The sequence below is a fragment of the Ranitomeya imitator genome, chromosome 10 (genome assembly GCF_032444005.1).
Source record: "Ranitomeya imitator isolate aRanImi1 chromosome 10, aRanImi1.pri, whole genome shotgun sequence".
In the NCBI taxonomy this organism is placed as follows: Eukaryota; Metazoa; Chordata; class Amphibia; order Anura; family Dendrobatidae; genus Ranitomeya; species Ranitomeya imitator.
In genome coordinates, this window is record NC_091291.1 from 28,430,650 (window position 1) to 29,481,040 (window position 1,050,391).

At 43.7% G+C, this 1,050,391-nt stretch overlaps 4 protein-coding genes across 4 annotated transcripts in view; 2 read left to right on the forward strand and 2 right to left on the reverse strand.

Moving 5' to 3' along the window:
* Positions 1 to 306,036: 306,036 nt before the first annotated feature.
* On the forward strand, positions 306,037 to 352,295 carry C10H19orf81 (chromosome 10 C19orf81 homolog). The gene is made up of 5 exons (XM_069742950.1): positions 306,037 to 306,055; positions 307,468 to 307,533; positions 336,532 to 336,650; positions 350,593 to 350,732; positions 352,160 to 352,295. Exons 1-5 carry the CDS (start codon positions 306,037 to 306,039, stop codon positions 352,293 to 352,295), a joined length of 480 nt encoding a protein of 159 aa, XP_069599051.1.
* A 120,140-nt stretch (positions 352,296 to 472,435) lies between these two features.
* SHANK1 (SH3 and multiple ankyrin repeat domains 1) lies at positions 472,436 to 974,876 on the reverse strand. The gene is made up of 22 exons (XM_069742951.1): positions 974,467 to 974,876; positions 776,118 to 776,426; positions 758,862 to 759,065; positions 756,484 to 756,555; positions 750,618 to 750,726; positions 747,797 to 747,948; positions 725,682 to 725,849; positions 718,766 to 718,882; positions 712,007 to 712,084; positions 709,298 to 709,364; positions 708,202 to 708,484; positions 705,652 to 705,815; positions 702,454 to 702,567; positions 669,983 to 670,058; positions 570,820 to 570,902; positions 564,212 to 564,336; positions 509,879 to 510,014; positions 508,636 to 508,716; positions 495,192 to 495,346; positions 483,346 to 483,454; positions 480,612 to 483,189; positions 472,436 to 473,084 (listed from the first exon to the last, which is right to left on the reverse strand). Exons 2-22 carry the CDS (start codon positions 776,385 to 776,387, stop codon positions 472,514 to 472,516), a joined length of 5,712 nt encoding a protein of 1,903 aa, XP_069599052.1. The 5' UTR covers positions 776,388 to 776,426; positions 974,467 to 974,876; the 3' UTR covers positions 472,436 to 472,513.
* A 36,709-nt stretch (positions 974,877 to 1,011,585) lies between these two features.
* Positions 1,011,586 to 1,022,556, forward strand: CLEC11A (C-type lectin domain containing 11A). Its single transcript, XM_069741444.1, has 4 exons — positions 1,011,586 to 1,011,971; positions 1,012,850 to 1,013,120; positions 1,016,623 to 1,016,814; positions 1,021,178 to 1,022,556. The coding sequence occupies exons 1-4, from the start codon at positions 1,011,828 to 1,011,830 to the stop codon at positions 1,021,570 to 1,021,572; spliced, it is 1,002 nt and encodes a 333-aa protein (XP_069597545.1). The 5' UTR covers positions 1,011,586 to 1,011,827; the 3' UTR covers positions 1,021,573 to 1,022,556.
* An 11,738-nt stretch (positions 1,022,557 to 1,034,294) lies between these two features.
* LOC138651332 (E3 SUMO-protein ligase ZBED1-like) overlaps positions 1,034,295 to 1,050,391 on the reverse strand; it is a 19,731-nt gene continuing 3,634 nt past the window's right edge. The window contains exons 2-6 of the mRNA XM_069741443.1: positions 1,042,636 to 1,042,706; positions 1,040,779 to 1,041,041; positions 1,039,466 to 1,039,530; positions 1,039,192 to 1,039,349; positions 1,034,295 to 1,038,668 (exon numbers count right to left, since the gene is read on the reverse strand). Of these exons, the coding sequence (XP_069597544.1) occupies positions 1,036,618 to 1,038,668; positions 1,039,192 to 1,039,349; positions 1,039,466 to 1,039,530; positions 1,040,779 to 1,041,041; positions 1,042,636 to 1,042,684 (2,586 nt within the window). The 5' untranslated portion in view covers positions 1,042,685 to 1,042,706 and the 3' untranslated portion in view covers positions 1,034,295 to 1,036,617. The remainder of the gene's footprint in view (positions 1,038,669 to 1,039,191; positions 1,039,350 to 1,039,465; positions 1,039,531 to 1,040,778; positions 1,041,042 to 1,042,635; positions 1,042,707 to 1,050,391) is intronic.

The following is a 1,050,391-nucleotide window of genomic DNA, read 5'->3' on the forward strand; positions in this document are numbered from 1 at the left end:
AAACTGGACAACAACTTTTGGGGTCCAATTTCTCCTGTAACCCTTGGGAAAATAAAAAATTCTGGGCTAAATAATTATTTTTGAGGAAAGAAAACGTATTTATTATTTTCACGGCTCTGCATTATAAACTTCTATGATGCACTTGGGGGTTCAAAGTGCTCACCACACATCTAGATAAGTTCCTTTCGGGGTCTAGTTTCCAAAATGGGGTCACTTGTGGGGGGTTTCTACTGTAAAGCCACATCAGGGGCTCTGCAAACGCAACGTGACGCCCACAGAGCATTCAATCAAAGTCTGCATTTCAAAACGTCACTACTTCCCTTCTGAGCCCCGACGTGTGCCCAAACAGTGGTTTACCCCCACACATGGGGTATCAGCGTACTCAAGAGACACTGGACAACAACTTTTGGGGTCAAATTTCTCCTGTTACCCTTGGGAAAATAAAAAATTGCAGGCTAAAAGATCATTTTTGAGAAAATAATTTATTTTTTTATTTTCATGGCTCTGCGTTATAAACTTCTGTGAAGCACTTGGGGGTTCAAAGTCCTCACCACACATCTAGATTAGTTCCTTTGGGGGTCTAGTTTCCAAAATGGGGTCATTTCTGGGGGATCTCCAATGTTTAGGCACACAGGGGCTCTCCAAACGTGACATTGTGTCCGCTAATGATTGGAGCTAATTTTCCATTTAAAAAGCCAAATGGCATGCCATCCCTTCCGAGCTCTGCCGTGCGCCCAAACAGTGGTTTACCCCCACATATGGGGTATCAGCCTACTCAGGACAAACTGGACAACAATATTTGGGGTCCAATTTCTCCTATTATCCTTGGCAAAATAATGGCTAAAAAATCATTTTTGAGGAAAGAAAAATTATTTTTTATTTTCATGGCTCTGCATTATAAACTTCTGTGAAGCACCTGGGGGTTTAAAGTGCTCAATATGCATTTAGATAAGTTCCTTGGGGGGTCTAGTTTCCACAATGGGGTCACTTGTGGGGGAGCTCCAATGTTTAGGCACACAGGGGCTCTCCAAACGCGACATGGTGTCCGCTAACAATTGGACCTAATTTTCCATTCAAAAAGTCAAATGGCGCGCCTTCCCTTCCGAGCCCTGCCGAGTGCCCAAACAGTGGTTTACCCCCACATATGAGGTATCGGCATACTCGGGAGAAATTGCCCAACAAATTTTATGATCCATTTTATCCTACTGCCCATGTGAAAATGAAAAAATTGAGGCGAAAAGAATTTTTTTGTGAAAAAAAGTACTTTTTCATTTTTACAGATCAATTTGTGAAGCACCTGAGGGTTTAAAGTGCTCACTAGGCATCTAAATAAGTTCCTTGGGGGGTCTAGTTTCCAAAATGGGGTCACTTGTGGGGGAGCGCCAATGTTTAGGCACACAGGAGCTATCCAAACGCGACATGGTGTCCGCTAACGATGGAAATAATTTTTCATTCAAAAAGTCAAATGGCGCTCCTTCCCTTCCGAGCCTTACCATGTGCCCAAACAGTGGTTTACCCCCACATGTGAGGTATTGGTGTACTCAGGAGAAATTGCCCAACACATTTTAGGATCCATTTTATCCTGTTGCCCATGTGAAAATGAAAAAATTGAGGCTAAAAGAATTTTTTTGTGAAAGAAAAGTACTTTTTCATTTTTACGGATCAATTTGTGAAGCACCTGGGGGTTCAAAGTGCTCACTATGCATCTAAATAAGTTCCTTGGGGCGTCTTGTTTCCAAAATGGGGTCACTTGTGGGGGAGCTCCAATTTTTAGGCACACGGGGGCTCTCCAAACGTGACATGGTGTCCGCTAAAGAGTGGAGCCAATTTTTGATTCAAAAAGTCAAATGGCGCTCCTTCCCTTCCAAGCCCTGCCGTGTGCCCAAACAGTGGTTTACCCCCACACATGAGGTATCAGCGTACTCAGGACAAATTGGACAACAACTTTCGTGGTTTAGTTTCTCCTTTTACCATTGGAAAAATAAAAAAATTGTTGCTAAAAGATAATTTTTGTGACTAAAAAGTTAAATGTTCATTTTTTCCTTCCATGTTGCTTCTGCTGCTGTGAAGCACCTGAAGGGTTAATAAACTTCTTGAATGTGGTTTTGAGTACCTTGAGGGGTGCAGTTTTTAGAATGGTGTCACTTTTGGGTATTTTCAGCCATATAGACCCCTCAAACTGACTTCAAATGTGAGGTGGTCCCTAAAAAAAATGGTTTTGTAAATTTCGTTGTAAAAATGAGAAATCGCTGGTCAAATTTTAACCCTTATAACTTCCTAACAAAAAAAAATTTTGTTTCCAAAATTGTGCTGATGTAAAATAGACATGTGGGAAATGTTATTTATTAACTATTTTGTGTCACATATCTCTCTGGTTTAACAGAATAAAAATTCAAAATGTGAAAATTGCGAAATTTTCAAAATTTTCGCCAAATTTCCGTTTTTATCACAAATAAACGCATAATTTATTGACCTAAATTTACCACTAACATGAAGCCCAATATGTCACGAAAAAACAATCTCAGAACCGCTAGGATCCGTTGAAGCGTTCCTGAGTTATTACCTCATAAAGGGACACTGGTCAGAATTGCAAAAAACGGCAAGGTCTTTAAGGTCAAAATAGGCTGGGTCATGAAGGGGTTAAAGAGAATGTCTGGTCTGCTGATGAAAGTCTGCAGTCAATCTATGTGACTGCAGACTTCTGAATCTTATAGCATTTGCCGCACATGATTTTAGGATTCTCCTCTATTGCGGGCAGCGACGGGAGGTCACGTGACGATCACATGCTGACTAGGCATGCTTGTCTTCTCTCACTACAAGTGATTTGAGAGGGATGAACACATCTAGTCTGCACAATGGGCACATTTTTTGATGCTGTCGAATAGCAAGAAAAAGGAGAAGAAGTAGGAAGACAAGTAGAAGGAGAAGAAGGGGAGAAGAAGGAAAAGTTGGAGAAGTAGAAGAAGAAATAGAAGAAGGAGAGGAGAAGAAGGAAAAGTAGGAGAAGAAGAAGGATGTGAAGAAAGAGAAGATGGAAAAGGCAAAGGAGAGGGACGAGAAGGAAGATAAGCAAGAGAAAAAGGAGAAGGAGGAGGAGGAGGAGGAGAAAATGATGACGAAGGAATGGAAGAAAGGAAATGAAGAAGGAAGAGAAGGAGGAGAAGGAGGATTGGGAGAAGAAGGAGGGGAAGGAGGAGAAGAAGGAGAATACAGAGAAGGAGGAGAAGAAGAGGAAGGAGGGGAAGAAGGAATAGACAGAGGAGAAGTAGGATTAGGAGAAGAGGAGGAGGGGAATGAGAAGAAGAAGAAGAGAAACTAGAAGAAGAAGGAGGAGGGATTAAAAAAAGAAAAAAGAAGAAGGAGAAAAATAACAAAATGATTATGAAGAGAACAATGAAGAACGATGATAAGAAAAATAATAAAAGAGAGAAAGAATGTAATGAAAATGATCAAAAATAACAAGATGAAGGAAAAGGATGTGAAATAAGGCAGAAGAAAAGATGAAGAAGAAAAAGAAAAGAGACAATGACGAGCAATACAGAAAAAGATGACGAACGAGGATTGGAAGAAGAAAATGAGAGAGATGAAGAAGCATGACAAGTTGAAAAAGGAGAGAAAGGAGGATGAGAAAGATGAGAATGATGATGAAGATGATTAGGAAAGTCGGAGAGGAAAAAAAGGGAAAAAGGGAAAAATACAAGAAAAAAGCAAGAAAATTGACAAGGCAGAAAGAGGACGAAAAAAAATGAGGAAGTAGAGAAAACTGATGAGATTTATTATTGTTTCTCTTATTTTCAGGTTTTGTTTTCTTGCTTAACTGTTTATTTTGGAAAGTTAAAAATCCTCCTTTAGCTAGATAAAGGATAACAAGAGAAAAAAAAACTGAGGAAAAGGAGATGACTGATGACTATTATAAACTTTTCTCATTGTCCCAAATCTTCCCAAAGTTTTCTTTTGTTCTTTTTTTTATTTTGGAAAGTTGTAAATCCCCCTCCAGCTCTCCACCATTCTTCACTTTTCTTTTGTTCTTTTTGTTGTCACATTTCACATTTCCTTAGGAGCTGGTGGCTTGGTTTGCTTGGCTTGATACCTAACTGACCTTGTTCTACCATTTCTCCAGCTCCCAGTATTCCTGCGTTGAATCAGAAGTGATTTTATTGAGGAGTTTCATTACTTTAAGTAATAATAGCTGGCAGCAGGTAAGTACCATATTTTTCTTCTTGAAGTACAGATGCGTCTACAGTATCTGTGCCTGTGTATGTAGTCAGAATTAAAATGAAGGATGATATATGTACTTGAGAAAGTATTGGAGAGGAAAAATAGAGATTGCTTAGTGTGGAAAAGGAATACTGGCAACACTAAAAATGATTACCCATACATATAATTTTTACCCCTTATCTCATTCCTGGTACAATGTATTAAAGGGAATCTGTCAGTGGGATCAACTCTCTTAAGCCGTCCATATGGCCGTGTAGGTCATGAGAAGTTGAATAAAATGACACCTTGATATCTGCGATCCGATGCCTTATTCCAGAGAAATGCACATTTTTCTTAATATGTAAATGAACTGTTTAGATCTATGGGCTGGACAGAGATCTCTCCAAGAATCTGCCTCCAGAGATTATTATAAATAAAAGGGGGAGTTGCTATTGTAAGACATGTACTGACTGACAGTCTGCTCTTCTCATCTACATGTCTCACACTGGGGGAAATGTCCCCCTCTGTTTAAAATTAACTCTGGGGGGGAAATTCTTGGGGAGATCTATGTACCACCCATAGATCTTAACGGCTCATTTATTTATTAAGACCTTTCTCTGGAATAAAACATCGGATTGCAGATATTAAGGTATCATTTTATTCAACTTTCTTTGACCTGTGAGCGTAGGAAAGTTAAGATTTCCTTTAAAGTTATAGGAGAAACCTATAATGTATGTGTTAGGCAGTCTTACATGTTGTCTTGGCGACAAATTTTAAGGTTCTGGTTGTTAGGTGTCGAGTTCCTGCCTCTGCACAGGGGGAATCTCGAACCATCTCCGCTGCGGTCTCCCATTCTTCTCCAGCCGCAGTGGAACCTGTTCAGTGGAGACGTCGGTCCCAGTGTCTGGTTCAAGCTGATACTGTGCAACTGGTTACTGCTGCTCTTCCAGGCTCTGCCTTTGTAGCCGGCACTGATCAGCACCGAGCAGGTCTTTCTGGGACTAAGTCCTGCTTTTCCCATACGCTTTTCCCATACTGAGTATGTCCATGGGATGACCTCCCATTGGAGGTCGGGGGTCATATGCTCAGGTCCTGTTGCGACTCCTATTGGAAGGACCTGTAGCCCTGCTGCTATAAAAGGTTTGCATGGCCGCTTGGCCATGCACTAGTGTATACTTGAAAACGTGTGTGTGTAGATGTGTGAAAGTCACTCTTTAATCATCCCCCTTCCTAGTGTTGTTGACTGCTCGTGTATGGTAGATGCTTGCTATCTAGCGCCCAACTGTGCTCTCTGCACCTAACACACGATACAGCGTCTGATTGCTGTGACCGCCAGTGCGACGCCGTGCACTAATAGAGCGCTTTCCTGACCCAAAGTCTGGGTGGTTAGTGGCGTCCGCCAAAGTGGCACTGCACAAACTCTTGTGCATTTAATTATTGTTTCTGTTTACTTTGACACCCCAGTAGCGGTGTTGAGCGCAAGAGGTCTAGAGGAACTCTTTCCCTGAGTCTTGGGATAGCATTCCGTGACTCACTGCTTGCACTCTTTGTGCGGTACTGCGGCCATGTGATGCTACACGGTTCACTTCTTTAATTCCAGGTGAAGCTAACCCGTGTGTGTATCCACATTATACCACCATATAGTCCATCATTACTCAGTAGCAGGTTCCATCTCTGTACGGTGGACCCCGGGCTGCGAACATACCTTATGCCATCTTCCTAATTATTTGGTGCGTTCCGCTAGCCCTAACATTACACTAGTGCCAGGGTCTGGCTAGTAGTGGCGGACGAGCAGCAACTTTTGCGGTACATCCAGCAGCTGGAGGGCAGGTTGGCAGCTCTCGAGCGCACAACCTCAGCTGTGGATGTTACCGCAGTAGCTGTTCAGGCTGCTAACATAGCTGCAGCAACTTTGTCCACTGCCACCCCTGTTCTGACCTAATCTTGTAGGGGTTTAGTAAGCCAGTGCTCTATACATCTCAAGCTCCTGGTTGCAAGTTTCCCCACAGAGCAAGCAGAGATGGGATTTGCTCTGCCCATTCTAGCGAAGGTCAGGTTTCGTATCTAGCTTTAAAAAGGTTTAATACCATAGTTTTGGTTTTGCTGTGTTATAGCACCACCCAGTGGTGGTTAAATTTATTACCTGTGTTTTTCAGTAACTATTAGAGTGTTGCATTCTGGGATTCACCAAGGTATCATGGGAAGGGGAAACTCCATTTTCTCTCTGTGTATTTCCCTGGACACACGTGTTAATCTGCTGTGTTGAACTACCTCACTTACTTGCCATTCCGGATAAGATTATCCGGTAAGACCATTATCCCTGTTCTTGCTATGTAATGTTGTACAGAGTGTGATTAACTGTATAGCAGCTAGTACACAGGAAATGTGATTTTTGGTTACCTGCTGTATGTAGTTATTATAGAAGTTGCATCATCCTGTATGCTTTCCCCGTTAGTTGCAGTCATGTTATTATTTGCCCAATACTTATACAACTCATTTGTATTCTTGTAGTTTTACCGCGCTCATGTTTACCAATAAACAAGTTAGACTACAGAGAACAGTCTGCTTATTTGGGAGACAGAAGTGGTTTATGCCGTATGTCGGATCACACACCGTATCAACGTGTATGAAGACAGAACAGTAAAACGGATTCTTGACGCCAGCTTGGCCAGTAAAACGGATTCTTGACGCCAGCTTGGCCAGTAATACGGATTCCAGATACCGCAGCGGCCGCCATATTGCCCGCCAAGCGCTACACGTCTCAGTCTACGCTGAAGTCATTCCTACCTGCTCTGAGACGTCCTACAGCCTGCAAACGGACACACGATGTCTGCAAGTCGAGCATCCTCAGTCAGGACGAGGTCTCAAACAAGCCGCTCTAGCAAGTCTTCCTCGAAAAGGTCTGTCACCCTCGCCCGAGCAGAAGCTGAGGCGGCGAAGGTAAGATCCTCCTTCACTGCACAAGAGATGCAGTTAAAGTTAAGACCAGCAGAGCAAGAAGCAGAAAGAGCCCGCCTGCAAGCAGATAGAGAAGCAGAAAGAGCCTGCCAAGAAGCAGAAAGAGCCCGCCTGCAAGCAGAGCAAGAAGCAGAAAGAGCCCGCCTGCAAGCAGATAGAGAAGCAGAAAGAGCCTGCCAAGAAGCAGAAAGAGCCTGCCTGCAAGCCGAGCAAGAAGCAGAAAGAGCCCGCCTGCAAGCCGATAGAGATGCAGATACAGCACGCCTGCGAGCGACCTTAGAAAGGCTTTCCGCCGAAAAAGAAGCAGCAGCCGCAATAGCCAAAGCTGAGTTCTTAGAAGCCGTGGAGTTTCCCGAATCTGAGCGTGACAGCGACGTACGTGGACCAGACCTTGATTGTCAGGACCCTGCTCAACGCGTCTCAGAATATGTCCACCAACATCCCGGAATAGAAGACAACTCTGATCCGTTACACCAACCAGCCTATACAGATTACCAGAGATCCTTCCCCCAAACACCGTACTGGAAGCAGGAAGGTATACTGCGAAACGACGTCGACCACCACTACCGTCTTACAGAACAGAAGGTATGGCCTCCTCCCAGACTGACAGGGACACCCTTCGCTTCAGAACGGTTTTATACAGACTTTCCTAAGCCAGAAGCTCCTACCAGGTATGAGGATGCACCACACACACTGCATGACAACAGCACACCAGCTCATGTTGACACTGACTCAGCCACTATGAACTTTGCAAGGTTCTTTACCCGCCGGGAGCTGGTGACCAAGGGACTTGTAAAGTTCACCGATCGAGCTGAAAGCTACAGAGCTTGGCGAGCCTCCTTCCAGAACGCCATCAGAGACTTGCATCTTTCCAGTAGTGAAGAGTTAGATCTACTGGTTAAGTGGCTTGGGAACGAGTCAGCTGAACACGCCAAAAGAATCAGGAACATTAACATAAAGTACCCACACACAGGACTTCGCATGGTGTGGGAGAGACTCGAAGAATGTTATGGGTCAATAGAAGCTATAGAAAATGCTTTGTATAAAAGAATTGATGATTTCCCCAAGATAGCAAATAAGGGTTATCAAAAGCTCAGGGAACTGAGCGACTTGTTAATGGAGGTACATGCTGCTCAGGCAGAAGGTGACCTACCAGGGTTGGCATTCCTGGACACTGCCAGAGGTGTCAACCCGATTGTCCAAAAGCTCCCTTACAATTTACAAGAAAAGTGGGTCAGTCACGGGTTCCGTTACAAACAGGCTCATAAGGAGCCATTTCCTCCTTTCAGGGTGTTTGTAGACTTTGTTGCTCAGCAGGCTAAAGTTAGAAATGACCCCAGTTTCGATTTCACTATGTCATGTACCACTGCCTCCGGTGTAAAACCCAGTAAAACACCAGTGGCAGTACACAAAACTAATGTTACCTCCACAGGTTTTCCTTACACGGCAAGTAAGTCCTCTCCAGAGGAGGACAAACCTCAGGATCTCAGCACACACTGCCCCCTACACAAGAAACCTCATCCTCTACTAAAATGTAGAGCCTTCAGGGAGAAGCCTCTAGAAGACCGTAAGAGCTTCCTAAGGGAAAACAAGATATGCTTCAGATGCTGCGCGACTACCTCACACTTCGCCAAGAACTGAGAAAACCAGTGTGAAATGCGCAGAATGCAGTAGTGTGGAGCACAACACGGGTTTACACCCTGGACCACCCTCAGGGGTATCGTCACGAGTAGAAGAGTCTGCCGAAAAACAGACGGACACTGACATTGACACCCCAGTGGTCACTTCTCAGTGTACAGAGATCTGCAAGGAATTTGTAGCAGGGAGATCCTGCTCGAAGATCTGTCTTGTCAGAGTATTCCCAGTGAGCCAACGGGATAAGGCAATCAAGGTATATGCAATATTGGACGATCACAGCAACAGGTCTCTAGCTAAGTCCTTTTTCTTCAACACCTTCAACATTGCTGGTCCCGGCTCTCCGTACTACTTGAAGACATGTGCAGGTACTGTCGAGACGGCGGGGAGAAAGGCGACCGGATTCAAAGTAGGGTCTATAGACGGTCAAACCTGCTTATCCTTACCATCAATACTAGAGTGCAATCAAATTCCGGACAACAGGTCTGAGATACCTACACCGGAGGTAGCAGCTCATCACACCCACTTGAGACGTATAGCTCACCTGATACCGGAGCTTGACCAAGGAGCCCCTATCGTCTTACTCCTCGGAAGAGACATTCTACGGGTCCACAAGGCTAGAGGACAGATCAACGGCCCACAAAACGCCCCATATGCTCAGAGACTTGACCTAGGATGGGTCATTGTGGGAGACATCTGTTTGGGTGGAGCACACATGCAGACATCAGTCAACAGCATGCTCACCAATACCCTCGAGGATGGACGCCCGTCTCTCTTCCAGCCATGCGAGAGCAGTTTCCTGATTAAAGAATTGCCACACAACGCCCTTCCACCTTGTCCGTTAGCTGATCCTTCCTGTGAAGACCATGCATGCGATGGTGAGGAAGATCATATAGGGTGCACAGTTTTCCACAGGACAAGAGAAGACAACCAGGTAGCAACGTCCATAGAGGACAGACTGTTCTTGGACATCATGGAGCGGGAGATAGTAAGAGATGAATCAAAGAGTTGGGTCGCACCTTTACCATTCAAACCACAGAGGCAACGCTTACCCAACAACAGAGAACTTGTGTACAGTCGATTTGTCTCCCTTACACGCAAACTGCAGAAGTCACCAGAGACAAAAGAACACTTCTTTACCTTCATGGAGAGAATATTCCAGAGTGGCCACGCGGAAATTGCACCTGTACTTCAAGATTCCGAGGAATGTTGGTACTTACCTATTTTCGGCGTGTATCATCCGAAGAAACCTGGTCAGATAAGAGTGGTATTTGACTCAAGTGCCAATTACGAAGTTGTTTCTTTAAACGACGTCTTTCTATCTTGTCCAGACCTCAACAACAGACTTCTGGGAGTACTTCTTCGTTTCCGCAAAGATGCAGTAGCATTTATGGCCAACATACAACAGATGTTTCACTGCTTCCTTGTTAAAGAAGAACACAGAAACTACTTGAGGTTTTTCTGGTACCGCGATAATGACCCCTACAAGGACATCGTGGAATATCGTATGAAGGTACAAATCTTCGGGAACAGCCCTTCCCCTGCTGTCGCTATCTATGGGCTTAGACATTCAGCCAGAGATGGTGAAGCAAAGTACAGATCGGATGTAAGATCTTTTGTGGAAAAGGATTTCTACGTAGATGACTGCCTGAAATCCACACCCACAGATGAGTCGGCAGTCAGTCTCCTGAAAAGGGCACAAGAAATGCTCGCTTCATCCAATTTGAGGTTGCACAAAATTGCTTCCAACAGCCAAAAACTAATGGCAGCCTTTCCCTCTCAAGATTACTCAACCGATTTAAAAGACTTGGATTTAAGCACGGACTCCCTCCCTATGCAGCGGAGCCTGGGTTTAATTTGGGATTTGAAAAGGGATGCATTCACCTTCCAGATCAGCGAAGAAGAGAAACCTTTCACGCGTAGAGGCGTCCTGTCCGTTGTGAACAGCTTGTACGATCCTCTGGGATTTGTAACTCCTGTAACTATCCAAGGTAAAATGATGTTGAGAGACTTCACCCAAGAGACGTCCGATTGGGATGACCTGCTTCCCAGTGAGAAAAGAGACTTGTGGGTAAGATGGAAGAACTCGTTAGAAGCCCTGTCAAGTCTCTACGTTGCACGACCATATGCTTCTGTGCCATCAACAGAAATCAAGATGCAAAGGCTTTGTATCTTCTGCGATGCCTCAACCAAAGCAATCGCAGCAGTGGCGTATTTGAAAACTATTGACATCAACGAACAATGCCACGTGAGGCTTGTTATGAGCCGGACAAAACTGGCCCCGCTCCGTGAACACACAGTACCCAGACTGGAACTCTGTGCAGCTGTGTTAGCAGTAGAGTTAGCTGAGCTTATCTCAACAGAAATGGACCTGGAGGTCAAAGAAATCGAGTTCTACACTGACAGCAAGGTAGTGTTGGGGTACATTTGCAATGAAACTCGTCGTTTCTATGTCTACGTCAGCAATCGGGTGCTAAGGATCAGGAGATCCACCGACCCTAAACAGTGGCATTATGTGTCCACAAACCACAACCCTGCGGACCACGCAACCAGATCCATTGAAGCAAGACACCTTAAGGACACAACCTGGTTTACTGGCCCAACATTCTTATACTGTTCGACGCCATACACGGACGAGTCAAACATCTTTGAGCTGGTAGATCCGGAGGCAGATGAAGAAATCCGCCCTCAGGTATCCATCCTACGTACGTTGACTAAAGACAATCACCTCAAATCCCACCGTTTCAATAGGTTCTCAACTTGGAACTCACTTGTTCGTGCCCTCGCTTGTTTAATTCATGCGGCTCGATCGTACAAGTCAACGTCACCCGCCATCCAGGAACCTTGCAAAGGTTGGCACCACTGCAAGCTTGCCTTTACCGTTCCAAACATGGAAAATGCCAAGAACGTTATAATTCGTACCATACAACGTGAATGTTATGCCAAAGAAATAGATAACCTCAATAAAAACCAACCTGTCTCTAGAGACAGTGTCTTGAAGAAGCTTGATCCAATCATCGACCAAGATAGGCTGTTAAGAATTGGAGGTCATCTTCAAGAAGCTGAAGTGGAATTTGGGGAGAAACACCCTATAATAATTCCTTGACATCATCATGTCACGACCCTGCTTGTGCAACACCACCACGTCTTGGTGAAACATCAGGGCCGACTGTTTACCGAAGGAAATCTACGAACTGCTGGACTATGGATAGTTGGAGCAAAGCGGTGCGTGAGTAAACTCATTTACAACTGCATGATTTGTCGCAAACTCCGTGGCGGGACTCAAAAGCCAAATATGGCCAATCTCCCACCAGACAGACTTAGTACAGAACCTCCTTTTACCAACATCGGACTGGACGTATTCGGGCCATGGTCTGTGGTTGCACGGCACACTAGAAGAGTCCAAGCCAACGCCAAACGCTGGGCGGTTATGTTCACCTGTATGTCCATCAGAGCAGTCCACATCGAAGTAATTGAGTCCATGGACACTTCAGGGTTTATAAATGCACTCCGACGTTTCATCGCCATCAGAGGACCCGTGAAGCACATACGCTCCGATAGAGGTACCAACTTTGTAGGAGCAGTGAAAGAACTTCAAATTCCTTCCAACCTAGACACCACCAGTGTGGAAAGGTACTTGAATGAGCAGGGATGCACCTGGACTTTCAATCTTCCACACTCTTCTCACATGGGAGGCGCTTGGGAGAGGATGATAGGAATGGCACGCAGAATCCTTGACTCCATCTTCTTGCAAGCAGGTAGCGCAAGACTCACACATGAAAGTTTGACCACATTCCTGGCAGAAGTTTCGGCCATCATTAATGCTAGACCATTGACTTCACTTTCTAGTGACTCTGAGGATCCGACCATTCTCACTCCTGCCATGTTACTTACTCAGAAAGCCAGTGTTCTCAGCGCTCCACCTGGAGAATTTAGCAACAAAGACCTCTACAGACGACAATGGAGACAAGTCCAAAGTCTCTCCAATACCTTCTGGGACAGATGGAGGAAGCAGTACCTCTCTACCTTACAACCCAGGAAGAAGTGGCAGACCGACAAACCAAACATCAAAACCGGTGATGTCGTTCTCATGAAAGACAGCCAGTCTCACCGTAATGAGTGGCCACTAGGCCTCATCACTAAGATACTCCCAAGCAAAGATGGGAAGGTGCGTAAGGTCGAGGTCAAAGTAGGCAAGTCCGGGGAGAGTAAACTATTCCTCAGACCAGTTGCGGAACTTGTCTTACTGTTTTCGCCAAAAGAACTTGTGGGTGGCATCGGTTGATGCCAAGCGGGGAGTGTTCTGCCCATTCTAGCGAAGGTCAGGTTTCGTATCTAGCTTTAAAAAGGTTTAATACCATAGTTTTGGTTTTGCTGTGTTATAGCACCACCCAGTGGTGGTTAAATTTATTACCTGTGTTTTTCAGTAACTATTAGAGTGTTGCATTCTGGGATTCACCAAGGTATCATGGGAAGGGGAAACTCCATTTTCTCTCTGTGTATTTCCCTGGACACACGTGTTAATCTGCTGTGTTGAACTACCTCACTTACTTGCCATTCCGGTTAAGATTATCCGGTAAGACCATTATCCCTGTTCTTACTATGTAATGTTGTACAGAGTGTGATTAACTGTATAGCAGCTAGTACACAGGAAATGTGATTTTTGGTTACCCGCTGTATGTAGTTATTATAGAAGTTGCATCATCCTGTATGCTTTCCCTGTTAGTTGCAGTCATGTTATTATTTGCCCAATACTTATACAAATCATTTGTATTCTTATAGTTTTACCGCGCTCATGTTTACCAATAAACAAGTTAGACTACAGAGAACAGTCTGCTTATTTGGGAGACAGAAGTGGTTTATGCCGTATGTCGGATCACACACCGTATCAACGTGTATGAAGACAGAACAGGATTCATTATGTCTCTCCTGTCGGACAGGGTGTTGGAGTGGGCTACGCCGCTGTGGGAGCGTGGCGATCATGTGATGCAGAGTGCTCCGCTGTTTCTGAGCACTCTGAAACAGGTCTTTTTAGGATCCCGAGTAACCCATGATACAGCGCTCCAACTGTTGGCATTAACTCAGGGCTCGTCCTTGGTCAGCCATTTTGACGTCCACTTCCGCACCTTAGCATCTGAGCTGGAGTGGTCGGATAAAGCCCTCATCCCTGTATTTTGGAGGGGGCTGGCTGACCATGTGAAGGATGCTTTGGCCACTAGGGAGATTCACGCCACACTGGAGAAGCTAATAGCAGTATCAACTCGCATAGACCTTCGTTTTAATGAGCGAAGGTGGAAGCGAGCCCAGTGTAGGCAGAGGTTTCGGCTGGCTCCCACCTTCGCCAAACCTCTGGAATCTCCGGTCCAGGCGCCCGAGTCAAATGAGGCCATGGAGGTGTCACAAGCGGGATCTAAGTCCTGGACCGCTCATGCACTCAAGGTCTGTCATGTCTGCCAGCAGTCAGGACATCTTGCCTCCAAATGTTCCCAGCAGTCGGGAAAACTTCTAGTGGAAGTAGGAGGAGGTATACAAGACACGGCAACGTTTTCCTCCAAACTGTCCTTTAAGGGGACAATTACTATAGGCCCATCCACTCATACGGTAGAGCTTTGTGTGGGTTCTGGGGCAGAGGGCAATTTTATGTCATCTGCCTTCGCCCAACGACACGCAATACCCCTGGTGATGCTCGCCAAACCTGTGACCGTATGAGTGGTGAATGGGTCGACACTGCCCTCACAGATAACACACCAGACCAGCCCATTTATTCTATCTATATTGCCATCTGATCAGGAGATTATTTCCTTACTCGTCATTTTTGAGGGAATTGTTGAGGTCCTGTTAGGTGTTGTGAATTCTGTGGCTGAGTTCACTTCTGTGGTCACAAGTGGTATTGCAGTCTCTGGGCTTCCTCCCTCAGGTGTTTTGGTGAGCTCGTTGGCTGCCTTGCTATTTAGCTCCACCTGAGTCTGTCTTCCTTGCTCCTTGTCAATGTTCCAGTGTTGGATCTGAGCTACTGCATCTTTCCTTGGGCCTGCTGCTCTGCTAGATAAGTGCTTCTAGTTTGTTTTCTGTTTTTTCTGTCCAGCTTGCTATTAACTTTTGCTGGAAGCTCTGAGAAGCAAAGGGGTGCACCGCCGTGCTGTTAGTTCGGCACGGTGGGTCTTTTTGCCCCTTTGCGTGGTTTTCGTTTTAGGGTTTTTTGTAGACTGCATAGTTCTCTTTGCTATCCTCGCTCTGTCTAGAATATCGGGCCTCACTTTGCTGAATCTATTTCATTCCTACGTTTGTCTTTTCATCTTGCTAACAGTCATTATATGTGGGGGGCTGCCTATTCCTTTGGGGTATTTCTCTGAGGTAAGTCAGGCTTGTATTTCTATCTTCAGGCTAGTCAGCTCCTCAGGCAGTGCCGAGTTGCATAGGTAGTTGATAGGCGCAATCCACTGCTGCTTATAGTTGTGTGAGGATAGATCAGGTACTGCAGTCTACAGAGATTCCACGTCTCAGAGCTCGTCCTATTGTTTTTGGTTATTGCCAGATCTCTGTATGTGCGCTGATTACTGCACGCTGTGTTGCCTGATTGCCAGCCATAACAGTACAAGGAGCCCTTCAATGATTTCCAATAGAGGGAAAAAAGAAATCCTGACATCATTTTTTTTTCTTAGCTCTGTCTTCAGTCTTTTTTTTCCCCTAGACATTAGAGTGCTTCAGGACACAGCTGTGGACATGGATATTCAGGCTCTGTGCTCCTCAATGGATAATCTCGTTGTAAATGTACAAAAGATTCAAGATACTATTGATCAGAAATCAATGCTAGAACCAAGAATTCCGATTCCTGATTTGTTTTTTGGTGACAGAACTAAGTTCCTGAGCTTCAGAAATAATTGTAAGCTATTTTTGGCCTTGAAACCTCATTCTTCTGGTAATCCTATTCAACAGGTTTTGATTATTATTTCTTTTTTGCGCGGCGACCCACAGGACTGGGCGTTTTCTCTTGCACCAGGAGATTCTGCATTGAGTAATGTTGATGCATTTTTCCAGGCGCTGGGATTGCTTTACGATGAGCCTAATTCAGTGGATCAAGCTGAGAAAAATCTGCTGGCTTTATGCCAGGGTCAGGATGATGTAGAAGTATATTGTCAGAAATTTAGGAAATGGTCAGTACTCACTCTGTGGAATGAATCTGCACTAGCGGCTTTGTTCAGAAAGGGTCTCTCTGAAGCTCTTAAGGATGTAATGGTGGGATTTCCTATGCCTGCTGGTTTGAATGAGTCTATGTCCTTGGCCATTCAGATCGGTCGTCGCTTGCGCGAGCGTAAATCTGTGCACCATCTGGCGGTATTGTCTGAGAGTAAGCCTGAGCCTATGCAGTGCGACAGGACTATGACTAAAGTAGAACGGCACGAACACAGACGTCTGAACAGACTGTGTTTCTATTGTGGTGATTCTACTCATGCTATTTCTAATTGTCCTAAACGCACTAGGCGGTTCGATAGCTCTACCGTTATTGGTACTGTACAGTCCAAATTCCTTTTGTCCATTACCTTAATGTGCTCTTTGTCATCATATTCTGTCATGGCGTTTGTGGATTCAGGCGCTGCCCTGAATCTGATGGATTTGGATTATGCTAAACGTTGTGGATTTTTCTTGGAGCCTTTGCGGTGTCCTATTCCGTTGAGAGGAATTGATGCTACACCTTTGGCCAAGAATAAGCCTCAGTACTGGGCCCAGCTGACCATGTGCATGGCTCCTGCACATCAGGAAGTTATTCGCTTTTTGGTACTGCATAATTTGCATGATGTGGTCGTGTTGGGGTTGCCATGGCTACAAACCCATAATCCAGTATTGGATTGGAACTCTATGTCGGTATCCAGCTGGGGTTGTCAGGGAGTACATGGTGATGTTCCATTTTTGTCTATTTCGTCATCCATTCCTTCTGACATCCCAGAGTTCTTGTCGGACTTTCAGGATGTATTTGAAGAGTCCAAGTCTGATGCCCTACCTCCGCATAGGAATTGTGATTGTGCTATCGATTTGATTCCTGGTAGTAAATTCCCTAAGGGTCGTTTATTTAATTTGTCCGTACCTGAACACACCGCTATGCGCAGTTATGTGAAGGAGTCCCTGGAGAAGGGACATATTCGCCCATCGTCGTCACCATTGGGAGCAGGGTTCTTTTTTGTAGCCAAGAAGGATGGTTCGCTAAGACCGTGTATTGATTACCGCCTTCTTAATAAGATCACTGTTAAGTTTCAGTATCCCTTGCCATTGATTTCTGACTTGTTTGCTCGGATTAAGGGGGCTAGTTGGTTTACTAAGATTGATCTTCGTGGTGCGTATAATCTGGTGAGAATCAGGCAGGGAGATGAATGGAAAACGGCATTTAATACGCCCGAGGGTCATTTTGAGTATCTGGTGATGCCGTTCGGACTTGCCAATGCTCCATCTGTTTTTCAGTCTTTTATGCATGACATTTTCCGTGAGTATCTGGATAAATTCTTGATTGTTTACTTGGATGACATTTTGATCTTCTCAGATGATTGGGAGTCTCATGTGAAGCAGGTCAGAACAGTTTTTCAGGTCCTGCGTGCTAATTCCTTGTTCGTGAAGGGATCAAAGTGTCTCTTCGGTGTGCAGAAAGTTTCATTTTTGGGGTTCATCTTTTCCCCTTCTACTATCGAGATGGATCCGGTTAAGGTTCAGGCCATCCAGGATTGGACTCAGCCGACATCTCTAAAAAGTCTGCAGAAATTCCTGGGCTTTGCTAATTTTTATCGTCGCTTCATCTGTAATTTTTCTAGCATTGCCAGACCATTGACCGATTTGACCAAGAAGGGTGCTGATTTGGTTAATTGGTCTTCTGCTGCCGTGGAAGCTTTTCAGGAGTTGAAGCGTCGTTTTTGCTGTGCCCCTGTGTTGTGTCAACCTGATGTTTCTCTTCCGTTCCAGGTCGAGGTTGATGCTTCTGAGATTGGTGCAGGGGCGGTTTTGTCACAGAGAGGTTCTGGTTGCTCAGTGTTCAAACCATGTGCTTTCTTTTCCAGGAAATTTTCTGCTGCTGAGCGTAATTATGATGTGGGCAACCGAGAGTTGCTGGCCATGAAGTGGGCATTCGAGGAGTGGCGTCATTGGCTTGAGGGTGCTAAGCATCGCGTGGTGGTTTTGACTGATCATAAGAACCTTACTTATCTTGAGTCTGCCAAGCGCTTGAATCCTAGACAGGCCCGTTGGTCGTTATTTTTTGCTCGTTTTGATTTTGTGATTTCATACCTTCCGGGCTCTAAAAATGTGAAGGCGGATGCTCTGTCTAGGAGTTTTGTGCCCGACTCTCCGGGGTTATCTGAGCCGGCGAGTATCCTCAAGGAAGGAGTCATTGTGTCTGCCATCTCCCCTGATTTGCGGAGAGTGTTGCAGAAATTTCAGGCTAATAAACCTGATCGTTGTCCGGCCGAGAAACTGTTCGTCCCTGATAGGTGGACTAGTAAAGTTATCTCTGAACTTCATTGTTCGGTGCTGGCCGGTCATCCAGGAATCTTTGGTACCAGGGAGTTGGTTGCTAGATCCTTCTGGTGGCCATCTCTGTCACGGGATGTGCGTGCTTTTGTGCAGTCCTGTGGAATTTGTGCTAGGGCTAAGCCCTGCTGTTCACGTGCCAGTGGGTTGCTTTTGCCCTTGCCGGTCCCGAAGAGGCCTTGGACACATATTTCGATGGATTTCATTTCTGACCTTCCCGTTTCTCAAAAAATGTCGGTCATTTGGGTGGTCTGTGATCGCTTTTCTAAAATGGTCCATCTGGTGCCCTTGGTTAAATTGCCTTCCTCCTCTGATTTGGTGCCTTTGTTCTTCCAGCATGTGGTTCGTTTACATGGCATTCCTGAGAATATTGTTTCTGACAGAGGTTCCCAGTTTGTCTCGAGGTTCTGGCGAGCCTTTTGTGGTAGGATGGGCATTGACCTATCTTTTTCCTCGGCCTTCCATCCTCAGACTAATGGCCAGACCGAACGAACCAATCAGACCTTGGAAACATATCTGAGATGTTTTGTTTCCGCTGACCAGGATGATTGGGTGTCATTTTTGCCGTTGGCTGAGTTCGCCCTTAATAATCGGGCCAGCTCGGCTACCTTGGTCTCTCCATTTTTCTGCAATTCTGGGTTCCATCCTCGTTTCTCTTCAGGACAGGTTGAGTCTTCGGACTGTCCTGGTGTGGATTATGTGGTGGACAGGTTGCAGCAGATCTGGACTCAGGTAGTGGACAATTTGACCTTGTCCCAGGAGAAGGCTCAGCTTTTCGCTAATCGCAGACGCCGTGTGGGACCCCGACTTCGTGTTGGGGATCTGGTTTGGTTATCTTCTCGTCATATACCTATGAAGGTTTCCTCTCCTAAATTTAAACCTCGTTTTATTGGTCCGTATAGGATTTCTGAGATTCTCAATCCGGTGTCTTTTCGTCTGACCCTCCCAGACTCCTTTTCCATACATAATGTATTCCATAGGTCGTTGTTGAGGAGATACGTGGCACCTATGGTTCCATCTGTGGAGCCTCCTGCCCCTGTTTTGGTGGAGGGGGAATTGGAGTATATTGTGGAGAAGATTTTGGATTCTCGTGTCTCTAGACGGAAACTCCAGTATCTGGTCAAATGGAAGGGTTATGCTCAGGAAGATAATTCCTGGGTTTTTGCCTCTGATGTCCATGCCCCAGATCTTGTTCGTGCCTTTCATGTGGCTCATCCTGGTCGGCCTGGGGGTTCTGGTGAGGGTTCGGTGACCCCTCCTCAAGGGGGGGGTACTGTTGTGAATTCTGTGGCTGAGTTCACTTCTGTGGTCACAAGTGGTATTGCAGTCTCTGGGCTTCCTCCCTCAGGTGTTTTGGTGAGCTCGTTGGCTGCCTTGCTATTTAGCTCCACCTGAGTCTGTCTTCCTTGCTCCTTGTCAATGTTCCAGTGTTGGATCTGAGCTACTGCATCTTTCCTTGGGCCTGCTGCTCTGCTAGATAAGTGCTTCTAGTTTGTTTTCTGTTTTTTCTGTCCAGCTTGCTATTAACTTTTGCTGGAAGCTCTGAGAAGCAAAGGGGTGCACCGCCGTGCTGTTAGTTCGGCACGGTGGGTCTTTTTGCCCCTTTGCGTGGTTTTCGTTTTAGGGTTTTTTGTAGACTGCATAGTTCTCTTTGCTATCCTCGCTCTGTCTAGAATATCGGGCCTCACTTTGCTGAATCTATTTCATTCCTACGTTTGTCTTTTCATCTTGCTAACAGTCATTATATGTGGGGGGCTGCCTATTCCTTTGGGGTATTTCTCTGAGGTAAGTCAGGCTTGTATTTCTATCTTCAGGCTAGTCAGCTCCTCAGGCAGTGCCGAGTTGCATAGGTAGTTGATAGGCGCAATCCACTGCTGCTTATAGTTGTGTGAGGATAGATCAGGTACTGCAGTCTACAGAGATTCCACGTCTCAGAGCTCGTCCTATTGTTTTTGGTTATTGCCAGATCTCTGTATGTGCGCTGATTACTGCACGCTGTGTTGCCTGATTGCCAGCCATAACAGTTAGGGGTACCTTGGTTACGGTACCACTCCCCTCATATAGAGTGGTCCACAGGCAGAATTTTGGCATGGAGTGAATCCTGTGAGGGCAGATGTCAGTGGGAGTGCGTTAATGTTGCTACTACTGAGGTACCCGCAGATCTTTCCTCTCTCCCCAAGCAGTATTGGCCCTATGCGGACGTGTTCTCCAAAAGGGCTGCGGAGACCCTTCCGCGTCACAGCACCTGTGACTGTCCTATTGACCTACTGCCTGGTGCTGAGCCTCCTCGGAGTCGAATCTATCCGTTAGCTCTCCCGGAGACGGAGGCAATGTCTCAGTATATACAGGAGAATCTGGCAAGAGGATTCATTAGGAAGTCAGTGTCACCTGCAGGGGCTGGGTTCTTCTTCGTGCAGAAGAAGAACGGAGAATTATGTCCATGCATAGATTAAAGGGGTCTTAACGCCATCACCATTAAGAACAAGTACCCACTGCCCCTGATATCTGAGCTCTTTGATAGGCTTCGTGGAGCAAGGGTATTTACTAAACTAGATCTGCAGGGTGCTTACAACCTGATTTGCATCCGTTAGGGGGATGAATGGAAGACAGCATTTAACACCAGGGATGGACACTATGAATACCTGGTAATGTCCTTCGGGCTCTGTAATGCGCCTGCCATTTTCCAAGACTTTGTGAATGATATCTTCCGGGATATGCTCTCCACCTCGGTTATAATCTATCTGGAAGATATTCTCATCTACTCTCCCAATATAGACTCCCACAGGAGAGATGTTGGCAAACTCTTCGGCCTCCTATGGGCAAACTCCTTCTACGCCAAGTTGGAGAAGTGTGTGTTTGAGCAGGAGTCCTTGCCTTTCCTTGGCTATATCATCTCCGCCCAGGGATTGGTTATGGATCCTGCTAAGCTACAGGCTGTGATGGACTGGCATGAACCCCATTCTCTCAAAGCGGTGCAGTGCTTTATGGGGTTCATTAATTACTCTCGCCAGTTCATTCCCCACTTCTCAACTTTGTTAGCTCCCTTGGTTGCCCTCACCAAAAAGGAGCAAATCCCAAATTGCTAGCACTCCCATTCTACATCGCCTCGATTTAGATAAACCTTTCATAATGGAGGTGGATGCCTCATCTGTCAGTGCTGGAGCAGTCCTATTTCAAAAGGATGCTCAAGGTCAGAAGCATCCTTGCTTCTTTTTCTCTAAGACCTTCACACCGGTGGAGAGGAATTATTCCATCGGGGACAGGGAGTTGCTAGCCATGAAGTTGGCTTTCACCAACCACAAGAACTTGGTCTATATAGAGACTGCCCAGCGGCTAAATTCTCGCCAGGCCACATGGTCCCTGTTCTTCTCCCGGTTCCATTTCACCCTCCATTTTCTCTCAGGGGAGAAGAGCATTTGTGCCGACGCTCTCTCCCGCTCTGTAGTGTCATCAGCGGAGGAGGATCCTCAGCTTATTGTCCCTTCTGAAAGCCTGAGGACCGTGGCTCTGGTTTCGCTAGAGTCTGTGCCCCCGGGCAAGACTTTTGTGCCATCAAATTTGCTACTGTAGGTTCTCTCTTGGGCTCATTCGTCCAGGGTGAGTGGACACTTTGGGACCAAAAGGATATCTGAGCTTCTGGCGAGGATGTACTGGTGGCCGCATATGGCCCATGGCGTCGGAGACTATATTCGGGAGTGTGTCTCCTGCGCCAAGAATAAGTCTCCTCGACAATGGCCAGCCGGGTTACTTTATCTCCTGCCGGTGGCAGACAGGCCCTGGGAGATGGTCGGGATGGACTTTGTGGTAGGCTTATCCAAGTTCCGTGGCTGCACCATCATTTGGGTGATCAGTGACCATTTTTCTAAAATGGTGCACTTGGTGCCGCTTCCACGGCTACCTTCTGCACGGGCCTTGGCAGTGTTGTTTATAAAAAACATTTTCCAAAAAGGAAAAAAAAAAAGAAAGAGCATGAACCGCACATCCCAAAATCATACATTGATCTAAAGCCACTAGGCAAAAATTTATATACTGAACATGAGGTTTTCAGTTTAACATTCTGATCAGACTGTATGAAGCCCACTGCCACTTTTAAGTGCTCCTTTCATTTTGGTGTTGGTGCTGTGTGGCGGCCATTGTTGCTGTGGCTTTGTGCTGGTGGGGCGGCGCGGTCTGGAGTCTTGGGGACTCAGTCTTGCAGCATGGGTGCTGTGGGGCAACAGGCCGTCCGCCCTGCTGGTGCATGGCCGCTGTGGCGGTGGGCGCCGCACGGCTCCGCTCCGTTAGGGCAATAGGACCCACTACGAGGTTTGCCGTGAAGGGGCAGTGGGCTTCATACAGTCTGATCAGAATGTTAAACTGAAAACCTCATATTCAGTTATATTAATTTTTGCCTAGCGGCTTTAGATCAACGTATGATTTTGGGATGTGCGGTTCATGCTCTTTTTTTTTCTTTTTTGCAAAGCATGTTCTAGTCTTCTTCTTGGACCAGCACTCCTCCCATTTGGCTCAGGTGATTTTAATTAGCAGGAGACTGCAAAGTAAGGGGTCTAGCCCATTTTGGCTCTCACTGAAGAGCTGGAGGAAGGTGAGTTTAAGTGCTCCTTTCATTTTGGTGTTGGTGCTGTGTGGCGGCCATTGTTGCTGTGGCTTTGTGCTGGTGGGGCGGCGCGGTCTGGAGTCTTGGGGACTCAGTCTTGCAGCATGGGTGCTGTGGGGCAACAGGCCGTCCGCCCTGCTGGTGCATGGCCGCTGTGGCGGTGGGCGCCGCACGGCTCCGCTCCATTAGGGCAATAGGACCCACTACGAGGTTTGCCGTGAAGGGGCAGTGGGCTTCATACAGTCTGATCAGAATGTTAAACTGAAAACCTCATATTCAGTTATATTAATTTTTGCCTAGCGGCTTTAGATCAACGTATGATTTTGGGATGTGCGGTTCATGCTCTTTTTTTTTTCTTTTTTGAAAAACATTTTCCGCCTACACGGTATGCCGGACAAAATTGTCAGTGACCGGTCCCCAGTTGTGTCTCGGTTCTGGAGAGAGCTTTGTCGTCCACTCAGCATCGAGTTGAATCTGTCTTCAGCATACCATCCCGAGACGAATGGGTTGGTAGAGAAGGACAATCAGACCTTGGTCACATATCTGCAACATTTTGTTTCAGCCAGGCAGGATGACTGGGCATCCTTGCTTCCGTGGGTGGAGTTTGCGCTGAACAATGCCATAGCTGACTCCACCGGGCAGACCCCACTCCTTCTTAACTATGGTCAGCATCCGCGGGTTCCTGTGCCTATGCCCGTGTCTTCCGCCGACTCCAGGGTGGCAGACTGGGCTGTGGAGGCACGGAAAATTTGGGACCACACTCAGGATGCCATCTGGGCCTCCAAGGGGAGAATGAGGTCCTCCGCTGATGTACATCGGCGCCTCACTCCGACCTTTGCTCCTGGCGGTTTAGTGTGGCTGTCCACCCGTAACATCAGGCTGCGACTTGAGTCCATTAAGTTTGCACCTCACTACTTGGGTCCCTTCAAGGTCCTGGAACAGGATAACCCTGTGGTCTACCGTCTGGCACTTCCTACACGCCTAGGTATCACCGACACCTTTCATGTGTCTCTCTTAAAGCCCGTACACATCTCCCGGCTTTCCAAGTCATCTGTCGGGACATTGGGTTTGCTTACGGTCGATTATGAGGTGAACGCTATTTTGGGGTGCAAGGTGGTACGTGGCAAAAAATTTTATTTAGTGGACTGGAAGAGTTATGGTCCAGAGGACAGGTCCTGGGAGCCTGCTGAGCACATTCGAGCTCCGCAGCTCATTGTTGCCTTCGAGCGCAGTGAGGTCCAAGGAGGGGGGCCTAGGGGGGATAATGTTAAGTGTCAAGTTCCCGCCTCTGCACAGGGGGAATCTCCCATTCTTCTCCAGCCACAGTGGAGCCTGCTCAGCAGAGACGTCGGTCCCAGCATCTGGCTAAAGCTGATACTCGTTACTGCTGCCCTTCCAGGCTCTGCCTTTGTAGCCAGCACTGATCAGCAGCAAGCAGGTCTTTCTGGGACTAAGTCCTGCTTTTCCCATACTGAGCATGCCCAAAGGACGACCTCCCATTGGAGGTCGGGGCTCACATGCTCAGGTTCTGTTACCGCTCCTATTGGACCATCTGGAAGGTTCCCTGCTGCTATAAAAGGTTTGCATGGCCGCTCGGCCATGCGTTAGTGTATACTTGAAAACGTGTGTGTGTAGATTTGTGAAAGTCACTCTTTAATCATCTTTAATCATCTTTAATCATGTGTTGTTGACTGCTTGCGAATGGTGGATGCTTGCTATCTAGCGCCCAACTGCTATCTGCACCTAACACGATACAGCGTCTGATTGCTGTGACCGCCAGTGTGGCGCCGTGCACTAATAGAGCGCTTTCCTGACCCAAATCTGGGTGGTTAGTGGCGTCCGTCAGAGCGGCACTGTATGCACTCTTGTGCATTTCATTATTGTTTCTGTTTACTCTGACACCCCAGTAGCAGTGTCGAGCGCAAGAGGTCTAGAGGAACTCTTTCCTGAGATAGAGTTCTGTGACTCCCTGCTTGCGCTTTTTGTGCGGTACTGCGGCCCTGTGACACAACAGGGTTTGCTTCCGTCATACCGGGTGAAGCTAACCCGTGTGTGTATCCACATTGTACCGCCATATAGTCCGTCATTACTCAGCAGCAGGTTCCAGCTCTGCACGGTGGACCCCTGGCTGCGAACGCACATTATACCATTTTCCTAATTATTTGGTGCGTTCCGCTAGCCCTAACACTGGTTCTCATACAAGTCAAGTTAAAATCCTAATATAGGTCTAAAAGCTGGAACCCCAGTGTTTAGCTGTTATCATCAGGAGATGTTTAGTATTGCATAGACCCAATTGAAATGTGGTCCTTCGGAATATATAGCCACTATTTACGGCAAATGGTGATTATGGTCAATTGAGGGTTTCAGGACGTTGAGATGTCGATATTTGCCCAGCGGGAATTATATGTGTTGCTTCCAATATTGTATTTTTCTCTTGCAAAGTATTCTAACAATGGATTGGGTAGGATGAGTTTTTTTAGCAGGTGTTAATAGTAAAGTATGGGATGTATTTTACTTTATTTGGCTCGAGTGTGTGGAACAGTTTTATGGCATTGCATCGAACAGACAGAATTGCTTAACAAGCTCATTAGTCGGCCCTTGTTATTGGGCAGTACTTTTCAAGACACTCGTATTTAGGATTGCATTGTAATCAGTAAGGGTAAGCTATGAATAATAGCTAATTAGTTCAAAATGTGCCAGCGATAATGGCGTGAATGAAGGAATTTCACTCATTTTCTACACGTAGCAAGAAAATTCTATAATTCTAAATTCTATAATTCCACATGACTTTTCTATAGCCAAGCAAATCATTTCCATACACCCAAGAAAGTAACAATACTTTTTATTATTTGCTTTACTGGGGTCCTTCCGAGCTTACAGTTATATGAAAAAGTTTGGGCACCCCTATTAATCTTAAGCTTAATGTTTTATAAAAATTGTTTTTTTTTGCAACAGCTATTTCAGTTTCATATATCTAATAACTGTTGGACACAGTAATGTTTCTGCCTTGAAATGAGGTTTATTGTACTAACAGAAAATGTGCAATCTGCATTCAAACAAAATTTGACAGATGCATAAGTATGAGCACCCTTATCATTTTCTTGTTTTAAATACTCCTACCTACTTTTTACTGACTTACTAAAGCACTTTTTTTGGTTTTCTAACCTCATTGAGCTTTGAACTTCATAGCCAGGTGTATGCAATCATGAGAAAAGCTACTTAAAGTGGCCACTTGCAAGTTGTTCTCCTGTTTGAATCTCCTCTGAAGAGTGGCATCATGGGCTCCTCAAAACAACTGTCTAATTATCTGAAAACAAAGATTATTCAACATAGTTGTTCAGGGGAAGGATACAAAAAGCTGTCTCAGAGATTTAACCTGTCAATTTCCACTGTGAGGAACATAGTAAGGAAATGGAAGAGCACAGGTACAGTTCTTGTTAAGGCCAGAAGTGGCAGGCCAAGAAAAACATCAGAAAGGCAGAGAAGAAGAATGGTGAGATCAGTCAAGGACAATCCTCAGACCACCTCCAGAGAGCTGCAGCATCAACTTGCTGCAGATGGTGTCACTGTGCATCGGTCAACTATACAACGCACTTTGCACAAGGAGAAGCTGTATGGGAGAGTGATGCGAAAGAAGCCGTTTCTGCAAGCACGCCACAAATAGTCGGCTGAGGTATGCAAAAGCACATTTGGAGAAGGCAATTTCTTTTTGGAAGAAGGTCCTGTGGACTGATGAAACCAAGATTGAGTTGTTTGGTCATGCAAAAAGGCGTTATGCATGGCGGCCAAAAAACACAGCATTCCAAAAATAAACACTTGCTACCCACAGTAAAATTTGGTCGAGGTTCCATCATGCTTTGGGGCTGTGTGGCCAATGCCGGCACCGGGAATCTTGTTAAAGTTGAGGGACGCATGGATTCCTCTCAGTATCAGCAGATTCTTGACAATAATGTTCATGAATCAGTGACAAAGTTGAAGTTTTGCAGGAGATGGATCTTTCAGCAAGACAATGATCCAAAACACCGCTCCAAATCTACTCAGGCATTCATGCAGAGGAACAATTACACTGTTCTGGAATGGCCATCCCAGTCCCCAGACCTGAATATCATTGAACATCTGTGGGATCATTTGAAGAGGGCTGTCCATGATCGGCAACCATCAAACTTAACTGAACTGGAATTGTTTTGTAAAGAGGAATGGTCAAAAATACCTTCATCCAGGATCCAGGAACTCATTAAAAGCTACAGGAAGCGACTAGAGGCTGTTATTTTTGCAAAAGGAGGATCTACTAAATATTAATGACACTTTTCTGGTGGGGTGCCCATATTTATGCACCTGTCAAATTTTGTTTGAATGCAGATTGCACATTTTCTGTTAGTACAATAAACCTCATTTCAAGGCAGAAACATTACTGTGTCCAACAGTTATTAGATATATGGAAATGAAATAGCTGTTGCAAAATTTTTTATTTTTTTTATAAAACATTAAGCTTAAGATTAATAGGGGTACCCAAACTTTTTCATATAACTGTATATGACCTGCCAAATTTACTCCTGAAAAACATCAAAGGAGACCAAAGAGAAACTTTGGAAAAACCAACATTGGATATTCCTTTCGGTAAATAACATGTAACGCTTCCGTTCACCTATGGTGGCACCGAAGAGTAATTAAACACTTGCTCCTATACTACAGATTTTTTTTTTACTTTTATGAATATTTGCTTTATCTATATTAGCTATCTGCTTATTATTCTTTAATTATATCTTTTTTTTACATTGCATTGTTTGATCCAATTTAAACCTTATCATTTGAGGATACAATGTCTTAAACTATGGTTGTCCTATCATAAATTAATATTTGAAATTAAGGGTCCACTGTACTATATAAGTATCTTTTCAGTTTCCCTTGTAATACCTCATATCTCCTGTAGTGGCCACTGCAGGGAAAGTTATTAATCAGCCTCAGCTTGGACAAGTGACGATCATCTGATCACCAATTTTTTCAATAAAAAAGGAGGGTAAAAATTAAAATACTATTAATAGAACATCCATCCATCATCCTTCTCAAAGCATCTCATTTGTTCTTACCACAGCTCATGGGAGCTGATAATGACCTTGAAAATGCTCTTTGAGCGTTATTAATGTTGGCATTAGCCAATTTTGCTGTTCTATGAAACCCTATATTTCTATTATTTAAAATAATGACAGTTTTGCCCATAAAATGTTGAATAATCTAAATACAAGAATGTGGGATTTTGAGTAGAAATTGCTTATGACTTTAAATAATGGGCTCTTCAATCCAGAACGCTAATGTTGATAAAATATGAAATGACAAGCTACATAGTTATAGTCTATTTCAGTCACTATTATTTCCAGACCTATGAATAGGAGGACAGCCAAACAGGAAAAAAATGTTCCTTACGCGCATTAATAGAGATGGGCAGATGTTTTATCTCAACCCTTTTTTTGGTGCTGTCATAAACCCTCCTTCCTTCAGGGCGTCGGATAAAGATCAAGGACATTGCAGAAATATTCTGTATGGATTTTGCTTATAGATGTGAATTAAAAGGGAACTTTAAATAATGAGTCTATTTTCCCCTTGTTCGTGTATTAGCTTAGAAATCCCATGTTCAAAATCACTTTTAGAATTAATACGGGGACCCTCATCCATAAGCAAGTGCTAACCTGGGCAAAAATGAGTGCCTTGAACCAGTAGCACACAACATAGCCATGGTTTAAATGTATAGCTCCTGTGAGATCTGTGCAATACTTCAATTCTCCTCCGGGTGTGCTGTAGGGAAAATTAACACTTTCTTCTGGGTTCCTCTTTGGATTAGTTAGTGTCTAAGCATTGAGACACCGTGTAATCAGCTTATTGTTGGGGACAAGTCTAACAAAGTGAAGACCTCTTTAAAATCTAAATCCATTTTAACTTAAAATTTCCTGTTATATATCAACTAGATGGTGGCCCGATTCTAACGCATCGGGTATTCTAAAATATGCATGTCCACATAGTATATTGCACAGCCCACGTAGTATATTACCAAGCCACGTAGTATATTGCCCAGCCACGTAGTATATTGCACAGCCACGTAGTATATTGCCCAGCCACGTAGTATATTGCCCAGTGACATAGTATATTGCCCAGCCACATAGTATATTGCCCAGCCATGTAATATATTGCCCAGTCACGTAGTGTCACACTCACGCCCAGACTGGTGGGCGTGAGCTCGGGGGGTTTGTGGCCCCACTGTGCCACAAACCAGACTACCCTGGAAAGGGGCGTGACTATGACAGCTGCCTGGGTTTTCACTGGAGCCTCTGATGATGAGGACAGGCTTGTGCAGCAGGCAGCTGCCAGGTGCTACTCCAGGGTGGTGTCTGGCTGTGGCTGCTGATCCCACTTGGAGACCAGGAACACTAGGACAGGTGGGGGCATCAGGCAGGACTGGCAGAAGAGCACGGCTGAAATTCAGACGAGTAGGCTGGCACGGCTGAGACACAGGGCTGGCAGAGACACGGTAGAGAACACAGGGCTGGCAAGCACGGCAGAGAACACACGACAGGTTGGTGTGGTATATGAAGAAACAGTTAGGGACCTGTTCACACAGGACGTGCAGATATGGATATGTAGTATGAAGAAACAGGTAGGGAACTGTTCACACTGGAGGTGCAGGTAAGAAAACAAGCAGAAAGGAAGAAGTATGAAGGAACAGGTTGGGACCTGTTCACACAGGAGATACAGGTACGGAAACAAACCAGAAGGAAAGGAAAATGAATGAACAGGTTGGGACCTGTTCACACAGGAAGAGAAGTGAAAAGCTGCAGATAGGAGCGGAAGAGCAGCAAGAGATAGTGTAGCAACAAAAGCTAAGCAGAGCAGAACCACAAGGAATGCGGGGAGAAGCTGCAGCAAGAGAACACTGCAGCAGCAGAAGCTGAGCAGAGTAGAAAGGAGCAGAACCGCAGGAGTGCGGAGCAGAGGTAAAGCCACAAAGGTACAGAGCAGGCAGAGCCGTAAGAGTGCAGGGAATAAGCAGAACACAAGCGAAGGAAGCCACAGACAAGGAGACAGAGGTAGGACAAAGTACAGACAAGGCAATGGAACAAGACACAAGGACAAAGACACAGGGATCAGGATATTCTGCCTCCAGGAGGGTGGACAACAAGATCAAGGCAAGAACACAGTGAAAGACCACTAGAGAGGGAGTAACACAGAGCAAGGCCTGGCAAACTCAGAAGATAAACACAAACTGAGCTAACACATTGCACAGGCCCAGTCCACTGGGTGGAGCTGCACTAAATACTGGAGGCCTCTTGGTAATTGGTCAGGAACAGATTAGACAGGTGCACCTGATACTATAAGAACCAGAGAGTTCAGGCGCCCTCCCCCCTATACACACAGCCAGGAAGCATGCAGAGGGCAGAGGCACAGAATATAGAGCTGGCAAGAAATAGAAACTGCATCATGACCTGGAGCAGTGGGTAAGATAGTGTGAGAGATGAGAGGCCATGCCGTGATGCCAGCAGAGTTGTTACAGTACCCCCCCTTTACAGCCCCTCTTCTTCAAGCCCACCAGAATAACTTGTAGAAGAAGGATAGGAGCACACATAGTCAGAGCCATCACAACATTCCTCTGGTAGAATAAGGTAGATGAGACATTAGAGATCTCAGGTTGCCCAGTCTCGTTGAGTTCAGCAAAATCAGCTTCCCACACTGAAGATACAAGGGCCAGGACTTTTTTCACCTGGTTGACTGAAAGCAGGGACTTGGAAGCTTCTGATTTGACCTCAACATAATCCGATTCTTTGGAAACTGAAGACACCTTCACTGGATCCAACTTAAGCCCATCATCACAAGAAAATTGAACCTCCTCCTTTAGACTGGTGGAAAGCTGAGATGAGAACACTTCTGTCTTGGGATCTTCACCCAATAGCCAGATGGAAGCTGGAGGCATACATACAGGAAACATCTTCAGCCTGGAACCCTGAAAAAACTGGACCTCCTCTTCCGGATTAGAGGATGAGTAAGTCTGTGTCTTAGTATCAAGTAGCCACTTGGAAGCAGAAGGCATACATTTAGGAAGCCCTATCAGCCTGTTACTCTGACAAAACTGGACCATCTCTCCCTCCGGATTTGTGAAGAACAGAGATACAAGAGCTTCTGCTTCAACTTCTTCATCCACCTGCCACATGGAGTCTGAAGGGATCTTTACAGGAAGCATCTTCTGCCCATAGTTCAGAGAAAAACTTTTAAGTGACAGGGATGTTCCTGGGAACTGGTCACTGGTATTGTCACTGGAGGTGTGCGGAGAGGACGCCACTGCTTCCTTTACTTCAGTGAGGTCAGCACACCGTGAATTAAAAGCCAGCTGATTAGGTGGAGAGAATGTCAACACTGTAGATAATAATCTTTATAATAATCTTTATAAAGATTGACCTCGCAGTTCAGGAACAAGAAAACTCTGGAGACTTGACCGTTCCAAACGCAGAACCACGCTGGGTCTTTGGACCGGAACGGGCAGCAGAGTATCCGGCTCAGAACGACCGACGGGCGGGCTGGTCAACAAGTGGAAAATAAATTTCTTTGAATATAATGCTCCAATTTGGAGCTGTAGTTGTCCCTTCGACACTGAACTGATCATATGTAGGGCTCGGCAATCACCAAACACCTTCACAGGATTCTGGAGCGGTGGAACAGGAGCCACATTTAGACTCCGTCTGGTTAGCAGCTTGGACACATCTGCAGGACCGAAGCTCCCACAAGGCACCGGAACAGACACAGACTTTAGTGGAAGGGAGTTATTCTCAACAAGGGCAGTCTCTACTACTGGCCCGAGGTTTTGGAGCTTTAGATCCCCTGGACAGAGGCCATCCAGATGTTCCTCACAACAGCAGTGACATTGTAAGCCCTTGATATGGCTGATTTCAGGCTGCAGCTTTGCCAGCCCACTCTCATCAACCTTCTTAGGCTTCACACGGGTAGCTGCTTTAACGAGTAGAGGAACTGGAGGATCACAGACGATCATGGCCTGACGTGGAGGTTTCTTCACGGGTTTCGCCCATCTGGAGCGCCTCTCGGATCTAGATGGGGAAGTCTTCACAGGAGCAGCAGGACGAGGTATGTCAAAGACTCTACGGAAGGCCACCAGGAAGGCCCCAAGACTCATGACGATAGGATCCCCTGCTTCACAGAGGGGACAAATCCATAATAAAGCATCTCCTGCTAGGTAGGACATCATGTAACCCACCTTAAACCGGTCAGAGGGGAAACAAGCTGCATGTACATGTAGGATTCCTTGCTAGAGATGGGAGAACCCGAACAGTAAAGTTCGGCGTCCGTACCGAACACCTACTGTTCGGGCATGGATACCGAACACGGACTTCTTCAGGATGCCCGTGTTACTGTTCAGGCTTGGCCCCCCAAACACCAGGTGTTTGTCACACTGTCATGTGTATGACACCGCCGCAAACACCGCTTCTAAAGGTGGATACCTCGTCCGATGAGAGCACGCACGCACGTACACAAGATAAACCGACTAAACAAAAGGCCAATCCCTTAGCGCTCATTACACACTCCACTTATCAGCCCCGGGACACAGACAGGCCCACACCTATTTGCTACCCATAGGATATGAGAAGTAGGTACACTGAGGAAGGTCAGAGTAATATGACTGAAATGTTTACATTGCTGTACTGAATTTTGGATGAATATTAAAATAGTTTACTTGATATTCGCTTGTGTGCCAAGGCTTCATTCAACTTGTTAAGACATAGATTACCTCTGGTCACTTGTGTCAGCGAATGGGACAACAGCTCCCATCATCCAACAATTGCTGCCGCTAATAACAGCAAGCGCAAAAGTGGCTGATTCATTAGCTGGCTCCTGTGCTGTAAATAAATAATTAAAAAAAAATGGTGTGGGTTCCCCTGTAATTTTGATAACCAACCAGGCAAAACTCATACCTTTGTATTGTCAGGTGACATCAAGCCCACAACTTAGTAATGGAGAGGCGTCTGTAAGACACCTATCTATTACTAATCCTATAGTTATATGGTAAATAAAGACACAGCCAGAATAAAGTCTTTTATTAGAAATAAAACAAAACACACTTTTACTTTTTTATTTAAAAATAACAAACACAGCTATACTCACCTAAAGCCTAATTCCACCAAAGTCTTCGTCTTTTGTAAGAAAACAAAAATAAAAAACAACAATATCCCTCACCTGTCCGTCGTTCTGTCCCACGCCATAATCCATGTCTGGGGGGAGAACAGTTTTCAACCTGGATGATGCAAAAATACAACTGTCCAGGCTGAGAACCACTGGTTACTGAACTGCTGTGTGCACAGCCTCAGTGACCAGTGGTGGCATCATCGAGGTTACCTCCGATCACTGAGGCTGCATTCCCAGCTGGGCTGAACTGCTATGACCTCGGTGAGATCCCGGCTAGCACCGTGATACAAGCCGATCAGAAGCGGTGTTTGCTGCACTGTCATGCACATGACAACGTGGCAAACACTGGATGCTCGGGCCCCCCACTGAAGTGAATGGGGTCCAAGTTTGAGTTCAGTTCTGGGTTCTGTTCTGGTACCCGAACATGAACTTTTTGTAGCTGTTCGGTTTGGCCACTGGACCCAAACATCCTGGTGTCTGCCCATCTCTATTCCTTGCCACCATTTTAAGTTTAGCACCGGGAGTATTAAGGCATGTAATCTAACGTTCCGCCACCCCAGTCTTCACCAGGGGTCATCAGATAGTATGGACTCATGAGTTGATCATCTCTAATTTCCCCCTTACTGTGGCTAGTTAGCGATAAACAGATGATGGAATGAAGAAGCTTTGCCAAATCGAGATTCAACAGAATAGTCATTAAAGAGCCAAGGTGAAAATAACAGCCAATCGTTTAGCCTTCGAGTCACTAGCCAAAATTAGGTACATGAATAAGCATCAGATACAATGGCTTAGAGTGCTGTGATCAATATAAGAACGCAAACTCTAGCATTTGGTACTTTGAATGAAGCTCATGTGATACCAAAGGTAGGTCTCCAAATTTGGGACTAGTAGGTGTAATGGTCACTAGAAAGAGGTTTGCCGTATAGGACCACATGTAGACTACTAAAGGACCACTGGCATTGGAAGCAGCTCAAAAATTTTGCTGGACAAAGTAGAAATGTCTACCCCGGTGCTGGAACCATTGGAGACTAATTTTACTACACTGATGGACTCCAGTCTTTCCATCAGTCCCATAAACTCCTCTTTTGTAGGGATGTGCAATTGAGGGCAGAAGGTGTGATGAGGAACACATTTTGTCAAATGTGTATAAGAATGTTTAAAAAACGGTCCTACTGAGAACAGACCACAAAATGTGTAGGGTCTATAAACACCTTTTGGGATACCCTATAACCTATGTAATAGGCAAAAATGCAAAAGCAGACAATGGGAATTCTTCTTTCAGAAATATAATGCATATTTTATCCTATTCCAGAAATGCATTTGCAAAAAAAAACGATTTGGCCGCCTCCATTCAGCATACACAAATTACAGTGACAGAATTGGATGTCATGTAATTCCCGCTATCTCTCTGCTGAGATGTGTTACCGGCTTATGACAGACATGCAGAAACCAAATTATGTTTCCTTGTAGCTCCTGCTGGGAGCCATTTCATTTTTTTTCTGCAAAAAAACAATGGATGAGCATAAACATCTAATAGTCAGCATTGTAATATATTGTAATACAAGATGGGAAAAGTCCAATATCCGTTTTTCCATTTTAATACTTTTTTTTTTTAAGTTATGAAAGACATTCCTATGAGATTTCCCCAGAAAGATTGTTGTTATAGCGGCTTCCTATGACCAGAACTTTTACTTCTTGCATGAAAATCATCTTAGGAAAAGGAACTTGTCAGATTCGGAGATCTTTCTTCCATCTGCTATCTGGTGCTCCGTTCAATTAGAATAAAACGGGACCCCGTTTTCATTGTTGGCGTGGGTCACAACAGCAACCCCCACTGATCAGACACCTATCAGCTATCCTGAGGTTAGAAATTAAGTTTTAATTATGGGAAAAACCCTATCAGAAGAATAGTTCTAAATTAGAATCAATTGAATCAAGAGGTTCTTTTATGGTGGATGACCCGCTTCTTTTATGGTGGATGACCCGCTTCATTCATACATTACAAGGACTACCCATTTAATATCAACCACCTCCTAACTGCCGGCATCCACAACTTTTCTTTTGATTAGCCGGTCTTGCGTAACATCATATCTGCATCAGGGAAGATCAAAGCATGCCAACGGGTAAGAGTCGGTTCACGAGTCTCCCGTTCGATGAGAAAAGATGGACTTTACTGCTGGTTGATTTGTACCAGATCTAATTCTGAAAAGTTTTTCTACTTCAGGAAAAAACGTTACTCCCATTCCTACCTCCAAGAATTCTTCCATAGCAAGCTCTAAAGTCGAAGAGAACATGTAGTCACGTTGCAAGGCTCGTTAAAGGATTGGACATTGACTTATAGAGAAGCTACTGTAACTTCGATAGGTGGTACTAGACTTTCAATTTTTTCTCCATGCATTTTTTCCCATAAGAGCTTTGGATGTAAATTTCCATACATTCTCTCTCTGTCGTTAATGCAATGGGGTTCGCAACCTGTGGCCCTGAAGCCACATATGTTTCACAAGCTTATGAGTTGTGGCTCATGGCTGTCTTCCCGCATGATGCATTGAAAACTAAGAAAGAGAGAAAAGCACAATAAGGTCTTACCCAGTTAAAATATATAAAAAATTAAAGGTTATGCTAACCTGATAATGGGTTCACACAACATTATTAATGGGCATGTAATCCCAGCTGCATCAGGTCCATGGGTCCAAAGACTGTAGAAATAAAAAAGGTGGAATCCAGGTCCACACTAGGATAATGTGTTTGTTTTATTTTATGTACTCGTTTTGAAGTTCTTCCTCAGGACAAAAAATATAGATTGTATCAAGATTAGGCTTGAGCGAAACGGATTGTACAAATTCAAAAGTCGCCGACCCTTGGCAAAGTCGGGTTTCATGAAACCCGACCCGATCCTAGTGTGGGATCGGCCATGCGGTCGGCGATCTTTGTGCCAAAGTCGCATTTCGTATGATGCGTTTGGCGCCATTTTTTCAGCCAATGAAGGAGCGTGGGCAGAGTGATGACATAAGTCTTAGGGGCGTGGACGCCTATCGCCATCTTGTCGCTTGTGCGCTGTAGCGATTTGCAATGTGTAACACCAGCTTTTCTGTTCAGGGACGGAGGAGAGAGAGAGAGAGAGAGATATTTCCCATTGACTTTGCATTGGGTTTCATGTTTCGGTCGATCCCCGACTTTTTGCCATAATCGGCCGATTTCACTCGACTCGACTTTTGAGATAGTCGGGTTTCGCAAAACCCGACTCGACCCTAAAAAAGTAAAAGTCAACCCTAATCAAGATATCAATGATGAACCATATCATATGTTTTTTGTCCTGAGGAAGAATTATGGTACTTGAAGACGCTTAGACAAAATAAAAAAATATATATTATCCTTCCGTTGACTTGGATTTGTTGCCATCTACCAGAAGCGCAGAATTTTCCACTTTTTTCTTTTCACATATTGCATGGTAAATTAGCATCATGTCTATGAAGACCGGGACCCCAGATGGTAACTTTTGTGAGTAGCCCAACACAGAAGAGCAGATGTGAATGACCATATACCAGCCTTGGGGGGGTTTGGAGATGAATTAAGTATTAATTAATTAATTTGGAGATAGAATAATACTGCTCCTCAGAGGAGGTGCTTGAAACTGGATGTGACAGTGTCATAGGAGTTCTTGATGTGAGAATACCAAATCCAGGTGAGGTGGGAACCTCTGGATGTAAGGAAGGTGGTAAAAGGTCTTGGTGTTATGGAGAAACTTTTGCTGGCATTATACTGGTAACGGAGGCTTTGGGTGTCGCTACTTTCAGGGGGCGAGAACAGAATTTCATTACTCCAGAGGAGAAATGGGGAAAGGTCTGGATGTCACTCGTGACCCTCTCTCGGAGCTGAATGTGGCTCTGCAGGTAATAAAGTTTGGGGACCATTGCCTTAATGACTAGTAATATGCCCCGAGATTTCATGACACCAAACCTTCTTCACCCCTTCTTCACGCTATATCTAAATGGATCTGGTGTCCTATAGGGATGTCCCTCCAGTGATCTGGAATGGCCATTAGGTCCTGCCTTCCTCTGTGACCCTTTTTCCTCTTTGTTTCGGGAGAGGACAGATCCAACTTGAGCCTTTCTACCACCTTGAGTGGCAGCCCAAGTGGAAGACAAGTTCTCAATAAGTTTTGTTGACTATTAGTGTCCATTATATGGGCACTCTAGTCTGAAAGATCAAGAAATGTTTGTTGGAGGCCCTTCTCATCTTGCCGTAGATCGCATCCATTTCTTTTCACTTGGGTGAAGAAAGTATCGGACAAGGGCTTAAAATAAATAGTTTCCAAGAACCAAAACCTCTTGCCATGAATTATCGTTAGCCATAAGATGTTATCGTAGTGGAGATGCTTTCCCACATCATACCTTTAGCGAGGTTATAATATGTCAGAGAAGATCATAACGTCCAGGACTGGTTTATTTATTTCAGATAATGGAAAAATCCCATCACAGCTCCAACAACCCAGGGCGACCTGGATCTTCTGGTATACGATAATAAATGACTGCAATATTTACATAACCCTAAGTAGATAAACAGAAAATGCCTAATCTGCTCCACTCTGTTCATTCATATCCTACAAATAGAACATTTATCTCTTCTGGGCTGTTAAATAATACATCTCCTCCTTCAATGCAGTTCTCTCTCCATCAAGAGAAATCATCATATAATTCAGCCATCGAAAACAACTGAGAAGCGGTGATCACTAATAATATAATGGAGGCATTTAAATGATGTGTATTTCACTGCATGGTCAGCTCTGCTGGATGGTTTTATTGCGGATCTAGGGATATTTTCATTTGTCTTATTCCTAAATCCTCTTTTAGATAATATGATTGACGGCGTAGGCCCATTATACCGCATCAAGACGGCAGAATTACCTGTTCTACAGCATTAAAGTCACATCTCAGGTCGTTTTCTCTGCGTGTTAGATGTCATCCTGTTCTGGACATAACAGATAAGTATAATGCTGTCTCATTTCAGTTTTATTGCATTTCTAACACTTTGGATTCCTTTGATCTAGAAGCAGCTCGATTTTACATTTAAAGAAATTTTCAGCACCTTATGCCACTGTGTCTCATTGGAAACAGCTCGATTTTGGATTCATCCATGTTTAAGCACCTTACACCCCTGTGCCTCAGTGGAAACAGCTCGATTTTGGATTCATCCATGTTTAAGCACCTTACACCCCTGTGCCTCAGTGGAAACAGCTCGATTTTGGATTCATCCACGTTTAAGCACCTTACACCCCTGTGCCTCAGTGGAAACAGCTCGATTTTGGATTCATCCACGTTTAAGCACCTTACACCCCTGTGCCTCAGTGGAAACAGCTCGATTTTGGATTCATCCACGTTTAAGCACCTTACACCCCTGTGCCTCAGTGAAAACAGCTTCATTTTGGATTCATCCATGTTTAAGCACCTTACACCCCTGTGCCTCAGTGGAAACAGCTCGATTTTGGATTCATCCACGTTTAAGCACCTTTCACCCCTGTGCCTCAGTGAAAACAGCTTCATTTTGGATTCATCCATGTTTAAGCACCTTACACCCCTGTGCCTCAGTGGAAATAGCTCGATTTTGGATTCATCCACGTTTAAGCACCTTACACCCCTGTGCCTCAGTGGAAACAGCTCGATTTTGGATTCATCCATGTTTAAGCACCTTACACCCCTGTGCCTCAGTGAAAACAGCTTCATTTTGGATTCATCCATGTTTAAGCACCTTACACCCCTGTGTCTCAGTGGAAACAGCTCGATTTTGGATTCATCCATGTTTAAGCACCTTTCACCCCTGTGCCTCAGTGGAAATAGCTCGATTTTGGATTCATCCACGTTTAAGCACCTTACACCCCTGTGCCTCAGTGGAAACAGCTCGATTTTGGATTCATCCATGTTTAAGCACCTTTCACCCCTGTGCCTCAGTGGAAATAGCTCGATTTTGGATTCATCCACGTTTAAGCACCTTACACCCCTGTGCCTCAGTGGAAACAGCTCGATTTTGGATTCATCCATGTTTAAGCACCTTACACCCCTGTGCCTCAGTGAAAACAGCTTCATTTTGGATTCATCCATGTTTAAGCACCTTACACCCCTGTGTCTCAGTGGAAACAGCTCGATTTTGGATTCATCCATGTTTAAGCACCTTACACCCCTGTGTCTCAGTGGAAACAGCTCGATTTTGGATTCATCCATGTTTAAGCACCTTACACCCCTGTGCCTCAGTGGAAATAGCTCGATTTTGGATTCATCCACGTTTAAGCACCTTACACTCCTGTGCCTCAGTGAAAACAGCTTCATTTTGGATTCATCCACGTTTAAGCACCTTACACCCCTGTGCCTCAGTGGAAACAGCTCGATTTTGGATTCATCCATGTTTAAGCACATTACACCCCTGTGCCTCAGTGGAAACAGCTCGATTTTGGATTCATCCATGTTTAAGCACCTTACACCCCTGTGTCTCATTGGAAACAGCCCTATTTTGTATTCATCCATGTTTAAGCACATTACACCCCTGTGCCTCATTTGGAAATAGCTCAATTTTTGATTCATCCATGTTTAAGCACCTTACACCCCTGTGCCTCAGTGGAAACAGCTCGATTTTGGATTCATCCACATTTAAGCACCTTACACTCCTGTGCCTCAGTATAAACAGCTCGATGTTGGATTCATCCACGTTTAAGCACCTTACACCCCTGTGCCTCAGTGGAAACAGCTCGATTTTGGATTCATCCACATTTAAGCACCTTACACCCCTGTGCCTCAGTGGAAACAGCTCGATTTTGGATTCATCAATGTTTAAGCACCTTACACTCCTGTGCCTCAGTGGAAACAGCTCGATTTTGGATTCATCAATGTTTAAGCACCTTACACCCCTGTGCCTCAGTGGAAACAGCTCGATTTTGGATTCATCAATGTTTAAGCACCTTACACCCCTGTGCCTCAGTGGAAACAGCTCGATTTTGGATTCATCAATGTTTAAGCACCTTACACCCCTGTGCCTCAGTGAAAACAGCTTCATTTTGGATTCATCAATGTTTAAGCACCTTACACCCCTGTGCCTCAGTGGAAATAGCTCGATTTTGGATTCATCCACGTTTAAGCACCTTACACTCCTGTGCCTCAGTGAAAACAGCTTCATTTTGGATTCATCCACGTTTAAGCACCTTTCACCCCTGTGCCTCAGTGGAAACAGCTCGATTTTGGATTCATCCATGTTTAAGCACCTTACACCCCTGTGCCCCAGTGAAAACAGCTTCATTTTGGATTCATCCATGTTTAAGCACCTTACACCCCTGTGACTCAGTGGAAACAGCTCGATTTTGGATTCATCCACATTTAAGCACCTTACACTCCTGTGCCTCAGTATAAACAGCTCGATTTTGGATTCATCCATGTTTAAGCACCTTACACCCCTGTGTCTCATTGGAAACAGCCCAATTTTGTATTCATCCATGTTTAAGCACATTACACCCCTGTGCCTCATTTGGAAATAGCTCAATTTTTGATTCATCCATGTTTAAGCACCTTACACCCCTGTGCCTCAGTGGAAACAGCTCGATTTTGGATTCATCCACATTTAAGCACCTTACACTCCTGTGCCTCAGTATAAACAGCTCGATGTTGGATTCATCCACGTTTAAGCACCTTACACCCCTGTGCCTCAGTGGAAACAGCTCGATTTTGGATTCATCCACATTTAAGCACCTTACACCCCTGTGCCTCAGTGGAAACAGCTCGATTTTGGATTCATCAATGTTTAAGCACCTTACACTCCTGTGCCTCAGTGGAAACAGCTCGATTTTGGATTCATCAATGTTTAAGCACCTTACACCCCTGTGCCTCAGTGGAAACAGCTCGATTTTGGATTCATCAATGTTTAAGCACCTTACACCCCTGTGCCTCAGTGGAAACAGCTCGATTTTGGATTCATCAATGTTTAAGCACCTTACACCCCTGTGCCTCAGTGAAAACAGCTTCATTTTGGATTCATCAATGTTTAAGCACCTTACACCCCTGTGCCTCAGTGGAAATAGCTCGATTTTGGATTCATCCACGTTTAAGCACCTTACACTCCTGTGCCTCAGTGAAAACAGCTTCATTTTGGATTCATCCACGTTTAAGCACCTTTCACCCCTGTGCCTCAGTGGAAACAGCTCGATTTTGGATTCATCCATGTTTAAGCACCTTACACCCCTGTGCCCCAGTGAAAACAGCTTCATTTTGGATTCATCCATGTTTAAGCACCTTACACCCCTGTGACTCAGTGGAAACAGCTCGATTTTGGATTCATCCACATTTAAGCACCTTACACTCCTGTGCCTCAGTATAAACAGCTCGATTTTGGATTCATCCATGTTTAAGCACCTTACACCCCTGTGTCTCATTGGAAACAGCCCAATTTTGTATTCATCCATGTTTAAGCACATTACACCCCTGTGCCTCATTTGGAAATAGCTCAATTTTTGATTCATCCATGTTTAAGCACCTTACACCCCTGTGCCTCAGTGGAAACAGCTCGATTTTGGATTCATCCACATTTAAGCACCTTACACTCCTGTGCCTCAGTATAAACAGCTCGATTTTGGATTCATCCACATTTAAGCACCTTACACCCCTGTGCCTCAGTGGAAACAGCTCGATTTTGGATTCATCAATGTTTAAGCACCTTACACCCCTGTGCCTCAGTGGAAACAGCTCGATTTTGGATTCATCAATGTTTAAGCACCTTACACTAGAGTTGAGCGACCTTGACCTTTTTAGAGTCGAGCCGGGTTTTGCGAAACCCGACTATGTCCAAAGTCGGGTCGAGTGAAATCGGCCGATTATGACGTAAAGTCGGGATCGACCGAAACACGAAACCCAATGCAAGTCAATGGGGCAGCATAGTCGGCAGTGAGTGGGGGCCAGGAAAACACCTAGAGTGGCCATTTTAATGTCAAAACCATCCATTCTTCTTAATGAAGCTTGTCAAGCGTAATTTACCTTATAATAATTGGAAGGCATTTGAAATTGGGGGTCATTTGGCTAAAGTTGTGGGGGGTAGGGCTGGTTCAAGTAATTAGTGGGCCCAGGAAATCTGGACCACGTCACGGCAGTGGAGCAGGGAGAGGTAAGTATTTCAACTTTGCAAGTGCTGTGAACCTGAGCAAGCAGGGGGGGCCCACTCGTTGGCATTGGCACTGGCACAGGGCCCCTCAAAGTACAGCGGTGTGTTTGCACGGCGGGGGCGCCTCCCACCGGCAGCAACACTTTTGCGTACTATGAGAGGCCCTGTGCCAGTGACGTCGCCAACTAGTATTCCTCCCCCCACCTGATGAAGGAACCTGCACTTTCATCTGCACCTTCCTCTTTGTCCCCGTGTAAGGTGGTATGGTATGCGGGAAGAGCAACCTGACTTTCAGCAGGGTCACAATGTTGTTGTGTAGCGTGCACGGGGAATGTTGCGTTATGGGTCAATGTACCAGCAGACTCATCTATCACTGGCTGGGCAATGGGCACGATGAAGTGGAAACACAGATATAGGCCCAAAGAAGAAAGTGGGCTAAATGCAGTTCAAAATTGGTAACACAGGAATAACCAGGGGGCATTGCAGTGGAGGACAACTGGAATGAGAGGCTGACACAGAGAGTAGGGCCAAATCAGTAAGTAGTCGAAATGCAGTTCAAAATTGGCAACCGTAGTAAACAGGCGGCACAGCTTTGTTCAGTGGAGGAGAACAGCAAGGAGTGGCAGACACCGATAGTAGGCCCCAAACCAACTAGTACGCCAAATGCAGTTGTTCCATTTAACCACAATTTAATGAGAGCCTGAAGATAGAAGCTCAGGAAAGGCAACCTGGGGAACACCTTGGAGTGTAACACACCATCTCTCTCCACCCCATACCCATTTTGTATGGCCTAATGCAGTGTACTTTTCTACAACTACTAAACGAGAGTCGGAAGACCGAAGCAATGGCAAGGAAACCTGGGGAACACCTTAGAGTGTAACACACCCTCTCTCTACACCCCATACCCAATTTGAAGGCCTAATGCAGTGTAGTTTCCAAGAACTACTAAACGAGAGCCGGAAGATCGAAGCTCAGGAAAGGCAACCTGGGGAACACCTTGGAGTGTAACACACCCTCTCGCTACACCCCATACCCAATTTGAAGGCCTAATGCAGCGTAGTTTCCAACAACTACTAAACGAGAGCCGGAAGATCGAAGCTCAGGAAAGGCAACCTGGGGAACACCTTGGAGTGTAACAAACCCTCTCTCTACACCCCATACCCAATTTGTAGGCCTAATGCAGCGTAGTTTCCGACAACTACTAAACGAGAGCATGAAGATCGAAGCTCAGGAAAGGCAACCTGGGGAACACCTTGGAGTGTAACACACCCTCTCTCTACACCCCATACCCAATTTGTAGGCCTAATGCAGCGTAGTTTCCGACAACTACTAAACGAGAGCCGGAATATCGAAGCTCAGGAAAGGCAACCTGGGGAACACCTTGGAGTGTAACACACCCTCTCTCTACGCCCCATACCCAATTTGTAGGCCTAATGCAGCGTAGTTTCCGACAACTACTAAACGAGAGCCGGAATATCGAAGCTCAGGAAAGGCAACCTGGGGAACACCTTGGAGTGTAACACAACGTCTCTCTACACGACGGAAGGGCTGATTCTTAGGAAGGAAGGCTGTTGGAAATAAGCATTGCGCGTCCGAGGGTGATTATATTCTTATTAGGTATATACTCACCCTCGGACGCGCCCTGCTTCTTTATTTGGAATGAATGTTTATTTGCAATGTGGTGTTGACTTTCTCTATTATTTTGGTAATTAATGATTTTATTATTTTCATTATTTTGCATCTTCTCGGCAATAATATAAAGAAGACGCGACAGGACAACACTCGGTGGATGCCATATGTGTGTTTTCAATTTAAAAAAACTTTCAGTTAACTACTTGCAGGAGAAAGTAATTGTAGCTGGTGGCCATTTTTAGTACTGTACCAGATTAGAGTTGTGTGTTTGTTTTTAATGTTAAAATGTCTGCATTTGATATCTCACCAGTATTTTCTTTTTTATAAGCAAAATACTTATTTTTATATTTTCTGATGTTGGTTCCAGGGGTACACGGCCAGCAGTGCCCTGGTCAGTGTAGTAGTAGTTGAAAGAATGGACCGCAGACAGGCATCGAAGGCCTAAAATAATAACACATGGCTGTAGGCAATTTTAAATTGGTTCCAGGGGTACACGGACAGCAGTGGTGTGGTCAGTGGAGGCCTAGTGGAAGGAGTGACCGCAGACAGGCATCGAAGGCCTAAAATAATAACACATGGCTGTAGGCAATTTTAAATTGGTTCCAGGGGTACACGGGCAGCAGTGACCTGGTCAGTGTAGTAGTAGTTGAAAGAATGGACCGCAGACAGGCATCGAAGGCCTAAAATAAAAAAATTGGGCTGGCTGTAGGCAATTTTAAATTGGTTCCAGGGGTACACGGACAGCAGTGGTGTGGTCAGTGGAGGCCTAGTGGAAGGAGTGACCGCAGACAGGCATCGAAGGCCTAAAATAATAACACATGGCTGTAGGCAATTTTAAATTGGTTCCAGGGGTACACGGACAGCAGTGACCTGGTCAGTGTAGTAGTAGTTGAAAGAATGGACCGCAGACAGGCATCGAAGGCCTAAAATAAAAAAATTGGGCTGGCTGTAGGCAATTTTAAATTGGTTCCAGGGGTACACGGGCAGCAGTGACCTGGTCAGTGTAGTAGTAGTTGAAAGAATGGACCGCAGACAGGCTTAGAAGGCCTAACATAACAAACTTGGGCTGGCTGTAGGCACTTTTAAATTGGTTCCAGGGGTACACGGGCAGCAGTGGTCTGGTCAGTGGAAGTCTAGTGGAAGGAGTGACCGCAGACAGGCTTCCAAGGCCTAACATAACAAACTTGGGCTGGCTGTAGGCACTTTTAAATTGGTTCCAGGGGTACACGGGCAGCAGTGGTCTGGTCAGTGGAAGTCTAGTGGAAGGAGTGACCGCAGACAGGCTTCCAAGGCCTAACATAACAAACTTGGGCTGGCTGTAGGCACTTTTAAATTGGTTCCAGGGGTACACGGGCAGCAGTGGTCTGGTCAGTGGAAGTCTAGTGGAAGGAGTGACCGCAGACAGGCTTCCAAGGCCTAACATAACAAACTTGGGCTGGCTGTAGGCACTTTTAAATTGGTTCCAGGGGTACACGGGCAGCAGTGGTCTGGTCAGTGGAAGTCTAGTGGAAGGAGTGACCGCAGACAGGCTTCCAAGGCCTAACATAACAAACTTGGGCTGGCTGTAGGCACTTTTAAATTGGTTCCAGGGGTACACGGGCAGCAGTGGTCTGGTCAGTGGAAGTCTAGTGGAAGGAGTGACCGCAGACAGGCTTCGAAGGCCTAACATAACAAAATTGGGCTGGCTGTAGGCACTTTAAATTGGTTCCAGGGGTACATGGGCAGCAGTGTATGGTCAGTGGAAGTCTAGTGGAAGGAGTGACGGCAGACAGTCTTCGAAGGCCTAACATAACAAAATTGGGCTGACTGTAGGCACTTTTAAATTGGTTCCAGGGTAACACGGCCAGCAGTGGCCTGGTCAGTGTAGTAGTTGTAGAAAGAAGGGACCGCAGACAGGCTTCGAAGGCCTAACATAACAAAAATGTCAAAACAATGGTATTGTCAGTGCCAGGCATTGAAGGATGTCAGCGGCTAGACTACACATTGGTGAAGCTGTGAGAGATAATTTTGCTAGTGGTAGAGCACTGTTTGAGCTGGGGGGGGGAACTGTCTTGTGGCCGGCGGTACAGGCACAGGGCCCCTCATATTACAACGGTGTGTCTGACGTTGGGTGCGCACCACCACCGCCAGAGACACTTTATTGTACTATGAGGGACCCAGTGGCAGTGCCGTCGACCAAAAGCGGCCACACCCACCTCTTCAGACAAACAGCACTCTCAAGGGTCCAAGCGCAAAGTGGCGATAGCACGGCCCCGTGTGGGGAGTTTGGCCATTTCGTGAGGTGGAAACATGTCGTATGCTGGACAATCAGGTGAAGAAAATTACGAGATTGGAAAAGTCATTCAGAATAGTCCACAGGCAAGACCTTTTCATAGGAAAGCTAGGTGTCAGCCGGGCAGGGTGGGGCAAAAGATTTTGAAATCCAGTTGTGGTTCATTTTAATGAAGGTTAGATCATCTACATTTTGGGTAGCCAGACGAGTCCTTTTTTCTGTTAGTATTGAACCTGCAGCACTGAATACTCTTTCTGATAGGACACTAGCTGCCGGGCAAGCAAGCTCCTGCAATGCATATTCTGCCAATTCTGGCCAGGTGTCTAATTTGGATGCCCAGTAATCAAATGGGAATGACGGTTGAGGGAGAACGTCGATAAGGGATGAAAAATAGTTTGTAACCATACTGGACAAATGTTGTCTCCTGTCACTTTGAATTGATGCTGCAGTACCTGTCCTGTCTGCGGTCATAGAAAAATCACTCCACAACCTGGTCAGAAAACCCCTCTGTCCAACGCCACTTCTGATTTCTGCCCCTCTAACACCTCTGGTCTGCTGGCCCCTGGAGCTCGTGTGAGAACGATCACGGGCGCTGTGTGCAGGGAATGCCAGAAGCAAACGGTCAACAAGAGTTGATTGTTTTGTTGCTAATATTAGTTCCAAGTTCTCATGTGGCATAATATTTTGCAATTTGCCTTTATAGCGAGGATCAAGGAGGCAGGCCAACCAGTAATCGTCATCGTTCATCATTTTTGTAATGCGTGTGTCCCTTTTGAGGATACGCAAGGCATAATCCGCCATGTGGGCCAAAGTTCCCGTTGTCAAATCTGCGGTTGTGCTTGGTTGAGGGGCAGTTGCAGGCAAATCTACGTCACTTGTGTCCCTCAAAAAACCAGAACCCGGCCTTGCCACGCCACCAATTTCCCGTGCCCCCGGGAAAGCTTCCTCATTAAAAATATACTCATCCCCATCATCCTCCTCATCCTCCACCTCCTCTTCGCCCGGTACCTCGTCATGTACACTGCCCTGACCAGACAATCGCTGACTGTCATCAAGGCTTTCCTCTTCCTCTGGTGCAGACGCCTGATCCTTTATGTGCGTCAAACTTTGCATCAGCAGACGCATTAGGGGGATGCTCATGCTTATTATGGCGTTGTCTGCACTAACCAGCCGTGTGCATTCCTCAAAACACTGAAGGACTTGACACATGTCTTGAATCTTCGACCACTGCACACCTGACAACTCCATGTCTGCCATCCTACTGCCTGCCCGTGTATGTGTATCCTCCCACAAAAACATAACAGCCCGCCTCTGTTCGCACAGTCTCTGAAGCATGTGCAGTGTTGAGTTCCACCTTGTTGCAACGTCTATGATTAGGCGATGCTGGGGAAGGTTCAAAGAACGCTGATAGGTCTGCATACGGCTGGAGTGTACAGGCGAACGGCGGATATGTGCGCAAAGTCCACGCACTTTGAGGAGCAGGTCGGATAACCCCGGATAACTTTTCAGGAAGCACTGCACCACCAGGTTTAAGGTGTGAGCCAGGCAAGGAATGTGTTTCAGTTGGGAAAGGGAGATGGCAGCCATGAAATTCCTTCCGTTATCACTCACTACCTTGCCTGCCTCAAGATCTACAGTGCCCAGCCACGACTGCGTTTCTTGCTGCAAGAACTCGGACAGAACTTCCGCGGTGTGTCTATTGTCGCCCAAACACTTCATAGCCAATACAGCCTGCTGACGTATGCCAGTAGCTGCCCCATAATGGGAGACCTGGTGTGCAACAGTGGCAGGTGCGGATGGAGTGTTTGTGCGACTGCGGTCTGTGGACGAGCTCTTGCTTCTGCAGGAGGACGAGGAGGAGGAGGAGGAGGGGGTGCGAACGGCTACAGACAACTGTTTACTAGACCGTGGGCTAGGCAGAACTGTCCCAAACTTGCTGTCCCCTGTGGACCCTGAATCCACCACATTTACCCAGTGTGCCGTGATGGACACGTAACGTCCCTGGCCATGCCTACTGGTCCATGCATCTGTTGTCAGGTGCACCTTTGTGCTCACAGATTGCCTGAGTGCATGGACGATGCGCTCTTTAACATGCTGGTGGAGGGCTGGGATGGCTTTTCTGGAAAAAAAGTGTCGACTGGGTAGCTCGTAGCGTGGTACAGCGTAGTCCATCAGGTCTTTGAAAGCTTCGCTTTCAACTAACCGGTAGGGCATCATCTCTAACGAGATTAGTCTAGCTATGTGGGCGTTCAAACCCTGTGTACGCGGATGCGAGGCTAAGTATTTCCTTTTTCTAACCATAGTCTCATGTAGGGTGAGCTGGACTGGAGAGCTGGAGATCGTGGAACTAGCGGGGGTGCCGGTGGACATGGCAGACTGAGAGACGGTGGGAGATGGTATTGTTGCCGCCGGTGCCCTAGATGCAGTGTTTCCTACTACGAAACTGGTGATTCCCTGACCCTGACTGCTTTGGCCTGGCAAAGATACCTGCACAGATACAGCAGGTGGTGCGCTAAATGGTGGTCCTACACTGCCGGAAGGGATGTTGCGTTGATGACTAGCTTCATTGGCCGAGGGTGCAACAACCTTAAGGGACGTTTGGTAGTTAGTCCAAGCTTTCAAATGCATGGTGGTTAAATGTCTATGCATGCAACTAGTATTGAGACTTTTCAGATTCTGACCTCTGCTTAAGGAAGTAGAACATTTTTGACAGATGACTTTGCGCTGATCAATTGGATGTTGTTTAAAAAAATGCCAGACTGCACTCTTTCTAGCATCGGATACCTTTTCAGGCATTGCAGACTGAGCTTTAACCGGATGGCCACGCTGTCCTCCACCAGGTTTTGGCTTTGCCACGCGTTTTGGGCAAGATACGGGCCCGGCAGATGGAACCTGTGGCGATGTTGATGCCTGCTGCGGCCCCTCCTCCTCCTCTGCTTCAGAACTGCTGCCGCCTGCACCCTGTTCCCCCAATGGCTGCCAATCGGGGTCAAGAACTGGGTCATCTAATAACTCTTCTTGTACCTCCTGCGCAACTTCGTCTGTGTCACCGTGTCGTTCGGTGGTATAGCGTTCGTGATGGGGCAACATAGTCTCATCAGGGTCTGATTCTTGATCAGCACCCTGCGAGGGCAATGTTGTGGTCTGAGTCAAAGGACCAGCATAGTAGTCTGGCTGTGGCTGTGCGTCAGTGCACTCCATGTCAGATTCAATTTGTAATGGGCATGGACTGTTAACTGCTTCACTTTCTAAGCCAGGGACGGTATGTGTAAAGAGCTCCATGGAGTAACCCGTTGTGTCGCCTGCTGCATTCTTCTCTGTTGTTGTTTTTGCTGAAGAGGACAAGGAAGTGACTTGTCCCTGACCGTGAACATCCACTAACGACGCGCTGCTTTTACTTTTACCAGTTTCACGAGATGAGGCAAAAGAGCTAGAGGCTGAGTCAGCAAGATAAGCCAAAACTTGCTCTTGCTGCTCCGGCTTTAAAAGCGGTTTTCCTAATCCCAGAAAAGGGAGCGTTCGAGGCCTTGTGTAGCCGGACGACGAACCTGGCTCCACAGCTCCAGACTTAGGTGCAATATTTTTTCCCCCACGACCACCTGATGCTCCACCACTACCACTACCCTCATTACCAGCTGACAATGAACGCCCCCGGCCACGACCTCTTCCACTAGACTTCCTCATTGTTTTAAAAACGTAACCAAACTAACGTTATTTGTTGCAGTCACACAACTTACACGGTGAGCTATAACTTCAGTATGATTTAGCTACCCCTTTACAGGTTGGTGAGACCACAGCGAAAATCAGGCCCAATGTTACACACTCTTTTTTTGGTGGCTGCAAATTAGAGAGATGCCCCACACGCAGGACTGTCACTGAAGCACAAATGTTAATATTAATGTCACACTATTATTTTTTTTTTATTTTTATTTTTTTCAGGAACACTTTAGAAACCCCCCAAAAAAAAAAAAATAGATTTTTGCAGGGAGAATTTAGAAAACAAATGTAACAAACTATATGCTTTCTATGGGCCACTGAGTGAGAGATGACGCACACAGGAATCAGGAGTGGCACACAAGCCCAGAGGCCAATATTTTTCTACCAATGATTGATGGAGTTATTTTCTCTGGTAGATTTTGGAACCCAAATCAAGGAAAAAAAATGTAGGCTTTCTATGGACCACAATTGGAGAGAGAGAGAGAGAGAGATGGCACACCCAGGAGTCAAGACTGGCACACAAGCAGAAAGGCCAATATTAATCTCCCACTGTTTTTTTTTTTTTTTTTTTTTTTTTTTTTTTTTTCAGGGAGACTTTAGAAAAAAAAATAATAAAAAAAATATGATTTTATCAGGAAGAATTTAGAAACCAAATAAAATAAAATGATTTTTTCAGGGAGAATTTATAAAACAAATAAAAACAAAAATAGGCGTTCTATGGCCCACTGACTGAGAGATGACGCACACAGGAGTCAGGAGTGGCACACAAACCCAGAGGCCAATATTTTTCTACCAATGATTGATGTAGTTATTTTCTCTGGTAGATTTTAGAACCCAAATCAAGGAAAAAAAATATAGGCTTTCTATGGACCACAATTGGAGAGAGAGAGAGAGAGAGAGAGAGAGAGATGGCACACCCAGGAGTCAAGACTGGCACACAAGCAGAAAGGCCAATATTAATCTCCCACTGTTTTTTTTGGTTGTTTTTTTTTTTTTTTTTTTCAGGGAGACTTTAGAAAAAAAAATAATAAAAAAAATATGATTTTATCAGGAAGAATTTAGAAACCAAATAAAATAAAATGATTTTTTCAGGGAGAATTTATAAAACAAATAAAACCAAAAATAGGCGTTCTATGGCCCACTGACTGAGAGATGACGCACCCAGGAGTCAAGACTGGCACACAAGCAGAAAGGCCAATATTAATCTCCCACTGTTTTTTTTGGTTGTTTTTTTTTTTTTTTTTTCAGGGAGACTTTAGAAAAAAAAATAATAAAAAAAATATGATTTTATCAGGAAGAATTTAGAAACCAAATAAAATAAAATGATTTTTTCAGGGAGAATTTATAAAACAAATAAAACCAAAAATAGGCGTTCTATGGCCCACTGACTGAGAGATGACGCACCCAGGAGTCAAGACTGGCACACAAGCAGAAAGGCCAATATTAATCTCCCACTGTTTTTTTTTTTTTTTTTCAGGGAGACTTTAGAAAAAAAAATAATAAAAAAAATATGATTTTATCAGGAAGAATTTAGAAACCAAATAAAATAAAATGATTTTTTCAGGGAGAATTTAGAAAACAAATAAAACCAAAAATAGGCGTTCTATGGCCCACTGACTGAGAGATGACGCACACAGGAGTCAGGAGTGGCACACAAACCCAGAGGCCAATATTTTTCTACCAATGATTGATGTAGTTATTTTCTCTGGTAGATTTTAGAACCCAAATCAAGGAAAAAAAATATAGGCTTTCTATGGACCACAATTGGAGAGAGAGAGAGAGAGAGAGAGAGAGAGAGAGAGATGGCACACCCAGGAGTCAAGACTGGCACACAAGCAGAAAGGCCAATATTAATCTCCCACTGTTTTTTTGGTTGTTTTTTTTTTTTTTTTTTCAGGGAGACTTTAGAAATAAAAATAATAAAAAAAATATGATTTTATCAGGAAGAATTTAGAAACCAAATAAAATAAAATGATTTTTTCAGGGAGAATTTAGAAAACAAATAAAACCAAAAATATGCGTTCTATGGCCCACTGACTGAGAGAGAGAGAGAGATGGAACGCTTAGTACTGGCACACAAGCCCAAAGGGCAATATTAATCTCCCTTTTTTTTTCCAGGGAGAATTTCTGAAACCCAAAAAAAAAATAAAATAGGCTTTCTATGGCCCACTATTTGTGAGAGAGATGGGACGCTCAGGACTGGCACAGATGGCACGCTCAGGACTGGCACAGAAGCCCAGAGGCCAATATTAATCTCCCTTTTTTTCTGGGAGAATTTATAAAACCAAAAAAATATTTAAATAGGCTTTCTATGGCCCACTATTTGTGAGAGAGATGGCACGCTCAGGACTGGCACAGATGGCACGCTCACAACTGGCACACAAGCCCAGAGGCCAATATTAATCTCCCTTTTTTCAGGGAGAATTTCTAAAACCCAAAAAAAAAATAAAATAGGCTTTCTATGGCCCACTATTTGTGAGAGAGATGGGACGCTCAGGACTGGCACAGATGGCACGCTCAGGACTGGCACAGAAGCCCAGAGGCCAATATTAATCTCCCTTTTTTTCTGGGAGAATTTATAAAACCAAAAAAATATTTAAATAGGCTTTCTATGGCCCACTATTTGTGAGAGAGATGGCACGCTCAGGACTGGCACAGATGGCACGCTCACAACTGGCACACAAGCCCAGAGGCCAATATTAATCTCCCTTTTTTCAGGGAAAATTGATAAAACAAAAAAAAAAATTAAATAGGCTTTCTATGGCCCACTATTTGTGAGAGAGATGGCACGCTCAGGGCTGGCTGGCACAGATGGCACGCTCAGGACTGGCACACAAGCCCAGAGGCCAATATTAATCTCCCTTTTTTTCTGGGAGAATTTATAAAACCAAAAAAATATTTAAATAGGCTTTCTATGGCCCACTATTTGTGAGAGAGATGGCACGCTCAGGACTGGCACAGATGGCACGCTCACAACTGGCACACAAGCCCAGAGGCCAATATTAATCTCCCTTTTTTCAGGGAAAATTGATAAAACAAAAAAAAAAATTAAATAGGCTTTCTATGGCCCACTATTTGTGAGAGAGATGGCACGCTCAGGGCTGGCTGGCACAGATGGCACGCTCAGGACTGGCACACAAGCCCAGAGGCCAATATTAATCTCCCTTTTTTTCTGGGAGAATTTATAAAACCAAAAAAATATTTAAATAGGCTTTCTATGGCCCACTATTTGTGAGAGAGATGGCACGCTCAGGACTGGCACAGATGGCACGCTCACAACTGGCACACAAGCCCAGAGGCCAATATTAATCTCCCTTTTTTCAGGGAAAATTTATAAAACAAAAAAAAAAATTAAATAGGCTTTCTATGGCCCACTATTTGTGAGAGAGATGGCACGCTCAGGGCTGGCACAGATGGCACGCTCAGGACTGGCACACAAGCCCAGAGGCCAATATTAATCTCCCTTTTTTTCAGGGAGAATTTATAAAACCAAAAAAAAAAATAAATAGGCTTTCTATGGCCCACTATTTGTGAGAGAGATGGCACACTCAGGACTGGCACACAAGCCCAAAGGCCAATATTAATCTCCCACTGTATTTTTATCAGGGAGAATTTATACACCCCACAAAAAAAAATACAGAAAAATGAAAAGGCTTTCTATGGCCCACTATGTGAGAGAGATGGCACACACAGGGATGGCACTCTAGCAGAAATGCCAAATTGCCAATCTTAATCTCCCACCAAAAAAAAAAAAAAAAAAAAAACAGGGAATGTCCTACAATTACTATCTCCCTGCCTGCAGTAATCTCAGCCAGGTATGGCAGGCAGCTACTATCTCCCTGCCTGCAGTAATCTCAGCCAGGTATGGCAGGCAGCAATAAGGAGTGGACTGATGCACAAATGAAATAAAAAGTGTGGACAAACAAAAAAGATAGCTGTGCAGAAAGGAAGGAACAAGAGGATTTGTGCTTTGAAAAAAGCAGTTGGTTTGCACAGCGGCGTACACACAGCAATGCAGCTATCAGGGAGCCTTCTAGGGCAGCCCAATGAGCTACAGCGCTGAGGGGAAAAAAAAAAAAAAAAAAACTTCCACTGTCCCTGCACACCGAGGGTGGTGTTGGACAGTGCAAATCGCTGCAGCACAAGCGGTTTTGTGGTTAATGGACCCTGCCTAACGCTATCCCTGCTTCTGACAAAGCGGCAGCAACCTCTCCCTAAGCTCAGATCAGCAGCAGTAAGATGGCGGTCGGCGGGAACGCCTCTTTATAGCCCCTGTGACGTCGCAGACAGCAAGCCAATCACTGCAATGCCCTTCTCTAAGATGGTGGGGACCAGGACCTATGTCATCACGCTGCCCACACTCTGCGTTTACCTTCATTGGCTGAGAAATGGCGCTTTTCGCGTCATTGAAACGCGACTTTGGCGCGAAAGTCGCGTACCGCATGGCCGACCCCGCACAGGGGTCGGATCGGGTTTCATGAAACCCCGACTTAGCCAAAAGTCGGCGACTTTTGAAAATGTTCGACCCGTTTCGCTCAACCCTACCTTACACCCCTGTGCCTCAGTGAAAACAGCTTCATTTTGGATTCATCCATGTTTAAGCACCTTACACCCCTGTGCCTCAGTGGAAGCAGCTCGATTTTGGATTCATTCATGTTTAAGCACCTTACACCCCTGTGCCTCAGTGGAAGCAGCTCGATTTTGGATTCATCCATGTTTAAGCACCTTACACCCCTGTGCCTCAGTGGAAGCAGCTCGATTTTGGATTCATCCATGTTTAAGCACCTTACACTCCTGTGCCTCAGTGGAAACAGCTCGATTTTGGATTCATCCATGTTTAAGCACCTTACACCCCTGTGCCTCAGTGGAAACAGCCCGATTTTGGATGCATCCACGTTTAAGCACCTTTCACCATTGTGCCTCAGTGGAAGCAGCCCGATTTTGGATTCATCAATGTTTAAGCACCTTACACCCCTGTACCTCATTGGAAACCGCTTGAATTTGGATTCATCCAATTGTCAGCATCTTACACCCCTGTGCCTCAGTGGAAAAAGCTCAATTTTGCATTCATCCAATCTTCAGCACCTTACACCACTATGTCTCAATGGAAGCAGCACGATTTTGCATTCAGCCAATTTTCAGCACCTTACAGCACTATATCTCATTGGTTACAGCTTGATTTTGGATTCATCCACATTTAAGAATCTTACACCCCTGTGTCTCAGTGGAAACAGGTCGATTTTGCATTTATCCAATTTTCAGCATCTTACGCCACTATGTCTCACTTGAAGCAGCTCGATTTTGGATTCATCCAGGTTTAAGCACCTTACACCATTGTGTCTTAGTGGAAACAGCTTGAATTTGCAGTCATCCAATTTTCAACGCTTTGCACAATTGTGTCAAACCAAAAGCAGCTCGATTTTGCATCTATTACATTTTCACCATCTTGCGCCGCGTCTCAATCTTTCTTATCTCCACATTACTAATTTGCTCCTCTCCTGGTCACCACCAATAGTCATGCTTACGCCCCAGCCAAAGCTTGGTTTTCCTTCACCTTTGGCAAAGGTTTCATTCACTGCCTGAACTCTGTATCTAAATTGTATGGCCATGGTCCCACATGCGTCAGTTGCTTGGACTCATCCTACTTCCTTCCGGAATTGGAAGTTTGGTATACATTTTAGGCTGTGAATTTAAAGGGTAATTTCTATCTCAGTTCATTTGTTCTGCCCGATATCATGACTTCTGACCCAGCCATCCCTAACTCTATGTTTGGAATTACTTCTTTTTCCTGTTTAGTTTCAAGTTCCTTCAACTCGCTCCACCGGCCAGAGGTTACTCTGCAGTCATTGCGCTGGAGCCCGTGCAGCAAAGACAACTCTACTGAGTAGAACGGAATGCCTGTACATAGAGGCAAGCATTGAGATGAGGGTTTCTTACAATTTTCAACCCATAAGGAACATGGGTTTTTTTGTGTGCGGGATGAATTGTACTTTCGATTTCTAATTTATCAAAAATGATTTTTTTGTTTTGTTTTTTTTACACCATGCACTGTGTTATATAGACAATTCATTTTGTTATATGCGTCAATATGATTGCAGTGGAACTAAATATTCTTTTTTAAACTAAAGAAATGAAAATTTTTTAAAAAAATATTGGCTTATTTGTTTTTTGTCGGGTAACATTTTTATTGAACCGTTGTCAAACTTTGGTGAATTTCACATTTCTAACAGTCATGGTCTCAGTATGAACCGCTATGTTTGCATCGGATGCCGCCGGTGTTGAACCCATTAAGTTCAGGCGGGAGACCCACAGCGGCTCCAGACATATTGGTCTGTAAAAGTCGGATGAGTAAGACCGCCATATCGACATATGGCAGGGTGATCTGAATTGCTGAGATTAGTTAAGCTACCGAGAGTTTCGGCTGTTTGATGACCACGGTTGAGAGGGTTGCACGTGGACTTGACGTTGGTGCAAGGAAACAGTGCAACTTTGGAGTACAGAACCGTGAAGACCCCAGATGCTGACATAGAGACTTCGCCAGGGAGAACTTTCCGTACATACACAATCCGATAAAACACATTATGATTAAAAAAAAAAACTAAAAGCCCGTATTGAGGTCCTAACATAACTCGAAAGCAAAGGCAATGTGCAAAATTTAGATAACACCTAGTATATGGAATAAAAGGTTTTCTATTAGTCCGGTGGAAGAATTCCTAATGATCCTCACTCTCCCTCCTTAGGAAACAAGTCACGTCCCTGTAAAACCTGTGTTTGTCCAATGTAAGCAGTGATTTTAATCCGGTAATTTAATGATATTGTTTGGCCATGTTTATCCATTTGCATCCGTATGCAGAATGGAAAGCAGATGTCCGTTCCCAGAACCGAAAATTTGTTTCCAACTGAATTTAGTACATTTGTTGATTTTTTTTAATACATTCATTTTTAATGCGTGCCTTCCAATATATATTTTAGGACTCATTTATAAAAAAAATAACTAGCAACGAATCACAATGAAACTTTCATTTTTTAGACTGCTGCGATAAAATGTAAGGCCGATGTTTCTTAGCATCTAGTTAGCCTAAGGATACATTTAGACGTGACAGTCGGCGGTCGTCTACACAGTGTATGCATGGAAAATCATGTTATCGGCAGCACGTTACCGATTTACATAGGACGATGTGCTGCCGTTAACAATGCTTGCCCAGGAACGAACATTCGTATTAGTCTGATTTCGGTAAGGCCTAAATGGGCGTTAAATCATTGGGGTGTAGCTAAATGGGAGGCAGAAATAACAAGAGCATCCATGGCCTGGTGCTTGACATCGAAACATGCAGCGCCAAATATAAGAGTCACCAGATGCGTTACCCAACCTTCCTACTCCACTTGTACTACATTACTGATGTGAAGATGGAGTAACAAATGTGGTCGCATTTCTCTCCATCTGCCCCAATCTTCTGGACAGGCTCGGACTGGCTCACGGGGAAGCAGGAAAATCCACCGGTAGGCCTCTCTCAAGGAGTGCTGATAAGTAGTGTTACTACACTTAATCCACAATTTGCTGAAAAAAATATATTTTATTCATTAATTAAACAAGCTAGCCAAATTAATATGACATAGAAACAAAAGTAAATTTGTTTGCTAGGGTCAAGATTTTCATGTAGTTGAATAGAGGGCCCCAAGAATCAATGTTACCGGTTTACCGGTGGACCGTTGCCAACCCAGTCCGACACTGCTTATGGGTGAGAGTCAAGTGAAAATGACACAAACGACTTTCCAAGTGATTAAGCCTTAATTATCTGAAGAAGATACCTTAGTTTTATGGTTCCTTGTGCCGGCAACATATGGTGGTACAAGAAGTTTCATACTGTCAGCTCTACAGTACAGAGGACTTTGTGTCCTTTCGTACAGTCTCCTATGCCCCGAGGCCTTATTGACTTGAAATCCACCAATAAAAAGATAATTAGCAAGTAATAAAACTGTCCCTTGATATGTATCTTTGCAACACCATATAACCAGTCTCAGAGAATTGTGCTAAAGCAAAATTATACATTTCTTAGCATATGTCTTAAGATGGCTATAAACATTAGATAGAAATTGATGTTTGAAAATTTGTTGTACAAAAATTTGTTTGGTAGATGGTGATTTTGTGGATTTCGGATGTTACAGTTGTTCAAAGTGGTCTAAGGTAGAGATTGGCCAAATTCTCATTTTTCCTCAAGATACATGTGTATAAAGTAAAAAAAAAAAAAAATAAGGAGCTGGGATTGCACTCATCAATACTTCTAGAATTTTTTTTCCGTTATTCCATCTTCATTAAACGGACAACAGAGGCAATTACAGAGTAGGAAGTTGTTGTCCACCAGAGCCAACGACCTGTTTCGCTTGGTATATGCTTCATCTGGCCTCTACAGAAGCGTAAACCACGCAAAATGGAATTTGCCTATGGGCTCCAGCTCCCTCCACTGTAATTGCCTCAGTTTTCTGTCTCTTTAATGAGGATAGAATAAAGAAACAATGCTCTTAAAAGTATTGGTGAGTGCAGTCTCGGTTCCTTAGTTATCACTTTGTGCACGTTTTCTAAAGAGAATTTTGCACCACCTCGCTCAAGATGTTATTGTTTTGCTGTGAAACAATTTTCCGCAAATTGCAAGTATTTGCAAAGCATCTAATTGCCCAGTAAAGATGTGTATAACACACTGAGATCCCCCATGACTGTATTAAAGTTCCTTGTATTTAAGCTCTTTAACGCAAACACAGCCTTAATAATGTCAAAATGACCTCCACAAATATGACTGTGGGTAAACAGATGGTAACCAACCTTCACTGCCAAACTGTCACACACTATCTGCAATGTTTGCTCAGTGTTTTATGGCTTTCTCTCTATCTCAATAGCTAAGCTGCGAGCAGTGATGAACTCCATGATGAACAAACCAGATTCAGACTAAAATAGCCGCTGTATTCCCTGCCTCTGCTTTTATACAGGCTACAACAGAAAATCCTGATTGACTGTGCTGTGATAATTAACAGCCCCTTTAATAAAAACCGAGCTGATAGATTTTTTAAATGCTTTTTAAGATGTAAAAATTATCCATAAAAGTATCCCCTTTTTGGGGGAGGATGCTTACGGAGATGATTTTTATACCCAGGTGGCATACACTAAAGAATACATGACTTTTTTTTTTTTGCAAGTGGTGGTCCAAAATGTATGCTTTTTTTGGGAGCCTCAACAGGTTTGTTGTTTGGAAAGTGAAGATGCAGCTTTATTGAGAGGGTGTCAGGTTTATTCACCCTGGTCAGAATAAGGTCACCAGCAGCCAGAGGCGTAGCTAGAGCTTTTGCCGCCCGGGGCTGATCCCAGGTTTGGCGCCCCCCCCCCCCCCCCCAGCTCAATACACACAAAGGTTACCAAAAATGGTTTTCCTGTTTTGTAGAACTTAAACTGGGCCTAATGGTGTCACCCCCACATGCCACACCTGTGACTTAATACCACCACACCATGACCAGGCCACATAGTGACCGAATAATACTACATACAAGGGACAAATACCACCGCACCATTTCCAGACCACATATTACCACCACATAGTGACTGAATACTACAATACTGATCAGTAATAAAAAAAAAACCACAATACTATCACCATAAGTGCCAGTATTCACAGGAGATCTGTACTTAGTATGCAGTGTCTGTGTAGAGGTAATACAGAGATCACTGGTGACATTATACACAGGACCTCTATATAGTATACAGTGTATAGTGTCAGTGTATAGGTAACACTGACTCACCAGTGGCGTCTCTAGGTGAAGTCCTTCATCTTTCATCCAGCACAGACCGCCATCATTCCTTCCAGCCAGGACTCGTTTCTGCAGGAAATAACACAGTTATCTCGAGCTCCGCTTGCAGAACACATTACTTAATTTTTCACAACTTCTACATTACACCACATGAAGAAAAAAAGGTGATATAGTGTCACTCTGCACAGTAACAGGACCGCCCCCCCATTTAAAACAGTATACTCAAAAAATAAAATAAATACATCACTGCAGTAATAATATCCCTTAATTATCCCCTATGGTAATAATATTCCCCACCCTGGCCCCGTTTATCTCATTCCTGGCTCCAGCCATATGTTGTCGTATCCTGCCCTCATGAGTATCCATTCTACCCCATATGATCTCCCCATCCTGCCCCACCAGCCTCCATCGTATCCGTCCTGCCCCATGATCCAATCCTGCCCCGTGTCTCCAATCATGCCCCGTATCTACATTCTGCCCATGCCTCAAGTCCTGCCCCCAGTGTGTCCAGCATATTACCCCCATGTTGTCCAGCAATCTGCCCCAGTGTGTCCAGCATATTACCCCCATGTTGTCCAGCAATCTGCCCCAGTGTGTCCAGCATATTACCCCCAGTGTGTCCAGCAATCTGCCCCAGTATGTCCAGCATATTACCCCCAGTGTGTCCAGCAATCTGCCCTCAGTGTGTCCAGCAATCTGCCCCAGTGTCCAGCCTTTCCCCAGTGTGTCCAGCAGTCTGCCCCAGTGTGTCCAGCATATTACCCCCAGTGTCCAGCATTGCCCCAGTGTGTCCAGTATATTACCCCCAGTGTGTCCAGCAATCTGCCCCAGTGTCCAGCATTGCCCCAGTGTGTCCAGAAGTCTGCCCCAGGGTCTCCAGCATTGCCTCAATGTGTCCAGAAATCTGCCCCAGGGTCTCCAGTATTGCCCCAGTGTGTCCAGCAATCTGCCCCATGGTCTCCTGTATTGCCCCAGTGTGTCCAGCATTCTGCCCCATGGTCTCCAGTATTGCCCCGGTGTGTCCAGCAATCTGCCCCATGGTCTCCAGTATTGCCCCAGTATGTCCAGAAATCTGCCCCAGGGTCTCCAGTATTGCCCCAGTGTGTCCAGCAATCTGCCCCAGGGTCTCCAGTATTGCCCCAGTGTGTCCAGCAATCTGCCCCATGGTCTCCTGCATTGCCCCAGTGTGTCCAGCATTCTGCCCCATGGTCTCCAGTATTGCCCCGGTGTGTCCAGCAATCTGCCCCATGGTCTCCAGTATTGCCCCAGTATGTCCAGAAGTCTGCCCCAGGGTCTCCAGCATTGCCTCAATGTGTCCTGAAATCTGCCCCATGGTCTCCAGTATTCAGTGTGTCCAGCATTCTGCCCCATAGTCTCCTGTACTGCCCCAGTGTGTCCAGCATTCTGCCCCATGGTCTCCAGTATTGCCCCAGTGTGTCCAGCAATCTGCCCCATGGTCTCCTGTATTGCCCCAGTGTGTCCAGCATTCTGCCCCATGGTCTCCAGTATTGCCCCAGTGTGTCCAGCAATCTGCCCCATGGTCTCCAGTATTGCCCCAGTATGTCCAGCATTCTGCCCCATGGTCTCCAGTATTGCCCCAGTGTGTCCAGCATTCTGCCCCATGGTCTCCAGTATTGCCCCAGTGTGTCCAGCATTCTGCCCCATGGTCTCCAGTATTGCCCCAGTGTGTCCAGCATTCTGCCCCATGGTCTCCAGTATTGCCCCAGTGTGACCAGCAATCTGCCCCATAGTCTCCTGTATTGCCCCAGTGTGTCCAGCAATCTGCCCCATGGTCTCCTGTATTGCCCCAGTGTGTCCAGCAATCTGCCCCATGGTCTCCTGTATTGCCCCAGTGTGTCCAGCAATCTGCCCCATAGTCTCCTGTATTGCCCCAGTGTGTCCAGCAATCTGCCCCATGGTCTCCTGTATTGCCCCAGTGTGTCCAGCATTCTGCCCCATGGTCTCCAGTACTGCCCCAGTGTGTCCAGCAATCTGCCCCATGGTCTCCAGTATTGCCCCAGTGTGTCCAGCATTGCCCCAGCCCCAGACAGTCAGACATAAAGAAAAAAAAAAAAAAAGTAAAATCCTCACCTCTCCCGTTCCCAGCGCAGGTCCGGTGCAGTCAGCGTCTCTCCGGCTCTGCGACGCTCAGGACAGAGAGGCAGAGCGGCGCGCACAGTAGTGACGTCATCGCGCCCTCTGCTCTGAGACGTCGCAGAGTCAGAGGACGCTGCAGCTGCCGGCGCCGCAGGAACCAGGAGAGGTGAGTATAGAGCGGGGGGCGGGGGCGGGGGCGGGGGCGGGACCCGGGGGTGGGGGGAGCTGGCCCTGGTCGTGGCGGCGGACGGCGCCGCCCGAAGATTTAAAGGGGCGTCTTTTTTTTTTTTTTTTTTTTTTTTTTTCATCTTCTTCTCCTGCAGCGCCGGCCGCCCCCAGCATTGTGCCGCCCGGGGCGGACCGCCCCCCCCCGCACCTCCCTTCCTACGCCACTGCCAGCAGCAGTATAGTATAGAACATAATGGACAGGCAGGAAATATGTGGCTGTCTGTCATCAGTGGCAGTGGCAGCAACAACATAGTATAGAATATTATCGGCCAGGAAATTTTGACAAATATAAGGTTGTCCACACATGAAGAGGACAATCATTTCTGCTCCCTCATGACAGGACCACCTTCCACAACGGATATCCTCTGTGATAATACACTAGAACCTGAACAATAAAATATGCCCATAGCAAACTGGCCAAATTATTGCCAGTGGTCAAATCTGGTGACCCAGAAGTACAAGGGGTCAAGGTTTATGGTATCTGATAAAGAAAGGACATCACATAATAACTAAAAAGTACGGCAAAAAAACAAATGAAAGGCTTTATCAATATTTTTTTTATCCAGTGGAAAAAGGTTTCCATCTTTCCAAATTCAGGATCGTAGAAAGATAAAACAATCATATTGACCCCAGTGAATGTAGCCTTCAAAATACGGTGTGGACTCCGGTGTAGACAGTCCATGCACTCACCGACACTAAGAGAATGAAGACAGACGCGGTTAGACGAACCGGAGATCTGCACTTGCGGAGACGTTTCAGGGGGTCCTCTCCCTTTTTGAAGCATGCAATCTTTTTCCTATTCCTTCCTTTAAAAAAATGCCCACCACGTGATGACTCCTTTGATGTATTTTTTTGAAGTCCTTTTTGCTTATTGATGACTATGGCAGTATTTGGGAGCAACTGCATTATGGTTTCATAATCCAGGTGTGAAAGACTGAGAATAAAAACAAATTGGTCAATTTATTCATTTTTGTTTACGTTCGTTGACTCTAGCGAATTTCGAAAAATTCAACAAGAATCGATTTGGTTATCTCTACCAGACACGTCTTGCAACTGCTTATCTGACACTATTGATTGGACGAAAACTATCTGTTTGGACCTCCCCATACATAGAAAGGTTTGGATGATTCTGGCAATGGCTTTTCTCCCCACCAACCAAAGGGACCTATAAATGGAATTCCATCTGCTATGTTCTTATAGTTTACGTAGAGGGATAGTAAGGAGCCCCTGATGCACAGTAGGAGCCCCTGATTCTCATTAGATGTTCTGCCTATCTGGACAAAATTGTTGAGATTGGCCAACTTTTATTTCATGTGTATGGGGTCACTGGCGGTAATAGACATAAAAGAGCCCCTGTTGAAAAGCATTATCTGGGCCCTTTCTAGTCTAATACTTCATTATAATGTACAATTTCACCTAGCTTGGAGGTCAAAATGGACCCCTAACCTCTTGGGACCCCTGTGTGCTGCACAAGTTGCACTAATATGTCCACCCCTGTAAGGGGGTCATGAAAGCTCATCCGAAAACTACCACTTCCAGCATTCTTAGAATTTTGTGGTTTCACATGCCTTCAACCATTCCATCTATTTTGGAGGTCAAAATGGACCCTATAACCTCTTGGGACCCCTGTGCACTACACTTGTTGCACCAATATATCATGAAAGCTCATCCGAAAACTACCACTTCCAGCATTCCTAGAATTTTATGATTTCACATGCCTTCAACAATTCCATCTATTTTGGAGGTCAAAATGGACCCCTAAACTCTTGGGACCCCTGTGCGCCGCACATGTTGCACCAATATGTCTGCCCTTGTATGGGGTCATGAAAGCTCATCCGAAAAGAACCACTTCCAACATTCCTAGAATTTTATGGTTTCATATGCCTTCAACCATTGTTCTCTAGTCTTTTGACCTCCAAGTCTTAAACTATCAATCACATCTTGTGTTTTAAAGCCTCAATACTTAATTTGTAGAATGAATCCTATGCATGACGCATACCTCTGTAAATATGTATCTGCTTAAATGACCCCAGTAGATAACTTTACCTTTCAGAACCAAATAGGATCAGAACCCGATCCATCAATATGGACTATTTCATTAGCTCTTAACATGCCTTTGGGATCTCTCTGGCAGCGGAGTGTTGAATTATAATCAAAATTCCAGTGCCTCAAAGCTAAAAGCAACTAATTTATACTCACAGATAGAACTCATTTAATAGTGACATAATTCTGGAGCATAAAATGTCCATAATCAATATTTATGGAAGTTAATGACTTTCAATCTGGACGGTGTCCCAAAGCTTTGCACAGATAGAGTGTAATTAGCACCTATGCAACGCAAGCAGAGATTCATTTGTTCTTTGAGATCGGCCCATGATTAATTTATAAAGATGAAACCATTTTTCTTATCAACGGCAATTCTTGGAAGAGCTTCATAATGCACGTGATGTCAATATAAAGTACCACATCAGCCAAGGACTATTTATTGCACCCCACACATATGTTATTTTAATACTATTATTAATATAGATCAAATGCGGAAAGTGTCAGCTTCCTTAGTTTTCAGTAGCCTGTAGTTTTTTTTTCTTCCGCATTTGCTCTTTGAACATGTGCAGAAACTTCTGCAATTGACATTAATTCATCTAGAGTACAATGTTAAATACTAGTCAGGAAGGAGCTTGAGAGAAGAGGAGATGTGTGAGACTGAATGCTGTGAGAGGGGAGAAGGAGCAGCCAAAGCTCGTTTGTACTCGAATGCCGGAATCCTAGGTGCCTCTTGTGATTTCTAGACCCTCCACAGTATCATGACATTGGGCTGAGATAGTTTGCACTGCCCAGTCCTGGCTGCAAATCTTTTTCTTTAACTCTAAAGACTATACAAGAAGGAGTCTGAGAAGGGAAGAGGGAATGCAGCTGCAGTAAGGCTACGTTCACATTAGCGTTGTGTTGGGGCAGCCGCGGCGACGCATGCGTCATGTGCCCCTATATTTAACATGGGGGGCGCATGGACATGCGTTGCTCTTGCGTTTTTTCTGCGCCAAAAAGCATGCAAAAGTGAACGCATGCGTCACAAAACGCTGGGTTGTGCATGCGTTTACATTTGCGTTATGCGTTGCGTTGCCGACGCTGCACCGCACAACGCAAATGTGAACGTAGCCTAAGTCTGCCTCTGTCTATATGTAAAACTAATTGATGTGACAGATGAGAAGTGGCACCTGGAGATCATCTGTGAACCATCTCAACTGGCGCTCGAATCCTGGGCATCTCTTGGGATTTCTAGACCCCCACAATATCATGACAATGTAGCTTGACACATGTATGAGGTGCTTAGGATGCTGGCAACTTGAGTGAGCTGAGGAAGTTGACACTACCTTGGTCTGGCTGCAAATCTTTTTGCTCGATGCTAAATACTAGTCTGGAAGGAGATGGAAAGGGGAAGAAGGGACACAGAAGAAGTATCTCTGCCTCGGTTTATGTGTGAGATTAAATGTGGTGAGAGGGGAGAAAAAGCAGCCTGAGCTCACAGCTACATAGGTTGAAAAAGACCTAGGTCCATCAAGCTCAACCTCAAAATTTCTCAACTTGTACTTGAATACTGGAATCCTGGGTTACTCTTATGATTTCTAGGCCCCCATAATATCATGACATCATAACTTGACGCATGTCATAACATCACACGTGGCCTTGAAATCACAAAGGTGACCACCCAGGATGCCGACATTCAACTTGGCTGACGAAGTTTGCTTTGCTCTGGTCTGGTCTCGATGTGAATCTTTCTGCCTAACTCTAAAGACTAGACAAGAAGGAGTTAAGAGGGGAAGAATGGATGCAGAAGAAGTATCTCTGTCTCAGTCTATGTATGAGACCAAATGCTGTGACAGGGGAGAAGGAAAAGCCAAAGCACATCTCTAAACTATATCAGCCGGCACTCAAATGGTGGAATCCTGGACACCTCTTGTGATTTCGAGGTGCCCATAATGCCGGCATTAGGGTAGGCTGAGGACATTTGCAGCGCCCCAGAGATCTGGTCGTTGCAGTATGACACTCTGCCACTAAGGGGAGTGATGGTACGTCTGATGGCACTGAAAGAATTCTACTGACCAGGTATCACCAGCACAAATTACACTTCACACTCCGGCCACTAGGGGGAGCAAAGGGCTTTATTTATTGGGCCACTCCTCACACTGGTAAAACTAGGAGTTGGATAGGAAGTTAGTCAGAAGCTGACTGGATTGGATTCAGGCAACATCCCGTGGCAGGGGGTGTTGCAGGGAGAAGACACAGGGGGGTCCCTGTCAGGCGTGGGAACCTGGCAGGCACCTAGCGACCAGAACAGAACGTTACGGAACCGCGCCTGCACACCCCGCGGTGGTATCCTAAGAAAGAGACACGAAGCAAAGGATATTGTGAGACAGTAAGAAATGAGATCAAGCACAAAGGAGAGCCAGTAGGAGTCATGCCGTGAGACCGAGGCAACATCCTACTGAGGCGCGTAGCCGGTGGCCGGAACACCGAGGGAGTAACTGACTCTAGGCCTTACTCCGAACTCCGCAGGACAGTTAATTATAGTTTGGCTGTCTCACCTAAACACCTACGAAGACATAGGGGGCAACAGTGGGAGAGGGGCGTCTCTAGGGTCCCGGAAGACCTCCAGGCCTTCCCATCATACGGGTGCGTCCTAGCCATAACATACCTGGGGGACGTTGAACTAGAAACATCTGGAACATATTAGAAAGAACGAGCGAACAAGAACAGAAGTTGTGAGGACTATTCCGAATGCTCAGCAGGGTAGCACTAAAACATACAGGCGCTAGTGGTAGGCAACGATTTCCACTTGCAAAGGGAATTCTGGAAGTGCCCATCGGACCGGCCGGTCTCAGATAGCCCTGTTAAGCGTGCTAGGAATGCGGATCCTGAAGTCTTCAGTAAAGAGGTAAAGAGACTGCAACCTTGTGTCCTCGTTATTGACTGCACCTCACACCATCACCATCCACCTTACTGGGAAGCCCTGGGGACATACTTCACCTGTGGGAAGGTATACCATCCAGCTGCCATTCCATCACCCCAGCGGGCCCCACAGCAGCGTCGGTCACCCTGACCTAACACCACAGGTGGCGTCACGAATCCCTGACAGACTGTACCACCTTTATTGGATGCCCCTTAGCAGGGTCACGGACCGGGTATAGCCACCGTGACAGCTTCAGAACCGAACCAGAGAGGCCCGGTACCGAGAACGCGTGGCCCTGTGTCTGGGGGCGATCCACATTCATACTGCTCTGGTCTGTCTGAGAGTCTTTTTGCTACATTCTAAATACAAGAAAAGAAGGAGATTGAGAGCGGAAGAAGGTGTGAAGTTACAATATCTCTGTGTGAGACCCAATGATGTGAGAGTGGAGAAGGAGCAGCCAGAGCTCATCTCTAAACCAGAATTCGAATGGTGGGATCCTGGACACCTCTTGTGATTTCCACGTGTCCACAATATCAAGACATCGTAGCATAACCCATGTCATGTAAATCGTATGAGGTGCCCAGGATGCTGGCATCCAAGTGAGCTGAGGAACTTCTTACTTCCCTGGTTTGGCTGTAAATCTTTTTGTTGAACTCCAAATACAAGATAGGGAGGCGTTCGAGAGGGGAAGAAGGTGTGAAGTTACAGTATCTTTGCCTCAGCCTATGTGTGAGACCGAATGCTGTGAGAGGGGAGAAGGAGCAGCTAGATATCAACTGTGGACTTCTTCAGCCAGCACTCAAATGCCAGAGGATTTTTAAAGGAGAAGAGGGGTGCAGTTGCAGAACCTTTGCCTCAAACTATGTGTGAGACTGAATGCTGTGAGAGGGGAGAAAGAGCAACCCGAGATCATGTGTGAACTATCAAAGCTGGCACTTGAGTGACAAAGTCCTGGGCTGCTCCTATGATTTCTAGGCCCCACGATATCAAGACATCATAGCTTGATGCATGTCATGAGATCACATGAGGTGCCGAGAATGAAAAATTCAAGTGGGCTAAGGAAGTTCTCACTTCTCTGGTCCAGCTCCAAATTGTTTTTCTCAACTCTAAATACTAGAAAGGAAGGCGATTGTGGGGGGATGCAGCTGCAGATTCTATGCCTCTCTCTATGTGTGATAATGCATGCTGTGAGAGGGGAAGAGGAGCTGCCCGGAGGACATCTGGTTGTCTTGGAGGACACAACTATGTATCACAAAGAAAAGCCCGTCCATTCAACATGCATTTAGGCAGAAAATATTCATTTTAAGAAACCTGCATAAAGAATGTTAAGCTTCAGCAAATAATAAACTATTGCTGAATCAAATATATTTCTGCTGTGTCTACAGGATTGGAATGTAACATTTCAGGACTATAAAACTGATGGAGACATTTCCTACAGAGAACGATCCCTGCCAGCTATATACTGCTCTGTGGTTCAGTAAGTTTGATCTCCATTCCCCTTACTTCATGAAATTCATATATTAGAGAAATGTATTTTTTATTTAGATTTTTGCCTATGGCATTGTCTGAGGTTTGTTGTATTTTTTTTTCCTTTGAACTATTATTAGGTGACCTCATTATCAATTTGCCCTCAGTGATCCCAATTTTTAAATACAGCAAAATTCTGAAGAACAATATGGAACCAAATCATCAAATAGTTGAGCAGCCAATGGCGTTACTTGAAGCTTGGGTCCCCCATTGGCAAATCTCCAACTACCATGTGTTTTTAACCCTTTCATGTTCAGCAAATTTATTGCCTTTGCTCTTTCATTTTTTACTACCCTTCTTCAAAATGGTTAGAGCAAAAAAATTTACATTCTTGCCTTCCAACTTTTTCTTTCTTTCCCCCATTTAACATATAGTTTAACTAGCTTTATAACTTGACAGATTGAACTTTTATGGACGCGACAATATCATATATGTTTATTTTTTTTTATTATTAACTTCTTCAATTTTTAAATGAAAACATTTAGATGATTTAAACTTTTTTTTACAGTCCAACAAGAAAGAAAAATGTGCGGCACTGCCCCTACCACTCAGGTCTCTACTGGACCAAATTCAGGTGAAAACAAGTATTGCTAGATGCCACTCTCCAAAAACCGTAATCACATGGGACTTTGGGTGCTCTTCCGAAAAAACAGTCTATTGACCACAACTTCTTGAGAAGAGAAAAATGAAGGCACTCACCAGTCTTCCAAAAGAATTCTTTTATTAACACCAACTCCAACGGCCGTTTCGCGCTGTGCCTGCGCTTCTACGGGACCCGTAGAAGCGCAGGCACAGGGCGAAACGGCCGTCGTCCCCCTCTGCTCACACGAGCTTCGGCTCCCGCTCTCCCGGCCATGAATTTTATTTGGAGTTGGTGTTAATAAAAGAATTCTTTTGGAAGACTGGTGAGTGCCTTCATTTTTCTCTTCTCAAGAAGTTGTGGTCATTAAACTTTTTTTATTTTTGAAATTTGAGTAATATTTTTTAATGGTTTTTCTTTTTTTCTTAATTCCGCACTTGTAATGATTATCTTTAAATGCTGCTGTCGGTCATTAATAGTGGCATTTAAATTGCAAAAATCAGCAATGATTGGAGCAAGCTTTTAGAGGTAGTCCAGGTTCTCATCAATATACAACACGCGTTTCGCCTATAAGCTTCATCTGGGCAAAGCTTATAGGCAAAATATTTGTTGAGCATTGGTGGCTACCTGTTGTGAATTCTGTGGCTGAGTTCACTTCTGTGGTCACAAGTGGTATTGCAGTCTCTGGGCTTCCTCCCTCAGGTGTTTTGGTGAGCTCGTTGGCTGCCTTGCTATTTAGCTCCACCTGAGTCTGTCTTCCTTGCTCCTTGTCAATGTTCCAGTGTTGGATCTGAGCTACTGCATCTTTCCTTGGGCCTGCTGCTCTGCTAGATAAGTGCTTCTAGTTTGTTTTCTGTTTTTTCTGTCCAGCTTGTTATTATCTTTTGCTGGAAGCTCTGAGAAGCAAAGGGGTGCACCGCCGTGCTGTTAGTTCGGCACGGTGGGTCTTTTTGCCCCTTTGTGTGGTTTTCGTTTTAGGGTTTTTTGTAGACTGCATAGTTCTCTTTGCTATCCTCGCTCTGTCTAGAATATCGGGCCTCACTTTGCTGAATCTATTTCATTCCTACGTTTGTCTTTTCATCTTGCTAACAGTCATTATATGTGGGGGGCTGCCTATTCCTTTGGGGTATTTCTCTGAGGTAAGTTAGGCTTGTATTTCTATCTTCAGGCTAGTCAGCTCCTCAGGCAGTGCCGAGTTGCATAGGTAGTTGATAGGCGCAATCCACTGCTGCTTCCAGTTGTGTGAGGATAGATCAGGTACTGCAGTCTACAGAGATTCCACGTCTCAGAGCTCGTCCTATTGTTTTGGGTTATTGCCAGATCTCTGTATGTGCGCTGATTACTGCACGCTGTGTTGCCTGATTGCCAGCCATAACAGTACAAGGAGCCATTCAATGATTTCCAATAGAGGGAAAAAAGAAATCCTGACATCATTTTTTTTTCTTAGCTCTGTCTTCAGTCTTTTTTTTCCCCTAGACATTAGAGTGCTTCAGGACACAGCTGTGGACATGGATATTCAGGCTCTGTGCTCCTCAATGAATAATCTCGTTGTAAATGTACAAAAGATTCAAGATACTATTGATCAGAAATCGATGCTAGAACCAAGAATTCCGATTCCTGATTTGTTTTTTGGTGACAGAACTAAGTTCCTGAGCTTCAGAAATAATTGTAAGCTATTTTTGGCCTTGAAACCTCATTCTTCTGGTAATCCTATTCAACAGGTTTTGATTATTATTTCTTTTTTGCGCGGCGACCCACAGGACTGGGCGTTTTCTCTTGCACCAGGAGATTCTGCATTGAGTAATGTTGATGCATTTTTCCAGGCGCTGGGATTGCTTTACGATGAGCCTAATTCAGTGGATCAAGCTGAGAAAAATCTGCTGGCTTTATGCCAGGGTCAGGATGATGTAGAAGTATATTGTCAGAAATTTAGAAAATGGTCAGTACTCACTCTGTGGAATGAATCTGCACTAGCGGCTTTGTTCAGAAAGGGTCTCTCTGAAGCTCTTAAGGATGTAATGGTGGGATTTCCTATGCCTGCTGGTTTGAATGAGTCTATGTCCTTGGCCATTCAGATCGGTCGTCGCTTGCGCGAGCGTAAATCTGTGCACCATCTGGCGGTATTGTCTGAGAGTAAGCCTGAGCCTATGCAGTGCGACAGGACTATGACTAAAGTAGAACGGCACGAACACAGACGTCTGAACAGACTGTGTTTCTATTGTGGTGATTCTACTCATGCTATTTCTAATTGTCCTAAACGCACTAGGCGGTTCGATAGCTCTGCCGTTATTGGTACTGTACAGTCCAAATTCCTTTTGTCCATTACCTTAATGTGCTCTTTGTCATCATATTCTGTCATGGCGTTTGTGGATTCAGGCGCTGCCCTGAATCTGATGGATTTGGATTATGCTAAACGTTGTGGATTTTTCTTGGAGCCTTTGCGGTGTCCTATTCCGTTGAGAGGAATTGATGCTACACCTCTGGCCAAGAATAAGCCTCAGTACTGGGCCCAGCTGACCATGTGCATGGCTCCTGCACATCAGGAAGTTATTCGCCTTTTGGTACTGCATAATTTGCATGATGTGGTCGTGTTGGGGTTGCCATGGCTACAAACCCATAATCCAGTATTGGATTGGAACTCTATGTCGGTAACCAGCTGGGGTTGTCAGGGAGTACATGGTGATGTTCCATTTTTGTCTATTTCGTCATCCATTCCTTCTGACATCCCAGAGTTCTTGTCGGACTTTCAGGATGTATTTGAAGAGTCCAAGTCTGATGCCCTACCTCCGCATAGGAATTGTGATTGTGCTATCGATTTGATTCCTGGAAGTAAATTCCCTAAGGGTCGTTTATTTAATTTGTCCGTACCTGAACACACCGCTATGCGCAGTTATGTGAAGGAGTCCCTGGAGAAGGGACATATTCGCCCATCGTCGTCACCATTGGGAGCAGGGTTCTTTTTTGTAGCCAAGAAGGATGGTTCGCTAAGACCGTGTATTGATTACCGCCTTCTTAATAAGATCACTGTTAAGTTTCAGTATCCCTTGCCATTGATTTCTGACTTGTTTGCTCGGATTAAGGGGGCTAGTTGGTTTACTAAGATTGATCTTCGTGGTGCGTATAATCTGGTGAGAATCAGGCAGGGAGATGAATGGAAAACGGCATTTAATACGCCCGAGGGTCATTTTGAGTATCTGGTGATGCCGTTCGGACTTGCCAATGCTCCATCTGTTTTTCAGTCTTTTATGCATGACATTTTCCGTGAGTATCTGGATAAATTCTTGATTGTTTACTTGGATGACATTTTGATCTTCTCAGATGATTGGGAGTCTCATGTGAAGCAAGTCAGAATGGTTTTCCAGGTACTGCGTGCTAATTCCTTGTTCGTGAAGGGATCAAAGTGTCTCTTCGGTGTGCAGAAAGTTTCATTTTTGGGGTTCATCTTTTCCCCTTCTACTATCGAGATGGATCCGGTTAAGGTTCAGGCCATCCAGGATTGGACTCAGCCGACATCTCTAAAAAGTTTGCAGAAATTCCTGGGCTTTGCTAATTTTTATCGTCGCTTCATCTGTAATTTTTCTAGCATTGCCAGACCATTGACCGATTTGACCAAGAAGGGTGCTGATTTGGTTAATTGGTCTTCTGCTGCCGTGGAAGCTTTTCAGGAGTTGAAGCGTCGTTTTTGCTGTGCCCCTGTGTTGTGTCAACCTGATGTTTCTCTTCCGTTCCAGGTCGAGGTTGATGCTTCTGAGATTGGTGCAGGGGCGGTTTTGTCACAGAGAGGTTCTGGTTGCTCAGTGTTCAAACCATGTGCTTTCTTTTCCAGGAAATTTTCTGCTGCTGAGCGTAATTATGATGTGGGCAACCGAGAGTTGCTGGCCATGAAGTGGGCATTCGAGGAGTGGCGTCATTGGCTTGAGGGTGCTAAGCATCGCGTGGTGGTTTTGACTGATCATAAGAACCTTACTTATCTTGAGTCTGCCAAGCGCTTGAATCCTAGACAGGCCCGTTGGTCGTTATTTTTTGCTCGTTTTGATTTTGTGATTTCATACCTTCCGGGCTCTAAAAATGTGAAGGCGGATGCTCTGTCTAGGAGTTTTGTGCCCGACTCTCCGGGGTTATCTGAGCCGGCGAGTATCCTCAAGGAAGGAGTCATTGTGTCTGCCATCTCCCCTGATTTGCGGAGAGTGTTGCAGAAATTTCAGGCTAATAAACCTGATCGTTGTCCGGCCGAGAAACTGTTCGTCCCTGATAGGTGGACTAGTAAAGTTATCTCTGAACTTCATTGTTCGGTGCTGGCCGGTCATCCAGGAATCTTTGGTACCAGGGAGTTGGTTGCTAGATCCTTCTGGTGGCCATCTCTGTCACGGGATGTGCGTGCTTTTGTGCAGTCCTGTGGAATTTGTGCTAGGGCTAAGCCCTGCTGTTCACGTGCCAGTGGGTTGCTTTTGCCCTTGCCGGTCCCGAAGAGGCCTTGGACACATATTTCGATGGATTTCATTTCTGACCTTCCCGTTTCTCAAAAGATGTCTGTCATTTGGGTGGTCTGTGATCGCTTTTCTAAAATGGTCCATCTGGTGCCCTTGGTTAAATTGCCTTCCTCCTCTGATTTGGTGCCTTTGTTCTTCCAGCATGTGGTTCGTTTACATGGCATTCCTGAGAATATTGTTTCTGACAGAGGTTCCCAGTTTGTCTCGAGGTTCTGGCGAGCCTTTTGTGGTAGGATGGGCATTGACCTATCTTTTTCCTCGGCCTTCCATCCTCAGACTAATGGCCAGACCGAACGAACCAATCAGACCTTGGAAACATATCTGAGATGTTTTGTTTCCGCTGACCAGGATGATTGGGTGTCATTTCTGCCGTTGGCTGAGTTCGCCCTTAATAATCGGGCCAGCTCGGCTACCTTGGTCTCTCCATTTTTCTGCAATTCTGGGTTCCATCCTCGTTTCTCTTCAGGACAGGTTGAGTCTTCGGACTGTCCTGGTGTGGATTATGTGGTGGACAGGTTGCAGCAGATCTGGACTCAGGTAGTGGACAATTTGACCTTGTCCCAGGAGAAGGCTCAGCTTTTCGCTAATCGCAGACGCCGTGTGGGACCCCGACTTCGTGTTGGGGATCTGGTTTGGTTATCTTCTCGTCATATACCTATGAAGGTTTCCTCTCCTAAATTTAAACCTCGTTTTATTGGTCCGTATAGGATTTCTGAGATTCTCAATCCGGTGTCTTTTCGTCTGACCCTCCCAGACTCCTTTTCCATACATAATGTATTCCATAGGTCGTTGTTGAGGAGATACGTGGCACCTATGGTTCCATCTGTGGAGCCTCCTGCCCCTGTTTTGGTGGAGGGGGAATTGGAGTATATTGTGGAGAAGATTTTGGATTCTCGTGTCTCTAGACGGAAACTCCAGTATCTGGTCAAATGGAAGGGTTATGCTCAGGAAGATAATTCCTGGGTTTTTGCCTCTGATGTCCATGCCCCAGATCTTGTTCGTGCCTTTCATGTGGCTCATCCTGGTCGGCCTGGGGGTTCTGGTGAGGGTTCGGTGACCCCTCCTCAAGGGGGGGGTACTGTTGTGAATTCTGTGGCTGAGTTCACTTCTGTGGTCACAAGTGGTATTGCAGTCTCTGGGCTTCCTCCCTCAGGTGTTTTGGTGAGCTCGTTGGCTGCCTTGCTATTTAGCTCCACCTGAGTCTGTCTTCCTTGCTCCTTGTCAATGTTCCAGTGTTGGATCTGAGCTACTGCATCTTTCCTTGGGCCTGCTGCTCTGCTAGATAAGTGCTTCTAGTTTGTTTTCTGTTTTTTCTGTCCAGCTTGTTATTATCTTTTGCTGGAAGCTCTGAGAAGCAAAGGGGTGCACCGCCGTGCTGTTAGTTCGGCACGGTGGGTCTTTTTGCCCCTTTGTGTGGTTTTCGTTTTAGGGTTTTTTGTAGACTGCATAGTTCTCTTTGCTATCCTCGCTCTGTCTAGAATATCGGGCCTCACTTTGCTGAATCTATTTCATTCCTACGTTTGTCTTTTCATCTTGCTAACAGTCATTATATGTGGGGGCTGCCTATTCCTTTGGGGTATTTCTCTGAGGTAAGTTAGGCTTGTATTTCTATCTTCAGGCTAGTCAGCTCCTCAGGCAGTGCCGAGTTGCATAGGTAGTTGATAGGCGCAATCCACTGCTGCTTCCAGTTGTGTGAGGATAGATCAGGTACTGCAGTCTACAGAGATTCCACGTCTCAGAGCTCGTCCTATTGTTTTGGGTTATTGCCAGATCTCTGTATGTGCGCTGATTACTGCACGCTGTGTTGCCTGATTGCCAGCCATAACAGCTACCTAGACTCAAAGCACGAATTGGTAATATATAGTTTTTGTACTATTCGACTATTTTACTATTTATTCCTCCTTGCTGTTGCTTCTTATGCCTTCTGGTCTCAAAATCTGGTTTGTTCACTTTTTTCAGGTTGCTCTACCTCTGTGCTTCACCACTGTACCATTTTTATACATCAATACAAATTTTAACGGCTATGTGATTAATAGCAAAGAATAAAAGAATAGCTTGTTTCTAATAGTAATTTATGTTTCACACTTATTTTATGCCCTGTACTAATAAAAAGTAGGCGGCCTGCTATTTTTAGGCAAAGGGGGCATTATCCATGGCCCTTTTCCAGTCTAAGAATACTAGCCCCCAGCTGTCTGCTTAAGTTTGGCTGGTTGTCAGAAATAATTATATATTTAAATTATTATTATTTTTTGTAAATGGCTTGGAAACTCCTCTAATTTTGATAACCAACCATGATAAAGCTGAGTGTGATGTCTACCTTGCAATATTTATATCTCTTCCCTGAATCTTTCATGTACTTTCCTGGTCATCACCGAATTATACATCTAGCTGCAGTATTTCCTAATGTCTTTCATTACTGCGGCACATACAGAGCAGATGGTCTCTAATGTCCGATTTAGCGACGATAACATTACCTGCTACCTGCTGATTCTCATTTACTGGTAAAATAAGAAAACGGAAAAGTAAAAGATGTTTTTTTTCCTTTTAAATAATTTAGTATATTTACCTTATGGATGAAAATGTGACTGGAGCAGATGCGGTGTATCTGCACAGAAAGGGTGAGAAGGGAGTAAATGACAGCGAATTACACAAAGTCATGTATGTCGCTGGCCGGTCTCGGCTAAGATCAGCAGGGCATGCTTTGATCTGGGAGTCTACAATACTGACTAAATGAATGTCATCTCGCTTCATCCTTGTGTTGCGGAGAAGACTTTGCACTTGTCCTGTTTCATTTAGGAGAGTAGAGGAAGCACCAATAGCGGTGACCTAGGAAGGGAGAGGTAACACATCACTGTCAATTCTAACCTCGGCCCTAATCAATCTCGAGCAAATCAGGGGAGACTTATCTATTGAAGTCTACCTTGTCCAATTGCAAACGGCCAAGGAATGCCAAATAACGTCACGTTGTCTACCAGGTAAGGTGGATTTAAAGGAATAATAAAGGTAGATTATATAAAAAAAAATGCAAGGGCTTCTCCTGTAAAACTACTTTTTTCGGTTATTTGTATTATTACAATAAAAAAGATAATTTTTCTTTTACCAAACTCGTATCTGACTCTAAGGCAACTTCCTGCAGTAGAAGCCGTCACCCACTCTTCTGCCTAAAATATTAAATCTTTAGAAGTGCATTGATCCCCTTGATGGAAGGCTCACCTGGTGAGTTGGATCCTCCAAGGCCAAGGTCCAGGTGTTGGTGAAGCAGGCAGATGAGACACGTGGGAAACAGGTACTGCAGATAGGAGATCGAGAAGAAAGTACTGGAGGTCCTGCAGACCACGGGCAGAGAGAAAACTGGGAACAGGTTTCAGAGGTCTGGAGACTGCAAGAAGACGGGAATCTGGGAACAAGTAGCAGAGGTACTGGAGATCACGAAGAGATAGCAGAGGTCCTAGACACCATGAACAGGAGCAAAGGTCCTGGAGACTGCAGGAGGAAAGATGACCGGGAACACGTAGCAGAAGTCTTGGAGATACCATTTGGACAGGAGACCAAGAAGAGGTAGTGGAGGTCCTTATTTTTTATGACCTTCGGCTCGATCTCGAGTCATGATGGATGAACTTTCTGTAGAAAGATCAATCTTGTGCAAGCCTAGATAGGTCCGCCAGGGTCTTATCTGCCGTTATCTTGATTGTATCAAGCCATCTGGTTGCTGGTCTACCTCTTTGCTTTGTTCCGTCTATTCTTTGACCACGATGTCCTTTTCTACTGATCGTTCTCTTCGTATGATGTGTCCAAAGTAGGCAAGTCGTAGCTTGTGATCCTTTAAGTAACATGTCCGGCTTTATTTGACCCAAAACTGATTTATTTGTTCTTTTTACCATCCATGGTAATGATAACATCCTTCTCCAGCCCCAGATTTCAAAGGTGCTGATTTTTGTTCTGTCTTGTTTCTTTATCTTCCTGGTTTTGCATCCATATGTTACCACAGAAAAGACCAGACTATGAATGAGCCATTTTTTCATCGCCAGAGAAATGTTCCTCAATTTGAAGACCTCGTCCTGTGACTTCATTGTTGATTTGCCAATAGCTATTCTCCTATTGACTTCTGGTGTCTTGGCTGCATCTTCAGTGATCATTCATTCGAGCAGGTTGAAGTCCTTTACAACTTCCAATTTGTCACCGTCCATCTCCAATGTGTTTCGGTCGTACAAGCAGGGCCGTATTTGCCACTAGGCACTCGAGGGCACGTGCCTAGGGCGGCGCCTATGCGGGGGGCGGCACCAGAGCAAAGTTTTTTTGTTTTTTTTTTTTTTTTTTAGTCCGGCGGGGTCACCTGGTCCCTGTCTCTAATAATAACCCCCCCCCCCCCCACCGTGGTCGCCCAAGTTGCCCAGACATCATACAGTGTCACTGGTGGTGAGTCATCATCATACTGTACATAAATACTCACCTAGCTAGCTCCAGCGATGCCTGGTCTGGTCTCCGCGTCAGCTCGTCCTGCGTGAGGTGCGGTCAGGTAGTACCGCTGCTCATTAAGTTCATGAATATGCGCATATTCATGAACTTAATGCGCGGTACCACCTGACAGCTCACGCAGGAGGACGAGGGTGCTGCGCCGCCGCCGGGACAGAGGTGGATTCCGCGCGGTGTGGAAAGGAGTCGGACGGACCGACGGTGACTCGGTGAGTATGAATGTCTGATGGGAGGGTGGCGGGGGCTGGGGGACGACCGTGGACGGGGAGCGGAGCAGCGAGCCGAGCCATGATAGGAATGGATGCATGGGACTGGAGTGGAGCGCGGAGCGGCAGGGTCGGGGAGCCTCAGCCGATGAGCCGCCCAGGCCCATGAATGATGGTGACGCTAATGCGGCGCCCGGTGGGCCCATGCATGGAGCCTGGGGGCGGCTGGCCAGGGGGGGAGAGGAGGGCGGCGATGAGCCACGCGTACAGGAGGGAGGGGGGGGATGGGAGATGAGCCAGAGCCACCCCTGCATACAGGGAGGCCTGGGAGGGGGACAAAACATGAGCCACGCATGGGGGGGATGGGAGATGAGGAGCTCATCTCCCATCCCCCCCCCATGCGTGGCTCATGTTTTGTCCCCCTCCCAGGTCTTCCTGTATGCAGGGGTGGCTCTCTGGCTCATCTCCCATCCCCCCCCATGCGTGGCTCATGAGCCATGCATACAGGATGGGAGGGGGGTGGGCCATTAAACATTATGCGTGGAGCATCATATGTGGCCATTATACAGTATGGACCATCATGTGTGGCTATTATACAGTATGGAGCATCATGTGACTATTATACAGTATGGACCATGATGTGTGGCTATTATACAGTATGGAGCATCATGTGACTATTATACAGTATGGAGCATCATGTGTGGCTATTATACAGCATGGAGCATCATGTGTGGCCATTATACAGTATGGAGCATCATATGTGGCCATTATACAGTATGGAGCATCATGTGTGGCCATTACAGTATGGAGCATCATGTGTGGCCATTATACAGTATGGAGCATCATGTGTAGCCATTATACAGTATGGAGCATCATGTGGGGCCATTATACAGTATGGAGCATCATGTGTAGCCATTATAAAGTATGGAGCATCATGTGTGGTCATTATAAAGTATGGAGCATCATGTGTGGTCATTATACAGTATGAAGCATCATGTGCGGTCATTATACAGTATGGAGCATCATGTGTAGCCATTATACAGTATGGAGCATCATGTGTGGCCATTATACAGTATGGAGCATCATGTGTGGCCATTATACAGTATGGAGCATCATGTGTGGCCATTATACAGTATGGAGCATCATGTGTGGCTATTATACAGTATGGAGCATCATGTGTGGCTATTATACAGTATCAGTAATAGAATGATAAAGTCCATATATTAATCCTACAATGTCTGCTGGACATGGTATGGGGAGAGTTTATAGTTCAGTTAGTACACAGACACCGATACTTGTTAACCAGTTAATGCTCTCTTGTCCACCACACTGCAGTGTCAAAAGAGGAAGACGGCGAGACAGGCAGCAACATCGCATCAGAGAGCTCTTGACCTCGAAACAGAAGATCCTCAGATCCTGGTATTGTGACATAATATTAAGAAGAATATTTATTCACTGATATTATTCTATTAACTCCACAGCATTTTTCATGCATCAACACTGTCCCCATTGGGGCTCACAATCTAAACATCCTATTAGTTGGTCTTTTGAGTGTGGTAGAAAACCCACACTAACACGGGGAGAACATCGAAACTCTGCAGATGTCATCCTTGTTGGGATTTGAACCCCAGACCCCAGTGCTACAAAGCTGGGGATGGGAGATGAGCAAGAGCCACCCCTGCATACAGGGAGACCTGGGAGGGGGACATCACATGAGCCATGCATGGGGGATGATGGGAGATGAGCCAGAGCCACCCCTGTATACAGGGAGGGGGACATCATGAGCCAGAGCCACCCCTGCATACAGGGAGAGGGACATCATGAGCCACGCATATGGGGGGGGAGATGAGCCATGCATACAGGAGGGGGGGAGAGATGAGCCATGCATGATGGGGGTGGGTAGCCGATGAGCCATGCATGGGGGGGGGAGATGAGCCATGCATACAGGATGGGAGGGGGGTGGGCCATTAAACATTATGCGTGAAGCATCATATGTTGCCATTATACAGTATGGATTCGGAGCATCATGTAGAGCCATTATACAGTATGGAGCATCATGTGTGGCCATTATACAATATGGAGCATCATGTGTGGCCATTATTCAGTATGGAGCATTGTGTGGCCATATTTTTTTTTTGTTATAATTATTGTATATGAAACAGTGTGATCAGCAGTGCTAAATGGGTGTGGTTGGGACTTGAATATGGGTGTGACTAGTTGTGAAATGGGTGTGGTCAGAGGCGTGGCCTAAAATTTGCCGCGGCGCACTACGTGTGCCGCAACCTTTATACCTCTTTCCCTTCAAGAGTTGGGCGGTATGGTACCACATTTACCAGATCATGGCAAATACCACAAATCCCATAGGGGATGAATGAGGCCAAACGCAGTGTTGCCGTAAATGATCCATTACGCTGCAGATGCAAAAAAACTGCCCGATCTGCTGCAAACAACAGCGATTCTTGCCAAAGTCACTGCCGATAGTGTCATACTCACCAATGGGGGAGGCAGCACTAAAAGTGCCTAGGGCAGCAGAAACTCTAAATACGGCCCTGCGTACAAGGCAGTTTACTTGGTGCAATATAACTCAGGATGCCATAGAAGTTGTGGTCTACTTTTCTGTGGCTTTTGGCTATGTTTAAATCGATAATCTATTCTATTATGCTTGCTAACAATCCCAATTTTGCCAGGACAATCCAACCCCTTGAATCACAGAAAGTCCAATATTATTTAATCCTATCCGAAAAGTGGATTTACTCAACCGGGCTTGAATGTCTCAACTTGTTATGTATTATTGGTTTTAGTATGTATTAATATTGGTAAGTATTATGTTATATCACTATACAAGACTATAAATACTTGCATGTTAGAAAACAGACTTTTCCCTGTGACATTCAAAGACAATTGCATCATTCTCCAAGGCTGCACATAAACGAGAAAAATAATCCATGTTTCCATTTGTCGTTCTACGTTCTCCATTGAGTTTTCTCTTCGCACCTTTCTGTTTCAACCTGTCATTTTGTTTCACATTATCTAAACACCAGATGTATGGCCGGTTGATCGAACAGTTTCTGGAAAAAACCAACGCAAACGTAATCAACATAATCGTAGATCTCACTTTTGTCCGGTCGAGACCCATTTACTATATTTAGGGCAACCAGCTGGCTCTAAGTTATAATCAGGAACAGGCTCAGCCAATTCTTATTCCCTATGGATCTCATTGTAGACTCCAAAAGGAATAAAATGTTTTAAATGATCAAGTCCTTCCAGCAAAACCAGGAAGCAGATGGTCGTCGTGCCATAATTCTAGATTGATTAGTGTCTCTAGACAAATCAAAGTACAAGTGATAAATTGGTGTAAAGAATATTTTCACTTCCTAGATGTAAAAATTGACATACTTTGAGAATTGAAAGGAAATATATACTATATTTACACAATATATATATATATATATATATATATATATATATATATATATACTAGATTGTGGCCCGATTCTAACGCATCGGGTATTCTAGAATATGCATGTCCCCGCAGTATATGGACAATGATGATTCCAGAATTCGCGGCACACTGTGCCCGTCGCTGATTGGTCAAGGCAACCTTTATGACATCATCGTCGCCATGGCAACCATTATGACATCTACGTCGATACTGTGCCCGTCGCTGAATCAGAAACGTGAGATGTCTACGTCCTTTATGACATCATCGTCGCTGTGCCCGTTGCTGATTGGTCGAGGCCTGGCGGCCTCGACCAATCAGAGACGCGGGATTTCTACATCGATGCTGTGCCGGTCTCTGATTGAATCAGAGAGCCGGGATTTCCAGGACAGACAGACAGACAGACAGACAGACAGACGGAAAAACCCTTAGACAATTATATATATAGATATACTAGATTGTGGCCCGATTCTAACGCATCGGGTATTCTAGAATATGCATGTCCCCGTAGTATATGGACAATGATGATTCCAGAATTCGCGGCAGACTGTGCCCGTCGCTGATTGTTCGAGGCAACCTATGACATCATCGTCGCCATGGCAACCATTATGACATCTATGTCGATACTGTGCCCGTCGCTGAATCAGAAACGTGAGATGTCAACGTCCTTTATGACATCATCGTCGCTGTGCCCGTTGCTGATTGGTCGAGGCCTGGCGGCCTCGACCAATCAGACGCGGGATTTCTACGTCCTTTATGACATCATCATCGCTGTGCCCGTTGCTGATTGGTCAAGGCCTGGCGGCCTCGACCAATCAGAGAGCCGGGATTTCCAGGACAGACAGACAGACAGACAGACAGACAGACGGAAAAACCCTTAGGCAATTATATATATAGATATATATACAGGTCCTTCTCAAAAAATTAGCATATAGTGTTAAATTTCATTATTTACCATAATGTAATGATTACAATTAAACTTTCATATATTATACATTCATTATCCACCAACTGAAATTTGTCAGGTCTTTTATTGTTTAAATACTGATGATTTTGGCATACAACTCCTGATAACCCAAAAAACCTGTCTCAATAAATTAGCATATTTCACCCATCCAATCAAATAAAAGTGTTTTTTAATAACAAACAAAAAAACCAACAAATAATAATGTTCAGTTATGCACTCAATACTTGGTCGGGAATCCTTTGGCAGAAATGACTGCTTCAATGCGGCGTGGCATGGAGGCAATCAGCCTGTGACACTGCTGAGATGTTATGGAGGCCCAGGATGCTTCAATAGCGGCCTTAAGCTCATCCAGAGTGTTGGGTCTTGCGTCTCTCAACTTTCTCTTCACAATATCCCACAGATTCTCTATGGGGTTCAGGTCAGGAGAGTTGGCAGGCCAATTGAGCACAGTAATACCATGGTCAGTAAACCATTTACCAGTGGTTTTGGCACTGTGAGCAGGTGCCAGGTCGTGCTGAAAAATGAAATCTTCATCACCATAAAGCATTTCAGCCGATGGAAGCATGAAGTGCTCCAAAATCTCCTGATAGCTAGCTGCATTGACCCTGCCCTTGATGAAACACAGTGGACCAACACCAGCAGCTGACATGGCACCCCACACCATCACTGACTGTGGGTACTTGACACTGGACTTCAGGCATTTTGGCATTTCCTTCTCCCCAGTCTTCCTCCAGACTCTGGCACCTTGATTTCCGAATGACATGCAAAATTTGCTTTCATCAGAAAAAAGTACTTGGGACCACTTAGCAACAGTCCAGTGCTGCTTCTCTGTAGCCCAGGTCAGGCGCCTCTGCCGCTGTTTATGGTTCAAAAGTGGCTTTACCTGGGGAATGCGGCACCTGTAGCCCATTTCCTGCACACGCCTGTGCACGGTGGCTCTGGATGTTTCCACACCAGACTCAGTCCACTGCTTCCTCAGGTTCCCCAAGGTCTGGAATCGGTCCTTCTCCACAATCTTCCTCAGGGTCCGGTCTCCTCTTCTCGTTGTACAGCGTTTTCTGCCACATTGTTTCCTTCCAACAGACTTACCATTGAGGTGCCTTGATACAGCACTCTGGGAACAGCCTATTTGTTGAGAAATTTCTTTCTGGGTCTTACCCTCTTGCTTGAGGGTGTCAATGATGGCCTTCTTGACATCTGTCAGGTCGCTAGTCTTACCCATGATGGGGGTTTTGAGTAATGAACCAGGCAGGGAGTTTATAAAAGCCTCAGGTATCTTTTGCATGTGTTTAGAGTTAATTAGTTGATTCAGAAGATTAGGGTAATAGGTCGTTTAGAGAACCTTTTCTTGATATGCTAATTTATTGAGACAGGTTTTTTGGGTTATCAGGAGTTGTATGCCAAAATCATCAGTATTAAAACAATAAAAGACCTGACAAATTTCAGTTGGTGGATAATGAATCTATAATATATGAAAGTTTAATTGTAATCATTCCATTATGGTAAATAATGAAATTTAACACTATATGCTAATTTTTTGAGAAGGACCTGTATATATATATTATATACGTATATAGTATATACAGTGGCAACCAATAGTTTTGCATTTTTTTTTAAAGTTTGATTACTTCTGTTTGGTTTTTGTGATGCCATTTTCATGGTGTTTTTAGTAAACCGGAAGTAAATGGTTGTTAGCTTTAAGGATGAAAATTGTGTTTGACATTGTTTTAACCCATTATGTGTTAGTTTTCAACATTTGTTGGGCTAAATGGTAAAAAAAACAAGACAAAGACTAGGCCAAGTTTATCACTAGATGTCAGGCAGCTTATTCTGAGAGTGAAGTCAGAAAAAAAGCCAAAAAGAGGAGCTATGGAATTCAACAGCTCTCAGAGTCAAGTGTCAAGAATAATGAAGAAAGAAAAAGAAGGTTATGGAACAGCTGACAAACCTAGAAGTGGACGACCACAGAAAACTTCCTCCAAAGTTGATCGCATAATTGAAAATAGTCAGTATCTGATGTCCATAAAAGTGCTGTACAGATTCCTCACAAAGTGAACGAAGAATATGGGGTCAAAGTGATTTGCAAAACTGTTTTGTGATGGCTAAGTGTAGTAGGGTTGATTGCACGATTTCCAGTCAAGAAAACTTTCATCTTCAAAGAACTGGAAGGTCCGACTTGAGTTTGCCAAAGAACACAGCTAATGGAAAGAGCCAGATTGGTCTAAGGTGTTGTGGTCAGATGAATCCAAGTTTAATCTGTTTGGTAGTCATGGCGAAAACTATTTATACAGCCCAATTGGGAAATTTAATGTTGTAAGGTATCAAACACCTACAGTGAAACATGGTGGTAGCAATGTCATGGTTTGGAGCTGCTTTTCTGCATTTGTCATTGGCCCTTTGCATAGAATTGATGGAAATATGAATGCTACCTTGTATAAGGATATACTGGAGAATGTAATGCTGCCACATGGTAAAATCAAAGTAGTCAGGGGCTGGAAATTCCAGCAAGATAAGGATCCTAAGCACACATTGAATTTAGTAACAAATTGGTTAGAAAAGAAAAATGTTCACCTGTTGCAATGTCCAAGCCAATCTCCTGATTTACACCCTATAGAGCACCTTTGGGATAAGTTAAGGGCAAAAGTCGGGGCCCGTGCCCATAGAAATAAAGATTATTTGCAAACTTGAAAATGGAATAAGATCCCTTTGGACGTTTTGAATACCCGAGTGGCTTCAATGCCCCATCAGTATGGTGCAGGAATTGGTGCAGGAATTAAAGCAAGAGGTTATGCTACAAAATACTACAGTTGTGCTCAAAAGTTTACATATCCAGCAAAATTTTGCTTTCTTGGCTTTTTTTCAGAGAATAAGAATGATAACACCAAAACTTTTTCTCCACTCATGGTTAGTGGTTGGGTGAAGCCATTTATTGTCAAACTACTGTGTTTTCTCTTTCCAAATCATGCAGTCGTTGCTGTGAGCCTTTATAATCCACCTGTGAACACCTATATCAGCAATAATATTTGATATTTATTGTTTAGGAAGGTTATATTTCATGATTACATGCCTATATTTAGGTTCATGGTGCCATTTAAGCATTTATCTTTCTAAGATATGATGGTCTGATGTTCCAGTCTACTGTCACTGTTTACATGTTCCATGTGTGACAGGGAATACAGTACCCCTGTCATTTTTTCATTATTTTTTAAAAATATTTTCATGAATTGGTGGGAAGAAAAATATATTTATAATGTCTATAATCCTTTTCTGTTGGTGCTTCACTGGTACAGATGTTTCGTAGACGACGTCCTTATCATTTGGTGGGGTCATGAAACAGCTGAACCCCAATTAATTGATTATTTTAATAATAACAATGACGCAATAAGATTCACTTACAATTTTGATGGTCTTAAGATTTCTTTTATGGATGTACTTTTCTATAGTGATATTTCACATAATGATGTAAAATGTAAATTATTCAGAAAACCCTCTGCAGGTAATACAAGTTGGCATCCCAAACATGTACAGTACATAACTTGCCGGTGGGGGAATATATTAGAGCAAAACATTGCTGCACTCTTGAAAACAAATATATTGCAGAACGCTCTATTATTGACTCATGCTTTAAAAAATGGCGATATTCTGACCAAATTTGGAATCATGTAGAAAAAGTGGCCGATTCTAAAACAAGGACTGAGTATTTGTCTCAGACTAAATCCTACGATAATATTGCTGAGTATACCAAGGATCTACCTTTAACATTTTCCACCCAATACAGTACCAATTATTATCAAATAGTGAATATTATTTAAAAAAAATCTACCAGTCTTGTATTATAGACTGAGCCCTAATCTTAGAATAAGGGTCTACAAGATGGGGATCTGTCAACGTAATTTCCTGTTTGATTACTATATAGAACAACACCTTACATTTAGCGACTTATGCCACACATAGCTCGAAAAGCATCAGTTGGTGCATATTCTGCATTCTTTAACAGTTATGGCACTTTTTTAATAACCATTCAATAAATTTGTTGTTTTTAAATTAACTTCCCCAGACATGCTGCTGGACACATTTTCTCGTCAGTTTTTTTTAGTGATGGCCTATTTTTAGAATATAACATCTGATCGGTGAGGGTCCAATCAGCTGTTACTGGATGGAAATTCTTAGATACTGCAGGGACACAACAGCTCGTTCAAAACTATAGTGGCCGCAGATGGATACAGATCTTGCCCTTATCCATTTGAATAGCGGGTGTATTTGCAGTACCCAGCAGCAGCCTGGATAGTAATAGTGGAGCTCCTGTTCTCCAGCAACATCTGAGAACTTTCGGCTGATAACAGTTGATCGACGGAGGTGATGGTTGGCGCACCCTCATCGACCAGATATTCACGACCAATCTTAAAGGGGATATTAAAATGAGTTGTTACCGTTCATATGGGTGGCGTATCCTCATCATTTCTCCAACCCTTCCGTCCCTTTTTCCGCAATAATTTAGTGCATAAGAGTATGCGTGCACTATAGTTGGCGCATGCGCCTGCAGTCTTCGGTGGCGCACACACAGTATGCTTTGCCCTACTGCGGGCAAAGCCAAAAAGCATTACTACGCATGCGCCCGCGCACTATGTTCCGGAAGTATTTCGCTGTGTTCCAGGACATAATGTGTGGGCGCATGCACAGTAATGCTTTTCGGCTTTGCCCGCAGTAGGGCAAAGCATACTGCACGTGCGCCACCAAAGACTGCAGGAGAAAGCGCCAACTATGGCGCACGCATACTCTTATGCACTAAACTATTGCGGAAAAAAGGGATGGACAGGGTGGAGAAATTTTGAGGATACGCCGCCCATATGACCGGTAACAATTCATTCTAATATCCCACCAAATTGAGGTGACAGAGTCCCTTTAAGGATATCAAGGCCATCAATACAATAGTAGAGGCCAATCTCTTTAAGTTAGGGCACAATTACATGTCCATAGGGGATGAGGAAAGAGATGTGACTCCATTTATGAAGTAACATTTCCCTGACATAAGGAACATTGGGGGAACAAGTAGATAACTAAGCAGGGCTAGAGCCAAAATAAGACATATGTAAATACATGCCAAGACCCACTGATCTTGGGAAGATGCCTTGGGTTTCAGCTCAACAGTGGTTAAAAATGATGCTAAGAACCATAAGTGGGATGAACGAGCAGTAGAGGTGGCCAGGGGGTGATCAGTGAGGTATTAGGTTTTGGGTTTTTTTTTAACCCTTTACCCGTTGTCAACAGTTCAGCCAGCCACCATTTTGCTGATTTCGCAAAGAGTGAATTACAAAATAAACTGCATTCTGGTGATTACGGATTCTTTTTTAAATTCGAGCAAAATTCAACTCCACTCGAATAAATTTGCCCAACTCTAGTAGCCTATTTACTTTTGTCTTGTAGCTTTCCCCTGTCACCTAAAACATTTAAAAAATTTATAAAAAAACTCTTCAATTCTTACCCCGTTAAGTCTTACATGATTCCATGCCTGTATAGAGGCCTTCCTTGTGATTCTTTGCTTATTGCTTATTTTGATATGTCCCTAGATGAGTGATGCATGTTAGGCAGTTTAACATAAAAATAGATATACAGTATATTTGTCTGGAAATGTCTTCTTTCCTTTACAGACTGAACACAAAAAATAGAAATATTACTAAACTGCAAAGTACAGAAATTACAAAGCCTTGAAGTGAATATTTTCCTTTTTTTTAAAGTATTTTCTATATATGATCATACAAGAAACAGATGTATTGGGTCTTGTGGCTAATACAGTCTTTAGGGATCACATTGACAATTTAATGGTGTGAGTGAAGGTGAGACATGCTGAGTTATTCAACCTTCCCCGAATATTAAATATTTCCTGGAATATTCACGGATCTTTACTTGGTTTCTTGGAATCATTTCATCTATCTAGGAGTCAATTATCCGCACATGCGGTACAGTCATGTACATCGAGTGATTTCATCTGCAGGATCGGGGAAAAATGATCTCTAGGATTTATTTCTAGATTGCTTAATTCAGACAGTGTTTGGGTTTTATGTGGAAAGTGCAAACCTGATCTATTGCTAAGAACAATTTGTTACATGATTCTGGTATTGTAGATTTGATGGTCAGGCCCAAAGTTCAACCCGTCCCTTACTCTCCATTCCATCACTCCCCACCACCAACATCCAATAACACTCTGACACTTTAGGTTGGATAATTTGGCCACAGCATTCTTTACTTAAGAAATGCATCAAAACTTTAACAGCTTGAACAATAGAGTAAACTTGGTAATGTCCTTGAAGCTATCAAACCTCTGGGAATTTCCCAAAAATCAACCCAAAAAAGCATACTTTCTCCCAGTCGTAACCTCAAAGACTTAGAAGCACCATAGCCCAATGGGTTCCTTTTCCACTAACAGACCCACATTCCCCAAAAATCATCAGACCAATTAAGCAATCTTTAAAAATTGAGGAAACCATATACTGCTGAATCCCCTGGATCAATTTGGAACCAACTTCAAGCGCCATTAGCCACCATCACCCAACAAACTGTCCCTTAATTCCTACTCCATTTATGTCCCCCAACAATTAGAGCGAGGCGGAAGAGCTATAATTATATCTCTACTAGTAGGAATAATGAAAACCTTACCCCTAAAATGATCTTACAAACCCCACCACTGATTCTACTCCTCCCCACTAGAACATCCTCCACTAGAGACTTCCCACCTACCCTCCAACCCATTGTCATGTCGGCATTTTCTTGTGACCACTGACAAGCCCTATTATTGAAAATTGACAGAAAATTCTTTAGGCCATTCATATCGGGATTATTTGTTGTTAATAGGGACAGTTAATTCCAATAATCTCTTGAATAAAAATGAAAAAGATTTTTTTATACATAAAAAATGTTCAGTTACCTTTTTTATTTCTTGACGAAAATCCATAAATTTGTCATTAGTCCTCCCAGATGCCCTATAATTTCAGGGATTCATTCACTCACTAATAATAATAATCTGTCCCACTGCATTGATCTTTTTTTGAAGCTGTATGTACTTCAGTTACTCTCGTATCTAAAGGACTCTTCCTATCACATCACTGAGCTTAGGAACCTGAGACTACCCAGTCAATTTTCTTTTATTACCTTGGACGTTCCGGCGTTATACTATAACATCCAATATGAGTTAGGCCTAAAGGCCATTCAACATTATTTTGATCAAGATGGATCATTACTTTTTTTCAATCAGTCCACTTTCTTGGTAAAAAGTATTAGGTTTGTGTTAAAACATAATGTGTTCTCTTCTGAGGGTGAGGCCTACCGGCAACTGAAGGGCTATGCGATGGGCAAGCGGTTTGCACCCAGCTACTCAAATCTATTCATGAGTCTCTGAGTCCCTCCATATCGCTTGTCCCACCCTGCGGGGTACAAGAGATACATAGATGACCTGTTAATCATATGGACAGGAAACTCAGAGGAAGCAGAAACCTTTGCGTTGGATCTCAACAAGAACTCTTGGGGTTTGATATTTTCCTTTTCGAATATTGAGTTTTTAGATCTGAATATAAGTATAGAAAAGGCGATCAGGACACCATTCACACTTCAACATTTTGTAAAAGCATCAATGTGAATATTTATCTTGATTTTAATAGTGGCCATTATCCTAACATTCTGTATGGCCAGTATTATTATTATTATTATTATTTATTGTTATAGCGCCATTTGTTCCATGGCGCTTTACATGTGAGGAGGGGTATACATAATGAAAACAAGTACAATAATCTTAAACAATACAAGTCATAACTGGTACAGGAGGAATGAGGACCCTGCCCGCGAAGGCTCACAATCTACAAGGGATGGGTGAGGATACAGTAGGTGAGGGTAGAGATGGTCATGCAGCGGTTTGGTCAATCGGTGGTAACTGCAGGTTGTAGGCTTGTCTGAAGAGGTAGGTCTTCAGGTTCTTTTTGAAGGTTTCGATGGTAGGCGAGAGTCTGATGTGTTGTGGTAGAGGGTTCCAGAGTAGGGGTGATACGCGAGATAAATCTTGTATACGATTGTGGGAAGAGGAGATAAGAGGGGAGTAGAGAAGGAGATCTTGTGAGGATCGGAGGTTGCATGTAGGTAAGTACCGGGAGACGAGGTCACAGATGTATGGAGGAGACAGGTTGTGGATGGCTTTGTACGTCATGGTTAGGGTTTTGTAGTGGAGTCTCTGGGCAATGGGGAGCCAGTGAAGGGATTGACAGAGGGGAGAGGCCGGGGAATAGCGGGGGGACAGGTGGATTAGTCGGGCAGCAGAGTTTAGAATAGATTGGAGGGGTGCGAGAGTGTTAGAGGGGAGGCCACAGAGCAGGAGGTTGCAGTAGTCAGGAGAATACGAAAAAACTATGCAACCAATATAGATTTCCAAAAGGAGACTCGTATTCTCAAAAAAGAGACTTAGCCAAAACGCTACCCCCAAAAAATTACTAGTTGTTGCCTTCAAACGTACATTCAGATTACAACGATTGTCTAGTGAAATCAAAAGATACAAGCAATAGTAAGCGATATAGAACTAAAGAAAAAGATAGAAAACAGTTTCATAACGACTTACAACAATCTCATAGAACAATAAGAGAGGCTCTTTCCAAATACTGGGTACTCCTTACCAATGATCCCATGCTATCGGGAAATTTTACTGTTCAACCCAATATTCTCTTCTGTCGGAATATGAACCTAAAGCATCACATTGTTCCCAGCAGAATTAAAAATAGCAATTCGCAGAGTGTTAGGATCACACTTGAAGGGTGTGATCGTCTTAATTGTCTGGTTCCAAATTATATATCAAATAGATATATGTGTACACGGAGAATAAACCACTCACGATTGCAGTCACAGTCACCAGTTGGATTCTAGTTTATTATGGAAGTTGCATATACTTATATAGATAATCACTTATCTTGATCATTGATAAAACCTGTAATTTCTCCGCCGTCAGGAGGCTTTTAATCAATATTCATTGCCTTTTATGATTATATTCTGTCAGCTATGCAATAATCATTATTGCAATCTTTATTAGCAAAAAGCAGGACATGTTGGAGCAAACATGTCAAAGTCCTCAGAAGTCTTCTAAGCTAACAAGACGTGTGGCTCAGCCATTTTGATTTCTGTTCAATCTTTATATGTTCATTTTGTATATCTTCATCAATTATTTACGTCATTAAAAAGAGGTCCTGTCCCCACCTACCTGCACCTCACCATACGGGAAATAATACCTGACAATGTATCCAACAGATGACAAAAATGAATTAATAGCGAGTCCTATTGGAAGTTTAAGCTTTCCACACTCAAACCCAATGGTTTGAACAAGTGCATAGACAACACAGCATAGAATTCGAGAAGATTTAACAGGGAAATTGTTTTTTTTCTCCATAGAGGAGAAATCTAATAGGATTTCGTATCATATTATATAAATGTTAGGCTGCAATATTTATAGAGCAGGTTGTTTTATATATGTATATTAATCATGTTGAATAGGTCCGCTATTCATTAATGTCACAGTTGTTCAATAATTGTTTCCAAGATTGAACCTGCTCGATGACGCCCTTTTGGGAGTGTATATAATGTATTGAAAGCATTTTGTATAGATACCTGCCTGAAGAAGGAGCTAGACCAGCTCTGAAACAAGTAGTATTAAATAAAAAACAAGTTTTAACATTACATTTGGTGGCATCATAATCCTTACCGGCATCGCCATGCCCAACCACTCATTCTTTTCCAAGGAAATAATAAAGAAATCCATAGTCTAGAAATGGAAATAGGTGGACCTATTTTTGTAAACATTTAGCAGAAGATATCCACCTTCTTAAATGATGCAGGTCAAATCTACCTGAAGAAGACATCTCGGCAAGATGAGTCAAAAAGTTCTGAACATCCAGGACTCCGGACACTTGATTTTGAAACATTTTGGATCATTGAACTCATTTAGCCAAAGGTGAAGAGAAGAACATCAACACAATAATGAAGCCACTGATGGAACTATTTTGGTCTTTTCTCATCAAAATCATCCCTTGGGAAATGTAGAATTACATGTTGGCTATTCCAATGAGTGGCCAATGAGTGAATGGCAAGGTGCTATTTTTCTCTATGGCTTTCCTAAGGAACCATCCTCTATGATTTGTCTTAAAGCAGTTTTATAATATTGTATCAGTGATGGTCTATCTGTAGGAGTTCAGGCACACCCAAGAAATCACAGAATCGCAGCAAGGATCTAAAGTCAGACAAGCCTACTCGTAGAAATGTACAAAAACCAGAATATGGTACATAATGGAGTTGTGCACCAATCATGAGGAAAAGTACTAATATTAAGGTAACAATTGAAGGAATCTGGAGGGATTTAATGGACCAAGACCACCCTCTTGGGGTGCCCCGCAGGATCTGCATAGGCTGCCCTAAGCTTTTTGGTTTATGTCATACCCAGTAGTTCCATATTGAAATAAGATATATTTTCTAATGGAGAATATTTTCTGTTCAGGTTATTCTCAGTATTTTACCAGCTTAGGAAATGACCAGGTATGTCGTAGAGAGGATGTGGTAGAAAACAAGCCAAGTTGCTGATTTTATAGTTAAACGTGTACTGTCATTAATATTAAATTAGCAAGACAATCACAAAGCGCAAAAACTTTTCTTTTTAATGTAGCCTGATGGAAATTAGCAACATTTTCATTACATCTCCATTTTAGCTTTAGATTAAAAGACTGAATCATCTCTACTCATGATGCCCTCTAGAGGAAAAATCCCATAAGCTGGACCATAAAACAGCAGTTTACTATGCTGTTATTTTAACGCAGTAATTATCATATTTTCTATCCATTTTCTTAAATAAAAGTTGGTGTCACCATCCTGTTTCTGTTACCTTACACGTCTGTGCTATAGTCATGCATGCAGGATGTTCTTTATGATCGGGAGCAATAATATAAAATCCCCTTACGGAGAACATAGCGCCAATTTCTCCTTGAGCTTTTCTATTTTTGGCTAATGGCCTGCTGAAGTGGTGAAGCTTCTTTTCGGAATGGGTTTTGTATTGTGTGTTCTGTTGTTAGGAAAAGGTCCTGCTGTAGCCATTTGTCTTTAAGTTGGTGAGAAGAGATGAAATTACCGTGCTTTGGTTCCCTCTTGGCCTTCTGTTCCATGGATGGAGCTCCAAGCCCGATTCTCCTCCAGTTCCCACCAGCTCAAGTCTCTTCTGGTCTTCCTTGTATCTGCACCGGAGCTTCCTTCACTGAGTTGGTCTCAAGTGAAGCTCGTTGGGATGTCACATCATCAATGCAACATAACGTGCATCACCCAGGGCCTACTCAGTGAAGGAAGTGCCTGCGCTTAGTGAAGGAAGATGATGCGGAAAGTATGTTGGCTTCCATGAAGCCTAGAAGAGACCAGAGCCAGATGGAGACCCTACTGTAGAGGACTGGGCAGGGAGCTGTGTTGGTAAGAGAGATGAGTATATTAATTTCTTTATACCCCACATTTATTATGCTGGGAGCTAAGAAATAACAATTGATTTGTTTGGAATAAATTAGATGCAAATCAAGGTTTCTTGACAATTTTAAACAAATTAGAAATTCGTAAAATTTGCTCATGACTAATATGATACCTACACAATATGCAAATTACTTTATTCTATGTTGTCTTACAGATGAAAAATCATTCCAAAGTGCTGACCACTAGATATCTCTCGTCTACCCAACTTTCTGTCAACTGCCTGTTGTCAAGAGTAATCAGTCGCTATCAGCAGAGATGTCAAGAAGCATTACAGAAAGTGGAGACAAGTCTTTGCTTCTCAACTCTACTGTGTGCACAGAGGCAAACTTTAAGGTTAAGACAGGCAAGTCATGGCAAGAGCAATGCATGCTGGGAAGTGAAGGGAATAGATGGTCCGGTTCTAATAGTGATAATGGAATGCTTACAAAGTTGAGCTGGCCAATCAAAAAGAGTAGATTGTAAATTACACAGCATGAGAATTGGGACAGTTCCATGGTAATATTAGATTGTTATGTATACCATAAGGCGTTTTAAATAGTTGGATGGACAAGGGGTATAAAAGAGTTTTTGACAAGTGCACTTTAAGCTCTTGTCGGACAATTAAAAATCTGTAGCCTTGGCCTCCAACTACCAAGTGCAATGTAAAATACTGGTGTCTTCTTATTTAGATGAAGAACCCTTTTAGGAACCAGGGCACATGTATGAATTCATTGGCTGCACACCCTGCAGCTATGCTCCTTACTCTTAGCATAAAGGTTGTTCATTATGCATGAAAAATCAGAATATTTTTAGCACAGATTCAGAATTTTTTTAGATTATGTGATGATGAATATTCTAAACTTAGCAAACAGGGGAAACAAACAGCCATTTGGAGAAGAAGACATAGTCTAAGCCTTGGATTTGTGTTATTCCTTGCCTTCTCCGATAAATATTACACATAACTTGATGCCTTCCTGCTCGAAATTAGAAACGTTTTTGCCAAATCTCAACACATCAGATGCGAAGATGACGGATCATAGGATTTTCACTCTTGACAAATACTTAACTATAATCATTCCAAAACCCTTTGAAGGATGTCAATGTCATCTAGAAAGTGCATGTAAATTGCTTTAGATAAGCGCACATCAATCCCGGACCTGAAATAAGGAGACTCACTTGTCAGGAATTGAAGCTTTAAAACAAATAGTAACATTGAGTAATAGAAATATGCGCCCATTTCCATAACGTTCTCTATTTTTCTTCATGTTCCAGCCTTTAATATCCACAAAACGTATTCTTGTCAGCAGAGTCAAATTGGGACATGTTGGCAGGAGCCAAAGAAAAGTGCCCTCGGCTAAAGCAACCAATAAGCCGTAGCCCCATATCTATATGTCATGCTTGACAAGACATTGAGACACTACTGTTTTTCAGCGTCTGATTTGTTCCATTTATTGTGTATGTTTAGATTGTATTCCTTACATTGAGTTTTAATATATTAATTGCAATTTTATACAATGGAAAATGTCTTACCGTGCTGGACACCAGATGGTGCCGGGTATTTGTGACGCGATACCATCTGGCAACATATAAACCATGCACTTCTGATATGGAAGATGTTAACTGTTAAGAGGATACCTGCTATATCTTTATGGCAAATTACAGAAGTAAAGCCGAGCTGATCACTGACGCTGTGGCGTGCACTTGTGGACTATGAATAGGCGGCAAGCAAATGAGGGGAGGTGTTGCATTGAGTAGTAAAGCCAACGTGAGACAGTTATGGTCCACAGTGAGAAACTAGGAGATCTAAAGTGACAAGTGGAGCTGCAAAAAAAGACTTAAGCGATGTGACTGGCATTAAAGTCAGTGAACCATTGATTCATGCCAGAAAAAGAGGGACTAGAGATTTTGGAGAGCCAATCCTGGGTTAACATGAGCAGTTAAAACCCAGAGTTAGAGAGAGAACAGTGAGCGCGACATTGGCTAACTTGAAGTCTAGTGAGAGGCCAGTTTGACCAAATCCGGTAGAGTAAGTATATTGGTGAGCTAAGAAAGGCAGTGACAAGAACATTGGTTTCTTGGAATAATATACATGTGACAGAAAACCATCCCTTCTCCTGAGTAAAGGGTGCCCACTACAAACAATGTAATGTTCCTAGGTCCCCATCGCTACCAGAGGATGGTCCCTTCACTCCACCCCACTCAAATAATGCAATGATAAATAAAATATTCACATGGCCACAAGTCCATTATGGCAAGAGTGATCTATTAGTTTTATTGCATCTGTTGCACAGAGTAACTGAATGATAGACCACGGAGCTGGCGGCTCCCTACTCCACCATTGAACCCAGCTTTATCTGAGTCTCGAAGATGCAGATGAAGTGGAAATCGAGACATGTCATCAACCTTCAGTGAAACTGCTTCCCAAATTAAGGACTGTCCTATATCTGGGATGGTTGGCAGGAATGCATAAGTGATGTAATTAATTCTGCTGTTGAGCAGTCCATAAAGATGTTTGAAGCTATGGGTAGACAGGCATCCATGGAAGGAAGTCATAAAGCGACTAGGAAGACCCATGGAAGAATCAATACTCAGTCGTGGCGTATAAACAAGGCGGGCTATGATAGGCAATAGCCTTCCAAAGACCCACAATGGCAGATGGCACCTAAGGACAAACAAAAGCTCAGTGCCTTTGGAGTGAGACTGGAAGATTGAGGTTTCTTTGGCTTGCACATTTTTGATATACAAATGTAGAGTTTGTGGCTCGATGTCAGGGGTGGGGAACCTTTTTCCTGCCGATGGCCTTTTGGATATTTATACCATCCATACAAATTGTGCGCTATCTCTGTACACAAAGTACGTCCTAATGTTGGTACTTGTATCAAGACGTAATCTTTCATTGCAAGTTCTTCAACGTTCTGCAGTGAGCGCTGCGTGCTCACAGAGCAAGAAGAAATTAATGGGCCAGTGGCCATCAAAATAAAGCTGCCAGTCCAAGCACTGTGGTCCCAGGGAATCTGCCTGGGGGCTGAATAAAAGGTAATCAAGACCATGGTCCTGAGGTTCCCCATCCCTGCTCTATGTCTGTGGTACCATCCAACATACAGTAGGTTCTTCTCCCATCAACAATACATTACATACAACTGCATAGGCCTTTGTTACTTTACTATTTGTAGTTTTTATTTTTGCTTTATCTCACAGACAGTATTTTGCTCCCAACATTGACATATGCCGCGTTATACTTGCATTTTTCACCATCATTTCTTGAACGAGATCTTCATCGATTCTTGTCTGTATGGAAATGTTGACCTTTTGAAATGTTACGTTAATTACATTATAATTATCTATCCTGGGGATAGCAAAGACAAATTTGGTTTATGGGAGAAAATATCTTCTTCTTTTCAGTAGGAGTGTGGATCAGCGTGTTGTGTTTCTTAATTACCTTGTTTGTGCATTTAAGAGAATAAAGCACATATTTGGGGAAGAGTTTCTATCTTTATTACTTCCACAAAGATCCATCCTGACAAAGCTCCAGAAATACTTTCTACAGTCAAAGATCTCTTCTAAGTACTGGATAGTATGAATCTGAAGTTCTATTCTTTCGTACCTTTCATATTGGCTCCAAAAATGTACCAAGACAAGTGGCGTGAAACAACCATTTTTGGAAAAAAATTGTTTGCCGTTACTTTGTCAGTAATTCTTTATTCTACATGTATCTCAAGAATATTGGATAAATTGGAATCATTATCAAAATTCATGGAGATAGGAGGATAGATACAACTGTTATTTGTGTTTAGCCATTAGTTAAGCATCTGAAGTCTCTCTGGATAATGTTGGGTCTCTAAGACTACGTGCACACGACATCTTTTTCTGATGGGTATGCTCAATAAGGTCTGAGGTCTCTTAGGACTGCATCCAACCCCTTACAAGAACTTTACCTCCGACTAGCCTGATACATCCTAAAATAACTGCTGCTCCCTTACACAGGAGCTCTCATGAGTTCTCTGACAAAGTTGCCGATTTTGATTTGGTTTCTTATACCTTGAGAAAGGTGCAGAAATGCGTTGGTATTAATAAAAACCATTTTGGAATCCCAAGGCTCTTCATTGCCGAAGCGCAGCCCATCAAAACGTTCCAGTTCCATTTTTGCCAAAGTTGCCGATTGACATATTGGATGGCGGCTTATCTCCAAAAGTACAAAGCAATCTGCAGTCTGAAATCAGACATCATCGACTGACATTTATTCTCATGATCATTTGATCAGGACCCCATATAAATTAGACTGTGGGCCAAACCCACCGATATCGTAGGACTTGACCGTCATGGTTTAGGCATATGATTCGGAATCTTTCACTAAAGGCACTGCTAATCAAAAGTAGTCACCATACTCATCAACTATAGATTCCTGGCAATATGAAACCCATGTAAATTCGACAATAGATTGGATTTTGTGAGTCTATTAAATGAAGTACAGCTAAGGCATTACTTACCGCAAACACTTTTTGTACAGATTGCTAAGCTTCTATGTGTTTTTTCCGATTTGCTTTACTTGTTAATAGAGGATTATTGAACCTATTTCAAAATCCAATTTTGCTACCTACCATGTATCCTGAGACACAAATCAAGAGTGACATTAGCACAGGGACAGGGGAATCCATAATACTTGTAAGTAGCGTATTTCTTAGCTGCTAACTATTTTTGACAAGAAACACTTGGCACGGAGTATGTAAGCCAGAGTTAAATTCCACCGCTCAATTTATTTCACTTGGGTCAGGTGCTAGAGGTGCAGATTAAAAATGCATACACTATACTAAAGGAGCATTTATGCTGCATAACTATCATAAAAGAGCGTTCCTATGAAGCCTCGAGCACGATACTCTTTCAGCCTAAATATTTCGTCGACCGCCCATGTACGAGCCAAACATTTGTTTGCACAAAAGATCGTCGTTCTTGGCAGCGAATCTTCTTGTGCTGCCTAGAACAATGCAACTCTATACTCACTGAACAATCTCTCATCACTCAGTGCATATTTCTGGACTGTGGTCTACCTGGCTATTAAATGACTGCTGATCGGCAAAGATGTTGCCTATCGGTGGTCACTTAATCCTGCACATCAAGGAGTTAAAAATGCACCCTTAGGTAAGGTCATCGATGTTCAATCACTAATGGAACAACTTTGGAGACTTTCACTGCTCTGAACAATAAAGGGGCTGCAATGTTTAAACATTTACAGTGACCCACCATTTTAAAGGGGGACCTTTTACTGGATTTTTTTAATATAGCCCAACAACCTCATCCAATTGCTACCGCTCCACTGATTCTGGAACAGTTTTTCTTTTTCTTCTGTGCCCTTCCTTTCCAAAGATAATAATGGTGTAAATTTTCCCTTCAACTAACTGGGCGCGTACCACAAAACTTCCCTGTGGGTGTGGTCATGTTTTGATTGGCTAGTATGAGGGGAGAAAAACACCCACACATAAGTTGGCTGCAGGAAACATTTTGCATCATTAATTCCAAGGGTATAATATTACCATAGTCCTTATTGAAACACAAGGCTGTGAGTCACTTCGAGAATCAAATAAATCACATATTCAATTGTGGAATACCACAAAAGAAACAGAAGTGAAGAAAGAAAGAAAATATCTTTGATAAAATGTAATAAATTTATTAAAGCGATATTTTAAAATAACACAGAACATTAAATATGAAAAGAAAGAAAAAGTGGAGGGGGAGGGGATTGAACCACCAGACTAGGAGAAACAAATCTACACTATACCAAAAACGGGTTACAGTATAAAGAATGTATATAAACCCAATAAAGAGATGGTAATACTGGAATAATGGGAGCGATATAGGCACCACAGAGCCAGGCAAAGGTAAACAATAAACCTAAAGAAATATTCCCCAGCAGAGTAAGTGGTCAGGCATAAACTGAGTACATGTCTTAAACAAGGATACAAGGCAAGAAACAACCTGCTAATGTCCTGTAGAGCACCTCACAGTAAACAAGTGCCAGTGTAAGTACAGAAACTGCTGTGCAAAAAGTATATTGCCATGGAATTGGTTTACCTGTCAATCAAGTGATGGTGTATAACGCTGACTGGTGGAGTGTAGATCAGGTTCCCATGCGCCCGACAAGCGCTGTTTCGCCGTAGCTTCTTCAATGGGGCGAGGACAGGGATAAAGAGGTGTAGGAGGCTTTTTATAGTAAGTGGGAGTAGCATGAAGGCAGCCAGAAAACACCTACGGCAGCTTGAATTGCGCGCGCTCAAAGGGGCCGCCCCACCAAACTAAAGGGGACTTCCGGGCATGCGCACCGTGACACGCAGTGGAACGCACTGCGGTCACGTGACGGCGCCTCCCGGAAGTCAGGGGCAAGGTGCGGACCCCGCGCGTGCGCAGTGCCATCGAGGAGTATCCGACAGAGTGGGAGGATGGAGAGAGAGGTGGTCAAGAGTGTCAGAGGGGTAATTACTGCGCGCGGAAGCAAGGGCCGTCCCACCATACTAAGGGGACTCCGGAGCATGCGCACCGTGACACGCAGTGAAACGCACTGCGGTCACGTAGCTGGCGCATCTCCGGAGTCAGTGGGGGAAACCGGACCCCGCGCGTGCGCAGTACCACCTCCAGACACACGAAAGGGGAGGATAGACTCCAAACTGGGCATGTAAACAATGTATATATTAATGCTGAACGGAAAATAGGAGAATTGAGGGGAAAACCGTAAATGAGTATAAATGAGGGGCAGAAAAAAATGTATGTGGGAAAATTTGGAAAAATAATAAAAATAATAAAAAGATAAATAGATAAAATAAAAAATAAATAATGAATAAATAATAAGGGGGAACTAAAGTGAAAGGAAAATGGCACAATATTGTAATAAGTGTTAGTGAAAAGATGCCCATACACATGAGCATACCAGAGGTGGCATATATATAGTGATGAGATTAGAGAAAGAGATCATGCGCACACGCATATAAACATACCCACAAATGTATATACTGGGTCAAGGTATGGAAACTAGAGTGAGAAATGTGTATGACAACGTGTAGGTGAGGACAAATAACCCCCCAAAAGAAAGGGGGGAGGGAGAGGGGGGGGGGGGAATGCATGAACACAACATGATGGAAGTGGACTAAGCCATCCATAGAAAAGCAGTGGTTGTTAGAGTGCCAAATGTATATTTAGAATGATAATTGCTTGATACAATATACTTAATATATAGTAAAGAGAGAGGCGAAGAACCCTCCCAACCCCTCGTGAAAGAAAGGGGGGATTTTTATCAAAGATAGTGACCATTTAGAAAAAAGTATCAGACTGTATACTAGAGGTCTGTGCCCCAAAACTATAAAGATATGGGAAAAACTAAAAAAGAAAAATGAACAGATTACATGCATTAAGTTAGATAATGTTTGAGTCCATATGTTGGACTCCTACACCTCTTTATCCCTGTCCTCGCCCCACTGAAGAAGCTACGGCGAAACAGCGCTTGTCGGGCGCATGGGAACCTGATCTACACTCCACCAGTCAGCGTTACACACCATCACTTGATTGACAGGTAAACCAATTCCATGGCAATATACTTTTTGCACAGCAGTTTCTGTACTTACACTGGCACTTGTTTACTGTGAGGTGCTCTACAGGACATTAGCAGGTTGTTTCTTGCCTTGTATCCTTGTTTAAGACATGTACTCAGTTTATGCCTGACCACTTACTCTGCTGGGGAATATTTCTTTAGGTTTATTGTTTACCTTTGCCTGGCTCTGTGGTGCCTATATCGCTCCCATTATTCCAGTATTACCATCTCTTTATTGGGTTTATATACATTCTTTATACTGTAACCCGTTTTTGGTATAGTGTAGATTTGTTTCTCCTAGTCTGGTGGTTCAATCCCCTCCCCCTCCACTTTTTCTTTCTTTTCATATTTAATGTTCTGTGTTATTTTAAAATATCGCTTTAATAAATGTATTACATTTTATCAAAGATATTTTCTTTCTTTCTTCACTTCTGTTTCTTTTGTGGTATTCCACAATTGAATATGTGATTTAATTAATTCCAAGGGGCATAACTTTGGAAAGGAGGGGCCCAGGTGAAAAAGAAAAACTGTTCCAGCATCAGTGGAGTAGCGGCAATTGGAAAATGTACTCCGTTTAAATTTAAAAAATCCAATGAAATGTCCCCTTTAAAAGTTGCATTCTCTAGGCAGCTGGTGAGTCTTATGTTTGTACATCATCATAAGCTTCTGCTTGTTCTCAAGACGCAGCATAGCACTTTCTTTATCAGTGAGGAGAAGAAAACAGCTGCCATGGCGGAGTCCGATAATTCACAAAACTAAACAAATATATTAGCTATTATAGATTTTACTATTATTATTATTTCATAATTGCATTTTACAAATTCAACGATTGGAGGTTGTGCTATCAGAAAACAACGTGTTGCTCGAATCAAATTTTTATATTGAATGCAATTTTTTAAAATTTCTGATAACGAAAGTATTTTTTCATTTTCTATATCATGAAACCTTCATTATCACCGCGTCTATAAACCTAATATTAGGCTCATGTTTTCTATTCTGTAAAGATCACTTCTCAGCAGTCCTACAGGCCGGATTGCAATGACAGACTATACATACCGGTGGATTGCACAGGATTTTGATATTCACAATAGGTGGCGATCACAGCTCACCTCCTCCCCCTTCCTACATAGTGATCTCGACACAGGTCACACAGCATGCCTAGAAAATTATTCCATAGTAGTTAATGAGTCAGATCCTACCTGTTGCTATGTACGGTCCATGTTGCAGCTGCAAAGCATATTTTTAATGAAATGGATAAAAAAAATTATCTGTACCAATATATGGTTTTAGACGTGCAAATTATTAGAGGTTATACATTCCCTTTAAAGCTAATCATGGGTCAATGCATATAAATTACTTATTCCCTGATGAACTCAAGGTTATGTAATAACCAGGAGTTAATATTTAGAGCAAAACTTCCGTAAAAGGGGTGAAATTGACTTGCGAACTGGGTCATTTTGTCTTCACCCGTCATCAACACTTTATGTTGATGGAGACTTCGAGAACCTAACGAGCTTGGCTCATTTTCCATGCCATTCAACCAACCCAACGTAATAAACAGCTAGTCAATCAAAGTAAAACTTTCCATAGATAAAACGATCCTGTATGATTTCATTAATGGGTCTTCTCCTCCCAGTAAATGCATTTCGACTTTATTTCCAAGTAAAAGGCTTCACTCATGTTAGGTAAGAGTTAACAATTTCACAGGTCCTAAAGTATATGATTCAAGTCGAGCCATAAACCTGGAGATACAGGCCGCGGTTTATGAGGCTATTTCATTAGAGAAGCATAGTAAAATAAAAAACATAAAACAAAAACGCTACACGTAATACCCTACAGACACAACTTAAATATCCGTAATATTTTAAATAGTCATAGGAAGGGATCTGGGTTATGCAAGTTTTAGCAAATGATCTAGAAAAAGTATTAAAATGAACCTTGCGGGCATTGAAAAAAATATGGGAACATTTTAATTTACCGTCTTGGCGTCCCGAGGGTCCATTAGATTCAAGGTGACTAACTCATGAATTCCGACAACTGTCACGTAACATTCTCTTAAGGTGTCTCCAGAAGGACGAGAAAAGTTTTCAACTTGAAGATCAGATTGAATATACACTGCTCAAAAAATAAGGGAACACTTAAAGGGACACTGTCACCTGGATTTGGAGGGAACAATCTTCAGCCATGGAGGCGGGGTTTTGGGGTTTTTGATTCACCCTTTCCTTACCCGCTGGCTGCAATATTGGATTGAAGTTCATTCTCTGTCCTCCGTAGTACATGCCTGCACAAAGCAATCTTCCCTTGCGCAGGCGTGTACTATGGAGGACAGAGAATGAACTTCAATCCAATATTGCAGCCAGCATGCAGCCAGCGGGTAAGGAAAGGGTGAATCAAAAACCCAAAAACCCCGCCTCCATGGCTGAAGATTGTTCCCTCCAAATCCAGGTGACAGTGTCCCTTTAAACAACAGAATATAACTCCAAGTAAATCACACTTCTGTGGAATCAAACTGTCCACTTATGAAGCAACACTGATTGACAATCAATTTCACATTCTGTTGTGCAAATGGAATAGACAACAAATGGAAATTATTGGCAATTATCAAGACACCCTCAATAAAGGAGTGGTTCTGCAGGTGGGGACCACAGACCACATCTTAGTACCAATGCTTTCTGGCTGATGTTTTGGTCACTTTTGAATGTTGGTTGTGCTTTCACACTCGTGGTAGCATAAGATGGACTCTACAACACACACAAGTGGCTCAGGTAGTGCAGCTCATCCAGGATGGCACATCAATGTGAGCTGTGGCAAGAAGGTTTGCTGTGTCTGTCAGCGTAGTGTCCAGAGTCTGGATGTGTTACCAGGAGACAGGCCAGTACACAAGGAGACATGGAGGGGGCCATAGGAGAGCAACAACCCAGCAGCAGGACCACTACCTCAGCCTTTGTGCAAGGAGGAACAGGAGGAGCACTGCCAGTGCCCTGCAAAATGACCTCCAGCAGGCTACAAATGTGCATGTGTCTGCACAAATGGTTAGATCCCGACTCCATGAGGATGGTCTGAGTGCCCAACGTCCACAGATGGGGTTGTGTTCACAGCTCAACAACCGTGCAGGATGCTCCAGAGTCTGGAGATGCCGTGGAGAGCGATCTTCTGCCTGCAACATCCTTCAGCATAACCAGTTTGACAGTGGGTCAGTAATGGTGTGGGGTGGCAGTTTTTGGAGGCCGCACAGCCCTCCATGTGTTCGCCAGAGGTAGCCTGACTACTAGAGTTGAGCGACCTTGACCTTTTTAGAGTCGAGCCGGGTTTTGCGAAACCCGACTATGTCCAAAGTCGGGTCGAGTGAAATCGGCCGATTATGACGTAAAGTCGGGATCGACCGAAACACGAAACCCAATGCAAGTCAATGGGGCAGCATAGTCGGCAGTGAGTGGGGGCCAGGAAAACACCTAGAGTGCCCATTTTAATGTCAAAACCATCCATTCTTCTTAATGAAGCTTGTCAAGCGTAATTTACCTTATAATAATTGGAAGGCATTTGAAATTGGGGGTCATTTGGCTAAAGTTGTGGGGGGTAGGGCTGGTTCAAGTAATTAGTGGGCCCAGGAAATCTGGACCACGTCACGGCAGTGGAGCAGGGAGAGGTAAGTATTTCAACTTTGCAAGTGCTGTGAACCTGAGCAAGCAGGGGGGGCCCACTCGTTGGCATTGGCACTGGCACAGGGCCCCTCAAAGTACAGCGGTGTGTTTGCACGGCGGGGGCGCCTCCCACCGGCAGCAACACTTTTGCGTACTATGAGAGGCCCTGTGCCAGTGACGTCGCCAACTAGTATTCCTCCCCCCACCTGATGAAGGAACCTGCACTTTCATCTGCACCTTCCTCTTTGTCCCCGTGTAAGGTGGTATGGTATGCGGGAAGAGCAACCTGACTTTCAGCAGGGTCACAATGTTGTTGTGTAGCGTGCACGGGGAATGTTGCGTTATGGGTCAATGTACCAGCAGACTCATCTATCACTGGCTGGGCAATGGGCACGATGAAGTGGAAACACAGATATAGGCCCAAAGAAGAAAGTGGGCTAAATGCAGTTCAAAATTGGTAACACAGGAATAACCAGGGGGCATTGCAGTGGAGGACAACTGGAATGAGAGGCTGACACAGAGAGTAGGGCCAAATCAGTAAGTAGTCGAAATGCAGTTCAAAATTGGCAACCGTAGTAAACAGGCGGCACAGCTTTGTTCAGTGGAGGAGAACAGCAAGGAGTGGCAGACACCGATAGTAGGCCCCAACCCAACTAGTAGGCCAAATGCAGTCTAACATTAACAACTACTTAACGAGAGGCTGAAAATGGTATTTCAGGACAGGAAACCAGGAGAACAGCAAGGAGTGGCAGACACCGATAGTAGGCCCCAAACCAACTAGTACGCCAAATGCAGTTGTTCCATTTAACCACAATTTAATGAGAGCCTGAAGATAGAAGCTCAGGAAAGGCAACCTGGGGAACACCTTGGAGTGTAACACACCATCTCTCTCCACCCCATACCCATTTTGTAGGCCTAATGCTGTGTACTTTTCTACAACTACTAAACGAGAGTCGGAAGACCGAAGCAATGGCAAGGAAACCTGGGGAACACCTTGGAGTGTAACACACCATCTCTCTCCACCCCATACCCAATTTGTAGGCCTAATGCAGCCTACTTTCCGACACCTACTAAACGAGAGCATGAAGATCGAAGCTCAGGAAAGGCAACCTGGGGAACACCTTGGAGTGTAACACACCATCTCTCTCCACCCCATACCCATTTTTTAGGCCTAATGCAGTGTACTTTTCTACAACTACTAAACGAGAGTCGGAAGACCGAAGCAATGGCAAGGAAACCTGGGGAACACCTTGGAGTGTAACACACCATCTCTCTCCACCCCATTCCCCATTTTTTAGGCCTAATGCAGCCTACTTTCCGACACCTACTAAACGAGAGCATGAAGATCGAAGCTCAGGAAAGGCAACCTGGGGAACACCTTGGAGTGTAACACACCATCTCTCTCCACCCCATACCCATTTTGTAGGCCTAATGCTGTGTACTTTTCTACAACTACTAAACGAGAGTCGGAAGACCGAAGCAATGGCAAGGAAACCTGGGGAACACCTTGGAGTGTAACACACCATCTCTCTCCACCCCATACCCAATTTGTAGGCCTAATGCAGCCTACTTTCCGACACCTACTAAACGAGAGCATGAAGATCGAAGCTCAGGAAAGGCAACCTGGGGAACACCTTGGAGTGTAACACACCATCTCTCTCCACCCCATACCCATTTTGTAGGCCTAATGCTGTGTACTTTTCTACAACTACTAAACGAGAGTCGGAAGACCGAAGCAATGGCAAGGAAACCTGGGGAACACCTTGGAGTGTAACACACCATCTCTCTCCACCCCATACCCAATTTGTAGGCCTAATGCAGCCTACTTTCCGACACCTACTAAACGAGAGCATGAAGATCGAAGCTCAGGAAAGGCAACCTGGTGAAAACCTTGGAGTGTAACACAACCTGTCTCTACACCCCATACCAAATTTGTAGGCCTAATGCAGCGTAGTTTCCACCAACTACTAAACGAGAGCCGGAAGATCGAAGCTCATGAAAGGCAACCCGGGGAACACCTTGGAGTGTAACACAACCTCTCTCTACACCACGAAAGGGCTGATTCTTAGGAAGGAAGGCTGTTGTAAATAAGCATTGCGCATCCGAGGGTGATTATATTCTTATTCGGTATCTACTCACCCTCGGACGCGCCATGCTTCTTGATTTGTAATTAATGTTTATTTGCAATGTGCTTTTGACTTACTCAATTATTTTTTTAATTATTGATTTTATTAAATTAATAGTTTAACATCTTATTGGAAATAATTTAAAGGAGACGCGACAGGACAACACTCGGTGGATGCCATATCTGTGTTAACAACTCCAAAAAACTTTCAGTTAACTTCTTGCAGGAGAAAGAAATTGTAGCTGTTGGACCTTTGTAGTACAGTTCCAGATATTTGTTGTGTGTTTGTTTTGATTGTTAAAATATCTGCATTTGAGATCTCAACACGATCTTATTTTTTATAATCAAATTAATTTTTTAAATATTTTATTAGGTTGGTTCAAGGGGTACACGGGCCGCAGTAGACAGGTCAGTGGAGGCCTAGTGGAAGGAGGGACCGCAGATGCGCCACTGTTTCACCCATACACAATTAGTAGGCCTAATGCAGCGTAGTTTCCAACAGCTACTAAACGAGAGCCGGAAGATCGAAGCTCAGGAAAGGCAACCTGGGGAACACCTTGGAGTGTAACACAACCTCTCTCTACACCACGGAAGGGCTGATTCTTAGGAAGGAAGGCTGTTGTAAATAAGCATTGCGCGTCCGAGGGTGATTATATTCTTATTCGGTATCTACTCACCCTCGGACGCGCCATGCTTCTTGATTTGTAATTAATGTTTATTTGCAATGTGCTTTTGACTTACTCAATTATTTTTTTAATTATTGATTTTATTAAATTAATAGTTTAACATCTTATTGGAAATAATTTAAAGGAGACGCGACAGGACAACACTCGGTGGATGCCATATCTGTGTTAACAACTCCAAAAAACTTTCAGTTAACTTCTTGCAGGAGAAAGAAATTGTAGCTGTTGGACCTTTGTAGTACAGTTCCAGATATTTGTTGTGTGTTTGTTTTGATTGTTAAAATGTCTGCATTTGAGATCTCAACACGATCTTATTTTTTATAATCAAATTAATTTTTTAAATATTTTATTAGGTTGGTTCAAGGGGTACACGGGCCGCAGTAGACAGGTCAGTGGAGGCCTAGTGGAAGGAGGGACCGCAGATGCGCCACTGTTTCACCCATACACAATTAGTAGGCCTAATGCAGCGTAGTTTCCAACAGCTACTAAACGAGAGCCGGAAGATCGAAGCTCAGGAAAGGCAACCTGGGGAACACCTTGGAGTGTAACACAACCTCTCTCTACACCACGGAAGGGCTGATTCTTAGGAAGGAAGGCTGTTGTAAATAAGCATTGCGCGTCCGAGGGTGATTATATTCTTATTCGGTATCTACTCACCCTCGGACGCGCCATGCTTCTTGATTTGTAATTAATGTTTATTTGCAATGTGCTTTTGACTTACTCAATTATTTTTTTAATTATTGATTTTATTAAATTAATAGTTTAACATCTTATTGGAAATAATTTAAAGGAGACGCGACAGGACAACACTCGGTGGATGCCATATCTGTGTTAACAACTCCAAAAAACTTTCAGTTAACTTCTTGCAGGAGAAAGAAATTGTAGCTGTTGGACCTTTGTAGTACAGTTCCAGATATTTGTTGTGTGTTTGTTTTGATTGTTAAAATGTCTGCATTTGAGATCTCAACACGATCTTATTTTTTATAATCAAATTAATTTTTTAAATATTTTATTAGGTTGGTTCAAGGGGTACACGGGCCGCAGTAGACAGGTCAGTGGAGGCCTAGTGGAAGGAGGGACCGCAGATGCGCCACTGTTTCACCCATACACAATTAGTAGGCCTAATGCAGCGTAGTTTCCAACAGCTACTAAACGAGAGCCGGAAGATCGAAGCTCAGGAAAGGCAACCTGGGGAACACCTTGGAGTGTAACACAACCTCTCTCTACACCACGGAAGGGCTGATTCTTAGGAAGGAAGGCTGTTGTAAATAAGCATTGCGCGTCCGAGGGTGATTATATTCTTATTCGGTATCTACTCACCCTCGGACGCGCCATGCTTCTTGATTTGTAATTAATGTTTATTTGCAATGTGCTTTTGACTTACTCAATTATTTTTTTAATTATTGATTTTATTAAATTAATAGTTTAACATCTTATTGGAAATAATTTAAAGGAGACGCGACAGGACAACACTCGGTGGATGCCATATCTGTGTTAACAACTCCAAAAAACTTTCAGTTAACTTCTTGCAGGAGAAAGAAATTGTAGCTGTTGGACCTTTGTAGTACAGTTCCAGATATTTGTTGTGTGTTTGTTTTGATTGTTAAAATGTCTGCATTTGAGATCTCAACACGATCTTATTTTTTATAATCAAATTAATTTTTTTTATATTTAATGATGTTGGTTCAAGGGGTACACGGGCAGCAATAGACAGGTCAGTGGAGGCCTAGTGGAAGGAGTGACGGCAGACAGGCATCAAAGGCCTAACATTGGGCTGGCTGTAGGCAAGTTAAAATTGGTTCCAGGGGAACACGGCCATCAGTGGCCTGGTCAGTGTAGTTGTAGTTGAAAGAACGGGACGCAGACAGGCTTCGAAGGCCTAACATAATAACATAGGGCTGGCTGTAGGCAAGTTAAAATTGGTTCCAAGGGAACACGGCCATCAGTGGCCTGGTCAGTGTAGTTGTAGTTGAAAGAACGGGACGCAGACAGGCTTCGAAGGCCTAACATAACAATCTTGGGCTGGCTGTAGGCACTTTTAAATTTGTTCCAGGGGTACATGGGCAGCAGTGTATGGTCAGTGGAAGTCTAGTGGAAGGAGTGACCGCAGACAGGCTTCCAAGGCCTAACATAACAAACTTGGGCTGGCTGTAGGCACTTTTAAATTGGTTCCAGGGGTACACGGGCAGCAGTGGTCTGGTCAGTGGAAGTCTAGTGGAAGGAGTGACCGCAGACAGGCTTCCAAGGCCTAACATAACAAACTTGGGCTGGCTGTAGGCACTTTTAAATTGGTTCCAGGGGTACACGGGCAGCAGTGGTCTGGTCTGTGGAAGTCTAGTGGAAGGAGTGACCGCAGACAGGCTTCCAAGGCCTAACATAACAAACTTGGGCTGGCTGTAGGCACTTTTAAATTGGTTCCAGGGGTACACGGGCAGCAGTGGTCTGGTCAGTGGAAGTCTAGTGGAAGGAGTGACCGCAGACAGGCTTCCAAGGCCTAACATAACAAACTTGGGCTGGCTGTAGGCACTTTTAAATTGGTTCCAGGGGTACACGGGCAGCAGTGGTCTGGTCAGTGGAAGTCTAGTGGAAGGAGTGACCGCAGACAGGCTTCCAAGGCCTAACATAACAAACTTGGGCTGGCTGTAGGCACTTTTAAATTGGTTCCAGGGGTACACGGGCAGCAGTGGTCTGGTCTGTGGAAGTCTAGTGGAAGGAGTGACCGCAGACAGGCTTCGAAGGCCTAACATAATAACATAGGGCTGGCTGTAGGCAAGTTAAAATTGGTTCCAAGGGAACACGGCCATCAGTGGCCTGGTCAGTGTAGTTGTAGTTGAAAGAACGGGACGCAGACAGGCTTCGAAGGCCTAACATAACAAACTTGGGCTGGCTGTAGGCACTTTTAAATTTGTTCCAGGGGTACATGGGCAGCAGTGTATGGTCAGTGGAAGTCTAGTGGAAGGAGTGACCGCAGACAGGCTTCCAAGGCCTAACATAACAAACTTGGGCTGGCTGTAGGCACTTTTAAATTGGTTCCAGGGGTACACGGGCAGCAGTGGTCTGGTCAGTGGAAGTCTAGTGGAAGGAGTGACCGCAGACAGGCTTCCAAGGCCTAACATAACAAACTTGGGCTGGCTGTAGGCACTTTTAAATTGGTTCCAGGGGTACACGGGCAGCAGTGGTCTGGTCTGTGGAAGTCTAGTGGAAGGAGTGACCGCAGACAGGCTTCCAAGGCCTAACATAACAAACTTGGGCTGGCTGTAGGCACTTTTAAATTGGTTCCAGGGGTACACGGGCAGCAGTGGTCTGGTCAGTGGAAGTCTAGTGGAAGGAGTGACCGCAGACAGGCTTCCAAGGCCTAACATAACAAACTTGGGCTGGCTGTAGGCACTTTTAAATTGGTTCCAGGGGTACACGGGCAGCAGTGGTCTGGTCAGTGGAAGTCTAGTGGAAGGAGTGACCGCAGACAGGCTTCCAAGGCCTAACATAACAAACTTGGGCTGGCTGTAGGCACTTTTAAATTGGTTCCAGGGGTACACGGGCAGCAGTGGTCTGGTCTGTGGAAGTCTAGTGGAAGGAGTGACCGCAGACAGGCTTCGAAGGCCTAACATAATAACATAGGGCTGGCTGTAGGCAAGTTAAAATTGGTTCCAAGGGAACACGGCCATCAGTGGCCTGGTCAGTGTAGTTGTAGTTGAAAGAACGGGACGCAGACAGGCTTCGAAGGCCTAACATAACAAACTTGGGCTGGCTGTAGGCACTTTTACATTTGTTCCAGGGGTACATGGGCAGCAGTGTATGGTCAGTGGAAGTCTAGTGGAAGGAGTGACCGCAGACAGGCTTCCAAGGCCTAACATAACAAACTTGGGCTGGCTGTAGGCACTTTTAAATTGGTTCCAGGGGTACACGGGCAGCAGTGGTCTGGTCAGTGGAAGTCTAGTGGAAGGAGTGACCGCAGACAGGCTTCCAAGGCCTAACATAACAAACTTGGGCTGGCTGTAGGCACTTTTAAATTGGTTCCAGGGGTACACGGGCAGCAGTGGTCTGGTCTGTGGAAGTCTAGTGGAAGGAGTGACCGCAGACAGGCTTCCAAGGCCTAACATAACAAACTTGGGCTGGCTGTAGGCACTTTTAAATTGGTTCCAGGGGTACACGGGCAGCAGTGGTCTGGTCAGTGGAAGTCTAGTGGAAGGAGTGACCGCAGACAGGCTTCCAAGGCCTAACATAACAAACTTGGGCTGGCTGTAGGCACTTTTAAATTGGTTCCAGGGGTACACGGGCAGCAGTGGTCTGGTCAGTGGAAGTCTAGTGGAAGGAGTGACCGCAGACAGGCTTCCAAGGCCTAACATAACAAACTTGGGCTGGCTGTAGGCACTTTTAAATTGGTTCCAGGGGTACACGGGCAGCAGTGGTCTGGTCTGTGGAAGTCTAGTGGAAGGAGTGACCGCAGACAGGCTTCGAAGGCCTAACATAATAACATAGGGCTGGCTGTAGGCAAGTTAAAATTGGTTCCAAGGGAACACGGCCATCAGTGGCCTGGTCAGTGTAGTTGTAGTTGAAAGAACGGGACGCAGACAGGCTTCGAAGGCCTAACATAACAAACTTGGGCTGGCTGTAGGCACTTTTAAATTTGTTCCAGGGGTACATGGGCAGCAGTGTATGGTCAGTGGAAGTCTAGTGGAAGGAGTGACCGCAGACAGGCTTCCAAGGCCTAACATAACAAACTTGGGCTGGCTGTAGGCACTTTTAAATTGGTTCCAGGGGTACACGGGCAGCAGTGGTCTGGTCAGTGGAAGTCTAGTGGAAGGAGTGACCGCAGACAGGCTTCCAAGGCCTAACATAACAAACTTGGGCTGGCTGTAGGCACTTTTAAATTGGTTCCAGGGGTACACGGGCAGCAGTGGTCTGGTCTGTGGAAGTCTAGTGGAAGGAGTGACCGCAGACAGGCTTCGAAGGCCTAACATAACAAACTTGGGCTGGCTGTAGGCACTTTTAAATTGGTTCCAGGGGTACACGGGCAGCAGTGGTCTGGTCAGTGGAAGTCTAGTGGAAGGAGTGACCGCAGACAGGCTTCGAAGGCCTAACATAACAAAATTGGGCTGGCTGTAGGCACTTTAAATTGGTTCCAGGGGTACATGGGCAGCAGTGTATGGTCAGTGGAAGTCTAGTGGAAGGAGTGACGGCAGACAGTCTTCGAAGGCCTAACATAACAAAATTGGGCTGACTGTAGGCACTTTTAAATTGGTTCCAGGGTAACACGGCCAGCAGTGGCCTGGTCAGTGTAGTAGTTGTAGAAAGAAGGGACCGCAGACAGGCTTCGAAGGCCTAACATAACAAAAATGTCAAAACAATGGTATTGTCAGTGCCAGGCATTGAAGGATGTCAGCGCCTAGACTACACATTGGTGAAGCTGTGAGAGATAATTTTGCTAGTGGTAGAGCACTGTTTGAGCTGGGGGGGGGAACTGTCTTGTGGCCGGCGGTACAGGCACAGGGCCCCTCATATTACAACGGTGTGTCTGACGTTGGGTGCGCACCACCACCGCCAGAGACACTTTATTGTACTATGAGGGACCCAGTGGCAGTGCCGTCGACCAAAAGCGGCCACACCCACCTCTTCAGACAAACAGCACTCTCAAGGGTCCAAGCGCAAAGTGGCGATAGCACGGCCCCGTGTGGGGAGTTTGGCCATTTCGTGAGGTGGAAACATGTCGTATGCTGGACAATCAGGTGAAGAAAATTACGAGATTGGAAAAGTCATTCAGAATAGTCCACAGGCAAGACCTTTTCATAGGAAAGCTAGGTGTCAGCCGGGCAGGGTGGGGCAAAAGATTTTGAAATCCAGTTGTGGTTCATTTTAATGAAGGTTAGATCATCTACATTTTGGGTAGCCAGACGAGTCCTTTTTTCTGTTAGTATTGAACCTGCAGCACTGAATACTCTTTCTGATAGGACACTAGCTGCCGGGCAAGCAAGCTCCTGCAATGCATATTCTGCCAATTCTGGCCAGGTGTCTAATTTGGATGCCCAGTAATCAAATGGGAATGACGGTTGAGGGAGAACGTCGATAAGGGATGAAAAATAGTTTGTAACCATACTGGACAAATGTTGTCTCCTGTCACTTTGAATTGATGCTGCAGTACCTGTCCTGTCTGCGGTCATAGAAAAATCACTCCACAACCTGGTCAGAAAACCCCTCTGGCCAACGCCACTTCTGATTTCTGCCCCTCTAACACCTCTGGTCTGCTGGCCCCTGGAGCTCGTGTGAGAACGATCACGGGCGCTGTGTGCAGGGAATGCCAGAAGCAAACGGTCAACAAGAGTTGATTGTTTTGTTGCTAATATTAGTTCCAAGTTCTCATGTGGCATAATATTTTACAATTTGCCTTTATAGCGAGGATCAAGGAGGCAGGCCAACCAGTAATCGTCATCGTTCATCATTTTTGTAATGCGTGTGTCCCTTTTGAGGATACGCAAGGCATAATCCGCCATGTGGGCCAAAGTTCCCGTTGTCAAATCTGCGGTTGTGCTTGGTTGAGGGGCAGTTGCAGGCAAATCTACGTCACTTGTGTCCCTCAAAAAACCAGAACCCGGCCTTGCCACGCCACCAATTTCCCGTGCCCCCGGGAAAGCTTCCTCATTAAAAATATACTCATCCCCATCATCCTCCTCATCCTCCACCTCCTCTTCGCCCGGTACCTCGTCATGTACACTGCCCTGACCAGACAATCGCTGACTGTCATCAAGGCTTTCCTCTTCCTCTGGTGCAGACGCCTGATCCTTTATGTGCGTCAAACTTTGCATCAGCAGACGCATTAGGGGGATGCTCATGCTTATTATGGCGTTGTCTGCACTAACCAGCCGTGTGCATTCCTCAAAACACTGAAGGACTTGACACATGTCTTGAATCTTCGACCACTGCACACCTGACAACTCCATGTCTGCCATCCTACTGCCTGCCCGTGTATGTGTATCCTCCCACAAAAACATAACAGCCCGCCTCTGTTCGCACAGTCTCTGAAGCATGTGCAGTGTTGAGTTCCACCTTGTTGCAACGTCTATGATTAGGCGATGCTGGGGAAGGTTAAAAGAACGCTGATAGGTCTGCATACGGCTGGAGTGTACAGGCGAACGGCGGATATGTGCGCAAAGTCCACGCACTTTGAGGAGCAGGTCGGATAACCCCGGATAACTTTTCAGGAAGCACTGCACCACCAGGTTTAAGGTGTGAGCCAGGCAAGGAATGTGTTTCAGTTGGGAAAGGGAGATGGCAGCCATGAAATTCCTTCCGTTATCACTCACTACCTTGCCTGCCTCAAGATCTACAGTGCCCAGCCACGACTGCGTTTCTTGCTGCAAGAACTCGGACAGAACTTCCGCGGTGTGTCTATTGTCGCCCAAACACTTCATAGCCAATACAGCCTGCTGACGTATGCCAGTAGCTGCCCCATAATGGGAGACCTGGTGTGCAACAGTGGCAGGTGCGGATGGAGTGTTTGTGCGACTGCGGTCTGTGGACGAGCTCTTGCTTCTGCAGGAGGACGAGGAGGAGGAGGAGGAGGAGGGGGTGCGAACGGCTACAGACAACTGTTTACTAGACCGTGGGCTAGGCAGAACTGTCCCAAACTTGCTGTCCCCTGTGGACCCTGAATCCACCACATTTACCCAGTGTGCCGTGATGGACACGTAACGTCCCTGGCCATGCCTACTGGTCCATGCATCTGTTGTCAGGTGCACCTTTGTGCTCACAGATTGCCTGAGTGCATGGACGATGCGCTCTTTAACATGCTGGTGGAGGGCTGGGATGGCTTTTCTGGAAAAAAAGTGTCGACTGGGTAGCTCGTAGCGTGGTACAGCGTAGTCCATCAGGTCTTTGAAAGCTTCGCTTTCAACTAACCGGTAGGGCATCATCTCTAACGAGATTAGTCTAGCTATGTGGGCGTTCAAACCCTGTGTACGCGGATGCGAGGCTAAGTATTTCCTTTTTCTAACCATAGTCTCATGTAGGGTGAGCTGGACTGGAGAGCTGGAGATCGTGGAACTAGCGGGGGTGCCGGTGGACATGGCAGACTGAGAGACGGTGGGAGATGGTATTGTTGCCGCCGGTGCCCTAGATGCAGTGTTTCCTACTACGAAACTGGTGATTCCCTGACCCTGACTGCTTTGGCCTGGCAAAGATACCTGCACAGATACAGCAGGTGGTGCGCTAAATGGTGGTCCTACACTGCCGGAAGGGATGTTGCGTTGATGACTAGCTTCATTGGCCGAGGGTGCAACAACCTTAAGGGACGTTTGGTAGTTAGTCCAAGCTTTCAAATGCATGGTGGTTAAATGTCTATGCATGCAACTAGTATTGAGACTTTTCAGATTCTGACCTCTGCTTAAGGAAGTAGAACATTTTTGACAGATGACTTTGCGCTGATCAATTGGATGTTGTTTAAAAAAATGCCAGACTGCACTCTTTCTAGCATCGGATACCTTTTCAGGCATTGCAGACTGAGCTTTAACCGGATGGCCACGCTGTCCTCCACCAGGTTTTGGCTTTGCCACGCGTTTTGGGCAAGATACGGGCCCGGCAGATGGAACCTGTGGCGATGTTGATGCCTGCTGCGGCCCCTCCTCCTCCTCTGCTTCAGAACTGCTGCCGCCTGCACCCTGTTCCCCCAATGGCTGCCAATCGGGGTCAAGAACTGGGTCATCTAATAACTCTTCTTGTACCTCCTGCGCAACTTCGTCTGTGTCACCGTGTCGTTCGGTGGTATAGCGTTCGTGATGGGGCAACATAGTCTCATCAGGGTCTGATTCTTGATCAGCACCCTGCGAGGGCAATGTTGTGGTCTGAGTCAAAGGACCAGCATAGTAGTCTGGCTGTGGCTGTGCGTCAGTGCACTCCATGTCAGATTCAATTTGTAATGGGCATGGACTGTTAACTGCTTCACTTTCTAAGCCAGGGACGGTATGTGTAAAGAGCTCCATGGAGTAACCCGTTGTGTCGCCTGCTGCATTCTTCTCTGTTGTTGTTTTTGCTGAAGAGGACAAGGAAGTGACTTGTCCCTGACCGTGAACATCCACTAACGACGCGCTGCTTTTACTTTTACCAGTTTCACGAGAGGAGGCAAAAGAGCTAGAGGCTGAGTCAGCAAGATAAGCCAAAACTTGCTCTTGCTGCTCCGGCTTTAAAAGCGGTTTTCCTAATCCCAGAAAAGGGAGCGTTCGAGGCCTTGTGTAGCCGGACGACGAACCTGGCTCCACAGCTCCAGACTTAGTTGCAATATTTTTTTCCCCACGACCACCTGATGCTCCACCACTACCACTACCCTCATTACCAGCTGACAATGAACGCCCCCGGCCACGACCTCTTCCACTAGACTTCCTCATTGTTTTAAAAACGTAACCAAACTAACGTTATTTGTTGCAGTCACACAACTTACACGGTGAGCTATAACTTCAGTATGATTTAGCTACCCCTTTACAGGTTGGTGAGACCACAGCGAAAATCAGGCCCAATGTTACACACTCTTTTTTTGGTGGCTGCAAATTAGAGAGATGCCCCACACGCAGGACTGTCACTGAAGCACAAATGTTAATATTAATGTCACACTATTATTTTTTTTTTATTTTTATTTTTTTCAGGAACACTTTAGAAACCCCCCAAAAAAAAAAAAATAGATTTTTGCAGGGAGAATTTAGAAAACAAATGTAACAAACTATATGCTTTCTATGGGCCACTGAGTGAGAGATGACGCACACAGGAATCAGGAGTGGCACACAAGCCCAGAGGCCAATATTTTTCTACCAATGATTGATGGAGTTATTTTCTCTGGTAGATTTTGGAACCCAAATCAAGGAAAAAAAATATAGGCTTTCTATGGACCACAATTGGAGAGAGAGAGAGAGAGAGAGAGAGAGGGCACACCCAGGAGTCAAGACTGGCACACAAGCAGAAAGGCCAATATTAATCTCCCACTGTTTTTTTTGTTTGTTTTTTTTTTTTTTTTTCAGGGAGACTTTAGAAAAAAAAATAATAAAAAAAATATGATTTTATCAGGAAGAATTTAGAAACCAAATAAAATAAAATGATTTTTTCAGGGAGAATTTATAAAAAAAATAAAAACAAAAATAGGCGTTCTATGGCCCACTGACTGAGAGATGACGCACACAGGAGTCAGGAGTGGCACACAAGCCCAGAGGCCAATATTTTTCTACCAATGATTGATGTAGTTATTTTCTCTGGTAGATTTTGGAACCCAAATCAAGGAAAAAAAATATAGGCTTTCTATGGACCACAATTGGAGAGAGAGAGAGAGAGAGAGAGAGAGATGGCACACCCAGGAGTCAAGACTGGCACACAAGCAGAAAGGCCAATATTAATCTCCCACTGTTTTTTTTGGTTGTTTTTTTTTTTTTTTTTTCAGGGAGACTTTAGAAAAAAAAATAATAAAAAAAATATGATTTTATCAGGAAGAATTTAGAAACCAAATAAAATAAAATGATTTTTTCAGGGAGAATTTATAAAACAAATAAAAACAAAAATAGGCGTTCTATGGCCCACTGACTGAGAGATGACGCACACAGGAGTCAGGAGTGGCACACAAGCCCAGAGGCCAATATTTTTCTACCAATGATTGATGTAGTTATTTTCTCTGGTAGATTTTGGAACCCAAATCAAGGAAAAAAAATATAGGCTTTCTATGGACCACAATTGGAGAGAGAGAGAGAGAGAGAGAGAGAGATGGCACACCCAGGAGTCAAGACTGGCACACAAGCAGAAAGGCCAATATTAATCTCCCACTGTTTTTTTTGGTTGTTTTTTTTTTTTTTTTTTCAGGGAGACTTTAGAAAAAAAAATAATAAAAAAAATATGATTTTATCAGGAAGAATTTAGAAACCAAATAAAATAAAATGATTTTTTCAGGGAGAATTTATAAAAAAAATAAAAACAAAAATAGGCGTTCTATGGCCCACTGACTGAGAGATGACGCACACAGGAGTCAGGAGTGGCACACAAGCCCAGAGGCCAATATTTTTCTACCAATGATTGATGTAGTTATTTTCTCTGGTAGATTTTGGAACCCAAATCAAGGAAAAAAAATATAGGCTTTCTATGGACCACAATTGGAGAGAGAGAGAGAGAGAGAGAGAGAGAGAGAGAGAGATGGCACACCCAGGAGTCAAGACTGGCACACAAGCAGAAAGGCCAATATTAATCTCCCACTGTTTTTTTTGGTTGTTTTTTTTTTTTTTTTTCAGGGAGACTTTAGAAAAAAAAATAATAAAAAAAATATGATTTTATCAGGAAGAATTTAGAAACCAAATAAAATAAAATGATTTTTTCAGGGAGAATTTATAAAACAAATAAAACCAAAAATAGGCGTTCTATGGCCCACTGACTGAGAGATGACGCACCCAGGAGTCAAGACTGGCACACAAGCAGAAAGGCCAATATTAATCTCCCACTGTTTTTTTTTTTTTTTTTTTTTTTTCAGGGAGACTTTAGAAAAAAAAATAATAAAAAAAATATGATTTTATCAGGAAGAATTTAGAAACCAAATAAAATAAAATGATTTTTTCAGGGAGAATTTATAAAAAAAATAAAAACAAAAATAGGCGTTCTATGGCCCACTGACTGAGAGATGACGCACACAGGAGTCAGGAGTGGCACACAAGCCCAGAGGCCAATATTTTTCTACCAATGATTGATGTAGTTATTTTCTCTGGTAGATTTTGGAACCCAAATCAAGGAAAAAAAATATAGGCTTTCTATGGACCACAATTGGAGAGAGAGAGAGAGAGAGAGAGAGAGATGGCACACCCAGGAGTCAAGACTGGCACACAAGCAGAAAGGCCAATATTAATCTCCCACTGTTTTTTTTGGTTGTTTTTTTTTTTTTTTTTTCAGGGAGACTTTAGAAAAAAAAATAATAAAAAAAATATGATTTTATCAGGAAGAATTTAGAAACCAAATAAAATAAAATGATTTTTTCAGGGAGAATTTATAAAACAAATAAAAACAAAAATAGGCGTTCTATGGCCCACTGACTGAGAGATGACGCACACAGGAGTCAGGAGTGGCACACAAGCCCAGAGGCCAATATTTTTCTACCAATGATTGATGTAGTTATTTTCTCTGGTAGATTTTGGAACCCAAATCAAGGAAAAAAAATATAGGCTTTCTATGGACCACAATTGGAGAGAGAGAGAGAGAGAGAGAGAGAGATGGCACACCCAGGAGTCAAGACTGGCACACAAGCAGAAAGGCCAATATTAATCTCCCACTGTTTTTTTTGGTTGTTTTTTTTTTTTTTTTTTCAGGGAGACTTTAGAAAAAAAAATAATAAAAAAAATATGATTTTATCAGGAAGAATTTAGAAACCAAATAAAATAAAATGATTTTTTCAGGGAGAATTTATAAAAAAAATAAAAACAAAAATAGGCGTTCTATGGCCCACTGACTGAGAGATGACGCACACAGGAGTCAGGAGTGGCACACAAGCCCAGAGGCCAATATTTTTCTACCAATGATTGATGTAGTTATTTTCTCTGGTAGATTTTGGAACCCAAATCAAGGAAAAAAAATATAGGCTTTCTATGGACCACAATTGGAGAGAGAGAGAGAGAGAGAGAGAGAGAGAGAGAGAGAGATGGCACACCCAGGAGTCAAGACTGGCACACAAGCAGAAAGGCCAATATTAATCTCCCACTGTTTTTTTTGGTTGTTTTTTTTTTTTTTTTTCAGGGAGACTTTAGAAAAAAAAATAATAAAAAAAATATGATTTTATCAGGAAGAATTTAGAAACCAAATAAAATAAAATGATTTTTTCAGGGAGAATTTATAAAACAAATAAAACCAAAAATAGGCGTTCTATGGCCCACTGACTGAGAGATGACGCACCCAGGAGTCAAGACTGGCACACAAGCAGAAAGGCCAATATTAATCTCCCACTGTTTTTTTTTTTTTTTTTTTTTTTTCAGGGAGACTTTAGAAAAAAAAATAATAAAAAATATGATTTTATCAGGAAGAATTTAGAAACCAAATAAAATAAAATGATTTTTTCAGGGAGAATTTAGAAAACAAATAAAACCAAAAATAGGCGTTCTATGGCCCACTGACTGAGAGAGAGAGAGAGATGGAACGCTTAGTACTGGCACACAAGCCCAAAGGGCAATATTAATCTCCCTTTTTTTTTCCAGGGAGAATTTCTAAAACCCAAAAAAAAAAAAAAATAGGCTTTCTATGGCCCACTATTTGTGAGAGAGATGGGACGCTCAGGACTGGCACAGATGGCACGCCCAGGACTGGCACAGAAGCCCAGAGGCCAATATTAATCTCCCTTTTTTTCTGGGAGAATTTATAAAACCAAAAAAATATTTAAATAGGCTTTCTATGGCCCACTATTTGTGAGAGAGATGGCACGCTCAGGACTGGCACAGATGGCACGCTCACAACTGGCACACAAGCCCAGAGGCCAATATTAATCTCCCTTTTTTCAGGGAAAATTTATAAAACCAAAAAAAAAATTAAATAGGCTTTCTATGGCCCACTATTTGTGAGAGAGATGGCACGCTCAGGACTGGCACAGATGGCACGCTCACAACTGGCACACAAGCCCAGAGGCCAATATTAATCTCCCTTTTTTCAGGGAAAATTTATAAAACAAAAAAAAAAATTAAATAGGCTTTCTATGGCCCACTATTTGTGAGAGAGATGGCACGCTCAGGACTGGCACAGATGGCACGCTCACAACTGGCACACAAGCCCAGAGGCCAATATTAATCTCCCTTTTTTTCAGGGAGAATTTATAAAACCAAAAAAAAAATTAAATAGGCTTTCTATGGCCCACTATTTGTGAGAGAGATGGCACGCTCAGGGCTGGCACAGATGGCACGCTCAGGACTGGCACACAAGCCCAGAGGCCAATATTAATCTCCCTTTTTTTCAGGGAGAATTTATAAAACCCCAAAAAAAATAAAATAGGCTTTCTATGGCCCACTATTTGTGAGAGAGATGGCACGCTCAGGGCTGGCACACAAGCCCAAAGGCCAATATTAATCTCCCACTGTATTTTTATCAGGGAGAATTTATACACCCCACAAAAAAAAATACAGAAAAATGAAAAGGCTTTCTATGGCCCACTATGTGAGAGAGATGGCACACACAGGGATGGCACTCTAGCAGAAATGCCAAATTGCCAATCTTAATCTCCCACCAAAAAAAAAAAAAAAAAAAAAACAGGGACTGTCCTACAATTACTATCTCCCTGCCTGCAGTAATCTCAGCCAGGTATGGCAGGCAGCAATAAGGAGTGGACTGATGCACAAATGAAATAAAAAGTGTGGACAAACAAAAAAGATAGCTGTGCAGAAAGGAAGGAACAAGAGGATTTGTGCTTTGAAAAAAGCAGTTGGTTTGCACAGCGGCGTACACACAGCAATGCAGCTATCAGGGAGCCTTCTAGGGCAGCCCAATGAGCTACAGCGCTGAGGGGAAAAAAAAAAAAAAAAAACTTCCACTGTCCCTGCACACCGAGGGTGGTGTTGGACAGTGCAAATCGCTGCAGCACAAGCGGTTTTGTGGTTAATGGACCCTGCCTAACGCTATCCCTGCTTCTGAAAAAGCGGCAGCAACCTCTCCCTAAGCTCAGATCAGCAGCAGTAAGATGGCGGTCGGCGGGAACGCCTCTTTATAGCCCCTGTGACGTCGCAGACAGCAAGCCAATCACTGCAATGCCCTTCTCTAAGATGGTGGGGACCAGGACCTATGTCATCACGCTGCCCACACTCTGCGTTTACCTTCATTGGCTGAGAAATGGCGCTTTTCGCGTCATTGAAACGCGACTTTGGCGCGAAAGTCGCGTACCGCATGGCCGACCCCGCACAGGGGTCGGATCGGGTTTCATGAAACCCCGACTTAGCCAAAAGTCGGCGACTTTTGAAAATGTTCGACCCGTTTCGCTCAACCCTACTGACTACCATTAGGTACCGAGATTAGAACCTCAGACCCCTTGTGAGACCATATGCCTGTACGGTTGGCCCTGGGTTCCTCCTAATGCAGGACAATGCCAGACCTCATGTGGCTGGAGTATGTCAGCAGTTCCTGCAAGATGAAGGCATTGAAGCTATGGACTGGCCCACCCATTCCCCAGACCTGAATCCGATTGAGCACATCTGGGACATCATGTCTCTCTCCATCCACCAATGTCACATTGCACCACAGACTGTCCAGGAGTTGACGGATGCTTTAGTCCAGGTCTGGGAGGAGATCCCTCAGGAGACCATCCACCGCCTCATCTGGAGCATGCCCAGGCGTTGTACAGTAGGGAGGTCATACAGGCAGCACGTAGAGGCCACACACTATACTGAGCATTTTCCTTGTCATGAGGCATTTCTACTGAAGTTGGATCAGCCTGTAATTTGCTTTTCCACTTTGATTTTGAGTATCATTCCAAATCCAGACCTCCATGGGATATTTATTTTTATTTACAATAATAATTATTATGTTTTATTGTTCTGAACACATTCCACTATGCAATGAATAAAAATTTGTAACTGGAATATTTTATTCTAAGATATCTAGGATGGGGTATTTTAGTGTTCCCTTTATTTTTTTGAGCAGTGTATGTTCTCAATGCAAAGTTTATATCAGAGCTCATTCACACTTCTGATTTTCTTTGGATGAGGGTGATTCATGGTTTTTCCAGATAGCACTCCTACCTATGACATTCATTTGGGCTGTGTACATGTCCAATATTTTACTCAGACCATTGGTTTGTGGAAAATATGTGAGTTTGATTCGAGGGTCAGATCAAAAAGGCAATCAAGTCAATGGGTCCTTATAAAAATTCTGACCACTCTTGGATGACATCCCAATTTTCATGGACTGAGAGAATGGAGAAAGAGGAGAAACTTTTTTCTATTTTACCATGTACAAGAAAAACGGATGACACTCGGACTAGGATCAAAGTCTGATCAGAATAATGGATGCGTTTTTCTCGTACGTGAGAAAATTGTACATCTGAATGAGCCCTAAATCATTTAAAGTATAGAGTCTGAAAGGCCTAATGTCTTTATCGACCCATTCTTCCATCAGATCTCCTATGTAGACTATTGATGATTGAAAAACATGTAGTATAGGAGCAACTTAGATGACTAAGTTGACTTGTTGAACTGTTAAAAAGGAACTAAAGGTTTTGGGACAAAATTTTTAATTTTTGAGTCCCTTTAGTTGTTTGAGAATCAGTTTTTAAACCCCAACTGATTGCTCCAAAGACACCCTCGAAGAGCGTAGTTCAGGAGACACGATCACACAGGTCGTGCCGGAGCTTACACAATGGGCAAAGGACAGATCTCATAGAAACTCTATACTTTCTATTGAATCCATACTCCCTCTAATTGCTCAAAATCCCCCAAAAAGTGGGCAGCTTGGATCGCACACAGAAATGAGTACAAGTGGATCATGGGTCACAGTAGAGGGTTCACAGTATGGAATGATCTTTCAACCACCTGCTACTCAACTGTTATGCATAAAAGCTTCATTGACAGTATACAATTAGAAAGCTCAACTTAATAAGCAACAATGGACAAACCTGGTTCCCAATACGCTTCTGGTAATTAACGTAGACCATAGAAAGTCATCGAGAAGCCTTCTTTTCCAGATCGGTCCAGAATGAAGAATAATTGTTGGATGTGTGTGTATTTTAAAGGTTAACTGTACTTTCAAGAATCTTTTAACAATAAGCTTTCACCAGTTTTCCCCTCTGCCTGCTCTATTTCTTAATTCACAATTGACTGAGCTGGTGAGAGGAGACTAGCTGCTCTTTAGTCTTTGATACACAGCTGTTATGATCTGGTGGTTTAGGAGCAACATGGGACGAGCTCTGAAGGAAGTGGTACCTGTACTGACCGCAGTCCCTAAGCTCAACACCACACTAGAAGTAGCCGTGGGTTGCTCCTGACACTCCCTAGGCACCTCGTCACAGCCTGAGAACTAACTACCCCTAAAGATAGAAACAGGAAAACTATCTTGCCTCAGAGAAAATCCCCAAAGGATAGATAGCCCCCCACAAGTAATGACTGTGAGTGGAGAGGGAAAAGACATACACAGAATGAAACCAGGATGAGCACAGGAGGCCAGTCTAGCTAGATAGATAGGACAGCATGGAATACTGTGCGGTCAGTATAAAACACTACAAAAAATCCACACAGAGTTTACAAAAATCTCCACACCTGACTAAAGGTGTGGAGGGTAAATCTGCTTCCCAGAGCTTCCAGCTACACAGAATTAATTCATACTGACAAGCTGGACAAACATAGAAAGCACAGAACGGATAAGTCCACAACCTGTGGCCAGAAAAGAGCAAGCAAGGACTTAGCTTTGTTGAACTGGTCAGGATAACAGGGAAATCCAAAGAGATGTGAATCCAACCAGGAACCATTGACAAGTGGCACAAGCTGAAGGAAAGAGCCAGGCTAAATAGCCGAGCAGAATAGACAATCAGTGGAAGCAGCTGCTGACTGCTAAATCCAAGCAGCAGCCATTCCACTTAAAACCACCGGAGGGAGCCCAAGAGCAGAACTCACAAAAGTGCCACTTACAATCACCGGAGGGAGCCCAAGAGCGGAATTCACAACACACAGCACACAAAGAAAGATTAATTCTCTTAATTTCTTAGCACACAGAAGCAGTAGCAATGTGACGGAAATTTTACAGTTGCACTGAACTGTGCAGATGTGAGTCCAGCTCTGGGGTGAGGTGAAAGACTTGTTAGAAAGCTCAATGAGATCTCTATGTGACTTCCTCTGCTTGTTTTCTCAACTTTTCCTAAAAATTATATTAGGCTGTGAAACCAGTCCAAGACAGGTTTGGGTTGATTTTTCAGAGTGGATTGTGAATTTCAGAGGCCAGAAGTGGAGAAAGAAGCAGAATTATTTAACCAGAAAACTGTATTATGAAAGTTATATGTATATATGTTAATTTTTGCAAAGTCTGTTGAAAATCAATTCCGATGTAGCAGATGGGTGTGAGTAGGTTTTGGACGGCACTAATTGAGAATGCAAAATTTCTTAGTGTTGGTTCCTACTTTTATCTGTCTCTGGAAACAGGATTAAAAAGAAACCAGTGTTTCCGCTCATATTCGTCAACCCTTTGTCGGTGCGTTGGAACAGGACAGTCCTTTGGGCAACGTTCCGGGACTTATATCTATGACAACACTGGTTTATAATATCTATATTGTTTGTAGTATTATTTATTATACCTGATTATTTTGTATGTTTGTATTTTATTTGTAAGAAAAAAATCTTCATGTAGTGTGTCCACATCTTTATTTTGGCTCACGGAGTGAGTAATTAAAAAGGGGGCTTTATAGCTATAATACGCCAGTCATAACATTTTCCATCAGGTCAGGCATTGTCCTACTCTCATTTTACTTTATTTACTCGGGAAGTACCTGGAAGAAAATTGTTCAAAGAGAAGACAATTTCACTTTCAGACTCGTGTCTTGACCTTCTTCATTGCTTTAGAGGTTTCAGTTTTCTTCAGATTTACCGCTTGGTTGACTCGACTTTGCGCACCGATCTGCCTACGTTATATTTATTGAGGGGAGAGAGCTTGTATTTTCCACTGTATTGATTTAGTGGCACCAAGTCGAAAACATCCAAGTCCTACTGAAAGTAATGGGACCTCCAGGTGTAGTCAATTCTAATATAAAGGTGAGTCTTGAGTAATTCTCTAAAGAAACAACGACCCAAAAAAATTGAAAATAGAAAATGTAGCATGTACTGTATATATTATATCTAAAAAAGTTTTTTTTTTTAAATTTCACTCCTATTTAATTTTGGCTCCAGGACCGGCTTCTGGTTTACCATGTTGACCCGCTGTGCACCTCTGAGGCCATGGTCCCAAGACTTGTAAGCTGGCTTAGACAGCAACATGCCACCTGAGTATTAAGGTAGTTGGCAAGCTAGCTACTATCCGAGACTAATAACTCCCTCCAATGATCCTGCTTACACATGACCCTCCTGACATACCCAGCTCTGCTATGCTGCTGGGCTCTGCTACATCACTATTTGTGAATCCTTTGACATATTCAGCTCTGTTGTGCAGCTAGGCTCTGCTTTGCCATCTCAATTGAGAACCTTGAGGTACCCAGCTATGCTGTGCGGCTGGGCTCTGCTTTGTCACCACAAGTAAGTTGTGCTGTGTTGCCTGACTTTTCCGCTTCACTGCAAGTGAGTCCCCCCTGACATACCCAGCTCTGCTGTTCTGCTGTGCTCTGGTATATCACTACGAAAGAGACTCCTGATATAACAAGTTCTCCTGTGCTGCTATGCTCTGCTATATCACTCGCCTTTTTATTCAAAAAATCCTAAGGTGGTTAGATTCACATTCGCTTGGAGTTTATTTTCCCTTTGATATCACTACAAAGGTGTCTCCTGGTACACCCAGCTCTGCTGTGCCACTGGACTCTGCTATATCACTACAAGTGAGTCCACTGAGATACCCAGCTCTGCTGTTCTGCAGGGCTCTGGTACATTATTACAAGATAGTCTCCGAATATAACCAGCTATGCTGTGCTGCTATTCTCTGCTATATCACTACAAAGGAGTCTCCTGAAATACCCAGCTCTGCTGTGCCACTGGGCTCTGCTATATCGCTACAAGTGAGTCTCCTGACATACCCAGCTCTACTGTTCTGCTGGGCTCTGGTACATTACTACAAGATAGTCTCCGAATATAACCAGCTATGCTGTGCTGCTGTGCTCTGCTATATCACTACAAAGGAGTCTCCTGAAATACCCAGCTCTGCTGTGCCACTGGGCTCTGCTACATCACTACAAGTGAGTCTCCTGACATACCCCTCCCTGCTGTTTTGCTGGGCTCTGGTGCATCACTACAAAAGAGCCTCCTGATATAACAAGTTCTGCTGTGCTGCTTTGCTCTGCTATATCACTAGAAAGGAGTCTCCTGGTATACCCAGCTCTGCTGTTCTGCTGGGCTCTGCTATATCACTACAAGTGAGTCTCCTGAAATACCCAGCTCTGCTCTTCTGCTGGGCTCTGCTATATCACCACAAGTGAGTCTCCTGAAATACCCAGCTCTGCTGTTCTGCTGGGCTCTGCTACATCACTACAAGTGAGTCTCCTGACATACCCAGATCTGCTGTTCTGCTGGGCTCTGCTACATCACTACAAGTGAGTCTCCTGACATACCCAGATCTGCTGTGCTGCTATGCTCTGCTATATCACTACAAATAAGTCTCCTGAAATACCCAGCTCTGCAGTGCTGCTGGGCTCTGCTACATCACTACAAGTGAGTCCACTGACATACCCAGCTCTGCTATTCTGCTGGGCTCTCTTACATCACTACAAGATAGTCTCCAGATATAACAAGTTCTGTTGTCCTGCTTTGCTCTGCTATATCACTACAAAGGAATCTCCTGATATACCCAGCTCTGCTGATCTGCTGGGCTCTGCTACATCACAAGTAAGTAACCTGATATACCCAGCTCTGCTGTCCTGCTTTGCTCTGGTATATTACTACAAGATAGTCTCCAGATATAACCAGTTATGCTGTGCTGCTAGGCTCTGCTACATCACTACAAGTGAGTCCCCTAACATACCCTGCCCTGCTGTTCTGATAGGCTCTGGTACATCACTATAACAGAATCTCCTGATATGACAAGTTCTGCTGTGCTGCTTTGCTCTGCTATATCACTGAAAAGGAGCCTCCTGATATACCCAGCTCTGCTGTGCCACTGGGCTCTTCTACACCACTACAAGTAAGTCTCCTGATATACCCAGCTCTACTGTTGTGCTGGGCTCTGCTACATCACTACAAATGAGTCCCTTGAAATGTGCAGCTCTGCTACATACTACTACAACTGACATTCCCAGCTCTGTTGTGCTGCTGCTGTTGTCTACTACCATGAGTCTCCTCATCTACTCAGATCTACTACATCAGTGAGACACTAAAATGTGCCAATACACAGTCTTCATTCACTCAATCAGTGACTTTCCTGTGGCTTGTACTGTACTTTTCCAGTTGCCTTTCTCCAATTCGGCCTCCATTGTTCCAGCCTATCTATTCCATTATTTTCTTTACATTATACACCAAATTTTGAGGAATTGGGGTTGTTGGAAAAAAAAAACAGTTCTCGCTCTTTGGAAACCATCAGCAAGTTACTTTTAATGTGTTAATTCTATTCCGTGCGTAATTTTGCTATCTGGTCCATGATGTGTTAAAATACTCAGCTGAGTATTAACTCAATATAGCGATTATTATAATAAAAATAAGTCATAACAAGCTCCGTCAGCCACAACTAACCTACTTGTTGGTGGTTTCTAGGCAACAATAGACAGATTTCATATTCTTTTTATGTCCCTATATTTATTATTTTTGTTTCGTGGTATACACGACACGTAGGATGGTCGTAAATCTGATCAAACTGGGAAAAAAAGGAATATTTTGAAATAAGAGATTATTATCGTACCTCATTAGATTCTATTGATGAGATTAGTCTTTTGCTGCTCTTCTGCGGATATTAAAGTCTGGGATTTAGGGAATGAGAAAGATCAATGAACTGAAGAATCGATTTCGGATCCTCTCCGCGGTATACTTTATGATCACTAGTCTCCAAAAATAACTCCATTGTTACATGATTAATAATACACCAGCTCTGGTGATTTAATATTTATAAGGAGAGGTTTATGGACTTAAAAAATCTTCAGGCCACAAGGACCCCATCTTTAAAAAAAAAGTCAGTAAAAAAAAAAAATAAAAAAAAAAATTATTTCATAGTGTAAAACAATCCATGATGTTTTACCAATCTTCCATCTTCTCCTATCGGTCTCTGTACTTCCTTCTTGATCCAGACTGACTGAGAAATCACTGATTGGCTGCAGTGGTCACAAGCTCGCCCACACTGATCAGGAAATACAGAGACAAACCAGGAACCTGGGCAGCTTAAAAAAGGAATAGGCGTATTTACTTTTTATTATTATTATTATTATTATTATTTTATTTTTATTTTTTAAAACCATTTCATTAACAGCCCTTTTTTATTGCAATACAGCTAAACAGTTGTCTTTAGCTTATTGTTTTCATATATATTTTTATTTATTTATGCTAAAAAAGCTTTGTAAAAAAAAAAAAGAGCTTGGATTGCGCCACTTTTAAAAAAAAAAAATATATATATTTTTCCATCAAAGCATGAAGGTTAATTTTTGCATGCCGAGCAGTCGAACTTTTACGCTCTTTTACTTTTAAAACAACTTTTTTTGTATTAATTTCTACTTTAATTCTCAGTCCCCTTCAGTGTGATCCTTAGTCGCCTCTCATGGACAAGCCGTGAGTCAGGATAGTCAAAGAGTCCAAGGTCAGAAGCCAGGAGGGAAGAGACAAAGTAGTAGTCAGGTAACATTCCAAGGTCAAAATACCAGGAGAATAACGGATCAGAGCAAATGGGGTTAAACAGAGGGATGGGCAGAACGAGGTCCAAGGTCAGGCAAAGAAAAATCTAGAAACAGAAGGCAAGGCATTGAGAGAATAAACCACACAGTAGCTGAATGTACGTGTGGCAGAGGTCTGGGAGAAACAGCTCAGTTAAGTAGCCTGGCAATCACCTGGGACAATGAACACCTGGAGACAGCCAGCATCTTCCAGTCTCAGAATGGATGGCTGAACTGTCAATCAACATACTGAGAGCTCAGCACGCTTCACAGGCTAGGCTTCATTGGGATACAGAGATGGCGGTGACGGGGGCATTCATTAGGCTCCAGCTGCCATGTGATGCATTGAGATACCATAGTTGCGTCATGAGAAAGGGTGGGAAATTGACACTTGCATGGATACACAAGCCTGAAATAACTATTTAAATGCTGTCAAGGATTGATAGCAGCATCTAGGAAGTTAAACAGCAGTGATCAGAGCTACCTCCGGTCACTGGAATAGGAGGCAGGCGCCAGCTATATAACTTGATGACCAACTGCTGTGCATGGAAAGGGGTTCAACTCCTAAGCCTGCTCTATATTCTGCACCAGAGGATGGACTTGTGCCCAATATGTCAGGAAGGGTTCAAAAATTCAGGGATGGAAAAACACTTTAAGCCAAGGTTCGAACTAGAACTCGAGTGCTAGGTAGACTATTGCTTCTGCCTGATTCCGACCAATGCAAGCTGACTGGCTGTGTAGGAACTGGAGATGATGTCTTCTTTTGAAAATTCAATTTTCCAGATTTGGCAAAAAATTTTGTAAAAAAAAAAATCAGTTTGTGACAGTTTTTTGAATTGCAAATACTCCAATTGCCCCGAAATGACATATAGGACAGTCTGCGGTCTGGTGTGACCATATCCAACTCATTTCAAGCTATTTACTTCAAATACTACCTTAATAATGCCAAAGTGACCTCAACATATATAGTTAATGGATGGTAAACGTTCTCTGCTGTCCTGTCACACACTGTATGTAGAATTTGTCAGCTATTTTATGGCTCTCTCTAACTGTCTCTCTTGCCAAGCTGTAATCTGTGATTTTCTCTCACTATCCAGATTGACCCTCATATAGCAGCTGCATTCCCTGCCTTAGCTTTTAAACAGGCTACGATACTCTCTCCTGATTGGCAGTGCTATACTATGTGATGTGATAGTTTCAAGACATTATGGGGATACCTTCCCCGTGACACCCGAGCCCTCTGTAATGTGTAAAATTGAGGTGGCCATTTTTGGTAATTTGCGCGAATCAAATCGCAAATTGTTCACTTTCGCAGAGTTCAGAAAATTCTTGAATCATTTACGTGAGCATCAAATTTATTTGCTCATCTCTAGTTATTTTTTTCTATCATACAATTTCTTCCCCTGGGCAGCTTCTTTAAAATAACAAGTTTTCCTAAAAATCAGTACAGGTAACATATTAGTGTACGTTCTTACAATTTTGCTCAAGGGTGCGGGTCAATTCCGCTTTCACCGAGTTTCGCATGCTCATTGACTACATATGTAATCAGATTAAGTTATTAAAACTCAGTGTTCCCCTTCTCCCCCCCCCCGGCAGCCATATTGCCAGCAGTGGTTTTCTCCATCACTGCGCTCTGACAAGTGTAAAAAAATATATAAAATGACGGGGATTCCTAGGGACACCTCGTGGCAATCCAGCAAAAAAACAATTAGCCATACAATGGACCGTTCCCAAAATATGGATCCCTTGGAAATATCCTGTTTACTCCCTGATGGATTGCGAGAGACTTGGATGATATCAACAGCTTGTGCACACAGCATGCACATGGAAAGACGTCGCCCTCATTAAGAGGCTGAGATCAATTAATGATCCTTCCTCCCTGATTTATTACGGTACAGCTGGGAACCAATGCGTGATACCTGTGCAATAAAACAGCACCAGGGAACCGAGGACAAGATGACTCTTCGTAAGTCACAGCATAAACTGCAAAACAATAGATAGAATCAAATGTCTGATAGATCTTACTCGAACTCGTCATCTAACGACTAATTGACATAATTGTATGATTTCAATCATGTATGTTTGACTCAAAAACGTTGCTGCTGTATCAGAGAAATACATTATTACATAAGACTCTCTGACCTAATGAGGCTGGTGTACTTACCTTTAAAATCCATGTAATAATGTATAATCGTAATGTTTAAAATGAGGGTTTTAGGAGTCCGAGAAAAAGAGTGAGAGAGTATTCAGTCTCTGCGCATAAAATGAACAGACTGACAGCTGCAGCTTGTAGTGAGCAGTGTGAGATTTGTGCAGCAGCAGGGAGGAGGGATCTTGAGGAGCTAACGATCAGGAATGTTGGGTATCGATTGCGTTTGCACAGCCATTCTTGTATAAATTATCTAAGTAAGTAGATAAGTCTCATCAGGTCTAAGATCTGTCTAAGAATATCTACAGCTTGTATGGTGAAATCTGGTGTCAGATCCACTATAAATGATAAAATATTCTCCCTTGTAGCCACCACTAGAGGGAGCTAAGGAGCTGACTGCATACTGTTCATGCCGTAGTAAGCTCCCTCTAGTGGTGGCTACAGGCACTTGAAATGTTATCATTTAGGCAGAGGATTTTAGGCTAAATACAAAAGAAGTGTTGTTAAAATATTTTATCAAATATATCGGCGCCGAGTTTTTAGACCCATTTCTTAGTTTTTGGTTCTAAAACGTTGTGTTACATTGCAATTATTTGAAAAATTCCTTGCAATTAGATTTTTAATGGAAATTGATAGTAAAGTTTCCAAGACAAAACGGAACTAGAAGGTGGAGTGGTAGGGGTTTTAAGACATATGTCTCTATGGTAACAGTTTCCTAGGCAACTGGCCAATTCAGCAATCGCCCCCATTAAGTGAAGCAGTCGGAGCTGGACGATCTGACAAGCATGATAAAGAGAGGGTCCTGTGGAGCTCTAAGAAAAAATCCCTCATTGTTTCTCTTATTTCTAGATTTCCATTCTTTCATTACCTTTTACATTATTTATATCCCAAGACCCTTCGAGCAATAGCTGGAGGTTCATAATTAAAACATTGTCATCGACAAGCCGAGGATGAAATAAAGATCCACAGTCCGCGAGCATCAGAAAGTAACACCGGAAATACGAAAGAAAGTTTTGGAATGTAAACAAACAAAAAACGATACAATGACAATTAATGCAAAAAAAAACACAAAAAGTCGTCCCGGTTTCAATAATAGCCAAAATATGTTTTCACTCTGGACTGGTCACATCAATGAGACACAATTGTGGAAAACTTGGAAAATTGGAAAAACTGTTAATTTTAAAGCCTTTAGCTTTAGCTTTAAGAGCAACTTTTTGAAAACATTTTTTCAATTCATAAAAATATTAATTTAGTATTTCAGCACTACATTAACACAGTGATCTGTCAGATTCTCTATGGCCACTAAACTGCCACTAATACCATACACAGCCCAATTCCGAAATGTTACCTGTCCTGGCTCCCTTCTCCTCTCGCTGCCTCCCTTCACATTCATCCCTGCAGGTTTTTAACGGAACTAGGTGAACTCCTATAACGTCGTCACCCTAAGTCTTTAAGTTCAGCTTTGTAAAAGGCCAGTTCCTTGGGTATCAAGTAGGATAGCCCATAGTTGAGTTTATCTTGTGACTTCCTTGCTACAATCAGAGATATTTTCGAGTTTAGTCCAATTTACTTAAGGCCCCTTCACATTAAGCGACGCTGCAGCGATACCGACAACGATCCGGATCGCTGCAGCGTCGCTGTTTGGTCGCTGGAGAGCTGTCACACAGACCGCTCTCCAGCGACCAACGATGCCGGTAACCAGGGTAAACATCGGGTAACTAAGCGCAGGGCCGCACTTAGTAACCCGATGTTTGCCCTGGTTACCATCCTAAAAGTAAAAAAAACAAACAGTACATACTTACCTACCGCTGTCTGTCCCCGGTGCTGTGCTCTGCACTCCTCCTGTACTGGCTGTGAGCACAGCGGCCGGAAAGCAGAGCGGTGACATCACCGCTCTGCTTTCCGGATGACCGACGCTCACAGCCTGTGCAGGAGGAGTGCAGAGCACAGCGCCGGGGACAGACAGCGGTAGGTAAGTATGTACTGTTTGTTTTTTTTACTTTTAGGATGGTAACCAGGCCCTGCGCTTAGTTACCCGATGTTTACCCTGGTTACCAGTGAAGACATCGCTGGATCGGTGTCACACACGCCGATCCAGCGATGTCCACGGGAGATCCAGCGACGAAATAAAGTTCTGGACTTTGTTCAGCGACCAACGATGGCACAGCAGGATCCTGATCGTTGGTCGCTGTCACACATAGCAATTTCCTTAACGATATCGTTGCAACGTCACCAAAAGCAACGATATCATTAACGATATCGTTATGTGTGAAGGTACCTTAAGGTGTTGTCAACACCAATCTATCAGCATGTTAACAACTTTTCACAAGTGTTCACACCTGACCTCATAAATCAAGTTAACACATCTCTTCAAAGGTATTTCCAGTTTGCCTATATTTCATTGAATTCCTGCGATTAATCACTGCCTTGCTAAAAGATACCAGACTGTATTTATGTCTGTGTCATAACTGCTATTATCCATTACCTTGCTAGAAGTTATAAGACTGCATATATGTTTCTGTTACATTGCTTATATCTGCTGGAAGATACCAGCCTGCATTTACTTCTGTTACATTGCTGCTATTAACCTGCTGGAATATACCAGACTGCATTTACTTCTCTGTTACATTGCTGCTATTAACCATTAACCTGCTGGAATATACCACACTGAATTTACTTATCTGTTACATTGCTGCTATTAACCATTAACCTGCTGGAATATACTAGACTGCATTTACTTCCCTGTTACATTGCTGCTATTAACCATTGCCTTGCTGGTAGATACCAAACTGCATTTACTTCTTGTTTAATCCTGTGTTAAACCATTGTCATGCTTGGAGATACCAGGCTGCATTTACCTTTTGTTTACTCTTGTATTTAACAATTATAATGCTGTGAGATACCAGACTATATTGTGTGATTAACTGCTTCCTGACAGAAGATATCAGTTTCCTATACCTCTACTATTCCTGTGTGTATCCATACACCTGTGTCTGCTTCATTTGTGCAACCTGTTCTGCTTGTTTGTGAACTGACCTGCATAAATCAATGTTAGGTGTCGAGTTCTCGCCGCTGCACAGGGGAAATCTCGAACCACCTCCGCTGCGGTCTCTCATTCTCCTCCAGCCGCAGTGGAGCCTGCTCAGTGGAGACGTCGGTCCCAGCGCCTGGCTCAGACAGATACTGCACGTTTGGTTACTGCTGGCCTTCCAGGCTCAGCCATTATAACCAGTACTGTTCAGCGGCGAGCAGGTGCTCCTGGGACTATGTCCTGCTTTTCTACTTCTGAGCATGCCCAAAGGAAGACCTCTCATTGGAGGTCGGGCGTCACACGCTCAGGTCCTGTAGCAGCTCCTATTGGTCCACTAGGAAGGTCCTGGAGAGCTACAGATATTAAAGGTGCACATGGCTGCACGGCCATGCACTAGTGTAAACCTGTTATTGTGTGTGTGTTTATATGCCTGTTCTGGTGATTGCTCCTTAATCATTCCTATTCCTAGTGATGTTGAATGCTTGTGAATGTTGGAGTTAACTAGCGCCTGACAGGGCTAATCTATACACTAGAGCACGATCTGTACTGCGTCTAACCAGCAGTGACGGCCAATGTGGTGCTGTACGCACTCTGTGCAGCTATCTTCAATTACTCCTGATAATCGGTCAGTGTAGGGTGGGAACTCCCGCTCGATCTCTGCATCTGACTCAGGACATCCTCAGGCGCGGGCTCAAAGCCACCGAGGGTCAGAGCGGGATCAAGCACCAGCATAGTGGGGGTGAATTGCAGTGATCCCACTAGTATTCATTTGCTGCTCCCTGTGACGGCTAACAGGGCACAGCGTTTCCTTGATTCCCTGCGACTCTGTGTACAGACCGAGTGACGAAACCCGTGTCTATTCTAGTGTAGTACCGCCATATAGTGCCACCATTACCTAGCAGCAGGTTCCACTCCTGCATGGTGGACCCCGGGCTGCGAATGCATCTTTACTATCATTATATTTACTCGGTGGGTTCCGCCAACCCTAACAATCGATGCCTTGGTTCATCCTGATTTACGTGTTGCAAGTCAAGACCCAAAACAGGTCCAGCAGGGCATCTATTCCCCCTGGACTAGCTTTGACCTTCGGTGTTTTAATCAAGCCCACTTGATTTGATTGGCATCTCCTTAAAAGTGCCTAATCATAGCTTCACTGTCGGGGCTCTCATCCAAGCACACTGTGTCCTGCATAAAAGTTATGAAAAAAATATTAATCACACTGATTGGGCACGATTATAGCAGTCAAGGTTGAACTAATCCAGGGACATAGACGTCCATCCAGAGTAGTACTGGCTAATTAGCATATCATAAGCTTTAAAACAAAAATATTTTTGCCCCTCATAGCTCTATCTAGAGTTTTCTCACTCCGGAAAAAATCCATTTCCTTGTCCTATCTCTGAAGACCACCAAAGTGAAACACATCTACAAAAACTGTTTCTTGTTTTGGAGTTGGAGGACCCAACAGTTCTCTTAAAAGGGAAATGAGTAATACTTTATTTGCCCTGCGGAGGCGCTGCCGGATAATTGAGCACTTGTTTGCCTTTTATTTTCCAGAAATTACAACAGGTCACTTGAGATCAAAGTAAGAGAATACCCTGTGATTATTTTATTGTTTCGGTGGCCCTTAGAACCAAAAATGGACTGTTCAAAGTGTATAACACCCTGGAAGGAAATTACGGCTACCGTTCAATGTAATGTTTTATTTTAATGCAGTTTTAAGAAGCAGGAATTTGTGATGCAGATTTCTTATGAATTTATAGAGTCGAAAAATTAGCATTAGCTTTTTTTTTTTCTATTTCTTTCTGTCCAGTCATCTAAATGCATTAGAAGAGAAATACCACCTGTCAAATAATGAACTCCACGCAAGCTCTGTCCAAATTCGGAAATGGCATAAGAAGAAAAGTTAATTGAATGCATTAGAATTCATAGCGTAAATGTCAAGCTGAAAACACTGGATATTGCAAAGGGTCCTGAGAACTGATTAGTGCTAATTGTGGCTGAAAACCGGCATTGTTAATAAAATGTGCCGGAGTTAAAAGAGGTCCATTAGCTGAGAAAGTGGTAAGAGAAGTGTGCGAGCACAGGAAAATCAAGAAACTATTCATGAGAGATGTATAGATATTTAGGGACCCCACTGTAAATTTGTTATAGGGCCACCCAACTATTGTCCGTCATTTATTGTGTAGGTCTACCCCTGCGCAGCTAAGTGATTGGCGTAGTGTCACCACTATGGGCACTGGGGCAGTTCGGGATATTAATCAATGGACCCAAGAAGATAAAGTAAAGTGTAGTTTGGTCTCTTGCAACATTTTCTGAAAGGGGACAGCCCTTTATAAATATAATTTTTCAGATTCTATCTTCAGGAGTACGACACTCTTCTCGTCATCTTGGTTTCCTGCTTGCACAGGAAGGGTACTTTGCTGAAGATTCATAGTTAGGACCAGTGTAATGGTTGAGCAGTGGGCCCAAACTTTTCTTTGCCTCGGAGGAGTGCAGCGCCAGTGAAACTGGCCAACTTTTGGAAATTAAATATGCTACAGAGCTGCGCTTTCAAGCTCTAATACCGCTGCTCTCCTTGACTAGGAGACGGCCCACTTCTCATAGACTGTAGAGGTGGCCGGCAACCTAGGCAATGCACAATTAACTATAACATAAAAAAAAACTGTTTTGTTTGTACAATAACTTTTAACTTTACCCATTTTATAAGATGAGACAACTCCTTTCCTATTCAGAGACCCTAATAGACTTCTAAAGACCACTTGGCAGGGGAAAATTTTGCTACTGCTATCTCAGGTGAAGAAAAGTAGCTATGACCATTTCACATTTCCAAGATTAGAAATGGGAACATGCAAGGATAGATTATACGTAAAAGTTTGCACCCTTTATTTTTACATACATTTCGTTGAGGATTCCAATCTCTCATGATAAAAACTTGGAACATTCTCCATCAGACCCAAAAAGCATAAAAGATGCCAACAGAGTATCAATTTTTCAATTGTATTTTTCAATATAATTTTTCAAAGCTGGATGTCTTGCTCCACTCGTCTCGAAATGCAAATTGGGTCAACACCAGGTAAAGTAACCTAGGACACTGCTTCGTACTTCCCCCAGGAGTCCCTGGGGGAAGGGATGGTAAAATGCTAAGGACTACAAGCTCCTCCACATCCTCTGCCTCTTCTTCTGGATTCATTTTGGCAAGTATATTTTTAAAATTTCAATTTTTGTTTCCAGATTTGGTTCCAGTGTGAATTTTAAGCATTCAACTAATTTCTCGAAACTTGAATAAAGTGATTTATGGCTCAGTACAAATCACAAGGAAACCAGTAGATAATCACTTCCACCACATTAAAGATGTTTTTCCACTTGTTGCATGAAAGGTTCAGACACTAGTGAAAAAAAAAATAGTATTCACACTCTCAAGGTCCAGCATAGTCTACCCCTCCCTGTTCTGGATTCTGTATTTTGGCTGCAGGGATGACATCATGTCGGCAATGCATATTTACATCATGTCGGCAATGCAGCCCTATGATGAAACACTAGATAGCCGCTGAGCTCAATGATTGGCTGCAGTTGTGATGGGCACTGCCGACATGATGTCACTGCAGCGAATGGGACAGCAACACTGAGGTGGAGCATGAACCAGGGAGGGAGAATAACATCTGTATATGTAGTTTACTAGTATATGATTGTTTGGGAGCCACTTTTCAAAAAATAGAAAACTCCTTGAAAAGGATTCAAGGACAACACCTCTGTAATCTGAATGTTTGTCCCGTTAAAATAAAATTGCTTAAACTGACCTCCTGGCGCTATTCCATCGGTGCTGGTACTCACGTTCCGAGGCTCACATGAGGTTGTTATGTTATACAAGCCATGAGCCGAATCCGCACTGCCGTCAGTGTCCCCACCTTCGGACAAATCGAAGATCAATAGAGCAGCCGCAACCCTGAATTCCTTTTGATGTTTGATACATCCAAAGTCGCAAACAGTGACACCAGCACTCATTGGGCACATGGCTCGTGTGACGTAACTGTATAGAGGAGAGCCAACCTCGGTGTACCTTGTCCGGGATGAGTCTGGAACCATCGGTGCTGTCCCCCAAGCCCCAAGTTGCAGGGGGGAGAGTTTAGTGCCCCGGACAGACCTTTGAACATGAGATCACGGGCAGGGAGAATATAAGAGGGGGACAGTATGCAGGAACAGGAGCTCAGTTGGCGGGAAGCTGTGGTGTGCGGAGGCAGAGTGAGAGCCCTCGTGCGCTGTGCAGTCAGGGAAAAGTAGGCCCGAGTCAGAGAGCCCTACGGAGACTTACCAGAGACTGTAGGAAGAGACGTCTCTGAGAAACCCCGACATCCACTCCCACAGTGTCACTGAGCGTGATTGAGTCTTCCCCATGACCAGACCACAGGGGGGGCAGTTCAAGACTCGACATCCCGACCGAGAACCGATTGCGGCCGTTGTACATTTAATCTCCCGCCCGTATTAGCGTTGTGCCGACGCTTACAAAGAAAAGACTGTTCTCTCTCCATCGGGATTCATCGTGGAACCAGGACCCACAAAAGGACATTCCAGAATCCTCGCGGACACTGGAATCCAGGACCCATTTAGGACCAGGACGCCACCGGATTCTTCAAGCGTTCAGGCCGGAATGCCACCGCCATCTTTAGAGAGACTGATCCTCAACACCACCAGACTGATACATTTGATACCTTCGTACCTCCCTCAACTTTATTGTCCCTTCTATACCCACGTCCACCAAACTCAGTTCTATTATCCTTATTCCCATCATTTACCCTCTCCCTGCATGGAGTAACACTTTTTCATTAAATTCCCCTGTTAACCCTTGCTCTGCCTCTGACCATTACTGCATCCTGTTACCTGCTCACATAACGAACGATCTCTTGTGAGCCTTGGGAATGTGAGTGCCGACACCGCTGGAATAGCGCCGGCACGGAAGGTGAGTATAGGTTATTTTATTCATACTGGGTCAATCATTCAAATTGAGATTGGGTTGTCCTAGTAGTGGACAATCCCTTTAAAGTTCTCTTTAGATCTCAAGTTTAGAATCTGTTGTAAAGTTTATATTTACATTGGATTCATCAGGAAATTTTAGTAAAATTTTCTGCAACCAAACGGCTTGACCTGTTGCAAAACTTTAGCGCAACTCGTAAATGTGCAAAAGTTTTGTGACTTTTGTGGTCTTCTGCACCACTCTCACACAATTCTTTGAAAAGTGAGCAACGCTTAGGCTGGTTTCACATTTGCGTTAAAAAACGCAGCGTTTTTAACGCAAATGCATGTGGTGCAAAAAACGCATGTAAACGCGTGCAAACGCTGCGTTTTTTAGACGCATGCGTATTTGCATGTGGTAAAAAAGACTCGGCGTTTTGATGAGTTTACATGCGTTTTTTCCTGCGTTTGCGTTTTTGAAACGCATGATGAAAAGTGTGTGACAGCTGCCAATCATCAAAATCAACTAGAAAACCCACTATAACCAGAAATAGCTAGGGTTAGGGTTAGGGTTAGGATCCCTAGGGTTAGGGTTAGGATCCCTAGGGTTATGGTTAGGGTTAGGATCCCTAGTAACCCTAGGGATCCTAACCCTAACCCTAACCCTAACTCTAGGGATCCTAACCCTAACCCTAACCCTAGGGATCCTAACCCTAACCCTAACCCTAACCCTTAGGGTTAGGGTTAGGATCCTAACCCTTAGGGTTAGGATCTCTAGGGTTAGGGTTAGGATCCCTAGGGTTAGAGTTAGGGTTAGGGTTGGGGGTGGCTTATCAGTGTGTATTCTTGTGTTTTTCTATTGAAACGCATGCGTTTAAAAACGCATGCAAACGCATGTGCTTAAAAACGCATGCGTTTACATAGACAGCAATACGTTTTTTTTGCCGCAAAAAAAGCATGCGTTTTTTTCGGCAAAAAAACGCCACTAGAAATTACTACAGGTTGCATTTCCGCAACAAAATGCAAGCATAGAAACGACGCATGCATCGTCAAAACGCGGCAAAACGCATGCAAAAAAACACATGCATTTTTAATGTTAAGTATAGAAAAAAAACGCATGCGTTTTTTTGCGCTAAAACGCAGCGGCAAAAAACGCAAATGTGAAACCAGCCTTAGTCAAAATGAGGCATGTCAAAACCTATACAGTAAAAAAATGTGCTAACACATACATATCCAGTGTAGGCTATTCTTTTCGCACACCTATGAATATACATTCGGCACTTTTTGGGTGGATTTAGCGAAAGTAAAGCAAAAGCAAATTTATAGGTCTTGTCCCGATATTTTAAAGCGTTATTTCACCGATTGGAGAAGAGATTGTGCATTTCTACTCCATTCATGTTCTATGTCACTGATGGAGTATGCCACTGTCAATGTCACTGGGGGTCACAGCAGTCGGACCCAGGCGATCAATCATGTATCCATAAGATAGTGCATAACTTTTAAGCTTCCTAAAACCCCTTTATATTTAATGAAGATTGTTATATTGATTTATTATCTCCCAGCCACACTATGGGTGAGGTGTATCTATGACGCAGTCAAAAGAAATAAGCCATGAAGATTGGGGTGGCTTTCAAACTGACTGGAGCTAAAAGCATTTTTATTGTGAACGATAATACCATAAAATGGCAGTTTACAACGTGGCCAATACCAATGGAATGGCTTTTAGCAGATTGAAAACTGTGCCAGTCATCATGCTGGCTTGGCTTCTGGCTGCATTGTGAACACACCTTGGCTGTAGAGCGACCAGCACCATGTGATCCCAGGCTTTCAAGAAAATTGTGATAAAGTATGAATTTCCATAATTTGCTGATACGGGATCCAACTGCAAAGTTATCTGTTATTAAATTGGTATCCCCATCTCAAACACTTATGACATAAACTAAAGGAAATGCCTAATAACTAATTTCCCACCTTTGGCTCTATTTCGTTCTTTGAGACTACTGAAAAATTGATGAACACATGGACTGAAATTTTCAGGCCACCTGTAGAAGTGAATGAAGAGGACAACCACCTGTCCATTCTTGGAGACAGGTTTGGGTCTTGCATTTACAGTATCAGACTATTATGGCATATCCTCTTTAAAGAGGACCGTTTCCTGGTCAAATGTGGTCAGGTTTTGCGCTTATTTTATTCCTGCTCTTACCCTGAGTATACTACTTTTGTTTTTTTCTAAATCACGCTATAGGGTTCCAGAGATATGGGCTTTTTTATTTGGTGCTATTTTTTATGGTGTTTACTAAGTGGGTGTGGCTCACAGGATAATTATGCATAACAGGCTAAAGATACACCCTAGAGGATCCTGTGAGCCACACCCCCTAGGTAAAGAACTTAAAAATAGCCCCAAATATAAAGCCCCATATCTCTGGAACTGTATGTCAGATTAAAACAATACAAAAACCGCAATACTCAAGTAAACAGAGGCAATACAAAGACAGCAAAAACTGGCCACTTTTGACCTAGTGACAGGTCCTCTTTTATTCCCTGCCCTCTAATGATGATACATTACAACACGTTTCGAGCATAAAACATTCTTAATCAACACTCTAGTGCTATGATTAAGAACATTTTGCGCTCAAAACATATAGACCAATTGATTCAATTTTTTTACTATTTATTTTACGGTATATATGGAGCGCCCCATCAGAGCTGTGGGGTACTCATTACCGGGTGGGGATGTCACAGTGGTGACCCGGTCCGTGGCTCTGGGCGTCCATGTAAAAGGGGAAGGTCTTTAAAGAGAATAAAGTTTGTGTTCGTAACGCCACCTGTGGTATTCGGTCAGTGGGGACCGAGGCTGCTTTAAGGGGTCCTCTGGGGTGATGATATAGCAGCTAGATGGTATACCTTCCCACAGGTGAAGTGTATCCCCAGGGCTCCCGGTGTGTAGATGGTAGATGGTAAATGGCGCAGTAAAGAATGAGGACACATGTTTGCAGTATCTTTACCTGGTTTACTGAAGACTTCTGGCAGCCACAGTCCAGGGTACCAGATCACAGGGCAGGCAGGGTCCGGCCGGCTTGGAGGCAAGTAAGGAGTCCCCTTCTCCAGGTGGAAATCAAAGCCTTCCTCTAGTGTCGTGGTGTTGTAGTCCCTTACTGCCTATGGCTTCACTGTTATGATCAGGTGACCTTGTAGCAGCATGAAAACTTTCACTGGAGTAGGTGGTAACTATACTGACCGCAAACCCTGATCTTATCACCGCAACTAGAAGTAGCCGTGGGGTGTGCCTAACAAAACCTAGACACCTCGACACAGCCGGAGGACTAAATACCCCTATAGCTGGAAATCGGAATTTCTACCTTGCCTCAGAGCAGAACCCCAAAGGATAGGCAGCCCCCCACAAATATTGACTGTGAGTAGTAGAGGAAAAAACACACGCAGGCAGGAAACAGGATTTAGCAAATGAGGCACACACTAGCTAAATAGGAAAGGATAGGACAGGATACTAAGCGGTCAGTATTATTATTATTATTATTATTTATTATTATAGCGCCATTTATTCCATGGCGCTTTATATGTGAGGAGGGGTATACATAATAAAACAAGTACAATAATCTTAAACAATACAAGTCACAACTGGCACAGGAGGAGAGAGGACCCTGCCCGTGAGGGCTCATAATCTACAAGGGATGGGTGAGGATACAGTAGGCGAGGGTAGAGCTGGTTATGCAGCGGTTTGGTCAATCGGTGGTTACTGCAGGTTGTAGGCTTGTCGGAAGAGGTGGGTCTTCAGGTTCTTTTTGAAGTTTTCGATGGTAGGTGAGAGTCTGATATGTTGTGGTAGAGAGTTCCAGAGTAGGGGGGATGCACGAGAGAAATCTTGTATGTGATTGTGGGAAGAGGAGATAAGAGGGGAGTAGAGAAGGAGATCTTGTGAGGATCGGAGGTTGCGTGCAGGAAAATACTGGGAGACGAGGTCACAGATGTATGGAGGAGACAGGTTGTGGATGGCTTTGTATGTCATGGTTAGGCTTTTGTACTGGAGTCTCCGGGTGATGGGGAGCCAGTGCAAGGATTGACAGAGGGGAGAGGCCGGGGAATAGCGGGGGGACAGGTGGATTAGTCTGGCAGCAGAGTTTAGAATAGATTGGAGGGGTGCAAGAGTGTTAGAGGGAAGGCCACAGAGCAGGAGGTTACAGTAGTCGAGGCGGGAGATGATGAGGGCATGGACTAGGGTTTTTGCAGATTCTTGGTTTAGGAATGTACGGATCCGTGAAATATTTTTGAGTTGGAGGCGGCAGGAAGTAGAAAGGGTTTGGATATGTGGTTTGAAGGAGAGATCAGTGTCAAGGATTACCCCAAGATAGCGAGCTTGTGGGACTGGGGAGATTGGGCAGCCGTTTACTGTAATGGATAGGTTCGTTGGGGAGGTCGTGTGAGATGGGGGAAAGATGATGAATTCTGTTTTGTCCATGTTAAGTTTTAGAAATCTAGTGGAGAAGAAGGATGAAATAGCAGACAGACATTGAGGGATTCTGGTTAGTAGGGAGGTGATATCTGGTCCAGAGATGTAGATCTGTGTGTGGTCAGCATAGAGATGATACTGAAAGCCGTGAGATTCTATGAGCTGTCCCAGGCCAAAGGTGTAAATGGAGAAGAGCAGAGGTCCTAAAACTGAACCTTGAGGGACTCCAACAGATAGGGGGCGAGGTGAGGAGGTGGTGTGTGAGTGGGAGACGCTGAATGTATTAAAAATCCTTCCAAAAATATCCACAGCAGAAAATACAAAAACTCCACCATCTAACTAAAGATGTGGAGCGTATATCTGCAACTCCAGAGAATCCAATAAGACTGAGAAAACACTGACACAGTCTAAGCTGGACAAGAGAAAAACAAATGAATAGCACAGAATATAAGCACACTGCATGTGTGCCACAGAAAAAGAAACAGACACTTATCTTTGCTGAATTGGCAGCTAAGCAGGAGAAGCCAGAAAGTGATCCAACACTTCACAAGAAACATTGACAACTGGAAAGGACTAATGAATCCTGCACACCTAAATATCCCAGTCAGAACTGCAATCAGCAGATACAGGCCAGGACTGCGACTCAGAGACAACTGCATTCCCACCTACAACCGCTGGAGGGAACCCAAAAGCAGAATTCACAACACTTCACATAAGGTACTCACAGATGTTATCTCTCTCTCTGTCCCCCATATAGGATAGGACATAACCCGTATAACTGGTGGCTTCAGGCCGTTTATAGGGACTCTAGCATGCCCCAGCCTCTAAGAGTGTCACCGTGCCTCCTGGGTACTAGGTCGGACAGGTAACTTGGAGTTCAGCTGTCCTGCCAGTCTCTGATGTAAGTCATAGGGGTCCTTACAACCTCGGTGTTCCGGCTACCGGTCTCTGCGCCTCAGAAGGAGGCAGCCTGCTCGGAGCTGGTCTCCCTCTGATATCGTCTCCTGTGCTTTGCTCTCCTGCACGTTCACTGCAATCAATTTGGATTTCTGGATGTCTCTTTCCAGGAACTGCTGCACAGCGGCTACACAGCTCCGTAAAAAACCCTCCTCTGCCTCAGACTGCTCCAGTCTGTTTCCTGGCAAGAACTGTTCTCAATGATGTTCTTTCCTTCTCAGTTTCCTCTTTCTGCTAGAAGCTGCAGACCCCTACGTCTGCTCAGCTATTCTCCTATCGTACCAGCTCCGCCTCAGCTGATGTTCCATGACAAGCTCCCTTCTGGCAATCTCTCTCTCTAGCACATCTTTTGGCTTCCTTCCCCTCTGTCTTTCTGATAGGAACTGACTGAAACTCTAACTACTTTCCCTCCCAAACTACCTTATATATGGGGAGTCACCTAGTAAATAGGATCAAAAGCTCCCCCTGGTGGCCTGGAGTGTGAATGTGTTGCATGTTTGTTGTACCTGGTTACAGTTATCCCTTCTTGCCTTCAAGCATAACATCACACTCCCCATGAGGAAAGCAATGCTACTGTGACGACCAGGACCCTGGGGCACCACATATACGCTTGGATTACTTGTCAGCGCCTATAGGACTGAAGAGGGATTGCAGAATATTAGCAGTGAGCTAGACAAAGTATTATTATGTGGGAATCGTTCGGTTGCTGTACATCTATTTTCCATACCCCATACCACAATAGCCCTGCTTCTCTCACTGTACATCATACACCTCTTAATTATGTAGCTCCTATGCTGTGTACCCACCACTGAGCTGATTTGTGCATTTCCCTTTCAATTGTTTGAGTGTTTAGTTCCCATTTAGCTTGCTGTCAGGTATCCTCCGAGATATTCAACTCTAATGTATGATCATCCATTATTTGAAGCTATTGGCAGCGTTCTCGCTTTGGAGAAAGAAAGATCGTAAAACATGTTCTCAGCATGGTCTCTCAAGAACAAATTACCCTTTGTAGCTGGTGATTTGACTAAAATTGAGTGGATTGTACCAAAACACAAAGACACTTTGATATTTTTTGTGGATATTTTTATTTATGTTTATTTTTTTCTGCATCAGGCTATTGATTTCGGAGGTTGGCGGAAAAAATACAGTGGAAGAAACTACTGAAACTGGAAAAATATATATTTGTGTACTTAAGAAAGAGATTTGCTTCTCTCCCCAGTTTTTCCAAGGTGTTGATCATTTTTATGTAGAGTCATCACCTTTTGTAATAAAGGGCGCAAGTCAATGTGTTACTCATCCATCTCTGCGACCCACTGAGGTCCACAACTACATTTCTACATATAGCTCTAGTGAGACTGGTGTTCTGCATCCAGTTCTGGAGACCTCACGCAACAAAAAGACATTGACAAATAGAAGGTGGCCAAGGACGGGCTACAGAAATGGTGAAAGGTCTTGAGGGGACATTTATTGCAAAGACACAGAATATAGTCAAAAGTCTAATAATTGTTGGCCCCACCACTTACAGCAACCCACTTATACCTCCAGAACAGGAGTCCCCTAGCTCCTGTCTTGGAGTGGTGACAACAATAGAAAAAGCTACACATGCATGGCCACCTCTCCACAGATAGTGACCACGAGACAGTTCTCCAGATAGGCTCATTTCCCACCAGTGAGACCTGCATCGATCAGACAATTAAGACAAATTTTGTAGATTTGTCGTAAATATCCAAAATAGGAGTACACAATAAAATGGTTGTTGCACAGCCTTGAATTTAAAAAAAAATCCAGAATGCTTACAAATTATTATAAAAATCATGCTTGCCTTATGTATTCCCCACTCTTAAGCCTAGACTGACCAAGTTTGTGACCATTACAGACAATCATTGGCCTCAGCACTGACCAACATATAACCCCTTTGGCCAGTGATTGTCTGCACCTGTTATGTTCTTCTCAGGGCTGAACAGGAAATACAGAGACCGGTGGAAGCAAATCAACAGGAGTGATGAAGGAATGGTAATATTTAGAGGCCTTTAAGAAGGTCGATATTGACTTTTAGGATCACTAATTCCAATAGAGTTCTTGTCCTCTTCCTCTTTGAAAAGACTATTTATATATTTTAACCTGGTCAACTTAGGTCTTAACTTTAATCTTAAGATGGTGAAGTTTACAAGAGTTCACCACCTGTGACTCTCATTTAGAGAGGTGGACATACCTATTCATACCCATTCAATAGTTGTAAGTCAAAAGCTTGTTTGGCCATAAGCTGTTCCTCTTGACTTTTCAATACACGTACACATTGTTATTGCCAAGCACGCATGTGTTCTGAACAAAGACAATAAAATAACCTGTTCTAAGACAGCTAAGGTGACAGCGTGTTTCTAGCAAGAACAAACAGATTGTGCATGCTTAAATTCACTAAACTCAGTACTTTTTTCATTGACCCAACCCAAACAAACATCAGTCTAATATCAAATATACATTCATATTTTATCACTAATACAGTAATTATCCATGATGCTACATTTGTTTCATTTCTTCCAGCCATTCATATTCCTTTAGAGACCTTTAGAAATGTTATGAGTGTAGGAGTACCTCTACTACACTTTTTTTTTACAATATTTGAATGAGGCACTACTATTGGTATCTTCAAGGGAGTATGGATGACCCTGTTTGTCATTTCTGACTGACTTTGCACTGTGTGCAGAGCTTATATTTGTGTAGGAGTACCACAACTACACTTTGTACACAATATTTGAATGAGGCACTGCAATTGTTGTCTTCAAGGGAGTATGGATGACCCTGTTTGTAATTTTTGCCAGGCTTTGCACTTAGTCCATGGCCTTTATGAGTCTAGGAGTACCACTACATGATAATTTGAACATAATGTGTATTGGGCCCTCCTTTATGTCTATTACAGGATGTATCTGAGTCCTTCTTCCATCTAAGTTTTGGAAGTTCTTGCTTCCTTAATAAATTACACAGACATTTCCAAATTTTTAATATAAAAAAATACAAAAATGTAGTAAAAATGAATAAAAAATTAATTTTGGTTTACTTAAATTATTTTTGTAATCCTTTTTAAATGTGCCTTATATGCAAGTCATTATGCAGGAAAGATTCTTCTTTTTTTTCCTGCAAATTCCAATTTCTCTTCAATTTTGAATGGCTTATTGTCATTCCTTAAAGTGGAGTAAAAGTGTGACACCATTGTTGTCAGCAGCGATCTGGGAGTCAGAGATGCTTTCAGGGGTCTTCTGCATGCTGCTCTCCTTCCATTCAGCACTTTTACCATCCATTTCAACATTTTTACTGCCAGAAAAATGCTCGGATTTCCCATTGACCCCCTTTATACCCATTACTCAAAGTGAGCATTCAAGTATTAGGAATTGCTTGGTTCGAGTAACAGACATCTGAACATTTTTAGTGCTCGCTCATCCCTAATTACAAGTGTGAGGCAGTGACCCCTGAAACAGCTAGGGGGTGCTGTTTGTGCTCTCCAGAATGCGCACAGAGGCATGGTGAGGCCATGAGGGCATACTGCAGACATAGGTGTGGCTGTAATTAGAATGGTGAAGCAGTGACTGATTAAAAGCCCTGTAGTAGAGGGGGAGGTGTGTCAGTGTTGGTTTGGAGGCAGACAGAGCAGTTGTCTGCAGAGCCCTTACTGTGTGGAGCAACACAGGAGCAAGAGGAATCAAGGGGACTGACACCTTGTGTCCCGGGCTGTCTTGTGCTTGCCAGACTGCAATCCGGATGGTAATGGAGTGCGGTTGCCCAAGGGAAATTGGACGAAGGGAAGTCTGTCCTGTGTAGGGACTGCAAACTAAAGCCATTTACTGTGTATTTCTAACGGACTGTGTAAAGAAGCCATGTACTGTGTATTTTCCATTGGTCTGGATGAAGAAGCCGTTTACTGTATATTGCTAATAGAATGTGTGAAGTAACACAATAAAGGAATGTTTTGTTTGAACTTGCTTGGGTCACTGCTGTTTCACTGCGTATGGTCCTACCACTGCATCAAATATGGTGGAAAGAATGCGGGCCATGTGAACTAAGGCACACCCCAGAGAGTGCTGCAGATCGTTGTGCAAGTCTGTTGGAGAAATGGAGGAACTTTTGAAGCAGGTTATGCTCAATCAGCAAAGGATTCAGCAAGAGGTTCTGCAGCAGCAGGAGATGCAGTTGCAGCAGCAGAGGCAGCAGGAGGTGCTGCAGTGGAATCTAGCAGAGCTTCAGCATGTTAAAAGGGAGACCCCTAAAGTGAGAGGTGAACAGCAGAGTCCTGAAGAGACCCCAAAGGTAAGGGGCGATCATTGAGTGTACCAGTGGTCCTATGTAGAGACTCGGCCTGCCAGGTCTCAAGCAAATGACTTATTGCAATTGGTGGAGGAATGGCTCCAGCCTGAGTTTTTTTCCCCATTTGAGATGATGGAGAGAATCGTGGTTGACCAAATGGTGAGGGCTCTTCCGGCCGCCATGCAGCATTGGGTTGGACTAAGAGACCAAGGCAACCTGGAACTGCTGATAGAATTGATTGAGTGGTATAAATCCACTCAGGACGTGGCACCAGAACCCGGGCATGGGGCTAATAACTGTTCGGTGACATCAAAGCTCAAGGACTGTGGGAACACAGGTCAGGAGTCTATGTGTGCCCAGCCAATCTCTGTCACCACTATGGGCACAGCCAGCAGCGAACCAGAATTGTGCCATATACTTGTGAATGGGTGCCGAACAGTGGCTCTCCTGGACATGTGGAGTAAAGTGCCTCTGGTCCATTGGTCCCTTGTTGCCGGGGCAACTCCAAAGGACCGAGAGTGGAGATGATGGGTATCCATGGAGAAATCCGGGAGTACCTGACCGTGAAGATTAATTTTTCCACACTATGTGGGGACATTAAGCATGTGGTGGGAGCGGCAAAGACCCTTCCATATGGGGCTGTGTTGGGGAGAGATTTGCCCCTGTTTTGGTCCCTGTGGGAAACCAGAGTGTATGGTAGCAAAGGTGACTGGGGCTGTGCGCATGAGGAACCCTCTGGCACTGGTCAAGGATGGGGCCGGGGGTCATGGTAAATTAGATCGTGCGCTCACTAGACAGCAGTGTTGGGAGGCTCAGGTTCGGGTGTGACATAATACAGATATATGCTCGGACTTGCCAGCACGGTCTGCGTCGTTTCAGCATAATATAATCACTGAAGCACGGGTAAGGATACAGAGGAAATGGTACCAGGGGCCCAAAAGTAGATAGTTAGATGACAGGATGACCCGTGGGGTAAGTGAACCCAAAATAAACAAGTTTGAGACCACCCAAACCTGGCCCAAATCTGCAGTTAATCAGAAAAGAGGGCTTGGCTTCTGCAATGGAGAATGGAGTGGGTGGTCCTGTAATGAAATATGGAGGAGAAACGCAAAGGGCAGAGATGCATTTGCTGATCGATGGTTCCAGTCCCTACTTTAGTTTCTTAATGTAGTGTCGAGTGGGGATATCACAGGGGCATACCGATGCCCTGTCTCGCGCCCATACGGGGTAACAAATCTTCAACCCCACAGGTATGAACAGGGGGGAGGAAATGTGAGGCAGTGACCCCTGTTACAGCTAGGGGGCGCTGTTTGTGCTCTCAAGAATGTGCACTGAGGCATAATGAGGCCATGAGGGCATACTGCAGACACAGGTGTGGCTGTAATTAGAATGGTGGAGCAGTGACTGGTTAAAAGCCCTGTAGTAGAGGGGGATGTGTGTGTCAGTGTTGGTTTGGAGGCAAACAAAGCAGTTGTCTGCAGAGCTCTTTCTGTGTGGAGCAACACAGGGGCAAGAGGAACCAAAGAGACTGACACCCTGTCCTGGGCTGTCTTGTGTTTGCCAGGCTGCAATGCGGAGGATAGCGTGTGGTGCGTGGCGTGAGTAAAGAGACTTGGTAACGGAGTGTGGTTGCCCCAGGGAAACTGGACAAAGGGAAGTCCGGCCTGAGTAGGGACTGCAAACTAAAGCTGTTTACTGTTTATTTCTAATGGACTGTGTGAAGAAGCCGTGTGTACTGTGTATTTTCCATTGGTCTGGATGAAGAAGCCTTTTACTGTGTATTGTTAATAGACTGTGTGAAGTAACACAATATAGAAACGTTTTGTTTGAACTTGCTTGGTTCACTGCCGTTTCACTGCGTATTGTCCTACCGCTGCATCACACTAGCCATTACCATGAGACATTTTAAAACAAGAAGCAATTAAATATTAGTAATTATTGTTTTTAATTACTACTAATTTCACAATTCCGCATATTATATTACCCCCCATGCATTCCTTCACATCTAGCTTCAATCCAGATATACAGTATAACCTCAGAAACCCATTCCCTAATGATGAGAACATACAATCTCCAGATATAGTCAACTAGCTATTGAACCCGTTCTACGCCCGGGTGGCGAGCATTTATATTGGTATATGGTCTCCATCCTGGTATGTGCTGCTCCATCCTGCGCCCCCATCCTGTCATGTGCTGCTCCCATCCTGCGCCTCCGTTCTGTCATGTGCTGCTCCCATCCTGCGCCTCCATTCTGTCATTTGCTGCTCCCATCCTGTCATTTGCTGCTCCCATCCTGCGCCCGTTCTGTCATTTGCTGCTCCCATCCTGCGTCCCCGTTCTGTCATTTGCTGCTGCCATCGTGCGCCCATTCTGTCATGTGCTGCTGCCATCCTGCGCCCGTTCTGTCATGTGCTGCTGCCATCCTGCGCCCGTTCTGTCATGTGCTGCTGCCATCCTGCGCCCGTTCTGTCATGTGCTGCTGCCATCCTGCGCCCGTTCTGTCATGTGCTGCTGCCATCCTGCGCCCGTTCTGTCATGTGCTGCTGCCATCCTGCGCCCGTTCTGTCATGTGCTGCTCCCATCCTGCGCCCGTTCTGTCATGTGCTGCTGCCATCCTGCGCCCGTTCTGTCATGTGCTGCTGCCATCCTGCGCCCGTTCTGTCATGTGCTGCTGCCATCCTTCGCCCGTTCTGTCATGTGCTGCTGCCATCCTTCGCCCGTTCTGTCATGTGCTGCTGCCATCCTGCGCCCGTTCTGTCATGTGCTGCGGCCATCCTGCGCCCGTTCTGTCATGTGCTGCTGCCATCCTGCGCCCGTTCTGTCATGTGTTGCGGCCATCCTGCGCCCGTTCTGTCATGTGCTGCTGCCATCCTGCGCCCGTTCTGTCATGTGCTGCGGCCATCCTGCGCCCGTTCTGACATGTGCTGCTGCCATCCTGCGCCCGTTCTGTCATGTGCTGCTGCCATCCTGCGCCCGTTCTGTCATGTGCTGCGGCCATCCTGCGCCCGTTCTGTCATGTGCTGCTGCCATCCTGCGCCCGTTCTGTCATGTGCTGCTGCCATCCTGCGCCCGTTCTGTCATGTGCTGCTGCCATCCTGCGCCCGTTCTGTCATGTGCTGCTGCCATCCTGCGCCCATTCTGTCATGTGCTGCTGCCATCCTGCGCCCGTTCTGTCATGTGCTGCGGCCATCCTGCGCCCGTTCTGTCATGTGCTGCTGCCATCCTGCGCCACCATTGTATTATATGCCCCCCGCTCCAGTGTGTATGCCCCCGAATACTGCTGCCATATAAAAAAAAAAAAAATACCATACTCACCTATCGTCCGGCTCCACTGCAGGTATGTCTTCAAGAAAATGGCGCCGGAAAGCGGGGACTGCGCAGGCGCCGATTCCGGCAGCAGGAATCGGCACCTGCGCAGTCCGCGCTTTCCGGCGTCATTTTCTTGAAGACACACCTGCAGTGGAGCCGGAGTGTGTCTTCAAGAAAATGGCGCCGGAAAGCGCGGACTGCGCAGGCGCCGATTCCGGCAGCAGGAATCGGCGCCTGCGCAGTCCGCGCCCTCCGGAGCCGGGAGCAGAGGAGCCGGGAGACGGAGCCGCAAGCAGCGCTGGAACCGGGAAAGGTGAGTATACTTACCCTCCCTCCTGGCGGTCCCTGACTCTCCGGTGGAGATCGCGGTATGCGTTCAGTGCTTACGCATACCGCGATCTCCCGGGAGCGTCGCTCTGTGAGGCCCAGACTGCGCCGGCGCTTGCGCTTGCGCAGTCTATAGAGGCTTCGGACAGAGTGACGCTCCCAGCGTTATATTATAGATGCTCGGATGGAAACTGAATCCCGGGCCCCAGGGCTGTAAGGAAGCAATGCTAACTGCCAAGCTCCTGTGTCATCACAATATCCATTAAAGACTGATTGATAGGATTCAAGGATGAAGCAATAAATTAAAAGTGACAACAACATTGCAGCTGATTTGATGGCTGAATTGACTATCTACAGAAATCCTCCGTGCCGCTCTGTCCAATAAGTAAGTGAAATAATATATGTGTGGGGTCTAACCGCATCTCTGGATGTAGAGCTCATTTTTTATGGTGGGTCATTTGCTATTAGATTAAACAATATATGTTTATGATATGATATCATTTAAAGGAATTGCATGGAGCCATAAATGTGTAAATTTGTTAATATAAGGACTATCAAAGCATGAAGTGGTCTTAGTTTGTGGTTCGTTAGGGCTTGCAGATGACTGTATATATCGGACAAGTGCTATCTGAAGTTTTAACCCATATTATTCTAGGGGGCCATGCACATGTCCAATTTTTCCACATACTGACTACTGAGGAAAAAAAAACCTCAGCATGGACCATTTGCCTCCTATAATTACCGTTGATGGATCTCGCCTATTCAAGTCAATGGATCCTTGAAACAAATTTGATGACATCCGATTTTCACGGACTGACAATGTAGAGGAGGTTGAGAAAGATTTTTACGCTCTCCATGTTCAAGAAAATTGAATCCCACTTTGATCAAACCCAAGAATAACCGGATCGACTTTCTGGGTGGCAGAGAAAATGGTTGTGTGGCCCTATCCTAAGTTTGGCTAATATACGGGGTCTAGAGAAGTACACATCTATCTGTGATATCTTAATAGGGTGTTTTTCTTAGGGGCTGTTCAGGACACAAGTTGCTTGGCCAAAGATCACAGAATGACAATGACACTTTGCACCATCATTGGTGCGAGCTGTCAATCTTAAGGAACATACTGCCTATCGGCAAGGCAGTGAGCGGGTAGACACCGGAGTGGTGCGCTCCTAAAGATGCAACATGAGAAAAGTCTTTTAAAAAATGATGTTAATGTAAAAGTAATGAGCGAGTGTGACCATTAGAGATCAGCAGTTCTTTGGAAATTCAGATTCACAAGGTACATAAAGTTCTGTCAAAATTTGTGGCAAATTTCAAATACTGTATATACTCGAGTATAAGCCGACCCGAGTATAAGCCGACCCCCCTAATTTTGCCACAAAAAACTGGGAAAACTTATTGACTCGAGTATAAGCCTAGGGTGGAAATGCAGCATTTACCGGTGAATTTCAAAAATAAAAATAGATCATTATTGCCCCATAGCTGTGCCATATAGTGCTCTGCACCGTTCATATTTCCCCATAGCTGTGCCATATAGTGCTCTGCACCGTTCATTGTGCCCCATAGCTGTGCCATATAGTGCTCTGCACCGTTCATTATTGCCCCAAAGCTGTGCACCATATACAATGCTCTGCACCGTTCATTTTGTCCCATAGCTGTGCCCCATACAATGCTCTGCACCGTTCATTTTGTCCCATATCTGTGCCCCATATAGTGCTCTGCACCGTTCATTTTGTCCCATATCTGTGCCCCATATACAATGCTCTGCACCGTTCATTTTGTCCCATATCTGTGCCCCATATAGTGCTCTGCACCGTTCATTTTGTCCCATATCTGTGCCCCATATACAATGCTCTGCACCGTTCATTTTGTCCCATATCTGTGCCCCATATACAATGCTCTGCACCGTTCATTTTGTCCCATATCTGTGCCCCATATACAGTGCTCTGCACATTTAATTGTGCCCCATAGCTGTGCCCCATACAATGCTCTGCACCGTTCATTTTGTCCCATAGCTCTGCCCCATATAGTGCTCTGCACCGTTCATTTTGTCCCATAGCTGTGCCCCATACAGTGCTCTGCACCGTTCATTGTGCCCCATATCTGTGCCCCATATACAATGCTCTGCACCGTTCATTGTGCCCCATAGCTGTGCCCCATATACAATGCTCTGCACCGTTCATTGTGCCCCATAGCTGTGCCCCATATACAATGCTCTGCACCGTTCATTTTGTCCCATATCTGTGCCCCATATAGTGCTCTGCACCGTTCATTTTGTCCCATATCTGTGCCCCATATAGTGCTCTGCACCGTTCATTTTGTCCCATATCTGTGCCCCATACAATGCTCTGCACCGTTCATTTTGTCCCATATCTGTGCCCCATATAGTGCTCTGCACCGTTCATTGTGCCCCATAGCTCTGCCCCATATACAATGCTCTGCACCGTTCATTTTGTCCCATAGCTGTGCCCCATATACAATGCTCTGCACCGTTCATTTTGTCCCATAGCTGTGCCCCATATACAATGCTCTGCACCGTTCATTTTGTCCCATAGCTGTGCCCCATATACAATGCTCTGCACCGTTCATTTTGTCCCATAGCTGTGCCCCATATACAGTGCTCTGCACCGTTCATTGTGCCCCATAGCTGTGCCCCATATACAATGCTCTGCACCGTTCATTTTGTCCCATAGCTGTGCCCCATATACAGTGCTCTGCACCGTTCATTGTGCCCCATAGCTGTGCCCCATATACAATGCTCTGCACCGTTCATTTTGTCCCATAGCTGTGCCCCATATACAATGCTCTGCACCGTTCATTTTGTCCCATAGCTCTGCCCCATATACAATGCTCTGCACCGTTCATTGTGCCCCATAGCTCTGCCCCATATAGTGCTCTGCACCGTTCATTGTGCCCCATAGCTGTGCCCCATATACAATGCTCTGCACCGTTCATTTTGTCCCATATCTGTGCCCCATATAGTGCTCTGCACCGTTCATTTTGTCCCATAGCTCTGCCCCATATACAATGCTCTGCACCGTTCATTGTGCCCCATAGCTCTGCCCCATATAGTGCTCTGCACCGTTCATTGTGCCCCATAGCTGTGCCCCATATACAATGCTCTGCACCGTTCATTGTGCCCCATAGCTCTGCCCCATACAATGCTCTGCACCGTTCATTTTGTCCCATAGCTGTGCCCCATACAATGCTCTGCACCGTTCATTTTGTCCCATAGCTGTGCCCCATATAGTGCTCTGCACCGTTCATTTTGTCCCATAGCTGTGCCCCATATAGTGCTCTGCACCGTTCATTTTGTCCCATAGCTCTGCCATATAGTGCTCTGCACCGTTCATTTTGTCCCATAGCTGTGCCCCATATAGTGCTCTGCACCGTTCATTTTGTCCCATAGCTGTGCCCCATACAATGCTCTGCACCGTTCATTTTGTCCCATAGCTGTGCCCCATACAGTGCTCTGCACCGTTCATTTTGTCCCATAGCTGTGCCCCATACAATGCTCTGCACCGTTCATTTTGTCCCATAGCTGTGCCCCATATAGTGCTCTGCACCGTTCATTTTGTCCCATAGCTCTGCCCCATATACAATGCTCTGCACCATTCATTTTGTCCCATAGCTGTGCCCCATATAGTGCTCTGCACCGTTCATTTTGTCCCATAGCTCTGCCCCATATACAATGCTCTGCACCATTCATTTTGTCCCATAGCTGTGCCCCATATAGTGCTCTGCACCGTTCATTTTGTCCCATAGCTGTGTAAGAGGGTGAACTGTAGTCCCACTGAGAGGGCACTAGGACCCTGTGGTTTTTGCCTATTGCAGAAGAGAACAGACCGTGCAAAACTCCCAGAGACAATGTGTGCTGCTGGGTGGGGTCTAGTGTCTCGGGTGTAAAGTGAAACTAGGAAGTGAGAGCTGAGAGAGAAAAAGGCGGGAAGCAAAGGCAGAAGCGGCTGTGATATCTTAAAGAGAGACTGTGTGTGGATTTACTGCAAGTGTTTTTGGAGGAAAAGAAGCTTTTGAGAGACTTTTTGTTGCTAACGTTCCCCTGGAGAAGAATTAACCTTTTGTTTAACTCTGTGAGGGACTTGTGTGGCTAACGTTTCCTGGAGAGGAGTTAACCCTTTATTTAACAAAAGACTGAGACTTTACTAAGAACCCAGTACGTATTTGGAAGTCTGTGGATTCCCTGTGCATTGAGTGGAGAACCAAGTCTGGACAGACTGCTGATACAGAGACGGACGGATTGTCGTGGAAGCATTCCTAGGAGCTACAGAAGCAGAGACTACATCGTGAGACCACTAACTAAGTCCCCGGCGTTTGGGCTCGGCATCGGCCGACAAGACAAGAGGAGCTTGCTGTAACTTATTGGCGCTGAAAATATGAACTGGCTGCAGCCTGTGCGGATTCCTGCCTGAGAGGAAATCCATCTCAGGATACGGTACCATAGTTATAGATACCCGGGTATCTCTGCTCAGAGTGTTAAATTGTTACTTTAGAGGTGTATCTTATATTAGAGTTGTGTAAGTTATACTCAGTGTGCCATTCCAGGGGCTCCCTTAATAACACTACATTCAATTTACACTTGTTCCTGTTTTTAGTTGCCTGTTAGGTAAATTTCTTACTAGTCTGTTGTAGTATACAGTTCTCAGGAGACCTTTGAGTGGCACAGTGATTTCAGCTGCTACTGAATTAGTGTATCTTTGGGGTGCATCTGCCTTAATATTCTCCATATTACCTTGATTAATTTGCCTTTGAGTAAATACCGTTGGAGATTTCTGCCTTGGTCTTGGTTTGTGACTCACTGGATCTTATTCGGACCTCTGGTCATTACATTTTTGGCGTAGTCGGCAGGATCCAGTGTTTGTCATGGACGAGGGCGACGGTGGAAATGACCCCGCTGTATCCGCATCCTCCTCGGGGGTTGGGGTTCCCCTGGCAGCCGCGGCGACTTCGGGAGGGTATGTGCCTGTAGGAGCTTTACTTCAGCACATGCCGAAATACGATGGGCGCAATATGGCGTTGCAAGATTGGGCTGAGAGAATCCGGAGTATTCTGCGCATGTGTAATTTGACCCCCGCGTTACGCGCTGAGCTGGCATTAAATGCACTGGAGGGTGATATTAGGCGTATGGTGATGGTGCGCCCAGAATCAGAGAGGGATACATTAGAAAAGATTTTGGAACTGTTAGAGGGGAGTTTGGGGGGCCGAGCGCGCGTGGCCCAGCTTCGGTCCCTATTCTTTAATCGTCCCCAGAGAGAGTGTGAGTCCCTGATGCAGTACTCTAATATTTTGCAAGAGATGTTGAATGAGATGCAGCGACTAGACCCGGGGGCCATGGGGGCATTCCGGGAGGTAGACCGCTTGCTCCGGGACCAATTCATCACCGGTGTAGCCAATAGACTTCTCCGGGACAAACTGTTGGAAATGGCCCGGGTTGCACCAGAGTTATCTTCCTGGCAGATTTACCGAGCTGCAGTGGAAAGGGAAGAGAAATCGGCCTATGTTCCCGAGGGGTCAGTGAACAGTGCCCAGCTGGAGGAAGGTGTGTCATCAGGGTCGGGGGGAGAGGGGCTGGTAAGCGTGGTACAAGCTCTGCGTGCTGAGGTGAAGGAGTTGAAGCTGAAATTGTCTCAACTGACAGTTGATCCCGCCTCTACCCCCTCGCGGGAACCTCCTGCCTCACCCCCTGGAACGGTGACCCCGCAAATGGCCAGGTCGTCCTATCAGAATGAGTCAAGCCCTCGCCCACGAGGAACAATCACCTGCTGGAAGTGTGGCCGCCAGGGACACATCTCGCGTTACTGCCGGGCGCTTACAGCCCCAGAAACCCCGTCGCCGGCTTTAAACTTCCGGCCGCTGCCATGAGAGGGCAAGCAGCAGCGGCCCCACCCACACAAAGCCCTCGACGGAATGAACAAGATTTGTTTGCATGTAGTCCAGTGATAGAAGCAGAGTTTGAAGGGCGGAAGATGAGGTGCTTGGTTGACACGGGATCCGAATGTACTATAATGCCTCTAGAAGTATATGAGAGATACTTCAGTCGACTAGTGATTCCAGAGGATGGCCGAGTGATACGACTGACCGCCGCAAATAATGGTCAATTGTCAGTAAAAGGGATCGTGTGGATGCAACTAAAAATGTTTGGTCAAGAGCTGGGGCAGAAAGGGGTAGTACTGGTGGATCACCCCCCTAGAAGAGGGATGGAAGTGACGCTCGGAATGAACGTGCTGCGAGATTTGAATCACCAGATGTATGCCAGTGAAGGACCCCGATACTGGGCCCGTGCGACAAGACACCGACCCACACAGAGAATTCTACACCGTCTAGTGCTGAGTTGCGACTTGCTGAAAAGTGCGGTCCCAGGTGGCCGGGTGGGCCGGGTCCGAGTGACTTCGAAGGCCCCGATCCTGCTGGGACCCAGACAAGAGGAACTCTTAATGCTGCCTGTGGGAGCTGCACAGAGATTGAATGGGCTTGAAGTGCTACTTGAGCCCGTCCGAGAGGGTTCCTCATTTGCCAAGGTACATGTGGCCCGTTCTTTGGCGATTGTGAAGAATGGACGAGTACCGATCCGATGCTTCAATGTTTTAGATGAAGCTGTTGCAATTCCCGCTGGGACCATACTGGCTGAACTGTTCGTGCCGGCAGAGAAGGTGCCGGAAAATGCAGGGTTCGAATTGCGACCAGACCAACAGTCATCCTGGACATTCGCGGTCGAGGTAGGCCGGACTGAACCTCCTACGGAGGAATGGAATGTTCATGTGATCATGGAGCAGATGGGAGTGGATCGGGAGAAGCTGACCCCCGTGCAGTTGGAGCAGTTGGAGAGAGTTTTGTGGGAACATCAAGAGACCTTTTCCCGACATGGAGAGGACTTCGGGTGTACCCAGACGATTGAGCATGAGATTCCAACGGGGGATACTCCACCCATTAGAGAAAGATATCGCCAAATTCCTCCGGCGCTCTATCAAGAGGTGAAGAGCATGGTGGCCAGTATGCTGGACAACCAAGTCATCCGAGAGAGCCGGAGTCCCTGGGCGGCCCCTGTAGTCTTGGTCCGCAAGAAGGATGGGACACTCCGATTTTGTGTGGACTATCGGAAATTGAATGCCCACACCGTACGGGACGCATATCCTTTACCCCGTATTGAAGAATCCCTGTCGGCCCTGGGTCAGGCCAAGTATTTCTCAACGTTGGATTTGGCAAGCGGGTACTGGCAGGTCCCAATGGCTGAAAAAGATCGGGCCAAGACGGCGTTTGTATTGCCAATGGGGCTCTTTGAGTTCAACCGGATGCCCTTTGGCCTCGCTACCGCCCCGGGAACCTTCCAACGCCTGATGGAACATTGCTTGGGTGATCTAAATTTTGAATCAGTCCTGATATATTTGGACGACATTGTGGTGTTCGGAACCTCATTTGAAGATCATCTGGAGAAGCTGCGTCAAGTTCTCCGGCGGCTCAAGAGCTACGGCCTGAAAATAAAGCCAAAAAAATGTCAGCTGTTACGAAACCAGATTGAATATTTGGGGCATCTGGTGACCCCAGACGGGGTACTACCTTTAGCCAGTAAGATTAAGGCGGTACAAGAGTGGCCACCTCCTTGTGACCTGCGAGAAGTGCGGGCCTTCCTGGGCCTAGCAGGATACTATCGGCGGTTTGTGCCTAAATTCTCACAAGTGGTGAGTCCCTTGAATGAACTTTTGAGAGGGACAGCGCTGGGTCCTCGAAATCGCCCCATTCCATGGGGGCCCCTACAGAAAAAGGCATTTGATGGAGTGAAAACCGCCCTAACGAGTGCCCCATTGCTGGCCTACGCCCGGTTTGACACCCCTTTTTTGTTGTATACCGATGGTAGTCTTCATGGGTTGGGGGCAGTACTAGCACAGGTGCAGGACGGCCGAGAACGAGTGATTTCTTATGGCAGTAGATCTTTAAGAGACTCCGAGCGAAATCCGGCTAACTACAGCTCATTCCGTCTGGAATTGCTGGCCCTGGTGTGGGCAATGACAGAACGCTTCGCCGAGTATCTAACAGGAGCTGAGGTGCTAGTCATGACAGATAACAACCCGCTAGCTCACTTAGAGAATGCAAAACTGGGGGCGTTGGAGCAGCGGTGGGTCGCCAGACTGGCCAAGTTCAATTACCGCATTAAATTTCGCTCTGGTCGAGAGAACGGCAATGCAGATGCATTGTCAAGAGTGCCCCTTGGGTCATCCGGGGAAGATGTTGATGAACAACTTGAGGATACTGAAACTCCAGCTTTGGGGCAAATACCTATCTTCCAAAGTGTGGTACACTCAAGTGGGGTGGCCACCGGGATGCCCTGTGTCCTGGGTAAAACACCCTCAGATTGGACAAGAGTCCAGGATGAGTGTCCGGACGTTGCACTTGTGCGCCGTTGGGTACAAAACAAGGCCTGGCCCAGTGCAGAGGACAAGGCTCAGTTGTCCATGGAAGGAATGAAACTCCTTCGACAATGGGATAAATTGTGTGTGGAACAAGGTCTTTTGTATCGTAAGGTGTACCTGCCATCGGAGCTGCAGCATCGGTACCAACTGATAATTCCTGTGGGGATGGGGCCGGTGGTCGCTCGTGAGGCGCATGAGAAGGGGGCCCATTTTGGAAGTGAAAAGACACTTCAGTGGTTGCAGCGAGTCCTCTACTGCCCTGAGTTGGGAGGGATGGTGGCCGACGCGTGTCGGCAGTGCCGAATTTGTGGGCTCAACAAAAGCCCTGAGCAGCGGGCTCCCACACAGTCTATTAAGACTTCAGCTCCACTGGAACTACTCATGATTGACTACGTGTTGATAGGGTACTCTACATCAGGGTACTCCTACTGCCTGGTGATGACAGATCACTTTACCAAGTATGCTGTAGCGGTGCCGACAAGAGATCAGACGGCCAAGTCGGCGGCTGAGGCAGTGTGCCGACATTTCTTCCAAGTGTTCGGGTGTCCGCAGAGAATACATTCAGATCAAGGGGCCTGCTTTCAGGGAACGCTGATGAAAGAGTTGCACCAGCTCTATGGTATCGAGCAGTCGAGAACAACGCCTTACCACCCTCAGGGTAACGGGGCGTGTGAGCGTTTTAATCGGACCCTGTTGCAAATGTTGAGGTCCTTAGAGAGTCAGCAACAGACATGCTGGCCTGAGTATCTCCCCGAATTGATGTGGGCTTACAATAACAGGGTGCACAGTACTACTGGTTACTCACCACACATGTTGATGTTTGGTAGACCTGGCCGAGACATTGAGGATTTGAGCATGCCAGATCCCTCCTCCGCCCCCCTTCGGACTGCATCCGAGTGGGTACGAGAGCATCGGCGGCGGTTGAGGGTGGTGCATCAGGTGGTGGGTGACCGCCTTCGCCAGGTGGTCCATAAGGACACGCGACCTGTACAAACAGAGCTGTTCTCTCCGGGAGACAGAGTGTTGGTGAGGACAAAACGACGGTCAGGAAAGCTGAGTGACCGATGGGAGGCTATACCGTATCTGATAAAAAAACAGGTGAACCCTGAGATTCCAGTGTACGAGGTCGAACCGGTGGGGACAGGGGGGCCAACCCGTAATTTGCATCGTAACATGTTACAGCGGTGCTGGTTTGAAGATTCGGCGCCTACCCCCCTAGAGCCAGAGGCCATGTTTCAAGGGGCGGAAGCTCTCAATGATCTTGAGTTTGATGGTGTGCTTACTCCTGCGCCTGCTTATTTGCCCCCTGTGACCGATCTGGCCTCGGGTGATGAGAATGTTGGGGATATGGAGGATGTTGTTGAGGAGAGTGCATCAGGTCAACTGCTTAGTCCTGACGCTGTATCACAGGACATCGAGCCGCAGGAGGAGACAACTCCACTTACGCCCACTGACACGACCATGGAAGAGACTCTAGCTCCCTCTAAGGTCGCACCTGTTGATGTAGGACTCAGGAGAACTACACGATCTACGGCAGGAATACCGCCTCAGCGATATGCTCAAGATGAATTTGAGTGGGAAGGTATGTCGAGGACGCCAACCTCTAGTGGGGTGGCATGTAAGAGGGTGAACTGTAGTCCCACTGAGAGGGCACTAGGACCCTGTGGTTTTTGCCTATTGCAGAAGAGAACAGACCGTGCAAAACTCCCAGAGACAATGTGTGCTGCTGGGTGGGGTCTAGTGTCTCGGGTGTAAAGTGAAACTAGGAAGTGAGAGCTGAGAGAGAAAAAGGCGGGAAGCAAAGGCAGAAGCGGCTGTGATATCTTAAAGAGAGACTGTGTGTGGATTTACTGCAAGTGTTTTTGGAGGAAAAGAAGCTTTTGAGAGACTTTTTGTTGCTAACGTTCCCCTGGAGAAGAATTAACCTTTTGTTTAACTCTGTGAGAGACTTGTGTGGCTAACGTTTCCTGGAGAGGAGTTAACCCTTTATTTAACAAAAGACTGAGACTTTACTAAGAACCCAGTACGTATTTGGAAGTCTGTGGATTCCCTGTGCATTGAGTGGAGAACCAAGTCTGGACAGACTGTTGATACAGAGACGGACGGATTGTCGTGGAAGCATTCCTAGGAGCTACAGAAGCAGAGACTACATCGTGAGACCACTAACTAAGTCCCCGGCGTTTGGGCTCGGCATCGGCCGACAAGACAAGAGGAGCTTGCTGTAACTTATTCCTCGCATCATGTTCTCATACACTTTATGCAGTATTAGCCCTCTGTGTCTGTACTGCTACATACTTAGGCAGGTAACTGGTTCATGCAGCTTTACATGAACACCTGAGCCTTACACTATAGCTGGTCCGAATAACTAAAGCAATTGTTACCATCCACCTCTCGTGTCTCCCCTTTTCCCCATAGTTTGTAAGCTTGCGAGCAGGGCCCTCACTCCTCCTGGTATCTGTTTTGAACTGTATTTCTGTTATGCTGTAATGTCTATTGTCTGTACAAGTCCCCTCTATAATTTGTAAAGCGCTGCGGAATATGTTGGCGCTATATAAATAAAATTAAATATTATTATTATTATTACTTATTGGCGCTGAAAATATGAACTGGCTGCAGCCTGTACGGATTCCTGCCTGAGAGGAAATCCATCTCAGGATACGGTACCATAGTTATAGATACCCGGGTATCTCTGCTCAGAGTGTTAAATTGTTACTTTAGAGGTGTATCTTATATTAGAGTTGTGTAAGTTATACTCAGTGTGCCATTCCAGGGGCTCCCTTAATAACACTACATTCAATTTACACTTGTTCCTGTTTTTAGTTGCCTGTTAGGTAAATTTCTTACTAGTCTGTTGTAGTATACAGTTCTCAGGAGACCTTTGAGTGGCACAGTGATTTCAGCTGCTGCTGAGCTAGTGTATCTTTGGGGTGCATCTGCCTTAATATTCTCCATATTACCTTGATTATTTTGCCTTTGAGTAAATACCGTTGGAGATTTCTGCCTTGGTCTTGGTTTGTGACTCACTGGATCTTATTCGGACCTCTGGTCATTACAGCTGTGCCCCATATAGTGCTCTGCACCGTTCATTTTGTCCCATAGCTGTGCCCCATACAGTGCTCTGCACCGTTCATTTTGTCCCATAGCTGTGCCCCATATACAATGCTCTGCACCGTTCATTGTGCCCCATAGCTGTGCCATATAGTGCTCTGCACCGTTCATTTTGTCCCATAGCTGTGCCATATAGTGCTCTGCACCGTTCATTGTGCCCCATAGCTGTGCCCCATATAGTGCTCTGCACCGTTAATTGTGCCCCATAGCTGTGCCCCATATACAATGCTCTGCACCGTTCATTTTGCCCCATAGCTGTGCCCCATATACAGTGCTCTGCACCGTTCATTTTGTCCCATAGCTGTGCCCCATATACAATGCTCTGCACCGTTCATTTTGTCCCATAGCTGTGCCCCATATACAATGCTCTGCACCGTTCATTTTGTCCCATATCTGTGCCCCATATACAATGCTCTGCACCGTTCATTGTGCCCCATAGCTGTGCCCCATATAGTGCTCTGCACCGTTCATTTTGTCCCATAGCTGTGCCCCATACAATGCTCTGCACCGTTCATTTTGTCCCATAGCTGTGCCCCATATACAATGCTCTGCACCGTTCATTTTGTCCCATAGCTGTGCCCCATATAGTGCTCTGCACCGTTCATTTTGTCCCATAGCTGTGCCCCATATAGTGCTCTGCACCGTTCATTTTGTCCCATAGCTCTGCCCCATATAGTGCTCTGCACCGTTCATTTTGTCCCATAGCTGTGCCCCATATAGTGCTCTGCACCTTTCATTTTGTCCCATAGCTGTGCCCCATATACAATGCTCTGCACCGTTCATTGTGCCCCATAGCTGTGCCCCATATATAGTGCTCTGCACCGTTCATTGTGCCCCATAGCTCTGCCCCATATAGTGCTCTGCACCGTTCATTTTGTCCCATAGCTGTGCCATATAGTGCTCTGCACCGTTCATTTTGTCCCATATCTGTGCCCCATATACAATGCTCTGCACCGTTCATTTTGTCCCATAGCTCTGCCCCATATACAATGCTCTGCACCGTTCATTTTGTCCCATAGCTGTGCCCCATATACAGTGCTCTGCACCGTTCATTTTGTCCCATAGCTGTGCCATATAGTGCTCTGCACCGTTCATTTTGTCCCATAGCTGTGCCATATAGTACTCTGCACCGTTCATTTTGTCCCATATCTGTGCCCCATATAGTGCTCTGCACCGTTCATTTTGTCCCATAGCTCTGCCCCATACAATGCTCTGCACCGTTCATTTTGTCCCATAGCTCTGCCCCATATAGTGCTCTGCACCGTTCATTTTGTCCCATAGCTGTGCCCCATACAATGCTCTGCACCGTTCATTTCGTCCCATAGCTCTGCCCCATATAGTGCTCTGCACCGTTCATTTTGCCCCATAGCTGTGCCCCATATACAGTGCTCTGCACCGTTCATTTTGTCCCATAGCTGTGCCCCATACAATGCTCTGCACCGTTCATTTTGTCCCATATCTGTGCCCCATATAGTGCTCTGCACCGTTCATTTTGCCCCATAGCTGTGCCCCATATACAGTGCTCTGCACCGTTCATTTTGTCCCATAGCTGTGCCCCATACAATGCTCTGCACCGTTCATTTTGTCCCATAGCTGTGCCCCATACAATGCTCTGCACCGTTCATTTTGTCCCATAGCTCTGCCCCATATAGTGCTCTGCACCGTTCATTTTGTCCCATAGCTGTGCCCCATACAATGCTCTGCACCGTTCATTTTGTCCCATAGCTGTGCCCCATATAGTGCTCTGCACCGTTCATTTTGTCCCATAGCTGTGCCCCATACAATGCTCTGCACCGTTCATTTTGTCCCATAGCTCTGCCCCATACACAATGCTCTGCCCCATACACAATGCTCTGCACCGTTCATTTTGTCCCATAGCTGTGCCCCATATAGTGCTCTGCACCGTTCATTTTGTCCCATAGCTGTGCCCCATATACAATGCTCTGCACCGTTCATTTTGCCCCATAGCTGTGCCCCATATAGTGCTCTGCACCGTTCATTTTGTCCCATAGCTGTGCCCCATATACAATGCTCTGCACCGATCATTTTGTCCCATAGCTGTGCCCCATACAATGCTCTGCACCGTTCATTTTGTCCCATAGCTGTGCCCCATACAATGCTCTGCACCGTTCATTTTGTCCCATAGCTCTGCCCCATATACAATGCTCTGCACCGTTCATTTTGTCCTATAGCTCTGCCCCATACAGTGCTCTGCACCGTTCATTGTGCCCCATAGCTGTGCCCCATATACAATGCTCTGCACCGTTCATTTTGTCCCATAGCTGTGCCCCATATAGTGCTCTGCACCGTTCATTGTGCCCCATAGCTGTGCCATATAGTGCTCTGCACCGTTCATTTTGTCCCATAGCTGTGCCATATAGTGCTCTGCACCGTTCATTGTGCCCCATAGCTGTGCCCCATATACAGTGCTCTGCACCGTTCATTGTGCCCCATAGCTGTGCCCCATATAGTGCTCTGCACCGTTCATTGTGCCCCATAGCTGTGCCCCATATACAATGCTCTGCACCGTTCATTGTGCCCCATAGCTCTGCCCCATATAGTGCTCTGCACCGTTCATTGTGCCCCATAGCTGTGCCCCATATACAGTGCTCTGCACCGTTCATTGTGCCCCATAGCTGTGCCCCATATAGTGCTCTGCACCGTTCATTGTGCCCCATAGCTGTGCCCCATATACAATGCTCTGCACCGTTCATTGTGCCCCATAGCTCTGCCCCATATAGTGCTCTGCACCGTTCATTTTGTCCCATAGCTCTGCCATATAGTGCTCTGCACCGTTCATTTTGTCCCATATCTGTGCCCCATATACAATGCTCTGCACCGTTCATTTTGTCCCATATCTGTGCCCCATATACAATGCTCTGCACCCTTCATTGTGCCCCATAGCTGTGCCCCATATAGTGCTCTGCACCGTTCATTTTGTCCCATAGCTGTGCCCCATACAATGCTCTGCACCGTTCATTTTGTCCCATAGCTGTGCCCATATATAGTGCTCTGCACCGTTGATTGTGCCCCATAGCTCTGCCCCATATTGTGCTCTGCACCGTTCATTTTGTCCCATAGCTGTGCCCCATATAGTGCTCTGCACTGTTCATTTTGTGCCATAGCTGTGCCCCATATACAATGCTCTGCACCGTTCATTTTGTCCCATAGCTGTGCCCCATATACAGTGCTCTGCACCGTTCATTTTGTCCCATAGCTGTGCCCCATATAGTGCTCTGCACCGTTCATTTTGTCCCATAGCTGTGCCCCATATAGTGCTCTGCACCGTTCATTTTGTCCCATAGCTGTGCCCCATACAATGCTCTGCACCGTTCATTTTGTCCCATAGCTCTGCCCCATATACAATGCTCTGCACCGTTCATTTTGTCCCATAGCTGTGCCCCATATACAATGCTCTGCACCGTTCATTGTGCCCCATAGCTGTGCCCCATACAATGCTCTGCACCGTTCATTTTGTCCCATATCTGTGCCCCATATACAATGCTCTGCACCCTTCATTGTGCCCCATAGCTGTGCCCCATATAGTGCTCTGCACCGTTCATTTTGTCCCATAGCTGTGCCCCATACAATGCTCTGCACCGTTCATTTTGTCCCATATCTGTGCCCCATATACAATGCTCTGCACCCTTCATTGTGCCCCATAGCTGTGCCCCATATAGTGCTCTGCACCCTTCATTGTGCCCCATAGCTGTGCCCCATACAATGCTCTGCACCGTTCATTTTGTCCCATAGCTGCGCCCATATACAATGCTCTGCACCGTTCATTTTGTCCCATAGCTGCGCCCATATATAGTGCTCTGCACCGTTGATTGTGCCCCATAGCTCTGCCCCATATTGTGCTCTGCACCGTTCATTTTGTCCCATAGCTGTGGCCCATATAATGCTCTGCACCGTTCATTGTGCCCCATAGCTGTGGCCCATATAATGCTCTGCACTGTTCATTTTGTGCCATAGCTGTGCCCCATATACAATGCTCTGCACCGTTCATTTTGTCCCATAGCTGTGCCCCATATACAATGCTCTGCACCGTTCCTTTTGTCCCATAGCTGTGCCCCATACAATGCTCTGCACCGTTCATTTTGTCCCATAGCTGTGCCCCATATACAATGCTCTGCACCGTTCATTTTGTCCCATAGCTGTGCCCCATATAGTGCTCTGCACCGTTCATTGTGTCCCATAGCTGTGCCCCATATACAATGTTCTGCACCGTTCATTTTGTCCCATAGCTGTGCCCCATATAGTGCTCTGCACCGTTCATTTTGTCCCATAGCTGTGCCCCATATACAATGCTCTGCACCGTTCATTTTGTCCCATAGCTGTGCCCCATATACAATGCTCTGCACCGTTCGTTTTGTCCCATAGCTCTGCCCCATATAGTGCTCTGCACCGTTCATTGTGCCCCATAGCTGTGCCCCATACAGTGCTCTGCACCGTTCATTTTGTCCCATAGCTGTGCCATATAGTGCTCTGCACCGTTCATTTTGTCCCATAGCTGTGCCATATAGTGCTCTGCACCGTTCATTGTGCCCCATAGCTGTGCCCCATATAGTGCTCTGCACCGTTAATTGTGCCCCATAGCTGTGCCCCATATACAATGCTCTGCACCGTTCATTTTGCCCCATAGCTGTGCCCCATACAGTGCTCTGCACCGTTCATTGTGCCCCATAGCTGTGCCCCATACAGTGCTCTGCACCGTTCATTTTGTCCCATAGCTGTGCCCCATACAGTGCTCTGCACCGTTCATTGTGCCCCATAGCTCTGCCCCATATACAATGCTCTGCACCGTTCATTTTGTCCCATAGCTCTACCATATAGTGCTCTGCACCGTTCATTTTGTCCCATATCTGTGCCCCATATACAATGCTCTGCACCGTTCATTTTGTCCCATATCTGTGCCCCATATACAATGCTCTGCACCGTTCATTGTGCCCCATAGCTGTGCCACATATAGTCCTCTGCACCGTTCATTTTGTCCCATAGCTGTGCCCCATACAATGCTCTGCACCGTTCATTGTGCCCCATAGCTGTGCCATATAGTGCTCTGCACCGTTCATTGTGCCCCATAGCTGTGCCATATAGTGCTCTGCACCGTTCATTTTGTCCCATAGCTGTGCCCCATATAGTGCTCTGCACCGTTCATTTTGTCCCATAGCTGTGCCCCATATACAATGCTCTGCACCGTTCATTGTGCCCCATAGCTGTGCCCCATACAATGCTCTGCACCGTTCATTGTGCCCCATAGCTGTGCCATATAGTGCTCTGCACCGTTCATTATTGCCCCAAAGCTGTGCACCATACAATGCTCTGCACCGTTCATTTTGTCCCATATCTGTGCCCCATATAGTGCTCTGCACCGTTCATTTTGTCCCATAGCTGTGCCCCATATACAATGCTCTGCACCGTTCATTTTGTCCCATAGCTGTGCCCCATATACAATGCTCTGCACCGTTCATTGTGCCCCATAGCTGTGCCCCATATACAATGCTCTGCACCGTTCATTTTGTCCCATAGCTGTGCCATATAGTGCTCTGCACCGTTCATTATTGCCCCAAAGCTGTGCACCATACAATGCTCTGCACCGTTCATTTTGTCCCATATCTGTGCCCCATATAGTGCTCTGCACCGTTCATTTTGTCCCATAGCTGTGCCCCATATACAATGCTCTGCACCGTTCATTTTGTCCCATAGCTGTGCCCCATATACAATGCTCTGCACCGTTCATTTTGTCCCATAGCTGTGCCATATAGTGCTCTGCACCGTTCATTTTGTTCCATAGCTGTGCCATATAGTGCTATGCACCGTTCATTGTGCCCCATAGCTCTGCCCCATATAGTGCTCTGCACCGTTCATTTTGTCCCATAGCTGTGCCCCATATACAATGCTCTGCACCGTTCATTTTGTCCCATAGCTGTGCCATATAGTGCTCTGCACCTTTCATTGTGCCCCATAGCTGTGCCATATAGTGCTCTGCACCGTTCATTTTGTCCCATATCTGTGCCCCATATAGTGCTCTGCACCGTTCATTTTGTCCCATAGCTCTGCCCCATATAGTGCTCTGCACCGTTCATTTTGTCCTATAGCTCTGCCCCATATAGTGCTCTGCACCGTTCATTTTGTCCCATAGCTCTGCCCCATACAATGCTCTGCACCGTTCATTTTGTCCCATAGCTCTGCCCCATATACAATGCTCTGCACCGTTCATTTTGTCCTATAGCTCTGCCCCATATAGTGCTCTGCACCGTTCATTTTGTCCCATAGCTCTGCCCCATACAATGCTCTGCACCGTTCATTTTGTCCCATAGCTCTGCCCCATACAGTGCTCTGCACCGTTCATTTTGTCCTATAGCTCTGCCCCATATAGTGCTCTGCACCGTTCATTTTGTCCCATAGCTGTGCCCCATATAGTGCTCTGCACCGTTCATTTTGTCCCATAGCTCTGCCCCATATACAATGTTCTGCACCGTTCATTTTGTCCCATAGCTGTGCCCCATACAATGCTCTGCACCGTTCATTTTGTCCCATAGCTGTGCCCCATACAATGCTCTGCACCGTTCATTTTGTCCCATAGCTGTGCCCCATATACAGTGCTCTGCACCGTTCATTTTGTCCCATAGCTGTGCCCCATATAGTGCTCTGCACTGTTCATTTTGTCCCATAGCTGTGCCCCATACAATGCTCTGCACCGTTCATTTTGTCCCATAGCTGTGCCCCATACAATGCTCTGCACCGTTCATTTTGTCCCATATCTGTGCCCCATATACAATGCTCTGCACCCTTCATTGTGCCCCATAGCTGTGCCCCATATAGTGCTCTGCACCGTTCATTTTGTCCCTTAGCTGTGCCCCATACAATGCTCTGCACCGTTCATTGTGCCCCATAGCTGTGCCCCATACAATGCTCTGCACCGTTCATTTTGTCCCATAGCTGTGCCCCATACAATGCTCTGCACCGTTCATTTTGTCCCATAGCTGTGCCCCATACAATGCTCTGCACCGTTCATTTTGTCCCATAGCTGTGCCCCATACAATGCTCTGCACCGTTCATTGTGCCCCATAGCTGTGCCCCATATACAATGTTCTGCACCGTTCATTTTGTCCCATAGCTCTGCCCCATATAGTGCTCTGCACCGTTCATTTTGTCCCATAGCTGTGCCCCATATAGTGCTCTGCACTGTTCATTTTGTGCCATAGCTGTGCCCCATATACAATGTTCTGCACCGTTCATTTTGTCCCATAGCTGTGCCCCATACAATGCTCTGCACCGTTCATTTTGTCCCATATCTGTGCCCCATATACAATGCTCTGCACCGTTCATTTTGTCCCATAGCTGTGCCCCATACAATGCTCTGCACCGTTCATTTTGTCCCATATCTGTGCCCCATATACAATGCTCTGCACCGTTCCTTTTGTCCCATAGCTGTGCCCCATACAATGCTCTGCACCGTTCATTTTGTCCCATAGCTGTGCCCCATACAATGCTCTGCACCGTTCATTTTGTCCCATATCTGTGCCCCATATACAATGCTCTGCACCGTTCATTTTGTCCCATAGCTGTGCCCCATATACAATGTTCTGCACCGTTCATTTTGTCCCATAGCTGTGCCCCATACAATGCTCTGCACCGTTCATTTTGTCCCATAGCTGTGCCCCATACAATGCTCTGCACCGTTCATTTTGTCCCATAGCTCTGCCCCATATACAATGTTCTGCACCGTTCATTATGTCCCATAGCTGTGCCCCATACAATGCTCTGCACCGTTCATTTTGTCCCATAGCTCTGCCCCATATACAATGCTCTGCACCGTTGATTGTGCCCCATAGCTCTGCCCCATATACAATGCTCTGCACCCTTCATTGTGCCCCATAGCTGTGCCCCATATAGTGCTCTGCACCGTTCATTTTGTCCCTTAGCTGTGCCCCATACAATGCTCTGCACCGTTCATTTTGTCCCATAGCTGTGCCCCATACAATGCTCTGCACCGTTCATTTTGTCCCATAGCTGTGCCCCATACAATGCTCTGCACCGTTCATTGTGCCCCATAGCTGTGCCCCATATAGTGCTCTGCACCGTTCATTTTGTCCCATAGCTGTGGCCCATATAATGCTCTGCACTGTTCATTTTGTGCCATAGCTGTGCCCCATATACAATGCTCTGCACCGTTCATTTTGTCCCATAGCTCTGCCCCATATACAATGTTCTGCACCGTTCATTTTGTCCCTTAGCTCTGCCCCATACAATGCTCTGCACCGTTCATTTTGTCCCATAGCTGTGCCCCATACAATGCTCTGCACCGTTCATTGTGCCCCATAGCTGTGCCCCATATAGTGCTCTGCACCGTTCATTTTGTCCCATAGCTGTGGCCCATATAATGCTCTGCACTGTTCATTTTGTGCCATAGCTGTGCCCCATATACAATGCTCTGCACCGTTCATTTTGTCCCATAGCTCTGCCCCATATACAATGTTCTGCACCGTTCATTTTGTCCCATAGCTGTGCCCCATATACAATGCTCTGCACCGTTCATTTTGTCCCATAGCTGTGCCCCATATAGTGCTCTGCACCGTTCATTTTGTCCCATAGCTGTGCCCCATACAATGCTCTGCACCGTTCATTTTGTCCCATAGCTGTGCCCCATATAGTGCTCTGCACCGTTCATTTTGTCCCATAGCTGTGCCCCATACAATGCTCTGCACCGTTCATTTTGTCCCATATCTGTGCCCCATATACAATGCTCTGCACCGTTCATTTTGTCCCATAGCTCTGCCCCATATACAATGCTCTGCACCGTTCCTTTTGTCCCATAGCTGTGCCCCATACAATGCTCTGCACCGTTCATTTTGTCCCATATCTGTGCCCCATATAGTGCTCTGCACCGTTCATTTTGTCCCATAGCTGTGCCCCATATACAATGCTCTGCACCGTTCATTTTGTCCCATAGCTCTGCCCCATACAGTGCTCTGCACCGTTCATTGTGCCCCATAGCTCTGCCCCATATAGTGCTCTGCACCGTTAATTGTGCCCCATAGCTGTGCCCCATATACAATGCTCTGCACCGTTCATTTTGCCCCATAGCTCTGCCCCATATACAATGCTCTGCACCGTTCATTTTGTCCCATAGCTGTGCCCCATATACAATGCTCTGCACCGTTCATTTTGTCCCATAGCTGTGCCCCATATACAATGCTCTGCACCGTTCATTTTGTCCCATAGCTGTGCCCCATACAGTGCTCTGCACCGTTCATTGTGCCCCATAGCTGTGCCCCATATACAGTGCTCTGCACCGTTCATTTTGTCCCATAGCTGTGCCCCATACAGTGCTCTGCACCGTTCATTGTGCCCCATAGCTCTGCCCCATATAGTGCTCTGCACCGTTCATTGTGCCCCATAGCTGTGCCCCATATACAATGCTCTGCACCGTTCATTTTGTCCCATAGCTCTGCCCCATATACAATGCTCTGCACCGTTCATTTTGTCCCATAGCTGTGCCCCATATACAATGCTCTGCACCGTTCATTTTGTCCCATAGCTCTGCCCCATATACAATGCTCTGCACCGTTCATTTTGTCCCATAGCTCTGCCCCATATACAATGCTCTGCACCGTTCATTTTGTCCCATAGCTGTGCCCCATATAGTGCTCTGCACCGTTCATTTTGTCCCATAGCTGTGCCATATAGTGCTCTGCACCGTTCATTTTGTCCCATAGCTGTGCCATATAGTGCTCTGCACCGTTCATTTTGTCCCATAGCTGTGCCATATAGTGCTATGCACCGTTCATTGTGCCCCATAGCTCTGCCCCATATAGTGCTCTGCACCGTTCATTTTGTCCCATAGCTGTGCCATATAGTGCTCTGCACCGTTCATTTTGTCCCATAGCTGTGCCATATAGTGCTATGCACCGTTCATTGTGCCCCATAGCTGTGCCCCATATAGTGCTCTGCACCGTTCATTGTGCCCCATAGCTGTGCCCCATACAATGCTCTGCACAATTCATTTTGTCCCATAGCTCTGCCCCATATACAATGCTCTGCACCGTTCATTTTGTCCCATAGCTGTGCCCCATATACAATGCTCTGCACCGTTCATTGTGCCCCATAGCTGTGCCCCATATAGTGCTCTGCACCGTTCATTTTGTCCCATAGCTGTGCCCCATATACAATGCTCTGCACCGTTCATTGTGCCCCATAGCTGTGCCCCATATAGTGCTCTGCACCGTTCATTTTGTCCCATAGCTGTGCCCCATACAATGCTCTGCACCGTTCATTTTGTCCCATAGCTGTGCCCCATATACAATGCTCTGCACCGTTCATTTTGTCCCATAGCTGTGCCCCATATAGTGCTCTGCACCCTTCATTGTGCCCCATAGCTGTGCCCCATACAATGGTCTGCACCGTTCATTTTGTCCCATAGCTGTGCCCCATATAGTGCTCTGCACCGTTCATTTTGTCCCATAGCTGTGCCCCATACAATGCTCTGCACCGTTCATTTTGTCCCATAGCTGTGCCCCATACAATGCTCTGCACCGTTCATTTTGTCCTATAGCTCTGCCCCATACAGTGCTCTGCACCGTTCATTTTGTCCCATAGCTGTGCCCCATACAGTGCTCTGCACCGTTCATTTTGTCCCATAGCTCTGCCCCATACAGTGCTCTGCACCGTTCATTTTGTCCCATAGCTTTGCCCCATACAATGCTCTGCACCGTTCATTTTGTCCCATAGCTGTGCCCCATACAATGCTCTGCACCGTTCATTTTGTCCCATAGCTCTGCCCCATATACAATGCTCTGCACCGTTCATTTTGTCCCATATCTGTGCCCCATATAGTGCTCTGCACCGTTCATTTTGTCCCATAGCTGTGCCCCATACAATGCTCTGCACCGTTCATTTTGTCCCATAGCTGTGCCCCATATAGTGCTCTGCACCGTTCATTTTGTCCCATAGCTGTGCCCCATATACAGTGCTCTGCACCGTTCATTGTGCCCCATAGCTGTGCCCCATATAGTGCTCTGCACCGTTCATTGTGCCCCATAGCTCTGCCCCATATACAGTGCTCTGCACCGTTCATTTTGTCCCATAGCTCTGCCATATAGTGCTCTGCACTGTTCATTTTGTCCCATATCTGTGCCCCATATACAATGCTCTGCACCGTTCATTTTGTCCCATAGCTGTGCCCCATATACAATGCTCTGCACCGTTCATTGTGCCCCATAGCTCTGCCCCATATACAGTGCTCTGCACCGTTCATTTTGTCCCATAGCTCTGCCATATAGTGCTCTGCACCGTTCATTTTGTCCCATAGCTGTGCCCCATACAATGCTCTGCACCGTTCATTGTGCCCCATAGCTGTGCCCCATATACAATGCTCTGCACCGTTCATTTTGTCCCATAGCTCTGCCCCATATACAATGCTCTGCACCGTTCATTTTGTCCCATAGCTGTGCCCCATATAGTGCTCTGCACCGTTCATTTTGTCCCATAGCTGTGCCCCATATAGTGCTCTGCACCGTTCATTTTGTCCCATAGCTGTGCCCCATATAGTGCTCTGCACCGTTCATTTTGTCCCATAGCTGTGCCCCATATAGTGCTCTGCACCGTTCATTTTGTCCCATAGCTGTGCCCCATATAGTGCTCTGCACCGTTCATTGTGCCCCATAGCTGTGCCCCATACAATGCTCTGCACCGTTCATTTTGTCCCATATCTGTGCCCCATATACAATGCTCTGCACCGTTCATTGTGCCCCATAGCTGTGCCCCATATACAATGCTCTGCACCGTTCATTTTGTCCCATAGCTGTGCCATATAGTGCTCTGCACCGTTCATTTTGTCCCATATCTGTGCCCCATATACAATGCTCTGCACCGTTCATTTTGTCCCATATCTGTGCCCCATATACAATGCTCTGCACCGTTCATTGTGCCCCATAGCTGTGCCCCATACAATGCTCTGCACCGTTCATTGTGCCCCATAGCTCTGCCCCATATTGTGCTCTGCACCGTTCATTTTGTCCCATAGCTGTGCCCCATACAGTGCTCTGCACCGTTCATTGTGCCCCATAGCTGTGCCCCATATAGTGCTCTGCACCGTTCATTTTGTCCCATAGCTGTGCCCCATATAGTGCTCTGCACTGTTCATTTTGTCCCATAGCTGTGGCCCATATACAATGCTCTGCACCGTTCATTTTGTCCCATAGCTGTGCCCCATATAGTGCTCTGCACTGTTCATTTTGTCCCATAGCTGTGCCCCATATACAATGCTCTGCACCGTTCATTTTGTCCCATAGCTGTGCCCCATATAGTGCTCTGCACCGTTCATTTTGTCCCATAGCTGTGCCCCATATAGTGCTCTGCACCGTTCATTTTGTCCCATAGCTGTCGCCCATACAATGCTCTGCACCGTTCATTTTGTCCCATAGCTGTGCCCCATATACAATGCTCTGCACCGTTCATTTTGTCCCATAGCTCTGCCCCATATACAATGCTCTGCACCGTTCATTTTGTCCCATAGCTCTGCCCCATACAGTGCTCTGCACCGTTCATTGTGCCCCATAGCTGTGCCCCATATACAATGCTCTGCACCGTTCATTTTGTCCCATATCTGTGCCCCATATACAATGCTCTGCACCGTTCATTTTGTCCCATAGCTGTGCCCCATATAGTGCTCTGCACCGTTCATTTTGTCCCATAGCTGTGCCCCATACAATGCTCTGCACCGTTCATTGTGCCCCATAGCTCTGCCCCATATAGTGCTCTGCACCGTTCATTTTGTCCCATAGCTGTGCCCCATACAATGCTCTGCACCGTTCATTGTGCCCCATAGCTCTGCCCCATATTGTGCTCTGCACCGTTCATTTTGTCCCATAGCTCTGCCCCATATTGTGCTCTGCACCGTTCATTTTGTCCCATAGCTGTGCCATATAGTGCTCTGCACCGTTCATTGTGCCCCATATCTGTGCCCCATATAGTGCTCTGCACCGTTCATTTTGTCCCATAGCTGTGGCCCATATAATGCTCTGCACCGTTCATTTTGTCCCATAGCTGTGCCCCATATACAATGCTCTGCACCGTTCATTTTGTCCCATAGCTGTGCCCCATATACAATGCTCTGCACCGTTCATTTTGTCCCATAGCTGTGCCCCATATAGTGCTCTGCACCGTTCATTTTGTCCCATAGCTCTGCCCCATATACAATGTTCTGCACCGTTCATTTTGTCCCATAGCTGTGCCCCATATAGTGCTCTGCACTGTTCATTTTGTCCCATAGCTGTGCCCCATACAATGCTCTGCACCGTTCATTTTGTCCCATAGCTGTGCCCCATACAATGCTCTGCACCGTTCATTTTGTCCCATAGCTCTGCCCCATATACAATGCTCTGCACCGTTCATTTTGTCCCATATCTGTGCCCCATATACAATGCTCTGCACCGTTCATTGTGCCCCATAGCTCTGCCCCATATACAATGTTCTGCACCGTTCATTTTGTCCCATAGCTGTGCCCCATATAGTGCTCTGCACTGTTCATTTTGTCCCATAGCTGTGCCCCATACAATGCTCTGCACCGTTCATTTTGTCCCATAGCTGTGCCCCATACAATGCTCTGCACCGTTCATTTTGTCCCATAGCTGTGCCCCATATACAATGCTCTGCACCGTTCATTTTGTCCCATATCTGTGCCCCATATACAATGCTCTGCACCGTTCATTTTGTCCCATAGCTGTGCCCCATACAATGCTCTGCACCGTTCATTGTGCCCCATAGCTCTGCCCCATATAGTGCTCTGCACCGTTCATTTTGTCCCATAGCTGTGCCCCATACAATGCTCTGCACCGTTCATTGTGCCCCATAGCTCTGCCCCATATTGTGCTCTGCACCGTTCATTTTGTCCCATAGCTCTGCCCCATATTGTGCTCTGCACCGTTCATTTTGTCCCATAGCTGTGCCATATAGTGCTCTGCACCGTTCATTTTGTCCCATAGCTGTGGCCCATATAATGCTCTGCACCGTTCATTTTGTCCCATAGCTGTGCCCCATATACAATGCTCTGCACCGTTCATTTTGTCCCATAGCTGTGCCCCATATACAATGCTCTGCACCGTTCATTTTGTCCCATAGCTGTGCCCCATATAGTGCTCTGCACTGTTCATTTTGTCCCATAGCTCTGCCCCATATACAATGCTCTGCACCGTTCATTTTGTCCCATATCTGTGCCCCATATACAATGCTCTGCACCGTTCATTTTGTCCCATAGCTCTGCCCCATATATAGTGCTCTGCACCGTTCATTTTGTCCCATAGCTCTGCCCCATACAGTGCTCTGCACCGTTCATTGTGCCCCATAGCTGTGCCCCATATACAATGCTCTGCACCGTTCATTTTGTCCCATAGCTCTGCCCCATATAGTGCTCTGCACCGTTCATTTTGTCCCATAGCTGTGCCATATAGTGCTCTGCACCGTTCATTGTGCCCCATAGCTGTGCCCCATATAGTGCTCTGCACCGTTCATTGTGCCCCATAGCTGTGCCCCATATACAATGCTCTGCACCGTTCATTTTGCCCCATAGCTGTGCCCCATATAGTGCTCTGCACCGTTCATTTTGTCCCATAGCTGTGCCCCATATACAATGCTCTGCACCGTTCATTTTGTCCCATAGCTGTGCCCCATATACAATGCTCTGCACCGTTCATTTTGTCCCATAGCTGTGCCCCATACAGTGCTCTGCACCGTTCATTGTGCCCCATAGCTCTGCCCCATATACAGTGCTCTGCACCGTTCATTTTGTCCCATAGCTCTGCCCCATATAGTGCTCTGCACCGTTCATTTTGTCCCATAGCTGTGCCCCATACAATGCTCTGCACCGTTCATTTTGTCCCATATCTGTGCCCCATATACAATGCTCTGCACCGTTCATTTTGTCCCATAGCTCTGCCCCATATACAATGCTCTGCACCGTTCATTTTGTCCCATAGCTCTGCCCCATACAGTGCTCTGCACCGTTCATTGTGCCCCATAGCTGTGCCATATAGTGCTCTGCACCGTTCATTTTGTCCCATAGCTGTGCCATATAGTGCTCTGCACCGTTCATTGTGCCCCATAGCTGTGCCCCATATAGTGCTCTGCACCGTTCATTGTGCCCCATAGCTGTGCCCCATATACAATGCTCTGCACCGTTCATTTTGTCCCATAGCTCTGCCCCATACAGTGCTCTGCACCGTTCATTGTGCCCCATAGCTGTGCCATATAGTGCTCTGCACCGTTCATTTTGTCCCATAGCTGTGCCATATAGTGCTCTGCACCGTTCATTTTGCCCCATAGCTGTGCCCCATATAGTGCTCTGCACCGTTCATTTTGTCCCATAGCTGTGCCCCATATACAATGCTCTGCACCGTTCATTTTGTCCCATAGCTGTGCCCCATATACAATGCTCTGCACCGTTCATTTTGTCCCATAGCTGTGCCCCATACAGTGCTCTGCACCGTTCATTGTGCCCCATAGCTCTGCCCCATATACAATGCTCTGCACCGTTCATTTTGTCCCATAGCTCTGCCATATAGTGCTCTGCACCGTTCATTTTGTCCCATATCTGTGCCCCATATACAATGCTCTGCACCGTTCATTTTGTCCCATATCTGTGCCCCATATACAATGCTCTGCACCGTTCATTGTGCCCCATAGCTGTGCCCCATATAGTGCTCTGCACTGTTCATTTTGTCCCATAGCTGTGCCATATAGTGCTCTGCACCGTTCATTTTGTCCCATAGCTGTGCCATATAGTGCTCTGCACCGTTCATTTTGTCCCATAGCTCTGCCCCATATAGTGCTCTTCACCGTTCATTTTGTCCCATAGCTGTGCCCCATACAATCCTCTGCACCGTTCATTGTGCCCCATAGCTGTGCCATATAGTGCTCTGCACCGTTCATTTTGTCCCATAGCTCTGCCCCATATAGTGCTCTGCACCGTTCATTTTGTCCCATAGCTGTGCCATATAGTGCTCTGCACCGTTCATTGTGCCCCATATCTGTGCCCCATATAGTGCTCTGCACCGTTCATTTTGTCCCATAGCTGTGCCCCATATACAATGCTCTGCACCGTTCATTGTGCCCCATAGCTGTGCCCCATACAATGCTCTGCACCGTTCATTGTGCCCCATAGCTGTGCCCCATATATAGTGCTCTGCACCGTTCATTGTGCCCCATAGCTCTGCCCCATATAGTGCTCTGCACCGTTCATTTTGTCCCATAGCTGTGCCCCATACAATGCTCTGCACCGTTCATTTTGTCCCATAGCTCTGCCCCATATAGTGCTCTGCACCGTTCATTTTGTCCCATAGCTGTGCCCCATACAATGCTCTGCACCGTTCATTTTGTCCCATAGCTGTGCCCCATACAATGCTCTGCACCGTTCATTTTGTCCCATAGCTGTGCCCCATATAGTGCTCTGCACCGTTCATTTTGTCCCATAGCTGTGCCCCATACAATGCTCTGCACCGTTCATTTTGTCCCATATCTGTGCCCCATATACAATGCTCTGCACCGTTCATTTTGTCCCATAGCTCTGCCCCATATACAATGCTCTGCACCGTTCATTGTGCCCCATAGCTGTGCCCCATATACAGTGCTCTGCACCGTTCATTTTGTCCCATATCTGTGCCCCATATACAATGCTCTGCACCGTTCATTTTGTCCCATATCTGTGCCCCATATACAATGCTCTGCACCGTTCATTGTGCCCCATAGCTGTGCCCCATATAGTGCTCTGCACCGTTCATTTTGTCCCATAGCTGTGCCCCATACAATGCTCTGCACCGTTCATTGTGCCCCATAGCTGTGCCCCATACAATGCTCTGCACCGTTCATTTTCTCCCATAGCTGTGCCCCATACAATGCTCTGCACCGTTCATTGTGCCCCATAGCTGTGCCCCATACAATGCTCTGCACCGTTCATTTTGTCCCATAGCTCTGCCCCATATACAATGCTCTGCACCGTTCATTGTGCCCTATAGCTCTGCCCCATATTGTGCTCTGCACCGTTCATTTTGTCCCATAGCTGTGCCCCATATAGTGCTCTGCACTGTTCATTTTGTCCCATAGCTGTGCCCCATATACAATGCTCTGCACCGTTCATTTTGTCCCATAGCTGTGCCCCATATACAGTGCTCTGCACCGTTCATTTTGTCCCATAGCTCTGCCCCATATACAATGTTCTGCACCGTTCATTTTGTCCCATAGCTGTGCCCCATATAGTGCTCTGCACTGTTCATTTTGTCCCATAGCTGTGCCCCATATAGTGCTCTGCACTGTTCATTTTGTCCCATAGCTCTGCCCCATATACAATGCTCTGCACCGTTCATTGTGCCCCATAGCTGTGCCCCATATACAGTGCTCTGCACCGTTCATTTTGTCCCATAGCTGTGCCCCATATACAATGCTCTGCACCGTTCATTTTGTCCCATAGCTGTGCCCCATATACAGTGCTCTGCACCGTTCATTTTGTCCCATAGCTGTGCCCCATATACAATGCTCTGCACCGTTCATTTTGTCCCATAGCTGTGCCCCATATACAGTGCTCTGCACCGTTCATTTTGTCCCATAGCTCTGCCCCATACAGTGCTCTGCACCGTTCATTGTGCCCCATAGCTGTGCCCCATATACAATGCTCTGCACCGTTCATTTTGTCCCATAGCTGTGCCCCATATACAATGCTCTGCACCGTTCATTTTGTCCCATATCTGTGCCCCATATACAATGCTCTGCACCGTTCATTGTGCCCCATAGCTGTGCCCCATATAGTGCTCTGCACCGTTCATTTTGTCCCATAGCTGTGCCCCATACAATGCTCTGCACCGTTCATTGTGCCCCATAGCTGTGCCCCATACAATGCTCTGCACCGTTCATTGTGCCCCATAGCTGTGCCCCATACAATGCTCTGCACCGTTCATTTTGTCCCATAGCTGTGCCCCATACAATGCTCTGCACCGTTCATTTTGTCCCATAGCTGTGCCCCATACAATGCTCTGCACCGTTCATTTTGTCCCATAGCTGTGCCCATATATAGTGCTCTGCACCGTTCATTGTGCCCCATAGCTCTGCCCCATATTGTGCTCTGCACCGTTCATTTTGTCCCATAGCTCTGCCCCATATAGTGCTCTGCACCGTTCATTTTGTCCCATAGCTGTGCCCCATACAATGCTCTGCACCGTTCATTGTGCCCCATAGCTGTGCCCCATATAGTGCTCTGCACCGTTCATTTTGTCCCATAGCTGTGCCCCATATACAATGCTCTGCACCGTTCATTTTGTCCCATAGCTCTGCCCCATATACAATGTTCTGCACCGTTCATTTTGTCCCATAGCTGTGCCCCATATAGTGCTCTGCACTGTTCATTTTGTCCCATAGCTGTGCCCCATACAATGCTCTGCACCGTTCATTTTGTCCCATAGCTGTGCCCCATACAATGCTCTGCACCGTTCATTTTGTCCCATAGCTGTGCCCCATATACAGTGCTCTGCACCGTTCATTTTGTCCCATAGCTCTGCCCCATATACAGTGCTCTGCACCGTTCATTTTGTCCCATAGCTCTGCCCCATATATAGTGCTCTGCACCGTTCATTTTGTCCCATAGCTGTGCCCCATATTGTGCTCTGCACCGTTCATTTTGTCCCATAGCTGTGCCCCATATAGTGCTCTGCACTGTTCATTTTGTCCCATAGCTGTGCCCCATACAATGCTCTGCACCGTTCATTTTGTCCCATAGCTGTGCCCCATTCAATGCTCTGCACCGTTCATTTTGTCCCATAGCTGTGCCCCATACAATGCTCTGCACCGTTCATTGTGCCCCATAGCTGTGCCCCATATACAATGCTCTGCACCGTTCATTGTGCCCCATAGCTGTGCCCCATATACAATGCTCTGCACCGTTCATTTTGTCCCATAGCTGTGCCCCATATAGTGCTCTGCACCGTTCATTGTGCCCCATAGCTGTGCCATATAGTGCTCTGCACCGTTCATTTTGTCCCATAGCTGTGCCATATAGTGCTCTGCACCGTTCATTTTGTCCCATAGCTGTGCCATATAGTGCTCTGCACCGTTCATTGTGCCCCATAGCTGTGCCCCATATAGTGCTCTGCACCGTTCATTTTGCCTCATAGCTGTGCCCCATATAGTGCTCTGCACCGTTCATTTTGTCCCATAGCTGTGCCCCATATACAATGCTCTGCACCGTTCATTTTGTCCCATAGCTGTGCCCCATATACAATGCTCTGCACCGTTCATTTTGTCCCATAGCTGTGCCCCATATACAATGCTCTGCACCGTTCATTTTGTCCCATAGCTGTGCCCCATATACAATGCTCTGCACCGTTCATTGTGCCCCATAGCTCTGCCCCATATACAGTGCTCTGCACCGTTCATTTTGTCCCATAGCTCTGCCATATAGTGCTCTGCACCTTTCATTTTGTCCCATATCTGTGCCCCATATACAATGCTCTGCACCGTTCATTTTGTCCCATATCTGTGCCCCATAAACAATGCTCTGCACCGTTCATTGTGCCCCATAGCTGTGCCCCATATAGTGCTCTGCACCGTTCATTTTGTCCCATAGCTGTGCCATATAGTGCTCTGCACCGTTCATTTTGTCCCATAGCTGTGCCATATAGTGCTCTGCACCGTTCATTGTGCCCCATAGCTCTGCCCCATATAGTGCTCTTCACCGTTCATTTTGTCCCATAGCTGTGCCCCATATAGTGCTCTGCACCGTTCATTTTGTCCCATAGCTGTGCCCCATACAATGCTCTGCACCGTTCATTGTGCCCCATAGCTGTGCCATATAGTGCTCTGCACCGTTCATTTTGTCCCATAGCTCTGCCCCATATAGTGCTCTGCACCGTTCATTTTGTCCCATAGCTGTGCCATATAGTGCTCTGCACCGTTCATTGTGCCCCATAGCTCTGCCCCATATAGTGCTCTTCACCGTTCATTTTGTCCCATAGCTGTGCCCCATATAGTGCTCTGCACCGTTCATTTTGTCCCATAGCTGTGCCCCATATACAATGCTCTGCACCGTTCATTGTGCCCCATAGCTGTGCCCCATACAATGCTCTGCACCGTTCATTGTGCCCCATAGCTGTGCCCCATATATAGTGCTCTGCACCGTTCATTGTGCCCCATAGCTCTGCCCCATATAGTGCTCTGCACCGTTCATTTTGTCCCATAGCTGTGCCATATAGTGCTCTGCACCGTTCATTTTGTCCCATATCTGTGCCCCATATACAATGCTCTGCACCGTTCATTTTGTCCCATAGCTGTGCCATATAGTGCTCTGCACCGTTCATTTTGTCCCATAGTTGTGCCATATAGTGCTCTGCACCGTTCATTGTGCCCCATAGCTCTGCCCCATATAGTGCTCTGCACCGTTCATTTTGTCCCATAGCTGTGCCCCATATAGTGCTCTGCACCGTTCATTTTGTCCCATAGCTGTGCCCCATATACAATGCTCTGCACCGTTCATTTTGTCCCATAGCTGTGCCCCATATAGTGCTCTGCACCGTTCATTTTGTCCCATAGCTGTGCCCCATATACAATGCTCTGCACCGTTCATTTTGTCCCATAGCTGTGCCCCATATACAATGCTCTGCACCGTTCATTGTGCCCCATAGCTGTGCCCCATACAATGCTCTGCACCGTTCATTGTGCCCCATAGCTGTGCCCCATATATAGTGCTCTGCACCGTTCATTGTGCCCCATAGCTCTGCCCCATATAGTGCTCTGCACCGTTCATTTTGTCCCATAGCTGTGCCATATAGTGCTCTGCACCGTTCATTTTGTCCCATATCTGTGCCCCATATACAATGCTCTGCACCGTTCATTTTGTCCCATAGCTCTGCCCCATATACAATGCTCTGCACCGTTCATTTTGCCCCATAGCTGTGCCCCATATAGTGCTCTGCACCGTTCATTTTGTCCCATAGCTCTGCCCCATATACAATGCTCTGCACCGTTCATTTTGCCCCATAGCTGTGCCCCATACAATGCTCTGCACCGTTCATTTTGTCCCATAGCTGTGCCCCATACAATGCTCTGCACCGTTCATTTTGTCCCATAGCTGTGCCCCATATAGTGCTCTGCACTGTTCATTTTGTCCCATAGCTGTGCCCCATACAATGCTCTGCACCGTTCATTTTGTCCCATAGCTGTGCCCCATTCAATGCTCTGCACCGTTCATTTTGTCCCATAGCTGTGCCCCATACAATGCTCTGCACCGTTCATTGTGCCCCATAGCTGTGCCCCATATACAATGCTCTGCACCGTTCATTGTGCCCCATAGCTGTGCCCCATATACAATGCTCTGCACCGTTCATTTTGTCCCATAGCTGTGCCCCATATAGTGCTCTGCACCGTTCATTGTGCCCCATAGCTGTGCCATATAGTGCTCTGCACCGTTCATTTTGTCCCATAGCTGTGCCATATAGTGCTCTGCACCGTTCATTTTGTCCCATAGCTGTGCCATATAGTGCTCTGCACCGTTCATTGTGCCCCATAGCTGTGCCCCATATAGTGCTCTGCACCGTTCATTTTGTCCCATAGCTGTGCCCCATATAGTGCTCTGCACCGTTCATTTTGTCCCATAGCTGTGCCCCATATACAATGCTCTGCACCGTTCATTTTGTCCCATATCTGTGCCCCATATACAATGCTCTGCACCGTTCATTTTGTCCCATATCTGTGCCCCATATACAATGCTCTGCACCGTTCATTGTGCCCCATAGCTGTGCCCCATATAGTGCTCTGCACCGTTCATTTTGTCCCATAGCTGTGCCATATAGTGCTCTGCACCGTTCATTTTGTCCCATAGCTGTGCCATATAGTGCTCTGCACCGTTCATTGTGCCCCATAGCTCTGCCCCATATAGTGCTCTTCACCGTTCATTTTGTCCCATAGCTGTGCCCCATATAGTGCTCTGCACCGTTCATTTTGTCCCATAGCTGTGCCCCATACAATGCTCTGCACCGTTCATTGTGCCCCATAGCTGTGCCATATAGTGCTCTGCACCGTTCATTTTGTCCCATAGCTCTGCCCCATATAGTGCTCTGCACCGTTCATTTTGTCCCATAGCTGTGCCATATAGTGCTCTGCACCGTTCATTGTGCCCCATAGCTCTGCCCCATATAGTGCTCTTCACCGTTCATTTTGTCCCATAGCTGTGCCCCATATAGTGCTCTGCACCGTTCATTTTGTCCCATAGCTGTGCCCCATATACAATGCTCTGCACCGTTCATTGTGCCCCATAGCTGTGCCCCATACAATGCTCTGCACCGTTCATTGTGCCCCATAGCTGTGCCCCATATATAGTGCTCTGCACCGTTCATTGTGCCCCATAGCTCTGCCCCATATAGTGCTCTGCACCGTTCATTTTGTCCCATAGCTGTGCCATATAGTGCTCTGCACCGTTCATTTTGTCCCATAGTTGTGCCATATAGTGCTCTGCACCGTTCATTGTGCCCCATAGCTCTGCCCCATATAGTGCTCTGCACCGTTCATTTTGTCCCATAGCTGTGCCCCATATAGTGCTCTGCACCGTTCATTTTGTCCCATAGCTGTGCCCCATATACAATGCTCTGCACCGTTCATTTTGTCCCATAGCTGTGCCCCATATAGTGCTCTTCACCGTTCATTTTGTCCCATAGCTGTGCCCCATATAGTGCTCTGCACCGTTCATTTTGTCCCATAGCTCTGCCCCATATACAATGCTCTGCACCGTTCATTTTGTCCCATAGCTGTGCCCCATATACAATGCTCTGCACCGTTCATTGTGCCCCATAGCTGTGCCCCATATATAGTGCTCTGCACCGTTCATTGTGCCCCATAGCTCTGCCCCATATAGTGCTCTGCACCGTTCATTTTGTCCCATAGCTGTGCCATATAGTGCTCTGCACCGTTCATTTTGTCCCATATCTGTGCCCCATATACAATGCTCTGCACCGTTCATTTTGTCCCATAGCTCTGCCCCATATACAATGCTCTGCACCGTTCATTTTGTCCCATAGCTCTGCCCCATATACAATGCTCTGCACCATTCATTTTGCCCCATAGCTGTGCCCCATATAATGCTCTGCACCGTTCATTTTGTCCCATAGCTCTGCCCCATATACAATGCTCTGCACCGTTCATTTTGCCCCATAGCTGTGCCCCATACAATGCTCTGCACCGTTCATTTTGTCCCATAGCTGTGCCCCATATAATGCTCTGCACCGTTCATTTTGTCCCATAGCTCTGCCCCATATAGTGCTCTGCACCGTTCATTTTGTCCCATAGCTCTGCCCCATATAGTGCTCTGCACCGTTCATTTTGTCCTATAGCTCTGCCCCATACAATGCTCTGCACCGTTCATTTTGTCCCATAGCTCTGCCCCATATACAATGCTCTGCACCGTTCATTTTGCCCCATAGCTGTGCCCCATATAGTAACATAGTAACATAGTTAGTAAGGCCGAAAAAAGACATTTGTCCATCCAGTTCAGCCTATATTCCATCATAATAAATACCCAGATCTACGTCCTTCTACAGAACCTAATAATTGTATGATACAATATTGTTCTGCTCCAGGAAGACATCCAGGCCTCTCTTGAACCCCTCGACTGAGTTCGCCATCACCACCTCCTCAGGCAAGCAATTCCAGATTCTCACTGCCCTAACAGTAAAGAATCCTCTTCTATGTTGGTGGAAAAACCTTCTCTCCTCCAGACGCAAAGAATGCCCCCTTGTGCCCGTCACCTTCCTTGGTATAAACAGATCCTCAGCGAGATATTTGTATTGTCCCCTTATATACTTATACATGGTTATTAGATCGCCCCTCAGTCGTCTTTTTTCTAGACTAAATAATCCTAATTTCGCTAATCTATCTGGGTATTGTAGTTCTCCCATCCCCTTTATTAATTTTGTTGCCCTCCTTTGTACTCTCTCTAGTTCCATTATATCCTTCCTGAGCACCGGTGCCCAAAACTGGACACAGTACTCCATGTGCGGTCTAACTAGGGATTTGTACAGAGGCAGTATAATGCTCTCATCATGTGTATCCAGACCTCTTTTAATGCACCCCATGATCCTGTTTGCCTTGGCAGCTGCTGCCTGGCACTGGCTGCTCCAGGTAAGTTTATCATTAACTAGGATCCCCAAGTCCTTCTCCCTGTCAGATTTACCCAGTGGTTTCCCGTTCAGTGTGTAATGGTGATATTGATTCCCTCTTCCCATGTGTATAACCTTACATTTATCATTGTTAAACCTCATCTGCCACCTTTCAGCCCAAGTTTCCAACTTATCCAGATCCATCTGTAGCAGAATACTATCTTCTCTTGTATTAACTGCTTTACATAGTTTTGTATCATCTGCAAATATCGATATTTTACTGTGTAAACCTTCTACCAGATCATTAATGAATATGTTGAAGAGAACAGGTCCCAATACTGACCCCTGCGGTACCCCACTGGTCACAGCGACCCAGTTAGAGACTATACCATTTATAACCACCCTCTGCTTTCTATCACTAAGCCAGTTACTAACCCATTTACACACATTTTCCCCCAGACCAAGCATTCTCATTTTGTGTACCAACCTCTTGTGCGGCACGGTATCAAACGCTTTGGAAAAATCGAGATATACCACGTCCAATGACTCACCGTGGTCCAGCCTATAGCTTACCTCTTCATAAAAACTGATTAGATTGGTTTGACAGGAGCGATTTCTCATAAACCCATGCTGATATGGAGTTAAACAGTTATTCTCATTGAGATAATCCAGAATAACATCCCTCAGAAACCCTTCAAATATTTTACCAACAATAGAGGTTAGACTTACTGGCCTATAATTTCCAGGTTCACTTTTAGAGCCCTTTTTGAATATTGGCACCACATTTGCTATGCGCCAATCCTGCGGAACAGACCCTGTCGCTATAGAGTCCCTAAAAATAAGAAATAATGGTTTATCTATTACATTACTTAGTTCTCTTAGTACTCGTGGGTGTATGCCATCCGGACCCGGAGATTTATCTATTTTAATCTTATTTAGCCGGTTTCGCACCTCTTCTTGGGTTAGATTGGTGACCCTTAATATAGGGTTTTCATTGTTTCTTGGGATTTCACCTAGCATTTCATTTTCCACCGTGAATACCGTGGAGAAGAAGGTGTTTAATATGTTAGCTTTTTCCTCGTCATCTACAACCATTCTTTCCTCACTATTTTTTAAGGGGCCTACATTTTCAGTTTTTATTCTTTTACTATTGATATAGTTGAAGAACAGTTTGGGATTAGTTTTACTCTCCTTAGCAATGTGCTTCTCTGTTTCCTTTTTGGCAGCTTTAATTAGTTTTTTAGATAAAGTATTTTTCTCCCTATAGTTTTTTAGAGCTTCAATGGTGCCATCCTGCTTTAGTAGTGCAAATGCTTTCTTTTTACTGTTAATTGCCTGTCTTACTTCTTTATTTAGCCACATTGGGTTTTTCCTATTTCTAGTCCTTTTATTCCCACAAGGTATAAACCGCTTACACTGCCTATTTAGGATGTTCTTAAACATTTCCCATTTATTATCTGTATTCTCATTTCTGAGGATATTGTCCCAGTCTACCAGATTAAGGGCATCTCTAAGCTGTTCAAACTTTGCCTTCCTAAAGTTCAATGTTTTTGTGACTCCCTGACAAGTCCCCCTAGTGAAAGACAGGTGAAACTGCACAATATTGTGGTCGCTATTTCCTAAATGCCCAACCACCTGCAGATTTGTTATTCTGTCAGGTCTATTAGATAGTATTAGGTCTAAAAGTGCTGCTCCTCTGGTTGGATTCTGCACCAATTGTGAAAGATAATTTTTCTTGGTTATTAGCAGAAACCTGTTGCCTTTATGGGTTTCACAGGTTTCTGTTTCCCAGTTAATATCCGGGTAGTTAAAGTCCCCCATAACCAGGACCTCATTATAGGTTGCAGCTTCATCTATCTGCTTTAGAAGTAGACTTTCCATGCTTTCTGTTATATTTGGGGGTTTGTAACAGACCCCAATGAGAATTATGTTACCATTTTTCCCTCCATGAATTTCAACCCATATGGACTCGACATCCTCATTCCCTTCGCTAATATCCTCCCTTAAAGTGGACTTTAGACAAGACTTTACATAGAGACAAACCCCTCCTCCTCTCCGATTTTTACGATCCTTTCTAAACAGACTGTAACCCTGTAAGTTAACTGCCCAGTCATAGCTTTCATCTAACCATGTCTCGGTTATTCCCACTATGTCAAAGTTACCTGTAGATATTTCTGCTTCTAGTTCTTCCATCTTGTTTGTCAGGCTTCTGGCGTTTGCGAGCATGCAGTTTAGAGGATTTTGTTTTGTTCCAATCTCCTCACTGTGGATTGTTTTAGAAATGTTCTTACCTCCCTTCTGAGTATGTTTTCCTGGGTCGTCTTTGTTCGAGTCTAATGTTTTTCTTCCCGTCCCCTCTTCTTCTAGTTTAACGCCCTCCTGATGAGTGTAGCGAGTCTTCTGGCGAATGTGTGTTTCCCAGGTTTGTTGAGGTGTAGTCCGTCTCTGGCGAGGAGTCCATCATACCAGTAATTCACACCGTGGTCCAGGAATCCAAATCCTTGTTGTCTGCACCATCGTCTTAGCCAGTTGTTTGCATCAAGGATCCTGTTCCATCTCCTGGTGCCATGCCCGTCTACTGGAAGGATAGAAGAAAAAACTACCTGTGCATCCAGTTCCTTTACTTTCTTCCCCAACTCTTCAAAGTCCTTGCAGATTGTCGGTAGGTCCTTCCTTGCCGTGTCATTGGTGCCAACATGTATCAGAAGAAATGGGTGGACGTCCTTGGAGCTGAAGAGCTTTGGTATCCTATCGGTCACATCCTTGATCATCGCACCTGGAAGGCAGCATACTTCTCTTGCAGTTATGTCCGGTCTGCAGATGGCTGCTTCGGTGCCTCTCAGTAGTGAGTCTCCCACCACCACCACTCTTCGTTGCTTCTTGGCTGTACTTTTTGCTGTCACTTGTTGCTGTGTGCCCTTTTCTTTTTTGCTTGCTGGTATTGCTTCATTCTTAGGTGTGCCATCTTCATCCTCTACAAAGATTTGATATCGGTTCTTCAGTTGTGTGGTTGGTGATTTCTCCATGGTCTTCTTGCTTCTTTTGGTCACATGCTTCCACTCATCTGCTTTTGGAGGTTCTCTGACACTTTTTGCACCTTCTGTGACCAGTAGAGATGCTTCTGTTCTGTCTAGAAAGTCTTCATTCTCTTTGATGAGTTTCAAAGTTGCTATTCTTTCTTCCAGACCCCGCACCTTTTCTTCTAAAAGGGCCACTAGTCTACACTTCTGACAGGTGAAATTGGATTCTTCTTCTGGTCGATCTGTGAACATGTAGCACATGCTGCAGCTCACCATGTAGGTTGTCACATCTGCCATGTTGCTCCTAGATCCTGCTGACTTGCTGTGTGTTTTCCTTCTTGTGTAATCTACTCAGCCAAGCTCTCTTGCAATAATGTCCTTACGGCGCGCGGTTTGGTGATGCTTTCGAAGCAGCTGGTCCCGGCTGTACCCAACGATCTTCTAGCTTAGGGAGACTTCGCTTCTCCCAGAAGGCACCTGGAATATGCAAATTAGCCTCCCGGAGCTTGAATCCCTGGTTTGGTGATGCTTTCGAAGCAGCTGGTCCCGGCTGTACCCAACGATCTTCTAGCTTAGGGAGACTTCGCTTCTCCCAGAAGGCACCTGGAATATGCAAATTAGCCTCCCGAAGCTTGAATCCCTGGTTTGGTGATGCTTTCGAAGCAGCTGGTCCCGGCTGTACCCAACGATCTTCTAGCTTAGGGAGACTTCGCTTCTCCCAGAAGGCACCTGGAATATGCAAATTAGCCTCCTGAAGCTTGAATCCCTGGTTTGGTGATGCTTTCGAAGCAGCTGGTCCCGGCTGTACCCAACGATCTTCTAGCTTAGGGAGACTTCGCTTCTCCCAGAAGGCACCTGGAATATGCAAATTAGCCTCCTGAAGCTTGAATCCCTGGTTTGGTGATGCTTTTGAAGCAGCTGGTCCCGGCTGTACCCAACGATCTTCTAGCTTAGGGAGACTTCGCTTCTCCCAGAAGGCACCTGGAATATGCAAATTAGCCTCCTGAAGCTTGAATCCCTGGTTTGGTGATGCTTTCGAAGCAGCTGGTCTCGGCTGTACCCAACGATCTTCTAGCTTAGGGAGACTTCGCTTCTCCCAGAAGGCACCTGGAATATGCAAATTAGCCTCCTGAAGCTTGAATCCCTGGTTTGGTGATGCTTTCGAAGCAGCTGGTCCCGGCTGTACCCAACGATCTTCTAGCTTAGGGAGACTTCGCTTCTCCCAGAAGGCACCTGGAATATGCAAATTAGCCTCCTGAAGCTTGAATCCCTGGTTTGGTGATGCTTTCGAAGCAGCTGGTCCCGGCTGTACCCAACGATCTTCTAGCTTAGGGAGACTTCGCTTCTCCCAGAAGGCACCTGGAATATGCAAATTAGCCTCCTGAAGCTTGAATCCCTGGTTTGGTGATGCTTTCGAAGCAGCTGGTCCCGGCTGTACCCAACGATCTTCTAGCTTAGGGAGACTTCGCTTCTCCCAGAAGGCACCTGGAATATGCAAATTAGCCTCCTGAAGCTTGAATCCCTGGTTTGGTGATGCTTTCGAAGCAGCTGGTCCCGGCTGTATCCAACGATCTTCTAGCTTAGGGAGACTTCGCTTCTCCCAGAAGGCACCTGGAATATGCAAATTAGCCTCCTGAAGCTTGAATCCCTGGTTTGGTGATGCTTTCGAAGCAGCTGGTCCCGGCTGTACCCAACGATCTTCTAGCTTAGGGAGACTTCGCTTCTCCCAGAAGGCACCTGGAATATGCAAATTAGCCTCCTGAAGCTTGAATCCCTGGTTTGGTGATGCTTTCGAAGCAGCTGGTCCCGGCTGTACCCAACGATCTTCTAGCTTAGGGAGACTTCGCTTCTCCCAGAAGGCACCTGGAATATGCAAATTAGCCTCCTGAAGCTTGAATCCCTGGTTTGGTGATGCTTTCGAAGCAGCTGGTCCCGGCTGTACCCAACGATCTTCTAGCTTAGGGAGACTTCGCTTCTCCCAGAAGGCACCTGGAATATGCAAATTAGCCTCCTGAAGCTTGAATCTGCACCGTTCCTTTTGTCCCATAGCTGTGCCCCATATACAATGCTCTGCACCGTTCATTTTGCCCCATAGCTGTGCCCCATACAGTGCTCTGCACCGTTCATTTTGTCCCATATCTGTGCCCCATATACAATGCTCTGCACCGTTCATTTTGTCCCATAGCTGTGCCCCATACAATGCTCTGCACCGTTCATTTTGTCCCATAGCTGTGCCCCATACAATGCTCTGCACCGTTCATTTTGTCCCATAGCTGTGCCCCATACAATGCTCTGCACCGTTCATTTTGTCCCATAGCTGTGCCCCATACAATGCTCTGCACCGTTCATTTTGTCCCATAGCTGTGCCCCATACAATGCTCTGCACCGTTCATTTTGTCCCATAGCTGTGCCCCATATATAGTGCTCTGCACCGTTCATTTTGTCCCATAGCTCTGCCCCATATTGTGCTCTGCACCGTTCATTTTGTCCCATAGCTCTGCCCCATATTGTGCTCTGCACCGTTCATTTTGTCCCATAGATGCTCCACATAAATCTGTGCCGCCACCGCTGCTGCAATAAAAAAAAAAAAAAACACACATACTCACCTCTCTTGCTTGCAGCTCCCAGCGTCCGGTCCCGGCGTCTCGTCCCGGCGTCTCTGCACTGACTGATCAGGCAGAGGGCGCCGCGCACACTATATGCGTCATCGCGCCCTCTGACCTGAACAGTCAGTGTGGAGCGACGCCGAGAAGATGGAGGCGCTGGGAAGATGGAGCGGCGCCCGGCGGCTGGAACGCGGACAGGTGAATATTACATACTTACCTGGTCCCGACGTCCGGCTCCCCCTGCCGTCCCACGGTCTTCTGTGCTGCAGCCTCTTCCTCTATCAGCGGTCACCGCTACCGCTGATTAGAGAAATGAATACGCGGCTCCACCCCTATGGGAGGTGGAGCCACCTATTCATTTCTCTAATGAGCGGTCCCACGTGACCGCTGAAGAGGGGAAGAACTGCAGCACCGAAGACCGTGGGACGGCAGGGGGAGCGCCAGGATCGCTGGGACTAGGTGAGTATGCCTCAGCGCCCTCTCCCCCTCACCCGCCGACCCTGCCACCCACCTTGACTCGAGTATAAGCCGAGAGGGGCACTTTCAGCCCAAAAATTTGGGCTGAAAATCTCGGCTTATACTCGAGTATATACGGTAATCCAATTGCACTGAAAAGACGTATATCAAACTGGAAAGTCTCGGTAGACTGCATGAGATGGCTCATTTCAAGATCTTTAACGCAAACACAGCATTAGAAATATCAAAGTGACCTCAACATATGGCGTTGGGTTTGCGAGCTTATCCATTTTGGCCAAAATAGTAACCAATACCTCATTTAATGCATTATATGCATTCATTTTTTATCTTTTTATTGCACTTTTTATAATTTTTTTGGCATTTTTTATGTTGGCTTGGTTTTTGTGTGGTGCATTTATATATAGTGCTGGACGGCCCGCCTGCTAATACTATGGGCATGATCAATAGTTTGTCCAGACACTGTGCATCACACCTATCTGTGTGAATAGTGTCTTATGCAAGCCTTACCTGTGTGCATGTTTGCTACGACATATAGATACAGAGAAGACAGCCTATGGAGCGCCAAGCTGGCGGTCAGGGGGGTGTTGACTGAGAAAGGTCCTATGTAGCTCCTGCTGGGTGCCTCAAGAGAGGAATAAACAGTGAGTTGCAGGATACTCCGGTCACAAGGAACACAGATGAAAGGATTAAGCGTTCCTTTGTTTATTTATATCTGCTCAATGCATTCCTTTTGTGTGAAGGCTCTGGCCCTCGCGAATGCATCAGATACCAATTTTTTTAGGGTACCCTTTACTCTTAAAACGATGTTTCAGGATATCGGCTTCTTTGAAGATAATAAGAATAATAGGTCTGTTAAACCCTCTGATTTCACTAAATGGAGTGTTATAACTACCTTTAACCAATCACATGGGATCGTACGAAACATCTTGAAAAAATATTGGTTCATTTTGAAAGGGGATCCTGTTTTATCAGCACATATTCCTGCGCAACCTAGAACCATCTTCAGAAAAGATTGCACCCTTTGTAGCATCGTTGCTCCCAGCAAAGTAACTTGTGAGTCCTCATCCACATCCACTTGCAGGACACACCATAATCCGGGTGTCACGTGGCTACTGCGACAGAGAGGTTCCAGAGAACCGCAGCGCTCTGGGCCTCATTCACACACAGTGAACAGAAGCTCTTCACCTGTATTCTGACCTGGCTGCTTTGTGCCAGCAGTGCAGGAGTTAACCTTATTGCTGAGTTGCTGAGAGCTGGGTCTCTCTCAGCTGAAGTGGATTTTGTAACCTGATCCTCTATGTAGACGCAATCCTGACTTCAGCTATTGTCAGTGATCAGTTCTACTGCCTGGCTTGGAGGTTGAAGGAGCGTAGTGTTGGTGTTGGAGGTTTATTTACAGAGATTGGTGTCTGATGTTTTGGTTGCATGTTAAACCTGTTTTCCTTCCTAGTTTTCTCCTTCTCTTTCCTTCTATGTGTACCCTCTGTGGTTGTGTGAGCATTTGGTGAGTTTGAGACTTTTAGTTACCTTGTCTGTATACCCTGTTATTTGTTGTATTATTACACTGGTGCAGTCCACCTCCTTTGGGGGGAGAGGGGGCCACTGATAGGGCCTGCACAGGAGACAGGGATATGCTTGCGGCTCACGCCTCCTAACCATCATAGGTACCCCTGAGATAAGGGATAGCCAGGGCCCCATTATAATGGTAGGGACAGGTGCGGGTCCCAGTACGCCATCCTGCCCCTTTATCGCCGCTTACGGCATGACACCGGGCTCTTTTCCCTGCAGGGCAGCTAAGTGTTTATGTTGTGGTTCCATCAGTAATAGAGCGAAAGAATTTCGGTCATACACTACAGGCATCAGTTTTAATATTAACTGCCATGTAAATTGCCACTCTAGCTATGTAGTTTATCTGATCGAATGTGGTTGTGGGCTGCAATATGTCGGGCGGACGATACAGGCTATGCATGCAAGGATGAACAAACACCGCCAGAATATCCAGAATTGGTATTTAATGCACAGTCTGTCAAAACACTTTCTCGCAGTGCATAATAAGGACCTAAGTTCACTAAAGCGTACCATCATAGATCAGATACCAAATGATGTGCCTGATCATTTTGCTAATTTAGTAAGGAGAGAAAGTTATTCGATTTTTAAACTCGACACACTGGCACCTGAGGGGTTAAATCTAATCATTGAAAAAGTCACATTACGGCTGCATTTTTGCCCCATTTTTATGCATTTTATTTTTTTTATTCTATTTTACATCATTATTTTGCTATATCCTGTCTTTTTTTTACCTTTTTTGATATATATGTTTTTAAACTGCTTTTGCGACTTGTATCCTAACTAATCATGTGATCCCATGTAATCATGTGTTCCGAATAATTGCTCCTTAAATCTCATTGGTTGGTGTTCCTTTACATACTCACTCCGGCTCTCTCTCTGTATACTGCCACCTGATGAAGACGGAGCTGTTCCGTCAAAATGTGTCCTGTGCGCTCCCTTGTGACCGGAGTATCCTGCAACTCCATGTTTGCTACTAGGCAGCCAACCCTTCTATTAGGTGAGTGGGTGGTTGCTCTCATCACTAGTTTGCACCTGTGCTGCTCCAGCCTTTATCAGTGAGGGCTGCTGCGCCCTGCTAGTGCATTTGTCATTTGACAAGGTTTTGGTGAGCCTGCTTTTCATGATGTGTTTATCTGGTATGGTAACCGTTTTTCACTGTCGTGCTGTCACACACTATCTGTAATGTTTACTCAGTGATTTATGGCTTTTTCTCTCTATCTTTATTGATAAGCGGTGAAATGTGACGTCCTCTCAAAATCCAGATTCATACTGAAAATGCCTACTGGATTCCCTGCCTCTGCTTTTATACAGGCTATAATAGTCCCTCCTGATTGGCTGTGCTATACCGTGTGATGTGATAGGGGCAAAGCATTATGGAGAAATCTTCCCAGTCGCACCGAGGGTCATGTGAGTCTACTCAGACTGACCTAATCTTCTGCAATGTGTAAAACAACAGTGGACATTTTTTGTTCCAATTTGTGTAAATTGAATTGCAAATTATTCGAATTTGACAGATTGTGAAAATGTCCTGAAATTCGACACAAATTCATATTAAATCAATTAGCTATACATGCGATAGATGATAAATGTAAGATTACTAGGAGGAGAGGTGGTTACAAATGCTGGTACCCCAAACCGATTACCAGAATGGGGTTTGTAAAGACTACCATGTGAATCGAGTGTGGTCACTGCTCCATTCAGTCTATAGGAGTAAGTCTAATGGAGGAGTGCCCACTCTCAATTCACATGCTGGACTTTAGGAACCCCATTTTGGTGATCGATAGGGGTCCTGGCAGTTAAACTCCCAGTAATCATACATTTATTAGCTATCCAATGCATAGATTATATATATACATGCCGTATTTTCTGGTGTATAAGACGACTGGGCGTATAAGACGACCCCCAACTTTTCCATATAAAATATGGAATTTGGGACATATCCGCCGTATAAGACGGGGATCATCTTATACGCCCAGTCATCTTATACGGCGTGTGCGGTGCGTATGGTTCCCAGGGTCTGGAGGAGAGGAGACTCTCCTTCAGGCCCTGGGATCCATATTCATGTAAAAAATAAAGAATAAAAATAAAAAATATGGCTATACTCACCCTCTGACGGCCACTGGCTCTCAGCGTTGCAAGCGGCAGACTCCGTTCCTAAGAATGCATTGAGCGTAGGACCTGCTATGACGTTGCGGTCAGGTGACCGTTGCGGTCAGGTCCTATGCTCAATGCATTCTTAGGAACGGAGGCTGCCGCTTGCAACGCTGAGAGCCAGGGGCCGTCAGAGGGTGAGTATATCCATATTTTTATTCTTCATTTTTTACATGAATATGGATCCCAGGTCCTGAAAGAGAGTCTCCTCTCCTTCAGACCCTGGGAACCATCCAGGATCGCTCCCCGCACACGCCATACCCTGCGTATAAGATGACCCCCGACTTTTGAGACGATTTTCAGGGGTTAAAAAGTCATCTTATACGCCGGAAAATACGGTATATATATATATATATATATATATATATATATATATATAAAGAGAGGGAGGGATTACTGATTTTCCTATATGTGAAGAAAAACATCACTAAACCTAATTCAGATGTAACAGAGTTGAGTTCGGCATTTGACGAAGAACTGAAGGTGCTATATATGTGCCTATGGATATATGTGCCTATGGATGTGCTGGCTGTGGTGAGATTATCTCATTACCGTTTTGTCATTAGCTAAAGAATTTTTCATTCCTTCCAGATTTTTCTACACATCTGATCAAAGAACCCAGAAGATCGAATACTCAACGCACTATCGAGCCCTTGAAAAAAATTGTACAACCGATAATGAAATTCCTTGTACTTCAATACGAGCAACGGCCAAAATAAATTTCTACTCAGAGATGCTTTCAATACCAGTTTCAACACCATGGACGCAGGCAAATGATGTGATTAACCATTTGGTCATTTGCACAGCGTTCAATTCAAGTCTTCATAGAGGCGCGGCTTGATATAGCGGTGTACAATATTGATGCCAGTCATCACAATGTCTAATGTGTCGCTGATTATTGCGTGCTCTAGAAGAAGAATGGCTAGAAGAAGGAATGTATTGCTATCGTCATACAGCAGATGAGTCACAGCCACAATTCTACACCAAAATCATGGGAAAATGTCAGATTCTTAGTATAAATGGTAACCAATAGACTAGACTACATAACTGGGGAAGACTGGGTGAATGTTCATATCCATTAATAAAGTTGTTCTTTAACTTTTCTAGAGTAGAATCGAATGGCTGGCACACGATTAGGATATGTGATGCTAGTGAACGGGACTGGAGATCCCACAAACATAGAAAGTCAAAAATCACTGCACTCTTTGACCAGAAAGGGTTTGCTTCAAGTGAAAACAGTTTATTCATAGGTGAAGAGCGACAGGTAATAACGACGTTTCGGCCACAACGTGACCTTGATCACAGTGTCGCCTTAAATTGATATATCAATGGTCGTATTTGTAAGTTCCCATCAGGGAGAAAGGTAAATTGAGGGATATGTCCAGATGGAACATCACGGGGAAATTTACAGAAGCTGATAAGGAAAAGGCTTACCACCTGAAATGTGGTCAGTATTAGAGGAAGTGGAGTAGCCAGAATTCATTAGACGCATTAAAATGAGGATCAAGGTAACCATGTGTGGCAAACCGCTCAATTTATAAGACACGGTCCAGCGGGAGCCGCGATGTGTGGAGAAGCGTGGCTACAGGAGCTGACATCGGTGATATAGTGGGAATGATGGAGGACTTGCGTCTGGGAGAGAAGTCCTCCAGCATTCCCACTAAACCACCGACGTCGCTCTTCACCTATGAATAAACTGTTTTCACTTGAAGCAAACCCTTTCTGGTCAAAGAGTGCAGTGATTTTTGACTTTCTACATTAACTTTTCTAGGCAGTTATGTAGATAACCATCCGTTATCTGGTTTAAAAATTATCTGCATCCCATCTGTTACCTGATCTAGTGATTAGTTGGATCCTATATAGGCCTATGTGTTATCTGGTCTAGAAGATATCTGGACATTTTGTGATATCTGGTCTAAAAGTTATCTTGGCACCATCTTTTATCTGGACTAAAAGTTATTTGGGCACCATCTGTTATCTGGTCTTAAAGTTATCTGGGCAAAATCTGTTATCTGGTCTTAAAGTTATCTGGGCAAAATCTGTTATCTGGTCTAAAAGTTATCTGGGCGCCATCTGTTATCTGGTCTTAAAGTTATCTGGGCAACATCTGTTATCTGGTCTAGAGGTTATCTGGGCTCCATCTGTTATCTGGTCTAAAAGTTATCTGGGCACCATCTGTTATCTGGTCTTAAAGTTATCTGGGCAACATCTGTTATCTGGTCTAAAAGTTATCTGGGCTCCATCTGTTATCTGGTCTAAAAGTTATCTGGGCACCATCTGTTATCTGGTCTAGAGGTTATCTGGGCTCCATCTGTTATCTGGTCTAAAAGTTATCTGGGCACCATCTGTTATCTGGTCTTAAAGTTATCTGGGCAAAATCTGTTATCTGGTCTTAAAGTTATCTGGGCAACATCTGTTATCTGGTCTAGAGGTTATCTGGGCTCCATCTGTTATCTGGTCCAAATGTTATCTGGGCACCATCTGTTATCTGGTCTTAAAGTTATCTGGGCAACATCTGTTATCTGGTCTAAAAGTTATCTGGGCACCATCTGTTATCTGGTCTAGAGGTTATCTGGTCCTCACCTGGTATCTAGTCTAAGGGATATCTGAACGTCATTTATTAACTGATCTATAAATTCCCTGAACCCCATCTTTTATTTAGTCTACAATTTACCTGAACCCCATCTGCTATCTTGTCTAGGAGTTATCTGAACCACAGCTATTATCTAATCTAGGAGTTATCTGTATCACATCTGTTACCTGTTCTAGAAATTACCTGATCACCATCTGTTATCTGATCTAGGAGTTACCTGGACTGCAATTGTTATATAGTCTAGCAATTATCTGAACTGAACCTCATCTATTAACTGGTCTATAAATTACCTGAACCTCATCTGCCATCTATTATATAATCTCTAATTTACCTGAATTCCATCTAATATCAGGTCTAGGAGTTATCATCTGGACCACATCGGTATCTGGGCTATAAGTTATCTGGACACCATCAATTATCTGGTCTAGGAGTTACCTGGACCCATTTGTAATCTAGCCTAGGAGTAATATCGATATAACCTGTTGTCTAGTCTAGAAGATACATGGACCTAATCTGGAATTGGACTTATCTGGACTATTAAATTATAAATTCTGCATAAGTAATAAAATGTCAGAAATCATGCTCCAGACCTCCTGCATAAATCCCAACACCCTGTACTGGAGGGAGATAAGATACTATAAGCCGAAACAAGAACAGAGGTCTCATTGTGACTTGTGCATCCTTTAGAAAAGCAGACTGTGAACAGTATGTACAGATTTTATCATAACTCTAAAACCAGAATCTGTTGAATTTTTATGTAATAAGCAAAAAAAGAAAATTAAACGTATGGAAATCTGACAACATTCACATTCCGCCTTTCATATTGCCATATTGTTACCACTTGATGTATATTTAGGTGCCTTCAAAGAACATTTTTAGTACTTTAAGTGCATTCAAAAGAGCTATTTGTATGCGTGATATGTTTTGTTCCACAAAAAAGGAATTGCAAATTTAAAGTAATAAAACTGGTGTTAGGTGTAATGTTCCTTCTGAAGTATAGCCATGGCTCAGGCGTTCCGTTTGGGTTAATTGTTTCAGATCTTCCTCGGAATATAAAAGTGTTTTTTCCACTACATACACTACATTTTTCACTTATCCAGAGGAAATATGAAGTAGAGTAGAAATTCAGCAAAGAAGTCAGAATCCACTATACTGAAATAACTCTAAAATGGCCAAATAGACGGAAGTATCAAGTTTACATAAAAAATATGACATCACAACATGGGCCATAAAACCAGAACTCTTAAGTCCAACCAGGAACATTTTTTATGCCAGTTCTAAAATCTCTCGCATCAATGCCTCTTTTAAGATAAATACACAACCCCCAAAAAATATTTTCAGGATAAAGAGGGCCCCTTTTTGAAGAAGCGTATGGCGAAATGGCATCGTCGGGGGGTGGTTGCATCTAATCAAGCTTTTCTGGCGTTACAAGCTTAGAGGCATTCTATGTACGCACATTTCCAAACACTTTATCCCATTTTAGCTTTGTGGGCAAAGTCCTTTTTTCTCCAATAGAGCTCATTTGGCCTTATAAATCTTCTACTGCTTAGCACATGCATTTTACAGGGATTATTTTTGAGACCTATATATGTTGCAATAGTTTTGTCCTATTTTTGAAGACCTTTTTGGAGTAGAGACATGAAGCCAATCGTTATATAAATACTTGCTTGAATTTGTCACTATTGGCAATACCTGCTTGAAATTTTAATATTTATGTATTTCTGAAAATGAAATATTTGTTTTTTTTACCAAAAAAAACTCTCTTTGAATGGACCCACTTTATCCTGAAAATATTTTTTGGGGGTTGTGTATTTATCTTAATCTTTTGAGGTTGTATTCTTTAAAAAGAAAATATATTGGACTGTGTAGTTAAATCAATGCCTCTTTGCATTATTAGAAATATTGCCTCCTCATCTTTGAGCCTATGTGGTGCACCGTGCTTGGACTGGCCCATTGGGGAACATGAGAATCCTCTGGTAGGCCCCTGTGAAAGAGTGCTTATGCCCCCTTGAGGAAGGTACCGCACCGAAACGCGCGTCGGGGTGGACGGGTATCCCTGAGGTCCTTGCCATTGACTGAGGTAATGTGCAGCCATGCACCGCTGTTGATACTTAAGCTGCTGACATTACAGTCCTGATTGATTTCTACTTGGCTGTTGTAGGCTATACATGTTGGTACTAACCATTAACTATTTATGCACTGCGTACCTTAGGCTAGGTTCACATTGCGTTAATGGGATTCCGTTACATGGCGAAATTGTCGCAATTAATGCCATGCAACGGATCCATTAGCGCACCCATTGACGGCAATGTGCTAATGGATCTCTAGCGCATCGCTAGCGCATGCCATTTTCGGCACGCGCTAGCGATGTCCCGTTAGTTTCGGACGGACCGCAGACGCTGCTTGCAGCATCCGAGGTCCGTTCCTCGCTAGCACAGATCGGGTATCTGCGCTAGCGGCATCGCCAAACGCGATCCCTTTTGGGACATTGCGTTAGCGCAATCCGCTAGCATATGCGCTAAACGGATTGCCCTAACGGAATGTGAACCTAGCCTTAGTATTTGAGGATTTTGTGATAGGCCATTACCTCTCCCCAGGGTTACACCTGTCTTCGGGCTTGTCTTTATGCTGATGGCATCTTGTGTCATCTTTTTAGCCCTATTGTGTTTGTCTGTCTGGTAGAATTTATTTGATGTTCTTTTGTATTTAATAAAGTATATATATTTTTTGGATTTTGTGACTACAGCGTGGTTCTTAGACTTTGTGCTATTCTAATTGCAGTTATCCATATTTTTCCATACACTGGTGGTGGTTGGGCAGTACTGTTTGAGTTCTAGTTACATGCCTACTTTTCTGAGGTTATGTGTGTCCCCCACCATTAATGATGTTCATCAGAATACTTTTCTACAAGAGTGCTTATGAGCAGTGCTAATACACTTAATTCACAATATGAAAAAAAAGGGTATCAACTAATCATTAATTAATCAAGCTAGCCAAAATTAATATTACACAGAAGCAAGAGTAAATTTGTGTGCTAGGGTCAGGTTATTTTTGTATGTCGCTCAAAGAACCAACGTTACTGGTGGGCCTTTGCCAACTTTGTCCGGCACTGGGTAGGCCATCTTATTTTATATTTCTGCTGACTTACTTGTAAGTTTGCATTTTATGATACATTTCTGGTTGACTGCGGAATCCAGATGTATGCATATTCATTTTCATGGTCGCTTGCTTCTTTGGCAAGCACAATCATCCCATTGTTTACCTTCTGCAGAGAATCCCTTGACCGTGTCTCTCCTCCTTACATGAAAATGCTATTTATCCTGTTACAATTATAGCTTACAGCCTGAGACTGCATTATCCGTCTTAAGCCTGTTTTGTAAAACAGTCAAGTATGTCCGTATAGTTAGACGGCTTATTCCCGGCACTCTGTGAACAGTGGCTTTAGAATTTTAGGAGATTATTCCTTATTATGGGGTCAGGGAGATTGATATTTACCACATTCAGTCTCTTGCCTGCCTGGAACTAGCTATTGTTCAGTAAATTCATTTACACAATGAAGGCAGTAAAATAAATGGACCCCGATGCAGCTGTTGGCATCATTTTTGTATTAAAACCGAGATGTTGGGTTTTGTTCTTGGGTCAAACCCAAGGTATACCTCCAGTGTAAAGTAATATGGGTCAGAATTTATAAAAATGAGATGTTTGGTTTTGTGCTTAGGTCAAACCCAATGTCTTCTTCCAGTGGAATGTAATATGGCTCAGAATTTATAAAAATGGGATGTTGGGTTTTGTGCTTGGGTCAAACCCAAGACCTACCTCTGGTGGAAAATAATATTGACTTATAATTTAGAAAAATGAGATGTTGGATTTTGAGCTTAGGTCAAACCCAAGGTCTACCTCCAGTGGAAAGTAATATGGCTCAGAATTTATAAAAATGAGATGTTGGGTTTTGTGCTTGGGTCAAACCCAAGGTCTACCTCCGGTGGAAAGTAATATGGCTATATGGCTAAAATTTATAAAAATGAGATATTGGGTCAAACCTGAGGTCTACCTCCAGTGGAAAGTATTATGGCTCAGAATTTATAAAAATGAGATGTTGGGTTTGTGCTTGGGTCAACCCCAAGGTCTACCTCCGATGGAAAGTAACATGGCTAATAATTTATAAAACCAAGATGTTGGGTGTTACAGTGGAAACTTGCATGGCTCCTCAGCACCACCCCTTTCACCTTGCGGTTTCTCCTCACAGCAGGGCTTTCTGCTAATGTTTGATGTCTCTTGCACTCCCCTGCATGGCTGCTACAGCATAGTGTTTTTATCTGGCCTTGGGAGGGCATGCAATTTAGTCCTGCTGTGTCCTGCAGAGATCTGACTTCCCATGCGAGCAGGTTCTATATAAGGCAGCTCCTCTCAATATTCTTTGCCCGAATGTCTGGTTGCTATCACATTTGTTCCTGTGCATGGTATCCCATATTTTGTTTCTCATTAATCACCCCGCTAGTTTCCCGTCCTGTCTGTCCTCTCCACTTCTGATCCTGATTATTCATACTTATCCCGTGCAGCCTTCCCTGACCTCAGACCGTTTGACCACTCTGTCTTTGACCTCCTGTACTGCACTTCTGACCCTCCGGTCAGCTGCTACAGAAAAATGCAGCAACCAATCACTGAGTTCAGCAGCTCTGAACCTGTCAATGAAACACTCCCTTCAGAGCTGATGTGATAAATTCACTGATTGAATTCCATGCTGTCTACTTGATAACAGAACTGTAGTCAATATCGGAAGCAGCGACACAGACTCTATTAGATGTGGGGATAGTGAGTAAAGAGCTATTTGGTATTTTATATCAATGTAAAATCAAGAAGGTCTTAGAACTCACTTAAGTTTTTTATTGATTCTTTTATGTTGAAAACACTGGACGCGTTTCAGCCCATCCAAAGCTTTCATTAAGAGAGACTGAAACGCGTTCAATGTTTTCAAATATAAGCATCAAGAATAAACTTATGTGAGTGCTGTGACATTCTTGATTTACCTTGTTTATCTTTCCACGTGAACCGCAACCACGTCTTTGGATTTCTACATGGTGTTTTAGAATAAAGTGCATCCATAGACGAAGATTTTCTAAAAGGGGACAACCCCTTAAATTCCCTATGTGTGACAATATCCTTTTTTCCCTTCTAAAATATATACATGTAACACCTGCACTGGGAACTGTCAGGGTAGCTACTGGTATATTGGGACTTACAGACACTAAGAAGAGCTTTGCAGCTGCTGTTAGACAGGGACCTACAGACATTAGCAGATTTTCCCCTGAGCTGTAGTGCACTACCATTCCCAGGGACCCTTGTTTCAGTCAGATGACACAGCCTGGATTGGATGAGGAGGGACTTGGAGGGAGGAGCTGGGCAGAAAGTGAAAGCAAAAGTTCAGAGAAAGAAGCACGTGTGGCAACTTGCTGTGAGAGACTGAGCACAGCGGATTTGCATCCCTCTACGCTGCAGTGTTGCTGTCCCCTCGAATATACCCGTGCTGCTGGAGAGACCGCGGCTTGTTTTTACCCCCCGAAGCAAGTTACATCCAGAACTTGGAGAGTTCTGCCGGCACTCCCACCGTATAAAGGACTGAATCCGGCTGCCCCCAGCTGGTGCCCAGAGACCCATCCGACCATTGGAGATGCGCAGTGAGTGCTCTTCTGAGACTTATGGTTTTAACAGGGCTATTTACAGTGAGTACACTACAGCCCAGACTATTGCCATTTGTATTCATCTAAGTGCACCAACTGTTCTAATTTGCGCACCAACATCCGCGGCAACTGGGCCCCAATGTTTGGACTGAGTAAATCCAGAAGAGAAAAAAATACCTGCTGCGTTATACTTGTAGGGTTGAAGTAGAATTAGCGTGTGATGTATATATGACTTTGACAGAGCACAGTTACTTGTATTGCATGTTATTCTTTTAAATCCATCTCATTTATGCTGCATAGCAATAAACCTGTTAAACTGCTTTACTCCTGATCCCTGTGAGTGTGTACTGAGTGTGGCAGGGGCTTCCCGAGTCAGCCCCTGGCAGAAGATAATAGTCCTTCTGCAGTCCCAGAGAGAGAGCTCCAATCAAGATTCGGGTGGAGGCACTGTGCCCTGGAGAGGTGAGACCCCCCATAACACCCAGTGTACCGTGGTAGCCCTAAAGGGGTGTTACATACACCTATAATAATTATCAATCGAACTCTGGTTTGGCTGATAGCTATTCCTAAAAGCCCTCAGTTCAGCCAAACATGTAAGTTTTTGGTGGGACGAGCAGGGTAAGCAGCTGCCAAATACCTATGTCGGCAGCTTACCATTGCTGAGAACTTAACAATCTAGTATTGTAGTTCAATGTGTATGGTGATTGTTTCTCAGACATCTGCCAGAGCAGAATCCGGACACATGCAATAGTTTGACCACCCAATGGGAATGAGCACTTTAAAAAAAGATCCTTCCTCTAATGCATATAGGCAACTTTGGACCCAACTTCTGTCACAGTTTTTGGGTTTTATCGGCAGCCATTATGATAGGCATCAGCAACCTTTGACACCCCAGCAAAATTATAACTTCCAGCATTCCCTTACAGTCATAAGTTGAGGGCATGTTTGGAGTTTTGGTTTTAACGCTCAACGACCAGTGGTGGAGTGCCAAATGCTACTGATCTTTACTCTTAAGCCTTGCTTTCCCAGCACCTGCCTCAACAGTTGATGCCAAGCTTGTCTCTGTGCCTCAGACCAATAATTTCATCAAGAATACAGGAGTCTGTCAGCTGCTCATTCCAAATACGACTGAAGTCGAATTAGTCCTTTTGACTAGCAATTTGGTCAACATTAGTCTAAGAGACAGGTGCAATGAACCCAAACCTGCCTCCTTTTGAACATTGTTGACACCGGCCATGATCAAAGCTAATCAATATTGACTAGCAGAAGTAGAAAATTACCATCTAAAAAAATGGTAAATCATCCTTGATTATTATATTCAGCTTTGTGTGTAGGTTACTTTAGTTTTAGGCAAGCAAAAGATTGTAATGGTTCCGGAGCACCTATGATAAATGTATATCTTATATCAGACATTAATACCATAGTTGTCTGTGGTGGGAAAACAATTTTTTGGAAAGATAGATAATTAAACTTTGTCTAAAACAATAGTACAATATAAGGAACTGCTTGTTTCTCCATTTATGGGCCACTTCTTCTCTCCCTGCCTGCCGAATTTATCATTGGATCTGAAAAACTGCTAAGATCTGTGTTGCTCAATACAAGACTGAAAAAGAACAAAAAAGAGACCAATGTTGGCACTACCGCTACACCCAATTTCCAAGGAAGGCAGGAAAAAAAATGTCATATGGACCCAAATGCCAACTCCTGTGGTGCTCAGCTTATGGATAGCTAATATTATTAAAAGTAGGTAGCAAAAAAAAGAGAAAGCAGCACTCACCCATAGCATATCAAAACCAGTAGCTTTATTTTGGTCATGGGATGGCAAATAGATATCGTAAAAAACATGCAACAGCTGTTCTGCATGTTTTGTAGGCTTCATCTGGCTCACGTGAAAAAGCTGTTGCTTGTTTTTTTATTGTATCTGTTTGCTCTCCCATGAACGAATAAAGATACTGTTTTCAATTTGACAGTGACCCAGCTCAGTGAGGCATCAGATTACAGCTGCTTATTGAAGTCTACAGTGAGATGAGAGGGAGGCAAACAAATATCATTAAAAAAAACAAGCAACAGCTGTTTCGCACGATTTGTAGGCTTCATCTAGCTCCCGTGAAAAAGCTGTTGCTTCTATTTTATGGTATCTGTTTGCCCTCCCATGACCAAATAGAGCTACTGTTTTCAATACAACAGTGACCCAGCTCAGTGAGGGATCAGATTACAGCTGCTTATTGAAGTCTACAGTGAGATGAGGGGGCGGAAGAGGCAAAATCAAAAAAGGCAGAGAGAGACAGATAGACTCGTGCGGCTTCTTTCAAGTGAGTGTTTTATCTCACGTCTGTGCTGTATTCACAACTGCTTTGCTCAGTGCTAGTGCATAATGTCGTCCATGCTGAATATGTGCTACATAGACAGGAATCCTTCTATGTGTATGGGAGACATCATATCGGTTAGTTTTCACACACTAGCTCAGAGAGAACTGAAAATAAATAGATTGAGTCTGCAGAGGAGGAAACATGCAGGTTACAAGTCATATAATGGTAAGACATAGTGCTATACTTCATCTACTGTGCTCACGACAGCTTGGATTCAAGTGACTTATTTACTTCTTGAATATCTTGTAGGAAATCCCATAAGGTACATGAAATCTCATACCTAGATTAGGACACAAAAGGATATACTGACTTCTTTAAGATGGGAATGATTAAATAATGATTAAACGTCCTGCTAGATACATGTGTGCATTTCAAGATAAATGAGTTGTCCAAAAATTAATTAAAAGCAAAAAATAATTAGAAACATAATCAAAGGTTAATTTTGGGATAAAGTCAAGCTATCATTAGCTACAAAAGAGTTGTCTCGTTGTCTTGTTCCTACATGCATGAGAATGGCATTTCCAGCTTGACTTCACCGTCTGAACATGTCTATTGACAGGTGAATAACATGGTTCGGAATTGATTGACTTCATGAACCAAGAAAGAAACAACACAATGTATTCCACACGATGAGACTTTCCATCTTAAAGGATCGTTGTCCACACCACACAGTTGATTAATTACAGCTAGTTACTTTTAATTATTAACAGGAGTTGGTACAAAGTGGTCAAGAAGGATCACATATTTTGGAAACCTTGCTTTTATTACACTACGTTCATCAGAGGACTGCAAAGAACATTACTGGTGGTGACGGAAGATAGGACTTAGTTGTAGGGCTGTTCCTTCATTGCATGAAGCACACTATTGACTTGGGGTCAAGTACAGGTTCTGGAGTTCATGTTGGTCTTCTCTCGTTTCCTACCTTACTCTTAGAACATGCGTGGGTTCTCCAGATTTCTAATTAGGATGCATGGACCTTATTCTGAACTTTATTACCACCAGAAACCTCTATACAATGCTTCCATTCCTTGAAAACTCAAGTCTTATTGTATGATCCTTTTTGTGAACCTTATTACCATCGTAAACTACAGAGGGGGCCATTTATATGGATAGACCTAAATAAAATCGGAATGGTTGGTGGTATCAACTTCCTGTTTGTGGCACATAAGTATATGGGAGGGGGAAAATTTTTCAAGATGGGTGGTGACCATGGTGGCCATTTTGAAGTCAGCCATTTTGGATCCAATTTTATTTTTTTCAATGGGAAGAGGATCATGGGACACATCAAACTTATTGAGAATTTCATTAGAAAAATAATGGTGTGCTTGGTTGTAACATAACTTTATTCTTTTATGAGTTATTTACAAGTGTATGACCATTTAAAAAATGTGTTCAAAGTGCTGCCCATTGTGTTGGATTGTCAGTGCAACCCTTTTCTCCCACTCTTGGCACACTGATAGCAACACTGCAGGAGAAATGCTAGCATGGGCTTCCAGTATCCGTTGTTTCAGATGCTGCACATTTCGTACCTTCACAGCATAGACAATTGCCTTCAGATGACCCGAAAGATATAAGTTTAAGGGAGCAGATTGGGAGACCTTGGTGCCATTCAACTGGCCCACGATGACCAATCCACTTTCCAGGCCACCAAGGTCTCCCGATCTGACCCCCTTAGACTTTTATCTTTGGGGTCATCTGAAGGCAATTGTCTATGCTGTGAAGGTACAAGATATGCAGCATCTGAAACAACGGATACTGGAAGCTTGTGCTAGCATTTCTCCTGCAGTGTTGCTATCAGTGTGTCAAGAGTGGGAGAAGAGGGTTGCACTGACTATCCAACACAATGGGCAGCACTTTGAACACATTTTATAAGTGGTCATAAACTTGTAAAAAACTCATGAAAAAATAAACTTACGTTAAAACCAAATACACCATTGCTTTTCTTGTGAAATTCTCAATAAGTTTGATGTGTCACATGACCCTCTTCCCATTGACAAAAAAATTTGGATCCAAAATGGCCGACTTCAAAATGGCCACCATGGTCACCACCCATCTGGAAAAGTTTTCCCCTTCCCAAGTACTAGTGTGCCACAAACAGGAGGTTGATATCACCAACCATTCCCATTTTATTTAGGTGTATCAATGTAAATGGCCCACCCTGTACAATGCAACTCTTCCATTGCTTGAAAACTCAACTTTTATGTCTATTCCCAATAAAGCATTACACACTTCATGTGCTACATTATATTATTCCTCAGTTGCATTGACTAAAGATGAGGCCAACTTTCGAAACTGAATTCATCGAGTTTGCTAACTTTTCCCTCAAAATTTGATTTGTGTCAAGTAAATTTGGTAAATCAAAATACTGGAAAGCTTGTAATTGCCTAAAAAATCCACATTGGATAGAGGAGTAAGAGAGAGGACCCCGCTGACAAAAAAAGCTCACACTTTATAGGCGAAAGAGAAGACCTCACAGACTATAGAAGCTTATATTCTACAGAAGAGAGAGAGTGAACCCCTTTGGACATAAAAGCTTACACTCTACAGGAGAGAGAGGACTCCACAGACCAAAAGAGCTTACACTCTACAGGAGAGAGAGGACCCCGCTGACCATAAGAGCTTACACTCTACAGGAGAGAGAGGACCCCGCTGACCATAAGAGCTTACACTCTACAGGAGAGAGAGGACCCCGCTGACCATAAGAGCTTACACTCTACAGGAGAGAGAGGACCCCACTGACCATAAGAGCTTGCATTCTACAGGAGACAGAGGAGCCCGCTGATCATAAGAGCTTACACTCTACAGGATAGCAGGGACCCCGCTGACCATAAGGACTTACACTCTAGAGAAGAGAGAGAACCCCACTGACCATAGGAGCTTACATTCTACAGCAGAGAGAACCCCGTTTACCATAAGAGTGTACACTCTACAGGAGATATAACGAGAAACCTGCTTACCATAAGAGCTTAGACTTTTCAGGAGACAGAGGACCCGACTTACCATAAGAGCTTACACTCTACAGAGGAGAGAGGATCCCACTGACCATAGGAGCTGACACTCTACAGGAGAGCGAGAGGACCACGCTGACCATAAGAGTTTACACTCTACAGGAGAGCAAGGACCCAGCTGACCATAAGAACTCTAGAGGAGAGAGAGGACCCCACTGACGATATTAGCTTACATTATACAGGAGAGAGACGACCCCATTTACCATAAGAGCTTACACTCTACAGAGGAGAGAGGACCCCACTGACCATAAGAGCTTACACTCTACAGAAGAGAGAGACAGGACCCCCTGACCATAAGAGCTTACACTCTACAGGAGATATAATGAGAAACCTGCTGACCACAGGAGCTTAGACTCTACAGGAGAGAGAGAGGACCCCATTATTCATAAGAGCTTCCACTCTACAGGAGAGAGAGACAGAGGACCTCGCTGATTATAAGAGCTTACACTCTACAGAAGAGAGTTAGAGAAAGGACCCATTAACCATAACAGCTCTACTGAAGAGAGACTTACCCACTAACCTTGAAGACAGAAAATGACTCTGACCTATGAACTGTGCTCCACTTGGAACCGCTGATCTGTGTTGACACCACTGTATAAGGTGTGATAATCTGCTAGATGTCATAGCTGCAGGGCATTATGGGGAGGCCACATGCCCTCGCAAAAAGACCCAAGCCTGGTCTCTAATGTTTCAGCAGTGCAGAAAATGGGGTCGGGTCCTGTCAATTTTTTTTGAACCATGACTCAAATTTAAAAATGTTCAAATTTGCGTCAAACTTCTGGAAATTTGACTGAAACTTGATCCTTCAAGGATCGATCGGTTTATATCTACCCACTATCGATGGACATTGCTTCTCTCCAATAGCACTGCGCTCTTATTGCCTGTCTGCTCTGTGATGCAGTGACCCCTGTAACAGGTAGGGGGCGCTGCATAGTCTCCCCAGTATGCGCACAGAGGTGTATTGAGGCCGTGAGAGTGCATGGGAATCACAGGCATGGATGTGATGATGTGACAAAGTCCAGCATTGTGGTGAATGGCCGATATATGTGTTGCAGAGGAGGGGACTCTGCGCTGCCAGCCTGAAGCAATATGGTGTTCTGGGACCTGTAGTCCTATAAGTATAAGTGTTGTATAATAGTCATGGGAGGTTTGGCAGGGCTAGTTATGTGAGATGGGCGGGACAAACTAGCCACACACCCACACTCCCACCCAGTGGAGGGGTTCAAGATATATAATGTGACCAGGGTGTGGGTCACATGGAGTGCCTGTGTATGGTCGCTGTGAGTGACCTGTGTGAGCCTGTGTTGGAAGACCTGGGGGGAGGCTTCCTGAATAGCACATGGTGGGGCTTCAGACCTGGTGGCCTGGATATTGGACGGTCCCAGCTGGGGATGGACGTCCTGAATAGTACCCGGACTGGCCGCCTGTGTGATCCCGTGTAACCTGGGTGTTGGCAGGTCCTGGGAGTAGGACCGGATCCCTGAATAGCACGAGGTGAGGACCGGGATCTGCAGAGCCAGTGTCAGCTGCTGTGTGGGGAAGCTACAGTCCTTCGGTGGGTCTGGACTGACTAATGTGTGCCGACCAGGCAAGTTGGTGATCCCCGTTATACAGCTTTCCCGGAAGAGTGAGGACTGACAAGGAGTCAGCAGGTGGAGCAGGAGCTCCCAGAAGGTACCATAGTCTGTTGGTGCTAATTGCTTCATATGTTAAATGAACTGTGTGGTAACCCACGGCAACTGGTCAGAGGAGGACCAGCGTGTTTAGTTGCTGCAACCTGTGTGATATGAACTGTGTGGTAACCCACGGAAACTGGTCAGAGGAGGACCAGCGTGTTTAGTTACCACAGACTAAGGTTCTGAGACTTAATGTGAAGATAATGTGTTAACGAATGGACTACATGTAAGTCAGTGATATGCAACTTGGCTTAAGATGCGGTTTATGCTGTACAAAATAAATCGTATGGACGGTTTTGTTTGATAAAAAATTGTGCCCGTGTACGTCAATCCCGTGCCAAGCGAGTAATCCCCTACCCGTTAGTAAGAGCAATCTTACAGCTCTTACAACTGTGGTAATCGTGAATCTGAAAAAAGTTCTAGATATGTAGACCAAAGCATCATGTATTTTTATTGGATTACCTACAAAAGAAGAATCACATTTTGTGTGTAAGAAATGCCGAGGTCTTCTCCGTTGTCTTAATAAAGAAAAGACCTCACAATAAATATCCAAGTTCTTCTTAGTTGGAAAAGCCTCTGACCCGGAGAGACCTCTTTTTCTCATTTAGCCATTATCCAGGAATCCCTGATTGGAAGACACCAATTCATGAGGTTTGGAAGATATGAGATGATCCCCTCAGTGGATCAATGGATGACGCATTATTTGGACAACATTTCTTAAAATGCTCAACGTTACCCAATCTGTCACCATAATACGTCTACATTAATAAATAAACCATTGATGGTTGATATGAAGAATGGCTTCTCGCACTTAACTCTGACATCATCTAAAATATTGTAGCAAAATGCCGATCCTGGCAAAGCTTTCCGTTGGACTCTCTCCAGAAAGATTTGAGTAGCCAAGCGAAAATAATATTTATCACCCTAAGGTACATAGTCAACCCTTCTTGAATCTCGTACGAGCCAAAAGAAGAGAGAGTGAGCACTTAAATTGACCAAAGGCTATTAATTTCATACCAAAAAAATAAATTACGCTTTTTCTTCCCCAAGATTTCCGATAATATTGAATTATGCAGGATCTTTATACAGCGGATGGGCCTGTTTGGGATTATCTGTCAGCGCTTGAATTTTTTTTTCTTCTCTCTCCTTACGTCTCGAAAAGAAAATTTAAAAGACAGAGATCAAACTCGGAGCTTCCCCTACCTCCATAGCTTTGGGCTATAAATCCTCTGATACAATAGAACCCACATGTTGGTCTTTGAAAAAGTAACAGGGAAGCGCAGAAGGATCGACGGCTCAGACAGAACGAAGAATCTACAGCTCGTCCCAGATGCCACTTAATATTCTGATGGATAAAAACATATTGATTTTTTTTTTTTTTACCCGGCATGCATTTCGCCGTACCTCCCTTTCTGTACCATGCACGGTGTTAACCCATGAAAAGCTGCAACAATGGACGAGAAAAACAGACACGAGCCGCGTCAGTAACAAAAAAAAAAAGGCGATCTGCGAGTCAGCAAATCTTTTTATAAAGCTGATATCATTTTTCCCATCCGACATCTGATATGATAAGTGTTCCCTGTAAAGACAGAGGATATTTAATCCTCCGCTTTTTTTAAATTAATATTATTTCAATGGGCACGGTTAGAAGATGGAAGAAAAGAAAAAGACAGGCGGCGGTAAACATCGCTTGCTTGCCTGCCATCGCTGGTATTGCTCTAGGGGAGCTTAACCATGTGCAAGAGATACAAAGTGGAAGACTTTTTCCTTCTTTTCTTATAAAGTTGTCGCTTCATGGACCCTGAAGGGTTTGGGGGGGGATTTGATGATGATATGAGACGCGGTGGTATTTCTATGTATGATCAATATTCAGCTCCTAGATCTTGGGATGTTAATAAAACCAATATCTGAGCTGTCAAGTAATAAGGGAGACAATCTAATGTACGGCACCCGTCTAACCCCATTCTGGTCAATTGTGTCTGCTCTAGAATTCATTTTCATCTCCTTTGGTAAATAATCGTCTGCGTTAGGTATAAAAGGGTTATTTTTATTTTTATGACATAAGAATATGGACGCCTTCGGGGACATTTAAAGGGAAAGTGTCACCAGTTTTCGAGTTTCGAGATCTCGTTTCGCTATGTGGCTTAATCAAAGCGTCACTGCTGTTTTAATCCTTTTTTTATAATTCAATTGTACGTGTGAGAATAAGCAACTTTTGTCATATATTTTGTCAGAGAAATCTGCTTCTTTCTCTTCGTGGACTGATCAATCAGTCTCAAAATGTTCAATTTACATGTACAATCTCTCTACTCATTTCTGAAATAGGACATGACGATTGGTGCTCATAAGATTCTATGGAGAACTGTAAGTAGCATTTCAAAACAACTAGCTCCTCCCTCCTCTAGCTCCTCCCTCCTCTGGCTCCTCCCTCATCTAGCCCCTCCCTTCTCTAGCTCCTCCCTCATCTAGCTCCTCCCTCCTCTGGCTCCTCCCTCCATCGAATTTTAAAAGCACCAACTGTCATTTCTTATCTCCGAAATGGGAAAATATGTTTCCATTGAATACAAGTTTTACCCAAGAATTGAGTATGAAAGATCAGTCCAGGAGGATAAAGATGAGGATTTCTCCAATAAGTTAAATTACAAAATTTCTTATTTTTACTATTTGTTTGTGAAATAAAAAGTAAAACGATGGTTGCCCTTTTAAGTCATTTTTGTAATTGGGGTTTATTAAAAATGTTGGCCTTTTTTCCTGCATTTTGCTGGCTGAAGAATGTATTAACTTAGATTTAATCAGTGAGTTCATTGTGACAGGGAGTTTAAAAGTCTTTTATTCTTCTTTTTCGGAACTGCTCTGTGCTGGTTTTTGAGCAAATGCACTATTGAAGTTGAGCTGAGAAAGACCAGAACAAGAGGTAAAAACTTTGTCAGAACAGAAAGATTCACTGAGGGATCCCCAGTTGACTCATTCTGCAGTTAGTAAAGTGCAAATTTTTGAATAAAACCCATATGCAAAAATGATTTTTTTAGCCCAAAATACTTGGATTTAAGTAAATGAAAATACCCCAGAAGGAATTCATATCCTTTTAGCAATATGTTAAACTTTCTTATATACTCTGAGTGTCAATTCCTCGCCCTTCCTTAAGATTTCTGCCTTCGAAGTCTCTCATTCAGTGTCGGCCACTGCTCAGCATAGACGTCAGTCCCAGCATCTTGCTCAGGCTCATGGTGTTCGCTTGGTTACTGCTGGCTCTCCAGCCTAGTTTATAGTAGCCAGCCATAAGCAGCGGCAACCTGATGCTCTGGAGTCTAAGTCCAGAAATCACCTTACTGAGCATGTCTGCTATGCGTCATCTTCCTATTGGTGGATGGACGTCAACTGCTCTGGTGATGTGGCAGCTCCAGATTGGTCCACGGGCAAGGTCCTGTCCGACTGGACATGTGCCTAGTATATAAAAGATTCTCAGGGGCGCACGCCGGTGCGCTAGTATCATTTATGTGTGGTTATTTGAGTGGCATCTCTACCACTCTATCTGCAAGTGTTGTGAGGCTGACTAGCTTTGGGACTGTACACATAAGCAGGCAGCTAGCGTCAGTGCGGGCAATTAGCCATTGGCTTAGAATCTGGTCCCTACATGTGTGTGCTTAGCACGGTAGAGTGCAAGAGCAAGCACAACCCTAGTCAGGGTATTAAGCTCAGAGCATCTGTTCCGTTTCTGTGAGTGAGTGACACAGCTCAGTTGCAGAGCTTCTCTTTCATTTCTGTGTGTGAGTGACACAGCTCAGTTGCAGAGCATCTGTTCCGTTTCTGTGTGTGAGTGACACAGTTCAGTTGCAGAGCTGCTTTTTTGTTTATGTGCGAGTGACACAGCTCCGTTGCAGAGCATCTCTTTCGTTTCTGTGTGCGAGTGACATAGCTCAGTTGCAGAGCATCTTTCTTTTTTGTGTGCGAGTGACACAGCTCAGCTAGAAACATCTCTTTCATTTCTGTATACGAGTGACACAGCTCAGTTGCAGAGCATCTCTACTGTTTCTGTGTGCAAGTAACACGGTTTTGTTGCAGTGTGAGGTCAGTCCATGTGCTTGTTCAGTGATGTTTAACTGGACATAGCACTCAGTACTCATTTGTGCTGTTTCCATCTGTGGAGTAACAGAGCTTGGAAACTCAACCTCCTGTTCACACTGAGTGGCGTTTAACTCTATGTGCACAAGCAATCGCTCGCTGTGTGTTCCATCCTTGTGAACCCCAGGTTGCGATTGCACTTTATTATTAATTTTATTTAGTGCAATCCACCAACCCTAACAGTATATGCTTGCTGCCGAGACCAGCGCCATTCCTCTGATATCGGCGCTGTGTTCCCTGGCTGTCATGTGACATTGTAACATCATCTGACCTCTGATGAATGTTGAAAAGGCTGCGTCTGACTGGCCAATCGGAGAACTGGAGAATCGACGGGTGGGCCCTGGCTGCCATTATAAGACCCTGGAATGGCATTGGAACCCCTCACATGGCAGCTGAGCGTCAACTGCATTTGCATCTTAAGGATGCAGAAACCATTTAATACACTGGTGGAAGAGAAATCCAATGGCGATGCTATTTGCATACTTGTGGACGTACGCGACTAACTTCAGTCTCTGCATCTCTCAATGCTTTAACATTGACAATTCAAGAAGCAGGAATATTATCTCATTGGCACTTGTATGCAAATCACATGTGCGCGATAACTTATTGACCGAATGAACCGGCAGTGGCACGCAGAGCTGAATCCTAACACTGTATATCATATGGTAATAGCGTAAGATGCAGTGCCGGATGCCCTGGTTCGAATAAAACGTTAATGATAATGCATTGATTTTGCATAGATGAATGGAGGGCCCAATGTCTCCCAGTCCGACACTGGCTGCAGTGGTCACATAATATAACAATGTCACATGACCACCAGAAGAAAAAATCTACCTGTAGTACATGATACAGTTTATCAATGCAGACAGCATCGGACTGGGTTGGCAAAGGTTCACCAGTAACATTGATTCTTGAACTGTTCAGTCACTTGCAAAAATAACCTGACCCTAGTACACAGATTTACTTTTGCTTCTAATATTAATATTAATTTGGCTAGCTTGTTTAATAAATGATTAGATGATACTCTTTTCTGCAAATTGTGAATCAAATATAATAGCACTACTTATCAGCATTCCTTCACAGGAGCGACCTACCGGAGGATTTACCTGTTCTCCTGTGGGCCAGTCTGGGGCTGTATTCAGAAAAAATGTATCAGGAAAGAGTCTGGGCAGCTTATTAGAGATTTATCTAAGGTGGAAATAGACCTTCAGCATATATACTGTATTCAGTGCTTTGTGAAAGTATTCGTCTCCCTGGAACTTTTCAACCTTTTCCCACATATCATGCTTCAAATATAAAGATACCAAATGTATATTTGTGGTGAAGAATCAACAACAAGTGGAACACAATTGTGGAGTTGAACGAAATTTATTGCTTATTTAAAATTTTTGTGGAAAATCAAAAACTGAAAGTGGGGCGTGCAATATTATTTGGCCCCGTTAACTTAATACTTTGTTGCGCCACCTTTTGCTGCGATTACAAGTCGCTTGGGGTATGTCTCTATCAGTTTTGTACATGGAGAGACTGAAATTCTCGCCCGTTCTTCCTGGCAAACAGTTCGAGCTCAGTGAGGTTTAATGGAGATCGTTTGTGAACAGCAGTTTTCAGCTCTTTCCACAGATTCTCCATTGGATTGAGGTCTGGACTCTGACTTGGCCATTCTAACACCTGGATACGTTTATTTGTGAATCATTCCATTGTAGATTTTGCTTTATGTTTGGGATTATTGTCTTGTTGGAAGACAAATCTCCATCCCAGTCTCAGGCCTTTTGCAGACTCCAACAGGTTTTCTTCAAGAATGGTCCTGTATTTGGCTCCATCCATCTTCCCATCAATTTTATCCATCTTCCCTGTCCCTGCTGAAGAAAAGCAGGCCCAAACCATGATGCTGCCACCACCATGTTTGACAGTGGGGATGGTGTGCTCAGGGTGATGAGCTGTGTTGCCTTTACGCCAAACATATCATTTGGCATTGTTGCCAAAAAGTTCGATTTTGGTTTCATCTGACCAGAGCACCTTCTTCCACACATTTGGTGGGTCTCCCAGGTGGCTTGTTGCAAACTTTAAACAACACTTTTTATGGATATCTTTGAGAAATGGCTTTCTTCTTGGGACTCTTCCATAAAGGCCAGATTTGTGCAGTTTAGGACTGATTGTTGTCCTATGGACAGACTGTCCCACCTCAGCTGTAGATCTCTGCAGTTCATCCAGAGTGATCATGGGCCTCTTGGCTGCATCTCTGATCAGTCTTCTCCTTGTTTGAGATGAAAGTTTAGAGGGACGGCCGGGTCTTGGTAGATTTGCAGTGGTATGATACTCCTTCCATTTCAATATGATCACTTGCACAGTGTTCCTTGGGATGTTTAAGGTTTTGGAAATCATTTTGTATCCAAACCCGGCTTTAAACGTCTCCACAACAGTATCACACACCTGCCTGTTGTGTTCCTTGGTCTTCATGATGCTCTCTGTGCTTCACACAGATCCCTGAGACTATCACAGAGCAGGTGCATTTATACGGAGACTTGATTACACACAGGTGGATTATATTTATCATCATTAGGCGTTTAGGACAACATTGGATCATTCAGAGATCCACAATGAACTTCTGGAGGGAGTTTGCTGCACTGAAAGTAAAGGGGCCGAATAATATTGCACGCCCCACTTTTCAGTTTTTGATTTTCCCCAAAAAAATTAAAATAACCAATTACTTTCGTTCAACTTCACAATTGTGTTCCACTTGTTGTTGATTCTTCACCAAAAATTTACATTTGGTATCTATTTTTGCAGTTTCTTAAGTGATGGTAGAGACTTTGGACTCAGTCACCACCGTGACCTCTGCTCTCCTTATAGCTACACCCCTGTTGGTGGTCCCAGAAGTCAGACTCTTATCACCCAGGAATACTCTAGCAATATTATACCAATTTCTCTGATGGAAAAATACCTAAGACATAGAAGCCTGTAAGACACACAAACTAATAACCAAAATCTATAAATCATTCTGGGTGACATGGACAAATTACAGTAAGACAGAAAAATCCATCGGAGGATTTATTTACCTCCATTTATGTGCAAGGAATAAAAACATAGCCTTGCTCTGTGGTAAAAACAAAGACATAAAAAGCCTAGAAATAATGTAATATTGCATAAAATAAAAATTTGGAATTTTATCAGTATTGATTTGGGAGAGGTACAATATATTCCACCTCCTTTCGGCACAGCGGATATCATCGTATTCAAAGAAACTTGTACCTCATTTCATTAGCTACGCTGTCAACATCGTTACTTACCTTTTTATTAATGACGACTGCCAGGAAATATTTACATAAAGCAATTAATTGTCAAGAACAAAGAATCCTGAATCCATATTACACCAGTAGTCATCTACTGTTTCGGACACATAGGTCAGATTGGGGTCCCTACTGGTTGATGATTCTTGGGGATCCAAGCTTCATCTATACGGAACGTGTGGATTATCCTTTCTAATGGTATCATTGTACACACAAGACATACCATCATTAGGATCTAGTAGGTAATTCGTGAGTCATCCCATAAGACTTCTGCTTAACTTTGGGGGACCAATACAAAGTTTGATGTACATTGTAAAATTGTTTGCCATAGATGACAGATGAGCTCATCAGTTCGAGGTTTATTGAATCTACCTTGAATTATGCCAAAAATTAGGATTCTCTTGAATTTGAATTTTTGGGGATTTCTTTCAAGCAACTTCAGCAAATTGGCGGCCTACCAGCAACCATTTCCATGGTTTAAGGGTTGGAAAGGGGGTGTAAAAATAATACTTGACAACTCGCCTGTCCTACCACTGCAGCCTACTTTACAGTCCTCTGTGCAGCTCCTTCTGACCTCTTCTTTACTCCTTCTATGTACGCAATGTACACTGCTCAAAAAAATAAGGGGAACACTAAAATACCACATCCTATATATCTCTGAATGAAATATTCCAGTTTCAAATAATTATTCATTGCGTAGTGGAATGTGATTAGGACAATAAAACATAACAATTCTCAATGCAAATCAAAATCAATATCCCATGGAGGTCTGGATTTGGAATGATACTCAAAATCAAAGTGGAAAATCAAATTATAGGCTGATCCAACTTCAGTGGAAATGACTCATGACAAGGAAGAGATGCTCAGCATTGTGTGTGGCCTCCACGTGCCTGTATGACCTCCCTACTGTACAATGCCTGGGCATGCTCCTGATGAGGTGGCGGATGGTCTCCTGAGGTATTTCCTCCCAGACTTTGACTAAAGCATCTGCCAACTCCTGGACAGTCTGTGATGCAACGTGACGTTGGTGGATGGTGCGAGACATGATGTCCCAGATCTGTTCAATCGGATTCAGGTCTTGGGAATGGGTGGGCCAGTCCATAGCATCAATGCCTTCATCTTGCAGGAACTGCTGACACACTCCAGCCACATGAGGTCTGGCATTGTCCTGCATTAGGAGGAACCCAGGGCCAACCGCACCAGCATATGGTCTCACAAGGGGTCTGAGGATCTCATCTCGGTACCTAATGGCAGTCAGGCTACCTCTGGTGAGCACATGAAGGGCTGTGCGGCCCTCCAAAGAAATGCCAACCCCACACCATCACTGACCCACTGTCAAACCGGTCCTGCTGAAGGATGTTGCAGGCAGCAGATCGCTCACCACAGCATCCTCAGACTCTGTCATGTCTGTCTCATGTGCTCAGTGTGAACCTACTTTCATCTGTGAAGAGCACAGGGCGCCAGTGGCAAATTTGTCAATCCTGGTGTTCTGTGGCAAATGCCAAGTATCTTGCATGGTGTTGGGCAGTGAGCACAACCCCATCTGTGGACGTGGGCACTCAGACCATCCTCATGGAGTTGGTTTCTAACTGTTTGTGCAGACACATGCACATTTATGGCCTGCTGGAGGTCATTTTGCAGGGCTCTGGCAGTGCTCCTCCTGTTCCTCCTTGCACAAAGGCGGAGGTAGCAGTCCTGCTGCTCGGTTGTTGCCCTCCTACAGCTCCCTCCATGTCTCCTGGTGTACTGGCCTGTCTCCTGGTAGTGCCTCCAGCCTCTGGACATTACATTGACAGACACAGCAAACCTTTTTGCCACAGCTTACATTGATGTGCCATCCTGGATGAGCTGCACAACCTGAGCCACTTGTGTGGGTTGTAGAGTCCGTCTCATGCTACCAAGAGTGTGAATGCACAACCAACATTCAAAAGTAACCAAAACATCAGCCAGAAAGCATTGGTGCTGAGATGTGGTCTGTGGTCCCCACCTGCAGAACCATTCCTTTATTGAGGGTGTCTTGATCATTGCCAATAATTTCCATCTGTTTTCTATTCCATTTGCACAACAGCATGTGAAATTGATTGTCAATCAGTGTTGCTTCCTGGACAGTTTGAATTCACAGAAGTTTGATTTACTTTGAGTTATATTCTGTGGTTTAAGTGTTCCCTTTATTTTTTTGAGCAGTGTACTTTTTTGTCATTTTTACTATGCACCGGGTCTTCTCACTCAGATTAGGCCTTTCTCAGTGTCCTGGGCAATGGAAATCATGGCGTAAGAACTCCAGAAGCCCAGATGCAGAATTAAGATGAAGGAAGAAGACATTGCGCTCATTGATGAGAAGATGCCATGCCTGTGCTCAATTCATCTGCTTCTTTTATTGGGTGACCCTGGGTGAGAGTGCGGCAGTTCAGGTTAATATTTTTGGACTAGATGTGCCATCCAATCAAGGAGGTTGAGGGTTAACTCCTTAACTTGGTCATCTAGTTTATTCCCATCTGTGACCCTTAGGCGTGGCTCACACTATATAAACCTTACTTCTAGTTGCTAGTTGTCTGATTTCTGACCACAGGCAATGTTTTCGACTATTTTCCTGCCTGATGATTCTTCTCTTAGTTTAGACCCTTTGATATTGACTTGGCTTTCTGACCATCCCCTGCCAGCAGCCACTCCGTGGACCCAACCCAGGGTTCCCTGTGTTAGGCTAAATCCCTTTTTAGATATTAAAGGCTGAAGACCAGGGCGCCTTCTGGGATCTGCTAGATAGAGTGGTTAGTGCAAGTCCTGTTTGTGGAATCCATATTAAGACCTGCCAAACTGCCATGCACAGAGTATAACAATAATAAGGGGCATTCAATTTGCATGAAATAAATATGATGCAATTTAAGAGAACTGCGGAATTTGATTCTCTCATCACTATCCACACAAAGGTAGACCCAAGACAGTAGATTCTGTACCATTACTTTCAGCTTCCATAAGGAAATAATAGTATTTATGAACGATTTTCTGCTACAAACAGACACATTCCTGCTCCCACACTGATTATTCCTAACCTGTCAGTCTTCATGATAGACACTATTATTGACCAATTAGATGGTCTGTGTCATGATCCAGTTATGAGATTATGTTCAGCTCTCTTGTCTCTGGACTGGTCATGTGGGAGTAAATCCTCTCTGCCTCTTTCTGGAGCTGGCTGAGCTATTTAAGTCCTCTGCAGCCTGTGGGCCAGTGTCAGCTATAGTTCATCCTACACTGTTTGAGCTCCTGACCTGGATCCCTGTTCTAGTGTTCCTCTTTGCCTCTGACTGCCTGCACCCGTTTTTTACTTGTTCTGACCTTTGGCCTGTACCCCGACTCTGTCTTACGTCTCACGTTTTGGTTACCACGTTCCCGGTAGGTTCTGACGTCTTGCTTGTCCCCGACGATTCTCTGCTCACCCCTTCTGTACCGCGCTGCTATCTCCGTGTATGACCTTGGCTTGTTTCATGTCCCTTTCATTACCTGTGACACCTGTGTTGTTGTTCAGTGTTGCTGCGCTGTGTGTGCAGCCTCCTTTCCTTATCCAGCACCCCCTGGTGGAGGTTGCTCTATAATGCACTGCAGCAGCACATTACATTATAGCTGACCATACATTTAAAGGGGATTTTGTCATTTTTTTTTTCTCTGGTCATGGATCCGCTTTGCAACCTGGCGGATCAAGTGTCCAGTTTGACACAGATGGTGCGGGATTTTTTGGTGGAACATCGGGCCCTTGTCACGTCTCATGCTCTCTTACAAAAAGAACTGACAGAGACTGTTCTGACCATGCAGGGAACCATCCCCCATGCTGTTAGTCAATCTGGTCAGTCTGTAGATGTTGCTTTGCATTCTGCCGAACCCTTGGTTCAGCTTCCTGACACTTTTTCTGGCGAAAAAGATAAATTTCACCTGTTCAGGGAAAGCTGTAAGTTATTGTTTTCCCTTAGACCTCTATTGTCTGGGAATGAGACTCAGCGGGTAGGGGTTATTATTTCCTTACTTAGGCAGGGTCCTCAATCTTGGGCTTTCTCACTGCCCCTCACTGCTCCTGAACGCATGTCAGTAGATAGGTTCTTTGAGGCCCTAGGACTTATCTATGATGAACCGGACCGTGTCAGGTTGTCAGAGGACACTATTATGGGTCTGGTTCAGGGGGAGTGCTCAGCCGAGTGGTACAGTTCTGAGTTCTGCCGATGATCCACTGAGGTGTCCTGGGATGACTCCACGCTTAGATGTCTGTTCAGGAGTGGACTGGCGGATTACCTGAAGGACGCTCTGGCCTTTCATTCACCTCCCAGCTCATTGGAGGAGACCATGACTCAGGCTATCCGCATGGATCGGAGGCTGAGGGAGAGAGGTATTGCACAGCGAAAGGGTCCATTTTTTCCTGCTGGTCCTGTTTCATCCCCATCTGAACCTATGGAGGTGGGAGTCGCCAATCTCAAGGAGAAGGAGAGGAGACGACGGTTTGAAGCAAAGTTGTGTTTCTACTGTGGAGATCCTGGACATTGGAAAAAAGACTGCTCCTCCTGTCCACCAACCTACAAGCGGCTGAGTCAGGGTGATTGTCGTGGTAGTCACCCCGACTCTCAGGTACCTTTTTTGGCATTTTCAAAAATTTTGTTGGAAGTGGAACTCTGTTGTGGGAGTGGCTCCATGTCCACTTCTGCCTTCGTGGATAGCGGGTCATCCATGAACTTTATTAGCTCTGACTTGGTGTCCAGGTGTAAGTTAGGGACAGTTAGGCTGGAGACTCCTATTCATGTTGTTGCCATTGATAAAACACCACTGGCTAAGAATGTCATCAAAATGGTTTCTGAAGAGTTTCTCCTTAAAGTGAGTGCTTTACACCAAGAACGTATTTCATGTTTTGTTATGGACAATCTGCCTGCGGGACTGGTGTTGGGGCTTTCCTGGTTGCAATTACATAATCCTGTTATAAACTGGGAATCCCGGGACATTGTTAAATGGGGTCCCAATTGTTCTAAGAAATGTCTTGCTTCTGTATCTTTGTCATCCGTCAGTCTGGAGGGTATTCCGGAGTACCTGAAGGACTTTGAGGATGTGTTCTCCGAAAAGGAGGCTGAGGTTCTGCCACCACACCGCCCATTCGATTGTGCTGTTGATCTTGTTCCTGGTGCCAAATTGCCCAAAGCCCGTCTGTACAATCTCTCCGCCCCTGAGCGGGTTGCCATGAAGGAGTATATCTCCGATAGTCTGCGCAAAGGGCACATTCGGCCATCTGTCTCTCCTGTGGCTGCGGGGTTCTTCTTCGTGAAGAAAAAGGATGGTGGTTTACGCCCATGCCTCGATTTTCGAGAACTTAATAAAATCACCATAAGAAATACTTATCCTCTCCCACTGATCCCCGATTTATATAACCTATTGTCGGGGGCCAGGTGGTTCTCTAAGTTGGATCTCAGGGGGGCATACAATCTCATCCGTATGCGGGAGGGGGATGAGTGGAAAACTGCTTTTCTCACCTCTGAAGGTTTGTTTGAGAATTTGGTTATGCCCTTTGGCCTGACTAACACACCAGCTGTGTTTCAAAATTTCATGAATCATGTTTTCTCAGATTTTATTGGGCGTTTTATGGTAATTTATTTGGATGACATCCTTATATATTCTTCCGACAAACAGAGTCACATGGACCACCTCCGTGCAGTTCTTCTGAGGCTTAGGGAGAACTCACTATTTGCTAAACCAGAGAAATGTTCAATTTTGCTCAGGAATTATCCTTTCTAGGGGTCATTTTGTCTGCTAAGGGGTTTCGTATGGACCCTAGGAAGGTACAGGCTATTGTGGATTGGGTGCAACCCAGAGATCTCAAGGGTCTTCAGCGTTTTCTGGGTTTCGCTAATTATTATAGAAAATTCATTAAGGGGTTTTCTCAGGTGGTCAAACCCCTCACAGATTTAACTCGTAAGGGGGCAGATCTCAAAAACTGGTCAACTGCAGCTTTGGGGGCATTTTCTTCTTTGAAGAATTGTTTCATGACTGCTCCTGTACTGGTTCAACCAGATTTGTCTAAACCATTTATCGTAGAGGTGGATGCCTCGGAGGTGGGAGTAGGGGCTGTGTTATCCCAAGGGCCCACCACGTTGACTAACTTAAGACCTTGTGCCTTCTTTTCGAGAAAATTTTCCTCTGCTGAGAGGAATTATGATGTGGGTAATCGGGAGCTGTCGGCCATTAAATTAGCATTTGAAGAATGGAGGCATTTTTTGGAGGGGGCTGCCCATCATATTACTGTCATTACTGATCACAAGAATCTGTCTTACATTGAATCTGCCAAATGGTTGACCCCGAGACAAGCTAGGTGGTCACTTTTCTTTTCCCGATTTCAGTTTTCTATTACTTTCAGACCAGGGTCCAAGAATGTGAAGGCTGATGCCTTATATCGTAGCTTGGACCCAGTTTCACCACCTGAACCTCCTTCCTCCATTCTTCAGAGCGGAGTGGTGGTGGCTGCAGTGTCATCAGTATTGGAGTGAGAGGTTCGTGAAGCCCAATCTCTTGCTCCCTCGTCCGTACCCAATGATAAGCTCTTTGTACCTGTCCAGTATCGGTTAAGGGTGCCGTTGTGAATTCTGTGGCAGAGCTCCCTCCTGTGGTCACAAGTGGTACTTCGGCTGATTCTCTCTGTAAGCTTCCGTTGGTGGAGGGAAGTGGTACGGCGGCTTCTGAGTTTCCTCCCTCAGGTCATGTGGTGAGGTCATTAGGTGCTGCTCTACTTAACTCCACCTAGTGCTTTGATCCTGGCTTCCTGTCAATGTTCCAGTATTGGACTTGTTTTCCTCCTGGATCGTTCCTGTGGCCTGCTGCTCTGCATAGCTAAGTTTTCCTTTGCTATTTTGTTTGCTTTTCTTCTGTCCAGCTTATCTATTTGTTTGCTGGAAGCTCTGGGACGCAGAGGGTGTACCTCCGTGCCGTTAGTTCGGTACGGAGGGTCTTTTTTCCCCTTTGCGTGGTTTTTAGGGTTTTGTGTTGACCGCAAAGTTACCTTTCCTATCCTCGCTCTGTTCAGAAAGTCGGGCCTCACTTTGCTAAATCTATTTCATCTCTACGTTTGTCTTTTCATCTTACTCACAGTCATTATATGTGGGGGGCTGCCTTTTCCTTTGGGGTATTTCTCTGAGGCATGGTAGGCTTATTTTCTATCTTCAGGCTAGCTAGTTTCTCAGGCTGTGCCGAGTTGCATAGGTAGCGTTAGGCGCAATCCACGGCTGCCTCTAGTGTTGTTGGATAGGATTAGGGATTGCGGTCAACAGAGTTCCCACGTCTCAGAGCTCGTTCTATGTTTTTGGACTATTGTCAGATCACTGTATGTGCTCTGACCTCTATGTTCACTGTGGTACTGAATTGCCTAATCATAACAGTACAGGAAGCCAAGGTACTAATGATTCTCAATAGAGGGAAAAAAGAAGTTCTGAGACCATTTTTTTTTCTCTGCACTGTGTTTTGCCTTTTTTTCCCCTAGACATTTGGGTGGTTCAAGACACAGGTGTAGCAATGGACATTAGAAGTCTGTCTTCATGTGTGGATCAGCTCTCGGCAAGAGTACAAAAGATTCAAGACACTATTGATCAGAAATCTATGTTAGAACCAAGAATTCCTAAACCTGATTTGTTTTTTGGTGATAGAACTAAGTTTCTGAGTTTCAAAAATAATTGTAAACTATTTCTGGCCTTGAAACCTCGCTCCTCTGGTGATCCAGTTCAACAGGTTTTGATCATTATTTCTTTTTTGCGTGGCGACCCTCAGGACTGGGCATTTTCTCTTGCGCCAGGAGATCCTGCATTAAGTAATATCGATGCGTTTTTCCTGGCGCTCGGATTGCTGTACGATGAGCCTAATTCTGTGGATCAGGCAGAAAAAAATTTGCTGGCTCTTTGTCAGGGTCAGGATGAGATAGAGTTATATTGTCAGAAATTTAGAAAGTGGTCCGTGCTCACTCAATGGAATGAATCTGCGCTGGCAGCTATGTTCAGAAAGGGTCTCTCTGAAGCCCTTAAGGATGTCATGGTGGGATTTCCTATGCCTGCTGGTTTGAATGAGTCTATGTCTTTGGCCATTCAGATTGGTCGACGCTTGCGTGAGCGTAAATCTGTGCACCATTTGGCGGTATTACCTGAGCTTAAACCTGAGCCTATGCAGTGCGATAGGACTTTGACCAGAGTTGAATGGAAAGAACACAGACGTCTGAATGGGCTGTGTTTCTACTGTGGTGATTCCACTCATGCTATCTCCGATTGGCCTAAGCGCACTAAGCGGTTCGCTAGGTCTGCCACCATTGGTACGGTACAGTCGAAATTTCTTTTGTCCGTTACTTTGATCTGCTCTTTGTCTTCCTATTCTGTCATGGCATTTGTGGATTCAGGCGCTGCCCTGAATTTGATGGACTTGGAGTATGTTAAGCATTGTGGGTTTTTCTTGGAGCCCTTGCAGTGTCCTATTCCATTGAGAGGAATTGATGCTACGCCTTTGGCCAAGAATAAGCCTCAGTACTGGACCCAGCTGACCATGTGCATGGCTCCTGCACATCAGGAGGTTATTCGCTTTCTGGTGTTGCATAATCTGCATGATGTGGTCGTGTTGGGGTTGCCATGGCTACAAGTCCATAATCCAGTATTAGATTGGAAATCCATGTCGGTGTCCAGCTGGGGTTGTCAGGGGGTACATGGTGATGTTCCATTTCTGTCAATTTCGTCATCCACCCCTTCTGAGGTTCCAAAGTTCTTATCTGATTACCGGGATGTATTTGATGAGCCCAAGTCCGATGCCCTACCTCCGCATAGGGATTGTGATTGTGCTATCAATTTGATTCCTGGTAGTAAGTTCCCAAAAGGCCGATTGTTTAATTTATCTGTGCCTGAGCACGCCGCTATGCGCAGTTATGTGAAGGAGTCCCTGGAGAAGGGGCATATTCGCCCGTCATCATCGCCATTAGGAGCAGGGTTCTTTTTTGTAGCCAAGAAGGATGGTTCGCTGAGACCTTGTATAGATTACCGCCTTCTAAATAAGATCACGGTTAAATTTCAGTACCCCTTGCCGTTGTTATCTGATTTGTTTGCTCGGATTAAGGGGGCTAGTTGGTTCACCAAGATAGATCTTCGTGGTGCGTATAATCTTGTGCGAATTAAGCGAGGCGATGAATGGAAAACTGCATTTAATACGCCCGAGGGTCATTTTGAGTATCTAGTAATGCCATTCGGACTTGCCAATGCTCCGTCAGTGTTTCAGTCCTTTATGCATGACATCTTCCGAGAGTACCTGAATAAATTCCTGATTGTGTACTTGGATGACATTTTGATCTTCTCGGATGATTGGGAGTCTCATGTGAAGCAGGTCAGAACGGTTTTTCAGGTCCTGCGTGCTAATTCTTTGTTTGTGAAGGGATCAAAGTGTCTCTTTGGTGTGCAGAAGGTTTCATTTTTGGGGTTCATCTTTTCCCCTTCTACTATCGAGATGGATCCTGTTAAGGTCCAAGCCATCCATGATTGGACTCAGCCGACATCTCTGAAAAGTCTGCAAAAGTTCCTGGGCTTTGCTAATTTTTATCGTCGCTTCATCTGCAATTTTTCTAGTATTGCTAAACCATTGACCGATTTGACCAAGAAGGGTGCTGATGTGGTCAATTGGTCTTCTGCTGCTGTGGAAGCTTTTCAAGAGTTGAAGCGTCGTTTTTCTTCTGCCCCTGTGTTGTGTCAACCAGATGTTTCGCTTCCGTTCCAGGTCGAGGTTGATGCTTCTGAGATTGGAGCAGGGGCTGTTTTGTCGAAGAGAGGTTCTGATTGCTCAGTGATGAAACCGTGCGCCTTCTTTTCCAGGAAGTTGTCGCCTGCTGAGCGAAATTATGATGTGGGCAACCGAGAGTTGCTGGCCATGAAGTGGGCATTCGAGGAGTGGCGTCATTGGCTTGAAGGAGCTAAACATCGCGTGGTGGTCTTGACTGATCATAAGAACTTGACTTATCTTGAGTCCGCCAAGCGGTTGAATCCTAGACAAGCTCGTTGGTCGTTGTTTTTTGCCCGTTTTGACTTTGTGATTTCATACCTTCCGGGCTCTAAAAATGTGAAGGCGGATGCTCTGTCTAGGAGTTTTGTGCCCGACTCTCCGGGTGTATCTGAGCTGGCGGGTATCCTCAAAGAGGGAGTAATTGTGTCTGCCATCTCCTCTGATTTGCGGCGAGTGCTGCAAAAATTTCAGGCTAATAAACCTGATCGTTGTCCAGCGGAGAAACTGTTTGTCCCTGATAGGTGGACGAATAAAGTTATCTCTGAGGTTCATTGTTCGGTCTTGGCTGGTCATCCTGGAATCTTTGGTACCAGAGAGTTAGTGGCTAGATCCTTTTGGTGGCCATCTCTGTCGCGGGATGTGCGTACTTTTGTGCAGTCCTGTGGGATTTGTGCTCGGGCTAAGCCCTGCTGTTCTCGTGCCAGTGGGTTGCTTTTGCCCTTGCCAGTTCCGAAGAGGCCTTGGACACATATCTCTATGGATTTTATTTCAGATCTTCCCGTTTCTCAAAAGATGTCAGTCATTTGGGTGGTCTGTGATCGCTTTTCTAAGATGGTCCATTTGGTACCCTTGTCTAAATTGCCTTCCTCCTCTGATTTGGTGCCATTGTTCTTCCAGCATGTGGTTCGTTTACATGGCATTCCAGAGAATATCGTTTCTGACAGAGGTTCCCAGTTTGTTTCGAGGTTTAGGCGAGCTTTTTGTGGTAGGATGTGCATTGACTTGTCTTTTTCCTCGGCTTTCCATCCTCAGACTAATGGCCAGACCGAACGAACCAATCAGACCTTGGAAACATATCTGAGATGTTTTGTTTCTGCTGATCAGGATGACTGGGTGTCCTTTTTGCCTTTGGCTGAGTTCGCCCTTAATAATCGGGCTAGCTCGGCTACCTTGGTTTCGCCATTTTTCTGCAACTCTGGGTTCCATCCTCGTTTCTCGTCAGGACAGGTTGAGTCTTCGGACTGTCCTGGTGTGGATACTGTGGTGGACAGGTTGCAGCAGATTTGGACTCAGGTAGTGGACAATTTGACCTTGTCCCAGGAGAAGGCTCAACGTTTTGCTAATCGCAGACGCTGTGTGGGTCCCCGACTTCGTGTTGGGGATCTGGTTTGGTTATCTTCTCGTCATATTCCTATGAAGTTTTCCTCTCCTAAGTTTAAACCTCGTTTCATTGGTCCGTATAGGATTTCTGAGGTTCTTAATCCTGTGTCTTTTCGTCTGACCCTTTCAGATTCTTTTTCCATACATAACGTATTCCATAGGTCATTGTTGCGGAGATATGTGGCACCTATGGTTCCTTCTGTTGACCCTCGTGCCCCGGTTTTGGTGGAGGGGGAGTTGGAGTATATTGTGGAGAAGATTTTGGATTCTCGTGTTTCAAGACGGAAACTCCAGTATCTGGTTAAGTGGAAGGGTTATGCTCAGGAAGATAATTCCTGGGTCTTTGCCTCTGATGTCCATGCTCCCGATCTTGTTCGTGCCTTTCATGTGGCTCATCCTGGTCGGCCTGGGGGCTCTGGTGAGGGTTCGGTGACCCCTCCTCAAGGGGGGGGTACTGTTGTGAATTCTGTGGCAGAGCTCCCTCCTGTGGTCACAAGTGGTACTTCGGCTGATTCTCTCTGTAAGCTTCCGTTGGTGGAGGGAAGTGATACTGCGGCTTCTGAGTTTCCTCCCTCAGGTGATGTGGTGAGGTCGTTAGGTGCTGCTTTACTTAACTCCACCTAGTGCTTTGATCCTGGCTTCCTGTCAATGTTCCAGTATTGGACTTGTTTTCCTCCTGGATCGTTCCTGTGGCCTGCTGCTCTGCATAGCTAAGTTTTCCTTTGCTATTTTGTTTGCTTTTCTTCTGTCCAGCTTATCTATTTGTTTGCTGGAAGCTCTGGGATGCAGAGGGTGTACCTCCGTGCCGTTAGTTCGGTACGGAGGGACTTTTTGCCCCCTTTGCGTGGTTTTTAGGGTTTTGTGTTGACCGCAAAGTTACCTTTCCTATCCTCGCTCTGTTCAGAAAGTCGGGCCTCACTTTGCTAAATCTATTTCATCTCTACGTTTGTCTTTTCATCTTACTCACAGTCATTATATGTGGGGGGCTGCCTTTTCCTTTGGGGTATTTCTCTGAGGCAAGGTAGGCTTATTTTCTATCTTCAGGCTAGCTAGTTTCTCAGGCTGTGCCTAGTTGCATAGGTAGCGTTAGGCGCAATCCACGGCTGCCTCTAGTGTTGTTGGATAGGATTAGGGATTGCGGTCAACAGAGTTCCCACGTCTCAGAGCTCGTTCTATGTTTTTGGATTATTGTCAGATCACTGTATGTGCTCTGACCTCTATGTTCACTGTGGTACTGAATTGCCTAATCATAACAGGGTGCTTCGGGAGTTCCATGACTCGGCTCTTAGTGGGCATCCTGGAATCTCGGCCACACGTAAAGCCATCACTAGGCTGTTTTGGTGGCCTTCGTTGGCTTCTGACGTCATTGGGTTTGTGTCATCCTGTGAAACTTGTGCTCGCGCTAAAACCTCCCGTAACCGGCCGGCCGGGGAATTGGTATCACTGCCAATTCCAGATAGACCGTGGACTCACCTGTCCATGGATTTTATCACTGATCTTCCCCACTCTCATGGCAAAACCGTTATCTGGGTAGTTGTTGATCAGTTCAGTAAGCAGGCACATTTTGTACCTTTAGCGGGTCTCCCTAATGCTGAGACACTATCAAAACTATTTATGGAGCATGTGGTCCGATTGCATGGTGTGCCTGTCAGTGTGGTGTCTGATAGAGGAGTGCAATTTGTGGCAAAATTTTGGAGGGCTTTTTGTAAAAGGCTGGGTATCAGTCTGTCCTTTTCTTCGGCCTACCATCCCGAGACCAACGGTCAGACTGAGAGGACCAATCAGTCTTTGGAGCAGATATTGCGATGTCTTGCTATGTCCAGACAGGATGATTGGTGCTCTGCGGTACCCATGGCGGAATTTGCTTTTAATAATCGTGTCAATCAGTCCACTGGTACGTCCCCGTTCTTTTGTAACTATGGGTTTCACCCTCACTTTGGTGAGTTTTCCCGGCTGGATTCGGGGCGTCCAGGGGCTGATTCAGCCTTTCTGCGGTTAGGAGAGATCTGGAGGGAGGTTCAGAGAAACATTGGGGAGGCTCAGGGCAAGTATAAATTTTTTGCCGATAAACGACGTTCTGTGGGGCCGACTTACCAGCTGGGGGATAAGGTATGGTTATCCACTAAGAATATTAGATTGAGGATTCCTTCTGCTAAGCTGGGTCCCAAGTTTATTGGCCCTTATGAAATTTTGGAGGTGGTTAATCCTGTGTCCTTCCGTCTATGCTTGCCTCCGTCGTTGCGGATCCCCAATGTATTCCATAAGGCGCTTCTGAAGCCGTCAGGGCCTTCCTCAGGTGAGTCTCCCGCGCACCCTCCGCCTGTTGTGGTTGATGGCCGGACTGAGTATGAGGTGGAACGGGTGGTGGATTCTCGTATGCTCCGCCGTTCACTGCAGTACTTGGTCCATTGGAGGGGTAACGGTCCTGAGGACCGGTCGTGGGTGCCAGCGCGTTTGGTCCATGCAGATCGGCTGGTCCGGGCCTTTCATGCTCATTATCCAGAGAAGCCTGGGGGTCCAGTGGCCCCCCATTGAGAGGGGGGTACTGTCATGATCCAGTTCTGAGATTATGTTCAGCTCTCTTGTCTCTGGACTGGTCATGTGGGAGTTAATCCTCTCTGCCTCTTTCTGGAGCTGGCTGAGCTATTTAAGTCCTCTGCAGCATGTGGGCCAGTGTCAGCTATAGTTCATCCTGCACTGTTTGAGCTCCTGACCTGGATCCCTGTTCTAGTGTTCCTCTTTGCCTCTGACTGCCTGCACCTGTATATTACTTGTTCTGACCTTTGGCCTGTACCCCGACTCCGTCTTACGTCTCACGTTTTGGTTACCACGTTCCCGGTAGGTTCTGACGTCTTGCTTGTCCCCGACGATTCTCTGCTCGCCCCTTCTGTACCGCGCTGCTATCTCCGTGTATGACCTTGGCTTGTTTCATGTCTCTTTCATTACCTGTGACACCTGTGTAGTTGTTCAGTGTTGCTGCGCTGTGTGTGCAGCCTCCTTTCCTTATCCAGCACCCCCTGGTGGAGGTTTCTCTATACTGCACTGCAGCAGCACATTACAGTCTGGCTGATCAGCATGCAATGGCTAGTCAATGAACCAATGCCCTTTTACCCGTGACACCAATTGCATACTGAAGTGAATACTGGTTGCCATGAAGGTCGGGACTGGCAGCCAACCCAGGGCACCACAAATCAAATTGCTCATCTCTCATCTTTACAATATGGTCTAATGTACTAGGGCAGTGGTTAACTAAATTGTTCTATACTGTCAACTAAGGGTAGGGTTATAAAGGAAATCCTTCACCAGTGATGTCAGCTTGAAGGTGTAATGCTTCCATTCTCCTGTGGAGGCACTGCAGGGAAGAACACTCGTCAGGATTGTTTAAAGGGAACAATCTGTAAAGGTCGAAAGTGCAATTTTTTAGAGATGGCATATAGGAATAATGCAAAAGGGGGCAAAAGAAAATTGTAATCTGCAGAAAAAGAGAAAATTGTGATATAAAAAAATATAGCCTGCTGAAATAAAACAGGTATACACTTCCACTCATTATTATTTGCAGTAATCACCTGGCTTCTGAGCTCGGCTCTATAAGGTCTGATAACTCTGACAGCTTTACTGTGCGCTGCGATTAATACTAGTAATTGGCCCGGAGATAGGAAGGCTAATAATCAATGGCACAGTCTAGCAGCTTAATATCTTCATATTAAATAAAATACGAGATTTAATTTGATGAGTGCAGACCTCTCCAAAAAAAAAAAAAAGTCGCTGCATTAAAGTTTGCTATTACCGCTAAGTGCTCCTCTGATAGCTGACAAAGATTGGAAATGTAAGAGAAAGTATATTATAGAAGATTATGTAGCTTAATACATAAATGACCCGCTAGACGTGGCTGGCGCACATTGGAGAGCAAGGGGGCACACGTTTGAATAAAACCTGTTTGATGTAATTGCACTATGCTAACCATTACATACTGGTAAACAGGAAGCTAATTTAATGGCATAGATGCATGCCAAGCAGAGTAATTTTGCACATCTTAACGTTAGAATAGATATTGGGGGCATCTAAGCTAATGTATCGGCATTAGAGATGGTGCGAATCGATCGTTTAAAGGGTTTTTCCACTTTCATGAAAGTAATCAAAAATGTCCTAAAATAACAAACATATCTGGTTCTCACCCTCTCGGTGTACAGCCCCGGCTCCCACCACTGCTCGGGTCTCAGTGTTTTGTGTGCAGTGGTGACGTCACATCTTCAGCACAGATCCCCTTTAAAGCCGACTTCGCACTTTCTCACACCCACCTGAATACAAAATACCAGGGACTCTGTCCGCTGTCTCTAACATCATGTCCTCCCTCTATCTAAAACTGAATTTCTCCAAAACTGTTTCATCCCTCTAATTATCTACTTTTACTCAATATTGCTACTGCCTTGTGTAGTTCAACCATAACACCCAAACCGCACGCTTGCTGTCTTGGGGTTATATTTGACACAGAAATTTCCTTTATTCCCTATATCGAAAAGCTCATGCTACCTGCATCTTAAAAACATCTCCAGAATCTGACCTTTATTCACCTTTGAAAACTGAAAAAACTCTTACTGTTCGTCTTATTCCATCCCCTCTGGACTATTCTAACTATCTACTGATCGCTCTCCCTCTTACCAAACTTTCTCCTTTCCAATCCATCATAATATTTCTGTCCAGCCACTTCACCGATGATTCAACCCTGTGCCAGTCATTGCACTGGTTACCCATCCTCTACAGCATACTATATAAAATAATCTCTCTCACCCGCAACGCTCTCTACAGCTGTGCACCACCATACATCTCCTCCCTGTCACTGAGTTACGGCAACGGAGCTGAGCCACAAGACCGCAGAGTCTGTTTGCTCCTACTCCACCGCTGAGAAGAAGCACTTCTCCTTTTTATTAAATGTGTTTCTTCCAGCAGAACAGGAGTTAATTGAACATGTTGGAAATCCCTGTGCTCAGCTGTGCTCGGTTAGCCACTCCTTTTCCCTATATAATCAGAGTTCTATTACTAATCCTTGTCAGAGTTAGCTCTTGCTTCATGACAATAGGAGGGAAAGAAGTTGGTATGAGAAGGAGTGCTGTAGGAGTTATAAGTGACTGTTGTTTGTACGCTTGGTAATCCCTTATCCTTCCCTGTTTTGCTTTCTTCCCCTTCCTGCACACCCTGGTGGATTCCTCTGTAAAATGTGAGTGAATATTTTGTGTGTGTAGCTTTCAGTTTCTCCTTGTCTTTGTTGTGTTGTCCTGTTTGTGCTGTGCACAGAAGCGCCCCCTCTTCTCTGTGTGGGGGAAGGGGCCAGATGAAGGGCTAACTTAGGAGATAAGGCAAGGGCGGAGGCCCGGGGTCTTTGCCATCTGAAGTATCCCGGGTAGCAGGGTGAGCTAGGGAACCTCTAGTGTTAGGGCCAGGAAATGAGCCCCTGGTCCCAGGTCACTCAACAGCTGTGTCGTGACACTCCCTCATCTCTGTCTATCACTCTACCCATGCTCTCCATTCTGCAACTGAACTAAGAATAACATCCTCTATAATCCAAACATCACACCTCCGTCTCCAAGACTTTTCTTGTGCTGCACCAGTATTCTGGAATGTACTACAGACATTCTGACTAATACCCAGCTCCCATAGTTTTAACCGTCTGCAAGACTTCTCTCGTGCTGTACAATTGTTCTGGAATGCACTACCCCAGACAAACTGACTAATATCCAGATCCCACAGTTTTAAGCATGCTTTAAAAACACGTCTCCTTAGACAGGTCTACCATCTCACTACACAAATCTAACTCTTTCTTGATTCCTATTTCTACATTTTCTGCAGAAGTTTAGGAATCATTAGGACTTGGTTATGCAGGACCATGCATGACGAGAACGTTCTACCTATTGTATCTCTTTATAGATTGCAAGCTTGCGAGCAGCAGGACCCTCACTCCTCCTGTAAGTGTTCAGCTATGTGTTACTTTGTTGTGTCTTTACTATCTATACTTGTCCCTGCTTAATTGTGAAGAGCTGTGGATTATATTACTGGTATATAAATAAAATTATTAATTAATTAATTATCCAATATGTCAATGGCTGTGGGGAGGTAGATGGCACGAGCCACCAAGAGTGATTAGATACAGAAGTGATGCACGCAGATGCTACAAAATAATTTTGTTTCAATCTTAGGGTTTAGTTACGTACATTTTTTTCATGATAAAAATTACACACATTTTTGCTATTCCATTTAGACTTCATTTGCAAAAAAGTGCTGTAAACGTACTGAAAGAATTGACAAGCTGCGTTTTTGTTAAAAAAAAACGCAGCACAGGTCATAAAAATGCGAGGGTATAAAGGACATTTTCGAAATTGTATTTTTCTGTTACTGTAAAATGATTTTTTTTGCCCGTAAGAGAATGCATTCAGAAAGTGCTGAACAAGCCCTTAATGTACAAAATGTAAGCAAGTATCTAGTAAAGTGACCTCAAGGAAAACTAAAGAGATATCTGCAACCTCAAAAGATTTGCTGGTAATAAATTGGTAACAAATAATTACTTCACCATGGTAAAATGTCGAGTGCCCGCATTATCCACCATCTGAAAAAAAGTGCTTAGTAAGCAGCGGCGCCCTGGCCTCCCAACAGCCTGTAAAGTAGTGATTTATGAAGTACATTGCGTCCTGTGGGTAAATTATGACCTTGTTTTGGCTACTAAAACATTACTTTAATGGCGCTATTTATTTGGTTTTTATTATTGGTGTTTTGTGTTATAAATTGATGGCAATTTCTTGCTGCTCGGAGACATTACAGCAAAAATTACCATATTACTCACTCTCGCCGCTGTGGTATAAACAGCAGCAAAATAGTCCACAGTGAATGAAAATGACAAAACTTTGACCCGAACTGAAGTTTGCTGCAGGCTTTGGATACACAGTTCTGTAATAATAATACAGCTTATCCTGTTATATTACTCCCGCACACAAAATCCTTATAATATCCTACGGGATGATATCTCACCGGGGAGCCGTGACATTTGTAACAGTGCATCTAGTTGCAGGTATTAATTTGACATTAATGTTGTACTATCATACTGTGTAGGGAATGGGGCACAAATGGGGCATTATCAATCCCTGGCAGATGTAATATGAGGGATAATCAAGGGGCTTCTGATGCCAAAATTTTTACATAAGTTATTTTTAACTTTAATTGTAATGTTACAGATACCATTGTGGTCTATAGGAGGAATAGGCGAGTAACAGCTTGCTATAGTGGAAATTATAGCGCTATACATGTCAAACAATTCAACCCTCTATAGTGATATCAGCTATAATTGACCCTCAGCAAGGTTAATTCTCTCTTGGGAGTCTCTAAATGTAAGGTAATAATGTCAAAGAATGGGTTTCCATAAACGTATTTTCGGTCCATCTCCTGTCTGCAAAATGAAAATGGAAATGGAATGGGTAATCCGGCACAGAATAATCGAAACAATCCAATTTTATGTCATCTATTTTTAAAAAAAAACATGAATAAAACAAACCAAAGTAGGACATGATTTACGCGTTTTGGACAATAATGGAATAACGCATTACTGACCGAAACGCGTAAAGTGTTGCATGTTCCACCTTGGTTCATTGTTCTGTTTTTTAATGAAGACTACATAAAATTGGATTTTTTTTAATGGTCCCGGTGCCAGATTTTACTATTCCATTTCCCTTTTCTTCTTGTCTATTTGTGGATACCGATCCTGAAGATCAGTGTATCGGTCAATACTCTGAATATATGGAGATTTTTCACTACTCTTGGTGATCTGATGGCTTGGTTTCCTTTTTTTAATTCTATTCTGTGCAAAATGGTCCACACGGGGACATGTACTAAAAGGGTTTTCTCAAATTCTCATCTTCAGGAGCACACTGCCTTCCAATTTTCTGCTAGCCAAGGAGAGATATACTCCTGAAAAGAGGCAGCTCTGCTTCTGCAGCTTGGTTGGAGTGTAGTGGAACTAAGACTTGCCAGGTACAGTGATCCGGCTAGATTCAGAATGGCACTTGCAAGCGGTATTGCCAACAGTTTGCAAGCAGACGCTCTTCGTCAAGGAAACTGGTCACCACCAAGAATTAGAAATTCCTCCGTTCTCGAGAAAGGAGAAGACTTTTAAAGAGAAGTAAATTGTAAAGATGCTTATGTAGGAAGATAAGAACATTCCTCTAATTAGTGTTGTAGTTCCCATGAATGTTTTTCCACACAGAAAGGATTCTGTATTCATTGCACCTGTTTGAACTTGTTACCTGTATAAAAGACACCTCACCTTACCCACTGCATAGCTTCCTTCGGTCCGGTCACTATTTCGAGCTTTACAATGCCTTGGACGCTGACTAATCCTCACAATGTCATGGCATCTCGAGACTATATACATCATGACGTCACTTGAGGCAATGTCATGGATGCAACTTGATCATTTTCTAACAAATCAGAATTTTAGGAGACATTTAACCCCTTAGCGACCGCCGATACGCCTTTTAACGGCGGCCGCTAAGGGTACTTAAACCACAGTGCCGTTAATTAACGGCGCTGTGGAAAAAGTACATAGCGCCCCCCAGAGGCCGATTTTCTCCGGGGTCTCGGCTGCCGGGAGTAGCCGAGACCCCAGGAAACAAGATTCGGGGGGTTTTTAACCCACCCCGCATTTGCGATCGCCGGTAATTAACCGTTTACCGGCGATCGCAAAAAAAAAAACGCGATCTCTTTTTAATTTCTCTGTCCTCCGATGTGATCGCACATCGGAGGACAGAGAAAAGGGGTCCCAGGTGGCCCCCCAATACTCACCTAGCTCCCCCGATGCTCCTCGTGTCGGCCGGCGGGCGCATGTGCAGTGCGCCCGCCGGCCGGCACCGGGAGAATCTTTGGGGTCTCGGCTGCCGGGGGTAGCCGAGACCCCAAAGAGCATGATCGGGGTCAGTTTTACCGACCCCTGTTTTGCGATCGCCGGTAATTAACTGTTTACCGGCGACCGCAAAAAAAAAAAAAAGTAAAGTGTAATTCTCTGTCCTCTGATGTGATCGCACATCAGAGGACAGAGAAATAGGGGGATTCGGGGACCCTACAATACTTACCTGTGTCCCTGGATCCTCTTGCTGCTCCTCCTGGCCGCCGGCAGAAGAAAATGGCGGCCGGCAGGAGAACAGCAGTTGGGGCTAAAATTAGGGTTAGGGGTAGGGTTAGGGTTAGGGTTAGGGGTAGGGTTAGGGTTAGGGGTAGGGTTAGGGGTAGGGGTAGGGTTAGGGGTAGGGTTAGGGGTAGGGTTAGGTTAGGGGTAGGGGTAGGGGTAGGGCTAGGGTTAGGGCTAGGGTTGGGGCTAAATTTAGGGTTAGGGTTGGGGCTAAATTTAGGGTTAGGGTTGGGGCTAAATTTAGGGTTAGGCTTCTTTCACACTTACGTCGGTACGGGGCCGTCGCAATGCGTCGGCCCGACATACCGACGCACGTTGTGAAAATTGTGCACAACGTGGGCAGCAGCTGTAGTTTTTCAACGCATCCGCTGCCCAATCTATGTCCTGGGGAGGAGGGGGCGGAGTTACGGCCACACATGCGGGGTCAGAAATGGCGGATGCGACGTACAAAAAAACGTTTCATTGAACGTTTTTTTGTGCCGACGCTCCGCCAAAACACAACTGATCCAGTGCACGACGGACGCGACGTGTGGCCATCCGTCACGATCTGTCGGCAATACAAGTCTATGGGCAAAAAACGCATCCTGCGGGCACATTTGCAGGATCCGTTTCTTGTCCAAAACGACGGATTGCGACGGAATGCCAAACGACGCAAGTGTGAAAGTAGCCTTAGGGCTAGGGTTAGGGTTGGGGCTAAAGTTAGGGCTAGGGTTGGTGCTAAAGTTAGGGTTAGAGCTGGGATTAGGGTTAGGGTTTGGATTAGGGTTGGTATTAGGGTTAGGGTTGGCATTAGGGTTACGCTTGGGATTAGGGTTAGGTTTGGGATTAGGGTTAAGGTTAGGGTTGTGATTAGGGGTGTATTGGGATTAGGGTTAGGTTTGAGGTTAGGGTTGAGATTAGGATTAGGGGTGTGTTGGATTTAGGGTTTTGATTAGGGTTATGGTTAGGGTTGACATTAGGGTTGTTTTGGGGTAAGGGTTGTGATTATGGTTAGGGTTAGTGATTAGGATTATGGATCAGGTTGGGATTAGGGTTAGGGGTGTGTTGGGGTTAGGGTTGGAGCTAGAATTGGGGGGTTTCCACTGTTTAGGTACATCAGGGGGTCTCCAAACACGACAGCCAATTTTGCGCTCAAAAAGTCAAATGGTGCTCCCTCCCTTCTGAGCTCTGCCGTGCGCCCAAACAGTGGGTTACCCCCACATATGGGGCATCAGCGTACTCGGGATAAATTGGACAACAACATCTGGGGTCCAATTTCTCTTGTTACCCTTGTGAAAATAAAAACTTGGGGGCTACAATATCTTTTTTGTGAAAAAAAAAATATTTTTTATTTTCACGACTCTGTATTCTAAACTTCTGTGAAGCACTTGGGCATTCAAAGTTCTCACCACACATCTAGATAAGTTCCTTGGGGGGTCTAGTTTCCAAAATGGGGTCACTTGTGGGGGGTTACTACAGTTTAGGTATATCAGGGGCTCTGCAATCGCAACATAATGCCCACAGACCATTCTATCAAAGTCTGCATTCCAAAAAGGCGCTCCTTCCCTTCCGAGCTCTGCCGTGCGCCCAAACAGTGGTTTACCCCCACATATGGTGCATCAGCGTACTCGGGATAAATTGGACAACAACTATTGCAGTCCAATTTCTCCTGTTACCCTTGTGAAAATAAAAACTTGGGGGCTAAAATATCTTTTTTGTGGAAAAAAAATATATTTTTTATTTTCACGACTCTGCATTCTAAACTTCTGTGAAGCACTTGGGCATTCAAAGTTCTCACCACACATCTAGATAAGTTCCTTGGGGGGTCTAGTTTCCAAAATGGGGTCACTTGTGGGGGGTTACTACAGTTTAGGTACATCAGGGGCTCTGCAATCGCAACATAATGCCCACAGACCATTCTATCAAAGTCTGCATTCCAAAAAGGCGCTCCTTCCCTTCCGAGCTCTGCCGTGCGCCCAAACAGTGGTTTACCCCCACATATGGTGCATCAGCGTACTCGGGATAAATTGGACAACAACTATTGCAGTCCAATTTCTCCTGTTACCCTTGTGAAAATAAAAACTTGGGGGCTAAAATATCTTTTTTGTGGAAAAAAAATATATTTTTTATTTTCACGACTCTGCATTCTAAACTTCTGTGAAGCACTTGGGCATTCAAAGTTCTCACCACACATCTAGATAAGTTCCTTGGGGGGTCTAGTTTCCAAAATGGGGTCACTTGTGGGGGGTTACTACAGTTTAGGTACATCAGGGGCTCTGCAATCGCAACATAATGCCCACAGACCATTCTATCAAAGTCTGCATTCCAAAAAGGCGCTCCTTCCCTTCCGAGCTCTGCCGTGTGCCCAAACAGTGGTTTACCCCCACATATGGCGCATCAGCGTACTCGGGATAAATTGGACAACAACTATTGCAGTCCAATTTCTCCTGTTACCCTTGTGAAAATAAAAACTTGGGGGCTACAATATCTTTTTTGTGGAAAAAAAAATATTTTTTATTTTCACGACTCTGCATTCTAAACTTCTGTGAAGCACTTGGACATTCAAAGTTCTCACCACACATCTAGATAAGTTCCTTGGGGGGTCTAGTTTCCAAAATGGGGTCACTTGTGGAGGGTTTCTACTGGTTAGGTACATCAGGGGCTCTGCAAACGCAACATAATACCCGCAGACCATTCTATCAAAGTCTGCATTCCAAAACGGCGCTCCTTCCTTCCGAGCTCTGCCGTGCGCCCAAACAGTGGTTTACCCCCACATATGGGGTACCAGCATACTCAGGACAAATTGGACAACAACTTTTGGGGTCCAATTTCTCTTGTTACCCTTGTGAAAGTAAAAACTTGGGGGCTAAAAAATCTTTTTTGTGGAAAAAAAAATATTTTTTATTTTCACGGCTCTGCATTATAAACTTCTGTGAAGCAATTGGGCATTCAAGGTTCTCACCACACATCTAGATAAGTTCCATGGGGGGTCTAGTTTCCAAAATGGGGTCACTTGTGGGGGGTTTCCACTGTTTAGGCACATCAGGGGCTCTCCAAACGCAACATGGCGTCCAATCTCAATTCCAGCCAATTCTACATTGAAAAAGTAAAACGGCACTCCTTCACTTCTAAGTTCTGCGGTGCGCCCAAAAAGTGGTTTACCCCCACATATGGGGTATTGGCGTATTCAGGAGAAATTGCATAACAAAATTTATGGTTACATTTCTGTTTTTACACTTGTGAAAATAAAAAAAATGGTTCTGAATTAAGATGTTTGCAAAAAAAAGTTAAATGTTCATTTTTTCCTTCCACATTGTTTCAGTTCCTGTGAAGCACGTAAAGGGTTAATAAACTTCTTGTGGTTTTGAGAACCTTGAGGGGTGTAGTTTTTAGAATGGTGTCACACTTCATTATTTTATATCATATAGACCCCTCAAAATGACTTCAAATGTGATGTGGTCCCTAAAAAAAATGGTGTTGTAAAAATGAGAAATTGCTGGTCAACTTTTAACCCTTATAACTCCCTAACAAAAAAAAATTTTGTTTCCAAAATTGTGCTGATGTAAAGTAGACATGTGGGAAATGTTATTTATTAACTATTTTTCATGACATATCTCTCTGATTTAAGGACATAAAAATACAAAGTTTGAAAATTGCAAAATTTTAAAAATTTTCGCCATATTTCCGTTTTTTTCATAAATAATCGCAAGTAATATCGTAGAAATGTTACGACTAACATGAAGTACAATATGTCACGAAAAAACTGTCTCAGAATCAGCGGGATCCGTTGAAGCGTTCCAGAGTTATAACCTCATAAAGTGACAGTGGTCAGAATTGCAAAAATTGGCCTGGTCATTAAGTACCAAATTGGCTCTGTCACTAAGGGGTTAAAGTGAATTTGATTGTCTTCTTATAAATTCATTCATCTCTAGTTAATAAAAATTGTGAGTCTTGACATAAGCTTTGATTTTGTACTCAATCAATGGATATCACTTTTTCAGCCCCATCGTGGTTACATGAAGAGGAGGCCGGTTGCTGATCTCTCACTGAATCGTTGTATATTACTTTCCTAGCATTACTGAGCCTTTTCTGCTAATAAACAAAGTGGTCAATCTTCTTGCCATCAATTCTTATTTGTTTTTTAATTTTCATCAAGTTGTTCTGGTAAAGTCTTCCGAATAAGGTAATTTCGATAGTGACAAGTGGACATCCTAGCACATGATCCTGTCTCTGCAAAATCCATAACATATGCTGTAATGAATGCATCAACTTCATGCTGAAATGAAAGCAATTATCTTGACAACATAGCGAGTGCTCCAAATCTTAGTAACATAGATGTAGATCAGCAGTCTACAACCCACAGCTCTCCAGCCATTGCAAAAAAGTCAACTTCCAAAATCCTATGACAGATGTCGATAAGCTGGAGAGACACAATTTTGGAAACTACTGATTAGAGATGAGCAAACTTGCTTGTGAAACGTTCACCAATCTCAAATTTGGCACAAACGTAGCTTATTCAAATTAGTTTTCAGATTTTTCCTAAAGAATCGGCAACAGTCGGCCAAAGTTCCATAAATGACCAAGTTCACTAAGGGCTCTTTCAGATGTCAGTGATTGCGGTAGCAGCAAGGGCTGCAAAATGTCCTGCACATATACACACTGATGACACACAGATGCCATCGCCAGCACCCGGGAATCAGCAGTACTGTTTGCACTGTTCCCCGGTGCCAGGTACTGTAGTGAAGACAGCTCACATCACAGTCCCTTGCTCATGCTGCAATCAACGCTAGCAGGAGACAATGTTGAGAGTTATATTCAACTGTTATCAGTAAGAGCAGGCAGCAGCTGATGGAAGTAATCATCAGCCACCTGCTGTGCTATAAATAAATAAGTTTTAAAAAATGTCATAAGGTTCCCCTGTATTTTTTATAACCAGCCAGGAAAAACTGACAGTTGCAACCCTCAGCTATCAGCTTCAGCAAGGTTGGATATCAAGAATAGAGGGGTCCCCATGCCGTATTTTTAATTATGTAAGTAAACAATAAAAAAAACACGGTGAGGCTGAGACCATTTTTGACAACCAGCCAAGCTAAAGCAGACAGCTGGGGGCTGGTATTCCCAGGCTGGTAAGGGGACATGGATATTGGCACCCCCAGCCTAAAAAAGCAGCCCACAGCCGTCCCAGAAAAAGCGCATCTATTAGAAGCACCAAATCTGGCACTTTGCCTGGCTCTTCCCACTTACCCTGTGGCGGTAGCACGTGGGGTTCATATTTGTGGGGTTGATGTCACCTTTACATCAAGTCCACAGCTCATCTCTACTACTGATGTAAATAGTTTACGTTGTAATATAATAAGTATGTAATATAAATCTATCCTAATTCTTTGGGTTTAAAAACTGGTTTTCCAAGGCTTTTGTCAGGTGGAGAAATCTTATGAAAAACTAGAGCGTCAAGTAGTCCTTCTCTTCTGCAAGGGAGAGGAAGAGCTGAGAATTGGAATAAATGAACTTTGAACCACTTTCATGAGTGTCATAAGCCACGAGTTCAAAAAAGCTACCTTGGAAAGACTTGGCACAAGACACTATGTCTGTCAAATTCCAGAGAAATCCTTGACTACTCTTTAACCCCTACCTGTACAAGGATATAGTCTTACAAATGGGTCCAATGGATTGCTTCCAAGTAAGGACTGCCATCGAGAAGAGAAACTAGAGGAAGGGTTGTCAAGCAGGGTCAAAGCCAAAAGGTCACATCAGGGAAAAAAATCGTAAAGCTAGCAGGTAGTCAAAAGTCAAACTTAGGTCAAAGAACTTGGATAATCAGAACATCAAAACAGGAGCACAGCAGTATACACCTGGATAGCAACACTATTAAATGGTAGTGCGAGTCAGAGCTTCAGAGGTTTAAAAGGCTGACTGTTGGACCCAAGGCTCTCAAGAAGGAGTGATCAAAAACTATGCCATAATTAACCCCATAACTCCCTTATAAAGGAGCACCAAAAGTCAAAGGCAAGAAAAGTACTGCCACTGTCACAACCAATAAAGATGTGCAACTACTCATCGGCCAAAGCGGAAACATAGGACTCACGAAATGAACAGACGCTGTAACTAGCCTATGCCCTGGATGACAGGATGTGATCACATAAACCAACAACCGAAAGTACAACTTCTAAAATTGCTGATTTCAGAGCGCTTTTAAATGGCTTTTGCAGCCTCTTGAAAGATTGTTCTCTCTTCTGAGAGACCAAGAGGTCTTCACTGTTTAAGAGAACCTCCTGAAAAGTACAGTAGCTATAAGGTAGGTAGGTAAAGCGACAGCAATCACACTTGGTGTAATGAGATTATGCTATTGTTCTATGGAGACCGATGACGTGAGTCAGAATGATGACAAACACGGTATATCACAGTTCAAGATATATATATATATATATATTTTAGGAAGATGAACTTCAGATAACTGATGAAAACTGCAGCTTTACAGATAAGCAATTAAACAGTCTCAAGAATATGCAGATATTAGAAGTACAGACCGAGGGTGCAAGTACAAGTCCAGCAATGCAGTATCCAGAGGTCAGAGTCCAGGCTGGCTCCCAGCTGAGGGGCAGACCGTAGCAGAGGTGGGTGCAGAGCAGGTGAAGAGTAACAGAGTCTTTCCGGTGGTACGTAGATCCAGAAGCAAGCGGGGTATCCCGAGGAGTAGAAGAACAAGCAGGTTGCAAGTCCTTGAGCTTGGCAGCAAGTGAGATACAAGATACACAAGCAAGGTATAGTGTGCAGAGTTCCTTTATATATGCAGCAGACAGGAAACAAGGAGTATCAGACAGGAAACAAGATGGCCCCCATGAAGCCAGCCACTCCATCTTGGGTAAGGGCAGAATCCAACAGAACTAAGGGCAAGAACAGACAAAAACAGGTATGCAGTCTCAGTCCTTACATTACTCTCCTCTTTAAAGATGTCCTCTGGACGTTCTTATATCTGGTTTATTGGGATATCTGCTGTGGAACTCTCTGATCAGATGAGGAGCGTGAATATTTTCTAGAGGTTCCCAGGAATTCTCCTCAGATGAATATCCTTGCCACTTTACCAGATACTGAAGTCGTCGCCTATGAATCCGAGAATCGATGATCTTCTCCACGATGAATTCCTCCTGCCCATCTATGAGAATTGGATCAGGAGGAGCAGATGTGCGCCCGGAGAAAGGATTTGCCACTACCGGTTTAAGCAGGGAAACATGAAAGACAGGATGTATTTTTAAAGAATTAGGCAACTTGAGTCGGCATGCTACAGAACTCACTATGCTACTGATCTTGTACGGACCAACATATTTTTGCCCCAATTTAGATGTTGGAACCCTGAGTTTCAAGTTCTTTGTTGAGAGCCAGACCATGTCTCCTACCTTGTATGTGGGTACTGGTTTACGGAATCTGTCTGCTGCCTTCTTGTATCTTTCTTGTGCTGTGGTCAGCGTCTGCTTTAGAACTTCCAGATTCTGCTGCAGAGACGAAATGCGGTCGGCTACCGCAGGTACAGACATGTCTATCGGAAGTCTAGGAAGAATGCTGGGATGATATCGCCTATTAGCAAAAAATGGAGACATTTTGGTGGATGCACTCTGTGAGTTATTGTATGTGAATTCAGCCAGCGGAAGCAGATTCACCCAGTCATCCTGTAAGTGACAGACATAGCAACGCAGATATTGCTCCAAAGTTTGATTGGTCCGTTCAGTTTGGCCATTAGACTGCGGATGGAAAGCAGATGACAAATTTACCTTGATGTCCAGAGCAGCACAAAAACTTTGCCAAAATTTTGAAGTAAATTGGACCCCTCGATCACATATTACTTCATCCGGGATTCCATGTAATCGAAAAATATTTTGTACGATAAGATCCGCAGTCTGTTTGGCCGTCGGTAACCCGGTACAAGGAATGAAATGAGCAGCTTTGGTTAATCGGTCAACTACTACTAGAATCGTGCTCTTCCCTTGGGATGTAGGCAACTCTACGATAAAGTCCATAGATATAGACCCCCAGGGACGAGATGGAATAGGAAGAGGTTGCAATAGTCCAGTAGGCGAGGAGCGAGGAACTTTTGATCTGGCACATACCTCACATGATGACACGTACAGTCGCACGTCTTTTTGGAAAGTTGGCCACCAAAAGAAACGAGACACAAATTCTTGAGTTTTCTGAACTCCTCTATGACCGGCAATCTTAGAGTCATGCATCAGTTTCAGTACTCTTAATTTCATTGTTTCCGGGACATACAGACGTTGTCCCTGAAGCCAAACGCCATTTTTCAAGGTTAAATTTACCTGATTAGGTGGTTGAATTAGAAGTGAATCTGTGGCGTAGGCCTCCTTAATATCCTTTAATAGATCTTGATTATGCAGCATACTTACAAAGTTTCGTTCTGATAGTATGGTCCTTGAAGGTGAAGCTGAGGTTGCGTCATCCGAATGAATCCTGGATAGAGCGTCGGCCTTCCCATTGCGAGAGCCTGGTCTATAGGAAATAATGAAATCAAATTGGTTAAGAAACAGATTCCACCGAGCTTGTCTGGGTTTTAGACACCTTGCCGACCTCATGAATTCAAGATTTCGGTGATCCGTGAGCACAACAGTCTGTTGGGATGCTCCCTGTAGCAGATGCCTCCATTCTTTGAATGCGGCTATAATCGCCAACAACTTTTTATTCCCAACGTCGTAATTCTTTTCTGCAGGTGACAACTTTTGGGAGAGAAAAGCACAAGGGTGTAGAAGATCTTTCTCACCTGTTCTCTGCGAGAGTATGGCCCCTATAGCACAGTCCGAGGCATCGACTTCCACTATGAAGGCCCGATCTGGGTCTGGATGCACGAGAATAGGGGCCGAAGTAAATTTAGCCTTCAATTTAGAAAATGCTAGTTGTGCCTGTGGTGACCAAACAAACGGCGTCTTCTTCCGAGTCAATTGAGTGATGGGTGCGACGATCTCCGAAAAGTTTTTAATGAACCTCCTGTAAAAATTGGCGAATCCAATGAATCGTTGAACCTCCTTCACAGAACTGGGAATTGGCCACTCTTGAATAGCTTGTGTCTTGCTCGCATCCATGCTGAGGCCCTGGGGAGAAATAACATAGCCCAGAAATTGTATTTCCGTTTTGTGAAACTCACATTTCTCCAGTTTGATGTATAAATGGTTTTGCCTTAAACGATCCAGAACCATTCTCACATGCCGCTGGTGATCCTCGATATTGCTGGAAAAAATTAAAATGTCATCCAAATAAATCACAACAAAAATATCGAGTATGTCTCTAAAAATATCATTTGCCAGATGTTGGAATGTAGCCGGTGCATTGCGCAAACCAAAAGACATAACGAGATACTCAAAATGTCCATAACGTGACCGGAAAGCTGTTTTCCACTCGTCCCCGGGTCGAATCCGTACTAAATTGTAGGCACCACGGAGATCTAATTTTGTGAAGATCTTGGCGTGTCGCACCCTCTCGAGTAATTCGGGAATTAGTGGAAGTGGATAAGAGTTTCTAATAGTAACCTTGTTAAGTTCACGGTAGTCAATACACGGGCGGAGAGAGCCATCCTTCTTTTTGACAAAGAAGATTGGGGCACCTGCTGGGGAGGAAGATGGTCGTATAAATCCCTTTGCCAAGTTCTCGTCAATATACTCTTTCAGAGCTGTTAATTCAGGTCCTGACAAGGGATAAATATTCCCAAATGGAATCGCGGCACCAGGGAGTAGTTCTACAGGGCAGTCGTATGGTCGGTGCGGTGGCAATTTGTCTGCATTTTTTTTATCGCATACATCCGCAAAATCTTGATATTCAATTGGTAATTTTAACTCAACTGTAATTGCTGACCTGACTGAAGTTAATTCTCCAGATGATGTCTGTTTACTTGGAAACTGCAATTCTTTCGTCTTCCAATCAATAGTGGGATTTTGCCACTGTAACCATGGTAACCCTAGAATTATAGGGAAGTGAGGAGAGGAAATTAACAAAAACGACAGTTTTTCAGAATGATCTGCTCCCATACGAATTTTCAGAGGTGTTGTTTGAAAGTCTACTGGCCCAGATACCAAAGGAGACCCATCTACGGTCTCCATTAACACCGGTGAGCGTCTCTTCTGCGAGTGTATACCATGTTTTTTAGCGAATGCAATGTCCATGCAATTGCCGCTAGCCCCAGAGTCAATCATGGCTGTACTAGTAACCCAACAGGATTGCACCCAGATCTTAATGGGAATAGTACAAAGTGAGTCTTTTCTGACATCGTCTGAGATTGACGTAGCAGAACTTATTGAAAATACATCCCCACCCACAGGTGACGATGCTACTGAACTACAATCAGGAAAGTCTGGATTTTCATCTGACATCACTTTTGTGCAAGAAATTGACTGAGAGCATACAGAAGAGACATCAGAAAAGTCACATTCGATTACCGCAGCTGCGGACTTGCGATTTTTTCCCGGACAGACCGAAATGTAGTGACCTGATTTTCCACAGTAGAAACATAAATTTTCTTTGAAGCGATGTTCCTTGCGTGCGTCGATGGTACTCCTCCGAACCGCATCAACCTGCATAGGTTCAGGCTCTGCTGGAGAAGACGACCTGTTTTGAGTTTCCCTGGAGGAGGATGGGAGGAATATAGGGTTATTACGGTTGGCCTCCGCCCACTTTTCTTGCCGGCGTTCGGTGAGACGAATATCTATCCGGATACAATGATTTATAAAGTCAGTCAGATTAGTAGGTGATTCACCCCGAGCCAATTCATCCTTAATAGTAGCAGACAAACCCCTTCTGAATACTGCATATTTTGCTGAGTCACACCATGTAGTGTCCAGCACCCACCTCCGAAATTCCATAGCATATTCCACGACAGGACGCTTTCCTTGACGAAGTGTTAATAAAGCAGCCTCTGCAGTGAGGTTTCGGTTGGGATCGTCGAACATCTGACACATTGCAGTAATAAAGTCATTCAGAGAATTTAGACATGCATCATTGGTTTCAATCAGAGGATTAGCCCAGGCTAAGGCTTTGTTTGTCAGCAACATTATCATGGTTAACACCTTGTCCCGTTCAGTTGAGAACTGAGCTGCACGTGCTGAAAAATATAACTGACACTGATTCAGAAACCCACGGAATTTCTCTCTTTCTCCACCAAACCTGAATGGTGGGAGTTTGGGAAAAACCGGACCCGGAGCTGGACTTGGAACTGGGGCTGGAACCGCAGCTACAGCTGTAGTCTCCACATGTGAGAGGCGAGTGGCTAGAGACTGGATAGATGTATCAGCCACATTTGAATTATGATTAGTTTGAGACTCCAATGCCCCCAGCTGTGTCTTAATTGCCTGAAGCTCTGCATGCAGTCCTGTGACAAATGAGCACAGCTTTTTCACCCGTGCCTCCATAGAATCTGACCCAGTGATCTCCATTTTCTTTGAGGCTTGTGTATTCTGTAATGAGATTATGCTATTGTTCTATGGAGACCGATGACGTGAGTCAGAATGATGACAAACACGGTATATCACAGTTCAAGATATATATATATATATTGTAGGAAGATGAACTTCAGATAACTGATGAAAACTGCAGCTTTACAGATAAGCAATTAAACAGTCTCAAGAATATGCAGATATTAGAAGTACAGACCGAGGGTGCAAGTACAAGCCCAGCAATGCAGTATCCAGAGGTCAGAGTCCAGGCTGGCTCCCAGCTGAGGGGCAGACCGTAGCAGAGGTGGGTGCAGAGCAGGTGAAGAGTAACAGAGTCTTTCCGGTGGTACGTAGATCCAGAAGCAAGCGGGGTATCCCGAGGAGTAGAAGAACAAGCAGGTTGCAAGTCCTTGAGCTTGGCAGCAAGTGAGATACAAGATACACAAGCAAGGTATAGTGTGCAGAGTTCCTTTATATATGCAGCAGACAGGAAACAAGGAGTATCAGACAGGAAACAAGATGGCCCCCATGAAGCCAGCCACTCCATCTTGGGTAAGGGCAGAATCCAACAGAACTAAGGGCAAGAACAGACAAAAACAGGTATGCAGTCTCAGTCCTTACACTTGGGTCCTGAAACTTAATAGGGGCCAAATGCTCCTATGCCATATAAGAAGACAACAGTATTAAGTGGAACATTTCAGAGGTCCCATCACAGATTTTGTCCTGAAGCTTCAACTTTTGTCTGATATCACAAAGATTTACATTGATAGAAATGTGTGAAATATATTGGATCCAGAATGGCAAAGTAACAAGAGATAAAAGAAGGTCAATTCCTTAATTGACTAAAGAAGGCAAAGTCTTGATTTCTTTTGAGGGCATAGTGGATGGCAAGGAACAGAGACACTGATGATGTCAATGGCAAGCATTTCTGACAAAGATGTCTATCACCATCAATGGCCTTGTTCTGTCAAAGGTCTGTTCTTTGATACCATTCCTGATCTTTGTCCTAACCCAAGGTTTCTTTTCATTGCCATTTCTGGTATCTTCTATTTCCACTTCCTAGTCTATTTCTGCACCCTGGTTAGAACTTCTATCATGCTTTTGTCCTGCAACCACAGTCCCGTTCCATGCTCCACATTTCTCTCATGATTCAATGTTCCAGTCCTAACTCCACCTTTCTTTCTTTGGTCTAAATCCTAGTGCTGGCAACATCTTCCATTCTTGCCTCCAACTATTAGTTTTGACTCTTCCTCTAAAGTCCTGTCTCAACCCTTCTCTTATAAATCCACAACCCAGTCCTGGTAACACCTTTTTGTCTTTGCTGTATATCCAAGTTCTTGCTCCACTTTTCTGTACTGTCTATATGTTCATGTTATGGCACCATATCCCAATCCAAGCTCCACCTTTCTGTACTGGCTGCATGGCCTAGTCCTGGCTCCATTGTCTTATCGTGGCTTCATGTCCCTGTCCTGCCTCCGTCTTCCTGTCCCAACTTCACGTCCTGGCTCCATATCCCAGTCTGGGACCCATCTTCTTTTCCTGGCTCCACATCCCACTCCTGGTTCAACCTTTCGGTCTTGGTTTCATATGCCAGTCCTAGCTTCACATTTTCACATCCTACTAATAGATCAATCTTCCTGTCCTGGCTTCAATCCCCAGTCTTTGCTCATGTTCAGTCCTTTTATGTTCATGTCCTGTAGACACATTGTAGTTCGGGAACCATCTTTCTGTCCTGGCTCTACATTCTAGTATGGTCTCTGAGTTCCTGTCCTCGCTTCACATCCCAGTCCTGGAACCAACTTCTTATCCTAGCTCTATATCCTTGTCCTGGCTCCATCCTCCGATTCAACCTTTTTATTAGAGAATTTACATCCTAGTCATAGCTCCACGTTTCTATTCTAACTCCATATACCAGCCTTAGCTCTAGATTCCTATCCTGGCTTTTCCTTTCTGGCCTGGATCCTCCTGTCCTGACTTATGTGGACTTCACATACCATTCCCAGCTCCATTTTCCGGACTCCACATTTCAATCCTGCCTTTACACACCTATACTGGCTCTCTGGCCCTGCCTTGTTCCTACTCTGTCATTATGGCTTCTTCTGGCTGCCAACTAAGTATATTCTAAGGACTGAGATCTGTAAATCCTTCTTCAGCAAAGACTGAATTAGAAAAAAACTATCTACACTACATCCTCTCACTGCAGACTATCATCAATCCCAACTCCTCTTGGGAAATATTCTATTGGGCTGGGTATTTTCTGTGAATCAACAATGTTATCTTTAAATCAGATATAATTATCCGTTATGAAAACCTAGATGACATCCTAAACAGAATTATCACCTCGTGAAAAGTCTCATTTTCTCATTTTCATGCTTGTTTGTCAAAAACATTTTATGTTCTAACCTTCTATTTATATCTGTTTTGCTTTACTTTGACATTTCATTAGGGTTTTTCATTTTCGATTTGTCCTCTGATTTCTGTTTATTTCAGACAGATGAGTCAATTTTTCACATAGCCAAAGATAGTTGCAACCAATACCCCCGGGCACCAAATATAGTAACCTGTGCTCATCGACTTGTTTTACAATATTTACGATTGGCTCTCTTTTAACCAGAAATCCATCCATGTAAAAGGGGTTTCAAATGAGCGCTGGTCATCGATCACTGCTCAGTTGGGAAGTAAAATGACTCACTAAAACAACTGGCTAAAAGAAGAGGCCCTGGAGAGGTGACCAATCATAATATAGTGGACCCTCTAGATAGAACCTGTACTACTTATTCCAAAAGGGTCACTATCTACCAGCTAGCTACAAGTCATTGCATGGCTGAATGAGGCCTGCACAGTATCACTTAAATGGACCTTAATAAGGAAAAGAGGGTCTACTAATTTTGAAATCCCAGGTTAGACTTCTATCCTTATCCTCAAAGCCTCACGACATGATGGGTTTGAGTAGGTGCATACATATTTTGCCCCATGCCCCGATATAATATAAAGCGTAGCAGATTTTGGAAGAAGCCTTATGGACATTGACTATTGACTTAAAGGTTTATTCGCATTTTCTTAAATAGGTTATTTCGGATAGTACTTGTATATACAATTTTGTGGCCCCATCCATAACATCTGAGTCACCCACCAGGGCCTGGGGTACTCGGCACCGGGTACGGTCACAATTAAAGAGGTGGTCACGGTGGCAGCAACCCGGTCCGTGCCCTGGGCATTCAAGTTAAGGGGAAAGGTCCTTAAAGGGTATTTTGGAATTAAGTTTATTCGTGACACCACCTGTGGTTCTCGGTAATTGGGGACCGACGCTGCTTAAAGGGGTCCTCTGGGGTGATGTTGTTGCAGCAAGATGGTGACGCTTCCCACAGGTGAAACGGAGTCCCCAGGGCTCCCAAGGTGTATGGCAGGGATAGTGGGTTGCCGGTAAATAACGGAGGACAAAGTGTTGCAGTCTTTACCTGGTTAACTGATGGTAGCAGGCCTCAGTCCAGCGTACCGGCAACAGGTGCAGAAGGAGTCCAGGCAGCCTGAAAACAAGTAGAAATCCTCTTGGCAGGTCAGGTTGGGAACCTTCCACTATGCGCTGGTTTTCTGGTCCCTTGCTACCTGTAGCTTGCTGGCAAGGTACCCCTTTCTCTCTCCTGTCCTGGGACAGTACCTTCATAGTAGGCAACTTGAGCTGTTCTCTTGGGGTCTCTGATACAGTGACTCCAGGCTCTATCTGCTGCTGTACCTCAGGTATGGTATGGGCAATTAACATACAGTCCTATGCTCTCCAGTTCTACTGTGGACCTTGCAGTTATCCACAATCTCGGGCTCCCAGTGCCCCGTTTCTGTGCTCTGGCTCACAGGAGGCCCTGTCACAGCCTCCTTAAGCTCCTTATCACTCCCATGAGCTCCTTGCCTGACACTTGTCTCTCACAGACTGTGTGACTCCTCCTCCAGACCAGGATGGATATCAGGGAAGTTCCCCTAAAACAGGGTTTTGAGCTCCCCCCTTCTGGCCTGGAGTTAGAATGTGTTGTGTGTAAGATTACCTGCCAAAGGGATCCCACTTGACTCCAGGCATGGCACTACCCTCCCCGAGAGGAAGGCAGCACCACTCTGGTACCTGAACTCCTGGGGTTCCACACATCCATATGCCCGGTGTTTGTGAAACATCTCCTTAATAGGAATCTGTTACATCAAACATTCAAACTAAAGGCAGCATGTTACATAGCATGATGATCTGAGAAAATTGATATACAATATTGTGGGGAAATGTTCAGTATAACATACTGTAAATCTCTGCTCTTTCTAGGATTTAAGGAGTCCAGTCGGTGGATCCTACTCAGTTATTGACAGTCTTTCCTCTATGAGTATGCATATAGAGATAGCTGTTAATCACTGAGTAAAACCACACCTGGTCCTAAACATTGATTGACAACTTTCTCGGTATGCATACTTGTGAAAACACAGCATTTCTTCTTAACCCATTACTTGCCAATTAGCAATTTTCATTTTTTTTAAAATGACAGATTTTTAATGATTTGGGTCCTAATGAATCAGAAACATTATTTGCAAAATTGTTACAAGAACGGATTTTTCAGAAAAGGGCGTCCCAATATTCTATTAAAAATGACAATGACATGATTTCCTATTTTGAAAACATTCATTTTATAAACACAACACAAAAAAATGGACCTAATTATAAAAATTATAAAATCATAGCTGCTAGAAGCTTAAGATTAGGCATCCCCAAAAAAGGACATTGGTAGATAATGGGTTAATTATGCCAGATGTAAATTCAGTAGGCCCAGAATCATAAACTGTTGTCTGAAGTATTGACTCTTTGCATAGGTCAATTGATATTTCTAAATGGATGAATGGCTAAGGTTTTGCATCTTATATCAGCTCCGACACGTTATTGTCTGCTATCTTTGCAAGAAAGTGATACACGGTCATTGAACAATGATTTTTGCTGATATGTTGATTACACATTGTCCAGGCCAGCTCCAGCTAGTTTGTTGAATTACAAAACAGAGGAGGAAAAACTGCAACTAGATTGCTTAATGAAATAATGCGACGTTAACCTCATCACATCTTTCTCTTAATCTCTGGATGCTGTTTGAAGGACAGTTGTTAACTATATAAGGAGACTTTTTCCTCTGTTCCAAGAGACTCTACAGGATGTCAGCTTAGGGGACCATGGCCCCAGCTGGAAGAGCACAGGACTGCTTCATTGACCATCACTGAAACCACAGAGACATCTTGAAGAATCCATGTTGGGACAATAAGGTCACCTGGCCACATACCTCACTGCTCTTGGTTAGCTTCCTACGCTTGTCATTGCGTCCTCTTTGTGGGGGCCCTCCAAAAGCGGGGAGCCAATGGCAAAGGTAGTTGGCTCTGGAATCAGCTCTAATCCTGGTGAGTCAGTGGAAGGGTGAGACTCTGTATTTTGCACCATCTTGGGAATTTGCTGGGACTGTTCTATATGCTATTTCATGTTGGTGGATTAATAAATTATTGCCACATTGTTTGACCCTCACTCTTTGTTGTCTGAGTAGTGTTCTGCCCATGAGAAGAGAGCGCGGGTGTTCTGTGGTATGAGCCCTTTTCCATGCAGTCTTTTTAAAGACAGCCGGGCCAGAGGACGAGACCACCCACTGACCCTGTGTCTCTACAATACTCGTATAGGCTATCAAATATTGCATGAGACCGCCTACTGGACTCCTACGTTTCCAAAATGAACTACAAATTATATTAGTACATTTCAAGTTAAACTGAGTATTTTCCGCACAAATCTATATATCAATCTGCTCAGCTCCTCCTGTTGCATTAAATGCTACCTGTAGGTAGGGCACCAAGTTCAATGTGGCAAGTTCCCATTAAGGAGCCCTCAGCTGCATCTTTGAGTCCTAGGATGCAAATATACAGTCATATATCCAATAAGAGAGGTGTCTGACTGGCTCTAAATTTAGCAGGAAAACAACCCCAAAAATACAGCCAATGTCATTAAAGGGGTTGTCCATGATTTTATCATTGATGGCCTATCCTTAGGATAGGTTAGCAATGTCTGATCAGTGGGAGTGCGACACTTGCCACCTTCCGCCAATCAGCTGTTCCCAGTGTCGGCAGCGGTTGGCACTGCTCAGTTACATAGCTCTACAGCTCCATCAACTACATAATGGCTGTAGGCGGATACTGCACATCCCCCCCCCTGTTTAAATTACTAGGGGGCAGATGGCCAGTACCCCGCCTCAGCCACTGTCCGTCAATGTAGCTGTAATATGCAGCTCCACAACTGAGACTGCCGACACTGAGAACAGCTGATCAGTGGGGGTACCGGGTGTCATGCCCCCACTGATCAGACATTGGTGACCTATCCTAAGAATAAGCCATCAATGTTAAAGTCATGGACAACCCTTTAAGAATGATCAAGGACAACAAGGAGTCCTGTAAATGATGATCCGGCCCCTCTGAGCTCTGATATTAACATCATCCAGTCTTTCTGGGATTACATGAAGATACAGAAGGATTTCCACGAGTGACATCCACAGAAGATCTGTGGTTAGTTCTCCAAGATGTTTGGAACAACCTCCAACCTCCTGTGTACAAGTGAATCTAGAAGAATTGGTGAAGGTGAATGGTGGTCACTAGGGTTGAGCGAAACAGGTCGGCCATTTTCAGAAGTCGCCGACTTTTGGCAAAGTCGGGTTTCATGAAACCCGACCCGACCCTTGTGTGGGGTCGGCCATGAGGTCGGTGCTCTTCTTATCTGGTATCAGAATTCCGATACCGAGTTCCGATATGTTTGCGGAATCGGTATCGGAATCCATATTTAAGTGTAAAATAAAGAATAAAAATAAAAAATATTGATATACTCACCCTCGGACGCGCCCTGGTTCAAACCGCTGAAACCGGCAGTCTCCCCTCCTAAGAATGAGCGCGTGAAAGACCTGCGGTGACGTCGCGGCTTGTGATTGGTCGTGTGAGCGGTCACATGGGCGGTCGCGCGACCAATCACAAGCCGCGATGTCATCTAAGGTCCTTCACGCGCTCATTCTTAGGAAGGAAGGCTGCCGGTTAGAACCAGGGCGCGTCCGAGGGTGAGTATATCCCTATTTTTTATTTTTATTCTTTATTTTACACATTAATATGGATCCCAGGGCCTGAAGGAGAGTTTCCTCTCCTTCAGACCCTGGGAACCATTAGTATCCCATTGCACTGCATTGGGTTTTGTGTTTCGGCCGACCCCGACTTTTCTATAGGATCGGCCGATTTCACTCGACCCGACTTTTGAGAAAGTCGGGTTTCGTGAAACCCGACCCGATCCTAAAAAAAGAAAAGTCGCTCAACCCTAGTGGTCACCAGATATTGATTTTAGATTTCTCTTTTGTTGATTCTCTTTTGCCTTTTCTTATTCTTGCTTTCCCAACGTTTTTTTCCCACATCTGCCTAAAACTTTTGCAGAGTACTGTATATATATATATATATATTTCAGCTAGATGTATGACTTCCCATCTTAACCAAAGAAACGCCTAATGGTTATCCTTTAACAAAACTCCTGCCTAAATTATTGCAGTTCGTTCCTTAATGGACATAGCACAAATCTCATCACATTTAATGTGGAATTAGCCTTACGGAGGAGAGTCTCTCGGCTGAAAGCATTGCAGTTGCTTTAATCAATAGCCGCTAATGTCATAAAAAAAAAGAAAAACAGTTTGACTTCCCTATGATAAAGAGGTGTTTCCTGCTAATGCTGCATAATTAACAGCATAAACAGGAACATTAAAATGTGAACTTGAAATCAAACTCATTGTTGAAGAACTGAATGATGGAAAGATAGAAGGGGAATTAATACAAAGCTCCCTGGGCTTGTGCCTGCTAGAGATAAGAGGAAGGCATGCCGAGAGCTAACACACAGCGGGGGCACCTGCCGAAAATTACAAGGGGTAAAACACTTACTAAATTATTCACATAGGTTATCGTAACAAATCACTCGCTACCGACGAGACCGTCGGCCGAAAATGTAAATCATTGCCTCTTTTTCTGTCTCTTCCCAGGTCGTCTCTTCGGGCTGACCCAGCATCGTGGTCTTGCTCCTGGCCACTTTACGACTCGCATATATCAAACCTATATTACCGACGTTGACTCATATGACATGAAGGGAAAACATACAGAGCCAACAAAACCCTTTCAATAGACTAATGGAAGCATGAGCCCGGTACAATTTATTTAATGGTTTACACCCACATTCATCCCACGGTGCGAATATGAAGGCTTATGTTCCTGTGGTTAACCCTCGTCAGCAATATCGTGCTATGCTCCAATAAACATTGCTAATGACATAGCCATGTATACATGATCCGGTACAAAGCTTTTATTCCTGCTAAGCCAGAAAATATTAAGCTCATTAGTTGAGATTTGACACCTTAAAGGGGTTTTCCCACTGGATTTTTTTTCATTAAAACTGAGTACATCCACCAATTGGTGCTACTTCATTGATTGTGGAACCATTTTCCTTTTTCTTCTGTGCCCCTTCATGCCAAAGTTATACCACCTGGAGATATAGATGCAAATTTTCCGTTAGACCAACTGGGCGTGTGGCACAAAACTCTGTGGGCGTTTACCGTTGTCACTCTGATACTGGCCATTTAAAACACGGCCACGCCCACAGGGAAGTTCTGTGGTATACGCCCCATTAGTTAAAGGAAAAAAATTACCTGGGAACGTGGCTTCAAGATGCAAGGTCACAGAAAAAAAATAAAAACTATTCCAGAATCAGTGGAACAGGGGCAATTGGAGGAGATGCTCATTTTACATATAAAAAATCCAGTTGTCTCCAATGTCTCGTTTAATGGGTATACCTGCCTATGAGCCTTATTTTGCACTGACACCGGTTTCAGATGAAACTATCATAGCGCATTTGTGTACTCATAATACAAAGATGGGTCTAAGGACTCGAACTAACATCATCATAGTTGAGTATCAAGTTGTGATTTTGGCTCCTTACACCCTCAATAAGTCTAGGATTTGCTCCTGAAATGTGGCAAATGTTTCCGTAATACACCACTCTAAAACTGGCCTAAACGGGGAATCTCTCAGGATGCGCAATGAGGATCTCTGGAGGAAAGAGGCAGCGGGAGACAGGGACAGGTGCAGAGATCCTCACTGCGCAGGTGCCAGATTCCCAACCCCGCACTGTGAATATATCATAACCCACTGTGGGGCGGGATCTGGGGCCTCCGCTACATGCAGGCGCGATATCCTTACATCACCTAATGTAAGTTCATGGGCAGCGCACATGGCGCATGCCCAAGAACTGATTGCAGAGCGCAGGTGCCAGTGACATCACAATAAAGAGAAGAGGCAGCGCATGGAAGACAGAGTGGGATGATGGACGGCTGCAAGGCGGTTAAGTTAGAGGGAGAAAACATACCTCCCTAACTAAATAGAGGTGTGGCAGCAAATTTATAAAACTCATTATTTCGGGATTCCTAGGGATAATAAACCTAAGAGCCACCTTCACAGAATGCAGCCTTAGTGCCTATTTTACTTTAATAGGCCCCGGGGGGTGACAGGATCCCTTTAAACTGCATTAATATATATACAATGGTAAGTCTTCAGAATAATTTCATTTGTTGGATCCAATGAGCCCCAAGCTGAACTTTACAATGTTGTTCAAGTTTTTAGGTAGATTTATACTTTATTCTTTAGTTAAAGTCAATATGTCAAAAGTGATCAGTTTTTACTTCTATTTTACTTCCTCGCCCCCCCCCCCCCCCCCCCCTGAGTATTCCGCTTTAACTTTTTTCAAATTTACCTTACGGTTCCAGAGATAAGGGTCATTATATTGTTTTTTTATGGAATGTACAGTGAGAGTGTCGCTTATAGGCTAATGATGCAGAGCAGCGTAAAGACACGCCCGAGAGGATCCTGTGAACCATGCATGAATAATTAGCACCAAAAGTAAAAGACCATATCTTTGGAACCATGTGATTAATTTATAAAGAACAAATAACGGATTGGTCAGAGGGCCAGCGGGAATTAAATCACAGCAAAAATTAGTCACCTTTTACCTGGTGACAGGTTGTATTTGAAGAGGTTTTCCCACAAACCACATACCGTATATCACCTATCCACAGCGCTCTATTATTAGAGGTCTGATCACTAAGACCCCCAACAACCATGAGATTATGGTGCCCAAAGTCCTCCATGTGAATGTAGTAATGGTAAGTACAGGTCCTTCTCAAAAAATTAGCATATAGTGTTAAATTTCATTATTTACCATAATGTAATGATTACAATTAAACTTTCATATATTATAGATTCATTATCCACCAACTGAAATTTGTCAGGTCTTTTATTGTTTTAATACTGATGATTTTGGCATACAACTCCTGATAACCCAAAAAACCTGTCTCAAAAAATTAGCATATCAAGAAAAGGTTCCCTAAACGACCTATTACCCTAATCTTCTGAATCAACTAATTAACTCTAAACACATGCAAAAGATACCTGAGGCTTTTATAAACTCCCTGCCTGGTTCATTACTCAAAACCCCCATCATGGGTAAGACTAGCGACCTGACAGATGTCAAGAAGGCCATCATTGACACCCTCAAGCAAGAGGGTAAGACCCAGAAAGAAATTTCTCAACAAATAGGCTGTTCCCAGAGTGCTGTATCAAGGCACCTCAATGGTAAGTCTGTTGGAAGGAAACAATGTGGCAGAAAACGCTGTACAACGAGAAGAGGAGACCGGACCCTGAGGAAGATTGTGGAGAAGGACCGATTCCAGACCTTGGGGAACCTGAGGGAGCAGTGGACTGAGTCTGGTGTGGAAACATCCAGAGCCACCGTGCACAGGCGTGTGCAGGAAATGGGCTACAGGTGCCGCATTCCCCAGGTAAAGCCACTTTTGAACCATAAACAGCGGCAGAGGCGCCTGACCTGGGCTACAGAGAAGCAGCACTGGACTGTTGCTAAGTGGTCCCAAGTACTTTTTTCTGATGAAAGCAAATTTTGCATGTTATTCGGAAATCAAGGTGCCAGAGTCTGGAGGAAGACTGGGGAGAAGGAAATGCCAAAATGCCTGAAGTCCAGTGTCAAGTACCCACAGTCAGTGATGGTGTGGGGTGCCATGTCAGCTGCTGGTGTTGGTCCACTGTGTTTCATCAAGGGCAGGGTCAATGCAGCTAGCTATCAGGAGATTTTGGAGCACTTCATGCTTCCATCGGCTGAAAGGCTTTATGGAGATGAAGATTTCATTTTTCAGCACGACCTGGCACCTGCTCACAGTGCCAAAACCACTGGTAAATGGTTTACTGACCATGGTATTACTGTGCTCAATTGGCCTGCCAACTCTCCTGACCTGAACCCCATAGAGATTCTGTGGGATATTGTGAAGAGAAAGTTGAGAGACGCAAGACCCAACACTCTGGATGAGCTTAAGGCCGCTATTGAAGCATCCTAGGCCTCCATAACATCTCAGCAGTGTCACAGGCTGATTGCCTCCATGCCACGCCGCATTGAAGCAGTCATTTCTGCCAAAGGATTCCCGACCAAGTATTGAGTGTATAACTGAACATTATTATTTGATGGTTTTTTTGTTTGTTATTAAAAAACACTTTTATTTGATTGGATGGGTGAAATATGCTAATTTATTGAGACAGGTTTTTTGGGTTATCAGGAGTTGTATGCCAAAATCATCAGTATTAAAACAATAAAAGACCTGACAAATTTCAGTTGGTGGATAATGAATCTATAATATATGAAAGTTTAATTGTAATCATTACATTATGGTAAATAATGAAATTTAACACTATATGCTAATTTTTTGAGAAGGACCTGTATGTGCAAACACTGCTCCATTTACTGTCTTTAGGCATGGTGGTTGCACATGCTCAATACCCCCCAATCACACAAGGAAATGTTGGCTCCCTGCTCATGTGATCTTGGAATCTAAGCAGCTGAACCCTTAGTGATCATACATTTCATTGTTTCTTTGGTAATTTCCTCTTGAAGTGCGAAATGTTTCCCCAAGGTTGACATACCCTTTAATCTATTTTACAAATATCACTTCTAAGGAAGAGGAATGATTGCTTCAGCCATTTGATGTATAGCTCTTTGAGGGAAGGACATCAAACTAAGTGTTTGCTCTGGATGGGTTTTTATAAGGGCTTTATTGTATTGTTTTATATGCCCCTAATGGGTTCTAGAAAATACTTTTTTTGCATTGTTTTGTTTGTTCCTGATGGCAAAATATTGGTTTGTTTGCCCTTGATTGGTTCTCGTAAGAACTTTTTTGTATTGTTTTGTTTGCCGATGATGGGTTCTTGCAGGAACTTTTTTGTATTTATTTGATTGCCCCGAAGGGTTTTTATAAAAATACTTTTTGTATTGTTTTGGTTGTGTCTGTTGGGTTCTTGCAAGAACTTTTTTGTTTAGTTTTGTTTGCCCCTGATGAGTTTTTATGAAAACCATTTTGCATTGTTTTGTTTGCTCCAGTGGGTTCTTGTAAGAACTTTTTTGTATTGCTTTGTTTGCCCCTGATGGGTTCTTGTTAGAACTTTTTTTGTATTGTTTTGTTTTCCCTTGATGGGTTCTTGTAAGAACTTTTTTGTATAGTTTTGTTTGCCCCTGATGGGTTCTTGTTAGAACTTTTTTATATTGTTTTGTTTGCCCCAGATGGGTTCTGTGTAAGAACTTTTTTGTATAGTTTTGTTTGCCCCTGATGCGTTCTTGTAGGAACATTTTTGTATAATTTTGTTTGCCCCAGGTGGGTTCTTGTAAGAACTTTTTTGTATTGTTTTTATTTTCCCCTGATGGGTTCTTGAAATAACTTTTTTGTATTGCTTTGTTTGCCCCTGATGGGTTCTTGTTAGAACTTTTTTTGTATTGTTTTGTTTTTTCCTGATGGTTTCTTGTAAGAACTTTTTTGTATTGCTTTGTTTGCCCCTGATGGGTTCTTGTTAGAACTTTTTTTGTATTGTTTTGTTTTTTCCTGATGGTTTCTTGTAAGAACTTTTTTGTATAGTTTTGTTTGCCCCTGATGGTTTCTTGTAAGAACTTTTTTGTATTGTTTTGTTTTCCCCTTATGGGTTCTTGTAAGAATTTTTTTGTATTGCTTTGTTTGCCTCAACAGGTTTTTATAAGAACCTTTTTGTATTGTTTTGCTTGCTCTTGATGGGTTCTGGTAAAGTTTTTTTTTATTGTTTTGTTTGTCATTGATGGTTTTTATAGCATTTTATTCCCAATGGTAGATTTTCCACTATTGACTATAATTAAATGAGTACACCGTTGCACTAGGTGATATAACAAATATTATTCTAAACATACTGTATCACAAATGACCCGGGCGCAGTCCCTCTCTTGGGATGACGGGTAAAACATAAACTGTTCCCGCTGAATGACTACTTAGACAGGTTCAGTATTTTGTGTCCCCCGTTTACTGTTTTTCAATCTTACATTATTCTGGGAAAAGAGCCATAAAACACATAACGAACAAACCGACTCTAATTTAAGTAAAAGAGACATTATAAGATCATTACAGATTATACAGGCACAGCAAATGACAAGTGGCCTCCGCATTACATCAAGAAAAGGCAAAGGATATAAAATCTCACTTAGCATTGAAATCCTATTATAAAGAAATTATTCATTATCTTTCCAGAGGCCTGAGGGAGCATTTTCGAGCCTGCAATGTTATCTATGGGACGTGAACTATCGTAAATGTGATGAAATTCGTATCTCGCCCATTACACTTTTCCTTGCCTGAAAAATAAAATAAATTTTTTCAAGTTATGACGGCCGGCTCTGGTTTGATGTTGCTACATTTTGCAAATCTAGGTGCTAGACAAATATATCTGCTAATCACGTCTAATCCCGTCACTATTATGAAATCGTCATAAGCCGGAGCGGCCCGGGAAATCCTTCAGATGCCATTTGAAGCAAAATGCCATTTAATTTTTTTTTTTAATCTTTTAATGGAGAAATGATTCATTTCTCTCAATGGACAGTAGATCTGAGCCGGTTCTCGCTCCTAGTCTGTGATATTATGTATAGAGCACTTGAAGCATCGCAAAGGTTGAAATGTGATGAGATTCATAGCTTTATCTCCCAAGTTCTCTGTTGATGTATTTTCAAATATATTTGCCCATTAAAGAAGACCGTTCACCTTGGATACAGATCCACTTTGGTTAACGGACGCTTTCGAGAGGCTTGAAAGAAAATTGTTCTTAAAGATCAGAGAGAAATGGTTCTGGATTCCAACTTCTGTGTCAATGTTGACATATGTGGATGAACTTTTATTAAAAGTTTGCACCTATTTGAAGGTTGTGAATAAATGATTCCCATTAATTTACCAATTATTTCCTAACAGAGTATTTGAACGATGTATTTTCTAAGAATCCTTATGAATATGATGATTACACAAGCCACGATGATGTCGAGATTGCAGCATCCTTAGTCTAGAGTTATCAATATGACTTTTATTGTTCCATACATTGAAAATATCTCAGGTTCAACAAGTTTAATCTATCTCGATCAATAGCACACAATTCATTACTAGAATGATTATACCCCTAGATATCAGTAGTTATTAGAACAGAATCCAGCCTATATTAAAAAGAAGTGCTTGTCCTAGTTCCAGGTGATGCAAAGTGACAGTTTTAATTTTTTGCATGTAGAGGAGCTGCGGAGACACCATCACATGTTTCTCAACGAAGGCAGTGAATAGCCAGGCCTTTCCACGGGAAGGAACAACCAAGGGAAGGGCAGCATCCAATAAAGGAAAACATCCAATAAAGGAAAACCACCTATGCCAAGCATGGTATCCATCCACAGACAGCTGTTTCGGGGTTTTTGCCCCTCATCAGTGTGGAGTAGGAAACTGGCTATCAGGAGCAGTGCCTAGTAGAAAGTCTATAAAGGCACGGATGATTGACCTCGTGGAGACCAAAACATCCAACACCGCGGAGACACCATCACGTGTTTCTCAACGCAGTGATCCAGAATACTGCCCACAAATATGCAAATGCAAGTAGAGGAGCTGCGGAGACACCATCACGTGTTTCTCAACGCAGGCAGTGAATAGCCAGGCCTTTCACCGGGAAGGAACAACCAAGGGAAGGGCAGCATCCAATAAAGGAAAACATCCAATAAAGGAAAACCACCTATGTCAAGCATGGTATCCATCCACAGACAGCTGTTTCGGGGCTCCTGATAGCTGATAGTTGAGAAACACGTGATGGTGTTTCCGCAGCTCCTCTACATGCATTTGCATATTTGGGGGGCAGTGTTCTGGATCACTGCGTTGAGAAACACGTGATGGTGTCTCCGTGGTGTTGGATCTTTTGGTCTCCACGAGGTCAATCATCCGTGCCTTTATAGTTTTAATTTTTTGTCCTTTGAGTCTTATAATTCAATCCAGACCTTAGGATATAGAGCTAACTGCTGTATGATTTGGGCTGGGCTGCTAGCTATTTAAGGTCCTGAAACCTTGCTGTCCACTGCCAGTTGTAAATTGACTTGCTTCTGTGTAATTTGTGCCTTACTATTCTCCCAGTGGACATTCCTGATTTTTTCCTTGGCTTGCTTTTTGGCTATCCTTCTCTACAATTGTGTCCCTATACCGAACTTCTGATTCTGACCTACCTACACAACTATTTTCTTGACTCTGATTCACTACTCTAGATAGTAGCTCTTTTGTGGAAGCAATCAAGTGAACCTCGTTTTAAGAGCAGATCCTTGTATAGGGGCTATTATTTTTATTATTATTATACATTTTTATAGCTCCATTTATTCCATGGCGCTGTACATGTGACCGGGGCAAATATAGACAAGTACAGTAAACATGAGTAAAACAAGGCACACACAAGTACAGAAGGAGAGAGGACCCTGCCCGTGAGGGCTCACAGTCTACAGGGGATGGGTGAGGATACACTAGGAGAGTGTAGAGCTGGTCATGCGGCGGTTCAGTAGACTGGGGATCACTGCAGGTTGTAGGCTTGTCGGAAGAGGTGGGTCTTCAGATTCGTTTTGAAGGTTTCCATGGTAGGCGAGAGCCTGATGTGTTGGGGTAGAGAGTTCCAGAGTATGAGGGAAGCACGGGAGAAGTCTTGGATGCGGTTATGGGAGGAAGAGATGATAGAGGAGTAGAGAAGGAGATCATTAGATGATCGAAGGTTGCATGTAGGTTGGTACCGGGAGACCATGTCACAGATGTTAGGAGGAGTTAGGTTTTGAATTACTTTGTATGTCATTGTTAGTGTTTTGAACTGTAGCCTCTGGGCAATAGGAAGCCAGTGAAGGGCCTGGCAGAGAGAAGAGACTGGGGAGCAATGGGGAGACAGAGTTGAAAGGTAAAGGATTCCTCTGTAATATGCCAGACTGAGTGGCTTGTGCTAAGTCTGTCCTAGGTAGCCTTTTTGAGGCTGTGGCCTCTGACAGATGTAACATGACTTAACACACTTTTTTACCTAGTGTAAGTTACACTACTCTCATGAATCCAGAGTTGATTTTCTTGAGGGCAGCAGTGTTGAACTGCAGAGATTTTTCTCTGGGAGTGGTTACTTTTTCTTGCCTGAGATGCTGACCAATCATAAAAAAGCAAAGTCATACAGGAGGAAAAAGGAACCTCCCCTGTAGAAGGTAACAATACACATTTTTGGTGTGATCTGATAAGACATGGTGTATCTTACTTGGCCAAACTGAAAACACCTCAGTCCAGTCATTCCCTGACATTACAACTGCAGGAAATGAGGAACCCTGCAGCATCAAAGCACCAGAGCAATGAAGATCATCATGACAGCAGTCTTTGTCACATACAACGCTTTGGATCTACTGCAGGTATCGGGAAGTAAAGAGTTTCAAAATATTCTTTGATACCTGTAGTAGGTCTAGAGGATTGTATGTGACAAACGCTGGTTCCTCGATGATCTACACTACTCTGGTGCTCCAACACTGCAGCTCTCCTCCTTCTCTGGAGATTGATTTGTCAGGGATTGAGGTGCTCTCAGCATGGACAAATAAGACACACCAAGTCTCATCAGATCACGGTGAAAATGCTTGCTTTTACCTTCTCTGAGGGCGTGGCTTTTTTCTCCCTGTATGATTCTGCGTTTTCATAATTGGCCAGAATCATAGAGGGGAAAAAGTAACCATCCCCAAAGGAAAAATTCTGCTAATACCTCCATGGTTAAAAGGAATATGTGCATATTATTATAAAATTCAGAAGCACGTATATCTACAACAGAGAGGATAAGAAGAAAAAAGAAACAAATATATTAATCAGGACTTAATCCACTTTATGATGAAGTAGGCAGCTACAAATAAAAAAAAGTAGTGAAAGATCCTCTTTAAAACCACAGATAAGACATATCACATGGACTTAGGAATAAACCTTTAAGATAAGCCATTTTTGTCCTATGTGGCAGAGAGGCCTTGGGTCTTGTGTGTGATGCCTAATTCTAGATTAAAATTCATCCTAACGAGCATCAAGCCAAAGCTGGAATTTTCTGTGATTTCTGTTTGTTTGTGTTTGGCTTTTCGGAGGGTAAATGGCGCGTCAATTGTAAGCAAATACTGGCTATAACCTGCTTAAAATTCTATTCACTGACTACACCATCTGTTTGTGCTTTTAAGAGGAAAGTGCTCCCTATTTATCAGAGCGGTTTATATTCATTTTATTTGAACACAAATTCTGAGAAACACATGGACTAATTTTTATGGCTAGTCCTAGTCGTCCTAATATTTGCATTTTTCCTGAATATTCATTCTGTTCAGCTTCAGATAAAAAATGAAGTAAAATAAAATAAAATTAGATCACAAATATAAAATTAGTGTTTACATTGAAGAGTCAGAGAATTTGCAACAACTCACACCATTGTGAAATTAAAGGGTTATTTTCATTTTTAAAAATATTACTTATCCAATAGAATTGCTTCTGCAGTCGAACTTTATGAAATTTGCTGAAACTGCAAAATTTGAACAAATTGTAGGTCGATTTGCGTTTAAAAATTACCACCACCTCAAATGCTTCCCTATAATGCAATTCAGCTATCATATCACATGGTATAGCACAGCTAATGAGGAAGGACTATCATAGTCTGTGTAAAAGCAGAGGCAGGGAATGCAGCAGCCAATTTTTGATGAATAGCAATAGATATAGGGAGAGAAAGTGAATAAACGTTACAGATACTGTGTATTACAGGACAAAAGTGAAAAAAGGCTACCATCCATTTACTCACTCAGCTCACATTGCCATTACTAAGGCCGTGTTTGCTCTCTATATAGCAATTGTAAAATTGTTCAACACAGTCTTATGAGACCTTCGAGTGTTACATATGTCTTTTCATGGCAATTAGAGGCTATGCAGTATGTGCAATTCATGACCAATTGATTAGATGGGAATTGAATTTTTGGGAAAAATTTGCTCTATATTGGCAACAATTCTTCAAAGCAGAAGCCCCACTTTGAAGCTGAGAGAAGGAAGATTTCAGTAGTGAGAACCCATCATTCCTTGTACATCAGACTGGTGCGCCTTTTGCCCATACCATAGAAGCAGAGAAGCAATCCATGCAGCTAGCCTTTCTTAGTCTTAGTGCCATCTTCTTTCTAAATGGCTAGGGAAGACTTGTGTAGGACTCCAGTCCACAGGATGTGTGATAAGTATCTGATAGTTGGGAGTCCCCATCAATCACAACATTGGGATCTTGATTACCTTGTTTGAATGGAACAGCCATTGAGTATGCCACCATTACTTCATTCAAAGCGCATAGGACTGACTGTAATAGCCAAGTAACATGCTCGATTATCTCTATTAGTCCTGTACGCTTTGAGGCCTCAAACATTTGTCATCTATTTTATGGATTGGTTATAAGTTGTGAATCTGAGAAAACCTGTTTAAGAATTTCCGCTAAGGTATATTAGAATAAACTCACAACAAAATCCCCATTTGCAAGTGATTGGCTTCAAAGTTATCTTCAGATGGGGTTATTTTTTGTTGGACCTTTTGGGCCATTAATTTTTTGGGTTGTCCAGTCCAAACCTGCTATTTTACTTTTCTTAGGTCCTTAGGGGAGAATCAAAAGTAGGTTGACCAAAGAGGTCAACCCATTAATGACTGTTATAAAAAGCCATTCCTAACATTTTTGATATAGTAGTGATCCGACCACTGGAATTTCCATAAATGTCAAGAACGGGGTTCTAAAATGCCCCCAATAAAATGGTACAGTGGCAGCCGGAGAATGCATGCTACCTCTTCATTCATTTTCTACTGTAAAAATGCTAGTCAATGATGGAGCATTTCAGAGCCCCATTCTTGGAATCAATGGAGGTCCCAGTGATAAATTACTCCCACCGATCGGAAAGTTATCACTTATTATGATGCTTAAAGTTACCACTGAATGGGCAAACAATAGTGTTTTTTTGCGGTTTTACTAGTCTTTCCTATGACTGTTTTTTTTATTTAGCTTCTTGATCTTCAATCAAAGCTTCAGCACTTTTTTTTTAGTCTCTAATCAAGCTAGATAAATGTACGATATGAATAATCCTGTCATGATGGCAGCCTTACACAGCACTTTCCTTTCTGATCCGGACTGCTCAATGTTTCAGATGAGAAACTTGATTGGGGATTTAAAAATAACCTTGATTTATGCTGGCATAAGATTTTTTTTCTCACCTAAGGTAAATTCAGTGAATCAGAATAGATTTTCCTGCCGATGACAATGAGTCACATTCACTCTCATATTTTTTTTCTTTTTCGTTCGAAAACCGCGGCTAACTAACATGTAGGAATTTATCCCCCTTGGGCCGTCAAGATGAGGGTATTATCCAACTGTTGCCCAATTTATGCTACCCTCTCTTCCCCTGTCACGTCTCAAACCCTTGGAAATCTCACAGTAACAAACATACATCATGTTGACAGTCTTTTCACAAAGACTTTCATCCAGGGCAGAGAACAAGACATACAATATAGACACATCAACCTTTTTCCCTGGGGAAAGTTCTCTAATCATTTTAACCGCTGCGTTGTGGACTGTTAGTTTTAGCGTCAACACTAGAGTTGAGCGACCTTGACCTTTTTAGAGTCGAGCCGGGTTTCGCGAAACCCGACTATCTCAAAAGTCGGGTCGAGTGAAATCGGCCGATTATGACGTAAAGTCGGGATCGACCGAAACACGAAACCCAATGCAAGTCAATGGGGCAGCATAGTCGGCAGTGAGTGGGGGCCAGGAAAACACCTAGAGTGCCCATTTTAATGTCAAAACCATCCATTCTTCTTAATGAAGCTTGTCAAGCGTAATTTACCTTATAATAATTGGAAGGCATTTGAAATTGGGGGTCATTTGGCTAAAGTTGTGTGGGGTAGGGCTGGTTCAAGTAATTAGTGGGCCCAGGAAATCTGGACCACGTCACGGCAGTGGAGCAGGGAGAGGTAAGTATTTCAACTTTGCAAGTGCTGTGATCCTGAGCAAGCAGGGGGGGCCCACTTGTTGGCATTGGCACTGGCACAGGGCCCCTCAAAGTACAGCGGTGTGTTTGCACGGCGGGGGCGCCTCCCACCGGCAGCAACACTTTTGCGTACTATGAGAGGCCCTGTGCCAGTGACGTCGCCAACTAGTATTCCTCCCCCCACCTGATGAAGGAACCTGCACTTTCATCTGCACCTTCCTCTTTGTCCCCGTGTAAGGTGGTATGGTATGCGGGAAGAGCAACCTGACTTTCAGCAGGGTCACAATGTTGTTGTGTAGCATGCACGGGGAATGTTGCGTAATGGGTCAATGTACCAGCAGACTCATCTATCACTGGCTGGGCAATGGGCACGATGAAGTGGAAACACAGATATAGGCCCAAAGAATAAAGTGGGCTAAATGCAGTTCAAAATTGGTAACACAGGAATAACCAGGGGGCATTGCAGTGGAGGACAACTGGAATGAGAGGCTGACACAGAGAGTAGGGCCAAATCAGTAAGTAGTCGAAATGCAGTTCAAAATTGGCAACCGTAGTAAACAGGCGGCACAGCTTTGTTCAGTGGAGGAGAACAGCAAGGAGTGGCAGACACCGATAGTAGGCCCCAACCCAACTAGTAGGCCAAATGCAGTCTAACATTAACAACTACTTAACGAGAGCCTGAAAATGGAATTTCAGGACAGGAAACCAGGAGAACAGCAAGGAGTGGCAGACACCGATAGTAGGCCCCAAACCAACTAGTACGCCAAATGCAGTTGTTCCATTTAACCACAATTTAATGAGAGCCTGAAGATAGAAGCTCAGGAAAGGCAACCTGGGGAACACCTTGGAGTGTAACACACCATCTCTCTCCACCCCATACCCATTTTGTAGGCCTAATGCAGTGTACTTTTCTACAACTACTAAACGAGAGCCGGAAGACCGAAGCAATGGCAAGGAAACCTGGGGAACACCTTGGAGTGTAACACACCATCTCTCTCCACCCCATACCCAATTTGTAGGCCTAATGCAGTGTAGTTTCCAAGAACTACTAAACGAGAGCCGAAAGATCGAAGCTCAGGAAAGGCAACCTGGGGAACACCTTGGAGTGTAACACACCCTCTCTCTACACCCCATACCCAATTTGAAGGCCTAATGCAGTGTAGTTTCCAAGAACTACTAAACAAGAGCCGGAAGATCGAAGCTCAGGAAAGGCAACCTGGGGAACACCTTGGAGTGGAACACACCATCTCTCTACACCCCATACCCAATTTGTAGGCCTAATGCAGTGTAGTTTCCAAGAACTACTAAACGAGAGCCGGAAGATCGAAGCTCAGGAAAGGCAACCTGGGGAACACCTTGGAGTGTAACACACCCTCTCTCTACACCCCATACCCAATTTGAAGGCCTAATGCAGTGTAGTTTCCAAGAACTACTAAACGAGAGCCGGAAGATCGAAGCTCAGGAAAGGCAACCTGGGGAACACCTTGGAGTGTAACACACCCTCTCTCTACACCCCATACCCAATTTGAAGGCCTAATGCAGCGTAGTTTCCAACAACTACTAAACGAGAGCCGGAAGATCGAAGCTCAGGAAAGTCAACCTGGGGAACACCTTGAAGTGTAACAAACCCTCTCTCTACACCCCATACCCAATTTGTAGGCCTAATGCAGCGTAGTTTCCGACAACTACTAAACGAGAGCATGAAGATCGAAGCTCAGGAAAGGCAACCTGGGGAACACCTTGGAGTGTAACACACCCTCTCTCTACACCCCATACCCAATTTGAAGGCCTAATGCAGTGTAGTTTCCAAGAACTACTAAACGAGAGCCGGAAGATCGAAGCTCAGGAAAGGCAACCTGGGGAACACCTTGGAGTGGAACACACCCTCTCTCTACACCCCATACCCAATTTGAAGGCCTAATGCAGCGTAGTTTCCAACAACTACTAAACGAGAGCCGGAAGATCGAAGCTCAGGAAAGGCAACCTGGGGAACACCTTGGAGTGTAACAAACCCTCTCTCTACACCCCATACCCAATTTGTAGGCCTAATGCAGCGTAGTTTCCGACAACTACTAAACGAGAGCATGAAGATCGAAGCTCAGGAAAGGCAACCTGGGGAACACCTTGGAGTGTAACACACCCTCTCTCTACACCCCATACCCAATTTGAAGGCCTAATGCAGTGTAGTTTCCAAGAACTACTAAACGAGAGTCGGAAGATCGAAGCTCAGGAAAGGCAACCTGGGGAACACCTTGGAGTGGAACACACCATCTCTCTACACCCCATACCCAATTTGAAGGCCTAATGCAGCGTAGTTTCCAACAACTACTAAACGAGAGCCGGAAGATAGAAGCTCAGAAAAGGCAACCTGGGGAACACCTTGGAGTATAACACAACGTCTCTCTACACCACGGAAGGGCTGATTCTTAGGAAGGAAGGCTGTTGGAAATAAGCATTGCGCGTCCGAGGGTGATTATATTCTTATTAGGTATATACTCACCCTCGGACGCGCCCTGCTTCTTTATTTGGAATGAATGTTTATTTGCAATGTGGTGTTGACTTTCTCTATTATTTTGGTAATTAATGATTTTATTATTTTCATTGTTTTGCATCTTCTCGGCAATAATATAAAGAAGACGCGACAGGACAACACTCGGTGGATGCCATATCTGTGTTTTCAATTTAAAAAACCTTTCAGTTAACTACTTGCAGGAGAAAGTAATTGTAGCTGGTGGCCATTTTTAGTACTGTACCAGATTTTAGTTGTGTGTTTGTTTTTAATGTTAAAATGTCTGCATTTGATATCTCACCAGTATTTTCTTTTTTATAAGCAAAATACTTTTTTTTTTATTTTATGATGTTGGTTCAAGGGGTACACGGGCAGCAGTAGACAGGTCAGTGGAGGCCTAGTGGAAGGAGGGACCGCAGACAGGCTTCGAAGCCCTAACATAATAAATTGGGCTGCCTGTAGGCAATTTAAAATTGGTTCCAGGGGAACACGGGCAGCAGTAGACAGGTCAGTGGAGGCCTAGAGGAAGGAGGGACCGCAGATGCGCCAATGTTTCCCCCATACCAAATTTGTAGGCCTAATGCAGTGTAGTTTCCAACAACTACTAAACGAGAGCCGGAATATCGAAGCTCAGGAAAGGCAACCTGGGGAACACCTTGGAGTGTAACACACCCTCTCTCTACACCCCATACCCAATTTGAAGGCCTAATGCAGCGTAGTTTCCAACAACTACTAAACGAGAGCCGGAAGATCGAAGCTCAGGAAAGGCAACCTGGGGAACACCTTGGAGTGTAACAAACCCTCTCTCTACACCCCATACCCAATTTGTAGGCCTAATGCAGCGTAGTTTCCGACAACTACTAAACGAGAGCATGAAGATCGAAGCTCAGGAAAGGCAACCTGGGGAACACCTTGGAGTGTAACACACCCTCTCTCTACACCCCATACCCAATTTGAAGGCCTAATGCAGTGTAGTTTCCAAGAACTACTAAACGAGAGCCGGAAGATCGAAGCTCAGGAAAGGCAACCTGGGGAACACCTTGGAGTGGAACACACCATCTCTCTACACCCCATACCCAATTTGAAGGCCTAATGCAGCGTAGTTTCCAACAACTACTAAACGAGAGCCGGAAGATAGAAGCTCAGGAAAGGCAACCTGGGGAACACCTTGGAGTGTAACACAACGTCTCTCTACACCACGGAAGGGCTGATTCTTAGGAAGGAAGGCTGTTGGAAATAAGCATTGCGCGTCCGAGGGTGATTATATTCTTATTAGGTATATACTCACCCTCGGACGCGCCCTGCTTCTTTATTTGGAATGAATGTTTATTTGCAATGTGGTGTTGACTTTCTCTATTATTTTGGTAATTAATGATTTTATTATTTTCATTGTTTTGCATCTTCTCGGCAATAATATAAAGAAGACGCGACAGGACAACACTCGGTGGATGCCATATCTGTGTTTTCAATTTAAAAAACCTTTCAGTTAACTACTTGCAGGAGAAAGTAATTGTAGCTGGTGGCCATTTTTAGTACTGTACCAGATTTTAGTTGTGTGTTTGTTTTTAATGTTAAAATGTCTGCATTTGATATCTCTCCAGTATTTTCTTTTTTATAAGCAAAATACTTATTTTTATATTTTCTGATGTTGGTTCCAGGGGTACACGGGCAGCAGTGGTGTGGTCACTGGAGGCCTAGTGGAAGGAGTGACCGCAGACAGGCATCGAAGGCCTAAAATAATAACACATGGCTGTAGGCAATTTTAAATTGGTTCCAGGGGTACACGGGCAGCAGTGGTGTGGTCAGTGGAGGCCTAGTGGAAGGAGTGACCACAGACAGGCATCGAAGGCCTAAAATAATAACACATGGCTGTAGGCAATTTTAAATTGGTTCCAGGGGTACACGGGCAGCAGTGCCCTGGTCAGTGTAGTAGTAGTTGAAAGAATGGACCGCAGACAGGCATCGAAGGCCTAAAATAAAAAAATTGGGCTGGCTGTAGGCAATTTTAAATTGGTTCCAGGGGTACACTGGCAGCAGTGGTGTGGTCAGTAGAGGCCTAGTGGAAGGAGTGACCGCAGACAGGCATCGAAGGCCTAAAATAATAACACATGGCTGTAGGCAATTTTAAATTGGTTCCAGGGGTACACGGGCAGCAGTGGTGTGGTCAGTGGAGGCCTAGTGGAAGGAGTGACCACAGACAGGCATCGAAGGCCTAACATAACAAAAATGTCAATACAATGGTATTGTCAGTGGCAGGCATTGAAGGATGTCAGCGCATAGACTAAACATTGGTGGAGCTGTGAGATAATTTTGCAAGTGGTAGAGCACTGTTTGAGCTGGGGTGGGGGGAAACTGTCTTGTGGCCGGCGGTACAGGCCCAGGGCCCCTCATATTACAACGGTGTGTCTGACGTTGGGTGCGCACCACCACCGCCAGAGACACTTTATTGTACTAGGAGGGACCCAGTGGCAGTGCCGTCGACCAAAAGCGGGCTCACCCACCTCTTCAGACAAACTGCACTCTCACGGGTGCTGTCGCCAAGTGTCGATACCACGGCCCCGTGTGGGGAGTTTGGCCATTTAGTGAGGTGTAAACATGTCGTATGCTGGACAATCAGGTGCTGAAAATTACGAGATTGGAAAAGGCATTCAGAATAGTCCACAGGCAAGACCTTTTCATAGGAAAGCTAGGTGTCAGCCGGGCAAGGTGGGGCAAAAGATTTCGAAATCCAGTTCTGGTTCATTTTAATGAAGGTTAGATCATCTACATTTTGGGTAGCCAGACGAGTCCTTTTTTCTGTTAGTATTGAACCTGCAGCACTGAATACTCTTTCTGATAGGACACTAGCTGCCGGGCAAGCAAGCTCCTGCAATGCATATTCTGCCAATTCTGGCCAGGTGTCTAATTTTGATGCCCAGTAATCAAATGGGAATGACGGTTGAGGGAGAACATCGATAAGGGATGAAAAATAGTTTGTAACCATACTGGACAAATGTTGTCTCCTGTCACTTTGAATTGATGCTGCAGTACCTGTCCTGTCTGCGGTCATAGCAAAATCACTCCACAACCTGGTCAGAAAACCCCTCTGGCCAACGCCACTTCTGATTTCTGCCCCTCTAACTCCTCTGGTCTGCTGGCCCCTGCAGCTCGTGTGAGAACGATCACGGGCGCTGTGTGCAGGGAATGCCAGAAGCAAACGGTCAACAAGAGTTGATTGTTTGGTTGCTAATATTAGTTCCAAGTTCTCATGTGGCATTATATTTTGCAATTTGCCTTTATAGCGAGGATCAAGGAGGCAGGCCAACCAGTAATCGTCATCATTCATCATTTTAGTTATGCGTGTGTCCCTTTTGAGGATACGTAAGGCATAATCCGCCATGTGGGCCAAAGTTCCAGTTCTCAAATCTGCGGTTGTGCTTGGTTGAGGGGCAGTTTCAGGCAAATCAACGTCACTTGTGTCCCTCAAAAAACCAGAACCCGGCCTTGCCGCGCCACCAATTTCCAGTGGCCCCGGAAAAGCTTCCTCATTAAAAATATAATCATCCCCATCATCCTCCTCGTCCTCCTCCTCCTCTTCGCCCGCTACCTCGTCCTGTACACTGCCCTGGCCAGACAATGGCTGACTGTCATCAAGGCTTTCCTCTTCCTCAGCTGCAGACGCCTGATCCTTTATGTGCGTCAAACTTTGCATCAGCAGACGCATTAGGGGGATGCTCATGCTTATTATGGCGTTGTCTGCACTAACCAGCCGTGTGCATTCCTCAAAACACTGAAGGACTTGACACATGTCTTGAATCTTCGACCACTGCACACCTGACAACTCCATGTCTGCCATCCTACTGCCTGCCCGTGTATGTGTATCCTCCCACAAAAACATAACAGCCCGCCTCTGTTCACACAGTCTCTGAAGCATGTGCAGTGTTGAGTTCCACCTTGTTGCAACGTCTATGATTAGGCGATGCTGGGGAAGGTTCAAAGAACGCTGATAGGTCTGCATACGGCTGGAGTGTACGGGCGAACGGCGGATATGTGAGCAAAGTCCACGCACTTTGAGGAGCAGGTCGGATAACCCCGGATAACTTTTCAGGAAGCACTGCACCACCAGGTTTAAGGTGTGAGCCAGGCAAGGAATGTGTTTCAGTTGGGAAAGGGAGATGGCAGCCATGAAATTCCTTCCGTTATCACTCACTACCTTGCCTGCCTCAAGATCTACAGTGCCCAGCCACGACTGCGTTTCTTTCTGCAAGAACTCGGACAGAACTTCCGCGGTGTGTCTGTTGTCGCCCAAACACTTCATAGCCAATACAGCCTGCTGACGTTTGCCAGTAGCTGCCCCATAATGGGAGACCTGGTGTGCAACAGTGGCAGCTGCGGATGGAGTGGTTGTGCGACTGCGGTCTGTGGACGAGCTCTCGCTTCTGCAGGAGGACGAAGAGGAGGAGGAGGGGGTGCGAACGGCTACAGCCAATTGTTTCCTAGACCGTGGGCTAGGCAGAACTGTCCCAAACTTGCTGTCCCCTGTGGACCCTGCATCCACCACATTTACCCAGTGTGCCGTGATGGACACGTAACGTCCCTGGCCATGCCTACTGGTCCATGCATCTGTTGTCAGGTGCACCTTTGTGCTCACAGATTGCCTGAGTGCATTGACGATGCGCTCTTTAACATGCTGGTGGAGGGCTGGGATGGCTTTTCTGGAAAAAAAGTGTCGACTGGGTAGCTCGTAGCGTGGTACAGCGTAGTCCATCAGGGCTTTGAAAGCTTCGCTTTCAACTAACCGGTAGGGCATCATCTCTAACGAGATTAGTCTAGCTATGTGTGCGTTCAAATCCTGTGTACGCGGATGCGAGGCTAAGTACTTCCTTTTTCTAACCATAGTCTCATGTAGGGTGAGCTGGACTGGAGAGCTGGAGATCGTGGAACTAGCGGGGGTGCCGGTGGACATGGCAGACTGAGAGACGGTGGGAGATGGTATTGTTGCCACCGGTGCCCTAGATGCAGTGTTTCCTACTACGAAACTGGTGATTCCCTGACCCTGACAGCTTTGGCCTGGCAAAGAAACCTGCACAGATACTGCATGTGGTGCGGAAAATGGTGGCCCTACACTGCCGGAAGGGATGTTGCGTTGCTGACTAGCTTCATTGGCCGAGGGTGCTACAACCTTAAGGGACGTTTGGTAGTTAGTCCAGGCTTGCAAATGCATGGTGGTTAAATGTCTATGCATGCAACTTGTATTGAGACTTTTCAGATTCTGTCCTCTGCTTAAGGTAGTTGAACATTTTTGACAGATGACTTTGCGCTGATCAATTGGATGTTGTTTAAAAAAATGCCAGACTGCACTCTTTCTAGCATCGGATACCTTTTCAGGCATTGCAGACTGAGCTTTAACCGGATGGCCACGCTGTCCTCCAACAGGTTTTAGCTTTGCCACGCGTTTTGGGCAAGATACGGGCCCGACAGATGGAACCTGTTGCGATGTTGATGCCTGCTGCGGCCCCTCCTCCTCCGCTTCAGAACTGCTGCCGCCTGCACCCTGTTCCCCCAATGGCTGCCAATCGGGGTCAAGAACTGGGTCATCTATTACCTCTTCTTGTAGCTCGTGTGCAACTTCGTCTGTGTCACCGTGTTGGTCGGTGGTATAGCGTTCGTGATGGGGCAACATAGTCTCATCAGGGTCTGATTCTTGATCAGCACCCTGCGAGGGCAATGTTGTGGTCTGAGTCAAAGGACCAGGATAGTAGTCTGGCTGTGGCTGTGCATCAGTGCACTCCATGTCAGATTCAACTTGTAATGGGCATGGACTGTTAACTGCTTCACTTTCTAAGCCAGGGACGGTATGTGTAAAGAGCTCCATGGAGTAACCCGTTGTGTCGCCTGCTGCATTCTTCTCTGTTGTTGTTTTTGCTGAAGAGGACAAGGAAGCGACTTGTCCCTGACCGTGAACATCCACTAACGACGCGCTGCTTTGACATTTACCAGTTTCACGAGAGGAGGCAAAAGAGCTAGAGGCTGAGTCAGCAAGATAAGCCAAAACTTGCTCTTGCTGCTCCGGCTTTAAAAGCGGTTTTCCTACTCCCAGAAAAGGGAGCGTTCGAGGCCTTGTGTAGCCAGACGACGAACCTGGCTCCACAGCTCCAGACTTAGGTGCAATATTTTTTTTCCCACGACCAGCTGATGCTCCACCACTACCACTACCCTCATTACCAGCTGACAATGAACGCCCCCGGCCACGACCTCTTCCACCAGACTTCCTCATTGTTTTAAAAACGTTAACAAACGAACGGTATTTGTTGCTGTCACACAACTTACACGGTGAGCTATAACTTCAGTATGATTTAGCTACCCCTTTACAGGTGGGTGAGACCACAACGAAAATCAGCCACAATGTTACACACTCTGTTGTTGGTGGCAACAAATGAGATGGCACACACGCAGGACTGTCACTGAAGCGCAAATGTAAATATTTATCTCCCACTGATTTGTGTTTGTTTTTTTTAAAAGGGAGACTTCAGAAAAAAAAAAAATTTAAAAAAAATTATTTTTTACAGAAGAATTTATAAAACAAATAAAATGAAATGATTGTTTCAGGGAGAATTTAGGAAAAAAAAAAAAAAAAAGGCTTTGTAGGGCCCACTGAGTGAGAGAGGACGCACACAGGAGTCAGGAGTGGCACACAAGCCCAGAGGCCAATATTAATCTCCCACCGATTGATTTAGTTATTTTTTTTGGTAGATTTTGGAACCCAAATCAAGCAAAAAAATTAATAGGCTTTCTATGGCCCACAATTGGGGAGAGAGAGATGGCACACCCAGGAGTCAAGACTGGCACACAAGCAGAAGGGGCAATATGAATCTCCCACAGATTTTTTTTTTTTTTTTTTTTTTCAGGGAGACTTGAGAGAAAAAAAAATACAAAAAAAATTATTTTTTTCAGGAATAATTTAGAAACCAAAGAAAATAAAATGATTGTTTCAGGGAGAATTTAGAAAACAAATAAAACAAAAAATAGGCTTTCTAGGGCCCACCGAGTGACAGATGACGCACACAGGAGTCAGGAGTGGCACACAAGCCCAGAGGCCAATATTAATCTCCCACTGATTGATTTAGTGATTTTTTTTGGTAGATTTTGGAACCCAAATCAAGCAAAAAAATTAATAGGCTTTCTATGGCCCACAATTGGGGAGAGAGAGAGAGATGGCACACCCAGGAGTCAAGACTGGCACACAAGCAGAAGGGGCAATATGAATCTCCCACAGATTTTTTTTATTTTTTTTTTTTCAGGGAGACTTGAGAGAAAAAAAAATACAAAAAAAATGATTTTTTTCAAGAATAATTTAGAAACCAAAGAAAATAAAATGATTGTTTCAGGGAGAATTTAGAAAACAAATAAAACAAAAAATAGGCTTTGTAGGGCCCACTGAGTGACAGATGACGCACACAGGAGTCAGGAGTGGCACACAAGCCCAGAGGCCAATATTAATCTCCCACTGATTGATTTAGTGATTTTTTTTGGTAGATTTTGGAACCCAAATCAAGCAAAAAAATTAATAGGCTTTCTATGGCCCACTATTTGTGAGAGAGATGGCACGCTCAGGACTGGCACACAAGCCCAGAGGCCAATATTAATCTCCCATTTTTTTTTTTTTCCAGGGAAAATTTATAAACCCAATAAAAAAAATAATAATAAATAGGCTTTCTATGGCCCACTATCTGAGAGAGAGAGATGGCACGCTTAGGACTGGCACACAAGCCCAAAGGCCAATATTAATCTCCCACTGATTGATTGATTGATTTTTTCAGGTAGAATTATGAACCCAAATCAACCAAAAAAATAAATAGGCTTTCTATGGCCCACTATTTGTGAGAGAGATGGCACGCTCAGGACTGGCACACAAGCCCAGAGGCCAATATTAATCTCCCACTTTTTTTTTTTTTCCAGGGAAAATTTATAAACCCAATAAAATAATAAAAAAATAGGCTTTCTATGGCCCACTATCTGAGAGAGAGAGAGATGGCACGCTTAGGACTGGCACACAAGCCCAAAGGCCAATATTAATCTCCCACTGATTGATTTATTGATTTTTTCAGGTAGAATTTAGAACCCAAATCAAGCAAAAAAATTAATAGGCTTTCTATGGCCCACTGAGTGAGAGATGGCACACACAGGAGTAAGGAGTGGCACACAAGCCCTGAGGCCAATATTTTTCTCCCACTGATTGATGTTGTGATTTTTTCTGGTAGATTTTGGAACCCAAATCAAGCAAAAAAATAAATAGGCTTTCTATGGCCCACTGAGTGAGAGATGGCACACACAGGGATGGCACTCTAGCAGAAATGTCAATCTTAATCTCCCACAAAAAAAAAAAAAAAAAAAAAAAAAGGAACTGTCCTTCAATTACTATCTCCCTGCAGTAATCTCAGCCAGGTATGGCAGGCAGCAATAAGGAGTGGACTGATGCACAAATTAAATAAAAAGTGTGGACAAACAAACAAGATAGCTGTGCAGAAAGGAAGGAACAAGAGGATTTGTGCTTTGAAAAAAGCAGTTGGTTTGCACAGCGGCGTACACACAGCAATGCAGCTATCAGGGAGCCTTCTAGGGCAGCCCAATGAGCTACAGCGCTGAGAAAAAAAAAAAAAAAGGAGCTTCCACTGTCCCTGCACACCGAAGGTGGTGTTGGGCAGTGGAAATCGCTACAGCACAAGCGGTTTTGTGGTTAATGGACCCTGCCTAACGCTATCCCTGCTTCTGACGAAGCGGCAGCAACCTCTCCCTAAGCTCACATCAGCAGCAGTAACATGGCGGTCGGCGGGAACTCCCCTTTATGACGCCGCAGACAGCAAGCCAATCACTGCAATGCCCTTCTCTAAGATGGTGGGGACCAGGACCTATGTCATCACGCTGCTCACACTCTGCGTTTACCTTCATTGGCTGAGAAATGGCGCTTTTCGCGTCATTGAAACGCGACTTTGGCGCGAAAGTCGCATACCGCATGGCCGACCACGCACAGGGGTCGGATCGGGTTTCATGAAACTCGACTTCGCCAAAAGTCGGCGACTTTTGAAAATGTTCGACCCGTTTCGCTCAACCCTAGTCAACACTATTTTTTTAACAGGAGTAAAAAAATGGAAAATCATAGAATACCTGTAAAGAATGGAAGCGGAGGCACAGGTGGTGAAGTTCATATTCATTTTTTATTGATATTTCTGTGGGACCGAAGGGGGCGTGACTACGTGAGCCCCAGGTACCCGTGGTAAGTCCCTTCGAACATGGAATGCCTGGGGGACACGGGTGCTACCTCCAGTTAGACTCTGGACACGTGGCAGCTGTCCCAGTGGGACAGACAGAGTAGCATCGTTAACAGATGTCGTGGAGCTGACCGGCGTGTTCTGGGTGTATGGGTAGGAGCTGACACAGATGGTAATGGTGTTGTCCAGAGGTACAGATTGCTGAATGGTGGGACGTGATGGAACTGTCGTAGACAGAACGGATATCGTCCATGATAGCCGGGTAACAGGTAGCTGACAGTCTGTAGAGACAAACAATGTAAGCGGTGCACTGGCAGAACACTTCAGAACCTTAAGCACACACTAGCAGAAACCAGAAGCTGGGCAACAGAGGATACTTGTTGCTCCGGCACCGTCCATATGGCGAAGGGGCTAGAAATAGTAATCACTAACACGCCATTGGTCAGAAGTACTTTTGAAAAATGCATGCTGTGTCTTTAAGAGACAGGGAGTGTGCGTGCGTGCAACCTAAGCACTCTACCCGGGAACCTGCTGGCCGCGTGCCAGGAAGCAGGGGAAAGGGAGGAAGCAGAAGCTGCAGCAGGACAACGTGGAGCCAGCACAGAGCGGGAGTCCCATCGGAGTCTCCGCGAAGGTACAGGATCGGGACCGGGTGTAACTGTATCCCCTTCTTTATGCCCCCTCTTTTTCAAGCCTGCGTAGAATCTTTTCAGTAGGAGAGGGGCCTGGATGTTCTCTTTAGGCTCCCATGACCTCTCCTCAGGACCAAAGCCCCTCCAATCCACCAAATAATAGTTTTTACCCCTTACTTTCTTAGTGGCCAAGATATTTTCTACCTCAAAGACATCCTCCTCACTGACAGGATCAAGAGTGGAACCTGGGTCCTTAAAGAAGGAGCTCAAAACTACTGGTTTGAGGAGGGAACATGGAAAGAGTTAGGCACACGTAAAGAAGCAGGCAATTTCAATTTGTATGAGATTGCGTTGATTTATTTCAAGACTTCAAAAGAACCAATTAAGTGAGGACGCAGTTTGTAGGAGGGTACCTTCAGTCGGATGTACCTGGAGGAGAGCCACACCTTATCTCCGGGCCAAAAGATTGGAGCATCCAGGTGTCTTTTGTCTGCATGTCTCTTCATACGTTGTGAGGCTTTCTCCAAGGCGACCTTGGTGTCACTCCACACTTTCGAGAATTCCTCTGTAAAGGTGTCAGCTGCAGGGACGCCTGAAGGCCCAGAGATGGGAAGAGGGATCCTAGGTTGGAGTCCAAACACAATCTGAAAGGTAGATCTTCCTGAGGATTCACTTACTTGATTATTATACAAGAATTCTGCCCAAGGCAGCAACTTGACCTATTCATCATGATGCGTATTGACGAAGTGATGCAGGAATCCTGTCAAGATTGGATTGGTCCTCTCTAGTGATGAGCGAATGTACTCGTTGCTTGGGTTTTCCCGAGCATGCTCGGGTGACCTCCGAGTATTTGTTAGTGTTCAGAGATTTAGTTTTCACCACCTCAGCTGAATGATTTACAGCTACTAGCCAGCCTGAGTACATTTGGGGGTTGCCTGGTTGCTAGGGAATCCCCACATGTAATCAAACTGTCTAACAGTCGCAAATCATCCAGCTGCTGCGAGGAAAATTAAATCTCCGAGCAGTCATAAATACTCGGAGACCACCCGAGCGTGCTTGGGAAAACCCGAGCAACGAGTACACTCGCTCATCACTAGTCCTCTCCACTTGGCCATTGGATTTATGGTGATTTGCAGAAGAAAAGTCCAGTTCCACTTTCACTAATTTACAAACTGCTTTCCAGAATTTTGAGGTGAACTGGACGCCCCTGTCGGACACAATGTGGAGAGGAAACCCATGAAGACGGAAGATGTGCGGTATGAAATGGTCAGCGATCTCAGGAGCAGATGGAAGGCTGGATAGCGGAATGAAGTGGATCATCTTCAAGAAGCGATCCACCACAACTCAGACAACGGAACAGCTGGAAGAAATGGGAAGATCCAAAATGAAGTCCATCACGATGTGCTGCAAGATTAACTGAGGCTACATGTTAAGTGTCGAGTTCCCACCTCTGCGCAGGGGGAATCTCGAACCATGTTCTCTGCAGTCTCCCATTCTTCCCCAGTCGCAGTGGAGTCTGCTCAGCAGAGTTGTCGGTCCCAGCGTCTGGCTCAAGCTGATACTGTACATCTGGTAACAGCTGCCGTCCCAGGTTCAGCCTTTGTAACCAGCATTGATCAGCAGCGATCAGACGTTCCAGGGACTAAGTCCTGCTTTTTGTCTACTGAGCATGTCCGTGGGATGACCTCTCATTGGAGGTCGAAGGTCACATGCCCAGGTCCTGTAGCGGCTCTGATTGGACCACCAGGAAGGTCCCGGAAGGCTGCGACTATAAAAGGTTCGCATGGCTGCTCGGCCATGTGCTAGTATAGACCTGACGATGTATGTGTGTGCTGTAAGATTGACTCTGGTGAATGCTCCTAAATTATCCCCCTTCCCTCTGGTTGTTATTTGGGTATTAGGGTGAGTGGAGCAAACAAGTCAGCGCCTAATAGTGGCTTCACAGCTGTATTCACACTTCTGTCAGTGTAGGGTGTGAATTCCTGCTTGGACTCAGCAACTGCTCGGGGCGGGCTCAAAAGCCACCGAGGGTCAGACTGAGCCCAACCACCAGTGTAGTGGGGGTTAATTCTAGGGATCCCACTAGCGTCCACCAGCTGCACTCTGTGACCACTAACAGGGCACATAGTTTCTACTGCGACTTTGTGGAGTAACAGAGTTCGCTTCTATTCACACCAGGTGACGTTTAACCCGTGTGTGATCAGCGTTCATCGGCCATCTTGTTCCGCCATTACTTAGCAGCAGGTTCCATCTATGCATGGTGGACCCCGGGCTGCGAATGCACCTTATTGCTATCTTTATAGTTATTTGGTGCATTCCACCAGCCCTAACACTACGGGCACTAACCTGGATGGCTCGATGATGTGTTGCGGTTCCTTCTTAGAATCAGAAGGCAGGAACGCTCTAGCAAGTGCATCAGCTTTAAAGTTCTTGTTAGCTGGACGAAAATGAGGGACAAAATTAAATCGGGCAAAAAACAAGGCCCACTGGGCCTGACAGGGATACAGCCTCTGTGCGGATAGGAGATAAGTGAGGTTTTTATGATCAGTGAAGACGACAACCTGATGAACTGCTCCCTCGAGGAGGTGTCGTCACTCTTGCAGGGCCAATTTGATTGGCAACAATTCCCAATCTCCCATGGAATTGTTCCTTTCTGAAGTGGAAAAAACCTTTGAGAAAAAAACACAGGTGACCATGCGACCGGTAGACGACTTCTGGGTAAGAACTGCTCCAGCGCCTATGGAGGAAGCGTCTACGTCAAGCAATCCAGTCGATGGAGAACAGGTGCGGAAGAGAAGGTCTGTTTTAGAGAAACAAGAGCTTCCTCTGCCTCGAGAGTCCAATCCTTGGCGTTTGCGTCTTTCTGGGTCAAAGCCGAGATGGGTGCCACTCGGGTGGAAAAGTGTGGAATGAATAGATGGTAGTAGTTGGCGAACCCCAGGAACCGTTGCATGGCTTTTAGCCCAGATGGGCAAGGCCACTTGAGGATGGTGGACAACTTCTCCAGATCCATCTTTAATCCTGTGGACAAGACTATATAACCAAGGAAAGGCAGAGAGGATTGTTCAAAGAGGCATTTTTAAAATTTGGCATAAAGTCTGTTCTCCCTGAGTCTTTGTAAGACCTGACGCACTTGCCTCCGGTGTGAGGCTAAGTCTGCAGAGAAGATCAAGATATCATCCAGGTAAACAGCAACACAAGAATCGAGCAGAGCTCTGAAAATGTCGTTTACGAATTCCTGGAAAACTGCCGATGCATTACTTAGGCCGAACGGCATTACCAGGTATTCGTAATGTCCATCTCCGGTGTTAAAAGCTGTTTTCCACTTGTCTCCTTCACGTATACAAATCAGGTTGTAGGCCCCTCTGAGATCCAGTTTGGTGAAGATCTTAGCCCCTTTGAGACGATCAAACAGCTTTGAAATAGGAGGTTATGGGTACCTGTTCTTTACCGTGTTCTGGTTCAGCCCCCTGTAATCGATACAGGGCTGTAGAGATCCATCTTTTTTCTTTACAAAGAAGAATCCTGCCCCTGCCAGCGAAGATGACTTCCGGATAAATCCTCTGACCAGGTTCTCCTGGATGTAATCAGACATGGACTTAGTCTCTGATTATGAGAGACGATAGATTCGCCCACGAGGAGGAGATGTTCCGAGGAGCAGATCAATCGGACAGTCATACGACCTGTGCAGATGTAATCTCTCTGCTTCCTTTTTCATGAAGACATCAGCGAAGGCCCAGTAAGAGGAAGGTAAGCCTGGCAGGACAGTTGGCTGGACTGGAGGTGGAACAGGTTGAACAGGGATGATACACCAGTCTGAGCAGGAGTCCCCCAGCGCAGAACCTCTCCCGTCTTCCAATTTAAGACTGGTTCATGCATCCGGAGCCAGAGTAGACCTAAATGCAAGGGGTGAGACAAACCAGGCAACACATAAAGACGGATTCTTTCCGAATGTGATAGACCTACCAGAAGTTCCACTGGCACAGTTTGGAACCAGATGGGCTCGGTCAGGGGTTTGCCATCCACAGATGTCACCCGCAACAGATATGGAAGATGCTGGACTGGTATCTGGTAATGGTCCATTACCGCCTGCTGAATGAGATTCCCGGTGGCTCCAGAGTCCAGGTGACAGAGTTCCAAAAATTTTACCATGCCGAAGGACATGGAGACCGTTATTTGCTGTGATGGAGAGAGATGTTCCTTACCTAGGGTAGCCTCTCCTACAGACTCTAGGCACTGGAGTTTTCCAACGTTTTTGGGCAGGAGCGGATCAGATGCTCAGGACTGCAGCAGTAGAAACAGCTCCCCTCCAGGCAACGCGCCTCCTGGCAGTGGTTGGCCAAGCTTACTTGATTCACTTCCATAGCCTTGGGAAAGGAGGACGAAGTCAGAGAGGCTGCAGATTTTGGTGAACTAGAAACCAGGCGGTAGGGCCTCTTACCACGTTTGGTTTCCTTGGAACGTTCCTGAAACCGTAGGTCTATCCGAGTTGCCAGGGACATCAGGTCATCCAGAGATGTAGGCAGGTCCCTTCTCGCCAGCTCATCCTTTACGCTTCCCGAAAGACCTTCCCAGAAGGTGGCCACCAAGGCCTCATTGTTCCAGGATAACTCAGACGAAAGGGTACAGAACCGAACGGCATACTGAGCCACTGTAAGAGCCTGCTGGCATAGCCGAAGAAGAGCCGAAGCTGTCAACATGGCATGACCGGATTCATCAAAGGTCCTGTGGAATGCTTCTAGAAAAGACTGGAGATTAGTAACCACAGGATCCCCTCTCTCCCACAGTGGAATCAGTCAGGTGGGGGCCTGTTATGTTTGCTAATGACAGGTGTTATGAAGGCAATCCAGAAACACAGTGTGCTTAGCGATCAGAGCGCACACAGTGATCTGACAAATACCCAAAAATACAAGAACGAGCTCTGAGACGTGGAAACTCTGTAGACTGCACACCTGATCCTATCCTAAACACAACTAAAAGCGGCTGTGGATTGCGCCTAACAACTACCTAGGCAACTCGGCACAGCCTAAGAAACTAGCTAGCCTGAAGATAGAAAAATAGGCCTGACTTGCCCCAGAGAAATTCCCCAAAGGAAAAGGCAGCCCCCCACATATAATGACTGTGAGTAAGATGAAAAGACAAAACGTAGGGATGAAATAGATTCAGCAAAGTGGGGCCCGATATTCTAGGACAGAGCTAGGACAGTAAAGCGAACTTTGCAGTCTACAAAAACCCTAAAGCAAAACCACGCAAAGGGGGCAAAAAAAACCCACCGTGCCGAACTAACGGCACAGCGGTACACCCTTTGCCTCTAAGAGCTTCCAGCAAAACAAAAGACAAGCTGGACAGAAAAAAAGCAACAAAAAAGCAAAAAGCACTTAGCTATACAGAGCAGCAGGTCACAGGAACAATCAGGAGAAGCTCAGATCCAACACTGAAACATTGACAAGGAGCAAGGATAGCAGCATCAGGCGGAGTTAAGTAATGAAGCAGTTAACGAGCTCACCAGAACACCTGTGGGAGGAAGCTCAGAAGCTGCAGTACCACTTGTGACCACAGGAGTGAATTCAGCCACAGAATTCACAACAGTACCCCCCCCTTGAGGAGGGGTCACCGAACCCTCACCAGAGCCCCCAGGCCGACCAGGATGAGCCGCATGAAAGGCACGAACAAGATCGGAAGCATGAACATCAGAGGCAAAAACCCAGGAATTATCTTCCTGAGCATAACCCTTCCATTTAACCAGATACTGGAGTTTCCGTCTAGAAACACGAGAATCCAAAATCTTCTCCACAATATACTCCAATTCCCCCTCCACCAAAACCGGGGCAGGAGGCTCAACAGATGGAACCATAGGTGCCACGTATCTCCGCAACAACGACCTATGGAATACATTATGTATGGAAAAGGAGTCTGGGAGGGTCAAACGAAAAGACACAGGATTGAGAACCTCAGAAATCCTATACGGACCAATAAAACGAGGTTTAAATTTAGGAGAGGAAACCTTCATAGGAATATGACGAGAAGATAACCAAACCAGATCCCCAACACGAAGTCGGGGACCCACACGGCGTCTGCGATTAGCGAAAAGTTGAGCTTTCTCCTGGGACAAGATCAAATTGTCCACTACCTGAGTCCAGATCTGCTGCAACCTATCCACCACAGAATCCACACCAGGACAGTCCGAAGACTCAACCTGTCCTGAAGAGAAACGAGGATGGAACCCAGAATTGCAAAAAAATGGAGAAACCAAGGTAGCCAAGCTGGCCCGATTATTAAGGGCGAACTCAGCCAACGGCAAAAAGGACACCCAATCATCCTGGTCTGCAGAAACAAAACATCTCAGATATGTTTCCAAGGTCTGATTGGTTCGTTCGGTCTGGCCATTAGTCTGAGGATGGAAAGCCGAGGAAAAGGATAGGTCAATGCCCATCCTACCACAAAAGGCTCGCCAAAACCTTGAAACAAACTGGGAACCTCTGTCAGAAACAATATTCTCAGGAATGCCATGCAACCGAACCACATGCTGAAAGAACAAAGGTACCAAATCAGAGGAGGAAGGCAATTTAGCCAAGGGCACCAGATGGACCATTTTAGAAAAGCGATCACAGACCACCCAAATGACTGACATCTTTTGAGAAACGGGAAGGTCAGAAATGAAATCCATCGAAATATGTGTCCAAGGCCTCTATGGGACCGGCAAGGGCAAAAGCAACCCACTGGCACGAGAACAGCAGGGCTTAGACCTAGCACAAATCCCACAGGACTGCACAAAAGTACGTACATCCCGTGACAGAGATGGCCACCAGAAGGATCTAGCCACTAACTCTCTGGTACCAAAGATTCCAGGATGACCAGCCAACACCGAACAATGAAGTTCAGAGATAAGTTTATTAGTCCACCTATCAGGGACGAACAGTTTCTCTGCTGGACAACGATCAGGATTATTCGCCTGAAATTTTTGCAGCACCCGCCGCAAATCAGGGGAGATGGCAGACACAATGACTCCTTCCTTGAGGATACCCGCTGGCTCAGATAAACCCGGAGAGTCGGGCACAAAACTCCTAGACAGAGCATCCGCCTTCACATTTTTAGAGCCCGGAAGGTACGAAATCACAAAGTCGAAGCGGGCAAAAAATAACGACCAACGGGCCTGTCTAGGATTCAAGCGCTTGGCAGACTCGAGATAAGTCAAGTTCTTATGATCAGTCAATACCACCACGCGATGCTTAGCTCCTTCAAGCCAATGACGCCACTCCTCGAATGCCCACTTCATGGCCAGCAACTCTCGATTGCCCACATCATAATTACGCTCAGCGGGCGAAAACTTCCTGGAAAAGAAAGCACATGGTTTCATCACTGAGCAATCAGAACCTCTCTGTGACAAAACCGCCCCTGCTCCAATCTCAGAAGCATCAACCTCGACCTGGAACGGAAGAGAAACATCTGGCTGACACAACACAGGGGCAAAACAAAAACGACGCTTCAACTCCTGAAAAGCTTCCACAGCAGCAGAAGACCAATTAACCAAATCAGCACCCTTCTTGGTCAAATCGGTCAATGGTTTGGCAATGCTAGAAAAATTACAGATGAAGCGACGATAAAAATTAGCAAAGCCCAGGAACTTTTGCAGACTTTTCAGAGATGTCGGCTGAATCCAATCCTGGATGGCTTGGACCTTAACTGGATCCATCTCGATAGTAGAAGGGGTAAAGATGAACCCCAAAAATGAAACTTTCTGCACACCGAAGAGACACTTTGATCCCTTCACAAACAAAGAGTTAGCACGCAGGACCTGAAAAACCATTCTGACCTGCTTCACATGAGACTCCCAATCATCTGAGAAGATCAAAATGTCATCCAAGTAAACAATCAGGAATTTATCCAGATACTCACGGAAGATGTCATGCATAAAAGACTGAAACACAGATGGAGCATTGGCAAGTCCGAACGGCATCACTAGATACTCAAAATGACCCTCGGGCGTATTGAATGCAGTTTTCCATTCATCTACTTGCCTGATTCTCACCAGATTATACGCACCACGAAGATCTATCTTAGTGAACCAACTAGCCCCCTTAATCCGAGCAAACAAGTCAGATAACAATGGCAAGGGATACTGAAATTTAACAGTGATCCTATTAAGAAGGCGGTAATCAATACACGGTCTCAGCGAACCATCCTTCTTGGCTACAAAGAAGAACCCTGCTCCCAGTGGTGATGACGATGGGCGAATATGTCCCTTCTCCAGGGATTCCTTCACATAACTGCGCATAGAGGCGTGTTCGGGCACGGATAAATTAAATAATCGACCTTTAGGGAATTTACTACCAGGAATCAAATTGATAGCACAATCACAATCCCTATGCGGAGGTAGAGCATCGGACTTGGGCTCTTCAAATACATCCTGATAATCAGACAAGAACTCTGGGACCTCAGAAGGGATGGATGACGAAATCGACAAAAATGGAACATCACCATGTACCCCCTGACAACCCCAGCTGGATACCGACATGGAATTCCAATCCAATACTGGATTATGGGTTTGTAGCCATGGCAACCCCAACACGACCACATCATGCAGATTATGCAACACCAGAAAGCGAATAACTTCCTGATGTGCAGGAGCCATGCACATGGTCAGCTGGGCCCAGTATTGAGGTTTATTCTTGGCCAAAGGTGTAGCATCAATTCCTCTCAATGGAATAGGACACCGCAAAGGCTCCAAGAAAAACCCACAACGTTTAGCATAATCCAAATCCATCAGATTCAGGGCAGCGCCCGAATCCACAAACGCCATGACAGAAAACGACGACAAAGAGCATATCAAGGTAATGGACAGAAGGAATTTGGACTGTACAGTACCAATGACGGCAGACCTAGCGGACCGCTTAGTGCGCTTAGGACAATCAGAAATAGCATGAGTGGAATCACCACAGTAGAAACACAGACCATTCAGACGTCTGTATTCCTGCCGTTCAACTCTAGTCATAGTCCTATCGCACTGCATAGGCTCAGGTTTAACCTCAGGCAGTACCGCCAAATGGTGCACAGATTTACGCTCGCGCAAGCGTCGACCGATCTGAATGGCCAAAGACAAAGACTCATTCAAACCAGCAGGCATAGGAAATCCCACCATGACATCCTTAAGAGCCTCAGAGAGACCCTTTCTGAACAAAGCTGCCAGCGCAGATTCATTCCACTGAGTGAGTACTGACCATTTCCTAAATTTCTGACAATATACTTCTATATCATCCTGACCCTGGCACAAAGCCAGCAAATTTTTCTCAGCCTGATCCACTGAATTAGGCTCATCGTACAGCAATCCGAGCGCCAGGAAAAACGCATCGACACTACTCAATGCAGGGTCTCCTGGCGCAAGAGAAAATGCCCAGTCTTGAGGGTCGCCGCGCAAAAAAGAAATAATAATCAAAACCTGTTGAATAGGATTACCAGAAGAATGAGGTTTCAAGGCCAGAAATAGCTTACAATTATTTTTGAAACTTAGAAACTTAGTTCTATCTCCAAAAAACAAATCAGGAATAGGAATTCTTGGTTCTAACATAGATTTCTGATCAATAGTATCTTGAATTTTTTGTACATTTATAACGAGATTATCCATTGAAGAGCACAGACCCTGAATATCCATGTCCACACCTGTGTCCAGAATCACCCAAATGTCTAGGGGAAAAAAAAAAAGTGAACACAGAGCAGAAAAAAAAAAAAATGATGTCAGAACTTTTTCTTTCCCTCTATTGAGAATCATTAGTATGGCTCCTTGTACTGTTATGTTTGCTAATGACAGGTGTTATGAAGGCAATCCAGAAACACAGTGTGCTTAGCGATCAGAGCGCAAACAGTGATCTGACAAATACCCAAAAATACAAGAACGAGCTCTGAGACGTGGAAACTCTGTAGACTGCACACCTGATCCTATCCTAAACACAACTAAAAGCGGCTGTGGATTGCGCCTAACAACTACCTAGGCAACTCGGCACAGCCTAAGAAACTAGCTAGCCTGAAGATAGAAAAATAGGCCTGACTTGCCCCAGAGAAATTCCCCAAAGGAAAAGGCAGCCCCCCACATATAATGACTGTGAGTAAGATGAAAAGACAAAACGTAGGGATGAAACAGATTCAGCAAAGTGGGGCCCGATATTCTAGGACAGAGCAAGGACAGTAAAGCGAACTTTGCAGTCTACAAAAAACCCTAAAGCAAAACCACGCAAAGGGGGCAAAAAAAACCCACCGTGCCGAACTAACGGCACGGCGGTACACCCTTTGCGTCTCAGAGCTTCCAGCAAAACAAAAGACAAGCTGGACAGAAAAAAAGCAACAAAAAAGCAAAAAGCACTTAGCTATACAGAGCAGCAGGTCACAGGAACAATCAGGAGAAGCTCAGATCCAACACTGAAACATTGACAAGGAGCAAGGATAGCAGCATCAGGCGGAGTTAAGTAATGAAGCAGTTAACGAGCTCACCAGAACACCTGAGGGAGGAAGCTCAGAAGCTGCAGTACCACTTGTGACCACAGGAGTGAATTCAGCCACAGAATTCACAACAGGGGCCTCTCCAACAAGGTGAGACATCATGAAGCCCACCTTAGCCCGATCAGAAGCAAACATATGCCCCAGGAGTTCAAAATGCAATGTGCACTAGTTAATAAACCCCTGACACTGAACGGGGTCGCCATGGAAGCGAGTGGGGGCCGCCAGGCGAGGACCTTTACTTGCCGTGCAACCAGATACCTGGATGCCGGTAGCAGAGACAGGTGCATTCAAGGATATCAGGGAATCCATGCGAGTAGATTCGTGATCTTGTCCTGTTGGTCCCTCAGACGGGTAACCTCTTGACATAGCTCCACGGCCGGAGGTACCTAAGATCCAGCGGGTTCCATGGCCGGAGCAATCTGTAACGAATGGAAGCGGAGGCACAGGTGGTGAAGTTCACATTCGTTTTTTATTGAAACCTAAGGACCACAGTCCAGGGGGCTCCAAAGGGGGTGTGACTACATGAGCCCCAGGCACCCGTGGTAAGTCCCCTTGAGCAGGGTCAGAATGGAATGCCTGGGGGACACGGGTGTTACCTCCAGTTAGACCCCAGACATGTGGCAGCAGTACCAGTGGGACAGACGATGGATTAGCAGGGTTAACAGATGTCGTGGAGCTGACCGGTGGGTTCCGGATGTACGGGTAGGAGCTGGCACAGGTGGTAATGGCGTTGTCCAGAGGTACGTATAGCTGAATGGTGGGATGTGATGGAACTGGCTTAGACAGAACGGACATCGTCCAAGATAGCCGGGTAACAGGTAACTGACACTCTGTGGAGACAAACAATGTAAGTGGAGCACTGGCAGAACAGTTCAGAAGATTAAGCACACACTTGCAGAAACCGGAAGCTAGCAATAGAGGATACTTGTTGCTCCGGCACCCTCCCTATGGCGGAGGGGCTAGAAATAGTAATCACTAACATGCAATTGATCAGAAGCACTGTTGAAAAATGTGTGCTGTCTCTTTAAGAGACCAGGAGCGCACACGCAACCTAAGCACTCTACCTGGGAACCTGCTGGCCACGCACCAGGAAGCAGGGGAAAGGGAGGAAGCCCAGGCTGCAGCAAGACGGCGTTGGGCTGGCACTGAGCGGGAGTCCCATCGGGGACCCCTTGAAGGTACTTAACTGGGATCTGGTGTAACAATACCTAATGGAAGAATTGACTAAAAATGGTTAGTAGGCTATAAGATAGTATATTTCGACCTACTGAAACACTCTGCTGCACTGAAGCCACCAACATGGAGGGACCCAGTAGCCACTTGGAGAGCTAGTGATTGCTCTATGGGTTGCTTTTTTCTTGGTAAGCATTACTATGTATTTTCAACAAAAAACAATTTAAAGAAGTGTTGAGAATTTTGCTCATCGGAGGAATAACTTGCTGAGTCTTGTCCAGCTTCTATGTGCATGTATGATGTCTTACAGTGGGTCCAACCTGCTCAAAAAATCTAGTGAAAGGTCTCCTTTAAGACTAATCATCATAGGCACTTATTTAATTGTATGTTTGCCCAATTGGTCTACAGATAGTCCAGAAATTATATAAAAAGACAAAAATGAGTAATCAAGAAACAAAACAAGTAAAAGAAGAGCTCTTCCATGAACAACCCCCCCACCACGCAATTAACCACTTTGCTAAGGAGGACTTCAGGATCCATGATGCATGTTGCTTGAAGAAGATTGAGTTATCTTGGCTCTGCCTAGAATTAATCTTCTACAAATAGGGGCTATGGCTGGAAGGCATTTGCTGGGGCTCCCTGGCATCTTACCTCATTAAAGCTTCCATAAAGCTGGTAAGAAGGCTGTGATGAGACGCCTTAATTAATGCCACCCTTGACTTTGCGTTTTACAATCACTCGCATTGTCAGAATGACAGACTCCAGAATTAAGAATAATCCACTATTATTTTTTCATTTTACATGTCATTCAAAACCTTTCTGTTCAAAGATGAAATCACAAGGTAATGTGTTTGCCAACCGAAACAGCCTCGGGGTTAATCGGAGACAAGTCGGGTTGAGCTGCAGATGAGATAAGGAATAAATTAGGAGAAACTCAATAATATAAGATAAAGACTGTCATGTCTTCCCTTTATAGGTAATTTACATTGCTCTCAAAACTAAACTTGGATAAAACAAAACTTTTTATCTACTTTCTTAAAGAGACAGATACACAGTTTGTCCTGAGGAGCAACATCCAGTTGTTAAATGGGAGAGATAAGAGACCTCGCGCTATCCCATAATTTAAGGAAACTGTCTCCAGATCTGAGAGCAGTATGATGTAGAGACAAAGACCCCGATTCCAGCGATGCACCCCTTTCTGGGCAGCTTGCTGCACTTTTAATAACATCTCTGTTTTCTCTGCAGCAGTTCTTGAATGCTGAGCTCTGTATGACCCCGCCCACACCACTGATTGGCTGCTTTCTGTGTACAATGTCGATAGGCAGAAAGCTGCCAATCAGTGGTGGGGGGTGTGGTTGGACTAGCAGGTTTGCTAGTCCTCTAGCGATAATCTCTTGCTGATAAAGCAATGATTTTATCAAAACTACAGAAACCAGCCCAGTAACTGATACATTGCGGGAATCAGTCCCCTACATTAAACAGCTCTCAAGTCTGGTTAGGTAGAAAAACCTGGTGACAGATACCCTTTAAAGGGGTAATATGACAAAAGCAAGTTGTCACCTATCCACTCGTACTGTAGATGATAACTGCTAGACTGAAAGTAACTGCACCATATTCCAGAATGAATATTTTTAAAGCGCCTGTCTAGTTTAGAAAGAACATTGGAGAATGTAGAACCCAATAGGATTTATAGTTATTTTCGGTGGGTGAGGTGGGGAGTTCACAGTTAAGGATCACTTTCTTTAGGAGACAATAGATAGTGGCCACAATGAGCATTGTTGGACTTCCCGTGACCTATCTGGTATGTAGTTCCTGCAGTGGTGACACTTCAGGAAAATTGAAGACTTAACACCAGGTTTCCATGCAGATCCAATCTGATTGTTGGGGTTTCAGACAGGGGGAAGTATTTCTTACCTTCCACGGGTCTGACACCGGAGAGCCTCCTTTGCCACGGTCTCAGTTGTCTGTTTTCAGAGCTGATGTCATGTTGACAGCTCTGCAGCTAATCAATGAGCTCAGCTCTTTTGGTCTACAAGGGCAAACTCCATGAGCCAGTGATTGACTACAGCACTGTCAATTGGACATACAACAGAGACTGGGGCAATGCCGGAGAGCTAGCATTGGACCAAGTCTGCATTTTAATACTTATCATAACTTCTCACAAAAAGTTTTCTGAAGGTGGAAAAGACCCTTCCAACATGGGGAAGATCTTATTTGGATAGAGAAGAAGACAATAAGTGAAATCTTTTTTTCTCTTTGAGACATATCCTAAATTATATTGGATTACCACTGGAAGGAGTTCTGTAACTGGCTGGGGAATGGCCCAAAAAAATTATATTGTCATAATTTTTTTTATGGTCAATCCTTCTTTAATGAAATCATTTAAAAACCAAATTAGCGCTAAAAATGGGAAGGATAAAGGAAAATAATGAATAATATGGATAGTCAGCACTCATATATGTTGACAAGTATATATATATAGAAAGGGCGCATAATGAAATATATGGAAAACGAGGTAGACCTCTCCATACCAACAGAGTTTCTTGTTTACAGATGGACATCCATAATTTTCAACACAAGGCTATCCACTGCTGCCCGCTAGAGATCTAAGTATTTGAGCGGGTCAACGAATATTAAAAAAAGGCTAAAACAAAATATAAAGTAGAGACAGGAGAATGCCGAAAAAGAAAAGGTAGGAGAAAGGGGAGAGGGGTAAAAGCGGGAAGGAGGGTGAAGAGGGTCAGGAGCATCTGAAATCCAATCCAGTCTTCGAGATTGCTCCAGAAAACTTCAAAATTGAGCAGTAGGTTGAAAGAACTGCCAGTTGGCAAAGGTATCAGTAACTTTTTTTTTAGACTTTCCTTAGTCTTCCACAAATAATTCTTCCAATATAATAATGTGGTCCATTTCGTTGAATCACTGAAGAATGGACGGTGGTTCTGCCATTTGCCATTGTGAGATTTCACAGAATTAGCTGTGGTGGGGCAGTGTCAGATAATTTACTTTTTTGACAAAGACATTGGTCCAGGAACTATGGACAAAAGCACAATTTTGGGGGATTTTTCTTAAGCATATTCCAAATATACCACAATGTCAGAGATGAAACATCTTATTCTAAAATGGTTGAAGTGTGGAACAATGCCACCAGATGTGATTCACAATATCAATCCCTTCACACGCTCTCCAACACAATGCCAAGACTGAGAAGAAAACGAATGGAGAAAGGAAGGTCAAGGGTTCCTGTACGATTTACTCAAGTTTTTTAAAATTTTTATTCATAGGCAGCACAAGGCTGTAGGCAGACATTTTCAGAGCAAGAACAAAGATCTTGGACCTGTCACCTGCAGCTCTTGGCTCTCCTAATTCATTTTCTTTCAAAAAGAAGGAACTGATGAATCCATAGATTCCAAAAGAATACTACAGTATGCTGAGTTGTCTCTTATCAAAACCACCTTTCCATAACAAAATATGTGCTATAGATATAGTTTCACATTATATGTATAATAATTTGTAACAATGTGGATATACTGTGGTAGATATTGTTATGGCACTGATAGCGTAGAGACACTTTTCTATTTATTGCAGTTTTGTATTATATTGATGGTTATACTATTATGTACATAAGGACTAATACTAGTATGGGGTATAGGTTATTTATTCTTCCATTATTGATGAGTATATTTATCTAGAGTATGTTATCTGGCGATTATTCTGGTTGCCTGGGTCCCCTTTGAGATTTGTGTGTCTATAGATGAGAATTTGTGTTACTAGGATCGCGCTGCCCTGGGGACTTTTCATACCATCCGCTCTATGGGCGTCCCTGCGTTCCTTCTCTGCCGTGGGTCTATTTGTTGTGTGTCTATAGATGGGAATTTGTGTTACTAGGATCGCGCTGCCCTGAGGACTTTTCTTACCATCCGCTCTATGGGCGTCCCTGCGTTCCTTCTCTGCCGTGGGTCTATTTGTTGTGTGTCTATAGATGGGAATTTGTGTTACTAGGATCGCGCTGCCCTGAGAACTTTTCTTACCATCCGCTCTATGGGCGTCCCTGCGTTCCTTCTCTGCCGTGGGTCTATTTGTTGTGTGTCTATAGATGGGAATTTGTGTTGTTAGGATTGCGCTGCCCTGGGGACTTTTCATACCATCCGCTCTATGGGCGTCCCTGCGTTCCTTCTCTGTCGTGGGTCTATTTGTTGTGTGTCTATAGATGGGAATTTGTGTTACTAGGATTGCGCTGCCCTGGGGACTTTTCATACCATCCGCTCTATGGGCGTCCCTGCGTTCCTTCTCTGCCGTGGGTCTATTTGTTGTGTGTCTATAGATGGGAATTTGTGTTACTAGGATCGCGCTGCCCTGGGGACTTTTCATACCATCCGCTCTATGGGCGTCCCTGCGTTCCTTCTCTGCCGTGGGTCTATTTGTTGTGTGTCTATAGATGGGAATTTGTGTTACTAGGATCGCGCTGCCCTGAGGACTTTTCTTACCATCCGCTCTATGGGCGTCCCTGCGTTCCTTCTCTGCCGTGGGTCTATTTGTTTTTAGCTCCTGCCTCTGTTGATGATGCGCGCATGCGCTGGTCTGGCGTTGTCATGGTGACTTCTGACGCCGTGCAGGGGGGGAGTGAAGCGTTGTACGCTCGCTCTCTACGTGCGGTGTATCGGAAGTCGCCTCCTTGTGTGACGCGCACGGACTGACGCATGCGCTGTTGTGTATTCATCATGAGACGCTTGTTGTCAGCTGTGCTGGGCTTATATATAGTCAGAGTAGCTAGATGTTAGACACTTACGCCCCCCTGTTGAGGAAGCCAGTCAGTCGAAACGGCGCTGTCGGGGTCGCTGTGGAACGCTCTTGGTCGGGATAATAGTATCCATGTAAGTTTATCTTTAATATCACACTTAGTGTTTATGGCTTATGGGTTATTGTGGCATGCACTTTACTAAGTTCCCGGGTAGGGATGTTTATATTTACTTATAGCAAGAGTGTATGCTAATTTACCCTTGTAGCAGGTAGTACTAGTCATTTACTAATCACCTCTATAGTAGGCATTATTAGCTATTATGTCATACAGCTTACAGGTTCCCTGTTAGGGACATTGAGGCAGGTATTGACAGGGATTATGCATCTTAAATATCTTTTGTAGCAGGCATGCTTGAGGTATACCAATTTGTCTATACACCTGGCCCGCACCTAGATTGCTAGCAGCGGGATTGATACATGTGCTCTTTGGGGATATGTTTAACGATATTGTACTCTCTCCAGTTAGAGCTGTAATTTCGTATCTTTCCCCCTTTTTTTCAGTAATACCCTGCATATGATGCCTAGTGATTATTGTCTTGCTACGCCAAGTATACTGTTTACACTATTGTAACTACATCCATATTTTATATGGGTCTTGTGGACTCTGTTGTCCCGGCTACGTGTTGTTCCCAGCGTATATTAGTATTAGAATTTTTCTGTTGTTTGTTATTTTATCTTTCTCGATAAATGTTGTACTTTTTAAACTTTCAGCGATAGCCTCTTTTTTCTATAGTATTTTGTTATGGAAAGGTGGTTTCGATATGAAACATTTGAGGTGTGTCTTGCACTATCTATGGATATATGAGATTAGTATGCTGAGTTGATAGTTTCCTCGAGGGCGGGGACATTGATAGGAAAAGATCTCGAACTTGGTGCAAAGCTTTGAGAAGATCAGAGGACATTAACTGCTTATATGCCAGCCAGCCAGCTAATTCTGACACACTGACTGACAAAGAGTATATAACTCTATTATCACTCTTTTTCCTTGAATGTACAGGAAAATAAAAAGTATAACAAATCCAAGTGATGAAAAAAAATTAATAGACTATCCACTAGAGGTCTCAGAGCCAATCTCTTCTGAAACAAATTTGCTGCATAATGGCTTATTTTTGTTGGACCTACTGCATTTTTCATATTACATCTGGATGGATCAGAGGATGAGGGCCCAAGGATCTACAGCATGGACTCTATCCATCTCTTCTTCTCAAATGGGCAAAATGGATATTTTGTGCCCTTTTAGGCTTCAAGACCTGGGTGCAATGGTGACTACCTACTGTAGTTACGCCCTTGTCTTGAACTCCCTACCTTTTTCACCTTCCATGGTTTTTTTCACCACCAGACATATACAGATGCCTAATTTGGCACACATGGTTGTCTGTGGCTTGTCCTTGTCTTCTGACCCGGGTGGATCGATTCATCACATAGTTCTTGCAGTTAGTAACCAAAGAAGTCAATTGTTGAAGACTGTTTTTGAAAAGAGATGAACTTTTCTTTATTTGTTATTCTCAATCTAGAAACCTATTATTATTATTATTATTATTTATTATTATTATTATTATTATTATTATTTGTTATAGCGCCATTTATTCCATGGCGCTTTACATGTGAGGAGGGGTATACATAATAAAAACAAGTACAATAATCTTAAACAATACAAGTCATAACTGGTACAGGAGGAGAGAGGACCCTGCCCGCGAGGGCTCACAATCTACAAGGGATGGGTGAGGATACAGTAGGTGAGGGTACAGCTGGTCATGCAGCGGTTTGGTCGATCGGTGGTTACTGCAGGTTGTAGGCTTGCCGTAAGAGGTAGGTCTTCAGGTTCTTTTTGAAGGTTTCGATGGTAGGCGAGAGTCTGATATGTTGTGGTAGAGAGTTCCAGAGTAGGGGGGATGCACGAGAGAAATCTTGTATACGATTGTGGGAAGAGGAGATAAGAGGGGAGTAGAGAAGGAGATCTTGTGAGGATCGGAGGTTGCGGGTAGGTAAGTACCGGGAGACGAGGTCACAGATGTATGGAGGAGACAGGTTGTGGATGGCTTTGTACGTCATGGTTAGGGTTTTGTACTGGAGTCTCTGGGCAATGGGGAGCCAGTGCAGGGATTGACAGAGGGGAGAGGCCGGGGAATAGCGGGGGGACAGGTGGATTAGTCTGGCAGCTGAGTTTAGAATAGATTGGAGGGGTGCAAGAGTGTTAGCGGGGAGGCCACAGAGCAGGAGGTTACAGTAGTCGAGGCGGGAGATGATGAGATGATGATGAACCTACCTCTCTGTTTCCTCTCTGGTTCGCATCACAATAAGTTGGGCCTTGCAAATTCCTGAAAGGGCTCTTGTTGATTAAGGGAGAGTAGTCAAGGAAAGTAAATGAGGACTTGGAACTGAAGGATCCATTGTCACGGGTGGTGCATGTTGGAACAGGTCCTGATGAAAAAAAGTCAATATCAGAGTGGTTTGTGCCTATGTACCTTCTCATTGAAGGATTGAAGGCTGGTGGACCTTTGGTTCTCTTGGACTGTGACTTTGCCTTCCTAGGTTTTGCGGTGAGGAACAGTGAAGATAAACCCAGATATATGACATCTCTTTGAGATCACAGATACCTTCCGTACTGTATTAGGTCTATCTCTAGCATGTTTCCATGTACGTGTCCTCTGGATGTCCTTTCATTACGTTAGTCACGTCTTGAAGAGCATTAGAGCCATCTGTCATCTTCTATCAAAGAGCGAAAGATCTCAGGACCGCAATGTTCTGCAAATCCTATTCTTACTGATTCTTTTCTTTGCCTTTTATGTTTGGGGTGATCATATTATCATGGAAATGTCTGCGCTTCGTAAGACTCATTTTTTCCGTAGATAACACAATAAATATACACATGCTCATACTTAGTATTGACTTCAAGTCATAATTTATCTGAATTCTGGAAGATGCTGATATGGAACAAGACCTACAAAACTTTTTTTAATAAAAAATGAATGTGAAGAAAATAAATGTCCTAGTAAATGTTGCCAACTAGTAGAGTTAAGAATTAGACATTTTGGATTCAACCAATGTATTTATAAATGGCTAAACCCAAATGCCTCTCTGTAATGAGATCAGTTAATTTATTTATTATTCTAATTATAAAAGGCTAATAAAATTGAGCGCACTTTCCATAAACAGCCATGATTGTTGTTTCTGGTAGTGCAGCTTAGTCCTATGCATTTAAATAGTGCAACGTTGCAATCTCAGATTCCACCATTTAAAGATAGTGGCGCTAGTTCCTAAAAATAATCAAATTAACTTTTAAACTTTTTTAAAATCAAATGTTGTTCTGATTAATTAACCTTGTAGATTCCACATTGAATGGTGGAGATGAATGAGTCAATTCTAATTTTCCTAAAACAAAAAATTGGATTCCCACATTTGATTAAAATCGAATTTTCTAGGAAAGCTCAAGTGAATCTGCAAATTTGAATTTTTATACGTTTTTCTCATCTCTCTTGATTGGGTTTTATAAAAAAAAAGACAGCTAAGTAGGAAAGGGTTCTTTACAGTTAGTGTAGTCGGACTGCAAATCAAATCGCGCTAACAAAAATTAGTAAAGGCAGATACTATAACATGATCAGAGACGAGGAAATGTATTCAATTTACAAATTTAGGGTTCTGCAGAATATGGATTTTTTGCAATTTGCTCAATGGGAATTATGAAATATGGAGCCCACCTGTGACCATCAATTTGCTGAACCATAAAGTTCTGTAAAAAGGTTAAAAAGAGGAAAAATTATATTTTTCCCACTGTTCCCGCAGCCTGCTGTCCTGTCCTCTGCACCTCTTCTTTGGTGGCCAACAGGAGAGTTCTCTGGTGGGCCACCACCCTCTTATATGAGCAGTACTTGGCACTATATACTTGAATCACTATGTACAAAGGCGGCATCTTATTGATTTAACAATCTACCCAGTTCATATAAAAATTTGTGATTGAGGATAATGTCACATTTGAGTGTAGTTGAAAAGTGGGGTCCTGAATTTGGTTACTTGTGGGCCCTCGGAAGGCCAGTGCGACACTGCCTGTACAGCATGAAATATGTTCAAAGATTTTTTTGCTATTTTGTCATAGAACATTTCCCTACAGGTCAGGTTGTGAGAAATGTCATACGACTTCTCAGGCCTTTTGACATCTATAGGTTTATTGATCCTTGCGTTGCTCTAATACATTCAATTTGGATATCGATGAACTTAAGTGCCCGTTTTAATTATTTTCAGGAACCAAGAAGCCATCGGAGGAGGACAATGAAAGTAAACAAACTAGGAATATCTGGGTAATTGCAGGTAAAAGACTCACAAAATGTGGTGTATTATAGCAATGGCTCCAGGATATTTTACGCAATGGGCATATACAAGTGTGTCCACCCTTGACTTTCATTAGTGATTCAAATGTATCTTGATAGGAATTCTTTACATTAATGTGACGTGAGTAGTGTTGAGCATTCCGATACCGCAAGTATCGGGTATCGGCCGATATTTGCGGTATCGGAATTCCGATACTGAATTCCGATACTTCCCGCGTATCGGATACCGGAATCGGAAGTTCCCAGAATTCAAATTGAACGCAGCAGCCAATGAGGAATGAATGAAAGTGTGGGCACATCCTGTTTAGCATGGTGGGCATGTAAGTACTGGCAAGGCTGGGATTGGCTGCTGAAATGATGTCACTCTGCACTATAAAAAAGCGCTGCCGCCATTTTGCGCTCACTCTGCTGTGATTTCAGTTAGGGACAGGACGCTGTGTTCTAACTGAGGGCCAGTCGAGCTAGCTAATTGCTTTATTTTCCTTTCCAAAGGCTAATTTAGCAAAACGCTGTGTGTTCTTCACTGTTCACCTTGCTCTTGCCTTGCAGCGCTGTTTTAACAGCGTTCTGCAAGGTCTCTGTGTGTGTGTGTGTGTGTGCAGCTCACTCTGTAGTCTGTGTGCAGCCATATACCCGGTTGTATTCAGCTCAGGGGGGGTTCACACTGCCTCACACAGTTGTTCTTTTTTGCTCTTAGTGCAGCCTGCTGCACATTTTTTCTCAAATTTCCTATTAGTGTTTTTCCACCAGTCTCCAGCTCTATTGTGGAAAAACACTACATAGGATAACCTAGAGGGGGGTTTTTGGGCCTTGCAGCGCCGTTTACGGCTGTCTGCACGGTCTCCGTGTGAGCCCAGCTCGCCCTGTAGTCTGTGTGCAGCCATAGCCGGTTGGATTCAGCTCAGGGTTCGTTACTGGCTCATACCTTGAGAAAAATTTTCCTTTTTTTCAAATAGTGCAGCCTGTTTAAAATTTGAAAAAAAAAATTCCTATTAGTGTCTTTCCACTCGTATCCAGCTAAATAGTGGAAAAACACTATATAGGATAACCTAGAGGAGGGTTTTTTGGCCTTGCAGCGCCGTTTACGGCTGTCTGCACGGTCTCCGTGTGAGCCCAGCTCGCCCTGTAGTCTGTGTGCAGCCATAGCCGGTTGGATTCAGCTCAGGGTTCGTTACTGGCTCATACCTTGAGAAAAATTTTCCTTTTTTTCAAATAGTGCAGCCTGTTTAAAATTTGAAAAAAAAAAAAATTCCTATTAGTGTCTTTCCACCAGTCTCCAGCTCAATTGTGGAAAAACACTACATAGGATAACCTAGAGGTTTTTTTGGGGGCCTTGCAGCGCCGTTTACGGCTGTCTGCACGGTCTCTGTGTGAGCGCAGCTCGCCCTGTAGTCTGTGTGCAGCCATAGCCGGTTGGATTCAGCTCAGGGTGCGTTACTGCCTCATACCTTGAAAAACAATTTCCTTTTTTTCAAATAGTGCAGCCAGTTTAAAATTTGAAAAAAAAAATTCCTATTAGTGTCTTTCCACTTGTATCCAGCTAAATAGTGGAAAAACACTATATAGGATAACCTAGAGGAGGGTTTCTTGGCCTTGCAGCGCCGTTTACGGCTGTCTGCACGGTCTCCGTGTGATTTAAACTAGCTCTGTAGCCCGATCTGCACCAAAAAAAAGGTTAAGTTCACCAAACACAACTTACACTTGTGTAGGCCACATTTGAAAAATAATAAAGTTTAGTCCACAATTTACAACATTAGTGTTTCTTACACCTGTTAGGAGGAGCATTACAGGAATAAGCACACTAAGGCCTTAGTACTTTTCTGCTTATCTTTATCTGTCAACCAAGATGAAGAGGGCAGGGAGTAAGGCACGTGGGCGTGGGCGCGGAGCAGGGAGAGGAGCAGGGAGAGGACGTGGTGATTCTGTGCCTGCTGCGGGCGCCGGTGACTCGTCGTCACTCAGTTTCAGCAGGGAACAGTCCTTCATGCGCAGCTTTGTCGGAGAGCGCCGTGCACCGCTGCTGCGTGAAGACCAAATTGAAGCCGTTGTCGGGTGGATGGCAGCTAACGCCTCGGCATCGACTTCAGTTAGTGCCACATCCTCTCAGGCACAGAGCACTGGAGAGCAGCCATCTGTCTCTTCACCACCTGCCAAATTGGCCAGGCAGTCAGAGAGCCCAGGACAGGAGCCGTCTCTACTTCTGTTCTCTGAATCTCTTGGCTTGGAAACAGGGGGCCAGCCAAGCAGCATTGGAGAAATGGAAGAAGAGGCAGTGTGCAGTGATGCCCAACAGCTTTTTCTCTCTGACTCTGAAGAGGCAGGTGGGCCAGTGCCTCCGGTGACCACAGCGCAGTACGCATCTGATGATGAAACTCAGGTGCCGCTTTCTCGTGCGTACTGTGCTGCTGAGACTACCCAGGAGGAGCAGTTGGTGGCAGAGGGTAGTGGAGATGATGAGGTCCTTGACCCATCGTGGCGTGAGGAACAGGAAGGTGGTGGGAGCAGCTCAGAGGAAGAGCTTCCTCTTACGGGCCAAAGAGGGAGAGGGAGGGGGAAGACTGCGGAGCCTGTAGCCTCCACTTTGGCACCCGTTAGGAGCCTGTCTCTTTCCAAAGCCAAAAAGGGCGCTCCCAAGACTTGCAGTGCCTGGTCCTTTTTTGACACAGTTGCAGATGACATTTGTTTTGTCAAATGCAAGCTGTGTCATCATAAAGTAAAAAGAGGGAAAAATGTCAGCAACCTCAATACCACAAATATGTGGAAACATGTGCGGACCAGGCACGCGGTGGAGTTACAGAAACACACTGAAGATGTAGGCCAACCAACAGCGGCAGCTACCACCTCTTCAGCTCGTGTTGCCTCTTCCTCCAGCTCACGCACAGCTGGTTTGGCTTCCTCCCAGAGACCTTGTGTAATTCCACCCACAGCACCACCTTCCCAGTCATCCTCACACTCCCAGTCTACTCTACAGCCATCGGTAGTACAGGCATGGGAGAAAAGGCGGGCATTCTCGGCCAACCACCCCCGAGCACAGGCTCTGAATGCAGGCATTGCCAAACTGTTGTCCCTGGAAATGCTCTCGTTCAGGCTGGTGGAGACTGACAGCTTCCGTGACTTGATGGCATTGGCAGTCCCACAGTACAAGGTGCCCAGCCGCTTTTACTTCAGCAGGCAGGCTGTCCCTGCCCTGCACAGGCATGTTGAGGCAAACATAAAACATGCGCTACTGAACGCCGTCAGTAGCAAGGTCCACCTCACCACCGATGCGTGGACCAGTCAGCATGGACAGGGGCGATATGTTTCCCTCACTGCCCATTGGGTTAATGTTGTTGAGCCAGGTACAGATCGTGCGAGTGGCGCAGGACGTGTCCTGCCCACTCCAAGGATTGCAGGAATCCAGTCTGTACGCATCGACTCCTCCTCTTACACCAGTTCCTCTGATTCCTCTCTGCAGGATCCGTCACAGTCCACCCCCACATGGACCCGTGAACGTTTACCTATGACCGACATGAGCACAGCCGTGGCCAAACGTCAGCAGGCCGTCTTGAAACTAGTTTCATTGGGGCATCGAAGCCACACAGCGCAGGAGCTCTGGAATGCCATAAAGCAGGAGAGCGATGTGTGGTTACTGCCAGCGAATCTCCAGCCAGGCATGGTAGTGTGTGACAATGGCCGAAATCTGGTGGCAGCTTTGGCCCTTGGCAACCTCACTCACATCCCATGTCTGGCACATGTGCTCAATTTGGTTGTGCAGAGTTTTCTGAGGGACTATCCGGATCTTGATGCCCTGCTGCACAAGGTCCGCCTAGAGTGTGCTCACTTGCGGCGTTCCAGCTTGGCCAGATCCCGCATTGCTGCTCTGCAGCGCCGATTCCGCCTTCCGGAACACCGCATCATATGTGACCTACCTACCCGGTGGAATTCCACGTTACATATGTTGGAGCGGTTGTGTGAGCAGCAGCAAGCAGTTATGGAGTACCAGCTGCATCAGGCGCAAAGAAGTCGCAGTCAGCGCCGATCAGACTTCACAACCACAGAGTGGGCCACTATGAAGGACGTCTGCCAGGTTTTGCGTCCTTTTGATTATTCCACGCGGATGGCAAGTGCAGATGATGCACTAGTCAGCATGACTGTCCCCCTTATCTGCCTGCTTCAGCAAACTTTGCAAGGGTTAAGGGATGATGTGGTGGAAGAGGTGGAGGATGAGGAGTCACCTTTTCCATCAGCTTCTGGAGAGTCAGCGCCACGTGGTTCCTCACAAAGGGGTACGCAGGGGCCAATTTGTGAGGAGGATGAGGAGGAGTCAATGGAGGAGGAAGAGCTCCGTCCAGAGGAGGGAGCAACACAATTGTCCAGTGGTCAGTGTGTACAGCGAGGGTGGGGTGATGACGAGCGGGCAGAGATCATGTCTCAAGCAGGGGACAGCGTTTCTGGGCCGGTTGGCACTCTGCAGCACATGGTGGATTTCATGCTGCAGTGCCTGAGAAACGACCGCCGCATCGACCACATTCTCAACATGCCTGATTATTGGGTGTTCAACCTCCTCGATCCTCGCTACCGGGACAACGTCCAAAACCTCATCCCTGCGTTGACCCGGGAGCGTAAATTGCGGGAGTACCACGACACACTGGTGAATTCCATCATCTTCTCCTGTCCAACTGAGAGGAGTGCTGCTAGTGCTTTACAAAGCAGCTCAGTGCGTCGAGGCAGTGGGGGAGGCTCTGCCCAAAGAGGGAGCAGAAGCAGTGCCTCTGCCCAAGGCAAGCCCAGTATGGCACAACTCTGGCACACTTTTGTGTGCCCGCCCCAAATGTCTACACCATCACCGGCGGCTCCAGTCAGCAGGAGGCAACGGTTCCGTCAGATGGTGACAGACTACATGGCTTGCCCTCTTACTGTACTCCCAGACGGCTCTTCCCCGTTCAAGTTTTGGGTCTCTAAGCTGGATACATGGCCAGAGCTAAGCCAGTATGCATTGGAGGTGCTGGCTTGCCCTGCGGCTAGTGTCTTATCGGAACGTGTCTTTAGTGCCGCAGGTGGTGTACTAACAGACCGTCGCATGCGACTATCCTCCGATAACGTTGACCGGCTTACTTTCCTGAAAATGAACCAGGCCTGGATCTCGCAGGAATTTGCCACTCCTCTGCCTGATTAAGTAATTGGGTGTCATCCAGGTCTCCTGCTGTGTTCATCTTTCTACCACCTGAACTGCTATTCCTGGGCTCCAACACCGCCAGTTGCGGCTCAGAAGTGCAGGCTGCACAGTAAAAACATACGACCCAGTGTTATTGGGTTTCAGTAACGTCAGCTGATCCCCAGCTGTGTAGCCGGCAATGTGTCCTGCGACCGCCACGCTGGCACAACAACCTAAATGTAAGGGAACCTGTCCCCCCCCCCCCCCCGTCGTTTGTTACTGAAAGAGCCATCTTGTGCAGCAGTAATGCTGCACAAGGAAAAGGTAGCTCTTTTTTTTTAGCTCTTTGCACACGCAGAACTTAACACTTATAAAATGTGTTCACTGATACCGTTATACCGTCCCGGAGCTGGGACTTTCCTTCGTAATGTGACGCAGCACAGCCGTCATTCCTACCCCCTTGGTGCCATGCGCTGCCTCCTCAGCGTTGTTTTAAGCTGTCACGGAGCCTGCGCTGTTCTGTTATCCCTTGGGCATGCCCTATTTGCGCTGCCTGTCTTCTGACATAATTTGGTGTCAGGCTGGCTGCGCCTGTGCGGCCGCGGTGCCCGAGATCCCGCCTCGCAGTGTCTTCTGATTGAGTCACACTGCGGGCCTGGGATCCATGGGCATGCGCAGTGCATATCTTCCCCTCGGGCTCTCGCTCATTTCCCTCCGCCTTCTTTAGACTGTGCGCCGTCAGCTGATCCCTAGCATGCCACGGCCGTGACACCGCACAGTCTGAAGAAGAGGGAAGGAGGGGAGTGAGAGTCGAGGTTATGCACTGTGCATGCCCATGGTTCCAAGGCCCGCAGTGGGATTACGTTAGATGAGACTGCGAGGTGGGATCTGGAGCAGCGTGGACGCACAGGCACTGACAGCCTGACACCAAATTATGTCAGAAGACAGGCAGCGCTAATTGGGCATGGCCAAGGGCTAACAGAACAGCGCAGGCTCCGTGGCAGCTTAAAACAACGCTGAGGAGGCAGCGCACGGCATCAAGGGGATAGGAATGACAGCTGTGCTGTGTCCCATTACGAAGGAAATTCGCACCTCCGGAACGGTTTAACGGTATAAAGGGACACATTTTTAGTGTTTACTTCGGTGTTTGCAAGGAGCATAATTAAAAGAGCAACCTTTTCCTTTTGCATCCTTAGTGCTGCACAACATGGCTCTTTCAGCTACAAACGTCTTGGGGGGGGGGGGTTAAAGGTTTCCTTTCAACTTGCTCCAATCAGGCTTCGGCCTACACTCTGTTCCTCTGCTCCTCCTGCTGTCCCTGGGCTCTAACACCGCCAGTTGGTGCCTGGAAGTGCTGTGTGCACAGTCAACAGTCGCTCCTCTGTTATTGGGGTTCAGTAACGTCAGCTGATCCCCAGCTGTGTGTGCGGCAATACCTCCAATCTGCTCCTCCTGCTGTCCCTGGGCTCTAACACCGCCAGTTGGTGCCTGGAAGTGCTGTGTGCACAGTCAACAGTCGCTCCTCTGTTATTGGGGTTCAGTAACGTCAGCTGATCCCCAGCTGTGTGTGCGGCAATACCTCCAATCTGCTCCTCCTGCTGTCCCTGGGCTCTAACACCGCCAGTTGGTGCCTGGAAGTGCTGTGTGCACAGTCAACAGTCGCTCCTCTGTTATTGGGGTTCAGTAACGTCAGCTGATCCCCAGCTGTGTATCCGGCAACGTGTCATGCGACCGCCACGCTGGCACAACTAAAATGTAAGGGGACCTGTCCCCCCCCCCCCTAGGCGTTTGTTACTGAAAGAGCCACCATGTGCAGCACTAATACTGCACAAGGGAAAGGTCGCTCTTGAAATTATGCTCCTTGCAAACGCTGAACTACACACTCATGTAATGTGTCCCCTCACACCGTCCAACCGTCCCGAAGGTGGGACTTTCCTTTGTAATGTGACGCAGCACAGCCGTCATTGCTACCCCCTTGGCACCGTGCGCTGCCTCCTTAGCGTTGTTTGATTCCGTCATGGACCCTGCGCTGTTATGTTATCCCTTGGCCATGCACAGTTTGCGCTGCCCGTCCTCTGACATCATTTGTTGTCGTCCTGGCTGCGCCTGTGCGTCCACGCTGCCCGAAATCACACCTCGCAGTGTCGTCTAATGTGATCCCACAGTGGGCCTGGTATCCATGGCCATGCGCAGTGCATATACTAGCCTCTCACTCCCCTTCTTCACGCTTCTTCAGACTAGGCGGCGTCAGCTGATCCCTAATAGCATGCCACGGCCGTGACGCCGCACAGTCTGAAGAAGCAGGAAGGAGGTGAGTGAGAGGCGATGATATGCACTGCGCATGCCCATGGATCCCTGGCCCGCAGTGGGACTACATTAGATGACACTGCAAGGTTGGATCTCGGGCAGCTTGGACGCACAGGCACTGCCAGCCTGACACCTACATGATGTCAGAAGACGGGCACCGCTAACTGTGCATGGCCAAGGGATAACATTACAGTGCGGGCTCCGTGACAGAACCAAACAACGTTGAGGAGGTGGTGCCCGGCACCAAGGGGGTTGGAATGACGGCTGTGCTGTGTCACATTACAAAGGAAAGTCCCACTTCCGGGATGGTTTGACGGTGTGAGGGGACACATTATATGAGTGTGTACTTCAGCGTTTGCAAGGAGCATAATTTTCGGAGCCACCATTTTCCATGTGCAGTATTACTGCTGTACAAGATGGCTCTTTCAGCAACAAATGCCTGGGGGGGGGGGGGTTAAAGGTTCCCTTTCAACTTGCTCCACTGCAGGCTTCGGCCTACACTCTGCTCCTCTTTGATTCCCTGGGTTTCAACACTGTCAGTTGCCACCTGGAAGTGTTGTCTACACAGAAAAAAACACTAGGTGATGTGTCAGTGGGGTTCAGCACCGCCAGCTGTTCCCCTGCTGTGTAGTCGGCAACGTGTCCAGCACAAGCCACGCTGGCACAACAGAACAAAAGCTGCCACCAGTGCAGGCTTCGGCCTACACTCTGCTCCTCTCCTCCTCCTGCTGACCCTGGGCTCAAACACCGCTAGTTTTTGCCCGGAAGTGCTAGCTGCACAGAGAAAAACACCAGCCAATGTGTTAGTGGGGTTCAGCAACGCCAGCTGTTCCCCTGCTGTGTAGCCGGCAACGTGACCTGCAAACGCCATGCAGGCACAGGAACTGAAATTAAAAGGGAACCTGGCCCCACCCCCCCAGGTGTTTCTATGTATAACAGCCACCTAGTACAGCAGTACTGCTGCATTTGTACAAGGTGGCTGACTTTTTCTCCTTGCCCACGTGGAACTCAACACGTACAAAATGTGTCTCATTGAGACCATTCCACTGTCCCTGAGGTGTGACTTTCCTTTGTAATGATACGCAGCACCCCCCTTGGTAGCGTTTCCCGTCTTTTGTCATCATGGTTAGCTGGCTGCGCCTGTGCATCCGCCCTGCTAGAAACAACGCCCCTCGTTGTCATATTTATTTTGTCAGCGAGGGTGTGGTTTATGGGCACGAGCAGTGCATATGTTCGCCTGTCTTAACTCATCTCCTTCCGCCTTCTTCAGACTGTGCGGCCTCCTGGCCGTGGTAGGCGATAAGGGATCAGCTGAGGCCGCCCAGTCTGGAGCAGGTGTAAGGACATGTGTAAGCGGCAAACCTATTTACTGCACAAGGCCACGAATCCCAGCCACGCAGTGTGATTTTTTGAAAACACACTGTGGGTCTGGGATTCATGTCCATCGCTAACCGCAACGGCCGACATGAAATGAGGTCAGAAGACAGGAAGCGCTCACAGCGCATGGCCAAGGGATCACAATAGCGCAGACTCCTGTACAGCAAATAACAACGCTCAGGAATCTGCGCCCAGTACCTAGGTGCAAATTTTGACACCTGTGCTGCGTCTCGTTAAAAAGACAAGTCACGCCTCCACAACTGTTTGACAGTATAATGGGCTAAATAGTGTACGTGTTTTAGTCAGCGTGTGCAAGGAGCAAAACAAATAGAGCAACCTTTTACTTGTGCAGCATTAATGCTGCACAAGGTGTGGCTCTTGTACCTTGCAACACCTGAGGGGGGGGTTAAAGGTAACCTTTGAAATTGGTTCAACTAGGCTTCGGCCTACACTCTGCTCCTCTACTCCTCCTGCTGACCCTGGGCTCAAACACCGCTAGTTTTTGCCCGGAAATGCTAGCTGCACAGAGAAAAACACCAGCCAATGTGTTAGTGGGGTTCAGCACCGCCAGCTGTTCCCCTGATGTGTAGTCGGCAACGTGTCCAGCACAAGCCACGCTGGCACAACAGAACAAAAGCTGCCACCAGTGCAGGCTTCGGCCTACACTTTGCTCCTCTCCTCCTCCTGCTGACCCTGGGCTCAAACAACGCCAGTTTCTGCCCGGACATGCTAGCTGCACAGAGAAAAACACCAGCCAATGTGTTAGTGGGGTTCAGCACCGCCTGCTGTTCCCCCGCTGTGTAGCCGGCATCGTGTCCAGCACAAGCCACGCTGGCACAACCGACCAAAAGCTGCCACCAGTGCAGGCTTCGGCCTACACTTTGCTCCTCTCCTCCTCCTCCTGCTGACCCTGGGCTCTAACACCGCTAGTTTTTGCCCGGACATGCAATCTGCACAGAGAAAAACACCAGTCAATGTGTCAGTGGGGTTCAGCAACGCCAGCTGTTCCCCTGCTGTGTAGCTTGCAACGTGACCTGCAAACGCCACGCAGGCACATGAACTGAAATTGAAGGGAGCCTGCCCCCCACCCACAGGTGTTTCTATGTATATCAGCCACCTTGTACAGCAGTACTGCTGCATTTGTACGAGGTGTGAAGACACAAAAGAGAATGGTAAAACCAAAAATACTCAGTTTGAAAAAATGTTTGCAGTAATCCGCAAGTGCTAGTAAAAGATGTAAATAACAGGGTATTTGGTTGATACGTTTTTTGCAAAAAATGTATACTAAGCTGCTCTACCAATCTTCACGGTATACCCATATCAGAGCAGTCCTAACTAATGTATGCAATCCCTATCTGATGTATTTAAAAACCTGATCATCTGTATATTACCTGTGTGAACAGGGTTCAGAGAGGAAAAATCCATGTGTGCATACAGGGCAGAACAGCTTTTGTGCAGCTAGCCCAAGAGGAGTGGTGGAACTCCCCAGTCTTGTAGACACAAGAGAACAATCATGGAAACAGGAACACATGGGCTACTTGCACAGTGAACAAGTCTGTAAGAACATGTTCACACACCACCAAGAAACCTGAAGACACAAAAGAGAATGGTAAAACCAAAAATACTCAGTTTGAAAAAATGTTTGCAGTAATCCGCAAGTGCTAGTAAAAGATGTAAATAACAGGGTATTTGGTTGATACGTTTTTTGCAAAAAATGTATACTAAGCTGCTCTACCAATCTTCACGGTATACCCATATCAGAGCAGTCCTAACTAATGTATGCAATCCCTATCTGATGTATTTAAAAACCTGATCATCTGTATATTACCTGTGTGAACAGGGTTCAGAGAGGAAAAATCCATGTGTGCATACAGGGCAGAACAGCTTTTGTGCAGCTAGCCCAAGAGGAGTGGTGGAACTCCCCAGTCTTGTAGACACAAGAGAACAATCATGGAAACAGGAACACATGGGCTACTTGCACAGTGAACAAGTCTGTAAGAACATGTTCACACACCACCAAGAAACCTGAAGACACAAAAGAGAATGGTAAAACCAAAAATACTCAGTTTGAAAAAATGTTTGCAGTAATCCGCAAGTGCTAGTAAAAGATGTAAATAACAGGGTATTTGGTTGATACGTTTTTTGCAAAAAATGTATACTAAGCTGCTCTACCAATCTTCACGGTATACCCATATCAGAGCAGTCCTAACTAATGTATGCAATCCCTATCTGATGTATTTAAAAACCTGATCATCTGTATATTACCTGTGTGAACAGGGTTCAGAGAGGAAAAATCCATGTGTGCATACAGGGCAGAACAGCTTTTGTGCAGCTAGCCCAAGAGGAGTGGTGGAACTCCCCAGTCTTGTAGACACAAGAGAACAATCATGGAAACAGGAACACATGGGCTACTTGCACAGTGAACAAGTCTGTAAGAACATGTTCACACACCACCAAGAAACCTGAAGACACAAAAGAGAATGGTAAAACCAAAAATACTCAGTTTGAAAAAATGTTTGCAGTAATCCGCAAGTGCTAGTAAAAGATGTAAATAACAGGGTATTTGGTTGATACGTTTTTTGCAAAAAATGTATACTAAGCTGCTCTACCAATCTTCACGGTATACCCATATCAGAGCAGTCCTAACTAATGTATGCAATCCCTATCTGATGTATTTAAAAACCTGATCATCTGTATATTACCTGTGTGAACAGGGTTCAGAGAGGAAAAATCCATGTGTGCATACAGGGCAGAACAGCTTTTGTGCAGCTAGCCCAAGAGGAGTGGTGGAACTCCCCAGTCTTGTAGACACAAGAGAACAATCATGGAAACAGGAACACATGGGCTACTTGCACAGTGAACAAGTCTGTAAGAACATGTTCACACACCACCAAGAAACCTGAAGACACAAAAGAGAATGGTAAAACCAAAAATACTCAGTTTGAAAAAATGTTTGCAGTAATCCGCAAGTGCTAGTAAAAGATGTAAATAACAGGGTATTTGGTTGATACGTTTTTTGCAAAAAATGTATACTAAGCTGCTCTACCAATCTTCACGGTATACCCATATCAGAGCAGTCCTAACTAATGTATGCAATCCCTATCTGATGTATTTAAAAACCTGATCATCTGTATATTACCTGTGTGAACAGGGTTCAGAGAGGAAAAATCCATGTGTGCATACAGGGCAGAACAGCTTTTGTGCAGCTAGCCCAAGAGGAGTGGTGGAACTCCCCAGTCTTGTAGACACAAGAGAACAATCATGGAAACAGGAACACATGGGCTACTTGCACAGTGAACAAGTCTGTAAGAACATGTTCACACACCACCAAGAAACCTGAAGACACAAAAGAGAATGGTAAAACCAAAAATACTCAGTTTGAAAAAATGTTTGCAGTAATCCGCAAGTGCTAGTAAAAGATGTAAATAACAGGGTATTTGGTTGATACGTTTTTTGCAAAAAATGTATACTAAGCTGCTCTACCAATCTTCACGGTATACCCATATCAGAGCAGTCCTAACTAATGTATGCAATCCCTATCTGATGTATTTAAAAACCTGATCATCTGTATATTACCTGTGTGAACAGGGTTCAGAGAGGAAAAATCCATGTGTGCATACATTTGTACGAGGTGGCTGACTTTTTCTCCTTGCCCACGTGGAACTCAACACGTACAAAATGTGTCTCATTAGAGACCATTACAATGTCCCTGAGGTGTGACTTTCCTTTGTAATGACACGCAGCACCACCCTTGTTAGCGCTGCCCGTCTTTTGACATCATTGGTTAGCTGGCTGCGCCTGTGCATCTCCCCTGCTCGAAACAACGGCCCTCGGTGTCTTATTTTTTTGGACAGCGAGGGTGTGATTGATGGGCATGTGCAGTGCATATGTTTGCCTGTGTTCACTCATCTCCTTCCGCCTTCTTCAGACTGGGTGTCCTCATGGCCGCGGCAGGCGATAAGGGATCAGATGAGGCCGCCCAGTCTGAAGCAGGTGTAAGGACATGTGTGAGCGGCAAACATATTTAGTGCACCAGGGCACAAATCCCAGCACCGCAGTGTGATTTTTTAAAAACACACTGTGGGTCTGGGATTCATGTCCATCGCTAACCGCAACGGCCGACATGAAATGAGGTCAGAAGACAGGAAGCGCTCACAGCGCATGGCCAAGGGATCACAATAGCGCAGACTCCTGTACAGCAAATAACAACGCTCAGGAATCTGCGCCCAGTACCTAGGTGCAAATTTTGACACCTGTGCTGCGTCTCGTTAAAAAGACAAGTCACGCCTCCACAACTGTTTGACAGTATAATGGGCTAAATAGTGTACGTGTTTAATTCAGCGTGTGCAAGGAGCAAAATTAAATAGAGCAACCTTTGACTTGTGCATCATTAATGCTGTTCAAGGTGTGGCTCTTGTACCTTGCAACACCTGAGGGGGGGGGTTAAAGGTAACCTTTGAAATTGGTTCAACTAGGCTTCGGCCTACACTCTGCTCCTCTACTCCTCCTGCTGACCCTGGGCTCAAACACCGCTATTTTTTGCCCGGAAATGCTAGCTGCACAGAGAAAAACACCAGCCAATGTGTTAGTGGGGTTCAGCACCGCCAGCTGTTCCCCTGCTGTGTAGTCGGCAACGTGTCCAGCACAAGCCACGCTGGCACAACAGAACAAAAGCTGCCACCAGTGCAGGCTTCGGCCTACACTTTGCTCCTCTCCTCCTCCTGCTGACCCTGGGCTCAAACAACGCCAGTTTCTGCCCGGACATGCTAGCTGCACAGAGAAAAACACCAGCCAATGTGTTAGTGGGGTTCAGCACCGCCAGCTGTTCCCCCGCTGTGTAGCCGGCATCGTGTCCAGCACAAGCCACGCTGGCACAACCGACCAAAAGCTGCCACCAGTGCAGGCTTCGGCCTACACTTTGCTCCTCTCCTCCTCCTCCTGCTGACCCTGGGCTCTAACACCGCTAGTTTTTGCCCGGACATGCAATCTGCACAGAGAAAAACACCAGTCAATGTGTCAGTGGGGTTCAGCAACGCCAGCTGTTCCCCTGCTGTGTAGCTTGCAACGTGACCTGCAAACGCCACGCAGGCACATGAACTGAAATTGAAGGGAGCCTGCCCCCCACCCCCCCAGGTGTTTCTATGTATAACAGCCACCTTGTACAGCAGTACTGCTGCATTTGTACAAGGTGGCTGACTTTTTCTCCTTGCACACGTGGAACTCAACAAGTACAAAATGTGTCTCATTACAGACCATTACAATGTCCCTGAGGTGTGACTTTCCTTTTTAATGACACGCAGCACCCCCATTGTTAGCGCTGCCCGTCTCCTGACATCATTGGTTGGCTGGCTGTGCCTGTGCGTCCCCCCTGCCCGACACAACGCCCCCCGTTGTCTCATATATTTTGACTGCGAGGGTGTGATTGATGGGCACGAGCAGTGCATATGTTCCCCTGTTTTCACTCCCCTCCTTCCGCCTTCTTCTGACTGTGCGGCCTCATGGCCGCGGCATGCGATAAGGGATCAGCTGAGGCCGCCCAGTCTGAAGCAGGTGTAAGGACATGTGTGAGCGGCGAACATATTTACTGCACAAGGCCACGAATCCCAGCACCGCAGTGTGACTTTAGGAAAAGCCACTGTGGGTCTGGGATTTATGGCCATCGTTAACCGCACCGGCCAACATGAAATGAGGTCATGAGACGGCCTGCACTAACAGGGTATTGCCAAGGGATAACACAAGAGCGCAGACTCCTGTACAGCAAATAACAACGCTCAGGAATCTGCGCCCAGTACCTAGGTGCAAATTTTGACACCTGTGCTGCGTCTCGTTAAAAAGACAAGTCACGCCTCCACAACTGTTTGACAGTATAATGGGCTAAATAGTGTACGTGTTTAATTCAGCGTGTGCAAGGAGCAAAATTAAATAGAGCAACCTTTGACTTGTGCATCAATAATGCTGTTCAAGGTGTGGCTCTTGTACCTTGCAACACCTGAGGGGGGGGTTAAAGGTAACCTTTGAAATTGGTTCAACTAGGCTTTGGCCAACACTCTGCTCCTCTACTCCTCCTGCTGACCCTGGGCTCAAACACCGCTAGTTTTTGCCCGGAAATGCTAGCTGCACAGAGAAAAACACCAGCCAATGTGTTAGTGGGGTTCAGCACCGCCAGCTGTTCCCCTGCTGTGTAGTCGGCAACGTGTCCAGCACAAGCCACGCTGGCACAACAGAACAAAAGCTGCCACCAGTGCAGGCTTCGGCCTACACTTTGCTCCTCTCCTCCTCCTGCTGACCCTGGGCTCAAACAACGCCAGTTTCTGCCCGGACATGCTAGCTGCACAGAGAAAAACACCAGCCAATGTGTTAGTGGGGTTCAGCACCGCCAGCTGTTCCCCTGCTGTGTAGTCGGCAACGTGTCCAGCACAAGCCACGCTGGCACAACAGAACAAAAGCTGCCACCAGTGCAGGCTTCGGCCTACACTTTGCTCCTCTCCTCCTCCTGCTGACCCTGGGCTCAAACAACGCCAGTTTCTGCCCGGACATGCTAGCTGCACAGAGAAAAACACCAGCCAATGTGTTAGTGGGGTTCAGCACCGCCAGCTGTTCCCCTGCTGTGCAGCTTGCAACGTGACCTGCAAACGCCACGCAGGCACATGAACTGAAATTGAAGGGAGCCTGGCCACCACCCCCAGGTGTTTCTATGTATAACAGCCACCTTGTACAGCAGTACTGCTGCATTTGTACAAGGTGGCTGACGTTTTCTCCTTGCCCACGTGGAACTCAACACGTACAAAATGTGTCTCTTTGAGACCATTCCACTGTCCCTGAGGTGTGACTTTCCTTTCTAATGATACGCAGCACCCCCCTTGGTAGCGCTTCCCGTCTTCTGACATCATTGGTTGGCTACTTGCGCCTGTTCGTCCGCCCTGCCTGAATAAAATGCTCCTCGTTGTCTTAATTATTTTGACTGCGAGGGTGTGATTGATGGGCACGAGCAGTGCATATCTTCGCCTGTCTTAACTCATCTCCTTCCGCCTTCTTCAGACTGTGCAGCCTCATGGCCGCGGCATGCGAGAAGGGATCAGCAGAGGCCGCCCAGTCTGAAGCAGGTGTAAGGACGTGTGTGAGCGGCGAACATATTTACTGCACAAGGCCACGAATCCCAGCACCGCAGTGTGACTTTAGGAAAAGCCACTGTGGGTCTGGGATTTATGGCCATCGTTAACCGCACCGGCCAACATGAAATGAGGTCATGAGACGGCCTGCACTAACAGGGTATTGCCAAGGGATAACACAAGAGCGCAGACTCCTGTACAGCAAATAACAACGCTCAGGAATCTGCGCCCAGTACCTAGGTGCAAATTTTGACACCTGTGCTGCGTCTCGTTAAAAAGACAAGTCACGCCTCCACAACTGTTTGACAGTATAATGGGCTAAATAGTGTACGTGTTTAATTCAGCGTGTGCAAGGAGCAAAATTAAATAGAGCAACCTTTGACTTGTGCATCAATAATGCTGTTCAAGGTGTGGCTCTTGTACCTTGCAACACCTGAGGGGGGGGTTAAAGGTAACCTTTGAAATTGGTTCAACTAGGCTTTGGCCAACACTCTGCTCCTCTACTCCTCCTGCTGACCCTGGGCTCAAACACCGCTAGTTTTTGCCCGGAAATGCTAGCTGCACAGAGAAAAACACCAGCCAATGTGTTAGTGGGGTTCAGCACCGCCAGCTGTTCCCCTGCTGTGTAGTCGGCAACGTGTCCAGCACAAGCCACGCTGGCACAACAGAACAAAAGCTGCCACCAGTGCAGGCTTCGGCCTACACTTTGCTCCTCTCCTCCTCCTGCTGACCCTGGGCTCAAACAACGCCAGTTTCTGCCCGGACATGCTAGCTGCACAGAGAAAAACACCAGCCAATGTGTTAGTGGGGTTCAGCACCGCCAGCTGTTCCCCTGCTGTGTAGTCGGCAACGTGTCCAGCACAAGCCACGCTGGCACAACAGAACAAAAGCTGCCACCAGTGCAGGCTTCGGCCTACACTTTGCTCCTCTCCTCCTCCTGCTGACCCTGGGCTCAAACAACGCCAGTTTCTGCCCGGACATGCTAGCTGCACAGAGAAAAACACCAGCCAATGTGTTAGTGGGGTTCAGCACCGCCAGCTGTTCCCCTGCTGTGCAGCTTGCAACGTGACCTGCAAACGCCACGCAGGCACATGAACTGAAATTGAAGGGAGCCTGGCCACCACCCCCAGGTGTTTCTATGTATAACAGCCACCTTGTACAGCAGTACTGCTGCATTTGTACAAGGTGGCTGACGTTTTCTCCTTGCCCACGTGGAACTCAACACGTACAAAATGTGTCTCTTTGAGACCATTCCACTGTCCCTGAGGTGTGACTTTCCTTTCTAATGATACGCAGCACCCCCCTTGGTAGCGCTTCCCGTCTTCTGACATCATTGGTTGGCTACTTGCGCCTGTTCGTCCGCCCTGCCTGAATAAAATGCTCCTCGTTGTCTTAATTATTTTGACTGCGAGGGTGTGATTGATGGGCACGAGCAGTGCATATCTTCGCCTGTCTTAACTCATCTCCTTCCGCCTTCTTCAGACTGTGCAGCCTCATGGCCGCGGCATGCGAGAAGGGATCAGCAGAGGCCGCCCAGTCTGAAGCAGGTGTAAGGACGTGTGTGAGCGGCCAAAATATTTACTGCTCAAGGCCACGAATCCCAGCACCGCAGTGTGGCTTTATGAAAAGACACTGTGGGTCTGGGATTTATGGCCATCGTTAACCGCACCGGCCAACATGAAATGAGGTCATAAGATGGGCAGCGCTAACAGGGCATTGCCAAGGGATAACACAAGAGCGCAGACTCCTGTACAGCAAATAACAACGCTCAGGAAGCTGCGCCAAGCACCAAGGCGTTATTTTGGACACCTGTGCTGCGTCTCATCAAAAAACCAAGTCACGCATCCACTACAGTTTGACTGTAGAATGGGGTAAATTGTGTATGTCTTTCATTCAGCGTGTGCAAGTAGACAAATTAATAGAGCAACCTTTCACTTGTGCAGCATTAATACTGCACAAGGTGTGTCTCTTGTACTTTGTAACACCTGAGGGGGGGGTTAAAGGTTTCCTTTGAAATTGGTTCAACTAGGCTTCGGCCTACACTCTGCTCCTCTCCTCCTCCTCCTGCTTCAACACGGGCTCTAACATCGCAAGTTTTTGCCCGCAAGTGCTAGCTGCACAGATAAAAACACACGCCATTGTGTTAGTGGGGTTCAGCAACGCCAGCTGTTCCCCCAGTGTGTAGCCGGCAAAGTGTCCTGCAAACGCAACGCAGACACAAAGCTGCCTCCAGTGCAGGCTTCGGCCTACACTCATCTCCCCCTGCTTACCCTTTGCTCCAACACCGCTAGTTGGGGCTCTAGGAAGACAATCTTTAATAGGCAAGGCAACGCATCCGGGTTCCAGCACCGCCAGCTGGTTCTCGGCAGTGTTCTTGTCACAGGTACTCCCTCGTGCCAAGCCTGGTTTCAGCACCGTCAGCTGTTTCCGGGTTGTGTCAACTTCACTGAGACGCCTATGCTTGCCCCGTCGTGGGGCGGTCGAGTTAGCCAACTCCAGGGTGCCTCCAGTTTAGGAGCTTCCTATGTGGGCTGCGTGAACTGGTAGTCAAGGCTGGTTCTGTAGTGCCAGTAGGCCCAGCTCCCCCTGTAGGACTGTTGGGGTTCGGTAACTGCGGCTGCCTCGCGGCCTAGCTGTTCTCTCCTCTCCTGTGGGCCTTGGGGTCCACCACCTGGTTCCAGCACCGTCAGCTGGTTCCGGGCCGAGCCTTTGGCTAAGGTGCCTCCTCCTGGGTATCCGAGTTCCGCCAACGCCAGGCGGTCCTTGGTAGTGCTTTTAAGCGCGGGCACCTACAGCTTAGTAACCGGGTTCCAGCACCGTCAGCTGGTCCTCGGTCGTGCCATTGGCTCTTGCACACTGGGGCAACGCATCCGGGTTCCAGCACCGCCAGCTGGTTCTCGGCAGTGTTCTTGTCACAGGTACTCCCTCGTGCCAAGCCTGGTTTCAGCACCGTCAGCTGTTTCCGGGTTGTGTCAACTTCACTGAGACGCCTATGCTTGCCCCGTCGTGGGGCGGTCGAGTTAGCCAACTCCAGGGTGCCTCCAGTTTAGGAGCTTCCTATGTGGGCTGCGTGAACTGGTAGTCAAGGCTGGTTCTGTAGTGCCAGTAGGCCCAGCTCCCCCTGTAGGACTGTTGGGGTTCGGTAACTGCGGCTGCCTCGCGGCCTAGCTGTTCTCTCCTCTCCTGTGGGCCTTGGGGTCCACCACCTGGTTCCAGCACCGTCAGCTGGTTCCGGGCCGAGCCTTTGGCTAAGGTGCCTCCTCCTGGGTATCCGAGTTCCGCCAACGCCAGGCGGTCCTTGGTAGTGCTTTTAAGCGCGGGCACCTACAGCTTAGTAACCGGGTTCCAGCACCGTCAGCTGGTCCTCGGTCGTGCCATTGGCTCTTGCACACTGGGGCAACGCATCCGGGTTCCAGCACCGCCAGCTGGTTCTCGGCAGTGTTCTTGTCACAGGTACTCCCTCGTGCCAAGCCTGGTTTCAGCACCGTCAGCTGTTTCCGGGTTGTGTCAACTTCACTGAGACGCCTATGCTTGCCCCGTCGTGGGGCGGTCGAGTTAGCCAACTCCAGGGTGCCTCCAGTTTAGGAGCTTCCTATGTGGGCTGCGTGAACTGGTAGTCAAGGCTGGTTCTGTAGTGCCAGTAGGCCCAGCTCCCCCTGTAGGACTGTTGGGGTTCGGTAACTGCGGCTGCCTCGCGGCCTAGCTGTTCTCTCCTCTCCTGTGGGCCTTGGGGTCCACCACCTGGTTCCAGCACCGTCAGCTGGTTCCGGGCCGAGCCTTTGGCTAAGGTGCCTCCTCCTGGGTATCCGAGTTCCGCCAACGCCAGGCGGTCCTTGGTAGTGCTTTTAAGCGCGGGCACCTACAGCTTAGTAACCGGGTTCCAGCACCGTCAGCTGGTCCTCGGTCGTGCCATTGGCTCTTGCACACTGGGGCAACGCATCCGGGTTCCAGCACCGCCAGCTGGTTCTCGGCAGTGTTCTTGTCACAGGTACTCCCTCGTGCCAAGCCTGGTTTCAGCACCGTCAGCTGTTTCCGGGTTGTGTCAACTTCACTGAGACGCCTATGCTTGCCCCGTCGTGGGGCGGTCGAGTTAGCCAACTCCAGGGTGCCTCCAGTTTAGGAGCTTCCTATGTGGGCTGCGTGAACTGGTAGTCAAGGCTGGTTCTGTAGTGCCAGTAGGCCCAGCTCCCCCTGTAGGACTGTTGGGGTTCGGTAACTGCGGCTGCCTCGCGGCCTAGCTGTTCTCTCCTCTCCTGTGGGCCTTGGGGTCCACCACCTGGTTCCAGCACCGTCAGCTGGTTCCGGGCCGAGCCTTTGGCTAAGGTGCCTCCTCCTGGGTATCCGAGTTCCGCCAACGCCAGGCGGTCCTTGGTAGTGCTTTTAAGCGCGGGCACCTACAGCTTAGTAACCGGGTTCCAGCACCGTCAGCTGGTCCTCGGTCGTGCCATTGGCTCTTGCACACTGGGGCAACGCATCCGGGTTCCAGCACCGCCAGCTGGTTCTCGGCAGTGTTCTTGTCACAGGTACTCCCTCGTGCCAAGCCTGGTTTCAGCACCGTCAGCTGTTTCCGGGTTGTGTCAACTTCACTGAGACGCCTATGCTTGCCCCGTCGTGGGGCGGTCGAGTTAGCCAACTCCAGGGTGCCTCCAGTTTAGGAGCTTCCTATGTGGGCTGCGTGAACTGGTAGTCAAGGCTGGTTCTGTAGTGCCAGTAGGCCCAGCTCCCCCTGTAGGACTGTTGGGGTTCGGTAACTGCGGCTGCCTCGCGGCCTAGCTGTTCTCTCCTCTCCTGTGGGCCTTGGGGTCCACCACCTGGTTCCAGCACCGTCAGCTGGTTCCGGGCCGAGCCTTTGGCTTAGGTGCCTCCTCCTGGGTATCCGAGTTCCGCCAACGCCAGGCGGTCCTTGGTAGTGCTTTTAAGCGCGGGCACCTACAGCTTAGTAACCGGGTTCCAGCACCGTCAGCTGGTCCTCGGTCGTGCCATTGGCTCTTGCACACTGGGGCAACGCATCCGGGTTCCAGCACCGCCAGCTGGTTCTCGGCAGTGTTCTTGTCACAGGTACTCCCTCGTGCCAAGCCTGGTTTCAGCACCGTCAGCTGTTTCCGGGTTGTGTCAACTTCACTGAGACGCCTATGCTTGCCCCGTCGTGGGGCGGTCGAGTTAGCCAACTCCAGGGTGCCTCCAGTTTAGGAGCTTCCTATGTGGGCTGCGTGAACTGGTAGTCAAGGCTGGTTCTGTAGTGCCAGTAGGCCCAGCTCCCCCTGTAGGACTGTTGGGGTTCGGTAACTGCGGCTGCCTCGCGGCCTAGCTGTTCTCTCCTCTCCTGTGGGCCTTCGGGTCCACCACCTGGTTCCAGCACCGTCAGCTGGTTCCGGGCCGAGCCTTTGGCTTAGGTGCCTCCTCCTGGGTATCCGAGTTCCGCCAACGCCAGGCGGTCCTTGGTAGTGCTTTTAAGCGCGGGCACCTACAGCTTAGTAACCGGGTTCCAGCACCGTCAGCTGGTCCTCGGTCGTGCCATTGGCTCTTGCACACTGGGGCAACGCATCCGGGTTCCAGCACCGCCAGCTGGTTCTCGGCAGTGTTCTTGTCACAGGTACTCCCTCGTGCCAAGCCTGGTTTCAGCACCGTCAGCTGTTTCCGGGTTGTGTCAACTTCACTGAGACGCCTATGCTTGCCCCGTCGTGGGGCGGTCGAGTTAGCCAACTCCAGGGTGCCTCCAGTTTAGGAGCTTCCTATGTGGGCTGCGTGAACTGGTAGTCAAGGCTGGTTCTGTAGTGCCAGTAGGCCCAGCTCCCCCTGTAGGACTGTTGGGGTTCGGTAACTGCGGCTGCCTCGCGGCCTAGCTGTTCTCTCCTCTCCTGTGGGCCTTGGGGTCCACCACCTGGTTCCAGCACCGTCAGCTGGTTCCGGGCCGAGCCTTTGGCTAAGGTGCCTCCTCCTGGGTATCCGAGTTCCGCCAACGCCAGGCGGTCCTTGGTAGTGCTTTTAAGCGCGGGCACCTACAGCTTAGTAACCGGGTTCCAGCACCGTCAGCTGGTCCTCGGTCGTGCCATTGGCTCTTGCACACTGGGGCAACGCATCCGGGTTCCAGCACCGCCAGCTGGTTCTCGGCAGTGTTCTTGTCACAGGTACTCCCTCGTGCCAAGCCTGGTTTCAGCACCGTCAGCTGTTTCCGGGTTGTGTCAACTTCACTGAGACGCCTATGCTTGCCCCGTCGTGGGGCGGTCGAGTTAGCCAACTCCAGGGTGCCTCCAGTTTAGGAGCTTCCTATGTGGGCTGCGTGAACTGGTAGTCAAGGCTGGTTCTGTAGTGCCAGTAGGCCCAGCTCCCCCTGTAGGACTGTTGGGGTTCGGTAACTGCGGCTGCCTCGCGGCCTAGCTGTTCTCTCCTCTCCTGTGGGCCTTCGGGTCCACCACCTGGTTCCAGCACCGTCAGCTGGTTCCGGGCCGAGCCTTTGGCTTAGGTGCCTCCTCCTGGGTATCCGAGTTCCGCCAACGCCAGGCGGTCCTTGGTAGTGCTTTTAAGCGCGGGCACCTACAGCTTAGTAACCGGGTTCCAGCACCGTCAGCTGGTCCTCGGTCGTGCCATTGGCTCTTGCACACTGGGGCAACGCATCCGGGTTCCAGCACCGCCAGCTGGTTCTCGGCAGTGTTCTTGTCACAGGTACTCCCTCGTGCCAAGCCTGGTTTCAGCACCGTCAGCTGTTTCCGGGTTGTGTCAACTTCACTGAGACGCCTATGCTTGCCCCGTCGTGGGGCGGTCGAGTTAGCCAACTCCAGGGTGCCTCCAGTTTAGGAGCTTCCTATGTGGGCTGCGTGAACTGGTAGTCAAGGCTGGTTCTGTAGTGCCAGTAGGCCCAGCTCCCCCTGTAGGACTGTTGGGGTTCGGTAACTGCGGCTGCCTCGCGGCCTAGCTGTTCTCTCCTCTCCTGTGGGCCTTGGGGTCCACCACCTGGTTCCAGCACCGTCAGCTGGTTCCGGGCCGAGCCTTTGGCTAAGGTGCCTCCTCCTGGGTATCCGAGTTCCGCCAACGCCAGGCGGTCCTTGGTAGTGCTTTTAAGCGCGGGCACCTACAGCTTAGTAACCGGGTTCCAGCACCGTCAGCTGGTCCTCGGTCGTGCCATTGGCTCTTGCACACTGGGGCAACGCATCCGGGTTCCAGCACCGCCAGCTGGTTCTCGGCAGTGTTCTTGTCACAGGTACTCCCTCGTGCCAAGCCTGGTTTCAGCACCGTCAGCTGTTTCCGGGTTGTGTCAACTTCACTGAGACGCCTATGCTTGCCCCGTCGTGGGGCGGTCGAGTTAGCCAACTCCAGGGTGCCTCCAGTTTAGGAGCTTCCTATGTGGGCTGCGTGAACTGGTAGTCAAGGCTGGTTCTGTAGTGCCAGTAGGCCCAGCTCCCCCTGTAGGACTGTTGGGGTTCGGTAACTGCGGCTGCCTCGCGGCCTAGCTGTTCTCTCCTCTCCTGTGGGCCTTCGGGTCCACCACCTGGTTCCAGCACCGTCAGCTGGTTCCGGGCCGAGCCTTTGGCTTAGGTGCCTCCTCCTGGGTATCCGAGTTCCGCCAACGCCAGGCGGTCCTTGGTAGTGCTTTTAAGCGCGGGCACCTACAGCTTAGTAACCGGGTTCCAGCACCGTCAGCTGGTCCTCGGTCGTGCCATTGGCTCTTGCACACTGGGGCAACGCATCCGGGTTCCAGCACCGCCAGCTGGTTCTCGGCAGTGTTCTTGTCACAGGTACTCCCTCGTGCCAAGCCTGGTTTCAGCACCGTCAGCTGTTTCCGGGTTGTGTCAACTTCACTGAGACGCCTATGCTTGCCCCGTCGTGGGGCGGTCGAGTTAGCCAACTCCAGGGTGCCTCCAGTTTAGGAGCTTCCTATGTGGGCTGCGTGAACTGGTAGTCAAGGCTGGTTCTGTAGTGCCAGTAGGCCCAGCTCCCCCTGTAGGACTGTTGGGGTTCGGTAACTGCGGCTGCCTCGCGGCCTAGCTGTTCTCTCCTCTCCTGTGGGCCTTGGGGTCCACCACCTGGTTCCAGCACCGTCAGCTGGTTCCGGGCCGAGCCTTTGGCTAAGGTGCCTCCTCCTGGGTATCCGAGTTCCGCCAACGCCAGGCGGTCCTTGGTAGTGCTTTTAAGCGCGGGCACCTACAGCTTAGTAACCGGGTTCCAGCACCGTCAGCTGGTCCTCGGTCGTGCCATTGGCTCTTGCACACTGGGGCAACGCATCCGGGTTCCAGCACCGCCAGCTGGTTCTCGGCAGTGTTCTTGTCACAGGTACTCCCTCGTGCCAAGCCTGGTTTCAGCACCGTCAGCTGTTTCCGGGTTGTGTCAACTTCACTGAGACGCCTATGCTTGCCCCGTCGTGGGGCGGTCGAGTTAGCCAACTCCAGGGTGCCTCCAGTTTAGGAGCTTCCTATGTGGGCTGCGTGAACTGGTAGTCAAGGCTGGTTCTGTAGTGCCAGTAGGCCCAGCTCCCCCTGTAGGACTGTTGGGGTTCGGTAACTGCGGCTGCCTCGCGGCCTAGCTGTTCTCTCCTCTCCTGTGGGCCTTCGGGTCCACCACCTGGTTCCAGCACCGTCAGCTGGTTCCGGGCCGAGCCTTTGGCTTAGGTGCCTCCTCCTGGGTATCCGAGTTCCGCCAACGCCAGGCGGTCCTTGGTAGTGCTTTTAAGCGCGGGCACCTACAGCTTAGTAACCGGGTTCCAGCACCGTCAGCTGGTCCTCGGTCGTGCCATTGGCTCTTGCACACTGGGGCAACGCATCCGGGTTCCAGCACCGCCAGCTGGTTCTCGGCAGTGTTCTTGTCACAGGTACTCCCTCGTGCCAAGCCTGGTTTCAGCACCGTCAGCTGTTTCCGGGTTGTGTCAACTTCACTGAGACGCCTATGCTTGCCCCGTCGTGGGGCGGTCGAGTTAGCCAACTCCAGGGTGCCTCCAGTTTAGGAGCTTCCTATGTGGGCTGCGTGAACTGGTAGTCAAGGCTGGTTCTGTAGTGCCAGTAGGCCCAGCTCCCCCTGTAGGACTGTTGGGGTTCGGTAACTGCGGCTGCCTCGCGGCCTAGCTGTTCTCTCCTCTCCTGTGGGCCTTCGGGTCCACCACCTGGTTCCAGCACCGTCAGCTGGTTCCGGGCCGAGCCTTTGGCTAAGGTGCCTCCTCCTGGGTATCCGAGTTCCGCCAACGCCAGGCGGTCCTTGGTAGTGCTTTTAAGCGCGGGCACCTACAGCTTAGTAACCGGGTTCCAGCACCGTCAGCTGGTCCTCGGTCGTGCCATTGGCTCTTGCACACTGGGGCAACGCATCCGGGTTCCAGCACCGCCAGCTGGTTCTCGGCAGTGTTCTTGTCACAGGTACTCCCTCGTGCCAAGCCTGGTTTCAGCACCGTCAGCTGTTTCCGGGTTGTGTCAACTTCACTGAGACGCCTATGCTTGCCCCGTCGTGGGGCGGTCGAGTTAGCCAACTCCAGGGTGCCTCCAGTTTAGGAGCTTCCTATGTGGGCTGCGTGAACTGGTAGTCAAGGCTGGTTCTGTAGTGCCAGTAGGCCCAGCTCCCCCTGTAGGACTGTTGGGGTTCGGTAACTGCGGCTGCCTCGCGGCCTAGCTGTTCTCTCCTCTCCTGTGGGCCTTCGGGTCCACCACCTGGTTCCAGCACCGTCAGCTGGTTCCGGGCCGAGCCTTTGGCTTAGGTGCCTCCTCCTGGGTATCCGAGTTCCGCCAACGCCAGGCGGTCCTTGGTAGTGCTTTTAAGCGCGGGCACCTACAGCTTAGTAACCGGGTTCCAGCACCGTCAGCTGGTCCTCGGTCGTGCCATTGGCTCTTGCACACTGGGGCAACGCATCCGGGTTCCAGCACCGCCAGCTGGTTCTCGGCAGTGTTCTTGTCACAGGTACTCCCTCGTGCCAAGCCTGGTTTCAGCACCGTCAGCTGTTTCCGGGTTGTGTCAACTTCACTGAGACGCCTATGCTTGCCCCGTCGTGGGGCGGTCGAGTTAGCCAACTCCAGGGTGCCTCCAGTTTAGGAGCTTCCTATGTGGGCTGCGTGAACTGGTAGTCAAGGCTGGTTCTGTAGTGCCAGTAGGCCCAGCTCCCCCTGTAGGACTGTTGGGGTTCGGTAACTGCGGCTGCCTCGCGGCCTAGCTGTTCTCTCCTCTCCTGTGGGCCTTCGGGTCCACCACCTGGTTCCAGCACCGTCAGCTGGTTCTCGGCAGTGTCTTTTGCTCTTGTACCTTCTGCTCCCCATCCTGGTTCCAGTACCGTCAGCTGGTTCCGGGCAGAGCCTTTGGCTTAGGTGCCTCCTTCTGGGTATCCAAGTTCCACCAATGTCAGGTGGTCCTTGGTAGTGCTTTCAGGCACGGGTACCTCCTGCTTAGTAACCGGGTTCCAGTAACGTCAGCTGGTCCTTGGTAGTTCCATTGGCTCTTGGACATTCGGCTACCCATCCGGGTTCCAGTACCGTCAGCTGGTTCTCGGCAGTGTCTTTTGCTCTTGTACCTTCTGCTCCCCATCCTGGTTCCAGTAACGTCATCTGGTTCCGGGCAGAGCCTTTGGCTTAGGTGCCTCCTTCTGGGTATCCGAGTTCCGCCAACGTCAGGCGGTCCTTGGTAGTGCTTTTTAGCACGGGTACCTCCTGCTTAGTAACCGGGTTCCAGTAACGTCAGCTGGTCCTCGGTAGTTCCATAGGCTCTTGAACCTTCGGGTAGCCATCCGAGTTCCAGTTCCATCAGCTGGTTCTTGGCATTTTCTCAGCCTTCTTGTACCTTCTGCTACATTTCCAAGTTGAAGACCCTAACGTCGACAACCCGGAAGACCACCCCGATGACGACGACCCGGAAGACCACCCCGATGACGACGACGACGACGACGGCGGAGACGACGACGGCTGAGACGACGACGGCGGAGATGACGACACTGGAGACGAAGACCCTGGAGACGACAACATGGAAGACCGAGAAGCAGAAGAACAAGAGGCTGCAGAACAAAGAGCAGAAGAACATTAAGCATAAGACTTAATATCAGAGCAAAAGATATTATCTAAATTATATGCAGAAGAAGACTAAGCAGTGTATGGGGGTGAGTCCGTTCCTCCTCGTGGTGCCCCTGGATAAAGCCTGATGCTGCAGGCCAAACTGAACGCGGACAAATGTAACTTTTGTGACTGGCAGAACGGAAGGTGTAATCTTCCAACTTTTATAGATAACAACTACGGGAATGCCTGTCACAAATGAGAATATGATGAAGAAGTAGAATAGGAAGAATAATAACAGTGGAATAAAAAGAATATGTAGAATAGGAAGAATAATAATAGTTGAAGAAAATGAATATGAAGAATGTAATAAAAAAAAAAATAGGTAGAAGATGAAGAAGAAGATGAATAAGGTGAAGAAGTTGATGTCAAGGATGCTGATGATGATGAAGATGAAAGTGTGGGAAAAGAAAAAAAAAAAAAAGAAAAAAAAGAAGGGGAAGGGCGTGGAATAGTGAAACATCAATATCTGACAAAATAAAAAAAATTTACATACTCAATATCTTTTTCAATCCGAACTTCTTTAAAAAAAAAAAAAAACATGCTATTCTATTTGATTGGACTAATCCTCATTGCCTTTAATGTCTCCGCCACCTCCCCCATACATCCTACATTATTCTTAGTTGTTTTCCTTCAGGTAGAATGAACCTACAAGGAAAGAAAGGGTTTATTTTAATTCCGATATTTTGGTCCCATTGACTTGCATTGGGATCGGGTATCGGTATCGGCGATATCCGATATTTTTTGAATATCGGCCGATCCAAACCGATACCGATACTTTCCGATATCGGAAGGTATCGCTCAACACTAGACGTGAGCATAAATCTCAACAGTCAAAAACTTGCATCATAACAAGGGTAGCCACGTATAGATATAAATAGCAAAATCATCTCTCGGCAGAGTATCAGGAAATCATCTTTTTGTTTTGTTATTTTTTTCCTACAACACATCTCAGGATAAGACAAGCCAAGAGGTTACGATGATTCTTTCAAACAATGAATAAAGCATCAATCCCCGGTTGTAAACCTTCCAAACTTCATTCAATTCCGGTCTCATAACATTGGGGATGGGAAAGTTGGAGAATGTTAGCCGTTTCCCGTTAAGTCACGCGTCTGTAGGCCTACCAAAGAGGTGAGGAAGGACATGTCAACTCTTGCCATTGTTGAAGTTTGGAACTTTTCTTGAAAATGTTCAAAACTTTATTAGGTCCATTCCATTACGTTCTTGAGAACTTAAGCTCTAAACTACACTGAGATGGACTTTTCATTAGAAAGTCTACGTGCTCACAATATTGAACATATTTAGCTGTATGTTTTTACTATATTATTGCAAGCATGATCCATTATGTCTATATCCTTCCTAGATCACAATTTCTCAGGCCGAAATGTTCAGAAGCTACAATCAGAAATTGCTCTTCTGACAGAGGCCATCAGCCACCAGAACATTGGTCTTTCCAAATTTTTGAAAACCAAGTAAGACTCGAATACATGTTACTTAAAGAGTAACTTTCATTTTAATTTTTATTTCATAAAACAATAGTACACATGAAAATAAGTAACTTTGAAGTATATCTTACCAGTGAAATCTGCCTTTTTAATATTCGACTTGATGTTTTACTAGAAATTCATGGGTAAAATCTGAGAATGAGTGATCAGTCCAGGAGGAGAAAGAAGAAGATTTCTCTGAAAAGATATATTACAAAATTTACTTTTTTCGTGGGTACTATTGAATCATGAAATAAAAATGAAAACGACGGTTACTCTTTAAATAACAAATCAGATGCTGTATGCATTACATAGCAGCAAAAATTGTTTTATGTGCATTTGTATGATCAAATAACTATTAGAAACCATCTAAGCTGACGCAAGTCTGCTGGATTCAGTAATGCTAAGGTTAATAGCTTTCAGATATATTATGTAAATTTCTGCAGTAACGTAGTAGTGGATACCACATGGAATGGATTAGACATGCTCCAGTTGGAAGAGTAAACTGCAGGGCACTTACCGTATGTTATATCTTCTTTTTCCATTTCTTTGCTTGAGAACGTCACCTGAAACAGATTATTCACAACTATGAGGAACTGAACCCTGAAAAGCCACTTACAAGAAAATTCCAAAATCCTCCTCCATCTCAGCTTCTGACCCTTTGTATGGAGAGTCCGGTTAGTAGATGGGTACCATGTGAGACAACAAACTAATGGGTTACTATTGGAGAAACTGCATAGGTTTGCTTTAAGAGATGTAGCTGAGTGTTTTCTAGGGTCTACAAGAACCTACATTACATGCACATACAGATGTGTCCACCCTTACCTTTCCGGATTTCATTGAGGACTCCAATTAAGAAGATTATCAGGACATGCTTCCAAAATGATTGATAGGATGCAGTCTACACTACATCCACTGAGTGGCCTCTTACAGACACATATAGCAAAAACATCTACTGGCAGAATACCGCAAAATCCTGTTTTGTTTTTAACACTCATTTCAGGATACGTTAAACCAACAGGAAATGTAAGAAAGGACACATCTTTATAACTACTTTGACCAGCTCCAAAAAACTCAGTGAAGATAAAGAAGAATATGGGAATTGTATGTGTTCATATTTGAGGCTCAAATTTTCCATCATCCATCTCAAAACACCATACTCAGACTGAGAATTTGAAGGTCCCTCCAAGGGTATGACGAGACAATATATTACTTATGAGGTCCCCCTACAGTATTGTCATTTCCTGATGTTCCTGTACCAGAAGTTGAGAACCTAAGACTTAGAGGACTTTGGCAAGTACTATGGGATTGAAAGAAAGGAAAAGGTCCTAGCTTTGGTGGATCTTATCTTCTTATCTTCTTTGGGGTGATGTGAAGCTAAAAAGATACCATTCTCTACATCATAAGAAATTTTTTCTTCATTTTACTTCAAGAAATGAGAAGAATTAAAAGATTTGTGCCAAGTTTTGAAGTTACTCTATATCTCTCACTTATCCCGAGAACAGGACTCTGAAAAGCCAAATGGGGTAGAGGTTGGGCATGTCACCACCACACCATTCTTTTTTTATGAACCTTGGCAATTTTTATCAGTTCTATAGAAAATGAATGGAACAGAGGGATGCATTCTCAATATTAGCCAAACTAGACACTAGAGTTGGTACAAATCAATTTGTAGGACTCAGTCCAGGAGTCAAGTCAGTAATCTCTGGTCGCTGAATGGGAGGACTAAGAACCTCTTTCTACCTTGCGGCATTCACTGCTCTTGTTTTGATTAGCCTGTCTAGAGTGATGTCACATGTGTGTCATGCTGCAACAATGACGTTGTGCCAGGCCGGTTAACCAAAAGAAGAGTTATGAATGCCAGCAATTAGTAGGTGGTTTTCAGGGCTCCCATCCAGTGGCCAGAAATTACTGTCGTGGCTGATGGACCTAGTCCTGTGAATTGAGTCACGTAAACTCTACTAGACATCCATCTGTTGATGTAGTGGTAGGGTAGTTGGATGAGATACTTGTGTCACAGCTCTGTTGGGGTACTGGTTTTCCTCAGGAGATCCTACTGGTGACTAGAGATGAACTTAGTGGAAATGGTACATGTCAACAGATGAGTATCTACTTAGGCTGATATGAGTTTTCTTCTTTATGGAGGAGACCAAATTTGCCTACCATTTTGTTCTTGAAGAATGTTCATATATTCCGTAAGCCTACATACACCACCAGGCAATTTGTGAAAGAAAATTACTCCCTGAGAGCTGCACCAAAGTCTTCTCTTCCAGACAACAAGGACCTTGCTATGCACTTATGAGGGTAAAAGACCCAAAACAGCTGTCCACAGATGGGTGTCTGGAATTACATAGTTTTCTTCCCTTCTGGATGAAACCAACAGTAATTTGGATACTTTTTTCCATGGAGCATTGTCTGTGAGTAGGTCTCCATACACTAGCTGGACCTCCTCAGGTGAGCCAATCCCCCAGAGACTTTCTATGACAAAATATGATGGAAAGTCACATACTCTTTGGATTTTCCTGATAAAAGACACAGTGATCAAACAAGATGTAGTTATATGAAAATTATTCCAAGTTGAGGTTGGACAAAGACACTAACTACCATTATGGTCCAATCGGAAGCCTTTATGTGTTGTGTTTCCCCTTAATAAGAGTTAATATATCTAAGTGAAGAACGCCTTTGTTGATAGTAAACAAGAAAGAAGATAAAAGCCTTACCAGATTACAGCTGGAATAACATACAATTAAGTGGGTTTTTTTTTTACTTTCTTTTTCCTTGAGTCTTTTAATGTAAAAAGCTTGTAGCCGAGATAAAAGGATCCAGCTAATCACAGAAGCAGTCTGTCCCAGTAACCCGAATACTGAGCAACAGCTGTGATCATTATCGAAAACAATGACTACTACAGGCATGAGACTGTATGTGTGGTAATTATCCAGCGAGAGAATGCAGTGGAGTAAGAATAGATCAAAGTTACTGGAAGGTAAGGAATAAATTCTCCAGTTAAAGCCAGAGGTCACCAACAAGAGCATGACCCAACAAAATGCTACATTTCTAGGTATCGACTTTAGATTACTCTGGAGTACAGTCATCTAAATGAAGATGCTAAGCTTGATCGTTTGTAAACCTTATGAAGGTGGCCATGCACATTAGATGAAGCGGGCCAAACGTGATCATTTTTTTTGACCAGTCAACCATCTAATCTGTACAGAGGGGTCCCGACTGTCCTCCTACATTAGACTTTAGAAAAAGAAGGGTTAAGCATGCTCAATGTCAACATACCCTTTCCTTTTTATCCTTAAAGAAGTTGTCCACCCCCTTTTCTTCTAACACACCGACCAATGTGGCCTGAAAGCAAAAAGAAACAAAGTTTTGCAGCGCAACAGTATTTTTGCTTCCTCAGGGGATGGCCATGGGACCACAACAACTAGTCGTCTCCTACAGTGGTGACCAACACATCTTGCAGCTACCAATGGTTGCATCCAATTGTGATGGGTATGTAGAAATGTAGTACGTAAAACATTAAGCAATGTTTTAGAAATAATCTTGAATATAAACATTTGTTTTGTGTATACAGCTCTATTGCCAAACGATTTGCATGGTTAAACAGTGTTGGACTGGAGGTGCCAAGAGACTATAGTGGAGTGTCGGACTATGGGGGCCACTGTTCAACTAATCATGCACAAGTGTCCACCAGGGAATTCAGCTGTTCTATGGTGGACAAATCTGAGATTAGTTATAGTTAGTGATGAGGAAATGTTCTCAAATAAGGCTAGGGTCGGCATTAGAAACAGGCAAAGTAGGCAGTTGCCTAGGGCCCCACTCACCCAGGGGCCCCAGTCAGTTGCTGAGGCTGCATTATTCTCTATGGGGCTGTTTTATACTCTATGAGGGCTGTTTTATATTCTATGGGGGCTGAATTATACTCCATAGGGCTGCATAGGGTGCATTATACTATATATAGAACTATGGGGGTGCATTATACTATATGTAGGAATATGGGATGCATTATACTGTATTGAGTACTATGGGGAATGCATTATACTGCATGCAGGACTATGGAGTGCATTATACTATATGGAGGGCTGTGGGATGCATTGTACTATGTTGAGGACTATAAAAAGTGTATTGCACTATATGAAGGTCAATGGGGAGTGCATTATACTATATGGAGGCCCATGGGGTGTTCCTTCTATATCAGACCTGGGCAAGATGCCGCCCGCGGGCCGCATCCGGCCCGCCTGATGATTTTTAACGGCCCGCCAGCTAGCTGTCAGTTTCTGACAGCCGCCGCCGGCACCGCTCGGCCAGCCGCCAGATGCTTATGAGGGCTGGCGGCTGGAGTGAAGGCCCCGAGCTCATCCACACGCTGCGCATTGCAGCGCATACAGTTCCTCCATACGGGAGTCCTCCAGGGTCAGGATGTGATTGACACAGCATCAGGAGCCATTGGCTCCTGGCTGTGTCAATCATTCTTGTGACCGGAGGCAGCATTATGCCACCGGTCACAAGAGGCTGCGCTCCGCATCGGCCCTGTACGTCACGTGCGTACGTCACCTGCGTACATCACCTGCGTACGTCACCTGCGTACGTCACTCCAGCGCCGTGCGGGATGCTGCGGTGAAGAAAGTTGCTGGCTGATGGTCTCCGTCCTTCGGGTGAGTATCAGCGGTGGTCTCAGCAGTGGCGTATCCAGGGGGGCCCCGGGCGCAGCCGACAGTGCAGCACTATATGGGGGCCATAACATTTGTGCAGCACTATATGGGGCCCATACTGTTTGTGCTGCTGTATATGGGGCCCATAATGTTTGTGCTGCTGTATATGGGGCCCATAATGTTTGTGCTGCTGTATATGGGGCCATAATGTTTGTGCTGCAGTATATGGGGCCCATACTGTTTGTGCTGCAGTATATGGGGCCATAATGTTTGTGCTGCAGTATATGGGGCCCATACTGTTTGTGCTGCAGTATATGGGGCCATAATGTTTGTGCTGCAGTATATGGGGCCATAATGTTTGTGCTGCAGTATATGGGGCCATAATGTTTGTGCAGCACTATATGGCGCAAGTGTCTGTATGGGGCATTGCCCATCATATGTATCATGGAGCCCGCCAGCTGTAATGCCCCATGCAGATGGCCTTGTTATATATATGTATACTACAGTATTGGGTAAAAATGAGTTAATTATATTAGTCCGGCCCTCTAAAACCATCCAAATTTCTCATGCGGCCCCATGGCAAAATTAATTGCCCACCCCTGTTCTATATGGAGGACTATGGGGTGTGCATTCTACTATATGGCGGTGTGCATTATACTATATGGAGGTCTATAGGGAATGTATTATACTATATGTAGGACTATGGGACACATTATACTATATGGAGGACTATGGGGAGTGCATTATACTAAATGAACAAAATGCTGCCTATTCATCGGGTGATTGGATTGTTCACGCGGAACAGAAATCATTGTTCTCAGCAGCACATCGCCTGGTGAAAACTTCAGATATGCTGCTGATAACATGATACTGTATGGGACAGATTGCTTTATTAGTGATCGTTCTGTCCCCATAATTCTTCCTCAGCTGGTGTAAAGAGGTCGGGAAACAAGAGTCGAACGACTTAAATATTGTTGATCATGCTCGCTTAACAGCCTCAACTCAGCACATGTACAGTATATCTGCATAGGACCTACAAGCACAAATTAGTAGAATATTTTTAGCATTGATGTTTTAAAAAATTGGCCCGCCTGATGATTTTTAACGGCCCGCCAGCTAGCTGTCAGTTCTGACAGCCGCCGCCGGCACCGCTCGGCCAGCCGCCAGATGCTTATGAGGGCTGGCGGCTGGAGTGAAGGCCCCGAGCTCATCCACACGCTGCGCATTGCAGCGCATACAGTTCCTCCATACGGGAGTCCTCCAGGGTCAGGATGTGATTGACACAGCATCAGGAGCCATTGGCTCCTGGCTGTGTCAATCATTCTTGTGACCGGAGGCAGCATTATGCCACCGGTCACAAGAGGCTGCGCTCCGCATCGGCCCTGTACGTCACGTGCGTACGTCACCTGCGTACATCACCTGCGTACGTCACCTGCGTACGTCACTCCAGCGCCGTGCGGGATGCTGCGGTGAAGAAAGTTGCTGGCTGATGGTCTCCGTCCTTCGGGTGAGTATCAGCGGTGGTCTCAGCAGTGGCGTATCCAGGGGGGCCCCGGGCGCAGCCGACAGTGCAGCACTATATGGGGGCCATAACATTTGTGCAGCACTATATGGGGCCCATACTGTTTGTGCTGCTGTATATGGGGCCCATAATGTTTGTGCTGCTGTATATGGGGCCCATAATGTTTGTGCTGCTGTATATGGGGCCATAATGTTTGTGCTGCAGTATATGGGGCCCATACTGTTTGTGCTGCAGTATATGGGGCCATAATGTTTGTGCTGCAGTATATGGGGCCCATACTGTTTGTGCTGCAGTATATGGGGCCATAATGTTTGTGCTGCAGTATATGGGGCCATAATGTTTGTGCTGCAGTATATGGGGCCATAATGTTTGTGCAGCACTATATGGCGCAAGTGTCTGTATGGGGCATTGCCCATCATATGTATCATGGAGCCCGCCAGCTGTAATGCCCCATGCAGATGGCCTTGTTATATATATGTATACTACAGTATTGGGTAAAAATGAGTTAATTATATTAGTCCGGCCCTCTAAAACCATCCAAATTTCTCATGCGGCCCCATGGCAAAATTAATTGCCCACCCCTGTTCTATATGGAGGACTATGGGGTGTGCATTCTACTATATGGCGGTGTGCATTATACTATATGGAGGTCTATAGGGAATGTATTATACTATATGTAGGACTATGGGACACATTATACTATATGGAGGACTATGGGGAGTGCATTATACTAAATGAACAAAATGCTGCCTATTCATCGGGTGATTGGATTGTTCACGCGGAACAGAAATCATTGTTCTCAGCAGCACATCGCCTGGTGAAAACTTCAGATATGCTGCTGATAACATGATACTGTATGGGACAGATTGCTTTATTAGTGATCGTTCTGTCCCCATAATTCTTCCTCAGCTGGTGTAAAGAGGTCGGGAAACAAGAGTCGAACGACTTAAATATTGTTGATCATGCTCGCTTAACAGCCTCAACTCAGCACATGTACAGTATATCTGCATAGGACCTACAAGCACAAATTAGTAGAATATTTTTAGCATTGATGTTTTAAAAAATTGGCACATTTTTTATTTTAAATGCATGAGAGCAATTATTATGCTTGCCAAGATGGACATAGATGCAGAAGATAGAGACAGATGCAGAACGACTCAAAAAATGGCCAATATGCAGGTCGCCAATCTCTAGGCTCATTGGTGTCCTATTCAGATTTGACGTGCTACATTAAAATAAATAAAAGAGGCTGCAGTGTTCCTTGCACTTGCTTTACATGGTAGCATTGTAAAGTGGACATTATCTTGGCATCTTGAAGAGATGACTGTAAATGGTTGTCACTTAAGCCACTTTATTACCGAGTGAGCAGCTGTGGCTCGGATGTTGGGAAGCCTCATTTCAATGTACCAATATGAATTGAAAACGGAACATCACATAAAACCTGACATATGCAAGGTTTCAATCCCATCATCTGACACTCGCAGCTAAACAGACAGTAAATACGAAGTGTTAAATTTATCATACTCTGTGAAAAAGCAAATCATCGTCTCCATTGTTTGCTCTCGTTCCCCGCATCAGGAATCAACAGGATGTTTTCAGGATTTTCATTTTTTTATATTTGAAATGGGCTGTCTGAGTTCAGAAAAAAAGGTTATGACACATCTAACGTGGAGTTTTTGGCCGCTAGATGCAAGGGGAGGCAATTTAGGTTCAACCCGGAGGGCAGGAGGGGAGTGAACCAAATGAGTTAAATGCTCATGTCAAACATGAGCTATTGCTTTTTGTCTGGGGAGGTCGCAACGACATATAGTGTGGGGAGAAGTCAAGGAACAGAGGGGACCACAAGCCTCCCATGTGGCAGCTCCCCTGAAAGCTATGCCTTTCATCTACTGGTAACTGAAACATAAATTCTGCTTTTATCTTTTGTACTACTACTATTTGTATTTGCGTATGTGACCATTGTATATGTGTAACCATTGTGTATATAGTGTATTGTCTAATGTGCCCTTAAGGTGATTAAATATATAAGTTAACCTTGGGCTGCTCTTTTATCTCGATCCACAAATCCATGCATCAGTTTCTCAGTTTACTTTCTCATGCTACCGGGGCTGATTTCTGGCCCAATATAATCCTGTTAACAGACTTGTCTTATATCTAACGAGGAACTGGTGGCAGTTCTAACGGGCGGGCAGCGCTCTGCTCCACTGGTGCTATTGAAAGGGGTTGTTGGCAAGTGTGATGCCCTGTCAGTGATTTGGTGGGCCACATCTTCTCACACCCGATGCCTCCCTGGGCTCATGTGAACAGGGGGTATCTGAGAGTGCATTGGTGAAAGTGGGGAGACCGCACTACATGCTCCATCTGACGTAATTGTGATATCAGGCTGGATGGCGAGGTGCGGGTTCATCACAGTTAACTAATTTAGGGATTCTGTTGTGAATTCTGTTGTCGGGCTCCCTCCTGTGGTCATGAATGGTACTTCGGCTGGTTCTGTCCATGGACTTCCTCTGGTGGGTGTTTCTGAGTTTCCTTCCACAGGTGACAAGGTTAATTCGTTAGCTGCCGCTCTATTTAACTCCACTTAGATCTTTGCTCCACGCCACCTGTCAATGTTCCAGTATTGGTCTAGTTCACTCCTGGATCGTTCTTGTGACCTGTCTTCCCAGCAGAAGCTAAGTTCCAGCTTGTATTTCTTTGGTTTGCTATTTTTCTGTCCAGCTTGTTATTTTTATTGTTGTCTTGCTTGCTGGAAGCTCTGGGACGCAGAGGGAGCGCCTCCGCACCGTGAGTCGGTGCGGAGGGTCTTTTTGCGCCCTCTGCGTGGTCTTTTTGTAGGTTTTGTGCTGACCGCAAAGTAACCTTTCCTATCCTCGGTCTGTTCAGTAAGTTGGGCCTCACTTTGCTAAATCTATTTCATCTCTGTGTTTGTATTTTCATCTTTACTCACAGTCATTATATGTGGGGGGCTGCCTTTTCCTTTGGGGAATTTCTCTGAAGCAAGGTAGGCTTTATTTTTCTATCTCTAGGGCTAGCTAGTTCCTTAGGCTGTGCCGAGTTGCATAGGGAGCGTTAGGCGCAATCCACGACTATTTCTAGTGTGTTTGATAGGATTAGGGATTGCGGTCAGCAGAGTTCCCACGTCCCAGAGCTCGTCCTTATTATCAGTAACTATCAGGTCATTCCGTGTGCTCTTAACCACCAGGTCCATTATTGTCCTGACCACCAGGTCATAACAGGATTCACACTCTCAGGTAAGTTTTAGGTAGCGATCACACAGCCAATGCAGTTTGGTCCGAACGTGCAGTTTTATTGCTTTCAGAAAACTCAAAGAAATTCAAAACTAAGCGCAGCCTCTTCTAGGCACAAACGTAAAACAGCAAATAGACAGTTTCTTCAGCAGGCACACATATGTCAGTGCCGGCTGACCAAACAGATTACAATCCATTCTGCCAAAGCAAACTTTAAACACCAAAAAGGCATGATCCTACTATGCCTCAGTATCTCCTTCAGCCTGAGCCCCAGCAACTTCCAGCGCAAAACAGAAGTATTCATCTCCAGGCAAAATTCCAACTGAACAGGCTACAATTTCCACACATTATTGTGTAGCTCCAATTCACAGACTACTCACAGATTCTGGTTTGTCTCTCTCCCACCTACAGCTCACATTTTAGCTGGACACTCACCAGCAGTACACTCAATTCTGCTCAACATCCAGCAGTCTGACACACTCCTAGTGAACACAAACCCTGGTTCTTAGTCAAAGCAAGTCAGGTGCATCTACTCAATACTGTAAGTGTTAAGATTTAACCCTGTCCTACCTGACTTTGCTACACTACATACATATATACATCCTGTACATGCATAAATTAATGCACACACTGTACACATATACATAGGGTAACCCTTATGTATAACACAGTCACGTCATCTCACAGTGTACAAGCACTTCTCACATCCTCACAATACAACTACGTGCACTCCTTTATTTTTTCTCCTGCCTGGGTATCAGCACATTAACACATCGAAAAGAAAGTGGCGCCCAAAGGAAAACTAAACTAAATGGTCTGAGTCTGTCAGTCAAGAGGACCTTGTTACCATGGAAACCATGGAATGTCTATTATAAGTGGAGCGTGGAGCATTCTATATCTGTATCTCCGTTACTTACAGTTTAAAAGATTTGTGAAAAAAAGAGAACCAAAGAAGAGTCTGAATGCATACAGATCAAATGTATTAATAGCGTTAAATTACCGTCGGAGACGTATTCAACTTGGCGGAATTATTTTAATGAGTTTTTTTTCGCGGCGTACGGAGATAATCTACAGAAGGTCAGGAGGTTGATTTGAATTTACAGCATTCGCTTCACACAGCTTTTTGAAGTTGGAATCATTAGAAGATGTTGCAGCATCGGAATTAAGTAGGTTGCTTCAAAAACACTTTTTATGTTTTTTTATTTTCTTTTTTGTATTATTTTGGATTCTTAAACTGTGTTCCTGCCATTTTACCCTGGTGCCTGGGTGATGGGTGCTGGCAGTCGTAGCTGTTGGAGATCATTACTTGTCACTTCTCATTTCATATGAAATCTCATTAACACATTATCTAGCACGGGGAGAAGTAGTATGTCGCTCTCCTGCTGCGATTGTACTACCCTTCCCATGAAGCTCAGCCAGTAATCCCAGATTCTCACATTTGTCGAATGATAACATCTATCAAACACTCAATTTAACGATTGTCATGGAATCAAAGTAAAACTCCAGCCATCACATAATATGTCCACCGCCCCAAATAGGAAAACAATATTGACTCTTTTTTGTAATAAATAAATATTATTTCATTTTTTTTAATTTTAATTTTGCCCCAAAATGTTTTCACATTTTTCTCCCATCCTAGTGGATTTTAGTTATTCTCCAGTACTTAATTCTGTCAAACATCCTTAGGCGTTTTGCACACAGAGCCTTAAAGTTTTTGAGGAGTTTTGAGATTTGGTAAAAAACATTTTAAGGTCAAGCTCCTATGATGAGTTTTTGGTGATTTTTTTTACTCTGCGTATTTTAGAAAAATGCAAGTAACCAATTTTACATATCTGGTGCAAAAATGGTGCAAACAATCAGCAAAATCATAACCTCACCAAAAGCGCATCAAGGGAACGTAGCCTAAAAGTTTTTACTCAATTTCTGATCAAAAAAATCCTTAAAATTCTCCATGTGCACATAGCCTTCTGAGGAGTTAATTGGGCAAAATCTCCAAATTCTCCTCTAAATCTCAAAACTCAAAAACGTTGAGTTTCTGCTCAGTTTCTGATCTGAAATCTCAGCAAATAGACTCTTAATGCACATAGCCTTAGGCTTTATTCACACATCAGTATTTCTGATCAGTGTTTCATTACCAGGAGTGTCTTGAAAACCAAGTGTTGATCTTTTAATTATAGTTTTTCTCTGTATTTTTCAGCCCTGATTTTGGCTGATAAAAAATATTGAATGAGCCCTTAGTTTTTGGAGCTGAAAAATTCCCAAATTCTACTCAAAAACTCAAAACTCCTCAAACCTTGGATTTTCTGCTTATTTTCTGCTCTGAAAATTGAGCAAAAATCTCAGTGTGAAGATATCCTACATATATATGCACACAGAGTTTTTTTGTAGGATTATTTTCGGTCAAATCTGCTCCAAAAAACCATTAAGCCACTTGAAAGACATCTGTGTCGGTTCCTGCTTTGGATGCTAGGCACCAGGGCGCCTTTATTGAGGATGATGCGTGAAGTATCAGATGGTTTAATCTCTGGGACTTTTTGTGCCACTAGATCTGGTAGCATTTTGAGCTTGTGCCTCTTCAAAACCATTTCAGAAAATGAAAAACTCCTCCAAAGACATCCCTGAAGCGATTTTCACTTCATAACCCATACTTTTTGAACAACTCAGAAGCGCTCCTTGTGCGCCACAGGTCTGCATGGACACAAAACGTGGAATTCATTATATATTTTCATGGAGATTTAATCCCGAGAATATTTAAAATTTTCTATATTTTTCCAAAACTTAGATATTGCCATTTAATTTTTTTTCACAATTTAAGAGCTGTTTCTAGGTAAATACACATTTATTCAAACTAATGTTTCATACATTAGAAATAAACTGATTTGCGTTGGGCTAAAAAGCCCTTAATTTAAAGAATTGCACATATTTTATGCAATTTGGCATATTTGGGGTTATTTTTTGCCCTAAAATTCAATTAGGTATAATAGAAATGTTTATAAACTTCCCAAATCCACGACGGCTACATTCCTATAACCCCATCCACTTTTTTTATTACTTTTTTAACAGTATCGAGATGCGAGAAAAGGGACAACTTAGAGGGCAAATATGGTGTGTGCCTAATTTCCAACTTTTCCATTGTACGAAAGTGGCCAGAAAATTCTTATCAGAGATTATGTTAAGAGGGAGAGTTACCAGTGTGAGACAAGTAATGACTAACAGTCTTCGATCCTGATCTACATACATGACTCACACTGGTAACTCCCTCTCTCATTTATAAGAAACTCTGGAGGCAGATTCTTGGGGAGATCTATGTCCAACCCATAGATCTTAAGAGCTCATTTACTTATTTAAAAAAAAAAACTTGGATTACTCTGGAATAAGACATCAGATCGCAGATATCAAGGTGTCATTTTATTCACCTTCCTATTACCTGCATGTCCATATAGATGGTTTAAGAGGGTTGATCCTATGGACAGATTCCTTTTAAAGAAGCCTCAAGGGGTAAGAAGCCAGTGAAAGGGATACAAGTGATAACATTGAGTTTAGAGTAATAATAAGGAAAAGAAGAGCCAATAAAAATACACAAAGTGTGTAACTTTAGACACACTCGCTTCGGATGTAGTCACTGCTGCCCGTGGGTTATTCTATAAACCCTCAAAACTTGTCAGCCCACAATTCCAGATCTGGCTGCGGGTTCTTGCTCCAGGGGGCCTTGACTGTTAGAATAAATAACTTTTTATCCTTTATCCTTTATTCCAAAAATATTATAATTATTATTACTATCGTTTTATGTGCCTCGTGATATTTTTTTAAATTAATCTGCCTTTTGAGAAATTTTCTACAGCTAATAGTCTGTATCCATTTCAATAGAGAAAAACGGGATCCAAGAAGTATCGTTTCTCCTTGCGGAGAGTGACATGATAAGCATGTCGGGGTGAGGAGACTTAAAGCCGCAATGCTCCTCTGGGAAATATGCAAATTGTCTCTTCAGAGAGGAAGACTAGTACTCTAGTGCCACCTATTGGATGTAGCAATCCTAACAGTCAATGTCGACTCTTTAACGAGCCTTGTCACATGACTTAGGATAATAGCCAAACCAGAATTTCAATTTGCAGACACTGTGTTTCGGGGTACTGCCCATTGACAGTGCAAAGTGGAGATCTGGTTTGGCTGATTGAGAGGCATCTGACCAGCATCCAAGAAGTATTGTTTCTCCTTGCGGAGAGTGACATGATAGCTTCTTGGATCCCGGTCAGACGCCTCTCAATCAGCCAAACCAGAGCTCCACTTTGCACTGACGTGGGGCTCTACCCCGAAACACAGTGTCTGCAAATTGAGATTCTGGTTTGGCTATTATCCTAAGTCATGTGACAAGGCTCATTAAAGAGTCGACATTGACTGTTAGTATTGCTACTTCCAATAGGTGGCACTAGAGTTCTAGTCCTCTTCCTCTCTGAAGAGACAATTTCAATAGAGAAAAACAAAATTCTCCATCGGTGCAAATTCTCCTCTCAACTCTATTCAATAAGTGTATCAAAATTTCCAGATTCATTTTAGTGACTGCTGTCAGTCACAACGCAGTAACATATACCTCCATATAATAGTCAGATACAAATCAGGAGGACCAATGAAAGCTTTGCTTAAAAGGTATTTACACAAACTTTATTCATAACAATACCATGTTTAAAAACCAGGCACCATCAAATCATGACAGTGATTCCCCTTGAAAAAGCGAGGCGAACAGTGGCGAAACGCGTGTCGGGGTGCGTGCAGAGGTCTACCTGCACCTAGGTGAGGCATGTTTTCCTTTACTTCCTGACTTTTAGGCATTCAATATTGGGCATTCATTATGGGCTAGGCCCCCTGCCTATTGAGGCACCATATTTATGGTTTATCCCCAATAGGATTGATACTGTGGGAATATTTGTTTGGGATATTTTTGCCTGCACCTTAAAACAAAATTGAGTGTATTTCAAATGTACATAATATCCATTGTGCGGTAGACTTAATTGTCTGGTGTCTTTTGTAACTTATTTGTATGTATCGCACTGTCATGATTTGATGGGTGCCTGGTTTTTAAATATGGTATTGTTATGAATAAAGTTTGTGTAAATACCTTTTAAGCAAAGCTTCCATTGGTCCTCTTGATTTGTATCTATTCAATAAGTATTTCTGTATCGTTCTTTCCTCCTACAAGCCAGAAAATGATTTCAGACCCCGTGATATTTTAAAAGCCATAGAACACATTGTGCCAAAAGCCTTTGAGAAGAAACAAGTGAGCAAGATCCAATTCGAGAACACGAACGTCATCCTTGGAACGGCAGGACGCAAAAACAGGTCACTTCAAAAATTAGACGAAATAAGTGTTTACTAGGTATAAAACTAGAAAAAAGAAAGCAATTTAGTGAGAGGTGAAATGCATTAAAGCTATTACCAGGAGGGACTCAACTACATCCTTTTATGCGGCTAGTAATTAAAATGTTGTGGCTTGAGACCAAACAATAATTTGATATTACCTCACCCCGTTGCTGCGCCATGGAATGAGAGATTTTAAAGAGGTTAGTAATGGGATTTTATTTTGCTTGTCCGCCCCTGTACAGAAAACTGCAGAAAAGGGAAAGAAATAATGAAATTGTGATGTCTGGAGACATTCGGCTCAGAACAAGGCTGACCCTTCAAGCTGTAATTGGTGATCTTTATACAGAATAGATGAAGTTTGCGAAAGGCTGTGGCAATATGATTGTCTTTTCCCTGGTGGTTTTTATACTTAAACTTGGCAGTCATCTAACACAGACTTTTACAATACTACGAAGGATAGTCTACTGATTTTCCAACATGTTAGGTTCTTATATTCATGAGTAGAGTTGAGTGACCATGTTCGGAATCGGTCACTGATTCAGAATTTGCCATATTCGTGCTATATTGGTACCCTATTCATGCCGAATTTATGGTTGATGATCGGTTCCAAACATATTCGGTAATTTCTACTACCATTGACTCCAATAACGTTCGGCTGTGTTCGACGAATATTGAAAAAACAATATTTACCGCCGATCATAATCGGGACCAAGTTTTGAATAATTTTCTCAACTCTATTCGTAAGCCAATACTTGTCATACGATACTGTCGCCATTAGCCCCTCAACTCAACATTGTCTAGAATGCTGAAATATCAAGGTTTGTCAGATCCCACCACAGTAGAGCTAATATAGTCATCCACTTGTCTTTTTCTAATATAGGGGGAATACCCACTGATGATTTTTTTGCTTCTGTCTTCCATGATAAAAGTAATTTTAGACTTCTGGACTCCAAAAGTATCAATGTCACAAGTGGTCCAAAGGTCTACAATCTAATAACATCGTCAATCTACTCCAAATATCGTAGCTTGGCATTCAAAGATGGGACATCTCAGCACTGTGTCTATCACGTCTACAGAAAAATGTGGAAACCTGCCAGATTCTCAGAAATTTGGCAATCCTCCCGCAAAGTATAGCTCCTTGAATGTTTTTTTTGTGTGGTGCCAGGAAGGCGCATCATCAGACTCCCACTAATTGGGCAGGGTTGAGGGCATGGAAAAATCTACAATGGGATGTTCAGCACCCAATTTTACGAAGCTGTCAGGAATGTCAGCATACTTTCTAGCCAAACACAGGCATATTTTTCTAAATTCTAAAATTTACCGACCATATTTTTTGGCAGATGGCTGATTATTGCTTCAACTTTCTACATTCGGGACCTATTGCTGCATTCTTGACTCGAGATTAGCGGTGAACTATTTCCTCTGCACCGACATGATGATGTTATCGTTGAGGATGAGAAGAGGAACTTGAGAAGAGCATTGAACAAAAATAAGATTTTGGACACATTCATCAATCCTACTAATTTAAGCAAAATCCCATAACCGGCCACGGGAATCTTGTATTGAGTGGAGGTGAAATAACATCACATATGTTAACATACTGATGTGTCAAGGAATAGCAAAATCAAGGAAACACAGGGAAAATAGAGATCATCTGAATTGAGAATATTCAGAGTTTTCTTTCGGCTATAAAAAAATATGGGTGTTTTAGGTTGTTTCATATATAACATGAGGAGATGAGCAATCCTCTCTAAAAGAAGGAGGTCTCCTCTTCATGACTCTCTACAAAGAATATATCTTGTTCTGGAGGACCAGGCACATATCAACATTATATAGACAGTCCATCGATTTCACCAAGAATAGTGTAATGCTTAATATCTCCTGCGGTGGTGCTGCAGGCAAATTGTACACTTTGGATTCATCCATAGTTTACATCGATTGCCTGGATCTTGTGATGATCACTTCACCATTGTAAGAAAAAGGGATTATCCAAAGCTGACAAAAATGAAAAAGAGAAATTATCCACAACTTAGCACCATGAATTTCAGCAAAAAAATATCTTGTGAGTCTAAAAAGAAAGTGTTATGATGATAGTATAGCAACTCACTCTGAAAAATAGGTACCACACTAAAACTGCAACTGACCCTGCCGGTTCCTGTACAGACTAGAAGATCCTGACCTGCAGTCCCTTGTGCTTCCTGTGTGAGCTGAGATAGCATTAATCACAGGCTAGATGATGGCAACCTGGACTTTTGCTGCCTGAAAGGCCGTTGAGCCCTTCACATTCCTTCTAAAGAAGTGAAGGGCAGAGCAGAGTGCAATCTACCTACAGAAGCAAAAGTGTGCTGAAAAAGGAAGAGATGCCAGAGTGAGTAAAAGGAGAAGGAGATAGCAGAATACATTTTTGAACCACTCTTCATAATCTTTGAAAATTCTTGGAGAACAGGAGAAGTCCCAGAAGACTGGAGAAGAGCAAATGTTGTTCCTATCTTCAAAAAGGGAAAGAAGGTGGACCCAGGGAACTATAGGATGGTGAGTCTGACGTCTGTACCAGGAAAGATCTTTGAACAAATTATTAAACAACATGTATGTAAGTATCTGGATAAGAATGAAGTGATTAAACAGAGTCAGCATGGGTTTGTAACTAATAAGTCATGTCAGACTAATTTAATTTCCGTCTATGACAGAATCACTGACTGGGTGGATCAGGGAAATGCTGTAGATATAGTATATCTTGACTTCAGCAAAGCATTTTACAAAGTATCTCACATAATCCTTATTGAAAAAATGACTAAGTATGGAATGGAAAAGGCAACTGTTAGGTGGATTCATAACTGGCTTAGTGATCGGACCAAAAGAGTGATCATAGATGGCTACACATCCAGTTGGAAGAATGTCTCAAGTGGGGAACCACAGGGCTCTGTCCTGGGCCCTGTATTGTTCAACATCTTTATCAATGATTTAGATTAAGGAATTGAGGGTAAACTGATTAAATTTGCTGATGACACAAAGCTAGGAGGGATAGCTAATACTAGAGTAGAGAGATAGAGGATTCTAAAAGATATACATAAACTGAAGCAGTGGGCAGCAACTAACAGAATGGTTTTAACAGGAAAAATGCAAAGTACTACATCTGGGCAATAAAAATAAAAAAAGCATATACAGAATGGGAGGCATAGCGCTAAGCAACAGCACATGTGAAAAAGACTTGGGTATACTAATAGATCACAGACTGAACATGAGTCAACAGTGTGATGCAGCAGCAAAAAAGGCAAATGCAATTCTGGGATGTATTAACAGAAGCATACAGTCTAGATCACGCAAAGTCATTATTGCCCTCTACTCCTCATTGGTCAGACCTCACCTGGAATACTGTGTCCAGTTTTGGGCACCACATTTTAAAAAAGACATCAACAAACTGGAGCAAGTGCAGAGAAGAACGACCAGAATGGTGACCGGTCTGCAAATCATGTCCTATGAGGAACATTTATCCTTCGATTTTTATCTGTTTAAAGGAAATGTGGCATCAAAAAATAAACTACTTTTTAAATCAAGATATTTTTCTTAACACTTTTTTTTCTTATTTTTTAAATCACAGTATATATTTAAAAAAAATCACACTGGCAACTGGGACATTTATAGATTTCTAGTCCCTGGTTCATCAAGACTAACATTTTACAAGCCTTTCATGATGAGTAAGATGCGCCGAATTAATTAACCCCTTCACGCCATGGCCATTTTCCATTTTGTTTTTTTCTCGTTTTTGTCTTTTCCTAACCTCTTCCAAGAGTTATAACATTTTTATGTTTCCGTCCACATAGCTACAGTATATGTGGGCTTGTTTTTTTCACTTTTGAATGACACCATTCATTTTACCATATATTGTACTGGAAAATGGGGAAAAAAATTCCAAGTGCGGTGAATTTGCAAAAAAAAGTGCAATTTCACAATCACTTTTTGAGTTTTTTATTTGCCATGTTCACTACATGATGAAACTGATCTGGCAATATGAATCTCCAGATATGATGTTTTCATCGCCCCTTATTGCAATTTATTGCAATGTGCAAAAAATGCAAATTCTGATGTTTTTTTTTTTCCATTACTTTGCTTACCGATCAGATTAATTTATTTTGATAGTTCGGACTTTTACCAATGCAGTGATACCAAATATGTGTTGTTGTTTTTTTGTTGTTTTGTTTTCAGTCGGACAAAAGGGAGGTCATTTTAACTTTAGTGGGTTTTTTAATTTTTTCATACTTTTAAAAACTTTTTTCACTTTTTACTAGATTTAATAGTCCCTTCAGGGGACTTGAAGCAGCGATCGGAGGATCGTAATGACAGGCACAGGAGTCTTCAGCAGGACCTCGGATGTCATGAGAACCCATCGGCGCCCCAGAATCACGTCACAGGTGCATTAATAGGAGTGTGGAACGACGCACGCCCTTATCGACTGGTCTTATATTAAGTATTCAGAGATTGAAAGCAGGACTTAACAGGTTAAGCTCCAATCCCGCTGTTATAGGCACATGATGGTTATGTAAAGAGGTGGCGGGGAAACTTCAGTTGCCTCCTCTCTCCTGCACACTGAGCCAATGAGGCACCTCAATGGTTCCCTCAAATTTTATGTGTAATGTTTCATGCATAATGTTTTATGTGTAATGTGTAATGTACTGTGAATGTTATGTGACTACATGTGTATAAAGTTAGCTCAGGGACAGAAGGAATTAAAAAGGGGGCCGGTCCACCAGGCTTACAGGAGAAGGATTTTCTGTTCTTGCTAGAGAACCCAGGCAGGCTTGCCAGAGGCGGTACGTGATCCACTGCCAGGAGCAGAGGGTACCCTGATCGAAGGAGACACTAGCTTAGGCTACTTTCACACTAGCGTTGTTAGGCATACGTCTCAATGTGTCGTTTTGGTGAAAAAACGGTTCCTGCAAATGTGCCCGCAGGATGCGTTTTTTCTCCATAGACTTGTATTACCGACGCATTGCGACGTATGGCCGCACGTCGCATCTGTGGTGCAACGGATGCGTCATGTTTTTGGCGGACGAGACGCACAAAAAAACGTTCAATGTAACATTTTTTGTGTGTCGTGTCCGCCATTTTTGATCGCGCATGCACGGACGAAACTCCGCCCCTCCTCTCCGCTCATCGCATTGGGCAGCGGATGCGTTGTAAAACTGCATCCACTGCCCACATTGTGCTACTTTTAACACACTGTCGATCGGTACGTCGGGCCAACGGTTTGCGACGGCCCCGTACTCTTGTAAGTGTGAAAGTATCCTGACAGAGACTGTCGGGCAGTGTGGATGGGTCCTGGTGTTGAGGACTGACCCCAGAAGGACTTTTATGGTTCCGGGCCTGGATGGGAATTGTGAAGACCGTGCCGTCTCACAAAGCTGAAGGGACAGAGCAGGGAGCATTGCATTGTTATAGTAAAGTTTTCCCGTTGGAACAGAACTGAGGACTGTGGTGTTTTCCTGCTAGCTCATCCCCAGCGGCTGGAGAACATGTATGACGGAGGTAACTGACCATACCACAGGACTAGGACCTCACTTGTCTGTTTGTGTGAAAGGGGCTGGGGTGCTCACTGACTGTGTCTTAGTAAACATTACTACCACCCCATGCCACCTTGTTACAGCTGATTAAATTAGCTGTTGTGTTATGGGAAAGATGTGAGCTCAGCTTGTAAGCCCACATAAAAATATTATAAATTTATCAGATGCGCTAAGCTACGTCTTCCCTCTAACTAAGTCAGATCTTATCTTATGTACTGAAGCACAGAATTAGCGTAATGCATAGGAGCAGGGTCAGCTGTGACATAACATACTGTGATTGGTTGACTCTGTGTTAGCAGAAGAATCATCTGTCATTGCAATCCTGTCTGTGATGATAATGAGACTTCTGAAAAGTGTTTTGTAATTAATAGGAATTATGAGTCCAAAGTAGCTCCAGTGCCAGGATAAATATTGCAAGAATGTGGCCAGATTGTGATATAAAAAAAGTATATTACCAAAAATCGTTCAAAAATGTGCTTATCATATTTCCAACCCTTTAACATTGATCCCTCATATAGCCTTGTGAATACCCCTGAGAGCACTACATGGGCTACGTCAGTTCTCTCTGTATTATATTGCAACTAAATCACAGTAGGTCCCTTTAAATGTGTGTTGGTAGCTGTATCACTAGAAATAGTTGCTACCGGTAGATTGAGCAACATAACACAGATACTGCGAAATTTACAGAAAGGATATTTTGACAGGTGTTTTAATATGAATTGCTACGATAATGACATGCTGCTGGAATTACCCGAAATAATAATCCCTATCTCAAAGCCGACGCTGAGCCTCCATTTCCTTCTTGTGTCTGATACCGATTTTCATAATAAGCTGGACCCGATTGTGGATCAACCAGGATCCAAGTAACACTTGACTTTTATTAGTTTAGTTTTATACAGTTATTCACATTAGATATCACCCTTTTTTCCATTACAGTGTCTTCGAAATACCCCTAACACGTTAGGCAACAGATGACTATAGAAGCGAGGCTTGTAGATGGGTGGAGATGACCATTTTTGGTCCTATATTGCAGACTGTCCAATGGGGGCTGCAGTCAGTTGTCTCACCACCAGGTCTGTGATTACATTTACTCATAGACTTATGATATCATTACAACTAATATGTGACTGCAAAACATCCAGAGGCCAATCGGTACTCTGTGGCAGCTGGGTCACACCACTGAGAACATAGTGATGACATCGCGGGGGCCTAGTCATCAAAAAGGTGCTCAGTAGTAGTAGTGTTATGATCTGGTGGTTTAGGAACAACATGAGACAAGCTCTGAAGGAGGTGGTATCTGTACTGACCGCAGACCCTGAACCTAGCAGCACAACTAGAAATAGCCGTGGGGGTACCTGACGCTCCCTAGACCCCTCGGCACAGCCTAAGATCTAACTTCCCCTAAAGATGGAAACAGGAAACCTATCTTGCCTCAGAGAAAATCCTAGATAGCAGCCGGAAGAGTATAACCCAATAGAATTAAAACATAACTTTTACTAATGTTGTTAAAAGAGGACAAAAAATACACTAACACAAACACAAAAGAAAAGGTGCTCACGCCGAAAACTGTGCTCTAATAAAAAACTGGTTTGGTCTCACCAATTGTGGACGAGGGTACCCATGCCAGTAGTAGAGGGTCCCAGGGAGGGTCCAGGGGTCTCACTTATGGTGGCAGACTGTCACACGCTACTGCCTTTTCCTGGGACGTTATACAGCCACTGCGTATACCCCTGATTTATGGACATTGAGTGGACTTTACCTATGGACTTTTGAGTTCATATTTGGAAACTCCCCTGATGAATCTCCGCGATTGGAGAAGAAACGCGTAGGGAGGCGTTGACTACATCTTACACGGTGGGGGGTGTCCGTAGTAGGGCATATTTGGGCCTGTCCTTGTTAGGACGGGAGTTATTACTGGGGCACGACAGGGGTTTAGTAATAAGGTCCCCGTCCCCTCTATCTGATCCTACAACTACTGGACCCTCCCTGGGACCCTCTTCTACTGGCATGGGTACCCTCGTCTACAATTGGTGAGACCAAACCAGTTTTTTATTAGAGCACAGTTTTCAGCGTGAGCACCTTTTCTTTTGTGTTTGTGTTAGTGTATTTTTTGTCCTCTTTTAACAACATTAGTAAAAGTTATGTTTTAATTCTATTGGGTTATACTCTTCCGGCTGCTATCTACTATTTACCCTGAGAGTTGTGCAACAGCTTGGTTATTCCAAGCTGCAGCTGTATGCTCAGAGAAAATCCCCAAAGGAAAGATAGCCCCCCACAAATATTGACGGTGAGAGGAGGGGAAAATAACATACGCAGAGATGAAATCAGATTTTAGCATAGGAGGCCAGTCTAGCTTGATAGATAGGACAGGAAAGGATACTGTGTGGTCAGTATAAAAACTACAAAACAATCCACACAGAGATTGCAAAATCTCCACACCTGACTAAAGGTGTGGAGGGTAAATCTGCTTCCCAGAGCTTCCAGCTAACAGAAAAAATCCATAATGACAAGCTGGACAAAAATAGAATGCACAGAACAATAAGTCCACACATGTGGACTGAAATGAGCAAAGCCAGAACTTATCTTTGCAGAACTGGTCAGGAAACCAGGAGAATCGAAGCAGAGATGTGAATCCAGCCAGAGAACATAGACAAGTGGCATAGGCTGAAGACTAGAGCCAGGTTAAGTAGCAGAGCCAGGAGAGACGATTAGTGAAAGCAGCTGCTAAAGCTAAACCCAAGGAGCGGCAGTTCCACTCAAAACCACCAGAGGGAGCCCAAGGGCAGAATTCACAAAAGTGCTATTTACAACCACCGGAGGGAGCCCAAGAACGGAATTCACAACATAGTAGCAGGTAGGAGAAAGTTTGTAGGGCTCTGGCTCCGATTATCAACGTGGCCGTTGGACCGGTTGACATGTGATGATGACTGACACTTTGCTCTCATTTGTTCTTTTCACTTGAAAAAGACCACGGTACGGCATTGAAATGCATTATGAATAAAAAGCCTTTTACTCCTCATCATTTTTGAAGAATTGAGTACAGCCCACCTTCGTGTTCATCTAACTGAACCCTCTTTACTCTCGTAAGCGTTGAAAACACAGTACAACAAAAGTGAACTCATTAGAAACACATCTGCAGTTGTCCTCTCACGGTGCTGTCAGTTCTGCTGCAGAGCTGTGCCTGATTATAACCAACACAGCAGTACAGCAGAGGTGAACCTTGTCTCATTACAAACGCATCAAACATATTTGCAATTGTCCTCTCATAGTGCTTCAGCTTCATCTCACAGTCAACCAGTGTAGGGAAAAAGCAGAATAGAAAAGCTGACAACAGTATGAGAAAACAACTACTGCTGCAAATGTGTTTGTAATGAGCCAAAGTTTACTTCTGCTGTCCTTTTTGTTTAGCTCTGCTGTACTTATGATAGCTTTGATCTCACTGCAGATCAGTAGGGGATTATGAGAGCAAAGCCATTACATGTCCCACATTGGTAACTCCCCATTTATTTTAAATTAAGCTCTAGAGGCAGGTTCTCGGGGAGATCTATGTCCAGCCCATAGATCTTAGTAGCTCATTTATGTAATGTAGATATCTCTGGAATAAGACATCGGATCGCAGATATCAAGATGTCATTTTATTCAACTTTCTATGATCTACATGCCCATGTACTGTAGGTTGGGTAGAAGGGCTGATCTTACTGGCAGATTCACCTTAATTTGAGGAAAACACAAACTGATACTTTGTCATATGTAGTTCATGGATGCGAGTGAAGTGTATGACATGGTGCTTTAAAAAGCGCCAAACAGAGGATCCCTGTTTCATGCACCTTATACTGTCTACAGATGAGTCCACCCCAGCTTTCTGACATGCTAACAAAACGCTAGACAATTCACATCAAAATATATGGACACGTGTAACGTAAATATCTCCCGACAGAGTACCACAAAATCATGGTTTTTTTTCCAAAGCTGATCATTTCACATCACTCATCTTGGGATATGTCAAGCCAAGAGGGAAAGGTAAAGAAGGACACATCTGTGTCAGTGATTCTTTACTTTGGCACTCTGCTGTAGCTGCATAGCCCCGGTCTGATATTCTCCATGCTCAGTTACACTATAAATGACAGCAAACATGACATGTGGAAATATTTGTGGAAACTATTCAAGTGTTGCATTAGCAGCTAAGAAACGCGTCTCCTCATCAGTGGTGACTGTTCTCCTCGCTGTGAAGCTGAAGTTTCACCGCTCCGTGTTCTCTGGCTGTTTACATTGCCCAGAATGCATTTTAGAAGCCTATTTCGAGATTGCTCTTTCATTTACGCCCTCCCGTCGTTTACCGTTTGCAGCCTCCAGTGAAGAGCAAAAAAATAACATTAGCTATTCTCTCTTCATAGCAGGAAAAACAGAGGATTTCAACAAGAAAATGATGATTGTTTCCCCTCCGTTGGATCTATAGGTTGTCCACGACCATGGGATGTCTCCATTAAAGGGCAGTCATATGCAATAGTTAGGATACAATGCATTGACCTTAATTATGAATTTTTTTAATCAGACAATTCTTTGCGGTGTATGACCTGATGGCTTAGCAATCTGAAGCTTTCCTAATATATGAATACCCATTTTACACGGGCCGATTCATGAGAATGTTCATTCCCGATCATTGACCACAGGTCGCCGATCATCTGACGAATGACTAAAGTCCTAGTTCGATACCGTGCACACGGGGCATCATGAAAATATGGAATCTAGGAGAAACAGAAACTACAGAACTGCTCACTTGACGCTATCGTGCCGCAGGACACCCGTAGGGCAATGGGGTGTTGCAGCCTATGGTCCTATCAAAATTCAGCTGTCGGATGGAGTCTTTCAAAGCAAGTTTAATGCAACAATGACCAGCTTGCTGGAAACAACCACCCAAAAAAGTATGGAAATACAAGAAGCGGAGTCCAGAAAAGCAATTATTTAAGTTACAGTAATGCGTTTCGGATTTGGACTGACTTCTTCATCAAGCTTAACTTACAAAGTAATGCAGCAGCAGGGAATAAAATAAGGAGTGGAGAAGAAACTAAGGCATTACTCGTAAAAAAAAAACAACTTGCAATACAATGTAAAGGTATAGGGCCCGATTCATCATTTATTGAAAGTCACTTTTCTGTTTTTGTCTCATGGTGTTCACTAATGTTTCTGTGCCCCAGTTTCTTCAAAATGGCTCAGGCGGTCCATGAATTTGTCGCAAAATAAAAAATGTTATCTTTGTCTTCAACTAGGTTTTGCAACTTTTCAGCAACAAAAGTAGAAAATTCTTTGACAAGTCTCAATGTCCAGTAACATACTACTTCCCCTGCTTCACTGAGAGAAACAGGAAGAGGAGCTAGATCTCACGTGACTGTAAGTATGAAAATTGCATATAAGTGATCATGTGATGACCACTAGAACCAGGAAGCAGAGCTGAGTCCTGACAGTGAGTATATTATATGCTTTTAGGACTGGGCATGTTACAGTGCTTAATGTTTTATTTAAAAGGGTTGCCCAGATTTGGGATGAGAAGTCTGCAGTCATTCTAGGTTTCTGAATTCTCAACAACATGTTGCACTGCACATCACGCAATGTCAGGATCCTCTGTTGTTGGCGGCAAGAGTGGATGGTCATCTGGTTACATTCCAACTAGATGTGTCCAGCTTCGCTCAATTTACTTGTATTGAGTAAGGCCACACATGTCTAGTTGGCATTGCATGTATGCAAATTACATACTACGGTTGCATGACCTCTTGCTCTCACTGCCAGCATCAGAGGATCCTGACAGAGTGCAATGGTTCTCTGTAAGGATTCAGAAGTCTGTAGTTGTGTAGAGTGACTGCTGATTTTCTACACAAACTTGGACAACCTATGTAACTTAACATAAATTAAAACATAGTAACCCTTAACTTGTCAGACAGCACAATACTTTACTAGCAGAGCCATGTATCTCGTAATATTATTAGTTATACCACCAGAACCACCAACAGTACATAAATCCATCACCAGAACCACCATAAGTACATGAATATATCACCAGAATAACTATTAGTACAGACAGTTATAACCAGAACCACCATCAATACAGAAATATGTCACCTGAACCACCGTGAGTAAAGAAATACATCACCAGAACCACCATCAATGCATGACTACATCAACAGAACCACCATCAGTACTTGAATACATCTCCAAGCTTAGTACAGCAATCCACTGTAATGTCAAGTCAGCCCCATATACAATTATATCACATGAACCTACAGCTCCTAGTATTTCCTTAATAATGGAAAAGTAATAAAGGGAGTTGTTGTACATAACAGCCATCAGACTGCAGACCATACATGAACCACAATACTGATGAGATGTAGGCAGTATCACAAATAAACATATACATCCAGGTACCTTATAGACAACCTCGTCTCTGATTGGAGTAATTCTCTTTATTTTGAACTTCCTCTTGTCCAGACGTCATGATGATTTTTCATATCCATAGCTCGTCTCGAGACTACCATCTTCTCTGGTCTTGTGCAACTCATCCAGACCCAGTGCTCTTAAAAATAGCAGCCGACACAGAAAGCGGCCAGCGCCCACTCTGTGGGGTAGCAAAAAGTAGTCGCTGGGAAGAAATTTTGTACTGCAGCATCAAATGACCCACTTGCCCCCCCCCCACCTCCATAGATACCCCCCTGGTCAGAGACAGAATTGTGAGACAGTTGTGTAGTCCGAAATATGAGCCAAGGTCAGGAACTAACAACCAGGAGATTCAGGTTATAGGACCAAACAAAGCAACCAAACAGGATAAGTAATACCTTAGAACTGGAGGCTAGAAGCAAGCTGCTATGGGGGTTAAATAGGATGTGGCTCCACCCAGGTTCACGGCAAAGAGATGTTTGCAACTGATAACGCCATGCAGTAAGACGTGGATTCCTGGGATTTGTGGCATCTTAAGTCCCAAGCATTAGACAGGGTCATGCCTGCATCCTACAGCACACAGAACCCATTGATCATGCTCCACTAAGAGTTTAGCTAATCTCTTTTTACATAATAGCCTGTTCAAGGGTTTAAGTAGCAAACCGGGAGCCTGAGGGTCATCCCTTATTTTTGTTGAGTTGTGAGAAGCTGTGCAATGTTATCCTCTCTATAGACCTGCAATGTAAGGAATTAACCCTAAGATCATGGATGGGAGATAGTGAGCAAACAAGCAACAAGTCCTCCTGCCGTGCGCACAAAGGTGCTGTTAATATTTTTTATTGTAGGACCTCCCACCTCTGTGAATACCCCCTATATCTTCTGATATCCCAAACAGGAAACCAGCAAAATTTAGAATGCAGCTCCAGTTGTAATCATAGAACATCAAGAAACTTTTCTTTTAATCTAAGACAAAGATCATTTGTGAATAGAGACATTCTCTGGTTGTCCTCTGAGTCCTCAGGAGCTAAATGCAGACATGATAAATACGTTTGGAAGCCATTGCTGTGCCCATCTAAGGATTTTTAGAGCCCAATGAGGAGTGTCTGCAGAGTCAGCAAGTCATCCCGGTTGCTGTAAAAAGGCCAGTTCGACTTGTCTGGCTTCCCTCCATCTCAATCTGCTGCTACATATGATGTAATCTCTGGCGGAGGAAGCAAAGTCAGCACAACATCTTTCTCAATCCAAAAAGCCTTACAGTAGTGAAGTCTGGAAAGAAGAAACATGTTGATTTGAAGTCAAGGGTCATTATAATAGACTGAGCAGGTCTATTTACAAGGTCTTGTTCCGTTACCAATAAAAAACAAGCCAGTGGTGGACTGGAAAATTATATCATGTGGGATCAGTAGCCAGGCAGTACTCTGCTGTAATGATGGAGTTCAGAGAAACCTATGATCATCACTTGACTTGGATGTCACAAGGAGTCCTGTGATGTGATTGAGACCCATACCTAAGATGAACAGATTGCCCATGGACCATGTAAAAGAAGCGAGTCTTTACCTTGTTGTAAAAAATGGTTGGGTGCTTTTACTCTACAGGAAATGGTGATGGGTCTTTGTCTTGCTACAGGAGGTGGGAACAGGTCTTTGTCTCCATACAGGAAGTGGGGGTGGGTTATGTCTTTCTACAGGAAGTGGTGATAGATGTTTGTCTTACACAAAGTTGTGGTAGGTCTTTGTCTCTACATCGTATAGTAAAGTTGTGACATACATATTACACACAGATTTACAAGTAAACGGCACCCCCTGAGGAAGGAGCCGCGTTTAGGCTCCGAAACGCGTGTCGGGGTTGGCTCAGGTTCCCTACCAGCCAGTAAACATCAGGTAAACACCCCTATATTATATGCTGGTTTGTGGCCGGTATGTAGCGAGATTTCCTTGCTATATGTGCACTTGCACCTTATTATTGATGTATTATTTCTGGCCTTAGTGCTATCTACCAGTGTCTTGCTCTGTGTATTTATGAACATCACCCATTGGAGTATATACTTTATGACATGATGTGCTGACACGGTGGGGAGTACCCTGTAGCCTTGCTTTTACTGCCGTACAGTTTTCTCACTAATCCCCTCTGGTCCCGATGTATCTTGTCCACTGTTCTATTTTTATATATTTTGTATGTTTAATAAAGGTATGTTTTATGGGATTTATGGACTGTGGTTCTTTGTGGAGTATTAGGACTTTGTCTCTACATGGAGTGAGGGTGGCTCTTTGTCTCTCTACAGGAACTAGGAGTGGGTCTTTATCTTTCTACAGGAAGTGGGGGTGGGTTTTGTCTTTTTACGAGAAGAGGGGGTGTTCTTTATCTTTACAGGAAGTGAGAGTGGGTTTTTGTCTTTACAGGAAATGGAGGTGGGGCTTTGTGTCTCTACAGGAAATAGGAGTGGATCTTTGTCTTTCTATGAGAAGTAGGGGTGAGTATTTTTATCTACAGAAAGTAAGGGAGGGTATTTGCTTTTCTACGGGAAGTGGGGGCAGATCTTTGTATTTCTATAAGAAGTAGGAGTCGGTCTTTGTCTTTCTACTGGAAGTTGGTATGGGACATTGTCTCTCTGCAGGAAGTATTAGTGGGTCTTTGTCTTTCTACAGGTGGTAGGTGAGGATCTTTGACTCTCTACAAGAAGTAGTAATGGGTCTTTATCTCTCTGCAGAAAGAGGGGGTGGGTCTTTATCTTTCTATAGGAAGTGGTGGCGGATCTTTATCTTTCTACAGCAACTGGTGGGTCTTTTTCTCTTTGCGGGAAGTGGAGGAGGGTCCTTGCCTCTCTGCTCCTACTCTCCTGTCTGTCAAATTGAATACAATTGGTATAACATAGAGGCAAACTTTTAGCTCTAAGCTAGCAGTCCATTAGACAATGGGGGAACAATATATGCTAGGAACGTAGGAGAGAAAACTCCAGAACCTCTAGTACTGACAGAATGCTGATGTAGATGACCTATCCACTCAAGAATTGATGATAAGTAGTGTTGAGCATTCCGATACTGCAAGTATCGGGTATCGGCCGATATTTGCTGTATCGGAATTCCGATACCGAGTTCCGATATTTTTGTGATATCGGAAATCGGTATCGGAGTGTGCGGTGCGTATGGTTCCAAGGGTCTGGAGGAGAGGAAACTCTCCTTCAGGCCCTGGGATCCATATTAATGTAAAAAATAAAGAATAAAAATAAAAAATATGGCTATACTCACCCCTCCGAAGAACCCTGGCTTTCACCGCTGCAAGCGTCCGCCTCCGTTCCTGAGAATGTAGTGAGTGAAGGACCTTCGATGACGTCGCGGTCAGGTGAGCGGTCACGTGACCGCAACGTCATCGAAGATCCTTCACTCTCTGCAATTCTCTGGAACGGAGGCGGACGCTTGCAGTGGTGACAGCTAGGGTCCTTCGGAGGGGTGAGTATAGCCATATTTTTTATTTTTATTCTTTATTTTTTACATTAATATGGATCCCAGGGCCTGAAGGAGAGTTTCCTCTCCTTCAGACCCTGGGAACCATCGAGGATACATTCCGATATTTGTGTCCCATTGACTTGTATTGGTATCGGGTATCGGTATCGGCGAGATCCGATATTTTGCCGGTATCGGCCGATACCATCCGATACCGATACTTTCAAATATCGGAAGGTATCGCTCAACACTAATGATAAGTTGAAGAGTCGATGATGTCACAAACCATGAAAATCAGTACAATTCCTGGAAATATTAGCCTGGCCTGTGCACCAAAAATAGTTTTCACTTGTGGAGAATGAGTATAACAAGATGATGCTTTACTATATAAACTTTATATTACTTTTTAAGTTTTACTGTATTATTCAGTTACTGTCAATCACCCACATAGCCCGATTGTGTCAGGTTGCTTTACATAGAGTTTATCTATAATTATCTTTTGCTGCTATAAATGTTGAAACAGATGGACAAAGATGGCGGGAACAGATGGATTTGCTACTGTCCATATATAAAAAGGAATCCAGAAAAAACAGTGTAACTTAGCAGCATTACATAAGAGCTGAATGTCAGACTCACCGCGAAGCCGCCCTGTTCTCATTAGCTCCTTGTGTACAAACTGCGATCACCACATCCATCCTAATTACAATGAGCCTACACCCAGGGTCAATCCTTACTAAATATGGCCCCTGGTAGGGTAAGGTTTGCCCCTGTTAGGGTAAGGTCTGACCCGTAGAAGCGCTATACTGGTACGAAACGGCCGTCGTCAGAACCTGCACACTCTCATCCTCACACACCCCTGAGCCATGAAGGTCTTAAACTAAGACTGAATAAAGGACAAACCATTTTAAGGATCGGTGAGTGCTGCCTATTTTTTCTCTGTAATTTTTTAGTTCCATCAGAATGATTACGGCGATACCAAACTCGTATACTATTTTCTTTAATTTAATTGGTTAAAATAAAATTCAGAACTGTGTAACCAAAAACAGTTTTTTCCTTTATATTGACCTTTTTCCGAGATATGGAATTTTTTTATTTTGCCCATGGATGTTGCTGTCTGAAAGTTTTGTTTTTTTTTCTTAAATGAGCTTCTGTTTTTATTGATACAATCTTGGGGTTATTCCAACTTTCCAATTATTTTTTTATTTTCAGTGTTTTGTATTTTGATCGATACGACTTTTAATGAGGTTTTGCTTATTTTTTTTATTTTTTTTGCATTGGGAAACAAGGATTATTCAAACTTTTATGTTTTTATTACTTGTCAATATTTTTAAAACCTCTTTTTTTTCTCACTTTTCACATATATTGTTAGTTGCCATAAGTTCTAATAAACCTGTGATCATGTGAGCACTTGTACTATATACTAAAATATTTCAGTATTACAGTGTATAGTAAACATCATGATCTATTGAGAATAAAAACATAGTGGAAACAAGGGAATTTGGTAGGCAACTAGCTGCAATGACAGCTCATCGGCTCTCTGCGACTGCATTGCAGGGAACCCAATGAGCTCTGGAATGGACTCTCCACTGGCACCACACCACTTAAAATGGTTTTCCGGGGATTTTATAATTTTCGCCTAGGGAACTAAGAACTAATAAGCAGTTCTACAAAGTGACAATTTCTCTTGGCTCAGAGCAGTTACTGATGGCTCATGCCAGTGATTCTCCTGCCTCTGCTGGTGTCATGTGGACAGAGCAGTGTCTTCTTTTCCTTCTTGCTCTGTCGATGGAGCATCACTGCTGATGTCATGCTGATCAATGGCCAGCTGCCCGCTGCCAAACTGCAGGGAGCAGGTCAATCCACAGGCTTATAATAGACCAGAAGAGGAAGAAATTCTTTGTTGACGAGAGTTGAAAGGAAGCAAGGGTCTCGCTGGTAGAGCCATCATAGATCGTCTCCATGCATAACAGGCAAGTAATTGGCAACTACCTGCCTCTTAGCTCTTAGCCCCTAAACAAAAATAATAAAAGTCCTTAAAAACCCCTTTAAGTAGCAGTGATCATAGCTAGTTCCGAACACCTCTGTTAAAATTATGGTAAGTGCTGGAGGTATAACACTTCACATCCTTGAATCTTGGCCCTCACAGTTTAACCCCTATACAGGAATCTGGATGAACACAGGGCGCACTGGTTTACTTCCACAGAGTGGTTCCTGGCCGATGGAGCGAGCTGGCAGAGAATTATCATAATGCATGGTCTAAACAAGAAGGTCGAGGTCAGGGACAGAATCGTGAGACAGCTAACTAGTCAGAAATATGAGCCAAGTTCAGGAACTAAAAACCAGATACAGGTTACGGGACCAAACAAAGCACCAGAACAGGGTATGTAACACTATAACTTGGACTATTCAGCAAGCTGCTGGAGGGGTGGTTGAATAAGCTGTGGCTCCAACTGGAGGTTCACAGCAGGAAGTGGTTTAAAACTGATAGCACACTGCAGTAAGACATGGATTCCCCGGTTGAGCGGTACCACAATTTTTTTTTTTAATTGTTTTAAAACTTTTTTTTCACATATATTTTTATTCACCCTAAGTGGTAATAAACCTGTGTTCATTCGAGAACTTGTAATATCTACGAAAATACTTCAACATTGCAGAACAAAGTATTCAGTATTGGGAATAAAAACATGGCAGAAACAGGGGCCTTCAGTAGGCCACCAACTGCTATGACAACCTATCTGTGACTCTGTGAATACATTGCAAGGAACCTGATGGGCTCTGGAATGGTCTCCCAACCGGCACCACATCACTTAAATTGCAGCAATCATAGCTAGCTCCAGTCACATTGGAGTTAGGTGCCGGCTGTGTGATGCATCACGTCCGAGTCAGCTCTATTCACCAACAGCCGTCGTCTGATGGTCATGTGCATCATACATCAGGAAAGGGTTAAAAAAAGGGTGTAAGGACTTTAAAAAAATGCTAGTCATTTCACGCCCCACATTTCTTAAGGGTTGAATGGTTTGCACATCCTTGCCAATTTTAGAAAAATTGCATAGACCATGCTTATGGCAATCCATAACGATTTCGGGCAGAAAAGTGGAGCATAAGTATGGGGAGACCACATGTTATTCCTTCTTTTGCAAGGGGCCAAGGGGATTCCTGGATGGTTTGGGAGAGTTAAAGAGTTGATAACATGGGACTAGACAATATAGATTTTGTGTCAGGCCTCGACCTAGGATCTATCATTAAGAATCTGTTACCATTGGTACAAGTCTACTCATTAAATGTACACCCATAGCTGGTAAGAAAGATATGACGAATTTCAATTTCCCAAAATCCTTCACATTTCTGGATGATTATTATATAATCGAGAATCTGGTAATCTATTAGGGTTTGGAAGGTTTTAAAAATACCTAACACAAGTTGGTTTGCGGAGAATAAATTGTGATATCCTCGAAGAACTGTACAGAAGCTACAGAGTCTTTGGATCAAAGATTGACCTCAATTTTTTTTTTTCGTTACATGTCAGCAAGGGAATATACCGTGAATGTTTTTAGATCCACATTAGAGCATCTGTGCAGTTCCAGGCGATGTCAATATGTCTTCTGAGCAGAGGAGCTTTAGCAATTAGAGAAAAAAGAAACGGTTAAGGAATGGTTCTTCTCAAGGGCAGCTTCTTGGCAGGGCATTTTATGTGTCTTTGTTTCTAAAAAAAAATCTCTTGGGTTTTGATATTTTTCTTTTTCTTGTGTAGAAACTATGGCCTCAGTAAAACACAAAACAAAGGTACAATATGGTGATAACTACCGCGTCCGATGTATGCCAAAAGCACACTCCTATGGCAAGCACTGGGCGCTTCGAAGTATCCAGTAGGAACACGAGTCTGAAAAGAGTCTAAGGCTTGGCAAATTAGCGGTAATTTTATGCACATTGGGAATTAGTTTAATAAAGGTTATTAAAAGGATTTTCTTTTTAATTGATATGTAGCTGATCTTTATTCCGCTTGGAATTCAGCAAGGGCCGCGGATTGTGACCATGAGCACAGGATGCCTTTTGGTGTCCATACAGATGCCTAATAGCCAATGAGCTTTTATTCTAACTAGACTTTATGTACTGTCATACCTCTAAATATCTCTATACAATATAGTTGAATATTAAGTTAATTTTTTCCGCATAATTAATATTTAGAGCCGTACAATCATAATCACAATAGAATAGCGGTGCTCAGCCAGCCCTCGAGACTGAATGGCTCATTTATAATGCAAAGGACCTAGTCGTTCTAGAAATCTGTGGGCCTCCGAGTGTTAGGACCTGCAACATTTCAGTATGGCAAATTGCTCATTTTTAGCCGCCAAATACTTCAATATAAATTTAGAGCTGTACAATCATAATCACAACAGGTAGAATAGCAGTGCACAGCCAACCCTCAAGACTAACTGGCTCATTTATAATGCAAAGGACCTTGTCATTCTAGAAATCTGTGGACCTCCGAGTGTTAGGACCTGCAACATTTCAGTATGGCAAATTGCTCATTTTTAGCCGCCAAATACTTCAATATAAATTTAGAGCTGTACAATCATAATCACAACAGGTAGAATAGCAGTGCACAGCCAACCCTCAAGACTAACTGGCTCATTTATAATGCAAAGGACCTTGTCATTCTAGAAATCTGTGGACCTCCGAGTGTTAGGACCTGCAACATTTCAGTATGGCAAATTGCTAGTTTTTAGCCGCCAAATACTTCAATATAAATTTAGAGCTGTACAATCATAATCACAATAGGTAGAATAGCAGTGCACAGCCAACCCTCAAGACTAAATGGCTCATTTATAATGCAAAGGACCTTGTCATTCTAGAAATCTGTGGGCCTTCAAGTGTTAGGACCTGCAACATTTCAGTATGGCAAATTGCTCATTTTAGCCCTCAAATACTTCAAAACGTCTCACAGTTAATAATTTTGCGCAAAGTCAAAAATGGTCTTTATTTTTTTTTGTTCAACCTGTTTTGCAACTTTTTAAGCACACGTTTTGTAAAATGGTTCAAACGTGTGCAAAAAAAACAAACAATTTTGCATACATAAAATCACATAAGAGTGGGGGAAAGCACTGGAGTACATTTACGACACATATAGCAACTTTTTAAAAGAAACCCCTGAACGACACTCACAACAAGTGTGAACATATGAAAAAATGAGATGAAAGTATGTCAAATAAACCTAAAAAAGGTGCAAAGTCAATGAATATCACCAAAAACTCGAAAAAGGAATAGCACAAATTTGAAAATGAATAGATACTAAGTGGGTTTTTTTTTAATCCCCTTCTAAGATGTCCCATCTAGTGATGAGAGAACGTGCTCGGATAAGGTCTTACGTGAGGATGCTCGGGTGCTAACTGATTGTTTTCGGTGTGCTCAAAAAATATGTTCTCCGCAGCTCTTCTACTGCCACAACACATGCATGGATTGCCTTTTGTTACGCCGTCCATGAATGTTTAGCGGCTGTCAAACAGTAGTGTGACCAAGGTGGTCACAGAGTCCCGATAGAAGCAACAGCCATCGTATATCCCATACAGATGGCCACAGTGGCCCCCATGCCGATGACAGCCACAGTGACTTCATATCCATACATATATATATATTAATGGCAGAGGGGCAACATATCTGGTATTTCAGATATCATTCAGATGTTCATAAATTTCTAAAGGAAACATTTACAAGGGAACATGACAGCTGACACATGCTGACCAATCCTCGTGCTGCCAGTATGTTTTACTCTAAAGCACTGCAGCATTTTAGAGAGAGTCGAACCTTAAGAGCTGTGATGAAACCAGTTGGATAGGCGGGTCTATAGAGGCTTCTCCCCACCCACTCCTCTGATGTGACAGGTCTCCACCTATACATGTATGAAGGTAGAGACCTGTCACTCAAGGTGAGAGCGCGAGGAGATGCCGGTGGGGACCCGCCTTTCTGACTAGTCTCAATCTCTGCCAACTCTTAAAGCATCTCATTCTTTAAAGCGCCACAGTCAAACATAGGCTGATATGAGTCGCCCACCAGGGCAGTGGGGTACTCTGTACCGGATCCAGTCGCTCGTAAAGGAGATGTCTCTGTGGCTGCGACCCGGTCCGTGGCCCTGGGCGCTCACTTAAAAGGGAATGGTCTTTAAAGGGAATTTGGTAATAAAGTCTATTTGTAATGCCACCTGTGGTTCTCAGTCAGAGGGGACCAACACTGCTTAAAGGGGTCCTCTGTGGTGATGTTGTTGCAGCAAGATGGTGATGCTTCCTGCAGGTTAAGCGGGGTCCCCAGGGCCCCCAAGATGTATGGCAAGGATGGTGTATGCTGGCAAATAAGTGGAGGACACAAAGTTGTAAAGTCTTTACCTGGTTTACTGGTGGTAGCAGTCCACCGACCAGGGTACCGGGCACAGGTGGTGTTGTGGTCTGGCCGGCCTGGAGGCAATAGTGGATCCCTCTCCCAGGTGAGGTCCGTAAGCCTTCCTACTCGTGCTAGTATGCAAGGTCCCTGCTGCCTGTAGCTTGTTGGCAAAGTCCTTTCCCTCCTGTCCTGAGACAGACACCTGTATGATGGGCAGCTTGAGCTGTTTTATAGGGTCTCTATCATGACCCGGGCTCTTCAGGTGCTGCGGGCAAATAACATAGAGTACAACACAGCCTCGGGCTCCCGATGCCCGGTTCCTGCGCTTCGGCTCTGAGGGTGTCCAGTCACCGTTCCCCTCTGAGCCCCTTGCTCCCTTTTGTGCTCCTTTCCTCAGATGCTTCACTACATTCAACCCCCTCGGGTTATCTTCCTTCCTGGAGCTGCAGCTCGGTCCTGGCTGCATGGCTCTGTGTCTGTTCCAGATCTCCTTCTCCTATCTCTCCCGCCAACAGACTTCCTGACTCCTCCTCTAGACCAGAACACTTAAAGCTGGATATTGCATCTAAAATACAAGATGAAGCAACTATGCAATTAATACACTTAATATGCTTTAATTGTCTAGACCAGGGGTGTCAAACTGCATTCCTCGAGGGCTGCAAACAGGTCATGTTTTCAGGATTTCCTTGTACTGCACAGGTGATAATTTAATCACCAACTCATTATTTGTGTAGGTGATTAAATTATCACCTGTGCAGTACAAGGAAATCCTGAAAACATGACCTGTTTGCAGCCCTCGAGGAATGCAGTTTGATACCCCCTGGTCTAGACAGTTTGTGCATACAGTTCACTAATGTGTCTACATGGTAACAGACTACAATCAAACCTTGTGTAGTCTGCTCCTGCCGGGATAGATATACAGTACTGTGCAAAAGTTTTAGGCAGGTGGGGAAAAAATGCTACAAAGTAAGAATGTCTTTAAAAAAAAAACCAGAATTGTTAATAGATTATTTTTTATTAATTAACAAAACACAAAGTGAACGATCAAAAGAGAAATCTGAATCCCATCAATATTTGGTGGCCGGATTTTGTCTTGTAGGTCCTTCTTGCATACAGTATTTGAAGGAACTTGGCTGGAGGTTGTTCCACGCATCTTTGGAGAACTAACCACAGATCTTCTGTGTATGTCACTTGTGTGAATTCTTCATGTAATCCTAGACAGACTGGATGATGTGAGATCAGGGCTCTGCGGGGGGCCGGACCATCACTTCCAGATTTCCTTGTTCTTCTTTACTCCGAAGATCCTTCTTAATGACATTGGCTTGATGTTTGTGGTCATTGGCTGCAGAATAAATTTGGAATTAATCAGACGCCTCCCTGATGGATAATTTGTAGACACATATATGTTTTGTACTCTGTGTCTACTAACTTACAGACAGTAGTAGAGGAGAACGCTTGCCAAAATTTTGGTTGCATAAGTCCAATTCACAGGACCACCCAAATGGGAATGTTTACTTTTTGGTCAGGGGTTATATAAACCCTATGTCTTTCTGGACCTGAACATGTCTGAATTTACCTGGAGCGTCTCAGCAATTTTTGGACTGTTGTCAATCATGGAAGGGCAGATAAAATGGATATGTGTGGACTCATTATGTAACCTCAGAGGCACGTTGGTCTGTACAAGCACCGTTGGGAGTTTTAAATCTATTTTATTTGAAGAATGTCTTCCTTTTTTGTTATCTTTAGACGTCTTACAGAAATATAAAAGTTGAAAAATGATTGCATAGAGAGCAATTTTTGCTTTTGAGGGTTCAAGCTTGAGTAGGAGCCACCCTACGAAAAAGTTAAACTCCGTATCATTCATTAACGAGGGTATGGTAAAGTCACCAGCACCATTTCTGAAGCTGGATCATGTTGTACATTTCATCACACAAGTGGATCCTGTCCCATTTCAATCTTCCCTTGGGTGGTGAAGCGTATTGGATCATTTGTGGAGGGGTGACCTCCCAACGTTGTCTCCATGGAACAAATAATAACTTGGATGCAAATCTCTCCTATGAATTTTTGCATATATTATCCGCAGAAAATCCATTAGGTGTTTACTTAATGGATGAAGATGTGATATTGTTTCTAGCCTAGGGTTCCCGATCCCAGTGATAGTTGCACCATGGCTGGTTTCCTTCACAGTTGTCACGCCTGTGTCTGTCACGACTCTGCTTCTTGCCTTACGCTTTATCTCCATCCTGTGGACTTGGTCTGTGTTGCAGTTCTGTGGAGTAATGGATTTCTTTCAAATGCTGAATGCCAGATGGTATAAAGAGCTCAGCGAGAATGACAGAGCGCTGAGGAGTAAAGTACCCGAGTCTAAGACGCATCATTATCACCGATACTGTGCGTCTACTGATCGTAGAGCGTACATGGCCGGTGAGAGGAAGGGAATATGCGGACATCGTCAGTGGGCACACTATGGTCACTCTGCCAGAGGAGAGAATAACTCACTGTGTTTTAGATGTCTTCTGTGATTCTGTATGTTATCTTTCAGCTTTAGTGCTCTGCTTTAACCCCTTAGCGACCGCCGATACGCCTTTTAACGGCGGCCGCTAAGGGTACTTAAACCACAGCGCCGTTAATTAACGGCGCTGTGGAAAAAGTCAATAGCGCCCCCCAGAGGCCGATTTTCTCCGGGGTCTCGGCTGCCGGGGGTAGCCGAGACCCCAGAGAACATGATTCGGGGGGTTTTTAACCCACCCAGCATTTGCGATCGCCGGTAATTAATCGTTTACCGGCGATCGCAAAAAAAAAAAAAAAAATGCGATCTCTTTTTAATTTCTCTGTCCTCCGATGTGATCGCACATCGGAGGACAGAGAAAGGGGGTCCCAGGTGGCCCCCCAATACTCACCTAGCTCCCCCGATGCTCCTCGTGTCTCCCGGTGGGCGCCGCCATCTTCAAAATGGCGGGCGCATGCGCAGTGCGCCCGCCGGCCGGCACCGGGAGAATCTTTGGGGTAGACCCCAAAGAGCATGATCGGGGTCGGTATTACCGACCCCTGTTTTGCGATCGCCGGTAATTAACTGTTTACCGGCGACAGAAAAAAAAAAAAAAAGTAAAGTGTAATTCTCTGTCCTCTGATGTGATCGCACATCAGAGGACAGAGAAATAGGGGGATTCAGGGACCCTAGCATACTCACCTAGGTCCCTGGATCCTCTTGCTGCTCCTCCTGGCCGCCGGCAGAAGAAAATGGCGGGCGCATGCCCAGTGCGCCCGCCATCTGTCTCCATCTGCCGGCCGGCAGGAGAACAGCAGTTGGGGCTAAAATTAGGGTTAGGGGTAGGGTTAGGGGTAGGGTTAGGGGTAGGGGTAGGGTTAGGGGTAGGGTTAGGGGTAGGGTTAGGGGTAGGGGTAGGGTTAGGGGTAGGGGTAGGGGTAGGGTTAGGGTTAGGGCTAGGGTTAGGGCTAGGGCTAGGGTTTTGGCTAGGGTTAGGGTTAGGGGTAGGGGTAGGGGTAGGGTTAGGGCTAGAGTTAGGGGTAGGGTTAGGTTAGGGTTAGGGGTAGGGGTAGGGTTAGGGGTAGGGTTAGGGCTAGGGTTAGGGCTAGGGTTAGGGCTAGGGTTGGGGCTAAATTTAGGGTTAGGGTTGGGGCTAAATTTAGGGTTAGGGTTGGGGCTAAATTTAGGGTTAGGCTTCTTTCACACTTACGTCGGTACGGGGCCGTCGCAATGTGTCGGCCCGGCATACCGACGCACGTTGTGAAAATTGTGCACAACGTGGGCAGCAGCTGTAGTTTTTTAACGCATCCGCTGCCCAATCTATGTCCTGGGGAGAAGGGGGCGGAGTTACGGCCACGCATGCGCGGTCAGAAAGGGCGGATGCGACGTACAAAAAAAGTTTCATTGAACGTTTTTTTGTGCCGACGGTCCGCCAAAACACAACTGATCCAGTGCACGACGGACGCGACGTGTGGCCATCCGTCACGATCCGTCGGCAATACAAGTCTATGGGCAAAAAACGCATCCTGCGGGCACATTTGCAGGATCCGTTTCTTGTCCAAAACGACGGATTGTGACGGAATGCCAAACGAAGCAAGTGTGAAAGTAGCCTTAGGGCTAGGGTTTGGGTTGGGGCTAAAGTTAGGGCTAGGGTTGGGGCTAAAGTTAGGGTTAGAGCTAGGATTAGGGTTAGGGTTTGGATTAGGGTTGGTATTAGGGTTAGGGTTGGCATTAGGGTTACGCTTGGGATTAGGGTTAGGTTTGGGATTAGGGTTAAGGTTAGGGTTGCGATTAGGGGTGTATTGGGATTAGGGTTAGGTTTGAGGTTAGGGTTGAGATTAGGATTAGGGGTGTGTTGGATTTAGGGTTTTGATTAGGGTTATGGTTAGGGTTGACATTAGGGTTGTTTTGGGGTAAGGGTTGTGATTATGGTTAGGGTTAGTGATTAGGATTATGGATCAGGTTGGGATTAGGGTTAGGGGTGTGTTGGGGTTAGGGTTGGAGCTAGAATTGGGGGGTTTCCACTGTTTAGGTACATCAGGGGGTCTCCAAACACGACAGCCAATTTTGCGCTCAAAAAGTCAAATGGTGCTCCCTCCCTTCTGAGCTCTGCCGTGCGCCCAAACAGTGGGTTACCCCCACATATGGGGCATCAGCGTACTCGGGATAAATTGGACAACAACTTCTGGGGTCCAATTTCTCTTGTTACCCTTGTGAAAATAAAAACTTGGGGGCTACAATATCTTTTTTGTGAAAAAAAATTTTTTTTTTATTTTCACGACTCTGCATTCTAAACTTCTGTGAAGCACTTGGGCATTCAAAGTTCTCACCACACATCTAGATAAGTTCCTTGGGGGGTCTAGTTTCCAAAATGGGGTCACTTGTGGGGGGTTACTACAGTTTAGGTATATCAGGGGCTCTGCAATCGCAATATAATGCCCACAGACCATTCTATCAAAGTCTGCATTCCAAAAAGGCGCTCCTTCCCTTCCGAGCTCTGCCGTGCGCCCAAACAGTGGTTTACCCCCACATATGGGGTACCAGCATACTCAGGACAAATTGAACAACAACTTTTGGGGTCCAATTTCTCTTGTTACCCTTGTGAAAATAAAAACTTGGGGGCTAAAAAATCTTTTTTGTGGAAAAAAAATATATTTTTTATTTTCACGGCTCTGCATTATAAACTTCTGTGAAGCACTTGGGCATTCAAGGTTCTCACCACACATCTAGATAAGTTCCATGGGGGGTCTAGTTTCCAAAATGGGGTCACTTGTGGGGGATTTCTACTGTTTAGGCACATCAGGGGCTCTCCAAACGCGACATGGCGTCCGATCTCAATTCCAGCCAATTCTACATTGAAAAAGTAAAACGGCACTCCTTCTCTTCCAAGTTCTGCGGTGCGCCCAAACAGTGGTTTACCCCCACATATTGGGTATCGACGTACTCAGGAGAAATTGCACAACAACTTTAGTGGTCTAATTTCTCCTGTTACCCTTGTGAAAATAAAAATTTGTGGGCAAAAAGATAATTTTTGTAGAAAAAATGCGATTTTTTTTTTCACGGCTCTACATTATAAACTTCTGTGAAGCACATGGGGGTTCAAAGTGCTCACCACACATCTAGATATGTTCCTTAAGGGGTCTAGTTTCCAAAATGGTGTCACTTGTGGGGGGTTTCCACTGTTTAGGCACATCAGAGGCTCTCTAAACGCGACATGGCGTCCAATCTCAATTCCAGCCAATTCTACATTGAAAAAGTAAAACGGCGCTCCTTCACTTCCAAGCTCTGCGGTGCACCCAAACAGTGGTTTACCCTCACATATGGGGTATCAACGTATTCAGGAGAAATCGCACAACAACTTTTGTGGTCTAATTTCTCCTGTTACCCTTGTGAAAATAAGAATTTGTGGGTGAAAAGATCATTTTTGTGTAAACAAAAGCGATTTTTTATTTTCACGGCTCTACGTTATAAACTTCTGTGAAGCACTTGGGGGTTCAAAGTGCTCACCACACATCTAGATAAGTTCCTTAAGGGGTCTAGTTTCCAAAATGGTGTCACTTGTGGGGGGTTTCCACTGTTTAGGCACATCAGGGGCTCTCTAAACGTGACATGGCGACCGATCTCAATTCCAGCCAATTCTGCATTGAAAAAGTCAAACGGCGCTCCTTCACTTCTAAGTTCTGCGGTGCGCCCAAAAAGTGGTTTACCCCCACATATGGGGTATTGGCGTATTCAGGAGAAATTGCATAACAAAATTTATGGTTACATTTCTGTTTTTACACTTGTGAAAATAAAAAAAATGGTTCTGAATTAAGATGTTTGCAAAAAAAAGTTAAATGTTCATTTTTTCCTTCCACATTGTTTCAGTTCCTATGATGCACGTAAAGGGTTAATAAACTTCTTGAATGTGGTTTTGAGAACCTTGAGGGGTGTAGTTTTTAGAATGGTGTCACACTTCATTATTTTCTATCATATAGACCCCTCAAAATGACTTCAAATGGGATGTGGTCCCTAAAAAAAAATGGTGTTGTAAAAATGAGAAATTGCTGGTCAATTTTAACCCTTATAACTCCCTAACAAAAAAAAATTTTGTTTCCAAAATTGTGCTGATGTAAAGTAGACATGTGGGAAATGTTATTTATTAACTATTTTTCGTGACATATCTCTCTGATTTAAGGACATAAAAATACAAAGTTTGAAAATTGCAAAATTTTAAAAATTTTCGCCATATTTCCGTTTTTTTCATAAATAATCGCAAGTAATATCGAAGAAATGTTACCACTAACATGAAGGACAATATGTCACGAAAAAACAATGTCAGAATCAGCGGGATCCGTTGAAGCGTTCCAGAGTTATAACCTCATAAAGTGACAGTGGTCAGAATTGCAAAAATTGGCTCGGTCATTAAGTACCAAATTGGCTCTGTCACTAAGGGGTTAAGTTCCCATATTATGACATCACTATGTTACTTTTTCCTGTTTTAATTTTACTTTGCTCATCATCCCCGTACTTTGACATCACGCTATTTGCAGCCCTATACTGCGACATCATGGTATTTATTATTCATGCACCGTGAAAATTCTGCTTATTGTTCAGCTGTGTGACATCACTGTGTTAATTATCCATGTAATGTGACATCACCAACTTTATTATTGTTTTACTGTAACATTATCTCATTTACGGTCACATCACCGTGGTAACTATCCCAGTTCTGTGACATCAGTGTGTGTATTATCCCTGTACTGTGACATCTCTGTGTGTATTACCCCTGTACTGTGACATCACTGTGTGTATTATCCCTGTACTGTGACATCACTGTGTGTATTATCCCTGTACTGTGACATCACTGTGTTTATTATCCCTGTACTGTGACATCACTGTGTGTATTATCCCTGTACTGTGACATCACTGTGTGTATTATCCCTGTACTGTGACATCACTGTGTGTATTATCCCTGTACTGTGACATCACTGTGTGTATTATCCCTGTACTGTGACATCACTGTGTGTATTATAACTGTACTTTGACATCAGTGTGTGTATTATCCCTGTACTGTGACATCACTGTGTGTATTATAACTGTACTGTGACATCAGTGTGTGCATTATCCCTGTACTGTGACATCAGTGTGTGTATTATCCCTGTACTGTGACATCAGTGTGTGTATTATCCCTGTACTGTGACATCACTGTGTGTATTATCCCTGTACTGTGACATCAGTGTGTGTATTATCCCTGTACTGTGACATCAGTGTGTGTATTATCCCTGTACTGTGACATCACTGTGTGTATTATCCCTGTACTGTGACATCAGTGTGTGTATTATCCCTGTACTGTGACATCACTGTGTGTATTATCCATGTACTGTGACATCACTGTGTGTATTATCCCTGTACTGTGACATCAGTGTGTGTATTATCCCTGTACTGTGACATCACTGTGTGTATTACCCCTGTACTGTGACATCACTGTGTGTATTATCCTTGTACTGTGACATCAGTGTGTGTATTATCCCTGTACTGTGACATCACTGTGTGTATTATCCCTGTACTGTGACATCACTGTGTATTATCCCTGTACTGTGACATCACTGTGTGTATTATCCCTGTACTGTGACATCAGTGTGTGTATTATCCCTGTACTGTGACATCACTGTGTGTATTATCCATGTACTGTGACATCACTGTGTGTATTATCCCTGTACTGTAACATCACTGTGTGTATTATCCATGTACTGTGACATCACTGTGTTTATTCTCCCTGTACTGTGACATCACTGTGTGTATTATCCCTGTACTGTGACATCACTGTGTGTATTATCCATGTACTGTGACACCACTGTGTTTATTCTCCCTGTACTGTGACATCACTGTGTGTATTATCCCTGTACTGTGACATCACTGTGTGTATTATCCATGTACTGTGACATCACTGTGTTTATTCTCCCTGTACTGTGACATCACTGTGTGTATTATCCCTGTACTGTGACATCACTGTGTTTACTCTCCCTGTACTGTGACATCAGTGTGTGTATTATCCCTGTACTGTGACATCACTGTGTGTATTATCCATGTACTGTGACATCACTGTGTTCATTCTCCCTGTACTGTGACATCACTGTGTGTATTATCCCTGTACTGTGACATCAGTGTGTGTATTATCCCTGCACTGTGACATCACTGTGTGTATTATCCCTGTACTGTGACATCACTGTGTGTATTATCCCTGTACTGTGACATCACTGTGTTTATTATCCCTGTACTGTGACATCACTGTGTGTATTATCCCTGTACTGTGACATCACTGTGTGTATTATCCCTGTACTGTGACATCACTGTGTGTATTATCCCTGTACTGTGACATCACTGTGTGTATTATCCCTGTACTGTGACATCACTGTGTGTATTATAACTGTACTTTGACATCAGTGTGTGTATTATCCCTGTACTGTGACATCACTGTGTGTATTATCCCTGTACTGTGACATCAGTGTGTGTATTATAACTGTACTGTGACATCAGTGTGTGCATTATTCCTGTACTGTGACATCACTGTGTGTATTATCCCTGTACTGTGACATCAGTGTGTGTATTATCCCTGTACTGTGACATCAGTGTGTGTATTATCCCTGTACTGTGACATCACTGTGTGTATTATCCCTGTACTGTGACATCAGTGTGTGTATTATCCCTGTACTGTGACATCACTGTGTGTATTATCCATGTACTGTGACATCACTGTGTGTATTATCCCTGTACTGTGACATCAGTGTGTGTATTATCCCTGTACTGTGACATCACTGTGTGTATTACCCCTGTACTGTGACATCACTGTGTGTATTATCCCTGTACTGTGACATCACTGTGTTTATTATCCCTGTACTGTGACATCACTGTGTGTATTATCCCTGTACTGTGACATCATTGTGTGTATTATCCCTGTACTGTGACATCACTGTGTGTATTATCCCTATACTGTGACATCACTGTGTGTATTATCCCTGTACTGTGACATCACTGTGTGTATTATAACTGTACTTTGATATCAGTGTGTGTATTATCCCTGTACTGTGACATCACTGTGTGTATTATCCCTGTACTGTGACATCAGTGTGTGTATTATAACTGTACTGTGACATCAGTGTGTGCATTATCCCTGTACTGTGACATCACTGTGTGTATTATCCCTGTACTGTGACATCAGTGTGTGTATTATCCCTGTACTGTGACATCACTGTGTGTATTATCCATGTACTGTGACATCACTGTGTGTATTATCCCTGTACTGTGACATCAGTGTGTGTATTATCCCTGTACTGTGACATCACTGTGTGTATTACCCCTGTACTGTGACATCACTGTGTGTATTATCCCTGTACTGTGACATCACTGTGTGTATTATCCCTGTACTGTGACATCAGTGTGTGTATTATCCCTGTACTGTGACATCACTGTGTGTATTATCCCTGTACTGTGACATCACTGTGTTTATTATCCCTGTACTGTGACATCACTGTGTGTATTATCCCTGTACTGTGACATCACTGTGTGTATTATCCCTGTACTGTGACATCACTGTATGTATTATCCCTGTACTGTGACATCACTGTGTGTATTATCCCTGTACTGTGACATCACTGTGTGTATTATAACTGTACTTTGACATCAGTGTGTGTATTATCCCTGTACTGTGACATCACTGTGTGTATTATCCCTGTACTGTGACATCAGTGTGTGTATTATAACTGTACTGTGACATCAGTGTGTGCATTATCCCTGTACTGTGACATCACTGTGTGTATTATCCCTGTACTGTGACATCAGTGTGTGTATTATCCCTGTACTGTGACATCAGTGTGTGTATTATCCCTGTACTGTGACATCACTGTGTGTATTATCCCTGTACTGTGACATCAGTGTGTGTATTATCCCTGTACTGTGACATCACTGTGTGTATTATCCCTGTACTGTGACATCACTGTGTATTATCCATGTACTGTGACATCACTGTGTTTATTCTCCCTGTACTGTGACATCACTGTGTGTATTATCCCTGTACTGTGACATCACTGTGTTTACTCTCCCTGTACTGTGACATCAGTGTGTGTATTATCCCTGTACTGTGACATCACTGTGTGTATTATCCATGTACTGTGACATCACTGTGTGTATTATCCCTGTACTGTGACATCACTGTGTGTATTATCCCTGTACTGTGACATCACTGTGTTTATTATCCCTGTACTGTGACATCACTGTGTGTATTATCCCTGTACTGTGACATCACTGTGTGTATTATCCCTGTACTGTGACATCACTGTGTGTATTATCCCTGTACTGTGACATCACTGTGTGTATTATCCCTGTACTGTGACATCACTGTGTGTATTATAACTGTACTTTGACATCAGTGTGTGTATTATCCCTGTACTGTGACATCACTGTGTGTATTATCCCTGTACTGTGACATCAGTGTGTGTATTATAACTGTACTGTGACATCAGTGTGTGCATTATCCCTGTACTGTGACATCACTGTGTGTATTATCCCTGTACTGTGACATCAGTGTGTGTATTATCCCTGTACTGTGACATCAGTGTGTGTATTATCCCTGTACTGTGACATCACTGTGTGTATTATCCCTGTACTGTGACATCAGTGTGTGTATTATCCCTGTACTGTGACATAACTGTGTGTATTATCCATGTACTGTGACATCACTGTGTGTATTATCCCTGTACTGTGACATCAGTGTGTGTATTATCCCTGTACTGTGACATCACTGTGTGTATTACCCCTGTACTGTGACATCACTGTGTCTATTATCCCTGTACTGTGACATCACTGTGTTTATTATCCCTGTAATGTGACATCACTGTGGGTATTATCGCTGTACTGTGACAGCACTGTGTGTATTATCCCTGTACTGTGACATCACTGTGTGTATTATCCCTGTACTGTGACATCACTGTGTGTATTATCCCTGTACTGTGACATCACTGTGTGTATTATAACTGTACTTTGACATCACTGTGTGTATTATCCCTGTACTGTGACATCACTGTGTGTATTATCCCTGTATTGTGACATCAGTGTGTGTATTATAACTGTACTGTGACATCAGTGTGTGCATTATCCCTGTACTGTGACATCAGTGTGTGTATTATCCCTGTACTGTGACATCATTGTGTGTATTATCCCTGTACTGTGACATCACTGTGTGTATTATCCCTGTACTGTGACATCAGTGTGTGTATTATCCCTGTACTGTGACATCACTGTGTGTATTATCCCTGTACTGTGACATCACTGTGTGTATTATCCCTGTACTGTGACATCACTGTGTGTATTATCCCTGTACTGTGACATCAGTGTGTGTATTATCCCTGTACTGTGACATCACTGTGTGTATTATCCCTGTACTGTGACATCACTGTGTGTATTATCCCTGTACTGTGACATCACTGTGTTTATTATCCCTGTACTGTGACATCACTGTGTGTATTATCCCTGTACTGTGACATCACTGTGTGTATTATCCCTGTACTGTGACATCACTGTGTGTATTATCCCTGTACTGTGACATCACTGTGTGTATTATCCCTGTACTGTGACATGACTGTGTGTATTATAACTGTACTTTGACATCAGTGTGTGTATTATCCCTGTACTGTGACATCACTGTGTGTATTATAACTGTACTGTGACATCAGTGTGTGCATTATCCCTGTACTGTGACATCACTGTGTGTATTATCCCTGTACTGTGACATCAGTGTGTGTATTATCCCTGTACTGTGACATCAGTGTGTGTATTATCCCTGTACTGTGACATCACTGTGTGTATTATCCCTGTACTGTGACATCAGTGTGTGTATTATCCCTGTACTGTGACATCACTGTGTGTATTACCCCTGTACTGTGACATCACTGTGTGTATTATCCTTGTACTGTGACATCACTGTGTGTATTATCCCTGTACTGTGACATCACTGTGTGTATTATCCCTGTACTGTGACATCACTGTGTATTATCCCTGTACTGTGACATCACTGTGTGTATTATCCCTGTACTGTGACATCAGTGTGTGTATTATCCCTGTACTGTGACATCACTGTGTGTATTATCCATGTACTGTGACATCACTGTGTGTATTATCCCTGTACTGTGACATCACTGTGTGTATTATCCATGTACTGTGATATCACTGTGTTTATTCTCCCTGTACTGTGACATCACTGTGTGTATTATCCCTGTACTGTGACATCACTGTGTGTATTATCCATGTACTGTGACATCACTGTGTTTATTCTCCCTGTACTGTGACATCACTGTGTGTATTATCCCTGTACTGTGACATCACTGTGTGTATTATCCATGTACTGTGACATCACTGTGTTTATTCTCTCTGTACTGTGACATCACTGTGTGTATTATCCCTGTACTGTGACATCACTGTGTTTACTCTCCCTGTACTGTGACATCAGTGTGTGTATTATCCCTGTACTGTGACATCACTGTGTGTATTATCCATGTACTGTGACATCACTGTGTTTATTCTCCCTGTACTGTGACATCACTGTGTGTATTATCCCTGTACTGTGGCATCACTGTGTGTATTATCCATGTACTGTGACATCACTGTGTTTATTCTCCCTGTACTGTGACATCACTGTGTGTATTATCCCTGTACTGTGACATCACTGTGTGTATTCTCCCTGTACTGTGACATCACTGTATTTATTCTCCCTGTACTGTGACATCACTGTGTGTATTATCCCTGTACTGTGACATCACTGTGTGTATTATCCCTGTACTGTGACATCACTGTGTTTATTATCCCTGTACTGTGACATCACTGTGTGTATTATCCCTGTACTGTGACATCACTGTGTGTATTATCCCTGTACTGTGACATCACTGTGTGTATTATCCCTGTACTGTGACATCACTGTGTTTATTATCCCTGTACTGTGACATCACTGTGTATTATCCCTGTACTGTGACATCACTGTGTGTATTATCCCTGTACTCTGACATCACTGTGTGTATTATCCCTGTACTGTGACATCATTGTGTTTATTATCCCTGTACTGTGACATCACTGTGTATATTATCCCTGTATTGTGACATCACTGTGTTTATTATCCCTGTACTGTGACATCACTGTGTGTATTATCACTGTACTGTGACATCACTGTGTGTATTATCCCTGTACTGTTACATCACTGTGTGTATTATCACTGTACTGTGACACCACTGTGTGTATTATCCCTGTACTCTGACATCACTGTGTTTACTATCCCTGTACTGTGACACCACTGTGTGTATTATCCCTGTAATGTGACATCACTGTGTGTATTATCCCTGTAATGTGACATCACTGTGTTTATTATCCCTGTGCTGTCACATCACTGTGTGTATTATCCCTGTACTGTGACATCACTGTGTGTATCATCCCTGCACTGTGACATCACTGTGTGTATTATCCCTGTACTCTGACATAACTGTGTATATTATCCCTGTACTGGGACACCACTGTGTGTATTATCCCTGTAATGTGACATCACTGTGTGTATTATCCCTGTGCTGTGACATCACTGTGTTTATTATCCCTGTGCTGTGACATCACTGTGTTCATTATCCCTGTACTGTGACATCACTGTGTGTATTATCCCTGTACTGTGACATCACTGTGTGTATTATCCCTGTACTCTGACATCACTGTGTTTATTATCCCTGTGCTGTGACATCACTGTGTGTATTATCCCTGTACTGTGACATCACTGTGTTTATTATCCCTGTGCTGTGACATCACTGTGTGTATTATCCCTGTACTGTGACATTGCTGTTTATTATCCCTGTACTGTGACATCACTGTGTGTATTATCCCTGTACTGTGACACCACTGTGTGTATTATCCCTGTAATGTGACATCACTGTGTGTATTATCCCTGTAATGTGACATCACTGTGTGTATTATCCCTGTACTGTGACATCACTGTGTTTATTATCCCTGTGCTGTGACATCACTGTGTTTATTATCCCTGTGCTGTGACATCACTGTGTGTATTTTCCCTGTACTGTGACATCACTGTGTGTATTATCCCTGTACTGTGACATCACTGTGTTTATTCTCCCTGTACTGTGACATCACTGTGTGTATTATCCCTGTACTGTGGCATCACTGTGTGTATTATCCATGTACTGTGACATCACTGTGTTTATTATCACTGTACTGTGACATCAGTGTGTGTATTATCCATGTACTGTGTCATCACTGTGTGTATTATCCCTGTACTGTGACATCACTGTGTGTATTATCCCTGTACTGTGACATCACTGTGTGTATTCTCCCTGTACTGTGACATCACTGTATTTATTCTCCCTGTACTGTGACATCACTGTGTGTATTATCCCTGTACTGTGACATCACTGTGTGTATTATCCCTGTACTGTGACATCACTGTGTGTATTCTCCCTGTACTGTGACATCACTGTATTTATTCTCCCTGTACTGTGACATCACTGTGTGTATTATCCCTGTACTGTGACATCACTGTGTGTATTATCCCTGTACTGTGACATCACTGTGTTTATTATCCCTGTACTGTGACATCACTGTGTTTATTATCCCTGTACTGTGACATCACTGTGTTTATTATCCCTGTACTGTGACATCACTGTGTATTATCCCTGTACTGTGACATCACTGTGTGTATTATCCCTGTACTCTGACATCACTGTGTGTATTATCCCTGTACTGTGACATCATTGTGTTTATTATCCCTGTACTGTGACATCACTGTGTATATTATCCCTGTATTGTGACATCACTGTGTTTATTATCCCTGTACTGTGACATCACTGTGTGTATTATCACTGTACTGTGACATCACTGTGTGTATTATCCCTGTACTGTTACATCACTGTGTGTATTATCACTGTACTGTGACACCACTGTGTGTATTATCCCTGTACTCTGACATCACTGTGTTTACTATCCCTGTACTGTGACACCACTGTGTGTATTATCCCTGTAATGTGACATCACTGTGTGTATTATCCCTGTAATGTGACATCACTGTGTTTATTATCCCTGTGCTGTCACATCACTGTGTGTATTATCCCTGTACTGTGACATCACTGTGTGTATCATCCCTGCACTGTGACATCACTGTGTGTATTATCCCTGTACTCTGACATAACTGTGTATATTATCCCTGTACTGGGACACCACTGTGTGTATTATCCCTGTAATGTGACATCACTGTGTGTATTATCCCTGTGCTGTGACATCACTGTGTGTATTATCCCTGTGCTGTGACATCACTGTGTTTATTATCCCTGTGCTGTGACATCACTGTGTTCATTATCCCTGTACTGTGACATCACTGTGTGTATTATCCCTGTACTGTGACATCACTGTGTGTATTATCCCTGTACTCTGACATCACTGTGTTTATTATCCCTGTGCTGTGACATCACTGTGTGTATTATCCCTGTACTGTGACATCACTGTGTTTATTATCCCTGTGCTGTGACATCACTGTGTGTATTATCCCTGTACTGTGACATTGCTGTTTATTATCCCTGTACTGTGACATCACTGTGTGTATTATCCCTGTACTGTGACACCACTGTGTGTATTATCCCTGTAATGTGACATCACTGTGTGTATTATCCCTGTAATGTGACATCACTGTGTGTATTATCCCTGTACTGTGACATCACTGTGTTTATTATCCCTGTGCTGTGACATCACTGTGTTTATTATCCCTGTGCTGTGACATCACTGTGTGTATTTTCCCTGTACTGTGACATCACTGTGTGTATTATCCCTGTACTGTGACATCACTGTGTTTATTATCCCTGTGCTGTGACATCACTGTGTTTATTATCCCTGTACTGTGACATCACTGTGTGTATTATCCCTGTAATGTGACATCACTGTGTGTATTATCCCTGTAATGTGACATCACTGTGTGTATTATCCCTGTAATGTGACATCACTGTGTGTATTATCCCTGTGCTGTGAAATCACTGTGTGTATTATCCCTGTACTGTGACATCACTGTGTGTATTATCCCTGTAATGTGACATCACTGTGTGTATTATCCCTGTACTGTGACATCACTGTGTGTATTATCCCTGTACTCTGACATCACTGTGTTTACTATCCCTGTAATGTGACACCACTGTGTGTATTATCCCTGTAATGTGACATCACTGTGTGTATTATCCCTGTAATGTGACATCACTGTGTGTATTATCTCTGTACTGTGACATCACTGTGTTTATTATCCCTGTACTGTGACATCACTGGGTGTATTATCTCTGTACTTTGACATCACTGTGTTTACTATCCCTGTACTGTGACATCACTGTGTGTATTATCCCTGTACTGTGACATCACTGTGTGTTTTATTCCTATAATGTGACATCACTGTATTTATTATCTATGTACTGTGACATCACTGTGTGTATTATCCCTGTACTGTGACATCGCTGTGTTTATTATCCCTGTACTGTGACATCTCTGTGTTTATTATCCCTGTACTGTTATATCACTGTGTGTATTATCTCTGTACTGTGACATCACTGTGTGTATTATCCCTACACTGTGACATCACTGTGTGTATTATCCCTGTACTGTGACATCACTGTGTGTATTATCCCTGTACTGTGACATCACTGTGTGTATTATCCCTGTACTGTGACATCACAGTGTTTATTATCTACTGTATATACTGTGACATCACTGTGTGTATTATTCCTGTACTGTGACATCACTGTGTGTATTATCCCTGTACTGTGACATCACTGTGTGTATTTTCCCTGTACTGTGACATCACTGTGTGTATTATCCCTGTACTGTGACATCAGTGTGTTTATTATTTTTGTACTGTGACATCACTGTGTTTATTATCCCTGTACTGTGACATCACTGTGTGTATTATCCCTGTACTGTGACATCACTGTGTTTATTATCTATATACTGTGACATCACTGTGTGTATTATTCCTGTACTGTGACATCACTGTGTTTATTATCTATATACTCTGACATCACTGTGTGTATTATTCCTGTACTGTGACATCACTGTGTGTATTATCCCTGTACTGTGACATCACTGTGTTTATTATCCCTTTACTGTGACATCACAGTGTGTATTATCCCTGTACTGTGACATCAGTGTGTTTATTATTTTTGTACTGTGACATCACTGTGTTCATTATCCCTGTACTGTGACATCACTGTGTGTATTATCTATATACTGTGACATCACTGTGTGTATTATTCCTGTACTGTGACATCACTGTGTTTATTATCTATATACTGTGACATCACTGTGTGTATTATTCCTGAACTGTGACATCACTGTGTGTATTATCCCTGTACTGTGACATCACTGTGTTTATTATCCCTGTACTGTGACATCACTGTGTTTATTATCCCTTTACTGTGACATCTCTGTGTGTATTATCCCTGTACTGTGACATCACTGTGTTTATTATCCCTGTACTGTGACATCACTGTGTTTATTATCCCTGTACTGTGACATCACTGTGTTTATTATCCCTGTACTGTGACATCAGTGTGTTTATTATTTTTGTACTGTGACATCACTGTGTGTATTATCCCTGTACTGTGACATCACTGTTTTTATTATCCCTGTACTGTGACATCACTGTGTTTATTATCCCTATACTGTGACATCACTGTGTGTATTATCCCTGTACTGTGACATCACTGTGTTTATTATCCCTGTACTGTGACATCACTGTGTTTATTATCCCTGTACTGTGACATCACTGTGTTTATTATCCCTGTACTATAACATCACTGTGTTTATTATCCCTGTACTGTGACATCACTGTGTTTATTATCCCTATACTATAACATCACTGTGTGTATTATCCCTGTACTGTGACATCACTGTGTGTATTATCCCTGTACTTTGACATCACTGTGTGTATTATCCCTGTACTGTGACATCACTGTGTGTATTATCCCTGTACTGTGACATCACTGTGTGTATTATCCCTGTACTGTGACATCACTGTGTGTATTATCCCTGTACTGTGAGATCACTGTGTGTATTATCCCTGTACTGTGACATCACTGTGTGTATTATCCCTGTACTGTGACATCACTGTGTGTATTATCCCTGTACTGTGACATCACTGTGTGTATTATCCCTGTACTGTGACATCACTGTGTGTATTATCCCTGTACTGTGACATCACTGTGTGTATTACCCTGTACTGTGACATCACTTTGTGCATTATCCCTGTACTGTGACATCACTGTGTGCATTATCCCTGTACTGTGACATTACTGTGTATTATCCCTGTATTTTAACATCACTGTGTGGATTATCCCTGTACTGTGACATCACAGTGTATTATCCCTGTACTGTGACATCACTGTGTGTATTATCCCTGTACTGTGACATCACTGTGTGTATTATCCCTGTACTGTGACATCACTGTGTTTATTATCCCTGTACTGTGACATCACTGTGTGTATTATCCCTGTACTGTGACATCACTGTGTGCATTATCCCTGTACTGTGACATTACTGTGTATTATCCCTGTATTTTAACATCACTGTGTGTATTATCCCTGTACTGTGACATCACAGTGTATTATCCCTGTACTGTGACATCACTGTGTATTATTCCTGTACTGTGACATCACTGTGTGTATTATCCCTGTACTGTGACATCACTGTGTGTAACATCTCTGCTGGCATCACGGCATGGCCTTTCATCTCTCACACTATCTTACCCACTGCTCCAGGCCATGATGTGGTTTCTGTTTCTTGCCAGCTCCATATTCTGTTCCTCTGCTCTCTGCATGCTTCCTGGCTGTGTGCATAGGGGGTCGGCGCCTGAACTCTCTGGTTCTTATACGAATCAGGTGCACCTGTCTAATCTGTTTCTGACTAATTACCAAGAGGCCTCCAGTATTTAGTGCAGCTCCACCCAGTGGACTGGGCCTGTGCAATGCGTTAGCTCAGTTTCTGTTTAGCTCCTGAGTTTGACAGGCCTTGCTCTGTGTTACTCCCTCTCTAGAGGCTTTTCTCAGTGTTCTTGCCTTGACCTTGTTGTCTGCCCTCAAGGAGGCAGTATATCCTGGGCCCTGTGTCTTTGTTCTTGTGCCTTGTCTTGTTCCAATTCCTTGTCTGAACTTTGTCCTCCCTCATCTCCTTGTCTGTGGCTTATCTCCCTGCTGTGACTTTCCTTGTGTCCTCTCTATTTGCTTGTGCACTGCACTGTTGTGGCTCTTCTGGCTTTGCCTGTGCTCCGCTCCCTTGCAGCTTTGCCTCTGCTCCGCACTTCTGCGGTTCTGCTCCGTTCTACTCTGCTCTGCTCCTGCTGCTGCAGCTATCTCTTGCTGCAGCTCCTCTCCGCAATCATTGTGGTCCTGCTCTGCTTAGCTTCTGCTGCTGCTGCAGTAATCTCTTGCTGCTGCTCCTCTTCGCATTCCTTGCGGTTCAGCTCTGCTCAGCTTTTGTTGCTGTGCTATCTCTTGCTGCTGTACCACTCCTATCCGCAGCCTTGCGGTTCTCTTGCTGTGTAAACAGGTCCCAACCTGTTCCTTCATTCTCCTTTCCTTCTGGCTTGTTTTTGTACCTGCATCTCCTGTGTGAACAGCTCCCAACCTGTTCCTTCATACTTCATTCCTTTCTGCTTGTTGTCTTACCTAAACCTCTTGTGTGAACAGGTCCCTACCTGTTCCTTCATACACCACACCTGCCAGCCCCATGTCTCTGCCGTGCCTGCCAGCCCTGTGTCTCTGCCATCCCTGCCAGCCCTGTGTCTCTGCCATGCCTGCCAGCCCTGTATCTCTGTCGTGCCTGCCAGCCCTGTGTCTCTGCTGTGCCTGCCAGCCCTGTGTCTCTGCCATGCCTGCCAGCCCTTTGTCTCTGCTGTGCTTGCCTACTCATTTGATTTTCAGCCGTGCTCTTCTGCCAGTCCTGCATGATGCCCGCACCTGTCCTAGTGTTCCTGTTCATCAAGTGGGATCAGCAGCCACAGCCAGACACCACTCCGGAGTCGCACCTGGCAGCTGCCTACAGCACAAGCCTGACCTCACCATCAGAGGCTCCAGTGAAGGCCAAGGCAGCAGTCATAGTCACGCCCCTTCCAGGGTAGTCTGTTTTGTGGCTCAGTGGGGCCACAAACCCCCCGAGCTCACGCCCACCAGTCAGGGCGTGAGCGTGACACTGTGTATATTATCCCTGTAATGTGACATCACTGTGTGTATTATCCCTGTACTGTGACATCACTGTGTTCATTATCCATGTACTGTGACATCACTGTGTGTATTATCCCTGTACTGTGACATCACTGTGTGTATTATCCCTGTACTGTGACATCACTGGGTGTATTATCCCTGTACTGTGACATCACTGTGTTTATTATCACTGTACTGTGACATCACTGTGTTTATTATCCCTGTACTGAGACATCACTGTGTGTATTATCTCTGTACTGTGACATCACTGTGTGTATTATCCCTGTACTGTGACATCACTGTATTATCCCTGTACTGTGACATCACTGTGTGTATTATCCCTGTACTGTGACATCACTGTGTGTATTATCCCTGTACTGTGACATCACTGGGTGTATTATCCCTGTACTGTGACATCACTGTGTTTATTATCCCTGTACTGTGACATCACTGTGTTTATTATCCCTGTACTGAGACATCACTGTGTGTATTATCTCTGTACTGTGACATCACTGTGTGTATTATCCCTGTACTGTGACATCACTGTATTATCCCTGTACTGTGACATCACTGTGTTTATTATCCCTGTACTGTGACATCACTGTATTATCCCTGTACTGTGACATCACTGTGTTTATTATCCCTGTACTGTGACATCACTGTGTGTATTATCCCTGTACCGTGACATCACTGTGTGTATTATCCCTGTACTGTGACATCACTGTGTGAATTATCCTTGTACTGTGACATCACTGTGTGAATTATCCCTGTACTGTGACATCACTGTGTGTATTATCCCTGTACTGTGACATCACTGTGTGTATTATCCCTGCCCTGTGACATCACTGTGTTTATTATCCCTGTACTGTGACATCACTGTGTTTATTATCCCTGTACTGTGACATCACTGTGTTTATTATCCCTGTACTGTGACATCACTGTGTTTGTTATCAATGTACTGTGACATCACTGTGTGTATTATCCCTGTAATGTAATATCACTGTGTGTATTATCCCTGTACTGTGACATCACTGTGTGTATTATCCCTGTAATGTAATATCACTGTGTGTATTATCCCTGTACTGTGACATCACTGTGTGTATTATCCCTGCACTGTGACATCACTGTGTGTATTATCCCTGTAATGTAATATCACTGTGTGTATTATCCCTGCACTGTGACATCACTGTGTGTATTATCCCTGTAATGTAATATCACTGTGTGTATTATCCCTGTACTGTGACATCACTGTGTGTATTATCCCTGTACTGTGACATCACTGTGTATATTATCCCTGTACTGTGACATCACTGTGTGTATTATCTCTGTACTGTGACATCACTGTTTATTATCCCTGTACTGTGACATCACTGTGTTTATTATCCCTGTACTGTGACATCACTGTGTTTAATATCCCTGTACAGTGACATCTCTGTGTGTATTATCCCTGTACTGTGACATCACTGTGTTTAATATCCCTGTACAGTGACATCACTGTGTGTATTATCCCTGTACTGTGACATCACTGTGTTTATTATCCCTGTACTGTGACGTCACTGTGTTTAATATCCCTGTACAGTGACATCTCTGTGTGTATTATCCCTGTACTGTGACATCACTGTGTTCAATTTCCCTGTACTGTGACATCACTGTGTGTATTATCCCTGTAAGGTGACATCACTGTATTATCCCTGTACCGTGACATCACTGTGTTTATTATCCCTGTACTGTGACATCACTGTGTGTATTATCCCTGTACCGTGACATCACTGTGTTTATTATCCCTGTACTGTGACATCACTATGTGTATTATCCCTGTACTGTGACATCACTGCTTTTATTATCCCTGTACTGTGACATCACTGTATTATCCCTGTACTGTGACATCAGTGTGTTTATTATCCCTGTACTGTGACATCACTGTGTGTATTATCCCTGTACTGTGACATCACTGTGTGTATTATCCCTGTACTGTGACATCACTGTGTATATTATCCCTGTACTGTGACATCACTGTGTGTATTATCCCTGTTCTGTGACATCACTGTGTGTATTACCCTGTACTGTGACATCACTGTGTGCATTATCCCTGTACTGTGACATCACTGTGTGCATTATCCCTGTACTGTTACATTACAGTGTATTATCCCTGTATTTTAACATCACTGTGTGTATTATCCCTGTACTGTGACATCACAGTGTATTATTATTCCTGTACTGTGACATCACTGTGTATTATCCCTGTACTGTGACATCACTGTGTGTATTATCCCTGTACTGTGACATCACTGTGTGTATTATCCCTGTACTGTGACATCACTGTATTATCCCTGTACTGTGACATCACTGTGTTTATTATCCCTGTACTGTGACATCACTGTATTATCCCTGTACTGTGACATCACTGTGTTTATTATCCCTGTACTGTGACATCACTGTGTGTATTATCCCTGTACCGTGACATCACTGTGTGTATTATCCCTGTACTGTGACATCACTGTGTGAATTATCCCTGTACTGTGACATCACTGTGTTTATTATCCTTGTACTGTGACACCACTGTGTGAATTATCCCTGTACTGTGACATCACTGTGTGTATTATCCCTGTACTGTGACATCACTGTGTGTATTATCCCTGCCCTGTGACATCACTGTGTTTATTATCCCTGTACTGTGACATCACTGTGTTTATTATCCCTGTACTGTGACATCACTGTGTTTATTATCCCTGTACTGTGACATCACTGTGTTTGTTATCCCTGTACTGTGACATCACTGTGTGTATTATCCCTGTAATGTAATATCACTGTGTGTATTATCCCTGTACTGTGACATCACTGTGTGTATTATCCCTGTAATGTAATATCACTGTGTGTATCATCCTTGCACTGTGACATCACTGTGTGTATTATCCCTGTAATGTAATATCACTGTGTGTATCATCCCTGCACTGTGACATCACTGTGTGTATTATCCCTGTACTGTGACATCACTGTGTGTATTATCCCTGTACTGTGACATCACTGTGTGTATTATCCCTGTACTGTGACATCACTGTGTTTATTATCCCTGTACTGTGACATCACTGTTTATTATCCCTGTAATGTAATATCACTGTGTGTATTATCCCTGTACTGTGACATCACTGTGTGTATTATCCCTGTACTGTGACATCACTGTGTTTATTATCCCTGCACTGTGACATCACTGTGTGTATTATCCCTGTAATGTAATATCACTGTGTGTATCATCCCTGCACTGTGACATCACTGTGTGTATTATCCCTGCACTGTGACATCACTGTGTGTATTATCCCTGTAATGTAATATCACTGTGTGTATTATCCCTGTACTGTGACATCACTGTGTGTATTATCCCTGTACTGTGACATCACTGTGTATATTATCCCTGTACTGTGACATCACTGTGTGTATTATCTCTGTACTGTGACATCACTGTTTATTATCCCTGTACTGTGACATCACTGTGTTTATTATCCCTGTACTGTGACATCACTGTGTTTAATATCCCTGTACAGTGACATCTCTGTGTGTATTATCCCTGTACTGTGACATCACTGTGTTTAATATCCCTGTACAGTGACATCACTGTGTGTATTATCCCTGTACTGTGACATCACTGTGTTTATTATCCCTGTACTGTGACGTCACTGTGTTTAATATCCCTGTACAGTGACATCTCTGTGTGTATTATCCCTGTACTGTGACATCACTGTGTTCAATTTCCCTGTACTGTGACATCACTGTGTGTATTATCCCTGTAAGGTGACATCACTGTATTATCCCTGTACCGTGACATCACTGTGTTTATTATCCCTGTACTGTGACATCACTGTGTGTATTATCCCTGTACCGTGACATCACTGTGTTTATTATCCCTGTACTGTGACATCACTGCTTTTATTATCCCTGTACTGTGACATCACTGTATTATCCCTGTACTGTGACATCAGTGTGTTTATTATCCCTGTACTGTGACATCACTGTGTGTATTATCCCTGTACTGTGACATCACTGTGTGTATTATCCCTGTACTGTGACATCACTGTGTATATTATCCCTGTACTGTGACATCACTGTGTGTATTATCCCTGTTCTGTGACATCACTGTGTGTATTACCCTGTACTGTGACATCACTGTGTGCATTATCCCTGTACTGTGACATCACTGTGTGCATTATCCCTGTACTGTTACATTACAGTGTATTATCCCTGTATTTTAACATCACTGTGTGTATTATCCCTGTACTGTGACATCACAGTGTATTATTATTCCTGTACTGTGACATCACTGTGTATTATCCCTGTACTGTGACATCACTGTGTGTATTATCCCTGTACTGTGACATCACTGTGTGTATTATCCCTGTACTGTGACATCACTGTATTATCCCTGTACTGTGACATCACTGTGTTTATTATCCCTGTACTGTGACATCACTGTATTATCCCTGTACTGTGACATCACTGTGTTTATTATCCCTGTACTGTGACATCACTGTGTGTATTATCCCTGTACCGTGACATCACTGTGTGTATTATCCCTGTACTGTGACATCACTGTGTGAATTATCCCTGTACTGTGACATCACTGTGTTTATTATCCTTGTACTGTGACACCACTGTGTGAATTATCCCTGTACTGTGACATCACTGTGTGTATTATCCCTGTACTGTGACATCACTGTGTGTATTATCCCTGCCCTGTGACATCACTGTGTTTATTATCCCTGTACTGTGACATCACTGTGTTTATTATCCCTGTACTGTGACATCACTGTGTTTATTATCCCTGTACTGTGACATCACTGTGTTTGTTATCCCTGTACTGTGACATCACTGTGTGTATTATCCCTGTAATGTAATATCACTGTGTGTATTATCCCTGTACTGTGACATCACTGTGTGTATTATCCCTGTAATGTAATATCACTGTGTGTATCATCCTTGCACTGTGACATCACTGTGTGTATTATCCCTGTAATGTAATATCACTGTGTGTATCATCCCTGCACTGTGACATCACTGTGTGTATTATCCCTGTACTGTGACATCACTGTGTGTATTATCCCTGTACTGTGACATCACTGTGTGTATTATCCCTGTACTGTGACATCACTGTGTTTATTATCCCTGTACTGTGACATCACTGTTTATTATCCCTGTAATGTAATATCACTGTGTGTATTATCCCTGTACTGTGACATCACTGTGTGTATTATCCCTGTACTGTGACATCACTGTGTTTATTATCCCTGCACTGTGACATCACTGTGTGTATTATCCCTGTAATGTAATATCACTGTGTGTATCATCCCTGCACTGTGACATCACTGTGTGTATTATCCCTGTACTGTGACATCACTGTGTGTATTATCCCTGTACTGTGACATCACTGTGTGTATTATCCCTGTACTATGACATCACTGTGTATATTATCCCTGTACTGTGACATCACTGTGTGTATTATCCCTGTACTGTGACATCACTGTGTTTATTATCCCTGTACTGTGACATCACTGTGTTTATTATCCCTGCACTGTGACATCACTGTGTGTATTATCCCTGTACTGTGACATCACTGTGTGTATTATCCCTGTACTGTGACATCACTGTGTGTATTATCCCTGTACTGTGACATCACTGTGTTTATTATCCCTGTAATGTAATATCACTGTGTGTATCATCCCTGCACTGTGACATCACTGTGTGTATTATCCCTGTACTCTGACATCACTGTGTGTATTATCCCTGTACTGTGACATCACTGTGTATATTATCCCTGTACTGTGACATCACTGTGTGTATTATCCCTGTACTGTGACATCACTGTGTTTATTATCCCTGTACTGTGACATCACTGTGTTTATTATCCCTGTACTCTGACATCACTGTGTGTATTATCCCTGTACTGTGACATCACTGTGTGTATTATCCCTGTACTGTGACATCACTGTGTTTATTATCCCTGTACTGTGACATCACTGTGTTTATTATCCCTGTACTCTGACATCACTGTGTGTATTATCCCTGTACTCTGACATCACTGTGTGTATTATCCCTGTACTGTGACATCACTGTGTATATTATCCCTGTACTGTGACATCACTGTGTTTATTATCCCTGTACTGTGACATCACTGTGTGTATTATCCCTGTACTGTGACATCACTGTGTTTAATATCCCTGTACAGTGACATCTCTGTGTGTATTATCCCTGTACTGTGACATCACTGTGTTTAATATCCCTGTACAGTGACATCTCTGTGTTTATTATCCCTGTACTGTGACATCATTGTGTTTATTATCCCTGTACTGTGACATCACTGTGTTTAATATCCCTGTACAGTGACATCTCTGTGTGTATTATCCCTGTACTGTGACATCACTGTGTTTAATATCCCTGTACAGTGACATCACTGTGTGTATTATCCCTGTACTGTGACATCACTGTGTTTATTATCCCTGTACTGTGACGTCACTGTGTTTATTATCCCTGTAATGTAATATCACTGTGTGTATTATCCCTGTAATGTAATATCACTGTGTGTATTATCCCTGTACTGTGACATCACTGTGTGTATTATCCCTGTACTGTGACATCACTGTGTTTATTATCCCTGTACTGTGACATCACTGTGTTTAATATCCCTGTACAGTGACATCTCTGTGTGTATTATCCCTGTACTGTGACATCACTGTGTTTAATATCCCTGTACAGTGACATCTCTGTGTGTATTATCCCTGTACTGTGACATCACTGTGTTCAATTTCCCTGTACTGTGACATCACTGTGTGTATTATCCCTGTAAGGTGACATCACTGTATTATCCCTGTACCGTGACATCTCTGTGTTTATTATCCCTGTACTGTGACATCACTGTGTGTATTATCCCTGTACTGTGACATCACTGCTTTTATTATCCCTGTACTGTGATATCACTGTATTATCCCTGTACTGTGACATCACTGTGTGTATTATCCCTGTACTGTGACATCACTGTGTGTATTATCCCTGTACTGTGACATCACTGTGTATATTATCCCTGTACTGTGACATCACTGTGTGTATTATCCCTGTTCTGTGACATCACTGTGTGTATTACCCTGTACTGTGACATCACTGTGTGCATTATCCCTGTACTGTGACATCACTGTGTGCATTATCCCTGTACTGTTACATTACTGTGTATTATCCCTGTATTTTAACATCACTGTGTGTATTATCCCTGTACTGTGACATCACAGTGTATTATCCCTGTACTGTGACATCACTGTGTATTATCCCTGTACTGTGACATCACTGTGTGTATTATCCCTGTACTGTGACATCACTGTGTGTAACATCTTTGCTGGCATCACGGCATGGCCTCTCATCTCTCACAGCTTTGCCTCTGCTCCGCACTTCTGCGGTTCTGCTCCGTTCTACTCTGCTCTGCTCCTGCTGCTGCAGCTATCTCTTGCTGCAGCTCCTCTCCGCAATCATTGTGGTCCTGCTCTGCTTAGCTTCTGCTGCTGCTGCAGTAATCTCTTGCTGCTGCTCCTCTTCGCATTCCTTGCGGTTCAGCTCTGCTCAGCTTTTGTTGCTGTGCTATCTCTTGCTGCTGTACCACTCCTATCCGCAGCCTTGCGGTTCTCTTGCTGTGTAAACAGGTCCCAACCTGTTCCTTCATTCTCCTTTCCTTCTGGCTTGTTTTTGTACCTGCATCTCCTGTGTGAACAGCTCCCAACCTGTTCCTTCATACTTCATTCCTTTCTGCTTGTTGTCTTACCTAAACCTCTTGTGTGAACAGGTCCCTACCTGTTCCTTCATACACCACACCTGCCAGCCCCATGTCTCTGCCGTGCCTGCCAGCCCTGTGTCTCTGCCATCCCTGCCAGCCCTGTGTCTCTGCCATGCCTGCCAGCCCTGTATCTCTGTCGTGCCTGCCAGCCCTGTGTCTCTGCTGTGCCTGCCAGCCCTGTGTCTCTGCCATGCCTGCCAGCCCTTTGTCTCTGCTGTGCTTGCCTACTCATTTGATTTTCAGCCGTGCTCTTCTGCCAGTCCTGCATGATGCCCGCACCTGTCCTAGTGTTCCTGTTCATCAAGTGGGATCAGCAGCCACAGCCAGACACCACTCCGGAGTCGCACCTGGCAGCTGCCTACAGCACAAGCCTGACCTCACCATCAGAGGCTCCAGTGAAGGCCAAGGCAGCAGTCATAGTCACGCCCCTTCCAGGGTAGTCTGTTTTGTGGCTCAGTGGGGCCACAAACCCCCCGAGCTCACGCCCACCAGTCAGGGCGTGAGCGTGACACTGTGTATATTATCCCTGTACTGTGACATCACTGTGTGTATTATCCCTGTACTGTGACATCACTGTGTTCATTATCCATGTACTGTGACATCACTGTGTGTATTATCCCTGTACTGTGACATCACTGTGAACATTATCCCTGTACTGTGACATCACTGTGTTCATTATCCCTGTACTGTGACATCACTGTGTGTATTATCCCTGTACTGTGACATCACTGTGTTCATTATCCATGTACTGTGACATCACTGTGTGTATTATCCCTGTACTGTGACATCACTGTGAACATTATCCCTGTACTGTGACATCACTGTGTGTATTATCCCTGTACTGTGACATCACTGTGTGTATTATCCCTGTACTGTGACATCACTGTGTGTATTATCCCTATACTGTGACATCACTGTGAACATTATCCCTGTACTGTGACATCACTGTGTTCATTATCCCTGTACTGTGACATCTCTGTCTATTATCCCTGTACTGTGATATTACTGTGTCTACTATCCCTGTTTGGTGACATCACTGTGTGGATTATCCCTGTACTGTTAAATCACTGTGTGTATTATCCCACGGAGCACGGTGGCTCAGTGGTTAGCACAGCAGCCTTGCAGCGCTGGAGTTCTGGGTTGAAACCCCACCAAGGACAACATCTGCAAAGAGTTTGTATGTTCTCTCCGTGTTTGCGTGGGTTTCCTCCGGGCACTCCGGTTTCCTCTCACATTCCAAAGACATATTGATAGGGAATTTAGATTGTGAGCCCCAATGGGGACAGTGATGATAATGTGTGCAACCTGTAAAGCGCTGCCGAACATGTTAGCGCTATATAAAAATAAAGATTATTATTATTATCCCTGTACTCTGACATTCCTGAGTTTATTATCCCTATACTGTGACATCACTGTGTGGATTATCCCTGTATAGTGACATCACTGTTTGTATTATCCCTGTACTGTGACATTACTGTGTATTATCCCTGTACTCAGACATCACTGTGTATTATACCTGCACTGTGACATCACTGTGTGTATTATCCCTGTACTATGACATCACTGTGTGTATTATCCCTGTACTGTGACATTACTGTGTATTTTCCCTGTACTGTGACATCACTGTGTGTATTATCCCTGTACTGTGACATTACTGTGTATTATCCCTGTACTCAGACATCACTGTGTATTATACCTGCACTGTGACATCACTGTGTGTATTATCCCTGTACTGTAACATCACTGTGTATTATCCCTGTACTGTGACATCACTGTGTGTATTATCCCTGTACTGTGACATCACTGTGTGTAACATCTCTGCTGGCATCACGGCATGGCCTCTCATTTCTCACACTATCTTACCCACTGCTACAGGCCATGATGTGGTTTCTGTTTCTTGCCAGCTCCATATTCTGTTCCTCTGCTCTCTGCATGCTTCCTGGCTGTGTGCATAGGGGGTTTGCGCCTGAACTCTCTTGTTCTTATACGAATCAGGTGCACCTGTCTAATCTATTCCTGACCAATTGCCAAGAGGCCTCCAGTATTTAGTGCAGCTCCACCCAGTGGACTGGGCCTGTGCAATGTGTTAGCTCAGTTTGTGTTTAGCTCCTGAGTTTGACAGGCCTTCCTCTGTTACTCCCTCTCTAGAGGCTTTTCTCAGTGTTCTTGCCTTGATCTTGTTGTCTGCCCTCAATGAGGCAGTATATCCTGGGCCCTGTGTCTTTGTTCTTGTGCCTTGTCTTGTTCCATTTCCTTGTCTGAACTTTGTCCTACCTCATCTCCTTGTCTGTGGCTTCTCTCCCTGCTGTGACTTTCCTTGTGTCCTCTCTGTTTGCTCGTGCTCCGCACTCTTGTGGCTCTTGTGGCTTTGCCTGTGCTCCGCTCTCTTTCAGCTTTGCCTCTGCTCCATACTTCTGCGGTTCTGCTCCGTTCTACTCTGCTCTGCTCCTGCTGCTGCAGATATCTCTTGCTGCAGCTCCTTTCCGCATTACTTGTGGTCCTGCTCTGCTTAGCTTCTGCTGCTGCAGTAATCTCTTGCTGCAGCTCCTCTTCGCATTCTTTGCGGTTCAGTTCTGCTCAGCTTTTGTTGCTGCGCTATCTCTTGCTGCTGTACCACTCCTATCCGCAGCCTTGCGGTTCTCTTGCTGTGTGAACAGGTCCCAACCTGTTCCTTCATTCTCCTTTCCTTCTGGCCTGTTTTCGTACTTGCATCTCCTGTGTGAACAGCTCTCAACCTGTTCCTTCATACTTCATTCCTTTCTGCTTGTTTTCTTACCTGCACCTCTTGTGTGAACAGGTCCCTACCTGTTTCTTCATACCCGTACCTGCACCTCCAGTGTGAACAGGTCCCTACCTGTTCCTTCATACACTACACCTGCCAGCCCTGTGTCTCTGCCGTACCTGCCAGCCCTGTGTCTCTGCCGTACCTGCCAGCCCTGTGTCACTGCCATACCTGCCAGCCCTGTCTCTGCCGTGCCTGCCAGCCCGGTGTCTCTGCTGTGCCTGCCAGCCCTGTGTCTCTGCCGTGCCTGCCAGCCCTGTGTCTCTGCCGTACCTGCCAGCCCTGTGTCTCTGCCGTACCTGCCAGCCCTGTCTCTGCCATGCCTTCCAGCCCGGTGTCTCTGCTGTGCCTGCCAGCCCTGTGTCTCTGCTGTGCCTGCCAGCCCTGTGTCTGTGCCATGCCTGCCAGCCCTGTGTCTCTGCCGTGCCTGCCAGCCCTGCGTCTCTGCCGTGCCTTCCAGCCCTGTGTCTCTGCCGTGCCTGCCAACCCTGTGTCTCTGCCATGCCTGCCAGCCCCGTGTCTCTGCCGTGCCTGCCAGCCCTGTGTCTCTGCCGTGCCTGCCAGCCGTGTGTCTCTGCCGTGCCTGCCAGCCCTGTGTCTCTGCCGTTCCTGCCAGCCCTGTGCCTCTGCCGTGCCTGCCAGCCCTGTGTTTCTGCCATGCCTGCTAGCCCTTTGTCTCTGTCATGCCTGCCTACTCATCTGAGTTTCAGCCATGCTCTTCTGCCAGTCCTGCCTGATGCCTGCACCTGTCCTAGTGTTCCTGTTCATCAAGTGGGATCAGCAGCCACAGCCAGACACCACCCTGGGGTAGCACCTGGCAGCTGCCTGCAGCACAAGCCTGACCTCACCATCAGAGGCTCCAGTGAAGACTAAGACAGCAGTCATAGTCAGGCCCCTTCCAGGGTAGTCTGGTTTGTGGCTCAGTGGGGCCACAAACCCCCTGAGCTCATGCCAACCAGTCAGGGCATGAGCGTGACACTGTGTGTATTATCCCTGTACTGTGACATCACTGTGTGTATTATCCCTGTACTGTGACATCACTGTGTGTATTATCCCATTACTGTGACATCACTATGTGCATTATCCCTGTACTGTGACATCACTGTGTGTATTATCCCTGTACTGTGCCATTACTGTGTTTATTATCCCTGTACCGTGACATCATTGTGTATTATCTCTGTACTGTGACATCACTGTGTATTATCTCTGTACTGTGACATCACTGTGTTTATTATCCCTGTACTGTGACATTACTGTGTTTATTATCCCTGTACAGTGACATCACTGTGTTTATTATCCCTGCACTGTGGCATCACTGTGTCATTGTTTTTTATGATGTTACTTTTTTATGTGCATTATATATATATTGTGATACATTGTATCCATAATCAATGATGGCATGGTCTCTGCATTGTGACATCATTGTGCTGTTGACTACTGTGACTATTACCTATTTTCAAGGACATGAGTGTCAAGATCTGCAAAACTCCTTTTATTGAAATGTAAAGGTAACATTTATTTCCCGATATTCCAGACTTGCAGAAAGCCTTGCGATCCAGTAACATTTCCATTGTGTTCAGTGTACATTACCCAAGACGCGCATATACAGTAGCTTCCGACCCGGACCTGCAATTAATATATGTAGTGTTAAGCAAGGGCAAGGCAAGGACTCACAGGAGAGATTCCAGTAAACATGAAGAACTGTGGTCTATTTCTGCCCTGTCTGGTGCGTTCCTTATATAAATTATACATTTATGGTCGCCACTCCAATACAAATCCTTTGTCCTGAAGGCTCATTACTCTGCCTAAAGAGGATTGTAACGTAATAATAAAATATATGTATTGTTAAAAAGCTTCACGTGGTGATGGAAATAATTGCACTCCGTATACCACAACAGCGTCATGGCGGGGAGATGGATGGTAGGCTGTAGGGTCTTATGCCTCCCATAGGGCTCCTTTATAAAAGGTCAACAAAGAGTCACTGCAGTAAAAATCTCATTATTAATGACTTATCCCCATGGGACTACCTTGTTAAGGGAAGAAGCAAAAGTTTATTTAAAGTGTCAAACAAGGGTTAAACCAGTCATTGATAGCCCTTTTCTAATATTAATGCTATAATTCTTTAAAATGGTTGTCCAGGACTATATTCATATAGCCTTCGCTCACATAACCTCAGCTGTTTACAACTCCCCCTGCACCAGTACACTGTGGAGAGCTGGAACAGCACAGCGCCATTCTCTGTGCAGTGGAGGTTATTAGGTACTGCACATTAAATTCAATAGGCGCTGAGCTGCAGTACCTGAGAAGTACCACTAAACTCTATGGCGCTGTGCTGTTCTGGCTCCGTACACTGAAATTAGTTAATCTGTAGGGTTGCCAGGTTTCGGACCACCAATCTCATATTGATGAACTATCCTAAGGATCCGTCATCAATATATAAGTTTTGGATAACCCTTAAATCCAAGAAAATGTTTAAGGTTCTTCATTATTTCTAGAGAAGCTTGTAGGACATTGAAGTAAATGTTATTAAAAGACCAATATTGATTTTTTTTTTTGTTTATTTACTTCACTTATTAACTTTTATATGGGTTTTTGTCTGTGGATAATCATTACTTTTTTGGAAAGACCCCAATGGTGAAATGATCACAGGGAGTCTCCATTTTGGAATCTTTAGCAAGCGGATAAGGTCCGTTGTTGATCGCTGAAAAGTACAAGTGTTCTTATTCCCTGCAGTGACCCCGCAGGAGAAAAGAAGCATTACATGGTCCTACCTGAAATCAATAGGGTATTCATGTTATGCAGAGATGAGTTAGGTCTTCAAGAGCAAAAGATGCTCTTTGTAGCTGCCCACCTTTCATAGATAGGGGTCCTAAATAAGGGACCTACTACTAAAAATTTAATATTCTCTTTTAGGGTAATATACCTTAAGGTATATCTATATCAAAGGTGATTACTGAGAATAAACCTCCACAAAGAGATGGATTCATGAAGCCTCAGGTTAGGATGGACACAAAGACCCAAGACACTGGCACAGCAGGCTGGAAGACATGAGCAACAGTAAGGACCTGAATAACGAGCTATGTTGAATGGCAGACAAAGAAGTAAGGCAGTATATAAAGGCAATGATACAATCAGAAATATACTGCATATGACAAATATAAAAATAATTTTAATGGAAAACAAGTATAAAAAACATCACATAGCAAAAATTGTTCAAAAACGTATAATACAATACACATGGTTAAAAGTAAGTGAGCATGACACACTGGAAGTCAACAAAGTGGGAGTACAGAAGAAAAAAAGTTAGGTCTAAAGCTAAACTTAAATATAGGCTGTAGAATCTACAGGCAAGTGAAGCATAATGTGAAAAAAAATTGAATACTAGTACGTAATGCTTACAGCAAAGGACGGGTTATCCAAAAGGTCTAAGAAGTAGAAGATGTGAGATATATAATCCTCAGCAGATTGTAGCATAATGTAAACAGTCTCTAGAAATAGTCTGTAGTGCTTACAGTAAACAATAGGTTAACCAGTCTCTGGAGTCTCTAGAAATAATCTGTAGTGCTACAGTAAATGATAGGTTAACCAGTCTCTAGAGTCTCTAGAAATAGTCTGTAGTGCTTACAGTAAACGATAGGTTAACCAATAGCTCATAGAAGAAGTAGATGCAAGTTGAAGAATCCGCAGCAGATTGTAAAGTAATGTGAAAAGAATCTAATAACAGTTTGTAATGCTTACAGCAAACAATGATAAACCAGCAGGTGAAATTGAAGAAATCAAAGGAGTCTGAGGAGATGACAATAACAAAAAAGTGGATGGTGGCAAACTCCAAACAAACAGCAACTGAACCAGTAACTGCCTCAATACTCAGGCACAGAGGAATGTCAAAGTTGGCATCAAAAGACCCTGGGATATCATGTTACTGAGGAATGCCAGGCCACTTGTAAGACACGATGTCCTCATTATAAGAATGTAACATGTAGAACGAAACTTGCGATGAATCTTGATAAAAACGTAAATCAGTCTAGACCCTAATAGAAAAAGCAACACGAAAGAATCCAAATAATTGTGTTATATGGATTCCGACTTGGTTTTTCTGGCAGATAGCCAAGAAAAAGTGAATTATAGATATTAAAAGCCAACATTTACCAATGACAAAGAGCGATAGCGAGGAATGGTAGCTAGCTCCTCGTAAACATTAATCTATTAGTGGGATAGGTGCGGCGGTGCAGTCTTACGCCTCTGTAATTGGCTGTTAGGGCTCTGAATACGGAGCGGCTGGATTTATCTGAATGCGGTGGAGGAGACCGCACATTTTTCATATTTATGTTTGATCAATTTTTCAAAATGGATCTGCGGCAGCTGCAGGCTCCCCGAAGACTTGATGTCATTTCGTCTGATTACTCTAAATTGTGAAAGTCCTGACACTTATGTGATAGTTTTGAAAAATACAGTACAATTAACAGAATTGGCTCCAAAACATTATGTGATGTGTTATATACGGGCCTCCTTATCTCGCTGCAAGAAGGTTCTCGGCATTTTTATCATTCTTGGTAAGTAGAGCATATTACTAGTATAGAAATAGTATCCAAAGGTCATCATTTACTCCACTGTATCCAGCTTGTTTTATACTTCCGATGAGTCTAAAATAATAAAAAAGGAAGCAATGTTGGAAATAGTGTTGATTTAAAATATTGTACATGCAGCTCCTTTGAGCATTGACAAAAAACCTTAATAATGCATTTAACACAAAAACCTAATTTAAATAATAAGTAGTGTTGAGCATTCCGATACCGCAAGTATCGGGTATCGGCCGATATTTGGGGAATCGGAATTCCGATACCGAGCTCCGATATTTTTGTGATATCGGGAATCGGTATCGGGATTAAGATTCATGTGTAAAATAAAGAATAAAAATAAAAAATATTGATATACTTACCCTCGGACACGCCCTGGTTGTCACCGCTGCAACCGCCATGCTTCCGTTCCTAAGAATGAGCGCGTTAAGGACTTTCGATGACGTCGCGGCTTGTGATTGGTCGCTGAGCGGTCATGTGACCGCTCACACGACCAATCACAAGCCGCGACGTCATCGAAGGTCATTAACACGCTCATTCCTAAGAAAGGGAAGCATGGCGGTTGCAGCGGTGACAACCAGGGCGCGTCCGAGGGTAAGTATATCAATATTTTTTATTTTTATTCTTTATTTTACACATGAATATGGATCCCAGGGCCTGAAGGAGAGTTTCCTCTCCTTCAGACCCTGGGAACCATAGAGGATACCTTCCGATATTTGTGTCCCATTGACTTGTATTGGTATCGGATATCGATATCGGCGATATCCGATATTTTTCGGATATCGGCCGATACCATCCGATACCGATACTTTCAAATAACGGACGGTATCGCTCAACACTAATAATAAGTTATTTTTTTTATTGCTTCCCTTTAAATGAGCGACCTGAAGTTCAAGGCACAGCAGTTACAAAATATATAGCGTTGTGCCTGTTAAACAATGAAGGGTGAATGGTGCTTCTCTCAGTGCCATGCAGTGGAGTAGCGTGAAGTTTTGAAACCTCCCAGGTCAAAATCTCCAATAAAGCTTTTAACAATCAATCTTTAATAATGTAGGTCTTATCATATGGGCCGAAGAGACTTTTACGGTCCCTTTAGGCTCCAGGGTTTAGGTGCGACTGAAACCCTACATTCAAAACAGTTACCACTGTGAAGGTCCCTTTATGCAGTTGAGTGGTGGAGGTGCTGGGAGCTGGACCCCACCGATCAGGGCTGCCATCAGGGGCCCGGTGGGCAGAGAGGGCCTGCATCGAGCCCCGTCTCATCTGCACATCGGGCCCAGACCCCAGCGGCAGGCTTCTGCCGGTGCAGTAACTGAACCTGTGTCCGAGACGCAGATTCACTCTATTGCCTTGCGGGCCCACACGGCAATAGTTAAAGCCGCCAGCCGATCAGAGGCTGGCAGCTAACGTCAGCGCGCACATCGCCGGCGTATGACGTCATTGTCATTCACCGGCAAGTCCACGTTGAACTGCCTGGGAAGGAGATCGGCGCTCTACCGCTGCCAGGTAAGGAGAAAGGTGTTTTTTTTATTTTTATTGAATGTGGCAAGCCCGAGACAGTATGTGAGACAAGGGGGGCAGGATGTGAGACACGGGGTGGCGGTATGTGAGACACAGGGGGGCAGGATGTGAGACAGGGGGCAGGATGTGACGCAATGGGGGACAGGATGTGAGACACAGGGAGGCAGGATGTGAGACATAGGGGGCAGAATGTGAGACACGGGGGCAGGATGTGAGACACAGGGGCAGGATGTGAGACACGGGGCAGGATGTGAGACACAGGGGGCAGGATTGGAGACACAGGGCAGAATGTGAGACACAGGGGGGAAGAATGTGAGACACGGGCAGAATGGAGACAAGGGTCAGGATTGGAGACACAGTGGCAGGATTGGAGACACGGGGCAAAATGGAGACACAGGGCAGAATGGAGACACGGGGCAAGATTGGAAACATGGGGGCAGGATTGGAGACACGGGGACAGGATTGGAGACATGGGGACAGGATTGGAGACACTGGGACAGGATTGGAGACATGGGGCAGAAAGGAGACAAGGGGCAGAATGGAGACAAGGGGCAGGATTGGAGACAAGGGACAAGATTGAAGACAAGGGGAAGGATTGGAGACACTGAGGCAGGATTGAAGACATGGGACAGAATGGAGACATTGGAGCAGGATGGGAGACACTGGGGCAGAATGGAGACATGGGGGCAGAATGGAGACACATGGCAGAATGGAGACACTGGGACATGAAGGGAGACACTGGGGCAGGATGGGGGAGAAGGGGCAGAATGGAGACACAGGGACAGAATGGAGACATGGGGCAGAATGGAGACAGGGCAGAATGGAGACGGGGCAGGATTAGAGGCACAGGGGGCAGGATGGAGACATGGTGCAGGATGAAGACAGATGGGGCAGTAATATAGGACAGGATGGAGACAGATGGTGCAGGATCATGGGGTAGGATGGAGAGAGATGGGGCAGGATCATGGGGCAGGATAGAGACACATAGTGCAGGTATATGGGGCAGGATGAAGACAGATGGTGCCGGATCATGGAACAGAAGGGAGACAGATGCGGCAGGACGGAGACACATGGTGCAGGATCGCGACAGAATCATGCAGAATCATGGGGCAGCATGGATCCAATGGAGACAGAAGGGGAAGGATTATGGTGCAGGATGAAGACAGATGGGGTAGAATCATGTGGCAGGATGGAGACACATGGTGTAAGAATATGGGGCAGGATGGAGACAGGTAGTGCAGGATCATGGGGCAGGATGGATACAGATGGGGCAGGATGGATACAGATGGGTAGGATCATGGTGCAGAATGGAGACATGGTGCAGGACCATGGGGCATGATGGAGACAGATGGAACAGAATCATGGGGCAGGATGGATACGATGGAGACTGATGGGGCAGATGGGGCAGGATCATGGGACAGATGGGGCAGGATCATGGGGCAGATGGGGCAGGATCATTTGAAAGATGGGGTAGGATGGGATATCACATGGAGGTAGGATGGGAGAACATATGGCTGGAGCCAGGAATGAGACACATGGGGTCCAGGATGGGGGATATTATTACTGCAGTGAGGTATTTATTTAATTTTTTGAGGATAGTGCTTTAAATGGGGGAGGCGGTCCTGTTACTGTGCAGAGCAACACTGTCGCCTTTTGTTCTTCATCTGGTGTAGTTTAGAATTTGGGAAAAAAGTAATGTGTTCTGCAAGCGGAGCTCTAGATAACTGTTATTTTCTGCAGAGACGAGCCCTTGCTGGAAGAAGCGACGGCGGTCTGTGCTGGATGAAGATGACAAGCAAAGATGAAGGACTTCACCTAGAGACGTCACAAGTGAGTGTGTTACCTGTGCACTGACTCTATACTATATACAGCGGTCCTGTGTACAATTTCACCAGTGATCACTGTATTACCTTTACTCTATATACATATCTCCTGTGTATAATGTCACCAATGATCACTGTATTACCTGTACACAGACACAACATGCTAAGTACAGATCTCCTGTGTATAAAGGCACTTATGGTGATATTAGTATTGTGTTTTTTTTTATTACTGATAAGTATTTTAGTATTCATTCACTATGTAGTGGTAATATGTTGTCCGGCCATGGTGTGGCAGTATTTGTTCCATGTATGTGCTATTATTGGTCATCATGTGGTGGTAATATGTGGTCTGGACATGGTGTGGCGGTATGTGTTCCTTGTATGTGGTATTATAGGTCACTATGTGGTGGTAATACGTTGTCTGGTCATGGTGCAATGGTATTTTGTCCCCTGTATGTGATATTATTGGTCATTTTAAAAACTGAACAATTACAAATATACCTAAATTGCATTGGATATTTTAACAAATGATTAATAGGATAGAGAACAGTAGGGCCAGGCCAAAAGAGTCTACCCTGTTGTGCTGGCGGCTTAAAAAATCTTTTGACTGTGGACAGTTTGAGGGGTTGAGGCGGGGCTGAGGTGAAGCCTGGGCAGAGTCACAGTGGGCCCAGAAAATGTTGCCAGTATGGGGCAGCCCTGCCACAGATCTAGCTTTTCCTACAGTTAGGCAATTATTAGAAGCAGTTATGGAGGACCTTCCATTTGCAGTACATACATAAGCATGTTGGCAAACTTCCTCTGTAGCCATGCCCCTTTCTTGAGGCAACGCTGGAGCAAAGGTCCTTTTATGCAGCTGAGTGGTGGAGGTGCTGGGAGCGGCACCCCACAGATCTAGCTTTTCCTACAGTTAGGCAATAATTGGAAACACTTTGGGAGGAGTTTCCATTTACAGTACATACATAGGCATGTTGGCAAACTTTCTCTGTAGCCATGCCCCTTTCCTGAAGCCATCTACACCTGTTCCTTACCATTTTGAATGAAGAAAGCTTGTGGGAAAACTTGGCTTCTGGGCATTTTCAGGCATATTCAGTCGGGTCTTGGAGGTTCCATAACTTTTCTCCAAGGTTAGGGGGTCTTCCTTTATTTCAGGAACCTTAAGACATTTTGAAAGAGTTGGAAATTTGGTGTTAGGCTATCAGTGCTTAAGTCTTTAATAAATAAGCTGAGGGCAGTCAGCAGAGCTCCTGCTTGTTAAACAACCTCTGTAGGCTGCATCGGTGCCGATCATTTGTGCAGACTGCAGCAGCTGTTAAGATCTAACTATCACTAGGTAGAAAAGGGAAATAATTGAGTCATTAGAAACTTGACTATAATCCGAAAGATGTAAAATAAACTACAAGGGAAAAATAGATCCCACTTAACACCTGGCTGGCCAACATAACAGTGCATAAAGAGAATCCTATCCAGACCACATGGGATGCCAGTTATCCAGCCAGTGTTTACACTGCTAAGGCTAGGGTCACATTGCGTTATGTGACCCCGTTTAACAGACTACGTTACACCGCGGCATAACGCGGTGTAACTTAGTCCGTTATTAACGCCGCCATTGCTAGTAATGGCGAACGCATCGCTAGCGCACGCCCACATTGGGCATGCGCTAGCGATGTGCCTTCATTTGGGTGACGGACCGCGAACACTGCTTGCAGCGTTCGCGGTCCGTTCCTTGCTAGCGCAGATCGGGGATCTGCGCTAGCGGGATCGGCTAACGCGATCCCTTTTGGGACATTGCATTAGCGCAGTCCGCAGCGCTATGCGCTAAACGGACTGCCCTAACGCAATGTGACCCTAGCCTTACACAGCAGACTTGCTTCCGAGCCTTGTGCAACCATTCACCATTCCCCAGTGATTGTTGGTTATGTTACAAAAGGAAAGGGAAGGGGTGATAGGACAAGGCAGTGAGTAATGAAAAGTATCTAAACTTTCAACATGGTGACTAATGGATTATCATTTTTCCTTGGTGGTTGGTGACGTGGTGACATGGATATGGACAGCTCAGGGGTAAGTGTTGTGAATTCTGCTTTTGGGCTTCCTCCGGTGGTTGTAGGTGGTAATGCTGTTATCCTTGAAGGGCAGTCTTGGTCAGGTGTTTCTGCTGATTGCAGTTCTGACTGGGGTATTTAGGTGTGCAGGATTCTTTAGTCCTTTCCAGTTGTCCATGGTTCTGGGAGGAGTAGGTTCTCTGTCTGGTTCCTCTTGCCTTGCTGCTAATTCAGCAAAGATAAGTGTTTGGCTTTTTCAGTCTAGTTGGATTCTCAGGAATTGCAGATATACGCTCCACATCTTTAGTTAGATGATGGAACTTTTTGTATCATCAGCTGTGGATATTTTTTGAAGGGTTTTTTACTGACCGCTTAGTATTCTGTCCTATCCTTTCCTATTTAGCTAGAAGTGGCCTCTTTTGCTAAATCCTGTTTCCTGCCTACGTGTGTCTTTCCTCTATTACTCACAGTCAATATTTGTGGGGGGCTGCCTATCCTTTGGGGTTCTGCTCTGAGGCAAGGTAGAATTCCTATTTCCATCTATAGGGGTATTTAGTCCTCTGGCTGTGTTGAGGTGTCTAGGGTTTGTTAGGCACACCCCACGGCTACTTCTAGTTGCGGTGTTAAGTTCAGGATTTGCGGTCAGTATAGGTTCCACCAACTCCAGAGAAAGTTCCATTCGGCTCCAAGGCCACAAGATCATAACAAGTAAGTACTATAACCTTGCAGAGCTGGGGTCCTGGGTTCAAATTCCACCAAGGACAACATTTGCAAGTAGTTTGTATGTTCTCCCTGTGTTTACGTGGATTTTCTCCAGTTTTCTCCCACACTCCAAAGACATACTGATAGGGAATTTAAATTTTGAGTCCCAATGGGGACAGTAATGACAATATCTGCAAAGCTCTGTGGAATTCATGGCGCTGCATAAATGAGTATAAAAAAATGACCATCCATGCATCATGATCCTTCCCAGCTGGGATAGAAGCGCATGTCATTTATTCATTCATCATATGACAATAGATGTCGGTAAATGCTGTCCTGATAAGTCGCTATCAGTAAATACTAGGATTTCCTATGAAATACCAATTCTGGCACATCTTATCTTATAACTCTGTAAAGTTCCCCTGTTATTTCTCCTTAAAATATATATGTGTGTGAACATTGATTGTGCAGAGTCAGAATGTGCAGAAACAACCCACAACTGTTACCTCGACGCGGATTCAGTCACCACTTGTAGGGTTGAGCGAAACGGGTCGAACATTTTCAAAAGTCGCCGACTTTTGGCTAAGTCGGGGTTTCATGAAACCCGATCCGACCCCTGTGCGGGGTCGGCCATGCGGTACGCGACTTTCGCGCCAAAGTCGCGTTTCAATGACGCGAAAAGCGCCATTTCTCAGCCAATGAAGGTAAACGCAGAGTGTGGGCAGCGTGATGACATAGGTCCTGGTCCCCACCATCTTAGAGAAGGGCATTGCAGTGATTGGCTTGCTGTCTGCGACGTCACAGGGGCTATAAAGAGGCGTTCCCGCCGACCGCCATCTTACTGCTGCTGATCTGAGCTTAGGGAGAGGTTGCTGCCGCTTTGTCAGAAGCAGGGATAGCGTTAGGCAGGGTCCATTAACCACAAAACCGCTTGTGCTGCAGCGATTTGCACTGTCCAACACCACCCTCGGTGTGCAGGGACAGTGGAAGTTTTTTTTTTTTTTTTTTTCCCCTCAGCGCTGTAGCTCATTGGGCTGCCCTAGAAGGCTCCCTGATAGCTGCATTGCTGTGTGTACGCCGCTGTGCAAACCAACTGCTTTTTTCAAAGCACAAATCCTCTTGTTCCTTCCTTTCTGCACAGCTATCTTTTTTGTTTGTCCACACTTTTTATTTCATTTGTGCATCAGTCCACTCCTTATTGCTGCCTGCCATACCTGGCTGAGATTACTGCAGGCAGGGAGATAGTAGCTGCCTGCCATACCTGGCTGAGATTACTGCAGGCAGGGAGATAGTAATTGTAGGACATTCCCTGTTTTTTTTTTTTTTTTTTTTTTGGTGGGAGATTAAGATTGGCAATTTGGCATTTCTGCTAGAGTGCCATCCCTGTGTGTGCCATCTCTCTCACATAGTGGGCCATAGAAAGCCTTTTCATTTTTCTGTATTTTTTTTTGTGGGGTGTATAAATTCTCCCTGATAAAAATACAGTGGGAGATTAATATTGGCCTTTGGGCTTGTGTGCCAGTCCTGAGTGTGCCATCTCTCTCACAAATAGTGGGCCATAGAAAGCCTATTTTATTTTTTTTGGGGTTTTATAAATTCTCCCTGAAAAAAAGGGAGATTAATATTGGCCTCTGGGCTTGTGTGCCAGTCCTGAGCGTGCCATCTGTGCCAGCCCTAGGCGTGCCATCTCTCTCACAAATAGTGGGCCATAGAAAGCCTATTTATTTTTTTTTTTGGTTTTATAAATTCTCCCTGAAAAAAAGGGAGATTAATATTGGCCTCTGGGCTTGTGTGCCAGTCCTGAGCGTGCCATCTGTGCCAGCCCTGAGCGTGCCATCTCTCTCACAAATAGTGGGCCATAGAAAGCCTATTTAATTTTTTTTTTTGTTTTATAAATTTTCCCTGAAAAAAGGGAGATTAATATTGGCCTCTGGGCTTGTGTGCCAGTTGTGAGCGTGCCATCTGTGCCAGTCCTGAGCGTGCCATCTCTCTCACAAATAGTGGGCCATAGAAAGCCTATTTAAATATTTTTTTGGTTTTATAAATTCTCCCAGAAAAAAAGGGAGATTAATATTGGCCTCTGGGCTTCTGTGCCAGTCCTGAGCGTGCCATCTGTGCCAGTCCTGAGCGTCCCATCTCTCTCACAAATAGTGGGCCATAGAAAGCCTATTTTATTTTTTTTTTGGGTTTTAGAAATTCTCCCTGGAAAAAAAAAGGGAGATTAATATTGCCCTTTGGGCTTGTGTGCCAGTACTAAGCGTTCCATCTCTCTCTCTCTCTCTCAGTCAGTGGGCCATAGAACGCCTATTTTTGGTTTTATTTGTTTTCTAAATTCTCCCTGAAAAAATCATTTTATTTTATTTGGTTTCTAAATTCTTCCTGATAAAATCATATTTTTTTTATTATTTTTATTTCTAAAGTCTCCCTGAAAAAAAAAAAAAAAAAACAACCAAAAAAACAGTGGGAGATTAATATTGGCCTTTCTGCTTGTGTGCCAGTCTTGACTCCTGGGTGTGCCATCTCTCTCTCTCTCTCTCTCTCTCTCTCTCTCTCTCCAATTGTGGTCCATAGAAAGCCTATATTTTTTTTCCTTGATTTGGGTTCTAAAATCTACCAGAGAAAATAACTACATCAATCATTGGTAGAAAAATATTGGCCTCTGGGTTTGTGTGCCACTCCTGACTCCTGTGTGCGTCATCTCTCAGTCAGTGGGCCATAGAACGCCTATTTTTGGTTTTATTTGTTTTATAAATTCTCCCTGAAAAAAATCATTTTATTTTATTTGGTTTCTAAATTCTTCCTGATAAAATCATATTTTTTTTATTATTTTTTTTTCTAAAGTCTCCCTGAAAAAAAAAAAAAAAAAAAAAAAAAAAAACAGTGGGAGATTAATATTGGCCTTTCTGCTTGTGTGCCAGTCTTGACTCCTGGGTGTGCCATCTCTCTCTCTCTCTCTCTCCAATTGTGGTCCATAGAAAGCCTACATTTTTTTTCCTTGATTTGGGTTCCAAAATCTACCAGAGAAAATAACTCCATCAATCATTGGTAGAAAAATATTGGCCTCTGGGCTTGTGTGCCACTCCTGATTCCTGTGTGCGTCATCTCTCACTCAGTGGCCCAAAGAAAGCATATAGTTTGTTACATTTGTTTTCTAAATTCTCCCTGCAAAAATCTATTTTTTTTTTTTGGGGGGGTTTCTAAAGTGTTCCTGAAAAAAATAAAAATAAAAAAAAAATAATAGTGTGACATTAATATTAACATTTGTGCTTCAGTGACAGTCCTGCGTGTGGGGCATCTCTCTAATTTGCAGCCACCAAAAAAAGAGTGTGTAACATTGGGCCTGATTTTCGCTGTGGTCTCACCAACCTGTAAAGGGGTAGCTAAATCATACTGAAGTTATAGCTCACCGTGTAAGTTGTGTGACTGCAACAAATAACGTTAGTTTGGTTACGTTTTTAAAACAATGAGGAAGTCTAGTGGAAGAGGTCGTGGCCGGGGGCGTTCATTGTCAGCTGGTAATGAGGGTAGTGGTAGTGGTGGAGCATCAGGTGGTCGTGGGGGAAAAAATATTGCACCTAAGTCTGGAGCTGTGGAGCCAGGTTCGTCGTCCGGCTACACAAGGCCTCGAACGCTCCCTTTTCTGGGATTAGGAAAACCGCTTTTAAAGCCGGAGCAGCAAGAGCAAGTTTTGGCTTATCTTGCTGACTCAGCCTCTAGCTCTTTTGCCTCATCTCGTGAAACTGGTAAAAGTAAAAGCAGCGCGTCGTTAGTGGATGTTCACGGTCAGGGACAAGTCACTTCCTTGTCCTCTTCAGCAAAAACAACAACAGAGAAGAATGCAGCAGGCGACACAACGGGTTACTCCATGGAGCTCTTTACACATACCGTCCCTGGCTTAGAAAGTGAAGCAGTTAACAGTCCATGCCCATTACAAATTGAATCTGACATGGAGTGCACTGACGCACAGCCACAGCCAGACTACTATGCTGGTCCTTTGACTCAGACCACAACATTGCCCTCGCAGGGTGCTGATCAAGAATCAGACCCTGATGAGACTATGTTGCCCCATCACGAACGCTATACCACCGAACGACACGGTGACACAGACGAAGTTGCGCAGGAGGTACAAGAAGAGTTATTAGATGACCCAGTTCTTGACCCCGATTGGCAGCCATTGGGGGAACAGGGTGCAGGCGGCAGCAGTTCTGAAGCAGAGGAGGAGGAGGGGCCGCAGCAGGCATCAACATCGCCACAGGTTCCATCTGCCGGGCCCGTATCTTGCCCAAAACGCGTGGCAAAGCCAAAACCTGGTGGAGGACAGCGTGGCCATCCGGTTAAAGCTCAGTCTGCAATGCCTGAAAAGGTATCCGATGCTAGAAAGAGTGCAGTCTGGCATTTTTTTAAACAACATCCAATTGATCAGCGCAAAGTCATCTGTCAAAAATGTTCTACTTCCTTAAGCAGAGGTCAGAATCTGAAAAGTCTCAATACTAGTTGCATGCATAGACATTTAACCACCATGCATTTGAAAGCTTGGACTAACTACCAAACGTCCCTTAAGGTTGTTGCACCCTCGGCCAATGAAGCTAGTCATCAACGCAACATCCCTTCCGGCAGTGTAGGACCACCATTTAGCGCACCACCTGCTGTATCTGTGCAGGTATCTTTGCCAGGCCAAAGCAGTCAGGGTCAGGGAATCACCAGTTTCGTAGTAGGAAACACTGCATCTAGGGCACCGGCGGCAACAATACCATCTCCCACCGTCTCTCAGTCTGCCATGTCCACCGGCACCCCCGCTAGTTCCACGATCTCCAGCTCTCCAGTCCAGCTCACCCTACATGAGACTATGGTTAGAAAAAGGAAATACTTAGCCTCGCATCCGCGTACACAGGGTTTGAACGCCCACATAGCTAGACTAATCTCGTTAGAGATGATGCCCTACCGGTTAGTTGAAAGCGAAGCTTTCAAAGACCTGATGGACTACGCTGTACCACGCTACGAGCTACCCAGTCGACACTTTTTTTCCAGAAAAGCCATCCCAGCCCTCCACCAGCATGTTAAAGAGCGCATCGTCCATGCACTCAGGCAATCTGTGAGCACAAAGGTGCACCTGACAACAGATGCATGGACCAGTAGGCATGGCCAGGGACGTTACGTGTCCATCACGGCACACTGGGTAAATGTGGTGGATTCAGGGTCCACAGGGGACAGCAAGTTTGGGACAGTTCTGCCTAGCCCACGGTCTAGTAAACAGTTGTCTGTAGCCGTTCGCACCCCCTCCTCCTCCTCCTCCTCGTCCTCCTGCAGAAGCAAGAGCTCGTCCACAGACCGCAGTCGCACAAACACTCCATCCGCACCTGCCACTGTTGCACACCAGGTCTCCCATTATGGGGCAGCTACTGGCATACGTCAGCAGGCTGTATTGGCTATGAAGTGTTTGGGCGACAATAGACACACCGCGGAAGTTCTGTCCGAGTTCTTGCAGCAAGAAACGCAGTCGTGGCTGGGCACTGTAGATCTTGAGGCAGGCAAGGTAGTGAGTGATAACGGAAGGAATTTCATGGCTGCCATCTCCCTTTCCCAACTGAAACACATTCCTTGCCTGGCTCACACCTTAAACCTGGTGGTGCAGTGCTTCCTGAAAAGTTATCCGGGGTTATCCGACCTGCTCCTCAAAGTGCGTGGACTTTGCGCACATATCCGCCGTTCGCCTGTACACTCCAGCCGTATGCAGACCTATCAGCGTTCTTTGAACCTTCCCCAGCATCGCCTAATCATAGACGTTGCAACAAGGTGGAACTCAACACTGCACATGCTTCAGAGACTGTGCGAACAGAGGCGGGCTGTTATGTTTTTGTGGGAGGATACACATACACGGGCAGGCAGTAGGATGGCAGACATGGAGTTGTCAGGTGTGCAGTGGTCGAAGATTCAAGACATGTGTCAAGTCCTTCAGTGTTTTGAGGAATGCACACGGCTGGTTAGTGCAGACAACGCCATAATAAGCATGAGCATCCCCCTAATGCGTCTGCTGATGCAAAGTTTGACGCACATAAAGGATCAGGCGTCTGCACCAGAGGAAGAGGAAAGCCTTGATGACAGTCAGCGATTGTCTGGTCAGGGCAGTGTACATGACGAGGTACCGGGCGAAGAGGAGGTGGAGGATGAGGAGGATGATGGGGATGAGTATATTTTTAATGAGGAAGCTTTCCCGGGGGCACGGGAAATTGGTGGCGTGGCAAGGCCGGGTTCTGGTTTTTTGAGGGACACAAGTGACGTAGATTTGCCTGCAACTGCCCCTCAACCAAGCACAACCGCAGATTTGACAACGGGAACTTTGGCCCACATGGCGGATTATGCCTTGCGTATCCTCAAAAGGGACACACGCATTACAAAAATGATGAACGATGACGATTACTGGTTGGCCTGCCTCCTTGATCCTCGCTATAAAGGCAAATTGCAAAATATTATGCCACATGAGAACTTGGAACTAATATTAGCAACAAAACAATCAACTCTTGTTGACCGTTTGCTTCTGGCATTCCCTGCACACAGCGCCCGTGATCGTTCTCACACGAGCTCCAGGGGCCAGCAGACCAGAGGTGTTAGAGGGGCAGAAATCAGAAGTGGCGTTGGACAGAGGGGTTTTCTGACCAGGTTGTGGAGTGATTTTTCTATGACCGCAGACAGGACAGGTACTGCAGCATCAATTCAAAGTGACAGGAGACAACATTTGTCCAGTATGGTTACAAACTATTTTTCATCCCTTATCGACGTTCTCCCTCAACCGTCATTCCCATTTGATTACTGGGCATCCAAATTAGACACCTGGCCAGAATTGGCAGAATATGCATTGCAGGAGCTTGCTTGCCCGGCAGCTAGTGTCCTATCAGAAAGAGTATTCAGTGCTGCAGGTTCAATACTAACAGAAAAAAGGACTCGTCTGGCTACCCAAAATGTAGATGATCTAACCTTCATTAAAATGAACCACAACTGGATTTCAAAATCTTTTGCCCCACCCTGCCCGGCTGACACCTAGCTTTCCTATGAAAAGGTCTTGCCTGTGGACTATTCTGAATGACTTTTCCAATCTCGTAATTTTCTTCACCTGATTGTCCAGCATACGACATGTTTCCACCTCACGAAATGGCCAAACTTCCCACACGGGGCCGTGCTATCGCCACTTTGCGCTTGGACCCTTGAGAGTGCTGTTTGTCTGAAGAGGTGGGTGTGGCCGCTTTTGGTCGACGGCACTGCCACTGGGTCCCTCATAGTACAATAAAGTGTCTCTGGCGGTGGTGGTGCGCACCCAACGTCAGACACACCGTTGTAATATGAGGGGCCCTGTGCCTGTACCGCCGGCCACAAGACAGTTCCCCCCCCCAGCTCAAACAGTGCTCTACCACTAGCAAAATTATCTCTCACAGCTTCACCAATGTGTAGTCTAGCCGCTGACATCCTTCAATGCCTGGCACTGACAATACCATTGTTTTGACATTTTTGTTATGTTAGGCCTTCGAAGCCTGTCTGCGGTCCCTTCTTTCTACAACTACTACACTGACCAGGCCACTGCTGGCCGTGTTACCCTGGAACCAATTTAAAAGTGCCTACAGTCAGCCCAATTTTGTTATGTTAGGCCTTCGAAGACTGTCTGCCGTCACTCCTTCCACTAGACTTCCACTGACCATACACTGCTGCCCATGTACCCCTGGAACCAATTTAAAGTGCCTACAGCCAGCCCAAGTTTGTTATGTTAGGCCTTGGAAGCCTGTCTGCGGTCACTCCTTCCACTAGACTTCCACTGACCAGACCACTGCTGCCCGTGTACCCCTGGAACCAATTTAAAAGTGCCTACAGCCAGCCCAAGTTTGTTATGTTAGGCCTTCTAAGCCTGTCTGCGGTCCATTCTTTCAACTACTACTACACTGACCAGGTCACTGCTGCCCGTGTACCCCTGGAACCAATTTAAAATTGCCTACAGCCATGTGTTATTATTTTAGGCCTTCGATGCCTGTCTGCGGTCACTCCTTCCACTAGGCCTCCACTGACCACACCACTGCTGTCCTTGTACCCCTGGAACCAATTTAAAATTGCCTACAGCCAGCCCAATTTTTTTATTTTAGGCCTTCGATGCCTGTCTGCGGTCCATTCTTTCAACTACTACTACACTGACCAGGTCACTGCTGCCCGTGTACCCCTGGAACCAATTTAAAATTGCCTACAGCCATGTGTTATTATTTTAGGCATTCGATGCCTGTCTGCGGTCCATTTTTTCAACTACTACTACACTGACCAGGTCACTGCTGCCCGTGTACCCCGGGAACCAATTTAAAATTGCCTACAGCCATGTGTTATTATTTTAGGCCTTCGATGCCTGTCTGCGGTCACTCCTTCCACTAGGCCTCCACTGACCACACCACTGCTGTCCGTGTACCCCTGGAACCAATTTAAAATTGCCTACAGCCATGTGTTATTATTTTAGGCCTTCGATGCCTGTCTGCGGTCACTCCTTCCACTAGGCCTCCACTGACCACACCACTGCTGTCCGTGTACCCCTGGAACCAATTTAAAATTGCCTACAGCCATGTGTTATTATTTTAGGCATTCGATGCCTGTCTGCGGTCCATTTTTTCAACTACTACTACACTGACCAGGTCACTGCTGCCCGTGTACCCCTGGAACCAATTTAAAATTGCCTACAGCCATGTGTTATTATTTTAGGCCTTCGATGCCTGTCTGCGGTCACTCCTTCCACTAGGCCTCCACTGACCACACCACTGCTGTCCGTGTACCCCTGGAACCAATTTAAAATTGCCTACAGCCAGCCCAATTTTTTTATTTTAGGCCTTCAATGCCTGTCTGCGGTCCATTCTTTCAACTACTACTACACTGACCAGGTCACTGCTGCCCGTGTACCCCTGGAACCAATTTAAAATTGCCTACAGCCATGTGTTATTATTTTAGGCCTTCGATGCCTGTCTGCGGTCACTCCTTCCACTAGGCCTCCACTGACCACACCACTGCTGTCCGTGTACCCCTGGAACCAATTTAAAATTGCCTACAGCCATGTGTTATTATTTTAGGCATTCGATGCCTGTCTGCGGTCCATTTTTTCAACTACTACTACACTGACCAGGTCACTGCTGCCCGTGTACCCCTGGAACCAATTTAAAATTGCCTACAGCCATGTGTTATTATTTTAGGCCTTCGATGCCTGTCTGCGGTCACTCCTTCCACTAGGCCTCCACTGACCACACCACTGCTGTCCGTGTACCCCTGGAACCAATTTAAAATTGCCTACAGCCATGTGTTATTATTTTAGGCCTTCGATGCCTGTCTGCGGTCACTCCTTCCACTAGGCCTCCACTGACCACACCACTGCTGTCCGTGTACCCCTGGAACCAATTTAAAATTGCCTACAGCCAGCCCAATTTTTTTATTTTAGGCCTTCGATGCCTGTCTGCGGTCCATTCTTTCAACTACTACTACACTGACCAGGTCACTGCTGCCCGTGTACCCCTGGAACCAATTTAAAATTGCCTACAGCCATGTGTTATTATTTTAGGCATTCGATGCCTGTCTGCGGTCCATTTTTTCAACTACTACTACACTGACCAGGTCACTGCTGCCCGTGTACCCCGGGAACCAATTTAAAATTGCCTACAGCCATGTGTTATTATTTTAGGCCTTCGATGCCTGTCTGCGGTCACTCCTTCCACTAGGCCTCCACTGACCACACCACTGCTGTCCGTGTACCCCTGGAACCAATTTAAAATTGCCTACAGCCATGTGTTATTATTTTAGGCCTTCGATGCCTGTCTGCGGTCACTCCTTCCACTAGGCCTCCACTGACCACACCACTGCTGTCCGTGTACCCCTGGAACCAATTTAAAATTGCCTACAGCCATGTGTTATTATTTTAGGCATTCGATGCCTGTCTGCGGTCCATTTTTTCAACTACTACTACACTGACCAGGTCACTGCTGCCCGTGTACCCCTGGAACCAATTTAAAATTGCCTACAGCCATGTGTTATTATTTTAGGCCTTCGATGCCTGTCTGCGGTCACTCCTTCCACTAGGCCTCCACTGACCACACCACTGCTGTCCGTGTACCCCTGGAACCAATTTAAAATTGCCTACAGCCAGCCCAATTTTTTTATTTTAGGCCTTCAATGCCTGTCTGCGGTCCATTCTTTCAACTACTACTACACTGACCAGGTCACTGCTGCCCGTGTACCCCTGGAACCAATTTAAAATTGCCTACAGCCATGTGTTATTATTTTAGGCCTTCGATGCCTGTCTGCGGTCACTCCTTCCACTAGGCCTCCACTGACCACACCACTGCTGTCCGTGTACCCCTGGAACCAATTTAAAATTGCCTACAGCCATGTGTTATTATTTTAGGCATTCGATGCCTGTCTGCGGTCCATTTTTTCAACTACTACTACACTGACCAGGTCACTGCTGCCCGTGTACCCCTGGAACCAATTTAAAATTGCCTACAGCCATGTGTTATTATTTTAGGCCTTCGATGCCTGTCTGCGGTCACTCCTTCCACTAGGCCTCCACTGACCACACCACTGCTGTCCGTGTACCCCTGGAACCAATTTAAAATTGCCTACAGCCATGTGTTATTATTTTAGGCCTTCGATGCCTGTCTGCGGTCACTCCTTCCACTAGGCCTCCACTGACCACACCACTGCTGTCCGTGTACCCCTGGAACCAATTTAAAATTGCCTACAGCCATGTGTTATTATTTTAGGCCTTCGATGCCTGTCTGCGGTCACTCCTTCCACTAGGCCTCCACTGACCACACCACTGCTGTCCGTGTACCCCTGGAACCAATTTAAAATTGCCTACAGCCATGTGTTATTATTTTAGGCCTTCGATGCCTGTCTGCGGTCCATTCTTTCAACTACTACTACACTGACCAGGGCACTGCTGGCCGTGTACCCCTGGAACCAACATCAGAAAATATAAAAATAAGTATTTTGCTTATAAAAAAGAAAATACTGGTGAGATATCAAATGCAGACATTTTAACATTAAAAACAAACACACAACTAAAATCTGGTACAGTACTAAAAATGGCCACCAGCTACAATTACTTTCTCCTGCAAGTAGTTAACTGAAAGTTTTTTTAAATTGAAAACACACATATGGCATCCACCGAGTGTTGTCCTGTCGCGTCTTCTTTATATTATTGCCGAGAAGATGCAAAATAATGAAAATAATAAAATCATTAATTACCAAAATAATAGAGAAAGTCAACACCACATTGCAAATAAACATTCATTCCAAATAAAGAAGCAGGGCGCGTCCGAGGGTGAGTATATACCTAATAAGAATATAATCACCCTCGGACGCGCAATGCTTATTTCCAACAGCCTTCCTTCCTAAGAATCAGCCCTTCCGTCGTGTAGAGAGACGTTGTGTTACACTCCAAGGTGTTCCCCAGGTTGCCTTTCCTGAGCTTCGATCTTCCGGCTCTCGTTTAGTAGTTCTTGGAAACTACTCTGCATTAGGCCTTCAAATTGGGTATGGGGTGTAGAGAGATGGTGTGTTCCACTCCAAGGTGTTCCCCAGGTTGCCTTTCCTGAGCTTCGATCTTCCGGCTCTCGTTTAGTAGTTGTTGGAAACTACGCTGCATTAGGCCTTCAAATTGGGTATGGGGTGTAGCGAGAGGGTGTGTTACACTCCAAGGTGTTCCCCAGGTTGCCTTTCCTGAGCTTCGATCTTCCGGCTCTCGTTTAGTAGTTCTTGGAAACTACACTGCATTAGGCCTTCAAATTGGGTATGGGGTGTAGAGAGAGGGTGTGTTACACTCCAAGGTGTTCCCCAGGTTGCCTTTCCTGAGCTTCGATATTCCGGCTCTCGTTTAGTAGTTGTCGGAAACTACGCTGCATTAGGCCTACAAATTGGGTATGGGGCGTAGAGAGAGGGTGTGTTACACTCCAAGGTGTTCCCCAGGTTGCCTTTCCTGAGCTTCGATATTCCGGCTCTCGTTTAGTAGTTGTCGGAAACTACGCTGCATTAGGCCTACAAATTGGGTATGGGGTGTAGAGAGAGGGTGTGTTACACTCCAAGGTGTTCCCCAGGTTGCCTTTCCTGAGCTTCGATCTTCATGCTCTCGTTTAGTAGTTGTCGGAAACTACGCTGCATTAGGCCTACAAATTGGGTATGGGGTGTAGAGAGAGGGTTTGTTACACTCCAAGGTGTTCCCCAGGTTGCCTTTCCTGAGCTTCGATCTTCCGGCTCTCGTTTAGTAGTTGTTGGAAACTACGCTGCATTAGGCCTTCAAATTGGGTATGGGGTGTAGCGAGAGGGTGTGTTACACTCCAAGGTGTTCCCCAGGTTGCCTTTCCTGAGCTTCGATCTTCCGGCTCTCGTTTAGTAGTTCTTGGAAACTACACTGCATTAGACCTTCAAATTGGGTATGGGGTGTAGAGAGAGGGTGTGTTACACTCTAAGGTGTTCCCCAGGTTTCCTTGCCATTGCTTCGGTCTTCCGACTCTCGTTTAGTAGTTGTAGAAAAGTACACTGCATTAGGCCATACAAAATGGGTATGGGGTGGAGAGAGATGGTGTGTTACACTCCAAGGTGTTCCCCAGGTTGCCTTTCCTGAGCTTCTATCTTCAGGCTCTCATTAAATTGTGGTTAAATGGAACAACTGCATTTGGCGTACTAGTTGGTTTGGGGCCTACTATCGGTGTCTGCCACTCCTTGCTGTTCTCCTCCACTGAACAAAGCTGTGCCGCCTGTTTACTACGGTTGCCAATTTTGAACTGCATTTCGACTACTTACTGATTTGGCCCTACTCTCTGTGTCAGCCTCTCATTCCAGTTGTCCTCCACTGCAATGCCCCCTGGTTATTCCTGTGTTACCAATTTTGAACTGCATTTAGCCCACTTTCTTCTTTGGGCCTATATCTGTGTTTCCACTTCATCGTGCCCATTGCCCAGCCAGTGATAGATGAGTCTGCTGGTACATTGACCCATAACGCAACATTCCCCGTGCACGCTACACAACAACATTGTGACCCTGCTGAAAGTCAGGTTGCTCTTCCCGCATACCATACCACCTTACACGGGGACAAAGAGGAAGGTGCAGATGAAAGTGCAGGTTCCTTCATCAGGTGGGGGGAGGAATACTAGTTGGCGACGTCACTGGCACAGGGCCTCTCATAGTACGCAAAAGTGTTGCTGCCGGTGGGAGGCGCCCCCGCCGTGCAAACACACCGCTGTACTTTGAGGGGCCCTGTGCCAGTGCCAATGCCAACGAGTGGGCCCCCCCTGCTTGCTCAGGTTCACAGCACTTGCAAAGTTGAAATACTTACCTCTCCCTGCTCCACTGCCGTGACGTGGTCCAGATTTCCTGGGCCCACTAATTACTTGAACCAGCCCTACCCCCCACAACTTTAGCCAAATGACCCCCAATTTCAAATGCCTTCCAATTATTATAAGGTAAATTACGCTTGACAAGCTTCATTAAGAAGAATGGATGGTTTTGACATTAAAATGGCCACTCTAGGTGTTTTCCTGGCCCCCACTCACTGCCGACTATGCTGCCCCATTGACTTGCATTGGGTTTCGTGTTTCGGTCGATCCCGACTTTACGTCATAATCGGCCGATTTCACTCGACCCGACTTTGGACATAGTCGGGTTTCGCAAAACCCGGCTCGACTCTAAAAAGGTCAAGGTCGCTCAACTCTAACCACTTGGTGTATAGTGAGCGGCAGCTATAACCACGCCCCACACTGACTGAAAGCAGCTCAGCATTTAGGCCGGCTTCACAGCGCCGGGGCGCAGTTACAGCTGCCATTCTCTATACACTAAGTTGTGACTGAACAAGTGCCAGCGCCGCTCCCGTGACTGAAACCTGAACGCTACCAGGAGGAATAAAGTTAATTTCCTCCCAGCAGTGTTGCTCTGTTGGCAAGCAGCGGTGGTCGGTCTCCAAGGCCATGAGCTGTAAAGAAACAAAAAGTGTTAATATTTAAAAAAAAATGGAAGAAAGTTTTAATAAAGAGTGAATTGCGAAATTGCTTGTTTTTACAAGCTGTATCCGACAATATCCTTCTACGAAGATGGGAATAACCCTTTAAGTAAAGAACGTATTTAGGCATTCATGGACAAAGTCTCCTCTTAAAGTGAACTCCCACAATTTTTTTTTTTTGTGGTTCAATTGCAAAGGGCTTCCTGTAAATAGCTGTAATTTTTTTTCTCCTTGAATCGTCACAACCATTCTGTGCCTTGGTCGTACCATGTGGCTGTGAATATCCGAATTATACAGGCTCTTATATGTGGACATGTCATTTTTTTTCGGCGCATTCCCATGAAAGCTTCAATGTGAGTCTCACGGGTCTGTATAGCGAATGAGATTTCTATTAACTTCTCTAAGTCGACAGTTTAAGATAGAAAAAATGTCTGACTTAAGGAATTACAAAAAAAAAATAATTAAAAAAAATCTCTTGCTCCTTAAGGTAAAAAATTGTCTTTGTCATTGTGGGGTTAATGAGTCTTAAAGAGATATTTTGGTACTGAGAAGTTATTACAGCACTCTAGCCAATCAGTGAGCTCAGCAGCTCGTGCTGCCTACTCGAGCAGAGCAACCAAGCTCACAGTGCTCCACATAATAACATTTGGTAAGTCAGTGATTGGCTGCAATTAGGTTTGGATGTCTGCGGATTGGTTGAGCTCTTCCTACTGTGCTCCAAGTTCTCTGCTCAGCACCCGCTGCTTTCACAGAATATATTTGCTCAAGATGCCAATGCTTATAACAGAGCTGTCTAGTAGTGCCCAAGTTTTCATTGGCATGCTCAGACAATACAAGGTTTCGAAGGAAGAAGACAGCCTGGAGGCAAGCTCGGACTGGTCCACGGGAGAAGCGGAGAAACCTCCGATAGGCCGCTGTGAAGGAATGCTAATGAGCCGTGCTATTACACTTGATTCACAATTTTCAGAAAAAGGTATAATCTAATCACTCCATGTAGGCTAGCCAAATTAATATTACTTAGAAGCAAAAGTAAATCTGAGTACTAGGGTCAGGTTATTGTTGTATGTGGCTGAACACAGGGCGCCAAGAATCAATGTTAATGGTGGGTTTTTGTCAACCCAGTCCAACATTGCCTGTGTGTATATCTGAAATTAAAATTATTAGGATATGAGAGAGAGAAACTGCAGCTGCATCCCCCTATAGCTGGCAGGTTATTAGGAAGCATTTATCCATGATCTTTGCAGACTAGGAGTAGGGTTAGGGTTAACTGTCGCCTCGCCATCGTGGCAGCATTGTACCTTTAGTGACAAGCGAGTAATGTTGGAAAGTGCTGTCATGCTTATGTATTACCATATGATAAGATCTCGCCCTCCTAATAAAACCGCAGTAGGACAGAGCGGCGGTAACCTGCAGGCATGCAAGCAACGTGGAGCCACTGCAGTAAATGACTGAAGCACATCAGTGTATCTGCACCTCATATTGCAGAACATTAATTACATTTTGTTCTCAAGGTTAAAGCCTACTCAATCTATTTTCTTGAGCTCAGCTAAAGATTTACTGATTCTGAAGAGGATTGTTCCGCAAAGCAGCACTTTACATATAATGACTGTGACTCACTTAGAAATGCTATCCAAAAAAAAAAAAAAAGCCGAGTATATCCGAGATACAATGCAGTATCTCCATTTACATATAAATGCTTTCTGATTGCAGAACGTATCGCTGCCACTCGTAAACTGACTGCTCCCCCACGTGGCACCGGCGAGAAAATGCAGTCCTATTATCCGGCTTTTGTATTCTCAGCCTGGATCCATTTAGCTTTTTAGCAATAGCTTTCAATGGATCTCGCTGCTTCATTGTGAGACGCAACAATGAATATCCGCTGATTCCAAGAAAACGTCTCGGTAGACCCCCAAAATAAGTCTCAAATGAAGCGATATAAATTGAGACTGAATAAGAAGCAGCAATTTGGCCTCCTTACAAAAAGTCCTCTGATGGGGGTAAAAACAGCACAAGCCTAACAATGGAGGGATTTGTAGCAAATAAATGGTACGCCAAATAAGGTTTTGCTCTTTTATAGAGGAATTGTTACCTAATGTTTCCCTATTTGTGTATAGAAATAAAATTACTATTATTACGTCACATTTAGGAGGCTTAAAACATGGCTAAAGTAGCTGCATTTCGGAGTTTGCACTGGCAATTTGAAAAAAAAAAAAAGAATAAGTGCAGTACCACTGATGACCACTGGGAGCTCTAATGAGTGTTCTTATTCTAGCGCTCCTCTTAGGGCTCGCTTACGTGAGCGAATAAATCAGATGAGTGCAATCCAATAAAAAAATCAGATTGCATTCGGCCCATTGTTATTCTTTGGGGCAGCGCACATCTACGATTATTTTTTTCAAGCCGATTCAGCACGCAAAAGCAAGTGCAGCATGCTGCGAGAATCGGATCGTATGCACCTATAAAAGTCATGCGAATGACATGCATATTCAATCAGTATGCATTGTGTTTTTAACGTCAGCTTTTATGCTGTCATTCTCTGTGTCATTTTCAAGTTCATTTACTAAGCAATAAAAGAATCTTCTTAACCAGCTGAGGGAAAGCAGACAGCTGGGGGCTGGTGTTACTATTTTGGGAAGGGGTCACTATCCATGGACCTTCACAGCTTATTAATAACCGCTCACAGATGTCTGCATAGTCTTTACTGGTTAATAAAAAGAGGGGACCTCTCAAAAAATTACGTGAAGTCAACCCTATATTCAATAACCAGCAAAGGCTAAACAGAAAGCTGCGGACTGATATTAACAATCTAGGAAGAAGTCATGGATATTGTCCCCTCCCAGACTAATAAGCTGCCCCAGAAATGGCACATCCTTTTGACGCACCAATTTTGGGCTTACCCTCGGCTTTTCCCACTTGCCCTGGTGCATTGGCAAGTGGGATAATGGTTTTGGGATTATCAACCCAGAGGTTTGTAATGGAGAGGTGTCAATAAGACACCCCATTACTAACCCCATAAGTTTAAGTAAAAAAAAGACACACAGAACAAAGTCTTTTCTTTGAACAAAACACTCCTCGACCCTCTTTTACCCATTTATTAAGATCCAATTAAAAATAAAAAAAACAAGTAATCCTCACTAGGGTTGAGCGACTTTTACTTTTATAGGATCGGGTCGGGTTTCACGAAACCCAACTTTTTCAAAAGTCGGGTCGAGTGAAATCGGCCGATCCTATAAAAAAGTCGGGGTCGGGGTCGGCCGAAACTCGAGTTTCCAATGGTTCCCAGGGTCTGAAGGAGAGGAAACTCTCCTTCAGGTCCTGCAATCCATATTTAAGTGTAAAATAAAGAATTAAAATAAAAAATATTGCTATACTCACCCTCGGATGCGCCCTGGTACTAACCGGGAACCTTCCTTCCTTCGAATCAGCGCTTGCAGGACCTTGCGGTGACGTCGCGGCTTGTGATTGGTCGCGCGACCGCCCATGTGACCGCTCGCACGACCAATCACAAGCCAAGACGTCACCGCAAGGTCCTGCAAGCGCTGATTCTTAGGAAGGAAGGCTGCCGGAAAGAAGCAGGGCGCGTCCGAGGGTGAGTATATTCCTATTAGGTATATATTCACCCTCGGACGCGCCCTGCTTCTTTCCGGCAGCCTTCCTTCCTAAGAATCAGCGCTTGCAGGACCTTGTGGTGACATCACGGCTTGTGATTGGTCACGCGAGCGGTAATATGGGCGGTCGCGCGACCAATCACAAGCCGGGATGTCACCGCAAGGTCCTGCAAGCGCTGATTCGAAGGAAGGAAGGTTCCCGGTTAGTACCAGGGCGCGTCCGAGGGTGAGTATAGCAATATTTTTTATTTTAATTCTTTATTTTACGCTTAAATATGGATTCCGATACCGATTTCCGATATTGCAAACATATCGGAACTCGGGATCGGAATTCCGATACCAGATTCAGAAGATCGCCGACTTCATGGCCGACCCCACACAGGGGTCGGGTCGGGTTTCATGAAACCCGACTTTGCCAAAAGTCGGCGACTTCTGAAAATGGCTGATCCGTTTCGCTCAACCCTAATCCTCACCTGTCCGCAGATAATTCATACAGATGATGTTCCACAATGATCCCCAGCTTTGCTACATCTGAGTGGCATGATGTGACCGCTCAGCACGCCAGCCGAAACTCACTGACAGTAGCGTGAGGAGGCACCTGCAGTGAGGAGTAGTGATGTCAATATGGTGACTTTGGTTTTTTAAGAGGATAAAAACTTTGATGAAAGTGCTTCTTTAATTGTAGGTAAGTTTTTTTTTAAATTATCCTTAAAGTCATGAATTTTGGGAATCTACTTCATTGGTCTATTTTGTTTCCTACTCTCCCAAACACCATGTTATTGTGTTGCTTCAGTGTCAAGTTCATGCTCCTTTAGAAGCTCCTTTCAACTCCTGCTCAGCAAAGATCTGTACACTACATTCAAACAGTCTGTCTACATGAATTCCCCTGTCTGAGTACTGGGGTCAGGAGCAGAGAGAATCAGACCGGCAAAGTCATGAAAAAGACTGTGTGCATTGTATGGATTCATGCTGAGCAGCAGTTCAAAGGTGCTTCTAAAGGAGCATAAACAGAAACAGCAACTGCAACGTAGTGTTTGAGAGAGAAGAAAGCTCAGTAAGATAATGAACTACAGTACAAAAAATCATAACTCTGCAAAATCTAGCAGATCATTAAATAAAAATAACCTATTAGTTACGGTACTATTTAATTTTTATTAGAGGGGCTGTCTACTTGGAACAAACCTTAAAAAGGATAGACAATTTATTTTTGCGAGTGTAATAAAAACTACCATTGGAAACAAAATGTCCAGCAAACTACAGCTGGGGAATAAGTTTAATTGAAAGAGAAAAACCCCTTTCAAATAGAAAACAAATAGCGAGCAAATCGGTTCAAGGCAAATTTATTTTTTGACTGCTTTGTTCATACTTACCGGTAGAGATGAGCGAACACGAACTGTAAAGTTCGGGGGTTTGTACTCCATGGAATTCTCCCGTATGTCCATTTTAGTGTTCCGAGTTCCGGGAAAAGAGAGAGAGCATTTTACAGCCCTTTTATAACAAAGTGCCCATCGACTTCTATGGGGTTCAGGTTCGGGTTCAAATTCGGTGGATGGGCGGGAGACAGCGTGGTATCCTCCACTGCAGTACCGGGTATGTTTACTTTATTGCTCTGTATACTCTACTGTATAGTTGGCGGGGGGGCGGGGGATAGATCTGTGCTGAAATAACGCCGATCTCCATTTTTTTTTCGTTCCCGCATTTACAGTGGGGCGGTGCAGTCTCTCAGCCTATCAGCAGTGCGCACACACACAGCAATGTGCATGTGATGCACACAAGTAAGGGCATGTGTCATTGGCTGTGTATGTCACATGTCCTTGCCCTTTAAGAACCAGCCATTTGCCCCGTCGCCACCATTTCCTCACTGCTGCAGCTTAGTGTTAGACGGCACCACTGCTGCTGTGGCCGCTATACAGACTAAGAGTGTTTTTTTGCAGCGAATTGTCAGAGAGATAGGTTTAGGGAGTCGGGGGGAGTCGGGACTAGTTGTAATATCAGCCCTTTTCAGGGTAGGTTACAGCAGTTCATGGCACTGATTGCCAGGCAGGTCTGTGCCAGTGCTGTGCAAGTGTTTGTCACAGCATTTGGTGTAATGTAGCTCAGCCAATCCTTTTGGGCTAGTAGCATTGTCTGGTAGTCATCTGAGTAGCCCGCCTGTGAAGCTAACTACACCGCCTGTGTATCTCAATTTTTACTGTATCTAATCTGGTTAATAGTTTTGGGCCTAGGAGCAGTGTCTGCACGTCAGCAGAGTAGCCCGCCTGTGAAACTAACTACACCGCTTGTGTATCTCAATTTTCACTGCATCTAATCCAGTTAATAGTTTTGGGCCTAGGAACAGTGTCTGCACGTCAGCAGAGTAGCTCGCCTGTGAAACTAACTACACCGCTTGTGTATCTCAATTTTCACTGCATCTAATCCAGTTAATAGTTTTGGGCCTAGGAACAGTGTCTGCACGTCAGCAGAGTAGCTCGCCTGTGAAACTAACTACACCGCTTGTGTATCTCTATTTTCACTGCATCTAATCCAGTTAATAGTTTTAGGCCTAGGAGCAGTGTCTGCACGTCAGCAGAGTAGCCCGCCTGTGAAACTAACTACACCGCTTGTGTATCTCTATTTTCACTGTATCTAATCCAGTTAATAGTTTTGGGCCTAGGAACAGTGTCTGCACGTCAGCAGAGTAGCCCGCCTGTGAAACTAACTACACCGCCTGAGTATCTATATTTTCACTGCACCTAATCCAGTTAATAGTTTTGGGCCTAGGAGCAGTGTCTGCACGTCAGCAGAGTAGCCTGCCTGTGAAACTAACTACACCGCTTCTGTATCTCTATTTTCACTGCATCTAATCCAGTTAATAGTTTAGGGCCTAGGAGCAGTGTCTGAACGTCAGCAGAGTAGCCCGCCTCTCAAACAAACTATACCGCCTGTGTATCTCAATTTTCACTGCACCTAATCCAGTTAATAGTTTTGGGCCTAGGAGCAGTGTCTGCACGTCAGCAGAGTAGCCCACCTATGAAACTAACTACACCGCCTGTGTATCTCAATTTTCACTGCATCTAATCCAGTTAATAGTTTAGGGCCCAGAAGCAGTGTCTGCACATCAGCAGAGTAGCCCGCCTGTGAAACTAAATACACCGCCTGTGTATCTCAATTTTCACTGCATCTAATCCAGTTATTAGGTTTGGGCCTAAAAGCAGTGTCTGCACATCAGCAGAGTAGCCCGCCTGTGAAACTAACTATACCGCCTGTGTATCTCTATTTTCACTGCATCTAATCCAGTTAATAGTTTAGGGCCTAGGAGCAGTGTCTGCACATCAGCAGAGTAGCCCGCCTGTGAAACTAACTATACCGCCTGTGTATCTCTATTTTCACTGCATCTAATCCAGTTAATAGTTTAGGGCCTAGGAGCAATGTCTGCACGTCAGCAGAGTAGCCTGCCTGTGAAACTAACTACACCGCCTGTGTATCTCAATTTTCACTGCTTCTAATCCAGTTAATAGTTTTGGGCCTACTACCACAGTTTGGCCACTCAATTCTGCTCGGTTTTCATCCATCGGTTGTTGTGCCAACAACTACAGATACAGAGTTGCCAATTAGTTAAGCACTAAAATGAGTGGCAAAAGGCCTGCTGCTGATGGAAAGGGGAATAGGCATGTTGGAAAGGGAAAAAATGGTTGTGTCCGTGGGGTAGGTGGTAAAGCAACAGTAACATCTGCAGAAGAAAGACCATCTTCCAGCCAAAGTAAGATGTCTACTTCTTTTCGTGGACAATCTGATATGATCCCTTTCTTACGATCATCACTACAAGCGTCTCCAAAAATTCCAGATGAGGCACAAAAACAGCAGGTGCTTGAACGGATATCAAGTGCTCGTTCAAGTGGGCTCTCCTCCATGTCAACTTCAACATCACAACTACTCCAGTCCTCAGAGTTGTCACCCCAATCGCACTTGCTTCCTCACAGCTCCCAAGTCTCCAGCTGCCCGTCTGAGCATGGGGTAACACATATGGTTGAGTCTGTAGAGCAGATTACTCATATTATGGCCTGGGATTCAGAGGTCTGCTCCAAAGCTTCAGTGTCTGCTAGTCAGCAGAGTAGCCCAGCCACCCACCACCTGTTTACCTAAGTACTATTTTTAACAGCATCTGGCCCAGGAAATCCTTTTGGGCCTAGTAGAATTTGGTGAAACTCAGCAGCGTACCCCACCCATGAAACAAGCTACGCCGCCTGTATAACTAACTACTATTTTGTAATGGCATCTAGCCCAGGAAATCCTTTGGAGCCTAGTAGAATTTGGTGCAACTCAGCAGCGTACCCCACCCATGAAGCAAGCTACACCGCCTGTTTACCTAACTACTATTTTGTAATGACATCTAGCCCAGGAAATCCTTTTGGGCCTAGTAGAATTTGGTGCAACTCAGCAGCGTACCCCACCCATGAAGCAAGCTACACCGCCTGTTTACCTAACTACTATTTTGTAACGGCATCTAGCCCAAGAAATCCTTTTGGGCCTAGTAGAATTTAGTGCTACTCAGCAGCGTACCCCACCCATGAAGCAAGCTACACCGCCTGTTGATCTAATTACTAATTTTTAACTGCATCTAGCCCAGGAAATCATTTTGTACCTAATAGCATTTTGTCCTACTCAACACAGTACCCAACCCATGAAGCAAGCTACACCGCCTGTTTACCTAAGTACTATTTTTTAACAGCATCTAGCCCAGGAAATCCTTTTGGGCCTAGTAGAATTTAGTGCTACTCAGCAGCGTACCCCACACATGAAGCAAGCTACACCGCCTGTTTACCTAAGTACTATTTTTTAATGGCATTTGGCCCAGGAAATCCTTTTAGGCCTAGTAGCAATTTCTGCTACTCAGCAGAGTACCCCACCCATGAAGCAAGCTGCACCGCCTTCTTTATTTCTCAATCTAACCCCTCGGCTCTGGGGTGTCCACTCTCCCTCCAGCTCTTTCCTTCTCACAGGTGGACTACCGCGTGTTTTCACACTGTGGTGAATCTTTTGGGCCCAGGCATAAGAAGTCGTTGAGGTAATGGATAATATGTGCCGTCTTACAAACGTCCGTGACAACACATTCGAGGAAGCAACTAAACGCCTCAAATAGTGAGCAGGATATGGAGCACCCCATGGGCAAACAGCGATCTATGTAGTATGCTCCTTCACAGAAGCAGCCCAATGGGAGGACACTATTCTGAGGCACAGGTAGTAACCAGAACGCCCCCTCAATGTCTGTTTTGGCCATTGGGGTGCCCCTTACCAACTTCTTGACCCGCCTGATTGCCTCATCAAAGGAGGTACAGTACATAGTACTGGACTTGGTTCCGCGTCGATGTTGTCGTTTACTGACCTGCCCCTTGGATATGACAAATGGTGGATTAGTCTGAATGTATGAAGTACATTTTTTGGCACAACTCCCAACGGGGGTACCACTACGTCTTCTAAGGAAAGTGTTCTGAATGGACCCGCCGCCGTTCTACCTAAAGATTTTTATTTTTTAATTTTTTTTGTCAAGACGTCTGGGTGTTGGTAGAGTGAGTTTAGATTTTTACTCCAGCCTTTCTTGATTTTAGAAGGGCATGACATGCCTATATCTGTGTCTCCTCCTTTTACTCCTCCACCTCTTTTCTTTTCGCATGACTATATGTAGTTGTGACTTTTCCATGTGTTTGTTGTGTCTACTGAGCAGTTTGTCAACTTTTGGACACTTTTTAATGTGTTTTCTATGTGTTTTTTATGTGTTTGCATGTGTTTGTGTTTGCCTGCCATTGGTTTCAATGGGGTTCAACGGTGTTCGTAGAACGTTCGACGAACATTCGTCAAACACGTCCCTGTTCGACGAACTGAACCCGAACACTAGGGAGGAGGCTCAACACTATTTATAACGCAGAGCTGTGAAAAAAAAAAATTCCACAAAAATTGTCCTGAGTACGCAGATACCCTATATGTGGGGGGGAACCACCGTTTGGGCGCATGGCAGAGCTCGGAAGGGAAAGAGCGCCATTTGGAATGCAGACTTAGATGGATTGGTCTGCAGGCGTCACGTTACATTTGCAGAGCCCCTGATGTACCTAAACAGTAGAAACCCCCACAAGTGACCCCATATTGGAAAATAGACCCCCAAGGGAACTTATCTAGATGTGTTGTGAGAACTTTGAATCCCCAAGTGTTTCACTACAGTTTATAACGCAGAGCCATGAAAATAAAAAATCTTTTTTTCCACAAAAATTATTTTTTAGCCCCCAGTTTTGTATTTTTCCAAGGGTACCAGGAGAAATAGGACGGTAAAAGTTGTTGTCCAATTTGTCCTGAGAACGCTGATACCCCATATGTGGGGGATAACCACCTTTTGGGTGCATGGCAGAGCTCGAAAGGGAAGGTGCACCATTTGGAATGCAGACTTAGATGGATTGGTCTGCAGGAGTCACGTTGTATTTGCAGAGCCCTTGATGTACCCAAACTGTAGAAACCCCCCACAAGTGACCCCATATTGGAAACTAGACCCCCCAAGGAACTTATCTAGATGTGTTGTGAGAACTTTGAATCCCCAAGTGTTTCACTACAGTTTATAATGCAGAGTCGTGAAAATAAAAGATCATTTTTTCCCACAAAATGTTTTTTAGCCCCCCAAATTTTTATTTTCCCAAAGGTAACAAGAGAAATTGGACCCCAAATGTTGTTGTCCAATTTGTCCTGAGTACGCTGATACCCCATATGTTGGGGTAATCCCCTGTTTGGGCACACGGGAGAGCTCGGAAGGGAAGGAGCACTGTTTTATTTTTTGAACGCAGAATTGGCTGGAATTGAGATCAGACTTTATGTCGCGTTTGGAGAGCCCTGATGTGCCTAAACAGTGGAAACCCCCAATTGTAACTGAAACCCTAACCCAAACACACCCCTAACCCTAATCCCAAGCACACCCCTAACCCCAAACACACCCCTAACACTAATCCCAACTGTTATGAACAGGTAATTCAGAACCACAATGGACATTGAAGTTCAGAGTACACAAAGTGACCTGACATTTACCAAAAACATAGGACGAGCTCTGAGACGTGGAAAATCTGCTGACCGCAATCCCTAATCCTATCACACCACACTAGAGGTAGCCGTGGATTGCGCCTAACGCTCCCTATGCAACTCGGCACAGCCTGAGAAACTAACTAGCCCTGAAGATAGAAAAATAAGCCTACCTTGCCTCAGAGAAATTCCCCAAAGGAAAAGGCAGCCCCCCACATATAATGACTGTGAGTAAAGATGAAAATACAAACACAGAGATGAAATAGATTTAGCAAAGTGAGGCCCGACTTACTGAATAGACCGAGGATAGGAAAGATAGCTTTGCGGTCAACACAAAAACCTACAAATAACCACGCAAAGGGGGCAAAAAGACCCTCCGCACCGACTAACGGTACGGAGGTGCTCCCTCTGCGTCTCAGAGCTTCCAGCAAGCAAGAAAAACCAATATAGCAAGCTGGACAGAAAAGATAGCAAACAAAAATAACACAAGCAAAACTTAGCTTATGCAGGATAGACAGGCCACAGGAACGATCCAGGAGGAAGCAAGACCAATACTAGAACATTGACTGGAGGCCAGGATCAAAGCACCAGGTGGAGTTAAATAGAGCAGCACCTAACGACTTAACCTCATCACCTGAGGAAGGAAACTCAGAAGCCGCAGTACCACTCTCATCCACCAAAGGAAGCTCATAGACAGAACCAGCCGAAGTACCACTCTCGACCACAGGAGGGAGCTTGGCCACAGAATTCACAACAGTACCCCCCTTGAGGAGGGGTCACCGAACCCTCACCAGAGCCCCCAGGCCGACCAGGATGAGCCACATGAAAGGCACGATCCAGATCGGCAGCATGGACATCAGAGGCAAAGACCCAGGAATTATCTTCCTGACCACAACCTTTCCACTTAACCAGATACTGGATTTTCCGTCTCGAAACACGAGAATCCAAAATCTTCTCCACTATATACTCCAATTCCCCTTCAACCAAAACCGGAGCAGGAGGATCAATAGATGAAACCACAGGTGCCACGTATCTCCGCAACAATGACCTATGGAACACGTTATGGATGGAAAAGGAAGCTGGAAGAGTCAAACGAAAAGACACAGGATTAAGAACCTCAGAAATCCTATATGGACCAATGAAACGAGGCTTAAATTTAGGAGAGGAAACCTTCATAGGAATATAACGAAATGACAACCAAACCAAATCCCCAACACGAAGTCGGGGACCCACACAGCACCTGCGGTTAGTGAAACGTTGAGCCTTCTCCTGGGACAAAGTCAGATTGTCCACTACATGAGTCCAAATCTGCTGCAACCTATCCACCACAGTATCCACACCAGGACAGTCCGAAGACTCAACCTGCCCTGAAGAGAAACGAGGGTGGAACCCAGAATTGCAGAAAAACGGCGAAACCAAAGTAGCCGAGCTGGCCCGATTATTAAGGGCGAACTCAGCCAAAGGCAAAAAGGACACCAAATCATCCAGAAACAAAACATCTCAGATATGTTTCCAAGGTCTGATTGGTTCGTTCAGTCTGGCCATTTGTCTGAGGATGGAAAGCCGAGGAAAAAGACAAATCAATGCCCATCCTAGCACAAAAGGCTCGCCAAAACCTCGAAACAAACTGGGAACCTCTGTCAGAAACGATGTTCTCTGGAATGCCATGTAAACGAACCACATGCTGGAAAAACAACGGCACCAAATCAGAGGAGGAAGGCAATTTAGACAAGGGCACCAAATGGACCATCTTAGAGAAGCGATCACAAACCACCCAAATGACCGACATTCTTTGAGAGACGGGGAGATCCGAAATAAAATCCATAGAGATATGTGTCCAAGGCCTCTTCGGGACCGGCAAGGGCAAAAGCAACCCACTGGCACGAGAACAGCAGGGCTTAGCCCGAGCACAAATCCCACAGGACTGCACAAAAGAACGCACATCCTGCGACAGAGACGGCCACCAAAAGGATCTAGCCACCAAATCTCTGGTACCAAAGATTCCAGGATGACCAGCCAACACCGAACAATGAACCTCAGAGATAACTTTATTCGTCCACCTATCAGGGACAAACAGTTTCTCCGCTGGGCAACGGTCAGGTTTATTAGCCTGAAATTTTTGCAGCACCCGCCGCAAATCAGGGGAGATGGTAGACAAAATTACCCCCTCTTTGAGAATACCCGCCGGCTCAGGCAAACCCGGAGAATCGGGCACAAAACTCCTAGACAGGGCATCCACCTTCACATTTTTAGAGCCCGGAAGGTACGAAACCACAAAGTCAAAACGGGAGAAAAACAGCGACCAACGAGCCTGTCTAGGATTCAACCGTTTGGCAGACTCGAGATAAGTCAAGTTTTTGTGATCAGTCAAGACCACCACGCGATGCCTAGCTCCTTCAAGCCAATGACGCCACTCCTCGAATGCCCACTTCATGGCTAGCAACTCTCGATTGCCAACATCATAATTTCGCTCAGCAGGTGAAAATTTCCTGGAAAAGAAGGCGCATGGTTTCATCACCGAGCAATCAGAACTTCTCTGCGACAAAACAGCCCCTGCTCCAATTTCGGAAGCATCAACCTCGACCTGGAACGGAAGCGAAACATCTGTTTGGCACAACACAGGGGCAGAAGAAAAACGACACTTCAACTCCTGAAAAGCTTCCACAGCAGCAGAAGACCAATTGACCACATCAGCACCCTTCTTGGTTAAATCAGTCAATGGTTTAGCAATACTAGAAAAATTAGCGATGAAGCGACGATAAAAATTAGCAAAGCCCAGGAACTTCTGCAGACTCTTCAGAGATGTAGGCTGAGTCCAATCATAAATGGCCTGAACTTTAACAGGGTCCATCTCGATAGTAGAAGGAGAAAAAATGAACCCCAAAAATGAAATCTTCTGAACACCAAAGAGACACTTTGATCCCTTCACAAACAAAGAATTAGCACGCAGGACCTGGAACACCATTCTGACCTGCTTCACATGAGACTCCCAATCATCCGAGAAGACCAAAATATCATCCAAGTATACAATCAGGAATTTATCCAGGTACTCTCGGAAGATGTCATGCATAAAGGACTGAAACACTGATGGAGCATTAGAAAGTCCGAATGGCATAACCAGGTACTCAAAATGGCCTTCGGGCGTATTAAATGCTGTTTTCCATTCATCGCCCCGTTTAATACGCACAAGATTATACGCACCACGAAGATCTATCTTGGTGAACCAACTAGCCCCCTTAATCCGAGCAAACAAATCAGACAGCAGCGGCAAGGGGTACTGAAATTTGACCGTAATTTTATTTAGAAGGCGGTAATTAATACAAGGTCTCAGCGAACCATCCTTCTTGGTCACAAAAAAGAACCCCGCTCCCAATGGCGACGATGACGGGCGAATATGACCCTTCTCCAAAACACCTTCACGTAACTCCGCATAGCGGTGTGCTCAGGTACAGATAAATTAAACAGTCGACCCTTAGGAAACTTACTACCAGGAATCAAATCGATAGCACAATCACAATCCCTATGCGGAGGTAGGGCATTGGACTTGGGCTCATCGAATACATCCCGGTAATCAAACAAGAACTCTGGGACCTCAGAAGGGGTGGATGATGAGATAGACAGAAATGGAACATCACCGTGTATCCCCTGACAACCCCAGCTGGACACAGACATAGATTTCCAATCTAATACTGGGTTATGGACTTGTAGCCATGGCAACCCCAACACGACCACATCATGCAGATTATGCAACACCAGAAAGCGAATATCCTCCTGGTGCGCAGGAGCCATGCACATGGTCAGCTGGGTCCAATACTGAGGCTTATTCTTGGCCAAAGGTGTAGCATCAATTCCTCTCAATGGAATAGGACACTGCAAGGGCTCCAAGACAAACCCACAGCGCCTAGCAAACTCCAAGTCCATCAAATTCAGGGCAGCACCTGAATCCACAAATGCCATGACAGAATAGGAAGACAAAGAGCAGATCAAAGTAACGGACAAAAGAAATTTCGACTGTACCGTACCAATGGTGGCAGACCTAGCGAACCGCTTAGTGCGCTTAGGACAATCGGAGATAGCATGAGTGGAATCACCACAGTAGAAACACAGCCCATTCTGACATCTGTGTTCTTGCCTTTCAGCTCTGGTCAAAGTCCTATCGCACTGCATAGGCTCAGATTCATGCTCAGATAATACCGCCAAATAGTGCACAGATTTACGCTCGCGCAAGCGTCGACCGATCTGAATGGCCAAAGACATAGACTCATTCAGACCAGCAAGCATAGGAAATCCCACCATGACATCCTTAAGGGCTTCAGAGAAACCCTTTCAGCGCACATTCATTCCATTGAGTGAGCACGGACCACTTTCTAAACTTCTGACAATAAATCTCTATCTCATCCTGACCCTGACACAGAGCCAGCAAATTTTTCTCTGCCTGATCCACTGAATTAGGTTCGTCGTACAGCAATCCGAGCACCAGAAAAAACGCATCAATATTACATAATGCAGGATCTCCTGGCGCAAGGTAAAATGCCCAGTCTTGAGGGTCGTCACGTAATAAAGAAATTATGATCTTTACTTGTTGAACTGGGTCACCAGAGGAGCGGGGTTTCAAAGCCAGAAATAGTTTACAATTATTTTTAAAATTCAAAAACTTAGCTCTATCTCCAGAAAATAACTCAGGAATAGGAATTTTAGGTTCTAACATAGGATTCTGAACCACTAAATCTTGAATATTCTGTACATTTATAGCGAGATTATCCACCAAGAGAACAGACCTTGAATGTCCATGTCCACACCTGTGTTCTGAACCACCCTGATGTAAAGGGGAAAAGAAAGACAGAACACAGTGCAAAGAAAAAAAAATGGTCTCAGAACTTCTCTTTTCCCTCTATTGAGAAGCATTAGTACTTTGGGCCTCCAGTACTGTTATGAACAGGTAATTCAGAACCACAATGGACATTGAAGTTCAGAGTACACAAAGTGACCTGACATTTACCAAAAACATAGGACGAGCTCTGAGATGTGGAAACTCTGCTGACCGCAATCCCTAATCCTATCACACCACACTAGAGGTAGCCGTGGATTGCGCCTAACGCTCCCTATGCAACTCGGCACAGCCTGAGAAACTAACTAGCCCTGAAGATAGAAAAATAAGCCTACCTTGCCTCAGAGAAATTCCCCAAAGGAAAAGGCAGCCCCCCACATATAATGACTGTGAGTAAAGATGAAAATACAAACACAGAGATGAAATAGATTTAGCAAAGTGAGGCCCGACTTACTGAATAGACCGAGGATAGGAAAGATAGCTTTGCGGTCAACACAAAAACCTACAAACAACCACGCAGAGGGGCAAAAAGACCCTCCGCACCGACTAACGGTACGGAGGTGCTCCCTCTGCGTCTCAGAGCTTCCAGCAAGCAAGAAAAACCAATATAGCAAGCTGGACAGAAAAGATAGCAAACAAAAATAACACAAGCAAAACTTAGCTTATGCAGGATAGACAGGCCACAGGAACGATCCAGGAGGAAGCAAGACCAATACTAGAACATTGACTTGGAGGCCAGGATCAAAGCACCAGGTGGAGTTAAATAGAGCAGCACCTAACGACTTAACCTCATCACCTGAGGAAGGAAACTCAGAAGCCGCAGTACCACTCTCATCCACCAAAGGAAGCTCATAGACAGAACCAGCCGAAGTACCACTCTCGACCACAGGAGGGAGCTTGGCCACAGAATTCACAACACCCAACCCTAACCACACCCCTAACTCCAACACTCCCTTAACCCTAATCCCAACCATAACCCTAACCACACCCCTAAACCTGACACACCCCTAACAATAATCCCAATCGTAAATGTAATCCAAACCCTAACCCTAATTTTAGCCCCAACCCTGACTGTAGCCCTAACCCTAACTTTAGCCCCAACCCTAACTTTAGCCCCAACCCTAACCCTAACTTTAACCCCAAACCTGACTGTAGCTCTATCCCTAACTTTAGCCCCAACCCTAACTTTAGCCCCAAGCCTAACCCTAACTTTAGCCCCAACCCTAACCCTAACTTTAACCCCAAACCTGACTGTAGCTCTATCCCTAACTGTAGCCCTAACCCTAACTTTAGCCCCAACCCTAACCCTAACTTTAGCCCAGCCCTAACCCTAACTTTAGCCCCAGCCCTAACTGTAGCCCTAACCCTAGCCCCAACCCTAACCCTAATCCTAGCCCTAACCCTAGCCCTAACACTTACCCTAGCCCTAACCCTAACCCTAGCCCTAACCCTAATGGGAAAATGAAAATAAATACATTTTTTTAATTTTATTATTTTTCCCAAGCTAAAGGGGTCATGAAAGGGGGTTTGATTTACTTTTATAGCGTTTTTTTTTGTGAATTTTTATGATTGGCAGCTGTCACACACTAAAAGATGCTTTTTATTGCAAAAAATAGTTTTTGCGTCTCCACATTTTGAGAGCTATAATTTTTCCATATTTTGGCTCACAGAGTTATGGGAGGTCTTGTTTTTTGCGGGACGAGTTGATGTTTTTATTGGTACCATTTTCGGGCACGTGACATTTTTTTTTTGCTTTTTATTCCGATTTTTGTGAGGCAGAATGACCAAAAACCAGCTATTCATGAATTTCTTTTGTGGGGGGCGTTTATACCATTCCATGTTTGGTAAAATTGATAAAGCAGTTTTATTCTTCGCTTTTATTCTTCTATGATTACAGCGATACCTCATTTATATCATTTTTTTATGTTTTGGCGCTTTTATACGATAAAAACTATTTTATAGAAAAAATAATTATTTTTGCATCTCTTTATTCTGAGGACTATAACTTTTTAATTTTTTCGCTGATGATGCTGTGTAGCAGCACGTTTTTTGCGGGACAAGATGCCGTTTTCAGCGGTACCACGGTTATTTATAGCCGTCTTTTTGATCGCGTGTTATTTCACTTTTTGTTCGACAGTATGATAATAAAGCGTTGTTTTCTGTCTCGTTTTTTTTTTTAGGGTGTTCACTGAAGGGGTTAACTAGTGGGACATTTTTATAGGTCAGGTCGTTACGGAAGCGGTGATAATAAATACGTGTACTTTTATTTTTTTGTATTATTTAGATAAAGAAATGTATTTATGGGAACAATATATATTTTTTTTCTTTATTTAGGAATTATTTTTTATTTTTATGTTTTTACACATGTAAATATTTTTTTTTTTTACATTATCACATTGTCCCGGGGGGACATCACACTATAATGTCAGATCGTTGATCTGACACTTTGCAGTGCACTGTGTCAGATCAGCGATCTGACGTGCACTGCTCCAGGCTTACAGATGCCTGCTCTGAGCAGGCGCTTGTAAGCCACCTCCCTGCAGGACCCGGAAGTAGCCTCATGGCCATTTTGGATCTGGGGCTTGCAGGGAGGAGATGCTCGGTACAAGGTGAGCCCCCTCCCTGTGCGATGCTTCCCCCGCAACACTGCGATCATGTTTGATCGTGGTGTACCAGGAGTTAATGTGCCAGGAGCGGTCCATGACTGCTCCTGGCACATAGTGCTGGATGTCAGCTACGATAGTCAGCTGACACCCGGCTGCGATCCCCTGTGAGCGTAGCTGATTGCATATGACATACTATCCCGTCACTGGGAATTAAGTCCCAGGTCACCTCGACGGGATAGTACATCATATGGGATTAAGGGCTTAAGCTATGGATATAGCCAATATAGGTCTATAATATATCTTTTAATATTGCGTAATGATTATGTTATACTCCATTAGCTTTATGTGTTTTTCCTGTTGTTATCGGGTTCAAATTCGGGTAGAGCTCTGGTACTTGAACCGAACTTTGGAAAAAAAGTTTGGTCGAACTCGACCATCCTGAACATCCCGGTACCTGTTCTCATAATGTCAGTTCTAACATAGATACCACTTACTACTTTAGAGCCAGCACTGCTGAAATCTCCTGTTCGGTGTGCACAAGTGCAATGTCATGGGGAAATTAGAGATGTAAATCGTAAATCTATCCTGTTTATAGAGATTTCAACATAAGAGATAGGAACGCTGAAAATGATTTACAAAGAATATGGTCTCTCTTATCATTCTTCGAAGACCGTGGGACTCTTACCTGTATAGGAAGGTTTTTTCATATATCATACAGTCACAGCAGCTGTTCACACTTGCCTCATTCTTTTAGGAGATGCTGGTCAGGTTTTCTGCTTTGTACCTACCTGCATATTACAAATTTTGATTTGATAAGTTTTTAGGACCTTTACAATAGCTAGTTAGATAAACTGTTAAAGTGAATATGTCAGCAGGTTTTTTCTATGTTTGATGCAAGGGCAGAGACCCCAATTTCGGGGATGTGTCACTTACTAAGCTGCTTGGCGTAGTTTGGGTAGAATCACTGTTTTCTGTGCTGTAAATGGAGCAGTGGTCAGAATGCTTAGCTGTGTATAACCCCGCCCACATCACTGATTGGCAGCTTCCTGTGTACAGTGTTAGGTAGCTGCCAATCAGTGGTGGGGGCGGGGTTACACAGATCAGCCTGACTACTGTGCAGGTGAAACCTAGTCCAGACATGATGATTTGCTGCTGATAAAACATTGATTCTATTAATACTAGAGCAAGCTGCTAAGCAAGTGGCACATCGCTTGAATTTGGTTTTCTGCCTCTACATTATGCTACTCTCAGATTACATAGCAAAAACCTGCTGACATTTTCCCTTTAAGTATTCCAGACTCTGACATTTTAGAAGGCTTACAGTCCTTGACACCCAAAGTATCTACTTTAGATGCCACACTCAAGGTAAAGGACTTAAAGTACTGTAGGTGTCAACTTGGCTACTGATGGGTGGCGAACCTAACTCAAAAATTAAAAAGGCAGAAGTCCGTGGGTTCACGCACTAAAAGGCAAGGTAGATTGTGTTAGTTGAAATCAGTATCAGACTGAAAGAAAAAGTGGACAATTCCAGAGTAGATGATGTGTGGCTGTTATCAAGCAATCATAGAAATATTACCGTAATGAACATGACCTTATATCAGATCCCAACTAGTTCTGCGTGGTATGGATCTACTAGATGTTCTCATACAGTGTAGAAGTTCTCTTACATTTCTGTGACTCCATATGAAAAAAATTTACATTTCTTGGACATTTCACCATAGAAGTCAATGAAAATTAAAAATTAGATCTATGAAAAATCTTATTTTCCTCCCCAGTTAACACATATCAATGACAGCAACAGCATGAAAATAAGCTTTCTCTGCTTTATTTTACCCTACGTAAGTAATCCAGAGCAAAAATGTGGTAGAGTTGTTAGTGCCTCCTTGTAGATTGCTGTGTGCCACTTTTGCTGAGTAGTACTTTGCTTTCCATAAGTCAGGTGTCTTCAGCGTGATATGTTCAATGAGTCGTAATCTTTGGTCACCAGACAGGTAGGGCAGAATGTAGTCCAGGATAAAAATCTAATAACGATGACCCCATTAAAGCCTCATTCAGTCGTCCTTAAAACACATTCTGAATTTGGACTGCAATGGATTGACCGGTTGCGGGTCTCCTGACCCAAACTTGACACCATCATTGGCATATATGAGGCCGATGAGTTCTAATTGGGAGACCCATGGTCGATCCTTGCATCGTGGTCTGTACTTGGATTATTTTTCATAGTGTCATCACTTACCGGAGGCGGTGCTGATCTCTGCACGCTGTATATTCCTCTCACAATATGAACTGACAGTGCGCTCTGTTGCCGGATGGTTACTGCTGATAGGAGCCAGTGAGAGAGCGCACTGTCATTGTGCACATTGTGTAGGGACTAGCCCAGGACTTGAAATAAAGCTCATTACTTACACTTCATTTCAGTGACCACAGCCTTTGCCCCCTGATGACGCTTCTTTTGAGTATCCCAGCATGCACTGGGATTCTAAAACCAAATGGAAGTAGGAAATAAAGAAAAGTAGTTAGGGAAGGATAGGGAATTTTTAATTCATGTACTGTATATTAGAAAATGGTTTACATTATGGTGTTACATAGATAGGGATTAAGGATGAAAATTAATTTGTATTTTGGAGCACGCCTTTAAGAGCGATGATGCTACGCACTCCTTGAGATCTGATATATCAACAGATATGTAAAAAAAAAGTTGCATACTCCAATGCTTCCAATGTAGTATTTGTTATTGATTTTTCTAAGAATATAAGTATGTATTTAAGGACCAGCATATTTAATTGTAGTGTCAAACCTTCAATTTTTACATGGTGATGGAAAAATTAGTAATAATGTCTGGAGGTCCTTCGGGGAAAAAAAAGAATAAAACATAGCTCCAGTTGTACCTCAGTTGTTGTTGAGGTTCTCATCTCCCACCAGTTTAAATCTGATGGCAGGAGACATTCAAGATCATATCACACCCAAAGTTTTTCTTGCGAAAATCCTACAGTTGCCTCGACCATGGTGTTACTAGGTCTACCAACCATCATGAAGGCTGGATATCAAAATTCGATCAATTCTGAAGGTATCCTTTAAACATATAGAAGGTAATATACCTATATAATAAAAAAAACAAGAACCGAGAATCTACACTATGCACATCGTACATGTTTTTCTAAATATTTTATTAGCCCTTTCTTAATATACATAAAGGACATGTCCAAGTATAACGACCTATAGATGTGGTGAACTTTCTAATGGCCGCAACAATATAATACATGGATTGTCGTGGAAGGATTAAATATGATTTAAGAAGAAGCAAAAAATAAATTATTATTTCACTGTGACCATGCAAGTTTTAGAAAGCTTTGAAAGAAAGTGGCAAAGGAAACAAAAAAAAAACAGAGAGGAACATAATTTATCAAGCCATTGAGTCAATAAATCAAGACACGAGATGGTTGGCACATATTTTTTATTACAATCAGAGAACACAGGCACCCAGTGCGGCCAAACCGAGAAGTAGACAAACGCTACTTACCAACCTTCCCTGGGAATATATGAGTAGTACCTAATAGCCCTTCCCAGCAGCAGATACGTCTTTCCACATCAACTGTGAAGGACTTACATTCAACCCAAAAAATGTCCTCCCTATTAATCAACATTCAGTTGCAAACACACAGAAGCTCAACCCACCCACCCGTTTGATAAGACATCTCCACCCTGCTCTGTGGAAAACAATTTAACGCCTTGACCTACGTCTTCCACCGCCAATCCCGATGGTCAACGTTTAGGATGGAGGGGTTGTTGGAAAGAGAAGGTCGGGCTAGTTAATGAAAAGAGAACAGTCCAGTCAATTAAATGTGTTACGCATCTGCATTCTCAAAATCCTACTCTCTTTTAAAAAATATAGAAGTCAACTTTTGGCAGATATGGCTTTAAAATGAAGTTTACCCTCAAACGCAGGACGAAAATGTTCGAAAACCCTCATTCGGTTGAGTTCATATAAAGGTGTCATTGATGAAAGGGTCGTTTTTCGGTTGACGAACTACTGATTTAAGCACAAAAAAAGCAGCACTTTATATGTCTTCAGTAATGAGTCTTTATAACGGCTTGTATAGGAAATGCATATCGATATATAATCTTCGTTAGATATTCTTCTATATTGGTCTATAAGGACAGCATGCCACTTCGGGGGTGGGGAGCTAAACCAATAGAAATCACAGGAGGACCATCCTTAAATACCCGTTAACATACATTGGATTACAAAATCTCCCGACAGATATCTTAAGTAATATTTTTTGTATATTGGTATAAAAATAGTTTTACTTAATTCATGCTCTTATGCCCATCTTCATGTTGCTAATATAATAAGGAACCCTAGTGATGTGTACAATAAGGTCATTGAAGCATTAAATCATGAGGGGGGAAATGAACATTTTTTTGGCAATGGAGACCTCCCCCAAGGACCATTTTTTTTGCAATGGAGACCTCCCCCAACGACCATTTTTTTTGGCAATGGAGACCTCCTCCAAGGACCATTTTTTTGACAATGGAGACTTCCCCCAAGTACCATTTTTATGTCACTGGAGACTTCCCCCAAGTACCATTTTTTGGTCAATGGAGACCTCCCCAAGGACCATTTTTTGGCAATGGAGACTTCCCCAATGACCATTTATTTTGTCAATGGAGACCTCCCCCAAGGACCATTTTTTTGGCAATGGAGACTTCCCCCAAGTACCATTTTTTTTGCAATGGAGACCTCCCCCAAGTACCATTTTTTGGTCAATGGAGACCTCCCCCAAGGACCATTTTCTGGCAATGGAGACTTCCCCCAATGACTATTTATTATGGCAATGGAGACTTCCCCCAATGACTATTTATTATGGCAATGGAGATCTCCCCCAAGTACCATTTTTTGTCAATGGAGACTTCCCCCAAGTACCATTTTTTGGCAATGGAGGCTTCCCCCATTGACTATTTATTTTGGCAATGGAGATCTTCCCCAAGTACCATTTTTTTGTCAATGGAGATCTCCCCAAGTATAATTTTTTTGTCAATGGAGACCTCCCCCAAGGACCTTTTTTTTTGCAAAGAAGACCTCCCCCAGAGGACCATCTTTTAACTCAAGTGGATATGTGATATCATACGTTGAGGTACTATACTAGCCAGAATGAAAGGCAACAAGACTAAAGTCCTTTGTAGTTGTACAGTTTCGGAAAAGCCTTACAAAATCAACGAGAAAAAAAAAGAAAAGAAAAATTCCATCATGGACCCGTCTCACCGTTGCCGAGTATAGGGATCAATTTTTATACCTTTTTAGTGAAAAAGACGTAATGTGAGACACCAATTTTCAGATCCTGGGTCAGCCCTTCCGGTCGTAAGATCCACCTGACCAGTTAGTCGGAGTAGTACCTGAAAACGGACTTGGGAAGGCTATCCCTACAGAGTTTTTTACCGGCTACCTGTACGGTCCAGACCTAACGTTTTTTTTATGCTCTGGGCTTGCCTAAGTAACACATTTCTGGCCCTATACAGTCACAAAGGAATTTAAAAAGGCATTCAATCCTCTAAAGTAGAACTGTAAAAAATTGGGGCAAGGTACAAAATGCAACTATATCCCATCGGTAATAAATAAACTTGTTATTTTTATAGAATTCATTCTTTCTTATGTCCATTAATATTATTGAGAAATACAAAAAAAAGGAATAATTTTTCAAAGTATATGCACAAAAGGTAAACATTGCACGAGTGCAGGCTCCGAACCGAATGTCCACGTTGGGTTTTGCATGTACACAGTTTTCTGCGCCATTTACAACCTGCGTTTTTTGTAGATGAGCAGAATGTATCAGTCAACGTTTTTATTTTTGCGCACCAAGTTTCGATCGCTCAGTAGGTTTCCCTGAAGTAATACGGAAAAATGTAAGATGTGATATCATGGTAGGTTATGTAAAGTGACAAACTAAGCTCTGGTTTGTAAAGTCTGCTCTGCTACATCGGTATATTGCTAAAGAAAAGTCCCATTGAGTGTGTGTACAAATATGGAAGTTTCCTCGAAGAGGTGATCCGTTCAAGAAAAGTTATACTTCCATGTATGAGCATGTAGTCATCTAATATCCTTCTATTATCACTTACTCCTTTATCTTCTGCTGTCCCTTTCTACTTCCGGGTTTCGGGTTTCGGCACCATAATTTTCAACCCAGTGCTAAACTCTAGCAAAGTTTTTCTGTGTTGGCGCGTTCTTTGTGTTTAAGGGGTGGGTGACTTCTTTCTGCATTTTAATAGCTAAGCCAGCCCCATTCTTTATCACAGTCAAGAGTGAGGGCGCCAACTATCTGCTCATTTCAAAAGCAAAATCACAGTTAAGAGCAGAGAACAGACTCATTGCACCTTTCAAAAGCTGAGCCAGCCCCTTTCTCTATCAACGGAAAGCTCACTTATTGGTCATTTCAATATCTGAGCCAACTCCCCTTTCTGTCGCAGTCAAGAGGAGGGAACCGACTAACTGCTCATTTCAAAAGCTTAGCCATGCCCCTTCTCGATTACGGTCAAGAGTAGGGAACAGATTCATGTCTCATTTCAAAGGTTAAGCCAGCCCCCTTCTCTATAAAAGTAAAGAGTAGGGAGTTGGCGAAATGCTCATTTTAATAGCTTAGCCAGCCCCCTTCTCAATCACAGTCGAGAGACGTCGTAGGAGACATTGCTCATTTCAATAGCTGAGCCATCCCCTTTTTTACCACAACTGAGAATAGGGAACTAATTGCTTATTTCAAAAAGTTAAGTCAGACCCCTCCTCTATCACAGCTGAATAATTGCTCATTTGAAAAACTGAGCCGGCGCCTTTCTCTATCACAATCCAGAGTGCGGAGTTATCTAACTGCTCATTTCAAAAGATGAGCCAGCCCCCTTCTCTATCACAGTCGAGTGTAGGGAGTTAACTAACTGCTCATGTCAATAGCTGAGCCAGCCCCCTTCTATATCACAGTCACAAGTAGAGATTTAGCCAGCTGTTAATTTCAATAGCAAGCCAGCCCCTTTCTCTGTCACAGTCGAGACTAGGGAACTGAATAACTGCTAATTTTACAAGCTATGCCAGCCCCCTTCTCTATCACAGTCAAGAGCAGGGAACTGATTAATTGCTAATTTCAAAAGCTGAGCCAGCCCCCATCTCTATCACAGTATTGAGCAGGAAAATGAATAATTGCTCACTTCAATAGCTGAGCCAGCTGCCCTCTCTATCACAGTCAAGAATATGGAGAAAAAAGCTGAGACAGCCCCCTTTTCTGTCACAGTCGAGAGCAGAGCGGTGGCAAACTGTTTATTTCAATATCTAAGCCAGCCCCCTTGGAAAAATCAGGCTTGCTTAGCTATTAAAATGAGCAGTCAGCCAGCCCCCTTCACAAACAGCTCTGATGATGTACTAATACAGGAGCCATCCTTTATACACATCATTTTTACCTGGACAACTCTGTAAGGGGTTTGTCTGGGATTAATGTGTCATTTTTTTTTTCTTTTGCTTGCCGCAACCGGCCATTGAAAGTTTCTAAATAATCGCAGAAAAAAAATGAATTCCAGAAAACCCCTTTTGCCCACAACGGACGTTGCCTTTTTATTGGAAAGGTGGCCATCATAAAGATGATCAAAGGGTCTCCCTTGTGATCTGCGGGGGAAACCTGCCAACAAAGGGTCAATTTTTCCGACAGCATCAATCAATGCACTTTGTCTCGGAATTCTCTACACCTGGCACCCTTTTCCACAAAGGTCCATCTTCAATAAATGCCTTTTAAGTGCAAAACATAAATGGTATACGTATCAAAAATAAAATAAAATATAATAGATCTCATCATTGCGAACAAAACTAAATCCATTGCCGAGAATTAGAACAAAAGCTCGATCGGCATCACTCCAGACATCTATCCTAACCCCAACGTGAATCCCACATACAGGTTGTCTGACTAAGGCTGGTTTCACATTTGCGTTTTTTTGGGTGCGTTTTTGCGGTAAAAAACGCAAAAAAACGCATGGTGAAAAAACGCATGTAAACGCGTGCAAACGCTGCGTTTTTTTGACGCATGCGTTTTTGCATGTGGTGAAAAAAACGCAGCGTTTTGACACGTTTACATGCGTTTTTTCATGTGTTTGCGTTTTTTAAACACATGCTGAGAAATGTGTGACAGCTGCCAATCATCAAAATAAAGTAAAAAACACACTATAAACAGAAATAGTTAGGGTTAGGGTTAGGGGTAGGGATCATAACCCTAACCCTAACCCTAAAGGGATCCTAACCCTAACCCTACCGCTAACCCTAACCCTAAGGGATCCTAACTCTAACCCTAACCCTACCTCTAACCCTAAGGGATCCTAACCCTAACCCTACCCCTAACCCTACCCCTAACCCTAACCCTAAGGGATCCTAACCCTACCCCTAACCCTACCTCTAACCCTAAGGGATCCTAACCCTACCCCTAACCCTACCCCTAACCCTAAAGGGATTAGGGTTAGGGGTAGGGTTAGGGGTAGGGTTAGGGGTAGGGTCCCTTAGGGTTAGGGGTAGGGTTAGGATCCCTTAGGGTTTAGGGTTAGGGGTAAGGTTAGGGTTAGGGGTAGGGTTAGGGTTAGGGGTAGGGTTAGGGTTAGGGTTAGGATCCCTTTATCACCTTTATGTTGGGGGGTGGCATATCAGTGTGTTTTCTGTTTTTTTAATAGAAAAACGCATTCGTTTTTAACGCAAAAAACGCCTGCACAAAAAAACGCATGCGTCCCCATTGACTACAATGTATTTTTTGACCCCAAAAAAACGCATGAAAACGCATGCGTTTTTTTTGGTCCAAAAAACGCCTCTCAAAAATGCTAGAAGTTGCATTTCTGAAAATGAACGCATGCAGTAAAAAAACGCATGCGTTCAAAAACGCATGCAAACGCGTACACCAAAAAACGCATGCGTTTTCAATGTTAAATATAGGAAAAAAAACGCTGCAGACAAAAACGCAAGTGTGAAACCACCCTAAGAAAGTGTTTTTCTAAAAAAAATCATACAAAAAAGCTAAAATAATCTAAAATAAAGAAAAACGTAATTTTGCCAATTACTTTAAAAATATCCTATTGTTTTGCGTATCCAGCTTTAATGCAGACCTGTGTGTCCCGCGCGAATGCAGACTCAAAACACGCCCTGTACGTAGCTGGATCCCCCACTTTAATATTGTACTTTGGAGCAGTGAAGAAGTTGGGTGCAAGGATGGATATGACCTGGTTTGTCTAATTAATTACTTGCGATTACTTTGGATCAAATAGGTGCATTACATTTTAAAGGGGATGACTTTCCGATAGTCTGGGATTCCCAAGATTCCAGAGAAATATGGCTGGTGTGAATGGAGTTGAGGTCAACAATGTGCACTCCCGCTCCATTCATTCTAATGGGAGTACCGAACAGCAGCCGAATGTAGCTCTCAGTTATCTCCATCAGTCCTATTAAAGGGGTTGTCTGGCCTTAGTCTACAGGTCAGCAGTCATTCTATGTGACCGCAGACTTGTGAATCCTCACTGCGTGCTATGAGGATTCTCCAGTCCCGGAAGTGGGCAGTCGAGTGAGCACAAGTAAGTGATTTACATCATTCCGGCCACATTCCAACTAGACTGACTCAATACACTGCCATTAAAGTCTAGTTGGCATGTGACTGCATATATGCAAATCACATACTTGTGTTCACGGGCACACCTCTCCCGATGCCACCACAATTTGTGAAGTCACAAGTCTGCAGTCACACAGAGTGACTGCAGACTTGTGACCTGAAGCCAGACAACCCCTTTAAGAATTACTAGAGTGACAATGCACGTGATGACCTCAATTACATTCACACGGGACTCTTCATAGCCCCATTTCTTACGACTGTTGGAGATCCCAGTGATCAGAAAGTTATCCTCTGTTCCACAGATAGGGGATAACTTCCAAACTAGAGCATACCCCTTTAACCCCGCTGTTGTCTTCGGTCAAAAAACGACCGACCTTGAACTTCAACATTCTTTAAAATATTCAAGGTGCGGCTCTGAAACCCGTGGCCAACCGACCCATCCTCATTTAAGTCAATCAACCACAAGTTTCAGAACCGCATCTTGAACACCCCCAAAAAAATACCAAAGTTCAAAATCGGTCTCCCCAGACCGAAGACAACAGCAGGGTTAAAATGATATTTATAAAATGGATGATCCAAAGAATACAACCTCTTTGAGTTGGCGATACATAGCAAAGCGGTTTTCCCCATTCCATACACTATGTATTTTTGATAATTGGCAAGAATAGCCCAATCTTCCGTGATGGCCATTAAAAATAATAATGGCAACCGGTTGAACTCTATTAGGAGCCAATGGAGTTACAGGATCAATTTCAAAGTGACTACTATAAACAGTATCCATACTAAGTATATGCTTAAAATTACAAAAAAATTCCATTGATATCTAAAATGTGGAATTCTCAGACAGAACCTGCCCTGAATGGTGGAAGAATGGAGCATTCTCGTCGGAAGTCTTAACCATAGAGAATAATAAACTATAGAGTATATTGAAAAGGTCCGAGACTCTTGATGCATATTCACAGTAAATCAAAAGGCTTCAAGCAGTTTAAAGCAGTTGCAGAGAGTAATGAAGAATTTTCGCCCTTCTCGGGTTCTACAAATATACTTTCGAAAACGAAGTTTTTTAGTGCTCTACAACCGTTTGAACAAGCAGAGTCTTTTTTATTTTATTTTATACACAGTGCTTAAAGTAGAGAATAGTATAGGTCTTATAAACTCACATAATAAATCTTGGCACACGTAATATATATATATATATATATATATATATATATATATATAATATTTTCTAAGCATGTTTATGTACAACATGAAATTTTAGTATTTTACAGCTTCATTTTTTTTTAGATTTTTTTTAAACATTAAATTGATAAAATATTATTAAAATAAATCTAACACTGGTCTATTTTATTTTTTTTTTTTTGCTTTGGGGTCAAGGGTAATTGTATCCAAAAACAGATATCATAGGTGACTTAGAAGGTATGAAATGAAAATACAAATTTATGACAGATTTTATCCATTTTGGGCAATGCCTTTTCAGTAGAAAAGCCTGCCAAAAGTAAGCAGATCGGAAGGGTTCTCTCTGTTGGAATTTAATTTCCCTTCAGCGCCACCACGGGAGAAATTAAGCATTGCACAATCTCTGTTAAAATCAATCAGCCTGCCGGGTCCTCCAGAGACAGGGAAGTTTTCTTTATCTGCTCTGCTAACCGGTATGTTATATAAAAAAATATATATATCTCCTTTGATAAAAGGAATTTGTCAGCATGTTTTTGCTAGGGAATCTAAGAGCATCATGATGTAGGGGAAAAGAAACTGATTGCAGAGATTTGTCACTTAGTTTGGTGTTTCAATACAATCAGTGTTTTATCAGCAGGAGATTATCACTACAGGACTAGGTGTCTCATGCCTCCTGGTCCAGCCACGCCCCCACCACTGGACACACTGGAAGCGGCCAATCGGTGGCGTGGGCGGAGTTATACACACCTCAGCATTCCGAGCACTACAAAGAAGACTGATTTTATCACAACTACTTCACCCAGAAAACTAAGTGATACATTGATGGAATCAGGGTTTTTTTTCCCCATGCTGTTAGATTACATAGCAGAAGACCAGATATTATTTTTTAATCTTGGCTCTGGGGTGCTCTGAATTTGCCTTATTTTCACCAACAAAATATTTTCTGTGCAACATCCACAATATAAAGAATTGCGTTCTAGGGCTATAATAAAAAAAAGTTAAAGGGGTGGTCCAAAATACAAATAAATTGATTTTAATCTTAAATGCCTATTTAATGCTTAATCTAATCTCCTTTCTAATATACTTTAATTAAAAATCCTGTATCATTCCCTCACTACACAAACTGCTTTTTTTACTTCTTCCTCTTTGATGATGCTTCATTAGAGAATCCCACTGCATGCTGAGACCACTGAAATGAAATGCCATCAACACGCTGTTTCCTTTTCTGAAATGAAGCGTCATCACCGACACCCGTTTCAGGGTCTGGGCTAGTCCCTGATCTTCTGAGTATGCGTCAGTTATTAAATCTGACATATGCTCATTCGATTCTTGTCACTGTTCAATATGCACAGTGACAGTGCACTCTCTCACCTGCTTAGCTCAGTAGTGACAAGCCAGAGAGAGGGCACTGTCAGTGTGCTTTGTAAAAAACAACACCCAGTGTGCAGAGACCAGTTCCACCTTCGCAAGTAACATCTCTTAGGCATTTAGATTTACAATATGCACAGTGACAGTGCACTCTCTCGCCTGCTTAGCTCAGTAGTGACAAGCCGGAGAGAGAGGGCACTGTCAGTGTGCTTTGTAAAAACAACACCTAGTGTGCAGAGACTAGTTCCACCTTCGCAAGTAACATCTCTTAGGCATTTAGATTTACAATATGCACAGTGACAGTGCACTCTCTCGCCTGCTTAGCTCAGTAGTGACAAGCCGGAGAGAGAGGGCACTGTCAGTGTGCTTTGTAAAAACAACACCCAGTGTGCAGAGACCAGTTCCACCTTCGCAAGTAACATCTCTTAGGCATTTAGATTTACAATTTATTTGTTTTTCAGACCACCCTCTTAAGAATGAAATAAAAATCATATATTAATATTTTCAAAAAATCTTGACTGCAAATCTATTTTTTTTTTAAAGATTATTTACATAGTGTCCTGCGTAAATGATCTTTTATCCATAGAATTTTACATTTAAGTTGAATTTTATGATAAAACCTATAAAAAGATTCTGACGGCTCTGGCGGGAAAAAATAATAAAATAAATCCTAACAAAATATGAGTTAACAATAAAGCGAAAAAACGCTATTGCAAAATTTCGCACGAGTGTCCAAAAGAGCTTGTAAACCAAACTTCCTCTTTCAGTTTTTATGTTGTAAGACTATCGTTCCATTTATATTAAAGAATTATTATAAATTAGTATTTATTTTATTTTATCTTTTTTTTTTTTTTTTTAGAAAAATGCGCTAGTATTATTTTATACCGTTTTAATAATTTTTGCATGAAATTTTTTTTATAATTAAAACATTCCTTCAAGTATAAACTGCCGATAATTATATTTGACAGATATTACAGTTAGTAAAATGTTGGTATCCTGTGTATATTATTTTTAAATGGCAAAAAACATGCAGAATTACCTGTTAAAACAGACTCGATTTGTACATTTTGCACATATATTATTTGTACATTATTGCAGCAATTTTCAATCAGTAAATAATAGAAAGGATTTTATTTTTGTTTTTGTTGTTTTTTTGCAGATTTATTCACTTTTTCAATGCAATTCTTTTCAGAATATAATAAATAAATTTACAATAATAAGCATAGTACATGATTTTGTCATTAGACTCATAATTGTCTCCTATTAAAATTTAACATTTCATAAAAATTCAACGTTTACGATTTTATTATAATAAGGGAGTAATAATCATTTATTTGTTCCAGAGAAAAATTGTACATTTTTTTTATATATTAATTTATGATATTAAAGTTTAGTTTTTCAAATAATACGAGGAAAAGAAAAAAAGTTTGTAGCTTTGAATTTGACTTTCATTTTTCACCTAATCAAAATAATTCAACTTGTAAAAAAGAATTGAAATGTTCCAGGTCTCTGATTTTGAAATCCTCAAAAAATAAAGCTTTTTTTTTTTTTAATACCATTGAAACCATATATCCATTTTTGAGTAAATATCTAATTTTTGAATAATTTATTTTATCTTAATAATAATTGAAAAATATTATGTTTAATTGCCATTTTATCTCTAAAATCAAATGGACGAGATACTTTAACAACACGGTACAATATGAAGTGGATAGGAAATAATTTGAAGAAATAACAATCGTTTGTTATTTTTATTCATTTCTTAAAATCATTCAGGTAAAATGTATTTAGTAACATTTATTTGAAACGACTATTCGTTATCATTTGATAATGAATAAAAATTGTAATTAATAATATAAAATATACAATATATTAATAAAATATTTTTTTCTTTGCATATTTCTGGGATAAGTTAATCTTTTTTACATGTGATATATTACATTAATATTAGCTGTTAGTATTTTCTTCTCAAAAAATTGACAATTTCAATTTTTGTTGTCCAGCATTCCCCCCCAAAAAAAAATTAATAACCATCTATTAAACTTTACCAAACAATTTTGATATAAGGGAGCTTTAATAAAAAAGTATATCCCTTAAGAAGTACTATCGTAGGCATTAAAGACGTTGTCCAGATTTTTTTTTTTTTTTAAAAACATTGTCTCACGCCATTTATTTAAAATAGGGCAAAATAATAATCAGACACAACACAAAGAAAGAAGTGGCACTGATTCTAGCTAAATGGCAGACCCTATTTCTGCAAAACTATTTAAAAAATTAACAACCAATAAGGCTATGTTCACACGTTGCTTTTTTGCTGCATTTTTTTTCTCCAGCCAAAACCTGATCTCATGGCAGACAACAATCTGCAGGCAAAAGACAGGTTTTTCTACTTTTTTTGCTGCATTTTTGCTGTGTTTTTCAGAACCTCAAAGCTCAGCTTTGCTTCCAACTTGCAAGCATGAGTTGGTCATTGTGTTGGTAGGGCATTGTTCACTTAACATATTGGTAGGGCATTGAGTTGGTAGGGCATTTTTCACTTTCACACATTGGTAGGGCATTGTTTACTTAACACCTTGGTAAGGCTTTGAGTTGGTAGGATATTATTTACTGAAAACATTGGTAGGACATTGAGTTGGTAGGGTATTGTTTACTGAACACATTGGTAGGGCACTGAGTTGGTAGGGTACTGTTTATTTAACACATTAATAGGGCACTGAGTTGGTAGGGCATTTTTCACTTTCACACATTGGTAGGGCATTGTTTACTTAACACCTTGGTAAGGCATTGAGTTGGTAGGGTATTGTTTACTGAACACATTGGTAGGGCATTGAGTTGGTAGGGTACTGTTTATTTAACACATTAATAGGGCACTGAGTTGGTAGGGCATTTTTCACTTTCACACATTGGTAGGGCATTGTTTACTTAACACCTTGGTAAGGCATTGAGTTGGTAGGGTATTGTTTACTGAACACATTGGTAGGGCATTGAGCTGGTAGGATATTATTTACTGAAAACATTGGTAGGGCACTGAGTTGGTAGGGTACTGTTTATTTAACACATTAATAGGGCACTGAGTTGGTAGGGCATTTTTCACTTTCACACATTGGTAGGGCATTGTTTACTTAACACACTGGTAGGGCATTGAGTTGGTAGGATATTGTTTACTGAACACATTGGTAGGGCACTGAGCTGGTAGGGTATTGTTTACTTAACCCATTAAAAGGGCACTGAATTGGTAGGGTTTTTTTCAGCTTCACACATTGTTAGGGCACTGAGTTGGTAGGGTATTGTTTAGTTAACACATTGGTAGGGCACTGAGTTCTTAGGGCATTTCTCAGCTTTACACATTGGTAAGGCACTGAGATGGTAGGGCATTGTTTACTGAACTCATTGACAGGGTACTGAGTTGAAAGGGCATTGTTTACTGAACTCATTGGTAGGGCACTGAGTTAGTAGAGTATTGTTTATTTAGCACATTGGTAGGGCACTGAGTTGGTGGGGCGTTTTTCACTTAACACATTGATAGGGCATTGGGTTGGTATGGTATTGTTCACTGAACACATTGGCAGGGCATTGAGTTGTTAGGGCATTGTTCACTTTCACACATTAGTAGGGCACTGAGTTGGTCGGGCACTGTTTACTGAAGACTTTAGTAGGGTAATGAGATGTTAGGGCATTATTCACTGTCGCACATTGGTAGGGCACTGAGTTGGTAGGGCACTGTTTACTGAATGCTTTAGTAGGGTAATGAGATGGTAGGGCATTGTTCACTGTCACACATTGGTTGGGCACTGAGTTGGTAGGGCACTGTTTACTGAATGCTTTAGTAGGGTAATGAGATGGTAGGGCATTGTTCACTGTCACACATTGGTAGGGCACTGAGTTGGTAGGGCACTGTTTACTGAATACTTTAGTAGGGTAATGAGATGGTAGGGCATTGTTCACTGTCACACATTGGTTGGGCACTGAGTTGGTAGGGCACTGTTTACTGAATGCTTTAGTAGGGTAATGAGATGGTAGGGCATTGTTCACTGTCACACATTGGTAGGGCACTGAGTTGGTAGGGCACTGTTTACTGAATACTTTAGTAGGGTAATGAGATGGTAGGGCATTGTTCACTTTCACACATTAGTAGGGCACTGAGTTGGTAGGGCACTGTTTACTGAATACTTTAGTAGGGTAATGAGATGGTAGGGCATTGTTCACTGTCGCACATTGGTAGGGCACTGAGTTGGTAGGGCACTGTTTACTGAATGCTTTAGTAGGGTAATGAGATGGTAGGGCATTGTTCACTGTCGCACATTGGTAGGACACTGAGTTAGTAGGGCACTGATTACTGAATACTTTAGTAGGGTAATGAGATGGTAGGGCATTGTTTACTTTTGCACATTGCTACGTTTATAGGGCATTGAGTTGGTAGGGCATTGTTTACATTCGCACATGTCCATATTTTAATTAAACTGTACTAATACCAACATCCCTTCTCATGTGACAATGGGTTTCAGATCCTGCTGCACCTGCATTTTTTTTGCCAAAAGCGCTGCAAAAACTGATAGCATAATTTTAACTGCATTTTTTGCACTTACACATTGCTTTCTATGTTTGAAAAAGCGCTGTAAAAATGCTGAAAGAGTTAACTTTCTGCATTTTTCAAAAATAGTGCAGTTTTCCAATTCAATAAGGTAAAAAAAAAGTGAAATCTTATAGCTTTTGCTGGCAGTGTAAAAAAAATAAAATGTATATTTGCATAAAAAAAGCAGCAAAACAAAACATATCCTAATAGTATGTATTGAAAGATTGACAAAAAAAATAAAAATAAAAATGTGGTTGCATTCTGTTTTATGTGCCATTTTGCAAAAATGTAAAAAACAATTAAGAAGAGTGCCTTAGCCAGTTAATGACTTGGAGACCTTTTCTTTAACAACAGTTGAGGGTCCCAAGGTCCACCCATTAATCACCTGTGATGGCAGATCAAACAAAAATCTCTCATAAATTAACTTAATAAAAACTGGATATTTTATCATACAAACTATATCATTTTTGAGAAATAGGTACCTTAAACCTGATGAGGCTGGTGTACTTACTTTGAAAATGCATATCAAAATGGCGGCATAATTTTTTTTTATATTAAGATTAGCTTGAGTCCAGAAAAAAACTAGAGAGAGCTGGATTAATAAAATACTCAATTATATTAGGATGGATTATGAATTATGGTAAGTATACCCGCCTTCTTGGGTCTAAGGTATTCATTTAATAATAAAGACAGTTTGTACTGTGAAATCTAGTGACAAATCCACTTTAAAAAGCTTTTTTTTAGGTCTACCAATAGCTATAAAAGCATTACAATGTTCTCCCTTTCTTTCCAAGGATCTAATCAAAAATGGCAGCAAACCAAGAACAACCATCTTATTTCTTGTCTTTACAGCTGGGAAGTCAAAGAGAAAAAACAAAGCAAATGTAGTAGTAAAATGTTAAAAAAAAACATGTTTTAATATCTGGGTATTTAGAAATCCCATTTTAAAAAGAAGGTGGAGGAACTATTAACTAATCACCATATGTCCAGATTCTCTGGTCTCTAGTGATCAGCAGAGGTAGCCATGTCCGCCCGATTAAGTTCCCTGCAGTGGCCCGTACGGGAAGAATGTAGTGTAACATAGCGGTCATTCGGATAAATTGACATCTAAGTAATACATGGATGGCTCAAGCTTGGCAGAGCCATTTTTAAAGAGCAGCATAGCATTTTGGCTCGAAGAGAAGATTCCGAGAGAGTGGTCAAACTCTTCGAAGCACATATGTCCTAATAGGACAAATTAATGAGGGCAGGGTTGACTTTACAAAATAACCCCCTTTGAATAATTTGACAATTCGGACACTCACGAAATTAAGTATCTTGCTGAGATCAATAGTAATTTCTAATGAATGAGCCAAAATTTATTTACAAAAAAAAGTGGACTTTCTCGGAATTATTCATTTTGGATCACTTCGGACTACCTAATGTCCTCAGTCAACAAAATTTCAAAAGTTGCACCAACAAAACTTCAAAATTTTGACATTACCTTCTCTATTTTTATAAATATAGATTATAGAGAATAGCAGCTTGACGCCCTCGGTCATCTGGAAGACGATTTTTTTGAGTGTATTTTGTCATAATATATAGATGGTTTTTTTTTCCGGAACGTCAATATCGTCTGTTTCGGCGAAGAGATAAAAATAGCTAAAAACGATATAATTCTGAGCCCTTAAGACAGGATAATGGGCTGTTCGAAAAAGAAGAAAAAAAAGCAGCCTATTTTGATAGCTAGAAAGTGCCAATATGAATCATATCTCCAACATCTTGAATAACCAAAGGATTCGAGAAAGTGAAATCTTTCTCCCGTTGTTTTTACCAGAGCACAGTCTGTCGAAGAAGCAAACACCATGTATAAAAATCCAAATGTCTGACATTAAGGGAAATATGACATTGATTTCCGGATGACCTTTTAGGCCAATAGATGTATCGAGAGGAAAAAAAAACAAACCAGAGATATTCTAAAAAATTTTTTTGCAATTCCTATCTTCCAGAGGAAGCTACAGTATCTACAACTCTGACTTCAGGTCATGGAGACTAGTACATAAACTACTGTTTGTGATGCTGAATAAGCATAGTTCCCAACATACCATTTTTTAGGGGTGCTACCCCACTTGGGTTAGGTCATATGCAAATGTGTGGAAAAAAAATGTCTACCATAGGCCGGTAGGGGAGGAGCTCCAGATGGGCCAACAGGATTTAAAGAGATTTTCCAGTGAGAAAAAAACTTGTAATTTGTTTAAAGTGAAAGCAGATAATGCTTACTAATATCCTTTAACAGAAAATTTCTAACATCTATGTCAGTACCTACCCTCTGTATTTCTGACTCTTTCACCTTTGCTGTGGGCGACGATGTTATAGTTCTGTTTAATTCACTTTTGTGGCTGCCCATTTTGGGAATTTAGGGGTTAATTCCTGATTTTTGTTAAATATTAACTCTCTGCTGTGAGCCCTTGATGGGACTACATAACTCCTGAGAGTATGTATCTCACTGCCAGTTATAATTACTGCTTAACCTGGTTCACGCCCCTGTTTTCTATTCCTGCCTTGCTACTGTAGATTCCTGTTTCTGACCTCAGACAATTTTCTGACATCCATATCTCTTGGTTGTGACCTATTTGAAATTCCCTGCCATCAAGCTCAATCGGCCAGCAGCTGCTCCGTGGACTCAACCCAGGGTCCCCCCCATAAGTACAAATCCCTGTGTGCCAGGTGGTAAAGTTCACAGTTCTCCAGGGATTTGATCTGATCTTTAGAGTTGCCAAACTACCACATACAGACCAACTTTACAGAATCTTGCTGTGACTTCAAACTATTTGAGCCAGTTGCCCTACTCCCGACTTCATTTTGACAAAGAAAGCATTTCCCTTCTACTCCCTTTGTTGGTAACGTGTAAAAGGGTCATGAATGGGGTTGAGCGACTTTTCTTTTTATAGGATCGGGTCGGGTTTCACGAAACCCGACTTTTGAAAAAGTCGGGTCGAGTGAAATCGGCCGATCCTATAGAAAAGTCGGGGTTGGGGTCGGCCGAAACACGAAACCCAATGCAGTGCATTGGGTTTCTAATGGTTCCCAGGGTCTGAAGGAGAGGAAACTCTCCTTCAGGCCCTGGGATCCATATTTAAGCGTAAAATAAAGAATCAAAATAAAAAATATTGATATACTTACCCTCGGACGTGCCCTGGTTCTCACCGGCAGCCTTCCTTCCTAAGAATGAGCGCCTGAAGGACCTTCGATGACGTCGCGGCTTGTGATTCGTCGCGTGAGCGGTCACATGGGCATCACGCGACCAATTGCAAGCCGCGACGTCATCTAAGGTCCTTCAGGCGCTGATTCTTAGGAATCAGCGTCCAGGGCGCGTCCGAGGGTGAGTATATACCTATTAGGAATATACTCACCCTCGGACGCGCCCTCGGACGCTTCCTTCCTAAGAATTAGTGCCTGAAGGACCTTAGATGACGTTGCGGCTTGTGATTGGTCGCGTGACCGCCCATGTGACCGCTCACGCGACCAATTACAAGCCGCGACGTCATCGAAGGCTCTTCAGGCGCTCATTCTTAGGAAGGAAGGCTGCCGGTGAGAACCAGGGCGCGTCCGAGGGTGAGTATATCAATATTTTTTTTTTATTATTCTTTATTTTACACTTAAATATGAATTCCGATACCGATTCCCGATATCTTAAACATATCGGAACTCGGTATCGGAATTCCGATTCCAGATCAGAAGATCGCCGACCTCATGGCCGACCCCACACAGGGGTCGGGTCGGGTTTCATGAAACCCGACTTTGCCAAAGGTCGGCGACTTCTGAATCTGGCCGACCCGTTTTGCTCAACCCTAGTCATGAATGAATGATTGACTGACTCCCTACTGAAGCTAAGCCAGGCCCATAGTCTGTCAGGGCTGTTTCATAGACAGGAAAGGGGGTCTGGTGTAGCCATTAAGTTGATTCAGTCAACCAACTTTCGTCATTCACATCAACACAGGGAGAGGAAGAAAGCTCTATTCTGTGTTGGATTAAAGCCCGAAGTGGATCTGCCAGGATCTGGGACTAGTCAGTTCTCTACGGTGTTAAATCAACCATTCAAGTAGATCTTCTGAAACCGGTGTTGAATTTTCAATATTGAAGCATCTTTCTTAATTAAAGTATTTTAGTAAGTCTCATCTATTTTCACTCTCGATGCATTACAAAACGTTTCATCGAGCTGAATGAGCCCTTCGAAATATCCTGCTATTTTCACATAAATATTGGGAGGTTTGGATGCCTCATAAAGGATTTTTTTTCTGTCGAAAATTCAACGATTTTCTTACAGATGCAACAAATAGTGCAAGGGTCAACAAAATAGGCCTGATTTACGAAAACCAGAAAAATCATCAGTTGGAGTTCAAAGCAACCAATCAAAGATCAGCTTTTATTTTATTTTAGAACATTTTAAGAAATAGGAGCTAAGTTTCACTCGTAGTTTAAAGTTTCTTATAATTCCATATGCTAGGAAAGAAAAAAAAAAAGCTTGGGGTTTGAAGGACAAGGAGGACACGTACATCATTTGGAAATCATTCTTTGGCTTTCACAGATATTTATCCTGTGATTCTTACTTTTCCCCATAAGGTTTCATTACATTTACTGCAAATATGAACCAATTCTATAAGTGGAGAGGGGACTATAAAAAGGTCAAATATAGCCAATATATATTCTAATGATACATGCATAAATAACTAATAAAATAAGGCTAAATACCAGATATCCACTGATTGTATCAAGCTCTTCTCCATCCCTCGTAGTTTAGATTGACTCGTCCACAAGCAAACAATGGGCCTGACCACACATACTCATCCAAAATCTTTAAGAAATAGAAAGTATGAGACAAAGAAAAATTAAGACAATGTTGTGTCCAAGGGTCAAGGAACCAGGATCTCAGTCACAACAGCACAGTGGTCTTTCGGCTTTGGCTAAAGAGGAGAAGAGAGTGCATTGACTACTACATGTATAGAAGTGATTATCAAAGGTGGTGATAAAAAAAAAAATCAAGACTGACCATCTCCACAATATTCATTGCAACCTTCCAAAAAAAATTCAAAACTGGTCTTAATTAAACCTATTTAGTTCTTAAAAGGTTTTTCCTAATAAGAATTTGCCATTTCCTCTCTTCGGTCTTACAAACAATTTATAGTTTAAATTTTTTTTTTTTTTTTTTAAAGATTTGTTGTAGTGCCCAATATTTCTCATCTGATTTCTTAGCAAAATGTCCATTTCCACATTCAGTAGATCAGTCCCACCATATCAATCGTTTTACCAATACAAGTATAAAACTGTGAGATGAGCGAATCAAATTTTAGGAATTACTTTGAAATTTGAATAATTCACTCAAAAGCCTCAAAAAATTCCCTCTGCCATTTTACACAAAAGCAGAAGGCAGAGAAAGCTCATATGATTTTAGGTAGGATTCCCCATAATGCCTTCCAGCTATCAATTCAACTGGTCAAATACAAGATGGACTGAGCCTGTATAAAAGCAGAGGCATGGAATGCAGCAGCTATTTTTTGGTCATTCTGGATAGTGAGAGGACATCAGAGCTCACAACTCAGCAAAAGAGATTGGAAGAGAAAGTCCTAAACACTGAATAAACATTATAAATAGCATGGAACAAGACAGCAGTGAAAAATAGCTACTATCTGTTTACCCGTAGGCATTTAGGTGGAGGTGACTTGGACGTTACTAATGCTGTTTGCGCTAAAGAGCTTGAAAAGTGTTGAATACAGTCCTAGGAGACCTTAGAGTTTTAAACACATATCTTTAAGGCAATTTGAAGCTTTCCCGTTTTGGCAATTTGCAGTGAATCGACTATTTTGAAACAATTTTTGAAGATTCGCTCATCTCTTTAAAACAACTCTATCTAGACCAGTGTTCCCCGACTCTGGTCCTCAAGAGCCACCAACAGGTCATGTTTTCAGGATTTCCTTAGTATTGCCCAGGTGATGGAATTATTGCCTGTGCAGGTGAAGCAATTGTCACCTGTGCAATACTAAGGAAATCCTGAAAACATGACCTGTTGGTGGCTCTTGAGGACCGGACTTGGGGAACACTGATCTAGACGTAGATTCCAGTTAAAAAAAAGTTACGTTTTTGTGTCTTTTAACAAACAAAAATGCATAAATTACAGTCACAATTCCCAGATACTCTATGGTTCAAAGAAACGAATTTAGATCACCCAAAATTTTTTAAGATCAATTTCCTGTAGCGTGAGGGTCCAGATGTTGCGTCCGTACTACAGGTACTAAAATGTGGCCACATTTCAGTTGTCTAGGTGTAGGTTTGCATCTGCTGAGATTTGCCATATGCCATATAAAATGCTCCATTAAGCATCTGTTTGATTTATACCTCCTATTTCTAAGTAACCCAACAAAGACCGCGGTTTCCCACTATAAGGATTCCATAGGGATCTTAAGACTCTAATAAAAATTCATAAAAAATATGGTCACTCAGACAGAGAAGGTATCTGGGTAGCTTTAAAATATACATTACTCAAAAAATGTTGTTGTAAAATGGCCACGAGTCCCCTATACGGGTCCAAGAGGTATCCATCTACCACCGGATGCCGTTTGTTAGGTACATGGCTAAGCTTGAATAATTTCTTCTGTAGAACTCGGTTCAGAGTGAACCACAGATTTTAGTAAGCACCTTGTAAAACTTGTAAATAGCTTCTTTTGGTAGTGGAAAACTCTTCATCATGTTAATGTCAGGACACTTGTGAAATGTGTAATGGTTGTATATGTCCACTTTCTATATAGTAACAATGCATGCTGACAAAGCCCTATCTTGTACTATTTTGTTAGAGAAAAGAATTATGACATACAGCAAATCTCAGAAAAGTTGAAGTTTAATTCGAACCCAGTGTCAGACAATTTGTGGGCAACCTGTCAACTCTGGTACCAGTAATGAGATTACCAAGCCATGAGAACTCTATTCATTCGAGAAAGTGATGACATCAGTTCTTACTGCCCAACACTTAACCTCTAACATTAGCTTCCAGCAAAATTATTGGTGCCAAGCCTCAAGAATATTGGCATATGCTTGGAACACTTTGGCAAATCGGGAAGAAATGGCGGTCTAGTCAAGTTAGCAAACCAATCAATTGACTTTCTTATGCACATCTCTTTTATATGCAACTACTTTCTATTTCAGAGGAACTTTTCTGTTGTTTTAGTAGACAATTGTATTCCCACCCCTAACCCCCCCCCCAAAATTTGTTGAAAATTATTTTCTTAGATCTTCTTGTTGTACCATTACCCTGTTATTCCTCCTAGAGATGTATATTAACTATTGGGTGTCACCATTTCCTTTGTCAAAGAGGCAAGTCCTCACAATGTCTGAGACTGTGGTCATTGGACATCATCAGCCTGTATATGGGCACTCCTCCAACTGGCAACGCCCAATTGTCAATTTATTCATATATGATTAGGAGAAATAACAGAGGAACAACACAAAGAAAATATGCCATAGAATCGTTAAATTATTGGCAATACAATTATTAGCTAAATCAGGCATGTCTGGAGGGTGGGCAGATCCTCTTAAAATCGACTCCTTCATATGTATCCTCCAGGCTTCAAAATCCCATGCAAAATCCCCAAAACAAAACTTACTTTTTAATCAAGCTAAAAATGCTTGGGTCCATCAAAAAACTAATTCAGTATACCAATTCTTCAAAAGAGGATGGAAAAGATTGGATGATAAGGATGTGGCGCAAACATGACCAATACTCCTGTTTTAGGGTGTACTGTTTCCGGTTCTACAAGGTTTGAGGGTTGTCCACTACTTTGACACCGATGATCTATCCTTATCAATTAAAAAGTACCTGAGCTGCAGGTAACTAAACAGTGTAGTGAGCTGAGCTGTTCTTCTCCATACACAGTATCCACCTGGACACCGCAGCTGGTAACAAGTTATCGATAGGGGTTTCGGGTGTTGAATCTCCACCAGACAAGGTTGTCCTATACTGAGGATACATCATTAATATCAAAGCAGTGGCATACCCCTTTCATCACTGTTAAAACACCGGTAGGTTACGTTCATAGTAGTATAAGAATAATGTCTAAAGTTCTCAAATCCAAGATTCATATTTAGATTCAGTTTTACTCAAGGAAAATAAAGGTGCTCATAAAGATTAGATAACTCTAAGCTGCATGCTCATTTAGCCTACAGCTATTTCTGTTGACGCCCATATAGACATGCATGCTCAGCCAAGATTCCTCTGTTGGTGTATTATTTAGCTGTAGAACAAAAGGATCCAATCCCTGACATAATTTACTGGGAGCCTCTGAAACACAAAAGATGCCTAGCCGATCCTGTCATAGTCGGCAGACCCATAAACCTTAGACAATGTTCATTTAGCCAACAGCTGTGTTTCCTGACCAACTTTCCATGAACAAAGACACTCAGATGAGACTCATCAGGTGGTAACTTATCTACTGGGAAAACAAAAGGAACGGGTGTTGAAACTCAACAAACCTGATCCTTTTTCCCAACATCATCTGCTGGGGGACAATTCAAAGGCTCCACCACACTAAATACTCAGCCAGGATTTGGCCAACTTTCCTCTAGTGTGTATAGGTTTCGTAAAAAGTTATGATGGCGATTATCTTCTGATTAGTTAAATGACGGTGCACACTCCACACATTAATATATCCACAGCTTCCGGGAAGACTCAGTTGTCCTATTTTCTTATCGTATATACGTTTTTTTTTTATCTCTTACCAAGCAATATATATGACCTTCTGCCTACATGACTCCATTCTAAGTTGACAGCAAAGATACAATAAACAGAAAAATTTGGGCACAGTGAAAGTAGGATACTATAGTGCTAGACTGAATTCCTTATTCAATGATGCCTCATGGCTCCCGAATGTACTTCATGGCTCAAATTGAAGCCTTCATCGCCCCCTTATAATTATATAAGCAGCTGGTGAATCAATCATTTCAGAGAAATTCTGTGCATTATATATATATATATATATGTGTGTGTATATATACATACATATATGTATATATTAGAAGATTGTTCTTGTTTTGCTTTTCGTTTTGACTCAAAGAACAGTACATTCATACTCTCCTCTCCTGGGACCTTGTACCAAACCTTTTTAGGCTTGAGTGGTTGGATGCAAAGATGAAGCAACTAGGTATCAAATGATTTGAAATCACCTCTCCAAGAAAAACTTCAGAGCTCGGTCAATGTTCATCCGATGGCCGACTCTTGTAACACCCAGGTCAATGTAATCCTCCTTGGTCAGTGATGGTAAGTGGCTGCCATCAATTTCATTGTCTAAAAAATGTTCTCGGTGCTCACCAAGATTTAAATAGTCCAACCAATCAGCCACATCATATTTTGTCCAAAAGTGAATCGGCTTAGAGGCAAATGGTTTCTCAGTGGGGGGTAGAATGAAATGAGTTGGAGATAAAGACCGACTGCCCGTTTGGAAACCAGGGAAAGCATCTCCTCCAGCTGTGGGGGAGCCTCTCAGGTCAAAGACCCCTGTGTAAACAGGGGCAGAAGGCAAGATGGGTAGAGAAGAAGGACGTGGAGTTGGACTTATTTTGTGCTCCGTGGGCAAGGCTGACGGGCTTGGTGCTCTTCTCAAGGTAGGACGAATATCAAAATCCACACTTTTGGGATGTTTTGGAGTAGGCTGTGGAGACTTGGGCCAGTTATGAAATAAACTGCTCACGGGTTTAGAAGAAATCAGTGAAGCAGCAGAGTCATCAACTATCCTATTAAAGAACAACAAGACAGACAAAAAGTTAACAAAATTAAAAAATATATATTCTAATAGTCAGCAAGTCACCTACCAACAACTCTTGCAGTGAGAGAACTACACATTTAAGAGTTATTTCAAACTAGGCAAATAATCAACTATCCACAAACATTGTCTGTAGACCTGCTGAAGATAGCTATCTACAGCCAAGATGGGAATAACCCACTTAAGAACAACCACTTCTGGTCTTCCATGAAGAAAATTTTTTTGACCAGGAAGAATTAACGTCTCCTCCATAAATGCCAATATCTGACCTGGTCAGCAGTTAAACTAAAGACACTCAGCCAGTGGAGTAATGTGAAGCTTGTTGGTCAGAAAACAAATATCTTTCAAAGGGCCCCCATTATAATGGGCCCTTAATAGGTTCTTTCTTACAGACCAAAAGACCTTGTGCCCCGTCTCCCTACAGCTTTATGGTCTTGGTGCAATGGCAAACCCTGCAGCTACTATGATTATCAGTGATGAGCGAAAATACTCGTTACTCGAGATTTCTCGAGCACGCTCGGAGGTCCTCCGAGTATTTTTTAATGCTCGGAGTTTTAGTTTTTCTTGCCGTAGCTGAATGATTTACATCTGTTAGCCAGCATAAGTACATGTGGGGATTCCCTAGCAACTAGGCAACCCCCACATGTACTTATGCTGGCTATCAGATGTAAATCATTCAGCTGCGGCAAGAAAGTCTAAAACTCCGAGCACTAAAAAATGCTTGAGTAATCTCGAGTAATGAGTATATTCGCTCATCACTAATAATTATGCTACCCAGGACCAATCTACACACAATCTGTTTTAGTTTTTGCTCCTCATCTATACAGAGCAGCTTTTGGTTGACTATATTAGATGACAACTACAAAGCTTCTTTGAAACCACTTACTCTCCATTTAGAACCTCTGAAACAGTGCTGTGTACAGAAAAGTGTCTCTGGTTTGGCTGAGGTCATATTTCAATGCTCTTAACGACACGGTCCTGACAGGGTAGCTACCAACAGGCATACTTTTCCAAGATTGCGTCATCTTAAAGGGAATTTGATTGGAAATGCATGCTGTCAAATCTACAGGCAGCCTGAATCAGACACAAGGTATCTTATAGTAGCCAATAGAGAAGCGTGGATCGGTTCGTGGGACTCTGGTCCAGGTCAGTGGTACCTGGAAGCTAGACAGAAGGCTCGCAAATCTCTTACCTTCCGGTGTGCTAGACACGGCTTTTGATTAGCCAGGTCTGACACGATGTCATCCATGCATCACGTCACACACATGATGTTGCGCTAGCCCCCAAAAATCAAATGTGGCATCAAGGGCGCCAGAAGGTAGGGGATTCACGGGACTCCTGTCTACTTGTCAGGTACCACTGACCTGGACGCTGGGCTGGAGTCACGAGAGTCAACCAACTCATCTGTAGTAGCAAAGTATGTTTTATTCCGAAACACAACAGTATTTCAGAGTTTGAAAAGTCCGATGGGGATTATGTGTCTTGGATGACTAGTCTTAGGCAGGTCTGCAGCTTTTCACCTCCCAACTTCCCTAAACTTCCGGGTCTGTCCCTCTACACAAAAGCAAGGACTTTAATGGCAAGGAGAACCCACCAGTGACCCATCTTGGAAAAGTCAACTGAAACGCATGACTTTTCAAAATATGTTTTCTCTGAAACACCACAAGAATAATACAAGTGCCTGATTCATGCAGACCATTTTTTGAGCAGCATGAATCTACCATCAACTTCTATTTGAAGGAGCATAACAAGGATCACTAAAAGGAGACTCAGTACATTTAATGAGGCTTTGAAAGAGTACAGCCAACCGAAAACCCTACTGTGTACTAATAAGGAGCAACAACTCTGATACGGTCCGACACTGACTTTTTGAGTAGTTGCCTATATTTGGCAATTGAGAGAAAATGTCGTTATGCATAGTTTTCATAATATGCGAGTGACTAATCTGCTAAGGTACTGTGACCAATGACGGATCATCTCGGCCCCTTCCGTAATGCTGGTTTGCAGAATTTTTTTTCAAAATAAAAAAATACATAATCTATGCTATCATAAAAATAGTTACAAATGTAGTTGACTTCATAGGAAAGGTACCATTTTTAATAATCACTTTATTTACAAAAAAATTGAACCATAATTTCTTTTGTTATATTGTGCTATGTCTAATAAAAAGTATGGAAAGTCCTCATTCCGGCATTTCATTTTCATATACAGTGAGGAAAATAAGTATTTGATACATTGTCGATTTTGCAAGTTTTCCCACCTACAGAGAATGGAGAGGTCTGTAATTTTTTTCGTAGGTGCACTTCACCTGTGAGAGACAGAATCTAAAAATAAAAATCCAGTAAATCACATTGCATGATTTTTACATAATTAGTTTGCATTTTATTGCATTAAATAAGTATTTGATCAGCAACCAACCAGCAAGAATTCTGGCTCTCACAGACTGGTTAATTTATCTTCAAGAAGCCTTCTACTCTGCACTCATTACCTGTATAAAAGACACCTGTCCACTCAATCAAACTCCAACCTCTCCACCATGGCCAAGACCAAAGAGCTGTCTAAGGAGACCAGGGACAAAACTGTAGACCTACACAAGGCTTCGATGGGCTACAGCACAATAGCAAAGAAGCTTGGTGAGAAGGCAACAACTGTTGGCACAATTATCAGAAAATGGAAGAAACACAAAATGACTGTCAATCTTCCCCGGTCTGGGGCTCCATGCAAGATTGTGCCTTGTGGTGTAAGGATGATTCTGGGAAAGGTCAAAAATCACCCCAGAATTGAACGCGAGGACCTGGTTAATGACCTGAAGAGAACTGGAAGCACAGTCCCAAACAGGACGACTAAACCGTATTGAAGGGAGGATGGATGGGGTCATGTATTGTGAGATTTTGGCCAACAATCTCCTTCCCTCAGTAAGAGCATTGATGATGGGAGGTGGCTGAGTCTTCTAGCAAGACAATCACCCGAAATACACAGCCAGGGCAACTAAGGAGTGGCTCCATAAGAAGCATTTCAAGTTCCTATAGTGGCCTAGTTGATAGAAAATCTTTGGAGGGAGCGGAAACTCAATGTTGCCCAGCGACAGCCCCGAAACCTGAAAGATCTGGAGAAGATCTGTATGGAGGAAGGGGCCAAAATCCCTTCTGCAGTGTGTTCCAACTGGGTCAAGAACTACAGGAAACGTCTGACCTCTGTAATTGCGAACAAAGGTTTCTCTACCTTTTATATTGTATCAAACACTTATTTCATGCAATAAAATGCAAATTAATTATGTAAAAATCCTACAATGTGATATTATGGTTTTTATTTTTAGATTCTGTCTCTCACAGGTGAAGTGTACCTACGATAAAAATAAAAAAATTACAGACAATCGTCGGTGAATGAAATACGGTACTTATTTTCCACACTGCATTGCTGTTTGATGTTTTTCACGGATAAAGTAAAAAATGTATATATATATATACATAAAAAAATATTGATTGTGTAATATATATATATATATATATATATATACAGTGGGGCAAAAAAGTATTTAGTCAGTCAGCAATAGTGCAAGTTCCACCACTTAAAAAGATGAGAGGCGTCTGTAATTTACATCATAGGTAGACCTCAACTATGGGAGACAAACTGAGAAAAAAAAATCCAGAAAATCACATTGTCTGTTTTTTTAACATTTTATTTGCATATTATGGTGGAAAATAAGTATTTGGTCAGAAACAAAATTTCATCTCAATACTTTGTAATATATCTTTTGTTGGCAATGACAGAGGTCAAACGTTTTCTGTAAGTCTTCACAAGGTTGCCACACACCGTTGTTGGTATGTTGGCCCATTCCTCCATGCAGATCTCCTCTAGAGCAGTGATGTTTTTGGCTTTTCGCTTGGCAACACGGACTTTCAACTCCCTCCAAAGGTTTTCTATAGGGTTGAGATCTGGAGACTGGCTAGGCCACTCCAGGACCTTGAAATGCTTCTTACGAAGCCACTCCTTCGTTGCCCTGGCGGTGTGCTTTGGATCATTGTCATGTTGAAAGACCCAGCCACGTTTCATCTCCAATGCCCTTGCTCATGGAAGGAGGTTTGCACTCAAAATCTCACGATACATGGCCCCATTCATTCTTTCATGTACCCGGATCAGTCGTCCTGGCCCCTTTGCAGAGAAACAGCCCCAAAGCATGATGTTTCCACCACCATGCTTTACAGTAGGTATTGTGTTTGATGGATGCAACTCAGTATTCTTTTTCCTCCAAACACGACAAGTTGTGTTTCTACCAAACAGTTCCAGTTTGGTTTCATCAGACCATAGGACATTCTCCCAAAACTCCTCGGGATCATCCAAATGCTCTCTAGCAAACTTCAGACGGGCCCGGACATGTACTGGCTTAAGCAGTGGGACACGTCTGGCACTGCAGGATCTGAGTCCATGGTGGCGTAGTGTGTTACTTATGGTAGGCCTTGTTACATTGGTCCCAGCTCTCTGCAGTTCATTCACTAGGTCCCCCCGCGTGGTTCTGGGATTTTTGCTCACCGTTCTTGTGATCATTCTGACCCCACGGGGTGGGATTTTGCGTGGAGCCCCAGATCGAGGGAGATTATCAGTGGTCTTGTATGTCTTCCATTTTCTAATTATTGCTCCCACTGTTGATTTCTTCACTCCAAGCTGGTTGGCTATTGCAGATTCAGTCTTCCCAGCCTGGTGCAGGGCTACAATTTTGTTTCTGGTGTCCTTTGACAGCTCTTTGGTCTTCACCATAGTGGAGTTTGGAGTCAGACTGTTTGAGGGTGTGCACAGGTGTCTTTTTATACTGATAACAAGTTTAAACAGGTGCCATTACTACAGGTAATGAGTGGAGGAAAGAGGAGACTCTTAAAGAAGAAGTTACACGTCTGTGAGAGCCAGAAATCTTGATTGTTTGTTTCTGACCAAATACTTATTTTCCACCATAATATGCAAATAAAATGATAAAAAAACAGACAATGTGATTTTCTGGATATTTTTTTCTCAGTTTGTCTCCCATAGTTGAGGTCTACCTATGATGTAAATTACAGACGCCTCTCATCTTTTTAAGTGGTGGAACTTGCACTATTGCTGACTGACTAAATACTTTTTTGCCCCACTGTATGTATGTGTGTATATATATATATATATATATATACACAGTTAGGGCCAGAAATATTTGGACAGTGACACAAGTTTTGTTATTTTAGCTGTTTACAAAAACATGTTCAGAAATACAATTATATATATAATATGGGCTGAAAGTGCACACTCCCAGCTGCAATATGATAGTTTCCACATCCAAATCGGAGAAAGGGTTTAGGAATCATAGCTCTGTAATGCATAGCGTCCTCTTTTTCAAGGGACCAAAAGTAATTGGACAATGGACTCTAAGGGCTGCAATTAACTCTGAAGGCGTCTCCCTCGTTAACCTGTAATCAATGAAGTAGTTAAAAGGTCAGGGGTGGATTCCAGGTGTGTGGTTTTGCATTTGGAAGCTGTTGCTGTGAGCAGACAACATGCGGTCAAAGGAACTCTCAATTGAGGTGAAACAGAACATCCTGAGGCTGAAAAAAAAGAAAAAATCCATCAGAGAGATAGCAGACATGCTTGGAGTAGCAAAATCAACAGTTGGGTACATTCTGAGAAAAAAGGAATTGACTGGTGAGCTTGGGAACTCAAAAAGGCCTGGGCGTCCACGGATGACAACAGTGGTGGATGATCGCCGCATACTTAATTTGGTGAAGAAGAACCCGTTCACAACATCAACTGAAGTCCAGAACACTCTCAGTGAAGTAGGTGTATCTGTCTCTAAGTCAACAGTAAAGAGAAGACTCCATGACAGTAAATACAAAGGGTTCACATCTAGATGCAAACCATTCATCAATACCAAAAATAGACAGGCCAGAGTTAAATTTGCAGAAAAACACCTCAAGAAGCCAGCTCAGTTCTGGAAAAGTATTCTATGGACAGATGAGACAAAGATCAACCTGTACCAGAATGATGGGAAGAAAAAAGTTTGGAGAAGAAAGGGAACGGCACATGATCCAAGGCACACCACATCCTCTGTAAAACATGGTGGAGGCAACGTGATGGCATGGGCATGCATGGCTTTCAATGGCACTGGGTCACTTGTGTTTATTGATGACATAAGAGCAGACAAGAGTAGCCGGATGAATTCTGAAGTGTATCGGGATATACTTTCAGCCCAGATTCAGCCAAATGCTGCAAAGTTGATTGGACGGCGCTTCATAGTACAGATGGACAATGACCCCAAGCATACAGCCAAAGCTACCCAGGAGTTCATGAGTGCCAAAAAGTGGAACATTCTGCAATGGCCAAGTCAATCTCCAGATCTAAACCCAATTGAGCATGCATTTCACTTGCTCAAATCCAGATTTAAGACGGAAAGACCCACAAACAAGCAAGACCTGAAGGCTGCGGCTGTAAAGGCCTGGCAAAGCATTAAGAAGGAGGAAACCCAGCGTTTAGTGATGTCCATGGGTTCCAGACTTAAAGCAGTGATTGCCTCCAAAGGATTTGCAACAAAATATTGAAAATAAAAATATTTTGTTTGGGTTATGTTTATTTGTCCAATTACTTTTGACCTCCTAAAATGTGGAGTGTTTGTAAAGAAATGTGTACAATTCCTACATTTTCTATCAGATATTTTTGTTCAACCCTTCAAATTAAACGTTACAATCTGCACTTGAATTCTGTTGTAGAGGTTTCATTTCAAATCCAATGTGGTGGCATGCAGAGCCCAACTCGCGAAAATTGTGTCACTGTCCAAATATTTCTGGCCCTAACTGTATATATATATACAGAATATATATATATATACATTTGTCTATTGCACCGTTCACATGTTAGTCTTTTTTGCAAACTGGTTGTCCCCAAAAAAGAAGAAACAAGAAAATGACAATTTTTTTAATCAATTTACATGTCGAACTCACCCATTCAAGTGAAAGCGTCCATGAAAAAATTGGATGCCACCCAAGAGTTCTCCATTTTTTTACTGTTTAATGGGTCGGAGGTTTAATTTGTATTTTTATTTTTTTTTGCATGAGAGAAAACACGGATGCATAAGAGAAACTGATGTAAGAAATAGAAAAATATTCCAAAAATGAATGAAAATGGAGTCCAGCACAATTTTTAAATAAAATGTTGAAAATGATTGCACAAAAATAGGCTGAAACTAATGAAGACCTAATCAAAACTGAAAAATACACACGTAAGTCAAGGGCAAATTTTTTGTATATGGAAGTGTCAACACACACCTTTATACATTTACTATGCAAAATTTTAGTAGAAAATCTGTAAAAATCTAGATGTTACCTATTCCGAAGTTGTAGATACTTCAACAAATAGATCTTTGGCCAAATCTGTTACATAAATTGGCACGCTGAAGATGCTACTGTACTCTATTGCGAAAATCGACAACATTTCAGATACGTGCAAACCTTACATTTTGCCCCAAACAGCCCACCGTACCTACCTGTGTCTCTGTAGTGAAGTTGGCCTTTCAGGTGTAAATGATACTGCAGATTCTGGTGGTCTGGACCATGAAACTCCACTCATATGCTGAAGCTTTGAACTTAACTCTGACATCATATTTGACTTAACTGTAGGTCCTGGAGAGATTTTTTCCTGGGAGTAGTCCTCCCATGGGAGTGTGGGAGATTTTCTCTGAGAATCCTTGGCTGGCTCGGAAAGAGCACAGAGTGAGGGTCCTTTAGATGGGGTCAGTGTGAAGACATTATCTGAGCAGGGTGAAACAGAAATGGCGGTACTGGTGGCAGTAATGGGATCTCTAAGCAGTCCAGGCGTTCTACTTGGGAATGTCCTTGATCGAATCTTATTTTGAACCACAGGTTTATCCACGCTAAATGCTTGGCCATCTAGATAAGTTATGTAAGTATCCAAAAGTTCTGTTCCTTCTGTTGAAAGTCCAGACATGCTTGATAATGTTGAAACACTACTAATAGTCTCTAGATGGTGATCACTGCTGCTTCGACTGTCAATCTCTTCAATGCCAGAATCAGTCACAGTCTCTATAGTGTCTGATGCTGGTATCTGAATTGATGACACAACAGATGAAAAATTGACATGAGGTTCTTTAAGTTCTGATGTCCCCTGGGTTAAGTTGGCTACTTCACTGTCATAAGAAGTGAGACTAGAGGTTGTAGAGTCTATAGCAGGAGTGCTACCAGAGTCGGGAGGTGGTGGGGGCACAGGAGGTGGAAGGGTAGAACATCCAGCTGATGCCCCCGGAGGCGAATCAGGTTTATCAAAACTGTTTGAAAATTCTAAAGGTGGAGGGAGGGGTTCTGTAAATAAAAAATCATCATCAACATCGATTGAAGGTGCTGGGGGAGGCAAGACTAGTAATGGGAGTCCATTCTCTTTGGAATTAGAGTCATGTGTTTCTGAGTTTGTGCTAGGTAATGGGGTGTGGTTCACGGTTGGATTGGCAATTGGTCGTTCATTCCTTATTTCCTTACAGTAAGAAATCTTACAATGATCTTCTTCATCTTTGTGGGTGGAGTTTTCCATGAAGCGGACATGCAGCTCTATTTTTTCTTGACCTTCTGCCCTCTTCTCCCAGGATTTACCTTGTTCTACTCCTTGAAGCAACAAAAGGGCAGGAGACCGGTGACCAGAGCTCTGGTCTGATTTTCTATCACCGGTTGGGGATACCATACATGGCTTGAAATCTATCTCTTTTCTCTTTGTGGGTCCTGAATCCCAAAGTCGATGCGGAGAGCTACTTCGGGATTCTATTGGGGACTTTTGATCTGCAAAACGTGGAGATGGTGGACGCGACTTCCTTTCTTCAATTTCATTCCTGCTATGCTGCTGTGACTCTTTTAAAGCTCTTTCTCTTGCTGCTAAAGCAAGTCCTAAAGGAGAACTAGGGTCTAGAATTTTACCAGTCAAGGGATGTATAAGTGGACTACCTCCTCCAACTGGGTTAACATTGGACATTGTCATTGGACCGGAGCATGATTGGAGCTGGGGTAAAAATGTGGAACACACAGTACTAAAAGCACTAGTGGTGCTAGGACCATAACTCTTCCCAGTTTTTGACTGGTAGGAGTACCCACTAGTAACGTCTCTATTTACAGGTGCCCCGAAATTGGTGGGAACATTCAAATGCATGTACGGTTCACTAGAAAACATACCCTCATCAATAGACTTGGAATGCTTCAATCGCGGAGCGGGTGTGGGCTCTGTGTCTTCATCCGTAGAAAGGAAAAGAGAAGATTTTCGGCGGGCTTCATTAAACCACTCACGGTCCCGCCGTGCTGCACCGACAATGGCTGCTCCGAACTGGCTCGTAAAATCAATATTATCCCGCATTTGCAGAGATGGAATTGGGTCAGGCTGAGTTTCAGCCTCCATGCTACTACCTTGGCTGCTTCTTCCACTACTACTGGTTGATGGGGCTTTAATAATGATTGTAGGTATAGGGATGGAACTTTTTTCATGTGACTTGGTAGCCTGTTGTTGCTGGTGATGAGACTGATATTGCTGCTGCTGCTGTTGTTGTTGCTGTTGCTGCAAGTGCTGCTGCTGTTCATTTTCCACCTTCACTTGTTTCACTAGCTGGCCTTTTCGACGCATGGCTTTTGCTGGAACATACATCGCAGTACTGGCTGCTCTTGCAGGTAGATTAAAGTAACGCATCTCCTGTGTCTGGGACCTCCAGCTTCTCATATTTGCTTGTGAAGCCATACCTATTCGAATCTGTTCATCGGCCATTTGCTCAGAGTCTTGGTGGTAGAGCTGCTGTAATTTCTCCCGTCTCTGAGACGCATCCATCATTTTCTGCTCGAAAAGACCCGATTCTTGACGCATTGTAGGGGAGAACAATTTTGAATCTCCACTTTGATTAAAGTTACCCCTTAAAACCGGGCTAACCCTAGCTGCAGAAGAAGGCGCAGTGTTATATGGAGGATCAGGAGGAGAAGTTGTCGGAGGGGGAGGTATGTCTTCTGAAGAAGGGACAGATAGACTGCGGTTAAATTTCATTGGGGGAGCAGACAAAAATGGCTTTTCTTCATCCCCAGCACCTATTAAAAAATAAATACATTATAAATTTATTAAAATATGTTTTAAAACAACATTTGTATTAGAAGGCATACTGGGATGCTTATTTCATGAGCCTGCCTATCAGCATGTGTCATCTATAGCTTTCCAAAGGACTACAGATCTATGACCCTACTTACCAATAGACTTCTGCCGCAACATCATGGCCTGGCCAGGTGAAGAGGACAAGTAGGGAGGACCTTCATACACAGACTGGGCACTCGAGACTCTATGCTGTCCAAAATTTGGCTGCACATACAAAAGAATACATTTTAAGAAGACCATATTTTAAATGATCTGTTAGAACATTTTCTTCACAGGTTGAGTATATAGTGCAGGCTCAGGATCTGAGACTGCTCTATGCGTGGCAGATGTTTGCTAGTTTTTACAGCCGGTATCGGCCTCTGACCTCCATGAATGGAGCAAGCTCTGATTGCTGATTTTTAAATTTCACTTCCAATGAAATTTGAAAGGTCTGCTTGACCATGTGCTCGCGTACTATCATTGGTGCTCCCGCAACTTGCTTGTAGGAAGCCAATCAACGTTACCATCTTAGTACTCTAGTGAAGCACAGCTTTAGGCTGGGCTTCGTAGGAGAACATTAGCATCACCTGAGGTTCCTCAACCTTTCTGACCTTGAGAGCCACATTCAGCTCTGAGAGAGGGTCACTAGCCACATTTAGCTCCTGCCCCACCTACTGTAGTCACAACCAGAACCCCCTTTAACCGGTATAATGACAGCCAAAGCTTTTCCACTGAAATCACACCAAGGCAGTATACCAAGCTCCAGGGTTTCCTATCTTACCCCATTCAAATATGCTTTTCTGTGCAGGGCTATGCACAAATGTCACCATCTAGAGATCTGCTCTTAATAGTTGTTTTCTACACCCAGTTCTAATGCACCGAGCTGGCAAACAGCCGCGAGCCAAACATCAAAGGCCCGCTAGACACATGTGGTTCTCGAGCTATAGGTTGTGGACTCCTGAGTTACACTATATACTGCAATATATAATATATAATGCGAGAGATCAAAACATAAAATTAAACTAAACTAAAGAAAAATAATTTAATAAATATAGTAGATTAATGTATCCCTCTTTACCTGTTCAGAAATTAAGAAAGTAAGAAATATAGAAAAAATAATGTTTGAATTGGTTGGGTCCATAAAATGGTCCATAAAAGTTTGAAATACGTTAAATGCCAAAAGTAGAAAATAAATAAAAATGCAAGAATTGCCATTTTTCAATCACCACATTTCCCAAAAAATACAATAAAAAGTGATTAAACATTGCATGTATTCCAAAATTGTATAAAAAAAAACCTCACGGCTCCACACAAAAGAAACAATCCCTTACATAGGTCCATCAAAGGAGGCACTTTTTTTCCAGAACATTTTTTTTAACTGCTAATATATGTATAAAAAAAATCCCTTAGACGTTTGCTATTACCTTAGCACTAATTACCTGGAAAATATTGTTGCCAAGTCATTTTTATAGCAAAATGAACTACGTGAAAATCCAAACCCTTAAAAAACAATTAAGGAATTGATTTTTTTCCAACTTTTTTAGCCTATTTGGAAATTTTTTCCCATGGTATGGCTTTGTCGATAGAAAAAAAAAAAAAAAAAGTTATGGCTCTTGGAAAAACAAGAGGACAAAAAGAAGAGGTGCAAAAATGAAAAATCACCAGGTCTTGAAAGGGTTAAAGCATAATTTCTAGGCAAAAAAGTGAAAGAGGAGTTACGTTTTACGAAGAAACCGGATTGATGGTCCTGTGTTCTCTGCTCGAATAGAGCGATGGTTTTTGCTGCGATGAGTGCGAAGCTCGTCTACAAATTTAGTGGCAGCAGGCATATGAATGGAGGAAACACAACCTATCTGCAGGGTAGACCCTAGTAGTGATAACCGATCATTAGGATGAATGTTATAACTAGTGATGAGCGAACGTGCTCGGATAAGGTGCTATCCGAGCATGCTCGTGTGATAATCCGTGATGCTGGATGGGCAATAGAGCTGGAGTGACAGAGGCTACCATAGCTATTTGCATATAAATTCATATGCTGATTTCTCCGTAACGGAGAAACGGATGATCCCTTTAATATCCTTTATTTAGGATTAGAAGTGTAACAGCAGATTCCATAAGTATAGTTGTATTTCTACCTCTGACGAAAAAAAGCTCTTTGAGGCAGACCGTGATGTTCCCAGAGATGCCAGTGGGCCGGGGCTGGAGCTTTCGTTCACACTTATGGTTTGCTGGGCTGCTGCAAGAATCTCATCCAGTTTATCTGTAGGAAGAAAAAAGAAGCAAAATTGCAATTATGTGATAGCGAACGAGTCCTGATTAATGTCCTTGTGTGTCTAGGGCATTTTAATCTATGGGATACACAGTGGTACTTTTATCTGTGGGATGTGCCTAATATTTTAGCTCATCCCGGCGAAGAATACCCTTTTTTCTTATCTAGAGAAGCCCCTTTTAGATTTGATCTGCCATCCCAGGAGCAGTTTACTCAGGGGAGGGGTTTTAGTTAACCAACCAATACCAAGAGAGTCCATGTACAGCTCTAGCTGAAGCTGTTAAACCACTTAAAGCGAACCTGTCAGCAGGATTGTGCTCAGTAAACTACAGACAGTGTCAGGTCAGCGCCGTTATACTGATTAAAATGACATCTTGGTTGATGAAATCCGTCTTGTGGTTGCTGTTTAATCTGCTTTTGCAGTTTTCAGATAATCAGATTCTCGTGCTCCAATGTGGCCTGTGGGTGGGACTGTGCGTGGGGCTCTGGGCGGGACTGTGCGTGGGGCTCTGGGCGGGACTGCATGGGGCTCTGGGCGGGACTGTGCGTGGGGCTCTGGGTGGGACTGTGCGTGGGGCTCTGGGTGGGACTGTGGGTGGGGCTCTGGGCGGGACTGTATGTGGGGCTCTGGGCGGGACTGTGGGTGGGGCTCTGGGCGGGACTGTGTATGGGGCCCTGGGCGGGACTGTGCGTGGGGCTCTGGGTGGGACTGTGGGTGGGGCTCTGGGCGGGACTGTGTGTGGGGCTCTGGGCGGGACTGTGGGTGGGGCTCTGGGCGGGACTGTGTATGGGGCTCTGGGCGGGACTGTGCGTGGGGCTCTGGGTGGGACTGTGGGTGGGGCTCTGGGTGGGACTGTGCGTGGGGCTCTGGGTGGGACTGTGGGTGGGGCTCTGGGCGGGACTGTATGTGGGGCTCTGGGCGGGACTGTGGGTGGGGCTCTGGGCGGGACTGTGTATGGGGCTCTGGGCGGGACTGTGCGTGGGGCTCTGGGTGGGACTGTGCATGGGGCTCTGGGTGGGACTGTGGGTGGGGCTCTGGGCGGGACTGTGTGTGGGGCTCTGGGCGGGACTGTGCGTGGGGCTCTGGGCGGGGCTTTATGTGGGTCTCTGCTTACATATTCGTCCTTTATGGGCTTATGACAGGTTACTGATCTTTCAGTGACCTGCCCTCCTATTTTACATACTGCATATCATATTGTGTGGTTCCCAAAACACAATTAACATTCATCAAAAAGGTGCCGGCAGCAACGCCTGCGCTGTAGCATGATGCAATGCCTAATACGCATACAGTATATGCATTTGTTTTAGTCCTATACTATTGTGGGGGAAAAAAAATCTTCATTAAAATGGCACTGGTGGTGCAGTAGCAATATAGTGTTCCTATAGATGCGATGGCGCTGGTGCTATTTTGATGGACCCAATTTTTTTTTCTATAGCAAAATGGCACCGGTGGTGGTGCCTGCGCAGTAGCATCTATCTTGTTCTGATACATGCTACTCACAGGCGCCGCCACCGGTGCCATTTTGGTGGATCCAAATTTTTTTCCTCCAGCAAAATGCCGTCGGCTGCAACGCTTGTGCAGTAGCATCTATCGGAACAAGATAGATGCTACTGCGTAGGCGCCCACGCCAGTGCAGTTTTGATGATTTTTTTTTCCCACAATAGTATAGGACTAAAACACAAATGCATATATACATTTTAGCTACAGCTCAGGTACCGCCGTGGTGCCATTTTCATGAATGTTCTATTTTTTTTTTGCAACCACACAATAGCATATGCAGTCAGTAAAATGGAGGGAAAGGTCACTGAGGGATCAGTGACCTGTCATAAGCCCATACAGATACATATGTATGCAGAGCACCATATGACACCCCCCTCAGGCCCGCCCACATGCCACAACGGAGCACGAGAATCTCACTCTCCCATTTTTCTCTACAATATATGATTAAATGAATGGTATCAATCAAATCTACCACTTCCTCCGACCACCCCCCCAAAAAAAAATAAAGGTCCTTACATAGCTTTGGTGACGAAAAAATAAAAAAGTTATGACTCTTAAAAGAGGGGAGGAAAAGCTAAATTGCAAGAATGAAAAATGTCTGCATATGAGTTAATGACTAAAATATGACACTACTGAGTTTTATATGGAGGTTTAGAAGCATTTTGTAACCTCAGAACCCATTTTATTGAAGTCAGATCTTACTCAGCGCCATTTGATATACGGTCCTTTTCTTCTCTGTGTTCTGAGATGGCTCATAGTCTAAAAGGAAGAACAGTCAAGTTATTGGCTGAGCTATTCAACATGACACATAAAAAACGGTAGCCAAAGTAGCATTTATAGACTAGAGCTCAGTATTTGGTAAGTATTTCACATCAGAATTTGTAAGCCAGGAGAGGAACAGTCAGAAGAAAAGTATGATAGAAAGATGTCACCACTTCTCTATTTTTCACCCATTCCTGGAGGAAAAGTATGATAGAAAGATGTCACCACTTCTCTATTTTTCACCCATTCCTGGAGGAAAAGTATGATAGAAAGATGTCACCACTTCTCTATTTTTCACCCATTCCTGGAGGAAAAGTATGATAGAAAGATGTCACCACTTCTCTATTTTTCACCCATTCCTGGAGGAAAAGTATGATAGAAAGATGTCACCACTTCTCTATTTTTCACCCATTCCTGGAGGAAAAGTATGATAGAAAGATATCACCGCTTCTCTATTTTTCACCCATTCCTGGAGGAAAAGTATGATAGAAAGATGTCACCACTTCTCTATTTTTCACCCATTCCTGGAGGAAAAGTATGATAGAAACACGTCACCACTTCTGTATTTTTCACCCATTCCTGGAGGAAAAGTATGATAGAAAGATGTCACCACTTCTCTATTTTTCACCCATTCCTGGAGGAAAAGTATGATAGAAAGATGTCACCACTACCCATTCCTGGAGGAAAAGTATGATAGAAAGATGTCACCACTACCCATTCCTGGAGGAAAAGTATGATAGAAAGATGTCACCACTACCCATTCCTGGAGGAAAAGTATGATAGAAAGATGTTACCACTTCTCTATTTTTCACCCATTCCTGGAGGAAAAGTATGATAGAAAGATGTCACCACTTCTCTATTTTTCACCCATTCCTGGAGGAAAAGTATGATAGAAAGATGTCACCACTTCTCTATTTTTCACCCATTCCTGGAGGAAAAGTATGATAGAAAGATGTCACCACTTCTCTATTTTTCACCCATTCCTGGAGGAAAAGTATGATAGAAAGATGTCACCACTTCTCTATTTTTCACCCATTCCTGGAGGAAAAGTATGATAGAAAGATGTCACCACTTCTCTATTTTTCACCCATTCCTGGAGGAAAAGTATGATAGAAAGATGTCACCACTTCTCTATTTTTCACCCATTCCTGGAGGAAAAGTATGATAGAAAGATGTCACCACTTCTCTATTTTTCACCCATTCCTGGAGGAAAAGTATGATAGAAAGATGTCACCACTTCTCTATTTTTCACCCATTCCTGGAGGAAAAGTATGATAGAAAGATGTCACCACTTCTCTATTTTTCACCCATTCCTGGAGGAAAAGTATGATAGAAAGATGTCACCACTTCTCTATTTTTCACCCATTCCTGGAGGAAAAGTATGATAGAAAGATGTCACCACTTCTCTATTTTTCACCCATTCCTGGAGGAAAAGTATGATAGAAAGATGTCACCACTTCTCTATTTTTCACCCATTCCTGGAGGAAAAGTATGATAGAAAGATGTCACCACTTCTCTATTTTTCACCCATTCCTGGAGGAAAAGTATGATAGAAAGATGTCACCACTTCTCTATTTTTCACCCATTCCTGGAGGAAAAGTATGATAGAAAGATGTCACCACTTCTCTATTTTTCACCCATTCCTGGAGGAAAAGTATGATAGAAAGATGTCACCACTTCTCTATTTTTCACCCATTCCTGGAGGAAAAGTATGATAGAAAGATGTCACCACTTCTCTATTTTTCACCCATTCCTGGAGGAAAAGTATGATAGAAAGATGTCACCACTTCTCTATTTTTCACCCATTCCTGGAGGAAAAGTATGATAGAAAGATGTCACCACTTCTCTATTTTTCACCCATTCCTGGAGGAAAAGTATGATAGAAAGATGTCACCACTTCTCTATTTTTCACCCATTCCTGGAGGAAAAGTATGATAGAAAGATGTCACCACTTCTCTATTTTTCACCCATTCCTGGAGGAAAAGTATGATAGAAAGATGTCACCACTTCTCTATTTTTCACCCATTCCTGGAGGAAAAGTATGATAGAAAGATGTCACCACTTCTCTATTTTTCACCCATTCCTGGAGGAAAAGTATGATAGAAAGATGTCACCACTTCTCTATTTTTCACCCATTCCTGGAGGAAAAGTATGATAGAAAGATGTCACCACTTCTCTATTTTTCACCCATTCCTGGAGAAAAAGTATGATAGAAAGATGTCACCACTTCTCTATTTTTCACCCATTCCTGGAGAAAAAGTATGATAGAAAGATGCCACCACTTCTCTATTTTTCACCCATTCCTGGAGGAAAAGTATGATAGAAAGATGTCACCACTACCCATTCCTGGAGGAAAAGTATGATAGAAAGATGCCACCACTTCTGTATTTTTCACCCATTCCTGGTCTTGGCTTACAAATACTGTTGTAAAATACTGACCAAATACTCAACGTGTGAACATGGCCTAACTTTGAGTATACTACTGAAGCAGAAAGAACCTGAGAAGGAGGGAGAAACCAAAGAATTTAATCTTTTGAGCTGTAAATGTTGAGAAACTTTCTAGTAGGTAAAATTCTACATAGAATTTTGTATCTGTCTTTGCACATATCACTACATATTGGTTTATAGTAAAGCCTGTCAGGTTGTAAAAAGTGTCCAGTTTTTGTTTTATCCTATTGCCGCTGCTGTTCTGAGTAGGTAGGTTTTTGTTTTTCTTAAATCTGGCATATGGTTCCAGAGACATACACTTTTTTGGTGTTAATAAAGGAGGCGTAGCTCAGAGGATCCTCTGGGGTGTGTCTTTTGGCTGCTCTGCATGATTTTCTTGTGACCCCGCCCTCGAGGTGTTTAGCACTGAATTAAGAAGTCCATATCTCTAGTACCATATGGTTTATTTTAGAAATTCAAAAAACTGATTACTCAGGTGAGCAGTGAGAATAAAATAAGAGGCAAAATATGGTCACATCCACTTTAAGTTTATAGACCCAAATTATACTATTTTGCAATCAAACACTAGAAACAAATTGGAGTTGTAGCCTTTGTAGACTAGCTAAAAAGAATTACTCGGAAACAGTAGGAACTGGGGAGTATGAGGGGATGACTAAGACAGGTCTATAAGACAACACGTATACATGAGGCTGCTGTCAGATAAATGCAAATAATCCAATTTTTACATCAAAGCAGAACATCAATATTAGCAAAAAAAAACCATAAAAGTGGATACATTCCAGAACCGTGGGTGTAAAAACTGGCAAAGTTCAATTTGTGACACAGATTTTCTGGGATGTATAAATGATACAGGAGCTTTACCAAGAGATTAATACATGGCCCATTCTTTGTGTCTGTCACAATGGTGCTTTGCATATAGGCAGCTCCTTTTTATCTATATTTCTAGAGATCAGAGGTGGGCTAAGATTTCTTCAGCCCGTGGGCAATAAATATCATGGGTCCAAAAAGAGGTGCTAGAGAAATTCATCTTTGTGTTCCCCATAAACAGATACAGTTCCAGGTACCTCAGTAGTACCTGATTGCCAATAAGTAAAAATCCCCTGAAGTAAACCAACTGTTAATCTACACAATTTATTCCAGTTCATAGGTGACTAGTTGCTTACACAGCTGTGAATTAAAGGTAAATTGAATTTCTTTGAAATTTAATGAAAATTTGCCAAAGCCCATCATTTTTTGTGTGATTTGATTAGCTACTGGTTGCCCTTTTGATGTTTTTTTTTTTTTAAGACTGGGAAAGGGGGTAAAAATTAAAAAGAAAACATTATAATCGCCCTGCCCCTCTCCGGTCCTTACGCCACCACCCCCGTTCAGTCCTCCGCTGGCTCACTTTCTCCACCTGGCTCAAGTCTTGTCTTCTTCTCTTTAGACGTCAATATTGGGAGTCTTTGGCACCAAGTAGAGGTCAAATGATGACATATTGTGGAGGGGCAATGCATCTCATGCTGCTGCGTGACCTCGATTTAGCATCAGAGGTGCCGAAGAGTGAAGAGGACTGAAGACAGATAAGATGACTGGAGTCAGAGGAAGAAAGCGAGCCAGCAAAGGATCCGGTGAGGAGCTGTAAAGTCAGGATAGTTGAGGGGAAAGGTGAGCATACATGTAAATTTTTTATTTTAGAGGTAAGGGGATGGGTCTAAGACAAGTTAATATAATCTTTTAATATTTGATAACACCTTCATTTCCCACAATTTATTATGTTCTGGACTCTGAAGACACCTCAAAGTTGAATATATTGCTTTTACCAGCAATTTAATTAGTGTCAAACAATTTTACTAAAAATCAAATAAGCAGACCGATTGGATCAAATTTGTTAAATCAAATTTTGGCAGATTTGCTCATCTCTGTTGCTAGGTATAGGGGTTATTCACTTTCCTATAGGTAATAATTGGGCTGGGGTTCAATGGTCTAATAAACACTATAATGCTGAATTTGTCTTACTGTACTGATTGGGTGTTAAGCCTGACACATGGCCGAGCCTACCCAGGAAGCAGCATACCTAAGCAGGTATTCACTGGAGCCTCTAGTGGTGAGGTCAGATTTGTGCAGCTGGTAGCCTCCAGGTGCAATTCCCAGGCAGAGCAAAGTACGGCAGCTGTTGACCCCAGGGTTCAGGTATGCTGTCACTGATAAGGGCTAGGTCTGCGTTCAGACTAGTGAGTCCTGGCACCTCTACAGAACGGTTACTGACTGGCCAATCGAGAACCAGAGGACAAGGTTCAGGCTCTGGCCGCTTCAGGACCAGGGGACGAGGTTCAATAGCTGGGCGATCCAGGACCAGAGGTCAAGGTTCAGGCACTGGCCGCTCCAGGACCAGAGGACAAGATTCAGGCACTGGGACTCTGGGACCATGGGATGAGGTTCAGGCACTGGCTGATCTGGGACCAGGGAACAAGGGATGAGGTTCAGGCACTGGCCAATCGGGAACCAGAGGACAAGGTTCAGGCTCTGGCCGCTTCAGGACCAGGGGACGAGGTTCAATAGCTGGGCGATCCAGGACCAGAGGTCAAGGTTCAGGCACTGGCCGCTCCAGGACCAGAGGACAAGATTCAGGCACTGGGGCTCTGGGACCATGGGATGAGGTTCAGGCACTGGCCGATCTGGGACCAGGGGACAAGGGATGAGGTTCAGGCACTGGCCAATCGGGGACCAGGGGACAAGGTTCAGGCTCTCACCGCTTCAGGACCAGGGGACGAGGTTCAATAGCTGGGCGATCCAGGACAAGAGGATGAGGTTCAGGCACTGGGGCTCCGGGACCAGGGGACCTCACAACTCACTAGTAGTCACTTTAATAGTGACTCTAGATGTTGCTTAGCGACTCTCTAGAGGAAAGGGAGTCTTTTATACAAGAAGCCTCCCAGCAAATGGAAGGGAGCTATCTTGCAGGTGCACTATATTATACTCAATGCCTCTCAGCAACAAGCTGAGAGCATTTAGTACATGCACGCGCTGACCCTTTAAGAACAGGGGAGATCGCACGCACGTACTAGGTGCGCCACCGGGAACTGTTGCACACACACCAGGAAGCAGGAGGGATATGCTGGAAGACCACGCCGCACAGCTGGAGCGGTGAGTATGGAGGAGAAGGGGACACTGAGCAGGGGCGCTGGTAGTAGCGCCACATTGGGAAGCTTCATAGGGGGACAGCACAACATCCTGAATTTGCAGTGCTATGTACAGGCTTGCTAAGGGTTTGCTCTCTCATAGGATCAGTGGGGGAGCCGAAATCAGCATCTGTTGTAAATGATAGATTTACAATATGCTGAAAACTTTTTTTTAGTATTGCAATATGTATTAAAAAAAAGAACTTTACTGGATGGAAGAAATTGAAACCCGCAAGATGATTTTAGTGTACCTAATGTGAAACTCCCACAAGTTATTCTTAAAGGGAATCTGCCACTCGGTTCATGCTGCCCAAACCATGGGACAATAGCAGTCAGGTATATCTTCTCTGAAATGCTCGAGAGATTCCGAGAACATATGGTTTCAAGAGCCGGCTGGAAACTAGAGTGAGAGATGAGACTAATCCTATGCAAGCCCTGGCCATCTTCTCCCTGCACCACTCTAGATGATTGGAAGGTCTTTCCCTTAGTACACACACTGTAAAGACCTGTCAATCACTTGTAGAGGCACTGAGTAAAGCTGATTGGAGTGGGGGGTCAGGACTAATCTTGTCTCTGCCTATAAACCTTGGCTGGATCTTCAAAGAATTTTTTTCTGAAACTCGTATTTCAGAGAAAAATATTCAAAGTTGCAATTGTGCAATCATACCACTAGGCTCTGACTCGTGCTGCCCTTGGTTTGTGCACCTTTCAGGTTCCCTTTAATTAATAAGCTGCTAGTGTCATAATACTCTGCTCTCCCAAATGTAAGTTTCCATGGCTCTCTATACATTGCGGTGCTTAAGGTCCAAGACAAACGTAAAAATGCTGAATGTCACTGGGATGTACAGAAGTTTCAATGCAATAACAAAAAGTTCTATGACATCACTTCCTGCTCTGTAGGTATTAGCTGAAGTGAAGCTGCTCCTCACAAACTTCCTACTGTGCATCTGCACATAATTTTGGTAATACTAAGAGTTTTTGTGGCTTCCTTCTTGAATTTACTTACTGATTCTGGATATTCATCCTACTCTGTGATCCAAATGCATAAAGAAGCATAGAAAAAGAAGCAGTGGGCTCCCCGCAGAGTGAAGGTGGAGAGTTAAGCCTCAGCCAACATCTACAGAACAGGAAGTGATGTCAGAAAGTAAGGCATTATTTTGGAAAAAAAAAATGTACAGAGTACCTTTAAAACTTGCATTGGGGAGCTAGGATGAAATTAATTCCATGTCTAGTAAAAAAAAACCCTTAACTCTGTTTTATTAACCATGAGATTGGCCCTTTAATTACATTCATGAATATTTATTCTTACGTGTAAAGAAGTCAATATAACAGAATTCAACTTACTCACCATTTTTCTTTTTCCAAGGAGACGCTAGAGAAAACATCAGATAAATAGTAAGTGCATACTTACTAAATTAATAAAAATTCCTCAAAATGTGAAAACAATATATTCCCTCCCATGTATTAGGAAAATTAATTACATCCATATCTGAGTTATGAAAATGTACTATGCTGAACTGAGTATTTTTTTTATACTGAGACTTAGTTGGAAACTTTTCCAGACAAGTGTTAGATGTTCTACCTTCTTCAAGTCTTGGTGGAACATCACTCATACGGAAGAAGCGAATGAACCTCCAAAACTTGTCCTGAAAGTTGTACTGTTGGTCCAAGTTATAGTAGCATACTCCAATGCTCAGCCTTTCCCACCGTATCCAGTAGTATTAGCAGAATTGGCAGGACTTACACATATTCGGTTGAAGGTCTTCCAGCTGCTTCCACTGGATCCTTGCAGCTACTCATCAAAAGTATAAAGTATCTTACCAGAAAACATGAGGTGAAAGTGTCTGATGGTTTGCGAGAATTAGCAATGTATGACTTGCTCAAATTGCCTACTCTCAAAAACTTAAGACTGATGAATATAATTTGCTGGCAAAATCCATTATTGGTACAACGTAAAGCCTCAAATCTTGTAGGACCTACTCAGAACAATCTTATAAATTATATCCTTAGATATATGACATTAAGGGTATGACATTTCTCTAGTGGTGAATACAGAAATATACCATGCTGTCTTCATTTTCAAAGTCCCTTCTCATCACCTATAATAAAATGACCATGACCAGATCTTCCCCATGAAGTACTCTTGACATATGGAGAAGACTTTGGCTCATAAGTCAACCATACACAATACAGCGATACAGTGTGCTGCTTTTTGTTTGAACCATACCCAATAGACTTATATCAATGGCTTCCAATGGATAGATGAATGGATCTATGGAAGGAACATGCTTCTCAAACTGGGAGATGGGCTTCAATAATGATGTCCCCCCCAGGGGGTGATCTGGTACAACCGAAGAGGCAGTTTTGACCATAAATTGCTCAGGTTTTTCTGTTTTTACTTTATTTTACTTTATTTATCAAGAGTTATATTTTAACGTTGCCGGCATATGATGTCACTGTCATGCGTCGGCTAGTCCGCTTCTCACATGGATGGGGGAGATGACAACGCTGGATCGCAACCAGGTAAAGAGAAAGTTTTATTATTTTTACTGAAAGCCGTAAGCCGCAATATGTACACTGATGAGGCAGCATCATGGGACAATGGGGAAGGATCATGGGACACATGGTCCAGGATGGGCAGCCGCAGCATCATGGGACACATGGGGCAGGATGGAGACAGATGGGGCAGGATCATGGGACACATGGGGCAAAATGGAGACACATGGGGCATGATCATGGGGTAGGATGGAGACAGATGAGGCAGGATCATGGGACAGATAAAAGCGGTAAGCCGCAATATGTACACAGATGAGGCAGCATCATGGGACAGATGGGGAAGGATCATGGGACACATGGAGCAGGATTGGGCAGCCACAGCATCATGGGACACATGGGGCAGGATGGAGACAGATGGTTAAGGATCACGGGACAGATAGGGCAGGATGGGGCAGACACAGCATCATGGAACACATGTGGCAAGATGGAGACAAATGGGGCAGGATCATGGGACAAATGGGTCAGGATCATGGAACAGATGGGACAGGATGGAGCAGCTGCAGCATCATGGAACACATGTGGCAAGATGGAGACAAATGGGGCAGGATCATGGAACACATGGAGCAGGATCATGAGACACAGCGGCAGGATCATGGGACACACAGGGTAGGATCATGGGACACATGGTGAAGGATCATGAGACACATGGGACAGGATCAAGAGACACATGAGGTAGGATCATGAGACACATGGGGCAGAATCATGGGACACATAGGGCAGGATGAATACAGACGAGGCAGGATCATGGGGCAGGATCATGGGACACATGGGGCAGGATGGAGACAGATGAGGCAGGATCATAGGGCACATGAGGCAGGATCATAGAACAGATTGGACAGGATCATGCAACACATGGGGCAGGATCATGGGACACATGGGGCAGGGTGGAGACAGATGAGGCAGGATCATGGGGCAGGATGTAGAAAGATGAGGCAGGACCATGGGACACATGGGGCAGGATCATTGGACAATTGGGCCGGATCATGGGACAGATGGGGCAGGATGGAGACAGATAAGGCAGGATCATGGGGCAGGATGAAGTAAGAGGAGTCAGGATCATGGGACCGATGGGGCATGATCATGGGACACATGGGGCAGGATCATGGAACACATGGGGAAGGATCATGGGACACATGGGACAGATGGGGCAGGATGGAGACCGATGAAGCAGGATCATGAGGCAGGATAGAGTAAGAAAAGGCAGAATCATGGGACAGATAGGGAAAGATCATGGGACACATGGGGCAGGATCATGGGACACATGGGGCAGGATCATGGGACACATGGGGTAAGATCATGGGGAGGATCATGGGACACAATGGGCAGGATCATGAGATACATGGGTCAGGATCATGGGACAGATGGGATAGGATGGAGACATATGAGGCAGGATCATGGGACACTTAGGGAAGGATCATAGGACAGATGGGGCAGGATCATGGGACAGATAGGGCAAGATCATGGGACATATGGGTCAGGATGGAGACTGATGAGGCAGGATCATTGGAAAAAGGACAGAGAAAGATGAGGCAGAATCATGGGACACATGCAGCAGGATCATGGGACACATGGGGCAGGATCATGAGACACATCGGGCAGGATGAAGACGAAAGATGGAGCAGGATGGAGATGTCAGATGGGGCAGGCTGGAGACATCAGATGGGGCAGGATGGAGACATCAGATGTGAGTAGAATGGGGACACATGGGAGCAGGATGGGAGAACATATGGTTGGTGACAGGAATGAGACACAAGGGGCCAGGATGGAGAATATTATTACTGTAGGGGCTAATTAATGGATATTATTACTGCAGTGATGCATTTTATTTTTGAGGATATTGTTATCAATGGGGGCTGGTTCTGTTACTGTGCAGGGTGGCACTATGTCGCTCTTCATCTGATGTAGTGTAGAGGTTGGGAATACATTAAGAAATATGCTCTGCAAGCGGTGATCTAGATAACTGTTATTTTCTGCAGAGATGAGTCCTGGTTTGAAGAAGTAATGGTGGTCTGTGCTGGATGAAGAAGAAAAGCGAAGATAAAAGACTTCAACTAGAGACGTCACTGGTGAGTCAATATGTCACCTATGCACTATATAGTATATACAGAGCTTCTGTTTTAAATGTCACTGGTGATTAATATATTACCTGTACACTATACACTAAATGCAGAGTTCCTCTGTATAATGTCACTGGTAATCTCTGTAGTACCTCTACACTACATACCAGAGCTCCTGTGTATAATGTTACTGGCAATCACTGTATTACCTGTACACTGACACTATAAACAGAGCTCCTGTGTATAATGTCACCGTGATCACTGTATTACCCATACGCTTACACTATTCACTGTATACTATGTACAGAGTTACTGTGTATAATGGAACTTATGATAATATTAGTATTGTGGCTTTTTATAAATGATCGGTATTGTAGTATTCAGTCACTATGTGGTGGTAATATGTGGTCTGGTCACGGTGTGGTGGTATTTGTTCCTTGTATGTGGTATAATTCAGTCATTGTGTGATGGTAATTTGTGGTCTGGTCATGGATTGGTGGTATTTATTCCTTGTATGTGGTATTATTTGGTCACTATGTGTTGGTAATATGTAGTCTGGTCATGGTGTGGTGGTATTTGTTCCTTGTACAGTATGTGGTATTATTCGGTAACTATGTGGTGGTAATATGTGGTCTGGTCATGATGTGGCGGTATTTATCCCTTATAGGTGGTATTATTCGGTCACTATGTGGTAGTAATATGTGGTCCGGCCATGGTGTGGCGGTAGTTGTCCAATGTATGTGGTATTATTTGTCATTTTAAACAATTTATGTGACTCACTCCTTTAAAGAAAAATACATTTAAATATACCTAAAAAGAGTATTAGATATTTTAAAAAATATTTAATAGGGTACAGTAGAGTAGGGCCTGGCCAAAAGATTCTAACTTGTCGTGGTAGTGGCATAAAAAAAACTTTTAGCCAAAACAAAAGCTGCTGGCTATGTATGTGATCTGGTGGAGTTTTTCTAAGGGCGGTGGGACTATGAAAGGTTCGTGGGGTGGAGGCAGAGCTGGGGTGGAGCTTCAAGGGGGCCAAAAAAAAATTGCCAGTATGGGGCTCTGAAATTCCTAGTGGCACCACTGGCTGTCAAACTCAGGTTGAGAGAGCAGCCGGCCAGTCCGTGCATTGCACTGTGATCCTCGTCCGAATTATGAGACTCTTCCCTAAATGGTACATTTGACCAAGATGTACGTTCATGTTAATGAAGGGGATAATGACTGCCAGCAAAAAGAATCATGTAACCTCCAGTTTTGTAGGGCGTTGGAATGAATTGTGGCTCCAAATAAGGACCATGAAAAATGTGTCTGGGACAATTACTATTGAAATCGCTCTTTAGTCTTTACGGCTTGTTTATGTAGTTATTACTCAGCCCTGAAGCTATATACATACGTATATATAGATATATATATATCTATATATATACACATATATAAAGGCTCACTGCATTAATCAAAGGATGCCCTTAAGATGCAAATGCTCTTTAAAGAAGAGCAGAATCATAAGATGGTCCTTTGCTTTAGCTCAATGTTGACCGAATTCCAGCTGTATAGGCCATACAGTAGATCTAATGTGTATTCCTCCTGATTGGGCAAGATAGATTTCAATGCCAAATTCTGGTTCCTTCAAGAAAGAATTGTCTGGCAGCAGTTTACCCCTTCCCACCCGTTGAAAATTCATCATGCACGTGTATGGAGGTGTCGGGAGAAACAGTTGTGGGACCATCGGTTGTTTACAAGCCTTTTAGATTCCAGAAGAATTTCAAGATAGTAAATATACATAAGATTATTTTGCAATGAAGTGATTGATTTCGGGTTGGCCTCTCTGTTTACTAAGGCGAGCGTGCATGGAGTAATTTTGCAGGGCAGCCCAAAGAAAAGCCCCTTAAAAACCTGGAATCCTATGACCAATACCCCTTTTGTAAAAACCATTAAAAGTAGCCCATATTTCTTTTTTGTTAATGTTCAGGGGAGCAGCGTGAATAAAGTAACACCAAAAGCAGACAATTTTGGCCCGGTAATAGGTCCTCCATAGGGGGAGATAAGTGTCCATTGAAGGTGTCTGGCAGATGCTTATTCCCCTCTCTTGTGCACAACACATGAACACTCAGCCAGGTGCACCATGCATGCATCCGGGTGCATCACGCAGTCGGGTACACTATGCATTCAGCCAGGTACACCAGGCAGCCAAGCAAACCATCCATTCAGCCAGGTACACCAAGCAGCCAGGTACACCATCCATTCAGCCAGGGAAACCATCCATTTAGCAAGGTACACCAAGCAGCCAGGTACACCCATCCATTCAGCCAGATACACCATTCATGCAGCCAGGTACACCATCCATTCAGCCGGGTACACCACGCAGCCAAGCGCAGCATGCATTCAGACTTGTACACCACACAGTCGAGCGCACCATGTTTTCACCCATGTACACCACGCAGCCGAGTGCCCCATGCATTCAGACTGGTACACCACACAGTCGAGCCCACCATGCATTCACACATGTACACCATGCAGCCGAGCCCACCATGCACTCAGACTGGTACACCATGCAGCCGAGTGCCCCATGCATGCAGCAGGGTACATCATGCATGAAGCCAGGTTCAGCATGTAGCTGAGCGCACCAGGCATGCAGTTGGGTGTATTATGCAGCCAAGCGCGCCATGTATGCAGCCAGGGACCTGGTGTACCATGCAGTCGAGTGCACCATGCATTCAGCCAGGTAAACAAAGCAGCCGAGCGCACCATGCATTCAGACTGGTACACCACTCAGCAAAGGACACCATGCATACAGCCAAGTACAGCAAGCAGCCGACCGCACTATGCAATCAGACGGGTACACCATGCAGCTGAGCGCACCATGAATGCAGTCGGGTACACCATGCAGCTGAGCGCACCATGAATGCAGTCGGGTACACCATGCAGCTGAGCACACCATGAATGTAGTCAGGTACACCACGCAGCTGAGCACACCATGAATGCAGTCGGGTACATCATGCAGCTGAGCACACCATGAATGCAGTCGGGTACACCATGCAGCTGAGCACACCATGAATGCAGTCGGGTACACCATGCAGCTGAGCACACCATGAATGTAGTCAGGTACACCACGCAGCTGAGCACACCATGAATGCAGTCGGGTACACCATGCAGCTGAGCGCACCATGAATGCAGTCGGGTACACCATGCAGCTGAGCACACCATGAATGTAGTCAGGTACACCACGCAGCTGAGCACACCATGAATGCAGTCGGGTACATCATGCAGCTGAGCACACCATGAATGCAGTCGGGTACATCATGCAGCTGAGCACACCATGAATGCAGTCGGGTACACCATGCAGCTGAGCACACCATGAATGTAGTCAGGTACACCACGCAGCTGAGCGCACCATGAATGCAGTCGGGTACACCATGCAGCTGAGCGCACCATGAATGCAGTCGGGTACACCATGCAGCTGAGCACACCATGAATGTAGCCAGGTACACCACGCAGCTGAGCACACCATGAATGCAGTCGGGTACATCATGCAGCTGAGCACACCATGAATGCAGTCGGGTACATCATGCAGCTGAGCACACCATGAATGCAGTCGGGTACACCATGCAGCTGAGCACACCATGAATGTAGTCAGGTACACCACGCAGCTGAGCGCACCATGAATGCAGTCGGGTACATCATGCAGCTGAGCACACCATGAATGCAGTCGGGTACACCATGCAGCTGAGCACACCATGAATGTAGTCAGGTACACCACGCAGCTGAGCGCACCATGAATGCAGTCGGGTACATCATGCAGCTGAGCACACCATGAATGCAGTCGGGTACACCATGCAGCTGAGCACACCATGAATGTAGTCAGGTACACCACGCAGCTGAGCGCACCATGAATGCAGTCGGGTACATCATGCAGCTGAGCGCACCATGAATGCAGTCGGGTACACCATGCAGCTGAGCACACCATGAATGTAGTCAGGTACACCACGCAGCTGAGCGCACCATGAATGCAGTCGGGTACATCATGCAGCTGAGCGCACCATGAATGCAGTCGGGTACACCATGCAGCTGAGCACACCATGAATGTAGTCAGGTACACCACGCAGCTGAGCGCACCATGAATGCAGTCGGGTACATCATGCAGCTGAGCGCACCATGAATGCAGTCGGGTACACCATGCAGTTGAGCACACCATGAATGCAGTCAGGTACACCACGCAGCTGAGCGCACCATGAATGCAGTCGGGTACACCATGCAGCTGAGCGCACCATGAATGCAGTCGGGTACACCATGCAGCTGAGCACACCATGAATGCAGTTAGGTACACCACGCAGCTGAGCGCACCATGAATGCAGTCGGGTACACCATGCAGCTGAGCACACCATGAATGCAGTCAGGTACACCATGCAGCTGAGTACACCATGAATGCAGTCGGGTACACCATGAAGCTGAGCACACCATGAATGCAGTCGGGTACACCATGCAGCTGAGCACACCATGAATGCAGTCGGGTACACCATGAAGCTGAGCGCACCATGAATGCAGTCGGGTACACCATGCAGCTGAGCGCACCATGAATGCAGTCGGGTACACCATGCAGCTGAGTACACCATGAATGCAGTCAGGTACACCATGCAGCTGAGTACACCATGAATGCAGTCGGGTACACCATGCAGCTGAGTACACCATGAATGCAGTCAGGTACACCATGCAGCTGAGTACACCATGAATGCAGTCAGGTACACCACGCAGCTGAGCACACCATGAATGCAGTCAGGTACACCATGCAGCTGAGTACACCATGAATGCAGTCAGGTACACCACGCAGCTGAGCACACCATGAATGCAGTCAGGTACACCATGCAGCTGAGCACACCATGAATGCAGTCGGGTACACCATGAAGCTGAGCACACCATGAATGCAGTCGGGTACACCATGCAGCTGAGCACACCATGAATGCAGTCGGGTACACCATGAAGCTGAGCACACCATGAATGCAGTCGGGTACACCATGCAGCTGAGCACACCATGAATGCAGTCGGGTACACCATGCAGCTGAGCACACCATGAATGCAGTTGGGTACACCATGCAGCTGAGCACACCATGAATGCAGTCGGGTACACCATGAAGCTGAGCGCACCATGAATGCAGTCGGGTACACCATGCAGCCAAGGGCGCCATGTATGCTGCCGGGGCCCTGAGCGTACCACGCAGCAGAGTGCACCATGCATGCAGACAGATGAACCACGCAGCAGAGTGCACCATGCAGTCAGACGGGTACACCACGCAGCCAAGCACACCATGCATTCATCCACATACACCACGCAGCTGAGCGCACCATGTATGCAGTCGAGTACACCATACAGCCAAGGGCGCCATGTATGCAGCCGGGGCCCTGAGCGTACCACGCAGCCGAGCGCACCATGCACGCAGCCATGTGTACCACGCAGCCGAGCGCACCATGCATGCAGCCATGTGTACCACGCAGCCGAGCGCACCATGCATGCCGCCATGTGTACCACGCAGCCGAGCGCACCATGCATGCAGCCATGTGTACCATGCAGCCGCGCGCACCATGCATGCCGCCATGTGTACCACGCAGCCGAGCGCACCATGCATGCAGCCAGGTGTACCATGCAGCCGAGCGCACCATGCATGCCGCCATGTGTACCACGCAGCCGAGCGCACCATGCATGCAGCCAGGTGTACCATGCAGCCGCGCGCACCATGCATGCCGCCATGTGTACCACGCAGCCGAGCGCACCATGCATGCAGCCAGGTGTACCATGCAGCCGAGCGCACCATGCATGCCGCCATGTGTACCATGCAGCCGAGCGCACCATGCACGCAGCCAGGTGTACTATTCCCAGCTATAGGCATTTTCTGCTGACAGTGATTCTCTGTACTCACCAGATTGGAGTAATTTAGACTGCTAACTGCCCGTAAAACCAGGCGGCATCAGGACTGGCTTTCAGCTCCGTCAAGCCGAATCGTACAAAAGACCCTATTATTTTCCTAATATTCACAGATCATAAAGGCCGCGGTTCCCAATGTTATCACAGAGCCCTGCTGACTCATATTACCCATGCCACTAGAACCTAATCACATTACACAACTCCGGACCGCGGCGTAGATAATGCAGAGCAAATTAGACGCATTTAATTATCCAGCAATTATAAATTTCAAGGATGTACCTTTTTCCACTTAACATTTAATAAAATGGAGGAGAACATGACACGACATGAGAAGAGCGGGGAAAAAAAAAGGAAAAACATACAGAAGATAGCGGAGATCAGCAACATGGAGGCACGTGTGCAATGAAAATGGGAATATAACCATCGAAAGAAACAAGGGAGGAAAGAGAAGGAGAGAAAATGACCCATTGTTAACACGTCTCTTTATCATACATCTGGAAGAGAAACTATCATCGATTTTGACTCGTCCTACAGTGGAGTATCATATAGTAAATAATATATATATATATATACAGTATATATATTGCCCACAGTCTTTATATTATGGCCCAATAAAGCTTTGCATGTTGAATTCAAGCTTTCCATAGTCAGATCATTGAGACAATCCTTACTATCAGTGGGCTTGGGTGATGTCTATCTTGTACAGTATCAGCTTAAAGGGAATCTGTCTGCAGGTTTTTGCTATGGAATTTGACAGCAGCATGATGTAGGGACAGAAAGCCGGATTCCAGCGATGTGTCATTTACTGGGCTGCTTGCTGCAGTTTTGATAAAATTCCTGTTTTCTCTCCTGTAGATGTAGCAGCTGTCAGACTACTGAGTTGTGTAAAACCCCGCCCACACCCTTGATTGGTAGCTTCCTGTGTACACTGTCAGCCAGCTGCCAATCAGTAGTGGGGGCGTGGTTACACAGACTAGCTGGACTGTCTGGCACGTGGCACCTAGTTCTGCAGCGGTAATCTCTTGCTGATAATGCACTGATTGTATTGAAACTACATCAAGCTGCTGAGCAAGTGACACATCCCTGGAATTAGTTTCTCTACCTGAATACTACCTGCCTTTAAAGATTTTTGGACAGAATAAAAAATATTTTATAAAGGACTTGTTTTGTACCCCTCTTTTATTAGCCAGAGAAGAGTACAACTACTAAGACCTTCTCTCTCCCTGGAAGAACTAGAAACGCTATACAGTCCATAGACAGACCAGTGATTTTAATAAGGTGTAATACTTCATCTCTCCTGTCGGAGTGCTGCAGGGAATTTAAACACATAGCTGCTGAGTCTCTCCACAGTCCGCAATTGGGGACTGAGGAACCCACTAGTAGGACAAGCAAACAACCTTCTTAACAATTTGGAGTTTAGACAGTGAGAGCCCAATTCATTTTTCATTTCTAATTTTGTTTTTTTTTTGTCTAGTTTTAGCCGTTTTTAGCCTGTTTTTGATTTGCACAATTTGGCTTCTTTTACTTTGTGCCATGAAGTTTATTTTTATAAATGTTCACTTTTTTTTGCTTTTTTTTAAATGTTTACTAATGTGGGGATATTTTTTTGTTTTTCAGATGTCATCAATTTAAAATTTTTAAAAAGTCAAAAAAATGTTTTGCAAATGTTCAATAGTCTCCTCCCCCATCTGGAATAATTCTACCTATCTATACCTGTAAATGTTCCTCAATTTTTTTTTAACATTTTAGCAGTACATGAGACTTTTTATCTTATAAAGGAGCAAAAAATAGAAGAGGAAAACAAAGAGCAATTTTTGTGCAAAAATCAGGAACCAAATTTGAAGAATTCAAATTTTGAAATCAAAGGACATGTAAGGCAAAAAGGAAAAATGAATTGAAAAAAAAACGCAAATAGTGATTTTTTTTTACATTAATATTAACATTAATAAAAAGTGATATCATTCTATTTTTTTTTGCATAACTTATTCAAGATTGGAAAAGAATGTTAAATATGTTTAGAAAATTTTAGCACATGTCCAGAAATTGAGGAATCTAAAATAAATAGCTAACCACAAAATCAGCAGCTTCTGGTTAGGATATATTAGAGGAAATCTAGGACAAATCAAAATCTTCATGATAGTTTCTTTTCACGAGATAACATTTTAAATATCTTAATTGTAAAAAATAAAATGCAAAATAAAAAACAGAACGAGCAAAGTTGAATACTAGCCCCCAATTCAGAACATGCTTTTTTTCTGGCTAATGAGAACAATGGGAAGACTGTAGCAGTTCATGCCAGATTTACCCTGGAGGCGGCACTGGAACATAGTATTCTGAAGAGTACTCGGCTGTGTCCTGGAGAGCAGGCATGACACATAGAAAGCCTACATACAGAGACCCGCAAGAGGCAACGTTGTGTTTTCACTCCTATAAAACCATCTGTGCGGCTTCTTTTATGTAATGCAAGGATTCTATCACAAATTATGCTTGCCGAAATAAAAATCAAACCATAGGAGCAAGAAGAACACTCCGACACACAAGATGCCCAAAAATGTAATTTAAAAACCCATGGACCCAAAAGAAAAAATTATATCTGGACCCACTAACCTACCATGAGTCATTTATCACAATGGTGTCTTTCTATGTGGCACAGGAGTCATTGGGCTCCTTCAGGCACCAAGGACAAAGGGGCACTGTACACAAAAGATGGCAAACAATGGTTCAGCTAATTGCTTGGCCAACGATTATCCCTCTCGACCCCTAACCCTGCTAAGTGGTGCTATGTTCTCTACGAGAAAGTCACTGCTAAACTAATCTGGTGGTGGTTTGTCTTTCCAATAACTAAAAGACTGGCAGTCCAAAAACAGACATGGCGGATCCCCATCTGTCAAGGGAGATTTGGGGTCCCCACACGCATCAGATCGTCGGTGGTTTTGGCAGATGTCAGTATAATTTTAATGGAGGACTCAAGTGGTTTGGCCAACTCAACGCTTAACTCAGCTATGTGGTCCTATGTTCTTTACGAGAGGGTCACTATCAAACTCCTCTGGTGGTGGCTTATCTCACCAACAACCAAAAGGTTCGACAGTTCAAAATTATACATAGTGGATCCTCATGTTCCCCGACACCATCTGTCATGGAAGAGTTGGAGCCCACACGCACATAAGATTGCAAACATTAGTCTAATTTGAATGGGGACCTTAATTGTGACCTCTACCTCTACTGCCTTATATCTACATTCCTTAAAGGGATTGTCCAGTCAAAACTGATAAGACTTATGAATCCCCCAGCACACACACTGTGTGCTGCGGGGATTCGCTGATTTCAGACCTGTCACCCTCACCGGAGGGTATGTATGTGTTATACATACTCCCGGCCAGTGAGCGCAGCCTCGCTCAAGACACTTGTATAGAGCTGACAACAACCCCCTTCGAGGGACGTGGCTGTCAGGTTGGCGTGGCCCACTACAGGATGCGGCCTTGCTCCATACAAGTGTATGGAGAGCGAGGCTGCGCCCACTAGCCGGGAGAATGTATAACTTATACATACCCTCTTGTCCTGGGTCTAAAACTGGCGAATCCCTGCAGCGCAGAGTGTGTGCGTTGGGGGATTCATAAGTGTGCCATCACAGAATTCTGACCGGACGACCCCTTTAAAAAAATATGTATTTCCCAAAATGTCCAGGATTTTCTGTAACAATGGAAAACTACCAGACTCCCAAAAAGGTTGTCAATTGTACTGAGCTTTGCTGAAGATTCTGGAAACCTCCCTGAACTTAAGATTGGAATATTCCATTCTTTGAAGGAACCCTGACACTCAAACTCACATTTGAGGATTAATAAACGGGTCACGGAAAAGAGTGGAAGGAATGTGGCCTGAAAAAACAGGGCATGCCTCATGTGTTGTACTCTCAGGTTTGCATCACAAAAAGATGGCAACTATGAGATAGCAATACTTCAAACATAAGGCCGAGGCTACATATTGTCTTGAGATTGTAGAATACGGTGGATTTAAATCTCATCTCAGCTCCTCTGGAGTTGCCATAGAACAGTTGATGCTACCATGTGGTGGGATTACTAACTATGATTATCAGAGTAATAGACCCAAAATGGTGTTGACTTGTCTCCAATGTAAATTCGGAGTCACCTTGTATTGCATGATGAATCTCAACCAGAATGAACGGACAAGAAGCCTTGGCCTTAACTTTTCTCATTTGAAAATTTTTGGGTGGTTGTATGGAATAAAACCCCAAATTTAAGAGTGAGTCATAATCTAACCTGAGGTCCTCATGCATAAATAACCAGTGTAAAAAAGGTCTGGGTCACAATTTATTAAGGATCGTCAAACACATGGATCAGATGGCTCTCCTAAAATCTATCAACCCCAATAAAATGCTAAAGAAAAAAATCCAATTTAACATTGTCACCAAAACATCCCTCAAATCAAGGTTTACAGACTTCATGGATATTAGTTCAACAGCGAGTCCTCCAAGAAACACTAGGTTTGGCCAACAAAAATCTTTGTTCTTCTATTGCCTCCATACGACACTCAAAAGTTGTCACAAAAGACCAAATCATGTTCCTACATGACAATAATCCAGTCCTATTTTTTTTAAACAATTTTTTGGTTTATCTCCAGCATGGGCCATGCAAGTATACATGCATGTATGATGACCACAAGTATGACTCTTTTCATGCAAGGCAACCAAGGAGCAGCCATACAACGATGTAACGACACTTACCCATTTCCTCCAGTTCTGAAGTCATGGATTTGGAACGCAGCGATATTGCGGGTGGAGTGACACGCTTGGTTTGCTGGGGCACTGGAATCGTTTAGAAGGAGAAGGACGTCTGTTAATATACAAGTATACTTTTAAACTGCTTTAGCCCCAAAATGTAACAACTGATTAAATTTTCCTTAACATTTAGGTCAGGGTTGTTGAGTTACTTTCCATGTTGATAAAGTGATAATGAGACCTCTAGTTATTTGGCCATTGGTCTGAATTATTTGGAAGGACCTGGTCCACCACCATGTTGGTACTCGGTTGCTACGATATTGGAACCTGAGAGTTGCCTCCTACCTCACAATATCCACGGTTCTTTTCATGATTAACCAGCCTGACGAGAGGTCAATGTTGCGGCATGACACATGTGATGTCGCATCAGCCTGGTTACTCAAAAGAAGAGCCAAGAATGCCGGTAGGTGACAGGAGGTTCTCGAGGCTCTTGTCCAATAGCCGCTAGACCAGGTCCTGCGAATCAATTTTCACCATCTCTAGTTCTGAGTGCTTGGGTAAGACTATATGTCACTCAGCTTCTATGTCCTACTACCCAGCAGTCTCTGGACCAGCTACATCTCTAACCATGTTGGAAACTAATAGAATTCTACCCTTACTTTGGGTCTGTATGGAGGAGAAAGCAACATGTGTAAAATTAATGCAATTTTTGGAATGCCCAAACAAGACAAAAAAGAGAGTGCCGCATGCGCAGCCACCTCCTTATTCATCACAGTGTGAGACCTCATTCTCGAGATTTAAGTCAATATAGCTGTGCTACAACACCACTTCCAGCCTGTGGATGGGGTGAAGTTGTTTTTGGAAGAAAGCAGCCATTTTTTTTTATCTTGTACAATATACCAGTGGTGTCAAACTGCATTCCTCAAGGGCCGCAAACAGGTCATGTTTTCAGGATTTCCTTAGCATTGAACAAGGTGCTGGAATCATTCTTTGCAGGTGATTAAATTATCACCTGTGCAATACAAGGAAATCCTGAAAACATGACCTGTTTGCGGCCCTTGAGGAATACAGTTTGACACCCCTGCAATATACAGTAATCTGTTCTGAGAAATAATATCACACCGCCATAATATACTCATCGATATTTCTGATGTGGCTGATGACCCACATAACCATTTCACGCCGTTACTATGCAGTAAAAACTTGGGTGTTGGTATTAAACATGAACTAACCATATGGTCATTTGTACCTTTTTTTCGCATGGCATCCTCCATTTCTGGGTTCCGAGTTACCATTACAACTTTTACCATTAAGTTGTTTCCTCCTTGCCGAATCATATTAACCACCTGCCGATGACCCACCTTCACCACATTCTGCCCATTTACCTAAGAAGAGAGAACATCATAGTTTACACAAGAAGGCACTAAACGATGGAATCATAACTGATGCTTCTTCAGATCATTTTGAATTTCAATAAGCTTCATAAACCAATTTTACAGGGAAAAAAAACATTTTTAGCTTGTTTTTAGAGGCTGTAACTGTTGTAGATGGCCAAACCAATATGCTGAAAGTAATTCTGCTTAATAATAATATTAACATATCTATTATATAATTGTCTAAGGGTCACTTCCGTCTGTCTGTCTGTCCTTCTGTCTGTCACGGTTATTCATTCACTGATTGGTCTCACCAGCTGCCTGTCATGGCTGCCGCGACCAATCAGCGACGGGCACAGTCCGGAAGAAAATGGCCGCTCCTTACTCCCCGCAGTCAGTGCCTGTCGCCCGCATAGTCCCCTCCGGTCACCGCTAACACAGGGTTAATGCCGGCGGAAACGGACCGTGTTATGCCGCGGGTAACGCACTCCGTTACCGCCGCTATTAACCCTGTGTGTCCCAAACTTTTTACTATTGATGCTGCATATGCAGCATCAATAGTAAAACGATCTAATGTTAAAAATAATAATAGTAAAAAAAAAAAAAACCTTATTCTCACCTTCCGCCGTCGCGTCCTCTCCTCGGCACTGCAAGCGGCAGGTTCCGCTTCCAAAGATGCTATGGGAGAAGGACCTTCCATGACATCATGGTCATGTGACTGCGACGTCATGGAAGGTCCTGCGCTCATACCAGTCCTGGGACCGGACACCGCACACAGGCGCCGGAACTACAACGGGCTCTTCGGATGGTGAATATGTTTCTTTTTTATTTTTTAACCTGTTACATACATGACTGGGCAATATACTACCTAGCTGGGCAATATACTACGTGTCTGTGCTGTATACTACGTGACTGGGCAATATACTACGTGGCTCTGTGCTGTATAATACGTGGCTGTGCAATATACTACGTGGCTGGGCAATATACTACGTGGCTGGGCAATATACTACGTGGCTGTGCAATATACTACGTGGCTGTGCAATATACTACGTGGCTGGGCAATATACTACGTGTCTGTGCTGTATACTACGTGACTGGGCAATATACTACGTGGCTCTGTGCTGTATACTACGTGGCTGTGCAATATACTACGTGGCTGGGCAATATACTACGTGGCTGGGCAATATACTACGTGGCTGAGCAATATACTACGTGGCTGGGCAATATACTACGTGGCTGGGCAATATACTACGTGGCTGTGCAATATACTACGTGGCTGGGCAATATACTACGTGGCTGGGCAATATACTACGTGGCTGTGCAATATACTACGTGGCTGGGCAATATACTACGTGTCTGTGCTGTATACTACGTGACTGGGCAATATACTACGTGGCTCTGTGCTGTATACTACGTGGCTGTGCAATATACTACGTGGCTGGGCAATATACTACGTGGCTGGGCAATATACTACGTGGCTGGGCAATATACTACGTGGCTGGGCAATATACTACGTGACTGGGCAATATACTACGTGGCTGAGCAATATACTACGTGGCTGGGCAATATACTACGTGGCTGGGCAATATACTACGTGACTTGGCAATATACTACGTGGCTGGGCAATATACTACATGGCTGGGCAATATACTACGTGACTTGGCAATATACTACGTCGCTGTGCAATATACTATGTGGCTCTGTGCTGTATATTATGTGGCTGGGCAATATACTACATGGCTGGGCAATATACTACATGGCTGGGCAATATACTACGTCGCTGTGCAATATACTACGTGGCTGGACAATATACTTTGTGGCTCTGTGCTGTATATTACGTGGCTGGGCAATATACTATGTGACTGGGCAATATACTACGTGACTGGGCAATATACTACGTGACTGGGCAATATACTATGTGGCTGGGCAATATACTACATGGCTGGGCAATATACTACATCGCTGTGCAATATACTACGTGGCTGGACAATATACTACGTGGCTGGGCAATATACTACGTCGCTGTGCATTATACTACGTGGCTGGGCAATATACTACGTGGCTAGGCAATATACAACGCCGCTGTGCAATATACTACGTGGCTCTGTGCTGTATATTACGTGGCTGTGCAATATACTAAGTGACTGGGCAATATACTACGTGACTGGGCAATATACTACGTGACTGGGCAATATACTACGTGACTGGGCAATATACTACGTGACTGGGCAATATACTACATGGCTGGGCAATATACTACATCGCTGTGCAATATACTATGTGGCTGGACACAAAAAAGAAGCACCTAAGCAGTCTTTTAGTCCAAAATATCAAAAATAGTTTATTACAACAATAAAAATGTTAACAAACAGGTAAAAGATGAACATAAGGGAGATACGCACACAGTGTAACACAATATGCCCACACGGAGCAGCTGACGGTACGTGGGGTGGATCATATGCAACACATGGGGAGATTCCACATCACAAGGCTGGGCAATATAGTACATGGCTGGGCAATATACTACGTGGCTGTGCAATATACTATGTGGCTCTGTGCTGTATATTACGTGGCTGGACAATATACTACGTGGCTGGGCAATATACTACGTGGCTGTGCAATATATTATGTGGCTCTGTGCTGTATATTACGTGGCTGGGCAATATACTACGTGGCTGGCTAATATACTACGTGGCTGGCCAATATACTACGTGACTGGGCAATATACTACGTGGCTGGGCAATATAGTATGTGGCTGGGCAATATACTAAGTGGCTGGGCAATATAGTACGTGGCTGGGCAATATTCTACGTGGCTGGGCAATATACTACGTGGCTGGGCAATATACTACGTGGCTGGCCAATATATTATGTGGCTGGGCAATATACTACGAGGACATGCATATTCTAGAATACCCGATGCGTTAGAATCGGACCACCATCTAGTTAATGATAATGATTTATATTAATATTAATTGTATCACTTAATATTGAGCAGAATTTAGTATGCTGACTTTATTACTATGATGCTATTTTTCCATGGCGCTTCCTCCTATATACAGTACCTTATGAGTCTAGACAGAGACCCCTATGTACCGTATGAGCCCCACATAGCCTCCTATATACAGCATGAGACCACACACAGCCCCTATATACCGTAAGAGCGCCAACATAGCCTCCTATATACAGTATGAGCCCCACATAACCTCTCGATAAACAATATGAGCCTTCACATAGCCCCATATACAGTGTGAGCCCCACATAGCCTCCATATACAGTGTGAGCCCCACATAGCCTACATATACAGTGTGAGCCCCACATAGCCTCCATATACAGTGTGAGCCCCACATAGACTCCATATACAGTGTGAGCCCCACATAGCCTCCATATACAGTGTGAGCCCTCACATAGCCTCCATGTACAGTGTTAGCCCACATAGCCTCCATATACAGTGTGAGCCCCACATAGCCTCCATATACAGTGTGAGCCCCACATAGCCTCCATATACAGTGTGAGCCCCACATAGCCTCCATATACAGTGTGAACCCCACATAGCCTCCATATACAGTGTGAGCCCCACACAGCCTCCATATACAGTGTGAGCCCCACACAGCCTCCATATACAGTGTGAGCCCCACATAGCCTCCATATACAGTGTGAGCCCCACATAGCCTACATATACAGTGTGAGCCCCACATAGACTCCATATACAGTGTGAGCCCCACATAGCCTCCATATACAGTGTGAACCCCACATAGCCTCCATATACAGTGTGAGTCCCACATAGCCTCCATATACAGTGTGAGCCCCACATAGCCTCCATATACAGTGTGAGCACCACATAGCCTCCATATACAGTGTGACCGCCACATACCCTCCATATACAGTGTGAGCCCCACATAGCCTCCATATACAGTGTGAACCCTACATAGCCTCCATATACAGTGTGAGCACCACATAGCCTCCATATACAGTGTGAACCCCACATATCCTCCATATACAGTGTGAGCCCCACATAGCTACCATATACAGTGTTAGCCCCACATAGCCTCCATATACAGTGTGAGCCCCGCATAGCCTCCATATACAGTGTTAGCCCCACATATCCTCCTATATACAGTGTGAACCCCACATAGCCTCCATATACAGTGTGAGCCCCATATATCCTCCTATATACAGTGTGAACCCCACATAGCCTCCATATACAGTGTGAGCCCCACATATCCTCCTATATACAGTGTGAGCCCCACATAGCCTCCATATACAGTGTGAGCCCCACATAGACTCCATATACAGTGTGAGCCCCACATAGCCTCCATATACAGTGTGAGCCCCCACATAGCCTCCATATACAGTGTTAGCCCACATAGCCTCCATATACAGTGTGAGCCCCACATAGCCTACATATACAGTGTGAGCCCCACATAGCCTCCATATACAGTGTGAGCCCCACATAGCCTCCATATACAGTGTGAACCCTACATAGCCTCCATATACAGTGTGAGCCCCACATAGCCTCCATATACAGTGTGAGCCCCACATGGACTCCATATACAGTGTGAGCCCCACATAGCCTCCATATACAGTGTGAGCCCCACATAGCCTCCATATACAGTGTGAGCCCCACATAGCCTCCATATACAGTGTGAACCCTACATAGCCTCCATATACAGTGTGAGCCCCACACAGCCTCCATATACAGTGTGAGCCCCACATAGCCTCCATATACAGTGTGAACCCTACATAGCCTCCATATACAGTGTGAGCCCCACATAGCCTCCATATACAGTGTGAGCCCCACATAGCCTCCATATACAGTGTGAACCCTACATAGCCTCCATATACAGTGTGAGCCCCACATAGCCTCCATATACAGTGTTAGCCCCACATTGCCTCCATATACAGTGTGAGCCCCACATAGCCTCCATATACAGTGTGAGCCCCACATAGCCTCCATATACAGTGTGAACCCTACATAGCCTCCATATACAGTGTGAGCCCCACATAGCCTCCATATACAGTGTGAGCCCCACATAGCCTCCATATACAGTGTGAACCCTACATAGCCTCCATATACAGTGTGTGCCCCACATAGCCTCCATATACAGTGTGAGCCCCACATAGCCTCCATATACAGTGTGAGCCCCACATAGCCTCCATATACAGTGTGAGCCCCACATAGCCTCCATATACAGTGTGAACCCTACATAGCCTCCATATACAGTGTGAACCCTACATAGCCTCCATATACAGTGTGAGCCCCACATAGCCTCCATATACAGTGTGAGCCCCACATAGCCTCCATATACAGTGTGAGCACCACATAGCCTCCATATACAGTGTGACCCCCACATAGCCTCCATATACAGTGTGAGCCCCACATAGCCTCCATATACAGTGTGAACCCTACATAGCCTCCATATACAGTGTGAGCACCACATAGCCTCCATATACAGTGTGAACCCCACATAGCCTCCATATACAGTGTGACCCCCACTTAGCCTCCATATACATTGTGAGCCCCACATAGCCTCCATATACAATGTAAGCCCCACATAGCCTCCATATACATTGTGAGCCCCACATAGCCTCCATATACAGTGTTAGTCCCACATATCCTCCTATATACAGTGTGAACCCCACATAGCCTCCATATACAGTGTGAGCCCCACATAGCCTCCATATACAGTGTGAGCCCCACATAGCCTCCATATACAGTGTGAGCCCCACATAGCTACCATATACAGTGTTAGTCCCACATAGCCTCCATATACAGTGTGAGCCCCGCATAGCCTCCATATACAGTGTTAGCCCCACATATCCTCCTATATACAGTGTGAACCCCACATAGCCTCCATATACAGTGTAAGCCCCACATATCCTCCTATATACAGTGTGAACCCCACATAGCCTCCATATACAGTGTGAGCCCCACATATCCTCCTATATACAGTGTGAGCCCCACATAGCCTCCATATACAGTGTGAGCCCCACATAGCCTCCATATACAGTGTGAGCCCCACATAGCCTCCATATACAGTGTGAGCCCCACATAGCCTCCATATACAGTGTGACCTGTTATGAACAGGTGATTCAGAACCACAATGGACCTAGTGGTTAAGAGCACACTAGTGACCTGTTTAGTTACTAACATGGGACGAGCTCTGAGACGTGGGAACTCTGCTGACCGCAATCCCTAATCCTATCAAACCACACTAAAGGTAGCCGTGGAGCGCTCCTGACCAGAACCTAGGCGCCTCGTCACAGCCTGAGAAACTAGCTAGCCCTGAAGATAGAAAAATAAGCCTAACTTGCCTCAGAGAAATTCCCCAAAGGAAAAGGCAGCCCCCCACATATAATGACTGTGAGTAAGATGAAAATACAAACACAGAGATTAAATAGATTTTAGCAAAGTGAGGCCCGACTTACTGAATAGACCGAGGATAAGGAAGATAGCTTTGCGGTCAGCACAAAAACCTACAAACAACCACGCAGAGGGGACAAAAAGACCCTCCGCACCGACTAACGGTACGGAGGTGCTCCCTCTGCGTCTCAGAGCTTCCAGCAAGCAAGAAAAACCAATATAGCAAGCTGGACAGAAAATATAGCAAACAAAAGTAACATGAGCAAAACTTAGCTCATGCAAGGCAGACAGGCCACAGGAACGATCCAGGAGATAGCAAGACCAATACTGGAACATTGACTGGAGGCCAGGAACAAAGAACTAGGTGGAGTTAAATAGAGCAGCACCTAATGACTTAACCCCGTCACCTGAGGAAGGAAACTCAGAAGCCGCAGCCCCACTCACATTCACCAGAGGAAGCTCATAGACAGAACCAGCCGAAGTACCACTCATGACCACAGGAGGGAGCTTGACCACAGAATTCACAATAGTACCCCCCCTTGAGGAGGGGTCACCGAACCCTCACCAGAGCCCCCAGGCCGACCAGGATGAGCCAAATGAAAGGCACGAACAAGATCGGCAGCATGAACATCAGAGGCAAAGACCCAGGAATTATCTTCCTGACCATAACCCTTCCACTTAACCAGGTACTGGAGTTTCCGTCTCGAAACACGAGAATCCAAAATCTTCTCCACTATATACTCCAACTCCCCCTCAACCAAAACCGGGGCAGGAGGATCAACGGATGGAACCACAGGTGCCACGTATCTCCGCAACAATGACATATGGAACACGTTATGGATGGAAAAAGAAGCTGGAAGGGTCAAACGAAAAGACACAGGATTAAGAACCTCAGAAATCCTATACGGACCAATGAAACGAGGCTTAAACTTAGGAGAAGAAACTTTCATAGGAATATAACGAGATGACAACCAAACCAAATCCCCAACACGAAGTCGGGGACCCACACAGCGCCGGCAGTTAGCGAAACGCTGAGCCTTCTCCTGAGACAATGTCAAATTGTCCACCACATGAGTCCAAATCTGCTGCAACCTATCCACCACAGTATCCACGCCAGGACAGTCAGAAGACTCAACCTGTCCTGAAGAGAAACGAGGATGGAAGCCGGAATTGCAGAAAAACGGCGAAACCAAAGTAGCCGAGCTGGCCCGATTATTAAGGGCGAACTCAGCCAAAGGCAAAAAGGACACCCAATCATCCTGATCGGCAGAAACAAAACATCTCAGATATGTTTCCAAGGTCTGATTGGTTCGTTCAGTCTGGCCATTTGTCTGAGGATGGAAAGCCGAGGAAAAAGACAAATCAATGCCCATCCTAGCACAAAAGGCTCGCCAAAACCTCGACACAAACTGGGAACCTCTGTCAGAAACGATGTTCTCCGGAATGCCATGTAAACGAACCACATGCTGGAAGAACAATGGCACCAAATCAGAGGAGGAAGGCAATTTAGACAAGGGTACCAAATGGACCATCTTAGAGAAGCGATCACAAACAACCCAAATGACCGACATTTTTTGAGACACGGGAAGATCCGAAATAAAATCCATAGAGATATGTGTCCAGGGCCTCTTCGGGACTGGCAAGGGCAAAAGCAACCCACTGGCACGAGAACAGCAGGGCTTAGCCCGAGCACAAATCCCACAGGACTGCACAAATGAACGCACATCCCGCAACAGAGACGGCCACCAAAAGGATCTAGCCACCAAATCTCTGGTACCAAAGATTCCAGGATGACCAGCCAACACCGAACAATGAACCTCAGAGATAACTCTACTCGTCCATTTATCAGGGACAAACAGTTTCTCCGCTGGGCAACGGTCAGGTCTATTAGCCTGAAATTTTTGTAGCACCCGCCGCAAATCAGAGGAGATGGCAGACAAAATTACCCCCTCCTTGAGAACACTCGCCGGCTCAGACAAACCTGGAGAGTCGGGCACAAAACTCCTAGACAGGGCATCCGCCTTCACATTTTTAGAGCCCGGAAGGTACGAAACCACAAAGTCAAAACGGGAGAAAAACAGCGACCAACGAGCCTGTCTAGGATTCAACCGCTTGGCTGACTCGAGATAAGTCAAGTTCTTGTGATCAGTCAAGACCACCACGCGATGCTTAGCTCCTTCAAGCCAATGACGCCACTCCTCGAATGCCCACTTCATGGCCAGCAACTCACGATTGCCAACATCATAATTACGCTCAGCAGGCGAAAACTTCCTGGAAAAGAAGGCGCATGGCTTCATCACCGAGCCATCAGAACTTCTTTGCGACAACACAGCCCCTGCTCCAATCTCAGAAGCATCAACCTCGACCTGGAACGGAAGCGAAACATCTGGTTGGCACAACACAGGGGCAGAGGAAAAACAACGCTTCAACTCCTGAAAAGCTTCCACAGCAGCAGAAGACCAATTGACCACATCAGCACCCTTCTTGGTTAAATCAGTCAACGGTTTAGCAATACTGGAAAAATTATTGATGAAGCGACGATAAAAATTAGCAAAGCCCAGGAACTTTTGCAGACTCTTCAGAGATGTCGGCTGAGTCCAATCATGAATGGCTCGAACTTTAACAGGGTCCATCTCAATAGTAGAAGGGGAAAAAATGAAACCCAAAAATGAAACCTTCTGAACACCAAAGAGACACTTAGACCCCTTCACAAACAAAGAATTTGCACGCAGGACCTGGAACACCATTCTGACCTGCTTCACGTGAGACTCCCAATCATCCGAGAAGACCAAAATATCATCCAAATATACAATCAGGAATTTATCCAGGTACTCTCGGAAGATGTCATGCATAAAGGACTGAAATACTGATGGAGCATTAGAAAGCCCGAATGGCATCACCAGGTACTCAAAATGGCCCTCGGGCGTATTAAATGCTGTTTTACATTCATCACCCCTTTTAATACGCACAAGATTATACGCACCACGAAGATCTATCTTGGTGAACCAACTAGCCCCCTTAATCCGAGCAAACAAATCAGACAGCAAGGGCAAGGGGTACTGAAATTTGACCGTAATTTTATTTAGAAGGCGGTAATCAATACAAGGTCTCAGCGAACCATCCTTCTTGGCCACAAAAAAGAACCCTGCTCCCAATGGTGATGACGACGGGCGAATATGACCCTTCTCCAAGGATTCCTTTACGTAACTCCGCATAGCGGCGTGCTCAGGTACAGACAAATTAAACAGTCGACCTTTAGGAAACTTACTACCAGGAATCAAATCGATAGCACAATCACAATCCCTATGCGGAGGTAGGGCACTGGACTTGGGCTCATCAAATACATCCTGGTAATCTGACAAGAACTCTGGGACCTCAGAAGGGGTGGATGATGAAATAGACAGAAATGGAACATCACCATGTACCCCCTGACAACCCCAGCTGGACACAGACATTGATTTCCAATCCAATACTGGGTTATGGACTTGTAGCCATGGCAACCCCAACACGACCACATCATGCAGATTATGCAACACCAGAAAGTGAATAACCTCCTGATGTGCAGGAGCCATGCACATGGTCAGCTGGGTCCAGTACTGAGGCTTATTCTTGGCCAAAGGCGTAGCATCAATTCCTCTTAATAGAATAGGATGCTGCAAGGGCTCCAAGAAAAACCCACAGCGCCTAGCATACTCCAAGTCCATCAAATTCAGGGCAGCGCCTGAATCCACAAATGCCATGACGGAATAGGATGACAAAGAGCAGATCAAAGTAACTGACAAAAGAAATTTCGACTGTACAGTACCAATAGTGGCAGACCTAGTGAACCGCTTAGTGCGCTTAGGACAATCGGAGATAGCATGAGTGGAATCACCACAATAAAAACACAGCCCATTCTGACGTCTGTGTTCTTGCCGTTCAGCTCTGGTCAAAGTCCTATCGCACTGCATAGGCTCAGGTACATGCTCAGATAATACCGCCAAATGGTGCACAGTTTTACGCTCACGCAAGCGTCGACCGATCTGAATGGCCAAAGACATAGACTCATTCAGACCAGCAGGCATAGGAAATCCCACCATGACATCCTTAAGGGCTTCAGAGAGACCCTTTCTGAAAATTGCTGCCAGCGCGCATTCATTCCATTGAGTGAGCACAGACCACTTCCTAAACTTCTGACAATATATCTCTACCTCATCCTGACCCTGACACAGAGCCAGCAAATTTTTCTCTGCCTGATCCACTGAATTAGGTTCATCATACAGCAATCGGAGCGCCAGAAAAAACGCATCTATATTACATAATGCAGGATCTCCTGGCGCAAGAGAAAATGCCCAATCTTGAGGGTCGCCACGTAATAAAGAAATAATGATCTTAACTTGTTGTACTGGGTCACCAGAGGAGCAGGGTTTCAAAGCCAGAAATAGTTTACAATTATTCTTAAAACTCAGAAACTTAGCTCTATCTCCAGAAAACAAATCAGGAATAGGAATTCTTGGTTCTAACAAAGAATTCTGAACCACAAAGTCTTGAATATTTTGTACTCTTGCAGTGAGATGATCCACACAAGAAGACAGACCTTGAATGTCCATCACTATACCTGTGTTCTGAACCACCCAAATGTCTAGGGGAAAAGAGAGACAAAACACAGTGCAAAAAAAAAAAATGGTCTCAGAACTTCTCTTTTCCCTCTATTGAGAAGCATTAGTACTTTGGGCCTCCAGTACTGTTATGAACAGGTGATTCAGAACCACAATGGACCTAGTGGTTAAGAGCACACTAGTGACCTGTTTAGTTACTAACATGGGACGAGCTCTGAGACGTGGGAACTCTGCTGACCGCAATCCCTAATCCTATCAAACCACACTAAAGGTAGCCGTGGAGCGCTCCTGACCAGAACCTAAGCGCCTCGTCACAGCCTGAGAAACTAGCTAGCCCTGAAGATAGAAAAATAAGCCTACCTTGCCTCAGAGAAATTCCCCAAAGGAAAAGGCAGCCCCCCACATATAATGACTGTGAGTAAGATGAAAATACAAACACAGAGATTAAATAGATTTTAGCAAAGTGAGGCCCGACTTACTGAATAGACCGAGGATAGGGAAGATAGCTTTGCGGTCAGCACAAAAACCTACAAACAACCACGCAGAGGGGACAAAAAGACCCTCCGCACCGACTAACGGTACGGAGGTGCTCCCTCTGCGTCTCAGAGCTTCCAGCAAGCAAGAAAAACCAATATAGCAAGCTGGACAGAAAATATAGCAAACAAAAGTAACATAAGCAAAACTTAGCTCATGCAAGGCAGACAGGCCACAGGAACGATCCAGGAGATATCAAGACCAATATTGGAACATTGACTGGAGGCCAGGAACAAAGGACTAGGTGGAGTTAAATAGAGCAGCACCTAATGACTTAACCCCGTCACCTGAGGAAGGAAACTCAGAAGCCGCAGCCCCACTCACATTCACCAGAGGAAGCTCATAGACAGAACCAGCCGAAGTACCACTCATGACCACAGGAGGGAGCTTGACCACAGAATTCACAACAGTGACCCCCACATAGCCTCCATATACAGTGTGAGCCCCACATAGCCTCCATATACAGTGTGACCCCCACATAGCCTCCATATACAGTGTGAGCCCCACATAGCCTCCATATACAGTGTGAGCCCCACATAGCCTCCATATACAGTGTGAGCCCCACATATCCTCCTATATACATTGTGAACCCCACATATCCTCCTATATACAGTGTGAACCCCACATAGCCTCCATATACAGTGTGAGCCCCACATATCCTCCTATATACAGTGTGAACCCCACATAGCCTCCATATACAGTGTGAGCCCCACATACCCTCCTATATACAGTGTGAGCCCCACATAGCCTCCATATACAGTGTGAGCCCCACATAGCCTCCATATACAGTGTGAGCCCCACATAGCCTCCATATACAGTGTGAGCCCCACATAGCCTCCATATACAGTGTGATCCCCACATAGCCTCCATATACAGTGTGAGCCCCACATAGCCTCCATATACAGTGTGACCCCCACATAGCCTCCATATACAGTGTGAGCCCCACATAGCCTCCATATACAGTGTGAGCCCCACATAGCCTCCATATACAGTGTGAGCCCCACATATCCTCCTATATACATTGTGTACCCCACATAGCCTCCATATACAGTGTGAGCCCCACATAGCCTCCATATACAGTGTGAGCCCCACATAGCCTCCATATACAGTGTGAGCCCCACATAGCCTTCATATACAGTGTGAGCCCCACATAGCCTCCATATACAGTGTGAGCCCCACATAGCCTCCATATACAGTGTGAGCCCCACATAGCCTCCATATACAGTGAGCCCCACATAGCCTCCATATACAGTGTGACCCCCACATAGCCTCCATATACAGTGTGAGCCCCACATAGCCTCCATATACAATGTGAGCCCCACATAGCCTCCATATACAGTGTGAGCCCCACATAGCCTCCATATACAGTGTGAGCCCCACATATCCTCCTATATACATTGTGAACCCCACATAGCCTCCATATACAGTTTGAGCCCCACATAGCCTCCATATACAGTGTGAGCCCCACATATCCTCCTATATACATTGTGAACCCCACATAGCCTCCATATACAGTGTGAGCCCCACATAGCCTCAATATACAGTGTGAGCCACACATAGCCTCCATATACAGTGTGAGCCCCACATAGCCTCCATATACAGTGTGACCCCCACATAGCCTCCATATACAGTGTGAGCCCCACATAGCCTCCATATACAGTGTGACCCCCACATAGCCTCCATATACAGTGTGAGCCCCACATAGCCTCCATATACAGTGTGAGCCCCACATAGCCTCCATATACAGTGTGAGCCCCACATAGCCTCCATATACAGTGTGAGCCCCACATATCCTCCTATATACATTGTGTACCCCACATAGCCTCCATATACAGTGTGAGCCCCACATAGCCTCCATATACAGTGTGAGCCCCACATAGCCTCCATATACAGTGTGAGCCCCACATAGCCTCCATATACAGTGTGAGCCCCACATAGCCTCCATATACAGTGTGTGCCCCACATAGCCTCCAAATACAGTGTGAGCCCCACATAGCCTCCATATACAGTGTGACCCCCACATAGCCTCCATATACAGTGTGAGCCCCACATAGCCTCCATATACAGTGTGAGCCCCACATAGCCTCCATATACAGTGTGAGCCCCACATAGCCTCCATATACAGTGTGAGCCCCACATATCCTCCTATATACATTGTGAACCCCACATAGCCTCCATATACAGCGTGAGCCCCACATAGCCTCCATATACAGTGTAAGCCCCCACATAGCCTCCATATACAGTATGAGCCCAACATAGCCTCCATATACAGTGTGAGCCCCACATAGCCTCCATATACAGTGTGATCCCCCACATAGCCTTCATATACAGTATGAGCCCAACATAGCCTCCATATACAGTATGAGCCCCACATAGCCTCCATATACAGTGTGAGCCCCACATAGCCTCCATATACAGTTTGAGCCCTCACATAGCCTCCATATACAGTTTGAGCCCCACATATGAAATGACGTCATCGTGCCTGCTGTCTAACACGCTGATTAGTGGAAGATGGAGTCGGCGCCCCCGTCCTCCGCCAATGTATTCACCTCTGCCTGAGGATGCAGATAGCAGTGACAGCGGGCGTATGGATGGGAGGGGTGAAGGAAGGCGTGGTGCGGTTTGTGGGCCATTGTTTCAGCCCTTCAGCTTTCTTGGTCCGCGGGTCAAGCTGGAATGGTCAGAGGGCCGCATGAGGCCAGCGAGTCGCAGTTTGCCCAGGTCTGCTGTATTCCCATGACAAAACTTCCTACATATTTCCCAGCTGTTCCTGATCCAGCAGGATATTCCAAGGATTTGCATGTTGTCCAGGAAGGTCATGCTACATCTCAGTTATAAAATGTGCCTGCTGCAGTGATCCTCAAACCACATAGATCGGTTTGTCCTCCTCATCGTGGGAACAAGGCTAAGGGAGTACTTTTTTCTGTTGATTCTGGGTGGGGTAGCACTTTCTAAAAATGACAGGTCTTTTTTGGCATACCGTTGTGTGAGGAGGGGCATTGTGGAGGCATCATACTGTGTGGGGGCCAATGAAAGGGTGTTGCAGTGGTTGGGAACACTAAGGGATTTCGGTAGGGGCACTACTTCTGTATGGTGGCACAAAAAAGATTTGGCACCGCAGTACGCGTCTCTTTTTCCTATTTTCTAACTTTGGAAATGCTCTTAGTGTCCTGTTAGAGAAATTAAATCTGATTGGTCACTTTTAGCCATCAAAATGTCACATAAGTGATAGCTGTTGGTACCTGAATGATTTTTTTGCCAATCATTTGCTGCATATTTATCTTTCCTGACTTTCCAGACTTCTCCGACAGCGAATTCTCTCCTGGAGAACAAGAGGATTGGCAGTCCGAAATCGGACAAGCCAGATCCAGATGATCAGTGATATTTATACTCAGGACTGTAACTAGAACAAAATGGCATGCTCTCTATCTAGAGGAAAGAAGGTTTTTATACTAACAAAGAAAGGGATTCTTTACTGTAAGAGCAGTGATATTTATACACAAGCCTACAACTATAGCAAAAGGGGCAACCTCTATATCTAGAGGAAAAAAGGTTACCACATAAACATAAAAGGGGTATTCTTTACTGTCAGAGCAGGACAGTAAATATAGCAAATAGACATTTTTACAACCAGAGGAATAAGGGTTACTACATTAGCATAACAGGGTTTTTTTTTAAATCTAAGAGTCATAATATTTAAGACACAGGACTATATCTAAAGGGCATCCCCTATACCTTCAGAAAAGCATAAAAGGGAATTCTTTATTGTAATAGAAATGGTATTTATACAAAGTGTTGCAATAAAGATCGATGGTCTACATGTGGAGAAAATAAGGTTCGTAGGTTCTTATACTAATGTGGCGCCCCTGCGGGTTCAGTCGCCACAGAGGTACTGCACCTCAGCTCTCGGGTAAGGAGGGGACACTACCCAGCACCCACACACTAGCACCCAACGCTAGACCTCTCCAGACCAGGGAGGGACTAGGTAGAAGGTGTGGATGGAGAGAGTGGCAGTTGTGAGGAGTTCTCATGGAAACAAGGAGGAGGAGTTAGTCAGTTAGTGAGAGGCAGAGGGAGTTGGAGTTGGGGACTTGAGCAGTGAGGAGTTCGTCCTAGCATCAGAGGGCAGAGAGAGAAGTTCCAGAGAGTGAGAGCTGAAGAAGGGGTCCTAGGGGCACGGATAGTGAGGAATCCACCAGTGGGACCTGAAATCCATGCCTACCGTAGTTGGGTGTAGGGACCAGGTTGCAGTGGGGGAACTGGCCTCCAGACTAGTGGAGAACTACTAGGCTCAGCTAGCAAGCCGGAGGCTGTGGTAACTGTACGTGCCACAGCTACACACATTCGTAGAAAAGGCGGCCACATAGGATCAAGGGGACCAGGAGGATGTCGCCCGACAAGTTCCGAGGCTGCTGGCTTGGGACACTGTGTGTGAAGACGCAGGGCAGGAGAGGCGGGAGCCAGAGCAGTGAGACGGCCAGGAAAGGAACATAAGATGGGGGTACTGCAAATTACCTGAGAGTTGGCAGGACCTCAGACCCGGAGGACACAGCACCGAGCTGGGAACTGCATATAAGAACTGAATAAAATTGTGGACACTGCACCCTGCTGTGTCCTCAGAATTATTTACTGCGTCACCTGCCCTGCACTACAACATTCACCATCATTGACTTTAACACCATAACTGCCCAGGGGCCTAGCTTTACCCGTGGAGATCTGAAACATCCATACTACGTCACCATCTGCCCCAGTGGACCTGAACCGCAGCGTCGGCCATTTCCCTATTGCCGAACACCACGTGTGGCGTCGCGAACTAATCTCACATAAACTTTAACCCCTTTAATTTCACTTTTGTTGGACGCCCAGGGCCACGGACCGGGTCACTGCTGCCGTGACCACCCCCTTAAGAACCGTCGGACCCAGCCCGAGTACCCCACGGCCCTAGCGGGCGCTCCATTAACATAGAAAGGGGTTCTTTCCTGTAAGAGCAGTGACTCTATGAGACTATGTGACAGGGAAGACGTTATAGTGAATTGACTAAAAGAGTTAAATATGTAGAAAATTATAAATTACTAGATGGCAGCCCGATTCTAAAGAATCGGGAGTCTAGAATCCATATATACTTTATTTATTCAAATGTAAGAATAATACAATTAATAAATAATAGTAAGAAAGAACAAAAATAATAGGCAGTATATGGAGAAAACACCAAACAAAAGTTCAAAATTGGTGTGAAAATGTCACTGAACCACTTCACAACTAAATATATATAGTTTTGGTAAATGGTATTATCATTTTTTTGACGAAATTCGGCAGGAGCTTGAAGAGCAACGTCACTGGGCCCGCCTCCACGCAGTAGAAACTTGCTGTGAGGTAAAAATTCAAAAATCACACCAAAATGGCGGGCGGAGTGTGTCACAGTACGGCACGTTTCTGATTGGTCGCTCGCAGCAGGCGGCAACCAATCAGACACTGGACACTGTTGACGTCACTTATCTCCGGACATTAGCTCCGGACATTAGCTCCGGACATTAGCTCCGGACATTAGCTCCGGACATTAGCTCCGGACATTAGCTCCGGACAAAGCCACGGAAGTTGGCACAAATTGCAGGAAGTAGTATTCTAGGCAATTATATATTAGATAAAATAACATTACAAGTTACGGTACGACATCAGCAAAGGCGGGACGCTGATCATGGGATTTATTAAAATTGTCAAATTTGGAGTCATGAAAAACATTTTTTTTTTTCTAGGAAAATGAAAACTGAATTTTGCCTTCCTCTGAATCAAGATTGCCAAATAATACGCTGAACTTTATGGTCTTTATGTTTAGCTTCTTGTCTTTTGTGGGATTTTATAAGATCTGAAACTCAGTAGAACCAATGGGAAAATATTAAATAACACTGAATACTAAACTTATTCATATATAAAATAATAAAGAACAGGACTCAAAATGAAGGATTTAAGGCCATGTTCACACCATCCTTTTTGTTAATGCGGAATCGCCGCGATTTTCCCGCTGCGGGTCCGCAGCTGTTTTCCATGCAGGGTACATTACAATGTACCCTATGGAAAACAGGAACTGCTGTGCCCACATTGCGGAAAATCCCGAAAAAAGCCACGCTGAATAGCTGCGGTAAAAAAGAAGTACCATGTCACTTCTTTTTGCGGAACTGCAGCGGTTCTGCACCCATAGACCTCCATTGTGAGGTCAAACCCGCAGTAAAACCTGCAGACGAAAAAAATATCTGCGGGTTTTCTGTGGTTTGTGGTGCAGAACCGCTGCAGTGTGGCTGCCCCCCCCCCCCGTGCCCCAATCCCACCCCCCCATGCTCCGATGCCACCCCGCCATGCTCCGACGCCCCCCCCCGTGCCCTCATCTCCCCCCCTTATACTTACCCGGCCTCCCGGTGTCCGTCCGTTCGTCTTCTCCCTGGGCGCCGCCATCTTCCAAAATGGCGGGCGCATGCGCAGTGCGCCCGCCGAATCTGCCGGCCGGCAGATTCGTTCCAAAGTGCATTTTGATCACTGAGATATAATCTATCTCAGTGATCAAAATAAAAAAAAATAGTAAATGACCCCCCCCCCCCTTTGTCACCCCCATAGGTAGGGACAATAAAAAAATAAAGAATTTTTTTTTTCCACTAAGGTTAGAATAGGGGTAGGGTTAGGGTTAGGGGTAGGGTTAGGGGTAGGGGTAGGGTTAGGGTTAGGGTTAGGGGTAGGGTTAGGGGTAGGGGTAGGGTTAGGGTTAGGGGTAGGGTTAGGGTTAGGGGTGGGGTTAGGGGTAGGGGTAGGGTTAGGGGTAGGGTTAGGGGTAGGGGTAGGGGTAGGGTTAGGGTTAGGGGTAGGGTTAGGGTTAGGGGTAGGGTTAGGGGTAGGGGTAGGGTTAGGGGTAGGGTTAGGGGTAGGGTTAGGGTATTTTCAGCCATTTTAACCCTAAAAACTTCCTAGAAAACACAGACTCTGCATAGAAAACTGCATTAAAAAACGCACTAAAAAACGCATCAAAAAACGCACCAAAAATGCATCAAAAAAAGGACCTGCGTTTTCTGCCAAGAGCTGCGGTTTTTAGTCCTGAAAAAAAGTAGGGAAATCAGGAACATGTGAACATAGCCTAAAGGGGATTTTTCCATGTACAAGACACTATCCCAACATGTAGTAGGTGTAATAACAATATTAGCAAATACCTCCAATTAGAAATGTAGTATAGTTTTTCTGATTCGTTATGTCTCTTTCCTCATGTGCAGGACCTTAGGTATCCACGGTTACGACTAGGGTTGAGTGAAACGGGTCGAACATTTTCAAAAGTCGCCGACTTTTGGCTAAGTCGGGGTTTCATGAAACCCGATCCGACCCCTGTGCGGGGTCGGCCATGCGGTACGCGACTTTCGCGCCAAAGTCGCGTTTCAATGACGCGAAAAGCGCCATTTCTCAGCCAATGAAGGTAAACGCAGAGTGTGGGCAGCGTGATGACATAGGTCCTGGTCCCCACCATCTTAGAGAAGGGCATTGCAGTGATTGGCTTGCTGTCTGCGACGTCACAGGGGCTATAAAGAGGCGTTCCCGCCGACCGCCATCTTACTGCTGCTGATCTGAGCTTAGGGAGAGGTTGCTGCCGCTTTGTCAGAAGCAGGGATAGCGTTAGGCAGGGTCCATTAACCACAAAACCGCTTGTGCTGCAGCGATTTGCACTGTCCAACACCACCCTCGGTGTGCAGGGACAGTGGAAGTTTTTTTTTTTTTTTTTTTCCCCTCAGCGCTGTAGCTCATTGGGCTGCCCTAGAAGGCTCCCTGATAGCTGCATTGCTGTGTGTACGCCGCTGTGCAAACCAACTGCTTTTTTCAAAGCACAAATCCTCTTGTTCCTTCCTTTCTGCACAGCTATCTTTTTTGTTTGTCCACACTTTTTATTTCATTTGTGCATCAGTCCACTCCTTATTGCTGCCTGCCATACCTGGCTGAGATTACTGCAGGCAGGGAGATAGTAATTGTAGGACATTCCCTGTTTTTTTTTTTTTTTTTTTTTTTGGTGGGAGATTAAGATTGGCAATTTGGCATTTCTGCTAGAGTGCCATCCCTGTGTGTGCCATCTCTCTCACATAGTGGGCCATAGAAAGCCTTTTCATTTTTCTGTATTTTTTTTTGTGGGGTGTATAAATTCTCCCTGATAAAAATACAGTGGGAGATTAATATTGGCCTTTGGGCTTGTGTGCCAGTCCTGAGTGTGCCATCTCTCTCACAAATAGTGGGCCATAGAAAGCCTATTTTATTTTTTTTTGGGTTTTATAAATTCTCCCTGAAAAAAAGGGAGATTAATATTGGCCTCTGGGCTTGTGTGCCAGTCCTGAGCGTGCCATCTGTGCCAGCCCTGAGCGTGCCATCTCTCTCACAAATAGTGGGCCATAGAAAGCCTATTTAATTTTTTTTTTGGTTTTATAAATTCTCCCTGAAAAAAAGGGAGATTAATATTGGCCTCTGGGCTTGTGTGCCAGTCCTGAGCGTGCCATCTGTGCCAGCCCTGAGCGTGCCATCTCTCTCACAAATAGTGGGCCATAGAAAGCCTATTTAATTTTTTTTTTGTTTTATAAATTTTCCCTGAAAAAAGGGAGATTAATATTGGCCTCTGGGCTTGTGTGCCAGTTGTGAGCGTGCCATCTGTGCCAGTCCTGAGCGTGCCATCTCTCTCACAAATAGTGGGCCATAGAAAGCCTATTTAATTTTTTTTTTGGTTTTATAAATTTTCCCTGAAAAAAGGGAGATTAATATTGGCCTCTGGGCTTGTGTGCCAGTTGTGAGCGTGCCATCTGTGCCAGTCCTGAGCGTGCCATCTCTCTCACAAATAGTGGGCCATAGAAAGCCTATTTAAATATTTTTTTGGTTTTATAAATTCTCCCAGAAAAAAAGGGAGATTAATATTGGCCTATGGGCTTCTGTGCCAGTCCTGAGCGTGCCATCTGTGCCAGTCCTGAGCGTCCCATCTCTCTCACAAATAGTGGGCCATAGAAAGCCTATTTTTTTTTTTTTTTGGGTTTTAGAAATTCTCCCTGGAAAAAAAAAGGGAGATTAATATTGCCCTTTGGGCTTGTGTGCCAGTACTAAGCGTTCCATCTCTCTCTCTCTCTCAGTCAGTGGGCCATAGAACGCCTATTTTTGGTTTTATTTGTTTTCTAAATTCTCCCTGAAAAAATCATTTTATTTTATTTGGTTTCTAAATTCTTCCTGATAAAATCATATTTTTTTTATTATTTTTTTTTCTAAAGTCTCCCTGAAAAAAAAAAAAAAAAACAGTGGGAGATTAATATTGGCCTTTCTGCTTGTGTGCCAGTCTTGACTCCTGGGTGCGTCATCTCTCAGTCAGTGGGCCATAGAACGCCTATTTTTGGTTTTATTTGTTTTCTAAATTCTCCCTGAAAAAATCATTTTATTTTATTTGGTTTCTAAATTCTTCCTGATAAAATCATATTTTTTTTATTATTTTTTTTTCTAAAGTCTCCCTGAAAAAAAAAAAAAAAAAACAACCAAAAAAAACAGTGGGAGATTAATATTGGCCTTTCTGCTTGTGTGCCAGTCTTGACTCCTGGGTGTGCCATCTCTCTCTCTCTCTCTCTCTCTCTCTCTCTCTCTCCAATTGTGGTCCATAGAAAGCCTATATTTTTTTTCCTTGATTTGGGTTCTAAAATCTACCAGAGAAAATAACTACATCAATCATTGGTAGAAAAATATTGGCCTCTGGGTTTGTGTGCCACTCCTGACTCCTGTGTGCGTCATCTCTCAGTCAGTGGGCCATAGAACGCCTATTTTTGTTTTTATTTGTTTTATAAATTCTCCCTGAAAAAATCATTTTATTTTATTTGGTTTCTAAATTCTTCCTGATAAAATCATATTTTTTTTATTATTTTTTTTTCTAAAGTCTCCCTGAAAAAAAAAACAAAAAAAAAAACAAACAAAAAAAACAGTGGGAGATTAATATTGGCCTTTCTGCTTGTGTGCCAGTCTTGACTCCTGGGTGTGCCATCTCTCTCTCTCTCTCTCTCTCTCTCTCTCTCCAATTGTGGTCCATAGAAAGCCTATATTTTTTTTCCTTGATTTGGGTTCCAAAATCTACCAGAGAAAATAACTACATCAATCATTGGTAGAAAAATATTGGCCTCTGGGCTTGTGTGCCACTCCTGACTCCTGTGTGCGTCATCTCTCAGTCAGTGGGCCATAGAACGCCTATTTTTGTTTTTATTTGTTTTATAAATTCTCCCTGGAAAAATCATTTTATTTTATTTGGTTTCTAAATTCTTCCTGATAAAATCATATTTTTTTTATTATTTTTTTTTCTAAAGTCTCCCTGAAAAAAAAAAAAAACAAAAAAAAAAAACAAAACCCCCCAAAAAATGGGAGATTAATATTGGCCTTTCTGCTTGTGTGCCAGTCTTGACTCCTGGGTGTGCCATCTCTCTCTCTCTCTCTCTCTCTCTCTCTCCAATTGTGGTCCATAGAAAGCCTACATTTTTTTTCCTTGATTTGGGTTCCAAAATCTACCAGAGAAAATAACTCCATCAATCATTGGTAGAAAAATATTGGCCTCTGGGCTTGTGTGCCACTCCTGATTCCTGTGTGCGTCATCTCTCACTCAGTGGCCCATAGAAAGCATATAGTTTGTTACATTTGTTTTCTAAATTCTCCCTGCAAAAATCTATTTTTTTTTTTTGGGGGGGTTTCTAAAGTGTTCCTGAAAAAAATAAAAATAAAAAAAAAATAATAGTGTGACATTAATATTAACATTTGTGCTTCAGTGACAGTCCTGCGTGTGGGGCATCTCTCTAATTTGCAGCCACCAAAAAAAGAGTGTGTAACATTGGGCCTGATTTTCGCTGTGGTCTCACCAACCTGTAAAGGGGTAGCTAAATCATACTGAAGTTATAGCTCACCGTGTAAGTTGTGTGACTGCAACAAATAACGTTAGTTTGGTTACGTTTTTAAAACAATGAGGAAGTCTAGTGGAAGAGGTCGTGGCCGGGGGCGTTCATTGTCAGCTGGTAATGAGGGTAGTGGTAGTGGTGGAGCATCAGGTGGTCGTGGGGAAAAAAATATTGCACCTAAGTCTGGAGCTGTGGAGCCAGGTTCGTCGTCCGGCTACACAAGGCCTCGAACGCTCCCTTTTCTGGGATTAGGAAAACCGCTTTTAAAGCCGGAGCAGCAAGAGCAAGTTTTGGCTTATCTTGCTGACTCAGCCTCTAGCTCTTTTGCCTCCTCTCGTGAAACTGGTAAAAGTAAAAGCAGCGCGTCGTTAGTGGATGTTCACGGTCAGGGACAAGTCACTTCCTTGTCCTCTTCAGCAAAAACAACAACAGAGAAGAATGCAGCAGGCGACACAATGGGTTACTCCATGGAGCTCTTTACACATACCGTCCCTGGCTTAGAAAGTGAAGCAGTTAACAGTCCATGCCCATTACAAGTTGAATCTGACATGGAGTGCACTGACGCACAGCCACAGCCAGACTACTATGCTGGTCCTTTGACTCAGACCACAACATTGCCCTCGCAGGGTGCTGATCAAGAATCAGACCCTGATGAGACTATGTTGCCCCATCACGAACGCTATACCACCGAACGACACGGTGACACAGACGAAGTTGCGCAGGAGGTACAAGAAGAGTTATTAGATGACCCAGTTCTTGACCCCGATTGGCAGCCATTGGGGGAACAGGGTGCAGGCGGCAGCAGTTCTGAAGCAGAGGAGGAGGAGGGGCCGCAGCAGGCATCAACATCGCCACAGGTTCCATCTGCCGGGCCCGTATCTTGCCCAAAACGCGTGGCAAAGCCAAAACCTGGTGGAGGACAGCGTGGCCATCCGGTTAAAGCTCAGTCTGCAATGCCTGAAAAGGTATCCGATGCTAGAAAGAGTGCAGTCTGGCATTTTTTTAAACAACATCCAATTGATCAGCGCAAAGTCATCTGTCAAAAATGTTCTACTTCCTTAAGCAGAGGTCAGAATCTGAAAAGTCTCAATACTAGTTGCATGCATAGACATTTAACCACCATGCATTTGAAAGCTTGGACTAACTACCAAACGTCCCTTAAGGTTGTTGCACCCTCGGCCAATGAAGCTAGTCATCAACGCAACATCCCTTCCGGCAGTGTAGGACCACCATTTAGCGCACCACCTGCTGTATCTGTGCAGGTATCTTTGCCAGGCCAAAGCAGTCAGGGTCAGGGAATCACCAGTTTCGTAGTAGGAAACACTGCATCTAGGGCACCGGCGGCAACAATACCATCTCCCACCGTCTCTCAGTCTGCCATGTCCACCGGCACCCCCGCTAGTTCCACGATCTCCAGCTCTCCAGTCCAGCTCACCCTACATGAGACTATGGTTAGAAAAAGGAAATACTTAGCCTCGCATCCGCGTACACAGGGTTTGAACGCCCACATAGCTAGACTAATCTCGTTAGAGATGATGCCCTACCGGTTAGTTGAAAGCGAAGCTTTCAAAGACCTGATGGACTACGCTGTACCACGCTACGAGCTACCCAGTCGACACTTTTTTTCCAGAAAAGCCATCCCAGCCCTCCACCAGCATGTTAAAGAGCGCATCGTCCATGCACTCAGGCAATCTGTGAGCACAAAGGTGCACCTGACAACAGATGCATGGACCAGTAGGCATGGCCAGGGACGTTACGTGTCCATCACGGCACACTGGGTAAATGTGGTGGATTCAGGGTCCACAGGGGACAGCAAGTTTGGGACAGTTCTGCCTAGCCCACGGTCTAGTAAACAGTTGTCTGTAGCCGTTCGCACCCCCTCCTCCTCCTCCTCCTCCTCGTCCTCCTGCAGAAGCAAGAGCTCGTCCACAGACCGCAGTCGCACAAACACTCCATCCGCACCTGCCACTGTTGCACACCAGGTCTCCCATTATGGGGCAGCTACTGGCATACGTCAGCAGGCTGTATTGGCTATGAAGTGTTTGGGCGACAATAGACACACCGCGGAAGTTCTGTCCGAGTTCTTGCAGCAAGAAACGCAGTCGTGGCTGGGCACTGTAGATCTTGAGGCAGGCAAGGTAGTGAGTGATAACGGAAGGAATTTCATGGCTGCCATCTCCCTTTCCCAACTGAAACACATTCCTTGCCTGGCTCACACCTTAAACCTGGTGGTGCAGTGCTTCCTGAAAAGTTATCCGGGGTTATCCGACCTGCTCCTCAAAGTGCGTGGACTTTGCGCACATATCCGCCGTTCGCCTGTACACTCCAGCCGTATGCAGACCTATCAGCGTTCTTTGAACCTTCCCCAGCATCGCCTAATCATAGACGTTGCAACAAGGTGGAACTCAACACTGCACATGCTTCAGAGACTGTGCGAACAGAGGCGGGCTGTTATGTTTTTGTGGGAGGATACACATACACGGGCAGGCAGTAGGATGGCAGACATGGAGTTGTCAGGTGTGCAGTGGTCGAAGATTCAAGACATGTGTCAAGTCCTTCAGTGTTTTGAGGAATGCACACGGCTGGTTAGTGCAGACAACGCCATAATAAGCATGAGCATCCCCCTAATGCGTCTGCTGATGCAAAGTTTGACGCACATAAAGGATCAGGCGTCTGCACCAGAGGAAGAGGAAAGCCTTGATGACAGTCAGCGATTGTCTGGTCAGGGCAGTGTACATGACGAGGTACCGGGCGAAGAGGAGGTGGAGGATGAGGAGGATGATGGGGATGAGTATATTTTTAATGAGGAAGCTTTCCCGGGGGCACGGGAAATTGGTGGCGTGGCAAGGCCGGGTTCTGGTTTTTTGAGGGACACAAGTGACGTAGATTTGCCTGCAACTGCCCCTCAACCAAGCACAACCGCAGATTTGACAACGGGAACTTTGGCCCACATGGCGGATTATGCCTTGCGTATCCTCAAAAGGGACACACGCATTACAAAAATGATGAACGATGACGATTACTGGTTGGCCTGCCTCCTTGATCCTCGCTATAAAGGCAAATTGCAAAATATTATGCCACATGAGAACTTGGAACTAATATTAGCAACAAAACAATCAACTCTTGTTGACCGTTTGCTTCTGGCATTCCCTGCACACAGCGCCCGTGATCGTTCTCACACGAGCTCCAGGGGCCAGCAGACCAGAGGTGTTAGAGGGGCAGAAATCAGAAGTGGCGTTGGCCAGAGGGGTTTTCTGACCAGGTTGTGGAGTGATTTTTCTATGACCGCAGACAGGACAGGTACTGCAGCATCAATTCAAAGTGACAGGAGACAACATTTGTCCAGTATGGTTACAAACTATTTTTCATCCCTTATCGACGTTCTCCCTCAACCGTCATTCCCATTTGATTACTGGGCATCCAAATTAGACACCTGGCCAGAATTGGCAGAATATGCATTGCAGGAGCTTGCTTGCCCGGCAGCTAGTGTCCTATCAGAAAGAGTATTCAGTGCTGCAGGTTCAATACTAACAGAAAAAAGGACTCGTCTGGCTACCCAAAATGTAGATGATCTAACCTTCATTAAAATGAACCACAACTGGATTTCAAAATCTTTTGCCCCACCCTGCCCGGCTGACACCTAGCTTTCCTATGAAAAGGTCTTGCCTGTGGACTATTCTGAATGACTTTTCCAATCTCGTAATTTTCTTCACCTGATTGTCCAGCATACGACATGTTTCCACCTCACGAAATGGCCAAACTCCCCACACGGGGCCGTGCTATCGCCACTTTGCGCTTGGACCCTTGAGAGTGCTGTTTGTCTGAAGAGGTGGGTGTGGCCGCTTTTGGTCGACGGCACTGCCACTGGGTCCCTCATAGTACAATAAAGTGTCTCTGGCGGTGGTGGTGCGCACCCAACGTCAGACACACCGTTGTAATATGAGGGGCCCTGTGCCTGTACCGCCGGCCACAAGACAGTTCCCCCCCCCAGCTCAAACAGTGCTCTACCACTAGCAAAATTATCTCTCACAGCTTCACCAATGTGTAGTCTAGGCGCTGACATCCTTCAATGCCTGGCACTGACAATACCATTGTTTTGACATTTTTGTTATGTTAGGCCTTCGAAGCCTGTCTGCGGTCCCTTCTTTCTACAACTACTACACTGACCAGGCCACTGCTGGCCGTGTTACCCTGGAACCAATTTAAAAGTGCCTACAGTCAGCCCAATTTTGTTATGTTAGGCCTTCGAAGACTGTCTGCCGTCACTCCTTCCACTAGACTTCCACTGACCATACACTGCTGCCCATGTACCCCTGGAACCAATTTAAAGTGCCTACAGCCAGCCCAATTTTGTTATGTTAGGCCTTCGAAGCCTGTCTGCGGTCACTCCTTCCACTAGACTTCCACTGACCAGACCACTGCTGCCCGTGTACCCCTGCAACCAATTTAAAAGTGCCTACAGCCAGCCCAAGTTTGTTATGTTAGGCCTTGGAAGCCTGTCTGCGGTCACTCCTTCCACTAGACTTCCACTGACCAGACCACTGCTGCCCGTGTACCCCTGGAACCAATTTAAAAGTGCCTACAGCCAGCCCAAGTTTGTTATGTTAGGCCTTCGAAGCCTGTCTGCGGTCACTCCTTCCACTAGACTTCCACAGACCAGACCACTGCTGCCCGTGTACCCCTGGAACCAATTTAAAAGTGCCTACAGCCAGCCCAAGTTTGTTATGTTAGGCCTTGGAAGCCTGTCTGCGGTCACTCCTTCCACTAGACTTCCACTGACCATACACTGCTGCCCATGTACCCCTGGAACAAATTTAAAAGTGCCTACAGCCAGCCCAAGTTTGTTATGTTAGGCCTTCGAAGCCTGTCTGCGTCCCGTTCTTTCAACTACAACTACACTGACCAGGCCACTGATGGCCGTGTTCCCCTGGAACCAATTTTAACTTGCCTACAGCCAGCCCAATGTTAGGCCTTTGATGCCTGTCTGCCGTCACTCCTTCCACTAGGCCTCCACTGACCTGTCTATTGCTGCCCGTGTACCCCTTGAACCAACATCATTAAATATAAAAAAAATTAATTTGATTATAAAAAATAAGATCGTGTTGAGATCTCAAATGCAGACATTTTAACAATCAAAACAAACACACAACAAATATCTGGAACTGTACTACAAAGGTCCAACAGCTACAATTTCTTTCTCCTGCAAGAAGTTAACTGAAAGTTTTTTGGAGTTGTTAACACAGATATGGCATCCACCGAGTGTTGTCCTGTCGCGTCTCCTTTAAATTATTTCCAATAAGATGTTAAACTATTAATTTAATAAAATCAATAATTAAAAAAATAATTGAGTAAGTCAAAAGCACATTGCAAATAAACATTAATTACAAATCAAGAAGCATGGCGCGTCCGAGGGTGAGTAGATACCGAATAAGAATATAATCACCCTCGGACGCGCAATGCTTATTTACAACAGCCTTCCATCCTAAGAATCAGCCCTTCCGTGGTGTAGAGAGAGGTTGTGTTACACTCCAAGGTGTTCCCCAGGTTGCCTTTCCTGAGCTTCGATCTTCCGGCTCTCGTTTAGTAGCTGTTGGAAACTACGCTGCATTAGGCCTACTAATTGTGTATGGGTGAAACAGTGGCGCATCTGCGGTCCCTCCTTCCACTAGGCCTCCACTGACCTGTCTACTGCGGCCCGTGTACCCCTTGAACCAACCTAATAAAATATTTAAAAAATTAATTTGATTATAAAAAATAAGATCGTGTTGAGATCTCAAATGCAGACATTTTAACAATCAAAACAAACACACAACAAATATCTGGAACTGTACTACAAAGGTCCAACAGCTACAATTTCTTTCTCCTGCAAGAAGTTAACTGAAAGTTTTTTGGAGTTGTTAACACAGATATGGCATCCACCGAGTGTTGTCCTGTCGCGTCTCCTTTAAATTATTTCCAATAAGATGTTAAACTATTAATTTAATAAAATCAATAATTAAAAAAATAATTGAGTAAGTCAAAAGCACATTGCAAATAAACATTAATTACAAATCAAGAAGCATGGCGCGTCCGAGGGTGAGTAGATACCGAATAAGAATATAATCACCCTCGGACGCGCAATGCTTATTTACAACAGCCTTCCTTCCTAAGAATCAGCCCTTTCGTGGTGTAGAGAGAGGTTGTGTTACACTCCAAGGTGTTCCCCGGGTTGCCTTTCATGAGCTTCGATCTTCCGGCTCTCGTTTAGTAGTTGGTGGAAAAGTACACAGCATTAGGCCTACAAAATGGGTATGGGGTGGAGAGAGATGGTGTGTTACACTCCAAGGTGTTCCCCAGGTTGCCTTTCCTGAGCTTCGATCTTCATGCTCTCGTTTAGTAGGTGTCGGAAAGTAGGCTGCATTAGGCCTAAAAAATGGGGAATGGGGTGGAGAGAGATGGTGTGTTACACTCCAAGGTGTTCCCCAGGTTTCCTTGCCATTGCTTCGGTCTTCCGACTCTCGTTTAGTAGTTGTAGAAAAGTACACTGCATTAGGCCTAAAAAATGGGTATGGGGTGGAGAGAGATGGTGTGTTACACTCCAAGGTGTTCCCCAGGTTGCCTTTCCTGAGCTTCGATCTTCATGCTCTCGTTTAGTAGGTGTCGGAAAGTAGGCTGCATTAGGCCTACAAATTGGGTATGGGGTGGAGAGAGATGGTGTGTTACACTCCAAGGTGTTCCCCAGGTTTCCTTGCCATTGCTTCGGTCTTCCGACTCTCGTTTAGTAGTTGTAGAAAAGTACACAGCATTAGGCCTACAAAATGGGTATGGGGTGGAGAGAGATGGTGTGTTACACTCCAAGGTGTTCCCCAGGTTGCCTTTCCTGAGCTTCTATCTTCAGGCTCTCATTAAATTGTGGTTAAATGGAACAACTGCATTTGGCGTACTAGTTGGTTTGGGGCCTACTATCGGTGTCTGCCACTCCTTGCTGTTCTCCTCCACTGAACAAAGCTGTGCCGCCTGTTTACTACGGTTGCCAATTTTGAACTGCATTTCGACTACTTACTGATTTGGCCCTACTCTCTGTGTCAGCCTCTCATTCCAGTTGTCCTCCACTGCAATGCCCTCTGGTTATTCCTGTGTTACCAATTTTGAACTGCATTTAGCCCACTTTCTTCTTTGGGCCTATATCTGTGTTTCCACTTCATCGTGCCCATTGCCCAGCCAGTGATAGATGAGTCTGCTGGTACATTGACCCATAACGCAACATTCCCCGTGCACGCTACACAACAACATTGTGACCCTGCTGAAAGTCAGGTTGCTCTTCCCGCATACCATACCACCTTACACGGGGACAAAGAGGAAGGTGCAGATGAAAGTGCAGGTTCCTTCATCAGGTGGGGGGAGGAATACTAGTTGGCGACGTCACTGGCACAGGGCCTCTCATAGTACGCAAAAGTGTTGCTGCCGGTGGGAGGCGCCCCCGCCGTGCAAACACACCGCTGTACTTTGAGGGGCCCTGTGCCAGTGCCAATGCCAACGAGTGGGCCCCCCCTGCTTGCTCAGGTTCACAGCACTTGCAAAGTTGAAATACTTACCTCTCCCTGCTCCACTGCCGTGACGTGGTCCAGATTTCCTGGGCCCACTAATTACTTGAACCAGCCCTACCCCCCACAACTTTAGCCAAATGACCCCCAATTTCAAATGCCTTCCAATTATTATAAGGTAAATTACGCTTGACAAGCTTCATTAAGAAGAATGGATGGTTTTGACATTAAAATGGGCACTCTAGGTGTTTTCCTGGCCCCCACTCACTGCCGACTATGCTGCCCCATTGACTTGCATTGGGTTTCGTGTTTCGGTCGATCCCGACTTTACGTCATAATCGGCCGATTTCACTCGACCCGACTTTGGACATAGTCGGGTTTCGCAAAACCCGGCTCGACTCTAAAAAGGTCAAGGTCGCTCAACTCTAGTTACGACCACTAGCAACTAGCAAACTGTCACTATGGATACCTAAGGTCCTGCACATGAAGAAAGAGACATAGCGAATCTGAAAAACAACACTACATTTCTAATTGGAGATATTTGCTAATATTATTATTATTACACCTACTACATATTGGGATAGGATCTTGGAGATGGGAATAAACCTTTAAATTCCCTCCTACTTCATCTTCATGTCAATTCTGACAGCAGTTTCCTCTCCAGCTGACAGTATTAGCAGCAATCTGCTGCCATCTGGTTACGGCTCCCATTAATAAGGAAGCGTACAATTTCTAGAACTCCTACTGAAAATTCTAATAGAAACTTTTCTAGTAAACACAGAACCCTCTAGTGGATAGTATCACTACACAAGGCTTCTAAGTATTACCTATATATATATATTTTTTATAATTATTTGTTAAAAAATGATTATAAACTCTAAAAAGGATTTTTTCATCCAAAACCTGAAAAAAATAAATGTAAATTTATATATTTTTTTAAAGCAAAAACATGTGTCCATATTGGTTTTCAAATGATAATTTACAGAATTGGTGATCACCAATCTCTTACTCCCTCAACCCCCCGGGGCCATTTTGTTTTGTTTTTTTCACTCTCGTTTTTTGCTCCCCTTCTTCCCAGAGCCATAACTTTTTTTATTTTTCTGTCAATATGGCCATTCTAGGGCTCGTTTTTTTGCGGAACGAGTTATATTTTCGAACAACGCCATTGATTTCACCATATAATGTATTGAAAAAAAGGGAAAAAAATTCCAAGTGTGGGGAAATTGCAAAAAAAAGTGCAATTTCACAATTGTTTTTTTTCTTTTTCGTTTTTTCTTTTTGTGCTCACTAAATGCTAAAGCTGACCTGCCATTATAAATTCTCCAGGTCATTATGAATTCGTAGATACCAAAGATGTCTAGGTTCTTTTTTGTTTAAGTGGTGAAAAAAAATCCAAATTTTGTCAAATAAAAATAAAAAAATAAAAAATTTTCTGAGACCCTTAGCGTCTCCATTTTTCAATGTTTGAGGTTGGGCGAGGACTTATTTTTTGTGCACCGAGTTGACGTTTTTATTGATACTATTTTGAGGAATATCTTTTCATCGCCCGCTATTGCATTTTATTGCAACGCTGCGGCTGCTACAAACCGTAATTCTGGCTTTTTGAATTTTTTTCTTGTTATGCCGTTTACTGATTGGATTAATTTTTCTTATATTTTGATATATCGAGCGATTCTGAAGGTGGCAATGCCAAATATGTGTATTTTTGATTTTTTATTGTTTTATGTTGAATGGAGCAAAAGGGGGTGATGTGAAATTTTATATGTTTTAAATTTGTTGTCATGCCAACCCATCGGCAACCCGCGATCATGTGAGAAGGGCGCCAATAGGCGAGGTAAGTGACACGTTTCCAGAGAGTGCGTGTTAAATGCCACAGTCAGAGATTGACAGCAGTATTTAACATGTTAACAGCGGCGGATGGATTGAGATTCCACCTGCGGCTGTTAGGGGCACATGCCAACCCATCAGCACCCTGTGATCATATGAGAAGTGTTATGGCTGGCAATCAGGCAACACAGCGTGCAGTAATCAGCGCACATACAGAGATCTGGCAATAACCAAAAACAATAGGACGAGCTCTGAGACGTGGAATCTCTGTAGACTGCAGTACCTGATCTATCCTCACACAACTATAAGCAGCAGTGGATTGCGCCTAACAACTACCTATGCAACTCGGCACTGCCTGAGGAGCTGACTAGCCTGAAGATAGAAATACAAGCCTGACTTACCTCAGAGAAATACCCCAAAGGAATAGGCAGCCCCCCACATATAATGACTGTTAGCAAGATGAAAAGACAAACGTAGGAATGAAATAGATTCAGCAAAGTGAGGCCCGATATTCTAGACAGAGCGAGGATAGCAAAGAGAACTATGCAGTCTACAAAAAACCCTAAAACGAAAACCACGCAAAGGGGCAAAAAGACCCACCGTGCCGAACTAACAGCACGGCGGTGCACCCCTCTGCTTCTCAGAGCTTCCAGCAAAAGACAATAGCAAGCTGGACAGAAAAAAAAAACAGAAAACAAACTAGAAGCACTTATCTAGCAGAGCAGCAGGCCCAAGGAAAGATGCAGTAGCTCAGATCCAACACTGGAACATTGACAAGGAGCAAGGAAGACAGACTCAGGTGGAGCTAAATAGCAAGGCAGCCAACGAGCTCACCAAAACACCTGAGGGAGGAAGCCCAGAGACTGCAATACCACTTGTGACCACAGAAGTGAACTCAGCCACAGAATTCACAACAGTACCCCCCCTTGAGGAGGGGTCACCGAACCCTCACCAGAACCCCCAGGCCGACCAGGATGAGCCACATGAAAGGCACGAACAAGATCTGGGGCATGGACATCAGAGGCAAAAACCCAGGAATTATCTTCCTGAGCATAACCCTTCCATTTGACCAGATACTGGAGTTTCCGTCTAGAGACACGAGAATCCAAAATCTTCTCCACAATATACTCCAATTCCCCCTCCACCAAAACAGGGGCAGGAGGCTCCACAGATGGAACCATAGGTGCCACGTATCTCCTCAACAACGACCTATGGAATACATTATGTATGGAAAAGGAGTCTGGGAGGGTCAGACGAAAAGACACCGGATTGAGAATCTCAGAAATCCTATACGGACCAATAAAACGAGGTTTAAATTTAGGAGAGGAAACCTTCATAGGAATATGACGAGAAGATAACCAAACCAAATCCCCAACACGAAGTCGGGGTCCCACACGGCGTCTGCGATTAGCGAAAAGCTGAGCCTTCTCCTGGGACAAGGTCAAATTGTCCACTACCTGAGTCCAGATCTGCTGCAACCTGTCCACCACAGAATCCACACCAGGACAGTCCGAAGACTCAACCTGTCCTGAAGAGAAACGAGGATGGAACCCAGAATTGCAGAAAAATGGAGAGACCAAGGTAGCCGAGCTGGCCCGATTATTAAGGGCGAACTCAGCCAACGGCAAAAATGACACCCAATCATCCTGGTCAGCGGAAACAAAACATCTCAGATATGTTTCCAAGGTCTGATTGGTTCGTTCGGTCTGGCCATTAGTCTGAGGATGGAAGGCCGAGGAGAAAGATAGGTCAATGCCCATCCTACCACAAAAGGCTCGCCAGAACCTCGAGACAAACTGGGAACCTCTGTCAGAAACAATATTCTCAGGAATGCCATGTAAACGAACCACATGCTGGAAGAACAAAGACACCAAATCAGAGGAGGAAGGCAATTTAACCAAGGGCACCAGATGGACCATTTTAGAAAAGCGATCACAGACCACCCAAATGACCGACATTTTTTGAGAAACGGGAAGGTCAGAAATGAAATCCATCGAAATATGTGTCCAAGGCCTCTTCGGGACCGGCAAGGGCAAAAGCAACCCACTGGCACGTGAACAGCAGGGCTTAGCCCTAGCACAAATTCCACAGGACTGCACAAAAGCACGCACATCCCGTGACAGAGATGGCCACCAGAAGGATCTAGCAACCAACTCCTGAAAAGCTTCCACGGCAGCAGAAGACCAATTAACCAAATCAGCACCCTTCTTGGTCAAATCGGTCAATGGTCTGGCAATGCTAGAAAAATTATAGATGAAGCGACGATAAAAATTAGCAAAGCCCAGGAATTTCTGCAGACTTTTTAGAGATGTCGGCTGAGTCCAATCCTGGATGGCCTGAACCTTAACCGGATCCATCTCGATAGTAGAAGGGGAAAAGATGAACCCCAAAAATGAAACTTTCTGCACACCGAAGAGACACTTTGATCCCTTCACGAACAAGGAATTAGCACGCAGTACCTGGAAAACCATTCTGACTTGCTTCACATGAGACTCCCAATCATCTGAGAAGATCAAAATGTCATCCAAGTAAACAATCAAGAATTTATCCAGATACTCACGGAAAATGTCATGCATAAAAGACTGAAAAACAGATGGAGCATTGGCAAGTCCGAACGGCATCACCAGATACTCAAAATGACCCTCGGGCGTATTAAATGCCGTTTTCCATTCATCTCCCTGCCTGATTCTCACCAGATTATACGCACCACGAAGATCAATCTTAGTAAACCAACTAGCCCCCTTAATCCGAGCAAACAAGTCAGAAATCAATGGCAAGGGATACTGAAACTTAACAGTGATCTTATTAAGAAGGCGGTAATCAATACACGGTCTTAGCGAACCATCCTTCTTGGCTACAAAAAAGAACCCTGCTCCCAATGGTGACGACGATGGGCGAATATGTCCCTTCTCCAGGGACTCCTTCACATAACTGCGCATAGCGGTGTGTTCAGGTACGGACAAATTAAATAAACGACCCTTAGGGAATTTACTACCAGGAATCAAATCGATAGCACAATCACAATTCCTATGCGGAGGTAGGGCATCAGACTTGGACTCTTCAAATACATCCTGAAAGTCCGACAAGAACTCTGGGATGTCAGAAGGAATGGATGACGAAATAGACAAAAATGGAACATCACCATGTACTCCCTGACAACCCCAGCTGGTTACCGACATAGAGTTCCAATCCAATACTGGATTATGGGTTTGTAGCCATGGCAACCCCAACACGACCACATCATGCAAATTATGCAGTACCAGAAAGCGAATAACTTCCTGATGTGCAGGAGCCATGCACATGGTCAGCTGGGCCCAGTACTGAGGCTTATTCTTGGCCAAAGGTGTAGCATCAATTCCTCTCAACGGAATAGGACACCGCAAAGGCTCCAAGAAAAATCCACAACGTTTAGCATAATCCAAATCCATCAGATTCAGGGCAGCGCCTGAATCCACAAACGCCATGACAGAATACGATGACAAAGAGCACATTAAGGTAATGGACAAAAGGAATTTGGACTGTACAGTACCAATAACGGCAGAGCTATCGAACCGCCTAGTGCGTTTAGGACAATTAGAAATAGCATGAGTAGAATCACCACAATAGAAACACAGTCTGTTCAGACGTCTGTGTTCTTGCCGTTCTACTTTAGTCATAGTCCTGTCGCACTGCATAGGCTCAGGTTTACTCTCAGGCAGTACCGCCAGATGGTGCACAGATTTACGCTCGCGCAAGCGACGACCGATCTGAATGGCCAAGGACATAGACTCATTCAAACCAGCAGGCATAGGAAATCCCACCATTACATCCTTAAGAGCTTCAGAGAGACCCTTTCTGAACAAAGCCGCTAGTGCAGATTCATTCCACAGAGTGAGTACTGACCATTTCCTAAATTTCTGACAATATACTTCTACATCATCCTGACCCTGGCATAAAGCCAGCAGATTTTGCTCAGCCTGATCCACTGAATTAGGCTCATCGTAAAGCAATCCCAGCGCCTGGAAAAATGCATCAACATTACTCAATGCAGAATCTCCTGGTGCAAGAGAAAACGCCCAGTCCTGTGGGTCGCCGCGCAAAAAAGAAATAATAATCAAAACCTGTTGAATAGGATTACCAGAAGAATGAGGTTTCAAGGCCAAAAATAGCTTACAATTATTTCTGAAGCTCAGGAACTTAGTTCTGTCACCAAAAAACAAATCAGGAATCGGAATTCTTGGTTCTAGCATCGATTTCTAGTATCTTGAATCTTTTGTACATTTACAACGAGATTATCCATTGAGGAGCACAGAGCCTGAATATCCATGTCCACAGCTGTGTCCTGAAGCACTCTAATGTCTAGGGGAAAAAAAAGACTGAAGACAGAGCTAAGAAAAAAAAATGATGTCAGGATTTCTTTTTTCCCTCTATTGGGAATCATTGGTGTGGCTCCTTGTACTGTTATGGCTGGCAATCAGGCAACACAGCGTGCAGTAATCAGCGCACATACAGAGATCTGGCAATAACCAAAAACAATAGGACGAGCTCTGAGACGTGGAATCTCTGTAGACTGCAGTACCTGATCTATCCTCACACAACTATAAGCAGCAGTGGATTGCGCCTATAACTACCTATGCAACTCGGCACTGCCTGAGGAGCTGACTAGCCTGAAGATAGAAATACAAGCCTGACTTACCTCAGAGAAATACCCCAAAGGAATAGGCAGCCCCCCACATATAATGACTGTTAGCAAGATGAAAAGACAAACGTAGGAATGAAATAGATTCAGCAAAGTGAGGCCCGATATTCTAGACAGAGCGAGGATAGCAAAGAGAACTATGCAGTCTACAAAAAACCCTAAAACGAAAACCACGCAAAGGGGCAAAAAGACCCACCGTGCCGAACTAACAGCACGGCGGTGCACCCCTCTGCTTCTCAGAGCTTCCAGCAAAAGACAATAGCAAGCTGGACAGAAAAAAAAAACAGAAAACAAACTAGAAGCACTTATCTAGCAGAGCAGCAGGCCCAAGGAAAGATGCAGTAGCTCAGATCCAACACTGGAACATTGACAAGGAGCAAGGAAGACAGACTCAGGTGGAGCTAAATAGCAAGGCAGCCAACGAGCTCACCAAAACACCTGAGGGAGGAAGCCCAGAGACTGCAATACCACTTGTGACCACAGAAGTGAACTCAGCCACAGAATTCACAACAGAGAAGGGTGCCAATAGGCAGGGTAAGTGACACGTTTCCAGAGAGTGCATGATAAATGCCGCAGTCAGAGATTGACAGCTGTATTTAACATGTTAACAGCGGCGGATGGATTGCGATTCCACCTGCGGCTGTTAGGGGCACATGCCAACCCATCAGCACCCTGTGGTCATGTGAGAAGGGCGCCAATAGGTGGGGTAAGTGATACGTTTCCAGAGAGTGCATGTTAAACGCCGCAGTCAGAGATTGACAGCTGTATTTAACATGTTAATAGCGGCGGATGGATTGTGATTCCACCTGTGGCTGTTAGGGGCACATGCCAACCCATCAGCACCCTGTGATCATGTGAGAAGGGCGCCAATAGGCGGGGTAAGTGACACGTTTCCAGAGAGAGCATGTTAAATGCGAGTTTGCATCTCGGCTTTGGGAAAATGGCCGCCGCGATCTCTAATGCGCACGCGCGGCATCCCGCGGCCATTTTCCTGAAGCCCCGTGCAGCAGAGCACTCGATCTGCGCACGCGCGGCCCCAGGAAGATGGCCGCCCCCACCGACGAAAGGGATGACAGCGCAGATCGCGCGCTGTGTCTTCACCACTACGCCACTACGCCACCAACGTAAAGCTGAGGAAGAATCAGCGATGTCACCACGCCCTCCCGACCTGACCAGCCTGATTGACAGGCGAAAACGGCGACTTTGGTAAGTTATTTCTCAGCATACATGGGGAATCGGGGTACACTACATACACTATAGGAACACACAGCGCAGGCCCTATTTAACAGTATTTATAGCTCAATCTCAAAAAACGGGGTGACAGGTTCCCTTTAAGAAAAAAAATCCTACAGCACTGAATTCAATCGAGTTCTTATGAAGTATAAGGGGCAGGGAAATGTACACCACATACAGCAAGTAGCTTTGGTGGATTAGTGACTTCATCGATCCAAAAGCAAACATAAGCATAAACTATACCGAGCAGCACCTCGCCCTAAATTAGTCTACATCAGGGGTTCACAACTCCAGTCCTTGAGGGCCACCATCAGTGCATGTTTTCAGGATTTCCTTAGTATTGCACAGCTGATAATTTATTCACCTGCACAGGTGATGATTCCAACACCTTGTGCAATGCTAAGGAAATCCTGAAAACATGAACTGACAGTGGCCCTCAAGGACTGGAGTTGTGAACTCCTGGTCTACATGTTAACAGTTTTCTTGTATTTCCCAACCATGCAATGTCTCTTTGATTGTAGCAATCACTGGCTGCATGTTTTTGCTTTTATAACTGCACGTTCCATCATCCTCTACCCATATATAGAGATAAGTTCCTAGCAGTTATAATTAGGGTTGAGCGAAACGGGTCGAACATTTTCAAAAGTCGCCGACTTTTGGCTAAGTCGGGGTTTCATGAAACCCGATCCGACCCCTGTGCGGGGTCGGCCATGCGGTACGCGACTTTCGCGCCAAAGTCGCGTTTCAATGACGCGAAAAGCGCCATTTCTCAGCCAATGAAGGTAAACGCAGAGTGTGGGCAGCGTGATGACATAGGTCCTGGTCCCCACCATCTTTGAGAAGGGCATTGCAGTGATTGGCTTGCTGTCTGCGACGTCACAGGGGCTATAAAGAGGCGTTCCCGCCGACCGCCATCTTACTGCTGCTGATCTGAGCTTAGGGAGAGGTTGCTGCCGCTTTGTCAGAAGCAGGGATAGCGTTAGGCAGGGTCCATTAACCACAAAACCGCTTGTGCTGCAGCGATTTGCACTGTCCAACACCACCCTCGGTGTGCAGGGACAGTGGAAGTTTTTTTTTTTTTTTTCCCCCTCAGCGCTGTAGCTCATTGGGCTGCCCTAGAAGGCTCCCTGATAGCTGCATTGCTGTGTGTACGCCGCTGTGCAAACCAACTGCTTTTTTCAAAGCACAAATCCTCTTGTTCCTTCCTTTCTGCACAGCTATCTTTTTTGTTTGTCCACACTTTTTATTTGATTTGTGCATCAGTCCACTCCTTATTGCTGCCTGCCATACCTGGCTGAGATTACTGCAGGCAGGGAGATAGTAATTGTAGGACATTCCCTGTTTTTTTTTTTTTTTGGTGGGAGATTAAGATTGGCAATTTGGCATTTCTGCTAGAGTGCCATCCCTGTGTGTGCCATCTCTCTCACATAGTGGGCCATAGAAAGCCTTTTCATTTTTCTGTATTTTTTTTTGTGGGGTGTATAAATTCTCCCTGATAAAAATACAGTGGGAGATTAATATTGGCCTTTGGGCTTGTGTGCCAGTCCTGAGTGTGCCATCTCTCTCACAAATAGTGGGCCATAGAAAGCCTATTTTATTTTTTTTTGGGTTTTATAAATTCTCCCTGAAAAAAGGGAGATTAATATTGGCCTCTGGGCTTGTGTGCCAGTTGTGAGCGTGCCATCTCTCTCACAAATAGTGGGCCATAGAAAGCCTATTTAATTTTTTTTTTGGTTTTATAAATTTTCCCTGAAAAAAGGGAGATTAATATTGGCCTCTGGGCTTGTGTGCCAGTTGTGAGCGTGCCATCTGTGCCAGTCCTGAGCGTGCCATCTCTCTCACAAATAGTGGGCCATAGAAAGCCTATTTAATTTTTTTTTTGGTTTTATAAATTCTCCCTGAAAAAAAGGGAGATTAATATTGGCCTCTGGGGTTGTGTGCCAGTTGTGAGCGTGCCATCTGTGCCAGTCCTGAGCGTGCCATCTCTCTCACAAATAGTGGGCCATAGAAAGCCTTTTCATTTTTCTGTATTTTTTTTTGTGGGGTGTATAAATTCTCCCTGATAAAAATACAGTGGGAGATTAATATTAGCCTTTGGGCTTGTGTGCCAGTCCTGAGTGTGCCATCTCTCTCACAAATAGTGGGCCATAGAAAGCCTATTTTATTTTTTTTTGGGTTTTATAAATTCTCCCTGAAAAAAAGGGAGATTAATATTGGCCTCTGGGCTTGTGTGCCAGTTGTGAGCGTGCCATCTGTGCCAGCCCTGAGCGTGCCATCTCTCTCACAAATAGTGGGCCATAGAAAGCCTATTTAATTTTTTTTTTTGGTTTTATAAATTCTCCCTGAAAAAAAGGGAGATTAATATTGGCCTCTGGGGTTGTGTGCCAGTTGTGAGCGTGCCATCTGTGCCAGTCCTGAGCGTGCCATCTCTCTCACAAATAGTGGGCCATAGAAAGCCTATTTAATTTTTTTTTTGGTTTTATAAATTTTCCCTGAAAAAAGGGAGATTAATATTGGCCTCTGGGCTTGTGTGCCAGTTGTGAGCGTGCCATCTGTGCCAGTTGTGAGCGTGCCATCTCTCTCACAAATAGTGGGCCATAGAAAGCCTATTTAATTTTTTTTTTGGTTTTATAAATTTTCCCTGAAAAAAGGGAGATTAATATTGGCCTCTGGGCTTGTGTGCCAGTTGTGAGCGTGCCATCTGTGCCAGTCCTGAGCGTGCCATCTCTCTCACAAATAGTGGGCCATAGAAAGCCTATTTAATTTTTTTTTTGGTTTTATAAATTCTCCCTGAAAAAAAGGGAGATTAATATTGGCCTCTGGGCTTGTGTGCCAGTTGTGAGCGTGCCATCTGTGCCAGTCCTGAGCGTGCCATCTCTCTCACAAATAGTGGGCCATAGAAAGCCTATTTAAATATTTTTTTGGTTTTATAAATTCTCCCAGAAAAAAAGGGAGATTAATATTGGCCTCTGGGCTTCTGTGCCAGTCCTGAGCGTGCCATCTGTGCCAGTCCTGAGCGTCCCATCTCTCTCACAAATAGTGGGCCATAGAAAGCCTATTTTTTTTTTTTTTTGGGTTTTAGAAATTCTCCCTGAAAAAAAAAGGGAGATTAATATTGCCCTTTGGGCTTGTGTGCCAGTACTAAGCGTTCCATCTCTCTCTCTCTCTCAGTCAGTGGGCCATAGAACGCCTATTTTTGGTTTTATTTGTTTTCTAAATTCTCCCTGAAAAAATCATTTTATTTTATTTGGTTTCTAAATTCTTCCTGATAAAATCATATTTTTTTTATTATTTTTTTTTCTAAAGTCTCCCTGAAAAAAAAAAAAAAAAAACAAACCCAAAAAAAAATTGGGAGATTAATATTGGCCTTTCTGCTTGTGTGCCAGTCTTGACTCCTGGGTGTGCCATCTCTCTCTCTCTCTCTCTCTCTCTCTCTCTCTCTCTCCAATTGTGGTCCATAGAAAGCCTATATTTTTTTTCCTTGATTTGGGTTCAAAAATCTACCAGAGAAAATAACTACATCAATCATTGGTAGAAAAATATTGGCCTCTGGGCTTGTGTGCCACTCCTGACTCCTGTGTGCGTCATCTCTCAGTCAGTGGGCCATAGAACGCCTATTTTTGTTTTTATTTGTTTTATAAATTCTCCCTGAAAAAATCATTTTATTTTATTTGGTTTCTAAATTCTTCCTGATAAAATCATATTTTTTTTATTATTTTTTTTTCTAAAGTCTCCCTGAAAAAAAAAAAAAAAACAAACCCCCAAAAAAATTGGGAGATTAATATTGGCCTTTCTGCTTGTGTGCCAGTCTTGACTCCTGGGTGTGCCATCTCTCTCTCTCTCTCTCTCTCTCTCTCTCTCTCTCCAATTGTGGTCCATAGAAAGCCTATATTTTTTTTCCTTGATTTGGGTTCAAAAATCTACCAGAGAAAATAACTACATCAATCATTGGTAGAAAAATATTGGCCTCTGGGCTTGTGTGCCACTCCTGACTCCTGTGTGCGTCATCTCTCAGTCAGTGGGCCATAGAACGCCTATTTTTGTTTTTATTTGTTTTATAAATTCTCCCTGAAAAAATCATTTTATTTTATTTGGTTTCTAAATTCTTCCTGATAAAATCATATTTTTTTTATTATTTTTTTTTCTAAAGTCTCCCTGAAAAAAAAAAAAAAAAAACAAACCCAAAAAAAAATTGGGAGATTAATATTGGCCTTTCTGCTTGTGTGCCAGTCTTGACTCCTGGGTGTGCCATCTCTCTCTCTCTCTCTCTCTCTCTCTCTCTCCAATTGTGGTCCATAGAAAGCCTATATTTTTTTTCCTTGATTTGGGTTCAAAAATCTACCAGAGAAAATAACTCCATCAATCATTGGTAGAAAAATATTGGCCTCTGGGCTTGTGTGCCACTCCTGATTCCTGTGTGCGTCATCTCTCACTCAGTGGCCCATAGAAAGCATATAGTTTGTTACATTTGTTTTCTAAATTCTCCCTGCAAAAATCTATTTTTTTTTTTTTTGCGGTTTCTAAAGTGTTCCTGAAAAAAAAAAAAATAAAAAAAAAATAATAGTGTGACATTAATATTAACATTTGTGCTTCAGTGACAGTCCTGCGTGTGGGGCATCTCTCTAATTTGCAGCCACCAAAAAAAGAGTGTGTAACATTGGCCCTGATTTTCGCTGTGGTCTCACCAACCTGTAAAGGGGTAGCTAAATCATACTGAAGTTATAGCTCACCGTGTAAGTTGTGTGACTGCAACAAATAACGTTAGTTTGGTTACGTTTTTAAAACAATGAGGAAGTCTAGTGGAAGAGGTCGTGGCCGGGGGCGTTCATTGTCAGCTGGTAATGAGGGTAGTGGTAGTGGTGGAGCATCAGGTGGTCGTGGGGAAAAAAATATTGCACCTAAGTCTGGAGCTGTGGAGCCAGGTTCGTCGTCCGGCTACACAAGGCCTCGAACGCTCCCTTTTCTGGGATTAGGAAAACCGCTTTTAAAGCCGGAGCAGCAAGAGCAAGTTTTGGCTTATCTTGCTGACTCAGCCTCTAGCTCTTTTGCCTCCTCTCGTGAAACTGGTAAAAGTAAAAGCAGCGCGTCGTTAGTGGATGTTCACGGTCAGGGACAAGTCACTTCCTTGTCCTCTTCAGCAAAAACAACAACAGAGAAGAATGCAGCAGGCGACACAACGGGTTACTCCATGGAGCTCTTTACACATACCGTCCCTGGCTTAGAAAGTGAAGCAGTTAACAGTCCATGCCCATTACAAATTGAATCTGACATGGAGTGCACTGACGCACAGCCACAGCCAGACTACTATGCTGGTCCTTTGACTCAGACCACAACATTGCCCTCGCAGGGTGCTGATCAAGAATCAGACCCTGATGAGACTATGTTGCCCCATCACGAACGCTATACCACCGAACGACACGGTGACACAGACGAAGTTGCGCAGGAGGTACAAGAAGAGTTATTAGATGACCCAGTTCTTGACCCCGATTGGCAGCCATTGGGGGAACAGGGTGCAGGCGGCAGCAGTTCTGAAGCAGAGGAGGAGGAGGGGCCGCAGCAGGCATCAACATCGCCACAGGTTCCATCTGCCGGGCCCGTATCTTGCCCAAAACGCGTGGCAAAGCCAAAACCTGGTGGAGGACAGCGTGGCCATCCGGTTAAAGCTCAGTCTGCAATGCCTGAAAAGGTATCCGATGCTAGAAAGAGTGCAGTCTGGCATTTTTTTAAACAACATCCAATTGATCAGCGCAAAGTCATCTGTCAAAAATGTTCTACTTCCTTAAGCAGAGGTCAGAATCTGAAAAGTCTCAATACTAGTTGCATGCATAGACATTTAACCACCATGCATTTGAAAGCTTGGACTAACTACCAAACGTCCCTTAAGGTTGTTGCACCCTCGGCCAATGAAGCTAGTCATCAACGCAACATCCCTTCCGGCAGTGTAGGACCACCATTTAGCGCACCACCTGCTGTATCTGTGCAGGTATCTTTGCCAGGCCAAAGCAGTCAGGGTCAGGGAATCACCAGTTTCGTAGTAGGAAACACTGCATCTAGGGCACCGGCGGCAACAATACCATCTCCCACCGTCTCTCAGTCTGCCATATCCACCGGCACCCCCGCTAGTTCCACGATCTCCAGCTCTCCAGTCCAGCTCACCCTACATGAGACTATGGTTAGAAAAAGGAAATACTTAGCCTCGCATCCGCGTACACAGGGTTTGAACGCCCACATAGCTAGACTAATCTCGTTAGAGATGATGCCCTACCGGTTAGTTGAAAGCGAAGCGTTCAAAGACCTGATGGACTACGCTGTACCACGCTACGAGCTACCCAGTCGACACTTTTTTTCCAGAAAAGCCATCCCAGCCCTCCACCAGCATGTTAAAGAGCGCATCGTCCATGCACTCAGGCAATCTGTGAGCACAAAGGTGCACCTGACAACAGATGCATGGACCAGTAGGCATGGCCAGGGACGTTACGTGTCCATCACGGCACACTGGGTAAATGTGGTGGATTCAGGGTCCACAGGGGACAGCAAGTTTGGGACAGTTCTGCCTAGCCCACGGTCTAGTAAACAGTTGTCTGTAGCCGTTCGCACCCCCTCCTCCTCCTCCTCCTCCTCGTCCTCCTGCAGAAGCAAGAGCTCGTCCACAGACCGCAGTCGCACAAACACTCCATCCGCACCTGCCACAGTTGCACACCAGGTCTCCCATTATGGGGCAGCTACTGGCATACGTCAGCAGGCTGTATTGGCTATGAAGTGTTTGGGCGACAATAGACACACCGCGGAAGTTCTGTCCGAGTTCTTGCAGCAAGAAACGCAGTCGTGGCTGGGCACTGTAGATCTTGAGGCAGGCAAGGTAGTGAGTGATAACGGAAGGAATTTCATGGCTGCCATCTCCCTTTCCCAACTGAAACACATTCCTTGCCTGGCTCACACCTTAAACCTGGTGGTGCAGTGCTTCCTGAAAAGTTATCCGGGGTTATCCGACCTGCTCCTCAAAGTGCGTGGACTTTGCGCACATATCCGCCGTTCGCCTGTACACTCCAGCCGTATGCAGACCTATCAGCGTTCTTTGAACCTTCCCCAGCATCGCCTAATCATAGACGTTGCAACAAGGTGGAACTCAACACTGCACATGCTTCAGAGACTGTGCGAACAGAGGCGGGCTGTAATGTTTTTGTGGGAGGATACACATACACGGGCAGGCAGTAGGATGGCAGACATGGAGTTGTCAGGTGTGCAGTGGTCGAAGATTCAAGACATGTGTCAAGTCCTTCAGTGTTTTGAGGAATGCACACGGCTGGTTAGTGCAGACAACGCCATAATAAGCATGAGCATCCCCCTAATGCGTCTGCTGATGCAAAGTTTGACGCACATAAAGGATCAGGCGTCTGCACCAGAGGAAGAGGAAAGCCTTGATGACAGTCAGCGATTGTCTGGTCAGGGCAGTGTACATGACGAGGTACCGGGCGAAGAGGAGGTGGAGGATGAGGAGGATGATGGGGATGAGTATATTTTTAATGAGGAAGCTTTCCCGGGGGCACGGGAAATTGGTGGCGTGGCAAGGCCGGGTTCTGGTTTTTTGAGGGACACAAGTGACGTAGATTTGCCTGCAACTGCCCCTCAACCAAGCACAACCGCAGATTTGACAACGGGAACTTTGGCCCACATGGCGGATTATGCCTTGCGTATCCTCAAAAGGGACACACGCATTACAAAAATGATGAACGATGACGATTACTGGTTGGCCTGCCTCCTTGATCCTCGCTATAAAGGCAAATTGCAAAATATTATGCCACATGAGAACTTGGAACTAATATTAGCAACAAAACAATCAACTCTTGTTGACCGTTTGCTTCTGGCATTCCCTGCACACAGCGCCCGTGATCGTTCTCACACGAGCTCCAGGGGCCAGCAGACCAGAGGTGTTAGAGGGGCAGAAATCAGAAGTGGCGTTGGCCAGAGGGGTTTTCTGACCAGGTTGTGGAGTGATTTTTCTATGACCGCAGACAGGACAGGTACTGCAGCATCAATTCAAAGTGACAGGAGACAACATTTGTCCAGTATGGTTACAAACTATTTTTCATCCCTTATCGACGTTCTCCCTCAACCGTCATTCCCATTTGATTACTGGGCATCCAAATTAGACACCTGGCCAGAATTGGCAGAATATGCATTGCAGGAGCTTGCTTGCCCGGCAGCTAGTGTCCTATCAGAAAGAGTATTCAGTGCTGCAGGTTCAATACTAACAGAAAAAAGGACTCGTCTGGCTACCCAAAATGTAGATGATCTAACCTTCATTAAAATGAACCACAACTGGATTTCAAAATCTTTTGCCCCACCCTGCCCGGCTGACACCTAGCTTTCCTATGAAAAGGTCTTGCCTGTGGACTATTCTGAATGACTTTTCCAATCTCGTAATTTTCTTCACCTGATTGTCCAGCATACGACATGTTTCCACCTCACGAAATGGCCAAACTCCCCACACGGGGCCGTGGTATCGCCACTTTGCGCTTGGACCCTTGAGAGTGCTGTTTGTCTGAAGAGGTGGGTGTGGCCGCTTTTGGTCGACGGCACTGCCACTGGGTCCCTCATAGTACAATAAAGTGTCTCTGGCGGTGGTGGTGCGCACCCAACGTCAGACACACCGTTGTAATATGAGGGGCCCTGTGCCTGTACCGCCGGCCACAAGACAGTTCCCCCCCCCCAGCTCAAACAGTGCTCTACCACTAGCAAAATTATCTCTCACAGCTTCACCAATGTGTAGTCTAGGCGCTGACATCCTTCAATGCCTGGCACTGACAATACCATTGTTTTGACATTTTTGTTATGTTAGGCCTTCGAAGCCTGTCTGCGGTCCCTTCTTTCTACAACTACTACACTGACCAGGCCACTGCTGGCCGTGTTACCCTGGAACCAATTTAAAAGTGCCTACAGTCAGCCCAATTTTGTTATGTTAGGCCTTCGAAGCCTGTCTGCCGTCACTCCTTCCACTAGACTTCCACTGACCAGACCACTGCTGCCCGTGTACCCCTGGAACCAATTTAAAAGTGCCTACAGCCAGCCCAAGTTTGTTATGTTAGGCCTTGGAAGCCTGTCTGCGGTCACTCCTTCCACTGACCAGACCACTGCTGCCCGTGTACCCCTGGAACCAATTTAAAAGTGCCTACAGCCAGCCCAAGTTTGTTATGTTAGGCCTTGGAAGCCTGTCTGCGGTCACTCCTTCCACTAGACTTCCACTGACCATACACTGCTGCCCATGTACCCCTGGAACAAATTTAAAAGTGCCTACAGCCAGCCCAAGTTTGTTATGTTAGGCCTTGGAAGCCTGTCTGCGGTCACTCCTTCCACTAGACTTCCACTGACCATACACTGCTGCCCATGTACCCCTGGAACAAATTTAAAAGTGCCTACAGCCAGCCCAAGTTTGTTATGTTAGGCCTTCGAAGCCTGTCTGCGTCCCGTTCTTTCAACTACAACTACACTGACCAGGCCACTGATGGCCGTGTTCCCCTGGAACCAATTTTAACTTGCCTACAGCCAGCCCTATGTTATTATGTTAGGCCTTCGAAGCCTGTCTGCGTCCCGTTCTTTCAACTACAACTACACTGACCAGGCCACTGATGGCCGTGTTCCCCTGGAACCAATTTTAACTTGCCTACAGCCAGCCCAATGTTAGGCCTTTGATGCCTGTCTGCCGTCACTCCTTCCACTAGGCCTCCACTGACCTGTCTATTGCTGCCCGTGTACCCCTTGAACCAACCTAATAAAATATTTTAAAAATTAATTTGATTATAAAAAATAAGATCGTGTTGAGATCTCAAATGCAGACATTTTAACAATCACAAACACACAACAAATATCTGGAACTGTACTACAAAGGTCCAACAGCTACAATTTCTTTCTCCTGCAAGAAGTTAACTGAAAGTTTTTTGGAGTTGTTAACACAGATATGGCATCCACCGAGTGTTGTCCTGTCGCGTCTCCTTTAAATTATTTCCAATAAGATGTTAAACTACTAATTTAATAAAATCAATAATTAAAAAATTAATTGAGTAAGTCAAAAGCACATTGCAAATAAACATTAATTACAAATCAAGAAGCATGGCGCGTCCGAGGGTGAGTAGATACCGAATAAGAATATAATCACCCTCGGACGCGCAATGCTTATTTAAAACAGCCTTCCTTCCTATGAATCAGCCCTTCCGTGGTGTAGAGAGAGGTTGTGTTACACTCCAAGGTGTTCCCCAGGTTGCCTTTCCTGAGCTTCGATCTTCCGGCTCTCGTTTAGTAGCTGTTGGAAACTACGCTGCATTAGGCCTACTAATTGTGTATGGGTGAAACAGTGGCGCATCTGCGGTCCCTCCTTCCACTAGGCCTCCACTGACCTGTCTACTGCGGCCCGTGTACCCCTTGAACCAACCTAATAAAATATTTTAAAAATTAATTTGATTATAAAAAATAAGATCGTGTTGAGATCTCAAATGCAGACATTTTAACAATCAAAACAAACACACAACAAATATCTGGAACTGTACTACAAAGGTCCAACAGCTACAATTTCTTTCTCCTGCAAGAAGTTAACTGAAAGTTTTTTGGAGTTGTTAACACAGATATGGCATCCACCGAGTGTTGTCCTGTCGCGTCTCCTTTAAATTATTTCCAATAAGATGTTAAACTACTAATTTAATAAAATCAATAATTAAAAAATTAATTGAGTAAGTCAAAAGCACATTGCAAATAAACATTAATTACAAATCAAGAAGCATGGCGCGTCCGAGGGTGAGTAGATACCGAATAAGAATATAATCACCCTCGGACGCGCAATGCTTATTTAAAACAGCCTTCCTTCCTATGAATCAGCCCTTCCGTGGTGTAGAGAGAGGTTGTGTTACACTCCAAGGTGTTCCCCAGGTTGCCTTTCCTGAGCTTCGATCTTCCGGCTCTCGTTTAGTAGCTGTTGGAAACTACGCTGCATTAGGCCTACTAATTGTGTATGGGTGAAACAGTGGCGCATCTGCGGTCCCTCCTTCCACTAGGCCTCCACTGACCTGTCTACTGCGGCCCGTGTACCCCTTGAACCAACCTAATAAAATATTTTAAAAATTAATTTGATTATAAAAAATAAGATCGTGTTGAGATCTCAAATGCAGACATTTTAACAATCAAAACAAACACACAACAAATATCTGGAACTGTACTACAAAGGTCCAACAGCTACAATTTCTTTCTCCTGCAAGAAGTTAACTGAAAGTTTTTTGGAGTTGTTAACACAGATATGGCATCCACCGAGTGTTGTCCTGTCGCGTCTCCTTTAAATTATTTCCAATAAGATGTTAAACTACTAATTTAATAAAATCAATAATTAAAAAATTAATTAAGTCAAAAGCACATTGCAAATAAACATTAATTACAAATCAAGAAGCATGGCGCGTCCGAGGGTGAGTAGATACCGAATAAGAATATAATCACCCTCGGACGCGCAATGCTTATTTACAACAGCCTTCCTTCCTAAGAATCAGCCCTTTCGTGGTGTAGAGAGAGGTTGTGTTACACTAAGGTGTTCCCCGGGTTGCCTTTCATGAGCTTCGATCTTCCGGCTCTCGTTTAGTAGTTGGTGGAAACTACGCTGCATTAGGCCTACAAATTTGGTATGGGGTGTAGAGACAGGTTGTGTTACACTCCAAGGTTTTCACCAGGTTGCCTTTCCTGAGCTTCGATCTTCATGCTCTCGTTTAGTAGTTGTAGAAAAGTACGCTGCATTAGGCCTACAAAATGGGTATGGGGTGGAGAGAGATGGTGTGTTACACTCCAAGGTGTTCCCCAGGTTGCCTTTCCTGAGCTTCGATCTTCATGCTCTCGTTTAGTAGGTGTCGGAAAGTAGGCTGCATTAGGCCTAAAAAATGGGGAATGGGGTGGAGAGAGATGGTGTGTTACACTCCAAGGTGTTCCCCAGGTTTCCTTGCCATTGCTTCGGTCTTCCGACTCTCGTTTAGTAGTTGTAGAAAAGTACACTGCATTAGGCCTAAAAAATGGGTATGGGGTGGAGAGAGATGGTGTGTTACACTCCAAGGTGTTCCCCAGGTTGCCTTTCCTGAGCTTCGATCTTCATGCTCTCGTTTAGTAGGTGTCGGAAAGTAGGCTGCATTAGGCCTACAAATTGGGTATGGGGTGGAGAGAGATGGTGTGTTACACTCCAAGGTGTTCCCCAGGTTGCCTTTCCTGAGCTTCTATCTTCAGGCTCTCATTAAATTGTGGTTAAATGGAACAACTGCATTTGGCGTACTAGTTGGTTTGGGGCCTACTATCGGTGTCTGCCACTCCTTGCTGTTCTCCTGGTTTCCTGTCCTGAAATTCCATTTTCAGGCTCTCGTTAAGTAGTTGTTAATGTTAGACTGCATTTGGCCTACTAGTTGGGTTGGGGCCTACTATCGGTGTCTGCCACTCCTTGCTGTTCTCCTCCACTGAACAAAGCTGTGCCGCCTGTTTACTACGGTTGCCAATTTTGAACTGCATTTCGACTACTTACTGATTTGGCCCTACTCTCTGTGTCAGCCTCTCATTCCAGTTGTCCTCCACTGCAATGCCCCCTGGTTATTCCTGTGTTACCAATTTTGAACTGCATTTAGCCCACTTTCTTCTTTGGGCCTATATCTGTGTTTCCACTTCATCGTGCCCATTGCCCAGCCAGTGATAGATGAGTCTGCTGGTACATTGACCCATAACGCAACATTCCCCGTGCACGCTACACAACAACATTGTGACCCTGCTGAAAGTCAGGTTGCTCTTCCCGCATACCATACCACCTTACACGGGGACAAAGAGGAAGGTGCAGATGAAAGTGCAGGTTCCTTCATCAGGTGGGGGGAGGAATACTAGTTGGCGACGTCACTGGCACAGGGCCTCTCATAGTACGCAAAAGTGTTGCTGCCGGTGGGAGGCGCCCCCGCCGTGCAAACACACCGCTGTACTTTGAGGGGCCCTGTGCCAGTGCCAATGCCAACGAGTGGGCCCCCCCTGCTTGCTCAGGTTCACAGCACTTGCAAAGTTGAAATACTTACCTCTCCCTGCTCCACTGCCGTGACGTGGTCCAGATTTCCTGGGCCCACTAATTACTTGAACCAGCCCTACCCCCCACAACTTTAGCCAAATGACCCCCAATTTCAAATGCCTTCCAATTATTATAAGGTAAATTACGCTTGACAAGCTTCATTAAGAAGAATGGATGGTTTTGACATTAAAATGGGCACTCTAGGTGTTTTCCTGGCCCCCACTCACTGCCGACTATGCTGCCCCATTGACTTGCATTGGGTTTCGTGTTTCGGTCGATCCCGACTTTACGTCATAATCGGCCGATTTCACTCGACCCGACTTTGGACATAGTCGGGTTTCGCAAAACCCGGCTCGACTCTAAAAAGGTCAAGGTCGCTCAACTCTAGTTATAATATCATTCCATATTAGCAGGAAAAAGGAGAGCTACATATGCAGGTATAAAGTAAAACAAAAGGCATGTGAGATGCTGCAGACTGTGCCCTGTGCAGCAGCATGCATATCACAGGCAGTTTGGTAAATTCAGGCCGCTGAAGGAAGGGGGAAAGATGACTGGGTGACAATAGGCTCATCACATCTACAGGAAACAGCCTGGAGGGGACATAGTGACAACGGCAGAATACATATGGCTAAAATGTCCTATGGATTGCTTCTAAGAAATGACTTTATTACTCAGTGGACAGAAGTGAAATCATGTTTAAAGAGAACCTGACACTTTCTAAAACAAATTAAATACTTTGTAAAAATCCCTGAGCTTCCCTAAATCTAATGTTCTTTTCCATTTTGCGCTGAGCCTCTTCTTTACAGAGATATTCATATTTGTTGTTTTCGAAGCTCAGTATGTGAAATCTCTGCTAACAGCGCAACTGGAAATTTCTACAGTCTCATACTGCTAGACTGCCAGATCAGATGTTGAGATGTAATTGGCAGCATGAGGGAGGAAGGGATGATATGCACACCTCCAGGGAAGACTCTGAAGAAACAGTACAAGCAAAGATTTCACATAATGTGCTCCAAAAGCAACAAATGTAAATATCTCCGCAATGGATAGAAGCAGAGCAAAAGGGAAAAAAGCATCAGAATCAGGGGAGTTCAAAGACTTTTAAAAAGTATCTAATGCATTTTAAGAAGAAAAAAAAACAAGTGACAGGTCCTCTTTAAATGGAAGAACTGCAATGATAAACTGTGGTTCAGAAGAGGGTACTGTGGCTGGAGGTCAGTTTCTCAGAGAAAGCATTTGGGAAATGCCCAGAGCTGAGTGGTTGTTACTCTTCTATCAATGCGCCTTGTGGGAGCAGCGGAGAAAGTGGTGATCATGGCAGAAAGGAAACCAAGACAGCTCAGTGTGGACTGCAAAACCATTGGATGACGGGGCAGTCTGGACTCAGTGTGTGATATACAACAGCTGGACAGATCCTAAAAAAAAATTACTAAAGCAGCAGAGCTGAGCTCCTGCAGAGAGGCCACGCAACCTTGAGAAGGGCACCGGGTCTACCAACAACCAGCGAACTCATAAAATAATAGACATTTTCATTTACATACTTTAGGATGTATTAAGCCAATCTAGTCATATCCTTTTTTTGCACAGATGATCACAAGAAAAATTAAACTGTGTATAAGATAGGTGTAGAACATAAACCCATAGGAATGACTTTGGCTAAAGTCATCGTAGCAGCAAAAAATCCCAAAACTCAAAATAAAAACCTGCTAACACTTGGCAATGGCTCCTGAGGAATTCTTTACACTTACTTTGCAATTAACACATCGTGACCTTGACAGTCAGTTTACGATAAGGTAGTGAAATAATCACATCTGACTTAGGGTTTGTACGATGTGAAGGAGAACTTGCTCGGTTAAGCATGCGAGGTACTGGATGTGGACCAAGCATGAAACCTTCATTCTCCGTTGAAGCTCCACAAACGGTGGTTCTTCCATCTCTAGGGCTGTGGTTGTCCTCGAGATGGTGATGGAGGAGTATTTGGATGTTGTTGTGTTGAGTTTAAGTTGCACCCTCTGCTGGGGTTGTCGAGACTTTCCGGTTGTTGAGAAGAATAATAGCTTGGCTACTTGGCCTAGAGAGCCACGAACCACCACGATGAGCTTGGAGTTGGACTAGGAGTGATGCAGAGCATATGTTGATGCCGAGACACCATGAGAAGAGGAAATAAATCTCTTACCGTTTGGTGTATACAGCTTCTCTGTAGACCATCATGTCTCTATGGTCATGGACCACAAAGTCAATGTAGTCCAATCCTGCAGGTACATGTTGGAATACATTCCAGTAGCTCAGTGTATCTGTACAAGGCATGAGTATTTCTTGCCTAACGCGGCATGTAATGGACCATGCCACCATGTGGCATCATGCATGATTTTGAACACATGAAGGTAGGATAGGGTTTGACATAAATACCGTAGCTCTGCATAGGAGCTGCATACATAAAGTCTGCACTAGTTGCTTCCTTTTGTTTTCTTTTAGATGTACAGGAACAATGGTTGCAAAACTGTGCATACCCTTTACCCAGACCAGAATGTATGGTTATTTATATGGATTGACTGCAGACGTATGACATGATAACCTCCAGCCCCACTGCATGAATCTCCCTTGGTGCTCTTCTACTTTATGCACTGCTATAATAGAAATAGATCGGACTGGCCCACTGGAGAAAAGGTAAATCCCCTGGTAGGCCGCTCTACAGGAACTGGCAAAATACATTTATATATTCACAATATAAAGACAGAAACTGCAGCTCATCATTCATTTATCTAACTACACAGCGTACTATTATATAAACTTGTGACTGAGGGTAACATAATATTTGCAGGTAGCTGAACAGTGGGACCCCAGAGTCAATGATACTGGTGGACCCTTGGCACCCCACACTGCCCACAGATGTAACACTATCATAAGTGCCAACAGTCTTGATTGTTTTTTCGACAATCCTGAGAACCGAACTACAAAAGGGGCAAGGTACAAGCTAGCCCTGCTTAAAAAAATGGGTCAGTCTTGGGGCTGTCTTTGGGAGGGACTTAAAGGGATTCTCCACCTCTTTGGATATTTTGTTGTTGTTTTTTTTACATTGATGCATGTATTTTGGGCTAAAAATCATTTTGTCAATTCAGTCTCATAACAAATTTTGCCCCGTTTGGCTTTTTTGGTTTCGAAGAACATTCAACTTTGATGTGGTCTGTATGGTCATAAATCAGGAAAAGAGACAAAAGACTTTTAAACTGTCCAATTGGATCATTAGAACACAAAACAAAAAATTGTTCCCGCAGGTGGACAACCACTTTAAATATTCCAAATTGAGATCTTCAAGATGTTGGTACTGAAAAATTTCTATCGAAACAATGTCCATTTCTCCAAAATTGGCAATCACAATGCGACCCACAGTACCACTACAGGCTTCATATTTTTCCTTTGACATTCACATTATTTTAACCCTTTTGAAATTGCGTGAGTATACTCACTGGGTTAAGGCCACATTACCTCAATTAAAAAGTCTCCCATCCTGAGACCCGCTCTCCACGCTACTCCCCCTTCATCCACACTTTCCAAGTACTGAAGCGCTGGAAAAGCTGGAGTCGGAGTAAACTCTTCAATTGGGGTTTGTGCTGTAAAGGAACATGACAATTATAAGTACTTCTGCAGGACGGGACATTACCAATGACAAATTAGGATTTTAAAGGGCTACTTCCATCTTCATAAATTGGAATTTGTTGGATAGAGATTGATAAAACAAGCACTTTTGCAATTTACTCCTCGTTAAAATTTTCAGCTGTTTTTGAGATATTAACACTTTTCTTTTATTCACAGCTCGTTGTCTTGGAGACCGACCACCACTGCTAGACAGCAGAACATGTGCAGTGCTTACAAGCTCTTTTCTATTGAGCATTGTTTTGACGTTGGCCAGGATCGTTGGAGCATGGTCTTACCTCCTAATCCTGGCTAGCTTCAGCTCAATGCCTGCAAGCTGCAAAGCTGCGGTGGTCGGTCTCCAAGGCAGCAAGCTGTAAACAAGAGAAAAGTGTTAATATCTCAAGAACCGCGGAAAATTTTTAGAAACAGTAAATTGCAAAAGTCCTTGCTTTTACATGCACTATCCGGAGACATATCAATCTATGAATGTGAGGATAACACTTTAAGTAGACAACTGCTGTATTTGACATGGAGGAGGATGACCTAAATTTAATTTGAATATGTAAATATGGTGTCAAAGACAGCAGTTGTCTACTTGAGGTGTAATACTCATCATCAGAGATGGATATTTTTTCGGATACTGCTTGTAACGAAAAGCGCCTTTGTTATTTACTGCTTGTTAAAATTTTCAGCCTGTTTTGAGACAATAAACACTTTTGTTTCAGATTGCTGCCGTGGAGACTGACCACCACTGCTAGACAGCAGAAAATGCTCAGTGCTTGCAAGTAGGAATGAGTGAATCTGAACAGTAAAGTTCGGGTTTCATACCACTTCTTACTGCAAGTCCGTGTTACTGTTCGGATTCTGTAGCCTAATAAAGCTTGTTGAAAGGCTGCAGTGCAGACAATCAACAAGCTGTAAGGCTGAGGGCACCATGTGACCCGGACTGACTGTGTAAAATAAATAAATAAACAAATCATTTTAAAATATGACATGGGGTCCCCATTATTTTTAAAATCCAGCCAAGGGAAAGCGGACAGTTGTGAGCTGGTCTTATTTTGCTGGGAAGGGACCAATATCCATGGACCTTCCCAGTCTTTTAATTTAATCATCGAGCTGTCTACTTTGGCTTTGCTGGTTATTAAAAATGGGGGGACCTTAGAAAAAAGGTATGGGGTCCCCTCTATTTTTAATAACCAGCTAAGGTAAAGCAGACAGCTGGGGGCTGATATTAATAGGCTGGTAAGTGCCATGAACATTGGCCCCTTCCCAGGATAATAAGATCAGCCTTCAGCCGCCTCAGAAATGTCACATTCATTGCCTGCCGGTTCTTGTGGAGTACAGTGCAACAGCCAAAATGATGAGCGGTAACATCTTTATGTGAAGCGGCATTTGTGAACTGAGCTAAACTTACTGACGTCACCTCAGTTCACAGCGGCCAGGTTTAATGGAGTACAGCATGAGAACCGGCAGCGGCTGCCGCTCCAGTGTATGGAGGTTCGTTCTCTGAACGGGGCTCCATACACTGAATGAAGAAGACAGGGATCGTTCGGAGACCTCTATTTGGATTACGAAGGATCCAAAATGGGTGAAAGAGGGAACTTATCCAGGAGCGATTTTTCAAATAAAGGACTTTTGTTTGTGTGTTTACTTCTTTTGACTCTGAGGTTAGTAATAAGGGTGTCTGACAGACGCCTCTCTATTACTAATCCCTGGCCTTGGCATAGGCGCCAGCTGCTGACATCAATCTCATAACCCCACTACCCCAATTTCCAACGCATCAGGGCAATCGGGAAGAGACAAAGCTAAACACCAAAATTTTTGCATCAAATAGATGCTCCATTTCTGGGGTGGGTAAGGGCTGTTCTTTTTAGGCTGGGAAGGGGCCAATATCCATGGCTCTTCCCAGCCTACTAATATCAGCCCACAGCTATCTGCTTTACCTTTGCTGGTTATTAAAAAATAGGGGAGACCCCACGTCATTTTTTTAGAGTCCACAGATTATTAATAACCAGTAAAGGCAAAGCAGACAGCTGGGGGCTGATATTAATAGGCTGGGAAGATCCATGGATTTTGGCCCCTTCCCAGCATAATAAGATCAGCTCACAGATGTCTGCTATAACTTGGCTGGCTATTATACAGAGGGGGGACCCTACGTTGGTTTTTTTTTTTTTAAATCATTTATTAACAAGTACAGTAAAATAAACACACAAAACACTGCTCCAGTTCTCCACTTGGACCTCCGTTTCCTGGTTCAAGATTACTTTTTATTTTCTTTCATTATATGTTATTTTAAGTAATTTTCCTATCCACATTCCAAGGCAATTGTCCTGCTCTTACCCCCATTTTGCTTGCTTTTTAGCCCCCTAACCATTTTACAGCACCAAAGTTTAAGTCCCCATTGACTTCTATGGCATTTGGATCCGAGGTCAAGTTTGGGTCAAATTCTGATACTCGGACTGATCTTTGGACCCTTTTCTATTGAGTCTGTAAATAATGTTTGGAAGGATTGCTGTAGCCCACTGTTTCCTCCTAATGCAGGGCCAGCTTCAGCGAAGTTCCTACAAGCCAGACTGCAGCAGTGGTCGGTCTCTTAGGCAACAAACTGTAAGCAAAAGAAAAGTGGGAATATCTCAGAAGATGGGTATAAACCCTTTAACGACCAATTCTGTGAAAGGGGCTTTATTCTGTAACACAATGCTACACCAGCTGCCTGACCTTCACAAAGAAGGCAAAAAATAGTAATAAAATAATTATTTAAAAATAATAATAATGTAGCATTGAAAAAAAGGAAGTGGGCCCCAACAACCCCATGTCCAGTCCACACGCCCTTAAAGGTGTTTCCCCATATCACAAGTTATTCCTTATCAACAGATTAAGCAATACCTTATCACTGGGGCTCCAACCTCTGGGACTCCCAGTAAGTCAACACCTTCAACAAAAAATATTAGGATACAAAGAAGCTAGAACAAAGCATGCAACGAGGTAAGCAACATGTGTCATTAAAGAGTGCTACAGTGCCTTGCGAAAGTATTCGGCCCCCTGGAACTTTTCTACCTTTTCCCACATATCATGCTTCAAGCATAAAGATACCAAATGTAAATTTTTGGAGAAGAATCAACAAGTGGAACACAATTGTGAAGTTGAACGAAATTTATTGGTTATTTAACATTTTTGTGGAAAATCAAGAACTGAAAAGTGGGGCGTGCAATATTATTCGGCCCTTTTCCTTTCAGTGCAGAAGTTCATTGTGGATCTCTGAATGATCCAATGTTGTCCTAAATGCCTAATGATGATAAATATAATCCACCTGTGTGTAATCAAGTCTCCGTATAAATGCACCTGCTCTGTGATAGTCTCAGGGTTCTGTGTGAAGCACAGAGAGCACCATGAAGACCAAGGAACACAACAGGCAGGTCCGTGATACTGTTGTGGAGAAGTTTAAATCTGGACTTGGATACAAAATGATTTCCAAAACTTTAAACATCCCAAGAAGCACTGTGCAAGCGATCATATTGAAATGGAAGGAGCATCATACCACTGTAAATCTACCAAGACCCGGCCGTCCCTCTAAACTTTCATCTCAAACAAGGAGAAGACTGATCAGAGATGCAGCCAAGAGGCCCATGATCACTCTGGATCAACTGCAGAGATCTACAGCTGAGGTGGGACAGTCTGTCCATAGGACAACAATCAGTCGTACACTGCACAAATCTGGCCTTTATGGAAGAGCGTCAAGAAGAAAGCCATTTCTCAAAGATATCCATAAAAAGTGATGTTTAAAGTTTGCAACAAGCCACCTGGGACACACACCAAACATGTGGAAGAAGGTGCTCTGGTCAGATGAAACCAAAATTAAACTTATTGGCAACAATGACAAACGATATGTTTGTCGAAAAGGCAACACAGCTCATCACCCTGAACACACCATCCCCACTGTCAAACATGGTGGTGGCAGCATCATGGTTTGGGCCTGCTTTTCTTCGGCAGGGACAGGGAAGATGGTTAAAATTGATGGGAAGATGGATGGAGCCAAATACAGGACCATTCTTGAAGAAAACCTGTTGGAGTTTGCAAAAGACCTGAGACTGGGACGGAGATTTGTCTTCCAACAAGACAATGATCCCAAACATAAAGCAAAATCTACAATGGAACGGTTCCCTAATAAACGTGTCCAGGTGTTAGAATGGCCAAGTCAGAGTCCAGACCTCAATCCAATGGAGAATCTGTGGAAAGAGCTGAAAACTGCTGTTCACAAACGATCTCCATCAAACCTCACTGAGCTCGAGCTGTTTGCCCAGGAAGAACGGGCGAGAATTTCAGTCTCTCCATGTACAAAACTGATAGAGACATTCCCCAAGAGACTTGTAATCGCAGCAAAAGGTGGCGCAACAAAGTATTAAGTTAAAGGGGCCGAATAATATTGCACGCCCCACTTTTCAGTTTTAGAATTTCCACAAAAATGTAAAATAACTAGTGATGAGCGAGTATACTCGTTGCTCAGGTTTTCCTGAGCACGCTCGAGTGGTCTACGAGCATTTTTAGTGCTCGGAGATTTAGTTTTCATCACCGCAGCTGAATGATTTACAGCTACTAGCTAGCTTGATTACATGTGGGGATTCCCTAGGAACCAGGCAACCCCCACATGTACTCAGCCTGGCTAATAGCTGTAAATCATTCAGCTGCGGCGATGAAAACTAAATCTCCGAACACTAACAAATACTCGGAGACCACCCGAGCGTGCTTGGAAAACCCGAGCAACGAGTACACTCGCTCATCACAAAAAATAACCAATAAATTTAGTTCAACTTCACAATTGTGTTCCACTTGTTGTTGATTATTCACCAAAAATTTACATTTGGTATCTTTATGTTTGAAGCATGATATGTGGGAAAAGGTTGAAAAGTTCCAAGGAGCCGAAAACTTTCGCAAGGCACTGTATTTTAAAGGGGGATGTTCACCTGTGGGGACTTTGTTTTTACTTAACTGCATGTATTTGGGACTAAGAATCATTTTTGCAATTGGTTTTAATCAAACATTTTGCACTGTTTTGTTTTTACAGGGTCTTTGTTTTACAGCACCTTCAACTTTGATGTGGTCTGTAGCCACAAATCAGCCGAGAGGAACATTGATAAAAGAATTAAAAACTTTCCTATTGGAACGTCAAAAAAGAGCTCTCTGACAGATTCTCACTAAACTCATTCTCCAACCGGAAATTTGTACACCATTTTGCTTTTACAGGACCTTTGTTTTTCAGCACATTCAACTTTGTTGCGGTCTGTGGTCAAAAATCAGCTGAGAGGAGTTTAAAAAAAGACTAATAAGTGTTAGAAACTCTCCCATTAGACTGTCAAAAAAAGATAACTGACAGATTCACACTAAACTCGTTCTCCAGAAGGCAAATTTTGCTCCATTTTGCTTTTACAGGACCTTTGTTTTCCGGCACATTTAACTTTGATGTGGTTTGTAGTACTAGTAATAAATCAGCTGAGAAGAGCTGAAGACCGATAAAAGAGTTATTAACTCTCCCATTGGACAGTCATAACAAGCTCACCGACAGATTCTTATGAAATTCATTTTTCAGCTGGCAAATATTGCTCCATTTTGCTTTTACAGGATCTTTGTCTTCCGGCACATTCAACTTTGATGTGGTCTGTAGTCATAAATCAGCTGAGAAGAGGTAAAGACCGATAAAAGAGTTATTAACTCTGCCATTGGACAGTCATAACAAGCTCACAGACAGATTCTTATGAAATTCATTCTTCAGCTGGCAAATTTTGCTCCATTTTGCTTTTACAGGATCTTTGTCTTCCGGCACATTCAACTTTGATGTGGTCTGAGGTCATAAATCAGCTCAAAAAACACTGAAAAAAGTCCCATTGAACTGTCAGAATTAGTTCACTGACGGATTCTCAGTAACCCATTCTCCAGCTGGTAATACTAAGGTTATAAAATGCGAATAGTGCAAAATGTTTAATGAAACCTTATTACACAAATGTTTTAGCCAAAAATACATGCATTAAGTATGAAAAAAATTATTGTTGCCAAAAGGTAGACAACCCCTTTAAGTTCCGGCCACATATATTGATACTCAGAACTCGAGTTCCATAGAGAGACTTTAGAAAAAGAAGTGTGCTTTCCATAATCAGCTCAGAGGGAGGAAAAAAAATCACTCCAATCATCCGATACTGCCGCAGCCTGGCATGATTGATTCGGGCAAAGTGGAGCTCTCAATCATCACCCATGCAGACTACAGCTGTACCTTGCGCTCCCATTCTCCGAGCCATAATACAGATGAGATCTTTCACATCTCGCATTCAATCGGCTTAATCTTGGTCGTTTGTACTTGTTAAAGGAAAATATGCCTCCGCTCTTGTCTACAGAGCGCAATGCGTTCAGTGTCAGTCCAGCAGAGCAGGGAGGCACGGGCGACCCCAGAAATTATAGGAGAACCTCACCCTTAGCTCCTCTCAGCACAAATCCAAATCCTTCGCTGTCTTTCTTCTGCAGCAGCACAGTTTTCTCTTTGATAATGTAGTCACTGAAATAAAAAAAAATAGAGTTGGCATGGGGAAACCAAACAGAGGCATGCAATACAGAACGATCCTATTGTTTAAATCATTTTTTGTTTTAATTGGCAATATATATTTATCTAGATATTCCAAACTATTAAAATTAAAAATTGAACTCTTGCAATTTTCACACCGGCCACTCGGGCTTTTTTTAGACTTTAACTTCCTGTTGTTTCAGGAAACAACACGTGTACATAGCCACAACAGTCAAACTCTGACCCTGTCTTTTTTACTGAAGTTTCTAATGAGCATGTGCAAACAGTTATAAAAAAAGTTGATATGCAATTATTATTCTATGGAGAATACAAATATTTGCTAACATTGGCCACTGGGGCTATTTTAGACTTTAACTTCCTGTTATTTCAGGAAACTACACATGTACATAGCCACAATAATTAAACTCTGACCCTGACTTTTTTTTACTGAAGTGGCTAATGAGCATGTGCAAACAGTTATAAAAAAAAGTTGATATGGAATTATTATCGCATGGAGAATAAAAATATTTGCTAACATTGGCTACTGGGGCTATTTTAGACTTTAACTTCCTGTTGTTTCATGAAACAACACATGTACATAGCCACAATAATTAAACTCTAAACTGTCTTTCTTACTGAAGTGTCTAATGAGCGTGTGCAAACAGTTATAAAAAAAAGTTGATGCAGAATTATTATTGCATGGAGAATACAAATATTTGCTAACATTGGACACTCGGGCTATTTTAGACTTTGACTTCCTGTTGTTTCAGGAAACAACATATGTACATAGCCACAATAGTGAAACTCTGACCCTGTCTTTTTTTTACTTTTCGCGAAAGGACAGGAAGAGTCTAAAAAAGCCAGTGTGAAAATTGCAAGATTATTAATTTTGTTTTTTTTTCTTTTTTGTAACATCTAAGAGTCACATTTTTTAAATATATTTTCAGTAGGGTTAAAGAAGAAATTTCAGAAAAAAACAGTTATAAAAAAGCTGCTATGGCATTATTATTGAAGGAGCTATGGGGCTGTGGTAGGTGGGCACTATATCCCCTACATTGATAATATGATACATGCTCAGTCCCATTTACATTCTGTGGCTTGTAATACAAGGCATAGCCACCAAAAAAAGAATGACGCTGTTCCTGGTAAACAATGATGACAAAGCGGGGCTTGCTGCTCTCCAGTCCTTCCAATCAATTGATTGACTGTGGTGCTGAGAGTCAGACCCCACCCACTTGTTATGAAAACATTTATATATATTGTATATATCTATACAGATTTTATTCCTGCTGTTTCCCTGAGTTCTCTGATCTTTTTTTTGTAAACATCCACCATACGGTTCCAGAGATATGGGCCTTTTTACTTACTGCTATTTTTTATGGTCTTTGCCAAAGGGGTGTTGCTCACAGACTAATAATGCACAGCGGCCCAAAGACACGCCCCAGAGGATCCTGTGAGGCACACCCACCTTAGTAAAGAGAGCATATCTCTGGAACCGTATGATGGATTTTAAAACAACAAAAAATGGAATAATGAGGGGAGCTGCAGGCTACTTTTGACCTGATTACTGGCCCTCCTGAAGCTCCTGCTGATCTTTAAGCCATGCATGAAGTCCGGAATGTAGGACTCTGTCTTTGTACTAGTAGACTAACTGATGCATTATGAGATGCTTGCTACCATTTAAATACCGTGCCTTCAAATAGTGAACAGCTGGACCCCATCACCTATATATACCGAGATATATTTATATATAGGCGTTTAATGTCTTAAGATTTGGATTCTTGAAATGTCGACTGCTATCTATTGTTCTCTTGTATCACCATACAGCGGGTAAAATAGTCCGACTGCTGTGAACTTTAATGGAATTAATTATAGGAACTTGGCGGTAAGTAGGAAAATTATTCCCCCCTCCCCTTTTTTCCCCATAATCATAACTGTACTGAAATGTCTCTTGGATTGTTACATTCTTTTTCTTCTCGCTTTTTCTTCAGTTTATCATGAAATATGCATTTTATAGCAGGTATCATTTTTACCAGTTACTGGTAGGGTGACCCATTGTTTCCACTGTCAATCAGTGCAATGTAGGAGGGGCCAAGGAAAAAGGCACTGCCTGCACTGGATACTCCAGGCCGGTGTATGGGCCTTCAATCAAAGCTTCTTCTATGAAAATATAGTGGACACTTTATGTAGTGGGGGGCTTCCAAAAAAGTTTTATTGAGGAGGAGCATAGCCGCAAATATGTAGTCAGGTACTTAGGCTCCGACTGGCCTACCGGAGAACCGGAGGATTCTTCGGTGGGCCCAGGCACTGACACCTGCTGGCATACTGGCCAGCAGCTGCCTAGGGCCCCACTGCTCCAGGGGCCCCCCAGCCAGTGGCTATGGGGCCCCTGAGTCAAGGGGGTCCGCCCTGTGCCAGCGTAGCAGCAGCTGGAGACAGGATCCTGTCCTCGCTGCTAAAGCAAAATGAATATTCACGCTTCCCCACGCCCCTATGGACGTGGAGAGGCGTGAATACCATTTCCCTTTAATAGTGGGCAGCGTGTTAGCCGCAGGCTGCAGCTAGCACTGCTCGCATATAAAACCCCACCACACACACACAGCACCGCACACATACACACACATGCAGGCACACAGACTCAGGCTGCCGTCACACTAGCAGTATTTGGTCAGTATTTTACATTAGTATTTGTAAGCCAAAACCAGGAGTGGGTGATAAATACAGAAGTGGTGCATATGTTTCTATTATACTTTTCCTCTAATTGTTCCACTCCTGGTTTTGGCTTACAAATACTGATGTAAAATACTGACCAAATACTGCTAGTGTGACGGCAGCCTCACACAGAGCAGCTCACCTCCCGGTGTCCTGCTTGCGGTGTGAGGCAGTCCAGCTGGATGACGTCATCACCCAGCAATGCTGTCTCAGTCAGAAAGCTTTCAGCGAGGAAGAGGCTGCTGGGATGAGCTGCTGCTGCGGGGAGGTGAGCTGTGCTGTGTGCCTGCGTGTGTGTGTGCCAGCATGTGTAAGAGTGTGTCTGCGTGTGTGTGCCTGCGTGTGTGAGAGTGTGTGTGTGTGCCTGTGTGTGTGCGTGTGTGTGTGAGATGTGCTGCGGTGAGGTGTGTGTGTGTGTGGTGAAGAACAATGATATTGGTGGGGAGAGATGATGGAGGTGATGGGCAATGATGGTGGTGGGGGGAGACAATGATGGAGGTGACGGGCAATGATGGAGGTGATAGGCAATGGAGGTGATAGGCAACGATGGTGAGGAGGCAATGATGGAGGCGATAGGCATTGATGGTGGGGAAGCAATGATGCAGGTGATGGGCAATGATGGAGGTGATAGGCAGTGATGGTGGGGAGGCAATGATGGAGGTGATGGGCAATGATGGTGGTGGGGAGGCAATGATGGAGGTGATGGGCAATTATCGAGGTGATAGGCAATTGAGGTGATAGGCAATGATGGAGGTGATGGGCAATGATGGTGTGGGGAGGCAATGATGGAGGTGATGGGCAATGATGGAGGTGATGGGCAATGATGGAGGTGATAGGCATTGATGGACGTAATAGGCAATGATGGTGGGGAGGCAATGATGGAGGTGATGGGCAATGATGGTGGAGGGGGAGGCATTGATGGAGGAAATGATGGTGGGGAGGAGGCGATGATGGAGGTGATGGGCAATGATGGTGGTGGGGGGAGGCAATGATGGAGGTGATGGGCAATGATGGTGGTGGGGGGAGGCAATGATGCAGGTGGGGGGAGGCAATGATGCAGGTGGTGGAATGGGCAGTGATGGAGGTGGTGGGGGAGAATGATAGGGGTGGAGGGGAGAAGGCAATGATGGAGGTGATGATAAGGACAATGATGAGGGTGGAGAGGGGCTGCATTATACTTTATGAGGGGGCTACATTATATTCTGTGGGGGGACTGCATTATTCTGAGGGGACTACACTACATTATATTAAGGGGGGCTACATCATGCTATATTAGGGGGCTACAGTATACTCTATGGGGGGGCTGCATTATATTCTGTGGTGGGGCTGCATTCTCTCAAGGGACTACATTATATTCTGTGGTGGGCTGCATTATACTATATGAGGGGGGCTGCATTATACCCTATGAGGGTGCTGCAGTATATTCTATGGTGGGGACTGCATTATACCTGAGGGGTTTGCATTATATTTTGTGGGGTGCTGCATTATACTCTATGAGAGGGGACTGCATTATATTTTAAGAGGGGGCTACATTATATTCTGTGAGGGGGCTACCCCAACCCTTGCTACATAATTAAGACGTGTACTACCTTATACCTTATTATACCCTGATATTAGCGCTTTTTACCACACATTTGGTGGTCTTGTATCTATTTCTATGTAGCTACATAGTGGGCCCCAAGAATGATTTTCTCTGGTGGGTCCAAGGTGCTCCAGTCCGACGCTGCAGGTACTGTATACAGGGACAACATGACTGGCACTGTATATAGCCAACAAATGGCTGCTGAGAATATTAACTACGGGGTTAATATGGCTAATTTTGGTAGGTGGCAAACACTGCTTATGGAGGCAGAGGGCAGGATCTGTTGATAGGGTAATGGGGGCAACATAGAATTTTTTATTACGTGGTACAACAAACTACCCATATCCTAGTGATTTCAGATTGCCGAGTATATTTTTAATGGTTGCCTTATTCTGATTAATATACATGTTATACGGCACCAATGCCAATGGCATATCTACTACAGGAACAAAGGATGGGGCATGTTGAAATCCAACATGCCCAATCCTTATTTTTCAGACAACGGGGATAGTCTAGACTTTCCCATACACTTAAAAATTGAAACCGGAATGTACCATTGACTTGTATTTTTTTTCATCTAATCTGAGATTGTAATTACATATTCGAGTCAGTGAGAAATAAAATAAATACACGATACGATCGGATCTGATAACATAGGCAGCGAAAATGGAAAGCGTCAGATCTCCACGGACATAAGTTTGCAAGGTAATGCTTTTAATGTAGAAGGCTGAGATTCTGAATATCTGATGAGGCTGGCATTTTTATTTTTTTATTTTTGAGATCTCCAGAGGTAGAACCTGACCTTACAGAATGGGTAATGAGCAGCTGTAGTAATAGGAGAACTGAGCAGGCTTCAGTCTGAGCGAAAACTGGAATAAAAAAGGGGGCAGCATTGACGTGGGAAGAAATGTCATTTTTAACATGTCAATAAAAGTAATTGCAATGACCGCAGCGTGGTCTTCTAAGGGTTCTCATTTCCGAGAATATAATAAAGAGAAACATTTTGTATATTCAGCATGTGCTAGGTATTATTTATTCATTTTGAAAAAAAAAATTAAGCAGTCGGTGGGGTGGGGAGAGGGTCAATGACAGAAAAAAAAAATGTAAGCAGTCGGTGGGGTGGAGGGAGGGTCAATGACAGAAAAAATATTTTTAAGCAGTCGGTGGGGTGGTGGGAGGGTCAATGACAAAAAAATTTAAGCAGTTGGTGCGGTGGGGGAGGGTCAATGACAGAAAAAAATATTTTTAAGCAGTCGGTGGGGTGGGGGGAGGGTCAATGACAAAAAAATTTAAGCAGTTGGTGTGGTGGGGGAGGGTCAATGACAGAAAAAATATTTTTAAGCAGTCGGTGGGGTGGGGGGAGGGTCAATGACAAAAAAATTTAAGCAGTTGGTGCGGTGGGGGAGGGTCAATGACAGAAAAAATATTTTTAAGCAGTCGGTGGGGTGGGGGGAGGGTCAATGACAAAAAAATTTAAGCAGTTGGTGCGGTGGGGGAGGGTCAATGACAGAAAAAATATTTTTAAGCAGTCGGTGGGGTGGGGGGAAGGTCAATGACTGGTTTGTTGATGGAAACAGTGGATACATAGAAATGATAGGGCTCCATATCTAGAGTCCATATGCCCCTATCAGCCAGGAGTAAAAAGTATTGTGCGAAGGGCACAGAAGAGCTTCAGTGTGAATTTTCATATTCATAAGAAAAAAAGACAAAAAAGTTTTTTATATTCTAAATTACTCTTTTCTTACATCTTTGTTCAAACTACCTGTAACAAAAGAAAAAAAATCCATAAAAATGGTATTAAAAAACACGCTTTGGGTTTGTGCACACACGTTCAGTATTTGCAGCAGAAAATTCTGGAGTAATGGCAAGAAAAAGCGTAAAATTTGTACTTTTTTCGCATTTATTTTTTCCATTCATTTTAATGGGTGAAAAAAAAAACTGGAAAAACGCTAAAAGAGTGCAAGAAATCTGCAAGATAAAACTGAGCAGGAATCTCATTCACTTTGCTGATACTGCAAAACGCGTGGGTAAAAACGCATGATGCAAAAATACCCTATGCGTCACGAAATAAATTAGGCAAATATTATTTTGGCAACCAAAATGATAAAAAAAAGTTGGGTCCTTTGATTATAAAAATTCTTGGGTTCATTGAAAAAAATAACATTCGTATGAAATTACTCAGTTGTCATTGGTCAATTTTAGATCAAAGGACTCTGGTTCTATGAACTGTGAGGATGAAGAATCTTGAGTATGGAGAGCATCATGGTTGGTTGCTAAAAGGACTTCACGTGACCAATCCGAACTCAGTGTAGAGGTTGTCCAGGGTTGTCAGATTAGTAGGGGTTTACACCAGACATCCCCACGATCAGCTTATCAGATGATCGGCTGTAGCTGGTCCTCTCGAAAACTGTTTACATCCATCCACTGCTCGAGCATTATTGGTTTGGGTGCCATATTACCGATGACCCCTCTTGGGCATTGACCATCAATATTTTGGTCCTGGACAATATGTTAGTCCAGAGCTTCATCAAATTTTGGCCATATTATAAGTAGCCCAAGCTTATTCGAAAAAGATTGTCATTTTAATAGTTACATCGAGAAGAAGAAGTCAACCGGAAAGTAGATGGATTCAATTAGAAAAATGTTGACCCTACTACAAGGCGTGAACCTGAAGGATCAGGTATTTGAAAGAAATTTTCAGAGCGGTATTATTCACATACTTTCCAGGAGTCAAAACCAACTTGACGGCACTTAATATTAATAAAGCGCTCACTAAACCTTGTGCCAGCACAGCTGTCTACAAATTCGCAGACGCTGACATTGAGATCAACGACCAATATGTCTGCCCTTACTTCCGTGAGTTAACCATATGGAAAATCATGGCAAAATGCAGCCAAATACATCGCGGTAACAAATTGTTTGCCCATTCTCATATCAAAGGAAGAAAAGGATGGTGGTTTCAACAGAGGCTGATAATAACCCATATACTTTTTAGTCTTTTGAAGACCATTGGTCATTGCCCCATCCGTAGACACAATCATTCAGAAATTGTGAGAGAATTAACAGTTTATTTGTGATAGACAACAATTATCTGCATCATCATCCACGGCTCGGATTAGAAGAAAGAACAAGACAAATATAAAAAATAGAGGTCATACAAAATAGATTGGAACACAGCACCATCTCCTGATAAAAATGGTGCCTCTACAGCAAAGCCTGCAGTTGTTGGATACCCTAACAGTTCCAAGACTTTATTTAAAGAGGTATTCTCAAGTTTGGAATTTATCCCCCATCAATGGAATATGGATTAACTTTCATTAATTCATATGGAAGTGTCGAAGACCAGCCAAGCACAGTTCTCAACTATCTCCTGGGTTCTCGTTAAGAGCTCATGACCAACTACCTCTCCAATTAGACTCTGAAGAGCTACGATTCTCAGGATCGATATGGATCCCAGCAGTTGGACTCCCTTGCAACCAGGAAGTTATCCCCAATCCAAAGGATTGAGGACAACTTCCAAACTTGAGAATACCCCTTTAAAGATTAGACCTTGAATTAAGGTGTGGCTACCTACAGATGGCAAGGAAGAGTCTTCACCTTTCTCACTTTGCATACATTTTTCCCACGAAGCATTGCCTGTAAAACTCCATACAAAAACTGGAGTTCATAGGGCCCCTTCTTTGATCCAGTGCTGCCTCTCTGCCTCTGCTCCGAGCTCACTGCAACATTAATGTCAAGACTACAGCACACAAGACCACTGCAGCCAATCACTGAGTTCAGTGCCTCGTGCCAGCTCTATCTGCTCATCTATTCAATATACCGTAGTTGGATTTTATTGATGCAGCTTGTAAAAACTGACTGGAGAAAGAAAGGAAAGGCAGCACTGGGTCAAGAAAGGGTGAAAAACTTATGAATTTATTATTTTAATCCAGAACTAGTCATCAGCATAGTCTATGAATATTGTGAATATTATCTCCATGTACAATTTTCCAGCTGTATACTGCGTAATATTATATCCACAGACATAAAAGTCTCCTTAAGACGACTTGGCGTTCTCCGCAATGGTAAACCTTACCCCTTAAATCCCCTGACAAAGGACTCTCACCCAGAAAAACTAGTATGCTCGCTTTACACTGATGAGGGGCAAACACCCCGAAACACGTGTCTGTAAAAGGAGATTCTTGTTTGGCTTAGTTTCTTAAGTCATGTTGAAAGGCTCGTTAAAGGCTTGATATTGGCTTTTAGGATTTCTATTTTAAGTAGGTGGTACTATAGTTCCTATACTCTTTCTCTCTGCATATTTAAATTCCCATATGAGCATTGGCTGGGTTATGGATCTCCACGTGCCGACTTGACTCTCTTCACATCCCCATGTACAATGTCTCCGTAATGTCAAATCCTCAGACTTACAAGTTTCCTTATGAAGACTCCTTATGAAAACCTTTTTTTTTCTGTTTTGCGCTGATGAGAGGCAAACACCATGAAACATGTGTCAGCAAATGGAGATTCTTGCTTGGCTTCTTATCCCAAATCATTCTTAAAGGGTTTATATTGACTTTTAGGGTTTCTATTTTAAGTAGGTGGTACTATAGTTACTATACTCTTTCTCTCTGGTGACTATTTGCATATTTAAATTCCCAAATGAGCATTACCTGGCTTATGAATCTCCATGTGCCGGCTTGACTCTCTTCACATCCCCATGTACAATGTCTCAGCTACACACTGCGCAATGTCAAATCCTCAGACTTACAAGTTTCTTTATGAAGACTTGGCTTGTTTCACAAGCAGAAATCTTACTCTCACCTAGCCAAACAAATACACCTTTTTTTGTTTAGCGCTGATGAAGGGCAAACACCCTGAAACACGTCAGCAAATGGAGATTCTTGCTTGGCTTCTTACCCTAAATCATTCTTAAAGGGTTTATATTGACTTTTAGGATTTCTATTTTAAGTAGGTGGTACTATAGTTACTATACTCTTATTGTCTGGTGACTATTTGCATATTTAAATTCCAAAACGAGCATTACCTGGCTTATGAATCTCCATGTGCCGACTTGACTCTTCACATCCCCATGTACAATGTCTCAGCTACACACTGTGTATTGTCAAATCCTCAGACTTACAAGTTTCTTTATGAAGACTTGGCGTGTTTCACAAGCAGAAATCTTACTTTCACCCAGCCAAACAAAAACACCTTTTTTTTTGTTTTGCGCTGATGAGGGGCAAATGCCATGAAACACGCATCGGCAAATGGAGATTCTTGCTTGGTTTCTTACCCTAAATCATTCTTTAAGGGTTTATATTGACTTTTAGGGTTGCTACATCCAGTAAATGACATGAGAGTTCGTGTCCTTTTCCTCTCTGAAGTGGCTATTTGCATCCTCAGACCTAGACATGGGAACGATTTGCTGCTTATATGGGCATTTTCATGAGAACTCAGCTGATTTCAGATTGTGTAACGAAGGGCGGTTTAATCACCCACTCACTTGCCATACATGCATCAGTTCGAGCTCACAGCCTTCCCATCATGTCGTCTGCCTGATTCACACTACAATAATCCGCAGAGCATTATGTTCTGTACCGAGCGGACACAATATATCATTACTAGTCATAATGTAACCGTAAAAGCAGTAATACCGCCTGAGCGTAAACATATGGCATCTTACGCTATATATTCTCTTGGCTCTATGGTGAACTAGATAGTTCAGAGGTTACCTGTTCCATCTCTATTTTTAAAGGAAATATTCTACTGATGTATTCTACATCAATTCTTAAAGGGCTTGTACATTTGTAGAAAAACACATCAGCAAGAACGGCGCCACACCTGTGCACTGGTTGTATATGGTAGTGCAACTCCATCCTATTCACTTTAATGGAGCTGAGCTGCAATACGATGCACAGCCTATGAATAGGTGTGGAATTGTTTCTGAGAAAAGAAGACTTATTTCCCATTTTATTAATCGCGTACGACTAGTTAAAGGGACAACCAAGGTGTGTGCACCACGCCCTCTTTAGTATTGAAAATTAAAGGGTTCTTGGACACCAAATAATGTCATTGGGAGTATAATAAAGGTTGCAGTTCCAATTCCTAAGGGTCTGAATTTCAGGACTACCAGTCCTAGATTATACAGAGGTTAACATCGTTAGGGGTAATATTAGGGGTGTAACTAGAGTGGGTGCAGGGGATGCAATCTAGGGGTGTCTACAAATGGTCTTTTTGGCCCATTTTCGTAGACAAATACTATTAAAGACCTGTTAAAGTTGAAGATTTTGCATTTGGGTTCAAAAGCTTTACGTTTCTCCTCTGGGTAATATGTAATATTATTAATAAATTAGATTTATGATTACTGTTCCTTTAAAGGAAAATAAAATGCAAAAGGAAAGAGAAAAAATACCCCAAAACTTCCCCCCTTAATCTCTTTTTCTTTTGCTGCAATTAAAACTGAGACGTATATGAAGAAGTCCTTGCATGTCCCAGCTCAGCTAAGTCCTCCCCACCCCCTACTAATCTTCCTCCCTGTCCCCTGTGTGGCAGTTAAGACAGCTGGCTGCAGCAGGAGCCTCCCCCTTGCAGTAAGACATAAATATCACTAAGCTCCGCCTATTGTTTTGAGGGGGTGGGGCTTAAGTCAGCCACTAGACTAAGATGGAACTGATCAGAAGGAGATTAACTCCTATGTTTTCTGCTGGATTTCTTCAAGACTGATTGTTTCAAGTTAATATAGCCAATGCTACAGATAAAAATCAGTGAAAACAGTCATATTTCTTCGTTAATCTGAACATTAAAATTTTAGTTTCCAGTCCCTTTAAGTGACCGTACCAGTGATATTTTTTTTTACATTTTTTTAGTTAGAGAATGAAGAAAATACTCAACTCTACGTAAATGCCAACTTGTGTCCTTTAAGTCAATGATGGCCTTGTGTCCGACCACCCAGCGTAGAAGCCTGTGGGTTTGACCCCCCTATATGCCTCTCACTTTCCTTGGGAACCTGAAGGATCAATGATTTATGTGACAAAAAGGAAATAGTAAATGTCATATTCTGACCATTACTGACCTATAAACTATGATTTATATCGATAGGGAGGGTCAGGGGCTTTATGAGTCAAGAACAGCGGTGACCGCAGCATCAGTCGTGTGGCTATTTCACACGTTACCTTTTGATGAAGCTGCCCCCAAGTCTGCATATTTTACAGCATCAATAAGCTGCATTGTTTATGTCCTTCTGCTATGATTTTTTTTAGAATGTTCCCTTGACCAGTGCTTAGGAGACCTACCTGGAGTGCATACCACGAGAGCCTGTGGATCACTGGGTGTACTCATATTAATGGGCTTTTCTGATTTTGGAAAAATCCTTCTTCCCAAACACAGTTTGTTTAATAAAAAAAAAGCTTTGCTCGCCCTCCCCAGGTCCAACACTGAGTCTCCTCTCTTCCTGCCTGCTTCGCTGACATCATGTTGATGGCACTGTAGCCAATTACTGGGCTCAGCGACTCTGATTGGCTTGTGTTGTCAGTTTATTGAATGGCTGCAGCGCTGTTCATGTGATATCGGTGCTGTAGACAAGGACAGATATCTGTAGTACAGTGGAGATTTAGTGCCAGACCAGGGAGAGTGAGTAGAATACTTTTTTTGATTGTTTGTTTTTTTTTTAAAACTACTGCCGGTGGACAGGGGTTTTCTAAAGAAAACGAAACTTTACTCGCCTTCCCCAGGTCCCCCGCTGAATCTCTGACACTGCTCCCAGTCTCTTTTATTATGTGCGGCTTGTGCTGTAAATGTAGGCAGAGCCATTGAGCTCACTGATTGGCTGCAGCGTTGTCAACATATCGTCAATGTTGCTGACAATTACAGACACCGGAAGCCGCAGTAGAGACTCAGTGCTGGATGCAGGGAGGAAGACAAAAGCACAGTTATTATTTTTTTTAATACACGCTGTAGCTGGAATCAGGAGTTTTCTGAAACTGGAAAACCCCTTTAACATTCTGCATACCATATTGTGTAACATGGCTGCTCAAATACTAAGTAAATGGATGTACGTTCTATGTAAACCGCCTAGACAAGCTTGGAGGTCACGCTGATGTCTACTACATTTGTAATGGAAACAGTCAACAAGCTGGTTGTCAGAAATGTTGTTACTCCTATACTGTAGTTGGATAAGTAGAATATGTGTCCATTACGTGTTTACTTAGATTGTAGGCTGTATACTTGTATATGTGCTCGTTTTATCCAGAGCCCAAACACATGATAGCAACAGAAGGTTTCACCATTTTCCCCATAGATATAGATGTAAGGAGATGAATATGTTGACGAGGCTGTATTCTGCCCAGCGACAGGAAGTTAGCAGGACCGTTAAAGGTAATGGTTGGGACTAGCCCAGAGAGGAAGGTGCTGCGTTGAAGAGAAAGTTTCAGTTTCCTGGTAGTGAATTAGATATGGCCTCAGGTTCATAATGAGTGGACCACAAGGTCTAAGGTGAGAAGTGCCGCATTCTGGGGTGACCCTAAGTGAGAGGAGACCGAAGAGAAGAGATAGCGAGGTACGGATTACAAATGACTAAAAGACAGAGTGGCCTTTCCAGAAAAGGGTCCTAGGAGAGGACATCTAGTCACTAGACCCTATGCTGGAATGTAACAGGCCTAGACAGGACTGAGTACATGGGACAAGTAGAGTGTCACGGGCCTCGGTTCCAGAGCGTCAGCATTACCGGCTATACTGAAACCTTGAAGGAAAAAGAGGACTTGGAACCGCAGAACAAGTAAAGGACACTTGTTAATCAGGACTCTAGTGTTAAAGTTGGGCTGTGGTATGGTAGAGAAGTGGACATACAGAGCCCCAAAGGAAACCACTGAGGAAGGAAACTGCGTGGAAAATTCTTAAAGTAGTGAAGGAAACATCCATAAGACTGTATGTCCACTATCTATTGTATATATTCCCTATCAAATTCCCGTTCAGTAAAAAGTTTATTCTTGAATAGTGGTCTTCCTATTGAACTGTATAACATCTGGTCCTGGCAAATCAGCAACATTGGTTACATCCGGCCGGCACGGGCGTAGCACCCTCACAGCACAAGTCCTCACACCCGGCCAGGAACCCTACTTTCATGTAATGTTCCAGGGTGCAACAGACGAGTGCCTCACCCACAGCTGCTACCCCACGCCACGTTACACAAACAGAAACAGAATGCTTTCAGATTTCAGCTCTGAAGCATGGAGAAACGCAAATATAGTACTGGACTATGATACAGACTGTAGCTCCAGTTAGAGTGTCAATATGCCATTTCCTATCCTAGATATTGGAGGAAATTGATTGTCCAGATACTCTGGCGATATCGGTAGCTTGTAGATGTGCGATTGCAATCATTTGGCCACATCACTTTTTCATCCTCCATTACATCATAATAATGTCAACAAAACAAAGTCATAGGGAAAAAAATCCTAAAATACCCTTCACTTCTACAATGAACTTGTCTACAATGCGTTTCATCTTTTGAGCTAAGATCCTGAGAGCTCACTGGAAAGCAGCATATAACAAAAATCATATAACAATGAAGTGCTCTGTCCCTCGAAGTGAAAATAAAAACAATCCTTCAAATTTTCTTTGTTGTTTCATTTGTTTTTTTCTGACGTGAGTCAGAAATACGTATCACCATTCCGTAAAAGACATAATAGAATCTTGGCAATGAATTGCTTGGTAAAGGCTTGTAGTGACGGTGATTCAGAGTAATTCTCTATTCTCGGAGTCATATTTTTATCCATAGGGGGCGGTGTAATATTGGCAACACTGCAGGATAGGAAATATTCAATGGATTTTCCGAAACAATACTTTTAAGGCCAATTTGTGGGCTACTAGATAAAAATTGAGCAGTGGAGGTCTAAATCCTTTCTCAACTGGGCTCTAGTCTAGAGCCTAAGGGTCCCAAAAATGTCACTTTGGCCTGAATGAAAAATACAATTCCGTTAAAGGCTTGCAATAATTGGGGGTTCTGTTGGAGCTTTTGCATTGGGGTCCATGAGCTTCAAGTTATGCCACTATCCAGAATCCTCAGGATTACTTTCCACTAGTGCCATGTCCATTTTTTTGTGGGGGTCCCAGTGTGTCCTACTTTGCTTAAAATTTTTCCTTCTCGGTTTTTAAGAGCTGTTTTTTATTTTTTGGTCTACCGAGTTGTATGAGAGCTTGTTCTTTTTCTTTGTTCTTTTTCAGAAACAAGCAGCAGTTTTCATTACTAGAATTTTGGGGTCCATACAACTTTCTGGTCACTTCTTGTTCCATTTCTTGGGCAGCAAAGTGACTAAAGAAAAAGTGATTCTGACATTTCGATTTTATCCCTTCATCTCGGCGTTCACCCCATGAGATAAATATTATAATATTGTATGAGTTTGGACAGTTACGAATGTGGCAACATCAAATGTGTTTTTTCTTCTTTCTCCGAAGTTAGACATACTGGACATGATATCTGTGTAGCACAATGGACACGTTAATTGTATGGAGCAGGCTCATCACATGAGCCCGTTCCTTCATACAGTGCTCACAGGGCTAAGTAGGCCTCCTGGGGCACAGTGGTCTTCAGGAATTGTCTAGGTTTGCTGAGTGCTGGCAATGGTTCATCTTCCAACAAAAGACTGAAAATGTTGCAGTCAACATAGGTTTGGTGGTGTCCGAGGAGACCCTTGACCTTGAATAAGAGAATAAGTAAAGGACAAAGGCATTCCTAAGTAATAGCATCAAACAAAGAAAAGAAACAGTATATACATGGTCTACATAATATAGCCATATAGTGAACATATAATAGTGCCACAAAATCATCAGAATGTACCGTAAGCAGATAATCGTGTCCAAAAAAACACCTCTAAGCATTGCCAACTCTCCCACAACACATGAGAGGATACGAAATAAATATCTTAAACTGTTTTCTGCACCAGGTTACAAAGGGAAGATCGCCTCTGTGACTGTCCCTGACCGACCAGACTTTCATTAAGGACAGGAGAAGACTGACCTCACAGGCTGTGCTCCCATGCAGGACGATGGAAGCTGTAAAAGCAGGGCAAATGTATGCTACCTGAAGTAGCTATGCATAATCAGAGCTGAGGGAGAGTGTTATACCCTGTAGTCAAGCAGGTGGTAAAGCCCTGAAAGGGAGCTATATGTCCTTGAGCTGGCTAGCCTCACTGATATAAGTCATGGACGGAAGGTTCTAGCAATAATAGGTTACTGAGAAGTATTTTGAATGGGTCCGGGTTTTAGGAGCGACCAGAAGAGCTTGGGTGGGTATGGTCGTTCCCATAGCTCCAGTCTTGACTTTACAGGTGCTATTTAAGGCAGGAGTTGTCTCGGAAAGGCCGTGTGTGTGGGAGGAGGGAAGGACTCTAAGGTTTGTTATTCTAGGCCAGAGGCTGAATGTTGGACTTTATCTTCTGGATGAACTGTTCTCTTCTGTTTTACTTTTGCATCGGAAAAAGACTGTTTTTGTTTTTAGCCCTTCGTGAGTTTATGATGGTTGGATGAGAGACATTGTCCGTGTACGCTAGCAAGCAGTGTGGTTCCCTACAACCCATATTGAAGAACGTCATGGAGAAGCGGGTCATGTCTCCACAAGTAGGAGTGGTGAAGTTCACAGATTGGAGAGAGCTGTATTAATCCAGGATCTAGGAAACAGGAGGCGGTGGGCATCAAGGAAGAGAGCCAGTTGGCCTGAGGCTGGTAGGAAACAAGAATCCATAAGAAGACCACCTTAAAACAGGTGGGCGAGGGTTTGGCTGAGACTGTCAGGAGATGCTAGTGGGGAGAGAAGGCCTGGGATAAGTGAAACGCATGGGCCCCAATGGGATTGCAAAAGAGGTGTGATGACAAAGTGCGGCAGGGTAGTAGTGGTGGTGCCAGCCAAGGTGCACCAAACAGGGAAGAGGCTGTGAAGTTTCAAGTATCTCGAAATATGGTGTCTTCATACTGGATGACTGGTTGAACTGTTTCTATCGTTTGGTTTCTTGCCGGGTAACCAATGTATGCTCAGTACATGTTATAGAAGAACCAGCGACATCTCTTTCTCGAAACCGTATTTACTTATAAGCCATCATTATTTATCGCTGTAAAACCCCTTTACGAATAATTACAGCCGCTAATAACAGTCACGCTCCGAGTACAGTATAGAGCAGCTGTTTCCAAATGAGTAAATGCCGCATTGTTGCATTGTGCTAACGCTTTCAACACATGCAAAATGAGATTATAGACTGATCCTATTTACCATGAAATCAGAAATAAAAGATATATTCAATTCTTGGCTCTAATAACCCATTTAGGAGAAATAATATGCGGTTGTCAGTGAGCAAGGTCAGGGAGCGTGCAGCTTTTCTGCAGAAATTATAGAAAAATTTCAGACCCAAAGTATCGGGGATGTATGTTCAATGTCACGATTTACATCCTTAAATGTTTGGTAACAGATAATTTGCTTTAAGGAGGTTATCCACTACTGGAAATGTAATGGCTGCAGCCAATCAGTGACCACTGATTGTCTGCAGCACTCACAAGACTTAACAACGTCACTTGACCACATCTCTGGAACGACACAAGGAGGTAAGTTTTTTATTTTTTTATTTTGTCTGGGACACAATTTTATTATTATTATTATTATTATTATTATTATTTTATATTCCCGGGTTAGTTTAAATTATATAATTCTGCTGCCACCACTAGAGGGATCTGATTCATACAGAGAGCTGATTAAAACAGTATGCTCCCCCTAGTGGTGGCCGAAGGCTGTCAGAATTCCATCACTTGACGAACTTGGCAGTCTACGATGGAGAGAGGACCCTGCCGCATGTAGTTGACTGAGCAGGTGTAAGCATTTCACATGGTGCAGTATAGTGCGAGGTGTATTATGGCATCCATACAAGTAAAGCTTTTAGGAGGCTGTAGCTCTATAACATAGACGCCAAAGAAACATAGAGTGATTATGAAATTGGAGGAGTACTGTGGCACGGAAAAGTCTATGAAAGTCTATAGTTGCCCTATTAAAAAGGATATTCCACAAATCCTATTTTTTACCTATCCATAGCATATGTTAAAATGCATGGTCAGTAGGAGTCGCCTCTTAAAAAAGACCTGACACCTGCTTTTACAGAACCCCCCAGCACCAAGAATGTTATGCAGTATATGTATGTATAATAGTTTCCATGTGAAATGCATCAGTCCACAGGCTGCGCCCCTGGACAAGATATTCTCTTTCTGACCTCCCCCCACCTTTGTAATTCCCACAGTAAATAGCGGCAGGCTCCGGCCCCCTGCGGCTATTGTAATGTATGTCTGGCCAGCTGTTTTCCTATTGGCCTGCCCTGTGTATCTGTGTTTTATATTCTGTGTGCTGTAACATAGTAACATAGTAACATAGTAACATAGTTAGTAAAGCCGAAAAAAGACATTTGTCCATCCAGTTCAGCCTATATTCCATCATAATAAATCCCCAGATCTACGTCCTTCTACAGAACCTAATAATTGTATGATACAATATTGTTCTGCTCCAGGAAGACATCCAGGCCTCTCTTGAACCCCTCGACTGAGTTCGCCATCACCACCTCCTCAGGCAAGCAATTCCAGATTCTCACTGCCCTAACAGTAAAGAATCCTCTTCTATGTTGGTGGAAAAACCTTCTCTCCTCCAGACGCAAAGAATGCCCCCTTGTGCCCGTCACCTTCCTTGGTATAAACAGATCCTCAGCGAGATATTTGTATTGTCCCCTTATATACTTATACATGGTTATTAGATCGCCCCTCAGTCGTCTTTTTTCTAGACTAAATAATCCTAATTTCGCTAATCTATCTGGGTATTGTAGTTCTCCCATCCCCTTTATTAATTTTGTTGCCCTCCTTTGTACTCTCTCTAGTTCCATTATATCCTTCCTGAGCACCGGTGCCCAAAACTGGACACAGTACTCCATGTGCGGTCTAACTAGGGATTTGTACAGAGGCAGTATAATGCTCTCATCATGTGTATCCAGACCTCTTTTAATGCACCCCATGATCCTGTTTGCCTTGGCAGCTGCTGCCTGGCACTGGCTGCTCCAGGTAAGTTTATCATTAACTAGGATCCCCAAGTCCCTCTCCCTGTCAGATTTACCCAGTGGTTTCCCGTTCAGTGTGTAATGGTGACATTGATTCCCTCTTCCCATGTGTATAACCTTACATTTATCATTGTTAAACCTCATCTGCCACCTTTCAGCCCAAGTTTCCAACTTATCCAGATCCATCTGTAGCATAATACTATCTTCTCTTGTATTAACTGCTTTACATAGTTTTGTATCATCTGCCAATATCGATATTTTACTGTGTAAACCTTCTACCAGATCATTAATGAATATGTTGAAGAGAACAGGTCCCAATACTGACCCCTGCGGTACCCCACTGGTCACAGCGACCCAGTTAGAGACTATACCATTTATAACCACCCTCTGCTTTCTATCACTAAGCCAGTTACTAACCCATTTACACACATTTTCCCCCAGACCAAGCATTCTCATTTTGTGTACCAACCTCTTGTGCGGCACGGTATCAAAAGCTTTGGAAAAATCGAGATATACCACGTCCAATGACTCACCGTGGTCCAGCCTATAGCTTACCTCTTCATAAAAACTGATTAGATTGGTTTGACAGGAGCGATTTCTCATAAACCCATGCTGATATGGAGTTAAACAGTTATTCTCATTGAGATAATCCAGAATAACATCCCTCAGAAACCCTTCAAATATTTTACCAACAATAGAGGTTAGACTTACTGGCCTATAATTTCCAGGTTCACTTTTAGAGCCCTTTTTGAATATTGGCACCACATTTGCTATGCGCCAGTCCTGCGGAACAGATCCTGTCTCTATAGAGTCCCTAAAAATAAGAAATAATGGTTTATCTATTACATTACTTAGTTCTCTTAGTACTCGTGGGTGTATGCCATCCGGACCCGGAGATTTATCTATTTTAATCTTATTTAGCCGGTTTCGCACCTCTTCTTGGGTTAGATTGGTGACCCTTAATATAGGGTTTTCATTGCTTCTTGGGATTTCACCTAGCATTTCATTTTCCACCGTGAATACCATGGAAAAGAAGGTGTTTAATATGTTAGCTTTTTCCTTGTCATCTACAACCATTCTTTCCTCACTATTTTTTAAGGGGCCTACATTTTCAGTTTTTATTCTTTTACTATTGATATAGTTGAAGAACAGTTTGGGATTAGTTTTACTCTCCTTAGCAATGTGCTTCTCTGTTTCCTTTTTGGCAGCTTTAATTAGTTTTTTAGATAAAGTATTTTTCTCCCTATAGTTTTTTAGAGCTTCAATGGTGCCATCCTGCTTTAGTAGTGCAAATGCTTTCTTTTTACTATAAATTGCCTGTCTTACTTCTTTGTTTAGCCACATTGGGTTTTTCCTATTTCTAGTCCTTTTATTCCCACAAGGTATAAACCGCTTACAGTGCCTATTTAGGATGTTCTTAAACATTTCCCATTTATTATCTGTATTCTTATTTCTGAGGATATTGTCCCAGTCTACCAGATTAAGAGCATCTCTAAGCTGGTCAAACTTTGCCTTCCTAAAGTTCAGTGTTTTTGTGACTCCCTGACAAGTCCCCCTAGTGAAAGACAGGTGAAACTGCACAATATTGTGGTCGCTATTTCCTAGATGCCCGACCACCTGCAGATTTGTTATTCTGTCAGGTCTATTAGATAGTATTAGGTCTAAAAGTGCTGCTCCTCTGGTTGGATTCTGCACCAATTGTGAAAGATAATTTTTCTTGGTTATTAGCAGAAACCTGTTGCCTTTATGGGTTTCACAGGTTTCTGTTTCCCAGTTAATATCCGGGTAGTTAAAGTCCCCCATAACCAGGACCTCATTATGGGTTGCAGCTTCATCTATCTGCTTTAGAAGTAGACTTTCCATGGTTTCTGTTATATTTGGGGGTTTGTAACAGACCCCAATGAGAATTTTGTTACCATTTTTCCCTCCATGAATTTCGACCCATATGGACTCGACATCCTCATTTCCTTCGCTAATATCCTCCCTTAAAGTGGACTTTAGACAAGACTTTACATAGAGACAAACCCCTCCTCCTCTCCGATGTTTACGATCCTTTCTAAACAGACTGTAACCCTGTAAGTTAACTGCCCAGTCATAGCTTTAAAGGGTATTCTTAGACTGGAAATACGGAGAGAAGCAGTCAGCTTTTATATGCTCTCATGTAATCAAGAAATGCCTGCCAGCGTCCTTCATTCAGAATCCAGCAAAAGCAGATTGGACCTCCTGAAACACGGGGTGGTACTGACAGAGGTACCCCAGCTTGGTAGACCCCGTTACACCTACCATTTTTTAACCTGGTGTAAATGCCGCTGTTCTCCTGAATCCGGCCATGTTTTTCTTTTGTTTGTGCTCCTCTCCGTTCCTGAGATATGGTCCTTTCTTCCTCGTATATAAATCTGGTCATTTTATACAAGTGGGCGTGATCCTCAACTCTACTCTGTGGCAGCTTCTTCAGGATGACGCCCACTTGGCTAAACAGACTAGATTTATATATGGGGAAGATGGGGCCATATCTCAGGAATGGAGAGGCCTAGGAACATAGGAAAACAACGCCGGATTCAGAAGAACAGTGGCATTTACACCAGCTTAATAAAATTGCATGGAAATTACAGATTGAAAAACATGTAAGGTTGGAGCAGAGCACGTGAGGTTTTGTCCTCATTCTCACCAGATCTAGGCTTGTATTTTTTCCATTCTTATAGGTAAATCTCTCATTCATTTACAGTATTACATTACCCAACAGGGTATAATGCAGAAGCTACATCGACTGTACTCGTAAAGGCATGTATCTCCCGGTTTCATCCAAATTTGTAATGGCAATGTAAGGAGGTGAAGCACAAGAAGAGCCCGGGGGCAGTTACCTTCTCGGCTCTGTGCCTGGAACCATTGAGCTGTGCTACAGGTTCCCCAGGGGGCAGACTTAGAGACTGGGACAGGAAGGAAGCCGGGCAGAGAGCGGGAAAGGCACGCGTGCAAGGGTCAGAGCAGCATGAGCAGCGGTCAGAGCAGCTGCGCTCCGAGATAGAGAGAGAGCTCCCAGTCAGAGGACAAATACAGGTAGATTGCCCAGAAAGACTGGAGTACATGAAAGTGGACTCTGCTGTGACTGGAGAGGAGTGCCTTGAGACCCGTACAGAGACTGTGATCCCCTGGCACCCACGGTATCAGTGCAGAGACTGTGACCCCTGGTACCCACGGTATCAGTGCAGAGCCCTTGATTCCTGGTGAGAGACTTCATAATAGACTGACCATTGTTTTCCCGGGATAGGCTGTGCTATAAAAGCTAAAGACTCAGAACCTGTGCATACCACATTAACTCCCGAAACCCCAGGCAGTGGGTTCCTAGAGACTACTCAGCCCACGGACAACAGAGGGACGACAAGTGCCGCTGTTTCTCTGCGCCTACGTTGGAGAAGATGACCCTTCAAGCAAGTCCTCATCAGACTGATAAGTGTCTCAAGAAATCCTGCTTACTTCTGTTACTGTTTGACTCCCATATTTTTGCACTGTTTTATTGTTAGTTATATTATACTGCTTCCTCCCTGCGAGGAGAACCTTATTACTGTTATTAAACCTCTCAACTGTTGGTCTGTCTGTTCCGTGGTGACTAGTGTTGAGCATTCCGATACCGCAAGTATCGGGTATCGGCCGATACTTGCGGTATCGGAATTCCAATACCGAGATCCGATACTTTTGTGGTATCGGGTATCGGTATCGGATACATAGAGATGTGTAAAATAAAGAATTAAAATAAAAAATATTGATATATTTACCTCTCCGGCGGCCCCTGGACTCAGCGCGGGTAACCGGCAGGCTTCGTTGTTCAAAATCAGCGCTTTTAGGACCTGAGAATCACGTCCCGGCTTCTGATTGGTCGCGGGCCGCCCATGTGACCGCCACGCGACCAATCACAAGCCGCGACGTCACCGCAAGCTATTAGCGCGCTCATTTTTGAAAAATGAGCGCGTTAATGACTTTCAAAGACGTAGCGGCTTGTGATTGGTCGCGGCCACGCGACCAATCACAAGCCGCTACGTCTTTGAAAGTCATTAACGCGCTCATTTTTAAAAATGAGCGCGTTAATAGCTTGCGGTGACGTCGCGGCTTGTGATTGGTCGCGGCCACGCGACCAATCACAAGCCGCTACGTCTTTGAAAGTCATTAACGCGCTCATTTTTCAAAAATGAGCACGCTAATAGCTTGCGGTGACGTCGCGGCTTGTGATTGGTCGCGTGGCGGTCACATGGGCGGCCCGTGACCAATCAGAAGCCGGGACGTGATTCTCAGGTCCTAAAAGCGCTGATTTTGAACAAAGAAGCCTGCCGGTTACCCGCGCTGAGTTCAGGGGCGCCGGAGAGGTAAATATATCAATATTTTTTATTTTAATTCTTTATTTTACACATCCCTATGGATCCCAGGGCCTGAAGGAGAGTTTCCTCTCCTTCAGACCCTGGGAACCATGAGAATACCTTCCGATACTTGATGTCCCATTGACTTGTATTGGTATCGGATATCGGTATCGGCGATATCCGATATTTTTCGGGTATCGGCCGATACTATCCGATACCGATACTTTCAAGTATCGGACGGTATCGCTCAACACTAGTGGTGACATACTCAGTACCTGCATACTATTACAGCAATGAGCCATTTATACTGGGAGTTATGTAACGAAGGAAGACTGGAACGGCTTGGACGATGGATGGAGCACAGAAGATCCCTGACATTAGGTGCATCATTGAAAAACAGTATGACGTTTGGTTCTAGAACGTTGCTATGATGATTACACTCATTCTCATGTACCCAAAGAAAGAATAGACAGAATGATACGCTCAAACATTGCATATATATATATATATATATATAATACAATTTTGTAGAATTACTTTGGCATCGGGGTCCGTTATTTGGGGCTTTCCAAAGAGTTACAGGTATAGCTATTGTCTACAGACTACCAACGTTCAGGAAACTCATGAAAAAAGGAACGACCACCCAGATGAATAGCCAACTAATTCAGACGCTACCAAAACCTCCCAGAATATAGCACTTCTAGGTGGCTCCTTGTGTTTGACATTGGGTTGTCTCATCATTAGACGGAGTCCTGACCTCCAGTTATGAGAGAGTGTAAAACCGATTTATAACTCTATGATGTATAACACAAAAATACCCCACCAATGGGGCCCGATTAATATGTTTCCTGGCTGGAACGTAATGTGAAAATGCCCTGATCAGCAATGTGGAGATGTTTACACTCTGAGCAACTCTTGACCATCCATGGTGGGTAATGCTATATTTCCATTTGGTTAGTTACAATTTTAATGTTCAGAAACTTTGTCATTAAGAAGTAGAGATGGGTGAACCTGAACTTACGAGTTCGGCGTTTGTACCGGATAATTACTGTCCCATGCTAAACGGCAAACGCGGACTTTCCCTGGAAGTCTGTGCCAATATTCGGGAGGAAGTCCAGAAAGAGTGAAAGAGACAGAGAGAGGGGTGAAGAGATAATGTTTTGTCCATTCCCAGTTCTGCTAATCTTTATCCAATGGGGTTCGGTTTCTGGTCGAAGTTCGGGTACTCTTCTGAAATGCACATAAAGTTCAGGTCGGGTAGCAGAACCCTATCTTCTACCGGTCCGCCCATCCCTATTAAGGCTTTGACTGTAATTAGGGTTGAGACTATCAACAACCTCTTTCCTCATGTCCCGGGGCAACATGTGGTCATCAAAGAGGGTACTCGATATCTCCACTATTAGAGCCGAGAGACACTATCGCTTTTGCTCTGGCAGAGTTGCCCAATCCATGTAGTCTTAGCCCATTCATCAAGGACAATGGTCTCCAGGTCACTAATATTCTTGGGTTTGGGTACTGCAACCAAATTATTCACATCTCACTAAAAATTTTCTGTGGGTGAAGGACATTCAAAAATCTTCAAGAAGTTCTTCTGAAGCCAAGCATTGATGTCCTTTGACAATTTTTTTGATGCTTGAATGAATCCATCTTGCTTTTCACACACAAGTTTACTAGTGCCAGATGAAGCAAAGCAGCCCTACAGCATCACCGAGTTCCCGCCATGTTTCACTATAGACATCATCAAGCCCCCACCATGCTGTACTGTAGGCATCACTGGGCAAGATGTATGGTGGCACATGTGTTATGACCTGGTGGTCAGGACAATAATGGACCTGGTGGTTAAGAGCACACGGAATGACCTGATAGTTACTGATAATTAAGGACGAGCTCTGGGACGTGGGAACTCTGCTAACCGCAATCCCTAATCCTATCAAACACACTAGAAATAGCCGTGGATTGCGCCTAACGCTCCCTATGCAACTCGGCACAGCCTAAGGAACTAGCTAGCCCTGAAGATAGGAAAATAAAGCCTACCTTGCCTCAGAGAAATTCCCCAAAGGAAAAGGCAGCCCCCCACATATAATGACTGTGAGTAAGATGAAAATACAAACACAGAGATGAAATAGATTTAGCAAAGTGAGGGCCGACTAACTGAACATACCGAGGATAGGAAAGGTTACTTTGCGGTCAGCACAAAAACCTACAAAAAGACCACGCAGAGGGCGCAAAAAAGACCCTCCGCACCGACTCACAGTGCGGTGGCGCTCCCTCTGCGTCCCAGAGCTTCCAGCAAGCAAGACAACAAAAAATAGCAAGCTGGACAGAAAAATAGCAAACCAAAGAAATACAAGCTGGAACTTAGCTTCTGCAGGGAAGACAGGTCACAAGAACGATCCAGGAGTGAACTAAACCAATACTCGAACATTGACAGGTGGCCAGGAGCAAAGATCTAAGTGGAGTTAAATAGAGCAGCCCACTAACGAATTAACCTCGTCACCTGTGGAAGGAAACTCAGAAACACCCACCAGAGGAAGTCCATGGACAGAACCAGCCAAAGTGCCATTCATGACCACAGGAGGGAGCCCGACAACAGAATTCACAACAAGACCCCTCCCCTTGAGGAGGGGTCACCGAACCCTCACCAGAGCCCCCAGGCCGACCAGGATGAGCCAAATGAAAGGCACAAACCAGATCGGCAGCATGAACATCAGAGGCAAAAACCCAGGAATTATCTTCCTGACCATAACCCTTCCACTTGACCAGGTACTGGAGTTTCCGTCTCAAAAGACGAGAATCCAAAATCTTCTCCACCACATACTCCAACTCCCCCTCAACCAACACCGGGGCAGGAGGATCAACGGATGGAACCACAGGTGCCACGTATCTCCGCAATAACGACCTATGGAACACATTATGGATGGCAAAAGAAGCAGGAAGGGCCAAACGAAATGACACAGGATTGAGAACCTCAGAAATCCTATACGGACCAATGAAACAAGGCTTAAACTTAGGAGAGGAAAACGTTATAGGAACATAACGAGATGACAACCAAACCAAATCCCCAACACGAAGTCGGGGACCCACACAGCGCTGGCGGTTAGCGAAACGTTGAGCCTTTTCCTGGGACAATGTCAAATTGTCCACCACATGAGTCCAAATCTGCTGCAACCTATCCACCACAGTATCTACACCAGGACAGTCAGAAGACTCAACCTGCCCTGAAGAGAAACGAGGATGGAAACCAGAATTGCAGAAAAACGGCGAAACCAAAGTAGCCGAGCTGGCCCGATTATTAAGGGCGAACTCAGCCAACGGCAAAAAGGACACCCAATCATCCTGATCAGCAGAAACAAAGCATCTCAGATATGTTTCCAAAGTTTGATTAGTTCGTTCGGTTTGGCCATTTGTCTGAGGATGGAAAGCCGAGGAAAAAGACAAATCAATGCCCATCCTTGCACAAAAGGAACGCCAAAACCTCTAAACAAACTGGAAACCTCTGTCAGAAACGATGTTCTCCGGGATACCATAATAATAATAATAATTTTATTTATATAGCGCCAACATATTCCGCAGCGCTTTACAAATTATAGAGGGGACTTGTACAGACAATAAACATTACAGCATAACAGAAATACAGTTCAAAACAGATACCAGGAGGAGTGAGGGCCCTGCTCGCAAGCTTACAAACTATGGGGAAAAGGGGAGACACGAGAGGTGGATGGTAACAATTGCTTTAGTTATTCGGACCAGCTATAGTGTAAGGCTCAGGTGTTCATGTAAAGCTGCATGAACCAGTTACCTGCCTAAGTATGTAGCAGTACAGACACAGAGGTCTAATACTGCATAAAGTGTATGAGAACATGATGCGAGGAACCTTTTTTTTTTTTTTTTTTTTATTATAAATAGGCCACACAGGGATCGTTAGGTTAATGCATTGAGGCGGTAGGCCAGTCTGAACAAATGAGTTTTTAGGGCACGCTTAAAACTGTGGGGATTGGGGATTAATCGTATTAACCTAGGTAGTGCATTCCAAAGAATCGGCGCAGCACGTGTAAAGTCTTGGAGACGGGAGTGGGAGGTTCTGATTATAGAGGATGCTAACCTGAGGTCATTAGCGGAGCGGAGGGCACGGGTAGGGTGGTAGACTGATACCAGGGAGGAGATGTAGGGTGGTGCTGAGCCATGGAGTGCTTTGTGGATGAGGGTAGTAGTTTTGTACTGGATTCTGGAGTGGATGGGTAGCCAGTGTAATGACTGGCACAAGGTAGAGGCATCGGTGTAACGGTTGGTGAGGAATATGATCCTGGCTGCAGCATTCAGGACAGATTGGAGCGGGGAGAGTTTTGCAAGAGGGAGACCGATTAGTAGAGAGTTACAATAGTCCAGACGAGAATGAATAAGTGAAACAGTCAGAGTTTTTGCAGAGTCGAAATTAAGAAAAGGGCGAATTCTAGAAATGTTTTTGAGATGCAGGTAAGAAGAGCGAGCCAGTGATCGGATGTAGGGGGTGAATGAAAGGTCAGAATCAAGGATGACCCCAAGGCAGAGGGCATGTTGCTTTGGAGTAATGGTGGAACCGCACACGGAGATGGCAATGTCAGGCAAAAGTAGGTTAGTAGAGGGAGAGAACACGAGGAGTTCAGTTTTTGACAGGTTTAGTTTCAGATAGAGGGAGGACATGATGTTAGAGACAGCGGTAAGACAATCACTGGTGTTTTCTAAAAAGGTCGGTGTGATATCGGGAGCAGAAGTGTATAATTGGGTGTCGTCAGCATAGAGATGGTACTGGAAACCAAATCTACTGATTGTTTGTCCAATAGGGGCAGTATACAACGAGAAGAGTAGGGGGCCTAGGACTGATCCTTGAGGAACCCCAACAGTAAGGGGAAGGTGAGAGGAGGAGGAACCAGCAAAACATACAGTGAAGGATCGGTCAGAGAGATAGGAGGAGAACCAGGAGAGAACGGTGTCCTTGAGGCCGATGGACCGATGGAGCATGTAAACGAACCACATGCTGGAAAAATAATGGCACCAAATCAGAGGAGGAAGGCAATTTAGACAAAGGTACCAAATGGACCATTTTAGAAAAGCGATCACAAACCACCCAAATGACCGACATCTTTTGAGAGACGGGGAGATCCGGAATAAAATCCATAGAAATATGCGTCCAGGGCCTCTTCGGGACCGGCAAGGGCAAAAGCAACCCACTGGCACGAGAACAGCAGGGCTTAGCCCGAGCACAAGTCCCACAGGACTGCACAAAAGAACGCACATCCCGTGACAAAGACGGCCACCAAAAGGATCTAGCCACCAAATCTCTGGTACCAAAGATTCCAGGATGCCCAGCCAACACTGAACAATGAATCTCAGAGATAACTCTACTAGTCCATCTACCAGGGACAAACAGTTTCTCCGCTGGGCAACGGTAAGGTCTATCAGCCTGAAATTTTTGCAGCACCCGCCGCAAATCAGGGGAGATGGCAGACAAAATTACCCCCTCTTTGAGAATACCCGCCGGCTCAGGAACACCCGGAGAGTCAGGCACAAAACTCCTTGACAGGGCATCAGCCTTCACATTCTTAGAGCCCGGAAGGTACGAAACCACAAAATCAAAACGGGAGAAAAATAACGACCATCGAGCCTGTCTCCGATTCAACCGTTTGGCAGACTCAAGATAAGTCAAATTCTTGTGATCTGTCAAGACCACCACGCAATGCTTGGCTCCTTCAAGCCAATGATGCCACTCCTCGAATGCCCACTTCATGGCTAACAACTCACGATTACCAACATCATAATTACGCTCAGCAGGCGAAAACTTTCTAGAAAAGAAAGCACATGGCTTCATCACCGAGCCATCAGAACTTCTTTGCGACAAAACAGCCCCTGCTCCAATCTCAGAAGCATCAACCTCAACCTGAAACGGGAGCGAAACATCTGGCTGGCACAACACAGGGGCAGAAGAAAAACGACGCTTCAACTCCTGAAAAGCCCCTACAGCTGCAGAAGACCAATTGACCACATCAGCACCCTTCTTGGTCAAATCAGTCAACGGTTTAGCAACAGTAGAAAAATTAGCGATTAAGCGCCGATAAAAATTAGCAAAGCCCAGGAACTTTTGCAGGCTCTTCACAGATGTCGGCTGAGTCCAATCGTAAATGGCCTGGACTTTAACAGGGTCCATCTCGATAGTAGAAGGGGAAAAAATGAACCCCAAAAATGAAACCTTCTGAACTCCAAAGAGACACCTTCACAAACAAGGAATTCACACGAAGGACCTGGAACACCATTCTGACCTGCTTCACATGAGACTCCCAATCATCCGAAAAGACCAAAATATCATCCAAATACACAATCAGGAATTTATCCAGGTACTCTCGGAAGATGTCATGCATAAAGGACTGAAATACTGATGGAGCATTGGAAAGCCCGAATGGCATAACCAGGTACTCAAAATGGCCCTCGGGCGTATTAAATGCTGTTTTCCATTCATCGCCTTGTTTAATACGCACAAGATTATACGCCCCTCGAAGATCTATCTTGGTGAACCAACTAGCCCCTTTAATACGAGCAAACAAATCAGACAGCAACGGCAAAGGATACTGAAATTTGACTGTAATTTTATTAAGAAGGCGGTAATCATTACAAGGTCTCAAAGAACCATCCTTCTTGGCCACAAAAAAGAACCCTGCTCCTAACGGTGATGACGACGGGTGAATATGACCCTTCTCCAAGGATTCCTTTATATAACTCCGCATAGCGGCATGTTCTGGCACAGATAAATTGAACAATCGGCCCTTAGGAAACTTACTACCAGGAATCAAATTAATTGCACAATCGCAATCCCTATGAGGAGGTAGGGCACTGGCTTAGGGCTCATCAAATACATCCCGATAATCCGACAAAAACTCTGGAACTTCAGAAGGAGTGGAAGACGAAATAGACAAAAATGGAACATCACCATGTACCCACTGACAACCCCAGCTGGACACAGACATAGATTTCCTGTCCAATACTGGATTATGAACCTGTAGCCATGGCAACCCCAAAACGACCATATCATGCAGATTATGCAACACCAGAAAGCGGATATCCTCCTGATGTGCAGGAGCCATGCACATGGTCAATTGGGTCCAGTACTGAGGCTTATTCTTGGCCAAAGGCATAGCATCAATTCCTCTCAATGGAATAGGATACTGCAAGGGCTCCAAGAAAAAAACACAGCGCCTAGCAAACTCCAAGTCCATCAAATTCAGGGCAGCGCCTGAATCCACAAATGCCATAACAGAATAGGATGACAAAGAGCAAATCAGAGTAACGGACAATAGAAATTTAGACTGTACCGTACCAATGGTGGCAGACCTAGCGAACCGCTTAGTGCGCTTAGGACAATCGGAGATAGCATGAGTGGAATCACCACAGTAAAAACATAGCCCATTCCGACGTCTGTGTTCTTGCCGTTCAGCTCTGGTCAAAGTCCTATCACATTGCATAGGCTCAGGCCCATGCTCAGATAGTACCGCCAAATGGTGCACAGGTTTACGCTCACGCAAGCGTCGATCGATCTGAATGGCCAAGGACATAGACTCATTCAGACCAGCAGGCATGGGAAATCCCACCATGACATCCTTAAGGGCTTCAGAGAGACCCTTTCTGAAGATTGCTGCCAGGGCACATTCATTCCACTGAGTGAGCACAGACCACTTTCTAAACTTCTGACAATATATCTCCGCTTCATCCTGACCCTGACACAGAGCCAGCAAGATCTTCTCTGCCTGATCCACTGAATTAGGTTCGTCATAAAGTAATCCAAGCGCCAGGAAAAACGCATCAACATCACGCAATGCCGGATCTCCTGGCGCAAGGGAAAATGCCCAGTCCTGAGGGTCACCACGTAACAAAGAAATAATGATCTTTACTTGTTGAACAGGGTCACCTGAGGAGCGAGGTTTCAAGGCAAGAAACAATTTACAATTATTTTTGAAATTCAAGAACTTAGATCTATCACCAAAAAACAAATCAGGAATTGGAATCCTAGGCTCTAACATCAGATTCTGAACCACAAAATCTTGAATGTTTTGTACCCTTGCAGTGAGATTATCCATCCAAGAGGACAGACCTTGAATGTCCATGTTTACACCTGTGTCCTGAACCACCCAGAGGTAAAGAGGAAAAGAGAGACAAAACACACTGCAAAGAAAAAAAAATGGTCTCAGAACTTCTCTTATCCCTCTATTGAGATGCATTAGTACTTTGGGCCACCTGTACTGTTATGACCTGGTGGTCAGGACAATAATGGACCTGGTGGTTAAGAGCACACGGAATGACCTGATAGTTACTGATAATTAAGGACGAGCTCTGGGACGTGGGAACTCTGCTAACCGCAATCCCTAATCCTATCAAACACACTAGAAATAGCCGTGGATTGCGCCTAACGCTCCCTATGCAACTTGGCACAGCCTAAGGAACTAGCTAGCCCTAAAGATAGGAAAATAAAGCCTACCTTGCCTCAGAGAAATTCCCCAAAGGAAAAGGCAGCCCCCCACATATAATGACTGTGAGTAAGATGAAAATACAAACACAGAGATGAAATAGATTTAGCAAAGTGAGGCCCGACTAACTGAACAGACCGAGGATAGGAAAGGTTACTTTGCGGTCAGCACAAAAACCTACAAAAAGACTACGCAGAGGGCGCAAAAAAGACCCTCCGACTCACAGTGCGGAGGCGCTCCCTCTGCGTCCCAGAGCTTCCAGCAAGCAAGACAACAAAAAATAGCAAGCTGGACAGAAAAATAGCAAACCAAAGAAATACAAGCTGGAACTTAGCTTCTGCAGGGAAGACAGGTCACAAGAACGATCCAGGAGTGAACTAGACCAATACTGGAACATTGACAGGTGGCCAGGAGCAAAGATCTAAGTGGAGTTAAATAGAGCAGCCCACTAACGAATTAACCTCGTCACCTGTGGAAGGAAACTCAGAAACACCCACCAGAGGAAGTCCATGGACAGAACCAGCCGAAGTACCATTCATGACCACAGGAGGGAGCCCGACAACAGAATTCACAACACACATGCCATTTTTCAGTTTCGCTGGACATATTAAGAGGCATGCGCCTCTTAATGAATCAGCTGCATCTGACTCCTACATGCCTAATTCACTAGACCAGCATGAAACTTGTCAGTGTTGATGAATTGGGGCCAATGTTATTTTCATCATATGCTTCATTCTTCCTCATTCAAACAATCTACTGAATCATAGGCCTGAAAATTTCCTGCTCTATTTCATTGCTCCCCAGAACAGAACCACAGAACTTCTGTAGCTTATTTATATAGGTGTGAGCTTATTGGTGCAACTTTTCTTGTGCTTTTAGATCAGTATATATCTCGAAGTTCAGGCATGGAAACCTTCAGCGTTTAGTATCTACCTTGACCTGATCGACTGCTGCTACCAAATCTTGCTGCACATCTTTTGAAGTCACTTGATGGTTTGAGACCTCCTGAGTCTTCATGAATCTGGAGGCAGCTGCCTCTTTCTGGCACATCCAGGTAGTGTAACCTTTGTCCCTAGAACATAGAACTTAGAAACTCTCCTTCGAGTTGTATCTCTAGGAACATTCAACGACTTTGAATTTTGTTTGGATTCTTTTCCTAGCGTTTGGAAAGCAATGATCTCATCTCGTAACTTTTTGGACCACAGTAATAATTTATTTCTAACATGCAATCAAACATCCCCCTAGCCAGTATTTGATGTTTTGTCTCCAGCACACCAGATGTAGCCAATGAAGCCCTTGATCATTTCAACAGGCGTGTTTGACACAATAATGGATTTACACGTGTGTGCTCTTATAACAGATTCTATTTAGTGGATTGAAAAATTCTAAGACTGCAATAGTTATTAAAAAATGGAGAAACCACCTATCATATTAGTTGTGTTGAGCTATTTAAATTGTCCTTGTTTGATTGTTTCCTTCCAGCAGAACACCAGAAAGGTTGTAAATTTTCATAGGGATCTGAATCTTTTTTTGTGGTTACAGTACAGGTCAAAAATTTGGACACAAACCAAAATATGTGTGAAACTTTAGATTTTGAAATGTACCTCACTCTTACTCTGATGACGCAGAAAGATGAACTGATGGTTTCTTCATATATGGTGCCGCCCACCATGAAGCATGGTGGAAGAGGTGTGATGCTGTGAGGATGTTTTCCTGGTGATCCTGTTGGACATTTTTATCTACATTCATGGTACATTACCCAGCATGGCTACCACAGAATTCTTCAACCTTCCTTCACATCAGGTTGGTGCTTAGTTGGAACCATCACTTGTGCTGCAATAGAACAATTACCCAAAACACTTCCAGGTGAACTAAGAGCTACGTGACCAAGAAAGAGGGATGAAGGTTGTGTCAGATGACATGGGCTCCACAATCACCCAACCTTAAGCCAACTGAAATGGTTTAGTGCGGGTTGGACACAGAGTGAAGGCAAAGCGGCTGACAAGTGCTCAGCGCCTCTTGAACTCCTTCAAGACTGGTGGAAGCCATTGTAGGTGACTACATGATGAAGCTGCTTGAGAGAATGTCAAGGGGGTGTAAAGCTGTCATCAGATTACAAAGGGGGATTCTGTGATGAATCTAACAAGTAACACATATTTTGGTTTGTTTCATATGTGTTTCTGTACTCCATGTTTCCATACGTGTTCCTCCGTGGTTTTGCTGCTTTTAGTCCAAATCTACAATGTGGACATTCCAATAAGAAGAAGGCAAACCAATGAATGAACAAGTGTGTCCAAACTTTTGACTGGTACTGTACAGCAACATCTTTTTTCAGTGTATATACTGTAACAACCCTGCCGGCATCACTGCATGGCCTTCCATTCCCCACCTGCCTGTTACATCAACCCACTCACCCAGTGCCATGCTGTGAGATCTGTCTGCTGCCGGCTCCATGCCATGTGCTCCATGGCCGCTTGCTCTGTGTACACTTCCTGGCTGTGTGCATAGGGGGGCGGCGCCAGCCACTCAGGATTCTTGTTGAGACTGTGTGCACCTCCCTAAGAGGTCCCTGGCCAATAACCTAGTGGCCTCTGATACTTAAGGCATCCTCACCCATTGGAGGATGCCTGAGCAAACTATTTCCCTCAGTTAGCATTTGCTACTGAGCTGCCAGGTCGTGTCTGTTTCCTGTCTCTGAGGGCTGCAATACGCAGGCCTTTATCTGTGTTCTGTTTGTGTCTCTGTGTACGCCACCCAGGTGGGCATTGTACCCTGGTCTGAATCTGTGTTCTGTTACTTCTGTGTCTGTACTCTGGTCTATGTCTGTTCCTGTTCCTTCTTTGTTTATTTACCATTCTCACTCTGCTGTGTTTATCTCTGCGTTACCTCTCTGCTCTGCTTGCCACTATCAGTGGCTCTGCATCTGTCCACTCTGTTCGCCACTACTCGTGGTTCTGCGCTTCTCTGCTTAGTTCTGCCACAACCTGTGGTTCTGTGCCTCTCAGCTTTGCTCGCCACAACCTGTGGTTCTGCACCCTCTGGTTCTTGGCGTTGCCTCCTGCGGTTCCGCTCTTGGCTCTGCCTCCAGCGTCTCTGCTCTTGGCTCCGCCTCCAGTGGCTCTGTTCTTGGCTCCGCCTCCAGTGGCTCTGTTCTTGGCTCCGCCCCCAGCGGCTCCATCCTTAGCTCCGTCTCCTCCTCTGCCTTCTCCTTCTCTGCACTTAGCTCTGTCTTCTCCTTCTCTGCTCTTAGCTCTGCCTTCTCCTTCTCTGCTCTTAGCTCTGCCTTCTCCTTCTCTGCTCTTAGCTCTGCCTTCTCATTCTCTGCTCTTAGCTCTGCCTTCCCTTTCTCTGCTCTTAGCTCTGCCTTCTCCTTCTCTGCTCTTAGCTCTGCCTTCTCCTTCTCTGCTCATAGCTCTGCCTTCTCCTTCTCTGCTCTTAGCTCTGCCTTCTCCTTCTCTGCTCATAGCTCTGCCTTCTCCTTCTCTGCTCTTAGCTCTGCCTTCTCCTTCTCTGCTCATAGCTCTGCCTTCTCCTTCTCTGCTCTTAGCTCTGCCTTCTCCTTCTCTGCTCTTAGCTCCGCCTTCTTCTCTGCTCTTAGCTCTGCCTTCTCCTTCTCTGCTCTTAGCTCTGCCTTCTCCTTCTCTGCTCTTAGCTCTGCCTTCTCCTTCTCTGCTCTTAGCTCTGCCTTCTCCTTCTCTGCTCTTAGCTCTGCCTTCCCTTTCTCTGCTCTTAGCTCTGCCTTCTCCTTCTCTGCTCTTAGCTCTGCCTTCTCCTTCTCTGCTCTTAGCTCTGCCTTCTCCTTCTCTGCTCTTAGCTCTGCCTTCTCCTTCTCTGCTCTTAGCTCTGCCTTCTCCTTCTCTGCTCTTAGCTCTGCCTTCTCCTTCTCTGCTCTTAGCTCTGCCTTCTCCTTCTCTGCTCTTAGCTCTGCCTTCTCCTTCTCTGCTCTTAGCTCTGCCTTCTCCTTCTCTGCTCTTAGCTCTGCCTTCTCCTTCTCTGCTCTTAGCTCTGCCTTCTCCTTCTCTGCTCTTAGCTCTGCCTTCTCCTTCTCTGCTCTTAGCTCCGCCTTCTCCTTCTCTGCTCTTAGCTCCGCCTTCTCCTTCTCTGCTCTTAGCTCTGCCTTCTCCTTCTCTGCTCTTAGCTCTGCCTTCCCTTTCTCTGCTCTTAGCTCTGCCTTCTTATTCTCTGCTCCTAGCTCTGCCTTCTCCTTCTCTGCTCTTAGCTCTGCCTTCTCCTTCTCTGCTCTTAGCTCTGCCTTCTCCTTCTCTGCTCTTAGCTCTGCCTTCTCCTTCTCTGCTCTTAGCTCCGCCTTCTCCTTCTCTGCTCTTAGCTCTGCCTTCTCCTTCTCTGCTCTTAGCTCCGCCTTCTCCTTCTCTGCTCTTAGCTCTGCCTTCTCCTTCTCTGCTCCTAGCTCTGCCTTCCCTTTCTCTGCTCTTAGCTCTGCCTTCTTAATCTCTGCTCCTAGCTCTGCCTTCTCCTTCTCTGCTCTTAGCTCTGCCTTCTCCTTCTCTGCTCTTAGCTCTGCCTTCTCCTTCTCTGCTCTTAGCTCTGCCTTCTCCTTCTCTGCTCTTAGCTCCGCCTTCTCCTTCTCTGCTCTTAGCTCTGCCTTCTCCTTCTCTGCTCTTAGCTCTGCCTTCTCCTTCTCTGCTCTTAGCTCTGCCTTCTCCTTCTCTGCTCTTAGCTCCGCCTTCTCCTTCTCTGCTCTTAGCTCTGCCTTCTCCTTCTCTGCTCTTAGCTCTGCCTTCTCCTTCTCTGCTCTTAGCTCTGCCTTCCCTTTCTCTGCTCTTAGCTCTGCCTTCTCCTTCTCTGCTCTTAGCTCTGCCTTCCCTTTCTCTGCTCTTAGCTCTGCCTTCCCTTTCTCTGCTCTTAGCTCTGCCTTCTCCTTCTCTGCTCTTAGCTCTGCCTTCTCCTTCTCTGCTCTTAGCTCTGCCTTCCCTTTCTCTGCTCTTAGCTCTGCCTTCTCCTTCTCTGCTCTTAGCTCTGCCTTCCCTTTCTCTGCTCTTAGCTCTGCCTTCTCTTTCTCTGCTCTTAGCTCTGCCTTCTTATTCTCTGCTCCTAGCTCTGCCTTCTCCTTCTCTGCTCTTAGCTCTGCCTTCTCCTTCTCTGCTCCTAGCTCTGCCTTCTCTTTCTCTGCTCTTCGCTCTGCTTTCTCCTTCTCTGCTCTTCGCTCTGCTTTCTCCTTCTCTGCTCTTTACTCCACCTCATGCTCTTACCCCACCTCCTGTGATTCTGCTTTGCATCCGCTCTTGCTCTACCTCTGTTCAGCAACTTGCCGTACAGGTCTCTACCTGTTTCTTTATGTTCACCAGTCTGAACAGGTTCTTACCTGTTTCCATACACCCGTCTGTATACCAGTTCCTACCAGAGTATCAGCCCAGTCTGCCAGAGTGCCAGCCGTGCCCGCCTGTCTGCCAGAGTGCCAGCTGTGCCCGTCTGCCTGCCTGTATCTCCGTCAAGCCAGTCCGCCCATCAGGGCATCTGCCGTACCTGTTCATCAGCCAGTGTCACAGCCGTGCCTGCCTGTCTTGTCCCTGGTGGGATCAGCATCCACAGTCAGACTCCACCCTGGAGTGGCACCTGGTAGCTTCCTATTGCACAACTCTGACCTCACCATCAGAGGCTCCAGCGAACACCTAGGAAGCTACTTAGTTACGCCCCTTCCAGGGAAGTTTGGTCTGTGGTCCACTGGGGCCACTCCCCCAGATGCCTGCGCCAACCAGTCTCAGCGCGAGCGTTACATATATTGAATGGATGCCAACAACTCAATGCAAAAGTAGACTTTTGCCAAAAAATTGATAGGACCAACATACCGAAAATCTCCGGACACAAATATTTGCATTTCCGGCATTCTAAAAGATCATTGTCATCACCTTGTTGATTAAAGATGGTGTGGAGTATGTCTACTAACGACTTATCAGTCTTTGGTAATACTTTAGCTACAAGCAGAAGCTGATGGAGGGGTACAGATAGGTTAGGTTGTACAGATGTGCCTGTCACTATAAGGTCCCTCCACCTCTTAAGAAGATAATATAATAAATGGCGAGTGGCGAGTGATCGGTTCATAAATTGGTAAAGAGTTTCTAACGGGAGCTAAGGATGATGGCCCACTCTGATGAGGAGTTAACAAGGTGCATTTCATAAACTGGTAAATCTGAAGGACACAATATGGCCTCCATGATATGTCCTACTTGTGCAACCTCATCACCACCTTCAGTTCTCCTCTCTACATCACCCAAGTCTCCAGTTGAAGAGACAAGCAGTTAAATGAGACCCAATTATAAGACAGTAATGGTTAGTTGAGCGGCCAAAATATTTTAAAGCCTCATTAGACGCAACTCGGTATACAACAACGTCTCAGGTTAATGTGCAGTTTTGCATTGGCCTAGAAACCACATAGTCTAATCTTGTGTTCAGCAACATAATTACAGGGGTATCACGAGATTTCGCTTCCTGCTGTGGATCGGCCCTCGTTATAGAATTGAACTCTCCACTAATACTATACACCAACTAAATACTAAGAGGAAACTATGAACGAAGAGGGAAGTGACTTTATAAAAAGATGGACTCAGATTGTGAATGCTGGAGGTGTGGAGACACAGGGTGAGTAGGTGGTCTCGTCCGCTGGCCCAGCTGTCTTTAGAAAGACTGCATGGACCAGGGATCATTCCACTGAATGACCGCTCTCTCCTCCCATAGGCAGAACACTACTCAGACAACAAAGGGTGAGGGTAAAACAGTGTGCCAATAATTTGTTGGCCAACCAACATACAATAGCCTACAGAACAGTCCCAAACAAATACCCAAGATTGTGCAAATTACAGAGCCTCAACCTTCCGCTGACTCGATGGGATTAGAGCTGCTTCCAGTGCCGAATAGCCCCAACAGTGTCTCCTCACTTTTGGTGGGCCCCCACAGCGAGGAGGCAATGACAAGCTTAGGAAGCTAATCAAGAGCAGTGAAGTATGTGGCCAAGTGACCCGACTGTCCCAACCTGGATTCTTTAAGACGTTTCTGGGGTTTCAGTGATGGTCAATTAAGCAGTCCTGTGTTCTTCCAGCTGGGGCTGTAGTCCCCTAAGCTGATCTGTAGCGTCACATGGACCAGAAGAAAACTTTCTTTATATAGTTCACAACTGGCCTTCACCCAGCATCCGAGGTCAGAGATGTCAGGAATGCCAACAAACTATCTAGCATGGACAATGTACATGTGTAATCAACATAACAGCAAACAGCATTGTTCAGTGGCCATGCATTACTGTTTTGCAAAGATAATAGAAAATAAACTGTAGGAGATAATATTAGAGGTAAGTACAGTATTCATCCTACAAGAGTCAATACTTCAGACAACAGTTTATGATTCTGGGCCTACACAATTTAGCATGTAGACATTTGCAACTATCCAACGTTTACTTCTCCAATGCATCTTAAGTAAGGACAAGGAAGCAACTCAACATTGCCAAAAGTTTTCATACAAAAATCTGCCATAGAGCTGTGCACAAAACTTTCTGTACCACCAACAGTATTCATCAACATGCAACAGGATGGGTGATGATAACTGAATGATTGCTGGAGATCCCACACTAACGAGAGCTCACTGTGTGAATGGAGTGGTGGTCCACATTCTTCACCAATAGGACTGATGGATTAGCCACCTTGGTTAGTCTCATAAAAGTGAATGGAGTGGGGGGTCCTATGTAAGCGCCACAGTTCCGTTTGCACAGAGGACTTGAATCAGACCCTGCCTTCGTTATTGCCCCCACATATGTGTCAGACACTGACATTTCACTGAAGACAAACTCTGAAATTCCAGGCAGGGATCATGCATCTCAGATGATTACTTAGGGGACTGTCCCCAATGGCTTCCCCCTGCCCGCACCCCCACACTGACTGGGCTCTACCGATACACTCACAGGAAGAGACCTGTCAGCGAGAGGGAGCGAGATGCCGCCCCGAAAAGCGGTATGTCATAGGGGTAACAGAAATATACAGTAATATCATAATGTGAAGAGTGGCGTATGCTCATTACATAAGTACAGAATGCTATATCTGTAAATATATATACTGTAAATCGCAAAAAAATGTATATACTTGTATATATAAATCTATAGCAAGTTTTCTCACCATGCAAAATGATTTCTAAAATAAATTAGTTTAAAAAGTACGGACTTTAAAAAATTACATTACTGATCCTGTACTGATCCTGAGTTACATCCTGTATTATGCTCCAGAGCTGCACTCACTATTCTGCTGGTGCAGTCACTGTGTACAAACATTACATTACTGATCCTGAGTTACATCCTGTATTATACCCCAGAGCTGCACTCACTATTCTGCTGGTGCAGTCACTGTGTACATACATTACATTACTGATCCTGAGTTACCTCCTGTATTATACCCCAGAGCTGCACTCACTATTCTGCTGGTGCAGTCACTGTGTAACATAGTAACATAGTAACATAGTTAGTAAGGCCGAAAAAAGACATTTGTCCATCCAGTTCAGCCTATATTCCATCATAATAAATACCCAGATCTACGTCCTTCTACAGAACCTAATAATTGTATGATACAATATTGTTCTGCTCCAGGAAGACATCCAGGCCTCTCTTGAACCCCTCGACTGAGTTCGCCATCACCACCTCCTCAGGCAAGCAATTCCAGATTCTCACTGCCCTAACAGTAAAGAATCCTCTTCTATGTTGGTGGAAAAACCTTCTCTCCTCCAGACGCAAAGAATGCCCCCTTGTGCCCGTCACCTTCCTTGGTATAAACAGATCCTCAGCGAGATATTTGTATTGTCCCCTTATATACTTATACATGGTTATTAGATCGCCCCTCAGTCGTCTTTTTTCTAGACTAAATAATCCTAATTTCGCTAATCTATCTGGGTATTGTAGTTCTCCCATCCCCTTTATTAATTTTGTTGCCCTCCTTTGTACTCTCTCTAGTTCCATTATATCCTTCCTGAGCACCGGTGCCCAAAACTGGACACAGTACTCCATGTGCGGTCTAACTAGGGATTTGTACAGAGGCAGTATAATGCTCTCATCATGTGTATCCAGACCTCTTTTAATGCACAGCATGATCCTGTTTGCCTTGGCAGCTGCTGCCTGGCACTGGCTGCTCCAGGTAAGTTTATCATTAACTAGGATCCCCAAGTCCTTCTCCCTGTCAGATTTACCCAGTGGTTTCCCGTTCAGTGTGTAATGGTGATATTGATTCCCTCTTCCCATGTGTATAACCTTACATTTATCATTGTTAAACCTCATCTGCCACCTTTCAGCCCAAGTTTCCAACTTATCCAGATCCATCTGTAGCAGAATACTATCTTCTCTTGTATTAACTGCTTTACATAGTTTTGTATCATCTGCAAATATCGATATTTTACTGTGTAAACCTTCTACCAGAACATTAATGAATATGTTGAAGAGAACAGGTCCCAATACTGACCCCTGCGGTACCCCACTGGTCACAGCGACCCAGTTAGAGACTATACCATTTATAACCACCCTCTGCTTTCTATCACTAAGCCAGTTACTAACCCATTTACACACATTTTCCCCCAGACCAAGCATTCTCATTTTGTGTACCAACCTCTTGTGCGGCACGGTATCAAACGCTTTGGAAAAATCGAGATATACCACGTCCAATGACTCACCGTGGTCCAGCCTATAGCTTACCTCTTCATAAAAACTGATTAGATTGGTTTGACAGGAGCGATTTCTCATAAACCCATGCTGATATGGAGTTAAACAGTTATTCTCATTGAGATAATCCAGAATAACATCCCTCAGAAACCCTTCAAATATTTTACCAACAATAGAGGTTAGACTTACTGGCCTATAATTTCCAGGTTCACTTTTAGAGCCCTTTTTGAATATTGGCACCACATTTGCTATGCGCCAGTCCTGCGGAACAGACCCTGTCGCTATAGAGTCACTAAAAATAAGAAATAATGGTTTATCTATTACATTACTTAGTTCTCTTAGTACTCGTGGGTGTATGCCATCCGGACCCGGAGATTTATCTATTTTAATCTTATTTAGCCGGTTTCGCACCTCTTCTTGGGTTAGATTGGTGACCCTTAATATAGGGTTTTCATTGTTTCTTGGGATTTCACCTAGCATTTCATTTTCCACCGTGAATACCGTGGAGAAGAAGGTGTTTAATATGTTAGCTTTTTCCTCGTCATCTACAACCATTCTTTCCTCACTATTTTTTAAGGGGCCTACATTTTCAGTTTTTATTCTTTTACTATTGATATAGTTGAAGAACAGTTTGGGATTAGTTTTACTCTCCTTAGCAATGTGCTTCTCTGTTTCCTTTTTGGCAGCTTTAATTAGTTTTTTAGATAAAGTATTTTTCTCCCTATAGTTTTTTAGAGCTTCAATGGTGCCATCCTGCTTTAGTAGTGCAAATGCTTTCTTTTTACTGTTAATTGCCTGTCTTACTTCTTTGTTTAGCCACATTGGGTTTTTCCTATTTCTAGTCCTTTTATTCCCACAAGGTATAAACCGCTTACACTGCCTATTTAGGATGTTCTTAAACATTTCCCATTTATTATCTGTATTCTCATTTCTGAGGATATTGTCCCAGTCTACCAGATTAAGGGCATCTCTAAGCTGTTCAAACTTTGCCTTCCTAAAGTTCAATGTTTTTGTGACTCCCTGACAAGTCCCCCTAGTGAAAGACAGGTGAAACTGCACAATATTGTGGTCGCTATTTCCTAAATGCCCGACCACCTGCAGATTTGTTATTCTGTCAGGTCTATTAGATAGTATTAGGTCTAAAAGTGCTGCTCCTCTGGTTGGATTCTGCACCAATTGTGAAAGATAATTTTTCTTGGTTATTAGCAGAAACCTGTTGCCTTTATGCGTTTCACAGGTTTCTGTTTCCCAGTTAATATCCGGGTAGTTAAAGTCCCCCATAACCAGGACCTCATTATGGGTTGCAGCTTCATCTATCTGCTTTAGAAGTAGACTTTCCATGCTTTCTGTTATATTTGGGGGTTTGTAACAGACCCCAATGAGAATTTTGTTACCATTTTTCCCTCCATGAATTTCAACCCATATGGACTCGACATCCTCATTTCCTTCGCTAATATCCTCCCTTAAAGTGGACTTTAGACAAGACTTTACATAGAGACAAACCCCTCCTCCTCTCCGATTTTTACGATCCTTTCTAAACAGACTGTAACCCTGTAAGTTAACTGCCCAGTCATAGCTTTCATCTAACCATGTCTCGGTTATTCCCACTATGTCAAAGTTACCTGTAGATATTTCTGCTTCTAGTTCTTCCATCTTGTTTGTCAGGCTTCTGGCGTTTGCGAGCATGCAGTTTAGAGGATTTTGTTTTGTTCCAATCTCCTCACTGTGGATTGTTTTAGAAATGTTCTTACCTCCCTTCTGAGTATGTTTTCCTGGATCTTCTTTGTTCGAGTCTACTGTTTTTCTTCCCGTCCCCTCTTCTTCTAGTTTAACGCCCTCCTGATGAGTGTAGCGAGTCTTCTGGCGAATGTGTGTTTCCCAGGTTTGTTGAGGTGTACATACATTACATTACTGATTCTGAGTTACATCCTGTATTATACCCCAGAGCTGCACTCACTATTCTGCTGGTGCAGTCACAGTGTACATACATTACACTACTGATCCTGATTTAAATCCTGTGTTATACCACAGAGCTGCACTCACTATTCTGCTGGTGCAGTCACTGTGTACATACATTACATTACTGATCCTGAGTTACATCCTGTATTATACTTCCAGAGCTGCACTCACTATTCTGCTGGTGCAGTCACTGTGTACATACATTATATTACTGATCCTGTATTGATCCTGAGTTACCTCCTGTATTATACTCCAGAGCTGCACTCACTATTCTGCTGGTGCAGTCACTGTGTACACACATTAAATTACTGATCTGGAGGTACATCCTGCATTATACCCCAGAGCTGCACTCACTAGTCGGCTGGTGCAGTCACTGTGTACATACATTACATTACTGATCCTGTACAGATCCCGAGTTATATCCTGTATTATACTCCAGAGCTGCACTCACTATTCTGCTGGTGCAGTCACTGTGTACATACATTACATTACTGATCCTGAGTTACATCCTGTATTATACTCCAGAGCTGCACTCACTATTCTGCTGGTGCTGTCACTGTGTACATACATTACATTACTGATCCTGAGTTACATCCTGTATTATGCTCCAGAGCTGCACTCACTATTCTGCTGGTGCAGTCACTGTGTACAAACATTACATTACTGATCCTGAGTTACATCCTGTATTATACTCCAGAGCTGCACTCACTATTCTGCTGGTGCAGTCACTGTGTACAAACATTACATTACTGATCCTGAGTTACATCCTGTATTATACTCCAGAGCTGCACTCACTATTCTGCTGGTGCAGTCACTGTGTACATACATTACATTACTGATCCTGAGTTACATCCTGTATTATACCCCAGAGCTGCACTCACTATTCTGCTGGTGCAGTCACTGTGTACATACATTACATTACTGATCCTGAGTTACATCCTGTATTATACTCCAGAGCTGCACTCACTATTCTGCTGGTGCAGTCACTGTGTACATACATTACATTACTGATCCTGAGTTACATCCTGTATTATACCCCAGAGCTGCACTCACTATAATGCTGGTGCAGTCACTGTGTACAAACATTACATTACTGATCCTGAGTTACACCCTGTATTATACTCCAGAGCTGCACTCACTATTCTGCTGGTGCAGTCACTGTGTACATACATTACATTACTGATCCTGAGTTACATCCTGTATTATACCCCAGAGCTGCACTCACTATTCTGCTGGTGCAGTCACTGTGTACATACATTACATTACTGATCCTGAGTTATATCCTGTATTATACCTCAGAGCTGCACTCACTATTCTGCTAGTGCAGTCACTGTGCACATACATGACATTACTGATCCTGAATTATATCCTGTATTATACTCCAGAGCTGCTCTCACTATTCTGCTGGTGCAGTCACTGTGTACGTACATTACATTACTGATCCTGAGTTACATCCTGTATTATACTCCAGAGCTGCTCTTACTATTCTGCTGGTGCAGTCACTCTGTACATACATTACATTACTGATCCTGAGTTACATCCTGTATTATACTCCAGAGCTGCACTCACTGTTCTGCTGGTGAAGTCACTGTGTACATACATTACATTACTGATCCTGAGTTACATCCTGTATTATACCCCAGAGCTGCACTCACTATTCTGCTGGTGCAGTCACTGTGTACATACATTACATTACTGATCCTGAGTTATATCCTGTATTATACCTCAGAGCTGCACTCACTATTCTGCTAGTGCAGTCACTGTGCACATACATGACATTACTGATCCTGAATTATATCCTGTATTATACTCCAGAGCTGCTCTCACTATTCTGCTGGTGCAGTCACTGTGTACGTACATTACATTACTGATCCTGAGTTACATCCTGAATTATACTCCAGAGCTGCACTCACTATTCTGCTGGTGCAGTCACTGTGTACATACATTATATTACTGATCCTGAGTTACATCCTGTATTATACCCCAGAGCTGCACTCACTATTCTGCTGGTGCAGGCACTGTGTACAAACTTTATATTACTGATCCTGAGTTACATCCTGTATTATACTCCAGAGCTGCACTCACTATTCTGCTGGTGCAGTCACTGTGTACATACATTACACTACTGATCCTGAGTTACATCCTGTATTATACTCCAGAGCTGCACTCACTATTCTGCTGGTGCAGTCACAGTGTACATACATTACACTACTGCTCCTGATTTAAATCCTGTGTTATACCACAGAGCTGTGCTCACTATTCTGCTGGTGCAGTCACTGTGTACTTACATTACATTACTGATCCTGAGTTACATCCTGTATTATACTTCCAGAGCTGCACTCACTATTCTGCTGGTGCAGTCACTGTGTACATACATTATATTACTGATCCTGTACTGATCCTGAGTTACCTCCTGTATTATACTCCAGAGCTGCACTCACAATTCTGCTGGTGCAGTCACTGTGTACACACATTACATTACTGATCCGGAGGTACATCCTGCATTATACCCCAGAGCTGCACTCACTAGTCGGCTGGTGCAGTCACTGTGTACATACATTACATTACTGATCCTGATTTACATCCTGTATTATACTCCAGAGCTGCTCTTACTATTCTGCTGGTGCAGTCACTGTGTACATACATTACATTACTGATCCTGAGTTACATCATGTATTAGTATTATTATTATTTATTATTATTACATCATGTATTATTATTATTATTATTATTATACCCCTTAGCTGTGCTCATTATTCTTCTGGTGAAGTCAATGTGTACATACATTACCTTACTGATCCTGAGTTACATCCTGTATTATACCCCAGAGCTGCACTCACTATTCTGCTGGTGCAGTCACTGTGTATATACATTACATTACTGATCCTGAGTTACATCCTGTATTATACCCCAGAGCTGCACTCACTATTCTGCTGGTGCAGTCACTGTGTACATACATTACATTACTAATCCTGAGTTACATCCTGAATTATACTCCAGAGCTGCACTCACTGTTCTGCTGGTGAAGTCACTGTGTACAAACATTATATTACTGATCCTGAGTTACATCCTGTATTATACTCCAGAGCTGCACTCACTATTCTGCTGGTGCAGTCACTGTGTACATACATTACATTACTGATCCTGAGTTACATCCTGTATTATACTCCAGAGCTGCACTCACTATTCTGCTGGTGCAGTCACTGTGTACATACATTACTGATCCTGAGTTACATCCTGTATTATACTCCAGAGCTGCACTCACTGTTCTGCTGGTGAAGTCACTGTGTACATACATTACATTACTGATCCTGAGTTACATCCTGTATTATACCCCAGAGCTGCACTCACTATTCTGCTGGTGCAGTCACTGTGTACATACATTACATTACTGATCCTGAGTTATATCCTGTATTATACCTCAGAGCTGCACTCACTATTCTGCTGGTGCAGTCACTGTGCACATACATTACATTACTGATCCTGAGTTACATCCTCTATTATACTACAGAGCTGCACTCACTATCCTGCTGATGCAGACACTGTGTACATACATTACATTACTGATCCTGAACTGATCCTGGGATACATCCTGTATTATACTCCAGAGCTGCAATCTCTATTCTGCTGGTGTAGTCACTATGGACAAACATTACATTACTGATCCTGAGTTACATCATGTATTAGTATTATTATTATTTATTATTATTACATCATGTATTATTATTAATATTAATTATTATTATTATTATACCCCTTAGCTGTGCTCATTATTCTTCTGATGAAGTCAATGTGTACACACATTACCTTACTGATCCTGAGTTACATCCTGTATTATACCCCAGAGCTGCACTCACTATTCTGCTGGTGCAGTCCCTGTGTATATACATTACATTACTGATCCTGAGTTACATCCTGTATTATACCCCAGAGCTGCACTCACTATTCTGCTGGTGCAGTCACTGTGTACATACATTACATTACTAATCCTGAGTTACATCCTGAATTATACTCCAGAGCTGCACTCACTGTTCTGCTGGTGAAGTCACTGTGTACAAACATTATATTACTGATCCTGAGTTACATCCTGTATTATACTCCAGAGCTGCACTCACTATTCTGCTGGTGCAGTCACTGTGTACATACATTACATTACTGATCCTGGGTTACATCCTGTATTATACCCCAGAGCTGCATTCACTATTCTGCTGGTGCAGTCACTGTGTACATACATTACATTACTGATCCTGAGTTACATCCTGTATTATACTCCAGAGCTGCACTCACTGTTCTGCTGGTGAAGTCACTGTGTACATACATTACATTACTGATCCTGAGTTACATCCTGTATTATACCCCAGAGCTGCACTCACTATTCTGCTGGTGCAGTCACTGTGTACATACATTACATTACTGATCCTGAGTTATATCCTGTACTATACCTCAGAGCTGCACTCACTATTCTGCTGGTGCAGTCACTGTGCACATACATTACATTACTGATCCTGAGTTACATCCTGTATTATACTCCAGAGCTGCTCTCACTATTCTGCTGGTGCAGTCACTGTGTACATACATTACATTACTGATCCTGAGTTACATCCTGTATTATACCTCAGAGCTGCACTCACTATTCTGCTGGTGCAGTCACTGTGTACATACATTACATTACTGATCCTGAGTTACATCCTGTATTATACTCCAGAGCTGCACTCACTATTCTGCTGGTGCAGTCACAGTGTACATACATTACACTACTGATCCTGATTTAAATCCTGTGTTAAACCACAGAGCTGTGCTCACTATTCTGCTCGTGCAGTCACTGTGTACTTACATTACATTACTGATCCTGAGTTACATCCTGTATTATACTTCCAGAGCTGCACTCACTATTCTGCTGGTGCAGTCACTGTGTACATACATTACATTACTGATCCTGAGTTACATCCTGTATTATACTCCAGAGCTGCACTCACTGTTCTGCTGGTGCAGTCACTGTGTACATACATTACATTACTGATCCTGAGTTACATCCTGTATTATACTCCAGAGCTGCACTCACTATTCTGCTGGTGCAGTCACTGTGTACATACATTACTGATCCTGAGTTACATCCTGTATTATACTCCAGAGCTGCACTCACTGTTCTGCTGGTGAAGTCACTGTGTACATACATTACATTACTGATCCTGAGTTACATCCTGTATTATACCCCAGAGCTGCACTCACTATTCTGCTGGTGCAGTCACTGTGTACATACATTACATTACTGATCCTGAGTTACATCCTGTATTATACCCCAGAGCTGCACTCACTATTCTGCTGGTGCAGTCACTGTGTACATACATTACATTACTGATCCTGAGTTATATCCTGTATTATACCTCAGAGCTGCACTCACTATTCTGCTAGTGCAGTCACTGTGCACATACATGACATTACTGATCCTGAATTATATCCTGTATTATACTCCAGAGCTGCTCTCACTATTCTGCTGGTGCAGTCACTGTGTACGTACATTACATTACTGATCCTGAGTTACATCCTGAATTATACTCCAGAGCTGCACTCACTATTCTGCTGGTGCAGTCACTGTGTACATACATTATATTACTGATCCTGAGTTACATCCTGTATTATACCCCAGAGCTGCACTCACTATTCTGCTGGTGCAGGCACTGTGTACAAACTTTATATTACTGATCCTGAGTTACATCCTGTATTATACTCCAGAGCTGCACTCACTATTCTGCTGGTGCAGTCACTGTGTACATACATTACACTACTGATCCTGAGTTACATCCTGTATTATACTCCAGAGCTGCACTCACTATTCTGCTGGTGCAGTCACAGTGTACATACATTACACTACTGCTCCTGATTTAAATCCTGTGTTATACCACAGAGCTGTGCTCACTATTCTGCTGGTGCAGTCACTGTGTACTTACATTACATTACTGATCCTGAGTTACATCCTGTATTATACTTCCAGAGCTGCACTCACTATTCTGCTGGTGCAGTCACTGTGTACATACATTATATTACTGATCCTGTACTGATCCTGAGTTACCTCCTGTATTATACTCCAGAGCTGCACTCACAATTCTGCTGGTGCAGTCACTGTGTACACACATTACATTACTGATCCGGAGGTACATCCTGCATTATACCCCAGAGCTGCACTCACTAGTCGGCTGGTGCAGTCACTGTGTACATACATTACATTACTGATCCTGATTTACATCCTGTATTATACTCCAGAGCTGCTCTTACTATTCTGCTGGTGCAGTCACTGTGTACATACATTACATTACTGATCCTGAGTTACATCATGTATTAGTATTATTATTATTTATTATTATTACATCATGTATTATTATTATTATTATTATTATACCCCTTAGCTGTGCTCATTATTCTTCTGGTGAAGTCAATGTGTACATACATTACCTTACTGATCCTGAGTTACATCCTGTATTATACCCCAGAGCTGCACTCACTATTCTGCTGGTGCAGTCACTGTGTATATACATTACATTACTGATCCTGAGTTACATCCTGTATTATACCCCAGAGCTGCACTCACTATTCTGCTGGTGCAGTCACTGTGTACATACATTACATTACTAATCCTGAGTTACATCCTGAATTATACTCCAGAGCTGCACTCACTGTTCTGCTGGTGAAGTCACTGTGTACAAACATTATATTACTGATCCTGAGTTACATCCTGTATTATACTCCAGAGCTGCACTCACTATTCTGCTGGTGCAGTCACTGTGTACATACATTACATTACTGATCCTGAGTTACATCCTGTATTATACTCCAGAGCTGCACTCACTATTCTGCTGGTGCAGTCACTGTGTACATACATTACTGATCCTGAGTTACATCCTGTATTATACTCCAGAGCTGCACTCACTGTTCTGCTGGTGAAGTCACTGTGTACATACATTACATTACTGATCCTGAGTTACATCCTGTATTATACCCCAGAGCTGCACTCACTATTCTGCTGGTGCAGTCACTGTGTACATACATTACATTACTGATCCTGAGTTATATCCTGTATTATACCTCAGAGCTGCACTCACTATTCTGCTGGTGCAGTCACTGTGCACATACATTACATTACTGATCCTGAGTTACATCCTCTATTATACTACAGAGCTGCACTCACTATCCTGCTGATGCAGACACTGTGTACATACATTACATTACTGATCCTGAACTGATCCTGGGATACATCCTGTATTATACTCCAGAGCTGCAATCTCTATTCTGCTGGTGTAGTCACTATGGACAAACATTACATTACTGATCCTGAGTTACATCATGTATTAGTATTATTATTATTTATTATTATTACATCATGTATTATTATTAATATTAATTATTATTATTATTATACCCCTTAGCTGTGCTCATTATTCTTCTGATGAAGTCAATGTGTACACACATTACCTTACTGATCCTGAGTTACATCCTGTATTATACCCCAGAGCTGCACTCACTATTCTGCTGGTGCAGTCCCTGTGTATATACATTACATTACTGATCCTGAGTTACATCCTGTATTATACCCCAGAGCTGCACTCACTATTCTGCTGGTGCAGTCACTGTGTACATACATTACATTACTAATCCTGAGTTACATCCTGAATTATACTCCAGAGCTGCACTCACTGTTCTGCTGGTGAAGTCACTGTGTACAAACATTATATTACTGATCCTGAGTTACATCCTGTATTATACTCCAGAGCTGCACTCACTATTCTGCTGGTGCAGTCACTGTGTACATACATTACATTACTGATCCTGGGTTACATCCTGTATTATACCCCAGAGCTGCATTCACTATTCTGCTGGTGCAGTCACTGTGTACATACATTACATTACTGATCCTGAGTTACATCCTGTATTATACTCCAGAGCTGCACTCACTGTTCTGCTGGTGAAGTCACTGTGTACATACATTACATTACTGATCCTGAGTTACATCCTGTATTATACCCCAGAGCTGCACTCACTATTCTGCTGGTGCAGTCACTGTGTACATACATTACATTACTGATCCTGAGTTATATCCTGTACTATACCTCAGAGCTGCACTCACTATTCTGCTGGTGCAGTCACTGTGCACATACATTACATTACTGATCCTGAGTTACATCCTGTATTATACTCCAGAGCTGCTCTCACTATTCTGCTGGTGCAGTCACTGTGTACATACATTACATTACTGATCCTGAGTTACATCCTGTATTATACCTCAGAGCTGCACTCACTATTCTGCTGGTGCAGTCACTGTGTACATACATTACATTACTGATCCTGAGTTACATCCTGTATTATACTCCAGAGCTGCACTCACTATTCTGCTGGTGCAGTCACAGTGTACATACATTACACTACTGATCCTGATTTAAATCCTGTGTTAAACCACAGAGCTGTGCTCACTATTCTGCTCGTGCAGTCACTGTGTACTTACATTACATTACTGATCCTGAGTTACATCCTGTATTATACTTCCAGAGCTGCACTCACTATTCTGCTGGTGCAGTCACTGTGTACATACATTACATTACTGATCCTGAGTTACATCCTGTATTATACTCCAGAGCTGCACTCACTGTTCTGCTGGTGCAGTCACTGTGTACATACATTACATTACTGATCCTGAGTTACATCCTGTATTATACTCCAGAGCTGCACTCACTATTCTGCTGGTGCAGTCACTGTGTACATACATTACATTACTGATCCTGAGCTACATCCTGTATTATACCCCAGAGCTGCACTCACTATTCTGCTGGTGCAATCACTGTGTACATATATTACATTAATGATCCTGAGTTATATCCTGTATTATACCTCAGAGCTGCAATCACTATTCTGCTGGTGCAGTCACTGTGCACATACATTACATTACTGATCCTGAGTTACATCCTGTATTATACTCCAGAGCTGCTCTCACTATTCTGCTGGTGCAGTCACTGTGTACATACATTATATTACTGATCCTGAGTTACATCCTGTATTATACCTCAGAGCTGCACTCACTATTCTGCTGGTGCAGTCACTGTGTGCATACATTACACTACTGATCCTGATTTAAATCCTGTGTAATACAACAGAGCTGTGCTCACTATTCTGCTGGTGTAGTCACTGTGTACTTACATTACATTACTGATCCTGAGATACATCCTGTATTATACTTCCAGAGCTGCACTCACTATTCTGCTGGTGCAGTCACTGTGTACATACATTATAATACTGATCCTGTACTGATCCTGAGTTACCTCCTGTATTATACTCCAGAGCTGCACTCACTATTCTGCTGGTGCAGTCACTGTGTACACACATTACATTAATGATCCGGAGGTACATCCTGCATTATACCCAAGAGCTGCACTCACTAGTCGGCTGGTGCAGTCACTGTGTACATACATTACATTACTGATCCTGATTTACATCCTGTATTATACTCCAGAGCTGCTCTTACTATTCTGCTGGTGCAGTCACTCGGTACATACATTACATTACTGATCCTGAGTTACATCCTGTATTATACCCTAGAGCTGCACTCACTATTCTGCTGGTGCAGTAACTGTGTACATACATTACTTTTCTGATCCTGTACTGTTCCTGAGTTACATCCTCTATTATACTCCAGAGCTGCACTCACTATTCTGCTGATGCAGACACTGTGTACATACATTACATTACTGATCCTGAACTGATCCTGGGATACATCCTGTATTATACTCCAGAGCTGCACTCACTATTCTGCTGGTGCAGTCACTGTGGACAAACATTACATTACTGATCCTGAGTTACATCATGTATCAGTATTATTATTATTTATTATTATTACATCATGTATTATTATTATTATACCTCTTAGCTGTGCTCATTATTCTTCTGGTGAAGTCAATGTGTACATACATTACCTTACTGATCCTTAGTTACATCTAGTATTATACTCCAGAGCTGCACTCACTATTCTGCTGGTGCAGTCACTGGGCACACACATTACATTACTGATCCCATACCGATCCTGCTTTACATCAAGCATTATACTCCAGAGCTGCCCTCACTATTCTGTAGGTGCAGTTACTGTGTACATACAATACATTACTGATCCTGTACTGATCCTGAGTAACATCCTGTATTATACCCCAGAGCTGCACTCACTATTCTGCTGGTGCAGTCCCTGTGTATATACATTACATTACTGATCCTATACTGATCCTGAGTTAAAACCTCTATTATACTCCAGAGCTACACTCACTATTCTGCTGATGAAGTCACTGTGTGCAAACATCACATTACTTATCCTATACTGATACCCAGTTAAATCCTGTATTTTACCACAGAGCTGCACTCACTATTCTGCTGGTGCAGTCACTGTGTACATACATTACATTACTGATCCAGAGGTACATCCTGTATTATACCCCAGTGCTGCACTCACTATTCTGCTGGGGCAGTCACTGTGTACATACATTACATTACTGATCCTGAGTTACATCCTGTATTATACCCCAGAGCAGCACTCAATACTCTGATCGTGCAGTCACTGTGTACATACATTACTGATCCTGTACTGATCCTGAGTTACCTCCTGTATTATACTCTGCAGCTGCACTCACTATTCTGCTGGTGCAGTCACTGTGTACATACGTTACATTTCTGATCCTGAGTTACATCCTGTATTATATTCCAGAGCTGCACTCACTATTCTGCTGGTGCAGTCACTGTGTACATACATTACATTACTGTTCTGGAAGTACATCCTGTATTATACCCCAGAGCTGCACTCAATATTCTGCTAGGGCAGTCACTGTGTACATACATTACATTATTGATCCTGTACTGATCCTGAGTTACATCCTGTATTATACCCCATAGCTGCACTCAATACTCTGCTGGTGCAGCCACTGTGTACATACATTACATTACTGATCTGGAGGTACATCCTGTATTATACCCCAGAGCTGCACTCAATATTCTGCTAGGGCAGTCACTGTGTACATACATTACATTATTGATCCTGTACTGATCCTGAGTTACATCCTGTATTATACCCCATAGCTGCACTCACTATTCTGCTGTTGCAGTCACTGTGTACATACATTACATTATTGATCCTGTACTGATCCTGAGTTACATCCTCTATTATACTCTAGAGCTGCACTCACTATTCTGCTGGTGCAGTCTCTGTGTACATACATTACAACATTGATCCTGAGTTATATCCTGTATTATACCCCAGAGCTGCACTCACTATTCTGCTGGTGCAGTCACTGTGTACATGCATTACATTACTGATCCTGAACTGATCCTGGGTTACATCCTGTTTTATACTCCAGAGCTGCACTCACTATTCTGCTGGTGCAGTCACTGTGTACATACATTACATTACTGATCCCAAACTGATCCTGGGTTACATCCTGTTTTATACTCCAGAGCTGCACACACTATTCTGCTGGTGCAGTCACTGTTTATAAACATTACTTTACTGATCCTGAGTTATATTCTGTATTATACCCCAGAGCTGCACTCAGTATTGTGCTGGTGCAGTCACTGTGTACATATATTACATTACTGATCCTGGGTTACATCCTGTTTTATACTCCAGAGCTGCACTCATTATTCTTCTGGTGAAATCACTGTGTACATATATTACATTACTGATCCTGAGTTACATCCTGTATTACACTGCAGAGCTGCGCTCACTGTTCTGCTGGGGCAGTTACTGTGCACATATATTACATTACTGATCCCATACTGATCCTGCTTTACATCATGCATTATGCTCCAGAGCTGCACTCACTATTCTGCTGTCACTGTGTACATACATTACATTACTGATCCTGAACTGATCCTGGGTTACATCCTGTATTATACTCCAGAGCTGCATTCACTATTCTGCTGGTGCAATCACTGTGTACAAAGATTACATTACTGATCCTTAGTTACATCCTGTATTATACCCCAGAGCTGCCCTTATTATACTGCTGGTGCAGTCACTGTGTACATACATTACATTACTGATCCTGAGTTACATCATGTATTATACCCCAGAGCTGCACTCACTATTCTGCTGGTGCAGTCACTGTGTACATACATTACTTTACTGATCCTGAGTTACATCATGTATTATACCCCAGAGCTGCTCTCATTATTCTGCTGGTGCAGTCACTGAGTACATACATTACATTACTGAGCCTGAGTTACATCCTGTATTATACCCCAGAGCTGCACTCACTATTCTGCTGGTGCAGTCACTGTGTACATACATTACATTACAGATCCTGATTTACATCCTGTATTATACCCCAGAGCTGCACTCACTATTCTGCTGGTGCAGTCACTGTGTACATACATTACATTACTGATCCTGAGTTACATCCTGTATTATACTCCAGAGCTGCACTCACTATTCTGCTGGTGCAGTCACTGTGTACATACATTACATTACTGATCCTGAGTTACATCCTGTATTATACTCCAGAGCTGCACTCACTATTCTGCTGGTGCAGTCACTGTGTACATACATTACATTACTGATCCTGAGTTACATCCTGTATTATACCCCAGAGCTGCACTCACTATTCTGCTGGTGCAGTCACTGTGTACATACATTACATTACTGATCCTGAGTTACATCCTGTATTATACTCCAGAGCTGCACTCACTATTCTGCTGGTGCAGTCACTGTGTACATATATTACATTACTGATCCCATACCGATCCTGCTTTTCATTCTGTATTGTACTCCAGAGCTGCATTCACTATTTTGCTGGTTCAGTCACTGTGTACTTCCATTAGTTTACTGATCCTGAGTTAATAAATAATGTAATATACGGTATGTACACAATGAATCCACCAGCAGAATAGTGACTGCAGCTCTGAAGTATTGTAAATGATATAACTCGGGACCAGTACAGGATAAGTAACGTATGTACACATTGTCTGCCCCAGAAGAATAGTGAATGCAGCTCTGGAAGATTACACCGGAAATAACACTGGATTAGTACAGAATAAATAATGTAATGTACTGTATGTACACAGTGACACGAGCAGAATAGTGAATGCAGCTCTGGAGTATAATGCATGTGTAATGCAGGAAAATGTAACTCAGGATCAGTAAAGGATAAATAATGTAATGTATGTACACAGTGACTCATCCATCAGAATAGTGAGTGCTGCTCTGGAGTATAATACAGGATATTTCTTAGGGTCAGAATACTATAAGCAATGTCATGTGTGCATACAGTAACTGCACCAGCTGAACAGTGAGTGCAGCTCTAGTGAAATATTACACGATGTAACTCATGATCAGTACAAGATCAGTAATGTATTGTATGTACACAGTGACTGCACCAGCAGAACAGTGAGTGAAGCTCTGGGGTATAATACAGGATGTAACTCAGGTTCAGTAATGTAATGTATGCACACAGTGACTGCACCAGCAGAATAGTGAGTGCAGCTCTGGAGTATAATACAGGATGTAACTCAGGTTCAGTAATGTAATGTATGCACACAGTGACTGCACCAGCAGAATAGTGAGTGCAGCTCTGGAGTATAATACAGGATGTAACTCAGTATCAGTAATGTAATGTATGTACACAGTGACTGCACCAGCAGAATAGTGAGTGCCACTCTGGAGAATACTACAGGATGTAACTCAGGATCAGTAATGTAATGGATGTACACAGTGACTGCACCAGCAGAATAGTGAGTGCAGCTCTGGAGTATAATGCAGGAGGTAACTCAGGATCCATAATGTAATGGATGTACACAGTGACTGCACCAGCAGAATTATGGCGAATTATACAGGCTTAGTATAAAACACAAAGTGACTTCACCAATAGAACAGTGGGTGCAGCTCTGAAATATAATCACTGAGAATCAGAACGTTATAATTAATAAAATACATGTAGAAATTTAGTTATTGCGCAAATTAATATTTATACATAAACTTTAGAAAAGTTTGCACATCCTGCATTAACCAATCAACCCATCAATGAGCCGCCATCATCCTACTATCCATACTACACATGCAGCGTTTCCATATTTATTTCTACGTCATCGTAGCCATTTTATGACAAGTTCAAACCGCGACCGACGCGGAAACGTTCCTGCAGAGATTCCCGCACATCGTCCGCTAACAGGACGCAGAACTCTACTACTGTTGTTTTTTTTTGTTTTTTTTTATTAAGATAATACACATCATTCTGCAGATTCGGAAAAACAAACCCTGAACCCTTTGCTTTTCTAGCCCCCTTCTTCCATCTGGACCCCAAACTGGGGGCACGATCATTCCCCGAGATTCCGTAAACACACAAGTATCAAACATGTAAATATTTATTATCGGAACCGTAAACAAAACTCTGAAACAATAAACGGTGCAACATTGTATCCACTTCCGCCGGTTCTATCACTGCATCAGCACAATACAAGTCTATTGCAGGCCCAAGTGGAAACTTTGCCATTTTTTTTTTAACTCCGAGGATGCCATAATTAATAATAAACAGAACATGCATTGTAACCATTATCGTACCATCAACGGTTCTACTATTGGATTAGCGAGATCCATTAACGGGTGATTATTATTGGAATACAATCGCAAGCATTGCAGCTACGGCCGTTTCCTCTGCGCTCTCTATATATACACATATATAGTGCAGCCGTCCATGACTTACATAGATAGATGTCCCTTTTTTTTTTTTTTCCTTCCTCCACTGCGGAGCAATGCCTCCGGCTTAGCGAGGGTTAACGGCAGCCCATTCCGAGCGCACACAAAAACCCTTCGCACAATGGATGCATCCTCTTAATGTGTCCCCCCCCTCCTCCTAAATAAAAATAATAAATAAAAATAATAAATAAAATAAAGAGGGGGGTGGGGTATGATTAGAACGCGGGGGTTCGTTACGGAGGTAAAAAAAAAAATAAAATAAAATAAAATAAAAAATAAAAAATACCATCATCATCACCATCATCACGTCCCCTACCTCATTCCCTCTTGAATAGGGAGGCAGACGAAAGCCATAGCAGCCTGGATAAACAGGAATGGAGCGCGGCGGCGGCAGCGGCGTACACACACACACATATATATACACACACATGGGTGAATGGGGGTGGGGAAGAGGGGGCGGAATGTGTGTAGCAGAGAGAGAAGGAAAGATGAATGAATTGTGTGAATGAATAAGAAATGAATGGAAGTTAAAGGCAATGCTAGGCCCTCCGCGGAAGAGGCAGCATCATCGGAGTGGGAAAGGGAAGAGGGGGGGTGTAAAGCCCCTTAGCCCCCCCCCTCTCTCACGTATACACACACCCACCCGCCAATAATGCATAGGAGGAGAGAAAGGCGACAAGAGGGATTTTTTTTTTTTTTTTTTTTGCCGATTTTTCGATCCTTTTTTTACCTGTAAATATACCAGACACTTCTCCTTCGGGGGCCCAAGGCAGGCCAGCTAGAGGAGAGGGAGGGTTGCATCCTGCCATCTGACAAAGCCATGATGCTTCTCCGAAGCTCGGAATTACGGCAGAGCTCAACCTCATTCTAAAAAAGCCTTCGCTGATATAGAGAGACAGAGAGAGAGCGAGAGAGAGAGGAAAAAAAAAAAGAGAGGAGAGAGGCAGTGCGCCTGTGATGGTATAGCAGCAGCAGCGCAGCCGTCTGTACGCTCGCCTAGCCAAGACCCAGTGGAAGATACTCACATCATTGCCTCCGTGTGCCTGTGAGCGGGGCAGCAGCGCCGGAGCCGCAAGTCATTGGCAGAATGTGCAATCAAACCAAGGATGGGGGGGGGGGGAAGAGGCGAGCGAGGGAGCTGTCCCCGGTGCTGAAACCCCAAACCGCTCCCTTTAAGACAGCGGGGGGCCTTTAACCCCTCCTGCCCTCCGAAAACAAAAAAAAAAACGAAAGACGAGTCTTTGACGCAAAAATATCAATTAAAAAAAAAAAAAAGTTAATTTGTGTTGCAAATCTGTAGTGTTGAATATATGATGTGCGATATAATCATTATAATTTGTTAGAACTGACCACAGTTAGATGCTATGCCCGCTGGTGTATATATATATATATACTGTAGAGTAAGGGACGATGGTTCCAACTTTTCATAAACCCAAAGTTTCCTAAATCTGATCTTAACGGTCCAAAAAGGGGATGTTTTCCAGCAAGTAGTTAAAGCTTAGCCTTTAATCATACAAAATAAATTAAATGTGCATGTGTTAAAAAAAATAAATAAATAAAAAAACGTTTTTCCGAAGTATAATAGTTTGGGTCGTTCTCTGTTTGAGTTCTTTGGCTCGTGAACCAGGAGGATCAGGATGGACAATCCTATAACCCTGTAAAGTATAGGGCTCCACCGACGGTAGGGAGCCCCGTGCACCTTGGGTGTCAGCCGTCACATGCGCGTGCACGGCTCAGCTCACCTATTTCGACTTGAATTTGGTGATTATGGGCCCCTTTGCCCACAGGGCCCCGGTGCACTTGATAGGCAGCAAATAGGCTCCATATATTCACCCTAAAGGGAACTGATCACTCGGAAAAATAGGGCAAGGAAGATAAAGCCTATATTATTTTGGCGCCATATGATGCTATTATTTGGGCACTATATGGTGACATTATGTGATCACCACGAGGTGGCATTACGTGAGCACCGTATGCTGATATTTATCCATTACATGGTATTATTTGGGCTCCGCATACTGTTATTATCTTCCCCACGTATAGTGATATTATTTGGACACCATATTGTGATATTATTTGGGCACTATATGGTGCTATTATATGGGCTCCGTATACTGTTATAATTTTTCCCCCCATACAGTGATATTACTTGGGCACTATATGGTGTTATTATTTGTGCTCCGCATACTGTTATTATTTTCCCCCCGTACAGTGATATTATTTGGACACCATATTGTGATATTATTTGGGCACTATATGGTGTTATTATTTGGGCTCCGTATACTGTTATCATTTCCCCCCCCCCGTACAGTGATATTACTTGGGCACTATATGGTGTTATTATTTGGGCTCCGCATACTGTTATTATTTTCCCCCCGTATAGTGATATTATTTGGACACCATATTGTGATATTATTTGTGCACTATATGGTGTTATTATTTGGGCTCCGTATACTGTTATCATTTTTCCCCCCATACAGTGATATTACTTGGGCACTATATGGTGTTATTATTTGGGCTCCGCATACTGTATTTTTTTCCCCCATATAGTGATATTATTTGGACCCCATATTGTGATATTACTTGGACACTATATGGTGTTATTATTTGGGCTCCGTATACTGTTATCATTTTCCCCCCTGCACAGTGATATTATTTGTGCACTATATGGTGTTATTATTTGGGCTCCGTATACTGTTATCATTTTTCCCCCCATACAGTGATATTACTTGGGCACTATATGGTGTTATTATTTGGGCTCCGCATACTGTATTCTTTTCCCCCATATAGTGATATTATTTGGACCCCATATTGTGATATTACTTGGGCACTATATGGTGTTATTATTTGGGCTCCGTATACTGTTATCATTTCCCCCCCCGCACAGTGATATTACTTGGGCACTATATGGAGTTATTATTTTTTTGGCTCTGTATACTGCTATCATTTTTCCCCCCGTACAGTGATATTACTTGGGCACTATATGGAGTTATTATTTGGGCTCTGTATACTGCTATCATTTTTCCCCCCGTACAGTGATATTACTTGGGCACTATATGGTGTTATTTGGGCTCCGCATACTGTATTATTTTCCCCCCCCGTACAGTGATATTATTTGGACACCATATTGTGATATTATTTGTGTACTATATGGTGTTATTATTTGGGCTCCCCATACTGTATTTTTTCCCCCATATAGTGATATTATTCGGACCCCATATTGTGATATTATTTGGGCACTATATGGTGTTATTATTTGGGCTCCGTATACTGCTATTATTTTCCCCTCGTATAGTGATATTATTTGGACACCATATTGTGATATTATTTGGGCACTATATGGTGTTATTACTTCGGCTCCGTATACTGTTATCATTTTTCCCCCCGTACAGTGATATTACTTGGGCACTCTATGGTGTTATTATTTGGGCTCCGCATACTGTTATTATTTTCCCCCCATATAGTGATATTATTTGGACACCATATTGTGATATTATTTGGTCATTGTATAGTGGTATTATCAGGGCACCTTAAGGTAATATTATTTTGGCACCTTATAGTGATATTATTTGGACCCCATATTGTGATATTATTTGGGCACTATATGGTGTTATTATTTGGGCTCCGTATACTGCTATTATTTTCCCCCCGTATAGTGATATTATTTGGACCCGATATTGTGATATTACTTGGACACTATATGGTGTTATTATTTGGGCTCCGTATATTGTTATCATTTTCCCCCCCCGCACAGTGATATTACTTGGGCACTATATGGTGGTATTATTTGGGCTCCGTATACTGTTATCATTTCCCCCCCCCCCCCCCCGCACAGTGATATTACTTGGGCACTATATGGTGTTATTATTTGGGCTCTGTATACTGCTATCATTTTTCCCCCCATACAGTGATATTACTTGGGCACTATATGGTGTTATTTGGGCTCCGCATACTGTATTATTTCCCCCCCCCCCCGTACAGTGATATTATTTAGACACCATATTGTGATATTATTTGTGCACTATATGGTGTTATTATTTGGGTTCCGCATACTGTATTTTTTTCCCCCATATAGTGATATCATTTGGACCCCATATTGTGATATTATGTGGGCACTATATGGTGTTATTATTTGGGCTCCGTATACTGCTATTATTTTCCCCCCGTATAGTGATATTATGTGGACATCATATTGTGATATTATTTGGTCACTATATGGTGTTATTACTTCGGCTCCGTATACTGTTATCATTTTTCCCCCCGTACAGTGATATTACTTGGGCACTATATGGTGTTATTATTTGGGCTCCGCATACTGTTATTATTTTCCCCCCATATAGTGATATTATTTGGACACCATATTGTGATATTATTTGGTCATCGTATAGTGGTATTATCAGGGCACCTTAAGGTAATATTATTTTGGCACCTTATAGTGATATTATTTGTGCACCGTATGTTGGTATTATTTGGGCACTATAGGATGACATTATCTGGGTACCTTAACATGGCAATATTTCCCACCCAAAAATAGTGATATTATTTGTGCACTATATGTTGATATAATTTGGGCACTACACAGCGCTATTATTTGAGCACTGTATGATGACATTATTTGTGCAGCATTTGGCGATATTATATGGTCACCGTATGGTAGTATTATTTAGGAATTGTATGATGATATTATTTAAGCATCATATAGTAGCATTATTTGAGCACTGCATGGTGATATTATTTGTGCACCATATAATGGTATGATTTTGGCAGCACACTGTGGTATTATTTGTGCACCACATGGTGATATTATATGGTCACCGCATGGTGTTATTATTCAGGAACCGCATGATGATATTATTTGGGCACTGTACAATGGTATTGTTTGAGCATCATATGGTGAAATTATTTTGGCACCATATGGTGCTGTTATTTGTGCACTATATGGTGGCATTACTTGTGCACCGTATGCTGATATTATTTCTCTACGACCTGGTGGTATTATTTTGGTACCGTATAGTGGTATTAGTTGGGCTCTGTATCATTCGGGTACCCTATGGTGGTATTATATGGGCACCCTATGGTGGGATTATTTGGCCATTACATGCTGATAAAATCTGAGCACAATATGATGCTATTATTTAAGATCTGTATGGTGATAATATTTGGACACCATATGATGGTATTATTTTGTCACTCTTTAGTGGCATTATTTGGCACCATATGGTGATATCATTTGGGCACTGTATAGTGATATTTCTTGAGCATCATATAGTGGCTTTATTTCAGCACAATATACTGATATCATTTGGGCACCATACTGCATGGTGCTATTATTTGTGCACTATATGGCAATGTTATTTGAGCACTGTATGGTGAGATTTTTTGGACATCATATGATAGTATTATTTTGACATCCTATAGTGGTATTATTTGGGCACCATATGGTGATATTTTTTATTTTATTTTTTTGCGCCACATGATGACATTATATGGGCACCGTATGGTGGTATTATTTAAGATCCATATGGTGCTACTATTTATGGACTATAGTAATATTATTTGAGCACCATTTGGTAGTATTATTTTGGCATCAAATGGTGCTATTATTTGTGCACTATATAGTGATATTATGTGTGCACTGTATGGTGGGATTCTTTGAGCACCATATGCTGATATTATTTTGGCACCATAAAGTGGTATTATTTTGACACTATATGATGGTATTATTTGACACCGTGTGGTGATATTATGTTTCACCTGTATAATGGTACTAATTGAGCAATGTATTGTGATATTATTTGGCACCGTATGGTGATATTATTTGGGCACCATTTGGTGATATTATATATGCACATTATAAAGTAGCATTATTTGGCACCTTATGATGATGTTATTCTGGCATCCTATGGTGATATTATTTGAACACTATATGATGATATTATTTGAGCTTCATATGATGGAATTATTTTGCCATTGTGTAACAATATTATATGGGCACCGTATTGTGGTATTATTTGGGAACCTTAAGGTGGTATTATTTTGGCACAGTATGATAATATCATTGAGGCACTGTATAGTATTATTATTGAGACACTTTATGGTAATGTTATTGGGGCACTATATGGTGGTATTGATAAATGTATGGCGGTATTTATAAATTGTGTTAATTGTGCAGTGTATGGTGACGGCGCTATTGTTTGACATTGTTATTTATCTAACGTAGGAAAGAGACGTTTGCTATTATTCAGGCATCATTCCGTATAACGCTATTATACTTATGCACTAAGTTATCACAGCACAGCGTTAGGGAGACAGAGAGTGGTAAGTGGATAAGGCACCATCCATCGTAAGCCTAGCCTCCTTCCATAAATCCTATAGGTTAGAAATAGTGATGAGCGAACGTGCTTGGATAAGGTGTTATCTGAGCATGCTCAGGTGCTAACCGAGCGTCTTCGGCGTGCTCGAATAATACGCTCGAGTCCCTGCGGCTGCATGTCTCGCGGCTGTATGTTAGACAATCCCTGCATGAGTTGCAGCTATCGAAAAGCCACGAGACATGCAGCTGCGGGGACTCCAACATATTTTTCGAGCAAACCAAAAACACTTGGTTAGCACCTGAGCATGCTCAGATAACGCCTTATCCCAGCACGTTCACTCGTTATCACTAGTTATAAGTAATGGCTTAAGCAGAACGAAATCATTTTGTGTTTAAAAAGAGACATGTAGGGTTAAACCAGTAAGTGGCATTACATATATATATATATATATATATATATACATATATATATATATATATATATATTATTTTTTTTCCAAATATCTGAGATAAAGCCCAATTCTAACAAATACATAAAGCCTTCCAAGTTAAGATTTGAAAAAAAAAAACTTTACGTTCTGAGGCTTTAAATAGCATTATTGTTGCATAAGTTGCGAGTTAACATTATTGTTACATAAGTTGAGAGTTAACCTTATTGTTACATAAGTTGCAAGTTAACATTATTGTTACATAAGTTGCGAGTTAACATTATTGTTACATCAGCTGCAAGTTAACCTTACTGATACGTAAGTTGCGAGTTAACATTATTGTTACATATGTTGCGAGTTAACATTATTGTTACATCAGCTGCGAGTTAACCTTATTGTTACGTAAGTTGAGAGTTAACATTATTGTTACTTAAGTTGCGAGTTAACATTATTGTTACATCAGCTGCGAGTTAACCTTATTGTTACATAAGTTGAGAGTTAATATTATTGTTACATCAGCTGCAAGTTAACCTTATTGTTACGTAAGTTGCGAGTTAACATTATTGTTACATATGTTGCGAGTTAACATTATTGTTACATCAGCTGCGAGTTAACCTTATTGTTATGTAAGTTGAGAGTTCCACTTAGATTCTTCTACTTGTCCTAAGAGATCTGCTTATCTTTGCATTTTTGACAAACTGCAGCCCAGCAATTTTGCATCATTTTGATCAGAATGTCTTCCCTTTTTTTCTCATTTCTTTATTCTTTATTTTATGTAAAAACTGTAATTAAAAATTAAGTTAAAATTAAATAATGTAGAAAAAAAACAAACCTTTATTATATACAGCAGAGCAGCAAACTTGACCTCTGACTGCGGCGCCCACAGTCAGGGAGGACCTCAAGGCGACATCAGTGCGGACCATTTGCCCTGCGGCATCTAAATTCTCAAAAATCGAGATGTTTGTTCCGTAATAGTGTGCTATCCATTCTGTTCTATGTATTTAAAGGGGTCTTCTCGAAATTGAAAGTGATCTCTTATCCATACTATAAGAGACATCATACTGATCTCTTGGGGTCTGACCCCTGGGACCCCCAGCGATCCCTCTAATAGGGTACTGCAGTGATCAGCAAGTTCTATATTAAACATATGGAGGACCGGACCTGGGGAGGGTGAGTAAAGCGCAGCTTGTTTGTTTTGAAAACAAACTGCACCCGTAGAAAAGGGTTTTTTTTTTTCAATGCTCGAAAACCCCCTGGGCCTTATCTTTGGCCCATTCCATCCCTTATTCCAAGAGACAACTTTTTTTTATTTTTCTGGGGGTTTTTTTGTTTTGTTTTTTTTTGGGGGGGGACAAGTTGCAGTTTTGAATGACACCATTCACTTCACTTTACCATATAATGTAATGAAAAACTCAGTAAAAAATTCCAAGAGAGGTGAAAGGGTAAAAAACATGCAATTCCTTTTTTTTTTTTTCGTTTTTACCCTTTCATTATACAGTAAAAAATAATCTGGCAACATAATCCGCCGGGTCAGTATAAATTACAGTGAAACCAAACTTGTATTGTTTTTTTTTTTTTTTAATTATATTAGTAAGTTAAAAAAAAAAATCGAAAACCTTGGGGGAAAAAAAATGATGTTGCCATTTTCAGAGCCCTACAGATTTTTTATTTTTCCATCAATGAAGTTGCGCAAAAACTTTTTCTTTTTTTTTTTTCGTTGATACCATTTTGGGGTTCATGCAATATTTTAATTGCTTTTTTTTTTCCATTTTCTTAGTGCAGAAAAAAAACGGCAATTCTGTAACTTCGATATTTCTTACTCTGTGTGTTAAATAATTGTATATTTTGATAAATCAGAGTTTTTCCTATGTTTTAATATCAAATATGTTTAATTTTTTACATTTACTTATTTTTTTGCATTGGGAAAGTGTGGGGGGTGATTAAAACTTTTGCACTTTTTCATTCTTTTTTTTTAAAGCTAATCTGTCAACAGACTTTTGCTATGGAATCTGATAGCGGAATGATGTAGAGGCAGAAACCCTGATTCCAGCAATGTGTCACTTACTGGGCTGCTTGCTGCCGTTTTGATTGAGTCTCTGTTATTTTCTGCTGCAGGTGTCGTAGAGCTTGAATGCTGAGCTGTGTATAACCCCGCCCACAGCACTGATTGGTAACTTCCTGTGTACACTGTCAGTAAGCCGCCAATCAGTGGAGGGGGCGGGGTTACACAGATTAGTTGGACCACTGTGCATGTCACACCTAGTCCTGCAGTGATAATCTCCTGCTAATAAAACATTGATTGTATTACAACTACAAAAAGCCGCCGAGCATGTGATACATCCCTGGATTCAGGATTTCTGCCCCTGTATTATGCAGATTACATAGCAAAAACCTGTTGATATATTCACATCAATACTTTTAAAAACTTTTTTATAAAATTTTATTTCGGCCCCTTTGAGGACTTGACCCGGTGATCATTTTTCTGCTGGTTTTATATAAAACTACAACGTATAATTAACGATCTCCATAACTAAAGCCCAGGCACAAGGAATACAAAGATGACAGCCAGGGGCACAATGACTCACTTTCCCAAACTGATGCTGGATTTTAATTGAAAGCTTTTTCCAAGATTTAAAAAAAAAATTGAAATCTGCAAATTTTTAAGACCCCCACTCCCCCCCCCCCAAAAAAAAATGAATATTTTGGCACGCTGCCTATGTGCACGCACTTTTACCTGTCCGGATAGGAGCTGCCTCATTAGCATATCCTATTCCAACTGCTATTTAATGCTACTGCAAACTTCATAGGACTGAGGCTTTTTCTTCTGCTGTCTGCGACAGCGGTTCCCATGCAATGTGCCAGGACTCATCTGTGTATCCCATAATTGCCAATGCCAATATTTTCTCTGCTTCTCTACTTCTGGGACACCTTGCTGCCGAGCAGATGCATCTATGTACACCATACGCAGCTCTGTTCGTACAAACAGTATTATGAACCCGCATTTGGCACTAGAATTAGAACTTTAAGAAACATGTATCCCCTCCAATCCTAAGGGGTTTCCTAAATACTCTAACACGGGGCCCCACGTTATGAGCCACAGTTGAGAATTCCCAGTGAGAAAAGTTACTGTAACGTTAAAATTGCAATCCATGATATTCCAGCCACACAAAGAAAGCAGGACAGCACTATCTATGCTTTCATAAGGAGAAACCAGGAAACAGAACTATCTGAGCCTAAATCACTTTCAAGGGGAGATAGCAATACCAAGACTACATCATTTATAGAGAGAAACAGGGAGGCAGTACTATTTATGTCTTTATCATGTATAGGAGGAAACCAGGAAGCAGTACTATCTGTGCCTTAAATTATTTTCATGGGGAGATAGTAATATCATGACTACATCATTTATAGAAAGAAACAGGGAGACAGTACTATTTATGTCTTTATCATGTATAGGAGGAAACCAGGACGCAGTACTATCTGTGCCTTAAATTAATTTCAAGGGGAGATAGTAATATCATGACTACATCATTTATAGAGAGAAACAGGGAGGCAGTACTTTTTATGTCTTTATCATGCATAGGAGGAAACCAGGACGCAGTACTATCTGTGCCTTAAATTATTTTCAAGGGGAGATAGTAATATCATGACTACATCATTTATAGAAACAAACAGGGAGACAGTACTATTTATGTCTTTATCATGTATAGGAGGAAACCAGTAAGCAGTGCTATCTGTGCTTAAGTTATTTATAGGGGGAAGTGTTACTATCATGACTACATCATTTAAAGCTGGAAACAGGGAGGCAGTACTATGTCAGTTCTATGTCTTTGTCATGTATCGGGAGATACCAGGAAGCAGTGCCATCTGTGCCTTAAATTATTTACAGAGGGAGGTAGTGCTATCATGTATGCATCATTTATAGCTGGAAACAAAGAGGCAGAAGTATGTCTGTTCTATGTCATTATCATGTATCGGGAGAAACCAGGAAACAGTACTATCTGCGCCTAAATCATTTTCAGATGGTAGATATTATTTGCATGTCTACACCATTTATAGAGAGAAACAGGGAGGCATTACTACATCAGTTCTATGGTATGGGAGTTCTGTCTTTGTCATGTATATGGTGAAACCAAGAAAGAGTACTATCTGTACATGCAAATTGCCTCTTCTGAGAAAAAGAGGACTTAAACTCTATAGCGCCACCTGTTGGAAGTAGCGATCCTACAAGTCACAATCAACTCTTTAACGAGTCGTGCAATATGACTTAGGATAAAAGCCAAATTAATATCTCAATTCGCAGACACGGTGTTTCGGGCTGTTGGCCCTCGTCAGTGCGAAGCATGAGAACTGATTTGGCTAGATGAGAGGCTCTGGACTGGGGTCTAAGGGGCAACGTTTCTCCTTATGGAGAGTGACATACCATCTCTGGCTTGTCAAGGTAAGGAGGCTTATTCGCCGTGCAATGCTCCTCTGGGAAATATAATATGCAAATTGCCTCTATCTGTGCATAGATAGACCCCCCCAATGAACCTATCCATTACAGTAAATGGCTGCTCACTCTCCCCAGTCCCACAAGCTCGCTGCCTCGGGGTAATCCTTGACGCTGATCTCTCCTTCAAACCACATATCCAAACCCTTTCCACTTCCTGCCGACTTCAACTCAAAAATATTTCACGAATCCGTTCATTCCTCAACCAAGAATCTGCAAAAACCCTAGACCATGCCCTCATCATCTCTCGCCTTGACTACTGCAACCTCCTGCTCTGTGGCCTCCCCTCTAACACTCTCACACCCCTCCAATCTATTCTAAACTCTGCTGCCCGACCAATCCACCTGTCCCCCCGCTATTCCCCGGCCTCTCCCCTCTGTCAATCCCTTCACTGGCTCCCCATTGCCCAGAGACTCCAGTACAAAAGCCTAACCATGACGTACAAAGCCATCCACAACCTGTCTCCTCCATACATCTGTGACCTCGTCTCCCGGTACTTACCTACCCGCAACCTCCGATCCTCACAAGATCTCCTTCTCTACTCCCCTCTTATCTCCTCTTCCCACAATCATATACAAGATTTCTCTCGCGTATCACCCCTACTCTGGAACTCTCTACCACAACACATCAGACTCTCGCCTACCATCGAAACCTTCAAAAAGAACCTGAAGACCCACCTCTTCCGACAAGCATACAACCTGCAGTAACCACCGATCGACTAAACCGCTGCATGACCAGCTCTACCCTAACCTACTGTATCCTCACCCATCCCTTGTAGATTGTGAGCCTTCGCGGGCAGGGTCCTCTCTCATCCTGTACCAGGTGTGACTTGTATTGTTCAAGGTTATTGTACTTGTTTTTATTATGTATACCCCTCCTCACATGTAAAGCGCCATGGAATAAATGGCGCTATAACAATAAATAATAATAATAATAAATAATAATAATAATAAATCATTTAAAAGAGGAGATAGTACTATCATGTCTACATCATTTAAAGCAAGAAACAGGGAGACAGTATTATGTCAGCTCTATGGCAGCTCCATGTCTATATCATGTACAGGGGAGAAACCAGGGAACAGTACTATCTCTTTATATCATTTACAGGGGGAATATGGTACTACAGTGTCTACATCATTTGTAGCGAGAAACAATGAGGCAATGTTATGTCAGTTCTATATCTTTATCATGTATAAGGAGAAACTAGGAAACAGTACTATCTGTGCCTAAATCATTTACAGGGGAAGATAGTATTACCCCATCTACATCATTTATAGAGAGAAATAGTCACGCAGTAATTGACATAACTGAAAGCTTGTGCACCCCAATGCAAAAGCTACAATGGGGCCCCAAAATATTTCAAGTCTTTAATAGTATTGATCTTTTCATCTATTTCAAATGGGTCAAAGGGACCTTTTGGACCCCTTAGGCTCCATGGCCCGGGTGCGTTTTCACCTCCTGCACCCAGTACAGTTACGCCTTGGATGCAGTACTATCTACAGTATATCTTTATCATGTATAACGAGAAACCGGTGAAACAGCACTATCTGTGCCTAAATAATTTACAAAGATGTGGTAAGATAGTACTATCTGTGCCTACCTAAATAAGTTATAAGAAGAAACAGGGAAATAGTACTATTTATTCTTTCATTTTACAGGGAAAAACAAGTAAATGGTACTATCTGTGCCTAAATCATGTATATATTGGTTTAAAAAAAATCAAATCAATGTGAGTATAAGCCAAAAAATAATAATAATTATATATCTACACAACACTACAGTAAAGCTAGTTTACCCCTGGCTAGCAGTGGAGGTTGGCACTCTAAGAATACGATTTTTTTGACGCCCACACTCAACGAGGACTGTCCCTCACTTCTCTAGATATCCCTACCAGTAGACTGGTCGGAAAACATATAGATAAAAGATAAGAAATGAAGGAAAATAAATTTAAAAAATTCCCAAATAATTAGTTAATATAGATATACAATATAATATAAAGCAGACTTATCATAGAGAGGACGCGCGTTGTGGGCTCCTGCGCAATTTCCAGAACCAGCAGAGGGAAAGCCTATGGCTAGGGGCTGATGTTAATAATCTGGGAAATGGGGTAATGTCCCAAAAGGTTCTCAGGCTATTAATAACAGCTCACAGCTGTTTGCTTAGCCTTTCCCTTCCCAGGCCATTGATATCATCCCAGAGCTGTCTGTTTAGACTTTGCTGGTTTAGAATTTAGAGGCGGATCCTATGTCACTTTTTTTTTTCTGAGGTCCCACGTAAATTCACCAAGAAAGGCTAAGCAAACAGCTGTGACCTTTTATGAATAGCCTGAGAATCTTATGAGATATTGCCCCTTTTCCTGAATATTAACATCAGTCCCCAGCTGTGGGCTTTCCCTCTGCTGGTTATGAAATGTGGTCAGGAGCTCACACTGTTTTTTTTAATGTTATTCTTTACACAGTGGGTGCTGAATACAACGCCCATCACTGTCTCCTGGTCGCACTGATCTCAGAGCAAGCAGGAGACAATGATGAGAGCTGTCTTGAGCTGCCGGCGCCTGGAATCAGCGTGAACTGTACCGCTTCTTCCCAAGCACCGGTATGTGTTACGATGATGACACACGGATGGCATCACGTGTGCAGCACACATTTTGTCCGTGCTGTGAAAAAAAATCTAACATGTCTGCAAGTTTTTCACGTAGACACACGGTCCATGTGAAAAACCAGACATGCGCATACACCATTAAATACAATGGGTGCGCGTGTGTCCGTATTTGCGGCATTAAAAAAACAGATCACGTGTGGATACAACAAACGGACGTGTGAAGAAGGCCTAAAACATATTTTATAGGGTGGGACAGGAAAGGTGTAAATACTCTGCCTAAATTATTTATAGAGCAACAAGGAGACATTATTTTATGTGCCTACATCATTCAGCGGAGAGAAACAAGGAAGCAGTTCTATCTGTGCCTGTATGATTTCCAAAAAGACAGCAGTACAGCACTTCCTGTGTTTATGACTTTTATATGCAGAAAACAAGGGAACAGCGCTGTTTGTGCCTCTATAATTTCCAAAGAAATAGAAACAGAGTGCAACCCACATCTACATCATTTACAGAAAGAAAGAGAACAGTGGTGCTATCTGTGCCTAAATTATTTAGTCAGGAATATAACTCCACTTGGGTCAGCATCGCTTACAGGAAGAAACCAGGAAGTGTTACTATCTGTGCCAATATCATATCAGATAGGAAGGGAGTATTATTTAGCTATCAACATAATTAAAAGGAAAAAAGCAGTACTATCTATGACTATATAATTTACAGACTGTTAGGAAGACAGTACTACCTATGTCTATATCATTCACAGTGGAAAACAGAAAAGCATGGTTCTATGTGTCACATTACAGAGAAACAGCACTATCTGTGCCTACATCATTTACACAGTGTTTACATAATTGTGAACGAGAAACAGAAAAGAGACAGTACTATCTGTGCCAACAACATTTACACAGTGTTTACATAATTGTGAACGAGAAACAGAGAAGACACAGTACTATCTGTGCCAACAACATTTACACAGTGTTTACATAATTGTGAGCGAGAAACAGAAAAGAGACAGTACTATCTGTGCCAACAACATTTACACAGTGTTTACATAATTGTGAACAAGAAACAGAAAAGAGACAGTACTATCTGTGCCAACAACATTTACACAGTATTTACATAATTGTGAACGAGAAACAGAAAAGAGACAGTACTATCTGTGCCAACAACATTTACACAGTGTTTACATAATTGTGAACGAGAAACAGAAAAGAGACAGTACTATCTGTGCCGAGACAGTACTATCTGTGCCAACAACATTTACACAGTATTTACATAATTGTAAACGAGAAACAGAAAAGAGACAGTACTATCTGTGCCAACAACATTTACAAAGAGGGACAGAAGGGCAGTACTAGCTCTAGATAAGAAATTGTCGACGGTTGTCTGAATACTTTGGTGTCCAAAATATTCAACTGAGCTTCTCTTCTTTATGATCATTGTCTTCACTGACTTGTTGCTCAATGTCTGATCGTGAGGGTCCGACCACTGTCTCACTTGAAAAATTCAGTTTGACTTTGACTAAGTTTTGATGGTGGATGCATAGATGGGTATTGACTATAACAGGCCAACCATGAAACTGTGAGTCTGCAATATCTGTCAACTGTAAAGTCCGTGGTAGTGGAACCACTGTGCAGTGGCCCGAGGCGAGCCTGGAGGGGTGTGACTAGGCAAACTCCTGAATCTTCGCTAGAACCTCTGATGCTGGGGTTCGACTTAGCTCCCGATGGATGCCAGGTGCTACTTCAGGGCAGACCTTGGACACAAGGCATCTGACCCCCAAAGGGGCAGGAAGATGGAATGGCCAAAACTGGATTGGCTTCACAAGTACAGACAGGCATGGCAGGAATATGGGAAGACAAAGCAGGTGTAGGCAGGTACGGCTGGTATACAGACTCTGTATACATAGCACAGCAGGTGTAGACAGGTACACTGGAAGGCACAAGTAGGACAAGCAGGAACGAGCAATTGTAAGTAGGCACTGGTAGGTACAGGCAGGTACTAGGGGGAACTAGCGGGTACTGGTAGGTACATACAGACAGGAGACCTGAGAACTAGCAAGCGTGCTGACTAACTGACTAAGCACATTGCTCAGGCACCTCCCAACAGGTAGAGGTGCCTTAAATAAAAAAGTGTCTCCCAGCCATTAGAGGGGACACTTAAGGAAAGAGCGCCGTCCGTTTAAGAGGGTGGTAGTGAACGCGCGCCCTAAGCACAGTGCCTGGGGATCTGTGAGACATGAGCAGGACATGGGCAGCAGAAGGAAGCGAGGGAGGAAGTGCCGGATGGTGTCCCTGCCGGGTAGGGAGAAAGCATGCAGGAACGTCAGCGTTACATGAATATAATCCTTCTTCTGTGTTCCAGTCTATGGTTTTGAGGACCTCTTCTTTATCACAATTGTCCTTATGCCAAGAAATTCAGCCAACCATTGTCCATCTCGTGAGTTATCGACAGAAGTGCCTGTAGTCCTTGAAAAGTGCCATGCCGTTTTGGCTCCATATAAAAAGACACTTTGATATCCCCACAGCTACTTCATCCTTGTGGGGTAACATATGTTGGACCGTCGCCAGTCCAACACTGATAGCATACCCCAGCGAGATCATTGTCCTTTTGGAGGATATCCTAAATCCTTGCACGCACCCTCAGCTGAGATTCTGCAGTGCCTGCACGGGGCTATAATACCGCACACTGTGCACACATCTCACACCGCTATCTCCTCATCTCTGACTACTCTACAATAGAATGCCCTGCAGACTTATGAATGGAGATGGTGAGGCGTCTGGTAATATTCTGCGCGTTACTCGTGCTGTTGAGTAAGGACGAGAGGTAAAGAGTGCAGAAAAGAGACTGAATGAGATTAGATATGTATCAGGGGAGCCATTTTCACGTTAAAAGCGTTTTCATATTGCAGACGCTTTTCTCCTGCAATGCTGCCTTCAGTGAAGAATTCTAGGAATGGTTCGCCTTAATGCAAGCTGAAGTGTCACTGTGCAGTCATATTTGCATCATCCATACTGCATCCGATTTGTATGGATACATCGCCATTATTAAACAGACCTGAAGGCAGGTGCAGACGGCCGTAGATCCTGTCATCTAAGAGAATCGGGTCGATTACGCAAATGACACTCTGATCAAACGCCGATCAGAGTGTGATCCGATTTTCACAAAAAATGTCTCTGTCGTCTCCATTCTGCCAGTGCGCGGAATCTGGACTGCACTCAGATGCCATCTGAGTGCAGTTCAATAGTTCCCACTGACTCAATGACTTGCATGACCAAGTGCAATCCAAATGTCTGGCATACAGCAATTTTTTTTTCGGACAGTCTCTGTCCAAGAGAAATATGTCCCTTCCAAATGTGCAGTGATAAAAAATGGGTTAATACTCCTGAAAATTGTTTTGTGCAAGTGTCATCTTGTACTCTCCTCCCGGTGGAGGTGCTACAACAGCAAATCTCATTTTGCATAAATACAAGTACAAAAATAGAAAAAAAATTGATCTACAGGAAAGATGATTTCCGTGACATGTACTTATCCCCAAAGTCATGTGCACTTTTCCCTTTTGGCTTTAAAGCCATATGGCTTTGGCTCTGAAAAAAAGCTTATCCCTAAAATCTATGCTGCAGTGCTCTTTAAATGTTCAGTTCATGCTCCTTTAGAAGGTGCTTTGATCTGCTGTCGGCAATATCCATACACTGTATTCAAAGAGTGTGTATGGAACTTTCTCAGTCTGAATATAGGTCGGTGCGGAGCAGAGAGGCTTGGAAACAGAAAGAGGCAAAATTAGGTAATGAAGTGTACTACAAAAATGTATAACTTTGAAAAGCCTGGTAAATAATAATAATAATGATAAAAGGAAAAAGTTTCATTACTCTTGAAAACTTCCTATGTAACTTTAATGCTGGTAAGTATAGGACTCCGATACAAGATCTATGACAAGCCTCACAATCTACCATATCCCATGTATATTGGTTTCTTTTTACGAGGCAGAAGGGTTTTTGGCCACCCTTAGGGCCAACATGTGATGTTATAGATACGTACCCCAATGGATAAATTGGGCAAAATGGATGGATAGATGGGCAAAAGGAACAAGTTTTTATTACTCTTATCCATTACAGAAATTGGAGGTGAGATTCTCATAGCAAAGATGAAGATCCGCTCAACTAAAAGCAAAAGAGAAGATCCCCTCAACTAAAAGCAAAGGAGAAGATCTGCTCAACCAAAAGCAAAGGAGAAGATCCTCTCGACCAAAAGCAAAGGAGAAGATCCGCTCAACCAAAAGCAAAGGAGAAGATCTGCTCGACCAAAAGCTAAGGAGAAGATCCGCTCGCCCAAAAGCAAAGGAGAAGATCCGCTCAACCAAAAGCAAAGGAGAAGATCCGCTCAACCAAAAGCAAAGAAGATCTGCTCAACCAAAAGCAAAGAAGAAGATCCGCTCAGCCACAAGCAAAGAAATTCCGCTCAACCAAAAGCAAAGGAGAAGATCCGCTCAACTAAAAGCAAAGGAGAACGTCCGCTCAACCAAAAGCAAAGGAGAAGATCTGCTCAACCAAAAGCAAAGGAGAAGATCCTCTCGACCAAAAGCAAAGGAGAAGATCTGCTCAACCAATAGCAAAGGAGAAGATCTGCTCAACCAAAAGCAAAGGAGAAGATCCGCTTGACCAAAAGCAAAGGAGAAGATCCGCTCAACCAAAAGCAAAGGAGAAGATCAGCTCAACCAAAAGCAAAGGAGAAGATCCGCTCGACCAAAAGCAAAGGAGAAGATCCGCTCAACCAAAAGCAAAGGACAAGATCTGCTCAACCAAAAGCAAAGAAGAAGATCCGCTCAGCCACAAGCAAAGGAGAAGATCTGCTCAACCAAAAGCAAAGGAGAAAATCCACTCAGCCAAAAGCAAAGGAGAAAATCCACTCAGCCCAAAGCAATGGAGAATATCTGCTCAGCCAAGAGCAAAGGAGAAGATCTGCTCAGCCAAAGGCAAAGGAGAAGATCCGCTCAACCAAAAGCAAAGAAGAAGATCCGCTCAGCCAAGAGCAAAGAAGAAGTTTCGCTCAGCCACAAGCAAAGGAGAAGATCCGCTCAACCAAAAGCAAAGAAGATCTGCTCAACCAAAAGCAAAGAAGAAGATCCGCTCAGCCACAAGCAAAGAAATTCCGCTCAACCAAAAGCAAAGGAGAAGATCCGCTCAACTAAAAGCAAAGGAGAACGTCCGCTCAACCAAAAGCAAAGGAGAAGATCTGCTCAACCAAAAGCAAAGGAGAAGATCCTCTCGACCAAAAGCAAAGGAGAAGATCTGCTCAACCAATAGCAAAGGAGAAGATCTGCTCAACCAAAAGCAAAGGAGAAGATCCGCTTGACCAAAAGCAAAGGAGAAGATCCGCTCAACCAAAAGCAAAGGAGAAGATCAGCTCAACCAAAAGCAAAGGAGAAGATCCGCTCGACCAAAAGCAAAGGAGAAGATCCGCTCAACCAAAAGCAAAGGAGAAGATCTGCTCAACCAAAAGCAAAGAAGAAGATCCGCTCAGCCACAAGCAAAGGAGAAGATCTGCTCAACCAAAAGCAAAGGAGAAAATCCACTCAACCAAAAGCAAAGGAGAAAATCCACTCAGCCCAAAGCAATGGAGAATATCTGCTCAGCCAAGAGCAAAGGAGAAGATCTGCTCAGCCAAAGGCAAAGGAGAAGATCCGCTCAACCAAAAGCAAAGAAGAAGATCCGCTCAGCCAAGAGCAAAGAAGAAGTTTCGCTCAGCCACAAGCAAAGGAGAAGATCCGCTCAACTAAAAGCAAAGGAGAAGATCCGTTCAACCAAAAGCAAAGAAGATCCGCTCAGTCAAGAGCAAAGAAGAAGATCCGCTCAACCAAGAGCAAAGGAGAAGATCTGCTCAGTCAAAGGCAAAGGAGAAGATCTGCTCAACCAAAAGCAAAGAAGGTCCGCTCAGCCAAAAGCAAAGGAGAAGATCCGCTCAGCCATGAGCAAAGAATAGGATCTGCTCAACCAATAAGGTGACCTAAACAAAACTTTTAATAATAGGCTTCCATGGACAGGCTTAAGCTAGCTACTTTGTCCATCAGGTCCCATAGGATCACTGGCATTCACTGGCATTTGGCCTTACACAGGGCTCCTTTGGTTGTGGACATGGAGGGGATGCTGGCCGGTGGAAAGCGCTGGCAGAGAAGAATCATATAAGGATAGTCAAAACTAGAGAAATCAGAAATCAAATTACAATAGTCAGGAAAAGACAAAGATGAAAACAATCTGATGTTAGCAACTAACTAACGCACTTGACCAGGACAGAAGAGGCACTAAGAGAAGAACCAGGGTCAGGTATAACCGGCAAATAACGACAGGGAGGGAGGAGTAATAAACTGTGAGCCTCCTCCCAAGATAATGAGATAATGAGGAGACTGTTAGGAATGAATCCCAAGCTCCCTGCCTGAATGGCATCACAAGTCCCCGAATATGAAACCGAGCTCCCGCCTCATCACACCGTCCGAAGGTGCGGCACCGTCCGATAACAATTGCAGAGGGCTGTATATTTTCCACGCGGACAAGCATGGTACAAAGTAGACAGTGTCATTCTATCCCTGGCACCTTAATGGGTTTCTTGGCTCCAAACCCTGCCCAGTTACCAATGTAGCACACAATACAATGTAGCATACAATACCTTCCCCTCCAATGTGCTGCAGGATTTTGGAACAGATGAGGTTAACAATAGGCTTTACTTCTCAGTGTAAAGTGAAGCAGGACCCATGGTTTGCTGCCATCAATAGATTTCATGCAAGAGCGATGGAGGGTGTAATTAAAAGCTGCTCCCTTTCTCAGCCCATTACTGGCACAGGCAGTCTTTTAGGCAATGCAACAGTTACATGTCGTTCGCATTGCTCTGAACCTGGGTGACCAACATTTATATATATATATATATAGGACGGGTGCATTATTGTTGAGTGCGGTACATTAGCCACCGACGTAGGGCTTAAAATGTCACCTGCACATCAGAACTATTGTATTATAGGATGATACAGTAAATGGGGCAGAATGAGCATAACAGTGCGGGATTTGGAATGTCTCCAACTGGAAAGGGAATGACCACGGAAGGGGAAGATATTGGTCCCCACAGTCCATGGACCAACCATCCCCTATTTAGATGGTTACCAATCCCGGTCATATACGCTGTCTGTCCTCGGACAGAGAAGGCAATGAATGTTTGACGCTGAATTTTGGGTTCAGTCCATTGTGATGTCCCTATTGGGAATTGGATGGGGGCATGAGACTCCTTTCACTATCATTGACAATGGGGCTAAAGAAGAGTGGTCCCAGGACAATGGTAATAGTAGGCTGGTGTCTTATCCGGTTGGCATTATTGAGCATCCCACTGGCAACATGGCAAGACAAAATGTTGGAAGATAGGTATGATTTCACATACACACAGCATTATTACCATTTCTAAATCTTGGTGAATCCCCTTATGACCCTACGTGCAAACAACTGTCTTGGTCAAAACAAGAGAGGCTGCTAGCCCACTGACTTGTCAGATCACAGCTGCCTACTGAAGTCTCAGGAGAGGGGATGGGGAAGAGGGTGGAGTACTAGAATTAGATGGTGTTGGTTCTTTTTTAGTAAGCGTTTTACATTTTCCTGGTAATGGATGCACAGCTACACAGCTCAGTACTGTTGTATAATGTCCTCCATGCTGCTGCTGCTGCTTCTGAACATGTGCTACATTGAGAAAGGAGAGCAGGAATCCATCATGTCTGTGTACGTTGTGTATTGGAGACAATAACACAGCAATTTTCTACCCACTAGCTCAGAGATAACAATAAATTAGAGACAGAGTGGTGAAAAATGCAGGATACTAGTCATATATTGGCCAGAAATGGTTATTCTGAAAAGTCACCTGAAATAATGGGTATGTTTTAAGAAAATAATCATTTTGCCCCCGTTTTCCCCCCACTTAGTAATACAATTAAATTATTATTAGTTTCAAGTGGTTGCCAACTCTTCTATGTGACTGCAGACTTCTGAATCTTGGCAGGGTGCACACCGCACACTGTCAGGATTCTCTGGAATTATTACTGAGTCACATGACCACAAATAAGATACTTCTGGCCACATTCTGACTAGACGTTCTCTGACTGAGCACATGTACATACTGCAAGTATGCAGATCGCATACTTCCATTCACATCACTGTCACAGGAGAATCCTGACAGTTTTCAGTGCGCGCACTATGAGGATTCAGAAGTCTGCAGTCACATAGAGCGGACATACAGTATAACAGAAGACCAGACATCCCCTTTAACGAGCTCATGCCCCTAATGAAAAATGGCATCATAAATAGACCAGGAACAAATAAGTAAAATTTTAAGCAAACTATATATTTTTTGCAATCCATAAAGTCTAGAACAGGGGTTTACAAACTTTTAATGCATAGAAAAAAAAATGCTCATCCCTTTTGACAGCCAAGACTAATTTAACCCTAGTAAAATGTCATTTACTAGGTGATGAGACTTATTTAGTAAGGTGGTGGCTGGACCGGAGCCATCAAGAACCGCCAAGATACAGTTGGTTTTTCAGCAGGAGACATGCCTGGTGGTGCAAAAGTAAGTGCTCCCTGCTATGTATAATTAGTGCACCATGTTCACAGACGCCAAACAATAAAATTAATATTATTATTTATCTGCTTGCCTAAAGTCCAATACCGTTTCCATATACAATGCTTGATAGTCAGTATTACAGTTAGTGAACTAAGCGGTAAGCCAACTATTTACATAATGCCTGAGTGGCTGTGTGGCTATTTATTCCAGCGGATTTTCCTGCAGGACTTTGAAGAAATATTCATAATCATGATTATCAAGGCATCTGGCTCATAGCGGGGTGCCACCTCTAAATAACATCCAGTAACGTGTTATTGTACAAGTATGAGGCGGTTTTACTGCACCGCACACAATGAAACCGGTCTCTGGAGAAGCAATAACTAAACCACATCCAGATATTGGAACTGTAAGGTTCTTCTACATCTATAATAGGATAAGAAAAAGTCAGAGAGGGGATCAAACCTAATATTCGTCATAGGGATTGTATTCGTAGAGGTATGGGGCGTTCTTCTGTTGAAAACCCAAAAAAGAGGTCTATTGTCAACCTTCCCTCAACCCTCTAGTGTCCACAAAGGGTGAGGGATCAATGGCCTCCCTTCCGTAAAGCTGATGGAGAGTCCACCTCGCTCCCAACTCATGCCTCGATTACCATCCTGATATCCACTAGAAGCCATAGTTTTGGCTCCTCCAGAAGGAGAACTGGTGTTGCAGAGGGTTGTCTAATCTAATAGCCACCCACACCTAATGGACCTTTAGTAGAGCCATCCAAAAATGGCCAAGCTATGAGCCACTGGTCTGAAATGGGTGCTCTCTCAGGCTGCAAGCAGACACTGGAGAAACGCTGGAAAACTGAAGCTGGCCCGATCTGTTGCAAATCCTAAAGCATCGGACAAGTGGAGGAGCACGGAAGTTGGTCAAATTTATTGCAAACTCTAAACCGTCAGAGGCGCGCAGGGGCACTGAAGCTTGGCACATAAGTTGCAAACACTAAAGCATTGGAGTGGCGCAGTGGCACTGAAGTTGACCCAGATCTGTTGCAAACTCTAAAGTGTTTGAAAAGCGGAGGACCACTGAAGTTGGCCAGATCCATTGCAAGCCCTAAAGTATCGAAAGAGCACATAGGCACTGAAGCTGGCTAGATATTTTGCAAAAGCTGAAGCATCAAAAGAGCAAAGGACCACTGAAGCTGGCCGGATCTGTTGCAAACACTAAAGCATCGGATGAGCGAAGAGGCACTGAAGCTGGCCGGATCCGTTGCAAGCTCTAAAGCATCAGCGGAGCAAAGGACCACTGAAGCTGGCCAGATATGGGATGGGCTACAGGACAATAGGCAAGCAGCTTGGTGAGAAAGCAACAACTGTTGGCAAAATTATTAGAAACTGGAAGAAACACAAGATGACTGTCAGTCTTCCTCGGTCTGGGGTTCCACGCAAGATCTCGGCCCATGGGATAAGGATGATTTTAGAAAGGACAGGAATCAGCCCAGAACTACACGGGAAGACCTGGTCAATGACCTGAAGTGATCTGGGACCACAGTCTCAAACATTTCTGTTAGTAACACACTACGCCATCATGGATTAAAAATCTGCAGGGCACGTAAGGTCCCCCTGCTCATACCAGCACATGTCCAGACCCATTTGAAGTTTGCCAATGACCATCTGGAAGATCCAGAGGTGGAAAGGGAGAAGGTTATGTGGTCAGGTGAATCCAAAATAAAACTTTTTGGTATCAACTCCACACGTCGTGTTTGGAGGAAGAAAAAGGATGAGTAAAACCCCAAGAACACCATCCCAGCTGTGAAGCATGGTGGGGGAAACATTTTATTTTGGAGGTGCCTTTCTGCAAAGGGGACAGGAAGACTGCTCCATACTGAAGGGAGGATGGATGGGGTCATGTATTGCAAGATTTTGGCCAACAATCTCCTTCCATCAGTAAAAGCATTGAAAATGGGTCGTGACTGGGACTTTCAGCATCACAGTGACCCAAAATACACAGCCAGGGCAACTAAGGAGTGGCTCCATAAGAAGCATTTCAAGGTGCTGCAGTGGTCTACACAGTTGAAGTGTACCTATAATAAAAATTACAGACCTCTCCATTTTTTATAGGTGGGAAAACATGCAAAATCGGCAACGTATCAGTGTATTTTCCCTTCTGTATGATCATGCGCAAACCACTTGATAGGTGCCCTCGCTCAGTAAGATCTCATCCCCCCTAGGGACACCACACCTAGGGTACTTCAGCACCATTTAAAACACCTGGAATATCAGTCCCTAAATGTAAAATAGGTAGAACAAAACCGGCCTAATGCATTGAGGTCAAAATACTGCTCCCAATGTTGTCTGAAGAACAGCTCACGGCAAAGTGCTCACCTAATGGATGTGGCCCCCATTGCGAAGGTCCATGAGCTGGAACTCACTTAATTTCCAGATAGAAGGAGCCTTCGGCAGAGTTTGAATACTTCACTAAGGCCCGTACGGTTGTAAAAAAATACAGCCAATGACTCCCATGGTTTTACAGAACTACTTTTCTTTACCATATATCCTTTATTTTAGGACTACGAGATTACTTGAATAGAACTTGAAGGAGTTGTCCAATTTTAGCGACATTTTTTTTTTCCATTTTGTACTAACTAATTCATGTGCAGCGCCTTAGACCGTCCATTGTAGCTCTAGTAGTATGTTTAGGGTCGTTGTCCTGCTAGAAGGTGAACCTATGCCACATTCTCAAGGTATTTGTAGCCTTTAACAGGTTTAGCTCCAGGATTGCACTGTATTTAGCTCCATCCATCTTGCCATCAACTCTGACCAGCTTCCCTGTCCCTGCTTAGGAAAAGTCTCCCCACAGCATGATGCTGCCACCATGTTTTATGGTGAGGATTGTGTTTTCAGGGGTATGTGCAGTATTAGTTTTCAACCACACATAGTATTTAATTTAGCTTAAAAAGTTCTACTTTGATCTCATCTGACCGGAGCAACTCCTCTCACATGCTAGCTGTATCCCCTACATGGCTTTTTTGAAAACTACAAACAGAACTTCTTATGGCTAGCTTCTTCTTACCTCTCTTCCATAAAGGCCTATACTGTGGGCTATACGACTAATAGTTGTCCTGTGGACAGATTCTGCCACCTGAGCTGTGGATCTCGACAGCTCCTCCAGAGTGACCATGGGCCTCTTTGCTGCTTCTCTAATTAGCACTCTCCTTGCTCTGAATGTCAGTTTAGGTGGACGCCATGTCTTGGTAGGATTGCAGTTGTGCCATACTCCTTCCTCTTTTGGATGAGGAATTGAACAGTGCTCTGTGAGATGTTCAGAGCTTGGGCTATTTTTTTTTTACAACCTAACCCTGCATTACTCTTCTCCACTACTTTATCCCTGACCTGTCTGGTGGGCTCCTTGATTTTCATGTTGCTGTTTGATCCCTAATGTTCTCAAACCTCTGAGGCCTTATTGGAACAGCTGTAGTTATACTGAAGAGAAATTACAAACAGGTGGACCCAATTTGCGAATTATGTGACTTATGGAGGCGATTGGCCACTCAGGATTTTGTTTGCAATGGTGGATGACTAATATGAATTATGGCCTTCGTTCATCAAATTGTTTTCGCCAGAAATCTGGGTTAAAACAATTTGATAAGTCACCACATTTTTGGAGGTAGAAATGGGCCACCTTACCTCTTGGGCCCTTGTGTGGTTGCACAGGTAGCAGCAATAATATGTCCGCCCCTACCCCTATCTCATGGATAGAGTATAGCTTAATAATTTGGGAATTACCCTTTTAAATGAGTAGTCTATTTAAAATAATCCCTTTTTGTCATAAGGTTTCCCTTGGTAATAAGTTGATCACAACAATCAGCTCAGCTCAGCAGCAAGTGTTGAATTTCCCTACAGCACCCCCACAGGTGAAATAAAGTATTACACATCTCTTATTGAAACTGATCCAGTCCACTGCCTTGCTTGGTCCTGGAAAAAACAAGAAAGATTGGTTGCGATGACTCATGTTTTGGATAGATGATGGTCCCGAGATAGGATATGTCTACGAGAAAAATAGACCGATTATACTGATCAGAGTTAATTTAGACTGTGATCAGAGTATGATACGTTTTTCTCATACCTGGAGAAATAAAAAAAAGTTTGCCCACCTTCTCCATTCTGTCAGTCCATGAAAATTGGACTGCAGTCAGATGTCACACGAGTGCAGCCCAATTTTTTTTTTTAAGGACCCATTGACTTGCATTACTGATTTTGATCCAATCCTCAGATCAAAATCAGAGATGTCTCTGCGATTTTACGCTGACCTCATGTAAATGTGAACGGCCCCCATAGACTTTTACAGGTATGAGTGCTATCCTTGAAAAACGTGAAATTTTGACGTCTGAAAAAAAAAAAATACTTCTGAGATTGGGATAAAAATAGTTGAAGAAAAGGTCAGATCGGAACAATTTATTGTCTTTATTGCTGCATATGGGTTAAACCTGAAATATACCCACACCCCCACCTTACCCGATTGTGACACCCACAGCGCCTGCCAGCGTCTCCGAAAAGGAAAAATTGGCACTCATCCACGACGCACGTGCTGGCTGTTTGTTTGTATCTGCACAGGAGCGCAGCGGAAAAAAAAAAAAAAAACAGCTAAAAGCACAATGTCTCAACCCCCACAAAAGAAGCAGGGAGCATAGGATTACAGAAGACCTCAGCCCCCTCCTCGCAGCCGCCACATTCAGTCCTAAAAAAGTTACAATTAAGGATTTCGGCTTATGCTCCTGAAATGATTACCCGTTTTTTACATAAATTTTACATAAATTACCTCCTCTGAGTCAGAACGATTTCCTCCTGTATTAAAATATAAAGCGGAGGGCTGGAGTAGACGGGGGTCCATTTTTTTTTTATGACGGAAGGTGATAAAATATTCAAGTCTTCACTCAAAAAAAAATGTTATCTAGGTCAAATTGGAAAGCCACCATCAACAGCACTCGGTGTATTTGTTGGGCGGTCTCCGGTGTTCTTTCTCCTAACTGGGTCATAACCTGACTTTATTCCTTCTCGTTTTTGATCGGTGTTGACAGACGCTGCTCACAGTTGTAACCCTCCCGCAATGAATAGTCTTATGTTACGGCATTCTGACATGGAGGAGGATGACCTATATTTAAATAGAATATGTAGAAACTGTCAAAGACAGCGATTGTTTACTTAAAGTGTTAAATTTTCACCTCCAAAAAATAGATATTGTCGGATAGAGCTTGAAAAAACAAGAACTTTTGCAATTTACTGTGTATTAAAATTCCCCAGCGTTCTTGAGATATTAACACTTTTCTTTTGTTTACAGTTTGCTGCCTAGGAGACCGACCACCGCTGCTAATCCAGCTTGTAAGCATTGCGCTGAAGCTGGCCAGCATTCGGAGGTAACAAAACCTTGCAATAATCGTGGCTGGTGTCAAAACAAAGCTCACATGCTCTATGTAGCATGTACGCACTGTTTTGACAACCGCCAGGATTATTGTTGGGTTTTTGTTACCTCCGAATCCCGGAGGATTAAGAGCTTGTAAGCAGTGTTCATGTTTTGCTGTCCAGCAGCGGTGGTCGGTTTCCGAGGCAATGAGAAGTAAACAAAAGAAAAATGTTAATATCTCAAGAACGGCTGAAAATTTTAACGAGCAGTAAATTGCAAAAGTGCTTGTTTTCACAAGCACTATCTGAAAATACTCATTAATGAAGATGTAGTTAACCCTTTTAAGAGGACCTGTCACCAGTTTCTCCTTGTGGAGAGTGCCAAGTTGGAGTAGTGAAATGTATAAGTTATGCAATGCTCCCCTGGGAAATTAAATATGCAAATAGCTTTATACAAATGAAGATAATTTTGTCGGTTGTGATCTAAATTCAGTTTACACGATCACCGGTGAGGTCTAATCAGAGGAGCAGGTTTTCTTTGTGTTGAGCTTGAAGAACAGAAATGCACAAAGACAAGTGGGAGTTCTCCTTCAATGGAAGTCTTCAAAAAGAGGCTGGACAGACACCTGTCTGAAATGAGTTAGTGAATCCTGCATTGAGCAGGGGGTTGGACACGATGACCCTGGAGGTCCCATCCAAAACGTTTTCAGAGTACCATATGCAGTAACAGCTCTCTACAGGAGTGGTCTTCTGGAACCAGTCCAGCTGTACAGCATCCATTCCTCCTGCGAACCAGTTCCTGGTGGGTCTGACTCTCTCAATTCATCCCTGCATCTCTGCCCTTCGGGGTCAGCTACTGCGGCTCCGGGGTCAGTCCTGGAGTGGTACTTGGCGTCCACCTGTGGCCAAGTCTAACTCCACCATCATGGGCTCTAGTGAAGAACCAGGTGGTCTCTTAGTTAGCCCCTCCAGGCTCTCCCCGCTTCGCGGCACAGCGGCTCCACCACCACCACCAGTCGTAACCGTAAGGTGTTTCCTGAAACATCACATACATATAATTTTGGATCGCTCATACGTTAAAGAATTTTTTTTTAAAACATACAAGTTTGGAGTGCCGGTGTAACAGGCCAGATTATACCCCCAGGCCAGACTATACCCGGGGTTAAAGTGGCCTAGGCTAGATTATACCCCGGGTATACTTTGGCCTAGGCCAAACTATACCCCGGGGTATAAAATAGCCTAGGCCAAAGTATACCCCTCCAGGCCAGATTATACCCCCCAGGGTAAGCTGAGGGAAAGCTGCTCATTATTCTAGGTAACAGCTCCCCCTCCCATCGGGCACTGCTCCTTTTCAAGCTCCTCCACCTCTGGTGACGCCAGGGATCTCCCTTTCTAAGCCCCACCCCCTCCCTATAGTCACATGTGACATGAAATCTTCAGCCCTGCTCGGGCCAGCTCGTTGTCTTGGCGCCTTGGATATGCTTGGAAAAGGGCTTTGTATACCTAGGGGGCACTGACGAGCACTGAGGGGTGGGTGGGGAACCCCTTTACTGGTTGCTATGGGATATAGCATGATCACTCTATCCTAGCAACACCTTGGATACGCTTGGAAAAGGGGTTTATCTATCTTGGGGGCACCATTGCAGCACTGCGGGTGGGTGGGGAAACCTTTTACTGGTTGCTATGGGATTTTACATGACCAATTTATCCTAGCAACGCCTTGTATACGCTTGGAAAAGGGGTTAATCTACCTTGGGGGCACTCTCGCAGCACTTAAGGATAGGTGGTTAACCCCTTAGGTGGTTGCTATGGGATTTTACATGACCACTTTATCCTAGCAACGGCTTGTATACGCTTGGAAAAGGGGTTTATCTACCTTGGGGGCACCCTTGCAGCACTGCGGGTGGGTGGGGAAACCTTTTACTGGTTGCTATGGGATTTTACATGATCACTCTATCCTAGCAACGCCTTGAATACGCTTGAAAAAGGGGTTAATCTACCTTGGGGGCACTCTCGCAGCACTTAAGGATAGGTGGTTAACCCCTTAGGTGGTTGCTATGGGATTTTACATGACCACTTTATCCTAGCAACGGCTTGTATACGCTTGGAAAAGGGGTTTATCTACCTTGGGGGCACCCTTGCAGCACTGCGGGTGGGTGGGGAAACCTTTTACTGGTTGCTATGGGATTTTACATGATCACTCTATCCTAGCAACGCCTTGAATACGCTTGAAAAAGGGGTTTATCTACCTTGGGGGCACTCTCGCAGCACTTAAGGATAGGTGGTTAACCCCTTAGGTGGTTGCTATGGGATTTTACATGACCACTTTATCCTAGCAACGGCTTGTATACGCTTGGAAAAGGGGTTTATCTACCTTGGGGGCACCCTTGCAGCACTGCGGGTGGGTGGGGAAACCTTTTACTGGTTGCTATGGGATTTTACATGATCACTCTATCCTAGCAACGCCTTGAATACGCTTGAAAAAGGGGTTTATCTACCTTGGGGGCACTCTCGCAGCACTTAAGGATAGGTGGTTAACCCCTTAGGTGGTTGCTATGGGATTTTACATGACCACTTTATCCTAGCAACGGCTTGTATACGCTTGGAAAAGGGGTTTATCTACCTTGGGGGCACCCTTGCAGCACTGTGGGGAAGCCGGGGAACCCTTTTACTGAGGAAGGAAACAGCACAAAAATTCAAAAGCTGACTTAGGCCATAGTATACCCCCGGGGGATAAACTTTATACCAGGGGGTATAAAATAGTTTTTATAGTATTTCTCTAGGCCATAATGTTATCACTTCACTGTTTTTCTCACCCTATTGCTTATTTGTTGAAAAGTGTGCAGATCTGAACTGACAGTAGATGGCGCTGTCCTGTCAGTGCATAGTTAATGATAACTTGTTTTGTATGTTCTCTATGACACCTCTCTGCTCTCTATGACACCAAATCTTTTCCAATTTTGACAACCATGGAAGATCAATTGTATGACCAGCTTTTGAGATTCTACACTGCAACAGAACAAAGGTACCCTCAGTATACCTACGATCTACCTCCTGAGAAACGTGCAAATGCCAAGTCCCAGTTTAGACAAACAGCAAAGCCATATCGAACCCAAGGAGGAATTGTTTATCATAGGGAAAAGGAGGTTCTTACTAAAAGTCGACTGCCAAATATCCTGAAGGCCTGTCATGACAACCCAATATCTGGGGGCCATTTTGGCAGAGATAAAACTTTAGCCAAAATCTCTGACCGGTTTTACTGGAAGGGAATGAAAAATGACGTTCACCAGTATGTGAAAGCCTGTCAAAAATGTTTTGTTATAAATCCCAAAATCACAAAGGAAGCTCCACCACTCAACAGTATATCAGTGCCTGGAAAAGTATGGAGCTTAGTTGGGATTGATATGATTGGCCCTCTTCAGGAAACATCAAATGGCAACAAATATATAGTTGCTGCCACTGATCATTTCTCCAAATGGACTGAAGCAACAGCTGTCCCAGATAAGAGTGCCAAGTCAGTGGCAAATTTTTTGTACTCCGTTATCTGTCGCCTTGGCTGTATGGAGACTCTGATTAGCGACCAGGGACGAGAGTTTGTAAACTCGATCATTGACAACCTGATGGAACATTTTCAAACAGATCACCGTATTTCATCTGCATACCACCCACAAACAAATGGCCAGCGGGAACGTGATAATCGGACACTTAAAGAAGCTCTTAGTAAGCTTGTCAATGACCAAGGAAACAACTGGGATCAATTCATCCCTGGTGTTCTGTTTGCCTATCACACATCTGTGCATGCTTCAACCAAGGTTACTCCATTTGAGGTCATGTATGGACGGAAGGCCAAGCTTCCCATGGACCTTAATCCCTCAAAAGATGATACGGTGGATCCCATGCCCATTTCAGATCATGCCACCCCTGATGTGCTAAATACACTGTCAAGCATTCTTAAAAAGCTGCACTCAGACGTCAGTACCAACATCCACTCTGCTCAAGAACACCAGAAGTGTGCCTTTGATCGCCGACACAAAAGTAACAAAGAAATCACTGCTGGTACCATAGTTTATATCAAGAATCAGCGCCGTATTCAACGCATAGGTTCAAAGATGGAACCACGCTGGATTGGACCTTATTTAGTTGTGGAATCCTTGACCAAGGGACGAGTAAAACTTAAGAACAACAAAACTGGCAAGATATTAAGCAACACATACCACACCAGCAACCTAAAGATTTACCAGGATAAAGAGGCTTCTCCACCATCCGATGATGATTATTCCAGTGACTCTGCCACACAGAAAAATAAGCAAACTAAGGCTTTCAACCTACTACCAAGTTCAAGAAGGAAGTATCTTAGCACCACTCTTGGCCTTACGTTTAGTAAGGTTGTATACTGTGGATGCAGACGAGACCTTGAACAACCACGGCGTACATATAAAACCAAAGGTGATGGAAACTGCTTCTTCCGGGCCATCAGCTACATCTTGACAGGAACAGAGGACAACCATTCCCTTCTCAGAGATAAAGTCATCCACCATATGAAAACTGACTTGACAAAAAAACTACAGGACTACTTGAACCAAAATGTGAATGAATATGTGAACATCTCTGGAATCTCTCGTGATGGAGTCTGGGCAACTGATGCAGAGATCATGACCACGGCGAATCTGTTGAGTTGCGACATAATAATCTACACAAACGTCGGTGACTCCATGGATTGGTTGACATATCCTGCAAGCTTCAATCTGCAGTCAACAACTGAACATGCACTGTATCTTGAAAATAAGCACGATCATTTCAATGTTGTTATCAGTGTTTAGCTTTAAACATTAATTTGGTAGCAAGGACATGCTAGACTAAATGTCATAATACACAGAATGACTGTTGGGCGATTTGTTGCCCCAGATAATTGCATTGCATGATAAGTGACTTATAGCTAATGAGAAATTATTGCCCCCCCTCCCAAAAGTTTTGTATAGTGGGAGGTACTCTTTAAGAATTGTCAGTTTGGTTTCTCAATAAAATGTTGAAGCATTAAGTAATTCTTGTGTATATCACTCAATGCAAATGATTTCATTGGGGTATAATATGAGCTGAGAGGTATAAATTGGGCTAGGCAACTTTAACCCCAGATTAGTTACATAATCTGGCCTGGAGGGGTATAGTTTTTTTTCCAAGCGTATACAAGGCGTTGCTAGGATAAATTGGTCATGTAAAATCCCATAGCAACCAGTAAAAGGGTTCCCCGGCTTCCCCACAGTGCTGCAAGGGTGCCCCCAAGGTAGATAAACCCCTTTTCCAAGCGTATACAAGCCGTTGCTAGGATAAAGTGGTCATGTAAAATCCCATAGCAACCACCTAAGGGGTTAACCACCTATCCTTAAGTGCTGCGAGAGTGCCCCCAAGGTAGATAAACCCCTTTTTCAAGCGTATTCAAGGCGTTGCTAGGATAGAGTGATCATGTAAAATCCCATAGCAACCAGTAAAAGGTTTCCCCACCCACCCGCAGTGCTGCAAGGGTGCCCCCAAGGTAGATAAACCCCTTTTCCAAGCGTATACAAGCCGTTGCTAGGATAAAGTGGTCATGTAAAATCCCATAGCAACCACCTAAGGGGTTAACCACCTATCCTTAAGTGCTGCGAGAGTGCCCCCAAGGTAGATTAACCCCTTTTTCAAGCGTATTCAAGGCGTTGCTAGGATAGAGTGATCATGTAAAATCCCATAGCAACCAGTAAAAGGTTTCCCCACCCACCCGCAGTGCTGCAAGGGTGCCCCCAAGGTAGATAAACCCCTTTTCCAAGCGTATACAAGCCGTTGCTAGGATAAAGTGGTCATGTAAAATCCCATAGCAACCACCTAAGGGGTTAACCACCTATCCTTAAGTGCTGCGAGAGTGCCCCCAAGGTAGATTAACCCCTTTTCCAAGCGTATACAAGGCGTTGCTAGGATAAATTGGTCATGTAAAATCCCATAGCAACCAGTAAAAGGTTTCCCCACCCACCCGCAGTGCTGCAATGGGGCCCCCAAGATAGATAAACCCCTTTTCCAAGCGTATCCAAGGTGTTGCTAGGATAGAGTGATCATGCTATATCCCATAGCAACCAGTAAAGGGGTTCCCCACCCACCCCTCAGTGCTCGTCAGTGCCCCCTAGGTATACAAAGCCCTTTTCCAAGCATATCCAAGGCGCCAAGACAACGAGCTGGCCCGAGCAGGGCTGAAGATTTCATGTCACATGTGACTATAGGGAGGGGGTGGGGCTTAGAAAGGGAGATCCCTGGCGTCACCAGAGGTGGAGGAGCTTGAAAAGGAGCAGTGCCCGATGGGAGGGGGAGCTGTGACCTAGAAGAATGAGCAGCTTTCCCTCAGCTTACCCTGGGGGGTATAATCTGGCCTGGAGGGGTATACTTTGGCCTAGGCTATTTTACACCCCGGGGTATAGTTTGGCCTAGGCCATTTTATGCCCGGGTATAGTTTGGCCTAGGCCAGTTTATACCCCGGGGTATACTCTGGCCTAGGCCAAATTATACCCGGGGTTAATCTGGGACGGGGTTACTTTGGCCTGTTACACCGGGTCTTCTTCAAATGCAAGAGGACCATCTTACACATAGAGATCTGATCTCCCCAGGAGGGTTTTCGAAAATCATTATATTAATTGAAAATGATGATTGGTTGAAGAGTTGTAAAATAGGACAAGCCAATCGAGTCTGAAGAACCCTGACCTTCTGGTCAGATAGGTTTGAAGACCACATGGACTTTTCCTTGTAGAACAATTTAACTTTATTAAAAGAATATTTTTATATAAGGGATGCTTAAAGTAGGGACCTAGGTAGGGGGAGTAAAGCTCAGTTGTAAAAAAAAACTGCATCTGGGGACCGGGTTTCTCCAAAACTGGAAATTTCATGAAATTAATGTCAGATGAACCCAATTTTCACTGGAGATATTCCTACTTTTCAACGATGACTATTATCGGTGGGGGGCTGAGAAGGATCAGGCATGTTGAATTTGAATATTCCCAGTCCTTTTATTTTCATAGAAGATATTCAAAGGGGTCCGGCAACGACTTTTTCCCTTCTTTCCATTGAGAATTCATGAATGCTCAGCCGAGCAGAGCGTGCATGTGGATAGGAGAGTCGGAGGAATAGCTGTCCACTTGGACTTGTTTTTCTATATTATGATGGAAGCCACCAAGAAACTATTAAAAATGTGCAGTAGATAAATGAATGAACATCATATAACCCTCAGCTATGTACCAGAGGTATCACCTATTGTAGCTGGGGTGGCACCCACAAAAGTATATTGAGCCTACATTGAAATACACAGAAGCTTTTTGCATCAGCAGATGATGGATGGACATGTTGTGTCCATGATCCACCAAGCGATCAGATTTAATAGCTGTGTGCTGCGCTACTGCTCCACCCTTTGAGGGATTCAATCAACCTCATGGGTAGAGAGAGCTCAGTCGAGCTCATTGCTGTCATCGGATATGTGTGCGGCAGTCAGCGTGTGGTCAGAGAATCATCACGCTCCATTTCAGTATATCAGTGACCGGTTACTTCTCCGATTACTTATGCAGATATAAAACTCATCAGATGCAGGAACTGAGGGGTTAAAATAGATCTCGCCAGCAGCAGAATTTTCCGCTAAATTAGGCAAGTGCTTGCATCCATCAAAAGACCCCGAGGCTCAGATGGATCCTGTTCTCCAGCATTGGAGGCCATCGCGAATTTACAACTGTCTTAGGAGACCACTCTGGTCTTCTGTCCTTCAAGATGTAGCATGGAGACAAAAAGTTGTACACAATCGTTGCTGACATCAGCCGTAGATATGTGGTGGATACCGAGAGCCTGGGCAAAGGGTCACGATGGAAATAGATCCATTTTTAAAAAATTTTTTTAAGGGCTCCTGAGGGATCACTTAGGATACGTTCATACTTTTTTCCGGTGGACCGTTTTCAAGCGGAAGACCTTTCGAGGAAACTCTCCTTTTTTCTTTAGTCTTTTTACACAATTTCCAGACGGATTTGATGTGCATAAAAAAATTAAGAAAACACTAGAATTTTTTAATCTTGGAAACGCTGAAAAAATGTCTTTTGAGCCTTCCCGTTGATTTCTATCGTAAAATGAAGAGTGTCTTCCTGGCAAAAACTGCAAGAAGAATAGACGTTAGTGTCTTTGGAAGCCTGACCATAATAGCTGCAGGGTGTTTTTGCATAGAAGTGAATATGTTCACTTTTCCGATTGTGAACACATCCTTAGATGCTTTCTTGATCCCATAGAAGATTCTACCCCTCACTTGGCTGCAAATTTGCTGGTTCGGCACAGGGTCCTACACTAACACATTTAACAAACTGCAGTTTCATGTTGTCTATATAGTGCCAAGTCTTTCGATGCTGTCGCTCACATTAGTCCCTGTCCCCCATTTTCTGTATCTAAGGCTCAATTTATGGGGCATATTCAGTGGATGCGGCAGGAAAGATCCTTGAGGGCAGTGAGTCCATAGATCGCTTTTCAACTGATAGAGGCTGAAAAAAGTGTTCTTTTGGCATCTATCATAAAAAGATCTTTCAGTGCAGCATGGTGGTATCCTGCCATCATCATCATCATCCTGGTGAGGTCCACATCGATTTCAACCCAAGATGGGTCACTTGGTTTTTACAGGAGAAGCACTGATTTATGGTGACTTGATGAATGAACACTCTGTAGGATGATCGATCTTGTGCAAGTCTAGATAGGTCCAACAAGGTCTTCTCCTCTGTTATTTTGATAGTATTAAGCCATTGAGTTGCTGATCTTCGTCTTCGCCTTGTTCCTTCTATTTTTCTGACCATGATGTCCTTCTCCAGTGTCAAAATTGATTTGTTTGTTCCTCTTGCCATCCATGGTACCAATAACATTCTTCTGAAGCACCACATTTCAAAGGCGTCGATTCTTCTGTCTTCATTGTTTATCACACGATTAGAGTTGGATAAAAAGGGTTTGCAGGACCATGGTCCAGAAGCCACTTCAGTATTCCTTGACCTTCATACCTCCTCCTACCTGCTGCCAACCCTATCTCCTCTTTTGATTAGTAGGACACACGCATAACGCTGCACTTGGCCAACAAATCAGTAGAAGCTCCAGGAATCTGGCAGGCATTAGGGGGTTTGCTCTGTGGTCAGAGAGGTGACTACCAGACGTGGCCCCTACATAACTTTTAGAACGTCTCGGGCACAAATGAAATAATTTCTATATTGATGGATGCCTCTCACAGATTATGTTATCAACCCTGAATCTCAGTACATCACATTGTCATCACAACTTTGCGTCTCGATGTGCCATTATTAATCACAAGGCACAACTTGCATTAAATAAGCATCTCACTAGCCTTGATTTCCAGCCTACGATCTGAGAGAAAGTTCTAAAAATTGAGCCTTCTTCTGCTCTTAAAAAAAGATTTTTTTTAAATATATGTCTAAGTCAAGAGCAAATTACAATGCAAATTGTGTGACTATATCCAGGACTGTACAATGGTAATGACGTACCCTGTTTTCCCATTGTGATGGAAGGCCAGAACTGGAACATCATTGACTGATTGGAACTGCATCATGTTACACTGTACTGTATAAAGAAAGGAGGGCTGGATTTGGGAGGGGGGGGGGGGGTGAAACCTCATTGTACTTATGACACAACTGTGATCAGTGTGGGGTTTTACTCCAACAGTCTCGTTGGGACCCCTAATCTCTGTATGGTGACTTCCCCTTCCAAAATGTTACTTTTCTCAGGCGTTTTTTACCCCATTTCCCCGGTACATTTTTCAGCCATGTTGGAAGACTGTGGTCTCCTACCCAACATGGTCTCACAGAAGACATCTCTTAGGTGAACTGCTTGGCTAACACTTTGTCAAGGGGAGTCCTCACCCAACCCTCCTTGTCCAGTGCTTATTTCACTATTCGAGGGGTTAAGGCACATAGCTGGGATGTCCACCTGACAGAGGCTCCAGTAGCAGACCCACCAAATAAACAAGTTTTGACCCAACTTCAACTAGTGGCAGCTTAATGGTCCTTTATGTACTTACGACATAAAAGCAGGAACATGGCAGCACTTTGACGCAGGCACCATAGTTTGCTTGCTCTCTGTGGCTCAGATCTCTAGGCTGTTATTATGGACCTCTCACTTCCTTTTAGGAGGTCTTTGCGACTCCCATTCTCTGCCTCTTTGATGCTGGTCCCCTGTTCTGCTCAAGTAGATCTTTACTAATCAAAAGCAGCTTCACTAGGCCCTACAATAGCTCCTCTCCCATAGGGGTACATGGCCATGTCATAGGAATGTCAAACTGCATGGTGGAACCCTGACAAACCTTTCTGGTACTGGCCACTGTCAAAAGCAGCTTCACTAGGCCCTATAATTGCTCCTCTCCCATCATGGTACATGGCCATGTCAAAGAAATGTCAAACTGCTCCATCTGGCATCTGCTCTTCCTCTTGAGTGATCGGAACGACCAAGGAGTCAACCTTCATCTATATGGTGGCACCCTGAAAAGCCTTTCTGGTACTGGCCACAGTCAAATGCAGCTTCACTAGGCCCTACAATTGCTCCTCTCCCATCATGGAACATGGCCATGTCACAGGAATGTCAAACTGCTCCATCTGGCATCTGCTGTTCCTTTTGAGTGATCGGAACGACCAAGAAGTCAACCTTCATCTATATGGTAGCACCCTGGCATGTCTTTCTGCTACTTGCCACAGTCAAAAGCAGCTTCACTGGGCCCTACAATTGCTCCTCTCCCATCGGGGTACATGGCCATATCATAGGAATGTCAAACTGCTCCATCTCGCACCTACTCTTCCTCTTGAGTGGTCGGAACGACCAAGAAGTCAACCATCATCTATATGGTGGAACCCTGACAAGCCTTTCTGGTACTGGCCACTGTCAAAAGCAGCTTCACTAGGCCCTACAATTGCTCCTCTGCCATCATGGTACATGGCTATGTCATAGAAATGTCAAACTGCTCCATCTGGCATCTGCTCTTCCTCTTGAGTGATCGGAATGACTAAGGAGTCAACCTTCATTTATATGGTGGCACCCTAGCAAGTCTTTCTGGTACTGGCCACCATCAAAAGCAACTTCACTAGGCCCTACAATTGCTCCTCTTCCATCATGGTACATGGCCATGTCATAGAAATGTCAAACTGCTTCATCTGGCATCTTCCCTTCCTCTTGAGTGATCGGAACGACCAAGGAGTCAACCTTCATCTATATGGTGGCACCATGGCAAGTCTTTCTGGTACTGGCCACCATCAAAAGCAGCTTCACTAGGCCCTGCAATTGCTCCTCTCCCATCGGGGTACATGGTCATGTCATAGGAATGTCAAACTGCTCCATCTCCCACATGCTCTTCCTCTTGAGTGATCGGAACGACCAAGGAGTCAACCTTCATCTATATGGTGGCACCCTGGCAAGTCTTTCTGGTACTGGCCACCATCAAAAGCAGCTTCACTAGGCCCTACAATTGCTCCTCTCACATCAGGGCACATGACCATGTCATAAGTATGTCAAACTGCTCCATCTCGCACCTGCTCTTCCTCTTGAGTTGTTGAAAAGCAACATCCCGTCGTTGCAGTCCCGCTTCGTTCCATTAATGTTGCCCCTTGAGGATTTTCTGAGATTCACACTCCCTAGTTGATGTTTTTGAATAAGTATCTAGAAATATGCATTTATCCGGCCACAGAGGACGGTATAAACGCATGTGATGGTGCTCACAGGGCTGGAGATCCGACATCTCCATTTCTACCCACATTCTATAATTTAACCTCTGGCTCCATCAGATTTTCCGCAGCCTCCTCCGGAGGGGCTCAGTATAAGTGACTCTATTAATGTATCACAGTAGGTGTCTGATTATCCTATGCTTTAGAAAAACTGCGCTTCAGCTCCTTTCCCGAGAACCTTGGAAATAAGAAACCGGCGGAAAAAAAAAAAACCTCACACGGGATTACATAATAGACTCAAATTATATGTCAGCTTACTGAAAGAATTTCTTACATCTGTGGCTGACGGATTGTTTTTATGTTTACTGTGATGCTTAAATCTATTTTCCAGAACTGATGATCTGGGTAGTTCAACATTACCAGATTGGTGGGGGTCTGACTCCCAACACCCCCAATGACTGACTCATTAAAAGGGGCAGCAGCTCTATTCAGGGTGCAGTACCAGACATGGCCACTATGAACTGTACGGTGCTGTTCCATGACCCCGTCAATCAGGTGATCATTTGATCAGACCGATGACCCATCCTAAGAATAGTTTGTCATTATTTAAGTTCTAAAAAAAAAAACTTAACACAAAAACATCCAAACCAGACATGTAAGAATGTGAAAGGAGACATATAACTGCTATGGCTGTGGTGGGAACAATTAACTGCTTCCTTTGCTTGCTACAAAACCTGCAGCTGCCACTAGGGGGAGCTGTATATATTTATATGCATTTAGTTCCTTTTAGGGTTAGGCTATGATCAGAAAATAGCTTAAATTAGGTTTTTGTGCTAAATATATATTTTAAATAATTTCATCAATTTTTTTCATTTATTTTTTTTTTCTCCATTCCACAGTTTGTACTAAAATAAAAAAAAAAAAATAGAAAGCTTGCAATTCTTTCCCCTGCCACTGGGTCTTATTTAGACTAGTAGTCAATCCCATTTACCTGGAAGGATCCCAAATAAAAAAAAAAACAGTTCATAAGAAATAAAAGTTCCCAAAGAATAATTTTGGCAATTTTTTTTTTAAAACCCCAATTTCCTTTTGTTTTAGGAAACAACACATGAACATTAGCCACATTGGTCAGACCGCTATCCTATCTTTTTACAGTGAAGCACCTAATGAGCGTGTGCAAAGGTCATTATGAAGGAAGGAGGAGCTGTGATTGTGTATTGTGATTGGTTGATCCATGTAACACAAAAAATCCGACTTAAACCCAATTATAGTCTGTAAAAAATATTGTTTTAAATTCTACAAAATAAAAAAAGATCTCACAAATGCAGAATCGCTATTTTCTGTTATATAGAAATCCAACAACAATAAAAAAAAGTCCTAAACAATACTAATATTTTATGACAATTCATTCTCTCGACTAAATGACTACACTGCCATAAAGTGAGACTCTATAATAAACATATACTCCCCCTGCTGGACATTATAGAGAACAGCGCCGGCGAGATTTCTAGATATTACATACAGACCATTTACTGATGCAGAAAACCGGGCAAATTTTTTCTTTCTGGAAAAATGTTTATATAGTTTGGTAACCACCTTCCTTCCCCTCTGGAGTCCTTGAAAAACGCTCTGATAATAATAAACGTAAAAACATAATTTTACTCAGCTCTAAAACCAAGTTATTTGTATGCCAACTCAATCGCAACATTGCCATAAAGTGAAACATTTTGTTTGCTCACATGCTCCCTCTGGTGGACATCCAGGGAATTACATGCAGCTCTGAGATTACTTATATAATGAAATATGGTTCACAATGTGCATCGTATATCATGTTTCTAAATTATTTTAAGAGCCATTGATTATCTAATATCTTTCAGATCTCGTTAGCGGAGCGAGATGGAAATACCGCGCTCCTCGGTTACTAATGATTCTGCACTTTGCTGCCTTGTGTATCGCATTTCTCGCTTTCTCAGTCGCCTCTGCGGAGAAACTGGCAAGGGTCCACGCCGTAATCACACCTGCGAACGTCCTTGAAGACGGTGTCCGCGGACAGATGGGACGCAGCGTAAAGAAGAGACGGGAAATTCTTACCTGGGAGCATCAAAGCTGTCGTACGATCCGACCGTGTAGTGTCTGAACAGCCGCTTGGCTTTATCACTCCGGCTCTCTGGCACAAAAACAGGGATGAAAAAAATTAAAAAATTAGTCTTTTGGGTTATTTTACAAAATTTTTGATCAATATAATATTTATGTAAAAAAAAGAACTAAAACAATAAAAAAAAAGAGCAAAATTCATCGTCATTAAATCCATTTTTTTTTTTAAATCAGGGTTTTATTTTAAATATTGTAAATATTTATTATTATTTTTATGTATCAATCCACATAATTAACTTTTCCACTTTTTACAAATTTTTTGGTTAATGTGATATTTATGTAAAAAAAAAAAAAGAACTTAAACAATAAAACAACAAAACAAAAAGCAAAATTCATCATTATTAAATCCCTTTTTTTTTATAAATCAGGGTTTAATTATAAATATTGTAAATATTTATTATTTTTTTATGTATCCACATAAATAACTTTTCCACTTTTTACAAAATTTTTGGTTAATGTGATATTTATGTAAAAAAAAAAGAACTAAAACGACAAAACAATAAAACAAGGAGCAAAAATCATCATTATTAAATCCCTTTTTTTAAAATCAGGGTTTAATTATAAATAGTGTAAATATTTATCATTTTTTTTATGCATCGATCCACATGAATAAATAACGTTTCCACTTTTTACAAAATTCTTGGTTAATGTGATATTTACGTGTTAAAAAAAAAAAAAGAACTAAAACAACAACAAAATAAAACGAAAGAGCAAAAATCATCATTATTATTAAATCCCTTTTTAAAAAAAAAAAAAAAATCAGGGTTTTATTTTAAACATTGTAAATATTTATTATTTTCTAATGTATCGATCCACATAAATAAATAAAAAATTTTTACAATTTGTACTGTGATCAAGCAGATACTTTCTATTCTCTGCAGCTTTGCCGTATAGACTGGGACGGAATAAAGAGATGATGTAAAAATGGAATCGCTCCATATTAATATTATAAATAATAAAAATAATAAAAATAATAATAATAATAATAATAATAATGATTTTTCCAAGCCTGGCACCTTCCCCCCCCCCTTCAAAAAAAAAAAACATTTTGCTAGAAAGGTAATGAATATAATATTTAAAGGGGATGTCACCAAACCATTTCACAATGTAGACTGCATGCATCTTGAATAGCAGCCAATCACTCAAGTGCAAAATGGTCTACTTTGCTGAAAATGGAGAACCCCTTTAAGTGATACGAAAAGGATGGTGCAATGAGAAGTTCGCCGCGTTCTCCGCCGTCCGTGTCCTACGTACTTTCAGCTTTCTGTCTACATAATAAATTTTTTTTTGATTCCCATAGGATAATTGCTCACATTGCACCGCGAGCCTCTACGAAGTCGCCTCCATTATTCTAGCCCGCGCCACACAAAGAAAGCTTCGTAGTCGCCCTCAACGTCTGCTTGGGTTAATTCATCACACAGCAACGATCATGCGTAAGAAGCAAAATGACAAATCTACTGATTAGTTAGCTGGCACGGTGCCCAGTCATCTCTTATCGTGCCACAAGTATTCTCTCCGCAGAGCTACCCTGCATTGTACTGCAAATCCCATTGTCATCATGAGCACTACAGGTCATGACATCAATTGTAAACACCAGAGGAGAGAATGATTCATCTGGATGTGCAGTTCCTACTGGTGGCCACCAGGCGGCAGCAGAGCTCTATGATTTTTTAGATAAGGGGAACATAAGGTGACTCTCCCAGAACGGTCGGCACCGGTGTGATCCCAGCCTCACGTTCTGAACTGTATCAGCATGTTCTGCAATGGAGGTCTCCGTGCCCTGCCCATCTCCGTATTATTAGGCTGCATGTCGCCTTAGACTCGTGTCCTACAGAACAGTAGATGGTGCGATCATGGCCCGGTATTGCTCTACCTGTGTGGAAATGTTAGGGCTCATCTAGACGTCCATGGATCAGGGTCCGATGACGGATCTCAAGGTCTGACCTGGCCACTGATCTCCCGACTGGATCATGACAGCTTCATATGTTTCCATAAAGCTGTCACGCTCGGGTCGGGACATCCGCGGCCAGTCTGTGCACTGCGGACTGAGGTTAGACCAGAATCCATGGATGTCTGCATAGACCCTTAATATTTTATTTGTATCAACTAACACAATTCCAAACGAATGAACAAAAAAGACAAATAAATCACATCAATATTTGGTGACCACCCTTTGTCTTCTAGGTACCATTGCGCATCGTTTTTTAAGGATCTCAGCATGAGGTTGTTCCAAACATCTTGGAGGACTGACCACAGATCTTCTGTGGATGTCACTTGTCCGTCCCTTCCTGTAACGCCACACAGACTGTGTGATGCTGAGATCAGGGCTCTGTGGGGGCCGGAACATCACTTCCAGGACTCCTTGTTCTTCTTCATGACATTGGCTAGATGTATGGAGTTTGAATCACTCAGACGTCTCCTGATGGTATTACAAGACGGAACTGATATAGATGTGTGGTGAGCACATTGAACCCTCAGGTGCTTCACAGAAGTTTATAACGTTGAGTCGTAAAAATAAAAAAAAAATTTAATTTTCCCCACAAACATGTTTTCCCCACAAATATTTCATTTTCATAAGGGTAACAGGAGAAATCGCTCCATATCATTGTTGTGCAATTCCTCCTGAGGGCGCAGATACTTAATATGAGGGAGAAAACTACTGTTTGGGCGCACGGCAGGGCTTGGAAGGGAAGGAGCATCATCTGACTTTTTGAAGGTAAAAATTTCCTGGAATCTTTGGAAGACGTCATGTCTAGAGATGAGCGAATATGTTTGGAAAATGAACATAGACTCGGGGGCTGTGAGTTCACAGCCAGTGAACTCACTTCAGTTTTCTGACGTCAGAGTGAGCTCTTTGAAAAATTTTCCCATGGCGCTCATGCCGACGTCAGATAGGTGAAGTGAGTTAATTGGCCGCGAACTCGCAGGAACTGTCTGATGACACCGCGAGTAAGAGAACTTTCTCACGCTCACGGTGCCCTCAGACAGGGAATAGCAGTTCACAGAGAGACAGTGAGCACACAGTGCTCAGTGTCTGCTGGATGACAGGCTGCATGGTCACATCATGCAACCATGCAGCCTATCATCTAGACATAGCAGAGCTAGGCCCATCATGGGACAAATCGATTAAAAGCATCTCTGCGGAAAGGTGAGGAATAGTGCTGTTTGATTCTAACCTTTTTTGCAGATGACGAGGGCATCGAGGGAATGGGCGAGGCCGTAAGTATGGTTTAATTAAGATTATTAAAGGAGTCTGTGTCTTTCTGCTGGTTACAAAAATTGCGCAGAAGTCCACGCCATTTTGTTCTGGAAATAATCTTTTATTAATTAAATACATGTACAGTAAGCTGCACACACACTGTACTAATTGTATTTATCACAGACATCTGTATATCTATCTATTCTATGTGTATATACTCTATGTAATCCATCTATTCTATGCTGTCGGCTCCTGCAGTGATTTCACAGTACACGGCAGATGAATTACCGTCTTTTCTTCTATCTATATAATATATATATACATACTGTATATATAAATGTGTGTGTCGCTGACATCTATATATCTATGTACTGTATATATCTATTTTACCGATTCTATTCTAACCTGTCAGTGTGATTTTACTGTACATGGCACATGAATTGCCGGCTTTTCAAAGGACATCCGTGCATAAAAATCAGACAGCTCTCGCATGGTCCGAGTGCTGTGCGATTTTTTTCTCTCACCCATAGGCTTGCATTAGCAAGTCTTGGCCGAGTCTTGGTGACAATCGCAACATCCTGCGATTTTACACAAATGCTGAATGCAGGTGAGAAAATAAATGCTAATGTGAGCTGCCCCATAGATTAACACTGGGCTGAGTGCTATGCAATGTTTTCTCGCATAGCACTCGACTGTAGTGTGTCGCCGGCCTTTATCAGCCGCTTTTGCGCTATAAATAATTTTTTTTTAAAACCTGCTTGGGTTCCCCTGTATTTTTGTTAACCAGCCAGGCAAAACTCACAACTGGGGCAGCAACCCTCAGCTGTCAGCTTCAGCAAGGCTGATTATCAAGAATAGAGGAGTTCCCACCCCATATATTTTAATTATATTTTCATTATTTTGACAACCATCCTTGCTAAAGCAGACAGCTGGAGACTGCTATTCTCTGGCTGGTAAGGGGCCTTGGATATTGGCCTCCCTGGCCTAAAAATAGCAGCCCGCAGCTGCCCAGAAAAGGTGCTTTGCCCGGTTCTTCGCACTTGCCCTGTAGCGGTGGCAAGTGGGGTTCATATTTGTGGGGTTGATGTCACCTTTGTATTGTCCGGTGACATTAAGCCCCTGAACTACTAATGGAGAGGCATCTATAAGACACCTATCCATTACGAATCCTATAGTTTGCTGGAATAGTTTGCGGGTGCCATGTCATATTGGCAGAGCCCCTGCGGTGCCAGAACAACAGAAATTACATTTTTACCCCTAAAATGTTGTTTTAGCCACAAGTTTTTAATTTTTCTAAGGGCTAATAGGATTTTTTTTTACAACAAACTGAGGTCCATCTTTTCCTGAGTGCGCCAATACCCTACATGTAATCGGGAAATATTTTTCAGGCACAGTGCAAAGCTGGAAAGGAAAGGAGCACCAGATTTTAATGTTATGGTTTGCAGGTGCCATGACCCACTGGCAGAGCCCATGAGGTGCCAGAACAGCAGAACTCCCCATAAGTGACCCCATTTTACAAACTAGACCTCTGAATGAATTCTTCTAGGGGTGCAGTGCAGTGAATATATTGACACCATGGGTGTGTCACAGAATTTTATACCATTGGGTAGTGAAGAAAAAATAACTACATTTTTTACCAACAAAATTTTGTTTTGGCTCCAGATTTTACATTTTCACTAAGTCGGCAAAATAGCACCAAAATTTGTTCCATAATTTCTGCTGAACGTGGCAATACCCCATATGTGGCTGTACAGTACTACTTAGCCACACGGAGAGATTCGGGAGGAATGGAGCGGTATTTGCCTCCTGGAACGCAGATTTTCCTAAAGCAGTTTGTAGACTCCATATAATTGCTCGAAGAGCAGAATCCCCCCACAAGTGACCCCATTTTGGAAACTATCCCCCTTGAGGAATTTACAGTTGTGCTCAAAAGTTTACATACCCCAGCAGAATTTTTGCTTCCTTGGCCGTATTCCAGGGAATATGAATGATAACATCAGAACTTTTTCTCCACTCATGGTTAGTGGTTGGGTGAAGCAATTTATTGTCAAACTTCTGTGTTTTCTCTTTTTAAATCATAATGGCAACCCAAAACATCCAACATGACCCTGATCAAAAGTTCACATACCCTGGTGATTTTGGCCTGATAACATGCACAGAAGTTGACACAGATGGGTGTGACTGGCTACTAAAGGTATCATTCTCACTTGTGACCTGTTTGCTTGTAAACAGTGTGTGTGCATAAAAGCTGAGTGTGTTTCTGGGATCCAGACAGACTCTTGCATCTTTCATCCAGCCACTGACGTTTCTGGATTGTGATTAAGTAAAAAGGGCAGCACACTGCAGCGCCAAAACATGCAAACTTGAAAACACGAAATTTGAACTGCATTACTGCACTAGAAATATGAAAAATGAGAGCTTTTAGCGCATAATAATGGCCATATTTATGTGTACCTCGTAGCCACTTTACGGCATCTCTCTTATACGAGGTCCTACGCCTGACCTACCTCACCGAGAATAAACGTCTCCATCTGAATGGGTACATGTGAAACCTCTTCTTGGACTCAAATTCTCTCTTTCTGTGGAGGGGTATTGGACCTACTATAATTAAAACACCTGTGGCTAGGAGGCGGGGAGTGCACGATCAGAAGGCTAAAGAATACATTTCAAAAACCTGACCTGCACATCCAAACATAGACTGAGTGTGAACAGGTGCTGAACCCAGAGTAAAGTGGCTACGAGGTACACATAAATATGGCCATTTTTATGCGCTAAAAGCTCTCATTTTTCATATTTCTAGTGCAGTAATGCAGTTCAAATTTCGTGTTTTCAAGTTTGCATGTTTTGGCGCTGCAGTGTGCTGCCCTTTTTACTTAACTATATACGAGTTGGCGACTCTGGGTTCAGCACCTGTTCACACTCAGTCTATGTTTGGATGTGCAGGTCAGGTTTTTGAAATGTATTCTTTAGCCTTCTGATCGTGCACTCCCCGCCTCCTAGCTTCAGGTGTTTTAATTATAGTAGGTCCAATACCCCTCCACATAGAGAGAGAATTTGAGTCCAAGAAGAGGTTTTTACATGTACCCATTCAGATGGAGACGTTTATTCTCGGTGAGGTAGGTCAAGCGTAGGACCTCGTATAAGAGAGATGCCGTAAAGTGGCTACGAGGTACACATAAATATGGCCATTTTTATGCGCTAAAAGCTCTCATATTTCATATTTCTAGTGCAGTAATGCAGTTCAAATTTCGTGTTTTCAAGTTTGCATGTTTTGGCGCTGCAGTGTGCTGCCCTTTTTACTTAACTATATACGAGTTGGCGACTCTGGGTTCAGCACCTGTTCACACTCAGTCTATGTTTGGATGTGCAGGTCAGGTTTCTGGATTGTGAGTCATGGGGAAAGCAAAAGAATTGTCAGCGGATCTACGGGAAAAGGTAGTTGAACTGTATAAAACAGGAAAGGGATACAAACAGATTTCCAAGGAATTGATAATGCCAGTCAGCAGCGTTCAAACTGTGATTAACAAATGGAAAATCAGGAGCTCTGTAAAAACAAAACCACAGTGGTAGGTGTCAAGTTCCCACCGCTGCACAGGGGGAATCTTGGACCATGTCCTCTGCAGTCCCCCATTCTTCCCCAGCCACAGTGGAGTCTGCTCAGCAGAGACGTCAGTCGCAGTGTCTTGCTCAAGCTGATACCGTGTGTCTGGTTGCAGCTGCCGCCCCATGTTCAGTATTTGTAACCAGCATTGATCAGCAGCGAGCAGACGCTCCAGGGACTAAGTCCTGCTTTTCATCTACTGAGCATGCCCGTGGGATGACCTCTCATTGGAGGTCGGGGGTCACATGCTCAGGTCCTGTAGCATCTCTGATTGGACCACTAGGAAGGTCCCGAAAGGCTGCATCTATAAAAGGTTCACCTCCTTACATACCGGGCGAAGCTAACCCGTGTGTGTTCATATTATACCGCCATATACTGTCCGCCATCACTCAGCAGCAGGTGTCATATCTGCACGGTGGACCCGTGCTGCGAAAGCACCTTATATCTTCCTTACTACTCTTTGGTGCGTTCCGCCAGCCCTAACACTATACTAGCGCCAGGGCCTGACTAGTAATGGCGGACAAACAGCGACTGCAGCGGTACATCCAGTGGCTGGAGGGCAGGTTGGCAGCTCTCAAGCGCACAACCTCAGCTGTGGATGTTACCGCAGTAGTTGTTCAGACTTCTAGTGTGGCTGCAGCCAGTTTGCCCACTGCCACCCCTGTTCAGACCTTATCCCACCTTCCGTTGCCAGATAAGTTTTTTGGTGACAGTAAGCTGTGTAGGGGATTCATGAGCCAGTGTGCAATACACCTTGAGCTCCTGGCTGCACGTTTTCCCACAGAGCGGGCAAAGGTGCGATTTAACATATCCCTCCTGTCGGACAGGGCATTGGAGTGGGCAACGCCGCTGTGGGGGTGCGACAATCATGTGAGGCAGAGTGCTCTGCGGTTCCTGAGCACTCTGAAACAGGTCTTTTTGGGACCTCGAGTCACCCATGATACGGCACTCCAACTGCTGGCATTGACACAGGGCTCGTCCATGGTCAGCCATTTTGCCTTCCACTTAGAATCATATCATAGAATCATAGAATGGTAGAGTTGGAAGGGACCTCCTGGGTCATCTGGTCCAACCCCCTGCACAAACCAGGATTCACTAAATCATCTCTGACAGATCTCTGTCCAGCCTCTGTTTGAAGACTTCCATTGAAGGAGAACTCACCACCTCTCGTGGCCGCCTGTTCCACTCATTGATCACCCTAACCGTCAAAAAGTTTTTTCTAATTTCTAATCTGTGTCTCCTCCCATTCAGTTTCATCCCATTGCTTCCGGATGGAAGTCCACTTCTGGACTTTAGTATCTGAGCTGGAGTGGCTGGATAAAGTTCTCATCCCAGTTTTTTGGAGGAGGCTGGCTGACCATGTGAAGGACGCTTTGGCCACTAGGGAGATTCCTGCCACACTGGAGGAGCTAATAGTGGTATCAACTCACATCGACCTTTGCTTCAACGAGCAAAGGTTGGAATGAGCCCAGTGTAGGCAGAGGTTTCGGCTGGCTCCCACCTTCGCCAAACCTCTGGAATCTCCAGTCCAGGCGTCCGAGCCACATGAGGCCATGGAGGTGTCACGAGCGGGATCTAAGTCCTGGACTTCTCGCGCACTCAAGGTCTGTTATGTCTGCCAGCAGTCAGGACATCTTGCCTCCAGATGTCCTCAGCGGTCCGGAAAACGTCCCAGTTTAGTGACCGTAGGAGGTGGTTTACTAGACACAGCAGCGTTTTCCTCGGAATAGTCCGTCAAGGGGACAATTACCATTGGCCCATCCACTCATACGGTTTAGCTTTGCATGGATTCCAGGGCGGAGGGCAACTTTATGTCTTCTGCCTTTGCCCAACGGCACGCAATTCCTCTGGTGATGCTTGCCAAACCAGTGACTGTACGAGTGGTAAATGGGTCGCCACTGTCCTCACAGATAACTCAAGATAACTTCGTGCAGAAGAAGAATGGAGAATTACGTCCCTGTATAGACTACAGGAGTCTTAATGCCATAACCGTTAAGGATAAGTACCCTCTGCTACTTATATCTTAGCTCTTCGATAGGTTGCTGGGGCAAGGGTATTTACTAACCTTGATCTGCGAGGTGCTTACAACCTGATACACATCCGTGAAGGGGACAAATGGAAGATGCCATTTAACACCAGGGATGGGCCCTATGAATACCTGGTGATGCCCTTCAGGCTCTGTAATGCTCCTGCCTTTTTCCAAGACTTTGTGAATGATATCTTCCGGGATATGCTCACCACCTCAGTCGTAGTCTATCTGGATGATATCCTCATCTACTCTCCAGATATAGACTCCCACTGGAGTGATGTTTGCAAAGTCTTCGACTTCTTACGGGCAAACTCCCTCTATGCCAAGTAGGAGAAGTGTGTGTTTGAGCAGGAGTCCTTGCCTTTCCTGGGCTATATCATCTCCGCCCAGGGATTGGCCATGGATCCTGCCAAGCTACAGGCTGTGATAGACTGGCAGGAACCCCATTCTCTCAAAGCGGTGAAGCACTTATGGGGTTCATTAACTATTATCGCCAGTTCATTCTCCACTTCTCAACTTTGGTAGCTCCCCTGGTTGCCCCCACCAAAAAGGGAGCTAATCCTAAATTGTGGTTGGAGGAGGTCTCCAAGGCATTCCTCTTTATCAAGTCACGCTTCACTAGCGCTCCCAATTTACATCGCCCCAATGTTGATAGACCATTTATCATGGAGGTGGATGCCTATTCCGTCGGTGCTGGAGCAGTCCTCTTCCAGAAGAATGCTCAAGATCGGAAGCATCCTTGCTTCTTCTTCTCCAAGACCTTCACACCGGCGGAGAGGAATTGTTCCATTGGGGACAGGAAGTTGTTAGCCATGAAGTTGGCCTTTTCAGAGTGGAGACACCTCAGGAGGGGGCTCGTTTCCCCTTCCAAGTATTCACCGACCACAAAAATTTGGCATTTTTACAAACCACCCAGCGGCTAAACTCTCACCAGGCCAGATGGTCCCTGTTCTTCTCCTGGTTCCACTTCACCCTCCATTTTCTCTCCAGGGAGAAGAACACTCATGCCAACGCTCTCTCCCGCTCCTTAGTGCCATCAGAGGAGGAACCTCGGCTTACTGTCCCTTCAGAGAGCCTGAGAACTGTGGCCCCGGTTTCGCTAGAGTGTGCCCCCGGGCAAAACTTTTGTTCCACCTAATTTGCAACCGGAGATTCTCTCTTGGGCTCACTTGTCCAGGGTGGGTGGATATTTTGGCACCAAGAGGACATCTGAGCTCCTTGCGAGGATGTACTGGTGGCCGCATATGGCCCGTGACGTCGGAGACTATATTCGGGCGTGTGTTGTTATGACCTGGTGGTCAGGACAATAATAGACCTGGTGGTTAAGAGCACACGGAATGACCTGATAGTTACTGATAATAAGGACGAGCTCTGGGACGTGGGAACTCTGCTGACCGCAATCCCTAATCCTATCAAACACACTAGAAATAGCCGTGGATTGCGCCTAACGCTCCCTATGCAACTCGGCACAGCCTAAGGAACTAGCTAGCCCTGAAGATAGAAAAATAAAGCCTACCTTGCCTCAGAGAAATTCCCCAAAGGAAAAGGCAGCCCCCCACATATAATGACTGTGAGTAAAGATGAAAATACAAACACAGAGATGAAATAGATTTAGCAAAGTGAGGCCCGACTTACTGAACAGACCGAGGATAGGAAAGGTTACTTTGCGGTCAGCACAAAAACCTACAAAAAGACCACGCAGAAGGCGCAAAAAGACCCTCCGCACCGACTCACAGTGCGGAGGCGCTCTCTCTGCGTCCCAGAGCTTCCAGCAAGCAAGACAACAATAAAAATAGCAAGCTGGACAGAAAAATAGCAAACCAAAGAAATACAAGCTGGAACTTAGCTTCTGCTGGGAAGACAGGTCACAAGAACGATCCAGGAGTGAACTAGACCAATACTGGAACATTGACAGGTGGCATGGAGCAAAGATCTAAGTGGAGTTAAATAGAGCAGCAGCTAACGAATTAACCTCATCACCTGTGGAAGGAAACTCAGAAACACCCACCAGAGGAAGTCCATGGACAGAACCAGCCGAAGTACCATTCATGACCACAGGAGGGAGCCCGACAACAGAATTCACAACAGTGTGTCTCCTGCAGCAAGAATCGGTCTCCTCGGCAATGGCCTGCTGGGCTACTTTATCCCCTCCGGTGGCAGTCAGGCCCTGGGAAATGGTCAGGATGGACTTTGTGGTGGGCTTACCCAAGTCTCGTAGCTGCACCATTATCTGGGTAGTCAATGACCATTTTTCCAAAATGGTGCACTTGGTGCCTCTTCCGTGGTTACCTTCGGCATGGGCCTTAATGGCGTTGTTCATTAAGCACATTTTTTGCCAACGTGGTATGCCTGACAAAATAGTCAGTGACCGGGGTGGCGTCTCGGTTCTGGAGAGAGCTCTGTCATTTGCTCAGCATAGAGCTAAATCTCTCTTCAGCTTTTCATCCCGAGATGAATGGGTTGGTTGAGAGGGCCAACCAGACCCTTTTCACATATCTGCGACATTTTGTTTCGGCCAGGCAGGATGACTTGGCATCCTTGCTACCGTGGGTAGAGTTTGCTCTGAACAACGCCGTAGCCGACTCCACCAGGCAGACCCCGTTCCTCCTTAATTACGGCCAGCATCCGCGTGCCCTTGTGCCCCTAGTTAGGGTGGTTAGTGGCATCCGCCAGAGCGGTGCTGCACGCACCTAGTGTGGTAAATCTTTTAGGGGGATCCTACAGAGAACAAGGAGTTTGACCCTCAGAAATACATATATACTAATATGAAGTGAAGTGAGACATTACACGAAAATGTAGTACAAAAACATATCTTTATTATATAAACTCACTCACAAAAGTCAATACGGGCATGTAGCCAAAACACAAAATACAAGACAAGATTGAAATGGGGGCGGGACAGAACCATAAGCGTCACCAACTGCCGAGGGACCTCCACTGATATATTAATAGCAGAAGAAAATAGTGACACAGAGCTAAAAAGTGCATGTGCAATTCTCCATAAGGAAAGAAAAATCCTTCCAGCAAGTAATAGGCAAAACCCAGGAGAAAGAGAACATATTGCTCCTCATGTCTAAAAAGATATCAAATGCTTACCCACGTGGAAGGGAGGACCCGACAGAAAATAAACGCACAAGCCCCGACGCGCGTTTCGCGTGTTGGCTTTCTGGGGGGGGGGGGGTTTAGTTTTCTCCCTGGCTCCGCAGTTGAGGCGCCGAATGCTAGTGGGTCTAGCTGGACTCTAACACTATGTCCTTGGGGCAGGGTCCTGTGACCAAATCACTAGCGTTCACTCTGCGGTATTGCGGTTCTGTGACGTAACAGGGTTCGCATCCTTACATACCAGGTGAAGCTAACCCGTGTGTGTTCATATTATACCGCCATATACTGTCTGCCATTACCGAGCAGCAGGTGTCATCTCTGCACGGTGGACCCCGGGCTGCGAACGCACCTTATATCTTCCTTACTATTATTTGGTGCGTTCCACCAGCCCTAACACACGATCAGGTAGACCAAGAAAAACTGCCAGGAAAATTGTTCAGGGTGCAAAGAAAAACCCACAGATAACATCAGCTGAAATGCAGGACTCTCTGAAATCTAGCAGTGTGGCGTTTTCAAGATGCACAGTAAGGATGCATTTATTAATAATAATAATAATAATAATAATAATTTAATAATCATTTTTATTTATATAGCGCCAACATATTCCGCAGCACTTTACATTATAGAGGGGACTTGTACCGAGAATAGACATTACAGCATAACAATAAACACAGATCACAACAGATGCCAAGAGGAATGAGGGCCCTGCTCGCAAGCTTACAAACTATAAGGAAGAAAAATGGGCTGCATGGTCGAGTCGCCAGAAGAAAGCCATTACAGCTCGAATGCCACAATGTATCTCGCCTACAATACGCAAAACAGCACAGAGACAAGCCTCACAACTTCGGGAATAAGGTAATTTGGAGGGATGAGACCAAAATTTACCTTTTTGGCCACAACCATAAACGTTAAATTTGGAAATAGGTCAACATGGCCTATGATTAAAGGAGCACCATTCCTACTGTAAAGCACGGAGGTGGATCGCTGATATTTTGGGGGATGTGTGAGCTACAAAGGTAGGAAACTTGGTCAAAGTTGAAGGAATGATGAATGCAGCACATTATCAGCAAATACTGGAGGCAAATTTACACTTCTCACCCCGGAAGCTGCACATGGGACGTAGTTGGACGTTCCAACCTGACAAGGATTTAAAACACTGTGCCAAGTCGACCTGTCATCGGCTACAGCAAAACAAAGTGAAGGTTCTGGAGCGGCCATCTCAGTCTCCTGACCTCAATATCATTGAGCCACTCTGGGGAGATCTCAAGAGCACAGTTCATGCTAGACAGCCCAGGATTTTACAGGAACTGTAGGCTTTTTGCCAAGACGAGTGGGCAGCTTTACCATGTGAGAAAATAAAGAACCGCATCAACAACTACCACAAAAGACTTCAAGCTGTCATTGATGTTACAGGGGGCAATACACGGTATTAAGAAATGGGGTTTGTGAACTTTTGATCAGGGTCATTTAGATGTTTTGGGTTGTCGTTATGAGTTAAAAAGAGAAAACACAGTAATTTGACAATAAATGGCTTCACCCAACCACTAACCATGAGTGGAGAAAAAGCTTTGTGTTTTCATTCATATTCATCCACCAGAGGTTCCATCAGATATATTTTAGAGATTTTCACCGAAACCCGGGTGGAAGCGCTCAGCGGAGAACGCAGGATAAATGTCCGCCGGGCCTTACTGGGATCTTTCTGAGGCAGAATGAAAAAAATCAACAGCAGGTGAAGAATTGGTTTTATTTATTACGCCATTCCTCCTGTGGTACAAGTGATTAGGCGACTTTATTCTTCGTGTCTGTGCGATTAGAGCGATACCAGATTTATTTCAGGTTTTTATGTTTGGCTGCTGTCACACACTAAAAAGATGATTTTTATTGCAAAAAATAGTTTTTGCTTCACCACATTTTGAGAGCTATAATTTTTCCATATTTTTGCCCACAGAGTCATGTGAGGGCTTGTTTTTTGTGGGAGAAGTTGACGTTTTTAGTGTTACCATTTTTGAGCACATGACATATTTTGATCACTTTCTATTTGGATTTTTGGGAGGCAGAATGAACGAAAACCATCAATTCAGGAATTTTTTTTTGAGGGGGGTTTATACCGTTCCGTGTGTGGTAAAATTGATAAGGCAGTTTTATTCTTCAGGTCAGTACGATTACAGTTATACCTCATTTATATCTTTTTTTATGTTTTGGCTCTTTTACACAATAAAAATCTATTTTATAGACAAAATAATTATTTTTGCATCGCTTTATTCTGAGAGCTATAACTTTTTTATTTTTCCGCTGATGGAGTTGTATGACGGCTTGTTTTTTTGCGGGACAAGATGACGGTTTCAACGGTACCATTTTTATTTATATCCGTTTTTTATTGCGTTTTATTCCACTTTTTGATCGGCAGTTGGATGATAAAGCATTGTTTTTTTCCCTTTTTCTTTAATTTTTTATGGTGTTTACTAGAGGGGTTTTATAGGTCGGGTTATTGCAGACGCGGCAATACCAAATATGCATACTTTTATTGTTTTTTTTTTTCATACAAATATTTATTTATAGACGCAATATCTTTAGATTTTTTTTATTTTATTTAATTTTTAAAAAATATTTTTACAATAATTTAACAAAAAAATTTTACTTTTTTTTAACTTTTTTACTTTGTTTCACAATGGGACTATAATTTTTTTACAGGCTGATGGCTTGTAAAGTATGGGGATGCAGCAGAATACCCATGATTTAGAAACTGTCAGCTCCGCGCTGACAAAGAAAGCTGTGTGCTGATCATGCACTGCGGATGATCAGCAAGTTTCCTAGCTCTGGTGACCCGAAAGTCATCATGATGACCATGGTGGGAATTAATATGTGGAGCACATTGTCAGTGCAGAACGGGGTTCATGGGTCACGTTGGTAATCTGAGCCCGTTGGACGAGAGTCCTGAGAACCACCTGGTATCTGACAGTCTCCGCGGCTCTTCTTTTGACTGGCACATACAGTAGTGTGTCACGCCATGTCATGATTCATGATGATATCATGCCAGGCCGGCTGATGAAAAGAAGAGCTGCAGATGCCGTCAAGAAAGTGTTGGTTCTCAGAGGTGCCGTCAGTGGGCGCTCTACAACTCTCTATAACTCTACAAGCTACAATTTTATTTCATTTTCTGTGGGAATGTGGCAATTTTAATGTTTCTTTCATTTTTTCTGCCACATGGGTTAATTATTTCTTAATTTTTCAACTAGCCAAAAAAGTAGGGATTATTCAAACTTTTATATATTATTTGATATTTTTTTAAATATTTTTTTACCCCACTCGAGGACTCATTTGATCGTTTGCCCTATGTACTGCAGTATTTAGAAGAAATGATGATTTCCTATGAAGCCTAGAAAAATATTTGGAATTGAGAGTCTTCAGTGGTTGATACCTTTTAATGGCTAACTGAAAAGATGGTAACAAATTGCAAGACTACTCCGGTCCCTTCATCAGGCAGAGACTAATACAACATCTGAAGAATCACATATTTATACACAACATAGCACAGAACTGTCATTATGGGAGAGTGCTAAACAGTTGTGTCCATAAATATTGGAACAGTTCGTAGATAAGGAGGGTGAATGTTTTATTGTCCTCTGATTGCGGTCTGGCTAACACGGTACAAAGATATATACCGTATATACTCGAGTATAAGCCGAGATTTTAAGCCCAAATTTTTGGGCTGAAAGTGCCCCTCTCGGCTTATACTCGAGTCAAGGTGGGCGGCAGGGTCGGCGGGTGAGGGGGTGAGGGCGCTGAGGTATACTTACCTGCTTCCAGCGATCCTGACACTCCCCCTGCCGTCCCACGGTCTTCGGTGCTGCCCTTCCCCTCTTCAGCGGTCACGTGGGACCGCTCATTAGAGAAATGAATAGGCGGCTCCACCTCCCATAGGGGTGGAGCCGCCTATTCATTTCTCTAATCAGCGGTAACGGTGACCGCTGACAGGAAGAGGCTGCAGCACAGAAGACAGCTGTGCGGGGGAAGGAGCCGGACGTCGGGACCAGGTAAGTATGTCATATTTACCTGTCCGCGTTCCAGCCGCCGGGCGCCGCTCCATCTTCCCGGCGCCGCTCCATTTTCCCGGCGTCGCTCTGCTCTGACTGTTCAGGTCAGAGGGCGCGATGACGCATATAGTGTGCGCGGCGCCCTCTGCCTGATCAGTCAGAGCGGAGAGAGACGCCGGAACCGGACGCTGGGAGCTGCAAGCAAGAGAGGGGAGTATGGCTTTTTTTTTTTATTGCAGTGGCAGCAGCGGCACAGATTTATGTGGAGCATCTATGGGGCAGTATGAACGGTGCAGAGCACTATATGGGGCACAGCTAAGGGGCAGTAATGAAAGGTGCAGAGCACTATATGGCACAGCTATGGGGCAGTATGAACGCTGCAGAGCACTATATGGCACAGCTATGGGGCAATAATGAACGATGCAGAGCACTATATGGCACAGCTATGGGGCAGTATGAACGGTGCAGAGCACTATATGGGGCACAGCTAAGGGGCAGTAATGAAAGGTGCAGAGCACTATATGGCACAGCTATGGGGCAGTATGAACACTGCAGGGCACTATATGGCACAGCTATGGGGCAATAATGAACGATGCAGAGCACTATATGGCACAGCTATGGGGCAGTATGAACGGTGCAGAGCACTATATGGGGCACAGCTAAGGGGCAGTAATGAAAGGTGCAGAGCACTATATGGCACAGCTATGGGGCAGTATGAACACTGCAGGGCACTATATGGCACAGCTATGGGGCAATAATGAACGGTGCAGAGCACTATATGGCACAGCTATGGGGCAGTATGAACGCTGCAGAGCACTATATAGCACAGCTATGGGGCAATAATGAACGATGCAGAGCACTATATGGCACAGCTATGGGGCAGTATGAACGGTGCAGAGCACTATATGGCACAGCTATGGGGCAGTATGAACGCTGCAGAGCACTATATGGCAGAGCTATGGGGCAATAATGAACGGTGCAGAGCACTATATGGCACAGCTATGGGGCAGTATGAACGCTGCAGAGCAGTATATGGCACAGCTATGGGGCAGTATGAACGCTGCAGAGCACTATATGGCACAGCTATGGGGCAGTATGAACGGTGCAGAGCACTATATGGCACAGCTATGGGGCAATAATGAACGGTGCAGAGCACTATATGGCAGAGCTATGGGGCAATAATGAACGGTGCAGAGCACTATATGGCACAGCTTTGGGGCAATAATGAACGGTGCAGAGCACTATATGGCACAGCTATGGGGCAATAATGAACGGTGCAGAGCACTATATGGCAGAGCTATGGGGAAGTATGAACGCTGCAGAGCACTATATGGCACAGCTATGGGGCAGTATGAACGGTGCAGAGCACTATATGGCACAGCTATGGGGCAGTATGAACGGTGCAGAGCACTATATGGCACAGCTATGGGGCAGTATGAACGGTGCAGAGCACTATATGGCACAGCTATGGGGCAGTATGAACGGTGCAGAGCACTATATGGCACAGCTATGGGGCAGTATGAACGGTGCCGAGCACTATATGGCACAGCTATGGGGAAATAATGAACGGTGCAGAGCACTATATGGCACAGCTATGGGGCAATAATGAACGGTGCAGAGCACTATATGGCACAGCTATGGGGCAGTAATGAACGGTGCAGAGCACTATATGGCACAGCTATGGGACAATAATGAACGGTGCAGAGCACTATATGGCACAGCTATAGGGCAGTATGAATGGTGCAGAGCACTATATGGCACAGCTATGGGGAAATATGAACGGTGCAGAGCACTATATGGTACAGCTATGGGGCAGTATGAACGGTGCCGAGCACTATATGGCACAGCTATGGGGAAATAATGAACGGTGCAGAGCACTATATGGCACAGCTATGGGGCAATAATGAACGGTGCAGAGCACTATATGGCACAGCTATGGGGCAATAATGAACGGTGCAGAGCACTATATGGCACAGCTATGGGACAATAATGAACGGTGCAGAGCACTATATGGCACAGCTATGGGACAGTATGAACGGTGCAGAGCACTATATGGCACAGCTATGGGGCAGTATGAATGGTGCAGAGCACTATATGGCACAGCTATGGGACAGTATGAAAGGTGCAGAGCACTATATGGCACAGCTATGGGGCAGTATGAACGCTGCAGAGCACTATATGGCACAGCTATGGGGCAGTATGAACGGTGCAGAGCACTATATGGCACAGCTATGGGGCAGTATGAATGGTGCAGAGCACTATATGGCACAGCTATGGGACAGTATGAACGGTGCAGAGCACTATATGGCACAGCTATGGGACAGTATGAACGCTGCAGAGCACTATATGGCACAGCTATGGGGCAATAATGAACGGTGCAGAGCACTATATGGCACAGCTATGGGGAAATAATGAACGGTGCAGAGCACTATATGGCACAGCTATGGGGAAATAATGAACGGTGCAGAGCACTATATGGCACAGCTATGGGGAAATAATGAACGGTGCAGGGCACTATATGGCACAGCTATGGGGCAATAATGAATGGTGCAGAGCACTATATGGCACAGCTATGGGGAAATAATGAACGGTGCAGAGCACTATATGGCACAGCTATGGGGCAATAATGAACGGTGCAGAGCACTATATGGCACAGCTATGGGGAAATAATGATCTATTTTTATTTTTTAAATTCACCGGTAGATGCTGCATTTCCACCCTAGGCTTATACTCGAGTCAATAAGTTTTCTCAGTTTTTTGTGGCAAAATTAGGGGGGTCGGCTTATACTCGAGTATATATGGTATCTTTCCTCTATGAAGCCTAGGGAGTGAATGGGTTTTATGGAAGTACAAAGATGCCAGGTATGAAGCTGTGCTGATATTTGAGAGCTAGTGAAGTCAGCAGCATCGTAGACATACACAGAGCTCACATCCAGCCTATATTACTGGGAGACACACAGCTCACATCCATCCTATATTACTGGGAGACACACAGCTCACATCCATTCTATATTACTGGGAGAGACACACAGAGCTCACATCCAGCCTATATTACTGGGAGACACACAGAGCTCACATCCAGCCTATATTACTGGGAGACACACAGCTCACATCCAGCCTATATTACTGGGAGACACACAGAGCTCACATCCAGACTATATTACTGGGAGACACAGAGCTCACATCCAGCCTATATTACTGGGACAGACACACAGCTCACATCCAGCCTCTATTACTGGGAGACACACAGAGCTCACATCCAGCCTATATTACTGGGAGACACACAGCTCACATCCAGCCTATATTACAGGGAGAGACACACAGAGCTCACATCCAGCCTATATTACTGGGAGACACACAGCTCACATCCAGCCTATATTACAGGGAGAGACACACAGAGCTCACATCCAGCCCATATTACTGAGAGACACACAGCTCACATCCAGCCTATATTACTGGGAGAGACACACAGAGCTCACATCCAGACTATATTACTGGGAGACACAGAGCTCACATCCAGCCTATATTACTGGGACAGACACAGAGCTCACATCCATCCTATATTACTGGGAGAGACACACAGACCTCACATCCAGCCTATATTACTGGGAGAGACACAGAGCTCACATTCAGCCTATATTACTGGGAAAGACACACAGACCTCACATCCAGCCTATATTACAGGGAGACACACAGAGCTCACATCCATCCTATATTACTGGGAGAGACACACAGATCTCACATCAAGCCTATATTACTGGGAGAAGCACACAGAGCTCACATCTAGCCTATATTACTGGGAGACACACAGAGCTCACATCCAGCCTATATTATTGGGAGACACACAGAGCTCACATCCAGCCTATATTACTGGGAGACACACAGAGCTCACATCCAGCCTATATTACTGGGAGAGACACACAGAGCTCACATCCAGCCTATGTTACTGGGAGACACACAGAGACTTCACATCCAGCCTATATTACTGGGAGACACACAGACCTTACATCCAGTCTATATTACTGGGAGAGACACAGAGCTCACATCCAGCCTATATTACTGGGAGACACACAGAGCTCACATCCAGCCTATATTACTGGGAGAGACACAGCTCACATCCAGCCTATATTACTGGGAGAGACCCACAGAGCTCACATCCAGCCTATATTACTGGGTGAGACACACAGACCTCACATCCAATCTATATTACTGGGAGAGACACAGAGCTCACATCCAGCCTATATTACTGGGAGACACACAGAGCTCACATCCAGCCTATATTACTGGGAGAGACTCAGCTCACATCCAGCCTATATTACTGGGAGAGACCCACAGAGCTCACATCCAGCCTATATTACTAGGAGAGACACAGCTCACATCCAGCCTATATTACTGGGAGACATACAGAGCTCACATCCAGCCTATATTACTGGGAGAGACACAGAGCTCACATCCAGCCTATATTACTGGGAGAGACACACAGAGCTCACATCCAGCCTATATTACTGGGAGATACACAGAGACCTCACATCCAGCCTATATTACTGGGAGACACACAGAGCTCACATCCAGCCTATATTACTGGGAGAGACACACAGAGCTTACATCCAGCCTATGTTACTGGGAGACACACAGAGACTTCACATCCAGCCTATATTACTGGGAGACACACAGACCTTACATCCAGTCTATATTACTGAGAGAGACACAGAGCTCACATCCAGCCTATATTACTGGGAGACACACAGAGCTCACATCCAGCCTATATTACTGGGAGAGACACAGCTCACATCCAGCCTATATTACTGGGAGAGACCCACAGAGCTCACATCCAGCCTATATTACTGGGTGAGACACACAGACCTCACATCCAATCTATATTACTGGGAGAGACACAGAGCTCACATCCAGTCTATATTACTGGGAGAGACACACACAGCTCACATCCAGCTTATATTACTGGGAGAGACACACAGCTCACATCCAGCCTATATTACTGGGAGAGACACAGCTCACATCCAGCCTATATTACTGGGAAAGACATACAGAGCTCACATCTAGCCTATATTACTGGAAGAGATACACAGAGCTGACATCCAGACTATATTACTGGGAGAGACACACAGAGCTCACATCCTGCCTATATTACTGGGAGACACACAGAAGTCACATCCAGTCTATATTACTGGGAAAGACACAGAGCTCACATCCAGCCTATATTACTGGGAGAGACACACAGAGCTCACATCCAGCCTATATTACTGGGAGAGACACACAGCCCACATCCAGCCTATATTACTGGGAGAGACACAGAGCTCACATCCAGCCTATATTACTGGGAGACACACAGAGCTCACATCCAGCCTATACTACTGGGAGAGACACACAGAGCTCACATCCAGCCTATATTACTGGGAGACACACAGCTCAAATCGAGCCTATATTACTGGGAGAGACACAGAGCTAACATCCAGCCTATATTACTTGGAGAGACACACAAAACTCACATCCAGCCTATATTACTGGGAGACCCACAAAGCTCACATCCAGCCTATATTACTGTGAGAGACACATATACTTCACATCCAGCCAATATTACTGGGAGACACACAGAGCTCACATACAGCCTATATTACTGGGAGACACACAGAGCTCACATCCATCCTATACTACTGGGAGAGACACACAGAGCTCACATCCAGCCTATATTACTGAGGGACACACAGAGCTCACATCCAGCCTATATTACTGGGAGACACACAGATTAAATCCAGCCTATATTACTGGGAGAGACACAGAGCTCACATCTAGCCTATATTACTTGGAGAGACACACAAAACTCACATCCAGCCTATATTACTGGGAGAGACACACATACCTCACATCCAGCCAATATTACTGGGAGACACACAGAGCTCACACACAGCCTATATTACTGGGAGACACACAAAGCTCACATCCATCCTATACTACTGGGAGAGACACACAGAGCTCACATCCAGCCTATATTACTGGGAGACACACAGAGCTCACATCCATCCTATACTACTGGGAGAGACACACAGAGCTCACATCCAGCCTATATTACTGGGAGACACACAGAGCTCACATCCAGCCTATATTACTGGGAGACACACAGAGACCTCACATCCAGCCTATATTACTGGGAGACACACAGAGCTCACATCCAGCCTATATTACTGGGAGAGACACACAGAGCTCACATCCAGCCTATGTTACTGGGAGACACACAGAGACTTCACATCCAGCCTATATTACTGGGAGACACACAGACCTTACATCCAGTCTATATTACTGGGAGAGACACAGAGCTCACATCCAGCCTATATTACTGGGAGACACACAGAGCTCACATCCAGCCTATATTACTGGGAGAGACACAGCTCACATCCAGCCTATATTACTGGGAGAGACCCACAGAGCTCACATCCAGCCTATATTACTGGGTGAGACACACAGACCTCACATCCAGCTTATATTACTGGGAGAGACACACAGCTCACATCCAGCCTATATTACTGGGAGAGACACAGCTCACATCCAGCCTATATTACTGGGAAAGACATACAGAGCTCACATCCAGTCTATATTACTGGGAGAGACACACACAGCTCACATCCAGCTTATATTACTGGGAGAGACACACAGCTCACATCCAGCCTATATTACTGGGAGAGACACAGCTCACATCCAGCCTATATTACTGGGAAAGACATACAGAGCTCACATCTAGCCTATATTACTGGAAGAGATACACAGAGCTGACATCCAGACTATATTACTGGGAGAGACACAGACCTCACATCCTGCCTATATTACTGGGAGACACACAGAAGTCACATCCAGTCTATATTACTGGGAAAGACACAGAGCTCACATTCAGCCTATATTACTGGGAGAGACACACAGAGCTCACATCCAGCCTATATTACTGGGAGAGACACACAGCCCACATCCAGCCTATATTACTGGGAGAGACACAGAGCTCACATCCAGCCTATATTACTGGGAGACACACAGAGCTCACATCCAGCCTATACTACTGGGAGAGACACACAGAGCTCACATCCAGCCTATATTACTGGGAGACACACAGCTCAAATCGAGCCTATATTACTGGGAGAGACACAGAGCTAACATCCAGCCTATATTACTTGGAGAGACACACAAAACTCACATCCAGCCTATATTACTGGGAGACCCACAAAGCTCACATCCAGCCTATATTACTGTGAGAGACACATATACTTCACATCCAGCCAATATTACTGGGAGACACACAGAGCTCACATACAGCCTATATTACTGGGAGACACACAGAGCTCACATCCATCCTATACTACTGGGAGAGACACACAGAGCTCACATCCAGCCTATATTACTGAGGGACACACAGAGCTCACATCCAGCCTATATTACTGGGAGACACACAGCTTAAATCCAGCCTATATTACTGGGAGAGACACAGAGCTCACATCCAGCCTATATTACTTGGAGAGACACACAAAACTCACATCCAGCCTATATTACTGGGAGAGACACACATACCTCACATCCAGCCAATATTACTGGGAGACACACAGAGCTCACACACAGCCTATATTACTGGGAGACACACAAAGCTCACATCCATCCTATACTACTGGGAGAGACACACAGAGCTCACATCCAGCCTATATTACTGGGAGACACACAGAGCTCACATCCATCCTATACTACTGGGAGAGACACACAGAGCTCACATCCAGCCTATATTACTGGGAGACACACAGAGCTCACATACAGCCTATATTACTGGGAGACACACACAGCTCACATCCATCCTATACTACTAGGAGAGACACAAAGAGCACACATCCAGCCTATATTACTGGGAGACACACAGAACTCACATCCAGCCTATATTACTGGGAGAGACACTCAGAGCCCACATCCACCCAATATTACTGGGAGACACACAGAGCTCACATCCATCCTATACTACTGGGAGAGACACACAGAGCTCACATCCAGCCTATATTACTGGGAGACACACAGAGGTCACATCCAGCCTATATTACTGGGAAAGACATACAGAGCTCACATCCAGCCTATATTACTGGGAGAGACACACAGAGCTCACATCCTGCCTATATTACTGGGAGACACACAGAGCTCACATCCAGCCTGCATTACTGGGAGAGACACAGAGCTCACATCCAGCCTATATTACTGGGAGAGACACACAAAGCTCACATTCAGCCTATATTACTGGGAGAGACACACAGAGCTCACATCCAGCCTATATTACTGGGAGACACACAGAGCTCACATCCAGCCTGCATTACTGGGAGAGACACAGAGCTCACATCCAGCCTATATTACTGGGAGAGACACACAAAACTCACATCCAGCCTATATTACTGGGAGACACACAGAGCTCATATCCAGCCAATATTACTGGGAGACACACACAGAGCTCGCATCCATCCTATACTACTGGGAGACACACACATAGCTAACATCCAGCCTATATTACTGGGAGAGACACACAGAGCTCACATCCAGTCTGTTATGATTAGGTAATTCAGTACCACAATGGACATAGAAGTCAGAGCACATACAGTGACCTGACAATAACCCAAAAACATAGAACGAGCTCTGAGACGTGGGAACTCTGCTGACCGCAATCCCTAATCCTCTCCAACCACACTAGAGGCAGCCGTGGATTGCGCCTAACGCTCCCTATGCAACTCGGCACAGCCTGAGAAACTAGCTAGCCTGAAGATAGAAAATAAGCCTACCTTGCCTCAGAGAAATACCCCAAAGGAAAAGGCAGCCCCCACATATAATGACTGTGAGTTAAGATGAAAAGACAAACGTAGAGATGAAATAGATTTAGCAAAGTGAGGCCCGACTTTCTGAACAGAGCGAGGATAGGAAAGGTAACTTTGCAGTCAACACAAAACCCTACAAACAACCACGCAAAGGGGGCAAAAAGACCCTCCGTACCGACTAACGGCACGGAGGTACACCCTCTGCGTCCCAGAGCTTCCAGCAAGCAAGAAAAACCAAATAAGCAAGCTGGACAGAAAAAAACAGCAAACAAAATAACAAAAGCGGAACTTAGCTATGCAGAGCAGCAGGCCACAGGAACGATCCAGGAGGAAGCAAGTCCAATACTAGAACATTGACTGGAGGCCAGGATCAAAGCACTAGGTGGAGTTAAATAGAGCAGCACCTAACGACTTCACCACATCACCTGAGGAAGGAAACTCAGAAGCCGCAGTACCACTCTCCTCCACCAACGGAAGCTCATAGAGAGAATCAGCCGAAGTACCACTTGTGACCACAGGAGGGAGCTCTGCCACAGAATTCACAACAGTACCCCCCCCCTTGAGGAGGGGTCACCGAACCCTCACCAGAGCCCCCAGGACGACCAGGATGAGCCATATGAAAGGCACGAACAAGATCGGGAGCATGGACATCAGAGGCAAAGACCCAGGAATTATCTTCCTGAGCATAACCCTTCCACTTAACCAGATACTGGAGTTTCCGTCTTGAAACACGAGAATCCAAAATCTTCTCCACAATATACTCCAACTCCCCCTCCACCAAAACCGGGGCAGGAGGATCAACAGATGGAACCATAGGTGCGACGTATCTCCGCAACAATGACCTATGGAATACGTTATGGATGGAAAAAGAATCTGGAAGGGTCAAACAAAAAGACACAGGATTATGAACCTCAGAAATCCTATACGGACCAATGAAACGAGGTTTAAACTTAGGAGAGGAAACCTTCATAGGAATATGACGAGAAGACAACCAAACCAAATCCCCAACACGAAGTCGGGGACCCACACAGCGTCTGCGATTAGCGAAACGTTGAGCCTTCTCCTGGGACAAGGTCAAATTGTCCACTACATGAGTCCAAATCTGCTGCAACCTGTCCACCACAGTATCCACACCAGGACAGTCCGAAGACTCAACCTGCCCTGAAGAGAAACGAGGATGGAACCCAGAGTTGCAGAAAAACGGCGAAACCAAGGTAGCCGAGCTGGCCCGATTATTAAGGGCGAACTCAGCCAAAGGCAAAAAGGACACCCAGTCATCCTGATCAGCAGAAACAAAGCATCTCAGATATGTTTCCAAGGTCTGATTGGTTCGTTCGGTCTGGCCATTAGTCTGAGGATGGAAAGCCGAGGAAAAAGACAAGTTAATGCCCATCCTAGCACAAAAGGCTCGCCAAAACCTCGAAACAAACTGGGAACCTCTGTCAGAAACGATATTCTCTGGAATGCCATGTAAACGAACCACATGCTGGAAGAACAATGGCACCAAATCAGAGGAGGAAGATAATTTAGACAAGGGTACCAAATGGACCATCTTAGAGAAGCGATCACAAACCACCCAAATGACTGACATTTTTTGAGAGACGGGAAGATCTGAAATAAAATCCATAGAGATATGTGTCCAAGGCCTCTTCGGGACCGGCAAGGGCAAAAGCAACCCACTGGCACGAGAACAGCAGGGCTTAGCCCGAGCACAAATCCCACAGGACTGCACAAAAGAACGCTCATCCCGCGACAGAGATGGCCACCAAAAGGATCTAGCCACTAACTCTCTGGTACCAAAGATTCCAGGATGACCAGCCAACACCGAACAATGAACCTCAGAGATAACTTTATTTGTCCACCTATCAGGGACAAACAGTTTCTCCGCTGGACAACGATCAGGTTTATTAGCCTGAAATTTTTGCAGCACTCGCCGCAAATCAGGGGAGATGGCAGACACAATTACTCCCTCTTTGAGAATACACGCCGGCTCAGGCAAACCCGGAGAGTCGGGCACAAAACTCCTGGACAGGGCATCCGCCTTCACATTTTTAGAGCCCGGAAGGTACGAAACCACAAAGTCAAAATGGGCAAAAAACAGCGACCAACGAGCCTGTCTAGGATTCAACCGCTTGGCAGACTCGAGATAAGTCAAGTTCTTATGATCAGTCAAAACCACCACGCGATGCTTAGCTCCTTCAAGCCGATGACGCCACTCCTCGAATGCCAACTTTATGGCCAGCAATTCTCGATTGCCAACATCATAATTTCGCTCAGCAGGCGAAAACTTCCTGGAAAAGAAGGCTCATGGTTTCATCACCGAGCAATCAGAACTTCTCTGCGACAAAACAGCCCCCGCTCCAATTTCAGAAGCATCAACCTCGACCTGGAACGGAAGCGAAACATCTGGTTGACACAACACAGGGGCAGAAGATAAACGATGCTTCAACTCTTGAAAAGCTTCCACAGCAGCAGAAGACCAATTGACCACATCAGCACCCTTCTTGGTCAAATCGGTCAATGGTTTAGCAATACTAGAAAAATTGCAGATGAAGCGACGATAAAAATTAGCAAAGCCCAGGAACTTTTGCAGACTTTTCAGAGATGTCGGCTGAGTGCAATCATGGATGGCTTGGACCTTAACAGGGTCCATCTCGATAGTAGAAGGGGAAAAAATGAACCCCAAAAATGAAACCTTCTGAACACCAAAGAGACACTTTGATCCCTTCACAAACAAAGAATTAGCACGCAGGACCTGAAACACCGTTCTGACCTGCTTCACATGAGACTCCCAATCATCCGAGAAGATCAAAATATCATCCAAGTATACAATCAGGAATTTATCTAGGTACTCTCGGAAGATGTCATGCATAAAGGACTGAAACACTGATGGAGCATTCGCAAGTCCAAATGGCATCACGAGATACTCAAAATGACCCTCGGGCGTATTAAATGCAGTTTTCCATTCATCGCCTCGCTTAATACGCACAAGATTATACGCACCACGAAGATCTATCTTGGTGAACCAACTAGCCCCCTTAATCCGAGCAAACAAATCAGATAACAACGGCAAGGGGTACTGAAATTTAACCGTGATCTTATTTAGAAGGCGGTAATCTATACAAGGTCTCAGCGAACCATCCTTCTTGGCCACAAAAAAGAACCCTGCTCCTAATGGCGACGATGACGGGCGAATATGCCCTTTCTCCAAGGACTCCTTCACGTAACTCCGCATAGCGGCGTGCTCAGGCACAGATAAATTAAACAGTCGACCTTTTGGGAATTTACTACCAGGAATCAAATCGATAGCACAATCACAATCCCTATGCGGAGGCAGGGTATCGGACTTGGGCTCATCAAATACATCCCGGTAATCAGACAAGAACTCTGGAACCTCAGAAGGGGTGGATGACGAAATAGACAGAAATGGGACATCACCATGTACCCCCTGACAACCCCAGCTGGACACAGACATGGATTTCCAATCTAATACTGGATTATGGACTTGTAGCCATGGCAACCCCAACACGACCACATCATGCAGATTATGCAACACCAGAAAGCGAATAACCTTCTGATGTGCAGGAGCCATGCACATGGTAAGCTGGGTCCAGTACTGAGGCTTATTCTTGGCCAAAGGCGTAGCATCAATTCCTCTCAATGGAATAGGACACTGCAAGGGCTCCAAAAAAAACCCACAACGCCTAGCATACTCCAAGTCCATCAAATTCAGGGCAGTGCCTGAATCCACAAATGCCATGACAGAATAAGATGACAAAGAGCAGATCAAGGTAACGGACAAAAGAAATTATGACTGTACCGTACCAATGGTGGCAGACCTAGCGAACCGCTTAGTGCGCTTAGGACAATCAGAGATAGCCTGAGTGGAATCACCACAGTAGAAACACAGCCCATTCTGTGTTCTTGCCGTTCAACTCTGGTCAAAGTCCTATCGCACTGCATAGGCTCAGGTTTATGCTCAGATAATACCGCCAAATGGTGCACAGATTTACGCTCACGCAAGCGTCGACCGATCTGAATGGCCAAAGACATAGACTCATTCAGACCAGCAGGCATAGGAAATCCCACCATGACATCCTTAAGGGCTTCAGAGAGACCCTTTCTGAAAATAGCTGCGAGCGCACCTTCATTCCATTGAGTGAGTACGGACCACTTTCTAAATTTCTGACAATATACCTCTATCTCATCCTGACCCTGACACAGAGCCAGCAAATTTTTTTCTGCCTGATCCACTGAATTAGGTTCATCGTACAGCAATCCGAGCGCCAGGAAAAACGCATCAATATTACTTAATGCAGGATCTCCTGGCGCAAGAGAAAATGCCCAGTCCTGAGGGTCGCCACGTAAAAAAGAAATAATGATCCTAACTTGTTGAACTGGGTCACCAGAGGAGCGAGGTTTCAAAGCCAGAAATAGTTTACAATTATTTTTGAAACTCAGAAATTTAGTTCTATCTCCAAAAATCAGGAATAGGAATTCTTGGTTCTAACATAGAATTCTGAACCACAAAGTCTTGAATATTTTGTACTCTTGCCGTGAGCTGATCCACACATGAAGACAGACCTTTAATGTCCATCGCTACACCTGTGTCCTGAACCACCCAAATGTCTAGGGGAAAAAAAAGGCAAAACACAGTGCAGATAAAAAAAAATGGTCTCAGAACTTCTTTTTTCCCTCTATTGAGAATCATTGGTACTTTGGGCCTCCAGTACTGTTATGATTAGGTAATTCAGTACCACAATGGACATAAAAGTCAGAGCACATACAGTGACCTGACAATAACCCAAAAACATAGAACGAGCTCTGAGACGTGGGAACTCTGCTGACCGCAATCCCTAATCCTCTCCAACCACACTAGAGGCAGCCGTGGATTGCGCCTAACGCTCCCTATGCAACTCGGCACAGCCTGAGAAACTAGCTAGCCTGAAGATAGAAAATAAGCCTACCTTGCCTCAGAGAAATACCCCAAAGGAAAAGGCAGCCCCCACATATAATGACTGTGAGTTAAGATGAAAAGACAAACGTAGAGATGAAATAGATTTAGCAAAGTGAGGCCCGACTTTCTGAACAGAGCGAGGATAGGAAAGGTAACTTTGCGGTCAACACAAAACCCTACAAACAACCACACAAAGGGGGCAAAAAGACCCTCCGTACCGACTAACGGCACGGAGGTACACCCTCTGCGTCCCAGAGCTTCAAGCAAGCAAGAAAAACCAAATAAGCAAGCTGGACAGAAAAAAACAGCAAACAAAATAACAAAAGCGGAACTTAGCTATGCAGAGCAGCAGGCCACAGGAACGATCCAGGAGGAAGCAAGTCCAATACTAGAACATTGACTGGAGGCCAGGATCAAAGCACTAGGTGGAGTTAAATAGAGCAGCACCTAACGACTTCACCACATCACCTAAAGAAGGAAACTCAGAAGCCGCAGTACCACTCTCCTCCACCAACGGAAGCTCATAGAGAGAATCAGCCGAAGTACCACTTGTGACCACAGGAGGGAGCTCTGCCACAGAATTCACAACACCAGTCTATATTACTGGGAGAGACGCACAGAGCTCACATCCAGCCTATATTGCTGGGAGACACACAGAGCTCACATCCAGCCTATATTACTGGGAGACACACAGAACACACATCCAGCCTATATTACTGGTAGACACACAAAGCTCACATCCACCCTATATTACTGGGAGACACACAAAGCTCACATCCAGCTTATATTACTGGGAGTCACACAGAACACACATCCAGCCTATATTACTGGGAGACACACAAAGCTCACATCCAGCCTATATTACTGGGAGACACACAAAGCTCACATCCAGCCTATATTACTGGGAGACACACAGAGCACACATCCAGCCTATATTACTGGGAGACACACAGAGCTCACATCCAACCTATATTACTGGGAGACACACACACAGCTCACATCCAGCCTATATTATTGGGAGGCACACACAGCTCACATCCATCCTATATTACTGGGAGAGGCACACAGAGCTCACATCCAGCCTATATTACTGGGAGAGACACACAGAGCTCACATCCAGCCTATATTACTGGGAGACACACAGAGCTCACATACAGCCTATATTACTGGAAGAGACACACAGCTCACATCCAGCCTATATTACTGGGAGAGACAAACAGAGCTCACATCCAGCCTATATTGCTGGGAGAGACACAAAGCTCACATCCAGCCTATATTACTGGAAGAGACACACACAGCTCACATCCAGATTATATTACTGGAAGAGACACACAGAGCTCACATCCATCCTATATTACTGGGAGAGACACACAGAGCTCACATCCAGACTATATTACTGGGAGACACACAGAGCTCACATCCAGCCTATATTACTGGGAGAGACAAACAGAGCTCACATCCAGCCTATATTGCTGGGAGAGACACAAAGCTCACATCCAGCCTATATTACTGGAAGAGACACACACAGCTCACATCCAGATTATATTACTGGAAGAGACACACAGAGCTCACATCCATCCTATATTACTGGGAGAGACACACAGAGCTCACATCCAGACTATATTACTGGGAGACACACAGAGCTCACATCCAGCCTATATTACTGGGAGAGACACACAGCTCACATCCAGCCTATATTACTGGGAGAGATACACAGAGCACACATCCAGCCTATATTACTGGGAGACACACAGAGCTCACATCCATCCTATATTACTGGAAGAGACACACACAGCTCACATCCAGCCTATATTACTGGAAGAGACACACAGAGCTCACAGGCAGCCAATATTACTGGAAGAGACACAACTCACATTCAGCCTATATTACTGGGAGAGACACACAGAGCTCACATCCAGCCTATATTACTGGAAGAGACACAGCTCACATCCAGCCTATATTTCTGGGAGACACACAGAGCTCACATCCAGCCAATATTACTGGGAGAGACACACAGAGCTCACATCCAGCCTATATTACTGGGAGAGACACATAGAGCTCATATCCAGCCTATATTACTGGGAGAGACACACATAGCTCACATCCAGCCTATATTACTGGAAGAGACACAGCTCACATCCTGAATATATTACTGGGAGAGACACACAGAGCTCACATCCAGCCTATATTACCGGAAGAGACACAGCTCACATCCAGCCTATATTTCTGGGAGACACACAGAGCTCACATTCTGCCTATATTACTGAAAGAGACACTACCACAGGAAAAAAAATCAATCTGAAACTTGAAGCAGGCTTCTCATCAGCATACATTATGGGTTTGGAGGAGGACAATGAGCTCTAGAAGGGTCTTCTGACCCAACTGCTACACTTAAATGACATTGTCAGAGATTGAATGGCAAGCATTGTGGTTCCCCGCAATCTGCCTGACCATAAGCTTCCATGTAGACCGCTGCTTTTTGCTCTCCATCACTGCGAATCCCCATTGCGAACTTGGGACTTCTCATGTATTTTGTTAAGATTATTTTTTAGCTTCTCATGAAATAAATAAAATACAATACAGCAAAAGAAAAATGTAGGTTTTTTTTCTGAAAACCATCCTGCGGAGAAGACCTCGTCACTACCGTACCTTGTTTTCCTTCCTGCGGTTTAGTAGGGATTTCCTCCACGCAGTCTGAAGGGAACCAGCCGGTGCGACCTCGGGCGTTTCCTTCCCAGAATCCTCCTTCTCCCACGCTCAGAACTGAGAAAAACACAAGATTCCTTGTAAATGCAACATGTTATCAAGCAAAAAACAGGCTTTGGTCAAGAATAGGGAAAATGTTATCAAGCAAAAAACAGGCTTTGGTCAAGAATAGGGAAAATGTTATCAAGCAAAAAACAGGCTTTGGTCAAGAATAGGGAAAAAAAAAATATAGTAAGTGGTAACCAACATGGCAAGAAGAATCTCTACCGGCAGGTTCTACCGTGGGGACGCGAACATATTTTCCGAGCACGCCGAAGACACTCGGTTAGCTCCCGAGCTTGGAGGATAACCTTATCCCAGCAGGTTTGCTCATCACTAGTGCTCTCTGGCTGTTATAACCTGCTGCAGACATGAGAAATCTTAGCCCAATCATCATGGACAATGGCCTCCACTATGTTTCTTGGGTTTGGGTTTCTCTCCCCTGAATCTGTCGATCTATTTGTCTCTTTCTCCGTCTCTCCTCCTCTTTATATATTTTTGTCATTTTATCTATCATCTATATTGGTTTAATTACCGTATGTTTATTGTTTTATTATTAAATGACAGTAATCATTACTATCATTATCATATTAATTTACAGGTTGCAATCTCTGGGGATTTTACAGGTGAGGAGAGATGTAACAAGCCATAGCCCATCGCCATTTTGGACTGTGGCGGTTGTGGTTATTGAGGGTCAAACTGGACATGGCAGTCCTGAGGTTCTCATCCGAAAAGACAGAAATAAATAACAGAGAAAAAAAACAGAACAAGAAATAGAAAAGAATGAAAAGAGAATGAAAAATAAACAGTAATAATTGGACGAGACTCAGCGAGGGGAGTATTAGGGTTAAAATATTAGTCATGACACTATTATATAAGAATACTAAAATTGTTATTATTAATATTATTAGTGTTGTTGTTATTGCATTTATAATAATAAAAATAATATGAATGTAAATCGTACATAATGATCTAACAATAATAGTAAAAAACGAATTATAATAGTAAATATAAATCTAAAAAATGTAGCACTATAATAACAGTAAACAACAATCATTAATATTAGTAATTAAAAAATAAATATATAATATGTAAGAGTAAATATGAATCTAATAATATAGCAATATAATAACAATAAGCAACAATCATTAATAATAGTAATTAAAAATATTAGTACATATTTATCTAATAAAAAATATGAGTAAATATTTATCTAATAATATAGCAATATAATAACAGTAAACAACAATCACTAATAATAGTAATTAAAAAAATAAATATATAAATAGATTATATATTAATCTAATATAGCAATATAATAACAGTAAACAACAATCACTAATAATAATAATAATAATAAATAAATATATAAAGTAACTATTAATCTAATAATATAGCAATATAATAACAGCAATCAATATTCACTAATAATAGTAATAAAAAAAAACTAAATATATAGGAGTAAATATTAATCTAATAATTTAGCAATATAGTAATAGCAAAAAATAAACACACCATCAATAATAGTAAAAAAAACTATAATATTAAATAATCTAATATCAGATAATAATAATAATAATAATAATAATAATAATAATTATAATAGTAAATAATCTAATATAAAGATATAATAATAAGATTCAATAATATCAGTAAAAAACGAATTATAATGGTAAATATTATTCTAATATAGTGACACTAAAATAGCAAAAAAAAATCATCAGTAATAACTGCAAAAAAAAATAATTAAAAATATAAATCTAATATAACAATATAGTAATAGTAAAAAATAAACATATCAATAAAAGAAAAAAATAATAATTACAATAGTAAGTCATCTAATATTTAGAAAATACTAATAGTAATAATAACAAAATGATTCATTATTTTTAAAAAATTATAATAGTAAATATTAATCTAATGAAATAGCAATTTTATAAAAGTAAAAAAAAATAAAACACATTCCCAATGATAGTAAAAAACAAGGGAAATTATAATAATAAATAATCCAGTAATGTAGTAGCAATGTAGGACTACCAATATAATAATAATATGCTAAAATTAAAATGTTATGTTATGCTTATTGAAAATATAATTATTTCAAATAATCATTTAATATTATGAGAGAGAAAAAGAAGGAAGAAAAAAGAAATAAGAGAATAACACAATAATAAAAATTTTATCCAGTAAAAAAAAAAGAATATCAATCCTGAAAAATGTAAGTGATATCCTACTGCTGTAAAAATCTCTGTAATTTGGGAGAGTGTTAATCTATTTACCACCAGGTGGCAGTGTTATAACATATGATAAACAAGGTCACACTATAGCAATGATGGCCGCTTGGAAAATCATTATAGGACTTGTAGTTCGGCACTGGCTTACAAGCCTCACATTACTCTGTTTTTGACATATCTGACATTTGTTGTCTAATGATATTTTTAAATATTCGACTGTAGGGCTCTGCCTCTGTCACTGCACCATCGGCTGTGCTAGTGTACACAGCAAATAGGATGCAGACCCTGATGTGCACCCCGACGCGCGCTGCCAAATAGAGGTTGAATTTATTGCACTGCAGGACCAGAAGCGGAAAAGTAACAGTAATGGTAAAGCTGTGCTTAGGTCTGGCTATAGGATCAAGTTAACCATCCAGCACTTCAGGCTGTGTAGCAGACGCTTAAAGGGATTTTCCCATAATCAAAGTTAATTATAATCAACATTTTAATCAATACATCTTTTAATAATAATAAGTTACACAATTGGATGTGTTTAAAAAAAATGTTCCTGTGCTGAGATAATCTTATAAATGTCTCTGCTGTGTGCTGTGTAATGGTCGTGTCCGACCATAAAGAGACATGATCTGAGCATAGCACATCTCCTGCAACCGTGTTAATATCTCTAGAATGGTTGCAAATTTTAACAAGCAGCAAATTGCAAAATTGCTTGTTTTTACAAGCTCTATCCGACCAACCCCGATTTTTACAGATTAAAAAATTCCCTTTAAATACACGGTTGCTGGCATCACTAATCCTAACCCAGGTAGTCTGGTTCTTCCACAAAGTTCAGGATGTAGTTAAACCAAAATATAAAACACAAAACTTTTACCTTTGACCTTTTCTCCTTTGCTGAGCGAGATTTCTCCTTCGCCCTGGGATTGGTAAGGTTTGGTGACCACAAAGGTGCGTCCCGGCACTGCTGAGTACAGTTTGCGTTTCATGCGGTTATTCACAGTCCCACCAGTAGGGGCTTCTTTGGTAGAACCACTAGAACTAGAAGAAGGAGAAAAGTGCGTGATGGGCGAGAATCAAGAATTTGGGTATTTTTAGGGTTGAATTTTTTTTTTTTTTTTAACTTTCCAATAAAGAATTTGCATAATGACAAACATAAATATTAGAACATTTTAGAAAAAAAACATTTTGGGTAACCTGGATGTGAGTGTTGGTTCCCCAGAAACTTGGAAATGCTAAGGGCTTGTTCACACAGATTTTTCACAGTACCAGTTGAGATTTCATAAATCTCACACATATATTTTTTTTTCCTTTTAGATTTGAAACAGTTCAATTTTTTTTTCATTTTTGTTGCATTTTTCACCCATTCAATTGAATGAGGAAAAAAAAATCACATAAAGGCATGAATTTTAAACGGCATTTTTCCTGCCTAGAGATACAGTTTTAGTGCGGAAATGTCTGTTGCAAATGCTTAACTTTAGGCCATAAAGTTAAAAAAAAAATCCAGCCCCCAAAAAAGCAAATGTATGAACATACCCTAAAGTTTAGGGCATGTTCACACGTTCGATTTTTTTGGGGCTGGATTTTTTTTTTCGTGGTAAAAACGATGAATTTTACAGTACCAGCAAAGTGAGATTTCGAAAATTTCATACACGTGCTTGTTTAATTTTTTCCGGACGCTTTTTGGAATATTGATTTTTGAAATCAGCATAATGTCAACTTTTTCCACATTTTTGCAGCGTTTTTCACCCATTCTAATGAATAGCGGGTGGAAAAGGCAAGTAAAAATGGTGCAAAAATGGTGAAAAAAATGCAGTGTTTTTCCTGCCACCGCTCTGGTTTTTGGAGCTGAAAAAAAAGCTACAAAAACACAATGTGTGAACATACCCTAAGAGTATGTTCAGATGTTTAATATTTGCAGCACATTTTTTTCCCACCAAAAATTGGATGGGTCAACCTTTACTTGACAATGTGCATGGGGACATATTAGTCTGAAGCTAAAGGGCTGATAGGTGACCGTGAACTTTGCCGAAATGGCCATGCTAGCCGGGCTCCACTACAAGCCGGGTTTTCCTTTCTGCTGTTTCGAGGTCTGATTTTGGCCACAAACCACAGTCACGTTCTTCAATGTCTCTCACCGCAGATGACTGCGGATTGAGTCACTGAGGCTGCCAGGTATCCTCAGTCTACAGAAGCCGCATTATGCTTCCCCATTGGCATCTTCTCACTAAATATCCCCAAATTTTTGAAAACTTTTCAGCATCAAATGTTGCAATTGGATAAGTTTATCGGGCTCTCGTTATTGGGGGCCACAGTATAGAGCCCACTGATAGACCTGCCCTCGTCCAAATATTACAAAGTCAATGGTTGTCCACAACTTTCCAGATCTGATCATTTCTGAGAAGATCAGATCGAATAAGATCTGATCCTCAGGGGTTTTTGAAACCACAACCTTCTTACCTAGCCTATCAGGCTTCATTCCAAATGGAAAAGAGGAGGCAAGATCTTTACATTTTGAAGGGATTTCTGCTCGGAGACCCTCTTTTGTTGCTAGATGGAAAAAAAATAGTACTACAAAGGCCAAGTAGAGTTTTCGTAACCACGAGAGGAGCAGTAGAGGGTTCAGGAATGGCTGTCAACACTTGGACTCTGTTGCTCGAGGCAAAGATGCAGTTGGGGTTGGTGGGCTTCCAGATAAAGCAATACTTGAGAAACTCATCCAACACAAAAAGTGATCTCTACACTTCTGGAAAGTTTCTTTGATGGAGAGGGTACATTCCCTGGATAATAAGTGGTAAGAGGATATGATCAAGCCATGATCAAGGGTAATCAGATACAGGGCTACGGCAGTTAACGAAGCCTTTGCTGCAGATGAAAGACAACCTAGCTACAATTTTCTGCCGCTTCATAATAAAAAAAATCTGTATTTTCTAAATCATAAATCGGGGCCCTGTTAAAAGTTTTTTTAATTGGCGTTCTAGGAGTTTCTAGCTAAACTTCTGCTTGTAACCTCAGATAAAGCAATACTTGCGAAACTCGTTCAGCAAAAATAGGGCGAAACCTCCTGAATAACTAGGCAGATCTCTACACTTTCAGAAGGTTTCTTTGAAGGAGAGGGTCAATAAGGAGGCAGGGGTGGAGGGGACATAGAAAAGTTGTGGAGGGGCTTTTCCTGAAAAAAAAAAGGGACATAAGTATGGGAGATGATTTTGGCTTGCTCCCAGTGCTGCTTGTTATGGGAGTTCCTGGCATTTTGGTACCATTGGCTTAAGTGCCTTGATTTTGCCTACTAGGATGTTGGTAAGTATGGATTTAGCGAGGTATTCTATGTCTATTATAAATCATATTATGGTAGTGTAGAAGCATATGCTCCCGAGTCTGCTGTACCCAACACTGGAGGGGTGTGGGCTAATATCATGGTTGGTACCTGGGCCGTCCCCGTGATTGTTTCTTGGACTCCTCTGTATGGCGTCCCCGTGAAGGTGATCGACTTCGAGCCCCCCGTGGGCTACTGGAGCTTCTCAGAGTTCCCCCTGAGGACTTTTGTCCCTGCAGAGTGACAGTATTGGCAGTGGAAGCGGAGAAGACCATCCAGTCGGGCAGTGATAAGCTGTTGTCACTATTGGCACGTAAAAGGACATGGGGAACAGAAAGAGCTTTTCCTCCTTCTCTACGATGGACGGCGTAGGAAGGAGATTCTTGGAAGGGCACTGAAAAGCAAAATAAAATTATTGCATTAGCATCATTTCTAAAAAAAAAAAATCAAGTGAAAATTTGAGGCTACGATGAAAAAAAATCTGAATAAAATTTGACACCCCGCCCAAAGTGAAGAAATGTGGAAGCCACAAGAGGGAGCACAGTACATGTTTATTGCAGAATTTACACGGAGCATTTTTGTACGTGTACAAAGCTATCAAGAGGGCACTTGCAAAATCTTAAAGTCTATCTATACATTTTAGGTGATGTTTTAGATTAGCCATGTGTGGGTACATGAGAAATATTATTATTTATGGCCATTATATGACTTTTCCCATCGGTAGGCTCTAGCCCTACTTTTCATTTGTCGCTGAGCAGTAGGTCGAGACTTGTTGCTGTGATGTCTCCTACTCACAGCACACACAGATATGAGGGAGTCCTGCTCTCCTCTCTCTTTGTAGCACATGTTCAGAAGCAACAGCAGCACCATGGTGGACATTATAAAGAGGTACTTAGCATGGTAGCTGTGAATCCAGTGCAAGGGTGAAATAAACGCTTACTAGAAAGATGCAGCATGATTTGTCCTTGTCTCTCTGCTCTTCTCTGCCCTCTACAAAGACTTTAATAGTCTACTGTAATCTGATCCCTCAGTGATCTGGCAGTTAATTTTATTTGGTGCCATTTTTCAGAGTAAAATGAGTTCAGGAGACAAGTGGTAGGAGAAGAAGTGGCTCATACGTGGAGAAAGAAGCATCATTCTTATATTTGCCTGTAAAGTTTGTTGAAATTACTATGACATTATTGAAACATCTCCATTTGTCACTCACCAACATCTGTATCTCGATGACTCTTGATCAGCTCCCCTAACTCAAAATTTCCTGAAATAACAGCTACCTGTTAGGACAAATAGAAATGGAAATGAAACACAAGATTTACATAAAAGGAAAGGTTTCGGCTGAAGACAGAAAGATGAGAGCTGAGAGTGACACAAATAAACTTTAAGAAATTGCGATGCAGATAAGAAAGCGCACTAATGGCCATTTACAAATCTCCTGACATAGCGATAGCTACTCCGAAAGAGATCGAATGTGCACCGTATTGTGACAAATAATTCTAAATTATGGACGAACCGTACAGCCGGGGGGCGAGGAAGAGGAAATGAAAAATACACAACAGTCTACTGTTTGCATTGCACATGGAAGGTGACTGTTAATCAGCGGGGGACAGTCTACTGGTGAATGTTAATCAGCGGGGGACAGTCTACTGTACTTGCTTGCTGGTTAGCTACACAAACAGCATCCGAATGATTAGTCCAAGGAGCCTTCAATTCGGATGAATGTAATTAATCTTGTAGTCAGCAAGGTCTCCTGCAGGAAATTAGCTTTATTCCAGTGCTCCTCACCAAGTTTCTACTGTGCGTTGCAATAAATGTAGTCGCAGCCAAGAATATTGTATGGTGGTCCTAGAAGGAAAGAAATTCCCAAGCCTGGACTACCCTCCTCTCGAAACTTGCAGGGTTTAGAGGTAAGATCTTACGTTTGTTCCAACTGGATTGTCCACACCAATTAATTACTTCCATCACGTAGATATGACATTGATTGAGGTCTACCATCGAAGACCTCCGATGCATCTCCATACGAAGAACCTGACGTTTTCTGTAATGTGCCCAATCTCTTCTGACGCTCAACAGTTTCCACCATTAATAGGCAGAAGTCTCCATAAAAAGATTCTTGGGTGCTCCTCAGAGATTTACAACACTTTCTTTTAGGGAATCAGTAGGGTCAGCATTGCAATACATCCACCTGCCTAATATTGTGTAAGGTATTCACCCTTCTTTGATTCATTAAGGCATGGAATTTTGCTTGGTTTGGCCTCCATAGATTGGACTTGCTTTCTAGCACATCCCACAGATAATGATGAATTGAGATGGGTGGAATTTGGAGAAAAAGGTTATCACCTTGAATTCTTTGTGTTGGTCTTGAGACCATTTCCAAACAACCATTATCTTTCTTAAAATGGGCATTGCCAATAGTGAATCCCACATCCTTGAATTGGGATGGCTGGTCTGCGAATGTGATACATGTCATATTCACATGATGTCAAGACCCAAAGTTTCCCAGCAGAAAATTGCCTGGATCATGAAATGGCTTCTGCAGGCTTGTCTTCTTCCCATAGAGCATTCCGGTACCATCTCTTCCCCAAGTAAGTGATGCATATGTACCCGACTCATATGTTTCATTTCCTTGGACCAGTTTTGGTAGTGTCCCACCACAGCATACCACCACAAGACCAGCCATTTCATAGATGCTCTCACCCAATTGTCTAGCCATCACAATTTGGCCTTCTTAAAAGTAGCTCAGACCCTTGCGCTTGCTCATTGTTTTTGCTTCCAACACATTAACATGAAGAATTGACTGTTCTCTTGCTGCCAAATAAATCCATCAGTGACCACAGTGTTTATTGTAGCAGTGCGCTGTCCATGGAAAGCTGGCAGCTCTTCATAGGTCTTCCACGGACAGTTTTTGCCTAAGCCCCTCTATTACTGAGGTCCCTTACGTTGGCCTTCACTATCTTATCCAGGAGTTCAAAGTTAGGGAGAAATCAAGTTGGGTAATCAAACACAAGCCAAGGTCAGGGATAGAGTTAAAACAGACAGAATTAGAGTGAAGTATAGGAGAATGAACCAAGTGAAGTATAACTTATAACTGGCAGCCAGTCACTTGAGGTCTAAATCGAGAGGATCCCTGCTCATGGCTTTGTCAGAAAGATAGGGTAAACTGACTAGAGGGAAACAAATCCCAGCAGTGCTAGAACAGAAACACGCTTGCGCTGCATAGCAGCAACTTCGGTGTTAATGCAGGGTTGGCTAGGAACAGGGGCAGAGGCAGAAGAAGTGTGCTCAGACACAGATATTAGTTTACTATATGTCACAGACAGGCAAGGACTGAAGACCTAAAGTCCTCTCCATATTTTCTTCCTGGACCATGTGATATAAGAGGAATGAGATTTTGGGTGGTCCCAATATAAAATTTGCAAAGGACCCCTCAACTCCTATTTACGAGTGACAGTATTGTTGCCCCTTCATGTGGTGCAAGGACTATCAGGCTTCGTCAGGACCCAAGCATCAAGAGCAAGCACAACCTCAGCACCCTCTAACACTTGGCCCACAGGAAAGGGGACAATGTAGGATCACTATTGGTCTGACCACTGGAACCTCCACCACTCCCAAAAACGAGGTCCTGTGACCCTTGTGTGAATGGATCATTAGTAGTAATGCGCGAACGTGCTCGGATAAGGTGTTACCCTCCATGCTTGGGTGCTAACCGAGTGTCTTCGGCGTGCTCGAAACATATATTTGAGTCCCCACGGCTGCATGTCTCGCGTCTGTTAGACAGGCGCAACACATGCAGGGATTGTCTGCAACCCACATCTACAGAATTGGTAGGGAACCCAACAATCATATGTTGTTGGTGAGACAACGCCTTTACGAAAGAAGAAGAAAACATAAAGTAATAGTAAATGTGTGTATTCCAAACCTGGAAAGGGGTCTGTCCGCTGTGGTTCTTTATATCTTTGCTTGACCCTCGGTATAACAACACTCGAGCACAGCTCTCCTGGAAGGCAAGAGAGAAGAGCGACAAGTCAATCAGTGTGTTGAAAGAATGGCGGAGCACAACCACCATCATTATCTCGGCTCTTCACAGGTGCAAACATGATGATTAATGACAAGATGAATAGCGGCTGTGAGAGCAAGACAAAGGCGAAGTAAATGGATAAATTAAATAAAGGTAGAAAGCAATGAGGGGTCTTAGCTGACCAATGGTTTAGTAATAGCGAAAGATGGAAGTTTTGACACCCATACAATGTCCTCTGCGGGTATGTAAGGAACACTTTACTTTTTATTTCTATGATTTTGGAGGAATTTATTGCATTTTTTGAGGAGGCGCAGCGACTAAAAAGCAGCAATTCTGGTGCTTCGATTCTTTTTTCTTTGCTTCCTTTATGGCATAAAATTTATAATATTAATCTTACTTTTGTAAACAACGCAATACTGAATATTTTTTTAATATTTTTTTTATATGTTGTGATACAAATATTTATGATTTTTTCACTTTTTAAAAAAAAAACTGCTTTTTATGACTTTTTTCAGTCCCAAAGCAGACTTGAACCATCGATGAAATATAAGAAAAAAACACTAAATGAACATATACACTACAGCAAGTAAATAGTAATAACTACATGTATAAAACATAGAGTACATAGTTAAAAAATATTTTGTTTAAAAAAAATAAAAACCATCCCGCAGCGACAAGGTGACCCATCTGGACTGTCCCAGTGAGTTCACCTTGTCGTGGTGGGATGGCTTTTATACTTTTTTTTTTATTGAAATAGCGTTAACTAAGTCCCCTATATTATTTACATGTATTATTTACTAATTTACTTGCTGTAGGGCATTTTCTCATTTTGCTTTTTTTCTTCGGTTTTGTCTGGGAAATGGCCACCGTGTGATTGTGCTCTTACACTTTGCGCATATGTCAGCTTTTAGTTTGGCTCATTTCTTTAGTTTTGTTGAACCATCGATTCTCTGAAAGATTCAGTACTTCTGTAAGTGCTAAAACGATCTCCTATGAAGCCCTTCCGTGGGAGAACCTAGGTGAGAGTACAAAGATGGCGGCAACAGAGGTCTTCTCAGTAAGTGCATGGCAGTCCATCAGCTAGCTCCGATCATGGCTGTTAGAGGCACATGTTGGCTACTGGCCTTCACCACCACGAATGACACCCAACATCCGCTGTACATGTACTGTAGATGTCATGAAAGGGTTCATGAGAATTCTCCCCTCTCAAAAAAAAACATGAACAGTCATGGAATAATTTACAAGCTGGGGAAGCAGCCTAAGTTTTTTACTTATAGTTTATTTTACACTTTGGCTTCTCGGAAATTCATTGCCTAAAATGCAATACCAAGCACAGCCTTTGGCCAAAAAGTTTTTCAACTTATCAAACTTTTTTTTTTTTTATAATTTATACAAACATTGAACTTGTATCTTTACTTTTCACATTCCTTTATGGTCCAGCAGAAGCTGGAAGAAGCTCAAAGAAAGCTTTCTCCAAACAGTCAAAACTCTTCCAATCTTTACTCACCTCGCAGATCCAAGTTCTGACGCCAGGGTCAATTCTTACAATTAAGCAGGTGTTCATTGCGTGGTGGGAAGTGGAGGCTTGTCGACTTCATGTCACTGAACTCTTGTAACACGTTGCCAAGTCCACTAATGATCGTCAGTAACATGATATCAAGACTATGCCAAGGATGCCAAGACCTTTGTGACACCAGGTCTACATTTTTGCATAGGTTGTATCTCCACCCGCTCATTTATTGGGGATATTGTTCTAAGCTGGACAGATTGCTGGTAAGTTCTAGAGAATTCAATGTAGTCAGTGGAGTGAGCCAGTCGGGAAGTGTGACCGGCGTGTGAAAGAAAGGAAGGAAAAAGAGCTAGCAAGCCTACAGCTGGATGGAAATGTGGCTGTTGGGTCTGAATATGGTTGATGGACAAACAGAAAGGCGAGGTCAGCTTCAGTGGTACAGAGCTAAATTTCCAGGAGTTATTGCCGTAGCTTAGTGGGGACCCTGAGACCGCAAAGGACAAGAAAGGGAAAGAGGCTTTGTGTAGGGCAGACCTGGAAGTGTTAGGCTAGTTTCACATTTGCGTTTAAAAACACAGCGTTTTAAACGCAAACGCAGGTGGTGAAAAAAACGCATGTAAACGCTGCGTTTTTTAGACGCATGCGTTTTTGCATGTGGTAAAAAGGCAGCGTTTTGACGCGTTTACATGCGATTTTTCCTGCGTTTGTGTTTTTGAAACGCATGATGAGAAGTGTGTGACAGCTGCCAATCATTAAAATCAACTAGAAAACCCACTACAAACAGAAATAGCTAGGGTTAGGATCCCTAGGGTTAGGGTTAGGGTTAGGATCCCTAGGGTTAGGGTTAGGATCCCTAGGGTTAGGGTTAGGGTTAGGATCCCTGGGGTTAGGGTTAGGGTTAGGATCCCTAGGGTTAGGGTTAGGATCCCTAGGGTTAGGGTTAGGATCCCTAGGGTTATGGTTAGGGTTAGGATCCCTTCAGGGTTAGGGTTAGGGTTGGGGGGTGGCTTATCAGTGTGTATTCTTGTGTTTTTCTATTGAAACGCAAGCAAACGCATGTGCTTAAAAACGCATGCGTTTACATAGACAGCAATACGTTTTTTTGCGGCAAAAAAACGCCTCTAGAAATTACTACATGTTGCATTTCCGCAACAAAACGCAAGCATAGAAACGACGCATGCGTCATCAAAACGCATGCAAAAAAAACCGCAAATGTGAAACCAACCTTAGTGAAAAAATACTGGGCTTACCAGGGCAGGACATTATAAAGCACTGATGTGGACTGGGTTTTAAAGGAACGTAGTTGGAATGGAGGGCTCAAGTCAACTATGCTGTATAACTGAAATGCTCCTTACAAGATACATGCCGCCAACTGTGACCACTATGTAAGAGTCTTAGGTACAAACCGAAGATACAATGGGCGAGTTACGAACCTGAGTTCCATCAATTTCTATAGTAAAGTTTATCTCCATATACTTAACTGTCTTTTTCCATATCACAACTGTGGGTTCAGGGTTTATGTGCCATGATGGAGAAGCCTAAGGAGGTCACTACCATGCAAGTGGAGGAACCAGTACCACTGGTGTCTAGGGTACAACACCTCGGCCCATGCGACCTTTCAGTTCTACAACCCATATTTCCGACTTGTAAAATTGTCCTGACATGTTCCTTTTAACGTCGCTATACAGTGTACATAGTACTTTCACATTTTTTCCTGAACACATGTAAAACTATCCAAAAACTTTCTGTTCTTGACTAGGAAGTGGTGAAAATCCCAAAATGATGCAGCACCCCTTGTTAAGTTTTATTTTCCTTCTAAGTGTAAATATCCCCTGATGACCCTGGGCAATGAAACATTAGGCGAAACCCGGGAAGATGCCCTGATATATAAACCGCTCATTAACTTTATTAAAGGGGAACTAGCAGTCATGTTCCCCCGAGATTAGGCACCCCGTGGACATGTATATAGTATTTACCATAGAGTGTGTAAATTATACTGTTAATATATCCAAAATAATACAAGTATGGAGCACAAATTATGGTGCATTTGGAGAATTTCAGTGCTTCACAGTATGCCTATTACGGGCACCTGATCTTTGATCCCATTCACATGTCCCAGTTTTGTCTACATGTTCTGTAACCAATTTTTTGAGGACATATCACATACCTATGACATGATGCACAGGAAAAAAAAAAGATTTTAACATGGGAAAAGGTTAATAATTAATCACAGCAATCTTTGCTATAGCCAGCAGAGGGCGCTGCGATTCTTCGACAGGTTCTAGTACTTTAGTGTATTGTGCAACTTCCCATTTTTTTTTTTGCTTGATGTCTCATTGGCCCAAAGCTGAGCCTGCTGGAAGCTATCACTTTGTATCAGATGGATAGTGACAATTTGGAGACCATTGACTTAACCCCTTAACCCCGCAGCTTTTTTCGGTTTTGAGTTTTCGTTTTTCGCTCCCCTTCTTCCCAGAGCCATAACTTTGATATTTTTGCGTCATTATGGCCATGTTGGAGCTTATTTGTGGCAGGACGAGTTGTACTTTTGAACGACACCATTGGTTTTACCATGTCATGTACTAGAAATCGGGAAAAAAAATTTCAAGTGCGGTCAAACTGCAAAAAAAGGGCATTCCCATGAGTGTTTTTTGTTTGGCTTTTTTGCTAGGTTCGTTAAATGCTAAAACTGACCGTCCATTATGATTCTCCAGGTCATTACGAGTTCATAGACACCAAACATGTCTAGGTTCACTTTTATCTAACAAAATTCCAAACTTTGCTAAAAAAAATAAAATTGCGCCATTTTCCGATACCCGTAGCGTCTCCATTTTTCGTGATCTCGGGTTGGGTGAGGGCTTATTGATTTGCGCACCAAGCTGACGTTTTTAATGATACCATTTTTGTGCAGATATGATCTTTTTATCACGCGTTATTGCATTTTAATGCAATGTCGCGACGACCAAGAAAACTTAATTTTGGCATTTTGACTTTTTTTTCTCGCTATTTAGCAATCAGGTTAATCCTTTTATTTATTGATCGGGCGATTCTGAACTCGGCGATACCAAATATGTGTAGGTTTGATTTTATTTTTATTGTTTTATTTTGAATGGGGCAAGAGGGGGGTGATTTGAACTTTTATTTATTTTTTATTTTTTTATATTTTAAAAACATTTTCTTTTTACTTTTGCCATGCTTCAATAGCCTCCATGGGAGACTAGAAGCTGCCATAGCCTGATCGGCTCTGCTACATAGGAGCAATGTTCAGATCGCCTCTATATAGCAGATTTACTGACTTTTTATGAGCGCCGACCACTGGGTGACGCTCACAGCAAGCCGCCACTGACAACCCTAGAGGTCTCCAGGACACCTCCAGTTGTCATGCCAACACACCGGTGACCTGTGATCATGTGACGTGGGTGACCGGTGGGCGTATTTCCAGTGCGGTTGCCGGAAGCGCTTGTTAAATGCTGCTTAAATAGGTTAGTAGCCGCGGGTGGATCACGATTCCACCCGCGGCTATTGCAGACACATGTCAGCTGTTCAAAACAGCTGACATATCCCTGGAAAGATGTGGGAGCCCACATCAAAGGGAGGGAGACCGACACCAGTGTACTATTACGCCAGATGCTGGAAATAGGTTAAAGGAGAGCCATCACTTGCCATAAATATATCTTTGTTTCATATGGTGTAAATGCCGCTGTTCTCCTGAATCCAGCAATGTTTTTCTTTTCTTCCTGCTCCTCTCTGTTCCTGAGATATGGCCCCATCTTCCCTGCACATAAATCTAGTCTTGTTAGCCAAGAGGGTGTTGTCCTCAACTCTTCCAAATTCTAAAAATATTGTGGCTTATTCCAGTAGATCTCCAGGGAAGCAGTAAATTGTGACATATAAAGGTGCCGATTCTTCAATGTTTTGGGGGGTTTTGTCTATTTTTGTGCATTTTTCACCCGTTTTTCATGTGTCCTATTTATCTTTCCATTGGCGCCTTTTTCTAAAGTCACTTTTTTACGTGTTTGTCCGTATTTTGTTTTTACTTAGTTCGCCTATTTTTCCATTCCGACCAGGTTTAGATTTCCCCCCCTTGTATCATCATTTGCGACTTTTTCAAAAAGTTTCAACGTTTTTGTGCAAATGTACTCTAGTGTCCCCTCCACCTCCCCGGAGTGAATTTTTTTTTTTTTTTTGCACACCAACGTATTTTTGGAAACAATTTTTGCAACATTTTGCTCAGAAATATCTGGCACACATAAAATGACTCCAAGAGAGGTACATTTGCACCAAACATTTTTTTTTTAAAGTTTTAAAAAACTTTTTAAATGTTGCAATGGATGAATCCAGCTGAAAACATTTGTAAACTCCAAAAAGTCCCTATCCATGAAGATGCATAAAAATATCGTGACTTTTGACGTTTTTACGTCAGTCCCGGCCACCTGGAAACTTTTAGAAAAGTGGATGAACCTCGGGGGGTTGGCCAAGAGTGCCTAACAAATCCATCATAATTTCCAAAACAAGGTGGGGGTCATAGCCTCAGCTGGTGAAGGCCATGTCACGCGGCACTTGAGAGAGGCGCACGCCTTCTAAGGATCACATCTTATTTGAGCTCTTGACGAATCGAGCCCGTAGGGCGGTAAATCAGTCACTCATTTTGCATTGGGGCCCAGCAGTTTTGGAATTCATAGTCTAAAAGTCTCCGAGAGCACAGCTTCATCATTTGTATGACACCTCAATTCTTGTTTAAAATTCTGTTATCGTAGATCAGTGTAAACCTGTAGGCTGCGGTACGTTAGCAACAAGGTGCATAGAGCTGAGACTTCTACGGATGATTTTGCTAGATGCAGTAATAAAACATGAGCCTCACAGCGGATTCAATGCATTATCCTCCATGACGATATTGCTTGTGCCTATATGTGACAGACAGCTGTAGTCAGGGCTACAAACTGCCCACATAGAGCAATTATTCAGTACTTATTGGTCGCAGGTGCTTCGAGGAGGACAAGAAAATTATTTACGGAACAGTCGCCGAGAGAAATAAAAAAGGGAGAAGAGGTTCCGGGAAAAGATAATGACACTGGGGGTAGTGACACACACATGTGATGGAGTGAGAGGAGCAGAAATATGACAGAATGAGACTTCCCGGGAACACCGACCTTGTTGTACAGGGCGCAGATATGCAGAGCGGTGTTTCCTGACGCGTTCTGGGCAGCAGGGTCAGCGCCATAGAAGAGGAGATGCTCTAGGTGTTGTGAGTGGCCATGCTGGCAGGCCTAGGCAGGGAGAAAACACATCAGCATTCATTACGATAAATCTGGTCTATAGAATACCGCAGCTCGTTACAACACACAGGTTCTAAGGGTACATGCACACAATTTTTTTGATGATGAGTTTACTAGTGGAAACTAGGGTTGAGCGAAACGGATCGTTCATTTTCAAAAGTCGCCGACTTTTGGCAAAGTCGGGTTTCATGAAACCCGACCCGATCCCTGTGTGGGGTCGGCCATGCGGTACGCGACTTTCGCGCCAAAGTCGCGTTTCGTATTACGCGCTTGGCGCCATTTTTTCAGCCAATGAAGGAGCGTGGGCAGAGTGATGAGATAGGTCTTAGGGGCGTGGACGCCTATCGTCATCTTGTCGCTTGTGCGCTGTAGCGATTTGAAATGTGTAACACCAGCTTCTCTGTTCAGGGACGGAGGGGAGAGAGAGAGAGGAGAGAGAGAAACAAAAAAAAAAAATTTTCTCATTGACTTTGCATTGGGTTTCGTGTTTCGGTCGATCCCCGACTTTTCGCCATAATCGGCCGATTCCACTCGACTCGACTTTTGAGATAGTCGGGTTTCGCGAAACCCGGCTCGACTCTAAAAAGGTCAAGGTCGCTCAACTCTAGTGGAAACCACTTCTTTGTGGAGTTTTTTTTACCTCCAAATCATTTTTTTGCAGCCTTTTGATTGGACATAGTCTATTTTGGAGAGTGATCCATCAAGAGATGCTTCAAAGAACTGACATACGCTTTCTTTTTTTTTCCCATCAAGCGTTTTTCAAAACTTGAAATGGAAGACAAAACACTCCAAAGACTAAAAGTATAGACTGCAAAAGTGATTTTACAATGGAAATGAATAGAATTAGCCTTTCAAACTTTTTCAGCGATTTTTCAGGCTTCTTTTGGAACACTCGAAAAGAAGACTCCTTAAATAACTCCATAGGCATACATATTTAGGATGTGTTCAGACTTGAGGGTTTTTTTGCTGAGTTTTCGAAGCCGAAACACTTCAAAAGTCACAAGAAGTTAAAAAAAACATGAGTTTTGCCTGGAGAGTTGGGATATTTGCACATGGAGACTTTTTGGTGAGTTGTCAAAGCAGAAACTCAAAGTTTTCAAGGAGTTTTTACATTTGGACCAGGATTTGAAGAGTCTCTACTCAGTTTCTGTTCCAAAACGTTCTTCTAAAAATCTATGCACATAGTTTTGGAAATTTTGTGTTCTAAAACCTCAGAATAAAATCAGTGTGAAAATACAAGCAAAAAACATCGCTTTGGAAGTCGTTGAGTTTGGCCCCATGACAGCTCCTACACAGGATAGTATCTAATTTTATCAGACTAACAAGCTATTTATGATTAGAAGTTGTAATTGTGGCCATCTTAGTTGTTTTACAGCTTTTCCATCAATAAACATCAATTAACAGCTTCCTAAAGGGTGAAACAGGACCCCATTACAGCACCTACAGTTATCATCCAGCTGCCCTAGTTTACTAAATGGAAACTCTGATTTTTTAATTTGCCATGACAAATACAGTTATATGAAAAAGTTTGGGCACCCCTATTAATCTTAAGCTTAATGTTTTATAAAAATTGTTTTTTTGCAACAGCTATTTCAGTTTCATATATCTAATGACTGTTGGACACAGTAATGTTTCTGCCTTGAAATGAGGTTTATTGTACTAACAGAAAATGTGCAATCTGCATTCAAACTAAATTTGACAGGTGCATAAGTATGGGCACCCCCACCAGAAAAGTGACATTAATATTTAGTAGATCCTCCTTTTGCAAAAATAACAGCATCTAGTCGCTTCCTGTAGCTTTTAATGAGTTTCTGGATCCTGGATGAAGGTATTTTTGACCATTCCTCTTTACAAAACAATTCCAGTTCAGTTAAGTTTGATGGTCGCCGAGCATGGAGAGCCCTCTTCAAATGATCCCACAGATGTTCAATGATATTCAGGTCTGGGGACTGGGATGGCCATTCCAGAACAGTGTAATTGTTCCTCTGCATGAATGCCTGAGTAGATTTAAGCGGTGTTTTGGATCATTGTCTTGCTGAAAGATCCATCCCCTGCGTAACTTCAACTTTGTCACTGATTCATGAACATTATTGTCAAGAATCTGCTGATAATGAGAGGAATCCATGCATCCCTCAAGTTTAACAAGATTCCCGGTGCCGGCATTGGCCACATAGCCCCAAAGCATGATGGAACCTCCACCAAAATTTACTGTGGTAGCAAATGTTTTTCTTGGAATGCTGTGTTTTTTGGCCACCATGCATAACGCCTTTTTGTATGACCAAACAACTCAATCTTGGTTTCATCAGTCCACAGGACTTTCTTCCAAAAAGAAATTGGCTTCTCCAAATGTGCTTTTGCATACCTCAGCCGACTCTGTTTGTGGCGTGCTTGCAGAAACGGCTTCTTTCGCATCACTCTCCCATACAGCTTCTCCTTGTGCAAAGTGCGTTGTATAGTTGACCGATGCACAGTGACACCATCTGCAGCAAGTTGATGCTGCAGCTCTCTGGAGGTGGTCTGAGGATTGTCCTTGACTGATCTCACCATTCTTCTTCTCTGCCTTTCTGATGTTTTTCTTGGCCTGCCACTTCTGGCCTTAACAAGAACTGTACCTGTGTTCTTCCATTTCCTTACTATGTTCCTCACAGTGGAAATTGACAGGTTAAATCTCTGAGACAGCTTTTTGTATCCTTCCCCAGAACAACTATGTTGAATAATCTTTGTTTTCAGATCATTAGACAGTTGTTTTGAGGAGCCCATGATGCCACTCTTCAGAGGAGATTCAAACAGGAGAACAACTTGCAAGTGGCCACTTTAAGTAGCTTTTCTCATGATTGCCTACACCTGGCTATGAAGTTCATAGCTCAATGAGGTTAGAAAACCAAAAAAAGTGCTTTAGTAAGTCAGTAAAAAGTAGGTAGGAGTATTTAAAACAAGAAAATGATAAAGGTGCCCATACTTATGCACCTGTCAAATTTTGTTTGAATGCAGATTGCACATTTTCTGTTAGTACAATAAACCTCATTTCAAGGCAGAAACATTACTGTGTCCAACAGTTATTAGATATATGAAACTGAAATAGCTGTTCCAAAAAAAACTATTTTTATAAAACATTAAGCTTAAAATTAACAGGGGTGCCCAAACTTTTTCATATAACTGTAATTTACCATTATAGTACACTGATATTTTGTGCAGGGCTTAAGAATTACTGTATAATATAAAATGTATGTAAGTTAAATGCACCTGTTCTTATATTAGTTTAAGGGTTATTACTATCTTCATGTATGGTATTGTTGGATAGAGCTTGAAAATAAAAGCAATTTAGCAATTTACTACTTATTAACATTTTCACTGGTTCTTGAAATATTGACACTTTTCTCTTGGTTACAGATCGTTGCCCTAGGATACCGACCACCACTGCTGGAGAGCAGAACATGGGCAGTGTTTACAAGCTTTTTTCTTCTGAGCTTGTAAGTGCTATTTGAAGATGGTCAGGATTTCTGGAATACGCTGTTACCTCATAATTCTGGCCAGCTTCAGTGCAGCGCTAAAAAGCTAGACTGCACTGATGGCCGGTCTCCTAGGAAATGAGCTGTAAATAAAAGTAAAGCATTATTATCTCATGAATGGCTGCAAATTTGAATATGCAATACATTGCAAAAGCGCTTGTTTTTACCAGCACTACTTGACAATACCTTTTTATAAATATGGTAAAAAACCTTTAAACATTTCTGAGATAGATTGGTGATAGAATACAGTACAGACCAAAAGTTTGGACACACCTTCTCATTTAAAGATTTTTCTTTATTTTCATGACTATGAAAATTGTACATTCACACTGAAGGCATCAAAATTATGAATTAACACATGTCGAATTATATACTCAGCAAAAAAGTGTGAAACAACTGAAAATATGTCTTATATTCTAGGTTCTTCAAAGTAGCCACCTTTTGCTTTGATGACTGCTTTGCACACACTCTTGGCATTCTCTTGATGAGCTTCAAGAGGTAGTCACCGGGAATGGTTGTCACTTCACAGGTGTGCCCTGTCAGGTTTAATAAGTGGGATTTCTTGCCTTATAAATGGGGTTGGGACCATCAGTCGTGTTGTGCAGAAGTCTGGTGGATACACAGCTGATAGTCCTACTGAATAGACTGTTAGAATTTGTATTATGGCAAGAAAAAAGCAGCTAAGTAAAGAAAAACGAGTGTCTATCATTACTTTAAGAAATGTCAGTCAGTCCAAAAAAATGGGAAAACTTTGAAAGTGTCCTCAAGTGCAGTGGCAAAAACCATCAAGCGCTACAAAGAAACTGGCTCACATGAGGACCACCGCAGGAAAGGAAGACCAAGAGTCACCTCTGCTTCTGAGGATAAGTTTATCCGAGTCACCAGCCTCAGAAATCTCAGGTTAACAGCAGCTCAGATTAGAGACCAGGTCAATGCCACACAGAGTTCTAGCAGCAGACACATCTCTACAACAACTGTTAAGAGGAGACTTTGTGCAGCAGGCCTTCATGGTAAAATAGCTGCTAGGAAACCACTGCTAAGGACAGGCAACAAGCAGAAGAGACTTGTTTGGGCTAAAGAACACAAGGAATGGACATTAGACCAGTGGAAATCTGTGCTTTGGTCTGATGAGTCCAAATTTGAGATCTTTGGTTCCAACCACCGTGTCTTTGTGCGATGCAGAAAAGGTGAACGGATGGACACTACATGCCTGGTTCCAACCGTGAAGCATGGAGGAGGAGGTGTGATGGTGTGGGGGGCGCTTTGCTGGTGACACCGTTGAGGATTTATTCAAAATTGAAGGCATACTGAGCCAGCATGGCTACCACAGCATCTTGCAGCGGCATGCTATTCCATCCGGTTTGCGTTTAGTTGGACCATCATTTTCTTTTCAACAGGATAATGACCCCTAACACCTCCAGGCTGTGTAAGGGCTATTTGACCAAGATGGAGAGTGATAGAGTGCTTCGCCAGATGACCTGGCCTCCACAGTCACCAGACCTTGACCCAATTGAGATGGTTTGGGATGAGCTGGACCACAGAGTGAAGGCAAAAGGGCCAACAAGCATCTCTGGGAACTCCTTCAAGATTGTTGGAAGACCATTCCTGGTGACTACCTCTTGAAGCTCATCAAGAGAATGCCAAGAGTGTGCAAAGCAGCCATCAAAGCAAAAGGGGGCTACTTTGAAGAACCTAGAATATAAGACATAATTTCAGTTGTTTCACACTTTTTTGTTAAGTATATAATTCCACATGTGTTTATTCATAGTTTTGATGCCTTCAGTGTGAATGTACAATTTTCATAGTCATGAAAATACAGAAAAATCTTTAAATGAAAAGTTGTGTCCAAACTTTTGTTCTGTACTGTATATGGCTGCTATGGGCCTCTCCAGTATTTCAGCTAGGCACCACTGAAGTAAAATCTATAGGGATCTCGTAGTCTGTATGGAAATACTCTGTACAAGAGAAAGTTTGTTTTTGGTCCACCCCTATCATTCTGCATCTGTAACCAATGCAACAATTGAACTTCCCAGTTAACGCCCTAATCACAGTTAATCTTTCCAGCCTCTTTCTGTTAACCTTAATATTTCAATTGTCAACTATTATGCAACTTTAAGACACAAAAGAGAATAGTAAAACCAAAAACACTCAGTTTGAAAAAATGTTGCAGTAATCCGCAAGTGCTAGTAAAAGATGTAAAAAACAGGGTATTTGGTTGATACGTTTTTTGCAAAAAATGTATACTAAGCTGCTCTACCAATCTTCACGGTATACCCTTATCAGAGCAGTCCTAACTAATGTATGCAATCCCTATCTGATGTATTTAAAAACCTGATCATCTGTATATAACCTGTGTGAACAGGGTTCAGAGAGGAAAAATCCATGTGTGCATACAGGGTAGAACAGCTTTTGTGCAGATAGCCCAAGAGGAGTGGTGGAACTCCCCAGTCTTGTAGACACAAGAGAACAATTATGGAAACAGGAACACATGGGCTACTTGCACAGTGAACAAGTCTGTATGATCATTAGTTAGGACTGCTCTGATAAGGGTATACCGTGAAGATTGGTAGAGCAGCTTAGTATACATTTTTTGCAAAATACGTATCAACCAAATACCCTGTTTTTTACATCTTTTACTAGCACTTGCGGATTACTGCAACATTTTTTCAAACTGAGTGTTTTTGGTTTTACTATTCTCTTTTGTGTCTTCAGGTTTCTTGGTGGTGTGTGAACATGATCATACAGACTTGTTCACTGTGCAAGTAGCCCATGTGTTCCTGTTTCCATAATTGTTCTCTTGTGTCTACAAGACTGGGGAGTTCCACCACTCCTCTTGGGCTATCTGCACAAAAGCTGTTCTACCCTGTATGCACACATGGATTTTTCCTCTCTGAACCCTGTTCACACAGGTTATATACAGATGATCAGGTTTTTAAATACATCAGATAGGGATTGCATACATTAGTTAGGACTGCTCTGATAAGGGTATACCGTGAAGATTGGTAGAGCAGCTTAGTATACATTTTTTGCAAAAAACGTATCAACCAAATACCCTGTTTTTTACATCTTTTACTAGCACTTGCGGATTACTGCAACATTTTTTCAAACTGAGTGTTTTTGGTTTTACTATTCTCTTTTGTGTCTTCAGGTTTCTTGGTGGTGTGTGAACATGATCATACAGACTTGTTCACTGTGCAAGTAGCCCATGTGTTCCTGTTTCCATATTATGCAACTTTGCTGCATGCCTTGTCAAAAGTGTTAAAGAACATGGTTATTATTACCTGGTGAATTTCTTGCCACCCATTTTCATCAACTGTGCCAATGTATGCTCTATTATAGAGCAATAATTCGCAGCACCTGGGATCTCCACCCACCATGGCGGTATGGTATAGTGGGGTTAGACCTCGGCGATCTTTATAATTTGGAGAACCGCCAAGATCCAAAAGTGTCTACAAAGTGAAAAAAAAATGAAGAATTAAAACAGACTTTCCTTTGAATTAAAGTTTCATTCAGGCACTATGTAAAACCCCATTGCGGTACCACATATAAACATTGTGATCACAATACTTTCAAGAGGCTTTTTTGCTGTCCTTTCTCCCACTGCTGTAAAGAGTGTTAAACATCACCTATTAATACTTTTTGCCTTAAAACATCACAAACAGAACGTACATTATGTTAATAATCTTTGAAAACAACACAATTTGAAAATGAGAATAAGATTTCTTTAAAAATCCTAAAACAATTGAAGAAAGGAGATCTAATGGGAATTTTCTATTTTTAAAGACCCTCAGATATATAATTACATGGAACATAACCTGGTAGGGAATCTGCATGCATGAATTTACAGGATACATAGTATATACCACATTGTTAACATACAGTGATGGGAAAACATTTCAATCCTTCTGCCCTGGGTGACAAACCACAGAACAATAAAGTTGTAGGGACTATTTTAATTTTTGCAATTGCCTCATAGTTGTCCTTTTTATGCCTTTCCCTGTAACTTTACCAGGTCTGAAATATTTTTTTTTTTTAAATGAATAAACATTCTGATTTTGTCGTAAAAATATTGAAAAAATTGAATGAATATGACCGAAAAATTTAAAAATCATGACCAGACTGCAATAAATCTGATGGCAGAAGACAACCCTCCAGAAGTTTAGGGCTGGAACATCTTATTTTTACTACATGGGGGAAGGGAAGTGACAACCTCTTTTAGCACAAATTCAAGCTAAACAAATGTGGCACCCCTAGGGGTATTTGCCACAAAAATAGTTACTGACAGTAAATGCAAATACTAAAATAGCAAGACTGCACTACCACCTCCGGCCAGAAGGGGGAGCTCCAGAGACTCCCCTTGATCCATTCTGGTCTGAGAGAAGAACTGGCAGTTGGGCTAAGGAGCTGAAAGTGAGAGGTCATACAGTTGAATCTCTAACAGCCCTGTGACTGTTACCAGGCCTAAATCACCGGCCTGAGGAGAAGAGGGATAGAGAAAAAGGACATTGTGAGAACCGGGTAGCATTAATCACTACCCAGAACAGGCGCAAAGACGGATACCGGATCCGTGGCTGTATTCATTACATATAATACAGCAACCGGAAAAACGTGAGGTGATATCAGCTTCACTAGGGTCGGACGCAGCAACAGACACAGAGTTCAGCGGTACTCCTGGAGGGGGTAAGCCGATAAAAGGACTCGGGTTGCCCGTCGAACCAGGACCCGGAGGGGACAGATTGGGCCGGCAGCCAGTTCACATACAACAGCAGGGCCACACAGATATTGCGTACAATAAGAGGCGAAGACCCCGGCAGGGTCAAAGTAACTCAGAGTTCCCATACAGACTCCGGTGACAGGACTGGTTGTAAATCCTTTTTTGTTAAAGTAAACTGGTTAAACGTTTCAGTGCCTCAGCCTTTCATTTGGACAATAGCCATCTATCCAGGATTGGGATCATCACCGCTGGGAGAACCTGCTGCTGATCAAGTAAGTGCCTGTTCCCTCACGATACCCTTTACACTGTGCATTGCCTGAGGCCACAGCACCGGGTCAAGCCACCCGTGACACCCCCTCAACAGACAGACCCCATTGGTCCGGTGCTGGGTACCCCGGTCTCTTGGGCGTCACAATTGGCGTCACGAACAGGATCTAGCCAGCCCGTATACCGGGTATTGTGTGCCGTGATTGGAGCCCAAAACTGTGAAAACTTGGATGAAAAATCTTGAAAATTGACTTTATTAAAGAAAAATCCATTCTCCATTGAAAACTATTGAAAGTGACTTTTCCCCATTGGTTATAATGGAGTAAAGATGGCCGCCATCCCCTGAGGTAATCACTTCATAACCGTTAGGCACGAGACTGTTAATTGAGCTACGCCATCACCTGAGCCCCAGTCTAACTGAAAAACTTCAGAATCCGCCATTACAGAGCGCGGTGGGTGGGAGCAGCAGGGGGCGTGTCATTGTGGGCGGCACCAAGCTGAGCGCTCTGACATCAGAGCAAGGGGAAAATCGATCCTGCTGCACAGCGGAACGAATCTACACTATCCCGACGGAAGCGGAGGACCGGAAGGGTCCGGATTAACTAAGGGGGCACAGTATGTCGCAGCACGGAGACGCCGCAGCACCCGGCGACGCTAATGCAGCTGAAAGACAGAGTGTCGATAGAGAGTCCGGTAGCGCAGCGGTGCAAGGAGTGGCGCCCATCATGCCGGTGCTGATGCCATATACCCCGGGTGGCCCATGGCTTCCAATGTATGAAGGTGAGCCTAATACCCTTGACGATTTCAGAGAAAAGATGCTGGCCCATTTTGACATGTTCCCTGTGGGTGAAGTTCAGCGTGTTAGTCTCCTGATGATGCAGTTAAGTGGCCATGCTAAGCGAGAAGTCACAGCATGGGCAGCTGATCTAAAAGGCACTGTTGAACGCATATTTGCTGGATTAAAAGCTACATTTGAAACCACTGCCAGCAGCAAAGCTAAAGTACGATTCTTTAATTGCAAACAAAAAGCTAATGAGGGCGTGAGAGACTTTGCCTTAAACCTGCAGGAAGCCCTTAAATCACTTACACTGGCTGAACCCATTTTTAACACCGGAGCGGATAAACTGCTAAGAGATCAATTTATTGAGGGACTCTACACCCCTTCTCACCGGGGGCATGTGAGCATGCTTGTTTTTAAGAACCCTGAATTGACATTTGCCCAATTAAAGGAGAGCGTTCTACGTCTCCAGCTGGCAGAGGCACCTCGGGATCAGGATCCTGCGCAACTCATGGCAGAGGCTCCTCAACAACATGGAGTACCAGTGACATCAGCTATGTCCGGGGCCATTGCTAAGCCCCTGGGGCCCAGTACTAATGAGGCTCTTCAACAAAAGCTTGACTCTTTAACTGATGTTGTTGCTTCAATGGCTAAAACCATGCAGGAGATGAGAGGACCCAAGATGGAGTTGTCAAACCGTAGAGAAGGTGTTCCATGGATGAGACCCCGGAGATACCCGACATGGAGAGGACGACCCCGCGACCGCTACCAACCGGATGGACAGCCCATTTGCCGCCGTTGCCAGCAGCCAGGCCACTTTGCACGAGATTGTGATTTAAACGGGAATCCCCTGGGAATGCGGGCCGCTTCGCAGGAATGAACTTTCAAGGCCCAACACCCTGGCACGACAGGTACATCGGAGGACGACCCATTATCCCTATCGTGCTGGACGGAATGCCCCTCAACGCTTTGCTGGACACAGGTTCCCAGATTTCATCTATACCGTATATCCTTTATAAGAGGTACTGGGCTGATGCAGATATTGATAAAGGGCCCTCTGATGTTGAACTAGATATATGGGCCAGTAATGGTAAGTTGGTACCGAAAATAGGATTCAGGGAGATGACCATAAAGATTGGTAAAGTAGAATTGAAGAAACAGGGTATAATTGTTGTTGATGTTGACCGGCGGAACTGTGAACCAACTGTATTGATAGGAATGAATGTGTTAGAGAACTGCTTTTCCGAAGTCATTTCTGTCTTACAGCAAATTGCTGAAACTGCCCAATCCTGCCAGCAGAGAGTTCTCCGGAGGGAAATAAAAGTATTGATGTTAAGGCAACAGGTAGAAGTTGCAGGTGGAGAAATCGGCAGTGTGAGGGTAAGTGATCCAACATCTATTGTAATCCCACCAAAAACAGAAATGCTGGTATGGTGTAGAGCAGCCATTGGTACTAAGGGACGAGATTATCAAGCCTTAATAGAACCAGTGTACACCGACAGCAGGCCCACTATACTCACAGCACGAGGGATAGTCGAGGTACACCGGGGACGAGTGCCGGTACGACTTTTGAACTGTGGAGAGGAAGAGGTCACTTTGCCAAGGTATGCTACAATGGCAAAGCTATATACTGTTGACAACAATGCCATCACAACCATTGAGCCCTTAGAACCAACCTGTCAGGTGGAAGGCAATGGCTCAGATGGAGAAATGGAGGATTGGTGCCAACAGCTACACGTGGGCATAAATTCAACACCTACCCATCAAAAACAAGGGGTGTATAGACTAGTGACGGAATATGAACAAGTCTTCAGTAAACACCCATTGGACTTCGGACGGATAGAAGGGGTAGAACACACAATCCCCACCAGTGACCATCCCCCAATAAAAGAAAGATATAGACCCATACCGCCCGCTCACTATCAATGTGCAAAAGATATGCTGAGGGAGATGAAACAGGCCGGGGTAATAAGAGACAGCTGTAGCCCCTGGGCGGCCCCTCTAGTGATTGTCAAAAAAAAGGACGGAACCATGAGAATGTGCGTAGACTACCGGAAGATTAATAACATCACCCATAAAGACGCCTACCCCTTGCCTAGGATAGAAGAGTCCTTAACTGCTTTGAAATCTGCTAATTATTTTTCCACCTTAGACTTAACAAGCGGGTATTGGCAAGTCCCTGTGGCTGAGCGAGATAAGGAAAAGACGGCATTCACCACACCAATGGGTCTATGTGAATTTAATCGCATGCCGTTCGGACTCTGCAATGCATCCGGTACCTTCCAGCGGCTGATGGAATGCTGCCTCGGACACAAGAACTTCGAGACCGTCCTCCTGTACCTAGATGATGTGATCGTCTACTCAAAGACTTACGAACAACACTTAATAGACCTGGCAGAAGTGTTCGAAGCCTTATCCAGGTATGGCATGAAAGTCAAGCCATCCAAATGTCACCTTCTCAAGCCAAAGGTACAGTACCTGGGACACATCGTGAGTTCGGAGGGAGTAGCACCAGATCCCGAGAAAATAAGCGCCATAAGGGATTGGCCAAGACCTACCAGCGCAAAAGAAGTGAGACAATTCCTGGGATTGGTGGGTTACTATCGCAGATTTATAAAAGGATTTACCAAGTTGGCAGCACCCTTGCAAGACACCTTGGTAGGGCAGACGAAGAAACCTTCAAACCGAAACCCTCCTTTTCAGTGGAACGACGAAAGGGAAGACTCCTTTGAACAACTAAAGAAGGCACTAACCGGAGAAGAGGTTCTGGCATACCCAGATTACCATCAACCTTTCATCCTCTACACCGATGCCAGTAATGTGGGACTAGGAGCGGTGCTGTCACAAAAGCAAGAAGGTCGGGAGAAAGTCATCGCCTTTGCAAGTAGAAAGCTCCGGCCTACTGAAAGAAATTCAGAAAATTACAGCTCCTTCAAATTGGAACTACTGGCAGTAGTTTGGGCTGTGACTGAACGTTTCAAACACTATCTGGCCGCTGCAGAATTTATTGTCTATACTGACAACAATCCGTTGACCCACCTGGACACAGCCAAATTAGGTGCGTTAGAACAGCGATGGATAGCCCGGTTATCTAATTACAACTTCAAGATCAAGTATCGAGCAGGTCGCAAGAATGGAAATGCCGATGCCCTATCCCGGATGCCACACTTGAGAGATGTAGAAGAAGAAATGGGGGAGCTTGAAGAAATTGAACTACCAGCCTTCCATCATCCCAAGGCAAAACATCATCAGTCAAGTACCTATCAGAAACAACAAGAGGTGAATTTAAATCCGTTAGCACACCATAGATGGGCTGACACCCAAGACAGCAATCCGGCTGTGAAGTTGGTGAAGGAACTGTTAACTGAGCAAAGTGCATATCCCGATGAGGATGCCCCAGAAGAGACGCATCAACTCTGGAAAGAGAGAGGCAAAATGTTCCTGTATCAAGGGAAGCTCTGTAGAAGGTACACCAATCCGAAAACACATGAATTGGTTTGGCAGATTATCGTGCCTAAACAAGATGTCAAGATGGTCCTCGAAGCTTACCATAATGGTGCTGGTCACTTCGGTTGGAAAAAGTTAGAAGTACTTCTAAGAGAAAGATTTTATTGGGTCAGGATGAGAAAATCAATCGAACAGTGGTGCAGAAATTGTGGCCCTTGCAACCTCAGAAGAAACGATCAAAAGAACCAAAGAGCACCACTGCAGCCCATAATCACCAAACAACCACTTGAACTTGTAGCCATGGACCACGTGAAGTTGACACCAAGCCGGTCTGGCTATGTCTATGCCTTGACCATCGTGGACCATTATTCACGCTTCTTGGTAGTAGTACCCGTAAAAGATCTGACAGCAAAAACAGCAACCAAAGCGTTCCAAACGTACTTTTGTAGACCCCATGGATATCCGGAACAGGTTCTCACCGACCAAGGTACAGCCTTTGAATCAGAGATCTTCAGAGAATTCTGTAATATGTATGGTTGCAAAAAGATCCGGACGACGGTCTATCATCCACAAACAAACGGCTTATGCGAGAAGATGAACCATATTGTAATAGAACTACTAAAGACTTTACCTGAGGCAGAAAGGAATCAATGGCCAGAGAAATTGCCTGACTTGGTGGATCTGTATAATCATGTCCCGGTGAGTTCCACCAATTGCACCCCAGCTTACCTTATGCGTGCAAGACCCGGCCAATTACCAATCGATCTAGAAATGGGAATTCTGAAACCAGACGCAGAAGTCCAAGACTCCAATTGGGATATCATACGGCAAAAGCAGTATCGCCAAGTGCAAGAGAGTGTGGAAAGAAGCCTTCAGCAAACTAGAGAAAGACAAGAGCGAATTTTCAACCAGAATGCTCTAGCGACCCCATTAAGACCAGGTGACCAAGTGCTCAAGAGAAATCGTCGAACCAATAAACTGGACAATCAGTGGGAAGCTGTACCCTACACAGTTTTACCAACAAGAGTGGATAATCCTAAAATGTGTCTCATTAGCAAAAACGGAGGCTTAACATCTGTACTAGTGTCAAGAGACAATCTTAAATTATGTCCGGAAGCATTGAAAGAGCCAGACGTTGTCCAGCCAGAACCAGAAGTTATTCAACCCATACAGGTTCAACCAGTAAAGGAAAAAGAAGAGGAAGTGTATCACACCTGTATAGGAGACTTTCCCAAAACCCTACTAACATACCATGGTGCAGTAGTGGTTCCCATGGTGGCCTTTTACCCAACACCAAACCCAATACCAGAAGTCCCAAGACAGGAAGAGGCTGACCCCGTACTACAGGAGGTTCCAGGCCAGGAAGAACAGATTCCTGGTCAGAGTAATCCCATTCACGGTGGACTTGCCAACTCCATAGTCGTGGAATTATCTTTAGCAGAGCGGGCACATACTACATCCGCAGTAGACAGTAATACACCACATGAAGAGACACCGCTATTACGTAGATCACAGCGTAGTACCCAGGGTCAATTACCGGCCAGGTATGCAGATTACCAACTATAAAGCTCATAATGTGAATTGTATATATGTTATGCCGTATATAGTTAAACAGAAAATGTAGTATAGTCATTGTTATCAGTCTGCAACGTTTAAGCCCAGTGCCTACAGAGACTTGTCTGTATGAACTTCTTGCATATTCTTGAACTTTTTATCAGCCCGGAGGCACTAAATCAAAGCTCCGGAAAGACTGCTTTTTGAACTTTGCTCCTCGCTCTTTTTGAACTTTCTTTAGACTTTATATTGATAACTCCGTTGGAAAAATGGAACTAAATTCCTGGACACAAAGTGCAGTGCCTTTCCTAGTACCTTCAAGGATAGAACTGTATTAATGGACGCTATTTGAAGTGACTTTGTACAGAACTATATTTTTGTTTCCTCGAGTGGTTTTTGTAACTTTTCATTTTTAAGACTCTGTACATATTAATTGTTATTTCAAAATGTTATTGTCCCACAGTCCCGGAGTACTGTTCTTAACTAAGGGGGAATGTGGCACCCCTAGGGGTATTTGCCACAAAAATAGTTACTGACAGTAAATGCAAATACTAAAATAGCAAGACTGCACTACCACCTCCGGCCAGAAGGGGGAGCTCCAGAGACTCCCCTTGATCCATTCTGGTCTGAGAGAAGAACTGGCAGTTGGGCTAAGGAGCTGAAAGTGAGAGGTCATACAGTTGAATCTCTAACAGCCCTGTGACTGTTACCAGGCCTAAATCACCGGCCTGAGGAGAAGAGGGATAGAGAAAAAGGACATTGTGAGAACCGGGTAGCATTAATCACTACCCAGAACAGGCGCAAAGACGGATACCGGATCCGTGGCTGTATTCATTACATATAATACAGCAACCGGAAAAACGTGAGGTGATATCAGCTTCACTAGGGTCGGACGCAGCAACAGACACAGAGTTCAGCGGTACTCCTGGAGGGGGTAAGCCGATAAAAGGACTCGGGTTGCCCGTCGAACCAGGACCCGGAGGGGACAGATTGGGCCGGCAGCCAGTTCACATACAGCAGCAGGGCCACACAGATATTGCGTACAATAAGAGGCGAAGACCCCGGCAGGGTCAAAGTAACTCAGAGTTCCCATACAGACTCCGGTGACAGGACTGGTTGTAAATCCTTTTTTGTTAAAGTAAACTGGTTAAACGTTTCAGTGCCTCAGCCTTTCATTTGGACAATAGCCATCTATCCAGGATTGGGATCATCACTGCTGGGAGAACCTGCTGCTGATCAAGTAAGTGCCTGTTCCCTCACGATACCCTTTACACTGTGCATTGCCTGAGGCCACAGCACCGGGTCAAGCCACCCGTGACACCCCCTCAACAGACAGACCCCATTGGTCCGGTGCTGGGTACCCCGGTCTCTTGGGCGTCACACATAGTTGCAACGTTTTAACCCTATAAGTACCAATACTGCTATGCTACTACATTTATAATATAGAGTATGAGCATTAGTATCATGTAAAGTAGAAGGATCCAATCAGTAACTGGCATTGCTGACGCACTACAACACCTCAAATCCCATGTCAATCCGTTTTATGACGTGTTAAGAGTGTTTGAAGTCTGCAATTTGAGAAACGAAATCACATATTGATAATAATAGTAATATACATAATGTTAGGTTAATTTTAATTTGGGGGGATTAAGCTTTGTGCATCAGCCTATAAATATATATTCATATGATAAATATGCAGCGGTGACTCACAGCGTAAATTATTTCTTGCGCCAATTACTTATTGATAGAGGAAAGCAAGCAAAATCAAAATTGCTTACACAAGCAGAATAGACAAAAATGAGTCTTACAGGAAGCAATACATACAGAAGAAAACCGCGCGCCGTCCTGTAGGACATTATTGCAAGAGAGCTTGGCTGAGTAGATTACACAAGAAGGAAAACACACAGCAAGTCAGCAGGATCTAGGAGCAACATGGCAGATGTGACAACCTACATGGTGAGCTGCAGCATGTGCTACATGTTCACAGATCGACCAGAAGAAGAATTAAATTTCACCTGTCAGAAGTGTAGACTAGTGGCCCTTTTAGAAGAAAAGGTGCGGGGTCTGGAAGAAAGAATAGCAACTTTGAAACTCATCAAAGAGAATGAAGACTTTCTAGACAGAACAGAAGCATCTCTACTGGTCACAGAAGGTGCAAAAAGTGTCAGAGAACCTCCAAAAGCAGATGAGTGGAAGCATGTGACCAAAAGAAGCAAGAAGACCATGGAGAAATCACCAACCACACAACTGAAGAACCGATATCAAATCTTTGTAGAGGATGAAGATGGCACACCTAAGAATGAAGCAATACCAGCAAGCAAAAAAGAAAAGGGCACACAGCAACAAGTGACAGCAAAAAGTACAGCCAAGAAGCAACGAAGAGTGGTGGTGGTGGGAGACTCACTACTGAGAGGCACCGATGCAGCCATCTGCAGACCGGACATAACTGCAAGAGAAGTATGCTGCCTTCCAGGTGCAATGATCAAGGATGTGACCGATAGGATACCAAAGCTCTTCAGCTCCAAGGACGTCCACCCATTTCTTCTGATACATGTTGGCACCAATGACACGGCAAGGAAGGACCTACCGACAATCTGCAAGGACTTTGAAGAGTTGGGGAAGAAAGTAAAGGAACTGGATGCACAGGTAGTTTTTTCTTCTATCCTTCCAGTAGACGGGCATGGCACCAGGAGATGGAACAGGATCCTTGATGCAAACAACTGGCTAAGACGATGGTGCAGACAACAAGGATTTGGATTCCTGGACCACGGTGTGAATTACTGGTATGATGGACTCCTCGCCAGAGACGGACTACACCTCAACAAACCTGGGAAACACACATTCGCCAGAAGACTCGCTACACTCATCAGGAGGGCGTTAAACTAGAAGAAGAGGGGACGGGAAGAAAAACATTAGACTCGAACAAAGACGACCCAGGAAAACATACTCAGAAGGGAGGTAAGAACATTTCTAAAACAATCCACAGTGAGGAGATTGGAACAAAACAAAATCCTCTAAACTGCATGCTCGCAAACGCCAGAAGCCTGACAAACAAGATGGAAGAACTAGAAGCAGAAATATCTACAGGTAACTTTGACATAGTGGGAATAACCGAGACATGGTTAGATGAAAGCTATGACTGGGCAGTTAACTTACAGGGTTACAGTCTGTTTAGAAAGGATCGTAAAAATCGGAGAGGAGGAGGGGTTTGTCTCTATGTAAAGTCTTGTCTAAAGTCCACTTTAAGGGAGGATATTAGCGAAGGGAATGAGGATGTCGAGTCCATATGGGTTGAAATTCATGGAGGGAAAAATGGTAACAAAATTCTCATTGGGGTCTGTTACAAACCCCCAAATATAACAGAAAGCATGGAAAGTCTACTTCTAAAGCAGATAGATGAAGCTGCAACCCATAATGAGGTCCTGGTTATGGGGGACTTTAACTACCCGGATATTAACTGGGAAACAGAAACCTGTGAAACCCATAAAGGCAACAGGTTTCTGCTAATAACCAAGAAAAATTATCTTTCACAATTGGTGCAGAATCCAACCAGAGGAGCAGCACTTTTAGACCTAATACTATCTAATAGACCTGACAGAATAACAAATCTGCAGGTGGTTGGGCATTTAGGAAATAGCGACCACAATATTGTGCAGTTTCACCTGTCTTTCACTAGGGGGACTTGTCAGGGAGTCACAAAAACATTGAACTTTAGGAAGGCAAAGTTTGAACAGCTTAGAGATGCCCTTAATCTGGTAGACTGGGACAATATCCTCAGAAATGAGAATACAGATAATAAATGGGAAATGTTTAAGAACATCCTAAATAGGCAGTGTAAGCGGTTTATACCTTGTGGGAATAAAAGGACTAGAAATAGGAAAAACCCAATGTGGCTAAACAAAGAAGTAAGACAGGCAATTAACAGTAAAAAGAAAGCATTTGCACTACTAAAGCAGGATGGCACCATTGAAGCTCTAAAAAACTATAGGGAGAAAAATACTTTATCTAAAAAACTAATTAAAGCTGCCAAAAAGGAAACAGAGAAGCACATTGCTAAGGAGAGTAAAACTAATCCCAAACTGTTCTTCAACTATATCAATAGTAAAAGAATAAAAACTGAAAATGTAGGCCCCTTAAAAAATAGTGAGGAAAGAATGGTTGTAGATGACGAGGAAAAAGCTAACATATTAAACACCTTCTTCTCCACGGTATTCACGGTGGAAAATGAAATGCTAGGTGAAATCCCAAGAAACAATGAAAACCCTATATTAAGGGTCACCAATCTAACCCAAGAAGAGGTGCGAAACCGGCTAAATAAGATTAAAATAGATAAATCTCCGGGTCCGGATGGCATACACCCACGAGTACTAAGGGAACTAAGTAATGTAATAGATAAACCATTATTTCTTATTTTTAGGGACTCTATAGAGACAGGGTCTGTTCCGCAGGATTGGCGCATAGCAAATGTGGTGCCAATATTCAAAAAGGGCTCTAAAAGTGAACCTGGAAATTATAGGCCAGTAAGTCTAACCTCTATTGTTGGTAAAATATTTGAAGGGTTTCTGAGGGATGTTATTCTGGATTATCTCAATGAGAATAACTGTTTAACTCCATATCAGCATGGGTTTATGAGAAATCGCTCCTGTCAAACCAATCTAATCAGTTTTTATGAAGAGGTAAGCTATAGACTGGACCACGGTGAGTCATTGGACGTGGTATATCTCGATTTTTCCAAAGCGTTTGATACCGTGCCGCACAAGAGGTTGGTACACAAAATGAGAATGCTTGGTCTGGGGGAAAATGTGTGTAAATGGGTTAGTAACTGGCTTAGTGATAGAAAGCAGAGGGTGGTTATAAATGGTATAGTCTCTAACTGGGTCGCTGTGACCAGTGGGGTACCGCAGGGGTCAGTATTGGGACCTGTTCTCTTCAACATATTCATTAATGATCTGGTAGAAGGTTTACACAGTAAAATATCGATATTTGCAGATGATACAAAACTATGTAAAGCAGTTAATACAAGAGAAGATAGTATTCTGCTACAGATGGATCTGGATAAGTTGGAAACTTGGGCTGAAAGGTGGCAGATGAGGTTTAACAATGATAAATGTAAGGTTATACACATGGGAAGAAGGAATCAATATCACCATTACACACTGAATGGGAAACCACTGGGTAAATCTGACAGGGAGAAGGACTTGGGGATCCTAGTTAATGATAAACTTACCTGGAGCAGCCAGTGCCAGGCAGCAGCTGCCAAGGCAAACAGGATCATGGGGTGCATTAAAAGAGGTCTGGATACACATGATGAGAGCATTATACTGCCTCTGTACAAATCCCTAGTTAGACCGCACATGGAGTACTGTGTCCAGTTTTGGGCACCGGTGCTCAGGAAGGATATAATGGAACTAGAGAGAGTACAAAGGAGGGCAACAAAATTAATAAAGGGGATGGGAGAACTACAATACCCAGATAGATTAGCGAAATTAGGATTATTTAGTCTAGAAAAAAGACGACTGAGGGGCGATCTAATAACCATGTATAAGTATATAAGGGGACAATACAAATATCTCGCTGAGGATCTGTTTATACCAAGGAAGGTGACGGGCACAAGGGGGCATTCTTTGCGTCTGGAGGAGAGAAGGTTTTTCCACCAACATAGAAGAGGATTCTTTACTGTTAGGGCAGTGAGAATCTGGAATTGCTTGCCTGAGGAGGTGGTGATGGCGAACTCAGTCGAGGGGTTCAAGAGAGGCCTGGATGTCTTCCTGGAGCAGAACAATATTGTATCACACAATTATTAGGTTCTGTAGAAGGACGTAGATCTGGGGATTTATTATGATGGAATATAGGCTGAACTGGATGGACAAATGTCTTTTTTCGGCCTTACTAACTATGTTACTATGTTACTAACTAAGTATAAGCAGAGGCGTAACGTAGGCTATAATACAAAACAACATATAACAACTCACCTGATACACAGGATGCAAGCAACAATTGTTTCTAAAAAATTGGAACATTCCGGGCAAATTCCGGACTGTTGGGCTTGACAAACATTACCATGTATGACTTTATAGATTTAAATAAGTCCAAAACATCAGCTCAGAGATATCCAATTATTTCCTTGAAAGCAAATAAAGCCAAAATGTTTGCACTAAATAATTCCTTGTTTAGTGTACAGAATTTCATGTGTCTGATATAGAGCTTGAAATTCTCTTCAAGCCTGTGCAACCTGTGCAACGATTTTTTGCGTTCCCGTAAGGTTGGCGGGCACGTCAAAACGCCGCATCCGCACACATCCACATATAATACAACGCATGTCCCTGCGTACCCAATGTTAAAGACAGGCACTCAGGATGACGCAGGAGGCATGCGGAAGTAGGCAGAGCTTAAGGGAAGAACTACGCAGCCATATGCAGACCATCCACACGCAAGTGTGAACCCAGCCTAAGTGATACATTGCTGGAATCAGGGTCTCTGTTCCTATTTCATGCTGCTGTTAAGATCAGCGCAACCGGGAGACAGTGATGGGAGTTGTAATCTGCGGGACTCTTAGCGGCGCTTGTGAAAAGACGCACACTTTGTTTTGATCTCGGGCGCCGGAGGCTGAAGGCAGCTCCCATCTTGTTCGCCAACTGTTTGCTTAGCTTTTCCTGGAGAATTTATGGGGGACCCCAGAAAAAAATGACATAGAGTCCCCCTATAAATTCAAACCAGCAAAGGCTAAACAGACTGCAGTGGGTTGATATTAATAGCCTAGGAAGGGGTCAGAGATATTGCCACCACAGGCTACCAACATCAACCCTCAGCTGCCCAAGAAATGGCACATCCATAAGATATGCCAAATCTGCCTCTTAGCCTCGCTCTTCCCACTTGACCGGTGGCAGTGGCAAGGGGGTGTCATGGGTTGGCCGAGTGATGATGTCAGTAGCCTGAATGGGGGTAATATCTCTAACCCTTCCCAGGCTATTAATATCAAACCACAGCTGTCTGTTTAGCCTTTGCTAGTTTGAAATTATAGGGAGATCCTACATAATTTTTTTCTGGGGTTCCTGTAAATTCATCAGGAAAAGCTAAGCAAACAGCTATGAGCTGTTATTAATAGCCTGGGAACCTTATGGGGTATTGTCCTTTTTCCCAGATTAGTAACATCAGCCCCTAGACATGAGCTTTCCCTCTGCTGGTTATGAAAATTACTCGGTACCCCACGCCATTTTTTTATTTAATTCTTTATTTTACACAGAAATTAGACAGCTGCTGCTTAATACAACTCTCATCATTATTTCCTGGTCCTGCTGATTTCAGTCAGAGCCTGGGATCAGCGCGACCTGTACGGCTTCTTCCTAGGCGCTGGTACGTGTCACACTGATGTCATCCATGTGTCATCAGTGTGCACATGGGCAGCATGCTTTTTCTCCATGGTGTGCACCGGTCTGAATAAAGATTTTAAAGGATGGGTGAGTGCCACTACTTTTTACTCCTATATACATAATTCAAGTTTGTGCTTTGATCGCCTAGTTTTTTACTGCCTTTCCCTAAGCTTTTTAAACTAAGTTACATGTTGTTATATTTATTTTTGCTTTTTTTTAAATATTTTTTTATGTAACAATCTTATTAACCTAGTCTTATACCTAAGCCTAACTCTAGCCCCTAAACCAATCCCTAACTCTAACCCTTAAACAATTTCAGCGTTTGGTCCCCTAGCCCAACCCCCGAGGAACACCACTAGGTTCAGCCAATTGTAATCTAACCTGTCCATTCTCCATCATTTCCAAGACAATCTTTTGTGCATGAGATAAAGAGCTGAACCACATTGGGATATCACAATTAGTCATGTCAAATGACGAACTCAGCTCAGCTACAACTGCGTGCACACAGAAAAAACAAAATGGACAATATTTAAGTGCATTTCTCCGCAGGCTCAACCTGGATTTCCGCCCCTCGCAGACACGTGCACCACAGTGGGGTTCCATAGCTCTACTACTATTGACCTCAGTATGCTACACTCTCATTTGCTTCTATGGCAACCAGTTATTGTTAAAGGGACGGGGACACAAATCTACGGTTTGCGTTGTCTCCTGCTATTGTCTGTTAATTGAACAGCGATACGTTCATGTTATAACATTCCTCCAGAAAATACTAAAGATCCGTAAGACTTAAATGTTACCATGGAAGCAGATCCCCATCCTCTCCTAAAGCTGTTAACCCCTGCGGTAATGATGAGCTGAACTGGGCTGCGGGCCAACATGTGGTGCCAGGAGGGGGTCATATGATGTCGTCCAAGAAGCATGGTAACATGTGGACTGCGGAAGGTTCATGTGCAAATGTAGAGGGGGAGGGTTAGTGCCGAAATAATGCTGTACATTACTCTGCTGTACTGATAAGAAGCATAAATCCCTAAATGGCTTTTAGCACAAATGTAAACTGGTAAAATTAGCTCTTTCGTGTCCTTATGTGCAAGCAGACTCTGATGTTTTATGTATTTTTTTGTGATTTTGTTATGTTTTGTTAAATTATTGTTCACTTATTACTTCCGAATATTCTATTTCTGCAGATGGAGCTGCAGTTCACCTCTGTGCCCTTGAGGTATTGGGGCCAATTTGTGATTACTACAAGTTCGATTCACCATTTGCTGTTCACCTCTGTGCCCTTTAGGTATTGGGGCCAGTTTGTGATTACTACAAGTTCGATTCACCATTTGCTGTTCACCTCTGTGCCCTTTAGGTATTGGGGCCAGTTTGTGATTACTACAAGTTCGATTCACCATTTGCTGTTCACCTCTGTGCCCTTTAGGTATTGGGGCCAATTTGTGATTACTACAAGTTCGATTCACCATTTGCTGTTCACCTCTGTGCCCTTGAGGTATTGGGGCCAATTTGTGATTACTACAAGTTCGATTCACCATTTGCTGTTCACCTCTGTGCCCTTGAGGTATTGGGGCCAGTTTGTCATTACTACAAGTTCGATTCATCATTTGCTGTTTTTTTTTCTTAAGCGATTTTTCTTTTTTTATGTCTTGCGGTATAAAAAATTCTCCTTATTTTGTCTCTAACCTTTTTTTAGCAAACGTTTAGCGCAAGAAGTCGCATGTTTCATTAAAATGGCACTAAATTTGCAGAAACATTTCAGACATGAATAAAATCACTGTGGGGGGAGAGACTGGAGTATATTTGAGGAAAAAAAATTGGTCACTTTTTATAGTCACAATTGATGAACCAGTCGAAAATATTTGGAAACCCCAAAACCCCGACCACGATGATGAACTAAAAAAAAACCATGAGAATCCTTGGCCTGGTATCTTGAATGCCACTGGCACTTACTGGGACCTATAACATCATGATGTCACTTGAAGTCTAGTCACTAAGCCTCTTGAGATGCCATAGTGTGCATTGCTCACGAGATGTAGCAATCCATTGCTGCCAAGCCCATGATGCAGCGTGCACAAGTGAAGACTGGCTACCTTGGAGAACTTGTGGAGTTCCGGAAGAGATAGAAAAACTTCTAGGTGCTACCAAAATCTTCTGCAAACCTTTGACTCCCAACGATGTTCCTTTAATAGATTGAGTCTCAGTTTCCAAACTCACAATAACGGGGCGTAGAAGAGGCGTGGATAGGCGTGAAAGAGACATAGCCTAGTGTGGAGTGAAAGAGACTTGGTAGAGGGGGTGAGGTCATGAAAATATGCTGTGATCATATCCTTGAAGTTGGCAACTATGGCTTTAAATATTTATGAAGCTCAAAGATATCCAAATATTTTCGTCTACACCAAGTAAATTCAAAATGTTGGTGCCAAATGATTTCCTGATAGGGTTTGAAGTAGAGGTAGGAGAATCGGTTCACGTGAATCTGGTCCATTGGCCAGGTCAGTAATCTGTGACCATTGGACTGGAGGCCTATGAACCTTCTTACTTCCAAGCATTCTCGGCTCTTCTTTAGATTAGAGTTCAACATCCTCATTGTTGCGTGATGCAAACATGACGTTGTGCCGGCCCGACAAATCAAAAGTAGGGCTAGGGATACTGGGAGGTAAAGAGATTCACAGACCTCCCATCCAGCGATCATGGATTGCTGACTGGGCTGGTGGACCAGAGTCCTAAAAATTGATTCTCCAATCTTTATTTAGAAGCTCCATTACTATACTACAAAGCCTAAAAATCACCACCACCAGAGCTCTAAATCACCACCACTAGGACAAACTTAGGAACTTATAGTATTTTCTCATGTTCTGACTTCTGGAGCACGTCTCCCCTGCCTTCTGGGTTCCTGCCAGTTGAGGGTTTTGGACTCCTGATCATTGAAAGTTCGACTCATCGGCATGTTTGCTCCTCTAGACCGAACTGTGCGTTGTCCGAGGTTGAAAGCTATGGTAGCTATACCTTGTGAGCTCTATAGCAAAGAGCTTATAAGTGCTGAGCCTTTGTCTAGGAGACTGACTACTGCTGTTAGACCGCAGAGGAGGCCAGTAATCTAGGCAACGAGCCGTAAACTATAGAACTAAAAAATCCTTTAATTATTGAGAACGGTGAAGATTTTTAACAAGAGCTAAATTGCAAAGTTGCTTGTTTTTACCTAAACACTTTGCAATTTTAACCATTTAAGAAAATGAGAAAAACCCAGTTAATCTAGAGAACTGTATGCAGTTAGCTCCTCAGCTCCCCCTAGAGGTGGGTGATGGCAACCACGTTCTCATAATTGTTTCTAAAACGCATTTGCAGTTTCCAAAAAATGAAACTCAGACCACTAAAAGGATAAATTATGAAATTAATTAGCATTGAAACTACAATATTGAATTGCTAAAAAGGCTGTGACGTTGCGCTCACTGCATGTGTTGGGGGACACTCGCTTGGCAACGGGATAAATGCACACGGGCACGGTTTTTAACACAAAACAGTCTATTTGATTTATTCAGGTATCATAAACCATAGAAACGTGAACCAAAGGCAAACAGTCTTTACATAAAGTTTTACATCATTAGTTTGCGGCAACTAAACACGCTGGTCCTGCTCTGACCAGTTGCTGTGGGTGACCGCACAGTTCATGGAACATCATAAGCACCACCAGTCTATTTTGGTACCTTACGGGAGCTCCTGCTCCACCTGCTGAATCCTTGTCAGTCCACTCTTCCTGGGAAAGCTTGCCTGACAGACATACACCAGTCGGTTTCAGACCCACCGAAGGACAGTAGCTTCCCCCAACACAGAAGCCATCACAGACCATCCAGGACCACGGTCTCTCCAGGTGCTTTCAGGAAGTCTTCACTCACAGCAGCTTCCAACACAGATCATCCAGGTCCACGGTCTCCCTGTGTGCTATTCAGGACATCCGTCCCCACCTGAGACCGTCCAACACACAGGCATGTGGCCTGTCCGGGTTCTATTCAGGACATTCATCCAACACTCAGGCCACCAGGTCCAAAGCCCCACCACGTCCTATTCAGGGAGATAGCACTCCCAACACATAGGCTTTTCCAGGATCTACCAGACCATTCAGGTCCCCACTCTCAACAACCCCTGTGACCCACACCCTGGTCACATTATGAAGCCCTAACCACCCCCACAGATGGGAGGTGTGTGTGTGGCTATTCAGACCCACCCAGCTCTCAGAAGTAGCCCTGCCAGCCTCCCTCTAAAACAACACAATTAATTGTAGGACTACAGGTCCCAGAACAACCTTACTTCAGGCTGACAATGCAGAGTATCTTCCTCTGCGACACACATACCGGCCATTCACAATAATGCCAGACTTTGTCTCATCACCACAGTTATTCCTGCGATTGCCATGTATTCCTATGGCCTCAATACGCCTCCATAAATATTCTGGGGAGACTATGCAGCGCCCCCTACCTGTAACAGGGGGTCACTGCATCACATAGCGAACCTGAAATACATCAATTAATGCTTTGTTGATGGATCACAAATCAAGTGAGTTAGTCATCAAAACTGGAACCGGTTGAATGTTTGATTGGATCAGTATTTTCATGGTCTGTGTGTGACAGACCAGCAATGCTCCAGAGATTTGATATACAGTATGAGCAACATCCATTTTTTTATGGTTGGTCTTTCGTAATGCAGAGATTGCAGGATGAAGCAGAGAAATGGATGAAGTGCATTAAGTGGAATCATAACTCCTAATATCCCGTCCTTCAGTCATCCCATATATCCGTCACTGTGGATATGAAAGACGTGTTCTGTGCCCTTCTTTCCACATGTCATAGTCAATTTCTTTGAATATGATATATGAATCTGTTTCTTCATGGAAAATGCACTTACGGTAATTATTTTCTTAATTGCAATTTTGCATTATTTTCTCAAATTTTGTGGATTTTGGTAGGTGATTAAATCCAGAACCTTGTGGTTTGCAAGTGAAAAAGTAGTAGGGTCAAGAAAATGGACAATAAGTGGCATAACTGAACATGGAAAGCCTCATGGCAAAATATTCCTTCTCCTTGTTGTGATACTTGTGCCACCTTCTGCTCCAAGGCACCATCAGAACACTCGGCGGAGGAGACAGGAGCACATCCATCACTGCCATCATCTGTACTCCAGAGGAGGAGACAGGAGCTGACCCATCACTGCCATCATCTGTACTCCAGAGGAAGAGACAGGAGCTGACCCATCACTGCCATCATCTGTACTCCAGAGGAGGAGACAGGAGCTGACCCATCACTGCCATCATCTGTACTCCAGAGAAGACAGGAGCTGACCCATCACTGCCATCATCTGTACTCCAGAGGAAGAGACAGGAGCTGACCCATCACTGCCATCATCTGTACTCCAGAGGAAGAGACAGGAGCTGACCCATCACTGCCATCATCTGTACTCCAGAGGAGGAGACAGGAGCTGATCTATCACTGCCATCATCTGTACTTCAGAGGAGGAGACAGGAGCTGACCCATCACTGCCATCATCTGTACTCCAGAGGAGAAGACAGGAGCTGACCCATCAGTGCCATCATCTGTACTCCAGAGGAGGAGACAGGAGCTGACCCATCACCGCCATCATCTGTACTCCAGAGGAGGAGACAGCGGCTGACCCATCACTGCCATCATCTGTACTCCAGACGACGAGAAAGGGGCTGACCCATCACTGCCGTCATCTGTACTTCAGAAGAGAAGACAGGAGCTGACCCATCACTGCCATCATCTGTACTCCAGAGGAGAAGACAGGAGCTGACCCATCAGGGTCATCATCTCTACTCCAGAGGAGGAGACAGGAGCTGACCCCTCACTGCCATAATCTGTAATTCAGAGGGGGAGAAATGAGCTGACCCATCACTCCCATCATCTGTACTCCAGAGGAGGAGACAGGGGCTGACCCATCACTGCCATCATCTGTACTCCAGAGGAGGAGACAGGAGCTGACCCATCACTGCCATCATCTGTACTCCAGAGGAGGTGACAGGAGCTGACCCATCACTGCCATCATCTGTACTCCAGAGGAGGAGACAGGAGTTGACCCATCACTGCCATCATCTGTACTCCAGAGGAGGAGACAGGAGCTGCCCCATCACTGCCATCATCTGTACTCCAAATAAGTACATTTGGATCTAAGTGCATCTGAAGGCAGGAAAAAAAGACTGGGGAAAAGCAGGGGTTCAGAAACCACTTACATGCATTTTTTTACAGAAATTATAAAAAATAAAATAATAAAAATGTAAAATAATTTTAAAAAAAATAACCCAATAAAGTGATTTGCAATGTTTTATAACTTCTGGACAAAATGATCACAAAAAATGAAAGTTTTGCTGCTCTTTATCACCGTTTCACCTCTGGGACCCTCACCTTTCATGAGAATGATGGGCCCAAGTTGTCTGTTGAAATGAAACCATGGACAAGTATGCGCACGGCACTCAAAGTCTTTGGGACAGATGAGATAGCTGGGAGCTGTACTGGGTTATCTTTGGCAGTTCCCTCAACTTTTGATGGAGTAGTAATGTGCACGTTCCCTCTATTCAAACAGGAGACTTGGTTCTCTCATTTTACTGATCAGTAGTGGACGAGGTTCTTCTGATCTTCTGATGGATAGGTCTCAGTTTTCTCCTAACTGTGAATTGGTAGGTGTGTGATATTCTGCAATACTGGCACTTTATTAATGGCCTTTTTAATTCTTCACATACAATTAGCAAGGAGGGTCAGTATTAAACCCCTCAGTGTTAATTTTGCTATTACCATTACCTGAAACCATCTTCTGTGTCACGGAAAGTGTGGTTCCTGGATTGCGAGGCAGGCAAGAAATATATTTATTATTAGTCCAAAAGAAAAATCTCTAGAATCCAGAAATTTAAACACAACTGTCAACCTCACAAAGTGTGTACATCGTTGCCTTGTACGTTTCTTTTTTTCCAATAAAAGAACTGTACACTCTATCTTAATACCGCTGTTGGTTACCACCAGTTATCAGACTTTTTTTCGGTCAATTAAGGGCTTTTGAGAATTGTGATTTGCATCAAATTTATTTGCCACGAAGCAAATTTTTTTGGGGGGCGGGAATTCAGAGAAGCTGCGGAATTTGAATTCTAATTGATCTGCCCAACTCTGTCTAACAAGGAGTAGATCTCAGTTGACCAAAACATATGAGCACCATGGATGTAACGGAAATTAAGACAAGTTGTCAAATAAATCCCAATGTTACTCTTACCATGAGCGCATTGTAATTTCGGGAGCAGACGGCCTTGTGGAGAGATGTGGTGCCATCGCGGGCTCGGAAGTCAATGTGGGCTCCGCCCAGGCAAAGCATCCTTATGACATCCACCGTTCCTTCCATTTGTGAAGCCAAAGTCAATGGTGTCTCTATAAGGGAACCAAATGGCACCAATTTATGTAAGCATTTACATATGTACTGTAATATATGATGGGCATGTGGCCGTTCTACACAATTGGCAGTTCTGTGCCAATCTGGGAGGTGAGTATATATTTTTTATATCCCTTCCCTGGGCCCATAAATAAGTGGTTGTACAGTAACAGACAACCCCTTTAAATAATTTCAGTCAGGTTTTAGTTACTCTTTTGGTACTGTGTGTAATGGGGTTCTTTGGGGCAACATATTGTAGGAGGCATCATACCTTGTGTAATGGGGCACAGTGGGGACACCGTACTGTGTGGGGGTATCATAATGTGTGTAATGGGATACAGTGGGTGCACCATACCTTGTGTAATAGGGCACAGTGGGGACATCAGGCTGTGTGTTATGTGGTACTGTGGGGTCATCATACTGTAAGGGTGCATTATAGTGTGTGAAATGGGGTACAATAGGAACATTATACTGTGGGCGTCATCATGCCTTGGGTAATAAGGCATTGTGGGGGGCATCATACTGTAAGGGTGAATCATAGTGTGTAATGGGGTACTGTGGGTGCATCATACCTTGTGTAATGAGGCACAGTGGGGACATCATGCTGTGTGACAGCATCATATTGTGTGTTATGTGGTACTGTGGGGGTCATCATACTGTATGGGTGCATCATACTGTGGGTGTTATCATACCGTATGTAACGTGGCACTGTGGGGCATCACACTGTGTGAGTGAATCATATCATGTGTAATGGGGCACTGTGGGGGTATAATACTGTGTGTGAGCATCATAGTGTGTGTAATAGGACTCTATGGGGACACCATATTGTGTGGGGGAATCATACTGTTTGTAATGGGGTACTGTGGGGGGCATCATACTTTGTGAGAGAATTATACTGTGTGTAATGGGTTACTGTATGAGTATTATAGTGTGTGGGGCACTGTTGCAGTGGGGCACTTTTGGGGCAAAATACTATGTAGGGGAATCATATAATGTGTAATAGGGCACTGTGGGGGCATCACACTGTGTGAGAGCATCATACTGTGTGCAGTGGGGCACTGTGGGGGCATCATACTGTATGCAGTGGGGCACTGGTGGGGCATACTACTATGTGGAGGCATCATACTGTGTGCAGTGGGGCACTGTGGGGGCATCATACTGCGTGGGGGTATCATACTGTATGCAGTGGGGCTCTATGGGGGCATCATACTGTGTGCAGTGGGGCACTGTGGGGGCATCATACTGTGTGGGGGCATCATACTGTGTGCAGTGGGGCACTGTGGGGGCATCATACTGTGTGGGGGCATCATACTGTATGTGGTAGGGCTCTATGGGGCATCATACTGTGTGCAGTGGGGCACTGTGGGGGCATCATACTGTGTGGGGGTATCATACTGTGTGCAGTGGTGCACTGTGGGGGCATAATACTGTATGCAGTGGGGCTTTGTGGGGGCATCATACTGTGTGCAGTGGGGCACTGTAGGGGCGTCATACTGTGTGCAGTGGGGCACTGTAGGGGCGTCATACTGTATGCAGTGGGGCTTTGTGGGGACATCATACTGTGTGCAGTGGGACACTGTGAGGTCAAGAGGCCATAAAAGAGGTATTAAGCATTGTGTGAATACTAAGGGGCATCATTAGGGGCACTATTTTAATGTGGGCACACATAAAGAACTGGGTAGAGTCAGGGGTGTGGTTTAGCGGCCTGTGCCACAAAATAAGTCTCTATTACCAGTTGGGGTCATGCATACGGTAATTTGTCCAATTGCTTTCCATGTAGCTGCCTGAATATGGATGTCAATGGCAGCTAAACTGGCAGCCGTAGAAGATAAAAGTGACAGGGGCACTAGATGTGTATACTAAATGTGCGAAAATCACAAGAATTAAAATAAATCACGTTATGCGGCATATAAAACATACGGATTAAAGGGAAAACATTACAGTCTGGTGACCCACTGTGTAGTAGGAACATTAGCTGCAAACATGAAAGATAATTGTGACATCAATGTGCTAATATGTATATATGATGAGCCCCGATCCTTCCTCTGGAGATCTCTGCCCCGCTGTCTAATGAAATGTGTGCTGTTTATCTAATAATACTAAAAGTTTACACCCCATTTACTATTTAAAGAGTCTGTACCAAGATACTGACATGTCTAATGATGGTGTGCAGTCTGTGGAGACTGACCAGCAGTCCATCTGCCTCATCTCTCAGGGTAAATAATGGTGGTACAGGTCTGCAAAAGCAATCTTTACCCCCCAAAAAAGAAACAACACCTGATGTATCTGGCAGCCACTAATCCCTCCCTCACCTTATTATAATAGTGAAGACCCCATAACGTTACGGAGCAGGGTCACCAAGTGCTGAGGAGCTGAGGGCAGAAAAGTCATAGTGTTTAATGGGGTACTGTGAGGACACATACTTTTGTCAATATAGTGTATATTAAAGGAAGTTCCAAGTAGTGGACACCTTCTCATGATGTCGTAAAGGGGCACATTTACGTGCCTTGACTTAAAATCTACAGTATAAGAATCGGTACAATGCTATATGAGCACTGATTCCATGGTGAACCAGAGTATTAGCTTTCACTATTCATATCTGCTCCCTGGTGGACTAGTGCCAGAAATGTACACGTGAACTTTCCTCCCATGTGATTGAGTATTTTACCTCCACCTTCGGAATCATGGTAGTTGGGATCCAAGCCTTTGTCCAAGAGCCTGGCTACTTTCTCAGCTGATCCATGTTGTACATACTCCACAAACTTTTTCAGACCAGCCTGCAAAAAATCCAAATAATAAGAGATATCAAACGATTTGACAACATGTAGGGTTTATAGGAGAGCCTGGAAGTGGGGTCAACTGAGTACAGACAAAATAACATACATGGTGGACCATGAAAACCAGAACCTCATAAATTTGCTGTATGTCAGAACCTAATGTTCTGCCAATTAAGTGTGGTTCATTGGGTAAGATGTATTGCATTGGATCCAAATGGCCTTCTCTGGTCATATCTAGTAGCCATTTGCAGCACACCACACACTTTTGATTATCCTACTTCTTTAACCCTAGCTCAAGATCTCAGTACATGACTATACGTTGTTCTGGTAGGATAATTGTCGCAGAGTTTTCCTTGTTGTGTTCATGGAGTGGTCATTTTTACATCTATGGATCTATCACTTAGTCACACAGTCATCCAGGCTTCATGGAAATGCATAGACTCTGATCTCTCTTCCCACTCTTCTTTTTCTTCTTCATTCTTCTCTTTCTTCTGCTCTTCCTGCTAGATCTTGTTCCATACATTCGATATTCATGGTCCGAATATGGACAGTAATGTCCAGACTGTGCTCAGGTTTCCTGACCCAAACCCAACAACACCTTAGAAATAATTGGGCTGTTGAGTTTGGGTCAGGAGATCTACAGTTAATCTGGTCATCGCGGTCCACTTTATGACCACCAATGTTGGACAGAACGTGTGAAAACCCTCATGGTGCAATCTCATGATCCACTCCTGGATCTTTGCAATAATACGTGTCTGAACATGTAGTTGGGTGCTCTTTTTAGTATCCATGGATCTTGTGCTACATCACTTCTTCTCCAAACCATGTATACTACTTTCTATTGGTACGTGAATGCCCAGAAATTGACCAGCAGAACAGCCGTGAGTTTTTGGGAATGATCCAGTGTCTATGTTGGGCCACTTTAGCCACTCACACACAGAACGAATGCCCTCCCTGTGTACGTTGGGACTCTTTGGCCACTCACACACAGAACTACTGCCCTCCAAAAAGAAAATGAGGCTTCCAGAAAGAAGACGATGGGTCTCTCGTAATATGAAAGCTGCTAGGGGCAACAATAGTTGTGATGAATGAGGTCTGATAAGAGTCATCCTGTACAAATCACACAAAGGCAACAGTGATCTTTTTTCGTGGTCAAACATTGCTATTTCCACTGTTGCCAAATTTATCCAACGACGTGGGGTCCATGAACTGATCCGTAGAGAAAATTGTGCACATGAATCAATGGCGTAATTCAGACAGGAGAATCCCAGTAATACCCGTAACTGGAAGCAGATTAATATAGAGCAGTATGGATTTGGGAAAGACATATACTTGGCCAATAGACCCCTGAGCTGACACAAAGCATTACTCTGCTCCGACAATCTGAATCTCTTTTATTTTTGCACCATTAAGAAGAAATACATCTGCTTGGTTATGAAGCCACCATCACCTGTCCCGTCACATAAATCATCGATATTTTATTATCTCTGCGGCCGCTGACACCTTGATGAACGATCCTCACTATTTTCCGCTAAGCAACTTGGTCTGGTGATTTATCTGTATTTTGCACTATATGAGCTGGGATATAGACAGCTCCGGTGCCAAGGAAAGATTCAAGGGGCCATCTTCCAATCCAAGGCATGCAAAATAATTGCGGTAACTGAAAAAAAATGTATTGTGCTAATGACGACTATCATAGTGACCAATGCATGTCTTAAGGCTATGGAATGTATTGTGTAGAGCAATTCCATCCACAAGAGCAGCATCCCGGAGATGTAGATACATTCCTATTAATTTCTACCTAGGTTAGCGAATTGTCTTCACGGAGCGGCCAACTATGGATCTCAGAGTCAACCAAGCTTCATGGAAAAGCATAGCTCCTGATCTCTCCTCCCAATCTTCTCTTTCTTCTTCGTTCTTCTCTTTCTACTGCTCTTCCTACTATTCCTGATTCCATACATCCAATATCCACGGTCTGAATATCTACTGAAACGTCCAGACTGTGCTAGGGTCTCCTGACCTAAAATGAACAGCATCTTACGTAGACATAAATTAAGCTGTTGAGTTTGAGTCATGAGATCTACGGTTAGTCTTGGGACAACTTCAAATACTCCACCAATATTCTTCCTATTGATTTGAATGGGAAATCCACTGTCACGATCTCCATTCTGTTCATGTCTGCTATGTTACTTTGTGTAGAGGCTGTCAGTCTGTTTTGGTCATGCTGGGTCTTTGCTTCAATCATCTGTGTTCACTTTCCTTGATTATTCCTCTACTTAAGCATGCTAGCTCCTCCATCCAGTGTCAATTCACCACTTGCTGCTGCCTGTGTAATTCTGATCCCTCTGTGCTCTGCGCCTGACCCAGCCTGACTTTATTCCCTTCCCGGGACTTTGAGTCTTTGCTTGTGACCTTGGATTTCGTCTCTGACTTCCCCTTGTTGTACTGCGCCATTTCCTGGACTTAACCTCAGATAGTTTGACCTCCATTTACCATTTATTCAGTAAGTAGTGTATGTTTTTACTTTCTGTTATTGTAGGGCTAACATTTACTATAGTGACTCCTGTTACACCTACACTGCTGTTTATACAATGAGTTTTTGGGAACTGTTTGTTGACGAGGTTTTGAAAACTCTGCCAGAAAAAAAGGACATGCCATGTCACTTTTTTTATAAGGATTCCTCCTGGAATCTGCTCCAAAGAAGAGTATAGGGAAAAAATAGTTCAAAAACTTCTTCAAAAGCATTTCAGATCTGGAAATCATGTCAAAACCCACGTGGATTCCTACAGTGAAGTTCTCTTGAAAACCAAGTCAGATTTGTACTTTTCAAATAAACTCCATTGTAACCTACCCTTAGACTGAAGTTCTATGCAGTTTATGCAGTTCCTGATCTATGGAGGACTAGGAGGGAAAATCTAGATAAATTGAGTGTTTTTTATGCTGCTCAGTATTGTAATTACAACACCAAGAAGGAAAAGTTGTGGAATGAAAGAAATCACAGGATGGAGACATGTTACCGATATGTAAATCATAGAGAACTGGAATCAAAATTTCCAAAACCTATTGATTTATTCAGTCTGGAGTCTGAGCCACATGCAGAAATCATGACACTTCCAGCCTCGGCTCCCATCAGTGACATTATTAGTGGTCATCTGAGGTAGGTTCTGCTACTGATTGCACTTGGGCAAATTATCAAGATCCACTGCTGGCAGCTCCTGTGTAATCACCGACTAATGCACTTGATGGGAGGCAAGTCCGTAGACGTTGCAGCCCTGGGAGCACGTTAATGTCTCACAGACTGCTCACAGTAGCACCAGCAACATGTGGCTAGGGTTGTCTTGTTGAAAAACAGCTCCTAGGACACTTTGGAAAAATGGCCGCACCACTGGTTCCCCAAATTGTACTGAAAGTGAAATTGAACATCACATATTGACCATAAGGAGTCACAAAGTGCCTACACAGACCATCAGAAGGTGTTAGTGCAGCGCCCCAGAGATCTGGTCGTTGCAGTATGACACTCTGCCGCTAAGGGGAGTGATGGCACGTCTGATGGCACTGAAGGAATTCTACTGAACAGGTATCACCAGAACACATTACACTTCACACTCCGGCCACTAGGGGGAGAAAAAGGCTTTATTTATTGGGCCACTCCTCACATTGGTAAAACTAGGGGTTGGATAGGAAGTTAGTCAGAAGCTGACTGGGTTGGATTCAGGCAGCATCCCGTGGCAGGGGGTGCCTGTCAGGCGTGGGAACCTGGCAGGTACCTAGCGAACAAAACAGAACGTTACGGAACCGCGCCTGCACTACCTTGCGGCGGTATCCTAAGAAAGAGACACGAAGCGAAGGATATTGTGGAACAGTGAGAAACGGGATCAAGCACAAAGGAGAGCCAGTAGGAGTCGTGCCCCGAGAATGGCAACATCCTACTGAGGCGCGTAGCTGGTGGCCGGAACACCGAGGAAGTAACTGACTCTATGCCTTACTTCAAACTCCGCAGGACAGTTAATTATAGGTTGGCTGTCTACCTTAAGTTTCCTACGAAGACATAGGGGGCAACGCGTGGAGAGGGGCGTCTCTAGGGTCCCGGAAGAGCTCCGAGCCTTCCCGTCATACGGGTGCGTCCTAGCCATAACATACCTGGGGGACGAGAAACTAGTAACATCTGGAACGAAATAGAAAGAAAGAGAAAAAACTAGAAAGAACGAACGAACTAGAACAGAAGTTGTGAGGACTATACCGAATGCTCAGCAGGGTAGCACTACAACACACAGGCGCTATTGGTAGGCAACGATTTCCACCTGTAAAGAGAACTCTGGATGTGCCCATCGGACCGGCCGGTCTCAGATAGCCCTGTTAACTGTGCTCTGGATTGCGGATCCTGAAGTCTTCAGTAAAGAGGTAAAGAAACTGCAACCTTGTGTCCTCGTTATTGTCTGCACCTCACACCATCGCCATCTACATCACTGGGAAGCCCTGGGGACATACTTCACCTGTGGGAAGGTATACCATCTAGCTGCCATTCCATCACCCCAGCGGACCCCAAGCAGTGTTGGTCATCCTGACCGAACACCACAGGTGGCGTCACGAAACCTTGACAGACTCCTATCACCTTTTATTGGACGCCCCTTAGCAGGGTCACGGACCGGGTCCAGCCACCGTGACAACCCCAGAACTGAGACAGAAAGGATCGAAACCGAGTAACCTGTGGCCCTGTGTCTGGCGGCGATCCATTTACATGACATTGGAATACAAGCAAGACTTCTAGCTAGAGGTGTCCATTGACCCGACACCACCGTTCTCAAAGGCTATCATGGTGCAGAGTAAGATGGCAATAGGGGCTAGGGTAGAGGTCTGCCCTGTTCAACAATTAGTCTTGCTTTTGTCTTGAATGCAATGATAGCTGGAAATTAGTCTGAAGACCATGTGGTCAACACCATAAAAAGGCATTCAAAAGGGATCGTCAAATCAGTCCTTCTTCCAGGACTATGGTGTCGAAGGGTATAATGTATGGTAACCGGACTCCTCCAGTTATCATCCCAGGTACACTAACAGCTCGGTGTTACATTGATTTGATGGTGGAATCAGTGGTGTGCAATTCTTCAGAGTGTCCCAAGAGCTGTTTTTTTTAACATGACAACTCCAGTCCGCATGTTGCTTGTACTACTGTGATCTGCCTAAATCTGCTCCCATGGCTCTAGCATCTCCATTGTCTCCATTGAGCACATCTGGGACATCATTGGTCGGTGATTACACAGGAGCTGCCAGCAGCAGATCTTGATGATTTGCCCAAGTGCCTTCAGTGGCAGAACCTTCCTCAGATGACCATTAATGACCTCACTGATAGCAGCCGAGGCTGGAAGTGCCGAGATTTCTGCATGTGCCACTCATACTCCAGACTGAATAAATCGAGATGTTTAGAATTTTTTTTTTACATTTTTCCATCATTTGCAGATCAGTAACCTGTCTCCATCCATCTTGTGATTTCAATCTTTCCACGACTTTTCTTTCTTGGTGTTGCAATTTCAATATAGAGGAATATATAAGAAAACGATGGCGATATATTAGGCTGGGTTCACATTGCGTTGCACGCATCCGTTAGACATAACGCGGTGTAACGCAGTCCGTTAACACCGCCATTAATCCCTATGCCGGACGCATCGCTAGCGCACGCCCACATTATATCGCCTCCGTTCATTACCTTACCATAAAATTACATGAATGTATGGTACTTATTATCTAGGACATAATGCTCACCTTAGTGTGGAGCTTCGCCAATTGCTTTTCATCAAGGTTCGTCTGTTTGTAAACTCTTGTTTTGTAACGGAACTAAGGAAAAATTTAGCAAAGGTTAGACTGCAGCCACAAATACTCATCGGGAGTTTCAAGGAACTTTTCGCACTAAGCTGTTGTCTGAGCACATAAAGATTGACACTATTTCTGGCCATTATATGACTTACATCCTGGATTTTCACCAGTTTTACCCTCAGCAGGCTTTATTTCTCAATTTGCAATTGACTCTGAGATGGTGGAATGAGACTAGCAGCTATGATGTCTCCCATACACAGCACAGCACACATAAAGGGATTCCTGTCTTGGGGTGAGGAAAAAGACTTGTTAGAAAGCTCAGAAAGATCATTCTTGTCTCTCACTGCTTGTTTTCTCACTCTCCTCCCATATCCGTAGATAATCTGACACCTCAATGTACTGGCAGTCATAGAAAAAACTGACTAGAGCAAGTTTTTCAGAATGGATGATAGGTTCAGGAGGCATAGAGAAGAGAAACAAATGGCTCATAAGTGGAGAAGGAGGCATATTTTTCAGATAATATATATTATAGAGTTTCTTATATTCACTTACAATATTGACAGGTGTGTAACGATAGAGGTTGTGGCCGCGACAAGGCCAATGGGGAATTATAACTGGAAGAGACCCAGGAGGTGGGACATTATAAGTCGAAGGGACCAAGGATGACAGACATTATTACTGGAAGGGGCCTACGATGTGGGAAATTATAACTGGAAGGGGCCCAGGATGGGGGATATTATAACTGGAAGGGGCCCAGGATGGGGGATATTATTACACAAAGGGGCAAAAGATGAAGGACATTATTATAGGAATGGGCTCAGGATGGGTGACATTATTACAAGAAGGGGTCAAGGATGGAAGATATTATTAGAGGCAGGGACCCAGGATGGAGGACATTATTACAAGAAGGAGCCCTGGATGTGAGACATTATTGCTCGAAGGAGCCCAGGATGGAGGACATTTTTACAAGAAGGAGCCCAGGATGGAGGACATTATTACAAGATGGAGCCCAGGATGGAGGACATTATTACAAGAAGGAGCCCAGGATGGAGGACATTATTACAAGAAGGAGCCCAGGATGGAGGATATAATAACAAGAAGGAGCCCTGGATGGGAGATATTATTACAGGAAGGGGACCATCTTGGTGTACATTATTACTGCATGGGGCCCGTGATGTGGGACATTATTCTATGGAGGTGAACAAGTATGGCTTTATAGGATCTAGATTGTTACAAGAGCCGATAAATACATCCAGCATTCAGCTGGGGGCCCAAATTTTGCATCGGACCTATCGGACTCTATTTACGTCACTGACTATTGATTCATGCAAAGTTTGTTGAAAGTGCAATTCCCATTTAAAGGGGTTTTTCAGTCTTGAACTTAATTTCTGCAGTAACTCTATCTGAATGCAGATTGAAGAATTTCCGCATTGTGCAGGATTTCTCTCAATTGCCAGATCTAGCAAGCGGTCCCTTTAAGCCTCTTTAAGATTGTATAATACTTCATAGCTGCACTCACAATTCTGTTCTTTTCCAAACAATTGAATAGTCATCAGATACACTTTATAACAGTTTAAAGGGGGTTTTCCATTTATAGGATACTGATGATGACCTATCTTGAGGATACTGGTACAATCCTTAACTTTCAGATACAATCCAAAAATTCAGTGCTGCCCTAAGGTGAAAAGGGACGAGTTTATGAAAACCTTACCCAAAAATGGGTGGTCTTGTCCGGCTTGTGAGCATTCATAGGAATTAAACATCCCCTTTAAAGAAACAGCAATGTTGGTAAGTATGGGTGAGCTACAAATTGTGTTTGAGTACCCTACTCGGTACTGTAGTTTCTTCTGGAATCAAAAATCTGATGGCTCCCTTTAAGTTAAAAGTTGGCAGAATTGTGAATGCAGCTCTGGAGTTTAATACTATCTGTAACTTAGGATGATTATGGAAGAAATAATGTTGTGTGATCTTAAAGTTACTCAACTTTTGATGGAGTTTCATTCTATATGGAAAGTGAAAAACAGTGATCAGTGGTGGACATAAAGTTTAGGGGTTTTAAAGGGTGATTGTTCGAAAGAAGGAAGAGAAAAAAGGCTCGGAAGGATCCACCAATACCAAGATGATAAAACTCTGGGCCATTTCATCCGTTGCTGATCATTAACAAGGTAACGCAAGATGTGTCTAAAACTTCCACGGAAGACGAATTGCACCAATTATAGCTTCAAACACTTGAAATCTTCCAGAATCGGTCCTTTCCTTAAGTAAAGTATTCATCTCTCCTGACTTATACATTTCTTCACTTGCCCTTAAAAAAATGAGATACTGACCTCCAAATATGGAACCCCTTTCTCGAAAGACTGCGGATATTCCCGGAGGAGCCGCTCTTCGTCCAAGAACTTGGCGTCCCTTCCATTGGTTGCTGGTTGGAAGAGGCCATAGTTGAGGACGTCCTTCAGGCTCTCATTCAGGGTGCACAGTATCTGCTGCTTTGCGACCCAGATGGTGGCATCTGGGTTAAATCGGAGGCATTTCTGTAAAAGAAAACAAAATATATAAACCCCAAATAAAATAATAAAAGATGGATATAACATCAGCTAAATAGAAATTTCAGAAGAATCGGGATGGAGGAAACTGTTTCTCTCGTGCCACCATGAAAGTCAATATCTGACGCTGTAGAGTTCCCTCTATAGACAATGCTGAAAAACTAAAAAAAATATATATTAGCTTCAAAATTAAAGTCTTATGGGGTAAGAAAAACGTAATTTAGTGATACTTTGTTGGGAGTGGTTTGCATTATAGGTGCCTAAGTGTGGTCACCCAGTGGTTGACATGCCTAAGTGTGGTTAACCAGTGGCTGAGATGCCTAAGTGTGGTCACCCAGTGGTTGAGATTCCTTAGTGTGGTCACCCAGTGGTTGACATGCCTAAGTGTGGTTACCCAGTGGCTGAGATGCCTAAAGGTGGTCACCAAGTGGTTGAGATGCCTAAGTGTGGTCACCCAGTGGTTGACATGCCTAAGTGTGGTTACCCAGTGGCTGAGATGCCTAAGGGTGGTCACCAAGTGGTTGAGATGCCTAAGTGTGGTCACCCAGTGGTTGAGATTCCTAAGTGTGGTCACTCAGTGGTTGAGATGAATAAGGGTGGTCACCAAGTCGTTGAGATGCCTAAGAGTGGTCACCAAGTGGTTGAGATGCCTAAGTGTGGTCACTCAGTAGTTGAGATGCATAAATGTGGTCACCCAGAGGTTCAGCTGTGAATTGCAACCTGTCAACGGTTTTGTAAGTATGTCGCCATAAGTGTCGCCATAACAACATCGCAGCTTGTGTTTTTACAGCATTCGTGACTGGTCCATCTCTTCTTATGTAATATTTCACTTGAAATAGGGCTTCAAGTATCTGTTTTGACTGTAAAAAATAGCAAAGCATCATGGCTGTCAAAAAGCATCCATATGTGTGTATTGTAACCCTTTCCTTTAAAAAAATTACTAAAAATAATTTAAAGAAAAAGCAATGGAAGGTTGAGGCCGTGTTCACACATAGCATAAATGCTGCGTTTTTTCTAATTCTTTTTATAGGCACATTTTTGACAGGTGTCCACAGCAAATTGTTTATTAACGATATCTGCATTTTTGCTGCATTTCCCCTTTATTTGATGCATTTTTGGTTAAGATTTCAGCATATTTTATTTATTTTTTTAGTACAGAAAATCTTTAAATCTGCATTCAAATCTTTCAAGCATTTTTTTTCAGGCTCTCCATAGAGAAAAAAAAATTATGTTTGTAAGAAGAAGGTTGAGTACAAACCTAAGAACACCATCCCAAACATGAAGCATGGTGGGGGAAACATCATGCTTTTGGGGCGCTTTTCTGCAAAGGTGACAGGACGACTACACCTTATTGAAGGGAGGATTGATGAGGTTATGTATCGCAAGATTTTGGCACCAATAACATGTCCGCCCCTGCTTCTCTCACCCAACATCACCTATCTGGGAAGAGTAGGGAGGACCCATACATATCACACGGTCTTCCAATCCTGCCAAAATCAATTATATGTGTGGAGGCCAAAGTATACCTATGCCACCACCCAAAAACCCAAAAATTGGGGAAGACTGATAAATTCAAATGTAAAAAAAGAAGCAACAACAAAGGGTTAACTGGTGGCTCAAAAAACAATGCCAAAGAATGCAACTACTGTACCGGTACTACATCTTAAACCACCATGTACCTCATAATTTACTTATTAGGACTTTTAAGAGTATAAACCCTTCCGGTAAGCCCTTTTAAAGCTTTTGGACACTATACTAAACTTTATCGTAGCCAAATGGTTGGGTGACTTCATTTTATGTCGTCTTTTAGATATCAGTTGACTCTAATCCAAAGCTCCGATGACTTGAACATGATGATATTCATAGATGGAATATAATAAGGGGTCACTAAGCAGTTTTTACAGCCCCGGCATTATTATATCGCAGGGCTTCCTTTCGATTATCCATTTCATTTTTCTGGTTTTTGGAACGAGTCATGTGACACTTGGATTGTCCCTTTATTTTGCACGGGCACCTGCAGAGAGATTTTTCTATAATCGTTTCTACGAAGATAACAGCTCGCACTCCCTGGTTACTGTTTCCATGGAAATCTTAAAATCACCAAAGACTTTAGCTATGAGTTTAAAGAAAGTCCCGAAGGTCTGACTAATGGAGGCATATTGATGCTCTACGCTGGGAGATCAGTGAGAATTCTCCTGAACGTTCCCACGGCTTACCTTCATCCTGTTTATTCTTTGTTAGGCCACAGAAAACCATAAAATGACATTGAAACATTAGCAATCCCCTAACCCTTCATATATTACCTATAGGATGCGAGATACAAGGATGTTTTTCACCAAAACTGGTGGCCACCAGTAATCACAGTTGACTTTTCTTGGCTTATATCAGGTGTTAAAAGTCATAGGAGTGTAGCTACAGGTTGAAGGGGTAGGGGTAGTAGTCTTGGGCTCTGATGTCTGAGGGGACCTAAGTGCCCCTCCGCAATGTAAGAAGCTATAATGTTATAAATGGCACTTAATAGTTTGGGGGTATTCTTACAAGTCTTATTTTAGGATCAAGGGCAGGGATGTAGATGTAGAGTTTTCACAGGAGCTCTGGTGTCTGTGGGGCCCAAAAGGTAGATATAGAGGCACTGCTACAAATTTTGCTATGGTTTCGAAAACAAGGCTGCCCCTAGATCCCAATAGCTATGGGGGCCTAAATGACCCTCTGCCACATTGGAAGACACCAATATTATAAATAATACATGGTAGGTCAAGCTTTGTTATAGAGTTTGCTTTGGGGCCTGGGATAGAACTCTACCTAAAAGAGGTAATGAGGGAACTGAGCACTTTGCCTTTGGGGCCAAAATGTCCCACGTTTATCTTGAATACTAGCTTGGGGGTCCTGTTATAGATTATATTTTAGGATCCAGTACAGGGGTGTAGCTATAGTGGGTGCCGATATAACAGTTACATCTGGCCCCAGGTGCATATGGAGCCCAAAACGCCACTCGGCAACATAGGGAGACACCAGGGTCACAAATGGCACATGGTAGATCGAGACTTTATTTCAAATTTTGCATTGAGCCCCAGGAGTTTGAATTTTAGCTTCCGGGTAGTCAGGCAAGGGGTGTCATTTAGGGCAGGTGAAGATGGCCATAGATTCTCTCATCCGGCAGAACCTGGTCGATTATGGAAAAGACACTCTGAGCAGAGTTTGATCAGAGTGTGATCATAGTGGGATCCGATTTTCTACGATGAGGAGAAGATGGAAAAACCCAAATTCTCCATCTTTTCGATTCTGCCAGTGCGTGTGAATCGTACTGTACTCAGATGACATCCGATGCAGTCCAGCATTTTCCACGCATTCATTGACTTGCATAGCCTAGTGGGATCCGAATATCAGGTCAAACTCAGACATACAGGTTTTTCTTTCCTTGGATAGTCTCTCTCGGAGGAAAAAAAGTTGAACATGTGCATAGCCCCATTGGCCTGACTGCGATCCAATGTTTTGGATTGAAAATATGCTTGTCTGCACCTGCCCTTATATAGGTCAATTATATTACAGATGGGTGAGTCCCAAAACCCTTCATGCCCAAGGGATTTGGGTCCTTAGTATTTAGCGTCGGCACAACCGATTGGGCCAACTTACATTCGGTAGCTTTACAAGAAGTAGGTGACAGATGGAGGAGAACATAATGGGAGAATCCGACTACGTTGAGCTAGTTTGTAGTCTGTAACTATTGAAACACATAAATGTGCACAGAACCTGCATACACAAAACGGGAGGAGATTTATGTTTGAAAAGTTGCTTCAATTTATATTTTAAGATTTATTGGCTCAATAGAAAAACTGCTACAAAGGTGAAATGGAAGGTTCTTTTGCTTTATGCTAAAAACTGTATTTCTTCCTTTCGAGGCTGCATACATAATGTAATACTAATTAAATAACACCGATAAATTGTAAGAAGGAATCATATATATATATATATATATAGATATATATTTTTTTTATATATCTTGGGCCGTAACTTAAACAGCAGAGACGGTAAGATATATTTGCAAAGTACAATTAGCAGCGCAGAAAGCAAATCAATGGGAGAGAAGCGAGTCCTGCTGTTTGTTGTACAATATATTTACCCAGCAGGAGTAAATGGAAGGGTATTGGTTTCAGAACGTTTCAAAGAAAGTGAGTTAATAGGCAACCATTTGATTATGTGTGAAATGAAGGCTTTGTTATTGATGGCAGAGACCATTCATCTGCCAGTAAATGGAAAGATGTCTAAACAACGAAGAAAATTACATATGGAGCTACAATAATACATGTGCACATACAATTTGTACAACCAGTCATCTGATGGTAGTTCTCGAAGATAAAGATGGGTCATGGGGTTGAAGGGGGGAGTCATGCTGAGATAAAGCAGAGAAATTCAGATCTCTACAGCAAAATCAGGATCTTTCATCTGTTGACCAAAGAAGAGGGCATCTAGAAAGAGTTTCTCTCACCCTGGAGGACATTCTCTTTCCTTTGATGTCAATGAGAACATTGCAACGCTTTGTTTGCCTTGTGGTGGCACTGCAGAGAAATTGAACATTTGATGTCAACTTCCTTCACAGATTACAGCTATCCCTTCGCGATGAGGAAATTCAAGTCTGGCGGTCCACTCAAATTTGGCTTGGAAAGTCGAATATATTCAATGAGAATCGAATGTGTTTTTTCAGACCCCAGATCAAAATAAACAAATGGTGAAAAGAAAACAATTGTCACCTTGCTGGAAGCCCAACCACAGATTCAAGCCAGAACAAGATGATGTTGAGTGCAGGTCAACAGTAAAGAAAAAGCTGGAGGGAGTTACGCAGAGTACCGGACAGGCCAATGCGGCAGTGGCGCCACCATAGCCCCCATTCAGTTCTCCACTTAACTCCATCTGGTCCCTTCTTTACTTCAGGGCCATGTTGGCCTCTGTCATCATGATGTAAGCACCTTGTTCAACATATGTCATGACGTCACAATACACACCAGAGGCCTACTTGGTGTCGGAAGCCAAACCACAGATTCAAGCCAGAACAAGATGATGTTGAGTGCAGGTCAACAGTAAAGAAAAAGCTGGAGGGAGTTATGCAGAGTACCGGACAGGTCAATGCGGCAGTGGGACTGGTGACTGGCCGGGTCAGTATTATTTTTCTTAATTTTTCACTTCCTTCCTAGACCCTTAAAAATCACCAAAATGGCAGTATAATGATATTTTGCTGAATTCATGTAAAGATGGCAAGAAAAAAAATCTAAAATTGTAACATTCACGGCAAATTTAATTAACTTCCAGCCAATTTGCTTGGATTGGGACACCTTGTGATCCCAGCCAATGACTTTCCAGTTGTTGTAAGAAGTACAACCACCAACAAACTGGAAACTGTAGTGTCGACTCTCAACAGTTGGATAACTAAAAAGGTTGGAGACCTTTGATCTTTTTTGTAAAATTTGAGGCAAATTAAATTAACTTCCAACCAATTTGCTTGGATTAGGATACATTGTGATCCCAACTTATGACTCTCCCATTGTCGTAAGAAGTACAACCGCCAGCAAACTAGAAACTGTAGCATCTCAACAATTGGATAACCAAAAAGGTTGGAGACAATTGATCTTTTTTGTAAAATTTGAGGCAAATTCAATTAACTTCCAACCAATTTGCATGGACTGGGATACCTTGTGTTCCCAACCTATGACTCTCCCATTGTCGTAAGAAGTACAACCGCCAGCAAACTGGAAATTGTAGTGCCTCAACAGTTGGATAACTAAAAAGGTTGGAGACCATTGATCTCCAATAGACGCCTGTTATTTTCAGTAACCTGTTAGCCGGCAAATCTCGGCGGCAACGTTTTTCTTATCGAGTTCTTATGTTTTTTTTTACATTACATTCCGTCAATTTATTCTACAGAGTTTCATACTTAAGAGTGCAGATAAAAGACTAAATTCAATCACAGTTAATTGCATGCCGCACGCTAGAAGCCAAATCGTCATGATTGATTTCCTTTAATTACTCATTTCTTAGCTCTTTACTAGTAGTCCTCATATGCAGAAAGGTGAATTTATCAGCAGTCGTTTGATTTGTTGGCCAATATTCCAAAATGCAACTTATAAACTAAAATATATCTTCTTGAAAATCTCTGATGGGAAGTTGTATTTTTTTACCCCGATATTTCAAAGTCATAACTTGAGGGATAGGCAGGGTAGGCAGCTGCCTAAAGCACAAAAAAAGCAATAAAGTATGGGTTAAATATAACTGTATAGAAAAGGATGGGGGAATTAAGGGCAGTTCATTGGATAATCATCTACACATCTGAAATGTTGAATTTTTTCAAATTCAAGGTGGCATTGTAAGGGTCTATTCACGTATTCAGGATTTTATATGGATTTTATTGAAAATTCTGAAAAAGTGTAGCAAACATTCCAAATTTTCTGTACTGTTGTAGATAAGCCCTGAAAGCAGTGGCCGCATCTTATAGAAGCAAAAACGAGGTGACAGGTTCCCTTTAAAATCATTGTCTTGGGAGCTAAAACATCTTGTCCCGCCCCTGAATAAACGCACATGATGCAGCCCGTTTCTGACTCCACATCCAAAATCAACTAGTATTTCCAGTATGTCTTGGCCTAAAGATGTCCATAATTGATGAAAATTGTAGTAGACTGTTGCTACAAAAGTCCAGTCAGTAGGGTAGACTTGGCGATATTCCATGTTAATCCCGAGCATTAAATCCTAAATTCCTGACCATATTAGGCCACAACACATTTCCATCCTCAAAATGTCCTAATTCTAATACTAATTAGAACAAACTCCATTGGGCACTAACTAACTAACTTCACGAACAGGAAGTTGAATTTGAGCAACCAATCAGCAGCCACTTCCTGTGCCGATCTTCACAGTATGAGATCAACACCAAATTCCCACAGGCAGAAATCATTTTGGTCTCTTTTATCTGGGCAGATAATGTCATGTTTCCAAAATGGGGCCACCTTTGACCATCCTGGCAGTACACAATTGCTCATGGACCTTGGAGACTGTAATACTCCTTTTTTTACTTGTTTTGGGACAATTGGGACTCATATACACCCCCATTTCCATTAATATATGCAATAGACTTCCAATTATCTTACTCCTATAAAATTAGTTGTAAAAATAGTAATGATAAGAGTTTCTCTTCTAGTTAATCCTAGACCTTGTTTGGAATCTTCCATTTTTTGTGTGTAATTTATCAAATTGTAATCCAGGTAATTTACCACTTGTTTCTAGCACAGAACTGTAATAAAACGTGGAATTTTGAAAACCAAGAACAGAATGAAAAATTTGAAAATTTTTCCAATTGGAAGGTTCTAAAAACGTTAATCCCGCAACCCAAAATATTTACTAATTAAGTTCCTTTTATGTCAAATTATAATCTTCTCTACCGAGAAGGATGAGTATGACTTTAGTCTCAACCATTAATGTGTAATAAGTTGGATAATGTACGTGTCCACGCTTATCTTTGCTCGAATTTGGTTAATGATTCCAATTTTTTTTACTAACACAGATCAATAAAATAACTGAAAAAGTTCACCAGGTGAGCCGAAACACTCTTACTATCGGCCAACTCCGATTCTGATTAGTAAGCCTGGCGAAATCATGGAGGCATCACGTCGCAACATAATGACGTCACAAGGTCTGCTAATCAGAAGAGGCACCATGAAAAAGGAGGCGAGCAGGGTTTTGATCCAAGGACTACTAATGTGACCAGGATTCGGCAAATTGTTTTTCTCAGCTCGAATACACATATCTAGCATAGACATCTCCCAACAAGGTATTGAAAAATTGAAAAATTGTTTTTTTATTTAAGGCTGGTTTCAGACAACTTGAGATATATCGAGTTAAGAAAGGAGAGATCTGTAATAGTGAAGCCATTGTGTATACAATTAATCAGCAGCTATTTCTACCAACTGTGCATTGTCCCATGAACTGCTCCTCAAAAACATCAGGCTTCTGCAGATTTGCATAAAAAAGGTGTTTTCTGGCTCCTCGTGGGTGGGATGGGGGTGGGACTTAAAATATCACGCCCAGTAGGACTGAGGCATGAGTATATAATGAATTGTTATTTTTTTTTATTATTTAAGACATTAGTTGCCGAATATAGTGATGATGAATGGTACTGTATCGTGTAAGATCTGCAAGTCCCTAAGGTAAGTGTCCCTGAAAATCACTTTGCAGTGGTAATGGTGCCTGACCAATACGCAAGCTATTGGCATATATCACATATTACATAAGGAAGCAAGAACATGCCATAGAGCGAGGTATGAGCTCCGGAAATAGAAATCTATAAACGGTGTCTGGAAACTGCAGCTTTTTGAAAAGGTTAATTATTAATAGCGGGGACACGTGGCGCTGAAAAGCCTTGGGCACTGGTTTGATTTACATTTCCTATAAAGAAGTTGTTAACAGACCTTCGGCACATTATTGAGAGTCTGTTAATAGCACAATCTCTAAATAATTCATTTTCGAAACAGTTCTGTATAGTGAGGCTCAGTCTGCTGCCTAGAAACCATAAAGACTCATGACAGACATTATGTGGAGATACACAGAGTCCTTAAAAAGAATCTATCACCAGATCAAAAGTGTCACGTTTTTGGTGTTATCTTATTTCCCACTGCTCCCCTAAGTATTCTATCTGTTGTTTCTTTTAAATCCACCATACAACTATATTTGTTAGAATTTAGCACACTTTTTAAGTCTTTTCCCCTTCCCGATTTCCTATTCTTTTGCATGTTTGTCACTCTTAAATGTTTCAGATCACCAAACAAATGTAAATATTAGACAAAGGTAACACACGTAATCACAAAATGCAGTTTATAAATGAAGGTCTTTATTATTAAGGGAAAAAGAAATCCAAACCTACAGGGCCCCATGTGAAAAAGTGATTTCCCCCTCTTAAATCATAAATTAACTGTGGTTTATCACATCTTTGGGAAGCGAAGTTCAAATTCCCTAGCCACACACAGGCCTAATTACTGCCACACCTGTTCTCAATCAAGAAATCACTTAAATAGGACCTGCCTGACAAAGTAAAGCAGACCAAAAGCTCCTGAAAAGCTAGACATCATTCCGCGATCCAAAGAACAAAGAAATTCAGGTACAATTGAGAAACAAAGTAATTGAGATCAATCAGTCTGGAAAAGGTTATGAAGCCATTTCTAAAGCTTTGGGACTCCTGCAAATCACAGTGAGAGCCATTATCTACAAATGGCAAAAACATGGAACAGTGCTGAACCTTCCCAGGAGTGGCCGGCTGACCACAAGAACACAGCACCAACTCATCCAAGAGGTTAGAAAAGACCCCACCACAACATCCAAAGAAATGCAGGCCTCACTTGCCTCAGTTATGCTCAGTGTTCATGACTCCACTATAAGAAAGAGACTGGGCAAAAATGGCTGCATGGCTGAGTTCCAAGATGAAAACCACTGCTAAGCAATAAGAACATAAAGGCTCGTCTCAGTTTTGCCAGAAAACATCTTGATAATCCCCCAAGATTTTTGGGAGAAAAGTCTATGGACTGATGAGACAAAAGTTACATCTGGCATAGAAGTAGCACAGCATTTCATAAAAAGGAGCATCATACCAACAGTAAAATATGGTGGTGGTAGTGTGATGGTTGGGCAACTGTTTTGCTGCTTCAGGACCTGGAAGACTTGCTGTGGTAAATGGAACCATGAATTCTGCTGTCTATCAAAAAATCCTGAAGGAGAACGTCCAGACATCTGTTTGTAACCTCAAGATGAAGAGCACTTGGGTTATACAACAGGAAAATCATCCAAAACACACCAGCAAGTCCCCCTCTAAATGGCTTAAGAAAAACAAAATTAAGACTTTGGAGTGGCCTAGTCAAAGTCCTGACCTTAATCCATGGCTTCCTGCTTGCCCCTGGGCAGTGTGCCCCTGAATGACTGACAGGTTGGAGAAGTGGCATCCATACTTTGCCCCATCGGAGGAGAACATGGGCAGATCAGCTGCCTGGATCTAGCCGTTTGTAAGCGAACTTTGCAATTTTAACCGTTTTTCATTATGAGACAACCCCTTTAATGATTAATCTGTCGCTAGATTTCTCAATATAAATGACATACATTATTAAATAGATCCTTTGGACCTGGAGACACCAGTGTGCTTATTGTGAAAATCTGTGTCAGGATGACTGTATGTGAAAGTCTCCCTGCCTAACATTAAAATAAACATTTTAGTCCATTCGTGATTTCAAATTTTTTCAGGTTTATACAGCTATTCTGACATAGATTTTCAAAGTAAGTACACCAGCCTCGTCAGGTCTAAGAGATCTATTTAATAAAGTATTCAGTGTGCATTGTGAAACGTCTTGCAAATTGTGTTAATGACTCCACAATTCCAATTTAAAATATTATCATGATTTGCTACCAAAACCCTTTACAGGCAGCCACAGTAGATACAAAGAGCAGAAACATCTCCTGACAGAGTGTCACAAAAGCATGTTTGTTAGCTATCCAGCTAAAGGATAAGTAAGGAAGACCACATCTCATTACTACACCCCAAATAATTGATAACATTAAATATAGCTGCATGCTTTAGCTTTATCTGTCATAATCACCCTAATATTTTAAAGGGAACCTATCAAGAAGAGTATGGTTGTACAGGCCCTTTTCCAGCATAAATAATGACATATTTTTGTACAGATCCAATGTATCTGTGCTGGAAAATTTAGATTTTAAGTCATATACAAATTAGGCTGGAAGTGTACTGGGTGTGCATCTATGCACTTACACTACTCGCATCTCCAACCTCATCTGCATATATCTTCTTTGCTAGATTGCTCATGACTGGCACATCGGATCTTTACAAAAAAGGTATCATTTGAAAGAATGGACAAGCGTCTTTGCAGCAAAACCAATTTCCATAATTAAAATCCTCCTGATGGGTTCCCTTTAAGGAGCTTATATGCAAGGATAACATTATGAGTTTCTATTTTCAAACGTTTGACGGGATGAATTTTCATATCCGGAGCTTGATAACTTGTCCGTATCAGCTAAAATATTCTGCTGATGAAACAAGTCGTCCAACTCCAGCAGCAGCAAAAAAATAAAAAAATTAAACACCTAAGATTCCATCGTCACTTCTTAAAGTATTTCCTGATCGCTCCCCGTAGCGCTTCCATGTACAGTAAAGTGCAGGATTTAATGAGAGGGCCATCTCCAAAAGCAAAAGTGAGGCCGAAGGGAGCGGAGTTTATTTGATTTTGTTTGTGCTGAGTAAGAGATTAATCATAAGTTGCGAGTAATGACCCCCGTGGAGACCGTACAATAGTGTAAGGATGGAAATTGTGGAAGGGTTAGAGAGTGGGAATGGCGTACAAAAGCTTTATCGGCTTTCCCACATGAGCCGTCCACCTTTTCGAATGTTGCCATCGTCAGAGTTTTGCTCATTTAGCGTAAAGCTTTAAGAGGAAGTAGGCCAGGAGTCTGTGCTTAAAAATTTGCAATTGTCACATTATTCTGGCTTTATGACATAGGACATAATAAGCAAGACTGCTTGGCCATTATGTACAGCAGTTGGCAGGCCCATGACTTCCCTCCGCGAGCTAATAGAGGAAAACAGATGATGTAGACTGGTCAAAGCAGGCAACGACTCATAGGAAGCAAATGTGAACCATTTAGGAGTGTTGTACCACCATTGTTCTCCAAATTAGGAGACTTAACGAGGATCAGTCACTTACCATAAATATATATTCTTTCTACCTGGTGTAAATGCCGCTGTTCTCCTGAATCCGGCAATGTTTTTCTTTTGTTCCTGGGTCTCTCCGTTCCCGAGATATGACCCTCTCTTATCTGTACATAAATCTAGCCTATTTAGCCAAGAGGGCGTAGTATTGAAGAAGGTTCCGCTGAGAAATTTGAGGACAACACCCACTTGGCTAGCAGGAAAGAAGAGGCCATATCTCATGAACGGAGAAGCTCAGGAACAAAAGAAAGACATCGCCAGATTCAGGAGGATGGTGGCAATTACGCCAGGTAATAGGATTTAAAAAGTTATGGCAAGTGACAGGTCCTATTTAAGATCAAGGGTGGATAGGTCCATCTGAAGATCTTCCAGTTTTCCAATGTTCTGGCACAATAATAAGCTAAAGTTAAACACAAAAGTTCAAAAAGGGGCAAATAAACCTACAGATTACTTTTCTCTGGTGAGCTTTAGGTACATCAGACTGATAATATTTGACTACGAATAGATGCTCTCAGCTTCCAAGATCCTTAGAACCACCTTAAAAAATAATATGAGATCGACCCTCTGTCAAAATGCGTGTCCACGTTTAACAAGGTTGAGCTGTGATCATAACCTATTCTGAATGGGGGATTCTGTGTCGTTGTAATCCTGTCTTTGATGATAATGAGGCTGCTGGAAAGTTATATGCAAGGAACAGGAAGTGTAAATCTATTATTTGGCTTAGTTGCCAAACCCTGTAATATAGGTTGGATGTGAGGTCTGACTGTCCCTCCCTGTAATATACAGTGGGGCAAAAAAGTATTTAGTCAGTCAGCAATAGTGCAATTTCCACCACTTAAAAAGATGAGAGGCGTCTGTAATTTACATCATAGGTAGACCTCAACTATGGGAGACAAACTGAGAAAAAAAAATCCAGAAAATCACATTGTCTGTTTTTTAAACAATTTATTTGCATATTATGGTGGAAAATAAGTATTTGGTCAGAAACAAACAATCAAGATTTCTGGCTCTCACAGACCTGTAACTTCTTCTTTAAGAGTCTCCTCTTTCCTCCACTCATTACCTGTAGTAATGGCACCTGTTTAAACTTGTTATCAGTATAAAAAGACACCTGTGCACACCCTCAAACAGTCTGACTCCAAACTCCACTATGGTGAAGACCAAAGAGCTGTCAAAGGACACCAGAAACAAAATTGTAGCCCTGCACCAGGCTGGGAAGACTGAATCTGCAATAGCCAACCAGCTTGGAGTGAAGAAATCAACAGTGGGAGCAATAATTAGAAAATGGAAGACATACAAGACCACTAATAATCTCCCTCGATCTGGGGCTCCACGCAAAATCCCACCCCGTGGGGTCAGAATGATCACAAGAACGGTGAGCAAAAATCCCAGAACCACGTGGGGGGACCTAGTGAATGAACTGCAGAGAGCTGGGACCAATGTAACAAGGCCTACCATAAGTAACACACTACGCCACCATGGACTCAGATCCTGCAGTGCCAGACGTGTCCCACTGCTTAAACCAGTACATGTCCAGGCCCGTCTGAAGTTTGCTAGAGAGCATTTGGATGATCCAGAGGAGTTTTGGGAGAATGTCCTATGGTCTGATGAAACCAAACTGGAACTGTTTGGTAGAAACACAACTTGTCGTGTTTGGAGGAAAAAGAATACTGAGTTGCATCCATCAAACACCATACCTACTGTAAAGCATGGTGGTGGAAACATCATGCTTTGGGGCTGTTTCTCTGCAAAGGGGCCAGGATGACTGATCCGGGTACATGAAAGAATGAATGGGGCCATGTATCGTGAGATTTTGAGTGCAAACCTCCTTCCATCAGCAAGGGCATTGAAGATGAAACGTGGCTGGGTCTTTCAACATGACAATGATCCAAAGCACACCGCCAGGGCAACGAAAAAGTGGCTTCGTAAGAAGCATTTCAAGGTCCTGGAGTGGCCTAGCCAGTCTCCAGATCTCAACCCTATAGAAAACCTTTGGAGGGAGTTGTAAGTCCGTGTTGCCAAGCGAAATGCCAAAAACATCACTGCTCTAAAGGAGATCTGCATGGAGGAATGGGCCAACATACCAACAACAGTGTGTGGCAACCTTGTGAAGACTTACAGAAAACGTTTGACCTCTGTCATTGCCAACAAAGGATATATTACAAAGTATTGAGATGAAATTTTGTTTCTGACCAAATACTTATTTTCCACCATAATATGCAAATAAAATGTTAAAAATACAGACAATGTGATTTTCTGGATTTTTTTTTCTCAGTTTGTCTCCCATAGTTGAGGTCTACCTATGATGTAAATTACAGACGCCTCTCATCTTTTTAAGTGGTGGAACTTGCACTATTGCTGACTGACTAAATACTTTTTTGCCCCACTGTAGGTTGGATGTGAGGTCTGCGTGTCCCTCACTGTAATACAGGCTGTATGTGAGATCTGAGTGTCCCTCCCTGCAATACAGGCTGGATGTGAGGTCTGACTGTCCCTCCCTGTAATACAGGCTGGATTTCAGGTCTGAGTGTCCCTCCCAGTAATACAGGCTGGATGTGAGGTCTGAATGCCCCTCACTGTAATACAGGTTGGATGTGATTTCTGAGTGTCCCTCCCAGTAATACAGGCTGGATGTGAGGTCTGACTCTCGCTCACTTATAATACAGGCTGCATGTGAGATCTGAGTGTCCATCCCTGTAATACAGGCTGGATGTGAGATCTGAGTGTACCTCCCTGTAATACAGGCTGGATGTAAGGTCTGAGTATCCCTCTCTGTAATACAGGCTGGATGTTAGGTCTGAGTGTCCCTCCCTGTAATACAGGCTGGATATGAGGTCTGACTCTCGCTCACTTATAATACAGGCTGTATGTGAGATCTGAGTGTCCCTCCCTGTAATACAGACTGGATGTGAGATATGAGTGTACCTCCCTGTAATACAGGCTGGATGTAAGGTCTGAGTGTCCCTCTCTGTAATACAGGCTGGATGTGAGGTCTGAGTGTCCCTCCCTGTAATACAGGCTGGATGTGAGGTCTGACTGTCCCCTCTGAAACACAGGCTGGATGTGAGGTCTGACTCTCCCTCACTGTAATACAGGCTGTATGTGAGATCTGAGTGTGTCTCCCGGTAATACAGGCTGGATGTGAGGTCTGAGTTACCCTCACTGTAACATAGGCTTGATGTGAGGTCTGAGTGTCCCTCACTGTATTATATGCAGGATGTGAGGTCTGATTGTCCCTCACTGTATTATAGGCTGGATAAGAGATCTTTATGTTTGTCTTTAATAGATGCTCATTTATCAGCACAGATTCTTGTCTGCATTTATTCCCTCTTCCTGTTCTTTCATCCTCATTACTAGCCTGCATTCTCTGCCCTCCCTGAGCTACTTTCTCCCCTCTCTATGCTGAGGACATCTGTGTACAATTGCCTTGTTCTCTCTGCTGTCATCTCTACAGTGAGAGAAGGAGAACCAGGGGAGAGATCAGGAGCGGGAGCTCTGATGGAATTGTAACATTTTTGCCGATGTCAGCTAGACTTTCAGCCTCTCCGCAGCACCAAAATTATAGCCAATATCTAATGAAGACTATGTAGAAACTTTCTGAGCTTTGCATTTAAGAAGCAAATATTGAATAATGTGCAAAAATGGGCAAAAGTATATAATATCTTTTAAATCAAATTTTAATGCAGATCATTGCTTTATTCTATTTTAAGGGGTGTTACAGTTTTGGAAAAACTCGGTCTCTTGGCTGCAGTTAGTTTTTCAACTGAACCTCTGGCGCCAATCTATTGGATGTCATATTGACTTTAAAGATTGCTAGATAGAATAGGTGCTACGAGATTCTTGGCCTTTTCCTCTCTGTGGAGGCTATTTGCATATTTTATTTCTCAAAAGTCCATTGCATGGCCAATAAGTCTCCTTACGCTGGCTTAGCACACTCCACAAGAAGACACTTCCCCCTTTACACCTTCAGTCAGAAGCCTTTCGTCCAGTCAAATCAGATCTCCTGCTTTGCACTGATGAAGTGCAAACAAGCCGAAACATGAGTCAGCAAATGGAGTTCCTGATTTGGCTCGTTAAAGGGTCAATATTGATTGCAACTGGTGGCACTATTGATGGCGCTAGAGTTCCTGTCCTCTTTCTCCCTGAAGAGGCTATTTGCATATTTTAATTCCCAAAGTAGCATTGCATGGCCTATAAGTCTCTTTACGCTCCACAAGAAAAAATATTTCCTCTTTCACCTCCAGTCAGAGAACTCTCACCCAACTAAATTAGATCTCTTGCCTTACACTGATGAAGGGCAAACACCCTGAAAAACAAGTATTCAAATGGACTTCGTGATTTGGCTTCTTATCTTAAGTCATATGGCAAGGCTCGTTAAAGGGTCAATATTGATTGCTACTGGTGGAACTATTGGTGGCACTAGAGTTCCTGTCCTCTCCCTCCCTGAAGTAGCATTGCATGGCCTATAAATCTCTTTACGCCGGCTTTTTATGCTCCACAAGAAAAAATATTTCCTCTTTCACCTCCAGTCAGAGAACTCTCACCCAACTAAATTAGATATCTTGCCTTACACTGATGAAGGGCAAACACCCTGAAACACAAGTATTCAAATGGACTTCCTGATTTGGCTTCTTATCTTAAGTCATATGGCAAGGCTCGTTAAAGGGTCAATATTGATTGCTACTGGTGGAACTATTGGTGGCACTAGAGTTCCTGTCCTCTCCCTCCCTGAAGTAGCATTGCATGGCCTATAAGTCTCTTTACGCCGGCTTTTTATGCTCCACAAGAAAAAATATTTCCTCTTTCACCTCCAGTCAGAGAACTCTCACCCAACTAAATTAGATATCTTGCCTTACACTGATGAAGGGCAAACACCCTGAAACACAAGTATTCAAATGGACTTCCTGATTTGGCTTCTTATCTTAAGTCATATGGCAAGGCTCGTTAAAGGGTCAATATTGATTGCTACTGGTGGAACTATTGGTGGCACTAGAGTTCCTGTCCTCTCCCTCCCTGAAGTAGCATTGCATGGCCTATAAGTCTCTTTACGCCGGCCTTTTATGCTCCACAAGAAAAAATATTTCCTCTTTCACCTACAGTCAGAGAACTCTCACCCAGCCAAATTAGATCTCTTTCCTTACACTGATGAAGGGCAAACATCCTGAAACAAGAGTCTCAAAATGGAGTTTCCTGATCTGGCTTCTTATCTTAAGTCATGTACAAAGACTTGTTAAAGGGTCTTTCGCACTTAAGGATTACGCCCACACATCATTCCCATTTGCCCCAGTCCTTACTGTTTGATGAAGGTCAGGGATGCCAATGCGAAAGACCATCATACTGAAGTTGGAATCGTCAGGAACCGACATTGATCTCTCCTTTATTCTCCTTGCTGCTACTGAGGATGCTGATAGTGGGTTAGGGCTAATTTTGCTTGTGGCAGAAGTTGGATTGTTTTTCCCTCCAGGGACGGTGTCCTCTCTGGAGCTGTCTGAGTCCGACTCTTCCCCAGGATATTCGGAGATGCTCCTCCTCTCCTCCTCGCTTGACACAGGGCTCTGGGGCATTGTCAGGAAGGCGGAACCACAGCAGCATTACAGGGCCAGCTAGGAGAGGAACGAATAGGAAGACATTAAAATTCATATTACCAGACTACCCAAAGGGTAAATAAACCCTAAATTAGGGATGATTAAATCATGACTTTTATTATTACTTTAAAAAAAAAAGTGGTGTATAAATGACGGTAAATATTCACCTGTGTTCCTGTGTTATTTCATCAACAATTATAATCTCTAGGAACTATATGATTCGTTTATCAATCTGATTTCTATTCAAAGCTATGCTAAATCCACCATGACTGCAGTTCAAGGGCTGGAAACAGAGCATCTCTATCACTAGGATATACGCTAGCATCACTAGTGTTAACACATAGCCATCTCAACAGGTTTCGCCTCACAGGCTTCCTCAGGGGGTTGGGGCTATAATGCCATTCGTTATAGAATTTCTTTCTCCTTTATCTGCCTATTTTAAGCTCAATTCAAAAGATTTATGACCAAAGACTTCATCAAAATTAAAAAATGATTTTAGTCTAAAATACATGTACTTAAGAAAGAAAACGTATATATATATATATATATATATATATATATATATATACGTACGTACATGTATTTTAGACTAAAATCATTTTTTAATTTTGATGAAGTCTTTGGTCATAAATCTTTTGAACTGAGCTTAAAATAGGCAGATAAAGGAGAAAGAAATTCTATAACGAATTGCATTATAGCCCCAACCCCCTGAGGAAGCCTGTGAGGCGAAACCTGTTGAGATATATATATATATATATATATATATACACTGTGTGCAGAATTATTAGGCAAGTTGTATCTTGAGCACATGATACTCTTTATACATGTTGTCCTACTCCAAGCTGTTCAGGCTTGAGAGCCAACTACCAGTTAAGTAAATCAGGTGATGTGCATCTCTGTAATGAGGAGGGGTGTTGTCTAATGACGTCAGAACCCTTTATAAGGTGTGCTTAATTATTAGGCAACTTCCTATCCTTTGGCAAAATGGGTCAGAAGAGAGATTTGACGGGCTTTGAAAAGTCCAAAATGGTGAGATGTCTTGCAGAGGGATGCAGCAGTCTTGCAATTGCCAAATTTTGAAGCGTTATCACCAAACAATCAAGCGTTTCATGGCAAATAGCCAACAGGGTCGCAAGAAGCGTGTTGGGCAAAAAAGGTGCAAAATAACTGCCCATGAATTGAGGAAAATCAAGCGTGAAGCTGCCAAGATGCCATTTGCCACCAGTTGTGCCATATTTCAGAGCTGCAACGTTACTGGAGTAACAAAAAGCACAAGGTGTGCGATACTCAGGGACATGGCCAAGATAAGGAAGGCTGAAAAACGACCACCTGTGAGCAAGAAACATAAGATAAAATGTCAAGACTGGGCCAAGAAATATCTTAAGACTGACTTCTCACAGGTTTTATGGACTGGTGAAATGAGAGTGACTCTTGATGGACCAGAGGCTGGATCAGTAAAGGGCAGAGAGGTCCACTCCGACTCAGACACCAGCAAGGTGGAGGTGGGTACTGGTATGGGCTGGTATCATCTGAGATGGACTTGTGGGACCTTTTCGGGTTGAGGATGGAGTGAAGCTCAACTCCCAGACCTACTGCCAGTTTCTGGAAGACAACTTCTTCAAGCAGTGGTACAGGAAGAAGTCGACAATGCAGGACAATGCTCCATCACATGCCTCCAACTACTCCACAGCGTGGCTGGCCAGTAAAGGTCTCAAAGAAGAAAAAATAATGACATGGCCCCTTGTTCACCTGATCTGAACCCCATAGAGAACCTGTGGTCCCTCATAAAATGTGAGATCTACAGGGAGGGAGAACAGTCCACCTCTCGGAGCAGTGTCTGGAGGCTGTGGTGGCTGCTGCGCGCAATGTTGGTCGTAAACAGATCAAGCAACTGACAGAATCTATGGATGGAGGCTGCTGAGTGTCATCAGAAAGAAAGGTGGCTATATTGGGCACTAATATTTTGGGTTTTGTTTTTGCATGTCAGAAATGTTTATTTCTAAATTTTGTGCAGTGATATTGGTTTACCTGGTGAAAATAAACAAGTGAGATGGGAATATATTTGGTTTTTATTAAGTTGCCTAATAATTCTGCACAGTAATAGTTACCTGCACAAACAGATATCCTCCTATGATAGCCAAATCTAAAAAAAAAACCCACTCCAACTTCCAAAAATATTAGGCTTTGATATTTATGAGTCTTTTGGGTTGATTGAGAACATAGTTGTTGATGAATAATAAAAATAATCCTCTAAAATACAACTTGCCTAATAATTCTGCACACAGTGTATATATCTACTATATAAAGCTGAATGTGTGTATGTGTGTATGTCCGGGATTGGCATCTGCACCGTCGCAGCTACATCCACAAAATTTTGCACAGTCACACGTCTGGACCCCGAGAGCGTCATAGGCTATGTTGTGAGGTGAAATTTTAACCCCGCACATTCCAATTCACCGAACAATTTTGCCCCTATCTACATAATGGGGAAAAAGTGAAAGGAAAAGTGTTGGACGCGTCGCAGCTACAGCCACAAAATTTTGCACAGTCACACATCTGGACCCCGAGAGCGTCACAGGCTATGTTGTGAGGTGAGATTTTAACCCCGCACTTTCCAATTCACCAAACAATTTTGCCCCTATCTACATAATGGGGAAAAGTGAAAGGAAAAGTGTTGGAGGAAAATTGACAGCTGCCAGATGTGAACAAGAGCGATGGCGCCAAAGAGTATATACCGTACAGTTGCTAAGGTGGGGCCCCGACATGGGATACTCACCACACACGGGGATATGAACACACACACAAAATGCGCCACACACTACCACGTGCTTGAACACATATACCACCCTCAGCACACATTTCACCACACATACACCAACCTCGCCACAAAAAAGTCGAAACACAAAAGTCGCCGCTCAAAACTCGCCACGCGCAAAACTCGCCACATGCAAAAACCAGGCTCACGCAATACTCGCCACAAGTGCAAAACTCACCTCATGGAAAACTCACCACACGCAAAACTTGCACACGCGTAAAAATTGCCACATGCACAAAAGTTGCAACACATGCAAAAGTTGCCTCACACAAAACTTGCACATACTCAAAAGTCACCACACATAAAACTCGCCATGCGCAAAACTCGCCATGTACAAAACTTGCTGTACACAACTTGCTACACTAACCTGTCACATGCAACTCGACACACTAAAAGTTGCTACACGCATGTTGCCACACAAAACTCATCTCACAAAAGTCCCTACATGCATGTCGCCACACGCAACTCAACACACTCAACTTGACACATGAAACTCGCCCTAAAACACACACAAGTCTGGTATCCTTCAAAAATAAAAATCTGATTAATAAGCAGACAAACTACAAGAGCAACAAATGTACCATATAGGAAATACGGCAGCTGTCAGTCACATGATCTGTCTATTATGTGTATGTGTGAGCTAATATATACTGCCAGGGGGAGGGCTTCCTGCTGGCTGGGGATTTATCAGGCTGCCAATTTAGCTTACAAATACTGAGGTAAAAATACTGAGCAAATAACGTGTGAACGAGGTCTAATACAGGAGGAGATGACACACAGGTATATACTATATACAGGAGGAGATGACACACATATATATACTATATACAGGAGAGATGACACACAGGTATATACTATATAGAGGAGGAGATGACATACAGGTACATACTATATACAGGAGGAGATGACATACAGGTATAAACTATATACAGGAGGAGATGACACACAGGTATATACTATATACAGGAGCAGATGACCTACAAGTATGTACTATATACAGGAGGAGATGACATACAGGTATATGCTATATATAGAAGATGACATACAGGAATATACTATATACAGGAGGAGATGACACAGATATATACTATATACAGGAGGAGATGACATACAGGTATATACTATATATAGAAGGAGATGACATACAGGTATATACTATATATAGAAGATGACATACAGGTATATACTATATATAGGGGAGATGACACACAGCAGGTATATACTATATACAGGGGAGATGACATACAGGTATATACTATATACAGGAGATGACATACAGGTGTATACTATATATAAGGGAGATGCAAACATGTATATACTGAGGTGAAAATGAGGGGTGTGAGGTGAAAATGAAAAGGTGTGAGTGCAAAATGAGAGGAGCGAGGGAAAATAGTGGAGTGATCGGAAAATGACAGATGTGAGGTCGAAATGACAAGTGTTAGGGGGGAATGAGAGGAGTGAGGGAGAAAATGAGAGGGGGAAATTGAAAGATGTGATTGGGAAAATGAGAGGCGTGATGGGAAAATAAGAGAAGTGAGGTGCTATAACTAACCACAGATATTTACTATGCCCAGGCAACGCCGGGCTCTTCAGCTAGTCTGATATATAAAGCTGAATGTGTGTATGTGTGTCCGGGATTGGCATCTGCACCATCGCAGCTACAGCCACAAAATTTTGCACAGTCACACGTCTGGACCCCGAGAGCGTCATAGGCTATGTTGTGAGACGAAATTTTAACCCCGCGCGTTCCAATTCACCAAACAATTTTGCCCCTATCTACATAATGGGGAAAAAGTGAAAGGAAAAGTGTTGGAGGCAAATTGACAGCTGCCAGATGTGAACAAGGGGGACTTAGAGTGAGAGCGATGGCGCCAAAGAGTATATACCGTACAGTTGCTAAGGTGGGGCCCCGACATGGGATACTCACCACACACGGGGATATGAACACACACACAAAATGCGCCACAAACTACCACGTGCTTGAACACATATGCCACCCTCAGCACACATTTCACCACACATACACCAACCTCGCCACATAAAAGTCGAAATACAAAAGTCACCGCTCAAAACTCGCCATGCGCAAAATTCACCATATGCAAAACTCGCAACACGTGCAAAACTCACCTCATGGAAAACTCGCCACATGCAAAACTTGCCACATGCACAAAAGTTGCCTCACATAAAACTTGCACCTACTCAAAACGCACCACACATAAAACTCACCACGTGCAAAACTTGCCATGCGCAAAACTTGCTGCACACAAATTGCTACACTAACCTGTCACATGCAACTTGACACACAAAAAGAAAGTTGCTACACGCATGTCGCCACACAAAACTCGTCTCACAAAAGTCGCTACACGCATGTCGCCACACGCAACTCAACACACACAATTTGACACATGAAACTCGCCCTAAAACACACACAAGTCTTGTATTATCCTTCAAAAATAAAAATCTGATTAATAAGCAGACAAACTACAAGAGCAACAACTGTACCATATAGGAAATACGGCAGCTGTCAGTCACATGACCTGTCTATTATGTGTATGTGTGAGCTAATATATACTGCCGGGGGGGGAGGGCTTCCTGTTGGCTGGGGATTTATCAGGCTGCCAATTTAGCTTACAAATACTGAGGTAAAAATACTGACCAAATAATGTGTGAACGAGGTCTAGTACAGGAGGAGATGACATACAGATATATACTATATACAGGAGGAGATGACACACAGGTATATACTATATACAGGAGGAGATGACACACACATATATACTACTGTATATACAGGAGGAGATGACACACAGGTATATACTATATACAGGAGGAGATGACAGACAGATGTATATTCTATATACAGGGGAGATGACACACAGGTATATACTATATACAGGAGCAGATGACTTACAGGTATATACTATATACAGGAGGAGATGACATACAGGTATATACTATAAACTGTACAGGAGGAAATGACATACAGGTATATACTATATACAGGAGGAGATGACATACAGGTAAATACTATATACAGGAGGAGATGACACACAGGTATATACTATATACAGGAGCAGATGACACACAGGTATATACTATATACAGGGGAGATGACACACAGGCATATACTATATACAGGAGCAGATGACACACAGGTATATACTATATACAGGAGGCGATGACATACAGGTATATACTATATAGGAGGAGATGACATACAGGTATATACTGTACACAGAAGAGATGACATACAGGTATATACTATATAGGAGGAGATGACATACAGGTATATACTATACACAGAAGAGATGACATACAGGTATATACAGGAGGAGATGACACATATGTATATACAACATACAGGAGGAGATGACATACAGGTATATACTATATACAGGGGAGATGACATACAGGTATATACTATATACAGGGGAGATGACATACAGGTATATACTATATACATGAGATGACATACAGGTGCATACTATATATAAGGGAGATGACAAACATGTATATACTGAGGGGAAAATGAGAGGTGTGAGGTGAAAATGAGGGGTGTGAGGTGAAAATGAGGGGTGTGAGGTGAAAATGAAAAGGTGTGAGTGCAAAATGAGAGGAATGAGGGAAAATAGTGGAATGATTGGAAAATAACAGAAGTGAGGTCGAAATGACAAGTGTTAGGGGGGAATGAGAGGAGTGAGGGGGGAATGAGAGGAGTGAGGGGGGAAATGAGAGGTGTAAGGGAGAAAATGAGAGATGTGAGGGGGAAAATGAGATGCGTGATGGGAAAATAAAAGAAGTGAGGTGCTATAACTAACCACAGATATTTACTATGCCCAGGCAACACTGGGCTCTTCACATAGCACATATATATAATAAATAATATATATATATATATATAATTATTATTATTATTTATTATTATAGCGCCATTTATTCCATGGCGCTTTACATGTAAGGAGGGGTATACATAATAAAACAAGTACAATAATCTTGAACAATACAAGTCACAACTGGTACAGGAGGAGAGAGGACCCTGCCCGTGAGGGCTCACAATCTACAAGGGATGGGTGAGGATACAGTAGGTGAGGGTAGAGCTGGCCGTGCAGCGGTTTGGTCGATCGGTGGTTACTGCAGGTTGTAGGCTTGTCGGAAGAGGTGGGTCTTCAGGTTCTTTTTGAAGGTTTCGATTGTAGGCGAGAGTCTGATATGTTGTGGTAGAGAATTCCAGAGTAGGGGGGATGCACGAGAGAAATCTTGCGATTGTGGGAAGAGGAGATAATAGGGGAGTAGAGAAGGTGGTCTTGTGAGGATCGGAGGTTGCGTGCAGGAAGGTACCGGGAGACGAGGTCGCAGATGTATGGAGGAGACAGGTTGTGGATGGCTTTGTATGTCATGGTTAGGCTTTTGTACTGGAGTCTCTGGGTGATGGGGAGCCAGTGCAGGGATTGACAGAGGGGAGAGGCCGGGGAATAGCGGGGGGACAGGTGGATTAGTCGGGCAGCAGAGTTTAGAATAGATTGGAGGGGTGCAAGAGTGTTAGAGGGGAGGCCACAGAGCAGGAGGTTCCAGTAGTCGAGGCGGGAGATGATGAGGGCATGGACTAGGGTCTTTGCGGATTCTTGGTTTAGGAATGTGCGGATCCGTGAAATATTTTTGAGTTGGAGGCGACAGGAAGTGGAAAGGGTTTGGATATGTGGTTTAAAAGAGAGATCAGTGTCAAGGATTACCCCAAGACAGCGGGCTTGTGGGACTGGGGAGAGTGGGCAGCCGTTTACTGTAATGGATAGGTTCGTTGGGGAGGTCGTGTGAGATGGGGAAAGATGATGAATTCTGTTTTGTTCATGTTAAGTTTTAGAAATCTAGTGGAGAAGAAGGATGAAATAGCAGACAGACATTGAGGGATTCTGGTTAGTAGGGTGGTAATATCTGGTCCAGAGATGTAGATTTGTGTGTCGTCAGCATAGAGATGATATTGAAAGCCGTGAGATTCTATGAGCTGTCCCAGGCCAAAGGTGTAAATGGAGAAGAGCAGGGGTCCTAGAACTGAACCTTGCGGGACTCCGACAGATAGGGGGCGAGGTGAGGAGGTGGTGTGTGAGTGGGAGACGCTGAATGTACGGTCAGTTAGGTATGATGAGATCCAGGATAGGGCCAAGTCTGTGATGCCAAGGGATGAGAGGATCTGCAGCAACAGGGAATGGTCCACTGTGTCAAAGGCAGAGGACAGGTCCAGGAGGAGGAGGATAGAGTAGTGTCGCTTGCTCTTGGCGGTTAATAGGTCATTGGTGACCTTAGTTAGGGCAGTTTCAGTGCAGTGGTGTGACCGGAAGCCTGATTGAAAGCGGTCGAAGAAGGAGCAGGAAGATAGATGGGATGACAGTTCAAGATGGACATGGTGTTCCAGTAGTTTTGAGGCAAAGGGGAGAAGTGATATAGGGCGATAGCTAGATACAGAGGATGGGTCAAGAGAGGGCTTTCTGAGGATAGGTGTGATTGAGGCATGTTTAAAGCTTGAGGGGAAAATGCCAGTTGTTAGTGATAGGTTGAAGAGATGGGTTAGGGTTGGGATGAAGACTGTGGTGAGGTTTGGGATGAAGTGGGATGGGAGTGGGTCAAGTGCACAGGTGGTGAGATGCGATCTTGCGAGTAGAGTGGAGAGTCCGTCTTCTGTAATGGTGGAGAAGTTGGTTTTGGAGGTGGAGGGCTGGGTAGTTGGGAGGAAGGGTTCTGGGGGTTGTTTACTAAAACTGTCTCTGATGTTCTCGATTTTCTGCTTGAAAAATGAGGCAAAGTCTTCAGCTGAGATGAGTGGGGAGGGAGGAGGTGCTGGGGGATGGAGGAGAGAGTTGAAGGTGTTGAATAACTGTTTGGGGTTGTGAGACAGGGAGGATATGAGAGATGAGAAGTAGGTTTGTTTCGCTGTGGCGAGTGTGGTCTTGAAAGTAGTGAGGCACTGTTTGAATGCGATGAAGTGCTCGTTGGAGTGGGATCTTTTCCATCTGCGCTCAGCAGCTCTGGAAGCTCGCCTCAGTTCTTTGGTCATGCTGGTGTGCCAGGGTTGTCTGTTGATTTTGCGAGCTTTGGTATGTGTGAGAGGGGCAAGAGATTCCAAAGCTGCAGCTATTGTGGTGTTATATAGAGCGGCAGCATCATCCGCATTGTGTAGGGAGCTTATGTCTGTGAGAGGGAAGAGGGATTCAGAGAGTGAGTGAAGATCAAGGTGTTTAAGATTTCTGCGAGGGTGTGAGAGTTTGTGGGGTGGGGGTTGCAGACAAGGAGTGGAAAGGGAAGAGAATGTGAGTAGGTTGTGGTCAGAAAGAGAAAGAGGTGAGTTTGAGAGGTTAGATAGGGAGCAGAGGCGGGTGAAGATGAGGTCCAGTGTGTAACCATCTTTGTGGATGGCTGTAGAAGACCATTGAGTGAGGCCAAAGGAGGAAGTGAGGGATAGAAGTTTAGTGGCAGCTGAGAGGGAAGTGTCAATGGGGATGTTGAAGTCGCCCATGATGATAGTAGGGATGTCCGCGGCGAGGAAATGGAGTAGCCAGGTGGTGAAGTGGTCAAAGAAGGTGGTGGCTGGCCCTGGGGGACGGTAGATGACAGCCAGTTGGAGGTTGGAGGGTGAGTAGATGCGCACAGAGTGCACCTCAAAGGAAGGGAGGGTAACAGAGGGTGGCAGTGGGATTGGGGTGAAGGAGCAGTTATCTGACAGGAGAAAACCAACTCCTCCGCCAATATAAATTGAAAAAAACTCTATATATATATATCCCTAGAGGTGTACAACCACTTTAAAAGAGGTAATCTATTTTGAGTTTTGCAATGCCGCCCCTTTTTTTTATGTTTGACCCTGCTGAGAAAATTTCTCGACTCTAACTTGTCAACAGCCCCGATCCCAACTCAAGTCAAATGCATAATTTTGTGCAGCTCCGACTCAAAAACAAGAATAAAAATATATCAAACAGCAAAACCACAAGAAAAAAGCACCTACAGCAAAAATCTGGGTTAATGTATAGTTTTCGTAACAATGGGATACAAATAAAAGCTCAGGTTAATTTATAATTATTGTTCCATTTAGATCTATTTTTTTTAATTCTTTACAAATTTCAGATCTGCTTCAAAGCACTCCTGATTGTCTTACTGTGTAAAAGTAATTTAGGAATAAGGACGGCTGCCCACATTTCTTCTGCCTTTGCATGACAGAAAAAAGGAAAGTTTAAAAAAAAAAAGCGTAAAAGGAAAAATTAAAACATAGCTCCTTGACAATGATCTGTTTTGAAATGTTGCTCAGTGGGATATCTCTAAATCAAATTATCAAACTTATACTTATGTTCAATCCAATTTTTACTTTTTACAAAAAACAAACGTTCTGTGCAACATCTTGTGCTTATGCTAACATCACAGTAATCCCGCTAGTATATACATATCATTCCCTAAAAATGTGATCTACCAGCAGGGTGCACAAATCATAAAATATAAAAACACATTGATACAAAGTTCCTCAGGGGCGGGATTTATGAATTGAGCTCAATCTCCTCTTAGGCGGACCTTGAGAAACAGGCATTGAAGTGTTTTTTTTTGTGCTTCTGTGAATTGGGAAAGGTAGCTGTCAGCTGAACGAGCATCTGGCCAAGATACATCAAGTATTATGGTTCCTTAGGTGTATACAGCAGCTCAATGGAAGACCCACAGATTGTAGGGCAGAGGTGGGAATTGTCTATCCTTTAATCACTACTCTCAGGATCTAAAACTGCTCAGAGGGCTAGATAGGAGACCCATACATGTGCTTAACCATACCTCTCTCCAGAGCTTTACCAGCACCATGAATGATAAAGTGTCCCTCAGGAGTACAGAAGGCAGTGCCTAAAGTTGAAGTGCCCTCAGCTGATAGTTTCTGAGTGACGGCTGAAGCGTGCTTTGGCTTAGGCAACATTGTGTAAAGCAGAGGTCTCCAACTTGTGGTTCGGGAGTCACATGTGGGTTACGAGCCCATGAGTGGTTTTCAGAGGTCCAACGGCTCTGTGCATTAGCTTCAGACCTAGCAAACAGGTATGATGAACAGGTCTCAATATTGGGACGTTTGTGAGTAGTCCTGCACAGAATCGCAGATGCACGTATACTGGGCGTGCAGAGAATAGGGTTAATATTTTAAGCTGGAGATAGGATGATAATGTCAGCTGGATGCGATAGTTTGTTAGGAGCGCTTGGTGCCAGAATGGGGCAAAGAGGCAAACCCTAAACAAACCCTAAATGTAAGAATGCTGCCTACGAGGGAGGAGGGCACATGGTCTTATTGTAGGGAAGCTTTGGCTTTCATTATGCCACTAATGGGGGGCTCTGGGGTCACTACTGGGGGAAGGCAGGGATGGATGTCACTACTCAGGAGGCTGAGGTTTTGGCTTATAGCTGAATTTGACTCTAAGGGTGCATTCAGATGTCCGTATATATCAGTTCGAGATCACACCGCAATGCACAGACTGGCCGCGAGTCTCCTGACATAAGTCTGTCGGCTTCATAGAAATATTTGAAGCTGTCACGCTTAGGTTGGGAGACCTGCGGCCAGTCCATGCATTGCGGTCCGATCTATGAAGCTGTCACACTCGGGATGCGAGAGCCGTGGCCAATTCGTGCATTGTGGTCCGATCTATGAAGCTGTCACACTTGGGACGGGAGAGCCATGGCCAGTCCATGCATTGTGGTCTGATCTATGAAGCTGTCACACTCGGCATCTATGAAGCTGTCACGCTTGGGACGGGAGAGCCACGGCCAGTCCATGCATTGTGGTCTGATCTATGAAGCTGTCACACTCGGGATCTATGAAGCTGTCACGCTTGGGACGGGAGAGCCACGGCCAGTCCATGCATTGTGGTCTGATCTATGAAGCTGTCACACTCGGGACGGGAGAGCAATGGCCAGTCCATGCATTGTGGTCCGATCTATGAAGCTGTCACACTCGGCATCTATGAAGCTGTCATACTCGGGAAGGGAGAGCCATGGCCAGTCCATGCATTGTGGTCTGATCTATGAAGCTGTCACACTCGGCATCTATGAAGCTGTCACACTCGGGAAGGGAGAGCAATGGCCAGTCCATGCATTGTGGTCCAATCTATGAAGCTGTCACACTCGGCATCTATGAAGCTGTCATACTCGGGAAGGGAGAGCCACTGCCAGTCCATGCATTGTGGTCCGATCTATGAAGCTGTCACACTTGGCATCTATGAAGCTGTCACACTCGGGATAGCAGAGCCATGGCCAGTCCGTGCATTGTGGTCCGATCTTGAAGCTGTCATACTCAGGAAGAGAGAGCCAAGGCCAGTCCATGCATTGCGGTTCGATCTATGAAACTGTCCCACTCGGGACGGTAGAGCCATGGCCAGTCCATGCATTGTGGTCCGATCTTTGAAGCTGTCATACTCGGGAAGGGAGAGCCACGGCCAGTCCGTGCATTACGGTCTGATCTATGAAGCTGTCACACTCGGGGTGGGAGAGCCATGGTCAGTCCATGCATTACGGTGCGCTCTATGAAGCTTTCACACTTGGGACAGGAGAGCCATGGCCAGTCTGTGCATTGTGGTCCGATTTATGAAGCTGTCACACTCGGGGTGGGAGAGCCGCGGCCAGTCCGTGCATTGTGGTCCGATCTCGAAATGATTTGTACAGATGTCTGAATGTGCCCTTAAGGTAATAAAAGGTTGTGAACCACTGGTATAAAGGTCCCTGAGATCAAGTTGTCTATAAACGTCTATCATCTACTATCTGTACTGTTCAGAGGTCTACTCCTGGCCTCCTCACCCCAACATTGCATCTCAACATACTTTCCGAGTAGAATTTTAATCCTGACAATAAGTTTCAAAGAGAAGAGCAATAAGATGACACAGAGTGATTTATGTATACCCCATACAAGACCTTGTGTTATATATAGATATATGCGAGGTCGGTCTCATCCGTCAAACAGTACATCAGTCCGCATTTGACACGATGCAATCAATGAAAGCCGAAATATATATAATATCCAGCTAGGCTGTCATCCCTACGCGCATCTAGTCAGTGGTATCAGCCAGTGGCAGAAAATGATATATGTCTGCAATAATTGAGCAAGGACCAAGAAACCATCATGTAATTTATAGGGTCATGTTCTACATCCAAAGACTCAACTGAACGTTGGAACGTGCCGATCGGCAACCTGTAGATTCCACTTCTCCAAACACTCCACAACAGAATCTTAAAAGCATCCATCTGTTGGGTTACTTCTTACACATGGACCTTGCAACTAGGGGTGTACGAAGAGGAGAGAAGATCTTACGGTAAAATCTATAGAAGAGCCACCATCCTTGAGCTAGCACCTTTGTATCCAGTAACGGAAGAACAAGATGGGTTCCAACCTACTGTAACCTATTCTCGAAGAAGAGAACTTTGATAAAGTTGCAATCTTTGTGGATGCCATTGTGGATGCCCAGCATTTCGGAACACACATTTTAAACATGCTCCTCATAGCTTTATGAAGAACAGATGTTCTTCTAGAGAGTTTTCAGTTTTCGGAACCCCTGTCACAGTGACTGATAATGGAACTGAGACATTAAGGAAAAAAAACAGCTGCTTAGATTTAGCAGAGCTTGGAATGCTGAGCCCTGTGTAACCACGCCCACATCACTGATTGGCAACTTTCTGCAGCTAGTCAGTGTTTGGGGGCGTGGTTGGACCAGGAGGCATGAGACACCTAGTCCTGTAGTGATAATCTCTTGCTAATAAAACACTGATTTTATTGAAACAACAACACACAGCCTAGTAAGTGACACATCACTGGAATCACGGTTTCACCCTAGTATCATGCACTCAGGTTTCTTAACAAAAAAAACAGCTGTCAAATTCACTTTAATGTCTCATTATTTTTTCTATCATGCAGGTATTTAAAAAATTATCCATCGTTAGGAGCCACAGTGTCTCCATCTGCGAAATCCCACATTTCTATGACTTGTAAGAGAAACAAGTCAAGCAATTGTCTTGGGCCACACTGCTTGGACCCCCGCTGATCACTTGAATGCGCTACTGACCCCAAGGCACTCACGTCTCTGTGCTGCACTACCTCAATTTAGAGCAGTTTAAAGGGAATCTGTCACCATGTGCATCTCAATCATCATAAAATAGGGTCAGAGATCCTGATTTCAGTGCTGGATCAACGATTAGGCTTCTAATAGTTTGATGATATCACTTTTTTATCTGCTGCATATCTGCTAGTCTTCTCAATGGTAAGCTCTGCCATTGATTGATTGAAATATTTCACCCATCACTGCGCTTAGGCAGAAAGTTGTCAATTAAAGGTGGAGAGTGGGAATAGCCAGACCTCATGAGTATCAAGGGCTAAAGAGCCAAAGCTCATCGCTGAAACAACTAGCAGAGCTGCAGCAGATATCCAGTAAGTCCAATAAGTTACCCAGCACTGGAATTAAGCTCTCTGTCTCACATGGGACAGCATACACCCGGTGATAGATTTTCTTTAAGAGGAGCAGCTGACTCTCCATTTCAAGCTAGTCTACTTTAGCGCCCATTGAAAATTTCGCTGAGAAGCCAAAGCGTACAGTTCCCAATATATGGTGAATTAGATGGACTGTAATTCATCAGAATAACTACTCCATTACCATTAAATTGGCCACTGCAGAGACGGAAATGTCTCAACGTGCTCTGGCAAAATTACAAGTTTGAAAAAGTAGCTGCCCAAATGAAAAGTTTTCAGACCACGCCTACTTGGATAACAAGATTGGCAAAACATGGAAAAGGGGGCTATATCTGAGGAATGTGGAAAAGCAGAAACAAAAGGAAAACTACCCCAGTTCGGGAGAACAGCAGCATTTACTGTACACCAGGTTAAAATATATATATATTTATGGCAAGTGACAGGTCCTCTTTAAGATAGCATTTCCCTTAAAGTACAATTGCATTAACTCACAATGTCCAAATAGTCCATGGAATTAATATGTTGGGAAGTTCAATGTTTCCTGATTCAGGAAGACAACACTGATCTAAAATGAAAGGGGAGGTATCATCAGAAAAGATCTATTGATTTTTGCATTAAATGTATTTTATTTTTTCAATGTTTTGTTTCCATATTACAATCTGTATTAAAAATATCAAACTAATTCTAGTAATTCTCAAACTGGTCACTTGGGCTTCTTTAGACTCTAACTTCCTGTTGTTTCAAGAATTGCACATGTACATTAGCCACAATGAATAGACCCTATCTTTTATATTGAAGCATCTAATGAGCGTGTGAACAGATCATTGCGAAGGAGGAAGTGAGCTGTGACACCTCCTACTGGTGGATCATATGTTCTCATCTGTTTATACCGGTGTTATCAATCATTGCAAACCTGTCTGCGATGATAATGAGCGCACTGAAAACCCTTCCTGAAAGGGCAGGAAGTAAGAGTATAAAATAGTATAAAAAAAAAAATTTCTAATAAAGATCTTGATAACAAATTTAAAAAAATTACATGTAACATAAAATCTGATCATTTTCTAACGGCAGCTTCCCTTTAAGGCCTGATGTAGTACAATACAAGCCCAAGAAAAAAAAAATCTACTTCTCCTAAGATTTATGAATCTCGCCGACTTCTGAAATTTATGTTATTTAGTTGTTCTAGTTCTGTAAAAGGAAAGGACATAAATTACATCTTGCTGGTTCAGACCTTTCACAAGAAAAGCACATTATGCACAATAAAAAGATAAAGGTAAAACCGGATAGAAAGAAATGTAAGAAATTACATCCAGAAGCAAATTCAATACAATATATTATGTTGTTTTTTTTTTATTTAGCCTTCGTTCATGTCCAAAAAGCATTTACGAAAAAAATAAAAATTCCAATTTAAAAAGTAGATCTCCCACATAGTCACTTTTGAAGCTTATCTTCATTTTCTACACAATGGATAGCCTCCCACCCAACCCCGGCCTCCCTCTGAATACATAGATAACATATTTACAATGGTATTTATGTACTTTTTCTCTGTTGTTGGCTGTTTTATATCCTAAAATATCAACATCTGATATTTCCTGCTGCCTGAGTAGTAAGAACCAAAATCAAGTATGTGCAAGAAGAAGTCAAAGTCTACTATATAGCAGGTAGACTTTACAGTGACCACTCTAGATAATGGAAACTCAGGAAAGAAGTTATTAGTTTCATACTGTCAGGCAGCATAAAACCTTCCAATATGCACCAAACAGGCGCAAAAAGAGAATTAAAGGGGACTTTTCACTGGAATTCTTAATTTAAACTGAGTACCTCCTACAATTGCCCCTGTTCCACTGATTCTGGAACAGTTTTTCTTTTTCTTCTGCGCCCATCCATTACAAAGTTATGCCCCCTGGAAAAAAATATGTAAATTTTCTCTGCCATCAGCTGAGCATTTTCTGTTTTTCTCCCCTGACACTGGCCAATCAAAACACAGCCACGCCCACTAAGAAGTTCTGTGGTATTTGCCCTGTTGATTGAAGGAAAAAATGTGCACCTTCTAGGGGGTATAACTTTACAATGGAGTAGCGCAGAAGAAAAAGAAAAACTGTTCCTGAATCAGTGGAACAGCAGCAATCAGAGGAGATAGTCAGTTTAGATTTTAAAAAATACAGGGACATTCCCCTTTAAGTATAAATTCCGTAAAATTACATTACAGCAGTTACTGTAGTTTGACGCAAGACTTAAAGATGACCTGTCAGGTCTTGTGACATGACTGATTTCGTAATTAATTATATTCCCCAATTATTCTATTTCCCAGTTATTCCTCTTAGAAATGTATAAATACACTGTCTGATACTATGTGCACCGATAGGACAGTTTTACAGTGTGCAACGGACACCACCCCTCCCAACTACTAACACCCACTTGTCACTTTATTCCTACATTTCTAGGAGGAATAACTGAGGAACTGCACAATGTAGAATTCTAGATAAATATGATCTGGATTTGTTATTTCATGCGAAATATTATAATCAGCAGAGCTCACAGTTCCTCTATAACACCCCAAGGCAATACATTACACAAGGACGAGTGCATGGGCAGATTTGTACGCTCAAAGAACTCCCTAACAGCATTTAAACACTTAGAATTTTTGGCCACTGCTGCAGTGGTGGTCGGTCACTTAGGTAACGAGCTGTATACAAAAGAAAAGAAAAGTGTTATCTCAAAAACGGCGAAAAATTTTGACAAACAATAAATTGCAAAAGTGCTTGTAGTATTTTAAAATAATGATTATGGCATCATAAAAAGCCACTGACCGCCAGATACATTTGATTTACGTCAGAAACCCACCAATTTAATTGAAATTTGTGTAGGGGGTGTGGCTGACATGGTAATGAGGTAGATTCGCCTAAACACACGCCCCTGAGGAGCCTGTGAGCCATACACAAAGTTAAAATGCCCATATCTCTGGAACCGTATGGTAGATTTAAAAAAAAAAAAAAAAACTGAATACTCAGCGGGAATAAAATAAGAGCAACAACACCTGACCTGAAGTCAGATCCTCTTAAAGGGATCTGTAGCAGCTCGGTTTCACTTGAAAATGACTAATTCTTTCACTGCATTCAATGGAGAAACAGCACAGCGGTTTCATGTTACCTCTGCTCTGAAGTAAATACATAGCCGTGATTCGGTAGTCATATTTAATGAACTAAGAAGCCGTTTTAGTGGATTGACATCTTGTTAATGTTTCATTATTTGCGTTATCTGTGATTATTGAGATGCGCGTTCAGGAGAGCGCTTCAGCTAAATGCTCGCTTCAATAATTGGATAATGAAAACATTGAGTAATGACGGGTGAATAAGATGATCTGAGCGCGCTTTCACCCACGCTCTTGAGAAGCGGTTTTATAAGCCGAAACTAGGAGTGGGTGGAAAAAAAGGAGAAAAGTAGAATATTTCCTATATAATCTCCTCCCTCTACTGTCCTTGAAAGAACCCAAATAGTCTCAGTTTAAAACGGTTGCCCTACCTTGTACATTAATGGCAGAGCAATTTTTGGAGATCCTATGGAAGAGACTGCTCATGCTAATTTCTGAGAGCATACGCAAGGACTCTGTTCTTGAAAACTATGCAGACCCTAGTGGTGGAACTCACATCAATTGGACATTAACCCTTTCACACTAAATGACATACAGTATATATATATTTTAAATATGTCAAGAAGCCCCCGAAAGTTGGCTCCCGTCTTTAACAGCAGCAATTGGAGCGCGCTCCTATCACTGCTGTTTATCCCTTTGAACGCTGCTGACAGTGTCTGACAATATATATGACATCCATTGGACAGCCGTTGCCACGTCGCCCATAATGATGTAATAAAAGACGCTAAAGGGAAAACCCGCCAGAGTTTTACTAAACCGTCATCAGCTTAGAAAACTATGCGCATACGCTGGTGTCTAAAATACAGTACAGACCAAAAGTTTGGACACACCTTCTCATTTAAAGATTTTTCTGTATTTTCATGACTATGAAAATTGTACATTCACACTGAAGGCATCAAAACTATGAATTAACACATGTGGAATTATATACTTAACAAAAAAGTGTGAAACAACTGAAAATATGTCTTATATTCTAGGTTCTTCAAAGTAGCCACCTTTTGCGTTGATGACTGCTTTGCACACTCTTGGCATTCTCTTGATGAACTTCAAGAGGTAGTCACCGGGAATGGTCTTCCAACAATCTTGAAGTAGTTCCCAGAGATGCTTAGCACTTGTTGGCCCTTTTGCCTTCACTCTGCGGTCCAGCTCACCCCAAACCATCTTGATTGGGTTCAGGTCTGGTGACTGTGGAGGCCAGGTCATCTGGCGTAGCACCCCATCACTCTCCTTCTTGGTCACATAGCCCTTACACAGCCTGGAGGTATGTTTGGGGTCATTGTCCTGTTGAAAAATAAATGATGGTCCAACTAAACGCAAACCGGATGGAATAGCATGCCGCTGCAAGATGCTGTGGTAGCCATGCTGGTTCAGTATGCCTTCAATTTTGAATAAATCCCCAACAGCATCACCAGCAAAGCCCCGCCACACCATCACACCTCCTCCTCCATGCTTCACGGTGGGAACCAGGCATGTAGAGTCCATCCGTTCACCTTTTCTGCGTCGCACAAAGACACGGTGGTTGGAACCAAAGATCTCAAATTTGGACTCATCAGACCAAAGCACAGATTTCCACTGGTCTAATGTCCATTCCTTGTGTTCTTTAGCCTAAACAAGTCTCCTCTGCTTGTTGCCTGTCCTTAGCAGTGGTTTCCTAGCAGCTATTTTACCATGAAGGCCTGCTGCACAAAGTCTCCTCTTAACAGTTGTTGTAGAGATGTGTCTGCTGCTAGAACTCTGTGTGGCATTGACCTGGTCTCTAATCTGAGCTGCTGTTAACCTGAGATTTCTGAGGCTGGTGACACGGATAAACTTATCCTCAGAAGCAGAGGTGACTCTTGGTCTTCCTTTCCTGGGGCGGTCCTCATGTGAGCCAGTTTCTTTGTAGCGCTTGATGGTTTTTGCCACTGCACTTGGGGACACTTTCAAAGTTTGCCCAATTTTTCGGACTGACTGACCTTCATTTCTTAAAGCAATGATGGTCACTTCTTTTTCTTTACTTAGCTGCTTTTTTCTTGCCATAATACAAATTCTAATAGTCTATTCAGTAGGACTATCAGCTGTGTATCCACCAGACTTCTGCTCAACACAACTGATGGTCCCAACCCCATTTATAAGGCAAGAAATCCCACTTATTAAACCTGACAGGGCACAGCTGTGAAGTGAAAACCATTCCCGGTGACTACCTCTTGAAGCTCATCAAGAGAATGCCAAGATTGTGCAAAGCAGTCATCAAAGCAAAAGGTGGTTACTTTGAAGACACTAGAATATAAGACATATTTTCAGTTGTTTCACACTTTTTTGTTAAGTATATAATTCCACATGTGTTAATTCATAGTTTTGATGCCTTCAGTGTGAATGTACAATTTTCATAGTCATGAAAATACAGAAAAATCTTTAAATGAGAAGGTGTGTCCAAACTTTTGGTCTGTACTGTGTGTCGTGTGCACAGTCCCTTACCAGTCTCTCACCAGGCTGTGATCTAATACAAGCCTCTTCCCACCATACTCTAGGATACGTCCCCACGACGCGCGCTCTGGCCTCGGGACTAAGATAGTTGCAGCTGAAGAGCTCCGGTCGCTTCTCCTCCTCCCTTGAGGCGTCCAGATAATGAGGAGGAAAGTCAAATGGCATCATGTTCTTATTCTCAGTGTCCTGGCTATCTTCAGAGAAATGAATAATGTCGGGCTCAATTCTTCTTCTGAAAAAAAATATCTAAGGATTTTCTGCTAATTTTTCTTTCATGTTCATCTTATTTTATGAAATAGAAAGAGACCTAACAGCTACGCTTCCGGTAACGAGTCCGCCATGCTCTAGATGAACACATTCCTGCTCTAAGAACACAATAAGATGAAGCGCATCAGTTTTACCACTCCAAAAATGTACATGTATGTATATGTACAGTATACCACAAAAGTGAGTACACCCCAGACATTTTTGTACATTTTTTATTATATCTTTTCAGAAGATCTTACACTTTGATACAATGTACAGTAGTCGGTGTACGTGTAACACCCCAGGTAACTGGTTGTTACAGTGGCATTGCTTTCCTCATGGGGAGATTGATGTCACGCTTGGAAGCGAGTAAGGATCCCTTTAACAGGTATTCAGCACATACAACATCGTTCTGACTCCAGGCCAGAAGGGGGAGCTCTTCACCCCACTTCAGGGGAGCTGCTCTCTCTGGTCGGGAGGAGGAGTCAGTTGCTAGGCAGTTGTTGGCAGTTGTAGAGAGTTAGACAGTTGTTGAGAGGAGAGCGAGGAGAGAGGAAGGAAAGCTGGGGCCTGGGAAGGCAAAAGAAAGCAGAGCAACTTGTAAAGAGACCGAGAGGAAGAAGAAGCACAGGAGAGTGAAGAGCTGGAGAGAGAAGCTGCGACTGGGATTCCTCCATGCTGAGTGCAGATACTGGTAGCCGGAAGACCGAGGTTGTGGGGGTAACTTCATGCCCCACAGCAGAAACCGGCAGACAGCTGATTGCAAGTTACCTGTCCACCATTAACACCCGAGGACACAGTAGTAAATAGTCCCAGTCGTCATAGAGATCCTGTAAAAAGGCTTGAGCTGCCTTTCATACAGGTAGTGTCCTACCGAAAAGGGGGACAGGGAGAAAACATGAGGACCTTGTGTGAGGACTAAGGCAACAAGGGACTACAACACCACAGTGCTAGAAGAAAAGCTTCCAACCCCACCTGGTTAAAGGAATTCCCAATTCGCTTCCAAGCAGGTCAGACCACACCAGCGTCCGTGATCCGGTACCCAGGACTGTGGATGCCTTGAACCAAGTAAAGAGGCAAAGAGACTGCAACCCTGTGTCCCATGTTTCTTTCTACACCACCTACCACCTGTCCCTACTACATCGGGAGCCCTGGGGACCCAGCTTCACCTGTGGGAAGCCATACATCTCTGCTACCATAACATCACCCCAGAGGACCCCTTTAAGCAGCGTCGATCACCCCTGACTGAATACCACAGGTGGCTTCACGAACAAACTTTTATTATTTCACACACCCCTTTAAAGACCATCCCTTTTACATGAGCGCCCAGGGCCACAGACAGGGTCACCACCGTGACACATACCTTTAAGTACCGGACCCAGTGAGTACCCCATGGCCCTGGCGTCACAAACAGGATGGACCGACTCGGCAAATGGGTCTTGTGCACTTAAGAGACTGTGCTTTGAGAAACTAGAGAGACTTTATAAAATTGTGTACCAGAGACTTTAATGGCGCAAAAGAATTTTCAAACATTGCCGCCAAAAACTGCCGCCATTACAGCACCACATGGTGCACGGGAAGCAGAGGGGGCGTGCCGTCATGGGCGGCACCCAGAAGAAAGACCGCGAAGTGAAGCTCTGGCGCGCTCTGTTGTAAGCGGGTGGAGAACAGGAAGCCCCGACTTGGAGACCAGATGGAGTTCTTCCAGCCCACTAACGGAGCAGCCACTGATCAAGGTAATAGATTGCAGGGCCTGGCTGAAGTTAACAGGGAGGAGAAGGAACATGTCCAGCCTGGGTGGAGATGCAGTGCCAGCGGCAGACGCAGCCGCAGCCCCGATGATGCCGCCAGACCCAGCGGTGGCCGCAGCTCCACTCCTATAATGCCCTTATTGATGCCATACATACCAGGAGCAACCTGGTTGCCATAATATTCAGGGGAGCCCCACACGCTGAGTGACTTTAAAGAAAAACTCTGCAGACCTACATCTCCAGGTCCAGGAACTGGCAAAAAGTGTGGCTGCACTAACCAAAATCGTGCAGTCCATGCAAGTGCCCCCAAAAGGAGAAGATCCAGCTGACTTCCAGTCCAGGAGGATGCAGGCCTGAGGACCTGCCCTAGAACAAGAAGTAAAAATGTTATTCATGTAATGGTGTGCACTTGAAAAATGTTTGCACTTGTGTTCTGTAACGTTCAAGAAGAAACCTCCCATAAAGGGAAACAAAGTTATTTTCTGTATTTTATATATATAGTTAATGCAATGTTAAAGAAATTGCCTCCCATACTACCTACCACCTGCCCCTACTACATCGGGAGCCCTGGGGACCCAGCTTCACCTGTGGGAAGCCATACCATCCCTGCTGCCATAACATCACCCCAGAGGACCCCTTTAAGCAGCGTCGGTCACCCCTGACCAAATACCACAGGTGGCTTCACGAACAGACTTTTATTATTTCACACACCCCTTTAAAAACCATCCCTTTTACATGGGCGCCCAGGGCCACGGACTGGTTCACTGCCGCCATGACACATCCCGTTAAGTACCAGACCTGGTACCGAGTACCCCACCGCCCTGGTGTATGTTCCTTATGGCATGTATAACAGTGTTAATTTGGTGTGCCCTCTAAATAACTCAACACACGACCATAAATGTCTAAACCGCAGGCAAAAAAGTGAGTACACCACTAAGTGAAAATGGAAAAATTGTGCCCAATTTGCCATTTTCCCTCCCCGGCGTCACGTAGCTCATTAGTGTTACAAGGTCTCAGATGTGAATGGGAGCAGGGGTGTTATGTTTGCTAATGACAGGTGTTATGAAGGCAATCCAGAAACAAAGTGTGCTTAGCGATCAGAGCGCACACAGTGATCTGACAAATACCCAAAAATACAAGAACGAGCTCTGAGACGTGGAAACTCTGTAGACTGCACACCTGATCCTATCCTAAACACAACTAAAAGCGGCTGTGGATTGCGCCTAACAACTACCTAGGCAACTCGGCACAGCCTAAGAAACTAGCTAGCCTGAAGATAGAAAAATAGGCCTGACTTGCCCCAGAGAAATTCCCCAAAGGAAAAGGCAGCCCCCCACATATAATGACTGTGAGTAAGATGAAAAGACAAAACGTAGGGATGAAATAGATTCAGCAAAGTGGGGCCCGATATTCTAGGACAGAGCGAGGACAGTAAAGCGAACTTTGCAGTCTACAAAAAACCCTAAAGCAAAACCACGCAAAGGGGGCAAAAAAAACCCACCGTGCCGAACTAACGGCACGGCGGTACACCCTTTGCGTCTCAGAGCTTCCAGCAAAACAAAAGACAAGCTGGACAGAAAAAAAGCAACAAAAAAGCAAAAAGCACTTAGCTATACAGAGCAGCAGGTCACAGGAACAATCAGGAGAAGCTCAGATCCAACACTGAAACATTGACAAGGAGCAAGGATAGCAGCATCAGGCGGAGTTAAGTAATGAAGCAGTTAACGAGCTCACCAGAACACCTGAGGGTGGAAGCTCAGAAGCTGCAGTACCACTTGTGACCACAGGAGTGAATTCAGCCACAGAATTCACAACACAGGGGTGGTAAATTTGGTGTTCTGCTCTCACACTGGTCACTTGAAGTTCATTATGGCTCCTCGTGGCAAAGCACTCTCTGAGAATCTGAAAAATAGAATTGTTGCTCTACATAAAGATGGCCGAGGATATAAGGAGATTGCTAACACCCTGACACTGAGCTGCAGCACAGTGGTTGTTCACCTTGACCTCAGGGAACCCACCTTACCATGTGAGACATTTTGTATTAGGGCCCAAGAAACTTTATATTTTGTCTATTGTTTTTCAGGCCCCCAGCACAATCAGAGGTACTGAGTAGCCTCCATGGTTGTCCATAATAGTGCTAAATATATGGATTTATAGATTTCCAGTAGTCCTTAGAAGCTCTGAAATGCATGCTTGACACTAAAATGCCATGTGTTCTCAGAGGAGGTATGGGCGATACATGCCCAATAAAGCCATAGGTACTAGTTATTAACCAAATCTACCAGTAGGATACTGGTAATACTTCTAGCTATGACTTTATTGTTCGTGTATCTTCCATGAAGAACCGAGAGGGAGAAACGCGTCGGGAGGCATACAAATTTTTGTAGGTTTAGTTCACTTCCATGGCTAAATGTGGACTGTCCTTGTCAGGGCGGGAGCTGCGAGGAACTGGAGCCAGCTCAGGATGCTGAAGGATACTTAGGACCTCCTTTGAGCTCCACCTGATAAACTGGTATAAAATATGCATATCTGATGTAATGATCGTTTCCCATGGATAAAGGAATCTGAGTGAGAACATTCTAAGCTGTATGATGAATGTATATTGTTCACTATAGTTATACATATGTGACCACTGACATTTTATGCAGCGCATCAACACACCTCAACATTATTAATTTTATACCTTTTTGCCTTTGGTATTCATAGTATTTTAATATTTTGATTCTTTTAATACATAGTCATTAAAAGCTATATTTTAGTTAGTCTGACTTTAGTGCTGGTTTGGGTCAGTTAAGGACTTGCAGCACACAAATGGTTAAAGACATCATTATATGCTATTGGCAGACAGATGCTCTATAGCAGGGACATAGGAAATCAGCAAAAAAATAGTTAACCTCAGGTCATGATAATGAACAGGCTGACTCAATACTTGCTTACTGAAATTTTTGCACACGGTTGCAGCAGCGTTGTAGTGTGAAAAGCTCCAGAGAAGAGTTTATAATGTTTTTAGCGGATGAAGATTTCACTGCAGGTCTGGGTTTGTGATAGTTGAGAAACAGAGAGATGATTTGCCAGTTGTGGGAAAAGACTAGTTAGGCAAATTTCTGAAGAAAACATGGGAATGAATACAAAGCTTACTGAATACTCTGACAGCACATAGCTGCCTGAGTCAGCCTTAAAAGACCACAGTTGAGTTTCATTAGGTAACTGATATGGACGTGCACAACTGGCCCCAGGAAAAGAGCTGACACCTAAGCCAGGATAGGCAAGTAACACAAAGCCTGTCACGGGGCCCTGAGACCATATGCCAAAGGGGTCTTCGGGCCATGCATGCACAAAATTTAGTGCCACTGCCATTTTTGCACCCCCTATAGCAATATTTCTCCAGATTAAAGTAGTAACATTATATTTAGACAATATAATCTATATTTTTGTGGATTTGTAATTACTAGGTACGTGGCATAATGCCCATGTTATACCCACATGCAACATGGCGATGATTCACCTACACCAGCCACCTTTAATCATAGATTACATTTTGGATCCTGCCAAATATGAACAGTAATGTTTTCCATAGTAATCAGATTATGGTAGAACTTTGGGCAATTCATTTAATGGGCAATGCTCTTAAATTTTAATGTAGCCCTCCAGATATGTTGCTTCTTACTTTAGAACTCCTCTTCAGTTTTATCTTCATAAGCCCAGATGGATCATTTACAAACAAGCCTGACGTTCTGATGTTTTTAATGTGTTTTTCTGATGGCTGCAATCATATTACCGCACCGGGGCGAGATAAATGACGGTGGAAATTACAGCTCTGCATGATGAGTCGGTGGACATTACAAATGCTGGATAATTTCGCTGTGATTGTGCGCCAGGATCCACATAAAAATAAAGTCTCCTTCCTAGTTCTTGAAAAATACAGAAATATATGATTATTGTGTTGTGTCGCACAGGTTTGGATTTTTTTTTTTTTACCATGAGACTACATTTGAGACAATTTATCCTCCAGAGGGGACACTGGCATTTAACTCCAATTTTGGCGTATAGACCTTCAATGCATGGTTGGATATGCCCCTTCACCCAAAACCCTACCCCTTTTTAGAAAAGTGGAAAAAAAATATTAAAAAGCTGCAAATTTTTGGAACGAATATGTTTTTTTGTAAATATTTTCAACTTTATTTGTAGTATTAGAAATAAGATTTTCTGTCTTCAAAAGCTCAACAGTGTGTACGGGATCCTGGCCGGTGGAGCTGGCTGGTAAGGGTGCTTCTGAAACCGTGTCAATACCATAAGGTCTGTAACAGGTACAGAATTGTTGGGCAGGTGGATGGTCAGAATACGGGCCAAGCTCAACAGCTGGAAACTACTAGCAGGAAAGAGGGGCATGAAAAAGTGTGTGGACCAGGTCCGGAAGAGCTATAACTGGCAATGTGAAACACTAATACAGGAACCTAAATAGCTAGCAGCCCCACCTGTTATGAAAGGCAATTCAGTATCACAATGGACATGGAAGTCAGAGCACATACAGTGATCTGACAATAACCCAAAATAATAGAACGAGCTCTGAGACGTGGGAACTCTGCAGACCACAGTCCCTGATCCTCTCCAAACACAACTAGAGGCAGCCGTGGATTGCGCCTAAAGCTCCCTATGCAACTCGGCACAGCCTGAGAAACTAACTAGCCTGAAGATAGAAAAAATAAGCCTACCTTGCCTCAGAGAAATACCCCAAAGGAAAAGGCAGCCCCCCACATATAATGACTGTGAGTAAGATGAAAAGACAAACGTAGGGATGAAATAGATTCAGCAAAGTGAGGCTCGATATTCTAGACAGAACGAGGATAGGAAAGATAACTTTGCGGTCTACACAAAACCCTAAAGAAAACCTCGCAAAGGGGCAAAAAGACCCTCCGTACCGAACTAACGGCACGGAGGTACACCCTTTGCGTCCCAGAGCTTCCAGCAAAACAAATAGACAAGCTGGACAGAAAAAATAGCAACAAAATAGCAAAGAAGCACTTAGCTATGCAGAGCAGCAGGCCACAGGGCAGAGAAACACAAGTCCAACACTGGAACATTGACAGGAAGCATGACTCAAAGCATTAGGTGGGGTTAAGTAGAGAAGCACCTAACGACCTCACCAGATCACCTGAGGAAGGAAACTCAGAAGCAGCAGTACCAGTTTCCTCCACAAACAGAAGCTCCCAGAGAGAATCAGCCGAAGTACCACTTGTGACCACAGGAGGGAGCTCTGCCACAGAATTCACAACACCCACCCATGGTTAACAGTAAAAAATTAAAGTCTGAAGATAATTCTTAAGCTTCCAGTAAGGACAGTACCCCAAGTCCTAAAGAATCACAATGGACCATTGTGTTGTTGCTCAGCGACAAAGGCGTGATGCCGCCCAGTTATAGAGGCAGAAACAGAGAAGCCGAGCACCAACGATGACATGAACAAAGTCATTACTATATAATGACTTTAGACAAGAAGGGCTACTCAATTCCAGAAACAACCTCACTCTTCTCCCGGCATGGTGTCTTTAATTGGTTCTTGGCTTAGCTGTCTCTCTCTGTGGAGAACACCAAATGGGATTGGGTGACTTATAAGCCAGGCAATGATTCCTGGAGATAAAAGATAAGCTCTTCTCCTAGGACTCTAGTGCCACAAATCGGTACAAGTAGATGACCGCTCGATGAACTTTCTCCTTCTGATTTCAAGCGTGGCTCCTCTGGTACAACATTGTGTGTGTGCGTCTTGGTGCAATGATGATGTCGCACCAGGCCAGCTTATCTCCGATTTTTCATCTTATATTTCTGTAATTTTAATTTAATAGAGAGCATAACAACCTAAGGCTCATATTAGCCATAACATTTGGTTTGAGCCTTCACAGCTGGCATAACCACCGATGGAGACAGTAAAAACTTTGGCCTCACTCTATCGTTGCCCAAATGCATCTTCTCTCATAGTGCCATACTTAGTGGGTAAACACAGTGCGAAAAATACAATCCACATTAGCCAAAGAGTGCAATACCGTACCCAGATAGTTCCATGCATAAAGCTCACAGATTGCCCTGTACATACCATTCAGTGCTCAGATAAATCGTGCTGTGCCCAGCATCATACAGGGGCAGCCAAAGCGGAACAGTAACAGCCAAGTGGCGTTCCTTCACTTAGCGTCAAGCTTTACCCATGTAGTGCCAAACTTTGCCCAACAATGACCAGATATAGCTTAACCACAGAACCCAGATAGTGATACTTTGCCCAGATAAGTAGTACATTCTGTGCTGATGAGCACCAATTGTTCCCCATTCTAAAACAGTCATCTCGTACCCAAGTCGCTACACTTACATTGACTTTACCCCTTGCTGGGAGAACCAGTAACACCTCAGGGCACCAGCAACAAAATAACCCCAACATATACCACCGTCTACAAAGCAGAGCCAGATTCAAGAGGACTACCTAGACCTTGGGTGACATGGACCTTGCCTGTAAGGCTGGATCCCAAAAATATATTTCACGTCGGCAAGACCTCGACCGACCGCGGGTCTCCTGACCCTCATAGACATGATACAGTATATGAGGCTGTTGAGTTTGGGTCATTCCGAGCATTATAATTCCTTTACAGGTCATGAAGTATGGCCATCTGAATCTCTTTCAACTGAGCACAGTCATGTAGCATCATGCCAGGGTAGCGAGATGGGTGGTACTAAAATGTGCGCCACTTCGACCTAGAAGTAGAGTTGATCTGAATTTTTTTGCACTACCCAATCCATTTGCCATGTTAGTGATCATGAACACAACCTTTTACCAGATGGCATCTTCGTCTCTTCTTTTAATTAGCCAGCTTGGAGTGATGTCATCGTTGCGGTGTAACATTGCGACAGGCCGGCTAATAAAAAAGAAGAGCAGTGAATGCCATCGGGTAAGAGGCAGTTCTCAGGACTTCCATCCGGCGGCAACAGTTTACCATCATAACCGATGGACCGGGTCATGCAACTCGATTCTCACCAACTCTACCTAGATGCCCCAGCGATTGGAAAGTTGTAAACAGTTTCAGACTGGAGTGCCGAGGGCCCACCAGTAACCAACTGAAGGGCTCCACTTTTCAGCTACATGCAAATTTGATGTTATCCTCAATCAAAAATTTATATAACAATGATCTCCTCTGTCTGTACATAGTGATACTGTGCCAAGTACTGCTCATATAAGGGAGTGGCGGCCCACCGGAGAATTTTCTGGTTCTCCAATGGGCCAGTCCCAGCCTAGTTTGTGACTATCAAACTTGAGAATATAATTTTTTTCAAAGGGTTTAAAATCAAAGTTTCCCTTGTTTTATGTGACCCTATCCCAATTCCAAAAAAATAATTCAAAAAAAGTTCCTGCAGCTGCATCGTGGAGAAAATGGCACAACACAACTTTTCCATCGTCTGATTTCTATTGTGTTTTACAGGAGATGGAGATTGTCGGAAGAAGCAATGAACTGGGATGAAAAAAAAATGTGCACGTTCAGTGTATTCCAAAGATATCATTAATATTTAACGTTTTTTCCTTCATTCATACACATTCAGCACAATCCTGTCGTATCGCTTTATAAAAACAGAACTGATCGCCCAAACCCTGAGCTTAACTGACACCCCGCCTTATATTCTGCATTTACATTCCAACCTCAGAACCAGAACGCTGACAGCGACAAGGTATCTATTGTAGGAAACAATTTTGCAAATAGTCTTAATTAACCCCGTTCCTGGAGTTTTGCTTGTTCTTTTGTTGTTTTTTTTTTTTTTCCTCTTCTTCCAAAAGTCATGACATTTTTTAATTTTCCGTAAAAAAATAATTAACCTGGAAACAGTTCTCTAAGTCGGTAGGAATACGACAATTCCAAATTTCAACTTTTTAAAAATGTAATGAAAGAAAAATTCAAAAATGTAAAAAAAAAATTGGATTTGGGTCGCGATTTTCTGAGATCCGTAACTTTTTAATTTTTAGTCGAGGATTTTTTTTTATGTGCGTTAGGCTGATTTTGTTTTGAAACCATTTTGAGGCAACAATAAATAACATTTTATGGCATTTTTTTAAGTAAATTTGGTAACAGCATTTTCATTTAATTTTTACTGTAAAGGTTCAAAAATTTTATAGTTTGACAAATCGGACTTTTACGGATGTGACAATACCAAATATGTTATTTTTTATTATTATTTCTAGATTTTTTCTTTTTTTAATTTTTTTTTTAAATGTTATATTTTTTTTTACATTTTTTATATTTAAAAGGTAGAGGGTTAGAGTTTTGACACGTGTTATATTTTTCAAAAACTTTTTTTTTGTACTTTTTTTTTACTCTTAGGGGACATGAACCTGTAATTGTTTCATCTTTGATCGATGTACCCCATGACTGCATTGCATAAATTGATGGTTTCAACAGCCGGCCTCAAGCTACTGTTCTCTGATTATACCAAAATTTTACATTTTTTTATTTTACTGGAAACAGCGCCACCCTTGTCCATTGGTCATGTCTGGTATTGCAGTTGTAGAGTTTCTGTTTTTTTCTGCTTTTTTTCGCTCTATAATGTATATATTCCACTAAGCCATCACTCCGAAGATTACCACTAGGCTTTGCAGGGTGCCAGATATGGAAATTACGTTCTCTGTGGGCCTCGGCTGCAGCGTCGCTCTCAGTCCTCGGCCCTAGTACTACAATCACTGGCTATGCCTAATCCTATAGAAGCAATGGTCCGTGTCTCATCTGGTGGAGCTTTTCTCTACTGGATTTTACATTTTCATGAAAGTCCTTCACAAAGAGTCGCTGTAGGCTCTGGAATACTTTGATCCCCACAGAGAGAAGCACAATGGCGGAAATACAATAGTGGACTTATGAGAATGCTGCGGCATCAGAGACATCGCGTAGACCGCTGTGCTATCAGTGAGGAAATTATAGAGGGAGGATGGGCAGGGAACGGACATGAAATAAATGTATGGATGCTGTCAGCTTTCAGCTTGTATGCTACACTGGGGCTTTCTATGATGTATTGGAGCCATTCCGAGCTCTCGCCTTCTCTCTCTTCTCCAGAGGAGCAACTACAGGTTTTTGGGCCCCATGTAAAATTTATAATGGGTCTATCACACACAGTTAGTCCCTCAGGAAACTGTTGGGCCTCCTTAGGCTCCAGGGTCCTGATGTGACTGCAACCACTCCCAGTGGTGGTTACAGTGCGCTCTTAACGTCCCACGTCATCTCTCTGTTTCTATAAGTAGGTTGATTTATGTCTTCCTTTTTTTCTCTGCCTTTTTCTCTTCCTGTTTCACTTTTCACCTGTCTCTTTCTCTCCCCTAGAGAGGGGCCATGGATAGTGCCCGAAGCTACAAATTCCAGTCCGCAGCCGCCCCAGAAATGGCGATTCTGAAAGATGCACCACTTCCGGCACTTAGCCCCTCTCTTCCCACTCCTGTGTAGCGGTGGGATATGGGGTAATAAGGGGTTAATGTCACCTTGCTATTGTAAGGTGACATTAAGCCGGGTTAATAACGGAGAGGCGTCAATAAGACGCCTCTCCATTATTAATCCTAGAGTAGTGAAAGAGTTAAAAACAAAATAAAGACACAGCCAGAAAAAAGTATTTTAATATTCTTAATTTCACCATACTTACCATACTTCAGCGCCTGCAAAAAACGTAAAATAATAAACTGTATACTCCCTGTCCGACGCAGTCCAATTAATAACGAGTGTCCCACGACGATCTTCCCAATAGAACAGTGACATTGGGTGATGTCACTGCTCTGTAGAACCCTCAGTGACACACTGACAGGAGACAATGGCTCCAGCAGTGCATCACTGAGAGGTTACTGTAGTTCACTGGTGTCACTTTATGGCATTTGCTGCGTGGGAACTTTCTCACACAGCAGTGTCAAAAGTGAGACTAGGGACTATTTTTTACAGTGGCGGAGGAATACAGTGCGGAAGGATACCTTCTCCTGTCATTGTATTCCTGGAGCCCCTAGAGAGCGGTCGCATCAGCTGATGCTGCTGCTCTCAACGGGATGATCGTCGTGGGACACTCGTGGATTTCGGCAGATCAGGGAGTATATTGTTTGTTATTTTAATATTTTTTACAGGTGACACTGGCTTCGGGGATCAAAGCGACAAGTGACGGTGAGTATGTACTCTATGTTATATGTACTGTATGTCTGTATTTATGTATTGTATGTAATGTATGAATGTATTGTATGTAATGTATGAATGTATTGTACATAGTATGTATGCATGTTGTATGTATGTTGTATGCATGTAGTATGTTGTATGTATGTTATATGCATGTAGTATGTTGTATGTATGTAGTATGTTTTACGTAGTATGTATGTAGTATGCATGTAGTATGTTGTATGTAGTATGTATGTATGTATGTTGTATGTATGTAGTATGTATGCCCGCTGCAGACCCCCGATAGCCCGGAACAGTCTCCCCACAACCCAGCACAGACCCCCAACAGCCCGCCACAGACCCCCAGCAGCCCCGCGATCCCCACAGACACCGCACACAGACACGCACATCTTCCCCGCACACACACAGTCTCTGCCACGCACCGCCCACACTCCGCTCATGCACTCTTCCCCCCTCCCGATCTGCAGCGTTTCTCACAGCAAAACCGCAGATCTTTTTAAACCTACAAAGAAAGAAAGGGTTTATTTTCATTCCGATATTTGTGTCCCATTGACTTGCATTGGTTTCCGGTATTGGAATCGGCGATATCCGGTATGTTTTTGGGTATTGGTCCGATCCAATCCGATCCGATATTTCCCGATATCGGAAGGTATCACTCAACACTATTTATCACCCTTGTCCCTAACATGTAATGTCATATGCAGCAGGATTGCGGTAGGGGCCTCTTCTTTACCAGGAGCCCCTGCACAGGTGAGTAGGTTGCACAGATGTTCCTCATGCCTCTCTTCCTCTCCTGTTCTCTCTACTCGATTTCTGTGCGCATCTCTTCCTACCAGACAAAGCACCAACCATAGACCTATATGTGAACCTGCAGAAGATCTCCACCATCTAGACAAATCCCGGTTGCTTCCAGAAACACTTATGTCCATATTTTTTAATCACAGTACATGAATCAAGGGATGGATGGCAGCCCGCTGAGCTCTACCCAATCAGCGGAACAGCCTATAATCCCTGGCGCAACACAAATTTCCATCTAGGAACGTTATCTTGCATCATGCCAGACAAGACCATCGTTCTGATGGCGGTGCCGATATATGACGGACAACACTGGAGAGTCGGTGAGATTCATAAGGAGGGAAAAGTCGAAACACACAGTGGATGAGGCTGTAGTTGGAATTGCCAAGACTGGCACAATAAATGGGCATTGCACTAATGTTTCAGACACTAATAATGGGTAGCAGTAACATTAATGAGTCTATTTTTGTACTCTGGGGCTGATATTATTAATGGGCTCTCTTCTTAGCGCTGTTGGCATCATTGATGACCACCGGCCACTGTGGCACTTTTTATCGATGGTCTAGAGCACATTTGCCTGACTTTCCATTTGACTCCCTCCCTACCTGATATGTCTAAGGAGTCATTTCTCTCCAAGTTAATATACAGACTGAATTACAATGCAGGAATATATGTAATCTCTCCACATCGCCGGGCCATCTCAGGCATTTATCCTCGTCCCAGTTTAGCATATATTCTGAGTACTGATAGAAGAACACAACGTCCCAGAAAGGATGTGCAGCAGAGGGATCCGATGATCCACTTTCTCCACCGCCTCCTCACACTATTATAAGGCAAAATTAGCTACAAACTCCATATTTAGTACAAGGCGTGTAAAATGGGAAACTATTAACGCGTCTATATTCATTGGGACATAAGGGAAGAAAAGGTATCAGTACAGTAAATACTGTAAAAGCCACAAAGTCCAGGGGCTGTTACAGATGAAGCTCGATAGACAGGTAAAAAAAGGAAACTCATCTACCGCCACTCCTCTACTCTAAGTGCTGTATCCCCCGCCAGTCTTCTGGCATTAACATCCAATGGGGTGGGCATCACGTGGCCGCTGCAGCCAAACAGTAGCAGAGATAGGTGGCCTTCTATGTAGTACAAATTTTTATGGTCTTTACAAGGAGGCGGTGCTCACAGGATCCTCAGGGGCGTATCTTTGGGCTGCACTGCATAATTACGCTGTGAGCCACATCTCCTTTATTAAAAACCACAAAAGCACTACATAAAAAGACTCTTAGCACCAGAGCAGACACGGACCTGGCTGCCAACACTTCACTCATAGTGAGAGAGGGAGTGGTTAGCAGCATGGCTCGGTGGTTAGAACTGTTGCTTTGCACCGCTGGTTGTCCTGAATTCAAATCCCACCAAGGACAACATCTGCAAGTAGTTTTTATGTTCCTCCTGTGTTTGTGTGTTTCATGTGTGAGTTCTCTGTTTTTTTTTTCCCACAGTCCAAAGACATTGTCAGGATTTGAACCCAGCATCACCTGTGAACCAGACATCGGCTCTTCCCTTTGAGCTATTTCAGCTTGCTGGACAGTTCTTTGCTAACCCAGATACTTGTACCTGTGTAATTCCCGATTGGCTCCACCCTGTAGGTTCTTGATTGGCTCCACCTTGTAAATCTCCTGATTGAACACCCTATTTCAACCTGGCATTATACTTCGCTCCTTGTGAGATTATTGAACTCCCTGCCTTTTGTCAAGCTCTCCTTCACCTGCTGCTTCATCCAAGACTATACTGCAACTAGCTGCTACCATGTATAGACTTCTGGCTATTCCTGATGACGCGACCTGCCGATCCTTTACCTATACTGCTGCTTCCGTGTACCGAACTCTGGCTATTCTTAACAATGCAACCTGCTGATCCTTTAACTATACTGCTGCTCCCGTGTACCAACTTCTGGCTATTCCTGATGACGTGACATGCTGATCCTTTAACTATACTGCTGCTCCCGTGTACCGACTTCTGACTATTCCTGATGACGTGACCTGCTGATCCTTTAACTATACTGCTGCTCCCGTGTACCAACCTCTGACTATTCCTGATGACACAACCTGCTGATCTTTTATCTATATGGCTGATCCTGTGTACCGACTTCTGGCTATTCCTGATGGTGCGACCTGCTAATCCTTTAACTATACTGCTGCTCCAGTGTACCGACTTCTGACTATTCCTGATGATGTGACCTGCTGATCCTTTAACTTTACTGCTGCTCCCGTGTACCGACTTCTGGCTATTCCTGATGACGTGACCTGCTGATCCTTTAACTATACTGCTGCTCCCGTGTACCAACCTCTGACTATTCCTGATGACACAACCTGCTGATCTTTTATCTATATGGCTGATCCTGTGTACCGACTTCTGGCTATTCCTGATGGTGCGACCTGCTAATCCTTTAACTATACTGCTGCTTCTGTGTAACGACCTCTGGCTATTCTTGACAATGCAACCTGCTGATCCTTTAACTATACTGCTGCTTCCGTGTACCGACCTCTGGCTATTCTTGACAATGCAACCTGCTGATCCTTTAACTATACTGCTGCTCCAGTGTACCGACTTCTGTCTATTCTTGACGACGTGACCTGCTGATCCTTTAACTATACTGCTGCTCCCGTGTACCGACTTCTGACTATTCCTGATGACGTGATCTGCTGATCCTTTAACTATACTGCTGCTCCCGTACACCAACCTCTGACTATTCCTGATGACACAACCTTCTGAACTTTTATCTATATGGCTGATCCTGTGTACCGACTTCTGGCTATTACTGATGGTGCGACCTGCTGATCCTTTAACTATACTGCTGCTCTTGTGTACCGACCTCTGGCTATTCCTGACGGTGCGAGCTGCTGATCCTTTAACTATACTGCTGCTCCCGTATACCGATCTCTGGCTATTCCTTTTGACACGACCTGCTGATCCTTTAACTATACTGGAAACAGGAACACATGGGCTACTTGCACAGTGAACAAGTCTGTAAGAACATGTTCACACACCACCAAGAAACCTGAAGACACAAAAGAGAATGGTAAAACCAAAAACACTCAGTTTGAAAAAATGTTTGCAGTAATCCGCAAGTGCTAGTAAAAGATGTAAACAACAGGGTATTTGGTTGATACGTTTTTTGCAAAAAATGTATACTAAGCTGCTCTACCAATCTTCACGGTATACCCATATCAGAGCAGTCCTAACTAATGTATGCAATCCCTATCTGATGTATTTAAAAACCTGATCATCTGTATATTACCTGTGTGAACAGGGTTCAGAGAGGAAAAATCCATGTGTGCATACAGGGCAGAACAGCTTTTGTGCAGCTAGCCCAAGAGGAGTGGTGGAACTCCCCAGTCTTGTAGACACAAGAGAACAATCATGGAAACAGGAACACATGGGCTACTTGCACAGTGAACAAGTCTGTAAGAACATGTTCCACCACTCCTCTTGGGCTAGCTGCACAAAAGCTGTTCTGCCCTGTATGCACACATGGATTTTTCCTCTCTGAACCCTGTTCACACAGGTAATATACAGATGATCAGGTTTTTAAATACATCAGATAGGGATTGCATATATTAGTTAGGACTGCTCTGATATGGGTATACCGTGAAGATTGGTAGAGCAGCTTAGTATACATTTTTTGCAAAAAACGTATCAACCAAATACCCTGTTATTTACATCTTTTACTAGCACTTGCGGATTACTGCAACATTTTTTCAAACTGAGTGTTTTTGGTTTTACCATTCTCTTTTGTGTCTTCCTTTAACTATACTGCTGCTCCCGTATACCGATCTCTGGCTATTCCTTTTGACACGACCTGCTGATCCTTTAACTATACTGCTGCTTCCATGTACCGACCTCTGGCTATTCCTGACTACGCTACCTGCCGGTGCTGCACCTAGTGGTTGCATTACCTCTACTCTAACCTAGGTCAATCCATAACAGACATAGTGATAGGGAATGTAGATTGCGAGCCCCAACGGGGACAGTTATGATGCATGTTAAGCGCTGTGGAATTAATGGCGCTATAGATGTAAGCATAATAATAGATGGGATGATAGATAGGTAGATAGAGGATAGTAGGTAGAAATGAAATAGAAGTGAGAGAAGGAATTTGCCAGTTAGTAAAGTCATGCGATTACAGCAGCCTCTGCACTTTTTCCAGCACGCAGCCTCTGCTATCTCAGAGGGTTTATATTAGGTATAATGTGAGCTCTCGGGCTTGTAGAAGCTATGGGCATAACTAGGCTGTAATTCCACTTAATATGCATCATGTCAGACAATGATAATAACTTGTGAGTACAGTTCAAACTTAATCTTTGATTTTGGTCTATGTTTTATATCAAAAAGCTTTGTATTTTTGGGTGGAAATTGAAATTTGAAGTAATAGGGGTGAGAAATGAAGTCACCTGAGATGCTTGGAGCAGATGTGCAGAAATGTGTCACGTTAGTGTGATTAAATGAATTTTTGCTCAAGGTTTGATAAAGTTACATAAAAGGTGAAAAATGAGATAAATGGCTTCCGTTAGATGAAACTTGTTTTTTTTTCTCCCTTCTGAACACTGAAGCTCAATCTTTCCTCCCCGGCAGATGACAGAACCTGCTCCTGCTTTAAGTGCACTAATTAAGCCTTGGAGTCTCCTCTGGGTCCGGGCAATTTCTGGTTATTGGGCTAGTTACTCTATAAGTTTTCTTGGGGAAAAGTTGCAGGATTATGCAGTCACCTCGATACCTTGATGCAGCTCATTAAGCCGCCTGCAATGTGAGGTCCGCCGGGAAATTGGATTCTCATTGCAATCCATTCCTTTGTTACGAAACAAGACAGATGCAGTCATTGTTCTTCCCAATAACAAGCTATTTAAACACCAAAGAAGAGCTAAATAGCTGCTGAGTCCGCACCCCACGGAATTGTCTAGCAGAATCCGCAGCTGCAAAAATGTCTGGGGGCCTTTACTGGGTTAAAGAGGACCTGACGGACTTCCTAACACGTCTTTTTTGGTAAATACTTCCTCTTCTTAAACTTATGCATTCTGTTGCTCCTCTATTATTCCTCCTGGCAATGTGTGTATGTATACATTTCCATTGTGACCAGGGTATGACTTTTTATGCTTTCACACTGTCAGCGCTAATCAGAAAGTGTCAAAGTCTAAAAGGATATCCTTCCACCATGCTGAGTAAGAAACTGCACCTGCACCCCTTTCTTCCCCCTCCTCCTTGGCTTCCCTTTATCAAACTACTGTATACAGTTATATCAATGATCAGCGCTGATGGACATTATCAAATAATGTAGTGACCTACTCATTTGACAAGTGAAATGGTCATATCTAGCCGACATCTCCATCAGAACCTGCTCCTGTGACGTCTGCTTCTGTCACCAGGTGTTACCATATTCATTCTGCCGACGGCGTTGGAAGAGATGTTGGAACCAAGAGCTATGGGCGGCACAAGCTTTGTCCAGTCACTATAGTTAAGGTGACTGGGACCTATAGTACCATCCAGTCTGGCAGTATGAGTGTGTGTATGCTGTCCAGATGGACTTATTGGCTTCCTCCTTCAGCCAACTGGAAAGCACCACACCCTGATCCCTGTTAATTGGAAAGCACCACACCCTACTTAAACTCCTGGCTTTAGTTAATTGGAAAGCACCACACCCTGCTTAAGCTCCCAGTTTACTGCAAATTGGAAAGTACCACACCCTACTTAAACTCCCAGCTTACTGGTAACTGGAAAGCACCACACCCTACTTCAGCTCCCAGGTTACTGCTAATTGGAAAGTACCACACCCAACTTAAGCTCCCTTCTTACTGCTAATTGGAAAGTACCACACCCTAATTAAGCTCCCAGCTTACTGCTAATTGGAAACCACCACACCCTACTTAAGCTCCCATCTTACTGTTAATTGGAAAGCACCACACCCTACTTAAACTCCCATCTTACTGTTAATTGGAAAGCACCACACCCTACTTAGCTCCCTGCTTACTGCTAATTGGAAAGCACCACACCCTACTTAGCTCCCAGTTTACTGCTAATTGGAAAGCACCACACCATACTTAAGCTCCCATCTTACTGTTAATTGGAAAGCACCACACCCTACTTAGCTTGCTGCTTACTGCTAATTGGAAAGCACCACATCCTACTTAATCTCCTGGCTTACTGTTAATTGGAAAGCACCACACCCTTCTTAAGATCCCATCTTACTGTTAATTGGAAAGCACCACACCCTACTTAGCTCACTGCTTACTGCTAATTGGAAAGCACCACATCCTACTTAAGCTCCTGGCTTACTGTTAATTGGAAAGCACCACACCCTACTTAAGCTCCCAGCTTACTGCTGGAAGATGCCAGATATAGTCTTGTGCACCTCTGGTTTAGTGCCTCGATCCCAGCTCTTGTTTAGTGTATGTGCTTCCTGTTTTGATGTTTCTCCTGCCTGAAGATGTTGTACCTTCTCTACCCTCTTGGTTTTGACCTAGCTACCAGACCGTTCTCTTTGCTCTGGTTCACGCTTCTAGAGAGCAGCCCTTCCGTGGAAGCAATCCAGTGGACCCCTGTTCTGAGACCAGATTCCTGTACAGAGGTTAAAAGGTGAAGGCCGATGTTCCTCTGGAATCTGCAATGCGGAGTGACTTTCGCTAAGTCTTTTCAAGGTAGCCTTTTTGATCCTGTGTTCTCTTAGAGGAGGAATAACAGAGCATGTGGAGTTCTAGAAAAAAAAACATCCAGATGCACAAAAATTGATATTTTTTTGTGATGTACAAGTATTTACTAAAGCAGGCTTCCCCTCCTTATTTCTGTTGCTAATGCTGTTTCACTGAAACACAAATTTGAAGCTGCACTTGCATACCTTAGTTATGGTTGGTTATTCATGAAAATTTACAGAGTCTACTTGCAGTGAAACAGAAACTACAGGTTGATGAAAGATAAGTATCACCACCGGTAAGTATGTATTCGACTCAGTGACTGATTGCTGATCTGTACAATCTAATGCAGGGGCATGCTCACCTGTTGGTATTTTGATTGACAGCTCACTCATTCAATCTGATACAGGGGCATGCTGACCTGTCAGTATTTTAATTGACAACTCAGCCGTCCAATATGAGACTGGGAGGTGCTGAGCTTCCTTCAGGTGTTCTCTGTTCCAATTGATTACCCACTTAATTAGCTAAGCTGTCACTCCCAGATCTCTGCCAGTTATAGCTTTTAACTCAGTGTGGTGTGTTCTCTGTGCTTTGATCTTCTGTTGCCAGACCCTGGATTTGCCTATTGACTACCTGTTTGCATTACCCCTTTTGCCTTGGCGTACTTTGACCTTGGAATTCTGACCCCCGACTGTGACCTGACAACGCCTTTGTTTCTTCCCTCTGTTAATGACGTACCCTGCTGGCACTTGACCTTGGACTCGTTGACTACCCTTACTCACAGCTTGTCCATGAGAAATGACACAATTTCACAGTAAGAAGATGAAACTTCCCACTTTATAGGATATCTTACAAAGTTTCATTCGTACTGATTTAGGACTTATTGGTTCTTGTGATAACACATGGTTACATTATATTCTGTGGGGGCTAAAAATGTCACCTCTGTCCTACTCTGCTCTGTTTGGGTATAGAACTCACCCATTTAAATGAATGGTTCCATGAAAAATACAGATGGCACATAAATGACACTTGGAAATCTTCCATCTTTTGCTTGCGAAAAGAAAAATATGACAAATGGATGGTAAAAAAACAAAACAGATTAAAATGATCCAATTTTTTACAGACATGCATGTAAGTTTGCTTGCAATTCATAAGGTCACAAACCCCCAAGGGTCAAGAGACATGAAATCAGGGTGGTAGTTATAGAGGGTGCAGCAAAGCTATCACTTTGGGTCCCTGGAGTTTTAGGCTAGGTTCACATTTTGCGCAGATTTGATGCAGATTTTACTTTTGTGTTTTTTGCACATAAAATCCACAGTTGGACATAAAATTTACAGTACTAGCAAAGTGGATAAATGTTAACTTAAAGGGGTATTCCCATTTCCAAGATCCTATCCCGATATGTAGTAGGTGTAATAATAATAATAATTAGCAAAATACCTCCAAACAGAAACATAGTATAGTTCTTCTGAGTCACTATGTCACTTATCCCGTGTCCAGGGCATTGCAGTCGTTTAGGTATCCGTGGTTATGACCACTCATACAATGACAGTAAGTTGTTAGTGGTTGCAACCATGATACTTCAGCTATTTCAATGCCCTGCACATGGGGTAAGTGACAAAGCTAATCAGAAAAACTGTATTACATTTCTGATTGTAGGTATTTGGTAATATTTTTATTATACCTACTACATATTGGGATATGACCTTAGAGATGTAAACGTCCCTTTAAAGTGGTTTTCCAATTGTCAAAAACTATATTTTTCGGCTGCAGTTTGTTTAATATTAAAAAACAAAACAACAAGAAAAAAAAACTCTTTCCTCATCTTCCCCAGGTCCAACGCTGAGTTTCCGTCTCTACTTCTGATGTCTGTTATTGTCGACATCATTACAGCCAATAACTAAACTCAGTTGCTCTGCCTGAGTTGATAAGAAGAGCTGCACAGCTCACTGATTGGCTGTTGTGCTGTTGATGTGACATCAGACCTACAGACCATAACAGACACTGAGTGCAATGGTCAAGATTCAATGTGGGACCCTGGAAAGGTGAGTAAAGTAGAGATTTTTTAAACTGCAACCAAGGAAAAAGGATTTTTCAAAAAAAGGAATCTTCTATAACCTCACCCACCTGCCGTATTATTCTTTATTTTTACGGTGTGTGTGAAGTTAAATGATAAACTGATTTTTTTTTTGCATCTTTACACTTTATTTTTTAAATGTTGATGTCTATTGCACAAACGCGTTTTTTTGGTTCAGATTTTACCCCCGCCTTTAAATACGAACCCTTAAATCTGCAGGGTTTGTTTGGTTGAATTTATTGGAGCATGAATAAGTGTGATAATATGTGCAGAAACTCTGCAGATTGACTTTAGAAATCCAACTGTAAAAATCATTCAAAAACAGCCAGGTACCCCTCGAGCTGTGCTTGTCTTTCCCCCCTTGGTTACTCATTTGTTATATTCACAGCATATAGGAATTTTTTTTTCCAATTTTATAAGTGAATTTTCACCCCGTCATGGCTCCCAAAGATACCGCAGAAAAATGATAAGAGTGTAATTCTGGCCGGATCTGTTTAGCTCATTAACCCAGTTTTGAAACATTGAGAAGAATGAAGGCGAATGTTGAATTTGATGTAGAACATCTGCTTATGTCTAATAGGCAGGGCAGGCAGATAACAGAGAGCAGCACATGAATAAGTTACCAGCTGTTAGATTCTATCTCTTTTTTTTGCATGATCTCCCTCAAGTCACAGTCATACGATGTACAGACGACTGGAACTGTCCCACGTTGGGCGCCAGATAGGGGAATAGAAGGTCCCTTTAAAGTCAAGTCAACGATTAAAGAGCTTCAGTGCAATTTATTCCTCTCGCTCCTCTTCCAGCACTTCTGGGCTTTTGGGCTTCGCCGCTCAGTTTCAAAGGAAATTTAATCTAGAATTAGGCAACAGGGGGAACTTGAGAAGACGCAGTTTATAAAGGAGTTTTTACTGCTGGTGAATATGTAGATAACCAAGCACATTAAAAAGAAGGATTGCCTAATGATTATCACTCACAGACTCCATGTCTACCACAGTCCGGCTAGATACACATATATGTGGTACCAATGAATCTTAAAAAGAAAATCTAATGGCTCTCCTGACAATTCTGCTTTACTAAACATTCATATTCCTTTGTGAAACTACAATTCTAGATAATAGGAATTATGGCATCCCACAGTTATTCTTCCTGGAAATCTCTGAATATATTGTTGCTGTGCGCTGTAGCCGATTGATAAGGGAAGTATTAACAGGAGTCAGTATATTCATATATTTCCAGCAGGAGTAGCAAAGGAAAAAACATTTAAAAATCCTCTCCAGTTTGGAAATTTTGTAACAATTATAATATTTTTGTAAACGTGAGGTCATATTGACCCTTCCTGCTCTCCAAATTAATGGCGGATGTGCACATATCACTCTTATAGCGCCTGTCGCAGGGGAAAATAAGGGAGTAACAAGATTGATGGCTCCAAAAGTAGATATCACTATTAAGTGTAAAGCTTCCTAAAGATCAGGGATATTGGGAGAGGGAAAAAATCTTCTTGAAAAATCACTCCTGTAACCTACCAGTGCCCGCTGATTGTCTGCAGCAGTCATATGAGATCTAACACTCTAAGAGGACATATGAAGGAGTGTTGGAAGTCTGGTAGGTAAATCTAATATATACAGTACGGAGCAAAAGTTTGGGCACACCTCATTTAAAAATTTTTCTGTATTTTCATGACTATGAAAATTGTAAATTCACACTGAATGCATCAAAACTATGAATGAACACATGTGGAATTATATACTTAACAAAAAAGTGTGAAACAACTGAAATTATGTCTTATATTCTAGGTTCTTCAAAGTAGCCACCTTTTGCTTTGATGACTGCTTTGCACACTCTTGGCATTCTCTTGATGATCTTCAAGAGGTAGTCACCGGAAATGGTTTTCACTTCACAGGTGTGCTCTGTCAGGTTTAATAAGTGGGATTTCTTGCCTTATAAATGGGGTTGGGACCATCAGTTGTGTTGAGCAGAAGTCTGGTGGATACACAGCTGATAGTCCTACTGAATAGACTGTTAGAATTAGTCCTACTGAATAGACTGTTAGAATTTGTATTATGGCAAGAAAAAAGCAGCTAAATAAAGAAAAATGAGTGACCATCATTACTTTAAGAAATGAAGGTCAAGCAGTCTGAAAAATTGGGAAAACTTTGAAAGTGTCCCCAACCCCAAGTGCAGTGGTAAAACCATCAAGCGCTACAAAGAAACTGGCTCACATGAGGACTGCCCCAGGAAAGGAAGACCAAGAGTCACCTCTGCTTCTGAGGATAAGTTTATCCCAGCCACCAGCCTCGAAATCGCAGGTTTACAGCAGCTCAGATTAGAGACCAGGTCAATGCCACACAGAGTTCTAGCAGCAGACACATCTCTACAACAACTGTTAAGTGGAGACTTTATGCAGCAGGCCTTCATAGTAAAATAGCTCCTAGTAAACCACTGCTAAGGACAGGCAACAGGAAGAAGAGACTTGTTTGGGCTAAAGAACACAAGGAATGGATATTAGACCAGTGGAAATCTGTGCTTTGGTCTGATGAGTCCAAATTTGAGATCTTTGGTTCCAACCACCGTATCTTTTTGCGATGCAGAAAAGGTGAATGGATGGACTCTACATGCCTGGTTCCTTCCGTGAAGCATGGGGGAGGAGGTATGATGGCAAAGCCCCAAAGGGTACAAAGTGCACCTGCTTTGTAAACCTGCCCACCACCACCCAGATGACAGTATTCCCTTTGGAAGGAGGACGATTGGTGATAAAATCCATGAACAAATGCGTCCATGGTCTATCAGGAATTGGCAAAGGTACCAATTCTCCGGCCGGCTGGTTATGAGAGCTCTTAGCACAGGCACAAACTTCACAAGCAGACACAAATTTCTTAACATCAGACCTAAGCGAGGACCACAAAAAAACCCTCGTGACAGCCTCACGAGTAGCCAAAATTCCTGGATGTCCACTGAGAGCCGAGTCATGGAACTCTTGAAGAACCCTGAGTCGAAACTGAACAGGAACAAACAATTTATCAGCTGGCTTGGACGGGGGAGCCAGAGACTGAGCTTCCCGAATCTCCCATTCCAAACTTGATGACACATCAGCCACCACCACCCCACTTGAAGAATGGAGGATGTAAGCTCAGGAGGAGAAACTGGGTCCAGACTACAGGACAAGGCATCAGCCTTCACATTTTTGGACCCAGGGTGAAACGTGATTGAGAACTCGAACTGGGAAAAAAAAAGTGACCATCTAGCCTGCCTAGGAGTTAACCTTTCAGCAGATTCAATGTATGCCAGATTCTTATGATCAGTTATCACAGTAAAGGGATGAGCCGCTCCTTCCAAAAATGCCTCCATTCTTCAAAGGCCAACTTAAAAGCCAGAAGTTCCTGATTACCCACATCATAATTTCTTTTTGCTGGGGAAAACTTGGTCTTAGATTGGTCAAGGTGGCGGGCTCCTGGGACAACACTGCCCCTACTCCCACCTCCGAGGTGTCCACCTCGACCACAAATGGTTTAGACATGTCTGGTTGGACCAAAACTGGGGCAGTCATAAAACAATTTTTTAGATTTTTTAGAGACAGAAACGCCGCTACCGCTACGGCAGACCAGTTCTTCACATCAGCCCCCTTCTGTGTCAAGTCGGTGAGGGGCTTAGCCACCTGTGAGAACCCTTTAATAAACCTCCAGTAGTAATTGGCGAATCCCAAAAAGTGCTGAAGACCCTTAAGATCCCAGGGCTACACCCAATCAACAATGGTCTGAACCTTCTTGGGATCGATGCCCAACCCCTCACTAGAGACAATAAACCCCAAGAAAGACAGTTCCTGGACAAAAAACAAGCACTGCTCCAACTTAGCGAAAAGCTGATTTTCCCTGAGTCTTTGTACAACTACTCGAATATGATCAACATGGAACTGCTTATCAAATGAATACACCAGAATGTCATCTAGGTAAATAACCACAAACCGCCCAATGAAATCAGAGAACACATGGTTGATAAAGTTTTGAAAGACCGCAGGAGCATTGGTCAAACCAAACAGCATAACAAAATTTTCGAACAACCCTTCAGAGGTGAGAAATGCAGACTTTCACACATCCCCCTCCCGTACCCAGATCAGGTTATATGCCCCCTATGAGTCCAACTTTGAAAACCATTTAGCCCCAGACAATTGGTTACACAAATTGGGAATACGTGGAAGAGGGTACGAGTTTCTTACAGTAATCCTGTTAACTTCCTGAAAGTCAAGGCATGGCCGGAGACTACCATCTTTTTTTTTACAAAAAAGAATCCTGCAGCAACAGGAGACACTGAAGGTTAAATGTTTCCCTTGCGGAGACTCTTAGATATATACTCCTTCATGGCAGCCCGTTCAGGACCAGAAAGGTTAAACAATCAGGCTTTTGGCAATTTAGCCCCTGGAATCAGGTCGAAGGTACAACCAAAAGGGCGGTGCGGTTGTAACCCCCTCGGTCGGACTTTCAGAGAACACATCCTCGAAGTCCTTCAGGTACTCCGGAATACCCTCCAGATCTACGGATGACTCAGATACACAATTCAGACATTTGTTTTCACAATTGGACCTCCATTTAACAATCTCCTGGGCCTCCCAATCAATGACTGGATTATGACATTGAAGCCAAGGAAACCCCAAAACCAACCCAGCAGGGAGATTGTCCAGAATAAAACAGGCTATATGCTCCAGATGAACAGGGCCCACCTTAAGGACGAATTTTTTAGTAATGGAACAAATCCCATCCTTAGTAAAAGGGGTAGAGTCAATAGCCACCACACTCATTGGTTTCTCCAATCTAACTGTCCCTATCTCACAGTAGGCCACCAGTCTCGAGTCAATCAGGTTAACTGAAAAAGTGGCAATCTTCATCAAAAATAGAAAAGGGAAAAAAACAATTGTTCACCCTAATTACCACTTTTATCAACAATTTGAAGACTAAGGAAAAGGTACCTGTGGGTCTGAGTAGCCTCCTCGGCAGTTACCCAGATCTAGTCTTTTTCCAAAACCTTGGGACCCGGGGGACAGGAGGGACAGTCCTTTCTCCAATGGCCTGGGGCTCCACAATAGAAGAGGAGTTTATTCTCCGTTTGATGTCTCCTCTCTTTTTCCTTCATAGAGACAACCCGCATCTCCATGGGTTCCACAGATAAAGAAGGTTCTGGTTTAACAGGCAACAGAGGAGCCTCACTTTGCACGACTCCTCTCTCACGCAGCCTGTGGTACATAAGGACGGCCTGGGTCATGGCCTCCTCCAGAGAATCGAGTGGAGGATGCAGGGCCAAAGCATCCTTTAAATGTTTGGAAAGAACCCTAAGGAATAGCCCTCTGAGAGCTGAGTCATTGCATGATACTTCAGGTGCCCACTGCCTGAACTCGGAACAGTACCACTCCGCAAAAACTTTCCTTGGGTGAGACCCATAATAGTGTCCTCAGCCAATCTCCCTCAATCAGGTTCATCGTAAATCAGACCCAAGGCCTCAAAGAACCGATCAACAGACATTCTCTCAGGGGAGGTAGGAGGTAAGGAGAAAGCCCAGGACTGTGGACCCTCATGTAACAGGGAAATTACTATCCCCATCCTTTGACTCTCGTCACCCAAGGACCGAGGACGCAAGGGAAAAATTAATTTGCAACTCTCCCTAAACACCCGGAATTTTCTTTTATCCCCAGAAAAGGTATCCATAAGTTTGACAGAGGTTTTAGGAGAGGACAAGAAGACATCAGACACAGCACCCTCCACATTGCCAGACAGAGAGGTGACAATACACGCAGTGGGTCCATAACACACAATGAGTCACAAGACTCACTAAAAATATAAAGTTCGGTGATAATGTAGTGACAGTGTCACTGTAGAAAGACTAGATGGCGCAAGCAGGGGGTCCGGGACCGAGGGATGGAGGTGTAAGGAGCAGGGCACGTAGTGCACACAGGACCAGACACTAAGGCACGCAGTAAGCACAGGACCTGAGACAAGACAGTCACGTGACTGCAGAGGGGTGGAGCTACCACACAAGGGGATGGGGAAATGGCACGGCTGAGAGCACGGAGCACAGGACAGAGAACAACAGTATAGGCAGTGGGAACCAGAGGGTCAAAAGCCAGATGAGAGCGAGGTACCAGGGACAAAACCAATGAGTAAACTGAGACAAGCCAAGGGGTCAGAGAACCAGGAAGGACAGAACAGTACCAAGCAGAAAAAAGAGTCAGGAGTTAGGCAACAGAACCGGGTCATACACAGCAAAGCACACACACTGAGGCACAGCAATTACAGAAAGTAACCTGAGTCAGCAACCACAAGCCGAGTAAACGGAAGTATCACCGAAACCTGACCCAGGAACCAGCATCATTAAATAGCTGCCCCAGAACCAGAGCGAGGCAATCCTAGTTAACCCTGCACTGACCAGGATGGAGGCTGTATAATCCAGTCCAGAGTAATGACAATGAAAACCCAAAGGTCATTATCTCAGTAAATTAGAATACTTTATAACACCAGCTTGAAAAATGATTTTAAAATCCGAAAATTTGGCCTCCTGAAATGTATGTTCAGTAAATGCACTCAATACTTGGTCGGGCTCCTTTGACATCAATTGCTGCATCAATGTGAGCATAGCACTCGGCCGTATTCTATGGTAGTGTGACTCCGGCCTAAAGAGGAAACCCAATTATGCACCTTGCAACCATTTCCAATATATTTTTCATTTTTGTTACATGATGTCCACCAAAAATATTTTTCAACATGAATGAAAAGTATCATCTGGGAAAATGAGCATTACTCGTAGCATTGTGACAACTATCAATTCTAACATAATAAATAAGTCGAGTGTCACTAAAGAGATGTCTCAGAATTAATGTGTCTTATAGTGACTGATGGACTCTGAAATCCACAGAGTCTATCAAAGGTAATGTCTAAATAAACTTCATACCGGCACTTACGTATCCACCTGATATGGTGACACAATTTATTGATCTATTGTAAAATTGTCCCGAAATGAAAAAACACACAAATCCCTATTCTAATAGACATCATCTACAAAAAGAACCTTAGATTACTCTCTTCTATCATTCTCATAGTACCTCCGCTTGAATATTATATAAGATCCAGATCTAGTGCATGAGCTCACGTGTAGCATCTTTTTTGGCAGCAGGAAGAGAAAAAGTAGATTTTTTTTTTCATCGGTTTCCAAGGTGACGACGACAAGCAATCAAAACGATGAAAAATCTGTCATGTCTCTATTTTAATGAGCCCGATAGAGGAAACACATGTTACATGGGAAGGAACATGGAGAGGAGTGAAGTTGGGGATAATAAGTCAGATGTTCTATTGTTTCTATGGTAACACGCTACTGTTGCCTCGCCGAATAGATTCGCGAGCCTCCATTTCCCGATCATGCCCTCTAGTAGAGTGTGATTGACAAGAGCGCATCAATCGCTCACTCTCTGAGGGGTCAAATTAAAAAAAAAAAAACCTTTGCAACAGGCTCATTGGAGACAAGGAGGATATGGGAACACTTCCTGGATAAACAAGGACTTGTTCGAAGTCAAAAATTCACCTTCCTATGTCATCTGATGAGAAAATATATATAACTCTGTATCAGCTATCTAGGAGGAATTATAAGGCTGGGGGCCTCGGAGCAGATTTTTTTTTATCTTGCCCCTTCCCATCATTTCCACACCATAAAAATGCATATAGTACTGACGTGTGATATCTCTATTCTCAGATCCAAGCACGTGCTAGAGCTCGCAACACCTTTGAGGGTCAACCTGCCTAGGTTTCAATTTTTACCATCCCCTTTACATGGGCTGGTTCTTCTCCACTCAACATGAATGCCAACTGTATGATACAGCTTTCACCGGAGTCTAACTGCTAGTTAGTTCCGTTCACAGCATTTAAGAGGTTGAAAATAATGGAAGATGTCCCTTCCGATACTGGGATGATTTTTTTTCTTTTGGGATGCCCTGTCATTGGATGGAGACTTGGCATCCAAGGGCACACTTGGGTGTAAAATTGATGTGCAGGATGAAGGAGCATGGCCACAGGAAAAAAATGTTTGCAACGATCACCAACCTCTCCACTGCCTGTGCCTGAAACTTGGCAATCGTGGCGACAGGTCCAGTGGCTTTATCATTGCAGTTGCTTATTGTGCATGGTATATTGATGATCTCTTAGCTGACAATTGCATTAAATATCTTAAAATATAGACAGAAAGGAAAAGAAGTGTTCAAATAAGTCAGGGTCATCATAGTATTATCATTATTATTATTATTTATTGTTATAGCGCCATTTATTCCATGGCGCTTTACATGTGAGGAGGGGTATACATAATACAAACAAGTACAATAATCTTAAACAATACAAGTCACAACTGGTACAGGAGGAGAGGACCCTGCCCGCGAGGGCTCACAATCTACAAGGGATGGGTGAGAATACAGTAGGTGAGGATAGAGCTGGTCATGCAGCGGTTTGGTCGATCGGTGGTTACTGCAGGTTGTAGGCTTGTCTGAAGAGGAGGATCTTCAGGTTCTTTTTGAAGGTTTCGATGGTAGGTGCGAGTCTGATGTGTTGGGGTAGAGGGTTCCAGAGTAGGGGTGATACGCGAGAGAAATCTTGTATACGATTGTGAGAAGAGGAGATAAGAGGGGAGTAGAGAAGGAGATCTTGTGAGGATCGGAGGTTGCGGGTAGGTAAGTACCGGGAGACGAGGTCACAGATGTATGGAGGAGACAGGTTGTGGATGGCTTTGTACGTCATGGTAAGGGTTTTGTAGTGGAGTCTCTGGGCAATGGGGAGCCAGTGAAGGGATTGACAGAGGGGAGAGGCCGGGGAATAGCGGGGGGACAGGTGGATTAGTCGGGCAGCAGAGTTTAGAAAAGATTGCAGGGGTGCGAGAGTGTTAGAGGGGAGGCCACAGAGCAGGAGGTTGCAGTAGTCAAGGCGAGAGATGATGAGGGCATGGACTAGGGTTTTTGCAGATTCATGGGTGAGGAATGAACGGATTTGTGAAATAATATAAATACTTTATTTGACAAACAAAAACCAATGATGGCATAAAAACATCTAAAATGCACAACAGTTGAATATAATCCACCAGGTGTGTCCATGTAAGACCCTACACCTCTCCTCCAATGTCCTACACAGAAAAATCCAATCAGATATATAAATAACTATCACAGAAATGAATACCGAAGACCACTAAACACTCATGAAACAGGGTATGCCATTATGCACTAAGCATATAACTATGTAAATAATATATGGCTAAAAATAAGGCTATATAGGTGGTAACAATTTTGGTTCTCAAGTCCTCAGACAGTTCTCTTTTCTTTCTGTTCTCCATGCTTAGTGTGGCACACACAGACACACAATGCAAAGACTGAGTCAACATCTCCCCTTTTTATCTGGTTTCGGGTGTGATTTTCCTATTGCCCACAACTGTTACTTGCCAAAGGTGAGTTTGAACGAGCATCACATGTATGAAACAAAGTTGTTTACCCACAGTTTTGGAAAGGTGCCAGCAATTTTCTTAAGTCCATTTTTGTGTTTTGTGTGAAATTATGGCCACTTTGCCTATTTTTCTGTTCTTTTGTGTTTTGTTCCAATACACACAAAGAAAATAAACTTGTTTATTACAAAACATGTGTAATTGCAATAATTGCTGGAAGAAATATTTCTTTTCCGGAGCAATTTCAAGGGTGCCAACACTTTCGTCCATGACTGTATAAATATAGTGCCATGTAAAAATTTGGGCATCCCTGGTCAAAATTACTGTTATTGTCAACAGTTAATCAAGTTGAAGATTAAGTGATCTCTAAAAGGCCTAAAGTTAAAGAGGATACACTTTCCTTTGTACTGTATTTTATGCACACAATATATATATTTTTATTTTTTACATTTTAAAAATTAGAAAAAGTAAAATGGGTGGATGCAAAAATTTAGGCACCCTTGGAGATTTGTGTGCTCAGATAACTTTGACCAAGGTGTCAGACCTTAATGAGCCTGTTAGGGTTATGGCTTGATCACTATCATTGTTAGGAAAGGCCAGGTGATACAAATTTTACAGCTTTATAAAAACCCAACCTCCTCTAACAGCAGCCATGGGTTCTTCTAAGCAGCTGTCTAGCACTCGGAAAATGAAAATGGTGGATTGTCACAAAGCAGGAGAAGGCTATAAGAAAATAGCAAAGCATTTTCAAGTTGCCCTTTCCTCAGTTCAAAATGTAATTAAGAAATGGCACTTGTCAGGAAAAGTGGAGGCAAACATAAGGTCTGGAATACAAAGCAAAATTTCAGTGAGAGCTGCTCTTAGGATTGCTAAAGAGCAAACCACACTTGAATCAGAACCCACACTTGACTGGAAAAGACTTTCAGAAAGATTTAGCAGACTCTGGAGTTGTGGTACATTGTTCTACTGTTCAGAGACAGATGTAGAAATATGGCCTTAATGGAAGAGTCATCAGAAGAAAACCTCCCCTGTGTACTCACCATAAAATTCAGCATCAGAAGTATGCAAAAGAACATCTACACAAGCATGATGCATTTTGTAAACAAGTCCTGTGGACCGATGAGGTCATAATAGAACTTTTTCACCACAATGATCAAAGGTATGTATGGAGAAAAAAGGACACAGAATTTCAGGAAAAGAACATCTTGCCAACCATTAAGCAAGGGGTTGGATCAAACATGCTTTGGGATTGTGCTGCAGCTAATAGCATGGGGGAACATTTCACGGGTAGAGGGAAGAATGGATTCAATGAAATTTCAACAAATTATTGATGCAAACATAACACCATCTGTAAAAAGCCGAAGTTGAAAAGAGGATGGATCCTACAAATGGATAATGATCTTAAACACTCGTCAAAATCCACAATAGACAACCTCAAAAGGCATAAACTGAAGGTTTTACAATGGCCCTCACAGTCCTCCGATCTGAACATCATTGCAAATCTGAGGTTAGACCTCAAAATAGCAGTTCCTGCAAGACAACCTGGGAATCTCACAGAACTGGTGGAAGCCTCCAAGGAAGAATGGATGAAAATCCCTCAAAAGAGGGACTGAAAGTCTCTTGTCTGGCTACAAAAAGTATTTACAAGCTGTGACAACTGCAAAAGGGGACGCTACTAGGTACTAACCAAGCAGGCTATCCAAACTTTTGCATCTGCCCATTTTCCTTTTTGTACTTTTTAAAATGTAAAAGATTAAAATGTATAATTTTTAGCCTAAAATGCAAATTAAGTGTGTCATCTTTAACTATTTGAGATCATCTCATCTTCAACTTGCTTAACTGTTCATAATAAACTGTGCCATAACGTTTACATGTAAACTGTGCATATATAAATAATAATATGTTATTAATAATAATAATAATATATAAATATGTAAGAAATGATATACATATATACAGCTGGTAAAATAAGTATTGAACCTGTCTCATATACAGCTGGTGAAATAAGTATTGAACCTGTGTCTAATTTTCTAAGTAAATATATTTCTTAAAGTGCTATTGACATGAAATTCTCACCAGATGTTGGTAACAACCCATCCAATTAATCCAGGCAAAGAAATCCTTCCATAGATGTCCATAAAGTGTTATATGTAACAGTGAGAAATGACACAGGGAAAAAGTATCGAACAAATGAACAAAGAGAGAGGTGCAAAAAGCCATGGAAAATCCTGACACCAGCTGATATCTAACAGTATTTAGAGAGCAATCCTCCAATGCAGTGAAAAATAATATTAGCTTGTTCAACTATTGGCCTATAAATAAGTGTCTCATTTTCAAGGTGCCACACAAGAAGCATATCATGATGGGTAAAACCAGTGAGCTGTCTCAAGACCTTTACAACCTTATTATTGGAAAATATACAGGTGGCATTGATTACAGAAGAATTTCTAAACTACTTAAGGCTTTTGTGAGCACTGTTGGGGCCATAATCTGGAAGTGGAGAAAACATAATTTCACCATAAACCAGCCACGACCAGATGCTCCCAGCAAGATTTCAGACAGAGGAGGGAAAATAATGATTAGAAAAGATGCCAAAGATCCAAGAACCACCTGTGGAGAGCTAAAGAAAGATCTGGAATAAGCTGGTACAATTGTTTTAAAGAAAACTATAAGTAATGCACTCAACCTCCATGGCCTGCATGCACGCTCATCACACAAGACTCCAATGCTGAATAAATATCATGTTTAAGCGCGTTTAATGTTTGCTCAAGAACATTTAGACAAGCCTGTGAAATACTGGTCAAATGAGACAAAAAATTTACTCTTTGGAAGCTGGAATATGCACCATGTTTGGAGGCCAAAAGGCAATGCATATCACCCCAAAAAACACCATACCAACAGTAAAGTTTGGAGATGGGAACATCATGGTGTGGGGCTATTTTTCAGCATAGGGCACTGGCAAACTTCATATAATTGAAAGAAGGATGAATGGATAAATGTACCGAGACATTCTTGATAAAAATCTGCGATCTACCAGGCTGATGAAGATGAAATGAGAGCAGACATTTCAGCAAGACAATGATCCCAAACAAGGAAACTCTCATTTGGTTTTAGAGAAATAAAGTAAAGCTGCTAGAATGGCCGAGCCAATCACCGGACCTGAATCCGATTGAAATTGTATGGAAGGAACTAAAGCTCAGAGTTCATAAAAGAAACCTGCGGAACTTTCAGGATTTGTGGAAGAATGGGCCAAAATCACACCTGAGCAATGCCTGCGACTAGTTTCTCCATACAGGAATCATCTTCAAGCTTCATCACAAATAAAGGCTTTTGTATGAAGAGTTTAAAAAAATTCAATAAGTTTGTCAAATACTTTTTCCCTGTGAAATTTCTCATTATTACACATAATTTATGGACATCTATGGTTTTAGTGGAAAAAAACTTAGTTACTAGGTGCATTTGACATGTTGGAAGAGTAAGGAGCATGCATTTAGATACATTTAAATATAATTATACCATGCTATGAGAAAGGGTGGAGAACTAGTAACGCTATTTACTTGATACATTTTTGATAATATGTGTAGTAGTTTTGCTGTTGCCATGGGAACAGATTTCTTCTCTTGCATAACTTGCCCTGCTACATTAACTGCAGATCCACCAAAAGTTTCAAACAGAATCTGAAATGATACTCGGGGGCTATTTACAAACACACATACATTTCTAGGGGGCGATGGCTGATACAATTTGTTAGGCTGTGGTCTTAAGTATGGAAATTAGCTCACCCCAGGAGACAGAATGAAGGCTCTCTAGTGTCGCCTAATGGAGGCCCTTTAATCCTCCTTTAAAGAGATTCTTCACCTTCGGGGATTTTCTTTTTTACTTAAATGCTTGTACTTGGGATCAAAAATTCATCCTGTCACTTCAGCGTTTTTTGTAGTGTTTTTGCAGTGTTTTTTCACCCATAGAAAGCAATGAATAAGTTAAAAAATGCAGCAAAAAATGCAGATGTCATGTTTCCTTTGTTTTTTGGTGCCAAAACCTTAAGAAAGTTGTATCATCTTTTTTTTTAGTGGTCACTAAACTTTATCAGCATGCACAAGATCCAGGTTTGTAGGTCGCCTTGCTCGCATCGGCCTTTTCAGCTTTGCTCATAAATTTTCAATAGGATTGAGATCAGGGCTTTGTGATGGCCGCTCCAAAACATTGACTTTGTTATCCTTAAGCCCCTTTGTTACCATTTTGGCATTATGTTTCGGGTCATTGTCCATTTGTAAGACCCATTTCCGCCCAAGCTATAACTTCCTGGCTGATGTCTTGAGATGTTGCTTCAGTATTGCCACATAATCTTCTTTTCTCATGATTTCTTCTATTTTGTGAAGTCCACCAGTCCCTCCTGCAGCAAAAACAACCCCACAACATGATGCTGCCACCCCCATGTTTCACAGTTGGGATGGTGTTCTTAGGCTTCCAAGCTTCTCCCTTTTTGCTCCAAACATAACAAAGGTCATTATGCCCAAAAAGTTCAATTTTAGTTTCATCAAACCACATGATATGTCTCTAAAAATTAAGGTGTTTGTTCCTGTGTGCATTTGCAAACATGAATCTGGCTTTTTTATTGTTCTTTTGGAGTAATGGCTTCTACCTGGCAGAGTGGCCTTTCAGCCCATGTTGATGCAGTCCTCGTTTCACTGTGGATATTGACACAATCTTACCAGCTTCTGCCATCATCTTCACAAGGTCTTTTGCTTTTGTCCTTGGGATGATAGGCACATGTCGGACCAAAGCACGATCATCTCTGGGACACAGAACCCATCTCCTTCCTGAGCGGTATAATAGCTGGACATTCCCATCTTGGTTATACTTGTGTAGAATTGTTTGTACAGATGATTGAGGCACCTTCAGGTATCTTGAAATTGTACCCAAGGATAATCCAGACTTGTGCAAGTCCACAAGTCTCTTCCTGATATCTTGACTGATTTCTTTAGACTTTCCCTTGATGCTACACAAAGAAGCAGTGTGTTTCAGGTGTGCATTAAAATACATCCACAGGTGTGTCTCTAAATAACTCAGATGTTGACAAAAAAACCTATCAGAAGCTTCCAAACACATGACATCATCATATGGGCAGTCCAGAATTGTTAAAAGGCTTAGTAATCTTAGTGTATGTAAACTTTTGACTTTGCAGTAATAAAAATGCCTTAAAACATTCTCTCTCTCTCATTATTCTGGCATTTGGCAAATATTAATTACTATGGAAATCCTAATTGACCTAAAACAAGAAAGGATTATTGTGATTTCAAGTCAGATATTGAGAAAAACATGCCGATGTGTCTTTTTATACAGTGTATGTTAACTTCTGGTTTCATCTGTATAAGACAGTTTTTAAAGGAATAATTTTAACATAAAGGCGCCAAACTAACACATGACAGTGTGTGGTGTGTCAGGGTTGCCAAGGTCGACAAAGGTAAAATCCAGTAGCGCTAATGAACAATTGTGTCCAATGAATAAAAAATGTGCATAAAAATATGTGGAATAAAATAAATATATTATTAAACATATTTAAAAACAAGAAAAACATACCATATTTTCCAGACTATAAGATTTCTTTTCTCTAAAATTTTGTGGGTAAATGAGGGTGCGTCTTATAGTCCAAATGTAGTTTACGGGGGGAAGCGGCAGCAACGGGAGTTGGACAAAACTTTGGGCTCTGGGCTGGGAGGAGGGGATGTGGGGCAATGCCGCGAGTCCCAGGCAGGTAGGATGGGGTGTTTGGTAGTCGTCCGCCAATATTTTGTGAGAGTCTGGAGCCCCTGCACTTCAATGGTTTCAATGCAGTGGACTCCGAGAAAATGGCAACTGGATGGGGTGCATGTGCAGATTGAGATCTCAGCACCGAAATCTTGTCTCTCGGGATCTCAGCTCCCAAGATCGAAATCTGTGCATGCCCCACCTCCAGCGCCATTTTCCCGAAGTCCACCTCATTGAAACCATGGAAGTGCGGGAGAGTCAGACTTTCACACATTGTCGGCGGAACCCTCGCACCACCAAACATCCCATTCGACCAACCTATGAGGGGACTCGCAGCATCGCACTTCCGAGCACGTCTCATGATCCTGCTCCACCATCGACGCCGGTAAGCTGAATTCGGACTGTAAGACAGACCCCCATATGACATATTACATTTTTTTCCTCTATTTCCCTCCTTAAAAATGGGGTGCTTCTTATGGTCCGCTGCGTCTTATAGTCCGAAAAATACGATATATTTATTTTAATACAAATGTATTGCACCAAAAATAAAAATTGGAATCAAACTCAGGTTTGAGTGGGGCAAACAATAAGATTCAATATTCTTTATTCATCAAGCTGTTGTGAATGTTGAATAATTCTCACAATGTTAATAATTGAAAATGAATATATGAAGGCAGAGTAACACAACTGAATATTTTTAGAAAGACGGGGATATGAAAAATCACAGAGACCATAATGGTAGTCTGAATTTATACATATAAATTATTGAAAAACTCCAAACATTCGCAACAGCCTAATGAATAAAGAACATTAAACCTTCATGATCGCCCCAATAAAACCTGAGTTCAATTCCAATTTCTATTTCATTTTTGGAATAATACATTTTTGTTAAAATAAATATATGTTTTTTTTCTGGTTTTATTTAGTCGAATAAAATAATAAATTTGTGCCCCTAATTAGCAGGGTATGGGGTGAAAAGTTTTGACAATGGTCTATTCACTGCTGTTTTCTTTTGTGGAGGTTACCAGATAGAAGCAGGTGACTTTTAGTCCAAGCGATGAATTCTGGGAAAAAAATATGCAAATTAACTTTCTTCCAACAGAAAGCATACTGACTCTCTAGTGCCATCTATTGGAGGTATTAATGTGATTGCATCTTAGAATAGCCCCATCCTCCATAAAAGGGGTTGTCCCATGATATTAAATAGGAAATTAAATGCAAAGTGCTTTTAAAAACCTTTACAATTTACTTGTTGCTAAAAATCCTCGCAAGAAAAAAGGAATTTTTAATCCTAACGTTTTCTGCACATTGCTTAAATTACCCGCCACCTCTGCAGTCTATCAGAGGTGGTTAGTCTCATAGGCTTGGAGTGCAACGCTTAAAAGCTTTTCGTTATATAAAAAAAGTAACTTTAAAATTTTACTCATTATTAAAAATACTTTCCATTCTCTAACAAGAAGAGATTTTTAATTGTATTGCATACTGTTCATTGTCTACCAGTGAAAGTTTGTCTAGAGCTTGTAAGCGCTGTGCTGAAACGTTGGATCCTGCCAGGTTCAGTGCTCCTCCGATGCAAAGCTGCCTCTGATTGCAACACTATACAGCTGACAGTTGGGGTTAGCAGCGCAGCCGTGCTGTTGGTCTGGACTGTCAATCATCAGGAAATCAGCGCTCCCTTCCAGCAAGCAGGAAGCTGAGAGGCGAGGGAGCGGTGTGCTCCTGTTCAACAACATGAGAATAACCCTGTAACTTGCTCCATTACCTTTACAGGGAGTTTTCCCTTCTCTTCCCTCACAAGGTGGAAAATTGAAGAGCAAGTCACCTAATCTTGTGTCACGCACAGTGTGGGAAGACTAAGTGCAACATGAAGAGGGGAAGGAAGCCCAAATGCTAGGGAAAGGGGGAGTGGAGACCCCTAGGCAGATCTAATAGCACCCTGCCTCCCCTACCGTCCCTGTTATGATCTGGTGGTTAGAACAAATAGTGGACCTAGTAGTTAGAGCACCAGAAAAGACCTCATAGCACATGAATACAGGACAAGCTCTGGGAAGTGGAACCTCTGCTGACCGCAATCCCTAATCCTATCACGTACACTCGAAATAGCCGTGGAGCGCTCCTATCATGACCTAGGCGCCTCATCACAGCCTCAGAACTAGCTAGCCCTAGAGATAGGAAAAATAAGCTTATCTTGCCTCAGAGAAAATTCCCCAAAGGAAAAGGCAGCCCCCCACATATATTGACTGTGAGTAAGATGAAATCACAAACACAGAGATGAAATAGATTTAGCAAAGAGAGGCCCGACTTACTAAACAGACAGAAGATAGGAAAGGTCACTTTGCAGTCAGCACAAAACCCTAAAAAAGCCACACAGAGAGTGCAGGGAAAAATACCTTCCGTACCGACTAACGGAGCGGAGGCGCCCCTCTGCGTCCCAGAGCTTCCAGCAAGCAAGGCAAAATTCACATGAGCATGCTGGACAGAAAAAATAGCAAACAAGAAAAAAGCAGAGCGAAACTTAGCTTCTGCTGGAGAAAACAGGCAACCAGGAAGATCCAGGAGCGAACTAGACCAATGCTACAACATTGACAGCTGGCATCGGACAAGGATCCAAGTGGAGTTAAATAGAGCAGCCCACTAACGAATTAGCCTCGTCACCTGTGGAAGGAAACTCAGAAACACCCACAGGCATCAGAGAAAGTCCATGGACAGAACCAGCCGAAGTACCATTCATGACCACAGGAGGGAGCCCAAAAACAGAATTCACAACACGTCCCTATATTGGTTTCACACCAATAGCCGAGCAGGAACCTAAGCCCTGTATATCTCTAGAGCTAGACCCTGCATAGAGAAGGGAGGTGAGCACTGGTCAGTCCCCACTGTACACTAAAGAGAAGACAGGAAACAAACAAGGGTGAAGAAATGCATATTGAGCAGACTCAGAGAGGTAACAACAAACGTCCTCCAACAGCACCAGAGAGGAAGTAAGCTATTGCTCCAAGTCTTCACAAGGGAAAATATGAATATCACCAGTGACTCCCTGAATCAGACTGGGAGTCTATAAACACCCAGGTCCAGGTGTGTCAATTAGAGCCGGAGGGAGGTTGCCATTGCGTCCAAAAGTGAGAAGGATGAAAAAAGGCATCTGCAATGCCCAATGCAGAGACCATCTGCAGCCAGATGCAGAGTGACTGTCTTTAGCATCTGACACACCCGTGACACCTTGCTGATAGTCTCAGGCGTGAATATCACTGTGTAATTTATATGCTAAAATCCTGGAATTCGACCAATCACAGGTTCAAGTCCCCTATGGGGACTAAAACAAAAGTGTGAAAATGAAAAAATAAACATAGTTTTACAGATATAACAATACTGTCAATATATACAATTATTTAACCGATGTAGAGAAGCAAGAATTGAAATTATTTTTTTACGTACAGTATTACATGGTGTCATTCAAAACAAAAACTTATTGTGCAAAAAGAAAAACGAAAAAACAAGACCTCATATGGCTATGTCAACGGAAAAATAAAAAAATGTTCCAGAGGAAATAAAAACATAAACTCAAAAATGAAAAAAAAAAATGGCAGGGTTTTTAAGGGGTTAAGGATCACCCAGTACTGACGCCTAATTGAATCCCTGTAGAAATGTTTGTAGAGACAAATTGTCGTAAGTGCAAAGTCAAAGCCCTTCTGTATTTCCAATTACAATGTGACTTGTGAAAAGTGAAAAAAAAAAACAACAGAATTTCACTTTCGGAAGCTGTAAAATAAAGTATCAGGTGTGACAGCTCCTTTTACTATCATGATACATCTCACAGCACCGCCGCGGGCTTCCTGAATACTGTCAATCTCCAACGAGGTAAGTAACCGGGAAAAGTGTGAGAGGTAAGAAAAAAAGTTTCTCCTAAGGAACTGCACACATTTGTCTTTGAACTCAGCCAGGAGATGGTGTGACAGCAGCAAAAAAGCTGCAAGACTCTGAGAACGGTCTGGACGCTAGTCAGTAATCCGCGGTCCCCAGCGCTCATTACTTCTTCACAGGTTGTCACATAGCGCATGGTGTGTACAGGACTATCTTGGTGCCGAAGTCCAGACAAGTCTTGTGCACTGGCAGGCATGGTTGTGTATGTTGTTGACTCCGATGCTTCGGTCATAATTTGATCAAAACTGGCAGATCTAGAGACCTTGTGTCTCACTCCAAACTAGCTCTCCCAGAAAAAGGGTTTCCACAGCAAGGTATATATAAAAAAATGGGAATCAAACCTGGTCTCCCGGTCTAAAAGTCTATGCAGTGGCGGACACAGACTTATGGAAGAACAGTGGACCTTGTGTCTCACCCCAAATTAACTCTTCCAGAAAAAGGGTTTCCACGACAAGGTATATAAAAGAAAAAACATATGTCATGGGGCACCAGACCAGGTCTCCTGGACTTCTTCTCAGTCTAAAAGTCTATGCAGTGGTGGACACAGACTGAAGCAAGAACAGTGGACCTTGTGTCTCACCCCAAATTAACTCTTCCAGAAAAAGGGTTTCCATGACAAGGTATATAAAAGAAAAAAACGTATGCCTTGGCGCACCAGACCTGGTCTCCTGGAATTCTTCTCATTCTAAAAGTCTATGCAGTGGCGGACACAGACTGAAGCAAGAACAGTGGACCTTGTGTCTCACCCCAAATTAACTCTTCCAGAAAAAGGGTTTCCACGACAAGGTATATAAAAGAAAAAACATATGTCACGAGGCACCAGACCAGGTCTCCTGGACTTCTTCTCAGTCTAAAAGCCTATGCAGTGGCGGACACAGACTGAAGCAAGAACAGTGGACATTGTGTCTCACCCCAAATTAACTCTTCCAGAAAAAGGGTTTCCATGACAAGGTATATAAAAGAAAAAAACGTATGCCTTGGCGCACCAGACCTGGTCTCCTGGAATTCTTCTCATTCTAAAAGTCTATGCAGTGGCGGACACAGACTGAAGCAAGAACAGTGGACCTTGTGTCTCACCCCAAATTAACTCTTCCAGAAAAAGGGTTTCCACGACAAGGTATATAAAAGAAAAAACATATGTCACGAGGCACCAGACCTGGTCTCCTGGACTTCTTCTCAGTCTAAAAGCCTATGCAGTGGCGGACACAGACTGAAGCAAGAACAGTGGACATTGTGTCTCACCCCAAATTAACTCTTCCAGAAAAAGGGTTTCCACGACAAGGTATATAAAAGAAAAAACGTATGCCATGGGGCACCAGACCTGGTCTCCTGGAATTCTTCTCAGTCTAAAAGTCTATGCAGTGGCGGACACAGACTGATGGAAGTACAGTGGACATTGTGTCTCACCCCAAATTATCTCTTCCAGAAAAAGGGTTTCCACGACAAGGTATATAAAAGAAAAAACGTATGTCATGGGGCACCAGACCTGGTCTCCTGGACTTCTTCTCAGTCTAAAAGTCTATGCAGTGGCGGATACAGACTGATGGAAGAACAGTGGACCCATTTATGTGTCTGTGACAAAAACTACCTGCTGCTTAGGAGGTGGTAGTGGGTCCCTTTATCTGTTGGGGCCTCTGTCCAGCTGCACAGTTTGCACCAATGCTATGTCTTCCCCTGAACCTATGGGATTGCATATGATCGAAAATTACAAAATCAAATCACTTTTTGAGAAAAAGGATTGTATGCTCTACCCACTTCCAATGTGGGACAACATGGTGGCACACAAGGTGTCTGTAGGTCTTTAAAGATCCCTGATTATGACCATGGTGCAATTTTGGCCACAGTTTTCTGAAACCATTGCAAAACAATATATGAACCAACCCTGATAAGGAATCATCGTAAAGGCAGGTGCAAGCAACCATAGATCGGTTTGAGTGCGATCTGTCAGAACATCAGATTGTGCTCAGATGACACTCTCCATTTAAGTTGTTGGTGGAAACACTGGACCCCACTTGGATGACATCAGAGTGCGGTCTGATTTTCATGGAAAGACTCAATGGAGAAGATGGAGAAACCATTTTATTTATTGTCCACATCCAAGAAAATCAGATCAGAGTCCGATCAGAGTCCGATAAGAGTTCGATCAGAGTCTGTTCAGAGTCCGATCAGAGTTCGATCAGTCTTGAAAGTCTGTTCAGAGTCCGATCACAGTCTGTTCAGAGTCTGTTCAGAGTCCGATCAGAGTTCAATCAGAGTTCAATCAGAGTCCAATCAGAGTCCGATCAGAGTCTGTTCAGAGTCTGATCAGAGTCCGATCAGAGTCCATTCAGAGTCCGATCAGAGTCTGTTCAGAGTCTGATCAGAGTCCGATCAGAGTCCATTCAGAGTGTGATTGGCAATATCAGACTGATTTTCTCAAATAAAGAGCATACGGTCATCTGCACCTGCCCTTGCTCTGTTCCACTGCATTGGAACACTTAGGTGCATTAAATTTAAGGATATGTACATGCGGGATTGATATACAGGAAAATACTATTCCCGAAATAACAATTTCCGAAGGATCCAAGTTACAGGAATAAATTATTATTATGGAAATAATACTTTAATGGATATTTTTATAAACTATAGGAAACTCCTACTAAAGGAAAGCCGTGTACACGACCCAATTTCCCTCTCATGAATTGTTCTTTAATTATTATTCACATATGTAGATAAATCTGCACATATGGTACGACAACGTTCGCCATCACAGCAAGCTGAGCAAGGGAGTGAAATCCCTGTCGCATTATGGCACTGAGATCTGCTGCTTGTGAAGGCCTCCGCTGTCATTAATGAGCAGACAGGCCGCATTGTCATAACTGGAACATACTGTATGCAAAGAAAAGAATGACAGGCCTGTGCTGAACACATATGGTGAACTGACTGCTCAGCTTCTGGGGGCCTCGTTCTTCTGGAGATCTCATTCTTCTTGGAAACCTTTTCTCCTGGGGATCTCAATCTTTTGGAGATCTCTTTCTTCTTGAGATCTTTTTCTTGAGGGGTTCCTTTCCTCTGTGGACCTCTTTCTTCTGTGGACCTCTTTCTTCTGTGGACCTCTTTCTTCTGGCGACCTCTTTCCTCTAGGGTACTCTTTCCTCTGTGGACCTCTTTCTTCTGGGGACCTCTTTCCTCTGGGGACCTCTTTCCTCTGGGGACCTCTTTCCTCTGGGGACTTCTTTCCTTTTGGGACCTCTTTCTTCTCTTTATTCTGGGGGTGGGGGGGTCATTTTTCTCTGGAACTCTTTCTTCTTTAGATTTGTTTCTTTTGGGCACTTCTTTCTTCTGGGGACCTCATTCTTTTGGTGATCTCGTTCTTTCAGATATCTCTTACCTCTGGGTAACTTGTTCTACTGAGGAGGTCCTGCTTTTTTATTGTATTTTTTCCATATTTTTTTTGCTGAACTGTTTCTTCTTGGGATCTGTTTATTTTGGAGACATTGTTCTTCTTGAGAGCTCGAACTTTTGGGGAACCTCATTCTTCTGGGGACCTCTTTCTTTTGGGGAACTCTTTGGGGAATCTTATTCTTCTGGTGACATTTCTTTTAAAGACCTCTTTCTTCTTATTTTCTCTATTTTTTGGGAACTTCATTCTTTTGGGAACCTCCTTCTTCTGGGGACCCCTTTATTCTAAGGGCTTCATTCTTCTGGACACCTCATGCTTAGGTGGACCACTTTCTTCAGGGGATCTCATCAAGCAACCTCATTTTTCTAGTCACCTTGTTGTTCTAGGGACCTCTTTTTTCTAACAATTGCTTTCAGGGACATCATTATTTTAGAGAACTCTTTCTCCTGGGGATCTAACATACATGGTCCTCATGACAGATGCATAAGAACAATGCCCCATTTACCTGATGGGTGCTCTGTTTTTTTCGTCCAGAACTTCCACTCTCCTTTATAATTTTGGATTGAGTCGTGTCACCATTATCCAGTCCCTCCAAGTTTTTTTGGATTGTATTTTTTATACATATAATATATATATACATAAATATAAATATATAAATAAATATATATATATATATATATATATATATATATATATACCGTATATGTGTATATATAAACCTTTTTTATGGAATATCTATCTATATCTACTGTTGCTTTATTCTTTATATATATACATATATATATACATATATATACAGTGGGGCAAAAAAGTATTTAGTCAGTCAGCAATAGTGCAAGTTCCACCACTTAAAAAGATGAGAGGCGTCTGTAATTTACATCATAGGTAGCCCTCAACTATGGGAGACAAACTGAGAAAAAAAAATCCAGAAAATCACATTGTCTGTTTTTTTATCATTTTATTTGCATATTATGGTGGAAAATAAGTATTTGGTCAGAAACAAAATTTCATCTCAATACTTTGTAATATATCCTTTGTTGGCAATGACAGAGGTGAAACGTTTTCTGTAAGTCTTCACAAGGTTGCCACACACTGTTATTGGTATGTTGGCCCATTCCTCCATGCAGATCTCCTCTAGAGCAGTGATGTTTTTGGCTTTTCGCTTGGCAACACGGACTTTCAACTCCCTCCAAAGGTTTTCTATAGGGTTGAGATCTTGAGACTGGCTAGGTCACTCCAGGACCTTGAAATGCTTCTTACGAAGCCACTCCTTCGTTGCCATGGCGGTGTGCTTTGGATCATTGTCATGTTGAAAGACCCAGCCACGTTTCATCTTCAATGCCCTTGCTGATGGAAGGAGGTTTGCACTCAAAATCTCACGATACATGGCCCCATTCATTCTTTCATGTACCCGGATCAGTCGTCCTGGCCCCTTTGCAGAGAAACAGCCCCAAAACATGATGTTTCCACCACCATGCTTTACAGTAGGTATGGTGTTTGATGGATGCAACTCAGTATTCTTTTTCCTCCAAACACGACAAGTTGTGTTTCTACCAAACAGTTCCAGTTTGGTTTCATCAGACCATAGGACATTCTCCCAAAACTCCTCTGGATCATCCAAATGCTCTCTAGCAAACTTCAGACGGGTCCGGACATGTACTGGCTTAAGCAGTGGGACACGTCTGGCACTGCAGGATCTGAGTCCATGGTGGCGTAGTGTGTTACTTATGGTAGGCCTTGTTACATTGGTCCCAGCTCTCTGCAGCTCATTCACTAGGTCCCCCCGTGTGGTTCTGGGATTTTTGCTCACCGTTCTTGTGATCATTCTGACCCCACGGGGTGGGATTTTGCGTGGAGCCCCAGATCAAGGGAGATTATCAATGGTCTTGTATGTCTTCCATTTTCTAATTATTGCTCCCACTGTTGATTTCTTCACTCCAAGCTGGTTGGCTATTGCAGATTCAGTACTATTGCTGACTGACTAAATACTTTTTTGCCCCACTGTATATACAGTGGGGCAAAAAAGTATTTAGTCAGTCAGCAATAGTGCAAGTTCCACCACTTAAAAAGATGAGAGGCGTCTGTAATTTACATCATAGGTAGACCTCAACTATGGGAGACAAACTGAGAAAAAAAAAATCCAGAAAATCACATTGACTGTTTTTTTAACATTTTATTTGCATATTATGGTGGAAAATAAGTATTTGGTCAGAAACAAACAATCAAGATTTCTGTCTCTCACAGACCTGTAACTTCTTCTTTAAGAGTCTCCTCTTTCCTCCACTCATTACCTGTAGTAATGGCACCTGTTTAAACTTGTTATCAGTATAATAAGACACCTGTGCACACCCTCAAACAGTCTGACTCCAAACTCCACTATGGTGAAGACCAAAGAGCTGTCAAAGGACACCAGAAACAAAATTGTAGCCCTGCACCAGGCTGGGAAGACTGAATCTGCAATAGCCAACCATCTTGGAGTGAAGAAATCAACAGTGGGAGCAATAATTAGAAAATGGAAGACATACAAGACCATTGATAATCTCCCTCGATCTGGGGCTCCACGCAAAATCCCACCCCGTGGGGTTAGAATGATCACAAGAGCGGTGAGCAAAAATCCCAGAACCACGCGGGGGGACCTAGTGAATGAACTGCAGAGAGCTGGGACCAATGTAACAAGGCCTACCATAAGTAACACACTACGCCACCATGGACTCAGATCCTGCAGTGCCAGACGTGTCCCACTGCTTAAGCCAGTACATGTCCGGGCCCGTCTGAAGTTTGCTAGAGAGCATTTGAATGATCCAGAGGAGTTTTGGGAGAATGTCCTATGGTCTGATGAAACCAAACTGGAACTGTTTGGTAGAAACACAACTTGTCGTGTTTGGAGGAAAAAGAATACTGAGTTGCATCCATCAAACACCATACCTACTGTAAAGCATGGTGGTGGAAACATCATGCTTTGGGGCTGTTTCTCTGCAAAGGGGCCAGGACGACTGATCCGGGTACATGAAAGAATGAATGGGGCCATGTATCGTGAGATTTTGAGTGCAAACCTCCTTCCATCAGCAAGGGCATTGAAGATGAAACGTGGCTGGGTCTTTCAACATGACAATGATCCAAAGCACACTGCCAGGGCAACGAAGGAGTGGCTTCGTAAGAAGCATTTCAAGGTCCTGGAGTGGCCTAGCCAGTCTCCAGATCTCAACCCTATAGAAAACCTTTGGAGGGAGTTGAAAGTCCGTGTTGCCAAGCGAAAAGCCAAAAACATCACTGCTCTAGAGGAGATCTGCATGGAGGAATGGGCCAACATACCAACAACAGTGTGTGGCAACCTTGTGAAGACTTACAGAAAACGTTTGACCTCTGTCATTGCCAACAAAGGATATATTACAAAGTATTGAGATGAAATTTTGTTTCTGACCAAATACTTATTTTCCACCATAATATGCAAATAAAATGTTAAAAAAACAGACAATGTGATTTTCTGGATTTTTTTTTCTCAGTTTGTCTCCCATAGTTGAGGTCTACCTATGATGTAAATTACAGACGCCTCTCATCTTTTTAAGTGGTGGAACTTGCACTATTGCTGACTGACTAAATACTTTTTTGCCCCACTGTATATATATGCATATACATGTATATTTATGCATATGTATATATAGAGAGATTTTATTTTTTTTTTAAATGAACTTTAAATACAAAGTGTTCACATAACCGTTTCCAAATAATGTTTGAGAAAAAAAAAATACATTTAGTTGCTAAGCATTTCCGCTACTTATCCCCATCACTAACATCATCCATTGCTATAGCAACTTCTGTGTAGAGTATTAGGAAACCGCAGTCATTTTAATTTTCCTCGGAGGCAAAATTGCAACAATTCATGGCCTGATAGTAAGTAATGAATAAAAAAAAAGGAATAAAATAGCAGCAATCGTGTTACAAGCAAAAGAGACAAGATTCGTTACTGGAGCCGCAGAATTAGGCGTAGGTGCGGTCCATGGGGCCGAATAGGAGAACGGAGCAGAGAATGAATAGAGGTGGACAGACGCAGAAAGAGGCAATCCCAAAAGAGTGAAATGAGGGGGCTTACTGGCCAAACCTCACGACACTTTCTGGCTTGCATACACACTTGCCAACATGGAATAAAATGTCATTTTCCGCATTTCGATAACATATTGTTATGATACTTTATAATTGTTATTATTATTATTATTTATTTCTATAGCACCATTGATTCCATGGTGCTGTACATGAGAAGGGGTTACATACAAATTACAGATATCACTTACAGTAAACAAACTAACAATGATGGACTGATACAGAGGGGCGAGGACCCTGCCCTTGTGGGCTTACATTCTACAGGATTATGGGGAAGGAGACAGTAGGTTGAGGGTTGCAGCAGGAGCTCCGGTGTTGGTGAGGCGGTAGCTCCGGTGCTGGTGAGGCGGTATCTCCGGTAGTGGTGAGGAGGCAGCGGTGTCAGTGCAGGCTGTAGGCTTTCCTGTAGAGGTGGGTTTTCAGGTTCTGTCTGAAGGATCTGAATGTGGTTGATAGTCGGACCTGTTGGGGCAAAGAGAATGGGGGATATTCGGGAGAAGTCTTGGAGGCGGTTGGATGAGGAGCGAATAAGTGTGGAGGAGAGAAGGAGGTCTTGGGAGGACTGGAGATTACGTGAGGGAAGATATAGGAAGACTAGTTCAGAGATATATGGAGGAGACAGGTTGTGGATGGCTTTGTAGGTCAGTATTAGTAATTTGAACTGGATACGCTGAGGGAATGGGAGCCAGTGAAGAGATTTGCAGAGGGGGGAAGAGGAGGAGTAGCGAGGAGAGAGATGAATCTGTCGGGCAGCAGAGTTAAGGATGGACTGGAGAGGAGCAAGGGTGTTAGCTTGGAGGCCGCAGAAAAAGATGTTGCAGTAGTCAAGGCGGGAGATGTTGAGGGCATGCACAAGCATTTTAGTAGATTGATGGTTGAGGAATGGACGGATTCTGGAGATATTTTTGAGTTGTAGGTGACAGGTGGAAAGAGCTTGGATGTGCGGTTTGAAGGACAGGGCAGAGTCAAGGGTTACTCCAAGGCAGTGGAGACTTCCAGTACGGGGGAAAGCATGATGTCATTGATTGCGATAGATAGGTCAGGTAAGGAAGATCTATGAGATGGAGGAAAGATGATGAGTTCTGATTTGTCCACATTGAGTTTGAGGAAGCGAGAGGAGAAGAAGGAGGATATGGGTGATAGACACTCCGGGATTCTGGACAGCAGGGTGGTGACATCTGGGCCAGAAAGGTAGATATGATTGTCATCAGCATAAAGGTGGTACTGGTGTCAAGGCATCTATTTATAAAGGAGTTGGTTCAGAAAAAGAGACTTAAAGGTGAAGGTATCATCAGAAAAAGATGAATATTTATTGTTTAAATCTTTCTTTTTTATTATTTTAAACATATCAGCTATTGAAAATTAAAAACAATTGCAATTCTCAAACGGGCCACTGTGGCTGTTTTACACTTTACCTTCCTGTTGTTTCAAGAAACAACATATGTACATTATCTACAATGAACAGATCCCCGGCGCTATTTTTAGTATTGAAAGGGAGCTGTGACATTATTATTATTATTATCTATTGAAAATTAAGAATCTAACTCTTGCAATTTTCGCACCGGCCACTGGAGCTGTTTTATACTCTAACTTCCTGTTGCTTCAGGAAACAACACATGTACATTATCCACAATGAACAGACCCCCAGGGGCTATCTTATTATTATTATTATTTTTATTATTACAAGACCCATCAATCATAAGTTTATCAGTCTCTGATGATAAGGAGCCTGCTGAAAACTCTTCCTGAAAGGACAGGAAGTAGGTGTCTAATAAAGTCCCAGTGGCCGGTGTGAAAATTACTATTTTGTTAATGAAAAAAAAAATTGCCAAATAAAAAAAAATCAAGTAACATAAAAACCTACGTTTTTTTTTCAGATGTTGGCTTCACTCTAAAGTGACCCTACACCCTGGCTTTGAAAAGTGACTATTCATTTGTCCCTCAGTAAATACTCCACCCAAAGCTTTGGTGGAGGTATTTTCCTAACGCCGAGTCCATCACCTGGGACTACATGTTAGACCCTCTGAGGTCTACTGTCCCCATCTGCATAGTAAAAAAAAGTCCACATCTCGAGCCGTTGATTTCACTCAACGTGCGTTGGTCCAATAGTCTTTAGTCCAAGGCCAGGTCCTTACAAATGGTTACTCTCTAAATTAACTCTGCATTATATGCTGCCGTCATTATGCCATTCAAAAGTTGGGAGGGTTAAGGGCCACACCAGTTTTAGCCCAGTGATGTTCACCATTTGGTAGGGTAAAATGTGCCGAAAATTTCTCCATCGGTACAAATATTTTGGATCTGTTTAGAAGAAAATTGAATTCTCTTTCATAATTGAAAACGGAGCATTTATCCAGTTAATGAAAGATCACAATTCCTAGCGTATTTTCTTTTTATACCTAAACCCTGTAGTAAAATACATTTGTGAAGCCCATGAGGCGAAGCGACATTGAAAACAAACACCAGCACAACAAATAAAGCAGGAAAGCTACTGTGCGGAAAAGGAGACCTGGGTGCATAATTGATCGTGTTCGATTACGCTGCAAGCCCACAGGGGATGATTCATTAGCTGACCTTCCTCTGTGTGCAGAGAAACAAGCTCCTAACGCCTCTGTTAACTAAGCTGATGATTTGCAGCCACTGTTTCGTTGGGATAACGCAGTTGTCTGCACAACGACACGGGACGCGAAAGAGCATCTTTTTACATGCAATAATAAGAGCCTATTTTAGAACCATCCTCGCTTATTCCCATTCACAATAGCCCATAACAAGCAATTAAAAAGGATCTGTCTGCTGCCAAATATTTATTATTTTATTACCCAATATAATTGCCGCTGTTCTCCTGAATCCGGCGATGTTTTTCTTTTGTTTCTACGCCTCTCCATTCCCGAGATATGGCCCTTTGTTCTTGAACATAAAATCCTAGTCTTATAAGCCAAGTGGGAGTGGTCGTTAAAAAGATACTCCCAGAGATGCGTTTAGGACCACGCCCACTTAGCGTAAAAAAGTTACATTCCCATTCAGGGAAAAGATGGTCATATCTCAGGAACGGAGAGGCGCAGGAAAAAAAGAAAAACAACGCCGGATTCAGGAGAACAGCGGCATTTACATCAGATAAAAATACACTATATATTTATAACATATATATATGTTATAAGAAGGCATCAGTGTTAGACTTGAGAACTAAAGGGTGAGAAAATTATAACCACTGACACAAAAACTGGCCTCAGCAGAAAACAACCCCATTTCAAGTTGATTTTGGGGGCAAATCATTTGCCCCTCGAGTCTATTTTTTATGTGATGATTCACAAAAAAAAGGTTTTAGACCTTGTTTTCATAATGTCAAGTGTGCTTCTATACAATGAAGGCAGAAATGTCTTGTTTTGTATGGATGTAGGATGGACCCTCAGAATCATCTCCTGTGGTGGAGACCCAAGGAACCGAAGACTGACATGGATAACCACCTATATTTGGAGCCTTGTCACAAAATGTTTGACCTTGCTCCACCACTTTAATAGCTTAATTTTCTGATGTTAGTTAATCGCTTCTCTTTCATTTCACCATGGGAAACTGCAGCTGATGACATATCACACGGTGTGATATACAGTATGTGATACGCAGTGATATACTAAAGGGTTACCCTAATTCTAAAAGCTTGTGCCGCTTTTAAATTAGGAAATAAAAAATGCTATATAGATTTTTTAACAATATACTGTATATATATATATATATATATATATATATTACAGTTGTGTGAAAAAGTGTTTGCCTCCTTCCTGATTTCTTATTCCTTTGCATGTTTACCACAGTTAAATGTTTCAGATTACCAAGCACATTTAAATATTAGACAAAGATAAAACAAGTAATCACAAAATGTAGTTTTTAAATGAAGGTCTTAATTATTAAGGGACAAAGAAATCCAAACCTACAGGGTCCTGGGTGAAAAAGTGATTGCTCCCCTACCGTTAAAACATAAATTAACTGTGGTTTATCATATCTTTCAGAAGGTGAGTTCACATTCCCTAGTCACACCCAGGCCTGATTACTGCCAACCTGTTCTCAATCAAGAATTCACTTAAATAGGACCTGCCTGACAAAGTGAAGTAGACCAAAAGTTCATCAAAAGTTAAACATCATGTCACTATCCAAATAAATCCTGGAACAAATAAGAAAACAAAGTATTTGAGATCTATCGGACTGTAAAAAGGTATAAAGCCATTTCTAAAGCTTTGGGACTCCAGCGAACTACAGTGAGAGCCATTATCAACAAATGGAGAAACATAGAACAGTGATGAACCTTCCCAGGAGTTACCGGCCGACCAAAATTACCCCAAAAACGAAGCAACAACTCATCCAACTGAAATACTTGTGTTTCTCCCTTCTACTAACCTCACTCTACCCATGATCGAAATTACCCTGGAGGGTTGAACCATAACTCCCAAGCAGCATGCCCGCTGTCTTGGGGTCATATTCGACACCAAACTTTCCTTTACTCCCTATATCCGATCACTCACTCGCTCTTATCACCTGCATCTTAAAAACATCTCCAGGATCCGACCTTTTCGCACCTTTGAAACTGCTAAGACTCTTACTGTCGCCCTTATTCATTCTCGTCTGGACTACTGCAACTCTCTTCTGATCGGTCTCCCTCTTACCAAACTTTCTCCTCTCCAATCCATCTTGAATGCGGCAGCCAGGGTCATATTTCTGTCCAGCTGCTTCACCGATGCCTCCATCTTGTGCCAGTCATTACACTGGCTACCCATTTGATACAGGTTCCAGTATAAACTCATCTCTCTCACCCACAAAGCTCTCCACAGTTCTGCACCGCCTTATATCTCCTCTCTCATCTCCGTCTATCGCCCTACACGCTCCCTCCGTTCTACAAATGACCTAAGACTAACATCCCCCGTAATCCGAACCTCGCACCTCCGTCTCCAAGACTTCTCTCCTGCTGCGCCAGCTCTCTGGAATGCACTTCCCCAGACGATCAGACTGATACCTAGCCCCGACCTATTCAAGCGCGCTCTGGAAACCCATCTCTTCAAACAAGCCTACCACATCAACTACTCAGTAAACTAACTTTGTCCTATTCCCTCCTTCCAAATATTATCTGTATGTGAATCTGCACCCTACTATTCATCTGTCTCCACACCCTCCATGCACACGATAACTGCACTTGATACTTGACTATTGCACTTAAACACACGGGCTGATGACCAGATCATGCAGCTTTATATGAAAATCCCTATCTATATATATAATTGTCTAAGGGTTTTTCCGTCTGTCTGTCTGTCTGTCTGTCTGTCCTGGAAATCCCGGCTCTCCGATTGGTCGAGGCCGCCAGGCCTCGACCAATCAGAGACCGGCACAGCATCGACGTAGAAATCCCGCGTCTCTGATTGGTCGAGGCCGCCAGGCCTCGACCAATCAGCAACGGGCACAGCGACGATGATGTCATAATGGTTGCCATGGTGACGATGATGTCATAAAGGTTGCCTCGACCAATCAGCAACGGGCACAGTCTGCCGCGAATTCTGGAATCATCATTGTCCATACACTACGGGGACATGCATATTCTAGAATACCCGATGCGTTAGAATCAGGCCACAATCTAGTCTATCTATATATATAATTGCCTAAGGGTTTTTCCGTCTGTCTGTCTGTCTGTCTGTCTGTCTTGGAAATCCCGGCTCTCTGATTGGTCGAGGCCGCCAGGCCTCGACCAATCAGAGACCGGCACAGCATCGACGTAGAAATCCGGCATCTCTGATTGGTCGAGGCCGCCAGGCCTCGACCAATCAGCAACGGGCGCAGCGACGATGATGTCATAAAGGACGTAGAAATCCCGCGTCTGATTGGTCGAGGCCGCCAAGCCTCGACCAATCAGCAACGGGCACAGCGATGATTATGTCATAATGGTTGCCATGGCGACGATGATGTCATAAAGGTTGCCTCGACCAATCAGCGACGGTCAAAGTCAGCCGCGAATTCTGGAATTATCATTGTCCATATACTACGGGGACATGCATATTCTAGAATACCCGATGCGTTAGAATCGGGCCACAATCTAGTCTATATATATAATTGCCTAAGGGTTTTTCCGTCTGTCTGTCTGTCTGTCTGTCCTGGAAATCCCGGCTCTCTGATTGGTCGAGGCCGCCAGGCCTCGACCAATCAGCAACGGGCACAGCGACGATGATGTCATAAAGGACGTAGAAATCCCGCGTCTGATTGGTCGAGGCTGCCAGGCCTCGACCAATCAGCAATGGGCACAGCGACGATGATGTCATAAAGGAAGTAGACATCTCACGTTTCTGATTCAGCGACGGGCACAGTATCGACGTAGATGTCATAATGGTTGCCATGGCGACGATGTCATAAAGGTTGCCTTGACCAATCAGCGACGGGCACAGTCTGCCGCGAATTCTGGAATCATCATTGTCCATACAGGTCCTTCTCAAAAAATTAGCATATAGTGTTAAATTTCATTATTTACCATAATGTAATGATTACAATTAAACTTTCATATATTATAGATTCATTATCCACCAACTGAAATTTGTCAGGTCTTTTATTGTTTTAATACTGATGATTTTGGCATACAACTCCTGATAACCCAAAAAACCTGTCTCAATAAATTAGCATATCAAGAAAAGGTTCTCTAAACGACCTATTACCCTAATCTTCTGAATCAACTAATTAACTCTAAACACATGCAAAAGATACCTGAGGCTTTTATAAACTCCCTGCCTGGTTAATTACTCAAAACCCCCATCATGGGTAAGACTAGCGACCTGACAGATGTCAAGAAGGCCATCATTGACACCCTCAAGCAAGAGGGTAAGACCCAGAAAGAAATTTCTCAACAAATAGGCTGTTCCCAGAGTGCTGTATCAAGGCACCTCAATGGTAAGTCTGTTGGAAGGAAACAATGTGGCAGAAAACGCTGTACAACGAGAAGAGGAGACCGGACCCTGAGGAAGATTGTGGAGAAGGACCGATTCCAGACCTTGGGGAACCTGAGGAAGCAGTGGACTGAGTCTGGTGTGGAAACATCCAGAGCCACCGTGCACAGGCGTGTGCAGGAAATGGGCTACAGGTGCCGCATTCCCCAGGTAAAGCCACTTTTGAACCATAAACAGCGGCAGAGGCGCCTGACCTGGGCTACAGAGAAGCAGCACTGGACTGTTGCTAAGTGGTCCCAAGTACTTTTTTCTGATGAAAGCAAATTTTGCATGTCATTCGGAAATCAAGGTGCCAGAGTCTGGAGGAAGACTGGGGAGAAGGAAATGCCAAAATGCCTGAAGTCCAGTGTCAAGTACCCACAGTCAGTGATGGTGTGGGGTGCCATGTCAGCTGCTGGTGTTGGTCCACTGTGTTTCATCAAGGGCAGGGTCAATGCAGCTAGCTATCAGGAGATTTTGGAGCACTTCATGCTTCCATCGGCTGAAATGCTTTATGGAGATGAAGATTTCATTTTTCAGCACGACCTGGCACCTGCTCACAGTGCCAAAACCACTGGTAAATGGTTTACTGACCATGGTATTACTGTGCTCAATTGGCCTGCCAACTCTCCTGACCTGAACCCCATAGAGAATCTGTGGGATATTGTGAAGAGAAAGTTGAGAGACGCAAGACCCAACACTCTGGATGAGCTTAAGGCCGCTATTGAAGCATCCTGGGCCTCCATAACATCTCAGCAGTGTCACAGGCTGATTGCCTCCATGCCACGCCGCATTGAAGCAGTCATTTCTGCCAAAGGATTCCCGACCAAGTATTGAGTGCATAACTGAACATTATTATTTGTTGGTTTTTTTGTTTGTTATTAAAAAACACTTTTGATTGGATGGGTGAAATATGCTAATTTATTGAGACAGGTTTTTTGGGTTATCAGGAGTTGTATGCCAAAATCATCAGTATTAAAACAATAAAAAACCTGACAAATTTCAGTTGGTGGATAATGAATCTATAATATATGAAAGTTTAATTGTAATCATTACATTATGGTAAATAATGAAATTTAACACTATATGCTAATTTTTTGAGAAGGACCTGTATACTACGGGGACATGCATATTCTAGAATACCCGATGCGTTAGAATCGGGCCACAATCTAGTTTATTATAATTGCCAGACCCGAAATAACAAGCACTTTTCACCTATTGTGTCCCCCCATTTCCTTGTAGATTTTGAGCTTGCGAGCAGGGACCTCACCCCTAATGTCACCGTTTAAATTGTCTTAACTTGTACTGAATTTATTGTTTGTACATGTCCCCGCTTAATTGTAAAGTGCTGCGGAATATGTTGGCGCTATATAAATAAAAATTATTATTACTATTATTATTATTATCCAAGAGGTCAGAAAAAAAACCCACAACGACATCCAAAGAACTACAGGCCTCACTTGCTTCAGTTCATGACTATATCATAAGAAAGAGACTGGGCAAAAATGGCCTGCATGGCAGAGTTCCAAGACATAAACAACTGCTGAACAATAAGAACATAAAGGGTCATCTCAGTTTTGCCAGAAAACATCTTGATGATGCAAAAGACTTTAAGGAAAATACTCTGTGGACTGAATTGACAAAAGTTGAAGTTTTGAAAGGTGTATGTCCCATTATATTTGGCGTAGAAATAACACAGCATTTCAGAAAAGGAACATCATACCAACAGTAAAATATGGTGGTGGTAGTGTGATGGCCTGGGGCTTTTTTGCTGCTTCAGGACCTGAAAGACTTGCTGTGGTAAATGGAACCATGAATTCTGCTACCAAAAAATCCTGAAGGAGAATGTGCGGTCATCTGCTTGTGACCTCAAGCTGAAGTGCTTGGATTATACAGCAGTACAATGATCCAAAACACACCAGCAAGCCCCCCTCTGAATGGTTTAGGAAAAATAAAATTAAGACTTTTGAAGTGGCCTAGTCAAAGTTCTGACCTTAATTGGACCGAGTTGCTGTGTCATGACCTTAAAAAGGCTGCTCATGCTCAGAAACCCTCCAATGTGGCTGAATTACAATAATTCTGCAAAGACGAGTGGGCCAAAATTCCTCCAGAGCGTTGTAAAAGACTCATTGCCAGTTATCACAAACGCTCGATTGCAGTTGGTGCTGCTAAGTGTGGCCCAACCAGTTATTAGGGTTAGGAAGCAATTCGTTTTTTTTCACACAGGACCCTGTAGGTTTGGATTTCTTTTTCCCTTAATAATAAAGACCTTCATTTATAAACTGCATTTTGTGATTACTTGTGTTACCTTTGTCTAATATTGACATTTGTTTGGTGATCTGAAACCTTTAACTGTGACAAACATTCAGAAGAACAGCAAATCAGGAAGGGGACAATCACTTTTTCACACAACTGTATATATATATATATATTATTAAATACATTTATACTATTAAATCATTTACGATATATATATATTTATAGATATAAACGTATTTAATAATATAAATATATATACCGTATATATAAATTGTATTATTCTTATATCATTTTATTGTGCTTGTACATTATATATATATATATATATATATATATATATGTGTGTGTGTGTGTATTTTTATTATTATCATCATCATTATTATTATTATATTTCATTTTATTTTCTCTTGTACAATTGATTTTTTTTTTTTGCAACCAGATCTGTTATGGCTATTCACAAAGGAAACCTAAGTCCCAGAGTGGCTAGGAGAATTTTATTACAGCAGCGGGAACAACGATAAAATTCATTTTTGGAGTCCTTTCCTGTTCAGCTGAAATAAATGCCTATTATTCCTATAATGGTGAGGGTTTTGTGAAAATGCTAGGCTAAAAGCCACTCTGAGGGACGTTCCTGAAAGAGAGACAGAAAAAAAAGCAAAGATTTATGTCTTGGAGAGCCTGTTCACAACTAATGTACTGCACAAGACAAGGTGATTTTAAAAAGACGCCGTTAACTTTAGCATTAAATATATTTATTAAATTTAATAGACGGTTCGGATTTTTACTGTGCGGGTATCAGGGATTATTAGTTAACTGAGCAAAGCTCCATTATAAATGAGAGAGAAATGAAAGCTGTCTGCCATAAATCAGGGCAAGGCTAGCCTTAGTGGGGCATGACCGCTGCAGTCACTCATCGTCTGTCACCAGGAATTGACATGTTGCTTTACCAGTTCAGGATCAGGAACATTTTGGGGGTTTATCGCACATACACTTTTAATGGCTCTAAAAAATATATATTTTTTGTTTGGGTATTCAAATTATTTTTGTCTCTTTTTTTGTGATACATGGGGCTTCATTCGGTATATATAATATATACAGTACAGACCAAAGATTTGGACACACCTTCTCATTTAAAGATTTTTCTGTATTTTAATTGTACATTCACACTGAAGGCATCAAAACTATGAATTAACACATGTGGAATTATATACTTAACAAAAAAGTGTGAAACAACTGAAAATATGTCTTATATTTTAGGTTCTTCAAAGTAGCCACCTTTTGCTTTGATGACTGCTTTGCACACTCTTGGCATTCTCTTGATGAGCTTCAAAAGGTAGTCACCGGGAATGGTCTTCCAACAATCATGAAGGAATTCCCAGAGATGCTTAGCACTTGTTGGGCCTTTTGCCTTCACTCTGCGGTCCAGCTCACCCCAAACCATCTCGATTGGGTTCAGGTCTGTTGACTGTGGAGGCCAGGTCATCTGGCGTAGCACCCCATCACTCTCCTTCTTGGTCAAATAGCCCTTACACAGCCTGGAGGTGTGTTTGGGGTCATTGTCCTGTTGAAAAATAAATGATGGTCCAACTAAACGCAAACCGGATGGAATAGCATGCCGCTGCAAGATGCTGGGGTAGCCATGCTGGTTCAATATGCCTTCAATTTTGAATAAATCCCCAACAGTATCACCAGTAAAGCACCCCCACACCATCACACCTCCTCCTCCATGCTTCACGGTGGGAACCAGGCATGTAGAGTCCATCCGTTCACCTTTTCTGCGTCGCACAAAGACACGGTGGTTGGAACCAAAGATCTCAAATTTGGACTCATCAGACCAAAGCACAGATTTCCACTGGTCTAATGTCCATTCCTTGTGTTCTTTATCCCAAACAAGTCTCTTCTGCGTGTTGCCTGTCCTTAGCAGTGGTTTCCTAGCAGCTATTTTACCATGAAGGCCTGATGCACAAAGTCTCCTCTTAACAGTTGTTGTAGAGATGTGTCTGCTGCTAGAACTCTGTGTGGCATTGACCTGGTCTCTATTCTGAGCTGCTGTTAACCTGCGATTTCTGAGGCTGGTGACTCGGATAAACTTATCCTCAGAAGCAGAGGTGACTCTTGGTTTTCCTTTCCTGGGGCGGTCCTCATGTGAGCCAGTTTCTTTGTAGCGCTTGATGGTTTTTGCCACTGCACTTGGGGACACTTTCAAAGTTTTCCCAATTTTTCGGACTGACTGACCTTCATTTCTTAAAGTAATGACAGACACTCGTTTTTCTTTACTTAGCTGCTTTTTTCTCGCCAGAATACAAATTCTAACTGTCTATTCAGTAGGACTATCAGCTGTGTATCCACCAGGCTTCTGCTCAACACAACTGATGGTCCCAACCCCATTTATAAGGCAAGAAATCCCACTTATTAAACCTGACAGGGCACACCTGTGAAGTGAGAACCATTCCCGGTGACTACCTCTTGTAGCTCATCAAGAGAATGCCAAGAGTGTGCAAAGCAGTCATCAAAGCAAAAGGTGGCTACTTTGCAGATCCTAGAATATAAGACATAATTTCAGTTGTTTCACACTTTTTTGTTAAGTATATAATTCCACATGTGTTAATTCATAGTTTTGATGCCTTCAGTGCGAATGTACAATTTTCATAGTTATACAGAAAAATCTTTAAATGAGAAGGTGTGTCCAAACTTTTGGTCTGTACTGTATATATATATATATATATATATATATATATATATATATATATATATATATACAGTGGGGCAAAAAAGTATTTAGTCAGTCAGCAATAGTGCAAGTTCCACCACTTAAAAAGATGAGAGGCGTCTGTAATTTACATCATAGGTAGACCTCAACTATGGGAGACAAACTGAGAAAAAAAAATCCAGAAAATCACATTGTCTGTTTTTTTAACATTTTTTTTGCATATTATGGTGGAAAATAAGTATTTGGTCAGAAACAAAATTTCATCTCAATACTTTGTAATATATCCTTTGTTGGCAATGACAGAGGTCAAACGTTTTCTGTAAGTCTTCACAAGGTTGCCACACACTGTTGTTGGTATGTTGGCCCATTCCTCCATGCAGATCTCCTCTAGAGCAGTGATGTTTTTGGCTTTTCGCTTGGCAACACGGACTTTCAACTCCCTCCAAAGGTTTTCTATAGGGTTGAGATCTGGAGACTGGCTAGGCCACTCCAGGACCTTGAAATGCTTCTTACGAAGCCACTCCTTCGTTGCCCTGGCAGTGTGCTTTGGATCATTGTCATGTTGAAAGACCCAGCCACGTTTCATCTTCAATGCCCTTGCTGATGGAAGGAGGTTTGCACTCAAAATCTCACGATACATGGCCCCATTCATTCTTTCATGTACCCGGATCAGTCGTCCTGGCCCCTTTGCAGAGAAACAGCCCCAAAGCATGATGTTTCCACCACCATGCTTTACAGTAGGTATGGTGTTTGATGGATGCAACTCAGTATTCTTTTTCCTCCAAACACGACAAGTTGTGTTTCTACCAAACAGTTCCAGTTTGGTTTCATCAGACCATAGGACATTCTCCCAAAACTCCTCTGGATCATCCAAATGCTCTCTAGCAAACTTCAGACGGGCCCGGACATGTACTGGCTTAAGCAGTGGGACACGTCTGGCACTGCAGGATCTGAGTCCATGGTGGCGTAGTGTGTTACTTATGGTAGGCCTTGTTACATTGGTCCCAGCTCTCTGCAGTTAATTCACTAGGTCCCCCCGCGTGGTTCTGGGATTTTTGCTCCCCGTTCTTGTGATCATTCTGACCCCACGGGGTGGGATTTTGCGTGGAGCCCCAGATCGATGTAGATTATCAGTGGTCTTGTATGTCTTCCATTTTCTAATTATTGCTCCCACTGTTGATTTCTTCACTCCAAGCTGGTTGGCTATTACAGATTCAGTCTTCCCAGCCTGGTGCAGGGCTACAATTTTGTTTCTGGTGTCCTTTGACAGCTCTTTGGTCTTCACCATAGTGGAGTTTGGAGTCAGACTGTTTGAGGGTGTGCACAGGTGTCTTTTTATACTGATAACAAGTTTAAACAGGTGCCATTACTACAGGTAATGAGTGGAGGAAAGAGGAGACTCTTAAAGAAGAAGTTACACGTCTGTGAGAGCCAGAAATCTTGATTGTTTGTTTCTGACCAAATACTTATTTTCCACCATAATATGCAAAAAAAATGATAAAAAAACAGACAATGTGATTTTCTGGATTTTTTTTTCTCAGTTTGTCTCCCATAGTTGAGGTCTACCTATGATGTAAATTACAGACGCCTCTCATCTTTTTAAGTGGTGGAACTTGCACTATTGCTGACTGACTAAATACTTTTTTGCCCCACTGTATATATATATACATTTATTTATTTATTTTATAATGAAAAATAGGGAATATGTCTCAATTTTTCTCCTTTATTTTATTTTATTTTTATTTAGACATCGGTGGGGCTAGAAACAGCAATTTCTTTTTCTGTTTTGTTTATTTATGCTATTTTTCTATTTTATTTTTGCTTGGGTTTTTTTGTATTATTTTTTTAATGATTTCATACACATCAACTCCCATAAGGTCATTAAAGACGTTTGGGAGGTAATTTGACATATCAATACATTTGTTTATTGCTGATTCACCCTGTAACTGGAGCTAGTGTATTGCCCCACTTACAGGAGACATTCAGCCACCTGAATGTATAGCAGAGCTGTCTGGGTCACCTCTACCTCCTTAAATAGATCACTTTACCACTGGGTCCAAATGAGAAAGCAATGTCAGTGCTGGTTCAGCATTGTTTAGACAGGGACGGAGAAGGAAACCAGGAGTTATCAAATTAATTATATTGATACCAAAAGTCGTAATAGGCTGATAATATATTTTTAATGCTGTGTTTGTCACATAAAAATACATTTTTTTATCATTTTTTTGCTTCTATGCCTTCCTCTGCTAATTTTGAGCTGCTGAGGGTAAACTGTGGTCACAATGAGTCTCCTTCCCCCTCTGGCAGTCGATCATATGATCGCTTCTTATATTGCTCTTCGAGTGGACGTGTCCATACCTACACACTGTGACCACCAGGTGGCGCCAGACTATTTAAGTAATTGTTATAATTCTACACTGGATCATTGATGTCACTGCATGTACATGGCAAGCAATGCTTATTTTTGGGATCCACAGTATATGATGAATATGGCGGGACAATTCATATAAGGGAGTTTCCTTATAGTATATATCCTGTCTTATCAGATTTCTGACAAATAAGCTCAGTTATGGGCCAAAAACAAGTATGATCGCCCCGGCGCTCGATGCTTCCCGCAGTTGTGTGACACAATGCCTTCCACTATAGATTAAACATGGGAGACATCAAACGAGCCGAGATGAAGGAACCGTTTCATTAAGACCAAAAACACTAAAACCAGAAGCAGAAGCGATATCCACACAGTAAGATGTCAGCTGCCAAGAGGGAATCACAGAGGATTGAATAAATCTGTCTTGCCTGAAAGTAGCTGCATATGTTCAAGAATCCGACCTTTCCTGGACAAATAGACTCAGCTGGTCTCAAAGGTCATTACCATTTAACGGCAATGTGTCAGCGCTCAAATATAATATCAGAACACGGTGCAATTAGTAAAACATTAGTATAAACAGTGCAAAAGTATGTGCCCTCCAACAGATATATCCAGCACCCATAGTATGAATGAGTAACTATTCTCTTAACTACTCAATTATTTAGTGATAGTACCTATGGACCCCTACAGACCCCATTACGGTCACCCATAGGTGGAATGTAGAACCACACATGCAGACATGGATCCGGTGCAAAACGGCTTAAAGTTTACTCTGGAGAAAGCAAAAAGTATAATGGTTACAATGGTGGGGCTTAAATTGGAGTTTACATCCTTGATGGTTACGGAATACAGCAAAGATACTTGGTGGTTACAGTCCATTGTCCCAACGGCTCGACATCTACAACCTATTGATGGTTACTGTCCATTGTCGCAAATACTTTTAGGTTACAATCTGCTGGCACAGATGCTCGATGGTAACAGTTTATTAGCACCAATTCTTGATAGTTATTCTATTGGCACAGATACTTGATGGTTACAGTCTAATGACACATATACTTGGTGGTCACAGACTATTGGCACAGATTGATAAGCTATTGGCATAAATACTTGTTGGTTACAGTCTATTAGCACAAATTGATAGTCTATTGGCATAAATACTTGTTGGTTGCAGCCTATTGGCACACATACTTGATGGTTATAGTCTATTAGCACAGATTGATAGTCTATTGGCATAAATACTTGTTGGTTGCAGTCTATTGGCACCAATGTGTGATGGTTGCATCATATTGGCACAGATTGATAGCCTATTGGCACAGATACTTGATGTTGCAACATATTGGCACAGATTGATAGCCTATTGGCACAGATACTTGATATTGCAGCATATTGGCACTTGTTGGTTGCAGCCTATTGGCACATATACTTGATGGTTATAGTCTATTGGCACAGATTGTTAGTCTATTGGCATAAATACTTGCTGGTTACAGTCTATTAGCACAAATTGATAGTCTATTGGCATAAATAATTGTTGGTTGCAGTCTATTGGCACCAATGCTTGATGGCTGCATCATATTGGCACAGATTGATAGTCTATTGGCACAGAAAATTGATGGTTATAGTCTATTGGCACAGATTGTTAGCCTATTGGCATAAACACTTGTTGGTTGCAGTCTATTGGCACCAATGCTTGATGGTTGCATCATATTGGCGCAGATTGATAGTCTATTGGCACAGATACTTGATGGTTATAGTCAATTGACACATAGACTTGGTGGTTACAGACTATTGGCAAAGATTGATAGTTTATTGCCACAGATACTTGATAATACAGTCTATTGGCACAGATTGTTAGTCTATTGGCATAAATACTTGCTGGTTACAGCCTATTGGTACCAGTGCTTGATGGTTACAGCATATTGGCACAGATTGGTAGCCTGTTGGCATAAATACTTGTTGGTTGCAGTCTATTGGCACAGATTGATAATCTATTGGCACAGATACTTGATGGTTACAGCATATTGGCACAGATGATGGTTACATTTCATTGTCACACATGCTTAATGGTTACAGTTTATTGGAACAGATGCTTGATCGTTACAGTTTAATGGAAACACCGCTTGATGGTTAGAGGCCATTGCCACAAATGCTTGATTGTTACAGTTTATTGGCACAGATGCTGACTTGCCATCAGTAATCACTGCCAACGTGGTCCACAAACAATCATACTGGATACTAAGGAAACGCTGGAGCTGGGCACCAAGTGCTCAGGAGAATGCTGGAAGTGGTCAGAAACCAATCAGCAAGACACACAAGGGTTCTGCCTTAGCAATAAAGGCTCCTTGATACTCTGTTGACTGGTCATCAAGTCACCAATTGGTGTCTAACCAGAAGGCACATCACAGAAACAAATGCAGCTATACTTATCAATATCTGGTCCCAACAATAACACAGTGCAATATTCCCTATTGATAGAAGGTACAGAAAGCATAGGTGAAGAATAGTGATGGACATCCACTCACCCACCTATTATTCATGGGAGCAGGGTTGCCTTGGATTCTAATTGCGCTTGGATAAGTGCCAGTCACACATATACATGTATACTCAAAATAGTGGTGAATACCCATATGGATCTGATAAACTGGCATCCAGGACAAACTCACATTTCAAATAAAAAAATGCATCGATAAAACACCTAAGAGTTCAAAGATAGCTTTATATTGTGTTCATGATTTCCTAAGAAGAACACTAGGCACACATGTAGCATGCAGGAAGCCACTCCTACGCAGGAAACTATGAATGTATGACACCATGCAGGACACTTGTTTGCTGGTGGGCTTATTTATGATGGACATAGGTAAGTAGACCATTTGGTCAAGTTTTGGGACAATGATTAATACAATAGGTCTACGATAATGAAATGAAAGATATGTAGATGATATTACAAATGGTTATTACATTTTAATTGTATGAAAGCATAGTTCTTCATTGACGACATTGATTCCTGAGCATAAGTTTGGCCATTTTCTGCATCCCGTAAGAAATGTCTCTCGGAAATCAAAAGGTCAAGTGGGAACCAGGCAGCTAAAGTTCAACTCACCTACAGTGTGACCACTGGGAAAATGGAGCCAGCTGACATTTATAGCTATTCTTTTACTTTCCAAAACAAAAGTAAAAAAATGTTATACACCAAATATGATGCAATGAAAACCATGATCAATCAGACCGAGATCTGGTCAGTTTGTAGACACGTCGTCATTACCTTGACCTTCGTCAACCATTTTTGAACAGATTTTTGCAACGTGGTAGGTGCATTTTCCTGCTGAAAGGGGGCATTGTCGATTGGAAATATACTATGAAGTGAGGTATTTGATTTGTCCAATGTTTAGGTAGGAGGTAAAGTCTCTCCTTTAACGTAATATACCTATTTCATTGGACTTCTATGGGAGAGTGTTGGAGAGTCATGCGCAGAGATTGTTATGTAAGGAGGGGGAGGAGGGAGGTGAAGCTGATCTGCTGTCAATTATGTGATCTTGTCTATAGCTATTTCATAAAGTTGTTAAAGGGTTCTTCTAAAATAAAGTTATCCCCTTTCCTCTGGATCGGTGATATCTTGCTGATCGCCAGTATTCCGATCATGGGGCGCCCATGCGATCCCAAGATTGGGGCTCCGATAACATGGGCTCTGCGGCCCATCCTTAATGGAGCATCATTGTCCATGGGACTAACATACCACTGCACACAGCAGTCTCATAGACAATGATTGGAATAGAGCCGGTGTGCACGCTTCTCCACTCCATTCATGATAGTTTTGTACAGAGCACCATTCATGGGGATCTAAAGATCTAACTTTGTGGTCGTGGTCGACCAAAGTGGTCGGAGCAGCCAGCAATCAGCAAGTTATTTTTTTTCAGAGGGGGGTAAATAACCCTATAGCACAAAATGACAGAGTATCAGCGTATCTTGGAAGCTCAGTGGCAGTAAAAAACTGAAATATTTCAAGATTTCATTTTTAATATATAGTAAAGTGGTAAAAAATACAGACCTAAATCCTTGGTTTAAGCAATGGACATTTTCTAACATTAAATACCCTAATCATCTGCTTATAGTAATGTAATAGAGCTCGATGGGAACCTGAGTCTTGGTAACGTCAGCGATCTGCGCAGATATTATTCCTGCCCCATATCATTCTATTAACACTTCAGTTGCCCACTTCAAATATAATTATACAGTGGAAATGTGCACAGGAAAAGCCAACATCGTAAGTGCTCTCACTGCGGTGAAGAACACCTGAAAAGGAAAAAAACGGCAAGTGATTTCTGTAGGATGTGCTAAAAAGGCACTCAATCCGGCGTAGATCAATTGTCAATGGCTCTCCCATACTGGTGCCAATTTGTATGTGTGTTTTATAGTTTATAGTTCTTTATATGCTGTGCATTAATGTTAACAGGAAAGTGCACAGTGTGGCAGTTTAACGCACAGTGGCAGGGTTCTGAGCCTATCAAAGCATGGCGACAGTTTTATCAGCAGGAGATTATCAGTAGAGGACTAGTAAACCTGCCACTATGTAGTCCAGCCACGCCCCCACCACTGATTGGCAGCACTCAGGCTATGCATAGTGTAAACAGAAAGCAACCAATCAGTGTTGTGGGCGGGGTTATACACAGCTGAGCATTCAGAGAACTGGTAGATCTAACAACAATTTTTAATCAAAACTTCAGCTCTCAGAAAAGTAAGTGATACGTCATTTGAATCAGGTTTTTTGACCCTACATCTTGCTGCTCTCAGATGGGGTAGCAAAAAACCCGGTGACAGATTCCCTTTAAAACTGATTTCAGGGGGCAGGAACATGGAACGGAAGGACGTGGCTTATAAAATGGGGTGTGGTTATGCAAATCTAGATGCTTATAATAGGCAGCACCGTGTATGATAATGGCAGTACTACGAAAAAAAAGGGTGCCAAAAAAAATCACTAAATATCTGCAGAGTTGGAACTAAACTTGAATTACACGATGTGTTCCTGTAAAGTATATGGTCCCCAGGCTACACATCATATATTTATAGCTTGTAATCTGCAATATAAGACTGCAGCTGGCTCCGATTATTGCAGAATAACTCATTTCACCTGAATACATTACCTGACTCAATTACAATTTTATGTCCGTGCACAATATTTGCTCCCTTTGGGTATATTCATCACAAATTTGTATTTCTGGTTGTTTTTGTGTTTGCAGGGCTGCCAGCTTTGTGACTACATATTACAGGGTGTATTTTGCCAGAAGAAAGCAGGAACCAAAGACATGGGTGTAACATGGGATGGCAACCCTGAAGAGATCCCAAACTCCTCTATCATGTGAGAAGATGGAGGGTTGGGAACCCTGAAGAAGTCCGAAAGCTCCTCTATTACATGAGAAGATGGTGGGTATGGAGCCTTGAAGAGGTCCAAAAGCTCCTCTATCACATGAGAAGATGGTGGGTATGGAACCCTGAAGAGGTCCAAAAGCTCCTCTATCACATGAGAAGATGGTGAGTTGGGAACCCTGAAGAAGTCCAAAAGCTCCTCTATTACATGAGAAGATGGTGGGTATGGAGCCTTGAAGAGGTCCAAAAGCTCCTCTATCACATGAGAAGATGGTGGGTATGGAACCCTGAAGAGGTCCAAAAGCTCCTCTATCACATGAGAAGATGGTGAGTTGGGAACCCTGAAGAAGTCCAAAAGCTCCTCTATCACATGAGAAGATGGTGGGTATGGAACCCTGAAGAGGTCCAAAAGCTCCTCTATCACATGAGAAGATGGTGGATATGGAATCCTGAAGAAGTCCAAAAGCTCCTCTATCACATGAGAAGATGGTGGGTATGGAGCCCTGAAGAGGTCCAAAAGCTCCTCTATCACATGACAAGATGATGGGTTAGGAAGCCTGAAGAGGTCCAAAAGCTCCTCTATCACATGAGAAGATGGTGGGTCAGGAACCCTGAAGAGATCCAAAGGCTCCTCTATCACATGAGAAGATGGTGGATCGAGAACCCTGAAGAGGTCCAAAATTTCCTCTATTACATGAGAAGATGGTGGGTCGGGAACCCTGAAGAGGTCCAAAAGCTCCTCTATCACATGAGAAGATGGTAGGTCGGGAACCCTGGGGAGATCCAAAGGCTCCTCTATCACGTGAGAAGATGGTGGGTCTGGAGCCTTGAAGATGTCCAAAAGCTCCTTTATTACATGAGAAGATTGTGGGTCAAGAACCCTGAAGAGGTCCAAAAGCTCCTCTATCACATGAGAAGATGGTGGATCGGGAACCCTGAAGAGATCCCAAAGCTCCTCTGTCATGTGAGAAAATGATGAGTTGGTACCCTGAAGAAGTCCAAAAGCTCCTCTATCATGTGAGAAGAAGGTGGGCCAGGAACCCTGAAGAGGTTCAAAAGCTCCTCCATAACATGAGAAGACGATGGGTATGGAACCCTACACTGAAGAGGTCCAAAAGCTCCTCTATCACGTGAGAAGATGGTCGGTCAGGAACCTTGAAGAGGTCCAAAAGCTCCTCTATCACATGAGAAGATGGTGGGTCAGGAACCTTGAAGAGGTCCAAAAGCTCCTCCATCACATGAGAAGATGGTGGGTCGGGAACCCTGAATAGGTCCAAAAGCTCCTCTATCACGTGAGATGATGGTAGACGGTGGGGAACATGTTCCAAATTTTTCAGTTGGACCCAGTAGCCACAAGTAAAACCTGATAGTACAGATCACACCTGCCCATTCCCAAAGAAGGGGACACCTCCTAAACCTCCAGAAAAATTCCTGGCAGAGTTCCACCAACTTTTTATTGCCTCAATACGAAGGGTGAAGTACAGGATGAATATTTGGCATGGCCTGCTGGAAGGGAACCCCAAAAAATGGATAAATGCTCTATAATCCCTTATCTGCAGGACACAATTTTGAGAAGTTGGTAACCATGTTATAGATATTAGTGACTGACTACAATTATGACCAATGACTGGTCATCAAACGGTTATTCCCAAAATATCTATATATCCTCTATAGTGATAGGAGATTGCGAGGACTCCCTGCAAATCAGCCTTAAGAATAGGGTTTCGCCAAGTCCCATCTTGGATGGAGCAGCGTTGCACTTGCCCAATCTCCACTTCATCCATTGGCTATGAGAAAGTTGTCTATGTCTCCAACAGTCCCATAGACAATAAATGTAGCAGAGACCGAGCATGCGCATCTCCACTCCACTCAAGACGGGGCTCGCTCTGTTCTTCAGGTTCCAGACTCACATTCTCGGGATTGTTGGACACAGGCTAACTTGATATTTTGGAAATAACTCTTTAACATCCTGAACAGTTCTTCATGAGGTCTATGATATTTCAGCCAAGACTTTCGATGACTTTTATGATTTGGAGAACCATTGGATCTTATCGGATCCCCATTGGTACAAGTTAGAGGGCCATTTGTAGGTTTCCATAAATATTACATTTTACTAGGTGGCACTATAGTGATAGTCCTCTTCCTCTCTGAAGAGGCAATTTGCATATTTAATTTCCCACAGGAGCATTGTAAGGCTTAAAAGTCTCCTCACAATGGCATGCCAAGCTTGGCATGTCACTCTCCACAAGGAGAAACGTGACCCCTTGGATCCCTTGCATTACCCCCACAAAGTCATTGGAATCTGCCAAAGGTTTACTGCAAATGTTATGAATTAGCTGAAACTTAAAGGGGTTGTCCTCTTTTTTGGGGGGAATATTCTTTTTTTTCCACTTCCTAATATATAATTATTACTGGTTCTCGTCCCGTACTGGTTAATTATGCCTTCTTCACTAACAAGTACCTGTGTTTTTTAATGGGAGGAGACTGATCGCTTGTCCCTCCATCATTGCCTATTTTAATTACAGTTTAGCTGTGCAGGAAGAATGAGAAACTATAATACTTAAAGGGATTATGTTGTCAACAATTACCTATTTTTTTTAATCCAGTTTTAGTGCTAGTTATTTTTTTCATAGCAAGATCTTTATTGGAAAAAAAAAGAGTAATTTTTAATTTTTTCACTCTGTCCACTGGGGCAATTTTAGTTTCATACTTCCTGTTTTTCAGAAAGAGTTTTCAGCAGGCTCCTTATCATCAGAGGCAGGATTACAATGACTGATAACACCTCTATACACAGCTGCTAAAACACAGGGTGCACCAATCACAATAAACAATATCAAAGCTGTCCCTCCTCTTCTTCCCTTCATAATGACCATTGCACATGCTCATTAGATGCCTCAGTTCAAAAGACAAGGGAAGAATCTCTTTATTGCTACTAATGTGCGCGTGAATTTCCTAACACAGACACAAAACTGGTGTCAAAATTGCAAAATTTGCATGAAAATAATACAGATTTTAGTGACTAAATAAGAAAAATGGCCAAAAAATACAATTAATCCAAAAGATTTGAGCAATAGATTGTTTGATGATATAAGTTAAGTGTCACATGACCATGTTAAATGAAAATAAAGATTTCCCCTTAAAGGGATAAATAAATGTTCTTTCACATGGTCCATAAAAAAACACTACAGTATAAGGCGCAAAAAATAATTGAACCTTTGATGATGTTAATGTTTCCTTCATTCAAGAACTTCAAAGTTGTCTCCTTCGAGGTTGGTTGTCCTACGCCTGAGACCTATTAGCTACGTGCCCACACTCAACCCTTGTAATCGGCAGCACTGGGAAGACTAAGAGCTCACCGTCCTCCGGAAGAGTTGACAAGTCCTTTGTACGATTCTCTTTGAAGCTGTTTGTGAAACATGCGGCACAAACATCTCTCACATCCACTGACATTAATAAGGAAGCTGAAAAAGTGGGGAACACACTATATCCCCGTAGGGAGCCTGGGCTGAATATTAACGCATCAACATTGATAACGGTGGTGGGATGATACGATTAAGCCATTCATCATGTTCGCGAAATTAGTATGACAATACAAATTCCGTTTTCGTGTAAATGAATATCGCGGCGCACAACAGGGAAAACACAAATGGAATTGTATAGGGCTTCCCGGGAATGAGGACGTTAGCCTTTATGCTAGCAGAGTACTGTAAACTTTCCGTTCTTTGAAGCCCAGCCACCGGATGAGCTTCGTAGGTGTGCAAACGTGGCACATCAGTATGCCCAAAGCTGCCATAACATTGAAATTGACACCCCACAATGGTGTTATTACGGGCCAATGGATGTCACCTTCCCCCATCACTAGTGATGAGCGAACAAACTGGGATAAGGTGTTATCAGAGCATGTTCAGGTCCTTATCGAGTGTCTTCGGAGTGCTCGAATATTATGTTCGAGTCACCGCGGCTGCTCGACAGCCACAACACATTGCCTAACAAACAGTCAATCCCTGTATGTGTTGCGGCTCGAAAAATATGTTCGAGTCCCCGCGGCTGCATGTCTCGCGGCTGTTTCTTAGGCAATTCCTACATATCAAGTATCTCAAGGTTACAAGTCCATCTCCAGTGATCATTATGCTCCTTTTGTCATGGGGCGCAGCAAAATCAAGAAGTTTGCAACCCATGGCAATGTAGCTAATCTCCCTGGATGTGGACAGCAGAGAAAAATTGATGAAAGGTTGCAACGTAGAATAGTCCGGATGGTGGATAACAAGCCCCAATCAAGTTCCAAAGAAGTTCAAGCTGTCCTGCAGGCTCAGGGCGCATCAGTGTCAGCACAAACTATCCATCGGCATTTGACAGGCAGGAGAACCAGGAGGATCCCACTGCTGATGTAAGGAGGAGAGCCAGCGTGCCTTGTCCGGGACGAGTCTGGAACCATCGGTTCTGTCACCTAAGTTGCAAGGGGGAGAGTTTAGTGCCACGGACAGACCTTTGAACTTGAGATCAGGGGGCGTGAAAACCCATCTTGAAACCAGGACCCGCAAAAGGACATTACTGGAAACCAGGACCCATCTCAGACCAGGACGACGCCGGATTCTTCAAGCGTTCGGGCCGGAACGCCACCGCTATCTTCACCGAGACTGATCCTCATCCACACCTGACTGATAAATTTGATACCTTTGAACTTTCCTAAATCCTTCATTGCCCCTGCTATACCTACGTCCACCAGACACATTTTTATTTTTCCCACCTCATTTACCCTCTCCCTGCGTGGAGTAACACTGTTTCATTAAATTCCCCTGTTAACCCTTGTTCTGCCTCCGGCCATTACTGCGTCCTGATACCTGCTCACACTGACACAGAGACATAAAAAGCTAGACTGCAGGTTCTCAAAATGTACATGAGTAAGTCAAAATCCTTCTGAGACATTGTCTTGTACACAGATGAGACCAAGATAGTGCTTTTTGGTAAAGCACATCATTCTACTGTTTACCGAAAACAGAATGAGGCCTACAAAGAAAAGAGCACAGTACCTACAGTCAAATATGGTGGAGGTTTATAGATGTTTGGGGTTGTTTGGCTGCATCTGGAACTGGGTGCCTTTACTCTGAGCAAGTAATCATGAAATCTGAAGATTACCAAAGGATTTTGGGTCACATGGAATTGCCCAGTGTCAGAAAGCTGGGTTTGTGTCCTAGGTCATGGGGCTTCCAGCAGGACAATGACCCCAAACATACTTCTAGGTGCCACCAGAAATCAATGGAAACAAAGCTCTGGAGAGTAAAGCCATATCACTATTTTCAGAAATAAAATAATTCTGATAGGTTCCTTTTAAGTAGTTAACCAATTAATATGTTTTCGGAGAGTAGAAGAAAAGATACATAAAGAGCATTAAAAATTCAATGCTGTCTTGGCTATATAAGATTCTGCAAGACAATACTGAGCCTTATTCCACAACAACACAGAATGACAAATCTTTCAATCACACAAAATGTACTTTACATCAATAAATAGGTCAAACTTTCAGGTCCATCCAAATCAAGGTCAAAGTGGAAGGGTTGGAATTACTTGCTGTCATTCTCATTTAGCAGGTGTCAATCTTCAGTAACTAGAATATATATCTAATGAAGCATAACTTGGTCAAGGAAAAAACTATTAGGATTAATATGGGGCTCAATTTGTTTATACTCTGACTATAGGTCAATGAGTAGCTTATCTTTTAGAGGGATATATCATCAGAAAATTACATTTTAAAAATAATTTTATTAGACACCTTTTTTTGTTTTTATCCTCCAGAAATATTCCAATTTTTGCCAAACAGGGCAGTCACAGTGCTGTATATATCTCTGGCTGACTCTTTGGCTTTGCTGTATAGATTGGAACAAGATGAGCAGAGTCATCTCATTACTATTAGAGCGAGAACGGCGTAGGTAAGGCAGAATAGTAACACTATATAAATTATACACAGATAAGGCTCTGTCACTCCTTTTTGGTGAATTTTTGAGGCTGTAGACCATTGCTTCCTGAAGCATGTAATAATTGATGAGATGCGTGCAAAGAAGTGAATTTATAAAATGATATAGTCTACATAGTAGATTTAATGTTTATAAATCAAAATCTTCCATCTAATGCTTTGCCTCTCTGCCATCATCACTAGAGATGAGCAAACTCGAGCTCTAAAGTTTGGGGTTCGTACCGGACATGGTGATGAACTCCGAACACGGTCTTCTCCTGGAAGTCCTTTTTACAGTTCAGGAGTTCGGAATGAGAGAGATAGCTTTTCCAACTCCAAAGTTCGGTTCCCCATAGGTTCTGGTTCAAGTTCGGGTATAGTTTCGGTACCCGAACTGAACTTTGTACTAAAGTTCGGTCGAACCTGACGAACTTGGACTTTCACGGGTCCGTTCATGCCTATTCATCACCAGTTTCCGTATAGAAGTGCCCACCCTTACACTTTACACAAATTTTTATAAGGCCCCCAATTTTGAACAATACAAATCCAATACCCTATTGAGACATACTGGAAAAAGCTTCAACGGGCAACGATTCACACGACAACCACTAGTTGACCACATATAGAAACAAAGAGCATATACAACTCTCAGAAGAATCTTGCAAAATCATAATTTATTTATCAAAGCTGGTCATCTTCTACCACTCAAATTGAGAAATGTTGGGCCAAGAGGAAAGGAGGGACAAAACTGAATATTGGTAAATGATAATCTACGAAATCTAGGCGTGATTAAACTCCTTAGTCTGAAAATGCTGCTTGACCTTTGAAAAATGGTTCTATAGTCTTCAAAGTCCATTATTTTTTTAGGGTCAAGGTTAATAAAGAATGCAAAAGAGTCCAGAAGCCAAAGGAGAAGGTTTGGCGCCAAAAATTAACCTATGCCCACCTCCTAAAGTAAAAAAGGAACAGTGAAGGATGGTTGCTCAATTTTATTCTTTTCCAGATATCTAATAATCCAGAACCAGTAATGAGCAGTCTCTTCTTTCCTTTGGCCGAAAACAGTGTGAGAAAATAAATGAATACCCTATTCAGAGAGAAAGAGGACGAGAACTCTAGTTTCACCTACTGAAAGTGTCAATCGTAAGAGTCAAAATCGATCCTTTATCAAACCTTGCCACATGACTTAGAATAAAATCCAAACCATATGCTCTATGTACTGACACGTGTTTCGGCTTGCTTGCCCCTCATCAGTGTAAAGCAAAAGATCTGATCTGGCTGTATTAGAGGTCTAAAAGGTAATACCTTTCCTTTTTAGGATTGGTACTTTCAGTACGTCACACTAGATTATAGTGTCCTCTTTCTCTTTTGCATATATAATTTCCCGGAGAAGCATTCTATGGCCTATAAGTCTCCTTACACTGGCATGTCACTCTCCACAAGGAGAGACATTACTGAGGGCCGGGGCCTGTGGCCAAGAGTAGATACTGTAATGTGTGTCTTATTCTCTTCCATGTGGAGGAAGCCAGATGGGGAAATACGAGAGGGAACAGTAGTGGTTCTCGAAAAGCTGCGCTTCTGGGTGAGGAGTCCGTGGGGCCAACAGAGGCTGTTGGGATAGGGACAGTCCAAATGGAAAGGAGGCAAAACCTTGCAATGTACTGTGTAAATGGAACAACAACTGGAGGGTTCTGTGCCCGAAACCGCATGTGGCAGACTGTTGTATCTGGACCGTCCCGTAAAGTTGACCTTATTGAAAAGAACCATCCTGGACCCATGGATGAAGCAAAGACTTCCGGCCTACAAGTGAGAGCAGAGCGAACCTCTCAGCACACATGGATTTGGAGACTGTATATTAGTGAGGGGCCAGGGCGTGGATAAGCAGCAATAGGTCCACAACACCCCACTTCACAGAAGCGATGGGTCAAGTGACCTTTATTTTTTTCACCCTTTATTCGATGCTCTAGATATCATCAAAATTACATTTTGCTAAATTCTCATGAAGCACACTCATTAAAATAAGATTTTTTTTTGTAAAATTTGATTTAATTTGAATTTGCCTGGGTTTGTTCATCTCAATCCAGCACCCATAACCCAGGCACCTTATTTTCACAGTAAAGATGCAGTCATACTTGTTTATAAATCGGGCTGAGATCGGACCACAATGTGCGGACTGGCCGACGACTCTCCCGAGCCAAACTTGACGGCCTCATATATATTTCTTTGCAGCTGTCACTCTTGGGTAGGTAGAGCCGCCAGCCAGTCCGTGCATAGCGATTCGATCTTGGTCTCGTCTAAGCAGAAAACTTACGTAATTGTCTGCGCCTTAGTCGGCCTTTGGGTCTGTAGCGCGCCTAAGTTAGAGCGGCTACGGCCATCCTTTCTTTCCGGTGCAGACTTAAAGCACATTTGAGTTCGGTGAAACAGATTTTCAGCAATCACGGGGTCAGGTCATATAAAGAAAAGGAACAACTTCCTATACAAGTATCTGGAAAAATGACATAGTTAGACATCAGATGGGGAACTAGCACAAGAGATCACTGTCTGAAAGGAGCAATCTTTCCTGAGTGAAAGAATTTGAAGATTTTCTGTACGCAGGCAAAAAAAAAAAAACCTTTAGATCCAAACGACAATAAAAACTGGTATCTTCAAATGAGGGGAAAAAAAGTAAGTGCAAAGCAGTTATTGCCGAGAATTTAATATTGCAACCTCCTTAGAGAGCGAGTGAAGCATCAGCATTGCTTATCATTCTTCTCCACCTGCTTCATGATCTGCGAGGCTTGCAGCTTTTGTTTAAAGGGGGTTTAACATAGAAACAGCTATCTGATATAATAAGACTTTAATATAGAGCGGATCTTCCTGATATACTATGGAAGGATTATTTTGAGGCAATAGAGCCAGTGGTCTAGGGGCCTCCTCCATTTTGGGGCTTACACCAGAACCAGAGATGTGAGCGAATTCATGATTATGGACCATTATATAGACTTACATTCTGTACATAGAGATGTTACATAAGTTTGTTTTCTTTCGAAAACTTATACTGATAGCTTATGGAGTTGTCAGAGGCGTAACTTGAATTTTTTTGAGCCCCAGTGTAAAATCTCTCCAACCTCAACCATTACAGGTCTAGTTTTGGTCTTTGAATGTGGGTCTAACGGACCTTTTTTGACCCCCTCCTAAGCTCCGGGACCTGAATCTACTCTAGTTATTCCTCTGTAAGAATGAAGATGATTTACATGTATCCTTTATAGTCCCAGAGGGATCTCGGGAGCTGCCGTACAGGATTTGCTCATCCTGCTTTGCTTTGTGCATGAAATTTTAGGCAAAGGGGGTTTTATCTTACTTAAATGCATGAAGTTTGGGCTAAAAATCATTTTTTGCAATTAGGTTCCATTAACCATTTTGCACCATTTGCTTCCTACAGCCTCTATCTATTGCTGGCTGCAGAATGAGTTACATTTTTAATGCAACCCAATTGCAAAAATGATTTTTTTAGTCCCAAAATAAATCAATATAAGTAAAAAAAATTAAAAAACATAAAATAGAAAGGTGGCCAACCGAAGACTTCATAGGGACCCATGGCAAAATGAGATGGAACCCAGCATCACCTAATAAAATGCAAGAGCAGCATAAGTAGTGATAATTAAATGTATGGGTATGATGGTAGAAAATTTTTCCCGCGGCAGATAGTTTATGTCGTGGCGCTCATCTGCGTCTGTGGCGTTACCAAGATTCTAATTTAAACATGCTGCTATTAAAAATTTATCTCATCTGAGAGCTGCGCCGCATCCATGAATCCAAATCTGTGTCAGATCACCGGGAACGTTCCCAGACATTAAAGCAGCGCTTCCACCGTCTCCTCGCTTCTTAAAAAAATCAAAACCGTGACACATAGAACACTCGGATTGCACTTTCATATCTTTTGCATCACTCTGTATCACAGTATATGACATATTAATGACCCGCTGATCACAAATTACCTAACGTCAGTATAGACAAGTGAGTTATTTCCGCAACTAAATGTTATTTCGTACGAATTCGCCCAAAACGCCAAATTTTGACTAATCCTAAATGTTTCCAAATTCAACGGTCGTCTATTTTACTGTCTGCTTTTGAGATCCAGGAAATAGGTTAAAATAATATATACATGTTATATTCCCTTAAATATAACCTGAAGTGGCGTAGTGTTGGGGGCAGGGTGGCAGTCATTCTAAATGCCAAATTCTATGAGAGTTACGATTGGGAATAAGGTTGGAACTAGGTTAGAGCTAGGATTAGAACTAAGGCAAGGGCTAGGGTTGGAGCTAGGGTTAGGGTTAGGATTAGGGCTATGGTTGGAGCTAGGGTTAGAGCTAGGATTAGAGCTAGGGTTAGAGCTAAGGTAAGGGCTAGTGTTAGGGTTAGGATTAAGCTATGGTTGGGGCTAGGGTTACAGCTAGGATTAGAGCTAGGGTTAGAGCTAAGGTAAGGGCTAGGGTTAGAGCTAGGGTTAGGATTAGGGCTATGGTTGGGGCTAGGGTTACAGCTAGGATTAGAGCTAGGGTTAGAGCTAAGGTAAGGGCTAGTGTTAGGGTTAGGATTAGGCTATGGTTGGGGCTAGAGTTAGAGGTAGGATTAGAGCTAGGGTTAGAACTAAGGTAAGGGCTAGGGTTAGAGCTAGGGTTAGGGTTAGGATTAGGGCTATGGCTGGGGCTAGGGTTACAGCTAGGATTAGAGCTAGGGTTAGAGCTAAGGTATGGGCTAGGGTTAGGATTAGGGCTATGGTCGGAGCAAGGGTTAAAGCTAGGATTAAAGCTAGGGTTAGAGCTAAGGTAAGGGGTAGGATTAGGATTAGGGCTATAGTCGGGCTAGGGTTAAAACTAGGATTAAGGCTAGTGTTAGAGCTAAGGTAAAGGCTAGGGTTAGAGCTAGGGTTAGGGTTAGGATGAAGGCTATGGTCGGGGCTAGGGTTAAAGCTAGGATTAGGGCTATGATTGGGACTAGGGTAAGAGCTAGTGTTAGGGCTAGGATAATGGTTAGCTTTATGGTTAGAATTAGAGCTAAGGTTGGGGCTTGAGTTAGATCTAAGACACAAACAAAATAGACCCTTTGCAAGAACAGTATATGTGCACTTTTCAGTCCAATAGCTTCTCATAATTCACAACTCAACCTGTTTTGGAGGTTTAATGGACTCTCTACCTGTCGGGCTCCTTTGCGACATCACAGGTTGCACCAATTATATATTAGCCCTGTATCTAGGGTTAAGGTTGGAGTTGTGGTAAGGGTTAAGGTTTGGATTAGACCTACAGTTAGACCTAAGGTTAGGGATAGGATTAGAGCTAGAGTTGGGGCTAGGGTTATACCTTAGGGCTAAGGCTAGTCTTTGGGCAAGGGTTAGGAATAGCATTACAGCTATGGTTAGGGCTAGAGTTGGGGCAAGGGTTAGTACTAGGATTTGAGCTAGGGTTGGAGCTAGGATTGGGACTAGAGTGTGGGTAAGGGTTAGGGCTAGAATTAGAGCTAGGGTTAGGGCTAGGGTTGGGGCTACAGTTGGAGCAAGTGTTAGGATTAGTGCTAGAGTTAGACCTAGGGTTAGGGCTAGGATTAGAGCTAGAGTCGTGGATAGAGTTATACCTTAGGGCTAGAGTTTGGGTAAGTAAGGGTTAGGGCTATGATTAGTGCTAGGGTTAGGGATAGGGCTAGAGTTCGGGTAAGGGCTGGAGCTAGGAATAGAGCTAGAGTCGTGGCTAGAGTTATACCTTAGGGCTAGGGCTAGAGTTCGGGTAAGGGTTAGGGCTATGAATAGTGCTAGGGTTAGGGCTATTTGGGGCTACAGTTGAACCAAGGGTTAGTGCTAGAGTTAGACCTAGGGTTAAGGCTAGGCTTAGAGCTAGAGTTAAGGTACCGTCACACATAACGATATCGTTAACGATATCGTTGCTTTTTGTGACATAGCAACGATATCGTTAACAAAATCGTTATGTGTGACAGCGACCAACGATCAGGCCCCTGCTGGGAGATCGTTGGTCGCTGGGGAAAGTCCAGGACTTTATTTCGTCGCTGGATCACCCGCTGACATTGCTGAATCGGCGTGTGTGACACCGATCCAGCGATGTCTTCACTGGTAACCAGGGTAAACATCGGGTTACTAAGCGCGGCCCTGCGTTTACCCTGGTTACCATTGTAAATGTAAAAAACAAACACTACATACTTACATTCCGGTGTCTGGTCACGTCCCTCGCCTTCAGCTTCCCACACTGACTGTGAGCGCCGGCCGGCCGTAAAGCAGAGCACAGCGGTGACGTCACCGCTGTGCTTTACGGCCGGCGCTCAGTCAGTGCGGGAAGCTGAAGGCGAGGGACGTGACAGACATCGGAATGTAAGTATGTAGTGTTTGGTTTTTTTACATTTACAATGGTAACCAGGGTAAACATCGGGTTACTAAGCGCGGCCCTGCACTTAGTAACCCGATATTTACCCTGGTTACCCGGGGACTTCGCATAGTTGGTCGCTGGAGAGCTGTCTGTGTGACAGCTCTCCAGCGACCAAACAGCGACGCTGCAGCGATCGGCATCGTTGTCTAGATCGCTGCAGCGTCGTTAAATGTGACGGTACCTTTAGACCTAGGGTTAGGGCTAGGATTAGAGCTAGAGTTAGACCTAGGGTTAGGGCTAGGATTAGAGCTAGGGTCATGGCTAGAGTTCGGGTAAGGGTTAGAGTTACGATTAGAGATAGAGTTGGAACTAGGTTTGGGGCTAGGGTTGAGACTGCAGTTAGAGCTAAGGTTAGGGTTAAGATTAGGTCTGGGTCTATGGTTATTGTAATACTAGTTACGTAAAAAAAAAAAACACAAAACACAATAAAAGCAATAAGGAAAATACGATCATGTCTAATGTTTACCTTTTTAGAAAAAATTAATGTTGAATTTCAGCAAAAAACTGGAAAAAAAAATAAAAAGCTAAAGGACAAACAATAATGACATCACTATTTTCTAAAACTAAATTACATTTTCTTATGGGATTAGTGTTTCAAAACTGGATTGGTGGAAGGGATCTAACAGGTTTCTTAGGAGTTTTATTATAGTTGGAAACATTATTCGATGTGATTTCCTCTATTGGAGAGACGTTCTGTATTCCTTCAATAAGGATGTATTGACTTCTCATGTTCCCCGTAGCTTGTACATATCTTGTTTGTTTGTTTTCTACTTTTCCATTTTGTTTTATTGTAGATTAACACATTAATAACGCTAGGCTGAGATGTTCAATGTTATTCTATTCCAAAATCCACATCAAAAAGATCATTGAAAGCTATTTGAATTAACTTTCAATCAATTTCTTTGGCAAAACTACATTGCTGTTCATACATAATCTTTTTTTTCCTACCAGGATTTGAAAACCATGACACAGAAAAAAAATTGTCACTTCTTTGATGTGGATTTGTCATGGAATCTGCACCGAACCTGACACTGAAAACCCAGCAAAAACCTCAACATGTTCTCATTTTTCATCTAAAAAAAAAAAATTCTTAATGTGAACCGACCCCGAGTTTATGTTTAAACTAGACATATACGCTGAGGATTTTATGATCGAATTTTCCAGGTGGAAAATCCACAGTACCAAATAAAACGCCATCCACGTGCTGGATGAAAAAATCTGGGTCAAAACTCAGATTGTCCTGCAGCATGTCAATTTAGGGTATGTTCACATTGGGCATTTTTGCTGCATTTTTTTTCTGCAGCAAATCCTAATTTCTTGGCAGGAATGAAGCTATGGCAAAAACGCATGTTTTGGTGTGTTGTTTCACGCCTTTTCGCTGCGTTTTTTTCCATGAGTTTCTGGGGTTAACTTGTCTCTCTTTGTGCATGCTAATAAAGTTGAGTGTCCCCTATACTTCCTATAGAATCATATTTCTAGATTCTTTGAAAAGCCATCATTTTAGCAACTCTGTACGGTAAAATCACAGCATATACACATAGAATAGATAGATATATAGATGTTAGTGACACACACATATAGATATGTATATATATTACATAGATAGATAGAAGAAAAGCTGGCAATTCAGCAGATGCGTAGTGTAAAATCACAGCTGGAGCCAACAGGATTGAACAGCTGACATGTGCCCGTAATAGGCGCGGGCAGAATCACGATCTGCCCGCACCTATTAACTAGTTAAATGCCGCTGTCAAACGCAGACAGCGGCATTTAACTACCGCTTCCGGCCGGGCGGCCGGAAATGACGTCATCGCCGACCCCCGTCACATGATCGGGGGTCGGCGATGCTTGTGAATGGTAACCATAGAGGTCCTTGAGACCTCTATGGTTACTGATTGCCCGTCGCTGTGAGCGCCACCCTGTGGTCGGCGCTCACAGCACACGTGCAATTCTGCTACATAGCAGCGATCAGCAGATCGCTGCTATGTAGCAGAGCCGATCGTGCTGTGCCTGCTTCTAGCCTCTCATGGAGGCTATTGAAGCATGGCAAAAGTTAAAAAAAAAAATTTAAAAAAATGTGAAAAAAATAAAAAAAACATAAAAGTTTAAATCACCCCCCTTTCGCCCCAATCAAAATAAATCAATAAAAAAAATATCAAATCTACGCATATTTGGTATCGCCGCGCTCAGAATCGCCCGATCTATCAATTAAAAAAAAGTATTAACCTGATCGCTAAACAGCGTAGCGGGAAAAAAATTCAAAACGCCAGAATTACGTTTTTTTGGTCACCGCGACATTGCATTAAAATGCAATAACGGGCGATCAAAAGAACGTATCTGCACCGAAATGCTATCATTAAAAACGTCATCTCGGCACGCAAAAAATAAGCCCTCAACCGACCCCAGATGATGAAAAATGGAGACGCTACGAGTATCGGAAAATGGCGCAATTTTTTTTTTTTTTTTTAAGCAAAGTTTGGAATTTTCTTTCACCACTTAGATAAAAAATAACCTAGTCATGTTTGGTGTCTATGAACTCATAATGACCTGGAGAATCATAATGGCAGGTCATTTTTAGCATTTAGTGAACCTAGCAAAAAAGCCAAACAAAAAACCAATGTGGGATTGCACTTTTTTTGCAATTTCACCGCACTTGGAATTTTTTTCCCGTTTTCTAGTACACGACATGCTAAAACCAATGATGTCGTTCAAAAGTACAACTCGTCCCGCAAAAAATAAGCCCTCACATGGCCAAATTGACGGAAAAATAAAAAAGTTATGGCTCTGGGAAGGAGGGGAGCGAAAAACGAACACGGAAAAACGAAAAATCCCTCGGTCATGAAGGGGTTAATATCAGCTCACAGCTGTATACTTAGCCATTACTGGCTATTATAAGGGGGAGCCCCTCAAAAAATAATGTAGTGTCCCCCTATAAATAATAACCAGCAAAGGCTATGCAGACAGCTGCAGGCTGATATTAATAGGCTAGGAAGGGGTCATGGATATTGTCTCCCTCAGGCTAAAAACATCAGCTCTCAGCCACCCTAGAAAAGGTGCATCTCATGACATGACAGCGTGGTAAACACTGTATGTTCGGGCCTCCATTCAAGTGAACGGGGTTCGGGTCCGCTGCTCAGTACCTCTGCTGGATGATAGGTTGTATGGTCGCATCATGCAATCATGCAGCCTGCCATCTAGATGTAGAAGAGCTGAGAGGATGGTCACATCCTGCTGTCCTTGACTTTCTGCAGCAAATACACAGCAAAAAGTCAACCTGCGTGTGAAAATCACACTGCGTTTTTGCAGTGTTTTTTCACCATCCATTCAAGTCAGTAGGTGAAAAACGCTGCAAAAACGCTGAAAAAACACTGAAAGAAGTGACATGCTCTATATCAAAAAAACACAGCAAAGCACAAAATCCTGATGACAAAACAACCAATGTGTGTGCATGAGATTTCTGAAATCTCATAGGCTTTGCTGGTACTGTAAAACGCAGCTCAAAATTAGCATAAAAACACGCAGCAAAAATGCCCAGTGTGAACATAGCCTTATACTGCAAATTTTCACTGCTTATTTCGCATTTTCCAATGCAGAGGATAAAAACTGCTGCAAATCCACAGCAAACTTTGCCACAAGACCACATATGAATTTTTTCACAATTATAATTACATCTTGAGTGGGAAAAATTAGTATGATTATTATGTTGATATTTTTTGTGGTTATTTTTGAATTTAAGGCAAATAATGATATGTTTTAAAAGATCTTTTAATCAATTTTTTTGTATTATTTTCCTGAATTATTAAGGTATTTTACTCGTCGTGTTCCTTAATATATTTTGGAAAATTACTTTCAATCTGGAGCCAACATTTTTTTAAATAATGTGGCACAGCTTTCTGGCCAACAGAACTGCGAAATCCCACTAGGCCAGGACCAAGAAGCCTGAGAAGAGATAACTAATTATGAGGCCGTATACAGTATATATGCAGCTAAATGCACATGTAAATGCGGTAATGGCTTTGTAATTCAACTGAATCATCAAACTCACGCTGGCTGAAAATGCAGATAATGATGTGCTTAATCGTGCAAATTATCTCCCATCCGCACGCTCAGAAAAATTGACATTGGATGGGAAAAACAATTCCGCAGATAAATTAGAAATGCAAATATAATGGTGAGCAATATAGTTATTCTCATCGACTCTTTATTGGGTATTTACCACTCCCTTTCGTGGCCATGAGTTACCTCACTGGTGAGAATCCCAATAACTTGCCTTACACCTGGCAGCTAAGTGTTTAGTTCCCCTGCAGCACCTCCGCAGGTACAACGAGGCATTGCATGCTGCCGTTAAAAATCAATGGATTCTCTGTGTCGCGCTGGGTCCTCCATAGAGATTCATTATAGCTGCTTCATAATGAAGATGGTAAAAGTGGGAGGAATCTCTACTATCATAATAATATAAAACAGTATTTAAAAAGGGGTTTTCCTAACCACGTAAGTTAAGGTTGGCCAATGATGGTGAAACTTTCACAATATCTACATGATCCACCATAAACGTAATAACAATGGCGTCTAAGAGGATAAAGATTTTAACTTTGATACTTTCTTGCTCAAAGATAAGAGGTGACAACTTGATGAATGTGCAAAGTAATGGGAGTGGAAATCATTACTTAAAAGGTACTTTAAGTAAAAACACTATATACAAGACCTCAGTGGTCAGAACATTTGTTACTGGCCTCTAATGGAAATGCTGTAGTTCTCCTGAAATCGGCAGTATTTTTCTTTTCCTCCTGCTCCTCTCCATTCGTGAGATACTGCCCTCTTTCTTCTATATATAAATCTAGTCTTGCAGCCAACTGGGCGTAGTCTCCAACTGTTTTATAGGGGAGTGGTTATGATTGGGTCATACCCAGGTGTCTAAAACACTACATTTGCATTGACGAGCAAATGGGTAACAATGTTTTGAACTTCTGACTTTCAGGCCTCCATATGTCACCATCCACTACTACTTTGATCGTGAGATCACCATCATTTTATAGACAATTATCCTGGATATCTCATACATAAACTTCACTTGCTGCTATTTAGCATATGATTAGTTATGCAGATTCTTGTCATGTTACTGTTTTGCTCCTGGTGGTAGAAAACTATATACCACAATAAACAAACTGTTCTCACATCCCCTATTAGCTCAGTGTGTTATTAGGTTGATTCCCAAGTGAAAGGTCACTGGTCCGAATCGAGGAGCAGCCATGAAGATGATTTCCTAAGAAAAGAGAAACTGCATCATCCCGCTCATCGATAGTCATCTCTCGGCCAAGAAAATTGCCAAACTGCATCATATGAGCGCCATGACAGGTGGAAGAATATGAAATGAAGTCCGTCCATCCATTGAGAAGCCAAGAGGTGGACGTCCAGGCAAAATATCAGAGTCAACAAGTCGACTCATCCCAAGGTCCATCAGTTCTGGCTCGACAAACACGGAAGTGGAGGAGACTCGTATGCTTCATCATAACGAGATCAAAGACGTCGCATCCATGTAAACACCGTGCAACACATGTTTCACAAGTCTGGTGGTGGCCCGGAAAAAAAGTGAAGAAGCCTCGACTTCAATATCATCATAAGAATTGTTGGCTGGAGTTTGCAAAAAAGTACAAAAAGTGGACAGCAGAAGATAGGAAATGGATGATGTGGAGCGATGAGATGAAAGTCAATAAACTAGGTAGTTATGAGTGCAAATGGGTCTGGAAGAAACAAGGGAAAAAAGATACTGGATTGAGAAATTGAAGGAACTGTCAAGTTCGGTGGAGGAAGCCTGACGATATGGGGTTGTTTCAGAGCCAAAGGTGTTGGATACTTGACCAGGATCAATAGTGGTCTCAGTGCTGAGCTATAAGTGAGTATCCTACAAGGCGAGTTACCTCATACACTCGAGTAGTATGGGTATGAAAAGGACGACATAGTGTTCCAAAGGACCAGAACCTGAAGGACACATCAAGGTGGAAGAACAAATGCTTCCATGACAATGGTGCTGGATTGTCCCCACAGTCCGCAGACCTCAACCCAATCAAACACTTGTGGGAAGAGTTGAAGAAGAAGCTGTATACATACCCAAGTGGGGCGACCGGTATGCACCAACTTTGGGAACATGTAGAAGAGACCAGGGATAAAATTTCGGTGGGGACATGTTTGAATCTGATCAAGTGCAGCCCAGAAGGATTCAGGCAGTGCTGAAAGCCAAAGGTGGATGTACAAAATACTAACAAAACAATGAAAATCAAAATTTTGATTTTTAGGAGCAAAACAGTAACAATGCCGTGACATGACAAGAATCTGCATAACTGATCATATGCTAAATAGCTGCAAGTCACATTTATGTATGAGATAGCCAAGATGATTGTCTATAGAATAATGGTGGTCTCACAATCAAAGCCGTACTAGATGGTGAGGTATGGAGCCTGAAAGTCAGAAGTTTAAAACATTGTTACCCTTTTGCTCGTCAGTGTGTATAGAGGGAAGAAAGGTGAGGCATAGAAATGGCGAGGCATAGAAACAAAAGAGAAACAACGCTGGATTCAAGAGAACAGCGGCATTTACACCAGGTCAAAAAAAATTACATATTTTTGGCAAATAATGAATCCTGTTTAATAGATGGTCACCTTCATAAGAAGAAGATGTCCTGAACATAGCTAAATATCTCAGCTATCCATCTTGTAATCATCCCTACCTCAGCTTTAGGTAAAGGATCCCATTAAAATAAATACCAATACTATACATAGCTGTGCCATATCCAGACCCAGAGCTGTTCTTTTTTAGTGCTTTTCTATGTTTAATAAAGAAAAGTTCAAAGCAGAACTCGTCCCAAGATGACACCCATGTGGCCGTAAGGAGGGTTATCAACTTGAGACAACCCCTTTTACATGACAAATAGCCTAATGTTGGGTCACATTTATTTTCCTATACCCAAAGATTGCAAAGACGATTTGAAAGTAAAGACCGTCGTAAAGTGTCACTGCCACCGCTTATCAAGAAAGGATTTGTAAATCGCTGATTTTGCAATCTCGAAAGATGCTTTTTTGTGTGTGAAATTCTTATCAAATGACAACAGTGTCGTAGGCAATACAGTAACAGCCGCCATACAAATAACTATGTCACTCTCATAGGTCTTATCAATTTCCAGCATGCTATTATTCTGGAACCTGCTATTCTCTGTTATCCTATTGTCAGTCATTGTTATTGAAGCTACAAAACTCCACAGCTGGCTTCACGAAGTTTGCCGAATCACCCCCTCCCCCACAAGCATCCCTCCGAGTGCTCAACGCTTAACATCTTCCTTCTTCTTGTGAATTTTTTTTCTCTTTATCTTTGACTTTCCGCCTAATTTCCATATATAGTCTACACATTTTCGTTGCTGTCTAGTTGGAAGGGTCACATAAGTGTTTCATTGCAACCCTAATCATCAGTCAGTCCTTTTGGGCACGTCATGGTGACCTCCTTTGACATCTCCGTCTAGATGAGACAGGAACCCAGAATCCACAGTTCTTGGTTACCGTGGAACTTTATAGAACTTATATACAATTAGTAGCAGTTACACAACTTGTCTACTACATCTGTTTTTAACAGAGATACGTCTACTGAAGTTGAATGTTACACGTTATAGTTGACTTGAGCTCTCGATTCTTCCAACTTTCCTTTTCAAAACAGCTCACTGCAGTGTAGAACCCATGCCCCGGGCCTGGCAAACCAAGTATTTCTTCAGTATTGATTTTAGATATGGCCTACACAAAGCCTCCCTTCCCTTCTTCACCCATGCTGTCTCAGGGTCCCCCTACCTCTTGGGTGTCTGTTCCAATAAAGCCTGTCTGTACTCCTGTCCTGCAGTCCAAGGCTTCAAGACTTACTAATTGTATTGGGGCACAATAACCACATTTCCACCCAGTTGCAGGCTTGCTAGCTTTGTCTACTTCCTAAAGACACATACTCCTCAGCCTTATTTATCACGTTCTTCCAGAGAACTCTCAACTCTCTAACTACAAGTTTCTAGCATTATCCGAACTGCAAGACCAGGCTGATTGCTAATTCTTCCTGGACGCTGTGTCCGCAGTGCTGCTTCCGATTCTCCCCAATATCTTCACATTTAAATAACAATTCAATCAGTTGTATTTGGCATCAACATGTAGACAATGCATTAGTGTAGCACATTACAGCATTACATCTTAATAGCAAAGTCTTTAGATGGTGTCGGTCATTTTCTTCTCTTTTACATTGCAAAGGGACCTAAGTAAGTCTGTGCAGCATGTAAGAGGGTTGAAAAAAATCAATAACCCCACTTATCATGAGTTGAACTGGATCGTCCTTCACTTTCTTGTCATTGCTTTCCGACTGACCGACGCTCACAGTCAGTACAGGAGGAGTGCAGAGAAGCAGAGCGCCGGGGACAGACAGCCGTAGGTAAGTATGTAGTGTTTGTTTTTTTTTACTTTTACGCTGGTAACCAGGGTAAACATCGGGTTACTAAGCGCGGCCCTGCGCTTAGTAACCCGATGTTTACCCTGGTTACCAGTGAAGACATCGCTGGATCGGTGTCACACACGCCGATCCAGCGATGTCCGCGGGAGATCCAGCGACGAAATAAAGTTCTGGACTTTGTTCAGCGACCAACGATCTCCCAGCAGGGGCCTGATCGTTGGTCGCTGTCACACAGAACGATTTCCTTAACGATATCGTTGCTACATCACAAAAAGCAACGATATCGTTAACGATATCGTTATGTGTGAAGGTACCTTTAGAGTGAGAGAAAGCATGAGATAACTGAGCGAGTGGTGTAGGCCCTAAGTGCAAAAGCACCCTGAGAAAAATGAATGCCAAATTGTTTTATTGAAAAACATTTACTTCTGCAATGTTTTACTATAATCCTCAGTCATGGAAGATGCTTCAATAAAGCCTCCTGTTTGATCGGTCCAGCTGACTGAGACTTTCTGTTCAGGAACCTCAGGGTATGTAATGTCGGGATCCACCCAGGAGGATGTGCACATCTGACACCACTCCCACAATGAGGCAGAAACATTGCATTATACAACAAGTCATACAGGCAAACTTTACCCACCATCTTCTAAAGGCAGTGCATATTATTATGCAGTTTATGTGTCTTTTGAACAATACCATTTATACAGACCACCCATTTTGTGATCTGATTTTTTGGGAGTGCCCAACAAAAATCAGAACTGTTAGAAAGTACGAGCCACATCTTCAGACCTGCAGAGAGCTTTTTCCCTTGAGTCCCCCATGTGAGAACCACTGTCGAACTCCTCTGGTGGCGGCTCGGAGAATAAAAGGATTGGCAATCTGAAATTGGACATGCCGACTCATTATCTTCTCCGACAATTATCTGTCAGGGGATCTCTACAAACATTAGACTATCGTCCGAACCTATTTTTTTCACCGACTTCAACCGATGTTAGTCTAATGTATATGGGGACCTTAGGGTGACAAATAATTTGTGCCCAGAGGTTCCTGGGATGTAAAATCCGGGCACACAAGACTTTATGGATACATATATCTATGAATAATGGTTGTGGCGCTCATCCATCGTCTAAAAGGTAATGCCAAGAAGAGAAAAAAAACATGGATTCTGCCCTGCCAAGATGCGTAATGGACGGTAATGTGACCATAGGAGTGAAAATTTAATTTATACAGCATAATAATATTCAATAATAATTCTCTATATATAACTCGTATTTTATGCTTTTGCTGTTTTTTTAATGCATATAGAAAACCCGAGCATGGCAACAAGAGCTTTGCTGTACATCAAAGGGTTTAACTAAGTGTAACAGCTACATTTTCCATGCCTTAAAATATTCTTTCTCCAAGGCTATACATGTTTATCGTTAAATAATAGATTAGGACACGAAGCAAAAATAGAGATTAAATAACAGATGTTAAGGACTACTGTAAATGTTTGGGCTGGGAAGAAACAGGTTGAAGCCACCTTTAGACCGAGTTGCACCGGTGATGTGACCATATTTCCGCCAACGTGCAGATTGCAACCATTTTTAAGTTGATTGAACCCAAAAGCAGATTGTTCTAGTTTCGCTCACTTGTACTTCAGGAGGTAAGCGAGGCCTGGGGACGTCATATCTCCAAATATCTGCCAGGAAAGTATCGTACACTTGTCTTATTCATCAGAATCACGTGCGTTAAGTATCGGTCAATGTGATGTCACCGGCCTTGCTTACCTTCCCATGTCGAAGTAGGACTGGTGTGCGATACTTGATGATGGCGCACACTTCAAGGCACGTATTAGTAGACTTGACATCAAAGCCCCCTTTCTCTTCCCTATTCTGAGCCGGAATACCCTTTCAAAAGCAAGTTCCTGTTTAGATACATAACGGTCCATTCATTAACCATCAGACCGCCTATTGCTGCCTGTAAACAATTCGGAAACATGCCAATACTACATATCAGGTACATCTCGGCAAAGGTGCGACCACAACTTTTCAACCCAAAATTGGTTTGGCATCCATGGGCGAACTGAATTCGAATATGTTCACGCAGAGTTATTTTATGTGGATTTTGGAGGTGATTCTGATCAAAAATCAAAAAAATCCTTCAAATATTCAAAAAACATCAGACCTTTTTTCTAATCTTGGACAACCATTTTTATTACAATCAGTGAATGACTCATACTAGTTATTTTTTCTAATTGAGCTACCAGATTCTTTACAGTCTCCGCTATTAGTTAGTCTGACCTTGTCCGCCAGGTTTTCCACTGTGGAAAAATGACTATGAAAAGTTCAACTAGTCAAGAAAACTTTGGGAAACAATCCGTTATATCCGTTATACCAAGATATGAGGAATGAAGTGATGTCCATTTATTGGACCCCTGAGATCATGAGAAAGGGATTCAGAAGAACCACATCTTGAATGGTGTGGAAGTGATCATGCTTGGCCACCGTTCTATTTATTGCCAAAGGGTTAACCGAGTGCTTTTCTCCAGCAGTGCCATTGACAATTAATGTAACAGAGGCCGAGCATGTGCACTTTCACTTAATTCAAGATGGAGCTCTACAGAGCCCTTTTGCCAAATCACTGTAGGTCTAGCTGCTAATATAGGTTATAATTTTGGAAAACTCTTTTATAGGGTATTTCCCATCTTAGCAATTTATCTTCTATCGACAGAATAGGTGATTACTTGCTCATTAGGATTGATTCTCAGGACACCAGTCCAGTGTCCAGGTTAGTGGTACCTGGTCGCTAAACTGGAGTCTCGCGAAACTCTTACCTTTTGTCAATCCCAATGCAGATTTTTATTTGTTGGGCCTGGACGTAATGCACAGATGACATCGTGCCAGTCCCTTCTGATAAAAAGCCGTGCTAGTGAAACCGGAAGGTAAAAGATCCGAGGGCCTCAAATCTAGTGGCCAGGTACCAACGAACTGGGCGTTGGACCGGAGTCCCGCAAATCGATCTGCTCATCTCTATTGTTCATAGATATGGAGCCAATCCTTGGGACAGACAGTGATCCCAAGACCTCTAGAACGGAGCGGCGGACATTCTTTGTTTATGAGACAGTCGAAGATAGTAGAGTACAGCACTCGACTGCTTCTGACACTCCCGTAGACAGTTTTTGGTGCGGTGTGTCATGCTGCTGCAGTGCAGTATAGCGCAAACTTCACCGGGGGAGCTTGAGAGGGAAGTGAAACTGCATACACAGAGCAGCAGCACAGATGCCACCAAGTGGCGAGAGAGTGGTAAGACAAGCTGAGTCAAAAAACCATCAAAATCAGAAGTACCAATAGTAGCAGCAGTATACATGGTCAGAAACAAGCCAGGGGGTTCAGCAACGGTCAGAAGCGGATAAGACAAAGACAGAAGGTAGAAGCAAGTCCGAATACGAGCCAAGTCAAAAACCAGAGAATCAAACCAACAAACAGGGGAACACTGGGAAAAGCGCAGACAGAGGGAGTCAACAGACATGGGGCAAGTCAGGGATCACAGCAGGCAAGATCAAGAGCTACCAGAGTCAGGTTCACACGCCGAAGGCAGAACTATAGCTGACACTGCCAGCAGGATGCATCGGAGCTAAATAGCAAACCTGAACCCAGAATGAGGCAGAGCAAATTTAACCCTTAACATGTGCCGCCCGTAAAAAGGCCAGACAGGATTCAACACTGGAATGGATCATGACACGGTGGTACACAAGCTAAGCTCAACATTGGAGGAGGTCCCAGTGGTTGGACCTGTGGAAAGGTAATGGCGTGCTAAGATGGAAATAACCCTTTAAACCCTTAGGGAAAAGTTCCTTTGCTCATATCCCATTGGGTAAAGGGTACTTAGATGCTGTTCTGATCCCAGATCAAAAACGCAATGAAGAACAAATGAAATTTTCATCGATAGGATTTTTTTCAATTTCTAGTAATACATCTGTACAAACATTTTCATCCATGAGGGTCACCTATAGAAAGCATGGTTTCATTACACACAGTCACTTCGTTTTTCATGTACATCATTGTCAATGTTTCACTAAATCTACTGATGCCGGTGTGACTGTTAAACCGCGGATATTCTAACGTTGCAAGTGCAGCATGTTACATGGTCCTAGCCAACAGATGTTCTGCTCCCATGGGGCTTTTTTGCAGAGATAACCATCTTAATGTGTCTGCACCCCTGTGAAATATAAAACAAATATGGAGCATTCGAGCTTCTTTGTAATTACTCAGCTAGTCAAACAATTAAACCTTAAGTACACAGAGGAAATGATAAAGTAACATGCAAATCTTTAAGAAAAAAAACGGAATCGCCAAGCCAAACCCTGGCTGGATCGCATCTATAATGTAAGCAATAGACATTACCACTTAAATAACAATTTATTTGTGGATATTACCAAATTTTAATACAGTTGTGTCCTTCATTCCCTTTTGGCTCAATATATCCACACTTGAATAGCACAAGATGATCAGCTTTGTCAAGACAATCCAGAAAATGGTGGACCTGTAGCCTAGGCGCCGGTTCACATTTTAGTAGGAATTATTAACTGTTCGGAACTATTTAGAATTTTTTATCTGCTCTCGGTAATAAAAAAAAATAAATTTTCCTCTTATATATTCTGACACTTCCAGTGGAAACATTTCTTGATTTCTAATAATAACGTGGAAGAAAAAAATGGTAAAATTATACAGTTCTAGAATAGCAACATTAACCTTACAGCCTCCTTCCCCGGTAGAAGATGTAGCCTTGATGCTATGTAAACCATTTGGGGCTTGTCTAGCTAACTGGTGAATCACATATTATTCCACAGACAGGTGTGCTTGTATTTTTATCCTTTCTTTACAATATTTTACTCATTCACAAGTTTTCATTTAGAGCCTGTAGAGAGAGAATCCCGGTGGCCTCATTCTTCGCTTTGGATGAAAATTTGCTCGGAACTCTACATCTCTATTATACTTATAACATTCTCCTCGATTATCATTTGTAAGAAAGCATGTGAAAAGTCCCGAGTCTAGGTGGCTACAGAGATCTTCTTGATGGATATGAATTGGAAATAAAAGGGTGGTCCTGTAAAAACAAGATATCGCCGATCCACAAGATAGGTGATACTTTATAGATTGGTGGAGGTCTAACCGTTGGATCACTTTTATCCTCAATAGAATAGAGGGGGAGTGTAAGTGCTCAACCACGGATCCATTAATTCCCTTTTGGGCTCAGCTTTTTCCATCACCCCCATTGAGAATGAATTAAGCTGCTGTTGGGCTCCATTTTGTGGAGGTCTCTGTCCTGCCGATCGGTGCGGGTCCTACCAGTCCAACCCCAACCGATCAGCAAGCTATTACCTACCCTTAGAAAAGCTTCTTTATACACTAACTTTCTATAGGTATCAAACCCTTTGCATAATCTTGCCACCCTCCTCGTTAACACAATTATGACTAGGAGTGTGTAATGAAAGGGTTCTGAACCTAATTGGCCTCGTGAATCTTCTTGATGGGTAAAAAAAACCTTTAGCATCGTCTTTCCACCACCCTCAATAACACATTTATCATTAATGGCCTGTTAGAAAGGGTCCCGATTCCGGTTGGCCTCAAAAATCTTCTCTATTGGTATGAAAGTTCATAAAGTTTTACCTGTCTACGGGCAACAAATCCTTAGCATAGCCACACCATGCCAAGCTGACTTATCCCCATAATGACCTGTAGCCATCATAGCTCAGGCATGGGTGTATGGAGAGAGCTCAGGTGCCCATTTTTCCTATAGCCGCTGGTGGTCTATTGACAGCCCCCATCAACACCATTTTTGGACTCACGTAAAGCCCAACCTCTGACTAGGCTTTAGAGGAGGTCATTAACTTAACAATATACTACACATATGTCCATCACATGGCAAACCTGGGCAAGTGTGGGGTCAACGACTTTTCGAGGGCGTGCTCTTTCCAGGTTTCCATTGGCGACATCTGCCGTTAATTTGCCTCCCCTCCAAAAAAAATTGGGATAAAACACAATCAGAAAGTTGTCACGCTAAAACTACAGCTTGTGCCGCATAACATCAAATCCAGATACAACTCTATCGACTGAAAAAAAATGATAACTCTTGGGCAGAGAAGATGAAAAATTGAAAGTGACGAAGAGTCCACCGGGATTCTGTTACTCAGCCATAATTTTACATCAAAAAGTGGGAAAAAATACCGGCAAGGTTCCTGTTGTATCATCGATATGAAAAATTCACACTAATTAGCTTTAAAAGCCAAGATGTAGATTTCTCTAATAAAAAATGTTGGCTTCTTATCAGAAACTTAATGAAATGTCTGATGCGATCCTGTCCTGTCCACATTAAAGGGCTCTGATGTATTTCAGACATCAAATAGAAGGTCGGTCAAAATTCACAACCCCAAAGTCGCTAATCTAAAACAACAGTTTCTACTCGCACCAAATGGAGGAGAATCCGACTGGGGGCACGAGACCCTCATTTATTATAATGTCAGCAAAATAAAAAGAATTAAAACATCAATAATTAACATAAATTATACTACTCAATTGTTCATAAAAAGAACATAAAACAGATGTTTTTATGAGTCCCAAAAGGTGCAAATGGCAAAATTTATGGAGGATGAAAATATGGAGGATGATATTAATGACAACGGTGGAACTAATGATGTCGCAGTGATAATAAGTCTATGTTAACCCTGGCCTCATGGCTCCCATAAAATAAATTACTATTTGTACTATACCCGCATAGCAGCCCCCTTATCAGTGCCAGGTAGCGTCCCACAAATGACGTTACAGAAGTTCCACTCATAAAAAGCAACTGCAAAAGATTGTCCCATCACCAAGTATCAGCCAGGAAAGGCCTCTCCCAAACGTTGCCAACCAGACCGTGCCCATGAACTGTTGGTCATAGAATGCCTCCGTAAACAGTACCATACAAAATATGGACCAATAAACAGTCCCAAAGATTAACCCCTGTAAACAGTACGAGCCTTAAAATGCTCCCCACGAACCTTGTCAGACAGAAAATGCACCCATACACAGTGTAGACAGAAAATGTACCCATATACAGTGCCAGACAGAAAATGTACCCATATACAGTGCCAGACAGAAAATGTACCCATATACAGTGCCAGACAGAAAATGTACCCATATACAGTGCCAGACAGAAAATGTACCCATACACAGTGCCAAACAGAAAATGTACCCATATACAGTGCCAGACAGAAAATGTACCCATATACAGTGCCAGACAGAAAATGTACCCATATACAGTGCCAGACAGAAAATGTACCCATATACAGTGCCAGACAGAAAATGTACCCATACACAGTGTAGACAGAAAATGTACCCATATACAGTGCCAGACAGAAAATGTACCCATATACAGTGCCCGACAGATAATGTACCCATACACAGTGTAGACAGAAAATGTACCCATATACAGTGCCAGACAGAAAATGTACCCATACACAGTGCAGACAGAAAATGTACCCATATACAGTGCCAGACAGAAAATGTACCCATACACAGTGCCAGACAGAAAATGTACCCATATACAGTGCCAGACAGAAAATGTACCCATATACAGTGCCAGACAGAAAATGTACCCATATACAGTGCCAGACAGAAAATGTACCCATACACAGTGCAGACAGAAAATGTACCCATATACAGTGCCAGACAGAAAATGTACCCATATACAGTGCCAGACAGAAAATGTACCCATATACAGTGCCAGACAGAAAATGTACCCATATACAGTGCCAGACAGAAAATGTACCCATATACAGTGCCAGACAGAAAATGTACCCATATACAGTGCCAGACAGAAAATGTACCCATATACAGTGCCAGACAGAAAATGTACCCATATACAGTGCCAGACAGAAAATGTACCCATATACAGTGCCAGACAGAAAATGTACCCATATACAGTGCCAGACAGAAAATGTACCCATATACAGTGCCAGACAGAAAATGTACCCATATACAGTGCCAGACAGAAAATGTACCCATATACAGTGCCAGACAGAAAATGTACCCATACACAGTGCAGACAGAAAATGTACCCATATACAGTGCCAGACAGAAAATGTACCCATATACAGTGCCAGACAGAAAATGTACCCATACACAGTGCCAGACAGAAAATGTACCCATATACAGTGCCAGACAGAAAATGTACCCATATACAGTGCCAGACAGAAAATGTACCCATATACAGTGCCAGACAGAAAATGTACCCATATACAGTGCCAGACAGAAAATGTACCCATATACAGTGCCAGACAGAAAATGTACCCATATACAGTGCCAGACAGAAAATGTACCCATATACAGTGCCAGACAGAAAATGTACCCATATACAGTGCCAGACAGAAAATGTACCCATATACAGTGCCAGACAGACAATGTACCCATATACAGTGCCAGACAGAAAATGTACCCATATACAGTGCCAGACAGAAAATGTACCCATATACAGTGCCAGTCAGAAAATGTACCCATATACAGTGCCAAACAGAAAATGTACCCATATACAGTGCCAGACAGACAATGTACCCATATACAGTGCCAGACAGAAAATGTACCCATATACAGTGCCAGACAGAAAATGTACCCATATACAGTGCCAGACAGAAAATGTACCCATATACAGTGCCAGTCAGAAAATGTACCCATATACAGTGCCAAACAGAAAATGTACCCATATACAGTGCCAGACAGACAATGTACCCATATACAGTGCCAGACAGAAAATGTACCCATATACAGTGCCAGACAGAAAATGTACCCATATACAGTGCCAGTCAGAAAATGTACCCATATACAGTGCCAAACAGAAAATGTACCCATATACAGTGCCAGACAGACAATATACCCATATACAGTGCCAGACAGAAAATGTACCAATATACAGTGCCAGACAGAAAATGTACCCATACACAGTGCCAGACAGAAAATGTACCCATAAACAGTGCCAGACAGAAAATGTACCCATATACAGTGCAGACAGAAAATGTACCCATATACAGTGCCAGACAGAAAATGTACCCATACACAGTGCCAGACAGAAAATGTACCCATATACAGTGCAGACAGAAAATGTACCCATATACAGTGCCAGACAGAAAATGTACCCATATACAGTGCCAGACAGAAAATGTACCCATATACAGTGCCAGACAGAAAATGTACCCATATACAGTGCCAGACAGAAAATGTACCCATATACAGTGCCAGACAGAAAATGTACCAATATACAGTGCCAGACAGAAAATGTACCCATACACAGCGCCAGACAGAAAATGTACCCATATACAGTGCCAGACAGAAAATGTACCCATATACAGTGCAGACAGATAATGTACCCATATACAGTGCCAGACAGAAAATGTACCAATATACAGTGCCAGACAGAAAATGTACCCATACACAGTGCCAGACAGAAAATGTACCCATAAACAGTGCCAGACAGAAAATGTACCCATATACAGTGCAGACAGAAAATGTACCCATATACAGTGCCAGACAGAAAATGTACCCATATATAGTGCCAGACAGAAAATGTACCAATATACAGTGCCAGACAGAAAATGTACCCATAGACAGTGCCAGACAGAAAATGTACCCATATACAGTGCCAGACAGAAAATGTACCCATATACAGTGCCAGACAGAAAATGTACCCATACACAGTGCCAGACAGAAAATGTACCCATATACAGTGCCAGACAGAAAATGTACCCATATACAGTGCCAGACAGAAAATGTACCCATATACAGTGCCAGACAGAAAATGTACCCATATACAGCGCCAGACAGAAAATGTACCCATATATAGTGCCAGACAGAAAATGTACCCATACACAGTGCCAGACAGAAAATGTACCCATATACAGTGCCAGACAGAAAATGTACCCATATACAGTGCCAGACAGAAAATGTACCCATATATAGTGCCAGACAGAAAATGTACCCATATATAGTGCCAGACAGAAAATGTACCCATATACAGTGCCAGACAGAAAATGTACCCATACACAGTGCCAGACAGAAAATGTACCCATATACAGTGCCAGACAGAAAATGTACCCATATACAGTGCCAGACAGAAAATGTACCCATATACAGTGCCAGACAGAAAATGTACCCATATACAGCGCCAGACAGAAAATGTACCCATATATAGTGCCAGACAGAAAATGTACCCATACACAGTGCCAGACAGAAAATGTACCCATATACAGTGCCAGACAGAAAATGTACCCATATACAGCGCCAGACAGAAAATGTACCCATATATAGTGCCAGACAGAAAATGTACCCATACACAGTGCCAGACAGAAAATGTACCCATATACAGTGCCAAACAGAAAATGTACCCATATACAGTGCCAGACAGAAAATGTACCCATATACAGTGCCAGACAGAAAATGTACCCATATACAGTGCCAGACAGAAAATGTACCCATATACAGTGCCAAACAGAAAATGTACCCATATACAGTGTCACACAGAAAATGTACCCATATACAGTGCCAGACAGACAATGTACCCATATACAGTGCCAGACAGACAATGTACTCATATACAGTGCCAGACAGACAATGTACCCATATACAGTGCCAGACAGACAATGTACCCATATACAGTGCCAGACAGAAAATGTACCCATATACAGTGCCAGACAGAAAATGTACCCATATACAGTGCCAGACAGAAAATGTACCCATATACAGTGTCACACAGAAAATGTACCCATATACAGTGCCAGACAGAAAATGTACCCATATACAGTGCCAGACAGAAAATGTACCCATATACAGTGCCAGACAGACAATGTACCCATATACAGTGCCAGACAGACAATGTTCCCATATACAGTGCCAGACAGAAAATGAACCCATACAGTGCCAGAGAGAAAATGTACCCATATACAGTGCCAGACAGAAAATGAACCCATACAGTGCCAGAGAGAAAATGTACCCATATACAGTGCCAGACAGAAAATGAACCCATACAGTGCCAGAGAGAAAATGTACCCATATACAGTGCCAGACAGACAATGTACCCATATACAGTGCCAGACAGAAAATGTACCCATATACAGTGCCAGACAGAAGATGTACCCATATACAGTGCCAGACAGAAAATGTACCCATATACAGTGTCACACAGAAAATGTACCCATATACAGTGCCAGACAGAAAATGTACCCATATACAGTGCCAGACAGACAATGTACCCATATACAGTGCCAGACAGACAATGTACCCATATACAGTGCCAGACAGACAATGTACCCATATACAGTGCCAGACAGAAAATGTACCCATATACAGTGTCACACAGAAAATGTACCCATATACAGTGCCAGACAGAAAATGTACCCATATACAGTGCCAGACAGAAAATGTACCCATATACAGTGCCAGACAGAAAATGAACCCATATACAGTGCCAGACAGACAATGTACCCATATACAGTGCCAGACAGAAAATGTACCCATATACAGTGCCAGACAGAAAATGAACCCATATACAGTGCCAGACAGAAAATGTACCCATATACAGTGTCACACAGAAAATGTACCCATATACAGTGCCAGACAGACAATGTACCCATAGACAGTGCCAGACAGAAAATGTACCCATACACAGCGCCAGACAGAAAATGTACCCATATACAGTGCCAGACAGAAAATGTACCCATATACAATGCCAGACAGAAAATGTACCCATATACAGTGCCAGACAGAAAATGAACCCATACAGTGCCAGACAGATAATGTACCCATATACAGTGCCAGACAGAAAATGTACCCATATACAGTGCCAGTCAGAAAATGTACCCATATACAGTGCCAGACAGAAGATGTACCCATATACAGTGCCAGTCAGAAAATGTAACCATATACAGTGCCAGACAGAAAATGTACCCATATACAGTGCCAGACAGAAGATGTACCCATATACAGTGCCAGACAGAAAATGTACCCATATACAGTGCCAGACAGAAAATGTACCCATATACAGTGCCAAACAGATAATGTACCCATATACAGTGCCAAACAGAAAATGTACCCATATACAGTGCCAGACAGAAAATGTACCCATATACAGTGCCAGACAGAAAATGTACCCATACACAGTGCCAGACAGAAAATGTACCCATATACAGTGTAGACAGAAAATGTACCCATATACAGTGTAGACAGAAAATGTAACCATATACAGTGCCAGACAGAAAATGTACCCATAGACAGTGCCAGACAGAAAATGTACCCATATACAGTGCCAAACAGAAAATGTACCCATATACAGTGCCAGACAGAAAATGTACCCATAGACAGTGCCAGACAGAAAATGTACCCATATACAGTGCCAGACAGAAAATGTACCCATACACAGTGCCAGACAGAAAATGTACCCATATACAGTGTAGACAGAAAATGTACCCATATACAGTGCCAGACAGAAAATGTACCCATATACAGTGCCAAACAGAAAATGTACCCATATACAGTGCCAGACAGAAAATGTACCCATAGACAGTGCCAGACAGAAAATGTACCCATAGACAGTGCCAGACAGAAAATGTACCCATACACAGTGCCAGACAGAAAATGTACCCATATACAGTGCCAGACAGAAAATGTACCCATACACAGTGCCAGACAGAAAATGTACCCATACACAGTGCCAGACAGAAAATGTACCCATATACAGTGCCAGACAGAAAATGTACCCATACACAGTGCCAGACAGAAAATGTACCCATATACAGTGCCAGACAGAAAATGTACCCATATACAGTGTCACACAGAAAATGTACCCATATACAGTGCCAGACAGAAAATGTACCCATATACAGTGCCAGACAGAAAATGTACCCATATACAGTGCCAGACAGAAAATGTACCCATACACAGTGCCAGACAGAAAATGTACCCATATACAGTGTAGACAGAAAATGTAACCATATACAGTGCCAGACAGAAAATGTACCCATATACAGTGTCACACAGAAAATGTACCCATATACAGTGCCAGACAGAAAATGTACCCATATACAGTGCCAGACAGAAAATGTACCCATATACAGTGCCAGACAGAAAATGCACCCATATACAGTGCCAGACAGAAAATGTACCCAAAGACAGTGCCAGACAGAAAATGTACCCATACACAGCGCCAGACAGAAAATGTACCCATATACAGTGCCAGACAGAAAATGTACCCATATACAATGCCAGACAGAAAATGTACCCATATACAGTGCCAGACAGACAATGTACCCATATACAGTGCCAGACAGACAATGAACCCATACAGTGCCAGACAGAAAATGTACCCATATACAGTGCCAGACAGAAAATGAACCCATACAGTGCCAGACAGATAATGTACCCATATACAGTGCCAGACAGACAATGTACCCATATACAGTGCCAGACAGAAAATGTACCCATATACAGTGCAGACAGAAAATGTACCCATATACAGTGCCAGACAGAAAATGTACCCATATACAGTGCCAGACAGAAAATGTACCCATACACGGTGCCAGACAGAAAATGTACCCATATACAGTGCCAGACAGAAAATGTACCCATATACAGTGCCAGACAGAAAATGTACCCATATACAGTGCCAGACAGAAAATGAACCCATATACAGTGCCAGACAGAAAATGTACCCATACACGGTGCCAGACAGAAAATGTACCCATATACAGTGCCAGACAGAAAATGTACCCATATACAGTGCCAAACAGAAAATGTACCCATATACAGTGCCAGACAGAAAATGTACCCATATACAATGCCAGACAGAAAATGTACCCATATACAGTGCCAGACAGAAAATGAACCCATACAGTGCCAGACAGATAATGTACCCATATACAGTGCCAGACAGAAAATGTACCCATATACAGTGCCAGACAGAAAATGTACCCATATACAGTGCCAGACAGAAGATGTACCCATATACAGTGCCAGACAGAAAATGTACCCATATACAGTGCCAGACAGAAAATGTACCCATATACAGTGCCAAACAGAAAATGTACCCATATACAGTGCCAGACAGAAAATGTACCCATATACAGTGCCAGACAGAAAATGTACCCATATACAGTGCCAGACAGAAAATGTACCCATATACAGTGCCAGACAGAAAATGAACCCATATACAGTGCCAGACAGAAAATGTACCCATATACAGTGCCAGACAGAAAATGTACCCATATACAGTGCCAGACAGAAAATGTACCCATATACAGTGCCAAACAGAAAATGTACCCATATACAGTGCCAGACAGAAAATGTACCCATATACAGTGCCAAACAGAAAATGTACCCATATACAGTGCCAGACAGAAAATGTACCCATATACAGTGCCAGACAGAAAATGTACCCATATACAATGCCAGACAGAAAATGTACCCATATACAGTGCCAGACAGAAAATGTACCCATATACAGTGCCAGACAGAAAATGTACCCATATACAGTGCCAGAGAGAAGATGTACCCATATACAGTGCCAGACAGACAATGTACCCATATACAGTGCCAGACAGAAAATGAACCCATACACAGTGCCAGACAGAAAATGTACCCATATACAGTGCCAGACAGATAATGTACCCATATACAGTGCCAGACAGACAATGTACCCATATACAGTGCCAGACAGAAAATGAACCCATACAGTGCCAGACAGAAAATGTACCCATATACAGTGCCAGACAGAAAATGTACCCATATACAGTGCCAGACAGAAAATGTACCCATATACAGTGCCAGACAGAAAATGAACCCATACAGTGCCAGACAGATAATGTACCCATATACAGTGCCAGACAGAAAATGTAACCATATACAGTGCCAGACAGAAGATGTACCCATATACAGTGCCAGACAGAAAATGTACCCATATACAGTGCCAGACAGAAAATGTACCCATATACAGTGCCAAACAGAAAATGTACCCATATACAGTGCCAGACAGAAAATGTACCCATATACAGTGCCAGATAGAAAATGTACCCATATACAGTGCCAGACAGAAAATGTACCCATATACAGTGCCAGACAGAAAATGTACCCATATACAGTGCCAGACAGAAAATGTACCCATATACAGTGCCAGACAGAAAATGTACCCATATACAGTGCCAGACAGAAAATGTACCCATATACAGTGCCAGACAGAAAATGTACCCATATACAGTGCCAGACAGACAATGTACCCATATACAGTGCCAGACAGAAAATGTACCCATATACAGAGCCAGACAGAAAATGTACCCATATACAGTGCCAGACAGAAAATGTACCCATACACAGTGTAGACAGAAAATGTACCCATATACAGTGCCAGACAGAAAATGTACCCATATACAGTGCCAGACAGAAAATGTACCCATATACAGTGCCAGACAGACAATGTACCCATATACAGTGCCAGACAGACAATGTACCCATATACAGTGCCAGAGAGAAAATGTACCCATATACAGTGCCAGACAGAAAATGTACCCATATGCAGTGCCAGACAGAAAATGTACCCATATACAGTGCCAGAGAGAAAATGTACCCATATACAGTGCCAGACAGAAAATGTACCCATATACAGTGCCAGACAGAAAATGTACCCATATACAGTGCCAGACAGAAATGCCCCTCTATACAGTATCAGACAGAAAATGTACCCATATACAGTGCCAGACAGAAAATGTACCCATATACAGTGCCAGACAGAAATGCCCCTCTATACAGTATCAGACAGAAAATACATCCTTGTATAGAGGCAGACAGAAAATATCCCCTTAAACACTGTTAACCAGATAGTGCTCTACAAATTGTCAGCCATAGAAAATCCCTATAGACAATGTCAGTCAGAAAATGCAGTCATATATCGTCTGTCTAACGTAATCACTGTTAGACCGACGATGACCCATAAATTCAGAGCCACAGAATCCCTCCATAAACAATGATAGACAGACACAGTGACAGAGAGTACACCCCCCAACAATGTTGTTCATACAATGACCTAGGTCCTAAAAGCCCTAAAAAAGGAAAATTAATAGGTGCCCATCTCATAATACAGGTAGCACACACAAGCCTTGGTTTCAGGATTTTGGTTTAGTGGCAAAATGTGCACTGAGGGGTTTAATACTGAAACTCCTTGGTAGCATAGGGTGAAGAATAAAAAACAGGCATTTATTAAGGTGCTGTTATGGATCAATTAATTCACAGACACACTGACTATGCAGCACCAGCACCTCATTACATCAATTATCTGCTTCAGCACTGGAGTAGTACACCGTATTCAGATTTAGGCCTTTTTCAATCTCTATGTGGAACGAGCTGTGTGTGCTGACCTTCTATCCCTACACACTGCTACTTGGCCAGCCCTCATCTTTTATACTGGCTATAATAACCCCTCTGATTGGCTGGTCTAGACCATGTAATGAAATAGGACATTATTGGCCACCCCTGACATCGTCAGTCCCCTCCTTGAGTCTTCAGAATTGTGTGAAATGGTGGCGCCTTGTTTGTGTTTTTTTTGCCTATCCTCGCTAATAGAATCTCAGAGTGTTTCAATTGATGGGTACCTGCAAATTTCAGGAAATTCAAATCAAAGTTGACACTCCACTAACCAATCTGCCCATCTCTACCCATAAACATTTTCAGCCAGTAAATGCACCCTTAAGCGTTGCCAAACAGAGGATTCCCATGTAAACACTGTCTAATAGATAGAACCATAAAAAGAAACAGAATCCCCCTATAAAAAATGGAAATCAGAAAATACCCCCATGAAAAGAGTCAGCAAGACAATTCCCCATAATTGGTACTTTAACCAATTAGCAGAATTTCTTCTCAGGGGGCATTAACTTTTTCCCTGTATGATATTGCCCAATCATAAGCAACTGCCCCCAGATAAGATCAAAACCAGCTTTCAAACTGTGATCTGGTAATGCTCATATACCTAACCAGGTCACACTGAGATCTCAGCGTGCAGTCATTGCAATTGCAAAGGGAAGGAAAAAGACACTTTGCATCCATCCCAGGTACAGGGGCATTATTCCCAGATACATGGGATAGATGCTCAGTGTTGAATGTAATGACACGCAGCTATTTTTTCTACCCCTGTACTTGTAATGACAGTAGATGCCAGTACTGAGATCTCAGCGTGACCTGCATGATTTTCCTTCAATGATTCTGCTTTCTTATCACTGGGCAACATCAAAAGTGGGAAAAGTACCTAATCTTTGCTAATGCCTCTTTGTTTGTAGGGGAAAGTAGTATCTCAACTTTTAGAGACAGTATCTCTACGACGATGAAAAATTGAAAAATAAAAAAATGTTTTATTTGGCTTTTCAGCCCTTTTATCGCGCCAGGTTAGTATGTAAAATGCGGTGAAAGGTATTCTGCCAATTTTTTTGTAAAACCTAAGAATAAATTTTAGCCTAAAATTAATTCATTTAATTAAAAAAATAAATTCCGATCAGCAACAAGAGACTCTGGATACATTAGGTGCAATATATACAGTATGTTCCATACATTCCGCATTCCTTTTCTTGTATTTCCAAGTTAAAATTGTCATGATCGGGAATTATATTGTTTGGTAACAAGTGGAAGTGAAAATTATCAAACCTTTCAGCTGGGATTATTGTAACTGCGGCTCATTTATGGGAAAAAGATATACCAGTAATTTCATTGACAAATAGGGTTCCCATTGTCCCGCTCTTCTTATTATAGAGAAATTGTCGAGTCTTGGTGTAATTCTAAAGAAGCCAATTCAATCAGTCTTCAACAAAAGGAATAAATCTGTATATATTCGCTGCTGAGCTTTGCCGATATAAATCTCATATACATTTTTTAATGCTCTCCGATAGATGGGGAGCGGCGAGAATTGGTTTATGACTCAGTGCTGACAGATGCAATATACTGAGAACATCTAGGCTTAGCGTTTACTGCGCCATCGCCATATTTTTACATTCTACGAATTCCATATAAAATTCCTTAGCAGTGTAACCGTGTAGATGTTTCAAGAGCGTAAATTAAGTCTGAACATGCACCAAATTTATCAACGTGGCTCAAATCAATGATCCTTCAGCCAAATAAATTAAAGGGGTTTTCCGAGATCTAAATGATTTCATGGGAAAAACCCCTAAAATTTGTTGGAATGTCATGTTCTGGTTGGCTGACATGGTTATGTGGAATAATGTCTCAGTAGATGTCACGTCACTTCTCAGAAGACCAACAATGGCCGGAGCTTCTCCGTAACTTGGATAGTCATGGTGTATTTTTAAGATAGGTCATCAATATCAGATCACTAGAGATGAACGAACCTTTCAAGGTTCGTTTCGGCTCGGCGAACATCGGGAGCGTATCCGAACTTCATTGAATTCAATGGCAGGCAAAACCAAGCGCATAGACAACATCTTCAGGGGGTCCAAAAGCTGGAACACCAGGAAAAGTGGCATCAATTGACCAAGTGTACAAATAGTATAATTGTGTAGCATGGATGCATGAGACAGGGCTTGGAGCAGCATTTCTAGCGAAATATTGATCAGTAACATGTGGATGAGGGAGTTCAGGCAACACACATGAAGGAGACCCAACTTGGAGTCCAAACATTTCCAAACATTAAGGTCAAATACCAGGAAAAGTGGCATCAATTGACCCAGGGTACAAATAGTATAATTACGTAACATAGATGCATGGGACAGGGCTTGGAGCATTTCTAGCTGAAATATTGAACAGTAACATGTAGATGAGTGACTGTTGTAGGCCTGGTGCTCTGAGAGCCCTGCCAAATTCAGGCAACACACATGAAGGAGACCCAACTTGGAGTCCAAACATTTTCAAAAATTAGGGTCAAACACCAGGAAAAGTGGCATAAACTGACCACAGTAGGAATGTTATAATGGCACAGCATGGATGGATGGGACAGGACCTGGCAAAACATTTCTAGCTTACAAATTGATCAGAAATACGTGGATGAGTGACAGGTGAAGGTCTAATGCTTGGACACCCCTTCCATTACCGGCAACCCACCAGATGGAGACCCAACTTGAAGGCTCCACATTTCAAAAAATTATCTACAAGGTGCACAACTGTGCGGCTGCCAAAGAAAGTGAGTGGAGTAGCCTGTCCAGTCAAAGAAGTTGTCAGTTGTGTTTGGACAGGACGAGATGGTGTTTGTTCAGTAGAGCTCTCAGGAACGTTACCACCAACCCCGGTACACCTCGAACACCACGCCTATTCCCCCCTCCACCATGACCTCGCTTGTTATCACTCATGTTGGACGTACCCTTCCCCTCTTGTATCCTGCTGTTTCAAGACCCTAGGCCCACAGCTGTCAGTCACCTGTCACTAAATTAACAATCAGTATTTATTTGCTGAGATAGTGTGTCTAGACCACAGAAATAGCACAAACAATTTAGATGCTGAAAATTGGACTGGTGGCGGGACCACAAAATTAGCACAAAGGATTTATGTGCTGAAGTGTAATGTCTGTGTCCCAGACAAAACCTTTAAGAATCATTCACTTTTATTATTTTCATATTATTATTATTATTTCATCCTATTTTTCTCTTCTAATATCCAGCACATCAAATGTGTTTTTCAAAATTCACTCTAAAAGCCCATTTAAAGTGAAGGTATCATCAGAAAATGACTTATTCTCTAAATCAGGTTTTTGGGTTTCATGTATTTTTTAGTACATTTTTTTGTGTTTTTCTTCATATCATGATTTTTACTTAAAAAAAAAAATTGTTATGTTGCAATTTTCACACTGGGGCTTTTTGTCAACTCATACTCCCTATCTTTCCAGGAGGCGTTTTCAGCAAACTCATTATCATCAAAGCCAAGTGACCAGAGAATTGTAAGATTTCTCTTTTTTTTTAATAAAGATGGTAAAAAAAAAAGTAAAAAATACACAAAAACTTGATTTAAACAAAAAGTAATCTTCAGACTATACATTTTCGTCCAGGCTGAAAACCATGAGAGAATGAGTTGCTGCTAGGTCAGCGTCAGTGACTAGACTAGTGGTGACTTCATCCAAGTTACCACAGGTCACTGAGGCTGCGTTCCCAGCTCATTTCAGTTCTCTGCCTGAATTGTCCAAGTTGACATGGATTACACCGTGGGACATTATGTAGGAAAGGTGAGTGATATTGTTGTTTTTTATTTTTGCTTTTTCACAGGAGACCAGGGATTCAATGGAATGAGCATTAGGTGAGTATTTTTGTTATTATTTTCTGTTTATTACAGGGGACCAGGGCTTCTTACACATTTCTTATATTTCTTTTATATTATTATTATTTCATCCTACACATTTTCATCCAGGCTGAAAACCATGAGAGAATGAGTTGCGGCTAGGGCAGTGTCAGTGACTAGACTAGCGGTGACATCATCCAAGTTACTGCAGGTCACTAAGGCTGCGCTCCCAGATCACTTCAGTTCTCAGTCTGAATCGACCAAGTTGACATTTATTATGGCATGGTACAGTATGTTGGAAAGGTGAGGGCTATTGTTGTTTTTATTTTTGCTTTTTTACAGGAGACTAGGGATTCAATGGAATGGGTATTAGGTGAGTATTTTTGTTGTTTATTATTTTCTGTTTATTACAGGGGACCAGGGCTTCTTACATATTTCTTATATTGGTTTGTTCTATTGATCTATGTAAAACTTTTTGAATTAATAGTGATCAGGCAAGTGACAGACAATGAGTTCAGAAACTAGGAAAGTAGTGGCTCATAAGTGGAGAAAAAAACATATTTCTCTGAAAAGATATATTACAAAGTTTCTTATATTCGTTTGTTCTATTGATTTATGTAAAACCTTTTAGAGCAACAAAGACCAGGCAAATGACAGATATGGAGTTCAAGAAAGAGGGAAAGATATGACTCACAAGTGTAAAAAAAAACGTATTTCTCAGACAAGATATTTTAAAAGTTTCTTATATTCACTTGTTCTATTGATTTATGGAAAGCTTTTCGAAACAAGAGTGACCAGGCAAGGAGTGCAGAAAATAGGGGAAGAAGTGGCTCATAAGTGGAGAAGGAAATATATTTCTCAGAGGAGATATATTGCAAAGTTTCTTATATTGGCTTGTTCTATTGATTTATGTAAAGCTTTTTGAAGCAACAGTGGACATTTATTGGCAAGTCTAAGGGTTTCATGTTACATTTCACTTTGTTTCTGCCATCTAAGTGTATTGGTTATAGCAGCCATCTGATGAAAAAATATGCAAAGTGAAGTACGGAGCTAATAAAGCCTCCATCCATCAAAGGTTTACAAGCATCTCATAATAATACAGGATTAACATGCCTGTAATGAAGCTCCTATTAAATCAATGTGAAGATAGATGCATGTTTTTAAAGCAGGTAGTTTAGTCCTAATACATCCGTTAATCTTCAGTTATACTTAGACCTATTCCTTCTTGGCAGAAATCCAGACCTGGCTTACATGAGATGGAAAACTACTATTTTGATATTCAATACACATTATAAATATTCATAAAAATGTCTATAAATTACAGTTATAATTAATTAATTACGGGTTTACCGCAATGCTGTGCACAAGCATGAGTCTAAAGCATATCCAGAAAGATTGGTGCAATTAAGAGGAAACAGGGTGTAAATTATTGTATCTTTTTTTATTTCTTGCCAATTACAATTATATATTAAAATATTTTTTTTTCTTGATTCTATACATCTCTATAGGAAATTGTAGTGGGCATGCTCTGTGACATTTACAGTAGTTACAGAGTAAGGATGGGGAGAAACTGAGCTGCAAACAAATGTTGCAGATATACAGTTAGGTCCATATATATTTGGACAGAGACAACATTTTTCTAATTTTGGTTGTAGACATTACCACAATGAATTTAACACAAAACAATTCAGATGCAGTTGAAGTTCAGACTCTCAGCTTTCATTTGAGGGTATCCACATTAAAATTGGATGAAGGGTTTAGGAGTTTCAGCTCCTTAACATGTGCAACCCTGTTTTCAAAGGGACCAAAAGTAATTGGACAATTGACTCCAAGGCTATTTCATGGACAGGTGTGGGCAATCCCTTCATTATATCATTCTCAATTAAAGATAAAAGGCCTGGAGTTGATTTGAGGTGTGGTGCTGCATTTGGAAGGTTTTGTTGTGAAGTAAACATGCGGTCAAAGGAGCTCTCTATGAAGGTGAAACAAGCCATCGTTAAGCTGCAAAAACAGAAAAAACCCATCCGAGAAATTGTTACAATATTAGAAGTGGCAAAATCTACAGTTTGGTACATCCTGAGAAAGAAAGAAAGCACCGGTGAACTCATCAATGCAAAAAGACCTGGGCACCCACGGAAGACAACAGTGGTGGATGATCGCAGAATAATCTCCATGGTGAAGAGAAACCCCTTCACAACAGCCAACCAAGTGAACAACACTCTCCAGGAGGTCGGCGTATCAATATCCAAATCTACCATAAAGAGAAGACTGCATGAAAGTAACTACAGAGGGTTCACTGCACGGTGCAAGCCACTCATAAGCATCAAGAATAAAAAGGCTAGACTGGACTTTACTAAAAAACATCTAAAAAAGCCGCACAGTTCTGGAAGAACATTCTATGGACAGATGAAACCAAAATCTACCTCTACCAGAATGATGGAAAGAGAAAATTATGGCGAAGGCGTGGTACAGCTCATGATCCAAAGCATACCACATCATCTGTAAAACACGGCGGAGGCAGTGTGATGGCTTGGGCATGCATGGCTGCCAGTGGCACTGGGTCACTAGTGTTTATTGATGATGTGACACAGGACAGAAGCAGCGGAATGAATTCTGAGGTATTCAGAGCCGCCATACTGTGTGCTCAGATCCAGCCAAATGCAGCCAAACTGATTGGTCGTCACTCGTCATTTCATACTACAGATGGACAATGACCCAAAACATAAAGCCAAAGCAACCCAGGAGTTTATTAAAGCAAAAAAGTGGAATATTCTTGAATAGCCAAGTCAGTCACCTGATCTCATCCATATTGAGCAGCATTTAACTTTTTAAAGACTAAACTTCAGACAGAAAGGCCCACAAACAAACAGCAACTGAAAACCACCAGTGAAGGCCTGGCAGAGCATCAAAAAGGAGAAAACACAGCGTCTGGTGATGTCCATGAGTTCAAGACTTCAGGCAGTCATTGCCAACAAAGGGTTTTCAACCAAGTACTAAAAATGAACATTTTATTTAAAATTATTGAATCTGTCCAATTACTTTTGGTCTCTTTAAAAACAGGATGGCACATGTTAAGGAGCTGAAACTCCTAAACCCTTCATCCAATTTTAATGTGGATAACCTCAAATGAAATGAAAGCTGAAAGTCTGAACTTCAACTGCATCTGAATTGTTTTGTTTAAAATTCATTGTGGTAATGTCTACAACCAAAATTAGAAAAATGTTGTCTCTGTCCAAATATATATGGACCTAACTGTATATTTAAAGCAAACAACTAAAAATAAGAAAAATGATTAAAAAAAACCCCTATGGACTTCTTCTTGTTTATGATAGAATGTAATGAGCATGCTCCATGTCCGAGTCCTAGAATATTTGTGTAAGGAGCCTGTGAACTGCAGTTGCCCGGACTAGCAAACCTGAGAAAGCTAAGCAAGAAAAGCAAAATGATTGACAGGTGGCAGAGTGTAGTGAGCATGCTCTGTGTCATGCACAGTAGTTACTGCGCAGGGATGGGGCACAGCTGTGAACTGCAACAACAAATAAGTTTCTAAACCTGAGAAAATAAGTAAAAACAACAACGTATTGTCTTAGGTTGGAGAGTGTAGTGAGCATGCTCTGTGCCAGGTATAGTAGTTGTCATGATCCAGGTCGGGGTTTGCTTCTTGCTTTTCCTTCCCCGGCTTGGTTCTGGTGGGGTTAACCTTTCTTGCCTCTCTTTGATTTGTGGGTAGCTATTTATTGATGCCACTCCCGGTAGCATGTGTCAGTGATAGTTCTGGTCCTTGGCTGGAGCAGCTGACCTGTATACCCTAGTGATCCTTCTGCCTCTGATTATCCGTATTTGTGTCTGACCCGTTCCCTATCCCTAACTTAGTGTGTGTTTGGTGGTTTCCTACAGTGTATGACTCGGCTTGTATTTTGAACCCTGCTTCCTGCTTTCCGTCTCTGTTACTACGTTTTCCGTCTGGCTTTGACTCTCTGGCTCGTACCCTGACTACGTCATTTGTCTCACGTTTTGGATCCCGCGCTTCCGTCTGGTTCTGATTTCTGGCTTGTCTCTGACCTCGTGCATTGCTGTGACCTGTTACTTCGTCTTCCTGTTTGTTGCTGACCGGGCTGTCTGACTGCTCTGCCGCCTCCTAGTGGCACTCCTATAGTGCTACACGGTGAGTGCTACCTTTTTCCCCTTACCTGCGCCCCCTGGTGGAGGTTGCGTGCAACTGCCTTGAAGTTGCATTACAATAGTCATCCTGTAGAGAAGGAAAGGAGCTGAGCTGTGAATGGAGGATGCAATGGATCTTTACAGCAGACAACTGATAAGAAATAAGAAGAAAAATTTTAAATTTTTTTTAGAGTAGTGGGCATGCTCTGTGTCAAGTACATCAATTACTGTGGAGGTAACTGAATATATATTTACAACAGGCTACTAAGCCAAAAACAATAAGTGACAAAAAAACCTACTGACATATTTGGAGGAGTGTAGTGAGCATGCTCTGTGTCGTCTACAGCAATTACTGTGGAAAAAAACAAACTTGTCTTAAGTGGGAGAGTATAGTGAGCATCCCCTGTGCTATGCATAATCGTAGAGAAGGACGGGAGGTGAGCTGTTAATTGAAGCCGCAGTGGATCTTTACAGCAGACAGGTCGAATATTAGGAGAATAAAAAAAGAGGAATAAAATCTGCTTTACGGTGGCGTGTAGTGGGCATGCTCTGTGTCCTGTGCAGTAGTTACCATGTGGGAAGAAGAACAAGATGAGCTGTGAAACGCGTTTGTTAATCAGTGCCCATATACAGGAGGGATGAGCACTGATACTTCTTGCTGGTCATGATGACCACCCCTGCAGGTGCTGCACGCCGCCATTGATACCGCCCTATCTCCAGGACACAATTACCAGGTTAACTATTTGTGTGCCTCACGGTTTACTGGATTTGGTTGCTGTGACAACAGAGGTCACAGGTAGAGTTGAGCGACTTTTATTTTTTTCGGATCGAGTCGGGTTTCGCGGGTGAGTCGGGTGAAATCGGTCGATTATTGCGAAAAGTCGGGGGCCGACTGAAACACGAAACCCAATGCAAGTCAATGGGGAATCAAAGTCGGCAGTGAGTGGAGGACAGGAAAACACCTACAGTGCCCATTTTAATGCCAAAAACATCAATTCTTATTTATTAAGCTTGTCAATCTTAATTTACTTTATAATAATACTTAGGTATTGAAAACAGGGGCTCATTTGGCTAAAGTTGTGGAGGGGTAGGGCTGGCTCAAGATTTTCGTGGGCCCAGGAAACGCGGAATATGTCACGACGGTGGAGCAGAGAGAGGTAAGTATTTCAACTTTGCAAGTGCTGTGATCCTGAGCAAGCAGGGGGGCCCCACTCGTTCGCATTGGCACTGGCACAGAGCCCCTCATAGTACGGTGGTGTGTTTGCAAGGCGGGGGCGCCTCCCACCGGCAGAGACACTTTTGCGTACTATGAGGGGCCCTGTGCCAGTGGCGTCGCCAACGAGTATGCCTCCCCCCACCTGATGAAGGAACCTGCACTTTCATCTGCACCTTCCTCTTTGTCCCCGTGTAAGGTGGTATGGAATGCGGGAAGGGGAACCTGACTTTCAGCAGGGTCAGATTGTGGCTGTGTAGAGTGCAAGGGGAATGTAGCGTTATGGGTCAATGTACCAGCAGACTCATCTAGCACTGGCTGGGCAATGGGCAGGATGAGGAGGAAACACAGATATAGGCCCAAAGAATAAAGTAGGCTAAATGCAGTTCAAAATTGGTAACAGGACTAACCAGGGGGCATTGCTTTGTTCAGTGGTGCTTTGTCCCAGATAAGGGAGCCTTCGAGGCCTTGTGTAGCCAGACGATGACACTGGCTCAACTCCTCGAGCTTTAGGTGCTATTGTGATTTTGCCACTACCACCAGATGCTCCACCACCACCATCAGTACCAGCTGGCAACCACCGCCCACGGGCTCTTCCACCAGACTTCCTCATTTTTTGGAAAATCTAACCAAAATAACAACCGTTATACGGTACTGTGAAACAAGGTAGAAGGTGTATATAAACTTGTTGAGAATTTAAATCTCCCTTTTTTTTGGGAGACTGAACCAAACCTCAGGCCTTGTGCATAAAGCAACACAATGTAAGTGGCAGAAAGTGGCTGGCTGATATACGACAAACTAACAGGACTGAAGTATATCCACTTTGTGAGAATTTGAATCTCCCTTTTTTTGGGGGGGAGATTGAACCAAAACTCAGGCCCGTGTATAAAACAACACAATGTAAGTGGCAGAAAGTGGCTGGAAGATATATGAAAAAATACAAGGGCTGTAGTACAATTTCAGTCTCCCTACAATGATCTCAGGACAAGTATGGCAGCAATAAAAAGGACTGCTGCACACAAAAGTGTGGACAAATAAACAAGATATCTGTGCAGAAAGGAGCAACAGGATTTTTGCTTTTAAAAAAGCAGTTGGTTTGCACAGCAGTGTACAAACAGCAATGCAGCTATCAGGAAGCCTTATAAGGCAGCCCAATGAGCTACAGCGCTGATGCACAAAAATATAAACTCCACTGTCCCTGTAAAGAAAAGGTGGTGTTGGACAGTGGAAATCGCTACAGCACAAGCAGTTTCGGGGGTTAATCTTCCCTCCCTAATGCTATCCCTGCTTCTGATGCAGCTGCAGCAACCTCTCCCTAAGCTCATATCGGCAGAAGTAAGATGGCGGTCGGCGGGAACGCCCCTTTATAGTCCCTGTGACGCCGCAGAAAGCAAGCCAATCACTGCCATGCCCTTCTCTAAGATGGCGGGGACCGAGACCTATGTCATCACGCTGCCCACACTCTGCGTCCTCCTTCATTGGATGAGAAATGGCGCTGAACGCGTCATATGAAATGCGACTTTTGCGCCCAGATCGCCGACCTCATGGCCGATCCCACACTAGGATCGGGTTGGGTTTCATGAAACCCGACTTTGCCGAAAGTCGGAGATTTTTGAATTTGTCTGATCCGTTTCGCTCAACCCTAGTCACAGGTTATAGAAGGAGTCCGTATTGCCAGGTAGCAAGAAATGTTTAATCATGTTTTTTTTCCCTGTATAAGCATCTAACGAGAACTGAGCTGTCAGAGCAAATTGGCCTCATGGATGGGGAGAAGCGTCCACCTCTCTAATTACCCAGAAAACGGATATCCTTCTAAAATCTCATTGGTATCCATCCCTCAAATAGCTGCGCATCTCATCTACAATAAAAGGACATCAACATTTCATGTTATTTTCATTCAGGCTCCTCACCCTCAGTGTGTAATATCCAGCTCCTCACCCCCAGTGTCTAACATCCTGCCCCTCACCCTCCTGGTGTATGACATCCAGTTCCTCACCCCCAGTGTATAACATCCTGCTCCTCACCCCCTTGGTGTATGACATCCAGTTCCTCACCCCCAGTGTATAACATCCTGCCCCTCACCCCCTTGGTGTATGACATCCAGTTCCTCACCCCCAGTGTATGACATCCAGCCCTTCACCCCCAGAGTGTAACATCTGGCCCCTCACCCCCCCAGTGTATGACACCCAGTTCCTCACCCCCAGTGTATAACATCCAGCTCCTCACCCCTCAGTGTGTAACATCCTGCTCCTCACCCCCAGTGTATGACATCTGGTTCCTCATCCCCAGTGCGTAACATGCGGCTCCTTGCCCCCAGTGTACAACATCTGGCCCTTCACCCTAAGTGTATAAAATCTTGCTGCTCAATCCCAGTGTATAATATCTGGCCCCTCACCACCAGTTTATAACATCAGGCTGCTCACCCCCAGTTTATAACATCAGGCTGCTCACCCCCAGTGTATAATATCTGGCCTCTCACCCCCAGTGTATAATATCTGGCCCCTCACCCCCAGTGTATAATATCTGACCCCTCACCCCCAGTTTATAACATCAGGTTGCTCACCCCCCAGTGTATAACATCTGGCTTCTCACCCCAGTGTATAATATCCGGCCCCTCACCCTCAGTGTATAACATCAGGCTGCTCACCCCCAGTGTATAACATCTGGCCCCTTACCCCCAGTGTATAACATCTGGCCCCTCACCCCCAGTGTATAACATCTGGCCCCTTACCCCCAGTGTATAACATCTGGTCCCTCACCCTCAGTGTATAACATCAGGCTGCTCACTCTCAGTGTATTGTATAACATCCGGCCGTTCACCAGTAGTGTATAACATCTGGCCCCTCACCCTCAGTGAATAACATCCGGCTCCTCACCCCTCGGTGTATAGCATCCTGCCCCTCACCCCCCTGGTGTATAACATCCGGCCTCTCACCTCCAGTGTATAACATCAGGCTCCTCACCCCCAGCGTAGAACATCTGGCTCCTCACCCCTCCGGTGTATAATATCCTGCCTCTCACACCCCAGTGTATAACATCCGGACCCTCATCCCCAGTATATAACATTTGGCTCATCGCCTCCCGGTACATAACATCCTGCCCCTCAAGAAAATGATTGTCCTTGGTTAGATTTGAACCAATAACCCGAGCAATGGAAACCTACAATGCTAACCTGTCGAATAATGTTTATTATTATTGCATATATTACAATTACTATGTACTACTTTTTATTGGTGCATGAGTCTATGTCTCCATCAATAGTGTTATATTGTTAATAATACATTGTCTAAAAAAAAAGGACCAGGACATTCCGCTCACTGTTCACACTGTGTGTAGCTGGAGCACATTCTGCTTTCACTTTACAAGCTGGCAGATGAGATGCTAAGATCCCGAGCTGTAAGAAATACCAGTTGTAAGCTGCGTTATCTTTGTTCATGAATAAATATATCTTCACTGTTGAACAGCTGGACTGAATACAGATTTATCCACTGCCAACATAACCACCCATCCACCGTGCCGTCCGAGAGCTGTTTACTGGCTAAGTCATGAAAATGGCTTCCAACACCTATGAGAAGGTTGTGAAAAGAGAAACTAGTTCCCATTGCAGCCACTCACTTCAATTTTTAAAGTGTCCCTGAGAAGTGGAATCTCAGCGTGCTCTGTCCGAGTTGAACCCATGACTTCGAAAACATTACTAACCACTGAGCCACCATGCTGCCCAGGAGATTAGTTATAGATAGGTTATCAATATGACTACCAGCAGCAATGGCAAGATCATGAAAGAGAAAACTAGATGCCCAAGGCATCGAATCAGTTAATTGATTTTAATTCCTGAAGTGTACCTGAGAGGTGGAATCTCATTGTTGTTGGTCAGAGTTGAAGCAATCACTCCAGTGCTAACCACTGAGCCACCGTACTAGCTGGCAACAACCACTGTATTTCCTGGCAACTACCACTGTGCTACACTATAAGCATCACCAAGCCACCACCATGCATCACTATAGGAATCAATAAGCTCCCACTATGCTTCACTGTATACATCACCAAGCCACCACCATGCATCACTATAGGACATTTAGTTCACTGTAGGAATCTGTTAGAATCTGTTTCATTTTTGACCATCCGCCATCTTGTTGTGGTTTTCTGGCTGCTGGTCTTTTTCCCCTGGTGCTGGGTTGTCTTGGGTCAGGTGATTGTATCACCCTTTATTACCCAGCACCTGCCTCCCATTCCTTGCTGGACAACAGTGTTAATTAAGTGTTAATAGTGGTTCTACTATCTTTAGTTTCTGTTTTCAGTTGTTTTCTGCAGCCGTCTCTGTGTTTTCTATTAGGAGGAGACCTGTTTTTATACCCAGTCCTTAGATCTTTCAGGGACCTCCTTCCCCCTATCTTTAGGTTTTCGCTGAGATTAACCTAGGATCGTCGGTGGGTCTATTTGCAAGGAATGGGTTGCCCACTCCATCGTAGGGTATCAGCCTAGTCATAGTGCAGGGTCAGTTTTCCCACTTCTATCCTAGTTCTCTGTTGCAGTTCCACAACAGAATCAATAAGCTCCCACTATGCTTCACTGTAGACATTCCCAAGTCCCCCACCATGCTTCACTGTAGGCAGGGTGTTCCTTTCAGTGTAAGTTTCATTTTGCCTCCTCCAAACAGTACATGACACTGACACTTGGGTTACAGCATAATGACACTAACTCTTTGGGTACAGGGTAATGACACTGATACCTTGAATAGGGAGTAATGATGCTGACAACTATGGAACATAATAATTACACACTGATTCTTGGGATACATGATAATGACACTGAAATGATAATGATAGTGAAACTTGGGGTTCTCCCCTTTCTGGCTGGATGTTCATCTAGTTCTCATCATCCATTAGTGACAATAACCCTGAGTGAAGAATGAAGCTACATCGTCTCTCGTTGTTTGTACCTCCTCATACTGGTTTAAGCATGGTGAATCTTCTGATTTTTCTTCTCTGTAGTTTATGCTCATCCTGGAGCCGGTCATGCAGATAATGTGATCTTCTCTTCTTTGCACGATGATAACAATTATCAACAATCTAAATGTAAACAATTTTTTTTTAAGGTGTGATATTTATACGAGGTAGAGATCTATACTGTCCTGTAGTCCAGAAAATGATCTACTATAACAATATGCAGTATATACTCGCATCTCACATGCAAAACCTGCACTGGAGAATAAAGATATGGGACCGGCCGGACACAGCGGTGAACCGTCCACTGACCCAGTGCGAGCATAATGCGGTGTCCCGATCCATTTTTGGATTCGAGGGAGCTCTGGTTCCACTTAGATTTAAATGGAGCTTTTTTCCTTTCAGGACCAGCGGGGTTAATCTCAGTTTTCCTTGCTGGAACCCTGCTGCAACTGCAAAGTGGCTAGATCAGCTGATGTGGGTGGTGACCATTCCCACCATCCTTTAGTCACCTGATGCATCAGCTGACTGTCGGTGATAGAGCATTTTATATTGACCAAGCCTGGAGGAAGGAGCTCTCTGGCTGCTGTGGTGTTTCAGCTGGTTTTGTGGTCTGGGTGCCTTTCTTCTGCTATGCAGTGCTTTGCAGCAGAGAAGGCTATTAAGCTAAATTTGGTGTTTTTGGCATCATCTGTCTCGTGTTTGTCACTGTCCCCTGTGTCATTCCATCTGCAGTGATGAGGCTAACATCCTTGCAAGGCAGTGCAACATGACAGTGAGGGACAAGGTTCCTGACAGCGGTGGGGGAAGGACCATTTAGGGCGTTAGGGGAGTGCAGGGTCAGTCTCAGGTTTGACCAGGAGGTGTCCATCCCCACTTCCATATCAATAGGGCCTTCTTCTCCCCATTTCCATCTCGTTGTGTGTGTGTGTCATGCCGTCCCCTGAGCTACCCCTGTGGGGTTAATACATATCGTGACAGGCGGCCGCAGGGCACAGTGTTTTGTATATGGCATCATACATACGCATTTGCAGGACTTTATTGCTATATGGCAAAAATGGTAAACTGGGAAGGAATACCCATTTAATCATTTAATTATTGTGATATCAAATGTTCTGTAACTTTTTTATATAATCTCTACTTCAATCCTATCTATCCATAATGCTTCCATCACCCATCTACATCATCTATCAGCCATTCATCTTACTGAGCACAGTGCGGCTGTAGGGGACCTGACTGTCGTCTCTCGGGGCCCGTTTCGTCCCTCTTTCCCCCACATACATTTATGCCAGTTTCTCTTTGCTTCTGTTGGCACCGCTGGGCATGAACATGACTGATGGAGATGATCCTGTTGAAGCTGCTTCACACCTCTTTCCTATTCATCACATGCGCTGTGTTGTGCACACGCTGCAGCTGCAAGAAGAGATAGTCTGCAAGAGGGACAAGCTGGAACTCTGATTAGCAAAGTGAGGAAATTGTCTATTGCTGCCAGAACCCCTAAAATTCATTTCATCTTGAAGAGACGTGCTGGAAAAGGGGCAATTGTGGATCAAGCCACTCGGTGGGGCAGCACCTATTTAATGATCGAGCGATTGCTTGAGCTGAAACCCTTCCTTGTAGATATGGCCAACCCTCAGGTAACACTACATGAAGGTCAATGGACACAGGTGGCTGAATTAAAGGCATTGCTTCATCACCCATTTACAGCGACTAAAAAGTTACAAGCTGAGGATTTAACTCCTGGCATTTTTCTAAAGGAGTGGAAGAACTTGTTTATGTGTTGCAGCGGCGCTTAGTATCAATCGTCTCGTAGTGCTGCAAACTTAGACAATAACCACTGTTTTGTCGGTATGTAAATATAGTATTATGGATAAACTTGCGCAAAACGAGATTTAAGGAACCAAACATACGTTTACTGGAGGTAATAGGTAGAACATGAAAAAACTCAGAAAAAAAACATATATTGCACATTGCCCGTAGAGTTGCACCTTGCTGGGCTGCAAGGGAAACTACAATTTTGCGCAGCCCTCTGTGGATGATTGCCACCTGAAAAAAGTATCAATACATTCAATGCAAGGTGATGATTGAGCATAAACAAGCTGGTGATGAGAACCTTGGATTGCACTTTGCCCGTAGACTAGTAATGTTTTAGCTCTTGTTGTGTGATTGCAATTTGCCCAGCTGTAAAGAAAGCTACACAGCCCAATTTAAGAGATGGCCACCTAGGAGCAATATCAATAAATACAATATAAGGTGGTTATGTACACCATACATGTAAAACAATAGCAAATGGATTCAGTCAAATGATAAGTCTTTAAAGTAGTCCACTGAGAATTCACAGTCTTGTGAAAGTTCACAATCCTTATTAAGTGCAGGCCTCTCAGGGTCTCGTATAAAAGACTTGTGTGGTCGATTGGAAAGCATACATGTGTTTGCTGGAGAAGAAAAGAACTACTAGAAGAGCCCTGGCCGGTGGCAAAGCTTCTATTGATGAGGTGATGGCGGTGCGCTTCAGACAGATTAGCCGGGTCGGAAATCTACTGGATGCGCGCCGCTTTTTACCTTACTTGGAGCTCAAGTCTCGATCAAGCCGCTGTTTCCTCCTTGGCAATGCAGGCGGTGGAGTTGTCCGTACAATGAGTCCTAGCCTCTGGCGGTAGTCACTGCTTCCTTGCGTTGCGATGAACGGAGCAGGACCTGTCGTGACGTAATGGGTCACGTGGGACCGCGGGATAGTCTGTGAGTGTCGACAGTACGGATAGCAAGAAGGACCAGTATCCTACGTGTTTCGGAAAGAGCGCTTTTATTCATCAGGGATCAACTTGTTGTTTTGCCTGACCAAAAGAGGAGGTTTAATCGCAGATGGCATTGCTGCTTCAATGAAACGGAGAGAGACACTGCTATTAGAAAATAAAATTCTTCCGGCAGCTGTTTATGTGGACCTGAGTCATCATATATTGCTGGATGATCAAGAGCTTACTAAAGGAAAAGAAGCTCTGATTGAGGTAGCAGTCAGGATGAGTGGGCTACAGGATGGCCAAGAGCAAGAGGACTCGGGTCCGGCCAGTGCTGCTGCTGCTGCCGTTTCTTCATCCTCATCGGATGAGGAGTTTGATTTCGAAAAGTATTTGGATGACATGGAGCAGGCAAAGCGTTACTGCAGGGAAAAACATTCCACTGCCATAGAAAACAGATTGACCAGATTTCAGCAACGTTTTTCACTTGCTCTCAAAGAAGTAGAAGAGTTCAACCGTTCATCAAAACGAGGCAATTCCTTTACACCCTGAAATTGTTAGAGATGTTCCCATGTGGTCACTGCTTTGCCACCAACATAAGTTAGTGTAGAGAGGTTGTTCTGTAGCCTTAAAATAACTAGGTCAGATGTGAGGTCATCTATGGAGGAGGATCTGATGGAGGTGATACTATTTCTCAGAACAAATTCAGAGACTACACAAATGTTCCTCAGTACGTTTTTGTTGAAAACTGTTTTTTTCCACTTACTGCATAGTGTATAATAAATTGTAAATATGCAAAAGTTTTTTTTTGTTCTAAAGTTTTATTCCAATAAATATATTTCATGTTCTATCTAAATGGCTTGATTATTGTATCATAATAATGATTAAAAGCCTGATGTTACCATTTTACTACAGTAAATTTATCACTTAAACATAAATAAGAACCATTTATGAGGGAGTCGGAGTCGTGGAGTCGGAGTCATGGAAATTGAGGAGTCGAAGTCGGAGGTTTGGCTTACCGACTCCATAGCCCTGATTTTGTGTGACTGTCTGGGTTTCCTCCCGTGTTCTGAAGAGAGGCCTGTAGGAGATATGACCCCTGTTAGGTGCAGTGATGTCTGTAAAGTGCTGTACAATCAATATGACTATTTATTGTGCTTCATAAGAACGGTGCCACTTTGCAGACATAATTGCCCCGTCGGGACTCACATCCTATCAGTATGTCTTTGGAAGTTGAGCTGCTCATGCTCTGCTCCATTCATTGTTTATGGGACCATCTGAAAACGCAGAGTTCCATTATTTCCAGACAGTTCCATAGACAATGAATGCAGTGGAGGATAAGCCCGCGTATCCCTGGTCCATTCAAGAATGGGATGGATCTACGACACTTCTGCACCGAGCTCTGGAGACCGTGACATGGAGATTATTACGTGATGTTTTCTAGTACGTAGACGTGTCAGAAATGTCCCACAGTGAACGGCCGCCCTCGCCGCTCTCTTGTCTGAGAACAAAGAGACTAAAAGCCTTATGTTCCCATCTCATAGATCGGTGCACAGCCTGCTGTTGCTGGTGGTTAAGCACCCATGGGGCAGCATGGTCACACTGTCACTTTCTTTTTCTTGTTGCCTTTTGCATTGGTTCAGCTCTGACCAAGAACAATGAGATTCCTCCTCTCAGACACATCTCAGAAAACGAAATCAGTGACCACAAGGGAACCTGCTCTTTCTTTTCATGACCTGTCGGTGATTACTGATAGACATTGATGACCTAGCCATCAGGTAATGCTGTGGTGGCTCAGTGGTTAGCTCAATTACCTTTCAATGCTTGGGTCCGTAGTTAAATTCTGGCTAAGGTTGGAGTAATTCTACCCATCAGTTGTACTTTAGAAATTACAAATTGACCTGATCTAGTTTTTCATTACCTGTCGGTGGGAACTGATAGACATATTGATAACCTAGCCATCAGGTAATTCTCAGACAGCACGGTGGCTCAGTGGTTAACTCGATTACCTTTCTATGCTTGGTTCCTTAGTTCAATTCTGGCCAAGGTTGGATAATTCTACCTCTCAGTTGTACTTTAGAATTTGCAAATGGACCCGCTCTAGTTTTTCATGACCTGTCGGTGGGTACTGATAGGTAGATTGATGACCTAGCCATCAGGAAACTCTCAGGTAGCATGGTGGCTCAGTGGTTAGCTCAATTATTTTTCAACGTTTGGGTCCTTGGTTCAATTCTGGCAAAGTTTGGAGTAATTCTACGTCTCATTTGTGGTTTAGAAATTGCAAATGGACCCGCTCTAGTTATTCATGACCTGTCGGGGGATAATGATAGACATATTGATGACTTAGCCATGCTATGGTGGCTCACTGGTTAGCTCGATTACGTTTCAATGCTTGGTTCCTTAGTTCAATTATGACTGAGGTGTGAGTAAATCTACCTCTCAGTTGTACTTTAGAAATTACAAATGGACCTGATCTAGTTTTTACTGATCTTCCCATTGGTGCTGGTAGTAATATCAATGACTTTGCCAAAGGTTATCTTCCGAGCAGTCCAGTAGCTCAGTGGAAAGCACTGGTTCTTTGCAGCATGGGAAACCAGGGTTCAAATCCCACCATGGATGACATCTGCAAGGAGATTGTAAGTTCTCCCTGTGCTCAGGTGGGCTGCCATCCATGCTCCAAAGATATACAGGTAGGGTCCAGTGATGGAAGTGCTGTGGCTAATGATGGTGTTACCTGTGCAGCATCCAGGAGGGCAGCTTGTCTGTCCGCTTCATTGGGCAAGTATCCTCATTGGATGAATGTTCTGGCACAAGTAGCAACAAGTTGACTATATACAGTATATTCAGCTCAGTTGCGACTGAGCTGTGAAAAGTGTTTTTTGCACTTAGTAAAACTTTTCAGTCTTTCCTCCTTCTCAATTCCCTACATCCTAATGTTCTTCAACCATCAGAAACACAGGATAGCAGCTGTTTAACCCAGCGCTTCCTCACTGGCCCCTATCTGTATGTCTTTGGAGCCCACGGAGAACATACAAACTCCTTGCAGATATCATCCATGGTGGGAATTGAACCCTGGACTCCTATGCTGCAAAGCACCAGTGCTTTCCACTGAGCTACCGTGCTGCTCGGAAGTTAACCTTTTGCAAAAGTCATTGATATTACTACCAGCACCAATGGGAAGATCAGTAAAAACTAGAGCAGGTCCATTTGCAATTTGTAAAGTACAACTGAGATGAGGAATTACTCCAACCTTAGCCAGAGCAGAACTAAGGACCCAAGCATTGAAAGGTAAAGTAGCTAACCACTGAGCCACCACAGCATTACCTGATGTCATCAATATGCCTATCAGTACCCACCGACAGGTCATGAAAAAGAAGAGCAGGTTTCATTTGAGGCCTCTGATTTCATTTTCTGAGATGAGGAATGTCATTGACCTCAGTCAGAGTTGAACTAAGGACCCAAGACGTAGGATGACAATGGAGGTAACCACTGAGCCACCGTGCTGCCTGAGAGTTTATTTCTGGCCAGATCATCAAAAGGTCTCTTAGCATTTATGGGAAGGTCAGAAAAAACTAGAGAAGGTCCCATTACAATCACTGACTAAAATTTCTAAAGTACACCTGAGAGGAGGAATCTCATTGTCCTCAGTCAGAGTTGAACCCAGGACACCAACAGTGCTAACCACTGGACCATCATGCTGCCCAAGTTCTAATCTCTAGGTAATTTATCAATATGACTCACAGCATCTATGGGAAGGTCAGGAAAAACTAGAGCAGGTTCCATTTGCAGTCACTGATTACAATTTCTAAAATTCACCTGAGAGGAGGAATCTCATTGACCTTCATCAGAGTTGATCCCAGGACACCAGCATTGGACAGCAGCAGTGCTAACCACTGAGCCATCATGCTGCCTGAGCCAACTCCATATTAATGTCTGTGGATGTAGAATGAGAGGTCGGAGAAGTAAAAGGTAATTTGTATCTGTTTATCTATCTTCTTATATCATCTATTTTCCCTTCACCACTAGAATAAAGAGGATTCGTCTCCTCGCTGCGTCCACAGCTAACCTTCATCCTCTACACTTGGGGCTATTCTAAAAGTAGAGAAAGATAACATATTCCTGGAGAAAATGCTGCTCTGACAAATGGCAGATTAGGTTTGTTCACCAAATGCCAAAGATCCTAATTTAGATAAGTCTCACCTTCTTCGTCTTCCTTTTAAATGTGTCTTGCTCAACTTTCCATTCGGTGCCGAAACCTTACGAGGGGCCATCAGGGTCTGATTGGCAGTGATCCGACAGCGGACCTTCCCCAACAATGAGCTGAATGAATGGGTCAGACGAATGGTGATGGCCATCTTCATATGGACTATTAGTGAATTCTGGGATCGCTTGGCCAGTAGACAGCGCTTGTAAAAAGTGTCTCTCTCTCTCTGGAGGACCCGTCCTATCCCGCATTTCACACACAACCCATTGATTTGAAAGGTCATGGTGTAATTCCTAATTTGCCCTGTAGCTGTGCTGTAAGGAACCTTGATACCAACCACCATGATTGTTGGGTCTCTATGATCACATTACTGTTAAAGGACTCTACTAACAAATGTATAGATATTGTCCAAAGTGGACAACCCCTCTAAATTTATTAGCAACCAGAAATTTTTCGAGTAAACCAAGGGACATTCATAAATTACTTGAATTAGGTCAGAGAAATTATTCTTCCCATAGATTGTAGCAGATCACGACCACTCTGATTTTGTTTTTTCCTCTTTTACAGAATCTGCCAGGCATCAAAACTCCCCTTTCCAGGAACGGTGCCATGTGACTCCGCCATGAATAGATAATGCTAAGGAACCGAAATGTCAACCCAGGGAATATGACATCACTGGAGATACTCTCTGTTACTAAACTGGAGCATAATCGTGCCCTCAAAAACACATACACAAAAACATACATACATGCACACATACACGTACACATACACACAAACATATGTACATACAAACATACATACATACACATACACACATACATTCACATATATATACATACACACAAACATACACACAAACATGCATACAGTACATACACCTACACACATATACACAAACATACAAACACATACATACATACACAAACATACACACAAAAATACATACTACATAAACATACATACACATACAGTACAGCCAAAAGTTTGGACACACATCTAATTTAAAGATTTTTCTGTATTTTCATGACTATGAAAATTGTACAATGGTTGGAACCAAAGATCTCAAATTTGGACTCATCAGACCAAAGCACAGATTTCCACTGGTCTAATGTCCATTCCTTGTGTTCTTTAGCCCAAACAAGTCTCTTCTGCGTGTTGCCTGTTCTTAGCAGTGGTTTCCTAGCAGCTATTTTACCATGAAGGCCTGCTGCACAAAGTCTCCTCTTAACAGTTGTTGTAGAGATGTGTCTGCTGCTAGAACTCTGTGTGGCATTGACCTGGTCTCTAATCTGAGCTGCTGTTCACCTGCGATTTCTGAGGCTGGTGACTCGGATAAACGTATCCTCAGAAGCAGAGGTGACTCTTGGTCTTCCTTTCCTGGGGCGGTCCTCATGTGAGCCAGTTTCTTTGTAGCGCATGATGGTTTTTGCCCCTGCACTTGGGGACACTTTCAAAGTTTTCCCAATTTTTTGGACGGACTGACCTTCATTTCTTAAAGTAATGATGGCCACTCGTTTTTCTTTACTTAGGTGCTTTTTTCTTGCTATAATACAAATTCTAACAGTCTATTCAGTAGGACTATCAGCTGTGTATCCACCACTTCTGCACAACACAACTGATGGTCCCAACCCCATTTATAAGGCAAGAAATCCCACTTATTAAACCTGACAGGGCACACCTGTGAAGTGAGAACCATTCCCGGTGACTACCTCTTGAAGCTCATCAAGAGAATGGCAATAGTGTGCAAAGCAGTCAACAAAGCAAAAGGTGGCTACTTTGAGGAACCTAAAATATAAGACATAATTTCAATTGTTTCACACTTTTTTGTTAAGTATATAATTCTACATGTGTTAATTCATTTCTGAAAAATTCATTTCTGAAAAACTCTCTGAATCTGTTGGCCCTCACGGAAACCTGGATTCAGGATTCTGACACTGTCTCTCCTGCTGCCATTTCCCATGGTGGCTTACAATTCTCACATTCCCCGAGACCCACAAACAGACATGGTGGTGGAGTCGGCATACTTCTCTCCCCACAATGCACCTTCCAGGTCATCCCCCCCAGTTCCATCACTCTCATTCCCTTCTTTTGAGGTCCACGCCATCAGGCTTTTTCGTCCCCTATCCCTCAGCGTAGCGGTCATATACCGGCCCCCAGGCTCACCCACCCACTTCCTGGACCATTTCTCTGCCTGGCTGACACACTTCATGTCCTCAGAACTACCAACCCTTAACCTGGGAGACTTCAACATCCCCACTAACAGCCCCACTTCCACCTCTGCATCCCAGCTTCTATCACTAACCCCTTCTCTAAGCCTCTCACAGCTCTCAACCTCTGAAACACACAAAGACGGTAACACCCTGGACCTGGTCTTCGCCCGGCTCTGCTCAATCTCCATCCTAGATAACTCACCACTTCCCCTCTCTGACCACAACATTCTCTCCTTCACACTCACAAATCCTCGCCCACCCCAGCACACTCCTACCTACCATACATTCAGAAATCTACATGCCATTAACTCTCATACACTTTCAGACTCCTTACACTCATCATTGTCCCCAATCTCTTCTTTTTCCTGTCCTGATCTGGCTGTACATCACTTCAATGACACTCTTAGAAGCACCCTTGACCAAGTAGATCCCCTCACCCTCAGAACCTCCAAGCACAGATTGAAACAGCCCTGGCTCACATCGCAAACCCGATTTCTCCAGCGATGCTCTAGGTGTGCTGGATGCTTATGGAGCAAAACACGCACACCAGAAGACTTCATACACTTCAAATTTATGTTAAGGACCTATAACTCTTCAATAATCCCTTCACCTCGCCAAACAGACCTACTTCACCACCCTGATCTCCTCACTATCCAACAACCCCAAGAAACTTTTTGACACCTTTCACTCCCTCCTCAGGCCAAAAGCACAAACCCCTATCACAGACATTTGTGCTGATGACCTGGCCTCCCACTTTATAGACAAAATAGATAATATCCGTCAGGAAATCCACTCCCAATCACCAAGTTCAATGACTCCCTGCCATCGCCACCTATAGACTCGGAGCCGTTGTCACCAGAGGCTCCACATTGCTCAACACCGCCCTGATCTGGCCAGGTGAGATAAACAACAACAATCGCCATTCCTGAAAGAGCACCTGTAGTTCTGTGCTCCAGATGTGCCGGTGCCCTGGTGGAGCAAAGAACTGTGAGCACACAGACCCCCATCAGGAGTGCGGATGCACTCTGCGTTGTACCAGGTAGTTGCCAGTATCCAGCAGGACTACCCCCGCCGGTACTACCTCCGGAGCTACTCAAGTAAATGTTGACTGAAAAAACAAAGTTGGAGCACCCCCAAGGGCTAGGGGAACTCGGCACCGGGCCCTTCGGTTCTCAAGGGGGATGTCACGGTGGCTGACCCAGTACGTGGCCCTCGGGAGGTCCGCTGAAAAAGGGGAAAAGGTCTTTAAAGGGATAATGTTCGTGACACCACCTGTGGTATTTGGTCAGGGTGACCGACGCTGCTTAGGGGTCCGCTGGGGTGATGTTATGGCAGCTAGATGGTATACCTTCCCACAGGTGAAGTATGTCCCCAGGGCTTCCCAGAGGTGCAGATGGTGGATGGTGTGAGGCACAGAGAAGAGCGAGGACACAAGGTTGCAGTCTCTTTACCTTTTTACTGAAGGCTTCAGTGTCCACAGTCCACAGCACCAGACCACAGGGCAGGCAGAGTCCGGCCGGTCTGAAGGCAAATCCAGAGTCCTCTTTATCCAGGTGGAAATCAGTAGCCTTCCTCTACCGCCTGGATGTTGTAGTACCTTTCTGCTGAGCTTCTCATAAGGTCCTCACAACTGTTGGTGGTGTTCTAGATGTTATGTCTTTCTCTCTCTGTCCCCCAGATGGATAGGAACAACCCGTATGACTGATGGTCTGAGGCTTTTTACAGGGACTCTATCATGCCCCGGTCCCCACAGTTGCCACCATGCCTCCTGGGTAAAGGTCGGGCAACTAATATGGAATTAGCTGTCATGCCGGTCTCTGAAGCAAGGTTTGGAGACGATGACTCCCTCGGTGTTCTGGCTACCGGATCCTGCGCCTCAGAAAGGAGGCAGTCTTTTACAGGGCAGAACTCCTTCTTGTTTCCTCTCTTTTTGCTAGACTTCATTTCTCACTCTCTGCAGCACAATTCTCATTCAATGTCTCTTTCTTAGGATGCTGCTGCACGTCGGGCCGATGCAGCTCCGTGGCCTTCTGTCTAGGCCTCTGACAGGATCCTACCCCTGTCAGGGACCCACTACCTGAGTGGAGCTCAGATAGCAGCTCACTGGGTGAAGCCCAGCTTGCTTCTGCCTAACTTCCTATCCAGACCACCAGTTTTACCTAATTGTGAAGAGTGCCCTACTAAATAGGAGCATAGCTCCCCCTGGTGGACTGGAGTGTGAAGTGTGTTGAATGGTTTGTGATACCTGGTAAAGTCATCTCCTTTATTGCCTTCAGACGTAACATCACTCCCCCTGGTGGAAGAATGACATTACTGCAACGACCAGGACCCTGGGGCACTGCATACACATATACATACACACATATATATACAAATACATACTGTTCATACATACACACTTACATACATACATACATACACATACATACATACATACACACATGCATACATTCACATATACATACACGTATATACACACACACAGATTGCAGCAGATCATGACCATTCTGATTTTATTTGTTTTTTCCCCTTTAACAGAATCTGCCAGACATCAAAACTCCACTTTCAAGGAACATTACCATGTGACTCCGCCATGAATAGATAATACTAGGGACTAAGTTGTCAACCCAAGGAATATGATGTCACTGGAGATACATACATTCACATATACATACACACATATATATACACATACATACATACATGCATTCACATATACATACACACATATATATACACATACATACATACATACATTCACATATACATACACACATATATATACACAAACATACATTCATACATTCACATATACATACACATATATACACATACATGCATTCACATATACATACACACATATATAAACACATACATACATACATGCATTCACATATACATACACACATATATATACACAAACATACATTCATACATTCACATGTACATACACACATATATATACACAAACATACATTCATACATTCACATATACATACACACATATATATACACATACATACATACATGCATTCACATATACATACACACATATATATACACAAACATACATTCATACATTCACATATACATACACACATATATATACACATACATACATACATACATTCACATATACATACACACATATATATACACAAACATACATTCATACATTCACATATACATACACATATATATACACATACATACATACATACATTCACATACACACATATATATACACATACACACATACATACATTCACATATACATACACATATATATACACATACATACATACATACATTCACATATACATACACACATATATATACACAAACATACATTCATACATTCACATGTACATACACACATATATATACACAAACATACATTCATACATTCACATATACATACACACATATATACACATACATACATACATGCATTCACATATACATACACACATATATATACACAAACATACATTCATACATTCACATGTACATACACACATATATATACACAAACATACATTCACATATACATACACACATATATATACACAAACATACATTCATACATTCACATATACATACACACATATATATACACATACATACATACATGCATTCACATATACATACATACATATATACACATACATACATACATTCACATATACATACACACATATATATACACAAACATACATTCATACATTCACATATACATACACACATATATATACACATACACACATACATGCATTCACATATACATACACACATATATATACACATACATTCATACATTCACATATACATACACACATATATATACACATACACACATACATGCATTCACATATACATACACACATATATATACACATACATACACACATATATATACACATACATACACACATATATATACACATACATACACACATATATACACATACAGTCACATATACATACAGACATATATATACACATACATGCATACATAGTAAATGTTATGAGCAGCCCCTCTGGCCTTCTGTTTTCTGGACTATTTGGCATTCACCACATTACATCACGCTACCAAGAAACAGAGGTCAATGAAGTGCACGCTGGCATTACAAACGTTATATAAAGTGGTGACATCTGCACACCACATGGTGCGTGGCCTATGGCATAGTAGTGCGTTTATTACAGTTCTATCACCAAGTCAATGTAACATTGAGCTGTTAGTGCACCTGGAAAGAAGACCACCTGTGGCCAAAATACAGGGTCACTGATGGATTTCCATTGATCTCAGGTTTCCCCTTTATTTCTGAGAGCTATGACGAGCTTTGTATATCAGCAGCAGAACTCCTAAATGTAATTCCAGAAGACATCTAGGGGAAGGATCAGCCAGGAAGAAAAATGAGTCTGGCAGGAGGAATAAGGACAAATTGGAGATAGTGAGCTGAAAACCTAATAGGAAGGTTTAGTAGTCAGTGATGAATATGATGTTAGAGACGATTAGTCTAATTTTCCAGTATTAATCTGGGCACACTGCCATAGACATTGCAAAAATGCAGCAATTTTAAATTAAGGAAATTAATCTAAAAATAATTAATATGAGTGAAAAAAAACTTAAACTTTTAAAAATACAAAAATTGTATTTATTGGGGGGGGGGGATGGAAATTGGATGATCATTTTTTTCGTATGATTTAATTGCGAACTGCATTTACAAATTCTGCACTTTTCAGAGCCGGAATCTCACAGCGTTCCCTGCTTGTTCAGTGTCTGTAATCTGAGATGTATAGCCTTTACAGCAGGCACTGTGCCGTTCTTTTTTATTTTGTTTACAGCTTGTTTCCTTGGAGATCGACCACTGTTGCTAGAAAACAGAACATGTACAGCGCTTACGAGATCTTTGCTATTGAGCTTGTGAGCACTGTTTTAAAACTGACCAGGAGCGCGTTGTTCCCTCCTAATCGCGGCCAGCTTCAGCACAGTGTTTACGTCTAGATGACAGCAATGGTCGGTCTCCTAGGCAACAAGCTATAAACAAAAGTGTTAATATCTCAAGAACGGTTGAAAATTTTAATACAGTATGGACTGTGGATAATAATTTAATAAGCCATTACATTACATTTTATTTATCTATCACCTTATTAAATATATCTATGCATAGCTACTATAGCTGTGTTCCACCTATGAAGACACTTACTTTTTTTACTTAAATGCATGTATTTAAGGCTAGAATTCATTTTTACATATGGGAGTCATTAAAAATGTTGCACCATTTGGCTTTTACAGGATATTTGCTTCCTTATATATTCAGTTTTGGTCATAAATGAGCTGCGAGGAGCTCAGGAAAACACAGAAAAAAGAGTCACAAACTCTACTACCAGTCCGTCAGAACGAGCTCGCTGATTAATCTAAGTTAACTCATTCTGCAGTCAGCAATAGATATTGCAACACAAGGCTGTAGAAATCAATGGGTGCAAAAAAAATTGACAAAACCCAATTTTTGGAATGATTTTTAACCCAAATGCATGCATTTAAGTAAAAAAAAAAATCTACAAAAGATCAACACCCCCAGAATGTCATGACCAGGTTTTGCAAAAAGAGACTATTTAAAAGTCTATATTCTTTTTTTTTTTGCAAAGTGGCCATTGCTGATCAAAATCAGTAGAAAATAAATCTTTTCATTGCATTTCTCTTTATAACACTCCTTATAAAAACCCACTTAATGCATTGATATATTATTCAATTACAATGATCATTTGAACATTGGTTGTGCCGCAAAAGTTTTGCCAAAACGTTGTGCCAAAAGCTTTGCCAAACAGTTGTGCCAAAAGTTGTGCAAAAAAGTTGTGCCAAAACGTTGTGCAAAAAAGTTGTGCCAAAACATTGTGCAAAAGAGTTGTGCCAAAACATTGTGCAAAAAAGTTGTGCCAAAACGTTGTGCAAAACAGATGTGCAAAAGAGTTGTGCCAAAACATTGTGCAAAAAAGTTGTGCCAAAACATTGTGCAAAAAAGTTGTGCCAAAATGTTATGCAAAACAGATGTGCAAAAGAGTTGTGCCAAAACATTGTGCAAAAAAGTTGTGCCAAAACGTTGTGCAAAAAAGTTGTGCCAAAATGTTATGCAAAAAAGTTGTGCCAAAATGTTATGCAAAAAAGTTGTGCCAAAACGTTATGCAAAAAAAGTTGGGCCAAAAGGTGTGCCAAAATGTTGTGCCAAAAGTTGTGCAAAAAACGCTGTACCAAAGAGTTATGCCAAAAAATTGCAAAAGGCAGATGCTCCACTACAAAGTACATGAGCAGTCGTGACCTGTGCAGCAGTGGTACTTTAACATTGCAGTATCGTTTAACACCTGTTACATCTGCATTGATTAAGTTCTATGGGAATGATTCATAGTCTAAGCCGTCACGTTACATTCCCTCCCCCTTTTTCCTCTCTGTGCACACTAACTAGACTTACAGACTAAAGCTTTCCTGACAGATCGAGCTTTTCCCTCTCCCCCCTCCATCCTGTGATTCATTAAGCAGAGACCGAACTGCCTCCCAGATAATTGGCCAGAGAAAAGATTGATTTTTGTTTAGTTATTTTTTGCTCCTGAATTTGCACGTGTGGTTGAACGCGTTGGGCGGCGGAGAGATCTCGAAATGTGAAACTCTCACCCAGGACAAATGAGGAACGAGCGCTCGTTACAGCATCTTCGTATAGGATCACATAAGTGGGCTGTAAGGACATTCATCGAAATGTAAAACTTTGTAATTGCCGTGGTAGAGCTCCAGCGGATGGCTATTGGGTGGCGTCCAGGCTGAAAAATGCAAGCGGAGCAGCTTTTTCTCTTTTTTTTTTTTTTTGCAAATAGATCAATCTGGCAGAAAATGGAACAAGACCTAGAGCGTTACAGTAATATACTGTATCTTCTTCCACTCGGTAACCTCCGTCACTGCATATTATACACCTTGTCTACGACATCCATGTGGATTTAATTAGTATGATTTATTGGGTAGGTTCTGAAATAACATTGTGCCAACTGAGCTGGGTCCAAAGACGTAAATGGAGTGCCGTATGGAGGTCTATTTGGCCCATATGAGAAGACCCATGACTGTTGGGGCCCTGTTTGAGATCATTCATTCGGGCCCACAAAGTTCAAGTCAAGCCACTGGTTGGGTCAAGAAAAATGCCTCTGCATAAGCCGAATTACCTAAATTACCAGACGTATGTATGTTCCCTAGCATACCGACAGTGGCCCCATGAGGGCTCTGGAAACCATGACTTATCAACATTTGTACTGGTGGGATAGAGATGCAAATTAGCTCCCCCCAGTCCTGCTCAAGATCACGACCACTTCCACATATGGGGGCAGCCGGCTACCTAAACCTCACCCCCTTTTCGGCGCAGGATGCCCTGAATATATTACAACTTTATCTGAAAATTCCGAATAGACAAAAATTAATTTTGCTTGGTTCTATGCCTCTGAAGGCTTCCATACTTGTCCACGGTCCTGATTTTGCCGAGAAAGCCCTACAAACAGTGCAGGAACAGAATAATCCATACATTGAACTGAGCTTTTATCATTTGGAAAGATAACTGTTCTTTGTTAGGCAGCCAGTCGCCAGGTCAAAAGAGGCCACTTTCTTTCTTGTATTTTACACCTGACAATTTACTATTTTTTTAAATCCGCCATACGGTTTCAGAGATATGGGCCTTTTTAGTTGGTTATTTTAGGTGTTCTTTGCGGGCGTGGCTCAATGATCCTCTGGGGCGTGTACTTAGGCTCCTCTGGAGCCTCTATCTTTACGCCAATTTTAGGCAAAAGGACAGGTACACTTTAAAGCTCCACTTCCCCACCAAAAACAGGACAGGTGGATAAAAAAGCTTGGGTGTAATGGTCTAATGAGGCTCCAGTGCAAGTTTTGGAATTGTGTCCCATTTTCTCGATGTACACCCATGGGATGGTCTTAAAGGGATGCAACTTTTACCTTTCGGTGGTGCTGCATAAAAATTGCTCCATGATCCCTCAGAATAGAACTGACCCCTTGGGTTCTCGTAAATCTTTGTACTACTGGTAGCTAAAAAGCGCCAATTATTGAACCCAGGAGGACTATAACTGCAGAGGTTCTTCAAGGAGATGTGACTGATGGTTTCTAAGTTGGTTGTGGGCATCACGGGGTTAAATATCATCCATTTCCGTTTACTCATCGTAGGAATAAATGAAGATTGCGCCGCATTTAATTAACTTCTTTTTAAAAGGCTGTAAGCAAATCAATATTATATGATGAGACGGGCGGACGAGGATCGTCTCAAAGTTCTAGGACTATGAAGAGAATAATGAGATGTTGTCTCCGTCGTCCTTCTGGTACAATCATAAATTATCAAATTCAGAGGAGCAGAGGAAGTTGCAATCCCATTAAGATGACACTACAAGAGTCCCCCAGAGTGCTGGAGTAAAGCCACAAACACTTCTCGAAGTAACGAGCGGCAGTCTCATGTAGATCCACGCTGGGCGGTGGTGTGAATACGAGTAAAATGCTGGAAAAGTTACTCTAAAGTGACCGTTTTAGTGTGTATCCCTTTTTAAATCAGCCATTTAACATTGTACATATAAATGTAATTATCCTTCATAAAGGTAAGGAACATTAGACATACATGGTGTTATACAGTGGGGCAAAAAAGTATTTAGTCAGTCAGCAATAGTGCAAGTTCCACCACTTAAAAAGATGAGAGACGTCTGTAATTTACATCATAGGTAGACCTCAACTATGGGAGACAAACTGAGAAAAAAAATCCAGAAAATCACATTGTCTGTTTTTTTTATCATTTTTTTTGCATATTATGGTGGAAAATAAGTATTTGGTCAGAAACAAACAATCAAGATTTCTGGCTCTCACAGACCTGTAACTTCTTCTTTAAGAGTCTCCTCTTTCCTCCACTCATTACCTGTAGTAATGGCACCTGTTTAAACTTGTTATCAGTATAAAAAGACACCTGTGCACACCCTCAAGCAGTCTGACTCCAAACTCCACTATGGTGAAGACCAAAGAGCTGTCGAAGGACACCAGAAACAAAATTGTAGCCCTGCACCAGGCTGGGAAGACTGAATCTGCAATAGCCAACCAGCTTGGAGTGAAGAAATCAACAGTGGGAGCAATAATTAGAAAATGGAAGACATACAAGACCACTGATAATCTCCCTCGATCTGGGGCTCCAAGCAAAATCCCACCCCGTGGGGTCAGAATGATCACAAGAACGGTGAGCAAAAATCCCAGAACCACGCGGGGGGACCTAGTGAATGAACTGCAGAGAGCTGGGACCAATGTAACAAGGCCTACCATAAGTAACACACTACGCCACCATGTACTCAGATCCTGCAGTGCCAGACGTGTCCCACTGCTTAAGCCAGTACATGTCCAGGCCCGTCTGAAGTTTGCTAGAGAGCATTTGGATGATCCAGAGGAGTTTTGGGAGAATGTCCTATGGTCTGATGAAACCAAACTGGAACTGTTTGTTAGAAACACAACTTGTCGTGTTTGGAGGAAAAAGAATACTGAGTTGCATCCATCAAACACCATACCTACTGTAAAGCATGGTGGTGGAAACATCATGCTTTGGGGCTGTTTCTCTGCAAAGGGGCCAGGACGACTGATCCGGGTACATGAAAGAATGAATGGGGCCATGTATCGTGAGATTTTGAGTGCAAACCTCCTTCCATCAGCAAGGGCATTGAAGATGAAACGTGGCTGGGTCTTTCAACATGACAATGATCCAAAGCACACCGCCAGGGCAACGAAGGAGTGGCTTCGTAAGAAGCATTTCAAGGTCCTGGAGTGGCCTAGCCAGTCTCCAGATCTCAACCCTATAGAAAACCTTTGGAGGGAGTTGAAAGTCCGTGTTGCCAAGCGAAAAGCCAAAAACATCACTGCTCTAGAGGAGATCTGCATGGAGGAATGGGCCAACATACCAACAACAGTGTGTGGCAACCTTGTGAAGACTTAAAGAAAACGTTTGACCTCTGTCATTGCCAACAAAGGATATATTACAAAGTATTGAGATGAAATTTTGTTTCTGACCAAATACTTATTTTCCACCATAATATGCAAATAAAATGTTAAAAAAACAGACAATGTGATTTTCTGGATTTTTTTTTCTCAGTTTGTCTCCCATAGTTGAGGTCTACCTATGATGTAAATTACAGACGCCTCTCATCTTTTTAAGTGGTGGAACTTGCACTATTGCTGACTGACTAAATACTTTTTTGCCCCACTGTATGTCAGGTTTTCATTGGGATTTTCAACCTGTATTTACTGTCTCCTCAAAGTAAAAGAGTCCTGTCTTCACCTCGACTTAGTAATAGTGCCCCCTCTATGTCTCCACACAGTAATAGTGCCCGTTCTGTGTCCCACACAGTAATAGTGCCCGTTCTGTGTCTCCACATAGTAATAGTGCCTCCTCTGTGTCTCCACACAGTAATAGTGCCCCCTCTGTGTCTCCACACAGTAATAGTGCCCGTTCTGTGTCTCCACATAGTAATAGTGCCTCCTCTGTGTCTCCACACAGTAATAGTGCCCCCTCTGTGTCTCCACACAGTAATAGTGCCCGTTCTGTGTCTCCACACAGTAATAGTGCCCCCTCTGTGTTTCCACATGGTAATAGTGCCCGTTCTGTGTCTCCACATAGTAATAGTGTCCCCTCTGTGTCTCCACACAGTAATAGTGCCCGTTCTGTGTCTCCACATAGTAATAGTGCCTCCTCTGTGTCTCCACACAGTAATAGTGCCCCCTCTGTGTCTCCACACAGTAATAGTGCCCGTTCTGTGTCTCCACACAGTAATAGTGCCCCCTCTGTGTCTCCACACGGTAATAGTGCCCGTTCTGTGTCTCCACATAGTAATAGTGTCCCCTCTGTGTCTCCACACAGTAATAGTGCCCCCTCTATGTCTCCACACAGTAATAGTGCCCGTTCTGTGTCTCCACACAGTAATAGTGCCCGTTCTGTGTCTCCACATAGTAATAGTGCCTCCTCTGTGTCTCCACACAGTAATTGTGCCCCCTCTGTGTCTCCACACAGTAATAGTGCCCGTTCTGTGTCTCCACACAGTAATAGTGTCCCCTCTGTGTCTCCACACAGTAATAGTGCCCGTTCTGTGTCTCCACACAGTAATAGTGCCCCCTCTGTGTCTCCACACAGTAATAGTGCCCGTTCTGTGTCTCCACATAGTAATAGTGCCCCCTCTGTGTCTCAACACAGTAATAGTGCCCCCTCTGTGTCTCCTCACAGTAATAGTGCCCCCTCTATGTCATCTCACAGTAATAGTGCTCCCTCTGTCTCTACACAGTAATGGCGAACCCTCTGTCTCCAAGTAGTAATAGTGCCTCCTCTGTGTCTTCTCTTAGTAATAGTGCCCCCTCTCTGTCTCCACACAGTAATAGTGCTTCTTCTGTGTCTCCACCCAGTAATAGTGCCCCCTCTGAGTCTCCACAAAGTAGTAGTGCCCCCTCTGTGTCTCCACACAGTAATAGTGCCCCCTCCATGTCTCCACACAGTAATAGCACCCCCTGTGTGTTTACACACAGTAACAGTGCCCCCTCTGTGTCTCCACACAGTAACAGTTACCCCTGTGTCTCCACTCAGTAATAGTGCCCCTCTGTGGCTCCACTCAGTAATAGTGCCCCCTCTGTGGCTCCACTCAGTAATAGTGCTCTTTCTGTGTCTCCACACAATAATAGTGCTCCCTCTGTGTCTTTACACAGTAATAGTGCCCCTCTGTGTCTCCACACAGTAATAGTTACCCCTGTGTCTCCACTCAGTAATAGTGCCCCTCTGTGGCTCCACTCAGTAATAGTGCCCCCTCTGTGGCTCCACTCAGTAATAGTGCTCTTTCTGTGTCTCCACACAATAATAGTGCTCCCTCTGTGTCTTTACACAGTAATAGTGCCCCTCTGTGTCTCCACACAGTAATAGTTACCCCTGTGTCTCCACTCAGTAATAGTGCCCCTCTGTGGCTCCACTCAGTAATAGTGCCCCCTCTGTGGCTCCACTCAGTAATAGTGCTCTTTCTGTGTCTCCACACAATAATAGTGCTCCCTCTGTGTCTCCACACAGTAATAGTGCCCCCCCGCATCCCCACACAGTAATAGTGCCCCTGTGTTTACACACAGTAATAGTGTCCCTCTGTGTATCCCCAAGTAATAGTGCCCCCTATGTGTCTTTACACAATAATAATGCCCCGTCTGTGTCTCCTCACAGTAATAGTGCTCCCTCAGTGTCTCCACATAGTAATAGTGCTCCCTCAGTGTCTCCACATATTAATAGTGCTCCCTCTGTGTCTCCACACAGTAATAGTGCCCCCTCTGTGTCTCCACATTCTAATAGTGCCCCCTCTGTGTCTCCACATTCTAATAGTGCCCCCTCTGTGCCTCCACATTCTAATAGTGCCCCCTCCGTGTCTCCACATAGTAATAGTGCTCCCTCTGCACCTTAACATGGTAATAGTGCTCTGCCAGGCCACCTGCCTAAAGCCTTCTGTGACTAAGCGGAAATGTCTACATCTTCAGCCATAGTTTTCAACTCTGGCCATATCCTTCAGATAGTTGCAGCCTCTACATACATGATCGTTACACCCCGGCTTACTTTCTAACAATGCAGTTCCTCTGGGAAGGAAGTTTTACACCAGTTTTTGACACCCATTGCCAAATAAGTTTGGATTAATCAGTCCATTGTTCTCCCTTTATGAAGGCTTAGCAATTACCCGGCTTCCCATCTGCCATTTCTGTCTTCATTTTCGAGGGATTCAGAAAGTCCTCATTAATGATGCGCTCTGCATACCGAAACACCATTCAGCAACTTGTATTCCCCCCACGGAAATAAAATTATCCTTTATCAGGAGTTTGGCGTTGGACAGCCTGTCGGCAGATTGCTGACTTCTCATTTTGATGTCTTCGCTCTGTTTGGTTCACCTGTCTCTCAATATTAATCAGTTTTTGTTCCTGAATATGCATTTTGTTTCATCCTTTTATCATTTCTCAAGAACTCTATGAGAGTAAACCTGCGGTATCTTTAACAAAAGGCTTAAATGTTATATTCACGCTTCACAATCACATAGTCAACATATAGCAATACCTAACATCAAAATGTGAGAAGCTTCATAAATACATTACAGATCCTGTACGAATCCTCAGGTACATCTTGTATTGCTGTATTATACTCCAGAGCTGCACTACACTCACTATTCTGCTGGTGCAGTCACTGTGTACATATATTACATTACTGATCCTGAGTTACATCCTGTATTATACTCCAGAGCTGCACTCACTATTCTGCTGGTGCAGTCACTGTGTACATATATTACATTACTGATCCTGAGTTACATCCTGTATTATACTCCAGAGCTGCACTCACTATTCTGCTGGTGCAGTCACTGTGTACATATATTACATTACTGATCCTGAGTTACATCCTGTATTATACCCCAGAGCTGCACTCACTATTCTGCTGGTGCAGTCACTGTGTACATACATTATATTACTGATCCAGAGTTACATCCTGTATTATACCCCAGAGCTGCACTCACTATTCTGCTGGTGCAGTCACTGTGTACATACATTACATTACTGATCCTGAGTTACATCCTGTATTATACCCCAGAGCTGCACTCACTATTCTGCTGGTGCAATCACTGTGTTCATATATTACATTACAGATCCTGAGTTACACCCTACATTATACCCCAGAGCTGCACTCACTATTCTGCTGGTGCAGTCACTGTGTACATACATTACATTACTGATCCTGTACTGATCCTGAGTTACATCATGTACTATACTCCAGAGCTGCACTCACTATTCTGCAGGTGCAGTCACTGTGTACATACATTACATTACTGATCCTGAGTTACATCCTGTATTATACCCCAGAGCTGCACTCACTATTCTGCTGGTGCAGTCACTGTGTACATACTTTACATTACAGATCCTGAGCTACACCCTACATTATACCCCAGAGCTGCACTCACTATTCTGCTGGTGCAGTCACTGTGTACATACATTACAGTACTGATCCTGAGTTACATCCTGTATTATACCCCAGAGCTGCACTCACTATTCTGCTGGTGCAGTCACTCTGTACATACATTTCATTACTGATCCTGTACTGATCCTGAGTTACATCCTGTATTATACCCCAGAGCTGCACTCACTATTCTGCTGGTGCAGTCACTGTGTACATACATTACATTACTGATCCTGAGTTACATCCTGTATTATACTCCAGAGCTGCACTCACTATTCTGAAGGCAATACAGCCTATTTTATGATGCATTCCAGTTCTGAAGCCTGTAGAATTGTAAATGCAGCTCTGGAAAAAAATTGTTTGGCCCAGAGTATCACATTAGCTCAGCTGAAGCTCTTATGGTTTGTTTTAGACAACAAGCTTGTTAATTGTTTGCTATGTCAACCAGTAGAATTGTGAATGCAGCTCTGGAGGATAAATAATGCAATGCTGTCAGAGCCTGCTAGGAGTTTTGGAATTGCTGGCTAACCACAAATTACAGACTGTTCTATTTACACTGTGTATGAAAAACAGAATAAAGCATCAATGTATCCTAACCAATGTCTTAAGAATGACGGCGGCTCCATTTACAGCCAATCAATGACTCTCCTGTCCTCTTATGTCATTACTTCGTACAGGTCGGTGGCCCTTGCAGCAGACTCAAGATGTCACACCCAAATAGTGTCAGATGTATGGCTCTTGTCATGATTATCAAAAAGGAATATTTGCTGGAAGCAGTGAAGCGCGATCCTCGGGGGACGGCATAAGGCACTGGGAATTGTAAAATTCAGAAATACTTGGTGAAGATCTATCTGCTGCAACACCGCAGACTCTCAAGCAACTTGCAATTCAATTAACGAGAATCGCCCCCCAAAAAAATGCCTGTCTCGTTTTTACACATTGCAGAAGGTTGCATCGGTCACAGAAAACTGACGTTACCTCAGATGCTGCCATACAGACGTCCCCTGAATGACTTGCAGCTATCGTATAAAATTTTTATACCTCGGTCAATCAGGATGGACTATCATAGCCTTTATAAAAGCCAAGGCAGGGAATGCAGCAGTCATTTTAGGATGATTTATGATAGTGAGTGGATGCTACAGCTCGACAATAAACATATGATGAGCCCTAAAACATTGGACAAATACACCAGACAGTAATGTGTTATACTACTATATCAGTGAAGAAGATGAGCGTAGTAGTCTGTGAATAATACAGGGATTAAATTGATAAGGGGAGAGAGATATAAAAGAGAGGTGCAAGCAGCAGTGCCAGTGTGATTGTTCAATGACATAGTGTAGCAGGAATTTGTCCTGTTGCACATGTCTTACAATTACAGAATTTTGTATCTGCACTAGAAAGCAGAAGCAAGACAGCACAATATTTTTTTAAAGAATCAAACAATCTGTAATCAACATCAGTCCGAGATGGTATCTTTGGTTGTAAGAAGTGACTGTACAGAGTTTTGCATGTTTTGCTGTATTTTTTTCTGAATGGGAGATAAGTTGTTTTTTTTTTGTTTTTTTTAAACAAAAGAAAATTTCCCATAATCCAGACATTTAACTGCAACTGTCGACGTTATAAAGTGTGCATGTCACAAGCTATTTTTTTCCACATCTACCTACCTAGTATTTTTTACTATATTATTTAGTAGAATAAAGTAGAGCTTTGTTAAAAAAAAAATAGAAAAAAATTGTAGACCTTTAACGGTGCATGTCTGTTTTAGTACAGTTGTTTTTCCTGTCCAATTTGACGAAAGCTGTTGTGACCGGCTGTGCTGCCGTATTTTGCTTTCTATAGTTGTTCCTATCTACCTGGCATTTCTTATCAAGTCTTTTTGGTAAGGGGTGAATAATTAGGTTTAAAATGATTGCCAACCGAATTATAGGGTTGAAGAAAATGTATGGTAAAAGAAAAAGTGGCGATGGCAATGTGGAAACCGCTATCAGCAGAAATGCCTCTGGCACCAGTCATCTGGGCATCAGTGCTACCAAATTCAGGCCACAATTGCCCTCCTTTGCCTTTGTCAAGTGTATTGGTGGGGAGAAAGTAAAGAGTGTTCTGGTATTAATGGAACATCACTTGTCGCAGTCACAGCAAGATGATGTTACCTCTGACAGCGACACCATCAGTTTCAGTCAGTGTTCTGCTCAGAATAGTCAATGATCCATTGAATTTTTTGGATTGTTTACAAAAAGGTATTTAGGTTATGAGATACTCATCACTTGGAATAAAGTATGACTGTTATCATAAATTGTGTATGGTTTATGGACACACACGTGTTCAGAGGAGCTGCAGTAATAAAACGGTATGGATTTATTAACAAAGGCCTATTGCAATGTTACTTTATTTTTCACATTAGATGCATCAGCACAAGAAATAAAATGGGTTTCAAATTTATGTTTTAGCAGGGAATTATACTGTACGTCTATATGGACGAACTGGTGACGGGCAGCTTCCCCATTCATAGCGCGCACATCAGACCTATTATTTTTTATTGATAGAAAATGAACTTGGGAAAGGAGAAAAATGCTGAGGAATAAATTATGTTATATCGAGGCAGTGGTTATAATAAATGCTACGTGCTAAGAATAGAAGTGCTAAAAATGTCCCATGTAAAGAGCATGGATGGAGGAAGGGGTAGAGATTTTCATGCAGAAGTGGCCATGCCAATGTTCCCCGAGAATGTAAAACTTAAAAATGCCAATTCTCTGGAAATATCTGTGAAACTCCTCCTGGGTGCAACTTAAATGGAACCTGTCACCAGGTTTGTCCCATATGAGATAAGACAAGTACCTTTGGAAAGTCAAACTGATAAAGACGTTCAATTCTTTGACACTAGGACTCAAGTTACCGTATATATTCGAGTATAAGCCGAGATTTTCAGCCCACTTTTTTAGGCTGAAAGTGACCCTCTCAGCTTATACTCGAGTCATTGTCAGCGGGGATGGGGGGGGTCGGCAGGGGAGGGGTGGGAGCGGTGACATACTCACCTACTCCTGGCGCTGTCCCTGCATGTCCCATGGTCTCCAGGCAGCTCTTCCTGTGTTCAGCGGTCACGTGGTACCGCTCATTAAAGTAATGAATATGGACGCATATTCATTACTGTAATGAGCGGTACGTGACCACTGAACACAGGAAGATGCCGCCAGCTCCCGGAAGCCATCTGACAGTGAGACACTGCCAGGGACCAGGGGGGAGCAGGTGAGTATATCGGGGGAGGTGAGCAGCGCGCGATAGTCACCTTCCTCGTTCCACCGCTGTGCGCCGCTCTGTCTTCCATCCTGTGCACTTACTGTTCAGGTCAGAGGGCGCGATGACGCAATTAGTGTGTGCGCCACCCTCTGCCTGAACAGTCAGTGCAGAGGATGGAAGACAGAGCGGCGCGTGGAACGAGGAAGGTGACTATCGCAAGTGCCGGGGGCCTGAGCGAAGAGAGGTGAGTATGTGATTTTTTTTATTTTAATCGCAGCAACAGCATATCGGGCAAATATGTGGAGCATCTTATAGGGCCACAATGTATGGAGCATTGTATGGGGCCACAATGTATGGAGCATCTCATGGGGCCATAATGTATGGAGCATCTCATGGGGCCATAATGTATGGAGCATCGTATGGGGCCACAATGTATGGAGCATCTCATGGGGCCATAATGTATGGAGCATCTCATGGGTCCATAATGTATGCAGCATCTCATGGGGCCATAATGTATGGAGCATCTCATGGGGCCATAATGTGTGGAGCATCGTATGGGGCCACAATGTATGGAGCATCTCATGGGGCCATAATGTATGGAGCATCTCATGGGGCCATAATGTGTGGAGCATATCATGGGGCCATAATGTGTGAATCATCTTATGGGGCCATAATGTATGGAGCATCGTATGGGGCCACAATGTATGGAGCATCTCATGGGGCCACAATGTATGGAGCATCGTATGGGGCCACAATGTATGGAGCATCTCATGGGGCCATAATGTGTGAATCATCTTATGGGGCCATAATGTATGGAGCATCTCATGGGGCCATAATGTATGGAGCATCGTATGGGGCCACAATGTATGGAGCATCTCATGGGGCCATAATGTATGGAGCATCTCATGGGTCCATAATGTATGCAGCATCTCATGGGGCCATAATGTATGGAGCATCTCATGGGGCCATAATGTGTGGAGCATCGTATGGGGCCACAATGTATGGAGCATCTCATGGGGCCATAATGTATGGAGCATCTCATGGGGCCATAATGTGTGGAGCATATCATGGGGCCATAATGTGTGAATCATCTTATGGGGCCATAATGTATGGAGCATCGTATGGGGCCACAATGTATGGAGCATCTCATGGGGCCACAATGTATGGAGCATCGTATGGGGCCACAATGTATGGAGCATCTCATGGGGCCATAATGTGTGAATCATCTTATGGGGCCATAATGTATGGAGCATCTCATGGGGCCATAATGTGTGGAGCATCTCATGGGGCCATAATGTGTGAATCATCTTATGGGGCCATAATGTATGGAGCTTCGTATGGGGCCACAATGTATGGAGCATCTCATGGGACCATAATGTGTGGATCATCTTATGGGGCCACAATGTATGAAGCATCGTATGGGGCCACAATGTATGGAGCATCTCATGGGGCCATAATGTATGGATCATCTTATGGGGCCACAATGTATGGAGCATCGTATGGGGCCACAATGTATGGAGCATCTCATGGGGCCATAATGTATGGAGCATCTCATGGGGCCATAATGTATGGAGCATCTCATGGGTCCATAATGTATGCAGCATCTCATGGGGCCATAATGTATGGAGCATCTCATGGGGCCATAATGTGTGGAGCATCGTATGGGGCCACAATGTATGGAGCATCTCATGGGGCCATAATGTGTGGAGCGTCTCATGGGGCCATAATGTGTGGAGCATATCATGGGGCCATAATGTGTGAATCATCTTATGGGGCCATAATGTATGGAGCATCGTATGGGGCCACAATGTATGGAGCATCTCATGGGGCCACAATGTATGGAGCATCGTATGGGGCCACAATGTATGGAGCATCTCATGGGGCCATAATGTGTGAATCATCTTATGGGGCCATAATGTATGGAGCATCTCATGGGGCCATAATGTATGGAGCATCTCATGGGTCCATAATGTATGCAGCATCTCATGGGGCCATAATGTATGGAGCATCTCATGGGGCCATAATGTGTGGAGCATCGTATGGGGCCACAATGTATGGAGCATCTCATGGGGCCATAATGTGTGGAGCATCTCATGGGGCCATAATGTGTGAATCATCTTATGGGGCCATAATGTATGGAGCATCGTATGGGGCCACAATGTATGGAGCATCTCATGGGGCCACAATGTATGGAGCATCGTATGGGGCCACAATGTATGGAGCATCTCATGGGGCCATAATGTGTGAATCATCTTATGGGGCCATAATGTATGGAGCATCTCATGGGGCCATAATGTGTGGAGCATCTCATGGGGCCATAATGTGTGAATCATCTTATGGGGCCATAATGTATGGAGCTTCGTATGGGGCCACAATGTATGGAGCATCGTATGGGGCCACAATGTATGGAGCATCTCATGGGGCCATAATGTATGGAGCATCTCATGGGGCCATAATGTATGGAGCATCTCATGGGGCCATAATGTGTGAATCATCTTATGGGGCCATAATGTATGGAGCACCTCATGGGGCCATAATGTATGGAGCATCGTATAGGGGTCACAATGTATGGAGTATCTCATGGGGCCATAATGTATGGAGCACCTCATGGGGCCATAATGTATGGAGCATCTCATGGGGCCATAATGTATGGATCATCTCATGGGGCCATAATGTATGGAGCTTCTCATGGGGCCATAATGTGTGGAGCATCTCATGGGGCCATAATGTATGGAGCATCTCATGGGGCCACAATGTATGGAGCATCGTATGGGGCCACAATGTATGGAGCATCTCATGGGGCCATAATGTGTGAATCATCTTATGGGGCCATAATGTATGGAGCATCTCATGGGGCCATAATGTATGGAGCATCTCATGGGGCCATAATGTATGGATCATCTCATGGGGCCATAATGTATGGAGCTTCTCATGGGGCCATAATGTATGGAGCATCTCATGGGGCCATAATGTATGGAGCATCTCATGGGGCCATAATGTGTGGATCATCTTATGGGGCCACAATGTATGGAGCATCGTATGGGGCCACAATGTATGGAGCATCTCATGGGGCCATAATGTATGGAGCATCTCATGGGGCCATAATGTGTGGAGCATCTCATGGGACCACAATGTATGGAGCATCTTATGGGACATTATGTGTGGAGTATCTCATGGGGCCATCAATCTTTATGCAGCATTGTATGGGGCAAATGTTTCTATGGAGCATCTTATGGGGCCATTATTAACCTTTCTGCAGCATTATATGGGGCATATTTTAATATGGAGCATTACATGGGGCGTATTTTGTATGGAGCATCTTATGGGGCTATCATAAACTGTATGGAGCATTATATGGGGCTCCTGATTCAATATGGATATTCAAAAACACTTAACCTACTGATGTCTCGATTAATTTGACTTTTATTGGTATCTATTTTTATTTTTGACATTTATCGGTAGCTTCTGCATTTTCCACCCTAGGCTTATACTCGAGTCAATAAGTTTTCCCAGTTTTTTGTGGCAAAATTAGGGGGGTCGGCTTATACTCGGGTTTGCTTATTCTCGAGTATATACGATAACACCTGGATTTATGACTCACTACATGAACACAGTTCACACCTCCACCAAAGGGACTCCAGATAGCTAAGGGAACATTCCCACGGCCTCTCCATTTGTAAGAAAATGCCTGATTTGATTTCCATGGCTTATCTTTAGGAGGAATCACCTCTCCCAAATCATGAACAAATGTCCTACTGTAGTATCCCTTAAATGTAATCCTGCCTGAAGAAGGAGCCTCTGTGCTCTGAAAGCTTGCAAACATATTACTTTCTGGTTAGCTAATGAAGTTATCACTCCGAGAATATTTTTATCATCATTGGGCAGAAAAGTATTCACGTCCATGATCTGGGATGATTGTCATAGAATCATAGAATGTTAGAGTTGGAAGGGACCTCCTGGGTCATCGTGTCCAACCCCCTGCTCAATGCAGGAGTCACTAAACCATCTCAGACAGATGTCTGTCCAGCCTCTGTTTGAAGACTTCTATTGAAAGAGAACTCACCACCTCCCGTGGCCGCCTGTTCCACTCATTGATCACCCTCACTGTCAAAAATTTTTTTCTAATATCTAATCTGTATCTTCTCCCTTTCAGTTTCATTCCATTGCTTCTCGTATTTCCATGTGCAACTGAGAATAATGATGATCACTATACACTGTGACAGCCCTTCAGATATTTGTAGACAGCTATTAAGTCTCCTCTTAGCCATCTTTTTTGCAAGCTAAACATTTCCAGATCCTTTAACCGTTCCTCGTAGGACATAGTTTCCAGTCTGCTCACCATCCTGGTAGCTCTTCTCTGAACTTGCTCCAGTTTTTCAATGTCTTTTTTAGAATGTGGTGCCCAGAACTGGACACAGGATTCCAGATGAGGCCTGACCAAGGAGGAGTAGAGGGGGACAATTTGGACAAACCCTTTAGGACAGAGGTCCCCAACTCCAGTCCTCAAGGCCCACCAACAGGTCATGTTTTCAGGATTTCCTTTGCATTGCACAGGTGATGCAATTATTACCTGGGCAAGACTAAGGAAATTCTGAAAACATGACATGTTGGTGGGCCTTGAGGACTGGAGTTGGGGACCTCTGCTTTAGGAGTCCGAAATCTTTATGAACCATGTTGGTTCTCCGATCAGAATAGAAAATATTTTTAAACAGATTGAACATGATGTAAAAAGAAAGCATTTGCACTACTAAAGCAGGATGGCACCATTGAAGCTCTAAAAAACTATAGGGAGAAAAATACTTTATCTAAAAAACTAATTAAAGCTGCCAAAAAGGAAACAGAGAAGCACATTGCTAAGGAGAGTAAAACTAATCCCAAACTGTTCTTCAACTATATCAATAGTAAAAGAATAAAAACTGAAAATGTAGGCCCCTTAAAAAATAGTGAGGAAAGAATGGTTGTAGATGACGAGGAAAAAGCTAACATATTAAACACCTTCTTCTCCACGGTATTCACGGTGGAAAATGAAATGCTAGGTGAAATCCCAAGAAACAATGAAAACCCTATATTAAGGGTCACCAATCTAACCCAAGAAGAGGTGCGAAACCGGCTAAATAAGATTAAAATAGATAAATCTCCGGGTCCGGATGGCATACACCCACGAGTACTAAGAGAACTAAGTAATGTAATAGATAAACCATTATTTCTTATTTTTAGGGACTCTATAGCGACAGGATCTGTTCCGCAGGACTGGCGCATAGCAAATGTGGTGCCAATATTCAAAAAGGGCTCTAAAAGTGAACCTGGAAATTATAGGCCAGTAAGTCTAACCTCTATTGTTGGTAAAATATTTGAAGGGTTTCTGAGGGATGTTATTCTGGATTATCTCAATGAGAATAACTGTTTAACTCCATATCAGCATGGGTTTATGAGAAATCGCTCCTGTCAAACCAATCTAATCAGTTTTTATGAAGAGGTAAGCTATAGGCCGGACCACGGTGAGTCATTGGACGTGGTATATCTCGATTTTTCCAAAGCGTTTGATACCGTGCCACACAAGAGGTTGGTACACAAAATGAGAATGCTTGGTCTGGGGGAAAATGTGTGTAAATGGGTTAGTAACTGGCTTAGTGATAGAAAGCAGAGGGTGGTTATAAATGGTATAGTCTCTAACTGGGTCGCTGTGACCAGTGGGGTACCGCAGGGGTCAGTATTGGGACCTGTTCTCTTCAACATATTCATTAATGATCTGGTAGAAGGTTTACACAGTAAAATATCGATATTTGCAGATGATACAAAACTATGTAAAGCAGTTAATACAAGAGAAGATAGTATTCTGCTACAGATGGATCTGGATAAGTTGGAAACTTGGGCTGAAAGGTGGCAGATGAGGTTTAACAATGATAAATGTAAGGTTATACACATGGGAAGAAGGAATCAATGTCACCATTACACACTGAATGGGAAACCACTGGGTAAATCTGACAGGGAGAAGGACTTGGGGATCCTAGTTAATGATAAACTTACCTGGAGCAGCCAGTGCCAGGCAGCAGCTGCCAAGGCAAACAGGATCATGGGGTGCATTAAAAGAGGTCTGGATACACATGATGAGAGCATTATACTGCCTCTGTACAAATCCCTAGTTAGACCGCACATGGAGTACTGTGTCCAGTTTTGGGCACCGGTGCTCAGGAAGGATATAATGGAACTAGAGAGAGTACAAAGGAGGGCAACAAAATTAATAAAGGGGATGGGAGAACTACAATACCCAGATAGATTAGCGAAATTAGGATTATTTAGTCTAGAAAAAAGACGACTGAGGGGCGATCTAATAACCATGTATAAGTATATAAGGGGACAATACAAATATCTCGCTGAGGATCTGTTTATACCAAGGAAGGTGACGGGCACAAGGGGGCATTCTTTGCGTCTGGAGGAGAGAAGGTTTTTCCACCAACATAGAAGAGGATTCTTTACTGTTAGGGCAGTGAGAATCTGGAATTGCTTGCCTGAGGAGGTGGTGATGGCGAACTCAGTCGAGGGGTTCAAGAGAGGCCTGGATGTCTTCCTGGAGCAGAACAATATTGTATCATACAATTATTAGGTTCTGTAGAAGGACGTAGATCTGGGGATTTATTATGATGGAATATAGGCTGAACTGGATGGACAAATGTCTTTTTTCGGCCTTACTAACTATGTTACTATGTTACTATGTTACTATGTTCACATAATTATTCTGCATGTATTTAGCAAGTACTGGAAGCCGTACAAACAAAATATTCTTTACGTCTCCAGCCAGATTGCAATAATATTTTCCAAAGAAAGGTGAGTAAGTAGTAATATAATATGTGTGCATGTGTCTACATCTGTGACCAAATGTATGTTATCGACACTGGCACCCTACCTAACCATTACAGAACCTTAAGGATGATGGTTGACCTCATTCATTCTCTTAAAGTTGATGTGATCCTATATTAGGCTTTTGGGTCAAGAGTTAGACCTAGACTTTTCAGTATATGGCTACATTTAGATTTTTGGGATGGAATAGGGCTATTCCTAGAGTTCTTAGCCAGGTACGGCTACACCTAGATTTTTGGGGAGGTTAGTGTCACACCTAAACTTTTCTAGCAGGCTAGGTCTACAACTAGTCTTTTTGGCATTGGGCTAGACCAAGACTTTATGGCCTAGATCTTCATCAAGATTTCATGGCTTTACGACTTTATGAATTTTTGGATGAACTTTACTACCCACCAAGAGTTTCAAGCCAGGTAGGGCTACACATAGAATTTTGGTGAGGCCAGGGTCACACTACACCAGATGACTCCAGTACACAAGGAGTGGTGAACCTGGAACCAAGAACTCTTGTTGGGACCTGGTGTAGCTGGTGTTAGGACTCTTGGTCTTCAGGTTACAAATACTGTATGATTCATCGTGAAAGACAGATGGGTAGGTCTTATATAATCCTGAAGACATGTTTGAAATAAATCTATTTTTTTCCAATCACAATAATTACCTCGGTCAATACGGCCCCGTACACTTATCTTTCCAATTACCATCCCTTTCATGTCTGGCTGTAATCCCTGTCTATAGGAGACTCTTCTGAAGTGGGATCTCATCAGTCTTGATTTGCTTTCGTTGGTTTATCAGCTTTTGTTTGCATTTCTTTAACAACGCGCACAAGTGCTGTACATGGTGAATGCATACAGTATACAGAGTCCAATTATCAGCTGCTCACACACATAACACAGATCTTGGGATCTGTTGAAGGACTGCTGAGGACTATGGATAGTGCTGGGTCTAGTGACGTCTAAAGGTACCGTCACACTAGACGATATCGCTAGCGATCCGTGACGTTGCAGCGTCCTGGCTAGCGATATCGTCCAGTGTGACAGGCAGCAGAGATCGTTGGTCGGGGCAGAAAGTCCAGAACTTTGTTTCGTCGCTGGCTCTCCCGCTGACATCGCTGAATCGGCGTGTGTAACGCCGATTCAGCGATGTATTCGCTGGTAACCAGGGTAAACATCGGGTTACTAAGCGCAGGGCCGCGCTTAGTAACCCGATGTTTACCCTGGTTATCATCGTTAAAGTAAAATAAACAACCACTACATACTTACCTACCGCTGTCTGTCCCCGGTGCTCTGCTTCTCTGCTCTGGCTGTGGGCGCCGGGCAGCCGGAAAGCAGAGCGGTGACGTCACCGCTGTGCTTTCCGGCCGCTGTGCTCACAGCCAGAGCGCCGAGGACAGACAGCGGTAGGTAAGTATGTAGTGGTTGTTTTTTTTACTTTAACGATGGTAACCAGGGTAAACATCGGGTTACTAAGCGCGGCCCTGCGCTTAGTAACCCGATGTTTACCCTGGTTACTGGCATCGTTGGTCGCTGGAGAGCTGTCTGTGTGACAGCTCTCCAGCGACCAAACAGCGACGCTGCAGCGATCCGGATCGTTGTCGGTATCGCTGCAGCGTCGCTTAGTGTGACGGTACCTTAAGGGTCAGGACATTGGTAGAGTGTTTGTGTGGGTATGTCAGTGAAGACGAAAGTGCTGTGGTCATGATAAAATGTGAGTGCTGGGGTGTTGGTAAAGTTTAGATGCTGTGGAGTTGTAAATAGGGTTGAGCGACTTTTACTTTTTTAGGGTCGAGTCGGGTAGCTCTAAAGTCGAGTCGATTGAAATCGGCCGATTATGGCGAAAAGTCGGGGATCGACCGAAACACGAAACCCAATGCAAAGTCAATGGGATTTTTTTTTTTTTTTGTTCTCACGAAACCCAATGCAAAGTCTCTCTCTCTCTCTCTCTCTCCTGGTGTTACACATTGCAAATCGCTACTGCGCACAATCGACAAGATGACGATAGGCGTCCACGCCCCTAAGACCTATGTCATCACTCTGCCCACGCTCCTTCATTGGCTGAAAAAATGGCGCCAAGCACGTCATACGAAACGCGACGTTGGCGCGAAAGTCGCGTACCGCATGGCCGACCCCACACAGGGATCGGGTCGGGTTTCATGAAACCCGACTTTGCCAAAAGTCGGCGACTTTTGAAAATGAATGATCCGTTTCGCTCAACCCTAGTTGTAAAGTTTAAGTACTGGAGTTTTGGTAAAGTCTAGGTACAAAGGTGTTGGTAAGTATTAGGTACTGAATGGTTGTAAAGTTTAGGTGCTTGGGTTTTGTAAAGTCTAAGTTCAGAGGTGTTGGTAAAGATTAAGTAATGGGGTTTTGTAAAGTCTAGGTACAGAAGTGTTGGTAAAGTTTAGGTCATGGGAACTTGGTACAGTTTAGGTACAAAGGTGTTGGTGAAGTTTAGGTGCTGGAGAGTTAGCAAAGTTTAGGTACTGTAGTTTTGCAATGTTTAAGTTCAGTGGTATTGGTAAAGTTTAGATACTGGGGTTTTGGTCAAATCTAGATACAGAGCTGATGGTGAAGTTTAGGCACTGGGGTGTTTGTAAAGTCTAGATACAGAGATGTTGGTGAAATTTAGATATTGATGTGTTTGTAAAGTCTAGGTACAGAAGTGTTGGTGAAGTTTAGGCCCTGATGTGTTGGTAAATTCTTGGTGCTGGTGTGTTTGTGAAGTCTCAGTACCGGGATGTTGGTGAACTTTGGGTGCAGAAGTATTGATAAAGTTTGGATGCTGGAGTCTGACTAGTGGGCTGTCGGTAAAAACTGGATGTTGGGGTGGTGATGAAGTCTGCATAGCTTAGGGTCTGTTATTTGAGGTCTTGTGTCTCCCACAAAGTCATATTGATACAGTTCACGGGTACTGCTCTTGAGTCAGGTGGTAGACTCAGGCAGATACTAGTCAAGAACTTTTTATTCCCAATAGATGCTAATGGCAAAGGACAACTGAAGGTCTTCCTTTTGTTTTCTCTTGATCCACCAAACCTTAGGACATCCTTAGTGTGTAATCAGGCATTGAGCATCTTTGAAGCATTGTATAAAACATCTCCCAGCTCCTCCCAATTGACTGTCCAGTTTTATTTACAAAAGGGACCAGTAGGTTGATCCCTTGGGACCAATCTATCAGGGCGAAAACCAACTATACATACAGAGTGCTCTACTTGCTGTCTCCAGAACCCCCTAATCATCAGGCATTTGGAGGTCCATCCTTTTGGTGCCAACGTCTCGACTTGGAAAATGTAGGGCACCTTATAGGCTCGTCTGGCGACAAACATCTTTGAAAATATAAAAAAAATAGTCCTTTTCTCTGCTCTAAACCCAACGCCTTTAGCGTTTTTAGCAATAAGAAAGCTGCTCCGAGAAACCAGACCAGAGCAAGTACTCTGCAAACCTCTGATTTAATACAACAAATCTGGGACACCGCTCCAGAGACCTCCATAACCTAATTCAGCAAATAATCTACCTTAGTAACGTTTGAGGGTTTCATCTTTCGTTGCACAGCTGTATGATACAGCCACCTGCCATCCCAATAAATAATGGAGGTAATAAGCTGGTCATAATGAGGCTATGGCCTGGATCTTGCACGCTTTGCAAGAGATGCCAACCGCAGCCAAAGGATTTGCAGATGTTTCTGCATATGAATAGTCGGAGAGGGCGTCTCATTCTGCTGCCGTCACATCGTGCAGGTCAGCAGTTCCCAGTTCCAAGTGAGTGATGGTTTTAATAAGTTATAAAACCCTTCCCGTTCTCCAGCCACCACCACAAATGAGCTCCTCAGAGCCTATTTATACGGCTCCAACATGGGTACATGGGGGCAGAGGCATCTCGTCCGCTACCTCTTAGCTTTAGATCTGCACTGAATACATGTAAAGACCTGGCGTATTCTGTTCTTGACACTTATGGTAGGTCCAGACCTGCTGGATTTACAGCTTGGATCGGGCACCCCACATTTTCGTATCTCCAGACACAGAATTTTGAAGTGGATGTAACTCTTTGCAATACAATAGGCTGAAATTTAGGGATAGGAAACGATGATATACCATTCACCTGACTAACGAGACCTGTGATTGTCTGCAGCCGTCAGGTAACCAATCACAGTCGCATCACTAAAGAACAGGGTGTCATTACCTCCTGCCTTGGTGCAGACCATCATCGTGGCCTGCACTATTTTCCTGATGGTTATGTAAGGGGATGGCAGGTCCCCTCAGTTGCGTCCTCCTCTCCTTCCGTGTGACCCCCGTGCACTTTATATAAATATGTTATAGGTTTATTATTGTAACATTTGCGGTACCCGGACGGAGTACCTATGGGTTAATACCTTAATGTAAAATGTCCATGTGTTCTTAATGGGCTATGTTTGAAATGTTTGTATGTGTATTAACGTGTAATGTACGTGACATACTCTTTGTTATGTCTTGTTATTCCTGTAATGTGGGGAGTTCCCCTTTAACTACTGTTGGTAATATGTACATGCTAAGTCTATGCTTATGTGTTAGAGTTAGGGAAAGAGCTAGTTAATTTGGTGGGCTGGGCTAGCAGCCGAGAGGAAACAGGAAGCTGCTGCTCCTAGTCAGACGCTCGGGTACGTTAGCCCTGCACGTATAATACAGACGGGGCATTGTCAGACTCCCGGATGGGAGAGATCTGTTGCCCTAAAGAAGGGCCCCAAGGACAGTAAAGGCCCTAAGGACTAAAGGAGGACTAAGGACTGCAACACAGGCATCAAGAGGTTATCCTGTACCCATGGATAGAAGATAACTTCCAAATTTGAGAGTACTCCTTCAAGCACCCATAACAGTAAATAGATCGTTCAGCCACCAGTTTTCTTTCCGGACTGCCCCGACAATGTTTGCCAAGTGCTCCTCTGTTCTTTGTGAGAGAACCCCACCATACTTCGCTTGCGTTGGCTCATCTCATGGAGAACAAAAGAATCGGCAGTCCAAAATCTGAGATGCCGGATCCTTCTCTGCCAAGACATCAGGGAAAGTTGGGAGACGCCCCCGTTATTGGCGGGTCCATCTGATGTTAGTTTATGGTGTATGGGACCTTTCATTGACAATCCTGTGTCTTATTCTTCTCATTGTTATTATGATGGCTCCAGGGGCAGACATGTCATTGGTGCAACCTGTGAAGCCACAAAGGAGGCCAAGAGATAAGGGGGCTACTACCACCTCTAATCCAGGTGGAATTGTACATTATGACGAGCTACTAGACAGCAAAGAACCCATATATTGTTCTTGGACAGGGGCCTTCTTCTGCCTGTGTCCACCAGTGGAAGACCTCTAATCCTAACTAGTCAGTGAGTTGACTGCAGAGGTTACTCAACCATGTGCTGCACTCCTGGGCTTTGAGTAACATCCAAAAAATTAGGCAAATGAGTAAATGCAAAGCTCAAGGAAATGTCAAGTTACCAGGTTGCTTGCATCGTCATAATTTTCTAAGCCTTAAAGCAAAATTCTAGAGTTGTTCAATACCCTGAATGTCTCCTTCTGCCAGGTTCTTTTGCACCCAGATTCTCCGTTTCAAAAAAAAAGAGAGAGAACAATTGTTGCAGCCATATTAAGATGGAACAAAAGCAAACATAAGGACTTAGAAGATATCAAGGGAGCTCGACAATAATTACAGCTGTTGATCCTTAATATCATTGTGTAAAGCACGCAAAGCCCTTTCAGACACCACTATAGTAAAGAGCTGTATTTACTATGAAGGATTACGGAGACGCACAAGCCCGGGGCGTTCTAGTTCAAAGGCAACTGAAAAATGACTTCTTTCGTATGTCATATATTATGGAGAGACAAAAGGAATTGGTTGGGGCCACCTTTCTCACATCACTCTTTAATGCAAAGCCATTATCGGAAAATGATCTATTGTTTAATGTATGGTTTAAATATTTTTGGCATTTTTGTTTTTATGGTTTGTTTTTTTACATATCACATGTATTAGAAATCTTGCAATTCTCACACTGGCCACTGGGGCTTTTTTCAGACTCTAACTTCCTGTTGTTTCAGGAAATGCACACGTATATAAACCACGGTGACCCAACTATTATATTGAAGCATCTAATGAGCATGTTCCAAGGTCATTTTGAAGGGCAGGGGAACAGGTGGAGCCATGACATCACTTATTGCGATTGGTGGATCCTGTGTTATCATCTCTGTATAGAGGAGTAACCTTACTTTATAATCCTGCCTCTGATGATAAGGAGTCTGATGAAAACTCTTCCTGAAAGGACAGGAAGTTAGAGTTGGAAAAAAAATCCCTCGTGGCCAGTTTGCAAATTACAAGATAACTAATTTAGTTTAAAAAAAAAAATTGCCACAAATTTTTTAAAATAGAAGTTCATTTTTTGATGATCATACCAGGAGCATATTGTAATCATCGTGATAGGGCTCCCTATTTTTTTACGTAGACGACTCAAGCAGACAAAATCCTTTAAGGTTGCAAAAAGCACAAAAACAAACCTTAAATTGAAGCCACCAATCTCCAACTGCAAGTGAAATACTAGTAAAACCAATATGGCCCCAAAACACAAAGGGCCTCATACCCCCATTCATTATTGCTTCTGAGCTTTTTTCTTCTTCTAGTTTTTAGTGTTTTTTCCCCCCCTATTTTTGATTTGCACCAAATTCTTTTTTTTATATATATATATATATATATATATATATATATATATGCGCTCCCCTACTTTTTTGGGGGGGAAATGTGTTTGTTTTCCAGCTCCTGTCGGACTGATTCACCAATTTCGACTTTTTAAAAAAGTTCTAATATTTTCCGCAAATATTATCACAGCTGTCCCTCATCGTATGTACGCCAGTTATTTTGGTGCAAACTTTAGCAAAAACTTTTCTCCTTAAAAATAAAAAAAGTCAAAAACATTTTTCATTTTGAGCAAAATTCTCAAACCGCGCGCCATTTTGATACAATCAGCGCGTAGCACAAGACCAAAAAAAGAAAAATTTCTACAAAAATTCACGTCGCCAAAGTCTGTGTTAGTTCAAGTTGTAACATCAAAATAATGGATTAGTGCGCTGTATCATTGATGCATCTTTGGTAGCAAAATTGTTTTTGAGAAGCGTTTTTTTTTCTTTTTAGATCAGCGGCTCAGAACCATCGCGCTGATAATTCCGGGGTAGGAATTATCAGGAGCCCTGACATTGTCCTATACCTCTTGCCGTGCAATCATGTCGACAATTTACCAAGCGGGAATCTTGGAGAAATGGACCCCTCTATTTCCATTCCCTAAAGCGGAAATTTTACTACAATTAATTTTTTAAAAATAATCATTTTTAGCAATAAATCAATTTTTCACAGTGGCATAATTATCTTCTCCATCTCGTATTTAATATCAAAATTAAAGGGAAGATATAATTAGAAAACAATTTATTATTTAAATCAAATTTAATTTATTTTTTCATTTTTGTCAATTTTTTTCACATTATGATTTTTGTAAAAAAATAAATAAAATTGTGGTCTTGCAATTTTCACACTGGCCACTGGGTCTTTTTTAGACTCACACTTCCTGATTTACAGCAGCTTCCTTATCAGCAAAGGCAGAATTACCTTGGAGTTTACAGCAGTTTGTTTATCAGCAAAGGCAGGATTACCTTGACTGTATACAATTCATAACAAAATTAGTAATCTTGCAATTTTCATACTGGCCACTGAGGATTTTTTAGACTCTAACTTCCTGTTTTTTTCTGGAAGCATTTTCAGCAGACTCCTTATCATCAGAGGCAGTATTACAATGACAGGTTACTGCTCTATACACAGCTGACAAAATAGGCATCAATCACAATAGGTGATGACCTTGCTCCTTCTCCCTTCGCAATGAGTTTAGCACATGCTCATTACATGCTTCAATACAAAAGATAGGGTCACAGTCTGACCATTGTGTAATGTACAAGTGTTGTTTCCTGAAACAACAGGAAGTTAGAGTCTGAAAAAAGCCCCATAGTCTGACCATTGTGTAATGTACATGTATAGTTTCCTCAAACAACAGGAAGTGAGAGTCTGAAAAAAGCCCCAGTGGTCAGCGTGAGAACTGCAAGATTTCTATTTTTTTTTTAATAAAGGTACTTATATGAAAAAACAATGCAATTTCTTAAAAATAATACCTGTATCAGAAAAAAAAATCTGAGTCAAACAATTTCTGATTATAGCTTCCCTTTAAAGCAATTTAATGAACTTACATATTCATTTTATGTCACTGCTACTAATTGGGGTCTTAGATATGATTTTTTTGAACAGCGCACCAGCAGGTCAGACGTGGTACTGCAAGTGAAAAGTATCAATATCATAAACACTATTTCCACTTCAAGAATTATAATGATACATGAACAACATAAAACTACAGTATCCCAAGGTGTTAAAAGCAAATCTGATCCGTGCTACATCTGAACAGCTCGAGACAGAAGCTCATAATGCTGTTTCCATGCATAAATTAGCATAAAAATGAATAGAATGCTAATTTGACACCTACTAATGTGCAAAATTCAAGTTCTTATTAGCAAGTTGTTAATATAAAGAAAGCGCATTGCCAACACCAGCAACAAGCACAGCGAAGAAGCTCCTTGGATTTATAATGTATGTTTTGATGGAAAAATGGTGGACCATCATAGACAGCACTTTTCCAAAAATGTTAAACTCTCAAAGAACATTCTGATTTGCCGAGATTACACATGACGCCGGCACAAATTATTTTCCAACCGGAATATTTTTCATAAATGTAAATTTTAAATTTAATATTTGTGAGTTGTTTTCAAAATGAAAAGATTTTTTTTTTAATTTTTCAGAGTATTTAACCCCATTATTTGGTCGAACACCTCCAATATCATGAAGACAACCATTTCTCTAAAGACCACCACTGAGTTTCCACACTTTTTGAGTACGTGCAGTTTTTTTTAGGAGTCTTTTGGAACAGATACGTTCCAAAAAAAAAAATACCGTAACTTACAAAAAAAAAAACACTTGAATCTCAACTTGGAAACACGTGTTTCGGGCTTTTTGCTCCTCCTCGGTGCAAAGCATGAGATCCCATTTGGCAGCATGAGAGGCCTCTTGCTGGTGTCTGAGTGGTAATGATCTCATGCTTTGCACTGAGGAACATCAAAAACCCCGAAACATGTGTCAGCAAATTGAGATTCTGGTTTAGCAAGTCTTGCGGCAAGTCTCATTAAAGGGTCAATATTGACTTGTTTGTATGTCCACGCAGAGCCCTTAAGATGCTGGTGTTAATTCTAATGAAGAAGTTTCGCTAGCTGCTTTTGCCGTCGGTTCCACCACTGGTGTATCTCATTCTATACTTTAGCTTGGAAGGGGCCCCAAAAAATTTGACGTTACGTATTTTAACTCCTCCATGGTTTCCGAGCACTGACGTCGTTAAAAGAAGTGACATCAGCCAGACATGTGCACAGCAATATCATCTGACCATTACTGCGCATTATGACCATTTTTTACTGCGCTTTATACCCAAAATTTGCTCTAGGCTGGAATGAAGCTCGTAGAGTCTAATCTTACAAAAATTGTCAATTTTGTCAAATTTCCAGACATTGATTGTCATTTGTAATCTAGACTTTTAGGGGGTCGAATACGTTTTCAAACTCTTTTTTTCTTCACATTTTTCTTTTGAATTTAACTTTTTTTTTTTAGAAGACTTTTCTAGTTTTCAAAAATCAGCAATGTCGATGAAGGTCGTCAGGTGATTTTTTTTTTTGGCAGGTAGACTTACACACGCAAGGATGAGAGGAAAGGACAGAGACTAAATATCTAAGGTGCCAGACTCACTCCTGCTGATGCAAGGTCAGGCTGAGCGGAATGGAAAAAAAGCCTGAAGACGCATTCGCTCATGCATAAAGATCTCCAGAATTGATAGAAAGAACGTCCCGGCTTTGTATCGATGTTTTAATGAGCGGGCTTTTCTAGATTTTTTTGGTTGTATTTTTAGGATCTCCGAAAATTGAGAGCAGCCACTTTAGCGCGTGACTTATTAGTACTCATCAAATATACAAGCCTAGACCAGAAGGGTGAGCAGCGAGGCTCTAATCCTAAGTATTAAGGCTAATGCCTTGATGGAATCTGTTTTTTTGTGAAAATTTGAAGACTACGCGTCTCCGAGCCTGGATGTTGTTTTATCTCTATCCACCTTACTCCGCTCTCTTCCCTAATAATCCAGTCTCCTACACATCAAAGGGCTTAAAATGTGCTGAAATTGGCTGAACAAGAAGATAGAAGAATCCGGCTTCAGCAAGGAACCCAAAGGGGCTTTAACTTCATTTTTTTCTCCACAAAGGAAGGGGGGTATTGAAATTCGTCAAAAAGAGTTAAAAGGGATAGAAGACATTCAACGCCCTCTGCCAACTCTGCCGGGAAGCCATTCATCGACTCCCAAATTCTCAGAGGTCGAGATTTTGGTCAAGGGCATCTGACTTGAAAGTAGGGGTGAAGGTATAGATAGAATCTGTTACGTCACTAAATTTGACCTGCTATGGATTAAAAGTTAATTATCCCCTTGTCCCAAAGTAGATCCGGATAGTATTAATTAAAGGGCAAATATCATCAGAAAATGTCCTATTGTTTAAAAAATAGTCTTGCAATTTTTACACGGCTTTTTAGACTCACAATGCTTGCTTTTCAGAAACAGTTTTCAGCAGTCTCATTATCATCAGAGGCAGGATGACAACGGCAAGTAACAGCTCTAGATACAGCTGATAACATAGGATCCATCTCTTGCATTAGATGATGTAAAAGCTCCCCCTTCCCTCCACAATCACCTTTTGAAATGCTCATTAAATGCTTCAATACAAAAGATAGGGTCAAAGTCTGATCATTGTGCACGTGTTGTTTCCTGAAACAACAGGAAGTTAGAGTATAAAAAAAGCCCCAGTGGCTGGTGTGAGAATTGCAAGATTTCTAATGTTTCTTTTTAATACCAATTTCCAATAATTAAAAAAAAAATGCATTTAACACAGAAACTTGATTTAAACAATACGTGATATTTTTATGTTAAATCGTGTTTTAGTTCTACATACTTTTTATTTCTTTTGTGTTTTTTATGTGAGTTTAAAAATAAAAAAAAAATTAAATATTATAGTTTGCTCATCTTTATCTAGAGAACATATCCCAGGCTGGTATTTCCTGTTGCTACTGGTCACTAACTTTGCTGTATAGATTGGGACAGAATTTGCAGAGGGAAAGATATTTTTGAAATGTTTATTATATTGGAGCTTATAGGAACTGGTTTATTGTTCCTGCACTGTACAAAGGGGCAAAAAAAATGGAGGGGGGCTTTACTAAGCACTACAGGGCCTAATTATTCACATAGTGGACTGTTGTGAATTCTGTGGTCAAGCTCCCTCCTGTGGTCATGAGTGGTACTTCGGCTGGTTCTGTCTATGAGCTTCCTCTGGTGGATGTGAGTGGGGCTGCGGCTTCTGAGTTTCCTTCCTCAGGTGACGAGGTTAAGTCGTTAGGTGCTGCTCTATTTAACTCCACCTAGATCTTTGTTCCTGGCCTCCAGTCAATGTTCCAGTATTGGTCTTGCTCTCTCCTGGATCGTTCTTGTGGCCTGTCTGCCCTGCATAAGCTAAGTTTTGCTGGTGTTACTTTTGTTTGCTATATTTTCTGTCCAGCTTGCTATATTGGTTTTTCTTGCTTGCTGGAAGCTCTGAGACGCAGAGGGAGCACCTCCGTACCGTTAGTCGGTGCGGAGGGTCTTTTTGCGCCCTCTGCGTGGTTGTTTGTAGGTTTTTGTGCTGACCGCAAAGCTATCTTTCCTATCCTCGGTCTATTCAGTAAGTCGGGCCTCACTTTGCTAAAATCTATTTCATCTCTGTGTTTGTATTTTCATCTTTACTCACAGTCATTATATGTGGGGGGCTGCCTTTTCCTTTGGGGAATTTCTCTGAGGCAATGTAGGCTTATTTTTCTATCTTCAGGGCTAGCTAGTTTCTCAGGCTGTGCCCGAGGCGCCTAGGTCTGGTCAGGAGCACTCCACGGCTACCTCTAGTGTGTATGATAGGATTAGGGATTGCGGTCAGCAGAGTTCCCACGTCTCAGAGCTCGTCCTATGTTAGTAACTATCAGGTCACTTTGTGTGCTCTTAACCACTAGGTCCATTGTGGTTCTGAATCACCAGTTCATAACAGTGGACCATAATTTTGCATTACTCTATTAGGCCAAAAAGTGAACCCAGTCTAACCATCGATGACATTATAGCACCGTAGGCGATGACATGGTATAGGATGGCATAATATAGTTAAGTAAGTTAACTAAGAAATGGTGTAACGTAACATTAGACCAAAATCTCCCATCAAGCATGAGCCACTATAATATTCCTTCCTCAACATTGAAATTGCGGCACCAAGAAGGAAAAGTCGTGAAATTATGGAAATCACAGGACGGAGACGTTACTGATCTGCAAATGATGAAAAAGTGGAAACTAAATTTGCGGAACATCTCGATTTATTCAGTCTGGAGCGTGAGCCATGTGTAGAAATCTCAGCACTTACAGCCTTGGTTGTTATCAGTAAGGTCATCAATGGTCGTCTCAGGAAGGTTTTACTGCTGAATGCATTCAGGCAAATCATCAAGATCCGCTGCTGGCAGCTCCTTTGTAATCACCGACCAATGACGTCTCAGATGTACTCGATGGGAGACAAGTCAAGAGACCCCGTAGCCATGGTGACATATTTATGCCATGCAGGCTGCTCATTGTACCACCAGCAACATGCAGCCTGACGTTGTGGTGTTGATAAATGACTCTTAGGGCACTTTGGAGAAATGGCCGCACTACTTCCACAACTCATCCATCCTGTACTTCAGTAAAAATTGGACGTCCTGCTTTGCTTTGATGCAGTGATAACTTAAGATTGGTCAGGAGACACCATGGTCAACCTCAAGAAGAGTTCTACAGTAAGGAAGGTCACTCTGGTCCTACTCCCTGGATTATCGCGAGCGGTGGCATAATGTACAATAGCCGGATTCCTCTAGTTTACCTTCATTCCAGGTGCACATACAGTTCAGCACTACATTGATTTAGTTAGGGAACCAATGGCGCAGCCATTTCTGTATAGTGTCTTAGGAGCCGTTTTTCAACCCCACAATGCCAGCCTACTGTGAGCCGCCTGTGTGGCCTAAATGAGCTACTATGACTTGCAGCGTCTCCAGACTTGTCTCCCAACGAGCACATCTGGGATGTCAATGGTCAGTGAACAGGAGCTGCCAGCAGCGGATCTTGATGATTTGCCCAAGTGCATTCAACGCGGCAGAACCTTCCTCAGAAGACCATTAATAATTAACCGCACTAATAGCAGCCAAAACTGTACACCGTAGATTTGTGCAAGAGTCGCTCAAATTCCAGACTCAACAAATCGAGAGGTTTTGAAAACGTTCTTTCCATTTTACCATCGTTTCTGTTGTGAATTCTGTGGTCAAGCTCCCTCCTGTGGTCATGAGTGGTTCTTCGGCTGGTTCTGTCCATGAGCTTCCTCTGGTGGATGTGAGTGGGGCTGCGGCTTCTGAGTTTCCTTCCTCAGGTGACGAGGTTAAGTCGTTAGGTGCTGCTCTATTTAACTCCAACTAGTTCTTTGTTCCTGGCCTCCAGTCAATGTTCCAGTATTGGTCTTGCTCTCTCCTGGATCGTTCTTGTGGCCTGTCTTCCCTGCATAAGCTAAGTCTGCTTGTGTTACTTTTGTTTGCTATTTTTTCTGTCCAGCTTGCTATATTGGTTTGTCTTGCTTGCTGGAAGCTCTGGGACGCAGATGGAGCACCTCCGTACCGTTAGTCGGTGCGGAGGGTCTTTTTGCGCCCTCTGCGTGGTTGTTTGTAGGTTTTTGTGCTGACCGCAAAGCTATCTTTCCTATCCTCGGTCTATTCAGTAAGTCGGGCCTCACTTTGCTAAAATCTATTTCATCTCTGTGTTTGTATTTTCATCTTTACTCACAGTCATTATATGTGGGGGACTGCCTTTTCCTTTTGGGGAATTTCTCTGAGGCAAGGTAGGCTTATTTTTCTATCTTCAGGGCTAGCTAGTTTCTCAGGCTGTGCCGAGACGCCTAGGTCTGGTCAGGAGCGTTCCACGGCTACTTCTAGTGTGGTATGATAGGATTAGGGATTGCGGTCAGCAGAGGTCCCACGTCTCAGAGCTCGTCTTATATTATTAGTAACTTTCAGGTCATTTTGTGTGCTCTTAACCACCAGGTCCATTGTGGTTCTGAATCACCAGTTCATAACATTACTGGAGGCCCAAAGTACTAATGCTTCTCAATAAAGGGAAAAGAGAAGTTCTGAGACCATTTTTTTTCTCTGCACTGTGTTTTGTCTTTCTTTTCCGCTAGACATTTGGGTGGTTCAGGACACAGGTGTAGTGATGGACATTAAAGGTCTGTCTTCTTGTGTGGATCATCTCACTGCAAGAGTACAAAATATTCAAGACTTTGTGGTTCAGAATTCTATGTTAGAACCTAGAATTCCTATTCCTGATTTGTTTTCTGGAGATAGAGCTAGGTTTCTGAGTATTAAAAATAATTGTAAACTATTTCTGGCTTTGAAACCCCGCTCCTCTGGTGACCCAGTTCAACAAGTTAAGATCATTATTTCTTTATTACGTGGCGACCCTCAAGACTGGGCATTTTCCCTTGCACCAGGAGATCCTGCATTATGTGATATTGATGCGTTTTTTCTGGCGCTCGGATTGCTGTATGATGAACCTAATTCAGTGGATCAGGCAGAGAAAAATTTGCTGGCTCTGTGTCAGGGTCAGGATGAGGTAGAGATATATTGTCAGAAGTTTAGGAAGTGGTCTGTGCTCACTCAATGGAATGAATGTGCGCTGGCAGCAATTTTCAGAAAGGGTCTCTCTGAAGCCCTTAAGGATGTCATGGTGGGATTTCCTATGCCTGCTGGTCTGAATGAGTCTATGTCTTTGGCCATTCAGATCGATCGACGCTTACGTGAGCGTAAAACTGTGCACCATTTGGCGGTATTATCTGAGCATAAACCTGAGCCTATGCAATGTGATAGGACTTTGACCAGAGCTGAACGACAAGAACACAGACGTCGGAATGGGCTGTGTTTTTACTGTGGTGATTCCACTCATGCTATCTCCGATTGTCCTAAGCGCACTAAGCGTTTCGCTAGGTCTGCCACCATTGGTACGGTACAGTCGAAATTTCTTTTGTCCGTTACTTTGATCTGCTCTTTGTCATCCTATTCTGTCATGGCCTTTGTGGATTCAGGTGCTGCCCTGAATTTGATGGACTTGGAGTTTGCTAGGCGCTGTGGGTTTTTCTTGGAGCCCTTGCAGTATCCTATTCCATTGAGAGGAATTGATGCTATGCCTTTGGCCAAGAATAAGCCTCAGTACTGGACCCTACTGACCATGTGCATGGCTCCTGCGCATCAGGAGGATATTCGCTTTTTGGTGTTGCATAATCTGCATGATGTGGTCGTGTTGGGGTTGCCATGGCTACAAGTCCATAACCCAGTATTGGATTGGAAATCTATGTCTGTGTCCAGCTGGGGTTGTCAGGGGGTACATGGTGATGTTCCATTTCTGTCTATTTCATCATCCACCCCTTCTGAGGTCCCAGAGTACTTGTTAGATTACCGGGATGTATTTGATGAGCCCAAGTCCAGTGCCCTACCTCCGCATAGGGATTGCGATTGTGCTATCGATTTGATTCCTGGTAGTAAGTTTCCTAAAGGTCGACTGTTTAATTTGTCTGTGACTGAGCACGCCGCTATGCGGAGTTACGTAAAGGAATCCTTGGAGAAGGGTCATATTCGCCCGTCGTCGTCGTCATTGGGAGCAGGGTTCTTTTTTGTGGCCAAGAAGGATGGTTCGTTGAGACCTTGTATTGATTACCGCCTTCTAAATAAAATCACAGTCAAATTTCAGTACCCCTTGCCGCTGCTGTCTGATTTGTTTGCTCGGATTAAGGGGGCTAGTTGGTTCACCAAGATAGATCTTCGTGGTGCGTATAATCTTGTGCGTATTAAACAGGGCGATGAATGGAAAACAACATTTAATACGCCCGAGGGCCATTTTGAGTACCTGGTTATGCATTCGGGCTTTCCAATGCTCCATCAGTATTTCAGTCCTTTATGCATGACATCTTCCGAGAGTACCTGGATAAATTCCTGATTGTATACTTGGATGATATTTTGGTCTTCTCGGATGATTGGGAGTCTCACGTGAAGCAGGTCAGAATGGAGTTCCAGGTCCTTCGTGCTAATTCTTTGTTTGTGAAGGGGTCAAAGTGTCTCTTTGGTGTTCAGAAGGTTTCATTTTTGGGTTTCATTTTTTCCGCTTCTACTATCGAGATGGACCCTGTTAAAGTTCAGGCCATTTATGATTGGACTCAGCCGACATCTCTGAAGAGTCTGCAAAAGTTCCTGGGCTTTGCTAATTTTTATCGTCGCTTCATCAATAATTTTTCTAGTATTGCTAAACCGTTGACTGATTTAACCAAGAAGGGTGCTGATGTGGTCAATTGGTCTTCTGCTGCTGTGGAAGCTTTACAGGAGTTGAAGCGTCGTTTTTCTTCTGCCCCTGTGTTGTGCCAGCCAGATGTTTCGCTCCCGTTCCAGGTCGAGGTTGATGCTTCTGAGATTGGAGCAGGGGCTGTTTTGTCGCAAAGAAGTTCTGATGGCTTGGTGATGAAACCATGTGCCTTCTTTTCCAGGAAGTTTTCGCCTGCTGAGCGTAATTATGATGTTGGCAATCGAGAGTTGCTGGCCATGAAGTGGGCATTCGAGGAGTGGCGTCATTGGCTTGAAGGAGCTAAGCATCGCGTGGTGGTCTTGACTGATCACAAGAACTTGACTTATCTCGAGTCTGCCAAATGGTTGAATCCTAGACAGGCTCGTTTGTCGCTGTTTTTCTCCCGTTTTGACTTTGTGGTTTCGTACCTTCCGGGCTCTAAGAATGTGAAGGCGGATGCCCTGTCTAGGAGTTTTGTGCCCGACTCTCCGGGTTTGCCTGAGCCGGCGGGTATTCTCAAAGAGGGGGTAATTTTGTCTGCCATCTCCCCTGATTTGCGGCGGGTGCTGCAAAAATTTCAGGCTAATAGACCTGACCGTTGCCCAGCGGAGAAACTGTTTGTCCCTGATAAATGGACGAGTAGAGTTATCTCTGAGGTTCATTGTTCGGTGTTGGCTGGTCATCCTGGAATCTTTGGTACCAGAGATTTGGTGGCTAGATCCTTTTGGTGGCCGTCTCTGTCGCGGGATGTGCGTTCGTTTGTGCAGTCCTGTGGGATTTGTGCTCGGGCTAAGCCCTGCTGTTCTCGTGCCAGTGGGTTGCTTTTGCCCTTGCCGGTCCCGAAGAGGCCCTGGACACATATCTCTATGGATTTTATTTCGGATCTCCCCGTCTCTCAAAAGATGTCGGTCATTTGGGTGGTTTGTGATCGCTTCTCTAAGATGGTCCATTTGGTACCCTTGTCTAAATTGCCTTCCTCCTCTGATTTGGTGCCATTGTTTTTCCAGCATGTGGTTCGTTTACATGGCATTCCGGAGAACATCGTTTCTGACAGAGGTTCCCAGTTTGTTTCGAGGTTTTGGCGAGCCTTTTGTGCTAGGATGGGCATTGATTTGTCTTTTTCCTCGGCTTTGCATCCTCAGACAAATGGCCAAACTGAACGAACCAATCAGACCTTGGAAACATATCTGAGATGTTTTGTTTCTGCTAATCAGGATGATTGGGTGTCCTTTTTGCCTTTGGCTGAGTTCGCCCTTAATAATCGGGCCAGCTCGGCCACTTTGGTTTCGCCGTTTTTCTGCAATTCTGGTTTCCATCCTCGTTTCTCTTCAGGGCAGGTTGAGTCTTCGGACTGTCCTGGTGTGGATACTGTGGTGGATAGGTTGCAGCAGATTTGGACTCATGTAGTGGACAATTTGACATTGTCCCAGGAGAAGGCTCAACGTTTCGCTAACCGCAGGCGCTGTGTGGGTCCCCGACTTCGTGTTGGGGATTTGGTTTGGTTGTCATCTCGTCATATTCCTATGAAAGTTTCCTATCCTAAGTTTAAGCCTCGTTTCATTGGTCCGTATAGGATTTCTGAGGTTCTTAATCCTGTGTCTTTTCGTTTGACCCTTCCAGCTTCTTTTTCCATCCATAATGTATTCCATAGGTCATTGTTGCGGAGATACGTGGCACCTGTGGTTCCATCCGTTGATCCTCCTGCCCCGGTTTTGGTTGAGGGGGAGTTGGAGTATATAGTGGAGAAGATTTTGGATTCTCGTATTTCGAGACGGAAATTCCAGTACCTGGTTAAGTGGAAGGGTTATGGTCAGGAAGATAATTCCTGGGTTTTTGCCTCTGATGTTCATGCTGCCGATCTGGTTCGTGCCTTTCATTTGGCTCATCCTGGTCGGCCTGGGGGCTCTGGTGAGGGTTCGGTGACCCCTCCTCAAGGGGGGGGTACTGTTGTGAATTCTGTGGTCAAGCTCCCTCCTGTGGTCATGAGTGGTACTTCGGCTGGTTCTGTCCATGAGCTTCCTCTGGTGGATGTGAGTGGGGCTGCGGCTTCTGAGTTTCCTTCCTCAGGTGACAAGGTTAAGTCGTTAGGTGCTGCTCTATTTAACTCCACCTAGTTCTTTGTTCCTGGCCTCCAGTCAATGTTCCAGTATTGGTCTTGCTCTCTCCTGGATCGTTCTTGTGGCCTGTCTTCCCTGCATAAGCTAAGTCTGCTTGTGTTACTTTTGTTTGCTATTTTTGCTGTCCAGCTTGCTATATTGGTTTGTCTTGCTTACTGGAAGCTCTGGGACGCAGAGGGAGCACCTCCGTACCGTTAGTCGGTGCGGAGGGTCTTTTTGCACCCTCTGCGTGGTTGTTTGTAGGTTTTTGTGCTGACCGCAAAGCTATCTTTCCTATCCTCGGTCTATTCAGTAAGTCGGGCCTCACTTTGCTAAAATCTATTTCATCTCTGTGTTTGTATTTTCATCTTTACTCACAGTCATTATATGTGGGGGGCTGCCTTTTCCTTTGGGGAATTTCTCTGAGGCAAGGTAGGCTTATTTTTCTATCTTCAGGGCTAGCTAGTTTCTCAGGCTGTGCCGAGACGCCTAGGTCTGGTCAGGAGCGTTCCATGGCTACTTCTAGTGTGGTATGATAGGATTAGGGATTGCGGTCAGCAGAGTTCCCACGTCTCAGAGCTCGTCTTATATTATTAGTAACTTTCAGGTCATTTTGTGTGCTCTTAACCACCAGGTCCATTGTGGTTCTGAATCACCAGTTCATAACACGTTTCCAGATCATCCATCCAGTGATTTCCATAATTCCATGACTTTTCCATCTTGGCATTACATTATTGGGTCTTTTTTGGAGTAGCTATACAGAAGACGGGTGTGAATTACTTCTGTAATCTTTGCATCCCCCATTGATGCACTATCAGTTGGGAGTTGGGTAAGAAGGGTAAAAAACGCTGTACATGGAAGGAATGAGTGGTTCACCGCAGAGTCCACCTTCAACAGACCGATGCCTAAAGCAATAACTCACATTTGGTCTCCTTTTAGTGCTACCAAACTTCGTCTTCCGTTGAAGAAGAGGAGGTCCTTATGATTGGCCACAATGCCATTCTCCCCATCCCTCCATGTTGAATGACACATCGTTAGTTTAGAGTATTTGAGTTTTGGGGGAGTTGTGCACAAGGTCATCCCAAGCTGTCCCCCGTCTTTGTGGACTCTATTGCACCCACATTCTTTTATGGTGGCTACACCTTGGGGATCAAAGTTAGGTTATGATTAACGAGCCTAAAAACATCTACAGTACATCGCCAATAATTAACTTAGTTCCCTCTTGTACTCTGGGATTATACAACCAATACATAAAGGTTAACTTTAGCTCGGTATTTTCTCTCTCGTCACCGAAGAAGAGTAAACAGACAAATAATTGCTCACGTTAATCAACTAAAAATGATTGCACGCTTTTAGTCACAACATTGCCTAATTAAAGGAAATGCTGGATGGAGATGAAATCAGAAGATTCAATAAAGCTCTCACCACGCCGGTGACAAAGGATTTAACGTCCCCTTACTGGATCATCCAATGCGGAGCCGAGTTGGCCTTTTTAGATGTACGTAGCGTAAAAAGTAGAGTTCACCGTGTCCTGCTCCGCTCGCTCATTAGTCTGATAAATGTGTTCACATGGAGGAGTTAATTCACTCTAATTGCAATATACACTTCCAACCAGAAGCCTTTCCTTCCGCTTTGTCTCTTAGACTATGTACCGAGAGCAACTGCTGCAAGATAATATCGTCCTTTGTCTTTTTCTGCAAGAAATTTAGATAAGAATCTCTTCCCATAATTCTTTATCTTTGCATCATCTGCTACCCGATTCAGAAAGCAATTCTGCCGCATCAAAGAATCTATAAACCAATTCCCTTACAGTAGCGCTACAGCATATTTTTGTTTTTTGCAAATATAATACTATCTCTACTGAATTATTTTAGTAATTTGTTTCATCTTAGTTGCATCCATGCACCCTTTAATTACATGCAGCTGCCACACGTGATCTCCGGTCTGACTACCCATTGAGATACATGCTTTGCTGTATAGAAAGGAGGTCGGTCTCTGACATCCTGTTAAATACAGGATGATATAATCACCTATCAAATCTATAAAGGCAGCTCTCATACCTCTTCCCACCAAGCTCTGCCTCTGCTTTATAGAAGAGTGCAATGATACACTAGATGAGTTCATACAAAGATAAGCTCTAGCTATAACACTCTCCTAACGCATACTGCCGGCCTTCACTCTCTATGTATGCTGTGTGTAGAATTTCTAGTGTATTCCATGAGATAAAGATTCAGTCTGCTTCTCTGCCTCCTGCTTGTAAGGAGTGATAGAAAGTAGCTTATCACAAGCAGGAGGCAGGGAGACAGAAGATTACATACAATGCACTGAAACTATGCAGTGTGTACTCTCAGCATGGCACTGATTTATCATTAGTGGCCCTTACGATAGGGTAGGAATTGGAGCAAAGCATGTACAGGTAGCATCGTCTTTGAGATGATTCCCCCAATGCTGACTATATTTTAGAGAAAAAGGCATCAATATGGTAGACAATTCACAATGGCATATCAAATAAAATTGGCATCTACAAGAGCAGAATATAGGCAAAAATAACCAAAGTGCTGCTTTAAACTGGTACTGACAGTAAGCAGAACCAAGATAAGATAAGATGAAGAAACAGTCACCTATAACTCTTCTGCTATGATCTTTAGTGGTGCCATGAAAATGTTACCTTTCATCCATTTGTCACTGACCAATCTTTCACAACACTCCTATTTCTACTCAGACAGAATAGAGCAATGTTAAGGGTTTTGTCTGGAGAAGACAACCATTTTGAAGCAAGAAACAATGGGTCTTAACTAGTGATGAGCGAATATACTCGTTACTCGAGATTTCTCGAGCATGCTCGGGGGTCCTCCGAGTATTTTTTAGTGCTCGGAGATTTCGTTTTTCTTGCCGCAGCTGAATGATTTAAATCTGTTAGCCAGCATAAGTACATGTGGGGGTTGCCAGGTTGCTAGGGAATCCCCACATGTACTTATGCTGGCTAACAGATGTAAATCATTCAGCTGCGGCAAAAAAAACTAAATCTCCGAGCACTAAAAAATACTCAGAGGACCCCGGAGCATGCTCGAGAAATCTCGAGTAACGAGTATATACTCTCATCACTAGTCTTAACTTTAATAACAGCTAAACTAGAAGAGTCCCATCTAAACTAGGAGAGTCCCATCTAATCTAGGAGAATCCCATCTAAACTAGAAGAGTCCCATCTAAACTAGGAGAGTATTATCTAAACTAGGAGAGATTCCCATCTAAACTAGGAAAGTACAATCTAAACTGGGAGAATCCCATCTAAACAAGAAGAATATCTTCTAAACTAGGAGAATGCCTTGTAAACTAGAAGAGACCCATCTAAGCTGGGAGAATCCCATCTAAGCTAGGAGAATCTCTTCTAAACTAGAAGAGTCCCATCTAAACTAGGAGAGTCTCATCTAAACTAGGAAAGCCCCATCTAAACTAGGAGAATCCCATCTAAACTAGAAGAGTTCCATGTAAACTAGAAGAGTTCCATGTAAACTAGGAAAGTCCCATCTAAACTAGGAAAGCCCCATCTTAACTAGGCGAATCCCTTCTAAACTAGGAAAACCCCATCTAAACTAAGAGAGTCCCATCTAAACTAGGAGATTCCCATCTAAACTAGGAGATTCCCATCTAAACTAGGAGAATCCCATCTAAACTAGAAGAATCCTATCTAAACTAGAAGAGTCCTATCTAAACTAGGAAAGTCCGATCTAAACTAGGAGAATCCCATCTAAACTAGGAGAGTCCCATCTAAACTAGGAGAGTGCCATCTAAACTACGAGAGTGCCATCTAAACTAGGAGAGTCCCATCTAAACTAGGAGAGTCGCATCTAAACTAGGAGAGTCCCAGCTAAACTAGGAATGTCCCATCTAAACTAGGAGAATCCCATCTAAACTAGGAGAGTCCCATCTAAACTAGGAGAATCCCATCTAAACTAGGAGAATCCATTCTAAACTAGGAAAGTCCAATCTAAACTAGGAGAGCCCCATTTAAACTAGGAGAGTCCCACAATCATCTGATTTTTAAAAGAAAACAGGTTCTCCAAATTAGACAACCCAGCTCTGCATGACAAGCCCCATCCTGTAGTGAAGAAACCAGAGGCTACTTGTTAATCGGCGGACCAAACTCCTAAAGAAGTTCAGAAGTCATTGGGCTGGTAATACTCTATTGGACATAAAATAAGGGGATCTTTTACTAAATAAAATGGAATCAGGACAGGAGTAATTATTATATGTACATCTTATAGATAGGATCTGTGTACAAGACATCCTATTTTATGAGGTTGCATTCTGGCGATCATCTAGGGCGAACTTACTGTATAAGTGCCAGTGCTAAAAAATAAGAAGTCCACGATGATCACACTTTGCATCTGCACACCCCATGTGCCTCTAGCTGTTCCCTACAAGCTAGTTTGCTAAACATGCTAGGATGGTGGAGAGGTTTAGAATAAGGGGTCTTAGTTCCCCCGATATGGCCCCTCTATGACATGCACAAACTTGGCAAAGAGCTTACCCCACTATTAATCCAATCCTAGCCATTTTAATACCTTGACACCTTCCAGATACCCATTTTTCTAGAAATTGGTCACTGTGAACATCGGGATCTAAGTAATCGCTTAACGGGTTGGACCGGGACCCTCGCGATCACCAGAACATTAGACCATTGTCCCTCACTGGAAAACTGCACCTAAGAATGAAAACCGGAGGGATGTTCAAGTATGTGCCCTGCAGCCAGGCAAGTCAAAATCTCTGAAGCCCCCCAGACGCCCAGTTCTGGCGACTCACAGGGGACAGATCACAACCAATTTGGAGCTTTGCCAAGATCCAAACCAAAATTTTAATTCCAACTGAGTTCTGTTTTATCCATCTTGTCCCCAACTACAGATATAACATGCCGTATATAAGAAATGGGGGAAAGGTTTGGTGTAATTTCACATGCTGGATACATCCATAGGGAACAGTGTATGCATCATCATTACGTCCAGAGAGCGTCCCCTGCAGCTGTGGTTTCTGAGATGGTAGGAGGATTCGGAGCACGTCCCCCAGATTCATGGGCACGATATTCTACTTGTGATATGAATGCATTATAGTATACAGGGGCAGATACTGCAGAGGGGGCAGAACACAAAGAAGCACAAATACAGGAAAATGTCTATCACCCCAAAGAGGCTGCAACTATGACAAGCAACAGTATGGACCCTATACCTTACATTACCGGCCACAGAGAAGTTTCCAAGGACAAAAGATCATATTCTTCAATACAATACATAGTGGTGGTATAATAGCATAGAGAGATAGATAGATAGATAGATAGATAGATAGATAATAAATAGATAGATAATAGATAATAGATAGATAGATAATAGATAATAGATAGATGATAGATAGATAGATAATAGATAGATAATAGATAGATAGATAATAAATAGATAGATAATAGATAATAGATAGATAGATAATAGATAGATGATAGATAGATACCGTAGATAGATAGAAAGAAAGATGATAGATAGATAGATAGGCTTGAGAAAGGCTCATTGTAGCCGAAACATCACCACGCCACCAGGGCTATTAAAGTCCCTTTTGTATTTTTGAAAATACTGGAGTGCTGCCTCTTTTTCTGAATCTATATCCTTTTGCACTGAGGGGACTCCTTGCTGAGAGGCCCTGCACCCATAGTACTTTCATATGTGTGCTGTTGCAATTTTTTTGCTCTAGATAGATAAATAATAGATAGATAGATAGATAGATAATAGATAATAGATGATAGATAATAGATAAATAATAGACAGATAGATAATAGATAGATAGATAATAGATGATAGATGATAGATAGATAGATAATAGATAATAAATAGAGAGATAGATGATAGATGATAGATAGATGTGAGCTACATGGCGGATAGAAGGATAACAGTCCTGTAGAGTGATGGAGAGACTCTATTCTATGTGGTGTAGATGATACATCAGAAGCCGTGGTGTCGCCTGCAGTAGGACTAGTCCAGCTCAGGTGTGAATTGTCTTCTGACCTTACACCTTGTACAGATAATTTGCAGAGAATAATTCCCTCTGCCTACATTCCAGGACGCAGAATGATAAGTTTATAACGAGGCGATGCATAGAGGCCATTACTGGTTTCCATTATGTAATTGACATCACGCACTCAGAACACAAATCCCATTAGTACAATTCCTATCATCATCATCATCATCATCATCTGTGGGATGACACCAGGACCGTGGACCTTGCAGGACACAGAGGCTCCGACTGGAGAGTTACCATCCTCTGCTGAGATTTCAGCACCACACTCTGGACAGCTCCTCATGAAGCCATCAACTCAATCCCCAAGTGTCACCTCAAACAGCCCCTCCGCCTGTCTCCATGGCCTTCCTCCTCCTCCTCTTCTTCATGCTACTTTTTTTAATCTTTTTTTGGGGGGGAGAAAGATGGAAGCAAATCAGCAATAAGCTGCAAATTACCTTGGTAATAAGTCTGAGGCTGCCATGGGGGGAGACAAACTCAGCGTCTGTCCTCCTGGCAGAGTTTTAGGAGTGATATTGACCTGGTAGGTGACCCTTGGGAATAATAATGGTGGGGGGCACATACAAGTATGTGACATATATACGTACAGCTAAGAACAGTCGATGCCCGGGGACACCCTGGTGCCTCTCGAATAAAAAACCTGAAGATTCCATTGTTTACAAATTCTATTCATTTGTTTACTCATGATTGAACTTGATGGACATGTGTCATTCTTCATGGTTCCTCCGAGGGACTCTCAGATACACGGCGTCAGCGGTGCCAACCGGTATCCGTATACACAGAATGGAGCACAATAGCCAGTCCACGAGACAAGGCGCTATAGGGAGGGAAATGCATGGGATACAAAGGCTTTTTTTTTATTCTTGCCGCACAGAAATTCGAATGGATGGGGTGGAAAGTGAGGGTCCTACCTGCTGATTTTGGCTGCCAGAGTGCAGACGGGAGGTGACAACCCAATGCAGCTGCAGGGCAAGTCACCCCGCTCTTTGGCTTGACATGTTCTCCTGGACGTCACTTCTTCCAAGGCAACCTTTCTCCCCCAAATCCGGCTCCAAGCGCTCAGTCCCTGCGAATCGCTGCAACCCCCACCCTGGCTGCTCCCAGCAGGATGTGGCAGTGTGATACACCGTAGTCCTCCCACACACAAGGTCTGGCTGTCTCCTGGTTTTCTATTCCCAGCATCAGTCCAATCTTGTAGCATTGACTAGTCCTGCAGCATAGCGCCTATCTGAACAGAAATCCACTACTGCTCACTGTAGCAAGCCAATGAGCTGGCTAATGCACCCAAGTCCTTTTTTTTCCTGTGATTTTTCAGCATCCCAAGAGCCCTCTCCCCTCCCCCCCTACAGGCAGGCACCCCATGGTCCTATATCCTCCTTGTTGCAGACCGGTCTCCTTCCCAGCGCCTTCTCTCCCGAGGTCGCCTTACAATGCCGCCTTGAGCAATTTCCCTTGGATGCTCATTCTCCTCTCTCCATGCTTTGTTCTGTCTGCTGCCCCCATCCTGGAGTAAGCACAGCTCTCTCTCTAGTGTTCATCCGCTTCAGCGATGGAATGTCTAAACTTGCTGTTGAGGAACGCACCGGAATCACTGGACAAATTTCAGATTTTTATGATATTAGTATTTTCTAAAGCTGCCATCACCAAATAAAACGGTCTGATTCATCCGATGCAGATGTATATTTTCTTTGGCTTGCTCCGAATATTGTCGGCTTTTGACCTCACCTGCCCAAAAGTGATCAATAGAATGAACGGCCACGGTTTAATCAATGGAACCAAATGTGTAATAACCAACCTTAACATCACAAAGAACATATTGAATTGATGCGTAAATTACTTTAACTTTGTGTTATATATTGTAAAGGAAGCAAGAAGTAAAGTCCTGGAGGGTAGGTATGTGTCACCGAAGTGGCAGCCCTCGGTGATGTAAGTCAAAGAAGAGAATACACCAGTACTGGTCGGTTACTGAGAGGATTCTTAATGGGATCGGATTTTAGGTCCGGGATTTAGGAGTGACCAAAAGAGCGTGGGTGGGAAAGGTCGCTCCCATACTTCCAGTATGAGGCTGAAATCTTGCCAAATCAGACAAGGTGATTTTCTGGATTTGTTTTCTCATTTTGACTCTCATAGTTATGGTCTACCTATGATGTCAATTACAGGCCTTTCATCTTTTTAAGTGGGAGAACTTGCACAATTGGTCGCTGACTAAATACTTTTTTTCCCCCACTGTATATTCTCTTTGCATTACTGACCACTTGATGTCATACTGTTATTTTTCCATGCTATATGTTGGAGGTTACAGTCTATATGGTCGGGGTTACAGGGTTATATGTTGGAGGTTACAGGCTATATGGTCGGGGTTACAGGATATATGGTGGAGGTTACAGGCTATATGGTTGGGGTTACAGGATATATGGTGGAGGTTACAGGCTATATGGTTGGGGTTACAGGATATATGGTGGAGGTTACAGGCTATATGGTTGGGGTTACAGGCTATATGGTGGAGGTTACAGGCTATATGGTCGGGGTTACAGGTTATATGTTGGAGGTTACAGGCTATATGGTCGGGGTTACAGGATATATGGTGGAGGTTACAGGCTATATGGTTGGGGTTACAGGATATATGGTGGAGGTTACAGGCTATATGGTCAGGGTTACAGGCTATATGGAGGGATTACAGGCTATATGGTCAGGGTTACAGGCTATATGGTGGAGGTTACAGGCTATATGGTGGAGGTTACAGGCTATATGGAGGGATTACAGGCTATATGGTCAGGGTTACAGGCTATATGGTGGAGGTTACAGGCTATATGGTCGGGGTTACAGGTTATATGTTGGAGGTTACAGGCTATATGGTCGGGGTTACAGGTTATATGTTGGAGGTTACAGGCTATATGGTTGGGGTTACAGGATATATGGTGGAGGTTACAGGCTATATGGAGGGATTACAGGCTATATGGTCAGGGTTACAGGCTATATGGTGGAGATTACAGGCTATATGGTCGGGGTTACAGGTTATATGTTGGAGGTTACAGGCTATATGGTCGGGGTTACAGGTTATATGTTGGAGGTTACAGGCTATATGGTGGAGGTTACAGGATATATGGTGGAGGTTACAGGCTATATGGAGGGATTACAGGCTATATGGTCGGGGTTACAGGCTATATGGTTGGGGTTACAGGCTATATGGTGGAGGTTACAGGCTATATGTTGGAGGTTACAGGCTATATGGTCGGGGTTACAGGCTATATGGTGGAGGTTACAGGCTATATGTTGGAGGTTACAGGCTATATGGTCAGGGTTACAGTCTATATGCTCAGGGTTACAGGCTATATGGAGGGATTACAGGCTATATGGTCGGGGGTTATAAGCTATATGTGGGAGGTTACAGGCTATATGGTCGGGGTTACAGGCTATATGGTGGAGGTTACAGGCTATATGGTCAGGGTTACAGGTTATATGGTCGGGGTTACAGGTTATATATTGGAGGTTACAGGCTATATGGTGGAGGTTACAGGCTATATGGCCAGGGTTACAGGCTATATGGTCGGGGTTACAGGCTATATGGTCGGGGTTACAGGCTATATGGTCGGGGTTACAGGCTATATGGTGGGGGTTACAAGTGTCGAACCTCCACCAATTTGAAACTGATTACTTAAGGCTGTTGAAGACTTTAAGTTAAAGGAAACCTGTCACCCCCAAAATCGCGGGTGAGGTAAGACGTCCGGCATCAGGGGCTTATCTACAGCATCCTAAAAGATGAGAAAAAGACGTTAGATTATACTCACCCAGGGCGTTCCCGCTGTTAGTCCGGGTCCGGCGCCTCCCATCTTCATGAGATGACGTCCTCTTCTGGTCTTCATGCTGTGGCTCTGGCGCAGGCGTACTTTGTCTGCCCTGTTGAGGGCAGAGCAAAGTACTGCAGTGTGCAGGCGCTGGGCCTCTCTGACCTTTCCCGGCGCCTGCGCACTGCAGTACTTTGCTCTGCCCTCAGCAGGGCAGACAAAGTACACGCGAGCCGCAGCGTGAAGACCAGAAGCTAGCCTTCTGCTAGCCTTCAACCAATTGTGCACCATGATGTCTAACAGGAGAGACTGATGGGTCATTTTCTTTGATGATGAATGGAGGAACAGGTGCTATCAAGAAGCAATTAGACATATAGTTCTGCAAGGTCTTCGAGTGAATAATCACCTGCTATGCTTAAATTCAGGTTGGGAACCGACATGCTTGGAATTGTAGTCTTGCAACATCTGGAAAGCAACAATTAAGGAACATGGGCAAATAATCATTCGTTTAGAGATCTCCATGAAGCATTTGCTCCTATGTCAGCGATGGCTCAATTATGACACATTTTAAACCCAACTGGGTCTCTGTACAGTGAAAGCAATTGTCGTACATGTATGATGAACGTTCCTCCGGGCTCTCGAACATGTCATACATTTTTCATATTTTCTGAGATTCAGCAGATTTACATGGTTGAGGAACTCATCTTTGCAACCTAGATTTCCTTAAATGACCTGATACTCTAATTAATAGCAGACAGAAAAGGTCCCATAGTAAAACATGCCAACATCAGAAATTATTAATGCTGGGATAAGCTTCTTCATGCATACATAGCAGGGATTAGGAGGGAAGAGATTTCTCCCCTCCTGTTACATTCCACCAATCCTCGACCCCTTGACCCTGATGATCCGCTAGGAAGAAAATGTAGAAGGAACCATGAAAGTGGAATTACCGCAGCTCCAGTACTGGTATTCTTAGTATCTCAGAGGCTTCATTTATATTTTATATGGTATTGATCGAAAATAGTAAAAAAAAAAAATAGAGGATGATTCGTGCCTAGAGGACTGCGCAGTAGTATTGCATTATATGAGTATGTCATGGCAATTAATGACCAAGGATAGTTTTTTTGCGTGTGTTTTTTATTACCGGGTTAGAAATGGGGATATCTGATAGACACTTTGCCATTACGAACATCAGGGGTTGATGGCAGCTGTAACTTTTGACAAATCACAGCTGACATCAACCCTAATACCATTACCCCGATTGTCACTGCATCGGGGGTAATCAGAATGAGCCAAGCATTTAATGGATGCGCCAATTCTGGGATGACTGTGGGCTGCTATTTTTAGGCTGGAAGGGGTCAAATAGCCATGGACTGTCCCAGTCTGTTAATATTGTCTCATAGCTGTCTGCTTTATCCTGCCTGGTTATCAAAAATACCAGACAAGGTAAAGCAGACAGTTTTACCTTGTCTGGACCCCACGTCATTTTTTTCATTTATTTATTCATTAGCTTAATACAAGTACAGTACACTATACACATAAGAAACAAATTAGATATCTCACAATATCTGTCTATCTATCTATCTATTATCTATCTATTATCTATTTATCTCGATCATTGCACATCTAACATCTAAAGATTTGTCATTTCTAGTCTGCATTCCATGCCGGTATGTGTCACACGGATGTCACACTTTTAGTCATCCGTGTGGGACATATTGCATCTGTGCTGTTGGGGAAAAAAAGGACAATGACAACGGACAATGAAAAGTGTCACCACATGGACCAGAGACACTGAAGGGGGTCTGAAGTTGTGCCTATAATCTAGCAGAATTGAAAATGGTAGAAAAGGTGAAAGTACACCAGGGTCAACCTATGACACTCCAAAAGTGCCTCTCTCTTTGTTTTTCTCTCTCTGTCCTTTATTTTACATAGACTATAATATTTGGCGATATTGGAAATGCAGAGGGATACCTTACACCATCTCTCCTCCAGATCGCACCCCATTGTTTCTATTTGCTATGTTTTCTGGTAAGTGTGTTAGATAATGGGAGACTCAGGGGATGATAAATATCAATTAAATATCTATATGGAGCAAATTTCATTCGGCAAAGTTCATTTTCTTTCGCAATGAGCGGACGGTGAGAGTAACATCTTCCATTTTTCATCACATTATGCATGTCTCGCCCTGCAGGGTTTCAATGGATTCTTACACAATGAGATATAACTGTAAATTTGCTTTTGCAACAGCTGCGCTTCAGCCCAAGGAATACAAAAATGTAGTTAGAGGTTGCCATGGAAAAGCATTCCAGTTCAATGCATTGAGTTTAGTAAATGCTATTTTACTCCGGCCGCTGCTCCCGCACCGGAAGTATCTGACACATCCTTGGCGACATTAATGCTAATCAGGGACAATCTTCAGATTCTATTCTCGGAATACGACAAAGGGATTTACTACACGGAGGCTGAATCCGATTCACCACTGTTTTGTCACCGCTGTCACAAAACCGGAGGAAGGTCATTCCGATGTGGTCACAGTCAAAATTAATGTCAAACTTAAAAGATCTGACTCATCTTTATTCTTCAGGAGCGCACTGCTCACCTGCTTCTTCAGGAGCACACTGCTCCTCTGCTTCTTCAGGAGCGCACTGCTCCCTTGCTTCTTCAGGAGAACACTGCTTCCCTGCTTCTTCAGGAGCACACTGCTCCCCTGCTTCTTCAGGAGAACACTGCTTCCCTGCTTCTTCAGGAGCGCACTGCTCCCCTGCTTCTTCAGGAGCACACTACTTCCCTGCTTCTTCAGGAGCACACTGCTTCCTTGCTTCTTCAGGAGCACACTGCTCCTCTGCTTCTTCAGGAGCACACTGCTCCCCTGCTTCTTCAGGAGCACACTGCTTCCCTGCTTCTTCAGGAGCACACTGCTTCCCTGCTTCTTCAGGAGCACACTGCTTCCCTGCTTCTTCAGTAGCACACTGCTTCCCTGCTTCTTCAGGAGCACACTGCTCCTCTGCTTCTTCAGGAGCACACTGCTCCCCTGCTTCTTCAGGAGCACACTGCTTCCCTGCTTCTTCAGGAGCACACTGTTTCCCTACTTCTTCAGGAGCACACTGCTTCCCTGCTTCTTCAGGAGCACACTGCTTCCCTGCTTCTTCAGGAGCACACTGCTCCTCTGCTTCTTCAGGAGCACACTGCTTCCCTGCTTCTTCAGGAGAACACTGCTTCCCTGCTTCTTCAGGAGTACATTTCTCCCCTGCTTCTTCAGGAGCACACTGCTCTCTTGCTTCTTCGGGAGTGCACTGCTGCCCTGCTTCTTCAGGAGCGTACTGCTCCCTTGCTTCTTCAGGAGTGCACTGCTCCCCTGCTTCTTCAGGAGCACACTGCTTTCCTGCTTCATCAAGAGTGCACTGCTCCCCTGCTTCTTCAGGAGCACACTGCTCCCCTGCTTCTTCAGGAGCGCACTGCTCCCCTGCTTCTTCAGGAGCACACTGCTTCCCTGCTTCTTCAGGAGCACACTGCTTCCCTGCTTCTTCAGGAGCACACTGCTCCTCTGCTTCTTCAGGAGCACACTGCTTCCCTGCTTCTTCAGGAGAACACTGCTTCCCTGCTTCTTCAGGAGTACATTTCTCCCCTGCTTCTTCAGGAGCACACTGCTCTCTTGCTTCTTCGGGAGTGCACTGCTGTCCTGCTTCTTCAGGAGCATACTGCTCCCTTGCTTCTTCAGGAGTGCACTGCTCCCCTGCTTCTTCAGGAGAGCACTGCTTTCCTGCTTCATCAAGAGTGCACTGCTCCCCTGCTTCTTCAGGAGCACATTGCTCCCCTGCTTCTTCAAGAGCACACTGCTCCTCTGCTTCTTCAGGAGCACACTGCTTCTTCAGGAGAACATTGCTCCCCTGCTTCTTCAGGAGAACACTGCTCCTCTGCTTCTTCAGGAGCACATTGCCCCCCTGCTTCTTCAGGAGCACACTGCTTCCCTGCTTCTTCAGGAGCACATTGCTCCCCTGCTTCTTCAGGAGCACACTGCATCTATGCTTCTTCAGGAGCACATTGCTCCACTGCTTCTTCAGAAGAACACTGCTCCTCGGCTTCTTCAGGAGCACATAGCCCCCCTGCTTCTTCAGGAGCGCACTGCTCTCTTGCTTCTTCGGGAGTGTACTGCTGCCTCGCTTCTTCAGGAGCACACTGCTTCCCTGCTTCTTCAGGAGCACAGTGCTCTCTTGTTTCTTTAGGAGTGCACTGCTTCCCTGCTTCTTCAGGAGCGCACTGCTCCCTTGCTTCTTCAGGAGCACATTGCTCCCCTGCTTCTTCAGAAGAACACTGCTCCTCTGCTTCTTCAGGAGCACATAGCCCCTTGCTTCTTCGGGAGTGTACTGCTGCCCCGCTTCTTCAGGAGCACACTGCTTCCCTGCTTCTTCAGGAGCACAGTGCTCTCTTGTTTCTTTAGGAGTGCACTGCTTCCCTGCATCTTCATGAGCGCACTGCTCCCCTGCTTCTTCAGGAGAGCACTGCTTTCCTGCTTCTTCAAGAGCGCATTGCTCCCCTGCTTCTTCAGGAGCACACTGCTCCCCTGCTTCTTCAGGAATGCAGTGCTCCCCTGCTTCTTCAGGAGCACACCACTTCCCTGCTTCTTCAGGAGCGCACTGCTCCCTTGATTCATCAGGAATGCCCTGCTCCCCTGCTTCCTGGTTTCAAGTTTGCCATTGAATAATGTGCTTCTGATGATTCACACTTTGAACCAGCAGCACCTGACCCGAACTGTGCGCTCTCCAGTCCTGCAAGTGGAGGCAGCTCTGATTTTGCAGCACAGAGGCACTGAAGCACTAGATCTGACCAGTTTAAGAGCAAATAGCTTGTAAATGCTGCGCTCCTTGCCTAGGAGGTCGGCCATCGCTGACATAATGTAGGCAACCAGGGGCATAATGGTCGTGGTTGAAGGAGCCCAGGATGGGGACATAATAATGAAATGGGAACTTTATCTTTATAGCAGAATGGAGACATTAAAATAAGATGGGGGACATTATACCAGGAAGGGGACCAAGGATGCAGAAAAATGTTATAGCACGGAGCCCAGAATGGGGGAATTATTACTGAAGGGGCAAAGGATAAGTGAAATTATGCCAGGATGGGAACATTATAACAGAATAAGGGCTCTAAACCAGGATAGGAGACATTATATCAGAATGTGAGGGATATTAAACCAGGAAGGGTCCTAGGATGAGGAAAAATGTTATAGCATGGAGCCCAGGATGGGGGCATTATTACTGGAAGTGGCCAAGGATGGTTAAAATTATACCAGAATGGGGACATTATACCAGGAAGGGGCCCGAGATGGGGAAAATGTTATAGGAGGGAGCCAAGAATGGGGGCATTATTACTGGACCAAGGAGATCTCCAAATAACTCAGGGACAATGTTGCTGAGGAGTGCAAGTCAGGGTTGGGTTATAGAAACATATCCCAATTTTTGATGATCCCCGAGCACCATCAAATCCATTATCATCAAATGGAAAGAATATTGTACCACAACAAACCTTCCAAGAGAGGGTTGCCCACCAAAACTTTCAGCTCGGACAAGGAGGGCATTAGAGAGGCAGCACAGAGACAGCACCACCCATCTTCCCCTCGACTCTGATCATTTTCACTGTCCCTGCTGCCGAAAAACATCCCAACAGCATGATGCTGCCACCATCATGATTGACTGTGGGGATGTTTTTCAGCAGCAGAGACATGGAAAATGGTCAGAGTTTCTTTAGGAAAACCGGTTTCAGTCTGTCAATGATTTAAGACTCAGACGAGGGTTCAGCTTCCAACAAGACAATGACCCAAAGTATACTGCGAAAGCAACACTAAAGCGATTTAAGGGGAAACTTGTAAATATTTGGAGTGGCCTAGTCAAAGTCCAAACCTTAATCCGATTGAGAATCTGTGGTCAGACTTGAAGATCGCTGTTCACCAGAGGAAACCATCTAACTTGAAGGACCTGGAGGAGTTTTGCCTTGAGGAATGGGCAAAAATCCAAGTGGAAAACTCATAGAGACTGATCCAGAGTGACTTGCAGCTGTAATTGCCTCAAAAGGAGGCTCCACAAAGTACTGACTTTAGGGGTGAAGTTTTCAGTTATTTTGTCCTATTTGTTTTTTTCTTCACAATAAAAAGAAAACCAGATGTTCACAGTTGTAGGCATGTTCTCTACATAAACTAATGCAAACCCTCAAAAAATAACCTGAAATTCCAGGTTGTGAGGTAGCAAAATACGAAATAATGCCAAGGAGGTGAGTACTTTCGCAAGTTAATGTGTCACAGCCATACACAGGACAGTAAGGCAGAGGAGGGGGGAATGTAGGCGAGCTCCAAATACATGCAAATATTTTTTTTTTACAGCTTAGTTTTCTTTTTAAGCAATCTTATAACTAAAGGATATGGACACCTTCAGCAGCAATTTTTTTGTTTAAATGCATGTATTTTTTGTCTAAAAATCACTTTGCAATTAGGCTTCATTAATCTAAAGCCTCCATATTGCACTGTCTATTGCTGACTGTAGAATGAGTCCACTGAGAATCCATCAGTGAGTTCATTTTGACAGGAGAGTTTGCAACTTTTTTCTTCCTTCCTCTGAGCTCCTTTCAGCTGATTTACGACCACCAAGTTCAGCTAAACTATCATGCGGTCGTAAATCATCACTCTTTGGTTGATGCTACCGATCGGTAACTGCCTAGCGAACTATGCGGCTGCCCTCGTTTGATGGGGTCCATGGAGGGTTATAGGATCCTGCTCTTCATGCCGAGATCCCACAACCTAGATCTTTGGACATGACTTCTGCTGACTGACATCTTGAATGGAGCAGGGGTGCACATGCTCAATATCGGCTCCAATCATTGTCACTTGGATTCACGGAGAAGTCGATTTCTGGCAGTCCCCTAGGCAATGAATTGACTGGAGGTGCACATGCTCCATGTCTGCTCTATTCATCATCTATGGGATTACTTAGCTTTGTCTGTGGGTCCCAAAAATAATGAATGATGCAAATGTCAAGCATGTGCCCCTCTACTCTAATCATTGTCTGTGGGACTGCTAGAAATAGTGAATTTCTCAGAGTGTCACATAGTCAATGAATGAAGCAAATAGTGAGCATGTGCATCTCAACTCTATTTATTGTCTATACAACTGCCAGAAATATTGGACTTCTCAAGGATTCCCATAGACAATAAATGAAGTGGTTTCCGAGCATGTGAACTCTACTCATTGTCCATAGAACAGTCAGAAATTGTGGACTTCTCTAGGACTCAAATAGACAATGAATGGAGCAGATGTTGAGCATGTGCACCTCCACTCTACTCATTTTTATGGGACTTCCAGAAATAGTGGGCTCCTCCTGGAATCCCATAGAGGATGAGTGAAGTGATTTTCCAAAATGTGCACCTCCACTTTATCCATTGACTATGGGACTTCCAGAAATAGTCGACTCCTCTGGGAGTTCAATAGACAGTGATTGGAGCGGATGGTGAACATATGCACTTCCACTCTATTCATTGTCAATGGGACTGCTAAAAATAGTGGACTTCTCCAAGAACTTCATTGACAATGAATAAAGCAGTTGTCGAGCATGTGCACTTCCACTTTATTCAATGTCTATGGGACTGCCAGAAATAGTGGACTTCTCTGGGAATTCCATAGACAATGAATGAAGCTGTTGAGAATCATGTGCACCTCTACTTTATTCAGGGTCTATGGGACTGTCAGAAATAGTGGACTTCTCGGAAAGTCATATAGACAATGAATGGACCGGATGGAGAGCATGTGCATCTCCACTCTATTAATTGTCTATGTGACTGCCAGAAATAGTGGACTTCTCCGGGAACCTCATGGACATTGAATGGAGCGGTTATCGAGCCTGTCCACTCGATTCATTGTCTGGGGGACTATTTCTGGCCTCCTTTGGGAATCTCTTAGAAAATGTATGTAGCTATTTTCAAGCATGTGCACCTCCACTCTATCCAATGGATATGGGACTACTAGAAATAGTTGGCTTCTCCGGAAGTCCAATACACAATGAATGGAGGGATAGCGAGCACGTGGACCTCCACTCTATAGATTGTCTATGTGACTGCCAGAAATAGTGGACTTTTCCGGGAATCTCATGGACAATGAATAGAATGGCTGTTGATCATGTGCACTTCCACTCTATCCATTGGATATTGGACTACCAGAAATAGTTGGCTTCTCCGGAAGTCCAATACACAATGAATGGAGGGGTGGTGAACATGTGCACCTCTGGTTCATTGTTATTGGGACTGCCAGAAATAGTGGGCTTCTCCAGGAATCCCATAGATGATAAATGGAGCCGCTATCAGCCATCTGCATTTCCACTCTGTTCATTGTCTATGGTATTGTCAGAAATAGAGGGCATCTCTGGGAGTCCCATAGTCAATGAATGGAGAAAATGTAAAACATTCAAGACAAGGATCTACAAAGTCCTGTTCCCAGGATCCAGAGCCTTGTTCTCAGGTGGTCGGACCTCCAGTGATCAGTGAGTCATGTCCTATACTCTGGAGAGGTGACAACTTACTATCTTAGGAATTACTTTTGAGAGAGGAATCGCCATTTGTCACCCAACCTGAGACCGACAGATGATTTTGTGAATCCCGAGCACAATATTATCTTGTATTTTCTTTATCCTTTTTAAAGTCAATCTGAAAGTGCCCTTTACCAAACCTGTTCAATTATTCATCGGCAGCGTTGGATGCATTTGACCCGCGTGGCATGGACTTTTTAATTAACGCAATTTTCCTCCATTAGGTCGTAGATTAACACTATAAACCCCAGACGGTGATGATCCGCACATCTCTCGGAGCTCGGCACTCCGGCTCTATTATCAGTCATCTGCCGGGTAATCTTGTTATAAAACGCTTCCCGTCACTTCTGTAATATCGTCCTATAAGTGGCATGATAGGGCGACGAGTCAAGGAGCATCACTATGTTACAATTACCATATAAAGTAGATCTTATTTGCATAAAACGCTTCTATATTGGGTAAATATTTTACTTTATCCTTTTACAGCTTCTTTTATACTCCAGAGCTGAATTCGTAATTCTGCACGGTAGCTGAGTTCATGTGATGTAAGTTGTCAGCATTTCTCTACATAGACTGTGGTGTAGATAAGACTCGCAGAAATACAAGGTGAGCTCTGAGAATACACTGAAGCAGCTAGAGATGCTAGAAGTTTTGAGAAACCTGAAAAATTGTGAATGCAGCTCTGGAGTATAATACAGGATGTAACTCAGGATCAGTAATGTAATGTATGTACACAGTGACTGCACCAGCAGAATAGTGAGTGCAGCTCTGGAGTATAATACAGGATGTAACTCAGGATCAGGAATGTAATGTATGTACAAAGTGACTGCACCAGCAGAATAGTGAGTGCAGCTCTGGGGTATAATACAGGATGTAACCCAGGATCAGTAATGTAATGTATGTACACAGTGACTGCACCAGCAGAATACTGAGTGCAGCTCTGGGGTATAATACAGGATCAGTAATGTAATGTATGTATACAGTGACTGCACCAGCAGAATAGTGAGTGCAGCTCTGGAGTATAATACAGGATGTAACTCGAGATCAGTACAGGATCAGTAATGTAATGTATGTACACAGTGACTGCACCAGCAGAATAGTGAGTGCAGCTCTGGGGTATAATACAGGAGGTAACTCAGGATCAATAATGTAATGTATGTACACAGTGACTGCACCAGCAGAATAGTGAGTGCAGCTCTGGGGTATAATACAGGATGTAACTCGGGATCAGCAATGTAATGTATGTACACAGTGACTGCACCAGCAGAATAGTGAGTGCAGCTCTGGGGTATAATACAGGATGTAACTCGGGATCAGCAATGTAATGTATGTACACAGTGACTGCACCAACAGAATAGTGAGTGCAGCTCTGGAGTATAATACAGGATGTAACTCAGGATCAGTAATGTAATGTACACAGTGACTGCACCAGCAGAATAGTGAGTGCAGCTCTGGGGTATAATACAGGATGTAACTCAGGATCAGTAATGTATGTACACAGTGACTGCACCAGCAGAATAGTGAGTGCAGCTCTGGAGTATAATACAGGATGTAACTCAGGATCAGTAATGTAATGTATGTACACAGTGACTGCACCAGCAGAATAGTGAGTGCAGCTCTGGGGTATAATACAGGAGGTAACTCAGGATCAGTAATGTAATGTATGTACACAGTGACTGCACCAGCAGAATAGTGAGTGCAGCTCTGGGGTATAATACAGGAGGTAACTCAGGATCAGTAATGTAATGTATGTACACAGTGACTGCACCAGCAGAATAGTGAGTGCAGCTCTGGGGTATAATACTGGATGTAACTCAGGATAAGTAATGTAATGTATGTACACAGTGACTGCACAAGCAGAATACTGAGTGCAGCTCTGGGGTATAATACAGGATGTAACTCGAGATCAGTACAGGATCAGTAATGTAATGTATGTAAACAGTGACTGCACCAGCAGAATAGTGAGTGCAGCTCTGGGGTATAATACAGGAGGTAACTCAGGATCAATAATGTAATGTATGTACACAGTGACTGCACCAGCAGAATAGTGAGTGCAGCTCTGGGGTATAATACAGGATGTAACTCGGGATCAGCAATGTAATGTATGTACACAGTGTCTGCACCAGCAGAATAGTGAATGCAGCTCTGGAGTATAATACAGGATGTAACTCAGGATCAGTAATGTAATGTATGTACACAGTGACTGCACCAGCAGAATAGTGAGTGCAGCTCTGGAGTATAATACAGGATCAGTAATGTAATGTATGTATACAGTGACTGCACCAGCAGAATAGTGAGTGCAGCTCTGGGGTATAATACTGGATGTAACTCAGGATCAGTAATGTAATGTATGTACACAGTGACTGCACCAGCAGAATAGTGAGTGCAGCTCTGGGGTATAATACAGGAGGTAACTCAGGATCAGTAATGTAATGTATGTACACAGTGACTGCACCAGCAGAATAGTGAGTGCAGCTCTGGAGTATAATACAGGATCAGTAATGTAATGTATGTATACAGTGACTGCACCAGCAGAATAGTGAGTGCAGCTCTGGGGTATAATACTGGATGTTACTCAGGATCAGTAATGTAATGTATGTACACAGTGACTGCACCAGCAGAATAGTGAGTGCAGCTCTGGGGTATAATACAGGAGGTAACTCAGGATCAGTAATGTAATGTATGTACACAGTGACTGCACCAGCAGAATAGTGAGTGCAGCTCTGGAGTATAATACAGGAGGTAACTCAGGATCAGTAATATAATGTATGTGCACAGTGACTGCACCAGCAGAATAGTGAGTGCAGCTCTGGAGTATAATACAGGATGTAACTCGGGATCAGTAATGTAATGTATGTACACAGTGACTGCACCAGCAGAATAGTGAGTGCAGCTCTGGAGTATAATACAGGATGTAACTCGGGATCAGTAATGTAATGTATGTACACAGTGACTGCACCAGCAGAATAGTGAGTGCAGCTCTGGAGTATAATACAGGATGTAACTCGGGATCAGTAATGTAATGTATGTACACAGTGACTGCACCAGCAGAATAGTGAGTGCAGCTCTGGAGTATAATACAGGATGTAACTCGGGATCAGTAATGTAATGTATGTACACAGTGACTGCACCAGCAGAACAAGTGAAACCGGGGAAGAGTGGACCCTTAAGCGCCATGGGTCCTGGTTTCACCAAGTCCTTGCGGCGGCCCGGGTGATACCCCTACTAAACACTGGGTCAGAAGAGCTCAGTACTCTGCACCTATGGGGCACTGTGCTTCTGCTCCATTGTTGCAGCGCATCATTTGTATTATTGACCCCCTGTATGTTTACACATCAGCGCTAAGTACGATATATTAATTTCCATTTAATTTACGGCAAACAACCGGAGAATTGCTCTGTAGTTATGTCATGAGCGTCATTGACACATAACCGGAGGGCAGGACGGTGCTCACCCCGACTTTCCTGTCTGCTGCTCTTGCTGAACCTGTCATGTCAGCATACCGACTGCCTTCTGCGGAGCTGACTGTAATTTCCAGCCTGTATCACATCATTTGTCTACACGCTTTCACTAAGAAACTCGGCCGAGCCTCTTGAGACGACCGTCTTCATATCAAAATTAAACCGCTGGCAATCAACAAACGTAGCAGACTGCGCTGTCACGGAGCAATTTTGTGAAAGCTTCACTGCGGTATTCTTCAGCGTAACGAGGGCTGATGCGGAACTTCCCATGGTCACATGCTTCACCAGATTTAATATTGACAATGATGAGATTCTCAGCACCATCGCCACATTGTATTTCTATAAGGATTCATATTTGTAAATAAAAACAAAGAAATTTAAAGGGATGCCGTCACCCCTCCAAAAAAATACAAAAAAAAATTATTATTTCAGAATCACATGGGTCAAAAAAAATCCCAAAACATTCTGGAAAAATGATTTCATTCAAAACTTTCTGCACAAATTCAAACTCTACCCTTTAATCAGAACGTGTCACCGGGTCAAAAGTGGCAAGTTTTTTTGCTCTTGTTTTATTCCCGCTACTCCCCTGAGTATTTTGGTTTTTGTTTTTACTAAATCCGCCATACGGTTCTTGAGATACAGCCCTTTTTATTTGGTGATTCCTTTTATGGTCTTTAGAATGGGGCGTGGCTCGCAGAGTAATTATGCAGAGCAGCCTAAAGACACGCCCCAGAGGATCCTGCCACTAAATAAAAAGGTCATTATCTCTGGAATCCGATGGCGGAATTAAAAAAAAAAAATGCAACACTTAGGGGAACGGAGGGCATAAAATAAGAGCGGAAACGGACCACTTTTAACCTCCTGACAGGTCGTCTTTAACCCTAAATAGGTCTAATATTCAGTGCTGATTAATTCCTAATGGATCTTTTTTGGGTGTCAGAGATCCATTTTTTTCAGAAACAGGGGCCAATGTATCATTTGAATTTTTTTGGGGGTAGATTTTTTTGTTTTAGGGTCTTCAATCATTGCTGTTTTTTGGGCCAAATTCTTCAGTACAAAAATGCTGGGTCAATTCATTACCGCATCAGCATCTATTTTTGGCTTTTTCCTGTTTAAAGGTTGTTTTGAGTAAATTTCATCTTTGAATTTTTGCCAGTTTTTAAGTCTATTTGTTCATTTCTTTTTCTCCGTTTGCAGTTGTGAGGTTTTTTTTTTGTAATCCCAATTTTTGCCATTGATTTACTTTTTAAAAAAGTTGCAAAATATTTGACCACATGTACTCCAGCTTTCCCCCGGAGTGATTTTATTCGTACTGCAGAAATGTTGACACCAATGCTAAAGCTACATGCAAAAACTTTAACACATAATGTGACTTTTTTCTAAAAAGGAGCAAAAAATGGTAAAAGTGAAAAAGTAAAGATCATTTTTTTGTTCCACCCATTTCAAGATTGTGGTGCGAAAATTGGCAACATATACGCAAAGAAAAAAGTGGCAAAAAAATGCAAACGATGAATCCGGCCCTCTTTTTTTTCATATTTGACCTTTTTTTGTGCCTTGTGAGTTTTGATGGAGGACACATGGTTTAGTGAATACCAAAACAGCAGGGTATCTAAGACAGATCACAAGCAGAACAGATACTGTATCACAGATAAAGCATATCCAAGTGTGACACACACAGGAATGATAACAGTATAAGAAACTGGTATCTACAGGCAGGTAAGTAGTTAACAGCAACAATTTAACAGAAAAGTAAATGTCGCTGGATATATTCCAGCAAGGCAATAGTTAACAGCAGTAATGTAGGCAAACTGGAATTTTTATCATGGAAATGGTTGTAGGAATGCAATGCAATAAGCAAACAGGAGACATGTTTGAAGAGATGTGTTACTTGATTGCAGAAATCAGGTGTGAACAAGACTGGGAAAAGTTAGTAACTTGCTTACTGAGACGTTGGTGTGCATGACACCCAAAAAGCAGGACTGAGCTTACAAACAACAATGGTTTGAAGCATGGAAGTCAGGAGTAGCAGAAAAGATGGTGAACTCCAGGCTGGAGCTCAGCAGAAGAAAACTCATGACAGATTTGTAACAGCAGAGTCCTATTCTGCTTTATTCCCAAACAACTGATCTCGTCCTTTGTCAGGCTTTGTCAGAGGAAGGAGACCATAGAAGGGAGCAGGAGCAGGCCCTGAAGCCCCTGGCAGGTAACACCTATAACTTGGAGGACTCTGCTTCTGGATGTATCTCTAGTATTAGCATCCGTTTATTTCTTTCTACATGGCAATAATCTTGTCTCTTAACTTGTTGACCACACTCATCATGACATAAATCGAACACTTGTAACCTCTGTGCCAGTTCCTTTCCTCTTTGTTTCCACTTCGGACTCTGGGTGACTTTGACAGACCTGTTTTACTCCTGGTGCTTTTGTTGCCGCTAAATCAGAAAGCTATGGGGTTAATTCTTGTCTGGTTTTGGGTCTAGGGAAGGATTGCTACTTCCAACAGGTGGGGCTATAGAGTTCAAGTCCTCTTTTTCTCTGAAGAGGCAATTTGCATGTCTGGTTTTGATAATTCCTTCCTGAGAGCCCTGGGTGGGTCTGTGTGCTATTCAAACCCCTGAACCTCTGATTTCCAGTGCCAGTCAATGAGTTCAGCATACCTGGTCTGTAGACCTAGTCCTTGTTCCTGTGACGTTACTTGACTTATCCTGTTTTTTTTACATTAGCTTGTACTTTTTACCACCTGCTAATTTTCTTATTTTGTCCCTGACGTGACCCTAGGTGATGACCTTTCTTGCTGCCAGTTTGCTCCACCGGTCAGCAACTGATCCATGGACCATGATTACCACTCCATTTACCAGATTCCAGGGGTTTTACCCGTCTTCACGCTTTAATCCCTGTACAGGGATCCGGTAAACGAACAGTGCAACTGTGACAACATGAAGTCAAACATCACAGTCAACAACCCCCTAACCGGTCTGGGTATTTGATGTATTTTTTTTCTCATGATTGGTTAGTCTCTTGAATATTTGTATACAATGTGGTGATTTTCAGATGTGCTGGGATTTTATTCTGGGGAGTTAAATCATTCAGAAATATCAGTAGTCGAAAAAAATGGCATTTCGTGGTAAATTTGGAGAAACCACTTGTTGTATTAGTTGTGTTGAGTATGTTCTTCGATTTTTTGCTAATAAACCTGATTTGCAATGGGGCCAGTGAATAATTTTGGTTGCAAATTTTGGTTGCAAACCCAACGTCGGTGGCCGTCTTTTACCAAGGCTCGATTTGCTTTTGATCGAATGTGTTAACCAAGGAAAGGAGTCAGAAACGGTAAAGAACGCACAAATGACACAGATCAACACTGTTAATGGAGGAAATGAAAGGATGCTGCTGGAGGACAAAGTGACTATAATTTAAGTCTGAAATACCGGGAGTGAGACGACGTGTTTCCAACATAAATGGGAGAAACCTTGAAATGAATAGGTTTGTGCTATTAAGTCCTAAAATAGCCGTAAATTATAAACATGCGAGCTCCGTGCCGCACTTCTGCACTGCGCACCCAACACTGAAGAACAAGGGACAGAAACAAGAACCGGCATTTATGAGAAGAAAAACAAGCATCAACTTCTGACTATATTTACACTTGCACCAAGGGTTTTTTTTCACAACATTTAAAGGGGGTGTCCATCCCACCAAAAAGCCAAATGAGCTTGAAAGAATACTTTCTAGTATGGTTCATTGAAGTTGGATCCTGTTGTAGATGTGGCAGTGGTGTGTGGAGAGCCAAGCTTGTGGTCTAGCATGGTGTTGGCGCCAATGGTTGAGAGTTGGTTGAGTTGGAATGGGTGGATGTTCTTCTGAGGTTGGAATACAGAGGTCTGCTATCTGAGCTGTGAAGGAACCAGGAATGGTTCTATATTGAGGACAAACAGATGAGATACAAGAAGTGATGAGCGAGCGTGCTGGGTCAAGATGTTATCCGAACATGCTCGAGTGCTAACCGAGTGACTTCGGCGTACTTGAAAAATACTTTTGCATCCCCTCGGTTGTCCATCTCCCCAAAAAGCCAAATGAGCTTAAAAGAATAAGTTCGATAACTTTCTGGATTGGTTCAATGAAGTTGGATCCTCTGGTAGATGCTGCAGTGGTGTGTGGAGAGCCCAGCTTGTGGTCTAGCATGGCGTTGGCGCCAAGGGTTGAGAGTTGGTTGAGTTGGAATGGGTGGATGTTCTTCTGAGGTTGGAATGGGTGGATGTTCTTCTGAGGTCTACTATCTGAGCTGTGAAGGAACCAGGAATGGTTCTGCATTGAGGACAAACAGATGGGATACAAGAAGTGATGAGCGAGCGTGCTGGGTCAAGATGTTATCCGAACATGTTCGGGTGCTAACCGAGTGACTTCAGCATACTTGAAAAATATTTGCGAGTCCCAGCGGTTGTCCATCCCCCCAAAAAGCCAAATGAGCTTAAAAGAATAAATTCGATAACTTTCTGGTATGGTTCAGAGAAGTTGGATCCTCTGGTAGATGCTGCAGTGGTGTGTGGAGAGCCCAGCTTGTGGTCTATCATGGTGTTGGCGCCAAGGGTTGAGAGTTGGTTGAGTTGGAATGGGTGGATGTTCTTCTGAGGTTGGAATGGGTGGATGTTCTTCTGAGGTCTACTATCTGAGCTGTGAAGGAACCAGGAATGGTTCTGCATTGAGGTCAAGCAGAAGGCTTATGAGTAGTGATGAGCGAGCGTGCTGGGTTAAGGTGTTACCCGAACATGCTAGGGTGCTAACCGAGTGTCTTCGGCGTACTTGAAAAATATTTTCGAGTTCCGCAGTTGTTCAACAGCCACAACACTTGCAAGGATTGCCTAACGAACATTCGCGAGACATGCAGCCGCAGGGACAGGGGTTTTCCAAACTTGGAATGCCACTAAAGAGCGCATCCATTGGGTCAGTCCGCGCTCTATGGCAGCCCAGGTGCGACTACAACCCCTGTGTCTCCTACATATATACAGCGATGTTCATGCAAATCTGGAAAGAACACACATAGTAAGGATTGCTTTGATATAAAATTGTAAAATACAATTTGGACTTTCCACGTAAAATAACTTAGGAACATAAAAGATCGCCATCAAACACGCTGAGCAGATCTGACAACTGAGCTCCGATGGTCATTAGCTTTTCATATTCTAAAATCAGCTGTCAGGTCAATCTGGCAGCGAAGCGCGTGATGTCAGCGAGGAGATTACATCCATCCATTGCGATCGCATCCTCCTCCAGATACGTGAATTTAAAGCGACCCCTCCGAATATAACCGTCACCACTCGCGATATCAGACGTAAGGCGACAGCGGAGATTAATATCAGCGGCGCAGTAAACTTTACTGAATGCAAAACGATAGAAGTCCGGAATATTCTGCAAAGTTCCCAGGCTCGAGTTCATATGAGTTCATCCAGCAGAGGGCGCATCACCGCGACTCGAGGTAACTACAGGTAATTCCCCTGCATTCCATTCATTCACCAAGTTTTACAGTCAGGAGCACAGCTGCATTAGCAGAGCTCCTGGGTGTAAAATGATTTAACCCCTTCAGATGGATTTACAGCGTGGGACAAGACTGAACGACGGAAGGTATGGAATATTGTTTGTTTGTTTTTTTAACTTTGCTTCAGGTGACAAGGGTCTTCAGGTGGATTAAGAGTATAATAAAATATTAAAACACCCTGTGTCTTTATTTCATTAAAATACTTTTTAATAATGTGTGTGTGTTTTATTATCCATTTCGTACTATTGGATTAATAATGGATAGGGGTCTTATTGACGCTTCTCCATTATTAACCTGGCTTAATGTCACCTTACAATAGCAAGGTGACATTAACCCTTCATTACCCCATATCCCACCGCTACACGGGAATGGGAAGAGAGAGGCCAAGTGCCGGAATAGGCGCATCTTACAGATGTGCCTTTTCTGGGGTGGCTGGGGGCAGATGTTTTTAGCCGGGGGGGGGCAATAACCATGGACCCTCTCCAGGCTATTAATATCTGCCCTCAGTCACTGGCTTTACTACTCTGGCGGAGAAAATTGCGCGGGAGCCCACGCCAATTTTTTCCGGGATTTAACCCTTTAATTTAGTAGCTAGAGACCCCAAATTTTACACCAAGACACTTCTTACATTACTAAAGAGGAATATGTAATAAAAGAAGGGATATGAGATGGTTTACTGTATGTAACCATGTCTCATATCCTGTCGGGTTTGTGAAGGAGATAGGAAAAGCCGGCAATTGAATTACCGGCTTTTCTGCTATCTAGCGCTGTATGAAATATTAATATATAAATATATATATATACATATATGTGTCTCACTGACAATGCATATTTTTGGCGCAATACGGTGACAAACACAGCATGCTGCGATTTTCTACGCCCGTAACATACCGTATATTACAGATGCGTAAAATACGGCAGATAGGAGCTGCCCCATAGAGGATCATTGGGCCGTGTGCAATGCGTATTTTCTGGACGTATTTTCTGGGCTCATACGTCCGTAAAACTCGCTAGTGTGACGCCGGCCTTAGGTGATCACCAAAGGGGCTCTTTCTTTTTAAAATGGCTTGACCACCCCTTTAATTGGTCCCTGAAAAATTACTCCTAAGTAACTCCACTATGTCTGCCTTCTCTGTAATTTTCTATCCACTGCCTGTGGTCAGAGATGCAAGAGATGTATTAAGAGACGCATAAAGGCATAAATCAGAGGCAGATTTTAATTTTCAGGCAGCCAATCAATTCTAAAGTGGCAGGAGCAATACATGCTTACAACTGAGAAAAAAAAGGAATTTCCAGTACCTATTGTGCTGGCAGAATATAGATAAAGAACAACCTATAAATGACCAATTAACAAGCATGATAATAGAGACAGTTCCAGGACATATTATACTGGTATGGGCACCAAAGGTAGTTTTAAGTTGCTGAGGGGGACAAGGACAGTTTTGGGGTCTTTAAGGCACAAAATTGGAGGTGCAGCACAACCCACCTCCCCACCTGGGCGCTCTATATACAGCCACACGTCCTTCATCCTCTATCATAAGCCTTGTGCAAACGTTTCAGCCGGCGGCGGCCGTTATGGAATTGTTACAGAATCCGATGACTGACAATTCCAGACAGGAATAAATATTCATGGCCAGAAATCGCTTCTCAGGGATGATACATTTAATAAGAGAAAAAGCAATTGTGGCTCTCAGCAGGCGGCGGCGGCGGCGGCGGTGGCCGGGCCCGTCCCTCCCTACCCAGGTCACAGATTACAGCCCAGATCAATAGCTGCCGCAGCCCGTCTCCTGCGGGGGGCGCACTCAGGCCCCAAATCTAGAATGACTGCTTTGTCCTTTGGACGGTAGAAGCTAAGCTTCTCATTATCCAGTTCTGCACAGTCACCGAAAACTGCAAGTTAAAACTACTTTTGGGACATATGCCAGCCTAATATGTACTGGAACTGTCAGAAATCGTCTACCATTAATTAAAAATAATTATCAGCATTCTGCCAGCACTATAGGTGCCAGAACTGTATTTCGCTGATTTTCCAGCATGCATTATCACTGAATGTTTCACAAGCTTGTTCCAAAATGAAAGCTCTCCTCTCTGTCCTGAAAGTAGGCAGCATGATAAACCGTACAGCATGGGAAGAGAGAAAAAGTCCTGCCACCAGTCTTGGCATCTATACCCTCAGTCTAATAGGTAAATGAACTGTCACAATTTAACACTGTAACTTTCCATGCACTCTATTTCAGTTCCTTTTGGTCAGCACTCTACCAGCACTATAGGTGTTGGAAATGTATCCCAACAGTTCACAACAGAGAGAGGACAGAAAGTTAAACGGAAGAGAGTCACCTAGTGGTCGGCACTTTGGAGTGATTTTTCAGGCTCCAAAGTAAATAGGATGAACATGAGTTTCTGGTAACTTTTCAAAATAAGCTTTCCTGTGTGCGCACAAGACAATTAACACTATATCTGGCCATTATAGGAGTTGTGTCCAGAATGTTTTGACAGTACTCCCCTCTGAAGAATCTGTTTCTAATTTCCAGTTCTTTCTGAGCTATAATGTCTCCTATACACAGAGATGTGGGATTCCTGCTCTCCTAAAACTATACAGCACATGTTCAGAAGCAGCAGCAGTATGGAGGACATTATACAGCACTACTAAGCAGTGCTGCTGTGAATCCAGTACTGATGAGACAAAAACACTTATAAGAAAACTGCAGAAGCATGAAGGACACTGTACAGCAGTACTGAGCAATGACACTGTGAATCCAACACTGACATTAGACAAAACATTTAAGACAACTGCAACAGCATGGAGGACATTATGCGGCACTACTGAGCAGTGTAACGGTGAATCCAGAACTGACAGACAAAACATGTAAGAAAACTGTAACAGCATGGAGAACATTATCCAGCACTACTGAGCAGTGTAACCATGAATCCAGCACTGACATGAGACTAAAACACTTAAAAAAACTGCAGCAGCATGAAGAATATTGTACAGCAGTACTGAGCAATGTAACTGTGATTCCAGCACCGACATGAAACAAAAACACATAAAAAACCTTTAACAGCTCGGAGGACATTATGAGGCACTACTGAGCAGTGTAACGGTGAATCCAGAACTGACAGACAAAACATATAAGAAAACTGTAACAGCATGGAGGACATTATCCAGCACTACTGAGCAGTGTAACCATGAATCCAGCACTGACATGAGACTAAAACACTTAAAAAAAACTGCAGCAGCATGAAGAATATTGTACAGCAGTACTGAGCAATGTAACTGTGATTCCAGCACCGACATGAAACAAAAACACATAAAAAAAACCTTTAACAGCATGGAGGACATTGCATAGCAGTACTGGACAGTGTAGCTGTGAGTCCAGCACTGATGTGAGATAAAACACATAAAGAAAACTGTAACAGCATGGAGGACATTGCATAGCAGTACTGGACAGTGTAGCTGTGAATCCAGCACTGACATGAGATAAAACACAAAGAAAACGGTAACAGCATGGAGGACATTGCATAGCAGTACTGGACAGTGTAGCTGTGAGTCCAGAAGTGGCATGAGATAAAAAACATAAAGAAAACTGTAACAGCATGGAGGACATTGCATAGCAGTACTGGGCAGTGTAGCTGTGAGTCCAGCACTGACATGAGATTAAACACATAAAGAAAACTGTAACAGCATGGAGGACATTGCATAGCAGTACTGGACAGTGTAGCTGTGAGTCCAGCACTGACATGAGATAAAACACAAAGAAAACGGTAACAGCATGGAGGGCATTGCATAGCAGTACTGGACAGTGTAGCTGTGAGTCCAGAAGTGGCATGAGATAAAAAGCATAAAGAAAACTGTAACAGCATGGAGGACATTGCATAGCAGTACTGGACAGTGTAGCTGTGAGTCCAGCACTGACAGTAGCACCGCATGGATGCATCTCTTTGCCTTTGCAATTCTGTCTCTCCTTCTGCTCCTTGCCTTTAGAAAGACTTCAGTAGCCTACCGTAATCTAATCCCTCAGTAAGTTGGCTGTCAGTCTTCAGCTTTCTATCATTTTTTTTTAGAATGAATGATGAATTCAAGAGTCAGGGGAGGATATAAACAAAGGTGGCTCATAAGTGGAGAAAGATGCACATCTATCTACAGAGCTGAATTCTGTCTGGAAAGACACATGAAATACAACAAACATGACTGAGCGAGCCAGAAGTCACCGCGTAACATGTCGTACGGAGAGGAAATCTCCCCTAAGAAGACAATTTTGAAAAAGATGGATAGTATATGATGGAGGGGAAAATCTGGCGCCCACCTGCGGGAAAGAGGATCCAGGTGGTAAGAAGCAGCACGGAGAGAGAACACAATGTCAGCTGGAAGTAGAAGTTACAACAAGCTGCTGGCGCGGCCTCCTCCACATTATCTCAGACACGGCGAAGCACAAAAACATTTCTCCGTGAAGATGTTCAGGATCATTCAGCTTCACTTATTACCAGCTGCGACAATCTACCCCAAAGTCACCAACATTATGGGCACGATGGTGACGAGAGCCCGGGAAAGGCTGGGAGGGACACACTGAGAAATGGCAATTATTAAAGGATAGATAGATAGATAATAGATAGATAGATAGATAGATAGATAGATAGATAGATATATAGATAGATAGATAGAAAATAGATAGATAGATAATAGATAGATAGATAGATAGATAGATAGATAGATAGATAATAGATAGATAGATAATAGATAGATAGATAGATAGATAATAGATAGATATATAGATAGATAGATAGAAAATAGATAGATAGATAATAGATAGATAGATAGATAGATAGATAATAGATAGATAAATAGATAGATAGATAGATAGATAATAGATAGATAATAGATAGATAGATAGATAGATAGATAGATAGATAGATAGATAGATAGATAGATAATAGATGATAGATAGATAGATAGATAGATAATAGATAGATAATAGATAGATAATAGAAAGATAATAGATAGATAGATAATAGATAGATAGATAGATAGATAATAGATAGATAGATGATAGATAGATAGATAGATAGATAGATAGATAGATAGATAGATAGATAATAGATAGATAGATAATAGATAGATAGATAGATAGATAGATAGATAGATAGATAGATAGATAGATAATAGATAGATAGATAGATAATAGATAGATAATAGATAGATGATAGATAGATAGATAATAGATAGATAGATAATAGATAGATAGATAATAGATGATAGATAGATAATAGATAGATAGATAGATAGATAGATAGATAGATAGATAGATAATAGATAGGTAGATAGATAGAAAATAGATGGATAGATAGATAATAAATAGATAGATAGATAATAGATAGATGATAGATAGATAGATAGATAGATTAGATGATCGATAGATAGATGATAGATAGATAGATAATAGATAGATGATAGATAGATATATAGATAATAGATAGATAGATAATAGATAGATAGATGATAGATGGATAATAGATAGATAGATAGATAGATAGATAATAGATCGATCGATAGATAGATAATAGATAGATTAGATAATAGATAGATAGATAGATAGATAATAGATAGATAGATAATAGATAGATAGATAATAGATAGATCGATAGATAGATAGATAGATAGATAGAGATAGATAGATAATAGATAGATAGATAGATAGATAGATAGATAGAGATAGATAGATAATAGATAGATAGATGATCGATAGATAGATAATAGATAGATAGATAGATAGATAATAGATAGATGATAGATAGATAGATGGATAATAGATAGATAGATAGATAGATAGATAATAGATAGATAGATAATAGATAGATCGATAGATAGATAGATAGATAGATAGATAATAGATAGATTAGATAATAGATAGATAGATAATAGATAGATAGATAGATAATAGATAGATAGATAGATAGATAGATAGATAGATAGATAGATAGATAGAAAGAGATAGATAATAGATAGATGATAGATAGATGATAGATAGATAGATAGATAGATAATAGATAGATAGATAGATAAATAGATAGATAGATAATAGATAGATAGATAATAGATAGATAGATAGGTAGTAGATAGATAGATAGATAGATAGATAGATAGATAATAGATGGATAGATAGATAGATAATAAATAGATAGATAGATAATAGATAGATGATAGATAGATAGATAATAGATAGATAATAGATAGATAGATAGATAGATAGATAATAGATAGATGATAGATGGATAATAGATAGATAGATAGATAGATAATAGATAGATGGATAATAGATGATAGATAATAGATAGATAGATATAGATAGATAATAGATAGATGTGACTTCCATAGTAGTCAGAGATTGCTCTCCTAAGGCCGGTTTCACATTAGTGTTTTGAGCTGCGGAGGGCTGCGGACTTCCTCGGTGAAGCCCCGCCCTCGGCCACACCTCCACTGCTAGCTCCACCTACTTCTGCATGCAGCCTGCGTACCTATCTTTAACATTAGGTACGCAGGTCGTGCCGCTGTATGCGGATGCTTCTGCATGCGTCGTTTTGACGATGCGGCGTCCAGCAATTTTTTTTTTCTCCGCATCGTCAAAACGACGCATGCAGAAGCATCCGCATACAGCGGCACGACCTGCGTACCTAATGATAGGTACACAGGCTGCATGCAGAAGTAGGCGGAGCTAGCAGAGGAGCTAGCGGAGGAGGGCGAGGCTTCACGGAGGAAGTCCGCAGCCCTCCGCAGCTCCTCAAAACGCTAGTGTGAAACCAGCCTTAGTGAGTGATGTGCTCTCAGCTCATGGCCGCCCTCTTCTCCTCCATGACATGTTAGGGGCAGATAGAGCAGATTTACCCTCTCGTGTCCCCGGTGGAGATGGATGCAGTGAATATGCCGGAGGTTCGTGTCCTGTGGTTATTATGGCAGAATAACATCTTGGACACTGTGTAGTAATCTGGTTAATGATCAGCTCTTGCTCAGCTGTCAGATGTGACCTACACCATTCATTTATTGGTTTCTTGGTCATTCCGGCTCTACACTGCGACTAATGCATTAATTTCTGATGATGATGGTTCTCGCAATATTTGGTTTGACATGATTTTCTAATATGCCCCATCATCAGTGTCCTCCACTCCTCAACATCTGTTTGCCGGTTGAAAGGACATTCATCTTCCTATTATTTTCTTAGGTGTTCTATGCCTGACACAAGAACAAATATCTCAGAAAAATCTCTAATTAAAAAAATCCTTAAGTGCACCTCCAGCCTCAGCTTCAGGTCCTGGTAACACTTTTTCAGCTACTGCTAGGGGAGCTTAATGACTCCATTAGGAGCTGAGTAACTATGTATGCGGTGATCTCCAAGTAATAAGAAGTTCCTACTTAAAGGGGACTTGTCACCAGATCAAAAATTGTCAGATTATGCTCTTATTTTATTCTCGCTGATCCCCTGTTTATTCCGGTTTTTGTTTTTTAAAAATCCGCCATATGGTTCCAGAGATACGGTCCTTTTTATTTAGAGCTTATTTTTAATGACTTTCCTTAGGGGCGTGACGCACAGTGTAATTATGCAGAGCAACATAAAGACACGCCCCCACGGAATCCCGTGAGCCACACCCCCTTAGTGAAGATCATTAGCACTAAATAAAAAGGCCTATATCTCTGGAACCGTACGGTGGATTTTAAAAAATCAAAAAGTAGAATATTCAAGAGAGCAGCAGGAACTATGCTCAAAACTGTCCACTTTTGACTCTTTAAAGGAATTTTTCAAGCTTATGTTATTGTTTTTGAATCCTTGCATCTGAATCTTTTGACAACGGAAGTTTGTATGCTACTTGTACTCCCCTGACATTCTACAAAATTTACCTAAATCAATAGTACAAGAAAGTATAAGAACTTTTCACCTTATCAGAGAAATCAGCTTTTTTCTCCACTTATGAGACATTTTTTTCTACTCCTCCCTCCCTGTCAAACTCATTGTTCACTTTGAAAACCAGCTAGAATCCTCAAGACAACCTACAAATTCACAGAGAAATCAGGTTACAGCTGTTTATTGAAGTCTATAGAGAGGGCAGTAGCAGAGTGAGAAAGAAAGAGGCAGAGAGACAAACAGATGGCAGTGCTGCTTTCTAGTAACTGTTTATCTTGCCCCAGTGATGGGTTCACAACTACAATGCACAGTAATGCTGTATAATGCTTTGTATGGTACCACAGCTTTCCTGTGTGTTATTGTAAGGAAAACACACACACGAGAGGACTGGGGGGATATGGATATCACCCCGCCATCACCAATCTGTGACAGAGCTTACACAGTCGCAGCTCCCTGGCACCCCCTTACCCTCAGGTCAGTCTACGATAAGTAGTCGCCAGAGAGGCTGCCCTGTCACGTACTGGTTATAAGGGCACTCTGCAGTGAGGGTGGTATATATATCGCCAGTCCCAGGCCGGGTATATATATATATATATATACCTGGGTCCGTCTCTGCCAGGATCCCCCAATAACATCAGAATGGTATGCTGCCACCAGTTCCTCGTTAGATATAAGCCCAGTCTGTTAACAAGCTTATATTGGGTCAGAAACCAACCCCAGGTAACAAATAAGTACTGGCCGACACGGACGTAGGAAATCGGGTTTCGAGATAGAAGAGCAGCCCAAAATTAATTCATAGTTTAATTGCCAAAAGGCGCACTAGAAACTACAAATATATACAGAATATTATAGATAATACAGCCAGAGGTACAGAAAAAAATTTAGGGTACAAGTTGGGAATAGCAGTTAGCTGGAATTGTCAAGTTACCATGTGTTATAGCATGTGGGCCCCATGGAAGCTCTCATATCCACAGGTACTTCCTTAGTTCCTGGTCCGTCTCCACCCATGACACAACGTTTCTTCCATGGCAGAACGAAGACGGAGCTAAAAGTGTGTAGCTAGCTTTTAACCCTTTGCGCGCCCCCTCCCATATTTGCCCCCGCCCCTCTGGGTTGGGCTGAATTCTCCTCCCTTTACCTCCTAGCTGAAATAATTCCCAATGTCTAGGATGGGTCATAACTTTTCAAGGGGAGGTCCAAACAGGACGACTGACGTCTCAACGGGTTCGTTGGGGCTGGACGACACAGAAAATCCAAACTTGGGGGTCATAGCTCTGCTCCTCCCTGCATTCATCAACACGTGGCCTCTAATTCTCTGGCCAAATGCTAAAGTTCTGCTATTTTTGGAATCTGTGTACTTTTCCCAAGGGTGGGGGCAACATTTCAGGAGTGGAGGAAGATCCCTGGATAAGCTATGGGGCTTGAACTTATAAATCCAAAACATAGTCTCCCTTGTCCCTCACATTTATCTTATCCAGAGCTGGATTCACATCTACACAGTTCAGTATTGCTGTATAATATCCTGCCAAGTGCCACAGCTTTCTAATAAGTGTTTTATCTCATCCAGAGCTGGGTTCACAGCTACATAGCTCGGTATTGCTGTATAATGTCCTACCAGGTGCCACAGCTTTCCAGTAAGTGTTTTATTTCATCCAGAGCTTGATTCACAACTACACTGCACAGCAATGCTGTATAATAATAATTTTATTTATATAGCACCAACATATTCCGCAGCGTTTTACAATTATAGAGGGGATTTGTACAGACAATAGACATTACAGCATAACAATAATCACAGTTCAAAACAGATACCAAGAGGAATGAGGACCCTGCTCACAAGCTTACAAACTATGAGGAAAAGGGAGACACGAGAGGTGGATGGTAACAATTACTTTTGTTGTTCGGACCAGCCATAGTGTAAGGCTCGGGTGTTCATGTAAAGCTGCATAAACCAGTTAACAGCCTAAGTATGTAGCAGTACAGACACAAAGGGCTACTAACTGTATAAAATGCATGAGAACATGATGCGAGGAACCTGATTATGGTTAAAGTTTTTTGAATGGGTCACACAGGGATAGTTAGGTTAATGCGTTGAAGCGGTAGGCCAGTCTGAATAAATGCGTTTTTAGGGCACGCTTAAAAAAGTGGAGATTGGGGATTAATTGTATTAACCTGGGTAGTGCATTCCAAAGAATTGGCGCAGCACGTGAAAAGCCTTGGAGACGGGAGTGGGAGGTTCTGATTATTGAGGATGTTAACCTCAGGTCATTAGCAGAACAGAGGGCATGGGTAGGGTGGTAGACTGAGACCAGGGAGGAGATGTAGGGTGGTGCTGAGCCATGGAGTGCTTTGTGGATGAGGATAATAGTTTTGTACTGGATTCTTGAGTGGATGGGTAACCAGTGTAATGACTGGCACAGGGTAGAGGCATCGGTGTAACGGTTGGTGAGGAATATGATCCTGGCTGCAGCATTCAGGACATATTGGAGCGGGGAGAGATTGGTAAGAGGGAGGCCGATTAGTAGAGAGTTACAATAATCCTGACGAGAATGAATAAGTGAAACAGTGAGAGTTTTTGCAGAGTCGAAAGTAAGAAAAGGGCGAATTCTAGAAATGTTTTTGAGATGCAGATAAGAAGAGCGAGCCTGAGATCGGATGTGGGGGGTGAAGGAAAGCTCAGAATCAAGTATGACTCCAAGGCAGCGGGCATGTTGCTTTGGAGTAATGGTGGAACCACATGGAGATGGCAAGGCCAGGCAAAGGTAGGTTAGTAGAGGGAGAGAACACGAGGAGTTCAGTTTTTGACAGGTTCAGTTTCAGATAGAGGGAGGACATGATGTTGATGATGACAGCAATAAGACAATCACTGGTGTTTTCTAAAAAGGCAGGCGTAATATCATGAGAAGAAGTGTATAATTGGGTATCATCAGCATAGAGATGGTACTGGAAACCAAATCTACTGATTGTTTGTCCAATAGGGGCAGTGTACAAAGAGAAGAGGAGGGGGCCTAGGACTGATCCTTGAAGAACCCCAACAGTAAGGGGAAGGTGAGAGGAGGAGGAACCAGCAAAAGATACAGTGAAGGATCGGTCAGAGAGATAGGAGGAGAACCAAGAGAGAATGGTGTCCTTGAGGCCGATGGAGCGGAGCATAGTGAGGAGGAGCTGATGATCCACAGTATCGAATGCTGCGGAGAGATCCAAGAGAATTAGCATGGAGTATTGACCATTAGATTTAGCTGTTAGTAGGTCATTAGAGACTTTAGTGAGGGCAGTTTCAATAGAGTGTAAATAGCGGAAACCAGATGGAAGAGGGTCGAGATGAGAGTTATCTGAGAGATAGCGGGTAAGACGGGAGTGGACCAGGCATTCGAGGAGTTTAGAGATGAAGGGAAGATTAGAGACAGAAAAGAGCACAGTGAGGTAAAAAATACTCTGTTGTAAAAAAAAATCACAGTAATAAGCAAGTGCTTGTCAAAAGATGGAAAAAAACGGGTATTTAGTTGATACGTTTTTTTGCAAAAAAATGTATACTAAGCAAGTTTTTTGGTGGTGTGAACAGGTTCCTACAGACTTGTTCAATGTGCAAGTAGCCCATGCGTTTCTGGTTCTAAGATTAGAGACAGGTCTATAATTAGCGGCATAGTTTTGGTTGAGGGATGGTTTTTTAAAGTAATGGATGTATGATGGCATGCTTAAATGAGGAGGGAAAGATACCGGAAGAGAGAGAAAGGTTGAATATTTTTGTTAGGTGAGAGGTGACAGCTGGGGAAAGGGACTGGAGGAGATGTGACGGAATGGGGTCACTGGTGCAAGTGGTCGGGCAAGAAGATGCAAGGAGCATGATTACTTCTTCTGTAACTGGTTCAAAGTCAGAGAGTGAGCTAGATGCAGTGGGGGAGGGAGGAGAGTGCATGGTATGAAGGGATTGGGAGATAATTTCCTGTCAGATATGGTCAATTTTTTCTTTGAAGTAATTGGCCAGATTGTCAGTGCGGAGATCCGTGGTTGGGGCCTGCACTCTTGGATTGAGTAGGGAATCAAAAGTGTCAAAGAGACATTTCGGGTTATTGGATAGTGAGGTGATGATGATGTTGAAATATGTTTGGAGAGGTGAAGGGCAGACTTGCATGTTTTAAGCATGAACTTATAATGGATCAAATCTTCGGGTAGATTAGATTTTCTCCACAGACGTTCGGCGCACCTGGAACACCATTGCAGGAAACGTGTTTGCAGCGTGTGCCACGGTTGTCGCCGTTTGTGCCGAGTTGTTCTATGTATAGGAGGTGCAACTTCATCCAGGGCACTTTGCAGGGTTTCATTGTAATGCTTCAGAGCAGAATCAGGACATGAGATGGAGGATATAGGGGCCAATGAGGACTGCAAGTTCTTCACACGTTTCTGAGTGTTAATGGTCTGTATGTTTCTATAAGGGTGGAAAGTGGGGGTGACCTGAGCGGGATGGCAGTTCTTGATAGAGAATGAAAGAAGGTTGTGGTCAGAGAGCGGGAAAGGGGAGTTTGTGAAATCGTCCACTGATCAAAGCCGGGAAAAGACCAAGTCGAGGGAGTTTCCGTCTTCAAGCGTTGGAGAGTTAGTATGCTGCGAGAGGCCAAAAGAGGAGGCTAGAGAAAAAAGGTGAGAAGCAGATGGGGAGAAGCAATGGGGATGTTGAAATCACCCATGATGAGGGTGGGGATGTCACAGGAGAGGTGAGGAAGCCATGTGGCAAAGTGATCCAGGAACTGATGAGAGGGTCAGGAGGATGATACACCACCGCCACTCGCATGGAGAAGGGGACGTAGAGTCTGACAGCATGGACTTGAAAGGAAGGGAAGACAAGTGAGGGTACTTGGGGGATAAACTGAAAGGTACATTTGGTTGATAGGAGCAGATCAACGCCTCCACCTACTCTGTTGTCCGATCTTGGGGTATGAGAAAAGTGTAGTCCACCATATGAAAGAGCAGCAGCAGTGGTGGTGTCTGACTGCTGGATCCAGGTTTCAGTAAGAGCCAGGAGGTTAAGAGAATTATACAAATTATACAAATCCCCTCTATAATTGTAATGCGCTGCGGAATATGTTGGCGCTATATAAATAAAATAATTATTATTATAGTATCCTTTTAGGTGCCACAACTTTCCAGTAAGTGTCTTATCTCATCCAGAGCTGGATTCACAGCTACAAAGGTCAGTACTGCAACATAATGCAATCCCAGGTGCCATAGCTTTATAGTGTTTTATGTCATCCAGAGCTGAGTTCACAGATACAGAGCTCAGTGCTGCTGTATAATGTCCTCCCAGGTGCCACAGCTTTCCAGTAAGTGTTTTATCTCATCCACAGCGGGGTTCACAACTACACTGCACAGCAATGCTGTGTAACCTCTTCCCAGTAGTCACAGCTTTCTAGTAACTGTTTTATCTCATCCAAAGCTGGGTTCACAGCTACACAGCACAGCCTGTATTGCCGTATAATATCCTCCTTATTGATGTTACTTCTGAAAATGTAGTACATTGAGACATGAGAGTAGGAATCCCTCATTTGTGTGCAAGACATTATAGCAGGTAGTCTTCTCCATCCCACTGTTGAAAACTAGAGGCAGAGGAGGCACAGAAGAAAAGTGATGAACTATGAAGGATACAAGTCATATAATGGCCAGAAATAGTGTTATTCCGCATGTACACACAGCAGGACAGCGCATTCTGAAAAGTCACATCAAATGATACTCATTAAATAATATCAGTTTCAGGATAAGGTTCACTAAGAAGTACCAGACATGGTAAGGATTAGGGTCGCCCCTTCTGCATGTACTATTATCCCCCCAGACTCCGGGGGGCAGAGTATTTCAGGCTCCTGTAAGCACAGTCGCGTCGCTGCAGTCACAGATCACAGCTCCGACATAATGAAGGTGAGTTATAAAGCAGCCAAGCAGCAAGGACTGGGGAAAAATAAATTACAAGTGAGTACCCCTCCATTAGGTACTGAATTTAAAGACCATTTCTAACAATCAAGACTGGAAATTTGCTTCACTTTAACAATAAGCCTTTAAAAACTGGAGCTGATTAATAATAACAATAATAATAATAATACAAAGGTTGTTCATATGTAATATCATCCTGGATCCGGCTGTATAATCAGCACTTAGATACAGTTTAACATAATGATGTAAAATCCCTACTCCACTGTTCAGTCTGGGTAAATGCTAAGGACCCTGCAAGGACATGCAAGGACCTGCAGGTCACTGGACTGACAGCAGAGACTGGGACCAGTTCAGTCCGCGCAGTGGGCAAACATGATGCTTTTGTGAAGCCATTTTCATTTGTGTGGGGTCTGATACTGTGAGGGATACTTTTGGGGCACTATATTATATTGACAGGATTGTGGGCTGGCATCATCATATTGTGTTGGGGTTGTGGGGGCAGCATATTGTGTTGGGGGGCATCATACTGTGTGTGGGAGGACTGTGGGGTGCATGGTACTGTGTTTGGAAGCTGTGAGGTCATTGTACTGTATGGGGGTTGTGGCAATAATATTTTATTTGGGGGAGCTGTGGGTGCATATTGTATGGGGGGTTGTGATGATATACTGTGTGGGTGACTGTGGGGCATAATACTGTGTGTGGGGGCATAATATTGTGTTGGGGTGTTGTGGAGCCATTACACTGTGGGGAGACTCTAGGGACATAAAATTGCATTAAAAGGCTCCTGGGGCATCAAACTGTGTGGGGGCATAATACTGTGTGGGGGTGTTGTGGGGGCATCATACTGTGGGGAGTATCTGGGGGCATAATATTGTGTTAAAGGGCTCTTGGGGCAGCATACTGGGTGGGGGCATCATACCTGTGTGTGGGTGACTGAGATGTTATCAAACTGTGTGTGGGGGCATAATTCTGCATGGGGGTGTTGTGGGGACATCATACTTTGGGGAGAATCTGGGGGCATAATAATGTTTTAAAGGGCTCTTGGGGCATCATACTGTGTGGGGGCATCATATTGTATGTGGTTGCCTATGGAGATATCAAACTGTGTGGGGGCATCATATTGTGTATTGGGGATGTGGCGAAATCAAACTGTGTGGGTGCATCATTCTGTATGGGAGTTGTGGCAATAAATCGTGGGGGCTGTGGGAGCATAATATTGTGTTGGGAGGCTGTGGGGGCATCTTACTTTGTGTGGGGTGATCTTTCAGGGGAGAGGGTCTTGAAGATTTTTTTGCAGGTCATCTTGGGTACCACTCACTGGGACCAGCCCTGTTTTAGCATTGGAGAGGGGAAGGTTAGAGTTACGGTCAGGCCCAAGCCCTAGGTCAAGAAGCCTTGAGCCCTTCCTTCCTCTCCTGCGAAAAAAATAGGGAGGCTGAGCAAGATTAAATTTTAGTAATTTTTTGGAAATTAAGTGTCAAGTCTCCAAAAAAAACGTTGGTTGGCTTGTCCTGACTGGTGGGAAGATTGTATAAGAACGCTTCCAACAACATCGGTTTTGCACCTTGTCGAAATCATTGAGTGTCAAAACCAAGGGGTTCCGTAGACGCTGAAATTTTTTTTTAAACACATAGAATTGTGAAAAATAATATAAGGAGTAATACTTCGCTTCGGATCCCTTGTCACTCCGCTTAATAATTCTTGATTCCATTGTTGGCATTTTGTCCTGGGTTTCCAGGGACTCATATACAAAAATTGGATGACTTTACCCTACTCAAAAGTGGTCACTGCATGGCAGATCGGGGGGTTCCTAGAAGGTGTGGGAACTAAAACGCCCCCAGAAAAGTAGGCAACTATGTGGTTTCCCTGCTCTCTGGTCTCTGTACCTCCTGTTCTGCCTAAGCAGATAAGTGACCGGGTGTCATCACCTGTCCATCGAAACTGAGCAATAAGTACAAAGTCTCTATGGTTGGACAAAATGTAGTCGACTGTAGCGGAAGCATGTTGTCACCATTTTGGCCATTGATTGGATTCTGCATTTTTAAAAAAATGGAATTAGGCATTGGAAAACTCCTTTAAGTGGCCGGATGACCCTTTTCATGGAATTGTAGTGTATTTTTCATCTGCCGGAAATAATAATTTAGAGCATTGACTTTCCATTATTTGAGAAACCACAACTACCAGCCATTTCGTAACAGTCAAAAGCTGTCATGGCATGATGTGGGAGTTGTAGTCTTGAAGTGTTGATCTAGAGCACTTGAGCTCGCGTTACCTTGGCGAGATTCATCTCATTAAAATAACATCCCTTCCTTTTAATTCTATTCCTTCCACGGACTGCCGCTTTTATTATGCCCCGAAGGTATAAAACCAGATTCTTTCGGAAAGTACTCAGCTCATGTACACGGAATGGAAATCGAGAGCCCAAAATAAGAGCGTAAACTCCAACAAAAATGGAAATAGGAAACATAGAAGATATACATCCAACTCCTGAAAGCAATAAAAAGAAATTAGGCAATTGCTGGAATAGCAATTCCTTTGGGACAATAGGAAGATACAGAACTGAAGAAAGTTTTGCATCTACTGGCTTTATAAATCCAATTATACACTGAAATTTAAACCCATAGTCTGCCATAAAACATCCGATAACGGGAGTTGGAATCTTCATAAACGTTGGGTTTTTAGATTTTTGCCACAGGAGGGCACCGTTGAGAGCAGTGTAAAGAATGGGAAATCTGTTCCCTTTCCTGAAAAGTGATGGGAATGCAAAAAAAATGTAGAAAATGTTGTTTACTGGCTAATTAATGTTCATATCCATAGTGGCTGAAATTGCTCTTTGAGAAGTCAGAAATGTAACACGACTTCACCTCATTCTCTCCATGTGGTTTTTGGCTCCGGAGTCCTTTTCTTGGCTATTGCACAGCAGACGCCTGGAAAAAAAAAAAAAAAACTTTGATATTTCCTGTTTTTAGGGGCGACCTCGTATGAGGAATTCTGCAGCTGAAACAAAGAAACTTCAGAACAGGAGAAAAGAAGAAGAAGCAAGACATATCTGGTCATTCTCTAAGCTCACAGGCTCCAGACTTGGTTTTCGGGAGGAGATCTTGCTCCATTTTTCTTCGAAATAATGATCTGGACAAGTATTTTCCTTATAGTATTCTGCAGCCTTGTCCCCGGTAGCCAGGCAGAAGAACAGGAAAGTGAAGAGGATGGGACGGCTGAGATGGAGAACCGGCTCTCGGCTGAAGAACAAAACAAAAACTTGGAGAAGGTAAGGGAAATTTTCATTTACAGGTTTAGTGACATGACTTTTATGCCAAAATATGACTTTTAGAACGTCAACACAAAAGTTCTTGTCCTTCTATTTTTAATGGAAGATGACCATTCATGGTCATGAACACCTTCATCATTCGTGGTCAACGATGGCACCAGACCATGCCAAAGATCGGTGGAGACTCCGTAGACCGGTGACCAACTATTCATACTTGTCATAGAGTTTTGGAAATACCTCTAAGTTGTGATTGATTTACCAGACCCTAAAAGTTGTATCACTATCGAAACGGAATCTAGTCTGGAGATCGGGTTGACCAGCGTTGGATTCTTGTTCCGAATGTTGACCCAGTCGATTGACACTCGGGATCAGGAAGAAGAAACTTGCTCTTTAGGGCAGACTGGATTATGGATGGACCCTTTTTCCTTTCCCATCCCTAGGCTGAACTTGATGGACAAGTGTCTTTTTTTCAACCAGGCTATGTAACTACTTAAAGAACTATTCATAAAGGGGGTTGTCTGGGATTTTAAAAAAACCTTTCTAACTTCTAAATATCCAGCTCCAGACTTTTGCTTTGCTGCAGCTATAATGTACCATACATTCCCATAACCACTGCAGCCACAATGTTTGCACGTAAGACACAAGAGCAGTGATTGGCTGTTTGGGTCATGTGGATGTACGTGATGTCATCACTGTAGGACAAGTAAACAAAGACCGACAGGGACCACCAAGGCAGCAATGCTGGATCGGCGAGGGATTTAACAATTTAATATTAGATATTTTTTCCATTTTATCTCACTCCGTATTGTTAGAATAGTTTTTTATGGGTTTATTTTTTATAACCGAGAACCCCTTTAAATCTTACATATTTTTTTCAGTTTCTCTTAGGTCATTTAGATATTACTGTACCACCAGAAAAGCGTCCACTGATGCCCCCTAAAAGAGAAACAAAGCTTTCCTTCAATGTCACGTTAATTTCTGTTTCTCAAAACGAGAACGGGGTGATCTTTCCAATGCCGGATGATGAAGACCATGAAGAGGAAGTTGAGGAGATAGATGGAGGAACATCAGAGGAAGATGAAGTGGTTCCAACTACAACCGTACAGCCAGCTACTACTCTCCCGGCGGATGATAACTTGAACTATATCAGTGAGTATTTCCATGATATCTGGTGAGTGGTGACATTTCCATCCATAAGATCTGTAGATATTGGGGATAAAATCAGCAATTTACATTAATAATAGATGTAGTAAAAAAAATAATACTATTTGACTCCTAAAAACAGGACAGAAAAGATTATGGAATCCGAATGCTGGGACCCTCAACAATCTTTGAGGGCATTTTGGGACGTGTGTTCTCAAGAACAGTGGCGGTCCTAAAGTTCAAAACCCATCAGTCATACATGTAATACCAATACTGTGGCTATATTATAAATGTTTTGAGAGGGAAAAAACACTTTAAGAAGGACCAATCACTTGCTCCAAAAATTGGATTAACTACCTTGCAAAAATCTCTGAGCTCCTCTGATTCTGACACTCTTTTCCATTTTGTGCTGAGATATTCCATTGCAGAGATATTCTAATTTTATGTTTTTGGAGCGCAGTGTGTGAAATCTCTGCTTGTAGTGGGTTTTTCTTTAGAGTCTTCACTGATTTTACCCCTCCCTCCCAGTTTCTACCAATCACAGCTCAACGGCTGATCTCAGACTCAAATTGTGATTGGCAGCTCCTGAGAGGAAGAGGTGAAAGCACACCCTCACAGAGAAGACTGTGAAGAAATGCCTAGTTGCACTACAAGCAGAGATTTCACATATTGCGCTCCAAAAATAACAAATCTGAATATCTCTGCAGTAGAGCAACACAGAACAAAATGGAAAGCAATGGCAGAATCAAGGGAGCTCAGGAATTTTTCAAGGTAATTAACCTTTTTTTTTTTTTTTGAGTAAGTGACAGCTCCTCTTTAAGGTACTACAGCTCCAAAGGGAAGAGGTTCCAAATCAAGAATGGACATATAAAATATATCAGGGATCCTTTTCCTTGGTTTAAGGATGCTCCTGCTACATTTTATAAATTGCTAACATTCATCAAAGAAGTAATAATAAATTACTAACCTGCAATACCAGACACATCCTATAGTCAAGTGTGGCGCTATTTTGGTATTTTATCGTGTGGTCCTTTTTAAGTGCCAAAAAAAAATAAAAATTGTTTTACTTTTGCAGCACCACTTTTATAAAGGTTGTGGTTTGTATTACTGTTAAGATTATAGAATTTGAAAATAAAATAAAGTACTTAAAGGGATATTTTTCAAGTTAATAATCACTAGGAAGTGCAATCAATCAATCAATGATCATTGGTGGTTTGACTCCGTTGACCTGATCGCTGGGGGTCTAACACTTTTGCACAGTTTATTCCTGGCCTCCCAGCTGCGCAGGGAGCCGCACCCAGTACAACTATACAACAGATGCAGAGAGGAAGCGGTACTATGGCCCCTTTTTTCCCAGAATTAGCAAGGGTTCCAGGGATCTATCTTAGTGAAAAGCCATCACTTACTAAGATGGGAACCAAATTCAATGAAAAAATAAAAATATTTTTTTTCACCCGCAAACAGCGCCACCCTTAGCCATGGCTGTGTCTGGTATTGCAGATACTACAATATTTTTGCGAACATTTAAGAATTCGTTATCCTTATAATTCTAGGACATTCTGAGTCTCTGGCCATTACCAAAACCACAAAGTTTACACTTACGTTCTGCCAGGAGAAAAAAATGAAACTTGGCTTTATTTCTTTTACACATTCCTCTTTCTAAGCATCAGCGATTTAATCCCTCAACTTTTCCTTGGATTTTTTTTTTTGCAATGTGATCTTCTTGACGTGAATACAGACAAGGTTTGGGGGCTTCTGAGAGACGTCCACGCATGTTGTTCGCTCACCACAAGTCTGTGTTAGGAATTCAGTACACTGAAGCCAAACCACAGATCGAGAGGGGAGGGAGAGACTTTTACAAATGTATCAGTTTGCGTCTCCACAGTTGTATGTGTTCTGTTTCCATGGTAACAGACTACAAACAAACACTGTGTAGTCTGATCCTACAGTCATATTTAATATATGTTCCCATTTTTTTGTTAAATTACCAAAAGTTAGTTGGGAAGAATTAAGGGACTGTTGTTAGAAAGTATGATTGTAAGATCAAACTAAATAAAAGGAGGAAAAAAAGGAGCTTTTAATTAAAGGGAACTTATCAGGATAATTATTTTTATTAATGAAACTAGTGATATGGTTGTATAGGACTAAACTCAATAATAAAAATGATACCTGTCTTGTTGAAATCTGATGTTCCAGTGTTGAGAAATTGAGCATTGACCTCTGGAAGTGCATTGGGGGCGTGTCAATGCTCTAAGAGTTCATGGACACGCCCCCTCATTGTACTTTCAGGCTAATTTGCATGTGGCTTCTAAGCTCAATTTCTCAGTGCTGGCACAACCAATTATTACAAGACTGGTATCGTTTTTATTGTCTAGCTAGGATCTAAAAAGCCGTGCTATTAATTTTTGAAGCAAAATTGTCCTGATGGTTTCCATTAAGACTGATTACAAAGTTGTATTATTTATTATTTTAAATGCACTGGGTGAATCAGTATTTTCTTGTCCATATTAGGACACAAGATCCTGCATTACCATAGGACTCATTAGCTAATTTGGACCTGGATAGGGACTTGTGGCGGTAATAAAGATGAAAAAATACGGATATGTGAATTAGACCTAACAGGTTCCACGCTCAATAGCTGTCTGTTGTGAGCACTCTCGTGTGTTCCATGAGAGATCAGACATCTCTGGCAGTAGTTTATCTACTGAGGCTCGTTCAGAAGTCCAAGCACAGACCGCTAGTGTACGGGCTAATTGTAGCTCTCTCAACCCAAGCGTGACAGCTTCACAGAAATACATGAAGCTGTAATTTTCAGGTTCGGAGAGCCGCCAGCCAGTCCGTGCATTGCGGTCCAATATTGCACGATTTGCATAGTGGTCTGAATAAGCCCCATGAGAGCATAATGATCGGTTGTGGGAAATCAGACATGTGGGACCTTTGTCTACCCAACATTGGCCAGTTCAGCCACCGTTGTTAATATAATGTGCATGGGGACGTTTACGGGTGGAGTAGATGGCTGCCCGGCTAACTAGAAGACATCTTGTGACCGAGTATGCTCATAGTTGAAATGGAAAGTTCTGCACCACAACAAGATGAGACTAGGTCTTCCTGAAGTGCTTTTTAGATGATCCGGCAAAGCGTCAAAACAGATATGGTCCAAAGTTTCGACCGAGAGCGGTCTTTGTCAAGGACATCTATATGTAGAAAGAGCTGGAACCAGGAAAGGCGGCAAGGTGTGAGCCATTGGCGTCATGCTATGCTTATGAACATGCCAAACCTTGTTTCCACCAACAGCGAACACATGTGGGCAGTTGTGCTTCCCTCGTACACAACAGATTGTTGGGACTAGAGATTATCCAAGACTCTCACCAATTTTTTCACCCAACCTTGACCCAGACCCTCGTAAAGAAACAAGACTCTTGGATTCTGCCATAACATTTCCGATTGAATCCAGGTCACGGTTATATACGGTCCTTATGGTTAAATACCGATGTCTCTTCGCCCACAGTGTCACGTCTGAGCGGAATAGAGGCTGCAATCCATCGCCTTAACGTCCAGTTCTACGGCCTCGACGTCAAAGTGTCCCAGATGTCTCAAAGCGTGTCCACCATGCGGACTAAGCTCGGTGAAGCAGAAGACACCATCGCCACCGTGTCTGAGATGAATGCAAGAAATCAAAGACAGATTGGACAGATTGAAGGTAGGATTGCCAGGCAGGAACATGTGTCAGGCTGTTGTTTTTCAAGTTAATGTCTTGTTTTAATTACAATATTCTGTACTTTCCTGAGGGATCATCTGTTTCTCGTAGGGAATACGAGTTTCATTAGGCACAAACCTTGAAAACAACAAAAAACAAGAGAGAGAAAGCAACGGCAGGCAAAAACAGAAAGAATCAAGAAACAGAACCAGTCAATCCAAAAAATACATGGGGACCTTAGTATAGGTGTTAATATGTCCACTGATACCTGCAAATTTTGTGAAGAACTCTGTCATAGGTCATGCATATATGATATATAGAATAACCAATGCCAAAGAGTGGCACAACTTTTCTTCTCTCAAAGTCGGTCAATCTGGCGCCAATCATCTCAGAATATTTAGAACAGTGAGGGAAGGTAAGGAGGACACATCTGCAGGTTTAAAGGGGTTGTTCTTTTTACTTAAGTGTATGCAATTTGGTCTAAAAATTACTAGTTTTCATGAAAAATTCTGCACCATTTGCCTTCTACAGCCTACATGTTGGATTCTTCTCCAGAACAAGTGAATTGCGTTTCCATCAGTCATCGCACTATGAGTGTCTGTCAGGGAGGTTGTAACTGTTATCTGTCCCATAAAAGCAAAACGGTGAAATATATTTTTAACTAGATGGTGGCCCGATTCTAACGCATCGGGTATTCTAGAATATGCATGTCCACATAGTATATTGCCCAGTGACGTAGTATATTGCCCAGCTACGTAGTATATTGCCCAGCCACGTAGTATATTGCCCAGCCACGTAGTATATTGCCCAGCCACGTAGTATATTGCCAGTCACGTAGTATATTGCCCAGTCACGTAGTATATTGCCCAGTCACGTAGTATATTGCCCAGTCACGTAGTATATTGCCCAGTCACGTAGTATATTGCCCAGTCACGTAGTATATTGCCCAGTCACGTAGTATATTGCCCAGTCACGTAGTATATTGCCCAGCCACGTAGTATATTGCCCAGCCACGTAGTATATTGCCCAGTCACGTAGTATATTGCCCAGTCACGTAGTATATTGCCCAGTCACGTAGTATATTGCCCAGTCACGTAGTATATTGCCCAGTCACGTAGTATATTGCCCAGTCACGTAGTATATTGCCCAGTCATGTAGTATATTGCCCAGCCACGTAGTATATTGTCCAGCCACGTAGTATATTGCCCAGCCACGTAGTATATTGCCCAGTCATGTAGTATATTGCCCAGTCACATAGTATATTGCCCAGTCACATAGTATATTGCCCAGCCACATAGTATATTGCCAGTCACGTAGTATATTGCCCAGCCATGTAGTATATTGCCCAGCCACGTAGTATATTGCCCAGTCATGTAGTATATTGCCCAGTCACATAGTATATTGCCCAGCCACGTAGTATATTGGCCAGTCACGTATTACCCAGCCACATAGTATATAGCAGAGCCACGTAGTATATTGCCCAGTCATGTAGTATATTGGCCAGCACAGAGCCACGTGGTATAGACTTAAAAAAAATAAACATATAGTCACCTATAGCCTGTTGAAGTCCTGCTATACTCACCATCCGCCGCCTTTCCCGCTCCTCGCCACGTTCCTGGGACCGCTCCATTGCAAGCGGCAGCTTCCGCTCCCAGGGCTGGTGTGAGCAGGACCTATGATGACGTCGCAGTCACATGACCGTGACGTCACGGCAGGTCCTTGCCGCACACCAGCCCTGGGACGGGACCGGAAGCTGCCGCTTGCAATGGAGCAGTCCCGGGAGCGTGGAGAGGAGCGAGAAGGGCGGCGAAGGGTGAGTATAGCAGGTTTTTTGTTTTTTTTATTTTTAACATGACCTATTTTTACTATTGATGCTGTATAGGCAGCATCAATAGTAAATAGTTGGGGACACACAGGGTTAATAGCAGCGGTAACGGAGCGCGTTACACCGTGGGCCGTTACCGCTGCCATTAACCCTGTGTGAGCGGTGGGGATTACGGAGCGGGCACCGGGCAGTGAGTGCAGGGGAGTAGGGGAGGGACTAATCGGACTGTGCCCGTCGCTGATTGGTCGCGGCAGCCATGACAGGCAGCTGCCGAGACCAATCAGTGAACGAATAACCGTGACAGAAGGACAGACAGACAGACGGAAGTACCCCTTAGACAATTATGTATATAGATGAAACCCAATTGCAAAAAAATCATTTTCAGATGTTCTTGGAATGTCCTGTGTATGGCTCCATATTTTACACTCTGCCTGTTCTGTCACTGTGCTCCACACTCCTCCCCTCTTCATAGACTTCAATGGGCAGCAGTAATCTGATTCTTCAGTGAGCCCTTTTGTTTAGATCAAGATGGATTTTCGCTAGTTTTTCAGAATGAATGATGAATTCAGGAGGTGGGGGGAGAAAAGAGGTCGCTAATAGGTGGAGAAATAAGCATATTTCTCTAAGGAGATAAATTACAGAATTTCTTACAATGTTTCATACACATACTGAGCAGTGTAGCTGTAAATCCAGCTCAGGGCTGAGATAAAATGCTCAGTGGAAAGCAGCACATCTATGTCCCCCCTCTGTTCTTTCACTGCATTCCTCACTCCTCTGATCTCCATAGACACCAAAAGGCAGCTGTTCACTGCGTTCTTCATGTCTCCCTTCTCCATAAACATAAATAAGCAGTTGTAATATGATTCCTCAGTAAGCTGGCAATCCCTCTTGTTTTGATCAAGATGCATTTTAGCTGTTTTTCAGAAAGAATGATGAATTCAGGAAGAAGAAGTGGTTCATGGGTTGGGAAAGAACCATATTTCTCTGACTAGATAAACTACAAAGTTTCTTATATTAAGCTTCTTATATGTACTGAGCAGTGTAACTGTAAATCCAACTAAGGAATTGGATCAAATGCTTAGTAGAAAGCAGAACTGTCTGTGTCCCCCTTTGCTCTTTCACTGCATTCCTCACTCCTCCCCTCCACATAGACACCAATAGGCAGTTGTAATCTGATTCCTCAGTGAGATGGCTGTCCTTCTTTATTTTGATCAAGATGGATTCTAGCTGTTTTTCCAAAACAGTTAATGAATTCGAGAGGCAGGAGCAAGAAAATAAGTGGCATACAGATGGAAAAAAAATATATTTCTCTGATGAGATCAGTTACGTTTCTTACATTCACTTGTATGATCGATTTACACAAAGATTGTTGTACTAAAATGTGCATGTTGTACGATGATAATCTAGCGGTTTGGTAGTCCTGACCATGCAGGATTATTGAACTCCATGTTCATTACAGTACTTCTAAAAAGTTGCTTCGTACAAAAACTTCCGTGCAGGTTTTGAGAATCTACTTTAAGAAATGTATCCCACAGTTTTGTAAACAAGATGACAGACCCGTGAGCAAGATCAGCACAAACTCATCCTGTTCTATTACATGCTTGGTTAACATCCCGCGATATTCCCCTTTAAGAATGAAAGAGATACTCCATTTCACCTGGAATTCCTGCTGAGAAAACGCTGTTCCAACCTCTAACTCAGCTGGAAGCCATCTTCTGCAGAAGTTAACCGTGCCAGAATTTGTTTCTCAGACGTGATCCTGCAGGGCGATTGACTATTGTACAATTCTTTAGGCTGTTACTATAAAAATACAGGACACGAGTAGCCGAGGGGTTCCTAATCCCATCACACACTGGTCTTTCCATATGTTTCATGCCGTAAAAGTTTTAGAAAGTTGTAAAATTCATGTATAAAGTAATTAGAGTGCTCTTCCGCGTCTTGGACCCAGGATATGCCATAAACGTTCGATATATGTTGGTCTACGACCCACATCTGTCTTGAGATATCGGGAATAGAGTGGCGGCTATGTAAGAGTTCCAAAAATTGATGAGCATTGGGCTCAAGAATTTTTGGAACTCGATATAAAATCAATGGAGTCACACAAGAGTGGCCACCGACCCAGCTACTTCGGCAAATTAAATCGCATTCTTCTAAAAGGTTCTCATATTGAGACACTGCCTACCATATTATCGAAAAATGGAAGGAGCAGCCAGCTCCCCAAAAGTAGTCCATAGTTCGCCGGAGCTCGGATCAACCCCACTGCTCAGTTGACGAAGTAGACATAGGTCCACCTACATGGATAAAAATTCATAAAGTTTTCTTCTTTCATGGATATGGTCATGACCAAGGATGCAACCGAAATGTGTTGGTGGTGTTCCGCTTTTGGACTGCAACGGGTGTTTTGTGTAATTTTTAATAGGAACGAATAGAACTTCAGGAATTTGCACTTGTGTAGCTGGATCCATCTCTACTTCGTCAACCGCCTACCATAACTCTACTACGATAGGTTCTAAAAACTTTGATTTTCTCCATTCTTTCTAGGTTGCTTGAAGGGTAAGCGGTACCACCGAAAGTGCTATCTCATTTTTCAGCACTTCGAAAACTACGCAACGGCACAACAGCTTTGCCACAGCCGAGGGGGAAACCTGGCAATGCCAATAGACCAGAATGAATTTGCCTATCTGGCGCAGTATGTTCACGATGCCTTCTATCCATTTAACTGGCCCATCTGGATTGGGATTCACGATCGACGCTCGGAAGGGATGTACACGTTTGAGAACGGCCATCGTGTCTCCTATTTCAACTGGTACAAAGATCATTTGGTGACACAGCCAAACGGTGGCATTCTGGAGAACTGCGTGTCAATCTCATCGGATGACGGAAAGTGGTGGGACAACGACTGCTCGCGGAGAATGTACTACATCTGCGAGTACTGAGTGGCGAGGTGACAAATATGGAGCTTCTTGTAGCATCTAGGTCACGTTTTCTGTAGTTCATATCTCAGGTATTCATAGGCTTTCGATAAACATGAGTGCAGGCACAGTCATAGAATGTTCAAAAAGTTGATTTAAATATGTTTATTTCCCTCAAGAATCCTTTTTGATACTTTAATAAGGATGAAACATTTCAACGATCCTTTGTTCCCAAGGGAGAAAATACTTCTACCACGAGTGGAAGTGGCCTATTCAACTCCAAACTGATCCTTCAGCCAACAATTGGCGGTGTAAGGCCACTTTAAAAAGGGTTATTACCATCTTCAAAAATGCTTATTTGTCAGGTAGACCTTGGAAATACAAGCGATTTTGCAATTTATTGCTTATCAAAATTTTCAGCCGTTCTCGAGATATTAACACTTTTCTTTTGTTTACAGCTCGTTGACTTGGAGATCGACCACCACTACTAGGAAGCAGAACATGCACTGTGCTTACGAGCTCTTTTTATTGAACTAGTAAGCGCCATTTAAAAGCCGGCCAGGATTTTTGGAGCTCACCGTTACCTCCTCATCACTTTCACAACAGTGCTTACAAGCTAGACAACAGCAGTGGTCGGTCTCCTAGACAATGAGATGTAAATAAAACAAAGGAGTTAATATCTCCAGAACGGCTGAAAATTTTAACAAACAGTAAATTGCAAAATTGATTGTATTTACAAGCAGTGTTCGACAATAGCCATCTATGAAAATGAGAATAACCCTTTAAGTCACATAGATAATAGCCCAATAGACATCAGAGAATTACAAAAACACGTAATTTACCCAGGTTTTCCTATCCTGTGGATCAGGACATGGTAGATTTTAACCAATCGTGTTTAAGCTTTCCTTCTATTTCCTGTTGAAAATTCAAAGTGTTTTCTATAGTGTAAGCTGTATTTTGCTAAAAACAAAAAATATGAATATTAATCTGTTGGATCACCTTCTAGCATTTCAGTGTTTCCCTGGTTCCCCATTAGTGCGGATTTCTAGACAAGAGAAAGGAGAACCATGGGGCAATGTATTGGGTATCACCATACCATGCCCCAATCTCTATAAATGCCCTGTCAGTACATCAGTGGCCATAAAGTCGATTCTGGCAATCTTGGATTATCCACTCTTCTGTGGGTTTGAGGCATGGGGGTCCACCAGTATTGGCTACAGCCAATTAGTGATCTCAATCATTGTCGTTGAGGACACTTGGACACAAGGCCCCAATTCATCAAGCGGTTTTTCGACATGCGGTGTAAAATTGCTTGAAATGTTGTAAACTTTTTGCGTTAAAAAAATAGCAACTTTTGGCATCTTTACACTATTCCTGGCCAGCTTCACCAACCAACGTGGGCAGAGCTCAAGGAGAACATGGTGTGTTCAAGAACTCCTGACAAATTCATTATAATTTATGCCGAAGATGATGTATGCCAAATTTTGCCAAAATTGTATGCCAGCCCCTGGATGCATAGTAACATTTCTGGCGTTAGTGCACGGCCGTGCATTTTAATGAACTCGGTGAATCTTGCTCCAGCGCTCCCTTTATATAGTCTAGGGTGTAATTGGCAAATTCTACATTGAACATGCAACATCTGACACATTGATCTCCAAGTCGAATCTAACATTGGGATGGGCTTAAAAGATGCTTAAAAAGTCGTGATGGTGTAATTTGGCAAAAATTTGGCACAAACAAATGCAATTTTTGAAAAATGTGAACCTTTATCTTTTTTTCAGATACTACTTATCATGACTTTGGTATAATCAGGTAATACCCCTTTTAAAGGAGTTATCCGTTAAAATTATATTGATTGACCCATCCTTTGGTCATCAGTATTGGATTGGTGGAGGTCCAACACCAGACACTCTTAAAAATCAGCTATTAGCTCCTTCGGGCACATGGAAAGGATCTGCACTGCCAAGTACTGTAGGTAGGCTTCTATACAAGGTTCTCCAGTTCACTGGTTGTCCTCCCTTGGACCAATTTTGGTAGGAATTACTACTGTATTCCAGGAGCAACCCACAAGGCCTATCGTTTTGGAGATGCTCTCACATAGTTGTCTCGTTCCCAAATTTTGGTCACCGTCAAAGTTGCTCCGATCCTTTTTTTTTTTTGCCCATTTCTCCAACACATCCACAACTGACTTAATATCTCCTTCCCGATGACGAGGAGATAATCGGTCAGTCTTATTGCTATGACTACTCAATGAAGACACAATATAATAGCGATTCCTTAGACCAGTACAGTTAAGGAGACAATGATGCGCCTCTTAAGGTTTTATCGAGTCACCTCTTTATCCTCTGTGATCCGAGTACGTATGATGTCAGCGCCACTTAGCGGGTGTTTTTACCGAGATTTTGCAGGTATTATTTACGCTGGAGATGTAGTCATTTTCCATGGTGGTAGAGATATAAATAAAGTCAACCAACCTTCAAGAACACTCAGCGGGGGCTCAGATTTAAGCAGCATGGGTTTATTTTTTGGGTTTTAGACAAAAATGTCGTTTAGACCCCCACTGTTCCAAAATTGAAGCAGCTTCATGCCGGGACAAAGGAATAATAAACTCCACGACAAGGACGAGAGTTGAGAGAAAATTCTGTTACGTGACTGTTTGTTTAATCCTCCTGCGCCGTTTAGCGACTCCTCTCCGACTTCCAGCTGTTGCGCCTCGCGCCCAAGGAATATCATTGCCCAAGTGTCAGCAATGGATTCAGCCATGTGTGTATTTAATAAGCGAGCCGTGCTATTAAAAAACCACAAGAGAAGTTTTGTAAAATATATAGATTTTTTTTATTTCAGTGTTTTTGTTTTTTTCAGTTTCATCATATTTGGAGACTTTTAAAGAATGCAACACGTAGTCCTTTTTTTTCCCCCAATAGTGATTTATTTTGGAATGCCACATTGGCCATTTAAAACAACCAGAGCGGGGCCATTTATCTAATGTCTATGAGAACCTTTAGATGTTGTCCAGCCCAAAAATTGGGGATGTTTTTTCCTTTATAAATGCTCCTTCTATACTAGCTATTGCTGTTGCTGAATGAGAGCAGCGCTGTATATTTTGATGTCTCCTCCTTCTGCTCTTTCCTCCCCTCTCACAGCAGGAACTCTCAGATGGACTGAAGGAGAAATCCTGCAGCTTCATCTCCCCCCTCCTTCTCTTTCTATTCATTTCTTTAAATTAACTGGATATTTAGTATATCTGGGAGCCTTTAGGCAAGAAAATGCTTCTAGAATTTTCTAAAAAAAGAAAAGAATAAGCTACATTTTGACTATAAATATGTATTACTAATTTAAAGGGAGCAAAACTGCGTCTAGGGATTGGCTGCTGTCATTCCTGTCGAAAGCGGCTAGAAGTACAGAAACTGGATAGCGATCCAGGAAAGGTCAGAACAGGATCAACAACAGATCGCTTATGTTTATTACCTTACTCCATTCTAAACCCTAGGTTGAAGCAAATTGGCGAAACAGGTTGTGAATTCAAAGATCAGTCTCTACTTGTCTGCTACATCGGGGTTGCAATTAAGTCGCGAAAAGTTGGACTTTTTTTTGGCCTACTTGCTTGTCGCAATAGTTTTCAGGTCCCATTTAACTGAGAAATATAGCAATGTTTAGCCAAGCGAGCTTTGTCACTGGCCTGAAAAAAAAGAATTAAGTGACTGGACAACTCTTTTTTAAGCCAGCTGGAGGTACACTTTCAATGAAAAGATAGTCTTTTCTGAGCAGGAATTTTGACTTTGGCCACCGATTTAAGGTATGTTTTAAAATGACTTTTGAGCATCCCCCTCTCGAATTACCGTTTGTAAAAAAAAAAATTTCATCTAGAATTCTCTAAAAGAATTTACAATGTAACATTCCGACTAACATGCAATGAACAAGATCGTGTAAAAAAGGGAAGCGAGGAGGTCTTTCGTTCCAGTGCTCACACATTTCTTTGGTTTCTAAATTACTGTGTACGCGACATCTTCATGAAACACATAAGACCTAAATACACACACACAACAAAAAATAAATAAAACTAACAGTATAATAAAAAAAATCATCCAATGACGATCGCTTATCACTGGAGACCAGCTCTCAGAAAAATAAATTACAGTGAAAGGTACTACAGACAAAACTGACCCCTTTTTTCCCACCCAGTGATCGTTTTCAATTCTGCTGCTTTCCTGTTAACTCTCAGCTGCTGAACTTCACAAGTCACTGCTGCTCTCTGCTGGTCCAGTGACCTGTACAATGTCTGCTCGGCTGTGGCCGCCTCCAAAAGTTCACCTGCAGCTTCGGATGTGAATGGAGCAGAGGACATGTTGTAACTTATGATCGGTACAAGATTAGCACATTTTAAATCAGGACAAGTTACTAAAAATTATATACTATATAGTGCAAAGAAGGATTTAGTTAACAGTAACTAATAAGGACTGATACCTATACGGAGGCTCGAGGCGCTGAGAGGTGGATTCTTGCCAACTTGAAATTTCATGCACATTGCTTGACACTCGCCTAGTTTGGAATTCCTTACAGATCAATTTTAGGTACATTTTATAGCAAATATCATAATTATAGTGCAGCCATGTATAAAGTATCGCCTTTTTTGCAATTGGGCTTCATTAAAAAAGGTTTACACTTTTTGAATTCTACAGCCTCTGTTGCACAGTTTATAGCTGGCTGCAGAATGAGTTCACTGAAAATCTATCAGTGAGAAAGTTTATAACTCTACTGACTCGTTCAGACGTTGGTTTTTCTGAGTGTAGTCCAAGGCCGTGTTCCCCGACTTTAGTCCTCGAGAGCCAGCAACAGGTCACGGCTTTCAGGATATCCTCAGTGTTGCATGATGAAATTAGCACCTGGGAAATACTATAAAATATGATCTGTCGGTGGCTCCTGAGGACTGAAGTTGGGACTAAACTCAAAAGAAAGTTATGAAAACCTTATCAAAATCACTGATGAAACTAGAACAGTTTTTCTCGTACGTAAAAAGAAAAAAAAAAGTCTTAACGAGGCCTTATAAATCAACGGACAGGACCTCAAAAAGGAAGAGAAGTTATAAAAATCAAAGAGATCATTGGCAGATCCTCAGTTAATTCTTTCTTCAGTGCAACACCGGCTATAAAAGGCTGACGATGCAAAATGTTTAATGACAATTACAAAAAAAGGCAAAAATGAAAGCATCAAAGAACATAACACTTGGGTTTTGCAGTGTAATGGTAGCATGGGCCGGCCATCTCCAACCTCTCTTTTTTAGTGTACAGGGGTAGGCACTGTTGTGTGCCTGGTAAACACAATGAGCAGACAAATGAACCATCTTCCTGTGACACATACATAAAGAAAATTATATATTTCTCCATCAATACAATAGACATTAACACCATCTATACAATACCATAACTGGGCCTTATATCAGGGACCTAACTGCCCAGAGAAATGATAGTTCAACTTTTAAGTATTTTACACAGGACTGGAAAAATAAAACATGGACTATTATAGGCAGCAAGAAAAGATGACTTCATGAAAGTAAAAAAAAATCTAACAAAGTGCATCAACCTGCATAATAAAACGTACTATAAATTGGCACCACCTATTGCTATATAGTAGGACAACTTGGTCTTACTGAGAATCATATCTCCGTGTAATGGTGATATGACCTGAAGACTGTTGAAGTAGCTTTTGAACCTGATCCCGGACGAGCCCCCAACATGCGATTCTCGGTTTCTTCCAAAAGGGAACAAGTCGGAAACATAGAGGAGTCAACACTACAACACTAACTCCTGAAACAATTGGTCATGTAAGCTGAATAGTAGAGAACGATAGGCTGCGGTAAACGAGAAGCCTTTTGTGTTCCAACATAGTTCTTTATTGTCCCAGCGCGTTTCAGCACCTCATTTTTCTCCTTGGGAAAGGCGCCGCTCCAGTTCTGAAACGCGTTGGAACAACTGAGAAAACTTTTGTGTTCCAAGTTGGTGCTTTATTGCCCAATACGTTTCAACGGCTTATTTTTCACCCTAGGAAAGATGCCACTCCAGTGCCGAAACGCGTTGTCACAATCGAAAAGACTTTTGTGTTCCAAAATGGCTCTTTATTGCCTAACACGTGTCGATGCCTCATTATTCACCTTGAGAAAGGCGAAGATCCAAGGACAAAACACGTTGGGACAATAAAGAACCATTTTGAAACACAAAAGGCTTCTCATATACGGTCAACATGATATCGTCCTCCTATCCTATTAATCATCTGGAAGACATTTTTCTTCTCCAGCCGTGGGGCCACAAATCTACAGGTGTTGTGCGTTCACCCAACTCCGCCAGGTGAGTACAAACTCCACTTTCTACGAACCTTTCCAGTCGATACTGCTTTTAGTGGTTGCATTTTTGTCCCCCAAACGGCTCATCTAAGCCTAATTAGATTTTTTCCATAAAAAGTAACATTAGTATTTGGTTTGTTCTAATTAATCACCTTTATAAAAGTACAACAGGTCGGTGAGGGTCCAACCAGTTACTAATATACCACCTTCCCCCGAGAAGTGTGCAGCTCAGAGTACGGATTCAATATGAAGCCTATGCTTTCCATTACATCCGTACCCCACTCAAGCAAGAGGTCAAGAGGTGTGGGGTGATGAAGTTAACGATCAGTGGGGAGCCAACCACTAGGACCCACACCAACAAAACAAATCACTTGTATCATCGTTGGGAAAGACTCAGACAGGTGTATATCTCTGGCGAGGATCTCAACGCAATGCTCGGACTGGAGTGGCAAGACAGATGCCCACCACCTCTCCATTCCTTCTCCATAAGGCTTCCGGAAAAAGCCAAGTGAAGAGCTCTACAACACCACAGATGGTTGGCCATGCACATTGGCTTTTCCATTCTAAGGGAAGAGTCAAACAATATATACCACGGGTGAGAGTCGTAACCTAATGCTTGGACTGGCCGTCTGCTCTCCTGACCAGAGCGTGACAGCTGCATAGAAATATATGCAGTCACACTTGGATCATGAGAGCCAACGGCCAGTCCCAGCATTGCACTCCGATCCTCGCCTGAGATATACGGCCATCTTACTTCTCTCAGAATGGAACGCCAGTGCATATACACACACCAACTATCTAGAGCAGTGTTCCCCAAGTTCGGTCCTCAAGAGCCACCAACAGGTCGTGTTTTCAGGATTTCCTTAGTGTTGCCCAGGTGAGAATTCCATCACCTAGACAGGCAACAATTCCATCACCTGGGCCATACTAAGGAAACCCTGAAAACACGACCTGTTGGTGGCTCTTGAGGACTTGAGTTGCGGAACACTGATCTAGAGTTCTGCACTTAGCTTTTTCCACCAGCCCCATGAAGAACAAATGGAGAGGTGGTGGGGCATCTGTTCTGCAGCTCCATTTTGTAACAAGGATAAAAGTGCTCAAACTGGGATAAACTTTCCCCGTTCTGCCGACTGGTGCACGTCCCAGCTGTGGAACCCCCACTAATCAGTAAGGAGAACGGTGACAACTTTTTGTCACCGGAGAGCCCCTTTAAATCTATAAATTCCCTAATAAAGGATTTGGAAAATATAATATATAACGAGGACTCTCGGTAGTTGGGTTAAACTAGGCAGAAAAGCTTCAGAAATACAATAAGTGGGTCACGGGGAGCTGCAATATGAAAACCATGAATACTGATTTACAGGCAGGAGAATGTAAAATATTTATCTCGCACACTTCATCCGCTCAATACAGATGAACGAGATAACAATAGACGACCAAGAGCAACCACATAGCTCGGGGTCATGGAAGATGGAAGTAATTAAAGCTCATTCTCCTGATCACATCATCCATATCTCCACCGTAGCGCAGCCATCTATCCGACAGTCGCCTCAGTCTTTTATGGTCCTTCAATCTAGATACGCACTAGTAGAAGTTCATGTAACAGTCAGTCGTCGCTTGTATGTACAAAGCGGGAGGGTGGAAAACGCGTACAGGATGCGTGAACAACCGACATCTGAACGAGTCCCAACGCTGCATGTCACAGTGTGTAAGCCACGTAGACAAATGTTAGCTCTATCAAAGTTGTCCTACAGCACCACAGATCTTCGCATCCCAGTGTTCCAACACTTGTCTTTGTATCCATTTACCATGCCATAAAAATATCAAGTTAAAGGAGTTTTCTGGGCAAAAAAAGTGTGTTGCCAGGGGGATTAAAATAAACTAATACTCATCATTCGGCATCCAACTGGACCCACAGGCTTCTCCATGGCCCGCGCGGGCACAGGCGGCACAAAGCCGAAAAGTTTGTTTTGTTTTTTTTTTAAAGTCTCACTGCCTTCCATTACCTGCCTCATCTCAGTCTACCTCCCAACCCATCCGTTGCACCGCCCTACATCTCCTCCCTCATCTACCAACCCATCCTCTGCACAGTGTTGCACCGCCCTACATCTCCTCCCTCAGCTATCTACACCATACCCATCATATGCACAGTGCTGCAACGCCCTATATATCCTCCCTCATCTACCACCCCACCCATCCTCTGCACTGCCCTACATTTCCTCCCTCATCTACCAACCGATCCTCTGCACTGCCCTACATCTCCTCCCTCATCTACCAACCAACCCATCCTCTGCACTGCCCTACATCTCCTCCCTCATCTACCAACCAACCCATCCTCTGCACTGCCCTACATCTCCTCCCTCATCTACCAACCAACCGATCCTCTGCACTGCCCTACATCTCCTCCCTCATCTACCAACCAACCGATCCTCTGCACTGCCCTACATCTCCTCCCTCATCTACCAACCAACCGATCCTCTGCATTGCCCTACATCTCCTCCCTCATCTACCAACCAACCGATCCTCTGCACTGCCCTACATCTCCTCCCTCATCTACCAACCAACCCATCCTCTGCACTGCCCTACATCTCCTCCCTCATCTACCAACCAACCCATCCTCTGCACTGCCCTACATCTCCTCCCTCATCTACCAACCAACCCATCCTCTGCACTGCCCTACATCTCCTCCCTCATCTACCAACCAACCGATCCTCTGCATTGCCCTACATCTCCTCCCTCATCTACCAACCAACCGATCCTCTGCACTGCCCTACATCTCCTCCCTCATCAACCAACCAACCGATCCTCTGCACTGCCCTACATCTCCTCCCTCATCTACCAACCAACCGATCCTCTGCACTGCCCTACATCTCCTCCCTCATCTACCAACCAACCCATCCTCTGCACTGCCCTACATCTCCTCCCTCATCTACCAACCAACCGATCCTCTGCACTGCCCTACATCTCCTCCCTCATCTACCAACCAACCGATCCTCTGCACTGCCCTACATCTCCTCCCTCATCTACCAACCAACCCATCCTCTGCACTGCCCTACATCTCCTCCCTCATCTACCAACCAACCCATCCTCTGCACTGCCCTACATCTCCTCCCTCATCTACCAACCAACCGATCCTCTGCATTGCCCTACATCTCCTCCCTCATCTACCAACCAACCGATCCTCTGCACTGCCCTACATCTCCTCCCTCATCTATCAACCAACCAATCCTCTGCACTGCCCTAAATCTCCTCCCTCACCTACCAACCCATCCTGTAGACTGCTCTACATCTCCTCCCTCACCTACCAATCCATCCTCTGCACAGTGTTGCATCACTCTACATCTCCTCCCTCAGCTATCGACCACCATACCCATCATATGCACAGTGCTGCACCGCCCTATATATCCTCCCTCATCTACCACCCCGCCCATCCTCTGCACTGCCCTAAATCTCCTCCCTCATCTACCAACAAACCCATCCTCTGCAGTGTTGCATCGCTCTACATCTCCTCCCTCATCTGTCTACCACCATACCCATCAGCACAGTGCTGCACCGCCCTCCATCTCCTCCCTCATCTACACTACCCATCATCTGTACTGCCCTACATCTCCTCCCTCATATGTCTACCACCCAACTCATCCTCTGCAAAGTGCTGCAGTGCCCTACATCTTCTCCCTCATCTATCTACCACCATACCCATCATCCGCAGTGCTGCACCACCCTATAACTCCTCCCTCATCTGTCTACCACCTTACTAATTTCTGCACAGTTCTGCACTGCCTTACGTCTCCTCCATCATCTATCTACCACCCTATCCATCCTCTGCACAGTGCTGCACCGCCCTACATCTCCTCCACATCTATCCATCTACCACCCTATCCGTTCTGCTAATGATCTAAGAAAAATATCCTCCATAATCCAAACCTCCCATTCTTGTCTCCAAGACTTTTCTTGCTGCACCAGTTCTGGGAAATGCCTCAATCAGACGTCTCCGCATCACATACAACTATAATAATAACAATAATAATCTTTATTTTTATATAGCGCTAACATATTCCGCAGCGCTTTACAGGTTGCACACATTATCATCACTGTCCCCAATGGGGCTCACAATCTAAATTCCCTATCAGTATGTCTTTGGAATGTGGGAGGAAACCGGAGAACCCGGAGGAAACCCACGCAAACACGGAGAGAACATACAAACTCTTTGCAGATGTTGTCCTGAGTGGGATTAGAACCCAGGACTCCAGCGCTGCAAGGCTGCTGTGCTAACCACTGAGCCAACTGAATGAGGCCTTACACCGACATGGCAGAGCCATGTATCTAGTCCTATCATATGCGACAGCGTGAGCAGCTCAACGTCAACTAACAGATTTCGTGCCTTCAGCCATCCTTGACAAGACTGACCACCAACAAATTGTCTCCGCACTGTGAGCCTAAACTTCATCCTCCCTTACCCTTCTGCAAACGCCCAAAAGGGGAGCAGTGATGTCACACACGTGAGCAGACCCTGCCCACATTTACGACAGTAGTAAAGCGAGCTAGCAGTTCACTAGGGTTCCATGGCAAAATTCAGCAGCTGCTCCCCCTAGTGTTTAAAAGTTGAAAATATCAAAACTTCCACTTCTTCATCTTTAAAATGAAGTTTGTATTTAGTGACTTGGTGACTTCTGGTGGGCTCGTGATTAGACTCAGAAGCCAATGAGAAGAAGCAGAGCTGCAGTGTAAAGTATCTGGGTAAAATATCTGCCTGAACTTCCTATGACATAATTGGTGAATTTCAGGCACACAATAAACAACTAAGATAAACTGTCAGTGATAATAGCCATGTACTTAACCAACACAGTAGTTTTATCATCACCGCAAGGGAAGCTCGACATATTCCATAAATGTAACAGAGCAGGATTTTAGGTTTTTTTTTCCCATCATGCCTTCACTGAAATAAGGAAGGACTTGCTAAAAAACAAATTTGCTAAATGGAAACTGTCATCAAGCAGGCTGCCTTCTGATTACAGATCTTTAACTTTAAGATCCATCAACATCAGTTTCCTGATAGTTTCCAAAAACGTCACCGACTACGGAGAAGCCAAAAGTGCGAATACGGTTCCGGAAGCACCGAATAGTAAATGGGTACAGATGAGAAGGAAGGCATCATTAGCTGATCGCCCCCTCCTTGTGTTCTGCGCATAAACTTTAGCAAAATAAAAATCTTATTGTAAATTTCTGGACTTTTTTTTTTTTTACCTTAATGCATTTTTGACCAAAAATTATTTTTGCCCCTGAGTTTCATTAAAAACTTTGCCCCATTTGCATCCTATAGCTTCTGTGTTGCACTGTTTATTGCTGGCTGTAGAAGGAGTTAACTGAGAATCCATCAGTGAGCCGAATATAATGGTCCGATGGGAGGTTTGTAACTCTTATCTGTCTCTTTCTGGGCATCAAAGTTGTGCAGGGAAACAGAGAGCCTGTAAAAGCCAAACAGTGCAAAACTGGTAATGAAACCCCATTGCAAAAATAATTTTTAGCATCATATACATGTATTTCAGCAAGAAAAAGCAATCTCAGAATGGTAGACAACCCTTTAAAGCATTAGTAAACACTGCATGTATAACATTTTAAATAAAGTTAGGGCATAAAAATCAACACAGCAGTAGTATCAGCCCTAGCTTCATAATATCAGCTGCCTCTTGTGGCCATCTGAGGAACTACAACTGCAGGAAACGGGAGCACTGTAAGTTCCCATACCATCAGGAATATAGATCCCCATATAATACTAGTCAAATATAAAACTGCGCACTACAATCTATTTTTTCTTTTAAAGGGCTTGTCCGATTGTAAAATAACTAGTGTTGAGCATTCCGATACCGCAAGTATCGGGTATCGGCCGATACTTGCGGTATCGGAATTCCGATACCGAGATCCAATACTTTTGTGGTATCGGGTATCGGTATCGGATCCATAGTGAGGTGTAAAATAAAGAATTAAAATAAAAAATATTGATATGCTCACCTCTCCGGCGGCCCCTGGACTCAGCGCGGGTAACCGGCAGGCTTCTTTGTTTGAAATGAGCGCGTTTAGGACCTGAGAATGACGTCCCGGCTTCTGATTGGTCGCGTGCCGCCCATGTGACCGTCACGCGACCAATCAGAAGCCGCGACGTCATTCCTCAGGTCCTAAATTCCTCATTCTAGGAATTTAGGACCTGAGGAATGACGTCGCGGTTTCTGATTGGTCGCGTGGCGGTCAAATGGGCGGCACGCGACCAATCAGAAGCCGGGACGTCATTCTCAGGTCCTAAACGCGCTCATTTCAAACAAAGAAGCCGGCCGGTTACCCGCGCTGAGTCCAGGGGCCGCCGGAGAGGTGAGCATATCAATATTTTTTATTTTAATTCTTTCTTTTACACCTCACTATGGATCCCAGGGCCTGAAGGAGAGTTTCCTCTCCTTCAGACCCTGGGAACCATCAGGATACCTTCCGATACTTGATGTCTCATTGACTTGTATTGGTATCGGATATCGGTATCGGCGATATCCGATACTTTTCGGGTATCGGCCGATACTATCCGATACCGATACTTTCAAGTATCGGACGGTATCGCTCAACACTAAAAATAACGCTTAAAGGAGTTATTTAGCTGGACTTCTTTTGCAGCAGGTCTCTGCTCTGGTCAATGCAAAGGAGTCCTGAGGTTGGAAGGCAGTTTCGGCTGTGCTTACAATACTGTCTAGAAAAGGAACGAAAATGTATGCCAAATACAGTGGCATGTAAAAGTTTAGGCACCCCTGGTAAAAAAAAAAAATTACTGTTATTGTAAAAAGGGAATCAAAGTTGAAGATGAAATGATCTCAAAAAGGCCTAAAGTTACAGATTACACATTTCCTTTGTATTTTAGGAGGAAAAAATATATATATTGTCATCTTTTATATTTTAAAAATTAAAAAAAGAAAAAAGTTTGGGCACCCTGCATGGTTAGTACCTAGTAGTGCCCCCTTTTGAAAGTATCACAGCTTGTAAACACGTTTTGTAGCCAGCAAGAGTCTTTTAATTCTTTTGAGGGATTGTAAGCCAATCTTCCTTGGAAAATTCCTCCAGTTTTGTGAGATTCCTGGGTTGCCTTGCATCCTCTGCTATTTTGAGGTCTAGTGACAGATTTTCATTGATGTTCAGATCAGGAGACTGTGAGGGCCATTGTAAAACCTTCAGCTTGCGCCTTTTGTGGTCGTCTATTGTGGATTTTGATGTGAGTTTAGGATCATTATCCATTTGTAGGATCAGTCCTCTTTTCACCTTCAGCTTTTTTACAGATGTTTGCACCAAGAATTTGTTGAAATTTCATTTAATCCATTTTTCTCTCTCCCCATGAGATGTTCCCCATACCATTGGCTACAACAGAACCCCAACGTATGATTGATCCAACCCCATGCTTAATGGTGGGTGAGATGTTCTTTTCCTGAAATTCTGAGCCCTTTTTTCTCCACACATACCTTTGATCATTTTTGGCCAAAGAAATCTAGTTTAACCCCATAGGTCCATGTTACGTGTTTCCAAAATGCATCAGGCTTGTTTAGATGTTCTTTTGCAAACTTCTGATGCTGAATTTTATGGTGAGGAGGCAGGAGAGGTTTTCTTCTGACAACTCTTCCATGAAGGCCATATTTCTACAGAGGTCTCTGAACAGTAGAACAATGTACCACAACTCCAGAGTCTGCTAAATCTTTCTGAATGTCTTTTAGAGTCAAGTGGGGATTCTGATTTGTCTCTCTAGAAATCCGACAAGCAGCTCTCACTGAAATTTTGCTTAGTCTTCCAAACCTTATCTTGACTTCCACTGATAATTGCCATTTCTTAATTAGATGTCGAACTGAGGAAAAGCCAACTTGAAATCACTTTCCTATCTTCTTATAGCCTGCTCCTGCTTTGTGGCCGTCACCATTTTCATTCTCAGAATGCTAGGCAGGTGCTTAGAAGAACCCATGGCTGCTGTTTGTTGGCACAAGGTTAGAGGAGGCTGGGTTTTTATAAAGCTGGGAAATTTGCATCACCTGGCCGTTTCTATTGATGATCGTGATCCAGCCATTACCCTGACAGGCTAATTAAGGCCTGAAACCTTGGTCAAAGTTATCTGAGCACACAAATCTGCAAGGGTGCCCAAACTTTTGCATTTCCCTTTTTGTAATTTTTAGTATGTAAAAAATGCCAATATTTTTTTTTGCCTAAAATACAATTGAAGTGTGTCATCTTTAACTTTAGGCCTTTTAGACATCGTTTCATCTTCTACTTGCTTAACGGTTCACAATATCAGTAATTTTGACTAGGGGTACCAAAACTTTTCCATGCCACTGTATATACTTTTAGGCAACTGGTAATGCTTTTTTGGAAAGAAAGCTCTCTAGTGCCACCTAGTGGAAGTGGCTATCCTAGAAGTCAACGAGCCTGGCCACATGCAAATCACACCCTATAGGTACCTGGACAGGGCTCCAGGGGGTACTTTAAGAAACCAATGAAAGATGGAGAGCTGGTCCGGCTGTGAGACACTAAAACATAAAAATTGATGATCATCATAGTCGTATTCTCGGTCCAGTAATGCACTGGTGTGGACAAGGGTCCAGTTTTAGGAAAGTAGTGGAAGCACTAGATCCGACCTGGAGGATATATGATGGACCACTTGCTAACGGTGGCTACAGTAGGAGTTGGGAGAGGCACAAAGTGAAGCACCAACCATCAGACGATCAAAGATATAACCTATTGCCATTGAGAAAGACCAGCATGTCAACGTGTTCGGCAGTAAGGGCAGAACGCTTCCGATACACCGCCAGGCCAGCATCTGTGAATAACCAGTTTGTGGGTACAGAAGTGGCAGGGATAGCCAGCAGTTTACGGGCTGCCCGTGCCAAGAGAGGATATTGGGTGTGGTGCATCTTCCACCACTGTAATGGGTCTTGGCATAAAGAAGACGCCTCGCTCGTCTGGAAGCTACTTATCTCCTGCTCTGCCTGCTGGTTGACCGTGCTAACAGAAATATTTCTTACGTTACACAAGTCTCCCAATAGAAACTCGATGCCAGAGTCCTGCTTGGCTTTTTTGGATGGTGGTCTTGAGTTTTGAGGTTCTGGTGTAACACAGATTGGTTCGGTTGTGGTTATTTTTGCCAGGCTGGAAGCCTCGAGCTTCAACAAATGAAGGGTCTCTACTCGGTCTGGTTGACTGAGGAAATCAAGGCCACGGAAACGAGGGTCCAAGGCACATGCCAAGTTGAGAACCTGATTGACTTCGAGATTTGAATACTTAAAACTCAGCTCTTCGTGAATGGCCTTTTTGATGTTCTTGGAAAATTCAGAGTCCCACTCGTTCGGTGCCAAGTGTTTATACAACAGGCTGGTGATCACCGGCTTCACCAGTGACAATCCGGCAAATTGATCTTTGGTAAAGGTTGAGGTAGCGATGGATAAGGGTTTAAGGATATCTACGACATCTTGGAGTATTGACCAGTCATCTGGCTGCAGAGAAATCCCGTCTTCGTTCAAGGTCTCGATTAAGCTTTTAAAAAACTTGGTATGGTCGACTATGCTCTGCAGCAAAGTGTAGATGCTGTACCACTTCGTACCGTCCCGCAGGAACATTTTTAAATGGACCTTCAAAACCGGCCCGTGAGTGGTCAACTCTTCATTTTGAGCTGCAGATGAGAAAATAGTGGCTATCAATCGTCGGAACCGATCCAATGTGGTCTGGATGGTATGGTGCTGGAGGATAGCTTCAATGCAGTTCTTCAACACCTGTCCCACACACGGCAGAGACTTCCATCCCACCTTCGAAGCTGCTATTTTAACAGAAGGACTGTTGAGTCCCACAGCGAAGAACGTGTTCTCCCGTATTCCCCATTCCTCCGTGACGTCTTGAAGTACCGACTTCAGGCTTTCTTCGGAAAGGTCTTCAGAAACAACCCGACTTGTTAGCACCATATTCTTAGATTCAAAGGCGTCGTTGACGTAGTGGATGGTGAGTGTGAGGTAGGACAGTGAGCCGCTATGTTTCCAGAGGTCGAGACTGACGGAGCAATCTAGAAGATTTTTCACCAAGTCCACCACCTTCATCTTGGCTTGAAGGTGCATCTCTTGCAGGATCGTATGAGCCAAGAAAGATGCTGCTGGTAACTTGTAATTGGGATCTAGAATGGACAACATTTGCACAAAGCCTTCGCCTTCGATTATTTCAACAGGCATTAGGTCACGGACAATAAAATCTGCCACAGCTTTGGTGGTTCTCCCGACAGTGGGGGTCACAACAGCCCTGGATGGCAGCTCACGAGGAGAGGCTGAGTCAATGTTCTTCTGTGGCTCCACCACTGCTCCCTGGGTTCCCACTAGTTCATTGTATTCCCTCCTATGCTTATATATAAGATGCTGCCTCAAGTTAGTGGTGTTGCCACTGTACGAAAGCCTGACGCCGCAAAGTTTGCAAATAATCTTTGTTTTATCCATAATTCGACCGTAGGCGTCGCCTTGAAAACCAAAAAAAGTCCAATAACGGCTCTGGGCACGACCAAGGCTTACCAAGTTCTGAGTTCCCTCAAGTAGCTGAAAGCCAGATGAAGAATGGCCGATATTGTTTACTGGGTAATTCTGTTTGTGGGACTGTATTAAAGGGGTGACCATATTGTTGCACGCGTACTGACTTCGGGTAGATATGCGATTGGGTAAAGAATCGAGGCTCTTCAATTGCAAGTCTTGAAAAAGCTTCATCAGAAGTTCCTTCTCGCCAAACTCATATTTAAAATGTTCACCTAAGAACAAAAGGCAAAAAAGTGACATCTTAAAACGAAAAATTTGGTGAACAAAAAAAAATAGACAAAAAAGGCCCAAATGCAATAATGAATCAGGTCCATAATAAAGAAAGTGACCAAATCCCTCTAAATATCCAAGAAATATACACTACGGCTTCAAATCGTCAGAATTTGCTGGGGTTTTTTTTGGCCTTCAAAAGGTCACAAAATTTTTGGTCAACTCGAAGTTGGGCAAAAATGTTGAGACTTCTGGTGTTTTTACACCAGTTCTGGAGCTGGGATGGAACGTGGTGAAGCCTGGCAGTCAAATTCATCATAATTTGTGCCATAAAAGTGGCGGAAATTACTCCAGAAATGAAAGTGGAGGCCACTAAAGACCCATGGACTCGAATTGATCATGCCAAGTGGACTCCTCTCCTGTTATTTTTGGTCGGGGTGAGCTGTGCTGTCGGCAGACCTCCCGATAGGTAATAGTCAGAGGGGAGATCCTGAAGACCACCATCATAATGCCAATCATGTTTACCTAATTTGAGCCCCAGGGTCCTGGCATACTCCTCCCCGATCCACACCATGAGTTCCGTGCCCGAAGGAATAGGCTGGCACGCCCGATAGTAGATTTTCCCCTGGTACTGAAACACGGTCAGATTGTGTTCCTCTTCCGTGGATGCACACGCCACATATCTTAGAAAAAAAATAAAATAAAAAAAAAGACACAAGTGCATATGTGCACCTCCACGTTACCTCCCCCCAATAATCTTTCCCGATATTGGGGTCTTCTTGCGAATGTCAGGACTTACCTCATCCAGCTGCTTTTGGAGTCATCGCTGGCATCAATGTAAAAATAGGATCCGTTTTCCCTAATCTGCACGATCAATAATCAGAAGAGGCAAATATATAAATATACAAAAGGCAAAAAATACAATTAAAAGCAAAAAAAAAAATGATAAAAATATAAGCAAAACTACACATATACTAATAAAAAATACAACTATAAAATTAAGCAAAAATATATAAAAAATAAAAAAATATATAAGCAACAATATAAGAAGCAAAAATGTACGGTAAATGATAAGTTTTTGTTTTTTAGATGTGGAGTGTAGTGATTTTATAGCAATATTGTAATGTGTCAGGTTACGCCGGCTCACACCTCTCTGCATGCCAGCTGCTCTTTATGGAGGTCACTACTCTCCAAAACAGCGGTAATGACATCACTGTTCCTAAAATAGAACTAGTGACATCACCACTCTCCAAACAAATGACATCACTCTTCCTAAAATAGAAGTAACGACATCACTGTTCCTAAAACAGGACTGAAGTCATTTTTTGGGAGAATGGTGATGTCATCAGTCTTATTTTAGGAACACTGATGTCATTACTTCGATTTTAGGAAGAGTGATGTCATTTGTTTGGAGATTGGGGATTGTGATGTCACTGGCTACCATTTCCATATTCATAAACGGAGATTTTTGGATAGAGCTTGTAAATACAAGCACTTTTGCAATTTATTGCTTATTAAAATGTTCAGCCGTTCTTGAGATATTCACACTTTTCTTTTGTTTACGGTTTGTTGCCTTGGAGACCGACCACAGCTACTGGACAACAGAGCTTGCAGTGCTTACAAGCTCTTTTCTATCGAGCTTGTAAGTACTGACTAGAAGCCAACCAGAATCGCTGATGCGCGCCGTTACCTCCTAATCCTGACCAGCTTCAGCGCAGCGCTTACAAATTAGCAAACAGAGGTGGTCGTTCTCCTCGGCAACAACAGCAAAAATTGTTAATATCTCAAAAACGGCTGAAAATTTTAATTAGCAGTAAATTGAAAAACTCAAGCTCTTGCCAAACAAATTTCCACCAATGAAGATGGGGATAACCCCTTTAAATAAATATTATATTAGAACTCAATAAATTAATTCAAAAGAGGCGAAACTTCTGAGCGCCAATCCAAAATCTGAAACTGGACCTCCCAAATCTCACATATACAACATGAGCAGAGGGACCTTTTTGCGGCTCCTCAGGTTTTAGGACCTTGATAATTAGCCTCCCCTTTACAGGATTTGTTACATATAAGATACTTAAAAAAAAAATCCTGGAAATAAAGAAGAACCCATACCGCCCATGAGTAGACAGTGCAGTCGCTCCTATCCATTATTATGTCGCCTTCGTATGGGCCAAAAATGCAACCACGGGGAATGATGGGAATTGTGCAGCAGACACCGAAGCCTCCTTGAGATCTTTCCTTGACCACCAGTCCTTCTGGCAGAGAAAGTAAAGCACGAGACGGTACATTTTCTGGAACCGGCGTGTCCAAGATAAAGGTTGGTGCTCCATGTTGGGCGCAGGAGTCTCTGAAGTACAAGCGGCAATCTTCACAAACTACAGGGAGAAGAAGGATGGGATTACTGGAACGTTAAGGAGTATACGAAGCCGAAACAGTCGGGGTCCATTGGGCATTAGTAGCAAAAGAGCCCAGACGAACCCCAATCAGAAGTTTATGGAGTCTGTCCTTAGCTATCAGAGAAGATCAGAGCTCGGCTGACCATTCCTACCCCTCACTTCAGCACTCCGAGAGAGGAGACCCTAACCAATCCAAACCAGCAGGGCCGAGCAGTGTTTGATGGCCACTGCTGACAGATCAGTGACATGATTAAATTCTGCTCTGTTCATGCCTAAGGCAGAGGATTATCTTCTGCCTTATGCATCAACAGAGTGGCATTTGCAGTTTCACATCACTGATCTGTCAGCAGCGGGCATCAAACACAGACCACCCAACTGATCTCAGCTCGCCTGTGTTTTTTTTACAATGGTTATTTCCGAGAGCTGAGACCCCAACCAATCCAAATCAGCAAAGCTGAGCTGTGTCTGACACCCATTGCTGACAGATCAGTGATGTGATAAAATTCTGCTCTGTTTATGCACATGGCAAAGGATTATCTTTTGCCATATGCAGCAACAGAGTGGCATTTTGGCTATGTGCACACGTTGCAGATTGTATACATTTTTGCCGCGTTTTTTCACAGCGAAATTGCAGCAAAAACGCACACACAACACAGCACAATGCTGTGCTAATGCTGCGTATTTTTCCGCGGCGGAATCGCAGCGCGGAAAAATACGCAGCATGCTCATTCTTTGTGCGGAATCACGGCGATTCCACACACATAGGAATGCATTGATCCGCTTACTTCCCGCATAGGGCTATGCCCTCCATGCGCAAAGTAAGTGGATGATCTTCGGATGGTGCCCAGGGTGGAGGAGAGGAGACTCTCCTCCAGGCCCTGGGAACCATATACCTATAAAAACAAAATAATTAAGAATGAACATAAAAAAAATCATGATGTTCTCACCTTCCGGCGGCCCCTGCAGCCTTCCCGCTCCTCGTGATGCGCCTGTTCCCAATAATGCCTTGCGACAATGACCTGTGATGACGTAGCGGTCTCGCGTGATGCTACGTCATCTGGGGTCACTGTCGCGAGGCATCACTGGGAATGGAAGCTGCCGGGAGCTTCGCGAGGAGCGGGGAAGGTTGCGGGGGCCGCCAGAAGGTGAGAATATCACGATTTTTTTTCTTATTTTTAACATTATATCTTTTTACTATTTATGCTGCATAGGCAACATCAATAGTAAAAAGTTGGTCACACTTGTCAAACACTATGTTTGACAATTGTGACCAACCTGTCAAACATTTTTCCAAGCGATCTGTAGCTAGTGTTTAGCGGGAATACGCATGCCAATTCTGCATGTGTTATACCCGCGGAAGGGAGTTGCAGAACTGCCGCAGAAATTTCTTTCATGCATATGGCAAAGGATTATCTTATGCCTTATGCATCAACAGAGCGGCATTTACAGTTTCACATGACTGATCTGTCAGCAGTGGGCATCAAACTCAGCTCGTGTAAAATTGCTGTATATGACAGAAGATAAAAGTGGTCAGCACACAAGCATAGTGTATTAACATTACGTCCAAACTTACACAGCAGCTCGTCTTCCAGCTGGGCACAGGCCTCCTCCGCCGCCTGCATGGTTTGACTGACGTCTGAACACCTGAGGAAGTAACAAAAGACAACTGTACAAGCGGCGAAACCAACACCAATCAGCCGAGGACGTGAATCACAAGCCGGGTAACTGTCGCACAATCGTCTATTACTTCCATCAATGTGGAACAGCTACGAATCGAAAAATCCAAAAAACGTGTTGTGCTAATGACACCCACTGATCCGCTGGGAGGCGGGGCGCAGAGGGCGGCACCATGCGCCAGAGGTGCCAATGTGAACAGATTTCATTGATCCAATGCATCTACAATAAAGTAACATGGAACAGCACTGCAGCTGCTGACTATACGTCTGCTGCCGTTTTTTGTATACAGCTCCCCTGCAGACTCTTATGGCGCTTTGCTTGCTCAGCTATTGTTGGATCTCCCATAGAAGTGAATAGAGAAATCTGCACATGAGCAACTTTCCATTCTTAAGATAATCAATACGTAGGTCTCAATGAGCAACACCGAGGTTAGCATGGTGGCTCAGTGGCCAGAAAGGCGGCTCAAAGAGTAGCATGGTGGCTCGGTGGGCAGCAGGGTTTGTCAGTACAGGAGTAGCATGGTGGCTCGGTGGGCAGCAGGGTTTGTCAGTACAGGAGTAGCATGGTGGCTTGGTGGGCAGCAGGGTTTGTCAGTGGGTAGCCAGGTGGCTCAAGGAATAGCATGGTGGCTCAGTGAGCAGTAGGGCTGGTCAGCAAGGTTTATTAGAGGGCAGCAGGGTGGCTCGGTGATAAGAAGGGTTGGTCAGCGGGTAGCAGGGTAGCTCAATTTGCATAACAGTGGTTTGGTGGTAAACAGGGTGAATCGGTGGAAAGCACAGACTAAGCAGCATGGTAGCTCATTAAGCAGCTCGTGGCTCGGTGGGTAGCGCTGTGGCTCAGTGAGTAGCACAGGTTTCCTCTTGGCTAAAGGTACCGTCACACTAGACGATATCGCTAGCGATCCGTGACGTTGCAGTGTCCTCGCTAGCGATATCGTCCAGTGTGACAGGCAGCAGCGATCAGGCCCCTGCTGTGCTGTCGCTGGTCGGGGAAGAAAGTCCAGAACTTTATTTCGTCGCTGGACTCCCGCAGACATTGCTGAATCGGCTTGTGTGACACCGATTCAGCGATGTCTTCGCTGGTAACCAGGGTAAACATCGGGTAACTAAGCGCAGGGCCGCGCTTAGTAACCCGATGTTTACCCTGGTTACCATCCTAAAAGTAAAAAAAACAAACACTACATACTTACCTACAGCCGTCTGTCCTCCAGCGCTGTGCTCTGCACTCCTCCTGCACTGACTGTGAGCGTCGGTCAGCCGGAAAGCAGAGCGGTGACGTCACCGCTCTGCTTTCCGGCCGCTGTGCTCACACAGACAGTACAGGAGGAGTGCAGAGCACAGCGCTGGAGGACAGACGGCTGTAGGTAAGTATGTAGTGTTTGTTTTTTTTACTTTTAGGATGGTAACCAGGGTAAACATCGGGTTACTAAGCGCGGCCCTGCGCTTAGTTACCCGATGTTTACCCTGGTTACCGGCATCGTTGGTCGCTGGAGAGCTGTCTGTGTGACAGCTCTCCAGCGACCAAACAGCGACGCTGCAGCGATCCGGATCGTTGTCGGTATCGCTGCAGTGTCGCTAAGTGTGACGGTACCTTTACACTCTCACTCAAAACACAAAGATCACACTGCAGGGTGCATTGAATCGGCTTTGTAGAAATTTGTTCCCAATTTGTTCCTGAGAGAATTTGTCTGTATCCAGCGGAAAATCCCTGCGCTAGAAAAGCAGCAAAAATCAATAATTCCTCCAGATGGCGCTGACACACACACACACACTGTATACACACACATATAGCTGCTGTACCCACATATACACACTGTGCACACACATATATTATACGCACACACACTGTACACACACACACACATACACACTATACACACATACATACACACTGTATACACACACACACACTGTATACACACACACATACACTAGATACACTAGTATCTACTAGTATCTGTATACACACCCACACTGTGTACACACATACACACTGTACACACACACTGTATATACACTCACACACTGTATATACACTCACACTGTATACACACACACACTGTATACACACACACACTGTACACACACACTGTATATACACTCACACACTGTATATACACTCACACTGTATACACACACACACTGTATATACACTCACACTGTACACACACACACTGTATATACACTCACACTGTACACACACACACTGTATATACACTCACACTGTACACACACACACTGTATATACACTCACACTGTATACACACACTGTATATACACTCACACTGTATACACACACACTGTATATACACTCACACTGTATACACACACACTGTATATACACTCACACTGTACACACACACACTGTATATACACGCACACTGTACACACACACACTGTATACACTCACACTGTATACACACACACTGTATACACTCACACTGTATACACACACACTGTATATACACTCACACTGTATACACACACACTGTATATACACTCACACTGTATACACACACACTGTATATACACTCACACTGTATACACACACACTGTATATACACTCACACTGTATACACACACACTGTATATACACTCACACTGTATATATACACTGTATATACACTCACACTGTATACACACACACTGTATACACACACACTGTATATACACTCACACTGTATACACACACACTGTATATACACATACACACTGTATATACACTCACACTGTATATACACATACACACTGTATACACACACACTGTATATACACTCACACTGTATACACTCACACTGTATACACACACACACTGTATATACACTCACACTGTATACACTCACACTGTATACATACACACTGTATATACACTCACACTGTATACACTCACACTGTATACACACACACACTGTATATACACTCACACTGTATACATACTCACACTGTATACACACACACTGTATATACACTCACACTGTATACACACACACTGTATATACACTCACACTGTATACACACACACACTGTATATACACTCACACTGTACACACACACACTGTATATACACTCACACTGTATACACACACACACTGTATATACACTCACACTGTATACACACACACTGTATATACACTCACACTGTACACATACACACTGTATATACACTCACACTGTATACACACACACACTGTATATACACTCACACTGTACACACACACACTGTATATACACTCACACTGTACACATACACACTGTATATACACTCACACTGTATACACACACACACACTGTATATACACTCACTGTATACACACACACACTGTATATACACTCACACTGTACACACACACACTGTATATACACTCACACTGTACACATACACACTGTATATACACTCACACTGTATACACACACACACTGTATATACACTCACACTGTATACACACACACACTGTATATACACTCACACTGTGTATACACACACACTGTATATACACTCACACTGTATACACACACACACACTGTATATACACTCACACTGTATACACACACACTGTATATACACTCACACTGTACACATACACACTGTATATACACTCACACTGTATACACACACACACTGTATATACACTCACTGTATACACACACACACTGTATATACACTCACACTGTACACACACACACTGTATATACACTCACACTGTACACATACACACTGTATATACACTCACACTGTATACACACACACACTGTATATACACTCACACTGTATACACACACACACTGTATATACACTCACACTGTATACACACACACACTGTATATACACTCACACTGTATACACACACACTGTATACACACACACACTGTATATACACTCACACTGTATACACACACACACTGTATATACACTCACACTGTATACACACACACTGTATATACACTCACACTGTATACACACACACACACTGTATATACACTCACACTGTATATACACTCACACTGTATATACACTCACACTGTATATACACTCACACTGTATACACACACACTGTATATACACTCACACTGTATACACACACACACTGTATATACACTCACACTGTATACACACACTGTATACACACACACACACTGTATATACACTCACACTGTATACATACACACTGTATATACACTCACACTGTATACACACACACACTGTATATACACTCACACTGTACACATACACACTGTATATACACTTACACTGTACACATACACACTGTATATACACTCACACTGTATACACACACACACTGTATATACACTCACACTGTACACACACACTGTATATACACTCACACTGTATATACACTCACACTGTATACACACACACTGTATATACACTCACTGTATACATACACACTGTATATACACTCACACTGTATACACACACACTGTATATACACTCACACTGTATACACACACACACTGTATATACACTCACACACTGTATATACACTCACACTGTACACATACACACTGTATATACACTTACACTGTACACATACACACTGTATATACACTCACACTGTACACATACACACTGTATATACACTCACACTGTACACACACACACTGTATATACACTCACACTGTACACATACACACTGTATATACACTCAAACTGTATACACACACACACTGTATATACACTCACACTGTATATACACACACACACAGATACACTAGATACATTAGTATCTACTAGTATCTGTATATACACACACACACACTGTATACACACACACACACACTGTATATACACACACACACACTGTACACACACACTGTATACACTGTACACACACACACATACACACTGTATACACACACACTGTATACATACACACACTACACACATTCTGTACACACATACATACACACACACTGTACACATATACACTGTATACACATACACACTGTATACACACATACACACTGTATACACACACACTGTATACATACACACACTGTACACACATACACACTGTACACACATACACACTGTATATACACACACACACTGTATATACACACACATACACACTGTACACACACACTGTATACACTGTACACACACACACATACACACTGTACACACACACTGTATATACACTCACACTGTATACACACACACACTGTATATACACTCACACTGTATACATACACACTGTATATACACTCACACTGTATACACACACACACTGTATATACACTCACACTGCATACACACACACACTGTATATACACTCACACTGTACACATACACACTGTATATACACTCACACTGTACACATACACACTGTATATACACTCACACTGTACACATACACACTGTATATACACTCACACTGTATATACACTCACACTGTATACACACACACACTGTATATACACTCACACTGTATACACACACACACTGTATATACACTCACACTGTATACACACACACTGTATATACACTCACACTGTATACACACACACTGTATATACACTCACACTGTATACACACACACACTGTATATACACTCACACTGTATACACACACACACTGTATATACACTCACACTGTATACATACACACTGTATACACACACACACTGTATATACACTCACACTGTATACACACACACACTGTATATACACTCACACTGTACACATACACACTGTATATACACTTACACTGTACACATACACACTGTATATACACTCACACTGTATACACACACACACTGTATATACACTCACACTGTACACACACACACACTGTATATACACTCACACTGTACACATACACACTGTATATACACTCACACTGTATACACACACACACTGTATATACACTCACACTGTATACACACACACACTGTATATACACTCACACTGTATACACACACTGTATATACACACACACAGATACACTAGATACATTAGTATCTACTAGTATCTGTATATACACACACACACACACTGTATACACACACACACTGTATACACACACACACTGTATATACACACACATACACACTGTACTCACACACTGTATACACTGTACACACACACACATACACACTGTATAGACACACACTGTATACATACACACACTACACACATTCTGTACACACATACATACACACACACACTGTACACATATACACTGTATACACATACACACTGTATACACACACACACACTGTATACACACACACTGTATACATACACACACTGTACACACATTCTGTACACACATACATACACACACACACTGTACACATACACACTGTATACACACACACTGTACACATACACACTGTATACACACTGTATACACACACACTGTATACACACACACTGTACACACATTCTGTACACACATACATACACACACACACACACACTGTACACATACACACTGTACACACACACTGTATACACACACACACTGTATACACACACACACTGTATACACACACTGTACACACACACACTGTATATACACACACTGTACACACACACACACTGTACACACACTGTATACATTGTACACACACACACACTGTATACACACACACTGTATACATACACACACTACACACATTCTGTACACACATACATACACACACACACACACACTGTACACATATACACTGTATACACATACACACTGTATACACACATACACACTGTATACACACACACTGTATACATACACACACTGTACACACATTCTGTACACATACATACACACACACACACTGTACACATACACACTGTATACACACACACTGTACACATACACACTGTATACACACACACTGTACACACATTCTGTACACACATACACACACACTGTACACATACACACTGTATACACACACACACTGTACACACATTCTGTACACACATACACACTGTACACATACACACTGTATACACACACACACTGTACACACACACTGTATACACACACACACTGTATACACACACACACTGTATACACACACACACACTGTACACACACACACTGTATACACACACACTGTATACACACACACACTGTACACACACACTGTATACACTGTACACACACACTGTATACACACACACATTGTACACACACACACTGTATATACACTCACACTGTACACATACATACTGTATATACACTTACACTGTACACATACACACTGTATATACACTCACACTGTATACACACACACACTGTATATACACTCACACTGTACACACACACACACTGTATATACACTCACACTGTACACATACACACTGTATATACACTCACACTGTATACACACACTGTATATACACTCACACTGTATACACACACACACTGTATACACACACACTGTATATACACTCACACTGTATACACACACACTGTATACACACTCACACTGTATACACACTCACACTGTATACACACACACACTGTATATACACTCACTGTATACACACACACTGTATATACACTCACACTGTACACACACACACTGTATATACACTCACACTGTACACACACACACTGTATATACACACACACTGTATACACACACACACTGTATATACACTCACACTGTATACACACAC

What these genes read in the sequence shown, in the direction of transcription:
- C10H19orf81 (XM_069742950.1), top strand. An exon ending in GAATATCTGGGTAATTGCAG is followed by an intron (nt 307,534 to 336,531) that starts GTAAAAGACTCA and finishes TCTTTGCTTGAG; the next exon opens with AACGTCACCTGAAACAGATT. An exon ending in CCCTTTGTATGGAGAGTCCG is followed by an intron (nt 336,651 to 350,592) that starts GTTAGTAGATGG and finishes TCCTCCTACAAG; the next exon opens with CCAGAAAATGATTTCAGACC.
- SHANK1 (XM_069742951.1), bottom strand. Translation starts at nt 776,387, where the DNA reads ATGCCCCAGAGCCCTGTGTCAAGCGAGGAGGAGAGGAGGAGCATCTCC. An exon ending in CCATGATTCCGAAGGTGGAG is followed by an intron (nt 747,949 to 750,617) that starts GTAAAATACTCA and finishes GTTCCCTTATAG; the next exon opens with AGACACCATTGACTTTGGCT. An exon ending in ACCGCAGGAAGGAAAACAAG is followed by an intron (nt 670,059 to 702,453) that starts GTACGGTAGTGA and finishes TTTTTGTGCCAG; the next exon opens with AGAGCCGGAGTGATAAAGCC.
- CLEC11A (XM_069741444.1), top strand. Translation starts at nt 1,011,828, where the DNA reads ATGATCTGGACAAGTATTTTCCTTATAGTATTCTGCAGCCTTGTCCCC. An exon ending in AAAACAAAAACTTGGAGAAG is followed by an intron (nt 1,011,972 to 1,012,849) that starts GTAAGGGAAATT and finishes TATTTTTTTCAG; the next exon opens with TTTCTCTTAGGTCATTTAGA. An exon ending in TGATAACTTGAACTATATCA is followed by an intron (nt 1,013,121 to 1,016,622) that starts GTGAGTATTTCC and finishes CTTCGCCCACAG; the next exon opens with TGTCACGTCTGAGCGGAATA.